This window comes from Bufo gargarizans, chromosome 5, assembly GCF_014858855.1.
Source record: "Bufo gargarizans isolate SCDJY-AF-19 chromosome 5, ASM1485885v1, whole genome shotgun sequence".
In the NCBI taxonomy this organism is placed as follows: domain Eukaryota; kingdom Metazoa; phylum Chordata; class Amphibia; order Anura; family Bufonidae; genus Bufo; species Bufo gargarizans.
The window spans coordinates 201,145,631-202,299,063 of NC_058084.1; the positions used below are offsets into that span (position 1 = coordinate 201,145,631).

General features: G+C 43.9%; 3 protein-coding genes across 3 annotated transcripts in view; 2 read left to right on the forward strand and 1 right to left on the reverse strand.

Annotated features, from left to right (window-relative positions):
- Nucleotides 1–172,962: 172,962 nt before the first annotated feature.
- On the reverse strand, nucleotides 172,963–175,842 carry LOC122939597 (lamina-associated polypeptide 2, isoforms alpha/zeta-like). Its single transcript, XM_044295704.1, has 2 exons — nucleotides 175,754–175,842; nucleotides 172,963–175,682 (listed from the first exon to the last, which is right to left on the reverse strand). Exon 2 carries the CDS (start codon nucleotides 175,677–175,679, stop codon nucleotides 174,441–174,443), a length of 1,239 nt encoding a protein of 412 aa, XP_044151639.1. The 5' UTR covers nucleotides 175,680–175,682; nucleotides 175,754–175,842; the 3' UTR covers nucleotides 172,963–174,440.
- Nucleotides 175,843–468,847: 293,005 nt separating this feature from the next.
- On the forward strand, nucleotides 468,848–947,920 carry CPNE4 (copine 4). The gene is made up of 18 exons (XM_044295448.1): nucleotides 468,848–468,992; nucleotides 469,626–469,796; nucleotides 476,359–476,458; nucleotides 478,070–478,256; nucleotides 723,100–723,279; nucleotides 729,294–729,365; nucleotides 759,950–760,024; nucleotides 772,390–772,473; nucleotides 777,484–777,573; nucleotides 834,914–835,012; nucleotides 847,084–847,170; nucleotides 853,102–853,161; nucleotides 892,851–892,984; nucleotides 908,403–908,457; nucleotides 912,295–912,346; nucleotides 919,356–919,489; nucleotides 923,328–923,564; nucleotides 947,789–947,920. Exons 1-18 carry the CDS (start codon nucleotides 468,848–468,850, stop codon nucleotides 947,918–947,920), a joined length of 2,094 nt encoding a protein of 697 aa, XP_044151383.1.
- Nucleotides 947,921–1,089,586: 141,666 nt separating this feature from the next.
- Nucleotides 1,089,587–1,153,433, forward strand: part of MRPL3 (mitochondrial ribosomal protein L3) — a 135,137-nt gene continuing 71,290 nt past the window's right edge. The window contains exons 1-6 of the mRNA XM_044293454.1: nucleotides 1,089,587–1,089,781; nucleotides 1,091,528–1,091,709; nucleotides 1,112,929–1,113,020; nucleotides 1,137,298–1,137,396; nucleotides 1,141,298–1,141,397; nucleotides 1,144,504–1,144,564. Of these exons, the coding sequence (XP_044149389.1) occupies nucleotides 1,089,705–1,089,781; nucleotides 1,091,528–1,091,709; nucleotides 1,112,929–1,113,020; nucleotides 1,137,298–1,137,396; nucleotides 1,141,298–1,141,397; nucleotides 1,144,504–1,144,564 (611 nt within the window). The 5' untranslated portion in view covers nucleotides 1,089,587–1,089,704. The remainder of the gene's footprint in view (nucleotides 1,089,782–1,091,527; nucleotides 1,091,710–1,112,928; nucleotides 1,113,021–1,137,297; nucleotides 1,137,397–1,141,297; nucleotides 1,141,398–1,144,503; nucleotides 1,144,565–1,153,433) is intronic.

Genomic DNA, 1,153,433 nt, shown 5'->3' on the forward strand with positions numbered 1-1,153,433 from the left:
ACTTTTTTATTTAATTTAAACCTCAGAGACTCTTAATTTGCCAACCAGTGCTGTATAAATAACCAAACTAGGCCTTAAATGCACATGGTACTCCTTATCTTCTGAACTCAGCAGTGTGCCCAAACAGCAGTTTAAGATACTCAAGAAAAACTTATACTTTATGAAAATGAAAAATCTGGGGCTAAAGCAACATTTTATTGGAAAAAATGTTTTTGTTTTTTTTTTTCATTTTCAGAGCCAAGAAACTCATGTGAGGCTAATGAAATCACTACAACCCTTAATAAAATCCTAGAAGGTTTAGCTTCCAAACACTAACCCTGGGTTCACACCTGAGCGTTCCTCAAACGCGCGTTTTACGCGCGTTTTTGTCGCGCGTTTTTATGCGCGTTTTTTGTAATAGTAAACGCGCGTTTGACGCGCGTTTGTGTCATTGACTGCAGTGTCCTATGGCCACAAACGCGCGTCAAAACGCCCCAAAGAAGCTCAAGTACTTGTTTGAGCGTCGGGCGTTTTACAGCGCGTTCGTACGCGCTGTAAAACGCCCAGGTGTGAACCCTTCCCATAGGGAAGCATTGGTTTTCATGTCTTAAGCGTTTTACAGCGCGTTTGAACGCGCTGTAAAACGCTCAGGTGTGAACCCAGGGTAAAGTGGAGTCACTTTTTGGGGATTTCCACTGTAGGGATACCTCTCTCTTCAAATTCTACATGGTGATCAAAAACCATTTCAGCAAACTCTGTCCTCCAAATGCCCATATGGCACTCCTTCCCTTCTGAACCCCGCAGTGTGTTTATAAAGCAGTTTATGACCACATATGGGATATTGTTATATTCATGGGAAAAAAAAGGGTAACAAGTTATATGGAGCTTTTTCTCCCATTACCCCCTGTGAAAATGAAAAAATTGGGGCTAAGTCAACATTTTATTAGAAAAAAAAAAGACACTTTTCATGTTCACATTTTCATTCTATAAATATTTGTGGAATCAAAGTGCTCACTATACCCCTTGATAAATCCTGTGATAGGCATCATTTGCAAAATGGGGTAACTTTTTGGAGGTTTTCACTGTAGAGATACCTCAAGGTCTCTTGAAATGCAGCAGGACTTTTTTTTCCGTCCTGCATAACAGAAACCAGACGGATACATTATGCTTGCCCATAGACTTCTATTAGGACGGAGCAAAACGGAATGCCTCTTAAAGGCTTCTGTTATACATTCCGTCTGACCATTCCGTTATAAATGGAACCTATAACAGAATGGCATAACACTAGTGCGAACCCATTGTAAGCAGTTCTATTAAGGCCTCTTTCACACGGCCGTTTTTTTATTCCATTTACTGGCCGTTTTTTGCGTTCCATACACTGTCCGTATATGGAACCATTAATTTCAATGGTTCCGCAAAAAAAAAACGGAATGTACTTTGTATGCATTCCGTTTCCGTATTTCCGTTTTTCTGTTCCGTTGAAAGATAGAACATGTCCTATCATTGCCCGCAAATCATGTTCCGTGGCTCCATTCAAGTAAAAGGAACACATACGGAAATGCATGTTCCGTTTTTTGTGGAACCATCTATTGAAAATGTTATGCCCAGCCCAATTTTTTCTATGTAATTACTGTATATGCCATACGGAAAAATGGAACCGAGAAACGGAACCGAAACAAAAAAACGGAAAAACTGATACGGAAAAAAACGGCCCGAAAAACACTGAAAAAGCCATACAGTCGTGTGAAAGAGTCCTTAGGCTAATTTTCCATACAGGCAGTTAGGATAAAAAATAAGGAATGCAAAGTGATATAACATGATTCTTTTTCAGTTATAATGGTTCATTAATGTATCATTAGAATATCATTCATTATATGTATACACATTGGGCATTTTTTTTTTATAACACATTATATTGTGAAGTGAGAACATTTAATGTGTTGTAAGTGTCAATTATTCACTTCTTCATCTAAATAACTTATTAAAAGGGGTTTTCAGGGCTACAGATATTGACAACCTATCATCAGATGTAAGGATTCCAAATATTAAGGTACACTTTGTAGCCCCCCACTTAAAACACTTAAATTGGTAGGAATAGATGGCCAAAAATAAGATGATATATTTCACAAACAGTGAGCTTCAATGTTACACAGTGGAGCAGATATATTAAGATAGGCCTATTTTGCTTCAGAATATTATCCTTGCCACTGCGCTATTTCAACTGGCACCACATTTATGATTTGGATTGATATCCGTGATGTTGTGTTAGAAAGTGGCAAAGGGAAGATGTCACACAATACACCACGGGGCTTTATACTATCAGAATGTTACATCACTTTTTATACCACCTTGGAGCTGGTATAGTTTACCGTACATCCAAAACAAAAGCCAACCAACAAAGTGTCTAAGAATACAACAAACGCCTCAAAGTAGGCCTAGACAAAAAGTTTGCGCAAAATGTCGAAAATCAAACAAAATTGTGGCACAATCAGTTCATATATTGTATTTCGGGCAGCAAACATGTATTGCTCATTCTGGCACAAACCAACACTCTTTCCAGTGCAGTGACATTGATAGATCTGGCCTAGTGGATCAGATTTTAATGAATTGCCTTTTATCCAGGTTGGTAAATAGGCTACAGGCTTTCTTTTGAGGAGAAAAGCAGGTGTTAGTGGATCTTTATCTTTCTCAACTCTGGAATCATTTTCAAGTATTAGTCTCATAAAAAAACAAAAAACTATCTCACCTGTTCAAAGAATGCATTTTTATTTCTTTTGCAGATTTTATATCTTGTTTTGCTTTCACTTATACTTTTTAACATTCAATTACACCATGCCTACATTAGTGCTAAGGATAAACATAAGGTCCATATACGTACAATTTAAACCTGCCTTGGAATTTTTGACTAACGTATCTATTCATAAGGGTTTTATTTCTTACTAGACATTAAGCCAGTCACAATAACGGGCACTAGAACAGTAGTGCACAAAAATGGAACAGTCTATATTAAATGGCAAGGGAACTTGACCACACTGACTGGTGGCTGTGGCTGGTGGCCGAGACTGGAGACTGCTGGCACTGACTGGGGGCTGTGGCTGAGATTGCTGGCTGTGGCTGAGATTGCTGGCTGTGGCTTGTGGCCGAGACTGCTGGCACCGAGTGCTGGCTCTGGCTGAGACTGCTGACTGCGGCTGGTGGCTGAGACTGCTGGCACCGACTGGTGGCTGCGGCTGAGATTGCTGGCCTTGATCGCTTGGTATTACACTTTTTGTGATGCAAGGTGATTAAAAAAAATGGCTTTTTTTGGCACATTTTTCATTTTATTGTTTTACAGCATTCACCAGATGGGTTTGAGTCACATACTATTTTTATAGAGCAGGTTGTTACGGACAAAGTGATGCCTAATATGTGCATTTTTAAAAATTTTAGTTTATACAATAAAAGCATTTTTTGAAAAAAATCTTGTTTTTGTGTTTCTATTTTCTGAAAGCCATATTTTTTTTATTTTTTGGGGCGATTGTTTTAGATATGGTCTCATTTTTTGCGGGATTAGATGACAGTTTGATTGGTACCATTATGGAGCACATATGACTTTTTGATTGCTTGGTATTACACTTTTTGTGATGTAAGGTGATTAAAAAAAATATGTGCCCAAAAAGATTTTTTTTTGTGCTCACTAGATGGGTTGGATCACATGCTATTTTTTTAGAGCAGGTCGTTACGGACATGACAATACCTAATATGTGCATTTATTTCCTTTTGTTTATTCAATAAAAGCATGTTTGAAAAAAAAATCTTTTTGTGTCTCCATTTTCTGAAAGCCATATTTTTTTTATTTTTTGGAAGATTGGCTCATTTTTTGTGGGTGAGGTCACGGTTTAAATTGTGCTAATTTTGGATACATATGACTGCTGTGCACTCTGCATCTCCTGAGCTGAAAGAGGAGCGGACAGTGGCAGGGGAACTGTGGCCTCAGAGGTATCTATGGGCAGTCAGGCAGCCGGGAAACTTGTGTGTAGCGCTGTGTCTTGATTGGACGCCACACATGCACAGTACAGTACAACTGGTGACACACACAGAAACAGCGCACTCACACAGGATTTTTATTATTATAGATGTTTAATCAGCATTCTTGTGAAGATGGGTACCTCTGTTAGGGGAACCATATCACAGGACCCATATCACAAACTGGTCAAGGGATACTTGGAGATGAATGTAATTTATTTTTCCATATCCCTACAGGTACCTGCCTAATAACTATCATAGACTGACTCAGTTTAATATCATGCATATAATTTACAACTTAGCTAAATTTCTTCATTCTGTTAAGTTGAGGGATTCTGATCAATGCCCAAGACCGAATCCATCTAACTGGGAAAAGTGCCTGAAGCATCCATAGGTTGCCAGCCATCGGCTGGTGAAAATTGGGACATGCCCATGCTGGCCCTTTAAAAGCCAGAGGTAGCGCACATGAGCCCTATGGGCAGGATGAATGGGCAAGTTGTGGCCTGCTGGGGAAGACAGCAGTTATGTACCACAAAGGAAGCTGCAGGAGGTCCTTGGCTGTGAGCGGTCCAATGGCAGCGGAGAGCATCACAGCCAGGGAGACAAAAAAGCTAACCCATTGAGAAACAGGGCCGTCTCCTCCTCCCTGTACCGATGGAATAAACTTACATACAAGGCTGCAAAAGAGGGCATAGCGGGCGAATGGAGCAGCACATACAGACAATAGTAAGCGCTGTAATATGTCAAAGTATGCCCCACAGAATCCACTAGTTATATTATAATGTCCGGACCCGTGAAAGGTCCTCTTTAAGAACCTGGCAAGCAGCCACAGGTGCCTTTGTGAGTTCTTAGAATAGTATTATTATTACCTTTAATAATCATTAGTTTAATGTGAGATAAATTAGTTGGCACATACAAAGCCTTATTATTATGTGTCATATAGCCACCAGGCCACATTCCAGAGTACTTAAAGTATAACTAATTTTTTTTATTTTATTTTTGAGTATTGGATTGTGGTGATTAATATCTCCTTGGTGGCCCTATTTCAACTTTTCACTGTGTATTCAATTACCCCTTAATTCCACAGTTTTGTTCCCTGTACTGCCTACTTTTACCTGTGCTTAAAATAGGGTTGCTAGGCAGGTCCGTCTATCTGTTGAAGGACGGAGGACGCAGAAGCACGCAGCATGCAAGGTCAGAGGACTGTAAGTAAATGATTAAAGCCAGGTCCTCCCCAGTAGCTGATAACAGTGCCTGGACTGTGGGCACTTCTTCCTGTCCCTGCGCTTGGCAGACGCTCCCTCACTCAGCAGAGCAGGAGAATGCAGAGTGGAAGCAGCGCAGAGCAGGGAAGGAAGATCTTCACACCATCTGCTCAGTGTATAAATGAAAGAAACATGTGGTAAGAGGACCCCTTTGTGCTGCAGGAGATTAAACCTTTAGGGGGAGGGCTGTGGTTACTGACATTTTTGGGGGGCTATTGTTACTGGCTAGTGAGGACAGGCGGGATTAGCCTCAGTGGGAGGGCAGTGGCGGCCATCTTAACTGAATAGTGAAATTGCAGTTTTATGCAGACTGGTTGCTAAGGGCTGAATCTTATTAAATATGGGATAAGTCAGTCTAATAGTAACTGATTCTGGAATATCATGTTATTAGTAACTACATATATGAAAATTGAAATTAGGGTCTAAGTGTGACAGTTATCCTTTAACTCACAGGACATGCACACTGCAAACTGGGAAGCATCTCAGGGAGGCCAGAAGGTATACATTTTAGTGAATTTAACAAAAAGCTGGAAGCTGCAATGGAGCATCCGTAAGGAAGGATGTCTGTTACTTCACCTCTCATATCACCTCAGGTGTGGTCATATGCCATGTTGGTAGCATGGCCGATTGAAGATTGCTCGTTGGTTTGTTACAATGTCAGAGTGATTGTCTTTATTATGTATATGATTTGGCCATCTGTATATGTCTTTATCATTGTTAGTAAACATATTCACTTCGACTGTATTAAGCTTACCTTATTCCTGGATCCCAGAATTTTAGGTTAAACTATATCACCGTAAAATCCTGTGACAAGGGAAGCAGCATTTTCTGTAATTTCCTAGTCCACCCCTGTACTTGATCCTGCTCCTTGATTGTGAAGTGCTCTCTGCTCTGAGTGACAGCTGTTGTGGTCTCCTGGTTGGTTGTCAAATCGAACCCGAAATAAAACTTCATAATCACACTAAGGCCTCATGCACACGACAGTATTTTTTCATGGTCCGCAAAAACGGGGTCCGTGATCCGTGACCATTTTTTCGTCCGTGGGTCTTCCTTGATTTTTGGAGGATCCACAGACATGAAAAAAAAAAGTAGTTTTGGTGTCCGCCTGGCCGTGCGGAGCCAAACGGATCCGTCCTGAATTACAATGCAAGTCAATGGGGATGGATCCGTTTGACGTTGACACAATATGGTGCCATTTCAAACGGATCCGTCCCCATTGACTTTCAATGTAAAGTCTGGAGTCTCTTTTATACCATCGGATCGGAGTTTTCTCCAATCCGATGGTATATTTTAACTTGAAGCGTCCCCATCACCATGGGAACGCCCCAATTTTAGAATATACTGTCGGATATGAGTTAGATCGTGAATACTCATTTCCGACAGTATATTCTAACACAGAGGCGTTCCCATGGTGATGGGGAAGCTTCTAGTTAGAATATACTACAAACTGTGTACATGACTGCCCCCTGCTGCCTGGCAGCACCCGATCTCTTACAGGGGGCCGTGATTAGCACAATTAACCCCTCAGGTGCCGCACCTAAAGGGGTTAATTGTGCGTATCATATCCCCCTGTAAGAGATCAGGGGCTGCCAGGCAGCAGGGGGCAGACCCCCCTCCCTCCCTTGTAATAATATGTTTGTGGCACAGTGTGCGGCCCCCCGCCCCCCCTTCCTCCCTCTATTGTAATAATTTGTTGGGGGCACAGTGTGCGCCCCCCCATCTTCCCTCTATTGTAATAATTCGTTGGTGGCACAGTGTGCGCCCCCCCGGCCCCCCCCTTCCTCCCTCTATTGTAATAATTTGTTGGTGGCACAGTGTGCGCCTCTCCCACCCCCCCTCCCTCCCTCTATTGTAATAATTTGCTGGTGGCACGGTGTGCGCCCATCGCCCCCCTCCCTCTATAGCATTAACAACATTGGTGGCCAGTGTGCGGCCTCCCATCCCCCCCCCCCGATCATTGGTGGCAGCGGAGTTCTGATCGGAGTCCCAGTTCACTCGCTGGGGCTCCGATCGGTAACCATGGCAACCAGGAAGCTACTGCTGCCCTGGTTGCCATGGTTACTTAGCAATAGTACAATAGTAGAAGATTCATACTTACCTGCGAGCTACGATGTCTGTGTCCGGCCGGGAGCTCCTCCTACTGGTAAGTGACAGTTCATTTAGCAATGCGCCGCACAGACCTGTCACTTACCAGTAGGTGGAGCTCCCGACCGGACACAGACATCGCAGCAGCCAGCAGGTAAGTATGAATCTTCTACTATTGTACTATTGCTAAGTAGCCATGGCAACCAGGACTGCAATAGCGTCCTCATTGCCATGGTTACCGATCGGAGCCCCAGCGATTAAATTGGGACTCCGATCGGAACTGCACTGCCACCAATGATCGGGGGAGGGGGGGGGAGGCCGCACACTGGCCACCAATGTTTTTAATGCTAAAGAGGGAGGGGGGCCGATAGGGGGCGCACACTGTGCCACCAACGAATTATTACAATAGAGGGAGGGGGGGCGCACTGGCCACCAATGATATTCAAACTGGGGAGGGGGGGGTCTGCCCCCTGCTGCCTGGCAGCCCTGATCTCTTACAGGGTGATATGATAGTACAATTAACCCCTTCAGGTGCCGCACCTGAAGGGGTTAATTGTGCTGATCACGGCCCCCTGTAAGAGATCGGGTGCTGCCAGGCAGCAGGGGGCAGTCTTGTACACAGTTTGTAGTGTATTCTAACTAGAAGCATCCCCATCACCATGGGAATGCCTCTGTGTTAGAATATACTGTCGGATATGAGTTTTCACAAAGTGAAAACTTAGATCTGAAAAAGCTTTTATGCAGACGGATCTTTGGATCCGTCTGTATGAAAGTAACCTACGGACACGGATCACGGACACGGATGCCAATCTTGTGTGCATCCGTGTTCTTTCACGGACCCATTGACTTGAATGGGCCCGTGAACCGTTGTCCGTCCAAAAAATAGGACGGACAGGATACACGGATCACGGTCTCGGCTGCAAAACGGTGCATTTTCCGATTTTTCCACGGACCCATTGAAAGTCAATGGGTCCGCGAAAAAAAAACGGAAAACGGCACAACGGCCACGGATGCACACAACGGTCGTGTGCATAAGGCCTAATCCTGATGATAAAAGCTGCTCATAATGTATAATTGTACTGCTCTTTTCAGCTTCTATCTTCCGCTGGCACCAGTTTAGTATGATCACAAATGCTGACAGATTCCCCTTAACCCTACATACAGGTACTGTAGACCACAATAAGCATAAAAAATGAAAAGCACTTCAAACATATGTGGACTTTAATAGCTTTTTTTGTATGCCAGTATAAGGTTCTCCTATGCTTAAGGCCTTCTGCACAGAAGCATTTTTTTTTTTCAATTTACGGGCCGTTTTTTGTGTTCTGTATATGGTCTGTATACAGAACCATTCATTTAAAAAAATTCAGAAGGTACTCCGTATGCATTCCGTTTCCGTGTTTCCGTTTTTCCGTTAAAAGATAGAACATGTCGCAAATCACGTTCTGTGGCTCCATTCAAGTCAATGGGTCAGCAAAAAAAAATGGAACACCTACAGAATGTACTCCTTATGTCTTGTGTATCCGTTCCGTTTTTGCAGAATCATCTATTGAAAATGTTATGCCATTGGGAGCCCAATTTGGGCTATGCGTGGGATAGCCCAATTTTTTCGATGTAATTACTGTATACTGTATATGCCATATGGAAAAATGGAACGGAAACACAACACAAACAAAGAACAGAACAACGGATCTGTGAAAAACGGGCCGCAAAACACTGAAAAAGCCATACGGTAACAATGTTTTTATATGTGGTTTTTGAGGAAACCCTCCTTAGAGTACCTAAGTCAGCAAAGCACAATATACTATAATACAAGCTATACAAGAGTTCTAATACAGTAAGTCATCAATATGTTAAAGAATGAAGTATAGTATGAAATGCCTATGTATACAGTATACATTATAAATACAAAAAGCATACATCATATGGTACTGTGGAATAAATATGGGTTTATAAGAAAACCAGTCAAACAGTCGTAGAGCTACAGCCTTTCACCAAGCCCTTAGACCACAGGCTTAGGTTCCTTTTCCGTCTTAATCTAGTCCACTTTCACCCAGGTCTGTTAGTTATTCAGAAATGAAACATGTGATAGTTTAAATTTATATCTAACAGCAATGAGAATGAATCAGAAGAAAATGCCCTCTGAATTGAATTATGCAAACCCCCTCTTGGCAAGGGCAGCACATGCAATAGACACTTTCTGATGCTCAGGAGAATATGTGCTTTGGCCTTTTGTGGATACTGCTGGAATAATTTTGGTTCATATGGAGGTTGTTCACATAATGAGACAGTAGATATTAGAATCCAAGGGCATTTCATTTTTCAAAACAGGCAGTAAAGTGTAGACATCTTCTGATGCAATGACATACAAGCTCAGAGAAGTTACATATTCTTGAAAGCTATAATGTAACTAAGCACCAACATCATAATTCATTTAAAAAAAAAATTTTTTTAAGAGGGCATTATATATTTTTTTTTCACAACACTCTTTCTGCCCTGGGAAACTGCACTTGTCATTGCTAATTTGTGACCTCTCCTACCATCTAATGCAGTTGTATCTCCTAATATGCAATGTTTTCAAATCCGATGCCCATGACATAAAACAATATTATTCTTAGTTACAATTATAACTGTTCAATAGTGTTGAGCGAACCCGAGCTGTAAAGTTCAGGTCTGTACCGAACTTTACGATTTTTGGTACCCGGAGCCGAACTTTGTCTGAAAAGTTTGGGTTCAAGTTCGGTGTTGGGGCATTTAATAAAGCTTGTTGAAAGGCTGCAAGGCAGCCAATCAGCACGTTTTTAAGCTGTGTGCCCTTAGAAGCCATCACAGCCATGCCTACTAAGAGCATGGCTGTGATTGGCTGGTGCATCATGTGACCCAGCCTCTATATAAGCCGGATTACGTGTAGCACCGCCCATCAGCGCTCAGTAGTGAAGGGACAGAAAGCAGGTAGCTGAAATGAGGGAGAGTGTTAGTGCGATTTTTTGTGGGCGCAACATCTTTGCACCCCTGACACAGAAAGCTAATCATAAATCTGGCTGTTAATTCTGTGGGTGACCCACAACGATTTTTATTGTGGGTGCAATGCAACATTGTACTTTGTACCCCTGACACACAAATATAATAGTTAATCCGTCTGTTAGTTAGGTGCACGTCATATACCTATTTATTACGTGAATTACACCTGCGCTGCATACGTGACAGGGAAATTTATATAGTTAATCCATCTGTTAGGTGCACGTCATATACCCATTTATTGCATGAAGTGCACCTGTACTGCATATGTGACAGGGAAATTGATAAAATGTATCTGTCTGTTAGTTAGGTGCACATCATATACCAATTTATTGCATGAAGTACACCTGCATAGGTGACAGGGACAGTGATATAGTTAATCCATCTGTTAGTTAGGTGCGCATCATATACAGATTTATTGAGTGAAGTGCACCTGCACTGCATACATGACAGGGAAATTGATATAGTTAATCCGTTTGCTAGTTAGGTGCACGTCATATAACCATTTATTGCGTGAAGTACACCTGCACTGCATATGTGACATGTAAAATAATATAGTTAATATGTCTGTTAGTTAGGTGCACGTCATATACCCATTTATTGCGGGAAATAGACCTGCACTGCATACATGACAGGGAAATTGATATAGTTAATCTATCTGTTAGTTAGGTGCACGTCATATACTTATTAATTATGTGAAGTACACCTGCACTGCATATGTGACAGGGAAATTGATGTAGTTAATCCGTTTGTTATTTAGGTGCATGTCATATACCCATTTATTGCGTGAAGTACACCCCCACTGCATTCATGACGGGGAAATTGATATAGTTAATCTGTCTGTTAGTTAGGTGCACGTCATATAACCATTTAATGCGTGAAGTAAACCTGCACTGCATACGCGACAGGGACAGTGCTATAGTTAATCAATCGGTTAGTTAGGTGCGCATCATATACCGATGTATTGAGTGAAGTACACCTGAGTGAAGTACACCTGCACTGGATACGTAACAGGGAAATTGATATAGTTAATCCATCTGTTAGTTAGGTGCACGTCATATACCCATTTATTGCATGAAGAACACCTGGACTGCATGGGTGACAGGGAAATTGATATATATTTAATCCGTCTGTTAGTTAGGTGCACGTCATATACCAATTTATTGCGTGAAGTAGACCTGCACTGCATACATGACAGGGAAATTAATATAGCTAATCCGTCTGTTAGTTAGGTGCACGTCATATACCCATTTATTGCGTGAAGTACACCTGCACTGCATACGTGACAGGGAAATTGATAAAAATTAATCCGTCTGTTAGTTAGATGCACGTCATATACTCATTTATTGCGTGAAGTACACCTGCACTGCATACGTGACAGGGAAAGTGATATAGTTAATCCGTCTGTTAGTTAAGTGCACGACATATACCAATTTATTGCGTGAAGTACACCTGCACTGCATACGTGACAAGGAAATGTATATAGTTAATCCGTCTGTTAGCTAGGTGCACGTCATATACCCATTTTTTGCGTGAAGTTCACCTGCACTGCATACGTGACAGGGAAATTGAAGTTCAGTCAAACCCGGCGAACCAGAAGTTCCAGGTATTCGATCAACACTACTGTTCAATATTTATAATGTTTGGGATTACCATAAAATATGGCCAGATTCACAGGAGCATAGACAAGATGTATTATCCACCCATATAACTCGTGTGACTTGGCCCCAATTCTGAGAAGCACATGGACACAGCTGTCATCTACACATAATATCATGCTTCACAGAGACCGAAGTTTACATAGAGCTGAGTTCTCTGTATTCTCACACAGGCCCTCCTGCAGCATCATTAGAAGAACGAATTCCATTTCCAGGAATCTGACAGCAGCCATTTGAACTCCTCTATTGATTGTTCCCTAGACAAAATGAGCCATTATAAATAATTATAAGTTTATTTATAATAACATATTTTTTCAGTATTTTCATTTTTATATTTCTTGGAGAAGGCTGTAAGGCTACAGAGTTCCCTTATGAGGAAAGTACTAAACTACCTGATCTGCCTCTCCCTGTAACAGCACCAGGGGCCATTCTTCCCCCATTATAATTTCTATGTGAGATGAGAGGCCATACTAAGGGAATCCTCCGTGCAACAGCCAGCAAGCTATATAGCAAACACAGTAAAGGCACTATAAAAAAAAGAGGGAGTTAACATGACATAACATTACAAAACTTATGGCCCAGGGGAGGAAGAAGTTCCACCATCTTACAACTGCACCTTGAAAAATGATGGTTTCAAATTCTGCTACTACCACTGCTCTGGGATCTCAAGGTCATCGGTGTGCCATAAACTAAAGTCTGAAGTGATGAAAGACATTTATTCACAGTATACAATAGCAAGTGGTCTAGTAGCTCAAGGCTGACATGTCAGCATGCATTTGTGGGAGGGGCGTAGGCGCGCTTAAAAGGTGGCAAGTTGCGTGCGTTTTTCGGTGCCTTTCCCGCCCTGAAGCGTCACGCCCCCTGCTGCCGCGCTGCTCGTTAGGTAAGTGTCTCCCCCGATGCTCGCCTGCCCATCCGGCTGTTAGGGTAAGTAATCTCCGATTCATTATAGCACTGCTTATCACGACCACCCCCATACCCCGGCTTACCCTCCCGCCCGCCGCTCCATCACCGCCGCCATCACCGCCGCCATTCTTCCTCACCTCCGCTTCGGCCCCCGGCCAGGCGGCCAGCGCTGTCTCCGCTTCCGGCGCCGGCTGAGAGGGTCACGTGGGACGCCATGCATGTTCGCAGCTCAGCGTCCCTGTTGCCACGCAACAAGTCAGCGTCACTGTCAGCTCCCCCTAGCGTCTCCGGAGAGCCATCGCAGCTCCACCTCGCCCGGTCTCTTCACTCCTCCCACTTGAAGGGAGGGGGTCCGTCAAGAGCCAATGTCAGGGGGGGGGGGGGGCGGGGGAGCCATACTCTCTGCAGCAGCAGGTTGGCAGGCGGCTGGCTGCACCAGCAAATCAATTCAATTCATTAATAAGTCAGCGGTGTCCTGGGGTGCATGGCCACCCCACCTCACGTCCACCAGTGTTCCCATAACCCACAAATTCAAGTTACCACCCCCATCAGGGATCCTGGCATCCTCAAAGAGATCGTGCAATTCCCCTCTCATGGTCAGCAGACAGGTGCCAACTTCCATTTCTTCTCACTGCAGCCAAGCTCAAAATAGAAAAAAAAAAAAAAAAAGGGCGCGTGCGGGTCCGCAGATTCTCCCCCTCACTTTAACAAATTCTTTTCAGACCCCGGGTGCTGCGCCACTCTCGCGGTGCTCATCAGCCAGGTTGCTCTCACTCGCTCCAGTCTGAGCCGACCGTCGCTCTGCCACTTCACCATCCACGGACATTTCCGGTAACTGCTTCTGTTCCTACCACATATTCACCGTCTCAGTACACGCGGCAATGCAACTTCCATTGTTCTTGTCACCCGCGTCAGGGTCACTTCAGTCACCGGTTTGTCTCAAATCACGTACCAAGTCACGTTCATCACCATGCTGGCTTCACTGTCATGTCAGTTTTGGCTGTCACGGGACAGGCCTATGTATCGATGGACAGCACGGTCAGGCTTCGCCTCTTGCCTTCCCACGGCCCGCTCCCGGCCAAGCATCCGCTCCTCCTTCCATCATGGGCCTGTCACTTTCAGACTCACGTATTGTTGCCATTTGCAGCCTGCGGCGTTCCAGGCTCACGTTCACGTCTTACCATGTCGGGTGCCTGCCACGGTTCAGGCTCACGCTGTGCAAATGTTTCATCCGTTGTCTGTCACGTTCAAGCTCACGTCAATTTCTCTCCTGTTGTCACATTTTGCAATGCATCATCTGTTACCTGTTTACGCCTCAGGCTTACGTGTTTTTTATTTTTAACATTTGTCGCCTGTTATGTTTCAGGCTTACGTTTTAATGTATCATCTGTTACCTGTTACGATTCAGGCTTACGTTTTCATTTTCCTAATCTGTTGCCTGTTACGTTTCAGGCTTACGTTTTAATTCATTGTCTGTTGCCTGTTACGCTTCAGGCTTACGTATCTACGCATATTCTCAGTCGCCAGTCCTGTCCAGGCTCACGTGTTCAAGGTCTCACGTTGTGTTATTTGGTTTTGTTGCTTGTCTCATGGCCTAGGCTCACGGTTTAATTATTGCTTCTGTCACCTGTCACTTTCAGACTCGATTTCAGTATTCCCTACTTCGGTATGAGTTCAGGTTTGATGTTTGCTTTGTTTGTTCTTTTCCCTGTCCGGGGCCGGGCTCTTCTAGCCTTCTTACATCACTTCACGCTTTGTCCATGGTCCCGCCGTTCAGAGCACTAGACACTCGCTTCCGCTAGTCCTCCCTTAATCACCATTCACGTCTCGGGTGTCACTCACTAATACGAGGCTTCCTGATCAAATGTTATTTTCTATTTGTCACTTCACAGCTGCAGTATGTCGCACGTGTCAAACATCAAGGAGGCCCTGTCGGTACCAGAAACCCCCGCATCCGAGCGGCCCAGCTCCTCATCTTTAAGGAATTGGACAATTCCGAAGTTCATTGCGGAGCTCAATCGGAGAGAGGGATCCAATACCCTGCCTCCGCCCGTAAAGCTGAGCTTTACAGACTCCTAATGGCTGAACCAGCAGCCCCGGACTTGGAGCAAGTCTCCATGTCCACCCTTCAGGTGTCCTTTACGCAGTAACATGCCATGATGAACTCCATCGCCTCCTCGGTTTCGGACGTCCAGTCCAGACTCTTGGCCGTCGAGTCCCACCAGGGGCTGCCACCTGACCGGTCCGCTCTAGCCTTGCCTACAACCTCCACCCCAGGGCCCGTTCCCCCAGGTAGGGTTCCGCATACTCCCGAGATTGCGCCCTCGCATTTCATTCCCTGCCACATCAAAAAAGACATCTTAGAAGGGAAGGATGTTAATTTAGCATCCATTTTAATAGCCACCCACGACACGGTGGACAGCAAAACAATTGCTTGCGGCGAGGTATCAATTGTCCTCAAGGCCAGGGATCCCCACCTCAACAAAAAGCTCTCAATAACGGAATTTGTCCTGGCTTTCAGCCTTTTCAGGGACGTCATCTGCTTGGTTCATCCTGAGAGGCGGGAGGAGTTGGACACTTACCTGTATAGGGTCACGGACTTCGGCCACAAGTACGGCGGGCAGGCATTCTACGACTACCATCGCTCCTTCTCAGCCAAAGCCGCCGCCGCACGGGTCCAATTCCAGCACATCACTAACTGGGCGGTTATGGACATGGAGCTTTTCTGCCGGCATTTCGCGGGGCTTCGGGCGCCGGCGTGTGCGTCATGCCAGTCCATTGCCCACTCCGCTGATGGTGCCCCAATGCAGGTCCCTCCACCTCCCATGGTAGATCCCTTCCCAGTAGCTCCGGGTCCCTACAACGGTCTGGCTCAGCCACGGACAAATTAGGTCGGGCAATAGTTTTCCTGGGTAACAGTCAGGTGTGTAATAATTTCAATCAGAATGCTTGTTACTACAACAAATGCAGGGCCCTCCATGTGTGCGCAGGCTGTTTCAGGGCTCATCCACAGATAGCGTGTCCGCAAAGGTCAAGACCATCCTGACTAGTCGGGGTCAACGTGGTTCTGCTAGAATTCCTCTTGCGCAATCATCACAACCCTCAGTTTGTCCAGTTCCTGGTCTCCGGGTTCACCACCGGGTTCCACACGGGTCTGGTAGCTCTCCCACAAACCTCTTGGGAAGGGCCCAATCTGCTGTCGGCAACCAGCGATCCCGAGCCAGTGGGGACTCTGATCAAGTCAGAAGTAGAGAAGGGGTTCCTCATCGGCCCCTTTCCCTTCATACCGTTTGACCTTTGGAGGATAAACCCTATTGGTATTGTGTCCAAGCAGTTCACAAATAAAAAAATGTCTCATCTATGACTTGTCCGCTCCTCATGGCTCCAGAACTCCCAGTCTAAACTCCTTAGTGCCTTCCGAGGAGTTTTCCATGAGTTATGCCACCATAGATGAGGCCATCCAACTGATTCTCCAAGTGGGTCGGGGGGCATGGTTGGCCAAGGCAGACATCGCCGATGCCTTTAAATTGCTGCCCATTCATCCACAGCTTTGGAGGTTCTATGGCATCAAGTGGCAAGACCAGTATTTCTTTGCCAATCGCCTGACATTCGGGTCCAAGAGCAGCCCCTGGCTGTTCGACCAGTTCGCTCAGGCGTTGCATTGGATCCTGGTCAACCACTGCGATTGCCCTCTGGTCATCCATTACTTGGATGACTTTCTTCTAATCGAAAGCCCAGACCACCAGCCGAGCAAGCTCCAGGCTCTGCTTCAGCTGTTTGCCCAACTAAATGTTCCGGTGGCGCCCTCAAAAACAGAAGGCCCCGCGACGATAATTACTTTCCTGGGCATAATCCTGGACACGGGGAAGATGGAGGCCAGGTTGCCAGCTGAGAAGTTGGCAAAAATCAAGGAGGCCATCTCAAAGGCAGCAGGCAGCAGGACGTGCGCCAAGGTCGAGTTGCAGTCCCTACTTGGCATGCTCAATTTTGCCACCAGAGTCATGCCCCAGGGCAGGGCTTTCATGTCCAGGCTCCTTCAGTTACTCCCGTCAGCCCCCGAGCAAGACAGCCTCATCACCCTGGACGCCCAAGCTATGGCCGATCTGGCCATGTGGAAGGACGTCATGGCGTCTTGGAACGGAGTCTCTTTATTCGTACCTCAGCTGGGACCAGCATCCACCTTGGTTTTTTCGGACGCCGCCGCCTCCGGAGGTTTCACGGCGATCTGTGGAAACCAATGGTTTGCGGGCCCCTGGCCACCAGAGGTTTCATCAGCCAGTACCGCTTTAAAATCATCCCCTTTGTTGGAATTCTATCCAATCATAGCGGCGGCCCAGGTTTGGGGCAGCCAGTGGGCCAACTCTTCCGTGGCGTTCGTCACTGACAACCAGACAGTGGTGGACATCATCACCAAGGGTAGATCACAGTCTCCTCAGATCATGTCTTTTGTCCGCAGGCTGGTCTGGCTCTCGCTGGAATACAACTTCCATGTGGCGTGTAGGCACATTCAGAGTATTCATAATGTGGCCTCAGACGCCTTGTCCCGCTTTAATTTCAAAACTTTCTTTCAGGTCATGCCAGAGGCAGACCGAGTGGGGTTACCTCCTCCGTTGTATCAGAGTCTGGTGTTGGATTAAACCATTTCATTGCTTCAGCAAAGTCTTTGATGCAGAAGTCTTTATCTTGTAATACGGCGAGAAACTACAGGACCGCTTGGAACACCTTCAACAGGTTCATGGTCCTACATCCGAGACAAGACGCTGACAAGACCACTTACATTACAGCGTTCATAGCCTACTGTCACACGGATCTAAAACTATAATTCAATACCATCAGATTGTATTTGGCCGGTGTCCAACATTTCCACATGTTGGAGGACCCCGAAAGTAGGTCGGTTTTTCTGTCCCAAGCAGTCAGAGCAACACTCAGGGGTTTACAGAAAAGTGGTCACGCAGCCATCCAGGGCAGGCAGCCCGTATCAGGGGAATTATTTAAGAAGCTTTCAACCTCACTAGTTGGTCTTCCTTTTGGGCTCCTCACTAGCATGGTCATCAAGGCCACAGTGTACCTTAGTTTCTATGGGTTCTTAAGACCCAGCGAATTCACCCGCATTCATCCAGGTCCAAGGGGCTAATCAGGGGTCAGCTAGTATGGCGCAACGACCATTTTTCCTTACACCTCTTAACTTCCAAAACCTCGCAGGTGGGACCACCAGTGGAGGTATAGTTCTTCCCATCCACCAACGCGTGGTGCCCGATCCAGGTACTCAGGAATTTGCTGGCAGCTCTGGGGGACTCTGCCCCGGATAGCCCGTTGCTCCCGTTCCAGTCCTCAGCCCTCACGGCCTCGCAGTTTATCTTGCACGTTCGCACCCTGGCGTCGGGTTTGGGTTTCGACCCCAAGGCCATTTCAGGGCACTCCTTCCGCATTGGAGCTGCATCTGCGGCTTCAAAGCACAACGTCCCCGGCCATGTCATCCGCAAGATGGGTCGCTGGCGCTCCTCTTGCTTCGCACGCTACATACCTAACCCTCAGGCCGAGATATCCCAGGCATTCCACAGTTTGGTATTGTAACTTGGTCCGCTGCAATAAAGAATTTTCTCTCCCTACTCAGGTGTGTTTTTGCCCCCTTTTAGGCTTACCCGCGGCATGGCTAAGGGCACCCCTCCAGCCATTTTAGTTAGGCAGGTAGGTAGAGTTGAGCGGACACCTGGATGTTCGGGTTCGAGAAGTTCGGCCGAACTTCCCGGAAATGTTCGGGTTCGGGATCCGAACCCGATCCGAACTTCATCCCGAACCGCATTGAAGTCAATGGGGACCCGAACTTTTCGGCACTAAAAAGGCTGTAAAACAGCCCAGGAAAGGGCTAGAGGGCTGCAAAAGGCAGCAACATGTAGGTAAATCCCCTGCAAACAAATGTGGATAGGGAAATGAATAAAAATAAAAATAAAATAAATAAAAATTAACCAATATCAATTGGAGAGAGGTCCCATAGCAGAGAATCTGGCTTCACGTCACCCACCACTGGAACAGTCCATTCTCAGATATTTAGGCCCCAGCACCCAGGCAGAGGAGAGAGGTCCCGTAACAGAGAATCAGGCTTCATGTCAGCAGAGAATCAGTCTTCATATCATAGCAGAGAATCAGGCTTCACGTCACCCACCACTGTAACAGTCCATTGTCATTAATTTAGGCCCCGGCACCCAGGCAGAGGAGAGAGGTCCCATAAAACAGAATCTGGCTTCATGTCACCAGAGAATCAGTCTTCATGTCATAGCATAGAATCAGGCTTCACGTCACCCACCACTGTAACAGTCCATTGTCATGAATTTAGGCCCCGGCACCCAGGCAGAGGAGAGATTTCCCGTAACAGAGAATCTGGCTTCATGTCAGCAGAGAATCAGTCTTCATGTCATAGCAGAGAATCAGGCTTCACGTCACCCACCACTGTAACAGTCCATTGTCATAAATTTAGGCCCTGGCACCCAGTCAGAGGAGAGAGGTCCCATAACACAGAATCTGGCTTCATGTCAGCAGAGAATCAGTCTTCATATCATAGCAGAGAATCAGGCTTCACGTCACCCACCACTGTAACAGTCCATTGTCATAAATTTAGGCCCCGGCACCCAGGCAGAGGAGAGAGGTCCCATAACACAGAATCTGGCTTCATGTCACCAGAGAATCAGTCTTCATGTCATAGCAGAGAATCAGGCTTCACGTCAGCCACCACTGCAACAGTCCATTGGCATATATTTAGGCCCAGCACCCAGGCAGAGGAGAGAGGTCCCGTAACAGAGAATCTGTCTTCATGTCAGCAGAGAATTAGTCTGCATGTCATAGCAGAGAATCAGGCTTCACGTCAGCCACCACTGCAACAGTCCATTGTCATATATTTAGGCCCAGCACCCAGGCAGAGGAGAGAGGTCCCGTAACAGAGGATCTGGCTTCATGTCAGCAGAGAATCAGTCTGCATGTCATAGCAGAGAATCAGGCTTCACGTCAGCCACCACTGCAACAGTCCATTGTTATATATTTAGGCCCAGCACTCAGTCAGAGGAGAGAGGTCCCATAACAGAGAATCTGGCTTCATGTCAGCAGAGAATCAGTCTGCATGTCATAGCAGAGTATCAGGCTTCACGTCAGCCACCACTGCAACAATCCATTGTCATTTATTTAGGCCCAGCACCCAGGCAGAGGAGAGAGGTTCCGTAACAGAGAATCTGGCTTCATGTCAGCAGAGAATCAGTCTACATGTCATAGCAGAGAATCAGGCTTCACGTCAGCCACCACTGCAACAGTCCATTGTCATATATTTAGGCCCAGCACCCAGGCAGAGGAGAGAGGTCCCGTAACAGAGGATCTGAATCAGTCTGCATGTCATAGCAGAGAATCAGGCTTCACGTCAGCCACCACTGCAACAGTCCATTGTCATATATTTAGGCCCAGCACACAGGCAGAGGAGAGAGGTCCCGTAACAGAGAATCTGTCTTCATGTCAGCAGAAAATCATGCCTGGTTCATTTTTATGAACGTCAGCTTGTCCACATTGGCTGCAGACAGGCGGCTGCGTTTGTCTGTAATGACGCCCCCTGCCGTGCTGAATACACGTTCAGACAAAACGCTGGCCGCCGGGCAGGCCAGCACCTCCAAGGCATAAAAGGCTAGCTCTGGCCACGTGGACAATTTAGAGACCCAGAAGTTGAATGGGGCCGAACCATCAGTCAGTACGTGGAGGGGTGTGCACAAGTACTGTTCCACCATGTTAGTGAAATGTTGCCTCCTGCTAACACGTTGCGTATCAGGTGGTGGTGTAGTTAGCTGTGGCGTGTTGACAAAAGTTTTCCACATCTCTGCCATGCTAACCCTGCCCTCAGAGGAGCTGGCCGTGACACAGCTGCCTTGGCGACCTCTTGCTCCTCCTCTGCCTTGGCCTTGGGCTTCCACTTGTTCCCCTGTGACATTTGGGAATGCTCTCAGTAGCGCGTCTACCAACGTGCGCTTGTACTCGCGCATCTTCCTATCACGCTCCAGTGCAGGAAGTAAGGTGGGCACATTGTCTTTGTACCGTGGATCCAGCAGGGTGGCAACCCAGTAGTCCGCACACGTTAAAATGTGGGCAACTCTGCTGTCGTTGCGCAGGCACTGCAGCATGTAGTCGCTCATGTGTGCCAGGCTGCCCAGGGGTAAGGACAAGCTGTCCTCTGTGGGAGGCGTATCGTCATCGTCCTGCCTTTCCCCCCAGCCACGCACTAGTGATGGGCCCGAGCTGCGTTGGGCGCCACCCCGCTGTGACCATGCTTCATCCTCATCCTCCTCCACCTCCTCCTTATCCTCGTCCTCCTCGTCCTCCAGTAGTGGGCCCTGGCTGGCCACATTTGTACCTGGCCTCTGCTGTTGCAAAAAACCTCCCTCTGAGTCACTTCGAAGAGACTGGCCTGAAAGTGCTAAAAATGACCCCTCTTCCTCCTCCTCCTCCTCCTCCTGGGCCACCTCCTCTTCCATCATCACCCCAAGTGTTTTCTCAAGTAGACATAGAAGTGGTATTGTAACGCTGATAACGGCGTAATCGCCACTGGCCATGTTGGTGGAGTACAAGAAACAGCGCAACAGGGCACACAGGTCTCGCATGGAGGCCCAGTCATTGGTGGTAATGTGGTGCTGTTCCATAGTGCGACTGACCCGTGCGTGCTGCAGCTGAAACTCTACTATGGCCTGCTGCTGCTCGCACAGTCTGTCCAGCATGTGCAAGGTGGAGTTCCACCTGGTGGGCACGTCGCATATGAGGCGGTGAGCGGGAAGGCCGAAGTTACGCTGTAGCGCAGACAGGCGAGCAGCAGCAGGATGTGAACGCCTGAAGCGCGAACAGACGGCCCGCACTTTATGCAGCAGCTCTGACATGTCGGGGTAGTTGTGAATGAACTACTGCACCACCAAATTCAGCACATGCGCCAAGCAAGGGATGTGCGTCAAACCGGCTAGTCCCAGAGATGCAACGAGATTTCGCCCATTATCGCACACCACCAGGCCGGGCTTGAGGCTCACCGGCAGCAACCACTCGTCGGTCTGTTGTTCTATACCCCGCCACAACTCCCCGGGCTGTGCTGAAGTTGGTGGTGAAGGTGTGTGGCTGACTGGATGAGCAGGTGGAAGAAGAGGAGGAGGAAGCCGAGTAGGAGGAGGTGGCAACAGGAGGCAAAGAATGTTGCCCTGCGATCCTTGGCGGCGGAAGGACGTGCGCCAAACAGCTCTCCGCCTGGGGCCCAGCTGCCACTACATTTACCCAGTGTGCAGTTAGGGAGATATAGCGTCCCTGGCCGTGCTTACTGGTCCACGTGTCTGTGGTTAGGTGGACCTTGCCACAGATGGCGTTGCGCAGTGCACACTTGATTTTATCGGATACTTGGTTGTGCAGGGAAGGCACGGCTCTCTTGGAGAAGTAGTGCCGGCTGGGAACAACATACTGTGGGACAGCAAGCGACATGAGCTGTTTGAAGCTGTCTGTATCCACCAGCCTAAATAACAGCATTTCATAGGCCAGTAGTTTAGAAATGCTGGCATTCAGGGCCAGGGATCGAGGGTGGCTAGGTGGGAATTTACGCTTTCTCTCAAATGTTTGTGAGATGGAGAGCTGAACGCTGCCGTGTGACATGGTTGAGATGCTTGGTGACGGAGGTGGTGGTGGTGTTGGTGGTACATCCCCTGTTTGCTGGGCGGCAGGTGCCAACGTTCCTCCAGAGGCGGAGGAAGAGGCCGAGGCGGCAGCAGCAGAAGAGGCCGAGGCGGCAGCAGCAGAAGAGGTAGCAGGGGGAGCCTGAGTGACTTCCTTGGTTTTAAGGTGTTTACTCCACTGCAGTTCATGCTTTGCATGCAGGTGCCTGGTCATGCAGGTTGTGCTCAGGTTCAGAACGTTAATGCCTCGCTTCAGGCTCTGATGGCACAGCGTGAAAACCACTTGTCGTCAGCACATTGTTTGAAGAAGTGCCATGCCAGGGAACTCCTTGAAGCTGCCTTTGGGGTGCTCGGTCCCAGATGGCGGCGGTCAGTAGCAGGCGGAGTCTCTTGGCGGCGGGTGTTCTGCTTTTGCCCACTGCTCCCTCTTTTGCTACGCTGTTGGCTCGGTCTCACCACTGCCTCTTCCTCCGAACCGTGAAAGTCAGTGGCACGAACTTCATTCCATGTGGGGTCTAGAACCTCATCGTCCCCTGCATCGTCTTCCACCCAGTCTTGATCCCTGACCTCCTGTTCAGTCTGCACACTGCAGAAAGACGCAGCAGTTGGCACCTGTGTTTCGTCATCATCAGAGACATGCTGAGGTGGTATTCCCATGTCCTCATCTTCAGGAAACATAAGTGGTTGTGCGTCAGTGCATTCTATGTCTTCCACCGCTGGGGAAGGGCTGGGTGGATGCCCGTGGGAAACCCTGCCAGCGGAGTCTTCAAACAGCATAAGAGACTGCTGCATAACTTGCGGCTCAGACAGTTTCCCTGGTATGCATGGGGGTGTTGTGACAGACTGATGGGCTTGGTTTTCAGGCGCCATCTGTGCGCTTTCTGCAGAAGACTGGGTGGGAGATAATGTGAACGTGCTGGATCCACTGTCGGCCACCCAATTGACTAATGCCTGTACCTGCTCAGGCCTTACCATCCTTAGAACGGCATTGGGCCCCACCAAATATCGCTGTAAATTCTGGCGGCTACTGGGACCTGAGGTAGTTGGTACACTAGGACGTGTGGCTGTGGCAGAATGGCCACGTCCTCTCCCAGCACCAGAGGGTCCACTAACACCACCACGACCACGTCCGCGTCCGCGTCCTTTACTAGATGTTTTCCTCATTGTTATCATTCACCACAACAACAAAAATATTATTTGACCCAATGTATTGAATTCAAATTCAGACCTTTTTTTTAAAGAAAACTAACACTATCTGGCTATCTATTTAGGTACCTTATTACACTAATACAGGCACAGCAGTAACCACAGATTTAGCTGACTATAAATTTGAGGCCTATTATTTAGGCGCTGGTTGACAGGTATAGGTTTAATGACAGAATTAGACTTGGAAATGCACAGTAGCGTGTGTGTGAAGTTATTCAGAATGACCCTATGTGCACCTTGAATCTGATATACCCTTTTAGGGATAAATTTAAAGTAGGCCTGATACAGCAGAAACCACTAAATTAGGAAATTGCTAAATTGGGAATTGTATTTCAACCCAGAACAAAAATTGTGCTTTGACGGACACTAAATAACTTGACCAGCCACACCAGTAACTACAGATTTAGCTGACTATAAATTTGAGGCCTATTCTTTAGGCGCTGGGTGACAGGTATAGGTTTACTGACAGAATTAGACTTGGAAATGCACAGTAGCGTGTGTGTGAAGTTATTCAGAATGACCCTATGTGCACCTTGAATCTGATATACCCTTTTAGGGATAAATTTAAAGTAGGCCTGATACAGCAGAAACCACTAAATTAGGAAATTGCTAAATTGGGAATTGTATTTCAACCCAGAACAAAAACTGTGCTTTGACGGACACTAAATAACTTGCCCAGCCACAGCAATAACCACAGATTTAGATGGATGTAAATTTGAGGCCTAGTATTTAGGCGCTGGGTGACAGGTATACAATTACTGACAGAATTAGACTTGGAAATGCACAGTAGAGTGTGTGTGAAGTTATTCAGAATGACCCTATGTGCACCTTGAATCTGATATACCCTTTTAGGGATAAATTTAAAGTAGGCCTGATACAGCAGAAACCACTAAATTAGGAAATTGCTAAATTGGGAATTGTATTTCAACCCAGAACAAAAACTGTGCTTTGACGGACACTAAATAACTTGACCAGCCACACCAGTAACGACAGATGTAGCTGACTATAAATTTGAGGCCTATTCTTTAGGTGCTGGGTGACAGGTATAGGTTTACTGACAGAATTTGACTTGGAAATGCACAGTAGCGTGTGTGTGAAGTTATTCAGAATGACCCTATGTGCACCATGAATCTGATATACCCTTTTAGGGATAAATTTAAAGTAGGCCTGATACAGCAGAAACCACTAAATTAGGAAATTGCTAAATTGGGAATTGTATTTCAACCCAGAACAAAAACTGTGCTTTGACGGACACTAAATAACTTGACCAGCCACACCAGTAACGACAGATTTAGCTGGATATAAACTTGAGGCCTAGTATTTAGGCGCTGGGTGACAGGTATACGTTTACTGACAGAATTAGACTGGGATATGGCCAAAAAATAACCACACTATTGATGGTTAAATGCACTTGGTGTGACAGCTTGACCAACAACACTACTGAGGGTTAAATGCACTTGGTGACAGGCGCAGCTTGCCCCTGATGTAGTATATGGCCAAAAAATAAACAGACTATTGCTGGTTAAATGCACTTGGTGTGGCAGCTTCACCCTGATGTAGGATTTAGCCAAAAAAACAACCACACCATTGAGGGTTAAATGCACTTGGTGACAGCTTGCCCCTGATGTAGTATATGGCCAAAAAATAAACAGACTATTGCTGGTTAAATGCACTTGGTGTGACAGCTTCACCCTGATGTAGGATTTAGCCAAAAAACAACCACACCATTGAGGGTTAAATGCACTTGGTGACAGCTTGCCCCTGATGTAGTATATGGCCAAAAAATAACCAGACTATTGCTGGTTAAATGCACTTGGTGTGACAGCTTCACCCTGATGTAGGATTTAGCCAAAAAACAACCACACCATTGAGGGTTAAATGCACTTGGTGGCAGCTTGTGCTGGCGCACCACAAGACACAAAATGGCCGCCGATCACCCCAGAAAAAAGTGACTGAAAAACGCTCTGGGCAGCCTAAAAACAGTGAGCAATTCAATAGCAGCAGTTCAATCACCCACAGCTGCAGATCGATCTCTGAATGAAGTCTTTTGGAGGAGTTAATCACTGCCTAATCTCGCCCTACTGTCGCAGCTGCAACCTCTCCCTACTCTAATCAGAGCAGAATGACGGGCGGCGCTATGTGACTCCAGCTTACATAGAGGCTGGGTCACATGCTGCACTGGCCAATCACAGCCATGCAAATAGTAGGCATGGCTGTGACGGCCTCTTGGGGCAAGTAGTATGACGCTTGTTGATTGGCTGCTTTGCAGCCTTTCAAAAAGCGCCAAGAAAGCGACGAACACCGAACCCGGACTTTTACGAAAAAGTCTGGGTTCGGGTCCGTGTCACGGACACCCCAAAATTCGGTATGAACCCGAACTATACAGTTCGGGTTCGCTCATCCCTATAGGTAGGTTCTCTCTCTCAGGCCTCGGCGCGTTCATGGCGCTAGCTTTCAGCCGTAGCCATGACCACAAGTAGCTCAAGGCTGACATGTCAGCCTGCATTTGTGGGAGGGGCGTAGGCGCGCTTAAAAGGTGGCACGCCCTCTCCTCAAGTTGCGTGCGTTTTTCGGTGCCCCACCCTCCCTCCCCTTTCCTTTCCATACTCCTCAGGGTATGCCCCCTTTTAGGCTTACCCGCGGCATGGCTAAGGGCACCCCTCCAGCCATTTTAGTTAGGCAGGTAGGTTCTCTCTCTCAGGTCTCGGAGCGTTCGTGGCGCTAGCTCTCGGCCGTAGCCATGACCACAAATATAGTCTATAATAACATTTGTAGAGTTATTCCATAAGAATAAACTTCTTATTCTACTCAGTCTTATGCCTGTAGTAATATATGCGTTAAATAGCAGTATAGAAGCACACTATATGACAATTACGTCATAATGAGAATTAACACCACTTTTTGCTGTAAATTTTGCTTTCTGAAGATTGTCACTTAGGTGTCTAATTAGCATAGGCCCAAATGTGATAATAGACGCATAGACACCAGAAACCATTAAAGCATAAAAATTGCCTTTGCCATTAATCACTGACAACATTGGCATCTCACCGAGAAATCTCAGTAGCACATGTAACACTGCTTGTCTCTTTATCCTATCTGCTTCCATCATACTGATCATGATGAATAAAAATAGAAAGATGTCAGATGTATGGGGAAATAAATCGACATTTTCAGGACCACTGGGACTAGAGGACTATTTCAGCACTATAGCCCTGTAAATTGTACTTGTAGGGGGAGGAAAATAATAAATAAAAAATATTTTGAACCAAATGGTGTACTTTTGAACTAATGGTGGTCTGTGGATGACACTATTATAGGGGATCTGTGGATGACGCGCTGTTATGGGGATCTTTGGGTGGCACTGTTATGGGGGATCTGTGGCTGACACTGTTATGGGGGCATCTGTGGATGGCACTGTTATGGGGGCATCTGTGGATGGCACTGTTTTGGGGGCATCTGGGGATGGTACTGTTATGGGGGCATCTGGGGATGGTACTGTTATGGGGGCATCTGTGGGTGGTACTGTTATGGGGGCATCTGTGGGTGGCACTGTTATGGGGGCATCTGGGGGTGGCACTGTTATGGGTGCATCTGGGGATGGCACTGTTATGGGGGCATCTTGGGATGGCATTACATTGCTATGGGGGATCTGTGGATGACACAGTCTGTGGGGCAGCCACACCGGATTGCGGAGCCAGTCACTTGAATGAGTCCGCGATCCGGCCGTTCCGCAAAAAGATAGGACATGTTCTATCTCTTTGCGGAACAGAAGTACAGGACGAAACCCCACGGAAGCACTCAGTAGTGCTTCCAGAGGGTTCCGTTCCATGGTTCCGTTCCGCACCATTCCGCATCTCCGGATTTGTGGACCCTTTCAAGTTAATGGGTCTGCATCCATGATGCGGAATACCAATGGAACGGCACCCGTGTATTGCGGATCCGCAAATGCGGTCCAACGGGCCACACATGCCAGTGTGAAAGAGTCCTTAAAGTGTAGAATTCCTCTCCAATCCAGGCTGCAGTACTTACTACTAACTTCCATAGCAGGCAGGAGGCCAGGCGGCAGCAGCAAAACTCACTACGTCACGGGCCTGCGCTGCCTGCTTCATTCATAAAGTGGGAAGAGTAGGCGCGTGATATACTGAGTTGCCCTGCCGCCTCCCACCTGCTACGGAAGATTTTAGTAAGTACTATAGGCTGGATTGGAGAGTAATTCTACAGTTTAACATTGCCTATATGATTACTACAGTGACTGCACCAGGCCCCACTGCCATTACAAAACAAGATGCCAGACCCCAGCCCCTCCTCCCTCCCCACTGATACACACGCTGGCTGCACTCTGCAGCAGCATGGTGGCGATGTATCACTGTAAATTGCAGGATTCGCCTCATAAGACGCAGTGCTATTTTTCACCCACTTTTGAAGGGGGGGGGGGAGTGCGTTTTATAGGGCGAAAAATATATTATCTATTATCTATCAATAATTTGTCTAACCCTAGATTGATGTACACCCAGTAGCGTTAAGCAAGCATGCACAGTCTAACACCAGTTCAGCTCGAGCATCGCGGAGTTTGGCCGAACACCACATGTGCTCGAGTCAGTGTATTTAAATCTAATTTAGCCTCTATTTCTATGCAGAAGATCGCTGTACAGTGAGGGAATCCCTTAGTGTGAGTCAGCGGCTTAGGAGTCCCTGCTCTGACTCCATATATAGCTATGTCCATATATGAAGTCAGTGGTTGGGGACACCCCAGTATATTTAAATCTAATTTAGCCTGTATTTCAGAAAAGTTTCTGCCGGGATTCAAACTCAAAACCTTTTGCATTAGAGGCAAGGCACTTAACCACTTAGCTATAATAGCTGCATAGCCAGTTACTTAAAAATAAAAATAAAATTTACTGTACTTTGGTGCTCACTCAACACTAACACCCAGTTCTTTAGCAATTCATTTGTAGCCTTTCCTAGCTTGTAGCCTTTTCTATGCACCTCTATAACACACCTTCACCTTCATGATGTTTGCATCAAGGTATAGTTCAAATTAACTAAACATTATTGAGCATTTGTCAGTAACCAGGCATTGTCTGTCTTTACTAGAGTTGAGAGGACACCTGTATGTTCAGGTTCGATGGGTTCGGCCGAACTTTGGAAAATGGGGACCCGAACTTTTGAGCACTAAAATTGCTGCAAAAATGTCATGGAAAGGGCTAGAGGGCTGCAAATGGCATCAAAATGTGGTTAAGAGCATGGCAAGTGCTCTGCAAACAAATGTGGATAGATAAATGACTTAAAATAACATAAAATACGTAAAAAAAAAAAAAAATCTTGATCTAGGAGGACGAGGTCAATATGGAGTAGGAGGTTGAGGAGGCGGTGGATGTGGCGGTGTAAGTGGAAGTGGCGGTGGAGGAGGAGGTAGCCTACATTGGTTTTTGGTTTTAAATTTTATTTTTGAAACTAGGGTACACCCTTAAAACATTGGGAAATATAACCTGTGATAAACCCCTGCAGTCATGCTAAACACATGTTCAGACAATACACTGGCTGCAGGGCAGGCCAGCACCTCCAAGGGGTAAAGGGCAAGCTCAGGCCATATGCCCAATTTGGAGACCCAGAAGTTGCAGGGGCTGACCCATGTGAGTCAGTTCGTGTAGGCGTGTGCAAACTTACTGCCCCACCATGTCGCATGTCCCCGTGATGTTCACAATCCAATTTGATATCTGCTCTATCAACTTTCGATGTTCTTTTCTGCGCCTACCTTGGTGATCACGGGTGGCGGGGAATCAGGGTTCCACGCCGGAGAGGGAGCGTGAGAAAGAAAGACCATATCCAAGGGAGGATTAATTTTTTCAAATTTAAAATTATACAGTTGAATTATGATAGAAATGATTAAAGCATAAAAGTGTAACAACTTTTAAAAGTTTAAGCATTGAATGAAAGGATCACATTAATTACTGAAGAATTTATTAAATTTTATTCCCTGTCACCTATGCAGAGCAGGGGTTTATTCACGTCTAACATTGTATAATGTCAACCCAAGAATAAAATAAAAAAATGTGTGAAATTTATTAACCTGTCAACTAGGTATATTACACCCCAAAATTGGTGAATTTCACCTGAAAATGTAAATGACAAAGTAGTGAAATGACATAAAATAAAACGCGTACAAATTAATATTTTTTTTTATTTATGAGGTGGAGTTCCATATGGAGTAGGAGTTTGAGGAGGCGGTGGACGTAGCGGTGTAGGAGGAAGCGGCGGTGGAGGAGAATGAGGTATCCAACACAGGTTTTTGGTTTTAATCATATTTTTTAAAATTAGGGTACACTCCAAAAGAGTGTGAAATATCCAAAATACAAGAATGAGCAATTACGCTGCAGTATAACAATGGCTGGTTAGTGCAGGTATACATGTTTATTCTGCACAAGGTACGGATAAGTCCTGTGGGATCCATGCCTGGTTAATTTTAATGAACGTGAGCTTGTCCACATTGGCTGTGGACAGGCGGCTGCGCTTGTCTGTGATGACACGTTCAGATAATACACTGGCTGCAGGGCAGGCCAGCACCTCCAAGGCATAAAGGGCAAGCTCTGGCCATGTGCCCAATTTGGAGACCCAGAAGTTGAAAGGGGCAGACCTATCATTCAGTACCTGTAGGCATGTGCACACATACTGCTCCACCATGTTGGTGAAATGCTGCCTCCTGCTAAGACGTTCCATATCAGCTGGTGATGCTAGATGTGGCGTGCTGACAAAGCTTTTCCACATTTCCGCCATGCTAACCCTGCCTTCTGAGGTGCTGGCGGTGCCCCAGCTGCATTGGCGACCTCTTTCTCTGCCTTTGCCTTGTGCTTCCACTGTGCCCCCATTGTCAGGTGGGAATGCCACCAGCCACGCGTCTACCCTCGTGCGCTTGTACTCACGCATCTTACGATCACGCTCCAGTGAGGGAATTAAGGACGGTACATTGTCCTTGTAACGGGGATCCAGCAGCGTGGCCACCCAGTAATCAGCACAAGTTAGAATGTGGGCAACTCGGCGGTCGTTGCGGAGACACTGCAGCATGTAATCGCTCATGTGTGCCAGGCTGTCCATAGGCAATGAAAAGCTGTCCTCTGTGTGAGGTGTATCGTCTGTGTCCTCTGTATCACCCCAGCCACACACCAGTGATTGCCATGAGCTGGTCTGGGTGCCACCCTGCTGTGAACATGGTTCCTCCTCCTCCATCTCCTCCTCCACCTCGTCATCCTCCAGAACTGTGCCCTAGCTGGACAATTGCGTACCTGGCATCTGTGGGTGCAGGAACCCACCCTCGAAGACACTTGGGAATGACTGGCCGGAAACCCTACGAAATGATCCCTCTTACTCCTCCTCCTCCTGTGCCACATCCTCTTCCATCATCGCCAGGAGCGTTTTTTTTTTAAGGAGGCATAGAAGTGGTATAGTTAAGCTGAGAACTGCGTTATCGGCAGTGCAACAAGGAACACAGGTCTCGCATGGAGGCCCAGTCAATGGTGGTGAAGTGGTGCTGTTCCGCCGAGCGACTCACCCGTTCCTGCTGCAGCTGAAACTCCACTATCGCCTGCTGCTGCTCGCACAGTCTGTCCAGCATGTGCAAGGTGGAGTTTCACCTTGTGGGCACGTCGAAGTCTGAAGTTACGATGCAGTGCTGACAGGCGAGCAGCAGCAGGGTGAGAATGCCAAAAGTGCACACTTTATGCAGCAGCTCTGACATATTGGGGTAATTTTTAAGGAATCTCTGCACCACCAAATTTAGCACATGCGCCAGGCAAGGGATGTGCGTCAAAACGGCTAGTCCCAGAGCTGCTATGAGATTTCACCCATTATCTCACACCACCAGGCCGGGTTTGAGGCTCAGTGGCACAAACCAGTCATCGGTCTGTTGTTTAAGGCCCATCCACAGCTCCTGCGCGGTGTGGGGTTTGTCCCCCAAACAGATAAGTTTTAAAACAGCCTGCTGTCGTTTATCCCTGGCTGTGCCGAAGTTGGTTTTGAAGGTGTTAGGCTGACCGGATGAGGAGCTGGTAGAGGAGGAGAAATCAAAAGGAGGCAAACTGAAGTGCCCTGCAATCCTCGGTGGTGGAAGGACATGAGCCAAACTGCTATCTGTCTCAGGCCCAGCCGCCACTGCATTTACCCAGTATGCTGTTATAGAGATATAACGGTCCTGACCGTGCTTACTGATCCACGTATCCGTAGTGATGTTCACCTTGCTACAGATGGCGTTGGGCAATGCACACCTGATTTTGTCCCCTACTTGGTTGTGCAGGGATGGCTCGCCTGGAAAAGTAGTGGTGGCTGGGCAAGATGTACTATGGGATTCCGTGGGACATTGTGGAGATGCTTGGTGACCCAGGTGTTGGTATTGCTGGCAGATCCAGTGTTTGCGGGGTGACAGGTGGCACTATAACTCGAGAGGTGGATGAAGAGACCAAGACTGCAGCAGAAGAGGAAGCAGGAGGAGCCAGAGACCTTTCTTGGTTTTTGAGGTGTCTACTCCACTGCAGCTCGTGCTTTGCACTTAAATGCCAGGTCATGCAGGTTGTGCTCAGGTTGAGAACGTTTATGCAAACCACTGGTGTCTTGTCGTCAGCACATTGTCTGAAGAACCGCCACGCCAGGAAACTCTTTGGAGCTGGCTTTGGTGTGCTCGGTCCCTTGCTGTGGTGGGCAGTAGCTCTGTGCGACCACCGCCTCTTCCTCCGAACTACATAGGTCACTCGCATGACCTTGATTCCATGTGGGGTCGAGAACCTCCTCATCCTCCACATCATCTTCCACCCTTCTTCACCCCTGCCTTCCTTGTCGGTCTGCACATTTTCAAAAGCCCCAGCAGTTGGCACCTGTGTTTCGTCATCATCCGAGACCTGCTGCGATGGTCCTCCCATGTACTCATCTTGAAAGATAAGTGGTTGGGAATCGGTGCACTCAATCTCTTCCACTTCTGGGGCAGCGCTAACAGAGTCATCAAAAAGCAGAAGACACTGCTGCATGACTTGGGGCTCAGACTGCTTGGCTGATTTGCAAGGGGGTGAGGGGAAAGACTGATGGACATCGGCTGCAGGTGCCAACTGTGGTCTTTTAGCAGGAAACTGGGTGGGAGACAATGTGAAGCAACTGGATCCACTGTCAGCAACCCAATCTACTATTGCCTGTACTTGTTCAGGCCTCACCATTCGTAGAGCCGCATTAGGCCGACCAAATACAGCTGCAGGTTCTGTTGCCTACTCGCACCTGAGAAAGGTGTTTCACTTGTGAGTGTAGCTGGCACAGATCAACCACGTCCTCTCCCTACAACAGGAGCTCCACCAGCACCACCTCGACCTATAGTGGAAAAGAACGACAGTATGTACAGGGTGTTTCTCACACGCCCTGAACCAGACTAGGCCTCAATTAAATTTATTTGTCCAAAATGGCTGTATTTCAAATACCTGAATCAAATCCCTGTATTTAAAGGGTGTATCTCACACAGCCTGAACCAGACTAGGCATCAATTAAAGATTTGTGCATTAAATGGCGGTATTTCAAATACCTGAATATAACCCAAATATATAAAGGGTGTATCTCACAATGATATATGCAGCAAAGGCTGCCAAATAAACTTTTTTTTGCCCAAATGGGTGTTTGTTTGATAACTGAATATATGACAGCAGTATATAACCCTGGAAGTTCAAATGTGCTGATGCTGCAAGGCCTTAAAAATGGTGTATTTTGCCTCAAAAAGGATGTTTTATTAATAGAAGAATATAAGCCCTCTATATACAGGGTTTATCTCACACGGCCTGACCCACACTAGGCCTCAATTAAATTTGTTTGCCAAAAATGGCTGTATTTCAAATACCTGAATCAAAGCCCTGTATTTAAAGGGTGTATCTCACACACCCTGAACCAGACTAGGCCTCAATTAAAGATTTGTGACCTTTACCTCGCCCTATTTAGTCTGACTTTTCCCAATACTCCTTGCTTGGGACAGCTTCATTTGATCTTGGGAGAGCTGGAGTGTGGTTCGTGTTAAAGTCCTGTTCATACTTCATCCTCCTGAAGTTAAGTGTTCCGCTTGTCATGTTTTTTATCCCCCCCCCCCCCGGTTGTTTACTAGGCCTCAGTGAGACGCTAGTTCCTTCACCAGGGAAGGAACGGGTGGTCTCTGACCTGTCTTTATCTTTAGGGCATCTGACGGTCACTAGGGTTTTCTAGGTTCCTGTGTATGGGCATCCCTACCATCGAGAGGTGTCCATACGGATAGGAGTTAGGGCCAGGAGCAGGGTTTTATAGGCGGTACCCTTTTCCTTCCCTAGCGGTGAGGCCTAGTGTCTTTCCCCTTCCTTTTTGATTGTCTTTTGGTGTTCTCCCCTACTAAATCTGTTACACATATGCAGCAAATGCTTCCTAAATAAACTTTTTTTGACCAAACGGGTGATTGTTTGAATTTCAAACGTCAAGATGCTGCAAGGCTTGAAAAATTGTGTATTTTTCCCCAAAAAGGGTGTTTTATTAATAGAAGAATATAAGCCCTATATATACAGGGTGTATCTCACACAGCCTGACCCACACTAGGCCTCAATTAAATTTGTTTGCCCAAAATGGCTGTATTTCAAATACCTGAATCAAAGCCCTGTATTTAAAGGGTGTATCTCACACACCCTGAACCAGACTAGGCCTCAATTAAAGATTTGTGTACCAAATGGCGGTATTTAAAATATCTGAATATAACCCAAATATATAAAGGGTATATCTCACAATGACATATGCAGCAAAGGATGCCAATTTTTTTTTTTGGGACCAAACGGGTGTTTGTTTATTAACTGAATATGGCAGCAGTAAATAACCCTGGAATTTCAAACGTCAAGATCATGCAAGACCTGAAAAATTTTGTATTTTGCACAAAGAAAGGTGTTTTATTAATAAAATAATCAAACCCCTGTATTTAAAGGGTGTATCTCACACGCCCTGAACCAGACTAGGCCTTCATTAAATTTTCTTTGCTAATATTGAGCGCGAATATTCAAATATCAATTTTTTTTAGCAAATATTGTCACTTCGCTAATTCGCGAACATTTTGAATATAGTGCTATAAATTCGATATTTCGAATATTCTTTTATTTTATTTTATTGTTATATTTTTTTCTTTCCCACTTCCCTAAAGTAGTTCTTATCTGTCCTTAGGATTCCTGACTATCTGGCTGCTCCAGTCAGTGCCCGTTGCCGCTTCTGCCGACTTCCGTGCTCATGGAGCGTCCCCATCACCATGGGAACGTCTCCATACTAGAATGTACTGTCAGATTTGAGAATTATGTTGAAATCGCAATTCGATTAATTCAAGTTATAATAATCGAATAGCGATTTCAACTTGGACCTTGTTTACTATGGTTGGCTTGGTAGAATTAGCGAATATGGCGAATGTATTCGTCATATTCCTCAAAACGAAGATAACGAAGTATTCTCCATCTTCTCTTTAGCTACCTATTCGTGAACTTCGCTAATTCTAGCAATCAAATAGGAAAGTTGACTATAGAGACAGCTAAGTAAAGAGACAGCCGTTTTTAATTCGATATGCGATTATAATATAATATTTTGTTTTTTTATAAATAGAATAATTATAATGATTATCAAGTATTAAAATTATTCTATTTATAAAAAAAAGCTAAGTAATATAATCGCATATCGAACTTAGCTGTCTCTATAGTCAACTTTCCTATTTGATTGCTAGAATTAGCGAAGTTATCGAATAGGTAGCTAAAACGAAGATGGAGAATACTTTGTTATCTCCGTTTTAAGGAATATGATGAATACATTCGCCATATTCGCTAATTCTACCAAGCCAACCATAGTAAACAAGGTCCAAGTTGAAATCGCAATTCGATTATTATAACTTGAATTGATCAAATTGCGATTTAAACTTAGGACTGCTATATTCCATATTAGGCTAGAATTAACAAATATGGAATATAGCAGTACTAAGTTGAAATCGCCATTTGATTACTTCGAGTTATATTAATCGCATTGCGATTTCAACTTGAGGCTGCTGCTGGGTCTCTAATGGAATGGGTCTAGAATTAACGAACTTAACTGATATTGAATCTAGCAGTGCTAATTTTTAATCACAATGTGATAATATTTGCTATTATTATTAACCACATTGCGAATCCAACTTTTATAATGCACTATTCTGACATACAGTACTATATTTGTTTTATTAGTTCTACCAATACCACCTGTAGCAAAATCTCCTAAGCTGGAATTGCAATGCAATAAAAATGTGCTGCATTTCAAATTCAACACTATTGCTATTGCTAAAATATTTGTATTGCTTGTATTGTTATAGTTAACAAGTGACCACATCTTATGGGTTAAATGTCCACCATCGGTATTACTGATAGTCATGGACATTAGCCGTGGGTTTATGCAGCCACACAAAGCAGGTGGCCACGGCGCCCGCATAAGGATTGATCTATGTTTAATTATTCTGCTGGATGAAGTATAGCTACGTCATTGGTTGTGAAGCGGTAAATGATTGTGGCACAAATTAAAGTGGTTACATCACACTGCAATGTCTGTAACATGTATGTATGGATAGCAGACAAATATCTCTCATATGTACATAGCACCTCTATTTACGTGCTACACACTGTATATCCCACGCTATAAAACCCACACCAACCTCCCCTCCCCCCTTAAACCCTCCACCACCTTAAACCCCCCTCCATCACGTCCCCCCCCACCTCCTCACGTACACACAGTTTATGAGAAGTAATGATTGACCTCCAGAATTTCAGTATTCGCTGTTTCTTTTACCATAACCTAGGGTGCACCACATAGAGGCTAACCAGCTGTACACCCCATACCATACCATCACCTCACTACACAGGTACACCTCTCCTTAGATGACCATTGGCCAATACCCCACACACATGCAATTTAAATACAATGTAATGTTATAACGGTAACCTAAAATCAATTTTTTTCCATTTATAGCCATAATTATTTTTACATTTTGATGACATGATCACATTAAGTACTAATACTTGTATTTTCAAAGTTTTTGATTACATGTATACATGTTGTACAAGGTCTATGATTGGACCTGGTCCCGTCACGCATCCTGCTAAGAGCGCCACAGTCCGCAGTATTCGGTTTGAATTGTGGCACACACATGACAACCGGCACAAGAAAATAGTCATAGTGAATAAGTGGTGCGACCATAAGCAGCACTATGTCTATTACCCCGTTTCCATGTAACGGCGGCTGCTGTATGTAATGATAATGAATTATTACTTTGGCCCAGACTAAATTGTCCGTACTGTAACCCCATTGGTTACAATAAAACAAAACACAACAAATTTTATAGAACAATAAAGTTTTATAAAACAATCTTTAAATAATTAAAAATATTAAGAACATAAATAACCGAAGCCCCCAAAAAATAAATAAAAAATAAATAAAATTAAAGGTAATTTTTTGATTTTTTTGAGCTTTTGGAGCAGTACATCCATGGCCATTTAGTTGGTCTCCTCTGCTAGGGTCAGCTCATGGGAGAATTGGAGCTTCTGCTCCATTATCTTTCTCATGTGCAGCGCGCTCAACTTTTTGATCCTTTCACACTGCTCCCGCTGCCCTTTTTGCATGTCTTTAATCAAGTTGTTGATCGCTGTAAAAGTAAAAGTAAAGAAAATAAAAATTTAAAATGTACTTTAAAAGACAATCATTGTTTGGTGTATAAAGCAGATGAAGTCCTGTCTGACCCAGGAAGAAGTGCCTCAGCAACTTAATAAGATTAAAATAGACAAATCGCCTGGACCGGAAGGCATACATCCCCGTATCCGAAGGGAATTAAGTAATGTCATAGCCAGACCCTTATTTCTGATATTTGCGGACTCTATACTCACAGGGAATGTCCCACAGGATTGGCGCATAGCAAATGTGGTGCCAATATTCAAAAAGGGTCCAAAAACAGAGCCTGGAAACTATAGGCCGGTTAGTTTAACATCTCTTGTGGGTAAACTGTTTGAAGGTTTTCTGAGAGATGCTATGTTAGAGCATCTCAACGGAAATAAGCAAATAACGCCATATCAGCATGGCTTCATGAGGGATTGGTCATGCCAAACTAATTTAATCAGTTTCTATGAGGAGGTAAGTTCTAGACTTGACAGCGCTGAATCAATGGGTGTCGTATATCTGGACTTATGTCATATATCGTACCACATAAAAGGTTAGTATATAAAATGAGAATGCTCAGACTGGGAGAAAACGTCTGTATGTGGGTAAGTAACTGTCTCAATGATAGTAAACAGAGGGTGGTTATTAACGGTACACACTTAGATTGGGTCACTGTCACTAGTGGGGTACCTCAGGGGTCAATATTGGGCCCTATTCTCTTCAATAAATTTATTAATGATCTTGTAGAAGGCTTGCATAGTAAAGTATCAATTTTCGCAGATGAAAATAAACTGTGTAAAGTAATTAACAATGAAGAGGACAGTATACTCACTATATATACACACACTACAGAGGATAATATACTGCTACAGAGGGATCTGGATAGATTCAAGGCTTGGGCAGATAAATAGCAGATGAGGTTTAATACTCACAAATGTAAAGTTATGCACATGGGAAGGAATAATGCAAGTCACCCGTACATACTGAATGGTAAAACACGCAAAAACCAGTGTCAGGCAGCTGCTGCCAAGGCCAATAAGATAATGGATTGCATCAAAAGGGGCATAGATGCCCGTGATAAGAACATAGTCCTACCAATTTACAAATCGCTAGTCAGACCACACATGGAGTACTGTGTACAGTTCTGGGCTCCTGTGAACAAGTCAGACATAGCAGAGCTGGAGAGGGTCCAGAGGAGGGCAACTAAAGTAATAACTGGAATGGGGCAACTACAGTACCCTGAAAGATTATCAACATTAGGGTTATTTACTTCAGAAAAAAGACGACTGAGGGGAGATCTAATTACTATGTATAAATATATCAGGGGTCAGTACAGAGATCTATCCCGTCATCTATTTATCCCCAGGACTGTGACTGTGACAAGGGGACATCCTCTGCGTCTGGAGGAAAGAAGGTTTGTACACAAACATAGAAGAGGATTCTTTACGGTAAGAGCAGTGAGACTATGGAATTCGCTGCCTGAGGAGGTGGTGATGGTGAGTTTATTAACTACTTCAACCCCGCTAGCTCAAACCCCCTTAATGACCAGGCCCCTTTTTACACTTCTGCACTTCACTACTTTCACCGTTTATTGCTCGGTCATGCAACTTACCACCCAAATGAATTTTACCTCCTTTTCTTCTCACTAATAGAGCTTTCATTTGTTGGTATTTCATTGCTGCTGACATTTTTACTTTTTTTGTTATTACTCTAAATTAAAAAAAATATATTTTAAAAATGACATTTTTCACTTTCAGCTGTAAAATTTTGCAAAAAAAACGACATCCATATATACAAATGTTTCGCTAAATTTATTGTTCTACATGTCTTTGATTTAAAAAAAAATGTTTGGGCAAAAAAAAATGGTTTGGGTAAAAGTTATAGCTTTTTTTTTTTTTTTTTCTTACAAAGTCTCATATTCCACTAACTTGTGACAAAAAATAAAAACTTCCATGAACTCACTATGCCCATCACAAAATACCTTGGCGTGTCTTCTTTCCAAAATGGGGTCACTTGTGGCGTAGTTATACTGCCCTGGCAATTTAGGGGCCCATATGTGTGAGAAGTAGTTTGCACTCAAAATCTGTAAAAAATGGCCGGTAAAATCCGAAAGGTGCACTTTGGAATGTGGGTCAGGAAAAGTTGGGGAATGTGTTTTGGGGTGTCATTTTACATATACCCATGCTGGGTGAGAGAAATATCCTGGCAAAAGACAACTTTTCCCATTTTTTTATACAAAGTTGGCATTTGACCAAGATATTTGTCTCACCCAGCATGGGTATATGTAAAATGACACCCAAAAACACATTCCACAACTTCTCCTGAGTACGGCGATACCACATGTGTGACACTTTTTTGCAGCCAAGGTGGGCAAAGGGGCACATATTCCAAAGTGCACCTTTTGGATTTCGCAGGCCATTTTTTACACATTTTGATTGCAAAGTACTTCTCACACATTTGGGCCCCTAAATTGCCAGGGCAGTATAACTACGCCACAAGTGACCCCATTTTGGAAAGAAGACACCCCAAGGTATTCCGTGAGGGGCATGGCGAGTTCCTAGAATTTTTTATTTTTTGTCACAAGTTAGCGGAAATTGATGATTTTTATTTTTTTTTCCTTTTTCCTTACAAAGTCTCATATTCCACTAACTTGCGACAAAAAATAAAAAATTCTAGGAACTCGCCATGCCCCTCAAGGAATACCTTGGGGTGTCTTATTTCCAAAATGGGGTCACTTGTGGCGTAGTTATACTGCCCTGGCAATTTAGGGGCCCATATGTGTGAGAAGTAGTTTGCAATCAAAATGTGTAAAAAATGGCCTGCGAAATCCGAAAGGTGCTCTTTGGAATGTGTGCCCCTTTGCCCACCTAGGCTGCAATAAAGTGTCACACATCTGGTGAGTCTGCGCAGTGCTGCCGCCTCCGGACCGCAGATCTGCGTTAGGCGGTCCGGAGGCGATTAAAAGAGTTCAAGAGGGGCTTGGATGTATTTTTGGAGCGTAATAATATCACAGGCTATAGCTACTAGAGAGGGGTCGTTGATCCAGGGAGTTATTCTGATTGCCTGATTGGAGTCGGGAATTAATTTTTAATTCCCCTAAAGTGGTGAAAATTGGCTTCTACCTCACAGTTTTTATTTTTTTGTCTTCCTCTGGATCAACTTGCAGGATAACAGGCCGAACTGGATGGACAGATGTCTTTTTTCGGCCTTATGTACTATGTTACTATGTTAATCCATTATATATTGGTTTAGTTAGGATTAATAATAGTTCTTTAGACTTTAGAGTTATGGACTTAGTAGTTAAGTTAATGCTTTTTATGTAGATTAATTACTTTATAGTGTTCCTGTTTTATATTACTGTTGTGTGTTGTACGTTCTTTGTTGACAGTTTCATAGTTTTTACACCATTTTTTAGATAAATATTAATATAGTTTTGTGCACTTTATTTTTTAGTCTAAGAAAATTTTTATATTTTGGATGCTCGTTACATCTTAATTAAATTGTATGCCTTGTTGAGATACTTTATGGAAATCAGTACACCAGTACCATCAGCTAGCTGTTAAAAAAAACTTTTTATGTGGAATTAATTAGGGTCCGTGTTTTTGGACAGAGTGCCCAGACAGATATAGTATCGGAAAACAGGTGTCGTTCCACTAGAGAACAAAAAAGAATGGCGCACCATAGGGTAATAAAGTTAGGAAATATATAAAATAGGTATCTCCACTGGGGAGGCTCACCTGATGGAGTTGTGCTGATTTAGGCACAACTCTAATGAGGACATAAAACGAATTCCCATAAACTCCTTGCAACGGATGATGTGCAGTCCGGGATGGATGCTCCTGTTCAGGGATGCCTGGAATCCCGCAGAAGGCCAGTGATTCAAATGAAAGAGATAAAAGAATCCCACGGCGCAAAATCACCCAAAGGTTGGAGTAATATCGATGCTCGTTTATTCAGGCAAAGTAGTACAACGCGTTTCGGGGTTTAACCCCTTCCTCAGGTACAGAATGTCTTGCAAGACATTCTGTACCTGAGGAAGGGGTTAAACCCCAAAACGCGTTGTACTACTTTGCCTGAATAAACGAGCATCGATATTACTCCAACCTTTGGGTGATTTTGAGCCGTGGGATTCTTTTATCTCTTTCATTTGAATCAGACAGATATAGTGGCACAGGTCACTCCTGTACTCCATCAACCCTTTTTAATAAAGTTTGGATTAAAAATGCTGTTCTTTTCAAGTGTGGACAGGAGATGTGAAAACTGAACCTGCAGAGAAATGAGCATGGTCTTTGACAGACCCTAAAGAGTGGTGATATGATAATATTTTTGTTACACTGCTTGGAGTGAACGCAAAGTGTGGGACTTTAGGTTATATAATATTTGAAGTCTGAACAACAATTAGAGTTTGAACTTGTTTATAATTGTTTTCTTGAATAAAATCTGCCTGTGGTAAAGACTAAACTGACACCTGTATGTGTGTGGGGACATTTTTTTAATTAAAACATCAACAGAATATATTTACCCTCCTGGCGGGGGGTGGACACCACCTCGTCTTCTTCCTCCTCCTCATCCTCCTGGACATCATCTGCCTCAGGTGGGCTATGGGCTTGATGCCCTGATGGCTTTGCCTGCTCCTCATCCTCCTCATCCTCCTCATCCTCCGTCATCTCCTCTTCCACCACCACCTTCTTATTAGAGTGCTTTGCTCTTACTTTAGGAAGAGTAGCCCCTGTAATTACCAAATTTTCCCAAAATACCAAGATAAACAAGCAAAGCAAAAAAAAAAAAAAAAAAAGGCAATGGTACACAAATTAATCTATGGTGGGATCTGGGTGGGATGATAATTACCCCTATGTTTCATTTATGTCTTTCAGATGGTTTACAGATGAGTATGTTAATAGGTAGGATGAGGTAGCGGGGGGTATTGGTTCGGAAGGTACTGTTGCAGGGTTATTGAAATGAGGTGGACCAAGTCAACTGTTTTGACATTGGATAAGGTTTTACATTATATATCTGTATCTCGCTGTGAGTGTATGTATATATTGTAAAGGGATAATCAGCTACGTTTCCCAACATTTACTAAATTCGTGCTGGAGAACTTTTAGGCAGAAGAGAAACCCAACTAAATTATTTATTGCAAATTTCCAACGTTACCATTGTTCCTGAATACCAGTATAGTCTGTCTTCCACACAATTATCATTTTGCTGTAACAGCCTGCCTACATTCAATATGCTGACTGTGCTGTTAATAGTGTGCCTGCAAAGCTGTATGGTAGGAAATGTCTAGAGCCGATTAGTATGCCTTAGACCTTTTCAAGGGTATGCGGCCCACAGAGAGAGCTCTGAGTGCCGCCTCTAGCACCCGTCCCATCGGTTCGACACCTGAACTAAGTTATCAGTTGTAAAGGGATATAAATACTTATTTGCATAACTGAACACATAAATAACAATAGTTGGGTGATAGAAAATTAATGTAATCATCGTACCTGGACAATATTTGTCTCTGACCTCTTTTACGAGATTCATCTTGTGCCGTTTGAGGTCAGACCATTTTTTGAGATATGCATCCTAGGAATGCCTCTTTCCATTTTTCTGCCATAGAGTGCAGGCTATTCTCCGTACTATTTGCTGTTTCTCTGCGCGAGAACCCAGCTCGTCATATCCCTTTTCCAACATTGTCAGCAAGATAACAATTAAAGGCTGTAATCCCAAAGTTGTAAAATACAATTATTAGTAATTATAGTCATCTCAACCATAAAAAAATTAAATTTAATATGAAAATGGTAAAAGAGTAGATATTTATATAGTTCCCTATGGAACTATATGAAAGTAAAGTAAAAATAAAAACATTTTTATTCAAAGCAAATATAAGAATTAAACTCACAGTGGATGCCACTTTAACAGTGACTTTCAACAATGGCCTCCCATTTAACAGTGACCTTGACAGAGTCCGCCCTTTTAATATTGACTTTGACAAAGACCTCCCCTTTAACAGTGACTAGAACAGTGGCAGCCCCTTTAAGAGTGACTTGAACAGTGCCCTCCCCTTTAACAGTGACTTTGACAACGGCCTCCCCTTTAACAATGACTAGAACAGTGGCCGCCCCTTTAAGAGTGACTTGAACAGTGGCCTCCCCTTTAACAGTGACTTTGACAACAGTGCCCTCCCCTTTAACAGTGACTTTGAAAACGGCCGCCCCTTTAAGAGTGACTTGAACAGTGCCCTTCCCTTTAACAGTGACTTTGGCAACGGCCGCCCCTTTAAGAGTGACTTGAACAGTGGCCTCCCCTTTAACAGTGACTTGAACAGTGCCCTTCCCTTTAACAGTGACTTTGGCAACGGCCGCCCCTTTAAGAGTGACTTGAACAGTGGCCTCCCCTTTAACAGTGACTTGAACAGTGCCCTTCCCTTTAACAGTGACTTTGACAACGGCCGCCCCATTAAGAGTGACTTGAACAGTGCATTCCCCTTTAACAGTGGCTTTGACAACGGCCGCCCTTTTAAGAGTGACTTGAACAGTGCCCTTCCCTTTAACAGTGACTTGAACAGTGCCCTCCCCTTTAAGAGTGACTTGAACAGTGCCCTTCCCTTTAACAGTGACTTTGACAACGGCCGCCCCTTTAAGAGTGACTTGAACAGTACCCTTCCCTTTAACAGTGACTAGAAAAGTGGCCGTCCCTTTAAGAGTGACTTGGAACAGTGGCCCCACCTTTAACAGTGACTTGAACAACAGCTTTAACAGTGACATACTTTTTCCGGTACAATTACTTACAGTGATCAAATATTCCAGCTCTTCTTGATCGAAATTGCTTTTTGCCATTTTCTTCTTCTGAATACGTTTCTTTCCACTCTCCTTGCGATCCCAGGCACGCACGTACAGACGCACGCTCACGATTATTTAAATTACGTATTATCGAGATAACAAACCAAACATAGTAGACTGTATAGGCAGGCAAATTTCATATTGGTACCTTGCTCTAAGTTGTATTCGCGTACGAATGAAAATTAAAGTTGTATTTGTGTACGAATGAAACTTAATTCTATTGAGCCAACCAATAGTAAATCAGAGTAATAGCTGTAATGTTCCATTCGAATACGATTACAACTTATAGTGGGGGACTAATTGGAAAGTTGACTAATGTGAACAATTGACTATTAGAAGTTTTAATCGCAATGCGATAATACTTACTAGCATTATTCGCATTGCTAATCCAACTGCTATAATGCACTATTCATACATATAGTCATATAACCGTTAGATTTGTTAACCCCTTACGGACCGGGCTGATTTTCACAGTAAGGACCAGGCCATTTTTGGCAAATCTGACCAGTGTCAATTTAAGTGGAGATATCTTTAAAACGCTTCGATTTATCCAGGCCATTCTGAGATTGTTTTTTTCGTCACATATTGTACTTCATTACACTGTTAAAATGAAGTATAAATAATTTATTTTTATTTATAAAATAATACCAAATATAAAAACATTTTTAAATTTTACAAAGTGTCAATTTCTCTACTTCTATAATACATATTAATGACTCAATAAAATAGTTATTACTTTACATACCCAATATGTCTACTTCAATTTTGGATTATTTTGGGAATGAAATATAATTTATTAGCGATGTTACAAGGCTTAGAAGTTTAGAAGCAAATCTTGAAATTTTTCATAAATTTTCACAAAACAAATTTTTAGGTACCAATTCAGTTCTGAAATCACTTTGTGAGGCTTACATAATAGAAACCATGCAAAAATGAGCCCATTTTAGAAACTAAACCCCTCAAGGTATTCGAAACTGATTTTAAAAATATTGTTAAACCTTTCGATGTTACACAAGAATTAATAGAAAATAGAGATACAATATTTAAATTTCACTTTTTTGGCAGATTTACCATTTTATTAATTTATTTCCAGTTACAAAGCAATGGTTAACAGTCAAACCAAACTCGATATTTATGGCCCAAATTCTGTAGTTTACAGAAACACTCCATATGTGTTTGTAAACTGCTGTATGTGCACAACGCAGGGCGCAGAAGGAAAGGAATGCCATACGGTTTTTGGAAGACACATTTTGCTGGACTGTTTTGTTTTTTTACACCATGTCCCATTTGAAGCCCCCCTGATGCACCCCTAGAGTAGAAACTGCAAAAAATGGCCCCATTTTACAAACTAAGTGATAGGGTGGCATTATTGTTGGCAATAGTTTAGGGTAAATATGATTTTTGTTGCTGGGGTAGATGAGGGGGAGGGTGACACAGAGGAGGCTGAGGAAAGTGAGGTAGCTAGCTGGGTAACAGTTAGAAGACGGGGTAGAGGGAAGAGTGCCGGGGAGGCTAGCCCTGATCTGACACACCCCAACAAGTTTGCACGGTGGCAGATGAGGGGGATGTCAGTCCAGGGATGGCACTGCCACAGCCAGACACTTCCTCTGCCAGTCAGGGGAATGTCAGCTCCAGTAAGCAGGTGACCAGGAGAGCAGGGCAGGCCAGACAGGTGCTGGTAGTGGGAGACTCAATTATTAGGGGAACAGATAGGGAAATCTGTCACAAAGACAGTGATCGCCGAACAGTGTGCTGTCTTCCTGGCGCTAGAGTTCGACACATCGCGGACCGGGTTGACAGATTACTGGGAGGGGCTGGAGAAGATCCAGCGGTCATGGTCCATATCGGAACCAATGACAAAGTTAGGGGTAGGTGGAGAGTCCTTAAAAATGATTTCAGGGATTTAGGTCAAAAGCTTAGGGCAAGGACCTCAAAGGTAGTATTTTCCGAAATGCTACCTGTACCACGGGCCACACAAGAAAGGCAGCAGGAGATTAGGGAGATTAACAAGTGGCTCAAGAACTGGTGTAGGAAGGAGGGGTTTGGGTTCCTGGAGAACTGGACCGACTTCTCTATCGGCTACAGGCTCTATCGTAGGGACGGGCTGCACCTCAATGGGGAAGGGACAGCTGTGTTGGGGAAAAAGATGGCTAAACTGTTTGAAGGTTTTCTGAGAGATGCTATGTTAGAGCATCTTAACGGAAATAAGCAAATAACGCCATATCAACATGGCTTTGTGAGGGATCGGTCATGTCAAACTAATTTAATCAGTTTCTATGAGGAGGTAAGTTCTAGACTTGACAGTGGCGAATCAATGGATGTTGTGTATCTGGACTTCTCCAAAGCATTTGACACTGTACCACATAAAAGGTTAGTATATAAAAAGAGAATGCTCCGACTGGGAGAAAACATCTGTAAGTGGGTAAGTAACTGGCTCAATGATAGAAAACAAAGGGTGGTTATTAATGGTACATACTCAGATTGGGTCACTGTCACTAGTGGAGTACCTCAGGGGTCAGTATTGGGCCCTATTCTCTTCAATATATTTATTAATGATCTTGTAGAAGGCTTGCATAGTAAAATATCAATTTTCGCAGATGACACTAAACTGTGTAAAGTAATTAACACTGAAGAGGACAGTATACTACTACAGAGCGATCTGGATAGATTGGAGGCTTGGGCAGATAAGTGGCAGATGAGGTTTAACACTGACAAATGTAAAGTTATGCACATGGGAAGGAATAATGCAAGTCACCCGTACTTATTAAATGGTAAAGGACTTGGTAACAGAGCAGTGAGACTATAGAGCTCTCTGCCTGAGGAGGTGGTGATGGTGAGTACAATAAAGGAATTCAAGAGGGGCCTGGATGTATTTCTGGAGTGTAATAATATTACAGGATATAGCTACTAGAGAGAGATTGTTGATCCAGGGAGTTATTCTGATTGCCTGATTGGAGTCGGGAAGGAATTTTTTATTCCCCTAAAGTGAGGAAAATTAGCTTCTACCTCACATGTTTTTTTTTGCCTTCCTCTGGATCAACTTGCAGGATAACAGGCCGAACTGGATGGACAAATGTCTTTTTTCGGCCTTATGTACTATGTTACTATGTATATTACACTTTTTGTGAGGCAAGTTAACAAAAAAATAGCTGTTTTGGCACAGTTTATATTTTTTGCTATTTACAACATTCATCTGACTGATTAGATCATGTGATATTTTTATAGACTAGGTTGTCACGGATACGGCGATACCTAATATGTATACTTTTTAATTTATGTAAGTTTCACACAATGATTTATTTTTAGAAACAAAAAAAAATCATGTTTTAGTGTTTACATAGTCTGAGAGCCATAATTTGTTAATTTTTTGGGCGATTACCTTGGGTAGGGTATGATCTTTGCGGGATGAGATGACGGTTATATTGGCACTTGAATTTGCTCTATACCTAATATGTATACTTTTTTTCCCAGTATTTTTTAGCTTTTAAAAAAAAAATTGGGGGAAAAATACTTGATTTTTACATGAAACTTTTATATTTTGTGGGGAAAACTATAGTTTTTCAACTTTATTTATAACTTTATTTTTTTTTACTACTTTGGAACTTCAACTTTTGGGGGTCTAATCCCCTTTACGATGCATTCCAATACTTCTGTATTGGAATGCATTGGCTGTATGAGTAATACTGTGTGTATTACTCATACAGCTCCCGGGGCCTGTGAGATCCAGGGGGCTGGATCTCACAGGCTCGTCACCGGAAGGTAGTGCAATGCCTTCCTTAGATATCGTTCTGCTTCCATGCCATGTGGTCCCCCCCACAGCCGCATGGGGACCCGATGGAACCGCCGATTGCCGCCGCAAACCGCAGGTAAAGCCGTAAACTTAAGTAACAGGACAACATGCCGTACCGGTACCTCATGTGTCCTGAAGAGGTTAAGTCTACCAATACTTACTATACCAAATTTGCCAAAGCTGGAATGGCAATGATAGAATTTTGGTTGCATTGTGAATCCACCAGTATTGCTTAAAGTTCCCTATTGCTTGTATTGTTACAGTTAACAAGTTACCACTGCATCTTATGGGTAAAATGTCCTCCATCAGTATTACTGACGGTCACAGACATCAGACGCAGAAGTATAGCTATGTCTTTGGGTGTGAAGCTGTTTGATTATGGCACAAATTAAAGAGGTTACATCACACTACAATGTCTGTAACATGTATGTATGGAAAGCAGACAAATATCTCTCATATGCACATAGCACCTCTATTTACGTGCTACACACTGTATATCCCACGCTATAAAACCCACACCAACCCCACTTCCCCCTTAAACCCTTCACCACCTTAAACCCCCCTCCTTCAACTCACCCCCCCCCACCTCCTCACTCACACACACACACACAGTTTAGGAGAAGTAATGATCGACCTCCAGTATTTCAGTATTTGCTGGTTCATTTAGCGTTACCCAGGGTGCACCACGTGGAGAAGAACCAGCTGTACACCCCATACCGTACCGTCAATTCACTAGACAGGTACACCTCTCCTCAGATGGCCAATACACCTGTCACGGCCTATGGTATGTTGTGTGACACTTTCCTTCACTTGGTTGTCCGTGGCAACATGTGGTGTTGAGTGCGTGTGGTGGCAGTGTCCCAGCCCTATGGCTGATCTCCAGGACATGATTGCCACATATACCGTTGCCCGCGGCAACAGGTGAAGTGTGTTTGTTTATGTGTGTATTCCCCTTTAAGTTGCTGTCTTCCCTTGCCTTGTGTTTTAAGGGTTAATTCCCTTCTGTGTGTGTGAATACTGGGTGTGTCTGTGTGGGTGTGACTACTTGGGCCTATAAAGCCTCAGTGAATAGCACTTGTCTGAGGGGTACTTCAGCCATGGTTAGCTGGAGCATCCTCCTGTGTATTTCATCTGCCAGTGGGGGCCACCCTTGTGGTCATAGGTTTATGTGTGATGTTTACTTGATGTTTTCCTTTGTTATTCGGTGCAGCTATGGATCTGGGTTCCTGTGTGTGGATGTGTGTGTGCTGAGTTCATTTTGTGTTGTGTGGACTTCAGCTTGCCAGCACAGGGATCCAGTCAGCGAGGCTGTGGCAGGTGGCAGGTGGCTGGAACTAGTGGAGTTCACCTGCCATATCCATAGGACTGTTTGTGTTCCCCTTTTCCCTGCAGCTTGGCCAGTGAGACCCCTGTTCCTCCGTGTCCAGAAGGAACAGGTCGTCTTACCCTACTCCTAGTTCAGGGACCGGCGGAGGGTGAGTAGGGATCCGAGGTTCCTGAGCATGGGCCCTCCTACCTTCAAGGTCGGCTCATGCAGCTAGGAGTTAGGGTCGGATTAGGGATGCGTTAGGAGGTGACCTGCTCCCTAATTCTCTCGTCCTGGCCGAGCAGCCGTTAACATCTTCTGGCATCGCACGGCTGAGGGTTTTCCCCATCCTCAGCCGTGACAACACCATTCCTCATACACCATACACATAGAATATTTCATTGAATTTAAATTGTAACGGTAACCTAAAATCATACATTTTACATGAATAGAACTAATTTTTGGCTTATTTTGGTGACATGATCACATTAACTACTAATACTTGTATTTCAAATTTTTAGCATTACATGTATACATGTTGTGCAATGTCTATGATTGGACCTGGTCCTGTCACGTGTGCTGCTATGAGCGCCACAGTCCGAAGTATTTGGTTTGAATTGTGGCACACACATGACCACCGGCACAAGAAAATAGTCATAGTGAAGAATTGGTCCAACCATATGCTGGACCATGTCAATGGATCACGTAGATCCGAGACAAAAAAATGTCCCGGTACAATGCTGACGTAACATCGCCAACACTCACTAAATGTACATGTTCTCTTATGAAAGTCATTATTTATATTTGTCTCGAAATGTTTACTTTGTACATGGTTAGAAACGTAGCAAATCATTCCTTTTACATATATATATATATATATATACAGTACAGACACACCATCTCATTCAAAGAGTTTTCTTTATTTTCATGACTATGAAAATTGTAGATTCACACTGAAGGCATCAAAACTATGAATTAACACATGTGGAATTATATACATAAAAAAGTAAGAAACAACTGAAAATATATCATATTCTAAGTTCTTCAAAGTAGCCAACTTTTTCTTTGATTACTGCTTTGCACACTCTTGGCATTCTCTTGTTGAGCTTCAAGAGGTAGTCACCTGAAATGTTTTTCACTTCACAGGTGTGCCCTGTCAAGTGGGATTTCTTGCCTTATAAATGGGGTTAGGACCATCAGTTGCGTTGTGGAGAAGTCAGGTGGATACACAGCTGATAGTCCTACTGAAAAGACTGTTAGAATTTGTATTATGGCAAGAAAAAAAGCAGCTAAGTAAAGAAAAATGAGTAGCCATCATTACTTTAAGAAATGAAGTTCAGTCAGTCCGAAAAATTGGGAAAACTTTGAAAGTGTCCCCAAATGCAGTCACAAAAACCATCAAGCGCTACAAAGAAACTGTCTCACATGCGGACCGCCCCAGGAACGGAAGACCAAGAGTCACCTCTGCTGTGGAGGATAAGTTCATCCGAGTCACCAGCCTCAGAAATCGCAGGTTAACAGCAGCTCAGATTAGAGACCAAGTCAATGCCACACAGAGTTCTAGCAGCAGACACATCTCTAGAACAACTGTTAAGAGGAGACTGTGTGAATCAGGCCTTCATGGTAGAATATCTGTTAGGAAACCACTGCTAAGGACAGGCAACAAGCAGAAGAGACTTGTTTGTGCTAAAGAACACAAGGAATGGACATTAGACCAGTGGAAATCTGTGCTTTGGTCTGATGAGTCCAAATTTGAGATCTTTGGTTCCAACCACCGTGTCTTTGTGCGACTCAGAGAAGGTGAACGGATGGACTCTACATGCCTGGTTCCCACCGTGAAGCTTGGAGGAGGAGGTGTGATGGTGTGAGGGTGCTTTGCTGGTGACACTGTTGGGGATTTATTCAAAATTGAAGGCATACTGAACCAGCATGGCTACCACAGCATCTTGCAGCGGCATGCTATTTCATCCGGTTTGCGTTTAGTTGGACCATCATTTATTTTTCAACAGGACAATGACCCCAAACACACCTCCAGGCTGTGTAAGGGCTATTTGACCATGAAGGAGAGTGATGGGGTGCTGCGCCAGATGACCTGGCCTCCGGTCACCGGACCTGAACCCAATCGAGATGGTTTGGGGTGAGCTGGACTGCAGAGTGAAGGCAAAAGGGCCAACAAGTGCTAAGCATTTCTGGAAACTCCTTCAAGACTGTTGGAAGACCATTTCAGGTGACTACCTCTTGAAGCTCATCAATGCCAAGAGTGTACAAAGCAGTAATCAAAGCAAAAGGTGGCTACTTTGAAGACCCTAGAATATGACATATTTTCAGTTGTTTCACACTTGTTTGTTATGTATATAATTCCACATGTGTTAATTTATAGTTTTGATGCCTTCAGTGTGAATCTACAATCTATAAAAATAAAGAAAACTCTTTGAATGAGAAGGTATGTCCAAACTTTTGGTCTGTACTGTGTATATAGATATAAATATATCTATATAGTGAAAATTTATTACCTGGAATTTTGCTTTCCATGAGTCCGAAGGCAGCACATGAAGGGTTAACGGAGTCCTATTCTCGCCCCAGGACCGCCCACCTAGATAACAAACAAGATAATTGATTAATTAGTGACCCTGTAGGTTCCTATATAACACCCCCTCTGACAGACCTCAAATGTGTATAAAAAAAAATAGTTTCAGGCAAAATGCGAAACAAAAGGATTTATTAGGGAGGGTATGTATGTGCTGCCTTCGGACTCATGGAAAGCAAAATTCCAGGAAATACATTTTCACTTTGCCCTGACGTCCTCGGCAGCACATGAAGGGATATGCATAGATACTGAAGGGAGAGAATTACTAAACGGCTGCACTCAACACCGCGGTGCCAAAGGCTGAGCTCTTATTATCTATGTCCAGCCGGTAGTGCTTTATGAAGGTAGATGGCGTAGACCATGATGCAGCTCTACAGATCTCTTCTAGGGAGACATGCGCTTGTTCAGCCCAAGATGTTGCTGTGGCTTAGTTGAGTGGGCTCTAATCGGAGAAGGAGGAGAAATGCCCTCTATGGTGTACGCCTCCAAAATGATAGACTTGATCCATCTTGCCAGGGAAGCCTTAGATGCCTTGTGACCTTTATTAGGACCGGAGTATAGTAAAAACAGATTTTCATCTAGTCTAAAATTCTCTGTTTTCTGAAGGTAGATCTCTACTGCTCTTTTGATATCTAAGGTGTGCCAGCGGGCTTGTTCTTCATCAGAGGAGTCTGGGAAAAAAACTGGTAGAAACGCTTCTCGGTTGACGTTAGCAGAAGAAGGAACCTTAGGCATAAAGGAAGGTAGAGTACGTAGCAAAACTCCATCCGGCAGGATTCTTAAATACGGTGTCTTGACCGAAAGTGCTTGTAATTCTCTGAGTCTCTTAGCTGAAGTGATGGCAATAAGAAAGAGAACTTTGCAGGAAAGCCATTTAAGATCTGCGTCTACCAAGGGCTCGAAGGGGGGTTCAGTCAACCTTCTGAGGACCAATGACAGATCCCAAATAGGCATAGGGTGTCTCAGGACCGGCCTAAGTTTTTTAATGGCTTTGATGAAGCGATTAACTAAGAGCTGATGTCCGAACTTGCCCTCTGTCATCGCATTAATGGCTGTCATGTGTACTTTCAAGGTGTTTGGGGTAAGACCTTTCTGTTACCAATCTTGCAAGAACTGGAGGATAACAGGGACTGTAATATCTGAACACGCGTTCTCTGACATCCAGGATGAAAATTTTCTCCATATCTTTTCATACTTGGTATTTTTAGAAGCTTTCCAGGAGGAGAGTAGGGTATTGATGACAGGGACGGACAGACCTTTTCCTTCTAGTCTGGACCACTCAGTCTCCAAGCTGTGAGATGAAGTTTGCTCAGATGCTGATGAAAGAGGCCGTTCTGAACTAGTAAGTCGGGATGAGATGGAAGCTTCCAGTAGACTCCCTTGGATAACTGGAGTAGAAGTGGGAACCATGGCCTGCGCGGCCAAAAAGGAGTAATCAATATCGCTTGAGGTTTCTCTAGTAGAATCTTCTGCAGGACTCTTAAGATGAGAGGCACCGGAGGGAAGATATAAACATATTGGTCTTTCCAAGTTATAGAAAAAGCATCCACCGCTGCCGGATTCTGGAATCTGTTCAGAGAACAGAACTTGGGAAGTTTGCTGTTTTCCTCGGAGGCCATCAGATCTATAGACGGAGTACCCCATCTGGCTGTAATCTGCAGGGAGTATTTCTGGTTCAGCTCCCACTCGGTTTGTCTGATCTTCCTCCGACTCAGAAGATCCGCCTGAGTATTCAACGAGCCTTTGATGTATACCGCCCTTAGACTTTGTACGTGTCTCTCTGCCCATGCAAAGATCTTCATGCATAACGCAATGAGTAAACGGCTCCGGGTGCCCCCCTGTTTGTTTATGTAAAAAACTGCAGGGAGATTGTCCGTCTGAATTAGAACTGACTGGTCTTCCAAATCTGTCCGAAAGTGTTCTAACGCCAGCTTGATGGCCTTCAACTCCCTGAAGTTCGAGGACAGCTGTTGTTCTGTGCAGGACGAAGAACCTTGAACCCAACTGCTTCCAAGATGGGCTCCCCAGCCCCGGGAGGAAGCGTCCGTTGTAACAGTCACTGTAGGTGCTAACTGGAAGGGTCTGCCCCTGGATAAATTCCTTCCTCTTAACCACCATTTCAGCTCCGCGATTGTAGAAGGTCTCAACCTGACACGGGCTGAAAGATTGTGGTTGTGCTTCCAAACCTGAAGCAAGTCCTGTTGTAATTCTCTTATGTGGGCCTGAGCCCATGGAACTGCATCTATCACTGATGTCATATGACCCAGGGTCTTCATCACCTTGTGGACTCTAGGTCTTCGGCCCGTAATTAAGGCCCTTATTGATGATGTGACAGATTTCATCCTGGAGGCTGGGAGATACAGGGTCATGGTGCAAGTGTCTATCCTGAAGCCTAGAAACGTTTTGGATGTTGCTGGCTGGATGTCGGATTTGTCCCAATTGATCAAAAAAACCAGAGACTGAAGCAGCTTGATGACTTTCAGGAGATGAGAATTCAGCGAGTCCCTGGTGGGTGCCACTACAAGCCAGTCGTCCAGGTACGGAAACACCAGCAAGGCCTGTAGGCGCAAACTTGCAACGGCGATCACGGCCAACTTCGTGAAGATTCTGGGTGCTGATGAGAGACCGAAGGGCAGGGCTTTGAATTGAAGATGTTTTATCTTTCCTCCCATGACAATTGCAATCCTCAGAAAGCGTCTGGACGAGTTCTTTATTGGGACATGGAGATAAGCATCTCTCAGGTCGATGGAAGCCAAGAAGTGACCTTCCTGAAGCAAAGACGTGATCGACCTTATGTTTTCCATCTTGAAATGAATTTTTTTGATAAATTGGTTCACGTAGCGGAGGTCTATAACTAGACGCCACTTTCCCTCTGGCTTGGGGACTGGAAACACTCTGGAATACACTCCTGTTCCTTCTTGCTGTCTTGGAACAGGTTCCAGAGCACCCTTTAGAATGAATTCTTTCACGAGGTTTATGACCCGAAGGTCTTCTCTTTGATTCAAGAGAAAACAGTCTCTTGGACGTCGGATAAACTCCAGAGAGTAGCCTTCTTTTACGATCCTCAAGGCCCAACTGTCTGAGGAAATTTCTTGCCATGCTGCATAAAATTGAGTAAGCCGTCCTCCTACCCTCTGGCTTCTGGCGTCAGAAACCCTCTTTGGAAGGTTTATCTTCTGGTCTCTTCCTACTCTTATCCGATGTCCTGGCAAAAAATCTTCGGTCAGATCCTTTCCTGTCCGAACGCCCGCGAAAATCAGATCTCTGAAAGCGTTGTCTTCGAAAGGGACGAAAACTTCTGGATTGAAATCTGTGCCTAGAAGGAGGAAATTCCAGAGCTTTATCCTCTTTACTAGTTTCCAAAAGAGTGTCTAACTGCGAGTCGAACAGACGCCCAGGATCAAACGGAAGAGAACAAAGGTTGTTCTTGAAGGGGACGTCACCCGACCACAACTTCAACCAGATTGCCCTCCTGATAGAGTTGGAGAGGGCCATATTTTTGGCCAGGCCTTTCAGGGTATCTACTGGAAAGTCACACAGGAACTCTGCCGCGATCTTCAAGGAAGGGAGCTGTTGAAGTAGATCCTCTCTAGCAACACCATCTTCAATATCCCTTCCCAGTTGACTCAACCATACTCTCAGGGCACGGGCTACAGGCACTGCCGCCATAGACACCTTCTTCAGGGAGGCTATATAAGCATGAAGCCGCTTCAGGAGATTATCTGCCTTCTTATCCATAGGATCTTTCAACAATGTGGAGTCATCAGATGGAAAGAAGGACCTCTTCGCTAGTCTGGCCACTGCAGGATCGACCTTGGAAGGAGCCCCCCACTTTTCACATTCAGCAGGGTCTATTCTATACATAGCCTTGGCTCTTCTTCCTGAATCCATTTTCCTTAAAGGATATTTCCATTCCTTCTGGATGATGGATTCAAGCACCGGATGACTGAGAAAGACCTGTGCTTTCTTCTTTGGAAAGTAAAACAGGCTTCCCTCATCTTGGTCGGTGCGCGTCTCTGTCTTGGATTCAATTATATGTTTGACATCCTTGATGAGACGGTTAATATCTTCTTTCCTAAACAGAAAATTCTCCTCTGTGGCCGGTTCTGGATCTGAGCTAGAGCCAGAAGACACCTCCCCTTCCGAGTGAGAAGACCTCTCGGCAGACGTAGAAGGGCTAGGGTCAACCCGCTTCCTCTTATGCGTCTTCTGTCTCTTCGATTGAGACAGAAAAGATTCAAGTAGAGAAATCAATTTTCTCGTATTGTCTTCAGAGATGACCTCCGGCTGGGTACAGGCTGTGCAAATGCTAGATGTGTAACCCTCAGGAAGAGGTTTAATACAAGTGATACATAAGGGCTGCTTTTTCTTTTGTCTCTTCACACGCCTGGGTGAGGATTCCGGGGAATGGGAAAAAGCCTCCAGTCTGCAGCTTCCACAATAATCATCCTGGTGGTCATCAGGGAGAGGCTGGTCGCAGGATTGGCACAGCCTGTGCCTGTGCTTCCTGGATCTCTTTCCTCCTAGGCTGGACATCTAAAGAAAAAATAGGTTTATTTAAAATGACATATAATTATATAAAGCCATAATAATTGGCTGTGACCAGATAAGAGGGAGCCAGGACCAGGGGTACCTCAAAGATAAAAGAGCTCGGCTGCCAAAGTACCAGGGCAGCAAGAGCCAGGAAAATACCACCTTAAATAAAGGAAAACATTTGAATTTGCCGCCAGAAACTCTTGGGGGCAGCACCCACTGATGACGTCAGACGTCGCCGAACGCTGTGTTCCACCGTGCGTTCCACAAGCGCCGCCATTGCCGCCCAGAGAAGAAACAGCGCTGGAGCGACATGCGAGTACCGGCGAACCTCCAAGCAGAGCGGCCATCCAGGTAGAAGGGAGGGATTATACAGAGCAGCGCCAAGGCACCCCCATGGCTAGCTGGACTCTGAGCCAAGAACCTGGGACACCCTACAGGCATGAGGGCTTACAGGAGAGGTGGGCAAAGGACCTGTCCAGAATGAGGACATAAAAAAAACACATTTGAGGTCTGTCAGAGGGGGTGTTATATAGGAACCTACAGGGTCACTAATTAATCAATTATCTTGTTATCTAGGTGGGCGGTCCTGGGGCGAGAATAGGACTCCGTTAACCCTTCATGTGCTGCCGAGGACGTCAGGGGAAATATATGTATATATACACACACATATATATCAAATGTACCATATGTACAGTCATGTGAAAAAATTAGGACACCCTTTGAAAGCATGTGGTTTTTTGTAACATTTTTAATAAAAGGTTATTTCATCTCCGTTTCAACAATACAGAGAGATTAAAGTAATCCGACTAAACAAAGAAAACTGAAGAAAAGTCTTTTCAAGATCTTCTGTAAATGTCATTCTACAAAAATGCCTATTCTAACTGAGGAAAAAGATAGGACACCCTTGCCCCTAATAGCGAGTGTTACCTCCTTTGGCTGAAATAACTGCAGTGAGACGGTTCTTGTAGCCATCTACCAGTCTTCGACATCGGTCTGAGGAAATTTTACCCCACTCCTCAATGCAGAACTTTTTCAGCTGTGAGATGTTTAAGGGGTTTCTTGCACGTACAGCCCTTTTCAAGTCACCCCACAGCATCTCAATGGGATTCAAATCTGGACTTTGACTTGGCCATTCCAGGACTCTCCATTTCTTCTTTTTCAGCCAATCTTTGGTTGATTTACTAGTATGTTTTGGGTCATTGTCATGTTGCGTGGTCCAGTTCCGCTTCAGCTTTAATTTTCTAACTGATGGTCTCACATGTTCTTCAAGCACCTTCTGATACACAGTAGAATTCATCGTGGATTCTATGATGGTGAGCTGACCAGGTCCTGCTGCAGCAAAGCAGCCCCAAACCATGACACTTCCACCTCCATGCTTCACAGTTGGTATGAGGTTCTTTTCTTGGAATGCTGTGTTTGGTTTACGCCAAACATGTCCTCTGCTGTTGTGTCCAAATAATTCAATTTTGGACTCATCTGTCCAAAGAACATTATTCCAGAAGTCCTGGTCTTTGTCAACTTTATCTGTTTATCTAAATGTCAGTCTGGCCTCGATGTTTCTCTTGGAAAGCAAAGGTTTCCTCCTTGCACACCTCCCATGCAAGTTAAACTTGTACAGTCTCTTTCTGATTGTAGAGGCATGTACTTCTACATCAACAGTAGCCAGAGCCTGCTGTAGTTCTCGAGATGACACTTTAGGGTTTTTGGAGACCTCTTTTAGCATCTTGCGGTCTGCTCTTGGGGTGAACTTGCTGGGGCGACCAGTCCTGGGCATGTTGGCAGTTGTTTTGAAAGCCCTCCACTTGTAGACTATCTTCCGGACAGTGGAATGGCTGATTTCAAAATCTTTTGAGATCTTTTTAAATCCCTTCCCAGACTCATAGGCTGCTACAATCTTTTTTCTGAAGTCCTCTGACAGCTCTTTTGCTCTCACCATGGTGCTCACTCTCACTTCAACAGTCAGGAGCACACCAAACTAAATGTCTGAGGTTTAAATAGGGCAAGCCTCATTCAACATGCAGAGTAACGATCTACTAATTATGTGCACCTGGTGTGATATACCTGTGTGAGATCTGAGCCAATTTAAGAGGGAATACATGTGAGGGTGTCCTATCTTTTTCCTCAGTTAGAATAGGCATTTTTGTAGAATGACATTTACAGAAGATCTTGAAAAGACTTTTCTTCAGTTTTCTTTGTTTAGTTGGATTACTTTAATCTCTCTGTATTGTTGAAACGGAGATGAAATAACCTTTTATTAAAAATGTTACAAAAAACCACATGCTTTCAAAGGGTGTCCTAATTTTTTCACATGACTGTATGTATGTCCCTCAAAAACTCCAGAAAGCAACTATTGATTTCAATGAAACTTTCAACACAGATCCATTGCTAACAGGAAAGAAATGTTACGGTGTTCTATGCTCTCTTGGATGTACTATCCCGATACATACCCAAATAAATAACAGTATGATAGCCAATTCAAGCCTAACAGCCATACACATGTTGTCTTATCAGTTAATACAAACTCGCTGGTCCTATCCCCGGTTGCAAGAAGCACTGATCACAAGTTTGGACCACTTTTCAGCTCCTGAAATATTCAGTCATATGAAGGATGATGGCACAACCACACAGCGATATGCTATGAGTTAGGTCTTACGCAATGTCATGTCCCTATCCATATCTTATTCATAAAAATTTTGAGGCGTATAATCAGGCTAACTGTTAATGTAAAATAAGAATATTAAGAATATTAAGGCAGGAAGCAGGACGCCTCTGAAGACAACAGACCCTAATAACCATCTGCTGAGATAACCTCACACCTTATGCAGCTTCATAAGGAAACCTCAGACTGTAGGTCTCCTGGTGCTATTGTTAGGCACCCAAGCTAAACACATGCTAATTGCCCCTACCTTTATGCCAGGTTAATTTACAACTCAGACATGCAGAGAGCTGGTAGGGAGGATTAGCATAATGAGACATGTAAGGCCAGTCTCTTAGCCACCCAGGAAAATATATTTTTCAAGAACTCAGGCCGGAATTATGGTAACGGTATGAGAGCCACCCCAAAATGAAGCCTGTATCGAGGGTAGAAGATAGAACCCAGACATTAAAAAGCTGGGGCCTCACTCGCACAAGAAATGGGGTGACGGTCTCCTGTAAGGCAGAGGGGTGGCGTGTAATTGTTCATAAATTCATGGGGGACCCAGCACAAGCGCAGGATTTTCCATAACTATTGCACAGTCAAAGATATGGCCCATCTTTGTCAAATTATAGAAAATGAGCCTGTTCGCCAGTCACTATTATTAGGATACTGTTAATTTCATTTCATGACCCATTGAAACATGAAAAATAAAAAGACATGAAATATACCCGCGTGAATCATGTTCCTTCTTCCGGAGTAAATATATATAAATATATCTATATCTATATACTAAACTTATCAAATGTTATTTTTATTTTTAAATTTCAATCATCCAGTACCAGCAATAGTACCTTCAAAAAAAAATATAAAAATATTACCTTACTTGAGATATTAAGTTAGTCAATTTTAAACCATCTTTAACCCTTGTTTTGTAATTTGTATTTAATCCTAAACAAGCACAATAAAACATTGATATAATGATATAATGATAATTTCTCTGTGCAGCCAACGTTGTTTTAAAAGTCATAAAGACAAGTCAACGTGAGGTTGATGACAAAGAGCAGCAGCAGCATCAGCTGGTAGAAGTTACATTGGAGTATGAGGCCTATAAATATCTCAGCCTAACTCCACAGGACAGGCAGCAGCAGCCAACGTTGTTTTAAAAGTCATAGAGACAAGTCAAAGTGATGTTGATGACAAACAGCAGCAGTAGCAGCATCAGCTGGTAGAAGTTACATTGCAGTATATGGCCTATAAATATCTCGGCCTAACTCCGCAGGACAGGCATCAGCAGCCAAGGTTGTTTTAAAAGTCATAGAGTCAAGTCAACGTGATGTCGATGACAAACAGCAGCAGTAGCAGCATCAGCTGGTAGAAGTTACATTGCAGTATAAGGCCTATAAATATCTCGGCCTAACTCTTCAGGACAGGCAGCAGCAACCAACGTTGTTTTAAAAGTCATACAGAAAAGTCAACGTGAGGTCGATGACAAACAGCAGCAGCAGCAGCATCAGCTGGTAGAAGTTACATTGGAGTATAAGGCCTATAAATATCTCGGCCTAACTCCGCAGGACAGACAGCAGCAGCTAACGTTGCTTTAAAAGTCATAAAGACAAGTCAACGTGAGGTCGATGACAAACAGCAGCAGCATCAGCTGGTAGAAGTTACATTGGAGTATAAGGCCTATAAATATCTAGGCCTAACTCCACAGGACAGGCCGCAGCAGCCAACTTGTGGGCAGCAGCAGTGTGTTCCCGGGAATGGGCCCCCACCAGACCCGGGCAACACGATACATCAATTGAGACATCTCCGACAGCAGCAACAGCAGGTGAAATGTGGGCAGCAGCAGTGTGTTCCCGGGAATGGGCCCCCACCAGACCCTGGTAACACCATACATCAATTGAGACATCTCCGACAGCAGCAGCAGCAGGAGGTGACATGTGGGCAGCAGCAGTGTGTTCCCGGGAATGAGCCCCCACCAGACCCGGGCAACACCATACATCAACTGAGACATATTGAGATTAATTATATACATTATATATATCTATAAAATTTATGTAAATATACAGGTCCTTCTAAAAAAATTAGCATATTGTGATAAAGTTCATTATTTTCTGTAATGTACTGATAAACATTAGACTTTCATATATTTTAGATTCATTACACACAACTGAAGTAGTTCAAGCCTTTTATTGTTTTAATATTGATGATTTTGGCATACAGCTCATGAAAACCCAAAATTCCTATCTAAAAAAATTAGCATATCATGAAAAGGTTCTCTGAACAAGCTATTAACCTAATCATCTAAATCAACTAATTAACTCTAAACACCTGCAAAAGATTCCTGAGGCTTTTAAAAACTCCCAGCCTGATTCATTACTCAAAACCGCAATCATGGGTAAGACTGCCGACCTGACTGCTGTCCAGAAGGCCATCATTGACACCCTCAAGTAAGACACAGAAATTAATTTCTGAATGAATAGGCTGTTCCCAGAGTGCTGTATCAAGGCACCTCAGTGGGAAGGAAAAAGTGTGGCAGAAAGCGCTGCACAACGAGAAGAGGTGACCGGACCCTGAGGAAGATTGTGGAGGAGGACCGATTCCAGACCTTGGGGGACCTGCGGAAGCAGTGGACTGAGTCTGGAGTAGAAACATCCAGAGCCACCGTGTACAGGCGTGTGCAGGAAATGGGCTACAGGTGCCGCATTCCCCAGGTCAAGCCATTTTTGAACCAGAAACAGCGGCAGAAGCGCCTGACCTGGGCTACAGAGAAGCAGCACTGGACTGTTGCTCAGTGGTCCAAAGTACTTTTTTCGGATGAAAGCAAATTTTGCATGTCATTCGGAAATCAAGGTGCCAGAGTCTGGAGTAAGACTGGGGAGAGGGAAATGCCAAAATGCCTGAAGTCCAATGTCAAGTATCCACAGTCAGTGTTGGTCTGGGGTGCCATGTCAGCTGCTGGTGTTGGTCCACTGTGTTTTATCAAGGGCAGGGTCAATGCAGCTAGCTATCAGGAGATTTTGGAGCACTTCATGCTTCCATCTGCTGAAAAGCTTTATGGAGATGAAGATTTCATTTTTCAGCACGACCTGGCACCTGCTCACAGTGCCAAAACCACTGGTAAATGGTTTACTGACCATGGTATTACTGTGCTCAATTGGCCTGCCAACTCTCCTGACCTAAACCTCATAGAGAATCTGTGGGATATTGGGAAGAGAAAGTTGAGAGACGCAAGACCCAACACTCTGGATGAGCTTAAGGCCGCTATCGAAGCATCCTGGGCCTCCATAACACCTCAGCAGTGCCACAGGCTGATTGTCTCCATGCCACGCCGCATTGAAGCAGTCATTTCTGCAAAAGGATTCTCGACCGAGTATTGAGTGCATAACTATACATAATTATTTGAAGGTTGACTTTTTTTGTATTAAAAACATTTTTTTTTTTATTGGTCGGATGAAATATGCTAATTTTTTTAGATAGGAATTTTGGGTTTTCATGAGCTATATGCCCAAATCATCAATATTAAAACAATAACAGGCTTGAACTACTTCAGTTGTGTGTAGTGAATCTAAAATATATGAAAGTCTAATGTTTATCAGTACATTACAGAAAATAATGAACTTTATCACAATATGCAATTTTTTTTAGAAGGACCTGTATAAAGGAATTAACATGTACTTATAGAACAAGATCTCTCATTTTACATATCACGCACATTGAAAGTGCAGCGAAACAATTTTTTATCCCTTACAACAACATCATGTGTTTTTTCTCGAAGCTAGAGGGCTGTGGAAGTGTCGGTGTTTAGCAGCAGCTCTTTCGTTCCTCCTCATGTCTGTGAGGAGGAATGTGTCCCGACGCTCCACCCACCCATACTCAATCAGTATCACACACACGCTAGTCTACATCCAACTGGTACACCCATGGGGAGGCAGCCCCCTGAAGCCCCGTCCTTACCCTTACCCGTCTGCGCAGTTCTGACCATAACTGAGCAGACGGGGAGGTTCCCATGGCAACAGGATGCCTTCTCAGGCGTCCTGCTGTCCATGGTGCTGAACAGATCTATGCTAAAAGCATAGATCTGTTCAGGGTAAGTAAAATATAGTACAGTGCAATATATATTGTACTGTACTGTATTATACAGACATCAGACCCACTGGATCTTCAAGAACCAAGTGGGTCTGGGTCACAAAAAAAGGAAAAAATGTGAAAAAAAGTAAAAATCAAAAAACACATTTATCACTGATTAAACATGAGAAAAATAAAATCCCCTACACATGTTTGGTATCGCTGCATCCTTAACAACCTGATCTATAAAACGGTCATGTTACTTTTCCCGAAAGGTGAACGTCATAAAAATAAAAAATAAAAAACTATGATGAAATTGAAATTTTGCCCACCTTACGTCCAAAAAAAGGTAATAAAAGTGATAAAAAAAGTTGCATGTACGCCAAATTTGTAACAATCAAACCGTCATCTCATCCCGCAAAAAAATTGGATTTCTGAAAAATTTCAAGATTTGCTTCTAAACTTCTAAGCCTTGTAACATCCCCAAAAAATAAATTATGATTCCCAAAATAATTCAAACATGAAGTACACATATGGGGGATGTAAAGTCATCACAATTTTTGGGGTTATTACTATGTATTACAGAAGTAGAGAAACTGAAACTTTGAAATTTGCAATTTTTCTAAATTTTTGGTAAATTACGTATTTTTTTATGCAAAAAAAAAAAAATGGGGGACTTAATTTTTCCAGTGTCATGAAGTACAATATGTGACGAAAAAACAATCTCAGAACAGCCTGGATAAGCGTTTTAAAGTTATCAGCACTTAAAGTGACACTGGTCAGATTTGCAAAAAATGACCTGGTCCTTAAGGTGAAATAAGGCTGTGTCTTGAAGGGGTTAATCAATATATAAATATAATTAAAAACCAACTGTACATTTCATAATTTGAATAATCTACATATTATAAATTACATACATTTAGAAATACAATATATGTAAATATAACTATAAATATATTAAAAATTATCACAATCAATACTAATATTTATTAAAACATGATCAATACATTACAAGAAATAAAATTGTTAATCAATATATAAATAATAAAAATAATAATTCATAAACACTATTACTGAATTAAAACATACATGATTATAAGTCCGCTCAGACAGTACGCTGGAGGGGGGGCAAGACAGTAGCTCCAGTGCATACTGAGCGAGCTCACGGCAGGTATCCAGCCTGGCGACCCAGTCGGTGCTCATGCTGTCGGAAGCACCGACTGACCCCATGTAGTCAGCCACCATGCGGGCCAGCCGCTGGTGGTGACTGCTGCTGCTGCTGGGTCAAGCAGACTGGTAGAACTGCCTCATCTCCCCCATAAGGTCACCAACTCGGCTGGTGCTCGGTTGTTGGCTGGGTGAGATGGGCGGGAAGAACTGGAGCCTGGTTCTCAAGCTGCTGTTCATGATGGTCCCTGTTGCTGCTGCCCCCAGCACCGTCTCTCCCTCCTGACCAGGCGCAGACTCCTGGACGTCGTGAATGTCTTCCTCCTCCACGTCAACCTGGGCCTGGTCCTGGTGGAGCAAGGCCGCCTCATCTTGCTCCACCAAGGCACTCTGCCCAGCCTCGAGCAGGCGTTCTAGTGTCCTGTCCAGCAGGAACACTAAGGGGAGCACGTCATTGAGGCCGACATGCTCCCCGCTGACCATCTTGGTTGCCTGCTCAAATGGGGCCAACACGTGGCAGTAATGCTGTATCTGCCCCCACTCCGCATTAGTGATGTATGGGAGTGGGTTGGTTGGCCCTGGAGTGCCTACGTCAAGCAGGTATTCCCTCACTTGCCTTCTCTGCTCCCACAACCTCTCCAGCATGTGGAGGGTGGAGTTCCACCGCGTCACGCTGTTGACAAGCAGCCTGTGAGGAGGCAGGCTGTTGTCCTGCTGCAGTCTGTACAGGGATGTGGAGGCGGTTGGGGAGCGTCGGAAGTGGCTGGCAATCCGACGGACACGTTGCACAATGTCACTCAACCCTGGAAATGTGCGTAGGTATTTCTGTACAACCAGGTTGAGGACATGTGCCATGCAGGGGACGTGTGTCAGACTGCCAGCATGGAGGGCGGCGAGGAGGTTGCTGCCAATGTCACATACAACCATACCTGCTTGGAGCCTTTGGGGTGTTAGCCACTTCTGGACCTGATCCTGTAGTGCTGATAGAACATCAGGTCCAGTGTGTCTCCGTTCCCCTAAGCTAACAAGCTGGAGCACGGCCTGGCAGCGGACATGCCCCACACTTGCGTAGCTACGGGACGCTTGCTGGGGGGCTCAGCAGCTGTGGAGACAGTGGCTTGAGGGAGGCTAGTGTTTCCACCCTGGACACCCCGTGGCGGCACCACAAAGTCTGATGCCGCTGTTCCCTCCCCGGCGCCTCGGAGGGACACCCAATGGGCGGTAAAACTAATGTAGCACCCCTGCCCATGCCTGCTGGTCCAGGCATCCATGGTCAGATGCACCCTGTTGCTGACAGCGTGATCTAGCGACAGGGATAAATTCTGCACCACATGCTGGTGGAGGGCAGGGACGCCGGTCCTGGCAAAGAAATGGCGGCTGGGGACACGCCATCTAGGTTGGGCCTGTTCCAATAACCCTTGCCAGGAGCCCATTGAGAGAACGCACGGATCTGTTCCCGGGGGTGTAGGGCGCGGTGCGTTCAAAAGCCTCAGCAATTGAGGGCTGGCGCCGGACAGCAGAGGAGGAGGGTGCAGTGGAGGCAGAAGTATGGCTGCTGGTACCAATACCTCTAGGAGAGGGAGCGGTGGAGTGGGACTGAATTTGGGTCTGCTGTTGCTGCTGATGCTGAACAGTGGCAGGAGGCGCTGTCCCCTGCACACTGGTGGTGGCGCTGATGCTACGACCACCACGCATCTCTTCCCACTCCCGCCAGTGATTGACTCTAAGGTGCTGGGTCAGGGCAATGGTATCCAGCCGAGCCAAACACCTCCCTCTCCTCACCCTGGCATGGCATAGCTGACAATCATCTGCTGCCAGGGTGAAATAGGCCCAAACAGGCGACTTCCGCCCAAACCTCTGGTCAGATGGGGCGGAGGATAGGAGCGCACAGTAGGAGCTGGCTGCTGCTGCCTGCCGCTCTTACCAGTGGAGCCCCTGACACTGGTATCCTTGGTGACCTGGTGCACCATTTGCCTCACCTGCCTACCTTCATCAGTGCTGCTATCAGGTGATGAAGGAGGTGGCACACACTCTGCGTCACCCTCCTCCTCAGACTCAAGGGCCCCATGTGATGGACTGAGAGGACCAGCTAACGTGGAGCCCCTGCAATGGCTCTGCTGTCCCCTCACTGACACCTGAGTCTGACTAGGTGCGGGAGTAGTGTGGCTGCCCCCACCCGCACCCATTGTAAGGGATGTCACTGGGGTACTCACAGGAGGTACCCCCTCCTCCTCCTCCATCCCTTCCATAAGTTCCTGATGATCGGGTGGACTAAATTCAAGATCACCCTCCTGCATTAACTCCCCCAAGATGTCCCTCTCACTGTCGCTAAACAGGAGCAGGGTGGTATCTTGGGGACTGGAGGGTGGTGAAGCAGGAGGAGGAGTTGCCCCACCGCTGCTGATGCTGCTGCTCTTGCTGTGAGCCTGGGCGGATGAATCAGTGGCACTAGATTGTGCCACATAAGCCACAATTGCATCCGCCTCGTCAGAACCGATTGGGCGGCTGCCACGCCCATAAAAATCTGGGATCAGGTGTGCTCCACTACTGACTGCACCTGCCTGTCCATGACTGGCGGAGCGTCCACGTGCTGGCTGCTGTCCAGCTGTGTTCCTTCTCCTGCTCCTACTGCTCTGGCTGCATGCCTCGCCTTTGTTGCTCATTTTTGGAAGAACCATCAAAAAAGAAAATATATATAAATATATGGAATGAACTTTATTGGGGCTGTGACAAAAAAAAAAAAAGTGATATTAAATAACAAAAATAATAAAATAAAAGTTATAGAAACCCAAAAGAAATTAAAGACAGAAGACAAATTAATTATTAATATATGTTTTTTTTTTAGTTTTTATTATTTTGCACTACTATGGTTTTTAAACCTACCTACACAACACAGACAAAGACTAAGACAAAACGAAAACTAAAACTTTTTTTTTCCTCCTACCTAAAAAGACACGGACTAAGACAAAACAAACACAAGTAACAGTAAAACTTTTTTTTTTCTCCTAACTACCTACAACGACACAAAGACAAAACGAACACAAGTAACACTAAAACTTTTTTTTTTCTCCTACCTACCTACCGACAAAGATAGACTGACTAGGACAAAATGAACAACCTCGGAACAGACAATGAAAGACTACAAATTTACACAGAAGGACACTAAACTAAGACCCTACACTAAGCTAATATATCCAAAGTTAACCTAAACCCTAACTATAAATGTAAATAATAAAGTTGGTCCTACACTAAACCCTAAAAACTAAGCTAATTGATCCTGAAAGTACCATCTAATTCCCTATCTGTATTTAATCAATTCAAATTAACTAGCCCCTACTCTACACTGAACTTTATATAATAAACTGAGCCCTAACACTGCCTAAACTAACTTTCTAACCTACCCTGCACCCTGCAAACTATCTAATTATTCACTTCCCTAATCCCTATCTATTAAACTGTAATTTCGATTAATGCAACAATTTAATTCACAAACTGACAAACGCTCTTGCTCCTCTCACTCCAACAACTAAACCCACAAAATGGCAACTGGGTGGTGTCTTTATTTATATAGTGAAGGGGCAGGCTACTAACCGATTGGTTGCTATGGATGTTGCTAAGGTGTGACAGGCCATTCCTACTGGCTATTCAAGCTAGGAGAAGGGAAGTTTCACGATTCTCCTCTGTCAGTTAGTAAAAAAAATAAAAAAATTACGATTTTATCGCATTTATTTAAAATGCGTTTCTTTTTTAATGGCCACTGCTGTAGTAAATGTCCCGCCATTTATTTTTCTATAGACATTTTCGCTTATTTTAATGGATGTCTAGTAGAGTTGAGCGAACACCTGGATGTTCGGGTTCGAGAAGTTCGGCCGAACTTCCCGGAAATGTTCGGGTTCGGGATCCGAACCCGATCCGAACTTCGTCACGAACCCCATTGAAGTCAATGGGGACCCGAACTTTTCGGCACTAAAACGGCTGTAAAACAGCCCAGGAAAGGGCTAGAGGGCTGCAAAAGGCAGCAACATGTAGGTAAATCCCCTGCAAACAAATGTGAATAGGGAAATGAATAAAAATAAAAATTAAATAAATAAAAATTAACCAAAATCAATTGGAGAGAGGTCCCATAGCAGAGAATCTGGCTTCACGTCACCCACCACTGGAACAGTCCATTCTCAGATATTTAGGCCCTGGCACCCAGGCAGAGGAGAGAGGTCCCGTAACAGAGAATCTGGCTTCATGTCAGCAGAGAATCAGTCTGCATGTCATAGCAGAGAATCAGGCTTCACGTCAGACACCACCACCACTGCAACAGTCCATTGGCATATATTTAGGCCCAGCACCCAGGCAGAGGAGAGAGGTCCCGTAACAGACAATCTGGCTTCATGTCAGCAGAGAATCAGTCTTCATATCATAGCAGAGAATGAGGCTTCACGTCAGCCACCACTGCAACAGTCCATTGGCATATATTTAGGCCCAGCACCCAGGCAGAGGAGAGAGGTCCCGTAACAGACAATCTGGCTTCATGTCAGCAGAGAATTAGTCTGCATGTCATAGCAGAGAATGAGGCTTCACGTCAGCCACCACTGCAACAGTCCATTGGCATATATTTAGGCCCAGCACCCAGGCAGAGGAGAGAGGTCCCGTAACAGAGAATCTGGCTTCATGTCAGCAGAGAATCAGTCTGCATGTCATAGCAGAGAATCAGGCTTCACGTCACCCAACATTGGAACAGTCCATTGGCATATATTTAGGCCCCGGCACCCAGACAGAGGAGAGGTTCATTCAACTTTGGGTAGCTTCGCAATATAATGGTAACATGAAAATGAAAATAGGATTGAATGAGGAAGTGAACCAAAACTAACAAGTGGAGAATGGTATAAAAGATATAAATTTATTGATAAAATGCAAAAGATGGAGCTACTACAGAATTACAAGAATACGGAGAAGCACAGGGTCACAGACGCCACAGTTCACCTAAGTGTCTATAAATGATGACACATTAACAGGTACCAAAATAAAGTACTAGTATGCGTTTAAAGATGACCAAATTGGCCCAATATGAAAGTTCTATACAGTATCTACAAACACGTGATGCAATTAACCCTGTTGATGGCAGGGGAAAGACATAGCGAATCCGCACATGGCATAAAGACCATGAAACAGCAGACCATGGGAGTGAAATACTCTGATGGAGATCACAATATAAACAATAATTACCATGGATGCATGGAGAGACTCACTATGGATACGTGCAAGGGTCCCCAGCAGAAGTTAGGACAGGGAGATGTCAGTGTAGAACGTACCTGAAGACATAGTAATGAATGGGCGTAAGGACCCTGAGCGCACAATCTCGACGCGCGTTTCGCCCTACGGCTTCGTCAGGAGGTATGGAATGATATGTAGACAGGGTATATTGAATGAGGAAGTGCCCTGGAGTCCAATAATATATGGTTAAGGGGAGATAGTTAATGTCTAATCTGGACAAGGGACGGACAGATCCTGTTGGATCCATGCCTGGTTCATTTTTATGAACGTCAGCTTGTCCACATTGGCTGTAGACAGGCGGCTGCGTTTGTCTGTAATGATGCCCCCTGCCGTGCTGAATACACGTTCAGACAAAACGCTGGCCGCCGGGCAGACAATTTAGAGAGCCAGAAGTTGAATGGGGACGAACCATCAGTCAGTACGTGGAGTGGTGTGCACATGTACTGTTCCACCATGTTAGTGAAATGTTGCCTCCTGCTAACACGTTGCGTATCAGGTGGTGGTGCAGTTAGCTGTGGCGTGTTGACAAAAGTTTTCCACATGTCTGCCATGCTAACCCTGCCCTCAGAGGAGCTGGTCGTGACACAGCTGCCTTGGCGACCTCTTGCTCCTCCTCTGCCTTGGCCTTGGGCTTCCACTTGTTCCCCTGTGACATTTGGGAATGCTCTCAGTAGCGCGTCTACCAACGTGCGCTTGTACTCGCGCATCTTCCTATCACGCTCCAGTGCAGGAAGTAAGGTGGGCACATTGTCTTTGTAGCGTGGATCCAGCAGGGTGGCAACCCAGTAGTCCGCACAGGTTAAAATGTGGGCAACTCTGCTGTCGTTGCGCAGGCACTGCAGCATGTAGTCGCTCATGTGTGCCAGGCTGCCCAGGGGTAAGGACAAGCTGTCCTCTGTGGGAGGCGTATCGTCATCGTCCTGCCTTTCCCCCCAGCCACGCACCAGTGATGGACCCGAGCTGCGTTGGATGCCACCCCGCTGTGACCATGCTTCATCCTCATCCTCCTCCACCTCCTCCTCATCCTCGTCCTCCTCGTCCTCCAGTAGTGGGCCCTGGCTGGCCACATTTGTACCTGGCCTCTGCTGTTGCCAAAAACCTCCCTCTGAGTCACTTCGAAGAGACTGGCCTGAAAGTGCTAAAAATGACCCCTCTTCCTCCTCCTCCTCCTCCTCCTCCTGGGCCACCTCCTCTTCCATCATCGCCCTAAGTGTTTTCTCAAGGAGACATAGAAGTGGTATTGTAAAGCTGATAACGGCGTCATCGCCACTGGCCATGTTGGTGGAGTACTCGAAACAGCGCAACAGGGCACACAGGTCTCGCATGGAGGCCCAGTCATTGGTGGTGAAGTGGTGCTGTTATGTAGTGCGACTGACCCGTGCGTGCTGCAGCTGAAACTCCACTATGGCCTGCTGCTGCTCGCACAGTCTGTCCAGCATGTGCAAGGTGGAGTTCCACCTGGTGGGCACGTCGCATATGAGGCGGTGAGCGGGAAGGCCGAAGTTACGCTGTAGCGCAGACAGGCGAGCAGCAGCACTATGTGAACGCCGGAAGCGCGAACAGACGGCCCGCACTTTATGCAGCAGCTCTGACATGTCGGGGTAGTTGTGTATGAACTTCTGCACCACCAAATTCAGCACAAGCGACAAGCAAGGGATGTGCGTCAAATTGGCTAGTCCCAGAGCTGCAACGAGATTTCGCCCATTATCACACACCACCAGGCCGGGCTTGAGGCTCACCGGCAGCAACCACTCGTCGGTCTGTTGTTCTATACCCCGCCACAACTCCTGTGCGGTGTGGGGCCTGTCCCCCAAACATATGAGTTTCAGAATGGCCTGCTGACGTTTACCCCGGGCTGTGCTGAAGTTGGTGGTGAAGGTGTGTGGCTGACTGGATGAGCAGGTGGAAGAAGAGGAGGAGGAAGCCAAGAAGGAGGAGGTGGCAACAGGAGGCAAAGAATGTTGCCCTGCGATCCTTGGCGGCGGAAGGACGTGCACCAAACAGCTCTCCGCCTGGGGCCCAGCTGCCACTACATTTACCCAGTGTGCAGTTAGGGAGATATAGCGTCCCTGGCCGTGCTTACTGGTCCACGTATCTGTGGTTAGGTGGACCTTGCTACAGATGGCGTTGCGCAGTGCACACTTGATTTTATCGGATACTTGGTTGTGCAGGGAAGGCACGGCTCTCTTGGAGAAGTAGTGCCGGCTGGGAACAACATACTGTGGGACAGCAAGCGACATGAGCTGTTTGAAGCTGTCTGTGTCCACCAGCCTAAATGACAGCATTTCATAGGCCAGTAGTTTAGAAATGCTGGCATTCAGGGCCAGGGATCGAGGGTGGCTAGGTGGGAATTTACGCTTTCTCTCAAATGTTTGTGAGATGGAGAGCTGAATGCTGGCGTGTGACATGGTTGAGACGCTTGGTGACGGAGGTGGTGGTGGTGGTGTTGGTGGTACATCCCCTGTTTGCTGGGCGGCAGGTGCCAACGTTCCTCCAGAGGCGGAGGAAGAGGCCGAGGCGGCAGCAGCAGAAGAGGCCGAGGCGGCAGCAGCAGAAGAGGTAGCAGGGGGAGCCTGAGTGACTTCCTTGGTTTTAAGGTGTTTACTCCACTGCAGTTCATGCTTTGCATGCAGGTGCCTGGTCATGCAGGTTGTGCTCAGGTTCAGAACGTTAATGCCTCGCTTCAGGCTCTGATGGCACAGCGTGCAAACCACTCGGGTCTTGTCGTCAGCACATTGTTTGAAGAAGTGCCATGCCAGGGAACTCCTTGAAGCTGCCTTTGGGGTGCTCGGTCCCAGATGGCGGCGGTCAGTAGCAGGCGGAGTCTCTTGGCGGCGGGTGTTCTGCTTTTGCCCACTGCTCCCTCTTTTGCTACGCTGTTGGCTCGGTCTCACCACTGCCTCTTCCTCCGAACTGTGAAAGTCAGTGGCACGACCTTCATTCCATGTGGGGTCTAGGACCTCATCGTCCCCTGCATCGTCTTCCACCCAGTCTTGATCCCTGACCTCCTGTTCAGTCTGCACACTGCAGAAAGACGCAGCAGTTGGCACCTGTGTTTCGTCATCATCAGAGACATGCTGAGGTGGTATTCCCATGTCCTCATCATCAGGAAACATAAGTGGTTGTGCGTCAGTGCATTCTATGTCTTTCACCGCTGGGGAAGGGCTAGGTGGATGCCCTTGGGAAACCCTGCCAGCGGAGTCTTCAAACAGCATAAGAGACTGCTGCATAACTTGAGGCTGAGACAGTTTCCCTGGTATGCATGGGGGCGATGTGAAAGACTGATGGGGTTTGTTTTCAGGCGCCATCTGAGCGCTTTCTGCAGAAGACTGGGTGGGAGATAATGTGAACGTGCTGGATCCACTGTCGGCCACCCAATTGACTAATGCCTGTACCTGCTCAGGCCTTACCATCCTTAGAACGGCATTGGGCCCCACCATATATCGCTGTAAATTCTGGCGGCTACTGGGACCTGAGGTAGTTGGTACACTAGGACGTGTGGATGTGGCAGAACGGCCACGTCCTCTCCCAGCACCAGAGGGTCCACTAACACCACCACGACCATGTCCACGTCCGCGTCCCTTACTAGATGTTTTCCTCATTGTTATGGTTCACTACAACAACAAAAATATTATTTGGCCCAATGTATTGTATTCAAATTCAGCGGGATATAAATTTGAGGCCTAGTATTTAGGCGCTGGGTGACCGGTATGGATTTACTAACAGAATTGGACTTGGAAATGCACAGTAGCATGTGTGTGAAGTTATTCTGAATGACCCTATGTGCACCTTGAATATTATATACCCTTTTAGGGATAGATTTCAAATAGCTCTGATATAGCAGAAACCACTAAATTATGAAATTGCTAAATTGGGAATTGTATTTCAACCCAGAACAAAAAATCTGCTTTGACGGACACTAAATAACTTTCCCATCCACAACAGGACAGCGGTAACGACAGATTTAGCGGGATATAAATTTGAGGCCTAGTATTTAGGCGCTGGGTGACCGGTATGGATTTACTAACAGAATTAGACTTGGAAATGCACAGTAGCGTGTGTGTGAAGTTATTCTGAATGACCCTATGTGCACCTTGAATATTATATACCCTTTTAGGGATAGATTTCAAATAGCTCTGATATAGCAGAACCCACTAAATTATGAAATTGCTAAATTGGGAATTGTATTTCAACCCAGAACAAAAAATGTGCTTTGACGGACACTAAATAACTTTCCCAGCCACAACAGTACAGCGGTAACGAGAGATTTAGCTGGATATAAATTTGAGGCCGAGTATTTAGGCGCTGGGTGACCGGTATGGATTTACTAACAGAATTAGACTTGGAAATGCACAGTAGCGTGTGTGTGAAGTTATTCTGAATGACCCTATGTGCACCTTCAATATTATATACCCTTTTAGGGATAGATTTCAAATAGCTCTGATATAGCAGAAACCACTAAATTATGAAATTGCTAAATTGGGAATTGTATTTCAACCCAGAACAAAAAATGTGCTTTGACGGACACTAAATAACTTTCCCATCCACAACAGGACAGCGGTAACGACAGATTTAGCGGGATATAAATTTGAGGCCTAGTATTTAGGCGCTGGGTGACCGGTATGGATTTAGTGACAGAATTAGACTGGGATATGGCCAAAAAATAACCACACTATTGCTGGTTAAATGCACTTGGTGTGACAGCTTGACCAACCACACTACTGAGGGTTAAATGCACTTGGTGACGGGCGCAGCTTGCCCCTGATGTAGTATATATATGGCCAAAAAATGAACAGACAATTGCTGGTTAAATGCACTTGGTGTGACAGCTTCACCCTGATGTAGGCTTTAGCCAAAAAACAACCACACCATTGAGGGTTAAATGCACTTGGTGACAGGCGCAGCTTGCCCCTGATGTAGTATATGGCCAAAAAATGAACAGACTATTGCTGGTTAAATGCACTTGGTGACGGGCGCAGCTTGCCCCTGATTTAGTATATGGCCAAAAAATGAACAGACTATTGCTGGTTAAATGCACTTGGTGTCACAGCTTGACCAACCACACTACTGAGGGTTAAATGCACTTGGTGACGGGCGCAGCTTGCCCCTGATGTAATATATGGCCAAAAAATGAACAGACTATTGCTGGTTAAATGCACTTGGTGACGGGCACAGCTTGCCCCTGATTTAGTATATGGCTTAAAAATGAACAGACTATTGCTGGTTAAATGCACTTGGTGTGATAGCTTGACTAACCACACTACTGAGGGTTAAATGCACTTGGTGACGGGCGCAGCTTGCCCCTGATGTAGTATATGGCCAAAAAATTAACAGACTATTGCTGGTTAAATGCACTTGGTGTGACAGCTTCACCCTGATGTAGGCTTTAGCCAAAAAACAACCACACCATTGAGGGTTAAATGCACTTGGTGACAGGCGCAGCTTGCCCCTGCTGTAGTATATGGCCAAAAAATGAACAGACTATTGCTGGTTAAATGCACTTGGTGTGACAGCTTCACCCTGATGTAGGCTTTAGCCAAAAAACAACCACACCATTGAGGGTTAAATGCACTTGGTCGCAGCTTGGATGCACTTGGTCGCAGCACCGCACAAGACACAAAATGGCCGCCGATCACCCCAGAAAAAAGTGACTGACAAACGGTCTGGGCAGCCTAAAAACAGTGAGCAATTGAGTATCAGCAGCTCAATGATCCACAGCTGCAGATCGATCAATTAATCAAGTGCTTTGGAGGAGTTAATCAGCCTAATCTCGCCCTACTGTCGCAGCCGCAACCTCTCCCTACGCTAATCAGAGCAGAGTGACGGGCGGCGCTATGTGACTCCAGCTTAAATAGAGGCTGGGTCACATGGTGCTCTGGCCAATCACAGCCATGCCAATAGTAGGCATGGCTGTGACGGCCTCTTGGGGCAAGTAGTATGACGCTTGTTGATTGGCTGCTTTGCAGCCTTTCAAAAAGCGCCAAGAAAGCGTCACAAAAGCGCCAAAAAGCGACGAACACCGAACCCGAACCCGGACTTTTACGAAAATGTCCGGGTTCGGGTCCGTGTCATGGACACCCCAAAATTCGGTACGAACCCGAACTATACAGTTCGAGTTCGCTCATCTCTAATGTCTAGTATACCAACTATCCAACACTGTTTGATAAATTTTATGTGAAGCGATTTTTAGGATTCAACACGCTATACTAGATATGGGACTACAAAATCGTCTTACTCAATAATTACGTAGTCATTATCGCGTAATAAGATTGAAACTGTAATATGGTGTTAAGCTAACTTTTATGGAGCATTAAACATAGAAAGATAAATCGCCTTACTCGATAATAACGTAGTTGTCATTATCGCGTAATGCGATTGTAACTTATATTGAGGAAGATGTAGACTATTTCGCCATCTTCTAAGTTGAAATCGCAATGCGATTAATATAACTTAAAGTAATCGCATTGTAATTTCAACTTGGATTTCAGCTGGGTTTCTAATGGGTCAGCTTGCTAGAATTAACTAAGTTAACGAATATGGAATATAAAGTCTGTGCTGCTGAAATCGCAATTTGATGACTTCAAGTTATATTAATCGAATAGCGATTTAAACTTGGTTTACTATGGTGGCTTGTTAAAATTAGCAAAGATGACGAATATGAAGAATGTATTCGTCATATTCCTCAAAACGAAGATAGCGAAGTATTCTCCATCTTCGTTTTAGCTCCATATTCGTCAACTTCGCTAATTCTAGCAATCAAATAGGAAAGTTGACTATAGAGACAGCTAAGTTTAGTTCACTATGCGATTATATTACTTTGCTTTTTTTTCTATAAATAGAATAATTATAATACTTGATAATTATTATAGTAATTCTATTTATAAAAAAATAAAAATAAAATCGCATAGTGAATTAAACTTAGCTGTCTCTATAGTCAACTTTCCTATTTGATTGCTAGAATAAGCGAAGTTGACGAATATGGAGCTAAAAGGAAGATGGAGAATACTTTGTTATCTTCGTTTTGAGGAATATGATGAAATCATTTGTCATATTCGTCATTTTCACTAATTCTAGATATCAAACCAATAGGAAAGTAGCCTTAAGTTATAATCGCAATACGCGATTATTTAAATCGCATTTTAATCACGATAACTAGAGTAATGACGAATATTCAATTTAGACAAATATTCTAGCGAATATTCACAAATTTCGTCGAAATCGAATAGGGAACCTCCCGCTCAACACTATTCTTTGCCCAAAATGGCTGTATTTTGAATACCTGAATAGAACCCCTGTATATACAGGGTGTATCTCACGCGCCCTGATCCACACTAGGCCACAATTAATTTGTTTGCCCAAAATGGCTGTATTTCAAATGCCTGATTAGAAGCCCTGTATTTAAAGGGTGTATTTTACACGCCCTGATCCACACTAGGACGCTATCAAAGAATTGTGCCCAAAATGGCTTCATTTCAAATAACTGAATAGAAAGACAGTATGTAAAGGCGGTATCTCACAATGATATATGCAGCAAAGGCTGCCAACTAAATTGTTTTTGCCCAAACAAGTGTTTGTTTAACCCCTTAAGGACACAGCCTTATTACACCTTAGGACCAGGCCATTTTTTGCAAATCTGACCAGTGTCACTTTAAGTGCTGATAACTTTAAAACGCTTTGACTTATCCAGGCCGTTTTGACATTGTTTTTTCGTCACATATTGTCCTTCATGACACTGGTAAAATTTAGTCAAAAAAATTATTTTTTTTGCACCAAAAAATACCTAATTTAACAAAAATTTTTAAAAATTAGCAAATTTCAAAGTTTCAGTTTCTCTACTTCTGTAATACATAGTAATACCCCCAAAAATTGTGATGACTTTACATTCCCCATATGTCTACTTCATGTTTGTAGCATTTTGGGAATGATATTTTATTTTTTGGGGATGTTATAAGGCTTAGAAGTTTAGAAGCAAATCTTGAAATTTTTTCAGAAATTCACAAAAACTCAATATTTAGGGACCAGTTCAGGTCTGAAGTCACTTTGCGAGGCTTACATAATAGAAACCACCCAAAAATGACCCCATCTAAGAAACTACACCCCTCAAGGTGTTCAAAACTGATTTTACATACGTTGTTAACCCTTTAGGTGTTGCACAAGAGTTATTGGCAAATGGGGATGAAATTTGAGAATTTCATTTTTTTGTCTAATATTTCATTTTTACCCATTTTTTCCACTAACAAAGCAAGGGTTAACAGCCAAACAAGACTGTATCTTTATTGCCCTGACTCTGCCGTTTACAGAAACACCCAATATGTGGCCGTAAACTACTGTACGGCCACACAGCGGGGCGTAGAGTGAAAGGTGCGCCGTATGGTTTTTGGAAGGCTGATTTTTATGGACTGGTTTATTTACACCATGTCCCATTTGAAGCCTCCTGATGCACCCCTGGAGTAGAATCTCCCTAAAAGTGACCCCATCTAAGAAACTACACCCCTCAAGGTATTCAAAACTGATTTTACATACGTCGTTAACCCTTTAGGTGTTGCACAAGAGTTATTGGCAAATGGGGATGAAATTTGAAAATTTTATTTTTTTGCCTTATTTTCCAGTTTAACCCATGTTTTCCACTAATAAATCAAGGGTTAACAGCCAAACAAGACTGTATCTTTATTGCCCTGACTCTGCTGTTTACAGAAACACCCAATATGTGGCCGTAAACTACTGTACGGCCACACAGCAGGGCGTAGAGTGAAAGGTGCGCCGTTTGGTTTTTGGAGGGCTGATTTTTATGGACCGGTTTATTTACACCGTGTCCTGTTTCAACCCCCCTGATGCACCCCTGGAGTCGAAACTCCCTAAAAGTGACCCCATTTTTGGAAACTATGGGATAAGGTGGCATTTTTTTGGGGAGTATTTTTAGGGTAAATATGATTTTTGGTTGCTCTATATTACATTTTTGTGAGGCAAGGTTACCAAAAATTGAAATTCTGAAATTTCATCTCCATTTGCCATTAACTGTTGAGGAACACCTAAAGGGTTAATAAAGTTTGTATAATCAGTTTTGAATACCTTGAGGGGTGTAGTTTCTTAGATGGAGTCACTTTTAGGGAGTTTTTACTCTAGGGGGGCATCAGGGGGGCTTCAAAAGGGGCATGGTGTCAATAAAAAAGGCCATCAAAATCGGCCTTCCAGAAACCATGTCGGTCCTTTCCTTTTGCGGCCTTCCTTTTACTGATACAGCAGTTTATGACCACAAATGTGGCATTTCTGTAAACTGCAGTATCAGGGTAATAAATATTAACTTTTGTTTGGTTGTTAACCCTTGTTTTGTTACCGGAAAAAACGGACTGAAATGGAAAAGTGCCCAAAATAGCGGTTTTGGCACAGTTTTTTTTTTTTTTTTTAACCGTGTTAATCTGGGTAGTTAGGTTATGGGATATTGTTATAGAGGAGATTCTTACGGACGCGGCAATATCTAATAAGTCTACTTTTTTTATAATTATTTAGGTTTTTGACTATATTATCTTTTTTGATACAATTTTTTTTGGGGTATCTCTAAAGTCTAAGTGTCATTTTTTTATTTTCTTTTATCCAATTATCTTATATGGGGGCTCATTTTTTGCGGGATGAGCGGACGGTTTTATTGGCTCTATTTTGGGGGCTATATGACTTTGTTATCGCTTGCTATAAAACTTTTTGTTATGTAAGGTGACCAAAAAATTATTTTTTTGCACCTTTTTTTTTTTGACTGTGTTAATCTGGGGGGTTGGGTCATGGGGTATTTTTATAGAGGAGATTCTTACGGACGCGGCGATACCTAATAAGTCTACTTTTTTACAATTATTTAGGTTTTAGACTATATTATCCTTTTTGATACCCTAAAAAAAAATGTGTATCTCTAAAGTCTAAGAGTCATTTTCTATTTTTTTATTTTATCCGATTATCTTATGTGGGGGCTCATTTTTTGCGGGATGAGACGACGGTTTTATTGGCACTATTTTGGGGGCTATATGACTTTTGGGTCGCTTGCTATTAAACTTTTTATTATGTAAGGTGACAAAAAAAACACTTTTTTTGCACCTTTTTTTTTTTTTCTGGACCGTGTTAATCTGGGGGTTTAGGTCATGGGGAATTTTTATAGAGGAGATTATTACCGACGCGGCAATACCTAATATTTCTACTTTTAATAAATTATTTTAGTTTTTTTGGGTGTCTCAAGTCTGAGAACCAGTTTTTTTTAAATCCGATGTCAATGCTAAATTGGGATATAAATTTAGTACTCCATGGAAGTGTGATACTCCCTGAAGCAACCGTCAATGCAGAGGCCCGGATGGTTGGGGCATGTGTCGCACTGAGTAGTGGTGTCCTTCCGTATCCCCCTCCTGCGACACACTCTGCACTTTTTTTGGGTTCGTCCCTTCTTTCCAGTATGGGGGACCACACCTGGAAAGTGTTGGCCAGGGACGATCCGGGCGCCTACAGTTCCCGAGGTACTCCGGCCTGCTCTTTCCCGGTCCGAAAAGATCAGGGCCTTGAGGACTGCCTCATAGAACTGGAGGAAGGTCCCTGTGCTGCCAGCGCTTCGGGATAGTACAAAAGAGTTGTACATGGCAACCTGCACCAAGTAGACCGCAACTTTTTTGTACCATGCCCGGGTTTTGCGCATGGCGTTATATGGCTTGAGGACTTGATCCGAGAGATCAACTCCTCCCATATACCGATTGTAGGCGACGATACAATCGGGCTTGAGGACCGTTGCCGCAGTACCTCGCACAGGGACAGGGGTGATGCCGTTACCATGAATTGTGGACAGCATAAGGACATCCCTCTTGTCCTTATACCTGACCAGCAACAGGTTTCCAGTGGTAAGGGCATGGGTCTCACCCCTGGGGATAGGTACCTGGAGGGGGTGGGCAGGGAGGCCTCGTTGATTTTTCCGCACGGTCCCACAAGCGGACGTGGATTTGGCGTCAAGGGACTGGAACAAGGGGATACTGGTATAAAAGTTATCCACGTACAGGTGGTAACCCTTATCCAGCAGTGGGTACATAAGGTCCCACACAAGTTTCCCGGTAACACCCAGAGTGGGGGGACATTCTGGGGGTTGAATCTGGGAATTTCGCCCCTCGTACACACAAAATTTGTAAGTGTACCCTGAGGTACTCTCACAAATTTTGTATAGCTTCACGCCATACCTCGCCCGCTTGGAAGGCACATACTGGCGGAAAATGAGTCTCCCCTTGAACGCAATGAGAGACTCATCAACCACGACCTCCCTTCCAGGTACATAGGCCTCCATGAATTTGGCCCCAAAGTGATCAATGTCCGGCCGTATCTTATACAGACGGTCATGGGCAGGATCACCTCGGGGGGGACATGCTGCATTATCGGAATAATGCAGACATTTCCGGATGGCCTCAAACCGGGAGCGTGTCATGGCTGTACTGTAAAGTGGGGTCTGGTATAGGACGTCCCCACTCCAGTACAGCCTGGCACTGGGTTTCTTGACCAGGCCCATATGCAGCACGAGGCCCCAAAATGTCCTCATTTCAGCTGCACTGACCGGCGTCCAGCCACCGGGCCTGGCCAAAAAGGAACCCGGGTGTTGAGCGACGAACTGTTGGGCGTACAGATTCGTCTGCTCCACCATCAGATTTACCAGTGGGTCACTGAAAAAATGACAAAAAAAGTCATATTCAGTGTAGCCCAATGTGGAAATCTGGATTCCTGATTGGCCTACAAAATCAGGAATTACGGGCTCGTATCGCTCTGGGCTACATCAGACTAGTTCACCGGCAGGGTGCTCCGGTGGATTTAACTGGTGGGCCGGGAAACCAGTACGAGCCCCAGAGCTGCTCTTACTAGTGTGGGCCACAGGGTCCCTAACATGGCGGTCCCCTTGCTCCGCCTGGCGGCGTCTCCGCCGCCTTGGGGGCTCATCAACATCGCTAGATGATGAGGAGGATGCGGATGACAACAGGAATGTGGGGTCATCCTCATCCTCACTGGGACTCTCGGAGTCGGAGGCAAGCTGGGCGTATGCCTCCTCGGCCGAGAACGTCCGGCGGGCCATAGGGGAGTGTGTGTCTGCGTGTGTATGTGCGTGTGTGTAAATCTTTATTTGGTGTGCGTGTGTGGGGGGGCACGGGTGTTCACGAACTCACCCTAAAACTAACAGAAAAAAAAAACAACTAAAAAAAAGGGAAAAAAATGTGGGGAAAAAATTTCTAAACCGCTGATCAACCGTCCGAAGTTGATCAGCGGTGGGGTGTGCGATGCGCTAACAGTGGCCGGAAGCTAAGTGCCGGCCACAGTCAGCGTACACCCTAGCGTAACTGGGGTGATGCAATAAAAGTTCAAAAAACTACCTTTCCCTTTTTTTCCCTGCCTAACCCAAACTTTCCCTAGCTGTCCCTATGTACCTGATGGGGGGGGTGCTGGTGGCAGTGATCGGGCCCTGGGGGCACAGATCGGGTGCAGGCAGCGGTGCAGCGGTGGCAGCAGACACGTGCAGGCAGCTCCTCTCTCCTCCGGCTCCGGAACACAAAATGAGGAGGAGAGGAGCGCCTGCCTCTTTTGAATCTGCCGCCGGACCGCCCACAGACCAATCAGAAAGCGATCCTGAGTAGTGATGTCACCATCACCACTCAGGATCGCTGGATGGTGATTGGTGGAGTGAAATCACACCACCATCACCATCCTGTTCCGGGTTATCGGGTCTTCAGAGACCCGAATAACCCGGAAACGCAGAAAACCGCAGGTCTGAATTGACCTGCGGTTTTCTGCGATCGCATACATGGGGGGGGGTCACCGGACCCCCCGACGCATTTGCCCCAAGTGCCTGCTCAATGATTTGAGCAGGCACGGGGCTCCAATAGCCGCCGGCCGCGCGGCGGTGATTGAAAATACACAGGGCGTACATGTACGCCCTGTGTCCTTAAGTACCAGGGCACAAGGGCGTACCTGTATGCCCTGTGTCCTTAAGGGGTTAATAACTGAATTTGACAGCAGCATATAACCCTGGAATTTCACATGTGCTGATGCTGCAAGGCCAGAAAAATAGTGGAATCTGGCAAAAAAGTGTGTTTTTAAAAACCCAGGAAATTATGGCTGTATTTCTAGCTTAAATTGCACACTGACTAAGCCTGCAAATGCACCAGATTTAGTAAATAGCCCAAAAAAACTGATTTGTGCTGTTTTTAAAGCTTGGATTTCAATATCCCAAAAGCTCAGATGCAGTGCGGGTGCACTGAGCTTGCATAAAATGGCCGCCGCCCACCTAACTGACTTATAAAAGTTTTTTTTTTTTCCGTCACTGGGTTCAGGGCAGGATAAAAAAATTGTGCCCTGCACCCACACAACACAATGTATGTAGATCACTGAGTTCGATTCACGTTTTGAGCAACGATTCTCTCCTATTCTCTCCCTGAAATCACCAGCAGCATCCTCTCCCTACACTAAGCACAGCAGAGTGACGTGCAACGCTACGTGACTCCAGCTTATATAGAGGCTGGGTCACATGCTACACTGGCCAATCACAGCCATGCCATTAGTAGGCATTGCTGTGATGGCTTCTAAGGGCACAGAGTTAAACGCTTGTTGATTGGCTGCTCTGCAGCCTTTCAAAAAGCGCAGAGAAATCACCGAACACTGAACACAAACTTTTACTGAAATGAAGACACAATGCAAATTCTCACTCATGGACATGAAGACGTCATCACTAGAGCATTTCTTTGTAAGTAGAGGGTGCAATGATGAGGAATACCGATTGCACCACCCCCTATAATTGAATCCCTCAGGTGACAAATTCATCACTGATCTGATATGAAAAATTCGAGCTTTTAGGAGTTAATCAGTAAAAAAAAATAATAATATGAAAAATACTCATTCTTATACTCATACTTATTCTTTTGAGCGAGAAGAGATGAAATCTTGCGTAGTGTGTTATGATGTAACCACATTGGACAGTGTGGTGATTTCATAAGTAGAGATGTCGCGAACATAAAATTCTCCAATCGCGAACGGCAAATGCGAACGGGCGAACCGCCATAGACTTCAATAGGCAGGCGAATTTTAAAATCCACAGGGACTCTTTCTGGCCACAATAGTGATGGAAAAGTTGTTTCAAGGGGACTAACACCTGGACTGTGGCATGCCGGAGGGGGATCCATGGCAAAACTCCCATGGAAAATTACGTAGTTGACGAAGAGTCGGATTTTAATCTGTAAAGGGCATACATCCCCTAACATTCCTAAATTGTTTGGAATAACATGCTTTAAAACATCCAGTGTGTGTATACGATCAGGTATGATGTATCGATCAGGTAGTGTAAGGGTTACGCCCACTTCACAGTGATAGACCAAACTCTGACAGACCAAACTCCCCGTTTAACGCACCGCAAACAACCGCAAAGAGTTGTCGTCAATAGTTGACACACTCATGACATAAATTTTATTCCTCTATGCGTCAATCTTGGTGTAGTGATGACTGTGCTCATGTTCGGGAGATTGCAGGCGATGGTGGTTTTTCAAAGCCTATGGTCATGCTGAGGTAGTTCAGTGACAGTTAAGTGACCCAAAAAATAATGATTCTGCAGGTTATTATAGCAAAATGATAAAGTAAATAGAAGATGTACTATATTGTACTGTAGTATTCAGGGTAAATTGCCGTGTTGGCACTTTGCGATAAATAATTGGGTTTTTGGTTGAAGTTTGGCACTCGGTCTCTAAAAGGTTCACAATCACTGACTTAGATGATCACAAAGAAAATTTATATTTTTTCTATGAAAAATTCTCCAGCTGATCGCTTTTGGCCTGTTCACAATGAAGCAACGACCTTATCATCTGGGGTGTGCCATCATACTCAGAGGTGATCGCTTCATTGTGATACGCAAGCCCCTTCACCACAACAAGGTAACGATCACAAAGGGTAATTGACACATGTAGCAGCGGCTGGAAAAAAATTATGTTTTCCAGGCAGAAAGTGCACTAAAACATTGCAGCTTGAACCCTAGTTGGTGGCGGAGAAGTCACGCAAATCATCCGGAATGCAGAGATTAAATACAGCAGCTTGTGGACCATTTTTAGCCCAAGGTATCTCATCAGGCCTTTTTTAGTCAAAGGCATCCCCCACTGTCAGTCCCTTCGGGATCCATGCCTCATTCATCTTAATAAAGGTGAGTTAATCTAGACAATACCTCCTGCTGCGCTGAAGGTCCTTTCTGACTGGACACTTGAAGCGGGGCAGGCCAGAAGTTCTATTGCAAATTGGGATAGCTCAGGCCACAAGTAGAGCCTGCACACCCAGTAGTCAAGGGGTTCATCGCTCCTCAGAGTGTCGATATTTGCAGTTAAGGTGAGGTAGTCTGCTACATGTCGGTCGAGTCGTTCTCTGAGGGTGGCCCCCGAAGGGCTGTGGCGATGCGTAGGACTTAAAAAGCTCTGCATGTCCTCCATCAACAACACGTCTGTAAAGTGTCCTGTCCTTGCCGGCATGGTCGTGGGAGGAGGAGGATTACTTTCACCTCTTCCCCTGTTAAATTCCCGTTGTGCTGTGACATCACCCTTATACGGTGTGTAAAGCATACTTTTTAACTTGTTTTGGAACTGCTGCATCCTTTCCGACTTCCGGTAATTTGGTAACATTTCGGCCACTTTCTAATTATACCGGGGGCCTAGTAGCGTGGCCACCCAGTACAGGTCGTTCTCCTTCGGCCTTTTTATACAAGGGTCCCTCAACAGGCATGACAGCATGAAAGACCCCATTTGCACAAGGTTGGATGCCGAGCTACTCATGTCCCGTTCTCGTCCTCACTGATCTCATTGAAGGTCTGTTCTTCCCCCCAGCCATGTACAACACCACGGGTCCCAGATAGGTGACAACAAGCACCCTGGGATGCCTGCTGTGGTTGGTCTTCCTCCTCCTCAAAGCCACATTCCTCCTCTGACTCCTCTTCCTCAGACTCCTCTTCCAGCGTTGCCGCAGGTCCAGCAAGCGATGATAAGGCTGTTTCTGGTTGTGACCACAACTCTTCCTCTTTACGCTCATCTATGGCCTGATCAGCTCTCTTCGCAGGGCACCCTCCAGGAAGAAAACAAATGGGATGAGGTCACTGATGGTGCTTCGATGCGACTGACTAGGTTTGTCACCTCCTCAAAAGGACGCATGAGCCTACAGGCATTGCGCATGAGCCTACAGGCATTGCGCATGAGCGTCCAGTAACATGGCAAAAAAATACCCAGCTCCGCAGAGGCTGTCCTAGCACCCCGGTCATACAAATACTCGTTGACGGCTTTTTATTGTTGGAGCAGGCGGTCGAAATTAGGAGTGTGGAATTCCAACGTGTCGGGCTGTCGCAAATCCAGCGCCTCACTGTCATGCTGTTTCGCCGCTGAATATCGGAAAAGTGCGCAATGGCCGTGTAGGAACGCCTGAAATGGCCACACACCTTCCTGGCCTGCTTGAGGACGTCCTGTAAGCCTGGGTACTTATACACAAATCGTTGTACGATCAGATTCAACACATGTGCCATGCACGGCACATGTGTCAACTTGCCCAAATTCAATGCTGCCAACAAATTGCTTCCGTTGTCACACACCACGTTGCCGATCTCCAGTTGGTGCAGGGTCAGCTACTGATCCACCTGTGCGTTCAGCGCGGACAGGAGTGCTGGTCTGGTGTGACTTTCTGCTTTCAGGCAAGTCAACCCCAAGACGGTGTGACACTGTCGTATCCGGGATGTGAATAGCCCCTGGGGAGCTGGGGGGTGCAGTTGATGTGGAGCAAGACGCAGCAGCAGAAGAGTACTCAGCCGAGGAGGTTAGCAAAGAGGATGGAGTAGGAGGAGTAGAGGAGGTGGCAGCATTCTATGCTTGGCCGCCGTCAGCAGGTTTACCCAATGCGCAGTGTACATGATATACCTGCCCTGACCGTGCTTTGCAGACCAGGTGTCAGTGGTCAGATGCACCCTTGCCCCAACACTGTGTGCCAGACATGCCATGACTTCCTTTTCCACAATAGAGTACAGGTTGGGGATTGCCTTTTGTGAAAAAAATAAATTGGGCAGGGGTACCTTCCACTGAGATGTCCAAATAGCTACAAATTTTTTGAAGGCCTCAGATTCCACCAGCTTGTATGGTAAAAGCTGGCGGCCTAAGAGTTCTGACAAGCCAACTGTCAGACGCCGGGCAAGGGGGTGACTCTGTGACATTGGCTTCTTACGCTCAAACATTTCCTTGACAGACACCTGACTGTGGGCAGATGAGCAGGAACTGCTGAAGGTGAGAGGTGGATGGGTGGTTGAGAGGGGGCAAGGAGGACAGCAGTGGTTGATGTGGCTGAAGATGCTGGACCAGGAGGAGAATGGTGGCTTTGAGTTTGTGTGCTGCTTGTACTCATCATGTGTTGATCCCATAGGCGTTTGTACTGTGAGATCATGTGCCTTCGCAAAGCAGTTGTACCTAGGTGGGTGTTGGGCTTCTCACAATTCAGTTTCTTTTGGCACAAGTTTCAAAAGGCATCGCTGTTATCAGAGGCAGACACACACAAAAAAATGCCACACTGCTGAGCTTTGCAATGACGGCATTCTGGTGGTGGCAACAGCATGCGTTGATTGGCGTGCTGTCTGGCTGACCCCGGGTGCCGATACATGCTGTCTGACTGTGCCACTAGCTCCTTGCGATGACCTCCCCCTGCTTCCAACTCGTCTCCTCCTCCTCTCTGTCTCCCCATCTGAACTTTCCCCTGTTCTTCTTCTCTTCGAGCAGGCACCCACGTGACATCCACGGACACATCGTCATCATCAACCGCTTCACTTGTATCTGACACCTCAGCAAAGGAAGCAGCAGCGGGTACAACATCAACATCATCAGTACGTCCATGTGTGTAATGCTGCCTGACTGAGACATATCCCTGTTATCTACATCCTCTGGCAATAATGGTTGCGCATCACTCATTTCTTTCAACTGATGTGTAAATAACTCCTCTGACAGATCAGGTGAAGTGGCTGTGGTGCTAGTGTTGGTGGTGGCAGCGGGCGGGCAAGTGGTAACTTGAGAGGTGCCCAAAGCTGAGCTGGGGGAGGATGGTTCGTCAAGATTCCTAGCGGAAGCTGTAGAAGCTGTGTCCTGTGTTAACTATGTCCTCCGAATTTTTCGAGTTCAGGGTACATGGCCTCTGAACACTGGGCATTATTCTAGGGCCAAAGGAAATCACAGCAGCACGACCACGATGGCCCCTGCTGGGTGGCCTGCCTCTGCCTGTCATTTTTTTTTAGATTAGTGGTACTATGCCTGCAAGGTACTGTGCCACCCTATATGAGTGGTGGGCAGTGGGCCTGACACTCACTGGCAGGCAACTGCAATTATATTACAGAGGAAAAATGTAATGACTTTTTTTTTAACAGCAAGGTGCTGTGCCACCCTATATGAGTGGTGATCAGTGATCACAGTACAGTCTGTGGGCTTGACACTCACTGGCAGCCAACTGCAATTATATTACAGAGGAAAAATTTAATGAATTTTTTAACAGCAAGGTGCTGTGCCACCCTATATGAGTGGTGTGCACACAGTACAGTCTGTGGGCCTGTGGCCTCTCACACACGGGCAGGCAACTGCAATTTACACTCACCTAAAGAATTATTAGGAACACCTGTTCTATTTCTCATTAATGCGATTATCTAGTCAACCAATCACATGGCAGTTGCTTCAATGTATGTATGGTTGTAGTCCTGGTCAAGACAATCTCCTGAACGCCAAACTGAATGTCAGAATGGGAAAGAAAGGTGATTTAAGCAATTTTGAGTGTGGCATGATTGTTGGTGCCAGACGGGCCGGTCTGAGTATTTCACAATCTGCTCAGTTACTGGGATTTTCACACACAACCATTTCTAGGGTTTACAAAGAATGGTGCGAAAAGGGAAAAACATCCAGTATGCAGCAGTCCTGTGGGCGAAAATGCCTTGTTGATGCTAGGGGTCAGAGGAGAATGGGACGACTGATTCAAGCTGATAGAAGAGCAACGTTGACTGAAATAACCACTCGTTGCAACTGAGGTATGCAGCAAAGCATTTGTGAAGCCACAACACGCACAACCTTGAGGCAAATGGGCTACAACAGCAGAAGACCCCACCGGGTACCACTCATCTCCACTACAAATAGGAAAAAGAGGCTACAATTTGCACAAGCTCACCAAAATTGGACTGTTGAAAACTGGAAAAATGTTGCCTGGTCTGATGAGTCTCGATTTCTGTTGAGACACTCAAATGGTAGAGTCCGAATTTGGCTTAAACAGAATGAGAACATGTATCCATCATGCCTTGTTACCACTGTGCAGGCTGGTGGTGGTTGTGTAATGGTGTGGGGGATGTTTTCTGGGCACACTTTAGGCCCCTTAGTGCCAATTGGCCATTGTTTAAATGCCACGGGCTACCTGAGCATAGTTTCTGACCATGTCCATCCCTTCATGACCACCATGTACCCATATTCCGATGGCTACTTCCAGCAGGATAATGCACCATGTCACAAAGCTCGAATCATTTCAAATTGGTTTCTTGAACATGACAATGAGTTCACTGTACTAAAATGGCCCCCACAGTCACCAGATCTCAACCCAATAGAGCATCTTTGGGATATGGTGGAACAGGAGCTTCGTGCCCTGGATGTGCATCCCTCAAATCTCCATCAACTGTAAGATGCTATCCTATCAATATGGGCCAACATTTCTAAAGAATGCTATCAGCACCTTGTTGAATCAATGCCACATAGAATTAATGCAGTTCTGAAGGTAAAGGGGGTCCAACACCGTATTAGTTTGGTGTTCCTAATAATTCTTTAGGTGAGTATATATATAAAAAATATAAAAGCAGACTGATGTACCAGCCCTAAAAAAGGCTTTTTGGGGTGCTGTCAGGACGCTGTCCTTACAGCAGATGAGTCTTTGAGGACTGGAGTGGACACAGAACACTGGCCTAGCTAACGATTTCCCTATTAATTCAGCAGCAGCAGCACTCTCCCTGCTCTCACTAACACTGCAGCTTCAGAATGAATCTAAGAGGGCTGCCGTCCTTGCTTTTTTAGAGGAGGTGGGAGGGAGGGTATGCTGATTGGCTTGAATGTGTCTGCTGACTGAGGTACAGTGTCAAAGTTTGCTCAATGATGACGTATAGGGGGCGGACCGAACAGCGCATATGTTCGCCTGCCACGGCGAACAAGGGATGTTTGCCGGGAACTGTTCGCTGGCGAATAGTTCGGGACATCTCTAGTCATAAGTCCCCACGCACAAGATTTTGCATGAGATCTTCAATCAAGATGGCTGCGACAGCCTCTTCGCGCTCAATTAGATGAGGAGAGTATGATTTTTTTTTTTCTTACCGCCATTTCAGGGAAAATTGATTTGTTACCACGAAGTACCTGAAATTTAGATTGAAGTCCACTTCGGATACTTTGATCGCTCAACACCAGTCATCATGCCAACCTGGCGTGGTGATGTCATGAGTGATGATTTCACTGCACCTGGCTAACGCACTGGCGTGTTGACATCATACGTCACCCTGCACAAGATTTTGTGTGGTTTCTACAATCCATATGGCCATGATAGTGATGAGCGGCATAGGCAATATTCGAATTTGCGATATTTTGCAATTTTAACCAAATATTCTCCATAAATTAGCAAATTTGAGAATTCGTTATCTCCAGTCATTGTTTACTTGATTGCGAAGAATCGGCAATGTAATATATTCGCGATAAATTCATGTATCTATAGCACTATATTCTAAATATTCACGAATTCTCGAAGTGGCAAGATTCGCAATTAAAATTCGCAATTCGAATATTCGCGATCAACACTAGCCATGAAGGCCTCTTTGCACGCAAATGGGTTAGGCATGCATTATTTTTTTTTACCTCCATATTCGTTGAAGTGTGAGGAAATTCGGCTTCGCAGCGAATCAAATTTTTTGTGGAATTCGTATTGAAGTCAATTCGCTTGGCTTCTATTCGCTCAACACTAGCTGAAGGCATCTTTGTTGGTCTCATGTTCATATGTGCATGCATTGCAGAGAAAAATAAAAATAAATTATATATGCAAATGAGCCTCTAAGGGCATGCACATGGCCGTTGCCCGGCCGTGGCCGTATCGCATACGGACCTACTCCTAGAGGATCTGCCCTCTCTGCAACTGGGGCACCCTCTCTGCTTTGATTGATAGGAGAATTCAGGGCTAGGTGTGATGATGGTTTCACTGCCTGCCACTATCAAAGTGCAGAGGACTCAGCAATTGCAGAAAGAGCTGAGCTTCTAAGGCTACTTTCACACTTGTGCTTGATCGGATCCGTTCTGAACGGATCCGATCATATTAATGCAGACGGAGGCTCCGTTCAGTACGGATCCGTCTGCATTAATAACTTAGAAAAATTTCTAAGTGCGCAAGATGCCTGAGCGGATCCGTTCAGACTTTCAATGTAAAGTCAATGGGGGACGGATCCGCTTGAAGATTGAGCCATATGGTGTCATCTTCAAGCGGATCCGTTCCCATTGACTTACATTGTAAGTCTGAACGGATCCGCTCGCCTCCGCACGGCCAGGCGGACAGCTGAACGCTGCAAGCAGCGTTCAGCTGTCCGCCTGGCCGTGCGGAGGCGAGCGGAGGCTGAACGCCGCCAGACTGATGCAGTCTGAGCGGATCCGCTCCATTCAGACTGCATCAGGGCTGGACGGAGGCGTTCGGGTCCGCTCGTGAGCTCCTTCAAACGGAGCTCACGAGCGGACCGACGAACGCTAGTGTGAAAGTAGCCTAAGTGGAACAGCAACACCCCTGTTTCTCCTAGGGGCTCATTTCCATATATTAAAACTTTATTTTTCTCAGCAATGTGGGAACATATGAACATGGGAATAAGGCAGATGCCAGTTTCATAGTTAGAAATCTGCTGACGGATGCCCTTTAATGTAAAACTGTGAGAATCAGACATCATATAGTACATAGTTCTAATTGCTTTGCTGGAGTTGTTTCAAGCTGACAGCTCAAGGGGTGTGCCCTTTCTGGGGGGGGGGGGGGGGATGTCCGTTCTATAACAACTCTCTCCTTGTAAGTGCTCATTAAGACGGCCGTATGCTGTCCGCAAAAATGCAGATTTTTTTTTTTTGCGGAAAGTTCAGCATGTCCGCAAAAAAAACTGATAGAATTCCATCTTTTTGCTGATGCATAGATTTCAATAGGGCCCTGTCCTGATTTTCACTGACAAGTATAGGACATGTTTCATTTTTTTGAGAGCTGTGCAATGGAAGAAAAGGCCCCCATAGAAATGAATGGGGCAGCATCTAATCTGCAAAAACAGTAGATGCAGTAGGTTGCAGTTGAAGGATGTAACTAAGATTGTTTGTCCACCCCAGCAACATTACTAAGATGGCAAGTGGCGCCATACAGATAAATTTTTTGCAGTTACAAAAGTATTCAGCTGCTGGACTGGTTTGAAAATGTAGTATATGTTTGGTGGGACAACCTCATTGAGTGGTATCTGGCATGAGGTGGTGGAGGGGGAGCTGCAGTTTACAAGAGCTTACAAGTCTGTAGTAGAGAGGAGTAAAGGCAGAGCAGCAGCACAGAGAATAGACCGTCAGAGAGTAACACTGGTTCTTGCCTAAAGGAGGCCATCTTGACATGATGCTCTGCAGCTTGCTGTCAGCAGCTCTTCTTTCAGTGGGTGAATTAAATTGCACAAGGCCAACACCGTAATGGCTGTCCTCCTGATAAAGACAAAGGTATTCTTTCACAAGATACATTATACTTGCATACACTAATACATTTAAACAACAGACCTGCCCATGGGTTAAGGTAGGTATCTGTCAGGGAACAGAGAGGAAGGAAAGAGGGTGCACTCTGACTCCACCCACCCCTGTCCCTTCCTACTTACACTACCCGCCCTAGGCGACAGGGCGTAACTGGGCGACAATCCCTTACTTACATAAGTGCACAGAGGAAAGATACGGAAGGTCAACAAGCCAAGGGTCAGAACCAGGAGAAGTGGGAGTACAAATGGAGCGGGCAAATATAAAGTCAACAGTCAGAGCCGAGGTCAATCCAGGAGAGCAAATACGTACAAAGGATGAGACGAAGTCGAGGTCAAAGAATGAGCCAAGGTCACAAGGTCAGGAGGTCAATCAGAACAAGCAGCCGCAGTCAAGGAACAAGGAAGCACCAATGGACCAGTATCACAGGCAACCTGTAGCCAGCAAGTTGCCTGTATTTATAGTGGGGAGTGAGGGTCATGTGACATGGCCAGCGTCACATGACCCACAGACAGACAAGTTTAGCACCAAGTGATCCGCTTGGTGCTCAAGGCAGACCTAGGAGCAGGGAGCCTCCCAGCTAGCAAAGCCGCCCTGGGAACGAGGCCGAACACAGATCCTCGCTCCCGAAGCTAAGCAGCAGGTCTGCGGCTTATGGGAGACCAAGTGCGCCTTTGGCGCCCCGTTACAGTATCATAGCTCAACTCTATTTTCTTCATATATCTGAGCTGCAAAACTAGACACAATATGTGGACAGAAGTGACACTGCTGTTGAGAGAAAAATGCCATGATTTCCAATCGTGGACAGCCCGTTTAAAGCATAACAAATTTACTGGTTATATAATTATGTAGCCTGCAGTTTTACTTTAATTGTCCCACAAAATGCCAGTGAAATTGTACAGAATTCTGTCCTCCAACACTTGACACATTAAGTGAAAACAACGTGTACTGTATATCACGTCCCTTGAGAAATTGCAATTTTTTTCTGAAGTAGAAGTCTTTAGGGAGAGATAAAAGCAATGATTTGTTCTTACAACCTGTAATAACAGCTTGTTTTCTTTATGATGGCTTAACCACTTGCTACCTCGGTGACTGCTCGAGATGAGAAATGCAAAGCTGAACACTAGTGATGTAATGTTTATGAGCTCAATCTTAGGGTAAAGTGGGTCACTCAACTGGCATAAGTCAAACCAAATCAGTCCTTCTCTTGTCATTAATATTTTAGGTTTAGCTGAATTTTATGTTTTTGTTTTTCTAAGGTTGGTGAAGTCATAAACTCTAGTAAACTTCAAAAGATTATCTATACTTGACAGCAGCTTACCGTAACTCACTAAACAGAAAGCCTATGAGAAAAATAGTAGCTGCCAAAAGCTATAGAAAAAGTGATCTCACAGGAGCATACAAGTCTACAAGACCAAATACATAAGCACAATAACTTTGTTTTAGTAATGTAATAAAAAGCATTTAATAAGTAAATAAATCATATGTCAACATCCTTTTACAATCATTGTCTGAAACCTACAGTAGCAGGCGCATATACTCATGTTGACTCTTACCTTTGAAGAAAGTCAGATCTGAGTATCAGGGTGTGTTCACATAGATTTTTTTGCACATGCCTAACATTAACTGATCATTGATTAAAATGAGAAAATGTGCTGTTTAGGGTCCATTCACAAGTCTGTAGTGTATTGCGGATCCGCAATACACCCGGCTGGCACCCCCATAGAACTGCCTATTCTTGTCCGCAATTGCGGACAAGAATAGAACATGTTCTTTTTTTTGTGAGCCGTGGACCGGAAGATTGGGGCCGCGCTCCGGAAATGCGGATGCAGACAGTACACTGTGTGCTCTCCACATCTCTTCCGACCCCATAGAGAATAAATGGGTCCGGATTCATTCCACAACGTTGCGGAACGGATCCAAACCCATTCTACGGACCTTGTGAATGGACTCTTGGGCCTCTTGCACACGACCATATGGCTTTTTCAGTATTTTGCGGTCTGAAAAAAAACAGATCCGCAAAAAATACGGATGCTGTCCGTGTGCATTCAGTTTTTTGCGGAACGGAAAAGCTGGCCCTGATAGAACAGTACTATCCTTATCTTTTATGCGGACAATAATAGGACATGTTCTAACTACGGAAATGGAAGGCATACCAAGTACCTTCCTTTTTTGGGCAGATCTATTGAATTATTTTGTATATGGTCCGTTTAAGGAACACAAAAAATGGAACGGAAAAAAAAATGTTTGTGCGCAAGAGCCATGTTCATTCTTGCTGTAGTTTCTACAAGTGAATCTTCTGCATGTAAACTTAAAATCCATGGCATAAACTTGACAGTCAGTGGTGTCAAATTTATCCAATGTTTATTTTCGGCAGTTTGTAATCAGAAACTTAGCTATCAAGCACATGCAGCATATTTGATATTCATGCTATTGAAAACTTACACAAAGTAGCCCAGATTTATGATTGTGTCTGTGCCTAGAACCTATGGCACAAATTGGCACAACTAGGGTTTGTACACATTTTTTCTGACTTATTTATAAAGGGGATGTGGCTTAGCTAGAGGGGCATAGCTTCAAAAGGGACAGATCCTAAGTTGCTATGACCAATATTCTACTGTAAAATTCTGTCTCAAAGTAAGCCAACCAATAATAGGCATAGAGCTAGACAAAAGTGTCTATACCTGCACCACATTTATCATCCAGCCTGAACTACTACTGTATGATAAATATGTGATAGGTCTAGACAGCCTGTCTAAGCTTATACCACCTATAGGATTAGTGAATCTGGGCCAGTAAGTCTAATATATTCTTGCTGGCTCCAAGCAGCAAAGAAAGTTATTGGTGAGAATTAGACATCATTTGACTATGTAATCTAGCTAGCTAGAAAGCACATAAAGTGGAGCAGGTTTACTGATCCTGTCTAAAATATAGAAAACATAAGGCAGTCCCATAATCCTTTCCCGTGAAGCTATGCCCGTTAAGTCCTGGGCCACATTGTGACTTATTGTAGTGTGCGTGATTTATTGAAACCATTGAATGACAGCTGCAGTCCACAAAATTGCATTCAACTGCCTAACTGCATTCATTTGCACTGCATCTGTAGTTCAAATTAGTAGCATTACAAACAGTCACAGTATAGTCCTACTCTTAAAGTTAAGTCATGCCCCATTGATGAGCGAAGTGCTGTCAGCACCAAACCGCAAGAATTTGGGCCAAGGTTTGATGTATTTTGTGACAAGGTTTGTAATTTTTTTAATTTTAATTTTAAATCTAACTTGCCAATTGTATCCCCGGCTAATTGACTCCCCCCAGCGACTGAGCGGGCAGTGGATCCCAGATCTGCTTGCACCTTGCACCAACTGAGAAGCACGAGGACTTTATCCAGATTGAACTTCCAGCACCTACCTCAAATGCAAGAGACTTCCTCCTGCCAGAGCTTATCTCCCAGGAATCCCAAGAACACCACTCTGGGTGGAGCCCTGACAGAGACACTGTGGGTGTGGCCTAATTAGGTACCCTTATTAACCCGACCCCACTGCGCCAGCGCAGCAGATAATTGACACTCCCCCGCGCGTGAGCGGGCAGTGGATCCCAGATCTGTTTGCACCTTACACCTTGCACCTTGCACCAACTGAGAAGCACGAGCACTTTATCCAGATTGAACTTCCAGCACCTACCTCAAATACAAGAGACTTCCTCCTGCCAGAGCCTATCTCCCAGGAATCCCAAGAACACCACTCTGGGCCAAGCCCCGACAGAGACACTGGCCTAATTAGGTACCCTTATTAACCCGGCCCCACTGCGCCAGCACCAACGGCGCGCCAAAGGCAAGCCCATCTGTGCCCGTCCGGGCGCGGATGGGCACAGACAGATTATTAGACTAACCGACATTGCCGGTTCGCCCTTGGCTGTCACCAAGATTCCTCCACTATCAGGAAACGCTCGCCTGGTCTGATTGGAGAACTTGGGCAACACAATTGACATTTTAATGTCTTTGTCTGTTATAATGTACTAATTATTTTTGTAACTATTTTTGTAGTTTTAATTTTTATTATGACTTTTACAGTAATTTTATTCCAATAACTGATTTTTTTAGGATGGTTATCGATATGATGATGTACACACGTAATGAGCTAATTGCTCTGTATGGGGCTACATTGTCACTATTGTCCGCACAAACAACAAGGAAATTGACCACACATCATTTGTGGAAATCCACCATCTTGCAAAAAACCCATAGGCATTTAAGAAGAGGGAAAAGCTTCCCGAAAAAGATTACACCTTCGGGGCCGATTCCAACTCAGAACCAGCATATGCTGAAAGGGGCACTTCTAAACTGCCGTTCTGTTGTTAAGAATGCAGCCAACATTTATGATTTGATTTTATCTAATAATCTAGACTATTTGTGCCTAACCGAAACGTGGTTTACGGAGGGGGTGGATCTTATGTTGGATGAATTGTTCCCCCCTTGTACAAAATGATTCACATAGACAGGGCCACTAGAGGTGCAGGTGTTGCAATGGTCTTTCGTGAGCATCTAATGATGACAGTCCTTAAGAATGGCCCAATTTTCTAAACTTTCAAACACCTAGCTATTAAATGCCAGAAGAGTCCAGAAGAGGCCTTTTCAATCTAAATTGTCTACCATCCCCCAGATTAAAAAACAGGATTTGATGATGAACTGCTTGAATTGGCCACATCGGCCTTCCTACATAGTCAGAAGAACATCATTGTGGGCGACATAAATTGCTGGGCCGATGATGTGTCCAACATCCAAACCTAGTAATTATTAACATCCATTGAGACCATTGGCTTCATGCAGGAGGTGACCTCCCCGACTCACAGGGGCGGCCACATCCTGGACTGGATTTTCACAGCCGGGGTGGAGATACAGGTCCAATCCATACATGATCTGTTGTGGACTGATCACAAAAATATACTTTTTACTCAAACTATTCCCCCTTTAAAAAAAGCTCCCCATTTTCCAGTGAGAGATAAGACTCTCACCCAACAAATAAACTTGAAAATTCTTAATTTGGAGGAATTTGGCAACAGCTTTAAGGACAATCTGAATATAGATTTATTCCGCGCCATAGAATCCATGGAAGCAAAGCTAACAGCTTTTAATGATTGTATAGAGGCTACACTAAACACCTTAGCACCTATGAAACATAAACAGCAACCTTGTCCCCCTAATAAAAACCCGCCTTGGTTCACTGCTGAATTAAGAGAGAGGATAAAGAGACTACCAGAGCCCTTGAAAAGGCCTGGAGAAAAAAATCCCATAGAAGACACCAAAATTAAATACAAAATAAGTATGAGAAAGTACAGAGATAATATAAAAAATACCAAAAGAACATACTGCTTAAATAAAATAGGCAATGCGGCTAACAACTCTAGAGAACTTTTCAAAGTGGCTAAAGAACTAGCCAATCCTAGATGTAAGATTGCAACGACAGAGCACTCTTAAACACTGTGCCAGCAAATGGCCGACTACTTTGCTAAAAAATCCAGAAACTTAGGGACACTATCCCAACGGTTCATAGGACAGATGAGACACTTTCTTCTTCACTCTCAACATAGCCTTTTCCCTCACAGAATTTCAGCCCATCTCTGAGGAGAGAACGATTGAAATCATTGGAGCTCTTAGATCCTCCTCCTCGCCTCTAGACCCATGCCCGGCGGCCGTGGTAAAGTCCGCCGCAGTTGCAATGGCACCATACATTCGAGACATTATAAATAGCTCCTTTTCCCCAGCGGTCAGGTGCCGGCTATTCGAAGCAGGCAGTGGTAACACCCCTGCCTAAGAAACCGGCGATCTAAGTACCTTAGACTGATTTCGGGACTGCGGTTCGCTGCAAAGATAGGCGAGAGGGAGGTTGTTGCACAACTACAGGGATATCTGGAGGCCAATCACATTCTTGACAACTTCCAGTCGTGATTACGACCCGGAAGGGGTACTGAGACCGCTCTGGTCAATGTTCAGGACGATCTACTGATGGCACTAGACCAGAACGACTCTATGGTCCTAGTCCTTCTGAACCTATCATCCGCTTTTGACACTATTGACCATCAAGTGTTACTGAACCAGTTGAAAGTGGTAGCCAGACTAGATGGAAAGACCTTGGCATGGATGGTCTCATTTCTGCAGGACATGGTACAACGAGTGAAGCTGGGGGTATTTCACTCAGCCGATCTCCCACTGTCCTGTGGAGTACCACAAGGCTCGGCACTATCTCCAGTCTTGTTCAACATCTATCTGAGACCATTGGCCGACATCATCAGGAGCTACAATCTTCAGTTTCATGTTTATGCGGATGATACACAACTGTACTTTAGGCTTGCCAAAGGTACAGTTGATCAAGTCGATCTGGGCGGATGTCTCTTGGAGATCAATCACTGGATGAGTGCCAATCATCCAAAGCTTAATGGCACCAAAACTGAATGTATTTCATTCAGTGACCAGAAAATTACACCCTCAGTTCCCCAATGGCCATTGTCCTTTGGACCTGTCCCTGAGACAGCCATCCAGCTCAGGGACTTGGGAGTGGTCTTGGACTCCAGATTAACCCTGGCTTATTAGATAAATCAGGTGGTTAGTACCTGCCACTACCAGCTGAAACTTCTGAAGAGGATCTTAAAATACATCGAATCCCCTCAGGAAAGCCTTGGTCGGAGCAGCAATCAGCAGTCGGTTGGACTATTGTAATGCCTTGTACATGGGACTTCCTAAGAAGAACTTACATAGACTTCAACTTGTGCAGAATTCCGCAGCAAGGCTACTAACGAGTGTTGCCCGCCGAGAGCATATCACTCCCTCTCTTAATGCCTTGCACTGGCTCCCCATCCAACAACGGGTGATGTTCAAGATTGGATGCTTCATGCATAGGGTATTCCATTGTGTGGGGCCCTTGTACCTGTGATGTAAATTCACCAGGTACACCCCGTTGAGGACATTGAGGTCTAGTAACTCTGCTAATTTTAACATCCCGCAAGTTAATAAGATCAGACATGGAGGTAGATCCTTTTTTCGGCTCAAGGGGCCAGATTTTGGAACCACCTACCTCTGGCCCTGAAAATGATTCCCAGTCTTCTCTCATTCAGACAAGCACTGAAAACCTTACTTTTCAAACAGGCGTTTGATCTTCCTATATAACACTTATTTTTGGTTCATATAATTTTGGGGGTTTTCCTAAATCTTAGTCTACAAATTCACAGTTGGTAATGTCCCTTCTATTTTAAAGATACCTTTTACTCATGTTTATTAATTTTGTTCTCTTCACATTCTCTATATCTCATCCGAACCCTTTGAACCTTGAGATCCCTCTACCTTTCCTTCCTTTTTCTTGATTCTCCATTTGATAAGTGCTAGGAAATTGGTCTCTGGAATAGGTGCCTTATCCTCTAGGCCTTTGCGGCCCATGGTAAAGTGTCATGTCTTCTTCTCAGCCAGCTAAGCGCATCGAGGCCCTAAGGGTAAGACTGCGTGTACACAAGACTATACATCATCATCATCAACTAGGGCTTTTTTATCAGCCATATCATGCTTGGTAGCTGACAGTTCTCAATTTTTCTTCCTCAGATGGTCCCGACATCAGTCCCTGGCGAGAGAGCTAAAGTACATGGCCATCAAGATTATCAACAAAAAAGGGGCAATACAGACACCATCAGAAGAGTGGTGAATACTCCACTCTTTTTGGTCAGCAACTAATCATGGAGTGTCTGTCTGGTGGCAGCCTGAAACTTTGATCAGGATGTTTATTAATACAGTAGTCTGGGATTTCCTTATACTGAATAATAAAAAAAAACGTAACTTTTAGTTGATTATTAATACTGAATAATAAAAAAAACTTAACTTTTAGTTGATTATTTAAAATGTCTAACATTGATACAAAAAGTGCTCAAAATATTCAGTAGTCCAGGTACAGTAAAGGTTCAGATAGCTCTGGCTGGAAATAGCTAATTGTATCTCAAATACAGAGGTGGTTTTTAAGTGGTAGGACAGCTTAAATAAAAGTACTCTGACCCTATAGATACTAGTCTTATCAGCAGGGAGCACCTCAAGTGGCTGTCGTCGGACCACCTGCCCTGAAAAGAGTGACCCCCAGCCTGTTGGAACCTTGACCTGTGCTAGATTACCATGTTGCTTACTAGACCCTCATAGCTCCAACGCACTTAGCTCCCATCATCATAGCATCATTAGGGAGTGCCACGGGTAGTTGCAGTACAGAATGGCAGTTGCAAGTGAACTCTGCAAACCATTTCCTTTTAAGCACCAAGTCCCGCACATAATGAGGGCTCGTCAACGCAGGCGTCCAATCTGGGGTGGAGGGCTACAGCTGGCAAATTTGAACAAACTCCCTCCCACCTCACTCACTGAGCAGCAGCACCGGCTTTACGAGGGGTGGAAAAGTTGCTATGAGGATGACTGACTCTTCCCCAGCAGGTTTGTTTATGTCGTGCCTAACTAAAACCACACATGAGGCATCTCTTAGTTCAAGATAAAAATACTTATTAGTCTGCATTGCTTATAATATACAGACAAACAATTACTGTTTATACAAGGGGAGGCTGTTAGCCACCGAACTACATAGGCAAATACATGAAGAAGAAATACATATATATGGGTAAAACACTAGGGATCATGGAAGAGCGACATAGAAATGCCGCCAGCAGATCCCTCAAGGACTGTCACCCATATATAATCAGTAGAGAGACTATCATATAGGATCCATCTGAAATCACACAACACCAGACTCGCGGTATGATTATTGCTTAAAAGAGAAATATTAAGACATCTCATATTGTCTGATTACAAGAAAGGCTTAAATGAAAGCACTTCATTCAGACCATCAGGGGTAACACTCTTTATTTTAAATATCCATTTAAATTCTGCTCTGAGGATAGCACCATTTCAGTCACCCCCATTGGGGTTCTGGGTATATGCTGAATAAATCAAATGTTGGATGTGTTTGCATTATGTACCTCATTTATATGTCGAGCTACACTTGTGTCCTTATTGTTCAGAATGTCATTGAAATGCTCCCTGATTTTGCATCTAAGCTCTCTTTTAGTTTTGCCTATGTAATCCAGTGGGCACATGCATTTAGCAAGATAGATCACACCGCTTGTCTGGCAGTTGATAAAGTCTCTGATGTAATATTCATGACCTGAACCATGGCGATCTAAATATTTTCATGATCAAAACTTCATCACAGGCAACACATCTGCTGCATCTGAACATCCCCCTTGGTCTCCCTGATAACCATGTGTCAGATTGTAGTCAGGATTGTCAGTGGCTATTGACCAACCTATCCCTCACCTTTGGGTGAGTGACATATTTCTATGTTTCAGAAAATGGTGTCAAGCGATCGTGAGGGCCTAACCCCTACTCTCAGGGGTTTGACAACCTCAGTATTGAAGAACATGTCTCTGTGAGGAAACTGGAGCAGAATAGAAGTCTAGTTATCAAGCCCTCTGACAAGGGTGGTAATGTTGTGGTTTTAGACAGTATCACATATGAAAAGATGTGTCTGGCTATACTTAGTGATACTAACTTCTATTGCAAAATAGAGAAGAATCCAGATCCTATCTTTCCAACTAAATTAGGGGAACTTGTCACTAATGGCCTCAGACAAAAAAAAATTCAGTCAACTTGAGGCAGATTTTTTCATACCTAACCACCTGATGACGGCGACTTTATATTCATTACCTAAAATACATAAGGGTGTATCACCTCTCAAGGGACACCCTATAGTCTTAGGGGTAGGAAGTCTAGGACAAAATGTGGGAATCTATATAGATAGGATTATCAGACCTTTCCTTGAAACATTGCTATTCTATATCAGAGACACATCAGAACTACTCCTTAGGCCCCTTTCACACGGGCGAGTTTTCCAAGTGGGTGCAATGCGTGAGGTGAACGCATTGCACCCGCACTGAATCCGGACCTATTCATTTCTATGGGGCTGTGCACATGAGCTGTGATTTTCAATCATCACTTGTGCGTTGCGTGAAAATCGCAGCATGCTCTATATTCTGCGTTTTTCACGCAACGCAGGCACCATAGAAGTGAATGGGGCCCCATGAAAATCGCAAGCAAGTGCGGATGCAGTACGATTTTCACGCATGGTTGCTAGGTGACGATCGGGCTTTGGACCCGATTTCTATTATTTTCCCTTAAAACATGGTTATAAGGGAAAAGAATAGTCTTCTGAATACAGAATGCAAAGTAAAATAGTGATGGAGGGGTTAAAAAAAAAAAAAAAACTTATCGAGTCCACTTGATCGCGTAGTTGCGGATCTCTGTCTTCTTCTGTAATGTTGAGCTGCCGGCTAAGGACCTGTGGTGATGTCACATCACATGGTCCAATCACATGGTCCTTCACAATGGTGATGAATCATGTGATTAGACCATGTGATGAGCACAGTGACGTCACCACAGGTCTTTTGCCAGGTCCTGAAGATAGAACAGAGACCGGCAGCTATGGAGCAGGTAAGTTAACTTTTTATTTATTTATTTAACCCCTCCATCCCTAATTTACTTTGCATTCTGTATTAAGAATGACATTATTTTCCCTTATAACCATGTTATAAGGGAAAATAATAAAATCTACACTACACCTAACCCAAATCTGAACTTCAGTGATGAAGTCTGGGTTTGGCTGTGGGTACCAAACATGGCGATTTTTCTCACTTGCGTGCAAAACACATTAAAACGCTTTGCACTCGCGCAGAAAAATTTTGCATTTTACCGCAACGCACCCGCATCTTATCGGGCCCTCACACGCCACCCTCATGTGAAAGAGGCCTTAGACTTGAGGAGATCTCACTAGATGATGAAATGCTTATTTTGTCAATTGACGTAGAAGCATTAAATAGTTCAATTCATCATCATCTGGGTCTTAAGGCAGAAGCAAGCTTCCTTGCCACTAGAAATACTGCTCTGGTAACACATAATAGATTTGTTCTTAACCTTTTGGAATTCAACCTTACTAGGAATTATTTTATGTATAATGGCCGTTATTACCTCCAGCTCAGGGGCACCGCAATGGGAAGCCCCTATGCGTCGTCTTATGCAAACTTGCTCCTGGGCTGGTGGGAGGCCAATGTCATCTGGTTGGATGATCTTAGCCACTTGCATCATCATATCTGCCTGTGGCTGAGATTCATCAATATTTATTCTTTGGAAGGGGACTAAGGAATCCTTCAGTAATTTTGTGGGGGTCATTAACAGAAATGATCTTGGATTGAACTTTACTTCAATCTGTGACCCCCATCATATGCTATTTCTTAATGTCCTGTTTCAAAGGGGCCCAAACAACATGATTACAACAAAGGCATTTAGAAAAGCTACCGCCTCAAGCAGTCTACTCAAATGGGAAAGTGCCCACCCATACCCTTTGAGGAAAGGGATCTCAGAGGGCCAATATCTCAGGCTAAGGAGGAATTGCTCAAACATGCAGGCCATTAAACATCAGGCCAATGAGCTGCGCCATAGGTTCTGGGAGTTTATCCAGATAACCTTCTGAGGACATCATTTGCATATGCTTGTAACTCAAAAAGGGAAGAACTGTTAACGCCTAAGAAAAAGGATACCCATCAAAAGCAAACAATTCGGATTATTGGTCTCTTTGATAGTGCACATATTGAGGTGAGACAAATCATTAGAAAATGTTGGGGTATATTATGTGATTACCCAGATCTGAAGAAAGTCATCAGTCCTTACCCCAAGATTACATACAAGAAGGGGCGGAGCCTGAGGGATAGTTTGGTCAATAGCCATTACCAATCCCCACTACAATCTGACACATGGATATCACGGAGACCAAAGGGGATGTTCAGACATGTGCCCACTGGATTACACAGGCAAAACTAAAAGAGAGCTTAGACGCAAAATTAGGGAACATTTCAATGACATTCTGAACACAGGACACAGGTGTAGCTCAACATATAAATGAGGTACATAATGGGAACACATACTCCATTTGCTTTATGGGGATTCAGCATATACCCCAGAACCCCCGTGGGGGTGACTGGGATGGTGCCATCCTCAGAGCAGAATGGAAATGGATATTTAAAATGAAGAGTGTTACCCCTGATGGTCTGAATGAAGTGCTTTCATTAAGCCTTTCTTAAATTCAGACAATATGAGATGTCTTAAAATAGCTCTTTTAAGCAATAATCATACCACAAGTCTGGTGTTGTGTGATTTCAGATGGATCCTATATGATAGTGTCTCTCTTTATTATATGTGGGTGATAGTCATTGAGAGGATCTGCTGGCGGCATTTCTATGTCGCTCTTCCATGAACCCTAGCGTTTCACCCATATATAAGTATGTATTTCTTCTTCAAGTATTTGGCTATGTAGTTTGGTGGCTAACAGTCTCCCCTTTTTTGTCTGTATATTATAAGCCTCCCCTTGTATATACAGTAATTGTTTGTCTGTATATTATAAGCAATGCAGACTAATAAGTATTTTTACCTTGAACTAAAAGATGCCTCATGAGTGGCTTTAGTTAGGTACAACATAAACAAACCTGCCGAACCTTGTGATGCCGGTGTTGCTACTCAGTGAGTAAGGTAGGAGGGAGTTTGTGCAAATTAGCTAGCTCCAGCCCTCCACCTTAGATTGGAAGCCTGCGTTGACGAGCCCTCATTATGGGCGTGACTTGGTTCTTAAAAGGAAATGGTTTGCGCAGCTGACTTGCCACTGCCATTCTGTACTGCAACTAACTGTGACAGTGCTCCCTGATAAGCCAGAGGACCCGGCAAAGCGCGTTGGGGCTATGAGGGTCTAGAAAGCAAGAGGGTAACCTAGCACAGGTCCAAGGTTCCTGGTTTTAATATTATTCAGTATAAGGAGATCCCAGACTACCGTATTACTTTTCTACCACTCCCTGGGTCAAACTGACAATAATTTATATCATTAGTCAGACGTGTATACTTTAATCAGGAAGTGCGGCTACCTGAACATCAGAAATGCAATGTGATTTTTTTGCAAACTTTTGCTTTGTATCTGCAAATTTTCCAATAAATTATAATAAATAAATAAGTGTAAATTGAGAAAAGGGGAATATGTCGAAAAGAGGATAGGTGGGAGTGGAAAATAAAAGTTAAGGTCAAGGACAATGGTGAAACTATAGGAGCAACAGTGGCAAACCCTCTCAGCAGGCTGAGGCTTATTGTACTTATTTGATCTAATTTCTGATCTCCTTTGATATCCAGCAGCCTGTGTATTGTAGATCTTTCTCCTCTGTTCTGTGGTGTGTTGAATTGATGGAGTAGACAAGGAAAGAAGATTTATATTGAACAAGGTTCTGGGAATCCCACACTATCAGGAAGGAGATTAGTAACCTTTTAACAGCAAAAATAGCAATAGTTCGGTATATAGTTGATGAAGGGAGGCTCTATAGAAAATATCCACTCAGGCGGCCAATAGGGGTATATCATGATTTTTTCATTTATATAGTGTGGGGATTTGCTCTGGTAGTTGGGATAAGTGGGTGCAGTACAGAGGCAAAGTACAAGTTCGTAATTCAAATGTCCGTGCTTATTCACACATAAGGTCAAACAAAAAACACTCTTTGCAGGGTTGGTGTTTGTTCACACCGAGTAGAAAGTTTGATCATAACAAAAAATGTCACCTTGTCGGCGGTTCTGCCTCCAGCAGTCAAAATGCAGGCTTTAGGTGGCCTGCTCTCCCAACACACAGGTCTCATATTTTCAGCCCAGCACAGGGCTCAGTTCCCACACTAGCGATTGCCAGAGCTCCTCTGTCAGAGAGAGGTAATCATTCCCAGCTGATACTGCCGGCTGTTTTTTTTTATAGGCCAGTCAAGACCCGGCCTGGAACGTGGGGAGTAGTCACCCACCCAGCACTTGACTACTCCCCGTAAGAGCCGTCCCGGATCAGCTATACAGCCATACAAAAATAGCAAAGTGTCAATCAGCATTAGCTGCCACTGACACCTGAAAATACCGGCTCTTACTTCACCGAGGCCAGGAACCTTGGTGACAAATACCTTCCATCAACAACAGACCCTTGCGGGAACAATGGGCATGGGTCGTCGCTCCGTTCCTGGCGTCTGGACCCAGCAGGTGTATTTCGACTTACCGGATGATCAAGCGGCTGATTACCCGACAGTAAAGGGTGAGATCCTGGCGAGACTAGGGGTGAATGTATTAGTCCGGGCCCAGCGGGTGCATCAGTGGGAGTTTAACACTTGCGCTTTTCTACATACCTCCCCCTTTGATACCTCCCCACTGATAACTTTAAGTTCTGTAATGACAAGAACCATCTGGTGACCTGAGCATTCCTCTCTTTGGTCTGGCTCATCCACTTGAGAGGGGAGTGATCGGTCACCAGATTGAACTTTCTCCCCAACAGATGATAGTGGACTCGACACTCGAGTGCCCATTTGATGGACAGGCACTCTCTTCACTATACTGTACCTAGTCTCGGCTGGAGTGAGTTTGCGGCTCAGGAAAAAAATGGGATGTTTCTCCCCACATGACAGCATGAAAGACCCCATTTGCACAAAGTTGGATGCCGAGCTACTCATTTCCCGTTCCTCCTCCTCACTGATGTCATTGACGGCCTGTTCTGCCCCCCAGCCACGTACAAGACCACGGGTCCCAGATAGGTGACAACAATGAGCACCCTGGGATGCCTGCTGTGGTTGGTCTTCCTCCTCCTCAAAGCCACATTCCTCCTCTGACTCCTCTTCCTCATACTCCTCTTGCAGCGTTGCCGCAGGTCCGGCAAGCGATGATGACAAGGCTGTTTCTGGTGGTGATGGTGACCACAATTCTTCCTCTTCACGTTCATCTACAGCCTGATCCAGCACTCTTCACAGGGCACGCTCCAGGAAGAAAACAAATGGGATGAGGTCGCTGATGGTGCCTTCGGTGCGACTGACTAGGATGCATGAGCCTACAGGCATTGCGCATGAGCGTCCAGTAACGTGGCAAAAAAATTCCCAGCTCCGCAGAGGCTGTCCTAGCACCCCGGTCATACAAATACTCGTTGACGGCTTTTTATTGTTGGAGCAGGCGGTCGAACATTAGGAGTGTTGAATTCCAACGTGTTGGGCTGTCACAAATCAAGCGCCTCACTGGCATGTTGTTTCGGCGCTCAATGTCTGAAAAGTGCGCCATGGCCGTGTAGGAACGCCTGAAATGGCCACACACCTTCCTGGCCTGCTTGAGGATGTCCTGTAAGCCTGGGTACTTAGACACAAAGCGTTGTACGATGAGATTCAACACATGTGCCATGCACGGCACATGTGACAACTTGCCCAAATTCAATGCCGCCAACAAATTGCTTCTATTGTCACACACCACTTTGCCGGTCCCAGTTGGTGCGGGGTCAGCCACCTGTGCGTTCAGGGCGGACAGGAGTGCTGTTCCAGTGTGGCTCTCTGCTTTCAGGCAAGACAACCCCAAGACAGCGTGACACTGTCGTATCCGGGATGTGGAATAGCCCCTGTGGAGCTGGGGGAATTCAGTAGATGTGCAGCCAGACGCCGCAGCAGAAGAGGACTCAGCCGAGGAGGTTATGGAAGAGGATGGAGTAGGAGGAGTAGAGGAGGTGGCAGCAGGCCTGCCTGCAAGTCGTGGCGGTGTCACCAACTCCTCTGCAGAGCCACGCATTCCATGCTTGGCAGCTGTCAGCAGGTTGACCCAATGCGCAGTGTAGGTGATATACTTGCCCTGACTGTGCTTTGCAGACCAGGTATCAGTGGTCAGATGGACCCTTGCCCCAACACTGTATGCCAGAGATGCCATGACTTCCTTTTCAATCAATGAGTAGAGGTTTGGGATTGCCTTATTAGAAATAAAATTTGTCTGGGTACCTTTCACTGTGGTGTCCCAATAGCGACAAATTTTTTGAAGGCCTTAGACTCCACCAGCTGGTATGGTAAAAGCTGGCGGGCTAAGAGTTCCGTCAAGCCAGCTGTCAGACGCCGGGCAAGGGGGTGACTCTGTGACATTGGCTTCTTACGCTCAAACATTTCCTTTACAGACACCTGACTGTGGGCAGATGAGATGGAACTGCTCAAGGTGAGAGGCGGAGTGGCGGGTGGTTGAGAGGGGGCAAGGAGGACAGCAGTGGTTGACGTGGCTGAAGATGCTGGACCAGGAGGAGGATGGTGGCTTTGAGCGTGTGTGCTGCTTCTACTCGTCATCATGTGTTGATCCCATAGGCGTTTGTGATGTGTGATTATGTGCCTTTGCAAAGCAATTGTACCTAGGTGGGTGTTGGATTTCCCACGACTCAGTTTCTTTTGGCACAGGTTGCAAATGTCATTGCTGTTGTCAGAGGCAGACACACAAAAAAATGCCACACTGCTGAGCTTTGCAATGATGGCATTCTGGTGGTGGCAACAGCATGCGTTGATTGGCGTGCTGTCTGGATGACACCGGGTGCCGATACATGCTGTCTGACTGTGCCACTAGCGCCTTGCGATGACCTCCCCCTGCTTCCAACTCGTCTCCTCCTCCTCTCTGTCTCCCCATCTGAACTTTCCCCCTGTTCTTCTTCTCTTCGAGCAGGCACCCACGTGGCATCCACGGACACCTCATCATCATCAACCACTTCACTTGTATCTGACACCTCAGCAAAGGAAGCAGCAGCGGGTACAACATCATCATCATCATCACACTGTACGTCCATGTGTATAATGCTGCCTGACTGAGACATATCCCTGTTATCTACATCCCCTGGCAATAATGGTTGCGCATCAATAATTTCATCCAACTGATGTGTAAATAACTCCTCTGAGGGATCAAGTGAAGCGGCTGTGGTGGCTGTGGTGGTAGTCTGGTGGTGGCGGCGGGCGGGAGAGTGATAACTTGAGAGCAGGTGACCAAAGCTGAGCTGGAGGAGGATGGTGCGTCAAGGTTCCTAGCGGAAGCTGTTGAAGATTGGGTGTCCTGTGTAAGCCAGTCAACTATTTTCTCCGAATTTTTTGGGTTCAGGGTACGTGGCCTCTGAACACTGGGCATTATTCCAGGGCCAGTGGAAATCACAGCACCACGAACATGACGGCCCCTGCGGCGTGGCCTGCCTCTGCCTGTCATTCTTTATTAGATAAGTTTTACTATGCATGCAAGGTACTGTGCCACCCTATATAAGTGGTGGCAGTGGGCACAGTAAAGTCTGTATGGGCCCGACACACACGGGCTTGCAAATGTGATTAGATCACAGTAAAATTTTAAATAGATTTTTTTTTTCTGCAAGGTATTTGAGTGAATGACACCCTGTAATGGTATGAGTGCATGCCAAGCCAGCCAGTGGCCACAATACAGTATGTGTGGGCGCCTGACACACACAGGCTTGCAAATGTGATTAGATCCCCCAAAAAATGTAAATAGATTTTTTTTTCTGCAAGGTATTTGAGTGAATGACACTCTGTAACGGTATGAGTGCAGGCCTAGCCAGCCACTAGCCAGTGGCCACAATACAGTATGTGTGGGGGCCTGACACACGGGCTTGCAAATGTGATTAGATCCCAAATAAAATTTAAATGGAATTCTTTTTTTCTGCAAGGTATTTGAATGAATGACACCCTGTAACGGTATGAGTGCAGGCCTAGCCAGCCACTAGCCAGTGGCCACAATACAGTATGTGTGGGCGCCTGACACATACGGGCTTGCAAATGTGATTAGATCACAGTTACATTTTAAATCAATTTTTTTTTTCTGCAAGGTATTTGAGTGAATGACACCCTGTAACGGTATGAGTGCAGGCCTAGCCAGCCACTAGCCAGTGGCCACAATACAGTATATGTGGGCGCCTGACACACACAGGCTTGCAAATGTGATTAGATCCCCCAAAACATTTTAATGAATTTTTTTTCTGCAAGGTATTTGAGTGAATGACACCCTGTAACGGTATAAGTGAAGGCCAAGCCAGCCAGTGGCCACAATACAGTATGTGTGGGCGCCTGACACACACAGGCTTGCAAATGTGATTAGATCCCCCAAAACATTTTAATTAAATTTTTTTTCTGCAAGGTATTTGAGTGAATGACACCCTGTAACGGTATAAGTGAAGGCCAAGCCAGCCAGTGGCCACAATACAGTATGTGTGGGGGCCTGACACACACGGGCTTGCAAATGTGATTAGATCCCAAATAAAATTTAAATGGAATTCTTTTTTTCTGCAAGGTATTTGAGTGAATGACACCCTGTAACGGTATGAGTGCAGGCCTAGCCAGCAACTAGCCAGTGGCCACAATACAGTATGTGCGGGGGCCTGACACACACGGCTTGCAAATGTGATTAGATCCCAAATAAAATTTAAATGGAATTCTTTTTTTCTGCAAGGTATTTGAGTGAATGACACCCTGTAACGGTATGAGTGAAGGCCAAGCCAGCCAGTGGCCACAATACAGTATGTGTGGGGGCCTGACACACACGGGCTTGCAAATGTGATTAGATCCCAAATAAAATTTAAATGGAATTCTTTTTTTCTGCAAGGTATTTGAGTGAATGACACCCTGTAACGGTATGAGTGCAGGCCTAGCCAGCCACTAGCCAGTGGCCACAATACAGTATGTGTGGGCGCCTGACACACATTGGCTTGCAAATGTGATTAGATCACAGTTAAATTTTAAATATATTTATTTTTTTGCAAGGTATTTGAGTGAATGACACCCTGTAACGGTATGAGTGCAGGCCTAGCCAGCCACTAGCCAGTGGCCACAATACAGTATGTGTGGGGGCCTGACACACACAGGATTGCAAATGTGATTAGATCCCAAATAAAATTTAAATGGAATTCTTTTTTCTGCAAGGTATTTGAGTGAATGACACCCTGTAACAGTATGAGTGCAGGCCTAGCCAGCCACTAGCCAGTGGCCACAATACAGTATGCGTGGGCGCCTGACACACATGGGCTTGCAAATGTGATTAGATCACAGTTAAATTTAAAATCGTTTTTTTTTTCTGCAAGGTATTTGAGTGAATGACACCCTGTAACGGTATGAGTGCAGGCCTAGCCAGCCACTAGCCAGTGGCCACAATACAGTATGTGTGGGCGCCTGACACACACGGGCTTGCAAATGTGATTAGATCACAAATAGATTATTTTTTTCTGCAAGGTATTTTCTGTCACACCCTGTATGAATGGTGTGCACTGTGCACACAGTGCTGTCTATGACTGAGCCTGCAGCCTCTTACACACGGGCAGCCAGGCAACTGCAATATATATATGTCGCGAACATAAAATTTTCCGTTCGCAAATGGCGAACGCGAATTTCCGCAAATGTTCGCGAACGTGCGAACCGCAATAGACTTCAATAGGAAGGCGAATTTGAAAACCCACAGGGACTCTTTGTGGCCACAATAGTGATGGAAAAGTTGTTTTAAGGGGAATAACACCTGGACTGTGGCATGCTGGAGGGGGACCCATGGCAAAACTCCCATGGAAAATTACGTAGTTGACCCAGAGTGTGGTAAGTTGAAATCGCAATGCGATTTATGGAACTTAAATTGATCGCATTGCGATTTAAACTTTCTCAAATCTGACAGTACATTCTAGCATGGAGTCGTTCCCATGGTGATGGGGACGCTCCATGAGCACGGAAGTCGGCAGAAGTTCTAAGTTGAAATCGCGATGCGATTTATAGAACTTGAATTAATCGCATTGCGATTTCAACTTAGAGCTTCTGTGACTTCTGTGCTCATGGAGCGTCCCCATCACCATAGGAAAAACTCCATGCTAGAATGTACTGTCGGATTTGAGAAAGTTGTAATCGCAATGCGATTAATGCAGGTTATTTTAATCGCATTGCGAATTCAACTTAGAGCTGGATTCCTAATGGTTATATTGCTAGAATAAAACAAAGATTGAGAATATAGTGCTATATTCGTTATATTCGTCAATTCTAGCAATACAACCATTAGGTGCTTAGCTCTAAGTTGAATTCGCAATGCGATTAATATAACCTGCATTATTCGCATTTAGATTACAACTTAGATCTGAGTTCCTAATGGTTGCATTGCTAGAATTGACAACGAATATAGCACTATATTCTCAATCTTCGTTATATTCTAGCAATATAACCATTAGGAACCCAGCTCTAAGTTGTAATCGCAATGCGATTAATATAACCTGTATTAATCGCATTGCGATTACAACTTTGTGACACTGCAGCTTCAGAATTAATCTAAGATGGATGCTGTCCTTGCTTTTTGATAGGCGGTGGGAGGGTCTGGGAGGGAGGGTATGCTGATTGGCTGGAATGTGTCTGCTGACTGTGAGGTACAGGGTCAAAGTTTGCTCAATGATGACGTATAGGAGGCGGACCGAACATCGCATATGTTCACCCACAGCGGCGAACGCGAACAAGCTATGTTTGCCGGGAACTATTCGCCGGCGAATAGTTCGGGACATCTCTAATGTTGAATTGTCTTAGACCTAATGGTGTTAATATTGACTATAATCCTGGGATGTATACATAGAGGAAAGGCTTGCCCCATGATGACAATGTGTATATGTCCTTTTCTACATCCTGAGTGGGTTTTTTTTTTGGTTTTTTTTTTGTTTTTTTTTTTTAACACAAGTAAGCCATATTAACATATATTTATGGTCTTTTTTTCGTTTTTACAGAATTTTGGATGAATGAGGTGGAACCATATGGAGAAGGAACATGCATGCCCTTCGGAATAATATTGTGTTCCCATGCTATCGTGAATTGATTGTTTTACTTTTATTTTTGCCATTTTCCAGGTTGTGTCATTGCGCATCTATTATAATGTCCCAGAGTTTTCAGGAGACCCCTGTTTCTTGCTGCGTTAGGACATTCTTATGGGGCAGTCTTGTATTGCGTGATTTGCATGGCTGTGCGGATTGTGCGTACATTGTATGCCCATTGATAAGGAGGGTGTACCCCCCTGACAAGGAGTATCCCCTCCCTACTATTGTCCTCCTGCATGCCGTTATCATAATGTAAAATAACTCTGGGCAATCTTGCCAATATCCAATATGGCGCTGCCCGTTATGACATCACATAGGCATGCGCTCTGGGATTTAGTTCTTGTGACATGCTGTGCTGTGGCCAGAGAAAGAAGAGGCAGGCGATATGCATGCTCCACTGAAGGCATCGAGTCACATACTCCTGACGCAACCTGGCGTCTGCTCATTGTAAGTTATCACATGCCGATCGCATGTGGATTCACAGTATATCTGATGGGTATGTTTATGTTTTATTCCTATGTCCCACCCCCTGACATCTTATCATCATTATTATGATACACAGCACTTGTGTCTAATTGGTCTCATTTATCGATTATATATTGTTTTTGTAGGTATATTCACTGTTAATTCATTTTATATGCATTGCGTATCAATGGATGTTGTATATCTGGACTTCTCCAAAGCATTTGACACTGTACCACAGAAAAGGTTAGTATATAAAATGAGAATGCTCGGACTGGGAGAAAAAGTCTGTATGTGGGTAAGTAACTGGCTCAATGATAGAAAACAGAGGGTGGTTATTAATGGTACATACTCAGATTGGGTCACTGTCACTAGTGGATTACCTCAGGGGTCAGTATTGGGCCCTATTCTCTTCCAATATATTTATTAATTAATCTTGTAGAAGGCTTGCATGGTAAAATATAAATTTTCGCAGATGACACTAAACTGTGTAAAGTAATTAACACTGAAGAGGACAGTATACTACTACAGAGGGATCTGGATAGATTACAGGCTTGGGCAGAGAAGTGGCAGATGAGGTTTAACAGTGACAAATGTAAAGTTATGCACATGGGAAGGAATAATGCAAGTCATCCGTACATACTAAATGATAAAACACTCGGTAACACTGACATGGAAAAGGATCTAGGAATTTTAATAAACAGCAAACTAAGCTGCAAAAAACAGTGTCAGGCAGCTGCTGCCAAGACCAATAAGATAATGGGTTGCATCAAAAGGGGCATAGATGGAGTACTTTTTACAGTTCTGGGCTCCTGTGAACAAGGCAGACATAGTAGAGGGTCCAGAGAAGGGCAACTAAAGTAATATCTGGAATGGGGCAACTACAGTACCCTGAAAGATTATAAAAATTAGGGTTATTCACTTTAGAAAAAAAGACGACTGAGGAGGGATTTAATTGCTATGTATAAATATATCAGGGGTCAGTTCAGAGAGCTATCCCATCATCTATTTATTCCCAGGACTGTGATTGTGACGAGGGGACACCCTCTGCGTCTGGAGGAAAGAAGGTTTGTACACAAACATAGAAGATTCTTTACGGTAAGAGTGTTGAGACTATGGAACTCTCTGCCTGAGGAGGTGGTGATGGTAAGTACAATAAAGGAATTCAAGAGGGGCCTGGATGTATTTCTGGAGTGTAATATTACAGGCTATAGCTTCTAGAGAGGGGTCGTTGATCCTGGGAGTTATGCTGACTGCCTGATTGGAGCTGGGAAGGAATTTTTTATTCCCCTAAAGTGGGAAAATTGGCTTCTACCTCACATTTTTTTTTGTTTTGTTTTTACCTTCCTCTGGATCAACTTGCAGGATGACAGGCCGAACTGGATGGACAAATGTCTTTTTTCGGCCTTATGTACTATGTTACTAGTACTACTATGTTACTATGTCTTTGTTACTATAATCATGTATCACATTATGTTGTTTCTCACTTGTATTTATTATGTATTATGGTCCTTTTTGAATATTATCATGTATATTGATTGCTCCACCTTTTAATCATGTAATTATCCTTTTTATGAATTTTTTGTGCTATTTATACCTTGCACTTCACTTATGTTTTATGCTTGAGAAAGGCTCTGTGTTTGAGCAGAAACGTTGCCTCACTGTACCACATGGGTGAATAAACCATTGTTTTTTCTGCTGGATGTGCTGTCTGTTTTTTGGGAAAAAAAAATAAAAAAATAAAAAAAAATATATATATATATATATATATATATATATATATATATATATATAAGCTTTTCTTTAAGGAATAGTCTTGTCATGATGTTTTCTCTACAGGTTGTTGCTTAGCAATCAAGGCTGACCCATGCAGATGACACATCTGAGGAAGGTTAATCAGTGACACAGAAAAAAGATGTCCAAGATCTAACTAATTGCCTTGCAGATAGCTCCTGGAATGTTTACCCATGTTAATCTCCTGGCATGGATGGATAACTTGTTCAAATGAATGACTTGATTAGTTTGAATCGATTCGCTCATCCCTACTTCACTCAAGCTGTTGAATTGAAATGAATGAATGACCAGGTAATTCTTGTTTGAGTCCTCCAGAGTGGACAAGAAGTAGGTTCTAATAGCTTTGCTGTGACCATGGTGTTACAGTAAAAAACAATGGACTCATACAATGACACCACTGTAATGTTTGCAGATATATTTTTTTAACAAATGAACAAAAGAAGCTGAGTTCCATAATATCATGCTTTTCAAAAGTGGATATTTTGTCCATAAGTGTCCATTACAAAATCTATAATTTATTTCATTATACTGCACCTTACATTTGCTTAAAAGGAACTTTTCACTAAAAATTAAGAAGTAAGTTATAAGACACAAACAAGAATGGAAGTTTGATGCATTTACCAACTGAAGGTTAGATAGCCTTTTACATCATAAGCAATACATGAACAATAATTATGCAAAAAAAAAAAAAGAAAATGAATCAAGTCCCTGGCTAATTTTTTGAATCAGAGGTCAAAGACATCTTGATTAGAGTTGAGCGGACACCTGGATGTTCGGGTTCGAGAAGTTCGGCCGAACTTCCCGAAAATGTTCGGGTTCGGGATCCGAACCCGATCCGAACTTCGTCCCGAACCCGAACCCCATTGAAGTCAATGGGGACCCAAACTTTTCGGCACTAAAAAGGCTGTAAAACAGCCCAGGAAAGGGCTAGAGGGCTGCAAAAGGCAGCAACATGTAGGTAAATCCCCTGCAAACAAATTTGGATAGGGAAATGAATTAAAATAAAAATTAAATATATAAAAATTAACCAAAATCAATTGGACAGAGGTCCCATAGCAGAGAATCTGGCTTCACGTCACCCACCACTGGAACAGTCCATTCTCAGATATTTAGGCCCCGGCACCCAGGCAGAGGAGAGAGGTCCCGTAACAGAGAATCTGTCTTCATGTCAGCAGAGAATCAGTCTGCATGTCATAGCAGAGAATCAGGCTTCACGTCAGCCACCACTGCAACAGTCCATTGTCATAAATTTAGGCCCAGCACCCAGGCAGAGGAGAGAGGTCCCGTAACAGACAATCTGGCTTCATGTCAGCAGAGAATTAGTCTGCATGTCATAGCAGAGAATCAGGCTTCACGTCAGCCACCACTGCAACAGTCCATTGTCATAAATTTAGGCCCAGCACCCAGGCAGAGGAGAGAGGTCCCGTAACAGACAATCTGGCTTCATGTCAGCAGAGAATCAGTCTGCATGTCATAGCAGAAAATCAGGCTTCACGTCAGCCACCACTGCAACAGTCCATTGTCAGATATTTAGGCCCAGCACCCAGGCAGAGGAGAGAGGTCCCGTAACAGAGAATCTGGCTTCATGTCAGCAGAGAATTAGTCTGCACGTCATAGCAGAGAATCAGGCTTCACGTCAGCCACCAATGCAACAGTCCATTGTCAGGGGCCACATATCTGCTAGTTAAAACCTAAAACTGCCCCCCGACATGTTTCGCCAGTCTCGCTGGCTTCCTCAGGGGTAACGGGCAGCAAGGTTGCCCGTTACCCCTGAGGAAGCCAGCGAGACTGGCGAAACATGTCGGGGGGCAGTTTTAGGTTTTAACTAGCAGATATGTGGCCCCTATTTGGTAATCATCATTAGTGACCCGTCTCACATCTATGACTGGTCACACTTGCAGGAGGACAGCAGTCCTGCCAGCCCTGTGTACACCATCTGATCTGTTTAACAGCAGCAACAGGCGGTGGTTCTAGTTAAATACAGAACACATCAGTCTGACTGCACTGACATCATCTGGTCAAGCTAATGTCAACACCTTTAGGTTATATTAGCACAGCGATGGCCTCTGGATAGTGTTAAACTGCACCATGATAACGTCCTGTGTTTATTGAGGGTGGATGCAACAAATCCTCCTTAATAAAGGGCAGCATTTGTTATATGCTGCCTTATGTGCTGTTAACCAGAATCGCTGGTAGCAGCATCCTGGGACATGGGAATACACCCAGCCAACAATAAGCAGTGGCTGGGCTTGTTCAGAGCATGCCTAGTTGTATAGTGGGTGGATGCCAAAAATCCCCCGATACATCTAATGTGCCACGAATTGTGCGATTTGTTGCCCATGGGTGTTAAACAATTGGTGTTGTCATTAACACGCCGACACGCGGTCACACACTCCGCTAACAAATAATAGTGGTTGTGTTTGGTTCACAGGAATTTCCTTGGCACCATTAGGTCCATTCACCTTTTAGTCCAGGGCGTATATGTTAAGAGCCCTGCATGCTGGCAAATAGGGGATTGGTAAACAATCTATCAGCACTCAAGTGGCATGATGACATTAGTCTCTCACTATTGACTTTTGCCAACATCAAATCAGCCTTGCCGGCAAAAACCAATATGTGGGTATATAGAATTGATCCTGCTGTTCTCATTATTTTTAGAGTGAGCGATCCAGTATATCGCCTCTATGTGATGACATACAGTATTTTTTGTGGTGGGCCACAACTGTGTTTTTAACACCCCAGTAGTTATTTTGTGTTTTTGTCTGTGTCTTTTTCAAATGTGACTCACAACGAACAGTGACACTTTTTAACAATGTGTTCAATAAAAGTGAAGTATTAAATTGACCCGGGCCAAGATAGGTTTTCATTGCCTGCATAGGCTTTTGTAAATACGTGTAACAGAGGATCTGGCTTCATGTCAGCAGAGAATCAGTCTGCATGTCATAGCAGAAAATCAGGCTTCACGTCAGCCACCACTGCAACAGTCCATTGTCATAAATTTAGGCCCAGCACCCAGGCAGAGGAGAGAGGTCCCGTAACAGAGAATCTGGCTTCATGTCAGCAGAGAATTAGTCTGCATGTCATAGCAGAGAATCAGGCTTCATGTCATAGCAGAGAATCAGGCTTCACGTCACCCACCAATGTAAGAGTCCATTTTCATAAATTTAGGCCCAGCACCCAGGAAGAGGAGAGAGGTCCCGTAACAGACAATCTGGCTTCATGTCAGCAGAGAATCAGTCTTCATATCATAGCAGAGAATCAGGTTTCACGTCAGCCACCAATGCAACAGTCCATTGTCAGATATTTAGGCCCAGCACCCAGGCAGAGGAGAGAGGTCCCGTAACAAAGAATCTGGCTTCATGTCAGCAGAGAATCAGTCTGCATGTCATAGCAGAGAATCAGGCTTCACGTCAGCCACCACTGCAACAGTCCATTGTCAGATATTTAGGCCCAGCACCCAGGCAGAGGAGAGAGGTCCCGTAACAGAGAATCTGTCTTCATGTCAGCAGAGAATCAGTCTGCATATCATAGCAGAGAATCAGGCTTCACGTCAGCCACCACTGCAACAGTCCATTGGCATATATTTAGGCCCCGGCACCCAGGCAGGAAAGAGAGGTCCCATAACAGAGAATCTGGCTTCATGTCAGCAGAGAATCAGTCTGCATGTCATAGCAGAGTATCAGACTTCATGTCAGCCACCACTGCAACAGTCCATTGGCATATATTTAGGCCCCGGCACCCAGGCGGGAAAGAGAGGTCACATAACAGAGAATCTGGCTTCATGTCAGCAGAGAATCAGTCTGCATGTCATAGCAGAGAATCAGGCTTCACGTCAGCCACCACTGCAACAGTCCATTGTCAGATATTTAGGCCCAGCACCCAGGCAAAGGAGAGAGGTCCCGTAACAGAGGATCTGGCTTCATGTCAGCAGAGAATCAGTCTGCATGTCATAGCAGAAAATCAGGCTTCACGTCAGCCACCACTGCAACAGTCCATTGTCATAAATTTAGGCCCAGCACCCAGGCAGAGGAGAGAGGTCCCGTAACAGACAATCTGGCTTCATGTCAGCAGAGAATCAGTCTTCATGTCATAGCAGAGAATCAGTCTTCATGTCATAGCAGAGAATCAGGCTTCACGTCACCCACCACTGTAAGAGTCCATTTTCATAAATTTAGGCCCAGCACCCAGGCAGAGGAGAGAGGTCCCGTAACAGACAATCTGGCTTCATGTCAGCAGAGAATCAGTCTTCATATCATAGCAGAGAATCAGGCTTCACGTCACCCACCACTGTAAGAGTCCATTTTCATAAATTTAGGCCCAGCACCCAGGCAGAGGAGAGAGGTCCCGTAACAGACAATCTGGCTTCATGTCAGCAGAGAATCAGTCTTCATATCATAGCAGAGAATCAGGCTTCACGTCACCCACCACTGCAACAGTCCATTTTCATAAATTTAGGCCCAGCACCCAGGCAGAGGAGAGAGGTCCCGTAACAGACAATCTGGCTTCATGTCAGCAGAGAATCAGTCTTCATGTCATAGCAGAGAATCAGTCTTCATGTAATAGCAGAAAATCAGGCTTCACGTCAGCCATGTCAAGGAACCATGAACCAGACGTACAACAAGAGATAAGTGGAAAATAAGAAGGCTTTATTGAAAATCAAGCCGTAAGCAAAAGTCCAAACGGATGGCTAAACCGAAGCAGGGTCTTGCGTAGACAGAGGTCAGGAACCAGAAGGGTAGTCAGACGAAGCCTGGATCAGAAACCAGCAGGGTAGTCAGACGAAGCCAGGATCAGGAACCAACGGGGAAGTCAGACGAAGCCAGGATCAGGAACCAACGGGGTAGTCAGACGAGGCCAGGATCAGGAACCAGAAGCAGCAGCAGTCTTAGAAGCATGTGAACACAGGAGGACCAAGCAAGGAACTAAAGCCACAGACCTCCTATATATATGAGCTAGGCATCCAGCTCCTCCCAGTGGGAAGGAGAAGCCGCAGGGTGGGAGGCTACAAGAAACCCAGAAACCAAGATGGCCGCCAGCACATGTCAAACGAAGGAGAACAGTGAGAAGGTAAGACCATGACAAGCCACCACTGCAACAGTCCATTGTCAGATATTTAGGCCCAGCACCCAGGCAGAGGAGAGAGGTCCCGTAACAGAGGATCTGGCTTCATGTCAGCAGAGAATCAGTCTGCATGTCATAGCAGAAAATCAGGCTTCACGTCAGCCACCACTGCAACAGTCCATTGTCAGATATTTAGGCCCAGCACCCAGGCAGAGGAGAGAGGTCCCGTAACAGAGGATCTGGCTTCATGTCAGCAGAGAATCAGTCTTCAAATCATAGCAGAGAATCAGGCTTCACGTCACCCACCACTGTAAGAGTCCATTTTCATAAATTTAGGCCCAGCACCCAGGCAGAGGAGAGAGGTCCCGTAACAGACAATCTGGCATCATGTCAGCAGAGAATCAGTCTTCATATCATAGCAGAGAATCAGGCTTCACGTCATCCACCACTGCAACAGTCCATTTTCATAAATTTAGGCCCAGCACCCAGGCAGAGGAGAGAGGTCCCGTAACAGACAATCTGGCTTCATGTCAGCAGAGAATCAATCTTCATGTCATAGCAGAGAATCAGTCTTCATGTCATAGCAGAGAATCAGGCTTCACGTCACCCACCACTGTAAGAGTCCATTTTCATAAATTTAGGCCCAGCACCCAGGCAGAGGAGAGAGGTCCCGTAACAGACAATCTGGCTTCATGTCAGCAGAGAATCAGTCTTCATATCATAGCAGAGAATCAGGCTTCACGTCACCCACCACTGCAACAGTCCATTTTCATAAATTTAGGCCCAGCACCCAGGCAGAGGAGAGAGGTCCCGTAACAGACAATCTGGCTTCATGTCAGCAGAGAATCAGTCTTCATGTCATAGCAGAGAATCAGTCTTCATGTAATAGCAGAAAATCAGGCTTCACGTCAGCCACCACTGCAACAGTCCATTGTCAGATATTTAGGCCCAGCACCCAGGCAGAGGAGAGAGGTCCCGTAACAGAGGATCTGGCTTCATGTCAGCAGAGAATCAGTCTGCATGTCATAGCAGAAAATCAGGCTTCACGTCAGCCACCACTGCAACAGTCCATTGTCAGATATTTAGGCCCAGCACCCAGGCAGAGGAGAGAGGTCCCGTAACAGACAATCTGGCTTCATGTCAGCAGAGAATCAGTCTTCATATCATAGCAGAGAATCAGGCTTCACGTCACCCACCACTGTAAGAGTCCATTTTCATAAATTTAGGCCCAGCACCCAGGCAGAGGAGAGAGGTCCCGTAACAGACAATCTGGCTTCATGTCAGCAGAGAATCAGTCTTCATATCATAGCAGAGAATCAGGCTTCACGTCATCCACCACTGCAACAGTCCATTTTCATAAATTTAGGCCCAGCACCCAGGCAGAGGAGAGAGGTCCCGTAACAGACAATCTGGCTTCATGTCAGCAGAGAATCAGTCTTCATGTCATAGCAGAGAATCAGTCTTCATGTCATAGCAGAGAATCAGGCTTCACGTCACCCACCACTGTAAGAGTCCATTTTCATAAATTTAGGCCCAGCACCCAGGCAGAGGAGAGAGGTCCCGTAACAGACAATCTGGCTTCATGTCAGCAGAGAATCAGTCTTCATATCATAGCAGAGAATCAGGCTTCACGTCACCCACCACTGCAACAGTCCATTGTCAGATATTTAGGCCCAGCACCCAGGCAGAGGAGAGAGGTCCCGTAACAGAGGATCTGGCTTCATGTCAGCAGAGAATCAGTCTGCGTGTCATAGCAGAAAATCAGGCTTCACGTCAGCCACCACTGCAACAGTCCATTGTCAGATATTTAGGCCCAGCACCCAGGCAGAGGAGAGAGGTCCAGTAACAGACAATCTGGCTTCATGTCAGCAGAGAATCAGTCTTCATGTCATAGCAGAGAATCAGTCTTCATATCATAGCAGAGAATCAGGCTTCACGTCATCCACCACTGCAACAGTCCATTTTCATAAATTTAGGCCAAGCACCCAGGCAGAGGAGAGAGGTCCCGTAACAGACAATCTGGCTTCATGTCAGCAGAGAATCAGTCTTCATGTCATAGCAGAGAATCAGTCTTCATGTCATAGCAGAGAATCAGGCTTCACGTCACCCACCACTGTAAGAGTCCATTTTCATAAATTTAGGCCCAGCACCCAGGCAGAGGAGAGAGGTCCCGTAACAGACAATCTGGCTTCATGTCAGCAGAGAATCAGTCTTCATATCATAGCAGAGAATCAGGCTTCACGTCAGCCACCACTGCAACAGTCCATTGTCAGATATTTAGGCCCAGCACCCAGGCAGAGGAGAGAGGTCCCGTAACAGAGGATCTGGCTTCATGTCAGCAGAGAATCAGTCTGCATGTCATAGCAGAAAATCAGGCTTCACGTCAGCCACCACTGCAACAGTCCATTGTCAGATATTTAGGCCCAGCACCCAGGCAGAGGAGAGAGGTCCCGTAACAGACGATCTGGCTTCATGTCAGCAGAGAATCAGTCTGCATGTCATAGCAGAAAATCAGGCTTCACGTCAGCCACCACTGCAACAGTCCATTGTCAGATATTTAGGCCCAGCACCCAGGCAGAGGAGAGAGGTCCCGTAACAGAAAATCTGGCTTCATGTCAGCAGAGAATCAGTCTTCATGTCATAGCAGAGAATCAGTCTTCATGTCATAGCAGAGAATCAGGCTTCACGTCACCCACCACTGTAAGAGTCCATTTTCATAAATTTAGGCCCAGCACCCAGGCAGAGGAGAGAGGTCCCTTAACAGAGGATCTGGCTTCATGTCAGCAGAGAATCAGTCTGCATGTCATAGCAGAAAATCAGGCTTCACGTCAGCCACCACTGCAACAGTCCATTGTCAGATATTTAGGCCCAGCACCCAGGCAGAGGAGAGAGGTCCCGTAACAGAGGATCTGGCTTCATGTCAGCAGAGAATCAGTCTGCATGTCATAGCAGAAAATCAGGCTTCACGTCAGCCACCACTGCAACAGTCCATTGTCAGATATTTAGGCCCAGCACCCAGGCAGAGGAGAGAGGTCCCGTAACAGACGATCTGGCTTCATGTCAGCAGAGAATCAGTCTGCATGTCATAGCAGAAAATCAGGCTTCACGTCAGCCACCACTGCAACAGTCCATTTTCATAAATTTAGGCCCAGCACCCAGGCAGAGGAGAGAGGTCCCGTAACAGACAATCTGGCTTAATGTCAGCAGAGAATCAGTCTTCATATCATAGCAGAGAATCAGGCTTCACGTCACCCACCACTGCAACAGTCCATTTTCATAAATTTAGGCCCAGCACCCAGGCAGAGGAGAGAGGTCCCGTAACAGACAATCTGGCTTCATGTCAGCAGAGAATCAGTCTTCATGTCATAGCAGAGAATCAGTCTTCATGTCATAGCAGAGAATCAGGCTTCACGTCACCCACCATTGTAAGAGTCCATTTTCATAAATTTAGGCCCAGCACCCAGGCAGAGGAGAGAGGTCCCGTAACAGAGGATCTGGCTTCATGTCAGCAGAGAATCAGTCTGCATGTCATAGCAGAAAATCAGGCTTCACGTCAGCCACCACTGCAACAGTCCATTGTCAGATATTTAGGCCCAGCACCCAGGCAGAGGAGAGAGGTCCCGTAACAGAGGATCTGGCTTCATGTCAGCAGAGAATCAGTCTTCAAATCATAGCAGAGAATCAGGCTTCACGTCACCCACCACTGTAAGAGTCCATTTTCATAAATTTAGGCCCAGCACCCAGGCAGAGGAGAGAGGTCCCGTAACAGACAATCTGGCATCATGTCAGCAGAGAATCAGTCTTCATATCATAGCAGAGAATCAGGCTTCACGTCATCCACCACTGCAACAGTCCATTTTCATAAATTTAGGCCCAGCACCCAGGCAGAGGAGAGAGGTCCCGTAACAGACAATCTGGCTTCATGTCAGCAGAGAATCAATCTTCATGTCATAGCAGAGAATCAGTCTTCATGTCATAGCAGAGAATCAGGCTTCACGTCACCCACCACTGTAAGAGTCCATTTTCATAAATTTAGGCCCAGCACCCAGGCAGAGGAGAGAGGTCCCGTAACAGACAATCTGGCTTCATGTCAGCAGAGAATCAGTCTTCATATCATAGCAGAGAATCAGGCTTCACGTCACCCACCACTGCAACAGTCCATTTTCATAAATTTAGGCCCAGCACCCAGGCAGAGGAGAGAGGTCCCGTAACAGACAATCTGGCTTCATGTCAGCAGAGAATCAGTCTTCATGTCATAGCAGAGAATCAGTCTTCATGTAATAGCAGAAAATCAGGCTTCACGTCAGCCACCACTGCAACAGTCCATTGTCAGATATTTAGGCCCAGCACCCAGGCAGAGGAGAGAGGTCCCGTAACAGAGGATCTGGCTTCATGTCAGCAGAGAATCAGTCTGCATGTCATAGCAGAAAATCAGGCTTCACGTCAGCCACCACTGCAACAGTCCATTGTCAGATATTTAGGCCCAGCACCCAGGCAGAGGAGAGAGGTCCCGTAACAGACAATCTGGCTTCATGTCAGCAGAGAATCAGTCTTCATATCATAGCAGAGAATCAGGCTTCACGTCACCCACCACTGTAAGAGTCCATTTTCATAAATTTAGGCCCAGCACCCAGGCAGAGGAGAGAGGTCCCGTAACAGACAATCTGGCTTCATGTCAGCAGAGAATCAGTCTTCATATCATAGCAGAGAATCAGGCTTCACGTCATCCACCACTGCAACAGTCCATTTTCATAAATTTAGGCCCAGCACCCAGGCAGAGGAGAGAGGTCCCGTAACAGACAATCTGGCTTCATGTCAGCAGAGAATCAGTCTTCATGTCATAGCAGAGAATCAGTCTTCATGTCATAGCAGAGAATCAGGCTTCACGTCACCCACCACTGTAAGAGTCCATTTTCATAAATTTAGGCCCAGCACCCAGGCAGAGGAGAGAGGTCCCGTAACAGACAATCTGGCTTCATGTCAGCAGAGAATCAGTCTTCATATCATAGCAGAGAATCAGGCTTCACGTCACCCACCACTGCAACAGTCCATTGTCAGATATTTAGGCCCAGCACCCAGGCAGAGGAGAGAGGTCCCGTAACAGAGGATCTGGCTTCATGTCAGCAGAGAATCAGTCTGCGTGTCATAGCAGAAAATCAGGCTTCACGTCAGCCACCACTGCAACAGTCCATTGTCAGATATTTAGGCCCAGCACCCAGGCAGAGGAGAGAGGTCCAGTAACAGACAATCTGGCTTCATGTCAGCAGAGAATCAGTCTTCATGTCATAGCAGAGAATCAGTCTTCATATCATAGCAGAGAATCAGGCTTCACGTCATCCACCACTGCTAACAGTCCATTTTCATAAATTTAGGCCAAGCACCCATGCAGAGGAGAGAGGTCCCGTAACAGACAATCTGGCTTCATGTCAGCAGAGAATCAGTCTTCATGTCATAGCAGAGAATCAGTCTTCATGTCATAGCAGAGAATCAGGCTTCACGTCACCCACCACTGTAAGAGTCCATTTTCATAAATTTAGGCCCAGCACCCAGGCAGAGGAGAGAGGTCCCGTAACAGACAATCTGGCTTCATGTCAGCAGAGAATCAGTCTTCATATCATAGCAGAGAATCAGGCTTCACGTCACCCACCACTGCAACAGTCCATTGTCAGATATTTAGGCCCAGCACCCAGGCAGAGGAGAGAGGTCCCGTAACAGAGGATCTGGCTTCATGTCAGCAGAGAATCAGTCTGCGTGTCATAGCAGAAAATCAGGCTTCACGTCAGCCACCACTGCAACAGTCCATTGTCAGATATTTAGGCCCAGCACCCAGGCAGAGGAGAGAGGTCCAGTAACAGACAATCTGGCTTCATGTCAGCAGAGAATCAGTCTTCATGTCATAGCAGAGAATCAGTCTTCATATCATAGCAGAGAATCAGGCTTCACGTCATCCACCACTGCAACAGTCCATTTTCATAAATTTAGGCCAAGCACCCAGGCAGAGGAGAGAGGTCCCGTAACAGACAATCTGGCTTCATGTCAGCAGAGAATCAGTCTTCATGTCATAGCAGAGAATCAGTCTTCATGTCATAGCAGAGAATCAGGCTTCACGTCACCCACCACTGTAAGAGTCCATTTTCATAAATTTAGGCCCAGCACCCAGGCAGAGGAGAGAGGTCCCGTAACAGACAATCTGGCTTCATGTCAGCAGAGAATCAGTCTTCATATCATAGCAGAGAATCAGGCTTCACGTCAGCCACCACTGCAACAGTCCATTGTCAGATATTTAGGCCCAGCACCCAGGCAGAGGAGAGAGGTCCCGTAACAGAGGATCTGGCTTCATGTCAGCAGAGAATCAGTCTGCATGTCATAGCAGAAAATCAGGCTTCACGTCAGCCACCACTGCAACAGTCCATTGTCAGATATTTAGGCCCAGCACCCAGGCAGAGGAGAGAGGTCCCGTAACAGACGATCTGGCTTCATGTCAGCAGAGAATCAGTCTGCATGTCATAGCAGAAAATCAGGCTTCACGTCAGCCACCACTGCAACAGTCCATTGTCAGATATTTAGGCCCAGCACCCAGGCAGAGGAGAGAGGTCCCGTAACAGAAAATCTGGCTTCATGTCAGCAGAGAATCAGTCTTCATGTCATAGCAGAGAATCAGTCTTCATGTCATAGCAGAGAATCAGGCTTCACGTCACCCACCACTGTAAGAGTCCATTTTCATAAATTTAGGCCCAGCACCCAGGCAGAGGAGAGAGGTCCCTTAACAGAGGATCTGGCTTCATGTCAGCAGAGAATCAGTCTGCATGTCATAGCAGAAAATCAGGCTTCACGTCAGCCACCACTGCAACAGTCCATTGTCAGATATTTAGGCCCAGCACCCAGGCAGAGGAGAGAGGTCCCGTAACAGAGGATCTGGCTTCATGTCAGCAGAGAATCAGTCTGCATGTCATAGCAGAAAATCAGGCTTCACGTCAGCCACCACTGCAACAGTCCATTGTCAGATATTTAGGCCCAGCACCCAGGCAGAGGAGAGAGGTCCCGTAACAGACGATCTGGCTTCATGTCAGCAGAGAATCAGTCTGCATGTCATAGCAGAAAATCAGGCTTCACGTCAGCCACCACTGCAACAGTCCATTTTCATAAATTTAGGCCCAGCACCCAGGCAGAGGAGAGAGGTCCCGTAACAGACAATCTGGCTTAATGTCAGCAGAGAATCAGTCTTCATATCATAGCAGAGAATCAGGCTTCACGTCACCCACCACTGCAACAGTCCATTTTCATAAATTTAGGCCCAGCACCCAGGCAGAGGAGAGAGGTCCCGTAACAGACAATCTGGCTTCATGTCAGCAGAGAATCAGTCTTCATGTCATAGCAGAGAATCAGTCTTCATGTCATAGCAGAGAATCAGGCTTCACGTCACCCACCATTGTAAGAGTCCATTTTCATAAATTTAGGCCCAGCACCCAGGCAGAGGAGAGAGGTCCCGTAACAGAGGATCTGGCTTCATGTCAGCAGAGAATCAGTCTGCATGTCATAGCAGAAAATCAGGCTTCACGTCAGCCACCACTGCAACAGTCCATTGTCAGATATTTAGGCCCAGCACCCAGGCAGAGGAGAGAGGTCCCGTAACAGAGGATCTGGCTTCATGTCAGCAGAGAATCAGTCTTCAAATCATAGCAGAGAATCAGGCTTCACGTCACCCACCACTGTAAGAGTCCATTTTCATAAATTTAGGCCCAGCACCCAGGCAGAGGAGAGAGGTCCCGTAACAGACAATCTGGCATCATGTCAGCAGAGAATCAGTCTTCATATCATAGCAGAGAATCAGGCTTCACGTCATCCACCACTGCAACAGTCCATTTTCATAAATTTAGGCCCAGCACCCAGGCAGAGGAGAGAGGTCCCGTAACAGACAATCTGGCTTCATGTCAGCAGAGAATCAATCTTCATGTCATAGCAGAGAATCAGTCTTCATGTCATAGCAGAGAATCAGGCTTCACGTCACCCACCACTGTAAGAGTCCATTTTCATAAATTTAGGCCCAGCACCCAGGCAGAGGAGAGAGGTCCCGTAACAGACAATCTGGCTTCATGTCAGCAGAGAATCAGTCTTCATATCATAGCAGAGAATCAGGCTTCACGTCACCCACCACTGTAAGAGTCCATTTTCATAAATTTAGGCCCAGCACCCAGGCAGAGGAGAGAGGTCCCGTAACAGACAATCTGGCTTCATGTCAGCAGAGAATCAGTCTTCATGTCATAGCAGAGAATCAGTCTTCATGTAATAGCAGAAAATCAGGCTTCACGTCAGCCACCACTGCAACAGTCCATTGTCAGATATTTAGGCCCAGCACCCAGGCAGAGGAGAGAGGTCCCGTAACAGAGGATCTGGCTTCATGTCAGCAGAGAATCAGTCTGCATGTCATAGCAGAAAATCAGGCTTCACGTCAGCCACCACTGCAACAGTCCATTGTCAGATATTTAGGCCCAGCACCCAGGCAGAGGAGAGAGGTCCCGTAACAGACAATCTGGCTTCATGTCAGCAGAGAATCAGTCTTCATATCATAGCAGAGAATCAGGCTTCACGTCACCCACCACTGTAAGAGTCCATTTTCATAAATTTAGGCCCAGCACCCAGGCAGAGGAGAGAGGTCCCGTAACAGACAATCTGGCTTCATGTCAGCAGAGAATCAGTCTTCATATCATAGCAGAGAATCAGGCTTCACGTCATCCACCACTGCAACAGTCCATTTTCATAAATTTAGGCCCAGCACCCAGGCAGAGGAGAGAGGTCCCGTAACAGACAATCTGGCTTCATGTCAGCAGAGAATCAGTCTTCATGTCATAGCAGAGAATCAGTCTTCATGTCATAGCAGAGAATCAGGCTTCACGTCACCCACCACTGTAAGAGTCCATTTTCATAAATTTAGGCCCAGCACCCAGGCAGAGGAGAGAGGTCCCGTAACAGACAATCTGGCTTCATGTCAGCAGAGAATCAGTCTTCATATCATAGCAGAGAATCAGGCTTCACGTCACCCACCACTGCAACAGTCCATTGTCAGATATTTAGGCCCAGCACCCAGGCAGAGGAGAGAGGTCCCGTAACAGAGGATCTGGCTTCATGTCAGCAGAGAATCAGTCTGCGTGTCATAGCAGAAAATCAGGCTTCACGTCAGCCACCACTGCAACAGTCCATTGTCAGATATTTAGGCCCAGCACCCAGGCAGAGGAGAGAGGTCCAGTAACAGACAATCTGGCTTCATGTCAGCAGAGAATCAGTCTTCATGTCATAGCAGAGAATCAGTCTTCATATCATAGCAGAGAATCAGGCTTCACGTCATCCACCACTGCAACAGTCCATTTTCATAAATTTAGGCCAAGCACCCATGCAGAGGAGAGAGGTCCCGTAACAGACAATCTGGCTTCATGTCAGCAGAGAATCAGTCTTCATGTCATAGCAGAGAATCAGTCTTCATGTCATAGCAGAGAATCAGGCTTCACGTCACCCACCACTGTAAGAGTCCATTTTCATAAATTTAGGCCCAGCACCCAGGCAGAGGAGAGAGGTCCCGTAACAGACAATCTGGCTTCATGTCAGCAGAGAATCAGTCTTCATATCATAGCAGAGAATCAGGCTTCACGTCAGCCACCACTGCAACAGTCCATTGTCAGATATTTAGGCCCAGCACCCAGGCAGAGGAGAGAGGTCCCGTAACAGAGGATCTGGCTTCATGTCAGCAGAGAATCAGTCTGCATGTCATAGCAGAAAATCAGGCTTCACGTCAGCCACCACTGCAACAGTCCATTGTCAGATATTTAGGCCCAGCACCCAGGCAGAGGAGAGAGGTCCCGTAACAGACGATCTGGCTTCATGTCAGCAGAGAATCAGTCTGCATGTCATAGCAGAAAATCAGGCTTCACGTCAGCCACCACTGCAACAGTCCATTGTCAGATATTTAGGCCCAGCACCCAGGCAGAGGAGAGAGGTCCCGTAACAGAAAATCTGGCTTCATGTCAGCAGAGAATCAGTCTTCATGTCATAGCAGAGAATCAGTAGCAGAGAATCAGGCTTCACGTCACCCACCACTGTAAGAGTCCATTGTCATAAATTTAGGCCCAGCACCCAGGCAGAGGAGAGAGGTCCCTTAACAGAGGATCTGGCTTCATGTCAGCAGAGAATCAGTCTGCATGTCATAGCAGAGAATCAGGCTTCACGTCAGCCACCACTGCAACAGTCCATTGTCAGATATTTAGGCCCAGCACCCAGGCAGAGGAGAGAGGTCCCGTAACAGAGGATCTGGCTTCATGTCAGCAGAGAATCAGTCTGCATGTCATAGCAGAAAATCAGGCTTCACGTCAGCCACCACTGCAACAGTCCATTGTCAGATATTTAGGCCCAGCACCCAGGCAGAGGAGAGAGGTCCCGTAACAGACGATCTGGCTTCATGTCAGCAGAGAATCAGTCTGCATGTCATAGCAGAAAATCAGGCTTCACGTCAGCCACCACTGCAACAGTCCATTTTCATAAATTTAGGCCCAGCACCCAGGCAGAGGAGAGAGGTCCCGTAACAGACAATCTGGCTTAATGTCAGCAGAGAATCAGTCTTCATATCATAGCAGAGAATCAGGCTTCACGTCACCCACCACTGCAACAGTCCATTTTCATAAATTTAGGCCCAGCACCCAGGCAGAGGAGAGAGGTCCCGTAACAGACAATCTGGCTTCATGTCAGCAGAGAATCAGTCTTCATGTCATAGCAGAGAATCAGTCTTCATGTCATAGCAGAGAATCAGGCTTCACGTCACCCACCATTGTAAGAGTCCATTTTCATAAATTTAGGCCCAGCACCCAGGCAGAGGAGAGAGGTCCCGTAACAGAGGATCTGGCTTCATGTCAGCAGAGAATCAGTCTGCATGTCATAGCAGAAAATCAGGCTTCACGTCAGCCACCACTGCAACAGTCCATTGTCAGATATTTAGGCCCAGCACCCAGGCAGAGGAGAGAGGTCCCGTAACAGAGGATCTGGCTTCATGTCAGCAGAGAATCAGTCTGCATGTCATAGCAGAAATCAGGCTTCACGTCAGCCACCAATGCAACAGTCCATTGTCAGATATTTAGGCCCAGCACCCAGGCAGAGGAGAGAGGTCCCGTAACAGAGGATCTGGCTTCATGTCAGCAGAGAATCAGTCTGCATGTCATAGCAGAGAAATCAGGCTTCACGTCAGCCACCACTGCAACAGTCCATTGTCAGATATTTAGGCCCAGCACCCAGGCAGAGGAGAGAGGTCCCGTAACAGACGATCTGGCTTCATGTCAGCAGAGAATCAGTCTGCATGTCATAGCAGAGAATCAGGCTTCACGTCAGCCACCACTGCAACAGTCCATTTTCATAAATTTAGGCCCAGCACCCAGGCAGAGGAGAGAGGTCCCGTAACAGACAATCTGGCTTCATGTCAGCAGAGAATCAGTCTTCATATCATAGCAGAGAATCAGGCTTCACGTCACCCACCACTGCAACAGTCCATTTTCATAAATTTAGGCCCAGCACCCAGGCAGAGGAGAGAGGTCCCGTAACAGACAATCTGGCTTCATGTCAGCAGAGAATCAGTCTTCATGTCATAGCAGAGAATCAGTCTTCATGTCATAGCAGAGAATCAGGCTTCACGTCACCCACCATTGTAAGAGTCCATTTTCATAAATTTAGGCCCAGCACCCAGGCAGAGGAGAGAGGTCCCGTAACAGAGGATCTGGCTTCATGTCAGCAGAGAATCAGTCTGCATGTCATAGCAGAAAATCAGGCTTCACGTCAGCCACCACTGCAACAGTCCATTGTCAGATATTTAGGCCCAGCACCCAGGCAGAGGAGAGAGGTCCCGTAACAGAGGATCTGGCTTCATGTCAGCAGAGAATCAGTCTGCATGTCATAGCAGAAAATCAGGCTTCACGTCAGCCACCACTGCAACAGTCCATTGTCAGATATTTAGGCCCAGCACCCAGGCAGAGGAGAGAGGTCCCGTAACAGAGGATCTGGCTTCATGTCAGCAGAGAATCAGTCTGCATGTCATAGCAGAAAATCAGGCTTCACGTCAGCCACCACTGCAACAGTCCATTGTCAGATATTTAGGCCAAGCACCCAGGCAGAGGAGAGAGGTCCCGTAACAGAGGATCTGGCTTCATGTCAGCAGAGAATTAGTCTGCATGTCATAGCAGAGAATCAGGCTTCACGTCACCCAACATTGGAACAGTCCATTGGCATATATTTAGGCCCCGGCACCCAGACAGAAGACTGGTTCATTCAACTTTGGATAGCCTCGCAATATAATGGTAAAATGAAAATAAAAATAGGATTGAATGAGGAAGCGCCCTGGAGTCCAATAATATATGGTTAAGGGGAGGTAGTTAATGTCTAATCTGGACAAGGGGCGGACAGGTCCTGTGGGATCCATGCCTGGTTCATTTTTATGAACGTCAGCTTGTCCACATTGGCTGTAGACAGGCGGCTGCGTTTGTGTGTAATGACGCCCCCTGCCGTGCTGAATACACGTTCAGACAAAACGCTGGCCGCCGGGCAGGCCAGCACCTCCAAGGCATAAAAGGCTAGCTCTGGCCACGTGGACAATTTAGAGACCCAGAAGTTGAATGGGGCCGTACCATCAGTCAGTACGTGGAGGGGTGTGCACACGTACTGTTCCACCATGTTAGTGAAATGTTGCCTCCTGCTAACACGTTGCGTATCAGGTGGTGGTGCAGTTAGCTGTGGCGTGTTAACAAAAGTTTTCCACATCTCTTGCCATGCTAACCCTGCCCTCAGAGGAGCTGGCCGTGACACAGCTGCCTTGGCGACCTCTTGCTCCTCCTCTGCCTTGGCCTTGGGCTTCCACTTGTTCCCCTGTGACATTTGGGAATGCTCTCAGTAGCGCGTCTACCAACGTGCGCTTGTACTCGCGCATCTTCCTATCACGCTCCAGTGCAGGAAGTAAGGTGGGCACATTGTCTTTGTAGCGTGGATCCAGCAGGGTGGCAACCCAGTAGTCCGCACAGGTTAAAATGTGGGCAACTCTGCTGTCGTTGCGCAGGCACTGCAGCATGTAGTCGCTCATGTGTGCCAGGCTGCCCAGGGGTAAGGACAAGCTGTCCTCTGTGGGAGGCGTATCGTCATCGTCCTGCCTTTCCCCCCAGCCACGCACCAGTGATGGACCCGAGCTGCGTTGGGTGCCACCCCGCTGTGACCATGCTTCATCCTCATCCTCCTCCACCTCCTCCTCATCCTCGTCCTCCTCGTCCTCCAGTAGTGGGCCCTGGCTGGCCACATTTGTACCTGGCCTCTGCTGTTGCCAAAAACCTCCCTCTGAGTCACTTCGAAGAGACTGGCCTGAAAGTGCTAAAAATGACCCCTCTTCCTCCTCCTCCTCCTCCTCCTGGGCCACCTCCTCTTCCATCATCGCCCTAAGTGTTTTCTCAAGGAGACATAGAAGTGGTATTGTAACGCTGATAACGGCGTCATCGCCACTGGCCATGTTGGTGGAGTACTCGAAACAGCGCAACAGGGCACACAGGTCTCGCATGGAGGCCCAGTCATTGGTGGTGAAGTGGTGCTGTTCTGTAGTGCGACTGACCCGTGCGTGCTGCAGCTGAAACTCCACTATGGCCTGCTGCTGCTCGCACAGTCTGTCCAGCATGTGCAAGGATGGAGTTCCACCTGGTGGGCACGTCGCATATGAGGCGGTGAGCGGGAAGGCCGAAGTTACGCTGTAGCGCAGACAGGCGAGCAGCAGCAGGATGTGAACGCCGGAAGCGCGAACAGACGGCCCGCACTTTATGCAGCAGCTCTGACATGTCGGGGTAGTTGTGAATGAACTTCTGCACCACCAAATTCAGCACATGCGCCAAGCAAGGGATGTGCGTCAAATTGGCTAGTCCCAGAGCTGCAACGAGATTTCGCCCATTATCACACACCACCAGGCCGGGCTTGAGGCTCACCGGCAGCAACCACTCGGCGGTCTGTTGTTCTATACCCCGCCACAACTCCTGTGCGGTGTGGGGCCTGTCCCCCAAACATATGAGTTTCAGAATGGCCTGCTGACGTTTACCCCGGGCTGTGCTGAAGTTGGTGGTGAAGGTGTGTGGCTGACTGGATGAGCAGGTGGAAGAAGAGGAGGAGGAAGCCGAGAAGGAGGAGGTGGCAACAGGAGGCAAAGAATGTTGCCCTGCGATCCTTGGCGGCGGAAGGACGTGCGCCAAACAGCTCTCCGCCTGGGGCCCAGCTGCCACTACATTTACCCAGTGTGCAGTTAGGGAGATATAGCGTCCCTGGCCGGGCTTACTGGTCCACGTATCTGTGGTTAGGTGGACCTTGCTACAGATGGCGTTGCGCAGTGCACACTTGATTTTATCGGATACTTGGTTGTGCAGGGAAGGCACGGCTCTCTTGGAGAAGTAGTGCCGGCTGGGAACAACATACTGTGGGACAGCAAGCGACATGAGCTGTTTGAAGCTGTCTGTGTCCACCAGCCAAAATTACAGCATTTCATAGGCCAGTAGTTTAGAAATGATGGCATTCAGGGCCAGGGATCGAGGGTGGCTAGGTGGGAATTTACGCTTTCTCTCAAATGTTTGTGAGATGGAGAGCTGAACGCTGCCGTGTGACATGGTTGAGACGCTTGGTGACGGAGGTGGTGGTGGTGTTGGTGGTACATCCCCTGTTTGCTGGGCGGCAGGTGCCAACGTTCCTCCAGAGGCGGAGGAAGAGGCCGAGGCGGCAGCAGCAGAAGAGGCCGAGGCGGCAGCAGCAGAAGAGGTAGCAGGGGGAGCCTGAGTGACTTCCTTGGTTTTAAGGTGTTTACTCCACTGCAGTTCATGCTTTGCATGCAGGTGCCTGGTCATGCAGGTTGTGCTCAGGTTCAGAACGTTAATGCCTCGCTTCAGGCTCTGATGGCACAGCGTGCAAACCACTCGGGTCTTGTCGTCAGCACATTGTTTGAAGAAGTGCCATGCCAGGGAACTCCTTGAAGCTGCCTTTGGGGTGCTCGGTCCCAGATGGCGGCGGTCAGTAGCAGGCAGGAGTCTCTTGGCGGCGGGTGTTCTGCTTTTGCCCACTGCTCCCTCTTTTGCTACGCTGTTGGCTCGGTCTCACCACTGCCTCTTCCTCCGAACTGTGAAAGTCAGTGGCACGACCTTCATTCCATGTGGGGTCTAGGACCTCATCGTCCCCTGCATCGTCTTCCACCCAGTCTTGATCCCTGACCTCCTGTTCAGTCTGCACACTGCAGAAAGACGCAGCAGTTGGCACCTGTGTTTTCGTCATCATCAGAGACATGCTGAGGTGGTATTCCCATGTCCTCATCATCAGGAAACATAAGTGGTTGTGCGTCAGTGCAGTCTATGTCTTCCACCGCTGGGGAAGGGCTAGGTGGATGCCCTTGGGAAACCCTGCCAGCAGAGTCTTCAAACAGCATAAGAGACTGCTGCATAACTTGAGGCTCAGACAGTTTCCCTGATATGCATGGGGGTGATGTGACAGAGTGATGGGGTTGGTTTTCAGGCGCCATCTGTGCGCTTTCTGCAGAAGACTGGGTGGGAGATAATGTGAACGTGCTGGATCCACTGTCGGCCACCCAATTGACTAATGCCTGTACCTGCTCAGGCCTTACCATCCTTAGAACGGCATTGGGCCCCACCATATATCGCTGTAAATTCTGGCGGCTACTGGGACCTGAGGTAGTTGGTACACTAGGACGTGTGGATGTGGCAGAACGGCCACGTCCTCTCCCAGCACCAGAGGGTCCACTAACACCACCACGACCATGTCCACGTCCGCGTCCCTTACTAGATGTTTTCCTCATTGTTATGGTTCACCACAACAACAAAAATATTATTTGGCCCAATGTATTGTATTCAAATTCAGCTGAATAGAAATTTGAGGCCTAGTATTTAGGCACTGGGTGACCGGTATGGATTTACTTACAGAATTAGACTTGGAAATGCACAGTAGCGTGTGTGTGAAGTTATTCTGAATGACCCTATGTGCACCTTGAATATTATATACCCTTTAGGGATAGATTTCAAATAGCTCTGATATAGCAGAAACCACTAAATTATGAAATTGCTAAATTTGGAATTGTATTTCAACCCAGAACAAAAAAATGTGCTTTGACGGACACTAAATAACTTGCCCAGCCACAACAGTACAGCGGTAACGACAGATTTAGCGGGATATAAATTTGAGGCCTAGTATTTAGGCGCTGGGTGACCGGTATGGATTTACTAACAGAATTAGACTTGGAAATGCACAGTAGGGTGTGTGTGAAGTTATTCTGAATGACCCTATGTGCACCTTGAATATTACATACCCTTTTAGGGATAGATTTCAAATAGCTCTGATATAGCAGAAACCACTAAAATATGAAATTGCTAAATTTGGAATTGTATATTAACCCAGAACAAAAAATGTGCTTTGACGGACACTAAATAACTTGCCCAGCCACAACAGTACAGCGGTAACGACAGATTTAGCGGGATATAAATTTGAGGCCTAGTATTTAGGAGCTGGGTGACCGGTATGGATTTACTAACAGAATTAGACTTGGAAATGCACAGTAGCGTGTGTGTGAAGTTATTCTGAATGACCCTATGTGCACCTTGAATATTATATACCCTTTTAGGGATAGATTTCAAATAGCTCTGATATAGCAGAAACCACTAAATTATGAAATTGCTAAATTTGGAATTGTATTTCAACCCAGAACAAAAAATGTGGTTTGACGGACACTAAATAACTTGCCCAGCCACAACAGTACAGCGGTAACGACAGATTTAGCGGGATATAAATTTGAGGCCTAGTATTTAGGAGCTGGGTGACCGGTATGGATTTACTAACAGAATTAGACTTGGAAATGCACAGTAGCGTGTGTGTGAAGTTATTCTGAATGACCCTATGTGCACCTTGAATATTATATACCCTTTTAGGGATATATTTCAAATAGCTCTGATATAGCAGAAACCACTAAATTATGAAATTGCTAAATTTGGAATTGTATTTCAACCCAGAACAAAAAATGTGCTTTGACGGACAATAAATAACTTGCCCAGCCACAACAGTACAGCGGTAACGACAGATTTAGCGGGATATAAATTTAAGGCCTAGTATTTAGGCGCTGGGTGACCGGTATGGATTTACTAACAGAATTAGACTTGGAAATGCACAGTAGCGTGTGTGTGAAGTTATTCTGAATGACCCTATGTGCACCTTGAATATTATATACCCTTTTAGGGATAGATTTCAAATAGCTCTGATATAGCAGAAACCACTAAATTATGAAATTGCTAAATTGGGAATTGTATTTCAACCCAGAACAAAAAATGTGCTTTGACGGACACTAAATAACTTGCCCAGCCACAACAGTACAGCGGTAACGACAGATTTAGCGGGATATAAATTTGAGGCCTAGTATTTAGGCACTGGGTGACCGGTATGGATTTAGTGACAGAATTAAACTTGGAAATGCACAGTAGCGTGTGTGTGAAGTTATTCTGAATGACCCTATGTGCGCCTTGAATATTATATACCCTTTTAGGGATAGATTTCAAATAGCTCTGATATAGCAGAAACCACTAAATTATGAAATTGCTAAATTGGGAATTGTATTTCAACCCAGAACAAAAAATGTGCTTTGACGGACACTAAATAACTTGCCCAGCCACAACAGTACAGCGGTAACGACAGATTTAGCGGGATATAAATTTGAGGCCTAGTATTTAGGCGCTGGGTGACCGGTATGGATTTAGTGACAGAATTAGACTTGGAAATGCACAGTAGCGTGTGTGTGAAGTTATTCTGAATGACCCTATTTGCACCTTGAATATTATATACCCTTTTAGGGATAGATTTCAAATAGCTCTGATATAGCAGAAACCACTAAATCATGAAATTGCTAAATTTGGAATTGTATATTAACCCAGAACAAAAAATGTGCTTTGACGGACACTAAATAACTTGCCCAGCCACAACAGTACAGCGGTAACGACAGATTTAGCGGGATATAAATTTGAGGCCTAGTATTTAGGCACTGGGTGACCGGTATGGATTTAGTGACAGAATTAGACTTGGAAATGCACAGTAGCGTGTGTGTGAAGTTATTCTGAATGACCCAATGTGCACCTTGAATATTATATACCCTTTTAGGGATAGATTTCAAATAGCTCTGATATAGCAGAAACCACTAAATTATGAAATTGCTAAATTTGGAATTGTATATTAACCCAGAACAAAAAATGTGCTTTGACGGACACTAAATAACTTGCCCAGCCACAACAGTACAGCGGTAACGACAGATTTAGCGGGATATAAATTTGAGGCCTAGTATTTAGGAGCTGGGTGACCGGTATGGATTTACTAACAGAATTAGACTTGGAAATGCACAGTAGCGTGTGTGTGAAGTTATTCTGAATGACCCTATGTGCACCTTGAATATTATATACCCTTTTAGGGATAGATTTCAAATAGCTCTGATATAGCAGAAACCACAAAATTATGAAATTGCTAAATTGGGAATTGTATTTCAACCCAGAACTAAAAATGTGCTTTGACGGACACTAAATAACTTGCCCAGCCACAACAGTACAGCGGTAACGACAGATTTAGCGGGATATAAATTTGAGGCCTAGTATTTAGGCGCTGGGTGACCGGTATGGATTTAGTTACAGAATTAGACTGGGATATGGCCAAAAAATAACCACACTATTGCTGGTTAAATGCACTTGGTGTGACAGCTTGACCAACCACACTACTGAGGGTTAAATGCACTTGGTGACGGACGCAGCTTGCCCCTGATAAATCTTGATGAGAGACTAGGAGACATTCTTGACTTATCTTGCCTACATATCACAAACATATGGGTACTGAACTCCAAGCTAAGCTAAATCTCACAAAACACCATCAGACTGTAGGAAATACGTTCTACATGATGCAAATAAATAAATAAAATAAATAATTCCAAATAGCAGTTGCAGTCTCTAGGGCCCACCAGTTAAGCACCATCCTCTTAGAAGTGAGGTGCAGTTATCCATGACTGCTGGTGCTGACCACAGGAAAGAGACTGAAAGGAACTATGTATAATTCATTAAAGGGTTTCTACCACATCGTTTTGACAAATTTAGCTGTCAGACACTAGCGATCCATCCGCTAGTGTCTGCTCTACCAAACAATGCTATTATAATAGCTTTTTGTGCAGCTGTTTCCATAAAAAAGGAACTTTTGTGGATATGATAATGAGCCTCTAGGTGCTATGGGGGTGTCTTTTCAGCACCTAGAGGCTCGGTCTACCTTCACAAAATGCCACCCAGTGCGTCCCTCCAGCCCGCCCATCTCCTCTGGAATTCGATCCTACCTCTGAGTCAGCGGACTAATTCTCGCGCCTGCGCCGCGCGCGTTTGTCTTCGGCGCAGTGAATGTCTGACCGCTGCCTGCACAGACATCTCGGTCATCGACGCAGGCGCAGTGAATGTCTGACCGCTCCCTGCACAGACATCTCTACTGTGCCTGCGCCGATGACCGAGATGTCTGTGCAGGCAGCGGTCAGACATTCACTGCGCCTGCGTCGAAGACAGACGCGCACGGCGCAGGTGCGAGAATTCGTCCGCTGACTCAGAGGTAGGATCACATTCCAGAGGAGATGGGCGGGCTGAAGGGACGCGCTGGGCGGCATTTTGTGAAGGTAGACCGAGCCTCTAGGTGCTGAAAAGATGCCCCCATAGCACCTAGAGGCTCATTAGCATATCAATAAAAGTTTGTTTTTTATGGAAACGGCTGCACAAAAAGCTATCATAATAGCATTGTTTGCGGATCGCTAGTGTCTGACAGCTAAATTTGTCAAAACGATGTGGTAGAAACCCTTTAAGTGTAGCTCATCTTGTGGGTATCTTATGGCAAGTTTACTTGGGCACTATATGATCCATCATTTTGTCTATTTGGCACACCATAACATAGGATGTAAAGAAAAAGTACACGGCACGGTTACTAATCTAAGGCTAGACCTGGCATCACCACTTTTCCAGTACTCACTGTTGTACATACAGTCTTAACAACTTTTCTAGTGATAAATTGTGGCAAGCTTTATTTTAATCCATCTAAAACTTGACAAGGAGAAAAATGCCTTATGAATCTGTAGCTTCAAACATCCAGCTAAGGTGTTACTTTAATTTGGTTTGGTGTAGACATGGCTTCGACAAATTTATGGGGTCATTTATCAAACTGGTGTAAAGTAGAACTAGTTTAGTTGCCCCCAGCAACCAATCAGATTCCACCTTTTATTTTCCAAAGGAGCTGTCAAACATGAAAGATGGAATCTGATTGCTTGCTATGGGCAACTAAGCCAGTCCTACTTTACACTAGTTTGATAAATTACCCCATTAGTTTTTTCACGTAAGTCAAATCCATACATATTGTTCACCTCTTAACTTTTAGATATTTTAGGGGCAAAGAAAAACATGTTTAATTTATATTTGAAAAAAAAATCCATAGTACTAAGGCCTTTGACAGTGTGGCTCTTTTTCTGGGCTGTTTTGGAAAAATACAATTTTGGCCCTAGTTTCTTGTGTTGGCTTAGACTTTTTTTTACAGGTGAACCACCACCAGACTGATTATTAATGGAGAATTGACAAAGGAGCATGCAGGGGCATGCGGCAGAGCTGCTCTCTGTATCCTCTGTTGTTTGTGGTCGTGAATGAACCACTGGCTACAGTGATTAAAAAGGCTTGGGTCCAAGGAAAGCTTGTGTCCAAGTTTGTTCAAGAAGGAAGAGAAGACAGAATTTCCTTCTATGCAGAGAATATTTTTATTTACTTATCCAATATAGTGGAAGATCTACCTTATGTTTTGGGGGTTGTTGATAGATTCAGTCGGTACTTTGTTCTTTCAAATAATAACGTTAATAACTCTGTAGGTTCACATTCATTAAGCCCAGATTTGTTTGGAACAAGGGTCAGAATTGGAAATATTAATGTTTCTGCTTCTGTGCATAACTTATTTAAAAATCAAGGACAGTCAACATTTTTAGCAGACAAATTTGAAAATCACACTGAATGATAAAGATTATAAGTAATAAATGTCTATGGCTCAGTATACTGATATGAATGGATTACCATTCTTTAATGCAAGCCAGAAAATGATAATATATACAATTACAATAATCTGCTCAGGTACCGCCAGCCTTAAAAAATTACAGATATATCCAGGCGCTGAAGAAAAGTCCCTTATTTTTACGTACTGTCCAAGAATTTCTGTATGGCCAACAACCCTGACCAGGGTGGAAGTTACTCGAACCCGGCTCTCACTTTAAGATTATTATGTTTCCACAAATTATTTTATTGTTTACTAATTCCCAGGTTTGGCTTGATGATCTGATCTTTAGATCTTTCAAACCTTTATTGGGTTGCAATAACCCAGAGCAGGGTTTACTTGCAAATAGTTTGCTGTTTAATGTGTGTCATGTTATTTAATGTCATTTTATGCTTTGTATCCCCAGTATGGTAATGTCTGTACGTAACCGAGTTGATCAATTCTGGGACTGCCCTTACAGGAAGCCTGAGTGTGGATTCCAGATCTGCCCATAGCAGAGTTGTCAGTCAGCAAAAGTGTGAGGAGGCAGCTCCATATGCTCTATTCCTCCTAAGACTGGACTAAAGCTACAGACACTTACTAATCTCTGGATGATCTACAGATGGAAGAAAGAGAGAAAGAGACAAGAGGGTTTAGAAATCTGCATGGCTCAACATTGGAGTCAGTAAATTGCTACTACAGCCATTAAGACATTACTGCTGTGGGTGAATATTGTTAAGACACCCTTCCTACTTGGACATGACTTGACCTGTCATGTCTTTAAAATCTGTAAGCCTCAGTTGTGAATTACAGGCACAATACCAAAAGTAAGATTGCCAGCCATAGATTCTGCTGGAAAAGACTTGAGACTTAAGGTTACTGACTTCTGTACCATATGCCATAAGCCATTTCATTCTATGCACCCTGCCTTGCACTCATACAAACTATTAACATCACATGCACCCCAACTACAATCAAACAAGAGCCCCAAAACCAGCGTGTGCGCCAAGGAAAGAAAGGGTACATCCCCCTTTCACTACATGGCACTAAAGTGCAATGATGTGAGGAAAGCCAGTGCAATTGACTGCAAAAACCAGAGCCACTATCACTCCCATCATCTGTTCTGGCTCATCCTGTGCCACAGCAGAGTGATTTAATTTAGAGAGGGAAAAAGTCATGCATGAGATTAATCTTTTAGCCCCTTGTTATAAAGGAAGGTTCATCGTTCCAAATTTATTTATGTGCTGTTTAGTTTCCCATCGTCATCATTTCATGAACTGCGATTTTTCTTATCATTTGTTGTGTATTGAAGTTTTTATAATTTGAATATATCTGGCAAGTTTTCAGGTCAGTTAAAATGGGGAGAGTATAGGAAAAATAAATTATTGAAAACGTTTGCCAAAGTGTGCATAAAGTAATTTTTTTTTTCTTTCTGTTTCCTCCCTATGGAATAGTTGGGATAAAAATCCCTTTATAATTCTTCAGTTGGGATATAAATCTCTTTCTGGATTCTGGAGCTCTAAAGGTTCAACTTTGGTGTCATTATTATTGTTTAGCAAAATATTTTTTTTTTAAGTTTTAAACCACTAGCTGTATTTTTTATTAACTGAAAGATTTTTTTTAGAAACTTCAAATCCTCTATGCAGTCTCTTCTTTGACCTATATAGACTTCACTATTTGCAATGCACCTATCATTGATTATTTTTTTGTCTACTGAAGCACATAAAGGGAGGGTTCAATCATTATATCAGTATACTAGCAGAAGGACCCTGTGACAAATACCACACCTTGTGCCTGCTTGACATCGCCTACATCGAGCTCAAGAGACATGGTATGGTCACGGGTTATCACAAACGTGACGTTACGCCCTCCAGAGGAGCAGGTAAGGTCAGCTTGGCACAGTTTACACATACACCTCCTGTCTACGCGGGTACAGAGAGGCAATAAGCTGAGAGAGCCTTTTCACTGCCGCAGTGAAAACAGCCCTGCCACCAGCTCTCATTTGATATAAGCCCGGTCCGCTAACGGGATTATATAGTAGCTTATAACTAGGCCAAAACACGGACGTGGGGATTCGTGATCGAGATACAAGACAGCACAAGATTAAATTATATATTTAATTGCCGTAAGGGCATACTAGATATAACACAATATACACAGAGAATATATACAGTGGTCTGAGGTTCAGAAAATACACTGTCCTCTTGCTTGTATGGGCTTATGACCTGTAGCCGTCCGCTCCCCTCCCCACATATGGGTGGGGTCCACACCTCCTTCTCTGGTGCTGGGAGCAAATGACCCATAAAACACCTTAGGGCTCATATCCCCAGACCAGAATGTCACAGGAAGATCATTCTGGGCCCAATTGATCCGCCTGGGTCCAGCTACAACTAGAGTCCAAACATATTAGCGTTTTTTTCTGTTTCTGTGTATATGTATATCTCCTTTCCTTGGAATACCCCCATCAAACAAAGACCATGGGCACCTACATCGTGGCCACCTGGACACAAATATGTATCTGGTTTGTGCCTGCGATGGCCGGGCAATTCATAATTCCTTATGAAATGTAGGTGCCAACATGTCTGGAAGGTATCCTTGATCCTGGCAAGGGCTGATACCTCCTGCTGGGGGCTTTTCCTGCAGGATTTAGCTTGCCTCCAAACTGGCTGATTGAGGTGTGACATTCTCCACCTGGAGCCTCCTTGAAGCCTGGACCCCTGGGGCTTTCTGATGACAATCAGATGGCTGGGGGGTGGGAACTTATTTTGCATGTACCCTGATGTACATGCCAAAAGGTGAATCAACTGACAATCAGGGCTGCAAGTAAATAATAATCCATTTTCCTCACAAACCCGTCTTTGCACGGGTATATTTCATCTATTTTATATAATGTTTGTGTGTGTCATTAAAATATATTGACAGTATTCACTATAACAGTGACATCTACAGTACCCCACCCCTTTAATAGTGACTTCCACAGCAGCCTGCCCCCTTAACAGTAACATCCACACCGCCCTCCCTTTTAACAGTGACCTCCACAGCGGCCGCCCCTTTAACAGTGAGCACCACAGCATCCCGTCCCCTTAACAGTGACCTCCGCAGCAGCCCGTCCCCTTAACAGTGACCTCCACAGCAGCCCTCCCCTTTAACAGTGACCTCCACAGCAGCCGCCCCTATATTAGTGACCTCCACAGCAGCCTGCCCCTAGTTTGACCAGAGGTCTGGTTTTAGGCCAAGCAGTCCGGCTTTCAGGCTCCCTGTCCCTGTCACAGGGATGTCCTTTTGAACAGCTCACTCTCAGACAGCAGCACTGTCTGAGAGTGTGGGAGGGGGGCGTGGCTTGCAAAATCAGTCAAGAAGATAAAATAAATGCCTAAGATAGTTAAAAATCTCAGACAAGCACTGTAATAGGCTAAAATAAAAACTAATATATTGCTATTTTTTTTGTCCAGCGCCATTCTGAGGGGCGCTGGTCTAGTCCTCCTGTATGTACAATATTTTAGAAACATTTCTGGGAAAGAAAACACCTGTTTACAGCAATTTCTTGTTTATTCACTGGACTTTTTGTGAAAAGGTACACTTGTTTGTACTGAATGCTTGGGTTGAATTGCAAATTGCTGATCCTTTTTGACTGGTCAGCTTCACACCTTAGTGGCCTTAATGACCATGCAATTTTTTTATTTATTTTTTTATCATCATATTGCAACAGCTATAATTTCTGTGTAGGTCTATGAGGGTTTATTTTTCGTGTGACAAGTTTTACTTTCTAATGGCACCATTTTGGCATACACATAACTCATTGATTCATTTTTGTTAACTCTTTCTGAAGGGGAATGGAAAAAAACAGTACCCCTGCCATAGTCTTTTTACATATTAATGTTTGCGACAACCACTTTGTGGCATAAATAACATGATAACTTTATTCTCTGGGTCAGTACAATTAGATAGACAGCAAAAATATATACCTTATTTTTCAGACTATAAGACATACTTTCCCCCAATAAATGGGGGGAAAGTGGCAACATGTCTTATAGCCCAAACACTAATGATTGCTTCCATTATGTAAGCGTCCATTAGCATGCAGGAGGAACAGGGAGTTGAGGGCAGAGCTGTGCTGGCTGTATTCACCTTCCCTGGTCTTCTTCTGGGTCCTGCTGTGCTGTTTGTCCTGACCATGCACAGTGTCAGGTCACACTACACAGCGGGACCCAGGGAGATCTGATCTGAGGCTGATAAGGCCTGATTGGGGGGGTCTAATCTGAGTTTGGGGCTTGGGGGGGCTGATCTGAGGCTGATTGGGGCTGGGGAGGTCTGATCTGAGGCTGATAAGGTCTGATTGGGGGTCTGATCTGAGTCTTATAGGGGCTGGGGGGCTGATTGGGAGCTAATCTAAGGCTAATGGGGGCTGGGGGTCCAATTTGAGACTAATTAGGTTTTATCTGATGCTGATATTGGCTGATCTGAGGCTAATGGAGGCTGGGGGTCTTATCTGAGGCTGATGGAGGCTGGGAGGTCTAATGGGAGGCTGATCTAAGGATGATAGATATTGGGGTGTGATTTTCGGGTCTAATCTGAGATATGATGAAGAATGGGGGTCTAATTTGGGGGTATGATAAAGGTCTGATCTGAGATCTGATTTGGGGATCTACTCTGAGGTCTGATGATATATATGTATATATATTTTTTCCTCCTCCAAATCCTAGGTCCGTCTTATAGTCTAAAAAATACAGTTTTTTTAAGGTACACTACTTTTGCACAATAAAGACTCGCCACATTCCAACGCTCATAACGATATATTTTTTACAGAGCCGTTTGAAGGCTAGATTTTTGTGGAAAGACTTGTAGTTTTCATTGGTACCAATTTGGGTTACATAAGGCATTGCACTGCTAATAACAGAAAAAAAAAATCTGTTCTAACATGGCAGTTTAAGGTTTTTTTTTTGGGTGTTCATTGTTTAGCATAAATAACATGATCATTTTTTTCCCATTTAACAGCTTTTCCCATCTAAAAAGGTAGATTTTTATTTTACGTAATTTTATTTAGAGATTTTGTTTATTGATAAAGGTGTCTTTAATTCTAAAATCACTTACAGCCAGGATTGGAGGTTTTTCAGTAGACAGCCGTGCACCTGCTCCACAGGATATCTGTACTGGACTAAACCTGCAGTGGCATAAAAAGGTCTATGTGCAGGTTTATAGCTCATTAGTGGCTGTCATAAAAAACATGTATGGGTTTTAATTAAAGGGTTAAATTCACATTGATGTCTGTGGTGATGCCTGCGTGTATAGGAAAAAACAGCTGAGGCCAGTGGTTGGCTGCAGCAGTCACATGGAGATGTATGGCTTCATTATTGGAGCAGAGTAAACCAAGATTTGAAGATACCACCAGAAAAGCAGCACAGAGGTAGAAGAATAATGGTTATATTTTTTATCATACTGTCTGTCTTTAGTCGACACACTGGGACAACTGGAACAACACACAGTATAAGCACCAGTTCACTGCTGAAGAGGCATGTAGATGATGCCAAAGGTGTCATCTACGTCAATTGAACAGTGCTGATTCTTGGTAAGTGAAGCCCTAGCTACTATATGGTACAAGATAAATGAATAAACTGGATGGGGGGCACTATATATTTGGCGACGTGTAGGGTATTTTTAAAAGATAGTTTATTTGATTATCACACAACTATAAAAAATTTAAAAGCTCTAAAACAATTTAACAAAACAACATAAAAGCAGCAAAATATCAGTATTTCATTGGTTGGATGTCATATCATCAAATATCAAATATCATTGGCATAAATCTTCCACATTTAAATAGCCAGTCTGTGGATGTCATACGATATCAAGTCTGAAAATTGCCTTGAGATATATTGGTACAGCTGTTGTATAAGGTTAGAGGATTGTCATATTCCGATTGGCATATAAATTGCGGTGGATATCATTGTATATGGTAATGAAAGATTTCTCTTACCCCTCCAGGTTTCGTGATATGTTGTAAGTTACTCACAGTAGGTGGATGGATGTTCTATGGTCGGCTTGTTAAATCGTCCTGTAACAATGTTTAGGCAGCGATGTTTGAGCCACCTAGGATAATTCTTCTGTTTCTTGTTGCAGGACAAGTGGCGTCCCACGCGGTCCGTAATATTCCTGGTGACGTGTCACCTGACTGTCAAGTGACTCCGGAGGGGGGCATGCCCTTGGTGCCGTGTACAGCAGCAGGTAATTCAGCTAAAAAAATGTCTTGCGCTCTTTTATTGCAGATTATCTCGGATTGTCCTTGTAGCCGCTTGTTCTTTAGACCCTCACTGTTCAATGCCAGACGCATTTTGGGGTTAAAGGTGCCCCTTCCTCAGTGGCTGAACAGTGAGTGTGAGCAGTTGCCTTTTATAGGGCAACTATCAATCGAGCCTTGCATTCTGTGCCAGTGAGGGTTTATGTGAAAAAGTGGATACTGATTCTCAATCTTGTAAGTATCCGGGATTTTCCTTGTGGGAGTTGTAATATTGACATCTTTGGGTGAATTATATCATATATATGTTCGCAAGACAAGCGTTTAACTGTGTGACCTTAGAAGCCATCACAGCCATGCCCACTAATGGCATGGCTGTGAAAGGCCGGTGCAGTATGTGACTCAGCCTCTATAGGGAGAGGATGCAGCTGCTGTGAGGGAGAGAATAGGACAGAATCTTTAACCTCCTCTGGACCGCCTAACGCACGGATGCGTCCTGGAGGCGGTCGATTCATTCCCCCCTGGACGCATCCGTGCGTCATCTCGCGAGACGCGAGATTTCGGTCTGAGCCGGCCCGCGCATGTGCATTGCGGGCCGGCAAAAGTTCAAGAACAATTTCGTCACCAGGCTGGCGATTTTTAAAATCTCTAATCAGAAGCCATCTAACACCTAATATTTGTAAATATAAGGTGTTAAATGGCTTCCCTGCTCCTCTGCTGGTCCTTTTCGTCGGTTGGTCTCAGCAGAGGAGCAGGCATCACAGTGAGTAACACCAAACACTACAGCTTAGCCCCAGATCACCCCCCAGCACCCCAATTAACCCCTTGATCACCCCTTCTTGCCCCTGTCAATCACCTAGTGAAAGGGAAAAAAGTGATCATTTTTCCACTGGTATTGACTGTTAGGTTTTAGGATAGTTTAGGCCTCTTGGTTAGGTAGTTTAGCGATCAATTAGCGCCGCAGTCACCTATTTGCTGATTAGCGTATTACTAATCAGCTTTTGTACTTTTATAGTATCTGTAAGTGATCAAAACTGATCACAGTCAGATCTATAATAGTATTAGTGTCACCTTAGCTCGCCCTCCACCCAAAACGCTGTGTTTGCTTGATCAGGCCTGATCGGTCGCCCACACGTGCGTTCACCCACGCCCGTCCCGCCGCAGTGACAACATTTTTTAATTTTTTATTACTGCACAATCACTTTACAAGTGCTGCGGTGATAAAAAAATCAGTTTTGATATTTTTTTTTATCAATCACAGCGGCCTCCGGTACTTCGCTAGCCTCCCATTTGTAAGAAAGGCTTGCTTTTTTGTTGGGTAGTCTCAGGGAATACCCCTAAATTTAGTAGTCCAAATGTCAAACAGGGGGTATTCTTCTAAAGAGGCCTACAGGCTTCTGACCTGTCGGATGGGGAATAGGAACCCTCATCTGATGAATCTAGTGGGTCAGAATATGAACCTGTAGAAAGCAGTGGCAGTCTGACCCAAAGTTTGGATGAGGAGGTTGAGGTCCCTGATAGCATCAGGCGTACTCAGCCCGTGTCGCTAGACCACAGGTTGCGCAGGATCCGCTTCAAGGGCAGCAGAGTGGGGCTGGCACTGTCGGATTACGTGGTGAGGGATACACCAGCAGTGCAGCCCATCCTGGACCTAGTACCAGCACTGCCGAACAAGATGGTGAAGTGGCGAGCACCAGAAGGGCAGTTGAAGCTGGTACGGTGGCACATGCAGTAGTTACCCCGTCGCAGCCACTGCACAGACAGGCCCGTAGAGCCCCTAGAATCCCTGAGGTGCTGGCAAACCCTGATTGGCATTCCCCAACTTCAGCGGCACCTGTAGTTCCCCCTTTCACCGCCCAGTCTGGAGTTCGGGTTGAGACAGCTCAGATCGGTTCGGCCCTGGGATTTTTGAGCTGTTCTTGACTGCGGAGCTCTTGGACTTAGTTGTGGCAGAAACAAATCGGTATGCCACTCAATTTATATCCGCCAACCCGGGAAGCTTTTATGCCCAAAATTCAGCCCCTCATAGACCACTTCAACCAGAAATTTGCAGATTTGTATACCCCTGAGCAAAACATCTGCGTAGATGAGTCCCTAATACATTTTACCGGGCATTTACCGGGCTCACCCCCTCACACGCACGGAAAGGTGCTCTAGTCTAATATGATTCAAAAAGTAATATGTGGTATTGGAAGACTGGCACACTCAACACATGGGACCATATGGATTAGCAGAAATCACAAAATGTATTGTACATACATAAAAGTGTAAAAGTGTAAAAATTTGATAAGTAATATCACTTGATTGCTGTCTTACAAGATAAAATTTCACACAGTGTGATAATTATTAAGGCATACTGTCATAGGGCATATATTTCAACATTCTATGTCATCGCGTTTGGTTTCGAGAGATCTAACACAAGATCGCAATATGACCCTTCCATAAAAGAAGCATTTCTATTATGTGAAATAACAGTGCGCTGTAAAGACTGATACAGGATTCCTTCCTTCTCGAAAAATATTGGCAATCGAAACGAATTTTCGAGGCCAAAAAAATCGACAACTCTAGGAGGTTCCATGGCCCCATCCACCAGTTTAGTGAGCCGTCTACACGAGCAACATTTCCCCAATGTCGTTGCTGGTACCTCAACCCAACCGTCACCCCGAAAAAGATGTCGTGTCTGTAGCAGGAGTGGAATAAGGCGTGACACACGCTATTTCTGTCCTGACTGCCCTGACCACCCTGCCCTATGCTTAGGGGAGTGTTTCCGGAAGTACCACACACAGGTACACTTAGCATAGGGATCACATCTCACAGGACAGGTACACAGGGCTATTAGGGCCCATTCACACACAGCTGCTGCAAACCTCTCCTTTCACATGGGACAAAGTGCATAATGCACTTCGCCACATCTTTGGGCGATTTGCGCTTTGCACATTGTCCCATGGGGAAGGAGAGGTTTGTCCTATAAAGGTAAAAAACAAAACAAAAAAAAAAACAGTAAGCAAAAAAGTTAGCGTTCAGTTCAAAAAGTTAAATAAAGTTTATATGTTCTGTTTAAATGTTATTATAAAGTAAATAAAATGTATTGCGTTGCGGCCTGGTTTTTTCTTTTTTGTTTTGTTTTTTTTACCTTCCAGGTGGACCAACCGATCGACTAGCTGCATTCTGACAGAAGCATTGCGCTGCTGTCAGATTACACAAAAGTCGGTGTATGCGGCGCTGCAAGACGAGATTTCTCCTCTGCAGTAAAAGATACGTTTGCCGAGGCATATGAGCTGAGGAGGCGGCAGTGTTCATATGCTTTGGCAAACACTTTGTATATAAAAAATAAAAATAAAAAATCCTGGCAATGATTTATTCATCCACAACGATTGATGTAATTGGAGAAATCGGGTTTGCCAGGGCATACGAGCTAAGTGGGTATGCTTGTTGGGCGGAGCTCCTATGTCTGGCAGACGCCTTTCCCCTCCTTTTTTTTTTGGGCAGATTTTTTCATCCACATTGATCGATGTGAATGAAGAAATCTGTGTCGTTCATTTTTTTTCTTTCAGCCCAGAGGCTGAACGGAAAAAAAAAATCTCATTACCTGTATGCTCAATATAAGGAGAATAGTAGAAACTCCTAATTCTGTCCATACATGTAATGATTGCGGAGACCCTCAAATGCTAGGGCAGTACAAACACCCCACAAATGACCCTATTTTGGAAAGAAGACACCCCAAGGTATTCCCTGAGGGGCATATTGAGTCCATGAAAGATTGAAATTTTTGTCCCAAGTTAGTGGAAAGTGAGAATTTGTGAGAAAAAATAAATAAATAAAAATTTCCGCTAAATTGTGCCAAAAAAAATTCTATGAACTTGCCATACCCCTCATTAAATACCTTAGGGTGTCTTCTTTTCAAATGGGGGTCACATGTGGGGTATTTATACTGCCCTGGCTTTTTAGGGGCCCTAAAGCATGAGATGAAGTCTAGGATCCAAATGTCTAAAAATGCCCTCCTAAAAGGAATTTGGGCACCTTTGCGCATCTAGGCTGCAAAAAAGTGTCACACATGTGGTATCACCGTACTCAGGAGAAGTTGGGGAATGTGTTTTGGGGTGTCATTTTACATATACCCATGCTGGGTGAGAGAATTATCTTGGTCAAGCGCCAACTTTGTATAAAAAAATGGGAAAAGTTGTCTTTTGCCGAGATATTTCTCTCACCCAGCATGGGTATATGTAAAATGACACCCCAAAACACATTCCCCAACTTCTCCTGAGTACGGCAATACCACATGTGTGACACTTTTTTGCAGCCTAGGTGGGCAAATGGGCCCACATTCCAAAGAGCACCTTTCGGATTTCACAGGGCATTCTTTACAGATTTTGATTTCAAACTACTTCTCACGCATCTGGGCCCCTAAAATGCCAGGGCAGTATAACTATCCCACAAGTGACCCCACTTTGGAAAGAAGACACCCCAAGGTATTCCGTGAGGGGCATGGCGAGTTCCTAGAATTTTTTTTTTTTTGTCACAAGTTAGCGGAAATTTATGATTTTTTTTTCTTACAAAGTCTCATATTCCACTAACTTGTGACAAAAAATTAAAACTTCTATGAACTCACTATGCCCATCATGAAATACCTTGGGGTGTCTTATTTCCAAAATGGGATCACTTGTGGGGTAGTTATACTGCCCTGGCATTTTAGGGGACCAAATGCGTGCAAAGTAGTTTGAAATAAAAATCTGTAAAAAATGGCCTGTGAAATCCGTAAGGTGCTCTTTGGAATGTGGGCCCATTTGCCCACCTAGGCTGCAAAAAAGTGTCACACATGTGGTATCGCCGTACTCAGGAGAAGTTGGGGAATGTGTTTTGTGGTGTCATTTTACATATACCCATACTGGGTGAGATAAATATCTTGGTCAAATGCCAACTTTGTATAAGAAAATTGGAAAAGTTGTCTTTTGCCGAGATATTTCTCTCGCCCAGCATGGGTATATGTAAAAAGACACCCCAAAACACATTGCCCTACTTCTTCTGAGTACGGCGATACCAGATGTGTGACACTTTTTTGCCGCCTAGGTGGGCAAAGGGGCACACATTCCAAAGAGCACCTTTTGGATTTCACAGACCATTTTTTATACATTTCGATTGCAAACTACTTTGCACGCATTTGGGCCCCTAAAATGCCAGGGCAGTATAACTACCCCACAAGTGACCCCATTTTGGAAAGACGACACCCCAAGGTATTTCATGATGGGCATAGTGAGTTAATGGAAGTTTTCATTTTTTGTCACAAGTTAGTGGAATATGAGACTTTGTAAGGAAAAAAAATAAATAAATAAAATCATCATTTTCCGCTAACTTGTGACAAAAAATAAAAAGTTCAATGAATTCACTATGCCCATCAGCGAATACCTTAGGGTGTCTACTTTCCTAAATGGGGTCATTTGTGGGGTTTTTCTACTGTCTGGGCATTGTAGAACCTCAGGAAACATGACAGGTGCTCAGAAATTTAGAGCTGCTTCAAAAAGCGAAAATTCACATTTTTGTACCATAGTTTGTAAATGCTATAACTTTTACCCAAACCATTTTTTTTTACCCAAACATTTTTTTTAATCAAAGACGAAAAAAGTTAAAATGTCAGCAGCAATGAAATACCACCAAATGAAAGCTCTATTAGTGAGAAGAAAAGGGGGTAAAATTAATTTGGGTGGTAAGTTGCATGACCGAGCAATAAACTGTGAAAGTAGTGTAGTGCAGAAGTGTAAAAAGTGGCCTGGTCATTAAGGGTGTTTATGCTAGGGGGGCTGAAGTGGTTAATCAAAACTCCAATTGAACTCAGCGATCTACAAAAATTTAGTTGTGTGGGTGCAGTGCACATTCTTTTTACCCTGCCCTGAGCCCAGTGACAGAGAGAAATAACTTTTATTTGTCTGTTAGATAGGTGGGCGGTGGCGGACATTTTATGCAAGCTCAGTGCACCAGCACTGCATCTGTGCTTTTGTGACATTCAAATCCAAGCTTGAAATACTGTAATAATAATCTGGTTTAAAAAAAACACCCATTTTTGGCGATATACTACATCTGGTGCCTTTGCAGCATTAGTCAGTGTGCAATTTAAGCTAGAAATACAGCTATAATTTCCAGGGTTTTAAAAAACACCCTTTTTGGACAAAATACACAATTTTACAGCCCTTGCTGCATCTGCACATGTAAATTCAAGCATTATATACAGCTGTCATATTCTAAAAAAACACCCTTTTTGGGCAAACAAAATAATTTTGCAGCCCTTGCTGCATCTGTTATTGGCAATAACCTTCATTTTGGGCCTCTGCCGCATTAGTCAGTGTGCAATTTAAGCTAGAAATACAGCTATAATTTTTTGGGCAAAATACACAATTTAACAGCCCTTACTGCATTTGCACGTGTGAAATTCAAGCGTTATATACTGCTGTCATATTATGTTATTAAAATACACCAATTCTGGGCAAAAAACTTAATTTTGCAGCCTTTGCTGCATATGCCATTGTGAGATACACCATTTAGATACTGTGGTTCTATTCTGCTATTAGAAAAACACCCATTTTGGGCAAAAATCTTTAATTGCGGCCTAGTCTGCATCTGTACGTGTGAGATACACACTATGTATACTAAACACCCATTTAGGGCAAGATCCTAAATTTGAGAAATATGAGGAGAGCGTCAAATAAGGGACGTGGTCCAGGTCGTGGTGCTGCTGGTGGAACTCCTGTTGCAGGGAGAGGACGTGGTCGACCTGTGCCATCTACGCGCATAAGTGAAACCCCTTCCTCAGGTGCAAGTAGGCGACAGAACCTGCAGGGGTATTTGGTTGGGCCTAATGCGAATCTATGAATGCTGAGGCCAGAACAAGTACAGGCGATAGTAGATTGGGTTGCTGACAGTGCCTCTAGTTCCTTCACATTGTCTCCCACCCAGTCTCCTGCTGAAAGATCAGAGTTGGCATCTGCAGCCGATGTCCATCAGTCTTTCACCTGACCAGCTCATAGCCATCACTGGTGCGTGGCTGGGGGGATACAGAGGACACAGAACACAGCTTTTCGTTGCCTCTGGGCAGCCTGGCGCACATGAGCGATTACATGCTGCAGTGTCTGCGCAATGACCGCCAAGTTGCCCACATTCTAACTTGTGCTGATTACTCGGTTGCCACGCTGCTGGATCCCCATTACAAGGAAAACTTACCGTTCTAAATTCCCTCACTCGAGTACAAGCGCACGCTGGTAGATGCGCTGCTGGTGGCATTCCCACCTGACAGCGGGGGCACAGTGGAAGCACAAGGAAAAGGCAGAGGAGGAGAAAGAGGTCGCCAATGCAGCTGGGGCACCGCAAGCACCTCAGAAGGCAGGGTTTGCATTGGCGAAATGTGGAAAGGCTTTGTCAGCACGCCATAACAACCGTTCAACTGATATCGAACGTCTTAGCAGGAGGCAGCATTTCAGCAACATGGTGGAGCAGTATGTGTGCACACACCTACACGTACTGAATGACAGGTCTGCCCCCTTCAACTTCTGGGTCTCCAAATTGAGCACATGGCCTGAGCTTGCCCTTTACGCCTTGGAGGTGCTGATTTGCCCTGCAGCCAGTGTATTATCTGAACGTGTGTTTAGCACGGCAGTGGGCGTTATCACAGACAAGCGCAGCTGCCTGTCCACAGCCAATGTGGACAAGCTCATGTTCATTAAAATGAACCAGGCATGGATACCACAGGACTTGTCCAATCCTTGTGCAGAATAGACATGTATACCGGCCTTACCCAGCCATTGTTATACTACAGCGCAATTGCTCATTGTTGTATTTTTGATATTTCCGACTCATTTGGGGTGTACCCTAATAAAAAAAAAAATATTAAAACCAAAAAACTGTTTTGGCTACCTCATCCTCCTCTACTGCTGCTTCCACCTACACCACTATGTCCACCGCCTCCTCAAAATCCTACTCCATATGGACCTCCACCTCATAAATCATTTCTTTTTTTTTTTTTATGTAATTTCACAAACTTGTCTATTACATTTTTGGGTGAAATTCACAAATTTTTGGGTGTGATATACCACTGCTATACCTAGTAGACAGGTACAAAAAAAATCACTAATTTGTCTGTTATATTTTTGGGTGAAATTAACCAATTTTTGGCTGTGATATACCCCTACTCTACCTAGTAGACAGGTTAATAAAATTTTTGTTACATTCTTGGGTTGTCATTTTACTATTTTTGACGTGAATAAACCCATGCTCTGCATAGGTGACATGGACCGAAATTTAAAAAAATAATCTGTTCCATTAGTGGGTGACATTAACCCATTTCTGGCAATGAAAAACCCCTACTTCTGCATAGGTGACAGGGACTTAAATTTCTAAAATTCGTCTTTAATTGGCCCTTTCCTTTGATCCTTCTGCTTTAATAACTTTTCCCCTATTTCCACTTGATCAAAATTAAATTTCATCCATTGATCTCCCTTGGATGTGATCTCTCTTTCTCACTCTCCCACTCCGGCGTGGAACCCTGATTCGCCGATAACCGTGATCAACATGGTAGGCTCAGAAAAGAACATCGAAAGTTGATAAAGAAGATATCCAAATAGATGGTGAACGTCACTGGGACGTGCGATCAGGCAGAAGTTATCTAGATTTAACAAAGAGGCAGCAGGGCCTCTCCTGTCTAACGTTTCCTAATCCAAAATACCGCAGTCACGTTCCCTGTAATTTTTAATTGATCATTCCAATAACACGGCATCTTAAGATTCCTGTATTGTTATTTATCGTCACTACCTCCACGAGTCGGGAGTGGGTAATTGCCGCGCGCCCCCTTCTTAACTTGGAAGGTTATGCTTCAATACTTTGTCCAATATTTCTGCTCGATTACATTTAATTTCATCCATCAACCTCTCTTGGATGTGGTATCCCTTTCTCAGGCTTCCTCTCCGGCCTGGAACTCTGATTCCCCGCCACCCATGATCACCATTGTAGGCGCATAAAATAATATCGAAAGTTGATAGAGAGGATATCCAATTGGATCGTGGCAGCACCGAGACGTGTGACATGGTGGAGCAGTATAAGTACACACGTTTACACGTACTGAATGATGGGTCTGCCCCCTTCAACTTTTGGTTCTCCAAATTGGGCACATGGCCTGAGCTTGCCCTTTATGCCTTGGAGGTGCTGGCCTGCCCTGCAGCCAGTGTATTGTCTGAATGTGTGTTTAGCACGGCTGGAGTGGGTTATCACAGGTTATATTTCCCAATGTTTTGGAGTGTACCCTAATTTAAGAAAATAAAAATACATTTTAAACCAAAAAGCAATGTAGTCTTCCTCCTCCTCCTCCACCGTCGCTTCCATCTACACCGCCACATCCGTCGCCTCAACCTCCTACTCCATATGGACCTCGTCACTTGCCATGCTCTTAACCACATTTTGATGCCATTTGCAGCCCTCTAGCGCTTTCCATTACATTTTTACAGCCATTTTTGTGCTTGAAAGTTTGGGTACCCATTGACTTTAATCGGGTTCTGGGTCAAGTTCAGGTCCCGAACTCGAACTTTTTTGTGAAGTTCGGCCAACCCGAACATCCAGGTGTCCGCTCAACTCTACTAATGAACACTAATAGCTAAATCTTTAGAAAGGTCTTTTTAGTCATAAATTTATCAGGGTAAAACCTAGTGATAACTTTCTTTTCGGTGAGCTTTTATCATATGGTCCACAATACGTGATTATGATGCTAATAACATATATTATTAATGTCCCCAAAGGGGTTCAAATTGCTTTGAAAACAGCATCAAGATTTTAGCTGTGAACTGATTTACAAGAATTCCTCTGAACTCTGTCCATTTAGTATTTTAATAAGGCTAAAGGAAGATAATTGTACTTTTTGATCTACAGTTAACCATGTTCTCATTAAAGATCGAGAAAACACTTTTTGCCCTTGTAATTCTTTTTACATTAGCTTGATAATGAAAATGACTCACTTTTTATCTAAAACATCAGTCAAACAGTACAAGGGGCACTTGGGTGATGATCTGGCTTCATGGAACTTGTCTTTCAGAATCTTTAAGCCTACAAAAAGTCTACTATACTGCTGAAAACAATCAATTGCTGAATTCTAATTTACTTTATTAAATATTTCACATAACAAAGTAGGTCTTAAAAGAAAGGCACATGAGGCAGGGCCGTCTTTAACGTGGGGCAAAAGGGGCAGCTTCCCCGGGCCCAGTTGCTCCTGGGGGGCCCAAGGCAGCTGCCTCTTGAGCCCCGCTGGCCGCTGCCCACAAATTCAATGATGACATTGTTGTAAATTATTACGGTAGGACCAGGAAGCGGTGAAGGCTTTGTACTCACCGCTTCCTGGTCCTCGGCTGCAGGGCTGCGCACAGCATAAGGCACTCTGCGACATCACGCTGTGCGCGGCCTTCACAGCACAGCCGACATTAGGAGGATTCAGATCGCGCTGTAGGAGAGGAGCGGCGGTGTCCAGGAGCAGGAGAGGTAAGTGTTTTATTTTATATTTATAAGGCTGATAGACACTACTGGGGGCTGATGAGAAGCTGCAGGGGGCTGATGAGAGGCTATTGGGGGCTGCTATAAGGCTACTGGGGGCTGCTATACGGCTACTGGGGCTGCTGTAAGGCTATTGGGGGCTGCTATACGGCTACTTGGGACTGCTATGAGACTACTGGGGCTGCTATGAGGCTAATGGGGCGGCTCTTATCGGAGGTCTGATTAGGAGTCATTCATATTGGGGGTCTGAGCTGAGGTCTTATTGGGGTCTTATTGACATTGGGGATCTTATTGGGCCTGTTAGCTGAGGTCTAATTAACATTGGGGGTCTGATTGGTGGTCTGACCTGAGGTATAATGAAAAATATTTTTTTCTTATTGTCCCCCTCTAAAACCTAGGTGCGTCTTATGGGCCAGTGCGTCTTATAGGGCAAAAAATACAGTTCTTGCTTGCTCCTCTTCCCGACCTACCCTGCCCTTTGCGCATGCCGTGCACCATGACATCAATGCTAGAGTGAGCCGAGCCCAGGTATCCTTCCTGAACTGCAGAGCGGTGCCCACTTCCAGCCCTGAGCCCAGCTGCCCAGAGCACTAATCCTGAGCCTGCTGGAGTCTTCAGAACTGTAAGTATTTACAGTAATTCACTGTAAGCTATAATATATATATATATATATATATATATACACATACTGTATATTGCTTGTTTTATGTGAGTAAGGGTGCTGGGTGGTTGGAGAAGGGAGAGATAGAGAAGGGGAGGGAGAGGTGGATGGAGGGGTTAGTAATACTGTACTATCTGCACATTGTAAAAAAAAAAAAGTTGTCTGCAAAATACTACGTATTTGTGTCAGAAGTTGTGCTTTTTTAATTTTTAGAATAATGATACAGCCATTTTATTTGATAGTTTTGTGCTGATCCTTTTTTTTTCTGTACTGTTTTAAGGGACACTCTAGTCACCAGAACCACAACAGCTAAACGTAGTAGTGCTGGTCTCTATAGCATGTCTCTGCAAGCTTTTTAATGTAAACACTGCCATTTCAGAAAAAAGGCAGTATTTATATTGCTGTCAAGGAACACTTCTAGTGGCCACTCATTAGACGGCCCGTAGAGGTGCTTCCAGTGTTACACAACGTGCAATACTGGCATTTACCTTAAACACTCAATAGAAATGCATTGATTAAAAGCATCTCTATGAAGTCACGAAAGCAGTAGGTTGGCTATGATATACTCACACACTGCACATTCCTATGACTTATATTGCTGTAGAGCTTGCGATACTCACATACTGCACTTTTCTATGCATTTTATTGCGGAGCTGATCTGTGATGTACTTGCACCTCGCACATTCGCACTGATATGCTTCACGTTACTGTGAGTTGTATTGCTGTGGAGCAGTGTGATACACTGATATGCTTCACGTTACTGTGAGTTGTATTGCTGTGGAGCAGTGTGATACACTGATACGCATCACGTTACTGTGAGTTGTATTGCTGTGGAACAGTGTGATACACTGATACGCTTCACGTTACTGTGAGTTGTATTGCTGTGGAGCAGTGTGATACACTGATACGCTTCACGTTACTGTGAGTTGTATTGCTGTGGAGCAGTGTGATAAACTGATACGCTTCACGTTACTGTGAGTTGTATTGCTGTGGAGCAGTGTGATACACTGATATGCTTCACGTTACTGTGAGTTGTATTGCTGTGGAGCAGTGTGATACACTGATATGCTTCACGTTGCTGTGAGTTGTATTGCTGTGGAGCAGTGTAATACACTGATATGCTTCACGATACTGTGAGTTGTATTGCTGTGGAGCAGTGTGATACACTGATACGCTTCACGTTACTGTGAGTTGTATTGCTGTGGAGCAGTGTGATACACTGATACGCTTCACGTTACTGTGAGTTGTATTGCTGTGGAGCAGTGTGATACACTGATATGCTTCACGTTGCTGTGAGTTGTATTGCTGTGGAGCAGTGTAATACACTGATATGCTTCACGATACTGTGAGTTGTATTGCTGTGGAGCAGTGTGATACACTGATATGCTTCACGTTACTGTGAGTTGTATTGCTGTGGAGCAGTCTGATACACTGATACGCTTTACGTTACTGTGAGTTGTATTGCTGTGGAGCAGTGTGATACACTGATACGCTTCACGTTACTGTGAGTTGTATTGCTGTGGAGCAGTGTGATACACTGATACGCTTCACGTTGCTGTGAGTTGTATTGCTGTGGAGCAGTGTGATACACTGATATGCTTCACGTTGCTGTGAGTTGTATTGCTGTGGAGCAGTGTGATACACTGATACGCTTCACGTTGCTGTGAGTTGTATTGCTGTGGAGCAGTGTGATACACTGATATGCTTTACGTTGCTGTGAGTTGTATTGCTGTGGAGCAGTGTGATACACTGATAAGCTTCACGTTACTGTGAGTTGTATTGCTGTGGAGCAGTGTCATACACTGATATGCTTCACGTTACTGTGAGTTGTATTGCTGTGGAGCAGTGTGATACACTGATATGCTTCACGTTACTGTGAGTTGTATTGCTGTGGAGCAGTGTGATACACTGATACGCTTCACGTTACTGTGAGTTGTATTGCTGTGGAGCAGTGTGATACACTGATATGCTTCACGTTGCTGTGAGTTGTATTGCTGTGGAGCAGTGTGATACACTGATACGCTTCACATTACTGTGAGTTGTATTGCTGTGGAGCAGTGTGATACACTGATACGCTTCACGTTACTGTGAGTTGTATTGCTGTGGAGCAGTGTGATAAACTGATACGCTTCACGTTGCTGTGAGTTGTATTGCTGTGGAGCAGTGTGATACACTGTTACGCTTCACGTTACTGTGAGTTGTATTGCTGTGGAGCAGTGTGATACACTGATATGCTTCACGTTACTGTGAGTTGTATTGCTGTGGAGCAGTGTGATACACTGATATGCTTCACGTTACTGTGAGTTGTATTGCTGTGGAGCAGTGCGATACACTGATATGCTTCACGTTACTGTGAGTTGTATTGCTGTGGAGCAGTGTGATACACTGATACGCTTCACGTTACTGTGAGTTGTATTGCTGTGGAGCAGTGTGATACACTGATACGCTTCACGTTACTGTGAGTTGTATTGCTGTGGAGCAGTGTGATACACTGATACGCTTCACATTGCTGTGAGTTGTATTGCTGTGGAGCAGTGTGATACACTGATATGCCTCACGTTGCTGTGAGTTGTATTGCTGTGGAGCAGTGTGATACACTGATACGCTTCACGTTGCTGTGAGTTGTATTGCTGTGGAGCAGTGTGATACACTGATAAGCTTCACGTTACTGTGAGTTGTATTGCTGTGGAGCCGTGTGATACACTGATAAGCTTCACGTTACTGTGAGTTGTATTGCTGTGGAGCAGTGTGATACACTGATATGCTTCACGTTACTGTGAGTTGTATTGCTGTGGAGCAGTGTGATACACTGATACGCTTCACGTTACTGTGAGTTGTATTGCTGTGGAGCAGTGTGATACACTGATATGCTTCACGTTACTGTGAGTTGTATTGCTGTGGAGCAGTGTGATACACTGATACGCTTCACGTTGCTGTGAGTTGTATTGCTGTGGAGCAGTGTGATACACTGATATGCTTCACGTTACTGTGAGTTGTATTGCTGTGGAGCAGTGTGATACACTGTTACGCTTCACGTTACTGTGAGTTGTATTGCTGTGGAGCAGTGTGATACACTGATACGCTTCACGTTACTGTGAGTTGTATTGCTGTGGAGCAGTGTGATACACTGATACGCTTCACGTTACTGTGAGTTGTATTGCTGTGGAGCAGTGTGATACACTGATATGCTTCACGTTGCTGTGATTTGTATTGCTGTGGAGCAGTCTGATATACTGATACGCTTTACGTTACTGTGAGTTGTATTGCTGTGGAGCAGTGTGATACACTGATACGCTTCACATTACTGTGAGTTGTATTGCTGTGGAGCAGTGTGATACACTGATACGCTTCACGTTACTGTGAGTTGTATTGCTGTGGAGCAGTGTGATACACTGATATGCTTTACGTTGCTGTGAGTTGTATTGCTGTGGAGCAGTGTGATACACTGATACGCTTCACGTTACTGTGAGTTGTTTTGCTGTGGAGCAGTGTGATACACTGATATGCTTCACGTTACTGTGAGTTGTATTGCTGTGGAGCCGTGTGATACACTGATATGCTTCACGTTACTGTGAGTTGTATTGCTGTGGAGCAGTGTGATACACTGATACGCTTCATGTTACTGTGAGTTGTATTGCTGTGGAGCAGTGTGATACACTGATATGCTTCACGTTACTGTGAGTTGTATTGCTGTGGAGCAGTGTGATACACTGATACGCTTCACTTTACTGTGAGTTGTATTGCTGTGGAGCAGTGTGATACACTGATACGCTTCACGTTGCTGTGAGTTGTATTGCTGTGGAGCAGTGTGATACACTGATATGCTTCACGTTACTGTGAGTTGTATTGCTGTGGAGCAGTGTGATACACTGACACGCTTCACATTACTGTGAGTTGTATTGCTGTAGAGCAGTGTGATACACTGATATGCTTCACGTTACTGTGAGTTGTATTGCTGTGGAGCAGTGTGATACACTGATACGCTTCACGTTGCTGTGAGTTGTATTGCTGTGGAGCAGTGTGATACACTGATACGCTTCACGTTGCTGTGAGTTGTATTGCTGTGGAGCAGTGTTATACACTGATATGCTTCACGTTGCTGTGAGTTGTATTGCAGTGGAGCAGTGTGATAAACTGATATGCTTCACGTTAGGCCCCATGCACACGGCCATGTTTCACAGCCGTGTGCGGGCCGTGGAACCGCGGCCTGGATCCCTCCTGAGAGCAGGAGCGCACGGCGTCACTGGTTGCTATGACGCCGTGCGCTCCCTGCTGCCGGCACAGTACAGTAATACACTGGTATAGATCACACCAGTGTATTACTGTACTGTGCCAGCAGCAGGGAGCGCACGGCGTCATAGCAACCAGTGACGCCGTGCGCTCCTGCTCTCAGGAGGGATCCAGGCCGCGGTTCCACGGCCCGCACACGGCTGTGAAACACGGCCGTGTGCATGGGGCCTTACTGTGAGTTGTATTGCTGTGGAGCAGTGTGATACACTGATATGCTTCCCGTTACTGTGAGTTGTATTGCTGTGGAGCAGTGTGATACACTGATATGCTTCACGTTACTGTGAGTTGTATTGCTGTGGAGCAGTGTGATACACTGATACGCTTCACGTTACTGTGAGTTGTATTGCTGTGGAGCAGTGTGATACACTGATATGCTTCACGTTACTGTGAGTTGTATTGCAGTGGAGCAGTGTGATACACTGATATGCTTCACGTTACTGTGAGTTGTATTGCTGTGGAGCAGTGCGATACACTGATATGCTTCACATTACTGTGAGTTGTATTGCTGTGGAGCAGTGTGATACACTGATATGCTTCAAGTTACTGTGAGTTATATTGCTGTGGAGCAGTGTGATACACTGATACGCTTCACGTTACTGTGAGTTGTATTGCTGTGGAGCAGTGTGATACACTGATACGCTTCACGTTACTGTGAGTTGTATTGCTGTGGAGCAGTGTGATACACTGATATGCTTCACGTTACTGTGAGTTGTATTGCTGTGGAGCAGTGTGATACACTGATACGCTTCACATTACTGTGAGTTGTATTGCTGTGGAGCAGTGTGATACACTGATACGCTTCACGTTGCTGTGAGTTGTATTGCTGTGGAGCAGTGTGATACACTGATACGCTTCACGTTGCTGTGAGTTGTATTGCTGTGGAGCAGTGTGATACACTGATATGCTTCACGTTGCTGTGAGTTGTATTGCTGTGGAGCAGTGTGATACACTGATAAGCTTCACATTACAGTGAGTTGTATTGCTGTGGAGCAGTGTGATACACTGATATGCTTCACGTTACTGTGAGTTGTATTGCTGTGGAGCAGTGTGATACACTGATATGCTTCACGTTACTGTGAGTTGTATTGCTGTGGAGCAGTGCGATACACTGATATGCTTCACGTTACTGTGAGTTGTATTGCTGTGGAGCAGTGTGATACACTGATATGCTTCACGTTACTGTGAGTTGTATTGCTGTGGAGCAGTGTGATACACTGATATGCTTCACGTTACTGTGAGTTGTATTGCTGTGGAGCAGTGTGATACACTGATACGCTTCACGTTACTGTGAGTTGTATTGCTGTGGAGCAGTGTGATACACTGATATGCTTCACGTTGCTGTGAGTTGTATTGCTGTGGAGCAGTGTGATACACTGATACGCTTCACATTACTGTGAGTTGTATTGCTGTGGGCAGTGTGATACACTGATACGCTTCACGTTGCTGTGAGTTGTTTTGCTGTGGAGCAGTGTGATACACTGATACGCTTCACGTTGCTGTGAGTTGTATTGCTGTGGAGCAGTGTGATACACTGATAAGCTTCATGTTACTGTGAGTTGTATTGCTGTGGAGCAGTGTGATACACTGATATGCTTCACATTACTGTGAGTTGTATTGCTGTGGAGCAGTGTGATACACTGATACGCTTCACCTTACTGTGAGTTGTATTGCTGTGGAGCAGTGTGATACACGGATACGCTTCACATTACTGTGAGTTGTATTGCTGTAGAGCAGTGTGATACACTGATACGCTTCACGTTGCTGTGAGTTGTATTGCTGTGGAGCAGTGTGATAGACTGATATGCTTCACGTTGCTGTGAGTTGTATTGCAGTGGAGCAGTGTGATAAACTGATATGCTTCGCGTTAGGCCCCATGCACACGGCCGTGTTTCACAGCCGTGTGCGGGCCGTGGAACCGCGGCCTGGATCCCTCCTGAGAGCAGGAGCGCACGGCGACACTGGTTGCTATGACGCCGTGCGCTCCCTGCTGCCGGCACAGTACAGTAATACACTGGTATAGATCACACCAGTGTATTACTGTACTGTGCCGGCAGCAGGGAGCGCACGGCGTCATAGCAACCAGTGACGCCGTGCGCTCCTGCTCTCAGGAGGGATCCAGGCCGCGGTTCCACGGCCCGCACACGGCTGTGAAACACGGCCGTGTGCATGGGGCCTTACTGTGAGTTGTATTGCTGTGGAGCAGTGTGATACACTGATACGCTTCACGTTACTGTGAGTTGTTTTGCTGTGGAGCAGTGTGATACACTGATATGCTTCACGTTACTGTGAGTTGTATTGCTGTGGAGCCGTGTGATACACTGATATGCTTCACGTTACTGTGAGTTGTATTGCTGTGGAGCAGTGTGATACACTGATACGCTTCACGTTGCTGTGAGTTGTATTGCTGTGGAGCAGTGTGATACACTGATATGCTTCACATTACTGTGAGTTGTATTGCTGTGGAGCAGTGTGATACACTGTTACGCTTCACGTTACTGTGAGTTGTATTGCTGTGGAGCAGTGTGATACACTGATACGCTTCACGTTACTGTGAGTTGTATTGCTGTGGAGCAGTGTGATACACTGATACGCTTCACGTTACTGTGAGTTGTATTGCTGTGGAGCAGTGTGATACACTGATATGCTTCACGTTGCTGTGATTTGTATTGCTGTGGAGCAGTCTGATATACTGATACGCTTTACGTTACTGTGAGTTGTATTGCTGTGGAGCAGTGTGATACACTGATACGCTTCACGTTACTGTGAGTTGTATTGCTGTGGAGCAGTGTGATACACTGAGACGCTTCACGTTACTGTGAGTTGTATTGCTGTGGAGCAGTGTGATACACTGATATGCTTTACGTTGCTGTGAGTTGTATTGCTGTGGAGCAGTGTGATACACTGATACGCTTCACGTTACTGTGAGTTGTTTTGCTGTGGAGCAGTGTGATACACTAATATGCTTCACGTTACTGTGAGTTGTATTGCTGTGGAGCAGTGTGATACACTGATACGCTTCACGTTGCTGTGAGTTGTATTGCTGTGGAGCAGTGTTATACTCTGATATGCTTCACGTTGCTGTGAGTTGTATTGCAGTGGAGCAGTGTGATAAACTGATATGCTTCACGTTAGGCCCCATGCACACGGCCATGTTTCACAGCCGTGTGCGGGCCGTGGAACCGCGGCCTGGATCCCTCCTGAGAGCAGGAGCGCACGGCGTCACTGGTTGCTATGACGCCGTGCGCTCCCTGCTGCCGGCACAGTACAGTAATACACTGGTATAGATCACACCAGTGTATTACTGTACTGTGCCAGCAGCAGGGAGCGCACGGCGTCATAGCAACCAGTGACGCCGTGCGCTCCTGCTCTCAGGAGGGATCCAGGCCGCGGTTCCACGGCCCGCACACGGCTGTGAAACACGGCCGTGTGCATGGGGCCTTACTGTGAGTTGTATTGCTGTGGAGCAGTGTGATACACTGATATGCTTCACGTTACTGTGAGTTGTATTGCTGTGGAGCAGTGTGATACACTGATATGCTTCACGTTACTGTGAGTTGTATTGCTGTGGAGCAGTGTGATACACTGATACGCTTCACGTTACTGTGAGTTGTTTTGCTGTGGAGCAGTGTGATACACTGATATGCTTCACGTTACTGTGAGTTGTATTGCTGTGGAGCAGTGTGATACACTGATACGCTTCACATTACTGTGAGTTGTATTGCTGTGGAGCAGTGTGATACACTGATATGCTTCACGTTACTGTGAGTTGTGTTGCTGTGGAGCAGTGTCATACACTGATATGCTTCACGTTACTGTGAGTTGTATTGCTGTGGAGCAGTGCGATACACTGATATGCTTCACGTTACTGTGAGTTGTATTGCTGTGGAGCAGTGTGATACACTGATATGCTTCAAGTTACTGTGAGTTGTATTGCTGTGGAGCAGTGTGATACACTGATACGCTCCACGTTAATGTGAGTTGTATTGCTGTGGAGCAGTGTGATACACTGATACGCTTCACGTTACTGTGAGTTGTATTGCTGTGGAGCAGTGTGATACACTGATATGCTTCACGTTACTGTGAGTTGTATTGCTGTGGAGCAGTGTGATACACTGATACGCTTCACATTACTGTGAGTTGTATTGCTGTGGAGCAGTGTGATACACTGATACGCTTCACGTTGCTGTGAGTTGTATTGCTGTGGAGCAGTGTGATACACTGATACGCTTCACGTTGCTGTGAGTTGTATTGCTGTGGAGCAGTGTGATACACTGATATGCTTTACGTTGCTGTGAGTTGTATTGCTGTGGAGCAGTGTGATACACTGATAAGCTTCACATTACTGTGAGTTGTATTGCTGTGGAGCAGTGTGATACACTGATATGCTTCACGTTACTGTGAGTTGTATTGCTGTGGAGCAGTGTGATACACTGATATGCTTCACGTTACTGTGAGTTGTATTGCTGTGGAGCAGTGTGATACACTGATACGCTTCACGTTACTGTGAGTTGTATTGCTGTGGAGCAGTGTGATACACTGATATGCTTTACGTTGCTGTGAGTTGTATTGCTGTGGAGCAGTGTGATACACTGATATGCTTCACGTTACTGTGAGTTGTATTGCTGTGGAGCAGTGTGATACACTGGTATGCTTCACGTTACTGTGAGTTGTATTGCTGTGGAGCAGTGTGATACACTGATATGCTTCACGTTACTGTGAGTTGTATTGCTGTGGAGCAGTGTGATACACATATACGCTTCACGTTACTGTGAGTTGTATTGCTGTGGAGCAGTGTGATACACTGATATGCTTCACGTTGCTGTGAGTTGTATTGCTGTGGAGCAGTGTGATACACTGATACGCTTCACATTACTGTGAGTTGTATTGCTGTGGGCAGTGTGATACACTGATACGCTTCACGTTGCTGTGAGTTGTTTTGCTGTGGAGCAGTGTGATACACTGATACGCTTCACGTTGCTGTGAGTTGTATTGCTGTGGAGCAGTGTGATACACTGATAAGCTTCATGTTACTGTGAGTTGTATTGCTGTGGAGCAGTGTGATACACTGATATGCTTCACGTTACTGTGAGTTGTATTGCTGTGGAGCAGTGTGATACACTGATACGCTTCACCTTACTGTGAGTTGTATTGCTGTGGAGCAGTGTGATACACTGATATGCTTCACGTTGCTGTGAGTTGTATTGCAGTGGAGCAGTGTGATAAACTGATATGCTTCGCGTTAGGCCCCATGCACACGGCCGTGTTTCACAGCCGTGTGCGGGCCGTGGAACCGCGGCCTGGATCCCTCCTGAGAGCAGGAGCGCACGGCGACACTGGTTGCTATGACGCCGTGCGCTCCCTGCTGCCGGCACAGTACAGTAATACACTGGTATAGATCACACCAGTGTATTACTGTACTGTGCCGGCAGCAGGGAGCGCACGGCGTCATAGCAACCAGTGACGCCGTGCGCTCCTGCTCTCAGGAGGGATCCAGGCCGCGGTTCCACGGCCCGCACACGGCTGTGAAACACGGCCGTGTGCATGGGGCCTTACTGTGAGTTGTATTGCTGTGGAGCAGTGTGATACACTGATATGCTTTACGTTGCTGTGAGTTGTATTGCTGTGGAGCAGTGTGATACACTGATACGCTTCACGTTACTGTGAGTTGTATTGCTGTGGAGCCGTGTGATACACTGATATGCTTCACGTTACTGTGAGTTGTATTGCTGTGGAGCAGTGTGATACACTGATATGCTTCACGTTACTGTGAGTTGTATTGCTGTGGAGCCGTGTGATACACTGATATGCTTCACGTTACTGTGAGTTGTATTGCTGTGGAGCAGTGTGATACACTGATACGCTTCATGTTACTGTGAGTTGTATTGCTGTGGAGCAGTGTGATACACTGATACGCTTCACGTTACTGTGAGTTGTATTGCTGTGGAGCAGTGTGATACACTGATACGCTTCACGTTACTGTGAGTTGTATTGCTGTGCAGCAGTGTGATACACTGATATGCTTTACGTTGCTCTGAGTTGTATTGCTGTGGAGCAGTGTGATACACTGATATGCTTCACGTTACTTTGAGTTGTATTGCTGTGGAGCAGTGCAATACACTGATATGCTTCACGTTACTGTGAGTTGTATTGCTGTGGAGCAGTGTGATACACTGATACGCTTCACGTTGCTGTGAGTTGTATTGCTGTGGAGCAGTGTTATACACTGATATGCTTCACGTTGCTGTGAGTTGTATTGCAGTGGAGCAGTGTGATACACTGATACGCTTCACGTTGCTGTGAGTTGTATTGCTGTGGAGCAGTGTTATACACTGATATGCTTCACGTTGCTGTGAGTTGTATTGCAGTGGAGCAGTGTGATAAACTGATATGCTTCACGTTAGGCCCCATGCACACGGCCGTGTTTCACAGCCGTGTGCGGGCCGTGGAACCGCGGAGTGGATCCCTCCTGAGAGCAGAAGCGCACGGCGTCACTGGTTGCTATGACGCCGTGCGCTCCCTGCTGCCGGCACAGTACAGTAATACACCGGTATAGATCGTACCAGTGTATTACTGTACTGTGCCGGCAGCAGGGAGCGCACGGCGTCATAGCAACCAGTGACGCAGTGCACTCCTGCTCTCAAGAGGGATCCAGGCCGCGGTTCCACGGCCCGCACACGGCTGTGAAACACGGCCGTGTGCATGGGGCCTTACTGTGAGTTGTATTGCTGTGGAGCAGTGTGACACACTGATATGCTTCACGTTACTGTGAGTTGTATTGCTGTGGAGCAGTGTGATACACTGATACGCTTCACATTACTGTGAGTTGTATTGCTGTGGAGCAGTGTGATACACTGATATGCTTCACGTTACTGTGAGTTGTATTGCTGTGGAGCAGTGTGATACACTGATATGCATCACATTACTGTGAGTTGTATTGCTGTGGAGCAGTGTGATACACTGATACGCTTCACGTTACTGTGAGTTGTATTGCTGTGGAGCAGTGTGATACACTGATATGCTTCATGTTACTGTGAGTTGTATTGCTGTGGAGCAGTGTGATACACTGATATGCTTCATGTTACTGTGAGTTGTATTGCTGTGGAGCAGTGTGATACACTGATACGCTTCACGTTACTGTGAGTTGTATTGCTGTGGAGCAGTGTGATACACTGATACGCTTCACGTTACTGTGAGTTGTATTGCTGTGGAGCAGTGTGATGCACTGATATGCTTCACGTTGCTGTGAGTTGTATTGCTGTGGAGCAGTGTGATACACTGATGCGCTTCACGTTACTGTGAGTTGTATTGCTGTGGAGCAGTGTGATACACTGATATGCTTCACGTTACTGTGAGTTGTATTGCTGTGGAACAGTGTGATACACTGATACGCTTCACATTACTGTGAGTTGTATTGCTGTGGAGCAGTGTGATACACTGATACGCTTCACGTTGCTGTGTGTTGTATTGCTGTGGAGCAGTGTGATGCACTGATATGCTTCACGTTGCTGTGAGTTGTATTGCTGTGGAGCAGTGTGATACACTGATATGCTTCACGTTACTGTGAGTTGTATTGCTGTGGAACAGTGTGATACACTGATATGCTTCACGTTACTGTGAGTTGTATTGCTGTGGAACAGTGTGATACACTGATACGCTTCACATTACTGTGAGTTGTATTGCTGTGGAGCAGTGTGATACACTGATATGCTTCACGTTGCTGTGAGTTGTATTGCTGTGGAGCAGTGTGATGCACTGATATGCTTCACGTTGCTGTGAGTTGTATTGCTGTGGAGCAGTGTGATAAACTGATATGCTTCACGTTACTGTGAGTTGTATTGCTGTGGAACAGTGTGATACACTGATACGCTTCACATTACTGTGAGTTGTATTGCTGTGGAGCAGTGTGATGCGTTAATTTCTTAACGTTAATTTGTTTTCCCTTAGTCCTAACAGCAGCACATGTGGGGTTTATCCGCCCCAGTGAAACTGGTAGGACAGACGGAATGTTTAATGAAGTAAAGTAATCAAATAAATCCACGCCCCCATTACCTCACTATAAGAGGCCAAACCCCCCATACATCAGTGTGTCATAACAAGAAACTCTCAAAAAACAAAGGGAGGGATATTTGTGTGCTGCTGTTAGGACTAAGGGAAAACAAATTAACGTTAAGAAATTAACGCTTCCCTTACGTCCTAACCAGCAGCACATGTGGGGACTTAGCAAGAAGTTAGCCTAAAGGGTAGGGACTTCAATGCTGAATGGAATTCAAAACAGACCGCCCAAAGGCAGTGTCTTCTGATCCCCTGAGGTTGAGTCTATAATGGCTCACAAAGGTAGAATGTGAGCTCCAGGAGGCCGCGGAACAGATCTGTTCCAGAGGAATAAGAGACCTTTCGGCCCAACTAGTAGAGACTGCTCGGGTGGAGTGAGCAGTGACAAAGGCAGGAGGAGGTCTATTCTGGGAAGCGAAAGATTCTCTGATGGCCTCTCTGATCCATCTACTTAGAGTAGGCTTAGAGGCCTTCTTCCCTTTATTCCTGCCAAAGAACAGGATAAGAAGATTCTCTGACCTTCTGAACTCCCGGGATCTCTCAATGTAGATTCTCAAACATCTGGCCACATCCAGAGTATGGAGGGAAGTTTCTTCTGCAGAGGAAGAAGAGGAACATAACACAGGCAAAGACACAACTTGATTAATGTTGTGCACAGAGGGCACCTTAGGCAAAAAGGTGGGTAAAAAACGTAAAAGGACTCTGTCCGGTAAAAATAAAGTGTATGGCTCATATGCCGAAAAAGCCTGAAGCTCTGAAATGCGTTTGGCCGAAGTTACGGCCAACAAAAAGGTTACCTTCCAGGATAAAAACTTAAAGTCCACTTCTTCCAAGGGTTCAAAGGGAGGACCACTCAACCCTTTAAGCACCACTGAGAGATCCCACTGCGGTATAGGTCTTGAAATGCTAGGCTTAAGACGTACGGCTCCTTTAAGGAACCTCTTAATCAGAGGGTCTTGATGTAAAGATCTGCCAAAGGCGGCTGACAGAGCAGAGATCTGTACCTTGAGTGTAGAAGGGCTGAGGCCCTTATCTAGTCCATCCTGCATGAACTGAAGAATAGTTGATACTGGAGGATCCTGAGATGGTACTTGATGAGATGCACACCATAGAAGAAAAATGCGCTTTACCCTGGCGTAGGCCTTGACAGTCGCAGGAGCTCTGGAATGAGACATCGTTCTTAAGACCGCTGCTGATAGCCCTTCAGGCTCTAGAAGGGACTCATCAATCTCCAGGCTGTCAGATTGAGTCTGGATGGATCCAGGCAGAGCTGAGTGCCCCGGGACACCAGGTTCTGCATTGGGGGAAGCTTCCAATATTGCCCTCGGCTCATCTGCATGAGCAGGGTAAACCAAGACCTCCTGGGCCAGAATGGAATCACGGCTATTACTGAGGCTTGGTCCTGCCGAATCTTCATCAATACCCTGGGTATCATGGCGATGGGAGGAAAGATGTAGGCCAGCCTGAACTCCCATGGAATTGACAGAGCATCTACTGCCAAGGGATTGTCCTCCCGATACAGGGAACAGAACGTTTCCACTTTGGCATTGAATCTTGTCGCCATGAGATCTATGTCCGGGCGACCCCACCGGAGAGTGATCTGATGAAAGATCTCCTGATTCAGAGACATTTCTCCCAGAGCTGGGACTCCTCTGCTGAGCTGGTCCGCAACCACATTCAGGGACCCCCGAATGTGGACTGCTGAAAGGTGGGAAAGATTCTGCTCTGCCCAAGACAGAATTAGACCTACTTCTGAGAGTAGACTCTGAGACCTGGTGCCTCCCTGTTTGTTGATGTAAGATACCGCAGTAGAATTGTCTGAGCGAACCCTTACAGCCTTGTTTCTGATAAGGGGGAAAAAATGAAAGAGAGCCATCCGGATTGCTCTGAGTTCTCTCAGATTGGATGACATCAAACGCTCTTGAGGGCTCCAGGATCCTTGAACTTGAAGTTCCTCTAGATGGGCACCCCAGCCTAGAAGGGATGCATCTGTCGTCAACAGGATCCAACAAGGTTGGATCAAGGACCTCCCATCTTTGACCTGTTTCCACCACTTCAGTGAGCGGCGAGCTTGAGATGACAGGGAGCACTTTGTCTCTAGCCCTCTGGGAGTTCGATCCCATAGACTCAGAACTTCCGCTTGAAGAGGGCGAATATGCCACAAGGCCCAAGGAACCGCATCCACGGCTGCTGACATTAGGCCTAACATCCTCATCAATACTCTGATAGTTACCCGGCGGGGAACCATGAGTTGATCTGCAGTCTTGGAAATGCGTAACTTCCTTTCCGGAGAAAGGTAGAGCGTCATGTTGGCAGAATCTATTATGAACCCCAGAAACCTCCTGGTAGTGGAGGGAGAAATCTCTGACTTCTGCCAATTGATAATCCAGCCCAAGCGCTGGAGGAAGGACTGAGCCTGCAGAAGATGAAGATGAAGCGTCTCTACCGAGTGGGCTTTTAGAAGCCAATCGTCCAGATATGGAATGATCTCCAGGCCTCTCAATCTGAGGGGAGCTACTACAGCTATCACCACTTTGGTGAAGATGTAGGGCGCGGTTGTGATGCCGAAGGGAAGTGCGGCAAACTGAAAATGTTTCACCGTCCCTCTGAGACTTACTGCCACTCGTAGATACTTCCTGTGGGCCTGGCACACAGGGATGTGGAGATAGGCATCCCTTAGATCCAGTGTGACCATCAGGTCCCCTGGGCTCAGGATGCTGATTACCGATTTGATGGTTTCCATCCGGAACCGCCTTTTCTTTATGAATCGGTTGAGGTAGCGGAGATCTATGATCATGCGCCAACCTCCTGTGGCTTTGGGAACAAGGAAAACTGGCGAATAGACGCCGGATCCAATCTCTTCTGGAGGAACCTCCTCCAAGGCCCCTTTCCGCCTGTATTCCAGTATAGACTCCTCCAACACCGTTTGCTTCGCGCGTGGAAGTAATCTTGTCAAAACAAATTTTTCTGGGGGAACAGATAAAAATTCTATCCTGTACCCTGTCCTTATTATATTCAGGACCCAGGGATCTGGAACAAACTCTGTCCAGGTATTTAGAAAAAGAGTTAAACGGCCTCCGACTGGGAGGTCTGAAAGAATAGGAGTCAAATTTATGACTGGATCTGACGGAAGGGGAGGGCCGTCACTGGTCGGCTTTATTGTTTTTGTTCCCACCGGAACGATATGATCCTCCCCTCCTGGACCCACGGCCTCGCTGAGGCCTGGATTGGCCCTGAAAGGATCTGGACCCTCTACCCTGCCTACCCCTACCCTTAGGGGTTTGAGGAAGGCATTTGCCCTTTTTATCGGCAAGACCCTCCATAATGCGGTCCAGTTCAGTCCCAAAAAGCCTTCCTGGCTCGTAAGGGAGGCTGCATAAATTATACTTGGAGGCATTATCTGCCACCCAAGGTTTTAGCCATAGTGGCCTCCTACCCGCTGCAGAGAGGGCCATAGCTTTAGAGGCTAATTTTAACTGTTGTGGGCCAGAGTCACACAGAAATTCCACGGCACGTAGAATGGACTTAAACTGCGCCAGGATGTCATCACGGGATATGCCAGAGTCGATATCCGACTGCACCTGTCGGAGGCGTCTTTGGAGGAAGACGGCTACCTCCGTAGAGGATATGGCCACAGATGCAGCAGCAGCAGCAGTGGAGTAAGACCTTCTCAAGGTGCATTCTACCCGCCTGTCCATCGGGTCCTGTAAGTTGGAGCCGTCATCAGCCGGGACAAGAGTCCTCTTAGACAATTTTGCAATTGCCAAATCAACTTTGGGCACAGTGCCCCACTGGTCAAATTGGGAAGTCACAATCGGGAACATGGACTTGAAGCGCTTTGAGATGACCGGTGCCTTCTCAGGATGTTTCCATTCTAGCTTCATTAATCGAGACAGAGTCTCGTCCACTTTGAAGGCCCTTGGCCCCCTAGAGGTGGACTCTGAAGCTTCCCCGGGATCAACATCCTGGTCCCCCGACCGGATGGATCTAAGTAACCTCTGGGTCTTCTCTACAGGAAAGGCGTACCTTCCAGCCTCTTCTTCCTCCCCGCTAGACTCAGAGGAATGGACTTCGTCCACGGTATGGTAGACTTCCTCCTGCATAGGAGTGGGTCTCAGAGGAGATCGGACACTGGGTCTTCTGGATGACACGGAATCCCTTAGGGTGTTCATTGAGGACTCCACAAAGTCCTTTACCCAGACTACTACGTCCCGTATGGTAGGCTCCGTATCAGGAGGCAGAGGAGGAGGAGGACGGCAAGAGGGACACCTATTAAATTCATAGGAGTCCGCTAGAGGGGTGTCACAATCCCTACACGCCAAATGCTTGCGCTTGGATGACGTCTTGCGCCCAGTCCGATCCCCATCACCGGCAGAGGACATTATCTGCAGAGAAAGAGTTAAAAATGAATGAACAATGTCTATTCATTAGCTAACCAAGGAAGCAGCAAACCTACCAGACACAGGAAAGCTGGTGACTAAAGTAGTCTGCCTCAGTAACCAACCCAAGGCTGCAACAGCACAGCCTGGAAGGACTGGAGGCTTTATATATTCAAATTTGGCGCCCAAAATGACGTCAGACGCCAGGTTTGAACAAACTTTAATCATTGTTGTTCAGCAACAAACCACCAGAGGGCGCTGGAACACAATGTGTGTAAGCCAAACAGGAAGCTGAATGCAGGAGCTCCGAGCCTCCAAACTGCCGGCAGCACCAGCTTCATCAGATAAGCTGCAACCCTGAAAGAGAAACACAAGGTTAGCATGAAATCTAAGAGCATGGCAGCCAAATGGCTGCCCCGTCTGTCCTGCAGTCCCAAGGACAGAAAAAAACACACTGATGTATGGGGGGTTTGGCCTCTTATAGTGAGGTAATGGGGGCATGGATTTATTTGATTACTTTACTTCATTAAACATTCCGTCTGTCCTACCAGTTTCACTGGGGCGGATAAACCCCACATGTGCTGCTGGTTAGGACGTAAGGGAAACACTGATATGCTTCACGTTGCTGTGAGTTGTATTGCTGTGGAGCAGTGTGATACACTGATATGCTTCACGTTACTGTGAGTTGTATTGCTGTGGAGCAGTGTGATACACTGATATGCTTCACGTTACTGTGAGTTGTATTGCTGTGGAACAGTGTGATACACTGATATGCTTCACGTTACTGTGAGTTGTATTGCTGTGGAGCAGTGTGATACACTGATACGCTTCACGTTGCTGTGAGTTGTATTGCTGTGGAGCAGTGTGATACACTGATATGCTTCACCTTGCTGTGAGTTGTTTTGCTGTGGAGCCGTGTGATACACTGATATGCTTCACGTTGCTTTGAGTTGTATTGCTGTGGAGCAGTGTGATACACTGATATGCTTCACGTTACTTTGAGTTGTATTGCTGTGGAGCAGTGTGATACACTGATACGCTTCACGTTGCTGTGCGTTCTTCCAACAACATATAACTGTTAATAAAAATATACTATAAGACCGAGGTTAAAAGAAGCTACAGGTGGTAAATAGGTCAAGCTAAGGACTTACTTATGAACCAGTTCTTTATATTTACATTATTAAAGTTTACTACTCTACCAGGTGTGTGGATTTTTTGTGTGTGTGTGTTGTGGTGGAGGGCGTGATTGCATGCTAGGGTGTGGGAAGGCGGGATCCAGGGGACCCAAGTAAATTCTTGCTCAGGGTCCAATCAATATTAAAGACGGCCCTGAAATGAGGTAAGCAACGACATGAGTGACTCTGTTAAAAACAATGAGAACCCTCTAGTACAGATATAGATACAGATATAGATAATGCGTAGCTTGCTTCTTCAGAGGACATAATCGTAACAGTCTATAGAAAGTGTGCTGCAGTTGTTAAAGAGTATTACAGTCAATGATTTGCTAAAACTTTTTAAAACTCATTAACCATGGCGTTGATCGAACTAAATGAAAGCACCACACCTGTCTGTAGGTTGTCTCCAGCATTGCAGCTCCGCTCTATTGAAGCAACTCACCAAAAAGATTAAGATACTCCTGGGGTGTTTTTTATTCTACAAGTAGATGTAGACAAGAGACTATTAGGCCTCATGCACACGACCGTTGTGTGCACCCGTGGCCGTTGTGCCGTTTTCCGTTTTTTTCTGCGGCTCCATTGACTTTCAATGGGGCCGTAGAAAACTCGGCTTGTGCACCGTTTTTACACCGTGCCCGTGACCCGTGTTTCGAGGCCGTGAAAAAAATATAACCTGTCCTATTTTTTTCACGGCCAACGGTTCACGGGCCCATTCAAGTCAATGGGTCCGTGAAAATCACGGATGCACACAAGATTGTCATCCGTGTCCGTGATCCGTGTCCGTGATCCGTGTCCGTTTTTTCCTATCATTTCAATGGCAAACTTGACTTAGATTTTATTTTCATTTTTCATGTCCGTGGATCCTCCAAAAAACAAGGAAGACCCACGGACGAAAAAACGGTCACGGATCACGGACCTACGGACCCCGTTTTTGCGGACCGTGAAAAAATACTGTCGTGTGCATGAGGCCTTAGGCCTCCTGCACACGAACGTTTTTTTACACGGTCCGCAAAAACGGGGTCCGTAGGTCCGTGATCCGTGCCCGTTTTTTCTTCCGTGGGTCTTCCGTGATTTTTGGAGGATCCACGGACATGAAAAATGAAAAAAAAATCTAAGTCAAGTTTGCCATTGAAATGATAGGAAAAAACGGACACGGATCACGGACACGGATGACAATCTTGTGTGCATCCGTGATTTTCACGGACCCATTGACTTGAATGGGCCCGTGAACCGTTGGCCGTGAAAAAAATAGGACAGGTCATATTTTTTTCACGGCCAGGAAACACGGCTCACGGATGCGGCTGCCAAACGGTGCAGTTTCTGATTTTTCCACGGACCCATTGAAAGTCAATGGGTCCGCAAAAAGACGGAAAACGGCACAACGGCCACGGGTGCACACAACGGTCGTGTGCAGGAGGCCTTAGTCAGCTGTCCGATTAAAAACCTGTATAAGGCCTCCTGCACACGACAGTATTTTTTAACGTCCCGCAAAACGTGGTTCCGTTGTACCGTGATCCGTGCCCGTTTTTTCTTCTGTGGGTCTTCCGTGATTTTTGGAGGATCCACGGACATGAAAAATGAAAAAAAAATCTAAGTCAAGTTTGCCATTGAAATGATAGGAAAAAACGGACACGGATCACGGACACGGATCACGGACACGGATGCCAATCTTGTGTGCATCCGTGATTTTCACGGACCCATTGACTTGAATGGGTCCGTGAACCGTTGGCCGTGAAAAAAATAGGACAGGTCATATTTTTTTCACGGCCAGGAAACACGGATCACGGACGCGGCTGCCAAACGGTGCAGTTTCCGATTTTTCCACGGACCCATTGAAAGTCAATGGGACCGCAGAAAAACACTTTAAACGGGACAACGGCCACGGGTGCACACAACGGTCGTGTGCAGGAGGCCTTAGGCTACTTTCACACTGGAGTTTCTGGGTCCGCTTGTGAGATCCATTTCAGGTCTCTCACAAGCGGCCCAAAACGGATCAGTTCAGCCCCAACGTTAAGAATGCATAAGTTTGGCTCCATTGCGCCTGTATTCTGCTCTGGAGGCGGAAACCAAAACGCTGCTTGCACCGTTTTGATGTCCGCCTGACGATTCGGAGCCAAATGGATCCGTCCTGACACACAATGTAAGTCAATGGGGGCAGATCCGTTTTCACTGACACAATATGGTGCAATTGAAAACGGATCCGTCCCCCATTGACTTTCAATGTAAGTCAGGACGGATCTGTTTTGACTTAGACTTTTTTTAAAAAGAATAATACAAACGAATCCGTTCTGAACTGATACAAGCGTTTGCATTAACAGTGCAGATCCGTCTGTGCAGATACAATACGGATTCGCACACAGGTGTGAAAGTAGTCTTAGTTACAAGCAACACATTTCAGTATCAGACTGATGCACTCATCAGGCTATATACAACGTAAATCAGTTTAAAATATTTTATTACAGGAAGCACAAAAATGCATCACAATGACGCAATTTTAAAAATAATATAACCAGTAATTATCTATAAAATCAATGGGTGGAATTTATCATTCCCCTATAGGCAGTTTTCTGTCATAAAAGAATCACAAACCTCACATCTGTGATTTTTTTAATTACCACAGTAAACAAAATATAATCGAAAGTGGCATTTCTATGCTGCCCCCACCACTTTCTAAAAAGGTAAGTCCTCTGGCATTAATGACGACCGCCACTGTTGCTGTGTATTTCTGTCAGGGCACTCAGAATGCTCCTAATTAGGGCTCATGTACACAAACAAATTTTCTTTGACTGTTCCATTTTTTTTTTGCGGACCATATGCAGAACCATTAATTTCAATGGGTCCACAAAATAAACGGGAGTTACTCCCTGTGCATTCCGTTTCTGTATGTCCGTATTTTCGTTCCTCAAAAGAATAGAACATTTCCTATTATTGTCCGCATTACGGACAAGGATAGTACAATTCTGTTAGGGGCCAGCTGTTCCATTCCGCAAAGTACGGAATGCACATAGATGTCATCCGTATTTTTTGCGCAAAACACATACGTGTTCATGAGCCCTAATGGACATCACCGTGGCTCAGCAGTTAGTACTGGTGCATTGCTGTGCGGGGGTCCTAGGATGGAGTCCATGGAGTTTGTATGTTCTCCCCGTATTTAGATAGGTCTCCTCCGGGTACTCTGGTTTCCTCCCACACTCCAAAGGGCAGCTTGATGCTAATGTCTGTAAAGCGGAATATAGCAGTGCTTTATAAGTGAATAAAATAAATTAATTAATAATCTATGACGAGGACCTCAGATCAGGTGATATCAAATATTGGAGTCTATGATAAATTATCCCTAATGTCATATTTTTATGCAGGATCAAATTGACAGCACAATAATTCCCATACTGTATGTGACACACTAGAAAAGATGAAGCCATGTGATTATCATATAATATCTACTAGTTATTGAGAGATATGTCAATCTATTATCTCTGGATTTTTTTAATACTAGAAAAAAAAAAGAATAAACATAGGGTGCAAATATTTTTTGTGTTCTGACTTAGAGGCCAATTATTTTATTGTTTTAAAAATGTCACTTTTGAAATGTGAGCCATGTGTACAAGAAATGAAATTTCCACATTAACCAGAACAATATTTTTCCTTTCATTAGTATTATTGGTGAATCATATACAGCCAGGTCCATAAATATTGGGACATCAACACAATTCTAACATTTTTGGCTCTGTACACCACCACAATGGATTTGAAATGAAACGAACAAAATGTGCTTTAACTGCAGACTAGAGTTGAGCGAACACCTGGATGTTCGGGTTCGAGAAGTTCGGCCGAACTTCCCGGAAATGTTCGGGTTTGGGAGCCGAACCTGACCCAAACTTCGTCCCGAACCCGAACCCCATTGAAGTCAATGGGGACCTGAACTTTTCGGCACTAAAAAGGCTGTAAAACAGCCCAGAAAAGGGCTAGAGGGCTGCAAAAGGCAGCAACATGTAGGTAAATCCCCTGCAAACAAATGTGGATAGGGAAATGAATAAAAATAAAATAAATAAAAATTAACCAATATCAATTGGAGAGAGGTCCCATAGCAGAGAATCTGGCTTCATGTCACCCACCACTGTAACAGTCCATTGTCATATATTTAGGCCCCGGCACCCAGGCAGAGGAGAGAGGTCCCGTAACAGAGAATCAGTCTTCATGTCAGCAGAGAATCAGTCTTCATGTCATAGCAGAGAATCATGCTTCACGTCACCCAACATTGGAACAGTCCATTGTCATATATTTAGGCCCCGGCACCCAGACAGAGGAGAGGTTCATTCAACTTTGGGTTGCCCCGCAATATAATGGTAAAATGAAAATAAAAATCGGATTGAATGAGGAAGTGCCCTGGAGTACAATAATATATGGTTAAAGGGAGGTAGTTAATGTCTAATCTGCACAAGGGATGGACAGGTCCTGTGGGATCCATGACTGGTTCATTTTTATGAACGTCAGCTTGTCCACATTAGCTGTAGACAGGCGGCTGCGTTTGTCTGTAATGACGCCCCCTGCCGTGCTGAATACACGTTCAGACAAAACGCTGGCCGCCGGGCAGGCCAGCACCTCCAAGGCATAAAAGGCTAGCTCTGGCCACATGGACAATTTAGAGACCCAGAAGTTGAATGGGGCCGAACCATCAGTCAGTACGTGGAGGGGTGTGCACACGTACTGTTCCACCATGTTAGTGAAATGTTGCCTCCTGCTAACACGTTGCATATCAGGTGGTGGTGCAGTTAGCTGTGGCGTGTTGACAAAACTTTTCCACATCTCTGCCATACTAACCCTGCCCTCAGAGGAGCTGGCCGTGACACAGCTGCCTTGGCGACCTCTTGCTCCTCCTCTGCCTTGGCCTTGGGCTTCCACTTGTTCCCCTGTGACATTTGGGAATGCGCTCAGTAGCGCGTCTACCGACGTGCGCTTGTACTCGCGCATCTTCCTATCACGCTCTAGTGCAGGAAGTAAGGTGTCTTTGTACCGTGGATCCAGCAGGGTGGCAACCCAATAGTCCGCACACGTTAAAATGTGGGCAACTCTGCTGTCATGGCACAGGCACTGCAGCATGTAGTCACTCATGTGTGCCAGGCTGCCCAGAGGTAAGGACAAGCTGTCTTCTGTGGGAGGCGTATCGTCATCATCCTGCGTTTCTCCCCAGCCACGCACCAGTGATGGGCCCGAGCTGCATTGGGTGCCACCCCGCTGTGACCATGCTTCATCCTCATCCTCCTACACCTCCTCCTCATCCTTGTCCTCCTCGTCCTCCAGTAGTGGGCCCTGGCTGGCCACATTTGTACCTGGCCTCTGCTGTTGCAAAAAACCTCCCTCTGAGTCACTTCGAAGAGACTGGCCTGAAAGTGCTAAAAATGACCCCTCTTCCTCCTCCTCCTGGGCCACCTCCTCTTCCATCATCACCCTAAGTGTTTTCTCAAGGAGACATAGAAGTGGTATTGTAACGCTGATAACGGCGTCATCGCCACTGGCCATGTTGGTGGAGTACTCGAAACAGCGCAACAGAGCACACAGGTCTCGCATGGAGGTCCAGTCATTGGTGGTGAAGTGGTGCTGTTCCGCAGTGCGACTGACCCGTGCGTGCTGCAGCTGAAACTCCACTATGACCTGCTGCTGATCGCACAGTCTGTCCAGCATGTGCAAGGTGGAGTTCCACCTGGTGGGCACGTCGCATATGAGGCGGTGAGCGTGAAGGGCCGAAGTTATGCTGTAGCGCAGACAGGCGAGCAACGGCTCTCTTGGAGAAGTAGTGCCGGCTGGGAACAACATACTGTGGGACAGCAAGCGACATGAGCTGTTTGAAGCTGTCTGTGTCCACCAGCCTAAATGACAGCATTTCATAGGCCAGTAGTTTAGAAATGCTGGCATTCAGGGCCAGGGATCAAGGGTGGCTAGGTGGGAATTTACGCTTTCTCTCAAATGTTTGTGAGATGGAGAGCTGAACGCTGGCGTGTGACATGGTTGAGATGCTTGGTGACAGAGGTGGTGATGGTGTTGGTGGTACATCCTCTGTTTGCTGGGTGGCAGGTGCCAACGTTCCTCCAGAGGCGGAGGAAGAGGAGGAGGCGGCAGCAGCAGAAGAGGCCGAGGTGGCAGCAGCAGAAGAGGTAGCAGGGGGCGCCTGAGTGACTTCCTTGTTTTTAAGGTGTTTTCTCCACTGCAGTTCATGCTTTGCATGCAGGTGCCTGGTCATGCAGGTTGTGCTAAGGTTCAGAACGTTAATGCCTCGCTTCAGGCTCTGATGGCACAGCGTGCAAACCACTTGAGTCTTGTCGTCAGCACATTGTTTGAAGAAGTGCCATGCCAGGGAACTCCTTGAAGCTGCCTTTGGGGTGCTCGGTCCCAGATGGCGGCGGTCAGTGGCAGGCGGAGTCTCTTGGCGGCGGGTGTTCTGCTTTTGCCCACTGCTCCCTCTTTTGCTACGCTGTTGGCTCGGTCTCACCGCTGCCTCTTCCTCCAAACTGTGAAAGTCAGTGGCACGACCTTCATTCCATGTGGGGTCTAGGACCTCATCGTCCCCTGCATCGTCTTCCACCCAGTCTTGATCCCTGACCTCCTGTTCAGTCTGCACACTGCAGAAAGACGCAGCAGTTGGCACCTGTGTTTCGTCATCATCAGAGATGTGCTGAGGTGGTATTCCCATGTCCTCATCATCAGGAAACATAAGTGGTTGTGCGTCAGTGCATTCTATGTCTTCCACCGCTGGGGAAGGGCTAGGTGAATGCCCTTGGGAAACCCTGCCAGCGGAGTCTTCAAATAGCATAAGAGACTGCTGCATAACTTGAGGCTCAGACAGTTTCCCTGGTGTGCATGGGGGTGATGTGCCAGACTGATGGGCTTGGTTTTCAGGCGCCATCTGTGCGCTTTCTGCAGAAGACTGGGTGGGAGATAATGTGAACGTGCTGGATCCACTGTCGGCCACCCAATTGACTAATGCCTGTACCTGCTCAGGCCTTACCATCCTTAGAACGGCATTGGGCCCCACCAAATATCGCTGTAAATTATGGCGGCTACTGGGACCTGAGGTAGTTGGTACACTAGGACGTGTGGCTGTGGCAGAACGGCCACGTCCTCTCCCAGCACCAGAGGGTCCACTAACACCACCACGACCATGTCCGCGTCCCTTACTAGATGTTTTCCTCATTGTTACCGTTCACCACAATAAGAAAAATATTATTTGGCCCAATGTATTGAATTCAAATTCAGGCCTTTTTTTTACAAACACCTAACACTATCTGGCTATCTATTTAGGTACCGTATTACACTAATAAAGCCACAGCAGTAATGACAGATTTAGCCGAATATAAATTTGAGGCCTAGTATTTAGGAGCTGGATGACAGGTATACGTTTATGGACAGAATTAGACTTGGAAATGCACGGTAGTGTGTGAAGTTATTGTGGATGACCCTATCAGCACCTTGAATCTAATATACCCTTTTAGGGATAGATTTAAAGTAGGTCTGATAGAGCAGAAACCACTAATTGAGAGAATTGCTAAGTTGGGAATTGTATTTCAACCCAGAATAAAAACTGTGCTTTGACGGACCCAAAATAATTTGACCAGCTACAGCAATAACCACAGATTTAGCTGAATATAAATTTGAGGCCTATTATTTAGGCGCTGGGTGACAGGTATACGTTTGCAGACAGAATTAGACTTGGAATTGCACAGTAGCGTGTGTGTGAAGTTATTGAGAATGACCCTATCTAATATACCCTTTTAATGAATAGATTTAAAGCGGCCCTGATACAGCAGAAACCACTAATTTAGGAAATTGCGAAGTTGGGAATTGTATTTCAAATTTAGGTTACTGCTATTTTGGCAATTGTATTTCATCCCTCAATAAAATAGCAAGCACAGCCAAGCCCCTGATGTAGGATATAGCCAAAAAATAACCACACTATTGATGGTTAAATGCACTTGGTGACAGCTTGACCCTGATGTAGGAAATAGCCAAAAAATAACCACACTATTGATGGTTAAATGCACTTGGTGACAGCTTGCCCCATATGCAGGATTTAGCCAAAAAATAACCACACTATTGATGGTTAAATGCACTTGGTGACAGCTTGACCCTGATGTAGGATATAGCCAAAAAATAACCACACTATTGATGGTTAAATGCACTTGGTGACAGCTTGACCCTGATGTAGGATATAGCCAAAAATAACCACACTATTGATGGTTAAATGCACTTGGTCACAGCTTGCCCCATATGTAGGATATAGCCCAAAAAAAAACACACTATTGATGGTTAAATGTACTTGGTGACAGCTTGACCCTGATGTAGGATATAGCCAAAAAATAACCACACTATTGATGGTTAAATGCACTTGGTGACAGCTTGCCCCATATGTAGGATATAGCCAAAAAATAACCACACTATTGATGGTTAAATGCACTTGGTGACAGCTTGACCCTGATGTGGGATATAGCCCAAAAAAATAACCACACTATTGATGGTTAAATGCACTTGGTGACAGCTTGACCCTGATGTAGGATATAGCCAAAAAATAACCACACTATTGATGGTTAAATGCACTTGGTGACAGCTTGACCCTGATGTAGGATATAGCTAAAAAAACACACTATTGATGGTTAAATGCACTTGGTGACAGCTTGCCCCATATGTAGGATATAGCCAAAAAATAACCACACTATTGATGGTTAAATGCACTTGGTGACAGCTTGCCCCATATGTAGGCTTATAGCCAAAAAATAACCACACTATTGATGGTTAAATGCACTTGGTGACAGCTTGCCCCTGATGTAGGATATAGCCAAAAAATAACCACACTATTGATGGTTAAATGTACTTGGTGGCAGCTTGTGCTGGCGCACCACAAGACACAAAATGGCCGCCGATCACCCGAGAAAAAAGTGAATGAAAAACACTCTGGGCAGCCTAAAAACAGTGAGCAATTGAATAGCAGCAGTTCAATGATCCACAGCTGTAGATCGATCACTGACTTAAGTATTTTGGAGTAGTTAATCACTGCCTAATCTCGCCCTAACAGTCGCAGCTGCAACCTCTCCATACACTGATCAGAGCAGAGTGACGTGCGGCGCTACGTGACTCCAGCTTAAATAAAGGCTGGGTCACATGCTGGACTGGCCAATCACAGCCATGCCAATAGTAGGCATGGCTGTGACGGCCTCTTGGGGCAAGTAGTATGATGCTTGTTGATTGGCTGCTTTGCAGCCTTTCAAAAAGCGCCAAGAAAACGACGAACACCGAACCCGAACCCGGACTTTTACTAAAATGTTCGGGTCCGTGTCACGGACACCCCAAAATTCAGTACGAACCCGAACTGAACCCGAACTATACAGTTCGGGTTCGCTCATCCCTACTGCAGACTGTCAGCTTTAATTTGAGGGTATTTACATCCAAATCAGGTGAACGGTATAGGAATTACAACAGTTTGCATATGTGCCTCCTCTTGTAAGGAACCAAAAGTAATGGGACAAATGGCTTATCAGCTGTTCCATGGCCAGGTGTGTGTTATTCCCTCATTATCCCAATTACAATGAGCAGATAAAAGGTCCAGAGTTAATTTCAAGATTTTATTTGCATTTGGAATCTGTTGCTGTTAACTCTCAAGATGAATTCCAAAGATCACCATGCTGATTGCACATCCTTTCTAATGTGCTCCTCTCTCACACAAGATCACCTTCACTTCGGTCTTCGCCGGAATTTATATCGTTTCTCCTCTCTCCCTAACTGGAACAGTCTAGTATGAAGTATAAAGAATTCTCTGGATCGCCGCCCGATGTCTCTCCACATGCTTTCCAAAATTCTTTTCATTGTTGATGGATTACATGTATCTTTAGCTGTCGCTTATTTGCATATGTGGGGTATTGCTCATGTTTCTGTGGTGAGTCAGGGGGACATGTGTCTATATTCAGCACACATGACCCAGATTCATTGTATACAATGTTTTTAATTCATTCTTTGTTGTGTCTGTTGCTTTAAATAAATTTGGTATTTTTATAGATGTGCGGCTATTATCTCGGTATTCTTTTCTTTTTTGTCTATCATATTGTATATCCATACCGTGTGCCGGCACTCTTATTCTAATTCTGATGTGCCCCCGCTCTCCGTAATACAGAATTCCAAAGAGCTATCACTATCAGTGAAGCAAGCCATCATTAGGCTGAAAAAAAAAAAAAAACATTGGTGAGATAGCAAAAACATTAGGCGTGGCCAAAACAACTGTTTGGAACATTCTTAAAAAGAAGGAAGACCTTTAAGCTACTCCACACTTCAATGGTGACCCTAAGCTGTATCGAGGGTTCATAAATCAATGCAACCTTCATTTTGAACTCTTGCCTCACCAATTTGCCTTGGACAAAGCCAAAGTGGCTTTTCTTATGTCACACCTTACTGGAGAGGCACTGGCCTGGATCAACCCTCTCTGGGAAAGGAATGACCCAGTCTTAATGGATCTACAGGCCTTCCTAGAAGCCTTCCGCAGGGTGTTCGACGAGCCAGAACGCACCACCTCAGCCACATCCTCTATACTGCGGTTGCATCAAGGGAGCCAATTCGTGCCTGGAATAATGAGGCACTCGTGGATACTTTTTGGGAAGGTCTCTGTGGGAAAATTAAGAACAAGCTGCCCAGATGGGATGTTCCTTCTACCTTGGATGACCTCATCTCCCTGGCTACTTGAATTTATTTACGGTTCCAGGAACCTGCCAGAGAGGTGGCATGTGAGAGGAGACCTTTTCGCCTGGCGTCTTCCCTTCAGCGAGCTCCTACCCCTCAACCTTTCATGTTGTCTGCAGCTCCAGAGCCTATGCAAGTCGACCAAGTCAGGCTGACTGAACAGGAAAGTGATCACCGCCGTGCTAAAGAACTTTGTTTCTATTGCTTGTTCCCTGATGCCAGGAAACTCCCGAGCCTTGGGTCTGTTAAAGAGGCGACCCTAGGTTAAGATAATTCCTCTTCCATCTTGGACTCCCAGGTCGCTGGGAACCATGTAATGGGAACCATGTTGTCCGAGTAGTACGCCACTTTTAAAGACTGACAATAATACGCACAAAACCCCCCCAAAAAAAGTTAACAAACATTCTTTCCTGTATATTTACTAGAGGTGGGACGACGAATACGTCAAATACACAAATCCCTCGAATCTTGCTGGATTTGTGGGATTCGTGGACTCAAATCCTGATGTTCCATAATGGGATTTGTTGTCGACGAATCCCGTTATCGACAAATCGGCTGATTTGTTGCTATGCAGGCGGGAGCGGGCGGTTTACTTTAACCAGAGCGGGCGGCGGCATAACGTCACTAACTCATGTGACGCGCCTGCTCCGCCTGCTTAATTCACGAAGCGGGTGGAGCAAGCGTGTTACGTGGGTGAGTGACGTTACGGCGCCGCCTGCTCTGCCTGTTACTGGAGCTTCATTGTAAGGTAATAAAGATGCGCTGAACCTGATTTATAGTTAAAGTAAAAGTTTCTTCCAGGCCGGGGCTGTTATGGGGAGGGGGGTCTGTGGATGGAGCTGTTATGCGGGGATCTGTGGATGGCGCTGTTATGGGGAGGGGGATCTGTGAATGGCACTGTTATGGTGGATCTGTCAATGGCGCTGTTATGGGGGGAATCTGTGGATGTCACATATAGCATAAGATGCTATATAGTGTCATCCACAGATTCCCTCTATAACAGTGTAAAGAAAAAGGGGGTCAGTCAGCACATCCCAATGCGCAGGGGCACGTTCATAGGGCTGAAAACACTGTAAAACGAAACATGCAAATGCAACAGCTCTCTGCAAACCAAATAAAGTACAAGAATGCATAATAATTGCTAATGCTATACTAATAAATTAGAGATGCTTGGCAAATAATTTTGTACAAAATTATTTGAGGCCAATCTGCCGCACGTCACGGCGATCTCTGTAAGACGAGTTCCTAACACTAAATTCTACCTGATCTGCAGTAAGGACAGCGTCCTGACAGCACCCCAAAAAGCCCTTTTTAGGGCTAGTACATCAGTCTGCTTTAGTTTTTTTTCTCTGTAATCTAATTGCAGTTGCCTGCCAGTGTGTGTGTCCGGCACACAGCGTGTACTGTGCCCACTACTGCCAGTGCCCAGTTGCACCACTCACAGGGCCGGCTCCAGGATCATGTGGGCCCTTGGGCGATAAAGTCTCAGTGGGCCCCCTTACACAGTGGTAACTCTTTGAATACAGATAATACAGTAGATATCACCTGCAGTCCTATGTAACAGCATAGATAACACAGTCATGGCTGAGTACAGAAAATGTAGTAGTGTTACCTGCAGTCCTATGTAAAACCACAGATAACACTAGTGCTGATAATGTGATAGTGTTACCTGCAGTCCTATGTAAAACCACAGATAACACTAGTGCTGATAATGTGATAGTGTTACCTGCAGTCCTATGTAAAACCACAGATAACACTAGTGCAGATAATGTGATAGTGTTACCTGTAGTCCTATGTAAACCACAGATAACACTAGTTTAGATCATGTAGTAGTGTTACCTGCATCCTTGGTGTGCCTCCCAGTGCCTCTACCACGGACTCCATGCTGGCGGTGCCCTCCTCTTCCTTCTTCATCTTGCCCTGCACAGAATGTCCTGATGCCGCTGTGTCAAGACAAAGGGAACACTGTGGGCATGGTGATGGTGACACACGGGGACAGACACTCACACACACACGGGGACAGGCACACACACGGGGACAGACACAGACACACACACACGGGGACAGACACACACACACGGGGACAGAAACACACACACGGAGACAGACACACACACACGGGGACAGACACACACACACGGAGACAGACACACACAGGAGGACAGACACACACACGAGGACAGACACACACACGGAGACAGACACACACACACGGGGACAGACACACACACGGGGACAGACTAACACACACACACGGAGACAGACACACACACGGGGACAGACACACACACGGGGACAGACACACACACACACACGGGGACAGACACACACACGGGGGCAGACACACACGGGGACAGACACACACACACTCACGGGGACAGACACACACACACACGAGGAAAGACACACACACAAACGGGGACAGACACACACGGGGACAGACACACACACGGGGACAGACACACACACACGCTGGGACAGACAGACACACACACGTGGACAGACACACACACACACGGGGACAGACACACACACGGGGACAGAGACCTGTGCGATCATCAATCAACTTCTATCTAATGTGTGGCCACCTTAAGGAAGCATTAAAAGGGAATTCCACTTTTAGTTATGCACCAACCTTTTGTTACCTTTATAATATGACTCCCACTGATTCCCAGTACTGAGGGGACATGGACTGGGGTTTAAAAGGGAATTATCAACATGTACAAAAAGGTGGTCTAAACCGTAACCCATTAGGCACTGGCTAGACTGTGGGATGGAGTCTAAGCAATGCCTCGGGCATCATGCACACTGCCATTATGCGTCTGCATTGGGGACCACAATTTGTGGTCCCCAATGCACTGGCAACGTCCGTGCGGTGGCCGGGACAAATTGAGACCCATTCAACCTGAATAAGTGTATGATCCGTCCGCACCGCACAATAAATAGAACATGTTCAATTATTTTGCAGTGCAGAGGCATGGACGGAAACACCATGGAAGCACTACGGAGTGCTTCCCATTGAGCGATTGAGGACCCATTCAAGTGAATAGGTCCGCATCCATGATGCACACGGCCGGTGTGCATGAAGCCATAGACACAGAAAGGGGCTCTCACACAGGGACAGACAGACTGACTGACACACACACACACACACACACACACAGGGACAGACAGACTGACACACACAGGGACAGACAGACTGACACATCATGGACCTCAGAATACACCCGAATCTGTATGATAAACCCCCTTAATTGCACCAGATTCCATTCCACTTGAACCCTACTGCCCCCTCATATTTGTGCTCCACCTGCCCACTCATATATGAGCTCCATATGCTGCCCCTTATAAAGTTCTGGTTCTCCAGCAGCACATCCTACCTCACTCTGCATCTTGCAGGCACACACAGCCCCTCCTCCTTCAACAAGCTGCTGCTGCCGAGGGTTTGTCATGTGATCATGAAGGAGCATGTGACCAGTGATGTCACATACCTCCTTCTAACAACTACATTCTAGCATAGGATCGCTCTACTGAAACTCCATCTACCTTGTTCTGAGTTCTGGGGCCGCTTACCCCAGCAGTGCACATGGCGAAAATTGTCTGCATTGCTGGGGTAAGCTGCCCTAGAATTCAGAACAGGCAGAACACAGCTGCAGGAGTGAGCGGGCACAGTGGGCCCCACAGGAGCAGGGGGCCCCGGCACTTGCCCGGGTTTGCCGGGTGGTGGCGCCGGCCCTGTCCAATCATATCTGGTGTCACAGTAGCTTGCATTTTAAAAAAAACAACAATTTTTTCACTGTAATATAATTGCAGTTGCCTGCAAGCGTGTGTGTCAGGCCTACAGCGTGTACTGTGCCCACTACTGCCAGTGCCCAGTGCCACCACTCATATCTGGTCTCACAGTAGCTTGCATTTAAAAAAAAATCCCATTTTGTTTTCTTTCTGGAGCGTGCCCTGCGAAGAGTGCTGGATCAGGCCGTAGATGAGCGTGAAGAGGAAGAGTTGTGGTCACCATCACCACCAGATACAGCCTTATCAGCATCGCTTGCTAGACCTGCGGCAATGCTGGAAGAGGAGTCTGAGGAAGAGGAATCAGAGGAGGAATGTGGCTTTGAGGAGGAGGAAGTCCAACCACATCAGGCATCCCAGGGTGCTCATTGTCACCTATCTGGTATCCGTGGTGTTGTACGTGGCTGGGTGGAAGAACAGACCTTCAGTGAGATCAGTGAGGACGAAGAACGGGACATGAGTAGCTTGGCCTCCAACCTTGTGCAAATGGGGTCTTTCATGCTGTTGTGCCTGTTGAGGGACTCTCGTATGAAAAGGCTCAAGGAGAACGACCTGTACTGGGTGGCCACGCTACTAGACCCCCGGTATAAGCAGAAAGTGCCTGAAATGTTACCGAATTACCGGAAGTCGGAAAGGATGCAGCAGTTCCAAAACAAGTTAAAAAGTATGCTTTACACAGCATATAAGGGTGATGTCACAGCACAACAGGAATCTAACAGGGGAAGAAGGTGAAAGTAATCCTCCTCCTACCACGACCACACCGGCAAGGACAGGACGCTTTACAGACGTGTTGTTGATGGAGGACATGCAGAGCTTTTTAAGTCCTACGCATCTTCGGGGTCCACCCTCAGAGAATTACTCGACCGGCAGGTAGCAGACTACATTGCCTTAACTGCAGATATAGACACTCTGAGGAGCAATGAACCCCTTGACTACTGGGTGTGCAGGCTTCACCTGTGGCCTGAGCTATCCCAATTAGCGATAGAACTTCTGGCCTGTTCCTCTTCAAGTGTCCTGTCAGAAAGGACCTTCAGTGCAGCAGGAGGTATTGTCACTGAGAAGAGAAGTCACCTAGGTCAAAAAAGTCTAGATTACCTCACCTTTATTAAGATGAATGAGGAAAGGATCCCGAAGGGACTGACAGTGGGCGATACATTCGACTAAAAAAAGGACTGATGACTGAGATGAGCTGCCTTGGGCTAAAAATGGTCCACACGCTGCTGTATTTTATCTCTGCATGCCGGATGACTTGCGTGACTTATCCGCCACCAACTAGGGTTCAAGCCGCAATGTTTTAGGGCACTTTCTGCCTGGAAAACATCAATTTTTATGGCCGCTGCTAGAGCAGCAACAATGCCTCTGGTGCTGAACTGTGGCTGCAAAAACAAACCCAAAATAAGGCACGTACATGTGTCAATTCCCCTTCGTGATCGTTACCTTGTTGTGGTGAAGGGGCTTGCGTATCACAATGAAGTGACTACCTCTATGAGTGTGTTGGCAATGGCAATGTTGGCACCCCCCAGATGATAAGGTCATTGCTTCATTGTGAACAGACCAACAGCGATCCGCTGGATAATTTTGCATAGAAAAAACATTAATTTTCTTTGTGATCATCTAAGGTGATCATTAAAGCCTACTGATAGGGGACGTAACAGGGATTAAACTGATAGGAATAGTACTACTTAACATACCACTCATATTGGGATTGCATAGTACATTGCATGACACACGCGCAGTGCCCCAAATTGGAAGTAAGAGGACCGACCAAGCATCTTTTTCCATCTCCTGGTTCCTAAAATCTATTCCATACACCGGCCCCTGATAGGGGACAAAACAGTGATTAAACTGTTAAGGACAGCCTCTGCGGAGCTGGGTATTTTTGGGCCGCGTTACTGACGCTCATGCACAATGGCTGTGGGCTCATGCGTACTTTTGCGGAGGTGACAAACCTGGTCAGTCAAACCCAAGGCAACATCATCGACCTCATCCCATATGCATTCTTTCTGGAGTGTGCCCTGCGAAGAGTGCTGGATCAGGCCGTAGACGATCATGAAGAGGAAGAGTTGTGGTCACCATCACCACCAGAAGCAGCCTTGTCATCGTCGATTGCTGGAGCTGCGGCAACGCAGAGAAAGAAGTCTGAAGAAGAGGAGTCAGAGGAGGAAGGTGGCTTTGAGGAGGTGGAAGACCAACCACAGCAGGCGTCCCGGGGGGCTTGTTGTCACCTTTCGGGGACCCTTGGTGTTGTACGTGGATGGGTGGAGGAAGAGACCTTCAATGACGTCAGTGAGGACAAGGAACGGGATATGGCTAGCTTGGTATCCAACCTTGTGCAAATGGGGAGTTTGCGGTTGTGCAAATGGACTGTTTGTGGTTGTTTGCGGTGCATTAAAGTTTTGGTCTGTCACTGTTGGATTAAAACCCAACTCTGCGTCAACTACATCATTTTCCATGGGAGTTTTGCCATGGACCCCCCTCCGGCATGCTACAGTCCAGGTGTTAGTCCCCTTGAAACAACTTTTCCATCACTATTGTGGCCAGAAAGAGTCCCTGTGGGTTTTAAAATTCGCCTGCCTATTGAAGTCAATGGCGGTTCGCCCGATTCACCCGTTCGCGAACATAGTAACATAGTACATAAGGCCGAAAGCAGACATTTGTCCATCCAGTTCGGCCTGTTATCCTGCAAGTTGATCCAGAGGAAGGCAAAAAATAAAACCCTGTGAGGTAGAAGCCAATTTTCCCCACTTTAGGGGAATAAAAAATTCCTTCCCGACTCCAATCAGGCAATCAGAATAACTCACCGGATCAATGACCCCTCTCTAGTAGCTATAGCCTGTAATATTATTATGCTCCAGAAATACATCCAGGCCCCTCTTGACTTCCTTTATTGTACTCACCATCACCACCTCCTCAGGCAGAGAGTTCCATAGTTTCACTGCTCTTACCGTAAAGAATCCTTTTTTATGTTTGTGTATAAACCTTCTTTCCACCAGACGCAGAGGATGTCCCCTCATCACAGTCCTGGGGATAAATAGATAATGGGATAGATCTCTGTACTGACCCCTGATATATTTATACATATTAATTAGGTCTCCCCTCAGTTGTCTTTTTTCTAAAGTGAATAACCCAAATTTTGATAGTCTTTCAGGGTACTGTAGTTGCCCCATTCCAGCTATTACTTTAGTTGCCCTCCTCTGGACCTTCTCCAGCTCTGCTATGTCTTCCTTGTTTACAGGAGCCAAGAACTGTACACAGTACTCCATGTGTGGTCTGACTAGCGATTTGTAAAGTGGTAGGACTATGTTCTTATCACAGGCATCTATGCTCCTTCTGATGCAACCCATTATCATATTGGCCTTGGCAGCAGCTGCCTGACACAGTTTTTTGCAGCTTAGTTTGCTGTTTATTAAAATTCCTAGATCCTTTTCCATGTCAGTGTTACCGAGTGTTTTATCATTTAGTATGTACGGGTGACTTGCATTATTCTTTCCCATGTGCATAACTTTACATTTGTCAGTGTTAAACCTCATCTGCCACTTATCTGCTCAAGCCTCAAATCTATCCAGATCTCTCTGATGAAGTATACTGTCCTCTTCAGTGTAAATTACTATACACAGTTTAGTGTCATCTGCGAAAATTGATACTTTACTATGCAAGCCTTCTGCAAGATCATTAATAAATATATTGAAGAGAATAGGGCTAAATACTGACCCCTGAGGTACCCCACTAGTGACAGTGAGCCAATCTGAGTGTGTACCGTTTATAACCACCCTCTGTTTTCTATCATTGAGCCAGTTACCTACCCGCATACAGACGTTTTCTCCCAGTCCGAGCATTCTCATTTTATATACTAACCTTTTATGTGGTACAGTGTCAAATGCTTTGGAGAAGTCCAGATATACGACATCCATTGATTCGCCGCTGTCAAGTCTAGAACTTACCTCCTCATAGAAACTGATTAAATTAGTTTGGCATGACCGATCCCTCACGAAGCCATGCTGATATGGTGTTATTTGCTTATTTCCGTTGAGATGCTCTAAAATAGCATCTCTCAGAAAACCTTCAAACAGTTTGCCCACAACAGATGTTAAAATTACCGGCCTATAGTTTCCAGGCTCTGTTTTTGGACCCTTTTTGAATATTGGCACCACATTTGCCATGTGCCAATCCTGTGGGACATTCCCTGTCAGTATAGAGTCTGCAAATATCAGAAATAAGGGTCTGGCTATGACATTACTTAATTCCCTTAGGATACGGGGGTGTATTTTAATCTTTTTAAGTCACTGATGTACTTCTTCCTGGGTCAGGCAGGACACTTTTAATGGGGAATTTTTTTTTACATTCTGCATGTCATCTGACAGTTTATTTTCCTCAGTGAATACATTGGAGAGAAAAAATATTTAACAGCTTTGTTTTCTCCTCGTCAGTCTCTGCGACTCCCCCCTCAATACTCTTTAAAGGGCCGACACCTTCAGATTTATACTTTTTAACATTTATATAATTGAAGAACATTTTAGGGTTAGTTTTACTCTCTTTGGCAATTAATCTCTCGGTCTCTAGTTTGGCTGCTTTTATTAGTTTTTTACATGTTCTATTTTTTTCCTTAGTTTTTCCATAGTTTTTCAGTGCTTCCGTGCTGCCCTCCTATTTTAGTGATTTATATGCTTTATTTTTGTCATTTATTGCTTTCTTTACAATTCTATTTATCCACATTGGTTTATTTTTGTTCCTTAACCTTTTATTCCCATATGGTATGTACCTCTCACAATGAGATTTTAGGATGTTTTTAAAGATATCCCATTTTGTGGCTGTATTTTTATTTTTGAGGACTTTGTCCCAGTTAGTTAGGCCTATGGCCTCTCTTAGTTGGCAAAATTTTTTTTTTTGAAGTTTGGTATTTTTGTTCCTCCCTGTAAAAACGCTCTTTTGAATGATAATTTGAAGGTTATTACTTTATGGTCACTATTTCCCAGGTGTCCACCAACCTGCACTTCTGTTGTTCTGTCAGGCCTATTGGTTAATACTAAGTCCAGTATGGCCTTCCCTCTAATCGGGTCCTGAACCAGTTGGGAGAGGTAATTGTCTTTGGTTACTGCCAAGAACCTGTTTCCCTGAGATATACAGGTTTCAGTTTCCCAGTCTATATCTGGGTAGTTGAAGTCCCCCATAATAACCACCTCATTATGATTTGACGCCTCGTCTATCTCATTTAGTAGTAGATTTTCTGTGGACTCTGGTATATTAGGTGGTTTATAGTAAACTTCTATTAGTAATTTATTGTTGTTTTTAGCTCCATGTATCTCTACCCACAGTGACTCCACATGTTCATGTCCCTCACTTATATCTTCACGGAGTGTGGGCTTTAGACAAGACTTTACATAAAGGCAAACCCCTCCCCCTCTCCGGTTTTGACGATCCTTTCTAAACAGACTGTAACCTTGTACATTAACTGCCCAGTCATAGCTATCATCCAGCCATGTCTCAGTTATTCCCACTGTGTTATAGTTCTCCTCACACATCACTAATTCCAGCTCCCCAGTTTTATTAGTCAGGCTTCTGGCATTAGTATACATACATTTGAGAGGTTTATGTATATTTTTTACCCTACACCTTTCCTTCTGAACTGTTCTAGTCCCTCCTTCCATTTCTCCCCCAGTCCCACTACCTTGCCTCCAGTCTCTATCTGCACTATCTTCCCCTCCTATAGTGTAATTTCCCCCCCCCCAGTGCCCACTCCTCCAACCTTCTTAGCCATCTTTTTCCCCCATTTGCGAACGGAAAATTTTATGTTCGCGACATCTCTAGTGAAGACCAGGTAGTTGCTTTGTTAGAGTATAGTAGAGTATAGCCAGTCAGTGGCGCAGTGGGTCCACACCTGCTTGTATAACATCGGGACAGCGTATAGATATGCATGTGAAGCAACTCTTGTCCCGGACACCTCATATCTCGGCTGCAGCAGTGACCGTAACCTTTGGAAATGATCAGTGTATAATGCAATGGAAAAATGAATTAAGCCAGCAAAGGATTCAATATGGACAATCACAATACATTAGTAAGTGCCTTGTATTAACTTTGTCTACATGATATATGCCATTTGCTAAAGTGAGACAACCACATTTAATTTACCATTATGTAACAATGAAAATAAATAGAATATGCATAACTATTTTTTATTTAATGTATTCTTTTTTCAAGTATTATATACATAATACATCATGCTATTCTGTGCAGCTGATGAATTTAGATTTTATTTTGACAGATTAATGACATCTAGTTGAAAAGTAATCAGTAAATATAGTGTTGTTAAAACATTTCCATGTGTCAGAAAGCTGCCAAAAACATTTACCAAAAATGTATTCATTTTCTTTTAATTTAAATATCTCAACCAGTTTAGTCCTCCACTTCATTTATTACAAAACTTATATCCTATTGATCACTTCTATAGTATGTACCTATTTTTGTATTGTTATACAGTGGCATACAAAAGTTTAGGCAAAAGTATTTTTATTGTAAACAGTTAAGCAGGTTGAAGTTGAAATCTCCGAAAGGCATAAAGTTAAAGATTAAACATTCCTTTTGTATTTTAAGTAAAAATTATTTTTTATTTTCATTTTTTACATATTCAGTATAACTAAAAAGGAAAAGAGCCTCAAGCAAAACTTTGGGAATCCTTCATGTACTACTACCTAGTAGTAGTGTTGGGTGAGCATTTTTGGCCAAACACCTTTTTAACTTTGTTTGGCCGAACACCGCGTGTGCTCGAGGTGCGATGGTCGAGTCTCCTCCCTGCAGTTTTGTTGGCTGCTATGCAGCCAATAAACATGCGGGAGAGTACTGGCACTCACTGTAATGCCGTAGCAATGTTGGTTTCTGGCATTATAGTGATTGGCTGGCCGGAACACATCATCGGCTGCTATATAGCACCCGATGACACGTGGTTCGGCTCAGTCTTCCCCCGGTGGGCCCCTGAGCAAGGTGGGCCCCTAGTCTCTCACCCCCTGCACAAGTGGCACATAACACAGTAGACTTACTGCACTACATACATATATTCAATGTACAGCACCTCAACCAGCCTATGTTCATGTAAAAAACTTGTTAGATTATTTATTATATTTGAATGTATTTGCACGGTGGGCCCCCAAAATATAAATTTTACTGGTGGGCCCTAGGCATCCCAGTCCGACACTGTTTGCGCATCATAAATATCTGTGACATTCAGTGCAATTGTTTGGCCGCTGCTGACAGCGACATTACCTGCGCTACATCTCCTGTATAACGTTTGTGCATCCTAAATATCTGTGACATTTAGTTAAATTTTTTTGCCACTGTTAACAGCGACATTACCTGTGCTACATCTTCTGTATAACGTTTGCACATCCTAAATACCTGTGACATTCAGTCAAAAAATTTTGCCGCTGGTGACAGCTACATTTCCTGCGCTACATCTCCTGTATAATGTTTGTGCATCCTAAATATCTCTGACATTCAGTGTAATTTTTTCGCTGATGGTGACAGCAACATTTCCTGCACTACATCTCCTATATATTATTTGCGCATCCTAAATATCTCTGACATTCAATGTAATTTTTTCTTAGCTGCTGGTGACAACGACAGTACCTGCGCTACATCACCTGTATAACATTTGTGCACCCTAAATATCTGTGACATTTAGTGTAATTTTTTGGCCGCTGCTGATAGCGACATTACCTGCGCTACATCTCCTGTATAACGTTTGCGCATTCTAAATATCTGTGACATTCAGTGTAATGTTTTCTTAGTCGCTGGTGAAAGCAGCAATACCTGCGCTACATCTCCTGTATAACGTTTGCGCATCCTAAATATCTGTGACATTCAGTGTAATTTTTTCTTAGCCGCTGGTCACGGCGACAGTACCAGCGCTACATCTCCTGTATAATGTTTGCACATCCTAAATATCTGTGACATTCAGTGTAATTTTTTCTTAGTTGCTGGTGAAAGCAGCAATACATGCGCTACATCTCCTGTATAACATTTGCGCATCCCAAATATCTGACATTCAGTGTAATTTTTCCTTAGCCACTGGTGACAGCGACAGTACCTGCGCTACATCTCCTGTATAACGTTTGCGCATCCTAAATATCTATGACAATCAGTGTATTTTTTTCTTAGTCGGTGAAAGCAACAGTACCTGTGCTACATCTCGTGTATAACGTTTGTGCATCCTAAATATCTGTGACATTCAGTGTAATTTTCTTAGCCGTTGGTGACAGCGACATTACCTGCACCACATCTACTGTATAACGTTTGCGCATGCTTAGCATCTGTGACATTCAGTATAATTTTATTTACGCATACACTTACAAAACCGGTGCTACTGTACATGTGACATACTTGCAAGCATATATACTATTTAATATGCTCAAGGCGAGCAGTAAGGTATGGGGAAGTGGGCGTGCTGCTGATGGTGCACACAGAGGCCGTGGCCCTGGGTGTGGTGAAACTGTGCCTGCTGCCAAAGCACAAGAATCACACTCATCCACAATACCTAGCGTTATGTTCTACTTTGCAGGGCGGCGCAGGACATCACTCTCAAAGTCGCACCAGTGCGACCAGGTGGTCGGTTGAATTGCAGAAGATAATGCTTCTAGTTAGTTAAGCACCACCCTGTCTTCCACAAAGACAGGTCAACAGAATCCTCACCCTGATGCTCCTTCCTCCCATCATGGAGAGTCTTGGCAAACAAGTGATCCCAAACTCGGATATTCCGAGGAGCCCTTTTCAGAGCCATTCCTTGATTTGGGACTCTTGCCAAGCCCGCTTGAAGAGGGACATGAGGAGATCTTGTGCACTGATTCCCAAACTCTTGAGCATTCACAGTCAGAAGAAGCTGACGGTCAGGAATGGCAATTAGTGTTTCACAAGGTGGATGAGGATGATGATGAGACACAGTTGCCAATAAGTCAACAGCAATTAGTGTCTCAAGAGGTTGATAATGAGCATGAGACACAGTTGTAAATAGGTGAGGTTCTTGTTAGGTCAACAAGTCAGGATGAAGACGAGAGTGAGGAAGTAGTAGAGGAGAAGAGGAGGTGGTGGACGATTAAATCACTGACCCAACCTGGGAAGGTGGCAAGCCGAGCAAGGACAACAGTACAGAGGGGGAGGGATCCGCAGCTCCGCAGCAGGCTGGAAGAGGCAGTGGGGTGGCAAAAGGGAGAAGACGGGCCACACCAAACAAGCCTGCAACTGTTCCCTGGAGCACCCCCTTGCAGCAATATCCCTTGCCAAGAGGTAGGTGTTTAGCAGTCTGGCACGTTTTTGAGGAAAGTGCGGACGATAAAAGAATTGTCATTTGCAACCTGTGCCGTACCAAAATAAGCAGGGGTGTGCACACTAGCAACCTCACCACCACCAGCATGATCTGCCACATGGCATCAAAGCACCCTAATAGGTAGGCTGAACTTCTGGGTCGACAATCAGTGTCTGTGGGTCACACCACTCCCTCCTCTTCCCCTGTATTACTTGCTGACCAATCTCCTGTCCAAGATGCAGGCCCGGATGCCTCTTGTCCTGCACCTGGAACTTTGCAAGCAGCATCAGCTAGCACATCCACTTTTGTGTCCCAGCGTACAGATGTCCATACCCCAGACCTTTGAACAAAAGCGCAAATACCCAGCCACCCACCCAGAGGCCATAGCACTAAATGCGCACCTTTCCAAAATGCTGGCCCTGGAAATGTTGCCATTTAGGCTTGTGGACACTGAGGCTTTCTGCAGCCTGATGGCGGCGGCTGTCCCTCATTACTCAGTCCCCAGCCTCCACTATTTTTCCCGATGTGCCGTCCCCGCCTTACACCAGCGTGTTTCCCATAACATCACATGTGCCCTGACCAATGCAGTTATTGGGAAGATCCACTTAACAACTGACACATGGACAAGTGCTTTTGGCCAGGGATGCTACTTTTCCCTGATGGCCCACTTGGTGAACGTTGTGGAGACCAGGAGCGAGTCGTACCCTGGGAAGGCACAGTTGCTACCGACGCCAAGGATTGCAGGCCCTACATCGATCAGGGTTTCCGCCAGCACCTACGTTAGTGGCTCCAACTCCCACTTCTCCTCCTCCACCTGCTCCTACACTTTCACATCCGAATTATCCGCGTGCAGCACCAGTCAGCCATCAGCCGGTAGCTGTAAGCAGTGTAGCACTGCAGTGGGGAAGTGTCAACAGGCCGTGCTGAAGCTGAAATGCTTAGGGGACAAGCTTACACACTTCCCATGACTAGTCTGACAGCAGAGCTTGCAATTCCCAGCTCACCGACTGTTGTGCGACGTGAGCACGTGCTGGAACTCCACGTTCTACATGTTGGCCACGCTTTCTGAGGGCAGTAGTGGAATACCAGCTGCAACATGGTCGTCGCCTTTCTAGTCAGCATCCGCTCTTCACAAGCTACTAGTGGGCATGGATGTCTGACCTCTGTGAGGTTTTACGCAACTTTGAGGAATCAACACAGATGGTGAGCGGTGATGCCGTTATTATCACTGTAACCATCCCACTTCTGTGTCTACTGAAACACTCGCTGCTCACAACGAAGGCGGACACTTTGCATGTGGACGAGGTGAAAATGTACACAGGGTGATAGCCAGACCACCCTTAGTTTGTTTTCTCAGCGCGAATTGGATGATGATGATGAGGAGGAGGAGTAGGAGACTGTTGCCTCTGCTACAGAGAGTAGTACCCATAGCAGGATTATTCCATCTGTTCAGAATGGATGGGCCGAAGAGGAGGAAGAGGATGAGAAGATTGAGAGTCATCTTCATGATGAGGACTGCAAAGTCTTGTCTGTTGGGACTCTGGCACACATGGTTGACTTTATGTTATGCTGCTTTTCCCGTGACCCTCGCGTTATACGCATTTTGGCCAACACTGATTACTGGTTGTTCACCCTTCTCGACCCCTGCTATAAAGAGAACTTCTCATCTCTTATCCCTGTGGTGGAGAGGACTAGCAAAATGGTACAATACCAGAATGTCCTTGTGGAAAAATTGCTCCAAAAATTTCCAGCTGACTACGCTGCCGGCAAAATACGTAGTTTCTTGCGCAACCAAGAAGGGGAGACAAGGGGAACACACAGCAGTTCCAACAGAGGCAGGGCCACACTCTCCAAGGCCTGGGACAGTTTCATGACACCCCACCAGCACCCTCACCCTGATGCACTTCCTAGTGCAACAAGGAGGGAAAACTGTTGGAAGATGGTGAAGGAGAACCTAGCAGACCATGTCAACATCCTCAGTGATCCCTCTGTGCCTTACAACTATTGGGTGTCCAAGCTAGACACGTGGCACGAACTTGCACTCTACGCCTTGAATGTGTTGGCCTGCCCTGCCACCAGTGTTTTGGCAGAGCAGGTATTTAGTGCTGCTGGGGGCATAATAATTGATAAGCGCATCCAGCTGTCAACTGAAAATGCTGACAGATTGACTCTAATCAAAATGAACAAGACCTGGATTGCTCCTGACATCTCTACTCCACCAGAGGAAAGCGGCTGAACATATAGGCACTTTATATTTTGCTTTTATGGTGTATTGAATACACAGTATTCCCATGCACCCCTTCCACACAAAAAAGGGTATATGGTTCAATCTTCCTTTTCTTGTTGTTCTCTCTCTCCTAATGTTTTAGAGGGTCAGCTCAGCAGCAGACCCTCACCCCTAATGTTTTAAAGGGTCACCAGCAGGCCCTCGCCCATAATGTTTTAGATGGTCAGATCATCAGCAGGCACTCGCTCCTAATGTTTTAGATGTCAGATCATCAGCAGGCCCTCACCCCTAATGTTTTAGAGGGTCAGCTCAACAACATACCGTCACCCCTAATGTTTTAGATCATCAGATCAGCAGCAGGCCCTCCCCCTTAAAGTTTTAGGGGGTCAGCTCAGCAGCAGACCCTCACCCCTAATGTTTTAGATGGTCAGATCAGCAGCAGGCCCTCATTCCTAATGTTTTTGAGTGTCACCAGCAAGCCATCAATCATAATTTTTCAAGGGTGTGAATGATGCCCTCCTTTATGTGTAATAAAGGGTGTATTGGAGTGCCGATTCCTTGTAATTTTTTGCAGCCCTTTCACTTAGTGCATAAGCTTTATGAGTGTAGGAGTCCCACTACCTGAAAAATTGTACCACAATGTGAATGAGGCCCTCCTTTATGTGATATACAGGTTGTATCAGAGTGCCTCTTGCTTGTAATTTTTGGCAGCACTTGAACTTTATATACAAGTAAATATACAGGAAAGAATGTTTCCTAATAATTTTTCCTCTAAAATCTGTAGACCACCTAACGATCCCGAAGTGTTCTATTCGAGCAATTTGGTGCTGGATCAACACTACCTAGTAGTAGAGATGGCCTTGTGGTTTACTAGGAGGTAGTTTCGCGGCAAACATTGCATGTTCGCTATTCGCCGAACATATGGAGATATTTGCACCCGCCATATTCTTTAACTTTTACCCATGACACATTTATCAGGTGGTACAGGACAGCCAATTGAGACGTTTCAGCACATGGACATACCCCCTACCTTATAAATAAACCTGATCTGGCCGCCATTTTACATTCAGTGTTTTGCCAGTGTAGGGAGAGGTTGCTGTGTGGAGCAGGGACAGGCTGTTAGGGACACCAAACGCTAGCTAATAGGGCCAAAAAAGTCCTTTTAAGGACTGGTATAGGTATGCTATCAAAAGGTGTGATACACAAAGGGGTGCAATATACTTATAATATACTTTTATAATGAGTCAAAAACACATAGATCTCTATAGTGATCACCTGGAAGTCAGGGGCCTAGGGGCTAGGGGCTTACTAGGGCCATTTTTATATAGGGAAAGGTTCCGGACGGGGTCGCTCTTATTAGTGCGGGTGGTCTGTGGTTGGGCTATTAGGACCAAAATAGCACCCCCTGCAGGGCAATATCAGGGACAGTTCTTTGCCCACCCTGTCCTTCAATACCACATCATCTAGCCCAGGGACAGATGTTTTTTGCTTTCCCTCCATGGATTCATGGATGTGCACTGGAACCCCCCGGAGGGTGGTAGGAGCACCTGATTTAGTGCTGACGAGCACTTGTTATTGCCTACCACATCTATGCTTTTTGCTTAACCACCTCCCGTCCGCTAATAGACTATAAACGTCCGGGAGGTGGTTCTCTATTTCTGAATGGACGTTCCAGAACGTCCATTCAGAAACTGCAGCTTCACGCTAATCGTGCAGCTGCTGATCGGGTTGCCCACTGTGACAGCAGGGCAACCCAGAGATAAGGCAGGTACAGTGCCCAGGTGCCCCTGCCTTCTGGATCGCTGCATACACAGCACTCGCCGAGTGCTGTGTATGCAGAGCAGGAAGCGCTACGCTCTTCCTGTTCCGGCCTGGCAGTCATGTGATCGTCGGGACCGGAGAGGGCAGGAGCTGTGTGAGGTCTTTCAGAGACCTCGATCAGCCCTGCACTGAGGCTGTACAGCACTGTATTGCGCTGTACAGCCTCTCGGGGGGGTGTATTTCTCCTGTAACTGGGGCTACTATGTCAGCCCCAGTTACAGGAGAAATCAACAGTGAAAAAAAATAAGTAAAGTAAATGTCCCCCAGAGGTCTTGTATGACCTTATGGGGGACGAAAAATGTAAAAGAAAAAAAGAAAGTGTTAAAAAAAAAAAAAAAAAAAAGTTTCACATGTAAAAAAAAATCCCCAAGTAATGCATAAAAAAAATGTTAAAAATTGAAAAATTGAAATAAAATAGACATATTTGGTATTGCCGCTTCCGTGACGGTCCGCTCTATAAATATATCACATGATCGACCCAGTCCGATAAACACCATAAAAAATTACAATAAATGACTGTCAAAAAAAGCCATTTTTGTCACCTTACATCACAAAAAGTGCAACACCAAGTGATCAAAAAGGCGTATGTCCCACAAAATGGTACCAAAATAACATCACCTTATCCCGCAAAAAATGAGCCCCTACATAAGAAAATCTCTCAAAAAAACTATAACTCTCAGAACATGAACACATTAAAAAACATTTTGTATGGTTTCAAAAATGCTATTATTGTGTTAAAGTGAAATAAATTTAAAAAAGTATGCATATAAGGCATTGCTGCATCCGTAACAACCAGTTCGATAAAAATATCACATAACCTAACCGCTCGGATGAACACCGTAAAAAAATAAAAGATAAAGGAGCCAAAACAAGCAATTTTTGTCACCTTACATCACAAAAAGTGCAACACCAAGTGATTCATAAGGCGTATGTCCCACAAAATGGTACCAAAATAACATCACCTCATCCTGCAAAAAATGAGCCCCTACATACGAAAATCTCTCAAAAAATGAAAAAACTCTAGCTCTCAGAAACATGGACACATTATAACATAATTTTTTTGTTTAAAAAATGCTATTATTGTGTAAAACTTAAATAAATAAGAAAAAGCATTATATTAGGTATCACCACATCCGTAATGATCTGCAATATAAAAATGTCACTTAACCGGACCAGTCAGGTGAACGCTGTAAAAAAAATACATAAAAACTTTTTTGGTCCCCTTGCCCCATAAAGTTTTATAATGAATGATCAAAAGTCATATGTACCCAAAAATAGTACCAATAAAACTGGCACCTTATCCCCTAGTTTCCAAAATGAGGTCACTTTTTGGGAGTTTCTACTGTAAGGGTGCTTCAGGGGGGGGCTTCAAATGGGACATGGCATCTTAAAACCATGTGGAGTTCCTTTTCTTCTGCGCCTTGCCGTGTGCCCATACAGCAGTTTATGACCACATGCGGGGTGTTTCTGTAAACCGCTGAATCTGGGTAATAAATATTGAGTTTTGTTTGGCTGTTAACCATTGATGTTTTTTTCAAGAAAAAATTGGATAAAAATGGAAAATCTGCCCAAAAAGTAAAATTGAAAAATGTGATCTCCATTTTCCTTTAATTCTTGTGGAACGCCTAAAGGGTTACCAAAGTTTGTAAAATCGGTTTTAAGTAACTTGAGGGGTGTAATTTCTACAATGAGGTCATTTATGGGGGGTTTCCACTATGTAGGCCCCACAAAGGGACTTCAGACCTGAACTGGTCCTTAAAAAGTGGATTTTGGCAATTTTCTTAAAAATTTTAGGAAACGTCCTAAAAAAATAAAATGACATCATGAAGTCCAATGTGTCACGAGAAAACAATCTCTGAATAACTTGGATAAGTAAAGGCGTTCCAAAGTTATTACCACATAAAGTGAGATATGTCAGATTTGCAAAATTAGGCCTGGTCAGAAAGGGGGCAAATGGCCCAGATGGGAAGTGGTTAACTTTAATAATTTTATTTATTTTCATTTCAATTCACACGTCCACAAAATGGATATCTTTTCCATTCACACGTCCACAAAAAGGGTCCGCATCTTTTCCGCAATTTTGCGGAACGGGTGCAGACCCATTCATTTTCAATGGGGCCGGAATGTGCTGTCTGCATTCCCATTTGCGGATCCACACTTCCGCATCCGTGCTTCCGTTTCCGCAAAAAAATAGAACATGTCCTATTCTTGTCCGCAATTGCAGACAAGATTAGGCATTTTCTATTATAGTGCCGGTGATGTGCGGTCCGCAAATTGTAGAATGCACATTGCCGGTGTACGTGTTTTGCGGATCCACAAAACACCTACAGACGTGTGAATGGACCCTCATAGTAACATTATTAAAGGTTACGTATTATTACGAGGGACAAGCGTTATTGGAACAAATAATTTCTACTGGTGTAATATACATGTATATCGTGCCTTAAAAAAACTGATTGAAGCGGGATGTTATATACCAATATACTTTCTTTATAGTACATTTGGGTACTGTATAGTGCATTTGCGCAGCGCGTACGCGAGAATTATATTGCCTATATTTTGCATTGAAAAAAATTATGAATGGAGATCGCAAATTTGAATAATACATCTGGTATGTCACTGTCCATGTTGTGGGACTACTTGTGCACTTCTAGTAATTATTTCCTGGCTGCAAATGTGAGCTGAAGGTTTTTCAGGTTCGCCTGACATTAAAATGAATGGAACCCACCGTGAACTTGCGGTTCGCGAACATTTGATCGCATTAGCGTGATCGCATTTGCGAACCGTCCCGGCAGATGTTCGTCCATCACTACCTAGAAGCATCTCCTTTCAAGTCTTCTTTGAGGGATTTTCATTCATTCTTCTTTGCAAAAGTCTTCCAGTTCTGTGAGATTTGTAGGCCATTTTGCATGCACTGCTCTTTTGAGGCATATAGATTTTGAGGTGTGTTTTGAATCATTATCCATTAGTAGAAGACATCCTTTTTTCAACTTCTGTGGGGGTTTTTTACTGTTGATTTGTAAATAAAATGTATGTTTGTTTCCAGAATTTGCTGGAATTACATTGAATCCATTCTTCCCTCTACCTGTGAAATGTTTCCTGTGCCTTTGGCTGCAACGAGCATGATTGATTCAGATCCATGCTTAATGGTTGGAAAGGTATTCTTTTCATGAAATGTCGTGCTCTTTTTTTCTCCAAATATACCTTTCTTCATTATGTCCAAAGAGTTCTATATTAACCCCATCAGTCCACAAGACTTTTTTTTTCCAAAATGCAGCAGGCTTCATTAGATGTTCTTTTGCAACCATCTGATGCTGAATTTTGTAGTGAGGATGCAGGAGAAGTTTCCTTCTGATGACTCTTCCATGAAGGCCATATTTCTGCAGGTGTTGTTGAACATTAGAACAATGTGCCACAACTCCAGAGTCTATTAAATCTTCCTGAAGGTCTTTTGTAGCTGGGGTTATAATTTTTCTTTCTAGCAACCCTACAAGCAGCTGTCTCTGAAAATTTTCTTGGTCTTCCAGACCTTCTCTTGACCTCCATTGTTCCTGTTAACTGTTGTTTCTTAAAGGGAATGTGTCATCAGAAAATTACCTATTGTATAAATCACATTTTTATGTTTAACATGTTTTTAAAAAAATTCTAATTATGTTATCTTTAATTCTCCATGTCATTAACTATATTTAAACAAAAACATTAAATTCCTGCATATTTTGCACTGGCCACTAAGCCTAATAATAGGGGTAACTTCTTGGTCTGTACAGATCACTTTACTGTAGTTATATATTAATCTAAACCTGCCTGTAATGATAAGGAGCTATCACCTTTTTATATAGATAAGACAGGATCCACCATTCACAATAGGTGATTGTCAAAGCTTACAGTATCTATTCCATCCTTGTACAATGACCTCTGTACAGGTCACAAAACTTGTCTAGAAAACTCTCCCATGGATTTCAAAGAGGTCTCTTCCTTACCATTGTGTCTATAGTCCATGGGGATGCCATAAAGCTATATTTTAATGTAAATTAAAAATAATAACAGATTACATTAAAAGGAAATGTGTTACTATCTGTTTTTACTGGCAGATAACATTTTGGTGACACATTTCTTTTAACTACGTTTCAAACTAAGGAAATGGCAACCTGAAAAAGCTTTACTATCCTCATATAGTCTTCTCCTGCTTTGTGTGCCTCAACCCTTTTCAGAGTTTTAGGCAGCTGCTTAGAAGAATCCATGGCTGTTGATTTTTGGGACAAGGTTATAGGAGTATTTATAAAAATTTGCATCACCTGGACTTTCCTAACGATGGTTGGGAACAAGCCTTAACCTTGACAACCTATTTATGGTCTGAGACCTTTGTCGTCAAAGTTATATGAGCGATCAAAACTCCTTGAGTTCCCATACTTTTACAAGGGACTTCTTTTCTTTTTTTCAACTTAAGTGTGTACAAAAACAAAAATTGCTTATGATGTTGAAAAGTGTGTTTCATCTTTAACTTTGTGCCTTAAAGAGATAATTTCACCTTCAATTTGCTTAATAACTGTTAACAGGGGTGCGATATATCTGCTTCCCAAAAATATTGATTAAGGGGTTCTATATACCTGCTTCCACAAAATACTGATTGAGGGAATTGATAAACCTGCTTCCACAAAATAATGATTAATGGGATTGATATACCTACTTCCACCAAATATTGAATGAGGCATGTGATACACCTGCTTCCACAAAATGCTGATTAAGGGGTTTGATATACCTGCTTCCACCAAATATTGATTGAGGGGTGCGATATTCCTGCTTCCACAAAATACTGATTAAGTGGTTTTTATATACAGTACAGACCAAAAGTTTGGACACACCTTCTCATTCAAAGAGTTTTCTTTATTTTCATGACTATGAAAATTGTAGATTCACACTGAAGGCATCAAAACTATGAATTAACACATGTGGAATTATATACATAACAAAAAAGTGTGAAACAACTGAAAATATGTCATATTCTAGGTTCTTCAAAGTAGCCACCTTTTGCTTTGATTACTGCTTTGCACACTCTTGGCATTCTCTTGATGAGCTTCAAGAGGTAGTCACCTGAAATGGTCTTCCAACAGTCTTGAAGGAGTTCCCAGAGATGCTTAGCACTTGTTGACCATTTTGCCTTCACTCTGCAGTCCAGCTCACCCCAAACCATCTCGATTGGGTTCAGGTCCGATGACTGTGGAGGCCAGGTCATCTGGCGAAGCACCCATCACTCTCCTTCATGGTCAAATAGCCCTTACACAGCCTGAAGGTATGTTTGGGGTCCTTCTCCTGTTGAAAAATAAATGATGGTCCAACTAAACGCAAACCAGATGGAATAGCATGCCGCTGCTAGATGCTGTGGTAGCCATGCTGGTTCAGTATGCCTTCAATTTTGAATAAATCCCCAACAGTGTCACCAGCAAAGCACCCCCACACCATCACACCTCTTCCTCCATGCTTCACTGTGGGAACCAGGCATGTAGAGTCCATCCGTTCACCTTTTCTGCGTCACACAAATATATGGTGGTTGGAACCAAAGATCTCAAATTTGGACTCATCAGACCAAAGCACAGATTTCCACTGGTCTAATGTCTATTCCTTGTGTTCTTTAGCCCAAACAAGTCTCTTCTGCTTGTTGCCTGTCCTTAGCAGTGGTTTCCTAGCAGATATTCTACCATGAAGGCCTGATTCACACAGTATCCTCTTAACAGTTGTTCTAGAGATGTGTCTGCTGCTAGAACTCTGTGTGGCATTGACCTGGTCTCTAATCTGAGCTGCTGTTAACCTGCGATTTCTGAGGCTGGTGACTCGGATGAACTTATCCTCCGCAGCAGAGGTGACTCTTGGTCTTCCTTTCCTCGGGTGGTACGCATGTAAGCCAGTTTCTTTGTAGCGCTTGATGGTTTTTGTGACTGCATTTGGGGACACTCAAAGTTTTCCCAATTTTTCGGACTGACTGACCTTCATTTCTTAAAGTAATGATGGCCACTCGTTTTTCTTTACTTAGCTGCTTTTTTCTTGCAATAATACAAATTCTAACAGTCTATTCAGTAGGACTATCAGCTGTGTATCCACCTGACTTCTCCACAACGCAACTGATGGTCCCAACCCCATTTATAAGGCAAGAAATCCCACTTATTAAACCTGACAGGGCACACCTGTGAAGTGAAAACCATTTCAGGTGACTACCTCTTGAAGCTCATCAAGAGAATGCCAAGAGTGTGCAAAGCAGTAATCAAAGCAAAAGGTGGCTACTTTGAAGAACCTAGAATATGACATATTTTCAGTTGTTTCACACTTTTTTGTTATGTATATAATTCCACATGTGTTAATTCATAGTTTTGATGCCTTCTGTCATGGTCTTACCTCCTTGCTGTTCTCCTTCGTTTGACATGTGCTGGCGGCCATCTTGGTTTCTGGGTTTCTTGTAGCCTCCCACCCTGTGGCTCCTCCTTCCCACTGGGAGGAGCTGGATGCCTAGCTCATATATATAGGAGGTCTGTGGCTTCAGTTCCCTGCTTGGTCCTCCTGTGCTCACATGCTTCTAAGACTGCTGCTGCTTCTGGTTCCTGATCCTGGCTTCGTCTGACTACCCTGCTGATTCCTGATCCTGGCTTCGTCTGACTACCCTGTTGGTTCCTGATCCTGGCTTCATCTGACTACCCTTCTGGTTCCTGATCTCTGGTTTCGCAAGACCCTGCTTCGGTTTAGCCATCCGTTTGGACTTTTGCCTTACAGCTTTATTTTCAATAAAGCCTTCTTATTTCCACTCATCTCTTGTTGTACGTCTGGTTCATGGTTCCTATGACACCTTCAGTGTGAATCTACAATTTTTATAGTCATGAAAATAAAGAAAACTCTTTGAATGAGAAGGTGTGTCCAAACTTTTGGTCTGTACTGTATGTGCAGCCACTAAATACTTAGTAGAAGTGCACAAATAGTCTCAAAACATTGACAGTGACATACCAGAGGGGGGATCAATGACAAAAATTCAAACAAAAAATATGGACTTCAGGCCCTAACAATTATGCATTAAGTCTACAGAAAAGAACAAGTAAGTATGTGGCTGGAGGCAGATTACACAGTCATTGGATATCAATTATACAGCAGGCCAGTGGACTACAGGTCCCCAAAATTATGCATTCAGCGTACAGAAAAGAACACGCAAGTATGTGGCTGGAGGTAGATTACACGATCATTGGATATCAATTTTGCAGCAGGCCAGTGGACTACAGGCTCCAAAAATTATGCATTAGCATACAGAAACGAGCAAGTAAGTATGTGGCTGGAGGTACAGATGTAGCAGGGTTAGCGCTCTTAACTCAAATTTCTTAACTCATTGCGTTATCTTGAGACAAAAGACATTGAAAAGCAATTGAAGGTGTTTGCTTAACGCATGTAGTTTAGATAACACGTCTCATAAATCATGAGTAGAGTTGAACGAACACCTAGATGTTCGGGTTCGGGGAGTTCGGCTAAACTTTAAATAAAGATTGGGTTCGGGACCCGAACTTGATCCGAACTTGGACCCGAACCCGAACCCCATTGACGTCAATGGCGACCCGAACTTCACTTTATTATTTTCGTTATAACATGGTTATAATGGAAAATAATAGTATTCGTTTTTTCAGATCTGAGTTTTCACGATCGTGAAAACTCAGATCCGACAGTATATTCTAACACAGAGGCATTCCCATGGTGATGGGGACGCTTCAAGATAGAATATACTAAGAACTGTGTACATAACTGCCCCCTGCTGCCTGGCAGCACCCGATCTCTTACAGGGGGCTGAGATCTGCACAATTAACCCCTCAGGTGCCGCACTTGAGGGGTTAATTGTGCGGATCACAGCCCCCTGTAAGAGATCGGATGCTGCCAGGCAGCAGGGACCAGACCCCCCTCCCTCCCCAGTATTAAAATCATTGGTGGCCAGTGCGGCCCCCCCATCCTAACCCACCCCTATTAAAATCATTGGTGGTTAGTGCGTCCCACCCCCATATTAAAATAATTGGTGTCCAGTGCGGCCTCCCCTCCCCCCCAATCAAAATCATTGGTGGCAGTGGCCACAGGTTAACAACCCCCCTCCCCCCATCATTGGTGGCAGCGGAGCGGCAGTTCTGATCGGAGTCCCAGTTTAATCGCTGGGGCTCCGATCGGTTACCATGGCAGCCAGGACGCTACTGCAGTCTTGGCTGCCATGGTTACTTAGCACTTTTAGCAGCATTATACTTACATGCGCTGTCTGTGGCCGGCGCTCCTCCTACTGGTAAGTGAAAGGTCTGTGCGGCGCATTGCTTATAGCACAGACCTGTCACTTACCAGTAGGAGGAACGCCGGGCCGGCCACAGACAGCACACGTAAATATAATGCTGCTAAAAGTGCTAAGTAACCATGGCAGCCAGGACTGCAGTAGCGTCCTGGCTGCCATGGAAACCGATCAGAGCCCCAGCGATTAAACTGCGACTCCGGTCGGAACTGCAGCTCCGCTGCCACCAATAATGGGGAGGGGGGGTTGTTAACCAATGACTTTAATTAGGGGTGGCGAGAGGGGAGGCTGCACTGGACACCAATTATTTTACTAGGGGGTGGGGGGTTGCACTAGCCACCAATGATTTTAATAGGGAGGGGGGGCCGCACTGGCCATCAGTGATTATAATACTGAGGAGGGAGGGGGGGGTCTGGGCCCCTGCTGCCTGGCAGAAACTGATCTGTTACAGGGGGCTGTGATCCGCCCAATTAACCCCCAGGTAAATCGGAGACAGCAGAAGTCGCCCAGCGAAGTGAATATTGATGAGCTGGGCGGCGCTTGAAAATGGCGGTTGAGGACACGTGTGTGCGCCCATGTGAAGCTGAAACACGGCCCCTTGGGCAGAAAGAGGAGCGATTACATCAGGTTATCAAACATGATTTTGCTGTATTTATAAGGTGGACAGGGGTTATACGTATATGTTTTTAATACACATTAGAAGACCTATGCATTCATATATGCACTAACCTAAAGAATTCTTAGGAACACCTGTTCTATTTCTCATTAATGCGATTATCTAGTCAACCAATCACATGGCAGTTGCTTCAATGCATGTAGGGTTGTGGTCCTGGTCAAGACAATCTCCTGAACTCCAAACTGAATGTCAGAATGGGAAAGAAAGGTGATTTAAGCAATTTTGAGCGTGGCATGGTTGTTGGTGCCAGACGGGCCGGTCTGAGTATTTCACAATCTGCTCAGTTACTGGGATTTTCACGCACAACCATTTCTAGGGTTTACAAAGAATGGTGTGAAAAGGGAAAAACATCCAGTATGCAGCAGTCCTGTGGGCGAAAATGCCTTGTTGATGCTAGAGGTCAGAGGAGAATGGGCCGACTGATTCAAGCTGATAGAAGAGAAAATGTTGACTGAAATAACCACTCGTTACAACCGAGGTATGCAGCAAAGCATTTGTGAAGCAACAACACGCACAACCTTGAGGCGGATGGGCTACAATAGCAGAAGACCCCACCGGGTACCACTCATCTCCACTACAAATAGGAAAAAGAGGCTATAATTTGCACAAGCTCACCAAAATTGGACTGTTGAAGACTGGAAAAATGTTGCCTGGTCTGATGAGTCTCGATTTCTGTTGAGACATTCAAATGGTAGAGTCCGAATTTGGTGTAAACAGAATGAGAACATGTATCCATCATGCCTTGTTACCACTGTGCAGGCTGGTGGTGGTGGTGTAATGGTGTGGGGGATGTCTTCTGGGCACACTTTAGGCCCCTTAGTGCCAATTAGCCATTGTTTAAATGCCACGGGCTACCTGAGCATTGTTTCTGACCATGTCCATCACTTCATGACCACCATGTACCCATCCTCTGATGGCTACTTCCAGCAGGATAATGCACCATGTCACAAAGCTCGAATCATTTCAAATTGGTTGCGGGAGGTGGGTGGTGCGGCAGGCGGGATCGCGTTCCACCGCCCGCCTCCCCTTGAAAATTCGTTGGTGTACAGTGATATACCAGAGTGTCAGCACATTGCTGACACTCTGGTGTAAATGGCTGACATCTGTGCAGATGTCAGCCCTTTAACCCTTTCCATACCGCGGTCCGTATGGACCGCGGTATGGAAAAGGTTAACTGTCAGGGTCAAGGGGCTCCCTCCCTCTCCCATCGGGGGGCTGCTGTGCCTTTGCAGCCCCCCTGATGGAGAGGTAGAGAGCCCCCCGACAGGCCCCCGCAGCCCCGTGCTCACCCTTCCCCGTCTGCGAAGTTGTGGCAGACGGGGAAGGTTCCCATGGCAACAGGACGCCTTCTCAGGCATCCTGCTGTCCATGGTGCTGAACAGATCTATGCTAAAGGCATAGATCTGTTCAGACAAAGTGTAAGTAAAATACAGTACAGTACAATATATATTGTACTGTACTGTATTATACAGACATCAGACGCACTGGATCTTCAAGAACCAAGTGGGTCTGGGTCCAATTTTTTTTTAAAAAGTGAAAAAAGTTAAGATAAAAAACATAACAGTTATCACTGAATAAAAAATAAAAATAAAAAATACACTACATATATTAGGTATCGCAGCGTCCGTAACGACCTGATCTATAAAACGGTCATGTCACTTTCCCCGCACGGTGAACGCCATAAAAAAAAAAAAAAATATGAGAAAATTGAAATTTTGCCCACCTTACTTCCCAAAAAAGGTAATAAAAGTGATAAAAAAAGTCGGATGTACCCCAAAATAGTACCAATCAAACCATCATCTCATCCCGCAAAAAATGAGACCCTACTCAAGATAATCGCCTAAAAACTGAAAAAACTATGGCTCTTAGACTATGGAAACACTAAAACATGATTTTTTTTGGTTTCAAAAATGAAATCATTGTGTAAAACTTACATAAATAAATATAAAGTATACATATTAGTTATTGCCACGTCCGTATCGACTGGCTCTATAAAAATATCACATGACCTAAGCCCTCAGGTGACCACCGTAAAAAAATAAAAATAAAAACAGTGTAAAAAAAGCAATATTTTGTCATCTTACGTCACAAAAAGTGTAATAGCAAGCTATCAAAAAGTCATATGCACCCCAACATAGTGCCAATCAAACTGTCATCTCATCCCGCAAAAAATTAGACCCTACTCAAGATAATCGCTCAAAAACTGAAAAAAACTATGGCTCTTATACTATGGAGACACTAAAACATTTTTGGGGTTTGAAAAATGAAGTTATTGTATAAAACGTACATAAATAAATAAAAATTGTATACATATTAGGTATCACCGCGTCCGTGACAACCTGCTCTATAAAATTACCACATGATCTAACCTGTCAGATGAATGTTGTAAATAACCAAAAAAAAGTGCCAAAAAAGCTATTTCTTGTTACCTTGCCGCACAAAAAGTGTAATATAGAGCAACCAAAAATCATATGTATCCTAAACTAGTACCAACAATACTGCCACCCTATTCCGTACTTTCTAAAAAGGGAACATTTTTTTGGAGTTTCTACTCTAGGGGTGCAACAGGGGGGCTTCAAATGGGACATGGTGTCAAAAAAAACAGTCCAGCAAAATCTGCCTTCCAAAAACCGTATGGCATTCCTTTCCTTCTGTGCCCTGCCGTGTGCCCGTGCAGCAGTTTACGACCACATAATGGGTGTTTCTGTAAACTACAGAATCAGGGCCATAAATAATGAGTTTTGTTTGGCTGTTAACCCTTGCTTTGTAACTGGAAAAAAAATATTAAAATGGAAAATCTGCCAAAAAAGTGAAATTTTGAAATTGTATCTCTATTTTCCATTAAATCTTGTGCAACACCTAAACAGGTTAACAAAGTTTGTAAAATCAGTTTTGAATACCTTGAGGGGTGTAGTTTCTTAGATGGGGTCACTTTTATGGAGTTTCTACTCTAGGGGTGCATCAGGGGGCTTCAAATGGGACATGGTGTCAAAAAAACAGTCCAGCAAAATCTGGCTTGCAAAAACCATACGGCGCACCTTTCACTCTATGCCCCGCTGTGTGGCCGTACAATAGTTTATGGCCACATATGGGGTGTTTCTGTAAACGGCAGAGTCAGGGCAATAAAGATGCAGTCTTGTTTGGCTGTTAACCCTTGCTTTGTTAGTGGAAAAAATGGGTTAAAATGGAAAATTAGGCAAAAAAATGAAATTCTCAAATTTCATCCCCATTTGCCAATAACTCTTGTGCAACATCTAAAGGGTTAACGAAGTTTGTAAAATTAGTTTTGAATACCTTGAGGGGTGTAGTTTATAGAATGGGGTCATTTTTGGGCGGTTTCTATTATGTAAGCCTCGCAAAGTGACTTCAGACCTGTAGTGGTCCCTAAAAATTGGGTTTTTGTAAATTTCTTAAAAATTTCAAGATTTGCTTCTAAACTTCTAAGCCTTGTAACATCCCCCAAAAATAAAATATAATTCCCAAAATAATTCAAACATGTAGTAGACATATGGGGAATGTTAAGTCATCACAATTTGGGGGGGGTATTACTATGTATTACAGAAGTAGAGAAACGGAAACTTTGAAATTATTTTTTTTTACTTCATTTTACCAGTGTCATGAAGTACAATATGTGACGAAAACAATCTCAGAATGGCCTGGATAAGTCAAAGTGTTTTAAAGTTATCAGCACTTAAAGTGACACTGTTCAGATTTGCAAAAAAATGGCCAAGTCCTTAAGGTGAAATAGGGCTGAGTCTTTAAGGGGTTAATATTACCCGAACACCGAACCCAAACCCGAACTTTTACTGAAATGTTCGGGTTCGGGTGCCGAACACCGTAAAGTTTGCTCAACCCTAATCATGAGTGTTAACTCTACTACATCCGTAGATTACATGGTCATTGGATATCAATCTAGCAGCAGGCCAGTGGACTACAGGCCCCAAAAATTATACATTCAGAGTACAGAAAAAAACAAGTAAGTACAGTTGCAAGAAAAAGTATGTGAACCCTTTGGAATGATAAGGATTTCTGCACAAATTGGTCATAAAATGTGATCTGATCTTCATATAAGTCACAAAAATAGACAATCACAGTCTGCTTAAAACTAATACACAAATATTTAAATGTTACCATTAGAGTTCAGCGGACACCTGGATGTTCGGGTTCGACTGGTTCAGCCGAACTTCACAAAAAAGTTTGAGTTCGGGACCCAAATTTGACCCGAACTTGACCCAGAACCCGAACCCCTTTGAAGTCAATGGGGACCCAAACTTTTGAGCACTAAAATGGCTGTAAAAATGTAATGGAAAGGGCTAGAGGGCTGCAAATGGCATCAAAATGTGGCTAAATTTAAATAACATACAGTCATGCTAAACACACGTTCAGACAATACACTGACTGCAGGGCAGACCAGCACCTTCAAGGGATAATGGGCAAGCTCAGGTCATGTGCCCAATTTAAAGACCCAGAAATTGCAGGTGCTGACTGACCCCTGTCAGTCAGTTCGTGTAGGAATGTGCGTACCTACTGCCCCACCATGTCGCATGTCCCCGTGATGTTCACGATCCAATTTGATATCTTTCGATGTTCTTTTATGTGCCTACCATGGTGATCACGGGTGGCGGAGAATCAGGGTTCCAGGCCGGAGAGGGAGCGTGAGAAAAAGAGACTACATCCAAGTGAGGATTCATTTTTTCAAAATTAAAATTATAGAGCGGAAATATGGCACAAAGTATTAAAGCGTAAAAGTAGGACAACTTTTTAAAGTTTAAGCATTGAATAAAAGAATGTGTCGCGCATCAATTAATGAAGAATTTCTTACATTTTATTCCCTGTCAACTATGCAGAGCAGGGGTTTCTAGCTAGCAAAATTTGAAAAATGTGACCTTACAATGTAATTGACGATTTTGAAATGATTAAAAAGGAAATGTGGGACACAATATTGAAGCACAAATGTGGGCCAAATGAGTAAAGCGGAAATGTGGGACAAATTATTGAAGCGCAAATGTAGTACAACTTGTATTGCATTAAATGAAAGGAGGTGGCGCGCATCAAATAAAGAAGAATTTCAGAAATTTTATTCCCTGTCACCTATGCTGAGCAGGGGTTTATTCATGTCTAAAACTGTATAATGTCAACCCAAGAATGTAACAGAAAAATTACAGAAATGTATTAACCTGTCTACTTGGTAGAGCAGGGGTCTATGACAGAAAAAATGTTTATTGTCACCCGAAAATGTAAAAGAAAAATTATTGAAATTTATTAAGCTATCAACTAGGTAGAGGAAGGGTATATTACACCCCAAAATTTGTAAATTTCACCCGAAAATGTAACAGACAATTTATTTTTATTTTTTTAACCTGTCTACTCGGTATAGCAGTGGTACATCACACCCAAAATTGGTGAATTTCACCAGAAATTGTAACTGACAATTATAATTTTTTACCTGTCTACTAGGTGTAGCAGTGGTACTTCACACCGAAAAATTTGTGAATTTCACCCGAAAATGTAACTGACAAAGTTACAAGTACAAATAAAAAAAAATTTATTTGATTTATGAGGTGGAGTTCCATATGGAGTAGGAGTTTGAGGAGGCGGTGGACTTAGTTGTGTAGGTGGACAAGGAAGCCAACAATGGTTTTTGGTTTCATTTCATTTAATTTTTTTATTAGGGTACACTCTAAAAGAGTGTGAAATATCCAAAATACAAGAATGAGCAATTGCGCTGCAGTATAACAATGACTGGTTAAGGCCGGTATACATGTCTATTCTGCACAAGGTACGGACAAGTCCTGTGGGATCCATGCCTAGTTCATTTCAATGAACGTGAGCTCGTCCACATTGGCTATAGACAGGCGGCTGCGCTTGTCTGTGATGACACCCCCTGCTGTGCTAAACACACATTCAGATAATACACTGGCTGCAGGGCAGGCCAGCACCTCCAAGGCGTAAAGGGCAAGCTCAGGCCATGTGCCCAATTTGGAGACCCAGAAGTTGAAGGGGGCAGACCCGTCATTCAGTACATATAGGCGTTCAGTAAGGGAATTAAGGATGGTACATTGTCCTTGTAATGGAGATCCAGCAGCGTGGCCACCCAGTAATCAGCACAAGTTAGAATGTGGGCAACTCGGCGGTTGCTGCGGAGAGACTGCAGCATGTAATCGCTCATGTGTGCCAGGCTGCCCAGAGGCAACTAAAAGCTGTCCTCTGTGGGATGGTGTATCGTCTGTGTCCTGTGTATCCCCACAGCCACGCACCAGTGATGGCCATGAGCTGGTCTGGGTGCCACCCTGCTATGAACATGGTTCCTACTCCTCCATCTCTTCATCCTCCACCTCGTCATCCTCCAGAACTGTGCCCTGGCTTAACAATTGTGTACCTTGGGTTTGTGGGTGCAGGAACCCACCCTCGGAGCCACTTGGTAATGACTGGCCGGAAACCCTACAAAATGGTCCCTCTTCCTCCTCCTGTGCCACATCCTCTTCTACCATCGCCTGGAGCGTTTTTTCAAGGGGGGATAGAGGTGGGATGGTTACGCTGAGAACGGCGTTATCGGCACTGGCCATGTTGGTGGAGTACTCGAAAACAGCGCAACAAGGAACACAGGTCTCGCATTGAGGCACAGTCATTTGTGGTGAAGTGGTGCTGTTCCGCAGAGCGACTCACCAGTGCGTGCTGCAAGGTGAAACGCCACTATCGCCTGCTGCTGCTCGCACAGTCTGGGCAGCATATGCAAGGTGGAGTTCCACCTTGTGGGCACATCGCATATGAGGCGGTGAGCGGGAAGGCCGAAGTTACACTGCAGTGCTGACAGGTGAGCAGCAGCAGGGTGAGAACGCCAATAGCGCGCTCAGACGGCCCGCACTTTATGCAGCAGCTCTGACATATTGGGGTAATTTTTGGGGAATCTCTGCACCACCAAATTCAGCAAATGTGCCAGGCAAGGGATGTGCATCAAACCGGCTAGGCCCAGAGCTGCTACGAGATTTCGCCCATTATCGCACACCTCCAAGCCAGGCTTGAGGCTCACTGGCAAAAACCACTCTTCGGTCTTTTGTTCAAGGTCTGTCCACAGCTCCTGTGTGGTGTGGGGTTTGTTCCCCAAACAGATAAGTTTTAAAACTGCCTGCTGTTGTTTACCCCTGGCTGTGCTGAAGTTGGTGTTAAAGGTGTTATGGATGAAGAAGCGGTAGAGGATGAGGAAGCGGTAGAGGATGAGGAAGCAGAGTAAGAGGATGAAGCAACAGGAGGACAAACTGAAGCGCCCTGCAATCCTCGGTGGTGGAAGGACATGCGTCAAACTGCTATATGCCTTAGGCTTAGCCGCCATTGCATTTACCCAGTGTGCTGTTATGGAGATATAACGTCCCTGACTGTGCTTACTGGTCCACATATCCGTAGTCAGGTGCACCTTGCCACAGATGGCGTTGCATAGTGCACACCTGATTTTGTCCCCGTACTTGGTTGTGCAGGGAAAGAATGGCTCGCCTGGAAAAGTAGTGGCAGCTGGGCACGACGTACTGTGTGACAGCCAACGCCTTAAGGCCTTTAAAACTATCCGTCTCCACCAGACGGAATGACAGCATTTCAAAGGCCAGTAATTTAGAAATGCTGGCATTCAGGGCTAGGGATCGCGGGTGGCTAGGGGGGTACTTCCTCTTCCTCTCTAATGTTTAGGAGATGGAGAGCTGAACGCTTCCGTGGGACATTGTGGAGATGCTTGGTGACCCAGGTGGTGGTGTTGCTGGAAGATCCTCTGTTTGCGGGGTGGCAGGTGGCACTGTCACTCCAGAGGTGGATGAAGAGTCCGAGACTGCAGCAGAAGAGGAAGCAGGCAGAGCCAGAGACCTTTCTTGGTTTTTGAGGTATCTACTCCACTGCAGCTTATGCTTAGCATTTAAATGCCTGGTCATGCAGGTTGTTCTCAGGTTGAGAACGTTTATGCCTCACTTCAGGCTCTGATTGCACAGCGTGCAAACCACTTGCGTTTTGTAGTCAGCACATTGTCTGAAGAACTGCCACGCTAGGGAACTCCTTGGAGCTGGCTTTGGTGTGATCGGTTCCTTGCTGCGGTGGGCAGTGGCAGGCATACTGACTAGAGGATGGCCTCTCCGCTTTTGCACCCTGCTCTCTCTTCTTCTGTGCTGGTGGCTCTGTGCGACCACCGTCTCTTCCTCCGAACTGCATAGGTCACTTGCATGACCTTGATTACATGTGGGGTCGAGGACCTCATTGTCCTCCACATCATCTTCCACCCAGTCTTCACCCCTGCCTACCTTGTCGGTCTGCACACTTTCGAAAGCCCCAGCAGTTGGCACCTGTGTTTCGTCATCATCCGAGACATGCTGCGATGGTCCTCCCATGTACTTATCTTAAAACATAAGTGATTGGGCATCGGTGCACTCAATCTCTTCCACTTCTGGGGCAGGGATAGGTGGATGGCCCTGGGAAACCCTGCTAACAGTCACCAATAAGCAGAAGAGACTGCTGCATAACTTGGGGCCCAGACTACTTGGCTGATTTGCAAGGGGGTGAGGTGAAAGACAGATGGACATCGGCTGCAGGTGCCAACTCTGATCTTTCATCAGGAGACAATGTGAAGGAACTGGAGCCACTGTCAGCAACCCAATCTACTATCGCCTGTACTTGTTCAGGCCTCACCATTCATAGAGCAGCATTAGGCCCGACCAAATACCGCTGCAGGTTCTGTCGCCTACTCGCACCTAAGGAAGGGGTTTCACTTGTGCGTGTAGTTGGCACAGATCTACCACGTCCTCTCCCTGCAACAGGAGCTCCACCAGCAGCACCACGACCTGGGCCCATCCCTTATTTGACGCTCCCCTCATATTTCTCTAATTTAGGATCTTGCCCTATATGGGTGTTTAATAGTAGAATAGAACAACAGTATGTACAGGGTGTATCTCACACGCCCTGAACCAAACTAGGCCTCAATTAAATGTGTTTGCCCAAAATGGCTGTATTTCAAATAACTGAATATAACCCCTGTATTTAAACGGTGTATCTCACATGCCCTGACCCACACTAGGCCGAAATTAAAGATTTGTGCCCAAAATGGCTGTATTTCAAATAACTGTATATAATCCCTGTATTTAAAGAGTGTATCTCACATGCTCTGACCCACACTATGCCACAATTAAAGATTTGTGCCAAAAATGGCTGTATTTCAATTAACTGAATATAACCCCTGTATATAAAGGGTGTATCTCACAATGATATCTGCAGCAAAGGCTGCCAATTATTATTTTTTTGCATAAATATATATTTTTTTTTAATAACTGAATATGACAGCAGTATATAACCCTGGACTTTCAAACGTCTTGATACTGAAAGGGGTCAACAATTGTGTATGTTGCCCAAAATGGCTGTATTTCAAGTATTAATTCAAACTGAATATAACCCCTGTATATAAAGGGTGTATCTCACAATGACATCTGCAGCAAAGGCTGTCAAAAATTATTTTTTTGCCCAAACGGGTGTTTGTTTAATAACTAATTATGACAGCAGTATATAACCCTGGAATTTTAAAAGTCTTTGATACTGCAAGGGTGCAACAATTGTGTATTTTGCCCCAAAAAGGGTGTTTTATTAATAGAAGAATATAACCCCTGTATAAAAAGGGTGCATCTCACACGCCCTGACCCACACTAGGCCGCAATTAAAGATTTGTGCACAAAATGCCTGTATTTCAAATAACTGAATATAACCCCTGTATTTAAAGGGAGTATCTCACATGCCCTGACCCAGACTAGGCCGCAATTAAAGATTTGTGCCCAAAATGCCTGTATTTCAATTAACTGAATATAATCCCTGTATATAAATGGTGTATCTCACAATGACATCTGCAGCAAAGGCTGCCAATTTTTTTTTTTTGCCAAAACATTATTTTTTTTTTAAACCTGAATATGACAGCAGTATATAACTCTGGAATTTCAAACGTCTTGATACTACAAGGGTGCAACAATTGTGTATTTTGCCCCAAAAAGAGTGTTTTATTAATAGAAGAATATAAACCATGTATATAAAGGGTGTATCTCACACGCCCTGACCCACTTTAGGCCGCAATTAAAGATTTGTGCACAAAATGCCTGTATTTCAATTTACTGAATATAACCCTGGTATATGAAGGGTGTATTTTTTACAATGACTTCTGCAGCAAAGGCTGCCAAATATTTTCTTTGTTTAATAACTGAATATGACAGCAGTAAATAACCATGGAATTTCAAACGTCTTGATGCTGCAAGGGCAGAAAATTTGTGTATTTTGTTTTTAAAAACCCAGAAAATTATGGCTGTATTTCTAGCTTGAGTTGCACACTGACTAATCCAGATGTTGTATATTGCCAAAAAAGTGTTTTTTTACTAACAAAATATGAAAGCTGTATATATTGAACTTGAATTTCACACTTGCAGATCTATAAAATAGTGGATTGTCATGGGGTAGTGTCATGGGTATAAAGATAGAGCGGAGGTGCATCCCCCTGAGCTGCCACCCGGTCCCCTGTCCCTGCCTACTTGCAGCACCCGCCCTAAGTGACAGGGCACAACTGGGCGACAGTCCCTGACCTGAGTAAGTGCAAGCAGAGAGATATAGACAGCAGGGAAGCGGACAGCCAATGAGAGGTAGCACTAGAGCAGACAGAGAGGTGGAACGAGCAAGGTACCACCAAAAACAGAAGGGTGAGGTGGGTCAACTAGCCGGGGTCAGTCCAGGAGGTCACGTCAGTACGATGGAGGAGACAGAGACAGATCCGAGAGTGGACCGAGGTCAAAATCCGGGAAGTCACGTCAGTACAAGAGAAGAGGCAAAGACAAAATCCAAAAGCAAGCCGAGGTCAAAATCCGAGAGGTAGTGTCAAGGTTTCGGGAGTAGGCAGAAGAGGTGTCAGGAAGCAGATCAAGGGTCAAATCCAAAGGTAAGCTAAATAACAATAGTACACAGCCTAAGGGAACAATATCACAGGCAACCTTGTATTTATAGTGGGGAGTGAGGGTCATGTGACAGGGCCAGCGTCAAATGACAGGCAAGTCGAGCACCGAGTGATCAGCTCGGCGCTCAAGGCAGACCTAGAATCCGGGAGCCTCCCAGCTAGCAAAGCCGCCCTGGATACGAGGCCGAACACAGATCATCCCTCCCAAAGCTAAGCAGCAGGTCTGCGGCTGATGGGAGACCGAGTGCACTTTCAGCGCCCTGGCGCCCGTTACATGGATTTTGGCAAAAAAAAAAGTGTGTTTGTAAAAACCCAGAAAATTATGGCTGTATTTCTAGCTTGAATTGCACACAGACTAATCCAGATGTTGTATATTGCCAAAAAATGATGTTTTTTTTACTAACAGAATGTGAAAGCTGTATATATTAAACTTGAATTTTACACTTGCTGTAAAATAGTGGATTTTGGCCCAAAAAATTTGTGTTTTGAAAAACCCAGCACATTATGGCTGTATTTCTGTATTCCGTGTTCTGACTAATCCAGATGTTGTATATTGCCCAAAAAGTTTTTTATTTTTTACTAACAGAATATGAAAGCTGTATATAACGTTTGAATTTCACACGTCCAGATGCAGCTAGGGATGTAAAATAGTGTATTTTGCACAAAAAGGGTGTTTAAAAAAAAAATTAAAATTATGGCTGTATTTCTAGCTTAAATTGCACACTGACTAATCATGCAAATGCACCAGATGTTGTATATTGCCAAAAAAGAGTGATTTTTTACAACCGGATTATTAGTGCAGTTTTTCAAGATTGGATTTTAATGTCACAAAAGCTCATAAAATGGCTGCAGTCGCCTCTCACCTAACTAACAGATGTTTAAAAGTTTTTTTTTTTTGTCACTGGGCTCAGGGCAGGGCAAAAAGATTGTGCCCTGCACCCACACAACAAAGTGTATGTCGATCGCTGAGTTGGATTCACGTTCTGAACCAAAGATTCTCTCCCTGAAATCACCAGCCGCATCCTCTCCCTACACTAGTAACAGCAGAGTGATATACAGCGCTACGTGACTCAAGTTTATATAGAGCCTGGGTCACATGCTGCACTGGCCAATCACAGCCATGCCATTAGTAGGCATGGCTATAATGGCTTCTAAGGTCAGACAGTTAAAGAAAGAAAGTAAATTGGTATATAACACTTGCAGTATCGCAGCAGAACCGCACACAACTGCCGCACAATACAAATGCACTATAATATACTTTATAACATAGAAAGTATATTATAACATTGTACAAGGAAGGCAATCCATTAGACTATACATAAAGATAAAACGTAACCTTTAATAATGTTACTATGAGGGTTCATTCATTCTAGCTTGTATGTCACACTAACAAATGCAACATAGGCTGCAAAATTAAGTATTTTGGCCAAAATGGGTGTTTTTTAATAACAGAAAAATTCACCAGTATCTAACGCGTGTATCTCACACTGACTAATGGATCTAACGCTGCACATTTAGTTTTTTGTCCAAAATTTGTGTTTTTTTAACCCAAAAATTATTTAAGTATTTTAAGCTTGTCTTTCACACTGACAAATGCTGCAAAGGCACCAGATGTAGGGTATTGCCAAAAATGGGTGTTTTTTTAAACCCAGAATATTATTGAAGTATTTCAAGCTTGTATCTCACACTGACAGATGCAGCATAGGTTGCAGAATTAGGTATTTTGCCCAAAATGGGTGTTTTTTTTAATAACAGAATAGAACACCAGTATCTAACGCATGTATCTCGCATTGACTGATGCAGCAAAAGCTGCAAATTCTGTTTTTTGTCCAAATTTATTTTTAATTTTTTTAATCAAATCTTTATTTATTAAGATTCCTTCTTATGACAAGTACAAATGAAAACAATCAAGAACAATAACTGCTCCATAATGAACATATCTGGTTACATATATAATATGCAGAGGTACATGCAAGGATTTGATTGTCACATCAAGACAAAGAAGCGAAAAATTAGCACATATGAAGAAGGCACAGAAAAGTCACCTGAAAACCAAAGTACAATGCATACCATGATACAGCCCTTGTAAATCGTATTAACAACCCGTTACCGTGTAGCTTTCCCCTCCAACTCCTCTGGGCTAGCCCATCCCAAACAATCAGCAATCCCACTCATCCCCTTATATGACTCAAAGTACGGGTATGGGATTACCTCTACTCAGTATCTGAGACAAAAGTGTACCATTCTTTTCATTTACCCCAAGACATTAGGAACTTGTCATGAGATAAGGATTCCCAGCTGGTCAGTTCCTCTAGCTGGCATATCTCCTGGACCTTGCACATCCATTCCTGCAAACTCGGTACTTCCCTAGACAGCCAATATTTTGGTATCAGCAGCTTAGCGGCTGCTATTAGTTGTGCTACCAAAGAGTGTGCTGCTAATCTATAATTGCAATCCGGCAGATTGAGGATAGCTACCGAGGGGGTTATAGGGGATCTGATCTTGCATATATTTTGCACCTTCTCCGACACCTTGTCCCAGAACCTCTTAATTGATGGGCAGGCCCACCAGATGTGGAACATGGTCCCTCTGGCTTCCCCACATCTCCAACAATCAGCAGAATTGGTAGGTGAAATGGTATGTAATTTATCGGGGGTCTTATACCATCTTGTGATTATTTTAAAAGCATTCTCTTGTATTTTTATACAGCGTGAGTAACCGTGCGAGTGAGTAAGTATTCTCTCTGAGGTGTCATCGCCAATTGTGAGATCCATTTCAGAAGCCCATTGGTCAATGAACTTTGGTCTAGCATCTGAGCCTATCTCTAGGACTTTATTATAAATTCGGGAAATTGCTCCTTTCCTGCTGATTGTCTGATTCCATATCCCATCATACCAAGTAGGGGCGTAATTGCTGGGGGTAGTGTTCAAATATTGCTGGCAAATTTTGCTGAATTGCGAGTGTTGTGTCAAGGTCCAGGGTACCCGCCGGAAGATGTCCCTCAAAGATGACAAATCTGGGATCCGACGATTTACCAACAAATCGCCTATTGCCACGTCCCCCAAAGCAGCCCATATTCCCATATCGTCTCTAAAATCCGCTTTAAGCAAGTAGGGTAGAAATCTGATGGGTGTTAAGGGGGAAATGCAACGAGTGGGGTGCAGAAATTTGGATAGTTTGTGCCAAGAATCAACTACACCCTTAAGCGTATTAGGTATACTGTTCCCACTAGGAGGTTTATGACTAACGTCCCATAATAAAGATAGCCCTCTGGGCCCTAATAGCTTCCTTGCTATCTGACAACCCAGTTTATCAACCCTGAGATTCATTATCTCAGAGTGCAGCCTCATTTAAATTGCTCTATAATAACCATTCCCATTCGGCAGTCCAAAACCGCCCTTATGTTTGGGTAGTATTAACCTCCTGTATGCAATCCTGGGTTTGGCCTGATTCCACACAAACGAGGAAATTTTTTTCCTTATCTGTCCCAAGAACTGACGGGGCAATGCTACTGGTAAAGGCTGCATCAAATACAGTAGTTTTGGCAAGACATTTAGTTTTTAGACACAAGAGTGCATTTGGGTACTGTATATTTTTAGGTTTTAGACACAAGTTTTAATAACATTTTTTCTCCCTAAACATGTCAAAAATGGTATTTTAAGATCTTTTAGTTGTAGTTTAATACTCTCTAATAGTTTTGGGTAGTTTTGGGAGAAGAGTTGATCAGGATGTTTCGTTATTTGTACTCCAAGGTAGTCAATACTATCCGTTTTCCATTGGAAGGGGTAATGTGCTTTAAGATGAGCCATGGTCGACTGTGGGGTGTTGACACCTAAAGCTACGCATTTGGCTAAGTTTATTTTAAAATTAGACATAGACCCGAAATTTTCTAGTTGTCCTAGTAGCGTGGGGAATGCTGCTCTAGGATTTGACAGCAACAGGAGCATGTCATCGGCAAACGCCCCAACAGTATGCGTTTGGGGGCCAATCTTAAGTCCTTGTATTTCACTGTCCTGTCTAATTGCTTGGAGAAAGGTTTCCAAACAGGATGAACAGAGTTGGTGATAATTGGCAGCCCTGCCGTGTCCCATTCCTGATATCAAAATGGGCGGAGAGATTGCCGTTTATGCAGATTTTTGCCGTGGGGGAGGAGTACAGGGACAGCACCGGGGTCACAAATTGGGGAGGAAAACCGAACTTGTAAAGAGTGGCTGCCATGAACTGCCAGTCCACTCTATCAAACGCTTTCTCAGCATCAGTACTTAGCAAAGTAATACTATGTCCCCGTGACAAAGCGTATTGTTGCGCCATTATAACCCGGAAGGTGCTATCCCTGCACTCTCTACCACCCACAAAGCCTGACTGCTCAGGGGAGATCAGACCTTTGAGTAGGGGAGAAACTCTGTAGGCCAAAACCTTCGCCCATAACTTAACATCGGCGTTAAGCAGTGAGATTGGTCTATAGCTAGATGGTAGGTTCGGGTCTTTCCCAGGTTTCGGCAGTACTGTTATATGGGTTTCCAATGACTGCTTGGGTAATGGGGTTCCATTCAATAGTGAATTAAAGAGAGAGACAATATGAGGGCCTAGTACTGGAAATAAAAAATTTATAGTAAGCTACCGTCAGCCCGTCAGGACCTGGACTTTTCCCCTTAGGTGTTGATTTTAGGGCTTTCTCAACCTCCTTAAAGGGAACCTGTCACCGGGATTTTGTGTATAGAGCTGAGGACATGGGTTGCTAGATGGCCGCTAGCACATCCGCAATACCCAGTCCCCATAGCTCTGTGTGCTTTTATTGTCTAAAAACATAGATTTTATACATATGCAAATTAACCTGAGATGAGTCCTGTCCCTGACTCATCTCATGTACAGGACTCATCTCAGGTAATTTGCATATGTATCAAATCGGTTTTATTACACAATAAAAGGCACACAGCGCTATGGGGACTGGATATAGCGGATGTGCTAGTGGCCATCTAGCAACCCATGTCCTCAGCTCTGTACATAAAATCCTGGTGACAGGTTCCCTTTAAGCGTTATTGGGGCAATTAAAGTCTCTCTTTCCTCTACCGACAACGATGGTAACCCCAGTTCCTGTAAAAAGGATGCTGTATTTTCCTGTCTAATTAGCAGCTCCTCACTAGCCTCACCTTTCCGCAAATTATATAAGTCCTGATAGTATTTAGTGAATATATTAGAAATCTCCATGGGATCTACTGTAATCTTCCCCTCCTAAGTCGCCATTTGCTTAATGAAAGTCTGCTCTGTTTGTTTTTTGATCATGGCGGACAAGACCTTGCTGCCTCTGTTCCCATGAATGTAGTGCTTGTGCTTTATCCTTAAATAAGCTTTAGCAGCTTTAACATTAAGCAATGACTTTGACAATTCCTGTCTAAGGTGTGCACCTAAAGCTATAAATTCCCCCCGTATAACCGCGTTATGAGCTTCCCACGTAATAGCGGATGTGGTGGCGGTGTTCACATTGAGATCAAAGTACTCCTGCAATTTCCTAATTATAGCATCTACCTCAGATTGGGTGTCCAGTAACGTATGATTTAATCTCCATGACCACTCTTTCCCTCTCACGTTAGGGACCTGCAAGGCACAGTGTACCATAGCGTGGTCAGAAATCGTTATGCAATCTATAGTAGCTGATTGAACTAAGGTCAGGCTGTTTTCCTGGGTCATGATATAGTCCAGTCTCTGGTACGATTTATGAGGGTTCGAATAGAAAGTATAATCTCTTCTATCCCCATGGATCGACCGTCACACATCTACTACATGAATGTTCCACAGGCGAGTCTGCAGGGACTTCAGTGCCCTGAAGTATATAGCCGATTTCTTGGACGAAGAGTCCAGTAGCGGATTTAGAGTCAGATTAAAATCTCCTCCAATAATCAGCCAACCAGAGGCAAACACGGCTATCTTGTCCAAGGTTTCTATAAGCCAGTGAACTGTTTTTATATTTGGTGCATATAGGTTGCATATCGTATATTTGGTGTGTCCTATCTCGCAGTTCAGTAGGAGATATCTGCCTCCCGGGTCCGCCAATTGTGAATGGAGGGTGAGTGGAACATTCTTTTTAAACCCTATACTTACTCCCCTGGAAGTGGCATTATCGGAGCATGAATGGTACCAATAGTGAAAAGCAGAGTTACCCAGGTTGGGAATATGATGGGTTGTGAAATGCGTTTCCTGCAGCATAATAATATCTATCGCTGCCTTTTTAATATTCCGGAAAACATGGCTCCTCTTTACCGGACTGTTGCAGCCATGTATATTGTAAGTGGCAATATTAAGAACTAACGGTGCCATTCATGTGCCAACAATATGAAATAGAATCCCTTGCAAGCATAAGAACAACCAGAAGGTGGAGCACAAAACATTAGTTGAGAATAACAACCAACTGAATATGAAACCAGCATATATGAAACATAGCAAGAAACCCTTAGGGAATTCCTGTTAAAAGAAGGGGGTAGGGAACTAAATGACATCAGTATTCCCTGATCGGCCTAAATTCCCCTTACAGCCTATTGTGCAGATAATAAAGGTTGAATAACTACCCAATCATAATAATGCCATGAGATCAACGTATCTAACCAGTAAGAAATAGCATTAGAGAAATAAATGAACAGTAAATTCGTAACCATATGCGCAACTAGTGATATATGGAGAGCATAATGGGGAGGGGGGGAGGTAAATTGCATTAGTAAAAATACCCTAATAAGCAATGTCCCCTTACTGGATCGTAAGCATCCGCGCAACGGCTCCAGCTTCAGGTGTCCATATCTCTGTTTGCTGTCTTCCTACTGCGACCGATTCTCTGTTGCTTCGGCTTCTGCCAAGGTGAGGCTTGAGGCAATGGTGGGAGCCAGGAAGGGACATCCACAGACGCCAGGTCTAGCATTTCCCAGACTGGTGTTAAGTCCGCAGGCGTTCTGACCGTGAACCGACGATTCCCCGCTGTAATCAAAATGCCAAATGGGAACAGCCACCTATAAGGCAACTTAGAGGACCGGAGAAGGTCAGTTAGCGGTTTAAGCATTCTTCTTTTCTGAAGCGTGGAAGCCGCCAGGTCTTGATAAATTTGAATGCTTCTCCCCTGTAGGTGTATTTCTCCTTTAGCCCTTGCTTTTTGTAGAATGTCCTCCGTGTCCCTGTAGCTCAGTAAGCCACAGATAATGTCTCTAGGATTTTCCGAGGATCCAGGTTTTGGTCTCAATGCTCTGTGTACTCATTCCACTATAACACCTTTGGCCCGGTCCGGCCCCAGCAGAGAAGTGAAAAGCAGGCCCATAGAGCTCATCAAATCCTCCTTCTCCTCTGCCTCTGGCAATCCTCTAATTCTAATATTGCACCGTCTACTCCTGTTCTCTTGATCCTCCATCTGGAGGAGTAAGCTGTTCATGGCTCTAGTATGTGCCCCCAGCGTGTCTTTAACCGCCGTATTGAAAGACAGCATGGCATCTTGCACCTGCTCCAGGGATTCAACTCTGTTCCCAATATGGCGTACATCCTCCTTGATAGTAGCGAGGTCTGCTGTGATCGGGGCCAGTGCTTTGTGGAGTGCTTCCTCTAGAAAGTTTCGGGTGAGTATTGCTGAATCGTCCTTAGAACGTGACCCACATACCTCTCCCATTTCTGTGTGCTGAGTGTCATGACTCGTATCACTAGAGGCACCGTCTTCCCCATGCCGCTTCTGCGCCATCTTGCCTGAGCATGCTGGTGTCTGGGGAGTCAATTTTTGGAAGTATTTTTCCATGTCAGGGTGCTGAGGAGGGTCCCGTTTCTGGTCGGCAGAGACTCTAGCAGGATCTTTAGGTTGGATCTTCATCCCTGCTCACGGGTAGTGCTGATAAATAGGCTGGAGTGAAATCTAGTGGCGGGAGCTCCGCTCTCAAGCAGCCGCCATCAAGCTCGGTCAGGCCGCTCCCCCAAAATTTGTGTTTTTTTAACCCAGAAAACTATTGAAGTATTTTAAACTTGTCTTTCACACTGACAAATGCTGCAAATGCACCAGATGTAGGGTATTGCCAAAAATGGGTGTTTTTTTAAAACCAGAAAACTAATAAAGTATTTCAAGCTTGTCTTACACACTGAGAAGCTGCAAAGGGTCCAGATGTAGGATATTGCCCAAAAATTTAGTTTTTTTAACCCAGATTATTATTGCAGTATTTCTAGCTTGTATGTCACACTAACAAATGCAGCATAGGCTGAGCAAAATTAAGTATTTTGCCCAAAATGGGTGTTTTTTAATAACAGAATAGAACACCAGTATCTAATGCTTTTATATCACACAATTGTTTTTACCGAAAATGGGTGTTTTTTTAAACCCAGAAAATTATTGAAGAATTTCAAGCTTGTCTTTCACACTGACAAATGCTGCAAAGGCACCAGATGTAGGATATTGGCAAAAATTTGTGTTTTTTTTAAACCCAGATTATTATTGCAGTATTTCAAGTTTGTATTTCCCACAACAAAAATGCAGCATAGGCCCCAGATGTGGAGTATTGCCAAAAATGGGTGTTTTTAAACTCAGAAAATTATTGCAGTATTTCAATCTTGTATTTCACACTGACAAATGCTGCAAAGGCCCCAGATGTAGGGTCTTGCAAAATATGGGTGATTTTTTTTTAAACCCAGAAAATTATTGAAGTATTGCAAGCTTCTATTTTACATTGACAAATGCTGCGAAGGCACCAGATGTAGAATATTGCCAAGAATGGGTGTTTTTTTAAACCCAGATTATTATTGCAGTATTTCAGGCTTGGATTTGAATGTCACAAAAGCACATATGCTGTGCTGGTGCACTGAGCTTGCATAAAATAGCCGCCGCCACCCACCTAACTAACAGATGGATAAAAGTTATTTTTCTGTGTCACTGGGCCCAGGGCAAGGTAAAAAGATTGTGCACTGCACCCGCAAAACTAAATCTAGGTAGATAGCTGAGTTAACAAGCACTTCTGATTAAACATTCTTTCCTATACTCTCCCTCACAGCAGCAGCATCCTCTCCCTACACTAGTAACAGCAGAGTGACATGCAGCTCTACGTGACTCTAGCTTATATAGAGGCTGCGTCACATGCTGCACTGGCCAATCACAGCTATGCCATTAGTAGGCATGGCTGTGATGGCTTCTAAGGGCACAGAGTTAAATGCTTGTTGATTGGCTGCTCTGCGGCCTTTCAGAAAGCACCATAAAATAGCCGAACACTGAACCTGAACCCGAACTTCTAGTGAAAAGTTTCGGGTTCGGTTCCGGGGTCCAAAAATCCTAAAGTTCGGTACGAACCCGAACTTTACAGTTCGGGTTCGCTCAACCCTAGTCTAGACCAATCACAGCCAGCCTCACACACAGCAGGTGTCTTGGCCAATCACAGCCAGTCTCACACACAGCCTGTGTGGGAAATTCCCTAGCAGTAGCTGCTAGAAATTAATATTCACCAGAGAGAGAATCTGAACAGTCATTCACTCCACTAAGAGCTGTGATTTAGGGAGGCCAAAATAGGTATTTAAACAGTTATATAATGTTCCTACTGTTAATATAGTGATTAGAAGTGTATACTAATCCAAATTCAAATTCCATATTGCAATCCAAATTGCATACAACCATACCAAATCATGCTCAACCAATCTGCAAACTGCATATTGCTAATTGTGACCAAATTCAACTATTAGTTAGACCTCAGATATACCTCTAAGAGAGATCATAAAATGCAGATACTCGGGGGGAAATATATCCACCATTTTACTTTGAATGACCAGATTGAACAGTTTAACCACCATCCTATGCATACTTCCATTTTGTGATACTTTATTAAACAAGCTTTTTGTATATGGACTATCTGCTGCGGAGGCGGCAGTGTTATATGAAGAAAATTTGTAGTTAATAGAGAAGTTATTTCAAGCATTTGGTGTGTTATTTAAACCTATTGTTTCCATAGAACAGTGATAGAAGAATTACAGAGTAACAGACAGTCTGGTTAGACTAAAAGTCAGAGATATCAAAATTCTTCTAATGCCACAGTGCAAAACTCACTTGAATAGTGCTGCGTCTGCCACAGTGGAACTATTTCCCTCAAAGGGCGAAGTTATAGCCCTCCTCAACATGCACAGTAAAGAGTGCATCCTTAAAGAAGGACATGCAGAGAAAGTTAATAATCAGCCTAAAGAAGGAGAAGTGTGGTACATCCCACATAAAAGGTATCTACCACTCAAAGAAACCAGATAAGATTAGAGTGGTATTTGATTGCTCAGCAAAGTACGGTGGTGTTAGATTGAATAATCATCTACTTAAAGAACCAGCTGTAGTTTTAGCATCAGTAAGCAAGTTTCTGAGAGAAGAATTGGAATTGAAAATAGATGAAGAATATTTTTGGACCAACTCACAAGTTGTCCTAGGATACATAAACAAGGAAGCTCGAAGATTCCATATCTTTGTCACCAACAGAGTTGAGAAAATTTGGGAAATAACGAATCCAGAACATTGGCATCATATTGACACAAAGTATAACCCAGCAGATCATGCTTCAAGAGGCATGAATGTAACAGAATTGAAAAATTCTAATTAGTTCGCAGGCCCAGAGTTCCTTTGAGAAAAGGAAATCACCCCCAGTAAAGGTTACACAGAATTGTCTATGTGTGATCCAGAAGTAAAAGTTGTACAAACATTGAGCACTGCTGCCAAGTGTCAAGATGACATACATGGAAGATTAACCAGATGTTCAAAATGGAATGCAATCATAAACGTAGTAGCTCAAATTCAATGTTTGGCAAAGGGAGTCATAAAGAAGGCATTGTTGAATGTGCAAGAAACTTAGTCAAGAACCTAAAAGGCTTCCAAACAACCACCCATTGTACAAGCTTAATCTTGTTCTGCAGAATGGTATACTGAAAGTGGGAGGGAGACTGGAAACTGCATCGTTACGTAACAGAGTGAAGCATCCAGCAATTCTACCCCAAAACTCTACCTTCACAAGATTGATTATTGATCACTACCACAACAAATGCTTGCATCAAGGAAGAAGCTTTACCCAAAGCTGTTTGAAAAAAGGTGGTTACTGGATAGTGAAAGGAAGCAAAGTTATAGCAAAGTATATAAGTAAATCTGTAGTCTGCAGAAAGGCACATAGACGTACCGAAGAACAAAGAATGTCAGATTTACTGGCAGATTGTGTAAACCGATCCCCACCGTTTCTTTATAGCGGAATAGATTGTTTTGGCCCATTCATCACCAAACAGAACCTCAAGGAGTATAAGAGATATGGACTAATATTTACATGTCTGAGCTTCAGAGAAATTCACCTGGAAATGTTAGAAGATATATCAACTGACACATTTATCAATGCCTTTAAGTGTTTCATAGCCATTAGAGGTACTGTAAGAGAGTATTTGTTAGAGAAACAGTGTGATTTTCACATGAATGCTCCACATGCAAGCCATACAGGAGGAGTTTGGGAAAGACATATCAGAACTGTAAGAAATGTGTTAAGTGTTGAAAAAGAACGCCAGAAGAATGGATGATGCTTTACTTAGGACCCTGTTCTATGAAGTAATGTCTATTGTTAAGTCGTCCACTTACAGTTGATAACATCAACGGTCCAACAAGTTTAGACCCTTTAACTCCCAACCATCTACTTCACCTTAAGTCTGATTACATACAGCCACCACCTAACAAGTTCACCAAAGAGGATTTTATGCTAAAGGAAAATGGCGAAGAGTTCAATATCTATCAGAACAGTTTTGGAAAAGATGGAGAAGAGAGTACATAGCCAATCTTATGCTAAGAAGTAAATGGCAAACACCCAGAAGAAATGTCCAAGTTGGTGACATAGTGTTAGTGAAAGAATAAGATATACATAGAAGTGAATAGAAATTGTCCAGAGTTCTAGAAGCTCAAAAGGATGAAGACAAACTACTAAGAAAAGAGTTGTTACAACTAGGAGACTCAAAACTTGACAAAAAAGGAAAACGTCTCACTACTAGGGATGAGCGAACTCGAACTGTATAGTTCGGGTTCGTACCGAATTTTGGGGTGTCCGTGACACGGACCCGAACCCGGACATTTTCGTAAAAGTCCGGGTTCGGGTTCGGTGTTCGTCGCTTTCTTGGCGCTTTTGTGACGCTTTCTTGGCGCTTTTTGAAAGGCTGCAAAGCAGCCAATCAACAAGCGTCATACTACTTGCCCCAAGAGGCCGTCACAGCCATGCCTACTATTGGCATGGCTGTGATTGGCCAGAGCACCATGTGACCCAGCCTCTATTTAAGCTGGAGTCACATAGCGCCGCCCGTCACTCTGCTCTGATTAGCGTAGGGAGAGGTTGCGGATGCGACAGTAGGGCGAGATTAGGCAGATTAACTCCTCCAAAGGACTTCACTTGATTAATCGATCGATCTGCAGCTGTGCATCATTGAGCTGCTGAAATTCAAATGCTCACTCACTGTTTTTAGGCTGCCCAGACCGTTTGTCAGTCACTTTTTTCTGGGGTGATCGGCGGCCATTTTGTGTCTTGTGCGGTGCTGCGACCAAGTGCATCCAAGCTGCGACCAAGTGCATTTAACCCTCAATGGTGTGGTTGTTTTTTGGCTAAAGCCTACATCAGGGTGAAGCTGTCACACCAAGTGCATTTAACCAGCAATAGTCTGTTCATTTTTTTGGCCATATACTAAATCAGGGGCAAGCTGCGCCTGTCACCAAGTGCATTTAACCCTCAATGGTGTGGTTGTTTTTTGGCTAAAGCCTACATCAGGGTGAAGCTGTCACACCAAGTGCATTTAACCAGCAATAGTCTGTTCATTTTTTGGCCATATACTACATCAGGGGCAAGCTGCGCCCGTCACCAAGTGCATTTAACCCTCAGTAGTGTGGTGCGTCAAGCTGTGACACCAAGTGCATTTAACCAGCAATAGTCTGTTCATTTTTTGGCCATATACTAAATCAGGGGCAAGCTGCGCCCGTCACCAAGTGCATTTAACCAGCAATAGTGTGGTTATTTTTTGGCCATATCCCAGTCTAATTCTGTCACTAAATCCATACCGGTCACCCAGCGCCTAAATACTAGGCCTCAAATTTATATCCCGCTAAATCTCTCGTTACCGCTGTCCTGTTGTGGCTGGGAAAGTTATTTAGTGTCCGTCAAAGCACATTTTTTGTTCTGGGTTGAAGTACAATTCCCAATTTAGCAATTTCATAATTTAGTGGTTCCTGCTATATCAGAGCTATTTGAAATCTATCCCTAAAAGGGTATATAATATTCAAGGTGCACATTGGGTCATTCAGAATAACTTCACACACACCCGCTACTGTGTATTTCCAAGTCTAATTCTGTCACTAAACCCATACCTGTCACCCAGCGCCTAAATACTAGGCCTCAAATTTATATCCTGCTAAATCTCTCGTTACCGCTGTCCTGTTGTGGCTGGGAAAGTTATTTAGTGTCCGTCAAAGCACATTTTTTGTTCTGGGTTGAAATACAATTCCCAATTTAGCAATTTCATAATTTAGTGGTTCCTGCTATATCAGAGCTATTTGAAATCTATCCCTAAAAGGGTATATAATATTCAAGGTGCACATTGGGTCATTCAGAATAACTTCACACACACCCGCTACTGTGTATTTCCAAGTCTAATTCTGTCACTAAACCCATACCTGTCACCCAGCGCCTAAATACTAGGCCTCAAATTTATATCCTGCTAAATCTCTCGTTACCGCTGTCCTGTTGTGGCTGGGAAAGTTATTTAGTGTCCGTCAAAGCACATTTTTTGTTCTGGGTTGAAATACAATTCCCAATTTAGCAATTTCATAATTTAGTGGTTTCTGCTATATCAGAGCTATTTGAAATCTATCCCTAAAAGGGTATATAATATTCAAGGTGCACATTGGGTCATTCAGAATAACTTCACACACACCCGCTACTGTGTATTTCTAAGTCTAATTCTGTCACTAAACCCATACCTGTCACCCAGCGCCTAAATACTAGGCCTCAAATTTATATCCTGCTAAATCTCTCGTTAACGCTGTCCTGTTGTGGCTGGGAAAGTTATTTAGTGTCCGTCAAAGCACATTTTTTGTTCTGGGTTTAAATACAATTCCCAATTTAACAATTTCATAATTTAGTGGTTTCTGCTATATCAGAGCTATTTGAAATCTATCCCTAAAAGGGTATATAATATTCAAGGTGCACATTGGGTCATTCAGAATAACTTCACACACACCCGCTACTGTGTATTTCCAAGTCTAATTCTGTCACTAAACCCATACCTGTCACCCAGCGCCTAAATACTAGGCCTCAAATTTATATCCTGCTAAATCTCTCGTTAACGCTGTCCTGTTGTGGCTGGGAAAGTTATTTAGTGTCCGTCAAAGCACATTTTTTGTTCTGGGTTGAAATACAATTCCCAATTTAGCAATTTCATAATTTAGTGGTTTCTGCTATATCAGAGCTATTTGAAATCTATCCCTAAAAGGGTATATAATATTCAAGGTGCACATTGGGTCATTCAGAATAACTTCACACACACCCGCTACTGTGTATTTCCAAGTCTAATTCTGTCACTAAACCCATACCTGTCACCCAGCGCCTAAATACTAGGCCTCAAATTTATATCCTGCTAAATCTCTCGTTAACGCTGTCCTGTTGTGGCTGGGAAAGTTATTTAGTGTCCGTCAAAGCACATTTTTTGTTCTGGGTTGAAATACAATTCCCAATTTAGCAATTTCATAATTTAGTGGTTTCTGCTATATCAGAGCTATTTGAAATCTATCCCTAAAAGGGTATATAATATTCAAGGTGCACATTGGGTCATTCAGAATAACTTCACACACACCCGCTACTGTGTATTTCCAAGTCTAATTCTGTCACTAAACCCATACCTGTCACCCAGCGCCTAAATACTAGGCCTCAAATTTATATCCTGCTAAATCTCTCGTTAACGCTGTCCTGTTGTGGCTGGGAAAGTTATTTAGTGTCCGTCAAAGCACATTTTTTGTTCTGGGTTTAAATACAATTCCCAATTTAGCAATTTCATAATTTAGTGGTTTCTGCTATATCAGAGCTATTTGAAATCTATCCCTAAAAGGGTATATAATATTCAAGGTGCACATTGGGTCATTCAGAATAACTTCACACACACCCGCTACTGTGTATTTCCAAGTCTAATTCTGTCACTAAACCCATACCTGTCACCCAGCGCCTAAATACTAGGCCTCAAATTTATATCCTGCTAAATCTCTCGTTAACGCTGTCCTGTTGTGGCTGGGAAAGTTATTTAGTGTCCGTCAAAGCACATTTTTTGTTCTGGGTTGAAATACAATTCCCAATTTAGCAATTTCATAATTTAGTGGTTTCTGCTATATCAGAGCTATTTGAAATCTATCCCTAAAAGGGTATATAATATTCAAGGTGCACATTGGGTCATTCAGAATAACTTCACACACACCCGCTACTGTGTATTTCTAAGTCTAATTCTGTCACTAAACCCATACCTGTCACACAGCGCCTAAATACTAGGCCTCAAATTTATATCCTGCTAAATCTCTCGTTAACGCTGTCCTGTTGTGGCTGGGAAAGTTATTTAGTGTCCGTCAAAGCACATTTTTTGTTCTGGGTTTAAATACAATTCCCAATTTAACAATTTCATAATTTAGTGGTTTCTGCTATATCAGAGCTATTTGAAATCTATCCCTAAAAGGGTATATAATATTCAAGGTGCACATTGGGTCATTCAGAATAACTTCACACACACACGCTTCTGTGCATTTCCAAGTCTAATTCTGTCACTAAATCCATACCGGTCACCCAGCGCCTAAATACTAGGCCTCAAATTTATATCCCGCTGAATTTGAATACAATACATTGGGCCAAATAATATATTTGTTGTTGTGGTGAACCATAACAATGAGAAAAACATCTAGTAAGGGACGCGGACGTGAACATGGTCGTGGTGGTGTTAGTGGACCCTCTGGTGCTGGGAGAGGACGTGGCCGTTCTGCCACATCCACACGTCCTAGTGTACCAACTACCTCAGGTCCCAGTAGCCGCCAGAATTTACAGCGATATATGGTGGGGCCCAATGCCGTTCTAAGGATGGTAAGGCCTGAGCAGGTACAGGCATTAGTCAATTGGGTGGCCGACAGTGGATCCAGCACGTTCACATTATCTCCCACCCAGTCTTCTGCAGAAAGCGCACAGATGGCGCCTGAAAACCAACCCCATCAGTCTGTCACATCACCCCCATGCATACCAGGGAAACTGTCTCAGCCTCAAGTTATGCAGCAGTCTCTTATGCTGTTTGAAGACTCCGCTGGCAGGGTTTCCCAAGGGCATCCACCTAGCCCTTCCCCAGCGGTGAAAGACATAGAATGCACTGACGCACAACCACTTATGTTTCCTGATGATGAGGACATGGGAATACCACCTCAGCATGTCTCTGATGATGACGAAACACAGGTGCCAACTGCTGCGTCTTTCTGCAGTGTGCAGACTGAACAGGAGGTCAGGGATCAAGACTGGGTGGAAGACGATGCAGGGGACGATGAGGTCCTAGACCCCACATGGAATGAAGGTCGTGCCACTGACTTTCACAGTTCGGAGGAAGAGGCAGTGGTGAGACCGAGCCAACAGCGTAGCAAAAGAGGGAGCAGTGGGCAAAAGCAGAACACCCGCCGCCAAGAGACTCCGCCTGCTACTGACCGCCGCCATCTGGGACCGAGCACCCCAAAGGCAGCTTCAAGGAGTTCCCTGGCATGGCACTTCTTCAAACAATGTGCTGACGACAAGACCCGAGTGGTTTGCACGCTGTGCCATCAGAGCCTGAAGCGAGGCATTAACGTTCTGAACCTGAGCACAACCTGCATGACCAGGCACCTGCATGCAAAGCATGAACTGCAGTGGAGTAAACACCTTAAAACCAAGGAAGTCACTCAGGCTCCCCCTGCTACCTCTTCTGCTGCTGCCGCCTCGGCCTATTCTGCTGCTGCCGCCTCGGCCTCTTCCTCCGCCTCTGGAGGAACGTTGGCACCTGCCGCCCAGCAAACAGGGGATGTACCACCAACACCACCACCACCACCTCCGTCACCAAGCGTCTCAACCATGTCACACGCCAGCGTTCAGCTCTCCATCTCACAAACATTTGATAGAAAGCGTAAATTCCCACCTAGCCACCCTCGATCCCTGGCCCTGAATGCCAGCATTTCTAAACTACTGGCCTATGAAATGCTGTCATTTAGGCTGGTGGACACAGACAGCTTCAAACAGCTCATGTCGCTTGCTGTCCCACAGTATGTTGTTCCCAGCCGCCACTACTTCTCCAAGAGAGCCGTGCCTTCCCTGCACAACCAAGTATCCGATAAAATCAAGTGTGCACTGCGCAACGCCATCTGTGGCAAGGTCCACCTAACCACAGATACGTGGACCAGTAAGCACGGCCAGGGACGCTATATCTCCCTAACTGCACACTGGGTAAATGTAGTGGCAGCTGGGCCCCAGGCGGAGAGCTGTTTGGCGCACGTCCTTCCGCCGCCAAGGATCGCAGGGCAACATTCTTTGCCTCCTGTTGCCACCTCCTCCTTCTCGGCTTCCTCCTCCTCTTCTTCCACCTGCTCATCCAGTCAGCCACACACCTTCACCACCAACTTCAGCACAGCCCGGGGTAAACGTCAGCAGGCCATTCTGAAACTCATATGTTTGGGGGACAGGCCCCACACCGCACAGGAGTTGTGGCGGGGTATTGAACAACAGACCGACGAGTGGTTGCTGCCGGTGAGCCTCAAGCCCGGCCTGGTGGTGTGTGATAATGGGCGAAATCTCGTTGCAGCTCTGGGACTAGCCAATTTGACGCACATCCCTTGCTTGGCGCATGTGCTGAATTTGGTGGTGCAGAAGTTCATTCACAACTACCCCGACATGTCAGAGCTGCTGCATAAAGTGCGGGCCGTCTGTTCGCGCTTCCGGCGTTCACATCCTGCTGCTGCTCGCCTGTCTGCGCTACAGCGTAACTTCGGCCTTCCCGCTCACCGCCTCATATGCGACGTGCCCACCAGGTGGAACTCCACCTTGCACATGCTGGACAGACTGTGCGAGCAGCAGCAGGCCATAGTGGAGTTTCAGCTGCAGCACGCACGGGTCAGTCGCACTACAGAACAGCACCACTTCACCACCAATGACTGGGCCTCCATGCGAGACCTGTGTGCCCTGTTGCGCTGTTTCGAGTACTCCACCAACATGGCCAGTGGCGATGACACCGTTATCAGCGTTACAATACCACTTCTATGTCTCCTTGAGAAAACACTTAGGGCGATGATGGAAGAGGAGGTGGCCCAGGAGGAGGAGGAGGAGGAAGAGGGGTCATTTTTAGCACTTTCAGGCCAGTCTCTTCGAAGTGACTCAGAGGGAGGTTTTTGGCAACAGCAGAGGCCAGGTACAAATGTGGCCAGCCAGGGCCCACTACTGGAGGACGAGGAGGACGAGGATGAGGAGGAGGTGGAGGAGGATGAGGATGAAGCATGGTCACAGCGGGGTGGCACCCAACGCAGCTCGGGTCCATCACTGGTGCGTGGCTGGGGGGAAAGGCAGGACGATGACGATACGCCTCCCACAGAGGACAGCTTGTCCTTACCCCTGGGCAGCCTGGCACACATGAGCGACTACATGCTGCAGTGCCTGCGCAACGACAGCAGAGTTGCCCACATTTTAACCTGTGCGGACTACTGGGTTGCCACCCTGCTGGATCCACGCTACAAAGACAATGTGCCCACCTTACTTCCTGCACTGGAGCGTGATAGGAAGATGCGCGAGTACAAGCGCACGTTGGTAGACGCGCTACTGAGAGCATTCCCAAATGTCACAGGGGAACAAGTGGAAGCCCAAGGCCAAGGCAGAGGAGGAGCAAGAGGTCGCCAAGGCAGCTGTGTCACGGCCAGCTCCTCTGAGGGCAGGGTTAGCATGGCAGAGATGTGGAAAACTTTTGTCAACACGCCACAGCTAACTGCACCACCACCTGATACGCAACGTGTTAGCAGGAGGCAACATTTCACTAACATGGTGGAACAGTACGTGTGCACACCCCTCCACGTACTGACTGATGGTTCGGCCCCATTCAACTTCTGGGTCTCTAAATTGTCCACGTGGCCAGAGCTAGCCTTTTATGCCTTGGAGGTGCTGGCCTGCCCGGCAGCCAGCGTTTTGTCTGAACGTGTATTCAGCACGGCAGGGGGCGTCATTACAGACAAACGCAGCCGCCTGTCTACAGCCAATGTGGACAAGCTGACGTTCATAAAAATGAACCAGGCATGGATCCCACAGGACCTGTCCGTCCCTTGTCCAGATTAGACATTAACTACCTCCCCATAACCATATATTATTGGACTCCAGGGCACTTCCTCATTCAATCCTATTTTTATTTTCATTTTACCATTATATTGCGAGGCTACCCAAAGTTGAATGAACCTCTCCTCTGCCTGTGTGCTAGGCCTAAATATATGCCAATGGACTGTTGCAGTGGTGGCTGACATGAAGCCTGATTCTCTGCTATGACATGCAGACTAATTCTCTGCTGACATGAAGCCAGATTGTCTGTTACGGGACCTCTCTGCTCTGCCTGTGTGCTAGGCCTAAATATATGCCAATGGACTGTTGCAGTGGTGGGTGACGTGAAGCCTCATTCTCTGCTATGACATGCAGACTGATTCTCTGCTGACATGAAGCCAGATCGTCTGTTACGGGACCTCTCTGCTCTGCCTGTGTGCTAGGCCTAAATATATGCCAATGGACTGTTGCAGTGGTGGGTGACGTGAAGCCTCATTCTCTGCTATGACATGCAGACTGATTCTCTGCTGACATGAAGCCAGATTGTCTGTTACGGGACCTCTCTGCTCTGCCTGTGTGCTAGGCCTAAATATATGCCAATGGACTGTTGCAGTGGTGGGTGACGTGAAGCCTCATTCTCTGCTATGACATGCAGACTGATTCTCTGCTGTCATGAAGCCAGATTGTCTGTTACGGGACCTCTCTGCTCTGCCTGTGTGCTAGGCCTAAATATATGCCAATGGACTGTTGCAGTGGTGGGTGACGTGAAGCCTCATTCTCTGCTATGACATGCAGACTGATTCTCTGCTGACATGAAGCCAGATTGTCTGTTACGGGACCTCTCTGCTCTGCCTGTGTGCTAGGCCTAAATATATGCCAATGGACTGTTGCAGTGGTGGGTGACGTGAAGCCTCATTCTCTGCTATGACATGCAGACTGATTCTCTGCTGTCATGAAGCCAGATTGTCTGTTACGGGACCTCTCTGCTCTGCCTGTGTGCTAGGCCTAAATATATGCCAATGGACTGTTGCAGTGGTGGGTGACGTGAAGCCTCATTCTCTGCTATGACATGCAGACTGATTCTCTGCTGACATGAAGCCAGATTGTCTGTTACGGGACCTCTCTGCTCTGCCTGTGTGCTAGGCCTAAATATATGCCAATGGACTGTTGCAGTGGTGGGTGACGTGAAGCCTCATTCTCTGCTATGACATGCAGACTGATTCTCTGCTGTCATGAAGCCAGATTGTCTGTTACGGGACCTCTCTGCTCTGCCTGTGTGCTAGGCCTAAATATATGCCAATGGACTGTTGCAGTGGTGGGTGACGTGAAGCCTCATTCTCTGCTATGACATGCAGACTGATTCTCTGCTGACATGAAGCCAGATTGTCTGTTACGGGACCTCTCTGCTCTGCCTGTGTGCTAGGCCTAAATATATGCCAATGGACTGTTGCAGTGGTGGGTGACGTGAAGCCTCATTCTCTGCTATGACATGCAGACTGATTCTCTGCTGTCATGAAGCCAGATTGTCTGTTACGGGACCTCTCTGCTCTGCCTGTGTGCTAGGCCTAAATATATGCCAATGGACTGTTGCAGTGGTTGGTGACGTGAAGCCTCATTCTCTGCTATGACATGCAGACTGATTCTCTGCTGTCATGAAGCCAGATTGTCTGTTACGGGACCTCTCTGCTCTGCCTGTGTGCTAGGCCTAAATATATGCCAATGGACTGTTGCAGTGGTGGGTGACGTGAAGCCTCATTCTCTGCTATGACATGCAGACTGATTCTCTGCTGACATGAAGCCAGATCGTCTGTTACGGGACCTCTCTCCTCTGCCTGGGTGCTGGGCCTAAATTTATGACAATGGACTGTTGCAGTGGTGGCTGACGTGAAGCCTGATTCTCTGCTATGACATGCAGACTGATTCTCTGCTGACATGAAGCCAGATCCTCTGTTACGGGACCTCTCTCCTCTGCCTGGGTGCTGGGCCTAAATTTATGAAAATGGACTCTTACAGTGGTGGGTGACGTGAAGCCTGATTCTCTGCTATGACATGAAGACTGATTCTCTGCTGACATGAAGCCAGATTGTCTGTTACGGGACCTCTCTCCTCTGCCTGGGTGCCGGGGCCTAAATATCTGAGAATGGACTGTTCCAGTGGTGGGTGACGGGAAGCCAGATTCTCTGCTATGGAACCTCTCTCCAATTGATTTTGGTTAATTTTTATTTATTTAATTTTTATTTTAATTAATTTCCCTATCCACATTTGTTTGCAGGGGATTTACCTACATGTTGCTGCCTTTTGCAGCCCTCTAGCCCTTTCCTGGGCTGTTTTACAGCCGTTTTAGTGCCGAAAAGTTCGGGTCTCCATTGACTTCAATGGGGTTCGGGTTCGGGACGAAGTTCGGATCGGGTTCGGATCCCGAACCCGAACATTTCCGGGATGTTCGGCCGAACTTCTCGAACCCGAACATCCAGGTGTTCGCTCAACTCTACTCACTACTCCACTCAAGTTGGAAAGTCCTATACAAAAGTTAGTTGTTTTACTTGAGAGTTAAAAAAGACACTTGGAGGTTGAGAACTTGATGGAAAATTCTTTAAATTCATGTTCAACTTCTACCACTATGAACATAGATTATAGTTAATTTTGGTGGGATTGTAGCTGGCCAGCTAAGATCTGTCCTAGGTTGCTAATATAGCTTATATGTTTATACAGCTAAGCCTGACAATAACCTTAATGCAGTTAATATGTTTGTGTGTTAAAGACAAAAGCAGAGTTATTTACAGTGACTTCATGTTTGGATGTCATATAACTGTTATATACACACCTAAAGAATTATTAGGAACACCTGTTCTATTTCTCATTAATGTGATTATCTAGTCAACCAATCACATGGCAGGTGCTTCAATACATGTAGGGTTGTGTTCCTGGTCAAGACAATCTCCTGAACTCCAAACTGAATGTCAGAATGGGAAAGAAACATGATTTAAGCAATTTTGAGCGTGGCATGGTTGTTGGTGCCAGGCGGGCAGGTCTCAGTATTTCACATTCTGCTCAGTTACTGGGATTTTCACGCACAACCATTTCTAGGGTTTAGAAAGAATGGTGTGAAAAGGGAAAAACATCCAGTGTGCGGCAGTCCTGTGGGCGAAAATGCCTTGTTGATGCTAGATAATGGGCCGACTGATTTAAGCTGATAGAAGAGCAACGTTGACTGAAATAACCACTCGTTACAACCGAGGTATGCAGCAAAGCATTTGTGAAGCCACAACACGCACAACCTTGAGGCGGATGGGCTACAACAGCAGAAGACCCAACTGGGTACTACTCAGCTCCACTACAAATAGGAAAAAGAGGCTACAATTTGCATAAGCTCACCAAAATTGGACTGTTGAAGACTGGAAAAATGTTGCCTGGTCTGATAAGTCTCGATTTCTGTTGAGACAATCAAACGGTAGAGTCCGAATTTGGCGTAAACAGAATGAGAATATGTATCCATCATGGCTTGTTACCACTGTGCAGGCTGGTGGTGGTGGTGTAATGGTGTGGGGGATGTCTTCTGGGCACACTTTAGGCCCCTTAGTGCCAATTGGCCATCGTTTAAATGCCACGGGCTACCTAAGCATTGTTTCTGACCATGTCCATCCCTTCATGACCACCATGTACCCATCCTCTGATGGCTACTTCCAGCAGAATAATGCACCATGTCACAAAGCTCGAATCATTTCAAATTGGTTTCTTGAACATGACAATGAGTTCACTGTATTAAAATGGCCCCCACAGTCACCAAATCTCAACCCAATAGAGCATCTTTGGGATTTGGTGGAACGGGAGCTTTGTGCCCTGGATATGCATCCCTCAAATCTCCATCAACTGCAAGAAGCTATCCTATCAATATGGGCCAACATTTCTAAAGAATGCTATCAGCACCTTGTTGAATCAATGCCACGTAGAATAAAGGCAGTTCTGAAGGCAAAAGGGGGTCCAACACCGTATTAGTATGGTGTTCCTAATAACTCTTTAGGTGAGTGTATATTGTGCCACTTAGTTATCACTTTTGCCTTATGGCACGGTGCTCCATCGTACTAGAATATGCATTGTTCTTCATCAAACTGTTGTTGGATTGTTGGAAGAAGTTGCTGTTGGAGGGTGTTTTGGTACAATTCTTTATTCTTGGCTGTGTTTTTGGTCAAAATTGTGAGTGAGCCCACTCTCTTGGATGAGAAGCAACCCCACACATGAATGGTCTCAGGATGCTTTACTGTTGGCATGACACAGGACTGATGGTAGCGCTCACCTTTTCTTCTCCGGACAAGCCTTTTTCCTGATGCCCCAAACAATCGTAAAGAGGCTTCATCAGAGAATATGACTTCGCCCCAGTCCTCAGCAGTCCATTCACCATATTTTCTGCAGAAGATCAATCTGTCCCTTTTTTTTTTTTTGGAGAGAAGTGGCTTATTTGCTGCCCTTCTTGACACCAGGCCATTTTCCAAAAGTCTTTGCCTCACTGTGCGTGCAGATGAGCTCACACCTGCCTGCTGCCATTCCTGAGCAATCTCTGCACTGGTGGCACTCCGATCCCGCAGCTGAATCCTCTTTAGGAGACAATCCTGGCGCTTGCTGGACTTTCTTGGACGCCCTGAAGCCTTCTTAACAAGAATTGAACCTCTTTCCTTGAAGTTCTTGATGATCCTATAAATTGTTGATTGAGGTACAATCTTAGTAGCCACAATATCCTTGCCTGTGAAGCCATTTTTATGCAACGCAATGATGGCTACACACGTTTCTTTGCAGGTCACCATGGTTAACAATGGAAGAACAATGATTTCAAGTAGGGATGAGCGAACTCGAACTGTATAGTTCGGGTTCGTACCAAATTTTGGGGTGTCCGTGACACGGACCCGAACCCGGACATTTTCGTAAAAGTCCGGGTTCGGGTTCGGTGTTCGTCGCTTTCTTGGCGCTTTTGTGACGCTTTCTTGGCGCTTTTTGAAAGGCTGCAAAGCGGCCAATCAACAAGCGTCATACTACTTGCCCCAAGAGGCCATCACAGCCATGCCTACTATTGGCATGGCTGTGATTGGCCAGAGCACCATGTGACCCAGCCTCTATTTAAGCTGGAGTCACATAGCGCCGCCCGTCACTCTGCTCTGATTAGCGTAGGGAGAGGTTGCGGCTGCGACAGTAGGGCGAGATTAGGCAGATTAACTCCTCCAAAGGACTTGATTATTGATCGATCTGCAGCTGTGGGTCATTGAGCTGCTGATACTCAATTGCTCACTGTTTTTAGGCTGCCCAGACCGTTTGTCAGTCACATTTTTCTGGGGTGATCGGCGGCCATTTTGTGTCTTGTGGTGCGCCAGCACAAGCTGCGACCAAGTGCATTTAACCCTCAATGGTGTGGTTGTTTTTTGGCTAAAGCCTACATCAGGGTGAAGCTGTCACACCAAGTGCATTTAACCAGCAATAGTCTGTTTATTTTTTGGCCATATACTACATCAGGGGCAAGCTGCGCCTGTCACCAAGTGCATTTAACCCTCAATGGTGTGGTTGTTTTTTGGCTAAAGCCTACATCAGGGTGAAGCTGTCACACCAAGTGCATTTAACCAGCAATAGTCTGTTTATTTTTTGGCCATATACTACATCAGGGGCAAGCTGCGCCCGTCACCAAGTGCATTTAACCCTCAGTAGTGTGGTTGGTCAAGCTATCACACCAAGTGCATTTAACCAGCAATAGTCTGTTCATTTTTTGGCCATATACTAAATCAGGGGCAAGCTGCGCCCGTCACCAAGTGCATTTAACCAGCAATAGTCTGTTCATTTTTTGGCCATATACTACATCAGGGGCAAGCTGCGCCCGTCACCAAGTGCATTTAACCCTCAGTAGTGTGGTTGGTCAAGCTGTGACACCAAGTGCATTTAACCAGCAATAGTCTGTTCATTTTTTGGCCATATACTACATCAGGGGCAAGCTGCGCCCGTCACCAAGTGCATTTAACCCTCAGTAGTGTGGTTGGTCAAGCTATCACACCAAGTGCATTTAACCAGCAATAGTCTGTTCATTTTTTGGCCATATACTAAATCAGGGGCAAGCTGCGCCTGTCACCAAGTGCATTTAACCAGCAATAGTCTGTTCATTTTTTGGCCATATACTACATCAGGGGCAAGCTGCGCCCGTCACCAAGTGCATTTAACCCTCAGTAGTGTGGTTCGTCAAGCTGTGACACCAAGTGCATTTAACCAGCAATAGTATGTTCATTTTTTGGCCATATACTACATCAGGGGCAAGCTGCGCCCGTCACCAAGTGCATTTAACCAGCAATAGTGTGGTTATTTTTTGGCCATATCCCAGTCTAATTCTGTCACTAAATCCATACCGGTCACCCAGCGCCTAAATACTAGGCCTCAAATTTATATCCCGCTAAATCTGTCGTTACCGCTGTACTGTTTTGACTGGGCAAGTTATTTAGTGTCCGTCAAAGCACATTTTTTGTTCTGGGGTGAAATACAATTCCCAATTTAGCAATTTCATAATTTAGTGGTTCCTGCTATATCAGAGCTATTTGAAATCTATCCCTAAAAGGGTATATAATATTCAAGGTGCACATAGGGTCATTCAGAATAACTTCACACACACGCTACTGTGCATTTCCAAGTCCAATTCTGTTAGTAAATCCATACCGGTCACCCAGCGCCTAAATACTAGGCCTCAAATTTATATCCCGCTAAATCTCTCGTTACCGCTGTCCTGTTGTGGCTGGGAAAGTTATTTAGTGTCCGTCAAAGCACATTTTTTGTTCTGGGTTGAAATACAATTCCCAATTTAGCAATTTCATAATTTAGTGGTTCCTGCTATATCAGAGCTATTTGAAATCTATCCCTAAAAGGGTATATAATATTCAAGGTGCACATAGGGTCATTCAGAATAACTTCACACACACGCTACTGTGCATTTCCAAGTCCAATTCTGTTAGTAAATCCATACCGGTCACCCAGCGCCTAAATACTAGGCCTCAAATTTATATCCCGCTAAATCTCTCGTTACCACTGTCCTGTTGTGGCTGGGAAAGTTATTTAGTGTCCGTCAAAGCAAATTTTTTGTTCTGGGTTGAAATACAATTCCCAATTTAGCAATTTCATAATTTAGTGGTTTCTGCTATATCAGAGCTATTTGAAATCTATCCCTAAAAGGGTATATAATATTCAAGGTGCACATAGGGTCATTCAGAATAACTTCACACACACGCTACTGTGCATTTCCAAGTCTAATTCTGTTAGTAAATCCATACCGGTCACCCAGCGCCTAAATACTAGGCCTCAAATTTATATCCCGCTAAATCTCTCGTTACCGCTGTCCTGTTGTGGCTGGGAAAGTTATTTAGTGTCCGTCAAAGCACATTTTTTGTTCTGGGTTGAAATACAATTCCCAATTTAGCAATTTCATAATTTAGTGGTTTCTGCTATATCAGAGCTATTTGAAATCTATCCCTAAAAGGGTATATAATATTGAAGGTGCACATAGGGTCATTCAGAATAACTTCACACACACGCTACTGTGCATTTCCAAGTCCAATTCTGTTAGTAAATCCATACCGGTCACCCAGCGCCTAAATACTAGGCCTCAAATTTATATCCCGCTGAATTTGAATACAATACATTGGGCCAAATAATATTTTTGTTGTTGTGGTGAACCATAACAATGAGGATAACATCTAGTAAGGGACGCGGACGTGGACATGGTCGTGGTGGTGTTAGTGGACCCTCTGGTGCTGGGAGAGGACGTGGCCGTTCTGCCAAATCCACACGTCCTAGTGTACCAACTACCTCAGGTCCCAGTAGACGCCAGAATTTACAGCGATATATGGTGGGGCCCAATGCCGTTCTAAGGATGGTAAGGCCTGAGCAGGTACAGGCATTAGTCAATTGGGTGGCCGACAGTGGATCCAGCACGTTCACATTATCTCCCACCCAGTCTTCTGCAGAAAGCGCACAGATGGCGCCTGAAAACCAACCCCATCAGTCTGTCATATCACCCCCATGCATACCAGGGAAACTGTCTCAGCCTCAAGTTATGCAGCAGTCTCTTATGCTGTTTGAAGACTCCGCTGGCAGGGTTTCCCAAGGGCATCCACCTAGCCCTTCCCCAGCGGTGAAAGACATAGAATGCACTGACGCACAACCACTTATGTTTCCTGATGATGAGGACATGGGAATACCACCTCAGCATGTCTCTGATGATGACGAAACACAGGTGCCAACTGCTGCGTCTTTCTGCAGTGTGCAGACTGAACAGGAGGTCAGGGATCAAGACTGGGTGGAAGACGATGCAGGGGACGATGAGGTCCTAGACCCCACATGGAATGAAGGTCGTGCCACTGACTTTCACAGTTCGGAGGAAGAGGCAGTGGTGAGACTGAGCCAACAGCGTAGCAAAAGAGTGAGCAGTGGGCAAAAGCAGAACACCCGCCGCCAAGAGACTCCGCCTGCTACTGACCGCCGCCATCTGGGACCGAGCACCCCAAAGGCAGTTTCAAGGAGTTCCCTGGCATGGCACTTCTTCAAACAATGTGCTGACGACAAGACCCGAGTGGTTTGCACGCTGTGCCATCAGAGCCTGAAGCGAGGCATTAACGTTCTGAACCTGAGCACAACCTGCATGACCAGGCACCTGCATGCAAAGCATGAACTGCAGTGGAGTAAACACCTTAAAACCAAGGAAGTCACTCAGGCTCCCCCTGCTACCTCTTCTGCTGCTGCCGCCTCGGCCTCTTCTGCTGCTGCCGCCTCGGCCTCTTCCTCCGCCTCTGGAGGAACGTTGGCACCTGCCGCCCAAAAAACAGGGGATGTACCACCAACACCACCACCACCACCTCCGTCACCAAGCGTCTCAACCATGTCACACGGCAGCGTTCAGCTCTCCATCTCACAAACATTTGAGAGAAAGCGTAAATTCCCACCTAGCCACCCTCGATCCCTGGCCCTGAATGCCAGCATTTCTAAACTACTGGCCTATGAAATGCTGTCATTTAGGTTGGTGGACACAGACAGCTTCAAACAGCTCATGTCGCTTACTGTCCCACAGTATGTTGTTCCCAGCCGCCACTACTTCTCCAAGAGAGCCGTGCCTTCCCTGCACAACCAAGTATCCGATAAAATCAAGTGTGCACTGCGCAACGCCATCTGTAGCAAGGTCCACCTAACCACAGATACGTGGACCAGTAAGCACGGCCAGGGACGCTATATCTCCCTAACTGCACACTGGGTAAATGTAGTGGCAGCTGGGCCCCAGGCGGAGAGCTGTTTGGCGCACGTCCTTCCGCCGCCAAGGATCGCAGGGCAACATTCTTTGCCTCCTGTTGCCACCTCCTCCTTCTCGGCTTCCTCCTCCTCTTCTTCCACCTGCTCATCCAGTCAGGCACACACCTTCACCACCAACTTCAGCACAGCCCGGGGTAAACGTCAGCAGGCCATTCTGAAACGCATATGTTTGGGGGACAGGCCCCACACCGCACAGGAGTTGTGGCGGGGTATAGAACAACAGACCGACGAGCCTCAAGCCCGGCCTGGTGGTGTGTGATAATGGGCGAAATCTCGTTGCAGCTCTGGGACTAGCCAATTTGACGCACATCCCTTGCTTGGCGCATGTGCTGAATTTGGTGGTGCAGAAGTTCATTCACAACTACCCCGACATGTCAGAGCTGCTGCATAAAGTGCGGGCCGTCTGTTCGCGCTTCCGGCGTTCACATCCTGCTGCTGCTCGCCTGTCTGCGCTACAGCGTAACTTCGGCCTTCCCGCTCACCGCCTCATATGCGACGTGCCCACCAGGTGGAACTCCACCTTGCACATGTTGGACAGACTGTGCGAGCAGCAGCAGGCCATAGTGGAGTTTCAGCTGCAGCACGCACGGGTCAGTCGCACTACAGAACAGCACCACTTCACCACCAATGACTGGGCCTCCATGCGAGACCTGTGTGCCCTGTTGCGCTGTTTCGAGTACTCCACTAACATGGCCAGTGGCGATGACGCCGTTATCAGCGTTACAATACCACTTCTATGTCTCCTTGAGAAAACACTTGGGGCGATGATGGAAGAGGAGGTGGCCCAGGAGGAGGAGGAAGAGGGGTCATTTTTAGTACTTTCAGGCCAGTCTCTTAGAAGTGACTCAGAGGGAGGTTTTTTGCAACAGCAGAGGCCAGGTACAAATGTGGCCAGCCAGGGCCCACTACTGGAGGACGAGGATGAGGTGGAGGAGGATGAGGATGAAGCATGGTCACAGCAGAGTGGCACCCAACACTGGTGCTGGCTGGGGGGAAACGCAGGACGATGACGATATGCCTCCCACAGAGGACAGCTTGTCCTTACCTCTGGGCAGCCTGGCACACATGAGCGACTACATGCTGCAGTGCCTGCGCAACGACAGTAGAGTTGCCCACATTTTAACGTGTGCGGACTACTGGGTTGCCACCCTGCTGGATCCACGGTACAAAGACAATGTGCCCACCTTACTTCCTGCACTGGAGCGTGATAGGAAGATGCGCGAGTACAAGCGCACGTTGGTAGACGCGCTACTGAGAGCATTCCCAAATGTCACAGGGGAACAAGTGGAAGCCCAAGGCCAAGGCAGAGGAGGAGCAAGAGGTCGCCAAGGCAGCTGTGTCAATGCCAGCTCCTCTGAGGGCAGGGTTAGCATGGCAGAGATGTGGAAAACTTTTGTCAACACGCCACAGCTAACTGCACCACCACCTGATACGCAACGTGTTAGCAGGAGGCAACATTTCACTAACATGGTGGAACAGTACATGTGCACACCCCTCCACGTACTGACTGATGGTTCGGCCCCATTCAACTTCTGGGTCTCTAAATTGTCCACGTGGCCAGAGCTAGCCTTTTATGCCTTGGAGGTGCTGGCCGGCCCGGCGGCCAGCGTTTTGTCTGAACGTGTATTCAGCACGGCAGGGGGCGTCATTACAGACAAACGCAGCCGCCTGTCTACAGCCAATGTGGACAAGCTGACGTTCATAAAAATGAACCAGGCATGGATCCCACAGGATCTGTCCGTCCCTTGTCCAGATTAGACATTAACTACCTCCCCATAACCATATATTATTGGACTCCAGGGCACTTCCTCATTCAATCCTATTTTTATTTTCATTTTACCATTATATTGCGAGGCTACCCAAAGTTGAATGAACCTCTCCTCTGTCTGGGTGCCGGGGCCTAAATATATGCCAATGGACTGTTCCAATGTTGGGTGACGTGAAGCCTGATTCTCTGCTATGACATGCAGACTGATTCTCTGCTGACATGAAGCCAGATCCTCTGTTACGGGACCTCTCTCCTCTGCCTGGGTGCTGGGCCTAAATTTATGAAAATGTACTCTTACAGTGGTGGGTGACGTGAAGCCTGATTCTCTGCTGACATGAAGCCAAATTGTCTGTTATGGGACCTCTCTCCTCTGCCTGGGTGCTGGGCCTAAATATATGCCAATGGACTGTTGCAGTGGTGGCTGACGTGAAGCCTCATTCTCTGCTATGACATGCAGACTAATTCTCTGCTGACATGAAGCCAGATCCTCTGTTACGGGACCTCTCTCCTCTGCCTGGGTGCTGGGCCTAAATTTATGAAAATGGACTCTTACAGTGGTGGGTGACGTGAAGCCTGATTCTCTGCTATGACATGAAGACTGATTCTCTGCTGACATGAAGCCAGATTGTCTGTTACGGGACCTCTCTCCTCTGCCTGGGTGCTGGGCCTAAATATATGCCAATGGACTGTTGCAGTGGTGGCTGACGTGAAGCCTCATTCTCTGCTATGACATTTAGACTAATTCTCTGCTGACATGAAGCCAGATTCTCTGTTACGGGACCTCTCTCCTCTGCCTGGGTTCCGGGGCCTAAATATCTGAGAATGGACTGTTCCAGTGGTGGGTGACGGGAAGCCAGATTCTCTGCTATGGGACCTCTCTCCAATTGATTTTGGTTAATTTTTATTTATTTAATTTTTATTTTAATTCATTTCCCTATCCACATTTGTTTGCAGGGGATTTACCTACATGTTGCTGCCTTTTGCAGCCCTCTAGCCCTTTCCTGGGCTGTTTTACAGCCTTTTTAGTGCCGAAAAGTTCGGGTCCCCATTGACTTCAATGGGGTTCGGGTTCGGGACGAAGTTCGGATCGGGTTTGGATCCCGAACCCGAACATTTTCGGGAAGTTCGGCCGAACTTCTCGAACCCGAACATCCAGGTGTTCGCTCAACTCTAATTTCAAGCATCACCCTCCTTTTAACAGGTCAAGTCTGCCATTTTAACCCAATCAGCCTGACATAAGGATCTCCAGCCTTGTGCTCGTCAACATTTTCACCTGAGGTAACAAGACGATTAATGAAATGATCTCAGCAGGTCCATTAACAACAGCAATGAAATGCAGTGGAAAGTTTTTTTGGGGATTAAGTTAATTTTCATGGCAAAGAAGCACTATGCAATTCATCTGATAACTCTTCATAACATTCTGGAGTATATGCAAATTGCTATTATAAAAACTTAAGCAGAAACTTTTCCAATTTCCAATATTTACCGTATGTAATTCTCAAAACTTTTGGCCATGACTGTAGACCAATCACAGCCACCATCACACACAGCAGGAGTCTTGCATACAACCATACCAGATCATACTCAACCAATCTGCAAACTGCATATTGCAAATTGTGACCAAATTCAGCAAGTGAACTATTAGTTACACCTGAGATATACTTCTCAGAGAGATCATAAAGTGCTTAAATAACATAATGTGAGAGTACAGATACTTGGGGGAAATATATCCACCATTTCATGTTGAATGACAAGATTGAACAGTTTAACCACCATCCCATGCATACCTCCAATTTGTGATACTTTATTAAACAAGTTATTTGTACATGGACTATCTGCAACGGAGGCGGCAGTGTTATATAAAGAAAAGATGAAGTTAATAAACAAGTTATTTCAAGCATTTGGTGTGATCTTTAAACCTACTGTTTCCATAGAACGGCGCTAGAGAAATTACAAAGTAACAGACAGTCTGGTTAGACTGTCTGGTTATCCAGCCCCACACACATCCTGCATGGGAAATTCCCTAGCAGTAGCTGCTAGAAATTATTATTCACCAGAGAGAGAAGCTGAACAGAGGCCAAAATTGGTATTTTAAACAGTTGTATAGTGTTCCTACTTTTAATATAGTGATTAGAACTATATACTGAACCAGTTATATCTGTGTTTACTTACAGTTCCACCAATTGCAAACTATAAAGTTCACAATCCAAATTCAATGTCATGGATGGTGTTACAGAAAACTAGAAGACACAAATGAAGATCCGACTGACTTGTTCCAAAACTAAGGAACAAAAGGGTAAGCCCTGTAACAGCCCTAGCTCTCTCCCTTACTGCTCAGCCTATGCAAAAATATCAATGGTAGAAAATTGCATACCCTCGTTCCTCGATTGTATGACACCTGAACACCCTATAATAGTGAGGGGACACGACCACCGGCTCCCTACACTTAATACGGAGGGAGTCAGGGTCACCTAGGATCAAGCCCACAGGAAAACAGAAATAAAGAAACAGACTTATCTTGTGGATGCAGCAGTAACAGCTTCTATCATTAGCACACTCCAGGAAGTTGTATAAACCGCAAGGTGAGGCAGTATGGGGAGGAGATATATAGGGAGGCAATCACTGCTAATAGATGACAGCTGGGAGAGGGAGGAGAGATGTCAAAACGAAAGCAGAACAAAAGAAGATCATGCAGGAGGTACTGAAGAGCGTCTATCAGAACTTCTCAAAGATCTGGTGGTGACAGTACCCATCCCTCTACGAGTGGACTCCGGACACTCAGAGCCCACCTTCTCAGGATGGGACCTAAGGAATGCCCTGAGAAGGCGAGTGGCCTTAATGTCCGCCACTGGAACCCACATCCTCTCATCACCATAACCCTCCCAATGAACGAGGTACTGAAGAGAACCGCGGACAATACGAGAGTCCACAATCGTAGAGACCTGAAATTCAAGATTACCATCAACCACAATCAGAGGAGGAGGCAAAGAGGAGGGTACAGTGGGTTGGACATAAGGTTTTAATAAGGACTTGTGAAAAACATTATGGATCTTCCAAGTCTAAGGAAGATCAAGACGGTAGGCAACGGGATTGATGACGGTCAAGATTTTGTAAGGCCCAATAAACCTAGGACCCAACTTCCAGGAGGGAACCTTCAATTTGATATTCTTGGTAGACAACCATACCAGATCACCAACATTCAGGTCCGGACCAAGCACATGTCTCTTATCCGCCACACGCTTATATCTCTCACTCATGCTCTTTAGATTATCCTGAATCTTTTGCCAAATAGATGACAAAGACAAGGGGTATCTCTCCTCATCAGGTAAACCAGAAGCCCCCTCTCCAGAGAATGTCCCAAACTGCGGATGAAACCCATATGCACCAAAAAATGGTGACTTATCAGAGGACTCCTCCGGTTATTTAAAGCAAACTCAGCAAGGGAGAGAAAAGAACACCAATCCTCCTGATTCTCCTCCACAAAACAACGCAGATATGTCTCCAGATTCTGATTGACGCGCTCTGTCTGGCCATTTAACTGCGGGTGGAAAGCAGAAGAGAATGACAAACAAACCCCCAAGCGAGAACAGAAGGCCTTCCAGACTCTGGAAACAAACTGTGTGCCCCTATCAGAGACTATGTCTGAAGGGATACCATGCAGTTTGACAATGTGATCAATAAATGCCTGCGCCAGCGTTTTAGCATTGGGCAAGCCAGGAAAAGGAACAAAATGTGCCATTTTGCTAAAACGGTCCACCACCACCAGAATCACAGTCTTCCCCGAAAAATGAGGCAGGTCCGTAATGAAATCCATGGACAGATGTGTCCAAGGACGGGAAGGAATGGGTAACGGAAGGAGAGGACCCGATGGCCATGAATGAGGGACTTTGGCACGAGCGCAGGTCTCGCAGGCTGCCACAAAACCCTCAACCGACTTACGAAGAGCCAGCCACCAGAATCTCCGAGCAATGAGATCCACTGTGGCTCTACCCCCCAAGTGCCCAGCAAGGACAGTATCGTGGTGCTCCTTAAAAACCTTGTGTCCTAAAGCAAGAGGCACAAACAACCTCCCAGGAGGACAAAGATCAGGAGCCTCTGCTTAGGCTGCCTGAACCTCTGCCTCCAATTCAGGATAAAGAGCCGACACAACCACCCTTTCAGCCAAAATGGGACCCGGATCTTCAAAGTTCCCCACTCCCGGAAAACAACATGACAGGGCATCCGCCTTCACATTCTTAACCCCAGGGTGGAACGTGACAACAAATTAAACCTTGAAAAGAAAACTAGAAGACACAAGTGAAGATCCGACTGACTTGATCCAAAACTAAGGAACAAAAGGGTAAGCCCTGTAACAGCCCTAGCTCTCTCCCTTATTGCTCAGCCTATGCAAAAATCTCAATGGTAGAAAATTGCATACCCTCGTTCCTCGACTGTATGACACCTGAACACCCTATAATAGTGAGGGGACACGACCACCGGCTCCCTACACTTAATACGGAGGGAGTCAGGGTCACCTAGGATCAAGCCCACAGGAAAACAGAAATAAAGAAACAGACTTATCTTGTGGATGCAGCAGTAACAGCTTCTAGCATCAGCACACTCCAGGAAGTTGTATAAACCGCAAGGTGAGGCAGTATGGGGAGGAGATATATAGGAAGGCAATCACTGCTAATAGATGACAGCTGGGAGAGGGAGGAGAGATGTCAAAATGAAAGCAAAACAAAAGAAGATCATGCAGGAGGTACTGAAGAGCGTCTATCAGAACTTCTCAAAGATCTGGTGGTGACATTCAATTTCCACATTGCAATCCAAATTACATACAACCATACCAGATCATAATCAACCAATCTGCAAATAGTTACTGCTAACTGCATACTGCAAATTGCGACCAAATTCAGCAAGTGAACTATTAGTTAGACCTCAGATATACCGCTCAGAGAGATCATAAAGTGCTTAAATAACTTAAAGTGAGAGTACAGATACTCAAGAGAGAAATATATCCACCATTTTATGTTGAATTAGAAAAGCTACAATTTCTGGAGAAATTGTGTGAAGTGTTCTTGGCTCCACCAGTAGTCTACAACTGGAGTGGGCAGAGTAACTGGGTGGAGTGGCTTGAGTAACTGTTGTGTGGTTGGAGTAACTGTGGAAAGGTTGGACTGGGCAGAGTAACTTTATGGAGAGGGCAGAGTAACTGTGTGTAGTGTTTGGAGTGAGTAAAGATAGTAAACATTACACTAATTGATTGATCAAATTTAAAAAGTGCACATGGCAAGCTTGATAGAGTGAGAAATGCATTTCAACTTTTATTTATTTATACAGTATATCACATTTAATTGCAATGTAGTTGCCTAAAGTGCTTCACAGTTACATTAAAACATTCATTTATAAAAACATTAGCAGCCGATTTGTGTAGGTGGGCTCGAAAATGAGGGAGTGGTGACAGTTTAGAAATCATGTCCTGATTTTTCAGCTCACACTCTAGCTTTTGTCACTCTGCTGACTGCTCACACACCTGGGTTCCTATGGCAACTCACTCTACAGCAAGGGCAGAGAAGAGTGGTTAAAAACAAACTTCTCCCCCTTGCTCACTTCATTGGCGGTTGCCATCTTCAAGCGGTTGTAGTTTAAAAATGATAAATCCTACAGTGAAGAGCTTTATATTGTGAGAATCATAAGACACAGTCCTACATTTTTATGCCTAGTATGTCTCAGAAAGATTAAAAATGAAGGCAAAATTGCAGTTTAGAAATTGTTCTTCAAATTTGTGGTGGCTAGACTGGAGTTTCAATGAATGTCAATGGGCGCTGTGAGTTGCAAACAAATGGTCATATTGTAAAAACTATCATTTTTAATGGCAGCAAGGATAGCTGAACGTTTTGATATAAGATTTGTGTAGGTGGGTTTCAAAATGAGGGAGTGGTGGCAGTCTAGAAATCATGTCCTGATTTTTCAGCTCACACTCTAGCTTTTGTCAGCTTCCACTCTAGTTTTGAACATTCCACCATTCATTCCTATGGGACCAATTTTGCCACAAAAACACTAATATTTTGTGAACCATTTGGCGAAATGTTCCACAATGTAATAGCACACCAATCGGGAACAATCCGCACGGTATATTTCGGTATATTACGGTCTATGTAGTGTAAAAAACTGTGGGAGAAGTTAGGGTGGTAAATTTGTCTATAATAATAAGAATATATATGTGAGATAACAGTAAGTGGTCTTGCCATGCAAGAACACTTAATGACAAGATTGAACAGTTGAACCACCATCTTATGCATACCGACATTTTGTGACACTTTATTTAACATGTGTTTTGTACATGGACTATCTGCTGCTAAGGTGGCAGTGTTATATGAAGAAAAGTTGAAGTTAATAAAGAAGTTGTTTCAAGCATTTGGTGTGGTCTTTAAACCTACTGTTTCCATAGAACGGCGCTAGAGGAATTACAGAGTAATGGACAGTCTGGTTAGACTAAAATCTCAAAATTCTTCTAATGCCACAGCGCAAAAGGCATAGTGCTGCACCTGCCACATGCACTACCCAAATGCACTATATAGAAAGTATATTATTGATATATAGCACCCCTGCCTCAATCACTTTTTTTGAGGGGCAACGGGTATATCACACCAAGAGCGTTTGCCCCTCTGTATAGCTGCAGTATCGCTGGGTGAACCGCAAGGCCATCTCTATTTACTAATTCAGTGACTTCTGAAGGCAAGTGGTCACACTGGATTTTATTTAGGCGCATAAGAGTACAGGGGGCTGAATTCAAATGCATGTCGTTCTTTTCAAATAAAAAAATAAAAATAAAATTTTGAAAACCATGTATCATTTTCTTTTTATTCCACACATTCTTGCTACTTTGTGTTGAACTATCACATAAAATCCCAATAAAATACATTTACGTTTGTGGGTGTAAGGTGAAAAAATGTGGAAAAGTTCAAGAGGTGTGAATACTTTTTCAAGGCACTGTAATTCATCTGTTAAAACAAAGGAGAATGTAAGTGACATGACACATGAGGAATATTTACTCATGTGTCTGTCTAGTAATAACATAGGATAAACTTTAGGGGTAATATATCAAGATATGAGTTTTTGACCACATTTTTCTAGAGTGTCTTGTTTAATTAAAAATGTTGCATTTATCTATATACATAAAGAAGGACATATATATGTATCTATGTATGTATGTATGTATGTGTGTATGTATGTGTGTATGTTCCGCGATCACTCAAAAACGCAACCATCTATTTCAATGAAAATTGGTATACACATCCCTTGCTACCTGAAAATAAATTTTGTGTAAGTCTCAGCTCTTTAGGACATACCGTTCCCAAGATATTTCCCCAAAATTACCTGCATTAGCCAATACAAGCCTGCAAGACTTTCACTCGTATCCCAACTGCCATACACACGGTCACATGTCCCTTATCAGCCAATAGAAGATCTCAGACCCTTAGTCTCCACATACACGCAGCTTTACTCCAGGTTTCCATAACAACCCACCCATTTTTCTTCACTGCTGTAGGTCAGCTTTAGGCTAGGGCTACAGGACGACAATAAGTTGCACAACACATAGGGCACAACTACGTTGCTATCTGCATCAATCTTGGATGGATTTTTTGTGACTGTCGTGTCGCAATCGCAGCATGTCGCATGACGCAGTGTGACACCATAGCCTATCATTGCAAAAAAATTTGCGTGGCACATGTCGTCCTGTAGCCCTAGCATTAAAGGGGCAGGGTGCTGTGGATGTTACTGTTAAATGGGCGGGCACTGTGGAGGTCACTGTCATTAGTGCGGGCACTGTGGAGGTCACTGTTAAAAGGGAAAGCACTGTGGAGGTCACTGTTAAAGTGGCAGGCACTGTTGAGGTCACTGTTAAAGGGGGCGGGCACTGTGGAGGTCACTGTTAAGAGGGAGGGCATTTTTAAAGTGGCAGGCACTGTGGAACGTCACTGTTAAGGGGCAGGCACTGTGGAAGTCACTGTTAAGGAGGCGGGCACTGTGGAGGTCACTGTTAAAGGGGCGTTCACTGTGGAGGTCACTGTTAAAGGGGCGGGGTGCTGTAGAGGTCACTGTTATGGGGGATACTGTCAATATCTTTTAACAACACACAAACATTAAGTGAAATAGATGAAATATACCCGCGCGCAGCCGGGTCCTTCTGCTACTTTATTATAAAGGTGTTATAATTATCTACTTCCCCAGGAGACTGAAATACACTTTTTTTGCAACTTCTTAAAATGGCAATGATGTTGCTCTAGCTACATAACATCTCTCTGCCTCTTACTAAATACCAACTATTTGCCTACAAACTAAATAAAATGTGACAAATGCTTTATAAATATGTCATAAAAGCTACTCCACTAACAAAATAAAAAAATAAAAAAAGCATTCCACTTTACTGGTGCAATGGCTTTCATACATTGCCTCCTTAGACTAGCAACCTGAAGGTACACCACAGACAGTGGTTCACACTGGAGGATAAATCTGGTTCCGCTTTAAAACTTTTATCTAGCTACATCAAATATTGGTTGGTAAACTTAGCGACAAAAGTTCAGCACAATTTTAGTGCTCATTGAATACACCAACTTTCCCACTTCTCTTTCTCACTAAGGCACTCCACCTTGTCTAAAAATGAACAAAAGGTATCTGTAACACTTAAAGGGAACCTGTCACCTGGATTTTGGGTATAGAGCTGAGGACATGGGCTGCTATATGGCCGCTAGCACATCCGCAATATCCAGTGCCCATAGCTCTCTGTGCTTTTATTGTGTAAAAAAAACGATTTGATACATATGCAAATTAACCTGAGATGAGTCCTGTCCCTGACTCATCTCACATACAGGACTCATCTCAGGTCAATTTGCATATGTATCAAATATTTTTTTTTTACACAATAAAAGCACACAGAGCTATGGGGACTGGATATTGCGGATGTGCTAGCGACCATCTAGCAACCCATGTCATCAGCTCTATACACAAAATCCCGGTAACAGGTTCCCTTTAATATTTGTGTCACACAACATGTGCACCGAATGCTGGTTGAGACTGAGACACTATTCTTGTGCATTTGAACAGTAAATCTATTCCATAGATTAATGGCATGTTTGAGACTCCCTGGTATCACTAAAAAGTCCAAAATTATCAAAATGAGCCACATTGATTATATATAGTGTTTCCGAAACTTTTTGCATGTCTCTCGGAAGGGTACATATGATATAATACACAAAAAAGATCATACAGCATTAACCATTGTGATCAATGTTATGCATCTCTTGTCCAGATTTTTACTGTCTTAACATTAATAAACACCTTGGTTAAAGTGGTTTAATCTAACACTGTAAAATAATAAAATGCTAGAAGCCACCAGCTCACTGCATATGAAGTTTAATGTATAATTCTATATGCAGGGGCTCCTAGTAGCAGCTTCAGGTAAATAGATTATTTTTTATTTTGCTCAATGATGGCGTGGCGGGAAGCAACAAAAAAAGTTATCAAACTAAGTGATGACCACCATCGATCTGCTGGCAAGGGAACCAACAATACAGATTGTGTTGTCTTAACCAAACAACGCCCTTTGTGTATAAAAGTTCAGTTGTGAGTTCATATTATGGTGACGACTTTTACCATTTTCATTTGTAACATAATAAATGAGACGATAATTATTCTTACAGCAGTGGGTGTGGAACCACTGAGTCAACCAACAGATATGACTTAGGGCTAAACCTAACCTGCAAATCCAGGCTGCCCCCTGTTTTTCACTCTTTAACCCTTATACAGGATTCTGGACTATGCTGGACTATGCTGCACGGGACATCTATCGTAGTCTCTGTGTGGATGATAGCTGACCCATGGAGGTCAGAGACACCAGTGTGCAACACTGAGGGATTAAAATTGTAGTAAGGGACAACCCAACGTCAGGGCAAGCAGAGTATGAGCAATCCTATAAACAGTCTGAAGTCAGGGCAGTCAGCAAATGGTCAATACAAAGTTAAGGCACAGGTCAGGTAGCAGAGGGTCAACATCCAGTTAATGGGCAGAAGTTGGTACATGGGCAAACAACAGGTTGCAATTCACCTTTTCACGTGACCAGCCATTGGGTGGTGTTAATTAGGGTGCAAGTACTGACCCTTTAAGAGCCTGAGGGGAACAAGCATGTGTTCCCTACAAGCACAGGGGATAGGTCTGATTGCAGGAAGCAGGCTGCAGCCTGCAAAAGAGAGGGACGGTGGAGATTCTGGTTGCCAGGCCCACAGCAAGGCAACAGGGGAAGAGCGGCAGAATCAGGCACCGGAAAAACAGGAAAGAGATGAATGAATTAAGTGGCACCTCTACCTGCTCAGGAGAGTGGGACAGAAATGGGCACGGACCCCTGATTTAACAGTTATATTCATATTAAATGATCTGATAAACTGTCAATTACGTGCATTACGTGGACTTTGATATTTGTGCACGATCTTTGCTTGATCAAGCTTTAAATCACCTATTGCGTTGCAGACAGTATTTAGACGGGCAATTTCATATATATATATATTTTCCATTGCGCTTGGCAAGTGATCCTTTTGGGGGGGTTTGAACCAGACGCCTTTCGGGGTATTGGATAGCAGCATTCATAGGTTAAGTGTTCGATCCGAACTAAGTGTAGGAAGACAAAAGTCTCAGTCCCATATGGATAACTTCGAATAAACATCCAATCTAAATACTGTCTGCTACGCAATAGGTGATTTAAAGCTTGATCAAGCAAAGATCGTGCACAAATATCGAAGACCACGTGCAAACAAACCCCGGCGTGGGGAATTCAGACAGAAGAAATTTGCATAACTCGCAAGACTACGGTCGATTACATTGAAAGAACAACGTCCAGAGCATTGCAAGGGCATTTGTTGCATCGAATGGTAAGACTGTTCGAATTTTTATATCATCTTATGTCTGTTGGAGATACACATCAAAGCATTCCAGCAGGATGCCGCTGAGATCCCAATTATAGTGGGACGCCGATTGGACAAACTTTGGGCGAACAATCCACCACAAGTTATATTCAATTTTAAGAAATTACTTTTGTTTATTCAAAGTTATCCATATGGGACTGAGACTTTTGTCTTCCTACACTTAGTTCAGATCAAACATTTAGATTTGAATGTCATATACTTTTACACCTATTAATGCTGCTATTGAATGCGAATATTTACATAAGCATTACAATTAGCGATTTTATTTAACGATTTTTTATCGAATATTTATTGATTTTATTGTTATGATTGTGTATTTTTTCGATTCTTCTTTCAAGTTCCAAAGGTATTCAAGCTGTCCTGCAGGCTCAGGGAGCATCAGTGTCAGCGCAAACTATCCGTCGACATTTAAATTAAATGAAACGCTATGGCAGGAGATCCAGGAGGACCCCACTGCTGACACAGAGACATAAAAAAGCAAGATTACATTTTGCAAAAATTAACTTGAGTAAGCCAAAATCCTTCTGTGAAAATGTCTTGTGGACAGATGAGACCAAGATAGAGCTTTTTGGTAAAGCACATCATTCTACTTTTTACCGAAAACGGAATGAGGCCTAAAAAGTAAAGAACACAGTACCTACAGTGAAATATGGTGGAGGTTCATTGATGTTTTGGGGTTGTTTTGCTGCCTCTGGAACTGGGTGCAAGGCATCATGAAATCTGAGGATTACCAACAGATTTTTGGTCGCACTGTAGAGCCCAGTGTCAGAAAGCTGGGTTTGCATCCGAGATCTTCGGTCTTCCAGCAGGACAATGAACCCAAATATACGTAAAAAATCACCCAGAAATGGAAGGCAACAAGGCGCTGGAGAGTTCTGAAGTGGCCAGCAATGAGTCCAGATCTAAATCCCATTGTGTATTGTGTGGAGAGATCTTAAAATTTCTGTTGGGAAAAGGCGCCCTTCCAATAAGAGAGACCTGGAGCAGTTTTCTAAGGAAGAGTGGTCCAAAATTCCAGGTGAGAGGTGTCAGAAGCTTAATGATGATTATAGGAAGCGACTGATTTCAGTAATTTTTTTCCAAAGGGTGTGCGACCAAATATTAATGTTACGCTGAGCTCTCCGGGTCCCCTGCTGGCCTCGGAGCGCTCACAGCGTATGCCCCCAGGCAGCACTCCAGTGTCTCGGCGTGTGCGTCCTCGCTCTCTAGGGCGCGCGCGCCCTGGGACTCTTAGATTCAAAGGGCCAGTGCACCAGTGATCGGTGCCTGGTCCAAAGGGGTTATTAAGGGTTAAGGTTTGTGAGAGGCAGTGCTGACCTAATTAGGCTGCACCTGTGCACTGCCCATTTATACCTTCTCCTCCCACAGCTTCCTGCCGGATCTTTGTGCCTTGTGCCTCAGAGAAAGCGTTCCACTGTGTTAGTTTGCCTTGCCTGTTGCCGAACCCGTTGCTACCGTCTACTCGCCTTAGAACCTTGCCGCCTGCCCTGACCTCTGCTACGTCCGACTACGCTCTTGCCTTCTCCCTGTGTACCACGCCTTATCAGCTGCCAGAGAGGTCGAGTTGTTACTAGGGGACACGACCTGGTAGTTACCGCCGCAGCAAATCCATCCCGCCTTGCGGCGGGCTCTGGTGAAGACCAGTAACTGCTTAGAACCGGTCCTTTAGTACAACCCGCGCCATCGCCTCTCTGGTCCAGAGGATCCACTACCTGTCCTGCCGGTACGCGACAATTAAGTTAAGGGTGCCAATACTTTTGTCCAGTTTGGTGTGACATTATGTCCAATTAGCTTTTTTTCCTCCCGTTTTGTGCCAATACACACAAAGGGAATAAACATGTGTATAGCAAAACATGTTACTGCAATACTTTTCTGTGAGAAATACTTCATTTTCTTGAAAAATTTCAGGGGTGCCAACATTTACGGCCATGACTGTATATCATATTTACCAAGCATTCCTATGAAGTTATCGTTACAATAGCCAAACTCCTATGAACAAACCCTGATGAGTCATAAGGTTTCTTCTTGATGGATATTTTCTAAAGGACACGTCATTCTTTTAGCAAGCATGCAGATTTACATGACATTCCCTAGATCTTGATAGAGTACGCAGTAAATACAGCAAGCCCTGGGGATTTCAGATTTCCTTGCAATAAACTGGGTACATTTTAGCAATTTCTAGAGGCTTTAAATATTAAATGACTATTGAAATCCCTTAGAAGTCGTCACTCATCTGCATGGATTAAATATTCACATCTGGTCACGCTGTTATTTCCTTCATAAACATTTGATTGCAGATGATGTACACATCACCAGATTCTAGAGAAATAAATCTGTTGTTGCTGGTTTTATTCCCCTGAAATCCTATTAGTATATGTTTTACTAAGGCTCGTGGATCATGGAGCTCATCTACAATATTCAGCCTTAGGAAAGAAGATTATTTCATATGACAACATAATGATGATAACTTATGCATTAAAAGTGCAGTCTCGACTGACAAATTCTTAAGTGCCATATATAATTCATTTATTTTAATGAGTAAGCAAGCAAACTAATATTTTAATAAAAATTGAGAAGGTCTACGTTTATTGTAGATCATTTTATAGCTTTAACGCTGAAATAGGATTTGTTGAACTTATACTGAGCAATAATGATTAAAATATTTTAATTATATTAATTAGACTATTCAAATTGAGTCCTCTGCAAAATTATACTTTTCCTTTATTTCTATTTTACTATTATTTCACCATTTTACAGCAACCTAATGAATAGATCTCTGTCCAGACCCTAAATGAAACAGCTCACTATGCCTCCCCCCCCCCCCCCCAGAAGATATATCACAAAAATCTCTTCTTAAGGGGTTACAGAGTTTTCAGCAAAATTTTGTTGTCATAGAGATATGTCAACAATTTTGATCAGTGAGGGTCTGAGTGCTGAGACCACCAATGATGGCTAAAACTTAAGGATTAGATAGAAGCAGTCGCACATTGCAGTCACTCTTCACTACAGATGATGGAATTGAGACGGGACCATAGACTTCTATTGAACCCATTTTCTGCAGTGAGGATAGACAGTGCGATATGCAAGCACTTCTCTGTCCTCATTCTAGAAATCGGTGATGGTTGCAGTGATCAGACCCCCACAGATCAAAACTTTTTTTATATGTCTCTAGGACATATCAAAAGGATTTTGAAAACTCAGTGACCCTTTAATAAAATAGCCCTAGTTCATTTTATCAAACACACAATTATTGTAACAGGGAGCCGGTGACGCGCTTCCCCTTCGCAGCGCCGCTGCATGTAGTGGAGCCGGCGTCCTCGTTTCCACAGTAACCAGGGGGCGAGGAGGACCCGGCCACGCATGTCTCCTCAACGCAGCCGGTGTCCTTCATCCCCTAGACAACGAGCTGCAGGGGAGCTGAGCACCGATAATGGTGAGTCGGCACTCAGCTGTATTGAATTGAATTTTAACTGGCAGCCTGCTGGCCACAGGTTGCATGTGATTGGTCTTGTTACGCTCACCAGCATTTTTGTATTGTGCCTTCTGTGTGTGTTTTGGACCTAGGCTCTGTCTTTTACCTTGACCTTGTGACCTCCCTGGAATTGACGTGACCTCTTGGCGTCTGACTCTGCATTGTGCTTTGACTTCGCTATTGTATTGCTCCCTGTGTACCTGCATGACCTCCTGGCTTTGACTTTGGCTTGCCTGTCTCTGTTAGGGTACTTCTCTATCATTTTAGGCCCCTGCATGTATAACTAAGCAAGGGACTGCCGCCAAGTTGTATGCCATCAGTTAGGACGGGCCATGCAAATATGCAGGGACAGAGGTGGGGTGGAGTTTAGGGCTGCGCTTATCCCTACCCTCTGTTGTGACAATTATTCTAAGCACACAACTAAACTGATTAGAATTACAGAAGATTCTTGTATAGCCATTATTAAAAAACAAAACTGCAGAACATTTGGTTCTAAAATCCATTCTAAGTGTATCTGCTATTACATACGCACATGCTAGAGCAAGAGCAATCAAGCAAGCTGTTATGGCAGAGGAACAGCATGCAGGAGTTCTCTGGATCTGGTCTAGCTGGGTAGTACCGTTGAGAAGAGGTGGCATCATCATCAGGGGGTGATGGTGGCAGCATGCTTGTGAGCCAGCAGGATAGAAGCAGTGGGAGATCTGTAGCCAAACACGGGAGGGATACACCGTCTGCTAATCAGGAGTCTACCTGTGAGGGACACTCTAGCACAGTGCATGGGTTCAGAAAAGCAGTAGCAGGCAGGCATCACGCACTGGTGGAGGGAAAACTTGCCAGTGTGGGAATTTTTCACAAAGTCACTGTAGAATGTTAGTGTGGCGTTATGCCAGATGTATGTAATATACTAACATAGAAAGTATATTATAGTGCATTTGTATTGTGCAGCAGTTCTGTGCGGTTCTGCTGCTATACTGCAGCTATACAGAGGGACAAACGCTATTTGAATAACTAATTGCAACTGGTGTGATATACCAGTTGCCCCCAAATCATTTTTTTGAAGCATGGGTGTGATATATATATATAATATACTTTATATATAGTGCATTTGTATTGTGTAGCAGGTGTGTGTGGTTCTCCTGCGATACCGCAGCTATACAGAGGGACAAACACTATTGGAACAACTAATTGCAACTGGTGCGATATACCTGTTGCCCCCCAAAAAAACTTATTGAGGCAGGGGTGTGATATATCTATAATATACTTTCTATATAGTGCATTTGTATTGTGCATCAGTTGTGTGCAATTTTGCTGAGATACCGCAGGTATACAGAGGGACAAACGCTATTGGAATAACTAATTGCAACTGGTGTGCAATAACGGTTGCCCCCCCAAAAATTGTTTGAGGCAGGGGTGTGATATACCTATAATATTCTTTCTATATAGTGCATTTGTATTGTGCAGCAGTTGTGTGCGGTTCTGCTGAGATACCGCAGCTATACAGAGGGACAAACGCTATTGGGAAAACTAATTGCAACTGATGTGATTTAACAGTTGCTCCCAAAAAAAAACTGATTGAGGCAATGGTGTGATATACCTATAATATAATTTCTATATAGTGCATTTTTATTGTATAGAGGTTATGTGTGGTTCTGCTGCGATACCGCAGCTATGCAGAGGAACAAACGCTATTGGAACAACTAATTGCAGCTGGTGTAATATACCTGTTGCCCCAAAACAAACTGATTAACCTGCCTAGCGGTATCCCCGAGCGTGACTCGGGGTTAATTTTCGCTGCCAGAAGCGGTAACCCCGAGTCACGCTTGGGGTACATTGCAGAGGGAGCAGCGGGTGTCCTTACCTAATCCCGGCGATCCAGCGATGTTCCCCGCTGTGATCGCCGGTGAGAGCCCCGGCGGATGTCTCATCTCTCTTCCTGGTTCCGTCTCTGTGAGCCGCAGCACCTCACAGAGGCGGAACTGGGCGGGAGATTCAAAAAAGATACATTGTATAAAGTCAAACACACACATAAAGTTAGGTGATACAGTGGAATCCTGTCAGATTACACTGTATCACCTCAGATTTGACAGATTTGACATCTGATCATTCTACACTGCCCTGGCTGCCCTTTTAGCTGTTTTTTCTAAGCAAAAAAAAAATATAAAAAAAAAATCTATTTTTTACCATGGCACCAAAGCGTCACTTTAGCATCACCAAAGCGGGTTTGGATCAGATAAGTGACAGCGACAGCGACACAGAGCCCCTTGCAGAATTGAGCGACAGCGATAGCGATTCGTGGAAAGATTCGTTATCCGACTCTGACACTGACCAGAGAAGTGGCGACAGCGACGAATCTGCACTTGAGCTCAGTGAGGTGCGCACTTGGTGCCCTATTGATTGCGGTATGGATGCAGTACCACCGCCAAGATTCCCGTTTACAGGATCGCCTGGGATGAAGGTAGACGTTGATCACAATGATCCTTTGGCGTACCTAAAATTATTTCTGACGGATGACGTCATTGAAAAGATTGTCACGGAGACAAACCGCTACAAAGAGCAGCAATCCACTACTCTGCACAGCAAGTTTTCCAGAACCAGAAAATGGGAACCGGTGAGTAAGGAGGACATATGGAAAAAAAATCCGAAAGGAAACCAGGTTCCATTGCCCTGATTGTGACGTTGGTCTATGTGCAGTCCCATGTTTCAAAATTTACCACACCCAGGATGTTTACTGAATTTTCTTTTGTTTGACAAATTTCATTATTTATTACATTACTGAATAAAATTATATTATTTATTAGATTATAACTCATGATTTTATTTTTTCAAACTTTATCACATCTGAGAGGTCTACTAGAGTCTTCTTTGGTCAGGTTTAAGTAAGTAATTACTAAGAATTGCAGGCCTACAATACATAACACCAAATTTCCATGCAAAAAAATGGTACCACTTTTGGAACAAAATTCCTGACATAATCATACCGCCAGGGAGGTTAAGGAGTTTCATACACCTGCTTCCACAAATCCTGCTCTTCTATAGAGACTTTGTCACAGTTTCATTTTGAAAATGACAGGCATAGGAAGAGGCAGGCCATTCCGCAGGGGTGGTAGGGTTTGGGCAGCTGCAGCAGGCCGGAGCCTAAGTGGGAAGTTGGAGAAGTTGTGTGCAATTATGTCAAAGGACGCACCAGAGTTGGTTGAGTAGCTCACTCAGCCTTCCACTTCTGAACCCTCCTCATCCTCTGTATCTGCACCCTCTTCACTCTGTACTATGTGCACCCCCAAAGACACCACCACCACCATAGCCCCTCTACTTGAGTCAGAGGAATTATTTTCCCTTCCACTCCCAGACCTTACCGATGCGCAGCCATTCTTGGCATCTGATGAGGAAGAGGAGGTAGCAACGGCCGCCACCCAGCAGTCTGACGACAGTACCCAGATCAGCCCGAGGAGGGTGGTCCCCACTGTTGCTCTATACTCCGTGATCACTAATGTCAGTGGTGGTGAAGGTGAAAATGATGACATGTTGATGCACGTCATGTGAGTGCCCACAAGAGAGGAAGAGGAAGGGAGTTCAGAGGGAAAGACGGAGCAGCAGATAGGGAGGAGAAGGAGGAGAAGCAGGCAGTACTCGCAGTGCACAGGAGGCAAAAAAGCAGACTGCAAATGTATCTGGAGCGAGCCATCCAGCACGCACGGTCCCATCTGGCACTCCCAGGACGCCGGCACATGGCTCCGCACTGTGGGCTTTTTTTTACTTGTCAGCTGCTGACAATAATGTTGCCATTTACAGTCTGTGCTGTCTTTGCGGTAAGCACAACACTCACCTAGGGACGACTGCCTTGAGAAGGCCCCTGGCCTCCCATCACCAAGCCCAGTGGGAGCAACACCGTCAGAACCCACAAAGCCTCACTCCCTGCACTCCACGTCCTGCCTCTTCTCCTCTCTCCTCCCATTTGTCCTCCACTCCACCTTCCACTGTGCCGTAGTTGATGACGCCGTATAACCCACTTGCCCAATGGCTGACCATCAGGCTACATTGCCTAATGACTACCTGTATGAACTCTGCGGCAGGACAGTTTCTGGGAAGCTTGTTTTTTTTTCACCACGCCAGTGGCTGCTCATGCGCGATGCAGGCAGACTTCTGCAGCCATTTGATGAGATCACCACACTGGTCAGTCGCAGCCAGGGCGCCAATGCATTGTGTTGTGTCATTGATCAAACCGTCGAGGAGCAGGAAGATGAGGAAGTTGCAATGCTAAATGAATTACCGGGGGGGGGGCTACTCCATCTGAGACAAGTCAGCAGGAGTCTGAAGATGAGTCAGAGGAGGATGGTGCCTGGGGGGAGGAGGAGGAGGAGAAGGACCAAGAAGAGCAGGCGTTAAACTTTTCTGGGATCCCTGGTGTTGTCCATGGATAGGGGGAGGAGACTGAGGATGACATTTTCCTGGGCAATAAGCAGGAGCCAGGGTGCTCCAATGCTTCCAATTTAGTGTAAATGGGGGCCTTCTCTGCTGTTGCGGGCGCTGGCAGAGGAATTTCCACTCACAGAGAAACAGTTGCGAGTACCAATCCTACAGTGCATGTAAGAAGAGGGCAGTTTAAAGATGTGTTGGTCACTTCAGGTATGAGATCAATCTTGCACCCAACCGATCGACAGCCGCCCTCCAGATCCAGCCTCAGTGAACGCCTAGACCGACAGGTGTCCAACTACATCGGGTTAATGGCCGATGTGGACGCTCTGAGAAGCTAGGAACCCCTTGACTACTAGGAATGCAGACTTGACCTGTGGCCAGAGCTGGCACAATTTGCCATGGAACTCTTGGCTCGTCGAGTGTTCTGTCCAAAAGTACGTTCAGAGCAGAAGGGAGGATCGTGACAGATACGCACACTCGCCAAGCTCACGATAGTGTGGACAACCTCAGATTTCTAAAAATAAATGAGGCATGGATCTCGGAGGAATTCAACACCTGTGACGACCACGTTTAATTGAATTTCCTCATGCCAGCCCACACATATCCGCCACCACTTAGAACAAATAATGGTCCCTGACTTATGTAAATACAGTGACATAAAAGGCCTTTTCTGTGAATGCCTAATGATTGGGACCTCGGAGGAATTCAACACCTATGACAACCATGTGTTATTGAATTTAAACTATTATCATTTGTTTGTTTTTTTCAAGAGGGGGGATTTCATTAGCCATGTTTTTAATCAAATTTTAAATTTTTTGTACATACAAACATATGTATTTGACATGTATTTGTACTGGCCTGCAGTAAAATTGATATCCATTGACCGTCTAATATACCTCCAGCCACATAATCACTTGATCTTTTATGTACGGTGAATGCATAATTTTTGGGGCCTTTAATCTAACTGGCCAACTGTAAAATTGTTATCCAATGACCGTCTAATATACCGCCAGCCACAAAATCACTTGATGTTTTCTGTACGGTGAATGCCTAATGTTTGGGGCCTGTACTCCAATGGCCTGCATTTAAATTTATATCCAATGACCGTCTAATATATCTCCAACCACATAATCACTTGATCTTTTATGTACAGTGAATGCATAATCTTTGGACCTGTAATTAGAGTTGAGCAGACACCTGGATGTTCGGGTTCGCCGGTGTAACGGATCTCCTGGCACCCCGACTGGGTACCTCTATTGATGAATGCTCCTAGTGCTTCCTGAGGGCTCCAAGCACTACGCTCGACACCGTAACCACCATAGGAACAAGGAACAGGAACAGCTCTTACAAGATCTAGGGGTTATAGCCAGGGAAATATACAGCTTATAGTAATCCCCACACACATGAGACGAGGCTCTATGTTGAAGGCCAAAACAGGGACTCTCTTTATTGAAGATCAACTCAGTATATATACAGTTCAAGAAGTTCAACATAAATCAACCATGAACAACATGCAAACTAACATCTTCCCCCAGCCCTCCATAATGAATGATAAGGGAGAGAGGAGACACATGTGATGGGATTATCTCCTGAGTGTATCATAGAGTGATCTACTCATCTAGGAGTCGGCTGCTCCTAGGGTCAGCTATCTTAATCCCATCACTAACACAATCAGTGGGAGTCTCAGTGCAGAGGTAACCCCAAAAGGTCTGAGGGGGTCTCCATAGTTCTGGGTCCATAGTCGGTAGGAAGGAGACTGGCTCTCAGGCTTCTCCAGCAGCCCCAGTGACGGTTCAGTCCGTCACAGCCGGGTTCGGACGAACTTCAGGTCAAAGTTTGGTTTCATTACCCGAACTTGACCTGAACTTGACCCAGAACCTGGACCCCATTAAAGTCAATGGGGACCCGAACTTTACTTTATTATTTTCCGTTATAACGGAAAATAATACTATTAGCTTTTTCAGATCTGAGTTTTCACGATCGTAAAAACTCAGATTCAATGGTATATTCTAAAACAGAGGCGTTCCCATGGTGATGGGTACGCACCTCTGACAGGGCGCTGCCATCCACAGCACCTGAGCGGTTAATTGCACGGGCATCAGCTCCCTGTCAGAGGTCGGGTGCCGGGAATGTTTCTACAATGTTTGCATTGGTGGGCAGTGCGCCCTCCCCCCCCTCCCCGGTATTAAAATAATTGGTGGGCAGTGCGCCCTCCACCCCCTCCCCAGTATTAAAATCATTAGTGGGCAGTGTGCCCCCCCCCCGGTATTAAAATCATTGGTGGGCAGTGCACCCTCCCCCCCTCCCTGGTATTAAAATCATTGGTGGGCAGTGTGCTGCGCCATCCCCCTCCATCATTGGTGGCAGCGGCAGTTCCGATCGGAGTCCCAGCAGTGTAATGCTGGGGCTCTGATCGGTTACCATGGCAGCCAGGACGCTGCTGAAGTCCTCTCTGTAATGGTCAGTTATTCAGCAGCATTATGCTTACATGCGCTGTGGCCGCCCGGCGCTCCTTCTTCTTGTAACTCACATGTCACATAAGTAATGCGCCGCACAGACCTGTGAGTTACAAGAAGATGTAAGTATAATGCTGCTGAATAACTGAACATGGCAGACAGGACTTCAGTAGCGTCCTGGCTGCCATGGTAACCTATCGGATCCCCAGCATTACACTGCCTGGGACTCTGATCGGAACTGATGCTGCCACCAATGATGGGGGTGGGAGGGGGGGCTCACTGCCCACCAATGATTTTAATACCGGGTAGGAGGGCATACTGCCCAGCAATGATTTTAATACCAGGGAGGGCGCACTGCCCACCAATGATTTTAATACCGGGGAGGGGGAGTAGGGCGCACTACCCACCAATGATTTTAATACTGGGGAGGGGGCGCACTGCCCACTATTGCAAACATTGTAGAAACATTCCCGGCACCCAACCTCTGACAGGGAGCTGCCGTCAGCACAATTAACCCCTCAGGTGCCACAGATGGCAGCGTCCTGTCAGAGGTGCATCCCCATCACAATGGAAATGCCTCGGGTTTAGAATATACCATCGGATCGAAGTTTTCTCCAATCCAATGGTATATTTTAACTTCAAGCGTCCCCGTCACCATGGGAACGCCTATGTATTAGAATAAAATAATCCGAACCCCGAACCCGGACTTCAGTGAAAAAGTCCGGGTTTGGGTCCGTGTACCAAAAAACAGAAAGTTTGGTCAACTCTACCTGTAATCTAACTGGCCAACAGTACAATTGTAATACGGTGAACGCCCAATGTACCTCCAGCCATATTATCAATTGTCCTTGTCTGTACGGTGAATGAATAATTTTTGGAGCCTGTAGTCCACTGGCCTGCAGTAAATTTGATATCCATTGACCGTCTAATATACCTCCAGCCACATAATCGCTTGATCTTTTCTGTACGGTGTATGCCTAATTGTTGGGGCCTTGGAGGAATTCAACACCTATGACGACCACGTGTTATTGAATTTCACCTATTATCATTTGGGGTTTATTCAAGAGGGCGGATTTCGTCAGCCCTGTTTTTAATCCAATTTTATATTTTTTGTTCTTTTAAACATATGTATTTGACATGTATTTGTACTGGCCTGCAGTAAAATTGATATCCAATAATATACCTCCAGCCACATAATTACTTGATGTTTTCTGTACGGTGAATTCCTAATGTTTGGGGCCTGTACTCCCGTGGCATAAAATAACATTTTTCTCGGCTCCAGCAGGCCACATTTTTGACAGTTTCCCTTTAAGATACATAAAAATGGCCCCTGATTAAAATACATATTTTTGGTGAGAATTTTAGCCATTGATTCCTCTCTGGTATTTCACTTTCCATGATGTGGGACAATTTGTGCACTTCTAGTAAGTATTTGGTGGCTGCAAATATAACCTGAAGGTTTTTCGGGTTCGCCTGCCATTAAAGTCAATAGGGCCCGCCGCAAACTTGCGGTTTGTGAACATTTGAATCGTCCCGGCCGATGTTCGTCCATCACTAGTCAGCAGATCGACTTCAATGTCGTCTGTTGCTCCTGATGCTCCTCCTACTCCTTGTCACTTTTTTTAACAGCATTTGATCACCAAGGCAATTGCAAAATGACAACAGTATGCCTGCACTCATCCAGGGGCAGATTGGCCATAGATTCTATGGGGAAATATTCCGGTGGGCCGATACATAATGAGCTCTCAACCGTAATTATTGCTGTGAGATTCAGGTACTCATGTACCCAGCCAGCGACTACACATGCCCTCCTGAATTCAACTGCTGTGACCCACACTTCACCTCCTAAGCCCCCTGCTGCATTGACAACTAGTATATAGAAAAACTCCAGAAATATCAAGATTTAATAAAAAGTAACACAATTTCATATGGAAGTTGCTCAAAATCCTAGTTGTTCAGCTGTTGTTCCATTCCGGTTTATGATCCACCTGAAATGGTTTTCACTACACAGGTATGCCCTGTCAGGTTTAATAAGTGGGATTTCTTGCCTTATAAATGGAGTTGGGACCATCAGTTGCGTTGTGGAGAAGTCAGGTGGATACACAGCTGATAGTCCTACTGAATAGACTGTTAGAATTTGTATTATGGCAAGAAAAAAGCAGCTAAGTAAAGAAAAACAAGTGGCCATCATTACTTTAAGAAATGAAGGTCAGTCAGTCTGAAAAATTGGGAAAACTTTGAAAGTGTCCCCAAGTGCCGTTACAAAAACCATCAAGCGCTACAAATGAACTGGCTCACATGCGGACCGCCCCAGGAAAGGAAGACCAAGAGTCACCTCTGCTGCGGATTATAAGTTCATCCGAGTCACCAGCCTCAGAAATCGCAGGTTAACAGCAGCTCAGATTAGAGACCAGGTCAATGCCACACAGAGTTGTAGCAGCAGACACATCTCTAGAACAACTGTTAACAGGAGACTGTGTGAATCAGGCCTTCATGGTAGAATATCTGCTAGGAAACCACTGCTAAGGACAGGCAACAAGCAGAAGCGACTTGTTTGGGCTAAAGAACACAAGGAATGGACATTAGACCAGTGGAAATCTGTGCTTTGGTCTGATGAGTCCAAATTTGAGATCTTTGGTTCCAACCACTGTGTCTTTGTGCGACGCAGAAAAGGTGAACGGATGGACTCTACATGCGTGGTTCCCACAGTGAAGCATGGAGGAGGAGGTGTGATGGACTGGGGGTGCTTTGCTGGTGACACTGTTGGGGATTTATTCAAAATTGAAGGCATACTGTCACGAGGGTGTCAAGAGCCACGTCTGACTCAGGAAGTCGCAGCGGGTGGCTGCACACTCTATGTCTAAAGATCACGCTGTTTCTTAATGATAGTTTTCTGTGTTTGCCTTACTATCCTTTTTGTCTCACTAAGGGATCCGTAGCTTCTCCTCCTCAGCTGTTTCTCAGTCTGTCACTCCCAATCTCCTTATATTCTCCTCTCCCATTTCTCTGGTTGCCAGATATAGAGCTTCCTGCCCGGACTTCTATACTGACCCACTGGAGCTGTGAATCCTGGTTGTTGTTTCCAAAGTGTTACCCTCCGGATCCCTGTTGGGCTTTTTGTTGTCTTCTGTTGTCGCCCACCTGGGATTATATGTTTAGTCTGTATTGTCTGTCCTCCCCTTGGTGTTTTCCTTTAGAGTTAGTGGTGCGGACTAGTGTTCCCACCGCCCTATTCACTATCTAGGGCTCATCTTAGGGAAAGCCAGGGTTTTAGGCACGCAATCGGCGTACGGGTGAGGAACCCGTCTAGGGACGTCAGGGCAGTCAGGTGCCAGCCTCAAGGTGAGATAGGGGTCACCACCTTTCCCTCTCCCTTGGACAGGGCCTTCCCTTTTCCCTCCCTTTGTGTCACGTATGTGATAGGCACGCCGGTCGTGATACATACTGAACCAGCATGGCTACCACAGCATCTTGCAGCGGCATGCTATTCCATCCGGTTTGCGTTTAGTTGGACCATCATTTATTTTTCAACAGGACAATGACCCCAAACACACCTTCAGGCTGTATAAGGGCTATTTGACCATGAAGGAGAGTGATGGGGTGCTGCGCAGATGACCTGGCCTCCACAGTCACAGGACCTGAATCCAATCGAGATGGTTTGGGGTGAGCTGGACCGCAGAGTGAAGGCAAACGGGCCAACAAGTGCTAAGCATCTCTGGGAACTCCTTCAAGACTGTTGGAAGACCATTTCAGGTGACTACCTCTTGAAGCTCATCAAGAGAATGCTGAGAGTGTGCAATGGAGTAATCAAAGCAAAAGGTGGCTACTTTGAAGAACCTAGAATGTGACATATTTTCGGTTGTTTCACACTTTTTTGTTATGTATATAATTCCACATGTGTTAATTCATAGTTTTGATGCCTTCAGTGTGAATCTACAATTTTCATAGTCATGAAAATAAAGAAAACTCTTTGAATGAGAAAGTGTGTCCAAACTTTTGGTCTGTACTGTACATCAATAAGATCCTTAACAATTGGCATATAGAGTTACCACCACTGCTACTAATAGCTACTATGGATTCTAGTGGATCATAAACCAGAATGGAACAACTGTTCTAGGATTTTGAGCAACTTCCGTATGAAATTGTGTTACTTTTTATGTTGAAACCACATATTCCTTTTCTTTGATGTATTACTGATGTATCATGAGATCTGGAGCAATTACAATTAATTATGTGATTATATGATATCATGTTATTGTGTATATTGTACCACTGCCATTGTATATCAAAATTAATAATGTTATTTATGTTACTCTTTTTTGTTCTGTCATATTTTGAAAATGGCCAAAATAGTCCGAAGCGTTACTAAACAGTTGACGATTTAATAAAGCAACTTATATTGAATAAGAACCAACGAATCTTGATATTTCTGGAGTTTTTCTATATACTATTTGATGGGATGGGAACCCGACTCCTAGAAATCTGCACCCATAGAAAGCAGTGCGTGACTAAGCAACTCCTCCACCACAGAGGGACACCTTTAGGGCTAGTATATTGTGCTACACTGTGTTATTTGGTTCTGCTGGGATGGCATTTTGCACTATGGTATTGTTCACCCCGCCTACTTATGCTGCACCACCTTGTGTTCATTTGGACTTACCTACAAAATAGGGCCACTTTTAGTTTCTTTCCCCAGGGCGACTTTAAGTTCCCACACTGCCCCTGTACTCATCAAATGCGCATCTGGCCAAGTTGCTGGTTCTACAGTCCCTCCCTTTTTATGCAGTTGACTCTGCACACTTCAGAGAACTGATGGCTTGTGCCCTTCCAAGGTGGAGAGTTCTAAGCCGACATTACCTTTCCAAAAAGCCTGTATCAGCTCTGCAGACGTACGTTGAGCAGGAGGTGGACCAGTCCTTGGGACGCTTAGTGTCTGGTAGAGTTCACGCCAGCACTTCTGTACGGAATTATAACTATGGTCATGGACAATATATGTAGTTCACAGCCCACTGGGTAAATGTTATTCCGGGTCCGGAGGAAGAGAAGGATGAGGATCAGGAAGAGGACATAAACGCCCAGGAATTTTATAGAAAACTAGGAGGTTTATCTGCCCAAGTGACAGGAGAGGAGCAGGAGCAGAAGACTGGGGGACCCTCTGTGCTTATGTTCCACTGACATGACTAGGGGGGATTTGGAACAGCACCAGCTCCATAAGCAGCAACTTAAGTCTGTAGTCTCTGATGAGCAGTTTTCTTCAGCTGCCTTCTAAAGAAACCACCCAGCAGCAGCAGCGGGACATGCAGCACAACCTCAACCAGCAAGTTGTTGCATACTTGGACTGCACCCTGTCACCCATGATCCAAAATTCCCTGGACTACTGGGGACGCAAACTTGTAGTGTGGTCGCAACTCATTGAGTTTGTCGTGGGCATGCTTTTTTGCCCAGCTAGTGCGTGGCATCAGAGCAGGTGTTCATTGGGGTGGGGGGCATAGTTACTCCTAAGAGAACTCACCTTTTCTCCCAAAATGTTGAGAGAATAACCTTCATAAAAATATATCAGGTGTGGATCAACCATGATTTTCAGACACTGATGCCTGATGCAACAGAATAGGTCATTCTGCCACTAATGATAATACTGTAGTGTGCTGCCACACCAGAATTTTCAGCAAAATGAGCCGTTACTTCTGGCCATATGCTGCTGCTGCTGCCACCATTCTGATGCTGCCACCTGCCTGCTGCTTCTACTGCCATACCGACAATAGGGCCTCTTGGCCTACTGCTACGCGTATGTACATGTTCAATTCTTACAAGGATATGCATACCACTAACCCTTGCTATCACACTGCTGTTGTTGTGTTCTTCTACTGTGATCTGCAACCATCTTGTGCTGTATGCCACTGCTGCTGCCCCCCCTCCCCTCCTCACTCTGTTTTGGGGCCACTATTCTCACTGTTACTGCCACTGCCACTGATCCCCTTCCCCAATCTGTTATGGGGCCACTATTGTCCATGTTTGGCCATGTTGATATCACCATTCATTTTTCCATTCTTCCAATCCGTCAGAAGAACAGAAAGAAAAAGGATCTTATATTTTGAGCGTCTGTAAGGCCTCTTTCACACTGTCAGTATTTGGTCAATATTTGATTTATATTTGTAAGCCAAGAGCAGGAGTTTACATTTATCTCTGTTTTGGATCAACTCCTGTTTTTGGCTTACAAATACTGATCAAATAATACTGATTGTGTGATAGAGGCCATTAAAGTCCTGCATGCAGGACTGTTTCCAGTGTTAAAAAAACAGATTTCAGACATAAATGGCCAAAACGGATGCAAATTGAGCATAAGGCCTTTTTTCCACAGTAAGTATTTGGTCAGTGTGACGAACTGTGACCGCCACGGCCACAATACGTCACAAAACCGTCACAGCGCCCCTAATGGTCAATCCGCAAACAGGCCTCCCGGCCACTTTCAGCACACCGACAGTCTAACTTGAGTCCGTACAGTCAATAGGCTGAAAGCACGGGGATTGGACCGCAGGTTGACCACAAGTAAGCGTGTGAGCGACCGGACCGGAACCACACACTGGGTGGTTTAACTGCCACCACCTTGCAATTTATGGGAGCAAGGAGCCCACTATCTGGATAACAGAACCGAGTAGCTTTCTCTTCGGAGAGGCTAGGGTAAGTTTTTGCAGTGTTTGAAAACAGGCATATGGCTAGAGAAATAACTTGGAGGTCATTTATTATTTATATATATATATATATATATATATATATACAGGTCCTTCTCAAAAAATAAGCATATTGTGATAAAGTTCATTATTTTCTGTAATGTACTGATAAACATTAGACTTTCATATATTTTAGATTCATTACACACCAACTGAAGTAGTTCAAGCCTTTTATTGTTTTAATATTGATGATTTTGGCATACAGCTCATGAAAACCCAAAATTCCTATCTAAAAAAATTAGCATATTTCATCCGACCAATAAAAGAAAAGTATTTTTAATACAAAAAAAGTCAACCTTCAAATAATTATGTTCAGTTATGCACTCAATACTTGGTCGGGAATCCTTTTGCAGAAATGACTGCTTCAATGCGGCGTGGCATGGCGGCGTGGCATGGAGGCAATCAGCCTGTGGCACTGCTGAGGTGTTATGGAGGCCCAGGATGCTTCGATAGCGGCCTTAAGCTCATCCAGAGTGTTGGGTCTTGCGTCTCTCAACTTTCTCTTCCCAATATCCCACAGATTCTCTATGGGGTTCAGGTCAGGAGAGTTGGCAGGCCAATTGAGCACAGTAATACCATGGTCAGTAAACCATTTACCAGTGGTTTTGGCACTGTGAGCAGATGCCAGGTCGTGCTGAAAAATGAAATCTTCATCTCCATAAAGCTTTTCAGAAGATGGAAGCATGAAGTGCTCCAAAATCTCCTGATAGCTAGCTGCATTGACCCTGCCCTTGATAAAACACAGTGGACCAACACCAGCAGCTGACATGGCACCCCAGACCATCACTGACTGTGGGTACTTGACACTGGACTTCAGGCATTTTGGCATTTCCCTCTCCCCAGTCTTCCTCCAGACTCTTGCACCTTGATTTCCGAATGACATGCAACAGTCCAGTGCTGCTTCTCTGTAGCCCAGGTCAGGCGCTTCTGCCTCTGTTTCTGGTTCAAAAGTGGCTTGACCTGGGGAATGCGGCACCTGTAGCCCATTTCCTGCACACGCCTGTACACGGTGGCTCTGGATGTTTCTACTCCAGACTCAGTCCACTGCTTCCGCAGGTCCCCCAAGGTCTGGAATCGGTCCTTCTCCACAATCTTCCTCAGGGTCCGGTCACCTCTTCTCGTTGTGCAGCGTTTTCTGCCACACTTTTTCCTTCCCACAGACTTCCCACTGAGGTGCCTTGATACAGCACTCTGGGAACAGCCTATTCCTTCAGAAATTTCTTTCTGTGTCTTACCCTCTTGCTTGAGGGTGTCAATGATGGCCTTCTGGACAGCAGTCAGGTCGGCAGTCTTACCCATGATTGCGGTTTTGAGTAATGAACCAGGCTGGGAATTTTTAAAAGCCTCAGGAATCTTTTGCAGGTGTTTAGAGTTAATTAGTTGATTCAGATGATTAGGTCAATAGCTCGTTTAGAGAACCTTTTCATGATATGCTAATTTTTTGAGATAGGAATTTTGGGTTTTCATGAGCTGTATGCCAAAATCATCAATATTAAAACAATAAAAGGCTTGAACTACTTCAGTTGGTGTGTAATGAATCTAAAATATATGAAAGTCTAATGTTTATCAGTACATTACAGAAAATAATGAACTTTATCACAATATGCTAATTTTTTTAGAAGGACCTGTATATACAATACCAATAATCAAGATAAGTACAGGGAGTGCAGAATTATTAGGCAAGTTGTATTTTTGAGGATTAATTTTATTATTAAACAACAACCATGTTCTCAATGAACCCAAAAAACTTTGTTCAAGCAGTGGTGTTGGTTCCTGTGCTGTGCTGTGTTCCCAGTGGTGTTGGGTTCATTGAGAACATGGTTGTTGTTTAATAATAAAATTAATCCTCAAAAATACAACTTGCCTAATAATTCTGCCCCCATTAATATCAAAGCTGAATATTTTTGGAAGTAGTTTTTAGTTTGTTTTTAGTTTTAGCTATTTTAGGGGGATAGCTGTGTGCAGGTGACTATTACTGTGCATAATTTTTAGGCAACTTAACAAAAAACAAATATATACCCATTTCAATTATTTATTTTTACCAGTGAAACCAATATAACATCTCAACATTCACAAATATACATTTCTGACATTCAAAAACAAAACAAAAACAAATCAGTGACCAATATAGCCACCTTTTTTTGCAAGGACACTCAAAAGCCTGCCATCCATGGATTCTGTCAGTGTTTTGATCTGTTCACCATCAACATTGCGTGCAGCAGCAACCACAGCCTCCCAGACACTGTTCAGAGAGGTGTACTGTTTTCCCTCCTTGTAAATCTCACATTTGATGATGGACCACAGGTTCTCAATGGGGTTCAGATCAGGTGAACAAGGAGGCCATGTCATTAGATTTTCTTCTTTTATACCCTTTCTTGCCAGCCACGCTGTGGAGTACTTGGACGCGTGTGATGGAGCATTGTCCTGCATGAAAATCATGTTTTTCTTGAAGGATGCAGACTTCTTCCTGTACCACTGCTTGAAGAAGGTGTCTTCCAGAAACTGGCAGTAGGACTGGGAGTTGAGCTTGACTCCATCCTCAACCCGAAAAGGCCCCACAAGCTCATCTTTGATGATACCAGCCCAAACCAGTACTCCACCTCCACCTTGCTGGCGTCTGAGTCGGACTGGAGCTCTCTGCCCTTTACCAATCCAGCCACGGGCCCATCCATCTGGCCCATCAAGACTCACTCTCATTTCATCAGTCCATAAAACCTTTGAAAAATCAGTCTTGAGATATTTCTTGGCCCAGTCTTGACGTTTCAGCTTGTGTGTCTTGTTCAGTGGTGGTCGTCTTTCAGCCTTTCTTAACTTGGCCATGTCTCTGAGTATTGCACACCTTGTGCTTTTGGGCACTCCAGTGATGTTGCAGCTCTGAAATATGGCCAAACTGGTGGCAAGTGGCATCTTGGCAGCTGCACGCTTGACTTTTCTCAGTTCATGGGCAGTTATTTTGCGCCTTAGTTTTTCCACACGCTTCTTGCAACCCTGTTGACTATTTTGAATGAAACGCTTGATTGTTCGATGATCACGCTTCAGAAGCTTTGCAATTTTAAGAGTGCTGCATCCCTCTGCAAGATATCTCACTATTTTTGCCTTTTCTGAGCCTGTCAAGTCCTCCTTTTGACCCATTTTGCCAAAGGAAAGGAAGTTGACTAATAATTATGCACACCTGATATAGGGTGTTGATGTCATTAGACCACACCCCTTCTCATTACAGAGATGCACATCACCTAATATGCTTAATTGGTAGTAGGCTTTCGAGCCTATACAGCTTGGAGTAAGACAACATGCATAAAGAGGATGATGTGGTCAAAATACTAATTTGCCTAATAATTCTGCACTCCATGTCTGTTGGTGAAATAGTCCGTTGCAGGTATAAAGTCCAAGAAACCTTTAGCAGATTCTAGATCTTTGTTATAAAGGGCCCAGAATCAAGACGGGGAATTGAGAGTCCGCCTGCTGGGGCCAGCTGTATTTCTGAGATGAATGCCAGTTCTGAAATATGGTATGTGCCATATCTCGGGATGTCTCCGCTGTGCATAAGTAACAAGCACAGATTCACATTCCTTACAAAATATGGAGTCCAGGGATACCAAATATGACTATTATAACTGGTTCTATGATGGGGTAACACCATAACTTTACCTGGGCACCTCCTAGAGTTATGTTTGTCATATGTAAATGTCCAGTGAATTCTGAGTGACACTATGATGTAATTTTTATGTCCGTAAGATGCCTGGTCTCTCTTAAAAAGGTAAAAATCATATCTCAGATTCATGTTTCAATCTGGGAACCTTGGTGCCGGCCTGTCTGAATCAAGCTAGCTTACAAACCCCTTATGGCAGCGACACCAAATGGCTCCCCCCAGGTGTAGTCTTCACACCTAGCTGTGATATCTCTGCAGAAAGGGAAGTTCTTTTGTCAACCTAAGAAAACCAGCTATAATTGCGTTATCTGCTGGGCATCTATTGACTGACTTAAACAAAAGGGCCATTTTGTTCTCTGGGTACACAGAAGGAGATGCTCTGAGTAATCAGATGGTAGGTTCTGGGGCCTAGGGAAATAAATACTGTTTAATAGACCTACTGATCAATAAGGGAGAGTAATATTTATAATATTGGGAGTACGGTTCAATATTCTCGCGGATCATCCGTGACAGTCAGTATTTGATCAGTATTTGTAAGCCAAAACACAGAAGATATGCAAATATTTCTATAACATTTCATCTCTGTTTTGGACTGACCAGTACTGATGTGAACACAGGCCTACTGCCACTACTGCTGCTGTCCCCTGTCCCCACTCTGTCATGAGGCCACTACTGTCACTTCTACTGCCACTGCTGCTGCTACCCTCTCCATTCCATCATGGGGACACTACTGTCACTGCCACTTGCCACTGCTGTTTATGCCACCCTCCCAACTCTGTCATGGAGCCACTACTGTCACTGCTACTGCCACTGCTGCAACCATCCCCACTCTGTCATGAGACCACTACTGTCACTACTACTGCCACTGCTACTGCTACCCTCCCCATTCTGTCATTTGGGCCACTACTGTCACTGCTACTGCCACTGCAACTGCTGCTGCCACCCTCTCCACTCTATCATGGGGCCACTACTTTCACTGCTACTGTAAACTGCTGCCAACCTCCCCACTCTGTCATGGAGCCACTACTGTCACTGCTACTGCCACTGCTGCAACCATCCACACTCTGTCATGAGACCACTACTGTCACTACTACTGCCACTGCTACCCTCCCCATTCTGTGATTTGGGCCACTACTGTCACTGCTACTGCCACTGCAACTGCTGCTGCCTCCCTCTACACTCTATCATGGGGCCACTGCTTTCACTGCTACTGTAAACTGCTGCCAACCTCCCCACTCTGTCATGGGGCCAATACTATCACTGCTACTGCCACTGCTGCAACCATCCCCTCTCTGTCATGGGGCTACTACTGTCACTGCGACTGCCACTGCAACTGCTGCTGCCACCCTCGCCATTCTGTCATGAGACCACTACTTTCACTGCTACTGCCACTGCTGCAACCATCCCCTCTCTATCATGGGGCTACTACTGTCACTGCGACTGCCACTGCAACTGCCACCCTCTCCACTCTGTCATGGAGCCTCTACTTGCACTGCTACTGCCAGTGCTGCCACCCTCTCCACTCTATCATGGGGCTACTACTGTCACTGCGACTGCCACTGCTGCTTCCACCCTCCACACTCTTTCATGAAACCACTACTGTCACTGCTACAATCATTCCCTCTCTGTCATGGGGCTACTACTGCCACTGCAACTGCCACCCTCTCCACTCTGTCATGGGGCCACTACTTTCAATGCTACTGCCACTGCTGCCACCCTCTCCACTCTATCATGGGGCTACTTATGTCACTGCTGCTTCCACCCTCCACACTCTGTCATGAAGCCACTACTGTCACTGTTACTTTCACTGCTGCAACCATCCCCACTCTGTTATGGGGCTACTTCTGTCACTAGTGGGGTAGTGACAATCTACAATTTTTAGACAGGTTGCAGTATAGGGCAAGATCCACAACCAGTAGGATCGTAATCATTGTCCAGCTCAATACATATTGTGTAAATGTTCGGAGGTAGACTGCCTGATCTCCCAGCATGTGAAATGTGTGAAAGAATGATGGACGTCTGTCGCATAGGGATAGAGGAATACATCTCATCTATTTACTATAGAAACTCCTATACTTAGGACCTACTGTAAAGGGACACCAAATAATTCACCATTGGAAACACACCTGTTAACCTGCGGTGATACATAGCCACAGAGTTTCCATGAGGTTAACCACCTCTTAAATAGAATGTAGAGCGAGCGACAGCGGCCCAAAAAAGGCATAAACTAACTGACTTAGCCCAAAACTGCAACCTGATATTTTTTAATTACCTTATTTTTCTTTTAAAAGTAAATAATAAAGGTTAAAGTATTAACATATAGATAGGACGCCTAAAAGGAGTTTTTTGGTCAGGTGACCGTGGTTGGATTTTTGTTACTTCTGTCACTGCTACTGCCACTGCTGTTGCTGCCACCCTCCCCACTCTGTCATGGGACCACTACTGTCACTGCTACTGCCACTGCAATTGCTGCTGCCACCCTCCCCACTCTGTCATGGGGTCACTACTGTCACTGTTACTGCCACTGCAATTGCTGCTGCCACCCTCTCCACTCTGTCATGGGGCCACTACTGTCACTGCTACTGCCACTGCAATTGCTGCTGCCACCCTCTCCACTCTGTCATGGGGCCACTACTGTCATTGCTACTGCCACTGCAATTGCTGCTGCCACCCTCTCCACTCTGTCATGGGGTCACTACTGTCACTGCTACTGCCATTGCAATTGCTGCTGCCACCCTCTCCACTCTGTCATGGGACCACTACTGTCACTGCTACTACCGCTGCAATTGCTGCTGCCACCCTCTCAACTCTGTCATGGGGCCACTACTGCTACTGCCACTGCAACTGTTATGAATCTTGGTGCACCGCACAGTTAAGTCCATGATGATTAATTAGACCTGACAGTAACATTGACCAGTAACACTGACACACAGTAAAAATACAGCTAACAGAATGGATTAGCTATGGATTTTGGTTCACTACACACTGATGTACATGGTGATACACTCTCCCTGCAGTCTCCTGCACTCTCCCTGCATTTTACTTTCTAAGCCTTTATGGCCGATGCACACGAACGTATATTATTTCCGAACCATATGCGGAACCATTCATTTCAATGGGTCCACAAAATTAAACAGAAGGTACTCCGTGTGCATTCCGTTTCCTTATGTCCGTATGATTAGGCAAATTGAGCTGGGTATACTCGATTTATAGCAATTTGTGATGAATTAATTTGGATCAATCAAATTAAATTTCTTGGCAAATTTCTTGGCGAATTGAATTTTTTAAAACTTAATCTCTACGCAAAATGGATAAAATCGTGTATAGCCTTTAAGGTTGATGGCCCCGATTACAATTAATCCTTGCAATTTTAACTTTATATGTAGTATATCCAGGGCAATATGAAAGTGCTCACCTTGGACAAGCAAATATCATATATAATGTAGAATGGTTCACAGCACTTCAGGTATCGTAGATTTATTCCTCTGAAATAAATATTTTTAATACTAATACTGAGATTAACAGATTTTATTATGTATTTCACAATTGAAAAGAACTGGTTTAAAAAAAAAAATTATGTATCCAGAATGTTTTTTTTTTTTCCTGCTCAGTTTCTTTAAAGCTTTAGGAAAGTCTGGTTAAACTGTGTATACAGCAAATGTTCAAGATGCACCCATGGGAATTTATCTGCACAACCTAGTTGTGATAATTGGAAGTTAACCACTAGAGGGCGCCTGGGCTCAGTGTTCTGGGGAGCAGCTGGATCTAGCATGAGATTGTGATGAGCCAGTGAAGGTGGATTGTTCTCATTGTGTGTGCTGTCTTCTCACCAACAGACCTCTCACTCCTTCTATCCCACTTTCTCCACTCCACATCTCCTTCTCCCTCCTGAGTGGCTCTAGTACTCCTATCAGCTCTGAGAAGATCTTGGAACAGCTGCATTGCCCCAGGCAACCCTCACCTTCCTCAGGCTTTGAGAATGGAGATAGGATTTCCAGAGGTATCTTCAAACTCCTCTGCTTATAAGATCCTCTTCCTTATGTAACTGCAGGGATTGGAAGAAAGCTACAAGCAAGGAACTTTGTAAAGCATACCAGGACTAGCTGCATCTTCACTTTATTGCCACATACAGGTAAATTATGCAGATAATCTGTCTTTCCTTATTCCATTGTAATTGTTTCCAGTTATGAAGAACTTTCAGAAATGTCTTATCACTTTATCCTCTCCCCATGCAATGCATACACTGTCCATAAGCTTTAAGGACATAGAAGGCTCCTGCTTGAATCCAAGCTAAGGTTATGTAATGTGATCCTTAATGTAACCTTTCTATCATCAGTTTGATAACTGTAGCCTATATTTAGAATGGCACAAGCATGCTGTAAAATGACATTATGGTATAGTAGATCATATACAATAATACATAAAGTATTGAAGTCAATTCTGTGCAAACAGTGCTTGTGGTCATTGTATTACACTTTTACTGCATGTACTGTAGCCAGGCTGGGGATTCCTTTAAATTATTAAATCCCCTTTTCATTGCTGGTGTTAGGGGGAATGTGGAGTGACAGATACAGCCTATCCTGTCCATTTATCATTCTACATTGCATGCAATTTGATTATATTCTTCAAAGCTGAGCAGAGTACTACATACACTATGGACTTACCTGTGCCACTTTATTAAATAAAGGGCAACCTAATCTAGAGAAGGAATTCCAACTTGGCTAATGTGTTTAATATATATATATATATATATATATATATATATATATACTGAGTTTGCCACCAATGTAGCAGCGATAAGTTTGTCATCTTGCGTAAAACATCCACAATGTGCTCGCCATCTGTGATTTTCAATACGATTGCAGGTGTATCTGCTGCATGTCCCTAGTATATTGAATCAATATAATGGATTATAATGACTCAATCTTCAATAAACAGAACAGTTATATGATAAACTCAGCTCTGCTATAGGGCACACGACCGTATGTATTTTGCGGTCCGCAAAACACAGATCCACAAAAAATACAGATGAAATCCGTGTACGTTCCGTATTTTGTGGAACGGAACAGCTGCCCTACTAATGGAATAGTCCTATCCCTATCCGAATTGCGGACAGTAATAGCACATGATAAATGTTTTAGCTGAACTGACATATGGAAACGGAAAATTCTTTTTTTTTTTTTTTTTTTTTTGCGGACCCATTGAAATGATATTGAGAATATACAATGATGTACAGTAGGAGAAAAAATAACTGCAAAGTGTCCTCCCGTTTCTCCAGGTCCGTAGAATACAGTTCACCAATTAGGTGTAACCGGAAGCGAATGACAAAACTTCAAATTCTAATACATTTTACCCCATATGAAGCATGCAGATCTAGTTGACGAAAACATTAGTGGGTTAACATGATAAAAGTAGCAATAATTACAACAATTTACAATGGAAAATGATATTCACAGATAATAGTAGTAGTAATAATTCTACATAAACTACATACACTAGCCATGTGTTTGTGTGTATATAGCTGTAACAGTGTGTGTGTGTTTTGTAATCGGCACTTAAAGCATCATAAAATAGTGTCATACCCAACGCCTTACATCACCCTCAGAACAAAGTGTAGTGTGATCAGACACTAGAAATAGAAAATCTTCATGTCTGGAGTGAATCACACTTTGGGATGTGTGAGAGAGGGTGAAACAGGTGAATCAGAGATTGCTGCTTGCCTCGGTAGCATCACCCACACTTCTTACCCAGCAAAGCCTTCTCTGCTGTCTGCAAGGTGCATTTGTCACCAGCAATTAGTGCTCCGTGACATGATATATGCAGTAGATTGCTTTCTTTGCTGATTCACAGATTTTTCAATGTTACACTCACCTAACATTAAGGGGTTGTCTCACTTCAGCAAATAGCAGGAATTATGTAGAGGAAGTTAATACAAGCCTTCCTAATGTATTGTGATTGTCCATATTGCTTCCTTTGCTGGCTGCATTCATTTTTCCATCATATTATGCACTGCTCATTTCCATGGTTACGACTAGTGTTGGTCCAGCACCAAAGTGCTCGTGTGCTCGAATAGAACACTTCCCGATGCTAGGGTGCTCTACTAAAAGTCAATGGGAGAACCCGAGCATTAAACCAGGCTCCCTCTGCTCTGAAGAAGGGAGGTTGTCGGGACTCTAGTTCGGCTTAGGAGTCCCTGTTCCGACTACATATATAGCTATGTCCAGTGTATTTAAATCAAATTTAGCCTCTATTTCTGAAAAGCTTCTGGTGGGATTCAAACTCACAACCTTCTACATTATAACCAATAATATTAACTACTACACTATAGAGCTGTATGGCCAGTTACTTAAAAAAAAATAATACAGTATGAGATTCTGCTGTATAGGAATACTTACTAGTAGTAAGTATTCCTAAACAGTAGAAGTCTCATATTATTATTATTATTTATTTTTTTTTTTGTAACTGGCCATGCAGCTCTATAATGTAGTGGACAAGATTCTTGGCTGTAATGCAGAAGGTTGTGTGTTTGAATCCCACCAGAAACTTAAATTTAATTTAAACATATATATATATATATATATATATATATATATATATATTTCTTTAGCCATAATATATTTACATATATTATTAAATATTTAGAATATATAATATATTATGGCTAAAACATCAGTAGTAGTTCCCCACATATTATGCATTCATATATATCAGAAGTATGATTTCATATATATATATATATATATATATATATATATACATTTATTTATTTATTTTAAAGTAATTACACATATTTTACAATTAAAAAAAATATATATATATATTTAATTAGCCTCTATTTCTAAAATGTTTCTGGTGGGATTTGAACTCACAACCTTCTACATTACAGCCAAGAACCTTGACCACTACACTATAGAACTGCATGGCTAGTTACTTAAAAAAAATGATAATATGAGACTTCTGTTGTATAGTAATACCTACTACTAGTGTAGTGGTTAACATTTTTGGCTGTGAGTTCGAATCTGGCCAGAAACTTTTCAGAAATAGAGGCTAAATTAGGTTTGAATACACTGACTTGAGCATCGCGCTTGAGCACACGCAATATTCGGCCGTACACCACGAGCATAGCGATGCTCAAGCCGAACTGGTGTTCGGCTGAGCATACTCGCCCAACACTAGTTACGACCACTGTGCAATCCATCAGTGGTGGTCGTACTTGCACACTATAAGAAAAGGTGCCAGCTTCTCTGGCGGCCTGGACCGAGGGACTGCACATAGGGTGGTGCTTTTTCCTATAGTGTGCAAACATGACCACTGCTGCTGGATTGCAGTGTGGTCGTAGCCATGGAAATGAGAAGTGCATGTGATGGAAAAATGATTCCAGCCAGCAAAGGAGGCAATATGGAAATCACAATACATTAGGTAGTGCCTTGTAATAACTTTCTCTACATCACAAATGCTATTTGCTGAAGCGACACAACCCCTTTAAGTCTAGGCATTTTTTACATTTAAAGGGCATCAGTAGGGTTTAAATCACATAATATTCCAGTATGGAGGAGGACTGAAGTGGAAGGGGTATACCTTAAGATATTACATCCATACAGAGCAGTAGAAAACTCCTGGGTATCCCCATAGTTCTGTCTGTACAGATAAGTAGAAATCCCTTTATACTCCCTGCCTGGAAAACAGTGGCCACAAAGACATGAATTTGTCATTTGGCACTGTTCATTATGATCCTGCAATGTGTTATCAATTGTTTTCCATATATGACAATGGATAAAAGCACAGTTAACTCTAAGTAAGTTGCCAGGGTCGGACTGGCCCACCAGAAAACCAGAGCATCCTCTGGTGGGCTCATGTTCTGACCATAATGGACCCCTAGTAAAACAGGGCTCTTAAGATCCTCTATACACTGAGGTTGGGCTATCAGAATCATTTCTTTTGGTGGGCCCACGGGACTTCAGCCTCTACAGAGATCAGGTATAATGCAAAGATCTGCACCTGTATCCTGTTTTTGATCCACTCCTAATTTTGGTTCACAATAACTGATGGAAATAACTGAACAAATAACTGAAGTGTGAACGCAGCCTAAAATTTGCCACAAATGACAAGGTTGCACATTCAGCTCATTCGGTATCTGGTTTATATTGGAATTCATGTCCTTGGAATGCTTTCTATGTCACTATAGTGAGAGTCATACTATTACATAAATTGTATGAAAGATTCATTTGCTCATGTTTTTTTCATTATTGAACATTTCCTCAGCATTTCCTCAGCTGGGGAGCATGTTCCCTGGCCTGGCAATTATAAGCTTGTTCTCCTTCATTAAAGTGTATTTACAGAGCTTAGCACTGGAAAGAACACTTTATCCATTAAGTATACTTGAGAGAAAACTATAACTTCTCATTTACTCTCTGTGGCTGTTTAGATAGAATTTACTTAAATTAAAGTTTTCATATTGAATCTAATATCAAGTAGTTTATAAAGGAGGTGATAATTCATACCTTCATATGGCTAAACCTTCACCTGAGTGGATAAATGTGCTAAATGTCAGATCATTCAGAGCTTTGTGGGAGAGTATTAGTGATGAGCGGGAGGTGCCATATTCGATTTCAAGATATTTTGTGAATATTCGATTGAATATTCGTCTTATATTCGTCGAAATCGAATATTCGTTATTTTTCTATTTATCGGGAATAATATACGATTTAATTATTCGCGTATTGCGATTTTTCTTTTGACAGTATAAGGCAAAGTTCCTATGACTATGGCTAGGCTAATATGTGTATTTTACGAATATTCATAATATTGCGCTAACTTCGTCTTTTAGAATATTACAAATATTCTAAAAGACGAAGTTAGAGCAATATTACGAATATTCGTAAAATACACATATAGATTGTAATTTAGCTAATATAGTGCTATAATCTTTTATTTTTTTGTCTAATTTTGTTTTCCTCTTCTGAACTTCAGTTTTGGAAAATATGTACACTATTAAAAAAAATTACTATAGCACTATATTAGCTAAATTGCAGTCTATATGTGTATTTTACGAATTTTCGTAATATTGCTCTAACTTCGTCTTTTAGAATATTACGAATATTCTAAAAGACGAAGTTAGAGCAATATTACGAATAAATTTGTTATCTAGAATATTTTTTGTTTTAATGTGTTCTGTTATTCCACTTTGGCATACTGCTCCCCGACAAGCGTCCCCGCAACCATGGGAACGCCTGTGCGTTAGAATATACCATCGGATCTGAGTTTTAACAATCTCAGGGAAAACTCAGATCCGATTATATTTTCTAACCCACAGGCGTTCCCATGGTGACGGGACGCTTGTCGGGGAGGAGTATGCGGACAACTGTACAGATAGGAAAAAAATAATGCCAAAATTCTAAATAACGAATAAATTCACTATATTGCTATGTATTTGTTTTTTAGAATATTGGTCATTTTATTTTCCATATGAAAACATAATTCCCCCCTGCTTAAGTTGCTTGTAGGCCAATGGCTTATTGATCCACAAGCAAGAAGCAGGGAGAAATCATATTTTCAGATGAAAAAAAAAATACAAATATTCGATTTCATATGGTCCAAAATATAGTACTTGCTGAGTTGAAGCCCTATTACTTTATTATCATCACTCTAAACTAGGGATACTCAACCTGTGGCCCTCCAGCTGTTGCAAAACCACAACTCCCAGCATGCCCTAATAGCTGTAGACTGTCCAGGCATGCTGGGAGTTGTAGCTTTACAACATCTGGAGGGCGGCAGGTTGGGCATCACAGCTCTAAACGTAGAGGCTCATTATTAGGCTATAGGCAATGTGCAAAATCTGAATGGATCAGATTTTTTATGTGATAAGTTTCCAGCTTTACAAATAGACTGCCATTGAGATCTATTCATCTGTTACTATATCTGTCTCTCAGTGACCAAACTCATATGCCCAAAGTTAAGAGATTTTCTTTACAGCCAAGAATGGGTTTTCTGACTCCTTGGAAGAAAAAATAATAGTAGCAAATGCTGTAAAATAAGCAAAAAAACCAAAACAAAATTAATCACTTTAATCCCCCACCAATCCAGCGCAGATGCTTTGGTGATTCCTACTAGCTTTTGCCAACCCGACAACATGTGACTATGGCAACCAATCAGTGGCCACTGCAGTCATATGCCATACTGGTGACCATATGTTTAAATGCCATATATCATCTTTTGCCCCTCTTCTTTTTTAATAGCCTAATTCTCTGTAATTAGCCATATATTTTAATAGGACAACCTATTAACCTGACACCCAGGACCCCGCAGATCAGCTGTTAGAAGAGGTTGGGTGTTCTATGAGTACTGTGGCCTCTTCCTAGGCCATGTGACGTCACTGTACAACAGTCACATGGTATAGTTGCACCTCAGCCAAGTCTTAGGCAGGTGATCTGCAATACTAAGCACAGCCAAAATTAATGCATGATGCTGTTTTTGGAAAGCTGCCGGGAGTCGGCTGTGCTCACCAGACTCCTCCATGAAATAGCCGATCGGCATGAGTGCTGGGATTTTTCTAGTAGCACTGTAATTAATGTTGAGCAGACCAAAGCATTTGAAGCGGAATTCGGTCTGAAGTTTAGGAAAACGTAATTTTGCAATTAATCCAAATGTCCTCGAACTTCATGGTAACGAATCAGGTTTTTCTAAAATGCTGGCAAAACTAAGTGTAGAGAAGACAAGCCTCTTCAAGATCACCCATAATTCTGTGCAGCCATCCAATCCACAGATAGCCATCCTCTGTGATGTCCCAGCCCTATAAAACCCAATACCAATAAAATGGAAGCCTGCATTATTCTGATGGCAGTGTGCCAACCAATATCATGCAGTCTGCAACCCTTAGGGGGGCCAGGTCTTCATGATGACATTCCTCATCTTTTGCTGGCTTTACTTCTTCCAAATCATCCTTCAAAGTCTCCATGTCCTAGAAAAGTCAGCAAGGTGCAGAGAGAGGAGGAGCTGGATGTTCCTGATGACATATTCCCATCAATATTAGATGATTTGGAATAGGAGGAAAAGCAGATGGCAGAAGAAGGGCTCCCACCTGTAGGGCAGGAGAGCTCTGGGCATGAAGAAGTGAGTATACCAGAGCTGATCAATATTGTGTGTTTACTAGTGTAGAGCTTCAGGGGCAATATTCGAATTTGCGATATTTCGTGAATATTTTGTAGAATATTCGTCATATATTCTTGAATCCGATAATTAGAGATTATATTCTTGATTGCGAAAATCGGCAATCTATTATTTGCATAATATGCGCGAAATATCGGCGTGGGTCAGTTATGCTATATTTTTTAAGCTGGTACAAGTTTCTTGAGACTGGAGAAAATGGGTGACACGGCAGAACATTAGAATAGCTTAATATGCAGATAGAGTGCTCCAATATATTTGCGCTTGTGAATTTTCAGCAATTAATGATGTGTATATTTTTTCACAATACGTGCAACTTGTATAGTAAGGGGCAGGCAACTTTTCTATTGGTTGCTAGAGATGTTGCTAAGCTGTGACAAAGCCTTCTCATTGGCCCACAAGCTAGAACAAGGAAGGGATGACTACCTGATGCATACTGTGTTTAAAAAAACCCAAAAAAAAACGAATATTCGTCGTTACGAAAATATAGCACTATATTCTAAATATTCGTGAACTTTTGAAGTGCCGATGTTCGCAATAAAAATTAGCTTTTCGAATATTCGTGCTCAAAACTCGTGTTTACTGTCAATTAACCTGCAGGAAATTTCAGACTAGAACAGCAATAATTTGCATATTGCGCCCCCACCTAACTAGCCAAACCACATACTAGCATCAGCCCCTGTTTAAAGATGCCTTAAAGGTGCCTCACAGCGATTAACAATGGAGAAGGACTATACAGTCAGCTCTTCATTATTAAATGAAAGACAGCTACGGGCTAATTGTTTGTGCAATGGCCGCTGTGTGAGGGCTCGTTCTCACAACCGTTGGTGTCCCGTTTCTGTATTGCGGATCCGTTGTCATTCCGCATCACGGGTGCGGACACATTCATTTCAATGGGTCCGCAAATCTGGAGATGCGGAATGGTGCGGAACGGAAGCACAGAACGGAACACTATGGAAGAACTACGGAGTGCTTTCTGGGGTTCCGTTCTGTGCCTCTGCACCGCAAAAAGATAGAACATACTATATCTTTTGCGGAACAGAGGGATCGCGGACCCATTCAAGCGAATGGGTCTGCGATCCCAATGCACCTGCCCCACGGAAGGTGCCACGCACTGCGGACCGCAATTTGCAGTCCACAGCATGAGCACGGGCTTCACACGTTCGTGTGAACGAACCCTAAGGCCGAGTGGCCTGGATATACTTGATTTATAGCGATGTATTACTAATTAAATTGTAAGGAATCAAATTTCCTGTGGAACTTCAGCAAAGCTGCTAAATAGAATCTTTCAAAACTTTGCTCATTCTAACTGTAATATCAGTATAAATCTTTTGTAAGGTTTTAAATATAGTAAGACTGCATATTATAAGATCTTATTTACAGATATAGTGAAACTTAACACAAAAGATTACCTTGTGAGAAATTTTCATTTCCCTAACATTTTATGTACGTGTATTGTCCCTCTATCTATCTATCTATCTATCTATCTATCTAGAAACTTTTAAATACATAAAGGTAATCAACAAGGTAAAAGAGGAGAGAATATTTAAAAGAGGAAAAACTACTATAAGAGGACATAGTTTTAAATTAGAGGGGCAAAGATTTAAAAGTAATATCAGGAAGTATTACTTTACTGAGAGAGTAGTGGATGCATGGAATAGCCTTCCTGCAGAAGTGGTAGCTGCACAGTGGAGGAGTTTAGGCATGCATGGGATAGGAATAAGGCCATCCTTCATATAAGATAGGGCCAAGGGCTATTCATATCATATTCATTCAGTATATTGGGCAGACTAGATGGGCCAAATGGTTCTTATCTGCCGATACATTATATGTTTCTATGTTTCTATCGTATACAGTATCTCATAGGAGGATTCATATATTATATATAGCATAAAGCATGAGGGAATGAGTGTTGTATGTCTAAAATATGTGTAGAAGAAACTAGTTGTAAAACACTTGTTCTTGCCTTCTTTACCATGCTAATTGGCCTTGGGGAATTGTAATTCCTTCTTTCATTCTACACAGTTTACTAGAGTATATGTTACACCATATGTAATACACTCTATAAACCTCGCATTATAGACTACAATTATCTGCCCCCCCCCCCCCCCCTTCCCACCACCACTGTCCCCCATTTCCTATTAATAAAGCCTGGTCATCGGACCCATGACTCTGTAACACTGAATGTTGCATTATTAATATTCTGCACCCTATGCAGCTCAGTGACTACTATACCTTTTGGCTGATGACAGAATAAAGGGAAATTATCTTGTCATAGCCAATAATGCAGTTTATTGGTAGAGCGAAAAAAAATAAAAAAATAAAAAAAAAACTGCTGTTAATACAATAAAAGGTATTTCTGCTTCCGAAGACAATGAAAAATCCATTTTAACTACTTTCTTTGAATGCAGTAGCCATGGAAATGTCAGTTTGCTGGTGATGAACAGGCTAGACTCCATAGAAATGGGATTCATTTGCAGTGTATACTGTATATTGTTACACAATAGATGCACTCGGAACTTGGATCTTCCCAAGGGAATCCCTTGGGATTGCAAGCTTTTTTCCAGGTCAAATGTAAATGAAGACTGATGCAGTATGCAGGAAAAGTGATGTATCCCATTATATGCGGAGGGGAAGAGGATTGTTGAATAACATATACATTTTAGTCATGCTTTTGTAGGAAGAAATATATTGCGAAGGACATGTAATACATTTACATGAACCATATATGACCTAATTTTTTATTTCTTGTATTCTTCCTATCTTAATATTTATTTTATTTGGTATATTATGTTACAAATAGTAATCAAAATTGCATGTTTATTTAATTAATATTTAGAGCGTATCTCGTTTAGAAAAGCCATTATCCAATAGCTAATAGAGGGGTGTTTCTCCTTCATGACCCTCATTTATTAGCAGAGCAAAAGAGCACAAAGTGTCTGGATGACTCAGTATAGCCATGCATTACATGGAAAGCCCACTGATTTCAATGAGAATAGTGTAATGCTTTATTTCCCCTGTGACAACATTGGTAATTGAACATTTGCTACCGGATTCCCTCATACATTACAGGTGGGCACTGGGGGTCCAAGTATTATCACTTCTAACAGATTGGGATTGTCCAGAAAAGACAGCTAATTTTTAATAGTTACATAGGGTGAATCAAAATCCCAGGAACAAACTAAGATTGATCTACAGTAGTTGAACAATTAAGACCATGCATGAGATACACTTCATACCGCTCCCCACAGTGCAAACTGTCATCTTGAATATAACTTTTGAAAGGGGTTCATGTTTGTGACATTTGACCCAACATACAGTGGGATGCGAAAGTTTGGGCAACCTTGTTAATCGTCATGATTTTCCTGTATAAATCGTAATTACGATAAAAAAATGTCAGTTAAATATATCATATAGGAGACACACACAGTGATATTTGAGAAGTGAAATGGAGTTTATTGGATTTACAGAAAGTGTGCTATAATTGTTTAAACAAAATTAGGCAGGTGCATATATTTGGGCACCACAAAAAAGAAATTAAATCAATATTTAGTAGATCCTTCTTTTGCAGAAATTACAGCCTCTAAACGCTTTCTGTAGGTTCCAATGAGAGTCTGGATTCTGGTTGAAGGTATTTTGGACCATTCCTCTTTACAAAACATCTTTAGTTCATTCAGGTTTGATGGCTTCCAAGCATGGACAGCTATCTTTAAGTCACACCACAGATTTTCAATTATATTCAGGTCTGGGGACTAGTGTTTTGCGGGAGGTGCCATATTCGATTTTAACGAAATTCGCGAATATTCACTAGAATATTAGTTGAAATCGAATATTCGTCATTATTCTAGTTATCGCGATTAAAATGCGATTTAAATAATCGCGTACTTGCGATTTTAACTTAAGGCTACTTTCCTATTGGTTTGATATCTAGAATTAGCGAAGATGACGAATATGACGAATGTATTCGTCATATTCCTCAAAACGAAGATAAAGAAATATTCTCCATCTTCGTTTTAGCTACCTATTCGTCAACTTCGGTAATTCTAGCAATCAAATAGGAAAGTTGACTATAGAGACAGGTAAGTTTAATTCGATATGCGATTATATTACTTTTCTTTTTCTTTTTTATAAATAGAATAATTATAATACTTGATAATTATTATAATTATTCTATTTATAAAAAAAACTAAATATAATATAATCGCATAGCGAATTAAAAACAGCTGTCTCTATACTTAGCTGTCTCTATAGTCAACTTTCCTATTTGATTGCTAGAATTAGCGAAGTTGACGAATAGGTAGCTAAAACGAAGATGGAGAATACTTCGCTATCTTCGTTTTGAGGAATATGACGAATACATTCGCCAGATACGCTAATTCTACCAAGCCAACCATAGTAAACAAGGTCCAAGTTGAAATTGCAATTCGATTATTATAACTTGAATTAATCGAATTGCGATTTCAACTGTAATTCTCAAATCCGACAGTACATTCTAGTATGGAGACGTTCCTATGGTGATGGGGACGCTCCATGAGCATGGAAGTCGGCAGAAGAGGCAACGGGGACTGGGGACTATGATAGCCATTCCAGAACGTTGTACTTGTTCCTCTGCATAAATGCCTTACTGGATTTTGTGCAGTGTTTAGGGTCGTTGTCTTGTTGAAAGATCCACCCCCGGCGCAGCTTCAGCTTTGTCACTGATTCCTGGACATTGGTCTCAAGAATTTGCTGATACTGAGTGGAATCCATGCGTCCCTCAACTTTGACAAGATTCCCGAGTCCCTGCACTGGCCACACAGCCCCACAGCATGATAAAACCCCCACCATATTTTACTGTAGGTAGCAGGTGTTTTGCTTGGAATGCTGTGTTCTTTTTCCTCCATGCATAACGCCCCTTGTTATGGCCAAATAACTCAATTTTCGTTTCACCAGTCCACAGCACCTTATTCCAAAATCAAGTTGGCTTGTCCAAATGTGCTTTAGCCCACCTCAAGCGGCACTTTTTGTGCTGTGGGCGGAGAAAAGGCTTCCTCTGCATCACTCTCGCATACAGCATCTCCTTGTGTAAAGTGCACCGAATGGTTAAACGATGCACAGTGACTCCATCTGCAGCAGGATGATGTTGTAGGTCTTTGGTGCTGGTCTATGGGTTGACTCTGACTGTTCTCACCATTCGTCGCTTCTGTCTATCCGAGATTTTTCTTGGTCTGCCACTTCGAGCCTTAACTTGAACTGAGCCTGTGGTCTTCCATTTCCTCAATATGTTCCTAACTGTGGAAACAGACAGCTGAAATCTCTGAGACAGCTTTCTGTATCCTTCCCCTAAACAATATTTGTCTTCAGGTCATTTGAGAGTTGTTTTGAGACCCCCATGTTGCTACTCTTCAGAGAAAAGTAAAAGAGGAGGGAAACTTACAATTGACCCCCTTAAATACTCTTTCTCATAATTGGATGCACCTGTGTATGTAGGTCAGGGATCACTGAGCTTACCAAGCCAATTTGAGTTCCAATAATTAGTTCTAAAGGTTTTGGAATCAATAAAATGACAACAGTGCCCACATTTATGCACCTGCCTAATTTTGTTTAAACAATTATAGCACACTTTCTGTAAATCCAATAAACTTCATTTCACTTCTCAAATATCACTGTGTGTGTCTTCTATATGATATATTTAACTGACATTTTTTATCGTAACAACCAACGATTTATACAGGAAAATCATGACGATTAACAAGGTTGCCCAAACTTTTGCATCCCACTGTATATATATATATATATATATATATATATATGTATACTGTATTGTTTCTGTCCATAGCATAGGCTCTCAGATCTTACTCATTTGTGGCTGAGATTGTAAAGCTTGCTCTCTGCAGAGGCCAGAGGTAGCTGGGATTATCGAGACAGCCAAGCGGGTTGTGCTATGCTGTTTCTAAAACTCTCATTGCAGTGAATGGAAGCCACATAAACAACATAGCACAGGGAGCTATATTGTTACGTAGATGCCAAGTTTTGGGGACAGCGTAGCTTGCAATGATATGCTGTTTACTTAAAGTAATTTTAAGAGACAAATACTGTAGACCTATACTCTAGGCAGGTCATCAGTATCTGATCAGTGGGGGTCCAACATCCAGGACCCCTGTTGATCAGCTGTTTGAGTAGGCACCAGTGATCCTGTGAGCATCATGGCCTTATCACAGCTTTCCCTAGGCCATTGACAACACGTTCATCGGTCATGTGGCCTAGGAGCAAATCAGCTCTATAGAAGTGAATGGGGCTGAGCATGATACAAATCACAGGTACTTGGTACTTGGTGAGCCTGAAGACGGCCACGGCAATCATGAAGCGCCGGTGCCTTTTCAAACAGCTGATCTGCGGGGGTCCCAGGTGTCAGACCCCCACCGGTCAGATACTAATGACCTGTGAAGAGGATAGGTCATCAGCATTTAAGTCTCAGAAAACCCTTTTAACGCCCATTCACTTCTGTGGAAGCTATGGAAAGACCATGGCACATCCTGCACAACCTTGACACATCTTGGCAACCTCTGGCTGCTGCATAGGATGGAAATTTTGATCTCATTCATGAACTGAGATGAGTATACCCTTTTAAAGCAATGGGACTCACCGCACTAATGAAACAGTAAAATTGATTTGAATTGTATTGCAATAAAGATATTATGTTTTTGCACAATTAGGTCTTTGCTCAATATCAAAATATTCACACAATGCAAATGCACTGAGGAGCTTCATTCTGCCAGCTTACTTTTGCATGTTGATAGCCGGAATAGTGTAGTTTTCTGCCCCATTCTTTCCTATAAATACAATGGAAACCTACACATTAGAAGTCAGTGGGATCCATCAACATCTGTTATACAGTGGATCCATCATAACTTGCCTCCAGTAATATCAGAAGTCTTGACCCCAGTATGGACAGAGATAGAAACATCACATACTCATGTACAGACATGTCACATACTTGTATATAGTGCTTGTAACTGTAAGTTGTTAAATGGAGCTGCTAATCTCATGGGATGTTGTCTTTGCTTACAATATTGGCTGGATAGTTGCTTCCAGACCAGTTATTATTAACATTGACCCCAAAATAAACAAGTTCGGCACACAAGAAATGTGAAATTCGTTTAGACCTGTCATTCTTCTTTCTCTCATCATATAAAATGTGTAAAGTATTGGACTATGCAATGGCACTACTTGTCCCAAAAATATTATTTCAAACAAAGTAGCTAAAAAATAAATACATAAATATACTAAGTGTTTAGTAGCCGGTTTATACATAATAAAGTATCATATAATTTTGTGCCTTATTCACAATCTGAATTATATCATGTAATGGATAGTCTAAAAAAAACACGTAAATACTTTCCACGCCAGCTGTTTGTTCAGATGGACTGCTGTCCATAAGCTCAATTCCACCCTAAGAGCACTAGGTAGACAAAGCATTGATTACTGATTTTACCTACCATATATCAAGATTCCTGTTTTTATGAAAACTACAAGAAACCAAACCACTTGTAACATGTTAAATATTACCATATTGTAATAATGCTGCATGTGTACTAAGACAAATGAGCCTGGACTACTTCATAAATACATTTTTCCCACTGTAGATCGGTGAGGGCTTGGATTGCTGAGACAGAGCCATATCTCATATACTGTATTGAGTTCATACAAGTGGCAATGACAAAGCAAAATGGATAATGAACACATAAATAATAGTAAAAATATAATAGTAAAAGCATTTAACTAATGTTTAATTGCAGGTCTTTTTTGAGGGGGAGGGATGTGTATTGTCTTCAGTGATATTGAGTCTTTTATACTGAAGATAGTTGCAGACTCATTTTTACGTAACAGACTTAGCGTATTTAATGGCAAACTCTTCTCTCCTTAGATGTGATAAATTCACTAAGAACCACAGATGGAAAAAAAAAAAACTTGCATCTTCTATATTGACAAACCCAGCTGTACTACACCTATACTTGCTGTAAGCGTTTCATGTTCAAAGTATTTTTTATTAAAAAGAGGTACTTTGTATATGATGTGCATCAACTATGTACAGGAGACACGAGTGTCAGCAACTTTGAGCCTTTACTACTACTACATGTGAAGCTTACCACTAGAGGGAACTGCTCCACCACCCTATACGATAGAAATGTGCTATTCATCACTTAGCTTTTCTTAATCTCTTCCTTCAGTCCATCATATGCAGTATTTAGACAAGACAATATTGCGTATGTGATTTTCAGCTTAATCTTAAATGACAGTTTACATTGCGGATTGACTATTCTTGCATCTTACGGTTCTTCTAAGGGGCAATTTGCTGTAAATAATTTTACATTTATATAGTTTGCATATACCTTATCATGTCTGCTTCAAAATCATTAATATAACATTTTGTGCTTGAATGGCATTTCCCTAAAATATTTGAATTAATAAAATTGCGGGCAGGGCATTAAATGAAATTGAAATTCGTGGGGTGGGGGGGATTTCAGCAATAGGTTCCTACTTCTATCAGAATAAACAGTGTCATGGACGTACAGTACATGGAAGTACCTGCAGAGAACTTACATTACCTGAACTGTTCTGTTCTGGTTTCTTATCTCTCATTGTACATTCTGTTACGAAGTGAAAATTCACTGTTAAGCCATGGACAAAATCTTGTAGGACTAGCTCAGCAGAATGTAAAGATACCTTTTACTTAGCAATCCATTGCATTATTCTGGAGAATCCATATGCAAATGAACAAGGATGGGCCCAAGATTCTCTGTGCACCCTTGCTCCTCCTAATTCCTCTACCGGCCCTCCCTCTCCTTCATGAGACCTAAACACAACGGAGGCCCCAAGTACAGACCCGATTGATGGCATCTTGGAGTTTGTAGAGGTGCCATCAATCGGGTCTGTACTTCATATTCATGTGACTTTGATAGTTTCTTTTTGTTAGGAAGGTTAACCACATGGTGATTATTTTTATCCTCCTATATGCACTTTTTACTTTATCTTGGACTAGCAGCGACCCCCCCCCCCCCCCCCCCCCTTTCTTGCTGGCATACTCCTTATGTGGATATGTGGATATTTGTCTTTGCCAATCTATGTATGTATTTTGTATTTCGGTATTAATATTTGAATAAAGATATATTTTGATATACCTTGGTGGTTATTTTCATATGCGGGTGTTGGGGTGTTCCCTCGTAGAAGTTTCATGATTGACAGGGTAGAGTTCCTCCACAGCAATCTCATCTGGCCCTGTAATAATATGTATATTAGTGGAGTGCAACCTAAGGATACTTTCACACTACCGTTGCCGGAACTGCCTGCCGAATCCGGAAATCTGTGTACAAACGGATAGCATTTGTTTCCAGATCCGGATCCGTCTGCCAAATGCTGGATCTCTCTGGTGTCATCTGGAAAAAATGGATCAGGTATTTATTTTTTTCACATTTATAAAGGTCTGTGCATGCACAGACCGGAAAGCCGGATCCGTTTTTCCAGAACACTTGGTACTTGATCTGGCATTAATATATTTCAATGGAAAATAATGCCTCATCCGGCATTCTGGCAAGTGTTTTGGAATTTTGGCCGGAGAAAATACAGCAGCATGCTGCAGTATTTTCTCCGGCCAAATACCGTCAGATTGACTGAACTGAAGACATCCTGATTAGAGTTGAGCGAACACCTGGATGTTCGGGTTCGAGAAGTTCGGCCGAACATCCCGGAAATGTTCGGGTTCGGGATCCGAACCCGATCCGAACTTCGTCCCGAACCCGAACCCCATTGAAGTCAATGGGGACCCGAACTTTTCGGCACTAAAAAGGCTGTAAAACAGCCCAGGAAAGAGCTAGAGGGCTGCAAAAGGCAGCAACATGTAGGTAAATCCCCTGCAAACAAATGTGGATAGGGAAATGAATTAAAATAAAAATTAAATAAATAAAAATTAACCAAAATCAATTGGAGAGAGGTTCCATAGCAGAGAATCTGGCTTCCCGTCACCCACCACTGGAACAGTCCATTCTCAGATATTTAGGCCCCGGCACCCAGGCAGAGGAGAGAGGTCCCGTAACAGAGAATCTGTCTTCATGTCAGCAGAGAATTAGTCTGCATGTCATAGCAGAGAATGAGGCTTAACGTCAGCCACCACTGCAACAGTCCATTGGCATATATTTAGGCCCAGCACACACACAGGCAGAGGAGAGAGGTCCCGTAACAGACAATCTGGCTTCATGTCAGCAGAGAATCAGTCTGCATGTCATAGCAGAGAATCAGGCTTCACGTCAGCCACCACTGCAACAGTCCATTGGCATATATTTAGGCCCAGCACACACACAGGCAGAGGAGAGAGGTCCCGTAACAGAGAATCTGGCTTCATGTCAGCAGAGAATCAGTCTGCATGTCATAGCAGAGAATGAGGCTTCACGTCACCCACCACTGCAACAGTCCATTGGCATATATTTAGGCCTAGCACACAGGCAGAGCAGAGAGGTCCCGTAACAGACAATCTGGCTTCATGTCAGCAGAGAATCAGTCTGCATGTCATAGCAGAGAATGAGGCTTCACGTCAGCCACCACTGCAACAGTCCATTGGCATATATTTAGGCCTAGCACACAGGCAGAGCAGAGAGGTCCCGTAACAGACAATCTGGCTTCATGTCAGCAGAGAATCAGTCTGCATGTCATAGCAGAGAATCAGGCTTCACGTCAGCCACCACTGCAACAGTCCATTGTCATAAATTTAGGCCCAGCACCCAGGCAGAGGAGAGAGGTCCCGTAACAGACAATCTGGCTTCATGTCAGCAGAGAATTAGTCTGCATGTCATAGCAGAGAATCAGGCTTCATGTCAGCCACCACTGCAACAGTCCATTGGCATATATTTAGGCCCAGCACCCAGGCAGAGGAGGGAGGTCCCGTAACAGAGAATCTGTCTTCATGTCAGCAGAGAATTAGTCTGCATGTCATAGCAGAGAATGAGGCTTCACGTCAGCCACCACTGCAACAGTCCATTGGCATATATTTAGGCCCAGCACACACACAGGCAGAGGAGAGAGGTCCCGTAACAGACAATCTGGCTTCATGTCAGCAGAGAATCAGTCTGCATGTCATAGCAGAGAATCAGGCTTCACGTCAGCCACCACTGCAACAGTCCACTGGCATATATTTAGGCCCAGCACACACACAGGCAGAGGAGAGAGGTCCCGTAACAGAGAATCTGGCTTCATGTCAGCAGAGAATCAGTCTGCATGTCATAGCAGAGAATGAGGCTTCACGTCACCCACCACTGCAACAGTCCATTGGCATATATTTAGGCCTAGCACACAGGCAGAGCAGAGAGGTCCCGTAACAGACAATCTGGCTTCATGTCAGCAGAGAATCAGTCTGCATGTCATAGCAGAGAATGAGGCTTCACGTCAGCCACCACTGCAACAGTCCATTGGCATATATTTAGGCCTAGCACACAGGCAGAGCAGAGAGGTCCCGTAACAGACAATCTGGCTTCATGTCAGCAGAGAATCAGTCTGCATGTCATAGCAGAGAATCAGGCTTCACGTCAGCCACCACTGCAACAGTCCATTGTCATAAATTTAGGCCCAGCACCCAGGCAGAGGAGAGAGGTCCCGTAACAGACAATCTGGCTTCATGTCAGCAGAGAATTAGTCTGCATGTCATAGCAGAGAATCAGGCTTCATGTCAGCCACCACTGCAACAGTCCATTGGCATATATTTAGGCCCAGCACCCAGGCAGAGGAGGGAGGTCCCGTAACAGAGAATCTGTCTTCATGTCAGCAGAGAATCAGTCTGCATGTCATAGCAGAGAATGAGGCTTCACGTCAGCCACCACTGCAACAGTCCATTGGCATATATTTAGGCCTAGCACACAGGCAGAGCAGAGAGGTCCCGTAACAGACAATCTGGCTTCATGTCAGCAGAGAATCAGTCTGCATGTCATAGCAGAGAATCAGGCTTCACGTCAGCCACCACTGCAACAGTCCATTGGCATATATTTAGGCCTAGCACACAGGCAGAGCAGAGAGGTCCCGTAACAGACAATCTGGCTTCATGTCAGCAGAGAATCAGTCTGCATGTCATAGCAGAGAATGAGGCTTCACGTCAGCCACCACTGCAACAGTCCATTGGCATATATTTAGGCCTAGCACACAGGCAGAGCAGAGAGGTCCCGTAACAGACAATCTGGCTTCATGTCAGCAGAGAATCAGTCTGCATGTCATAGCAGAGAATCAGGCTTCACGTCAGCCACCACTGCAACAGTCCATTGTCATAAATTTAGGCCCAGCACCCAGGCAGAGGAGAGAGGTCCCGTAACAGACAATCTGGCTTCATGTCAGCAGAGAATTAGTCTGCATGTCATAGCAGAGAATCAGGCTTCATGTCAGCCACCACTGCAACAGTCCATTGGCATATATTTAGGCCCAGCACCCAGGCAGAGGAGGGAGGTCCCGTAACAGAGAATCTGTCTTCATGTCAGCAGAGAATCAGTCTGCATGTCATAGCAGAGAATGAGGCTTCACGTCAGCCACCACTGCAACAGTCCATTGGCATATATTTAGGCCTAGCACACAGGCAGAGGAGAGGTTCATTCAACTTTGGGTAGCCTCGCAATATAATGGTAAAATGAAAATAAAAATAGGATTGAATGAGGAAGTGCCCTGGAGTCCAATAATATATGGTTATGGGGAGATAGTTAATGTCTAATCTGGACAAGGGACGGACAGGTCCTGTGGGATCCATGCCTGGTTCATTTTTTATGAACGTCAGCTTGTCCACATTGGCTGTAGACAGGCGGCTGCGTTTGTCTGTAATGACGCCCCCTGCCGTGCTGAATACACGTTCAGACAAAACGCTGGCTGCCGGGCAGGCCAGCACCTCCAAGGCATAAAAGGCTAGCTCTGGCCACGTGGACAATTTAGAGACCCAGAAGTTGAATGGGGCCGAACCATCAGTCAGTACGTGGAGGGGTGTGCACACGTACTGTTCCACCATGTTAGTGAAATGTTGCCTCCTGCTAACACGTTGCGTATCAGGTGGTGGTGCAGTTAGCTGTGGCGTGTTGACAAAAGTTTTCCACATCTCTGCCATGCTAACCCTGCCCTCAGAGGAGCTGGCCGTGACACAGCTGCCTTGGCGACCTCTTGCTCCTCCTCTGCCTTGGCCTTGGGCTTCCACTTGTTCCCCTGTGAGATTTGGGAATGCTCTCAGTAGCGCGTCTACCAACGTGCGCTTGTACTCGCGCATCTTCCTATTACGCTCCAGTGCAGGAAGTAAGGTGGGCACATTGTCTTTGTAGCGTGGATCCAGCAGGGTGGCAACCCAGTAGTCCGCACAGGTTAAAATGTGGGCAACTCTGCTGTCGTTGCGCAGGCACTGCAGCATGTAGTCGCTCATGTGTGCCAGGCTGCCCAGGGGTAAGGACAAGCTGTCCTCTGTGGGAGGCGTATCGTCATCGTCCTGCCTTTCCCCCCAGCCACGCACCAGTGATGGACCCGAGCTGCGTTGGGTGCCACCCCGCTGTGACCATGCTTCATCCTCATCCTCCTCCACCTCCTCCTCATCCTCGTCCTCCTCGTCCTCCAGTAGTGGGCCCTGGCTGGCCACATTTGTACCTGGCCTCTGCTGTTGCCAAAAACCTCCCTCTGAGTCACTTCGAAGAGACTGGCCTGAAAGTGCTAAAAATGACCCCTCTTCCTCCTCCTCCTCCTCCTCCTCCTGGGCCACCTCCTCTTCCATCATCGCCCTAAGTGTTTTCTCAAGGAGACATAGAAGTGGTATTGTAACGCTGATAACGGTGTCATCGCCACTGGCCATGTTGGTGGAGTACTCGAAACAGCGCAACAGGGCACACAGGTCTCGCATGGAGGCCCAGTCATTGGTGGTGAAGTGGTGCTGTTCTGTAGTGCGACTGACCCGTGCGTGCTGCAGCTGAAACTCCACTATGGCCTGCTGCTGCTCGCACAGTCTGTCCAGCATGTGCAAGGTGGAGTTCCACCTGGTGGGCACGTCGCATATGAGGCGGTGAGCGGGAAGGCCGAAGTTACGCTGTAGCGCAGACAGGCGAGCAGCAGCAGGATGTGAACGCCGGAAGCGCGAACAGACGGCCCGCACTTTATGCAGCAGCTCTGACATGTCGGGGTAGTTGTGAATGAACTTCTGCACCACCAAATTCAGCACATGCGCCAAGCAAGGGATGTGCGTCAAATTGGCTAGTCCCAGAGCTGCAACGAGATTTCGCCCATTATCACACACCACCAGGCCGGGCTTGAGGCTCACCGGCAGCAACCACTCGTCGGTCTGTTGTTCTATACCCCGCCACAACTCCTGTGCGGTGTGGGGCCTGTCCCCCAAACATATGAGTTTCAGAATGGCCTGCTGACGTTTACCCCGGGCTGTGCTGAAGTTGGTGGTGAAGGTGTGTGGCTGACTGGATGAGCAGGTGGAAGAAGAGGAGGAGGAAGCCGAGAAGGAGGAGGTGGCAACAGGAGGCAAAGAATGTTGCCCTGCGATCCTTGGCGGCGGAAGGACGTGCGCCAAACAGCTCTCCGCCTGGGGCCCAGCTGCCACTACATTTACCCAGTGTGCAGTTAGGGAGATATAGCGTCCCTGGCCGTGCTTACTGGTCCACGTATCTGTGGTTAGGTGGACCTTGCCACAGATGGCGTTGCGCAGTGCACACTTGATTTTATCGGATACTTGGTTGTGCAGGGAAGGCACGGCTCTCTTGGAGAAGTAGTGCCGGCTGGGAACAACATACTGTGGGACAGCAAGCGACATGAGCTGTTTGAAGCTGTCTGTGTCCACCAGCCTAAATGACAGCATTTCATAGGCCAGTAGTTTAGAAATGCTGGCATTCAGGGCCAGGGATCGAGGGTGGCTAGGTGGGAATTTACGCTTTCTATCAAATGTTTGTGAGATGGAGAGCTGAACGCTGGCGTGTGACATGGTTGAGACGCTTGGTGACGGAGGTGGTGGTGGTGGTGTTGGTGGTACATCCCCTGTTTGCTGGGCGGCAGGTGCCAACGTTCCTCCAGAGGCGGAGGAAGAGGCCGAGGCGGCAGCAGCAGAATAGGCCGAGGCGGCAGCAGCAGAAGAGGTAGCAGGGGGAGCCTGAGTGACTTCCTTGGTTTTAAGGTGTTTACTCCACTGCAGTTCATGCTTTGCATGCAGGTGCCTGGTCATGCAGGTTGTGCTCAGGTTCAGAACGTTAATGCCTCGCTTCAGGCTCTGATGGCACAGCGTGCAAACCACTCGGGTCTTGTCGTCAGCACATTGTTTGAAGAAGTGCCATGCCAGGGAACTCCTTGAAGCTGCCTTTGGGGTGCTCGGTCCCAGATGGCGGCGGTCAGTAGCAGGCGGAGTCTCTTGGCGGCGGGTGTTCTGCTTTTGCCCACTGCTCCCTCTTTTGCTACGCTGTTGGCTCGGTCTCACCACTGCCTCTTCCTCCGAACTGTGAAAGTCAGTGGCACGACCTTCATTCCATGTGGGGTCTAGGACCTCATCGTCCCCTGCATCGTCTTCCACCCAGTCTTGATCCCTGACCTCCTGTTCAGTCTGCACACTGCAGAAAGACGCAGCAGTTGGCACCTGTGTTTCGTCATCATCAGAGACATGCTGAGGTGGTATTCCCATGTCCTCATCATCAGGAAACATAAGTGGTTGTGCGTCAGTGCATTCTATGTCTTTCACCGCTGGGGAAGGGCTAGGTGGATGCCCTTGGGAAACCCTGCCAGCGGAGTCTTCAAACAGCATAAGAGACTGCTGCATAACTTGAGGCTGAGACAGTTTCCCTGGTATGCATGGGGGTGATGTGACAGACTGATGGGGTTGGTTTTCAGGCGCCATCTGTGCGCTTTCTGCAGAAGACTGGGTGGGAGATAATGTGAACGTGCTGGATCCACTGTCGGCCACCCAATTGACTAATGCCTGTACCTGCTCAGGCCTTACCATCCTTAGAACGGCATTGGGCCCCACCATATATCGCTGTAAATTCTGGCGGCTACTGGGACCTGAGGTAGTTGGTACACTAGGACGTGTGGATGTGGCAGAACGGCCACGTCCTCTCCCAGCACCAGAGGGTCCACTAACACCACCACGACCATGTCCACGTCCGCGTCCCTTACTAGATGTTTTTCTCATTGTTATGGTTCACCACAACAACAAATATATTATTTGGCCCAATGTATTGTATTCAAATTCAGCGGGATATAAATTTGAGGCCTAGTATTTAGGCGCTGGGTGACCGGTATGGATTTAGTGACAGAATTAGACTTGGAAATGCACAGAAGCGTGTGTGTGAAGTTATTCTGAATGACCCTATGTGCACCTTCAATATGATCTACCCTTTTAGGGATAGATTTCAAATAGCTCTGATATAGCAGAAACGACTAAATTATGAAATTGCTAAATTGGGAATTGTATTTCAACCCAGAACAAAAAATGTGCTTTGACGGACACTAAATAACTTTCCCAGCCACAACAGGACAGCGGTAACGAGAGATTTAGCGGGATATAAATTTGAGGCCTAGTATTTAGGCGCTGGGTGACAGGTATGGGTTTAGTGACAGAATTAGATTTGGAAATGCACAGTAGCGGGTGTGTGAAGTTATTCTGAATGACCCTATGTGCACCTTGAATATTATATACCCTTTTAGGGATAGATTTCAAATAGCTCTGATATAGCAGAAACCACTAAATTATGAAATTGCTAAATTGGGAATTGTATTTCAACCCAGAACAAGAAATGTGCTTGAACGGACACTAAATAACTCGCCCAGCTACAGCACTAAGGACAGATTTAGCGGGATATAAATTTGAGGCCTAGTATTTAGGCGCTGGGTGACAGGTATGGGTTTAGTGCCAGAATTAGACTTGGAAATACACAGTAGCGGGTGTGTGTGAAGTTATTCTGAATGACCCAATGTGCACCTTGAATATTATATACCCTTTTAGGGATAGATTTCAAATAGCTCTGATATAGCAGAAACCACTAAGTTATGAAATTGCTAAATTGGGAATTGTATTTCAACCCAGAACAAGAAATGTGCTTGAACGGACACTAAATAACTCGCCCAGCTACAGCACTAAGGACAGATTTAGCGGGATATAAATTTGAGGCCTAGTATTTAGGCGCTGGGTGACAGGTATGGGTTTAGTGCCAGAATTAGACTTGGAAATACACAGTAGCGGGTGTGTGTGAAGTTATTCTGAATGACCCAATGTGCACCTTGAATATTATATACCCTTTTAGGGATAGATTTCAAATAGCTCTGATATAGCAGAAACCACTAAATTATGAAATTGCTAAATTGGGAATTGTATTTCAACCCAGAACAAGAAATGTGCTTGAACGGACACTAAATAACTCGCCCAGCTACAGCACTAGGGACAGATTTAGCGGGATATAAATTTGAGGCCTAGTATTTAGGCGCTGGGTGACAGGTATGGGTTTAGTGCCAGAATTAGACTTGGAAATACACAGTAGCGGGTGTGTGTGAAGTTATTCTGAATGACCCAATGTGCACCTTGAATATTATATACCCTTTTAGGGATAGATTTCAAATAGCTCTGATATAGCAGAAACCACTAAATTATGAAATTGCTAAATTGGGAATTGTATTTCAACCCAGAACAAGAAATGTGCTTGAACGGACACTAAATAACTCGCCCAGCTACAGCACTAAGGACAGATTTAGCGGGATATAAATTTGAGGCCTAGTATTTAGGCGCTGGGTGACAGGTATGGGTTTAGTGCCAGAATTAGACTTGGAAATACACAGTAGCGGGTGTGTGTGAAGTTATTCTGAATGACCCAATGTGCACCTTGAATATTATATACCCTTTTAGGGATAGATTTCAAATAGCTCTGATATAGCAGAAACCACTAAATTATGAAATTGCTAAATTGGGAATTGTATTTCAACCCAGAACAAGAAATGTGCTTGAACGGACACTAAATAACTCGCCCAGCTACAGCACTAAGGACAGATTTAGCGGGATATAAATTTGAGGCCTAGTATTTAGGCGCTGGGTGACAGGTATGGGTTTAGTGCCAGAATTAGACTTGGAAATACACAGTAGCGGGTGTGTGTGAAGTTATTCTGAATGACCCAATGTGCACCTTGAATATTATATACCCTTTTAGGGATAGATTTCAAATAGCTCTGATATAGCAGAAACCACTAAATTATGAAATTGCTAAATTGGGAATTGTATTTCAACCCAGAACAAGAAATGTGCTTGAACAGACACTAAATAACTCGCCCAGCTACAGCACTAAGGACAGATTTAGCGGGATATAAATTTGAGGCCTAGTATTTAGGCGCTGGGTGACAGGTATGGGTTTAGTGCCAGAATTAGACTTGGAAATACACAGTAGCGGGTGTGTGTGAAGTTATTCTGAATGACCCAATGTGCACCTTGAATATTATATACCCTTTTAGGGATAGATTTCAAATAGCTCTGATATAGCAGAAACCACTAAATTATGAAATTGCTAAATTGGGAATTGTATTTCAACCCAGAACAAGAAATGTGCTTGAACGGACACTAAATAACTCGCCCAGCTACAGCACTAAGGACAGATTTAGCGGGATATAAATTTGAGGCCTAGTATTTAGGCGCTGGGTGACAGGTATGGGTTTAGTGCCAGAATTAGACTTGGAAATACACAGTAGCGGGTGTGTGTGAAGTTATTCTGAATGACCCAATGTGCACCTTGAATATTATATACCCTTTTAGGGATAGATTTCAAATAGCTCTGATATAGCAGAAACCACTAAATTATGAAATTGCTAAATTGGGAATTGTATTTCAACCCAGAACAAGAAATGTGCTTGAACGGACACTAAATAACTCGCCCAGCTACAGCACTAAGGACAGATTTAGCGGGATATAAATTTGAGGCCTAGTATTTAGGCGCTGGGTGACAGGTATGGGTTTAGTGCCAGAATTAGACTTGGAAATACACAGTAGCGGGTGTGTGTGAAGTTATTCTGAATGACCCAATGTGCACCTTGAATATTATATACCCTTTTAGGGATAGATTTCAAATAGCTCTGATATAGCAGAAACCACTAAATTATGAAATTGCTAAATTGGGAATTGTATTTCAACCCAGAACAAGAAATGTGCTTGAACGGACACTAAATAACTCGCCCAGCTACAGCACTAAGGACAGATTTAGCGGGATATAAATTTGAGGCCTAGTATTTAGGCGCTGGGTGACCGGTATGGATTTAGTGACAGAATTAGACTGGGATATGGCCAAAAAATAAACAGACTATTGCTGGTTAAATGCACTTGGTGTGACAGCTTCACCCTGATGTAGGCTTTAGCCAAAAAACAACCACACCATTGAGGGTTAAATGCACTTGGTGACAGGCGCAGCTTGCCCCTGATTTAGTATATGGCCAAAAAATGAACAGACTATTGCTGGTTAAATGCACTTGGTGTGACAGCTTCACCCTGATGTAGGCTTTAGCCAAAAAACAACCACACCATTGAGGGTTAAATGCACTTGGTGACAGGCGCAGCTTGCCCCTGATTTTGTATATGGCCAAAAAATGAACAGACTATTGCTGGTTAAATGCACTTGGTGTGACAGCTTCACCCTGATGTAGGCTTTAGCCAAAAAACAACCACACCATTGAGGGTTAAATGCACTTGGTCGCAGCTTGTGCTGGCGCACCACAAGACACAAAATGGCCGCCGATCACCCCAGAAAAATGTGACTGACAAACGGTCTGGGCAGCCTAAAAACAGTGAGCAATTGAGGATCAGCAGCTCAATGATCCACAGCTGCAGATCGATCAGTTAATCAAGTCCTTTGGAGGAGTTAATCTGCCTAATCTCGCCCTACTGTCGCAGCCGCAACCTCTCCCTACGCTAATCAGAGCAGAGTGACGGGCGGCGCTATGTGACTCCAGCTTAAATAGAGGCTGGGTCACATGGTGCTCTGGCCAATCACAGCCATGCCAATAGTAGGCATGGCTGTGATGGCCTCTTGGGGCAAGTAGTATGACGCTTGTTGATTGGCTGCTTTGCAGCCTTTCAAAAAGCGCCAAGAAAGCGTCACAAAAGCGCGAAGAAAGCGACGAACACCGAACCCGAACCCGGACTTTTACGAAAATGTCCGGGTTCGGGTCCGTGTCACGGACACCCCAAAATTCGGTACGAACCCGAACTATACAGTTCGAGTTCGCTCATCCCTAATCCTGATGCATACTGAACGGAATGCTTTCCATTCAGAATGCATTAGGACAAAACGGAAGCATTTTTTTCTGGTATTGAGCCCCTAGGACGGAACTCAATACCGGAAAACTTTGACGCTAGTGTGAAAGTAGCCTAAAGACTATTATTTCCTCTAATTTTGTAGGTTCCTCAATTAATTGGAGTGACTTTGCTACCCTTTTCTACACACAGTATTACTAAGTTAATTTTCCTCTCCACATGAGCTTCTATTCATGCCACCTAGTTCCTGTATATCAAGGAGGTTTATCAGAACTAGAAGAAAATAAATTACAAAATCAACAAGTTACTAATGTATCATCTATGGCAGATGGCATCTTTACAAATTTAATAAAGCAGCTGACCATTAGACATACTATGCTTATGTCTAATGGTCACATCATCCACTCATCCTCTGTACAGGTTACTTAGAACCACATGAGTTAATATGATAGGATGAACTATACAAATCAGAGGGAATGCACCAGATACAATATTTTAGTATAATATGTCTGTTCCTATCCAATAATTTATATTTGATGTAGCTGTTATATTGCTACTAATCATTGACCTTATGGTTTAGTATGGTGTACTGATAGCAGATCTTAACTTTAAATTGCAGCTCCTGCTGGGAGGTACTTTTAAGACTGCGAATGAGTTAAAGCATATCTATTGTTTAACAGAATCACAGACTTACTATATAGTTACAGATGTGTATTAGGAGTGCAAAAAATGTGTGCCTGACCTGCACAGTTTGGGTCTTTTTGCCTAACTGGGGTAAGGTATTACATCCATGTGCTGTCCTTTTTATGAGGACCCATAGAAATGAATAGGTCCCTGTGCAACCCGCAAAAAATTCAAATCATGTGCATGAGGCCAGGGGCATAGCGAAAGGCTCATGGGCCCTGGTGCAAGAGTTCAGCTTGGGCCCCCCTTCCCTCAAACCTTCGTTCTGCATGAGGCAAAAATTGAAACTGCACCCACCCTCCTCCATACCAGATTCTTAACCTAACCCCTCCTGTCCAGCCAGAGGTGTAACTTGCATACACTTTCTATAGTACCAGTGTCTTCTTATGTGGCACAAGGGTCTTTGGGCCCCTAGGGCTCCTGGGCCCGGTAGAGACTGCTACCTCTGCACCCCCTATAGCTATGCCCCTGCATGAGGCCTTAAAACTGAAGGAACACTGAAGAGAGAAAAATGCAGCAGCACCCCTCCTCACTGTTTCTATTGACTATAAATATTACTGCAGGTGGATTTTTAGAGAATTGAGAAGGTTATTGAATATTAAAGGAGTTGTTAGGATGGTCATTTTTTTTTTAATTAAAAAAAGGGTCACTGATACCCCACTGCTTCCTAAATCCCTACAGGTCTCTTCTTTTTGGTCTGCATCAACAGACAATTATTAGCTGTGTAGTTATTTCCTATGTGTCAGGAGGGACCAGGATATACAAACCAACGGGGACCTGGAAAGCCTCAGGATGAGAATGACGCTGGACTGGTGAATCACTTTGTTTTCATGCCATTCTGACCCTTTGCGAAAAAAAAAAAAGATTAGTCAGACAACCCCTTTGATAAGGAAGGAAAAACTGTAGGCTTCCAGAAGTTGAGGATGATGTAGCTTTTTCCTGATTGCTAAGTTTTATATATTCTACTGAAAGGTTATTGTTGGAATCACTTCAATACACCTACAGCCATTGAGGCAGATATAAGTCAGCTTTACTATCCAATCGATGCAGACATATGACTTCTATGTACAGTATAATACTTTTGATAAAGCAGTTGTTTCCAGCACATCATTGCAAGGTTGTCTGGAATATCACATAACCAACTGCCAGAGACCGAACAGTTATTCTCTTATTAAAAAAAATAAATCAAACTTAAAATTTGGAAGGCAATTCAATGATGTGGGCATTTCAAATATAAACCACCAATGGTATGTTTATAAGGAAATGCCTTAAATCAAAATAGATATTATAAATAAATAATATAAATAATGTACCGTATTTTTTGCCCTATAGGATGCACTGGCCTATAAGACGCACTTACATTTTAGAGGGAAAAAATATATATATTTTTTTCATTTGACCTAAGGTCAAACCAGCAATCAGACCCCAATAAAACATCAGATCAGACCCTCAATCGGATCTCAGCTCAGACCCCAAGGTGTACGACCCCCAATTAGACCTCAGATAAGAGTCCCAATATAAATGAGACCCCCATTCAGACCTCAGATCAGCCCCCAGCCTCCCATCAGCCCCTAGCCTCTCATCAGCCCCCTAGCTTCTCATCATCCCCAAGCCTCTCATCAGTCCCCTAGCCTTTCATCAGCCCCCCAGCCTCTTATCATCCCTCCAGCCGCTTATCATCCCCAGCCTCTCATCAGCCCACCAGTCTCTCATCAGCCCCTTAGCCTTTCTTCATACCTCCCAGCCTTTTATCATCCCCTTCAGCCTTTCATCATCCCCCAGCCTCTCATTAACCCCCCAGCCTTTGATCAGCTCCCCAGCCTCTTATCAGCCCCCCAGCCTCTCATCATCCCTCATAATTTGTACACGGGATCAGACAGATGCAAAGCAGGCATGTGTGGCAGGAAAGCCTGCTCTGCCCCTCATCGGCCTCTCCCGCTCTCCCGCCAACATTATCACTTAAATCTGCTGGCCGATGCCTGTCAACCAGCCCGATACAGGGCCGGTCTCTACCAGCGTACTCCAGCTTCCCTACACCCTGCACTCCGCAGCTGGTCCCCATCAGCAAGCCCGTGCTGTGGGCGCTGGGCTCTCTTTCTTCAGGTAACTGTTGGGTACATTGCAGGCTGCTGTTCCTATGCAGAGCAGGCTGCGATGTACCACACATAATCAACGCAGCGCACATTTGCTATTTGTTTGCCCTGTATTCACACCATAAGATGCACTAACGTTTTTCCCCCATTTTAGGAGGGGACAGTGCGTTTTATGGGGCAGAAAATACAGTAAATAATTATAAATAAATATTATAAATAAATTTTAAAAAATTGAAAAAAAATATTCTGTGAAACTTTTATATTTGGGCTCATACACGCAAACACATACATATATTTCTTCAGTGTGCTATCTATTTTGCCTGGCATTTGTTTAACTTTGCAGGTGTTATTTATTTGAAGAGATTATCTAGTCCTAGGGGCATTTTTTACTAGCCCCAGGAGTGTGTTGTACCTAAAAATCATTATCTACCTTCTCCCCAACGTGGTTTCAGTACCCTGACTCTACTCCTCAATCTTCTGGACACATGTTACAGTAGTGGTATGCCAATTGTGGACATATCACCATTGAGGACATTTATTGGATGCCATGGTGCACGTGTCCTCCATCAAGAAGTTTACAGGCTGGGGAGAACAGAGGAGAACAGAGCCAAGGTGCCTATAAGGAGCATCAGGGAGCAGCTGAGTATGAAGTTTTTCATTAGGTTCCACATGCTTTTACGACTAAGTAATAATGTCCATATGGCTAAACAACCAACAAGCCTGGATTTCTTGTAACTGCCACAGCGATACCATTCATTTCCATGGGATCACCGCTGCTCAGCAATCCTGGCCGTGACAGGTGTCTCAAGACCAGTGTCATCGTCTAGCCCTTTCCTAATGGAGCTTAGCTTCAAAACCACACCCAATACATGGACAGGTGGCGGGCTGTTTTTGGAATAAAGCAACCATGTTTTTCTAATCTTAGAAATCCTCCTTAAAGAAGTTGTTCATCTTCTGGGGTTCTTTCAGCTAAATCCCTCTTTGTAGCTGGACTTGTGGAAGTAAACATACTTGCATACCTGCTCCCCATAATTCCTAGCTTCTTCATTCCCTTGCCACCGCTGCAACCATCTGGTCCAACGCTGTAAACATGCCGACCCTAACCATAGAGGTGACTTACCCTCCTTCCAAAACATGACCAATTAATGTGACCCCTCCAGAAGAACAACTCCTTTAAGGTACCAGGATCTTGGTGTGACTATTGTTTCTGCATCCCCTAAAGCTAGACAGATCAGACAAATTTTTACAAGAAAGTTTCTTTAGCTCCAGACAGTCATGCTGCATTAAACGAATAATCACACGTTACGTCAGCTAAATAAAGCAGCGCGGTTTTCCTGCTGATAAACAATTTGTTTCTGTCCAAACATTTTCCAGTGATTGAGGGAATTTGGTTTTAAAGAAAAGTAACAGACACGTCCTACATTAACTTGATGTAAACAAAGCCGATGCCAGCGCATTATGCGCGCACAGAAATCTTGGCATATTTGACACAATTCACAATTACCGTTTGATTGCACAAAAACTCTGAAGTGATTTTTACGAGCTTGTTACATTGCAGGCAGCTGGGTCTAGCATGGGCTCTCAGGCCATGTAATACGTGCTCACACCAGCCGCTGGCTTCTAGTGCACATCTTGCTTGAATGCACCCTCTTCTACAACAATTACCCAGCAGATGCTTTGATGTGACTAGTGAGCTGCTAAACAAGGGTAATAGTATTACAGCAAGTTAAAGAAGCAACTGTGTGACCGCTGACACATTTTTTCATTCTGGCTGCTAGACTTTTTTTTCATTAAATTTTTATTATGATGTCAGTAGGAAGAAAACACGTAATAAAGGATTTGCTTATTACATTGTATTAGTCGTGGGGCCATTAGAAATCACATTAGGGCTATGAGCAACGAACAGATGGTTTCACTAAATATGTGTTAGGAATATTTTCTATATTGGGCACTTTTATTGTTTGTCTTCTAAGCTTTTTCTTCAAGGGTTTAGTGTAGAATGGACCACCCCAATACCCCATCACTCTGGGCGGGAATTGTATCTATCATGTTTACCCAGGTATATATCAATATTTTTGAACACCTAGGCTTTTAATTAATTTGCATAGTCAATATCTTAGAAAGTATTCAGAAGTAAGTGTACATATTAACAAGCCTACAGTATGTTGCATATTGCCTTTTTACAGTGAATACTACAAGTCTTTATTAATTACTTTGGCCTGAAATATGAAATGCAACTTGGAGTCTTAATTATGTTAGCTAAAATATTGCATCCGGCACTTCATTTCTTCTTCTCCATCCTGAATTATAATGCAATTAACACCTTGGGTCAGAAGACGTGGAAAGAGGGATGCAGGCATACAATTTTGAAATGTTAATGCTTTTAATAATTCATGCTGCTACCTCCGGGTTTATTCATTACATTTATGCTTTCATTTATGTAAGCACTGTGGGCATATGCCACGGCTGCTGAGGGAGTAAGCCAGCCTTTCAGCTTTCAAAGCAGCTAAACTGTTGAGCAAAGAGTTTGAAGCAATGCAAGGAGCTGAGATTATTAACATTATATATTGACACCCAGCAAAAAGTGAGATGTATGTTTTAGTCTAACCCAGTATACATGTATATTGGGAAGTATGGAAGCCATAGAAGAGTGTCAGCTGCTTGGGATCCCCCTCTGTGTATCAGAATGGACAGCCCTTCTGAAAATGGGGCTCCGCTTTGTTGGGTATATCCATGTATTTCATGGAATGTCACTGGAAAAGTTGTCTTGCAAATGCTACTTAACATATGCCTAGATAAGGCTTCCTCTGTTGAAAACAGCTGATCAGTGTGGGTGAGCAAAGCTGGAGTTGTCTTCATTTTAAATGGGGGTTGTTTTCCATTTAATCTGAAATAAACTTATAAGAACTATAAAATAATTGAATGGAGAATACCATTCTACCAATGCTTCACTTTCAGATTAAGATGGTTATCAACCTGCAAAGCAACAGTGCCCTTCTTCTACAGGGCCTCACCCAGACATGCTGTTTTACCTAATTCTGTCCCTGCTTCTGTCCCTTTTTTTGTAATATTGTAGTCATACATGTAATAAGTGTCAAAAACACATATTATTTGTTGGTGAAAATTGCAATCAAATTAGAGTTCATTTTGCTTAGTAAATTTTCCCAACTATATATTTAGGATTGTATGTTAATCTACTATACAGAGATGAGATTATTTCTTGAAATTGGCTTGAAGTCAAAACTGTCCAAAGATTCAATTTGGGTATGAATATATCATACCCAAATCAAAAGTGTTCCAGTTTGCCTAAAAATTTGTGAATGACACTTAGAAGTCTCCTAGGATTTTTTCCCTCTTGTCTTTCTCTTTCTTTTTTTTTTTTTATAAAGTTATCTTTCTCTGTCTCTCCTCTCTCAAGCTCTGTAATACAAAGACAGCAATAGTAAATAATTTCAGAGTGACTCTGACAAATAGCTATGGGTAAATGCAGAGTTGCCGGTTTTAACAAACAGCCTGTTTAACCCCTTAAGGACCCTGCAATTTTTCACCTTAAGGGCAAGACCAATTTGATCAAATCTGACATGTGTCACTTTATGTGGTGATAACTTTAAAACGCTTTTAATTATCCAGGCCATTCTGAGATGGTTTTCTTGTACTTTATGATAGTCATAAATTTGAGTCAATATATTTCACCTTTATTTTGAAAAAATCCCAAATTTACAGAAAATTTTGAAAAATTAGCAAATTTAAATTTCTCTACTCTTATAATAGATAGTAATACCTTCAAAAATAGTTATTACTTTACATTCCTCATATGTCTACTTCATGTTTGGATCATTTTGAAAATTACATTTTATTTTTTGGGGACGTTAGGAGGTTTAAAAGTTTAGAAGCGAATCTTAACATTTTTAAGAACATTTCCAAAACGGAATTTTAACCAGTTCAGTTATGAAGTCACTCTCTGGGGCTTACATATTAGAAACCACCCATAAATCACCCCATTTTAGAAACTACACCCCTCATGCTATTCAAACTTATTTTACAAACTTTGTTAACCCTTTAGGTGCTCCGTAAGAATTTAAGGAAAATGGGAATGACATTTCAAAATTAAACTTTTTTTTGCTGATTTTAAATTTGAATCTATTTTTTCTGCAACACATCAAGGGTTAACAGTCAAACAAAACGCAATATTTATTGCCCTGATTCTGTAGTTTACAGAAACACCCCATATGTGGTAGTAAACTGCTGTATGGGCACACGGCAGGACGCAGAATGAAAGGAACGCCATATGGTTTTTGGAAGGCAGATTTCACTGGGATAATTTTAAGTTGCCATGTCACATTTGAAGACCCCCTGATGCACCCCTAGAGTAGAAACTCTAAAAAAGTGATCCTGTTTTGGAAAATACACCCCTCAAGGTATTCAAAACTGATTTTACAAACTTTGGTAACCCTTTAGGTGTTCCACAAAAATGAAAGCAAAATGTAGATAAAATTTCAGAATTTCATTTTTGGGCCTAATTTCCATTTTAATTCATTTTTTCCCGCAAACAAAGCAAGGGTTAACAGCCAAACAAAACTCAATATTTATTACCCTGATTCTGTAGTTTTCATAAACACCACATATGTGGTCATAAACTGCTGTACGGGCACACAGCATATGCCTTTTGGATCCCTTTTTATTTACTTTATTTTGGGAAAGGACGCTATATTTTTTTTTCTTGAAACTTAAAAAAAAAAATTAAAACTTTTTTTCACTTAATTTTTTTCCCACTCTGGGACTTCAACTTTATAATGCATCACAATACTTCCGTATTGTAATGCATTAGATGTAATTGTATTACCCAATGTAATACACTTACAGCTTCCTGCCTGTGAGATCCAGGGGGTTGGATCTCACAGGCAGGGGAAGACATACCGCCTGTTCAGCCGGTTCAGCTGCACAGGGGCCCAGCGTGGGAGGGGGCCCTCTAATTAAGCTGTCTATACATCTACAGGACGCACAGATAGCTGATTGTAATGGTGAAGCAGAGAGCTGCACGCTTCACCATTCATCATCACACCATCCCGCATGTAGAAGGGGCCCACCTCACTATCTGACTTCAGTCTCAGGACATACTCTGAGGAGCAGGGCCAGGGCAGCACATCCTGAGCTGCATCTGCGATCCCCCCCCATCCTCCATATAGCTCAGTCCTGCTATGTAGTGGGCAGCGTCAGCCAGGTCTGTGCTGAGCCACTTCACTGTGTCGTAGCTCCGCCTCCCGTCTGGTAATGTCAGTAGCTCCACCCCCTGGTGGTAGCTCCACCCCTGGTGGTAGCCCTGCCCACATGCGGTCCTCTCCTAGCGCTTGTGGTGCTTAAAGGGTTTCGTTACTGCAACCTTTGATCCCCAACATTCCTGGTTTTTTAAGGGATACCAAATCAGTTCTACAAGCAATACAGGAGCTTGAATGGTCCCAGAAATATTCTTGGGTCACTGCGGATGTAATTGCACTTTACCCTAGCATCCCTCATAATATGGTCCATACCTCCCTGGTTTGGTTTTTGGAAAACTTTGGAAATTTCTCTGTGGTGCTATCAGAGTATGTGGTGGCTGTGGTGGACTTCCTACTGAGACGAAACTATTTCATGTTTGATGGACAGTTCTTCCTGCAGACATCAGGGGTGTCGATGGGGGCCAAGTTCTCTCCCTCCATCGCTAATATTTTCATGGCATGGTGGGAGAAGAACTTTCTCCTCATCGACACCAACCCCTTTTCGGATCACGTGAGGTGGTATGGCCGTTACATCGACGACCTGATTTTTATCTGGTCGGGCGATGTGGCGTCCGTACCGCTGTTCACGGATTATCTGAATTCCTGTGTAAATGGTATCCAATTTACCGTTCAACACAGTACAAATAACATCGAATTTTTAGATCTCAGACTCAGGGGGGACTCCGCCACAGCCTCCATATACACCAGCACACACAGAAAGCAAACAGCTGGTAATACACTACTGCATGCACAATCATGCCATCCCACACATACCATCAGGAATATACCGAAGGGGGAATTAATCAGAGCCAGAAGGAATTGCAGTGACGAGTCAACCTACAAAACAGAGGCAGAAAACATTACTAAAAGATTGACATATAGGGCTTATTCACAAAAAATGTTGGACAAATGCAATAGAGAGGTATCAAACATTGACAGAAATTCATTATTAACTACTAATGTGAAAAAACACAGTCACAATATCAGAGAGACATTGAACCATGAAAGAAAAAATATCTTTGTAACACAATATAGCAAAGAATACACCCAAATTTGTAATATTGTAAAAAAACACTTTCCGGTTCTGGCCTGCGACAAGGCATGGGCAGCAATGGCACAAAAAGGCGTAAAATGTGCAGCTAAAAAAGCACCTACCATAGCTAGCTCAGTAAGTCCCTCCCTTTTTAGAAATGACAAATCTTGCTCTACTCAGAGCACTTGGTTATCCACAAAGGGGAATTACAAATGTGGTCATTCCATTTGTATTTGTTGCAAATACATGAAAATCAGCCAGAATTTTGAATCTACTGTTAATGGCCAGATTTTTAAGATTCACTCCTTTCTCAATTGTAACACCACCTTTGCCATTTACTGCATAACATGCACCAAATGATTACCTCAGGGGAGAAAGTCAGTCCCTCCCTCCTCTCTATAAAAACTTTCTGCAGTGTACTGGAAAATGTCATGAATAAGGGCTAGGATTTTATTGTGCCTGAAACATGTAGACCTGCATTCCTGTACCTGGATTTTACTGAATATTGAATAAAGCTTTGGATTACCACGAATACAAGCTGGACCAACCAATCCTTTTTTTTTTTTTTCTTAAAGGGTTTCTACCACCAGAAATACGGTTATGTAGCTGACTGACATTAGCGATGCGCTAATGTCAGCACCACATAACAGTGTGTTTTTTACCTTTTCTCCCTGCAGCCGTTTTGGTAAATAAAGCACATTTATAATATGCTAATGAGCCTCTAGGTGCTATGTGGGCGTAAAATCAGCACCTAGAGGCTCTGTCCACTCACCCTTTATCCCGCCCTGGTCCTCTGTTCTGCCCGCCCCACTGCTCTTGATTGATGGCACGGTCCGCCGCATCGCTGCCAAAATCCCGTGCCGAATACAGAAGTGAACGGCGCAGGCACGGGATGTCGGCAGTGATGCGGCGGACCGTGCCATCAATCAAGAGGAGCGGGGCGGGCACAACAGAGGACCAGGGCGGGATAAAGGGTTAGTGGACAGAGCCTCTAGGTGCTGATTTTACGCCCACATAGCATCTAGAGGCTCATTAGCATATTATAAAAGTGCTTTTTTTTTTACCAAAACGGCTGCAGGGAGAAACGTAAAAAAACATACTGTTATGTAGTGCTGACATTAGCGCATCGCTAATGTCAGTCAGCTACATAACCGTATTTCTGGTGGTAGAAACCCTTTAATGTGTGAGGCCTGCAGCAACTTAGGAGGAAGTGAGTAAGGACCGGAGGCTGCCCCAGTGACCACTGTCTCTGCCAGACACTGAACTTGGCATGGTATGTTGGTGTTTTTCACCCCACCTGTCCCCCTGTGGGCCTCCTGTGACTGTCCCTTACCCACATACTGTGAGGCTACATTAACAATGTATTTTGCAGTCCACGGATCTGCAAGATATGTATGCCGTCCATATGCGATCTGTATATTTTTGCAAACCCATTAACTTAAATGGGTCTGCAGTCCGCATTTTGTAGAAAAATATAGGACATGTCACATTTTCCATCTTGTGCAGAACGGACATACAGATGCAGAAAGCATATGGAAGTCATTTGCTTTCCGCATCCGTATGTCTGTTCCGCAAAGGATAGAAAATGTGACATGTCCTATACTGGTCTGCAACATGCAGGCTAGTTAATAGGTCTGCAAAAAAATGCAGATGGCACATGGGTGTCATACGCAATTTGCAGATCATAAAATACATATGGTCTGTGTCGTGTAAATGGGTTAAAAGTGTTGCCCAGACATGCAGGGGGTCATTTGTTAAGACCGGCGTTTTAGACACCAGTCTTAATAACCCCTAAACTGGAAGTGGTTCTGCTGATGTTATGAAGAGGCGCAAGCCTCTCCATAACTTCAGGGCATCCAGCGCCAGTGTAAATGCATATCATCCAGACTGAATCCTGACCCGTTCATTTCAATCGGTCTGTGTGAGGAGGCATATGTCTGACAATAACTACTGTGAGGGGCACATATCTGGCCATAGCTACTGTGAGGGGGCAGATATCTGGCCATAACTGCTGTGAGGGGGCATATATCTGGCCATAACTACTGTGAGGGGCACATATCTGTCCATAACTACTGTTAGGGGGGCACATAATCTGTCATAACTACTGTGAGGGGGCACATATCTGGCATAACCACTGTGAAGTTGGCACATATCTGGGCATAAATACTGTGAGGGGGGACATAATCTGTCACAATTACTTTGAGGGGGCACATAATCTGGCATAACTACTGTGAGGGGGCACTTATCTGGCATAACTACCGTGAAGGACACATAATCTAGCATAACTACTGTGATGGGCAAATAATCTGGCATAACTACTGCAGTGGGCACATATCTGGGCATAACTACTGTGAGGGGCACATATCTGGGCATAATTACTGTGAGGGGCAGATATATGGCATAACTACTGTGAAGGGGTACATATCTGTCCATAGCTACTGTGGAGGGGGCACAATGTGGATATTACTACTGTGTGCTGGCACAGAGGGGCAAAAATTACTATATAGGAGAATTAAGAGGACATTAATACGCACCACAGTATCTGAAGGGTTTCCCCTATCTTTGATGCGACTGATCACCCCCTCCTCTCCCTGTACGATTAAAGGAAGATCACAAATTGGTGTCCCTTCTGCTGCCACACCTCATTGTATTAATCTTTACCTATGGCCTATGTTTATTTCTATATGTGTGGTTGGGGGGCCCAGGCACATTCTTTGCACAGGGGCTCTCTGCTGCCAGTGTCCGCCCCTGCTCACAGGCTGTAATGGAAGGCATCCATGATGCCTAAGAAAGGCATCGGTCTGCCTTCCCTGCCATCGGGTCCCTGTCATAGCAGCGTGGGGACCTAATGGCCACCTCGCACCCGGCAGGATCCCGCATGTGCCGCGGTCAGAGCTGACCTTAGCAGCGCGAGGGTTATTGCGCCGCTGATCGGACGGACGCAGCTTCTGCATTTGCCCGATCAGCCTGCCGTATATGTACGGCGCTGGTCCTTATTTATGTCCACCAGCTCTGTACATGTAAAACGCGGGTCCGTAAGGGGTTACTAGCACACTGCACTGTTGGATTTGTTATGCTTGCTTAAATATAAAAGCTGTTTCTAAAATTGTCTCTTATTGGGGCAGTTGCCTGCTGGTGCTTATACACACAGTAGCATCAGAAAAATCTGTGGATTATTCTGAACAAGCAGTCCAAAAATGAACCCTTAATAGGTGGTGGATGCCTGCCTGTCTTTATACACTCACAGTTGTACTGGAAAAAGCAGTGGATGTAGCAACAATATACACTGACAATGAACCTACAAAATATTATCATTATATACTTATTAATGATTTTTAGTTGAAGAAACTTTGTAACAAGTTTTTGGAAAAAGGCATAATTGCACGTCTGTAACCAAAATATATGCTGCTGGTGATGCTGGAAAATCCATTTATTTTACAGGTATTAACTCTAGAAAAACACCACAACAAACTAACTGACCCAATCTTGTTCCTATGGCTAAACTTTTTTTTCTATCAAGTAATTCAAGTAAATCTATGTAAATATCTCTTCCCAGTCCATAACAATGTCCTGTAAGAACCAAAACTGTGTTTAATTGCTGTGACACTGTTACACAATGCTTAAAAGTCAATATAATCCCTCCTGAATGGTTGTGAGGCTTACTGCAAGGTGTTATATGTAAGTCTGCCAGCCAGGAACCCACCCAGAATCATGTGATCCTGTCTTCATCTTCCTTGCCCTGTGTACTTCATTAGTGCACTGAATTTGATATGTAAAAAGGCGGGAGCCGTTTTGCCTATTCATCCAAATCAAATTGGCAAAACTTCAGTTTTGTTTGGAAGTAAAATTTCATAACAAATTTGGTTCACTTAGAATATATTTGCTCATCTCTATTAACCTACTAAGTTACAGTATATTAACTAAATGATCTGTCATAATGCACAAAATAAATACATTACAATTACAAATGTTCAGTTCACAATTTGTGGTATGGTTGCTTTTCTTTGAAGGGCTAAAACATGCATTCAATTTTCGTAGGATCAATATTTATCACCTATACACAGGAGAAGAGTTAATTGTCTGATTGCCGGGGGTGTGATCAATAAAACCACCACAGATCACGAGAATAGGCATCCTGTGTTGAATATAGTGGTGGTTGAATATGCACACTGCTGCACCATTTAAAGCCTATGGGACTGAAAGATTAAGCCGAGTCAGCTGTCTTCGCCAGTCCCATAGACTTATTCATACTTATTCTTCTTGAGTTGAGTAATTTCTATACTGTATGCCATGTTGTTTGTGCTAATGTTTCCTTTTTATTAGCTTATACAATGTAAGTTGATTTAAAAAAATGGTAGTTTATTAAAGATATGTGTTTGGATAAAAATATATGTTTAGTCTACGATATATAAAGCCTAGCCAAATAGCTGTTAAGGTATTCTTGAATTCTTTTGAATTGGATCAATGTGAATCCTGGGTCTGAAACAAGATATTAAAAAACCAAACCATCAGAGAAATAGATTTTGAAAAGACTTCTTTATCTTTGACTTGTGCTTTCATTTTGGCGTAGATGCTCCATATGCTTCCTTGTCTTGCATAGGGATCTTGTGATGCTGGCAATTACAGACAGTTTCCAGCATTGCAGGATCTCAATGTGATGCAAGGGATCTCAACTTCAGTCGTGGAGTAGATTACCAGTCTACAGAGGAGATATAACAACAACAACAATTTTCACCACTACGCCACCTTAAGGCAGATTTATTAATGCTGTTGCTGCAGGTTAGTTTAGGGCTATGTAAAAAGTATATTTGAGCTTATACTTTAAAATATCATAAGGCTCATGATTACAATGGTTTTAGTTATTATAAAAATAAAGTTTAATCACAGTATAATGGAAAGTGCAAACCTCTCACCATTCTTAAGATCTCTGTTAACTGTCAGTGAATGGATTCATACATTGTTTACATACAGTAGCTTGTCGTGTCTAGCTGTCACAGGTGCATGAATCCTTACTCTGCAGTCTCTGGATGTAAAGATTTCATTATATAGTAATTAAACATATTTATGCTGTAAATTCTTAAGAAAAGCTCTACAGCCCTTTACTTCCTCCCTGCTGATGTTGGCTCTAGGAGTAGATAGATAGATCTAAAATATGTTGAATTTTTGCTGGTGGTATACTTTAAAAGGGTTGTCTCACTTCAGGAAATAGCATTATAATGTAGACAAAGTAAACACAAGCTACTTACTAATGTATTGTGAATGTCCGTATTGCCTCTTCTGCTGGCTAGATTAATTTTTCAAGTATACAATGCTAGTTTCCATAGTTACAACCACCGAGCAATCCAGCAGCGGTGACCGTGCTTACACAATATAGAAAAAGCGCTGGCTTCTCTGGCGGCTAGGACTACGAGAGTGCACACAGTCCTGCACGTTTTCCAGTAGTGTGCAAGCACGGCCACTGCTGCTGGATTGCAGGGTGATCATAACCATGGAAACTAACAGTGTATAATGTGATGGAAAAATGTATGTGTCAAGCAAAGGAGGCAATATGGACAATCACAATACATTAGTAAGTGCCTTGTATTATCTTTGTCTACATGATAAATGACATTTTCTGAAATGAGACAACCCCTTTAAGCTTTATTTTCAACTGGATCAAACCATGCCCTATTTCATGCCCTACCACACTTAAGTAAAATCCATTTCAAAAGTGCCTTCAATATCAATAGTTTTCCCCAAAAACTACAGCTACAGCTTTTTTTGTTACTTCACCTGTGAAAAAGTTCATGATCCTCTTAATAGGGTATCCCCATCTTGTCAAGTGAAGGTACATCGGTAAATTATGCCACCACTTTATGATCATGAGAGTCCAACCTCTGGGATCTTCAAAATGAAAGGGCTACAGCAGCTACCAGCTATTTAGTTTTACACTGTATGTCCCCTCCACTGTCTTTACCTGGCTCTTTCATCCTCAGGATTAGGGAGCATTCACACGAACGTGTTTTTCTTCTGTGTCCGTTCCGCGTCCGTTCCGCAATTTTGACGGACAATGCACGGACCCATTCATTTCAATGGGTCCGTGAAAATTGTGGTATGCCTTTTATTCTCATCCGTGTGCTGTCCGTTCCGTGTGTCCGTTCCGTGTGTTTTAGAACATGTCCTATACTTGGCCGCAAATCGCGGTCCGTGGCCCCATAGAAAGTCATTGGGTCCGTGAAAAACGGATAGCACACGGAAATGCATCCGTGTGTCATCCGTTTTTAACGGACCCTTGGACTGAAAACATTCTAGGAAACCCCATTTCATTACCCATCCGTTTTTTTTGCGGACCGTGAATAACGGATGACACACGGAAGCACCACGTCCGTATTATACGGACTTGCGGAACGGAAAAGGAAAGATAACTGAAGACATACGGAACACACGGATCCGTGATTTACGGACCGCAAAACCAACACGGTCGTGTGAATGCTCCCTTAAAACGAGTCCCAGAAGTTGAACCCCACTGATGATTTATCAAGATTAGAATAACCTTTTAACCATTTTTAATTTACAAATAACCAAAAATATGACATTTGTGCTCCAGTGAAAAAGCATGGAACTGTATTATGAGCATAGTGTCCATTGGGTGTTGGCAATAGAATAAATCGGAACAAGTTATGATGTTCTTTGTGCCTCATTTGTATTATTAAGTGGTCATCTGTTCAAAAGGGTCAAAGTCTGTGATACAAGTCATTTGTTATTATAAATTAGAAGTGATAATGAGACGTATAAAGAAGTAATTGTGCACCATACTGACCTTCTGCCCTGAGAGTCATGCCCGGCATAGTGTTTGAAGAAATATTACATGACATTGTAAAGATGTGTTCTATGTTGTTAACCTGATATACATACTGTGCTTAGCTTAGATTTCACAAATGAAAAAAGATGAATCTTCTTCCCCCAAATTACTAGATTTACAGCAACTATCTATTTGTATGACACTCAACAGTCTAACAAAACTTGACTGCCTGGTGCCTATGGAAAAAGTCTCAAAGGAATTTTGAAGGGCTTTTAGATATGTGGTTGGCATGGAGCCTAAAGCTAAATGACCCAAAGAACTGAACCATATAAAGCAAGTACTACGTTTTTTATTTGGGTTTTAATTGGCCAGTGGTTTTATTTAAAAAAAATCCACAATCTCACGAGAAGTCAAGTAAAATGTCTGGCAATTGTCCATTAGCTTATTATTTTTTAAATGTCTGCAAGGAGTGCCTGACCAAAAGTAAAGATGAGTGGCAGGGGCAATATTTGAATTAGTGATATTTTGCAAATATTTGGGTGAATCTTTGTCATATATTCGCGAATTCGAGAATTCGTGAGCTCGAGTCATTATTTTTTTGATTTGCGAAAATCGGCAATCGGAAAATTTGCGATCAACACTACTCCTAAAGTCAAAGATATTGCAGCCTTCTCATTAGCTCACAAGCAAGAAGCAGTGAGGGATCATGGGTACTGTTGAAAAAAATCTACAATATTCACGATTACAAAGATATAGCACTATATTTTAAATATTCCCAAATTCTCGAAGTGCCAATATTCGTGACAAAAATTTGCACTACGAATATTCGCGCTCAACACTAACCAAAAGCAAATATTATTATACAATTATTACAGCTAGTTTGCTTGGTGCTATTCCAGCAGCCAGTTTTCCTTTATGAGACCAGTAACTCTGGAGAAGTTCCATTTCACATCCATGGCAATCCTCACTTTGAACATACGGGTGCTTACTGCATCCTGTAACCAGTGCTCATCTGAGGTCATGTAACTAGTTCAAACTCCTGAGTAGTTATCCTTTGGCACTCAAGGAAATATAACCATCCTGTCCTAAGTTAAGAACTAGTCTGTTCAAATCCTGTAGAGTAACACAGTCAATATCTATGGTATAGTGGGAATTCTAGTAATCCTCTGCAAGAAAATGTCACGTTCTCCATGTTTGCTAAACAGACACGGGCTGTTTTGTAATTCCATATTTTCTTTATTAAAATAAAAAATATGGTGCTATGTGTTAAATGATATATTCTGTGGCTCATAGGGAGGGACCCCTAGAGGGGGAAAACCTTTGATGGTGTCCACATGCCATTATGGGGACATGGACAAGCAGTTTCTTTATCAGACTCCCCTTTAATGCTGTTTTAGTATTGAAGTTATTATATCTGCATGCAATTACCTGAAATTTATTGTGGATTGCTTGATTTTAACGGATAAATAGATCACATAACGTCTGCTGTTATCCTTTTCCAAGTGAGCTGCTACAAGTACAACTCCTGACCCTCAAACTCCCACAAATGGAATAGCACATTTCCAATTAAAGTAACTGACCTCCGGTCTTACAAAACCAATATATTCTTTACTCAAGCTTCCTCTGCTGATATCAAGTTCACTTCCATGTATTTTTCTTTTTTATCAAATAGAACTATCTCTATATAATTTCTCATTGGATTAAAAAAATGAAAACTATTTCATGAAAATCTACATTATTACAAAATATTTTTGAATATACTAGTCACTAAATTGATGTTGGTATTCAGAGTCATGTTTTTTAAAGAAAATACCTGGTGATTAAAAATGAATGGTGTAAAGTAAACTAATTTTACTAAAACTGTATTACACTGCCCAATGTGGCGGACAACTGTTGGGAGGAAACTGTTCCCTCCCGGAAATCGTCTGCTCGCTAGCGGAGGATACGGCTGATATTACATGTAGTGATCTCCTCCACAGTATGGGGAGGAGCTATTGTTATACCATCACTCGCCCCAATGCTGCATAGTGGTTTGCCGGCGGCAGATCACGATTAGACACCATGATCTGCTGCCTGCAAAGGATTCTTTTTTAACAGATTTGCTCGTTCATCGGTCAGTTTGTGGCAGTATTACACTGCAAGATGATCGCTAATGAACATTCATACAGACACTCGTTAGTGATCATCTGCAAAAAAAAACGACAGGTGTAATACAAGCTTTATACCTGTACACAAAGGGCTAGATTTAAGATGGTGATATCACTGTAAGAAAAGCTTTTTTGTTCGAATTTGCAAGAAGAGGTAAATTTAGTACATGTGCTTCCCATTACAACTGCATTTGTGTAGGGTGAAGCAATTTGAATCCACTGGCTTTTTATGCCCAGGCTGCTCAAAGACTTCTGAAGAGACAGTGAACTGGTTTCAAGCTGTGTACCAGCATAAGCCTAGAAAGCCAGACCCACCTAGTATGGAGCTACAGTATAGCGTATCTTACAAAAATGTTTGCGTAGTAAGCCATACTGGTTACTTATTGTTCAGAAGTAGGGATGAGCGAACTCGAACTGTATAGTTCGGGTTCGTACCGAATTTTGGGGTGTCCGTGACACGGACCCGAACCCGGACATTTTCGTAAAAGTCCGGGTTCGGGTTCGGTGTTCGTCGCTTTCTTGGCGCTTTTGTGACGCTTTCTTGGCGCTTTTTGAAAGGCTGCAAAGCAGCCAATCAACAAGCGTCATACTACTTGCCCCAAGAGGCCATCACAGCCATGCCTACTATTGGCATGGCTGTGATTGGCCAGAGCACCATGTGACCCAGCCTCTATTTAAGCTGGAGTCACATAGCGCCGCCCGTCACTCTGCTCTGATTAGCGTAGGGAGAGGTTGCGGCTGCGACAGTAGGGCGAGATTAGGCAGATTAACTCCTCCAAAGGACTTGATTAACTGATCGATCTGCAGCTGTGGATCATTGAGCTGCTGATCCTCAATTGCTCACTGTTTTTAGGCTGCACAGACCGTTTGTCAGTCTCATTTTTCTGGGGTGATCGGCGGCCATTTTGTGTCTTGTGGTGCGCCAGCACAAGCTGCGACCAAGTGCATTTAACCCTCAATGGTGTGGTTGTTTTTTGGCTAAAGCCTACATCAGGGTGAAGCTGTCACACCAAGTGCATTTAACCAGCAATAGTCTGTTCATTTTTTGGCCATATACAAAATCAGGGGCAAGCTGCGCCTGTCACCAAGTGCATTTAACCCTCAATGGTGTGGTTGTTTTTTGGCTAAAGCCTACATCAGGGTGAAGCTGTGACACCAAGTGCATTTAACCAGCAATAGTCTGTTCATTTTTTGGCCATATACAAAATCAGGGGCAAGCTGCGCCTGTCACCAAGTGCATTTAACCCTCAATGGTGTGGTTGTTTTTTGGCTAAAGCCTACATCAGGGTGAAGCTGTCACACCAAGTGCATTTAACCAGCAATAATCTGTTCATTTTTTGGCCATATACAAAATCAGGGGCAAGCTGCGCCTGTCACCAAGTGCATTTAACCCTCAATGGTGTGGTTGTTTTTTGGCTAAAGCCTACATCAGGGTGAAGCTGTCACACCAAGTGCATTTAACCAGCAATAGTCTGTTTATTTTTTGGCCATATCCCAGTCTAATTCTGTCACTAAATCCATACCGGTCACCCAGCGCCTAAATACTAGGCCTCAAATTTATATCCAGCTAAATCTGTCCCTAGTGCTGTAGCTGGGCGAGTTATTTAGTGTCCGTTCAAGCACATTTCTTGTTCTGGGTTGAAATACAATTCCCAATTTAGCAATTTCATAATTTAGTGGTTCCTGCTATATCAGAGCTATTTGAAATCTATCCCAAAAAGGGTATATAATATTGAAGGTGCACATTGGGTCATTCAGAATAACTTCACACACACCCGCTACTGTGTATTTCCAAGTCTAATTCTGTCACTAAACCCATACCTGTCACCCAGCGCCTAAATACTAGGCCTCAAATTTAAATCCCTCTAAATCTCTCGTTACCGCTGTACTGTTGTTGCTGGGCAAGATATTTAGTGTCCGTCAAAGCACATTTTTTGTTCTGGGTTGAAGTACAATTCCCAATTTAGCAATTTCATAATTTAGTGGTTCCTGCTATATCAGAGCTATTTGGAATCTATCCCTAAAAGGGTATATAATATTGAAGGTGCACATTGGGTCATTCAGAATAACTTCACACACACCCGCTACTGTGTATTTCCAAGTCTAATTCTGTCACTAAACCCATACCTGTCACCCAGCGCCTAAATACTAGGCCTCAAATTTAAATCCCTCTAAATCTCTCGTTACCGCTGTACTGTTGTTGCTGGGCAAGATATTTAGTGTCCGTCAAAGCACATTTTTTGTTCTGGGTTGAAGTACAATTCCCAATTTAGCAATTTCATAATTTAGTGGTTCCTGCTATATCAGAGCTATTTGGAATCTATCCCTAAAAGGGTATATAATATTGAAGGTGCACATTGGGTCATTCAGAATAACTTCACACACACCCGCTACTGTGTATTTCCAAGTCTAATTCTGTCACTAAACCCATACCTGTCACCCAGCGCCTAAATACTAGGCCTCAAATTTAAATCCCTCTAAATCTCTCGTTACCGCTGTACTGTTGTTGCTGGGCAAGATATTTAGTGTCCGTCAAAGCACATTTTTTGTTCTGGGTTGAAGTACAATTCCCAATTTAGCAATTTCATAATTTAGTGGTTTCTGCTATATCAGAGCTATTTGAAATCTATCCCTAAAAGGGTATATAATATTGAAGGTGCACATAGGGTCATTCAGAATAACTTCACACACACCCGCTACTGTGTATTTCCAAGTCTAATTCTGTCACTAAACCCATACCTGTCACCCAGCGCCTAAATACTAGGCCTCAAATTTAAATCCCTCTAAATCTCTCGTTACCGCTGTACTGTTGTTGCTGGGCAAGATATTTAGTGTCCGTCAAAGCACATTTTTTGTTCTGGGTTGAAGTACAATTCCCAATTTAGCAATTTCATAATTTAGTGGTTTCTGCTATATCAGAGCTATTTGAAATCTATCCCTAAAAGGGTATATAATATTGAAGGTGCACATTGGGTCATTCAGAATAACTTCACACACACGCTTCTGTGCATTTCCAAGTCTAATTCTGTCACTAAATCCATACCGGTGACCCAGCGCCTAAATACTAGGCCTCAAATTTAAATCCCTCTAAATCTCTCGTTACCCACCGCTGTACTGTTGTTGCTGGGCAAGATATTTAGTGTCCGTCAAAGCACATTTTTTGTTCTGGGTTGAAGTACAATTCCCAATTTAGCAATTTCATAATTTAGTGGTTTCTGCTATATCAGAGCTATTTGAAATCTATCCCTAAAAGGGTATATAATATTGAAGGTGCACATAGGGTCATTCAGAATAACTTCACACACACGCTTCTGTGCATTTCCAAGTCTAATTCTGTCACTAAATCCATACCGGTGACCCAGCGCCTAAATACTAGGCCTCAAATTTAAATCCCTCTAAATCTCTCGTTACCCACCGCTGTACTGTTGTTGCTGGGCAAGATATTTAGTGTCCGTCAAAGCACATTTTTTGTTCTGGGTTGAAGTACAATTCCCAATTTAGCAATTTCATAATTTAGTGGTTTCTGCTATATCAGAGCTATTTGAAATCTATCCCTAAAAGGGTATATAATATTGAAGGTGCACATAGGGTCATTCAGAATAACTTCACACACACGCTTCTGTGCATTTCCAAGTCTAATTCTGTCACTAAATCCATACCGGTGACCCAGCGCCTAAATACTAGGCCTCAAATTTAAATCCCTCTAAATCTCTCGTTACCCACCGCTGTACTGTTGTTGCTGGGCAAGATATTTAGTGTCCGTCAAAGCACATTTTTTGTTCTGGGTTGAAGTACAATTCCCAATTTAGCAATTTCATAATTTAGTGGTTTCTGCTATATCAGAGCTATTTGAAATCTATCCCTAAAAGGGTATATAATATTGAAGGTGCACATAGGGTCATTCAGAATAACTTCACACACACGCTTCTGTGCATTTCCAAGTCTAATTCTGTCACTAAATCCATACCGGTGACCCAGCGCCTAAATACTAGGCCTCAAATTTATATCCCGCTAAATCTCTCGTTACCGCTGTACTGTTGTTGCTGGGCAAGATATTTAGTGTCCGTCAAAGCACATTTTTTGTTCTGGGTTGAAGTACAATTCCCAATTTAGCAATTTCATAATTTAGTGGTTCCTGCTATATCAGAGCTATTTGAAATCTATCCCAAAAAGGGTATATAATATTGAAGGTGCACATTGGGTCATTCAGAATAACTTCACACACACCCGCTACTGTGTATTTCCAAGTCTAATTCTGTCACTAAACCCATACCTGTCACCCAGCGCCTAAATACTAGGCCTCAAATTTAAATCCCTCTAAATCTCTCGTTACCGCTGTACTGTTGTTGCTGGGCAAGATATTTAGTGTCCGTCAAAGCACATTTTTTGTTCTGGGTTGAAGTACAATTCCCAATTTAGCAATTTCATAATTTAGTGGTTTCTGCTATATCAGAGCTATTTGAAATCTATCCCTAAAAGGGTATATAATATTGAAGGTGCACATTGGGTCATTCAGAATAACTTCACACCCACGCTTCTGTGCATTTCCAAGTCTAATTCTGTCACTAAATCCATACCGGTGACCCAGCGCCTAAATACTAGGCCTCAAATTTAAATCCCTCTAAATCTCTCGTTACCCACCGCTGTACTGTTGTTGCTGGGCAAGATATTTAGTGTCCGTCAAAGCACATTTTTTGTTCTGGGTTGAAGTACAATTCCCAATTTAGCAATTTCATAATTTAGTGGTTTCTGCTATATCAGAGCTATTTGAAATCTATCCCTAAAAGGGTATATAATATTGAAGGTGCACATAGGGTCATTCAGAATAACTTCACACACACCCGCTACTGTGTATTTCCAAGTCTAATTCTGTCACTAAACCCATACCTGTCACCCAGCGCCTAAATACTAGGCCTCAAATTTAAATCCCTCTAAATCTCTCGTTACCGCTGTACTGTTGTTGCTGGGCAAGATATTTAGTGTCCGTCAAAGCACATTTTTTGTTCTGGGTTGAAGTACAATTCCCAATTTAGCAATTTCATAATTTAGTGGTTTCTGCTATATCAGAGCTATTTGAAATCTATCCCTAAAAGGGTATATAATATTGAAGGTGCACATTGGGTCATTCAGAATAACTTCACACACACGCTTCTGTGCATTTCCAAGTCTAATTCTGTCACTAAATCCATACCGGTGACCCAGCGCCTAAATACTAGGCCTCAAATTTAAATCCCTCTAAATCTCTCGTTACCGCTGTCCTGTTGTAGCTGGGAAAGTTATTTAGTGCCCGTCAAAGCACATTTTTTGTTCTGGGTTGAAGTACAATTCCCAATTTAGCAATTTCATAATTTAGTGGTTCCTGCTATATCAGAGCTATTTGAAATCTATCCCAAAAAGGGTATATAATATTCAAGGTGCACATTGGGTCATTCAGAATAACTTCACACACACGCTTCTGTGCATTTCCAAGTCTAATTCTGTCACTAAATCCATACCGGTCACCCAGCGCCTAAATACTAGGCCTCAAATTTATATCCCGCTGAATTTGAATACAATACATTGGGCCAAATAATATATTTGTTGTTGTGGTGAACCATAACAATGAGAAAAACATCTAGTAAGGGACGCGGACGTGGACATGGTCGTGGTGGTGTTAGTGGACCCTCTGGTGCTGGGAGAGGACGTGGCCGTTCTGCCACATCCACACGTCCTAGTGTACCAACTACCTCAGGTCCCAGTAGCCGCCAGAATTTACAGCGATATATGGTGGGGCCCAATGCCGTTCTAAGGATGGTAAGGCCTGAGCAGGTACAGGCATTAGTCAATTGGGTGGCCGACAGTGGATCCAGCACGTTCACATTATCTCCCACCCAGTCTTCTGCAGAAAGCGCACAGATGGCGCCTGAAAACCAACCCCATCAGTCTGTCACATCACCCCCATGCATACCAGGGAAACTGTCTCAGCCTCAAGTTATGCAGCAGTCTCTTATGCTGTTTGAAGACTCCGCTGGCAGGGTTTCCCAAGGGCATCCACCTAGCCCTTCCCCAGAGGTGAAAGACATAGAATGCACTGACGCACAACCACTTATGTTTCCTGATGATGAGGACATGGGAATACCACCTCAGCATGTCTCTGATGATGACGAAACACAGGTGCCAACTGCTGCGTCTTTCTGCAGTGTGCAGACTGAACAGGAGGTCAGGGATCAAGACTGGGTGGAAGACGATGCAGGGGACGATGAGGTCCTAGACCCCACATGGAATGAAGGTCGTGCCACTGACTTTCACAGTTCGGAGGAAGAGGCAGTGGTGAGACCGAGCCAACAGCGTAGCAAAAGAGGGAGCAGTGGGCAAAAGCAGAACACCCGCCGCCAAGAGACTCCGCCTGCTACTGACCGCCGCCATCTGGGACCGAGCACCCCAAAGGCAGCTTCAAGGAGTTCCCTGGCATGGCACTTCTTCAAACAATGTGCTGACGACAAGACCCGAGTGGTTTGCACGCTGTGCCATCAGAGCCTGAAGCGAGGCATTAACGTTCTGAACCTGAGCACAACCTGCATGACCAGGCACCTGCATGCAAAGCATGAACTGCAGTGGAGTAAACACCTTAAAACCAAGGAAGTCACTCAGGCTCCCCCTGCTACCTCTTCTGCTGCTGCCGCCTCGGCCTATTCTGCTGCTGCCGCCTCGGCCTCTTCCTCCGCCTCTGGAGGAACGTTGGCACCTGCCGCCCAGCAAACAGGGGATGTACCACCAACACCACCACCACCACCTCCGTCACCAAGCGTCTCAACCATGTCACACGCCAGCGTTCAGCTCTCCATCTCACAAACATTTGATAGAAAGCGTAAATTCCCACCTAGCCACCCTCGATCCCTGGCCCTGAATGCCAGCATTTCTAAACTACTGGCCTATGAAATGCTGTCATTTAGGCTGGTGGACACAGACAGCTTCAAACAGCTCATGTCGCTTGCTGTCCCACAGTATGTTGTTCCCAGCCGGCACTACTTCTCCAAGAGAGCCGTGCCTTCCCTGCACAACCAAGTATCCGATAAAATCAAGTGTGCACTGCGCAACGCCATCTGTAGCAAGGTCCACCTAACCACAGATACGTGGACCAGTAAGCACGGCCAGGGACGCTATATCTCCCTAACTGCACACTGGGTAAATGTAGTGGCAGCTGGGCCCCAGGCGGAGAGCTGTTTGGCGCACGTCCTGCCGCCGCCAAGGATCGCAGGGCAACATTCTTTGCCTCCTGTTGCCACCTCCTCCTTCTCGGCTTCCTCCTCCTCTTCTTCCACCTGCTCATCCAGTCAGCCACACACCTTCACCACCAACTTCAGCACAGCCCGGGGTAAACGTCAGCAGGCCATTCTGAAACTCATATGTTTGGGGGACAGGCCCCACACCGCACAGGAGTTGTGGCGGGGTATTGAACAACAGACCGACGAGTGGTTGCTGCCGGTGAGCCTCAAGCCCGGCCTGGTGGTGTGTGATAATGGGCGAAATCTCGTTGCAGCTCTGGGACTAGCCAATTTGACGCACATCCCTTGCTTGGCGCATGTGCTGAATTTGGTGGTGCAGAAGTTCATTCACAACTACCCCGACATGTCAGAGCTGCTGCATAAAGTGCGGGCCGTCTGTTCGCGCTTCCGGCGTTCACATCCTGCCGCTGCTCGCCTGTCTGCGCTACAGCGTAACTTCGGCCTTCCCGCTCACCGCCTCATATGCGACGTGCCCACCAGGTGGAACTCCACCTTGCACATGCTGGACAGACTGTGCGAGCAGCAGCAGGCCATAGTGGAGTTTCAGCTGCAGCACGCACGGGTCAGTCGCACTACAGAACAGCACCACTTCACCACCAATGACTGGGCCTCCATGCGAGACCTGTGTGCCCTGTTGCGCTGTTTCGAGTACTCCACCAACATGGCCAGTGGCGATGACACCGTTATCAGCGTTACAATACCACTTCTATGTCTCCTTGAGAAAACACTTAGGGCGATGATGGAACAGGAGGTGGCCCAGGAGGAGGAGGAGGAGGATGAGGAAGAGGGGTCATTTTTAGCACTTTCAGGCCAGTCTCTTCGAAGTGACTCAGAGGGAGGTTTTTTGCAACAGCAGAGGCCAGGTACAAATGTGGCCAGCCAGGGCCCACTACTGGAGGACGAGGAGGACGAGGATGAGGAGGAGGTGGAGGAGGATGAGGATGAAGCATGGTCACAGCGGGGTGGCACCCAACGCAGCTCGGGTCCATCACTGGTGCGTGGCTGGGGGGAAAGGCAGGACGATGACGATACGCCTCCCACAGAGGACAGCTTGTCCTTACCCCTGGGCAGCCTGGCACACATGAGCGACTACATGCTGCAGTGCCTGCGCAACGACAGCAGAGTTGCCCACATTTTAACCTGTGCGGACTACTGGGTTGCCACCCTGCTGGATCCACGCTACAAAGACAATGTGCCCACCTTACTTCCTGCACTGGAGCGTGATAGGAAGATGCGCGAGTACAAGCGCACGTTGGTAGACGCGCTACTGAGAGCATTCCCAAATGTCACAGGGGAACAAGTGGAAGCCCAAGGCCAAGGCAGAGGAGGAGCAAGAGGTCGCCAAGGCAGCTGTGTCACGGCCAGCTCCTCTGAGGGCAGGGTTAGCATGGCAGAGATGTGGAAAACTTTTGTCAACACGCCACAGCTAACTGCACCACCACCTGATACGCAACGTGTTAGCAGGAGGCAACATTTCACTAACATGGTGGAACAGTACGTGTGCACACCCCTCCACGTACTGACTGATGGTTCGGCCCCATTCAACTTCTGGGTCTCTAAATTGTCCACGTGGCCAGAGCTAGCCTTTTATGCCTTGGAGGTGCTGGCCTGCCCGGCAGCCAGCGTTTTGTCTGAACGTGTATTCAGCACGGCAGGGGGCGTCATTACAGACAAACGCAGCCGCCTGTCTACAGCCAATGTGGACAAGCTGACGTTCATAAAAATGAACCAGGCATGGATCCCACAGGACCTGTCCGTCCCTTGTCCAGATTAGACATTAACTACCTCCCCATAACCATATATTATTGGACTCCAGGGCACTTCCTCATTCAATCCTATTTTTATTTTCATTTTACCATTATATTGCGATGCTACCCAAAGTTGAATGAACCTCTCCTCTGCCTGTGTGCTAGGCCTAAATATATGCCAATGGACTGTTGCAGTGGTGGCTGACATGAAGCCTGATTCTCTGCTATGACATGCAGACTAATTCTCTGCTGACATGAAGCCAGATTGTCTGTTACGGGACCTCTCTCCTCTGCCTGGGTGCTGGGCCTAAATTTATGACAATGGACTGTTGCAGTGGTGGCTGACGTGAAGCCTGATTCTCTGCTATGACATGCAGACTGATTCTCTGCTGACATGAAGCCAGATCCTCTGTTACGGGACCTCTCTCCTCTGCCTGGGTGCTGGGCCTAAATTTATGACAATGGACTGTTGCAGTGGTGGCTGACGTGAAGCCTGATTCTCTGCTATGACATGCAGACTGATTCTCTGCTGACATGAAGCCAGATCCTCTTTTACGGGACCTCTCTCCTCTGCCTGGGTGCTGGGCCTAAATTTATGACAATGGACTGTTGCAGTGGTGGCTGACGTGAAGCCTGATTCTCTGCTATGACATGCAGACTGATTCTCTGCTGACATGAAGCCAGATCCTCTTTTACGGGACCTCTCTCCTCTGCCTGGGTGCTGGGCCTAAATTTATGACAATGGACTGTTGCAGTGGTGGCTGACGTGAAGCCTCATTCTCTGCTATGACATGCAGACTGATTCTCTGCTGACATGAAGCCAGATCCTCTGTTACGGGACCTCTCTCCTCTGCCTGGGTGCTGGGCCTGAATATATGCCAATGGACTGTTGCAGTGGTGGGTGACGTGAAGCCTCATTCTCTGCTATGACATGCAGACTAATTCTCTGCTGACATGAAGCCAGATTGTCTGTTACGGGACCTCTCTCCTCTGCCTGTGTGTGTGCTGGGCCTAAATATATGCCAATGGACTGTTGCAGTGGTGGCTGACGTGAAGCCTCATTCTCTGCTATGACATGCAGACTGATTCTCTGCTGACATGAAGCCAGATCCTCTGTTACGGGACCTCTCTCCTCTGCCTGGGTGCTGGGCCTAAATTTATGACAATGGACTGTTGCAGTGGTGGCTGACGTGAAGCCCGATTCTCTGCTATGACATGCAGACTGATTCTCTGCTGTCATGAAGCCAGATTGTCTGTTACGGGACCTTTCTCCTCTACCTGGGTTCTGGGCCTAAATTTATGAAAATTGACTCTTACAGTGGTGGGTGACGTGAAGCCTGATTCTCTGCTATGATATGAAGACTGATTCTCTGCTGACATGAAGCCAGATTGTCTGTTACGGGACCTTTCTCCTCTGCCTGGGTTCTGGGCCTAAATTTATGAAAATTGACTCTTACAGTGGTGGGTGACGTGAAGCCTGATTCTCTGCTATGATATGAAGACTGATTCTCTGCTGACATGAAGCCAGATTGTCTGTTACGGGACCTTTCTCCTCTGCCTGGGTTCTGGGCCTAAATTTATGAAAATTGACTCTTACAGTGGTGGGTGACGTGAAGCCTGATTCTCTGCTATGATATGAAGACTGATTCTCTGCTGACATGAAGCCAGATTGTCTGTTACGGGACCTTTCTCCTCTGCCTGGGTTCTGGGCCTAAATTTATGAAAATTGACTCTTACAGTGGTGGGTGACGTGAAGCCTGATTCTCTGCTATGATATGAAGACTGATTCTCTGCTGACATGAAGCCAGATTCTCTGTTACGGGACCTCTCTCCTCTGCCTGGGTGCTGGGCCTAAATTTATGACAATGGACTGTTGCAGTGGTGGCTGACGTGAAGCCTGATTCTCTGCTATGACATGCAGACTGATTCTCTGCTGACATGAAGCCAGATTCTCTGTTACGGGACCTCTCTCCTCTGCCTGTGTGTGTGCTGGGCCTAAATATATGCCAATGGACTGTTGCAGTGGTGGCTGACGTGAAGCCTCATTCTCTGCTATGACATGCAGACTAATTCTCTGCTGACATGAAGACAGATTCTCTGTTACGGGACCTCTCTCCTCTGCCTGGGTGCCGGGGCCTAAATATCTGAGAATGGACTGTTCCAGTGGTGGGTGACGGGAAGCCAGATTCTCTGCTATGGAACCTCTCTCCAATTGATTTTGGTTAATTTTTATTTATTTAATTTTTATTTTAATTCATTTCCCTATCCACATTTGTTTGCAGGGGATTTACCTACATGTTGCTGCCTTTTGCAGCCCTCTAGCTCTTTCCTGGGCTGTTTTACAGCCTTTTTAGTGCCGAAAAGTTCGGGTCCCCATTGACTTCAATGGGGTTCGGGTTCGGGACGAAGTTCGGATCGGGTTCGGATCCCGAACCCGAACATTTCCGGGATGTTCGGCCGAACTTCTCGAACCCGAACATCCAGGTGTTCGCTCAACTCTATTCAGAAGCTCAAACTGCACAACAAAACAAAAAGCTGTGACCTTTGCATTGACTTGCAAGTCTGATTGGAAGAGGAAAAATTTACAGACAGGCTGACGTTCAGCAATAAGGCTACCTTTCCAGAGGATACTGCCACTGGCCACTCCTACCTGGGAATGGCATATGCCACAGATGCAGAAATATTTGCCAAAAGTAGTTTATCAGCAGGATGGTGCTCCTCCTCATTTCCAGTTGGATGTTTGCTGATACTTGAATGAAACTCTACAAAAAGGTTGTGCAAAGAAAGTGATATAGAAGGTTGTATCTGCAGCACCTGAATAAACAATTCACCATTGGCCTCCACAATCACCAGATCTTAAACCCTGCAACTTATTTCTGTGGGGCTACATCCGTGTTTTGACATAAAAAAAAAGTCCTTATTCCTTTGGTCAAATCTCAGTTCCTTCAAGTCCCATTAAATCTGAAAAAGGTATATGCTATGCTCTTTGGATCCAGGTTGGGTTGAAAATTTGGTTATCTTAGTATATGTCTGAAGGACAAGTGTGAACAATTTAGTCTTGATAGGCTAATCTGCTCTTCCAAACAATTGCTAATTAAAGATCCACAGCAAATTTTACCTACAAAGCCCTGGACTTTGGCAGAACATTGATGGTTTGTTGTGACCTTGGTGCCTGTCAGTGAAAAGGGTTTGTGATTAACGACTGCACTCCCAGCTGTAGCAGCTTCAGCCAAGACCAATACTGAAACAAGATAATAAAAAGTCATGCCATCCACCTTATTGCCATACCACTCTTTTTATAAATAGTCAGTCCTTGGGTTCTTAAAAGGACTCTGGTGTTGTCTTACTGCCCTTAAAGGGGGGTTCTGTTTTCTATATATTCATGACCTGTCTTCAAAATAGGTCATCAATATCATATCTATGAGGGTCTGGCACCCAGCACTGCACTGATCAGCTGTAAGTGGCAGCCGCCGGCACGGTAAAAAAACACAGTGAGAGCTGAGCTCCATTAAGTTGGCACTGTCACTAAACAATGGACAAAGCTTTCTGTTTCTGGCTCCATCCACTGTGTTGGCTCTGGTGGTGGTGGCTACTGCAAACAGCTCATCAGTAGGGGTGCTGGGCTAATATATATATATATATATATATATTGTACTTTAATGCCTTGATATCCTACGGAAGGGGCCATAGCCAATGGATTTCTGCTGTTTCAAACATTAGAGGCCCGGGGCTAATGTCTGATCGCAGACATTTAACTCCTTAGATGACATGGTGAAATGTGACTACGGCATCTGAGCAGTGAAAATACGGGAGCCGCTTGCTCCCATGCCTGCCCTGGCTGAGATAGAGGAAGCTTTTATATTCCAGTGATAGACCAGAGCCTACTTGGGGCTCTGATGCCTATCACTAGTATATTCCAATACAGGCCTACAGGTGGGAGCACTGCAGTGGTATATAGTGAATGCTGTATAAATATCCATCACAGAATACAATTGGGAATCTAATGATTGCTTGTTATAATCACCTAGGATGACTGAAAAAATGAAACAAAATTTAAAAAGTATATAAAAGCACAAATCCACCCCTTTCTCCAGTATTAAAATAAAAATAAACAATAAAAAAATATAATAATAGGCATCACCTCATCTGAAAATGCCCGTACTAATAAAATATAAAAAATATTTATCCCATATGACAAACAGCGTAATGGAAAAAAAGGCCAATTCCCCATTTTTAATCACTTCACCCAAAAAATTGAATAAAAGTGAACAAAAAGTCTTACACAATTGGATTTTTTTCAATGCAATGCAATATTAAATGGTGGCATTAGAAAGTACAACTTGTCCCACAAGATAAGCCCTCATCTGGCTATGTGGACAGAAAAATAAAAAAAGTTAAGGCCGTGGGAAGGCAAGGAGAAAAAAATATGCAAAAACGGAAAATCACGCGGTCCTCTAAGGGTTAATCTCTGCTCATTCTTAACAGTCACATAGGTCATCCAAACCAGTCGTTGGCAGCGATTTCTCTATGCAGAGTCTTGCAGAGTTATCTGTCAATCACTGCTATGACCACCCACATGACTCTTAAGCTCAGAAAGAGCAGAAATGTAAAGGAATAAAAAGCAAGTTATACTGAATCTTTATCTATAAAACTATATATCAATGTACTCAGCTACTCCATGCTGTCTGCAGATTGCATTGCATTTCATGGTGACAAGTTCCCTTTAAGAGGTTAAGGTTTGATAATACTAATGTAGTGGACAGAATTCGACTGTTCTCTTTAACCAATCTTTTCTTCCTCCATATTGTAATGTTCCCTGGATTTTCTAATTCAGTACGCATTTTTCAAAACCTTTGGGAAATATTTTATTGCTATTATTATTAACATTGGAACCATATAATGAAGATTATTGATTTCCTTCAAACAAAAAGTAGAAATTGAGAAATCTGAGCACTTCTCTGCAGTTACTTATGTGGCTGAACAACAAACACTAGGTTATTAACGACTCACTATTACTTTACTCTGCTCAAGGCAATGGAAAGCTTTTTAAGCATTGTGCTCCATATCTAGTCTAGATTCAGTTCTAATCTAGCTGTAGTTAGAAAGGGTAGGATATTTTTATTTTTTTATTTTGCTATGAACAAGAGGAGATGTTCTACAGTGTTAAATACCCATCATTTTAAATTTGCATGTGTCCAAAATTACTGTCCCGTCTTATAGACAAATGTTCTTTAGAATTTCATTTTTGCTTGTCTGGTCTGTTTATAAAAAATATGGTTGTCCATGATTTTTAGCTAAGCTGAGGTTGTTACATCATATATGATTATTACATGAAATAGTTCTATTATGATTGTCATCATTCTGGAGGACGTAATGAGTCCAAGCATTACTTAGAGAGCCCATTTATTTGAATGTTCATATAATCAAATGTCTGTTTGAATCAATGGTTGTCTGTATAATGCAGGACATGAAAGTTCCTCAAGAGCGAAATTTGCTCTCTGGAGCAACATTCCTCTCCAGCTGAGAGAGCAGTTTCATGAACAGAGGACCTCTTCTCTGTTAAGTCAAAGTTCTTGAAAAGGGTATATGAAAAAAGGTTTTCCTAGCTGGAAAACTTATTTTATTTCTCTTGTGGTGCATTTATCATCTGGTGTCCACTCTTTTAAAGGTCCTTTTACATGGGTTTACACAGCAGGCTATAATCGGGAACGAACCTGCCTGCTCATCAGAGGAGGTTAGAGCTTCATTTACCTGCAGCTATCACCTCTGCAGTAAGGGGACCAGCAATCGCTCCTGTGATCACTTATCCCCATAGAGAATCATTGCTGTTTACACAGCATGATCTGCCGCCCAGATGCAATGATTTAAGCGACTACATCAACGGTGCTTTCACCCGATTATCAGAGGCACCTTTTCACAGGGCAATTATAGGTACGGCTAGTTTAACACCATTAAAACTATCTGGCAGGTTGTTCCGGCAGAGGCAAGCCAGATAGGGCCAGAGGACAGCTAGACCACATTGACTGTAATGGTACCTGTTGAGGATCTGTGAGGAGCTTGTTTCCAGCATTAGTGCCAGAATTTGTCTAGATGAAAACTGGTGCTTGCACCATTTTTTGTCCATCTGAATCCACACGCTTATGCCAGAAACTGGCCAGATCCTCGCCAAGTCCCATTACAGTCAATGGGGACCAGCGGGTAAAGGCATTATGTATCTATGCCTAATCAAATGAACTCCAGCAGGCTGTTACTCTCCCAGAATAACCAGCCGGATAGTTTTAATGCTAGTTTGAAACTATCTTTACCAGTATTCCTATAAACTGTCCTTTCCGATTATTTCTCCAAATCCCCTGATCATTGGCCTGTTAAGAATTTTTTTTGAATAGGCAATATTTCCTCAATTTGTGTAATATCTAATCTATCAATTCACAAAATCAGATTCCCAGCAAATAAGAGTGATTTATATTGCAGAGAATGTATTTTTATAGGTTCACTTATCTAGCAGTGTATATGTATTATCTAACACAACATGTAACATTTTTATGTATTTTTATTAATTGAGGTCTTCCATAGTACTGAAAATAAACCAACACAATATACAGTGTACAACTGTACAAAAATCTACTGACTAATACTTCTTTGTGTGGATATAATTATTCTTGTCAATATTACAAACAATGAATATAGGAAAGTGCTTTGAAGCACCTAACAGGAACCTCCTGCTTACTAAGCAGCTTGGGTGCACCCCATGTGGCTATCCCATCCTCTGTTACTTCAAGCAGAGTGATTAATTATACTGTGCTTTCTAATTAGTTCAAATCCTGGGAATTCCTCAGCCAGAATTCAAATAGCATGTCTGCATTATAAATGCCTAACCTCGTTAGTATGAAGCAAGGATCATTCGGTGGACTACAGGCCCCAAAAATTATTCATTCACCATACAGAAAAGAACAATTGATAATGTGGCTGGAGGTACCTTAGGCAGTCACCGTATAACAATTTTACTGTTGGACAGTTACATTACAGGTCCCAAAAATTATGCCTTCAACGTACAGAAAAGATCAAGTCATTATGTGGTTGGAGGTACATTAGGCGGTCACTGTATAACAATTTTACTGTTGGCCAGTTAGATTACAGGCCACAAAAATTATGCATTCACCGTACATAAAAGATCAAGTGATTAGGTAGTTGGAGGTATATTAGACGGTCAATAGATATCAATTTTACTGAAGACCAATGGACTATAGGCACCAAAAATGATTCATTCACCGTACAGAAAAGAACAATTGATAATGTGGCTGTAGGTACATTAGGTGGTCCACGTATAACAATTTTACTGTTGGCCAGTTACATTAAAGGCCCCAAAAATTATGCATTGACCGTACAGAAAGAATCAAGTCATTATGTGGCTGGAGGTACATTAGGTGGTATCTATAAAGAATAAATCAAGGCAACTGGACGTACTGTAGATTTCTTGAAAACGTAAATTAGGTAAATTAGAAGGTCAATGGATATCAATTTTACTGCAGGCCAGTGGACTACAGGGCCCAAAAATTATTCATTCGCGGAGCAAAAAAGTCAAGTGATTATGTGGCTGGAGGTATATTAGACGGTCATTGGATATCAATTTTACTGCCGGTCAGTACAAATAAATGTCAAATACATATGTTTAAAAGTACTAAAAATATAAAATTAAAAACATTGCTAACGAAATCCCCCCTCTTGAAAAAAAAAACAATGGTAATAGGTGAAATTCAATTAAAAGTGGTCATCACAGGTGTTGAATTCCACCGAGATCCATGCCTTATCCATTTTTAGAAATGTGAGGTAGTCCACACTGTCGTATGCTAGGCGAGTGCGCTTATTGGTTACGATCCCCCTGCTGCGCTTAACGTCCTTTCGGACAGGACACTCGATGAGGGGCAAGCCAAGAGTTCCATGGAAAATTGTGCCATCTCTGGCCACAGGTCAAGCCTGCACAACCAGTTGTCAAGGGGTTCCTCGCTTTTCAGAGCGTCCACATCGGCCGTTAACCCGATGAAGTCGAACACCTGTCGGTCTAGGCGTTCCCTGAGGCTGGATACAGAGGGTGGCGGTTGATGGGCTGGTTGCGAGAATGATCTCATATTCTAAGTGACCAACACATCTTCAAACCGCCCTCCTTCTTATTCATGCGTGGTAGGTTTGGTACTGACAGCATTCTGACCTCCCTCTGAGATGCTGGTAACATGTCCGCCATTTTGTGTTTGTAACGGGGGTCTAAATACGTTGCCACCCAGTACTGGTCCTTGCCCTTTATGCTTTTTATACGGGGGTCCCTCTTCAAACAATGGAGCATGAAGGCCCCCCATTTGCACTAAATTGGAAGCGATGGAGTGGCCTGGCTCCTGCTCATCGCCCAGGAAAATGTTGTCCTCGGTCTCCTCCCCCCATCCACGGACAACACCAGGGATCCCAGAAAAGTTTAAAGCCTGCTCCTTCCCCCAGGCAGCATCCTCCTCTGACTCTGCATGCATCGCGCATGAGCAACAACTGCTGCGGTGAAAAAATAATACAAGCTCCCCAGAACCTGTCCTTCTGCAGAGTTCGTACAGGTAGTCGTTAACCGCACGTTTCTGCTGGAGCGGCCTATCAAGCATATACAAGGTGGAGTTCCAGCACGTCGGGCAGTCACAAATCAGAAGCCTGACGGGCAAGTGGTGTTGCCGCTGAACATCAGCAAGGCGAGCCAATGCTGTGTAAGATCTTCCAAAATGGCCTGTTTTGCCCTGTTTCAGTGCGCTCAGCAGATTGGCACCATTGTCGCAGACCACTTTACCAACTGTCAAATTGAGTGAGGCCACTGATCGGCCTCTGGCCGCAGAGCTGAAAAGAGTGAAGGATCGGTGTGGTTCTTGGCTTCCAGTCACAACAGCCGCAGCAAAGTATGGCAGCATTTCACCAGGGATGTCAAATAGGTTCTGGGGAGCTGGGGGGTGCAGTGGAAGAAGCGGTGGCAGTGGAAGAGGAGAAGTCAGCGAGGAGAAGACGGAGGATGGAGTAGGAGGAGGAGAAGAGGCAGGCCTGCATGCAATCCATGGCGGTAACACCAAATCCACATGGGTGCCACTGGTTGCATGCTTGACAGCCTTCAGAAGGTTCATCCAGTGGGCAGTAAAAGTTATGTACCTTCCCTGCCCGTGTTTGCTAGACCACATGTCTGTGGTCATATGTATCTTGGCACCGACACTGTGTGTGAGAGATAACTTCACTTGCCGCTGAATGTGGCCATATATCTCAGGGATGCCCTTCTGGGAGAAATATTTCCTTCCGGGGACCTTCTATTGCGGTATGCCAATGGCCATTGCCAATGGCCAATTTTCTAAATGCCTCCAAATCCACGGGTTTATATGGAAGTAGTTGGCAGGCTAGCAGTTCCGACAAGCTGGTGGTCAGCCTTTGGGCAAGAGAATTATCCAGAGTCATCTACTTTTTACTTTCGAACATTTGGTCCACGGAAGCTTGCCTTTTGCCAGATGAACGCAATGACAGCGCTGTGGAAGGTGGAGGGGAGGACAAATGGGAGGAGAGAGGAGAAGGAGAAGAGGCAGAAAGTGGAGCGCCAGGAGTGTGGCTTTGTGGATTCTGATGGTGTTGCTCCTATTGGCCTTGGTGATGGGAGGCCAGGTGCCTTCTTAAGGCGGTCGTCCCTAGGTGAGTGTTGGGCTACAAGCTGGAGATGGCAACACTATTGTCAGCTGACACGTTCAAAAAAGCCCACACTGCGGAGCTATGTATTGGCGTCCTGGAAGCGCCAGATGTGACTGTGCTTGGTGGATGGCTCACTCGAGATACTTTTGCAGTCTGCTTTTTGCCTCCTGTGCACTGCGAATTTTGCCTACTTCTCCTTCTACCCCCTATCTGCTGCTCTGTCTCTCCCTCTGAACTCTCCTCCTTTTCCTCTCTTGTGGGCACCCACGTGACCTCCATCAACACATCATCATCTTCACCTTCAGTGCCACTGACATTAGAGATCTCGGAGTAGGCAGAAACAGCAGGGACCTTTGTCCTTGGGCTGACCTGGGTACTGTCGTCAGACCGCTGGGTGGTGGCCGTTGTTACCTCCTCTTCCTGATCTGATGCCAAGAATGGCTGTGCATCGGTAAGGTCTGTGAATGGATGGGAATTTAATTCCTCTGACTCGAGTGGAGGGGCTATGGTGGTGGTGGTGGTTTCTTTGGGGGTGCACACAGCAGAGAGTGAGTAGGGTGCAGATACAGAGAATGAGGAGGGTGCAGAAGCAGAAAGCTGAGTGAGCCACTCAACCAACTCTGGTGCGTCCTTTGACGTAATTGCACGCACCTTCTCCAACTTTCCACTTAAGCTCCGGCCTGGTGCACCTGCCTGACCCCTACCACCCCTGCGGAATGGCCTGCCTCTTCCTCTGCCTGTCATTTTCAAAATGACCCCATGAGAAAGTCCCTATAGCAGAGCAGTATTTGTGGAAGCAGTTCTATAGAACCCTTTAATGATTATTTGCTGGAAGCAAGTTGCAATTAGTTGTTCCAATAGCGTTTGTCCCTCTGTATAGCTGCGGTATCTCATCAGAACCGCACACAAATGCTGCACAATACAAATGCACTATATAGAAAGTATATTATAGGCATATCATACCCCTGCTTTAATCTGTTTTTTTTGGGGGGGCAACTGTCAAATCACACCAGTTGCAATAAGTTTTTCCAATAGCGTTTGTCCCTCTGTATGGCTGCAGTATCTCAGCAGAACTGCACATAACTGCTGCACAATACAAATACACTATATAGAGAGTATATTATAGGTATATCACAACCCTGCCTCAATCTGTTTTTTTAGAGGGCAACTGGTATATCACACCAGTTGCAATTAGTTGTTCCAATAGCGTTTGTCCCTCTGTATAGCTGCAGTATCTCAGCAGAACCACACACAACTGCTGCACAATACAAATGCACTATAATATACTTTCTATGTTAGAAAGTATATTATAAGTATATCACACCCCTCAGTATGTCACACCTATACCAGTCCTTAAAAGGACTTTTGTGTCCCTAACAGTCTGTTCCTGCTTCACACAGCAACCTCTCCATGCACTGGCAAAAGAATGAATGTAAAATGGCGGCCAGATCGGGTTTATTTATAGGGTAGGGTGTGTGTCTATGTGCTGAAACGTCTAAATTGGCTGTCCTGTCCCACGTGATGGATGTGTCATTGGTCAAAGTTATGGACAAGTTCTCTAGTCCTGACCTGTATGTTCCCTTTGTTTCTGTTAATTAGTTAACCTTTCATGTATAATTCCCTGTACTATTAATAAGTCCCCTTTTAAAGATCCAGTAGCTATTCTTTTAATTTATTATTAACTGGCACCCCAAAGCTCAGTGGATTCTACACAGACCAGATACTTATCCAAAGGATATTTCATCAGTATAAAACTCCTTTAGTATACACATTAGTCCTATTGCTCTCATGTATGCCGATTTTGCTGTCCTTCCATGTGCAAATCATATTTTAAGTTATTTTTTAAACTTCTTTTTTATTCAACAAACTATACTATTTTTATGGTTTTATAGACTCATTATGTAACTGCTTGAACATAACCAAAAAGAAAATGGTGTTATGGTCCATTGCTTTCTATATGTAAGCATTACTTCTTGCTGAAAGTGCCACAGAGCCTATATGGCACTATGTGGATGTTGTGAAACTAACGCATTTAGACCAATACTCAGACAAAGAGCCTGTATGGTGCAGCGAGCCCACATAGGAGGTGGAGAAAATGGGAGTGGTAGTTGTGGCACTGATAGGAGTGGTAGTGGTTCACAGTGGCTGTCCTCTCTCCAAAGGTCCCTGGGTCTGTGCAGAGAGTGGGGGGCACACCATTTCTTCCCTTGGAGTGTACCCTGAGGCACCTGTTTGGTTGTAGGTGGGGTGTCCTTGATGTTGTGAGGGCTAGCCTCGTGATGCAAGTTGTGCAGTGAAGGTGATGAGTTCAAGCCAATAATGACACCCCTTTTGTTAAACAGCAAACACTCCCTTCACTAAGGTAGTTTAGGCAGTTCAAAGTATTAGTTAATAGTATTCAGTTGTCTGAGGTGAAATACCACACAAAGCTGAAAATGGGATGACCGGTACTTAGATAGAGTCAGCTATCTGATCCACACTACTTTCCAAATTGACCAGAAGGGTGCACAATGTGTCACGAGTTGGAGGTCCCAGGAGAGACCTCCACGTCGTCAAGCAATAAACAAACAGCAATACGGTACAGACACACAAGAGTTTATTGTACAAACAGAATCTAAGGAGGGAAACACAGGGACATAGAGAGCTCTATGTACCGTCTGAATAGTGGGAGGAAAACCCCACTGCGCCACTGTCTAGTAATACTCCAGAGGGGCGTGACTAAGCAATTCCTGGTATTCACTAGGGCCCCAGATGGTAGGGTTAGGCTTTGCCACAGGGAGTTGCCAGGGTCCACTCTGGAGCGTGAACTAGACAGTGACAACAGGAGCAAACGGACAACAGGTACCGACGATACATAGGCAAACATAACAAACAGGCAAATACAAGCAGGCAACTAAAAGCACAAGCAGGAGTTCATAGCAAGGAAACAGGAGTGACAATGAGCAGAGAAGGACTTGCTCCACCAGTAGTAAACTGCATGGCCTTGTCCATGGCACTCTGCTGCAAAGAAAGGTGCAGCAAGGACTTGCTGAACAGAGACATATGAATACAAACTAGGTGACTAAAACATAACTGGCAGAACAGATAACAAAACACAGGAAAGAGGATGGGAAACCCACAGAGCACAGACAGACAGACAGGGATCCCACGGGTCAGTAGCATGGGAGAGTGAGTACAAACAAGTAGCAGGACAAGACAACACACACCAGGAGAGCTGACACAGAACCGAGGAAACCTCAGCCTTATATACAGATTCTATGGGTGCAGCAGAGAGGCCACACCCATGGAGCAGACAGAGGATTAACTCCTAATAGGCACACAGGGGAGTTAACCCATAAAGAACCACAAACAACACACAGGAACGGAGCTGCAGCGAGAGCATAGACAGAAGGTCACAGCCAGAGGTAATGACTGTGACACAATTTCTCAATATGTGCTACAAATTCCACAGCGGGGTGCATATCTACTAATGGGTAACTAATCTGTAGTTAAAGCATGGTGTACACCTGAAGCAAAGTACCCTTTTCACTAGCAGCAAGGCCTGATGCTGTAGAAGAGCAATTGCACTTACTGTCTATTCTTTGCACTAATCATTTAATTTGGTCCCACGCTGTCTACTCTGTACTTCTTTCTCTCTCAGAGGATGGTTTTAGTTGGTTGGCATACGAGGATGAAGGTTCCTTGCAGCAGGCCTCACTTTTTAATAGGTACATGCAGATGTTTCCTCTCACTAAAGGTGGATTTAGACAGGACTATTCTGCAGCCAATATAGTCGGCAGCTCGGTCAGTGAAGGAGACCGCTGCATTTACATGCAACGATCTCCTTCACTGTATGAGGTCGAGGAATTGTTATTGTGATCCCTCATCTGCATACAGATTCATGGTTTCTGAGTAGCAGATTGCAGTTTAGACCAAACAATCTTCTGCCCAGAAACTATGATCGGTGGTGCCTGCATGAACAACATTTCACTCATTCATTGGGTGATTGGTGGCACATTTACATAGGCAGATTGTTGGGAACAGTTGTTCCCAATAATCTGCCTGATTCTCAGGCCGTCAAAATGCACCTTTAGCCCTTCTAGTCCTGACTCACTTGGTCCTAACTCATAGGGGAGGTCCAGTTTCTTTCTGCTGAGTAGGGCACAAAAATTAAAAGTGCATTAACATTAACAATAGACATTAACCCATTAGTAGCAAATTAAGCCATTTGCAGTAGCCCACTTGGCTACTGCACTTGGAGCTGTGGGTGCTGTGTATAGTGTCTTATGTTCCTCCATATTGTGCCACTACTACTAGTGAGCATGCAGACTTTTTCTTTAATTCGTGTCTCCTTATGAAGTCAGAAGAAACAAGGGTGTACAGACAGGTCCATAGACTACTTTAGCAGACATATTATGGCTATAGACATGTTGGAGGTTGTACAGAGTCGTAATACCCTCATGTGCATGAACCCTTATTGTGAGCTATCATTTGTGTTAAAAAAATATTCAGTATTGCGTCAATGTAAGCAGTGATAATATACACAAAATACTTGCAATTCCTAATACTGAGCTCTGTTTAAATCCTCAAAGCCTGATGTGTTACATTTTTAAATTATAGGCCTTTTGTGATGAAGACCCCACCCCATTCATCCTCTGTAATGTATGACATGTATGCTTTTCCTGTAACACAGTACATTTCATTTGCATTCTACCATAAGCTATGATTTTTCCTTCTAAGGACTATAATAATCTAGTCCATTCAGGAAAATAATACTGTTTCATTGTGATTATAATAACCAGGCACTAAGATCTGACAAGTACACTTTCAAAATTCAGATTTTTATTTTCTTCCTGTAATTTTAAACTCTAATTATTTTTATTTGTGTTTTTCTATTTCTGTGAAAAAAGTGGAAGGTTAGATGATTTCTGCAGGTGCACAAAGATACTGACAGATAACTTATGCTAATTAAAAGGATGGCTCACATTACAGCTACTTTTTTGAAAAAATAGCTATGAGTTTTTTAAATAAGCCTTGTGATAGCTGAAGTGTATTCTACTAATCCCAGAAAAGATCAAAGTGGAATTGCCAGACGTGTCAGCCTCAAAATCTCATTAGATACTTGTACCATCTGCCGATATGTGTGGATGGACCTCCTATTTATCCATTTCCGGTGCATGACCCCCAGCCATCTCAAACAGGTGCATAGAATCAACCACACCACAGCCATGCAATCTCCATAGACAAACAGTGGTATTATGGGTCATACTGAATACCTTAATACCACGTGTTTTAGTTCTTAGTGACCAATACTGTACATTTTTTTAAATACTTCTATTGTTGAATTTTATAATGTTTTGCATTCATGTTTTGTATTAATTCCATTAATATAGCTTTTCAGGGTGAGTTGTATTTTTTATTGGTACCATTTTGGAATACATATGATTTATTGATTAGCTTTAAAGGGGTATTCTGATTTGATGAAGTTATCCCCTTAGGGGAAAGCTATCAGATTTGTGGTGACCCACTGATCAAAAGAACAGGGATCCTGTACCCTGTGGGCTCCTTGTAATGAATGAAGTGGCTGGTTGAGCATGTGCACTGCCATTCCATTCACCTATATGGGACCACCAGGAATAGTAGAGTGCTTGTCTCATAGAGAGGAATGGGGTTGTGGCTATTGTGATGGCACCAAATATGTTTTTGTTTGCAACTATTGTAAAAAAAAATTACATAATGAAAAATGTTTTAGAATTATTATAACATTTTTTTGTTGGGCAGGCCTATCCTCAGTATACAGGATATCAGCACTCCACTGAGCACTGTGGCCCTATGACAACATGCCAAGCACAGTGCTGTTCATTGTATAGCAGCTGTGCTTGGTATTGCAGCTCAGAACCAGTCACTTGAATGGGACCGAACTGTTCCCATGTAACCGATGAACGTGATGCCACTGGCCAAGGGAGAGACCACAATGCACACCAGAGCTCCACCGCCTATTTAGACAGTTGATTGGTAGTTCTGTTGGGAGTCAAACCCCCACCATGCAGAATTGATTAACTATCCTCAGGATAGGACATCAATATTGTAGTTCTAAAAATATACTTTAAACTTAAAGGGTGGTCTCATCATGGACAATGGGGGCATATCGCTAGGATATGCCCCCATTGTCTTATAGGTGTGGGTCCATCACTGGGACCCGCACCTATATCGAGAACAGGGACCCGCAAGTGAAGGAGGTCGCACTGCGCATGTGCAGCCTCCCTCCATTCATTTTCTATGGGTCCAGCGAAAATGGCCAAGCGCTGGCTTGGCTATTTCCATCGGGCCCATAGAAATGAATAGGAGTGAGGGAAGCACATGCATGGTACACTACCATTCACTTCTATGGGGAGCCGGCTTGGTGGTGGCCAGATCGGAGTCCTCCAGCCACCACCTTGCGGGGCTCCGTTCTCGATATAGGTGCGATATCCTAGCGATATGCCCACATTGTCCATGATGAGACAACCCCTTTAAAGCAGTGATTTTGATTACTTCTTTAATGCTTTGAAAATGCATTTGGTAATATTGTTGCCTGTACTGATGGGCAGCCTTTTGGGCTATGCCTCTAACTTGGCCTAATAGGTAAATACTTATGACAGGCTTGAGGGTCTATTTTAGGCCCCCTAGCTGCCATAGAAATGCATTGTTCCCGCGCAATCACATTGCATCAAACACCTTAGATGCTATGCTCGCATTTCACAGCAGCATCTAAGGGGTTAAAATAATGCCCGAGGCTGTTAGTAACAGCCTTGGTGTTGGGATTGTGGCGCACATATTGAGATAATCTTGTTCTGAGTGCTATTGTAAAAGGAAGGCATTTTAGAATAAGCCCTGTCAACTGCACTGTAAAAACACAATATGGTAGTCATCAAAGGGTTGAACATGGCACCATCTGAGGATGCCACCTAGGCCACAAGTCAGACTGTCAAATTTCTATTCTGCTAGATCTGCTTCAGTCAACTGTATTTCTAACAACAACAGCTCAGCCCCAAATTTGTAGCCCATAAAAACTCATAGAGTAGGCCCCACAAAGGGACTTCAGACCTGAACTGGTCCTTAAAAAGTGGGTTTTGGAAATTTTCTTAAAAATTGTAAGAATTGCTTCTAAACTTCTAAGCCTTCTAACGTCCTAAAAAAACAAAATGACATTTCCAAAATGATGCCAACATAAAGTAGACATATGGGGAATGTTAAGTAATAAATATTTTATTAGGTATCACTTTCTGTTTTAGACGCAGAGAAATGGAAATTTGGAAAATTGTGAATTTTTCCAAATTTTTGGTAAATTTGGGATTTTTTCATAAATAAAGGTGAAATATATTGACTCAAATATATGACTATCATGAAGTACAATGTGTCACGAGAAAACAATCTCAGAATGGCGTGGATAAGTAAAAGTGTTCCAAAGCTATTACCACATAAAGTGACGCATGTCAGATTTGTAAATTTTGACCTGGACACTGGGGCATCAATGACCCTTGGTCATGAAAGGGTTAACTTCAAAGCCCAGAATGAGCAGGAATTTAAATAAATAAAATACAAGTTATGCTGAATAATTTCCCACAAAACCGTTCATCAATCTCCTCAACTACTTTGGTTCTATAACATGCTGCTGGCAGATTACAAGGTGACAGGTTCCCTTTAATACAGTACCTTTCTGCACTTGCACATTTTATAAATGTGGAATTCTAAGTGAGTTGTATATGGTATAAGGTTTAGATTGTAAATAAGTTATAGAATGGGAGCTCCTGACATGACAGCAGTATTGTACTATGAATTTCCTTCTATAGTGGCCTCCAAATACTTCAGCAAGAAAACATACATTAGAGCAAGAATCTGCTAGCATCTAGTAGCACTGTAAGCTAAAACTAGCCTTTGAAACTATAAACCTATTTTACAGGCTAATCTTTCCATTGATTCTACCCCCTGCTATTCTAACTAATGATTTCTAAGAGGAGGATAGTTGGCTAATTAATTTATAGCGCTTGAAATCAAGATAAGCAAAGCAGCTCATGAGAAAAACCTAAACACATTTATAGTGCACAAAAATTATTTCAATCTATTAAGCTTAATAATATTGCTTAATTAATAATGCAATAATATAAGGTTTCTTTAACCCCTTCCCAACATTTGATGTCGATTTACATCATAATGGAAAAAGCTGAGTATGGAAGTTGAGTATGCAGCAGCTGAGCCCACGGTTCCAGCTCTCTTTTACAGCTAATGCTGCCCACAGTGCCCAGGATTGGGGATATCTCCGATCCTGGTCATTTAACCCCTCAGATGCCATAGTAAATAGTTACCGTGGCATCTGATCATTAAGTCAAGGGATTAGCAGACCCGTGGATGTTTCGGGACCTGAACTTGACCCGAACCAAAACCCCATTGAAGTAAATGGGGACCCGAACTTTGGTGTACTAAAATGTCTGTAAAATAGTCATAGCAAAGTCTAGATGGCTGAAAAAGGAAGCTAAATGGGGGTAAGAACAGGACAATTGACCTGCAAACAAATGTGGATAGGGAAATAACTTAAAATAACAGAATAAAAAAATTATAATAATCTTGAACTAGGAGGCGGAGGTCAAAGTGGAGTAGGAGATTGAGGAGGCGGTGGATGTGGGGCTGTAGGATTAAGTGGCGGTGAAGGAGGTAGCCAAAACTTTTTTTCCCCTTTATTTATTTATTTTTAAATTGAGGAAGCCTCAAAACATTGGGAAATGGGAAAGAGAACGCAAAGAGAAAATGCGCTCAAGTATAACAATGGCTAGTATACTTGTCTACTCAGCACAAGGTACAGATAAGTCCTGTAGGATTGATGCCTGGTTCATTTTAATGAACGTGTGCTTGTCCACATTGGCTGTAGAAAGGCGACTGCGATTGTCTGTGATCACCACCCCCCTGCAGTGCTAAACACATATTTGAAAAATATACTGGACGCAGGGCAGGCCAGCACCTCCAAGGCATAAAGGGCAAGCTCAGGCCATGTGCCCAATTTGGAGACCCAGAAGTTAAATGGGACCGACCCATCAGTCAGTACATATAGGTGTGTGCACACATACTGCTCCACCATGTGCTGAAATGCTTCCTCCTGCTAAGACGTTCTGTATCAGCTGGTGGTGCAGGTTATTGCGGCGTGGTGACAAAGCTTTTCAACATTTTGGCCATGTTAACCCTCCCTTTTGAAGTGCTGGTGGTGCCCCAGCTGCGTTGGTGACTTCTTTCTCCTCCTCTTCTGCCTTCGCCTTGTGCTTCCACTGAGCCCCCGCTGTCAGGTGGGAATGCCATTAGCAGCACATCAACCAGCATGCTCTTGTACTCGTGCATCTTCCTATCACACTCCAATAATGGAATTAGGGATGGCACGTTGTCCTTGTAGCGGGGATCCAGCAGGGTGGCTACCCAGTAATCAGCCCTGGTTAAACTTGCCAAGTGCATAACTTTACATTTGTAAGTGTTAAACCTCATCTGCCACTTCTCTGCCCAAGCCTCCAATCTATCCAGATCCATCTGTAGCAGTATACTGTCCTCTTCTGTGTTAATTGCTTTACACAGTTTAGTGTCATCTGCAAAAAATTATATTTTACTGTTCAAGCCTTCTACAAGATCATTAATAAATATATTAAAGAGAATAGAGATTCACAGGGTACTTCACTAGTGTCAGTGACCCAATCTGATTGTGTAACATTAATAACCACCCTCTGTTTTCTATCACTGAGCCAGTTACTTATCCACATACAGACATTTTCTCCCAGTCCAAGCATTCTTATTTTATATACTAACATTTTATGCGGTACAGTGTCAAATGCTTTGGAGAAGTCCAGATATATACAACATCCATTGATTTGCCGCAGTCAAGTCTAGAACTTACCTCCTCATAGAAACTGATTAAATTAGTTTGACATGACCGATCCCTCATGAAGCCATGCTGATATGGCGTTATTTGCTTATTTTAATTAAGGTACTCCAAGATAGCATCTCTTAGAAAACCTTTAAACAGTTTACCCACAACAGATGTTAAACTTACCGGCTTATAGTTTCCGTGCTCTGTTTTTGGACCCTTTTTGAATATTGGCACCACATTTGCTATGCGCCAATCCTGTGGAACACTCCCTGACAGTATAGAGTCCTCAAATATAAAAATAAGAGTCTGGCTATGACATACTTAAAGGGAATCTGTCACCTGGTTTGAGCATATTAAGGTGTTACTACTGCCATGTACAATAAAATACTTAAGTAAATAAGCCACAGCACTCTTTTCAATAAAAGGCAAGGGTGGGTGCACATTCGGGTTGTGTTCTGTAGCTCCACCTCAAGAACTGTAGGTATCACACAAATATTTAGACAGCACTCCTTAAGTGTTGCAACGTTTCGGGCTAACAATCGCCCTTCATCAGGCACTCTGAAGAACACAGTGTGCTTACAGCCGGCTGTAAGCACACTGTGGTCTTCAGAGTGCCTGATGAAGGGTGATTGTTAACCCGAAACGTTGCAACTGATATACTACTTATTCCGGCTGAAATAATATGAAGTGAAATAAAAAACATTAATTATCATCACTTAAGGAGTGCTGTCTAAATATTTGTGTGATATGTACAATAAAATACCTTATTTTTTGCTGTAGTCTTCATTTTTTGTTTCATGGTTTCATTAGCAAAAAAATCCACTTTTTATGTTATGTAAATGAGTGTCCAAGGTGCCCAGAGGGGCGTTATCATCCTAATCTGGAGCCCAGGAACTCCCCCGTACAGTGCCCAGCCTGCCTTCCTTTAGAGCCCAAGCATGCCTCTTCCAACATAAGTAACTGCCCACACCCAAACTCTTTGCCGCCTCCCCCCTCCTCTATGTGAAATGTCATGCAGGCGCAGGACCGTGGACTGCCTGCACGATGTAGAAGCTTCTGAGGGCAACATCTTCAAATGTGTTATTGGGCATGCGCCGAGCCCAGTGACAAATTTAAAGCTATTGCCCTCAGGAGCTTCTACATCACGCAAGCAGTCCGCGGTACTGCGGTACTGCGCCTGCGTGAGATTTCACATAGCGGAGGGGGGCGGCAGCAAAGAGTTTGGGTGTGGGCAGTTACTTGCTCTAAAGGAAGGCGGGCTGGTCACTGTATGGGGGAGGTACTGAGCTACAGATTAGGATAATAACCCCCCCCCCCCCCCCCCTGGGCACCTTGGACAATCATTTGCATAACATAAAAAGTGGATTTTATCACTAATGAAACCATGAAATAAAAAATTACTATAGCAAGAAATAAGGTATTTTATTGTACATGGCAGTAGTCACACCTTAATATGCTCAAACCAGGTGACAGATTCCCTTTAATTCTCTTAGGATACGAGGGTGTAAGCCATCTGGTCCTGGCGATTTGTCTATTTTAATATTTTTAGGACACAGCTGTACATTCTGCATTTCATTTCATATATTTTCCTCAGTGAATACATTGGAGAAAAAATATTTAATAGCTTTGCTTTCTCCTCATCGCTCCCTGCAACTCCCCCTCATTGCTGTCACGGCTGAGGATAGGGAAAACCCTCAGCCGTGCGATGCCGGAAGATGGTCGCTGCTCGACCAGGACAACAGCATTAGGGAGCAGGTCACCTCCTATCGCGTCCCTAACCTGACCCTAACTCCTAGCTGCATGGGCCGACCTTTAAGGTAGGAGGACCCATGCTCAGGAACCTTGGATCCCTAACTCACCCTCCGACCGGTCCCTGGACTAGGAGTCAGGGTAAGACGGCCTGTTCCTTCTGGACACGGAGGAACAGGGGTCTCACTGGCCAAGCTGCAGGAAAAAGGGGAAACACAAACAGTCTTACGGATATGGCAGGTGAACCGAACAAGTTCCACCTACCTGCCACAGCCTTGCTGACTGGATCCCTGTGCTGGAAAGCTGATGTCCACACAACCAGCAACAGCAACCACACATCCACGCACAGGAACCCAGATCCATAAGCTGCAATAAAGAAGCATAAAAGACAAACACATCTTCTAAACACCAAACAACATTATTTTTATGACCAGAAGGGAGGCCCCTACTGGCAGTTGGTAAATAACCAGGAGGATGTCTCCAGCTAGCATGGCTGAGGCACCCTCTCTGACTACTGCCTACAACTGAGGCTTTATAGGGCCAAGAAGACACACCCAACAGTCAGACACACCCCGTGACTCACACAGAAAGGGAGTTAACCCTTTCGATACCAAAGAAGGGAAAACACAACTTAAAGGGGAAGTGTCCAAGTGCCGCAGGCAACGACATGGGTGGCAACCATGTCCTGGGAGTCAGCCCGAAGGCCGGGACACTGCCACCACATGTACACATACAACCAAACGTTGCCACAGGCAACCACAGTGAAGGAAAGATGTCAGTGCACACCAAACATAAAACAGAGTGCACACAGACATACAAAAGTGCATACATACACGCACACAACTCCAAGGAAACCGCACACAACTGTTGTCCGCGGCAACCGCACCTGAGGCAAACAGCAAAATGCCTCCAGCTGCGGTTGACACAACAACCCCAAACCGCGGGCAACTGTATGCGGCTCCCAAGGAGTCACGGCCATAAACATGGTCGTGACAATTGCTCTGTAAAGGGCTGATACCTTCAGACTTATACTTTTTACCATTTATATAATTGAAGAACATTTTAGGGTTAGTTTTTCTCTTTTTGGCAATTGATCTTTAGGTCTCTAGTTTGGCTGCTTTTATTAGTTTTTTACATATTCAATTTTTTTTCCTTATAGCTTTTCAGTGCTTTCTCGCTACCCTCTTGTTTTAGTAATTTAAATGCTTTCTTTTTGTCATTTATTGCTTTCTTTACAGTTCTATTTATCCACAGTTTTTTTCTTGTTCCTTAACCCTTTATTCCTATAAGGTATGTACCTCTCACAACTAGATTTTAGGATGCTTTTAAGAATAGCCATTTTGTGGCTGTATTTTTATTTTTGTGGACTTTGTCCCAGTTAGTTAGGCCTATGGCCTCTCTTACTTAGCAAAATTTGGCTGTTTTGACGTTTGGTATTTTTGTTCCTCTCTGAAGAAACACTCTTTGGAATGACAATTGGACGGTTATTACTTTATGTTCACTATTTCCCAGGTGTCCCCTAACCTGCACATCTGTTGTTCTGTCAGGTCTATTGGTTATTACTAAGTCCAGTATCAATTTGGTAGTAAATGCTTATTCCACAGATATTTTGCTCCACATTCTGATCTAGTAGGTAGGTCTTGTGAGGCTATGCTGAATTTGCAGTGAATGATGGATCTACTAGAAATTTTCAATCCACAACAAATTAGTCTCCGTGGCATCTAATGCAAAGGGAAAAATTCACATGAAACTCACAGCAAAATCCACTTTGTAAAATGTGTGCTGTCTGAATTAATTTGATTGAACCTAAGTTTGCTGAACATGACGTTATCTGATCACTGTAGATTATCAGCATGTTACATACCGGTAAATCAAAGAGTGAAAAAGAATAAATGTTGAGCTCTAGTTTGCAGACTTTTCTTAGCAAGAAACTCCCCTCAAGGCTTAAGATATGATAGAACAAATTAAAATATATCTGTCACTGAGATTTTAGGATTCTGCTTTCTCTTTATCATTTACAAACACATATATGCTTTTTTTTTTTCTTTTTTTTTGCGTTCCCTTTCCTATTCACCACATGAAATGTCAAAATCTTGAAGCGAAATGTAATTCATATTGTTTTCATGTACAAATCTTAAGGTAAAGACTTTCTATATCTAGTAATAAAGGTGTAGATCAGAAGTTCAGGAAAAATATACTTAACACGACTTAGGTGCATAAAGAGTTTACTAAAATATGATAAAATATATATACTGTATACACAGAGATTTACAAAGATAAAGTGAAGTAACAGTCACTGAGAGTTGGGCAGACAAATGAGCAGGTTCCCTTGACCATTGCCCAACATGACACTTGGCTGACACCCAGGGCCGGCCTTTGGGGTGTGCGGGCTGTGCGGCCGCACAGGGCGCCATAGCAACAGGGGCGCCGGGCGGCCGACAGCCCGCAATGTAATATGGGCAGGCGAGGCGGCACTTATGTTTTCCCACGGGGCGGGCGGGCCCCCGCCCCCTCCATCTCCTCCTCCCCTGTATTCAGCAGGGGGCGCACGTTGCGGTTTAAAAAAAAAAAACTTCGGGCGGCTGGCGGCGCCCCTCATTCTGCGCCGCCTGAGTGGCTGAGCCTGCCTGCGCCTGCTGTGTGCTGTTAGTGTAGCGTGGCCGAGCTCTGTTCGATCCGCGGTACAGGAGCTTTTGTTTCCTGTACCCGGCCGGACTGACAGGAAGTGCTCACTTAGTGTGCACTTCCTGTCAGTCCGGCCGGGTACAGGAAACAAATGCTCCTGTACCGCGGATCGAACAGAGCTCGGCCACGCTACACTAGAGGTGGAAATGAGAGTGATGGGGGGGGGGGGGGAGAAATAATGAGAGTGATGGGGGGGGGGGGAGAAATAATGAGAGTGATGGGGGGGGGGGAGAAATAATGAGAGTGATGGGGGGGGGGAGAAATAATGAGAGTGATGGGGGGGGGGGGAGAAATAATGAGAGTGATGGGGGGGGGGGGGAGAAATAATGAGAGTGATGGGGGGGAGAAATAATGAGAGTGATGGGGGGGGGGAGAAATAATGATGGGGGGGGGGGAGAAATAATGAGAGTGATGGGGGGGGGGAGAAATAATGAGAGTGATGGGGGAGAGAAATAATGAGAGTGATTGGGGGGGGAGAAATAATGAGAGTGATGGGGGGGGGGAGAAATAATGAGAGTGATGGGGGGGGGAGAAATAATGAGAGTGATGGGGGGGGAGAAATAATGAGAGTGATGGGGGGGAGAAATAATGAGAGTGATGGGGGGGGGGAGAAATAATGAGAGTGATGGGGGGGGGGAGAAATAATGAGAGTGATGGGGGGGGAGAAATAATGAGAGTGATGGGGGGGAGAAATAATGAGAGTGATGGGGGGGAGAAATAATGAGAGTGATGGGGGGGGGGAATAATGAGAGTGAGGGGGGGGAGAATAATGAGAGTGAGGGGGGGGAGAATAATGAGAGTGATGGGGGGGAGAATAATGAGAGTGATGGGGGGGAGAATAATGAGAGTGATGGGGGGAGAATAATGAGAGTAATGGGGGGGGGGGAATAATGAGAGTGACAATGGAGTCCCCAGAGCCAGACTGCAGCCAGAGTCCAGATCATCTTATTGTCCTGGTGGTAAGTAGACAATGCAATATGTTTATTATTTAATTGTTTAGTTATTAATACTACATTGGAAACTAATTTTCTCAGCTGGACACCGGCCGACACTGCGCATGCGCTGGGAGCCTCACCAGCGGTTAGGGTAGGGAAAAAGCACTGGCCCGTACGTAAATTTTTCCCTTCCCTAACCGCTGGTGAGGCTCCCGGTGCATGCGCAGTGTCGGCCGGTGTTCAGCTGAAAACATCCATCCGATCACTGCCATTGGCCCATAGTTTTTCCCTACCCTAACCGCCGGCGAGGCTCCTGGCGCATGCGCTGCTGTGAAATTTCCCTAACCTGTCGTTGTGCGCCTGCGCGAAGCTGCACACCTCCTCACGTCATGTCCGGTGCGACCGGAAGTGACGAGGGTAGGGAAATCTCACGAACTAGGGAAGTATAACATTACACCGGCCTTTGGGGTGTGAGGGCTGGTAACTACTTGGTTGGATAGTCAGCCAGCCTATGCCATGATGCCAGCAACAAGCATTTTTTTTTTTTTTTTTTGGGGGGGGGGGGGGGGGCGCCACAAGGTTAGCTCGCACAGGGCGCCTGAACACCTAAGGCCGGCCCTGCTGACACCCATATGATACAAAGAGAGGTGATGGTAGCAAGCATCTTACCCTAATGATATCTTCAATGGAGCTGAGCTCTCTGTTCCAAAATTAAGGTGCACATTTATTAAGACTGGCGTTTTAGACTGTATGGTGTTTTGTACCAGATATAGATGTGAACTTTCCTGATTTTCAGCTTCTCTTACTAAAAGTCCATTCTTTACCACTTTGTCTAGCACAGACTCTTACTCCCTCCTTCCTCCGTGTTGATTGTGGATTGAAGATTTAATTACAACCATAAATGCAAATTTCAGAGCCTCTTTTCAGTGATTGTAGGACAGTCCATACCCTTGTCTGTGGGAGGAGCTGTGACAAGAGGTCCCTTGTTGGTTAGTTTGTGTACTGCAGGATGTCTGACGAATACCTTTGCAGTCCACCCCCAGACATCAGAAGCGCAAGCAGCAAGGCCTTCTTCAGCATGGCAGACCGATGGTTGAAGTCTTTTCTTGTTGATTGGCAAGCAGGCCACCAAGAGCTGTGTTTTACCACACCTGGTGTTAACTTAGGCAGCACCTGGGCACTGCTGAGGTTGTCAGTCAGTTCCTAGGCACTGCTGAGGTTCCTGGCTTTGCTTAACAGCTGATATAGCTGGCACTTAGGGAAGAATTGAAGACAAACTTGAACAGTTGCTCATATTCTAGCAGGAATAAATCCATTTCAAAATAAATTTATTTCAGGTTTGACTCAGTCTATGGGTGCTGCTTTTAAATAATATTTCTCAAGGGGACCCCTGCCAAAGCAAAAACTTTGCTAAACCCTGTATCTGACTGTTATTGTACACTTACATACAGCCAGGTCCATAAATATTGGGACATTGACACAATTCTAAAATTTTTTGGATGTATACACCACCTCTGTGACGGTAACGTACACTACACACGGTGACCACTGCGCTCCACCCTCACCACTGGCCCTGCCTACTTGACTCGCAAGTCCTAATGACAGGGGAAAACTGTACAGCAGTCCCTAACTTAGGATACGTGCTGGGAAGACAGACAAGACAAATAACGGAACGTGAATGGACCGGGTCAATACCTAGACAGCTACGCAATACTAAGGAATGAGCAGAGAATAGTCAGGAAAAGCAGAGGTCAAATACCAGAAAAGAAACAAAGTACAACAGGAGTCCACAAAGAATAAATCAGGTGGAAGTCGGGGTCAGGATACCAGGAGAGACACGCAGTACAGGAGGAGCAGGCAGAGAATCGTCAGGGAACACAGGATCAGGTAAGTATGCAGGAACAAAAGAATCACCAGGTACCTAAAATTAACAGGCAACCTGTGGCCAGCAGGCTGCCTGTATTTATAGTGGGGAGTAAGGGTCATGTGACGTGGCCAGGGTCACATGACCGACAGACAGACAAATCGAGCACCGAGTGATCAGCTCGGCGTTCAAGGCAGACCTAGGAGCAGGGAGCCTCCCAGCTAGCAAAGCTGCCCTGGGAACGAGGCCAAACACAGATCCTTGCTCCCGAAGCTAAGCAGCAGGTCTGTGGCTGATGGGAGACCGAGTGCACCTTTGGCGCCCCTTGACAACCTCAATGGATTTGAAATGAAACGAACAAGATGTGCTTTAACTGCAGACTGTCAGCTTTAATTTGAGGGCATTTACATCCAAATCAGGTGATGTGTAGGAATTACAACAGTTTGCATATGTGCCTCCCATTTGCTAAAGGACCAAAAGTAATGGGACAATTGGCTTCTCAGCTGTTCCATGGCCAGGTGTGTGTTATTATCCCAATTACTATGAGCAGATAAAAGGTCCAGAGTAAATTTCAAGTGTCAACTCTCAAGATGAGATCCAAAGAGCTGTCACCATCATTAGGCTGAAAAAAAAAAAAAAACAAGCCCATCAGAGCGATAGCAAAAACATTAGGCATGGCCAAAACAACAGTTTTTGGAACATTCTTAAAAAGAAGGAATGCACCGGTGAGCTCAGCAATACCAAAAGACCCGGAAGACCTCGGAAAATAACTGTGGTCGATGACCAAAGAATTCTTTCCTTGGTGAAGAAAACACCCTTCACATCAGTTGGCCAGATCAAGAACACTCGCCAGAAGGTCGGTGAACAACATCTTATGGACAGATGAGACCAAGATCAACTTGTACCAGAGTAATGGGAAGAGAAGAGTATGGAGAAGGAAAGGAACTGCTCATGATCCTAAGCATACCACCTCATCAGTGAAGCATGGTGGTAGTGTCATGGTGTGGGCATGTATGGCTGCCAATGGAACTGGTTCTCTTGTATTTATTGATGATGTGACTCCTGACAAAAGCAGCAGGATGAATTCTGAAGTATTTTGGGCAATATTATCTGCTCATATTCAGCCAAATGTTTCAGAACTCATTGGACGGCGCTTCACAGTGCAGATGGACAATGACCCAAAGCATACTGCAAAAGCAACCAAAGAGTTTTTTAAGGGAAAGAAGTGGAATGTTATGCAATGACCAAGTCAATCACATGACCTGAATCCAATTGAGCATGCATTTCACTTGCTGAAGAAAAAACTGAAGGGAAAATGCCCCAAGAACAAGCAGGAATTGAAGACAGTTGCAGTAGAGGCCTGGAAGAGCATCACCAGGGATGAAACCCAGTGTCTGGTGATGTCTATGCGCTCCAGGCTTCAGGCTTTAATTGACTGCAAAGGATTTGCAACCAAGTATTAAAAAGTGAAAGTTTGATTTATGATTAACCAGCTCAGGATCGCCGCACGCAGGATTGCGTCTTTGCGGCGGCCCTGTTATTCCTCCTGGAGGCGCTGGGGCATCATCTCGCGAGATTTCCTGTGAACGCGCACACACAGGCGCGCGCGTTCACAGGAAGTGCAGGTAAACTAGCTGATCTACAGCCTGCCAGCGCCGATCTTTCGCTGGCAGGCTGTAGAAGCGATTTTTTTCACCCCTAAAAAAGGTATATTAGACGCTGTTTTGATAACAGCGTCTAATATACCTGCTACCTGGTCCTCTGGTGGTCCCTTTTGCTTGGATCGACCTCCAGAGGACACAGGCAGCTCTGTAAAGTAGCACCAAACACCACTACACTACACCCCCCCTGTCACTTATTAACCCCTTATTAACCCCCTGATCACCCCATATAGACTCCCTGATCACCCCCCTGTTATTGCTGTTATTGATCACCCCCCTGTAAGGCTCCATTCAAAGGTCTGTGTTTTGCGGATCCACGGATCGGATCTGCAAAACACATACGGACGTCTGAATGGAGCCTTACAGGGGGGTGATCAATGACAAGGGGCTAATCAATGACAGGGGGGTGATCACCCCATATAGACTCCCTGATCACCCCCTGTCATTGATCACCCCCCTGTAAGGCTCCATTCAGACGTCCGTATGTGTTTTACGGATCCACGGATCCATGGATTGGATCCGCAAAGCACATACGGACGTCTGAAAGGAGCCTTACAGGGGGTTGATCAATGGCAGGGGGGTGATCAGCGAGTCCATATGGGGTGATCACTCCCCTGTAAGGCTCCATTCAGACGTCCGTTTGTGTTTTGCGGATCCGTGGATCCGCAAAACACGGACACCGAGGATCCACAAAACACATACGGACGTCTGAATGGAGCCTTACAGGGGGGTGATCAATGACAGGGTGGTGATCACCCCATATAGACTCCCTGATCACCCCACTGTCATTGATCACCCCCCTGTAAGGCTCCATTCAGACATTTTTTTGGCACAAGTTAGTGGAAAGTGATTTTTTTTTTGTTTTTCTTACAAAGTCTCATATTCCACTAACTTATGATAAAAAATAAAATCTCACATGAACGCACCATACCCCTCACGAAATCCAAATGCGTAAAATTTTTTAGACATTTATATTCCAGACTTCTTCTCACGCTTTAGGGCCCCTAAAATGCCAGGGCAGTATAAATACACCACATGTGACCCCATTTCGGAAAGAAGACACCCCAAGGTATTGGCTGAGGGGCATATTGAGTCCATGAAAGATTGAACTTTTTGTCCCAAGTTAGCGGAAAGGGAGATTTTGTGAGAAAAAAAAATTAAAATCAATTTTCACTAACTTGTGCAAAAAATTAATAAAAATCTTCTATGAACTTGCCATGCCCCTCATTGAATACCTTGGGGTGTCTTCTTTCCAAAATGGGGTCACATGTGGGGTATTTTTACTGCCCTGGCATTTTAGGGGCCCTAAAGCGTGAGAAAAAGTCTGGGATCCAACGGTCTAAAAATGCCCTCCTAAAAGGAATTTGGGCCCCTTTGCACATCTAGGCTGCAAAAAAGTGTCACACATGTGGTATCGCCGAACTCAGGAGAAGTTGGGCAATGTGTTTTGGGGTGTCTTTTTACATATACCCATGCTGGGTGAGAGAAATATGTCTCTATAATGACAACTTTGTATAAAAAAATGGGAAAAGTTGACTTTTAGAGAGATATTTCTCTCACCCAGCATGGGTATATGTAAAAATACACCCCAAAACACATTGCCCTACTTCTTCTGAGTACAGCGATACTACATGTGTGACACTTTTTTGCAGCCTAGGTGGGCAAAGGGGCCCACATTCTAAAGAGCACCTTTAGGATTTCACAGGGCATTTTTAACACATTTGGATTTCAAACTACTTCTCACGCATTAGGGCCCCTAAAATGCCAGGGCAGTATAACTACCCCACAAGTGACCCCATCTTGGAAAGAAGATACCCCAAGGTATTCCGTGAGTGGCATGGTGAGTTCCTAGAATTTTTTATTTTTTGTCACAAGTTAGCGGAATATGAGACTTTGTAAGGAAAAAAATTAAAATAAAAAAATCATCATTTTCTGCTAACTTGTGACAAAAAATAAAAAGTTCTATGAACTCACTATGCCCATCAGCGAATACCTTAGGGTGTCTACTTTCCGAAATGGGGTAATTTGTGGGGGTTTTCTACTGTCTGGGCATTGTAGAACCTCAGGAAACATGACAGGTGCTCAGAAAGTCAGAGCTGCTTCAAAAAGTGGAAATTCACATTTTTGTACCATAGTTTGTAAACGCTATAACTCTTACCCAAACATTTTTTGTTTTTATCAAAGACATGTAGAACAATAAATTTAGAGAAAATTTTATATAGAAATTTAGTTTTTAAAAAAAAATTACAACTGAAAGTGAAAAATGTCATTTTTTTGCATAAATTTCGGTAAATTTCGATTAATAACAAAAAAAGCTAAAATGTTAGCAGCAATGAAATACCACCAAATGAAAGCTCTATTAGTGAGAAGAAAAGGGGGTAAAATTAATTTGGGTGGTAAGTTGCATGACCGAGCAATAAACCGTGAAAGTAGTGTAAGTGCAGAATTGTAAAAAGTGGTCTGGTCATTAAGGGGGTTTAAGCTAGGGGAGCGGAGGTGGTTATTATTCTGTCCCATTACTTTTGGTCCCTCAACAAGTGGGAGGCACATATGCAAACTGTTGTAATTGCTACATCGTTGACCTGATTTGGATGTAAATAACCTCAAATTAAAGCTGACAGTCTGCAGTTAAAGCACATCTTGTTAGTTTCATTTCAAATCCATTATGGTGGTGTATAGAGCCAAAAATGTTAGAATTGTGTCAATGTCCCAATATTTATGGACCTGACTGTATACATATACTATTCTCAATTATTGGTATTGACCCAATATGTGATAGCATTTCCAAAATAAAAACTTATAAAGTAGGTTGCTCTTCATGGCGGGCCTAATCATTATTCTTAACAAATTAAACAATGGCAATCAGTATGGTCAGGGATCTTGAATGGTCTTTGTAATGTGATAACCCGGTAATAATAATATTGCCACTTCCTTTAGTTATTTATAACACAATGTGGTAAAAGAAAAAACACATTTGTTTTAATGTATTTTCATTTGTAGATATCTTCTTTAACATAAACCTTTTGATATCTACAGTGTGAACCTTTTGAGCAGCAATATCAGTTTAATTATATATCCTTGATTATTGATAACAGCAATTAACACCATTATTATTACACATTTTTTCAGGAATCATCTAGTACCCAATGTTGTATATTAGTTCATATGTTATTATGGTATTTTGTTTGCAGCTGTACCCAGTTTCCTTATGTTATATTATTAGTTAAAAGCTTTGTCTTTTTGCATAACAACACATATAATAATACTGTATATTCACAGTATACCTGACACACATATACAGAGTGTATATGTCATATCAAGTGTATACTCAATGAGCACACATCCTAAAAGAAAAATTCTGGGGGTGGCTTGTGGTTAAGAGAGAAGCAAAAGGGGTTGTCTTTGGGTCCTGTGTTTTTTACCTTTTCTCCTCCCTCCCCTCTATGTCATCTAAGTCTGCCCATCCTGGTTGGGCTGTGTGATCCTCTTTCCACCAGTCATTGTCTCCTTAGCATTGTATGAGGGCAGATCACTGGGCCACATATATTGAGTAACAAACATAATATTTAACATATATTGAACAGACATAGAAACAAACATAAGGGCCCATGTCACACACACACACAAACACAGTAGCTCAATTTATGCATTCACTTTTTCCTTGCTGTTAATATGCCTTATTGTTAGTATGCACACACTTTACTTTCCTTGATACAAGTACCCAGCTTTCCTGCAATTCAACAACGCATTCCAGAAATGAACTAGGAGAGCGAGAAAAATCTTATAAAGTCAATTTCTGGCCAATAAGGTGCATTCTTCTCTCCTACAAACAGAAAGTTATACAAACAGATGCTAATCCAATTATTCAAGACAAAAACACAAAAAATTGCACATAACAGAATAACAAATTCAATACAACACGGCGTGAACTTAATCATTATATAGCGGTTATCCCATATTATATGCAAGCAATCATCATTAAAATAACATTATTTAAGCACACATAAGACAGTTTTTTCTTTTTTTTCCTCTACACATGCTGCACATGGTCCCTAAGAGATAAGAACTAAATAATTACTCTTAACTCTGTTTCTTGTTGTGTATAATCTATACTAAACCAAGGAAAAGCAATTAACACTGCAACATTTCAAAGATCACTTATTTAACCCATCACTACATTTTCTCTTATATCAGCATACTTTTAGTTAGTCCCTGCTCCCCAACTCTTTTTTTTGGAACTGCGCAGACTCAAAACCAAAATATATGTTTACCCATACAAACTCCTATCAAGCACAAAATCTGGGAGAGGCTGGCAGCTTTCCTTTATAAACAGTCAAAGACCCGGTTAAAGGGACCCACAGTTTAAGGAATACACTTTTCCCTTAAACCTTATTTTTCCTAACTCTTTAACTCCATGAATATTTTCTTTTTTTTTTTGCAGTCATGGATCTACTGCACTAGGGCAATAAAGCTTAAAAATACACAGATGTGTTTTCATGATTTTTCCTAAACATCTGGGCACTCATCCTTTTTAACTATTGGATGAACTCCAATATCTATAAAGGGCAGAATTTCAATTACCCAAGTTCCAGCAGGCTATCAGACTGTGTACAAGATCTCTACGTTTATACATTTAGCCACTTGTAGAGATCCTATATGGCAGCTAAAACTCATCCCTTATCTAATAGATGCCCGGGATCCCATTCGTAGACACCAGACCATTCCAACTCTTTGTATCAGTTCATAGACAATAAGCCTATTTTTTTTTTTGCCCAAATTCCTACTTTTGACACCAAATGTATTTATCGTGAGATCGCAAGTTCAGGAAAAAATAGACTTAACACGAATTAGGGTGGGTTCACATATGCATTATATACTCCAAAATGGCATGCCACCTATAGGATACAAAGAGAGGTGATAGCAATGCATCTTACCCTGAAGATGTCTTTAATGGAACTGAGCTCTTTGTTCCAAAACTAAGTGTTTTCTACTCTTCTGGCTCCTCCTAGCCCCAACTAAAAGTTAGTACACATGTATAGTTACCTGATACTGCAGAAATGTGGCTAGGTATAAACATCACTAAATAACTTCATAAAGTTAAAGGGGAGGAACCAAGTAAAAAAACATTGCCTTACTAAAGGAAAGGAATATAAACTGTAGTTAGATAGATCTAGATACTATCTCTCTCTATATATTTTTTTCTTCTTCAAACAATAGATTTCTTTTATTATTTGCAATCGTTTTCATGTCACTTAAGTCTGGTTTGCATTGTGTGAAATTTATAAAATGGTACAAAGGTTATATATATTTGATGCAACTGCATTGTGTTGTATGAAAAATACACCAGGGTATCCCTGGAGTAGGATACAACTTTTCTGAGACATTTCAAGTGTTGCAGATAGTAAATGTGCCATAATCCAGGTCTAATCTCACTTTTCTGGCTTAAACATAGACCGCTGTGAAAGGTGGTGTGTCTCCTAAATGTTTCATTGGCATGTTGTGAGATATTTATGCACAAAAATCTTTGTTACATTTTCCCCATAATTTTTAAATGTGTGTGTGTATATATATATCTATATATATATATAAATATATATATATAAAATATTTTTTTATTACATGCCTCATTTTGGTCTTATTAAATTTTTATATTTTTTTAAGTGAAATTTCAAACCCTCATATCTTGTCTGCCAAGTGCTGGCGGTAACTTGGAATTGAAGGCCCACAAGAGATAAGTGAAGACCAGGAGATATGTCATTGCCACAAGTGATTGACCTGAGGCTTGTCTGCATCTCTCTAGAAGAACATGCATGCTCGGGCAATCTGACTGCATATGTCTATGGGGAAGTCATTAGAGATTTGTGTATGGTGAGCTGAAGTCTTTCCAGACTGTACTACATAGTTTTATGTAGTACAGGCTGGTTAAAACAGAAAACAAACTTGACAATGACGTTAATAATCACTTTATATTTTTTATTTTTTAAAATGCTATTTATATTTTGATAAGTAAAATAAATAAAAAGTATATACTAAACTTACATCATAATAAATATATTACATATATTAAAAATCTAAATGAAATATTAAAAATAATACATTAAATAATAATAATAATAATAATTAAATCTGATGATATTCAAATTGTCTCCAGAAATTTAGGTGCTAAAAATAAAAATATAAATATAGTGAAAAGATAATTATTTATGAGAATAGCAATCAGTAAAATGTCTGCTATTTTTAATGTTTCAAGAGATTTGATATTTCTATAGCCTAAAATTAACAGGGGCATATTAGCCAGCTACAAAAGCTTCATATCTCCCTCTGTTAAAGCAAAAGTCACTAATTCTCTACCATTAACTTTCTGATTAAACTCTCAGTATAATTATTTTCTGACCTCATACTGCACCTTTTCCTGTAAGTTAATTTTAGAAAGCTTAGAAAGTTGATCTTCCATGCCCTGCGTTAACTATCTTCCTTAAATTGCCCAAACTCATTAAAGAGCTGTACCTATTTTTAATTATCAATTTAAATATCAATTACTGATGCGCTAATTTGTAGGCAATTATTTTACGCACATTACTCACTGACAAAACGTCATCGAGCTTATAAACAAATATTATTTCCTGTTATAACATATTATTAACCATTTAGAGTAAAGTATTTTTTTATTCACTCATTGAGTTGCTTTAATACACTTTTACAGTACAATTGGTGCAGCTCTTTTTTCTTTTCTAATTAAGTAAAATATGTTCAGAAAATTTTACTGCTCTGGAGTCAACTGCTAGTAAAAAGATGTAATTAAATATGGCTTCTTAAACAGTAATCAAAGAAAAGTGTAAGATCAGTTTTAGAAGCTCAGATTGTGGGGGCATTTTAGCGTTTATATAACAGTAGCAATGTCCAAACCTCTGAGCTGAAGGTGCTTCTACTGTACCAACCTTAAATCACCATAGGACCTGTAAATCAGCATAGCAGAGAAGTTCTGGGTACTGTGGGGGTCATTTACTATGCTGAAATACGCCTATATTAAGTGCATTTCAGGCGCAGATAGCGGCGCAATGGTTAGTTGTGCCGCTATCTGCGACTTCACCTCGCTCACGTCAGGTCTAAAATTGAAGGGGTGGTGTGTGCAGGGAAGGGGACAGGCCGACAGGCCGTCTCATTCACCATTTTCTACGCCTGTTTTAGGCTTAGAAAAAGGTCTAAATGTAAGATTGCTCAGAAGTTGTTTTATATTTAGAATTGGCGCAGGATATGCCAAAGCCATGGGGAGGTCTGCACCTCTTCATAACTTTGGCAGATCCACCGCCAGTTTAGGGCTTTATTAAGACCGACATCTAAAATGCCGATCTTAATAAATGTGCCCCTGTGTCTCTAATTTGTTTCTACTGGTGCAGGACAGACACTCAAACTAAGACCTAAAATTAAAGTTGTTTGAAACCAGACTTAGGGTCCATTCACACGTCCTGTTTTTTTTCATCCTGAAAAACGGTCCGTTTTTTGCGGATCCGTTGTTCCTGAAAATGTTTCCGTATGTCATCCGTTTTTTGCGGATCCGCAAAAAACGGAAACATGTATACATTTCAATAATCAAATAAAGTTGTTTGGATTTCTTTGAAAAAAAATTCAAAAAAAAAAAAAAAAAAAAATTTGTTATGTGTTTCCAGGAACGGAATCCGCAAAAAATGGATGACATACGGAATGACATCCGAATGTCATCCGTTTTTTGCGGATCCATTGACTTTGTATTGTACCAGGATCCGATTTTTCAGGACAAGAATAGGACATGTTTTATATTTAAACGGACATGCGGAACGGAACAACGGAAACGGACAGCACACATTGTGCTGTCCGATTTTTTCCAGGACCCATTGAAAATGAATGGGTCCAGATCTGGTCCTGATCTGTTCCTGAAAAAACGGAACAGATCAGGAAAGAAAAAACGGACGTGTGAATGGACCCTTATATGGATACATTTGAACATACAGTACCAGTCAAAAGTTTGTACACACCTTTTCATTTTATGTTTTTTTTTTCTTTCTTGTTTTATCTAAATCGTACATTTATATTAAAGACAAGAAAATGATGAAGTAACACATATGAGTTAGTAAACTGAACAGTGTTAAACCAGAATATGTTTTTTTTGTTTTAGACCCTTCAAAGTAGCTCCCTTTTGCCTTGATGCCAACTTTGCACATTCTTGGCTTTCTCTCAGTAAGCCTCATGTGGTAGTCACCTGGAAGGGTTTCCATCATAACTTTTAAGACATGAAGGTCAGTCAATTAGGAAAGTTTCCAGAACAAAAAAAGTATGCTAAAGGAAAGCCATGAAAACCATCACACACTTTGAAGAAATTAACTCTCATGAAGCCTGCCCCACGAAAGGAAGACCAAGAGTTACAACTGACTCTTTCAATGTATTTCTATGGCTTTTGTCACAAGATGGCACAAGATAAATAACACTGTGACGTGTTATCAGAATTATGAGAGTGAATTTTAGCTCGGCTACATCTGTACCTTTGCTACAGAAGATAAGTTCATTAGAGTTACCAGCCTCAGAAACCGCAAATTAACAACACCTCCAATTAGAGCCTACTTAAATGCTTTACGGAGATCAAATTCCAGACACTTCTCTCCATCAACTGTTCAAGGGAGACTGCGAGAATCAGCCATGTAAGGTCATATTGCTGCAAAGAATCTACTACTGATTAACAACAACACTAGGAATAGACATTAGACCAGTGGAAATCTGTATGTTGGTCTGACGAGTCAAAATTTGGAAACAGAAATTTCTTTGAGATGCAGGAAAAGTGAGCAGATGGCTTCTACATGTGTGGTTCCCACTGTAAAGCATGGGGATGATGAGGATATGTAATAATGGCTACAATAACATTCTGCAGCTTTATGCCATCTCACCTGGTTTGTGCTTAGTGGGACCATAATTTGTTTTTCAGCATGGCTAATATCTACAGAATTATCACAGAATTTGGTAAGGTGAAAACCGTAATAAACAAAGGGTTCCAGAATTGCTGGTGTTATGTACCACAAAATGATAACTGCATGACTGTACATAGCTATACATAAAAACAATACAACTGTAAAACATGACAAATCGGCCCGCAAAGACGACAAGCCCCCACACCGCTCCATACAAAGAAAAATAAAAAAAGTTATGGGTCTTGTAATGAATTGATGCTAAAACATTTTCTCTTTTTTTTTTGTGTGTGCAAAAGTAGTAAAACATAAAAAACAATATACATCATCTATCATCACTAATCGTACTGACCCAGAAAAAAAGTTAATGTTATTTTCACAGTAAATGAACACTGCAAAATTTATAACATAAAAACTCAGTGGCAGTTTTGCAGTTTTTTCCCGTTCTCCCCCATAAAGAGTTAATAAAAGTGAATCAGTAAGTTAGGTTTACCCTAAAATGATGGGGTTAAAAACTACAACTTTTATAAAACAAAAATGGTGCTCAAGGCCTGCATGTATTCATTTTAAAGTGTATTAAAGGTCACCACAGACACAAGATAAACCAAATAATTCATATACACAAAAAATATTGAAGTAATTCATAATACATGACAAATAAGAGCTTTTAAAAATAATGAATCAGAGCACTAGGTGTGAACTAGGGTCCAAGGGGTATTTAAAGTGCTTGTGCAAGGCCCATGCATCAACACTACTAAAAAATTAACAATATGTCCATTGAGTGCACCTGGAAGCAGCTATAAGCATAGCAAGATTAATAGTGTTAACATTGCTGGCAAATCTACTGATGATGTTCTTCAGATACAAATTATACAACTAGTACAATGTTTCTCCAGGTTTTTTTTTTTTCCCGTATAATGAGCAGTCACGAATAGGTCATATTTGCCAATGATGTTCTGTGCTGCTAAACAATCAAATATATAGAGATAACATATATATTATATTAGTTGATTGCTGTATACTGTGGTAATGAGAGAGCTACAAATTGTCGAGCTCTGTATTAGTATATCCACTGTCAATGTAGTATACAACAATGTCTCTCCTTGGATATAAAGCAGGGGTGCACAACCCCCGGCCCATGGTCCACATGTGGCCAGCACAACCAGGAAAGATTAAAGGACCTTAACATGTATAGCTTGGAAGAAAGGCGAGACAGAGGTGATAGAAACTTTTAAATACTAAAAGGTAATCAGCCCAGGAGGCGAGCAAACAGTCCCCTCCAAAACACAGTGGTAAAATGGCTTTCGCCACAGTATATAAATATTAATCTGTTATATAAAAGGAATTGCTGGGTCTAATGTTCGGGGGCTTTTTGGCTCCCTTAGGCTTCACTTACCTGAATCTCACCCTGTCCAGAAAGCTTTCAGTCGGTCACTTGGTGGTACCAAAATAGTGATAACAGTTGTACACCAACAACCAGAACACATTGCACATATTTCATATAATGTTGGAACAGTGGCTAAAAACATAAAAAATAAAATAAAAAAGTTTTTTTTTGTTTTTGTACATAGCTATAGATGATTTTGGAGAATTTTCAGAGAGGCAGTGAATTTTTTATCGATTTTATAAATACCCCCTGTGCATTAGTCTACTGGTTATGCAATAGTTTCATCTCTAATCAAAATAAGTTACCCATGGACGCAAATGATATGAAAAAAAAATATAAGTACTTAACTCACCGATCTCCCAGTGCTTCTGACATTGCCACGGTCCCCGCTATGGTCTACTATTTGACTTTATGAATGCTGCTCAGTCAATCACTGGCTGCAGTGATGACCCACCTCATGCTGTGATTGGTTGAGTGGCAATCCCAGTCATTTCCTGATGTGTCAAGAGAGGGGCAGGAAGTTGAGCACAGTGAAGACCCCAGGACTAATGGAATGGCAGCAGCCGGGGATTGGTAAAGTGTGTATACCCAATTTTTTTTTTATGCCATTTGCTGCCCAGAGGAACCCTTTATGATTAACCTGGAATAGCACTTTAATTTCTTAGTTGTAAAATTAAGGCTGTCCTAGATATGTCACCAGTCTTACCAGATACCTGAAACTTTTTGAGTGAACCTCCTCAACAAAGCATTACATACAAATTCTGGTATACTGTTGTAAATACATGGATTAGCAGTTCAGTGGCCCTACACATTTAGTAGCCCTGCCCCATTATTACTGTTGCTGTGTGGCTTGTTCTATTCTACTACGTAATTTGATAATACCCTTTGAATAGTACAGTAATGTATCCACAATAACTAATTTCTGGGTGTCAAGTGGCCCACCTTCTCACAACTATAATAGCTCCTGAGACAACCGGCCCATTAACCCTCCCTAAGGACAAATGCAAACGCATGTGGCTCCACCCCACTCTTAAATGACTACAACCTGCCTACTAGAATAAGATATAACTACGAATACTTTATGACTATGAATGTATTTTAACTTAGGTAAGTTCACTTTTTGAAAAAAAATATACATCATTCTTTACCTGTTTGGCTTAATGTTGTACCTATTTGATTGTGGCTTTGAGGCTGTTCGCGGGTACACCACTGGCTATGGTAGTGAATAGAGATGAGCGAATTTTAAAAAAATGCAAAATTCACTGGTTCGCCGAATTTTTGGGAAAAAAAATGGTTAGTTCCGAATTTATTTGCGGTGAATCGCATTAAAAATGGCTATTTCCTGGCTTCAGAGAGCCTTTATAGTGGTGTAGAACACTGTGCCTTGCAGTAACACGCATAGGGAGTCTGCTTTGGTAGTGAATTAATACTATAAGTCCGTATGACATGCAGATGACAGGCATCGCTCTTAGAATCATTGCACACTTCCCTTATTAGAGCAGTCCCGGGGCCAAAACTGACCAAATAACTCAAGTATGAACTCAGCCTTACAGGTTGATGCTAGTCCCAAGAAACGCAGTCCTTTTACACCGTCACCAGCTGATTCCACATAGATGTCTACAGAACCTGTTCAATTAAACGCTTATACAAGTAGAGGCCCCCCGACAGAGTGGAGAGGGTGTCAGCAGCCAGTTTGTGTTGACATCACTGAATATTTTACCCATTCCTCTTATCCGTCAGAACAATAACCCACAAAAACGGATTCTGTCTGTGGAGCATCCGCCTTTACTCAGTCAGCTTTTGGTCAGTAATCCATCAGTATTGCTAATGCCAAAAATAACCAGTGAAGTCAACACAGATGTCCGAGTCAACCATTCAAGAACTGCTGGGTTGCTGGTCAAGACCGCTAGATGACACCAGGAGCTCAGGCCTCTCGCTGTGACTTAAATGGCAAAATCTAAGATGACTGACGCTATTTATAGGGCTGTGACATCACAGGGCTGGCAGTCTGCTGATTGGCTGCATGCATGGCATTATGGGTGATCGCGCCTTCCCAGAGTTCCTTTCTCCATGTCCTCACACGTACAACAGCCATTTTAGGAAAAATTGCGATTTGTTACCACGAATCGTGAGGAAATTTGGCTTTTGTGCGAATCAAATTTTTCCTGAAATTCAGATCGAATTCCACTTTGTCAGCTTCGATTCACTCATCTCTAGTAGTGGACAATGCCTTGAAAGTTCTCAGTTGGACACTCGGTTTTCCCTCATGGCACATTTGCACAATGTGGAACAAGGAATATAGTTATACAACCTCCATGGCTCTGAAAGCTTGAGAACAATAAGAAAAAATAATTTTACCCTGTCAAGGAAGGGAGAAGGAGCTGAAAAGCTTAACTGTACAGCTCACTTATTAAAGGTTCCACATGAACATAATTATTATCTGTTCCTACTTTAGTTACCTTCTTCTGTTCTATTTAGAACACTTTCTGTTTGCATTTTATTCTGTTCAACATTTTTGCTTATACTGAAGCTCAACTAAAAGGTGTTGATTAATCTGCCAGACTTCATTAAAACAGAATGCTGTTGTATACTCGTAGCTTTAGGAGCTCTAACTAATGTCATGAAGTTTCGCAATTACTGTTGTCACTTTTTCTTTTTTCCAGCTTTCACACACATTTTCCACTAGAAAAAAAAGTGGGGAAAAAAAAGTCTTCAACATCACATTACTATGCAATTATCTAAAAATACTTTGGGTCTGGCAGATGTAAGCTAAAAATCAGTATTAGATACAGTAAAAATAGAAACTTGAATGAAAATAAGTGAACAATATGCAAATATGTATTTTTTCTTCTGTGCAAATTGATATGTTACAGAAAATTACCCTGAACAAGAATAAGCTTAGACCTTGCCTTCAAGGACTTGTACAAAATTGATTTCATAACAATATATATGAACTAAAATGTCTGCGTATGATTGTTTGGTAAATAGACTTCTCAAATAGAGATGGCCTTGCGGTTCACCCGGCGGTCGTTTCGCGGCGAATTTTGAGTGTTCGCGATTCGCCAAACATGTGAACATATGGAGATATTCGCGCCCGCCATGTTCTTTTACATTGTGAAGAACTTTGACCCATGACACATCCATCAGGTGGTACAGGACAGCCAATTGAGATGTTTCAGCACATGGACATACCCCCTACCTTATAAATAAACCTGATCTGGCCGCCATTTTACATTCAGTCTTTTGTCAGTGTAGGGAGAGGTTGCTGTGTGGAGCAGGGACAGGCTGTTAGGGACACCAAACGCTATCTAATAGGGCCACAAAAGTCCTTTTAAGGACTGGTATAGGTGTGCTATCGATAGTTGTGATACACAAAGGGGTGCGATATACTTATAATATACTTTTATAATGAGTCAAAAACACATAGATCTATATAGTGATTACCTGGAAGTCAGGGGCCTAGGGGCTTAATAGGGCCATTTTTATATAGGGTAAGGTTCCGGACGGGGTCGCTCTTATCAGGGCGGGTGGTCTGTGGTTAGGCTATCAGGGCCAGAATAGCACCCCCCTGTAGGGCAATATCAGGGACAGTTCTTTGCCCACCCTCTACTTCAATACCACATCATCATCTAGCCCAGGGATAGATGTTTTTTGCTTTCCCTCCGGGATTCATGGCTGTGCACTGGAACCCCCCGGATTGTGATAGGACATATGGTTTCTGATTTGGTGCCGCCGAGCACTTGTTATTGCCTACCACATCTATGCTTTTTGCTTAACTTTAATAATTAAATTTATTTTCATTTTGAGGGATATCTTTTCCATTCACACGTCCGCAAAATTGGTCCACATCCATTCCGCAATTTTGCAGAACGGTTCCAGACCCATTCATTTCCAATGGGGCCAGAATGTGCTTTCCGCATCCGTATTTGCGGATCCATATCTGCGGATCCGCACTTCAGCATCCGTGCTTCCGTTTCCGCAAAAAAATAGAACATGTCCTATTTTTGTCCACAATTTCAGACAAGATTAGGCATTTTCTATTATAGTGCTGGCGATGTGCGGTCCACAAACTGCGGAATGCACATTTCCGGTGTCCGTGTTTTGCGGATCCACAAAACACTTATGGACGTGTGAATGGACCCTCATAGTAACATTATTAAAGGTTACGTTTTATCTTTATGTATATTCTAATAGATTGCCTTCCTTGTACAATGTTATAATATACTTTCTATGTTAGAAAGTATATTATATTTGTATTGTGCGGCAGTTGTGTGCGGTTCTGCAGGTATATAGAGGGACAAGCATTTTTGGAACAAATAATTTCTACTGGTGTGATATACCAGTCGCCCCCCAAAAAAACTGATTGACGCAGGGTGTTATATACCAATATGCTTTCTTTATAGTGCATTTGGGTACTGTATAATGCATTTGCGCATGCAGAAATTATATTGCTGATATTTCACATTGAAAAAAAAAAATGAATGGAGATCGCAAATTCGAATAATACATTTGGTATCACTGTCCATGTTGTGGGACTATTTGTGCACTTCTAGTAATTATTTCTTGGCTGCAAATATGAGCTGAAGGTTTTACAGGTTCGCTTGCCATTAAAATTAATGGGACCCCCGGCAAACTTGCGGTTCGCGAACATTTGATCGTGTTCGCGAAATCACATTTGCGAACCGTCCCAGCAGATGTTCCTCCATCACTGTTGCCAAATATTCTAATATTCCTACAATAGAGCACAGCCTAGGAATACATGGAAACAATGCAAATCGAAGTTGACAAAGTGGAATTTGATCTGAATTTCAGGAAAAATTTAATTCGCACCGAATCTGAATCTCCTCACGCTTCGTGGTAACGATTCGCATTTTTTCCAAAAATGGCTCCTGCACGTGTGAGGACATAGAGCAAGGAACTCTGGGAAGGCGGGGGATCACCCATAATGCCATGCATGCAGCCAATCAGCAGCCAGCCAGCCCTGTGATGTCACAGCCCTATAAATAGCCTCAGCCATCTTGGATTCTGCCATTTTAAATTTTTGCAGCCTGGGTAATAGGACCAATTCTATTACACCTTGCTGCACTGACTGGGGACCCAAATTGCCATTATACAGCTCTGTAATTCCAGCAAACCTTTCTTGTTATTGGGGTGGTACAGCCAGACACGGACTAATGCGGTAAGGTCCAAGATGAAGGTTATTTCCAAAAATTTGTGTTTTTTCAAAGCCAGAAAATTATTGACGTATTTCAAGCTTGTTTTTAACAATCACAGATGCAGCAAAGGCTGCAAGTATTTTGCCCAAAAAGGGTGTTTTTTTTACTTACAGAATATGACAGCTGTATATAACGCTTGAATTTCACATGTGCAGATGCATCAAGGGCTGTAAAATTGTGTATTTTCCCCAAAAAAGGGTGTTTTTTAAAACCTAGACAATTATAGCTGTATTTCTAGCTTAAATTGCACACTGACTAATGCTGCAAAGGCACCAGATGGAGGGTATTGCCAAAAATGGGTGTTTTTTCAAAGCCAGAAAATTATTGAAGTATTTCAAGCTTGGATTTGAATGTCACAATAGCACATATGAAGTGCTGGTGCGCTGAGCTTGCATAAAATGGCTGCCGCCGCCGCCCACCTAACTAACAGACGGATAAAAGTTATTTTTCTCTGTCACTGAGCTCAGGGGAGGGTAAAAAGATTGTGCACTGCACCCACACAACAAAATCTATGCAGATCGCTGAGTTCAATTGGAGTTTTGATTAAAGATTCTGTCCTATTCTCTCCCTCACAGCAGCAGCGACCTATCCGTATACACTAAGCACAGAAGAGTGATATACAGCGCTACGTGGCTCCAGCTTATATAGAGGCTGGGTCACATGCTGCACTGTCCAATCACAGCCATGCCATTAGTAGGCATGGCTGTGATGGCTGTGAAGGACACACAGTTAAACACTTGTTGATTGGCTGCTCTGCTTGGGCGTATAAATTGGTTTGGGCCAACATTAAATTTACAAAATCTTCAGAGAAGAATATTTTGAAAAAAAAATCTAGTTCAGTGAAGCCCGCACAGTCTATCTGTATTCCAGAGCAGCCCTCAAAATCCGGAATTTGGGACCGATAATCGTCAGGGGGTGGGGTTCACATGGGCTCACTCTGGGGGGGAGGTGTCTCAGCTGTTGTTCTGGGGCGCCTTCTAGAGGGTCCCTCATCAGCGGATGATGATGATGATGAAGAATAGGTAGAGGAGTAGAGGAAAGTGGCATCCTCTTCTCCCTCACTGGCAGACTCAGTATTGGAGGCAAGTATGGCGTATGCCTCTTCAGGACAGATGGGCCAGTTTTATTTTATTGGAGTGTGACGTGTGAAATGTGTAAACCTTCATTTAGTGTGAGGGGTGTGTATGTTGGGTTTTCACACGTGAAGGGGCGTGTAATAAATTTGAAATATAGAGAAAAGCAGTAGAGAAAAAAGTTTAAAAAAAATTATAGGATGCATGCATGCAAAAATCTCCACTAACACTACCAAACTAAAATTGAATTATATTATATATATATATACAGTACAGACCAAAAGTTTGGACACAATTTCTCATTCAAAGAGTTTTCTTTATTTTCATGACTATGAAAATTGTACATTCACACTGAAGGCATCAAAACTATGAATTAACACATGTGGAATTATATACATAACAAAAAAGTCTGAAACAACTGAAAATATGTCATATTATAGGTTCTTCAAAGTAACCACCTTTTGCTTTGATTACTGCTTTGCACACTCTTGGCATTCTCTTGATGAGCTTCAAGAGGTAGTCACCTGAAATGGTTTTCACTTCACAGGTGTGCCCTGTCAGGTTTAATAAGTGGGATTTCTTGCCTTAGAAATGGGGTTGGGACCATCAGTTGCGTTGTGGAGAAGTCGGGTGGATACACAGCTGATAGTCCTACTGAATAGACTGTTAGGATTTTGTATTATGGCAAGAAAAAAAGCAGCAAAGTAAAGAAAAACGAGTGGCCATCATTACTTTAAGAAATGAAGGTCAGTCAGTCCCAAAAATTGGGAAATCTTTGAAAGTGTCCCCAAGTGCAGTCACAAAAACCATCAAGCGCTACAAAGAAACTGGCTCACATGCGGACCGCCCCAGGAAAGGAAGACCAAGAGTCACCTCTGCTGCAGAGGATAAATTCATCCAAGTCACCAGCCTCAGAAATTGCAGGTTAACAGCAGCTCAGATTAGAGACCAGGTCAATGCCACACAGAGTTCTAGCAGCAGACACATCTCTAGTACAACTGTTAAGAGGAGACTGTGTGAATCAGGCCTTCATGGTAGAATATCTGCTAGGAAACCACTGCTAAGGATAGGCAACAAGCAGAAGAGACTTTTTTGGACTAAAGAACACAAGGAATAGACATTAGACCAGTGGAAATCTGTGCTTTGGTCTGATGAGTCCAAATTTGAGATCTTTGGTTCCAACCACCGGGTCTTTGTGCGACGCAGAAAAGGTGAACGGATGGACTCTACATGCCTGGTTCCCACCGTGAAGCATGGAGGAGGAGGTGTGATGGTGCTTTGCTGGTGACACTGTTGGGGATTTATTCAAAATTGAAAGCATACTGAACCAGCATGGCTACCACAGCATCTTGCAGCGGCATGCTATTCAATCCGGTTTGCGTTTAGTTAGACCATCATTTATTTTTCAACAGGACAATGACCCCAAACACACCTCCAGGCTGTGTAAGGGCTATTTTACCATGAAGGAGAGTGATAGAGTGCTGCGCCAGATGACCTGGCCTCCACAGTCACAGGACCTGAACCCAATCGAGATGGTTTGGGGTGAGCTGGACCGCAGAATGAAGGCAAACGGGCCAACAAGTGCTAAGCATCTCTGGGAACTCCTTCAAGACTGTTGGAAGACCATTTCAGGTGACTACCTCTTAAAGCTCATCAAGAGAATGCCAAGAGTGTGCAAAGCAGCAATCAAAGGAAAGGTGGCTACTTTGAAGAACCTAGAATATGACATATTTTCAGTTGTTTCACACTTTTTTGTTATGTATATAATTCCACATGTGTTAATTCATAGTTTTGATGCCTTCAGTGTGAATCTACAATTTTCATAGTCATGAAAACAAAGAAAACTCTTTGAATGAGAAATTGTGTCCAAACTTTTGGTCTGCACTAATTATATATAATATACAAAAAAAAATCTGCACAGTAAACTGAGCAGACTGATCAGATAAATGGATGTTTCTGATCAGCTCTCAGCAGGTGCAGGACACAAGCACACACATAATATATGCGTGCAAAAATGTACACTAACACTACCTAAAATTGATTTCTATTTAACACTAAATGTATTTTTTACACCAAAGAAAAAAAAGCGACCAGTAAAAAAATAAATAAAATTTTACTTATTGGTGCTCAGAGCTGCAGAACGCACACAAGCTGAGGTTTGGTGCGTCCGTGCAGACAATGCAGTATAAAAATTTACTGCAGATTAGTGATGGAAGAACATCAGCTGGGACGATTCGATTCGATTTAATGGCAAGCGAACCTGAAAAACCTTCAGGTCATATTTACAGCCAGCAAACACTTACTAGAAGTACACAAATAGTCCCACAACATGAATAGTTATATACCAGAGGGGATTATTGGCAAAAATTATGTTTTTTAACCATGGGCCATTTGTATGCATCTTAAAGGGAAACTCTCAAAAATGTGCCCTGCTGGAGCCTAGAAAAATGTTTTAGAACACGGGAGTACAGGCCTCAAACATTAGGCATTCACCGGAAAACATCAAATGATTATGTGGCTGGAGGTATATTAGGCGGTCACCGTATAACAATTTTACTGTTGGCCAGTTAGACTACAGGCCCCAAAAATTATGCATTCACTGTACATAAAAGATCAAGTGATTATGTGGCTGGAGGTATATTAGACGGTCGATGGATATCAATTTCACTGCAGGCCAGTGGAGTACAGGCCCCAAAAATTATTCATTCAACATACAGAAAATAACAAATGATTATGTGGCTAGAGGTATATTAGATGGTCATTGGATATCAATTTTACGGCAGGCCAGTACAAATACATATGTTTAAAAAAACTAAAAATATAAAATTGGATTAAAAACATGGCTAATGAAATACCCCCTCTGGAAAAACAAACAAACAATAATAGTTGAAATTCGATAACACGTGGTCATCACAGGTGTTGAATTCCTCTGTGGCCCCAAACCTTAGGCTTTCACCGGACAGAAAAGGCCTTTGTACATAAGACCGGGACCATTATTTGTTCTGGGTGTTGGCGGAAATGTGTGGACTGGCATAAGGAAATTCGTGGTCGTCACAGGTGTTGAATTCCTCCGCTATCCATGCCTCATTTATTTTTAGAAATGTGAGGTAGTCCACACTGTCGTGAGCTAGGCGAGTGCGCTTATCGGTCACGATCCCCCCTGCTGAGCTGAACGTCCTTTCAGACAGAACACTTGACGAGGGGCAAGCCAAGAGTTCCATGGCAAATTGTGCCAGCTCTGGCCACAGGTCACGCCTGCACACCGAGTAGTCAAAGGCCTCTTTCACACGGGCGTCATATTTTTGGCCCGGATAAGAGGCGGGTGCGTTGCGGGAAAATGCACGATTTTTCTGCGCGAGTGCAAAACATTGTAATGCATTTTGCACTCACGTGAGAAAAATCGCGCATTTTTGGTACCCAAACACAAACTTCTTCACAGAAGTTTGGGCTTGGGATTGATGTTCTGAAGATTGTATTATTTTCCCTTATAACATGGTTATAAGGGAAAATAATAGCATTCTGAATACAGAATGCTTAGTATAATAGTGCTGGAAGGGTTAAAAAAAATAAAAAAGTTAACTCACCTTATCCTCTTGATTGCGTAGTTCCCGGTCGGTCTCTTCTTTAGCTGTGGGCTAAATGACCTGTGGTGATGTCAGATCACATGCTCCAATCACGTGGTCCATCACCATGGTGATGGAGCATGTGATCTGACATCACCACAGGTCCTTTGGCTCACAGCTAGAGAAGAGACCGACCGGGAACTACGCAATAAAGAGGATAAGGTGAGTTAACTTTTTTATTTTTTTTAACCCTTCCAGCACTATTATACTAAGCATTCTGTATTCAGAATGCTATTATTTTCCCTTATAACCATGTTATAAGGGAAAATAATACAGTGAATAGACTGTCACCTAGAACCCATACGTGAAAATCACACCGCATCCGCACTTGCTTGCGGATGCTTGCGATTTTCACGCAACTCCATTCATTTCTATGGGGCCTGCGTTACGTGAAAAACGCAGAATATAGAGCATGCTGCGATTTTCACGCAACGCATAAGTGCTGCGTGAAAATCACCGTTCATGTGAACAGCCCCATAGAAATGAATGGGTCAAAATTCAGTGCGGGTGCAATGCGTTCAACTCACGCATCGCACCCGCGCGGAATACTCGCCCGTGTGAAAGGGGCCAAAGAGTTCCTTGCTTCTCAGAGCGTCCACATCGGCTGTTAACCCGATGTAGTCGGACACCCGTCGGTCTAGGCATTCCCTGAGGCTGGATCTGGAGGGCAGCTGTCGATGGGTTGGCTGCAAGAATGATCTCATATCCAAAGCAACCAACACATCTTCAAACCACCCTTTTCTTGCATGCGCTGTAGGATTGGTACCCGCAACTGTTTCTCTGTGAGTGGAAATTCCTCTGCCAGCACCCGCAACAGCAGAATGCAGCATCTCTCAAAGCAATGCCTGGAAATGCTGCATTCTGACAGCCCTCTGTGATGCTGGTAACATGTCCACCATTTTGTGTTTGTGCCGTGGGTCTAAGTATGTTGCCATCCAGTACTGGTTCTTGCCCTTTAGGCAATTCCAGATGTTCTTAGTTTCTTCTTTCTTCTTTCAGCAGGAAAAGCTCAAATTGCAGTGGTGGTGCTCCACAAGTCCCAGCAAGCCAGAAAGAAGCACAGAACATCTCTGCATGCAGTCACCAGCTAGAAAGGCTGCATGCAGAGAGGTTCTGCCCTTTCCTGTACTGCTATAGCGCTGGCATTGGCTGGAGCATTCATTTCTCATTAGGATAAAACACAACATCAGCTCCGCCGAGCTGGGGGGCTCGGCGGAGCTGATGTTGTGTTTTATCCTAATGAGAAAGATTTCATAATAAGGATTTGGAGAAGGGTCAGTGGGGTCGCAGAGCAGGGAGAGGCTGGTGCTGCTACTAGGGGGCTCATACCATGGGGGAGTAATAAAGTCCAACATAATGCCCCCCCCCCAGTAGAAATAATTATCCTTATACTGTGACAGTGCAAAAAAATACCCCTTGTAATGCCCCCAGTTGAGCAGCTAGTGTCCCCATAATGTGCCAGTATAAAATATCCCCATAGTGCTCCTCTCACCCCTTCCTTTTAGTGCCCCCATAATGCACCAGTATAAAATGCCCCTTATGTAGTGCCCCGGTAGATGCCCTCAGTGTCCCCCATAATTTGCAAGTATAAAATACCCCTTCTTAGTGCCACCCGTAGATGACCCCATAGTACTCCTCTCCCCCTTCCCCATAGTGCCAACCATAATGTGTCCCAGTATAAAATGCTACTGTACAGAGCCCCCAATATAAAATACCCTTTCTTTGTGGCCTCAGTAGATGCCCCTATAGTGCCCCCATCATGTGCCAGTAATAACAGCCCCCCATCATGTGCCAGTAATAACAGCCCCCCCATCATGTGCCAGTAAAAGTATTGTACATATAATTTTTTTATTTTTTTTTAAAAAGACTTATACTTACCTCCATGTCAGCGATGCGATGCAGGCCTCTTACAGCCTATCAGAGGAAAGGGTAGGAACACACCTCTCCCTCCCCTGCCGCAGCACAGCCATCTGTATCATTGTCCTGAGGACGAAGATACAGATGACTATGGAGATGAGCGCTTCCACAATGGAAGCACTCATCTCTCTGTGCCCTGCCGCCGCCCCCAACATCTGAGCAGGGCCGCGCCGCCAGCTCGGGGTGGGGGCAATTGCCCCGTTGCCCCCCCCCCCTCAGATCCGCCAGAGGGGAAATAGCAGGCATCTCGGGAGGCGCAGGGACGTGAAAAATTCCAGCAAAATTCGAGGGATTCGTGGATTCGACGGATTCGTTGTCCTACCTCTAATACAAATGGATCCGTACTGAACGGATACAGACAGTTGTATTATCTGAATGGATCCAGACGGTTGTATTATTTGAACAGATCCGTCTGTGCAGATCCATGACGGATACGCACCAAACGCGAGTGTGAAAGTAGCCTAAGTCGACTGACCCTCAAATACCCATCCCTGAAAATTGGTAATTTTTAAAACACAGCTTTTATTAATACTGTATACACATGAGACAGATAAAAATAAAGTATCTGAAAGAATATGCCAGTGAGAGTGTCATGCTCTAGTGTGGGAGGGAAACCCTACACCGAACATAGAATGGAAAGGAGATAAGGCCTGAAAACTAGGGAAGGAAGATGAACACCTCCTAGTGAAAACCCTAATCAGTGAAAACTACCAGTATGAACAGACCCTAGAGGTAGGAGAGTACATGCACAGGAATACCTAAAGTCCTTTCTAACCCTAAAGGACCCTGGTACTAATGACAGGATTGAGACATCCTGTTCCCCCTAAAGGAAGGATAAATAGGAGTCTCTCTAAGGCCTAATAGAAAACAACAAGGAAATGCAACACACAGAAAAGCCAAAATACAAAGGGAAAGGTAACACTTAACTTCCAAGAAGCTATGGCAGCAGCAGGAACTCAGCCGAGATCCAAACACCAGCTATCCACAGGTCCAACTGAAGCTATAAACTGCACAGCATTGTGGGAGAAACAACTATAAATAGGGAAAGTTATATGACCACAATAGCAGCACCTGGAGGTTAAGCCCTTCCACTTTTCACCTTAAATCCCAGGCCAATTTTTGCAAATCTGACATGTGTCAATTTATGTGGTAATAACTTTAAAACACTTTTACTTATCCAGGCCATTCTGAGAATGTTTTCTCGTCACATAATCTACTATATGACAGTGGTATAATGGAGTCCAAAAATGTCATTATTATTTATAAAAAAATACAAAATGTACCAAAAATTTTGAACAAAAATTAGCAAATTTTAAAATGTCAATTTCTCTACTTTTATAATAGATAATAATAACTCCAAATATAGTTATTACTTTACATTCCCCATATGTCTACTTCATGTTTGGATCATTTTGAAAATAACTTATTTTTTTGGGACGTTAGAAGGCTTAGAAATTTAGAAGCAAATCTTAAGTTTGTTAAGAAGATTTCCAAATCAAATTTTTTTCAGGACCAGTAGAGTTATGAAGTCACTTTCTGTGGCTTACATATTAGAAACTACCCATAAATCACCCCATTTTTATAAACTACACCCCTCAAGCTATTCAAAACACTGATTTTACACATTTTGTTAACCCTTTAGGTGCCCCGCGAGAATTAAATGAAAACGGGAATGACATTTTTAAATTTCATTTTTTTTTAGCAGATTAAAATTTTTTATCAATTTTTTCTGCAACACATCAAGAGTTAACAGCCAAACAAAACCCCAAATCTATTACCCTGAATCTGGAGTTTACAGAAACACCCCATGTGTGCTCAAAAACTGATGTATGGGTGCACAGCTTGCTTCAGAGTGGAAGGAGCACAATATGGCTTTTGGAGAGCGGATTTAGCTGGAATGGTAATTGGGAGCTATGTCGCATATGAAGACACCCTGAGGTGCCCCTACAGTGGAAACTGACAAAAAGTGAGCCCATTCTGGATACTTCACCCCTTAAGGAATATTTCAAGGTGTGTACTGAGCACTTTGACCCATCAAGCGTTTCACAGAATTCGGAAACGCTTGGTTGTGAAAATTAAAAATTTAAATTTTTTCCTGAAAAAATTGCTTTACAACCACATTTTTCACTTTCACAAGGGGTAACAGGACAAAATGCACCCTACATTTTGTTCCCTATTCCCCCTCAAATATGCCAACCCCCATATGTGCTCAAAAAATTATGTATGGGCGCACAGCAGGGCTCTAGAGTCAAAGAGCTAAATATGGATTTTGCTGACGTGAATTGGCAGACATTTATGTGCCATGTCGCATTCAATAATTTTCTGAGGTTCCCAGAAATAAAAAACCCCAACAAGTGACCCTATTTCGGAAAGAGCTCCCCCATACGAACATTTTAAGTGGTAGAAAGGGTACTTTTAAGCAAACAGGTGATTCACAGAAGGCAGAAATACTAAAGAAAGCATTTCAAAGCACACATTTGTAACAATGATAAATTACAAGCAGACCCTTAAGGGGTAAAAGGAAAAAATGCACCCAAGTATATGTTCCCCATTTTCTCCTCTTTTTGCAAACACCCCATATGTGCTTGTAGCCTGTTGTATAGGCGCACAGCAGGCAAACCGCAAAATATGAATTTTGCTGACAGGTGTAACGGTCGCGTACACACACACACAGGGGGGAGGGAAGTGACCACTGCGCTCCACCCTTACCCCTGCCTACTTGCCCTTGCCTCCTAATTACAGGGTACGAGTCCTAATTACAGGGTACAACTGGACGGCAATCCCTAGCTTGAACTAAGTGCAGGGATGACAGACAGACCAACAACAGAACGTGAACGGACCGAGTCAATACCAGGAGAGCTACAAAGTACAAATGGAGCAAGCATAGAATAGTCAGGAGAAGCCGGGGTCATAAATACCAGGAGAGTCGTGAAGTACCAAAGGAGTAAGCAGAGGATCGTCAGGAGGAGGCCAGGGTCAGAATACCAGGAGAGCAGCAAAGTACACAAGGAGTAGGCAGAGGATCGTCAGGAAACAGCAGGAGGTATGTACGCCAGGAAATACAACATCACAGGTGAAACCTAAATTAACAGGCAACCTGTGGCCAGCAGGCTGCCTGTATTTATAGTGGGGAGTGAGGGTCATGTGACGTGGCCAGCGTCACATGACCGACAGACCAACCAGTCGAGCACCAAGTGATCAGTTCGGCGCTCAAGGCAGACTTAGGAACAGGGAACCTCCCAGCTAGCAAAGCTGCCCTGGGAACGAGGTCAAGCACAGATCCTCGCTCGCGAAGCTAAGCAGCAGATCTGCGGCTAATGGGAGATCGAGTTACAACAGGCCTGAATTGGCAGACATGTATTTTATTTAGGTGCCATGTTGCATTAAATATATTTCCTGAGGTCCCCAGAAATGAAAAACCCCAAGAAGTGACCCCATTTCAGAAAGAGCACCCCCGTATCAACATTTTAAGTGGTGGAAAGGGTACTTTTGAGCAGACAGGTGTCTCACAGAAGGAAGAAATACTAGAGAAAGCATTTCAAAGCACACATTTGTAAAAATGAAAAAACACTAGCAGACCTCTTGTCCTTGTACTTAACCACCAACATGTTCTCATTGAGGAGAGCACAGCTTTCTCCTTTTCTTAGTGGTTGCCCTTCCAGGGATCTAGGGAGGCCTCTCTGATTTTTGCGTACTGTGCCACACGCCACAGTACCTCTGGAAGCTAGAGACTGGAGCAGTAGTAGACTTGTGTAGTAATTATCCACATAGAGATGGTAACCCTTATCCAGCAGTGAGTGCAGTAAGTCCCACACTATCTTCCCACTAACTCCTAGGATGGGGGTGCATTCTGGGGGTTCAGTCCGGTGTCCCTCCCTTCGTAAACCCGGAACTTGTGAGTGTAGCCAGAGCTACTCTCACAGATTTTATAAATTTGTAAGCCATACCTTGACCGCTTGCTGGGCAGGTATTGGCGGAATCTTATCCTCCCTTTGAAAAGTAATAGATAGCGTTGAGCAGACACCTGGATGTTCAGGTTCGACAGGTTCGGCCGAACTTCACAAAAAAGTTTGAGTTCGGGACCCGAACCCGAACCCCATTGAAGTCAATGGGGACCCGAACCTTTGAGCACTAAAATGGATCTAAAAAAGTCATGGAAAGGGCTAGAGGGTTGCAAATGGTAGCAAAATGTGGTTAAGAGCATTGCAAGAGCTCTGCAAACAAATGTGGATAGGCAAATTACTTCAAATAACATAAAATACGTACAAATTTAAAATTATAATCTTGATATAGGAGGACAAGGTCCATATGGAGTAGGAGGTTGAGGAGGCGGTGGATATGGCAGTGTAGGTGGAAGCGGCGGTGGAGGATGAGGAGGTAGCCTACACTGCTTTTTGGTTTTATTTTTTCTATTTTTTTTGTTTAAATAAGGGTACACCCCAAAACATTGGGAAATATAACCTGTTATAACCCCCTCTAGCCGTGCTAAACAAACGAACGTTCAGACAATACACTGGCTGCAGGGCAGGCCAGCACCTCCAAGGCATAAAGGGCAAGCTCAAGCCATGTGGACAATTTGGAGACCCAGAAGTTGAATGGGGCAGAACCATCAGTCAGAACGTGTAGGCGTGTTCACAGGCACTGTTCCACTATGTTGTTCAAATGCTGTTTCCTGCTAAGACGTTCCATATCAGCTGGTGGTGCCGGTTGTTGTGGCGAGGTTTTCCCACATGTCGGCCATGCTAACCCTGCCTTCTGAGGTGCTGGCGGTGACCCAGCTGCGTTGGCGACCTCTTCGTCCTCCTCCTCTGCCTTCGCCTTGTGCTTCAACCTGTCCCCCAGTGTCAGTTGGGAATGCTCTTAGAAGCGCATCTACCAGCGTGCGCCTGTAGTCGCGCATCTTCCTATCACGCACCAGTTAGGGAATTAAGGATGGCACATTGTCTTTGTAACGGGGATCCAGCAGGGTGGCCACCCAGTAGTCTGCACACGTTAAAATCTGGGCAGCTCTGCGGTCGTTGCACAGGCACTGCAGCATGTAGTCGCTCATATGTGCCAGGCTACCTAGAGATAAGGACAAGCTGTCCTCTGTTGGAGGTGTATCGTCTGTGTCCTCCGTATTCCCCCAGCCACGCTCCAGTGATGGTCCCGAGCTGTGTTGGGTGCCCCCCTGCTGTGAACATGGTTCCTCCTCCTCTTCATCCTCCTCCTCCTCGTCCTCCAAAACTGTGCCCTGGCTGGCCAAATGTGCAGGAACCCACTCTCTGACCCACATCTAAATGACTGGCATGAAACCCTTTGAAATGACCCCTTTTCCTCCTCCTCCTCCTCCTGTGCCACATCCTCTTGCATCATCGCCCGAAGTGTTTTCTCAAGGAGACATAGAAGTGGTATTGTAATGCTGATAACGACGTCATCGCCATTGGCCATGTTGGTGGAGTGCTCGAAACAGTGCAACATGGCACACAGGTCTCGCATGGAGGCCCACTAATTCCGCAGAGCGACTCTTATGCTTGCTGCAGCTGAAACGCCACTATCGCCTGATGCTGCTCACACAGTCTCTCTAGCATATGCAAGGTGGAGTCCCAACTGGTGGGCACGTCGCATATGAGGCGGTGAGCGGGAAGGCCGAAGTTACGCTGCGAGCAGCAGCAGGATGAGAACGCTGAAAGCGCACACAGACGGCCCGTTCTTTATGCAGCAGCTCTGACATGTCGGGGTAGTTGTTAATGAATTTCTGCACCACCAAATTCAGCACATGCGCCAGGCAAGGCCTGTGTGTCAAACCGGCTAGTCTCAGAGCTGCAACGAGATTTCGCCCATTATCGCACACCACCAGGCCGGGCTTGAGGCTCACTGGCAGAGACCACTCATCAGTTTGTTCTTCTATACCCCTCCACAGCTCCTGCGCTGTGTGGGGTTTGTCCCCCAAACACATCAGTTTTAGAACCGTCTGCTGACGTTTAGCCCTGGCTGTGCTGAAGTTGGTGGTGAAGGTCTTTCACTGACCGGATGAGGAGGTGGTAGAAGAGGAGGAGGAATCCGAATAGGAGGAGGAGGCAACAGGAGGCAAATAATAATGCCCTGCGATCCTTGGTGGTGGAAGGACATGCGCCAAACCGCTATCCACCTGGGGCCCAGCCGCCACTACATTTACCTAGTGTGCAGTTAGGGAGATATAGCGTCCCTGCCCGTGCTTACTGTCCACGTATCTGTGGCTAGGTGGACCTTGCCACAGATGGCATTGCGCAGTGCACACTTGATTTTATCCGCCACTTGGTTGTGCAGGGAAGGGACAGCTCGCCTGGAGAAGTAGTGGCGGCTGGGAACGACGTACTGTGGGACAGAAACCGCCATCAGCTGTCTGAAACAGTCCGTCTCCACCAGACGGAATGACAGCATTTCAATGGCCAGTAGTTTAGAAATGCTGCCATTCAGGGCCAGGGATCGAGGGTGGGTAGGTGGGTACTTCCGCTTCCTCTCCAGTGTATGGGATATGGAGAGCTGAACTCTTCTGTGTGAAATGGTGGAGATGCTTGGTGACGGAGGTGGTGGTGACAGCAGCAGAAGAGGGAGCAGGAGGGGCCTGAGCCCTTTCTTGGTTTTTAAGGTGCTTACTCCACTGCAGCTTGTGTTTCACATATAGATGCCTGGTCATGCAGGTGGTGCTCAGGTTCAGAATGTTAATGCCTCGCTTCAGGCTCTGATGGCACAGCGTGCAAACCACTCGGGTCGTCAGCACATTGTGTGAAGAACTGACATGCCAGGGAACTCCTTGGAGCTGGCTTTGGTGTACTTTGTCCCTGGGTGCGGTGGGCAGTAGCAGGCGTACTGTTTTCGAGACAGACGCTCTGCTTTTGCACCCTGCTCCATCTTTTGCTGTGCTGTTGGCTTGGTGTGACCACTTCCTCTTCCTCCGAACTATGAAAGTCACTGGCATGACCTTTATTCCATGTGAGGTCTAGGACCTCATCGTCCTCCACATCATCTTCTACCCAGTCTTCCCCCCTGCCCTCCTTGTCGGTCTGCACACTGCAGAAAGCCGCAGCTGTTGGCACCTGTGTTTCGTCCTCATCAGAGACGTGCTGCAGTGATATTCCCATGTCCTCATCCTGAAACATAAGTGGTTGGGCATCAGTGCATTCAATGTCTTCCACTTCTAGGACAGGGCTATGTGGATGGCCCTGGGAAACCCTACCAGCAGAGTCATCAAAAAGCATAAGAGACTGCTGCATGACTTGGGGCTCAGACTGCTTGGCTGATTTGCAAGGGGGTGAGGTGAAAGACTGATGGGCATGGTCTGCAGGTGCCAACCCTGAGCTTTCTGCAGAGGACTGGGTGGGAGATAACGTGAAGGAACTTGATCCACTGTCAGCCACCCAATCTATTAGCGCCTGTACTTGTTCTGGCCTCACCATCCGTAGAGCGGCATTGTGGCCTACCAAATAATGCTGCAGGTTCTGGCACCTACTCGCACCTGAGGAAGGTGTTTCACTAGGACGTGTAGCTGGCGCAGAACGGCCACGTCCTCTCCCTGCAACCGGAGCTCCACCAACACCACCACGACCATGTTTATGTCCCTTATTTGATGTTCTCCTCATTATTTGTGTTCCCCCCCCAGGTGTCAATTAAACTGCCAATAGTCAACAATTAATTTCCTTAACAGTAAGGAAGTGCCCTTATCATAAACAGAATACATTTCTTTAGGTCACACAACAGTGTAACAGAGCAATTGAATACAATTACTTCACTATCACCAAAAGTTTGAATTTTCAAACCAACAATTTAACTGCGGTTTAATTTGACTGTCAGAAACGCAGCGTACACCAAAAATGTGCAATCTAACACGAAACCAGTGTTTATTGCAAACAACTGTAGAAATGCAGCATTTCACAGGTAAATTCTAAAATAGCTAATGTGCTCTGGGGCAATAGTACAGTGTTTTTTGGCAACCAACTGTGTAAATGCAGAGTTCCACTGGTTACGTCACATGAAATAAATACAGGGTAGGCCTCAGATCTGCTATGTAGGTCGAAACCAGTGTTTATTGCAAACAACTGTAGAAATTCAGTTTTTTACTGCTTAATTATCAAATAGGTAATACTGCGCTGTACACAAATGTGCACTGTGGCACTAGAACACTTTTATTGGCAACCAACTATGGAAATGCAGTATTTCACTGCTTAATTATATAATAGGTATTGATACTGAGGTGTACGCAAAAGTGCACTCTGGCTCTAAAACACTTTTTTTGGCAACCAACTATAGAAATGCAGTATTTCACTGCTTAATTAAAAAAATAGGTAATACTGCGTTGTACGCAAAAGTGCTCTGGGGCAATAGTACAGTGTTTTTTGGCAACCAACTGTGTGAATGCAGCGTTCCACTGGTTACTTCACATGAAAGAAATACAGGTTAGGCCTCAGATCTGCTATGTAGGCCGAAACCAGTGTTTATTGCAAACAACTGTAGAAAAACTGTTTTTCACTGCTTAATTATCAAATAGGTAATACTGTGTTGTACGCAAAGGTGCTCTGGGGCTCTAAAACACTTTTTTTGGCAACCAACTATAGAAATGCAGTATTTTACTGCTTAATTATGAAATAGGTAATACCGCACTGTATGCAAATGCGCACTGTGGCACTAGAACTGTTTTTTGGGCAAACAACTCTAGAAATGCCGTATTTCACTGCTTAATTCTAAAATAGGTAATACTGCGCTGTACTCAAAAGTGCTATCTAGCACAAAAATTTTGCTTTTTTACAGCAGCAAGGTAACGGCACTATTTAACGGTTTTATTGGACTGTCAGATATGCAGTGCCTGTGGCAGACAGATAAAAAAAACTCGCTTTAGGTCACAAAAATGTGTGACAGTCTGACTAATGTAATTTAATAATTTTCAATGCCAGGTATGCACTGCCGGCTGTAGGGGTACTTGACCTGCTAAAAAAGGGAATTTCACTTCCACTGAGCTACCAAAACAGAAGTAGACTAAACACGAGCAGTTAACATGTAGTTTCAAGGTGACTGCATTTAACAAAATGGCTGCTGACGCCGACCTCACTAACAGATGGATTAAAAATTATTTTGGAGTATCACTAGGTTCAGGGCTGGGTACAATATTGTAGCATAGCACCCTCAATTATCGCTGTAGTTTGCAGATTGTACAAAACCTGAATTCTGCCCTAATCTGTCCCTCACAGCAGCAGCAGCTTTCCCTACACTGACAAGAGCAGAGTGACGTGCTGTGCTATGTGACTCCAGCTTATATAGAGGCTGGCTCACATGCTGCACTTGGCCATTAGTAGGCATGGGTGTGATGGCCTCTTAAGGCAAAGTAGTTAAACGCTCGTTGATTGGCTGCCCTGCAGCCTTTCAAAAAGCGCCAAGAGATCGCCGAACCCCGAACCCGAACTTTTACAGAAATGTTCGGGCTCGGGTCCGGGTGCCAAAAATCGTAAAGTTCGGTACGAACCCAAACTTTGCTCAACTCTAGTAATAGGGATTCGTCTACGCAGACATTTTTTTCTGGGGTGTACACTTCTGAAAACATTGCGTTGAAGTGCTCAAGGACGGGCCTAATTTTGTACAGACGGTCAAATGCAGGGTCATTCCCGGCTGGGCACTGTGCATTATCGTTATAATGCAAAAATTTCAGGATTGCTTGGAATCAATTACGGACCATGGCACTACTGTAAATTGGAGTGTGGTACAGACATCCACATTCCAATACTGAGTAGTCTTTGGTTTTTTAACAACGCCCATATGCAGCAAGAGCCAGCCCCCAAAAGGTCATCTCTGCTGCATTTTACTGGGGTTCAACCTAGGGGTTTAGCATAGGACGATGTGGGGTTCTGGGAAATAAATTACTGGGCGTATAAATTTGTTTGGGTTACCATCAAATTTATTAAATCTTCAGAAAAAGAGAAAAAGATTTTAAAAAAATCTATTTCAGTGAAGCCCGTACAATCTATCTGAATTCCTACGCTGCCCACAAACTCAGCAATTTGGGGCTGATAATCATCAGGGGGTGAGGTCTATATGGAGTCACTCTGGCAGGCTGTCTCCACTGCTACCCTGGGACGCCTTCTAGAGGGTCCCTCATCACTGGATGATGATGAGAGGGTAGAGGAGTAGAGAAAAGTGGCATCTTCTTCTCCCTCACTGGCCGAGCATGGCATATATGACTCTTCAGCTGAGTAAACTCATTGGGACGGGCGGGCCATTTTTATTTTATTGGGGTGTAATGTGTGAAATGTGTAAAACTTTATTTAGTGTAGGGTGTGTATGAGGTGCTTTCACATCTGAAGGGGCTTGTAATAAATTGGAAAATAAATTTAGGAGAGAAAAAAAGGAGAACAAAAATTCACAAAAAAAAACGTATCTGCACAAAATAAGTCTCTTCTGCGCAAAAAAAGTATCTTCATCACAAAAATAAAAGCGGTGAAAACTGAGCAGACACGATCAGTAATGGACACTACTAATCGATGCTCAGTGGTTCCAAAATGCATGCACGCAGATGGTGCATTCATGCAAAATCCTAAACTGACACTAACTGAAATTTATTTATATATACAGGTGAAACTCCAAAAATTTGAATATCGTGCAAAAGTCCATTTATTTCAGTAATGCAAATTAAAAGGAATTGCATTAATGCAGCTCAAAATTTGAATTTTATGACAAGGTTCAATATTCTAGGCTCAAAGTGTCACACTGTAGTCAGCTAATTAATCCATACCCCCTGAGCAAACGGGACCTCAAAATTGTGACTTTGGGGTTTCATAAGCTGTAAGCCATAATCATCCAAATTATAACAAATAAAAGCTTGAAATATCTCGCTTTGCATGTAATGAGTCTATCTCGTATATTAGTTTCACCTTTTAAGTTGCATTACAGAAATAAATGAACTTTGCACGATATTCAAATTTTTTGAGTTTCACCTGTATATATAAAACTAACTGCCTAACTGCAACTCTTTTTTTCCCACCAAAAAATGTAAAAAATAAAAAATGAGTAGTATAAAATTCACTACAGTGCTTGGTGGTTTTGAAATGCACGGACACAGATGGTGCATTCGTGCTAAATCCTAAACTGACACTAACTGAAATTGATGCACTGAACAGCACTTGGCAGTCACTGCTCGCACGCAGAAAAATTTGCGCAGAGCTGGAAAATTATTAAAAAAATAAAGAAAACAAAACAAAGAAAACTAAAAAAAACGCATGGACCAAATGGCGTCCATAAAAAGAGGACGGGTGGGGGGGTGGAATGGGGACGGGAAGGGACAGGGACGAAGGGTGGTTTAGTGATCTAGAACTGCTGCAAATGGGAAAAAAATCAGCAGCAGTTCCAGATGTTGTTTCACCACAAAACCCAGCAAGCCAACTAGCAGCACAGAGGGGCACAGAACCTCTCTGCATGCAGTCACCAGCTAGAATGGCTGCATGCAGGGAAGTTCAGCCCTTTCCTGTGCAGCTGTAGCGCTGCCATTGGATGGAGCTTTGTTCCAGCCAATAGCAGCGCTGGCAGGGGACGCCAAACACTAGTGACCCCTGCCTGACCCAGGGGGGACAGAAGCTGACAAGTTCAGCATCAGTCACCCCGTACATAGAAACATAGAATGTGTCAGCAGATAAGAACCATTTGGCCCATCTAGTCTGCCCAATATACTGAATACTATGAATAGCCCCTGGCTCTATCTTATATGAAGAGTGGCCTTATGCCTATCCCATGCTTAAACTCCTTCACTGTATTTGCAGCTACCACTTCTGCAGGAAGGCTATTCCATGCATCCACTACTCTCTCAGTAAAGTAATACTTCCTGATATTACTTTTAAACCTTTGCCCCTCTAATTTAAATGTCCTCTTGTAGCAGTTTTTCTTCTTTTAAATATTCTCTCCTCTTTTACCGAGTTGATTCCCTCTATGTATTTAAAAGTTTCTATCATATCCCCTCTGTCTCGTCTTTCTTCCAAGCTATACATGTTAAGGTCCTTTAATCTTTCCTGGTAAGTTTTATCCTGCAATTTATGTACTAGTTTAGTAGCTCTTCTCTGTACTCTCTCCAAAGTATCAATATCCTTCTGGAGATATGGTCTCCAGTACTGCTCACAATACTCCAAATGAGGTCTCACTAGTGCTCTGTAGAGCGGCATGAGCACCTCCCTCTTTCTACTGGTAATTCTTCTAGTTTTCCTAAATCCTTTTCCATTTGGAGTATTCCTCCAGGAACATCAACCCTATTACAAATCTTTGTGTCATCAGCAAAAAGACACACCTTACCATCGAGGCCTTCTGCAATTTTGCTGATAAAGATATTAAACAATATGGGTCCCAGAACAGATCCCTGAGGTACCCCACTGATAACAAGACCATGGTCTGAATATACTCCATTGACTACAATCCTCTGTTGTCTGTCCCTCAGTCACTGCCTAATCCATTCATCAATATGGGTGTTTAAGCACAAAGACTGCAATTTATTGATAAGCCTTCTATGTGGGACAGTATCAAAAACCTTACTAAAGTCTACATAAGCGATGTCTACTGCACCTCCGCCATCTATTATTTTAGTCACCCAATCAAAAAAATCGAAAGGTTAGTTTGACATGCTCTCCCTGAAGTAAACCCATGCTTTTTTTCATCTTTCAATCCATGGGATTTTAGATGTTCCACAATCCTCTCCTTAAGTATGGTTTCCATTAATTTCCCCACTATTGATGTCAGGCTTACTGGCCTACAGTTGCCCGATTCCTCCCTACTACCTTTCTTGTGAATGGGCACATTTGCTAATTTCCAATCTTCTGGGATGACACCAGTGATTGGTTAAATAAATCTGTTAATGGTTTTGCTAGTACACCGCTAATCTCTTTTAATAGCTTTGGGTGTATCCCATCAGGCCCCTGTGACTTATTTGTATTAATTTTAGACAGCTGACTTAGAACCTCTTCCTCTGTAAAGACACATGCATCAAAAGATTCATTAGTTTTCCTTCCTAACGGAGGTCCTTTTCCTTCCTTTTTCTTTTGTAAAAACTTAACAGAAGTATTTAATGAGGAGGCAGTCAGCTAGTTCTTTATCTTCTTCCATATGCAAACCCTGTAAAAATCATCCGGAGCTGCGATTGGTCAGTCTGCAGAAATCGGCCAATCGCAGCGATCTATGTTGCGGGAGGGGGGGGGGGCGGAAAAACTTCCCTGCAACTCTAGGGAATATGGCTGCCTGCCGTCCTGAGCAGCCATCCTCACCCGGTCACCAAGCGATTTTGCTCAGGTTTGCACGTGTTGCCAGTCTCAAAGATTTCCTGCCAGTCACTGTTGCAGGGACGTCCATATGCCTTGGTATGTCCGTGACAGAGAGACTATCAACACAGTAAAGACTCATGTAATCTGTCATGATGGTGAGCTGGAGGGGATGTGTACTGGGTGTTGGGTGTCAGAGAGGGCAACTTTGGATTTGGAAAGGGCATTTAGATACAGGGCAGAATGTGATAGTCAAAGCAACTGCCATTGCTAGTATATTAAACAATTAATATGATGTAGGAGGTCTTCTCTCAAATAGAGATGAGGGAATTTCCCAAAATTCTTTTTGGCTCTGATTTGGTCATACTGGCCATTATATTTGATCTGGTCCAAATAAATTTGACCCAAATTGAAAATACCCCATTCGTGTATGACACTTTGAGGTCTCTTAGGACTGTGTTCAACCCCTTTGAAGCCCCAGCGATAGTAATGTCAAAATAACAGCAACATGTACAGGTAAAACTCAAAAAATTTGAATATTGTGCAAAAGTCCATTTAGTTCAGTAATGCAAATTAAAAGGAATTGCATTAATGCAGCTTAAAATTAGAATTTTGTGAAAAAGTTCAGTATTCTAGGCTCAAAGTGTCACACTCTAGTCAGCTAATTAATCCATATCTCCTGAGCAAAGGGGACCTCAAAATTGTGACTTTGGAGTTTCATAAGCTATAAGCCATAATCATCCAAATTATAACAAATAAAGGCTTGAAATATCTCACTTTGCATGCAATCTCATATGTAAGTTTCACCATTTAAGTTGCATTACTGAAATAAATGAACTTTGCATGATATTCTAATTTTTTGAGTTTCACCTGCATATGTAAATCCAAAAATTATCCTTTTTTGTTTGCCTTCTTCTCTGTCTTCTGAACTTCTATTTAGTACAAGCCCCCCCACCCCAAAAAAAATTGTTGGAAACCAAATTTTTTGTTAAATTCATAACAAATTTAATTAAGCTAGAATTAGTTTGCCCATCTCTGTTATGGCATTGGCTGTGGAACCACTGTGTCAACCAACCGGTTAGACTTTGAGAGGAACCTAAAGGTGTTATTCTAGCAGTAACCTCTATACAGAGAGCTGGACTTCACTGCAGGGGTGCCACCAGGCTGCTACCTCTTGGAGTAGTCCCGGTGTGATAACTGACCCACAAGGGTAAGAAACACCAGTGCAAGGAACCTAAGAATAAGGCAAACTCATAGTCAGTACCCGGCAAAGGTCAGGGCTGTTACAGTACATGCAAATCTGTGAAACAGGTCCAAGGTCAAGACAGACAGCAAAGCGTCAGTACAGTAATCAGCTGGAATTGTGGAATGGAATTGCGGATGTGTGAATGAAGCCTTATAGTTGCATTACAAAGAGTCAATATGGGTAAATGGGCAGATTTCAGTACATGGGCAGACAACATGACAGCACACCTTTGCAGGGAAGCTAAAAAACCTAATTGCTTATGCACTCTACCACTGGGTCAGATGCCTGAAGTGTTACCTCAGTGTTGCCAGCCACTGGCTGGATAAGATTGGGAGACATGTGCTGACCCTTGAGGAGGCTGAGGGACCATGTGTATGTGTGCCTTACTGGTACAGGGAAGCGAGGCAAGCTGATGTGCAGGCCGCAGTCTGGATGAGGAAGCAGAGCAGGCCCAGCCAGGGGAGGGGAGCAGCAGAATCCACCCAATAAGTTTACTAGGACAGCAGTGGCTCACAGTTGCCGTTGCTGTAACAATCTCTACTCACAAACTAATTATCCATGAATAGGTCTAGGCTTCTCCGTTTGGTTTTGGAGAGAGAGGATCGTCTATAGTTTTTAATTAAATCTACAAACCAAAACATATTCTTTTCTTTTCAATTGTTGGTTCACTTAACGGTAGCTTTCACAATGAACAGTGCAATCTGCAATCAGCATGTTATAGAGCAGGATGAGTGAGCAGATCCATAGTTTTGTGTGAAAAGATTCAGCAAATCGTGTCACCTTTTTCATTTAAATCTCTTCTCCTTCTGTGCTCAGTAGCCAAGTAAATCGTTTTATCACTGACTGACAGCTATATGTGTATACAAATTTATACAGGGAAGGCTGTCTATGAGTAATAGGACTGCCCACTTGGTCTCCAAGCTCAAAAAGAGCAGAGATTTAAAAAATAAATTATAAGATAAACTGAATCATGTCCCATAAAATGTTATATCAATCTGCTCTGTCCCTACTGCTTAAAAAAAATCTGCCTGCCGATTGCACTGCAGTTTCATGTTGACAGGTTCCCTTTAACAATAAAGGTATACATTACACCATTAAGAATGGTGATACAAAGTTACTGTAGCTACTGGCAATAGATTTACAACAAATCGCTGATATTGTATGAGAAGTAAATAATGTAACCCAGGGGTCACCAAGGCAGAGGGTCCAGTAACAAATCGCTGACATTGCGCTTAGAATGTGCAAGTAGTAAAGCAATCAAAAGAGAACCTAAAGTTTTGTACCATTAAAAGGACTGGTGGGGTTGAGATTCCAATCTGTGATGGGCTCTTCAGGGATTAAGAGAGTTCCCTTTAAGGTCCATTCACACATCCGCGTGTGTTTTGCAGATCCACGGATCTGCGGATCCGCAAAACACGGACAGCGGCAATGTGCGTTCCACATTTTTGCGGGCCGCACATTGCCGGCACTAAGAGAATATGCCTATTCTTGTCCGCTATTGCAGACAAGAATAAGACGTTCTATTTTTTTCAGGATCGGAATTGAGGACCCAGGTCCACAATTCCGGATTGGGGCCGCACATTGTAAATGGGGTTGGGACCATCAGTTGCGTTGTGGAGAATTCAGGTGGATACACAGCTGATAGTCCTACTGAATAGACTGTAGAATTTGTATTATGGCAAGAAAAAAGCAGCTAAGTAAAGAAAAACTAGTGGCCATCATTACTTTAAGAAATGAAGGTCAGTCAGTCCGAAAAATTGGGAAAACTTTGAAAGTGTCCCCAAGTGCAGTCACAAAAACCAACAAGCGCTACAAAGAAACTGTCTCACATCCGGACTGCCCCAGGAAAGGAAGACCAAGAGTCACCTCTGCTGTGGAGGATAAGTTCATCCGAGTCACCAGCCTCAGAAATCGCAGGTTAACAGCAGCTCAGATTAGAGACCAGGTCAATGCCACACAGAGTTCTAGCAGCAGACACATCTCTAGAAAAACTGTTAAGAGGAGACTATGTGAATCAGGCCTTCATGGTAGAATATCTGCTAAGAAACCACTGCTAAGGACAGGCAACAAGCAGAAGAGACTTGTTTAGGCTAAAGAACACAAGGAATGGACATTAGACCAGTGGAAATCTGTACTTTGCTCTGATGAGTCAAAATTTGAGATCTTTGGTTCCAACCACCATGTCTTTGTGCGACGCAGAAAAGGTGAACGGATGGACTCTACATGCCTGGTTCCCACCGTGAAGCATGGAGGAAGAGGTGTGATGGTGTGGGGGTGCTTTGCTGGTGACACTGTTGGGGATTTATTCAAAATTGAAGGCATACTGAACCAGCATGGCTACCATAGCATCTTGCAGCGGCATGCTATTCCATCCGGTTTGCATTTAGTTGGACCATCATTTATTTTTCAACAGGGCAATGACCCCAAACACACCTCCAGGCTGTGTAAGGGCTATTTGACCATGAAGGAGAGTGATGGGGTGCTGCGCCATATGACCTGGCCTCCACAGTCACCGGACCTGAACCCAATCGAGATGGTTTGGGGTGAGCTGGACCGCAGAGTGAAGGCAAAAGGGCCACCAAGTGCTAAGCATCTCTGGGAACTCCTTCAAGACTGTTGGAAGACCATTTTAGGTGACTACCTCTTGAAGCTCATCAAGAGAATGCCAAGAGTGTGCAAAGCAGTAATCAAAGCAAAAGGTGGCTACTTTGAAGAACCTAGAATATGACATATTTTCAGTTGTTTCCCACTTTTTTGTTATGTATATAATTCCACATGTGTTAATTCATAGTTTTGATGCCTTCAGTGTGAATCTACAGTTTTCATAGTCATGAAAATAAAGAAAACTCTTTGAATGAGAAGATGTGTCCAAAATTTTGGTCTGTACTGTACACTGTGATCATCAACTATTTTTAGTGGTCAATTCTATGCTATTTGCCTCGTGATATAAAATGGAGGTGTTACCTTTCATTGTAGTCGTGACAATAATGAAATGACGGCTGAGAAGCAATTGTTGCAGAACAAAAAGTGTTGTTTTATTGGGTAGTGTGAAAACTACAAGATCTCAGCATTTGACAATAAACTCCTGAGGATTAGCAGTTACTTGGTATTTACAGGGTATATTAATTATTAAAGCTTATAATAGTTCCCATCTGAATGTTAATTACACAGCAGATTTTTTTATTTTTAGTATTGAGTAATGGAGAAACAGAGAAAATTGGTAATTCCATGTTTAAAGAGAACCTGTTGCACGGCATTCCATGAAACATGTTCTTTTTAGGGAACCATTCACACTGTGGATTTTGCCTCTGCAAAATCTGCTGCATTTTCCATTGGCAGAAATCACATCCGTTTCTGATTATACTTTTCACTGTGAATGTCGCAGACTTGCTCATGGTGTTGCCCCATTGAACAGAGCTAAACCATGAGCAGGCATCTGCTGCAGCTTCCAGTGGCTTCTATCTAGACACATCAAGAAGGGACATGGCCTCTCTTGGCGGGGTCACAGCTATAAACCACTGGGCGTGCAAATGACAGTACAGTCTCCCATTGACTACAATAGAAGGAAGAAACTACACATCCACCTCCAGTATTTTAGGAAGCAAAAGACACCATATGAATAGACTCTAATAGGTGCAGAAATTGTTCAGTCATGAAATAAAAAAATGAAAAGTCAAATTGCCCATTTTCGATTTCCAGCTACAAGTATGTATTTCTACTGAAATCTCCTTTTTTTTTTACTTAAATTTAAAACATTTGTAAATTTTTTCTTTTGTATTATGAAACATAGAAACATAGAATGTGTCGGCAGATAAGAACCATTTGGCCCATCTAGTCTGCCCAATATATCTGAATCCTATGAATAGTCCCTGGCCCTATCTTATATGAAGGATAGCCTTATGCCTATCCCATGCATGCTTAAACTCCTTCACTGTATTTGCAGCTACCACTTCTGCAGGAAGGCTATTCCATGCATCCACTACTCTCTCAGTAAAGTAATACTTCCTTATATTACTTTTAAACCTTTGCCCCTCTAATTTAAAACTGTGTCCTCTTGTGGTAGTTTTTCTTCTTTTAAATATGCTCTCCTCCTTTACCGAGTTGATTCCCTTTATGTATTTAAAAGTTTCTATCATATCCCCTCTGTCTCGCCTTTCTTCCAAGCTATACATATTAAGGTCCTTTAACCTTTCCTGGTAAGTTTTATCCTGCAATCCATGTACTAGTTTAGTAGCTCTTCTCTGAACTCTCTCTAGAGTATCTATATCCTTCTGGAGATATGGCCTCCAGTACTGCGCACAATACTCCAAGTGAGGTCTCACCAGTGTTCTGTACAGCGGCATTACACTTCACTCTTTCTACTGCTTATACCTCTCCCTATACATCCAAGCATTCTGCTGGCATTTCGTGCTGCTCTATTACATTGTCTTCCCACCTTTAAGTCTTCTGAAATAATTACTCCTAAATCCCTTTCCTCAGATACTGAGGTCAGGACTGTGTCAAATATTCTATATTCTGCCCTTGGGTTTTTACGCCCAGGTGCATTATCTTGCACTTATCCACATTAAATTTTAGTTGCCAGAGTTCTGACCATTCTTCTAGTTTTCCTAAATCCTTTTCCATTTGGCGTTTCCCTCCAGGAACATCAACCCTGTTACATATCATTGTGTCATCAGCAAAAAGACAAACCTTACCATCGAGGCCTTTTGCAATATCACTTATGAAGATATTAAACAAAATTGGTCCCAGTACAGATCCCTGTGGAACCCCACTGGTAACATGACCTTGTTTTGAATGATCTCCATTGACTACAACCCTCTGTTGTCTGTCACTCAGCCACTGCCTAATCCACTCAACAATATGGGAGTCCATGCTCAATGACTGCAGTTTATTGATAAGTCTTCTGTGTGGGACAGTGTCAAAAGCCTTACTAAAATCTAGATATGCGATGTCTACTGCACCTCCACCGTCTATTATTTTAGTCACCCAGTTAAAAAAATCTATAAGTTAGCTTTAATCATTGCACCACTCTGCCGAGGGCGTGGTTTGCTGGCTGAGTAAGATGGCTGCGTGAGGTGAGAGCTCCGGCGTGCTCCTGCTCAGCTACCCAGCGACAGCGGTATAACTACCCAGCGGTATAACGGACTTTATATTCCGCGACTAAGTCTATGCTACGCTACGGCTGAAAGTGAAAAGCGGAAATGACCAGGGGCATGAGGTCAGCGAAGAAACAGGGGAAGCTGGACGCCTTCATGGAAAAGGGAACCCCACCTGGAGATATTCCCTCATCTCCACCGCTGCCTTTATCACCCCAAGATCGCAATCCGGAAGAGGTAGAGGCCCGGAATATGACCAGACGTGAGTCGGTGGTAAACTCACTATCGGGGTTACATCCATCTGGAGCGGCACATCCATCTGAAGCGGCACATCCATCTGGAGCGGCACGCTCTCAAACCAGGTGTGAAAGGTCAGGAGAACCTCGTGGTCTGCAGATGGAGACGGAGAGCTCCCAGAGGTATGTCAGCTGTCTGACTTTACCGTCAGAGCCGCTTGGAGCGGGACGGATACAAGCAAGAGTACAGCTTGAAGGGGAAACTCTAACCCCAATGCATGAGGTGAGCGAGGTGATTGATTCTACTACCCCAACAATCCAGGCGATCCCTACTGATGATAAACCTGCATCGGGTAACCTTCCAAAAGACATGCTGGTCCTCTTTAGCAACTCTATGCATAAAGATTTAAGTTCCCTGGTTCGCCCGTTGCAGATGGCGGTGGTAGAGGTGGGGAGCAGGGTGGATTCTATCGAATTGAGGATGGAGGATTACGCTGTATCTTATAACCAACTTAAAGAGGCTCACAGCGATATGAAGGGGGAAATAGCGTGGCTTAAGGCTAAGGTAGTTGATCTAGAAGATAGATCATGCCGTAATAACCTCAAATTCCGAGGGATCCCTGAAGAAATCGCATTAAAAGATCTGACTCCCTACCTACAAAACATAATGAAAATCCTGACTCCTGACCTCACCCCACAGGACTTGACCCTAGATAGAGCACATAGGGTGATGAGACCTAAGTATCTCCCTAGCTCATTACCGAGGGATACTGTGGTACGGATTCACTTTTTTCATGTTAAAGAAGTGCTATTAGCAGCATCCAGAAAATTAGGTACTTTGCCTTCCCCGTACCATCAGATTAAGATTTTTGCAGATGTATCTGCTACCACCCTGCAACAGCGTCGTCAGCTGGGTGCGTTCACCGCTGCGTTGCGACGGAATAATATTCCTTATAGATGGGGATTTCCGACCAGAGTCCTGATCCATCACCAGGGAACTGTACATGTTGTAATTTCCATGAAGTCCGGGAAGCAATTGTTAGACTCTTGGAATATCAAGATGGAAATCCCGGATAAAAGCCCACCTACTCCCCTGGACTCTGAATGGCATTTAGTGACCCAGGAGAAAAGGTCCCATAGTTGAGGGGAATTTAGCAGGGTAGAGGGTGTGGGGGCAACGCCGAGCAGCCTCTTCCGGCCATGAGCCGAAATATATGTCCCTTCAAAGGATTAACGGCATTATATGCCGGGTTTTTGTTTGTCTTAAAATAATTGTGTTTTATGTTGCTGTTCTTTTTTTTTTTTCTTTTTTATGTAGAATTGTCTGTGATTTATGTATTGTTTCGCAGTGCAAAGATGAGATACATTGTTTACAGGCTTTAATATGGTGGAGACCGGATTCGGTGGGGGTTCAATCCCTCCACAGCATGGACCCATGGACAGATGGTTTATAAAATCGTTGCAATAAATGTGAAAGGTTTAAATAGCCCGTTCAAGAGGTCCATGCTGTGGAGGGATGTAGAGACCATGAAAGGGGACATAGTCTGCGCAACCGAGACACATCTCCTGAAGGAGGATGCATTTAGACTTAAAAGTGCTCACTTTCCACATGTTTTCCATTCTCATTATACAAAAAAACAGAGAGGTGTGATGGTAGCAATTAGGGATTCGGTTGTATTCCAACTGCTTGAATCCATGGTTGACCAAAATGGGCGATACATTATCATGGTGGCATCCGTAAATAGCGTGATTTTCACCATGGTATTCGTATACGCTCCGAATAGACACCAGCTGCGCTTCTTACGTAATTTAGTGACTAAGGTAAATATGATTAGGAGGGGTTTGATCCTCTGGGGTGGAGACTTTAACTCTATATTGGATCCAGCCATGGATTCGTCAACAGGGTTTGGTGGGTCCATTCGGGGTCTCAACTCCCTCTTATTGAGAGAGGATCTTTATGATGTCTGGAGGTTTCATCATGAGGGAGAAAAGGATTTTTCTTTTTTTTCAAATGTCCATCAAACATATTCTAGGATTGACTTCTTCCTGGTAGATCGCCACTTGTTAAACATAGCAGTAGGTTCATCCATAGGGATGATTACATGGTCTGACCATGCGCCTGTTACTTTAACAATTGGCGAGGACTCTAATAGACCCCCAGTCTTTCTTTGGCGTGATAATATCCACTTATTGGAGCACCCTAAACATAGATTAACATTGCAGGAGGGTTTAAAGGAATTTTTTCGCACTAATGAGGGATCAGTGTCTAATCCTTTCTCTCTCTGGAATGCCCACAAGGCCTATATGAGAGGTCTGCATATAAAAATTGGATGTATAGCAAAGAAGGAGAGAGAGGAACGGACAACCACCTTGACCCTGCAGATTAGGTCCCTGGAGTCTAGTAACAAAAGCAATCCCACCGCCATTATAGGAACTAGGTTGCAGAATCTACGTCTCCAATTGAAGGAGCATTTACTTTATAGATATGAGAACGATCTAAAAAAGACCCGTGCACTATATTATGCACAGGATAATAAATCAGGGAAATTATTAGCACATAGATTGAAGGAGAGAACTACTAAAAACAAGATCCCATATATAACATCAAAAATTACGAATAAAAAGATCATTGATCCACAGGGAATAGCGAATTCCTTTCGGAGTTTCTATAAAACCCTCTATAATTTAGAATCCCTTCCGGATATGTCTTCTGTAAACTCGGTGGCCATAGATCAGTTTCTAGATTCCATTGACCTTCCGAATCTTACTGAGGCCCAGTTAGGGAAATTAAACTCCCCAATGACAGAGCAGGAAATCCTAGACATTATTACAACATTACCGAATAATAAAGCACCAGGGCCAGACGGCTTTTCAAACACATATTATAAGTTATTCCAAAAAGAACTTTCCCCTTATCTATGTCAGATTTTTGGGGAAATGGTGAGTACCGGTCGTCCTCCAAAAGAGATGCTGGAGGCGAGGATAGTCACCATTCCAAAAACTGACCTTCTTTCGGATGACGTAAGGGATTATCGTCCGATATCACTGTTAAATACAGATGTAAAAATCTATGCAAAAGTGTTGGCAAGTCGTCTGGCTCCCTGTATTACTACTCTTGTTCATACGGACCAGGTTGGATTCGTAAGGGGTAGGCAGCTGCAGGATAATACTAGGCGGACATTAAATATTATGGACTATGTCCAGAGAGGAAAAATTCCAACGCTTTTGGTTACCCTAGACGCCGAGAAGGCGTTTGACCGCATTAATTGGCGGTTCGCCTTCTCGGTGCTGGGGAAGATGGGATTTACGGGGGCAATCCTGGCGGCTATCAGGGCACTTTATATTCAACCAAGTGCCAGAGTGTGGGTCAATGGGGCACTCTCCGACCCCTTTAATATTAGTAATGGTACCCGCCAGGGCTGCCCCCTGTCTCCCCTGATATTTGTTCTGACTATAGAACCTCTGGCTCAGGCCCTTCGTCAATGTCCTGATGTGAAGGGAGTTGATATAGGGAGTACGGAACATAAAATCAGTTTATATGCAGACGACATCATTCTGACGTTGTCAAATCCTCAAATCTCTTTAAAAACTGCCATTGATGTCATAACCCGATTCGGAGATGTCTCGTCCTATAAATTGAACTCTCTTAAATCTCAGGCTCTCCCAATAAATATCCCTTCTGTACAGATAAAGAAGTTGAAGGATACCTTTGATTTAGATTGGCAAAACAACCAAATTGATTATCTGGGGATAAAGCTTACAGCATCATTCAAGAAGTTATTTGTAGTAAATTACGTCCCATTGTTGAAGCTTTTGGAGAAGGAGCTCGATAATCTGACTAAATATGAGGTGTCTTGGGTAGGTCGTATTGCATCATTTCAGATGTTTATCCTCCCAAAACTCCTGTATATATTTAAGACATTACCTATTATCCCCCAAAGCAGTTTTTTTCAGAAGTGCTCCAAACTGATTAATGCTTTAATCTGGAAACGACATAAACCGAGAATAGCAACCTCAATAATGCAGAGACCTAAACTTCGGGGGGGATTGGGTCTTCCGAATATTCATGAGTATTTTTTGGCCTCACAGGTATCACAGTTAAGGGAATGGTGGGTAGGTAATTATGCGAAACAGTGGGTACATATAGAAACAATATTATCACCTGGTAATAACTTAAAAACTCTTTTGCTCGCAGCTCTTCACCCGGCATTTAATTGGCCACCTCTTCCGACGTTAGTACACATGGCTTTGAAAAGTTGGGTCCGATTCCATGGATTGTGTACTTTGGAGTCTGGATCCTTTCCGCCCAGCGCCCCAGTAACTATTCTTAATTTTCTTATCCCGAATATTTCAGTGTTGTCCTGGGCGCGGGGCGGATTGGACCTTCTCTCCAAATTATTTATTTCGGACACCCTCCGCCCCTTTGAACATCTTCATGAACAGTTCCTGATTCCACACACAGATTTTTATAAATATTTGTGTATTAGACATTTTTTTTACAGCTAATCGTCCGTTTAATCTGGTGTGCAATCGGGAGGTGTTTAGTCTGTGGTTATTGGCTCCGCCACAGTGCACACGACTGCGGCCTTTGTATATGATGATGGGGGATAAGGGATTATTTGTTAAAACGACTCCGCTGCTTACATGGGAAAGGGATTTGGGGTTGGTGTTCACGGATGAACAGTGGTCGGCAGCCTTTTCTAGCATAAAAAAAAATATTAGATGTGCTTCGCACTATGAGTCCTTGATGAAGACCATACTAAGGTGGTACTATACACCAGATCGCCTGAGTCATATATTTCCGGACCTTTCGTGTTTATGTTGGCGGGGATGTGGCAATAGAGGCACATTGTATCACATTTTATGGTCTTGTCCGAGGCTGCAAGATATTTGGAGGGCTACATTCTCTCTTGCCTCGGATTTACTGGGTTCCCAGCTTCCGCCATCCCCCTCACTGGCCCTTCTATGGATTGACCTGGCTGGGATACCATGCGAGAGGAGGGTGGTACTGGGACACCTTTTTCTTTCAACCAAATTGGCCATAGTCAAAAATTGGAAATCACAGTATGTTCCTTGCCTAACGGAGGTTATCCGAAGGCTAAACTCTACTTATATATATGAGCGTGTGTTGGCGGGAGCTGACGACGCGGCCGCGAGATTCGAGAGGGAATGGAGCATATGGAGAGCTTCACCGCTCGCTGCACCATCCCCTGTTTGATATACTTAAGTATAATTGATCTGTATAGTTAAGGTTCTGTATACGAGTCTATATTTGATAAAACTATGCCTGCACAAGTACCCCAACGACTGCACTGTATGTTTGTCTATTTTTTCTTCTTTTTTTTTTTTTTTTCTTTTTTATGTCTTATGTTCGCTTTATGATGTACTGTTACTCATTTCTGTTGTTTTTGTACCTTAATGTGGTATGTATATTGGCTACCAGTGTTGCTAATGTGATTATGTATGGTGCTAACTATGTAGCCATCTGTGTGTTTTTTGTTTTCTTTTCAAGAACAACAATGTATGTCCTTTCTTAAATTTAATAAAAATAAAAATAAAAATTAAAAAAAATCTATAAGATTTGTTTGTCATGATCTCCCTGAAGTAAACCCATGTTGTTTTTCATCTTGCAATCCATGGGATTTTAGATGTTCCACAATCCTATCCTTTAATAGGGTTTCCATTAATTTGCCTACTATTGATGTCAGACTCACTGGTCTATGGTTGCTCGATTCCTCCCTACTACCTTTCTTGTGAATGGGCACGACATTTGCCAATTTCCAATCTTCCGGGACGACTCCTGTTACTAATGATTGGTTAAATAAATCTGTTAACGGTTTTGCCAGCTCACCACTAAGCTCTTTTAATAATTTTGGGTGTATCTCATCAGGCCCCTGTGACTTATTTGTCTTCACTTTAGACAGCAAACTTAGAACATCTTCCTCTGTAAAGACACATGCATCAAACGATTTATTAGTCATCCTTTCTAGTGGAGGTCCTTCTCCTTCTTTTTCTTTTGTAAAAACTGAACAGAAGTATTCATTAAGGCAGTCGGCTAGCCCTTTATTCTCTTCTACATACCTCCCGTCCTTTGTTTTTAATTTAGTTATTCCTTGTTTTAATTTCCTTTTTTCATTTATATATCTGAAGAATGTCTTATCCCCTTTTTTCATAGACTGAGCTAGTTTTTCTTCTGAAAAATTATATTAACAGTAATGGGTAGCTTATTTAAGTTAAAACTTAACGTTTAATAAAGTATTTGAGATAAAATTATAGGCCCTTTAATATCAAACACAAGGTTTTTGTAGCCACTGGTCACACTATTCTCCTAATAGATGGCGGAGGTGGGAGAGGACCGTATATAGGGACAGTAAAAAAGGGTTTTTGACAGGCAGGATGAAGGGTACGTGAGTACTTAGATGGAAAGATACAGTGCTGGGACGAAGCCCTACACAACCCTGTCAGTATTTCTTGATCACCCTAGCTGATACTGACCCTATTGTCACCCTCCCTAAATGTGGACTGCCCAGCTTTGCCCTAAAGACAGAAAACGGTCCTATTGGTGAAGGGCCTAATGGGTTGCAAAGAGGACATATGGACTGGTTTAATATGTGTAATGAGTGGGGTCCGATATAGATGTCCTATAAATATAGGGCACCCATGACACCACACTCGGTTTTACTCGCACACATATCCATCCATGTAAGTATATATGTTAGTCTGTGTATATATACGTTTTCATGTATCAACAGTTGCGTGTTCTAGACAACATAAACATACACATATATACACTAACAAAAAATCACAGTGTCCCGACGCGTTTCCTCAGTGATATCAGATTCATCAGGGGACAAAAAAAAGACAAAGACACAGAATTGCAGGAGTTCCCTTTTGTTAAAGGTACATATCTCCAGTCACAAAGGTGGAGTAACAAGGCATATATTATTGTATGTAAAGACAGGTCAGAAAGAGCATGATGTTGGCTCAAAGGACCCTAAATCATACAACCAGTGGGTGGTAATGAAGGGTGAAATAAGGAAAACCTTTCAGAGACCAAAATGTATGGTTTGGTTAACCTCTTAGTCACATAGCATGGGGTGATGTCTAGTTAGACAAACACTCAAATGTGCATGGCTAGATTAAATCAGAGTTATTGTCCGTGTACAAAAATCTCACAGCCCGGACCCAGGACAGGAAATACCCAGGAAAGATCCCATGCATTTAATGCCCTAGTGAAGCTCCAGTCCAAAAGCAATAGTGTTTCAACCAAAGGTCAGGTCACAAAACAAATCACATTGATTCGTAAGTGTCTACTTGTTGTACATTGTAGCAGACCTCCCAATGATAATAGTAACACCGGAGATAGACGAGGTCTCTGCAATGTCTTATACTCAATGATGCTGGATCCCTTTAATGTGCAGGTATCTCAGCACTGTCAACTTATCTGTCCAGTCCTAGATGCCGACTGTTTCCAGACAACGATGGGCGGAGAGTGCTCCCCGGCGTCCCGCGTGTAGCAGTGGCAATAGCGCAATATTCGCGGGTCATTTAAATAGCCGTATGGTGCCGCCCCCATCGCACACCCTTTCACCGTCACGCAGCGTCATCACCGCGTCATGTGTCAGCTGTCTAAATTCTCGTCACATGACCGATCTTCTTCCTGAGACGCATAATGTAGAGGCTTGTTTACCGTTGCCAGGAGACCCTCGGAATATTCGGTCCTCACAGAAGAGCCGTAATCCGATAGATTCAGTTCACCCAGCAGAGAGCCGTGTCCACCTGGTATGTGTCAAACGGCGAAGCATTCTCTATTGCGCGTATATGAAGCGGATGACTAGTGGTGCAAGGTAGAGTCAATGGGCAAGTTTGCTCATCCCCTGCTAGCACTAGGGTTCGAATAATAATCCAGTGGCCTGCCTGGTCCTGCAGTTATCCCAGTGGAAAATTGGAGTTTATAAGATGATTCCTAAAAATAACTGGCTTTGATATACATATGCTCAGATGCACCTTTAAATTCATGCTCCTTCTCTAATGACATCTTGCAAAGGTTAAATGTGGGGCAATAAAGTGTCTTGCTCCATAACTCTATAGATGCCGTCTGGGGTGGTGACTAGGATCGGTCCCCGATTATAGGGGCTCAGGAGACACATTAGGACTCTATGTAGCAGCTAAATGACAGCTGCTCATTGAGACCCAAAGGGGTCACAGTTTGGAGATGGAAGATCCACCATGTCTCTCTTTGCAAAATTCTCCGATCCCAGTCACCTCCCCTTTTTGGCCTTGCAACGGCCTCAATTCCCATAAACCTCAAATCCGACGCATCTCCACCATGCACCGAGTTAACATGTTTTGCCAGGGGCGTGTCTCTGTCATTCCTAACGTCACCCAGGTGCTCACCCAACCGTCGTCGTAGTTCACGGGTAGTTTTCCCTATATATTCAAGACCGCATATACAGTTGGCCCTGTATATAACTCCCTTTGTGCGGCAATTGATGAATTGTCTAATTTGATAGGTTTTGCCCGTGACGTTGGCACAGAAAGACCGTCCCTGTGTAATGTGTCGACATGCCACACAGCCACTACATCGATAACACCCGATCGGGCGTTGGAGCCATGTCCCTTTTTGATCCTGTGTCTCGCTGTAGTGGCTGTGCACTAGGCGGTCCCTTAGGCTCAGACCTCTTCGGTGCGTGACCTTTACTGTTTCGGACACCGCCTCCTTGATGTCTGGATCAATGAGAAGAACATCCCAATGTTTTCTTAGGATCCGTTTGACTTCTTCCGAGGCATCATCAAATGTGCCTATGAGGCGTATCTGACCACTCTCAGTTTTTTTAGGTTTAGGATAGAGTAGGTCATCCCTCTTGCTTTCACATGCCCTCCTGAAAGCCAACCTCAGGACTGTATCAGGATAGCCCCTTTCCCGAAAGCGACTTCTCAAGTCGTCCGCCTGTTGTTTAAAGGCCTCCCAAGTGGAGCAGTTCCTCCTGATGCGCAGGTACTGCCCCACTGGGATTCCCCTTTTTAGGGGGAGGGGGTGGTGGCTCGTCCAGTGTAGAAGTGCATTCGTGGAAGTGGGCTTCCTGAAAATATCAGTTTGTATTGCATCGTCCTTGCCCCTTGAGATTAAAATGTCAAGGAAAGGCAGATTATTCTTTTCAAAGACTGAGGTGAATTTCATATTGATACCGTTGATATTCAATTCCTTAACGAAGTCATAGAAATCCTTTTCTCCCCCTTTCCAGACAACAAACACATCGTCGATAAATCTAGCCCATGTAACAATACATGGGACATGTCTACTGGGTACATCGCTAAAGACCAATGTCCTCTCCCACCAGCCCAGGAACAAGTTGGCATACGACGGGGCACAAGAGCTCCCCATCGCGGTGCCCCTGAGCTGGTGGTAGAGGACCCCGTCAAACAAGAAGTAATTTCTTGTGAGGACAAAGTTAAGTAGTTGCAAGGCAAAAGCATTGTGGGGGTAGAACTGTTGTCCTCTAGTCGAGAGGAACGATTCCACTGCCCTCATATCCAAGTCATGGGGTATGGAGGAGTAGAGAGCCTCCACATCAATTGATGCCAAGGAGGTTCCCTCCTCCAACGTTATCCCCTCTAGACGACCAAGAAGGTCGCTAGTATCCCTCAGGTATGAGGGCAGTGTCTTAACAAAGGGCGCTAGAACTTGGTCCAGGTAAATCCCCAGGTTTTGGGTCAAGCTATTAATGCCCGAAACAATCGGGCGTCCTTTTACGGGGGAACCACCCTTATGAACTTTCGGTAAGCTACAGAAGGTAGCTATAGTAGGGTGCTTTTTGTATAGGTAGTCAAATTCCTCCCCTGAAATAAGATTTTTAGTTTTAGCTTGTCACAATATTTCAATAAGATCCCTTTGATATTTAGCTGTGGGGTCACCACCCAATCTCTCATAGGTGTCCTTATCATTTAGTAAGGTCTGGCACATGTTTTTGTAGTCAGTAGTTTCCATCAGAACAATATTCCTCCCTTTGTCCGAGGGTTTAATTGTTAGATTATGCTTTTTCTCTAATTCCAACAATGCTTTATATTCGTTTTTACTACAATTGAAGCCACCATGATGAGAGGTGAGACTGGATAGATCCCGACAGACCTGATTGACAAAAACATCAATGCAAGTGGGGTCCCCCATAGGAGGCATTTTGACGCTCTTGTTTTTGAGTGATGTAAAGGGGCCCCTTCCTTCTTGTGGGATGCTGTCACTCAGGCTATACAATAGACGGACATCTTGGAGGATATCTAATGGGACACCCAACTCCTTGCTTTCTCGCTTCGCGACTAGCGCAAAGTGTTTCCTCCACCTAAGTTTCCTAGCAAAGAGGTGGATGTCCCGAATCCAATTGAAGAGGCTAAAACTGGAGGTAGGGACAAATGAAAGGCCTTTACTTAGCAGGCACATTTCAGTGTCTTGAAGTTGTTGGGTCGAGAGGTTAATTATTTGGTTGCATTGCCCGCCGGTCTGCTGGTCTGGGGTGGTGATTTTTGGAACTGATTGCGTAGGGGGTATGGTAGGTCTAAAAAATCTGACCCACCTCTCTCCTGTCTACCTCTTTGATTATTTCTCTCTCCCTTGCCTCTAGAGTTTTGTGATCTCCTTTGACCCCTACCCCTTCCTCTAAAGGTCTGACCCGCTTCTCTTTCGTTATCTGAAGCCTCAGTGTCACTGGATGAGATGTCCGTTTCAGGGCGTTTTATCTGTGGTTTATTGCGATCCAATGTAGAATATACACGGTTATCCCTAAAATCCTGCAGGTCTCTATTAAACTGGCGATGTTTTCGCTCTTTGAGGTGAAACTGGAATTTGTCAATAGTATTTTTAAGTTGAAGCTCTTTATTGGCAAATTCAGTTTCTCCCCCAAACTTTTGTGTTAGTTCAATCTGCTCTTTTAGATTACTTTCTAGTTTCACCAGATTAGCTTTTTCTTCTTCCAGTAGCAGCTGCATGAATCTTAGAGAGCTTTTGGTTGCCTCATCCTCCCACTTACTAGTTAAAGAGGCAGACCTGCAACTAGCTGCTGGGGTTAAGGTAATTCTTAAGCCTCTAGGCACGATTTTATTTTTTAGATAGTTCTCTATGGATTGAATCTCCCACCATGAGGATATTTGTTCCTTATATATCTTAGTAAGGTCCTTGAAGGCAGCTTTGAATGATGGTGCGTATTTGCTTTGTATCAAAGTCTTCTCTGAGAAGACCTCGCTAGCTTCAGAGAGCAGTTGTGATTTATCAACGCCAGTAGTGAGGAATCCAGCCATACTCCAAATAACAATGACCAATAATAACACAACCGATTATAGTTGGTCAAACTATGGTAATATCTGATATGCTAGACCCTATGGATCCAAAAAATTATATTAACAGTAATGGGTAGCTTATTTAACCACTTCAACCCCGCTAGCTGAAACCCCCTTCATGACCAGAGAACTTTTTACACTTCGGCACTACACTACTTTCACCGTTTATCGCTCGGTCATGCAACTTACCACCCAAATGAATTTTACCTCCTTTTCTTCTCACTAAGGGAGCTTTCATTTGGTGGTATTTTATTGCTGCTGACATTTTTACTTTTTTTGTTATTAATCGAAATGTAACGATTTTTTTGCAAAAAAATGACATTTTTCACTTTCAGCTGTAAAATTTTGCAAAACAAACGACATCCATATATAAATTTTTCGATAAATTTATAGTTCTACATGTCTTTGATAAAAAAAAAATGTTTGGGCAAAAAAAAAAAAATGGTTTGGGTAAAAGTTATAGCGTTTACAAACTATGGTACAAAAATGTGAATTTCCGCTTTTTGAAGCAGCTCTGACTTTCTGAGCACCTGTCATGATTCCTGAGGTTCTACAATGCCCAAACAGTAGAAAAACCCCACAAATGACCCCATTTCGGAAAGTAGACACCCTAAGGTATTCGTTAATGGGCATAGTGAGTTCATAGAACTTTTTATTTTTTGTCACAAGTTAGCGGAAAATGATGATGATTTTTTATTTTTATTTTTTTCTTACAAAGTCTCATATTCCACTAACTTGCGAAAAAAAATAAAAAATTCTAGGAACTCGCCATGCCCCTCACGGAGTACCTTGGGGTGTCTTCTTTCCAAAATGGGGTCACTTGTGGGGTAGTTATACTGCCCTGGCAATTTAGGGGCCCAAATGTGTGAGAAGAACTTTGCAATCGAAATGTGTAAAAAATGACCGGTGAAATCCGAAAGGTGCACTTTGGAATATGTGCCCCTTTGCCCACCTTGGCTGCAAAAAAGTGTCACACATCTGGTATCGCCATACTCAGGAGAAGTTGGGGAATGTATTTTGGCGTGCCATTTTACATATAACCATGCTGGGTGAGAGAAATATCTTGGCAAAAGACAACTTTTCCTATTTTTTTTATACAAAGTTGGCATTTGACCAAGATATTTTTCTCACCCAGCATGGGTATATGTAAAATGACACCCCAAAACACATTCCCCAACTTCTCCTGAGTACGGCGATACCAGATGTGTGACACTTTTTTGCAGCCAAGGTGGGCAAAGGGGCACACATTCCAAAGAGCACCTTTCGGATTTCGCAGGCCATTTTTTACACATTTTGATTGCAAGGTACTTCTTACACATTTGGGCCCCTAAATTGCCAGGGCAGTATAACTACGCCACATGTGACCCCATTTTGGAAAGAAGACACCCCAAGGTATTCCGTGAGGGACACGGCGAGTTCCTAGAATTTTTTATTTTTTGTCGCAAGTTAGTGGAATATGAGACTTTGTAAGGAAAAAAGAAAAAAAAAGAAAAATCATCATTTTCCGCTAACTTGTGACAAAAAATAAAAAATTCTAGGAACTCGCCGTGCCCCTCACGGAATACCTTGGGGTGTCTTCTTTCCAAAATGGGGTCACTTGTGGCGTAGTTATACTGCCCTGGCAATTTAGGGGCCCAAATGTGTAAGAAGTACCTTGCAATCAAAATCTGTAAAAAATGGCCTGTGAAATCCGAAAGGTGCACTTTGGAATATGTGCCCCTTTGCCCACCTTGGCTGCAAAAAAGTGTCACACATCTGGTATCGCCGTACTCAGGAGAAGTTGGGGAATGTGTTTTGGCGTGCCATTTTACATATAACCATGCTGGGTGAGAGAAATATCTTGGCAAAAGATAACTTTTCCCATTTTTTTATACAAAGTTGGCATTTGACCAAGATATTTTTCTCACCCAGCATGGGTATATGTAAAATGACACCCCAAAACACATTGCCCAACTTCTCCTGAGTACGGCGATACCAGATGTGTGACACTTTTTTGCAGCCTAGATGCGCAAAGGGGCCCAAATTCCTTTTAGGAGGGCATTTTTAGACATTTGGATCCCAGACTTCTTCTCACACTTTCGGGCCCCTAAAAAGCCAGGGCAGTATAAATACCCCACATGTGACCCCACTTTGGAAAGAAGAAACCCCAAGGTATTCAATGAGGGGCCTGGCGAGTTCCTAGAAATTTTTATTTTTTTTGCATAAGTTAGCGGAAATTGATATTTTTTTTTTTTTCTCACAAAGTCTCACTTTCCGCTAACTTAGGACAAAAATGTCAATCTTTCATGGACTCAATATGCCCCTCAGCGAATACCTTGGGGTGTCTTCTTTCCGAAATGGGGTCACATGTGGGGTATTTATACTGCCCTGGCTTTTTAGGGGCCCTAAAGCGTGAGAAGAAGTCTGGAATATAAATGTCTAAAAATGTTACGCATTTGGATTCCGTGAGGGGTATGGCGAGTTCATGTGAGATTTTATTTTTTGACACAAGTTAGTGGAATATGAGACTTTGTAAGAAAAAACAAAAACAAACAAAAAAATTCGGCTAACTTGTGCCAAAAAAAAATGTCTGAATGGAACCTTACCAGGGGGGTGATCAATGACAGGGGGGTGATCATCCATATAGACTCCCTGATCACCCCCCTGTCATTGATCACCCCCCTGGTAAGGCTCCATTCAGACGTCCGTATAATTTTTACGGATCCATGGATCGGATCCGCAAAACACATGCGGACGTCTGAATGGAGCCTTACAGGGGGGTTATCAATGACAGGGGGTGATCAGGGTGATTACCCCCCTGTCACTGATCACCCCCCCTGTAAGGCTCCATTCAGACATCCGCATGATTTTTACGGATCCATGGATACATGGATCGGATCCACAAAACACATGCGGACGTCTGAATGGAGCCTTACAGGGGGGTGATCAATGACAGGGGGTGATCAGGGTGATCACCCCCCTGTCACTGATCACCCCCCCTGTAAGGCTCCATTCAGACATCCGCATGATTTTTACGGATCCATGGATCCATGGATCGGATCCACAAAACACATGCGGACGTCTGAATGGAGCCTTACAGGGGGGTTATCAATGACAGGGGGTGATCAGGGTGATCACCCCCCTGTCACTGATCACCCCCCCTGTAAGGCTCCATTCAGACATCCGCATGATTTTTACGGATACATGGATACATGGATCGGATCCACAAAACACATGCGGACGTCTGAATGGAGCCTTACAGGGGGGTGATCATTGACAGGGGGGTGATCAGGGAGTGTATATGGGTGATCACCCGCCTGTCATTGATCACTTCCTGTAAGGCTCCATTCAGACGTCCGCATGTGTTTTGCGGATCCGATCCATGGATCTGTAAAAATCATGCGGACGTCTGAATGGAGCCTTACAGGGGGGTGATCAATGACAGGGGGGTGATCAATGACAGGGGGTGATCAGGGAGTGTATATGGGTGATCACCCGCCTGTCATTGATCACCCCCTGTAAGGCTCCATTCAGACGTCCGCATGTGTTTTGCGGATCCGATCCATGTATCCATGGATCCGTAAAAATCATGCGGACGTCTGAATGGAGCCTTACAGGGGGGTGATCAATGACAGGGGGGTGATCAATGACAGGGGGTGATCAGGGAGTGTATATGGGTGATCACCCGCCTGTCATTGATCACCCCCCTGTAAGGCTCCATTCAGACGTCCGTATGCGTTTTGCGGATCCGATCCATGTATCCGTGGATCCGTAAAAATCATACGGACGTCTGAACGGAACCTGACAGGGGGGTGATCAATGACAGGGCGGTGATCAATGACAGGGGGGTGATCAGGGAGTTTATATGGGGTGATCATGGGTGATCAGGGGTTTATAAGGGGTTAATAAGTGACGGGGGGGGTGTAGTGTAGTGTGGTGTTTGGTGCGACTGTACTGAGCTACCTGAGTCCTCTGGTGGTCGATCCTAACAAAAGGGACCACCAGAGGACCAGGTAGGAGGTATATTAGACGCTGTTATGAAAACAGCGTCTAATATACCTGTTAGGGATTAAAAAATTTGGATCTCCAGCCTGCCAGCGAGCGATCGCCGCTGGCAGGCTGGAGATCCACTCGCTTACCTTCCGTTCCTGTGAGCGCGCGCGCCTGTGTGCGCGCGTTCACAGGAAATCCCGGCCCTCGCGAGATGACGCATATATGCGTGACTCTGCGCAGGGCCGCCACCTCCGGACCGCACATCTGCGTTAGGCGGTCCGGAGGTGGTTAAGTTAAAACTTAACGTTTAATAAAGTATTTGAGATAAAATTATAGGCCCTTTAATATCAAACACAAGGTTTTTGTAGCCACTGGTCACACTATTCTCCTAATAGATGGCGGAGGTGGGAGAGGACCGTATATAGGGACAGTAAAAAAGGGTTTTTGACAGGCAGGATGAAGGGTACGTGAGTACTTAGATGGAAAGATACAGTGCTGGAACGAAGCCCTACACAACCCTGTCAGTCTTTCTTGATCACCCTAGCTGATACTGACCCTATTGTCACCCTCCCTAAATGTGGACTGCCCAGCTTTGCCCTAAAGACAGAAAACGGTCCTATTGGTGAAGGGCCTAATGGGTTGCAAAGAGGACATATGGACTGGTTTAATATGTGTAATGAGTGGGATCCGATATAGATGTCCTATAAATATAGGGCACCCATGACACCACACTCGGTTTTACTCGCACACATATCCATCCATGTAAGTATATATGTTAGTCTGTGTATATATATGTTTTCATGTATCAACAGTTGCGTGTTCTAGACAACATAAACATACACATATATACACTAACAAAAAATCACAGTGTCCCGACGCGTTTCCTCAGTGATATCAGATTCATCAAGGGACAAAAAAAAGACAAAGACACAGAATTGCAGGAGTTCCCTTTTGTTAAAGGTACATATCTCCAGTCACAAAGGTGGAGTCACAAGGCATATATTATTGTATGTAAAGACAGGTCAGAAAGAGCATGATGTTTGCTCAAAGGACCCTAAAGCATACAACCAGTGGGTGGTAATGAAGGGTGAAATAAGGAAAACCTTTCAGAGACCAAAATGTATGGTTTGGTTAACCTCTTAGTCACATAGCATGGGGTGATGTCTAGTTAGACAAACACTCAAATGTGCATGGCTAGATTAAATCAGAGTTATTGTCCGTGTACAAAAATCTCACAGCCCGGACCCAGGACAGGAAATACCCAGGAAAGATCCCATGCATTTAATGCCCTAGTGAAGCTCCAGTCCAAAAGCAATAGTGTTTCAACCAAAGGTCAGGTCACAAAACAAATCACATTGATTCACAAGTGTCTACTTGTTGTACATTGTAGCAGACCTCCCAATGATAATAGTAACACCGGAGATAGACGAGGTCTCTGCAATGTCTTATACTCAATGATGCTGGATCCCTTTAATGTGCAGGTATCTCAGCACTGTCAACTTATCTGTCCAGTCCTAGATGCCGACTGTTTCCAGACAACGATGGGCGGAGAGTGCTCCCCGGCGTCCCGCGTGTAGCAGTGGCAATAGCGCAATATTCGCGGGTCATTTAAATAGCCGTATGGTGCCGCCCCCATCTCACACCCTTTCACCGTCACGCAGCGTCATCACCGGGTCATCACTGCGTCATGTGTCAGCTGTCTAAATTCTCGTCACATGACCGATCTTCTTCCTGAGACGCATAATGTAGAGGCTTGTTTACCGTTGCCAGGAGACCCTCAAAATATTCGGTCCTCACAGAAGAGCCGTAATCCAATAGATTCAGTTCACCCAGCAGAGAGCCGTGTCCACCTGGTATGTGTCAAACGGCGAAGCATTCTCTATTGCGCGTATATGAAGCGGATGACTAGTGGTGCAAGGTAGAGTCAATGGGCAAGTTTGCTCATTCCCTGCTAGCACTAGGGTTCGAATAATAATCCAGTGGCCTGCCTGGTCCTGCAGTTATCCCAGTGGAAAATTGGAGTTTATAAGATGATTCCTAAAAATAACTGGCTTTGATATACATATGCTCAGATGCACCTTTAAATTCATGCTCCTTCTCTAATGACATCTTGCAAAGGTTAAATGTGGGGCAATAAAGTGTCTTGCTCCATAACTCTATAGATGCCGTCTGGGGTGGTGACTGGGATCGGTCCCCAATTATAGGGGCTCAGGAGACACATTAGGACTCTATGTAGCAGCTAAATGACAGCTGCTCATTGAGACCCAAAGGGGTCACAGTTTGGAGATGGAAGATCCACCATGTCTCTCTTTGCAAAATTCTCCGATCCCAGTCACCTCCCCTTTTTGGCCTTGCAACGGCCTCAATTCCCATAAACCTCAAATCCGACGCATCTCCACCATGCAGGTTGTTAACATGTTTTGCCAGGGGCGTGTCTCTGTCATTCCTAACGTCACCCAGGTGCTCACCCAACCGTCGTCGTAGTTCCGGGGTAGTTTTCCCTATATATTCAAGACCGCATATACAGTTGGCCCTGTATATAACTCCCTTCGTGCGGCAATTGATGAATTGTCTAATTTGATAGGTTTTGCCCGTGACGTTGGCACAGAGGTCTGAGCCTAAGGGACCGCCTAGTGCACAGCCACTACAGCGAGACACGGGATCAAAAAGGGACATGGCTCCAACGCCCGATCGGGTGTTATCGATGTAGTGGCTGTGTGGCATGTCGACACATTACACAGGGACGGTCTTTCTGTGCCAACGTCACAGGCAAAACCTATCAAATTAGACAATTCATCAATTGCCGCACAAAGGGAGTTATATACAGGGCCAACTGTATATGCGGTCTTGAATATATAGGGAAAACTACCCGTGAACTACGACGACGGTTGGGTGAGCACCTGGGTGACGTTAGGAATGACAGAGAAACGCCCCTGGCAAAACATGTTAACTCGGTGCATGGTGGAGATGCGTCGGATTTGAGGTTTATGGGAATTGAGGCCGTTGCAAGGCCAAAAAGGGGAGGTGACTGGGATCGGAGAATTTTGCAAAGAGAGACATGGTGGATCTTCCATCTCCAAACTGTGACCCCTTTGGGTCTCAATGAGCAGCTGTCATTTAGCTGCTACATAGAGTCCTAATGTGTCTCCTGAGCCCCTATAATCGGGGACCGATCCCAGTCACCACCCCAGACGGCATCTATAGAGTTATGGAGCAAGACACTTTATTGCCCCACATTTAACCTTTGCAAGATGTCATTAGAGAAGGAGCATGAATTTAAAGGTGCATCTGAGCATATGTATATCAAAGCCAGTTATTTTTAGGAATCATCTTATAAACTCCAATTTTCCACTGGGATAACTGCAGGACCAGGCAGGCCACTGGATTATTATTCGAACCCTAGTGCTAGCAGGGGATGAGCAAACTTGCCCATTGACTCTACCTTGCACCACTAGTCATCCGCTTCATATACGCGCAATAGAGAATGCTTCGCCGTTTGACACATACCAGGTGGACACGGCTCTCTGCTGGGTGAACTGAATCTATCGGATTACGGCTCTTCTGTGAGGACCGAATATTCCGAGGGTCTCCTGGCAACGGTAAACAAGCCTCTACATTATGCGTCTCAGGAAGAAGATCGGTCATGTGACGAGAATTTAGACAGCTGACACATGACGCGGTGATGACGCTGCGTGACGGTGAAAGGGTGTGCGATGGGGCGGCACCATACGGCTATTTAAATGACCCGCGAATATTGCGCTATTGCCACTGCTACACGCGGGACGCCGGGGAGCACTCTCCGCCCATCGTTGTCTGGAAACAGTCGGCATCTAGGACTGGACAGATAAGTTGACAGTGCTGAGATACCTGCACATTAAAGGGATCCAGCATCATTGAGTATAAGACATTGCAGAGACCTCGTCTATCTCCGGTGTTACTATTATCATTGGGAGGTCTGCTACAATGTACAACAAGTAGACACTTGTGAATCAATGTGATTTGTTTTGTGACCTGACCTTTGGTTGAAACACTATTGCTTTTGGACTGGAGCTTCACTAGGGCATTAAATGCATGGGATCTTTCCTGGGTATTGGTCCGGGCTGTGAGATTTTTGTACACGGACAATAACTCTGATTTAATCTAGCCATGCACATTCGAGTGTTTGTCTAACTAGACATCACCCCATGCTATGTGACTAAGAGGTTAACCAAACCATACATTTTGGTCTCTGAAAGGTTTTCCTTATTTCACCCTTCATTACCACCCACTGGTTGTATGCTTTAGGGTCCTTTGAGCAAACATCATGCTCTTTCTGACCTGTCTTTACATACAATAATATATGCCTTGTGACTCCACCTTTGTGACTGGAGATATGTACCTTTAACAAAAGGGAACTCCTGCAATTCTGTGTCTTTGTCTTTTTTTTGTCCCCTGATGAATCTGATATCACTGAGGAAACGCGTCGGGACACTGTGATTTTTTGTTAGTGTATATATGTGTATGTTTATGTTGTCTAGAACACGCAACTGTTGATACATGAAAACGTATATATACACAGACTAACATATATACTTACATGGATGGATATGTGTGCGAGTAAAACCGAGTGTGGTGTCATGGGTGCCCTATATTTATAGGACATCTATATCGGACCCCACTCATTACACATATTAAACCAGTCCATATGTCCTCTTTGCAACCCATTAGGCCCTTCACCAATAGGACCGTTTTCTGTCTTTAGGGCAAAGCTGGGCAGTCCACATTTAGGGAGGGTGACAATAGGGTCAGTATCAGCTAGGGTGATCAAGAAATACTGACAGGGTTGTGTAGGGCTTTGTCCCAGCACTGTATCTTTCCATCTAAGTACTCACGTACCCTTCATCCTGCCTGTCAAAAACCCTTTTTTACTGTCCCTATATACGGTCCTCTCCCACCTCCGCCATCTATTAGGAGAATAGTGTGACCAGTGGCTACAAAAACCTTGTGTTTGATATTAAAGGGCTTATAATTTTATCTCAAATACTTTATTAAACGTTAAGTTTTAACTTAAATAAGCTACCCATTACTGTTAATATAATTTTTTGGATCCATAGGGTCTAGCATATCAGATATTACCATAGTTTGACCAACTATAATCGGTTGTGTTATTACTAGTTTTTCTTCTGCCTGCGCTTTAGAAGTTCTTATAACTTGCTTGGCCTCTTTCTGCCTAATCTTGTAGATTTCCTTATCTTTATTGCTCTGTTTTTTTTTTTATCATTACAAAATGCTAGCTTTTTATTTTTAATGATTTGGGCCACTTCTGCTGAGTACCACAGTGGTCTCTTCCTTTTTTTGCTTTTACTGACAAGTCTAATGCAATTTTCTGTTGCCTTCAATAATGCACCTTTTAAGTAGTCCCATTTCTCCTGGACTCCATGTAATCCGTTCCAGTCTGATAAGGACTCATTTATGACTAATTTCATTTTTGAAAAGTCTGTTTTTCTAAAATCTAAAACTTTTGTTTTTGTGTGGTGGGACTCTTTCACAGTTCTTATATTAAACCACACTGACTGGTGATCACTAGATCCCAAGGTTTCGCCTACAATGACATCATATACCGAATCCCCATTTGTGAATATCAAATCCAAAATGGCCTCCCTCCGGGTTGGCTCCTCAACCATTTGTTGTAGGGATAACCCCAGTAGGGAATTTAGAATATCTGTACTCCTGGTAGAACTTGCTATTTTGGTTTTCCAGTTTATATCTGGAAGATTGAAATCTCCCATGATGATAACTTCTCCTTTCATTGTCATTTTAGCTATTTCTTCAACTAGTAGATCATCTAGTTCTTTAACTTGACCAGGTGGTCTATATATCACACCTACACGAGTTACTGCATGATTAGCAAACTGCAACGTAACCCAAACTGACTCTATGTTGGCCTCACCAACTTGTATTAGGTTAGATTTAATGCTATCTTTCACATACAGGGCCACTCCTCCTCCTTTCTTGCCTTCTCTGTCTCTTCTGTATAAAGAGTACCCTGGTATGGTTATGTCCCAGTCATTTTTTTCATTAAACCATGTCTCCGTAACAGCCACTAAATCTACATTCTCAGATGCCATTATTGACACAAGTTCATTGATTTTTTTACCTAAACTGCGAGCATTTGTAGACAGGACTCTGAGCTCATCATTTCTTAACCTCTGTGCTTCTGACCTGTTCTGGCATTGTTTCGGGGGGCAATTGGACTCTTTTATTTTCACTCTTTTGGCCCCCCTTCCTAGTTTAAATACTCTTTCGCAAATTCTTGGAGTTGTTCACTAAGTACATTTGTTCCTTTGAGAGAAAGATGCAAACCATCTTTTTTGTACAGTTCCTTTCTATTCCAAGTAGAGCTATCATGAGAAACAAAGCCAAATCCTTGCTCTTGACACCATTTACCAAGCCATATGTTGAACTCCTTTATGCGCCTCTGCCTATCATTCTGAACATTATGCACAGGCAGAACTTCAGAAAATGAAATGGTGGATGCAAAATCCTGTACATCATTACCAAGTGTGATAAAAGATTTTGTGATGACTGCCAATCTAGTCCTGAGTATGGGCCTTATGACCTGAACTAACAGCATACATAGATTCCTTTATTGTGCAATCAAGTAGCTAAAGGGATTGTAAAGTGCAAAGATATTGATGACCTGTCCTCAGGAAAGATCATCAATATCAGATTGGTGGGGGTCTGAGTCCCGATCAGCTAATTACAGTGCCCCGCATCTACAAATGAGATGACACTAGGGTGGCCAGACGTCGGGTTTTAGGCCTGGCAGTCCGGTTTTCAGGCTCCCTATCGTTCGTCCGGCGCAGGGCTGTCCACCTTTTCAGTTGCTCACACTCAGACAGCAGCATTGTGCTGTCTAAGTGTGAGCTGCAGCAACTGACTTCTCTCCGCCCCAGTCAGTCACTAGAGCCTGCAGACATGGCTCCCTGTGGCTCACCTTCCCCTCAGAAAGTTCTTCCCTCTCCTCCCCCCGTTTTTTTTTCCTGACATGGTATATCTGTTTGGGGGAGTGGCCGGTGAGGTTCGGCTTTCTATGGTGAAGCCATTGCCTACCCTAGATGACACAGGTAATTTTGAAGTGCAAGTAGCTCTCCACAAGTGCTGCTGCCCCTTCAAACAGCTGATTGCAAGTCGGACCCTCACATATCTGATATTGATTACCTATTCTGAGGTTACGTTATCAATATATTTGAACTGCACAACCCCTTTAATATGTTATTATATTTTAATCCCTAATCAGGGGGCTTAGCTATAGGGGGTGCAGAGGTAGCAATCGCTACCGGGCCCAGGTGCCTGGGTGGTCCAAAGACCCTTGTGCCACATAAGAAGACACCGGTATTATAGAAAGTGTATGGAGATCAAGTTACACCTCTGGCAGGGAGGAAGGGAGTTAGGTCAAGAATTTGGATGCTGTTTAAATTTTTGCCTCAGACAGCATGAAGGCTATGTTCTCCCCTGCTCCTGACCACAAAGCACAGAGGGCAGGGGGGCCCACGCTAAACACGCATTTAGCTACGCCCCAGTCCCTAATGTTACAGAATATAAGATTGTATGAATAAATAAATGATTACATCCACATCTCTTTTATTCACAATCATATGAGCCATAAGCAATGCACTCTGAGGACTCAGTTGATATAATATGACATCATGGTGGCCTTGTCAAGAGCTGGAGAACATTCTTTGTATCCATAGTTAATGCCTTTTAGACTTGAATTGCATTGATTCATATATATCCTTAGGCTTCATTCTGTCTTGTCAGATCTCTTAATTTCACCAGAGTAAGGTTCTTCCTCGTACCCATGTAATTGAACCAGCTGGTGGTATGGTAATGAGGCCTTTCGGGTTGTCAGCATCTGTATATTTCCAATTACACCCTTGCCACTTTCTTCTGTGACCTTCTGGCCTTCTGTCTAAATGCATTGACTGCTCTGTGATATCTCAGATTATTTTTTTGTTTTCGGCACAATCAAGAATCACACTGTGCAATTTTTCTTCTGTGCTTTATTGCTCAATTGCTAAGCGGCTTCTTCAATATTTCTCCACAGCTGTCATTTTTAATATTGCCTCCCAGCGTTTATTAGTGTCTGTAGACTTAGGAAAGATATTTTATATACTAGATGCCCTGAATCTTACCATCAGCTTTAGGCCAAAATGCGTGCCGCAATGCACGAGCACAGTCCGTGGGGCAGCTGCAGCGGATCTCGGACCCATTCACTTGAATGGGTCCGCGATCCGGCCGTTGTGCAAAAAATGGGACATGTTCTATCTTTTTGCTGAACGGAAGTACCGAACTAAACCCAACGGAAGCACTCCGTAGTGCTTCCGTAGAGTTCCGTTCCATGGTTCCGTTCCACACCATTCCGCATCTCCGGATTTGCGGACCCATTCAAGTGAATGGGTCCGCATCCGTATTGCGGAATGCCCACGGAGCGGCACCCGTGTATTGCGGCCGCACTTTGCAATACGGCAACGGGCCGCACACGCCAGTGTGAAAGAGGCCTTAAGAGTTATTTTTCTAATTTAATTACCCTCAATGTATGAACTTGTCCAGGGCCGGTCTCTAAGTGTGGCCCTGGGCAAAATTAAAAGTGAGGCCCCAAATCCTGAAATATTGGACCAGCAGTCTGACAGAACTTTGTTGGCGCGGACAGCGGTTGCAATCACAGCAGCTGATTGTAGAATGCCACATTATCTCTTTTTAGGCTTTCCACTGTAAGTTTTCTTTAAGCACAGAAAATAGTCTGTGTGAACATGCCCAAAGAGGCTGCAGAATGGTAAAGAGACACTGGGGAGCATGTGAAGGAAGAAAATAAAGGAATTGAATGCAAAAAACAAATGACTCTCACACTCTGCCCACTTAAGTATCTAACAGCAGGGGGCCCTGGGCAATTGCCCTGTTTGGGTCCCCCCCCAACACCGGTCCTGACCTTGTCAACCCAAGCATGTACTGTAAAGATTATACTGATATATCTTATTTTGAATATGCAGATTTCTATGGAAATTGTTTAAAGGGGTTATGCCATGATTGATGTAAAAAATGAAAATCAGACATTATGTAGGACAGGACAATATCTTCCCAACAAAGCTAGAACCAGCCCTGTACCTCACATGGGTCCAGAGATCTCCACATTCACTGCTCCAAATGCTCTATTAACTTCAGCCTGGCATGTAAGGGGCATCTCCTTTCTGCTGCAGGTCTTTCCCTGTAACTTCTAGCAGAACATATGGCTGGTGGCAGTTTTAGGGTCCATTCAGACGTCCGTTGAAAGGGACCGGATCCGTTTCGCAATTATGCGGAACGGGTGCCGACTCATTCATTTTCAATGGAGCCGGAAAAGATGCGGACAGCACACAGTGTTGCCCCGAACTTCTGGTCCGCGGCTCTGTAAAAAAATAGTGCATGTCCTATTCTTGTCCACAGCTCCAGGCAAGAATAGGAATGATCTATTAAGTTCCGGCGATGTGCGGCGTCAGTGTTTTGCGGGACGCAATTTGCGGACCACAAAACACTACGGACGTCTGAATGGACCCTTAACCTGAGCGCGTTCGACCAGCTCAGTGAGATGGACAAAAAATAAGGAAAAGGACAAACAGCAGGTGGCGCTATACAGATACATTTTATTGAATAGTTCACTGGCTATACTCAATGTGTAATATGCAATTACTAAAGTATTCAGATCCAGGTGCTGGTTTGAAAAATGTAGAAAATGTTTTGGACAGGACATGAAAAATGACCATGGATCAACGTTTTCTTAACGACCGTGAGGTGCCCATATTCAGAACTGTTGCAGTTTATGAGTCTATTCACACTGGCCTTTTTTTTAACGGCCCATGAATAATGGCCATCAAAAAATAGGATTTGTCAAATTTTGTCAATTTCTTTACTAATTGACAGCCCCCATATAATGCAAAGGGGCAGTTTAATGTCTGTTTTGTAGAAAGGCATCTATGAAAAAACGACCATTAAATATTTAGGCTATGTCTTAAATTTAAGGAGGACCCGTCAGCTGTCTTGAACTGTCTGTTTTAGTAAATTTCCTCTAAAATAACAATTCTAGGGCATCTTTTCTTATAACTATGCATTGTGCCATTCCTCTGATATTGCTCCTGGAAATGTATTAATAAACTAGACGCTACGATTGTGTTTGTCAATAGGATGTGTTGCGCCCAATTCTGACATTGTCATCACTAGTTAGACACATCTACAATATGTTTGGACAGGCCAAATTTACTAAGGGACCCAGTTGTCTATTTACTTGTGATGAAATGTTCATAATACAGACATGTCAGACATGTGACGTCCAGTCCAGAAGTCAAATTTTTTGGTGCACTTAAAAAAAAAATAGTCATGGCCTTATTTAAAAGTGACCCAAATCGTCAAATAGACAGTGTCATTTTTTGTTATAATTGATTTTGATGGTGGAAAAAGGTCTTCAAACCCCAGAGCATCGTGCATTTCAGTAAAAGGTTCAAAACACCACATAGGCGATGCATTGGTATTGCAGTCTAGCTCCATTTACAATACTAGACATAGCTCATGGACCCATGTGACATAGTTTCTGGTAAAACAGCAGTCCTTGTATTCTAGTACTGGAAAAACCTTCAATTGTAACCACATTAGATAATAGAATATTTAGACTAGCATTTAGAAAGCCCCTCGTGCAACTCATTAGCAAGTTGCTGGAAAAAGTGCTAGACTGGACCTGGCACTGTTATTTTTCCAAATTTCACTTTGAAAGCAGAAGTTGGTGCATGAAGGACAGATACTGGAGCACTCTGTATGATGTTAACCCCTTTCTGCCTACGCCATGCATAATTAAGAAGTCCATTAATTTATGCACTGTTTGACACTGCAAGTTGCTATGAAAGGGGTTGTCCAAGATTCTGACACTGAAGATCAATACTCAAGATCCGTCATCAAAATCAAATCGCTAGGGGTCTGATTCCTGGTACCCCTGTATGAAGAGACCTGCAACGTTATGTGCATCAGTCCCATTCAAGTAAATGGGGCTGAGCTGCAATACCAAGCACAGCTGCCATCCAATGGACAAGTAAGTTATAAGGAGGCAGTGGCAGGTCTCCATACAGCATTAATATGAAGTGTTAGAACGAATCAACTTCGAATCTATGATATGAAGCTCGATTTGCTCAACACTAATCATCAGCTAAGATAAATATCAGGGAGATAACATAGTTGATGCCACAGTTGTCCCTACTAACATATCTGGTGGTCTCTTCAAAGGCCCTGAGTATGCCTCTGAGCTGCCATTGTCTGACCTCAAAACGACACATGCTCACTGCTGATTTGGTCTGGAGCATGACAAAATCATTCACCACTTCACGCTGTTCATACACATGTTGCACTATATTCAAAGTGGAATTCAAACTAGTTGGAAATTGCAGATCAAGTGGTACAATGGCAGACCATTCGGTCACTGCATGTTAATGAGGTAGTTCCTTGACACATAAGAATGTCTAAAATGTTTGGAACAGTCTCATGGACATGGCCAGTGCTGTACGCAGCCCTGCAGGGTGAGCGAATGTGAGATCACAGGGGTAGTTACTAAACCAAGGGTGTTCTTGGTACTCACAGTTTTTATATACCTTGGGCAGGCGTACAGCAGTGATGGAGAGGCTGGCACATGGATCCTCTGGGGCACTCTCTATGTATAGGGACCAGGCCGGGTGGTAGGTGAGGTTCCCCTGGGTGTTGCAGGGTTAATGTGCCGGGGCAAGATCCTTTAAAGTTTGTGACGCCAGTGCCGGTAACGGTGGCACACCGATTTGTTGTAGGTATAATTGACGAACACAAGTTCCAGTGAACCAGAACTTCTTTTTACTGAACAGTTCAACTATATACAGTCTTTAGTTAGTTCCACATGTAAAAGGTTGATAACAGGCAGGCTTCATATAAATGGCAGGCAAAGTCCTTGCAAGATACTCAGAGGGAATAACACTTACAGATCAGGCTGCATTTTCCTTAGGTTCTGTCTGGCTTTCTCCAAGGCCCGTATGCCCTATTGCTGACTTTCTCCTTGGGTATGAAAACCTTCATTTGGTATATACCCTCTTGCTGTAATTGTAAAATATCCTCGGCGCAACACAGGGGGCCCGCCCAGCTGGAGACTGTAACCTGAAAGACAAAAATGCAAAGCAGGCATATATAACAACCACTACATTTGCAATAAAATATCAGGCAGCTCCGCTGACAAAGGAACAAGTGCGGTGAAAAGGGGCGTCGTTCTCTTCACAGGATAGAACAGGGAACAGGGGCACTGACCTGGTACAGCGTATCAGGAGTAACCAGGATAGTCCATAATAATAAAATACAGTAGTCCCATAAAACAGCATCTCAGAGGCCCACATGTGTTGGAGTCATCTCTGGGCACAGTCCTTAAATTAGTATGGCATATAAAAGTCACAGCACAAAACTCCACATCTCAGGGATATTTTCCCCTGGCAAGTCCTGGTAGACAAAAGAAGTGCTGTAATATCCCCTACTCAACCTGAAAAGTGGGTTAAAAGGGTAAAGGTGCAAAAACAGCAGACACAACTTGGATTAGCACTTAAAGCAGGCAGGATGTCCTGGTAAACAGTATGGCAGCAGAGCAATTGGTATTCTCAGTGGCCTTACAACCACCACTGGGCCATGGGAAACTGACAGCAGCTCATTGTGCCAAAACATCGGACTCCTGTCCTGAAACAGTTAAATTACTGTAAGGGTCCCTCAGCAATTATGGCCTAACAGGCCTACTCACAGGTATGTGTCCAGTTCGTCTCGATCATCAGACGTGTTGCAACTTGGTTCCGCTCTGAGTCTTGGCCTGGAACGTGGATTCACACTTGGCTGGGCCCACAAAATAGTATTAACAGGCAAATGAAGAACAAATGGGCCTGTCAATGGTATAGGCTCCGCAAGCCTAGGGGTAAATGATGCAGGAGGCTCCATAGGTCTGGGTGTCGCTGGCTTTATACGACAAACTCGACTCCTGGTGTAGCAAAGTTTCTCTGCTGGAGCAGTCATGGTGGTCGCCGAACTGGTGGCGACGGGATCTTTCACTGCAGGCCCGGGGACATCAGAGTTCTTGGATGAATCGCTACTGTCAGGTGGTATCGGTGCCACTCTGGACGCATCAATTTGACGCAGGCCATCGAGATGGACTTCTAGCCTGGCAATCTGTTCCTCCAGAGTCTCATGTGATGCTCCGCTGCAGGGATCCGGTGCTGTCACAGCAGGTTCAGGTACAGAGTCAAAACTCTTTCCTCGCCGCAGGACATCAAGGGTCTCATGGAATTTATGCATGTTTTCTATCTCCACTTGTGTCTTCTCCCTGCGGGGTAATTCAGGTGAAGGATATGGACTCACCCGTTTCTCTAACACCGTAGGCTGCCAGAAGATGTTGGGGCCTATAAACGAACCCCTCTCCTGGTAAGCATTGCGAGCAGGCTTCGCCGGATTCTCTGGCTCGCATTCTGGACTGGGGCTCCTCAGGCTCTTCTCAATCCTCCGGTTCCGACTTGGGACGGGTTACTGCCGTTGCATAAGGACCCCCCAGGCCCTCGGCGGGGGTAAATTCCACTTCTTCCCCTTCTCGGAGGTTATGCAAATGTTCGGGTACTTTATCGAACGTTACAACTACTCCCATCCTTCTCTCCAGACGAGGCTGAGTATTCGCATGGTGCTCGTATACCGTCTTCGCGAGCTCCTCGAAGTATAAATCTTTTTGGCAGTAGTCTTTCGTATTGCCGCTGCGCGTATCTCGGCCATAAGCAAGGGCCATTGCGCAGAGGGCTTGACAAATCCAGCACGCGAGCCAAGGCATGGCTCGGGTTGCAACCGCGATGGGAAACAAGGTGGCCTCTCCTGTCCCAGAGTATAGGCGGGTGGTGCTTTTCCCTCTCCGATCATTTCAGGCTCTGTGGTCTTGTTCGCAGGTGATGCCATTCCATCAGGAGGATCTCTACTCTGCGACATGCCCGACCCCTCTACTGCACATAACAGGGCGGCACTCAGTACTTCACACAAGACCTCCCACTGCTCCGGGAGGCCGCCCCCTAGGGCGAGACGGAGTCCATCTTGGCATAATATGCAAATTAAAGGCGGTGGCGCGAAAATATAGTCCTTCTCGCTCTCTCAGCAGAAGGCGCCAAATTCTTCCCGCCTATTCAAGACAGCGATGGCGCAGCAAAAATTCCAGTCAGCTAAGGCTACTTTCACACTAGCGTTCGATCGGATCCGTTCTGAACGGATCCGCTCATATTAATGCAGACGGTGGCTCCGTTCAGAATGGATCCGTCTGCATTATAACTTAGAAAAATTTTCTAAGTGTGAAAGTAGCCTGAGCGGATCCATTCAGACTTTACATTGAAAGTCAATGGGGGACGGATCCGCTTGAAGATTGAGCCATATGGTGTCATCTTCAAGCGGATCCGTCCCCATTGACTTCCATTATAAGTCGGAACGGATCCGCTCGCCTCCGCACGGCCAGGCGGACACCCGAACGCTGCTTGCAGCGGAGGCTGAGCGCTGGCAGGCGGATGCATTCTCAGTGGATCCGCCTCCACTGAGAATGCATTAGGGCAAGACGGCTGCGTTCAGGGCCGCTTGTGAGCCCCTTCAAACGGAGCTCACGAGCGGACACCTGAACGCAGGTGTGAAAGGAGCCTTAGGCGGCCATCTTACAGCAAAACGCTGTCAATTCACTGACAGCAAGCGGTGGCTCGGAAAACAGTCCACAATATACAGTTTCACACCGCGATTTTTCCAGTTTTTTGGCCCCAAATTTTCAAATAAACGGATAGGGCAATTTATCACTTAGTAGGCAATTATGGCACACAGTTCAGATTCCACTATGGTGTAGAAATATTCGTATTCTGTTCGTGACGCCAAAATAAGCAGTACGCACGCCTGAAGGGTGAGCGAATGTGAGGTCACAGGGGTAGTTACTAAACCGAGGGTGTTCTTGGTACTCACAGTTTGTATATACCCTGGGCAGGCGTACAGCAGTGATGGAGAGGCTGGCACATGGATCCTCTGAGGCACTCTCTATGTATAGGGACCAGACCGGGTGGTAGGTGAGGTGCCCTGGGTGTTGCAGGGTTAATGTGCCGGTGGCAAGATCCCTTAAAGTTCGTGACGCCAGTGCTGGTAATGGTGGCACACCGATTTGTTGTAGGAATAATTGAGGAACACAAGTTGCAGTGAACCAGAATTTTTTACTGAACAGTTCAACTATATACAGTCTTTAGTTAGTTCCACATGTAAAACGTTGGTAACAGGCAGGCTTCATATAAATGGCAGGTAAAGTCCTTGCAAGATACTCAGAGGGAATAACACTTACAGATCAGGCTGCATTTTCCTTAGGTCCTGTCTGGCTTTCTCCAAGGCCCGTATGCCCTATTGCTGGCTTTATCCTTGGGTATGGAAACCTTCCTTTGGTATATATCCTCTTGCTGTAAAATATCCTTCTGCCCTTCAGCTCTCTACTTGGCTGGATAAAAATGGCTCTGCTCTGTACTTGGCAAGATACAGGGAACTTCAGGAGGAAACTTCTTCTCCTGGGTGCAAGCTAGGAACCTGGGCTGCATGTTAGAAGCTGATCTTCAGCTACTCTCTAGCTAAAGTGCACACTGGCTTCTAACTACACACTGCCTCTCCCTGGACTGGACCTGTCTATATATACTAGGGGGTTCCCTAGCTCCCTCTTTGATTTTCCAGACCTGTTGTTATCAGGTATAAACATAAAAAGTCATGTGTCTCCAATAAATGAAAAATCATTGGTTTGGTAAATGGATTATTAAATGTTACTAGCAAATTTGTTTTTTTTCCCTGTAATTTAAGGACACAGGTGCAATTTAATGTCCCTCTCCTTCTACAAACAAACTGCACACTGGTATTGACAATTTACTTTGGCAATAATGTAGTTTTTGTAAAATATATTTGTACTACATGGTATGATGCAGTAATGCGTTCTCTAAGACTACTTACACACCTATTTTTGGTGCAGATCCGTAATGGATCTGCACAAACGCATCCGTTTAGATAATACAACCATCTGCATCCGTTCAGAACGGATACGTTTGTATTATCAGTAACATTGCCAAAACGGATCCGTCTTGAACACCATTGAAAGTCAATGGGGGACAGATCCGTTTTCTATTGTGCCATACTGTGTCAGTGAAAACGGATCCGTCTCCATTGACTTACATTGTGTGCCAGGACAGATCAGTTTGACTCAGTTTCATCAGACGGACAAGAAAACGCTGCAAGCAGCGTTTTGGTGTCCGCCTCCAAAGTGGAATGGAGACCGAACAGAGGCAAACTGATGCATTCTGAACGGATCCTTATCCATTCAGAATGCATTAGGGCAAAAACTGATAAGTTTTGGACTGCTTGTGAGAGCCCTGAACAGATCTCACAAACGGAAACCAAAATGCCAGTGTGAAAGTAGCTTAACACAGGCATAAGAATGACATTTTTGCAGTAAAATATCATTGAACTACACAGTATCTAGCAATAATGTAACAGATTTTTTCAGCAAAAATAAAATGTGCTCAATAACAGATATCAAAAAGTTTTAATTGCAGTATAGCTTTTGCTATAACTACACTTATCTTGCAGTAATATGCAACACATTCAGTAACCCAAGTAGAATGCAGTGATATGCCCAATTACTATCGATAAATCTAAACTGGTTTTCACACACCTCTGGCTAATGCCAATTAATATATTTGCACTTGGTGATGGTGCCCCATCATGGCACTGAGGCTGCCATCCTGCCCACCATCATGTTCTGTACCATATGGGTGCTGCCACCATCGTGCCACTTCTACTGTAGAGTTGAGCGAACACCTGGATGTTCGGGTTCGAGAAGTTCGGCCGAACATCCCGGAAATGTTCGGGTTCGGGATCCGAACCCGATCCGAACTTCGTCCCGAACCCGAACCCCATTGAAGTCAATGGGGACCCGAACTTTTCGGCACTAAAAAGGCTGTAAAACAGCCCAGGAAAGAGCTAGAGGGCTGCAAAAGGCAGCAACATGTAGGTAAATCCCCTGCAAACAAATGTGGATAGGGAAATGAATTAAAATAAAAATTAAATAAATAAAAATTAACCAAAATCAATTGGAGAGAGGTTCCATAGCAGAGAATCTGGCTTCCCGTCACCCACCACTGGAACAGTCCATTCTCAGATATTTAGGCCCCGGCACCCAGGCAGAGGAGAGAGGTCCCGTAACAGAGAATCTGTCTTCATGTCAGCAGAGAATTAGTCTGCATGTCATAGCAGAGAATGAGGCTTCACGTCAGCCACCACTGCAACAGTCCATTGGCATATATTTAGGCCTAGCACACAGGCAGAGCAGAGAGGTCCCGTAACAGACAATCTGGCTTCATGTCAGCAGAGAATCAGTCTGCATGTCATAGCAGAGAATGAGGCTTCACGTCACCCACCACTGCAACAGTCCATTGGCATATATTTAGGCCTAGCACACAGGCAGAGCAGAGAGGTCCCGTAACAGACAATCTGGCTTCATGTCAGCAGAGAATCAGTCTGCATGTCATAGCAGAGAATGAGGCTTCACGTCACCCACCACTGCAACAGTCCATTGGCATATATTTAGGCCTAGCACACAGGCAGAGCAGAGAGGTCCCGTAACAGACAATCTGGCTTCATGACAGCAGAGAATTAGTCTGCATGTCATAGCAGAGAATGAGGCTTCACGTCAGCCACCACTGCAACAGTCCATTGGCATATATTTAGGCCCAGCACCCAGGCAGAGGAGAGAGGTCCCGTAACAGACAATCTGGCTTCATGTCAGCAGAGAATTAGTCTGCATGTCATAGCAGAGAATCAGGCTTCACGTCAGCCACCACTGCAACAGTCCATTGTCATAAATTTAGGCCCAGCACCCAGGCAGAGGAGAGAGGTCCCGTAACAGACAATCTGGCTTCATGTCAGCAGAGAATTAGTCTGCATGTCATAGCAGAGAATGAGGCTTCACGTCAGCCACCACTGCAACAGTCCATTGGCATATATTTAGGCCTAGCACACAGGCAGAGCAGAGAGGTCCCGTAACAGACAATCTGGCTTCATGACAGCAGAGAATCAGTCTGCATGTCATAGCAGAGAATCAGGCTTCACGTCAGCCACCACTGCAACAGTCCATTGTCATAAATTTAGGCCCAGAACCCAGGCAGAGGAGAAAGGTCCCGTAACAGACAATCTGGCTTCATGTCAGCAGAGAATCAGTCTTCATATCATAGCAGAGAATCAGGCTTCACGTCACCCACCACTGCAACAGTCAATTTTCATAAATTTAGGCCCAGAACCCAGGCAGAGGAGAAAGGTCCCGTAACAGACAATCTGGCTTCATGTCAGCAGAGAATCAGTCTTCATATCATAGCAGAGAATCAGGCTTCACGTCACCCACCACTGCAACAGTCAATTGTCATAAATTTAGGCCCAGCACCCAGGCAGAGGAGAGAGCTCCCGTAACAGAGGATCTGGCTTCATGTCAGCAGAGAATCAGTCTGCATGTCATAGCAGAGAATGAGGCTTCACGTCACCCACCACTGCAACAGTCCATTGGCATATATTTAGGCCTAGCACACAGGCAGAGGAGAGGTTCATTCAACTTTGGGTAGCCTCGCAATATAATGGTAAAATGAAAATAAAAATAGGATTGAATGAGGAAGTGCCCTGGAGTCCAATAATATATGGTTATGGGGAGGTAGTTAATGTCTAATCTGGACAAGGGACGGACAGGTCCTGTGGGATCCATGCCTGGTTCATTTTTATGAACGTCAGCTTGTCCACATTGGCTGTAGACAGGCGGCTGCGTTTGTCTGTAATGACGCCCCCTGCCGTGCTGAATACACGTTCAGACAAAACGCTGGCTGCCGGGCAGGCCAGCACCTCCAAGGCATAAAAGGCTAGCTCTGGCCACGTGGACAATTTAGAGACCCAGAAGTTGAATGGGGCCGAACCATCAGTCAGTACGTGGAGGGGTGTGCACACGTACTGTTCCACCATGTTAGTGAAATGTTGCCTCCTGCTAACACGTTGCGTATCAGGTGGTGGTGCAGTTAGCTGTGGCGTGTTGACAAAAGTTTTCCACATCTCTGCCATGCTAACCCTGCCCTCAGAGGAGCTGGCCGTGACACAGCTGCCTTGGCGAACTCTTGCTCCTCCTCTGCCTTGGCCTTGGGCTTCCACTTGTTCCCCTGTGACATTTGGGAATGCTCTCAGTAGCGTGTCTACCAACGTGCGCTTGTACTCGCGCATCTTCCTATCACGCTCCAGTGCAGGAAGTAAGGTGGGCACATTGTCTTTGTAGCGTGGATCCAGCAGGGTGGCAACCCAGTAGTCCGCACAGGTTAAAATGTGGGCAACTCTGCTGTCGTTGCGCAGGCACTGCAGCATGTAGTCGCTCATGTGTGCCAGGCTGCCCAGGGATAAGGACAAGCTGTCCTCTGTGGGAGGCGTATCGTCATCGTCCTGCCTTTCCCCCCAGCCACGCACCAGTGATGGACCCGAGCTGCGTTGGGTGCCACCCCGCTGTGACCATGCTTCATCCTCATCCTCCTCCACCTCCTCCTCATCCTCGTCCTCCTCGTCCTCCAGTAGTGGGCCCTGGCTGGCCACATTTGTACCTGGCCTCTGCTGTTGCCAAAAACCTCCCTCTGAGTCACTTCGAAGAGACTGGCCTGAAAGTGCTAAAAATGACCCCTCTTCCTCCTCCTCCTCCTCCTCCTCCTGGGCCACCTCCTCTTCCATCATCGCCCTAAGTGTTTTCTCAAGGAGACATAGAAGTGGTATTGTAACGCTGATAACGGTGTCATCGCCACTGGCCATGTTGGTGGAGTACTCGAAACAGCGCAACAGGGCACACAGGTCTCGCATGGAGGCCCAGTCATTGGTGGTGAAGTGGTGCTGTTCTGTAGTGCGACTGACCCGTGCGTGCTGCAGCTGAAACTCCACTATGGCCTGCTGCTGCTCGCACAGTCTGTCCAGCATGTGCAAGGTGGAGTTCCACCTGGTGGGCACGTCGCATATGAGGCGGTGAGCGGGAAGGCCGAAGTTACGCTGTAGCGCAGACAGGCGAGCAGCAGCAGGATGTGAACGCCGGAAGCGCGAACAGACGGCCCGCACTTTATGCAGCAGCTCTGACATGTCGGGGTAGTTGTGAATGAACTTCTGCACCACCAAATTCAGCACATGCGCCAAGCAAGGGATGTGCGTCAAATTGGCTAGTCCCAGAGCTGCAACGAGATTTCGCCCATTATCACACACCACCAGGCCGGGCTTGAGGCTCACCGGCAGCAACCACTCGTCGGTCTGTTGTTCTATACCCCGCCACAACTCCTGTGCGGTGTGGGGCCTGTCCCCCAAACATATGAGTTTCAGAATGGCCTGCTGACGTTTACCCCGGGCTGTGCTGAAGTTGGTGGTGAAGGTGTGTGGCTGACTGGATGAGCAGGTGGAAGAAGAGGAGGAGGAAGCCGAGAAGGAGGAGGTGGCAACAGGAGGCAAAGAATGTTGCCCTGCGATCCTTGGCGGCGGAAGGACGTGCGCCAAACAGCTCTCCGCCTGGGGCCCAGCTGCCACTACATTTACCCAGTGTGCAGTTAGGGAGATATAGCGTCCCTGGCCGTGCTTACTGGTCCACGTATCTGTGGTTAGGTGGACCTTGCTACAGATGGCGTTGCGCAGTGCACACTTGATTTTATGGGATACTTGGTTGTGCAGGGAAGGCACGGCTCTCTTGGAGAAGTAGTGCCGGCTGGGAACAACATACTGTGGGACAGCAAGCGACATGAGCTGTTTGAAGCTGTCTGTGTCCACCAGCCTAAATGACAGCATTTCATAGGCCAGTAGTTTAGAAATGCTGGCATTCAGGGCCAGGGATCGAGGGTGGCTAGGTGGGAATTTACGCTTTCTATCAAATGTTTGTGAGATGGAGAGCTGAACGCTGGCGTGTGACATGGTTGAGACGCTTGGTGACGGAGGTGGTGGTGGTGGTGGTGTTGGTGGTACATCCCCTGTTTGCTGGGCGGCAGGTGCCAACGTTCCTCCAGAGGCGGAGGAAGAGGCCGAGGCGGCAGCAGCAGAATAGGCCGAGGCGGCAGCAGCAGAAGAGGTAGCAGGGGGAGCCTGAGTGACTTCCTTGGTTTTAAGGTGTTTACTCCACTGCAGTTCATGCTTTGCATGCAGGTGCCTGGTCATGCAGGTTGTGCTCAGGTTCAGAACGTTAATGCCTCGCTTCAGGCTCTGATGGCACAGCGTGCAAACCACTCGGGTCTTGTCGTCAGCACATTGTTTGAAGAAGTGCCATGCCAGGGAACTCCTTGAAGCTGCCTTTGGGGTGCTCGGTCCCAGATGGCGGCGGTCAGTAGCAGGCGGAGTCTCTTGGCGGCGGGTGTTCTGCTTTTGCCCACTGCTCCCTCTTTTGCTACGCTGTTGGCTCGGTCTCACCACTGCCTCTTCCTCCGAACTGTGAAAGTCAGTGGCACGACCTTCATTCCATGTGGGGTCTAGGACCTCATCGTCCCCTGCATCGTCTTCCACCCAGTCTTGATCCCTGACCTCCTGTTCAGTCTGCACACTGCAGAAAGACGCAGCAGTTGGCACCTGTGTTTCGTCATCATCAGAGACATGCTGAGGTGGTATTCCCATGTCCTCATCATCAGGAAACATAAGTGGTTGTGCGTCAGTGCATTCTATGTCTTTCACCGCTGGGGAAGGGCTAGGTGGATGCCCTTGGGAAACCCTGCCAGCGGAGTCTTCAAACAGCATAAGAGACTGCTGCATAACTTGAGGCTGAGACAGTTTCCCTGGTATGCATGGGGGTGATGTGACAGACTGATGGGGTTGGTTTTCAGGCGCCATCTGTGCGCTTTCTGCAGAAGACTGGGTGGGAGATAATGTGAACGTGCTGGATCCACTGTCGGCCACCCAATTGACTAATGCCTGTACCTGCTCAGGCCTTACCATCCTTAGAACGGCATTGGGCCCCACCATATATCGCTGTAAATTCTGGCGGCTACTGGGACCTGAGGTAGTTGGTACACTAGGACGTGTGGATGTGGCAGAACGGCCACGTCCTCTCCCAGCACCAGAGGGTCCACTAACACCACCACGACCATGTCCACGTCCGCGTCCCTTACTAGATGTTTTTCTCATTGTTATGGTTCACCACAACAACAAATATATTATTTGGCCCAATGTATTGTATTCAAATTCAGCGGGATATAAATTTGAGGCCTAGTATTTAGGCGCTGGGTGACCGGTATGGATTTAGTGACAGAATTAGACTTGGAAATGCACAGAAGCGTGTGTGTGTGAAGTTATTCTGAATGACCCAATGTGCACCTTGAATATTATATACCCTTTTAGGGATAGATTTCAAATAGCTCTGATATAGCAGAAACCACTAAATTATGAAATTGCTAAATTGGGAATTGTACTTCAACCCAGAACAAAAAATGTGCTTTGACGGACACTAAATATCTTGCCCAGCAACAACAGTACAACGGTGGGTAACGAGAGATTTAGAGGGAATTAAATTTGAGGCCTAGTATTTAGGCGCTGGGTCACCGGTATGGATTTAGTGACAGAATTAGACTTGGAAATACACAGTAGCGGGTGTGTGTGAAGTTATTCTGAATGACCCTATGTGCACCTTCAATATTATATACCCTTTTAGGGATAGATTTCAAATAGCTCTGATATAGCAGAAACCACTAAATTATGAAATTGCTAAATTGGGAATTGTACTTCAACCCAGAACAAAAAATGTGCTTTGACGGACACTAAATATCTTGCCCAGCAACAACAGTACAGCGGTGGGTAACGAGAGATTTAGAGGGAATTAAATTTGAGGCCTAGTATTTAGGCGCTGGGTCACCGGTATGGATTTAGTGACAGAATTAGACTTGGAAATGCACAGAAGCGTGTGTGTGAAGTTATTCTGAATGACCCAATGTGCACCTTCAATATTATATACCCTTTTTGGGATAGATTTCAAATAGCTCTGATATAGCAGGAACCACTAAATTATGAAATTGCTAAATTGGGAATTGTACTTCAACCCAGAACAAAAAATGTGCTTTGACGGGCACTAAATAACTTTCCCAGCTACAACAGGACAACGGTAACGAGAGATTTAGAGGGATTTAAATTTGAGGCCTAGTATTTAGGCGCTGGGTGACAGGTATGGGTTTAGTGACAGAATTAGACTTGGAAATACACAGTAGCGGGTGTGTGTGAAGTTATTCTGAATGACCCTATGTGCACCTTCAATATTATATACCCTTTTAGGGATAGATTTCAAATAGCTCTGATATAGCAGAAACCACTAAATTATGAAATTGCTAAATTGGGAATTGTACTTCAACCCAGAACAAAAAATGTGCTTTGACGGACACTAAATATCTTGCCCAGCAACAACAGTACACCGGTGGGTAACGAGAGATTTAGAGGGAATTAAATTTGAGGCCTAGTATTTAGGCGCTGGGTCACCGGTATGGATTTAGTGACAGAATTAGACTTGGAAATACACAGTAGCGGGTGTGTGTGAAGTTATTCTGAATGACCCTATGTGCACCTTCAATATTATATACCCTTTTTGGGATAGATTTCAAATAGCTCTGATATAGCAGGAACCACTAAATTATGAAATTGCTAAATTGGGAATTGTACTTCAACCCAGAACAAAAAATGTGCTTTGACGGGCACTAAATAACTTTCCCAGCTACAACAGGACAACGGTAACGAGAGATTTAGAGGGATTTAAATTTGAGGCCTAGTATTTAGGCGCTGGGTGACAGGTATGGGTTTAGTGACAGAATTAGACTTGGAAATACACAGTAGCGGGTGTGTGTGAAGTTATTCTGAATGACCCTATGTGCACCTTCAATATTATATACCCTTTTAGGGATAGATTTCAAATAGCTCTGATATAGCAGAAACCACTAAATTATGAAATTGCTAAATTGGGAATTGTACTTCAACCCAGAACAAAAAATGTGCTTTGACGGACACTAAATATCTTGCCCAGCAACAACAGTACACCGGTGGGTAACGAGAGATTTAGAGGGAATTAAATTTGAGGCCTAGTATTTAGGCGCTGGGTCACCGGTATGGATTTAGTGACAGAATTAGACTTGGAAATACACAGTAGCGGGTGTGTGTGAAGTTATTCTGAATGACCCTATGTGCACCTTCAATATTATATACCCTTTTTGGGATAGATTTCAAATAGCTCTGATATAGCAGGAACCACTAAATTATGAAATTGCTAAATTGGGAATTGTACTTCAACCCAGAACAAAAAATGTGCTTTGACGGGCACTAAATAACTTTCCCAGCTACAACAGGACAACGGTAACGAGAGATTTAGAGGGATTTAAATTTGAGGCCTAGTATTTAGGCGCTGGGTGACAGGTATGGGTTTAGTGACAGAATTAGACTTGGAAATACACAGTAGCGGGTGTGTGTGAAGTTATTCTGAATGACCCTATGTGCACCTTCAATATTATATACCCTTTTTGGGATAGATTTCAAATAGCTCTGATATAGCAGAAACCACTAAATTATGAAATTGCTAAATTGGGAATTGTACTTCAACCCAGAACAAAAAATGTGCTTTGACGGACACTAAATATCTTGCCCAGCAACAACAGTACAGCGGTGGGTAACGAGAGATTTAGAGGGAATTAAATTTGAGGCCTAGTATTTAGGCGCTGGGTCACCGGTATGGATTTAGTGACAGAATTAGACTTGGAAATACACAGTAGCGGGTGTGTGTGAAGTTACTCTGAATGACCCTATGTGCACCTTCAATATTATATACCCTTTTTGGGATAGATTTCAAAGAGCTCTGATATAGCAGGAACCACTAAATTATGAAATTGCTAAATTGGGAATTGTATTTCAACCCAGAACAAGAAATGTGCTTGAACGGACACTAAATAACTCGCCCAGCTACAGCACTAGGGACAGATTTAGCTGGATATAAATTTGAGGCCTAGTATTTAGGCGCTGGGTGACAGGTATGGGTTTAGTGACAGAATTAGACTTGGAAATACACAGTAGCGGGTGTGTGTGAAGTTATTCTGAATGACCCTATGTGCACCTTCAATATTATATACCCTTTTAGGGATAGATTTCAAATAGCTCTGATATAGCAGAAACCACTAAATTATGAAATTGCTAAATTGGGAATTGTACTTCAACCCAGAACAAAAAATGTGCTTTGACGGACACTAAATATCTTGCCCAGCAACAACAGTACAGCGGTGGGTAACGAGAGATTTAGAGGGAATTAAATTTGAGGCCTAGTATTTAGGCGCTGGGTCACCGGTATGGATTTAGTGACAGAATTAGACTTGGAAATACACAGTAGCGGGTGTGTGTGAAGTTATTCTGAATGACCCTATGTGCACCTTCAATATTATATACCCTTTTTGGGATAGATTTCAAATAGCTCTGATATAGCAGGAACCACTAAATTATGAAATTGCTAAATTGGGAATTGTACTTCAACCCAGAACAAAAAATGTGCTTTGACGGGCACTAAATAACTTTCCCAGCTACAACAGGACAACGGTAACGAGAGATTTAGAGGGATTTAAATTTGAGGCCTAGTATTTAGGCGCTGGGTGACAGGTATGGGTTTAGTGACAGAATTAGACTTGGAAATACACAGTAGCGGGTGTGTGTGAAGTTATTCTGAATGACCCTATGTGCACCTTCAATATTATATACCCTTTTTGGGATAGATTTCAAATAGCTCTGATATAGCAGAAACCACTAAATTATGAAATTGCTAAATTGGGAATTGTACTTCAACCCAGAACAAAAAATGTGCTTTGACGGACACTAAATATCTTGCCCAGCAACAACAGTACAGCGGTGGGTAACGAGAGATTTAGAGGGAATTAAATTTGAGGCCTAGTATTTAGGCGCTGGGTCACCGGTATGGATTTAGTGACAGAATTAGACTTGGAAATACACAGTAGCGGGTGTGTGTGAAGTTACTCTGAATGACCCTATGTGCACCTTCAATATTATATACCCTTTTTGGGATAGATTTCAAAGAGCTCTGATATAGCAGGAACCACTAAATTATGAAATTGCTAAATTGGGAATTGTATTTCAACCCAGAACAAGAAATGTGCTTGAACGGACACTAAATAACTCGCCCAGCTACAGCACTAGGGACAGATTTAGCTGGATATAAATTTGAGGCCTAGTATTTAGGCGCTGGGTGACCGGTATGGATTTAGTGACAGAATTAGACTGGGATATGGCCAAAAAATGAACAGACTATTGCTGGTTAAATGCACTTGGTGTGACAGCTTCACCCTGATGTAGGCTTTAGCCAAAAAACAACCACACCATTGAGGGTTAAATGCACTTGGTGACAGGCGCAGCTTGCCCCTGATTTTGTATATGGCCAAAAAATGAACAGACTATTGCTGGTTAAATGCACTTGGTGTGACAGCTTCACCCTGATGTAGGCTTTAGCCAAAAAACAACCACACCATTGAGGGTTAAATGCACTTGGTGACAGGCGCAGCTTGCCCCTGATTTTGTATATGGCCAAAAAATGAACAGACTATTGCTGGTTAAATGCACTTGGTGTGACAGCTTCACCCTGATGTAGGCTTTAGCCAAAAAACAACCACACCATTGAGGGTTAAATGCACTTGGTGACAGGCGCAGCTTGCCCCTGATTTTGTATATGGCCAAAAAATGAACAGACTATTGCTGGTTAAATGCACTTGGTGTCACAGCTTCACCCTGATGTAGGCTTTAGCCAAAAAACAACCACACCATTGAGGGTTAAATGCACTTGGTCGCAGCTTGTGCTGGCGCACCACAAGACACAAAATGGCCGCCGATCACCCCAGAAAAATGAGACTGACAAACGGTCTGTGCAGCCTAAAAACAGTGAGCAATTGAGGATCAGCAGCTCAATGATCCACAGCTGCAGATCGATCAGTTAATCAAGTCCTTTGGAGGAGTTAATCTGCCTAATCTCGCCCTACTGTCGCAGCCGCAACCTCTCCCTACGCTAATCAGAGCAGAGTGACGGGCGGCGCTATGTGACTCCAGCTTAAATAGAGGCTGGGTCACATGGTGCTCTGGCCAATCACAGCCATGCCAATAGTAGGCATGGCTGTGATGGCCTCTTGGGGCAAGTAGTATGACGCTTGTTGATTGGCTGCTTTGCAGCCTTTCAAAAAGCGCCAAGAAAGCGTCACAAAAGCGCGAAGAAAGCGACGAACACCGAACCCGAACCCGGACTTTTACGAAAATGTCCGGGTTCGGGTCCGTGTCACGGACACCCCAAAATTCGGTACGAACCCGAACTATACAGTTCGGGTTCGCTCATCCCTATTCTACTGTCTGCATGCCTACCTTCCTCTTCCCTATCACATGGCTGTTGCTGCAGCCATCATGCCATTGCTGCTGTCTGCCTGTCTATTATCATGTTCCATACCATATGGCTGCTATTACCACTATCATGCCACTGCCGATGTCTACCCTACCTTCATGTTCCATAGTGTATGGTGGCTGCTGCTGCCACTGCTGCCACAGCTGCTACTCCCTGCTGCTAATTCCTCTGCTACTGTTTCTTTTAACAATTTAATAACTTGTGTGTATAAATATAGGCAGGGATTCTGCCTTTGTTAATGCAATATGCAATATTTGGAATTAATTTGGACAATCAACATTTTTTTCAATTCGTTGATTCTGCGATCTCTAATATATTTTACGCAAATGAATGTATTGCAAACTCAGATTTGCCAACCACCAAAGTACCTACTGTTCCTCTCTATTGCTCCGGTTCCAATAACGTTTCTGTGAAAAAATGTATGCCATCCTTAATAGGATGTAATATTAGAGCTATGATTTCCTAAAATGATTGGTTTATAGTTGCAGTTTCTTTAGCTTTAGGGCTCATTCAGGTGGCCACATGAATGAGTCCACATCCGTTCCGCAATTTTTATGGGGCAGCAAAATATGCAGACAATACACCATGTGCTGTCCGCATCTGTGGTTCCGTTCCGTGGCTCAGTAGAAAAGATAGAGCATGTACTATTCTTGTCCACAAGAATAGGCATTTTCTATTATGGTTGTGGCTATATGTGGTCCGCAAATTGAGAAAAGTGCACGTCTGGTATCCGTGTTTTGTGGATCCACAAAACACTAAGGTCAGCTGAATGCGCCCTTAGAGTTTTAAATAGAAAATGAGTTTGCAGACTACATAGCCAGGTTGATGATATGCAGGTTGCTTCCATCAGCCACCTTAGTGGAGTGGATCTATACTGCACAGACAGACAGCTACAGTTTTTATTGGAAAAAATAATATACATCCAGGCAGCTATTATAGGAGGAAGTCTAGACTCAACAGCCAGACTTCTAGTAAAGGGGCAGCTCCAGGTTACACAGACTGCTATTTTAGGGGGAATTCCAGATTCCACAGCCAAAATTCTGTTAGGTTGCAGCCATACAGTCAAATTTCTTGATGCAGTTTTAGAAGACAAAAACAGGAGTGGATCATAAAAGGAGACAAAATATAAAGGATATATACTATTTCTCTGCTCTTTTATCATTTATTCCTAACTTTGGCTTCCAAAACTAAATCAGGAAACCTGATCATGTGGCCGTACCCTCATAGATGGAAATATGAACTACTCATCAATACTGCTGTTATAAGGAGTGTATGACTGCAAATGGGGAAAATGTTCTTCTAAAACTTAAATTTTACTTGTTATTAGATAAAAAATGATATCGTCGTTTGCTCCTTTGTCTCGTTCTCACAACCGAAAACGACCACCAGAAGTACAATCGGGAAATCCTTGGTGTAGTGTGCGTCAATGTGTGTGCAGTTCCTCCAAAAAAACGTCACAGAGGCGTTCTCAAGTGGGATCCAATAATATGCCTCTTTCTAACAGCTAGGCGTGGTTTATTTATACCAGAGGATGGGAGGCGGTCTTACTATCATGACCAATAGGGAGACAGGTTATGGTATGAAGTGATTGGCTGGAAGGCGGTCTTGCAATCATGACCAATGGGGAGACAGGTTATGGTATGAAGTGATTGGCTGGCAAAGATGTGAATGATCTCACAAACTTATGTTTGCACACTTATTTGCGCCCTTTCCGTTGCCACGCTTATCCTCGTGGATGAAGAAACCTTTGTTTGTTGGTCCCCATCCCTCCTGCCTCAGCCGGCGCCATGACACTGGTATTCTGCAGTAATACCAGGCCGGGCACAAATCAGCTATAGGTTGGGACGACCAGACCATCGTGCGAAAGTTTCTGCGCAGATGCGAACGAGAACGAAACTGCACATCTCCATAGGATAGATGGCGACCATACGGCGAACAATAATTTTTCCACAACAAAAAGTAATTTCATCCCAAATGTAGACAAAACAAGACACATTATACAAATATAAAAATTAAACAAATGTTACTTCTCACAAAGTCAGGAGCCTTAATAACAACTATACAAGTATCTTACTGTTATTCAGTGCATATCCAATAATAGGATAGTCCAAGATAAAAATGCAATTTGTTAACTTACAGTTTGATGACTTCTGATAAGGGATGAAGATTAGCACAAGTGAAGCCAGGACTGGGAGGAGATGTATCCCTAATTTGTCCCTAGAGGCTACCCCTGCCTAATCGGTGTCCAAACCTTCACCTGTCACCTATAAAGCCCTGAAGATGAGGCAATTTCTCTCTTCATATGAAAACTATCCTGATGCGTTTACCCAATATTCAATAAATCTTGGTTAAACAGGGGTCCATCGTGCGATAAATGTGGAAGGAGATGGTGGCATCCTGATAGTTTAAGGCGCACTAAGGTTGCTGAAAGCGCCACTATAAATACCTGCCCTTCTGCTGGAGTGCTTGGGGTGAGGTTGGTGCCATCTGTAATGCCAGCACATGCACATATGCATACGGCATCACTTCCAGTCTTTGGAACGCATAGCCAAACCATTGTTACAGTGGAGATGAAGACTTCACAGCTGTTATAGAGAGAAGTCTAGATTACACAAATAAGTTGCTGTTATAAGTAGTCGACCAGACTGCACAGCCAGACTATTGTCATATTGTGAGGTCCAGACTGCACACTGCCATTTTGAGGGGAATTTTTAGACCACCCAACTAAACTGCTTTTATAAGTGGTCTAGACTAAATAGGAAGACTGTTATAGGGAAGAGGGTCTAGGCTACAAAGCCAGAATGATGTAATATAAAGAGATTACAGACCTATAATTTAGAACTACACTTCTGTTAGAAGAAGTAATGCAGACTACACACAGCCAAACTGTTGTCCAAGCGGGAGGTTCAGACTATACAACACCAGATTGTTGTAGGAGGAGGTCTATGTTCCCCAACCAAACTCCTGTTATTTGTAGTGTTCCAGACAACACAGCCACAGCTGTTATATAGGGAGGTTCAGACTACACATCCAGGCTTCTGTTATAAAGGCAGTCCTATACAGCTAAACTGTCATTATATAAGGGTTGCCCGTACTATACAACCAAATTATTGTTATAAAAAGAGGTCTATTTTCTTGTCATATAATTTGAATTCTGCATTTTTAGTAGGTTCTCCTCCCAACACTCATCTTCCTGAGTTATTGGGTGGAGATTAGTTGTTACCATTTCTCCCATAGAGTGCTCAGGGAGAAAACAGGAGATTCATAACAAACTCAGACACATAATATAGAATATTATTGAAAAATACTGATGAGTTTTGTGAAAAGTTATTGACCATTTAATTATTGCAACATATCAAATATATGGTCTCCCTGGTTTATATGATTAGCCACATGGCTGCATTTTTAACCAGGGTATCATGGAAATCATTTGTACTCCATGGGCCAGATTTATCATTAGCTCAAGTCAGAATAATGGAGTGAAAAAGTCACAAAAATTAGCGACTTTTATTGGCTCTGAAACTGGGCGTGTTTTCTTCTGTAAATTAATCTCTAGACAGATTTACTATTGTGACCATTTAAAAAGTCGCAAAAAAGTCGCAAAAAAAATGAGCAATTTCACTCCAGTGAGCACCATGCTTATCTTATGCGACTTTTTAATAGAACATGTGACTTTTTCTTAAAGACGTGCTTACAATTTGAGTCCTTCTAAGCCAATGCAATATTTTTCAATAACAGGTTATAAAAATAAAATCAAGATCCACTGAACCGTAAACCATTAAACCTTACAGACTTTTTTCTTTTGAAAATTCACCCGTAGAGTCCCAAGCTTTTACTTATCCAAGCAAAGCTATCAATTACAGTGCACATGATATTTCAGTGACAGCTTGTATGATAAAAACTGATAGATGTTTCAATTTCTTGATGCTAGTCTGTGATATATGTCCACATATTTTCCCATATTCCAGTTAAACAAAAAAAAATTTTCAGGTTAGAAGTATAACATAGAGTTACAGTATAATAACATGCCATGAAGATATAAATCGGAACACAACTTTGAGAAGAAAACTAGGAGGGAAAAGGAACATTAGCCAAGTGAAAATACACAGCTATCAAGATTTAATATGAATCCTGCTCTGTAACTGAGTGTGAAATTACTTGTTTACATCTGTTATCTGGGAGCTAGCTGGATATGGGCAAGGCACAGAAATGCTGAAATATAAACCAGACAAATATAACACAGTCCTCAAATTCCTGGGAAATGCTTGTATACCCTGCTAGCAACAAGGAGATTAAAATTCTGAAATCACTGTGATATTTCATATTTGTTTTCCAAGATTTCTCCTAAGGTAAAAACTTAAAGAAATTATTTCATTTTATTTATCGTCAAACTACTACTGTAGGGGTCATGTCATATTATACAGCCAGAATGCTGCTTTAAATGGGTTTTCTGAGATTACTATGGCTTTAGCAGATATGCTCATGGTAGTTGGACCCATTTTCACCATGTAAACACATCACTCTGGTTTTACAGTATGTAGCAGTCTATGTTGCTGTTTCCCATCAAACCCAAGATGCACTTCTCCTTTCTTAGCCACAGCTCTGGCACCGCCCCTAAGAACATCCAGCTAGTTTATAGCTCCTCCCACCCAGCTAATTAGATAGACACTACACTATCACTGCTCCTGTTTCATACACCCATGGACATAACATCACAGGAAATAAGAAAGAGCTATGGACACAGCCAAGAACAGAAGATAAATGTAAAGGAAATATGTTACAGAATGGCAGCATTTTTATGCAGTGGTCCAGAATACACAGAAAAACAGTGTTACAGTTAGAGACAACCATTAATATAGTTAATTTAGGTATACAGAAAACAAACTGGGTGTGCTGTCCCAGCATTTATTTCTTCCATTTAGATAATGGTTGTATTTGTGTTATTATATCATTACCATGTAATGTAGTGCTGCCACCCTGTGGTCATTCTTGTTATAGGTTTCCTAATGCATTATGTAAATTCCATTGCCTTTGCTCTCTGTTCTACTCCTCCCTTTCTGTGACATCACTTCCTGTGCTCTATTCTTGTGTCTTCCTTTCCTGCTGCAGACTCAGAGCTGGTGAGAGCATTTCGTTTTGACCTCTAATGTCCTCTAGTATCCTCTAATTTCCTCTATGTGTTCTGCTCAAGATAAACTCAATAAATTAACAAAGCATCTCCATTGTATTCTCCTCACTGGATTTTCACATACAAATGGTACCACGACCTAGGGATATTAGTGAGTTCAGCTGTCTACCATTGCTTGTACAGAGATAACCAGTCAGAGACTTCTGTAATGTATATCTGTGGCAGAATAGTCAAAACTAAAGCTAAATCTACAGTCTTTGCATGTCCACACGCAGTCTGCAAGCAAGCTTAAAGCTGTCCGCCATCTTACATGCACATGGCTTCATAAGCACAGTGAGTAAGCCGAAATCCTTTCTTAAAAAGACAGTACCACTTAACCAGCTCAGCTCCCCTAGCTTAAACCCCCTTAATGACCAGACCACTTTTTACAATTCTGCACTACTCTACTTTCACGGTTTATTACTCGGTCATACAACTTACCACCCAAATGAATTTTACCTCTTTTCTTCTCACTAATAGAGCTTTCATTTGGTGGTATTTCATTGCTGCTGACATTTTAACTTTTTTTGATATTAATCGAAATTTACCAAATTGTATCTATATACATTTTTCTCAAAATGTATTGTTCTACATGTCTTTGATAAAAAAAAAATGCAATAAGTGTATATTTATTGGTTTGGGTAAAAGTTATAGCGTTTGCAAACTGGTACAAAAATGTGAATTTCTGCTTTTTGAAGCAGCTCTGACTTTCATAGCACCTGTCATGTTTCCTGAGGTTCTACAATGCCCAGACAGTAGAAACACCCCACAAATGACCCCATTTCGGAAAGTAGACACCCTAAGGTATTCGCTGATGGGCATAGTGAGTTCATAGAAGTTTTTATTTTTTGTCACAAGTTAGCGGAACATGAAGATTTTTATTTTATTAAATTTTTTTCTTACAAAGTCTCATATTCCACTAACTTGTGACAAAAAATAAAAACTTCCATGAACTCACTATGCCCATCACGAAATACCTTGGGGTGTCTTCTTTCCAAAAGGGGTCACATGTGGGGTATTTATACTGTCCTGGCATTTTAGGGGACCTAAAGCATGAGAAGTAGTTTGGAATCCAAATGCGTAAAAAATGCCCTGTGAAATCCTAAAGGTGCTCTTTAGAATTTGGGCCCCTTTGGGCACCTAGGCTGCAAAAAAGTGTCGCACATGTGGTATCGCTGTACTCAGAAGAAGTAGGGCAATGTGTTTTGGGGTGTATTTTTACATATACCCATGCTGGGTGAGAGAAATATATCTCTAAAAGTCAACTTTTCCCCTTTTTTTTATACAAAGTTGTCATTATAGAGAGATATTTCTCTCACCCAGCATGGTTATATGTAAAAAGACACCTAAAAACACATTGCCCTACTTCTTCTGAGTACGGCGATACCACAGTTCATAGAATTTTTTTTTTTTGGCACAAGTTAGCGGAAATTGATATTTTTTTGTTTTTTCTCACAAAGTCTCCTTTTCCGCTAACTTGTGACAAAAAACTCAATCTTTCATGGACTCACTATGCCCCTCAGCGAATACCTTGGGGTGTCTTCTTTCTGAAATGGGGATCATTTGTCGGGTATTTATACTGCCCTGGCATTTTAGGAGCCCTAAAGCATGAGGAGCCCTAAAGCATGGAATATAAATGTCTAAAAATGTTTACGCATTTTGATTCAGTGAGGGGTATGGTGAGTTCATGTGTCATTGATCACCCCCCCTGTAAGGCTCCATTCAGACGTCCATATGTGTTTTGCAGATCCGCGGATCCGCGGGGTGTGATCAGGGAGTCTATATGGGGTGATCAGGGGTTAATAGGGGTTAATAAGTGACGGGGGGGTGTAATTTAGTGGTGTTTGGTGTTACTTTACAGAGCTGCCTGTGTCCTCTGGTGGTCGATCCAAGCAAAAGGGACCACCAGAGGACCAGGTAGCAGGTATATTAGACGCTGTTATCAAAACAGCATCTAATATACCTTTTAGGGGTTAAAAAAATTGCATCTACAGCCTGCCAGTGAATGATCGCCGCAGGCAGGCTGTAGATCCACTCGTTTACCTTCCGATCCTGTGAACGCGCGCGTCTAGGAGGAATAACAGGGCCGCCGCCAGGATGCAATCCTGCGTGCGGCAGTCTTGTAGTGGTTAAACAGGAATAACATGTCCACAACAGGCTCCGTGGATTTCTCAGTCACTGAACATACAGAAACTCACCCTGCTCTCAAAAACTCAGATATTCAGGAAGCAGAGTCCATATTCACTGAAGAACAAACTGTACCATCTAAATCTGTAATCAAACCAACACAAAAGATTAGAAAGAACTTTGAGGCAACCAAAGAAGAGTTTAGTGACAATATAAATGATTTATGGCAAATAATTGAACACTTTATAGCAGCTCTTTCATGCTATAACAATGATGCACCAAAGTTAAACACAGCGTTTAATCGTTTAACTAACGCCTATGTTAGCTATAAGCAACTGTCTACAAAGTATATCACTTTCCTGAGCGACTCAGATTTTAATGATGCCTCAGAAGTGTTGAGAGAGAGAAAGAATCTCCTCCAAGAGAAGGATGCCTTAGTACAAGACACTAAGAGTAAGGCAGACCTCTGCATCGCACACTTGCAAGAAGTGAGATCCCATCGATCAACTTCAACCAAATATACACTTTCATCTTCCAAAACCTCTCATACCGGAAGGTCGGCGTTGCATGACAAGCTTATAGAGATCTGGGCAGGATCAGAGGAAGCTAGTGTAAGAAGTTCCATTTCTAAGAAGGAGGCTGAGATCACAAAGAAGATAGCAGAAATGGAGGCAGAAATGGCAAAGAAGAAGGCAAGGAAGAAAGCAGAAGCCCAACTAAAAATTCTCCAAACAGAGAACGATGGACAGTGTTGTTTACATGCTATACACATTGAAGTAATAGAATCCATGAATGCTTCTAGTTTTATCAATGCTTTTAGACGATTTCTCGCCATCAGAGGACCAGTAACGCAAAAGATATCTAGCTACAACAAATGTCTCCCCTTCCTGTATGAAAATATGTGGCAAAGAGACTGGTTCCAAGTGCTGTGATAAAGTGTGTTTGGTCAACGTCTACCCAGAAGGGCAATCTGAAAAGGCCACCAGAATGTACGCCATTATAGATGAACAAAGCAATAGGTCTCTGGTAAACCTAAATTCTTTGAGATCTATGGCATAACGGGAGAAGCAAAACCATACACCCTAAACACTTGTTTTGGTCGTGTAGAGACTTATGGCAGAAGAGCCACTGGATACCTTATCTCCTCCAATAAAGGGAACGTTCATATACCCTTGCCAACGTTAATTGAATGTGACCAGATACCTGATGACAGAGATGAAATTTCTACTCCAGAAGCTGCATACCATCATTCCCACTTGAAACATCTAGCTAGTGAGATTCCTCCTAAGGACATGAATGCTGACGTCCTACTCTTGCTTTGTAGAGACATTCTGAGAATCCACAAGGTGTGACAACAATGCAAAGGTCCTAACAATGCCCCATATGCACAGAGACTCGACTGAGGCTGGGTGATTGTGGGAATGTATGTATAAATAAGAGCCACAAACCATCTCAAATGAACTCCTTCAAAACTTTTGTGCTCAAAAATTGGCGCACAACTCACTTTAAGCCATGTGTTCATGATTATGATGTAAAGGAAAAGCTTTCTAACCTCCTTAAGGCACCAGACATCATTCCTTTATGACAACTTAGGAGGATAAGTGTTTTTTTTACAACACCAGAGGATAACAGATTAGCTTTATCCATAGATGAGTTTATTAAAATAATGGACAATGGATTCTTCAAAGATGCATCTAACCACTTAGTTGCACCTTTAGCTTTCCGTGCTGTAATAGCCAGGCTTCCTGACAACCAGGAACAGGCACTATCGAGATTCATCTCTTTACAACGTACATTAAAAAACAAACCCAAAAAGAAAAATCATGTTTTGGCCTTCATGGAAAAGATACTGCATTTTACAATGACTATGCAGAGCCAGCTCCACCTTTGCAAGAGCATGAAGAATGCTGGTACCTTCCCTCATTTGGAGTATATCACCCACGGAAACCAAACCATATAAGAGTGGTATTCGACATAATGGCGTATCTCTGAACGACGTCCATCTTACCTTAATAATCTGGTAGGAGTACTTATGAGATTCAGAAAGGAGCCAGTTTCTATTACTGCAGACATTGAACAAATGTTCTACTGCTTTATCATACTGCAAGACCACAGAAATTATCTCAGGTTTCTTGGCACAGAGACAATGACACCAGCAAGGAAATGGTTGAATACTTTATGAAGGTGCACGTGTTCGGTAACAGTCCTTCACCTGCTGTTGCTACATATGGCCTACGTAGGGCTGCCTCTGATGGTGAGTCAGAGTTTGGAAAAGATGCCCAAAACTTAGTTGAAAGAGACTACTACGTGGACGACGCACTGAAATCCTTGCCCACAGTGGAGGAAGCCATAGATCTGCTTAAAATGACACACGTTATGCTTTCAAAATCTTGTCTGAGGTTACAAAAAATCGCCTCTAACTGCTGCTATAATGAAAGCCTTCTAGCCCAGTGATCATGCCACAGAATTCAGAGACTTGAATCTAGGGATAGACAATCCACCAGTACAGAGAAGTCTGGGTTTGAGGTGGGACTTATCAAATGACTCCTGTGGGTTTCAAGTTAGATGTGCAGATAAATCATTTACTAAACAGGAAGTTCTCTCAGTGGTGAAAAGCCTATATGATCCCCTGGGATTTGTAGCACCTTTGACTGTATAGGCAAATTCCTGTTAAGACAGTGTTCAGTCTATTTCGGACTGGGGTTCTCCACTGCTCTCTGACAAATAGCAAAAGTGGGAGCTTTGGAAGGAATGCCTGCATGCATTAGACAGGATTCACATACGTACCACGATGCTACACTCCAACATCCCTTACAACAACTCAGAGGAAAGAAATCTACATCTTCTCAGCTACGTCTACTGAAGCCATCGCAGCTGTTGCTTATTTAAAGGTAATAGTCCATTGCAATGAAGCTGTTTGGAAAGGTTAGATTAGCTCCGAAGCCCGAACACACTATTCCTAGGCTCAAACTTTGTGGAACTGTACTAGCTGTGGATGACATTCAATTTTACACAGACAATAACATTGTTCTGGGTTATATATACAACCAGTTGAAATGCTTCTACGTCTATGTCAGTAACCCCATTGAAAGGATTAGAAGGTCCTCTAAACCTGAACAGTGGCACTATGTTCCATCTCATCTCAATACCGCAGATTGCACCACCAGACCAGCATCTGGTAGAGTCTCTGCAAATTCGTTTTGATTAACAGGACCAGAGTTTTTGCTGAACCAGAATAAAGAAACTCCTACTCAAGATGTCTTCAGTCTCCCTCATGAAGATTCAAAGATTTGCCCTGAAGTTAGTACCCTTGTCACCAAGTCTGAAAAGAAGGCTGGCTAGGGCTGTCACCACTTTGAACGCTTCTCCAGATGGTCAAGGCTCGTTCACACCATTGCAAGGTTAGTCAACATTATACATTGCTTTCGCACTGACAAACACAGCACGGAATGTTACAGTTGGCACGTGTGCCATAAACCTATCACTGCTGAAGATATTGCCCTAAGTTAGTTGCGTGTGATATGTAACATACAGCCGAGTGCCTTTTACATGGAACTGAAATGTATACATGCCAAACAAGATATTCCAAAAAGCAGCCCCACTGACAACTTGAAACCAGTAATTGACAATCATGGCATGCTGAGGGTTGGTGGTCGCCTAAACAAGGCTAAGTTAGAGATTTCAGAAAGGAATCCCCTCATTATTCCTGCCAATCACCATGTTACTACACTGCTGATACTACATTATCATGAAAGAATCAAACACCAAGGCAGACATTTCAATGAGGGTGTTTTAAGAGCTGTAGGTTTTTGGATAGTGGGAGCAAAAAGACAGGTTGCTCATATAATTCACCATTGCATTAAATGTCACAAGGCAAGGGGAAAACTGCAACATTAACAAATTTACTTATGTTGGTCTGGATGTCTTCGGGCCATGGGCAGTTACTGCACGTAGGACCAGAGGTGGTCATGCAGACAGAAAACGATGGGCAGTGTTGTTTATATGCTTAAGTGTACATGCTATACACATTGAAGTAATAGAATCCAAGAACGCTTCTAGTTTCATCAATGCTTTAAGACGATTTCTCGCCATCAGAGGACCAGTAAAGCAAATGAGATCTGACAGTGGAACCAACTTCATAGGCGCCTGCCGAGAATTGCAAATCAACTCTAAGCCAGTTCAAGACTACTTGGCCAACAATGGTTGTACATGGATCTTTAACCGGGAAGTGTACTGTCCCAGCATTTATTTCTTCCATTTAGATAATGGCTGTATTTGTGTTATAATATCATTACCATGTTATGTAATGCTGCCACCCTGTGGTCATTCTTATAGGTTTATAGTTTTCCTAATAGGTTTCCTAATGTATTATATAAATGTTATTGCCTTTGCTCTCTGTTCTACTCCTCCCTTTCTGTGACATCACATCCTGTGCTCTGTTCCTGTGTCTTCCTTTCCTGCTGCAGACTCAGAGCTGGTGAGAGCATTTTAGTTTTGACCTCTAATGTCCTCTAATTTCCTCTATGTGTTTTGCTCAAGGTAAACTTAATAAATTAACAAAGCATCTCCATTGTATTCTTCTCAATGGATTTTCACATACAAATGGTACCATGACCTAGGAATATTAGTGAGTTGAGCTAATCTAGAGTGCTCTGTTGCTAAGGGCATCCCCAGCAAAAATGCATACAATTAGGATACCGGAGTTCCGTGAAATTTCCCTACCTGTGACATTTTCCTACCCTCGTCACTTCCTGTTGTGACATGGCCGCAATGGACATGATGTTCCCAGCTTTGGAAGGAGGTGTGCCGTGCAGGAACACTACAACGGGGTGGGGAAATTTCACACCAGAGTTGGGGAGAAGGGGCCACCTAATGAGCTTGCGCCTTACCTCTCAGCTGGACACCGGCCGACACTGCGCCTCAGCAGCGGTTAAAGGGTAGAGAAAAATTACGGGACAGTGCGCAAGCGCAGCTAACTACTCCCGTCAGGATACACCGCGCATGCGCACCGACGGACAGCGAGATCCTTATACCGAACATCCATCCGATCACCGTGCCCACGCAGTGTGGAGGTAGGGAGATCTGATGGCCATTTGTTCTGTTAAATCTCCCTACCATTCACCTGCGCACACGCGGTGTCTGATCATCTGGAGCCAGCTGAGAGGTAAGGCGCAAGCGCCCAACTCTGGTGTAATATTTCCCTACCCCGTCGTTGTGCACCTGCGCGGCGTGGCACACATCCTTCCAAAGCTGGGAACGTCATGTCCAGTGTGGCCGCATCACAACAGGAAGTGACGAGGGTAGTGAAATTTCACGGGTAGGGGAAATATCACAGAACACCGGAAGTGGACCACATGTGCCACAAAATGTGTGGTTAAAAATATAAGATCACTGCAAATGGTGTACCACAATAGTATGCAACTGACAATACAAGGCTAAACCCTCACACCGATGTTAAAAAATTTGATTTTAGCCAATATATTCCTGTCAGGAACATATCAGATCCCGTGCACCCTGCCAAGGAATCTCAGTGTAGCACAGAACCTACCGCTAACCTACCTATAGTGTGTGAATACTGTCCGATAGGTGCCAAGGGCCGACTCACAGCCAAACTCCCACATACCTCCAAAGTAAGATCACTAATACAATGGGAGGAGGGAGGAGGCTGCGAACCCCACCTATAGCAGGCCATGTGATACAGGCTACCAGGTGTTCACACACTATAGGTAGGTTAGCGGTAGGTCTTGTGCTACACTGATATACCTTGGAGGTGTGCGCGGGCTCCGATATGTTCCTGACAGGAATATATTGGCTAAAATCTAATTTTTCAACAGCAGTGTGAGGGCTTAGCCTTGTATTGTCAGTTGCATACTATTGTGGTGCACCATTTGCAGTGATCTAGTTCAGATATCTACCATTGCTTGTACAGAGATTACCACTCACAACCAGTCAGAGACTTCTCTAACGTACATCTGTGGCACAATACTGAGTGAATGGAGCCCAGTGATGGAAAGTCCATACATGGTATGGCACATCACCAAAGCAGCCATATAAACAAAGTTACAGTCAGCAGGACCGGGGCAACTTTGGAGTGATGGTGCTTGGGCAGAGAGACATTCAGCTAGTGAGAAAAGGATATTTTGCTGTTTAACACATTCACTGCCGTTGGCCGTTTTATTATCTTGGACAACCACTTTAAAGAGTATTACTTATATTTCCTGACATTTCTGCATTAGTATTTCTCATGAAATAATTCTGTAGCTTTTATTTAGAACTCTGTGTTGTAGTGACTTTAATATTCTCTGTGGAAATATATGAAGAAACTGTCCCCTGAGCATTATTATTCCCCTTGTCTATAGAGTGTGTCCATATGAATTCTGACACTGACAACACTGATAGGTCTGTGTCAGAGTAAGTAAGTAGATGCATACCCTATAGACAAAAAGAATGGTAACGCCCAGTTGTCAAATTATTCACTATTCAAGAAAAGATGTGAATAAAGCAGATACATTTTGTACAAAGTAACAAATACACAAACATCCTTTAATTTTTTTGTTGGTTCAGTAAGTACAGTTCTGTTGTTCCTCACTGGTCTGTTAACATTGCTTACTGTATGTGAAATTGTGCTGTGCAGAGATGATTGCTGACCTCTGTCACCAGACAAACTTTTAATGTACTGCACAGACATCCCCTGTTAACGCCCCTCATCTAGACAGAGTAGAAATATGCCTGGAAGGAACACTATGAGGTACTATGAGACTGGCTTGTTGGAACCAAGCCTCCCAAAAAATTATACCTTACTGTGGGACTAATGCAAGCACAAGTGTTAATTATAATAAGAAATACGTGACCATACAAGGCAGTTGATCGGCTGTTTATTGCTAATAGCAGTAGCAGTAGTAGTGGCGGATATGTAGCATTGATAGTGGTGGCAGTAGGGGATTAAAAGCAAGGAGTAGCAACCCCGGTGGTGGCGGCAGCAGCAGCCGCCATATGGTACATGTTGGGAGGCAGACAGTGACTGTGGCCTGATGGTGACAGTGGCATGATGGCAGCAGCAGCACCATAGGGAACATGATGGTCGGCAAGCAGTGGCGTACATAGAGAAGTAAGGGCCCCATAGCAAGGATCAAACCAGGCCCCCCACACTGGCCAGAAGTGTTTCTGCCTAAGGGCAAGTAACATGATGGAAGGCAGACAGACAACAACAGTGGCAATTCATTGTCCTCAGCTAGAAAAGTATGAAAATCCTCCCGGACCCAAGCTTTGTTCATTTTGACAAAAGTGATGTTTTCGACACTAGCAGAGGAAAACTTGGTCTGTTTGTGTGTCACCATGCCCCCTGAGGTGTTGAAAACAACCTCCGATATAGCATTGGAAGCTCGGCAAGAAAGAAGACAAAGAGCATACTGGGCCAGTTTGGGCCACTGTTCTAGTCTGTCTCTCCAGAAGTCCATGGGGTCAAAGAACAGGGTATGCGCTGGAGACAGGCCAGAGTCCAGGTAGAACCTTGACACTGAGATAGTAGATCTCCGTTTGCTGATTTGCCTTAGCCTGGCACAGTATGTAAAAAAAACTGCTGTATCATGTTAAGGAGACTGAACTGTCTGCTGCTGCTGTGGCTTCTGCTGCTTGTAGCAGTAGAGAGGGCGGCTGGAGGTGAGTGACTCTGCGGGGGGTGGAGAGAGGCCTCACTTTCAGACACGCTGGCAGCGGGCGTTTTTTCTCCAAAAGTTGCGGCAAGCTGAGTACACAGGCTTTGCTGGCAATAATGTAATTTGTTATGAAAACATACCCCCATTTTACTTTGATAGGAGAGGTTCTAAAAGCATGACTATCCAGTAATCATCAGACTGCTTCAATGTGTAAGAAAGTATACAGCTCATCATTCTGGTCAGCTTATCCAAGGATCACCACTATTAAAAGGTTCATGAGTAATTTATTAATACTGAGAGCATCAGATCAATATGTACCAGGTCGGTGGCTTAAGGAGGACTCGGACGGCCCCATGGGCATCAGCCTACTGGAAAATTTCCCTGTAGGGTCTATGGCTAGTCCACCCCTGCACACAGTTGTAGCTTTGTGTGCCGACCTTGTGGAGCAAAACCTGCATATAAGAGTTGCTCACACAGTGGCAGAAGAGCTTGGTGTAGGTCTGGCACATTTTGAGCCCGTGCCCACAGGATTATTAGCATCACCAGTTCCCAAGCTGACCACAATATTAGCAGTTCTGGCCCTGAAAGTTCTTTTGGAAGTTTTGGACGTACATTTCCTCAACTCTGTATTACCACTGAAGCCACCACCCTTCTCAGATGTTTTCTCCTCCACATCGGCACCTTGATCTGGCTACCAAGTCCTGTTCAACACACAATCATTATCATAGTCCTCACCTTCCCTGCCAGCAGACTTTGATATGTCACGGTGGGCACCTTCGCCCCCCACCTCCTGATTCACTGTTCTGTAATTTCCCTGACTGCCACTGTCACTACCACTGCTCACTCTCTCCCTCCCCACACCAAAAATATAACTAGGGAAGGTGGTTTGATTTCTGTGTATAGCGTAATTTGTGTTTAATTTCATTGAGAGAAAAATGGCATTATTGATTTTGGTACAACGCAATGCATTTAATTTCAACGCAGATATGATGCACTGAAAAAAAAATTGCTCAGCAGCAGATGGTGTTATTGCTGGAAAATGCTTTTGCTACAATGAAACGCATTTAACACAGATACATATGATGCATTAAAAACAAAATGTACAATTATTTTTCTGCAACAGAATGCTATTGGGAGCATGTTGTACTGGCAATAAGCTGTTAATACGCCGATGTAGAAATTCCAGGTTTCAACAGCCTCAACTCCTCCCTGAAAGCTTTCCCTGCTCAAATTTCCTATTCTAAATATATAGTATATATATATATATATATATATATATATATATACAGACAAAAAGTTGGGATACACCTTCTCATTGAAAGAGTTTTCTTTATTTTCATGACTATGAAAATTGTAGATTCACACTGAAGGCATCAAAACTATGAATTAACACGTGGAATTATATACATAAAAAAAAAGTGTGAAACAATTGAAAATATGTCATATCCTAGGTTCTTCAAAGTAGGCACCTTTTGGTTTTCACTTCACAGGTGTGCCCTGTCATGTTTAATAAGTGGGATTTCTTGCCTTATAAATGGGGTTGGGACCATCAGTTGCGTTGTGGAGAAGTCAGGTGGATACACAGCTGATAGTACTACTGAATAGACTGTTAGAATTTGTATTATGGCAAGAAAAAGCAGCTAAGTAAAGAAAAACTAGTGGCCATCATTACTTTAAGAAATGAAGGTCAGTCAGTCCGAAAAATTGGACTAGAGGAGACCTTGTGAATCAGGCCTTCATGGTAGAATATCTGCTAGGAAACCACTGCTAAGGACAGGCAACAAGCAGAAGAGACTTGTTTGGGCTAAATAACACAAGGAATGGACATTAGACCAGTAGAAATCTGTGCTTTGGTCTGATGAGTCCAAATTTGAGATCTTTGATTCCAACCATCGTGTCTTTGTGCGACGCAGAAAAGGTGAACGGATGGACTCTACATGCCTAGTTTCCACCGTGAAGCATGAAGGAGGAGGTGTGATGGTGTGGGGGTGCTTTGCTGGTGACACTGTTGGGGATTTATTCAAAATTGAAGGCATACTGAACCAGCATGGCTACCACAGCATCTTGCAGCGGCATGCTATTCCATCCGGTTTGCGTTTAGTTGGACCATCATTTATTTTTCAACAGGACAATGACCCCAAACACACCTCCAGGCTGTGTAAGGGCTATTTGACCATGAAGGAGAGTGATGGGGTGCTGCGCCAGATTACCTGGCCTCCACAGTCACCAGAACTTAACCCAATCGAGATGGTTTGGGGTGAGCTGGACCGCAGAGTGAAGGCAAAAGGGCCAACAAGTGCTAAGCATCTCTGGGAACTCCTTCAAGACTGTTGGAAGACCATTTCAGATGACTACCTCTTAAAGCTCATCAAGAGAATGCCAAGAGTGTGCAAAGCAGTAATCAAAGCAAAGGGTGGCTACTTTGAAGAACCTAGAATATGACATATTTTCAGTTGTTTCACAGTTTTTTGTTATGTATATAATTCCACATGTGTTAATTCATAGTTTTGATGAATCTAGTTTTGATGAATCTACAATTTTCATAGTCATAAAAATAAAGAAAACTCTTTGAATGAGAAGGTGTGTCCAAACTTTTGGTCTGTACTGTATATATATATATATATATATATATATTTTTTTTTTTTATCATTCTTCTTTCTAGTCTTTCCCTTCACTGTCCCTGACATTAGAATAAAACATTGACTGTGACTGTACAGTGTCCCTAAGATAATTTTTTGCCAGAGACTGCTACACCCATCCAACATAGAATGATGTTCTGCTCGGGCACCTCTCTGATTGCTGCCCCACTAAATGGCTCATCCAGGCTGTCAGTCAGCCCGTGAGCCAATCAAGACAAGCCCTCTTCCCTACTTCTCCTCAGGGTCATGTGAGCATTCTTCTTATTCCCTCAGGCTTTTTCCAGCCCAACATGTGCAGTGAAATAGATATGAGTGCTGTTTTACTGGATTTTTTTTTAAGCAAACCTGAAAAGCTTCAAGTTAACTTTGCAGATGAGTTTTTGTGAAATTTGGAACAGAACCAATCAGTTACGATCTGGTTTCTTCATCATTACTATGTATGTTAACCATAAGAATGAATTCAATTGCTAAAGGTTATATTAAGACCTGTACTCTGATAAGAACAGCAATGGCCAGGAAGACAACCAGCAATAATGCCAACTGGTCATTAAAGTCTTTTGATGCCATGATCAAGTGAGATCACGGCATCTAAAGGGTGAAAAACCCAGAAGTCTCAAGGTATTGAAGCTGCAATTCTTATTTCAATCCTTATGTTATCAGGCAATCCTTATGTTATCAGGCCAACATAAGAAATGAGCAAAGACGCATGATTGTTCTGAATGTTATTTAAAAAATATATATTTTGTATGGTCATATACGATCTTCAAAAAAAAAAAAAAATACATAAATAAAAAAATATAAACATCATGGCCCTCACCACATCCAAAAACGCCCGTATTATTAAAATATAAATAATATTTTTCAATATGGCGAATGGCGGAAAAAAAAAGGTCAAAATAGCAAATTTGCTATATTTTCATTGCTTCTCTTACCCAAAAAATGTAATAAGATGTGATCAAAAAGTCACACACACTCTAAGATGATATTAATAAAATCTAAGGATTGTCCCACAAAAATTAGACCCCACACAGCTCAGTAGGTATCACTATTACAAAGTAACAGGGGTCAGAATATGGCAATGTAAAGAAAAATAATTAATTTTTCAAAGTTTTAATTTATTTTTACACTATTTAGACATGAAAAAAAACTATACATATGTGGTATAATTGTAATCATACTGACTCAGAGAATGAAGAGCACAGGTCAGTTTTGATACAAAGGAAACTCCTTGGGAACAAAACCCATAAAAGTGTTTTGTTTTTTTCCCCCACTTCCCATTACATTGTATGCTATATTAAATGGTGACATAAGAAAGTACAACTTGTCCCACAAAAAAATACAGCTATGTGAACAAAAGTTATGGCTCAAGGAAGATAGGGTAGAAAAATGAAAACGAAAAAACGAAAAAAAAAAAAAATATATATATATATATAAATATCTCTTTCATGCTTGCCTTAATCTAGTTCTTGCATTCCCTTAACCCTTTAACAGTTTTCCCCAAGCTCTGCTCAGGTTTTAAGAACAGGCACTAACAGATCACAACCAAGCAAAGCTGAGCAGGGGGAGCGGGAGGCCGTCTTTATCCCCTTGGGGCTTGATAACAGCCAGGGATATAAGACTTTTCTGACAGCTGACAGCCTAGGCTTTAAAATAAGACCAGAATCATAGCATAGCATGATCACAGCTCCAATGCACTTGTGCCCCCAGAATTATGTGCCAGCTATACAGGCATAAAGTCAAAATTTACAATATAAAGGTGACATTTTCAGAAGGGTTTTTCCAATTTTTATGTGACTGTTGAGGGGTTAAACTGTAAATATTTTCAGTGTCTCCTTTATCCAGTTGCAATGCCACTCTGCAATTTTTGTAAATTTTATCTAATTCCTATACAAGGATGATTGCTTCTTGATTAATAACTCATTCAGATCTTGTTTTCTTTGCTGTTGTCCACCAATTCTCAAGGGTAAATAGTCATTCTCATGTAAATACATACATTTTTGAGAAAACGTCTGTAGACTTGACTGATTTAAAGCATTCAGTCTTTTTAATTCAATGCTGCTATATTAAGTTAGAGGTGTAAACACGGATGACAGGGTCAGGCAATTTCTCTTTGCATCTGTAAAATTCATGCAGAAGTACAAGGAAGTGGTTATTCTGAAAATAACATACATTTTCTTTATTTAGGTATACAATTAAAAAGATGAGCAACATATATGAATCAGCAGCCAACACCCTTGGGATCTTCAACAGTCCGTGTCTCACTAAAGTGGAATTGAGAGTTTCTTGTAAGGGGATATTGGACAGAGATGCGCTCTCCAAACCAGATCCCTGTGTAATCCTGAAAATGCAGTCGCACGGGCAGTGGTTTGAGGTAAGAGTACAGAACGCATTCTCATTTGCTTTCCATTTGAAGCCAGGAAAAATGACAGTATGTACGGTAACAGTGAAATACACAACCCTTTATCTATAACATTGTAATACATTAAATACTGATACAAGGTTATTATTACAGATGAGAATACATTTTTACTGGTTTGACATTTATATAAAAATGAGGCAGGTCATGATGTTTAGTGTAAGTAATAAAAAAAATACAAACACAGCTAGACTGGAAAGAGCTGTGCTTTCTGCTACATTTCAAGTGCTAGTTCCTGCACTAGAGGCTGAAGGAAACAGCTAATCGGTGGAGGTTGGGGCCCCAAAAGATCAGATATTGATGATCTATCCTGAGCACCGGGAAAACCCATTTAGCTGTATGACTATGTAGGTTACTTTTGAACCTAGGTATGGAAAAAAAATTGTGCTCAAGGGGTAGCATTCACTTTAAGACCTCTTGAATAATAGAGCTCATAAACTGGACAACTAATGCAACAAAAACATTTTCATTGATTAATAGTTCCTTCTCGAAAACAAAGGTTAAAGGGGTTATCCAAGACTAAACTTTTTTAACAGAGGTCTGTCCCTGTGGTGGGGTTCATACTTACCTGCTCCCCACTGCTGGGTTCCAGATGCATCGCTAGATGGCTGCCTCCGCAAGTCCTGGGTCTCTGGGAATCAACATCCTGTTGAAGAGCGTCTCTTGACCTCTGTAGCCAGTCACTGGCCACATGTCACCGCCAGTTCTGTGAGAAGGTCTGTTAGACATTCTTCTCTACCTCTTGCATGACGTTCTTTGTTTTGGTTTCACTTTATCATCTCCTTTCCTTCTCCCAGCTGTCACCTATTTACACTAATTGTCTCCCTTTATATTCCCTCCCATACTGCCTCACTTTGTGGTTTATACGTCTTCCTGAATGAGTTGTTCACTGCTGGATGCTGCTTCTGCTGATTCCTCAGATAGTCTGTTTTCTTTATTTGTGTTTCCTTGCTGGCTTGATTCTAGGTGACCCTGACTCCGTCCGTATTAAGTGCAGGGAGCCGGTGGTCGTGTCCCCTCACTATTATAGTGTTTTCAGGTGTCACATAGTATTAGGTACGTGGGCATGCAATTGTCTACCATAAAAACCTTTGCATGGGCATAGCAGTCAGGGAGAGCTCTAGGGGTTTTATAGGGCTCACCCATATGCTCCTTAGTTTGGGATCAAGCCAGTCAGATGTTTATTTATAAGTTCCAGCTTTCTGCAACACTATCCGTGAGACCACAGTAGTGATCTGTCACTCATGGTTCACCTGATGACCGTCAACAGGATGTTGATTCCCAGAGACCCGGCGGCCGTGAAGTTATAAAGCCAGAATCCAGTAGCAGGGACTAGTAAGTATTAACCCCACCAAGAATCCATCCACTCTGAAGAGATCTGTTAGAAAAGTCCTATACTGTTCATACATGTTGTAAATTATTCAAATAATACACTGGGCAAACCAATACATTATAAAATAGCTAATCTGTATCTAAGCAATGAAAGAAGCTTCCCTCTGAATCACGTTAGAAATGATTTCCTTTTCTTGCTGTTGAAATTATTTGTGTCTTCCCCCATGTGATGCTATTATCATTCATTTTTGGTAAAGATACTTGTCACATTTAATCAGCCTCCTTACCGGAAAAATATTCATGTTCCTTGTCTTGTGCTGTATATTTCTCATTCTTCGAAAAAAAAAATGGAACGCACTGGAAATAGAGATTGTACATCATTTTGAGTGTCACCAGGAGCATTCACAATCTGTTTAATTGAAGGAATATCATTAAAATACACGTTTCCCCCATCTTGAAGCATTATTGTAACTTGTTAGAATTTATTGAGAGTTCACAGCACTTGCTTCTCATCCCTGTCTTTTGTCAAGGATGAAAACCCCAGCTTTACAGGAGTGATGGGGTCTTTGAGGAAGCGTTCTCTTATCTGCCTTGGTTTCTGCATACTCTGCAGGAATGAAAGAGAGCCTTATTATTGCGTGGAAAAAGTGGGATTCCTGGTACCTTGTAGTAGATTTCATCCAAAATGAAAAGCCAACACAGCTGGGAATCCTGAGTAAAAATGTTCTATGCGTGTTGGCTTCAATAGAATGGTAGCAGCCCTGTGAAATGTAAGAATGTGCCTTTATTAAATAAAATTACCTATACCATATAGAACTCGGCAAAGGAGATTGGATAGAAATGAGGCAATTTTTTCAAGACTAGAGTGAGAACAGTACAGTCTGTAAAGGGGTTATCTTACCTTTCAAGCTGTTTTTAGCATCAATTACTGCAGTTAATTATGGTATATACATCATTCAATACCCACTATCTTTCAGTCATCATTCAGTCTTAAAAGATAGAAGTGTCATATTGAAGAGATTGGAAGAAATTAGCCAATGTAGATTCTAACTGATTGATGTTGCTGTCAATTCTGGGAAATGTATAATACGCATTGAATATGTTTAACTGATAATGTCTCCTTTATACCCTATTCCCATACTCGGAAGCAATTCCACTTTTAAATAAACATATCAGTTGAGTTGTAATATTCATGAAATAGTCAATCTGATAATCAGAATGATAACTGCTATGTTGACATTTGAGGCGTTGGCCTTTTCATTGAGCATTGTCCTAGTTTTAGGAGAACATTCCGTGGAACAAGAGGTTATCCCAAAACATAGTGGAGAAAAAATATATGAAAATATATTAAATATATTGAAGGGGGATTTTATTTTTAAGGGGAATCTGTTGATTGAAAAATTCACTGTTAACCCAGAGAACGTGTATTGTAGGGCTAGCTCCGCTGAATGTAATGCTATATTTCACTTGGCAATCTGTTGCTTCATTATGGAGAAAAAGTACTTTGTAAATGAACAGTTAAAGGGAATCTGTTATCAACTTTATGCTGACCTCACTGAGGACAGCATCAAATAGTGACAGAAATGCTGATTTCAGCGGTGTGTCACTCATGAGCTAATAGTAAGTGGCTTCCGAGAACCAGCATCATAATCATTGCAGCATGGGCCTTGAAAAGAGTCAAATCTACTTGAGAAGAGTCATGGTTATTCATAATCTCCTGCTCTCCCCGCCCATCTGCTGATGATTGGCAGTTCTCTCCTAGATAGAAAGAGAGAAATCTAGGTAGAAGACTGTCAATCATCAGCAAGTGGGCAGGAATAGCAGGAAGTCATGAGTAACCATGACTCTTCTCAGGTGGCCGTGACTCTTTTCAAGGCCCAATCTGCAATGATTGTGATGTTGGTTCTCGGCAACCACTTACTTTTAACTTTTAAATGACAGAACACTGAAAAAACTTACCTGTCTCTACTTTATACTGCCGTTAGTATAGGCAGCATAAAGTTGATGACAGGTTCCCTTTAAGTGCCCCAAGGGTGGCCCAAGTCATGGACACCCTTGCTCCTCCTGCTTCCTGCCACTCCCTCTCCTTCTTGATTGACAGGGCCAGGTCCCTGCATAGTCCTCTCAGCTGGTTTAACAGAGAATTTCCAGATGACAGACTCTCTTTACCCATTTTACTGGCATCTCATGTACGGTATGAAAAGAGAAAAGATTAGTGGAATTGGCGCTGTCTGAAACTCTGGTACTCTACACCTTCCAGAATGAAGAAGCTGCATTTCTTGGTAATCTTCAGAGCAGCACATCTTTTAAAATAAATAATTTTTATGTTTATAATTTTTTTATGCACTTGACATAAAACGTCCAGAACTAACAGCGACATTACCTGCGCTACATCTCCTGTGTAAAGTTTGCACATCCTAAATATCAGTAACATTCAGTTTAATTTATTTGCGCATACACTTACAAAACATGCGCTACTGTACTTGTGACATAATGGCAAGCATATATACCATTTAATATGCTCAAGGCAAGCAGTAAGGGACGGGGAAGTGGCAGTGCTGCTGATGGTGCACGAATAGGCCGTGGCCTTGGGTGCGGTGAAATTGTGCCTGCTGCCAGACCACAAAAAATACACTAATCCACAATACCGAGTTTCATGTCCCAGTTTGCAGGGCGGCACAGGACACCACTCTTGAAGTCACACGAGTGCGACCAGGTGGTCGTTTGGATTGCAGCAGATACTGCTTCCAGTCGGTTAAGCACCACCCTGTCTTCCACAAAGTACAGTCTCAGTATCCAAGAGTCTGGTCAACAGAATCCCCACCCTGATCCTCCTTCCTCCCACCATGGAGAGTCTTGGCAAACAAGTGATCCCACACTCAGATATTCCGAGGAGCTCTTTTCATCGCCATTCCTTGATTTGGCCCTCTCACAAAGCCTGCTTGAAGAGGGACATGAGGAGATCTTGTGCACTCTTGAGCATCCGCAGTCAGAAAAAGATGACGGTGGGGAATGGCAATTAGTGTTTCACGGTGGATGATGAGGATGAGACACAGTTGTCAATAAGTGAGGTTCTTGTTAGTTCAACAAGTCAGGAGGATGACCAGAGTGAGAAAGAGGAGGTGGTGGATGATGAAATCACTGACCCAACCTGGGAAGGTGGCAAGCCGAGAGAGGACAGCAGAACAGAGGGGGAGGAATCTGCAGCACCGCAACAAGCTGGAAGAGGCAGTGGGGTGGCAAAAGGAAGAAGGCAGGCCACACCAAAGAGGCCCACAACTGTTCCCCGGAGCACCCCCTTGCGGCAATCTACCTTGCCAAGGAGCAGTCTGGCACTTTTTTAAAGAAAGTGCGGACGATAAAAGAATTGTCATTTGCAACCTGTGCCGTACCAAAGTTAGCAATTGCGTGAACATGAGCAACCTCACCACCCCCAGCATGATCTGCCACATGGCATCAAAGCACCCTAATAGGTGGGCCGAACGCCTGGGTCCACAATCAGTGTCTGCGGGTCACACCACTGCCTCCTCTTCCCCTTTGTTACATGCTGGACAATCCCCTGTCCAAGACGCAGGCCCGGATGCCTCCCGCCCTGCACCTGGACTTTCGCAAGCACAATCATCTAGCACATCCACTTCTGTGTCCCAGCGCAGCGTACAGATGTCCATACCCCAGGCCTTTGAACGAAAGCGCAAATACCCAGCCATGCACCCATAGCACTAAATGCTGACCTTACCAAATTACTAGCCCTGGAAATGTTGCCATTTAGGCTTGTGGACACGGAGGCTTTCCGCAGCCTGATGGCGGTCGCCGTCCCTTCTTACTCAGTTCCCAGCTGCCACTATTTTTCCCGGTATGCCGTCCCCGCCTTACACCAGCATGTGTCCCGTAACATCACCCATGCCCTGACCAACACAGTTACTGGGAAGGTCCTCTTAACGACTGACACATGGACAAGCGCTTTTGGACAGGGACGCTACATTCCCTGACGGCACACTGGGTGAACGTTGTGGGGGCCGGGAGCAAGTCGTACCCTGGGATGGTGCAGGCGCTACCGATGCCAAAGATTGCGGGCCCTACTTTTATCAGGATTTCCGCCACCACCTACATTAGTGGCTGCAACCCTCTCCACCTCCTTCTCCACTTCCACCTCTGAATTCTCATCTTGCAGCACCAGTCAGCCATCAGTCATTAGCTGGAAGCAGTGTAGCAATTCAGTGGGGAAGCGGCAACAGGTCGTGCTGAAACTAATTTGCTTAGGTGACAAACAGCACACCGCCGCAGAGCTGTGGCAGGGTATAAGGAACCAGACTGAGCTGTGGCTCTCGCCACTAAACCTACAACCAGGCATTGTTGTGTCTGATAATGGCCGTAACTTGGTGGCGTCTTTGAACCTCGGCAAGCTCACACACATACCATGCCTAACTAACGTGTTCAACTTAGTGGTTCAGCGGTTTATCAAAACCTAACCCAATTTGCCTGAGATACTGGTGAAAGTGGCCATTTCCGAAAGTCATTTACAGCTGCTGCTGGTCTGGCAATGCTGCAGCAGCACTTGCAATTGCCAGCTCACCAACTGTTGTGCGACGTGAGCACGTGCTGGGACTCCATGTTCCACATGTTGGCCTGGCTTTGTGAGCAGCAGAGGGCAGTAGTGGAATACCAGCTGCAACATGGACGTCACCTTTCCAGTCAGCTTCCGCTCTTCAAAAGCTACAAGTGGGCATGGATGTCTGACCTCTGTGAGGTTTTACACAATTTTGAGGAATCAACACAGATGGTGAGCAGCAATGCTGCTATTATCAGCGTAACCATCCCACTTCTGTGTCTCGACACCCTAATGTTTTAGAGGGTCAGCAGCAGACCCTCACCCCTAATGTTTTAAAGGGTCGCCAGCAGGCCCTCCCCCATAATGTTTTAAATGGTTAGATCAGCAGCAGGCCCTCGTCCTAATGTTTTAGATGGTCAGATCAGCAGCAGGCCCTCACCCATAATGTTTTAGAGGGTCAGCTCAGCAGCAGACCCTCACCCCTAATGTTTTAGATGGTCAGATCAGCAGCAGGCCCTCACCCATAATGTTTTAGAGGGTCACCAGCAGGCCCTCGTCCATAATGTTTTAGAGGGTCAGATCAGCAGCAGGCCCTCGCCCCTAATGTTTTAGATAGTCAGAACAGCAGCAGGCCCTCACCCCTATAAAGGACAGATAAGGCTTCTCTTTTACTCCTGATTTTGGCTTAAAAAACTGCCTAAAAATCCCACAGGTTTTGCCGTACCCTTACACTGTAAACTTTAATGAAGAATTTCTCACCTTGTTCTGTTCTATTTACTGTGTTGTCATATTTTATGTAGATGTGCATTAGACGCATCTTTGCTCAGTCTGCAGCTTAACCGTTGAGCACGTCCTAGAGCAACCAGACCTCAATTTAAAGATCTGCTCCCTCGTGTCTTTGTAGATGTGTGAATTTGAGGACAAGTCGCTGTAAGCTGCCACAGACTTGTAAATTCACACCTTTCACATTTTTGCAAATTCCTTAGCTTTATATTTAGATGAAGACATTTTAAGATCAAGTAATATACAGTATAAGACATCTTAAATTAACAATTGCTGCACTTGATTCAAATAAGGGAATAGAATATAATTTGCGTAACACTTTTCATGATTTAACATTTAAGTCTCACATTGACCACCTTCAAAGTTACATAAAGTCCCCTTCTCTCTGTTAGAGCGCATTCACATGAAAGTGGTTTGGTTCCGCATCCGAGCTGCATTTTTTGCGGCTGGGATGCGGACCCATTCACTTCAATGGGGGGGGGGGGGGGGCGCAAGAGATGCAGACTCTGTGTGCGGCCCACATACGTTGCTCCATTCCGTGGTCCTGCAAAAATTATAGATCATTTCCTATTCCTGTCCATTTTGTGGACAAGAATAGGCATTTCTATAATCGGCTGCCCATTCCGTTCTGCAAATTGAAGAACGCACACGGGTAAAATCCATGTTTTGCAGATTTGCTAATTTGCGGACTGCAAAACATGGCACCTTTGTGTGCATGTCTCCTTACTGGGATCCATCTACCCTTTAAAAATGGGATGCTGGTGGGATGTCACCAATACATGGCACCAGTGCATAGCTAGAGGGGTCTAAGTAATTGCAATGTCGCAATTGCGACTGGGTGCCTGTGCCTGAGAACGCAAAGTCCCTTCTCACCACATTAAGGGCCCATTCACAGGGCCGTAGTGTATTGCGGATCCGCAATACACCCTGCCGGCACCCCCATAAAAATGCTTATTTTTGTGCACAATTGAGGACAAGAAATAGGACATGTTCTATTTTTTTCCGGAGCCGCGGACTGGAAGATTGGGGGCGCTGTCCGGAAATGCGGATGCAGAGGGCACATAGTGTGCTCTCAGAATCCATTCTGTCTTCATAGAGAATGAATGGTTCTGCACCCGTTTCGCAAAATTGCAGAACGGATGCAGACCCATTTGCGGACGTGTGAATGGAACCTAATACTGATTAGGCAGAGTATTCCCAAAGCAGCTCTGCCTGATCATAAAGAGATGCTGCAGTCTTACAGTTACAGCTGCTCCATCTTCTCTATCCCCTCTCTCATCTATGTGATTAGTGCAAGGAATAAACAGCAAGGTACACATCCAAGACAATATTGGAGAGGGGAATAACAACTGGGCCCTAGGTACGCAGCATTAGCCTATCCTCTGCTCTCCAAGGAATCCTCATTTCAACCCCTTCAATAATCTAGACCACCAGAGATACTGGAATCAAACCTGCTGACCAGGGAATCCCACAGAATGAATACTTGTGAAGTCCCAATGCATTGACAATAACGATATCACCTGCTTTATGCTATGGAAATCCTGAAAACATGACATGCTGTTGGGTCATGAGAACTTGAGTTGAGAAACACTGTCCTAGACCACCAGTTATACTGACATCAACCCTTTCACTGCCCTAGACCCCTAGGTTCAGTTCTGTTTTTCCTTGCCTTGTTCATAGCTTGTGATTTTCTTAGATGAATGACCCAAAATGACCATCTTTTTCAACTCATTTCAGCATATATCAAGAAAAGTGGGAGGGTAAGGAAGGACATATCTGTAATGTTGGCTCCTTCACGAGTTATTGCCAGCCAAGCAGATAATTTCTGGAGCAACATGAACAACTAGAATTTGATTTGAAGCCTCAATTTAAAAAAAACTGTTAATTAAAGAAATGGTTAATTATTGCTCCCTTATTTACTGTCCTAGCTATGTTGCTCACTGGGCCGTACAGTAATGTGAAGGGCACACCTTTTCATCCCTGACTCTCTGACTTTGGGGCTCCTGCCTGGTGTTAGCTGGGGTACCCTTGGTGCAAATGAGTTTTGAGGTGCAAAGACACCTGTAAGCATCCAATATCTAACCCTAAGGTTACTATGTGTAGTTGACAGGCCAAATGTCACTCTCTGAATAAAAGGTTCTTTCTTCCAAGTTCATCCACAGGGTGGCTCTCCACATATAACAGGCTGTGTTGTGTTCCTTGAACAGACTGTATTACCATGAGAATAAATCATCGTTAGCTCCCTCAGAGACGGGTGGTATTCAGTCACCGTCGCCTCCTGTACCCTGCATATACAGAATAGTATAATGATATGTGCCATTTAAGTGGGGGGTTGAAATATAGACATAGATTCCTATTTAGAAGCATAAAATAAGATATGGAAAACACTGCATATGCAGCAATCCCCCGAGGAGCTGGAGGGGGGTGGGAGTGGTAGTGACTCTGGCTACAGAAAGTCTATCACAGTGGCTTTCCTCACACTGTTGCTCCCTAGGGCAGTGCAGTGAAAGGACGGCACTCTCTTTTTTCCCCTCAGGGAACTCCTCAGTATTGATGGTAGTTTGGGGTGCTCTTGATGTTGACATTTGTATGGGTGCACGGCAGGATGTGTAGGGTGTGTGATGACCAGTGTATGGCGTAGGATACAGTAACCAGTACAGATTTAACTGAATGAACTGTAGTGCAAATTGAGTGTGGTGCTTACAATCTTAGAACACGGTTCCAATAATGTACAGTGCAAATCATCTCCCAGATGGCTTTTTATAGGTACATATATATGGGTACAGTAATATGCTACTGCGGTGTGCAGATTTAGGGAACTGGCCAACCAGATTGTATCTAAGTGTGGATGGTGTATTTGCAGTATTCCACTCGGTTATCTTGGCTGTTACAGATTCTGGAAGTTCTTTTCACTTTCTCTCCAGGAGTATTTCAGTGTAGCAGTAGCATAACTAGAACTGACTGGGTCCCACAGCAAATTTTTGAATGGGCCACTCCCCTCAGTCCCCTTGATTCAGACCTGAGACTGGACCAAAAAATGAAATACTCATCTATCTTCTCCTCTTGCCGGTGCCTCTGCTTCTTGTGCAACACTGCATTCAGGCACTCACTACACTGTGATCTGATATTGCACAGCATCAGGTCATAGCGCACTCCTACACACACTACGTCCTTCCCTGAAGATGTGCACTGTCAGGACTTAGTGCAGTGCAGGCACACAGAGAAGAATAGGAAACGGTGAGTAATACCATTGCTAGGACTAGGAGAACTATACTCACCGCTCCCTGGGTCCTAAAAATAAATCCATTTATTTTTCTCCAGGGCCCTATCCTGAGTTCGAAACCCATAACAGCTTCTTCCCCTGCTTCCATGGTAGCTACATTCCTGAATGTAGAGATGGTTCTCTCTTGGTAGATCATGCAGAGAGCGTTAGCCTCTGTAGTTGGAGGCCTAGAACAGAAGAGTGACACAAATTAACTTTGCCTCCTCTCTCTTTCCCTGCTAAGACTAGACTATCTTAGATTAGACTGAGCTAGGGGTGCAGCTAACAGTCCACACCTCAGCTTCCCTAGGAGTCATGGCACAGTTGGTTAAGTCCTTCAGACCCATACATTACCATACGGGAGATATAAAGCATAAAATGACATAACATACATTAAGAAAACAATTTGCAAGAACTGTACCTCCTGCTCGGGGTACTGCACATACATACAAGTGAAACTTGAAAAATTAGAATATCGTGCAAAGTTCATTTATTTCAGTAATGCAACTTAAAAGGTGAAACTAATATATGAGATAGACTCATTACATGCAAAGCGAGATATTTCAAGACTTTATTTGTTATAATTTGGATGATTATGGCTTACAGCCTATGAAACCCCAAAGTCTCAATTTTGAGGTCCTCTTTGCTCAGGTGTTATGGATTAATTAGCTGACTAGAGTGTGACACTTTGAGCCTAGAATATTGAACCTTTTCACAAAATTCCTTTTAATTTGCATTACTGAACTAAATGGATTTTTGCACGATATTCAAATTTTTCGAGTTTCAACTGTATACCTAAAACTTTACAGGGGGTCTTGTCTTGTTCTCTCTCTCTCTCCCTCTATGTATCTTTCTCATATTATACCAAATATAATGCAAGCTATGTGAGATGCTGCAGTCTTTGTGTATAGATACTGTACTCAACAGAAACTGCAAGAAATAACTCATACACTTAAAATATTTGATAAGTATTGGTAAAATGGCCCCACAACCTGCAAGCAGGCACCTATAAGCAGGGTTGTAACATATTCATGAATTTTCAGACTTGAAGTTGCTTCTATTTCAGGAACATCCATTGTTGTAAGCTCCAGGTGAGGAATGACCTTCAGCTGACGTTCCCTTCTGACTTATGCTATATGATTATATATATTGCAATAGAAATCATTCTGCTGTATGAACTGAGCAGATTCAGCTACTTGGGAAACATCACTCAATAAAACAATTCTGTCCTTTGACTGAAGAAATAACACATACAGTATGTGTAAGAATAAATCCCAAAAATGGCTAACTCCACGACATCTTACAAAACAACAAAAAAAGTTTGTCTTATTTTTTTGTCTCTGACTTGTACGTATAAAGTGGTACTTGGAATTTGCTGCTTTTAGTACCCCTATCCCTCTTTTCATTTAATCTCCAAAGTTATGGACAAAATAGGACAGATTTGTTAAAGAAGCACTCTATTTTTTTTTACACATATTTGGGGTTGAGCGAACCCGAACTACAAAGTTCGTTTACCTGGACCCAAACCTGGACTTTATCACTGAAGTTCGGTTTGGGTTCTGTGTTCGGGTGATTTTATTATTTTCCATTATAACATGATTCTTAAGACAGAATGCTAAATAAAATGGCCATTGAGGGATTAAAAATAATTTAAAAAAAACTGACCTCATCCATTTGATTGCACAGCCGGTATCTTCTTCTTTCTACAGGACCTGCAAAAGGACCTGCGATGACATCACCGCTCTCACCACATGGTGAGCATGGTAATGTCATCGCAGGTCCTGCTGAATGAAGATAGAAGGACCTGCGGTGACGTCACTGCACTCACCACATGGTGAGTGCAGTGACATAATCACAGGTCCTTTTGCGGGTCCTGCAGAAAGAAGAAAGAGGAGGATACCGGCCGCTCGATCAAGTGGATAAGGTGAGTTTTATTTTATTACTTTTTAACCCCTCAGTAGCCATTTTATTTAGCATTCTGTCTTAAGAATGCTATTATTTTCAGTTATAACCATGTTATAATGGAAAATAATAAAATCCCTCGAACACCAAATCCGAACCTGAACTTCAGTGAAAAAGTCTGGGTTCGGGTTCGCTGAACTGTACTCAATGGCCATTTTACTTAGCATTCTGTCTTAAGAATGCTATTATTTTCTGTTATAACCATATTGAAATGAAAATAATAAACTGAAGTTTGTTTGAACCCGTGAACCCGAACTTCCACGGGTTCGCTCATCCCTACACATATTGCTAACTCACCACCAATATTCTAGCAGTGTCATTTGTTACGTTTTCTTTTATATATAAACATTAATTTGGAAAACCTTACCTTAGGGAAAAAGGAATCAAGATGGCAGACAACCCACAATTTGCACATCTAATAAAACAGCTATACCAGGAGGTAAATCAGCCTTCCCCCTGATTTTCATTGACAAGCAGCCAGCACGTGCATGATGTAGCTAGCAAGTGACCTCAGTGGTCATATGCCCTACTATTGTATCATGTTTCATCACTCAGTGGTTATGCCAGAAATATGACATGTGACTGCTAAGGGCACTCATCAACTGCAGTTATCACATCCTGGCTGATCAGGAAAAACATAATAAGGAGAACTGCTGGACCTTCTGTGCTGGAAAGGAGGGGGGTTGGAGAGATAAGTGTTGTTGTTTTTTTTGTTAGTATATTAAATTTTCTGCCTTTTTTTTATAATTTACGATAACTATCATTATAGAAACACATCACAAAGAAAGTGAATCAAATTACAATAGTGTTATAGAAAACCATAAAAAATATAGTAAACCAGAAGACATTAGTGTTATAGAGACATCATAAGGACAGCAGATTGGAAAAGTTACAATATAGAGAGACTTTTCAAAGAAAGTGAATCAAGATACACTGGTGTTATAGAGAACCATCGCAAAGACAGCAAACAAGAAAACAGCAGCGTTATAGGAACATATAACTAACAGAATGAACCAGGACACTAGAGGTATTGAGACACATCACAAAGTGAATCAAAATACACTAGTGTTACTGGTAGTGCTGTGACCACTTGATGAGATAGTGTAGAGGAATGGATTGGTAGTGGCCCTGATGAAATGTGTGACGGTATACCTTAGGCCATTGTTCCCTGAGGATCTGTGCAGTGAAAGCAAGTTACTGAAGAAGGAGGCCAGAGTTAAAGGGATTATCCAATAGTAGAAATACCCCCACAATGCTCGGGCCCCTCCTATAGACAATACTTACCCGGTCTCTGGCAACCTTGTCCCTTCGGATCCCTGCACAGCCACCGCTGCATCTCCCATTGCACGGTCACCCGCCTCCCTAGCCTCACCCAAGGAGATGCAGCGGCGACCGTGCAGGGATCCGGAGGAACGCAGGTGACCAGGTAGTAAAGGAGTGGCCCGGTTATTTTGGGGGGTATTTCTACTATTGGATAACCCCTTCAAATGTAACAATAATATTTTTTAATGCAAATGCAATGTAGAACTTCAAATGCACTCAGTAGCAGCAGTTTCCAAGTGCAATTCTTTCTGGCACCAGCAAGGAATCAGGAGGCAGTTTGGATGGCTGCAGTTAAGCACTGAGGTTGTTCTGGCCTAGTAAGGTTCTGGGTGATAGGTGTCTTAGCCATAGTCCCCTACCTTACAGCAATGTCTGTAGATGCTGGTTAGAGCTGTTCACTCTGCTGTCAAGCTTTAGGCTTTATAACTTAGATCCCTCTGGAGATTAAGTAACAGGAGCAAGATCTTTGCAGGTTGCTTACTCTCTTCTCTGTACCTACACATGAACTACCCTTCTTGGCAGGGAGCAGGTCCAGCCCAGTTAACCCCGTTACTTGACAACTTTTACCATCCATTCTGTGCTTGTAGCTATGGTCAGAAGTAAAACAATAAAATAAATTATACATAACAATATACAATTTACAGTACCCCAGGTCTGGACTACTACAGTAGTAACCAAATAGTAGACCTATTGCAGATTGTTGGCAATTCATTTATAAACTGCTCATAGGAATAACAGACAAATAGAACAACATAAAAAACTTATTGAATCTACTATGAAGATAAGTTAATAACTTAATTGCTCAGAATGATGGATCCACGAGTCATGATATATGGATCCATAAACATTGTATTGTCATTGGATTTTTCATTAGTGTTTTATAGATAGTTGCCAGGACATTTGACCAAAAGACTATTTTTACATATGTGTAAGCCGTATAACTCTTATTTAAATTATATAACAAAATGGTACTTCTTTGGCATAGAAAATGTTATGAAAACAGACGCATTCTCTCCCTGAATACCTAGCTTGTTTGCCGTCTCTATTTCTGAACATGGATAAAAAGTGTTATACATTCTTGGATAACATTTTTTGCTGTTCTGTCTAACATTTTAATTACATGAGCAGAGACTCAAAGACAGGAATATCTCTTGTTGATATTTGTCTATGCATATATTACCATATTAAATTAAATAGCCAATCACTTTTAGACTGAATACACATTTTCATGCAAATGCACAAAATAAGCAAAACATTACTTACTTCAATTTCATAGAATAAAGCCAAAATGTGATACAGAATGTTTTCTTTTAGTTAAACTTAAACTTAAATATTCCCAAACATTCCCTTAATCCTCCATACAGTAGGAAAACTAGTCTACATTTTTCAAACCAGCAACTGTACATGCATAGTTACATAGTTAATATGGTTGAAAAAAGTCAAATGTCCATCAAGTTCAACCAATTGATAGGTGGGGACGCAAATCCCAGAAGGAAGTGAGACTCAGATTTCTACACGTTTTTATAAGCATTTATGTTTTTTACTTTTAAGAATTCGTCTAAACCCTTTTTGAAACTGTCCACTGTTCCTGCTCTGACCACGTCCTGAGGAAGTCTATTCCACAGATTCACAGTTCTTACGGTAAAGAAGCTTTGACGCAGTGCCCCCTTGTCTTTTGAGCACATTTTTCATGGAACAGCTTTTCGCCATATTTTTTATATGGCCCATTTATATACTTGTACAGGTTAATCATGTCCCCCCTTAGATGTTTCTTCTCAAGCCTAAATAAATTCAATTCTTTTAATCTTTCTTCATAACTAAGACCCTCCATGCCCCTTATCATTTTAGTCACTCTCCTCTGTACTTTTTCCAGCTGCATTGCATCCTTTCTATGTACTGGTGCCCAGAACTGGACTGCGTATTCCAGATGAGGCCGCACTAGCACTTTGTAATGTGGTAGTATTACATCCCTGCCCTGCGAGTCCATGCCTCGTTTAATGCATGACAATATCCTTGTGGCCTTATAAGCAGCGGATTGACATTGTATATTATAATTTAATCTACCATTCACAAGGACACCCAAATCCTTCTCTATAAGTGACTCTCCCAGTGCTACATCACCTAGGACATATGAAGCAGATTATTACTACCAATATGCATAACTTTACATTTGTTCACATTGAACCTCATTTGCCAAGTTGATGCCCAATCAATCTTCCATAGACCGTACAGTTCTACACAGTTTAGTGTCACCTGCAAAAATATATATGGTGCTATTATTCCCGTTCTCAATATCATTAATAAATCAATTAAATAATAAAGGGCCCAGCACTGAACCTTGGGGTACACCACTTATAACCTGAGACCATTCTGAATAGGAATCATTGAACACAACTCTCTGGACACTGTCCTTCAGCCAGTTTTCAATCCAATTACAAACTATACTTTCCAAGCCAATAGACCTTACTTTACTTATTAAGCATCTATGAGGGATAGTATAAAAGCCTTTGCAAAATCCAGAAACACTACATCCACAGCCGACCCTCTGTCCAGGCTACTCCTCACCTCCTCATAAAAACAAATTGGGTTAGTCTGACAACTTCTGTCCTTGGTAAACCCATGCTGGTTATCATTTATAATATTATTTATAGTCACATACTCCTGTATATAGTCCCTTAAGATTCCTTCAAACATTTCCCACGACAGAAGTTAAACTAACTGGTCTATAATCACCTGTGGAGGACCTTGATCCTTTTTTTGAATATGGGCACCACATTTTTTTATTTTTTTTTTATATTATACTTTTTTTTATTTGTGATACAAAAAATAAATATCCATATAACCTTAGTAGTATTATAAATCCTAAAGTCCGTAAATTTCTGATTTATAAGCATAATTAGTACCAATTACATACAAATAACCATACTTATGGAGATAAAACAAATCAAATGGAGATCTCGCTTGCTAAGAGGGGAGCGGGACTCGCAGCCACACAAAGCATCTAACTTAACATGTCAATATCCAAAAAAGGGCAGAGGTCGGGGACCCACGGTCCGGGCGGCCATCGGGGAGCGAGCACGCGCTCCACGCGTCCTTTCCCGAATATGGGTACAGAAAACGGCAGGATTAACAATCTTAGATCCATTCACCTGGTGCTCACATTAACCATACATAGCGGGCTTATAGCGATCTTTAATCGCAGACATTTCTTAGAGCAACCTGGGGGGGTCCAGCAGTCTTCTATCACATGGAGAGAAAAAAAAAGGTGTCCCTAATTCCTTCTGGGTCCGTTATAATTTCCACCGCTATGTTGCGAATAGAGATAATAGATTGATTTTTCTTGTCTTGTTGTGTGATTATCCTAGCTAGCAGCCTACCAGGACGTCCAGACTCCGAGAAATATTTTAAGCCCTTAAAAAATACTCTATGATTTGCTTTCTCTATTATATATTTTTCCAAGGAGCAGCTGGCCTTCTGCATCTCTTCCCTGTTATACTCAGTAGGTTGACTGGTAAATCGCTCAGTTGTATCTGCAGCAGCCTTGGCCAGTTCCTCCTCTTTTTTTTTTAATGTTCTCTTTGCTGCAGCAATCTCGCTTATAAAGACCCCCCTCAGATATGCTTTCAGGGCATCCCATACTACATTGATGTTCGCAGAGGGAAGGTTAACCTCCCAAAAGGAGGACATCAGAGATTTAATGGACTGAAGATTATCCATAATAGTAAGCCAGTATGGATTCAGCCTAAATCCTAACCCCCGGTTATCCTTATTCCTCCCCGTGCAGACCTCAACCAGTACGGGTGAGTGGTCCGAAACTGTTCTTACCCCATATCGTATCTTCCGGATATTACTCAGATTGCTCTCATTAGTAAATGCTAAGTCGATCCTGGACATTGCTCTACCACCCCTGCTAACACAAGAGTATACTCTCTTTCCCCCACCAAGATGTTCCCATATATCCACCAGTCCCACCTCCGAGCAGAACTGTGGCAGTGGTGAATTACATGCATTCCTCACCCGTTCTGCATCTAGTGTGAATCTATCTTTATTGGGGTCCATGACCGCATTAGTCCCCCATCAGAACTAGCCGGCATTCTGATCTCCCTTCAGAGAAACGTGTTAGCTGGATCAGTGGGTACATTGAGAAGGGCGGGGGTATATAAAAAAAAAAGAAAGAATATAGCTACAACCATACAGCTTACCATACAGAAAGATAAACCTGCCTTGGTCATCTATATAAGATTCTATAAGGGTGAAATCCACAGAGCTATGAATCAGAACTGAGACTCCCCTAGAGGAACTACTAAAAGTGGAGTGATAGGATTGAGAATACCATCCCGTTGTCAAGCGGAACATGGTTTCTTTAGTAAGATGAGTTTCTACCATGCAAATAATTGCTGGAAGGTATCGCTTTAATGCATCCATAATAGCTTGTCTTTTAACCCTTTCCCCAAGCCCTCTAATATTCCAAGTTACAATTCTAGTAGACATCCTTCACTACAGCAGAGAAAAAGAAAAAAAAAAAACGAAAAAAAAACAAAACCCCATACCTGCAAGGTGGGTTGCCCCCTCCCCCCCCTCTCCCCTCTCCCCTCTCCATTGGTCCGCCCGATCTAATCAGCAAACCTCTAACCTCCGGCCGTTCTCCCTTGCCCTAACCCCACCTCCCCTCCATGATAATATTACACAATTTCATATGCCCATTTGCTCCATCCAGTCTAGCGCTTGTTGTGGTTTTTCAAAAAATTGGGAAGTCCCGTTGTAAATCACTCTTAATTTTGCTGGATATTGTAAAGAATATTTAATGTCTTTAGACGCCAAGCGTTTCTTTATCTCTATAAAGTTTCTTCTTTTTTCCTGAGTCTGCCGAGCAAAGTCTGGGAAAAAAAGCAGTTTGGTGCCCTGATATTCAATAGGTGTACATTCTCTTACTCTTCTCAATATCATGTCTCTATCGGCAGATAATAATAATTTCATTAAGATTGCTCGCGGCGACCTCCCTGGGATAGGTTTCCCTCCTGGTATTCGGTGGGCTCTTTCTATTTGAAACGTAGAGGAAAAACAGTCACTACCAAGATTGTTCAAAACTACGTCTTTAAGTTGTTCCTCTAGCTGTCGGCCTTCAGCTCCTTCTGGAAAACCAATTATACGAACATTATTTCGCCTTGCCCTATTTTCTAGATCCTCCAGCTTATTTTGTAGTGATTGATTTTCTGAAGCTAACAGGGCGGATTTTAAAATATCTATGTCAGTTTGCAAAGAGTCCGCTATTTTTTCCACATTCTGGACTCGGTCCCGGATATTTACTAGATCTTCTCTTATTAAGGAAATATCGTTCTGCACCGAACCCAGCTGAATAGACATCCCTTGCACTAATGTGCCGTTATTTTCCACGGCACCCAAGATTTTATTCAAAACTAAAGGGTCATATCCAGTTCGCATTTGTGCAGCTTGCGTTTGTGCAGAGAGACTTTCCTCGTCTAGCACCTGACCTGCCTCCGCTGATTCATCATCAGAAGATTCATCAGTTTGGGGGATTTTCACGGGTTTCTTCAAATTAGCAGACAATTTTGTCTTAGCTATATTCTTTTCATTTGGGAAGGGTGATTTCAAAAATTTATCGATTTTATTCTCGGGAGTCTTAGACGCCATCTTCGCTACAGAGGAATCCACCGACCGTCGTTTTGGGGGCATTTTTCTTCCCTTTTTTTTTTCCCCCCTTCCCCTTCTTTTTTTTTTTTTTTTTCCTCTTTTCCTTACTTCTTTCTTTCTTCCTCTTGTTCTCTTTCCTCCCCTTTTCCTCCCTTCCCTCTCCCTATCAACCCTCTATCCCCTCCTCTCCAAACTACACAAGAGGAAAGGGACAAGACCAGAAAAATTCTGCGCCCGTTTAGCAGGGGGCTTAACAAAGCAAGAAAAATAAAATAAAAAATAAAGTCACAAATGGCGGATAACAATATTCTCACGTGTCCAATACGCTCAAAATCCCAGTGTACGCCACAGATCAAGCAGGAAGTCCAGGGCCGGCCAGAAGAGAGGAAGCGAGGAGTCTTTACAGGTCTCCGGGTAGTAGATTGCTGGTCGCCCGGATAATAGATGGACCAGAAAATCCGCGAATCCAAGTACTTGGCTCCAGCAGCAGGGCAGAGACCCGGACCAGCAGAGAGAAAGCAGCAGGGAGGAACAAGGATGAAGTTCCAGGAACCACCAGCAGAGGGCAGGCAACGAACTTGCAAAAAAAAACAGCCGACTCGGGCAAGCGCCGGCAGCCACCGCACACCAGGGCAGAGGACCAGAAACCGCCGGAGGAGAAGACCAGGGGACCCCCAGGACCAGCCGGAACCACAGACCGGGAGAACACACCTCCAGCCAGCAGCAGACGGAGCGGCCGACAGACAAGCCAACGGAGCAGGAGAAGAAGGTAAGCCGCCCCAGGACTCAGCGTCAGGGCATCAGCTGTTTCGGCACAGGAACAGGGAAGGAGGAGGCTAGCGCAGAGGGAGAGCGAGACGCGTCCCTCACGTCATCACGCCGTCACCTCCCTTCTCTATAAGTGACTCTCCCAGTGCTACATCACCTAGGACATATGAAGCAGATTATTACTACCAATATGCATAACTTTACATTTGTCCACATTGAACCTCATTTGCCAAGTTGATGCCCAATCAATCTTCCATAGACCGTACAGTTCTACACAGTTTAGTGTCACCTGCAAAAATATATATGGTGCTATTATTCCCGTTCTCAATATCATTAATAAATCAATTAAATAATAAAGAGCCCAGCACTGAACCTTGGGGTACACCACTTATAACCTGGGACCATTCTGAATAGGAATCATTGAACACAACTCTCTGGACACGGTCCTTCAGCCAGTTTTCAATCCAATTACAAACTATACTTTCCAAGCCAATAGACCTTACTTTACTTATTAAGCATCTATGAGGGATAGTATCAAAAGCCTTTGCAAAATCCAGAAACACTACATCCACAGCCGCCCCTCTGTCCAGGCTACTCCTCACCTCCTCATAAAAACAAATTGGGTTAGTCTGACAACTTCTGTCCTTGGTAAACCCATGCTGGTTATCATTTATAATATTATTTATAGTCACATACTCCTGTATATAGTCCCTTAAGATTCCTTCAAACATTTCCCACGACAGAAGTTAAACTAACTGGTCTATAATCACCTGTGGAGGACCTTGATCCTTTTTTTGAATATGGGCACCACATTTGCCTTGCGCCAATCACTTGGCACTGTACCAGTCCCTAGAGAATCCTTAAAAATTATAAACAGGGGCATAGCAATGACTGAACAGAGCTCTTTAAGCACTCTTGCGTGTAATCCATCTGGACCCATAGTTTTGTTCACATTTACCCTATTTAACTTCTCTTGGACCATATCTACAGTTAGCCAATTGAGTATATGACTGGTTGTACTGACAACTCCGGGGCCAAAGATTGCAGCTCATTTCTCTTTTGTATATACAGAGCTAAAAAAAACTATTTAGGAGCTCTGCCTTTTCCTTATCTTCAGTGAGTACCCCCCCTTTACCATTATTTAGGGGACCTACCTGCTCAGACCTAGGTTTTTTAGCATTTACATATTTAAAAAACTTTTGGGGATCTGTTTTGCTTTCTTTTGCTATTTGCTGTTCGTTTTGTATCTTTGCTAATTTCTTCTGCCTTTTGCAGATTTTATTAAGCCCTTTGTAATCTTCAAACGCTACAGCTGACCCTTCAGATTTGTATTTTTAAAATGCCCTCTTTTTGTCTTTTATTGCTCTTTTTACAGTAGCTGTAAGCCATGGGGGGTTTAATTATAGCCGTTTATACTTGTTACCTAAAAGAATAAAAAAAATTGTGCAATTACTTAATGTGAATTTGAAGCTCTCCCATTTATCCTCTGTATTATTATGTGACAGTAGCTGCTCCCGGTCTATGCCCTGAAATTCTGCCCTCAGCCCAGGGAAATTAGCCGTTTTGAAATTCAGTGTCTTCGCTCTGCCTGACAGAGTTTGCTTCTTATAGTTTAGGGGGAATATAAATATATTGTGGTCACTATTACCTAGTGTATCTCGAGCAGTAACATTACCAACAAGCTGTGCATCATTAGAAATTACCAGATCCAACAGAGCATCGCCCCTAGTGGGAGCTTCTACAAACTGGTCCATAAAGTGGTCCTGCAGCAAGTTGAGGAATTTTCTCCCCTTTGCAGTTGAGGTAGAACCATGACCCCAGTCAATGTCTGGGAAGTTAAAATCTCCCATGACTACTGTACAAGCCTCACATACAGGCACACGCCACCACCTTTTCTATTGACTTTTATAATACATATAATTAAAAATTGAGTATAACCACTGAGTTTTTAAATAAAATTAAAAATGTAAATGTGCCACCTGCTGTTTGTTATTCGCTTATTTATGTTATTACCTGTTGCTGAAGTGGACGCACATGTAGAGTGCCATCCTTTAACTGCCACCAGCCGCATCTGTCCGAAGCTGTGACAATTACTGGGAGACAGCTGCGGCAGAAAGGACACAACCACTCAGAAAGGGCATGCCTCCTGAGAAAAGATATGCCATCTGAGCAACGAGTTTGAAATAAATCAGAAAAATTGGAGAAAAAAATGAGAGCTCTGGATCCACGTGAGGTACAGGGCAGGTTTTAGCTTTGGTATAAAAAGATGTTCATGTACTTTTTGATGTCTTATTTTCATTTTTTTCATGAATCATTGGAAAATCCCTTTAAGTAAAGCAACAAAAACGTATGAGGAATAACAAATATTAGTCTCACCCCCTATCCCCATGCTTTCTGAGATATTTTCACTCGCCTAGTTATACACTACTGTGTTTGTACTTGGAAAGGCACAGCTGGAAAGATTTACTAATTTTGTCTAATATTTAAACAGTTTAAAAATGTGCCAAATTTATCATAGTGGCTCAGGCAGGATGATAGATAAATGTGGTGCATCTTTGAACACCTTTACCTACTTTACATGATGCAGGACCAGGTATTATGTGTATAACCTGGTACTAGAGGTTTATATGACAATGTGAATTCTTAGTGATCAGTCTGTAGAGTGGTGGGCAGCTAGAGGCTCTCCAGGTAAAGTAACACTACAACTTCCAGCATGCCTGGACAACTCTCAGCTTGATGACCATATACTGGGTAGAAGACTGCCACTAGCCACTATGCTAAAGACATTTTGACATAGCACTCTAATTTACTTTTTCATGTCATCACCTTGATTTATTAAATATGAGAAACAGAAATGACCTTAAAATAGGAAAAGGTAATATATTCACTGTAGATTACAGACTCCTGAAAACTTCAGCATTATAAATTTGTAAAGGTTATAGGGATCTCTGGAGGTTTAGGAACACTAATCCTTTTAAAATTACTTTAAAATCATCTCATTACATGATGTTTCAAAAACTTTAATGCATCGAAACTGACATAAAGAAAATATCATATAAATGTGCTTAAGTCTAAGGTGACACAAGGTTATCTGTACTTTCCTACTATTCAGTAACATATTTTAGACCCCAAGGTCATCCAAAGTCTATCATGATCTAACCGTAAATTGCAGGTAGGAGCTAAGTAGATAGCAGTCTTTATTTCAGCACTGTGGACAGTTCAGTCTATAGTGTTGAACTACTGTACTATGAATATGCCTCAGAGACCAAACAACTAAAGACCTCCATCTCCCCCAATGTTACTGCTACTAGTCTACTGTTTAGCAAGGGAAAGGAGACATCACCCACTTGCAGGACCTTTCACTTGAGCATCATGTCCAAGAGATATAAGCTTCCATTGGGGAATGAGCACTATGGCGTCATTGGGAATGGGGATACTTTGATCACTCCTTAATGGGGTTTCCAACTAGTGTTGATTGCCAATATTCTAATCGTAATTTTTTATCGCGAATATTGGCACTTCAAGAATTCGGGAAAATCTAGAATATAGTGCTATATCTTTCTAATTGCGAATATTCTAGATTTGTTTTCATCAGTACCCATGATCCCTCACTGCTTCTTGCTTGTGGGCCAATGAGAAGGCTGCAATAGTAGTGCTGATCTCGAATTTTCTTATCGCAAATGTTACAATTGCCGATTTTCACATCAAGAAAATAATGACGAGATCACGAATTCTCGAATTTGCGAATATATGATGAATATCCGCCCAAATATTCGCAACATTTTCAAATATTGCCCCTGCCGCTCATCACTGTTTCCAACCTCCCAAAAAATGTATAAGTGCTGGGAAACTGTTATAAAAAAAAAACTATTTCAGCATCATGTCGCACCATTTCAGCACAGAGGCTCCCATCTCAGATGCTTACAATCCCCAACAACTTAGTGGTAAAGCAGTCACGTGTCACGTGGAGTGAATGGCTGCAGGGGTCCATGTAACCACAGATTGGACACATCATCATTTCCAATCTGTGGGGGACTGGAAGCCGCAGGAACAGATGCTTTGGCACTGGAACAGAGCAGGTTTGTAAAGGTGAATGGATTTCCTATTCTTCCCACAGTTTCCTGGCACTAACTCATTTTTTGGAGGGTCTTACAACACATTTAATAGGGACATATCGGGATTAGTAAATAGGGGTCCAACTCTGATAGCACTATAATGAGGCACTCTGGTGACATGGTAAATAGGGGAACTAATGTAGCATCGTTATTGAGAGCAGTCTGATGGCACAGTTTAAAAGATTTTCCAAGGACCAAAAATAAAAATGAATAAACCAAGAGGCTTTTAAAACCATCCTTTCATGCTTAGATGTAATCTTAATAGAAAAAAAAATCCAGGGCTTCAGATAGTGAAGTGCAAACTTTATTTTATTTGTCCATCAACATGGCAGGTACACACTAATGTTGGTCGAGCACCAAAGTGCTCATGTGCTCGAGTAGAACACTTCCCGATGCTCGGGTGCTCTACAGAGCAACCGAGCACAATGGAAGTCAATGGGAGAACCCGAGCAATAAAGTCAATGGGAGAACCCGAGCATTAAACCAGGCACCCCCTGCTCTGAAGAGGGGAGGGTGTCGGGACTCTAGTTTCGCTTAGAAGTCCCTGCTCTGACTATAAAGCTATGTCCATATATGGAGTCAGTGCTTGGGGACACCCAGGGTATTTCAATCTAATTTAACCATTATTTCTGAATAGTTTCTGGCGGGATTCAAACTTACAACCTTCTACATTACAGCCAAGAATCTAAACCACTACACTATTAAGCTGCATGGCCAATTACTTTAAATAAATAAATAAATAAATATGAGACTTTTACTGTATAGGGATATTTACTAGTATTACGTATTCCTATACAGCAGAAGTCTCATTTCTTTATATTTTTTTAAGGAACTTGCCATTGACCTTTTATAGTGTAGTGGTTAACATTCTGGGCTGTAATGTAGAAGGTTGTGAGTTTGAATCCTGTCAGAAATAGAGGCTGAATTTAATTTAAACATATATATATATATATATATATATATATATATATATATGTTTTTAGCCATAATATATTTACATATATTATTATATATTTAGAATATATAATATAAGTATATTATGGCTAAAATATTAGTAGTAGTTTCCCACATATTATGCATTCATATACAGTACAGACCAAAAGTTTGGACACACCTTCTCATTCAAAGAGTTTTCTTTATTTTCATGACTATAAAAAAATTGTAGATTCACACTGAAGGCATCAAAACTATGAATTAACACATGTGGAATTATATATATAACAAAAAAGTGTGAAACAACTGAAAATATGTCATATTCTAGGTTCTTCAAAGTAGCCACCTTTTGCTTTGATTACTGCTTTGCACACTCTTGGCATTCTTTTGATGAGCTTCAAGAGGTAGTCACCTGAAATGGTCTTCCAACAGTCTTGAAGGAGTTCCCAGAGATGCTTAGCACTTGTTGGCCCTTTTGCCTTCACTCTGCGGTCCAGCTCACCCCAAACCATCTCGATTGGGTTCAGGTCCGGTGACTGTGGAGGCCAGGTCATCTGGCGCAGCACCCCATCACTCTCCTTCATGGTCAAATAGCCCTTACACAGCCTGGAGGTGTGTTTGGGGTCATTGTCCTGTTGAAAAATAAATGATGGTCCAACTAAACGCAAACTGGATGGAATAGCATGCCGCTGCAAGATGCTGTGGTATCCATGCTGGTTCAGTATGCCTTCAATTTTTGAATAAATCCCCAACAGGGTCACCAGCAAAGCACCCCCACACCATCACACCTCCTCCTCCATGCTTCACGGTGGGAACCAGGCATGTAGAGTCCATCCGTTCACCTTTTCTGCGTCGCACAAAGACACGGTGGTTGGAACCAAAGATCTCAAATTTGGACTCATCAGACCAAAGCATAGATTTCCACTGGTCTAATGTCCATTCCTTGTGTTCTTTAGCCCAAACAAGTCTCTTCTGCTTGTTGCCTGTCCTTAGCAGTGGTTTTCTAGCAGATATTCTACCATGAAGGCCTGATTCACACAGTCTCCTCTTAACAGTTGTTCTAGAGATGTGTCTGCTGCTAGAACTCTGTGTGGCATTGACCTGGTCTCTAATCTGAGCTGCTGTTAACCTGCGATTTCTGAGGCTGGTGACTCGGATGAACTTATCCTACGCAGCAGCGGTGACTCTTGGTCTTCCTTTCCTGGGGCGGTCCGCATGTGAGCCAGTTTCTTTGTAGCGCTTGATGGTTTTTGTGACTGCACTTGGGGACACTTTCAAAGTTTTCCTAATTTTTCAGACTGACTGACCTTCATTTCTTGAAGTAATAATGGCCACTCGTTTTTCTTTACTTAGCTGCTTTTTTCTTGCCATAATACAAATTCTAACAGTCTATTCAGTAGGACTATCAGCTGTGTATCCATCTGACTTCTCCACAATGCAACTGATGGTCCCAACCCCATTTATAAGGCAAGAAATCCCACTTATTAAACTTGACAGGGCACACCTGTGAAGTGAAAACCATTTCAGGTGACTACCTCTTGAAGCTCATCAAGAGAATGCAAAGAGTGTGCAAAGCAGTAATCAAAGCAAAAGGTGGCTACTTTGAAGAACCTATAATATGACATATTTTCAGTTGTTTCACACTTTTTTGTTATGTATATAATTCCACATGTGTTAATTCATAGTTTTGATGCCTTCAGTGTGAATCTACAATTTTCATAGTCATGAAAATAAAGAATTGTATAATGAAGATATGGCACTCAATATCTGGAGGGCTGCTCAAAACAAATTACTTTATTGATGCAATTATCATAAAAAAATTAAATGTCATACATATTACATAAATTGTACAGAAATTAAATAACAAAGAATAAAACGTCACAAATGACGATAAGATAAAAATCACTCGAGGTATATGGTTAATCAAAATTACAGCACCTCTATCTCTGCTATAGATGTATTACATTGAAATCTTACTATTTTTGAAAAGAACGCATATGCGGTAATGATGCGGTTTTCATGCGATTTTTATTTGCAGATGCGTTTTTTTCAGAAAAGCTGCTGAAACTTCACCCTTAATCTGTTGGATAAAGGGTTTGGTGTTATTTACTTTCTTTATTTCGTTATTCACAATACCATAAAATTGTCAAATTCACATATGTCAGACAGCATATCGGTGCATTCTAAATTGTCGATTGGTACACCACAGAAAGATAAATTGTCGATAGTTTAGCACTACGTATGCAGTTTTATCGATAATTTTCTGAGAATTTGTTCGATAGTCACCAATTCTTCGATAAATACAATCGTCAATTCTTATTGCTATAACACAATTGTAGACTCTTCGATTTAATTATGGACTCTTTTTTTTTCGAATCTTTGGGAGAGTCACAGTAATTATTATATCACAGTTCTTTGAAATAATCGAATTGCAAAATTCGGGAGTTGTTAGCTCTAGGTGGAGTCCCACCTATTTTCGAGCTGTCTTATTCCCTTACCTCCGACCTCTGAATGCGGCTTGTTTAATCGCCGTTTTCTCAACGTCCCACGTGCTCGACTTCTCCTTAGTTTCGATTTAAGTTGGAGGTGGAGCTGTATCACTCCAGGAAGTCTTCGAGCATAAGTTCTTTGTACAGGACGATTCGATCACTTGAGAGGTTGTTTAAGGAGGTACAAATTGCAAATGTACTTGTGTACACCAAAATGGTGGTAATGTGGGGTCCAGATTCCTCCCAGACGCGTTTCGAAGTCCCAAAGGGTACTGACTTCTTCCTCAGTGGTAACTTGGCTTCCCCTAAACCACCTTTTATATCCCCTTTCTTAATTGGTTCCAGATATCCCAAAAACCAGTCCTGGACCAAAATCCCTCTCACAATATCAAAGATCTGACCTGGATTATACCAATGTGGTGTAATTGATAATAGCATAAAGTTAATCAAAATTGCAGCACCTCTATATCTTCTATAGATGTATTACATCGAAATCTTACTATTTTTTTAAAAGAACCGCATATGCGGTAATGATGCGGTTTTCATGCGATTTTTATTTGCAGATGTGTTTTTTTCAGAAAAGCTACTGAGGCTTCACCCTTAATATTTTGGATAAAGGGTTTGGTGTTATTTACTTTCTTTATGTCGTTATTCACAATACCATAAAATTGTCAAATTCACATAGGTTAAGATATATAAATGATTATAAAAGTTAATATTTAAAAGGTAAAAATCACTCCAATTTCACATATTCATGCACATAAGTCGAAGTAGATAAATCAAAAAGGAGGAGCTTTTGTCAGAATAGATGGATACGAGATTGTGGTTAAATAAGAGTGGGTGCCTCCCACCAAGGCACGGTCGGACGTACGTAGATAATATACCATCCGACCATGTATCAGTGGGAGGCAGCCACCCCAGAGCATTCATATTCTATAAAAAGCCGAAAATTTCTAATTCGGCGTTCAAGCCGTGTGGTATAAGGTTGTCCAGTTCAAAGATCCATCTCGATTCTATTCTGGACATTCTTTCCACATGGTTCCCTCCTCTCCAATCCATTTCGACCTTTTCTATTGCTGCAAAACTTAAATTTGTTTGTTGGTCATGGTATTCCTTGAAATGTTTTGAGAGTGGGTGATCCATGCGGCCTTTTCTAATATTATTAAGATGTTCTGAGATCCTTTTCTTTAATGTTCGTTTTGTCCTTCCCACATACATTTTATTACATGGGCAACTTATTGTGTAGATAACATTCGTAGTACTACAGGTGAGATATTCTTTTATTTTATGGTTGGTTCACAAATGATGGGTCGCACTACTGTATGGGGAAACCCGGATGGGTGCTCACAGCCCGCAGATTCACCCAATCTAACAAGCAAAAAATTATACAAAAGAAAGGGCTGGGCACTCACTATATCTAGTAGCCGTGGTACTTTATTGAATAAAATAAATTGTTATATTATTAAAAACACATATTATAACACACATTCATACACATCAATAACAATAATATCTAAAATATATATAATCACTGTAACACAATGGTAAAAGGACCTATTTGGTATATGTAAAAGACCGGATGTGGCCAGTAATTCGCATATATGGAGGATAGGAACAATCCAAAACTATCCGAATGTTCAGTCCAATATCAGAAATGTGCCATATACAAAAAGGATGAATAAATTAGTCGATCCGATATCCTAGGATCTATTGCAGAGACTATTAATCCTGAATTCAAATATATTCGCTCAGTTCAAGGTAACAGCATTAATTTCCAAATGGATTATTTGTCGGTTGTATTATAGTTCAGTCTACTCACATAACGTCCCGCGTAATTGTCAGGATATGATCTCCGCTTGTACGTGTGAGCCTCGACTTCACAGTGGAATAGTCTATGATAACTCCTAGTGGATTTCGCAAAGAGTTTTCAACAAGCTGTTTTTCAATTGAACAATCAAAGTTCCTCACTTACTGGCGCCAGTAGTATCTTTATAGCCCACAGCTCTGCAGGTATGCGATCAACCTTCAGTGTTTTTTCTCCAAGAAGGGTCGAAGCTGCAAGGGTTAGTGGTCCTTAAGTCCAATCGGGGGGTCCAGTACCAGACGCGTTTCGGGGCTCTTAGTGGACTCTTCCTCAGTGGTTGACCTCCCCTCCCTAATGTCTCTCCTTTTATAGAGGACTTCAGTAATCAGACCAACTTGGAAGTGAACCAAGTATTCCTCAAATTCTGAAATGGATCAGGTTCTCCTCAAAATCTGTAGTGGATCTCAATATTGGGATCTCTTCAAATAAATCAATATTATAATTTCCAATACAACAGAATATCCTCCATAATCCTTTCCATAATTTTCATTAGATATGCATAAATCTGGATTGTATATATCAAAGATGCACCAAATATAAAGAAACCGCATATGCGGTATTGATGCATCTTTGTTGCGTTTTTATTACGTTTATATTCAAAACAATCCAGGTTTCATAACTATATAGATCCCTCATATGCATATCTACAAAAATATATATAAATATCAAATAATAGGTCACCATCGTGTCGGGCTATGTTATATAGCCTTGTTACAGTGTACAGAAGATTTTGCAATAAAAAACGCATGGTCTCCAAAAAAATGCATATGCGGTTTTGATGCGTTTTCATTGCGTTTTTTCTGAAAAACGATAAAACATGCTATATAATACATAAATAACATAAAATTCCCAAAGATACATGCAAGCATACCATAAAAACGTATAAAATGTATAATAATAAATGTACGAAGATTGGTATTTCCTTACTCATGTCTGAGGAAAAAACTGGTTACTTAAAACCATTTAATATATAAAAGTTGTAATAAAAACATAAAATCTCCATATCAGGTTCCTAAAAAATAATCCTAAGTTACATTTCATACTTATATATAAAACCTCTTGTAATGACTATCTATTTCGAATTCAGATCTGAATTCGAAATAGATAGTCATTACAAGAGGTTTTATATATAAGTATGAAATGTAACTTAGGATTATTTTTTAGGAACCCGATATGGAGATTTTATGTTTTTATTACAACTTTTATATATTAAATGGTTTTAACTAACCAGTTTTTTCCTCAGACATGAGTAAGGAAATACCATACTTCGTACATTTATTATTATACATTTTATACGTTTTTATGGTATGCTTGCATGTATCTTTGGGAATTTTATGTTATTTATGTATTATATAGCATGTTTTATTGTTTTTCAGAAAAAACGCAATGAAAACGCATCAAAACCGCATATGCGTTTTTTTGGAGACCATGCGTTTTTTATTGCAAAATCTTCTGTACACTGTAACAAGGCTATATAACATAGCCCGACACGATGGTGACCTATTATTTGATATTTATATATATTTTTGTAGATATGCATATGAGGGATCTATATAGTTATGAAACCTGGATTGTTTTGAATATAAACGCAATAAAAACGCAACAAAGACGCATCAATACCGCATATGCGGTTTCTTTATATTTGGTGCATCTTTGATATATACAATCCAGATTTATGCATATCTAATGAAAATTATGGAAAGGATTATGGAGGATATTCTGTTGTATTGGAAATTATAATATTGATTTATTTGAAGAGATCCCAATATTGAGATCCACTACAAATTTTGAGGAGAACCTGATCCATTTCAGAATTTGAGGAATACTTGGTTCACTTCCAAGTTGGTCTGATTACTGAAGTCCTCTAAAAAAGGAGAGACATTAGGGAGGGGAGGTCAACCACTGAGGAAGGGGCCACTAAGAGCCCCGAAACGCGTCTGGTACTGGACCCCCCGATTGGACTTAAGGACCACTAACCCTTGCAGCTTCGACCCTTCTTGGAGAAAAAACACTGAAGGTTGATCGCATACCTGCAGAGCTGTGGGCTATAAAGATACTACTGGCACCAGTAAGTGAGGAATTTTGATTGTTCAATTGAAAAACAGCTTGTTGAAAACTCTTTGCGAAATCCACTAGGAGTTATCATAGACTATTCCACTGTGAAGTCGAGGCTCACACGTACAAGCGGAGATCATATCCTGACAATTACGCGGGACGCCGCGGACTGCTGATCTGAGCCGCCTAAGTACATTCATTATGTGAGTAGACTGAACTATAATACAACCGACAAATAATCCATTTGGAAATTAATGCTGTTACCTTGAACTGAGCGAATATATTTGAATTCAGGATTATTAGTCTCTGCAATAGATCCTAGGATATCTGATCGACTAATTTATTCAGTCCTTTTTGTATATGGCACATTTCTGATATTGGACTGAACATTCGGATAGTTTTGGATTGTTCCTATCCTCCATATATGCGAATTATTGGCCACATCCGGTCTTTTACATATACCAAATAGGTCCTTTTACCATTGTGTTACAGTGATTATATATATTTTAGATATTATTATTATTGATGTGTATGAATGTGTGTTAGAATATGTGTTTTTAATAATATAACAATTTATTTTATTCAATAAAGTACCACGGCTACTAGATATAGTGAGTGCCCAGCCCTTTCTTTTGTATTCTTTTATTTTATGTCTAAGTTGATTAGTCGGGGATATTTCTTAGATTTCTTTTTTAGATCCGTGTGCGTATATTCTTGTGTCACTACCATAGGTCTCTACGCACACGGATCTAAAAAAGAAATCTAAGAAATATCCCATACAGGAATTAAGTCAGGAAATTATTGCTTTCCGTCAATCGGTTGAGTACGATCTAAGAAAGATTAAAAACAACAGGGGATGTAATATTACAAACCAGGAGATAAAAGCCATAAAGGAACTACAAATGAAACAGAAAATAGTGATTAGACCAGCTGATAAAGGAGGGGCCATTGTTATTTGGGGTGAGGAAGATTACAATATGGAATGTCTAAAACAATTGGAGGATGAGACCACATATATGAAAGTAAAAATAGATCCAACTAAAGTCTATCAAGAGGAGTTGAAACAATTATGTGAAAGAGGAATCTCCCAAAATATAATAAACAGTCAGGAATGTGAATTTATATGTGACACAGAGGCAAGAATGCCAGTATTTTACTGTCTGCCGAAATTACATAAGAACGCCACACAACCACCTGGTCGACCTATAGTATCTGGGATAGGTTGGATTACAAGTAATTTGTCAAAATATATTGACACTCATCTTCAGCCAACAGTGAAAAATATGAAAACCTACATCCGAGATACGACACAGGTTATTGATATTCTAGAAAAATTAAAATTCAACCCCGAATGGACAATGTGTACACTGGATGTACGGTCATTATATACAATCATTGACCATCAACAAGGGACAACAGCTATGAGGGATCAACTAATAATGGAAGGTAGACTCAAAAGAGAACAGATAAGCTTCCTAGAAGAAAGTGTCAACTTCATTTTGTCTCATAACTATTTTTGCTTTGGTTCAAATTTCTTTGTACAAAAATGCGGTACTGCCATGGGCACCAGGTTTGCCCCCAGCTATGCGAACCTCTTTATGGCTGACTGGGAGCAGAGGTCCGTTTTGCTACGGCTGGGGACAGACCTGGTGCTATGGTATAGATATATCGACGACATTATTTTAGTATGGAACGGGGACATAAGCTCACTAACCTCCTTCATAGACGTATTGAATAGTAATGATAGAAACATACACCTCTCATCTAAGATATATGATGGAAACATCGATTTTCTGGATTTAAATATCCAAATTGAGGGTGAAAAAGTAATCTGCAATACCTTTTTGAAGGATGTAGCTAAAAACAGTATGATCCCCTATTCCAGCGGACACCTACCTAGGTGGCTGCTAAATATACCGTATGGACAGTTCCGACGTATAAAACGAAATTGTACTAAAGACGAACAATTTGAAGAGGAAGCGTGTAAAATAAAGGGACAATTTGTAACTAGAGAATGCCCTGAAACCCTAGTAGACTCATCTTTAAACCAAGTAGAGAACTGGATAGAAAATCTTTTTTTAATCCAACTCATGTGAGGAAGAAAAACAAAGATGAGGGAATTATAAGAATGGTCTTACCCTTCAATGCTCAGTACTGTAAAGTTCAACAGTAATTAAAAAGCACTGGCATTTTTTGAAGGAAGATAGACTGATAGGCTCACTGATCCCGATTACACCACACATTGTATACAACAAGGCCCCCAATTTAGGCTTAAACGTAGCTCCGACAATAAAAAGGAAGAAAACCAACAGACCCACGATACAGACAATGTTGGATATAAAAGGCTTTTACAGATGCGGCACTTGTATCAATTGTCGATCGACAAATTTCCCTCGGAAGACACAAGAAATAATATCCCCGACTAATCAACTTAGACATAAAATAAAAGAATATCTCACCTGTAGTACTACGAATGTTATCTACACAATAAGTTGCCCATGTAATAAAATGTATGTTGGAAGGACAAAATGAACATTAAAGAAAAGGATCTCAGAACATCTTAATAATATTAGAAAAGGCCGCATGGATCACCCACTCTCAAAACATTTCAAGGAATACCATGACCAACAAACAAATTTAAGTTTTGGAGCAATAGAAAAGGTCGAAATGGATTGGAGAGGAGGGAACCATGTGGAAAAAATGTCCAGAATAGAATCGAGATGGATCTTTGAACTGGACACCCTTATACCACACGGCTTGAACGCTGAATTAGAAATTTTTGGCTTTTTATAAAATATGAATGCTCTGGGGTGGCTGCCTCCCACCGATACATGGTCGGATGGTATATTATCTACGTACGTCCGACCGTGCCTTGGTGGGAGGCACCCACTCTTATTTAACCACAATCTCGTATACATCCATTCTGACAAAAGCTCCTCCTTTTTGATTTATCTACTTCGACTTATGTGCATGAATATGTGAAATTGGAGTGATTTTTACCTTTTAAATATTAACTTTTATACTCATTTATATATCTTAACCTATGTGAATTTGACAATTTTATGGTATTGTGAATAACGACATAAAGAAAGTAAATAACACCAAACCCTTCATCCAAAATATTAAGGGTGAAGCCTCAGCAGCTTTTCTGAAAATAACGCATCTGCAAATAAAAATCGCATGAAAACCGCATCATTACCGCATATGCGTTTTTTTTTTTTAAATAGTAAGATTTCGATGTAATACAGCTATAGAAGATATAGAGGTGCTGCAATTTTGATTAACTTTATGCTATTATCAATTACACCACATTGGTATAATCCAGGTCAGATCTTTGATATTGTGAGACCGGGATTTTGGTCCAGGACTGTTTTTAGGATATCTGGAACCAATTAAGAAAAGGGATATAAAAAGGTGGTTTAGAGAAAGCCAGGTTACCACTGAGGAAGAAGTCAGTACCCTTTGTGACTTCGAAATGCATCTGGGAGGAATCTGGACCCCACATTACCACCATTCTAGCGTACGCAAAGACATTTGCAATTTTTACCTCCTTAAACAACCTCTCAAGTGATCGAATTGTCCTGTACAAAAAACTTATGCTCGAAGACTTCCTGGAGTGATACAGCTCCACCTCCAACTTAAATCGAAACTAAGGAGAAGTCGAGCACGTGGGACGTTGAGAAAACGGCGATTAAACAAGCCGCATTCAGAGGTCGGAGGTAAGGGAATAAGACAGCTTGAAAATAGGTGGGACGCCACCTAGAGCTAACAACTCCCGAATTTTGCAATTCGATTAGTTCAAAGAACTGTGATATAATAATTACTGTGACTCTCCCAAAGATTCGAAAAAAAAGAGTCTATAATCAAATCGAAGAGTCTACAATTGTGTTATAGCAATAAGAATTGACGATTGTATTTATCGAAGAATTGGTGACTATCGAACAAATTCTCCGAAAATTATTGATAAAACTGCATACGTAGTGCTAAACTATAGACAATTTATCTTTCTGTGGTGTACTAATCGACAATTTAGAATGCACCTATATGCTGTCTGACATATGTGAATTTGACAATTTTATGGTATTGTGAATAATGACATAAAGAAAGTAAATAACACCAAACCCTTCATCCAACAGATTAAGGGTGAAGTTTCAGCAGCTTTTCTGAAAAAAAACGCATCTGCAAAAAAAAAATCGCGTGAAAACCGCATCATTACCGCATATGCGTTCTTTTCAAAAATAGTAAGATTTCGATGTAATACATCTATAGCAGAGATAGAGGTGCTGTAATTTTGATTAACCATATACCTCGAGTGATTTTTATCTTATCGTCATTTGTGATGTTTTATTCTTTGTTATTTAATTTCTGTACAATTTGCGTAATTTGCATGACATTTTAACTTTTTTTATGATAATTGCATCAATAAAGTAATTTGTTTTGAGCAGCCCTCCAGATATTGAGTGCCATATCTTCATTATACAATTTTTAACCCTCTGGTGTTTTGGAGTTAACACTCAGATATTGAGCATCTTTCCTTCCTACAGATTGGTAGAGCCACCCCATTCTGCGAATTATGAAAATAAAGAAAACTCTTTGAATGAGAAGGTGTGTCCAAACTTTTGGTCTGTACTGTATGTACAGTGACCGGATAACACTGCCATACCGTGACCGGATAAAAGGGTACAGTACAGGGAATGACTAGGGGCACTGCACAGGATGTGGTAAGAGGGTACAATGCACAGTCTGGGGTGAAGGGCACAGTACGGGGTGGGGGGCACAGTCTCATGACCCTGTGAAATTAGAAGGTGAATGCGGTATATACGCCACCATAATGAGAGGCAGAAGAGTGAGACAAGGGTGTGATTATGTGGCTAGAAATAAAAAATGTAAGTGTCGGACAGTACAGGCCCCAAAAATTAGGCAATAGGCATTCACCTGACAGCAAAGAAAACTTTGGATTCTGTGGCTGGAGTTACATTAGGCGTTCACAGGATAAATATGTAACTGTCGGCCAGTATAGGCCCCAAAAATTAGGTAATAGGCATTCACCTGACAGCAAAGAACTTTGGATTCTGTGGCTGAGGTACATTAGGCGGTCACAGGATAAAAATGTAACTGTCGGCCAGTACAGGCCCCAAAAATTAGCCAAAAGGCATTCACCTGACAGCAAAGAACTTTGGATTCTGTGGCTGGAGGTACATTAGGCGGTCACAGGATAAAAATGTAACTGTCGGCCAGTACAGGCCCCAAAAATTAGCCAAAAGGCATTCACCTGACAGCAAAGAACTTTGGATTCTGTGGCTGGAGGTACATTAGGCGGTCACAGGATAAATATGTAACTGTCGGCCTGTATAGGCCCCAAAAAGTACGCATTCACCTGACATAAAAGGCCTTTTATACCACTGTATATACATAAGGCAAGGACCATTCTGTGTGATGGTGGATATGTGTGGGCTGGCATGAGGAAATTCAATCACACTTGGTCATCACAGGTGACAGGAGATCCATGCCTCATTCATTTTAAAAAATGTGAGGTAGTCCACACTGTCGGTGTGCTTATCAGTCATAATCCCCCCTGCTGCGCTGAACGTCCTTTTGGACAGAACACTTGATTAGGGGCAAGCCAAGAGTTCCATGGCAAATTGTGCCAGCTCTGGCCACACGTCAAGCCTGCACACCCAGTAGTTAAAGGGTTCCTTGCTTCTCAGAGCAGCCGCATCGGCCGTTAACCCAATGTATTCAGACACCTGTCAGTCAAGGTGTTCCCTGAGGCTGGATCTGGAGGGCTGCTGTCGATGGGTTGGCTGCAAGAATGATCTCAAACCACCCTCTTTTTGCAGGCATGGTAGGCTTGGTACCCGCACCTGTTTTGCTGTGGGTTTAAATGCCTCTGCCAGTGCCCGCAACAGCAGAATGCAGCATCTTTCGCAGCAATGCCTGGAAATGCTGCATTCTGACAGCCCTCTGTGATGCTGGTAACATGTCCACCATTTTGTGTCTGTACCGGGGGTCTAAGTACGTTGCCACCCATTTCAGGTCCTTGACCTTTATGCTTTTTATACAGGGGTCCCTTTTAAAACACTGGAGCATGAAGGCTCCCATTTGCACTAAATTGCACTAAATTGGAACTGGTGGAGTGCCCTGGCTCCTACTGATCACCCAGAAGAATGTCGTCCTCGGTCTCCTCCCCCAGCCACGGACAACACCAGGGATCCCCAAAAAGTTTAAAGCCTGCTCTTCTTGCTCCTCCTCCTCCTTTCCCCTGCCACCATCATCTTTTGACTCCTCTTAAGACTCCTGCTGACTTGTCTCAGATGGAGTAGCCCCCCTGGAAATTAATTTAGCATTGCAACTTCCTCATCTTCCAGCTCCTGCTCCTCGATGGCTTGATCAATGACACGACGCAATGCACGCTCCAGAAAGAAGGCATAAGGTACAATGTCACTGATGGCGCCCTGGCTGCGACTGACCAGTTTGGTGATCTCATCAAATGGCCGAAGAAGTCTGCATGCATCACGCATGAGCAGCCACTGGCACAGTGAAAAGAAACAAAGCTCCCCAGAACCTGTCCTGCCGCAGAGTTCGTACAGTTAGTTGTTGAACGTCAGCAAGGCGTGCCATGGCCGTGTAAGGCCTTCTAAAATGGCCAGAGATTTTCCTGGCATGCCACAAGACGTTCTGGACTCTGGGGTATTTAACAACAAATCGCTGCATGACTAAGTTCAGGACTACGTGTGCCATGCACGGCATGTGTGTCATTTTGCCCTGTTTCAGCATGCTCAGCAGATTGGCACCATTGTTGCACACCACTTTGCCAATTGTCAAATTGAGCACGGTTAGCCACTGATCGGCCTGTGACCGCAGATTAAGACAAAGCAGTGCAGGACCGGTGTCGCTCTTGGCTTCCAGGCACAACAGCCGCAGCACAGCATGGCAAAGTCTGACCTGGCACGTCGAATAGTTTCTGGCGAGCTTGGGAGTGCAGCAGAAGAGGCAGTAGCAGTGGAAAAGGAGGAGTCAGCCCCAGAGGAGACAGAGGATTGAGTAGGAGGAGGAGAAGAAGAGGCATCCTGCATGCAATACATGGCTGTAACACCAAATCCACATGGGTGCCACAGGGTACATGCTTGATGGCCATCAGAAGATTCAACCAGTTGGCAGTAAAAGTTATGTACCTTGCCTGCCCATGTTTGCTAGACCACGTGTCTGTGGTCAGATGTATTTTGGTACCGACACTGTGTGCCAGAGATATATTAACTTGCCGCTGAACTTGGCCATATAGTTCAGGGATGCCCTTCTGGGAGAAATATTTCCTTCTGGGGACCTTTTGCGGTGTGCCAATGACCACAAATTGTCTAAAGGCCTCCAAGTCCACCAATTTATATGGTAGTAGTTGGTGGGCTAGCAGTTCTAACAAGCCAATGGTCAGTTGTTGGGCAAGAGGATTATCCGGCATCATCATTTTTTTACGCTTGAATATTTGGGCCACGGAAGCCTACCTTGTGCCAGATGAACGCGATGACACACGGTGGAAGGTGGAGGACAAATGGGAAGAGAAGAGGCATGATGTGGAGCCCCGGGAGTGTGGCTTTGTGAGTCCTAACGGCATTGCTCCCACTGGGCTCGGTGATGGTGTTCTGGTTCTGGTCAAACTGCCAGTTCGGTTGATGTACTGCTCCAAATTTGATTAATGTATGTGCACGGAGAGATCAAACTGAGTCAACACACAGCTAGGGGTTATAACAGGATCTCTGGTTTATTTGCGGAACAGCAGACAGTACATAGGTTTAGGACAGGAAAGAGTGCGGGGTGTAAGGTGGCGTATATCTTTTCTATTGGCTATAAACTCTATATTTTCTGTAACATTGATGACAAGAGGAAGTTCCCCCCTTGCTGGTGGGTGAAGCCGTTTCTTCTTTTTTCCTTGTGACTGCTTGCGTGGGCTGAACGGAAACCACAAAGACACACATGATAAACCACAAAGCAAGATTCTAATTTATAGACGTTGGCTGAATGCATGGCCGCCATCTTAGCTAAACATAGTCCTCAACAAGCAAGTATCCATTTTGTCTTAATGATCCATAACAATGGGAAGCCAGGTGCTTTCTTAAGGCGGTCATCCCTAGTTGAGTGTTGGGCTTACCGCTACTTTTACGTTAACAGCACAGGTTGCAGATGGCAACACTATTGTCAGCAGCTGACACGTTAAAAAAAGCTCACACTGAGGAGCCATGTGTCGTCTTCCTGGGAGCGCAAGATGTGACCGTGCATGGTAGATGGCTTGCTCCAGATACATTTGCAGTCTGCTTTTTGCCTCCTGTGCACTGCGAGTTCTACTGCTCCTCCTCCTTCTCCTCCCTATCTGCTGCTCCGTATCTCCCTCTAAACTCCCCTCTTCTTCTCTTGTGGGCACCCACGTGAAGCCCTCCTTGGGCTGATCTGGGCACTGTCGTCAGACTACTGGGCGGCGGCCGTTGCTAACTTCTCAACCTGATCCGATGCCAAGAATGGCTGCGCAACTGTAAGGTCTGGGAATGGATAGGAAAATAATTCCTCTGACTTAAGTGGAGGGGCTATGGTGGTGGTGGTGGTGATGGTGTATTTTGGGTGCACACAGCAGAGAGTGAGGAGGGTGCAGATACAGAGGATGAGGAGGGTGCAGAGGCGGAAGGCTGAGTGAGCCACTCAACCAACTCTGGTGCATCCTTTGACATAATCGCAAACACCTTCCCACTTAGGCTCCGGCCTGGTGCACCTGTCCGACCCCTACCACCCCTGAGGAACGGCCTGCCCCTGTGCCAAAGTCCCTAGAGAAGAGCAGTATTTGTGGAAGCTTATATATCGCAGGCCTTAATCAGTTGTTAGTTGAAGCTGGTATATCACCCTCAAGCAGTAATTTTGTGGATGCAGGTATATTGAAAACCTCTATCACTATTTTGTGGAAGATGATATATGGCAGGCCTCAATAAGTTGTTAGTTGAAGCTGGTATATCACCCTCAAGCAGTAATTTTGTAGATGCAGGTATATTACAGCCCTTTTTGGCGTGTATTAGTGGCAAAAAAAAATATATTTGCCGTTCAGCGTTGCAGTTATATGTTCTAAAGCCCTTTTTGGTGTGTATTAGTGGAAAGAAATATATATTTGCCGTTCAGCGGTGCAGTTATATGTTCTGAAGCCTTTTGTGGTGTGTGTGTAAGTGGAAACAAATAAGGGCGTATATGCTGTTCAGCAGTGCAGTTCTATGTTCTAAAGCCCTTTTTAGCATGTATTAGTGGAAAAAATATATATATTTGCCGTTCAGCGGTGCAGTTATATGTTTTAAAGCCCTCTTTGCCGTGTATTAGTGGCAAAAAAATATATATTATATGCCGTTCAGCAGTGCAGTTATATGTTCTAAAGCCTTTTTTGGTGTGTATTAAAATATAATTGCTGTTGTGTGGTGAAGTGAGAAAATTGCAGGCATTTTTGGCAAGTATTAGTGGCAAATAAATATATATATTTGCTGTTCAGCGGTGCAGTTATATGTTCTAAAGCCCCTTTTTAATGTACTAGTGGCACAAAAAAAAGTATTTGCCATTGTGTGGTGAAGTGAGAAAAGTACAGCCCTTTTTGGCTTGTATTAGTGGCAAAAAAATATATATTTGCCGTTCAGTTATATGTTCTAAAGCCTTTTGTGGAGTGTATAAGTGGAAAAAAGTAAGGGCCTATTTACCGTTTAGCGGTGCAGTTATATGTTCTAAAGCCCTTTTTGGCATGTATTAGTGGCAATAAAAATATATTTGCCATTCAGTGGTGCAGTTATATGTTCTAAAACCCTTTTTGGCGTGTATTAGTGACACAAAAAAAAGTGCCTATTTGCCATTCAGGGGTGCAGTTATATGTTATGAAGTCCTTTTTGGCGTGTATTAGTGGGAAAAAAGGGCTTATTAGCCGTTGTGTGGTGAAGTGACAAAACTACAGACAGCAGCTACTGGCCAGCCAAGATGTGGAGGAGACATCCGCCACTTCCTCCGGTAGACTGGCATGTAGTGATTAGGAGAGTTGCGTGAGAGCTGGTGTTGCGAGCGGTCAGGCACCTGACCCAGAGACCGTTGAGGAGGACATCAGTGAAGTGTAGACAGTACTCGATGATGATGATGTAGCTGATCGCACTTGGGATCTGGGTGAACTAGAGGCTTTATTATCATTGAGAGAAGAGGGTGGCAGCTTGCCCGTGAGGCAGCAGTGGAGCCAGCAAGTTGCTAGCATGGCCGGGAGTCAGCAGGGTGGCAACAGTGGGAGGTCGGGAGCCAAACATGCCCGGGGTAGACCACCGGCTTCGCAGAAGCCTACCTGCCTGGAAAGTAGTGTTGCAGGGGTTCACGGAGGCAGTGGTGGTAGCATTCAGTCAGCGCGTAATGTTGGGGGTGAAATCACCTACTCGGCGGTGTGGCACTTTTTTGTTAAGCCACCAGAAGAGGTGACCATGGCCATTTGTAGAATCTGTGGGCAGAGGGTGAAGCGTGGCCAGGGTGCAAATATTGGCACCATAGCCATAAAGTGGCCTGGGATAACCATGGCTCCGATGTGGTGGTCCAGCCTGCCGCACCAATCGCTACATCACCCAGTGGCACGCACCCGATTTTAGGCAGTCAAGGCTCACCACCCCAGCCGAAAGAGCTGTCTGTCCTTCTCATCATCTGGTGGCCCTGATGCTCCTGCTCCTCCTCCTCCTTATCAGTCATTCCGTCAGCAATCGATCACCAAAGCTATGGCTAAGAGACAACAGTATGCGTGCACTCATCCAGCGGCACAGAAGCTGAATGTGCTCCTGGCCAAGTTGCTGGTGCTGCAGTCCCTCCCTTTCCAAGTGGTAAACTCTGCACCTTTCAGAGAAATGGCTTGTGTCGAGTCGAGGTGGAGACTCCTAAGACATCTTTTTTTTGCCAAAAAGTCAGTACCAGCCCTACACACGTATGTAGAACAGAAGGTGGGCCAGTCCTTGAGCCTGTCGGTGTCTGCCAAAGTGCAAGTCAATGCCAACGTGTGGAGCTGTAACTACGTTCAGGGACAATACATGTGCTTTATGGCTCACTGGGTGAATGTGGTTCCTGCACAGCCATACCAGCAACTTGGCCAGGTAATGCCACTTCCGCCTCCACGTTTTCATGCCATTGGTCCTGCGACAATGTCCGCCTCTGCCTCCTCATCCTCCACCGTGTCCTCAGCCTCCACTGCAGTGACAATTCACAGTGCCCCTCCAGCATACTACATGTGCAGCGCACGGTGGTGTCATGCTGCTCTGTACCTCGTTTGCCTGTGCGAACTGAGTCACACAGGGGAGGAACTGCTCTGTGTCCTTCATCAAAGAATTTAACCCTGGCTTTCTCCGTGTCAAGACAAAATCAGAACCATGGTGACCGACAGCGGGAAGAACATGGTGTTGGCACTGCGTCAAGGAGGGCTGAGCCATGCGCCCTGCACTGCACACGTGTTCAATCTGGTTGTCAAGCCAGGAAACTTTGCATGCACTTCAGCCACTCGTACACTGCAAAGCACACCCTCCTTGAGCTGTAGCGGCAGAACGGCATCCCCCAACATAAGCTGATATGAAACGTCTCCACCCGTTGGAATTCCAACCTCCATATGTTGGACCGACTATATACAAACAGAGAAAGGCCAAAAACGATTTCTTGATGATGTGGACAGGAATACTCCCCTCTGTAACTTCGATGTCAGCCAGTGGAAGCTCATGCGTGACACCTGCCGTTTGCTCAGACCATTTGAGGACGCCACGTTATTTGTCAGTCGCTAGGACTACGGGATGAACAACCTCATTCCACTGCTTCATGTCCTGGAACAGATGCTGGTAAATCTGGCTGGTCAGGGGACTGGAGACGTGGCGCTTAGATCTCACGACCACATAAGCCCTGTGGGTGCTGAACTGGAGGAGGACATTGCACAAGCAATGTGTAGTGAAATGGGTGGTTTTTCTACACAGGTGACCGGAGAGGAGGAGCAGAAGCAGCCAGAGGAGCTACAGGGTGATGAGGAAGATGGGGCAGAGGACACAGACACACCATGGCAGTATGTAGTGGAGATGGAGGCAGCGAGTCCCTCCGAGTCACTTGCAGAAAAGGCCCGATGCATGCTCACTTTCTTGCGTAGTGACAGACAATTTTCAGCATTCGGCAGAGGGTTGACTTGTGGTTCTACACCTTGTTGGACCCTCGCTACCGGTCCAAAATAGGAGCCTTATTTACACCCGCTGAGAGGGAGGACAAACTGAACTACTATAGAGACATCCTATGTAGTCAGTTTGCCGCTGCCTATCTGCTCCTTTATCCATCCTTTCGCAGGTATGACCAGGGGGCACTCTGTGCTCACGTTCCTCTGCCATGGCTGCTGTGGCAGGGTGGGGGGTAGTAGCAGTTCCAGCTCCATCAGCAGCAACTTGAGTCTAGAGTCGCTGATGAGCAGCTTTCTTCACCTGCCTAGTGAAGAAATTACTCACCAGCAGCAGCTAGACCTGGAGCAGGCCTTGAACTAGTAGGTGGTGGCATACTTAGACAGCACCCTGCCACCCCACATGAAGAGCTGCTGGACTACAGGGCAGCCAAACTGAATTTGTGGCCGCAACTGGCATAGTTTGCCCTGGAAAAGCTGTCCTGCCTGGCCAGTAGTGTCCTATTAGAGCGGGTGTTTAGTGCGGCGGGGGCTATAGTTACCCCAAGAAGAATTTGCCTGTCCACCCAAAATGTAGAGAGACTGACCTTCGTCAAGATGAATCAGATGTGGATCAGTCAGGATTTCCAGCCACTAATGCCTGATGCATCAGACTAGATCCTCCATGGTGCCACACCAACACTTTGACAAAAGAGACAGGTTTTCTTTTGGCTACTTGCCTCAGCAACTATTTTGATGATGCCACCCACCTGATGCCACACATCTGATGCCAAGTGCTTCTTCTTTCACCCACCATCTTCAGCTGGTACTAGTATTGCCACACACCTCCGCACTCTGTCACCAGGTCATTCTGTGGTCTCCTGATGCTGCTGCCATCTCCACGCTATGTCACCTTGCCACTCTGTGGTCTCCTGATGCTGCTGTCACCTCCACACTATGTCACCTTGCCACTCTGTGGTCTCCTGATGCTGCTGCCACCACCACACTATGTCACCTTGCCACTCTGTGGTCTCCTGATGCTGCTGCCACCACCACACTATGTCACCTTGCCATTCTGTGGTTTCCTGATGCTGCTTCCACCTCTACACTATGTCACCTTGCCACTTTGTTGTGTCCTGATGCTGCTGCTACTTCAAAACTATTTCATCTTGCCACTCTGTTTCCTCCTGATGCTGCTGCCACCTCTACACTGTCATTTTGCCACCCTGTGGCCTCCTCCTAATGCTGCTGCCACCACCTCCACACTCTGTCATTGTGCCACACTGTCGCCTCCGCCTGATGCTGCCACCTCCACACTCTGTCATTGTGCCACTTTGGGGCCTTCTCCTAATGCTGCTGCTGCCGCCACCCTCATACTCTGTCATTGTGCCACTCTGTGGCCTCCTGATGCTGCTTCCACCTCCACACTGTCATTGTGCCACTCTGTGGCCTCCTCCTGATGCAGCTGCCATCTCCAGAATCTGTCATTAAGCCATTCTGTGGTCTCCTCATGCTACCTCCACTTCATCACTATGTCATAGGGCCACTCTGTGGACTTCTCATCCTGTTCCCACCCTCCCCACTTCATGACTGGGCCACTATTTTGCCTTTAGGCCTGGCTGACATCACTTATTTGACCCTTCTTCTGAACTGTCAGAAGGAAGAAAAAATGAGACGCACAATGGATCCTGTCTATGTAACAGCTGTAAGGCCTGCATGATATGGTCCCTATTTTGCATCAGAATTGGCTTATGATTTGTTAGCCAAAAGCCGGAGTGGGTACAAAACACAGAAGACATGCAAATATTCCATTCACATGTCATCTCTGTTTTGGATCCACTTCAGATTTTTTGGGCTTCATCAATAGTGATGGATTTCTGACCAAATGCTGACCGAGTGAAGGCGGATGCTCCACAGACAGGATCCGTTTTTGGGGGTAATTTTTCTGACGGATCAGAAATAATCAGTGACGTCAACACAAACTTACTGCTGACACTCTCTCCACTCTGTCGGGGGGGGGGGGGGGCTCTACTTGTATAAGCGTTTAATAGAACAGGTTCTGTAGACATATATGCGGAATCAGCTGCTGACAGTGTAAAAGGAGTGAGCTTCTTCTTGACGCTAACATTGAGCTGTAAGGCTGAGCTCACACTTGAGTTATTTGGTAACTGCACAAATAAGAGAAGTGTGCAGTGATTCTAAGAGCGATGCCTGTCATCTGCATGTCATACTGACTCATTGTATTGTTTCACTACCACAGCAGACTCCATATGTGTGTAACTGCAAGGCACAGTGTTCTACACCCCTATAAAGGCTCTCTGCAGCCAGGAAATAGCCGTTTGTTAACTTGATTCGCCACAAATACATTTGTATTGAACCAAATTTTCTTTAAAAAAATCTGCAAACCTGCCGAATCAAATTTTTGAGAAATTTGCTCATCTCTAGTAATAAAAGTCTCTAATTTTTAAAATTGATGCTCCAGAAGTTATAGTATGTAAATGTTGTTTTTATTTACTGTGTGGTTGTCAATTTACACATAAAATGCCACACTATTATGTAGTGCTTGTCCACCAGCTATCCTAAAACGGAAGTCAGTTAACACACAGTGTTTCTGTACCTCATGCCACTGTCCAACAGTTATCCTACAGAAACTGAATGCCACAGTTGGTTGCATAGTCTATACAAGTAGTTAGCACTTTTCACCCATTCTCTGGAATTGCTTGTGGCTGGCTGGTGACAGCTCCTGCCTCTACCTCCGGCAGAGCTTAACAGGCAGTTTGGTATTGCAGGCCTGGGAGCCTTTGCAAGATCTTAGCGTGATATGTCAGAACTCCATGCTTTCAGCATGGGAGCCCCTCCCTTTGACTTACCTCTCAGATGCCACCATTGCTATTGCACATGCCATCTGATAGGCTAATTGAACAGGATCAGAGCTACCACGATCTCTGAACCTGGTTAGCACCCGCAGTGTATGGAATGGGCTCAGCTATTGAGCTGGTTCCTTGCACCTCGGATGTACTGTTTTTCTGAGGGCATGTAGAGGTTAAGGCGATTGAGCTAAATTCTATATATATATCTCCTATCCACCAGATATGATTGAGGGTTTGACTGCTGGGACACCCCCCAATCACAAGGGGGTCCCATTCCCCCAAATGATCTGGTACCGCACCACTCATTTCTATGGTAGTGCCAGAGATAGCCAATGCGCTGTACACAATTTGCAGGACTCCCATGCAGATAAATGTAGCAGCAGCAGTAATGTTTTAACTGCCACTTCATTCACGTGGTGGAACAGGAACCACATTCTCTTTATTGGTGCGGTTGGATCTACATGGTTGAAATGGCTATGCCCTATCTTCTGGATAGGGGATACATAAGAAATTGACGCAACACCTTTACATAAGTGCATTAAAGAAACGCTCTGAAGAAAAAAAAATCACATTAACTGGGGAATAAACAGAACACTTACATGATGTTCTCCTTTTCATGTTTATAGCTGCATATCTGTAAATTCCCAGGATGCTCTTTTGCCATCCAAAATGGTCACAACGCTTCTTAGATTGTTGGATGCACACTGTGCATTTGGTAGCCCAAGACATTTTCTGTTGCCCTTGGATTGGCCAGCACTGCTCAAATAAGCTACCCAATCCAAGAGTAGAGCTGGACAAGTAGGAAGTGTTTCTGGCTACCAATGTGCAGTGTGCCTTAGATTGTCTGAAAAGTGGTGCAGTCATCTTGCATGGTAGAAAAGAAGCCTGAGATTTAGCAAATCTACAACTAAAAAGATGAAAAAGTGGCACCATATAAGTGTCCTGTTCGTTCCCCAGTTAATATGATTTTTTTCTTGAACTGGAGGGTTGCTTTAATATTTTAAAAACTGTATTTTGTATGAATCAAAATGATCTGAAAAATAGAACATACTATATATGGAAGATGTTAAAATGTTTGCACTATAGGATGGCCCAGTGACCAAGCCATAATGGAATCATAACATATTCTCAGCATTATGTAATATTTTATAGAATTCTTACTTGACAATCTCGATGTTGCCGAGACAATCTTGAAACCAGCCCATAAAAGGGGAAGTGATTGCACAAGCCCGCCCCAAGTGGTAATTTGTTTAAGTAATTCAATTCAAAAAGCAAAACTCATGTATAATATAGATTCATTACACACAGAGTGATCTATTTTAAGCATTTATTTATTTTAATGTTTATGATCATGGCTTACAGCTAATGAAAACCCAAAAGTCTTTATCTCAGAAAATTAGAATATTATATAAGACCAATCACAATTATTTTTTTTTATATAGAAATGTTGGCCTACTGAAAAGTACAGTGCCTTGGAAAAGTATATATACCCCTTGTACATTTCCACATTTTTTCATGTTACATCCACAACCTATATTGTATTTTATTGTGATTTTATGTGATAGACCAACACAATATAGCAAGTATGTGTGAAGTGATAAGAAAAGGCTACATGGTTTTGAACATTTTTTATAAATAAAAATTTGGAAAGTGGTGTGCATTTGCATTCAGCCCCCATGATTCAATAGGTAGGCTCACCTTTTGCTGCAATTAAAGCTGAAAGACTTTTGGGGTATGTCCCTACCAGCTTTGCACATCTAAAGGGGGACATTTCTGCCAATTTTTCACAAATTAGCTCATGCTCAGTCAGATTGGATGGAGTCTTGCTATTTTCAGGTCTTGCCACAGATTCTCAATAGGATTTAGGTCTGGACTTTGACTGGGTATTTAGAACACATGAATATGCTTTCATCCAAACCATTCCATTTGTAGCTCTGGCTGCATGTTTAGGGTCATTGTCCTGCTGGAAGGTGAACATCCACCTCATTCTCAAATCTTTTGCAGCCTTTCAAAGGTTTTCCACCAGGATTGCCTTGTATTTAGCTTCCCTGTTCCTGCTGAAGATAACCATCCCCACAGCATGATGCTGCCACCACTATGTTTCATGGTGGGGATAGTGTGTTCAGGGTGATGTGCAGTGTTAGTTTTCTGCCACTCAAAGCATCTTGCGTTTAGGCCAAAAAGTTTGGTCTCATCTGGCTGGAGCACTTTATTTCACATGTTTGCTGTGTCCCCTACATGGTTTGTGGCAAACTGTAAATGGGACTCCTTAGCTTGCTGTCAAAAATTCCACACTCTTCCATAAAGGCCAGATTTGTGGAGTACATGACTAATAGTTGTCCTGTGGACTTGAGCTGTGGATCTTTGCAGCTCCTCCAGTGTGATCAAAGGCCTCTTGGCTGCTTCTCCAATTACTGCTCTCCTTGCCTAGGCTGTCAGTTTAGGTGGAAAGCTATGTCTTAGAAGGTTTGCAGTTGTGACATACTCCTTCCATTTTTGGATGATGGATTGGACAGTGCTCCATGATATGTTCAGATCTTGGGATTTTTATAACCAAACTCTGCTTTACATTTCTCCACAACTTTATCCCTGACCTGTCTGGTGTGTTCTTTGGTTTTCGTGATGCTGTTTAATCACTAATGTTTTCTAACAAACCTCTGAGGGTTTCACAGAACAGTTGCAGTTATTTTGAGAATAATTTACACACAGGTGGACTTGATATTTACACACAGGTGGACTTGACATTAAAAGAAATAAATGCTTGAAATTGATCACCCTGTGTTTAATTAATCTATGTAATCTATGTATTTCACTTTTTGATTTGAATTACTGAAATAAACAAACTCTTTGATGATATTGTACTTTATTGAGATGCACCTAGACTTTAGCTTTATATCTATGACTGTGGACCCTTCCTTCAGCGAACATTCATATAACACCTTAATACTGTATACCGTATGGAAACTTTCCTGGAAAATTATTTCCTGAAGGTTTAAACACCCAGTTTTATAACTACAGTCTACAGCATTTACAGAGTGAGTCAATGATTCCCTTAAAATATAGATATCCTTATATTGGTAGATTAAATACTTTCTAAGCAGGAAATAAAAATCTCACTTTGACCTATTGTTTGCGGCTTTTTTTAATGTGTTATTCCCGTCCCATTAAATACATTAATCCCTCTGGTGATTAACAAGAAAGAGTAAAGCTTAATCTCGCTTTTTTTCCATCTATCCCTTAAGGATTTCTCATGAGATAGCTGAAATAATTTATTTTTGCTGACTGCAAACGTAACATATTGCAAAGAGTACTTTTGCCAAATTGTAAAAAGCTCCGCTGGCAACCATGGGATTTTACAATATTAAATAATAATTAACAAACGTAAAGCCTTGTGGCTGACTTTGAAAGCCTGATGTACCCAGTGGAGACCAATCATTTACATAAGAGACAGAGATCTAAATTTGGAAACATAGTATGTAGTATTCTTCTAGTACAAATATGTGCATTTAATTCATTAGTCAATGGCTAGTGCATAGTCTGTGTACAATGCTAAACATAATATACTAACATGACCAGTTATCTTTAAGGGTTGTCAGGCTTAAAAAAATATATTTTCAATTATCCTGTTAGGAAATCCTTCTCTATTAGCCAAATCAGAGCTGAGCTGTAAGAAGTATTTCCATCATTCTGGAATCTAAGCTAACCAATTTATATTAATTGGTACTGTGTAATACCTAATTTCGACTGCTGTGATGCTGCAGGGCAATTAAACACTTACTGCCAGGCTCCTGCACAAGATACAGCTAATTGTACTTTATGATCAACTTATTGCTAGAGAACAAGAAGAGACACTCCAAAGCGGACACCTGTAAAATAATGTGGTTTCTATTATTATAGTGTAATCTGTTTTCTGCCATTATGCATGTAATGTTTTTAAAACTGCCCATAACTATTCAAGATGAAAAGAAACTTAATAAATAAAATGTCCCTGGGTGTAAAATTCAAAGGCTATGTACATGTCACGCTTCGGTGTGGGAGGGAAACACCACACCAAGCATAGGAGGGAAGGGGGAAACAGGGAATCAGGCCTGAGAACTAGGGAAGGAAGATGGACACCTCCTAGTGAAAACCCTAACCAAAATCCTGACTGACAACCAGTATGAACAGACCCAAAGGTAGGTAAGTTCATACGCAGGAATACTTTGAGTCCTATCTAGCCCTACAGGAACCTGGTACTAATGGCAGGGACGATACTACCTGTTCCTCCAAAAGGAAGGACAAACAGGAGTCTACTTGCAAACAATAGGGAAATGAAACACAAACCAACCCAAACAAAATACAAAAGGGAAAGGAAAGACTTAACTTCAAAGAGGCTATGGAAGCACCAGGAACTCAGCCGAGATCCAACCACAAACAATCCACAGGCACAGAAGCTATAAACCGCACAGCATAGTGGGAGAAGCAACTATAAATAAGGAAGGTTAAATGACCACATAAGCAATACCTGGCGGCAAGGGGTGTGGCCATTACCAGAAACAACTCAGACACCTATTGATCCAAAAGGTAAATCTGTCAGATCAAACCACGTGTAGCCAGTCTCACAGATCTCCTACCACTCACTGTTGCCAGGACATCCGTATGTCTCGGTAGTTCCGTGACAGTACACTTTAGTATTTTCAGTTTCTTCCCCCAGACTAGGAGCAGACGGACTCCTTATCTCTGCTCTCTGACCTCCTAAGCACTCATTATAGCTCAGTTCTTATCGTACTGATAAGAATGTGGCTTAAATAAGTATTTATGACCTCTTAGTAGTTTAGAGATAAGGTTGATTAGATGATCGGCACAAAGTAAAAGTGAAAGTACCATTCACATAGCTAGAAAAACAGTTAACACTTTGTGACAGAACAGCTCAATATTTTTGATAAAGGTCAATTTAAAAAATGATTTTTAGACAAAAAGAGTAACATGCACTCATTAAAAAAAATTGTTTCCAAGGGTGTACATAGCTCTTAAAAGTTGCAGAATCCATTGCCTCTCAGGCAGTACCTGTGTAGTGCCTATGACCAGATACACCACCAAATAGTCTACTAAGCAGTTTGTTTGCACTTGTGCAGGTTTATTTCTACTGTTTCAAGAAATGCAGATTGATGACTGAATTGATGACTGAAGTTGACTGAATGGTAGCGCCTACTGGAGACTTTTTGTGGTGAACATGTTGGCGTGGATTAACTTGTGCATTTAGGTGTTATGTCAAAAGAATAAAACAAAAGACCACATGAAGTCAATGTTTCTTTATAGTAAAATAGGAAGACCAAGAGTTTGGATTTGGATTGATTTGTCTTATTTCATTTGACTCCTCTGCCTAATTTTTGACCTGGACTATTGTGCTTACTGCTGTCTGTCCTTATTCTTGCTAACATTTCAACCCATTAGTCTGACCAGTGATCCTCCTCTTTGTACAAAGTTCTAGTGCCTACTTATTCTTTCCAATGCTAAACTGGCTTTTCAAAAAACCACCAGCTCCCAGTATTCTTGTTCTAGCTATTGTTTTGGTACATTGAGTACCTGAAAAGATACGACATTAAGTTCTGAGGCAATGAGATTACAGTAGATGAAACACAATTTATTGGGGATTTTTCATTGCTAGTACTACAGAAAGACATAATAATGTTAAAGGGTATTCCCATCTCAAGAGTGGTGGCATATTGCTATCTTATGATTGTTTGGTGTCCAACCTCTGGCACTCCTCAACCCTGAAAATAAAATGCCCATTTACTAAGTTTTTCATGTCAATAATCTGGAATTTTCAGGATCATCCTTAATTTTCGGAAACAATCCATGCAAGTTAGTAGAATTTGTAGCATAGGCGTGCGCACACCGTAATCAAGCCCCTAAATTAAGGGTTTTGTCACCTCCATCAGCTGCCTCTTGAGCCCCGCTGGACGGCTGTTGGCTGTGCCGGGCTGTGCACAGCGTGAGGCGCTTTGTGACGTGCGAGCCAGTTCAAAGCGCACAGCCGAGAGCTGACATCAGGAGGAAGAAAATCATGGGAGGCAAGGGGCGGCGGCGTCCAGGAGCAGAGAGGTAAGTGTTTTTTTATTTTATAAAAAATGAGGCTTCTGGGGACATAATGGGCACTAATGAGGCATAAGGGCTGATAATGGGGGCTAATGAGGAATAAAGGCTGATGATGGGGACTAATGAGGCATAAGCACTGATGATGGGGGCTAATGAGGCATAATTGGGGCTAATGAGGTATAATGGGGGCTAATGACAGGCATAATCAGGGTTAATGAGGCATATGGGGGCTAATAAGAAGCATAATGGGGGCTAATGAGAGGCATAGTGGGGGCTAATGAGAGGCATAATGGGGACTAATGAGAGGCATAATGGGGACTAATGAGACATAAGGCCTGATAATGGGGCTAATGAGGCATAAGGGCTGATAATGGGGGCTAATGAGACATAAGGGCTGATAATTAATGGGGGCTAATGAGGAATAAAGGCTGATGATGGGGGCTAATGAGGCATAAGCACTGATGATGGGGCTAATGAGGCATAATTGGAGCTAATGAGGCATAATGGGGGCTAATAAGGCATAATGGGGGCTAATGACAGGCATAATCGGGGTTAATGAGGCATAAGGGCTGATAATGGGGGCTAATGGCATAAAGGCTATATATATATATATATATATATATATATATATATACACACATACTCACGCGGTGCACACCCTAATGCAATAGGCTGCGCATGCCTATGATTTGTAGTAGGTATTCCTGGTCAGGTTGGACGCTCTTGGAATAGTACTTAAATGTTCCATATTTACCAACAAAATGTTTAATAAGTATGGAACTTCAGCTAGGCCAATTCACTTGAATGAAGCTCTGTTCCAGTTCCAATGCATAACAGGATTCGCATCCCCACCTATCCCTTGGTTGAACTTGATGGACTCATGTCTTTTTTTCGAACCGTATTAACTATGTGACTATGTACCCAATGGACAGGCAAAGACTGTAAAGAGAGTCTGTGCTTCAGACACTTGATTCTCAGGATTAGTAGGGTCAGACCCCTAGTGATCAGGAAGTAATATCATATTCTAGATGGTAATACCACTGTAATATACAGTCCATTTGCATAAAAAGGGGAAACCTAGTTCCAGATCTCCTTAGAGCATTTGTTAGATTTGTACTATTTTGCCAAATGCTATATTCCAACCGCCTGTTGTGACACTTCAGATTTCTAGGGCCTTGGCAGTTATGAGTCACCGTTTGCAGATTACGGTATATGCATTTCCCTAGCAACACAATGATCTGAGAAGAAAATATGAGGGAAATAATAGCATCCTCTCTTGTGCACACTTCACTGGAATTTTAGATTAAAATACAGTATATTTTCTGAGGTATAAGGTGTAGACTGTAGATGATTACTACATACTGTGGATTCCATTCTAATATCAAGCTTTCTTTACATTCTTATTTAGTTTGTTCTCATTTCAGTTGGAAAATAGAAGAGAAAAAAGAGCTGTTGCTTGCCTGTAAAAATAAGTACGATGCGCCCACACCTTCAGCATTAGATGAGGATTCCGGTGGACATTACACACCGAAATATCAAATCATATCAAACCTACTAAGATTCTGCATCTCCTGTAACGAGTACTTCATACCCCATTCACATGCAGTAGAAAGAAATGTGCATGAAATATGCTGCATGCTCTATATTCCACATGGAAAAGCTCTAAATTAGTCCCATTCAGTGACAATGGTGCTAATCCTTGTATGGATCTGCTGGCACAGGCATGGTACAAACTTTAGGATCAGCCTCAAAAATATTCCACAACAATTTTTCAAGAGCCCACTGGTAAATCTACAGTGGCAAATCTGCATCAAGTCATACAGATTTTGATGTAGATTTGCTTGCAGATTTCAAATGAAGTCTTTGATGCAGTCTGTGTACAACCTTTAAAGGGAACCTGTCACTGGGATTTTGGGTATAGAGCTGAGGACATGGGTTGCTAGATGGCCGCTAGCACATCCGCAATACCCAGTCCCCATAGCTCTGTGTGCTTTTATTGTGTAAAAAAAACGATTTGATAGATATGCAAATTAACCTGAGATGAGTCCTGTACGTAACTCATCTCAGGGACAGGACGCATCTCAGGGTAATTTGCGTATGTATCAAATGTTTTTTTTACACAATAAAAGCACACAAAGCTATGGGGACTGGAGATTGTGTATGTGCTAGCGGCCATCTAGCAACCCATGTCCTCAGCTTTATACACAAAATCCAGGTGACAGGTTCCCTTTAAAGACATCTTGTCCCACCACTGTGGACTGTGATTAGGTACAGCGGTCAAATGGGATGAAATGTCATTGCAGGAGGTCAGGTTCTACTGAGACAGATATAGGAATAGATAAGGTAGTTGGGAAAGTGCCCCACACTGTGGTGTGGTGTTATTTTTTCATGGAATCTGTCTCAAGCGACTCCCGTATCAAACTGTTTGCATAGACACATAGCTGTAGTTCACCTAATTAAAACACTGTTTTTCTTTGGTTGATCGGACCAAGATCATTGCTCTTGTTGCTCTAGAGTTTCCCTCATTGCTGTGGCCCAGAATTCACTGTTAAGCCAGGTACAAAGCTTTGCAAGACTAGCTCAGTTGAATATAAAGATAACTTTTACTTTCATTCTGGAGAAAAAGTGCTTTTAATTAAAATGCAGATGAGTAGTTAAGTGCACTAAAGGCCCAAGCTACTCTGTGCACCCTTGGTATTCCTGCTTCCTCTACTACCTCCTGCCATTGCTTCTTCATTGACAGGGTCATGTAAGAGGACTGTGCAGAAACCCATACCTGAGAGGGTGAGGGGAGAGCAAAGTAAGTAGGATGAGCATGGGTGGACAGAGTAGCTTAGGCCTGCCCTCAGTGCACTTACCTGGTCAATTGCACATGGATTCAAAATAATATTTGTTAAAGAGGACCTTTCATCGGTCCAAACATTGTGAACTAAGTATCATGACATATACAGCGGCGCCCAGGGATCTCACTGCACTTACTATTATCCCTGGGCGCCGCTCCGTTCTCTCGTTATGTCCTCCGAACATACCGGAGGACATAACGGGAGAACGGAGCGGCACCCAGGGATAATAGTAAGTGCAGTGAAATCCCTGGGCGCCGCTGTATATGTCATGATACTTATTTCACAATGTTTGGACCGATGAAAGGTCCTCTTTAAGAACAAAGCAATGGATCACTAATTGAAAGGTTGCATTACATTTGGCTAAGGCCTCTTTCACACTTGCGTTCTCCGGATCCGGCGTGTACTCCACTTGCCGGAATTACACGCTGGATCCAGAAAAACGCAAGTGTACTGAAAGCATTTGAAGACGGATCCGTCTTCAAAATGCTTTCAGTGTTACTATGGCACCCAGGACGCTATTAAAGTCCTGGTTGCCATAGTAGGAGCGGGGAGCGGGGGAGCGGCATACTTACAGTCCGCGCGGCTCCCGGGGCGCTCCAGAGTGACGTCAGAGCGCCCCATGCGCATGGATGACGTGCCATGCGATCACGTCATTCATGCGCCTGGGGCGTCCTGACATCACTCTGGAGCGCCCCGGGAGCCGCACGGACGGTAAGTATACTGCTCCCCCACTCCCCGCTACACTTTACCATGGCTGCCAGGACTTTAGCGTCCCGGCAGCCATGGTAACCACTCTAAAAAAGCTAAACGTCGGATGTGCCGAAACGATGTTTAGCTTAAGGCCGGATCCGGGTCAATGCCTTTCAATGGGCATTCATTCCGGATCCGGCCTTGCGGCAAGTCTTCAGTTTTTTTGGCCGGAGCAAAAAGCGCAGCATGCTGCGGTATTTTCTCCGGCCAAAAAATGTTCCGTTCCGGAACTGAAGACATCCTGATGCATCCTGAACGGATTTCACTCCATTCAGAATGCATTAGGATAATCCTGATCAGGATTCTTCCGGCATAGAGCCCCGATGACGGAACTCTATGCCGGAAGACAATAACGCAGGTGTGAAAGAGCCCTAAGGCAGGGATGGGCAATCTGAGGCTCTCCAGCTGTTGCAAAACTACAACTCCCATCATGCCCGGACAGTCTACAGCTATCAGCCTACAGCAGGGCATGGTGGGAGTTGTAGTTTTACATCAGCTGGAGAGCCACAGGTTGGCCATGCCTGGGCTAAGACATTGTACCTTGTTTAGCAATGAATTCCCCAGTGACACACTCCCTTTAATGATAGGCCCAAACAGTTTGAAAACATAGAGTCAAATCATATTTAGATTGAAGAATCTGATCTACAACTTTTCCGGAAATAATTGTAAACCTTTATGCAACAACCCAGAGGGGAGCATGAGGGGAAGATAAGAGTTGTAGTGATGGCAGTCATTGACCTCATGGTGGCTTGTTCCATCTCCCTCACTCCCAGGACTTTTAGAGAAAAGATGGGGTGCTCCTGGCTGTTGTCTTTCCCTGGTGAACACCCTGGTTGGAATCTCCTGTCTGATTGAAGGTAGGTGCCCTTGGTGTTGCAATAGTGTGAGGAAATAACAGGAGACAGGCTGAAAGTTACAGTTGCATCATAAATAGAAAGGCCCTCTTTTAACATACCGTACCGTTACTCCGGAATTCTGGCTTAAAAAAGTAATGAAATGGAGCTTTTGCAACTTTTTGGCCTTACGCAAACTTGTCGTGACTATTTGCATTTTTATACCACTTACTCCAGTTTTGAAATACGGGTGGCCATGTTCAGAAGAAGATGTATAACAAATTATGAAGTGCTTTTTCACCTGTTACCGCTTGTGAAAATGAAAAATCTGGGGCTAAAGCAACATTTTATTGGGGGGAAAACTATGAAATGCCTTTTTGCAAGGTATAGAGGTCATTGCAGTGGCGAGATAGAAGTACTTTGTGCTCCGCGGGTGCGCACTTAGGGGTGTAGAGATTTTGCAGCGCACAATGTTGCATCAGATCTCCCTACCCCTGAGTGCTCACGCGCGCACAAATCATCAGTTGCAGTTCATCCGCACTCAGGGATAGGGAGATCTGATGCAACATTTTGCGCTGCAAAATCTCTATACTCCTAAGTGTGCACGTGCGGTGCATGAAGTACTTCTATCGCGGCGCTGCAATGATTCTTTCCTAAGCCAGTGGATGTGGCCTTGCGCAGTGCCGCGCACACCCTCCTCCAGCTGATTCCTGTGCGGCCGCGTCACTTCCGGTATAGACTTTTTGCAAGGTATAGAGTTCTGGCAGAACACCGGCCGGCATTTGACTTCCTGGTTCCGTTCCCTGCAAGCAGCAGCTGCGCATGGGAGCTGAACTGGGCGGGAAATTCAAATAAATATAAACATAAAAAGTGACAAACACACATAAAAGAAGTTATACATTGTAATCTGAGAGGATTACACTGTATAACCTCAGATCTGACATTTGATGACTGTACAGGGCCCCTTGCCTGCCATTTTACTGTCATTTGTGCCCATAAAATATTATGCAAATTTTTTTACCACTTTTGGTACAAAATTCCTGACATAATCATACCGCCAGGGAGGTTAAGGGGATTGATATACCTGCTTCCACAAAATACTGATTGAGGGTTGTGATACACTAGCTTGCACGAAATATTATTTGAGGGGTGTGATATACCAGCTTCCACAAAATATTGATTGAGGGGTGTGATACACCTGTTTCCACAAAATACTGATAGAGGGGATAGATATACCGGCTTCCACCAAATATTGATTGAGGCCTGCGATACACCAGCTTCCACCAAATATTGATTAAGGAATTTGATATACCAGCTTCCAGCAAATACTCATTAAGGGGTTCCATATACCTGTTTCCACAAAATACTGATATAGGGGATTGATATAGTGGCTTCCACCAAATATTGATTGAGGCCTGCGATACACCAACTTCCACCAAATATTGATTAAGGGGTTTGATTTACCGGCTTCCAGCAAATACTCATTAAGGGGTTCTATATACCTGTTTTCACAAATTACTATTAAAGGGGATTGATATACTGGCTGCCACCAAATATTGATTGAGGCCTGCGATACACTGGCTTCCACCAAATATTGATTGAGGCCTGCAATATACCTGCTTCCACAAATACAGCTCTTCTATAGGGACTTTGTCACAGGGTCATTTTGAAAATGACAGGCAGAGGAAGAGGCAGGGCCTTCCGCTGGGGTGGTTGGGGTCAGGCAGGTGCACCAGGCCGGAGCTTAAGTGGGAAGTTGGAGAAGGTGAGTGTGATGAACCAGAGTTGGTTGAGTGGCTCACTCAGCCTTCTGCTTTTGCACCCTCCTCATCCTCTGTAAATGCACCTTCCTTACTCTCTGCTGTGTGCACCCCCAAAGATACCACCACCACCATGGCCCCTCCACTCGAGTCATCAGATTTTTTTTTCCATCCATGCTGAGACCTTACTGATGTACAGCCATTTTTTACATCAGATCAGGAAGAGGTAATAGCAACGGCCGCCACCCAGCGGTCTGACTACAGTACCCAGATCAGCCCACGGATGGAGGCCCCCGCTGTTGCTGCCTACTCCGAGATCTCTAATGTCAGTAGTAGTGAAGGTGACGATGATGACATGTCAATGGATGTCACATGGGTGCCCACAAGAGAGGAAGAGAAGGGGAGTTCAGAGGGAGAGACCGTGCAGCAGATAGGGGATAGAAGCAGGAGAAGCAGGCAGAACTTGCAGAGCACAGGAGGCAAAAAGCAGACTGCAAATGTATCTGGAGCGAGCCATCCACCATGCACGATCACAACTGGCGCTACCAGGACGCCGACACATGGTTCCGCAGTGTGGGCTTTTTTTAACGTGTCAGCTGCTGACAATAGTGTGGCCAACTGCAGCCTGTGCGGTCAACGCATAAGTCGTGGAAAGCCCAACACTCACATAGGAACGACCGCCTTAAGAAGGAACCTGGCCTCCCATCACCGAGCCCAGTGGGTGCAACACCATCAGAACCCACAAAACCACACTCCCAGCGCTCCACGTCCTGCCTCTTCTCCTTCTCCTCTCTCGTCCCATTTGTCCTACACTCCACCTTCCACCATGCCGTCATCGCATTTATCTGGCAAAAGGCAGGCTTCCATGACCCAAATGTTCGAACGTAAAAAGTTGATGACTCAGATAACCCTATTGCCCAACAGCTGACCACTGGCCTGTCGGAACTGCTGGCCCGCCAACTACTGCCATATAAACTGGTGGACTCGGAGGCCTTTAGAAAATATGTGGCCATTGGCAAATCACAATGGAAGGTCCCCGGAAGGAAATATTCAGAAGGGCATTCCAGAGCTATATGGCCACATTCAGTGGCAAGTGAATGTATCTCTGGCACACAGTGTCGGTGCCAAGATACATCTGACCACAGACACGTGGTCTTGCAAACACGGGCAGGAAAGGTACATAACTTTTACTGCCCACTGGGTGAACCTTATGGCTGTCAAGCATGCATCGAGTGGCACCCATGTAGATTTGGTGTTACCGACAAAGATTGCATGCAGGCCTGCATCTTCTTCTCCTCCTCCTATTCCATCCTTGGTATCCTTCTCGGCTGACTCCTCCTTTTCCACTACTACTGCCTCATCCGCTGCACCCCCCAAGCTCCCCAGAGACATTGCCATGCTGTGCTGCGGCTGTTGTGCCTGGAAGCCAAGAGCTACACCTGTCCTGCACTGCTTTCAGCTCTGCGGTCACAGACCGATCAGTGGCTAACCCCGCTAAATTTGACAGTTGGTAAAGTGGTGTGTGACAACAGTGCCAATCTGCTGAGCGCACTGAAACAGGGCAAAATGACACACGTGCCATACATGGCACACTTCCTGAAGTTCATATATTCATTGCCAAATACCCCAGGGTCCAGGACATCTTGCAGCAGGCCAGGAAAATCTCTGGCCATTTTAGAAGATCTTACATGGCCATGGCTCGCCTTGCTGAAGTTCAGCAGCGACACCACCTGCCCATCAGACGTCTTTTGCAACAGCCCCACGTGCTCCACCTTGTACAGTGGATATAAAAAGTCTACACACCCCTGTTAAAATGTCAGGTTTCTGTGATATAAAAAAAATGAGACAAAGATAAATCATTTCAGAACTTTTTGCACGTTTAATGTGACCTATATACTGTACAACTCAATTGAAAAACAAACTGAAATCTTTTAGGTAGAGGGAAGGACAAATATAATAATAAAATAATATGGTTGTATAAGTGTGCCATACAGTTAAACTAATACATTGTTGAAATACCTTTTGATTTTATTATAGCACTCAATCTTTTGGGGTAGGAGTCTATCAGCATGGCACATTTTGACTTGGCAAGATTTGCCCACTCCTTGCAAAAATACTCCAAATCTGTCAGATTGCGAGGGCATCTCCTGTGCATAGCCCTCTTCAGATCACCCCACAGATTTTCAGTCGGATTCAGGTTTGGGCTCTGGCTGGGCCATTCCAAAACTTTAATCTTCTTCTGGTCAAGCCATTACTTTGTTGATTTGGATGTATGCCTTGGGTCGTTGTCATGCTGAAAGATGAAGTTCCTCTTCATGTTCAAATTTCTAGCAGAAGCCTGAAGGTTTTTTGTCAATATTGACTGGTATTTGAAACTGTTTATAATTCCCTCTAGCTTAATAAGGCCCCAGTTCCAGCTGAAGAAAAACAGCCCCAAAGCATGATGCTGCCACCACCATACTTCACTGTGGGTATAATGATCTTTTGGTGATGTGCAGTGTTGTTTTTGGGCCAAAACATATCTTTTGGAATTATGGCCAAAAAGTTCAACCTTGGTTTCATCAGACCATAACACCTTTTCCCACATGCTTTTGGGAGACTTCAGATGTGTTTTTGCTAAATGTAGCCTAGCTTGGATGTTTTTATTCGTAATAAAAGGCTTTCGTCTTGCCACTGCATGCGATTGTCAGCGGTTTGGTTTTGTTGTCAATCACAGATGAGGGCAGTGGTATTTGCCTCACCTGTGGTTGCCGCTGACAACGCTATGTATGTGGCAGCTTCCCTGCTGTGCATGCGGTTGCACCTAGCAACCTCTATGTTAGGTGTGTTTATTGTGTTCACTGTGTTGTATGTCTGTTTGCACTCTGTGTAGTATGTGTGGTGTGCACTGACACTCTTTCTGCACTGTGGTTGCCCGTGGCAACGGTTGGCTGTCTGTACATGTGGTGGCAGTGTCCCGGCCTCCGGGCTATTTCCCAGGACACAGTTGCCACCCATGTCGTTGCCAGCGGCAACAACCACAGTGTGTGGCTACTGTTGGACACTTTTCCTTTAATGTGTGTTTCCCTTCTGTGGTGCTGGAAGGGTTAACTCCCTTCCCAGTGTGTGTGTGTCACTGGGTGTGTCCGACTGTGGGGTGTGGCTTCTTGGCCTATAAAGCCTCACTGTTAGTTCAGGTCTGTGGGTTGCTTCAGTCATGCTTGGCTGGAGCAGCCTCCTTTCTATACTACCTGCCAGTGAGAGCCACCCCTGTGGTCATAAAGATATTGTCGTTATGTTTATGTGAATATGCACAAAGAAAAGTCCAGCTCACCCAATTATTCCACCACCTGCGTGCACGGAAAAGGCCGGCAAGCCCATATATCCTTGATATGAAAGCACAATGAAATTCCAGCACTCACGATTTTGGTAGCTAAAATCTTCGTCTTTTATTCAGGCAGTAAACATATAAACAGGACATCCACCCACAAGTGCAGCAACCTTGACGCGTTTCGAACAGTAGTTCTTAGTCGTAATAATGAGCAGTGTCTCCTCTGGCACCTTTATACCAGTCTGTACTAAAATGTAATTGCTTTTCCCCTCCACCTGAGGGGTGGGGGAGTGTAGGAGGCAGGGAACACTTTAACCTCTTGTTTTCCAGGTGAGGCACTGCTCATATGTTTCACAATAGAAAATTCATGCATCTATACAAAGTCACTGATTATTACAAAAATTTGTGTTGAAAAATAACCATTGAATAAAAACAGTGAACATATTAAAATTGTCAAAGAATGTCAATTGTCAGGATAGCATCAGAACACCATATTGGTTATATATAGCCAACTTATTTGTATGGATCCACATATATTAGTGCTGTGTTGCTAATTCTGGCATGGATCCCTTTTCTCTATTACTGCTCTTGATTGAATTGAAAAAATGCATGCATACATAGCTATGATGAAAGAAAATGTGAAAAAACAGGAAAGTCATGAGTTAGTAGAAATACATAAGTTCATTTTTCTTATTGAGGCCATTTGGATGTCTGGTATTCAACTTAAAAATCCAAAAAGCCTCTCTGAGTCTCACTAAACGTTTAAAATCTCCTCCTCTGTTAGGTAATTTCACCTGTTCAATTGCAAAGGCTTTGAAATTGCGCACCTGGCTTTCGTGTTTACTAATAAAATGTTTAGCCGCATTGGATGTGTTCACACTATGCGGATTTTTTATGTAGTTGAGGTGCTCCAGAATTCGGACCTTAAATTTTCTAGTGGTACATCCCACATATAACATGTCACAGGCTATACATTTTATGATATATACCACCCCCATAGAATTACAATTAATATAAGATTTGATTGGATATATGTGTGAATTATTCGCATCGTGAAAAGTTTTGGTATTTACTGCGTATGTACAAGTGCGGCAGCGCAAACTTCCGCATTTAGTGAAGCCCTTGTATATAAGCCAGGGATCCCGTTTATATTTGTTTCGATGTATATACATGGAGGGTGATAAATCATTCCCTATAGTTCTTGGTCGTCTTGACACAATTCTACAACCTTGTTTTAGCGCACAGTGCAATATTTCGTCATCATGAAGAATAGGTAAATATTTTTTAATAATTTGTTGAATTTTTTCAAATTGTTTACTGTACGTCAAAACAAGTGTAGGTAAATGATCTTTTTCGTTTTTATTTACATTTATATTTGAACTCTCACTTTTTGATATCTGTTTAGAGATATTTTTATTTTTAGGAGTTGAAAAGAGTAAAGCTTCTCTATTTTTCTTTTTAGTTATAGCCAGGCCTCTGGATATCATCCAGTTTGGATATGCTCTTTGTTTTAATCTATTTATAATAGTTTGAGCCTCTATTTCAAAAGCCGCTGCGGTACTGCAGTTTCTGTAGGCACGTGTGAATTCTCCCACAGGAATTGATTTTATTGTGTGTAGGGGGTGATGGCTATTTGCCCGTAGTAATGTATTTCCTGTTATTTCCTTGCGGTAGGTTTTAGTTTGTATAATCTGGTTCAGTTTTCCTGTAAGTGTTAAATCAAGAAAATTGATACTTTGCGGATGTTCCGTATATGTAAATTTTAAATTATATGTGTTATTTTCCAGATATTGCATGAAGTGTTGTATGGCAGGTACATCACCACTCCAGATAAGGAGCATATCATCGATGTACCTGCCATACCACACCACATGGTCCGCAAATGGATTTTTAATATTATATACATATGCCTCCTCCCAATAGGACATTGTTAGATTGGCCAGGGAGGGTGAGTACTTCGCACCCATTGATACACCAGATATCTGTACATAGTATATAGAGTTGAATGAAAAATAATTGTGAGACATCAGAAATTGAGTAACCTCCAGAGTATAATCTATAAAATCCTCAGAAAAATTGCTGTATTTGTGCAAATGGAATTCAAGTGCTAGCATCGCCACATGATGTGGTATTGATGGATAAAGCGATACCACATCAATGGACAGCCATCTGTAGTTCTCAGCCCAGGTCATGTCATAAAAAGATTGCAGAATTGATGTGGTATCTTTAATATACCCTGGGATTCTTTTGACAAGGGGCTGTAAACTACAGTCTAGCCATTCACCCAGCCTCTCTGTTAGGGATCCAATCCCGCTGACTATGGGGCGTAGAGGGGGAGGAAATTGGCCCTTGTGGACTTTAGGGAGGGCATGCATTATAGGTGTAACTGTAAATTCTACATTTAAATAATTAAATTGTTTTTGGTTAATGTGATTATATTCCAAACCTTTTCGCAAAATCTCAAAAATTCCCCTTTATATTTGGGTAAAGGGTCAATATCTAACCTTTGATATACTGAGAGATCAGAGAGCAATTTATTCATTTGTTCACAGTACATGTCACAATCCAGGACGACGACGGAGCCTCCCTTATCGGCCATTTTTATAACAATACGTTCATTATCGGCTAGTTCCTTGATTGCTTTTTTATATTTCATAGGCAGGTTGGTATATCCCCCCTCGTCCTGGATGTGACTATGTATTTCTTTTAGCTCCCTCTCTATGATATCTTGAAAGGTGTCCATATTGGTAGTTCTGGACATGATAGGATAGAAATCCGGATTAGTGATTTTAAATTTCTGAGCATCAACACATCTATCATATTCCAGTGATTCCCCTTGAAGATCGGTGAGACATGTTAGGGCCAATTGTTCTTGGAACGATAAATGAATATTCATTTTCAATTCTACTTTCCGAACATGTCTGATCGATATTTCGTATGGGCTCATTCATATCCACATCACTGAAATGTCTGGTCACTGTCAGTTGTCTTATAAATCTATTTATATCTAATAAAGTAGAAAATAAATCAAAATTGACAGAAGGTACAAAATTTAAACCTAGTTTGAGAACTTCAATTTGTTCAGTTGAGAGGATTGTGGCAGACAAATTTATAACATCTAATTGTGCACAGTCAGCTATCTTTGTTGGTAGCGTGTTGACCTGGTTTGGGGCGTTTTTGTGTTTACGTCCCGCCCGGCGCACTCGTTTTTTGACGATTTTGTTGCAGTATCCTCCTTTTTATTTTTATTGTTCTCCAGGTTAATATTTTTAGATTTTCTATAGTATGACAGTTTGGGTTTCGCTCCATATTCCATGATTTGTTGAGGGCTTTGTGGTAAGTCCTGTGAGCCATCAGAGGTGTCAGCGGTATCCAGTTCAGAGGAAAAGCTCACTCTTGGTGATTTATTTTGGGACTTTGATTTATAGTTGCGGTTATCTTGCTTTGATTTATTTTTGTTTTTATTTTTCAAAATGGATCTGGGGGTCGAGTAAAGGTTTTCCCTTCTACCCCATTCATATACTTGATCCTGTTTGTAATCATATAGATCTCTCTGGAATTTTTTGTGTTTAATATCCGTGATATATTCTTCCATATGATGTATATTATTCAGCATTTCTGTTTGCAAACTTTCAAAATCTGCCCCAGATTCAAGAGGTTTTAAAGATAATTTACAAAGTTCAATTTCATCTTGTAGTTGTAGCAGCTTTTCACTTTCACACTTTACAATGAGTGACATGAGTTGTAATGAACAATTTGAGAGTAATTGATTCCATTGGGATATAAAATCAGCAGAATAAATCGTTGTAGGTATTTTTTTGATCCTGAGGCCTCTAGGAATCATAGATTTTTGTAGATATTTGACCAGGGTGGTATGATCCCACCATACTCTTGTTTCCTGTAGTAATAACTTTTCCAACTCGCACATCCTGTTTTTCACATCATAGACATCTTGCATCTTTTTATCACTTTCAGAAAATACCAAATCAGCTTTGGACATGCGGTCCGGTAATAGAGAAAAGGCCATTGTGAAACAAGTTGCATAACACTTTGCGTGGGTTTAAATCCTCACAGCTATCATGCTGTGTTGCCTGATACGAAGTAGCTTTTCAACCATCAGGTGTATGGGTGAGTCACGGGTTACACCAGCGGTGTGAATATGCACAAAGAAAAGTCCAGCTCACCCAATTATTCCACCACCTGCGTGCACGGAAAAGGCCGGCAAGCCCATATATCCTTGATATGAAAGCACAATGAAATTCCAGCACTCACGATTTTGGTAGCTAAAATCTTCGTCTTTTATTCAGGCAGTAAACATATAAACAGGACATCCACCCACAAGTGCAGCAACCTTGACGCGTTTCGAACAGTAGTTCTTAGTCGTAATAATGAGCAGTGTCTCCTCTGGCACCTTTATACCAGTCTGTACTAAAATGTAATTGCTTTTCCCCTCCACCTGAGGGGTGGGGGAGTGTAGGAGGCAGGGAACACTTTAACCTCTTGTTTTCCAGGTGAGGCACTGCTCATATGTTTCACAATAGAAAATTCATGCATCTATACAAAGTCACTGATTATTACAAAAATTTGTGTTGAAAAATAACCATTGAATAAAAACAGTGAACATATTAAAATTGTCAAAGAATGTCAATTGTCAGGATAGCATCAGAACACCATATTGGTTATATATAGCCAACTTATTTGTATGGATCCACATATATTAGTGCTGTGTTGCTAATTCTGGCATGGATCCCTTTTCTCTATTACTGCTCTTGATTGAATTGAAAAAATGCATGCATACATAGCTATGATGAAAGAAAATGTGAAAAAACAGGAAAGTCATGAGTTAGTAGAAATACATAAGTTCATTTTTCTTATTGAGGCCATTTGGATGTCTGGTATTCAACTTAAAAATCCAAAAAGCCTCTCTGAGTCTCACTAAACGTTTAAAATCTCCTCCTCTGTTAGGTAATTTCACCTGTTCAATTGCAAAGGCTTTGAAATTGCGCACCTGGCTTTCGTGTTTACTAATAAAATGTTTAGCCGCATTGGATGTGTTCACACTATGCGGATTTTTTATGTAGTTGAGGTGCTCCAGAATTCGGACCTTAAATTTTCTAGTGGTACATCCCACATATAACATGTCACAGGCTATACATTTTATGATATATACCACCCCCATAGAATTACAATTAATATAAGATTTGATTGGATATATGTGTGAATTATTCGCATCGTGAAAAGTTTTGGTATTTACTGCGTATGTACAAGTGCGGCAGCGCAAACTTCCGCATTTAGTGAAGCCCTTGTATATAAGCCAGGGATCCCGTTTATATTTGTTTCGATGTATATACATGGAGGGTGATAAATCATTCCCTATAGTTCTTGGTCGTCTTGACACAATTCTACAACCTTGTTTTAGCGCACAGTGCAATATTTCGTCATCATGAAGAATAGGTAAATATTTTTTAATAATTTGTTGAATTTTTTCAAATTGTTTACTGTACGTCAAAACAAGTGTAGGTAAATGATCTTTTTCGTTTTTATTTACATTTATATTTGAACTCTCACTTTTTGATATCTGTTTAGAGATATTTTTATTTTTAGGAGTTGAAAAGAGTAAAGCTTCTCTATTTTTCTTTTTAGTTATAGCCAGGCCTCTGGATATCATCCAGTTTGGATATGCTCTTTGTTTTAATCTATTTATAATAGTTTGAGCCTCTATTTCAAAAGCCGCTGCGGTACTGCAGTTTCTGTAGGCACGTGTGAATTCTCCCACAGGAATTGATTTTATTGTGTGTAGGGGGTGATGGCTATTTGCCCGTAGTAATGTATTTCCTGTTATTTCCTTGCGGTAGGTTTTAGTTTGTATAATCTGGTTCAGTTTTCCTGTAAGTGTTAAATCAAGAAAATTGATACTTTGCGGATGTTCCGTATATGTAAATTTTAAATTATATGTGTTATTTTCCAGATATTGCATGAAGTGTTGTATGGCAGGTACATCACCACTCCAGATAAGGAGCATATCATCGATGTACCTGCCATACCACACCACATGGTCCGCAAATGGATTTTTAATATTATATACATATGCCTCCTCCCAATAGGACATTGTTAGATTGGCCAGGGAGGGTGAGTACTTCGCACCCATTGATACACCAGATATCTGTACATAGTATATAGAGTTGAATGAAAAATAATTGTGAGACATCAGAAATTGAGTAACCTCCAGAGTATAATCTATAAAATCCTCAGAAAAATTGCTGTATTTGTGCAAATGGAATTCAAGTGCTAGCATCGCCACATGATGTGGTATTGATGGATAAAGCGATACCACATCAATGGACAGCCATCTGTAGTTCTCAGCCCAGGTCATGTCATAAAAAGATTGCAGAATTGATGTGGTATCTTTAATATACCCTGGGATTCTTTTGACAAGGGGCTGTAAACTACAGTCTAGCCATTCACCCAGCCTCTCTGTTAGGGATCCAATCCCGCTGACTATGGGGCGTAGAGGGGGAGGAAATTGGCCCTTGTGGACTTTAGGGAGGGCATGCATTATAGGTGTAACTGTAAATTCTACATTTAAATAATTAAATTGTTTTTGGTTAATGTGATTATATTCCAAACCTTTTCGCAAAATCTCAAAAAATTCCCCTTTATATTTGGGTAAAGGGTCAATATCTAACCTTTGATATACTGAGAGATCAGAGAGCAATTTATTCATTTGTTCACAGTACATGTCACAATCCAGGACGACGACGGAGCCTCCCTTATCGGCCATTTTTATAACAATACGTTCATTGTCGGCTAGTTCCTTGATTGCTTTTTTATATTTCATAGGCAGGTTGGTATATCCCCCCTCGTCCTGGATGTGACTATGTATTTCTTTTAGCTCCCTCTCTATGATATCTTGAAAGGTGTCCATATTGGTAGTTCTGGACATGATAGGATAGAAATCCGGATTAGTGATTTTAAATTTCTGAGCATCAACACATCTATCATATTCCAGTGATTCACATTTTCTTTCATCATAGCTATGTATGCATGCATTTTTTCAATTCAATCAAGAGCAGTAATAGAGAAAAGGGATCCATGCCAGAATTAGCAACACAGCACTAATATATGTGGATCCATACAAATAAGTTGGCTATATATAACCAATATGGTGTTCTGATGCTATCCTGACAATTGACATTCTTTGACAATTTTAATATGTTCACTGCTTTTATTCAATGGTTATTTTTCAACACAAATTTTTGTAATAATCAGTGACTTTGTATAGATGCATGAATTTTCTATTGTGAAACATATGAGCAGTGCCTCACCTGGAAAACAAGAGGTTAAAGTGTTCCCTGCCTCCTACACTCCCCCACCCCTCAGGTGGAGGGGAAAAGCAATTACATTTTAGTACAGACTGGTATAAAGGTGCCAGAGGAGACACTGCTCATTATTACGACTAAGAACTACTGTTCGAAACGCGTCAAGGTTGCTGCACTTATGGGTGGATGTCCTGTTTATATGTTTACTGCCTGAATAAAAGACGAAGATTTTAGCTACCAAAATCGTGAGTGCTGGAATTTCATTGTGCTTTCATATCATCGTTATGTTTATGTCTTTATGTGTGTGATGTTGTATGTTATGTTCTGTTGGGACCTTTCTATGTGTTTTAGTGCAGCTTACGGTTCTGGATTCCTGTTTGCACAGGGATCCAGTCAGCAAGGCTGTGGCAAGTTGGTGGAACTTCTTGTTCGCCTGCCATACCCATAAAGCTGTTTGTGTTCCCCTTTTCCCAACAGCTTGGCCATTGAGACTCCCGCTCCTCCGTACCTTGGAGGAGTAGGTCGTCTTACCCAGCTCCTAGCTCAGGGATCTGCGGAGGGTAAGTCAGGGCTCCGAGGTTCCTGCGCATGGGTCCTCCTACCTTAAAGGTAGGCCCATGCAGGTAGGAGTTAGGGTCAGGTTAGGGATGCTTGAGGAGGTGACCTGCTCCCTATCCTGTTCTCATGGCCGAGTAGCCAAAACATCACCGGGCATCGCACGGCTGAGGGTTTTCCCCATCCTCAGCCGTGACAGCCACTCTACCCCATAGTCCAGACATATGAAGAATATGGGATATTGTTGTCACATGTACCACACAGCCAGTACTTTCTAGATATTTCTGCAGCTCCTTTAATGGTGCTGTAGGCCTCTTGGTAGCCTCCCAGACCAGTTTTCTTCTCATCTTTTCATAAATGTACAGCTTTTTTAATAAATAGAATAATTATAATAATTATCAGGTATTATAATTATTCTATTTATAAAAAAAAAATGAAAAGTAATATAATCGCATAGCGAATTAAACTTAGCTGTCTCTATAGTAAACTTTCCTATATGATTGCTAGAATTAGCGAAGTTGATGAATAGGTAGCTAAAACGAAGATGGAGAATACTTAGTTCTCTTCGTTTTGTGGAATATGACGAATACATTCGTTATCTTCGTTTTGTGGAATATGACGAATACATTTGTCATATTTGCTAATTCTACCAAGCCAACCATAGTAAACCAGGTCCAAGTTGAAATCGCAATTCGATTATTATAACTTGAATTAATCGAATTTCGATTTCAGCTTAGCACTGCTATATTCCATATTAGGCTAGAATTAACAAATATGGAATATAGCAATGCTAAGTTGAAATTGAAATTTGATTATTATAACTTGAATTAATCGCATTGCTATTTCAATAGGAGAGTAGCCTTTAAGTTAAAATCGCAATACGCGATTATTTAAATCGCATATTAATCGCGATAACTAGAATAATGACGAATATTCGATTTCGACGAATATAAAACAAATATTCTATTGAATATTCGCAAATTTCGTCGAAATTGAATATGGCACCTGCCGCTCATCACTAAACCACATTATTTAAGTTTTTGGGGGTTTCTTCCCTCCACCTAAAATATTTCAGTTTGTTTTTCAATTGAGTGGTAGAGTTTATAGGTCACATTAAAGGTGGAAAAAGTTCTGAAATTATTTATTTTTGTAAAAAAAAATTGCAGTACAGAAACCTGACATTTTAACACAAAAACCTGACATTTTAACAGGGGTTTGACGACTTTTTATATCCATTGTATATGCTTGATAGGCTGCTCCAGCAGCCGGTAATGACTACCCGTACGAACTCTGCAGCATGACAGGTTCTGGGGAGCTTGGTTTCTTTTCACCGCGCCAGACTTCTGCGGCCATTTTATGAGATCACCAAACTATTCAGTCGCAGCCAGGGCGCCATCAGTGACATTGTGACTTATGCCTTCTTTCTGGAGTGTGCATTGCGTCGTGTCATTGATCAAGCCATCGAGGAGCATAAGCTGGAAGATGAGGAAGTCTCAATGCTAAATGAATTCCCAGGGGGACTACTCCATCTGAGACAAGTCAGCAGGAGTCTGAAGAGGAGTCAGAGGAGGATAGTGGCTGGGAAGAGGAGGAGCAAGAAGAGCAGGCTTTAAGCTTTTCTGGGATCCCTGGTGTTGTCTGTGCATGGGTGGGAGGAGACCGAGGAAGACATTCTTCTGGGCGATGAGCAGGAGTCGGCGCTTCACCGCTTCCAATTTAGTGCAAATGGGGGCCTTCATGCTCCAGTGTTTGAAGAGGGACCACTGTATAAAAAGCATAAAGGGCAAGGACCAGTACTGGGTGGCAACATACTTAGACCCTCGGTACAAACGCAAAATGGCGGACATGTTACCAGCATCACAGAGGGCTGCCAGAATGCAGCATTTCCAGGCATTGCTGCGAGAGATGCTACATTTTTCTGTTGCGTGCGCTGGCAGAGGAATTTCCCCCCACAGAGAAACAGTTGTGGGTACCACACACATGCAAGAAGAGGGTGGTTTGAAAATGTGTTGGTCACTTCAGATATGAGATCATTCTTGCAGCCAACCCACTGATAGCCGCCCTCCGGATTTAGCCTCAGGGAACGCCTAGACCGACAGGTGTCTGACTACATTGGGTTAACGGCCGATGTGGACGCTCTGAAAAGCGAGGAACCCCTGGACTACTGGGTGTGCAGGCTTGACCTGTGGCCAGAGCTGGAACAATTTTCCACTAAACTCTTAGCTTGCCCCTCATCGAGTGTCCTGTCGAAAAGGACGTTCAGCGCAGCAGGTTGAATCGTGCACACTTGCCTAGCTCATGACAGTGTGGACTACCTCACATTTCAAAAAATAAATGAGGCATGGATCTCAGAAGAATTCAACACCTGTGATAACCACGTTTAATTAAATTTCCTCATGCCAGCCCACTCATCTCCGCCACCACCCAGACCAAAGTATGGTCCCTGGCTTATGTACTGTATATACAGCAGCATAAAAGGCCTTTTCTGTCCGGTGAATGCCTAATGTTTGGGGTCTGTACTCCACTGGTCTGCAGTAAAATTGGTATCCAATGACCATCTAATATACCTCCACCCACAAATTCACTTGATCTTTTCTGGTTGGAGGAATTCAACACCTATGATGACCACGTGTTATTGAATTTCACCTATTATCATTTGGGGTTTATTCAAGAGGGGGGATTTCGTTAGCCATGTTTTTAATCCAATTTTATATTTTTAGTTCTTTTAAACATATGTATTTGACATGTATTTGTACTGGCCTGCAGTAAAATTGTTATCCAATGACCACCTAATATACCTTCAGCCACATAAACACTTGATCTTTTCTGTCCGGATGAATGCCTTATGTTTGGGGCCTGTACTCCACTGGCCTGCAGTAAAATTGATATCCAATGACCATCTAATATACTTCCAGCCACATAATCACTTGATCTTTTCTTTTCGATAATTGCAAAATTTTTGGAGCATATAATCAAAGTGATCAACAGTAAGATTGTTATTCAGTGACCGCCTAATATACCTCCAGCCACATAATCACTTTTTATTTTCTGTACGGTGAATGCCTAATGTTTGGGCCCTGTACTCCATTGACCAGTAGTAAAATTGATATCCAATGGCCATCTAATATACCTCCAGCTACATAATCTCTTGATATTTTCTGTACGGTGAATGCCTAATGTTTAGGGCCTGTACTCCAGTGGGCTACAGTAAAATTGTTATTCAGTGACCACATAATGTACCTCGAGCCACATAATCACTTTTCTGTCCGGTCACAATTTCTTTTGTCAGGTGAATGCCAAATTTTTAGGGCCCGTACTCCCGTGGTGTAAAATAACATTTTTCTAGGCTCCAGCAGGTCACATTTTTGAGAACTTCCCTTTAAAACGCATAAAAATGGCCCATGATTAAAATGCATATTTTTTTAGGGAATTTTTGTTATTGATCCCCCTTTAGTATGTCACTGTCCATGTTGTGGGACTATTTGTGCACTAGGAAGTATTTGGTGGCTGCAAATACGACCTGAAGGTTTTTTAGGTTCGTCTGCCATTAAAGTGAATGGGGCCCACCGCGAACTTATGGTTTGCGAACATTTGATCGCGTTCGCGAATCATTCCGGCCGATGTTCGTCTATCACTAGTTATTACCACATAAAATGGCACATGTCAAATTTACTAAATTAGCCAGGATAAGTAAGGTGGAAAATGGCTGGCTCTTGAAGAGATTAAGATATAATTGGTGAATAACTGGTCCAGAATCACTCTGGTTTGCATGTTAGAGTACTGGAAATGTTGGTCTAACGTTTAAGGGTATCAGTTCATCTACTCTACCTGCTACAACAGAAGAAGTGTTGCAGATTCCCTTTGTTGCTGCTTTTTTGGACAACTTAGACTAATAGACTAAACTATAGATTAAACTATACTTTTACAAAATTTTGCAGAAATCAATAGTACAGGAGAATATAATAAACTTTGATATATATTTTATTAGAGAAAAATGCCTTGTTCTAGAATTATTAGCTGCCCCCTCTTCTAAATTATTTTTCACGGGGATACAGGACTTTTGAACGGTATACTTCCCAGCAATTAGACACCTATCCCTCATCTTGTGGACAGAAGATAAGTTAAAATTTTGAGCACACCCCTTAAAGTCCTCTGTCTCACATACGTTCTCACATTTTTGTTTCCATCTTAAAATGTACTTTAAAAACACCACGTGTTTTAAAAAGAACCTATAACTTTATGCTGCCCTCACTGAGGACAACACCAAGTAGTGACATTTATGCTGATTTCAGTGGCACTTCACTCATAAGTTAAATGTACTGTAAGTGGTTAGCAAAAACCAGCATTATAATCATCGCAGCACTGGCCTGGAAAAGAGTTATGGATGTCTAAGAAGAGATACAGTTTTAATGAACTCCTGCTGTCTGTGTCCACCTATTGGCGATTGTCAGCTCTGTCTTAGCGAGAAAACTTAAGTGAAAACTGCCAATCATCAGCAGGTTGGCGGGGCAGAGCAGGAGCTTATAAATAACCATGACTCTTCTCAAGCAGCTTGACTCTTTTCCAGGCACGGACTGAGATGATTTTGAATGGTTCTTGACAACCATTACCTATACTGTAGCTCGTAATGAAAGTGACTGCTGCATTCATGAACCCATGATGACCTCTTGTCTGCAGTGGTGTCTGAATCAGTGTGTATATATACTCATAAGCACTTCCTACTTTGCTCTTGCTATATACAGTACAGACCAAAAGTTTGGACACACCTTCTCATTCAAAGAGTTTTCTTTATTTTCCTGACTATGAAAATTGTAGATTCACACTGAAGGCATCAAAACTATGAATTAACACATCTGGAATTATATACATAACAAAAAAGTGTGAAACAACAGAAAATATGTCATATTCTAGGTTCTTCAAAGTAGCCACATTTTGCTTTGATTACTGCTTTGCACACTCTTGGCATTTCTAGTGTAATGCTTTAGTCTAAATGTCAGTTCTTGTTCCCCTGTCCATGGCATCTAGGATTGCTCCAAACAACATTTCATTGTATTGTACATTGTATTACATTGTATTGTACAGTGACAATAAAGGCATCTTATCTTATCTTATGAGCGCATATCATAAAATTGATGATAGGTTTCCTTTAAGCCTTTTTAATGGCATTCGTGCATACTTTGGGGTGACTTTTTCATTTTGTGAAAGCTTGTACACACAATATTTCAGATGTTTTTGATATGTCCTTGTGGATGGTAGATTAAATTATAGTATACAATGTCAATCAGCTGCTTATAAGGCCACAAGGATATTGTTATGCATTAAACAAGGCATGGACTCGCGGGGCATGGACGTAATACTACCACTTTACAAAGCATTGGTGCGGCCTCATCTGGAATACGCAGTCCAGTTCTGGGCACAGTACATAGAAAGGATGCACTGCAGCTGGAAAAGTACAGAGGAGAGCCACTAAAATTATAAGGGGCATGGAGGGTTTTAGTTATGAAGAAAGATTAAAGAAATTGAATTTATTTAGTGTTGAGAAGAGACGTCTAGGGGGGGACATGATTAACCTGTACAAATATATAAATGGACCATACAAAAAATACAGCGAAAAGCTGTTCCATGTAAAATGCGCTCAAAAAAAAAGGGGGCACTGCCTCCGACTGAAGAAGAAAAACTTCAGTCTCCAGAAGCGTCAAAGCTTCTTTACTGTAAGAACTGTGAATCTGTGGAATATACTTCCTCAGGACGTGGTCACAGCAGGAACAGTGGACAGTTTTAAAAAGGGTTTAGACAAATTCTTCAAAGTAAAAAACATAAATGCTTATGAAAATGTATAGAAATGTGAGTCTCACTTCCTTCTGAGATTTATGTCCCCACCTATCCCTTGGTTGAACTTGATGGACGTTTGTCTTTTTTCAACTGTATTACCAAATGTAACTATATGATATTTTATAGAGAGTCCTATGGAGAAAAAAAGCTGAAAAGATCCTAAAGGATGCTATATTTTGAAATAAATTCCACTGACCTTAAAAACATTACACAAATCAAAATTACTCGTATGTAGAATTTTCTGTCTTTTTTTAGTAAATAAACAAGTAAAAAGTTTACTGAAAATTGTGTAAAACCAATCACAATCCTGCATAATGACCTCAGATTCAAAATTAATCATGGACACATCTACTTTTATTATGGCTACTGAATAAAAGACTCCAGTTTTTACAGTCTGTTTCGAGTTTTATGGAAGTTTGGCAACCCAAAGTGAAAGACTTTTATCAAACCACAGCTTCATAGGAGAGACAGATCTAGCAGGCATTAAAGTAAATCCTGGCACTTTAACACATAAGCTTATGCTGGCTTAGTTTAACAATGTGCATAGCTTCTAAAGCTTAAAGGGGTTGTCTCATCATGGACGATGGAGGCATATCACTAGGATACGCCCCCATTGTCTTATAGGTGCGGGTCCCACCGCTGAGACCCGCACCTATATCGAGTATGGAGCCCCACAAGTGAAGGTGGGTGCACTGCGCATGCTCAGCCTCCCTCCATTTATTTTCTATGGGGCGGTCGAAAATAGCCGAGAACTGGTTCAGCTATTTCCGTCGGTCCCAATGAATGGGAGCGGAGGCTGCGCATGTGCAGTATGCTCCCATTCACTTCTAATGGGGAACCAGATTGGTGGTGGCCAGACTGGAGTCCTCCATCCACCACCTTGTGGGGCTCCGTTTTCTGTATAGGTGCAGGCCCCAGCGGTGGGACCGGCACCTATAAGATAATGAGGGCATATCCTGGCAATATGTCCCCATTGTCTATGATGAGACAACCCCTTTAAAGTTGGTGTTGAGTTACACTGTCAGAAAATGTGTTAACCCATTGATGTTGGCGCTTGCCACATTATATTTATCATTATATTATTTGCCATTATACTACAGTAAAACTACCCAACGGAAGCAATCAAAAATGCTCGTATCCAATTGCTGTTAAGATCAATTTCTTAAAACATTGCATTTCACCCTGTTCTGAAATAACTTATGGAAATTGTGTTTTATCATCATTTCCCTAAGGGTTCCTATGAACCTATTTAAATATAGACTGGAAAGTCCATGAATCTATTTGTGCATTTGGTTTCCATGGTGATAAACTAATACATTGAAATATCCAACACTGCATAAATTACTACTTCTCACTTACACTGAACATTTAATTATGCATATTCATGAAGAATTGTGTTTGACTCAAAAATATTGTATACAATTTCTTGAAAGCTGCTTTTTTACAAACCTACTTCCTCTGAGTATTAAGTTGTTCTTGGCACTGAGAAGATGCATCAACTGTAATTTGGTTAGAAAAAAAAAAGGATAAATAATTGCACAGTAGGGCATTTGAGGGACGTTTTCCTTTCACTGCCAAGTCAGTTAACTTATTTTTATTAACCAATTAGACACTATTCATAGCAATATTCATAGCATCAGGAAGATGTGTGTTTTGGCATACATTGCGACACTGGTCAGTGTCAGGAATCTCAGCAAGATGGTGACAAGGAAATGAAGAGGATCCAGGAGTGGTAAGCATATTGGGGTCTGGTCTGTTGTCTGATTTTTTTTTTGTCTGGTCTGGGGTCAGATAATTATTACTATTATTGTTTTTCTTTAAAAAAAAAAAGCAGCCGCAAGTTTAGTGAATTAAATAGGTTGCCCCCTTCATATTCAATGTTAACCAAAGTATGTTTAAGATGAATATAAGTGCACCATTTTCTGTCCTGTGGCACTATGCGTCATTCCCCAATCCAAACATAAATCACCTTTAAAAATTAAGAAAACAGCTCATAAAATGAATAATTTAGTAAGGAGGGTATGTTCATCTTAAATTTACTTTGGCTAACATTGCACATAAAGTTGATAACCCCTTTAACAGGTCTGGTGTCTGATATAGTAAGGGATCTGGAGTCTGGCTAATTAATCGATTATTATTTTTTATTTTTTTTTATCTGGTATGGGGTCTGAATGAAGTTAGAAGTAAAACACACATCTTTAAAAGTATTGGTAGTAAATAAACTCCCATTATAGTTTCTATTAGGCAATGACCATTGCATTACTATTCATAACTATCTTTAATGTTGTTGGAATCATTAGTGGATCCTTGTAAATGGAATTTCACCCTTTGTGTTTCCTACTAGCCTTTGTGTTCATTTGTATGACTCATCTCTGCAAAATAAAACATCCAGTTACTTTCTTTGTAATAAAGATAAATATGATATAGTGGTTTCATGTTTAGGGGGAGTCTGTCACTAGGAAATTCACATGTTAAACCAGGCACAATGCCTTGCAGAACTTCTACATTTGTGTAAATCCTTATGTATGTAAGGTACATGATGTTTCATGAGTAATGCTCCACTGCTGTATACCTTTTACCCTTCTCATATCCCTCCCTCTCCCTTCCTTGTAATCCTGTTTCCTACACCTAAAGCGCATTGACTCATTATTCTTCTTCTTTATTTTGTAATGTGTTGAATATAAACCTGTCAATAAAAAGATATTTGACAAAAAAGCAATGCCTTCTAGGACTAGCGCAGCAGAACATAATAATATTTTTACTTAGAAATCCATAACTTTTTTTTTCTGGAAATAAAGTATTTTTAATTCATATGGAAATGATCAGTTGCAGTGCACTGTGGATGGGCCCAAACCATTTTGTGTACTCTTACTCCTCCTGCTTCCTTAGCCATCCCCTTTCCTCCTTAATTGACAGGGTCAGGTTTTTACATACTCACCTTGACTGGTTCTGTCAATCAAGAAGGGGAGGGAGGTGCTAATAGAAGAAGTAGGAGTAGCAATGGTGAGCAGAGGGACTTGGGCCTGCTCTCAGTGCACTTAACTGTCCATTTATATATGGATTAAAAGTACTTTATCTCCTGAGTGAACAAATAGATTCCTAAGTGAATGGTATCATTACATTCAGCAGAGCTAGGCATTGTGCCTCAATTAACAATGAATATACTGGTCATAAACTCCCTTTAAACATCATACCACTAGATCAAATGGTTTGCAATATCTCCAGTGCCAGAAGTTGGCATAAGAACTACATGCAGTAGCTCCATTCTTTGCGTTTCGCTGCAGCACTGCTTCCCTGCATTTCAGTGGGAGCAGTGCTGTGGTAACCAGCTGTTGTCATGGTCACTTCCAGGCTAGGTGTTAGAAGGTCGGAGAGGCTGTCTGCATGTGATCTCATCTGACAGCCTCTTTTAATTTCACTTTGTTATTGATAGTAATGACCACACCTCTAGTCAGGTGCAGCATAGTGGTCATTACTATTTAAGTCTGGCTACTCCCTTCACTCCTTGCGGTGTATAGCTTCGTTTGCAAGTGGAAGAGCTGGTGTGTGTTGTCTCCTCTGGTGTTCCTGCTCTTTCTTCCACTTCAGGAGTTAAGTGTCTCATTCTTTGTATTTTTTTTTTGTGTTGTTTCCCCTGCCATCTGGTATCTGTTCTGAGTCAAGACCCCTGTTCCTTCTGCTTAAGGAACGGGTCGTCTTTGGGCCCTATCACTACCTTAGGGCATTACAGGGTAAGTCAGGCTTTAGGTTCCAGTGAATGAACGCTCCTACCACTGAAGTCTGTTCTTCCGGTTAGCAGTCTCAGGGCTAGGGTTAGGATTCATTAGGTGGTGACCTTTTCCTCTAGGCCAGATACCTTCCCCCCCTTTTGTGTTTGGTGTGGTGTTCCCTCCCACACCCCGTTGTGACAGCTGTATCCACTACAAAGTCAACCCAGCTGTGTAGTCCTGGTGCCAACTTCATACAGCAGGTTTGGTGGCCTGAGGATAGGCCATCATTTGTAAAAATCCTGGACAAACCTTTTAACACCCCTGGACCCATAGAGGTAAGCATACTTATTTGATCCCTGCCATTCCGTTCTGGCTTCTTCTGTCCAACTCTGCATTTGCTGTGCTCTGGTCCCCACTTATAAACTTATAGAATGGGGGGTCAAGTGTATCGCTGCAGAAAATGACTGGCAGCAGCGGTGACGTGTCCCATGGAGAAACACCTCAATACTGTGGCTAGTCACTGGTTGCAGCACCACATGTGTCCCCTTCCATTAAGAAAGTTTACAAGTGAATACTGGAGCGTACCGAACGCAGTAGTGGACCAAAGAAGCCAGAAGCTAGCATCGGAGTGGGTAAGTGTGGTTTCCTCCACAGGAACAGAGATATGAACAAAAAGTGTAAAAGGCTCAACAACCTCTTTAAGCTATAATACTACATTGCCAAAAGTATTAGGATACCACTCTTAATCAATGAGTTTGGGTATTTAATTCCCCATTACCACACCACAGATATATCAAATGTTATGCAGTCTGCTTTAACAAACATTTGTGAAAGAATGGGTCATTCTAAAAAGTTCAGTAAATTCCAGAGGTGTACTATAATAGGATGACACTGTCGCAATAAGTCAGTTCATGAAGTTTCTTGAAAACTAGGTATTCCACCATCAACTGTGAGTGTTATTATTGCAAATTGGAAACTTTTAGGAACCACAGAAACTCAGCCACAATTGGAAGATCATGTTAGATTACAGAATGGGGTAGCTAAGTGCTGAGGCGCATAATGCAAAAAGTCACCATTGCTCTACTGACTCAATAACTGCAGAGTTCCAAACTTCTTCTGCTATTAATGTCAACACAGCATCTGTGGATTGGGGACTTTATGGCTTTGAATTCAATTGCCAAGCAGCTGGATGCAAGTCTAACTTCACCAAGCACAATGCCAAGCATTGGATAGAGTGGTGTAAAGCACACCTCTACTGGACTGTGGAGCACTGGAAACTTCTTCTGTGGAGTTACAAAATATGCATCTCTATTTGGCAGTCTGATGGCAGGTCTCAGTGACCAAGCACATTGACTGTAGCACAGGAGTAAATGGAAAGTGACATAAGCCACTCAGATGTTACTTTGTAAATGAAGGCATTATATCATGTATTCAAAAAGAGTGGAACCCCAAAGAAATATTCATAAACAGCTATTTAGCTTATGTGAGGTTGAGGAGGATCACACTGTTAGCTTTATGAAGACAATAACTTTATGCTGTGTAGGTGTCACGGCAGGCGTGCACTCAAACTCACAGATAACCCACCAACCAGGCTCTGGGCGAGAGACAGGGGAAGGGTCACCTCCTAGCTAATCCCTGACCTCTTTCCATGCACTGCTCAGCCCACATGCAGACCTTAAAGGTAGGTCTGATATGTCCCCGTGCCTGGGCTGTAAAAAAACTAAATTCCCTGAGATGGTGAAGAGGGGAAATAGAAGCAGCCTGCTCGCACAGAACCTGGATGGGAGAGATGACACAAAACAACCAAACTTGAAATCACACTTATCTTTCTGAGCTGGAACAGACAACCTTCCTTCCTAGCTTCCAAGACCACAATGATTCTTATAATCCGCTCAGAGCACTGGGCTGGTGTGCTATTTAAACTAATGACCCCACCCAGTGTACCTGATAAGAGGTGCATCCAGCATGGCTCCAAAACAAACACTAAACTCGTGCTGCTATCCTGGCCGACCTCCGCACATCGTCAGAGTGGGGCATGACAGTAGGATATAGTATTATATCATTTCAACATGAATGGTACAGCAACACAGAAAGAAAGGGCCACAGGGATGTAAAAAAAAATAATATGTTTTTCTTCATTTCTGTACTTACCTACAGTATACGTACCCTTTGCGTATCCCAGGACAAAAAGATTTTCTTCTTTTACCTCTAATCTAACATCTACCTTCTCCTCTTTTCACCCTTTTCTACTTCACTTATCCTATTCTCAATTTTTGTGTTTTTAGTCTTTTTTTTTATTTGGTAGACTGGGATATTTCGTTGCCCTTCCTTCTCTTCTCTGTTTTCCTCCACAGTACTGCACATGGCTTGTATTCTTTGTGTGATCTGTTTTAACCAAGTTTAGAGAAGTGCTTTATAATTGCCTTGTATTTTGTATTTTTGACTGTGCTCTGGTCCTTACTGCTGCTCTATGTTTTTCTGGCGGTGACGTTATATGTATTCAGATCACCACTGCAGCCAATCACTGGCCTCCACAAAGACATGATGGAGTAGCATCACCACTGCAGCCAAGAAGATGATGTCAGCAGCAGGAGGACCAGAGCACAGATGTGGAAGAAACAGCGGAGACAATGAATCCATTCACTGCTCTAAAGGCTTTTTCCCCCATTTCCCATATGAAAAGCAGTGATCAAACATTCAAATGGGAGGAGGGGGATCACCCTGCTTTCCTCTCTGTGTCGATGAAGGTACCAGTGGTCGGACCCCCACGAAGAAGACTTATCTTCTATTCTGTGGCTAGGAAATAGGAACAACCCCTTGATGAAATGTTACACAATTTCCCAATATCTGTAATTGCTGTCATTCAATAAAAATCTTAATAGCCTTTATTAATAGGCTAGTAATAGTACACTTTTCATAATTTCATTTTCAGAGTACGCATCTTAGAACAATCAGAGGCTGTGCCTGCAAAAAAAGATCTTATTATATATTGATGTATTGAAATAGTAGTTTACTGTACTTTTTCCAGCCAAGTTTTCTAAATTAGTTTATTAGTTTACAAAGGAAACATGAAACTTCAGAATAGATTTCAGAATTGAATACACGATAATGTTGTAACGTATCAAATAGTTTCGCTTGAAATATTAACTCTGTACTTTGTTTTTATACATTATTAACTTAGGATGTTTAAAGGAACATGCCGAGACCCATCACTGTAACTTAAAGAAATTGTCTAATTTCAGCAAATAGCATTTATCATGTAGCCAAAGTAAATACAAAGCATTTACTAATGTATTGTGATTGTCCATATTGCCTTCTTTGCTGGCTTGATTCATTTTTTCAATCACATTATACGGAGTGTAATGGCCACTGCTGCAATCTAGCAGTGATGTCCATGGTTGCATACTATAAGAAAAAGCTCCGGCCTCTCTGGTGACCAGTACCGTTGGGTCACGCATATGCATGCATGAACAGCATCTCCCATCAAAACTTTTTGATATGCTGCTAAGACATATCAAAGGTTTAAGTTTTCCAAGGGTACTAGGACACGTTGAAAACTGTGAGGCTTTTTTTCTATTTTGGGCTCCCTGCATCCCTTTTATTAGAACTGTAGCAGCCACTTAGCACTAGTTATCATGGTTATCAAAGCCCTAACCAGGCATATCGACTTGCAAATTGGGCAATTTCCAAGACTGCTATTAGAATTGGAAATTCAACTCTTTTTGGAATTTGGCATAGTCTGGGAAGATAGGAATATCCAGTGATAAGAAGTAGTTAATGTTTTTCATCAATGGTCAGGAATGGTAGATTGATCACTTTGATGTGCCAACCAACCAACCAAAATCACAGAATAATGCATTCATTTCTGCTTTAGCTGATATTTTTTTTTACATTGTGGTAGCAGATAAAGATCAACTGAACCATTTAATGACAGAAAGCATTCTCTCTGCATTCTCTAAAGTTTGTTTTCTGGGTATATTTCCTAATCGCGCAATTTCATGGTGTAGTTTTATGACAATGTAAATCAGAGATAATAAAGAAATTACAAGTCATAAAACATTTATTTGTTATTGCAAAACTGTAAAATCAGAGGCATTTTTATAACCCCTAAATCTATAAGCTAGCTCAAAACCATTAGCAGGGTAGTCCCATGATGAAATATTAATGTACTATTTCAGATGAAACAAAATATAGCAATTTTTTGAGAGATTAGATAATTGATTTCTATAGATTCAGAATTTGTTTTACGAATTTCGTGTGATTCATTTCAGGTGTATCAGAGACAAAGTGAGAGTCTACTATACTATGCTGGGTTTCTGGGCAATATACCGTATATGTGTTGTCTGTTGGGGGGTACTCTTTTTTCATTTTGGAGAGCGCCTAGTATGCATAGTATGTGAGCGGAGTATTGCAGACCAGACAATGATCCACTGGGTTTCTGGGAAATATATAAATACATGAAAATTAGCCCATCTTATATCTGCTGGCATCAAATAGGCTTACCTAACTTGAACATTTTCCCAGAAACCCAGAGGAGCATTGCCTGGCCTACAATATTCAGCTCACATATAATGCATTCTAGGAGCTCTCCATAATAAGAGTATCGCCAGACAATGCTTATATATTGCCCAGAAGCCCAGCATAGCATACTATTCTGTCCCGAAAAAAATAAAATAGAATCAGAAATACCCATTTTCTGGAAAATTGGACACTATTCGGTTTAGCTAGAATTTTTTTTATTTTTTAAGTCCCAAATTGGAAACTTAGTAAGGGCCCCTACCAGGGGCGTAGCTATAGAGGGTGCAGAGGTAGCAGTCGCAACTGGGCCCAGGAGCCTGAGGGGCCCCAAAGACCCTTGTACTACATGAGAAGACACCTGTTTTATAGAAGGTGCATGCTGGTCAAGATACACCTCTGGCTGGAGGGAAGGTGTTAGGTCAAGAATTTGGCATGGGGGGGTGCAGTTTCAATTTTTGCCTCAGCCTTCCTGCTGCCTATGTGCTTCCCTGCCCTCTGGCCACAAAGCACTGAGGGAAGGGGGGCCCATGAACCTGAACTCTTGCACCAGGGCCCATGAACCTTTAGCTATGCCCCTGGCCCCTACATCTAGTTATTGCTAAAACATACCTGTAATGACACCCCATGGTGTTCCCTTAATTGCTTCTCTGAATGAGCAGCTAATGTGTTCAATGCTGGTGAGAAGACAATTCTAGTGCAATTATTTTTATTACCTGGCCTCATGGCCTGCTATATCAGCGATCACTCTACTGCCCAGGGTCAAGAGGATCTAGGTGATGTGGCTGAGTGGCTGAGCATGTGTGACTGCCAGTAAGTGCTTTGAGGAAACAACACCGGGGGCACACATAGTATGTAACAGCAATACCTATGCACAGAAACTATTTTTTAAATGATTCCAAGAGGAAAATTGCTACGTTTTGTTGTGATCTAACAGAGGAATTTAAAGAATACCTTAAGGAAAACCCCTTTAGAATGGTAAAATTAATTCTCAGAGGCTTTGTTCAATAGCTTTTATACGAAAAATATATGTTGGATGGAATTAACCAGAGTTTTCTGATTTGGAAAACCTAAAATAAAGCCATATGGAAGTAATTATGAAACCTGAGATATACAGATATTATTTGAAAATTTATAGAATAAGCTTAATCTTTAAAGTGGTTCTGTGGGAATTAAGAGAATGAAAATATTTAAATATTACTTTGTTATAAATATATTTCCAAATCCCTATCATTAGTTATAATGGCTTGTTTTGCCTGGGGAGAAAAAATCAGGGGACATAAAATAAGGTAGCCATTTAGCTTAGTATTGTGAAGTAACTAGTGTTGATCGAGCACCAAAGTGCTAGTGTGCTTGAGTAGAACACTTTGCGATGCTCGGGTGTTCTACCGAGCACAATGGGAGAACCCCAGGCACCCCCTGCTCTGAAGAGGGGAGGGTCTCAGGACTTTAGTTAGGACTCCCTGCTCTGACTCTATATATAGCTATGTCCATATATGGAGTCAGTGCTTGGGGACACCCCAGTGTATTTAAATCTAATTTAGCCTATATTTCAGAAAAGTTACTGACAGGATCTGAACTCACAATTCTGTATTAGAGGCAAGGAACTTAACCACTCAGCTATAATAGCTGTATAGCCCATCACAGTAATCATTTTTTTAATTATATCTTTTTCCCTTTAATTATCTTTATTAATATATCAAAACAGATTACACAAAAAAAAGAATTTTGGGTAAACAGTCAGCATAGTTAATAACTTTTTTCCCTTATCCCTATTCCCCCCCTGCCCCAACCCTGTGATGTGTTCATCCTCCCCTCCCCCCTGACCCCCCCCCCCCCCCTCAAAGAAGAAAGGGACAAGAGACAGGGGGAGAGGGGGAAAAAAATTATAAAATATTACAATCAATCAGATCTTCCAACCGTCCTATATCTTAAACCACTTCTCATCCACATCTCTCTGCCTATACAGAATCTGTTCATAATTTTTTACCTTATTAACTAAGTTTATCCAGGTGTTTAATTCTGGGATATGCTGACCAAACCAGCAATATCCTTCCTAGAAGAATCTTTTGATATGTGTGACTACTTATTGTGGAGAAATCATTCAGCAAGAACACTTGTGGCTCAAAGGGGATTCGTATTTTAAGTTTGTTTATAAGAAAGTTGTTGATGCTATTCCAGTATTTTCTAAGTTCTGAACAGGTCCAGATCATATGGAAGTAATCCGCCCCTAAGAGTAGGGGTAACATATAGTCTATGACAGATACTAAACTGTACTAGAACATGGTTGAAGTTATGGGATAGTGAGCCTAAATTGGCAAAGATATTCCCTCACCCTTCTAATTGTATATTTGAACAATCCAACTCCCAGGCTCTTTGTCCTGGTGACTGTGTATCACAAAACCATGCCTTAAGTAATAGTTTATATATATTTGAAATCTTAATTCTTACAGGTGTCATCCCAATCCAGTCATTTAAAAAAACATGAACTATCTATATCCAACATTGATTTATCATCCAAACTAAATAATGCTGAACGCAACTGAAAATACCTAAACCATGAGAGGTTTTCTACATTATGTGATAACTCCTTGAACGACTTAATCTCTCTATCCTTAACTACTTGTGAAATGTAAAAAATCCTATTCTTTTGCCAAAATGTATCCACTGCTATACCATCTAACATCTGTAGATGAACATTATGCCAAAGAGGCGTGAATGTAAGTGACCCCTTTACCCTCAACCATGTTCTAGTAGTAGCCCACATTTTAGATAGTAATTTTATAATCTCTTTATAACCCCACTCTTGACTGCTCAATAGTCCAGATTCCAAAAGAGTAAATATATTATTATATGAGTAACTCCCTACTAAACTCCCTAAAAGTGGACTATTTTTCCATTCATAACACATCCATAACTGGGCAGCAATAAAATACCCTTTGAAATAGGGGAGATTTAAACCCCCATATTCCAATGGTTTGTATAGATGTTCCCATTTTAACCTGACTCGTTTTCTTCCCCACACTAGATCATTAATTATTCTTTCCATAGGTTTAAAATATTTCTCTTCCATCCAGGTAGGTGTATTCCTGAGCACATACAGAAATTGTGGTAGTATCACCATTTTAACCAGTAAAATTCAATCAGCTCTAGATAAAGGGAGTTATAGCCAGATCCCTATTTTTCTGGTTTTCGTTAATAATGGGATCAAATTAAGTTGGACAAAGTTTACAACCCTGGACGATATCATCAAGCCCAAGTATTGAAAGTTATCAACAACGTCCAACTGAGTTATAAGATCCTCCTTCTGGGATAACGGATCTATTGGCATCAAACTGGTCTTAGACCAATTTATATGAAAACCAGATACCTCACCAAATAGATTAACCATTTGAATGATTCTTGGGGGTATTATTTCGGTGTGCTCTATAAGAAAAAGAACATCATCCGCATATAAGGAGATACGGTCTTGCACTCCTAATGTTCCAAATCCTTTAACTTGATCATCCTGCCTAATGGCCAACGCTAGGGGCTCGATGTAGATATCGAATGACAATGGGGATAGTGGGCAGCCCTGGAGAGTACCTCTATTTAGATCAAAACTAGTAGTCAAGATCCCATTAAGACTCAGTTTTGCCATAGGGGATCTATACAATAATTTAAGGATATTTATAAATCTTTCCCCAAAACCCATCCTTGTCAGAACCCTCCAGAGGAAGCACCACTCCACCCTGTCAAAGGCTTTAGAGGCATCCAATGACAGGATGGAGCGGGCGGTCCCCCCAGGGTACTGTATATTGGCAAAGAGCCGATGGAGATTGTGATGCGCGCCCTTGTTTTGAATAAAGCCATTCTGATCCGGATGGACAATGGAGGAAATAACCCTGGAGAGCCTTGTGGCCATTACAGTAATCTTGATATAGGAGGATAAGGTCCATATGGAGTAGGAGGTTGAGGAGGCGGTGGATCTGGCGGTGTAGGTGGAAGCGGCGGTGGAGGAGGAGGAGGTAGCCAACACTAGTGTTTTGTTTTTTATTTTATTCTATATTTTTTTTTTATTGTTCAAATTTGGGTAGACCCCAAAACATTGGGAAATATCAAAAATAAAACTAAGAGAAAGTGCCCTGGAGTACAACAATGGCTGGGTGAGGCCGGTATACATGTCTACTCTTCACAAGGTATGGACAAGTCCTGTGGGATCTCTGCCTGGTTCATTTTAATGAACGTGAGCTTGTCCACATTGGCTGTGATATCCCCCTCCTGCCATGCTAAACAAATGTTCAGACAATACACTGGCTGCAGGGCAGTCTAGCACCTCCAAGGCGTAAAGGGCAAGCTCAGGCCATGTGCCCAATTTAGAGACCCAGAAGTTGAAGGGGGAAGACCCATCAGTCAGTACGTGTAGGTGTGTGCACACATACTGTTCCACCATGTTGCACGTCCCCGTGATGTCCACGATTCAATTGGATATCTTCCCTATCAACTTTTTGATGTTCTTTTATGCGCCTACCATGGTGATCATGGGTAACGGGGAATCAGGGTTCCATGCCGGAGAGGGAACATGAGAAAGGGATACCACATCCAAGGGAGGTCAATGGCTTATGACTCCCTGCTCTCACTCCATATATAGCTATGTCCATATATGGAGTCAGTGCTTCGGGACACCCTAGTGTATTTCAATCTAATTTAGCCTATATTTCAGAAAAGTTTCTGCCGGGATGTGGCGGTGTAGGTGAATCCGTGATGTTCACGATCCAATTGGAAATCTTCACTATCAACTTTCGATGTTCTTTTCTGCGCCTACTATGGTGATCACGGATAATGGGGAACCAGGGTTCAATGCCGGAGAGGGAGCCTGAGAAAGAGATACCACATCCAAGGGAGGTTAATGGAGGAAATGTGATCGAGCGGAAATGTGGGACAAGTTGTTAAAGTGGCAGCATCCAAGTAAAGGAAGGGGCTCGCTGCAATTATCCAACCCCCATCTCAGGGAGATAGTGACGATAAATAACAATACAGGACTCTTAAGACGCCCTGTTATTGGAATGATTAATAAAAAAATTACAGTGAATGTCACTACAGTGTTTTGGATTGCAATGGCTGAAATGTGATCGAAATGTTGGACAAGTTGTTAAAGCGGAAGGATCGAATTAAAAAGGGGGCGCGCGTCATTTAAAGACAAATTTTAGAAATTTAAGTCACTGTCACCTATGCAGACCAGGGTTTTTTCATCAGCAAAAGTGTCATCCAAGAATGTAACAGACACTTTTGCACCCTGCTCCCTCTTTTGCTGTACTAGTGGCTCTGTGCGACCACCGCCTCTTCTTCCGAACTAGACAGGTCACTTGCATAACCTTAATTCCATGTGGGGTCGAGGACCTGATCGTCCTCCACATCATCTTCCACCCAATCTTCACTCCTGCCCTCCTTGTCGGTCTGCACACTGCAGAAAGCCATGGCACTTGGCACCTGTGTTTTGTCATTATCCGAGACGTGCTGCGGGAGTCCTCCCATGTGCTCATCCTGAAACATAAGTGGTTGGGCATCGGTGCACTCAATCTCTTCCACTTCTGGGGCAGGGCTATGTGAATGGCCCTGGGAAACCTTGCTAGCAGAGTCATCAAAAAGCAGAAGAGACTGCTGCATGACTTGGGGCTCAGACTGCTTGGCTGATTTGCAAGGGGGTGAGGTGAAAGACTGATGGCCATGGGCTGCAGGTGCCAACTCTGATCTTTCAGCAGGAGACTGGGTGGGAGACAATATGAAGGTACTGGAGGCACTGTCAGCCACCCAATCTACTATTGCCAGTACTTGTTCTGGCCTCACCATTCATAGAGCCGTATTCGGCCGTAATAAATAACGCTAGAGGTTCTGTCGCCTACTCGCACCTGATGAAGGTGTTTCACTTGTGCGTGTAGCTGGCACAGAGTGACCACGTCCTCTGCCTGCAACAGGAGCTCCACCAACACCAGCAGCACCACGATCAGGGTTATGTCCCTTATTTGATGCTCTCCTCATTCTTTGCGTTCACCCACCAAACTAACAGATGGTTTATGTCAGGCAACAATGTAACCGCCAATAGTCAACAATTAAGTTCACTGACAATAAGGCAGTGCCGAAAAATGGATTGAGGTCACACAACAGTGTGACAGGCTAATTTTATACAATTACTTCACGGTCACAAAAAATCTGAATTTGTAAACCAACAATGTAATAGTGATGAGCAGCAGAGGTCATATTCGAATTTGCAATATTTTGCGAATATTTAGTAGAATATTCGTTGAATATTTGAATATTTGAATATTTGTTATATTCTGCAATTTTTGACTTGAAAAATCGGCAAGGTAATGATCGCATAAAATGCAAAAATGCTAATTTTCGTTATCCGAATTTTCATAATGGGAATTTTCGTAATGCGAATTTTTATCGCAAATTTTTCAATTGCCAAGTAAAAACGATTCCACCCTGCTTCTTGCTTGTGGGCCAATGAGTCATTGGCCCACAAGCAACTTAAGCAGGGAGGAATCATGACTTTAGATGGAAAAAATTACGAATATTCTAAAAAACAAATATATAGCACTATATCGAATATATTTGTTTTTTCGAATATTCGTAATATTCTAAAACAAGAATATATAGCAATATAGTGAATATTCGAAAAAAACGAATGTAGAGCAATTTAGCTCTATTGAAAAATATTGCTATATATTCTTGTTTTAGAATATTACGAATATTCGAAAAACGAATATATTCGATATAGTGCTATATACTCTTTTTTTTTTTTGAATATTCGTCATTTTTCCCATCTAAAGTCATGTTTCCTCCCTGCTTAAGTTGCTTGTGGGCCAAAGACTCATTGGCCCACAAGCAAGAAGCAGGGAGGATGCAAGTTTTTAATCGGCAATTGAAAATTTGCATCACAAAAATTTGCAATCAACACTACTTCTAAAGTCAAAGATACTGCATGCAGCCTTCTCATTGGCACACAAGATAGAAGCAGGGAAGGGTCATATGTACTGATTAAAATAAATCTTGAATATTCAAAATTACGAATATATATCACTATATTCTAAATATATGCGCGAATTCTCGAAGTGCCTATATTTGCGATACAAATTTGCAATTTGAATATTTGTGATCAACACTACAATGTAACAGTGGTATTGACCTGTTGTATTGGACTGTCAGAAATGCAGCAAAGACCGCAAATGTAGTATCTTGCAAAAAAAATTGTGTTTTTTTAAAACCAGAATATAACAGCAGTATTTAATGCTTGTATTGGACTCTCAGAAATGCAGCAAAGGCCGCAAATGCATTATCTTGCATAAAATAGGTGTTTTTTAAAACCAGAATATAACAGCAGTATTTAATGCTTGTATTGGACTCTCAGAAATGCAGCAAAGGCTGCAAATGCATTATCTTGCATAAAATAGGTGTTTTTTAAAACCAGAATATAACTGCAGTATTTAACGCTTGTATTGGACTCTCAAAAATGCAGCAAAGGCCGCAAATGCAGTATCTTGCACAAAATGGGTGGTTTTTTTAAAACACAATATAACAGCAGTATTTAACGCTTTTATTGGACTGGCAGAAATGCAGCATTGGCCGCAAAGGTACTTTATGGAAAAAAATATATTATTTTTTCACCCACAGTTAAACAGATGGATTTACAGATTTTATTTCACTATCAGATTTGCAGTGCAGGCCGCAAAGGTACTTTATGGGGAAAAAAATATGATTTTTTCGTCCACAATTAAACAGATGGATGTAACAGATTTTCTTTCACTATCACAAATGCAGTGCAGGGCGCAAATGTACTTTTTAGCAAAATAAATAAATAATTTGTCCCCACAGAATCTAACAGATGGATTTACTTGGATTGTACTTTCCTGAAAAAAATGTGAATATGTCACCTCCCTGGATCCCTGAACTCACAGACAGATTACCTATATTATTTTCCCTTCCCCTGGCACATATGCAGGGCAGGTGCACATAAAAAATGGGTATATGTTGCCCACTGAACTAAAAGAACAGGATTAAATTATTGTCCCTGGCACATATGCAGTGCTGGTCCACTGAACTTGCACAAAATGGCCGCCGATGCCCACTAACTAATAGACGGATAAAACTTATTTTTCTGTATTACTGGGCTCAGGGCAGGGTAAAAAAAAATGTTGCTCTGCACCCACAAAATTGCTGTAGATTATAGAGTTAACAACAAGTTGTGATGTGATATCAGATAGATTTTTTCCTATTCTCTCCCTCAAAGCAGCAGCATCCTATCCCTACACTAGTAAGAGCAGAGTGATGTGCGGCGGTACGTGGCTCCAGCTTATATAGAGGCCGGGTTACATGCTGCACTGGCCAATCACAGCCATGCCATTAGTAGGCATTGCTGTGATGGCTTCTAAGGGCACATAAGTTAAGCGCTTGTTGATTGGCCGCCTTGCATCCTTTCAAAAAGCGCCATTAAATCGCCGAATAAAGAACTCAAACCCAAACTTTTACTGAAATGTTCGGGTCCGGGATCAAAGAATCCTAAAGTTCGATACGAACCCGAACTTTACAGTTCGGGTTCACTCAAACCTGTATGTAATGCAACAGCTAACAGAATGCATTCGCTATGCTAAACCTGGCTCCACTGCACTGTTGAACAGGGCAAAATATTACACTATCCTGGAATACGGACGCAACATATCTGTTTCCCCAACATATCATATTAACACTGAATATGGGTGAAGTAGAACGTGCTGAACACGGCGATATAACTGGTGTAAATAAAAACTTGCTTAGTTGCCATAGCAACCAGTCAGATTTTACCTTTCTTTTCCAAAGGAACTCTGCAAAATGAAAATTGGAATATAATTGTTTGCTATGGGCAACTAAACAGTTTTTTCCTTTACACCAGTTTAGATAAATCTCCCCCACTAACTGTATAAGTAAAATAATAGATCAACTTTTAATGTGGGTGCAGTAGACGGTCATGCACACGGCGATACACTCCACCTGCAGTATCCCTACTGTCTCGCTACAGTCTCAAAACAGTCTCCCTGACCTATCCCTGCACTCGTCCTCTCCAAAATCCTTTTTTAAACCAGTTTTAAGCAACACTGTGCCACATCTCTCGCTATGCTTAGCTAACCATGAAATGGCAGAGACCGCGTGGGATGAGGCTTTTATAGGGCTGTGACATCACAGGGAGGTGGCTAACAGCGGGTTGGCTTGCTACACAGTGTTATGGGTCATATTGCATTCCCGAGCTTCTTATTTTCACTTTGTGACCCATAAAGTCGCCATTTTAAGAAAAACAGATTTGTTACCCTGAAGCGCGAGGGAATTTGGATTCATGGCAAATCAAATTTTTCCAACACTTCGGATCAAATTCCACTTTGGATGCTTCAATTCGCTCAACACTACTTAACACCAATAACTAAAATCATTCAGAGTACAGGATAAGGTTGCATCCCCTGTCTACAGATCAAACAGCATATTTTCTGGCAGTCTTGAAATAATGTAAGGTATTTTAAAATATATACATATATATATATATATATATATATATATATATATAGTAAACATGCAGATTTTTGTACTATTGCAATGTTTCATTTTAAGACCTAAGACTTAATAAATATCCTGTGCCTAATTTAACTATAACCAATGAATAATAAACCATGCAGATTTTTGGCTCCGTGGATGTTAAGACTGCTAAGATATCTGCAGAAATACAGTACAGACCAAAAGTTTGGACACACCTTCTCATTCAAAGAGTTTTCTTTATTTTCATGACTATGAAAATTATAGATTCACACTGAAGGCATCAAAACTATGAATTAACACATGTGGAATTATATACATAACAAAAAAGTGTGAAACAACTGAAAATATGTCATATTCTAGGTTCTTCAAAGTAGCCACCTTTTGCTTTGATTACTGCTTTGCACACTCTTGGCATTCTCTTTATGAGCTTCAAGAGGTAGTCACCTGAAATGGTCTTCCAACAGTCTTGAAGGAGTTCTCAGAGATGCTTTCACTTGTTGGCCCTTTTGCCTTCACTCTGCGGTCCAGCTCACCCCAAACCATCTCGATTGGGTTCAGGTCCGGTGACTGTGGAGGCCAGGTCATTTGGCGCAGCACCCCATCACTCTCCTTCATGGTCAAATTGCCCTTACACAGCCTGGAGGTTTGTTTGGGGTCATTGTCCTGTTGAAAAATAAATGATGGTCCAATTAAACGCAAACCGGATGGAATAGCATGCCGCTGCAAAATGCTGTGGTAGCCATGCTGGTTCAGTATGCCTTCAATTTTGAATAAATCCCCAACAGTGTCACCCGCAAAGCACCCCCACACCATCACACCTCCTCCTCCATGCTTCACGGTGGGAACCAGGCATGTAGAGTCCATCCGTTCACCTTTTCTGCATTGCACAAAGACACGGTGGTTGGAACCAAAGATCTCAAATTTGGACTCATCAGACCAAAGCACAGATTTCCACTGGTCTAATGTCCATTCCTTGTGTTCTTTAGCCCAAACAAGTCTCTTCTGCTTGTTGCCTGTCCTTAGCAGTGGTTTCCTAGCAGATATTCTACCATGAAGTCCTGATTCACACAGTCTCCTCTTAACAGTTGTTCTAGAGATGTGTCTGCTGCTAGAACTCTGTGTGGCATTGACCTGGTCTCTAATCTGAGCTACTGTTAACCTGCGATTTCTGAGGCTGGTGACTCGGATGAACTTATCCTCCGCAGCAGAGGTGACTCTTGGTCTTCCTTTCCTGGGGCGGTCCGCATGTGAGCCAGTTTCTTTGTAGCGCTTGATGGTTTTTGTGACTGCACTTGGGGACACTTTCAAAGTTTTCCCAATTTTTCAGACTGACCTTCATTTCTTAAAGTAATGATGGCCACTCGTTTTTCTTTACTTAGCTGCTTTTTTCTTGCCATAATACAAATTCTAACAGTCTATTCAGTAGGACTATCAGCTGTGTATCCATCTGACTTCTCCACAACGCAACTGATGGTCCCAACCCCATTTATAAGGCAAGAAATCCCACTTATTAAACTTGACAGGGCACACCTGTGAAGTGAAAACCATTTCAGGTGACTACCTCTTGAAGCTCATCAAGAGAATGCCAAGAGTGTGCAAAGCAGTAATCAAAGCAAAAAGTGGCTACTTTGAAGAACCTAGAATATGACATATTTTCAGTTGTTTCACACTTTTTTGTTATGTATATAATTCCACATGTATTAATTCATAGTTTTGATGCCTTCAGTGTGAATCTACAATTTTCATAGTCATGAAAATAAAGAAAACTCTTTAAATGAGAATGTGTGTCCAAACATTTGGTCTGTACTGTACATCTCCATTAAAAAAGAAAGATGAGATGGCTACTGATGGAGGGTCATGGTGCAGTGTGTTAGAATGGAGAAGAATGAGTGAAGTGTCTGGTCACATGACCCTCCATCAGTGGCCATCTTATGGACAGGATCTCTATGTGGACAGAACATTTGCCAAAAAAAGGGGACATAGCTTGTGAAATATAGCACAATGCACAGAATATCAACAATGGCTATATTAGTAAGCACCATATGGTCATCTTACATTCACATTGGTCAAAGAGCCATGTGCACAGAGCCTAGCAATACATGGAGACTAGTTTACAAGAGCATATTATGAAGGTATTCTTCCCTAGAAAATATGCTCCTAGGAAAAAATATCTCTGCAATATGGCGTCTGATTCACGATGACATGATTTTTCTAAAAAGTCCGTAGACATCTGTATTGAATTTTAGGTAAATGCACATACACTAACCCTCATGTAGACTTTGGTGGCTTGTACAGAACTGTAATTTGGTCATAGGCAGGAATTACTTCATGAATTGTAAAAATACTAAATAATATAAGCTACTTTGGTGGGATGATGAGATAGGGGTGATGATTCCTTCAGGAACATACTTTCCAGCTTTTCTGACCAAAAATTAACTTCCTGTATCCATCATAACCAGGGGTGGTATTAAAATTTTTAACAACAGGTTCCCTACTCAACGGCGGACATGCAGCGGCATGACACATGTTTACATATACATACTCCACATATATGCAACACACATAAATACACCATATGCATGGCACACATGCATAAATACACTATATGCATGGCACACATGCATAAATACACCATATATACACTACACACACATAGCACAAACATTTTTAAAAAGCCTAAGGAGCTAAACTATGGAATGGAAGTACTCATCTCCAGCTGCTGCTGTAATTTTAACAACCGGATCTTGAGAACCTGAGGAAACTGGCTGAATCCCATGCCTGATCATAATGTTTCCAACCTGCCAATTTTATTGCTAGATACATTTAAAATGTTTGATGAGAACTTTCCTCCTAAATAATATAAAAAGGAAAATCCCAATTTAGGCTGTTTTCCCCTCAGCACTATTATTACCATTATAGGAGCATAAGAACGAAAATGACGTTGGCAAATAACTGACAGGAACGCCGCCTAACGGATCCCATTGACTATAATGGGATCTCTTAGGTTTCCTTTCAGAATAATGTTTTTTACCGGAGAAAAAATGCATGCAGGACTTTTCTCTAAGCTATTTTGACAAATTCTGTGATGAAAGCCCCGAACACAGCTTCCGATGCGGATGTGAAAGCAGTCTCAGAGCTAATTTTTTTTCTTGAGCTTTTAAAACTGTATTATTCACAAGTATAATTCATCAAAATTTGACTGCAATTGGGTAGGGTTTATTTTTGTCTGCCAAAGCTTAGATCATAAGATTCCATTCACAAATGAATCAATTAATTGCAACTTTTCAGGCTTAGGAGAACATGCTGCCATTAAGCGCTGACTAGCACCTACATATGCTTGAAAAGCGGTGTTCTCATAAACCGGAAATGTTGCAATTAACTGATTCATTTGTGAATGGAATCTTATGATCTAAGGTTTGGCAGACAAAAATAAACCCTACCCAATTGCAGTCAAATTTAGAGTGCTGTCCTGATATATTGAATTACGGTTGTCTAAAGGCCATGCGGCAGAAGAATCTTCTACTAGACGGGAACCAAAGCTATTGTTACTTGGAGACGGATAGTGCTATTGCCCCCCACTAAGAAGAATTCTCGCGCCTTATTCATAATTCCCATTCCTTTGTGTGTTTTTGCCACAATTTATGCTTGGTTCTACTATAGTAGTGCATAGACAGGAAAACTAAGAATATAAAAACACCCAAAGCTCAGTTTAAATAAAAGGACTCTTATTTCAGTATTTTACTGCCTGACTTCTGCCCCTGAGCCATTATTTGAATAGCACACTATGTGTACATTATTGATTTTAATGGAACATCAAAAGTCCTAAATAGCACATCAGAAATAATAGAAGATATGATTGTGATGTCTTGTCTAAGAAGATATATCCAAGAAAGCACTGAGCTGCATTATATTGATGGGGGGTGAAGAAAGATGTCAACTAGATAAGGATAGAAACATTAAAAACCTGAGATGTGTTGCACAAATCTGACACAAGGAAAAGCTTAATGAACTTTCTAGAATTTACACAATGTAATTTACAATGTAATCCCTTAAAGGAATCCATTTTAGGGGCTGACTTTATGATTGTTACATGCTTAATGTTTGAAGCTAAGTGATCTCATAGGCCTATATTTTAATATGTGGAAAACCCATGTAGTCAAAGACTAAGCATTTGAGCTTTGTAATGACTGCCAGACTCAATTCAAGTGCACTGAGGAAACAAGCAATACCAATCTAGAAGGGATTTTGTTTTTTGGAATCATCATGTATTAGCTCTAGAAAAAGGTAAGAGTTTTTTGGAAGCAAAGAATGCAAACCATAAGAAAAAAAGAGTACACTATAGATACAGTAGGGGTACAGTTTTACTTACATTTCTGAGAATAAGCGTTGGCCACTTTTCTGCGCTAAGGAAAACTGGCTTAGTTGCTGATAGCAACCAATCAGATTCCATGTTTCATTTTTGAAAGTTGTCTTGAAAAATAAAAAGATAAATCTGACTATGAGTTCATATAACTAAGCCAGTTTTCCTTAGCACCAGTTTTGACAGAACAGCTGCAATTGTTCCTCCTCAATACACTTTGCTCCAGCCTATAATAGGCCAGCGATCAATCATTGATCGACACTTGTGCTGTCTGAACCTCTACACATTCCTATTTTATACACCTTGCTTAAAACTTACCTCCAAATTCACAAGTGATTATAGTACTGGACTTGGCCAATGTCTTTGCTACGGGCTGTACTTAACTATCCGGCTCTGGGTCCCATCTTTGGTGAGGGTGCCGTAGCCGGTAGGGTCCTATTGCACAGGTTCCAACTAGAAAATTATACTTTCTAGTTAAGGGTAACCTCAGCACAGGCCCTGGCTTGTCTGTACTACAGTTTAGCAGCAACATTTGTTAATCAACTAATTCAGAAAATTTATGTTGGACATTTCTACACTATAATCATGTTACTTGTGAAACTAGAGGTATGCTTTAAATGCATGACATATGCTAAAAGGCAATAACACCATGTTAAGAAAAAAAATACTAAATATATTTAAAAAAGGAGAAAGCTCCTTGCCTATGTAAGAATTCCCCTCATGCATGCAGTATATTGGTTGAAGTGATGGATGTTTAGTCTTTTAGCTTTATAAAATATAAAAAGTCTCTAAAATTCTACCAAATAATAGAGATTTGCACATCTTACAGTAAATCCTCCGTAGTATGATTCATATGTAATTGAATTATTTACTCTCACTGGAGACCAAACATAGTTGCAAAGACTCTAAATGAAACATTCAGCAAACCATTTGAAAGTCATAGCACTCTAGATATACAAAATACATGTGATGTTCACCGGCTAGCAGGGAGAATTGCGGGGATGGAGAGAGTGGAGTGTAGAGGAGAGGAATTGTGGCCAAGATAATGAGATTAGTCCTCACAGTGGATAACCCTAGTTCTAGGGCTCTCCTGGACCATGCAGGCAGTGAATGGAAGGACGCACCCTTTGTTTCCTTGGATCTCCTGTCTGGTGGCTCCTAAAGTGCCATTAATGGTGGATGATTGGCAGGGTGTGAGGCAGAATGGCAGGGGAGGGCTCATGCAATCTTCCCAAATGACCAAAGGCATGCAAGTCCCAGTGTGGCTGGCGCCTGAAGCAGTTTACATTAACCACATACAGTAAATTCCAGTTTATCTTCACTGCCCTGCCAGCATTCTAATCCGGTCCTCAACCTTCTGTAATTGTTTCTGTGCTTCCCCCCTCAGAGTTTCTCTTTGTACATTTATTTTATCTGGTAGCTATATACAATTCACAGGCTTCATCCACACTAAAAGGCTTCTCTTAGAATTGCAGGCTTTTTTTATTTTTTATGGTATAAGACCTATCTCGAGTTTGTGACAAAGACTACACTGGCCACTAGGTATACAACATCATTTACCAGAATTTGACAATGATCTCTGTCCCTGTAATGTCTGCAATGTCCTGCTGCATTATACTTTTAAACTGCCATCTTGTCCCTTTAATAATAGTGTGTGAATGTGTTGACATTCAGCTGCGATCGTCTCATAGAGGGGGCAGGTAAGTGGGGCGGGTAGTTTGCTGCGGTGGCGCCGCGCCTCCTTCCTCCTTATTGGCCGCTCCAGGGGCTTGATCCGGAATGAGGGGAGGAGTCACCTCCTTATATAGCGCGTGTCCTTGCGGCCGCGTACGGCCACTCAGTGCTGATAGCTGCAGCCTCTGTCACAGAGGCTAGTAGCAGCTGATCTGTTTGTTTGTCTCCTTACCCACAACTTGTGCTCTTGACGAGCCAGAGTATGGCGAAACGCGTCGAGCAATTACCGTAGTGGGGGCAGACATATATGTTTTGATGGTTGCTTGAATGGCGTTTAGATGGCAGTAGTGGTCTGCGGTTTCTCAGTCCTCTGCCATATGTGAACAGATGCACTCAAGCTTCCTCTTGCTCACACCCAGGTAGCTAGTGTCCCTTGATTCGTGCTCTAGGGGCTGACAATCCGACATCTGGTTCATATCCATGACAGGTGGTTCTTGATTCATGTCGGATCCTAAGGGTAGATGTTTATCAATGGATTAGTCAAATATTAAATCTAGTCCAGGGCCATCTATACTGGGTGAGTGAGCTGAGCACCTTGTCCGTGCCACGGTGCACAATTTGGGTGGTGCATAGATTACCATAGCCGAGGCATGGTTATATAATCAACCATAGTGCACCTGAAGTGGATCTCTTAGTGACCGTCTCTGGGAACACAGATCGTGGTCCTTCTTGTGTCACCTCGGTCCGCCACTGGAATTGCGGATACACTCTGGTCACTTAGATTTTTTATATAGTTAGTAGGTTTCCTTTCCTCTATAATTTTTGTATATTTAATAAAGTACCGTATTCGTTTTATCTAATCCTCATAACGTTCCTAACTACAGTGATATTATTTATTGATGGTGGAACGTCTACCTATATTAGCTTGCCAGTGGTTTTCTGTGCTTCCCCCCTAAGAGTTTCTCTTGGTACATTTATTTTATCTGGTAGCTTCATACAATTCACAGGCTTCATCCACTCTAAAAGGCTTCTCTTAGAATTACAGGCTGGCTAAGATTGGTCTGAAAATCAGCCACAAAACACCAGAGTGGGTGGGCAGGGACAGCTTCTCTCCCTGAAACTGCCTTAAGAACTGACAGTTTAACTATTTACTACCCATATGTAACCTTATTGGATTACACAGGGCATAGATACATTGAAGTACTGTTAACCCTTTAGCAGTGAACCAGTACGTTACTGCACATTATGTCATCTCTGTAAAGCAATGTTCCTGGATTTCACCCATGAATGGTTTAGAAATGTCAGAACACACACTTGAACTGCTCTAGCCAGCACTTCATGTGGTTGAGCTCTGCCTCATGCTGCTAATACTGAAGGTATGTATTGAAATTGATCCCGGCAGCCACCTACAGCCAAAACTATTCAAGATACAGGGGGGCCAAAGTAATTAAAAATAGCACAAAGTAAATGCAAGGTCTTGTTACTAATTTTGTATTGGGCACAGGAGCTTCACACAGGGTTAATTCTAAGCATTCCTGTGTGCTAAATAGCAGTTTCTGTCTTAATCCTCTTTTGATTACATGAATATTCTTAGAAGTTCTTACCTAATATTTGTCTATATATGTTAATTACATCAGCAGCTGCAGAAAATTCTTAGCCATTTTGCTACAAGATTGTACGTTTTTTGAAAAGATGAGGGTGTACCATATGTACTCAATGTCTGTTGTCCCATTTGCTAGGAGGGTTACTTGCAATATAGGGATATTTAGGTGTGCGGTAGTATTGACTACCATTTTGCTACAATTAACCTTTTTGCCTAGTCTAGTAGGAAATTTGCATCCACTTATCAGATGATATGAGGGTATTCTGGTTATAAGCAATCTGATAACTGCAATATATTTGGTGGTTTGACCACTGAGAACCCAACTGATTGAGTGAGTGTTGGTCTCCATTTAAAGTCTACAGCACTAATAAAGATTGTTGAGCATGGTACTTGGCAATTAGTGGAGTTCCCATCAGTCAAACCCTTACTGACCAGAATATCCATTTAAGCTTTATTTATAAATCTGGGAAGACCCTTTTAAGAACATGCAATGCAACTATTTCTAAATTTCCCTTACAGCATGTGATTCCATGCACACTGCCATTTTTTATTTTATGCACTTATATAGCGCTACTATATTCTGCAGTGCTTTACAGACGTTAGTTCCAACTGTCCCCATTGGAGCTCACAATCTAAGTTCCCTATTGATTTCAATAGTTTATTGCTTAGAATGCTGTGGTAGATGTTCATCAGCAGAAATCTCTGAGTAGCACTAAATGAATTTGAGCATTGGAAACGGAATACCCCAGAACGGGGTACTTGCAAACTTTTTCTTGTTGTATAATGTTATCAGATGTATTGTACCCATATAGCTCTGCCTGGATCAGTCAGGGTTAATAATCCTGACTCTGCTCTCATAGGAGCCTAGAAGATGGACTTAGGTTTTCCCCTAGTATAGTGTGAGTCTAATGTTAGCTGAATAAGAGAGAGGAGCTACATGTGCTCCCCTTTTGGAGAAAACTAAGCCTGTGTCCCAAAATATCACTATCTCTGAGAATATTTGCATCAAGAAAGTAGTTTACATTAGATAACAACCAGAATCCAGCACTGCTATCTCTGATAAAAACGTATACTTTATTTAGAAGAATACATGCAGGAACAAGCTTGATGCATTTTGGGCTACTCAGGCTTTTTTGACAAAGGGCACGTATAACCCGAAACGCATCAAGTTTTGCACCCTTTCACATTTTTACATGGTCTTAGTCGGACATATCTTAATCCTGTAGCCCCCATCTGGGAATTACAGACAAGTTTGCAAGAACCTTATTACCAGCCTTAAATTCTGCAGATAGAGGAGTACTTTAATCCCGATCATTGCTTATATCCATACATTGCTATCAGGGAAGATTTGCATTGTGAATTGTTTGGAACTATGTTTCATACCATTGGATGTACTGCAACTTCCATTCTGCACTTTAGTAAAGAGCCACTTGTTTATTTTCTATAACTGGTCTGGTTACTGACTCTAGCACCATTTGCCAGACACAGCACCTACATCTCCTGGCTTGCACCCATACAAAACCCAAAACATCAGGTTGACCCAACTACCATCAGACAGAAGCCCCTACATTAGGGTGTTCCCCATGAGAGAAAAGGGTGTGCCCTCCTGTCACTGCCTCTGCCCTAAGTAGCATCAGAGTTCAGACTGCCACTGTGATTTCTTTGAACAGAGCCACCACCACTCCCATCTTCTGCTCTGCTCTTTCCGATCCTGCATCATAAAGCCCTTTCAGTTTGGAAATCAGTGGCCTTCCAGGTCAGACTTTACTAATATATAATACTGTAATTTCCTGTTTTATTGGAAAACTAATATTATAGAGAAATCTTTGACATTAAGCTATTAAACATAATTTTGAAAATCAATATAAAAGTCAAATGGTTGTAAGCCCTTTTATAGCATTACCACATACTTAACTCAAGGAATTCTTTTATACTTGCTAAATACTTGCAGTGAAGCTTGAATTATTTCATAATAAAAAAAGGATTTTTTTTTATTTTCTTTAAAATCAGTTTGACGGAAAATGATTTAAATATAAATGAAGAACAAAGTAAATCATATCAGCTATAGCAGATGGTACCTCAAATTTCTTCACGATCACACCAAAATAGGTTTTAATAATATTTTCAAATCACATCAGTCATTTCAGTAAACATTTAAGCTTGCTGAGTTACTCAGATCACAAGGAGAAATCCTTAAGGCCCATCAAATGTTTACATATTCACTAAAACTTACTTAAAGGAGCAGTTCCACTTCAAAAGATAAAAGATATCAATTCATCACACAACATGATCTGTGCAGATTGATCTAAAGAGGAAAATACTTCCAAAAAGAAACTGAACTGGTGAATAAATTAGGTGTTATTATCCAATTCAGCGTTCATCTATTCTTTTTTTTTTTTTTTTCAGCAGCAAAATCAATCGAAAATCACATTAAATGGGCAAATCATTTTGCGTAAAATTCCAGGAGCTCTTCCTTTTTTTTTTTTTAGGTTCATTTGCCCTGATTTAATCAAAGTTAAATCTACTCATCAATCCCTCACTCATAATTTTTTACATTTTTGGGATATATTGGGTTAGGCTGCTTTCGCACAGTCAGTGTTTGGTTAGTGTTTGGTCAGTGATTTCCAACAGTGATTGCGAGCCAAAACCAGTAGTGGAGGGTACACAGAGTTATGAGGTATAGTGGAAAGATCTGCACTTGTTCTGTGTTTTGGACCTGCACCTGGTTTTGGTTCACAATAACTGATGTAAATCCCCGATCAAACACTGACTATGTGAAAGTGGTCTTATTCAACCCTCTTTTCATTCTATAATTGTCTAAATCTCAACTTAAAGGCCAAATATGATTTACCAGCACTATAATTTTATGTTGGAATCTATGAACTCAGACTTGAGCTTGGACCTTTGCCACAGCTTGGATCTGTGTGTTACTCTTACATTATTGCTATTGCAGTATAAATGTGGCTGTTACTGTTATGAGGAAACTGATATGATGGGTTCTACTGTAGACAACATGCTTGGTCCTACTGTGTAGGTGTTATTTGATGACTATTTTGTTGATAATATTAGGTCTGTACAGCACCATTAAGTAAGCACACAAAAATGCTAGTTTTTATAGGTGAATGGGAAGCCATTTGGTGTTCCAATTCCAATTTCTTGTTCATGAAGTCTGCCTTGATGGCTACATTACCTAAACTATTCTGCACTGTAATCCTGACAATGGTAGGACTGATTGGATAGGGCCAGACTGTTCATGGACTCATTTCCAACTTGTAACACCCGGATGGAACTTTATTGCAGACTGCGGACAATTAATTTATAAACTTCTCATAGGAATAATGGAAGAATGGCACAACACAAAGTTATAAGAATAGATGTTTCAGAATTGTTAATACAAGTACAGTAGTTACTTAAACAGACATTCAGGAGACATGACAGGTCCTCTTTAAAACATATGTACAGTAAATATGTAAAATCCTGGTTTACCACACCTCCTCATCTCCCCCCCGTACCATCATTGAACTTGAACATATGTCTTTTTTCAGCCTTAATATGTAATTTTGTTCCCTAATTAATACATCTGTCTTCACCACATTGTGTTTCTTCTTCCGTATAGAAAGTTTTCAAAACCTATGTATACTTGTCACTGGCTCCTCAGAGGTTTGGTGCACATGGCTAGATAGAAACCAAAGGACATACAGGTGTACAATATTATTATTTTAGGGGCAAAGCTTAAAGGGAATTTCCAGCAAATAGATATTGATGACCTATGCTCAGGATAGGTCATCAATATCAGATAGAGGGAGTCCGACCACCAGCACCCCCATATGTCAACAGTTTCAGGCAGCCATAGGATCTGGGAAGTATTTGCTTGAAGCAGACAACTCTGTACACTGTGTAGAGACAATTCTGGGGTAATTAATGGAAGCTGAGCTGCAGTACGCCAGCAACAAAAACCACACAGGGTATAAAGACTCCAGAATAGCGGGGACAGAGGTGTCTGATATTGATTAACTCTCCAGAGATGAAATCATCAGCATCTGTACCCCCGGTAAACCCCTTTAACACTTTCAGGCCCAGAGGTTTGCTTTTTTTTGCTTTTTCGTTTTGCGCTCCCTGCCTTCCCAGAGCCATAACTTTTTTATTTGTTTGTTCACATAGCCGTATGAGGGCTTGTTTTTTTGCGGGACAAGTTGTAGTTTCCAACACCACCATTTAATGTTGCATATGATGTAGTGGGAAGCAGGAAAGAGAATCCAAATGGGATGGAATTGCAAAAAAAAGCAATTCCATCACAGTTTTACGGGTGTTTTATTTACAAAGTTCAATGTACGATAAAGCTGACTGGTTAATTTAATTCTGCAGGTCAGTATGAATCCGGCGATACCTTATATGCATAGTTTGCTTGCGTTTTGATAGTGATAAAAAAATTAAAAGTGGGGGGAAAAAATCATTTTTTTTTACCCCTATAACTTTTTTGTAATTATGTGTACGAAGCTGTATGGGACGATCTAAACTGTTCATTGATACCATTCTGGGGTGTGTATGATTTCTTAAAACACTTTTTATTTAAAAAAAATTGTAGAAAATGAAAAAACAAAAAAGGCTAATCGGCCATTTAGACGCTTTTTTCCATTTTGCTGTTTGCAGTATGGGGAATATATTTTTTATATTTTTATACTATGGGCGTTTTTGCACATCATGACACCCATGATGCCATGATGTGTATTTTTAAAAACTTTTTTTTATATATACTTTTTTTATACAGTCCTGATCAAAAGTTTAAGACCACTTGAAAAATGGCAAAACATCATATTTAGCATGGCTGGATCTTAACAAGGTTCCAAGTAGAGCTTCAACATGCAACAAGAAGAAATGAGAGTGAGACAAAACATTTTTTGAGCATTCAATTAATTGAAAATAACGATTAAACTGAAACAGGCTGTTTTTCAGCTGATCAAAAGTTTAGGAGGACCACATGCCTTTAAAAGGCCAAATCTGTGCAAAGATGTGGATTCATTGTCATTTTCTGTCAGGTAGTCACACGTTGTGATGGCAAAGGCAAAAAAACTCTCCCTTTTTAAACATGGTCGGGTTGTTGAACGGCATAAGCAGGGTCTCTCACAGGGCGCCATTGCTGCTGAGGTGGGATGCAGTAAGACAGTAATTTGGAATTTCTTAAATTCTTAAATGATCCTGAGGGTTATGGAACAAAAAAGTCAAGTGGAAGACCCAAAAAAATTTCATCAGCACTGAGCCGGAGAATCCAATTGGCTGTCCGTCAAGACACTGGATGATCCTCGACCAAAATTAAGGCCCTTACTGGTGCTGACTGCAGCCCCATAACCATCAGACAGCATCTGAGACTGAAGGACTTCAAAAGCAAAAAAACGTCTTCAAAGACCTCGTCTTCTTGAACGCCACAGAACTGCTCATTTGGACTTTGCAAGAGAGCACCAAAGATGGGACATTCAAAGGTGGAAGAAAGTTTTATTCTCTGATGAGAAAAAAATTAACCTTGATTGTCCTGATGGTTTCTAACGTTACTGGTATGACTAGCAGATCCCACCTGAGATGTTTTCTACGCGCCACAGTGAATGGGGTGCCATAATGGTCTGAGGTGCTTTTTCCTTCAGTGGAACAATGGAGCTTCAGGAAGTGCAGGGGGGTCAAACGGCCGCTGGCTATGTCCAGATGTTGCAGAATGCATTTTTCATGACTGAGGGCCCTCGTCTGTGTGGTAACGATTGAGTTTTTCAACAGGACAAAGCTACAGTACACAATGCCCGCAGGACAAGGGGCTTCTTCCAGGAGAATACCATCACTCTTTTGGCCCATCCTGCGTGTTCCCCTGATCTAAATCCAATTGAGAACCTTTGGGGATGGATGGCAAGGGAAGTTTACAAAAATGGACAACAGTTCCAGACAGTAGATGGCCTTCGTTTGGTCGTCTTCACCACTTGGAGAAATGTTCCCACTACATGTACGGCGCTGGGCGTTAAAGGGTTAATACATAATGTGCAATTGAAACACACTATTTCATCTTATAAATGCAGGAAATATGTTGACATATGGGGCAATACATTCTCTCCTAAAGCAATGTGAAAATCCTCATGCAGAGAGTAGTGGACTGAACTAGTGTCTAACTGTCCATATTTTGGACATAAAACATGATCTCCCCACCGACCCAGTTTTGTATGTCATTGTAGCTGTTAAGCACAAACAGGCATGTGAATAAGACCTAATGCAGCTAATTAGGTTGAGAGATTCAAAAAGGGTGACTTAAGGACAAAACACTGTTCAGTGTTTTGGGCCAAAATTATTATAGCCACAGAGGAACAAAAAAGTTTAAATGCAATATTTTCTTAATTTCTTATTACTTTTTATTGCTTAGAAAATGTAATGGCAGCAAAATGTGTGTATAAAAATTTAATAATTGTTTTAATTATTCAGCTAGTATGGAAGTGGAAATTCTCCTACTTTTAATAATTTCATCAAATATTTTCTGGCAAACAAAAGAAAGAAGCATATGTTGATGCGGGTAAAAATGAAGATGTGAATAAGGAACAAGCAAATCGTTAAATGAACTCTGTGCCAGGTTTTAAAGAAAGTGATTTTAATTAACGCCATTTTAAATGAGACTGGCTCTCATCTGTGTTCAAAGCAGTCGGACAATAAACTGAAATATGATAAAGTTTTAATGCTTTGCAATAAAATCCAAAAGGAGCTAAACCAAATTGCTGCACAACTAACCAATAAATTCATGAACAAGTAACTCAATAATAACGCAATAACGCCGATTTTTTATGCACAGTCTTCAGTATGTGTATATCATCTAATGATCTTTGTAATACACATGGGACTCGTAGGCTGTGATTTGCGTTGTTACAAGATCTACAGGTTACTGGCATCAGATCAAATTCTTCCTAAGGAAAACCCCTATTTGTTAGTTAGCCATAGATATTTCCCCATATGGCTATAATGACATTGGTGGGGGGTTGTGACCTCCAGATATAGATAGATGTGCTGAATTTGTCAGGAGTTGTGTTGAAGTAGTGGAACTGTCAAGGCAAGTTTTGCTTGTGAGAAGACCTGAGGAAAGACAGTGAGGGACACACCAGGGAGAAGCGAGGCCAAGTATTAGGGCTCATGCACACTACAGTGCCATTTTTTGCGGTCCGAAAAAGACGGATGCCGCCCCTGTGCCTTCCGCAATTTACAGAACGGAACAGGAGGTCCATTATAGAGATGGCTATTCTAGTCCGCAAAACGTCAAGAATAGGACATGTATCATAATTTTTGAGGGGTCACGGAACAGAGCAACGGATGCGGACAGCACAGAGAGTGCAGTCCGCATCTTTTGCAGACCCATTGAAATAAATGGTTCTGTATACGGACCATATACGGAATCAAACTACGGTCCATATACGGAACGCAAAATACTGTTGTGTGCATAAGCCCTTAGTCCTAGGTGAAGTTGTCAGAGCTTTGGTAAAGTGAGGTCCAATTGACCCTGCTTGAGAGAAGATGGGTCCCCAGTGGCTATCATGCTAGAGTCAGGGATGGAGCTTGAGCTAGGAGGTCAGAAGAAAGGTTTTAAGGACAAAAAAGGGAGCTTTAACTAACTGATTGGCCAAGCACCTCTACTGTGTGGACAGCCAGCAGTCGTTTGTTATAATTGAAGATGCAGGAGCACAGAGTCGCATGTGCTGTCGCAAAGCTAGGGTCCTACAAATCCTTAAATGCCCTATATGATTGCTATGCTATATGTTTGCAAGGACTGTTGCTGTATTGTGTAACCCTTATGATTGTAGATCTCCTTCTCAGGAAGAACATAACTTCCCTTTCTGTCATATTCACACAAGATGTGTAAGCCAACATTGCCTACCACACTGGCCCATTACAAACTTACAATTAGAGATGGAGTCTGCAAAGGCGTAAAACTAGTGAAAGTACATCACTAGGAATATACTAACGTATACACAAAATGGCTTATTCTGAAAATAGATAAGTGCTCTTTAACCGCCTGTAGCCATAACTTATGCATTATGTCATGTAGCATGAAGGAATATGATATTATGTGATGTTGTTATCTGTGATGATCTATGTGTGTCACGAGGGTGTCAAGAGCCACGCCTGACTCCGTTGTACCTGGGGTCAGGAGGTCGCAGCGGTTGGCTGCACGCTCTATGTAAGATAGGGATGTTTCCTTATTGTAGCTTTCTGGGTTTGCTTTGCAAACCCTTTTGGCTCACTCAGGGATCCGTAGCTCCTTCTCTCAGCTGTTCCTTGTCCAGCACTCCCAATCCTCCTTATATTCCCCTCTCACACTTCTCTGGTTGCCAGATATAGAGCTTCCTGCCTGGACATCTATTCTGACCCACTGGAGCTGTGTTGCTGCGTTCTCTGATTGTTGCTTTAGAACGCTACCCTCCGGATCCCTGTTGGACCTTTGTGGACAGTTGTTGTCGTCCACCTGGGTGTTTGTGTTTGTCTGTGTTTGTCTGTCCTCTCCCTGGTGTTTCCCTCTTAGTGCAGTGGTGAGGACTAGCGATCCCACCGGCCCGTTCATTATCTAGGGTTCATTTCAGGGAAAGGAAGGGTTTAGGCACGTGATCGCCGCACGGGTGAGGAACCTGTCTAGGGACGTCAGGGCAGTCAGGTGCCAGCCGCAAGGAGAGTTAGGGGTCACCACCTTTCCCTCTCCCTTGGGCAGGACTTTCCCTTTTTCCTCCCTGTGCGTGTTGCCGGTCATTACATTATATCTGGCCCTTATTTTTTGTGTAGGTAAAAAAAAAATATATATTTTTTTTTACATACTTAGAATCCAGTATGGATCCAATTGCTGCTATGTCCGAACAATTTCATGGGCTGTCTTTGGAGGTGGCAGGATTGAAGGTGTCGGTCCTCCAGCAACAGCAGCAATTACAACAGACCGCAAGCCCAGCGGTTGCTACTGGTAACCAGGTTGTTGCGGAACCCAAGGTTCCTCTCCCTGACAGATTTTCTGGGGGAAGGGACAAGTTTTTGACTTTCGGTGAGGCCTGTAAATTATACTTTAAACTGCGTCCTTATTCCTCTGGTAATGAAGAACGGTGGGTGGGTGTTGTTATTTCCCTGCTGCAGGGGGACCCGCAGTCCTGGGCGTTCTCTTTACCTACTGATTCTCAGGCGCTTCGGTCAGTGGATGAGTTTTTCGGGGCCTTGGGTCTCATATATGACGACCCTGACCGAGTCGCACTGGCTGAATCAAAATTACGGAGACTCCTACAAGGAGAGCGGCCGGTAGAGGAGTATTGCTCTGACTTCCGTAGGTGGGCTACGGATACCCAATGGAACGACCCGGCTCTCAGGAGTCAGTTCTGCTCTGGGTTATCCGAAAGGGTTAAGGATGCGCTTGCATTATATGAGACCCCCTTTTCCCTTGATGCAGTTATGTCCCTTTCTATCCGTATAGATAGATGTCTTAGGGACAGGTTGAAAAAACCGGAGCCATTGGTAACCCCTCCCAAGCAGCAGTTAGTCTGTACGGACTTAGACGAGTCTATGCAGCTAGGAGGAACTACTCGTTAGGTCCGTCCTCCTGAGGTTCGCCGTAGGCGTGGGTTTTTTTTTTTTTGTGGGGAGAGGGGTCATTTCATTAATGTCTGTCCTTATTTCCTCAGAAACAAAAAAACGTCGGAAAACTACTAACCCCAGGCTGTGTGGAGGATGTCAGCCGGGGGTATACGTTTCCTCCATACGTACATCGCAATTTGTGTTGCCAGCGGTTATTGTTTTTGGTGATAAGACAGAGACTATTTCTTTCTTTCTAGACAGTGGAGCAGGGGTAAATTTGATAGATGCCCATTTTGCCCGCACTATGGGTTTGTCTCTCTGTACACTACAGAGACCTATTCCCATATTTGCTATTGATTCTGCTCCTCTATCTCAGAGAAATCTCACCCACATTGTTCATAATTTACACCTTCGGGTAGGGAATCACCATAACGAGATGCTCTCATGTTTTGTTCTGGAGGGGCTTCCCGCTCCGGTAGTGCTGGGTCTTCCCTGGTTGGTAGCGTACAATCCAGTGGTGGATTGGCAGGCCAAGGAGATATTGGAGTGGAGTGAGCCATGCAGAGAAAATTGCTTAAATAGCAATTGCTAAGTCGCCTCCATAGCTACCCTACCTACATTTGTTTCGGACTTTGAGGACGTTTTTTCTGAAAAGGGTTGTCAGAAGTTACCACCTCATCGTCCTTATGATTGCCCGGTTAACCTTATTCCCGGCGCAAAATTACCCAAGACCAGGTTATATAATCTTTCAGGTCCAGAGAGACAAGCCATGAAGGATTATATCTCTGAGAGTTTGGCTAAGGGACACATCAGACCCTCTTCTTCACCCGTGGCTGCAGGGTTTTTCTTCGTTAAAAAGAAAGATGGGGGGCCTGCGTCCTTGCCTAGATTTTCGTGAATTAAATCGGATAACCATCCGAGACCCATACCCTCTTCCTCTCATTCCAGACCTGTTTAACCAGATTGCGGGTGCTAGGTGGTTCTCCAAACTCGATCTTAGGGGGACCTACAATCTGATTCGTATTAAAAAGGGGGATGAGTGGAAAACAGCTTTTAACACCCCTGAGGGGCATTATGAAAATCTAGTTATGCCTTTCGGCCTGACCAATGCTCCTGCCGTCTTTCAACATTTCGTTAATGACATTTTTAGTCATCTAATCGGCAGGTTTGTGGTAATATACCTAGATGATATCTTAATTTATTCGTCTGATCTGAGAACACATGAGGAGCATGTCAGACAAGTACTACAGGTCCTACGGACGAATGAATTATATGCAAAAATTGAAAAATGTGTTTTTGCCGTTCAGGAGATACAATTCCTAGGTTATTATTTATCTGCGTCAGGTTTCCGTATGGATCCTAGGAAGGTCCAGGCAATTTTGGATTGGCATCTTCCTGAGAACCTCAAAGCACTACAACGGTTCTTGGGCTTCGCGAATTTCTATAGGAAATTCATTAAAAATTATTCGGTGATCGTAAAACCCCTTACTGACATGACTAGGAAGGGGATTGATTTTTCTAAATGGTCTGACGCCGCTAAAGTTGCTTTTTCCTCTCTAAAAGAGAGGTTTACCTCAGCACCTGTACTAGTCCAACCTGATGTCTCTCAGCCTTTTATTGTTGAAGTCAATGCATCAGAGGTGGGAGTAGGGGCTGTACTGTCTCAGGGTCCGTCTCCTGGCAAATGGCGTCCTTGTGCTTTCTTTTCTAAAAAACTATCTGCAGCAGAACAGAACTACGATATTGGCAATAGGGAACTGTTAGCTATTAAACTTGCGTTTGAGGAGTGGCGTCACTTTTTAGAGGGGGCAGTCCACCCCGTCACTGTGTTTACGGACCACAAAAATCTGCTGTACCTCGAATCAGCTAAGCGTCTCACCCCTAGACAGGCTAGGTGGTCGCTATTTTTTACCAGGTTTAACTTTGTGATTACCTATCGTCCTGGGGTAAAGAATACCAAGGCTGATGCACTATCTCGTTGTTTCCCTGGAGGGGGTAATGTGAGTGATCCAGTACCCATTCTACAAAGAGGAGTGGTTGTCTCTGCGGTACACTCTGCTTTGGAGGGGAAGGTGTTAGAGGCCCAGGGGGACGCCCCGGTCTCTTGCCCCTCAGAGAAATTGCTTGTACCGTTGAACCTACGTCTCGAATTATTAAAGGAACATCATAATTCGGCACTTGCTGGGCACCCGGGTAGTAAAGCAACCTTAGAGCTATTGTCTCGTCGTTTTTGGTGGCCAAGGTTGCGTCAGGATGTATTGGATTTTGTGTCTTCTTGTTCTACCTGTGCGCGCGCAAAAGTTTCACATACACGTCCTGCAGGGTCTCTATTACCACTCGTCATTCCCAATAGACCATGGACACATCTGTCTATGGATTTTATCACTGACTTACCTTTGTCTGCGGGTAAAACTGTTATTTTGGTAGTAGTGGACAGGTTTAGCAAAATGGCACACTTCATTGTGTTACCCGCATTACCTAATGCTAAAACTCTTGCTCAGGTATTCGTCAGTGAGATCGTGAAGCTTCACGGGGTCCCCTCCGATGTTGTTTCGGATCGGGGAACCCAGTTTATTTCTAAATTTTGGAAAGCTTTTTGTTCCCGTTTGGGGGTTCACTTGTCCTTTTCCTCAGCTTTCCATCCTCAGTCGAATGGACAGACTGAGCGTACCAACCAAAACGTGGAGACATATCTAAGATGTTTTGTGTCAAGAGTTGTGGTCGTCATATTTACCGTTAGCTGAGTTTGCCATAAATAATCGCCGTCAGTAATCCACTGGCAAGTCACCATTTCTTTTCTATTCTGACCCACTGGAGCTGTGTTGCTGCGTTCTCTGATTGTTGCTTTAGAACGCTACCCTCCGGATCCCTGTTGGACCTTTGTGGACAGTTGTTGTCGTCCACCTGGGTGTTTGTGTTTGTCTGTGTTTGTCTGTCCTCTCCCTGGTGTTTCCCTCTTAGTGCGGTGGTGAGGACTAGCGATCCCACCGGCCTGTTCATTATCTAGGGTTCATTTCAGGGAAAGCCAGGGTTTAGGCACGTGATCGCCGCACTGGTGAGGAACCCGTCTAGGGACGTCAGGGCAGTCAGGTGCCAGCCGCAAGGAGAGTTAGGGGTCACCACCTTTCCCTCTCCCTTGGGCAGGACTTTCCCTTTTTCCTCCCTGTGCGTGTTGCTGGTCATTACAATGTGTCTCCAAATAACTTTCTGGGCTAGTCTAGCTTGTAAAATAATCATGGTGCACAAAAGAAACAGCTGAATGACAAATTCATCCCTGGTGCCTCTATTTTTAATGGGGTTGTTAAAAGTTATCCCCTCCTACAGGAAAGGAGATAACTATTAGATTGGTAGAGAACCTACCGCTTGTTCCCCGGGAGTTCTGGAGCTTCATAGAGACGAATAGAATGGCAGTTCATGTGCTGTATTCAATCGGGGGGCCTCTGAAGGGTATGGGGTACCCATTAACGTGACCAGTGGTAGGAATCCAACCGATTGAATAGTCCGCTATCCACAGGGGATAACTTTTAACAACTGGAATACCAGTTTAACTTTCACTGAGGCTTCAGGGACAGCCAGCATTGTGGTTCCCCTACTGGTAAAAGTTGACCGCTGGGCTCCTAGAATTAGCGTATCTCAGGGGTTTGAGTTGCAATTTGCTAATTATATAGTATGGTACTGACAATATTGTCTTTCCTGAGTAAAATTGAGCCAGGCTGGAAGTAGTAAAAGGGGCATAGTGTTCTGAGGACTACAATAGCTATCTGTTATGGCGAGGGGTGGGAGTCCCATCATCTGAACATCATCTTTCAATAAGATAGAGATGTGTGCACATTTATTTTAGGGCTCATGCACACAGTTATCTCAATGTTTTTAGGGAGATTCCCCTGTACATACCAAGTACTATAGAGTCGCATGGTATCAGACAGGAAGAAGTCTTCTATGCCTTTGCCTAAAACTGGGGACATTCGAAGTTAAAGTGTAGACATGATAGATGTCTATGGCATCAAATCCATCTCAGTACAAAACATGACCATAACGCAGTCATGTGCATGAGCCCACCATCAGAGAAGAGGTGCCGTTAAGAAACCAGCACTTCTTGCAGGAAAATCTCTCAATGTGTCTGAATGATGCAGTACAGGAGCTGTATACTAAATACTGCCACATGTCAGTAGTCCAGGAGCAAGTGACCGCTATTATGATGACTGCTCCTGCTCTTAAATGAACAATTTCTATAAACAGATCATATTAGGGATTCACTGACAATAATGTAAATCCATACTTGTACATTATACTCTAGATCCCCAGCTTCTAGCACATTCAGGCCAAACTCCATCATCAAATGTCAAGTGAAGACGAGAAGACAGTTCTTCTAGTCAATGTACTTCATTTTCTGCTCATTTCTCCAGTGATCACTTGTAATAAAAGTCTTATAAGGTTTTCTTTGAAATAACATAGGCATGTCACTAAAGCGCTTCTATGTGTTCTTCTGGAGAGACAGCCAGACAGGCTTCCTCTCACAGCTGTCACTTCTCCTGATCTGTGCCCTCGTCCATCTCTTCTTTACATGGCTGTCTGACTTGCAGATGATCAGCTATGAATGACAGGTTCAGTTGGAGGGTTTAAAATGTTCATTTTTGAGAGCTAAAAATCTGAATTTAGAAAAGTGTCCTGTCAAGAGAGCATTTTTGATGTAAAGTCATTTGGGTTAGGATCTAACTTGGGCTTTGCTCTCTGTCTGGCTCATGAATCATGCTGATGGGATTTGATAATTAGAGTTAATACAAAGTTGTAAAAATGTCACAAATTCATGTCTTGTTAATAACATTCAAGACTTATTCTGTTTGATCTTTGGATTATCATTAATTTAAGGCAATTTTAGCACGAATTTATGCTGAAACGCCTTCATTTTATTATGTTCCTTAGCTGTAGAAAGTTATTACAGCTCCAGTATAGATGGTGATTTTTATCATCGGACAAAGAGTGGCACCATAAACTGGCAGGTTACATAAGGGCACAAATAAAGGGAATAAGTCTGAATATCAAGCTTTTTACTTTAGAAAGTGTACTCATTTTATAGGAAATCAATAGCTGTGTTGGTTCATAGTTGGAAGCTTATGAACTAGAAACTACACTGTAGCCAGGGCCGATTCTAGCTTTTCTTCTGCCTGAGGCGAAAAATGAATTGGTTCCCCCTTTCTCCTCCTTCAGTGCTTTGTGGCCAGGGGCAGGGGAGCACCTAGCCTTTCTGCTGCCTGAGGTAAAAATTGAAACATCACCCACATGCCTAATTCTTACACCCGAAACATCCCCCACACCCTCGGATGAGCTGTTTGAAGAGATGGCAGCACTATGAGAGCTGTTTTCTCTGCTCTGTTCACCTGCTCACCGCAGCAATTGCAATTGAGAGCATGTAAACAGAGAAGGCAGCGCTCGCACAAAATTTAGAAAAAGCAGACAACTAGGCATGAGCGAACCCGAACTGTATAGTTCGGGTTCGTACCGAATTTTGGGGTGTCCGTGACACGGACCCGAACCCGGACATTTTCGTAAAAGTCCGGGTTCGGTGTTCGCCGCTTTCTTGGCGCTTTTTGAAAGGCTGCAAAGCAGCCAATCAACAAGCGTCATACTACTTGCCCCAAGAGGCCATCACAGCCATGCCTACTATTGGCATGGCTGTGATTGGCCAGAGCACCATGTGACCCAGCCTCTATTTAAGCTGGAGTCACATAGCGCCGCCCGTCACTCTGCTCTGATTAGCGTAGGGAGAGGTTGCGGCTGCAACAGTAGGGCGAGATTAGGCAGATTCACTCCTCCAAAGGACTAGAGTAATTGATCGATCTGCAGCTGTGGATCATTGAGCTGCTGATACTCAATTGCTCACTGTTTTTAGGCTGCCCAGACCGTTTGTTAGTCACTTTTTTCTGGGGTGATCGGCGGCCATTTTGTGTCTTGTGGTGCACCAGCACAAGCTGCGACCAAGTGCATTTAACCCTTAATGGTGTGGTTGTTTTTTGGCTAATTCCTACATCAGTGTGAAGCTGTCACACCAAGTGCATTTAACCAACAATAGTCTGGTTATTTTTTGGCCATATACTACATCAGGGGCAAGCTGCGCCTGTCACCAAGTGCATTTAACCCTCAATGGTGTGGTTGTTTTTTGGCTAAATCCTACATCAGGGTGAAGCTGTCACACCAAGTGCATTTAACCAGCAATAGTCTGTTTATTTTTTGGCCATATACTACATCAGGGGCAAGCTGCGCCTGTCACCAAGTGCATTTAACCCTCAATGGTGTGGTTGTTTTTTGGCTAAATCCTACATCAGGGTGAAGCTGTCACACCAAGTGCATTTAACCAGCAATAGTCTGTTTATTTTTTGGCCATATACTACATCAGGGGCAAGCTGTCACCAAGTGCATTTAACCCTCAATGGTGTGGTTGTTTTTTTGGCTAAATCCTACATCAGGGTGAAGCTGTCACACCAAGTGCATTTAACCAGCAATAGTCTGTTTATTTTTTGGCCATATACTACATCAGGGGCAAGCTGCGCCTGTCACCAAGTGCATTTAACCCTCAGTAGTGTGGTTGGTCAAGCTGTCACACCAAGTGCATTTAACCAGCAATAGTGTGGTTATTTTTTGGCCATATCCCAGTCTAATTCTGTCAGTAAACCTATACCTGTCACCCAGCGCCTAAATACTAGGCCTCAAATTTATATCCAGCTAAATCTGTCGTTACTGCTGTACTGTTGTGGCTGGTCAAGTTATTTAGTGTCCGTCAAAGCACATTTTTTGTTCTGGGTTGATATACAATTCCCAATTTAGCAATTTCATAATTTTGTGGTTTCTGCTGTATCAGAGCTATTTGAAATCTATCCATAAAAGGGTATATCATATTCAAAGTGCACATAGGGTCATTCTGAATAACTTCACACACCCGCTACTGTGCATTTCCAAGTCTAATTCTGTCAGTAAACCTATACCTGTCACAAAGCGCCTAAATACTAGGCCTCAAATTTATATCCAGCTAAATCTGTCGTTACTGCTGTAGCTGATCAAGTTATTTAGTGTCCGTCAAAGCACATTTTTTGTTCTGGGTTGAAATACAATTCCCAATTTAGCAATTTCCTAATTTTGTGGTTTCTGCTGTATCAGAGCTATTTTAAATCTATCCCTAAAAGGGTATATCAGATTCAAGGTGCACATAGGGTCATTCTGAATAACTTCACACACACGCTACTGTGCATTTCCAAGTCTAATTCTGTCCGTAAAACGTATACCTGTCACCCAGCGCCTAAATACTAGGCCTCAAATTTATATCCTGCTAAATCTGTCGTTACTGCTGTACTGTTGTGGCTGGGCAAGTTATTTAGTGTCCATCAAAGCACATTTTTTGTTCTGGGTTGAAATACAATTCCCAATTTAGCAATTTCCTAATTTATTGGTTTCTGCTGTATCAGAGCTATTTGAAATCTATCCCTAAAAGGGTATATCAGATTCAAGGTGCACATAGGGTCATTCTGAATAACTTCACACACACGCTACTGTGCATTTCCAAGTCTAATTCTGTCAGTAAACCTATACCTGTCACCCAGCGCCTAAATACTAGGCCTCAAATTTATATCCAGCTAAATCTGTCGTTACTGCTGTACTGCTGTGGCTGGGCAAGTTATTTAGTGTCCGTCAAAGCACATTTTTTGTTCTGGGTTGAAATACAATTCCCAATTTAGCAATTTCCTAATTTAGTGGTTTCTGCTGTATCAGAGCTACTTTAAATCTATCCCTAAAAGGGTATATCAGATTCAAGGTGCACATAGGGTCATTCTGAATAACTTCACACACACGCTACTGTGCATATCCCAGTCTAATTCTGTCCGTAAAACGTATACCTGTCACCCAGCGCCTAAATACTAGGCCTCAAATTTATATCCTGCTAAATCTGTCGTTACTGCTGTACTGTTGTGGCTGGGCAAGTTATTTAGTGTCCGTCAAAGCACATTTTTTGTTCTGGGTTGAAATACAATTCCCAATTTAGCAATTTCCTAATTTTTTGGTTTCTGCTGTATCAGAGCTATTTTAAATCTATCCCTAAAAGGGTATATCAGATTCAAGGTGCACATAGGGTCATTCTGAATAACTTCACACACACGCTACTGTGCATATCCCAGTCTAATTCTGTCCCTAAAACGTATACCTGTCACCCAGCGCCTAAATACTAGGCCTTAAATTTATATCCTGCTAAATCTGTCGTTACTGCTGTACTGTTGTGGCTGGGCAAGTTATTTAGTGTCCGTCAAAACACATTTTTTGTTCTGGGTTGAAATACAATTCCTAATTTAGTGGTTTCTGCTGTATCAGGCCTACTTTAAATTAATCCCTAAAAGGGTATATCAGAATCAAGGTGCTGATAGGGTCATTCTCAATAACTTCACACACACGCTACTGTGCATATCCCAGTCTAATTCTGTCCATAAAACGTATACCTGTCACCCAGCGCCTAAATACTAGGCCTCAAATTCATAGTCAGCTAAATCGGTGGTTACTGCTGTGCCTGTATTAGTGTAATACGGTACCTAAATAGATAGCCAGATAGTGTTAGGTGTCTGTAAAAAAAGGCCTGAATTTGAATTCAATACATTGGGCCAAATAATATTTTTGTTGTTGTTGTGAACGATAACAATGAGGAAAACATCTAGTAAGGGACGCGGACGTGGACATGGTCGTGGTGGTGTTAGTGGACCCTCTGGTGCTGGGAGAGGACGTAGCCGTTCTGCCACATCCACACGTCCTAGTGTACCAACTACCTCAGGTCCCAGTAGCCGCCAGAATTTACAGCGATATATGGTGGGGCCCAATGCCGTTCTAAGGATGGTAAGGCCTGAGCAGGTACAGGCATTAGTCAATTGGGTGGCCGACAGTGGATCCAGCACGTTCACATTATCTCCCACCCAGTCTTCTGCAGAAAGCGCACAGATGGCGCCTGAAAACCAACCCCATCAGTCTGTCACATCACCCCCATGCATATCAGGGAAACTGTCTGAGCCTCAAGTTATGCAGCAGTCTCTTATGCTGTTTGAAGACTCTGCTGGCAGGGTTTCCCAAGGGCATCCACCTAGCCCTTCCCCAGCGGTGGAAGACATAGAATGCACTGACGCACAACCACTTATGTTTCCTGATGATGAGGACATGGGAATACCACCTCAGCAAGTCTCTGATGATGACGAAACACAGGTGCCAACTGCTGCGTCTTTCTGCAGTGTGCAGACTGAACAGGAGGTCAGGGATAAAGACTGGGTGGAAGACGATGCAGGGGACGATAAGGTCCTAGACCCCACATGGAATGAAGGTCGTGCCACTGACTTTCACAGTTCGGAGGAAGAGGCAGTGGTGAGACCGAGCCAACAGCGTAGCAAAAGAGGAAGCAGTGGGCAAAAGCAGAACACCCGCCGCCAAGAGACTCCGCCTGCTACTGACCGCCGCCATCTGGGACCGAGCACCCCAAAGGCAGCTTCAAGGAGTTCCCTGGCATGGCACTTCTTCAAACAATGTGCTGACGACAAGACCCGAGTGGTTTGCACGATGTGCCATCAGAGCCTGAAGCGAGGCATTAACGTTCTGAACCTTAGCACAACCTGCATGACCAGGCACCTGCATGCAAAGCATGAACTGCAGTAGAGTAAACACCTTAAAAACAAGGAAGTCACTCAGGCTCCCCCTGCTACCTCTTCTGCTGCTGCCGCCTCGGCCTCTTCTGCTGCTGCCGCCTCGGCCTCTTCTGCTGCTGCCGCCTCGGCCTCTTCTGCTGCTGCCGCCTCGGCCTCTTCCTCCGCCTCTGGAGGAACGTTGGCACCTGCCGCCCAGCAAACAGGGGATGTACCGCCAACACCACCACCACCTCCGTCACCAAGCATCTCAACCATGTCACACGGCAGCGTTCAGCTCTCCATCTCACAAACATTTGAGAGAAAGCGTAAATTCCCACCTAGCCACCCTCGATCCCTGGCCCTGAATACCAGCATTTCTAAACTACTGGCCTATGAAATGCTGTCATTTAGGCTGGTGGACACAGACAGCTTCAAACAGCTCATGTCGCTTGCTGTCCCACAGTATGTTGTTCCCAGCCGCCACTACTTCTCCAAGAGAGCCGTGCCTTCCCTGCACAACCAAGTATCCGATAAAATCAAGTGTGCACTGCGCAACGCCATCTGTAGCAAGGTCCACCTAACCACAGATACGTGGACCAGTAAGCACGGCCAGGGACGCTATATCTCCCTAACTGCACACTGGGTAAATGTAGTGGCAGCTGGGCCCCAGGCGGAGAGCTGTTTGGCACACGTCCTTCCGCCGCCAAGGATCGCAGGGCAACATTCTTTGCCTCCTGTTGCCACCTCCTCCTTCTCGGCTTCCTCCTCCTCTTCTTCCACCTGCTCATCCAGTCAGCCACACACCTTCACCACCAACTTCAGCACAGCCCGGGGTAAACGTCAGCAGGCCATTCTGAAACTCATATGTTTGGGGGACAGGCCCCACACCGCACAGGAGTTGTGGCGTGGTATAGAACAACAGACCGACGAGTGGTTGCTGCCGGTGAGCCTCAAGCCCGGCCTGGTGGTGTGCGATAATTGGCGAAATCTCGTTGCAGCTCTGGGACTAGCCGGTTTGACGCACATCCCTTGCCTGGCGCATGTGCTGAATTTGGTGGTGCAGAAGTTCATTCACAACTACCCCGACATGTCAGAGCTGCTGCATAAAGTGCGGGCCGTCTGTTCGCGCTTCCGGCGTTCACATCCTGCCGCTGCTACAGCGTAACTTCGGCCTTCCCGCTCACCGCCTCATATGCGACGTGCCCACCAGGTGGAACTCCACCTTGCACATGCTGGACAGACTGTGCGAGCAGCAGCAGGCCATAGTGGAGTTTCAGCTGCAGCACGCACGGGTCAGCCGCACTACAGAACAGCACCACTTCACCACCAATGACTGGGCCTCCATGCGAGACCTGTGTGCCCTGTTGCACTGTTTCGAGTACTCCACCAACATGGCCAGTGGCGATGACGCCGTTATCAGCGTTACAATACCACTTCTATGTCTCCTTGAGAAAACACTTAGGGCGATGATGGAAGAGGAGGTGGCCCAGGAGGAGGAGGAGGAGGAGGAAGAGGGGTCATTTTTAGCACTTTAGGCCAGTCTCTTCGAAGTGACTCAGAGGGAGGTTTTTTGCAACAGCAGAGGCCAGGTACAAGTGTGGCCAGCCAGGGCCCACTACTGAGGAGGAGGACGAGGATGAGGAGGTGGAGGATGAGGATGAAGCATGGTCACAGTGGGGTGGCACCCAACGCAGCTCGGGCCCATCACTGGTGCGTGGCTGGGGGGAAAGGCAGGACGATGACGATACGCCTCCCACAGAGGACAGCTTGTCCTTACCCCTGGGCAGCCTGGCACACATGAGCGACTACATGCTGCAGTGCCTGCGCAACGACAGCAGAGTTGCCCACATTTTAACGTGTGCGGACTACTGGGTTGCCACCCTGCTGGATCCACGGTACAAAGACAATGTGCCCACCTTACTTCCTGCACTGGAGCGTGATAGGAAGATGCGCGAGTACAAGCGCACGTTGGTAGACGCGCTACTGAGAGCATTCCCAAATGTCACAGGGGAACAAGTGGAAGCCCAAGGCCAAGGCAGAGGAGGAGCAAGAGGTCGCCAAGGCAGCTGTGTCACGGCCATCTCCTCTGAGGGCAGGGTTAGCATGGCAGAGATGTGGAAAAGTTTTGTCAACACGCCACAGCTAACTGCACCACCACCTGATACGCAACGTGTTAGCAGGAGGCAACATTTCACTAACATGGTGGAACAGTACGTGTGCACACCCCTCCACGTACTGACTGATGGTTCGGCCCCATTCAACTTCTGGGTCTCTAAATTGTCCACGTGGCCCGAGCTAGCCTTTTATGCCTTGGAGGTGCTGGCCTGCCCGGCAGCCAGCGTTTTGTCTGAACGTGTATTCAGCACGGCAGGGGGCGTCATTACAGACAAACGCAGCCGCCTGTCTACAGCCAATGTGGACAAGCTGACGTTCATAAAAATGAACCAGGCATGGATCCCACAGGACCTGTCCGTCCCTTGTCCAGATTAGACATTAACTACCTCCCCATAACCATATATTATTGGACTCCAGGGCACTTCCTCATTCAATCCTATTTTTATTTTCATTTTACCATTATATTGCGAGGCTACCCAAAGTTGAATGAACCTCTCCTCTGTCTGGGTGTCGGGGCCTAAATATATGCCAATGGACTGTTCCAATGTTGGGTGACGTGAAGCCTGATTCTCTGCTATGACATGCAGACTGATTCTCTGCTGACATGAAGACAGATTCTCTGTTACGGGACCTCTCTCCTCTGCCTGGGTGATGGGCCTAAATATATGCCAATGGACTGTTGAGTGGTGGCTGACGTGAAGCCTGATTCTCTGCTATGACATGCAGACTGATTCTCTGCTGACATGAAGACTGATTCTGTGTTATGGGACCTCTCTCCTCTGCCTGGGTGCTGGGCCTAAATTATGATAATCGACTGTTACTGTGGTGGGTGACGTGAAGCCTGATTCTCTGCTATGACATGCAGACTGATTCTCTGCTGACATGAAGCCAGATCCTCTCTTACGGGACCTCTCTCCTCTGCCTGGGTGCTGGGCCTAAATATATGACAATGGACTGTTGCAGTGGTGGCTAACGTGAAGCCTGATTCTCTGCTATGACATGCAGACTGATTCTCTGCTGACATGAAGCCAGATCCTCTCTTACGGGACCTCTCTCCTCTGCCTGGGTGCCGGGGCCTAAATTTATGACAATGGACTGTTACAGTGGTGGCTGACGTGAAGCCTGATTCTCTGCTATGACATGCAGACTGATTCTCTGCTGACATGAAGACAGATTCTGTGTTATGGGACCTCTCTCCTCTGCCTGGGTGCTAGGCCTAAATATATGACAATGGACTGTTGCAGTGGTGGCTGACGTGAAGCCTGATTCTCTGCTATGATATGAAGACTGATTCTCTGCTGACATGAAGCCAGATTCTGTGTTATGGGACCTCTCTCCTCTGACTGGGTGCCGGGGCCTAAATTTATGATAATGGACTGTTACAGTGGTGGCTGACGTGAAGCCTGATTCTCTGCTATGACATGCAGACTGATTCTCTGCTGACATGAAGACAGATTCTGTGTTATGGGACCTCTCTCCTCTGCCTGGGTGCTGGGCCTAAATATATGCCAATGGACTGTTGCAGTGGTGGCTGACGTGAAGCCTGATTCTCTGCTATGACATGCAGACTGATTCTCTGCTGACATGAAGACAGATTCTCTGTTACGGGACCTCTCTCCTCTGCCTGGGTGCTGGGCCTAAATATATGCCAATGGACTGTTGCAGTGGTGGCTGACGTGAAGCCTGATTCTCTGCTATGACATGAAGACTGATTCTCTGCTGACATGAAGACAGATTCTGTGTTATGGGACCTCTCTCCTCTGCCTGGGTGCTGGGCCTAAATATTGACAATGGACTGTTGCAGTGGTGGCTGACGTGAAGCCTGATTCTCTGCTATGACATGCAGACTGATTCTCTGCTGACATGAAGACAGATTCTCTGTTACGGGACCTCTCTCCTCTGCCTGGGTGCTGGGCCTAAATATATGCCAATGGACTGTTGCAGTGGTGGCTGACGTGAAGCCTGATTCTCTGCTATGACATGAAGACTGATTCTCTGCTGACATGAAAACAGATTCTGTGTTATGGGACCTCTCTCCTCTGCCTGGGTGCCGGGGCCTAAATTTATGATAATGGACTGTTACTGTGGTGGGTGACGTGAAGCCTGATTCTCTGCTATGATATGAAGACTGATTATCTGCTGACATGAAGCCAGATTCTGTGTTATGGGACCTCTCTCCGCTGACTGGGTGCCAGGGCCTAAATTTATGACAATGGACTGTTGCAGTGGTGGGTGACGTGAAGCCTGATTCTCTGCTATGACATGCAGACTAATTCTCTGCTGACATGAAGCCAGATCCTCTGTTACGGGACCTCTCTCCTCTGCCTGTGTGCTGGGCCTAAATATATGACAATGGACTGTTGCAGTGGTGGCTGACGTGAAGCCTGATTCTCTGCTATGACATGCAGACTGATTCTCTGCTGACATGAAGCCAGATCCTCTGTTACGGGACCTCTCTCCTCTACCTGGGTGCTGGGCCTAAATATATGACAATGGACTGTTACAGTGGTGGGTGACGTGAAGCCTGATTCTCTGCTATGATATGAAGACTGATTATCTGCTGACATGAAGCCAGATTCTGTGTTATGGGACCTCTCTCCTCTGCCTGGGTGCCTGGGCCTAAATTTATGATAATGGACTGTTACAGTGGTGGGTGACGTGAAGCCTGATTCTATGCTATGACATGAAGACTGATTCTCTGGTGACATGAAGCCATATTCTGTGTTATGGGACCTCTCTCCTCTGCCTGGGTGCTGGGCCTAAATATCTGACAATGGACTGTTGCAGTGGTGGCTGACGTGAAGCCTGATTCTCTGCTATGACATGCAGACTGATTCTCTGCTGACATGAAGCCAGATTCTTTGTTATGGGACCTCTCTCCTCTGCCTGGGTGCCGGGGCCTAAATTTATGATAATGGACTGTTACAGTGGTGGGTGACGTGAAGCCTGATTCTATGCTATGACATGAAGACTGATTCTCTGGTGACATGAAGCCATATTCTGTGTTATGGGACCTCTCTCCTCTGCCTAGGTGCTGGGCCTAAATATCTGACAATGGACTGTTGCAGTGGTGGCTGACGTGAAGCCTGATTCTCTGCTATGACATGCAGACTGATTCTCTGCTGACATGAAGCCAGATTCTTTGTTATGGGACCTCTCTCCTCTGCCTGGGTGCTGGGCCTAAATATATGACAATAGACTGTTGCAGTGGTGGCTGACGTGAAGCCTGATTCTCTGCTATGATATGAAGACTGATTCTCTGCTGACATGAAGCCAGATTCTGTGTTTTGGGACCTCTCTCCTCTGACTGGGTGCCGGGGCCTAAATTTATGATAATGGACTGTTACAGTGGTGGCTGACGTGAAGCCTGATTCTCTGCTATGACATGCAGACTGATTCTCTGCTGACATGAAGACAGATTCTGTGTTATGGGACCTCTCTCCTCTGCCTGGGTGCTGGGCCTAAATATATGCCAATGGACTGTTGCAGTGGTGGCTGACATGAAGCCTGATTCTCTGCTATGACATGCAGACTGATTCTCTGCTGACATGAAGACAGATCCTCTCTTACGGGACCTCTCTCCTCTGCCTGGGTGCTGGGCCTAAATATATGACAATGGACTGTTGCAGTGGTGGCTGACGTGAAGCCTGATTCTCTGCTATGACATGAAGACTTATTCTCTGGTGACATGAAGCCAGATTCTGTGTTATGGGACCTCTCTCCTCTGCCTGGGTGCCGGGGCCTAAATTTATGACAATGGACTGTTACAGTGGTGGCTGACGTGAAGACTGATTCTCTGCTGACATGAAGACAGATTCTGTGTTATGGGACCTCTCTCCTCTGCCTGGGTGCTGGGCCTAAATTTATGATAATCGACTGTTACTGTGGTGGGTGACGTGAAGCCTGATTCTCTGCTATGACATGCAGACTGATTCTCTGCTGACATGAAGCCAGATCCTCTGTTACGGGACCTCTCTCCTCTGCCTGGGTGCTGGGCCTAAATATATGACAATGGACTGTTGCAGTGGTGGCTGACGTGAAGCCTGATTCTCTGCTATGATATGAAGACTGATTCTCTGCTGACATGAAGCCAGATTCTGTGTTTTGGGACCTTTCTCCTCTGACTGGGTGCCGGGGCCTAAATTTATGATAATGGACTGTTACAGTGGTGGCTGACGTGAAGCCTGATTCTCTGCTATGACATGCAGACTGATTCTCTGCTGACATGAAGACAGATTCTGTGTTATGGGACCTCTCTCCTCTGCCTGGGTGCTGGGCCTAAATATATGCCAATGGACTGTTGCAGTGGTGGCTGACGTGAAGCCTGATTCTCTGCTATGACATGAAGACTGATTCTCTGCTGACATGAAAACAGATTCTGTGTTATGGGACCTCTCTCCTCTGCCTGGGTGCTGGGCCTAAATATTTGACAATGGACTGTTGCAGTGGTGGCTGACGTGAAGCCCGATTCTCTGCTATGACATGCAGACTGATTCTCTGGTGACATGAAGCCAGATTCTGTGTTATGGGACCTCTCTCCTCTGCCTGGGTGCCGGGGCCTAAATTTATGATAATGGACTGTTACTGTGGTAGGTGACGTGAAGCCTGATTCTCTGCTATGATATGAAGACTGATTATCTGCTGACATGAAGCCAGATTCTGTGTTATGGGACCTCTCTCCGCTGACTGGGTGCCAAGGCCTAAATTTATGACAATGGACTGTTACAGTGGTGGGTGACGTGAAGCCTGATTCTCTGCTATGACATGCAGACTAATTCTCTGCTGACATGAAGCCAGATCCTCTGTTACGGGACCTCTCTCCTCTGCCTGTGTGCTGGGCCTAAATATATGACAATGGACTGTTGCAGTGGTGGCTGACGTGAAGCCTGATTCTCTGCTATGACATGCAGACTGATTCTCTGCTGACATGAAGCCAGATTCTTTGTTATGGGACCTCTCTCCTCTGCCTGGGTGCTGGGCCTAAATATCTGACAATGGACTGTTGCAGTGGTGGCTGACGTGAAGCCTGATTCTCTGCTATGACATGCAGACTGATTCTCTGCTGACATGAAGACAGATCCTCTGTTACGGGACCTCTCTCCTCTGCCTGTGTGCTGGGCCTAAATATATGACAATGGACTGTTGCAGTGGTGGCTGACGTGAAGCCTGATTCTCTGCTATGATATGAAGACTGATTATCTGCTGACATAAAGCCAGATTCTGTGTTATGGGACCTCTCTCCTCTGCCTGGGTGCCGGGGCCTAAATTCATGATAATGGACTGTTACAGTGGTGGGTGACGTGAAGCCTGATTCTCTGCTATGATATGAAGACTGATTATCTGCTGACATGAAGCCAGATTCTGTGTTATGGGACCTCTCTCCTCTGCCTGGGTGCCTGGGCCTAAATTTATGATAATGGACTGTTACAGTGGTGGGTGACGTGAAGCCTGATTCTATGCTATGACATGAAGACTGATTCTCTGGTGACATGAAGCCATATTCTGTGTTATGGGACCTCTCTCCTCTGCCTGGGTGCTGGGCCTAAATATCTGACAATGGACTGTTGCAGTGGTGGCTGACGTGAAGCCTGATTCTCTGCTATGACATGCAGACTGATTCTCTGCTGACATGAAGCCAGATTCTTTGTTATGGGACCTCTCTCCTCTGCCTGGGTGCCGGGGCCTAAATTTATTATAATGGACTGTTACAGTGGTGGGTGACGTGAAGCCTGATTCTATGCTATGACATGAAGACTGATTCTCTGGTGACATGAAGCCATATTCTGTGTTATGGGACCTCTCTCCTCTGCCTAGGTGCTGGGCCTAAATATCTGACAATGGACTGTTGCAGTGGTGGCTGACGTGAAGCCTGATTCTCTGCTATGACATGCAGACTGATTCTCTGCTGACATGAAGCCAGATCCTCTGTTACGGGACCTCTCTCCTCTGCCTGGGTGCTGGGCCTAAATATATGACAATGGACTGTTGCAGTGGTGGCTGACGTGAAGCCTGATTCTCTGCTATGATATGAAGACTGATTATCTGCTGACATGAAGCCAGATTCTGTGTTATGGGACCTCTCTCCTCTGCCTGGGTGCCGGGGCCTAAATTCATGATAATGGACTGTTACAGTGGTGGGTGACGTGAAGCCTGATTCTCTGCTATGATATGAAGACTGATTATCTGCTGACATGAAGCCAGATTCTGTGTTATGGGACCTCTCTCCTCTGCCTGGGTGCCTGGGCCTAAATTTATGATAATGGACTGTTACAGTGGTGGGTGACGTGAAGCCTGATTCTATGCTATGACATGAAGACTGATTCTCTGGTGACATGAAGCCATATTCTGTGTTATGGGACCTCTCTCCTCTGCCTGGGTGCTGGGCCTAAATATCTGACAATGGACTGTTGCAGTGGTGGCTGACGTGAAGCCTGATTCTCTGCTATGACATGAAGACTGATTCTCTGCTGACATGAAGCCAGATTCTTTGTTATGGGACCTCTCTCCTCTGCCTGGGTGCCGGTGCCTAAATTTATGATAATGGACTGTTACAGTGGTGGGTGACGTGAAGCCTGATTCTATGCTATGACATGAAGACTGATTCTCTGGTGACATGAAGCCATATTCTGTGCTATGGGACCTCTCTCCTCTGCCTAGGTGCTGGGCCTAAATATCTGACAATGGACTGTTGCAGTGGTGGCTGACGTGAAGCCTGATTCTCTGCTATGACATGCAGACTGATTCTCTGCTGACATGAAGCCAGATTCTTTGTTATGGAACCTCTCTCCTCTGCCTGGGTGCTGGGCCTAAATATCTGACAATGGACTGTTGCAGTGGTGGCTGACGTGAAGCCTGATTCTCTGCTATGACATGCAGACTGATTCTCTGCTGACATGAAGACAGATTCTCTGTTACGGGACCTCTCTCCTCTGCCTGGGTGCTGGGCCTAAATATATGCCAATGGACTGTTGCAGTGGTGGCTGACGTGAAGCCTGATTCTCTGCTATGACATGAAGACTGATTCTCTGCTGACATGAAAACAGATTCTGTGTTATGGGACCTCTCTCCTCTGCCTGGGTGCTGGGCCTAAATATTTGACAATGGACTGTTGCAGTGGTGGCTGACGTGAAGCCTGATTCTCTGCTATGACATGCAGACTGATTCTCTGGTGACATGAAGCCAGATTCTGTGTTATGGGACCTCTCTCCTCTGCCTGGGTGCCGGGGCCTAAATTTATGATAATGGACTGTTACTGTGGTGGGTGACGTGAAGCCTGATTCTCTGCTATGATATGAAGACTGATTATCTGCTGACATGAAGCCAGATTCTGTGTTATGGGACCTCTCTCCGCTGACTGGGTGCCAGGGCCTAAATTTATGACAATGGACTGTTGCAGTGGTGGGTGACGTGAAGCCTGATTCTCTGCTATGACATGCAGACTAATTCTCTGCTGACATGAAGCCAGATCCTCTGTTACGGGACCTCTCTCCTCTGCCTGTGTGCTGGGCCTAAATATATGACAATGGACTGTTGCAGTGGTGGCTGACGTGAAGCCTGGTTCTCTGCTATGACATGCAGACTGATTCTCTGCTGACATGAAGCCAGATCCTCTGTTACGGGACCTCTCTCCTCTGCCTGGGTGCTGGGCCTAAATATATGACAATGGACTGTTGCAGTGGTGGCTGACGTGAAGCCTGATTCTCTGCTATGATATGAAGACTGATTATCTGCTGACATGAAGCCAGATTCTGTGTTATGGGACCTCTCTCCTCTGCCTGGGTGCCGGGGCCTAAATTCATGATAATGGACTGTTACAGTGGTGGGTGACGTGAAGCCTGATTCTCTGCTATGATATGAAGACTGATTATCTGCTGACATGAAGCCAGATTCTGTGTTATGGGACCTCTCTCCTCTGCCTGGGTGCCTGGGCCTAAATTTATGATAATGGACTGTTACAGTGGTGGGTGACGTGAAGCCTGATTCTATGCTATGACATGAAGACTGATTCTCTGGTGACATGAAGCCATATTCTGTGTTATGGGACCTCTCTCCTCTGCCTGGGTGCTGGGCCTAAATATCTGACAATGGACTGTTGCAGTGGTGGCTGACGTGAAGCCTGATTCTCTGCTATGACATGCAGACTGATTCTCTGCTGACATGAAGCCAGATTCTTTGTTATGGGACCTCTCTCCTCTGCCTGGGTGCCGGGGCCTAAATTTATGATAATGGACTGTTACAGTGGTGGGTGACGTGAAGCCTGATTCTATGCTATGACATGAAGACTGATTCTCTGGTGACATGAAGCCATATTCTGTGTTATGGGACCTCTCTCCTCTGCCTAGGTGCTGGGCCTAAATATCTGACAATGGACTGTTGCAGTGGTGGCTGACATGAAGCCTGATTCTCTGCTATGACATGCAGACTGATTCTCTGCTGACATGAAGCCAGATTCTTTGTTATGGGACCTCTCTCCTCTGCCTGGGTGCTGGGCCTAAATATATGACAATGGACTGTTGCAGTGGTGGCTGACGTGAAGCCTGATTCTCTGCTATGACATGAAGACTTATTCTCTGGTGACATGAAGCCAGATTCTGTGTTATGGGACCTCTCTCCTCTGCCTGGGTGCCGGGGCCTAAATTTATGACAATGGACTGTTACAGTGGTGGCTGACGTGAAGCCTGATTCTCTGCTATGACATGCAGACTGATTCTCTGGTGACATGAAGACAGATTCTGTGTTATGGGACCTCTCTCCTCTGCCTGGGTGCTGGGCCTAAATTTATGATAATGGACTGTTACAGTGGTGGGTGACGTGAAGCCTGATTCTCTGCTATGACATGCAGACTGATTCTCTGCTGACATGAAGCCAGATCCTCTGTTACGGGACCTCTCTCCTCTGCCTGGGTGCTGGGCCTAAATATATGACAATGGACTGTTGCAGTGGTGGCTGACGTGAAGCCTGATTCTCTGCTATGACATGAAGACTGATTCTCTGCTGACATGAAGCCAGATTCTGTGTTATGGGACCTCTCTCCTCTGCCTGGGTGCCGGGGCCTAAATTTATGACTAATGGACAGTTACAGTGGTGGCTGACGTGAAGCCTGATTCTCTGCTATGACATGCAGACTGATTCTCTGCTGACATGAAGACAGATTCTGTGTTATGGGACCTCTCTCCTCTGCCTGGGTGCTGGGCCTAAATATATGACAATGGACTGTTGCAGTGGTGGCTGACGTGAAGCCTGATTCTCTGCTATGACATGCAGACTGATTCTCTGCTGACATGAAGACAGATTCTCTGTTACGGGACCTCTCTCCTCTGCCTGGGTGCTGGGCCTAAATATATGACAATGGACTGTTGCAGTGGTGGCTGACGTGAAGCCTGATTCTCTGCTATGACATGAAGACTGATTCTCTGGTGACATGAAGCCAGATTCTGTGTTATGGGACCTCTCTCCTCTGCCTGGGTGCCGGGGCCTAAATTTATGACAATGGACTGTTACAGTGGTGGTGACGTGAAGCCTGATTCTCTGCTATGATATGAGACTGATTCTCTGCTGACATGAAGACAGATTCTGTGTTATGGGACCTCTCTCCTCTGCCTGGGTGCTGGGCCTAAATTTATGATCAATGGACTGTTACAGTGGTGGGTGACGTGAAGCCTGATTCTCTGCTATGACATGCAGACTGATTCTCTGCTGACATGAAGCCAGATTGTCTGTTACGGGACCTTTCTCCTCTGCCTGGGTGCTGGGCCTAAATATATGACAATGGACTGTTGCAGTGGTGGCTGACGTGAAGCCTGATTCTCTGCTATGACATGAAGACTGATTCTCTGCTGACATGAAGCCAGATTCTGTGTTATGGGACCTCTCTCCTCTGCCTGGGTGCCGGGGCCTAAATTTATGATAATGGACTGTTACAGTGGTGGCTGACGTGAAGCCTGATTCTCTGCTATGACATGCAGACTGATTCTCTGCTGACATGAAGACAGATTCTGTGTTATGGGACCTCTCTCCTCTGCCTGGGTGCTGGGCCTAAATATATGCCAATGGACTGTTGCAGTGGTGGCTGACGTGAAGCCTGATTCTCTGCTATGACATGAAGACTGATTCTCTGCTGACATGAAGACAGATTCTGTGTTATGGGACCTCTCTCCTCTGCCTGGGTGCTGGGCCTAAATATATGACAATGGACTGTTGCAGTGGTGGCTGACGTGAAGCCTGATTCTCTGCTATGACATGCAGACTGATTCTCTGCTGACATGAAGCCAGATTCTGTGTTATGGGACCTCTCTCCTCTGCCTGGGTGCCGGGGCCTAAATTTATGATAATGGACTGTTACAGTGGTGGGTGACGTGAAGCCTGATTCTCTGCTATGATATGAAGACTGATTATCTGCTGACATGAAGCCAGATTCTGTGTTATGGGACCTCTCTCCTCTGCCTGGGTGCCAGGGCCTAAATTTATGACAATGGACTGTTACAGTGGTGGGTGACGTGAAGCCTGATTCTCTGCTATGACATGCAGACTAATTCTCTGCTGACATGAAGCCAGATCCTCTGTTACGGGACCTCTCTCCTCTGCCTGTGTGCTGGGCCTAAATATATGACAATGGACTGTTGCAGTGGTGGCTGACGTGAAGCCTGATTCTCTGCTATGACATGCAGACTGATTCTCTGCTGACATGAAGCCAGATTCTTGTTATGGGACCTCTCTCCTCTGCCTGGGTGCTGGGCCTAAATATCTGACAATGGACTGTTGCAGTGGTGGCTGACGTGAAGCCTGATTCTCTGCTATGACATGCAGACTGATTCTCTGCTGACATGAAGACAGATTCCTCTGTTACGGGACCTCTCTCCTCTGCCTGTGTGCTGGGCCTAAATATATGACAATGGACTGTTGCAGTGGTGGCTGACGTGAAGCCTGATTCTCTGCTATGATATGAAGACTGATTATCTGCTGACATGAAGCCAGATTCTGTGTTATGGGACCTCTCTCCTCTGCCTGGGTGCCGGGGCCTAAATTATGATAATGGACTGTTACAGTGGTGGGTGACGTGAAGCCTGATTCTCTGCTATGATATGAAGACTGATTATCTGCTGACATGAAGCCAGATTCTGTGTTATGGGACCTCTCTCCTCTGCCTGGGTGCCTGGGCCTAAATTTATGATAATGGACTGTTACAGTGGTGGGTGACGTGAAGCCTGATTCTATGCTATGACATGAAGACTGATTCTCTGGTGACATGAAGCCATATTCTGTGTTATGGGACCTCTCTCCTCTGCCTGGGTGCTGGGCCTAAATATCTGACAATGGACTGTTGCAGTGGTGGCTGACGTGAAGCCTGATTCTCTGCTATGACATGCAGACTGATTCTCTGCTGACATGAAGCCAGATTCTTTGTTATGGGACCTCTCTCCTCTGCCTGGGTGCCGGGGCCTAAATTTATGATAATGGACTGTTACAGTGGTGGGTGACGTGAAGCCTGATTCTCTGCTATGACATGAAGACTGATTCTCTGCTGACATGAAGCCAGATTCTGTGTTATGGGACCTCTCTCCTCTGCCTGGGTGCTGGGCCTAAATATCTGACAATGGACTGTTGCAGTGGTGGCTGACGTGAAGCCTGATTCTCTGCTATGACATGCAGACTGATTCTCTGCTGACATGAAGACAGATCCTCTGTTACGGGACCTCTCTCCTCTGCCTGGGTGCTGGGCCTAAATATATGACAATGGACTGTTGCAGTGGTGGCTGACGTGAAGCCTGATTCTCTGCTATGACATGAAGACTGATTCTCTGCTGACATGAAGCCAGATTCTGTGTTATGGGACCTCTCTCCTCTGCCTGGGTGCCGGGGCCTAAATATATGACAATGGACTGTTACAGTGGTGGGCTGACGTGAAGCCTGATTCTCTGCTATGATATGAAGACTGATTCTCTGCTGACATGAAGCCAGATTCTGTGTTATGGGACCTCTCTCCTCTGCCTGGGTGCCTGGGCCTAAATTTATGATAATGGACTGTTACAGTGGTGGGTGACGTGAAGCCTGATTCTCTGCTATGACATGAAGACTGATTCTCTGCTGACATGAAGCCAGATTCTGTGTTATGGGACCTCTCTCCTCTGCCTGGGTGCTGGGCCTAAATATATGACAATGGACTGTTGCAGTGGTGGCTGACGTGAAGCCTGATTCTCTGCTATGACATGAAGACTGATTCTCTGCTGACATGAAGCCAGATTCTTGTTATGGGACCTCTCTCCTCTGCCTGGGTGCCGGGGCCTAAATTTATGATAATGGACTGTTACAGTGGTGGGTGACGTGAAGCCTGATTCTCTGCTATGACATGAAGACTGATTCTCTGCTGACATGAAGCCAGATTCTGTGTTATGGGACCTCTCTCCTCTGCCTGGTGCTGGGCCTAAATATATGACAATGGACTGTTACAGTGGTGGCTGACGTGAAGCCTGATTCTCTGCTATGACATGAAGACTGATTCTCTGGTGACATGAAGCCAGATTCTTTGTTATGGGACCTCTCTCCTCTGCCTGGGTGCTGGGCCTAAATATATGACAATGGACTGTTGCAGTGGTGGCTGACGTGAAGCCTGATTCTCTGCTATGACATGAAGACTGATTCTCTGCTGACATGAAGCCAGATTCTGTGTTATGGGACCTCTCTCCTCTGCCTGGGTGCCTGGGCCTAAATATATGACAATGGACTGTTACAGTGGTGGCTGACGTGAAGCCTGATTCTCTGCTATGACATGAAGACTGATTCTCTGCTGACATGAAGACAGATTCTGTGTTATGGGACCTCTCTCCTCTGCCTGGGTGCTGGGCCTAAATATATGACAATGGACTGTTGCAGTGGTGGCTGACGTGAAGCCTGATTCTCTGCTATGACATGCAGACTGATTCTCTGCTGACATGAAGCCAGATTCTGTGTTATGGGACCTCTCTCCTCTGCCTGGGTGCCGGGGCCTAAATTTATGATAATGGACTGTTACAGTGGTGGGTGACGTGAAGCCTGATTCTCTGCTATGATATGAAGACTGATTCTCTGCTGACATGAAGCCAGATTCTGTGTTATGGGACCTCTCTCCTCTGCCTGGGTGCCGGGCCTAAATTTATGACAATGGACTGTTGCAGTGGTGGGCTGACGTGAAGCCTGATTCTCTGCTATGACATGCAGACTGAATTCTCTGCTGACATGAAGCCAGATCTCTGTTATGGGACCTCTCTCCTCTGCCTGTGTGCTGGGCCTAAATATATGACAATGGACTGTTGCAGTGGTGGCTGACGTGAAGCCTGATTCTCTGCTATGACATGCAGACTGATTCTCTGCTGACATGAAGCCAGATCTCTGTTACGGGACCTCTCTCCTCTGCCTGGGTGCTGGGCCTAAATATATGACAATGGACTGTTACAGTGGTGGCTGACGTGAAGCCTGATTCTCTGCTATGATATGAAGACTGATTCTCTGCTGACATGAAGCCAGATTCTGTGTTATGGGACCTCTCTCCTCTGCCTGGGTGCCGGGGCCTAAATTATGACAATGGACTGTTACAGTGGTGGGTGACGTGAAGCCTGATTCTCTGCTATGACATGAAGACTGATTCTCTGCTGACATGAAGCCAGATTCTGTGTTATGGGACCTCTCTCCTCTGCCTGGGTGCTGGGCCTAAATTATATGACAATGGACTGTTGCAGTGGTGGGTGACGTGAAGCCTGATTCTCTGCTATGACATGAAGACTGATTCTCTGCTGACATGAAGCCAGATTCTGTGTTATGGGACCTCTCTCCTCTGCCTGGGTGCTGGGCCTAAATATCTGACAATGGACTGTTGCAGTGGTGGCTGACGTGAAGCCTGATTCTCTGCTATGACATGCAGACTGATTCTCTGCTGACATGAAGCCAGATTCTGTGTTATGGGACCTCTCTCCTCTGCCTGGGTGCCGGGGCCTAAATTTATGATAATGGACTGTTACAGTGGTGGGTGACGTGAAGCCTGATTCTCTGCTATGACATGAAGACTGATTCTCTGCTGACATGAAGCCAGATTCTGTGTTATGGGACCTCTCTCCTCTGCCTGGGTGCTGGGCCTAAATATATGACAATGGACTGTTGCAGTGGTGGCTGACGTGAAGCCTGATTCTCTGCTATGACATGCAGACTGATTCTCTGCTGACATGAAGCCAGATCTCTTGTTATGGGACCTCTCTCCTCTGCCTGGGTGCTGGGCCTAAATATATGACAATGGACTGTTGCAGTGGTGGCTGACGTGAAGCCTGATTCTCTGCTATGACATGAAGACTTATTCTCTGGTGACATGAAGCCAGATTCTGTGTTATGGGACCTCTCTCCTCTGCCTGGGTGCCGGGGCCTAAATTTATGACAATGGACTGTTACAGTGGTGGCTGACGTGAAGCCTGATTCTCTGCTATGACATGCAGACTGATTCTCTGCTGACATGAAGACAGATTCTGTGTTATGGGACCTCTCTCCTCTGCCTGGGTGCTGGGCCTAAATTTATGACTAATGGACTGTTACAGTGGTGGGTGACGTGAAGCCTGATTCTCTGCTATGACATGCAGACTGATTCTCTGCTGACATGAAGCCAGATCCTCTGTTACGGGACCTCTCTCCTCTGCCTGGGTGCTGGGCCTAAATATATGACAATAGGACTGTTGCAGTGGTGGCTGACGTGAAGCCTGATTCTCTGCTATGATATGAAGACTGATTCTCTGCTGACATGAAGCCAGATTCTGTGTTATGGGACCTCTCTCCTCTGCCTGGGTGCCGGGGCCTAAATTTATGATAATGGACTGTTACAGTGGTGGCTGACGTGAAGCCTGATTCTCTGCTATGACATGCAGACTGATTCTCTGCTGACATGAAGACAGATTCTGTGTTATGGGACCTCTCTCCTCTGCCTGGGTGCTGGGCCTAAATATATGCCAATGGACTGTTGCAGTGGTGGCTGACGTGAAGCCTGATTCTCTGCTATGACATGCAGACTGATTCTCTGCTGACATGAAGCCATATCCTCTGTTACGGGACCTCTCTCCTCTGCCTGGGTGCTGGGCCTAAATATATGACAATGGACTGTTGCAGTGGTGGCTGACGTGAAGCCTGATTCTCTGCTATGACATGAAGACTGATTCTCTGCTGACATGAAGCCAGATTCTGTGTTATGGGACCTCTCTCCTCTGCCTGGGTGCTGGGCCTAAATTATGACAATGGACTGTTACAGTGGTGGCTGACGTGAAGCCTGATTCTCTGCTATGACATGAAGACTGATTCTCTGCTGACATGAAGCCAGATTCTGTGTTATGGGACCTCTCTCCTCTGCCTGGGTGCCTGGGCCTAAATTTATGACAATGGACTGTTACAGTGGTGGGTGACGTGAAGCCTGATTCTCTGCTATGACATGCAGACTGATTCTCTGCTGACATGAAGCCAGATTCTCTGTTACGGGACCTCTCTCCTCTGCCTGGGTGCTGGGCCTAAATATATGACAATGGACTGTTGCAGTGGTGGCTGACGTGAAGCCTGATTCTCTGCTATGACATGCAGACTGATTCTCTGCTGACATGAAGCCAGATTCTGTGTTATGGGACCTCTCTCCTCTGCCTGGGTGCCGGGCCTAAATATATGACAATGGACAGTTACAGTGGTGGCTGACGTGAAGCCTGATTCTCTGCTATGACATGCAGACTGATTCTCTGCTGACATGAAGACAGATTCTGTGTTATGGGACCTCTCTCCTCTGCCTGGGTGCTGGGCCTAAATATATGCCAATGGACTGTTGCAGTGGTGGCTGACGTGAAGCCTGATTCTCTGCTATGACATGCAGACTGATTCTCTGCTGACATGAAGCCAGATCTCTGTTACGGGACCTCTCTCCTCTGCCTGGGTGCTGGGCCTAAATATTGACAATGGACTGTTGCAGTGGTGGCTGACGTGAAGCCTGATTCTCTGCTATGACATGCAGACTGATTCTCTGGTGACATGAAGCCAGATTCTGTGTTATGGGACCTCTCTCCTCTGCCTGGGTGCCGGGGCCTAAATTTATGATAATGGACTGTTACAGTGGTGGGTGACGTGAAGCCTGATTCTCTGCTATGATATGAAGACTGATTCTCTGCTGACATGAAGCCAGATTCTGTGTTATGGGACCTCTCTCCTCTGCCTGGGTGCCAGGGCCTAAATTTATGAAAATGGACTGTTACAGTGGTGGGTGACGTGAAGCCTGATTCTCTGCTATGACATGCAGACTGATTCTCTGCTGACATGAAGCCAGATTCTGTGTTACGGGACCTCTCTCCTCTGCCTGGGTGCTGGGCCTAAATATATGACAATGGACTGTTGCAGTGGTGGCTGACGTGAAGCCTGATTCTCTGCTATGACATGCAGACTGATTCTCTGCTGACATGAAGCCAGATCCTCTGTTACTGGGACCTCTCTCCTCTGCCTGGGTGCTGGGCCTAAATATATGACAATGGACTGTTGCAGTGGTGGCTGACGTGAAGCCTGATTCTCTGCTATGATATGAAGACTGATTATCTGCTGACATGAAGCCAGATTCTGTGTTATGGGACCTCTCTCCTCTGCCTGGGTGCCGGGGCCTAAATTTATGATAATGGACTGTTACAGTGGTGGGTGACGTGAAGCCTGATTCTCTGCTATGATATGAAGACTGATTCTCTGCTGACATGAAGCCAGATTCTGTGTTATGGGACCTCTCTCCTCTGCCTGGGTGCCTGGGCCTAAATTTATGACAATGGACTGTTACAGTGGTGGGTGACGTGAAGCCTGATTCTCTGCTATGACATGCAGACTGATTCTCTGCTGACATGAAGCCAGATTCTGTGTTATGGGACCTCTCTCCTCTGCCTGGGTGCTGGGCCTAAATATCTGACAATGGACTGTTGCAGTGGTGGCTGACGTGAAGCCTGATTCTCTGCTATGACATGCAGACTGATTCTCTGCTGACATGAAGCCAGATTCTGTGTTATGGGACCTCTCTCCTCTGCCTGGGTGCCGGGGCCTAAATTTATGACAATGGACTGTTACAGTGGTGGCTGACGTGAAGCCTGATTCTCTGCTATGATATGAAGACTGATTCTCTGCTGACATGAAGCCAGATTCTGTGTTATGGGACCTCTCTCCTCTGCCTGGGTGCCAGGGCCTAAATTTATGACAATGGACTGTTACAGTGGTGGCTGACGTGAAGCCTGATTCTCTGCTATGACATGCAGACTGATTCTCTGCTGACATGAAGACAGATTCTCTGTTACGGGACCTCTCTCCTCTGCCTGGGTGCCGGGGCCTAAATATCTGAGAATGGACTGTTCCAGTGGTGGGTGACGTGAAGCCAGATTCTCTGCTATGGGACCTCTCTTTAATTGATATTGGTTAATTTTTATTTATTTTATTTTTATTTTAATTCATTTCCCTATCCACATTTGTTTGCAGGGGATTTACCTACATGTTGCTGCCTTTTGCAGCCCTCTAGCCCTTTCCTGGGCTGTTTTACAGCCTTTTTAGTGCCAAAAAGTTCGGGTCCCCATTGACTTCAATGGGGTTCGGGTTCGGGACGAAGTTCGGATCGGGTTCGGATCCCGAACCCGAACATTTCCGGGAAGTTCGGCCGAACTTCTCGAACTTGAACATCCAGGTGTCCGCTCAACTCTACAGACAACCCCTTTAAAGACATAGTTAGGAAACATTACATACAGCGTTACGGAACATACAGTGTCTCATACAGTGCCACACATGTATCTCTTACATCCAGTGATATTTCCTCTGATGTAGATATTCTCTTTCCTCATCTTCTCCATTCAGACCAGACCACCATGATGATTTATTTCAGCCATCTCTTCTCTCTGCACAGTTTGACAAACAGACATTTTAGTTTTTTTTACTTTTCCATCATCCCCTGACCTTCTGAACACCACATCCTGCCACCCCTAATACTGTGCCCGCTGTGCTCCCTAATATTATACTGCAGAAACAGTTCCCCTTAAAATACTGGTACTACACAGATGTGCGCCAGTGTAAAAAATACCCACTTATCTTTCAGATCATACTGCCATATTAAACCTCTGAGGAGACCCCCCCATCTCAGACCAGACCTTCTTCAGACCTCTATATAAGACCCCATATCAGACCTCAGATCAGACCCCCATTAGACCCCCAGACCTTCTTGTCAGAAACCCCCATGTATGAGACCTCAGACCAGAACCCCATCAAACCTCAGACCCCCATTAGACCTCCATAGCCCCATATCAGACCCCATTAGACTTTCAGACCCCCATATCAGACCTCAGACCAGACCTTCATACCCCATACCCCTATATAAGACCCCCATTAGACTTCCAGACCCCCATATCAAACCTCATACCAGACCTCCAGAACCTCATTAGACCTCTAGAGCCCCATATCAGACCCCCATTAGATCTCCAGGCCCCCATTAGACCTCCAGACCCCCATATCAGACCTCAAATCAGACCTCCGGACCCCTATATAAGACCCCCATTAGACCTACAGACCTCTATATCAGACCCCCATTAGACCTCCAGACCCCCATATCAGACCTCAGACCAGACCTCCAGAGCCCCATATCAGACCCTCATTAGATCTACAGACCCCTAATCATACCGCCAATTCAGACCTCAGATCCCCCCCCATTGGACCTTGGATCCCCCATATCAGACCTCCAGACCCCCCATATCAGACCTCCAGACCCCCCACATCAGGCCTGCAGACCCCCAATCAGGCCTGCAGACCCCCAATCAGACCTGCAGACCCCCAATCAGACCTGCAGACCCCCAATCAGACCTGCAGACCCCCAATCAGACCTGCAGACCCCCAATCAGACCTGCAGACCCCCAATCAGACCTCCAAATTCCCCATATCAGACTTCAGATCAGACTTAAAAATAAATTAATTAACTTACCTCTCCTGCTTCACCGCCACTCTCCAGGTCCGGCGGTGTCCCATATTCTCTTCTCTTTTCAAGGCCTGCGCTACAGTCACTTGACTTCCTGTAGCGTTAAGTTGAGTGCGCTCTTTACATCCTGACGCTGCAGGCCGCCAGGACACATCGCTCACTAGTATTCCCTTTATAAATATACAGCACCACTGGCAAGGGGGGCATCAGACACAGGCCTTGCCGGTGCCGCCCCTTCAAAGCAGCTCAAGATGTCGCCTGAGGCGAGATTCTCATTTCGCCTCATGGAAAATGTGGGCCTGACTGTAGTAACCAGTACCAATCAACTTCTGCCAAGGCAAAAATAAATAAAAATTATGGACTACATGAAAAGGAGCATAGATGCACATGATAAAAATATTGTGGCCCTGATATTTCAACAAGGAATTTGAAGCGTGTCTTCACATTTGCCTATTTGTGTAATGGTAGTGGTCTGTGCACCTAATTTATGAAGGTAGCGCACAGCTCATGTTAAATTTGGCAAGGCAAATAATCGCATTCTGATTTTTGGGGGATTTTTTCTACTATAAATAAGGCCAAAGACCAACATACTTCAAGAAATTTATTGCTTACTTGCCTGTCTTTGAAACCGTTCAAGCTCTGCTATTTCTTTCTTGTGGACAGGTGTTCAAAATAGTATACACTCTATGGGGGAGATTTCTCAAAATCAGCTGTGATCTATGAGGGAGTCTGAAAGTAAGTCTTGAATTCCACTGCAGCACCACCACAGGAGAAATGAAGCATTGCACAGTGCCCATTGGAATCAATGCATATAACGAGAACATGGTTCTACCACTTATCAAATCACTAGTCGGAGACCAGACATAGTGGGAGAGTTCTCAAAATTGGTGTAAAGGAAAACTGGCTTACTTGCCCATAGCAACCAATCGAATTCCACCTTCCATTTTTCAGACCTCCTTTGCAAAATGAAAGGTACAATCTAATTGGTTGATATGAGCAACTAAGACAGTTTTCCTTTACACCAATTTTGATAACTCTCCCACTATGTCTGGTCTCCGACTAGTGATTTGATAAGTGGTAGAACTATGTTCTCGTTATATGCATTGATTCCAATGGGCACTGTGCAATGCTTCATTTCTCCTGTGGTGGTGCTGCAGTGGAATTTAAGACTTACTTTCAGACTCCCTCATAGATCACAGCTGATCGATGGGGGTCCAAGCTGAGATCAGCTTGTTTTTGAGGAGTACATCTAACAAAGTATAAGAAATGAACAACCCCCTGAAGCTACGGTAAAGCATATTTTAATCTGTATGTTTAAGCTAAGCTGATCTTTTAAGTTTCTTGATTGCACTACTACGGTACCTCCAGAACAGTGGCTCCACTCATATCTGTATCATACGCTACCATCATAATCGCTGTGCACATGCCATACTGTAATGGTCTTTGCAAGGAAAATTAATATTGTTTTAATGCCACCGAAGCCTCAGAGCATTAATTCACTGCTGCAGTCGATAACCCCTGATGTATTGTCCCATTTTTCCTGTTCTGATATCTTTCTCTTCCCACAAAACCGCACAAGCTTCTTCTAGTCTCTGAACTATATTTAGTGAGTGTAGATTTCCAGATTCCCTGCCAAGCAGGTATTCAAAGAGGACCAAGTCTATTTTTATTCATTATAATTGATTTGTTCTTTTGCTGAGGATGTTTGCTTGTTCGTAGCAATCTGTGCTCTAAAAACCTTTGTTTTATTCATTGCTTAAAGCCGAGGTCTGCCAATGTACTGTTACCAGCTGACTGGACCAGGCAGAATACCAGCACTGACATACAGTCAGCAAGACGTTGTGGTCTGCATTGGCAAAATTCTCTGGAACCCTGAGATATGCAGATCATTATTACAATCATATCACAAGCTATTGCCCACAGAACTAGATGGGTTGGCATGACACTTCTGACATGTCTGCTTTAGTAACTACTTGCATTCCCCCATTAAATACATATTCTGGTGCATCATTTCTTCTATCTCTATGCTGCGCCATTCCTGCTAGAATTTTATGCATGCATGTTGAAAAGTCTGCAAAAGGTCCAACTGGGTGTTACCAGTTGGGGGGGGGGGTTGTTCCCGCACATTTTGACATGATCCAATCAGTGCTGCCAGTGTCAGACTCTACAGTGACTAGTGATGAGCGGCAGGGGCAATATGATATTTTGCAAATATTTTGTAGAATATTCGTCATATATTCGTGAATTCGAGAATTCACAGTTTTTTTCTTGATTTTGAAAATCGGCAATGTAATATTTGCGTAAAGCGCGAGCAATACAGGCGTGGGTTATTTTGCTACATTTTCCAAGCTACTAGAAGTTTCCTAAGAGAAAATGGTTGGCATGGCAGAACATTACAATAGCTTTATATGCAGATAGAGTGCTCCAATATATTCACGATTGCGCTAATCAGCAATTAATGATGCGCATATTTTGGCGCAATACCTGAAACTTCACATTTTAGGAAGTCTGACTACATATTACTGATTGGTGCTCTATGTATTGTTGTGACATCACAGCACTGTCGGTAGCATGTACTGTATGTATGAACAGCAGAACCTATCACACTACCTAACACCCTGCACTGCAACAGCTACACTATATCAAAATATAACCTACACTGACTGATCCCCCACTAACTATCTGTATTATATATATATATATATATAGTGTAGGTATTTGCATACATAATTAACAATATTAACATCCGATAAGAAAAGGCCCTACATATGTTATTGATAGCAGAAGGGCAAATCTGTGAAACAGCTCAATTAAGAGAGCACTTCAAAGTGAACCTCCAGTACACTTGGAGGAGCATAGCCTAGCAGAAAAAAGTTCATATTCACATTACGCCTAATAACAAAAAGCTCTCCCCAGCTCATACTTAGTGATGTCAGCAGTTTAACTGCTGACAGACTCCCTTTTAATTAGTTGAGAAAAACTATAATAAATATACTATATATGTTCATCTACTTCATGGGTATAAGAGTACTGTAGAGTTTTTTTTATTTATTCGTGACCTACTAGTAGCTAGTTTTATTTGCGAATATTCTAATCGCAAATTTTTATCGCAAATATTGGTACTTCGAGAATTCGCGAATATCTAGAATATAGAATCTTTGTAATCGCGGATATTTAAAAAAAAAATTGTCAGTACCCATGATCTCTCACTGCTTCTTGCTTGTGGGCCAATGAGTAGGCTGCAATATCTTTGATTTTAGGAGTAGTGTTAATCGCAAATTTTCCAATTGCCGATTTTCGCAATCAAGAAAATAATGACTGGAGATCATGAATTCTCAAATTTGCGAATATATGACAAATATTCGCAAAATATTGCAAATTCGAATGTTGTCCCTGCCGCTCATCACTGCTAGTAGCTCCTTGGACAGCTTGGATGAAGCCATTTGTGAATCTCTCTATATAGTATGTTATTTTCATTTTCTCTCTAAAATCAAATATTGTTTCCATGAAAGGACATAGCTATTAGTGATGAGCGGCAGGGGCAGTATTCAAATTTGTGATATTTCACGAATATTTGGGCAAATATTCACCACATAGTCGCGAATTCGCAAATTTTTGTATCTCCAGTCATTATTTTCTTGATTGCGGAAATCGGCAATTGTAAAATTTGCAATAAAAATTTGCAATCAACACTACTTCTAAAGTCAAAGATAGTGCAGCCTTCTCATTGGCCCACAAGCTAGAAGCAGGGAGGGATCATGTGTACTAATTAAAAAAAAATCTCTAATATTCGAAATTACGAATATATATCACAATATTCTAAATATTCGCGAATCCTCGAAGTGCCGATATTCACGATAAAAATTCTCAATTTGAATATTTGTGATTAACACTAATAGCTAGAGGGGGTGTAGAGGAAGAAGTTGCACACAGACCACAGTGCCTGGGTAGGGCCCACATGCCCCATACTGTAGATAAACACCACTATTATAAATTGCACATGGTAAGTGGAAGATACCCTGGAGCTTCAAGTTACCGCTCTGTTTCCAGACTCAGTATTATAAGTCTCATTAGCATCCAAGAACCTTACATTTAAAAGGGTTGCCCTTAAGTTTTCAAGAACTTCAGGGACAGAATGGCTTATAGAAACAAAGAATAAAGTTTTACTAATCTGCTAGAGGCCCCTCCGTTACAGCAATGAGGTTCCAGTCCCTGGGGCTTCTGGCCCTTTGTCAGACCGAAAGTGACAGTTGCTTACATGAACGCTGGACATGACATCATCACTTCTGGTCTGAAAAGAGCAAGAAGCCCTGGGAAGAAGACATGCAGCACTGGAATAGATGAACCTGTACCCGGGAGGGCAAATCTATAGCCTTTGTTTTATAAGCTCCTCTGCTCCCCTAAAGGATTTGAAAACTCACGGACAACCCATTTAAATATCTTTCTACATATAAAGTTTAAACCCATATGGTAGTAATGGATCTGAGTAAGTCAGCATTATAGATTAATTCTATTCTTCTCTTTCATATGAAAAGTAAATTGTGCTTGTAATTATCTCCAGGGACTGGTCATTTGTCTAGATAGAATTGAATATCTTTCTTGTCCATTTTTTTAGACCTGTGAGTTATTATTCAAGTCTCGTGATTAGGTAAAAGGAATCTACTGAAATTCCTGGTGGTATTTAATAATATTTCAGCAGATTATGGAGCAATACATCTGTGTAACTCAGGTATGCATTTTTAAGATTGTAAAGCTATATTCCAGGTAAATCTAAGATATTGAATTTGTATTAAATGGTTACAGTAGTTGTGGGGTAGTTTAATATATCTACAGATATAGCAAATGTTAATTTGGAGCTTAATGTGTTAAATTAACGACTACAGCAATAATTAACTTAACTTTTCAATGGCTTTTGCTGTGGTATGTGTAAATTAAAAAAATGCTACAACAATGTATTTAATACAGGCAACTTTCACACTAGAGTTTTGGCTTTCCGTTTGTGAGATCCGTCATGGGCTCTCACAAGCGGTCCAGAACGGTCCAGTTTTTCTCTAATGTATTCTGAATGGAAAAGGATCCGCTCAGAATGCATCAGTTTGCCTCGGTTCAGTCACTATTCCGCTCTGGAGGCGGACACAAAAATTCTGCCTGATGAAGCAGAGCCAAATGGATCCGTCTTGGCACACGATGTAAGTCAATGGGGATGGATCCGTTTTCTCTGACACAATAGAAAACTGATCCGTCCCCCATTGACTTTCAGTGGTGTTGAAGACAGATCCGTCATGGCTAGAGAAGACTATACAATCTATCTATCTATCTATCTCATATCTGTCTATCCATCTCCTATCTATCTATCTATCTTTCTCATATCTGTCTATCCATCTCCTATAGCTATCTATCTCATATCTATCTATCTATCTATCTATCTCTCATATCTGTCTATCCATATCCTATCTTATATCTGTCTATCCATATCCTATCTATCTATCTATCTATTTATCTATCTTCTATCTTATATATGTCTATCTATCTATCTCATATCTGTCTATCCATCTCCTATCTATCTATCTATCTTATATTGTATATATGTCTATCCATCTCCTATCTATCTATCTCATATCTGTCTATCCATCTCCTATCTATCTATCTATCCATCTATCTATCTTATATCGGATATCTGTCTATCCATCTCCTATCTATCTATCTCATATCTGTCTATCCATCTCCTATCTATCTATCTCTCATATCTGTCTATTCATCTTCTATCTATCTATCTTCTATCTGTCTATCCATCTCCTATCTATCTATCTAACTATCTAACTATCTATCTTATATCTATCTATCTAGCCATCCATCTATCTCATTATGTGTACAGAATAACCTGATAGACCTTACCATTGTAATTCCCTGGTGAGCCATAGATACAAAATAACTATTCGGCGACAAGGGTGTTATAAAAGCAGCTACAATCTGTTTTAGCCTCCAAATGTGTCATTGTTAATGGTGCTTAGATTTCCTTGCTATGAGCACCTGAATTAGCGATTTTATGCTGCTTTCTATCTTTCTTTGCAAAATTGCTTTCTTTCCTGGTCCACTGCTCGGCTAAAGATTGTAAAACCCTGAGGTGTACATTTATCTCAACAGTGAAAAGCCTAGTCACCACAAAAGGCTGCTTTCAACAGGCTTCCAACCTTGTACTGCTGCCAAAGAGAGAGAGCTACTTAAGAATTAAATATATGTGCAGTAGATTTTAGCTGTCATGTTCTAGTTTCTCCCACTGTTTGCTAATGTGCTCTGAAATATTAATTGGAGAAAACATTTTTTTTTCTTGTTACAGATTACATAGCATGTGTCTATCACTGTAATTCCAACTCTAAGGAAAATTAAGGAAATAATAATGAATATACACCCCGCAGGCAATGACCATTAACCTTTCTGTAATATACTGTAGTAATGGATGGGAATTCCCTCCACTGTGTAAATCATTTTTGCTAAATTGTAGCTTTTTTGTTTTAGGGTAAAAATGCAATATGTACTGTCTCTCAACTGGCTTTATTGGGCTCCATTGCTTACCCCTATAGGAGATAATGCTAATGCATTGAGGTCTATGAGAGAAGCAATCCAATGATTGCTTGTTCAAGTTCTCTAAGAGAACTATTAGAAACATAAAGAAATAAAAACAATTAAAATCACCCCCTTTCCCCCATATTAAAATAAAAATGCATAATTAAAAAATAAACATCATAGGCATCCCCGCCTGCAAAAATACCCATACTATTAAAATATAAAAATATTTATTCCATACAGCGTACTTACTATTACTAATTTGCAATTTTTGTCACTTCATCTCCCCTCAAAAATTGAATAAAATTGGATCAAAAAGTCGTACACACTCAAAATGGTATCAATAAAAACTACAGATTGTCCTGCAAAAAAATGTCCCTTATACAGCTCTGTAACATAAAAATGAAAAGTTATGGGCTCTTAATATGGTGACACAAAGAAACAATATAAATATTAGTTTTCAGTAATCAAATGTAAGAAAAACTATGCAAATGTGATACTGCTGTAATCGCACTGACAAAGAATGAAAGTAACAGGTCAGTTTTACTGGATTGGAAACTCTGTAAAAACAAAACCATTAAAACTGGAAAAATGACTTCCGGTTCCGGCACCAGCATGAGCTGCCACGCTTACTAGAGCTAACTAGTAGCTCAGCTCTACTCATCAATTGCTCCTCACCACACCAGGCTTGTTATCGAACAGGTCCTGGGCTAATCAACAAAATACCTTGGTCCCGAGTCATATGGACCGGTTTATTGTCACCATGGGAAGAAAAACACATAAAAAATGACAGCAAAAGGTAGTGCAAGCAGCCCCTTCAGCAAACAACGTGGTGGATCATGGGCCACTACCAGCTCCTGAAGACGCCCCACTACTACCACCTGAGGAAGATTCCTTAGATGGAGATGGCCAAAATGAAGATTTAAAAGTAAACTACAAAAGTTTGGCACTTGAAGTAGCAGCCAGAATACTCCCTGACTTGCAAGAGTCACTCTCAACGACAGTCCCGGCATCATTGGCACACTTACATCAAGAAATATCAGAACACGCCAGGTGCCTTGAAGCTGTAGAAGGAAGGACAAGTACCCTGGAAGATGAATATACATGCTTAAAAACAGATTACTCAAAACTACTCCAGGATCAAAAACAGATGGGATAAAATAGACGACCTGGAAAACCGCTCCTCGCGGAATAACCTGTGGTTAGTTGAAGTGCCTGAGTCCGTACCTGTACAAGAACTTTTAAATATATGCGAGCAAGAATTGCCCAGAGCACTCGGATTACCCGCCATCTGCAAGGTTGAGGGAGCACAAAGGGCTGGTCCACTTTCAACAGCATTCCGCTGTAACCAAACAGACCCGCCATTACTTCCAGCACTTGTACAAAGGCCCAAACAGGTCATAGTGCGCTATTTAGACTTTTTAGACAAGTCCTCCATAATCCGGGCCTACAAAAAGTGCAACAAACCTCTTGAGCTGCGAGACATCCGGATACTACTTTTTGAAGATTTCATCGCAGAAGTCATCTGACGAAGGCGGGAATTCTCAACCATCTGTTCCGAACGTTACCGTGCGCAGATCAAGTTCTCACTAATGTACCCAGTAATACTGCAGAACTACTACTCCGATGGCTCTGAAGATACCTATCACAATCCACAAGATGCGAAAGCTGACTTGCAGATGATCCTCTCCAGACGATCAGGCCTGCTGAGGGCACAGACATTCTAAATCAATTGATTTGGTGATCGACCCGCCAGAAACCAGATTGACCCAGGACCCTAAAGAGCAGAGAAAGAGATCCTGAGCACAGCCGAGCTAAGGACGATAAAGTTGGCATTACCGGTGGAGTATACAGGGACTCGGGAGTATTTGGGAATGTCAGTCAACATATTATATCTGCAATAGTTAGGTATCTCTATCTGATGGTATAAACCTGAGGGGGAGACAGGGTTGATCTATGGGTGGTTATTATCAAACACTAATAAAACATCACATCCTTGTTGCCTAGCTCCTTGCCAGCATCATTTTAAAAAGAGCACTGAAAGCGGTGAGCTCCATGTTTTGTTAAGTGTGCCCCAAAGGATGATCTGAGATCATGCTGGGATGAAGCGAAGTCAAAAACAATTGTCACTTAAGTGGATTTATGATGTTATCCGCTTTCTGTTATGTTTTATGGTTTAGTTTGGATGGATATGAAAGTTACTTCTTTATTAGTGATGAGCGGCATGGGCAATATTCAAATTTGCGATATTTTGCAAATATTTTGTTGAATTTTCATCATGTATTAGTGAATTTGAGATTATATTCTTGATTGCCAAAATCGGCAATGTATTATTCGCGCAATGCGCGCGAAATATCGGCGTGGGGTAGGCAACTTTTCTATTGATTGCAAGGGATGTTGTTAATCTGTGACAAAGCCTTCCCATTGGCACACAAGCTAGAAGAAGGGAGGGATGATCACCTGAAATGTACTGTGTTAAAAAAATGAACATTTGTCATATATAGCACTAGATTCTAAATATTCGCAAACTCTCAAAGTGCCGATATTCATGAAAAAAATTAGCTTTTTGAATATTCACGCTCAACACTTTTCTTTATATCTCAGAGGCATTAAAATTCAAAACAGTTTTACGAGCTTGTGAAGGGTCTGCGGTCCCCCCACAAACGCATAATGGTACTAAAACTCCTTAAATGATTAAAGGTAGATATAGCGCTACTTCAGAAGATGCACTTGACCAGGTCAGACTTTATCCGTATGCAGCGACTATGGGTTGGTCGTGTGCTGGGATCGCTCTCTAGGGGCTCTAAAGGGGGAGTTATACTACTTCTTCATAGAAATCTAGTCTACAAGGTGACATCTTCTTCGGAGTGAAGATTATTACATTGAGTATCTATAATACATACGGCCCAAATGACACCAATTCAGAGCTTTTTGAGGATTTGAGAAACAGGTTACTTAAGGACCCCATACCTTTCCAAATACTTGCAGGTTATAGTCCATGAGGAGGATCGCCGTAGTACCCTAGGTCGCCAGATAATTCCCAGACATAGAAATAGAGCTCTGATAAAACTGACCTCTGAAACAGGTCTACGGGATGCTCTGCGACAATTTCACCCAGAAGGGAGATAATTCACTCATTTCTCATCAGCACATGACTCTTGGTCACGTATAAACTACTTCTTAGTGACAGAAAACATTATCCCAAAAATACTCGCTAACAACATAGGAGAGCTAGTTTAGAGCTAGTCTAAAGCTAGATCTCTGTTTACTCTCCAGTAACTAAGGAAATTACAGATAGTATCCCAAGAGGGACAGACTTAATTTGGAAATTCCTATCATATTTTGCTTCAAATGAGAATTTTTCAGAAATGCTGAACCATTGGTGGGGGAATACTGGGATACCAATGCAATCTCCTGTGAGCCACAACTGGCCTGGAGAGCGGGCAAAGCAGTGTTACAGGGGAAAATATTGGCCTACAAAAGGGGGTTAAAGAAATCAACACTTCAAAAACTAAAATATTTAACCAACACTCTGATAGATTCCTATACAGACTTTGAACTGCGCCCATCTGCTCAGTCAAAAAAATGGAGCAAGACCAAGGGGGAATATGACAGGTGGCACTCATTAAAAAACTCACATGGCATACTCTGCCACCAGCCAAAAGAAATACTTGAAATACTAAGGGATTATTACAAGGGCCTCTATGCAACACCGAGATAGTGGTTTGAATCGGGGAAATCTTGGCTACAAAGTCTCTCACTGCCCCAAGTTACACTTGCATATCTGACATTCCTGAACCAACCTATCACAGAGGAAGAAGTGCATAGGGTAATTCGCCAATCGAGAAATGGGAAGGCCCCAGGACCAAACGGCTATGCAAATGAGTTCTACAAAATATTAGCCCCAACAGTCTCTCCAATCCTTAAATCTCTATACTCCCAAAATCAGGTATAGACAGCACGTTAGCATCATCTTATTGCCCAATCTCCCTCATTTACAATGACCTCAAATACCTCTCAAAGATACTAGCAGACAGATTATCAACTTTCCTACCTAAACTCAGCCATCCCCAGCTCAAACTATCAAACACTTTTTCTGCATCTATGGCAAGAAGAGCTGGGGATGAGTGAAGGTGGGGGCATAGCTTGATCTCATCCAATACTGCCAAAACCATGCGTATGTTATAAACCATTTCACTACCTTGTATAAAGCCAACCTGATGAGATGTGATAAGTTTAGGTAGGAAAGTCGATAATCTGTCCGCTAGAATAACATGTAAAAAGTTATGGCTCTTGGAAGGTTTAAAAAAGAAAAGAAAATGGTCCATTCCTGAATTGTGTTGGGTGCGAATATTCAAATCGCGAATTTTGATAGCAAAGATTTAGAATATAGTACTATATATTCGTATTCGCAAATATTCTAGATTTTTTTTATTATCATATCAATTCTATAATAATGGTTAACATATAGTGAAAATATCCAATTAGAAGCGCCACCTAACCTGAATTAGTGCACATAATAGTAATGGGTGAATGGAAAAGTACTGGGTAGGGGGTGAGATATAGTAAGCATACAATGCACTGAATGGAGTATATCAGGGAAATCCACCCTCTGAAACTATATCAGTGAGCTTTAAACAAAAAAAAAAAAAACACTCTAATACCATATACCAAGACCATGTAATAATAAGATGACTGGAATGACTACTTTAGTGAAAGGAAATAATCGTACCAGATAGTGACAGGAGATGTGGACGCTGCCTCCTCGACGTATGTTTCGCCGTTCTGCTTCCTCAGGAGGAGTGGCTAAAATGTGAAGTTGCACGCATTGCGCAAAAATATGCGCATCATTATTTGCCGATTTTTGCAATCACAAATATATTGGTGCACTCTATCTGCATATAAATGTAATGTTCTGCCATGCCAACCATTTTCTCCAGTCTCAGGAAACTTCTAGCAGCTTGAAAAATGTAGCAAAAGTGACCCACGTCTGTATTGTGCACGCAATACGCGCATATTACATTGGCGATTTTTGCAATCAAGAAAAAAATGGCGAATTTGCAAATTTATGGCGAATATTTGCCCAAATATTCACGAAATATCGCAAATTTGGATATTGCCAATGCCGCTCATCACTAATCCTGAAGGGGTTAAAGGTTAGCACTGGGAGCCTATTCAAGACACTGAGGTATATACATCCCCACCCCCTTTTTGTTGTCTTAGAAAGTACTTATTGGTTCCTCCGAAAACATGCATATTGACCATATCTACTTGTATAACTAAATGAACAGTTTTCATATCATCTGATCATTCTCTCTATAATGAAAATCGTAAGTACAGATGTAGCAATTCTGAACCTGGATGTGATATTGCATCTCACTGCGACGTCACGTCACAAAAGCCATTGAAATCTATTGCAAAAGTCAACTAACCCCTTGCTGCAAATGGACGTAGCTGTACGTTCAGATTACATGTAACTTGCTGCAATCAGACATACAGCTACGTCCGAACTGTTAACCTAGGCTATTACATTATAAAGTGTCCCAGCTCAGTAGTCTCCACTCTCACTGTGTGCAGCACCACTCTGGAGATCAGAGCCTGAAATCAGGCATGGTACCCTATGTGCCCCCGATGCCTCCTGTGCCCCTGATGCCCCGTGTCCCAGATGCCCCCTGCTGACCTCCGCATGGTCCACCCCCTGTGCGGCTGTGATGCTATTGGCTCATGAACTGAGCCTCCGCCATGAGCAGCATACAGCTGACACTCTACTGCAATGACCGAGATCGGTGCTGCCACTGATCCTGGGCGTATAACCCCTACTGACTGTGGCATTCTTGGGGTTAACAGAGGGAGGGAGCTCCCTCTTTCCCCCATTTAGCCACAGCACTGCGATGGCAGCGGCACAATGGTTGCCTCGGAAACTGGATGCTTTAAGCCTGACAGACCCTCAGGGTCTAATCAGGCTTAGTGTCAGTGTAATAATATTACAGGCTATAGCTTCTAGAGAGGGAACGTTGATCCAGGGAGTTATTCTGATTGCCTGATTAGAGTCGGAAAGGAATTTTTTATTCCCCTAAAGTGGGGAAAATTTGCTTCTACCTCAGGGTTTTTTTTTTTGCCTTCCTCTGGATCAACTTGCAGGATAACAGGCCGAACTGGATGGACAAATGTCTTTTTTCGGCCTTATGTACTATGTTACTATGTTACTATACTCTGCCATAGAAGAGTATTGCAAAGTATTATACAGCCATCAGCCCCACTAGATTTTGAAGATCCACATGGGACTTGATTTAAAAAAAAGGGTTAAAAAAAAGTTCAAAAGAAGACTGTAAAAAATGTTCAAAAAAATTGCCTTTTCCCATATCTGCTCATTTATAATTAATTATAAAATGAAAAAATGCAATAATCTACACATAATTATCACCGCATCTCTACAGGGAGTGCAGAATTATTAGGCAAGTTGTATTTTTGAGGATTAATTTTATTATTGAACAACAACCATGTTCTCAATGAACCCAAAAAACTCATTAATATCAAAAGCTGAATATTTTTGGAAGTAGTTTTTAGTTTGTTTTTAGTTTTAGCTATTTTAGGGGGATATCTGTGTGTGCAGGTGACTATTACTGTGCATAATTATTAGGCAACTTAACAAAAAACAAATATATACCCATTTCAATTATTTATTTTTACCAGTGAAACCAATATAACATCTCAACATTCACAAATATACATTTCTGACATTCAAAAACAAAACAAAAACAAATCAGTGACCAATATAGCCACCTTTCTTTGCAAGGACACTCAAAAGCCTGCCATCCATGGATTCTGTCAGTGTTTTGATCTGTTCACCATCAACATTGCGTGCAGCAGCAACCACAGCCTCCCAGACACTGTTCAGAGAGGTGTACTGTTTTCCCTCCTTGTAAATCTCACATTTGATGATGGACCACAGGTTCTCAATGGGGTTCAGATCAGGTGAACAAGGAGGCCATGTCATTAGATTTCCTTCTTTTATACCCTTTCTTGCCAGCCACGCTGTGGAGTACTTAGACGCGTGTGATGGAGCATTGTCCTGCATGAAAATCATGTTTTTCTTGAAGGATGCAGACTTCTTCCTGTACCACTGCTTGAAGAAGGTGTCTTCCAGAAACTGGCAGTAGGACTGGGAGTTGAGCTTGACTCCATCCTCAACCCGAAAAGGCCCCACAAGCTCATCTTTGATGATACCAGCCCAAACCAGTACTCCACCTCCACCTTGCTGGCGTCTGAGTCGGACTGGAGCTCTCTGCCCTTTACCAATCCAGCCACGGGCCCATCCATCTGGCCCATCAAGACTCACTCTCATTTCATCAGTCCATAAAACCTTAGAAAAATCAGTCTTGAGATATTTCTTGGCCCAGTCTTGACGTTTCAGCTTGTGTGTCTTGTTCAGTGGTGGTCGTCTTTCAGCCTTTCTTACCTTGGCCATGTCTCTGAGTATTGCACACCTTGTGCTTTTGGGCACTCCAGTGATGTTGCAGCTCTGAAATATGGCCAAACTGGTGGCAAGTGGCATCTTGGCAGCTGCACGCTTGACTTTTCTCAGTTCATGGGCAGTTATTTTGCGCCTTGGTTTTTCCACACGCTTCTTGCGACCCTGTTGACTATTTTGAATGAAACGCTTGATTGTTCGATGATCACGCTTCAGAAGCTTTGCAATTTTAAGAGTGCTGCATCCCTCTGCAAGATATCTCACTATTTTTTACTTTTCTGAGCCTGTCAAGTCCTTCTTTTGACCCATTTTGCCAAAGGAAAGGAGGTTGCCTAATAATTATGCACACCTGATATAGGGTGTTGATGTCATTAGACCACACCCCTTCTCATTACAGAGATGCACATCACTTAATATGCTTAATTGGTAGTAGGCTTTCGAGCCTATACAGCTTGGAGTAAGACAACATGCATAAAGAGGATGATGTGGTCAAAATACTCATTTGCCTAATAATTCTGCACTCCCTGTAATGACCTAATCTAAAAAAGGATCATGTTACTTATCCCATGTGGTGAATGCCGTAAAAAAAAAAATCAAAAACAATTATGGGATTGCTTTTTTTGTCACCTCATCTCCCTTATTTTTCATAAAAAAACTGATTTTATACTGTAAAAGTAGTAAGACATTAAAAAAAACTATATACATTTGGTATCGCCATAACCGAAAGAACCCACAGAACAAAGGTATCATATCATATATACCGCATGTAGAACCCCATAAAAATAAGAAAAAATTATAGAATTGTAATTTTTGCACAACTTACTTCCCAAAAAGTGGTCTAAAAAGCGATCAAAAAGTCATATGTACCCCAAAATTGTAGCAATAAAAACTAATTCTTATCCAGCAAAAAAACAAGCCCTCACGAAGCTCAGTCCAAAAAAAATAAAAAAAGTTAAAAAGTAATGGCCCTTAAAAAGATCACAGAAAATCCAGGTATACCTCCGTCCCTCCTGAATGCTGACCCCAAACAGCAGTTTATGACCACATATGGGGTGTTGTCGTATTCAGGAACAAAATTCATAACAAATTGTAGGGTGTATTTTCTTCTGTTACCCCTTGTGAAAATGAAATTTGGTGCTAAAGCAACATGTTATTGTAAAAAATTTAATTTTTCATTTACACATTTTCATTTTCTGAATTCTTTCAAACGCTTGCTGAGTCACATCACTCACTGGACCCCTCAATATATTCTTTGAGGGGTGTAGTTTCCAAAATGGGGTCACTTTTTGGGAATCTCTGCTTTTGGGGGATCTCACAATGCAGTATGGTGCTCGAAAACCATTCCAGCAAAACCTTCCTACCAAAAATATTGTGCGCCTTCCTTTCTGCTCCCTGCCGTGTGCCTATGCAGCCGTTTACGACCACAAAGGGTGTTTATGTAAACTGCAGAATCAAGGTAATTAATGTTGGTTTGTTTTGCTGTTAACCATTGCTGTGCTACAGGAAAAAATGGATTATAACGGAAAATCTGCAAACAATTTCACCTACATATTCCTTTAATTCCTGTGGAACATCTAAAGGATTAACTAGGTTTAAAAATCAGTTTTGTATAATTTTAGAGGTGCAGTTTCTAGTAACATAGTAACATAGTTCATAACCCGAAAAAAGACATTTGTCTATCCAGATCGGCCTGTCATCCTGCAAATTGATACAGAGGAAGGGGGGAAAAAAACGGTACGATAGAAGCCAATTTTCCCCACATTAGGGGAATAAAAAATTCCTTCCCGACTCCAATCAGGCAATCAGAATAACTCCCTGGATCAACGACCCCTCTCTAGTAGCTATAGCCTGGAATATTATTACACTCCAGAAATACATCCAGGCCCCTCTTGAATTCCTTTATTGTAATTACCATCACCAACTCCTCAGGCAGAGAGTTCCACAGTCTCACTGCTCTTACCGTAAAGAATCCTCTTCTATGTTTGTGTACAAACCTTCTTTCATCCAGATGCAGAGGATGTCCCCTCGTCACAGTCACAGTCCTGGGGATAAATAGATGATGGGATAGATCTCTGTACTGACCCCTGATATATCTATACATAGTAATTAGATCTCCCCTCAGTCGTCTTTTTTCTAAAGTGAATAACTTGATAATCTTTCAGGGTACTGTAGTACCCCCCATTCCAGTTATTACTTTAGTTGCCCTCCTCTGGACCCTCTCCAGCTCTGCTATGTCTTCCTTGTTTACAGGAGCCCAGAACTGTACATAGTACTCTATATGTGGTCTGACTAGCGATTTGTAAAGTGGTAGGATTATGTTCTTATCATCTATGCCCCTTTTGATGCAACCCATTATCTTATCGGCCTTGGCAGAAGCTGCCTGAAACAGTTTTTTGCAGCTTAGTTTGCTGTTTATTTAACCTCCTAGATCCTTTTCCATGTCAGTGCTACCGAGTGTTTTACCGCTTAGTAAGTACGGGTGACTTGCATTATTCCTTCCCATGTGCATAACTTTACATTTGTCAGTGTTAAACCTCATCTGCAACTTATCTGCCCAATCCTCCAATCTATCCAGATCCCTCTGTAGTAGTATACTGTCCTCTTCAGTGTTCAGTGTCATCTGCAAAAGTTGATATTTTACTGTGCAAGCCTTCTACAAGATCATTAGTAAATATATTAAAGATAATAGGCCCAATACTGACCCCTGAGGTACCCCACTAGTGAAAGTGACCCAATCTGAGTGTGTACCACTAATAACCACCCTCTGTTTTCTATCACTGAGCCAGTTACTTACCCACATACAGACGTTTTCTCCCAGTCCAAGCATTCTCATTTTATATACTAACCTTTTATGTGGTACAGTGTCAAATGCTTTGGAGAAGTCCAGATATACGACATCCATTGATATGCCGCTGTCAAGTCTAGAACTTACCTCCTCATAGAAACTGATTAAATTAGTTTGACCGATCCCTCATGAAGCCACGCTGATATGGCGTTATTTGCTTATTTCCATTGAGGTACTCCAAGATAGCATCTCTTAGAAAACCTTCAAACAGTTTACACAGAACAGATGTTAAACTTATCGGCCTATAGTTTCCAGGCTCTGTTTTTGGACCCTTTTTGAATATTGGCACCACATTTGCTATGTGCCAATCCTGTGGAACATTCCCTGTCAATATAGAGTCCGCAAATATCAGAAATAAGGGTCTGGCTATGGCATTACTTAATTCCCTTAGGATACGGGGGTGTATGCCATCCGGTCTTGGCAATTTGTCTATTTTAATCTTTTTAAGTCGCTGTTGTACTTCTTCCTGGGTCAGACAGGGCACTTTTAATGGGGAATTTATTTTTAAATTCAGCATTTCATCTGACAGTTTATTTTCCTCAGTGAATACATTGGAGAAAAAAATATTTTATAGCTTTGCTTTCTCCTCATCGCTCTCTGCGACTCCCCCCTCATTACTTCTTAAAGGGCCGACAATTTCAGATTTATACTTTTTAACATTTATATAATTGAAGAACATTATAGGGTTAGTTTTACTCTTTGGCCATTAATCTCTCGGTCTCTAGTTTGGCCGCTTTTATTAGTTTTTTACATGTTTTATTTTTTTCCTTATAGTTTTTCAGTGCTTCCTCGCTACCCTCCTGTTTTAGTGATTTATATGCTTTCTTTTTGTCATTTATTGCTTTCTTTACAGTTCTATTTATCCACATTGGTTTCTTTTTGTTCCTTAACCTTTTATTTCCATATGATATGTACCTCTCACATTGAGATTTTAGGTTGCTTTTAAAGATATCCCATTTTGTGGCTGTATTTTTATTTTTGAGGACTTTGTCCCAGTTAGTTAGGCCTATGGCCTCTCTTAGTTGGCTAAATTTAGCTTTTTTAAAGTTTGGTATTTTTGTTCCTCCCTGTAGAAACGCTGTTTTGAATGATAAATGGAAGGTTATTACTTTATGGTCACTATTTCCCTAGGTGTCCCCCAACCTGCATGTCTGTTGGTTATTGCCAAGAACCTGTCTCCTTTATGGGATGTACAGCTTTCAGTTTCCCAGTCTACAGGTCCTTCTAAAAAAATTAGCATATTGTGATAAAGTTCATTATTTTCTGTAATGTACTGATAAACATTAGACTTTCATATATTTTAGATTCATTACACACCAACTGAAGCAGTTCAAGCCTTTTATTGTTTTAATATTGATGATTTTGGCATACAGCTCATGAAAACCCAAAATTCCTATCTCAAAAAATTAGCATATCATGAAAAGGTTCTCTAAACAAGCTATTAACCTAATCATCTGAACCAACTAATTAACTCTAAACACCTGCAAAAGATTCCTGAGGCTTTTAAAAACTCCCAGCCTGGTTCATTACTCAAAACCGCAATCATGGGTAAGACTGCCGACCTGACTGCTGTCCAGAAGGCCATCATTGACACCCTCAAGCAAGAGGGTAAGACACAGAAAGAAATTTCTGAACGAATAGGCTGTTCCCAGAGTGCTGTATCAAGGCACCTCAGTGGGAAGTCTGTGGGAAGGAAAAAGTGTGGCAGAAAACGCTGCACAACGAGAAGAGGTGACCGGACCCTGAGGAAGATTGTGGAGAAGGACCGATTCCAGACCTTGGGGGACCTGCGGAAGCAGTGGACTGAGTCTGGAGTAGAAACATCCAGAGCCACCGTGTACATGCGTGTGCAGGAAATGGGCTACAGGTGCCGCATTCCCCAGGTCAAGCCATTTTTGAACCAGAAACAGCGGCAGAAGCGCCTGACCTGGTCTACAGAGAAGCAGCACTGGACTGTTGCATGTCATTCGGAAATCAAGGTGCCAGAGTCTGGAGGAAGACTGGGGAGAGGGAAATGCCAAAATACCTGAAGTCCAGTGTCAAGTACCCACTGTCAGTGATGGTCTGGGGTGCCATGTCAGCTGCTGGTGTTGGTCCACTGTGTTTTATCAAGGGCAGGGTCAATGTAGCTAGCTATCAGGAGATTTTGGAGCACTTCATGCTTCCATCTGCTGAAAAGCTTTATGGAGATGAAGATTTCATTTTTCAGCACGACCTGGCACCTGCTCACAGTGCCAAAACCACTGGTAAATGGTTTACTGACCATGGTATTACTGTGCTCAATTGGCCTGCCAACTCTCCTGACCTGAACCCCATAGAGAATCTGTGGGATATTGGGAAGAGAAAGTTGAGAGACGCAAGACCCAACACTCTGGATGAGCTTAAGGCCGCTATCGAAGCATCCTGGGCCTCCATAACACCTCAGCAGTGCCACAGGCTGATTGCCTCCATGCCACGCCGCATTGAAGCAGTCATTTCTGCAAAAGGATTCCCGACCAAGTATTGAGTGCATAACTGAACATAATTATTTGAAGGTTGACTTTTTTTGTATTAAAAACACTTTTCTTTTATTGGTCGGATGAAATATGCTAATTTTTTTAGATAGGAAATTTGGGTTTTCATGAGCTGTATGCCAAAATCATCAATATTAAAACAATAAAAGGCTTGAACTGCTTCAGTTGGTGTGTAATGAATCTAAAATATATGAAAGTCTAATGTTTATCAGTACATTACAGAAAATAATGAACTTTATCACAATATGCTAATTTTTTGAGAAGGACCTGTATATCTGGGTAGTTGAAGTCCCCCATAATAACCACCTCATTATGATTTGCTGCCTTGTCTATCTCGTTTAGTAGTAGATTTTCTGTCGACTCTGGTATATTAGGTGGTTTATAGTAAACTCCTATTAGTAATTTATTATTATTTTTGGCTCCATGTATTTCTACCCACAGTGACTCCACGTGTTCAAGTCCTTCACTTATATCTTCCCAGAGTGTGGGCTTTAGACAGGACTTTACATAAAGGCAGACCTCTCCCCCTCTCCGGTTTTGATGATCCTTTCTAAACAGACTGTAACCTTGCACATTAACTGCCCAGTCATAGCTATCATACAGCCATGTTTCCATTATTCCCACTATGTCATAGTCCTCCTCAAACATTACTAATTCCAGTTCCCCAGTTTTATTAGTCAGGCTTCTGGCATTAGTATACATACATTTGAGAGGTTATGTATATTTTTTTACCCTATACCTTGCTATCTGAACTGTTCTAGTCCCTCCTTCCATTCCTCCCCCAGTCCCACTACCTTGCCCCTAGTCTCTATCTGCACTATCTTCCCCTCCTATAATGCAATTTCCCTCCCCCAGTCCCTAGTTCATACACTCCTCCAACCATCTAGCCATCTTTCTCCCCAGCACAGCTGCCTCTTCCCCATTGAGGTGCAGCCCGTCCCTACAATAGAGCCTGTAGCCGAGAGAGAAGTCGGACCAGTTCTCCAGGAACCCAAACCCCTCCTTCCTACACCAGTTCTTGAGCCACTTGTTAATCTCCCGTTGCCTTTCTTGCGTGGCCTGTGGTACAGGCAGTATTTAAAAAAAACTACCTTTGAGGTCCTTGCCCTAAGCTTTTGACCTAAGTCCCTGAAATTATTTTTAAGGACTTTCCACATACCTCTAACTTTTTCATTGGTTCCAATATTGACCATGACTGCTGGATCTTCTCCAGCCCCTCCCAGTAATCTGTCAACCGGATCCGCAATTTGTTGACCAGGAAGACAGCACACTGTTCGGCGATTACGGTCTTTGTGACAGATGGTGCTTAAAAAAGTAGTTTTTGTAACTGTTCTTCAAAAATTAAAAAATTGCTTCAAAAATTCTAAGCCTTTTAACATCCTAAAAAATAAAATGACATTTACAAAAAGATGCCAACATAAAGTAGACATATGGTGGTGTCATGGTCTTACCTTCTTGCTGTCCTCCTTCGTTTGACATGTGCTGGCGGCCATCTTGGTTTCTGGGTTTCTTGTAGCCTCCCACCCTGCGGCTTCTCCTTCCCACTGGGAGGAGCTGGATGCCCAGCTCATATATATAGGAGGTCTGTGGCTTCAGTTTCCTGCTTGGTCCTCCTGTGTTCACATGCTTCTAAGACTGCTGCTGCTTCTGGTTCCTGATCCTGGCTTCGTCTGACTACCCTTCTGGTTCCTGATCCTGGCTTTGTCTGACTACCCTTCTGGTTCCTGATCCTGGCTTCGTCTGACTACCCTGCTGGTTCCTGATCCAGGCTTCGTCTGACTACCCTTCTGGTTCCCGACTTCTGGCTTCGCAAGACCCTGCTTCGGTTTAGCCATCCGCTTGGACTTTTGCCTTACGGCTTGACTTTCAATAAAGCCTTCTTATTGTCACTATCTCTTGTTGTACGTCTGGTTCATGGTTCCTTGACATTAGGACCAAGCCATGAATTCTGACGGTACAGGGCCATCCTCGCTACCTACGCTGGTTGCCAGACTTGATCAGCAGGATCACCTGTTGGGTCGGTTCGCTGTGGCGTTGCAAACCCTGCTTGAACGCACGGCTCATTTAGCTTCCGTTGCCGATGGGTCGGTTGTCGCTCCTGGGCCCGCTCCTACTGCCGCTCCGGTTGTTGCGCCAGAGTCTACCCCGACACCTGTTGCTGCGCCTGCGGTGTTTCGGGGTATGACCGGTTCTGCCCCCCTTCCACAGCGCTTTGGGGGAGAGCCAACTCAGTGCCGAGGTTTCCTTAACCAGGTGGGCATTTATTTCGAGTTGCTGCCACATGCCTTTCCTACTGAGAGATCAAAGGTGGGCTTCTTGATCTCGCTGCTCTCGGACAAGGCCTTGGCCTGGGCCAGTCCTTTATGGGAGAACAACAATCCGGTGGTTGCCGAGTTTTCCGGTTTTGTTGCTTCTCTTCGGAAGGTATTCGATGTGCCGGCTCGTGCTGCCTCTGCTGCGAAGCTCCTTATGTCCATCAGACAGGGTTCACGATCCGTAGCTGAATACGCCATTGAGTTTCGTACCCTGGCAGCAGAGGTGGGCTGGAATAATGAGGCTCTGGTCGCTGCTTTCTCTCATGGTCTCTCGGATGCCTTGAAGGATGAGGTTGCAGCTAAGGACCTACCAGTGGAGCTCGAGTCCCTTATTTCTTTCCTGATTTTGATTGACACCAGACTCAGGGAGAGACCTTCCTTTAAGGAGAGCCTGCGGAGGTCTTCTAACAGATTGGCGCCTACGTTTGCTGTCCCACCCGTGCCTCCCTCTCCTCCCACGCCTCCTGGGGATGACTTGTCTGGGGGTGAACCCATGCAGCTGGGGTTTGCTCGCCTGTCCGAGGGGGAGAGGGTACTCCGGAGACGCGAGGGCCGATGCATGTACTGTGGTCTCGGTGGGCATTTTCGGTTGGCATGCCCGAACCGTCCGGGAAACGCTCGCACCTGAGATCCTGTCGGGGGCAGATCTTGGGTGGAGTCTCCTCGTCCCCGGTTTCCCGTGTTGACAAACCACTGATTACTGTTGTCCTCTCCTGGGTCGGGGGCTCGGTGACGACCCAGGCGTTGGTGGACTCTGGTGCTGGTGGTTTGTTCATTGATAGTGTGTTCGCTGCCGCCAATTCCATTCCTCTGCAGCCTCGAGGTTCCCCACTGGCTCTTGAGGCGATAGACGGCAGACCCCTTCTGCCGCCACACGTGACTCAGGAGACCCCCTCCTGTCTCAGCGTAGAACACCAGAGGGTCCTCTGCTTCCTTGTGGGTTTTACTCCCGGAAACTGTCTTCCGCGGAGTGCAACTATCAGATTGGTGACAGGGAGTTATTGGCCATCGTGCAGGCCCTTAAAGAATGGAGGCACTTGCTCGAGGGCTCGGTGGTTCCGGTTCTCATCCTGACGGACCACAAGAATCTGACCTACCTCTCTGAGGCCAAGAGATTGACACCACGTCAGGCCAGATGGGCTCTGTTCTTGTCACGTTTTAATTACGTGGTCTCCTACCTACCCGGTTCCAAGAACATCAGAGCGGATGCCTTATCACGGCAGTACTCCGAGCTGTCCGGGGAGGAGTCGATTCCGACTTCGGTCATACCTCCGAATCAGATCCTGGCCGCTATTCGCACCAGCCTGACCTCTCCCCTGGGTGAGCAGATTTTGGCGGCTCAATCTGGTGCTCCCTCTGGGAGACCCAACGGCAGATGTTTTGTGCATGAGGAGTTGCGCACTCGGTTGTTGCGAACCTACCATAACTCCAAGGCCGCGGGGCATCCTGGAAAGAATCAGCTGTCCTGGGCTGTTTCACGTCTGTTCTGGTGGCCTTCTCTACGTTCCGACATCGCCGCATATGTAGCGGCATGCTCCGTTTGTGCCCAGAGTAAGTCCCCTCGGCACCTTCCGTTGGGCCTTTTGCAACCCATAGCCACCGGGGAGCGTCCATGGTCACACCTGGGGATGGATTTCATTGTGGACCTCCCTGCATCCCGAGGCCATACGGTCATTCTCATGATTGTGGATCGGTTTTCCAAAATGTGCCACTGTGTTCCTCTCAAGAAGTTACCCTCTGCACAAGAGTTGGCCTCGATTTTTGCCAGGGAGGTCTTCCGGTTGCACGGTTTGCCCAAGGAGATTGTGTCGGATCGGGGGAGTCAGTTTGTGTCCAGGTTCTGGCGCGCCTTTTGCTCCCAGTTGGGGATTCATCTCTCTTTCTCCTCGGCCTACCACCCTCAGTCCAATGGGGCCGCAGAACGATCCAATCAGGCCTTGGAGCAATTCCTTCGTTGCTATGTCTCCGATCACCAAGACAATTGGGTTGACCTCCTGCCTTGGGCTGAGTTTGCCAGGAACACGGCGGTGAACTCTTCCTCTGGGACGTCTCCCTTCATGGCCAATTATGGGTTCCAACCTGCCGTGTTACCGGAGGTATTCTCTCCCCAGGATATTCCGGCTGTGGAGGATCACCTTTCCGTCCTACGTGCTTCTTGGGTACAGATCCAGAGGTCCCTTGAGGTCTCTGCGCAGCGCCAGAGACTCCAGGCTGATCGCAGACGAGCGCCCGCTCCTTCCTACCAGGTCGGAGACCGCGTATGGTTGTCCACCCGCAACCTCAACCTTCGAGTGCCCACTCCCAAGCTGGCGCCTCGCTTTGTTGGTCCCTTCCGAGTGCTTCGCAGGGTAAACCCGGTGGCCTATGCCCTCGCGCTTCCTCCTGGCATGCGGATCTCCAACGTGTTTCATGTCTCCCTGTTGAAGCCACTGGTGTGTAATCGTTTCACTTCCTCGGTTCCTCGGCCTCGTCCGGTCCAAGTGGGCAATCGTGAGGAGTATGAGGTGAGCAATATCCTGGACTCACGCCTGGTCCGCGGTCGGGTGCAGTTTTTGGTCCATTGGCGTGGTTATGGTCCAGAGGAGCGTTCCTGGGTTCCCTCCACAGATGTCCATGCTCCTGCCTTGCTCCGAGCCTTCCACGCACGCTTCCCTCAGAAACCGTTCTTTACTCCGCGGAGGAGGGGCCCTTGAGGGGGAGGTACTGTCATGGTCTTACCTTCTTGCTGTCCTCCTTCGTTTGACATGTGCTGGCGGCCATCTTGGTTTCTGGGTTTCTTGTAGCCTCCCACCCTGCGGCTTCTCCTTCCCACTGGGAGGAGCTGGATGCCCAGCTCATATATATAGGAGGTCTGTGGCTTCAGTTTCCTGCTTGGTCCTCCTGTGTTCACATGCTTCTAAGACTGCTGCTGCTTCTGGTTCCTGATCCTGGCTTCGTCTGACTACCCTTCTGGTTCCTGATCCTGGCTTTGTCTGACTACCCTTCTGGTTCCTGATCCTGGCTTCCTCTGACTACCCTGCTGGTTCCTGATCCAGGCTTCGTCTGACTACCCTTCTGGTTCCCGACTTCTGGCTTCGCAAGACCCTGCTTCGGTTTAGCCATCCGCTTGGACTTTTGCCTTACGGCTTGACTTTCAATAAAGCCTTCTTATTTTCACTATCTCTTGTTGTACGTCTGGTTCATGGATCCTTGACAGGTGGCTGTAAAGTAATAACTATTGTATGAGGTATCACTCTCCGTCTTTTTATCAAATTTTCATCTATACGAGTTCCAAGAGATCAGCCATAGGGATGAGCGAACTCGAACTGTATAGTTCGGGTTCGTACCGAATTTTGGGGTGTCCGTGACACGGACCCGAACCCGGACATTTTCGTAAAAGTCCGGGTTCGGGTTCGGTGTTCGTCGCTTTCTTCGCGCTTTTGTGACGCTTTCTTGGCGCTTTTTGAAAGGCTGCTAAGCAGCCAATCAACAAGCGTCATACTACTTGCCCCAAGAGGCCATCACAGCCATGCCTACTATTGGCATGGCTGTGATTGGCCAGAGCACCATGTGACCCAGCCTCTATTTAAGCTGGAGTCACATAGCGCCGCCCGTCACTCTGCTCTGATTAGCGTAGGGAGAGGTTGCGGCTGCGACAGTAGGGCGAGATTAGGCAGATTAACTCCTCCAAAGGACTTGATTAACTGATCGATCTGCAGCTGTGGATCATTGAGCTGCTGATCCTCAATTGCTCACTGTTTTTAGGCTGCCCAGACCGTTTGTCAGTCACATTTTTCTGGGGTGATCGGCGGCCATTTTGTGTCTTGTGGTGCGCCAGCACAAGCTGCGACCAAGTGCATTTAACCCTCAATGGTGTGGTTGTTTTTTGGCTAAAGCCTACATCAGGGTGAAGCTGTCACACCAAGTGCATTTAACCCTCAGTAGTGTGGTTGGTCAAGCTATCACACCAAGTGCATTTAACCAGCAATAGTCTGTTCATTTTTTGGCCATATACTAAATCAGGGGCAAGCTGCGCCCGTCACCAAGTGCATTTAACCCTCAGTAGTGTGGTTGGTCAAGCTGTGACACCAAGTGCATTTAACCAGCAATAGTCTGTTCATTTTTTGGCCATATACTACATCAGGGGCAAGCTGCGCCCATCACCAAGTGCATTTAACCAGCAATAGTGTGGTTATTTTTTGGCCATATCCCAGTCTAATTCTGTCACTAAATCCATACCGGTCACCCAGCGCCTAAATACTAGGCCTCAAATTTATATCCCGCTAAATCTCTCGTTACCGCTGTCCTGTTGTGGCTGGGAAAGTTATTTAGTGTCCGTCAAAGCACATTTTTTGTTCTGGGTTGAAATACAATTCCCAATTTAGCAATTTAAAAATTTAGTGGTTTCTGCTATATCAGAGCTATTTGAAATCTATCCCTAAAAGGGTAGATCATATTGAAGGTGCACATAGGGACATTCAGAATAACTTCACACACCCGCTACTGTGCATTTCCAAGTCTAATTCTGTCACTAAACCCATACCTGTCACCCAGCGCCTAAATACTAGGCCTCAAATTTATATCCTGCTAAATCTCTCGTTAGTGCTGTAGCTGGGCGAGTTATTTAGTGTCCGTTCAAGCACATTTCTTGTTCTGGGTTGAAATACAATTCCCAATTTAGCAATTTCATAATTTAGTGGTTTCTGCTATATCAGAGCTATTTGAAATCTATCCCTAAAAGGGTATATAATATTCAAGGTGCACATTGGGTCATTCAGAATAACTTCACACACACACGCTTCTGTGCATTTCCAAGTCTAATTCTGTCACTAAATCCATACCGGTCACCCAGCGCCTAAATACTAGGCCTCAAATTTATATCCCGCTGAATTTGAATACAATACATTGGGCCAAATAATATATTTGTTGTTGTGGTGAACCATAACAATGAGAAAAACATCTAGTAAGGGACGCGGACGTGGACATGGTCGTGGTGGTGTTAGTGGACCCTCTGGTGCTGGGAGAGGACGTGGCCGTTCTGCCACATCCACACGTCCTAGTGTACCAACTACCTCAGGTCCCAGTAGCCGCCAGAATTTACAGCGATATATGGTGGGGCCCAATGCCGTTCTAAGGATGGTAAGGCCTGAGCAGGTACAGGCATTAGTCAATTGGGTGGCCGACAGTGGATCCAGCACGTTCACATTATCTCCCACCCAGTCTTCTGCAGAAAGCGCACAGATGGCGCCTGAAAACCAACCCCATCAGTCTGTCACATCACCCCCATGCATACCAGGGAAACTGTCTCAGCCTCAAGTTATGCAGCAGTCTCTTATGCTGTTTGAAGACTCCGCTGGCAGGGTTTCCCAAGGGCATCCACCTAGCCCTTCCCCAGCGGTGAAAGACATAGAATGCACTGACGCACAACCACTTATGTTTCCTGATGATGAGGACATGGGAATACCACCTCAGCATGTCTCTGATGATGACGAAACACAGGTGCCAACTGCTGCGTCTTTCTGCAGTGTGCAGACTGAACAGGAGGTCAGGGATCAAGACTGGGTGGAAGACGATGCAGGGGACGATGAGGTCCTAGACCCCACATGGAATGAAGGTCGTGCCACTGACTTTCACAGTTCGGAGGAAGAGGCAGTGGTGAGACCGAGCCAACAGCGTAGCAAAAGAGGGAGCAGTGGGCAAAAGCAGAACACCCGCCGCCAAGAGACTCCGCCTGCTACTGACCGCCGCCATCTGGGACCGAGCACCCCAAAGGCAGCTTCAAGGAGTTCCCTGGCATGGCACTTCTTCAAACAATGTGCTGACGACAAGACCCGAGTGGTTTGCACGCTGTGCCATCAGAGCCTGAAGCGAGGCATTAACGTTCTGAACCTGAGCACAACCTGCATGACCAGGCACCTGCATGCAAAGCATGAACTGCAGTGGAGTAAACACCTTAAAACCAAGGAAGTCACTCAGGCTCCCCCTGCTACCTCTTCTGCTGCTGCCGCCTCGGCCTATTCTGCTGCTGCCGCCTCGGCCTCTTCCTCTGCCTCTGGAGGAACGTTGGCACCTGCCGCCCAGCAAACAGGGGATGTACCACCAACACCACCACCACCACCTCCGTCACCAAGCGTCTCAACCATGTCACACGCCAGCGTTCAGCTCTCCATCTCACAAACATTTGATAGAAAGCGTAAATTCCCACCTAGCCACCCTCGATCCCTGGCCCTGAATGCCAGCATTTCTAAACTACTGGCCTATGAAATGCTGTCATTTAGGCTGGTGGACACAGACAGCTTCAAACAGCTCATGTCGCTTGCTGTCCCACAGTATGTTGTTCCCAGCCGGCACTACTTCTCCAAGAGAGCCGTGCCTTCCCTGCACAACCAAGTATCCCATAAAATCAAGTGTGCACTGCGCAACGCCATCTGTAGCAAGGTCCACCTAACCACAGATACGTGGACCAGTAAGCACGGCCAGGGACGCTATATCTCCCTAACTGCACACTGGGTAAATGTAGTGGCAGCTGGGCCCCAGGCGGAGAGCTGTTTGGCGCACGTCCTTCCGCCGCCAAGGATCGCAGGGCAACATTCTTTGCCTCCTGTTGCCACCTCCTCCTTCTCGGCTTCCTCCTCCTCTTCTTCCACCTGCTCATCCAGTCAGCCACACACCTTCACCACCAACTTCAGCACAGCCCGGGGTAAACGTCAGCAGGCCATTCTGAAACTCATATGTTTGGGGGACAGGCCCCACACCGCACAGGAGTTGTGGCGGGGTATTGAACAACAGACCGACGAGTGGTTGCTGCCGGTGAGCCTCAAGCCCGGCCTGGTGGTGTGTGATAATGGGCGAAATCTCGTTGCAGCTCTGGGACTAGCCAATTTGACGCACATCCCTTGCTTGGCGCATGTGCTGAATTTGGTGGTGCAGAAGTTCATTCACAACTACCCCGACATGTCAGAGCTGCTGCATAAAGTGCGGGCCGTCTGTTCGCGCTTCCGGCGTTCACATCCTGCTGCTGCTCGCCTGTCTGCGCTACAGCGTAACTTCGGCCTTCCCGCTCACCGCCTCATATGCGACGTGCCCACCAGGTGGAACTCCACCTTGCACATGCTGGACAGACTGTGCGAGCAGCAGCAGGCCATAGTGGAGTTTCAGCTGCAGCACGCACGGGTCAGTCGCACTACAGAACAGCACCACTTCACCACCAATGACTGGGCCTCCATGCGAGACCTGTGTGCCCTGTTGCGCTGTTTCGAGTACTCCACCAACATGGCCAGTGGCGATGACACCGTTATCAGCGTTACAATACCACTTCTATGTCTCCTTGAGAAAACACTTAGGGCGATGATGGAAGAGGAGGTGGCCCAGGAGGAGGAGGAGGAGGAGGAGGAAGAGGGGTCATTTTTAGCACTTTCAGGCCAGTCTCTTCGAAGTGACTCAGAGGGAGGTTTTTGGCAACAGCAGAGGCCAGGTACAAATGTGGCCAGCCAGGGCCCACTACTGGAGGACGAGGAGGACGAGGATGAGGAGGAGGTGGAGGAGGATGAGGATGAAGCATGGTCACAGCGGGGTGGCACCCAACGCAGCTCGGGTCCATCACTGGTGCGTGGCTGGGGGGAAAGGCAGGACGATGACGATACGCCTCCCACAGAGGACAGCTTGTCCTTACCCCTGGGCAGCCTGGCACACATGAGCGACTACATGCTGCAGTGCCTGCGCAACGACAGCAGAGTTGCCCACATTTTAACCTGTGCGGACTACTGGGTTGCCACCCTGCTGGATCCACGCTACAAAGACAATGTGCCCACCTTACTTCCTGCACTGGAGCGTGATAGGAAGATGCGCGAGTACAAGCGCACGTTGGTAGACGCGCTACTGAGAGCATTCCCAAATGTCACAGGGGAACAAGTGGAAGCCCAAGGCCAAGGCAGAGGAGGAGCAAGAGGTCGCCAAGGCAGCTGTGTCACGGCCAGCTCCTCTGAGGGCAGGGTTAGCATGGCAGAGATGTGGAAAACTTTTGTCAACACGCCACAGCTAACTGCACCACCACCTGATACGCAACGTGTTAGCAGGAGGCAACATTTCACTAACATGGTGGAACAGTACGTGTGCACACCCCTCCACGTACTGACTGATGGTTCGGCCCCATTCAACTTCTGGGTCTCTAAATTGTCCACGTGGCCAGAGCTAGCCTTTTATGCCTTGGAGGTGCTGGCCTGCCCGGCAGCCAGCGTTTTGTCTGAACGTGTATTCAGCACGGCAGGGGGCGTCATTACAGACAAACGCAGCCGCCTGTCTACAGCCAATGTGGACAAGCTGACGTTCATAAAAATGAACCAGGCATGGATCCCACAGGACCTGTCCGTCCCTTGTCCAGATTAGACATTAACTACCTCCCCATAACCATATATTATTGGACTCCAGGGCACTTCCTCATTCAATCCTATTTTTATTTTCATTTTACCATTATATTGCGAGGCTACCCAAAGTTGAATGAACCTCTCCTCTGCCTGTGTGCTAGGCCTAAATATATGCCAATGGACTGTTGCAGTGGTGGCTGACATGAAGCCTGATTCTCTGCTATGACATGCAGACTAATTCTCTGCTGACATGAAGCCAGATTGTCTGTTACGGGACCTCTCTCCTCTGCCTGGGTGCTGGGCCTAAATTTATGACAATGGACTGTTGCAGTGGTGGCTGACGTGAAGCCTGATTCTCTGCTATGACATGCAGACTGATTCTCTGCTGACATGAAGCCAGATTGTCTGTTACGGGACCTCTCTCTCTGCCTGTGTGCTAGGCCTAAATATATGCCAATGGACTGTTGCAGTGGTGGCTGACGTGAAGCCTCATTCTCTGCTATGACATGCAGACTGATTCTCTGCTGACATGAAGCCAGATTCTGTTACGGGACCTCTCTCCTCTGCCTGTGTGTGTGCTGGGCCTAAATATATGCCAATGGACTGTTGCAGTGGTGGCTGACGTGAAGCCTCATTCTCTGCTATGACATGCAGACTGATTCTCTGCTGACATGAAGCCAGATTCTCTGTTACGGGACCTCTCTCCTCTGCCTGTGTGTGTGCTGGGCCTAAATATATGCCAATGGACTGTTGCAGTGGTGGCTGACGTGAAGCCTCATTCTCTGCTATGACATGCAGACTAATTCTCTGCTGACATGAAGACAGATTCTCTGTTACGGGACCTCCCTCCTCTGCCTGGGTGCTGGGCCTAAATATATGCCAATGGACTGTTGCAGTGGTGGCTGACGTGAAGCCTCATTCTCTGCTATGACATGCAGACTAATTCTCTGCTGACATGAAGACAGATTCTCTGTTACGGGACCTCTCTCCTCTGCCTGGGTGCCGGGGCCTAAATATCTGAGAATGGACTGTTCCAGTGGTGGTTTCAAAGGAAAGGACCGGCACTTCGCTGATGTAGATCACAATGTAGATTTATTCAGTCACATATTCAAAATGGCATAGTGACAGCGTTTCAGCACAGATGTGCTTTCATCAGACTGCATAAAACATCTTACACTCCAGCTATTTATACATAAATGAAACACAAAGGAACTGACATCATCAAAGAAGCTCCGCCTCCCTCATTAAATAAAATTCGCATATCAAATAATCGCAATGAAAATTCGCATTGAAAAATTCGCAATTGAAAATTCGCAACTGAAAATTCGCAACTGAAAATTGAAAATTCGCAATTGAAAATTCGCAACTGAAAATTCGCAACTGAAAATTCGCAACTGAAAATTCGCAAAAAACATATCCACTCTATACTGGCGAAGATTTTCAGTCACATAGTCCATTCTTGCAGTGATTAATCACGCTGAAGAAAAAAAGAAATATATTTATCAGATTGCATAAGGCCGAATGCCTTATAGGAAGCAGGACACATTGTACTCACGATTGAGGCCCCTGGGCTCCATTGTCTGAAGACGATGGATCCAGTAAGCCTCCCTTTTCAATAACAATTTATTTCTGTCACCCCCTCGACGGGGTAATGATACACCTTCAATAATCTGATACCTCAACTGCGAGATGTTGTGTTTTTTATCATAAAAATGAAGGGGTATTGGGAGTAATAAATTCTGTTTACGGATAGTAGATTTGTGTTTACTTAGTCTGTCCTTCATTCTCATTGAGGTTTCCCCCACATATAGTAATCCACATGGACATTTAAGAATGTAAACCACAAATCTACTATCACAAGTGAACGTGCCCCTTATTGGAATATTTTCACCTGAGTGAGGGTGGGAGAAACATGAACCCTTTATAACGCTGGAACAATTGACACAGTTTAAACAAGGAAAAGTGCCCCGTCTAGGTGTAGATAAAGTACTCTGTCCTCTTTCTATTTTATTACTTCCCACATCCGCCCGGACTATTTTATCCCTAATATTTTCTGCCCGTTTATAGCATATCATGGGTGGCCTCTGGAACTCTCCTATCCGTGGATAGGACTTAGATAATATGTGCCAATGTTGATTAACAATAGTCCTAAGGCGCTGGGACCAGGGATGGTATTTAATCACTAAGGGGATCCTTGTTTCTTTCTTAGTTCTATCTGGTGGTGTAATCTCAGCTTTATTACGCTGTATTTTCAATAGATCAGGGGGGTAGCCTCGCTCTCTAAATTTATTGGTCATATCGTCTAATCTTGTTTGACACATATCCCTATCACTAACGATCCGTCTAACCCTCTGGTATTGCCGCCCTGCTTCTTACTAGAATTGTTCCAGTGGTGGGTGACGGGAAGCCAGATTCTCTGCTATGGAACCTCTCTCCAATTGATTTTGGTTAATTTTTATTTATTTAATTTTTATTTTAATTCATTTCCCTATCCACATTTGTTTGCAGGGGATTTACCTACATGTTGCTGCCTTTTGCAGCCCTCTAGCTCTTTCCTGGGCTGTTTTACAGCCTTTTTAGTGCCGAAAAGTTCGGGTCCCCATTGACTTCAATGGGGTTCGGGTTCGGGACGAAGTTCGGATCGGGTTCGGATCCCGAACCCGAACATTTCCGGGATGTTCGGCCGAACTTCTCGAACCCGAACATCCAGGTGTTCGCTCAACTCTAATCAGCCATTCCCCATCCTCCTCGATAAACTGTGCCTGTTTGCAGCAGGAGCCTTCCCCCTCTCTGCTGTCTGCAGTAGAACAAAATGATGGTTAAAGGTATTTTCCTGTATTTTAGTTCTTACTGTATAGGTGACAGTGTCAAAACATTTACAAAATTCTAGCACCACAGCTCCCAGTGGTCTCACATGGACTGAAAGTGACAGGAGACCATTTTTAGTCACAAAGCCACTGCAGACAATCAGTCACAGCACTGTTGTGCCTGAATCCAGATTGTTCAATCACAGGGTAATTGGATGCACAACAAGCCAAGTAAAATGTTGCCTCTTAGGGCTGTATTACACCTCCACATGAGCATTACGATTGTCGGGAAAGAAGCGTTACTTCCAACACTCGCCTGCTAGTCAGTGAAGTAGACATGCAGCAATCTTCTCCACAGCTAATGCTGTGTTATATTTGTCGAAATCGAATATTCGTAATTATTCCAATTATCTCGAATAATATGCGATTTAATTAATCGCGTATTGCGATTTTTCTTTTGATAGTATAAGACAACGTTCCTATGACTAATTGGCTATGGCTAGGCTAATATGTGTATTTTACGAAATTTCGTAATATTGCTCTAACTTCGTCTTTTAGAATATTATGCATATTCTAAAAGACGAAGTTAGAGCAATATTATGAAATTTCGTAAAATACACATATAGAATGTAATTTAGCTAATATAGTGCTATAATCCATTTTTTTTTCTCTAATTTTTTTTGCCTCTTCTGAACTTAAGTTTTGTTAAATATGTACACTGTTAAAAAATATTACTATAGCACTATATTAGCTAAATTACAATCTATGTGTATTTTACGAAATTTCGTAATATTGCTCTAACTTCGTCTTTTAGAATATGCGTAATATTCTAAAAGACGAAGTTAGAGCAATATTACGAAATTTCGTAAAATACACATATAGATTGTAATTTAGCTAATATAGTTCTTCTGAACTTAAGTTTTATAAAATATGTACACTATTAAAAAAATTACTATAGCAGTATATTAGCTAAATTACAATCTATGTTCAATAAGTTTTTTTATTGTCAGAATAAAAGTGACATTTGCACTAGATACAGAATGCAAATTGCATGCGATTCACAAATATATGCACATAATATTCCGAATTTTCTGTTTTACAGAATAGTACAGAAAAAATGCAAGAATACCTGAGTATCAGATGTTCGATATGGACAGTAAATATGAGCATAGGTACCAAAGCATAACAAATAAACAAATGAAAAGTTAACAACATTCCGAGCTGTGACATTAATATAGTATCAGCAAGTGTGCCAATTTTAGTAGAGACTAACACTACTGCATAATAGCTTGGGATAACTATCTTATGACTGTACACTACACCTTAACTTCTGTTTCCTCAACCCCAATGGCCCTCTATTGACTTCCTCCATTTAGATTGGTTGTCGAGCTCACCCGTTTCCAAGCATCCCAATTTAACAAGTGTTGGGCCACCCGGAAAGATTGGTGTGCGATAATGTATTCATACGAAATTGTAGTGGTGACTGCGTTAATAATCTCCTGTAGCTCAGGGGTTTTTGCGCTTTTCCAGTTTCTCGCGATTGCCAGTCTTGTAGAAACTAACATGTGTAAAACACTGGTCCTAACTTTGGCTGGCAACTTGTCTAAACCTATGAACAATAACGCCAGGGCTGGATTAAGAGGGACCGTATAACCGGCCACCCTCGATATATTGTTAAATACTTGGGACCATAGAGAAGAAATTTTCAGGCAGGCCCAGAATATATGTAGCATCGATCCCCTGTGTCCGCATTCTCTCCAGCAATCTGATTTAGAGTTTGGGTAAATAGCATGTAACCTAACTGGAGTATAGTACCACCTTAGAGTCATTTTCAGATGCGACTCTAGGTGAGAGACACATTTTAAGGTGGAAACAGCTAATTTATTTGCGGTATCCCATTGGGACAGGGTGAAGGATTGTCCGAGCTCAGCTTCCCACGCCAACAGAGGTGCAGTTTTGGAAAAACTGTCTTTTGCCCTTAGGAACATATATACTGGCCTGAGCCCCTTCGAGACTAAACCCATATTCGACCAGTGTGATAGCAATTGGAGGTTACCACTAACTTTGAAGGAGGGATTATTAGATAGTGCATGTCTTATTTTTAGGTAAGAAAAAGCCTCTTGTTGAGGGATATTACTGACATGTTTAACCTCTTCAAAGGACTTTAGGTCCGAGTCTATTAAAAGGTCTGCCAGGGTATTAATGCCGCAGTCTTTCCAAACATTAATGTTCAAATCTGGAACCAAATGTTGGAGAGAATCTAGTGGGGTAAGATGGGCCACCGAGGTAGGAACCGTCCCTCCACTCGCATGGTATGTTTTCCATTGAGCTACCCATGTGGAGACACAGAATGCAGGTTGGAGGCTAGAATAGGAGTCGTGTAGAGCTGCCATAAGAAGGGCACGTAAATTACGTCCAGAGACCTGTGATTGCTCAATGTGGACCCAATGTTTTTCAACATCTCCCCTCCACCACTCTTTGAGTTGATTAACTCTGGAAGCTAGATAGTAGTCATACAAATTCGGTAAGCCTAAACCCCCATGCCTCCTGTGTCTACACATAATACTTCTGGCAATTCTTGGTCTAGTTTTATTCCAAGTCAATGCATTTAGCATTCGGTTTGCTAGATTAAAAAATGAATTCGGGACTGGAATGGGTATGGTGCGGAACAGATACAGGAATTTTGGAAGTATGTGTTGTTGAAAAGCTGCAATACGTCCTATCCAAGATAATTCAGTTTTAGCTATGCCAGTAAGCTCTAGATGGATTGCGCGTAAAAAGGGGGGAAAGTTGTTTGCATAGAGTTCCTGTGGAGTGGATGTTACTTTAAAACCCAGATATTGGATTGAGGAGTCTTGCCAATCTAATGGAAATTCCTTTCTCAAATGGGTAACAGCTAAATCTGAGATTCCCAAAGGAAGAGCTTGTGATTTATTTTCATTCACTTTATAGTAAAAGAGGGCCCCATAAGTCCGGAAAATGTCCATTACCTCTTTTAAAGATCTTTGGGGGTCAGTCAGGGACAGGATAATGTCGTCTGCATATAGAGATATGCAGTGACTTCTATTTCCGATCTGTACTCCAGATACCGATGGTGACTGACGAATTGCCTGCGCCAGTGGTTCTAACGATAAAATAAATATTAAAGGTGATAGGGGGCATCCCTGTCTAGTGCCATTTGACAGAGCGAACGAGTCAGACAGTACGCCATTCGCTAGCACTCTAGCTGAGGGTTCTGAGTAGAGGAGCCGAATTGCATTGATCATGAAGTCAGGGATACCGAGCTTATGGAGCACTGAGAAGACAGACAAACGACCAATTAACTCTGTCGAAAGCCTTCTCAGCGTCCAGGGTAACCAGCACAGTCGGTAACCTGTGCCTATTGACGAAATCGAATCAAATTTACTATCCTTCTGGAGTTATCTGTGATCTGACGTCCCTTTACAAAACCCACTTGATCTGATGCCACAAGGATAGGAATGATGTCAGCTAGGCAGGAGGCCAGTATTTTTGCATAAATTTTGAGATCAGTGTTAAGCAAGGATATGGGACGGAAATTTTGCGGGACAGAGGGATCCTTCCCTGCCTTAGGTAAAGTCACTATAACTGCTTCTAACATTTCTTTGGGAAGTCCCGTCGTCATAGCACTAGACAGGGATGCATGAAGGTGTGGGACTAGATAGTCGGAAAAAGTTTTGTAATAGGCGTTTGGGAGTCCGTCTGGGCCCGGGCTTTTGTGATGTGGTAAGTTGCGAATTATTTTTGAGATTTCAGCATGAGATTTTGGGGCACAAAGGGCGTCGCTTTGATGACCATCCAAAGAAGGGAGGTGAACAGAGTTTAGAAATTCATTTATTTTCTCAGGGGGGGGCATGGGTAAAGCCAGATTCGTCTTTTAGGTTATACAGTTGGGAGTAGTAAGACATAAATCTGTTAGCTATAGCTTTTGGATCGTATAGTTTATAAGTCTTAGAGGGATCCCACAGAAATGCTATTCTAGATTTTATGGCTCTCGCTTTTATTCTACTGGCTAATAACTTCCCCGCCTTATTGGCCTGTGAATAATACTTCGCCTTAGTCTTTTTAAGTGAGAGTTCATATGTATGTAAAAAACTTTCTTTTAGTTGTGCTCTGAGAGCTCTCAGCCAATTCTGGGGAGGGGGTAGATTTATTTATCAATTCTGTGTCATGTATTTGTTTTATGATGTCATCTTGCGTTTTTTCCCCTTAACTTTTTGTGTCTAAAGCTTAATTTCATTAAAATGCCCCTGATAAATGCCTTGTGGGCCGACCACACAATAGAGGGGTCTGACACAGAGGCAGTATTAAATTTAAAGTACTCCTGTAATGCCCTAGACACTTCTTCTTGGTATTTCGTATTAGCTAGGATAAATTCATTGGCCCTCCACAAAGGATTAGGGGGGGTAGAGAACTCCTCCGACACCTCCAGAGTCACCGGTGCATGATCCGACCAAGTGATTGTTCCTATAGAAGATTTCACCGAGGCGCTCAAAGAGATTCTGTCAACCAAAAATAAATCAATCCGTGAATACGTTTGATGCGCAGGGGAATAATATGAAAAATCCCTTTCTGAAGCATGATGAATACGCCAAACGTCAAACAGGGAATTGGCAAGTAACACGGGTGTTAACGGAGGGGCACGGGATCTGGAGGTGCCGGAAGAATCCTGAGATGGATCAGGGGTCATATTAAAATCACCGCAAATGATAACTCTGCCTTCCCTCAAGTTCTGTACTTTCTTGAGTAATTTGTTTAAAAAGTGTATAGGCCGAGTGTTAGGGGCATACAATCCCACTAGGGTATAAACAACGTTATTGATAGAGCACACATGAATTATATATCTCCCCCCTGGATCAATCACCGTATGTTTACCCTGATGCACCACTGAATTACGTATGGCGAACAGTACTCCCCGTTTCTTACTCCTACCATGGGAGTGAATCAGGGTCGGGAATAAAGGGTGTTTTAATCTCCCTCTATCAGCTTCCAGTAAGTGTGTCTCCTGTGCGCAAAATACATCACATTTAATCGAGAGTGCCTCCTTCCACATCATCCGTCTCTTGAAAGGGCTGTTCAAACCTCTTACGTTCAGGGATCCAACCGTTAATACCATTGTGACAGTCTAAAAGCTACGACAATGACCCCTCGGATTTTGCGGAAGGAGGCACTCCCAGCACACTGCAATGAAATCAAATGAGAAGTATGTTTAAGATACAGCTGCGGAAAAGAACAAAAGCAAAAAAATAAAAGAGCAAACATAATAAACCAGAACTGACCGCCCGGCGAAAGGGGCAGTGAAAAGGAAATACAAGGGTCAAATTCCGTATACCCTTGCGCATTATATTGGGGGAAAACAGTCATGCCAACCACCGAGAAGGAACAAAAAATAAAACACGTTCCTGCTCCAAAATGATGTAGCACATTTAATCGAACCTCTAGCGATGTTTCTTCTGCCGGCGTCTCTCTACCCGCTGCCAATCTTCTTCAGCAGCGTGGCGTTGGTGTTGCTTCTCTGCAGGTACTTCTTCAACCGGAATACCCCAGGCTGCCAGCACCGATTTCCCCTCCTCCACCGTGCGGATTACAGTCATAGCGCCATTCTTATGCACTAGCAGTTTTATAGGATATCCCCATCTGTACGGAACAGAGTGGGAACGCAAAGCAAGAGTAATCGGAGCTAGTGTGCGCCGAAGTTGCAGGGTGGCTACGGAGAGGTCAGCAAAAAGTTTTACCGATTGATAGGGATCCGGCAACGTGCCCATTTTTCTTGCCGCTGCTAGAGTGTCCTCCTTAGCTTGGAAAAAATGCAAGCGGGCGAGAACATCACGTGGTGTGTCATCCGGGAGATGTTTTGGCTTAGCAATCCTGTGCGCTCGGTCAATTATAAGGTCCTGCTCAGTACAATCGGGCAATAAGATTTTCATCAAGGACTTAATATATGTTTGGAGGTCCTCAGCTAGCACCGACTCTGGCACTCCACGCAATTTTAAGTTATTTCTGCGAGAGCGGTCTTCAAGATCCGCTACTTTCGCACGGAGGTATGCAATTTCTTCTGCTTGTGTATCATGGGCATCAATTAAATTGTTATGAGAGTCTGCAAACTAGCCCATTTTCTGTTCAACATGCTGGACTCGGTTGTCCAAGTGGGTCACAGAGGACTGAATCGGTGTGAGCAGATGTGACAGATGGCTAGTAACCGAATGATTAAACGCAAGCAGCATTTCTTTTAACAACATACTGGATGCTGGCTTATCGTCTGTGGGAAATTTGTGGAGCACTTCTGGCACAGGGTCTTTAATTGGCCCATCCGTGGGGTATTGTGACTCACCACCAGCCGCCTCTGGAGCTTGTAGCCTAGGCCTCTGCTTAGCTGGGCTGGCATAGGGAGACCGCTGTGTTGCCTGTTTGTTCGGCGATGATGTGCTGTTCCCCTTTATGGCCTCCTCTGCGTGATCTGCGCTCGGATGTTTTTTATGTGGAGACCCCCTGGGGCTTTGTTGTACCGACCTGCTGCCGTCTGAGCTGCTGGGTGAGCCTCCGGTCAATGAAGATCGCGGGCTGGAGCTGTGTTCAGCATGCTCAGTTCGCGCTCCGGCGCCATCTTTGTCCTGCTCCTGACCGAAGAAGAACTCCAGCTTCCCCTGGTTCTTCATGCTCTGAGATTATGCGGCCATCTTCCTCAGCGTTGCGGCCACGCCCCCTCAGCTAAATTACAATCTATATGTTTATTTTACGAATATTCTTAATATTGCTCTAACTTCGTCTTTTAGAATATTCGTAATATTGCTCAAACTTCGTCTTTTAGAATATTGCGAATATTCTAAAAGACGAAGTTAGAGCAATATTAAGAATATACGTAAAAAGTTGAAATCGCAATTCGATTATTATAACTTGAATTAATCGAATTGCGATTCCAACTTAACACTGCTATATTCCATATTCATTAATTCTAGCCTAATATGGAATATAGCAGTGCTAAGTTGAAATCGCAATTCGATTATTATAACTTGAATTAATTGAATTGCGATTTCAACGTAGTTCTCAAATCCGACAGTACATTCTAGTATATGGAGCACAGAAGTCGGCAGAAGCGGCAACGGGCACTGACTGGAGCAGCCAGGAAGCCAGGAATCCAAAGGATAGGTAAGAACAACTTTAGGGAAGTGGGAAAGAAAAAAATATATAAAAAAAAAATGAATATTCGATTTCGCGAATATATAGAACTGTATTCTAAATATTTGCTAAATCTCGAAGTTGCGATATTCGAGAAAAAAATTCGCAATTCGAATATTCGCGCTCAACACTATTGCTCATCCCCATACAAAATCTTTATTTGCCGCAGTAGAGCATGATTAGACAGCACAGTCTGCCACCCGAAAGCAATGATTTTTTAGCCTGCATAAAGAATGCAATTGCACTGCGAACGATTGTTAGCGATGATCTGGCCAACCCTCTGCAGGTCTAACAGAGTCCTTAAAGCGGCAGTGCTACTGTCACTTTTTGAGAGACTCTATACCTACACTCACCTAAAGAATTATTAGGAACACCTGTTCTATTTCTCATTAATGCGATTATCTAGTCAACCAATCACATGGCAGTTGCTTCAATGCATGTAGGGTTGTGGTCCTTGTCAAGACAATCTCCTGAACTCCAAACTGAATGTGAGAATGGGAAAGAAAGGTGATTTAAGCAATTTTGAGCGTGGCATGGTTGTTGGTGCCAGACGGGCCGGTCTGAGTATTGCACAATCTGCTCAGTTACTGGGATTTTCACGCACAACCATTTCTAGGGTTTACAAAGAATGGTGTGAAAAGGGAAAAACATCCAGTATGCGGCAGTCCTGTGGGCGAAAATGCCTTGTTGATGCTAGAGGTCAGAGGAGAATGGGTCGACGGATTCAAGCTGATAGAAGAGCAACGTTGCGGATGGGATACAACAGCAGAAGACCCCACTGGGTACCACTCATCTCCACTACAAATAGGAAAAAGAGGCTGCAATTTGCGCAAGCTCACCAAAATTGGACTGTTGAAGACTGGAAAAATGTTGCCTGGTCTGATGAGTCTCGATTTCTGTTGAGACATTCAAATGGTAGAGTCTGAATTTGGCGTAAACCGAATGAGAACATGTACCCATTCTCTGATGGCTACTTCCAGCAGATAATGCACCATGTCACAAAGCTCAAATCATTTCAAATTGGTTTCTTGAACATGACAATGAGTTCACTGTACTAAAATGGCCCCCACAGTCACCAGATCTCAACCCAATAGAGCATCTTTGGGATGTGGTGGAACGGGAGCTTTGTGCCCTGGATGTGCATCCCTCAAATCTCCATCAACTGCAAGATGCTATCCTATCAATATGGGTCAACATTTCTAAAGAATGCTATCAGCACCTTGTTGAATCAGTGCCACATAGAATTAAGGCAGTTCTGAAGGCAAAAGGGGGTCCAACACCGTATTAGTATGGTGTTCCTAATAATTCTTTAGGTGAGTGTATATGTGTATTTCCCCATGTGAGACTGTCGGACTATTGTAACCATCAAGTTTTTTGCCCATATGTGGCCAGAAAATATGGTTGTCTTGTGCAATTTTTTACCTGTGTCTGATGGAATTCTTTCTGTCCTAGAGTAGGAAGCCATGCTTACCATTCTTAGGCCAAAAAAATATATTTTGAAAGTTTTGATCCACTTATATGCAGAGCTTATTCCACCCAAGAATGTTCAGGTTTTCAGGGTTTAAATGGGTTCTTCGAGACTATAATATTATTGTCTTAGGGTAGACCATCAATGTTTGATCTGTGGATTTCCAGCATCTAGGACCCACACCGATATGCATAATTAAATAGAATGCAGTGGGGCTGATCTGCAGTACAAGACACAGGTCTTTAAATGAACAAGTCATTGTTCCTACATAAACAATGATGGGAATCTGGAGATCCCATTAACATTCATAAATGTGCTGATTAGAAGGGTGAATGTAGGTCTATAGGTCAAGCATTGATGGTCTGTACTAGAGATGAGCGAATCAAAGTTGACAAAGTGGAGTTCGATCTGCATTTCAGGAAAAATTTGATTTGCGCCGAATCCAAATTTCCTCACGCTTCATGGTAATGAATCACATTTTTTTCCCAAATGGCTGCTGCACATGTTAAGACATGGAGCAAGGAACTCTCGGAACGAGGTATCACCCACAATGCCATGCATGCAGCCAATCAACAGCCAACCAGCCCCTGTGATGTTACAGCCCTATAAATAGCCTTAGCCATCTTGGATTCCACCACTTCATGACTGGGCCACTATTTTGCCATTTTGGCTTGGCTGACATCATCATTTATTTGACCCTTCTAATCTGTCAGAAGGAAGGAAAAATGAGACGCACAACGGATCCTCTCGGTGTAGCAGCTGTAAGGCCTGTATGGTCCCATCAGAATTGGCATATGATTTGGTAGCCAAAAGCAGGAGTGGGTACAAAACACAAAAGACTTGCAAATATTCAGTTCATGTGTCATCTCTGTTTTGGATCCACTCCTGTTTTTTTGGGCTTTAACAATACTAATGGATTACTGACAAAATGCTGACTGAGTGAAGGCGGATGCGCCACAGACAGGATCTGTTTTTGGGGGTTATTATTCTGACGGATCAGATCATGGGCAAAATAATCAGCGACGTCAACACAAACTTACTGCTGACAACCTTTCCACTCTGTTGGGGGGCTCTACTTGTATCAGCGTTTAAGAACAGAACAGGTTCTGTAGACATCTCTGTGGAATCAGCTGATGAAGGTGTAAAAGTGCGGTTCTTCGTTACGCTAACATCGACCTGAGTACACTTGAGTTAGTTGGTCAGTTTTGGCACCATAAATGCCTAAATAAGTGAAGTGTGCAGTGATTCTAAGAGCGAAACCTGTCATGTGCGTGTCATACTGACTCACAGTATTGTTTCACTACCACAGCAGACTCCCTATGCGTGTTACTGCAAGGCACTGTTACAATCCTACAGGCTCACCTGAGTCAGAGGACAGCTGGCTGGAGGTGGGAGCCCAGTGGCAAGGACCGCAGGCAGGTTGTAGTTGCAGGAAGTCAGGCAGAGGCGTAACCGGTTGGCAGGCGGTGGGTCAGGGCAGGCGGCAGTGAGCGTGGTCAGACAATCCGGATCGGGTACGGTGGTAGCAGTTCAGTTGGTAGGGACAAGCAGAAGAGTAGTCGGGGACAATTCCGAGGTCGGCAGCAGTCGAGTTGGTAGCAGAAGCAACAGAGGAACAGCAGTAGATGCAGCAGGATCAAGTCCAGAAGAACAATAACCAGCAGGGATCTGGTGCAAGAGGCTGGGCTTATAAAGAGGAAGTAGCAGGTGCAAGGAATCACAGAGATTAACAAGGCAAGGCTGGAACAAGGTAGATCAAAGAGTTCAGTAGAAGGAAAAGTCCAGAAGGGTTGGTAGTCTAGTGGCTAGAGTTACCGCCTGGGACATGGCCGGTCATGGGTTCGAATCCTGACAGGCACAGTGTTCTACACCACTATACAGGCTCTCTGCAACCAGGAAATAGCTGTTTTTAACACGATTTGCCACAAATAAATTCTGATCTAATCGAATCTTTTCAGAAAATTCGGTGAACCGACCGATTCGAATTGTTGAGAAATTCGCTCATCTCTAGTTTGTACTAAGGATGAAATAAAATATATCTTCTGTTTTGTAATCAGTCCTGGTTTCTGGTATAAAAAAATGTATACAATTGTTTTAATTGCACTGTGTGGACAGGACCTCAATGTTATTTTCCTGTAAAGCATGAAAAGTAAAAGAAACCACAGGACAATCTAGACATTGATGTGAAGTTCATACTCAATCTCTAAATGGAGCACATCGAGGTATCTACAATGGTCTTGTGTAAATGATTGAGTTCCTCATAGTTCTTGAAGCCTCATTAGTGTTTAATTAGCCCACCAGGCATTGTGACTGGCGTTTGTCCAGGGCTATTGTCAGATGCGAAGCATATTAAAATAAACTAGCTAGTGAACTTTTAGCCGTCATAGAGAGACTGTTTAGTGGGTCATTAAATTGTCTATTTCCCATTGGTGGGGAAGGTAACCTATTGCTCTTATTTTGACATCTTCCCAAAACAGAGTAAAAACATTAGCGGGATTTATCTGGGCTCTCATTAGAAGAGTAGTGAGCACTCCCATTATCTTTTAAAATGCTTATTAGAGCTCTTTTGTGTAAGTCCTGAAGCATAAACAATTAGGCAATCACTACAATGGTAAATACATTCATGAATCATTTTATAGCAAGCAAGAAGCACAAAAAGTTAGTAGCAGTTTTTAATTTTATAAAGGACATAGCAAAATGCATTTGTTTTCAAAGTGGATTTATAATCCCAGTGCTTTTCAGCATAATGCATTTATTGTCTGCCATTCAATACATTTGCCTGCACAGAAGGAGCAGGGCCAGATTTGCAATTGAACTGTTCTGCTTCAAAGCTATTTTCAGCAGTGGTATACAATACTTCCTATAGAAAAATACTTGTCCAACGTCAAAAACACATCATATGAATAAAGTTCACTGTGGATTTAAACTCCATGGACTAGCATCTGATCATTTCTGCTTGACATAACACTATTCCCTGAAATAAGTATTCTGAGAAGCCTTCTTACTACTCTACCTACCTACTGCAAAAGCTGACCACCTCATAAAGTAAGAAGGGGTCCACCATTCTTCCACTGCATGATCAAATTCTGTTGATCTGCAGCCACCACTAGGGGTAGCTTACTGGTTATATAAATCCATATGCAATGCGTTCAGTCCCACCTAATGATAGCTGCAGGCAGTCAGAATTTTATAATTTAAAGAGGTCCTGTGACCTCTGGTGACAAGTTGGTCTTAGTAATTACCTGCATTCCCCATGCAATAACAAGTCAACTATTCTTATACACAAACTCTATTTAGTGCCAACCCTCCATTATTCTTAGTTGAAGATTATGAATGAATTGCCAGCAGTTTGCAATAAAGGTCCATCTGGATGTTATCAGTTTGGGGTTGTCCCTTCAAAGTCTGCACTGTCAGCGCTAATTGGATAGTATTGAGCTTTGCAGGGACACGCTCCCAACTAGTAGCACACAGATCTGCCTTTGAAGCAGACTACTGTCAACTCATTCATAACCTTCAAGTAGGAATAATAGAAATTGGCACAAATTCATAATAATAAACGCTGCAAAATTGTTTTTGCATTGGTGAATGCAAGTAGTTCCCAAAGCAGACATATCAGGAGTGGTGACATTGACATTGTACCATCTGCTAAACCATTAAATCTAGTTTGTGTCGCCACCAAAGATTGGTTCTTTGCACTGTGGGAGTCTCTTCTTTCTTTTAGGAGTGGTAACATGTCACCTTTGAGGGGTCTTTCACACCTGCGTTCTTTTCTTCCGGCATAGAGTTCCATCGTCGGGGCTCTATGCCGGAAGAATCCTGATCAGTTTTATCCTAATGCATTCTGAATGGAGAGAAATCCATCAGGATGCCTTCAGTTCCGGACCGGAACGTTTTTTGGCCGGAGAAAATACCGCAGCATGCTGCGCTTTTTGCTCCGGCCAAAAATCCTGAAGACTTGCCGCAAGGCCGGATCCGGAATTAATGCCCATTGAAAGGCATTGATCCGGATCCGGCCTTAAGCTAAACGTCGTTTTGGCGCATTGCCGGATCCGACGTTTAGCTTTTTCTGAATGGTTACCATGGCTGCTGGGACGCTAAAGTCCTGGCAGCCATGGTAAAGTGTAGTGGGAGCGGGGGAGCAGTATATTTACCGTCCGTGCGGCTCCCGGGGCACTCCAGAGTGACGTCAGGGCGCCCCAGGCGCATGGATGACGTGATCGCCTGGCACATCATCCATGCGCATGGGGCGCTCTGACGTCATTCTGGAGCGCCCCGGGAGCCGCACGGACTGTAAGTATACCGCTCCGCCGCTCCCCGCTCTTACTATGGCAACCAGGACTTTAATAGCGTCCTGGCTGCCATAGTAACACTGAAAGCATTTTGAAGACGGATCCGTCTTCAAATGCTTTCAGTACACTTGCGTTTTTCCAGATCCGACGTGTAATTCCGGCAAGTGGAGTACACGCCGGATCCGGACAACGCAAGTGTAAAAGAGGCCTAACTCTAGAACTGTACAGTATAAAGGGAAGACAAGCATTTATAGCTCTGAGACAAAACCAAGGGACCCTTGTTCTTATGAAGATTGAAGATGTAGTAGAACATTAAGGACCTCAGAATGTCATATAAAAAGCAAATATGTAACAGTATGTAAAAAATAATAGCATTTCAAGGGCATTTATTCTTCAACATAAGGCAACATGACCTCTTCCAGTATTTTGATATATTCAAAGTGGTCCATGGTGCCTGGTATGCAATAAATGGGCATGACTCCAGAGAATGGGAAAAATCCCCAGACCATTGTGCTAACACCTCCATGTTTTACAGTCTCACAGTGTACTGTGGCTTGAATTCAGTGTTCATGGGTTGTCTAACAAACTGTCTGTGGCCTTTAGACCCAATAAGGAGAATATTGCTCTCATCTGTCCCTAGAATGTTGCGCCACTTCTCTTTAGGCCAGTCAATGTGTTCTTTGGCAAACTGTAACCTTTGCAACACATCTTTTTCTCAGGAATGGTACTTTAAGAGGGTTTCTTGCAAATAGTTTGGCTTCATGTAGGAGTCTTCTGATTGCTGCAATACCCACAGGTAGCTGAAGATCTCCTTTAAATTACCTGGAGCTGATCATTGGATGCTTCTTTGCCACTCTTGTTATTCTGTAATCTACACGGATGGTAGTATTTCTTTTCCTACCACGTGTTTTGGGTTTGGTTTTCCATTGAAGCATTGGGGATCAGTTTAGCTGACGTTTTTTTCCTTCTCCAATCAACTTCTTCATCAAATTACTTTCTTCTTCGGTACAATGTCTGGAACAACCCATTTTACTCACTGAGCAAGGGCTAAAACTAGCCAGTACAATTGCTGCCCTCCTTCTTTAAATAAGGGCCATCATTTGCACCTGTTTATTCACAGAATGAATTACCTCACTAATTGAACTCCACATTGCTATTAATTTGAAATGAGTCAATTACACCCAATTAGCAGCGTGCATGTCATGACTGTTGATTCTGTTGGTTGCCTATTACATCATCATGAATTTTCCTCATGTATTATCTTTTCTGCCAAAAACAGTAATTAAACACATTAGTGATGTTAGACTGCTAATATTTTGCACTGTATATAGCAGTTTTGTCTCAGGCAGATATGTAAATAATTACAGGTGTGGTCTGATTAGACACTGGGTCTTGCCACAAGAGGGAGTTAAAGGGCGTCCCCAGCTGCCCTATAAAATAGCTCTCAGAGGCTACTTTTGGGTAGTTGATCTTATGGTGAGAGATTACTGACTGCGAGACATGCCTCTACAATGCACTGGAAGACCTTTTTCCCAGTTGACAGTCTTTGAAAGGGAGCGCATAATTGGACTCAGAGAAGCAGGATGGTTGGTTCTATGAATTGCCTGCCATCAAGTCTGTTCTGGCTAGCAGTTAGGAGCTGCTGGAAACAGTGGTTACATGAGGACACACACAGCAAACAGTCTCTTGATGGCCCAGACAGACCACCAGTTGAAAGGACCATTTGATCCACAGACAAGAACGAACAGCTTCCACAGTTACTTTATCCACTTTCCAGACACAGGTGGCACCTTAATCACACAGTCTAGTCTCTGCCGGCACCATTTTCATGTGCCTAGCAGAAGGAAATGTGGTGTCAGGGTGCCCATTATGTGTCTTGCCATTGACAGCTAGACACCGTCACCTTCGTTCTCAGTGGTGTTGTGAACGAGAAACCTGTACTGCTACAGACTGGAACAGTGTTGTCTTTAGTGATGAATCAGGTTCTGTGTGGAATGTCACAACAGTCGGGTTCAAGTATGGAGTCCTCATGGTGAGCACTTCAGTCCTGCCTTCACTGTCGAGCCCTGTCCCAACTGCTGCTTGTTGATCTGGGGAGCCATTGCATACTACAGTCAGTCACCCCTTGTAGATGTGCAGGAGATCCTGTGGCCATATGTGTTGCCTCTCATGGCAGGGCTTCCAACTGGCATTGGAAACCCTGCCTCTACCAGAAAATGAAAGTGCTTTAAATGCCAGAAAAATATCTCTCCCTCTCACTCTCTTGTTTTCTCTCTCTCTCCCTCTCTCTCTCTCTCTCTCTCTCTCTCTCTCTCCCTTGCTCTTTCCCTCTCCCTTTTAAAACAAATGTGCCAAAATTAATCTGAAGAAATTCTGACTCTACCCAAATGAGAATGTTTTCAAATTCTGATTATGACGAATCGAAACATCTCTCACTCTCTTGCTCTCTCTCTCTCTCTCTGTCTCTCCCTTCCTCTTTCTCCCCTCCCTATTTACCTAAATGAATCTGAAGAAATTCTACCCAAGTTAGAATTTTTTCAAAAACTTAGGTCAAATTCTGATTCTGACAAATCAAAATATCTCTCACTCTCTTTCTCTCTCTCTCTCTCTCTCTCTCTCTCTCTCTCCCTTCCCCTTTCCCCCCTCCCTATTGAAAATTTTTGCCTAAATAAATCTGAAGAAATTCTGAATCTACCCAAGTGAGAATTTTTTTCAAAAACTCTGACGAATCAGTTCATTCATTTGTAATATACAGTACATACATATACAGTATATAGACAATCTCTAAATTGTGAAAAGGGAACATGACCCCTTGTTTACCAGATTGACAGGTAGCCGCCAGTTGACAGTCATCAGCTGCTCATCATCTAGACATGTTTGAATGACGTGTCATATAAGCATTTCAATGTACACCCCTTTAAAATTATTAAGTAATTTCACCAGAAGTTTCTTTACATATACGATTTATTGATCATTACTAGAGTTGAGCGAACACCTGGATGTTCGGGTTCGAGAAGTTCGGCCGAACATCCCGGAAATGTTCGGGTTCGGGATCCGAACCCGATCCGAACTTCGTCCCGAACCCGAACCCCATTGAAGTCAATGGGGACCCGAACTGTTCGGCACTAAAAAGGCTGTAAAACAGCCCAGGAAAGAGCTAGAGGGCTGCAAAAGGCAGCAACATGTAGGTAAATCCCCTGCAAACAAATGTGGATAGGGAAATGAATTAAAATAAAAATTAAATAAATAAAAATTAACCAAAATCAATTGGAGAGAGGTTCCATAGCAGAGAATCTGGCTTCCCGTCACCCACCACTGGAACAGTCCATTCTCAGATATTTAGGCCCCGGCACCCAGGCAGAGGAGAGAGGTCCCGTAACAGAGAATCTGTCTTCATGTCAGCAGAGAATTAGTCTGCATGTCATAGCAGAGAATGAGGCTTCACGTCAGCCACCACTGCAACAGTCCATTGGCATATATTTAGGCCCAGCACACACACAGGCAGAGGAGAGAGGTCCCGTAACAGACAATCTGGCTTCATGTCAGCAGAGAATCAGTCTGCATGTCATAGCAGAGAATGAGGCTTCACGTCAGCCACCACTGCAACAGTCCATTGGCATATATTTAGGCCTAGCACACAGGCAGAGCAGAGAGGTCCCGTAACAGACAATCTGGCTTCATGTCAGCAGAGAATCAGTCTGCATGTCATAGCAGAGAATCAGGCTTCACGTCAGCCACCACTGCAACAGTCCATTGTCATAAATTTAGGCCCAGCACCCAGGCAGAGGAGAGAGGTCCCGTAACAGACAATCTGGCTTCATGTCAGCAGAGAATTAGTCTGCATGTCATAGCAGAGAATCAGGCTTCATGTCAGCCACCACTGCAACAGTCCATTGGCATATATTTAGGCCCAGCACCCAGGCAGAGGAGGGAGGTCCCGTAACAGAGAATCTGTCTTCATGTCAGCAGAGAATCAGTCTGCATGTCATAGCAGAGAATGAGGCTTCACGTCAGCCACCACTGCAACAGTCCATTGGCATATATTTAGGCCTAGCACACAGGCAGAGGAGAGGTTCATTCAACTTTGGGTAGCCTCGCAATATAATGGTAAAATGAAAATAAAAATAGGATTGAATGAGGAAGTGCCCTGGAGTCCAATAATATATGGTTATGGGGAGGTAGTTAATGTCTAATCTGGACAAGGGACGGACAGGTCCTGTGGGATCCATGCCTGGTTCATTTTTATGAACGTCAGCTTGTCCACATTGGCTGTAGACAGGCGGCTGCATTTGTCTGTAATGACGCCCCCTGCCGTGCTGAATACACGTTCAGACAAAACGCTGGCTGCCGGGCAGGCCAGCACCTCCAAGGCATAAAAGGCTAGCTCTGGCCACGTGGACAATTTAGAGACCCAGAAGTTGAATGGGGCCGAACCATCAGTCAGTACGTGGAGGGGTGTGCACACGTACTGTTCCACCATGTTAGTGAAATGTTGCCTCCTGCTAACACGTTGCGTATCAGGTGGTGGTGCAGTTAGCTGTGGCGTGTTGACAAAAGTTTTCCACATCTCTGCCATGCTAACCCTGCCCTCAGAGGAGCTGGCCGTGACACAGCTGCCTTGGCGACCTCTTGCTCCTCCTCTGCCTTGGCCTTGGGCTTCCACTTGTTCCCCTGTGACATTTGGGAATGCTCTCAGTAGCGCGTCTACCAACGTGCGCTTGTACTCGCGCATCTTCCTATCACGCTCCAGTGCAGGAAGTAAGGTGGGCACATTGTCTTTGTAGCGTGGATCCAGCAGGGTGGCAACCCAGTAGTCCGCACAGGTTAAAATGTGGGCAACTCTGCTGTCGTTGCGCAGGCACTGCAGCATGTAGTCGCTCATGTGTGCCAGGCTGCCCAGGGGTAAGGACAAGCTGTCCTCTGTGGGAGGCGTATCGTCATCGTCCTGCCTTTCCCCCCAGCCACGCACCAGTGATGGACCCGAGCTGCGTTGGGTGCCACCCCGCTGTGACCATGCTTCATCCTCATCCTCCTCCACCTCCTCCTCATCCTCGTCCTCCTCGTCCTCCAGTAGTGGGCCCTGGCTGGCCACATTTGTACCTGGCCTCTGCTGTTGCCAAAAACCTCCCTCTGAGTCACTTCGAAGAGACTGGCCTGAAAGTGCTAAAAATGACCCCTCTTCCTCCTCCTCCTCCTCCTCCTCCTGGGCCACCTCCTCTTCCATCATCGCCCTAAGTGTTTTCTCAAGGAGACATAGAAGTGGTATTGTAACGCTGATAACGGTGTCATCGCCACTGGCCATGTTGGTGGAGTACTCGAAACAGCGCAACAGGGCACACAGGTCTCGCATGGAGGCCCAGTCATTGGTGGTGAAGTGGTGCTGTTCTGTAGTGCGACTGACCCGTGCGTGCTGCAGCTGAAACTCCACTATGGCCTGCTGCTGCTCGCACAGTCTGTCCAGCATGTGCAAGGTGGAGTTCCACCTGGTGGGCACGTCGCATATGAGGCGGTGAGCGGGAAGGCCGAAGTTACGCTGTAGCGCAGACAGGCGAGCAGCAGCAGGATGTGAACGCCGGAAGCGCGAACAGACGGCCCGCACTTTATGCAGCAGCTCTGACATGTCGGGGTAGTTGTGAATGAACTTCTGCACCACCAAATTCAGCACATGCGCCAAGCAAGGGATGTGCGTCAAATTGGCTAGTCCCAGAGCTGCAACGAGATTTCGCCCATTATCACACACCACCAGGCCGGGCTTGAGGCTCACCGGCAGCAACCACTCGTCGGTCTGTTGTTCTATACCCCGCCACAACTCCTGTGCGGTGTGGGGCCTGTCCCCCAAACATATGAGTTTCAGAATGGCCTGCTGACGTTTACCCCGGGCTGTGCTGAAGTTGGTGGTGAAGGTGTGTGGCTGACTGGATGAGCAGGTGGAAGAAGAGGAGGAGGAAGCCGAGAAGGAGGAGGTGGCAACAGGAGGCAAAGAATGTTGCCCTGCGATCCTTGGCGGCGGAAGGACGTGCGCCAAACAGCTCTCCGCCTGGGGCCCAGCTGCCACTACATTTACCCAGTGTGCAGTTAGGGAGATATAGCGTCCCTGGCCGTGCTTACTGGTCCACGTATCTGTGGTTAGGTGGACCTTGCCACAGATGGCGTTGCGCAGTGCACACTTGATTTTATCGGATACTTGGTTGTGCAGGGAAGGCACGGCTCTCTTGGAGAAGTAGTGCCGGCTGGGAACAACATACTGTGGGACAGCAAGCGACATGAGCTGTTTGAAGCTGTCTGTGTCCACCAGCCTAAATGACAGCATTTCATAGGCCAGTAGTTTAGAAATGCTGGCATTCAGGGCCAGGGATCGAGGGTGGCTAGGTGGGAATTTACGCTTTCTATCAAATGTTTGTGAGATGGAGAGCTGAACGCTGGCGTGTGACATGGTTGAGACGCTTGGTGACGGAGGTGGTGGTGGTGGTGTTGGTGGTACATCCCCTGTTTGCTGGGCGGCAGGTGCCAACGTTCCTCCAGAGGCGGAGGAAGAGGCCGAGGCGGCAGCAGCAGAATAGGCCGAGGCGGCAGCAGCAGAAGAGGTAGCAGGGGGAGCCTGAGTGACTTCCTTGGTTTTAAGGTGTTTACTCCACTGCAGTTCATGCTTTGCATGCAGGTGCCTGGTCATGCAGGTTGTGCTCAGGTTCAGAACGTTAATGCCTCGCTTCAGGCTCTGATGGCACAGCGTGCAAACCACTCGGGTCTTGTCGTCAGCACATTGTTTGAAGAAGTGCCATGCCAGGGAACTCCTTGAAGCTGCCTTTGGGGTGCTCGGTCCCAGATGGCGGCGGTCAGTAGCAGGCGGAGTCTCTTGGCGGCGGGTGTTCTGCTTTTGCCCACTGCTCCCTCTTTTGCTACGCTGTTGGCTCGGTCTCACCACTGCCTCTTCCTCCGAACTGTGAAAGTCAGTGGCACGACCTTCATTCCATGTGGGGTCTAGGACCTCATCGTCCCCTGCATCGTCTTCCACCCAGTCTTGATCCCTGACCTCCTGTTCAGTCTGCACACTGCAGAAAGACGCAGCAGTTGGCACCTGTGTTTCGTCATCATCAGAGACATGCTGAGGTGGTATTCCCATGTCCTCATCATCAGGAAACATAAGTGGTTGTGCGTCAGTGCATTCTATGTCTTTCACCGCTGGGGAAGGGCTAGGTGGATGCCCTTGGGAAACCCTGCCAGCGGAGTCTTCAAACAGCATAAGAGACTGCTGCATAACTTGAGGCTGAGACAGTTTCCCTGGTATGCATGGGGGTGATGTGACAGACTGATGGGGTTGGTTTTCAGGCGCCATCTGTGCGCTTTCTGCAGAAGACTGGGTGGGAGATAATGTGAACGTGCTGGATCCACTGTCGGCCACCCAATTGACTAATGCCTGTACCTGCTCAGGCCTTACCATCCTTAGAACGGCATTGGGCCCCACCATATATCGCTGTAAATTCTGGCGGCTACTGGGACCTGAGGTAGTTGGTACACTAGGACGTGTGGATGTGGCAGAACGGCCACGTCCTCTCCCAGCACCAGAGGGTCCACTAACACCACCACGACCATGTCCACGTCCGCGTCCCTTACTAGATGTTTTTCTCATTGTTATGGTTCACCACAACAACAAATATATTATTTGGCCCAATGTATTGTATTCAAATTCAGCGGGATATAAATTTGAGGCCTAGTATTTAGGCGCTGGGTGACCGGTATGGATTTAGTGACAGAATTAGACTTGGAAATGCACAGAAGCGTGTGTGTGAAGTTATTCTGAATGACCCTATGTGCACCTTCAATATGATCTACCCTTTTAGGGATAGATTTCAAATAGCTCTGATATAGCAGAAACGACTAAATTATGAAATTGCTAAATTGGGAATTGTATTTCAACCCAGAACAAAAAATGTGCTTTGACGGACACTAAATAACTTTCCCAGCCACAACAGGACAGCGGTAACGAGAGATTTAGCGGGATATAAATTTGAGGCCTAGTATTTAGGCGCTGGGTGACAGGTATGGGTTTAGTGACAGAATTAGATTTGGAAATGCACAGTAGCGGGTGTGTGAAGTTATTCTGAATGACCCTATGTGCACCTTGAATATTATATACCCTTTTAGGGATAGATTTCAAATAGCTCTGATATAGCAGAAACCACTAAATTATGAAATTGCTAAATTGGGAATTGTATTTCAACCCAGAACAAGAAATGTGCTTGAACGGACACTAAATAACTCGCCCAGCTACAGCACTAGGGACAGATTTAGCGGGATATAAATTTGAGGCCTAGTATTTAGGCGCTGGGTGACAGGTATGGGTTTAGTGCCAGAATTAGACTTGGAAATACACAGTAGCGGGTGTGTGTGAAGTTATTCTGAATGACCCAATGTGCACCTTGAATATTATATACCCTTTTAGGGATAGATTTCAAATAGCTCTGATATAGCAGAAACCACTAAATTATGAAATTGCTAAATTGGGAATTGTATTTCAACCCAGAACAAGAAATGTGCTTGAACGGACACTAAATAACTCGCCCAGCTACAGCACTAAGGACAGATTTAGCGGGATATAAATTTGAGGCCTAGTATTTAGGCGCTGGGTGACAGGTATGGGTTTAGTGCCAGAATTAGACTTGGAAATACACAGTAGCGGGTGTGTGTGAAGTTATTCTGAATGACCCAATGTGCACCTTGAATATTATATACCCTTTTAGGGATAGATTTCAAATAGCTCTGATATAGCAGAAACCACTAAATTATGAAATTGCTAAATTGGGAATTGTATTTCAACCCAGAACAAGAAATGTGCTTGAACGGACACTAAATAACTCGCCCAGCTACAGCACTAAGGACAGATTTAGCGGGATATAAATTTGAGGCCTAGTATTTAGGCGCTGGGTGACAGGTATGGGTTTAGTGCCAGAATTAGACTTGGAAATACACAGTAGCGGGTGTGTGTGAAGTTATTCTGAATGACCCAATGTGCACCTTGAATATTATATACCCTTTTAGGGATAGATTTCAAATAGCTCTGATATAGCAGAAACCACTAAATTATGAAATTGCTAAATTGGGAATTGTATTTCAACCCAGAACAAGAAATGTGCTTGAACGGACACTAAATAACTCGCCCAGCTACAGCACTAGGGACAGATTTAGCTGGATATAAATTTGAGGCCTAGTATTTAGGCGCTGGGTGACAGGTATGGGTTTAGTGCCAGAATTAGACTTGGAAATACACAGTAGCGGGTGTGTGTGAAGTTATTCTGAATGACCCAATGTGCACCTTGAATATTATATACCCTTTTAGGGATAGATTTCAAATAGCTCTGATATAGCAGAAACCACTAAATTATGAAATTGCTAAATTGGGAATTGTATTTCAACCCAGAACAAGAAATGTGCTTGAACGGACACTAAATAACTCGCCCAGCTACAGCACTAAGGACAGATTTAGCGGGATATAAATTTGAGGCCTAGTATTTAGGCGCTGGGTGACAGGTATGGGTTTAGTGCCAGAATTAGACTTGGAAATACACAGTAGCGGGTGTGTGTGAAGTTATTCTGAATGACCCAATGTGCACCTTGAATATTATATACCCTTTTAGGGATAGATTTCAAATAGCTCTGATATAGCAGAAACCACTAAATTATGAAATTGCTAAATTGGGAATTGTATTTCAACCCAGAACAAGAAATGTGCTTGAACGGACACTAAATAACTCGCCCAGCTACAGCACTAAGGACAGATTTAGCGGGATATAAATTTGAGGCCTAGTATTTAGGCGCTGGGTGACAGGTATGGGTTTAGTGCCAGAATTAGACTTGGAAATACACAGTAGCGGGTGTGTGTGAAGTTATTCTGAATGACCCAATGTGCACCTTGAATATTATATACCCTTTTAGGGATAGATTTCAAATAGCTCTGATATAGCAGAAACCACTAAATTATGAAATTGCTAAATTGGGAATTGTATTTCAACCCAGAACAAGAAATGTGCTTGAACGGACACTAAATAACTCGCCCAGCTACAGCACTAAGGACAGATTTAGCGGGATATAAATTTGAGGCCTAGTATTTAGGCGCTGGGTGACAGGTATGGGTTTAGTGCCAGAATTAGACTTGGAAATACACAGTAGCGGGTGTGTGTGAAGTTATTCTGAATGACCCAATGTGCACCTTGAATATTATATACCCTTTTAGGGATAGATTTCAAATAGCTCTGATATAGCAGAAACCACTAAATTATGAAATTGCTAAATTGGGAATTGTATTTCAACCCAGAACAAGAAATGTGCTTGAACGGACACTAAATAACTCGCCCAGCTACAGCACTAAGGACAGATTTAGCGGGATATAAATTTGAGGCCTAGTATTTAGGCGCTGGGTGACAGGTATGGGTTTAGTGCCAGAATTAGACTTGGAAATACACAGTAGCGGGTGTGTGTGAAGTTATTCTGAATGACCCAATGTGCACCTTGAATATTATATACCCTTTTAGGGATAGATTTCAAATAGCTCTGATATAGCAGAAACCACTAAATTATGAAATTGCTAAATTGGGAATTGTATTTCAACCCAGAACAAGAAATGTGCTTGAACGGACACTAAATAACTCGCCCAGCTACAGCACTAAGGACAGATTTAGCGGGATATAAATTTGAGGCCTAGTATTTAGGCGCTGGGTGACCGGTATGGATTTAGTGACAGAATTAGACTGGGATATGGCCAAAAAATAAACAGACTATTGCTGGTTAAATGCACTTGGTGTGACAGCTTCACCCTGATGTAGGCTTTAGCCAAAAAACAACCACACCATTGAGGGTTAAATGCACTTGGTGACAGGCGCAGCTTGCCCCTGATTTAGTATATGGCCAAAAAATGAACAGACTATTGCTGGTTAAATGCACTTGGTGTGACAGCTTCACCCTGATGTAGGCTTTAGCCAAAAAACAACCACACCATTGAGGGTTAAATGCACTTGGTGACAGGCGCAGCTTGCCCCTGATTTTGTATATGGCCAAAAAATGAACAGACTATTGCTGGTTAAATGCACTTGGTGTGACAGCTTCACCCTGATGTAGGCTTTAGCCAAAAAACAACCACACCATTGAGGGTTAAATGCACTTGGTCGCAGCTTGTGCTGGCGCACCACAAGACACAAAATGGCCGCCGATCACCCCAGAAAAATGTGACTGACAAACGGTCTGGGCAGCCTAAAAACAGTGAGCAATTGAGGATCAGCAGCTCAATGATCCACAGCTGCAGATCGATCAGTTAATCAAGTCCTTTGGAGGAGTTAATCTGCCTAATCTCGCCCTACTGTCGCAGCCGCAACCTCTCCCTACGCTAATCAGAGCAGAGTGACGGGCGGCGCTATGTGACTCCAGCTTAAATAGAGGCTGGGTCACATGGTGCTCTGGCCAATCACAGCCATGCCAATAGTAGGCATGGCTGTGATGGCCTCTTGGGGCAAGTAGTATGACGCTTGTTGATTGGCTGCTTTGCAGCCTTTCAAAAAGCGCCAAGAAAGCGTCACAAAAGCGCGAAGAAAGCGACGAACACCGAACCCGAACCCGAACCCGGACTTTTACGAAAATGTCCGGGTTCGGGTCCGTGTCACGGACACCCCAAAATTCGGTACGAACCCGAACTATACAGTTCGAGTTCGCTCATCCCTAATCATTACTATTAAGTGCATTTCATAACACTGGTGCAGATGTCAAGCAATATGTGTATACATTACTTTTTATCCAGATTGCTTGACATTGCTATAATGTTCACCATGTGTAACTGGAGGAAAAAGTAAGAGAATACGGTAATGCACTTTATGGTACTGTGTTAGATCACATAATATATTGTCCTTCATTGTAGAGTCTATGTCTAATCATGGGAAGAAATGTACTCCCTGGGGTTGTAACTCTGCTGTACATGTGCAGATGGGTGCTACAAATAACATCACTCGGAATTACTGTGCTTGTATATAACACCATCTTAGAAATCAAAAGGACTTACATAAAAGGTTTTTCTTTGCTGCTCCTTCATTTATACTGTAATTATGCAAAAATATGTCACGTTACTTAATGACAGGATCATTATGTACTATTGGTATAATTGTATTTACTGTCTCCTTTATTTTTAGTAGACATATGTAAAAAGCATCTGCACTAATAACCCATGGAAATAGCAGTAGACCGATTGCTCCTTATTTAGTAAAGTAATATCTATATTTTTGTAAGAGTGGATTAAAGGTGGTAAATTTTAAAGGTTACGTACACATATGGAGGCTATGTTTTTATGATTGCATGCTACTTATTTTTGGCTAAAAATATTTTTTTCAGGGGGCCTTTATTAAAAATATACTATATACTGAGAGGTCATAAACACTTATTTAAGTCACATCAGTAAGATAAGAACTTATCTATAGTGAGTGTTTATAAGGACAGAAAGCAGACATATGGAGTCCGTCTGCTCCTGGTCTGACAGAAAAGAGAGAAAATCCAAAGGGTGCTACTAAAGCATGTCAGCTCTGTACAGAAAAAAGGACACCATATATTTTTTTTTTATAGACCAATTAAAATTATTGTTATAACAATGCAATAATAATAAAAATTGTCCCCAATTTTAAGTATGTATTTTTTTCTTTCAGTTTTAATTTTTTTAAAGACTAGGCCACTTTTAGAGGGCTCTAACATGTGTACATTTTAAGATTATGGTCATGCTGCCTGGCCTTCCTATGGTTCTACTGAATTGGAGTTAATAGAACTGCGCAAGGTCTACATATTACAACCATAATATCCTGTACATCCTAGCTGTCTAAAAACAGAAAAAGCAAAAAACACGAGAGATTGTATTACTGTAGCTTACTGGATATGGGAATAAATATGCTCAAATAGAGTCAAATTCATCTTATTTACTGAATAGTAGCAGCAATAAAAGACACACACATACAGATGCAGTTATACCATATAAAGTAAAAAAAAAAAAAAGAATAAACATAAACCTTTTGTTTGATTGTGTTATTGTGGATTATGAGATATGGGAAAAATAGGCTCAAACAATGGCAAAAGTGAATGTTATTTACTAAATAATAGAAGTGATAAAAGACACACACAAATACAGCAGCATTTATATCATATGAAATAAAAAAAAGCACCTAGCCAGGGTCAGATCTTGGTAAACTCTCATTTCATGCCAATGCTCAAAATGGTGAATAACAGCTTCCCCTCTGTGACATGCCGGGATTATTGATGCCCATATTGCCCACACTTTGGAGGGCTGATTTTTATGGACCGGTTTATTTACACCGTGTCCTGTTTCAATCCCCCTGATGCACCCCTGGAGTAGAAACTCCCTTAAAGTGACCCCATTTTGGAAACGACGGGATAAGGTGGTATTTTTTTGGGGACTATTTTTAGGGTACAAATGATTTTTGGTTGCTCTATATTACATTTTTGTGAGACAAGGTTAGCAAAAATTGAAATTCTGAAATTTCATCTCCATTTGCCATTAACTGTTGAGGAACACCTAAAGGGTTGATAAAGTTTGTATAATCAGTTTTGAATACCTTGAGTGGTGTAGTTTCTTAGATTGGGTCCCTTTTAGGGAGTTTTTACTCTAGGGGGGCATCAGGGGGGCTTCAAAAGGGACATGGTATCAATAAAAAAGGCCATCAAAATCGGCTTCCAGAAACCATGTCGGTCCTTTCTTTTGTGACCTCCCTTTTACTGATACAGCAGTTTACGACCACAAATGTGGCATTTCTGTAAACTGCAGTATCAGGATAATAAATATTAACTTTTGTTTGGTTTGTAACCCTTGTTTTGTTACCGTAAAAAAACCGGATTGAAATGGAAAAGTGTCAAAAATAGCGGTTTTGGCACCGTTTCTTTTTTTTTTTGAACCGTGTTAATCTGGGGGGTTAGGTCATGGGATATAGTTATAGAGGAGATTCTTACGGACATGGCGATATCTAATAGTCTTTTTTTACAATTATTTAGGTTTTTGACTATATTATCCTTTTTGAATTATTTTTTTTTTGTATCTCTAAAGTCTGTGTGATTTTTTTTTTTTATCCGATTATCTTATGTGGGGGCTCATTTTTTGCGGGATGAGCAGACGGTTTTATTGGCACTATTTTAGGAGCTATATGACTTTTTGATCGCTATTAAACATTTTGTTATGTAAGGTGACAAAAAAATATTTTTTTTGTACCTTTTTTGGGGGGGACCGTGTTAATCTGGGGGGTTGGGTCATGGGGTATTTTTATAGAGGAGATTCTTACGGATGCGGCGATACCTAATAAGTCAACTTTTTTTACATTTATTTAGGTTTCAGACTATATTATCCTTTTTGATACAAATATTTTTGGGGGGTATCTCGAAAGTCTAAGAGTCATTTTTTTAAATCCGATTATCTTATGTTGGGGCTCATTTTTTGCGGGATGAGAGGACGGTTTTATTGGCACTATTTTGGGGGCTAAATGACTTTTTGATCGCTTGCTATTAAACTTTTTATTATGTAAGGTGACAAAAAATACTTTTTTTTGCACCATTTTTTTTTTTTTTTCCTGGACCGTGTTAATCTGTGGGGTTAGGTCATGGGGTATTTTTTATAGAGGAGATTATTACCGACAAGGCGATACCTAATATGTAGAGTTGAGCGAACACCTGGATGTTCGGGTTCGAGAAGTTCGGCCGAACATCCCGGAAATGTTCGGGTTCGGGATCCGAACCCGATCCGAACTTCGTCCCGAACCCGAACCCCATTGAAGTCAATGGGGACCCGAACTTTTCGGCACTAAAAGGCTGTAAAACAGCCCAGGAAAGAGCTAGAGGGCTGCAAAAGGCAGCAACATGTAGGTAAATCCCCTGCAAACAAATGTGGATAGGGAAATGAATTAAAATAAAAATTAAATAAATAAAAATTAACCAAAATCAATTGGAGAGAGGTTCCATAGCAGAGAATCTGGCTTCCCGTCACCCACCACTGGAACAGTCCATTCTCAGATATTTAGGCCCCGGCACCCAGGCAGAGGAGAGAGGTCCCGTAACAGAGAATCTGTCTTCATGTCAGCAGAGAATTAGTCTGCATGTCATAGCAGAGAATGAGGCTTCACGTCAGCCACCACTGCAACAGTCCATTGGCATATATTTAGGCCCAGCACCCAGGCAGAGGAGGGAGGTCCCGTAACAGAGAATCTGTCTTCATGTCAGCAGAGAATTAGTCTGCATGTCATAGCAGAGAATGAGGCTTCACGTCAGCCACCACTGCAACAGTCCATTGGCATATATTTAGGCCCAGCACACACACAGGCAGAGGAGAGAGGTCCCGTAACAGAGAATCTGGCTTCATGTCAGCAGAGAATCAGTCTGCATGTCATAGCAGAGAATGAGGCTTCACGTCAGCCACCACTGCAACAGTCCATTGGCATATATTTAGGCCCAGCACACACACAGGCAGAGGAGAGAGGTCCCGTAACAGAGAATCTGGCTTCATGTCAGCAGAGAATCAGTCTGCATGTCATAGCAGAGAATGAGGCTTCACGTCAGCCACCACTGCAACAGTCCATTGGCATATATTTAGGCCCAGCACCCAGGCAGAGGAGGGAGGTCCCGTAACAGAGAATCTGTCTTCATGTCAGCAGAGAATTAGTCTGCATGTCATAGCAGAGAATGAGGCTTCACGTCAGCCACCACTGCAACAGTCCATTGGCATATATTTAGGCCCAGCACACACACAGGCAGAGGAGAGAGGTCCCGTAACAGAGAATCTGGCTTCATGTCAGCAGAGAATCAGTCTGCATGTCATAGCAGAGAATGAGGCTTCACGTCACCCACCACTGCAACAGTCCATTGGCATATATTTAGGCCTAGCACACAGGCAGAGCAGAGAGGTCCCGTAACAGACAATCTGGCTTCATGTCAGCAGAGAATCAGTCTGCATGTCATAGCAGAGAATCAGGCTTCACGTCACCCACCACTGCAACAGTCCATTGGCATATATTTAGGCCTAGCACACAGGCAGAGCAGAGAGGTCCCGTAACAGACAATCTGGCTTCATGACAGCAGAGAATTAGTCTGCATGTCATAGCAGAGAATGAGGCTTCACGTCAGCCACCACTGCAACAGTCCATTGGCATATATTTAGGCCCAGCACCCAGGCAGAGGAGAGAGGTCCCGTAACAGACAATCTGGCTTCATGTCAGCAGAGAATTAGTCTGCATGTCATAGCAGAGAATCAGGCTTCACGTCAGCCACCACTGCAACAGTCCATTGTCATAAATTTAGGCCCAGCACCCAGGCAGAGGAGAGAGGTCCCGTAACAGACAATCTGGCTTCATGTCAGCAGAGAATTAGTCTGCATGTCATAGCAGAGAATGAGGCTTCACGTCAGCCACCACTGCAACAGTCCATTGGCATATATTTAGGCCTAGCACACAGGCAGAGCAGAGAGGTCCCGTAACAGACAATCTGGCTTCATGACAGCAGAGAATCAGTCTGCATGTCATAGCAGAGAATCAGGCTTCACGTCAGCCACCACTGCAACAGTCCATTGTCATAAATTTAGGCCCAGCACCCAGGCAGAGGAGAGAGGTCCCGTAACAGAGAATCTGGCTTCATGTCAGCAGAGAATCAGTCTTCATATCATAGCAGAGAATCAGGCTTCACGTCACCCACCACTGTAAGAGTCAATTTTCATAAATTTAGGCCCAGAACCCAGGCAGAGGAGAAAGGTCCCGTAACAGACAATCTGGCTTCATGTCAGCAGAGAATCAGTCTTCATATCATAGCCTAGAATCAGGCTTCACGTCACCCACCACTGTAAGAGTCAATTTTCATAAATTTAGGCCCAGAACCCAGGCAGAGGAGAAAGGTCCCGTAACAGACAATCTGGCTTCATGTCAGCAGAGAATCAGTCTTCATATCATAGCAGAGAATCAGGCTTCACGTCACCCACCACTGCAACAGTCAATTGTCATAAATTTAGGCCCAGCACCCAGGCAGAGGAGAGAGCTCCCGTAACAGAGGATCTGGCTTCATGTCAGCAGAGAATCAGTCTGCATGTCATAGCAGAGAATGAGGCTTCACGTCACCCACCACTGCAACAGTCCATTGGCATATATTTAGGCCTAGCACACAGGCAGAGCAGAGAGGTCCCGTAACAGACGATCTGGCTTCATGTCAGCAGAGAATCAGTCTGCATGTCATAGCAGAGAATCAGGCTTCACGTCAGCCACCACTGCAACAGTCCATGGTCATAAATTTAGGCCCAGCACCCAGGCAGAGGAGAGAGGTCCCGTAACAGACAATCTGGCTTCATGTCAGCAGAGAATTAGTCTGCATGTCATAGCAGAGAATCAGGCTTCATGTCAGCCACCACTGCAACAGTCCATTGGCATATATTTAGGCCTAGCACACAGGCAGAGGAGAGGTTCATTCAACTTTGGGTAGCATCGCAATATAATGGTAAAATGAAAATAAAAATAGGATTGAATGAGGAAGTGCCCTGGAGTCCAATAATATATGGTTATGGGGAGGTAGTTAATGTCTAATCTGGACAAGGGACGGACAGGTCCTGTGGGATCCATGCCTGGTTCATTTTTATGAACGTCAGCTTGTCCACATTGGCTGTAGACAGGCGGCTGCGTTTGTCTGTAATGACGCCCCCTGCCGTGCTGAATACACGTTCAGACAAAACGCTGGCTGCCGGGCAGGCCAGCACCTCCAAGGCATAAAAGGCTAGCTCTGGCCACGTGGACAATTTAGAGACCCAGAAGTTGAATGGGGCCGAACCATCAGTCAGTACGTGGAGGGGTGTGCACACGTACTGTTCCACCATGTTAGTGAAATGTTGCCTCCTGCTAACACGTTGCGTATCAGGTGGTGGTGCAGTTAGCTGTGGCGTGTTGACAAAAGTTTTCCACATCTCTGCCATGCTAACCCTGCCCTCAGAGGAGCTGGCCGTGACACAGCTGCCTTGGCGACCTCTTGCTCCTCCTCTGCCTTGGCCTTGGGCTTCCACTTGTTCCCCTGTGACATTTGGGAATGCTCTCAGTAGCGCGTCTACCAACGTGCGCTTGTACTCGCGCATCTTCCTATCACGCTCCAGTGCAGGAAGTAAGGTGGGCACATTGTCTTTGTAGCGTGGATCCAGCAGGGTGGCAACCCAGTAGTCCGCACAGGTTAAAATGTGGGCAACTCTGCTGTCGTTGCGCAGGCACTGCAGCATGTAGTCGCTCATGTGTGCCAGGCTGCCCAGGGGTAAGGACAAGCTGTCCTCTGTGGGAGGCGTATCGTCATCGTCCTGCCTTTCCCCCCAGCCACGCACCAGTGATGGACCCGAGCTGCGTTGGGTGCCACCCCGCTGTGACCATGCTTCATCCTCATCCTCCTCCACCTCCTCCTCATCCTCGTCCTCCTCGTCCTCCAGTAGTGGGCCCTGGCTGGCCACATTTGTACCTGGCCTCTGCTGTTGCAAAAAACCTCCCTCTGAGTCACTTCGAAGAGACTGGCCTGAAAGTGCTAAAAATGACCCCTCTTCCTCATCCTCCTCCTCCTCCTCCTGGGCCACCTCCTGTTCCATCATCGCCCTAAGTGTTTTCTCAAGGAGACATAGAAGTGGTATTGTAACGCTGATAACGGTGTCATCGCCACTGGCCATGTTGGTGGAGTACTCGAAACAGCGCAACAGGGCACACAGGTCTCGCATGGAGGCCCAGTCATTGGTGGTGAAGTGGTGCTGTTCTGTAGTGCGACTGACCCGTGCGTGCTGCAGCTGAAACTCCACTATGGCCTGCTGCTGCTCGCACAGTCTGTCCAGCATGTGCAAGGTGGAGTTCCACCTGGTGGGCACGTCGCATATGAGGCGGTGAGCGGGAAGGCCGAAGTTACGCTGTAGCGCAGACAGGCGAGCAGCGGCAGGATGTGAACGCCGGAAGCGCGAACAGACGGCCCGCACTTTATGCAGCAGCTCTGACATGTCGGGGTAGTTGTGAATGAACTTCTGCACCACCAAATTCAGCACATGCGCCAAGCAAGGGATGTGCGTCAAATTGGCTAGTCCCAGAGCTGCAACGAGATTTCGCCCATTATCACACACCACCAGGCCGGGCTTGAGGCTCACCGGCAGCAACCACTCGTCGGTCTGTTGTTCAATACCCCGCCACAACTCCTGTGCGGTGTGGGGCCTGTCCCCCAAACATATGAGTTTCAGAATGGCCTGCTGACGTTTACCCCGGGCTGTGCTGAAGTTGGTGGTGAAGGTGTGTGGCTGACTGGATGAGCAGGTGGAAGAAGAGGAGGAGGAAGCCGAGAAGGAGGAGGTGGCAACAGGAGGCAAAGAATGTTGCCCTGCGATCCTTGGCGGCGGCAGGACGTGCGCCAAACAGCTCTCCGCCTGGGGCCCAGCTGCCACTACATTTACCCAGTGTGCAGTTAGGGAGATATAGCGTCCCTGGCCGTGCTTACTGGTCCACGTATCTGTGGTTAGGTGGACCTTGCTACAGATGGCGTTGCGCAGTGCACACTTGATTTTATCGGATACTTGGTTGTGCAGGGAAGGCACGGCTCTCTTGGAGAAGTAGTGCCGGCTGGGAACAACATACTGTGGGACAGCAAGCGACATGAGCTGTTTGAAGCTGTCTGTGTCCACCAGCCTAAATGACAGCATTTCATAGGCCAGTAGTTTAGAAATGCTGGCATTCAGGGCCAGGGATCGAGGGTGGCTAGGTGGGAATTTACGCTTTCTATCAAATGTTTGTGAGATGGAGAGCTGAACGCTGGCGTGTGACATGGTTGAGACGCTTGGTGACGGAGGTGGTGGTGGTGGTGTTGGTGGTACATCCCCTGTTTGCTGGGCGGCAGGTGCCAACGTTCCTCCAGAGGCGGAGGAAGAGGCCGAGGCGGCAGCAGCAGAATAGGCCGAGGCGGCAGCAGCAGAAGAGGTAGCAGGGGGAGCCTGAGTGACTTCCTTGGTTTTAAGGTGTTTACTCCACTGCAGTTCATGCTTTGCATGCAGGTGCCTGGTCATGCAGGTTGTGCTCAGGTTCAGAACGTTAATGCCTCGCTTCAGGCTCTGATGGCACAGCGTGCAAACCACTCGGGTCTTGTCGTCAGCACATTGTTTGAAGAAGTGCCATGCCAGGGAACTCCTTGAAGCTGCCTTTGGGGTGCTCGGTCCCAGATGGCGGCGGTCAGTAGCAGGCGGAGTCTCTTGGCGGCGGGTGTTCTGCTTTTGCCCACTGCTCCCTCTTTTGCTACGCTGTTGGCTCGGTCTCACCACTGCCTCTTCCTCCGAACTGTGAAAGTCAGTGGCACGACCTTCATTCCATGTGGGGTCTAGGACCTCATCGTCCCCTGCATCGTCTTCCACCCAGTCTTGATCCCTGACCTCCTGTTCAGTCTGCACACTGCAGAAAGACGCAGCAGTTGGCACCTGTGTTTCGTCATCATCAGAGACATGCTGAGGTGGTATTCCCATGTCCTCATCATCAGGAAACATAAGTGGTTGTGCGTCAGTGCATTCTATGTCTTTCACCGCTGGGGAAGGGCTAGGTGGATGCCCTTGGGAAACCCTGCCAGCGGAGTCTTCAAACAGCATAAGAGACTGCTGCATAACTTGAGGCTGAGACAGTTTCCCTGGTATGCATGGGGGTGATGTGACAGACTGATGGGGTTGGTTTTCAGGCGCCATCTGTGCGCTTTCTGCAGAAGACTGGGTGGGAGATAATGTGAACGTGCTGGATCCACTGTCGGCCACCCAATTGACTAATGCCTGTACCTGCTCAGGCCTTACCATCCTTAGAACGGCATTGGGCCCCACCATATATCGCTGTAAATTCTGGCGGCTACTGGGACCTGAGGTAGTTGGTACACTAGGACGTGTGGATGTGGCAGAACGGCCACGTCCTCTCCCAGCACCAGAGGGTCCACTAACACCACCACGACCATGTCCACGTCCGCGTCCCTTACTAGATGTTTTTCTCATTGTTATGGTTCACCACAACAACAAATATATTATTTGGCCCAATGTATTGTATTCAAATTCAGCGGGATATAAATTTGAGGCCTAGTATTTAGGCGCTGGGTGACCGGTATGGATTTAGTGACAGAATTAGACTTGGAAATGCACAGAAGCGTGTGTGTGAAGTTATTCTGAATGACCCTATGTGCACCTTCAATATTATATACCCTTTTAGGGATAGATTTCAAATAGCTCTGATATAGCAGAAACCACTAAATTATGAAATTGCTAAATTGGGAATTGTACTTCAACCCAGAACAAAAAATGTGCTTTGACGGACACTAAATATCTTGCCCAGCAACAACAGTACACCGGTGGGTAACGAGAGATTTAGAGGGAATTAAATTTGAGGCCTAGTATTTAGGCGCTGGGTCACCGGTATGGATTTAGTGACAGAATTAGACTTGGAAATACACAGTAGCGGGTGTGTGTGAAGTTATTCTGAATGACCCTATGTGCACCTTCAATATTATATACCCTTTTAGGGATAGATTTCAAATAGCTCTGATATAGCAGAAACCACTAAATTATGAAATTGCTAAATTGGGAATTGTACTTCAACCCAGAACAAAAAATGTGCTTTGACGGACACTAAATATCTTGCCCAGCAACAACAGTACAGCGGTGGGTAACGAGAGATTTAGAGGGATTTAAATTTGAGGCCTAGTATTTAGGCGCTGGGTCACCGGTATGGATTTAGTGACAGAATTAGACTTGGAAATGCACAGAAGCGTGTGTGTGAAGTTATTCTGAATGACCCTATGTGCACCTTCAATATTATATACCCTTTTAGGGATAGATTTCAAATAGCTCTGATATAGCAGAAACCACTAAATTATGAAATTGCTAAATTGGGAATTGTACTTCAACCCAGAACAAAAAATGTGCTTTGACGGACACTAAATATCTTGCCCAGCAACAACAGTACAGTGGTGGGTAACGAGAGATTTAGAGGGATTTAAATTTGAGGCCTAGTATTTAGGCGCTGGGTCACCGGTATGGATTTAGTGACAGAATTAGACTTGGAAATGCACAGAAGCGTGTGTGTGAAGTTATTCTGAATGACCCTATGTGCACCTTCAATATTATATACCCTTTTAGGGATAGATTTCAAATAGCTCTGATATAGCAGAAACCACTAAATTATGAAATTGCTAAATTGGGAATTGTACTTCAACCCAGAACAAAAAATGTGCTTTGACGGACACTAAATATCTTGCCCAGCAACAACAGTACACCGGTGGGTAACGAGAGATTTAGAGGGAATTAAATTTGAGGCCTAGTATTTAGGCGCTGGGTCACCGGTATGGATTTAGTGACAGAATTAGACTTGGAAATACACAGTAGCGGGTGTGTGTGAAGTTATTCTGAATGACCCTATGTGCACCTTCAATATTATATACCCTTTTAGGGATAGATTTCAAATAGCTCTGATATAGCAGAAACCACTAAATTATGAAATTGCTAAATTGGGAATTGTACTTCAACCCAGAACAAAAAATGTGCTTTGACGGACACTAAATATCTTGCCCAGCAACAACAGTACAGCGGTGGGTAACGAGAGATTTAGAGGGAATTAAATTTGAGGCCTAGTATTTAGGCGCTGGGTCACCGGTATGGATTTAGTGACAGAATTAGACTTGGAAATACACAGTAGCGGGTGTGTGTGAAGTTATTCTGAATGACCCTATGTGCACCTTCAATATTATATACCCTTTTTGGGATAGATTTCAAATAGCTCTGATATAGCAGGAACCACTAAATTATGAAATTGCTAAATTGGGAATTGTACTTCAACCCAGAACAAAAAATGTGCTTTGACGGGCACTAAATAACTTTCCCAGCTACAACAGGACAACGGTAACGAGAGATTTAGAGGGATTTAAATTTGAGGCCTAGTATTTAGGCGCTGGGTGACAGGTATGGGTTTAGTGACAGAATTAGACTTGGAAATACACAGTAGCGGGTGTGTGTGAAGTTATTCTGAATGACCCTATGTGCACCTTCAATATTATATACCCTTTTTGGGATAGATTTCAAATAGCTCTGATATAGCAGAAACCACTAAATTATGAAATTGCTAAATTGGGAATTGTACTTCAACCCAGAACAAAAAATGTGCTTTGACGGACACTAAATATCTTGCCCAGCAACAACAGTACAGCGGTGGGTAACGAGAGATTTAGAGGGAATTAAATTTGAGGCCTAGTATTTAGGCGCTGGGTCACCGGTATGGATTTAGTGACAGAATTAGACTTGGAAATACACAGTAGCGGGTGTGTGTGAAGTTACTCTGAATGACCCTATGTGCACCTTCAATATTATATACCCTTTTTGGGATAGATTTCAAAGAGCTCTGATATAGCAGGAACCACTAAATTATGAAATTGCTAAATTGAGAATTGTATTTCAACCCAGAACAAGAAATGTGCTTGAACGGACACTAAATAACTCGCCCAGCTACAGCACTAGGGACAGATTTAGCTGGATATAAATTTGAGGCCTAGTATTTAGGCGCTGGGTGACCGGTATGGATTTAGTGACAGAATTAGACTGGGATATGGCCAAAAAATGAACAGACTATTGCTGGTTAAATGCACTTGGTGTGACAGCTTCACCCTGATGTAGGCTTTAGCCAAAAAACAACCACACCATTGAGGGTTAAATGCACTTGGTGACAGGCGCAGCTTGCCCCTGATTTTGTATATGGCCAAAAAATGAACAGACTATTGCTGGTTAAATGCACTTGGTGTGACAGCTTCACCCTGATGTAGGCTTTAGCCAAAAAACAACCACACCATTGAGGGTTAAATGCACTTGGTGACAGGCGCAGCTTGCCCCTGATTTTGTATATGGCCAAAAAATGAACAGACTATTGCTGGTTAAATGCACTTGGTGTGACAGCTTCACCCTGATGTAGGCTTTAGCCAAAAAACAACCACACCATTGAGGGTTAAATGCACTTGGTGACAGGCGCAGCTTGCCCCTGATTTTGTATATGGCCAAAAAATGAACAGACTATTGCTGGTTAAATGCACTTGGTGTGACAGCTTCACCCTGATGTAGGCTTTAGCCAAAAAACAACCACACCATTGAGGGTTAAATGCACTTGGTCGCAGCTTGTGCTGGCGCACCACAAGACACAAAATGGCCGCCGATCACCCCAGAAAAATGAGACTGACAAACGGTCTGTGCAGCCTAAAAACAGTGAGCAATTGAGGATCAGCAGCTCAATGATCCACAGCTGCAGATCGATCAGTTAATCAAGTCCTTTGGAGGAGTTAATCTGCCTAATCTCGCCCTACTGTCGCAGCCGCAACCTCTCCCTACGCTAATCAGAGCAGAGTGACGGGCGGCGCTATGTGACTCCAGCTTAAATAGAGGCTGGGTCACATGGTGCTCTGGCCAATCACAGCCATGCCAATAGTAGGCATGGCTGTGATGGCCTCTTGGGGCAAGTAGTATGACGCTTGTTGATTGGCTGCTTTGCAGCCTTTCAAAAAGCGCCAAGAAAGCGTCACAAAAGCGCCAAGAAAGCGACGAACACCGAACCCGAACCCGGACTTTTACGAAAATGTCCGGGTTCGGGTCCGTGTCACGGACACCCCAAAATTCGGTACGAACCCGAACTATACAGTTCGAGTTCGCTCATCCCTACTAATATGTCTACTTTTAATAAAGCATTTTAGTTTTTTTGGGTGTCTCAAGTCTGAGAACCAGTTTTTTTATCCGATGTCAGTGCTAAATTGGGATATAAATTTAGTACTCCATGGAAGTGTGATACTCCTTGAAGCAATCGTCAATGCAGAGGCCCGGATGATCGGGGCACGTGTCGCACTGAGTAGTGGTGTCCTTCCGTATCCCCCTCCTGCGACACACTCTGCACTTTTTTTGGGTTCGTCCCTTCTTTCCAGTATGGGGGACCACACCTGGAAAGTGTTGGCCAGGGACGATCCGGGCGCCTACAGTTCCCGAGGTACTCCGGCCTGCTCTTTCCCGGTCTGAAAAGATCAGGGCCTTGAGGACTGCCTCATAGAACTGGAGGAATGTCCCTGTGTTGCCAGCGCTCCGGGACAGCACAAAAGAGTTGTACATGGCAACCTGCACCAAGTAGACCGCAACTTTTTTGTACCATGCCCGGGTTTTGCGCATGGCGTTATATGGCTTGAGGACTTGATCAGAGAGATCAACTGCTCCCATATACCGATTGTAGTCGACGATACAATGGGCTTGAGGACCGTTGCCCGCGGTACCTCGCACAGGGACAGGGGTGATGCCATTACCATAAATTGTGGACAGCATAAGGACATCCCTCTTGTCTTTATACCTGACCAGCAACAGGTTTACAGTGGTAAGGGCACGGGTCTCACCCCTGGGAATAGGTACCTGGAGGGGGTGGGCAGGGAGGCTGCATTGATTTTTCCGCACGGTCCCACAAGCGGACGTGGATCTGGCGGCAAGGGACTGTAACAAGGGGATACTGGTATAAAAGTTATCCACGTACAGGTGGTAACCCTTATCCAGCAGTGAGTACATAAGGTCCCACACAAGTTTCCCGGTAATACCCAGAGTGGGGGGACATTCTGGGGGTTGAATCCAGGAATCTCGCCCCTCGTATACACGAAATTTATAAGTGTACACTGAGGTACTCTCACAAATTTTGTATAGCTTCACGCCATACCTCGCCCGCTTAGAGGGCACATACTGGCGGAAAATGAGTCTCCCCTTGAACGCAATGAGAGACTCATCAACCGCGACCTCCCTTCCAGGTACATAGGCTTCCATGAATTTGGCCCTAAAGTGATCGATGACCGGCCGTATCTTATACAGACGGTCATGGGCAGGATCACCTCGGGGGGGACATGCTGCATTATCTGAATAATGCAGACATTTCCGGATGGCCTCAAACCGGGAGCGTGTCATGGCCGTACTGTAAAGTGGGGTCTGGTATAGGACGTCCCCACTCCAGTACAGCCTGACACTGGGTTTCTTGACCAGGCCCATATGCAGCACGAGGCCCCAAAATGTCCTCATTTCGGCTGCACTGACCGGCTTCCAGCCACCGGGCCTGGCCAAAAAGGAGCCCGGGTGTTGAGCAACGAACTGTTGGGCGTACAGGTTCGTCTGCTCCACCATCAGATTTACCAGTGGGTCACTGAAAAAATGACAAAAAAAGTCATATTCAGTGTAGCCCACTGTGGAAATCTGGATTCCTGATTGGCCTACAAAATCAGGAATCACAGGCTCGTATCGCTCTGGGCTACACCAGACTAGTTCACCAGCAGGGCGCTCCGGTGGATTTAACTGGTGGGCCGGGAAACCAGTACGAGCCCCAGAGCTGCTCGTACTAGGCTGGGCCACAGGGTCCCTAACATGGCGGTCCCCATGCTCCGCCTGGCGGCGTCTCCGCCGCCTTGGGGGCTCATCATCATCGCTAGATGATGAGGAGGACGCGGATGACAACAAGAATGTGGGGTCATCCTCGTCCTCACTGGGACTCTCGAAGTCGGAGGCAAGCTGGGCGTATGCCTCCTCGGCCGAGAACGTCTGGCGGGCCATAGGGGAGTGTGCGTCTGCGTGTGTATGTGCGTGTGTGTAAATCTTTATTTGGTGTGTGTGTGTGTGTGTGTGTGTGTGGGCATGGGTGTTCACTAACTCACCCTAAAACTAACAGAAAAAAACAAAAAAAGGGCAAAAAATGTGCAAAAAAAAAATTTGAGGTTGATCAGCGGTGGGGTTCCGATCGCCGCCCGCCGATCGCCAGGTACGCCCTGTGTCCTTAAGTACCAAGACATAAGGGCGTACCTGTACGCCCTATGTCCAGAAGAGGTTAAGTTAAAATAGGAGTCAAACTGACAGCCTCAAATATAGAGATATACAGTCTCAAATGAGTAAAATTACTCATTACAATTACTATCTGCTTTAGGCTGGATTTTTTTTTTAACATAACAACAACTATATATCCATTATTATATGCCATACACAAAATATGATGGAAAACATAATATATGCTATGTATGGAGGGATATTTAGAACAAACACCTATCTATCCAAGTGTGTTATAGCATAAACTATATAAGCTGGGGAAGATGGAGGCATGGACCATAACTACTTATCAGCGATTTTTACTCAGAATACCCTTGTCATTTTCTCAGATACAGCAGGTATTTAACTTAGAGCGCGCCCCTTTTTATTATTATTTGCAATTATATCTTAGAATACTTCTGATCCAATAATGCATGAGAGTCATCATTCATTCATTTATAGATCTGGTAATAGGCAGTACTAAAGGAGTAATTTCCTTTCACGATATGTGTTTATTAGGGGCTAATTCAAAGCAACATCCTATGATCATTAACCCCTTAAGCCACCATGACGTACCTGTACGTCAGGGACTGCACTGCCTTAAGCCACCATGACGAACAGGTTTGTCATGGCAGCAAGTTGTCACCCTGTCTGCGGACATGGTGACAGCACTGAGATCACGGCTGTTAGGCTGGGTTCACACCTGAGCGTTTTACAGCGCGTTCCTACGCACTGTAAAACGCTCAACAGGCAAGAACCAATGATTCCCTATCGGCATGGTTCTCACCTGAGCGTTTTACAGCGCGTACGAACGCGCTGTAAAACGCCTTACGCCCCAAGAAGTACAGGAGTTTTTTTGGGGCGTATTGTCGCGCGTTCCCGCCCATAGACTTCCGGGAACACGCGACATTGGGCGTTTGCTTGTCTCCAGAGCCGGGTATGTAAACGCCCAATAAAATCGCGCATACAGAGCGCATACAGAGTACGCTCAGGTTTGAGCCCAGCGTTACACACAGCCAGGGATCTCAGCTAACTGGCGATGGACCAATGAGGGCACAGACTAGCCAATCAGAGGATCGAATAGCAACAAAGGGTTCTGATCCCCACAATTTGTGACAGTGGGGATCAGAACCATGTACAATGTATAAAAAATAGTCCGTCACCTCACCTATTCTTCTTTGCAAAATAGCTCAAGCTCAGTCAGATTGAATGGAGAGTGTCTGTGCACAGCAATATTAAAGTCTTACCACAGATTCTCATTCAGCTTCAGTGCAAATCGAATTTTCCCTGAAATTTGGATCCAAGTCCACTTCAAAGATTTTGATTCACTCGAGACTATTTATCACCATCCTCAGGACAGTGATACAGCTTAATACTGCAATGCAGGTGCCAGTATTTTATGCAGGGCCGGTGCAAGGATTTTTTCCGCCCTGGGCAAGATCAAAATTGCCCCCCCCTTATCAGATGATCTACCCATATCATGTTCCACCCCTTTCTCAGCATTTAAATGAAAAAAACTGCTATGTTTCCCTTAGGGTTAATTAAGCTTTTTGTAACTGTCTCCCTGACAGCCGCTAGAGGTGCTTCTGCGATTCTCACTGTAAAAATTACAGTGGGAAGACGCGGAACATAGTTTTGAATGCGTGCGCATGCGCATTCGCAGCTGAGAGGAAATCGGGGAGAAGAGTTCCCAGTGCCAGCGCTGGAGAAAGGTAAGTGGCTGAAGGGGGTTTCACCCCTTTAGCCCAGTGGGAGGGGGACACGAGGGTGCCCCACTCCTAACAACTATCTAGTACCAGGAAAATGAGTTTGTTTTCCTGGCACTATAGTGCTCCTTTACCACCAGTACTGCACAGTGTCTATTCTCTGCAGGAACAGGCAATAGACACCAGTACCACTACATTAAACTGTACTGGTTCTGGGACGATAGTGTCCTTTTAGGCTCCATTCACACGTCCGCAATTTCGTTCTGCATTTTGCGGAACGGAATTGTGAATCCATTCATTCCTATGGGGCAGCAACACAGAATTGCAGATCCGCACTTCCGGGTCCGCACTTCCGTTCCGCAATAAAGTAGAACATGTAGTATTCTTGTCCGCAATTGCAATTGCGGACAAGAACAGGCATAATCTATTAGTGCCTGCAATGTGCGGTCCGCAAAATGCGGAACGCACATTGCCGCTTTCTGTGTTTTGCAGTTCCGTGGCTCCGTGTATCCGCAAAACACGTTGCGGTCGTGTGAATGGAGCCTTAATGTGAGGTAAATTAGTTTCCAATGTAGTATTAATAACTAAACAATTACATAATAAACATTGCATTGTCTACTTACTACCAGGACAATAAGATGATCTGGTCTCTGGCTGCAGTCTGGTTCTTGGTCTGGCTCTGGGGACTCCCTTAGTCACTCTCTTCTCCCCCCTCCCTCCTTTGTCACTCTCTTCTCCCCCGTCCCTCCCTTGTCACTCTCTTCTTCACCCCCCTGTCACTCTCTTCTCCCCCCTCCCTCCCTTGTCACTCTCTTCTCCACCCCCCGTCACTCTCTTCTCCCCCCTCCCTCCCTTGTCACTCTCTTCTGACCCCCTCCCTTGTCACTCTCTTCTCCCCCCCCCTTCCTTGTCACTCTCTTCTCCCCCCTCGCTTGTCACTCTCTTCTCCCCCCTCCTTTGTCACTCTCTTTGTGACAAATCCAGCCACATTGAGAACTGTTGGACTGTATCCGTGACAATCCCTGTGACTATGGGCCCTGGGCGATTTGGCCCTTTAAATACAGAACTTGGGCATATTGCATGTTATTTCCCTGTTTCTGGGCTTAATGGATTCATTTGTACCATGCTGGGTGTGTTTCTATTGTCCCATTGTGTAGTAACTTTTCAGTTTAGGAGATAATGGGGGAGATACAGTGATTGATTCAATTATCTCCTAGACAGAGGGGAGGAATATGTGTGGGTTGTAACTACAATGTTATCGGGTAATGTATGATAATGTGTGTGTCCCTCTCCTTCAGGGGAGCATGTAATAAAAAGGGCTGCAAGCTAGCAGCCAAGTAGTTCACCTCCAAGCTATGTGTCGTCTAGTTCTTGGAGGGATGGGATTTATACACGCTACCTGCATTTCATTCTGATGGTTCCTGTCTACCAGCGGAGATACTGCACTTCACCCTGCCTCTCCGCTACAATTGGTGGCAAGCGACGGGATTCGAATCTCACAGCAGAAGACCGTTCAGCTGTTTTATTTAATACGAACGGAAAGGAACCTCATCTGTACAAAGTCATCGTTCGTGAGTATGCGGATTTTATGCGAACAGATGACGAATGGGGACGGATTATACCAGGCTGAAAAGAGAAACGCTAAAGGCATTACTGGAAGCCAGAGGAATTATTGCCAGTAACAAAGCGAAAAGAGTCATTATTGCGGAACTCATGAAGGGCGATCAAGCAGCAGTTACACCAGCAGCCACGGAAACATATAGCTCAGCATGGGCCAACGAAATGAGGATAAGGCTGGCATTTTTTCCGTTGCCACATTCCCAGGAATTTCTGGAAAGGACATCAGCTGATATTAATGAATATCTAGCGGCCACCCGACCAAACCTCACTTCACCTGGGGGAGCAAACCCTCCTGCATATCCGGTAATATCAGAAAAACTGAAATTACCGCACCATGCATTTAAAACCTATGTGGAAACCGAGGACATTGATGGGTACCTGCAGGACTTCGAAAGATTATGCCAGCTGCATAAAATCGATCCTGCGGATAAGGTACCCCTATTGGCCGGCAAATTGTCGGGTAGGGCAGCGGAAGCATACCGGACTATGCCAGATGAGGACAGCACAGATTATCAAAAGGTAAAACAAGCCATATTGACCCGGTATGCCATTACCCCTGAGGCATACCGCCAGCACTTTCGGGAGCTAAAGAAAGCCGAGAGAGATACCCACACGGAATGGGCACATAGATTGACCCGTGCTGCTAAAGGATGGGTACAAGCAGCACAGGTAACCCAGCTGGAAGAGCTGTTACAATTGTTATTACTGGAGCAATTTTTTCAAGGACTGTCTGACGAATTACAAAACTGGTTACGGGATCGCAAACCCAATACCGTACATGTGGCAGCTACTATGGCAGACGAGTACCAAGATGCCCGGCGGGCACAGAAGGTTGCACAACGACCCCTTTCCGGGGCCCCTACAACTAACCCCGTTCCAGCACCCGTTCCAGCATCCAGTCCAGCACCCTACAGATCAAGTGGGGGCAACTACCAACAAGCACCCAGATACCAGTCTCGCCCGCAGGTCAGATGCCATATTTGCAAGCAGCAGGGGCACATCCAGAAAGATTGTCCCAGGAACCGAAACCGTTCCAACTGGGGAAACCCTAGCCAGCAGATTCATCGCCCAGCGGCAGTACACTGCTTCCAAAATGAGTTTTCCCAGCAGCAATTGGTGCCAATGCCTCCAGGGGAACCCTTGGGCATTCTACACGAGGCCAACCCGATACAGGCAGCCTCTGACAACAGACAAGGCCATTGCCAGGCCGTCCACCTAGATGGCAGGAGCCGCCAGGGATTACGAGATTCGGGCGCCACCATCACCTTGGTTCGGAATCACTTGATCCCTGCTCACCAGCTCACCGGTGAATGTGTAGCTGTTCGAGTAGCCGGGGGTAATATCTACAAGATTCCTACTGTCCGGGTACATTTGAATTGGGGAGCGGGGTCTGGAAATGTGGAAGTGGGGCTCATGCAAGATTTGCCAGCGGATATTATTTTGGGCAACGATTTGGGGGAGCTGACTTCGGCGTTTGTGCCACAACGGAACCTCCAGGAAGCTTTACCTGTTGTTACCAGGCAGCAGGCCCACACCAACCCACCGGCAAATCACGCTGAGGCTCAGGTAAAGAACAATACCCCTGTTATCCCTTGGGCCCCCCCATTAGAGTTTGGTAGTGAGGTAGCTAATGACCCTTCCTTGCAAGTATATAAAGATAAAGTAGCAGGAAGCCAAACTGGGTTAGAGGGGGAGAGATATGGGTGGGGAAAAGGGGTTGCTGTATGGATATGCAGATAAGACAGTAGCCGGTACAGTTCCCGTATCTATGCGACAGTTAGTAGTACCTAAGAGATACCGACGTGAGTTACTACGCATTGCTAATGACATCCCCCTGTCAAGACACTTAGGGATTAGTCGGACTAAACACCGGTTAACGCAGAACTTCTTTTGGCCCGGTATCTCCAAAGACATTCGGCAGTATTGCCAAATGTGTGACACTTGCCAACGAGTAGGGAAGCGAGGAGATAAATATAAGGCTAAGTTACACTCCCTCCCTATAATTGAAGAACCCTTCAGTAGGGTAGCTGTTGACATTATTGGACCCCTAGCTAAACCCGGCCCCTCGGGGAAGCGGTTTATCCTGACGGTAGTAGATTACGCCACCCGTTACCCTGAGGCAGTGGCATTGACTAATATTCATGCCGAGACCGTAGCCGAGGCCCTTATTAAAATATTCTCTCGCATGGGTTTCCCCCGAGAGATTATTTCTGATAGGGGCACCCAGTTCACCGCTGAGGTCACCCGCCAGTTGTGGAAAACATGTGGGGTAAAGCCGATTATAAACTCGGCCTACCACCCCCAGTCTAATGGCCTCTGTGAACGGTTTAACGGAACATTGAAACAAATGCTCTGTACGTTCATGGAGACCCAGAAGAACTGGGAGCGGTTTTTGCCCCACCTCTTGTTCGCATACAGGGAGGTGCCTCAAGAGTCCACTGGGTTCTCACCTTTCGAGTTATTGTTCGGACGGAGGGTAAGGGGCCCCTTAGATTTAATCCGGGAACATTGGGAGGGGGAAGTCACGATAGAGGGTACCCCTGTTGTACCATATGTGCTGGAGTTTCGGGACCGCTTGGAGGAGCTAACCGAGACCGTACGCTCTAACCTCCAGGCAGCCCAGAGCCGGCAGCGCCGATGGTATGATAGAGGTGCCAGGGACCGCAGTTTTCAAGTGGGGGAAAAGGTGTTGATCCTTAAACCTGTTAAGAATGATAAACTGCAGGCTTCCTGGCAGGGCCCATACAAGGTGGTGGAACAAGTCTGCGACACCACCTATGTGATCGGTCCATGTACTGGAGCAGGAGTTAGGCGGATGCTCCATGTTAACATGTTAAAACCATATCATGAACGCCCAGAGGAGGTAAATGCTATTTGCGCCTCTGCTGCAGAAGATATGGACAATTTACCTCTCCCTGATCTCCTGGGAATGGAGAACCGGAACGAAGACCTGGGAGAGGTACAATTGGGGGAAAGATTAAACCCGCAGGAAAGGGACCAGATTGTAGATCTCTTACGAGAGAAAAGCGAAACCTTCTCTAATGTACCAGGGTATACCCCCCTAGCCACTCACCGAGTGGAGACCCCTGGTCAGCTGCCCATGCGTCAACCCCCTTACCGCATCCCTGAATCTGTCAAGGAACACATGCGTAAGGAGATTGACGAAATGTTAGAGCTTGGGGTGACAGAACACTCCGACAGCCCCTGGGCTTCCCCGGTAGTTCTAGTGCCGAAACGGGACGGCATGACCCGTTTCTGCGTAGACTACCGGAAGTTGAATGACAAGACGGTATCAGATGCCTATCCTATGCCCAGGATAGACGAACTCTTAGATAAGATGGCCCGTGGTCAGTACCTCACGATGATAGATTTGTGTAAGGGGTACTGGCAGATTCCCCTATCCGAGGATGCCATCCCCAAGTCGGCGTTCGTCACCCCATTTGGCCTGTACCAGTTTAAGGTCATGCCATTTGGGATGAAGAACGCCCCGGCTACCTTTCAGAGGATGGTAGATCGGCTATTGGAAGGATCCCAGGAGTTTGCGTGCGCATATTTAGACGATATCGCCATATTCAGCAGCTCCTGGGAAGAACATTTAACCCATATCGGGTTTATCCTAGATAGGATCCGGGAAGCCAACCTGACCCTAAAACCCAGCAAGTGCCATATAGGGATGGCAGAAGTTCAGTATCTGGGACACAGGGTGGGTAGTGGGAAACAGAAGCCAGAACCCGCTAAAATTGAGGCTGTCGCCAAATGGCCAACCCCCCGCACCAAGACCCAGGTATTAGCTTTCTTAGGTACCGCTGGGTATTACCGGAAATTTGTACCCAATTATAGCGCCGTAGCAAAACCCCTCACTGACCTTACCCGTAAAAATCTCCCTAAGATTGTCACCTGGAGCCCAGAGTGTGAACAGGCATTCCAAAAACTGAAAGACTCTTTGATAAATGCTCCTGTCTTGGCCGCTCCTGATCCAACTAAACGTTTTCTTGTCCACACAGACGCTTCAATGTTTGGATTGGGAGCAGTACTGAGCCAAGTCGGAGCTGATGGCGGCGAGCATCCTGTAGCTTACTTAAGCAGGAAATTGTTACCCCGAGAGGTAAGCTACGCCGCCATCGAAAAGGAGTGCCTTTGGCCGTGGTGTGGGCCTTAAAGAAATTACAGCCGTACATTTATGGACAACAGTTCTCGCTACTCACCGATCACAACCCTTTGGTATGGCCAAACAGGGTGTCTGGAGACAATGTCCGACTGTTGCGCTGGAGTTTAGCGCTGCAGCCGTTTGACTTGACAATTCACTACCGCCCTGGGAAGCAGAATGGTAATGCCGACGGGTTGTCCAGACAAACTGACCTTGAACAATGATCGTTGGGTACTCTTCCGGACCTCCCCAAGCCGATCCGTTTGGATCAGACTGTGTATGCCGGCTTGGTTCTGGGGGAGCATTGTGGCAAATCCAGCCACATTGAGAACTGTTGGACTGTATCCGTGACAATCCCTGTGACTATGGGCCCTGGGCGATTTGGCACTTTAAATACAGAACTTGGGCATATTGCATGTTATTTCCCTGTTTCTGGGCTTAATGGATTCATTTGTACCATGCTGGGTGTGTTTCTATTGTCCCATTGTGTAGTAACTTTTCAGTTTAGGAGATAATGGGGGAGATACAGTGATTGATTCAATTATCTCCTAGACAGAGGGGAGGAATATGTGTGGGTTGTAACTACAATGTTATCGGGTAATGTATGATAATGTCCCTCTCCTTTAGGGGAGCATGTAATAAAAAGGGCTGCAAGCTAGCAGCCAAGTAGTTCACCTCCAAGCTATGTGTCGTCTAGTTCTTGGAGGGATGGGATTTATACACGCTACCTGCATTTCATTCTGATGGTTCCTGTCTACCAGCGGAGATACTGCACTTCACCCTGCCTCTCCGCTATACTCTTCTCCCCCCTCCTTTGTCAATCTCTTCTCCCCCCCTCCCTTGTCACTCTCTTCTCCCCCTCCCTTGTCACTCTCTTCTCCCCCCTCTCTTGTCACTCTGATTTACTCCCCCCCTTGTCACTCTCATTTACTCCCCCCCTTGTCACTCTCATTTACTCCCCCCTCCCTTGTCACTCTCATCTCCCCCCCCTTGTCACTCTCATCCCCCCCCCCCCCCCGCCTCTAATGTAGCGTGGTCGAGCTCTGTTCGGTCCGTGGTACAGGAGCAATTGTTTCCTGTACCTGGCAGGACTGAAAGGAAGTGCACACTAAGTGAGCAGTTCCTGTCAGTCCGGCCGGGTACAGGAAACAAAAGCTCCTGTACCGCGGACCGAACAGAGCTCGGCAATGCTACATTAGAGGCGCTTCCCTCCTGTCAATCCCTCTCTTCAGGCAGGCACAATTATAGACGCACCAGCCCGGGCAGTGCGGCAGCCGCCCGGTGCGGGTAAGGGGCCCGCCGCCGTACTTAAAAAAAAAAAACTTGCGGCAACGCTTTTTTTTTTTAAACCGCACAGGGCCGGCACCCCCTGCTAAATTGGCTGCCTAGGTCACCTTACAGGTGGCGCCGGCCCTGATTTTATGCTTCACTGTGGTATTTGGTTCTGCTGGGGCAGTATTTTGTGTAGCACTAAGGTACTGCTGGCCCCCACCTACTTCTGTTGTCCCTGCCTACTTCTTTTGGTCCTGCCTACTTGTGTTGCCCCTCCTTCTGTCAAACTGTATCGCCTACAACATGGGGTTACTTGTAGGGTTCGCAGTCCACTCCTGCATTCAAAGATCTCCCCATTCATTGCTCTGCTAGATTTATACAAAGCTGACAGCTCAAGGGGAGTCTCTTTTCTGCTACAGCTAAGGGGGTCTCAGCTCTCCTGCTGGTAGTTTTTTCCCCCAACCATAGGGGACCCGCAACATAGGATTATCATATCACCCTGACCTACTAGCGTAGGATTATCAGCTCCTCCACATGTGTGCACCCTCTTACCTGTGGGGCATCTATGAGTATATGTATATTTGACCGAGGTGCAGCTGCAGGCTGTACACCTGCAGCATTTTCATTTTGTATGAATTCCCCTGAAGAGTCGACACGGACAGAAACGTGCCACGTCGGGATATCATCAAGAGTTAGGGATCAGGCCCGGAGTAGGGACAGGTATCCGGAAGGGGTCACCCCTATCGGGGGGGGGGGGATAGGGTATAATAGGGAACAGAGCTCCTCTATCTGTACAGACCCTGTCGATTACTGTGGCTTTTCATTGGACTTACATCTGTTGTCCTCCGGATCTGCCTCCCTGGAAATCTCTCCTCGTCCCATCACACATATTGGTCTGGTAAGAGTGCTCACATCTTTCACTAGGTGGAGCAGGATCATTCTTTATCTACCAGTGTTGGGGTTGGGGTACCAGGCTTGGACCCCCCATATTTTTATAATTTTGCATCACAATGGTGTGTTTTATCTTTATATCTAATTAAAAGTTATGTTTTAGACATTGACACTCTCCCCTAGGGGGTTTACCTTTTGGTCTCAGCTCTCCCTATCACAACTGAGAAGACAGTTGAAGAATGATACTGAGCATGTGTGACCATCAAAGTGAGCCAAAGAAAAAAAATAAACAGCGTGTGGTGCTATACAGATACATTTTATTGAAAACCTCAGTGGCTATGTTATAGTTTTAATTACATTACATAACAAAAGTATTCAGATCCAGGTCCTGGTTTGAAAACTGTAGAACATAAAGGGACAACCCCTTTAATTTGGGACAAGTGGAAACCCATCACTACTACCTAGATCTGTTACATGCTACATACATAGTAATACTGTTGTTAGGCCTTAGGCACACATGCCAGGCTATAGAGGTATTCTCCCCTCCTGGAATTATACCTTACAGAGGAGAATAGAGTGACTTATGATGGCACTATATAATGGTACATACAGTACCTAACTCAGAGTCACTGTATGTTCCACTTACCAGATCTGAACACATGGAACTGCCATATGCAGGAGTCTTTAGTCAGTTCCATCTAACTATAAAAAACTAAAATACCATATTTTTTGCCCCATAAAACGCACTGCGTCTTTTGGGGTGAATACTAATCAGTGCTTCCATTTTCGGAAGCACTGATTAGTACCGGAGGACCGGGAAGCAGTAAAGGCTTTGTACTCACTGCTTCCTGGTCCTCCACTGTCGACTGTGCAGGCTGTGCACAGCGTGAGTGCACTCTGTGATCTCACGCTGTGTGCAGCCTTCACAGCACACCCGAAAGCAGGAGGAAGAAGATTGCGGGCGGTGAGAAGCGGCAGGGTCCAGGAGCAGGAGAGGTAAGTGTTTTTTTTATTTTATAAAACATGAAGCTGATGGGAGCTGAGAGGCATAACCAAGGCTAATAAAAGGCATAATGGGGGCTAATGAGAGGCATAGTGGGGGCTAATGAGAGGCATAATGGGGGTTACTGAGAGGCATAATGGGGCTAATGAGGCATAAGGGCTGATATGGGGCTAATGAGGCATAAGGGCTGATATGGGGCTAATGAGGCATAAGGGCTGATATTGGGGCTAATGAGGCATAAGGGCTGATATTGGGGCTAATAAGACATAAGGGCTGATAATGGGGGCTAATGAGGCATAAGGGTTGATATGAGGGCTAATGAGGCATAAGGGCTGATATGGGGGCTAATAAGAGGCATGGGGGCTGATATGAAGCAATGGGGGCTGATATGACACTGCTGGAGACTTCTGGGAGGCATGGGGTTCTTATCTGAGGTCTGATTGAGGGTCATTTACATTGAGGTCTGAGATGAGGTCTTATTGGGGTCTTATTAACATTTGGGGTCTGATTGGGGCTGTCAGCTGAGGTCTGAATAACATTGGGGGTCTGATTGGTGGGCTGATCTAAGATCTAATGAAAACTATTTTTTTCTTATTGTCCTCCACTAAAACCTAGGTGTGTCTTATGGGTCGGTGTGTCTTATAGGGTGAAAAATACGGTATAACATTTTTCTACTGCTTATGTTGGCTCCTATAAAGCTTGACTCCATCAGCTGTACTGTCATCAAGAGTAGTGAGCACAAATCTACGCCTCTGCTTTGTATTTATATCCTCTCGGAAACAGATAGAACGCAGACATCCTACTGTAAATTTCCAATATAAATGTTAAGTAAAAATCAAAGAGCACAAAAACATCCTCTTATTTTTCGTCATACAAGCTTTGCCATTCATGTGACGTTAATATTATTCACACTGTGCAGAGTGCTATTTCTCACATTATTAATAAACCGTTTGTATCTCTATGGGAAAGAAAAGCTTTGTTCTATTTTAGTCAGCCATCTGTGTAAGGTGTCTGGTGACTCATCCATAGAAACATTTTTGGTAGTTTTACAATCATTTTAACAGTTTTTTTTTTCAAAGGTTCTTTCTGAGTATGCAATTTTTATTAGTGTAGATTAGAACAGACTTTAGGAACAGCAAAGACTAAAGTAAGGTAACCTTATTTTATTTCAAGGGGTGTCTTGTTCTGAAAGCCCATTTTAAATACTATTTTTTTTAGGGAATTCCGAGTTAGCAGATGGGTTACAACTTTTTTCCTGTTCTTGACTTTCCTTCACTGGCCAGAATGGAGAGCAGCTCCAAAAAGCAGTGTCACTTTGGAGGACTCAGCATGTCCGTACATTTCACAGACAGCCCATTGATTTCTATGGCGTATGTGCAGTGCTTCATCTTCCCTGTGGTGATGCTACAGGAAAATTTCCTAACAAGTTGATAGATCATAGTTGATCTCTGGTGATCCCAGCAGCAGAACAATCAAGAGACAACTGTTTTTAAAGCAAAGTCCTTTTTTTAAAGCATCAAATTCTAATGAATTAAATGATCTATTTGAACAGGCAAAACATGGTGATTTGTACAGAATTGGGATGTGTTGAAGGGATTTTACAGTACAGTACTGATGACCTACAGTATGCTCAGGATAGGTCATCAGTATCTAATCTATGGGGGTTTGAATCCTGGCACCTCCACTGGTCAGCTATTGAAAGAGGCCTTGGGGCTTTGGTACGCACTGCCGCCTCCTTACAGTATTCTAAGCACAGTGCAATACATTGTATAGTGGCTGTGCTTTTGCACTGCAGCCATGGCTCATCCCCTTCAGTAGGACAAAACAAAAACACTATCTAGGAAGTGTTTAGTAGATCAAAAATCCTCACATTCCTAGTGGTACTGTCTTTGGCTTTATACATATGAGAAGACAGTATGGCCCATTCAGGTATTTTTTAACCCATTTTTGTTTTGTAACTTTTTGTCCTTTTTTAAAGTGCAATCTTCACTTTTATTGCCCCTGAAGAGTCCCCCTGAGGGACGAAACATGACATGTCAGGACATAAGTGAGGAACAGATTGAGGTTTAGGTCCCATATAGGGACAGGTTCCTGACGGGGTCACCCCTATCGGTATGCTCTGTATTTTGTTAGGCAGGGACCCCCAGCCCCCTACCCACTAATCAGGTAGGGACTTTAGTTTAGGGCCTTATAGGTCTTATAGTAACCCAGACAAAAGCACCCGCTTCTCCATTACTAATAAAGGACAGCACCTGGCAAAGCCCTATAAGACATCTTGTTAATCCGGGTTGGGTAAGACCTTTCCATTTACCATTCTGGAATTACTGGTTTGCAGGTGCATTTCGTTATGTCGTATTATTTGTTTTGGTATATCTCACCACGTTGTTAACATTAATGTGTACCCTTATTTTAATTATATTCAATAAAATGTATGTTTTAGAACAATAGCCCAGGTCTTTTTGGGAGAATTTGATGATATTTGGAAAGAGACCATACACTTGTATTTTGCATTTCAAGCAGAGGTTTCAGTATTTGTTATCCTGGTATATGCCATAAAAAAACACAAAAAACACTTTATGGTAAATGTTGGATAAAGGTTAAGGAAATACAAATGTAACAAACATAACATGACACTGACTTAATACATTGAATACACTGGTTGCATCAAACTTTACACTGAAAGTTAAATCGATGGGATGGGACACGGATGGTAAACTTTTTTAAAATATTTTTTATTAGGGAAATATGTTTCTTTGTACTAGAAAATGGGTTCTAAACAGTCTTTTAGGAAAGCTTTAACTCAGCTATGCTAAGGAGAACCTATCAGTCTTCAGGTCTACTGAGCACATGTGCTGTATTAAAGGCCGTCACCCTCCCTATCTGACTTGATACACATAGACGTCTTCAGTGCTCAGTAGAGTACTGAAGACAGATTCTTCTTAGTATCACTCAGTTAGAAGGCCCCTACACCCTGTTTCCTAGTGAATGGAGCGAGTACTAGTATTTACACTGCACTTCTGAGATGATGGCAGTGTAATGAAGAGGAAGTTTCCTCTTTCCTCCTCCTCTTCAAACAGCTGATCAGAGGGGGTGCTGGTGTTGGACCCCTGCCGATCAGATATTGATGACCTGTCCTTAGGATAGGTAATCAAGATAAACAGGCTGCACAACCCCTTTAATGCAACAAAAGCCATTAAAACGGAGGTTAAGGTTTGCTAGAACAGTGTATTTAACAAATTAATTGCTAAGTTAATATTTGCTACACCTGTCTGCAATGTATTATACTAAGCAATTCGAAATTAGAAACTGTTTGAGTAAATGCCTGTGTGACTTTGGACAAGCTTCTGCCTACAAATTTCCCTACCCTTTAATTTTATATGTACCAAAAGACAATTGTTTAGAAGCTTAAAAAATATAACTCTTCTGAAACAAAAACAAACCTAATTCTTGTCAAGAAGACATTTTAAAAAGAACATCTGACAGGCATTGTAATTATATTACTAATAGTATTTCCAGTTCTAAGAACTAACAGTACAATACAAAATGATCCTTTCACATTAATTTCCCTTTGTAGTTAGCAATGTACTTTTAGATGCTCCAGTCAATTGGAGTGCAGTATAATAACTTATATTACCTTTCTTTAGTGCTGTAATTAGTTGCAAATGTATTAATGCATGCTAGGCAACAATACTATTAAATCCTACGTACTAGGGATGGTTAGAAATTATTCTTCTGGAAATAAAATGTCAGTGCTTTCTATAATGCCTTGAATGTTTAAAAAGGTCATATCATTTATTGTTTTATAATAGATGAACAAAAATATTTGGAGGTGCATTTAAAGGGAACTTAAAGCTAAATGACCTTCTGGTTAGTGATGTCCCGAACTATTCGCCGGCTTGTTCACGTTCGGCGCTACGGGCGAACATATGCAATGTTCGGTCCGCCCACTATACATCATCATTGAGTAAACTTTGACCCTGTACCTCACAGTCAGCAGACACATTCCAGCCAATCAGCAGCAGACCCTCCCTCCCAGACCCTCCCACCTCCAGGACAGCATCCATTTTAGATTCATTCGGAAGCTGCATTCACAGAGAGAGGAGGGAGAGTGCTGCTGCTGCTGATTCAATAGGGAAACCGTTAGCTAGGGCATTGTTCTGTGTCCACAGACTCATCTGCTGTAAGGACAGCGTCCAGACAGCACCCCAAAAAGCCCTTTTCAGGGCTGGTACATCAGTCTGCTTTTTTTTTTTTTTTCATATATATACAGTGGGATGCAAAAGTTTGGGCAACCTTGTTAATCATCATGATTTTCCTGTATAAATCGTTGGTTGTTACGATAAAAAATGTCAGTTAAATATATCATATAGGAGACACACACAGTGATATTTGAGAAGTGAAATGAAGTTTATTGGATTTACAGAAAGTGTGCTATAATTGTTTAAACAAAATTAGGCAGGTGCATAAATTTGGGCACTGTTGTCATTTTATTGATTGCAAAACCTTTAGAACTAATTATTGGAACTCTAATTGGCTTGGTTAGCTCAGTGACCCCTGACCTACATACACAGGTGAATCCAATTATGAGAAAGAGTATTTAAGGGGGTCAATTGTAAGTTTCCTTCCTCTTTGAATTTTCTCTGAAGAGTAGCAACATGGGGGTCTCAAAACAACTCAAATGACCTGAAGACAAAGATTGTTCACCATCATGGTTTAGGGGAAGGATACAGAAAGCTGTCTCAGAGATCTCAGCAGTCTGTTTCCACAGTTAGGAACATATTGAGGAAATGGAAGACCACAGGCTCAGTTCAAGTTAAGGCTCGAAGTGGCAGACCAAGAAAAATCTCGGATAGTCAGAAGCGATGAATGGTGAGAACAGTCAGAGTCAACCCACAGACCAGCACCAAAGACATACAACATCATCTTGCTGCAGATGCAGTCACTGTGCATCGTTCAACCATTCGGCGCACTTTACACAAGAAGATGCTGTATGTGAGAGTGATGCAGAGGAAGCCTTTTCTGCGCCCACAGCACAAAAAGTGCCGCTTGAGGTGGGCTAAACACATTTGGACAAGCCAGCTTCATTTTGGAATAAGGTGCTGTGGACTGATGAAACTAAAATTTAGTTATTTGGCCATAACAAGGGGCGTTATGCATGGAGGAAAAAGAACACAGCATTCCAAGAAAAACACTTGCTACCTACAGTAAAATATGGTGGTGGTTCAATCATGCTGTAGGGCTGTGTGGCCAGTGCAGGGACTGGGAATCTTGTCAAAGTTGAGGGATGCATGGATTCCACTCAGTATCAGCAGATTCTGGAGACCAATGTCCAGGAATCAGTGACAGCTGAAGCTGCGTTGGGGCTGGATCTTTCAACAAGACAACGACCCTAAACACTGCTCAAAATCCACTAAGGCTTTTTTGCAGAGGAACAAGTACAACGTTCTGGAATGGCCATCTCAGTCTCCAGACCTGAATATAATTTAAAATCTGTGGTGTGACTTAAAGAGAGCTGTCCATGCTCGGAAGCCATCAAACCTGAATGAACTAAAGATGTTTTGTAAAGAGAGGAATGATCCAAAATACCTTCAACCAGAATCCAGACTCTCATTGGAACCTACAGGAAGCGTTTAGAGGCTGTAATTTCTGCAAAAGGAGGATCTACTAAATATTGATTTCATTTCTTTTTTGTGGTGCCCAAATTTATGCACCTGCCTAATTTTGTTTAAACAATTATAGCACAATTTCTGTAAATCCAATAAACTTGATTTCACTTCTCAAATATCACTGTGTGTGTCTCCTATATGATATATTTAACTGACATTTTTTTATCGTAACAACCAACGATTTATACAGGAAAATCATGACGATTAACAAGGTTGCCCAAACCTTCACATCCCACTGTATATATTGCAGTTGCCTGGCTGCCCATGTGTGAGAGGCTGCAGGCTCAGTCATAGACAGCACTGTGTGCACAGTGCACACCATTCATACAGGGTGTGACAGAAAATACCTTGCAGATAAAAAAATATTCTATTTAATATTTTTCTGTGATCTAATCAAATTTGCAAGCCCCTGTGTGTCAGGTCCCCACACATACTGTATTGTGGCCACTGGCTAGTGGCTGGCTAGGCCTGCACTCATACCGTTACAGGGTGTCATTCGCCCAAATACCTTTCAGAATAAAAAATTATATTTAAAATTTAACTGTGATCTAATCACATTAGCAAGCCCGTGTGTGTCAGGCGCCCACACATACTCTATTGTGTCCACTGGCTAGTGGCTGGTTAGGCCTGCACTCATACCGTTACAGGGTGTCATTCACCCAAATACCTTTCAGGAAAAAAAAATAAAATTCAAATTTAACTGTGATCTTATCACATTAGCAAGCCCGTGTGTGTCAGGCCCCCACACATACTCTATTGTGTCCACTGGCTAGTGGTTGGTTAGGCCTGCACTCATACCGTTACAGGGTGTCATTCGCCCAAATACCTTTCAGAAAACAAAATTCTATTTGAAATTTAACTGTGATCTAATCACATTTGCAAGCCCGTGTGTGTTAGGCCCCCACACATACTGTATTGTGTCCACTGGCTAGTGACTGGCTAGGCCTGCACTCATACCGTTACAGGGTGTCATTCACCCAAATACCTTTCAGAAAAAAAAATTATATTTAAAATTTAACTGTGATCTAATCACATTTGCAAGCCCATGTGTGTCAGGTGCCCACACATACTCTATTGTGTCCACTGGCTAGTGGCTGGTTCGGCCTGCACTCATACCGTTACATGGTGTCATTTGCCCAAATACCTTTCAGAAAAAAAAATCTATTTAAAATGTAACTGTGATCTAATCACATTAGCAAGCCCGTGTGTGTCAGGCGCCCACACATACTCTATTGTGTCCACTGGCTAGTGGCCGGTTCAGCCTGCACTCATACCGTTACAGGGTGTCATTCGCCCAAATACCTTTCAGAAAAAAAAATTATATTTAAAATTTAACTGTGATCTAATCACATTTGCAAGCCCGTGTGTGTCAGGCCCCCACACATACTGTATTGTGTCCACTGGCTAGTGGCTGGCTAGGCCTGCACTCATACCATTACACGAGTAGGAAGCAGGGGGAGGTCGTTGCAAGGAGCTAGTGGCACAGTCAGACAGCATGTATCGGCACCCGGGGTCAGCCAAACAGCACGCCAATCAACGCATGCTGTTGCCACCACCAGAATGCCGTCATTGCAAAGCTCAGCAGTGTGGCATTTTTTTTGTGTGTCTGCCTCTGACAACAGCGATGCCATTTGCAACCTGTGCCAAAAGAAACTGAGTCGTGGGAAATCCAACACCCACCTAGGTACAACTGCTTTGCGAAGGCACATGATCGCACATCACAAACGCCTATGGGATCAACACACAATGACGAATAGAAGCAGCACACAAGCTCAAAGCCACCATCCTCCTCCTGGTCCAGCATCTTCAGCCACGTCAACCACTGCTGTCCTCCTTGCCCCCTCTCAACCACCCGCCACTCCGCCTCTCACCTTCAGCAGTTCCATCTCATCTGCCCACAGTCAGGTGTCTGTCAAGGAAATGTTTGCGCGTAAGATGCCAATGTCACAGAGTCACCCCCTTGCCCGGCGTCTGACAGCTGGCTTGACGGAACTCTTAGCCCGCCAGCTTTTACCATACCAGCTGGTGGAGTCTGAGGCCTTCAAAAAATTTGTCGCTATTAGGACACCACAGTGGAAGGTACCCGGACAAATATTTTTTCTAATAAGGCAATCCCAAACCTCTACTCAGTGATTGAAAAGGAAGTCATGGCATCTCTGGCATACAGTGTTGGGGCAAGGGTCCATCTGACCACTGATACCTGGTCTGCAAAGCACGGTCAGGGCAGGTATATCACCTACACTGCGCATTGGGTCAACCTGCTGATGGCTGCCAAGCATGGAATGCATGGCTCTGCAGCGGAGTTGGTGACACCGCCACGACTTGCAGGCAGGCCTACTGCCACCTCCTCTACTCCTACTCCATCCTCTTCCATAACCTCCTCGGCTGAGTCCTTTTCTGCTGCGGCGTCTGGCTGCACATCAACTGAACCCCCTCAGCTCCCCAGGGGCTATTCCACATCCCGGATACGACAGTGTCACGCTGTCTTGGGGTTGACGTGCCTGAAAGCAGAGACCAGCACTCCTGTCTGCCCTGAACGCACAGGTGGATCAGTGGCTGACCCCGCACCAACTGGAGATTGGCAAAGTGGTGTGTGACAATGGAAGCAATTTGTTGGCGGCATTGAATTTGGGCAAGTTGTCACATGTGCCGTGCATGGCACATGTGTTGAATCTCATCGTACAACGCTTTGTGTCTAAGTACCCAGGCTTACAGGACGTCCTCAAGCAGGCCAGGAAGGTGTGTGGCCATTTCAGGCGTTCCTACACGGCCATGGCGCACTTTGCAGACATTCAGCGCCGAAACAACATGCCAGTGAGGCGCTTGATTTGCGACAGCCCGACACGTTGGAATTCAACACTCCTGATGTTCGACCGCCTGCTCCAACAAGAAAAAGCCATCAACGAGTATTTTTATGACGGGGTTCTAGGACAGCCTCTGCGGAGCTGTTTTTTTTTTTGCCACGTTACTGGACGCTCATGTGCAATGCCTGTAGGCTCATGCGTCCTTTTGAGGAGGTGACAAACCTAGTCAGTAGCACCGAAGGCACCATCAGCGACCTCATCCCATTTGCCCTGCGAAGAGTGCTGGATCAGGCTGTAGATGAGCGTGAAGAGGAAGAGGAAAAGTTGTGGTCACCATCAACACCAGAAACAGCCTTGTCATCATCACTTGCCGGACCTGCGGCAACGCTGCAAGAGGAGTATGAGGAAGAGGAGTCAGAGGAGGAATGTGGCTTTGAGGCGGAGGAAGACCCACCACAGCAGGCATCCCAGGGTGCTCATTGTTGTCACCTATCTGGGACCCGTGGTCTTGTACGTGGCTGGGGGGAAGAACAGACCGTCAATGACATCAGTGAGGAGGAAGAACAGGAAATGAATAGCTCGGCATCCAACCTTGTGCAAATGGGGTCTTTCATGCTGTCATGTCTGTTGAGGGACCCTCGTATAAAAAGGATGAAGGAGAACGACCTGTACTGGGTGGCCATGCTACTAGACCCCCGGTATAAGCAGAAAGTGGTGGAAATGTTACCAAATTACCGGAAGTCAGAAAGGATGCAGCAGTTCAAAACCAAACTAAAAATATGCTTTACACAGCTTGTAAGGGGGATGTCACAGCACAATGGGAATCTAACTGGGGAAGAGGTCAAAGTAATCCTCCTCCTACCACGACCACGGCGGCAAGGACAGGACGCTTTACAGATGTGTTGTTGATGGAGGACATGGAGAGCTTTTTCAGTCCTACACATCGCCACAGCCCTTCAGGATCCAGCCTTAGAGAATGACTCGACCAACAGGTGGCAGACTACCTCGCCTTAACTGCAGATATCGACACTCTGAGGAGCGATGAACCCCTTGACTACTGGGTGTGCAGGCTTGACCTGTGGCCTGAGCTATCCCAGTTTGCAATAGAACTTCTGGCCTGCCCCGCTTCAAGTGTCCTGTCAGAAAGTACCGTCAGTGCAGCAGGAGGCATTGTCACTGACAAAAGAAGTCGCCTCGGTCAAAAAAAGTGTTGATTACCTCACCTTCATTAAGATGAAAGAGGCATTGATCCCGAAGGGACTGACAGTAGGGGATACGTTTAACTAACAAAAGGCCTGATGACATGCCTTGGCCTCAAAATGGTCCCCACGCTGCTGTATTTAATGTCTGCATACCGGATGACTTTCGTGAATTCTCCGCCACCAACTAGGGTTCAAGCCGCAATGTTTTAGTCACCTTTCTGCCTTGAAAACATAAATTTTTCCGGCCGCTGCTACAACAGCGGCTGCAACAATAACATTGTTTTTCAGGCATGTGTACATGCCTAATTTTTCTGGCCTCTGGTGCTGCACTGTGGCTGCAAAAACAAAACAAAAAAAAGGCACATACAAGTGTCAATTCCCCTTTTGTGATCGTTACCTTGTTGTGGTGAAGGGGCTTGCGTATCACAATGAAGCGATCATCACCTCTATGAGTGTGTTGGCAATGTTGCCACACCCCAGATGATAAGGCCGTTGCTTCATTATGATCAGACCAAAAGCGATCGGGACGGCTGGATGTTTTTTCATAGAAAAAACTTAAATTTTTTTATTTCCTTTTTTTAAGTTGTATGGGTGGGTTTTTAATGCATAAAAAAAAAAAAATCAAGAATAAAGTCTCTTAATAGTTTATTAGAAATAATGCAGACAATTTAAAAAATCCCCAACAATTCCAATACAAATCAAGTACAAAGCTCAGAACTAAATTATTCCAGGATGTCGTAATGGTTCGTTAATTCGACAATGGTTAATCAATTCGACACACGTCCCCGGATAGGGGACGTAACAGGGCACAGGGATTAAACTGATAGGAATAGGACTAGTTAAGACACCACTCATATAGGGTGTCACAGCACATTGCTCCGTGCACACGCAGTGCCCCAACTTGGGAGTCCGACCAAGAGGACCGACCAAGCTGCTTTTTCCATCTCCCGGTTCCTAAAATTAATTCAGTTTGGTGTATCAGAGTTTTGTCTGTCACTGTGAAGGCAGTCGAAGATACCCGGCCTAAATTTTTTTTCACAAAAGGCAATCCCACCCTGATATGGGACGTAACAGGGATTAAACTGATGGGAATAGTACTACAGAAAATAGCACTCATATCGGGTGTGACAGTAAATTGCACGGCGCAGACGCAGTGACCGTGGCGTGGATTCAAATAAAGGGGAGGGAGCCAGCAATTTTTTAACCATCAACCCGTTCAAAAAATCTATTTAATAAATGGACCCAGATTGGGGACATAACAGGGATTAAACTGATGAGAAGAGAGAACTACAGGAAATGCCACTCATATCGGGTGGGACAGTAAATTGCACGCGCAGACGCAGTGACCGTGGCGTGATTTCAAACAAAGGGGAGGGAGCCAGCAATTTTTTAACCATCTCCCCGTTCGAAAAATCTATTTAATAAATGAACCCCAGATTGGGGACGTAACAGGGATTAAACTGAAGAGAAGAGAGAACTATAGAAAATAGCACTCATATCGGGTGGGACAGTAAATTGCACGGCACAGACGCAGTGACCGTGGATTCAAACAAAGGGAAAGGAGCCAGCATTTTTTTAACCATCTCCCCATTCGAAAAATCTATTCAATTCACCTTTCCGGGACCCTTGGTGTTGTACGTGGCTGGGTGGAGGAAGAAACCTTCAATGACATCAACGGGGCATGGCTAGCTTGGTATCCAACCTTGTGCAAATGGGAAGTTTGCGGTTGGGCTAATGGACTGTTTGCGGTGGTCTTCTTGGTTATGATGCCGGATTTTCTGCCGTTCTTCTCTACAGATCCTCTCAAGTTCTGTCAGGTTGGATGGGGACAGTCAGTGGACAGCCATTTTCAGGTATTTCCAGAGATGCTAGATTGCCTTGGCTGTGTGCTTACGACCATTGTCTTATTGGAAGTTAAACGTTTGGCCCAGTCTGTGGTCCAGAGCACTGGATCAGGTTTTTATTAAAAATATCTTTGCACTTTTCTCCATTCAGCTTTCCCCAACCCTGACCAGTTCCCCTGTCCCAGCCTCTGAAAAACACTACCACAGTATGATGTTGCCACCACCATGCTTCACTGTAGGAATGATAGTGGGCAGTGCAGTTCAATCTTTCAAATGAGAAACTTGTTACTCACAGTCTGAGAGGAAACTTGATTTATTTATATTTTAGTCCACAGCCACAAAATAACAAAATGTGATAAAAGTTAAACTAAAGACTTTCCAAGTGTATTGTAATATTTTTACAGTCTCTAGTAATTACAATTTGCGCAGAAATTCTTTTTGCTGTTGGGCATGGTTGAGAAGAGGGCATGACCTACCTGACCTAACAAATTTATAATTATTTACTCCACAAAGTTGGTGGAAATTACACCTGAAAAATGTGCACATTACATGATAATGTACTATAAATACAACACAGATATCCGCAAATACAGTCCTAATCAAAAGTTTAGGACCACTTGAAAACTGGCAAAAAATCATATTTTACATTGTTGGATCTTAACAAGGTTCCAGGTAGAGCTTCAACATGCAACAAGAAGAAATGAGAGTAAGACAAAACATTTTTTGAGCATTCAATTAATTGAAAATAACGATTAAACTGAAGCAAGCTGTTTTTCAGCTGATCCAAATTTTAGGACCCCATGCCTTTAAAAGGCCAAATCTGTGCTAAGATGTGGCTTCATTGTCATTTTCTGTCAGGTAGTCACACATTGTGATGGCAAAGGCAAAAAAACTCTCCCTTTTTGAACGTGGTCGGGTTGTTGAACAGCGCGCCATCGCTGCTGAGGTGGGACGCAGTAATTTGGACAGTAATTTGGAATTTCTTAAATGATCCTGAGGGTTATGGAGCATAAAAGTCAAGTGGAAGACCCAAAAAAATGTCACCAGCACTGAGCCGGAGGATCCAATTGGATCCAATTGGCTGTCCGTCAAGACACTAGACGATCCTCGACCCAAATTAAGGCCCTTACTGGTGCTGACTGCAGCCCCATAACCATCAGACGGCATCTGAGACTGAAGGGCTTCAAAAACAAAAAACGTCTTCAAAGACCTCGTATCCTTGAATGCCAAAGAACTGCTGGTTTGGACTTTGCAAGAGAGCACAAAACATGGGACATTCAAAGGTGGAAGAAAGTTTTATTCTCTGATGAGAATTTTTTTTACCTTGATGGTCCTGATGGTTTCCAATGTTACTGGCATGACAAGCAGATCCCACCTGAGATGTTTTCTACGCGCCACAGTGGAGGGGGCGCCATAATGGTCTGGGGTGCTTTTTCCTTCAGTGGAACAATGGAGCTTACAGAAAGTACAGGGGCGTCAAACGGCTGCAGGCTATGTCAGGATGTTACAGAGAGCATTCCTCATGACTGAGGGCCCTCGTCTGTGTGGTAACGACTGGGTTTTTCAACAGGACAAAGCTACAGTACACAATGCCCGCAGGACAAGGGACTTCTTCCAGGAGAATAACATCACTCTTTTGGCCCATCCTGCGTGTTCTAAATCCAATTGAGAACCTTTGGGGATGGATGGCAAGGCAAGTTTACAAAAATGGACAACAGTTCCAGACAGTAGATGGCCTTCGTGAAGCCGTCTTCACCACTTGGAGAAATGTTCCCACTCACCTCATGGAAACGCTTGCATCAAGCATGCCGAAACAAATTTTTGAAGTTATAAACAATAACGGCGGAGCTACTCATTACTGAGTTCATGTTTGGAAGTTGGATTTCTGTTTTGAGGGGGTTTAGTTTTTTTGGGGCGGTGTCGTCCTAAACTTTTGATCAGCTGAAAAACAGCCTGTTTCAGTTTATTCGTTGTTTTCATTAAATTGAATGCTCAAAAAATCTTTTGTCTCACTCCCATTTCTTCTTGTTGCATGTTGAAGCTCTACTTGGAACCTTGTTAAGATCCAGCCATGCTAAATATGATTTTTTTGCAATTTTTTTAAGTGGTCTTAAACTTTTGATCAGGACTGTATCACCAAATTATTAATCCCTTAATGACCTAGTCAGAAAAGGTATTACCTGAATTATCCAGGATTGTAATATTGTTGGTCTGTCCAGACGCCTGCTGATGAGATGCTTAGTTGTAGCACCACCTATTGAAGTGAACGGGAGCAGCACTGCAGTTCTACTGCACAATGGATGGAGCTATATAGCTCCAATACTGGAGCTACAATTTCTGTGCATGTAGTGGTTTAACGGCTCTAACATTTTTATTTATTAAGTTGTATATTAATGTTTTTTAGAGAATGTTTTGTCTATTTTAGCTTTATTTAGGGAATCTATAGAAAAATATAAAGGGATTGTACACCTTTGAATGGGGGGCGGGGTGGCCCTCTTGGCCAGACCTGTGAACGGAAGCATACTTACCTCGTTCCCTGCGCTGGCTTCTTTCTATTTTGGTCCACAGCCTTGATGGTTTTGCTGTGCTGTAAACTTCCTGATGCAAATCACTGGATGCAGCAGTGACCTGCTCCCCTTCTGTACTGTGATCATTTATCATGACACAAGGACAGCAGGTCAGTGCTTTGGCCAGCTTCCTAGCTGACAAAAAAATGCACTAACAAAATAGATGCAAGCATTTTATATGGACTAAGCCCTTACTCTGATGTAATAAAATCTGAGACTTTTAGCCAATATATTTTGTGATCAAAACACATCTGTGCCCACCTACACCCGCCAAGGTGGGCTCAGGTCAGGCAGGTCCTACGCTAAACCTACCTATGCCATTGGGCATCTATGTTGAGGAGCGCAGACTCTGCACATATAGTGTGCTGCTCTTTTTTTCTGTGATTTTTTTTCATAAATGTAGCCAGGGACATCCGCATATTAATTAATCATATTGTGCAGGATGTTTTTATCTTTTTTTTTTAATCTTTTCTGTGATTTTTGCAGCTTCCTAGCTGGCTTACATTTAGACAATTTTCTACACCTAAAACAGCCATAGGAAATGGGAAATGAGACAGGCCAGCCAGCCCTTCCCCTTCCCCACCCATGCCATATCCATTTTTTTAGACCTGGCATGAGCAGGGGAAATTTTCAGATTGTGCCGCAACTAACCGTTGCACTACAATCTGCACCTGACATATGCTTAATATAGGCATATTTAAGGGTATTAAATGACCTACTTAGTCTGCACGTTAGTAAAGACATTTATTAATGCGAACTGACCTGATTTCTGACTCCATACACTGGCAGATTCTCCTGCTTTGCACTTGCCCAACACCTTACATCAAGGGCACCGAACTTAACATCAGGCAGGACCCCCAACTCTAGAGAGTACTCTGAGAGAAGAAAGCATATGCTCTCTGTTCACTGCATGGCCCTGGGAGAACCAACGTGAGTATTACCACTGTGACCTATGTGTACTACACCCACCATTACAGCCACAACCAACACTCTCATACTTCTCGTTTCTCCTCCGGGTCACTGAAGGAGCATTAGAGGACATTAATTTTAATTTAAAAAGTAGATTTGGCAGTGCTGTCAATGGAGAATGAGGCACAGTCTGAAATTCGCCATGGAGACCTCTCATTTCTCTACACACCCTAGGGAAAGCACATGAAAATAATATAATTACCGGACATCTGCATATTTCCATAATGCTGCTATTTTTGCATCATATTTGTTCCCATTTAAGCCACCAAAGTTTTGTCACAGTCCATCTAAGAGGCTTCTTCAGGAAACATTTTAGTATCTCAATCTATTATCTCTTGTATCAGTTATTTCCTTACTTCCCTTTGATTGTTAGGCTTTTAGCTCTGTTATTGATTGAGGTCAGTATCTATTCTGCAACAGGCTGGGAACAAAGTCAGTTTTGTGTCAGAAAAGACAGATCAGTTGACCACACTGGCTGTCTTTTCAATCTGGAATGTAAGTAAAAAAGAATTATTGCCATCCTCGCGTATGTAACTTCATTTTAGATTTTACCATTGATAAGAAGTGATGAATCATTGTGTCTTTTAATCTGTGTTATACATGCTTTGCAGTTTTCTGAATCAGTACTTCAGAAAACAGGGACAAGGAAAGCTCATTCACTTCAGTGAGAATTCTGCAATGCTTAATTACACCTGTGGTGGCACTGCAGGGAAATTGAGCACTTGCTGTCTTGCCTAGCAGATTAACGCTGATTACTGGTAGTTCCAGCAGCGGGATATCCTGTGATCAGATTATCGTCAGGGGAGCTTTTAAAAACAAGCAACCTCAGTGTATACTATACAAAGATATCTTAGCCCTATTATTGAAATGTTTTAGTGATAACCCTGACCCTGAGATCAGTGGTAAAGATGAGAAAGGCAGATGTGCTTAAAAGTCGCAATCAGTTGCTGACAAAGTTAATGCTAAATAACAATTCTTTACTGGAAATGAGGCTGCTAGTTAGTAATTATGGTGACAGGAGGGAAAACACATCGACCTTCTGAGAGGAAGAGAGACACAGTTCACTTCAAACAGGTTGCAATGATTAAATATCGATGAGGCAGTTCTCTCAGCTTTTCTCTCCTCTGTACTCCCAGTCCTATGAACAGAAGAAGTGGCAGTACACTCTTGATATCTCTGGTTATGGCAGTGGCTCCCTAGCATTTGCTCAATGTCTCCACAGGGGCAGTCTTCTCCATTTGACCTTACTCACTTCTCATGCAACCAAACCAAGTGCCCCCAGGCTACAGCTAGCTCCTGAGACCCAACTTTGACACATGCTTGCACCTGTACCAAGCCTAAGTAGCACTAGGCTGCACCCAGATGGGAAACCCATCAGTGGCGTACATAAAGAAGTAAGGGCCCCATAGTAAGGATCAAACCAGACCCCCCATGCAGGACAGAAGGGTTTCTGCCTAAACCGTTTTCAGTGACCCTTGAGCCATTTTTGCACTGCGGCATTTGCTGAAAGTTGTTCCTTTAGAGGGTAGAGTCCTGACCAAGTTTTTGCCTCCAGTAGAAGAGGAAATAATCCCACGTAAAACTGGGCCCCCTCTAGCCCTGGGCCCCATAGCAGTCGCATGGTCTGTTGCTATGGTAGTTATGCCCCTGGAACCCACCATCTTACACCCATTCATTCCCATCCGAGTATGGACCAATCATGCATTCCCTCCCAAACATGATACCCAGGGACAGACCTCTCCAGATGGCACAGTTGAAGAAACTGTCACTACCTCAAAAAACATAAAAACACATTTACAGTCACAAATACAAATATACTTTTCAATCACACAAATATCTGCACAGCCAGAGGCACCCATTGCAGCCACTCAGACTCTGGGAGGGTTGGAGAGAGAAGTTACCTCCAGCAACTTACAGTATAATGGTGCAGTGAGATCACAGGGAAATTGTTGTTAGGAGGATGGGAGTGGTAGTGGATATGCTAGTGATAGTTGCACTCACACTTCATTGCTCTCCTTTGGTCCATGCAAGTAAATGGAGAACACACCCTTTCTTCCCTTGGGGCACTCTCTAGAGTTGGGGCTTCTACCTTGTGTTAGGTGAGGTGCCCTTGAGGTTATGTGTTTGTCTGAGTGCAAGGCAGGAGTACAGGTGAAGTACATGGCTGATGTTGGAGTCAATAACCAGGCGGTTGATTGTAACAGATATAGTTTACTGAGTTAAGGGTGGTAGTAGTAGTAGTAGTAGTAGTAGTAGTAGTATTAGTAGTATATAGCAGCAAAAGGCACAGTTCCAAAGTATATGAAAGTGCAATCTTCTCTGAATAGCAGTGTAGAGGCAACAACAATGATGGCAGTTGTAGTGCTCCCTGAGTCTGATTCCAAAGATAACCACAGGCATGCTATACTGTCCTTATTAACTCCTTCTGCAGTTCCAGGGCTGAAGGGTGCAGAACTTTATATATGGATGGCCAGTCCATCTAAAAGTATGGTAGGTTCCAGAGGCAATAATTTTTTCCACAGCAGCAAAACCTTTCTGCCATAAATTAGCGAATACCTTGCTGTTTGAAGCTGTCTGGATGGTTCTGGACCTCCTACGATGTCTGGTTTCTTTCTTCAAGGGGCCCTCTTGTAATAGAACAACTTCTTTGCAGCTATAGTCTCGGAGAAAGATATTCTCAAGAGCTTGCCCCATCTAGGTCTTCTCCCTTGCTCTGCTAGACTCACACTCAACAACCAGGGAGTGGACCAAGTCCATCACTTGGTAACCTAAGCATTCTACCTTTAACCATAATCCAGAACATTCAACTCAGAAAGCATTGAGTTACAGCATTTTGCAGTGCCCCACAGGGTACTGCAAAGGGGTCTATTAATGTGCTTTAACAAGAAGTAAATCTATATTTTCACTAACCTATATTGTACATATCTGTAAGGGTCTATCAAAAGGGGGTACCCAGGAGCTTGAATTTATGCCCTCTGACAACAAAACCATTGCGTTGGTAGAGCATGTAACTAACGGACATCTCAAATATTTTTTATTTTATGATATTACATTTGTTTCAAGCTTCATGTGAGCTCAACACTACTTTAGAATTAAAATTCGGGTCTAACAGGATGTTCCTTTTGCTGTGGACTGGGCCAGAAGTTTTCCTCTCCCTAATGCATGAGCAATTAGATGGATTCAGGAGCTTGCACAAGTGACAGTGAGATGAACAAAGGATGTCACACACATTGACAAAACTTAGATGTCATGGTATTGACTGCAGCATCAAAGCGGTTAAATGACCAGGATCTGATTTATTTATGATTCTGGTCATTGTAGCAGGGTGTCATCTGTATTTTATGGCCGACACCCACTGACAGGTTGCCCAAACTGCCCACATACAACACTACACATGTATGGCACAGTGCGTGAAGGGGTTAATATTAGTAAGTTTCTTCTACACGGCTCTCATAATAAAAGTTACAATAGTGTATTGAAAAGTTGACAAGCAAAATTATTTTCAAAAACAGTTTTTGCTAGCATGACCATTTTTATGTAGAAATCCAGATGAAAATGCAAATTCTAATAATGCAGTTAAAATACATGTATATATCTCAATATAAATCTATTAAACTGGCAGCAGATGCGGCCCTGCACCAGTTATACATCACCAGTGGCTTGTGACTGTTCAAGTACCCTTCACTTGTAGAGTTGTCCTCTTCAGATTAGCATGCAGAGTACTTGCACAAACCTGGTTTTGGAAATGGACTTTTTAATGACTATCTCCACAATTCAGTTGTAAATCATAATCATTATATGGTTTATGCGCAATTTATTATTGGTTTTCTAATGGTGTTGCTGTAGTTACGGTATTCTCAGGGCATAAACATGCCTTTTGATATGAAAAAAGAGTCTTCTCATGAATATAAATTAAATGGCTACATTCCATGCTTCAGAGACTCAACCAAAACACAAGGGGCAACAACTTTATTTGCTATGGTCTCAAAAATTGCATATTACTTGTTAATAACTCTATATATTCCAAATAGGTTTACAATAGATAGATAGGAGACAGATAAGCAATAGTTTTGGGCACGAATATTCGAATAGCAAATATTAATCACGAATATTAGCACTTGAAGAATTCTCAAATATTTAGAATATAGTGCTATATATTCGTAATTTCCAATATTCTATTTTTTTCCCCATTAGTAACCTCCCTTCTTGCTTGTGGGCCAATGAGAAGGCTGCAATGTCTTTGTCTGAGCTTAGCAACATCCCTAGCAACCAATAGGAAAGTTGCCTACCCCTTACTATATAAGAACCTCCCCAGCAGCCATTTTCTGCAGTTTTTATGAAGTTCTGAGAGATACAACAGTGTCATTGCTGTGTTAGTTAGTTAGTTTATATATATAATAGTTAGTGGGAGATAGTTAGTGTAGGTTAGATAGTGATATAGTGTAGCTGTGTAGCTAGTATAGTGTAGGTTCTGATTTCCATAGGTACATGCTACAGACATAGTGCTATGATGTCACAACAATACTTAGTGCACCAATCAGTAATATGTAGTCAGACCTGCTAAAATGTGAAGTTTCACATATTGCGGCAAAATATGCACATCATGAATTGCAGATTAGCGCAATCGCGAATATAAAAGCCATTTTTAATGTTTGCCGTGCCAACCATTTTCTGCAGTCTCAGGAAACTTTTAGCAGCTTGGAAAATGTAGCAAAAGTGACCCACGCCTGTATTGCGCGCTCTTTACGCGAATATTACATTGCCGAGTTTCGCAATCAGGAAAATAATAGCAAAATTCTTGAATTTGCGAATATATGATGAATATTCTACAAAATATTCGTGAAATATCACAAATTTGAGTATTGCCCCTGCTGCTCATCACTAATAAGCAATAGATAGATTCAAACATTGAGACAGGTAGATAGATAGATAGATAGATAGATAGATAGATAGATAGATAGATAGATATGATACAAAAAATGGCAGCACCAGAGAAAAATATATGAAATGAGAAACCGAGGTGTAAGCACAATGAAGCTAGATCAATGTCCAAAATATAAAATAATTAAATAGGCAGCAGATTCCAAAATGAATAAAAACAAGTGAAAAATTTATTCACCCATGTGGATGCAACGTTTCGGCTCCAACACTAGACCCTTTCTCATGCTCAAGAAAGGCTCTAGTGATGGAGCCGAAACTTTGCGTCCACATAGGTGAATAGATTTTTCACTTGTTTTTACTCATTTTGCAGTGTGCTGCCTATTTACTTTTTTATTTTTTCATTTTTAGATAGATAATGCAATATACAGATATTTAGTTAAAATGTACAATTCTTTATTCCGCATTACAGAACCTAGAAGAGTGAAAGAAAATGTTCTTCTTCTTGCAGGTGGACAGAACAGAAGTTATCAGAACATGCATCAACCCTATTTTCTCTAAAATTTTCACGGTTGACTTTTATTTTGAGGAAGTTCAGCGTCTTCGTTTTGAAGTTCACGACATCAGCAGCAATCACAACGGCTTGAAAGATGCAGATTTCCTTGGAGGAATGGAGTGCACTTTGGGACAAGTAAGTGCCAAATAAACGAGACTGAACCATTATCTTGGAGCCGTTGTAAACCCGGCCAATTATAGGAAATCCTCTCAAATCTTGGGGTTTGAGAAGGGCTCCTCCATCACCTGTTGAGAAATGTTATATTTCTAAACAGATTAGAAACTTACAATACAATGCTACCTAAGGCCTCATGTACATTACCATATTCATTTTGCGTCCACAAAACACAGATGACTTCCATGTAGAGTCCGTGCTGCGTCCGTTTCTTTGATGACACATTGACTTCAATGGGTCTGTGGTCCGCATTTTGCGGTCAAGAATAAGACATCATTTATACTTTTGCGGAACAGACACGCAGACAGTGTACAGATGACATCCGTCTGTAGTCCGTATTCTTTTTTGTGGTCTGTGTACAATCCACAAAAAATGCAGATTGGATACAAAATACAGTAGTGTGCCTGAGGCCTAAAAAGTATGAATTCATTTAGTTAAATTGGACATTAAATTTTGTTCTGTACCGAGTTTAACATGTATTTCAAAGGATAAAAAAAGCAGTCATGGTTCCCCATACCTAAAGTAGGGCTTTAGAAATGTATCATACTGATCATAAGAAATCTGTTTACCTTGTAGAGCTGTGCAGTGTCAGACACAATAGTTTTAGAAAGATCAATAGTTGCTCCCCCTTCTACCTCCCAGCGTGAAGTCATCGCCGCACGATTGCACACTTCCAAACAATGATAATGTAAGGTAATCTTTTTTTTTTTGTACTGTACAAGGCAAAGAAATACGTTGTGGCCTTGGACTGGTGCCTTCATCAGGCTGATTCAATGATCTTGATTGAAATGTGAATAATGGATTGCTGCGATAATTGGTATGCAGATTGTAGATAATGAAATGTTCAGAACCTTCATTACTGACCTGTTTCAATAATGAATGCTTCAGATTCAGTGATCATTATCAGTTTGATTGTTGAAAAGAAACTGAGATTGGCAGAATGCATTTTGGGGAACATTTCAGTAATATTCCTTTGCTATAATATTTTTTGAACGAATGTTTGATCCAGGGCTCAGATTTATGTCCCAGTGATATTTGGCTGATGTGGGATTGACTTGGACTATTTTTTTTAAATGCAAAATCTGTGCCAAACTATCATGGGCCATTTATAACACCAGTCTTTTTTGTGTGTGTTAGAGATGATCAGGCACAAGGGCCCAGGTTTGGCTGCTACTTCTGTACCATGTACACTGTAGCTACACCAATAGGAAATTTCCATGATCACTGTACTGCATGCTTAAGACATAGAGGGGCAGATACTGTATATCAATGTCAGGAGATTTATCAAGACTGGCGTTCCCATACACCAATCTTGATCCCATGTAGGCTGGATTAAGATGTGCTCAATTTATTAAGAGGCAGGTGCCACTGGCCCTCTATGAGCCAGAAACTCAAATCTACACCAGCTAGGGGCTGGCGTAGACCTGAACTATAACTTACGCCATTTTTGGGCATACGTTTTAGTAAATACGGGGGCCAACCCCATCTTCTTATGCTAAGCCACGCCCTTTTTCTGCCACTTTAGAAAAGTGTTGAGAAACTCAGAAAGTTGCAAATTGTGGTGCAAATATGCCATGCACCAGTATTTACTTCTTTAAGCCACAGTAGATTTCACTTGGAAAGTGCATTTATGTTCACCAGAATGTTTGGCGCACACTTTCTGTGCCAAATATAATAAGTGTATGCTTCACAATTTTGTTTCATTTACAACATGCTAGACACATGGGCATCATTTATTATTGTAAGTGTATTTGCGGCTAGTTTTTAGATTGGGGTTGCAATGGGCACCTGTTTCAAATTTATGAAAATGGTGTATAGTACTAATCAATTTGGCTTAAAGGGGTTGTACAGTTTGTTTTAACTGATCATCTATCCTTTGGAAAGATCATCAGCATCTGACCGGCGGGGGTCCAACACCCGTGACCCGTCAGCTGTTTGAGAAGGCAGCGGCGCTGCGCTGCTGGCTGCTGGCGCTGCGCTGCTGGCGCTGCGGCCTTCTCATTGTTTACTGATGGCCCAGTGACGTCACGACTAGTATCAACTGGCCTGGGTGGGGCTAAGCTCCATTCAAGTGAACAGAGTTTAGCCACGCCCAGGCCAGTTGATACAAGTCGTGACATCACTGGGCCTGCGGTAAACAGTGAGAAGGCCTTGGCACTGCTGGAGCACCGCTGCCTTCTCAAACAGCTGATAGGCGGGGGTCCAGGGTGTCGGACCCCCGCCGATCAGATGCTGATGATCTATCCTGAGGATAGATCATCAGTTAAAACAAACTGTAGAACCGCTTTAAGTGCAATATGGTTGCACCTATTTCAGTAAAAGTACCGAAGATGCTACTTTTTTGTGACTTTTTAAAAATGTTACCTTTTTGTAAATGTGTCACAAAAGTGAATTACTCTGTAATTCTGACCAAATTGTCACTCCAAATCTTTAGGTGGCGCCGGAAGGCTCTGTGCTCACACAGAATCTAAATTTTTACGCAAGTGACCTAAAAAAGTTGCAACCTACCTGCTTGTCACCTTTAGAAACCAGAGGTGGCATAAAAAGTGATGTAATATTCTGATAGTATAAAGCCATGGTGCATTGTTGCTCAGATAGGGATTTTTGTGAGGCATTGTGTTGCAACTCCCCTTTCCCATTTCCTTAAACAATATTACAGATTTGGACACATTTAACAATCCAAGTCATTGGAGTAACTAAAAATGGCGCAGACACAATATTCTGGTGAAAAATAAATCTTAATATGTTAAAACCTAAATAAATCTTAATATATGTGCTTCAGAGTGTTATACTTTTCTGACCATTTTATATTCTATGTGTGATGGAGTTACACTCAACATTTTAACATATTATCAGACATAATAAGGCATCTGTCAGCTCACTGATTCAGGGAGGTTTCTTTTATTTAGACATGCTCATTACTTTCTTCATTTTAGTAGAAAGGGGAATGTCAGCTCTGCAATGGTTTGTATTTTGCTCTGTAAAAATGGTAGTAAGTACAGAGAGCATTTATACAGAACCAAAAGCCATTATACAGGTGCAGGGAGAATCCATACCTAGACAATGCTCTCAAGACTGTTAGAGGAACAACAGCTGAGGTGCCATAGGTTGTGAACCACTGATCCAAAGAAATGAGACAGAGCTGCATCAACAATGGTGGAGACCCATTGGCCAAACTTTTAGTGGATGTGCAACAAGCCGGCCTGCAGGGAAGGCATGAGGAGATGGAGAGGATAGAAGGTGGCTGCTGCAATGAGGGTGGTTGTAGTCCTCACAGTGACTATTCCCTGCTCCAGAACTCCCCCAGGCCATGCATGCAGTGAGTAGAAAGTCACAACCCCTCTTCCCCTTGGGGAGCACCCTGGATTTTGGGGTCTTCTGTCTGATTGTGGCTGAGGTGCCCTTCGTGTTGGGTGAGCAGTGGGATGCAGAATAGGGATCGGTCAGTCAGCTATGGAGACAAATTCCCAGGCTGGATTAGTACACTCTTACTGAGTAGATAATGGGTGTCATAGTGCAAATAAAGATAGTACGTGCAGTTGTCAGATATCTCACAGGCAGGCTTTTCCCAAAGGCTGTGTATTGGGGATGGCTACTATGATGGTCCTCCCTGAGTCTCTCTCTTTAGCAATTTTCTCAAATTCCCAAAGGCATGAACTTTATTTTAATATATCTCTGCATAGCCCAGCTGCGGGATACAGTACTAGAACAGGTGGCCAGTCCTTCTCTGTAGTGTGGCGGGAGCCAGAAGCAATATAATCCAAACCACATGCAGTAAAGCCTAAAGCTGTATGTGTGTGTGTTACTTTTACTGTCTTTCTAGTTCAAACTCTGTCCCTTTTCATCGGTCCTCAACCTCCAAATATTTTGTTTTGTTGTCCCTTGGAGGTTAGTTCTTAGCATACTTGCTTTTCTGGCAGTTTGAAATCACACAGGGAGGTGTTTCTCTAAACAAATTCTGCTTCACCTACACACAGGTTTCTGCCCTGGGTTAGGCTACTTTCACATTAGCGTTTTTTTGCGTCCGTCATGTATATGAAAAAATTCTTCCGTTTCTATAATACAACCACATGCATACGTCATAAACGGATCCGGTTGTATTATATCTTCTATAGCCATGATGGAAAGTCAATGGGGGACGGATCCGTTTTCTATTGTGTCAAAGAAAACAGTCCGTCCCCATTGATTTCCATTGTGTGCCAGAATGGATCCGTCTTGCTCCGCACCACATCGCAGACAGAAAAACGCTGCTTGCAGCGTTATTCTGTCCGCGATGGGAGAGCAACCAAAAGGAACAAAATGCGTTGGTGAATGAATGGGGACAAAACTGAAGCGTTTTCTTCCGCTATTGAGATTCTATGATGGATCTCAGTAGTGAAATTGAAAACGCTAATGTGAAAGTAGCCTTACTCGTTAGCAGCACACACTAAACAGGTCCTCTCTCTTGGTCTGTTTACAAGGAACTCTCCAACACGTCTTTCCTCTTCACCTTCTTGCCAAACACTATCCAACATTTCTTTGCTCTTGATCTTCTTGCCAAAAACTCACTAACCAGGGAAAAGTGTGACCAGCCCAACCACTTGGAAACTATCACTAAGGATGGCCGGTTAAATATTTCCTTCCCATATACAGCTTTTTGAGATACATATTGCATAGATAAGCCACTTTAACCATTTGTATCAAAGAAAGTGCTTAGCTATCATCACGATAACACACAGCTTCAGTAATGAACAATTTAATAACTTTAGCAGTAAACCATATTGCATTCTAGCTTTAACCTTTAAGCAGTCACCCACCAGGTCACTGCAAATGTCCTCTCCTGCTTTAGTTGGGGGTGTCTACTAGAGATGAGTGAATTTATGAAAAGTTTGATTTGGCTAACTTCGTCACAAAGCGCATTTTTTTGTAAGTAGCAGGTGCAATGACAGGGAGCAGCGATAGTGCCGCCCCCCCCCCCCCCCCTCCCCTCTATTGTATCCCTCAGATGCCGTGTTCATGCATGATAAACAGTATGGCAGGGCAGACTTATTGAATGTGAGGTGCTGTGCTATACTATAATTTATTTCTTTATTGTTTCTGCTTCTGGCTCAATCATGGAAACGTGGAAAAAAGTGTTGACTTCATGTTTTTAAATGTAATCAGAACCCCTCAAGCAGCTCAATGCCATGGTCTGGTCTATAAGGGCTCATGCACACAAACGTATTTTCTTTGCAGACCGTATGCGGAGCCATTCACTTCAAGGGGTGTGCAAAAAAAAATGGAAGTTACTCCATGTGCATTCTGTTTCCGTATGTCCGTATTTCCGTTCCGCAAAAAAATAGAACATGTCCTATCATTGTCCGCATTACGGACAAGGATAGTACTGTTCTATGAAGGGCCAGCTGTTCCGTTCCACAAAATATGGAATGCACACGGATGTTATCCATATTTTTTGCGGATCTGTTTTTTGCGGACCGCAAAATACATAGGTTCATGTGCAGGAGCCCTAACACAAAGGATTTCTTTACCCAGCAGATAGCATTATTATGGAATGTACCACTGTATGTAAAAACTGGAGGGGTTCCTACTATTTTCTCATTTGGATCTGTTATTGGGTGCAAGTTAAGGGAAATACAATAAACAGACAAATAAAGTATATTCTAAAAAATATAAATGCTTTTACCCAATGTGATGTAAACAGTGAATTGTCATTCGTGTACTCTCTCATTTTACCTACCTTAATAATCTTAACAACCTTAAGAAATTGGAAAACACTCAATTTCTAAATTTATTCCCAAAAAGTGAGCCTCTGTATGAAAATATTGCATGTCCTCCTTCATGCACATTTTTGATAATATTCATAGCAGATAATAGGTTGAATTTAAGAAAAAAGTTATTTTTCCGTTGCCACAAGCTTGTTGAAGAGCTATTAAGATGAGTAGTTATATCTATTTTACATGAGTAATATATTCTTCTTTTCTTCTTTCACTCTGCAGATTGTGTCACAAAGGAAACTGTCAAAATCATTGCTGAAGCATGGAAACACAGCAGGGAAATCGTCTATAACGGTACGACTGCTACAGAAATTGACATCCTCCCAGAAATAGTGATAATAGAGATGTATAATTAATATTTCACTGTTCCCTCCATTAGAATCCAAATATGGTAGAAAGACACAAGTTTGGGCAAGTTTACTGATTGACTTTGCTGCTATGTAAAAAATAATTGATAAAGTGCTACAAATACAGATGTAGCAATAAAGCCAACATTATAGGTGTATTCTATTAAGTGAAATTTCTCTAGAATTAGTAATTATAAATGGTGTAGTTGCCGAAGATTATGACAATAATTCGTGATGAGCAAAGTATTAAAAAATTCGATTTGGCTGCCAAATTTTACAAAATTTTTTGCTTTGTGACGAATTATTTCATCACAAAGCACATTTCTTTGTAAGTATTGGGTGCAATTACAGGGAGCGGCGATTGCACTGCCCCCGTCATTGTAACCCTCAGATGCTGCAGTCATAGCTTGTTGAGGTATCTGACATCAATATTACAGTATAAAAATAAATAAATAAATAAATAAATTAAAGCTCTCCACATAACGAAAGAGTACTAGACAAAATCTGGAGATTAGTATTGCTGTATTTACTTACTATAGAAGCCGTGCACCTGGACCAGGCATCGGTGCACTAATTAGAGGGTGTTGTTTTTAGCACACAGTATAGTAGCAATAATGATCAAGTAACTGATATTTGCCCTTACTTTATGCAGATAATACCCTAATGAAAGGTCTATGTGTGGAAGTACGTTTAGCTGGCAGGGCTATCACAATAGGAAACATGGAGGGAGATTTATTAAACTGGTGTAAAGTAGAACTGGCTTAGCTGCCCATAGCAACCAATCAGATTGCACCTTTTATTTTGCACAACTCCATTGGAAAATGAAAGATGGAATCTGATTGGTTGCTATGAGCAACTAAGCCAGTTCTACTTTACACCAGTTTGATAAATCTCCCCCATTGTCTCTGCCAGTTTATTTTCAGGTTAAAATTAGTTGCAACATAACAGCTTTTTCAACCGCTTCATAACTGGGCAATCTCCTGTTTGTTGCGCTTTCGTTTTTCACTCCCTGCCTTCCCAGAGCCATAAGTTTTATTTTTCCATTCAGACAGCCATATTAGGGATTGTTTTTTGAAAGATAAGTTTGTACTTTCTAATGGCACCATTTATTATTGCATACAATGTAGTGGGAAGCTGGAAAAATATTCCAAATGGAACGAAATTGGAAAAAAATGCAATTCCACCATAGTTTTATGGGGTTTGTTTTTACGGTGTTCACTATGCAGTAAAACTGACCTGTTACCCTCTGTACAATTACAATGATACTACATTTACAGTACAGACCAAAAGTTTGGACACACCTTCTCATTCAAAGAGTTTTCTTTATTTTCATGACTATGAAAATTGTAGAATGACACTGAAGGCATAACAACTATGAATTAAAACATGTGAAATTATATACATAACAAAAAAGTGTGAAACAACTGAAAATATGTAATATTCTAGGTTCTTCAAAGTAGCCACCTTTTGCTTTGATTACTGCTTTGCACACTCTTGGCATTCTCTTGATGAGCTTCAAGAGGTAGTCACCTGAAATGGTTTTCCAACAGTCTTGAAGGAGTTCCCAGAGATGCTTAGCACTTGTTGGCTTTTTTGCCTTCACTCTGTGGTCCAGCTCACCCCAAACCATCTCAATTGGGTTCAGGTCCGGTGACTGTGGAGGCCAGGTCATCTGGCGCAGCACCCCATCACTCTCCTTCATGGTCAAATAGCCCTTACACAGCCTGGAGGTGTGTTTGGGGTCATTGTCTTGTTGAAAAATAAATGATGGTCCAACTAAGCGCAAACCGGATGGAATAGCATGCCACTGCAAGATGCTGTGGTAGCCATGCTGGTTCAGTATGCCTTCAATTTTGAATAAATCCCCAACAGTGTCACCAGCAAAGCACCCCCACACCATCACATCTCCTCCTCCATGCTTCACGGTGGGTACCAGGCATGTAGAGTCCATCCATTCACCTTTTCTGCATCGCACAAAGACACGGTGGTTGGAACCAAAGATCTCAAATTTGGACTCATCAGACCAAAGCACAGATTTCCACTGGTCTAATGTCCATTCCTTGTGTTCTTTAGCCCAAACAAGTCTCTTCTGCTTGTTGCCTGTCCTTAGCAGTGGTTTCCTAGAAGATATTCTACAATGAAGGCCACACAGTCTCCTCTTAACAGTTGTTTTAGAGATGTGTCTGCTGCTAGAACTCTGTGTGGCATTGACCTGGTCTCTAATCTGAGCTGCTGTTAACCTGCGATTTCTGAGGCTGGTGACTCGGATGAACTTATCCTCTGCAGCAGAGGTGTCTCTTGGTTTTCCTTTCCTGGGGCGGTCCGCATGTGAGCCAGTTTCTTTGCAGCGCTTGATGGTTTTTGTGACTGCACTTGGGGACACTTTCCAAGTTTTTCGGACTGACTGACCTTAATTTAATGATGGCCACTCGTTTTTCTTTACTTAGCTGCTTTTTTCTTGCCATAATTCACATTTTTAAAAAACAGTCTATTCAGTAGGACTATCAGCTGTGTATCCACCTGACTTCTCCACAACGCAACTGATGGTCCCAACCCCATTTATAAGACAAGAAATCCCACTTATTAAACCTGACAGGGCACACCTATGAAGTGAAAACCATTTCAGGTGACTACCTCTTGAAGCTCATCAAGAGAATGCCAAGAGTGTGCAAATCAGTAATCAAAGCAAAAGGTGGTTACTTTGAAGAACCTAAAATATGACATATTTTCAGTTGTTTCACACTTTTTGGTTATGTATATAATTCCACATGTGTTAATTCATAGTTTTGATGCCTTCAGTGTGAATCTACAATTTTCATAGTCATGAAAATAAAGAAAACTCTTTGAATGAAAAGGTGTGTCCAAACTTTTGGTCTGTACTGTATATACTTTTGCTTGTGTTTTAATATTGAAAAAAATATATACTTTGGAAACAATTATATTTTCTTTTGCCATATTCTGGCCCCTATTACTTAACACCTTAAGGACCCTGCCATTTTTCACCTCAAGGACCAGGCCGTTTTTTTGAAACTTGACATGTGTCACTTTGGCCTCAAGCACACGACCGTTGTGTGTTTTGCGGTCCGCAAAGCGCGGATAAGAATAGGACAGGTTATATTTTTTTTGCGGGGCCACGGAACGGAGCAACGGATGCGGACAGCAAATTTACAGAAATTTTTGAAAAATTAGCAATTTTCGAAATTTGAATTTCTCTGCTTTTAAGGCAGATAGTGATACATATCATATATGTCCACTTTCATGTTTGCATCATTTTATAAATGTACTTTAATTTTTTAGGATCTTAAGGCTTAGAACATTTCCAAAACCCACTTTTTTAAGGACGACTTCAATTCTAAAGTCGCTTTGTGGGGCTTACATAGTGGAAAACACCCATAAATGACCCCATTGTATAAACAACACCCCTCAAGTTATTCAAAACTGATTTAACAAACCTTTTTAACCCTTTAGGTGTTCCACAAGAATTCAAGAAAAAAGAGATGGCATTTTTAAATTTAACTTTTTTGGCAGATTATCCATTTAAAATCATTTTTTTCTGTAACACATCAAGTGTTAACAGCCAAATAAAACTCAATATTTATTACCCTGATTCTGCAGTTTACATAAACACACCATATGTGGTTGAAAAACTGCTGTACGGAAAAACTGCTGTACGGGAACACGAGAGCACAATTTTTAAAAGAAAAACAATCATGTTTTTATGTCTCCATTTTCAGAAAGCAAAATCTTTTTATTTTTTGGGCGTTTGTCTTAGTTAGGATCTCATTTTTTACGGGATGAGATGTCGGTTTGATTGGTTCTATTTTGGGGTACATACTACTTTTTGATCATTTGGTTTTATACTTTTTGTGATGTATGGTGACTAGGGATGAGCGAACTCGAACTGTATAGTTCGGGTTCGTACCGAATTTTGGGGTGTCCGTGACACGGACCCGAACCCGGACATTTTCGTAAAAGTCCGGGTTCGGGTTCGGTGTTCGTCGCTTTCTTCGCGCTTTTGTGACGCTTTCTTGGCGCTTTTTGAAAGGCTGCAAAGCAGCCAATCAACAAGCGTCATACTACTTGCCCCAAGAGGCCATCACAGCCATGCCTACTATTGGCATGGCTGTGATTGGCCAGAGCACCATGTGACCCAGCCTCTATTTAAGCTGGAGTCACATAGCGCCGCCCGTCACTCTGCTCTGATTAGCGTAGGGAGAGGTTGCGGCTGCGACAGTAGGGCGAGATTAGGCAGATTAACTCCTCCAAAGGACTTGATTAACTGATCGATCTGCAGCTGTGGATCATTGAGCTGCTGATCCTCAATTGCTCACTGTTTTTAGGCTGCACAGACCGTTTGTCAGTCTCATTTTTCTGGGGTGATCGGCGGCCATTTTGTGTCTTGTGGTGCGCCAGCACAAGCTGCGACCAAGTGCATTTAACCCTCAATGGTGTGGTTGTTTTTTGGCTAAAGCCTACATCAGGGTGAAGCTGTCACACCAAGTGCATTTAACCAGCAATAGTCTGTTCATTTTTTGGCCATATACAAAATCAGGGGCAAGCTGCGCCTGTCACCAAGTGCATTTAACCCTCAATGGTGTGGTTGTTTTTTGGCTAAAGCCTACATCAGGGTGAAGCTGTCACACCAAGTGCATTTAACCAGCAATAGTCTGTTCATTTTTTGGCCATATACAAAATCAGGGGCAAGCTGCGCCTGTCACCAAGTGCATTTAACCCTCAATGGTGTGGTTGTTTTTTGGCTAAAGCCTACATCAGGGTGAAGCTGTCACACCAAGTGCATTTAACCAGCAATAGTCTGTTCATTTTTTGGCCATATACAAAATCAGGGGCAAGCTGCGCCTGTCACCAAGTGCATTTAACCCTCAATGGTGTGGTTGTTTTTTGGCTAAAGCCTACATCAGGGTGAAGCTGTCACACCAAGTGCATTTAACCAGCAATAGTCTGTTCATTTTTTGGCCATATCCCAGTCTAATTCTGTCACTAAATCCATACCGGTCACCCAGCGCCTAAATACTAGGCCTCAAATTTATATCCAGCTAAATCTGTCCCTAGTGCTGTAGCTGGGCGAGTTATTTAGTGTCCGTTCAAGCACATTTCTTGTTCTGGGTTGAAATACAATTCCCAATTTAGCAATTTCATAATTTAGTGGTTCCTGCTATATCAGAGCTATTTGAAATCTATCCCAAAAAGGGTATATAATATTGAAGGTGCACATTGGGTCATTCAGAATAACTTCACACACACCCGCTACTGTGTATTTCCAAGTCTAATTCTGTCACTAAACCCATACCTGTCACCCAGCGCCTAAATACTAGGCCTCAAATTAAAATCCCTCTAAATCTCTCGTTACCCACCGCTGTACTGTTGTTGCTGGGCAAGATATTTAGTGTCCGTCAAAGCACATTTTTTGTTCTGGGTTGAAGTACAATTCCCAATTTAGCAATTTCATAATTTAGTGGTTTCTGCTATATCAGAGCTATTTGAAATCTATCCCTAAAAGGGTATATAATATTGAAGGTGCACATAGGGTCATTCAGAATAACTTCACACACACGCTTCTGTGCATTTCCAAGTCTAATTCTGTCACTAAATCCATACCGGTGACCCAGCGCCTAAATACTAGGCCTCAAATTTAAATCCCTCTAAATCTCTCGTTACCCACCGCTGTACTGTTGTTGCTGGGCAAGATATTTAGTGTCCGTCAAAGCACATTTTTTGTTCTGGGTTGAAGTACAATTCCCAATTTAGCAATTTCATAATTTAGTGGTTTCTGCTATATCAGAGCTATTTGAAATCTATCCCTAAAAGGGTATATAATATTGAAGGTGCACATAGGGTCATTCAGAATAACTTCACACACACGCTTCTGTGCATTTCCAAGTCTAATTCTGTCACTAAATCCATACCGGTGACCCAGCGCCTAAATACTAGGCCTCAAATTTAAATCCCTCTAAATCTCTCGTTACCCACCGCTGTACTGTTGTTGCTGGGCAAGATATTTAGTGTCCGTCAAAGCACATTTTTTGTTCTGGGTTGAAGTACAATTCCCAATTTAGCAATTTCATAATTTAGTGGTTCCTGCTATATCAGAGCTATTTGAAATCTATCCCAAAAAGGGTATATAATATTGAAGGTGCACATTGGGTCATTCAGAATAACTTCACACACACCCGCTACTGTGTATTTCCAAGTCTAATTCTGTCACTAAACCCATACCTGTCACCCAGCGCCTAAATACTAGGCCTCAAATTTAAATCCCTCTAAATCTCTCGTTACCCACCGCTGTACTGTTGTTGCTGGGCAAGATATTTAGTGTCCGTCAAAGCACATTTTTTGTTCTGGGTTGAAGTACAATTCCCAATTTAGCAATTTCATAATTTAGTGGTTTCTGCTATATCAGAGCTATTTGAAATCTATCCCTAAAAGGGTATATAATATTGAAGGTGCACATAGGGTCATTCAGAATAACTTCACACACACGCTTCTGTGCATTTCCAAGTCTAATTCTGTCACTAAATCCATACCGGTGACCCAGCGCCTAAATACTAGGCCTCAAATTTAAATCCCTCTAAATCTCTCGTTACCCACCGCTGTACTGTTGTTGCTGGGCAAGATATTTAGTGTCCGTCAAAGCACATTTTTTGTTCTGGGTTGAAGTACAATTCCCAATTTAGCAATTTCATAATTTAGTGGTTTCTGCTATATCAGAGCTATTTGAAATCTATCCCTAAAAGGGTATATAATATTGAAGGTGCACATAGGGTCATTCAGAATAACTTCACACACACCCGCTACTGTGTATTTCCAAGTCTAATTCTGTCACTAAACCCATACCTGTCACCCAGCGCCTAAATACTAGGCCTCAAATTTAAATCCCTCTAAATCTCTCGTTACCCACCGCTGTACTGTTGTTGCTGGGCAAGATATTTAGTGTCCGTCAAAGCACATTTTTTGTTCTGGGTTGAAGTACAATTCCCAATTTAGCAATTTCATAATTTAGTGGTTTCTGCTATATCAGAGCTATTTGAAATCTATCCCTAAAAGGGTATATAATATTGAAGGTGCACATAGGGTCATTCAGAATAACTTCACACACACGCTTCTGTGCATTTCCAAGTCTAATTCTGTCACTAAATCCATACCGGTGACCCAGCGCCTAAATACTAGGCCTCAAATTTAAATCCCTCTAAATCTCTCGTTACCCACCGCTGTACTGTTGTTGCTGGGCAAGATATTTAGTGTCCGTCAAAGCACATTTTTTGTTCTGGGTTGAAGTACAATTCCCAATTTAGCAATTTCATAATTTAGTGGTTTCTGCTATATCAGAGCTATTTGAAATCTATCCCTAAAAGGGTATATAATATTGAAGGTGCACATAGGGTCATTCAGAATAACTTCACACACACGCTTCTGTGCATTTCCAAGTCTAATTCTGTCACTAAATCCATACCGGTGACCCAGCGCCTAAATACTAGGCCTCAAATTTAAATCCCTCTAAATCTCTCGTTACCCACCGCTGTACTGTTGTTGCTGGGCAAGATATTTAGTGTCCGTCAAAGCACATTTTTTGTTCTGGGTTGAAGTACAATTCCCAATTTAGCAATTTCATAATTTAGTGGTTCCTGCTATATCAGAGCTATTTGAAATCTATCCCAAAAAGGGTATATAATATTGAAGGTGCACATTGGGTCATTCAGAATAACTTCACACACACCGCTACTGTGTATTTCCAAGTCTAATTCTGTCACTAAACCCATACCTGTCACCCAGCGCCTAAATACTAGGCCTCAAATTTAAATCCCTCTAAATCTCTCGTTACCGCTGTACTGTTGTAGCTGGGAAAGTTATTTAGTGTCCGTCAAAGCACATTTTTTGTTCTGGGTTGAAGTACAATTCCCAATTTAGCAATTTCATAATTTAGTGGTTCCTGCTATATCAGAGCTATTTGAAATCTATCCCAAAAAGGGTATATAATATTCAAGGTGCACATTGGGTCATTCAGAATAACTTCACACACACCCGCTACTGTGTATTTCCAAGTCTAATTCTGTCACTAAACCCATACCTGTCACCCAGCGCCTAAATACTAGGCCTCAAATTTAAATCCCTCTAAATCTCTCGTTACCGCTGTACTGTTGTAGCTGGGAAAGTTATTTAGTGCCCGTCAAAGCACATTTTTTGTTCTGGGTTGAAGTACAATTCCCAATTTAGCAATTTCATAATTTAGTGGTTTCTGCTATATCAGAGCTATTTGAAATCTATCCCAAAAAGGGTATATAATATTCAAGGTGCACATTGGGTCATTCAGAATAACTTCACACACACGCTTCTGTGCATTTCCAAGTCTAATTCTGTCACTAAATCCATACCGGTCACCCAGCGCCTAAATACTAGGCCTCAAATTTATATCCCGCTGAATTTGAATACAATACATTGGGCCAAATAATATATTTGTTGTTGTGGTGAACCATAACAATGAGAAAAACATCTAGTAAGGGACGCGGACGTGGACATGGTCGTGGTGGTGTTAGTGGACCCTCTGGTGCTGGGAGAGGACGTGGCCGTTCTGCCACATCCACACGTCCTAGTGTACCAACTACCTCAGGTCCCAGTAGCCGCCAGAATTTACAGCGATATATGGTGGGGCCCAATGCCGTTCTAAGGATGGTAAGGCCTGAGCAGGTACAGGCATTAGTCAATTGGGTGGCCGACAGTGGATCCAGCACGTTCACATTATCTCCCACCCAGTCTTCTGCAGAAAGCGCACAGATGGCGCCTGAAAACCAACCCCATCAGTCTGTCACATCACCCCCATGCATACCAGGGAAACTGTCTCAGCCTCAAGTTATGCAGCAGTCTCTTATGCTGTTTGAAGACTCCGCTGGCAGGGTTTCCCAAGGGCATCCACCTAGCCCTTCCCCAGCGGTGAAAGACATAGAATGCACTGACGCACAACCACTTATGTTTCCTGATGATGAGGACATGGGAATACCACCTCAGCATGTCTCTGATGATGACGAAACACAGGTGCCAACTGCTGCGTCTTTCTGCAGTGTGCAGACTGAACAGGAGGTCAGGGATCAAGACTGGGTGGAAGACGATGCAGGGGACGATGAGGTCCTAGACCCCACATGGAATGAAGGTCGTGCCACTGACTTTCACAGTTCGGAGGAAGAGGCAGTGGTGAGACCGAGCCAACAGCGTAGCAAAAGAGGGAGCAGTGGGCAAAAGCAGAACACCCGCCGCCAAGAGACTCCGCCTGCTACTGACCGCCGCCATCTGGGACCGAGCACCCCAAAGGCAGCTTCAAGGAGTTCCCTGGCATGGCACTTCTTCAAACAATGTGCTGACGACAAGACCCGAGTGGTTTGCACGCTGTGCCATCAGAGCCTGAAGCGAGGCATTAACGTTCTGAACCTGAGCACAACCTGCATGACCAGGCACCTGCATGCAAAGCATGAACTGCAGTGGAGTAAACACCTTAAAACCAAGGAAGTCACTCAGGCTCCCCCTGCTACCTCTTCTGCTGCTGCCGCCTCGGCCTATTCTGCTGCTGCCGCCTCGGCCTCTTCCTCCGCCTCTGGAGGAACGTTGGCACCTGCCGCCCAGCAAACAGGGGATGTACCACCAACACCACCACCACCACCTCCGTCACCAAGCGTCTCAACCATGTCACACGCCAGCGTTCAGCTCTCCATCTCACAAACATTTGATAGAAAGCGTAAATTCCCACCTAGCCACCCTCGATCCCTGGCCCTGAATGCCAGCATTTCTAAACTACTGGCCTATGAAATGCTGTCATTTAGGCTGGTGGACACAGACAGCTTCAAACAGCTCATGTCGCTTGCTGTCCCACAGTATGTTGTTCCCAGCCGGCACTACTTCTCCAAGAGAGCCGTGCCTTCCCTGCACAACCAAGTATCCGATAAAATCAAGTGTGCACTGCGCAACGCCATCTGTAGCAAGGTCCACCTAACCACAGATACGTGGACCAGTAAGCACGGCCAGGGACGCTATATCTCCCTAACTGCACACTGGGTAAATGTAGTGGCAGCTGGGCCCCAGGCGGAGAGCTGTTTGGCGCACGTCCTGCCGCCGCCAAGGATCGCAGGGCAACATTCTTTGCCTCCTGTTGCCACCTCCTCCTTCTCGGCTTCCTCCTCCTCTTCTTCCACCTGCTCATCCAGTCAGCCACACACCTTCACCACCAACTTCAGCACAGCCCGGGGTAAACGTCAGCAGGCCATTCTGAAACTCATATGTTTGGGGGACAGGCCCCACACCGCACAGGAGTTGTGGCGGGGTATTGAACAACAGACCGACGAGTGGTTGCTGCCGGTGAGCCTCAAGCCCGGCCTGGTGGTGTGTGATAATGGGCGAAATCTCGTTGCAGCTCTGGGACTAGCCAATTTGACGCACATCCCTTGCTTGGCGCATGTGCTGAATTTGGTGGTGCAGAAGTTCATTCACAACTACCCCGACATGTCAGAGCTGCTGCATAAAGTGCGGGCCGTCTGTTCGCGCTTCCGGCGTTCACATCCTGCCGCTGCTCGCCTGTCTGCGCTACAGCGTAACTTCGGCCTTCCCGCTCACCGCCTCATATGCGACGTGCCCACCAGGTGGAACTCCACCTTGCACATGCTGGACAGACTGTGCGAGCAGCAGCAGGCCATAGTGGAGTTTCAGCTGCAGCACGCACGGGTCAGTCGCACTACAGAACAGCACCACTTCACCACCAATGACTGGGCCTCCATGCGAGACCTGTGTGCCCTGTTGCGCTGTTTCGAGTACTCCACCAACATGGCCAGTGGCGATGACACCGTTATCAGCGTTACAATACCACTTCTATGTCTCCTTGAGAAAACACTTAGGGCGATGATGGAACAGGAGGTGGCCCAGGAGGAGGAGGAGGAGGATGAGGAAGAGGGGTCATTTTTAGCACTTTCAGGCCAGTCTCTTCGAAGTGACTCAGAGGGAGGTTTTTTGCAACAGCAGAGGCCAGGTACAAATGTGGCCAGCCAGGGCCCACTACTGGAGGACGAGGAGGACGAGGATGAGGAGGAGGTGGAGGAGGATGAGGATGAAGCATGGTCACAGCGGGGTGGCACCCAACGCAGCTCGGGTCCATCACTGGTGCGTGGCTGGGGGGAAAGGCAGGACGATGACGATACGCCTCCCACAGAGGACAGCTTGTCCTTACCCCTGGGCAGCCTGGCACACATGAGCGACTACATGCTGCAGTGCCTGCGCAACGACAGCAGAGTTGCCCACATTTTAACCTGTGCGGACTACTGGGTTGCCACCCTGCTGGATCCACGCTACAAAGACAATGTGCCCACCTTACTTCCTGCACTGGAGCGTGATAGGAAGATGCGCGAGTACAAGCGCACGTTGGTAGACGCGCTACTGAGAGCATTCCCAAATGTCACAGGGGAACAAGTGGAAGCCCAAGGCCAAGGCAGAGGAGGAGCAAGAGGTCGCCAAGGCAGCTGTGTCACGGCCAGCTCCTCTGAGGGCAGGGTTAGCATGGCAGAGATGTGGAAAACTTTTGTCAACACGCCACAGCTAACTGCACCACCACCTGATACGCAACGTGTTAGCAGGAGGCAACATTTCACTAACATGGTGGAACAGTACGTGTGCACACCCCTCCACGTACTGACTGATGGTTCGGCCCCATTCAACTTCTGGGTCTCTAAATTGTCCACGTGGCCAGAGCTAGCCTTTTATGCCTTGGAGGTGCTGGCCTGCCCGGCAGCCAGCGTTTTGTCTGAACGTGTATTCAGCACGGCAGGGGGCGTCATTACAGACAAACGCAGCCGCCTGTCTACAGCCAATGTGGACAAGCTGACGTTCATAAAAATGAACCAGGCATGGATCCCACAGGACCTGTCCGTCCCTTGTCCAGATTAGACATTAACTACCTCCCCATAACCATATATTATTGGACTCCAGGGCACTTCCTCATTCAATCCTATTTTTATTTTCATTTTACCATTATATTGCGATGCTACCCAAAGTTGAATGAACCTCTCCTCTGCCTGTGTGCTAGGCCTAAATATATGCCAATGGACTGTTGCAGTGGTGGCTGACATGAAGCCTGATTCTCTGCTATGACATGCAGACTAATTCTCTGCTGACATGAAGCCAGATTGTCTGTTACGGGACCTCTCTCCTCTGCCTGGGTGCTGGGCCTAAATTTATGACAATGGACTGTTGCAGTGGTGGCTGACGTGAAGCCTGATTCTCTGCTATGACATGCAGACTGATTCTCTGCTGACATGAAGCCAGATCGTCTGTTACGGGACCTCTCTGCTCTGCCTGTGTGCTAGGCCTAAATATATGCCAATGGACTGTTGCAGTGGTGGGTGACGTGAAGCCTCATTCTCTGCTATGACATGCAGACTGATTCTCTGCTGACATGAAGCCAGATTGTCTGTTACGGGACCTCTCTGCTCTGCCTGTGTGCTAGGCCTAAATATATGCCAATGGACTGTTGCAGTGGTGGGTGACGTGAAGCCTCATTCTCTGCTATGACATGCAGACTGATTCTCTGCTGTCATGAAGCCAGATTGTCTGTTACGGGACCTCTCTGCTCTGCCTGTGTGCTAGGCCTAAATATATGCCAATGGACTGTTGCAGTGGTGGGTGACGTGAAGCCTCATTCTCTGCTATGACATGCAGACTGATTCTCTGCTGACATGAAGCCAGATTGTCTGTTACGGGACCTCTCTGCTCTGCCTGTGTGCTAGGCCTAAATATATGCCAATGGACTGTTGCAGTGGTGGGTGACGTGAAGCCTCATTCTCTGCTATGACATGCAGACTGATTCTCTGCTGTCATGAAGCCAGATTGTCTGTTACGGGACCTCTCTGCTCTGCCTGTGTGCTAGGCCTAAATATATGCCAATGGACTGTTGCAGTGGTGGGTGACGTGAAGCCTCATTCTCTGCTATGACATGCAGACTGATTCTCTGCTGACATGAAGCCAGATTCTCTGTTACGGGACCTCTCTCCTCTGCCTGTGTGTGTGCTGGGCCTAAATATATGCCAATGGACTGTTGCAGTGGTGGCTGACGTGAAGCCTCATTCTCTGCTATGACATGCAGACTGATTCTCTGCTGACATGAAGCCAGATTCTCTGTTACGGGACCTCTCTCCTCTGCCTGTGTGTGTGCTGGGCCTAAATATATGCCAATGGACTGTTGCAGTGGTGGCTGACGTGAAGCCTCATTCTCTGCTATGACATGCAGACTGATTCTCTGCTGACATGAAGCCAGATTCTCTGTTACGGGACCTCTCTCCTCTGCCTGTGTGTGTGCTGGGCCTAAATATATGCCAATGGACTGTTGCAGTGGTGGCTGACGTGAAGCCTCATTCTCTGCTATGACATGCAGACTGATTCTCTGCTGACATGAAGCCAGATTCTCTGTTACGGGACCTCTCTCCTCTGCCTGTGTGTGTGCTGGGCCTAAATATATGCCAATGGACTGTTGCAGTGGTGGCTGACGTGAAGCCTCATTCTCTGCTATGACATGCAGACTAATTCTCTGCTGACATGAAGACAGATTCTCTGTTACGGGACCTCTCTCCTCTGCCTGGGTGCCGGGGCCTAAATATCTGAGAATGGACTGTTCCAGTGGTGGGTGACGGGAAGCCAGATTCTCTGCTATGGAACCTCTCTCCAATTGATTTTGGTTAATTTTTATTTATTTAATTTTTATTTTAATTAATTTCCCTATCCACATTTGTTTGCAGGGGATTTACCTACATGTTGCTGCCTTTTGCAGCCCTCTAGCCCTTTCCTGGGCTGTTTTACAGCCGTTTTAGTGCCGAAAAGTTCGGGTCCCCATTGACTTCAATGGGGTTCGGGTTCGGGACGAAGTTCGGATCGGGTTCGGATCCCGAACCCGAACATTTCCGGGATGTTCGGCCGAACTTCTCGAACCCGAACATCCAGGTGTTCGCTCAACTCTAATGGTGACAAATTTTTTTTTTTTTTTACGGTGTTCACCAGACGGGTGAGCTCATGTGATATTTTTATAGAGCAGGTTGTTATGGATGCAGAGATATGTTTTTATATATATATATATATATATATATATATATTTTGGTTTTAAAACAATAAAAGCATTTTTGAAACAAAAAATTATGTTTTTATGTCTCCATTTTCTGAAAGCCATATCTTTTTAATTTTTTGGCTGATTGTCTTATTTAGGGTCAAATTTTTTGCGGGATTAAATGATGGCTTGATTTGTACATACAGCTTTTTTGATCGCTTGGTATTACACTTTTTGATATGTAAGGTGATAAAAAATAGCTTTTTGGCACAGTTTTTATATTTTTTATTTTTTTACGGTGTTCACCAGACAGGTTACCTCATGTAATGTTTTTATAGAACCGGATGTTACAGATGCGGCCATACCTAATATGTCTGTTTTTTTAATATATTTTGGTATTAAACAATAAAAGCATTTTTAAATTAGAAACAAAAAAACTGATGTTTTTATGTCTCCATTTTCTGAAAGCCATATCATTTTTATTTTTGGCTGATTGTCTTATGTTGGGACTCATTTTTTGCGGGATGAGACAACAGTTTGATTGGTATTATTTTTGGGTACCTATGACTTTTTGATCACTTGGTATTATACATTTTGTGATAAAAGGTGACAAACAATTGCATTTTTTTAGCACAGTTTTTATTTTTTATTTTTACAGTGTTGACTGGACAGGGTGGATCATGGGATATTTTTATATAGCAGGTTGTTGCGGACGTGGTGATACCTAATATGTGTGTTTTTTTATTTATTTTTCCTATTTTTTACAATTTTATATCTTTCTTTTTATGGGGAAGGGGCTTTCTTTTTATTCAAACTAATTTTCAATATTTATGTAATGCACAGTTTAGGATATACAGCCGCAGTTTCTAGCAGGCATGGATTTCAGTGTTCTTTTACCCCAGAAAACTGGAGTAAAAGATGATAAATGTTGCAGGTCTGCTGGAACCTCTCCACTTGCACCATGCCCCTGTTTCATGAAAGTGGTGAAGATGGCGAGGAAACACCAATTGCACAAAAGGTTTTGTTGTGGTGTTAAAAAAACTTTCAAACGTGTAGTTTACAACACCAGAAAAACTGGCATATCATTATGAGAAATCTGCCCCAGTATGTTTAAAATTTTAGTGATGGTAATCTTCTTACCGGTGACTGTATTTGCGAATTATCTGCTTCATTCTGGTCCTCAACAGTGTCATGTGACCAACACTCTACAGCTGACACTGGGTCTTATGTATAAGGGTCAGTTGGAGAGAGTGTTGGTCACAGGCACTGGTAAAAAGATTACTTTCAGTCTATTTTAGATCATGTACCTTTCTAACAGGCCAGAGAACAAAAACATTTTACTGGAATGCTTCATTAAGCAGTAAAATCCACATGTTACATGTAGATTTAGCAGCAGTTTATGCTGTAGATTTACTGCCTATTTTTCCCAATAGTATAAAAAAGGTTAATCCACAGGGCAAAAATAAAGCAATTCTGCCACATGTGAATATGGCCGGAAGGTATGGTTATGCTGTGGTCGGGATGCAGCCATCTTGCAGTTGAGTACCTTGCGGCAGTACGAGCCACACTTTCATGATATTGATTATTTTTGAACACAGTGTTTGTTTGCTTTTCATTGCTAATAGCAACATGGTGTCACAGGTTAAGGGGAAGGGAAAACACCAAATACACACCGCAACGAATAGACAACAATCTAGGCCTCAAAAGCTAAGGAAGAGGGATGGTGACCTCCTAGTAATCCTCAGGCCTTTCCCTAACTCCTGTCAGTATGAGCAGATCCTGATGGTGGAAATACTCATACACCGGTTACCTAAAGCCCTGCTAAAACTGACGAGCCCTAGGATAGGTAGCAGGGGATGAGACAGCTGGTTACTTCCAGAATGAAGGAACCTGCGTCTCCCTGAGGCCTAGAAACAACAGATAATAAGAAACAGCAAAGGCAACAAGTACTTGGCTTAGAGATGTATGGAGAAGCAGGAGATCCAAGACAAACCAGCACTAGCAAGTCCAAGCAGAAACTATCCACCACATGGTCAGCAGTGTGAGGCGGATTTAAATAGAGCGTCATCACTGATAACGAGCAGAACCTGAGGAGAGGTAAGATCAAACAAAAACATACATAGAGGAAAACAGAGAGACCTGTCAGATCTTCTCACCTCTCTCACAGGAGGGACCGTGACACATGGTAACCCACAAAATTGCACGCTCATTAAAAATGAATACTGAATAAATGTGATTCCAATTAGTTAATATGATTATAATGATAATATGATAATAGCGTGCAGCGCCGCTCATATTCACTTCAATTGGTGCAGCTTTGGAGTAACCAGTTCTGTCCACTACACAAGGGTTTCTGGAATTACTCTGAAACATCTAATCGACAGGGTTTCAAGGTGTTAGACGCCTGGTAAGGCCATTAATGTAAAAGAACCCCTTTATGTTTTGAGCAAACTATCTTTCACTCCATAAAACTTATAAATTGGGTTCAACAACACATCAACAACACAAAAAAAAAACCTGTGAGGTAGAAGCCAATTTTCCCCACTTTAGGGGAATTTTTTATTCCCCTAAAGTGGGGAAAATTGGCTTCTACCTCACAGGGTTTTTTTTGCCTTCCTCTGGATCAACTTGCAGGATAACAGGCTGAACTGGATAGACAAATGTCTTTTTTCGGCCTTATGTACTATGTTACTATGTTACATTGTTTAACCCCTTAAGGACACGGCCATATTTCACCTTAAGGACCAGGCCATTTTTTGCAAATCTGACCAGTGTCACTTTATGTGGTGATAACTTTAAAACACTTTGCGTTATCCAGGCCATTCTGAGAATGTTTTTTCGTCACATATTGTACTTCATGACACTTGTAAAATGGAGTAAAAAAAATCTTTTTTATTTATAAAAATTAGCAAGTTTCAAGTTTCAATTTCTCTACTTTTATAATATATAGTAATACCTACAAAAATAGTTATTAGTTATTGTCTACTTCATGTTTGGATCATTTTGGGAACAACATTTTATTTTTTGGGGATGTTACAAGGCTTAGGCTACTTTCACATTAGCGTTCGGGGCTCCTCTTGTGACTTCCGTTTGAAGGCTCTCACAAGCGGCCCCGAACGCATCCGTACTGCCCTAATGCATTCTGAGTGGATGCGGATCCGCTCAGAATGCATCAGTCTGGCAGCGTTTGGCCTCCGCTCAGCAGGTGGACACCTGAACGCTGCTTGCAGCGTTCGGGTGTCCACCTGGCCGTGCGGAGGCAAACGGATCTGTCCAGACTTACAATGTAAGTCAATGGGGACGGATCCATTTGAAGTTGACACAATATGGCTCAATTTTCAAACGGATCACCCCCCATTGACTTTCAATGTAAAGTCTGGATGGATCCGTCTGATCTACTTTCACACTTAGAATTTTTTCTAAAATATAATGCAACGGATCCTTTCTGAATGGATCCCATCATCTGCATTATATGAACAGATCCATCTGTGCAGACCCCAGACGGATCGGCTCTGAATGCAAGTGTGAAAGTAGCCTTAGAAGTTTAGAAGCAAATCTTGAAATTTTTCAGAAACTTTCAAAACCCCACTTTTTAAGGACAAGTTCAGGTCTGAAGTCACTTTGCAAGGCTTTCATATTAGAAACCACCCAAAAATGACCCTATTCTAGAAACTACACCCCTCAAGGTGTTTTACAAGAGTTAATGGCAAATGGAGATACAATTTCAGAATTTAGATTTTTTGGCAAATTTTCCATTTTAATCAATTTTTTCCAGTTACAAAGCAAGGGTTAACAGCCAAACAAAACACTATATTTATTGCCCTGATTCTGTAGTTTGCAGAAACACCCCATATGTGGCCGTAAACTACTGTACTGGCACATGGTAGGGCATAGAGGCCAAGGTGCGCCGTTTGGTTTTTGGAAGGCAGATTTTGCTGGACTGGTTTATTTACACCATGTCCAATTTAAAGCCCCCTCCCCCCCGATGCACCCCTAGAGTAGAAACTCCATAAAAGTGACCCAATTTTGGAAACTACGGGATAAGGAGGCAGTTTTGTTGGGACTATTTTTAGGGTACATATGATTTTTGGTTGCTCTATATTACATTATTGTGAGGCAAGGTTACCAAAAATAGAAATTCTGAAATTTCATCTCCATTTGCCATAAACTGTTGAGGAACAGCTAAAGGGTTAATAAAGTTTGTAAAATCAGTTTTGAATACCTTGAGGGGTGTAGTTTCTTAGATGGGGTAGCCTTTACGGAGTTTCTACTCTAGGGGTGCATCTTCAAATGGGACATGGTGCCCAAAAAAAATCTGCCTTCCAGAAACCATACAGCGTTTCTTTCCTTCTGTGCCCTGCCGTTTGGTCATACAGCAGTTTACGACCACATATGGGGTGTTTATGTAAACTGCAGAATCAGGCTAATAAATATTACGTTTTGTTTGGCTGTTAACCCTTGCTTTGTTACTGGAAAAAAACGGATTAAAATGTAAGATAAAATATCTGTTTTGGCATGGTTTTTATTTTATTGTTTTGCCTGTGTTCATCTGAGTGGTTAGATCATGGGGTATTTTTATAGAGCAGATTCTTACAGACGCGACAATACCTAATATGTCTATTGTTTTTATATATGTCTGTTTTTTACACTGTATTATCTTTTTATAAACAAAAAAAAACTTTTTAGTATCCCCATAGTCTAAAAGTCATTATTTATTAATTTTTTTAGCCGATTATCTTAGGTAGGGGCTCATTTTTTTTGCAGGATGAGAGGACGGTTTTATTGGCACTATTTTGGGGGGCATATGACTTTTTGATCGCTTGCTATTACAATTTTTGTGATGTAAGTTGACAAAAAATACCTTTTTTGCATTGTTTTTATTTAATTTTTTGGACCGTGTTGATCTGAGGGGTTAGGTCATGGGGTATTTTTATAGAGCAGATTTTTGCGGACGTTGAAATGCCTAATATGTCTATAATACCTAATAACATTTTTAGTTTTCTAGTCTCAAGTCTGAGAACAATAGTTTTCCGATTGTCAGTGGCTAAATGGAATTAAAATTGGGGAAGGGGATTATAAATTCGGAGCAAGTGTTACACTGAGTGGTGTCCTTCCGTATCCCCCTTCTGTGACACACTCTGCACTTTTTGGGGGTCCGTCCCTTCTTTCCAGTATGGGGGACCACACCTGGAAAGTGTTGGCCAGGGACGATCCGGGCGCCTCCAGTTCCCGAGAGACTCCGGCCTGCTCTTTCCCGGTCAGAAAAGATCAGGGCCTTGAGGACTGCCTCATAGAACTGAAGGAATTTCCATGTATTGCCAGCGCTCTGGGACAGCACATAAGAGTTGTACAAGGCAACTGTTACGCTGAGCGCTCTGGGTCCCCTGCTGGCCGCGGAGCGCTCACAGCGTATGCCCCCAGGCAGCACTCCAGTGTCTCGGCGTGTGCGTCCTCGCTCTCTAGGGCGCGCGTGCGCCGGGACTCTTAGATTCAAAGGACCAGTGCACCAGTGATTGGTGCCTGGTCCAAAAGGGATATTAAGGGTTAAGGTTTGTGAGAGGCAGTGCTGACTTAATTAGGCTGCACCTGTGCACTGCCCATTTATACCTTCTCCTCCCACAGCTTCCTGCCGGATCTTTGTGCCTTGTGCCTCAGAGAAAGCGTTCCACAGTGTTTGTTTGCCTTGCCTGTTGCCGAACCCGTTGCTACCGTCTACTCGCCTTAGAACCTTTGCCGCCTGCCCTGACCTCTGCTACATCCGACTACGCTCTTGCCTTCTCCCTGTGTACCACGCCTTATCAGCTGCCAGAGAGGTCGAGTTGTTACTAGGGGACACGACCTGGTAGTTACTGCCGCAGCAAATCCATCCCGCCTTGCGGCGGGCTCTGGTGAAGACCAGTAACTGCTTAGAACCGGTCCTTTAGTACAACCCGCGCCATCGCCTCTCTGGTCCAGAGGATCCACTACCTGTCCTGCCGGTACGTGACAGTAAGATCCGGCCATGGATCCCGCTGATGTTCCCCTGCCAAGCCTAGCGGACCTCACCACTATTGTGGCCCAGCAGGGTCAACAGCTGGCCCAGCTGACCGCCATGTTGCAGCAGCTCCTGCCTTCTCAGCAACAGCCTGCTCCTCCGTCTGCTCCTGCTGCGTCACCTCCGCCTGCAGTTGCCACCGGTTCCAGAATCCGTTTGTCCCTACCATACAAATATGACGGAGATCCTAAGCAGTGCCGTGGGTTCTTGTCGTAGTGCTCTCTCCACCTCGAGCTTCTGTCTGACCAGTTTCCTTCTGAGCGAGCCAAGGTAGCCTTTATTCTCAGTTTGCTGTCCGGGAAGGCCCTGGCCTGGGCTACACCACTATGGGACCGCGCAGATCCTGCCACCGCTTCCGTCCAGAGCTTCTGCCTAGAGTTCCGGAATGTTTTTGAGGAGCCTGCCCGGGTTACCTCCGCAGAGACTGCCTTACTAAATTTGACCCAAGGAGGTTCTTCCGTGGGTGACTATGCCATTCAGTTCCGCACCCTGGCCTCTGAGCTGAACTGGAACAATGAAGCCCTTTGCGCCACCTTCAAGAAGGGACTTAATAGTGAAGTAAAGGACGTTCTGGCTGCACGTGAGCTTCCTTCCACTCTTAGTGACCTCATCTTGCTGGCCACTAGGATAGACAAACGTTTCGCCGAAAGACAAGAGGAACTCCTCCTTGAAAAGGAAAAAGCTCGTCCTAGACGCTTTCCTCGTCTGGCTCCCGTTTTTCTGCGTCCACCTCAACCCGCTACTGGGCTTTCCGCCGTGGAAGCCATGCAGGTGGATCGGTCACGCCTGACTCTGCAAGAACGAAGCCGCCGCAGAAACGAGAACCTGTGTCTGTACTGTGCCAGTACCGAGCACTTCCTTAGAGATTGTCCTCTCCGTCCACCGCGTTCGGGAAACGCTCGCACCTAGTAAACGTGGGAGAGGCGTTGCTAGGTGTGGATTCTTCCTCTCCACGTCTCATCATACCCGTGCAGTTGATCATCTCTTCCAAGTCCTCTTTCTCCGCAGCCGCCTTCTTGGATTCCGGTTCAGCTGGCAACTTCATTCACGCCTCCTTGGTTGATAAGTACCGTATTCCAGTAATCCGTCTACCCAAGCCGTTTTTCATCTCTACTGTTAACAGTGAGAGACTCTCTGCCACCGTACAGTTCCGTACCCAGCCTCTGCAAATGGACATCGGAATATTTCATACCGAGACTATAGAGTTCTTTGTTCTTCCCTTCTGTTCCTCCGAACTCCTCCTGGGTCTGCCGTGGCTTCAACGTCATAGTCCTGTCCTGAATTGGTCCACCGGTGAGATCCTGCGTTGGGGTTCCTCCTGTTCGGACCGCTGTCTCAAGCCTGCTCTGGTCAAACAGAACCCGCAAGTTTCTCCGCCTTCTGGGCTGCCCAAGCCATACCATTCCTTCGCGGATGTCTTCTGCAAGAAACAAGCTGAGGTCCTTCCTCCTCACCGATCCTATGATTGCCCGATCGACCTGATACCCGGTTCTACTCCACCTCGGGGCAGAATTTATCCTCTCTCACCTCCTGAGACTCTTGCCATGTCCGACTATATACGTGAGAACCTACAGAGAGGATTCATAAGAAAATCTTCTTCTCCTGCTGGGGCCGGTTTTTTCTTCGTGACAAAAAAAGACGGCTCCCTCCGCCCCTGCATTGACTACAGAGGTCTTAATAAAATTACTATCAAGAACCGTTACCCTCTGCCTCTAATCTCTGAGCTATTTGATCGTCTCCGAGGGGCTAAGATCTTCACAAAATTGGACCTTCGAGGGGCCTATAATCTGATCCGTATCCGGGAAGGAGACGAATGGAAGACAGCCTTTAACACAAGGGATGGCCATTTTGAGTATTTGGTGATGCCCTTCGGCCTCTGCAACGCACCTGCTGTCTTCCAGGAATTCGTCAATGATATTTTCAGGGACTTACTTTACACCTGCGTGGTCGTATACCTGGATGATATCCTGATCTTTTCCTCCAATTTGGATCAACACAGGGTCCATGTGCAACAAGTTCTTACTCGTCTTAGGAGAAATCGCCTGTACGCTAAACTTGAAAAATGTCTTTTTGAACGGACCTCCCTGCCTTTCCTGGGATACATTATCTCAGCCCAAGGACTTCAAATGGACCCAGCCAAGCTCTCGGCGGTTCTGGATTGGCCACGCCCCTCTGGTCTCCGAGCCATACAAAGATTTCTGGGCTTTGCGAATTACTACAGGCAATTCATCCCTCACTATTCCACTCTGGTAGCTCCTATCGTGGCCCTCACAAGAAAAGGAGCTAACCCCAAATCCTGGCCTTCCCAAGCCGAGGAAGCCTTCCAGTCCCTGAAATGCGCCTTTGCCTCTGCACCCGTTCTCTCTAGACCAGATTCCACCAAGCCTTTCTCTCTTGAAGTGGATGCCTCCTCGGTGGGAGCCGGAGCTGTCCTCACCCAGAAGTCTTCCCGGGGCAAGACTTCTACTTGTGGCTTCTTTTCTAAAACATTCTCTTCCGCAGAGAGAAACTACTCCATTGGGGACAGGGAACTGCTGGCTATTAAATTGGCACTGGAGGAATGGAGACATTTACTCGAGGGCGCCACACATCCTGTGTACATCTTCACGGACCACAAGAACCTGGCTTATCTCCAGTCTGCTCAGAGATTAAATCCCCGTCAGGCTCGTTGGTCTCTGTTCTTCGCCCGCTTTCATTTTGAGATCCATTTCCGTCCAGCTTGTAAGAACATTAGGGCAGATGCTCTGTCTCGCTCCTCTGATGTGGTGGGCGACGAGTTAACACCTCGATATATTATCCCTCCAGAACGCCTTATAACAGTCGCTCCCGTGGACCTGCGCCTTCTTCCTCCTGGCAAATCCTACGTACCCCCACGTCAGCGGCTGCGAATTCTCAAGTGGGGCCACGCCTCCCCTTTTGCCGGTCATCCAGGGGTGCAAAAGTCTCTCCAACTAATCTCCCAAAGGTACTGGTGGTCTTCTCTAGAGAAAGATGTCTCGGACTTCGTCCAGGCCTGTATGATTTGCGCCCGGGATAAATCGCCTCGCCAGAAACCAGCGGGTCTCCTCTTGCCTCTACCCATTCCTGAAGTTCCCTGGTCTCACATCGCCATGGACTTTATTACAGATCTTCCCTCCTCCCATGGCAAGTCCGTTATTTGGGTCGTGGTGGATCGCTTTTCCAAGATGGCTCACTTTGTACCCCTGCCCGGTCTACCCTCTGCACCCATGTTGGCCAAACAATTTTTCCAACACATCTTCCGTCTCCATGGCCTTCCCAAACATATTGTCTCGGATCGTGGGGTACAATTCGTCTCCAAATTCTGGAGGGCTCTATGTGCTCAGCTCGGGATCAAATTGGACTTTTCTTCTTCGTACCATCCTCAGTCTAACGGCCAAGTAGAACGGGTGAACCAAATTTTGGGTGACTATCTGCGTCACTTTGTATCCTCACGCCATGACGACTGGGCTGATCTACTTCCCTGGGCGGAGTTCTCCTACAACTACAAACAATCCTCTGCCTCTAACAAGTCTCCTTTCTTTGTCGTTTTTGGCCGTCATCCTCTTCCACCTCTGCCGCAGTCTCCCACTCCTTCTTCTGTACCTGCCGTGGACAGTCTTGTACAGGATTTTTCCTCCATCTGGCGAGAAACCCACGCTGCGCTCCTCAAGGCTTCCGCCCGTATGAAGGTTCAAGCTGACAAGAGACGCAGATCTCCTCCGGAATTTCGCCCGGGTGACAAGGTGTGGCTCTCCTCTAGGTACATCCGATTTAGGGTCCCAAGTTACAAGTTGGGCCCTCGTTTCTTGGGACCCTATAAAATCAAGAGTCGTATCAATCAAGTTTCTTATCAGCTCCATCTTCCTCCCTCCCTCCGAATCCATAACTCCTTCCATGTCTCCCTTCTTAAACCTGCTGTCTTTAACCGTTTTTCTCCCAAGCTTGTTTCTCCCACCCCTGTCGCCGGTACCTCCGATATATTCTCTGTCAAGGAGATCTTGGCGACCAAGATCTCCCGGGGAAAAATATTTTTTTTGGTCGACTGGGAGGGCTGCGGTCCTGAGGAGAGGTCATGGGAGCCGGAGGAGAACATCCTGGACCGCAGTCTCATCCGCAAGTTCTTCGGTACCAAAAAGAGAGGGAGACCAAAGGGGGGGGGTACTGTTACGCTGAGCGCTCTGGGTCCCCTGCTGGCCGCGGAGCGCTCACAGCGTATGCCCCCAGGCAGCACTCCAGTGTCTCGGCGTGTGCGTCCTCGCTCTCTAGGGCGCGCGTGCGCCGGGACTCTTAGATTCAAAGGACAAGTGCACCAGTGATTGGTGCCTGGTCCAAAAGGGATATTAAGGGTTAAGGTTTGTGAGAGGCAGTGCTGACTTAATTAGGCTGCACCTGTGCACTGCCCATTTATACCTTCTCCTCCCACAGCTTCCTGCCGGATCTTTGTGCCTTGTGCCTCAGAGAAAGCGTTCCACAGTGTTTGTTTGCCTTGCCTGTTGCCGAACCCGTTGCTACCGTCTACTCGCCTTAGAACCTTTGCCGCCTGCCCTGACCTCTGCTACGTCCGACTACGCTCTTGCCTTCTCCCTGTGTACCACGCCTTATCAGCTGCCAGAGAGGTCGAGTTGTTACTAGGGGACACGACCTGGTAGTTACTGCCGCAGCAAATCCATCCCGCCTTGCGGCGGGCTCTGGTGAAGACCAATAACTGCTTAGAACCGGTCCTTTAGTACAACCCGCGCCATCGCCTCTCTGGTCCAGAGGATCCACTACCTGTCCTGCCGGTACGTGACAGCAACCTGTACCAAGTAGACCGCAACATTTTTGTACCATGCCCAGGTTTTGCGCATGGCATGATATGGCTTGAGGACTTGATCAGAGAGATCAACTCCTCCCATATACCGATTGTAGTCAACGATATAATTGGGCTTGAGGGCCCTTGCAGCGGTATCTCGCACACGGACACGGATGATGCCGTTACCGTAAATTGTGGACAGTACAAGGACATCCCTCTTGTCCTTATATCTGACCAGCAACAGGTTTCCACTGGTAAGGGCACGGGTCGCACACCTGGGGATAGGTACCTGGAGGGGGTGGGTAGGGAGGCCACATTGATTTTTCCACACGGTCCCACAAGCCTACGTGGATCTGGCGGCGAGGGACTGGAACAAGGGGATACTAGTATAAAAGTTATCCACGTACAGGTTTTTTGACTAGGCCCATGTGCAGCACGAGGCCCCAAAACGTCCTCATCTCGACTGCACTGACCGGAGTCCAGCCACCAGCTCTAGCCAAAAAGGAGCCCGGGTGTTGAACAATGAACTGTTGGGCAAACAGGTTCGTTTGCTCCACCATCAGATTTACAAAGTGGTCACTGAAAAAAAACTAAAATAGTCATATTCAGTGAAGCCCACTGTGGGAATCTGGATTCCTGCTTGGCCAGGAAAATCAGGAATCGTAGGCTCAAAATGCTCTGGGGTACACCATGCAAGTTCACCAGTAGGGGGCTCCGGTGGACTTAACTGGTGGGCTGGAAAGCTAGTACGAGCACCAAAGCTTCTCATACTAGTGTGCATGGCAGTCCCCTTGCTCCGCCTGGTGGCGTCTCCACCGCCTTGGGGGCTCATCATCATCGCTAGATGAGGAGGACGCGGATGGCAAAAGGAAAGTGGGGTCATCCTCATCCTCACTGGGGCTCTCGGACTTGGAGGCAAGCTGGGCGTATGCCTCCTCGGCCGAGAACATCTGGCGGGCCATAGGGGAGTGTGTGTGTGTGTGCGTAAATCTTCATTTAGTGTGCGTGGGGGCACGGGTGTGCACGTACTTGAGTTAAACAGAAAATAAAATAAAAAAAGGGCAAATTTTTATTTACTAAATGAAAACTCGCTGATCAGCCGTCCGAAGCTAAGAGTGCCGGCCACAGTCAGCGTACGCAGAAAAACAAAATGCTTGCGCCCCCAAAAAAGTTGTGGGGGGGCAAGCTGCAGTACCCCTGGGGGGGTCTAGGGTCACACAGCTGCGCTGTGGACCCTAGACACCCGATTTAGAGTGATGCAACAAAAAACTTTTTTTTCCCCACTAAACATACCCTGAATATCCCTGCCTAACCTAACCAGTCCCTAACCTAAATACCTTTCAGTGCCAGGTGGCACTGTGGAGGGTCAGAAGGGGGTGCTGGGACAGGAGATCGATGCAGCGCTCCTCTCTGCTCAGCTCCCGGACACAGAAAGGAGGAGGAGAGGAGCCCCTGCAGCCAATCAGAGCCGATCCTGAGAGGTGATGTCACCATCACCTCTCAGGATCGCAGGATGGTGATTGGTGATGTATTCTCACAACACCGATCACCATCCTGTTCCGGGTTATCGGGTGCCCAGAGACCCGAATAACCCAGAAACGCAGCAAACCGCAGGCCTTAATTGACCTGCGGTTTGTTGCAATCGCCGACACGAAGGGGTCACAGGACCCCCCCACGCATTGTCCCAATAATTTAAGCAGGCACCCAGTTCCGATCAATACCGGCGGCGGTGATCGGAAATACACAGGACGTACAGGTATGCCCTGTGTCCTTCAGTACCAGGACATCAGGGCGTACCTGTATGCCCTGTGTCCTAAAGAGGTTTAAAAAAAAAAGAACTCAGGAAAAAACTTTTGAAGGGGAAGATTGACCCTTATTATCGTCCGTTGGGAAGCTATGTAACACCTCTTGTAGAGTGTCTGCTGCGTGCCGACCATGACTGTCACCCGCTACAGTTTCCCCTGGTGCCGGGTCTTGAAGTCTGGGCCTTTGCTTCGCGGGACTTGTGGACGGGGATCTCAGTGCTGCGTAGCCAGCGGAGGTCGCTTTGTCTTGCTTCGACCTCTCCCCCCTGTCGCTGTACTCACTCGCTTCGGAGTTATGCGGTGACCCCCGAGGGCTTTGGTGTTGTGAGCTTCCATCGTCTGATGCTCGAGGGGATCCAGCGCTGGCCATAGATGGCGGACAGGGGGAGGACTCGTGCAGGACGCGCGCGCCGGCGCCATCTTTGTCCCGATCCTGACCGAAGAAAAACTCCAGTTTCCTCTGGTCATCATCAGGGATGATTCCGGTACCAGATGGCACCAAGAGGTACACTTTAGAGCCCAATGTGAGGAGTCTGCTTGTCTGAGACGCTATGCTGGAGCAGGAGCTCTGGGATCAAGCGGCCATACTCCTCGGCTTCACGGCCACGCCCCCGATTGACCCTTATTAGAAAAATTTAATTTACATGATAAGGCCCAGGCACAATCTGCATGTGGATTATAGGCTGCTTGCACCGATACTTGGCATTTGAAATAGTGGGAAGCATAGATGCAGCCTGGCAATTAGCAGTAATATACATGCTGAGCCCACAGCGGGCCTGCACCCTGTATAGGCATCCTCACATCCAAAAGCAATTAGGATTTGAAATTAAGGGTTTATTCACAAATTACAGTAATATCGCATTTGGTATGGGGCTACTTTCACATCTGCGTTCCTGCTGTCCGGATTTGATATCCGGCATGGGATCTCAAAACCAAAGCAAAAATGCTTCCGCTACCGTTCAGAACCATTGTAAGTCAATAGGCGCTGGATGCGTTTTTTCCGTGTCCGAAAAAAAACTGATACTGATCCAGCACCATTGACTTACATGGTTTTTGGTACCAGTTCAGTTTCCCATGCCACAAACAAAAACAATGCTTGCAGCTGTTTTGTGTCTGGCAGGGGAACGCAACAAACCGGAATGCATTGCATTCTGGTGCACTCCGTTCCAGTTTGTTCAGTTTTGAGATCCTCTGTCGGATGGCAAAACTGGAAAGGAAAACTCAGATGTGAAAGTAACCTAAGATATACACATTTGATGCACAAAAGCAATTTGGCAGCAACATGTAATAGACCCTAATAAACTTTTAGAATTTTTTTTTTAAAAACATGTCAGAGAGAAAAAGTGGTGAGACCTTGAACTTAATAACCTGTAGATCCCCCTTCAACAACAGTCACCTCCACCAAACAAATATGATTTGCGGAACTTTGTGAGAGAATTGTGGACCATTCTTCCATGCCAAGGTCAGCAGCCTGGTCATTCCAAAAGACATAACTGCTCTTTAGTTTATTTACATTTGTGCTATGGGTCATTGTCTTGGTGCTTCACTCAACATCTCACCAGATTTAAAGGCTATGTACACCTCTGGGGGCAATTTTTTTCATGATTACATTTTACTCATTTTGGGCTAAAAATCTTTTTTTTCAATTGGTCTTTATTGAAAATATTAAGCCCTTTTGTCACAAAGGGTTAACTGTCTAGCTGCGTGAATCCTACTTTTTACTTTCATTTTGTTGGGAGAGAAGCGTCCTTCCTGACAATCGCCTGCTCGCTAGCAGAGGAGACCACTGCTATCACATGCTGCAATATCCTGCACAGTATGGAGAGGAGTGATCGTTATGCCATCGCTCGTCCCCATACTGACTACTTGTTTGCTGGCAACAGATTGTGATTACACAGCATGATCTGCCTCCAGAAAATTATGATTTTTATCTTGCTTAAAAATCTGGATTGCCTGACAAATGAGAACTTGCTCGCTCATCGGGTAATCTGTGGCAGTATTACACTGCCGGTGTAATACAGTCCTGAGCTGTGTTCCTATCAGTAAGTAAGATAAGAATTGAGCTATAGTGAGTGTTTATAATGCCAGAGATCAGAGTTAAGGAGTCGTCAGCTGAGCTGGAACAGAATGGAAATTCTGATCCTGCTACTAGAGAAACACAAAGCTGTTTAGGAAAAAGGGCTAAATATTCTAAATACAATTTAAAAAAAAGAATTTTAACTCAAATTGAGTGCAATGCAATAATAAAAATAAATTGCCCCCAAAGGTGTACATAGCCTTTAAGTTCTGGACTCCTGCCATACATTCTCCTGTAAAATATTTTAATTACGTTAGAATTCATTGTTCCGTCAGTGATTGAAAGCCATCCAGGCCTGATACAGCAAAGCAATCAAAAGCCATAATGCTTCCTTCAATATGTTTTACTGTTGGGATGAGGGCTTGGTATTGGTGTGTAGCGTTCTTTTCCTTCCAAACATTGTGCATTTCTACTAGAAATCTTGTATTTGTATATTTACAAAAAAAAAACCTTTGTCTCATCTGTCCATGAACCATTTTTCTGAAGCATAAAAGAACCTCTAGCTGGGCTTGGACCATAATGTTTTTTAGAACAGCAGTGGCTTCCTTTGTGGTGGCTTTCTATGAGCAACATACTTGTTCAGTATTTTTCTACTAGTCGACACATGAACAGATGTTTATGCAGTTTGTACAGTCTTCTGTAGATCTTTTGCTGTTACCCTTGGGTTCTTTCTCACCTCTTTCATGGATACCTTTTGTGCTGCTGAAGTGATCCTTACAGGATCACCACTCTTAGGGTCCATTCACACGTCCGTAGATTTTCAATGGGGCCGGAAGAGATGCGGACAGCACACAGTGTGATGTCCGCATCCACATTTCCAGTGCGCGGCCCCGATCTTCTAGTCCACGGCTCCTAAAAAAAAAAGAACATGTCCTATTCTTGTCCGCAATAGTGGACAAGAATAGGCATTTCTATAGGGGTGCCGGCTTTGGTTAGTCTTTTCCAGCTTCATGCATCTCTATATTTTATCTTATGAAGTCGACTGAAAGTTGTTTGGATCAAGGCATGGCTCACTCTATTCAGTCTTTCTTGCAAAGAACAGATTTGTCAGTAACCAGGCTATTTGTACCTTTATTAACAAGGTTATTCCAGTTTATAACATTGATGTTCTATGTTTAGGATAGCTCATCATTATCAGATCGGGGGAGGCTCAAAGTCTGTAATTACCCTGCACCACCGCTACTATGTAGATAGTGTGCAGCTAAACATTGTAGAGGCTGCAGAACTCACACAAGTGCCTTGGCCCTTTCAAACAGCTAATCGGTGGACCTCCCAAGAGTCGAACTCCCATTGAACTGATATTGATGGCCTATTCTGAGTATGGATCATCAGTAGAGTGACATTAGAATATCCCATTTAATGGACAAATCATCTGTGAAACTCACACTTCCTACCTAATCTTAATTAAAACAGATTTTCCCAATTAGCTCTTGGAGAAATAAGTAACACAGAGAAGTATTTAACTTTACTTTTTCCCCTACACTGTGGATACTTACTCAGTGCCCTCAATAAAATACTTGGATAGTATTATGGAGTTAGTTAATTTATTGTGTTTCTAAAATTGTAACTTTTATAAAAATTAGGCAACAATTTATTAGTAATTAATATGGAAATACAGATACTGTAATGCAAATGTTTCACGTACTTTTCTTGCAACTGAACTTTAGCGATCGTTATATACAAAACATCATTTTACATAGAAACTGAACATCGAATTAGCTCTTACTATTGTTTTTTTGTTTTTAGGTGATTGCAGAGGAATTATCTGGAAATGATGACTATGTTGAACTCTCTTTCAGTGCCCGGAAATTAGATGACAAGGTAAAATGTTAATTTCTAATCTTTATTGCAATATCCAATAACTGTAGATAATTACATAATGCATCTTTTTCTCAACAAGAAACATCACTCAGAGTACGTTTTTACAACCCTTTAGGCATTAGGGAATATGTAGGAAAAAGATCTCAAAGAACTTTTATTTATTTATTTTTAAAGCAAAAATGGTTAAAACAAACAATATGCAATACACAGCTAAATTAAATCAGACTCCAGACATAAGACAATTCAGGTGTCAGACCCTAGAATGAATTCAGACCCTAGATGTCAGAACCCACATGTCCCCGAGATCTCACATTAGATTCCTAAATTAAGTCTATACCCCTAAATTAAACATATCCAAGATCCCCACAATTAATCAGACTTCAGACCTGACCCCTAAATGAATCAGACTTTAGAGCAGATTGTTAAAGGGAACCTGTCACCCAAAAATCGCCTATTAAGCTGTTTACAGTACCTTATAGTGCTGTATACTCGTTTCTTGATGCACTTTTTGTTCGTTTTCCCGCATGTCTGCTCATTCAGAAATCGATGTTATATTCAGCTGCTGCCCCGTGCTTCAAGTCAGGCTTGAAGTCACGGGGGCAGCGGCCTCGGCGTCTTACATGGCCCTCTCCCCGCCCCCTGCCTCTGTTACTGACAGCCGAACTCCGAATCCGGGACCGCGCTCAACGGCCGCATGCGCAGTAAAGGGCGGCAGGAGCGCGGTCCCGGCTGCCGCGCGTACTACGCGCCGTCTTACTTTCGCCGCACTGCGCATGCGCCCGACATCCTGTATCAAACGCGCCCGCGCCCAGATGCCGGGCGCGGGCGCGTTTGATACAGGATGTCGGGCGCATGCGCAGTGCGGCGAAAGTAAGACGGCGCATAGTACGCGCGGCAGCCGGGACCGCGCTCCTGCCGCCCTTTACTGCGCATGCGGCCGTTGAGCGCGGTCCCGGATTCGGAGTTCGGCTGTCAGTAACAGAGGCAGGGGGCGGGGAGAGGGCCATGTAAGACGCCGAGGCCGCTGCCCCCGTGACTTCAAGCCTGACTTGAAGCACGGGGCAGCAGCTGAATATAACATCGATTTCTGAATGAGCAGACATGCGGGAAAACGAACAAAAAGTGCATCAAGAAACGAGTATACAGCACTATAAGGTACTGTAAACAGCTTAATAGGCGATTTTTGGGTGACAGGTTCCCTTTAAATCTGATCCAAGACCAGACCCTAGATTTAAAAAATAATCAGAGATAAAACTCCTTAATTAAAGGGATTGACCATATATTAACAATTTTTCTTAAATGCTCTCTAAATAATCTGATAAGAGCAACTGTATAGGCATTTCTCTAAGGTCATCTCTGGTTAAAAGGCACCTGCTGCTCAAGGCCCATATAAGCAGGGCAGATCCACTGCTTCCCCATTCATGTAAAGCAAGATGGTGGAAGTCATCTGAGTTACTTAAATGACTACTTTCCTAGTTGTCCAAGGCTACATACTCTTCTGCAGTGGATAGCAGCTGAACCATAGAAACATAGACTGTGTCGGCAGATAAGAACCATTTGGCCCATCTTGTCTGCCCAATATACTGAATACTATGAATAGTCCCTGGCCCTATGTTATATGAAGGATGGCCTTATGCCTATCCCATGCATGCTTAAACTCCTTCACTGTATTTGCAGCTACCACTTCTGCAGGAAGGCTATTCCATGCATCCACTACTCTCTCAGTAAAGTAATACTTTCTGATATTACTTTTAAACCTTTGCCCCTCTAATTTAAAACTATGTCCTCTTGTAGCAGTTTTTCTTCTTTTAAATATTCTCTCCTCTTTTACCTTGTTGATTCCCTTTATGTATTTAAAAGTTTCTATCATATCTCCTCTGTCTCGTCTTTCTTCCAAGCTATACATGTTAAGGTCCTTTCCTGGTAAGTTTTATCCTGCAATCCATGTACTAGTTTAGTAGCTCTTCTCTGAACTCTCTCCAAAGAACTTTCTCCATTATATCACTTGTGCAGAAGAGGATGCTGCCTGGGACAATCAGAGAAGCGGTCACATGAGTAAATCACATAACCACCTGCATCATGGCTGCCACAGACAGGGCAGTAGCAACTGTGGGCTGCTTACAGCCACTGTTAAAAGTTTTGAGACTAACACAATTTTTTTTTTTTTTTAGAACTTAGTTTTTTCAATGTTTTTCCTAGACGCTTCTATGTTATACTGAAGTACAATTATAAGCATTTAATATTTTTTTTACTTTTATTGACAAATACATTTGTTTATGCAAAGACTCCATATTTACATTGTTAACCCTTCTTTTTGAAGATTTTTGCAATTCACCCTGGCATGTTTCATATCAGCTTCTGGGCCAAACCCTGAGTGAAGGCAACCCATTCTTGCCTAATCGATGATTGAAGTTTATAAAAATGTCAGTGATTTTATTTGTCTACCCACTTTTTGAGGATTGACCACAGGTTCTTAATGGGATTAAGGTCTGGCCATAGACTCAAAAGTTCAAAGTTTTGTTTACTGAGCCATGCAGTTATCACTTTTGCATTGTGTCATGGTGCTCCATCATGGTGGATTGTTGGGAGAAGTTGCTCTTGGTAAATGTTGTGATACTATTTTTTATTCATGGCAATGTTCTAAAATAAAATTGTTAGTGAGCCCATTCTTGCATGAGAAGCAACCCCATACATGAATGATCTTAGGATTCATTACTGTTAGCATGACACAGGATTCGTCATAGTGCTCACCATTTTCTTCTCTGAAAATGTTTTCCAGATGTCCCTAACAGTCTGACGGGTGCTTTATCAGAGAAAATAACTTTAACCCAGTAGTGTGCAGTCCAATCCCTGTACATCCTGCAGAATGTTAAGCCTATATTACACACGCCGATTGAGCAAGCGCTTGTCGGGAGGTAAGTGCTTCTTCCCGACAATCACCTGCTATCTAGTGGAGAAGACTGCTGCTACTATATGCAGCGATCTCCTCTGCAACATGGGGAGGAGCAGTCACTATGCCAGTGCTCGTCCCCATGCTATTTAGTGGTTTGCAGGCAGCAGATCATAATTAGCATGATCTGCCACATGCAAAGGATGATTTTTAAGTATGCTTAAAAATCACAATCGCCTGGTGAACAAACCCTCATTAGCGATCATCTGCCAAAAATATGCAGGTGTAATACAGCTTTTAGTCTGTCTTTGATGTTTTTCTTCAAGAGAAGTGACTTATTTACTGTAACAACCAGTCTGCTCTTCTAATTCAATCAACAGGCATATCAGCTGCTTTATCCTAATAAACACTTACTGCTGAGCTAACAAGAAGATCACTGAAATGATGTTAGTATGTAATTTTGTGGCAGGGCTGAATGATAGTGGAAATTGTGTTTTTGTGATGAAGGTAATTTTCATGGAAAAAAATTATTCAATTCATGTGGTAACTCTTCATAACAATCTAAAGTTAATGCAAATTGCCACCATAATAACTGGTGCAGAAAACTTTGTGAAAACCAAAATTTGTGTCAGTCTCAAAACTTTACAACTGTACATGGACCATGGATACGTACCCTGGGCCTTCTAACCATCAATCAGATGAGAGTAATACCTCTTCATAGTTGCTTGTGTCACATTAGAAATGTTCCCACTTTCTCTGGATCACCATTCATCACCTTAGGATAATAAACCTGATGGACCTCATATTCAAACTTGACATTCTGTATAGGCTCTATGCTAAGACTCTCACTGCACTGATCTCTCTCTCTCTAACATGATGGCTTTGTCTTCTGCACCCTTCTCCTAAGCCACATGTCTCCTGGCTCCTTGACTTTGCCTCTCACTCCTGAAACTGCTTTTCTCTTGTAGGGTGTGACGCAACCCTCCATGTGGGGCACATATCAGCCTAGCATCTACATATGTAATCTGCGACCATCAGTTTTAGTGAGAAAACAACCCCATTTAACAGTTACTCACAACACAGCTCCACCTTCCAATAGTGTCAAAACCTTATATTCTAGCCCCCCTTCCCTTGGGCCACTGACTACACATGCACCATGTGAAAAAACGTTCTTGATGGGTCCTGTGTTGCCGGAGCTAGCATCTCATTTATGTTAAGGCACAGACCTTGTCATAGATTAAAAGGTTCCTCCAGCAATCCATGCACCAGAATGAAATCGACTTCAACTCGTACCTGACATAAATTTCAGTCATCATTTATGCCAGTTTCTGATGGCCCTACCCACACCCAGAACTCCCCATGCCTCCTTTTCAGAAACTGACAGGGCAGCATAAAAATGCCAACTGCAATTAAATCTTCGCAATGGCATTTAAAAAGTTACAAAATATATGAGAATAAAGGGGTTAGGAATAGAAAAAAAACAATATGGATAAAACTTTTTTTAAAGGAGTAATAAATAACAAACAGAAAGCATTTACATTCCTAAAGCAGTAAGGTAGTGAAGAAGCACTAAAAAGTATATTAATATAAATAGAATATGTAGAAACATACAAAGGCAGTCAAGCTGGAGACAGAGATAGTCATTGCCAAAGAGAGTAAAAATAACTCTAAAATGTTCTTCAATAATACACTACTGGAAAATGAAAAAAGAACACCTGGAAAACATAATTGTTAATGCTTTGAGACTGACCGAGTATGAACTGCTAGTGGTGCTTGCACAATGATCATACAACCAAGGTAGAGCACCCTTTATTTTGGGTCCTGCAGCCAGGGTCACATTAATACTGGGTGGCATCTTCCCTTGATGCGATACAGGCTGCCTCTCTAACTTGGTAACAGTCATATATATGCTGTATATCCTCTGTGGTATGCGATTCCAAGCTCTTTCAACTTGGATCCATAGTTCAGCCAAGGTGTTGGCAGCTGTGAATGGGACGTCCTCATCCAGTCCTAGACATTCTCGATGGAGGAGAGATCTAATGATCTGGCCCAGTGGCGTTGCTAGGGCTGGTGTCACCTGGTGCGGTAGAAAATGGTGTCACCCCCCCTGGGTGACACCTGACAGTGTAGGCTATATGTATATAACAAACATATTTCATATGAAAACTTACAGTTACTTGGCTTGGCCCTTGGGGATCTCGGACGCCACTTCCACACTTGGCCGGGGGCTCGGCGGAGCTGATGATATGTTTTATCCTAATGAGAAAGGGGCAGAGGGATAGCAGAGCAGGGAGAGGCTGGTGCTGCTACTAGGGGGTCATACCATGGGGAGTAATAACGCCCACCATAATGCCCCCCCCCCAGTAGAAATAATTCTCCTTATAATGTGTCAGTGCAAAAAATACCCCCCTGTAATGTCCCCAGTTGAGCTAATGTCCCCATAGTGCCTCCATAATGTGCCAGTATAAAATACCCCTATATAGTGACCCCAGTAAATGCCCCCATAGTGCTCCTCTCCCCCCTAGTGCCCCCATAATGTACCAGTATAAAATGCCCGATATATAGTGCGCCAGTAGATGCCCTCAGTGTCCCCCATAATTTGTAAGCATAAAATACCCCTTCTCAGTGCCCCGTAGTAGTCCTCTCCCCCCTTCCCCATAGTACCCAACACAATGTGTCCCAGTATAAAATGCCCCTATACAGAGCCCCCATATAAAATAACCGTTCTTTGTGGCCTCAGTAGATGCCCCTATAGTGCCACCAATAATGTGCCAGTAAGAAGTGCCCCCATAGATGTCCCCCAATAATGTGGCAGTGAAATGTGCCGTCATAGATGCCCCTTAATCATGTGCCAGTAGCCTAAGCCCCCCCATCAACATGTGCCAGTAGCCATAGGCGCCCCCCCTATCATGTGCCAGTAGCCATAGGCGCCCCCCCTATCATGTGCCAGTAGCCATAGGGCCCCCTATCATGTGCCAGTAGCCATAGGGCCCCCCTATCATGTGCCAGTAGCCATAGGGCCCCTCTATCATGTGCCAGTAGCCATAGGGCCCCTCTATCATGTGCCAGTAGCCATAGGGCCCCCCTATCATGTGCTAGTAGCCATAGGCCCACCTATCATGTGCCAGTAGCCATAGGCGGCCCCCCCTATCATGTGCCACTAGCCATAGGGCCTCTCCTATCATGTGCCACTAGCCATCAGTATTGTACAGAAAAAAAAAAAAAAAAGGAAAAAAACACTTACCTCTTTGGCAGCGATGCGATGCAGGCCTCTTCTGGCCTGTGTCCCGCGCTGTGTACGGCTCAGGGCTTAGGCGGCGCGATGACGTCATCGTGCCGCCTGCGCCGGCCTCTGATAGCAGGGCTCCAGACTATAAAAAATACCTAGTAGCCATTGGCTCCTGAACTGAAAAATTTAGGAGCCAAATTACATTTTTAGTTGCCAAATCAAAACCGAATGAAAATTTTGGTATCGTGACAACGCTACGCCGATCAGATCGGCGTAGGGTTGTTTCAATACCAAAATTTTGATTCGCTTTCATCACCATAAAAAAGTATTGCGATGCTCGAGCAAAAAAGGCACGTGCATTTCGCATTTTATGAAACGTTCGGCCCGTAATAGAACAGTCCTATCCTATTTTTTGGGGTGACAAGGTGACTAAAAAATGGCAAATGCTCACCGCATAGGAGATATTTTTTAATAATTTAATAGTTTGGACTTTTCGGACGCAGCGCTATGTAATATGTTTATTGTATATATTTTTTATATGTAAAATTGGGAAAGGGGGGATTTAAACTTAATATTTTAGAGTACTTTCACACTAGCGGTTTTCTTTTTCGGCATAGAGTTCCGTCCTAGGGGCTCTACACCGGGAAAGAACTGATCAGTTTTATCCCCATGCATTCTGAATGGAGAGTAATCCGTCCAGGATGCATCAGGATGTCTTCAGTTCAGTCATTTTGACTGATCAGGCAAAAGATAAAACCGCAGCATGCTACGGTTTTAGCTCCGGCGAAAAAAACTGAAGATTTGCCTGAATGCCGGATCTGGCATTTTTTCCCATAGGAACGTATTAGTGCCAGATCCGGCATTCAAAATACCGGAATGCAGGATCCGTCCTTCCGGTCTGCGCATGCCGGTAAAAATGTGTAAAAAGATACAAGACGGATCCGTCTGTCCGCATGACAAGCGGAGACATGGATTCATTCTTGCAATGCATTTGTGAGATGGATCAAGATCGGCGGAACTGCTTGCCGCATCACACTACCGCAAGTGTGAAAGTAGCCTTAGTGTTTGTGTTTTATTTTTACTTACTATTAGCCCCCTTAGGGGCTGGAACCCTTGTCCTATTCACCCTTAGGCCCCTTTCACATGGGTGAGATTTCTGCACGGGTGCAATGCGTGAGGTGAACGCATTGCACCCGCACTGAATCCGGGCCCATTCACTCCTATGGGGCTGTGCAGATGAGCGGTGATTTTCACGCATCACTTGTGCGCTGCATGAATATCGCAACATGCTTTATGTTGTGCGTTTTCATGCAACGCAGACCCCATAGAAGTTAATGGGGCTGCGTGAAAATCGCATTGTATCCGCAAGCAAGTGTGGATGCGGTGCGATTTTCACGCATGGTTGCTAAGATGACAGTCTATTCACTGTATTATTTTCCCTTATAACATGGTTATAAGGGAAAATAATAGCATTCTTTAATACAGAATGCTTAGTAGAAGGTCAATATAATAAACATTATATACACCCCAGTATAATAAACATTGAGTGCGCCCCCCCAGTATAATAAACATTGAGTGCGCCCCCCCAGTATAATAAACATTGAGTGCGCCCCCCCCAGTATAATAAACATTGAGAGCGCCCCCCCAGTATAATAAACATTGAGTGCGCCCCCCCCAGTATAATAAACATTGAGAGCGCCCCCCCAGTATAATAAACATTGAGTGCGCCCCCCCCAGTATAATAAACATTGAGAGCGCCCCCCCAGTATAATAAACATTGAGAGCGCCCCCCCCAGTATAATATACATTGAGAGCGCCCCCCCCAGTATAATAAACATTGAGAGCGCCCCCCCCAGTATAATATACATTGAGAGCGCCCCCCCCAGTATATCAAACATTGAGAGCGCCCCCCCAGTATAATATACATTGAGAGCGCCCCCCCCCCCCCAGTATATCAAACATTGAGAGCGCCCCCCCAGTATAATATACATGGAGTGCGGCCACCCCCCCCCACCAGTATAATATACATTGAGAGCGCCACCCCCCCCAGTATAATAAACATTGAGAGCGCCACCCCCCCAGTATAATAAACATTGAGTGCGGCCACCCCCCCCAGTATAATAAACATTGAGTGCGGCCACCCCCCCCCAGTATAATAAACATTGAGTGCGGCCACCCCCCCCAGTATAATATACACTGAGAGCGCCGCCCCCCCCAGTATAATAAACATTGAGTGCGGCCACCCCCCCAGTATAATAAACATTGAGTGCGGCCACCCCCCCAGTATAATATACATTGAGAGCGCCACCCCCCCCAGTATAATAAACATTGAGAGCGCCACCCCCCCAGTATAATAAACATTGAGTGCGGCCACCCCCCCCAGTATAATAAACATTGAGAGCGCCACCCCCCCAGTATAATAAACATTGAGTGCGGCCACCCCCCCCAGTATAATATACACTGAGAGCGCCACCCCCCCCAGTATAATATACATTGAGAGCGCCACCCCCCCAGTATAATAAACATTGAGTGCGGCCACCCCCCCCCCCCCAGTATAATATACATTGAGTGCGGCCACCCCCCCCCACCAGTATAATATACATTGAGAGCGCCACCCCCCCCCAGTATAATAAACATTGAGAGCGCCACCCCCCAGTATAATAAACATTGAGTGCGGCCACCCCCCCCAGTATAATAAACATTGAGTGCGGCCACCCCCCCCCCCAGTATAATAAACATTGAGTGCGGCCACCCCCCCCCCCAGTATAATATACACTGAGAGCGCCACCCCCCCCAGTATAATATACATTGAGATAATAAACATTGAGTGCGGCCAACCCCCCCCCCCCAGTATAATATACATTGAGTGCGGCCACCCCCCCCCCCACCAGTATAATATACATTGAGTGCGGCCACCACCCCCCCCCCCCCCCCCCCAGTATAATAAACATTGGTGGTGCAGTGGGAAGTGCCAATGAGGGTTAAAAAAATAAATAAAAATTAACTCACCTCCTACAATTGATAGCAGCTGCCGGTCTCCTGTTCTATCTTCAGGACCTGTGAAAGGACCTGTGGTGACATCACTGTGGTCATCACATGGTACATCATATGATCCATCACCATGGTAATGGACCATGTGATTAGCTCAGTGATGTCACCACAGGTCCTGAAGATAGAACAGGAGACCGGCAGCTACGGGATCAATTGGAGGAGGTGAGTTCATTTTTTATTTATTTTTTTAACCCTCATTGGCACTTCCCACTGCGCCACCAATGTTTATTATACTGGGGGGGGGGGGGTGGGGGGTTAGGTGCACAAAATGTTAATTATACTGAGAGGGGGGGGGGGCGCACTCAATGTTAATACAAATACAGGAGGCGGGTGCCGGAATGAAATAGCCGGCACCCGACCTCTATGATAGGGGGCTGCGATCAGTGGCAGTTAACCCCTCAGGTGCCGCTCACTGTCATAGAGGTCGGGTGCCGGCTATTTGATTCCGGCACCCGCCTCCTGTATTTGTATTACAGGTCAGTTTTCTTCATTGGTGGCGCAGTGGCCACAGCCCCTCCCCTCCTCCTCCCATCCCTCTTCTCACTGGCGGAGGCAGCGGCAGCAAGAGCAGCACAGGGGGAGGGAGAGAGCCCCCCCCCCTGCCTCTATGGAAGTTAGTTAGGAGAACTCCGGCGGCCAGCGGGTGACACCCCATCAGACTGGTGTCACCCGGTGCGGCCCGCACCCCCCGCACCCCCCTCGCAACGCCACTGATCTGGCCAGGGATGCTGCTGGATACCCTGACGTGAAGTATAATGCAGGCAGTGTGTGATTGGGCTATATCCTGTTGGAATTCCACATCTTCTGAGTCAAAAAAGGCAATAAGATTGTTTCCGTGATGTCCAGGACATACCGAAGCCTGATCAATGTTCACTCCATGAATACCAGATTGGAATGGCCATGGTAGCTCATGGCACCCCACACCATTATGCCTGGGTTGGTTCTATTTGTCTCCACACTCTGCATGATGGCAGTAGGCACTTTCCAGCCTTCTTCTCACCGGGATGTGCCATTATTAATATCACTGCAGAACTTGCTTTCATCACTAAACATTGCCCTTGATGGCCGCTTCAGAAAACAGGCTCTGCTATTCTCACCATTCACTGTGGATGTTTACTCAATGACCGAAAAAAGACATGAGCAGTACAACCATTTTCACAATATTACTTTCAATAAATTGTCTTTGTCAGTCCACATTTTATGAGTTACTACTGATGTACAAATTTCTTGAAATTAGTTTTGGGTCTGACTTGCACAAATCAGTTGTCAGATTTCATTTAAGACTGAATAAATTTAACTCAAATTGAAAGTCCCTGGATTGCCCTGAAAAGTTTTGTATGACATTCTGGGATCTCCTACAACTGTATCCAGCCCCTTTAAAGTTATTTAATGACAAGACAGCAATAGTAATGTCATCATGACAGCAACATACATGCCCATGGTTAATCCGCTGTTAGCTGGTGGTAACAAACAGCCTGCTTAACCTCTTCTTAAACGTGAAGTTTTTCATTTTTGCTTAACTTTTTTACTTTTCGGTTCACATAGGGTTTGTTTTTGCAGGAAAAGTTGAACTTTCTAATGGCACCATTTAGTATTACATGTGATGTACTGAGAAGCTGGGAAAAAATCCAAATGAGGTAGAATTGGAAAAAAAAACATAATTCTGCCACAGTTTTATAGGTTTTGTTTTTACAGTATGGAGTATAACTGGAGGAAAGACTCTCAAACACTGTGGTCACAATTTACCACAGCGTCTGAGGAGTTGAATGTCTATAATCATTGTTATCGCCAACCACAGACATTATTTCTGGGTGTCTGCTGTGTAAACAGTAGACATCTGGTGGCTATGGTGCCCACCTCCGGAGTTGGGGCACTCTTTAAGGAACCAACATGTGCCCTACATATGTGGGATAGGGTTAAAAACACACTGAATTGTCAGATTTGTTATGCTTTTTAAAATTAAAAAATGGTGTAGATTATCTATTTTTGGAGAGCAGCAATAGGTTTGGCTTTATGGTAAAGAAAATATATTCTTCACCAATACACAGTAAACAGTGACACAGAAAAATGTGTCAGGTGCATTGGTCTGTGAGCAACTGAGGTTTTTATAGAAAATGTGCAATATTTTTTTTTTTAAATGGTCACGTACAGACTACATTACTGTATATGGCAACTTTTTCTTGCAGTGATAGATAAACGGATGGACAGACAGACAGATCAATAGACAGATGATAGATAGATAGACTACACTATAGATATATAGATAGATATGAGGTAGATAGATAGATAGATAGATAGATAGATAGATAGATAGATATGAGGTAGATAGATATGAGGTAGATAGATAGATAAATAGATAGATAGATACGATATAGATGCATAGATGATAGATAGATAGATAGCTAGATAGACAATAGATAGATACAATATAGATACATAGATGATAGATAGATAGATAGATAGATGATAGATAGATACATACATACATACATACATAGATGATAGATAGATAGATAGATAGATAGATAGATAGATAGATATGATATAGATACATAGATGATAGATAGATATGATATAGATACATAGATGATAGATAGATAGATGATAGATAGATAGATAGATAGATAGATAGATAGATAGACAATAGATAGATACAATATAGATACATAGATGATAGATAGATAGATAGATAGATAGATAGATAGATAGATAGATATGATATAGATACATAGATGATAGATAGATAGATAGATAGATAGATATGATATAGATACATAGATGATAGATAGATAGATAGATGATAGATAGATAGATAGATAGATAGATAGATAGATACAATATAGATACATAGATGATAGATACATAGATGATAGATAGATAGATAGATAGATAGATAGATAGATAGATACAATATAGATACATAGATGATAGATACATAGATGATAGATAGATAGATAGATAGATAGATAGATAGATAGATAGATAGAGAGATAGACAATAGATAGATACGATATAGATACATAGATAGATACCTAGATAGACACATTGTGCATAGACAGCTATTGTAAGATCAGACTGGCAGTGTAACAAATCTTACAATTATCCAATCTCCCGTTTCAATCATCTGTGACAGGAGAGATGTAAACAGACAGAATAGATCTGCCAATCCATTTAATTGAATCCTTTCCATTTTAGGATTTTTTCAGCAAGTCAGATCCGTTCTTGGAAACGTTCCGAATGAATGATGATGGCACTCAGCAGCTGGTTCACAGGACTGAGGTAAGAGGATATATACCATACGTATCTCCATACACACAGCGAATTGTAAAACGGAAACATAACAATATGGTTAGTCAGGCTGGTCTGTTGTAGATGCTTGTAATGGGCAATCTAGGTGTTGTCAGAAACATATGGTATGTTCAAATTAATCTTGTGTTCTTTTATTAAAAACATCCGAATTACACAGCATCTGTTTGTATCTTGTCAAGTGTGGGATGTTTTATGCCCAAATCAAGCTTTCTCAACAGCATGATGCATTGTATTTCTATATTCCCGCATGATAGTCTCGTTTTATCTAATTACAGCGCACACTTATGTAAAGCTCTGCTGACATACATTATATTCACATTAGAAATGGGCTTTTAATATTTATGACGTGAATCAGTCAGCCAGTCTATCCTAACTAGTAAGCTCGGCATTTTCACATGGACACTATAGAGAATATATCCTTTTCTAGTGCAGAAATAATTGCGGGAACTTTGCTTCAGGATTAGGGACATTTAAAAAGAATGGGGGGAGATTTATCAAACTGGTGTAAAGTAGAACTGGCTTAGTTGCCCATAGCAACCAATCAGATTCCTCATTTCATTTTTCACAGCTCCTTTGGAAAATGAAAGGTGGCATCTGATTGGTTGCTATGGGCAACTAAGGCAGTTCTACTGTACACCAGTTTGATAAATCTCCCCCCAGTGTGTCATGTTTAAAATGCAGTGCAATCTACAGGAAACATGTTATAGATGAGCTGAACCGATTGATCTTTAATTTTGCAGAAAACATTCAGTATAAACTGTATTTAATCTGTTTAACCCCTTCTACCCCGTGCCAGTTTTCACCTTCCTGTCCAGGCTATTTTTTGCAAATCTGACATGTGTCACTTTATGTGGCAATAACTTTGGAGCACTTTTACTTATCCAAGTCATTCTTAGACCATTTTCTTATGACAGATTGTACTTTATGACAGTGGAAAATTTGAGTCAATAAATTTCACCTTTATTTATTTAAAAACAACTAATTTATCAGAAATTTGGAAAAATTCAATTTTCCTGCTTTTAAGGCCCTGATTTTATTAGTGAAGTACAATAGCCCTGCGGACAGCACGGCGCGCACAGCATCATTGTAATCTATGACGCTGTGTGCTCCCGTGCGCACAATCAACACCGCTCCGGGACATATGGCCCGCTCACAGACCGTATGTCACGGAGGGCATGGGGTCGTGTGCAAGAGGCCTAAGACAGATAGTGAGTGATACATCATAAAATAGTTATTACTTTACATTTCCCATATGTCCTCTTTATGTTGGCATCATTTTGTAAATGGCATTGAATTTTTTGGGATGGTAGATGGGGTACAATTTTAGATGCAATTTTTAAAATTTGCAAGAAAATTTCCAAAACCTACTTTTAAAGGACCAATTCAGATATAAAGTCACTTTGTGGGGCTTACACAATAGAATCCACCCATAAATGACCCCATTTTGCAAGCTGCACACCTCAAGTTATTTAAATATGATTTTACAAACTTTGTTAACCCTTTGGGTGTTTCACAAGATTTAAGGGAAAATAGAGGATAAATTTCAAAATTTCACTTGTTTTTGCAGATTTTCAATTTTAAGCCATTTTTTTTCCTGTAAGGCAGCGAGGGTTAACAGGAAAAAAAAAATCAATGTTTCTCTGATTCGGCAGTTTGCAGAAACACCCCATATGTGGTTATAAACTGCTCTATGGGCACACGGCAGGGCGCAGAAGGAAAAGAGCAGCATATGAATTTTGAAGGGCAGATTTTACTGGGATAATTTTAAGTTGGCATGTTGCATTTGAAGACCCTCTGATGCACCCCTACAGTAGAAACTCCCAAAAAGTGACCCATTTTAAAAACTATGGTACTGTGCCAGTTTTATTGCTACTATTTTGGGGTGCATATGATTTTTGATTGTGCTTTTGTGAGGCAAGGTAACTGAAAAAAATGGCTGTTCTGGCACAGTTTTTATTCTTTTTTTTATGCCGTTCACCTAACAGGATAGATCATGTATTATTTTTAAAGAGCAGGTCGTTATGGATGTGACTATACAAAATATGTCTATCTTTATTTTTTGTTTTTAAAAAAAATCATGTTTTTGTGCCTCCATTGTGCCTGAAAGCCATATTTTTTAAATTCTTCTGCTGATTGTCTTGCATAGGGGCCCATTTTTCACAGGAAGAGTTGATGTTTTTATTGGTACCATTTTTGATTACATATGTTTTTTTTATTGTTCAATATTACACGTTTTTGGGGCAAGGTAACCAAAAAATGGCACAGTTTTTATTAATATTTTTTATGGCATTCTCAAGAAGGGGTGGAGCATGTGATATTTTTATAGAGCTGGTTTTTACGGATGCAGCGATATCTAATATGTCTATTTTTATAAATTTTCTTTAATTAAAAATCACTTCATGAAGGGAAAGGGGCACTTTTTATTTTTTGTCCCAGTACAGGGACATTTCAACGTTTCAGGGTCTGATCCCTGTTTCAATGTAGCACATTGTATTGCACTACAGTGAAACTACAGTGAAACTGTCAGTTTCACACTAACAGTGTGCCTGTGAGACCCAGCCTGGGGTCTGCTTTTCACACGCTTCCATACATGGCAGACCCCGAGGCCTTAGCCAGGACTGGGATTGCCATGGCAGCAATCGGTCCCCTGTCACCGCAGCGAGAGGGGGCTGATGGAGAGGTAGACAGAGTTCCCTCCCTCTTCAATCCTCTATTACACTGCAGTTAATAGAGGATGGCCCCTGCATTGATCGAGAACAAACAGCTCCTGTGCCCGCCTGATCATCGTGACATACTAGTACATCAATTTGCAGAAGCCACTTCCGGCTGTGACGTACTAGTGCATCATATGTCGGGAAGGGGTTGAATCCCTGCTCTTTCAATGTTTAGGAGTCCAGTGGGTGGTCCTACTTAGTGATTAGTAATCATATTTGTATGCATGCTCATACAGGAAAAGCTATAAACTACAGATACAAAATACGGCTGAAAAGTCAATTCATCTTGCTGTGGATCTGCCGCAAAAACATATGTTACATGAATTTTTTCCTGTGGAAATGCCTGTGGATTTCACCCCCTCCGCTGCAACTGTGATATCCAGAGTGGAGATCTGCAGCATATATTGAAATGCTGCAGATTTTAAAAATCCGCACCTCACGTAAATTTTATGTGGCAGATTTTTATGCAGTGTGGAGGAGATTACTTAAAGTGCCATCCACTTTGCTGGTACCGTAAAACACTGCGGATTTGCTGTACAAAAATCTGCAACAGAAAATCTGCAGCATATTTAGCACGAGTGAACATATGCTTACACTGACCGAATCAAACTACATTTTGATGAACAAGATCATACAGTCCCCATGCATTTTGCATATTGTCAGCAGCACATGCCCTGTGATCAGATGTGATCAGCCGATAAATGAGCATTTGCCATGTTTGCATGGGCCAATAATTGGAAATGAGAGTTCTTATGAACGCATTTTCAGAGGATTATCTTTAAAATTAGTAAAAATAAAATGGAATCTGCTCTCCAGAGTATGGAGATGCCAATCCAGTTTAAATTATAATTGATGAAGGCAGTCAGCAAAATACCTACAGTATGAGCATAATATCAGCACAACCAGTGGCTAACAGTGTATGGATTAAGGGATTCTTATTCATAGCCACTAATCGCTTCTTAAAAAAATAGGGATCCTCCAAATGGCTGCCATTTAAAGAATGCTAAACTCCTTGAGATGAATCAATTGAAGCTACAACATTATTAATCCTGCGGGAATGAGGAGAGAAAGGTGGCAACGCCCCCCCCCCCCCCAACTTGGCCAGACAGAAGACTACTTACCTACTTCCCGCTCCCTACTCCTTCTTCTCCCAGCCTCTGATGCTCCACTGGGCTTCCTTGCTGAAAACATCCGGTTTGAGGCCGTATGCAGCCAATCACTGGCCGAGATGGTGACCGGATCTGCTTGTGCCATGTGAACAGATCAGTTTTTATGATATTTTTTTTTTTACAGTTTTTATGATTTTATTTCAATCTCACCACTTTTAAAAAAAAGTGCCAGACGAGCCAGAGGAGTAGGTATGCGCTGAATCTATCAAATGCATGCAAACTGGATTAAAATCTCTAAACAAAAGTATTAATTTTAAAGATTGCCAAATTTATCAATGAAGCGTTACTGACTTACCGACTGATGATAATTCTCTCCCATTTCTTACACTGGTGGGAAACAAGAAGGAAGGTGTTATTCAATGGCACAGAGCATTAGTGGGCTCACAGCCCACCACCTAAAAACTGCAACCCATGTGTATTAGGGGCTCTGAGCTTTATTTTGTTTTTGTTTTTTTTGTGGTCTTATTTCCTCCACCTAAATGCTACAATTCTAGCTGGCTGCAGACACCTCTAGGGCAGCTCTCTGCATATTAGATACAACTGAGGGCTCACAGCCCAGCACCAAGCTTTTTTTTTTTAGTTTTTTTCTTTCAGTTGTGTGCCCCCTATAAAGATATATAGTGCAGTTTCTTGGACCACAATTTTCACATATTAGAAAGAAATGGCATTCCACAGCACTCACTGGAGCAGTGTGCCCTCTTCAAATAGCTGAAGGGCAGAGGGTGCTGTAGGTTGTTCCCCACAATGACTCCTTGATTAATTATCCTGTGGGTCATCAATATAGGGTCCTGGAAAATCTCTTTAAATATGCTGCAAAATTCACACCAAAAACTACGCTATGTGACTCTGTCCTAGCAGAAGTTTCACCTAGAAAGCCTTCTTCCTAGAGAGACAACAAAAGGACCCAGAGCACCTTGTAGCTCTTGGTAGGCACCCTTTGACCAACAAAAACAATCTTCTTCTTGTATTATATATTACTACAGTATGATTTGCACCAAACTCTGTTTGCACGGTGAGGTAATGGATTGAGAATCATTAATTGCAATTAAATTCATCAAGTGACAAGCTTTCTTCATCTTATTCTGATTTCAATATAGGTTGTCATGAACAATTTGAATCCGGCCTGGAAAACATTTAAGGTCTCTGTGAACTCGCTTTGCAGCGGTGATCATGAACGCAAGCTAAAGGTACAGCTATAATGTATTCTTTTGTACTTATTTGGGTGTCAAATGTGACCTTCATCCCATGATTTAATTGATCCAAACAATAATTTAGCATAACTCCCAACTATCCCGTCCTAGCTCCCATAGGCTAGTAGTAGTATAAAATGCCACCGCCACTTGTCACCATATGAATTAAAGACTTTGCGTTTTAGACCTTCTTTCTTAAGGTCCCTGTATACATTAGTGTACAGTCTAATGTGTATGGGGAGCTCCCGTCTGTCGCCCAGCAGATGGTGACAGGGGAGAGAAGGATCAGGCAAAGTGAATATTTTTACCCATTCCTTTTGTTCGCCATGGAGATAAGTTGCGACCAGAAGTGTCTGGCAGCGGTTTTCTCCCCTCTACAAATTAAAAACACAAACACGTTCAGCTGAGCCAAATGTGTATGTGTATTAAGGAGTTGGGAGACATAGTTCGGCCAACAGCTTTTGAAATGTATATCCACCTTCATACACATTTTCTGCTCTTTAAATGCGTACATAAAACACCACAACATTTAAGTGTTTTTATTTGGTTTTAACAACCATTTTGGTGTTTTTTTAATTTTAATTGCATGTTTACATTTTTCATGGTATTTTGAAAGTCCTAAAGAGAAGCTTATGGAAAAGAAATGGCAGGAAACAAAATTCTATATATGAGGCACAATTATTATTTTTTTTTTATCAAAACGTGCCACTGGCCAAAAAAAAATGAAATAAGCAAAATGTAGATGTTAAAATATTTTGCTATATACTTAAAAGCAAATTTGTATATAGTATTTTTTGGGAATAAAAAAGAGCAAATGATGCTGAAAGAAATAAAATTGCTACCAAAGACATGGGTAAATTCAATGTACAGTATGTGAAACTTGCCTTAGGGTGTTGTCACACATAGCATTTTTAGAAAAAGCTTTAGGTACAGAGATTTTTGCAGGCATTTCCCCATAGACTTCTCTACAGAAAAAACAAAACAAACGTCAATTATTTGTGATCAAATAAATAGCACCAAAAAGTTTGTAAAAAAGGATAAAGCAAGCCAAAGCATGAAGGAAGCCTTAGGGCTGTTTTTCATGCATATTTGTTGCCCAACAAATATCCTATCTTGGTGTGGTTTCCAAGTGGAAAATTCAGGGCGAATCCAGGGCATCCAAAGTGAATTATTGCACCATAAATGTGAGGGAAAATCTGCAATGTGAACATTAGAGATCTAAAGGCTATCACTCCGTAAACAAAAGTGCTCCTGTGCCAGCTTACTAAACAAATGCATTTAAAGGGAACATGCTACCATGAAAATGTTAATTAATCTGCAGGCAGCATATCATAGAGCAGGAGGAGCTGAGCAGATTGGTATATAGTGTTATGGAAAAGTTTCATTATAACTTGTATTTCATTCATTTAAATTCTTATTCTGAGCTTTGAAGTCAAGGGGCTGTCCTATTAGTTATTAGTGTAGTACCCCAGAGGGCTACTGCAAAATCGTTAATTTCACTTTAGGTTCAGAGACTGGCAGAATTGTGCCTAATTTATAATGAAGCATTCTGGAGTTTATGGAGTCTATTGAAAAGGAATTATCTGAAGGGATATATATACCGTATATATATATATATAGAGAGAGAGAGAGAGAGATACATATATGTATCTATATATATATATATATATATATATAGATAGATAGATAGATAGATATATACATACAATACAGACCAAAAGTTTGGGCACACCTTCTCATTCAAAGAGTTTTCTTTATTTTCATGACTATGAAAATTGTAGATTCACACTGAAGGCATCAAAACTATGAATTAACACATGTGGAATTATATACATAACAAAAAAGTGTGAAACAACTTCAAAGTACCCACCTTTTGCTTTGATTACTGCTTTGCACACTCTTGGCATTCTCTTGATGAGGTTCAAGAGGTAGTCACCTGAAATGGTCTTCCAACAGTCTTGAAGGAGTTCCCAGAGATGCTTAGCACTTGTTGGCCCTTTTGCCTTCACTCTGCGGTCCAGCTCACCCCAAACCATCTCAATTGGGTTCAGGTCCGGTGACTGTGGAGGCCAGGTCATCTGGCGCAGCACCCCATCACTCTCCTTCATGGAGGTGTGTTTGGGGTCATTGTCTTGTTGAAAAATAAATGATGGTCCAACTAAACGCAAACCGGATGGAATAGCATGCCGCTGCAAGATGCTGTGGTAGCCATGCTGGTTCAGTATGCCTTCAATTTTTAATAAATTCCCAACAGTGTCACCAGTAAAGCACCCCCACACCATCACACCTCCTCCTCCATGCTTCACGGTGGGAACCAGGCATGTAGAGTCCATCCGTTCACCTTTTCTGCATCGCACAAAGACACGGTTGGAACCAAAGATCTCAAATTTGGACTCATCAGACCAAAGCACAGATTTCCACTGGTCTAATGTCCATTCCTTGTGTTCTTTAGCCCAAACAAGTCTCTTCTGCTTGTTGCCTGTCCTTAGCAGTGGTTTCCTAGAATATATTCTACCATGAAGGCCTGATTCACACAGTCTCCTCTTAACAGTTGTTCTAGAAATGTGTCTGCTGCTAGAACTCTGTGTGGCATTGACCTGGTCTCTAATCTGAGCTGCTGTTAACCTGCGATTTCTGAGGCTGGTGACTCAGATGAACGTATCCTCCGCAGCAGAGGTGACTCTTGGTCTTCCTTTCCTGGGGCGGTCCGCATGTGAGCCAGTTTCTTTGTAGCGCTTGATGGTTTTTGCGACTGCACTTGGGGACACTTTAAAAGTTTTCCCAATTTTTCGGACTGACCTTCATTTCTTAAAGTAATGATGGCCACTCGTTTTTCTTTACTTAACTGCTTTTTTATTGCCATAATACAAATTCTAACAGTCTATTCAGTAGGACTATCAGCTGTGTATCCACCTGACTTCTCCACAACGCAACTGATGGTCCCAAGAAATCCCACTTATTAAACCTGACAGGGCACACCTGTGAAGTGAAAACCATTTCAGATGACTACCTCTTGAAGCTCATCAAGAGAATGCCAAGAGTGTGCAAAGCAGTAATCAAAGCAAAAGGTGGCTACTTTGAAGAACCTAGAATATGACATATTTTCAGTTGTTTCACACTTTTTTTGTTATGTATATAATTCCACATGTGTTAATTTATAGTTTTGATATCTTCAGTGTGAATCTACAATTTTCAAAGTCATGAAAATAAAGATAACTCTTTGAATGAGAAGGTGTGTCCAAACTTTTGGTCTGTACTGTATATATACACACTAAACAAAAATATAAACGCAACACTTTCGGTTTTGCTCTGATTTTGCATGAGCTGAACTCAAATATCTGAAACATTTTCTACATACCCAAAAGACCCATTACTCTCAAATACTGTTCACAAATCTGTCTAAATTTATGTTAGTGAGCACTTCTCCTTTGCCGAGATAATCCATCCAACCTCACAGGTGATTAGACAGCATGAATACTGCACAGGTGTGCCTTAGACTGCCCACAATAAAAGGACACTCTGAAATGTGCCGTTTGATCACACAGCACAATGCCACAGATGTCACAGCGCTTGAGGGAGCGTGCAATTGGCATGTTGACTGCAGGAATGTCTACCAGAGCTGTTGCCCTTGCAATGAATGTTCATTTTTCTACCATAAGCCGTCTCCAAAGGCATTTCAGAGAATTTGGCAGTACATCCAACCGGCCTCACAACTGCAGACCATGTGTAACCACACCAGCCAAAGACCTCCACATCCAGCATATTCACCTCCATGATAGTCTGAGACCAGCCACCCGGACAGCTGCATAACCAAAGAATTTCTGCACAAACTGTCAGAAACCGTCTCAGGGAAGCTCATCTGCATGTTTGTCATTCTCATCTGGGTCTGGACCTGACTGCAGTTTGTCGTCGTTTAGTGGGAAAATGCTCACATTCAATGGCGTCTGGCACATTGGAGAGACATTCTGTTCACGGATGAGTCCCGGTTTTCACTGTTTAGGGCAGATGGCAGACAGAGTGTGTGGCGTCTTGAGGGTGAGCAATTTCTGACATCAACATTGTGGATCGAGTGGCCCATAGTGGCGGTGAAGTTTTGGTATGGGTAAGCGTATGTTATGGACAACGAACACAGGTGCATTTTATTGATGGCATTTTGAATGCACAGAGATACCGTGACGAGATCCTGAGGCCCATTGTTGTGCCATTCATCCATGACCATCACCTCATGTAGCAGCATGATAATGCACAGCCCCATATTGAAAGGATCTGTACACAAGTCCTGGAAGCTGAAAACAGTTCTTGCATGGCCAGCATACTCACTGGACATGTCACCCATTGAGCATGTTTGGGATGCTCTGGATCGGCGTATACGACAGTGCGTTCCAGTTCATGCCAATATTCAGCAACTTTGCACAGCTATTAAAGAGGAGAGGACCAACATTCCACAGCCCCCCTTCCAATAAGGCTAAACTGTGAACATTTCAGAGTGGACTTTTATTGTGGGCAGTCTAAGGCACACCTCTGCAATATTCATGCTGTCTAATCAGCACCTTGATATGCCACACCTGTGAGGTGGGATGGATTATCTCAGCAAAGGAGAAGTGCTCACTAACACAGATTTGGACAGATTTGTGAACAATATTTGAGAGAAATGGGTCTTTTGTGTATGTAGAAAATGTTTCAGATCTTAGCTTCCATTTCCGCTTTCTTCTGTGCAGCCTCAGCTTCCATTTCCGCTTTCTTCTGTGCAGCCTCAGCTTCCGTTTCCGCTTTCTTCTGTGCAGCCTCAGCTTCCATTTCCGCTTCCCTCTGTGCAGCCTCAGCTTTTATTTCTGCTTTCTTCTGGGTGAAAACTGCCTGGATTTTAGAAGCTTCTGCATCAGCGCAGGCTTTGATGAGTCGTTGGCTTTGATGAGTCGCAGGCTTTGATGAGTTGAGAGTAGATGTTGATCTTAAGGATTTGGAAGTTCGTGTGGAGCGCTTAGAAGTTGTGGAGAGATGGGATCTAGATTCATGGATTTTACATCCGTTTTTGTCCTTGTTTGTATTACTAGATCGTCTCTTTCAAGATTGAGCTCAATCAACTCCTGCAATTATTTTAAGGATTTTTTTGTGTTGTACCGCTTTAAGAGATCAGCATATTTAGCAGACAGTCTTTGGTAGTTCTCATAGGCAGCATTCAACTGCTTAACAGCGCCCTCTAGGTGCAATACCTTATGAGTTGGTTGAGACAGAGCTGACATGCATTCAATAGTTTTAGACCATGAGTGGCTGATGTTCTGCAACAGTTCTTCTTTGTCAGCCTCATAGTTCTCTTGGACTTTCCAGGTTGGCTTCACTAAACGTTTTTGTTTTATGTGGCCTTGAGGATCTGACTCCTGATCTGTTGGAAGTTCAGGTTCTTTCTGTGTATTAGGTTCCTCAGATTGTACATTGCCTTGCTGGTGCATTGTGATGGCAAGCAGAGGGTTAAATCACAAGGTATGTGTTTGCATAGAAATGTATCAATCTTCTGGCTCTGGGAGAGGGCTTCCTAGGCAACCAGTGGGAGGGGGAGTCAGAGAGAAGTTTAGCAATGGCTGCTGCACAGTTTAGTTTTGATTGCATACAGAGCTTAGGATGACTTGCAGGCAGAATGCATGTGACAATACAGTCTAGGAGCTGATTATATAACAGTTCCATGAACAGTTTCTTCAATAATCTGTGCAGAAAACTGATTAATCTTATGTTGAGATTTACTTTCTAGCTGGAGTATACCGGCTTATACATATATTCTGCTATATTCCAGTGTCCATATACATCTCACTATACATGCATAGCTAGCAGGATCCCTTGAAAGATATTTTGCAGATCTTGTAAGATCCCTTCTCAGATTTTTTGACTGTTCTGCCTCTCCAGTCTAAGCATTACAATGTGATCTCTGAACTTACAGTTCTGCTGAGATGGTGATAACCATAATCTTAGGTGAATGGGCGGACAGTGACTCGATCCAAATGACACCTTGTAGATCGTGAAGACGTTTATTCCAAACTGTGCAGATCATACACCGATGAACAGATGGATAGGTCAAAAAATCATGCTGTGAGCAGCTAACAGAGCAAGTAGCTGAGATAAGGGGTGAAGCCAGAATGAAGAAGAGGGGAGGAGACAAGAGAGAGAGCAGAAGCTAGTGGAAGAGAGAAGGGACACACATGAAGAAAAGGCAAATCATGCATGTGTAACATGATACATAATGTTCAACTACAGTTGCAAGAAAAAGTATGTGAACTCTTTGGAATGATATGGATTTCTGCACAAATTGGTCATAAAATGTGATCTGATCTTCATCTAAGTCACAACAATAGACAATCACAGTCTGCTTCAACTAATAGCACACAAATAATTAAATGTTACCATGTTTTTATTGAACACACCATGTAAACATTCACAGTGTAGGTGGAAAAAGTATGTGAATCCTTGGACTTAATAACTGGTTGAACCTCCTTTGGCAGCAATAACTTCAACCAAACGTTTCCTGTAGTTGCAGATCAGACGTGCACAACGGTCAGGAGTAATCCTTGACCATTCCTCTTTACAGAGCTGTTTCAGTTCAGCAGTATTCTTGGGATGTCTGGTGTGAATCGCTTTCTTGAGGTCATGCCACAGCATCTCAATCGGGCCTGGGCCACTCCAGAAGGTGTATTTTCTTCTGTTTAAGCCATTCTGTTGTTGATTTACTTCTATGCTTTGGGTCATTGTCCTGTTGCAACACCCATCTTCTGTTGAGCTTCAGCTGGTGGACAGATGGCCTTAAGTTCTCCTGCAAAATGTCTTGATAAACTTGGGAATTAATTTTTCCTTAGATGATAGCAATCCGTGCAGGCCCTGATGCAAAGCAGCCCCAAACCATGATGCCCCCACCACCATACTTCACAGTTGGGATGAGGTTTTGATGTTGGTGTGTTGTGCCTCTTTTTCTCCACACATAGTGTTGTGTGTTTCTTCCAAACAACTCAAGTTTGGTTTTATCTGTCCACAGAATATTTTGCCAGTACTGCTGTGGAACATCCAGGTGCTCTTGTGCAAACTAAACGTGCAGCAGTGGTTTTTTTTTTTTGGACAGCAGTGGCTTCCTCTGTGGTATCCTACCATGAAATCCATTCTTGTTCAGTGTTTTACGTATCGTAGATTCGCTAACAGGGATGTTAGCATATGCCAGAGACTTTTGTAAGTCTTTAACTGACACTCTAAGATTCTTCTTCACCTCATTGAGCAGTCTGCGCTGTGCTCTTGCAGTCATCTTTACAGGATGGCTACTCCTAGGGAGAGTAGCAGCAATGCTGAAATTTCTCCATTTATAGACAATTTGTCTTACCGTGGACTGATGAACAGCAAGGCTTTTGGAGATACTTTTATAACCCTTTCCAGCTTTATGCAAGTCAACAATTCTTAATCTTAGGTCTTCTGAGAGCTCTTTTGTACAAGGCATCATTCACATCAGGCAATGCTTCTTGTGAAAAGCAAACCCAGAACTGGTGTGTGTTTTTTATAGGGCAGCGGTAACCAACACCTCCAATCTCATCTCATTGATTGGACTCCAGTTGGCTGACACCTCACTCCAATTAGCTCTTGGAGATGTCATTAGTCTAGGGGTTCACATACTTTTTCCATCTGCACTGTGAATATTTACATGGGGTGTTCAATAAAAACATGGTAACATTTATTTATTTGTGTGTTATTAGTTTAAGCAGACTGTGATTGTCTATTGTTGTGACTTAGATGAAGATCAGATCACATATTATGACCAATTTGTGCAGAAATCCATATAATTACAAAGGGTTCACAAACTTTTTCTTGCAACTGTATATTTGTATATTATAAAATTGCATATTTTAGGTTTATATTAATTTACTTCTTAATATGAAATATATGACTCATCTCTCTTTTGAATGAGAGTAATCCCATAATAAAGCAAGGAATCAAAATGCTCATGGCTTTCGTGCAGCCTATAATCCGACACTGGCAATTCAGTATTTTTGCCATGGACAGAATTATTGCTGGGCTCAGAAAAATATTTTTGCTGGGCGGCTTTCCTTCAAATTCTTCCTGTCCAGCTATGCTTTATACAAATATAAATGGAAATAGGGAGGGAGCAGTCAACCAAGTTTAGCTGGGTCGATGCTGGAGGGGAGCCGCCCTCGGTGCCTGTAGCTATGGGTGGCAGCAATCAGCCATTATCATCAGGGGTCATTGTGATAAGGGAACCCATATCTATGGCATCCATAATAGGTCATAATGGACACCATGGATTTGAACTCCCTCAGACACAGCCTGAAGAAAGGCACCAAAATTGGGCCTGAAACATTGCAATAAATGTTAGAAATGTACCACTGGTGTTGAAATTTGAATGAATAAAAACTGAACTTTTGAATATCACTCCTTTGGCGTGCTATCTCAAACTCAATAGGAACGATCCTAATGGACACATAACCTGGCGTCAAAGCATCAGAAGGCCACATTGTAATTGATGCCATCCATGAAGAATTTTCTGTAAAATTACATAAATTATGGTCTGTTTTATATTCAGATACTGCCTTATGTAAATAGCATCACAGCTCATATCATAATTTTCTGCAAATATTTAATTCAGTTTTATATTGGCCAAGCCAGACATATTCAATGTGGAATTTCCTATTTAGGGCTACTTTTACACTAGCAAAAATGCTTCCATTATTGTTATACAACCATCTGCATCCGTTATGAACGGATCCGGTTGTATTATACGGGTATATAACATAGCCAAGATGTATCCTTCATGAACTCTATTGAAAGTCAATGGGGACCGGATTTGTTTGCTGTTGTGTCGGATTGTGTCAAAGAAAATTGATCCGTCCCCATTGACTTGCATTGCTGCGGTTTGCTCTCTGGTACGAGGATGGAACGGAATGCATTTTGGAGCATTCCGGTTTGTTTAGTTACATTTTGTCCCTATTGACAATGAATAGGGACAAAACAGAATAGTTTTTTTCCGGTATTGCGAACCTATGACGGATCTCAATACCGGAAAATATTAACGCTAGTGTGAAAGTAGCCTTATCCTGGAAGTTATAATTATCTCTTCTCCAAGAAAAGTGTCCTTAATGATCAATGATATGTGGGTCAGAAGCAATCCATTCTATAAACTATCTGTTCTGTGTGTAAAGTAAAGTTTGCTTACTAGGGAAGACAAGTCATGATATCTTACTCATGAAACAATGGGACCAGTAAGCAAAAATAAACAAGGGAGCACCATAGACATATTTTCCTATTTAATTTTAAGTTCTGTCTACACTGGGACTTTTTGTAGTACTATTGATTAGTAACTAGAGTTGAGCGGACACCTGGATGTTCGGGTTCGAGAAGTTCGGCCGAACTTCCCGAAAATGTTCGGGTTCGGGATCCGAACCCGATCCGAACTTCGTCCCGAACCCGAACCCCATTTAAGTCAATGGGGACCCGAACTTTTCGGCACTAAAAAGGCTGTAAAACAGCCCAGGAAAGGGCTAGAGGGCTGCAAAAGGCAGCAACATGTAGGTAAATCCCGTGCAAACAAATGTGGATAGGGAAATGAATTAAAATAAAAATTAAATAAATAAAAATTAACCAAAATCAATTGGAGAGAGGTCCCATAGCAGAGAATCTGGCTTCACGTCACCCACCACTGGAACAGTCCATTCTCAGATATTTAGGCCCCGGCACCCAGGCAGAGGAGAGAGGTCCCGTAACAGAGAATCTGGCTTCATGTCAGCAGAGAATCAGTCTTCATGTCATAGCAGAGAATCAGGCTTCACGTCAGCCACCAATGCAACAGTCCATTGTCAGATATTTAGGCCCAGCACCCAGGCAGAGGAGAGAGGTCCCGTAACAGACAATCTGGCTTCATGTCAGCAGAGAATCAGTCTTCATATCATAGCAGAGAATCAGGCTTCACGTCACCCACCAATGCAACAGTCCATTTTCATAAATTTAAGCCCAGCACCCAGGCAGAGGAGAGAGGTCCCGTAACAGACAATCTGGCTTCATGTCAGCAGAGAATCAGTCTTCATGTCATAGCAGAGAATCAGGCTTCACGTCACCCACCACTGCAACAGTCCATTTTCATAAATTTAGGCCCAGCACCCAGGCAGAGGAGAGAGGTCCCGTAACAGACAATCTGGCTTCATGTCAGCAGAGAATCAGTCTTCATATCATAGCAGAGAATCAGGCTTCACGTCAGCCACCAATGCAACAGTCCATTGTCAGATATTTAGGCCCAGCACCCAGGCAGAGGAGAGAGGTCCCGTAACAGACAATCTGGCTTCATGTCGGCAGAGAATCAGTCTTCATATCATAGCAGAGAATCAGGCTTCACGTCACCCACCAATGCAACAGTCCATTTTCATAAATTTTGACCCAGCACCCAGGCAGAGGAGATAGGTCCCGTAACAGACAATCAGGCTTCATGTCAGCAGAGAATCAGTCTTCATGTCATAGCAGAGAATCAGGCTTCACGTCACCCACAACTGTAACAGTCAATTTTCATAAATTTAGGCCCAGCACCCAGAGGAGAGAGGTCCCGTAACAGACAATCTGGCTTCATGTCAGCAGAGAATCAGGCTTCATGTCAGCCACCAATGCAACAGTCCATTTTCATAAATTTAGGCCCAGCACCCAGGCAGAGGAGAGAGGTCCCGTAACAGACAATCTGGCTTCATGTCAGCAGAGAATCAGTCTTCATGTCATAGCAGAGAATCAGGCTTCACGTCACCCACCACTGCAACAGTCCATTTTCATAAATTTAGGCCCAGCACCCAGGCAGAGGAGAGAGGTCCCGTAACAGACAATCTGGCTTCATGTCAGCAGAGAATCAGTCTTCATGTCATAGCAGAGAATCAGGCTTCACGTCACCCACCACTGCAACAGTCCATTTTCATAAATTTAGGCCCAGCACCCAGGCAGAGGAGAGAGGTCCCGTAACAGACAATCTGGCTTCATGTCAGCAGAGAATCAGTCTTCATATCATAGCAGAGTATCAGGCTTCACGTCAGCCACCAATGCAACAGTCCATTGTCAGATATTTAGGCCCAGCACCCAGGCAGAGGAGAGAGGTCCCGTAACAGACAATCTGGCTTCATGTCAGCAGAGAATCAGTCTTCATATCATAGCAGAGAATCAGGCTTCACGTCACCCACCAATGCAACAGTCCATTTTCATAAATTTAAGCCCAGCACCCAGGCAGAGGAGAGAGGTCCCGTAACAGACAATCTGGCTTCATGTCAGCAGAGAATCAGTCTTCATGTCATAGCAGAGAATCAGGCTTCACGTCACCCACCACTGCAACAGTCCATTTTCATAAATTTAGGCCCAGCACCCAGGCAGAGGAGAGAGGTCCCATAACAGACAATCTGGCTTCATGTCAGCAGAGAATCAGTCTTCATATCATAGCAGAGAATCAGGCTTCACGTCAGCCACCAATGCAACAGTCCATTGTCAGATATTTAGGCCCAGCACCCAGGCAGAGGAGAGAGGTCCCGTAACAGACAATCTGGCTTCATGTCGGCAGAGAATCAGTCTTCATATCATAGCAGAGAATCAGGCTTCACGTCACCCACCAATGCAACAGTCCATTTTCATAAATTTTGACCCAGCACCCAGGCAGAGGAGATAGGTCCCGTAACAGACAATCTGGCTTCATGTCAGCAGAGAATCAGTCTTCATGTCATAGCAGAGAATCAGGCTTCACGTCACCCACAACTGTAACAGTCAATTTTCATAAATTTAGGCCCAGCACCCAGAGGAGAGAGGTCCCGTAACAGACAATCTGGCTTCATGTCAGCAGAGAATCAGGCTTCATGTCAGCCACCAATGCAACAGTCAATTTTCATAAATTTAGGCCCAGCACCCAGGCAGAGGAGAGAGGTCCCGTAACAGACAATCTGGCTTCATGTCAGCAGAGAATCAGTCTTCATGTCATAGCAGAGAATCAGGCTTTACGTCACCCACCACTGTAACAGTCCATTTTCATAAATTTAGGCCCAGCACCCAGGCAGAGGAGAGAGGTCCCGTAACAGACAATCTGGCTTCATGTCAGCAGAGAATCAGTCTTCATGTCATAGCAGAGAATCAGGCTTCACGTCACCCACCACTGCAACAGTCCATTTTCATAAATTTAGGCCCAGCACCCAGGCAGAGGAGAGAGGTCCCGTAACAGACAATCTGGCTTCATGTCAGCAGAGAATCAGTCTTCATGTCATAGCAGAGAATCAGGCTTCACGTCACCCACCACTGCAACAGTCCATTTTCATAAATTTAGGCCCAGCACCCAGGCAGAGGAGAGAGGTCCCGTAACAGACAATCTGGCTTCATGTCAGCAGAGAATCAGTCTTCATATCATAGCAGAGTATCAGGCTTCACATCAGCCACCAATGCAACAGTCCATTGTCAGATATTTAGGCCCAGCACCCAGGCAGAGGAGAGAGGTCCCGTAACAGACAATCTGGCTTCATGTCAGCAGAGAATCAGTCTTCATATCATAGCAGAGAATCAGGCTTCACATCACCCACCAATGCAACAGTCCATTTTCATAAATTTAGGCCCAGCACCCAGGCAGAGGAGAGAGGTCCCGTAACAGACAATCTGGCTTCATGTCAGCAGAGAATCAGTCTTCATGTCATAGCAGAGAATCAGGCTTCACATCACCCACCAATGCAACAGTCCATTTTCATAAATGTAGGCCCAGCACTCAGGCAGAGGAGAGAGGTCCCGTAACAGACAATCTGGCTTCATGTCAGCAGAGAATCAGGCTTCACGTCAGCCACCAATGCAACAGTCCATTTTCATAAATTTAGGCCCAGCACCCAGGCAGAGGAGAGAGGTCCCGTAACAGACAATCTGGCTTCACGTCAGCAGAGAATCAGTCTTCATGTCATAGCAGAAAATCAGGCTTCACGTCACCCACCACTGTAACAGTCCATTTTCATAAATTTAGGCCCAGCACCCAGGCAGAGGAGAGAGGTCCCGTAACAGACAATCTGGCTTCATGTCAGCAGAGAATCAGTCTTTATGTCATAGCAGAGAATCAGGCTTCACGTCACCCACCACTGTAACAGTCCATTTTCATAAATTTAGGCCCAGCACCCAGGCAGAGGAGAGAGGTCCCGTAACAGACAATCTGGCTTCATGTCAGCAGAGAATCAGTCTTCATGTCATAGCAGAGAATCAGGCTTCACGTCAGCCACCAATGCAACATTCCATTGTCAGATATTTAGGCCCAGCACCCAGGCAGAGGAGAGAGGTCCCGTAACAGACAATCTGGCTTCATGTCAGCAGAGAATCAGTCTTCATGTCATAGCAGAGAATCAGGCTTCACGTCACCCACAACTGTAACAGTCCATTTTCATAAATTTAGGCCCAGCACCCAGAGGAGAGAGGTCCCGTAACAGACAATCTGGCTTCATGTCAGCAGAGAATCAGGCTTCATGTCAGCCACCAATGCAACAGTCCATTTTCATAAATTTAGGCCCAGCACCCAGGCAGAGGAGAGAGGTCCCGTAACAGACAATCTGGCTTCATGTCAGCAGAGAATCAGTCTTCATGTCATAGCAGAGAATCAGGCTTTACGTCACCCACCACTGTAACAGTCCATTTTCATAAATTTAGGCCCAGCACCCAGGCAGAGGAGAGAGGTCCTGTAACAGACAATCTGGCTTCATGTCAGCAGAGAATCAGTCTTCATGTCATAGCAGAGAATCAGGCTTCACGTCACCCACCACTGCAACAGTCCATTTTCATAAATTTAGGCCCAGCACCCAGGGAGAGGAGAGAGGTCCCGTAACAGACAATCTGGCTTCATGTCAGCAGAGAATCAGTCTTCATATCATAGCAAAGTATCAGGCTTCACATCAGCCACCAATGCAACAGTCCATTGTCAGATATTTAGGCCCAGCACCCAGGCAGAGGAGAGAGGTCCCGTAAAAGATAATCTGGCTTCATGTCAGCAGAGAATCAGGCTTCACGTCACCCACCACTGTAACAGTCCATTTTCATAAATTTAGGCCAAGCACTCAGGCAGAGGTGAGAGGTCCCGTAACAGACAATCTGGCTTCATGTCAGCAGAGAATCAGGCTTCACGTCAGCCACCAATGCAACAGTCCATTTTCATAAATTTAGCCCCAGCACCCAGGCAGAGGAGAGAGGTCCCGTAACAGACAATCTGGCTTCATGTCAGCAGAGAATCAGTCTTCATGTCATAGCAGAAAATCAGGCTTTACGTCACCCACCACTGTAACAGTCCATTTTCATAAATTTAGGCCCAGCACCCAGGAAGAGGAGAGAGGTCCCGTAACAGACAATCTGGCTTCATGTCAGCAGAGAATCAGTCTTCATGTCATAGCAGAGAATCAGGCTTCACGTCACCCACCACTGTAACAGTCCATTTTCATAAATTTAGGCCCAGCACCCAGGCAGAGGAGAGAGGTCCCGTAACAGACAATCTGGCTTCATGTCAGCAGAGAATCAGTCTTCATGTCATAGCAGAGAATCAGGCTTCACGTCACCCACCACTGTAACAGTCCATTTTCATAAATTTAGGCCCAGCACCCAGAGGAGAGAGGTCCTGTAACAGACAATCTGGCTTCATGTCAGCAGAGAATCAGGCTTCATATCAGCCACCAATGCAACAGTCCATTTTCATAAATTTAGGCCCAGCACCCAGGCAGAGGAGAGAGGTCCCGTAACAGTCAATCTGGCTTCATGTCAGCAGAGAATCAGTCTACATGTCATAGCAGAGAATCAGGCTTCACGTCACCCACCACTGTAACAGTCCATTTTCATAAATTTAGGCCCAGCACCCAGGCACAGGAGAGAGGTCCCGTAACAGACAATCTGACTTCATGTCAGCAGAGAATCAGTCTTCATGTCATAGCAGAGAATCAGGCTTCACGTCACCCACCACTGCAACAGTCAAATTTAATAAATTTAGGCCCAGCACTCAGGCAGAGGAGAGAGGTCCCGTAACAGACAATCTGGCTTCATGTCAGCAGAGAATCAGTCTTCATGTCATAGCAGAGAATCAGGCTTCACGTCACCCACCACTGTAACAGTCCATTTTCATAAATTTAGGCCCAGCACCCAGGCAGAGGAAAGAGGTCCCGTAACAGACAATCTGGCTTCATGTCAGCAGAGAATCAGTCTTCATGTCATAGCAGAGAATCAGGCTTTACGTCACCCACCACTGTAACACTCCATTTTCATAAATTTAGGCCCAGCACCCAGGCAGAGGAGAGAGGTCCCGTAACAGACAATCTGGCTTCATGTCAGCAGAGAATCAGTCTTCATGTCATAGCAGAGAATCAGGCTTCACGTCACCCACCACTGCAACAGTCCATTTTCATAAATTTAGGCCCAGCACCCAGGCAGAGGAGAGAGGTCCCGTAACAGACAATCTGGCTTCATGTCAGCAGAGAATCAGTCTTCATATCATAGCAGAGTATCAGGCTTCACATCAGCCACCAATGCAACAGTCCATTGTCAGATATTTAGGCCCAGCACCCAGGCAGCGGAGAGAGGTCCCGTAACAGACAATCTGGCTTCATGTCAGCAGAGAATCAGTCTTCATATCATAGCAGAGAATCAGGCTTCACATCACCCACCAATGCAACAGTCCATTTTCATAAATTTAGGCCCAGCACCCAGGCAGAGGAGAGAGGTCCCGTAACAGACAATCTGGCTTCATGTCAGCAGAGAATCAGTCTTCATGTCATAGCAGAGAATCAGGCTTCACGTCACCCACCACTGTAACAGTCCATTTTCATAAATGTAGGCCCAGCACTCAGGCAGAGGAGAGAGGTCCCGTAACAGACAATCTGGCTTCATGTCAGCAGAGAATCAGGCTTCACGTCACCCACCAATGCAACAGTCCATTTTCATAAATTTAGGCCCAGCACCCAGGCAGAGGAGAGAGGTCCCGTAACAGACAATCTGGCTTCACGTCAGCAGAGAATCAGTCTTCATGTCATAGCAGAAAATCAGGCTTCACGTCACCCACCACTGTAACAGTCCATTTTCATAAATTTAGGCCCAGCACCCAGGCAGAGGAGAGAGGTCCCGTAACAGACAATCTGGCTTCATGTCAGCAGAGAATCAGTCTTTATGTCATAGCAGAGAATCAGGCTTCACGTCACCCACCACTGTAACAGTCCATTTTCATAAATTTAGGCCCAGCACCCAGGCAGAGGAGAGAGGTCCCGTAACAGACAATCTGGCTTCATGTCAGCAGAGAATCAGTCTTCATGTCATAGCAGAGAATCAGGCTTCACGTCAGCCACCAATGCAACAGTCCATTGTCAGATATTTAGGCCCAGCACCCAGGCAGAGGAGAGAGGTCCCATAACAGACAATCTGGCTTCATGTCAGCAGAGAATCAGTCTTCATATCATAGCAGAGAATCAGGCTTCACGTCAGCCACCAATGCAACAGTCCATTGTCAGATATTTAGGCCCAGCACCCAGGCAGAGGAGAGAGATCCCGTAACAGACAATCTGGCTTCATGTCAGCAGAGAATCAGTCTTCATGTCATAGCAGAGAACCAGGCTTCAAGTCACCCACCACTGCAACAGTCCATTTTCATAAATTTAGGCCCAGCACCCAGGCAGAGGAGAGAGGTCCCGTAACAGACAATCTGGCTTCATGTCAGCAGAGAATTAGTCTGCATGTCATAGCAGAGAATCAGGCTTCACGTCACCCACCACTGTAACAGTCCATTTTCATAAATTTAGGCCCAGCACTCAGGCAGAGGAGAGAGGTCCCGTAACAGACAATCTGGCTTCATGTCAGCAGAGAATCAGGCTTCACGTCAGCCACCAATGCAACAGTCCATTTTCATAAATTTAGGCCCAGCACCCAGGCAGAGGAGAGAGGTCCCGTAACAGACAATCTGGCTTCATGTCAGCAGAGAATCAGTCTTCATGTCATAGCAGAAAATCAGGCTTCACGTCACCCACCTCTGTAACAGTCCATTTTCATAAATTTAGGCCCAGCACCCAGGCAGAGGAGAGAGGTCCCGTAACAGACAATCTGGCTTCATGTCAGCAGAGAATCAGTCTTCATGTCATAGCAGAGAATCAGGCTTCACGTCACCCACCACTGTAACAGTCCATTTTCATAAATTTAGGCCCAGCACCCAGGCAGAGGAGAGAGGTCCCGTAACAGACAATCTGGCTTCATGTCAGCAGAGAATCAGTCTTCATGTCATAGCAGAGAATCAGGCTTCATGTCAGCCACCAATGCAACAGTCCATTGTCAGATATTTAGGCCCAGCACCCAGGCAGAGGAGAGAGGTCCCGTAACAGACAATCTGGCTTCATGTCAGCAGAGAATCAGTCTTCATATCATAGCAGAGAATCAGGCTTCACGTCAGCCACCAATGCAACAGTCCATTGTCAGATATTTAGGCCCAGCACCCAGGCAGAGGAGAGAGGTCCCGTAACAGACAATCTGGCTTCATGTCAGCAGAGAATCAGTCTTCATGTCATAGCAGAGAATCAGGCTTCACGTCACCCACCACTGCAACAGTCCATTTTCATAAATTTAGGCCCAGCACCCAGGCAGAGGAGAGAGGTCCCGTAACAGACAATCTGGCTTCATGTCAGCAGAGAATCAGTCTTCATGTCATAGCAGAGAATCAGGCTTCACGTCACCCACCACTGTAACAGTCCTTTTTCATAAATTTAGGCCCAGCACCCAGGCAGAGGAGAGAATTCCCGTAACAGACAATCTGGCTTCATGTCAGCAGAGAATCAGTCTTCATGTCATAGCAGAGAATCAGGCTTCACGTCAGCCACCAATGCAACAGTCCATTGTCAGATATTTAGGCCCAGCACCCAGGCAGAGGAGAGAGGTCCCGTAACAGACAATCTGGCTTCATGTCAGCAGAGAATCAGTCTTCATATCATAGCAGAGAATCAGGCTTCACGTCAGCCACCAATGCAACAGTCCATTGTCAGATATTTAGGCCCAGCACCCAGGCAGAGGAGAGAGGTCCCGTAACAGACAATCTGGCTTCATGTCAGCAGAGAATCAGTCTTCATGTCATAGCAGAGAATCAGGCTTCACGTCACCCACCACTGCAACAGTCCATTTTCATAAATTTAGGCCCAGCACCCAGGCAGAGGAGAGAGGTCCCGTAACAGACAATCTGGCTTCATGTCAGCAGAGAATTAGTCTGCATGTCATAGCAGAGAATCAGGCTTCACGTCACCCAACATTGGAACAGTCCATTGGCATATATTTAGGCCCCGGCACCCAGACAGAGGAGAGGTTCATTCAACTTTGGGTAGCCTCGCAATATAATGGTAAAATGAAAATAAAAATAGGATTGAATGAGGAAGTTCCCTGGAGTACAATAATATATGGTTAAGGGGAGGTAGTTAATGTCTAATCTGGACAAGGGATGGACAGGTCCTGTGGGATCCATGCCTGGTTCATTTTTATGAACGTCAGCTTGTACACATTGGCTGTAGACAGGCGGCTGCGTTTGTCTGTAATGACGCCCCCTGCCGTGCTGAATACACGTTCAGACAAAACGCTGGCCGCCGGGCAGGCCAGCACCTCCAAGGCATAAAAGGCTAGCTCTGGCCACGTGGACAATTTAGAGACCCAGAAGTTGAATGGGGCCGAACCATCAGTCAGTACGTGGAGGGGTGTGCACACGTACTGTTCCACCATGTTAGTGAAATGTTGCCTCCTGCTAACACGTTGCGTATCAGGTGGTGGTGCAGTTAGCTGTGGCGTGTTGACAAAACTTTTCCACATCTCTGCCATGCTAACCCTGCCCTCAGAGGAGCTGGCCGTGACACAGCTGCCTTGGCGACCTCTTGCTCCTCCTCTGCCTTGGCCTTCCACTTGTTCCCCTGTGACATTTGGGAATGCTCTAAGTAGCGCGTCTACCAACGTGCGCTTGTACTCGCGCATCTTCCTATCACGCTCCAGTGCAGGAAGTAAGGTGGGCACATTGTCTTTGTAGCGTGGATCCAGCAGGGTGGCAACCCAGTAGTCCGCACACGTTAAAATGTGGGCAACTCTGCTGTCGTTGCGCAGGCACTGCAGCATGTAGTCGCTCATGTGTGCCAGGCTGCCCAGGGGTAAGGACAAGCTGTCCTCTGTGGGAGGCGTATTGTCATCTTCCTGCCTTTCCCCCCAGCCACGCACCAGTGATGGGCCCGAGCTGCGTTGGGTGCCACCCCGCTGTGACCATGCTTCATCCTCATCCTCCTCCACCTCATCCTCGTCCTCCTCGTCCTCCAGTAGTAGGCCCTGGATGGCCACATTTGTACCTGGCCTCTGCTGTTGCCATAAACCTCCCTCTGAGTCACTTCGAAGAGACTGGCCTGAAAGTGCTAAAAATGACCCCTCTTCCTCCTCCTCCTCCTCCTCCTGGGCCACCTCCTCTTCCATCATTGCCCTAAGTGTATTCTCAAGGAGACATAGAAGTGGTATTGTAACGCTGATAACGGCGTCATCGCCACTGGCCATGTTGGTGGAGTACTCGAAACAGCGCAACAGGGCACACAGGTCTCGCATGGAGGCCCAGTCATTGGTGGTGAAGTGGTGCTGTTCTGTAGTGCGACTGACCCGTGCGTGCTGCAGCTGAAACTCCACTATGGCCTGCTGCTGCTCGCACAGTCTGTCCAGCATGTGCAAGGTGGAGTTCCACCTGGTGGGCACGTCGCATATGAGGCGGTGAGCGGGAAGGCCAAAGTTACGCTGTAGCACAGACAGGCGAGCAGCAGCAGGATGTGAACGCCGGAAGCGCGAATAGACGGCCCGCACTTTATGCAGCAGCTCTGACATGTCGGGGTAGTTGTGAATGAACTTCTGCACCACCAAATTCAGCACATGCGCCAAGCAAGGGATGTGCGTCAAACTGGCTAGTCCCAGAGCTGCAACGAGATTTCGCCCATTATCACTAGTGATGAGCGGGAGGTGCCATATTCGATTTCGCGATATTTCGCGAATATTCGAATGAATATTCGTGTTATATTCGTCGAAATCGAATATTCGTAATTATTCCAATTATCGCGAATAATATACGATTTTTTTTTTTTTTTTTTGCGTATTGCGATTATTTATCTTGATAGTATAAGGCAACGTTCCTATGCTAATTGACTATGGCTAGGCTAATATGTGTATTTTACGAAATTTCGTGATTTGCTCTAACTTCGTCTCTTAGAATATTACGAATATTCTAAAAGACGAAGTTAGAGCAATATTACGAAATTTCGTAAAATACACATATAGATTGTAATTTAGCTAATATACTGTTATAATCCCTTTTTTTGCCTCAAATTTCTTTTTTGCCTCTTCTGAACTTAAGTTTTGTAAAATATGTACACTATTAAAAAATATTACTATAGCAGTATATTAGCTTAAATACAATCTATGTGTATTTTACGAAATTTCGTAATATTGCTCTAACTTCGTCTTTTAGAATATTCGTGATATTCTAAAAGACGAAGTTAGAGCAATATTAAGAACATTTGCAAAAGCCGAAATTGCGATGCGAGTAATATAACACGAAATAATCGCATGAAGATTTCAACTTAGCATTGCTATATTCCATATTCTAGCCTAATATGGAATATAGCTGTGCTAAGTTAGCACTGCTATATTCCATACTAGGCTAGAATATGGAATATAGCAGTGCTAAGTTGAAATCTTCATGCGATTATTTCGTATTATATTACTCGCATCGCAATTTCGGCTTTTGCAAATGTTCTTAATATTGCTCTAACTTCGTCTTTTAGAATATTACGAATATTCTAAAAGACGAAGTTAGAGCAATATTACGAAATTTCTAAAAGACGAAGTTAGAGCAATATTACGAAATTTCGTAAAATACACATAGATTGTATTTAAGCTAATATACTGCTATAGTAATATTTTTTAACAGTGTACATATTTTACAAAACTTAAGTTCAGAAGAGGCAAAAAAAATTAGAGGAAAAAAAAAGGGATTATAGCACTATATAAGCTAAATTACAATCTATATGTGTATTTTACGAAATTTCGTAATATTGCTCTAACTTCGTCTTTTAGAATATTCGTAATATTCTAAAAGACGAAGTTAGAGCAATATTAAGAACATTTGCAAAAGCCGAAATTGCGATGCGAGTAATATAACACGAAATAATCGCATGAAGATTTCAACTTAGCACTGCTATATTCCATATTCTAGCCTAGTATGGAATACAGCAGTGCTAACTTAGCACAGCTATATTCCATATTAGGCTAGAATATGGAATATAGCAGTGCTAAATTGAAATCTTCATGCGATTATTTCGTGTTATATTACTCGCATCGCAACTTGCGAAATTTCGTAAAATACACATATAGATTAGATTGTAATTTAGCTAATATGGAATATAGCAGTAAGTTGAAAACACCACTGACTGGAGCAGCCAGGAAGCCAGGAATCCAAAGGACAGGTAAGAACAACTTTAGAGAAGTGGGAAAGAAAAAAAATATTATAATAAAAAAAAAAATACGAATATTCGAATTCGCGAATATATAGAACGATATTCTAAATATTCGCGAAATCTCGAAATTGCAATATTCGAGAAAAAAATTCGTAATTCGAATATTCGCGCTCAACACTAATTATCACACACCACCAGGCCGGGCTTGAGGCTCACCGGCAGCAACCACTCGTCGGTCTGTTGTTCTATACCCTGCCAAAACTCCTGTGCGGTGTGGGGCCTGTCCCCCAAACATATGAGTTTCAGAATGGCCTGCTGACGTTTACCCCGGGCTGTGCTGAAGTTGGTGGTGAAGGTATGTGGCTGACTAGATGAGCAGGTGGAAGAAGAGGAGGAGGAAGTCGAGGAGGAGGAGGTGGCAACAGGAGGCAAAGAATGTTGCCCTGCGATCCTTGGCGGCGGAAGGACGTGCGCCAAACAGCTCTCCGCCTGGGGCCCAGCTGCCACTACATTTACCCAGTGTGCAGTTAGGGAGATATAGCGTCCCTGGCCGTGCTTACTGGTCCACGTATCTGTGGTTAGGTGGACCTTGCCACAGATGGCGTTGGCAATGCACACTTGATTTTATCGGATACTTGGTTGTGCAGGGAAGGCACGGCTCTCTTGGAGAAGTAGTGGCGGCTGGGAACAACATACTGTGGGACAGCAAGCGACATGAGCTGTTTGAAGCTGTCTGTGTCCACCAGCCTAAATGACAGCATTTCATAGGCCAGTAGTTTAGAAATGCTGGCATTCAGGGCCAGGGATCGAGGGTGGCTAGGTGGGAATTTACGCTTTCTCTCAAATGTTTGTGAGATGGAGAGCTGAACGCTGCCGTGTGACATGGTTGAGATGCTTGGTGACGGAGGTGGTGGTGGTGTTGGTGGTACATCCCCTGTTTGCTGGGCGGCAGATGCCAACGTTCCTCCAGAGGCGGAGGAAGAGGCCGAGGCGGCAGCAGCAGAAGAGGCCGAGGCGGCAGCAGCAGAAGAGGTAGCAGGGGGAGCCTGAGTGACTTCCTTGGTTTTAAGGTGTTTACTCCACTGCAGTTCATGCTTTGCATGCAGGTGCCTGGTCATGCAGGTTGTGCTCAGGTTCAGAACATTAATGCCTCGCTTCAGGCTCTGATGGCACAGCGTGCAAACCACTCGGGTCTTGTCGTCAGCACATTGTTTGAAGAAGTGCCATGCCAGGGAACTCCTTGAAGCTGACTTTGGGGTGCTCGGTCCCAGATGGCGGCGGTCAGTAGCAGGCGGAGTCTCTTGGCGGCGGGTGTTCTGCTTTTGCCCACTGCTCCCTCTTTTGCTACGCTGTTGGCTCGGTCTCACCACTGCCTCTTCCTCCAAACTGTGAAAGTCAGTGGCACGACCTTCATTCCATGTGGGGTCTAGGACATCATCGTCCCCTGCATCGTCTTCCACCCAGTCTTGATCCCTGACCTCCTGTTCAGTCTGCACACTGCAGAAAGACGCAGCAGTTGGCACCTGTGTTTCGTCATCATCAGAGACATGCTGAGGTGGTATTCCCATGTCCTCATCATCAGGAAACATAAGTGGTTGTGCGTCAGTGCATTCTATGTTTTTCACCGCTGGAGAAGGGCTAGGTGGATGCCCTTGGGAAACCCTGCCAGCGGAGTCTTCAAACAGCATAAGAGACTGCTGCATAACTTGAGGCTCAGACAGTTTCCCTGATATGCATGGGGGTGATGTGACAGACTGATGGGGTTGGTTTTCAGGCGCCATCTGTGCGCTTTCTGCAGAAGACTGGGTGGGAGATAATGTGAACGTGCTGGATCCACTGTCGGCCACCCAATTGACTAATGCCTGTACCTGCTCAGGCCTTACCATCCTTAGAACGGCATTGGGCCCCACCATATATCGCTGTAAATTCTGGCGGCTACTGGGACCTGAGGTAGTTGGTACACTAGGACGTGTGGATGTGGCAGAACGGCCACGTCCTCTCCCAGCACCAGAGGGTCCACTAACACCACCACGACCATGTCCACGTCCGCGTCCCTTACTAGATGTTTTCCTCATTGTTATCGTTCACCACAACAACAAAAATATTATTTGGCCCAATGTATTGTATTCAAATTCAGCTGAATATAAATTTGAGGCCTAGTATTTAGGCCCTGGGTGACCGGTATAGATTTACTGACAGAATTAGACTTGGAAATGCACAGTAGCGTGTGTGTGAAGTTATTCTGAATGACCCTATGTGCACCTTGAATATTATATACCCTTTTAGGGATAGATTTCAAATAGCTCTGATACAGCAGAAACCACTAAATTAGGAAATTGCTAAATTGCGAATTGTATTTCAACCCAGAACAAAAAACGTGCTTTGACGGACACTAAATAACTTGCCCAGCCAGAACAGTACAGTGGTAACGGCAGATTTAGCGGGATATAAATTTGAGGCTTAGTATTTAGGCGCTGGGTGACCGGTATGGATTTACTGACAGAATTAGCCTGGGATATGGCCAAAAAATAACCACACTATTGCTGGTTAAATGCACTTGGTGTGACAGCTTGACCAACCACACTACTGAGGGTTAAATGCACTTGGTGACGGGCGCAGCTTGCCCCTGATGTAGTATATGGCCAAAAAATGAACAGACTATTGCTGGTTAAATGCACTTGGTGTGACTGCTTGACCAACCACACTACTGAGGGTTAAATGCACTTGGTGACGGGCGCAGCTTGCCCCTGATGTAGTATATGGCCAAAAAATAAACAGACTATTGCTGGTTAAATGCACTTGGTGTGACAGCTTCACCCTGATGTAGGCTTTAGCCAAAAAACAACCACACCATTGAGGGTTAAATGCACTTGGTGAAAGGCGCAGCTTGCCCCTGATGTAGTATATGGTCAAAAAATAAACAGACTATTGCTGGTTAAATGCACTTGGTGTGACAGCTTCACCCTGATGTAGGCTTTAGCCAAAAAACAACCACACCATTGAGGGTTAAATGCACTTGGTCGCAGCTTGTGCTGGCGCACCACAAGACACAAAATGGCCGCCGATCACCCCAGAAAAAAGTGACTGACAAACGGTCTGGGCAGCCTAAAAACAGTGAGCAATTGAGTATCAGCAGCTCAATGACCCACAGCTGCAGATCGATCAATTAATCAAGTCCTTTGGAGGGGTTAATCTGCCTAATCTCGCCCTACTGTCGCAGCCGCAACCTCTCCCTATGCTGATCAGAGCAGAGTGACGGGCGGCGCTATGTGACTCCAGCTTAAATAGTGCTGGGTCACATGGTGCTCTGGCCAATCACAGCCATGCCAATAGTAGGCATGGCTGTGACGGCCTCTTGGGGCAAGTAGTATGACGCTTGTTGATTGGCTGCTTTGCAGCCTTTCAAAAAGCGCCAAGAAAGCGTCAAAAAGCGCCAAGAAAGCGACGAACACCGAACCCGAACCCGGACTTTTACGAAAATGTCCGGGTTCGGGTCCGTGTCACGGACACCCCAAAATTCGGTACGAACCCGAACTATACAGTTCGAGTTCGCTCATCCCTATTAGCAAGCTCTTTTGCATAATATTCTATGGATGGATAAATGATGAAGGAAACTCTTTGGGCAGCACAAGTTCTATTATATTTGGTATACTCTATATAAAAACATTAGAGAGGTTTACGATCCTCAGGATGGGTCGTCAATTTCAGACTGATAGGGGTGTGTGTATATATATATATACATATATATATATATATATATATATATATTTATATACCATATTCTTCGCCCCATAAGTGGGGGGAAAATTTTGCTGTGTCTTATGGGGTTAATTGTAATGAGTGCTTCCATTATGGAAGTGCTCATTAGTTCCAGAGTACCAGGAAGCAGTGAATGCAGCACTCCCTGGCTCTGTACTCACCACTTCCTGGTCCTCTGTATTCAGCTGTGCTGTGGCTGCGCACAGCATGAAGGCGCTCTGTGATCTCACTCTGTACGTGCTGGGTCACAGCATAGCCGATGGCAGGAAGAAGAAGAGAGAGTGCTGTAGGTGAGGAGCAGTGGCATTTGGAGCAAAAGAGGTAAGTGGATTTTATATGTATTTTATGATCTGAGGCTGGGGGATGCTGAAATAAAGCTGGGGGCTGATATATGGCTAGGGGTTGATTTGCAACTGGGAGGCTGATTTGGGGCTGCGGGCTGATATGAGGTATGGGGTTCTCATCTGAGGTCTGAATGGGGGGTCCTGTTTATATTGGGCTCTTATCTGAGGTCTGAGGGGGGGTCATTCACATTGGGGTCTGAGCTGAGGTCTGATTGTGGGTCTGATTTGAGGTCTTATTGGGGTCTTCTTAACAATGGGGGTCTGATTGGGGCTGTTAGCTGTGATCTGATTAACATTGGGGTCTGATTGGGGCTCTGATCTGAGGTCTTATAGAAAATATTTTGATCTTTTTGTCCTCCTCTAAAAAAGGTGCATCTTATAGGGTGAAAAATATGGTGTTTGTGCTTTTAAACTTTGCTGGCAGAGATGTCTTGTGTTCCTCTTGAGCAAGACAGAAACATGAACTGACTTCTTCTACTTAACTGACCATGAAAATGGCTGATTCACTCGTAAACAACCAGTTCATGCATTATAAATGGATCTCTTTAATTCAGGCCATAAATAATAATAAACTCCAGTTATGATGTAGTTACGGAAAAAACAAAGCTCAGAATCACTGAACTGATTTGTTGGAAGAGACGTCTGTTTGCTGTAGATAATTTTGAACTCGTCCATAATTTTCCATTGCCAACATTTACCTTTCAGTGTTTGAAAATTCATCTTTTTCTAATCAAATAGTGGTAAATAACATCTGTATGATTATTCCTGCACCGCTCAGAAGGATCTGGAAAGAGTTCTGTTTATGTGTGTTTTCTAGTAGTCTTAACCAGAAGAAAAATACCATATGGTACATTTCTTCTCCCATAATGAATACAGTTATCTCTTCGTAGAACTTATTTATAAAAATATGAATAGATAATATACTGAATGTTTCAGAAGAAAAAATGATGTATAGTTTAAATCTAATTTATGTTAAACACATTTTTTAGAATTTTTGTAGATTTTCTTTACCTTTTCATGTCATTATCTATATTTTTAAAAATCACTAATGTTATGCAGTTTTCGGACTGACCACTAGGAACTAGTAACCAGTTCATTATCACCAGGCAGAGTTATGGCCCCCTTAGGCCTCTTTCACATGGGCTCCTGATACATTGTGTGTGCATTGCAGGAAACCTGTGCGAGTAGGCATGCAATTGCAGTCAGTTTTGACTGCGATTGTGTTCCAATATTCAGTTTTTTCCACGCGAGTGCAATGCGTTTTGCAAACCCGTGATAAAAAACTGAATGTGGTACCCAGACCCGACCCGGACTTCTTCACTGAAGTTCAGGTTTGGGTTAGGTGTTCTGTACATTTAATTATTTTCCCTTATAACATGGTTATAAAGGAAAATAATAGCATTCGTAATACAGAATACTTAGTAAAATGTGGCTTAAAGGGTTAAAAAAAATAATAATTTTAACTCACTTTCGAGCAGCCGGCATCCTCTTCTTTCTTCTTCTTTCAGGACCTGCAAAAGGACCTTTGATGACGTAAGATCCTTCTATCTTCATTCAGCAGGACCTGCGCTGATGTCAGTACGCTCACCACGTGGTGAGAGCGATTACATAATCAAAGGTCCTTTTGCAGGTCCTGAAAGAAGAAGAAAGAAGACAATGCTGGCTGCCCGAACAAGATAATGAGGTTTGTTAACTTGTTTTTATTTTTTAACCCCTCAAGCAACATTTTAGTAAGCATTCTGTATTAAGAATGCCATTATTTTCTTTTATAACCATGTTATAACGGAAAATAATACAGTAAATTGACTTTTATCAATTTACTAACATCATCCCCTAGCGACCATGCTTGAAAATCGCATTACATCCGCACTTGAATATTATACATATTTCTTGCACGAGGAATGCTTTCTATTTTTTATGAGAAATCTTCAGTCTCATAGTGTCATACTTTTGGGTGAAAACTTAGAGATGATTTGGGGACTGATTGATAGTAGAGATGACAAATAACTAAAATCCTCCTTTTCTGCTGATCCCATGAATAGGCAGTGCATATCCATATTGTACTGAGTAGAGACAAAGTCAATTGCTATGTATGATGTGGCATTTCATAGGTATATTTTATTGGTTCAGTATTGATAAGGTCTTAATACAGAGGTACTGGTAGGCAGCATTTAGATTTTCATGCCAGTTGACTCTGTTGTGAAGTCAATACTGGTTTACTTGTCACATACATTTCAGTGGTTTGTTTGTCAATGAATGAAATTTAAAGGGATTTTCTGGTTTTCATCATATTTTAGCAGCAGGGGCAGTGATAGAGGAGTGTCTATGTAACTAGCTGGTTGGGAGGAGCTATAAACTAGCTGGGTGCTGTTAGGGGCAGTGATAGGGGAGTGTCTATGTAACTAGATGGGTGGGAGGAGCTATAAACTAGCTGGGTATTGTTAGGGGCAGTGATAGGGGAGTGTCTATGTAACTAGCTGGGTGGGAGGAGCTATAAACTAGCTGTGGTACTGAAGCAGTGGCACAGAAAGGAAAAATGCTTCATGGGTTTGGTTGGATCCGGCAACAGGAATTATTTTCTTGTGATTTTGTATGATAGACACAAAGTAGCATATATGTATCTGTGAAGTGAAGAGAAAATGTTTTTTTCAAAATTCTTAATAATAAAAATTTGGTCAGTGTGGCATGCATTTGTATTTTGGAAAGCCTTTTGCTGCAATTACAGCTGCACTTCTTTTGGGGTATGTCTCTACCAGGTTTGCACATCTACAGGCTGAAATTTTTTGCCCATTCTTATTTTCAAAATAGCTCAAGTTCAGTCAGATTAGATGGAGAGCGTCTGTGAACAGTAATTTTCAAGTCTTGCCACAGATTCTCAATGGCATTTAGGTCTGGATTTTGACTAGGCTATTCTAACACATGAATATTCTTTGATCTAAACCATTCCATTGTAGCTGTGGCTGTATATTTCGGGTCGTTGTCCTTTTGCAAGGTGAACCTCCACCCCAGTCTCAAGTCGTTTGCAGCATCTAACAGGTTTCCTCCAGAATTGTCCTGTATTTAGCTCCATCCATCTTCCCATAAATCCTGACCAGCTTCCCTGTCCCTGCTGAAGAAAAACATTCCCACAGCATGATGCTGCCATCGCGATGTTTCACGGTGGTGATGATGTGTTCAGGGTGATGTGCAGTGTTAGTTTTCAACCACACATAGCGTTTTGCATTTAGGACAAAAAGTTAAACTTTGGTCTCATCTGACCAGATCACCTTCTTCCAAAAGTTTGCTGTGTCCCCTACATGGCTTGTAGCAAATTGCAAATGGGACTTTTTATGGCTTGCTTTCAAAAATGTCTTTCTTCTTGTCACTGTTCCATAAAGGCAAGATTTGTGGAGTACACAACTAATAGTTGTCCTGTGGACAGATTATCCCACCTGAGCAGTGGATCTCTGCAGCTCCTCCAGAGTGTCAATGGGCCTCTTGGATGCTTGTCTAATTAGTGCTCTCCTTGCTTGGGTTGTCAGTTTAGGTGGACAGCCATGGATTGGTATATTTGCAATTGTGCCATACTCCTTTCGTTTCTGGATGATGGATTGAACAGTGCTCCATGAGATGTTCAGAGCTTGGGATATTTTTTTATAACCTAAGTGCTTTATATTTCTCCACAACTTTATTCCTGGCCTTTCTGGTGTGTTCCTTGGTTTTCATAATGTTGTTTGATCACTAATGTTCAACATCTGAGGCCTTCACAGAACATCTGTAGTTATACTGAGACTACATTAGACAGAGGTGGACTCTATTTACTAATTAGGTGACTTCTAAAGGCAATTGGTCACACTGTATTTTATTTAGGGGTATCAGAGTACAGGGGGCTAAATACAAATGCATGCCACAATTTTCAGATTTGTATTTATAACAAATTTGGATAACCATATATCATTTTCTTTTCACTTTATACATACTTGTTGGTCAATCGCATAAAATCCCAATAAAATACATTTCAGTTTGTGGGAGTAACATGAAAAATGTGGAAATGTTCAAGGGGTATGAATACATTTTTAAGGCACTGTAGATATATATATATTGAAGTATTTCAGTAATCCAACCCAAATGAGACCTGATACAGATACTCAGTATTATTGGATGATTATAGATTTAAAAAAATAGATAACATATATATTGCAGTCATCTCTTACAAGAACTTGTGACTTCTCTACTAAACCTCAAAATTATCTACATTCCATGACATACAATGTGATGCATTTTGCCACCAATATATTCATATTTGATTAAGTAGCACATCTTTCTACCCAGCACTGTATATTATAGTGTAACTTTCACAAACTGCCTAATTCATGGAAACTACTTCTTCATAATTACATGTAATATGGCATGCTGTCTAAGGTCAAAGTAATTAATCCCATTTAGAAAAAAGGAATGTAGATGAGCTAGTGTTTAAAGGGCTCATTACAATTCCTAAAATGTACAAGGCTGAGCTAGAAGAGGAAAGCAGAGTGAAGCTGCGAGACACTGATTCATTGACCACACATTGAGAAGTAATAGATAAAGTTCTTCACCTTTTGTGTAAATAACGAACCCCATCATTTATCTAGTTATTTAGTAATTGCAATTTGCAAGGGCCAGGTGCATGGATAATGAGGCGTACCATAGAATGTAATGATGTAACAATCAGCGGGCAGATCTTGAAAACTGCCAAAACACAGTAGCGCTAATAAATGCTTTCTGCTTAGAATTGTAATGTGTGGTAGAGCATAATACTTATGTGTGATGCTTAGGAATTCAGAACACAAAGGTTTCTTTAGACATAGCGTTCCATAAATCCTGTGAATTGTTAGAAGTTGTAATAGGGCACTCATTGACGTTTATGGGGATTTTTTTTTATCCCCACATTTTATATTGAGAAACACATTTATATCTGTTGGATTCCATAAAACATTGTGGTATATGAGAGATTATTTCCATAAGAAAGTGCTGCACTGCGAGAGCACAGCATGTGCCACCATAAAGGCCCTTGCAGTAGATACAGTGTTAACAAGTCTTCAAATTACACCCCATATATACAACATTTTTTTTAGAAAACAGAGAGAATCTGGTCTTTCTACAGATCCCATAGATTTTTTTCATGATTCTAATGAATGGGATTAGCAGTTACAACAGATTTCATTTCATTTATTAATACTGGAGCATCAAGTGGTGAACCAGTCTTTACCCCAGTACAGAGTACATTAGCTAAAAAACAATGCCAGCTCAGACCAACTGTATGCATGTATGGATATACAGTTGTAGCAAATGTAAAATTGATACTTAATATGTTAAATAGACAGCAGAAACAAACTTGAAATTGAAACTTAGCACTATAAAAGACATTGAAAATGACAACTTAAAGTTTGTTTGCTGTGTATTTAACACTAAGTCAAGTGAACATCTCTTACGTCTGCGTGTCTGGGTGTGTGTATGTATATATATATATATATATATATATATATATATATCTACAGGTGCATCTCAATAAATTAGAATTACATCAAAAAGTTAATTTATTTCAGTAATTCAAAAAGTTAAAATCATATATTATGTATATTCATTACACACAGAGTGATCTATTTCAAGTGTTTATTTCTTTCAGTGTTCATGATTAAGGCTTACAGTTAATGAAAACCTAAAAGTCAGTATCTCAGAAAGTTAGAGTATTGTGAAAAGGTTCAATATTATAGACTCATTGTGTCACACTCAAATCAGTTAAAACACCTGTAAATGTTTCCTAAGACTTTAAATCGTCCCTCTGGTTCAGTAGGCTACACAATCATGAGGAAGACTACTGACTCGACAGTTGTTCAGAAGACAGTCATTGAAAAAGGTCATTGCTAAAGAGTGCTGTATCCAAGCATATTAATGGAGAATTGAGTGGAAGGAAAAAGTGTGTTAGAAAAAGGCACACAAGCAACAGGGATAACCACAGACTTGAAAGGATTGTTAGGAAAAGGCCATTCAATAAATTGGGGGAGATTCACAAGGAATGGACTGTAGCTAAGGTCAGTGCTTCAACAGCTATTACACACAGATCTATCCAGGACATGGGTTACAATTGTTGCATTCCTTGTTAGGATTGAGCGAACTTTAGGGTTTTTGGACCCCGGACCCGACCATGTCCGTAAAAGTTCGGGTTCGGTGTTCGGCGCTTTCTTGGCGCTTTTTGAAAGGCTGCCAATCAACAAGCAGAATACTACTTGCCCCAAGAGGCCATCACAGCCATGCCTACTAATGGCATGGCTGTGATTGGCTAGAGCAGCATGTGACCCAGCCTCTATCTAAGCTTGAAGCACGTAGCGCTGCACGTCACTCTGCTGTTACAAGTGTAGGGAGAGGATGCTGCTGGACTTGTGATTTCAGGGAGAGAATAGGAGAGAATCTAACTCAGCGATCTACCTAGAAATAGTTGTGTGGGTGCAGGGCACTATCGTTTTACCCTGCCCTGAGGCCATTGACCAAATAAAATATAACTTTTATAATTCTATTAGTTAGGTGGGTGGTAGCGGCGGCGGCAGCCATTTTATGCATGCTCAGTGCACCAGCACTGCATCTGAGCTTTTGGGACATTGCAAATCACCATTTGTTTGCGGCAAACTACAACATCTGGATTAGTCAGTGTGCAATTTAAGGTAGAAATACACCCATCATTTTCTGGGGTTTGAAAAACACACTTTTTTCTCTCCAAAAAACAGTATTTTCCAGATCTGCAAGTGTTAAATTCAAGTTTAATATATACAGCTTTCATATTCTGTTATAAAAAAATAAAATAAAAATTGGCAATCTACAACATCTGGATTAGTCAGTGTGCAATTTAAGCTAGAAATACACCTATCATTTTCTGTGGTTTGAAAAACACACTTAAAAAACAACAACAGTATTTTGCATATCTGCAAGTGTTAAATTCAAGTTTAATATATACAGCTTTCATATTATGTTACCAAAAAAAGACTTTTTTGCAATCTACAACATCTGTATTAGTCAGTGTGCAATTTAAGGTAGAAATACACCTATCATTTTCTGGGGTTTTAAAAACACACTATTTTTTTCAAAAAATTGTATTTTCCAGATATGCAAGTGTTAAATTCAAGTTTAATATATACAGCTTTCATATTCTGTTACCAAAAAAATACTTTTTCGGCAATCTACAACATCTGTATTAGTCAGTGTGCAATTTAAGCTAGAAATACACCCATCATTTTCTGTGGTTTGAAAAACACACATTTTTCCCCCAAAAAATGCATTTTCCAGATCTGCAAGTGTTAAATTCTAGTTTAATATATACATCTTTCATATTTCTGTTACAAAACCCCCCACAATTTTGGCACTCTACAACATCTTGATTAGTCAGTGTGCGATTTAATACACCCATAATTTTTGGGGGTTTGAAAAACTTTTTTGACAAAAAGCACTATTTTCAGGCCTTGCAGCATCAGCACGTGTGAAATTACAGGCTTATATACTGCTGTCAAATTCAGTTCTAAACAAACACTCGTTTGGGCACAAAAACTTTAGTTGGCAGCCTTTGATGCAGATGTCATTGTGAGATACATCCTTAATACATTTGGCTTCCATTCAGAGATTTTAAATACCGCCATTTGGTGCACCAATATTGAATTCAGGCCTACACTGGTTCAGGCCCTGTGAGATACACCCTCTACATGCAGGGGTTTGAATCAGGGATTTGAAATACAGCCATTTGAAATAAAGCCATTTAGGGCAAATATATATTGAATTCAGGCCTACACTGGTTCAGACCGTGTGAGATACTCCCTCTACATACAGGGTTTTGATTCAGGGACTTGAAATACAGCCATTTGAAATACAGCCATTTTGGGCAAAGAAATATTTACTTCAGGCATACACTGGTTCAGGCCCTGTGAGATATTCCCTCTACATACAGGGGTTTTAATCAGGGATTTGAAATACAGCCATTTTGTGCAAAGATATATTTACTTCAGGCCTACGCTGGTTCAGACCGTGTGCGATACCCCCCTACATACAGGGGTTTGAATCAGGCATTAGAAATACAGCAATTTGAAATACAGCCATTTTGTGAAAAAGATATATTTACTTCAGGCCTACACTGGTTCAGACCGTGTGAGATACCCCCCTACATACAGGGGTTTGAATCAGGCATTAGAAATACAGCCATTTGAAATACAGCCATTTTGTGCAAATAAACATTTACTTCAGGCCTACACTGGTTCAGGCCGTGTGAGATACTCCCTCTACATACAGGGGTTTGATTTCGGGATTTGAAATACAGCCATTTGAAATACAACCATTTTGGGCAAATACATATTTAATTTAGGCCTACACTGGTTCAGACCGTGTGAGATACACCCTTTACATACTGTCGTTCTATTCTACTATTAATTTAACACCCATTTAGGGCAAGATCCTAAATTTGAAAAATATGAGGAGAGCGTCAAATAAGGGACGGCTGGTGGAGCTCCTGTTGCAGGGAGAGGATGTGGTCGATCTGTGCCAGCTACACACACAAGTAAAACCCCTTCCTCAGGTGCGAGTAGGCAACAAAACCTGCAGTGGTATTTGGTCGGGCCTAATGCTGCTCTACGAATGGTGAGGCCTGAACAAGTACAGGCGACAGTAGATTGGGTTGCTGACAGTGGATCCAGTTCCTTCACATTGTCTCCCACCCAGTCTCCTGCTGAAAGACCACAGTTGGCACCTGCAGCCGATGTCCATCAGTCTTTCACCTCACCCCCTTGCAAATCAGCCAAGCAGTCTGAGCCCCAAGTCATGCAGCAGTCTCTTCTGCTTTTTGATGACTCTGTTAGCAGGGTTTCCCAGGGCCATCCACCTACCCCTGCCCCAGAAGTGGGAGAGATTGAGTGCACCGAAGCCCAACCACTTATTTTTCAAAATGAGTACATGGGAGGACCATCGCAGCACGTCTCAGATGATGACAAAACACAGGTGCCAACTGCTGAGGCTTTCGAAAGTGTGCAGACCAAAAAGGAAGTCAGGAGTGAAGACTGGGTGGAAGATGATGTGGAGGAAGATGAGGTCCTCAACCCCACATGGAATCAAGGTAATGCAAGTGACCTATGTAGTTCGGAGGAAGAGGCGGTGTTCGCACAGAGCCACCAGCACAGCAGAAGAGGGAGCAGGGTGCAAAAGCGAGCGTCCGTCCTCTAGACAGTACGCCTCCTACTGCCCACCTCAGCAAGGGACCGAGCACACCAAATCCAGCTCCAAGGAGTTCCCTGGCGTGGCAGTTCTTCAGACAATGTGCTGACGACAAGACACAAGTGGTTTGCATGCTGTGCAATCAGAGCCTGAAGCAAGGCATAAACGTTCTCAACCTGAGCACAACCTGCATGACCAGGCATTTAAGTGCAAAGCACGAGCTGCAGTGGAGTAGACACCTCAAAAACCAAGAACGGTCTCTGGCTCCTCCTGCTTCCTTTTCTGCTGCAGTCGCGGCCTCTTCATCCACCTCTGGAGTGACAGTGCCACCTGGCACCCCACAAACAGAGGATCTGCCAGCAACACCAACACCTGGGTCACCAAGCATCTCCACAATGTCCCACGGAAGCGTTCAGCTCTCCATATCCCAAACTGGAGAGGAAGAGGAAGTACCCCACTACCCACCCGCAATCTCTAGCCCTGAATGCCAGCATTTCTAAATAACTTGCCTTTGAAATGCTGTCATTCCATCTGGGGGAGACGGATAGTTTTAAAGGCCTTATGGTGGTGGCTGTCCCACAGTACGTCGTGCCCAGCCGCCACTACTTTTCAAGGCGAGGGGACAAAATCAGGTGTGCACTGCGCAACGCCATCTGTGGCAAGGTGCACCTGACTAAGGATACATGGACCAGTAAGCACCGTCAGGGCCGTTATATCTCCATAACAGCACACTTGGTAAACGCAGTGGCGGCCGTTGTCACATCGCATGTCCTTCCGCCAACGAGGATTGCAGTGCACTTCAGTTTGCCTCCTGTTGCTTCCTCCTCCTACTCTGCTTCCTCATCCTCTACCAGCTCCTCATCCGGTCAGCGTAACACTTCACCCCTGGCTGTGCTGAAGTCAGTGGTGAAACGACAGCAGGCAGTTTTAAAACTTATCTGTTTGGGGGACAAACCCCACACCGCGCAGGAGCTGTGGATGGGCCTTGATCAACAGGCCGATGACATGGTCCGTCTGTGCGTGCTTTTGGCGTTCTCACCCTGCTGCTGCTCGCCTGTCAGTGCTGCAGCGTAACTTCGGCCTTCCCGCTCACCGCCTCATATGCGACGTGCCCACAAGGTGGAACTCCACCTTGCACATCTTGCACATGCTGGCCAGACTGTACGAGCAGCAGCAGGCAATAGTGGAGTTTCAGCTGCAGCACACACGGTGAGTCGCTGGGCAGAACAGCACCACTTCACCACCAATGGCTGGGACTCCATGCGAGACCTGTGTTCCTTGTTGCGCTGTTTCAAGTACGCCACTAACATGGCCAGTGCCGATAACACCGTTCTCAGCGTTACTATCCCACTTCTTTGCCTCCTTGAAAAAAACACTCCTGGCGATGATGGAAGAGGATGTGGCACAAGAGGAGGAGGAGAAAGAGGGATCATTTTGTAGGGTTTCTGGCGAGTCATTCCCAAGTAGGTGGAGCATGAGGAGGAGAAGATGGAGGAGGAGGAACCATGTTCACAGCAGGGTGGCACCCAGACCAGCTCATGGCCATCACTGGTGTGTGAATGGAGGGATACAGAGGACACAACGACCGCCGAGTTGCCCAGATTCTAACTTGTGCTGATTACTGGATGGCAACACTGCTGGATCCCCATTACAAGGACAATGTACTGTCCTTAATTCCGTCACTGGAGCGTGATCGTAAGATGCGCGAGTACAAGTGCACGCTGGTAGACGCACTGCTGGTGGCATTCCCACCTGACAGCGGGCGTACAGTGGAAGCACAAGGCGAAGGCAGAGGAAGAGGTCGCCAATGCAGCTGGGGCACCGCCAGCACCTCAGAAGGCAGGGTTAGCATGGCCGAAATGTGGAAAAGCTTTGTCAGCACGCCACAACAACCAGCACCACCAGCTGATATGAAACGTCTTAGCAGGAGGCAGCATTTCACCAATATGGTGGAGCAGTATGTGTGCACACGCCTACACGTACTGAATGACGGGTCTGCCCCCTTCAACTTCTGGGTCTCCAAATTGGGCACATGGCCTGAGCTTGCCCTTTATGCCTTGGAGGTGCTGGTCTGCCCTGCAGCCAGTGTATTATCTGAACGTGTGTTTAGCATGGCACCTGTCCACAGCCAATGTGGACAAGCTCACGTTCATTAAAATGAACCAGGCATGGATCCCTTGTCCGTACCTTGTTCAGAATAGACATGTATAGCGGCACTAAGGGCTGTTTCACACGAGCGGATGCCGTGTGTGACATCCTCTCCGTGAATGACAGCCAAGACCCGATGTGGACTGCAGAAGCTTGGAGCATTAACATGATTGATAATGCTCCGTGCCTCTCTGTGACCTCTTTACTACGAAATCACAGCGAGATAAAGTTGTCACTGTGATTTCGTAGTAAAGAGGTCACAGAGAGGCACGGAGCATTATCAATCATGTTAATGCTCCGTGCTTCTGCTGTCCGCATCGGGTCTTGGCTGTCATTCACGGAGCGGATGTCACGCACGGCATCCGCTCGTGTGAAACAGCCCTAAGTAGCCATTGTTGTACTGGTAAAAAAAATTATAATTGTCAGTTATATTTTATGGTGAAATTAACAAATTTTGGGGTGTATAGTACCACTGCATTACCTAGTAAACAGGTTAAACAAAATAAAAAAAATTGTCATTTACTTTTTCAGATTAAATTAACCAATTTTTGGGCGTATAGTACCACTGCTATACCTAGTAGACCTGTAAAAAAAATTAAAAAAATTGTCAGTTACATTTTATGGTGAAATTAACAAATTTTTGGGTGTAATATATCCCTCCTCTACCTAGTTGACAGCTTAATAAATTTCAATTATTTTTCTGTTACATTTTTGGGTTGACATTATACAATTCTAGCCGTGAATAAACACCTGCTATGCATAGGTGACAGGGAATAAAAATGTTATACATTTTTCAGTAATTAATGCGCACCACATCCTTACATTCAATGCTTAAACTTTGAAAAGTTGTCACACTTTTATGCTTTAATAATTTCTCCCATATTTCAACTCTAATTTTAAGTTTGAAAAAATGAATCCTACCTTGGATGTGGTCACTCTTTCTCACGCTCACCCTCTGGCCTGGAACCCTGATTCCCCGCCACCCGTGATCACCATGGTAGGCACATAAAAGAACATCTAAAGTTGATAGAGCAGATATCAAATTGGATCGTGAACATCATGGGGACGTGCGACATGTTGGGGCAGTAAGTGTGCACATGCCTACACTAACTGACTGACAGGGGTCAGCCCCTGCAACTTCTTGGTCTCCAAATTAGGCACATGGCCTGAGCTTGCCCTTTACCCCTTGGAGGTGCTGGCCTGCCCTGCAGCCATTGTATTGTCTGAACGTGTGTTTTGCATGACTGGAGGGGTTTGTCACAGGTTATATTTCCCAATGTTTTGGGGTGTACCCTAATTTTAAAAATAAAATTTAAAACAAAAAAACTGTGTGTAATGCAAGGCACCAACAAACAGACCAGTGATGAAAGCAAAAAGGTGTTTATTCACCAGAAACATAAACGTCCAGGATACTTGCTGGTAACAAGGAATAATAACAAAAAACCAGGCAAGGAGATTCCAGGAATAGTCCCAACCACTGCTGAATGATGCTGTGCACTTGGCAGTCGAGTCACTCCAGATCTTGGGTCCGCTGTAAGGACAAAGTTCCTGGCAGTCTTCAGTCACTAGGAGTTGTGACCTATACCTGGTTGAGGGAAAATAACAGTGGGCACTGATCACCCTGAGAGACCTCCTTTTAAATGCCTGCTGACCAATCCCAGGGTGCCAAGTGTCCACTACCATAGGTGAACAAATTGCCCTGCACCTGAGTACAAGGCCTAAGGCAATCACAAGTTGATTAACCCATGGCTGGCTCCCTAATCCACTTTGCTCTTGTGAGTCAGTATAATATGCGCCACTGGTCGACGAAGTGCATAAGAAGCGCGTACTCGCGACCGTGTATCCCTTTGCGAACCTGCCCTCGTGCGTACGCGCGGACGCATGATTGACTCAGCGCGAGTATGCGAGCGCGTGGACCCAGATGCGGAAACGGAAGTCGCAGGAGACACCGGAGACAACCCTGGCCGCGGCGTCTTGTCACTCGCCTGGCCACTCTGTCCCCGGGACTCCGACGGTCCTCCCCTCCGATGTCCATGCGAACGCATCTCCGCACTGGCTCGCAAAGGGGTCAGTGCTGGTGCATCAGAGACACGCATAACCTGTCCCGCAACTCCACGAGGACCCCTCTTGGTTCCCCTGGAGTGCAAAGCAGGTGAGGATCTTACACAGTGTAGGCTACCTCCTCCTCCACCGCCGCTTCCACCTACACCGCCACATCCACCGCCTCCTCAACCTCCTACTCCATATGGACCTGGTCCTCCTAGATCAAGATTATTATTTTTTATTTTTACATATTTTATGATATTTAAAGTCATTTTCCTATCTACATTTGTATGCAGAGTAATTGCCATGCTCTTAACCACATTTTGACACAATTTTGCAGCCCTCTAGCCCTTTCCATGACATTTATACAGCCATTTTAGTGCTCAAAAGTTTGGGTCCCCATTGACTTCAATGGGGTTCGGGGTCAAGTTCGGGTCCCGAACTCAAACTTTTTTCCAAAGTTTGGCCGAACCCGTCGAACCCGAACATCCAGGTGTCCACTCAACTCTATTCCTTGTGTCAAACCACTCATGACCCAGAGACAACTTCAGAAGCGTCTTACCTGGACAAAGGAGAAAACGGACTGGACTATTGCTCAGTGGTCCAAAGTCCTGTTTTCAGATTAAAGAAAATTTTGCATTTCATTTGAAAATCAAGGACCCAGAACCTGGAGGAAGAGTTGAGAGGCACACAATCCAAGTTGCTTGCAATCTAGTGGGAAGTTTCCACAGTCACTGGTGGTTTGGGGAACCATGTCAGCTGTTGGTGTTGGTCTACTGTGTTATTTCAAACCCAAAGTCTGCACAGCCGTCTAGCAGGAAATTTTAGAGCACTTTATCCTTCTCTCCATAGACATAAACATCAACATTAAAATAAATAATCGCTGTGTAATAATAAATGTGATATATGAGAATAACTTTTTGAATTGAATTACTGAAATAAATTACATTTTTGATTATATTCTTATTTATTGAGATTGAGCACCTGTATATCGGGCTGCCATAGGTATGGCAGGGTGCATAAATAACTGCCTTCTAACTCAAACTCTGTGTCACTGGCATCACACAGAAAAGGAGGAATTAAGGACTCTTGTTCTAGAGTTTAGTGGAAGTCCCAGTGGTGAGGCCCACAGCAATCAGACATGTGTCATCTATCCCATGGATAAATGTCTAGTTTTGGACAACCAATTTATATCTCTTTAGACAAGACAAAAAACAAAAACATTTAATGCATATTCAAATTCATAATAACATTTAAGAACCCCCATATGTGGAGAAATAATCCATAGCAATATATAGAAGAAACAATTATTACATTCTATGTAATTCATTATATACCAAAAACTATGTCAACCCAACCCAATAAACAACTTCATTATAAAAAATAAAAAAATACCTTTAGGAATCTATTGGTAGCTAAGTGCAAGCACAGTTTTACAAATGGTTGAGAAAGTATATCTATATTCTTAGGCCCCTTTCACATGGGCGAGTTTTCTATGCGGGTGCAATGCGTGAGGTGAACGCATTGCACCCGCACTGAATCCGGACCCATTCATTTCTATGGGGCTGTCCATGAGCGGTGATTTTCACGCATCACTTGTGCGTTGTGTGAAAATCGCAGCAAGCTCTATATTGTGCGTTTTTCACGCAACACAGGCCACATAGAAGTGAATAGGGGTGCATGAAAATCGCAAGCATCAGCAAGCAAGTGCGGATGCGGTGCGATTTTCACGCATGGTTGCTAGGATGAAAGTCTATTCACTGTATTATTTTCCCTTATAACATGGTTATAAGGAAAATAATAGCATTGTTTAATACAGAATGCTTAGTAGAAGGTCAATTGAGGGTTAAAAAATAAATAAAAGTTAACTCACCTCCTCCAATTGATTGCGTAGCTGCCGGTCTCCTGTTCTTTCTTCAGGACCTGTCAAAGGACCTGTGGTGACATCACTGTGCTTATCACATGATACATCACATGATCCATCACTATGGTGATGGACCATGTGATGAGCACAGTGACGTCACCACAGGTCCTTTGGCAGGTCCTGAAGAAAGAACAGGAGACCGGCAGCTACGCGATCAATTGGAGGTGAGTTAATTTTGTTTTATTTTTTAACCCTCAATTGACCTTTCACTAAGCATTCTGTATTAAAGAATGCTATTATTTCCCCTTATAACCATGTTATAAGGGAAAATAATAAAATTTACAGAATACTGAACCCAAACCCGAACTTCTGTGAAGAAGTCCGGGTTCGGGTTTGGGTACCAAACATGCCGATTTTTCTCACGCGCACGCAAAACGTATGAAAATGCTTTGCACTCGCGGTGAAAAATAGTGCATGTTCCCGCAACTTTTCCTGCAATGCACCCGCAACGCCATGTGAAAGAGGCCTTATTGTGCCAGAATAATTCTAGCTCTCGTAGTATTAGCTTTTCAGTAACTAATTGTTATTTAATTAACTACAAGAAGCTATAAATTCAAATATTTTTGCAACTGTTGATGGTAGAATGTCCAACAAATATTGTAAAATAGATATAGTGTCAAATATAAATGCATCTACAGGAAACATGGCTTGGTAAAAGAAAAAGCCAGTACATCATTTACATGACATGCACAGAGTGGCCCTCTCTTTTGTTCGGCTCATTAGAATTAATACGACTTTGATCAATTGCAATTTAAATTCTGCCCTTAGCTCAGTAGTCTCAGTTCTGTTTAGAATTTTAATTCAAAGTAATTAGTGAGAGAAATTGTTAATCTCAGCTCTTATGTGTCCTCTAGTATATTCTCTGAGGGTTATCAGATCTATTGATTCCTGGTTGAAGTGCCTTAAGATTGGCACATTTAACTTTTATAGGTGTTTTTGTCTGAAGTTTAAACATATAATAGGGTTTGAACTTAAAGGGGTTGCCTGGGTTCATAGCTGAACCCGGACATATCCCCTTCTTCCCTCACTTAGCCCCTCTGACATGAGCATCGGAACATTTCATGCTCTGATGCACTCCCTTGCTCTATGCTGTATCGCGCCGGACATGGGCTGTTGGTTTATATTTTTTTTACTGCTAGGCAGAGGCTTCCACCCAGCAGTGACGTCACCGGCACTGATGGGCGGACTTTAGCGCTGCCCTAGTTGTTTTACAGACTATGGCATCGCTAAAGCCCGCCCATTAGTGCTTTTACGTCACCGGGCTCACTGCTAGGCGGAAGCCTCTGCCTAGCGTACCCATGGAGAGCCTGATACGTCACCGGATCTCCAGAAAAAGCCCTTGCCCTGTACGATTAAGCACACGGCAAGGTAGAGCATCGGAGCATGAAGTGCTCTGATGCTCATGTCAGAGGGGTTAAATGGGGTAGAAGGGGATATATCCGGTTCAGCTCTTAACCTGGACAACCCCTTTAAGCTAGTTTAACACCAGGGCTAAAATCATCTGACAGGATGTTGCAGCAGTGGAACAGCCTGGCAGAGTTCATTGTATCTGGCAAAATGGATACTACTTTTCCCCCCTGGAGCCCATTGACTATAATCCGACCTGTTTCTGGTATTAGTGTTGGGATTTGGTCAGACAAAAACACTGCTTGCAGTGGTATTTGTCCATCCAATTATCTGCACTAATACCAGAAACAGGCCAGATCCCTGCCAGGTCCTATTATAGTCAATGGGACCTTGATGTGCTCTGGCAGTTTCTGGTTATACCAAATGCGAGGAACTCCAGCAGACTATTACTCTGCTGGAACAGCCTTCTGGAAGTTTTTAACGTTAGTGTGAACCTAGCCTTAGACAATATTGTTTTAATGGAAACTGTCAGCATGATCTTGAATAGGGTTAAGTGAATTGAACTCCATACACCCAGAAGGCGGACTCCTGGCGGGCATCGTCCTAAAATTTGATTTGCTGCTGTCATGGTCTTACCTTCTTACTGTTCTCCTTCGTTTGACATGTGCTGGCGGCCATCTTGGTTTCTGGGTTTCTTGTAGCCTCCCACCCTGCGGCTTCTCCTTCCCACTGGGAGGAGCTGGATGCCTAGCTCATATATATAGGAGGTCTGTGGCTTCAGTTCCTTGCTTGGTCCTCCTGTGTTCACATGCCTCTAAGACTGCTGCTGCTTCTGGTTCCTGATCCTGGCCTCGTCTGACTACCCCGTTGGTTCCTGATCCTGGCTTCGTCTGACTACCCTGCTGGTTCCTGATCCAGGCTTCGTCTGACTACCCTTCTGGTTCCTGACCTCTGTCTACGCAAGACCCTGCTTCGGTTTAGCCATCCGTTTGGACTTTTGCTTACAGCTTGATTTTCAATAAAGCCTTCTTATTTCCACTTATCTCTTGTTGTACGTCTGGTTCATGGTTCCATGACATTAGGACCAAGCCATGAATTTTGACGGTACAGGGCCATCCTCGCTACCTACGCTGGTTGCCAGACTTGATCAGCAGGATCACCTGTTGGGTCGGTTCGCTGTGGCGTCGCAAACCCTGCTTGAACGCACGGCTCATTTCGCTTCCGTTGCCGATGGGTCGGTTGTCGCTCCTGGGCCCGCTCCTACTGCCGCTCCGGTTGTTGCGCCAGAGTCTACCCCGACACCTGTTGCTGCGCCTGCGGTGTCTCGGGGTATGACCGGTTCTGCCCCCCTTCCACAGCGCTTTGGGGGAGAGCCAACTCAGTGCCGAGGTTTCCTTAACCAGGTGGGCATTTATTTCGAGTTGCTGCCACATGCCTTTCCTACTGAGAGATCAAAGGTGGGCTTCTTGATCTTGCTGCTCTCGGACAAGGCCTTGGCCTGGGCCAGCCCTTTATGGGAGAACAACAATCCGGTGGTTGCCGAGTTTTCCGGTTTTGTTGCTTCTCTTCGGAAGGTATTCGATGTGCCACTGTGTTCCTCTCAAGAAGTTACCCTCTGCACAAGAGTTGGCCACGATTTTCGCCAGGGAGGTCTTCCGGTTGCACGGTTTGCCCAAGGAGATTGTGTCGGATCGGGGGAGTCAGTTTGTGTCCAGGTTCTGGCGCGCCTTTTGCTCCCAGTTGGGGATTCATCTCTCTTTCTCCTCGGCCTACCACCCTCAGTCCAATGGGGCCGCAGAACGATCCAATCAGGCCTTGGAGCAATTCCTTTGTTGCTATGTCTCCGATCACCAAGACAATTGGGGTGACCTCCTGCCTTGGGCTGAGTTTGCCAGGAACACGGCGGTGAACTCTTCCTCTGGGACGTCTCCCTTCATGGCCAATTATGGGTTCCAACCTGCTGTGTTACCGGAAGTATTCTCTCCCCAGGATATTCCGGCTGTGGAGGATCACCTTTCCGTCCTACGTGCTTCTTGAGTACAGATCCAGAGGTCCCTTGAGGTCTCTGCGCAGCGCCAGAGACTCCAGGCTGATCGCAGACGAGCGCCCGCTCCTTCCTACCAGGTCGGAGACCGTGTATGGTTGTCCACCCGCAACCTCAACCTTCGAGTGCCCACTCCCAAGCTGGCGCCTCGCTTTGTTGGTCCCTTCCGAGTGCTTCGCAGGGTAAACCCGGTAGCCTATGCCCTTGCGCTTCCTCCTGGCATGCGGATCTCCAACGTGTTTCATGTCTCCCTGTTGAAGCCATTGGTGTGTAATCGTTTCACTTCCTCGGTTCCTCGGCCCCGTCCGGTCCAAGTGGGCAATCGTGAGGAATATGAGGTGAGCAATATCCTGGACTCACGCCTGGTCCGCGGTCGGGTGCAGTTTTTGGTCCATTGGCGTGGTTATGGTCCAGAGGAGCGTTCCTGGGTTCCCTCCGCAGATGTCCATGCTCCTGCTTTGCTCCGAGCTTTCCACGCACGCTTCCCTCAGAAACCGTTCCTTACTCCGCGGAGGAGGGGCCCTTGAGGGGGAGGTACTGTCATGGTCTTACCTTCTTACTGTTCTCCTTCGTTTGACATGTGCTGGCGGCCATCTTGGTTTCTGGGTTTCTTGTAGCCTCCCACCCTGCGGCTTCTCCTTCCCACTGGGAGGAGCTGGATGCCTAGCTCATATATATAGGAGGTCTGTGGCTTCAGTTCCTTGCTTGGTCCTCCTGTGTTCACATGCCTCTAAGACTGCTGCTGCTTCTGGTTCCTGATCCTGGCCTCGTCTGACTACCCCGTTGGTTCCTGATCCTGGCTTCGTCTGACTACCCTGCTGGTTCCTGATCCAGGCTTCGTCTGACTACCCTTCTGGTTCCTGACCTCTGTCTACACAAGACCCTGCTTCGGTTTAGCCATCCGTTTGGACTTTTGCTTACAGCTTGATTTTCAATAAAGCCTTCTTATTTCCACTTATCTCTTGTTGTACGTCTGGTTCATGGTTCCATGACAGCTGCTAAGCAAAATTTCCTTGTGCTTCGTGGTTGCGAATTGATTTTACTTGAATGGCAGTAAAATTAAAAATCATACTTACCTCATCCTTTTTTAAGTGCAAAGAGCTGACCACCTCTATTTTGATTGAAGATCTTGCACGCATTGTGTGCGTCGAGACGTATGCAGATAAAGAGTCCGGATCTCTATTTTTTATTTTCCTATTGCCTCCCTCTCCATTCCGCCGCTGTCAGTGCTCAAAGCTGTGCTGAAATACAGAGCGAGGACTACTGTGCTGTGCTTAACAGAATGGCGAGGACTCCTGTGTACAGTGTATTTCAGTGCAGCTTTAAATGCTGACAGCGGGGAACGGAGGGTAATAGGAAAATAATAAATAGAGATCTGCACTTATTGGCTGCAGTATTGTTCATGTATTACTGCAGATAATAGTCTAAGATCATAGTGACAGGTTCCTTGCAAACTTTAAAAGGTTGTGATAGACCCTATAAAACCTTGTATCTGATGTATATCCTCCACTGAACATATTTAGGCAGTTATTTTGAAAAATATCACAATTTTACTTAGTTTCAGTTTTTCTAAGTTTAAGTGCTTATTTTAGATGTTTTTGCTTTTGGCCACTAGACCTTCAAGCTCTAGTAGATACAACAGCAAAATCACTTACATTTTTAGACATGTTTTAGAGACTATGGAAAAAAAACAATTATTCTTGACAGGATATAGTACAGCACATTGATATAGGAGACCATTAAAATGTTCAAATAATACTTACTTTCTAAAAACCGAATATTTGGAGAATAATTAAAATGAAGTTGGAAAGACTCAAGAGAGTACAAATAATTCAGAATACTAAGAAAACAACACATTACTACTAAATCTTCATCTAGGAAAAAAATCACAAAGCAATGAAGGTATATTCTGCATATAAATCTCAGCAAAGCTAATGAGCAAGCTTAGAGGGGCTGGCCACCTTCTGGTTATTGTTGACTAAGTATATTGCACCACTGGTGCTACTGCTCCCTAATAAAATGCCTCAGTACCGCACAACCTGCTGCCAAACAACTGTACAGCAAAAACCACTTAATATAAGGTACCGCGCACTACCTTCTCCCCTACTTATCCTGCTCACCCGCCAGAGATGTACCACCAACACGTATCAATATTGTGATCAAGATTACCTTATTATTGAATCCTCCTCTGTGGTACTTTCAACTCCTATCGTGGGCTTGCAGGCAGGTTTTTTAGTGGATCGGGTAATTCTTATTCATAGGAGTGGTCACCGGCAAGTGGCGTAACTCCATATCAGTTTGAATGCTCGCGCTCACATAGAGCACCTAGTGACATCACTAATCGAGCTCTGGATTGCTGTAAGTGCCAAAAACCAAAGCGTTTCGGACAATGCGTTGTCCTTCATCAGGGAATCACTTGGCAATTCCCGATACCCTCCTTTTATACCTCCCTCAATCCCTTTTACAGTCAGGTTCATAAATATTGGGACTTTGACACAATTCTAATATTTTTGGCTCTATACACCACCACAATGGATTTGAAAGGAAACAAACAAGATGTGCTTTAACTGCAGACTGTCAGCTTTAATTTGAGGGTATTTTGATCCAAATCAGGTGAACGGTGTATGAATTACAAATTTCCATATGTGCCTCCCACTTGTTAAGGGACCAAAAGGAATGGGACAGAATAATAATCATAAATCAAACTTACTTTCACTTTTTAATACTTGGTTGCAAATCTTTTGCAGTCAATTACAGCCTGAAGTCTAGAATGCATAGACATCACCAGACACTGGGTTTCATCCCTGGTGATGCTCTTTCAGGTCTCTACCGCAACTGTCTTCAGTTCCTGCTTGTTCTTGGGGCATTTTCCCTTCAGTTTTGTCTTTAGCAAGTGAAATGCATGCTCAATCGGATTCAGGTCAGGTGATTGACTTAAACAACTCTTTGGTTGCTTTTGCAGTATGCTTTGGGTAATTGTCCATCTGCACTGTGAAGCACCGTACAATGAGTTCTGAAGCATTTGGCTGAATGTGAGCAGATAGTATTGCCCGAAACACTTCAGAATTCATCCTGCTGCTTTTTTCAGCAGCCACATCATCAATAAATACAAGAGAACTAGTTCCATTGACAGCAATACATGCCCACACCATGACACTACCACCACCATGCTTCACTGATGAGGTAGTATGCTTAAGATCATGAGCAGTTCCTTTCCTTCCCCATACTCTTCTATTCCCATCACTCTGGTACAAGTTGATCTTGGTCTCATCTGTCCATAGGAAGTTTTTCCAGAACTGTGAAGGCTTTTTTAGATGTTGTTTGGCAAACTCTAATCTGGCCTTCCTGTTTTTGAGGCTCACCAATGGTTTACATCTTGTGGTGAACCCTCTGTATTCACTCTGGTGAAGTCTTCTCTTGATTGTTGACTTTGACACACATACACCTACCTCCTGGAGAGTGTTCTTGATCTGGCCTACTGTTGCGAAGGGTGTTTTCTTCACCAGGGAAAGAATTCTTTGGTCATCCACCACAGTTGTTTTCCGTATTCTTCCGGGTCTTTTGGTGTTGCTGAGCTCACCGGTGCGTTTCTTTTTTTTAAGAATGTTCCAAAAAGTAGTTTTGGCCACGCCTAATGTTTTTGCTATCTCTCTGATGGGTTTGTTTTGTTTTTTTCAGCCTAATGATGGCTTGCTTCACTGATAGTGACAGCTCTTTGGATCTCATCTTGAGAGTTGACAGCAACAGATTCCAAATCCAAATAGCACACTTGAAATGAACTCTGGACCTTTTATCTGCTCATTGTAATTGTGATAATGAGGGAATAAACACACACCTGGCTATGGAACAGCTGAGAAGCCAATTGTCCCATTAGTTTTGGTCCCTTAACAAGTGGGAGGCACATATGCAAACTGTTGTAATTCCTACACCGTTCACCTGATTTGGATGTACATACCCTCAAATTAAAACTGACAGTTTCATTTCAAATCCATTGTGGAGGTGTATAGAGCCAAATTTTTTATAATTGTTTTGATGTCCCAATATTTATGGACCTGACTGTATTAACTCTTCATGTACCACATTTAACTTTTACCATCCTATTCTTTATTACATTACTCAAAAGCAAATAGCTCTGTTTCCCTATTCAAACCTTTCGGTACCAAAGTGTCCATATTAAAAATCTATTTGTTTCTGCTCATGACACACTCTAAATAAAACTCATTTTTATTAATAAATTTTAAAAAATCCAGAAGCCCATCTCCCCCCCCCCCTTCCCATATAAAGAGCACATCATCTATGAAATGCCTCCTTAGGACGATGCCCGCCAGGAGTCCGCCTTCTGGGTCTATGGCTAGCTGTTCCCACCACCCCACATACAGATTAGCGAACCCCGCTGTGAACCCCATTCATAGATGATGTGCTCTTTATATTGGAAGGGGGGAAGATGGGCTTCTGGAATTTTTATTTTTTTTTATAAAAAAAAGATTTTTATTTAGAGTTTACACCAAGTTATAGTAAAAAGAGATAAATGTTTTCGATCTGACCATTTATATTGAAAAAGGTAAAATCTGCACAGAAACATTAAATAAACCCGTTGATGCCAATAGCTTTGTGTCTAGAGAAAGCTGCCACTTACCCCAGTAGTTGGATAATATACCTAGGAGACAGTTTTTGTGTATAAAAAGGCACTGCATAGAAATCGAGGTATATAAAAAAGAAGCGGAAGATATGCAAAAAATATTTGAAACTAAAGGATATAATAAGGAAATATTAATATAACAAAAAAAAGAAATAGAGCAATTACATAGACAAACTATTTTGGAAGATTCAGGAAATAAGGAGGTGAAAAAAGCGCAGATAAAGAATGAGGAAGAAATTCCACCAATTATTATACTGTATTACAGCCAGACAAAACATATTCTTATTATTCATGTACCTGTTATGATGTAGTCTCTTATTGATTGTCGGGTTGTAATAATTCAATTAAGAATTATTAATTATGGTCATAAAAATTATTAATCATAAAAAAATTAATTTATAAAATTTTCATAAATTCTTAAAATTATGACCTGGTGAATTGTAGACAACCTAATTGATACAATTCACATCTGAGTCCGACTATTTCCTCAGATAAATAAGTTCTTTTTGACGTGAGATGACGTTAATGATAAAACATGTAGTTCTGCATTATACAATAATACACAGGTTTATAAAAATATGCAGATTTATTGGTTACAAGATTATAAACATATATAAGTAAATAAACACAATGATACATGCAAATGAATATATATAGCGTTAATATAAAGCATTACAAGCTTAACAATACATGTGAGTGGAAATAACTTGTCACATTATAACCAAGCTATTATTAGGTTAGGATATCAAAGTAGGAACATGAGTTATATATATATATATATTACCTCTGTTCAGAGAAAACCTCATGATATCAGGACAGGCATGTCTAATCCTAGACATTAATATGGAATGCTAAATACATTCCACCCCCCTCTAACCAACTACACATCACATGACTTCAGGCATGGGCAAATCCAATCAAGGATATAACTTAGAAGAGATAACTGTATCCTTCCGCCCCATCCTGGACTACTTTCACACATATGACTTTGGTAAGACTATTAAGACAAATGACAGGGATATAGGATCTTTGCTAGACCATATCTTAAATGGAAAGGACTCGAAATAAGTCTTTCCTGTGGGAAACCATCACTTAGCTTGGCGAAGAATGTTCTATCAATATATATATATATCTAAGCAATTATTTACTGCTTTGCTAGATTATGAGTCTTGATTCTTCTGCAGGTAGAATGAAGCCTCACAATATCCTAAAACTACATCTCAATATGGAGATGATCAATTAATTTAATTATGTATTTATTCGCCAATCTAGATGGTATAATTTCACCCACACTATCAAATTAGTCTTAATAAAATGAAATATCATTTTCTGTATCTCTTACCAAGTCCTAGTAGAAATCTCACTTCTGCTCCTAGGAAAGCTGGGTGGTCCACCATAGCACATCTCACCATGGCTTCCATCTTGATAGACCCCTCTAGACAGCTTTACTTCTCTTTCCTCTCTTTCTTGTGTGTTTTCTCTCTCTCCTGTGTATGGTTTATGAACACAAACTTATCAGTTAGTCACACCTTCCTAATTTGGAGGTTTCCAATCATAGTCGGATGGGCGTGACTATTGATAAGAAATGACATCATAACCTTACCCAGAATGCACTTTTGCTACTGTTGTAATGTCACCTACTCATACCTAGGTGGCACTGCTGTGTAAGCTATTTGCATCCTAGTATAAAGGGTTAACTTCTGTAAGTCTGAATAAAGGTATAATATACGTTTTGACCTTAAAAGCTTTAATTCAAGGCTATAGGGATTAGATTTGACACTTGTAGCAATTAGAGACAGACCTCTAGGCGTCTCTCTGGATTTTTCTCTCACTGTTTATTTGTGGATCGTAAATAACTTGACTCTCCTTGTTTTCTCACAGAGATAACAGTATCTCCTGTTACACCAAAGAGGTGAATAATTGTTACAAAACACACATCTTCACAGACACTCTTTTAGAGACAAAAATTCTCCTAATGAGAAATATATATAATATACTGGATACATGTTGTCTTCATAACATATAACAGTATAATATATATTATATGTCCTACTGATTGTCTTATGCTAAGGACTAAGGCTCATTAAATGAATACATGAATATTATACATTTGCTTCATTGATAAATGCCTAATTGTATAGGTAATTATCACCAGCTGCATAGAGCTTATCTTTACCTCCCTGTCATAAATTTTAAAGTAGATAAAAAGGCCTCTTCTCAGACTGGTACATTCATGAGAAGAATAACACTAAAAAGTAGAAACCTTCGTGTGACCTTACTTTGGCCTTCTCAAGACATACAAAATTGTAACCATAGTCGAGCATGGTTATTAAAGGTAATGAACATCCATCTTGACTAAAAATGAATTGGATATCAATGTATTTACCTATGAAAAGGCACGACATGATACAATAATATGTGTCTTAAGAAATGCAATTACCACCAACTTTAGATGATTCACAACTGCCTTAATTTTCCTTGTTACAAATTTGTTCTTGTGACTGTTACTCATTCAGTATGTAACCTATTTCCATGAAAATGACAATAAAAATTATTGTTAAAGAAAAAAAATAATTTTTTAAATAGTGAATAAATATTGGGGTATTTTAAAAGAGGCTAAAATTATTGGAGACTGTATCCCAGATGTCCCTAGGTTTGTTTATAAAAAGGCAAAAATGTAGGGAATATGGTGGCTTCCACAAGAGGATGCACAACAGTATCTAAATAAAGCATGAGAAATAAAAAAATGTCCATGCAAAAAATGCATAGGGTGTAAAAAATCCTTAAATAATAAAAAACAACTCCAGATACAAAATAAGGATGGGTCATATATTTACGATATTAGAGAACATATTACATGCAACAGTCTGGGGGTAATATATGCTATCATATGCCCCTGCAAAAAGACTTATGGAATATTGGACGAACAAAGAGACAATTAAAGAAAAGACTGGGAGAACATGTATACAACATTCAAAGAAAATTTGAGGGGCACCCATTGTCAAGGCATTATATGGACAAACATGGAGGGGAGTTTGAAGGGTCGATATTTTGTGGGGTATAAATAATAAAGGTAGATGAGATGTAATAAAGAATAGGAAGGTAAAAGTTAAATGTGGTACATAAGGAGTTAATATAAGGGATTGAGAGAGGTATAAAAGGATGGTATCGGGAAGTGCCAAGTGATTCCCTGCCGAAGGACAACGCATTGTCCGAAACGCGGTTGATTTTTGCAGTTACAACAATCCGTAGCTCGATTAGTGAGGTCACTAGGTGCTTTACGTGAGCGCGAGCTTTCAAACTGATACAGAGTTACGCCACCGGCCAGGGCGCACTCCAATGAATACGAATTACCCAATCCACCAAAAAAACTGCCTACAATCCAACGAGAGGAGTTGAAAATACCACAGAGGAGGATTCAATAACAAGGTAATCTTGATCGCGATATTGATACGTGCTGGTGGTACATCTCTGGCGGGTAAGCAGGATAAGTAGTGGAGAAGGTAGTGCACGGCACCTTATATTAAGTGGTTAATGTTGACAAACGTGTTTGTGACAAGATTATAATACACTCACTAATATCACCTTTGTTGAAATTCTGTGGCATTTTCTTTATTTCAAGGTATGCCCCCTTGTTCACAAAATATTTTGTGCTGTCCTCAAAGAGGTCCTGTCCATAAAAAGGCTGCTGATAGAGGGTTACGTGGTCAGGCAAATCAATTCATGTGAGTTAGGGTCCATTCACACATCTGCAAAGTCGATACGCATCTGTTCCGGACCAATTCATTTTCAATGGGGCCGGAATGTGCTATCCGCATTTGCAGATCCGCACTTCCGTTCCACAAAAAAAATAGAACATGTCCTATTCTTGTCCGCAATTGCGGACAAGAAAAGGCATTTTCTAAGAGAGTGCCGGCGATGTGCGGTCCGCAAAATGCGGAACACACATTGCTGGTGTCCGTGTTTTGCGGATCCGCAATCTGCAGATCCGCAAAACACATACGGACGTGTGAATGGACCCTTATATGGTGGTCAGTTTAGATTTTCACATAAACTAACAGTGCTGGGAAAATAAGAAGCAGGATTAAATGAAGGTAAATACTTGAAGAATGGGGCAAAGCTAATAATATTTTATTGATAAAAAGACACTATGAATATTATACTGCTTTTAATGATTGCCAAAAAAGAAAGAGTGGGAGCAATAAATAATAATACATGGATATAGACCATAAACTAGCTCTATTAGCCTTCACCAGCACAGACTGGTCCTGCTGTCACAGCATTATGTTCATATAATTAGACATATACACAGACGTAGCAGAGACTGAACACTCATTTAACTGTATAAAGTTACTGCAACCCCAAGTAACACAAAAAGTTGTGCATATTAATGTCCCAATGATTCAGGCTGCATCTGTTACTGTAAATTACTGTAAATATCCTCTGTGTATTTTTTCCTTAGTTTGTATGGTGACACATCTAGTGGATATGAATCCATACTATGGATCTGTAAGTACTCCATGTATCAAAATGTAGTACTTCCTGTTACTTCCTGCTACTATCCCGCTCTCCCAGGTGGGCACAGGCACTGCCTTAGGCCTCATGCACATGACAGTACTTTTTTGCGTCCGCAAATTGTGCGTCCGCTAAAAAAAACTGATGCAGCATCCTTTTTTTGGGAGGATCCATTTTTTTCACAGATCCCTTGTAATAAATTCCTATCCTTTTCCGCAAATGTGAAAAAAGTAGGACATGCACTATTGTTTTTGCTGAAGGGAAACACGGACAACGGATGCGAAACACAAACGGATGAACTATCAGCATTTTTTGGCTGACCCATTGAAATGAATGGGTCCCCATCCTATCCACAAAAAAAGGGAACGGAGGCCGAGAAAAAACAACAGTCGTGTGCATGAGGCCTTACTCACCATCTCCCTCCTCTTCTTCACTCTCAGTGGGCCCAGCCACTGCTCTTCCCAGTTCAGCCAGTTCTCCCCGTCCATGGGGTTTCCTGGCTCTTAACCCTTTCAGTCCTGGATTTTTATTTATTTTTTTCATTTTTGCTTTTCAATCCCTGCCTTTTCGGGGCCATAACTTTTTTATTTTTCTGTTCACATAGCCATATAAGGGCTTGTTTTTTTGCCGAAAAAGTGTCACTTTCTAATGCCACCATTTAATAATGCATATGATGTAGTGGGAAGCTGGAAAAAATTTCAAATGGGGTGAAATTGAAATAATAACACAATTACACAACAGGTTTATGAATTTTGCTTTTACGAAGTTCCCTATGCAGTTTCAGTACGATTACGGCGACACCTCATTTGTATAACTTTTTCTTGCGTTTTAATACTGAACAAAAAAATGCAAACCTTGAAAAAAAATTGTAGGGGGTGATTTGAATTTTTTAAAAAAAAATTCTATTTTTATAAACATTTTTAAACATCTTTTATAGTTCCCATAGGGATCTATAACAAGAAATCATCAGATTGCTTCTCTAATGCATTGGAGTCTATGAGGAATGCATTATGTGCCTATGAAGCTCTTGCAGGAGATCAATAGGAACTTATATGCGGCAGCCTCAGATCATTCAGGAGCACCAAGGTTGCTACACTCAACATCCGGCTCCCATGATCTTGGACAACCCCTTTAAAGATAGAAGGACTATAGCGGGTAAAAATGTTCAGAAAAGTACAAAGTTTGACGTTTTTGGATTTCTTCAGGCAGTTTCTGTCCTCACAGTGACCAGCCCTGATGATGTAGCCACTCTCATAAAACAGCAGCTTGGTGGCTTGTGGGCATTACACATGATGAGTTGTCCCTTAATACAGCTGTTCCCTGTTGTTTTAAGAAAAATAAAAGTGTCAAGGTGATTGAGTCTATATGAATGGCATTGAATAAAAATTGCCCATTTCACATGCTCAAAGAATTAATTAACCAAAAATGAGTGATACGTCTATCCAATGAGAGAACGCTGATAATAGCGATATTACTATTCCCTTAACATTTCCAGTTCATCTGACGTTAATTTGATAAGAAATGTAGCACAGAAAGAGTAAAAAAATGCCCTTCAGACAGGCATAATGTATAAAAGAATAGTTAACCAGGACAGCTTTGTGGAAAAAATCCATTCTCATGACTATTGTAGTGGTGACAGAGGTTTTCATTGGTTTTCATCCTGCCACACTCGAGAGATGTCTGCTTGAAGTTGATGGATTCTTGTTCGACATGAGAATGACTGTTGCTGTTCCTCATGCACTCTCATTGCATATAAATGATATGCCTCCATTTATCCTGCCGCTGTGTCAATGATAAAATGCATAGCTGTCTTACAAGAATTACAAGAATATAAAGCCTTGCATTAAAATATTATTTTTTACGCTTTGTTGTCATCACTAATGGGACACTGATTGTGTTTGTGATTTATTTTCTCCACTAAAAAGCGCAAAAGATATATAAATCTTGGTGATGAGTGAACAGCAGCATAACTAATGATTTATTGTAATAAAATAGTTCATAGAGTTAAAAGTGACTTGGTATTTGAAGATCACTTATTGTACAAGTATTTGGGTAAAATAAAAATCTTCTTTCAGGTTTATATGCAAATGTTGCCTTCATAAGTAAGCTAGTAAAGTTTTCTGAACTTTACATTATACATAATGTATGACAGATGTTTTTTAGTCAAGGATAACAGAGAGGCTCTTAGGTGGTAGAAGCTATGCTCTCTCGTCTCCACCACGAAACCCTGTAGAACAGGGTTACTTAAGTACTTTTTGTAAAGGTCCACATACTTGGGCCTCGAATCTGGTGAAGGTCTGAATGGAACAAAATGTAAGGAGGGACAACACCAGTGACGTATAGCGCACTGTAAAAAAAGCCATGTCTCTAATCCCACCAATCCCCTGTGAGTCCCCCAAGACAGTATTGGCGCCTCCTCATACAGTAAGGATGCTCCCATAGGTGTCCCAACAGAATTAGAATGTTTACTTAGTGCCACCTCACAATAGTCATGGCCCTTAGTGTCATTCAGACAGTAATGATGTCCCCATAGTGTCCCCTTATATTATGATGCCCTTTAGTGCATCCCTACACAATAGGATCCATTTTACTGCCACCCCACATGGCAGGATGCCCCTAAGTGACCTCCACAGAAGGATGCCCCCTAAGTGCCCTCCACAGTACTATGTCTCCTAAGTACCTCCTTTCAGCATGATGATATGTTAGTACCATCCACACAGTATTATACCCCCTTCAGTGCCCCCACACAGAAAGAGACCCCTTTAAGAGCATACAGAGTGATTCCCTTTAAATGCCCCCACACAGTAAGATGCCCCCTTTAATTGGCCAAACACAATGATACCCCCTTAAATGCACAAGACACAGAATGAGGCCCCTTTAAATGCCCCTGTGCACAGTGATGCCACAGAAAGTTTATATCAGGGCATGCAGGCGTCCGGGCAGTTAGCACTTTTAGTCTGCCAGTTGAATACCCCTGCTGTAGAATATATTACAAAGTATCTTATATCCACCTGTACTATTGATTTATTCAAAGTATGTCTGAAAGTACAGTGATCTTCCCATGATTAATGTAAAAAATGAAAATCAGACATCATATAGTACATGACAACATCATTCTAACAAAGCAAGAACCGGCCCTGTACCTCCCATGGATCCAGAGATCTCCCCATTCACTGCTCCAATTAGAAAAACAGGCAAACAGCAGGTGGTGTTATTCAGATAGATTTCATTGAGTAACTCTGTAATACATGTTTAATTACATGCAATTACAAAAGTCTTCAGATCCAGGTGCTGGTTTGAAAACTGTAAAATATTAAACACAGAACACTTCATAGACTTCTTTCATGTTTTTGTTTTGTCCAAAAACTCGTTGGCCAGATATTGCACGAGTCTCTGGTGCAATAGAAAATGCACTACAAACTGTGGGGGAAATGTATAAAACTATGTGAAAGAAAAAAACAGTCTTTTTTGCCCATAGCAACCAATCATAGTGGAGCTTTCATTTTCGATACTGCTATTGAAAAATTTAAGCTGCGCTGTGATTCGTTGCTACAGTATGGACAACAAAATCAGTTTTACTTTCAGACAGTTTCCATAAATCTGCCACAATGCGTTTTACTTCTTTGGGTCGGCATTTTAATTTAAATGCAGTTTGCTTTTGGTACTTTCTGTCTTGTGTTTTTCTCCTAGACTTCTCTACAGAAACACTGGCAAATAAAAACAGCAGCAAATAAAAAGTTACAAGTTGTAAAATAAAATCCTAAAAAAACACAATGAAAACGTTAGGGTATCCTTTCTGCGTGTACAGGGAAAGTGTGTCTCTGTGAGATAAAATGCTATTTGTATGGTCATTTTTATATTATGGAAGTGTAAAGTGAATAATCAATGGTTTTCTTTTTTCAGTGTATAGTCTGGGACTGGGACTCTAATGGGAAACATGATTTCATTGGAGAGTTCAGCTCAACGTTCAAAGAAATGAGAGGAGCGATGGAAGGAAGACAGGTATAAGTAATGTCTTACATAAGAAAGTCATATGTCAAACATAAAAGTGGCCTATTTCGAAAAAATTGTTAACAAATGATAGAAAAGAGTAACTATGAACTGTTTACATGATCTAAATGGTTAACATCAACACTAATGTGAAAGGATAGAATTTATTAAAGAGACCCTCTGGTTCAAGAATAAAATTCACACGAATTGGAGAAAACACTTACCTGGTGCCCTCCATTTCAACTTTTTTGTTGTAGATCTGCAGATTCCTAGACCTCACTGCCGTCATCCATGATTACCTCAATGCTTCTTGGACTACCTGATACACACTGTGCATTTGGTAGTCCAAGACATTTCCTGCTGCCCTGAGATTGGTCAGCATCCTGAGAAATGGTCCAGCCATCTTGGATGGCAGTAGAGTAGCCTGTGAATTGGTGGATCTGCAGCTGAAATGATGAAAATGAGGGAACCAAGTGTGTCTTCTGTTTATTCCCCAGTTAGACCTCATGCACACAACCCTTTTTTTTCTTTTGCGGTCCGCAAAAACTGGGTCCGTAGTTCCGTGATCCGTGTCCGTTTTTTCTTCCGTGGGTCTTCCTTGATTTTTGGAGGATCCACGGACATGAAGAAAAAATCGTTTTGGTGTCCGCCTGGCCGTGCGGACCCAAATGGATCCGTCCTGACTTAAAATGCAAGTCAATGGGGACGGATCCGTTTGACGTTGACACAATATGGTGCAATTGCAAACGGATCCGTCCCCCATTGACTTTCAGTGTAAAGTCAGGAGTCCCTATTATACTCAGATCCGACAGTATATTCTAACACAGAGGCCGCACTGGCCACCAATTAAATTAAAACTGGGGAGGGAGGGGGGTCTGCCCCCTGCTGCCTGGCAGCCCCTGATCTCTTACAGGGGGATATGATACGCACAATTAACCCCTTTAGGTGCGGCACCTGAGGGGTTAATTGTGCGGATCACAGCCCCTGTAAGACATCGGGTGCTGCTAGGCAGCAGGGGGCAGTCATGTACACAGTTCGTAGTATATTCTAACTAGAAGCGTCCCCATCACTATGGGAACGCCTCTGTGTTAGAATATACTGTCGGATCTGAGTTTTCACGAACTCAGCTCTGAAAAAGCTTTTATGCAGACGGATCTTCGGATCCGTCTGTATGAAAGTAACCTACGGCCACGCATCACGGACGCGGATACCAATCTTGTGTGCATCCGTGTTCTTTCACAGACCCATTGACTTGAATGGGTCCGTGAACCGTTGTCCGTCAAAAAAATAGGACAGGTCATATTTTTTTGACGGACAGGATACACGGATCACGGAGGCGGATGACAAACGGTGCATTTTCCGAGTTTTCAACGGACCCATTGAAAGTCAATGGGTCCGCAGAAAATCACGGAAAACGGAACAACGGCCACGGATGCACCGAGGCCTTAATGTGACATTTTTTCTTTAATCAGAAGATTGCTTTAAAGAGGTTGAGAGTTGAACCCGAATATATCCCTGTTTCAACTCAGTCAGTCCCTCCAACATGAGCATCGGAGCATTTCCTGCTCTTCTTTGCCCTGCGTAATTCAGCACATGTTTTTTTTTGGGAGATCCAGTGCTGTACCGGGCTCTCGATGGGTAAAACTAAACGGAGGCTTCTGCCTAGCAGTGAGCCAGGTGAGGTCACCGGCACTAATGGGTAGGCTTTAGACCGCCCATCAGTGCTGGTGACGTCACCATCAACATTGCTCAGTGGAAGCCTCCACCTGGCAGTGTTAAAAATATAAACAAACAAAATACCGTAATCCGATGCTCCTGTCAGAGGCGATGCCTGGGTGAAAATGGGGATATGTCTGGGTTCAGCTCTGAATACGGACAACCCCTTGAAGTTTTGATCTAGTCAGTCCATCTAGTAGGATCAGGACAGAAATTTTTCCCTCATTTTTAGGGCAGATTGGCTTATGCATTATGGGAGCATTTTTTGCCGTCCTTTGATCCACATTAGGATCTGTTATACACTAAAATGTGCGGTGAATCAGTAATCTGATATTTTTAATTCTTCTGCCTTTCCGCAAATCCAAATAATGCTTAAAAGCCAGAAGAACATTGCATATATGATACATTGCAGCATTACATTCATACCCAGAAACAGAAATGCAGTAATACAGTGTAGTGACTTGTGCCAATTCCGTCTCAATATTCACATGGCATTCTGAAGGTAGAGGGATTCTCTCCAGAGGCCGGAGCAACAGCTGCTAGAGATTTTCCCAGATACATGTTAGTCGTGTCTGTCTGCTACCTCAGTCAGAAAATCCATTACACAAGACCGATAATTGAGCTTTGGGGCAAAAGGGGAAATCAGCAGATGTGGTTTGTGAGGAAATAATGTAGGACAAAATGTCCTTTTTCAAAACTAATTGCCTTTCAGCATGCCAGGTGTAGCAGGCGAATCCTTGAATGTAGCACATGCCAGATCCCTATTATAAATCAAGTAAAGTCAAGCCTAAAACACTGTATAGTGGACGTCACTGGGAAATTCTGGCTCTAAAGATTAAAGGAGTTATATCACTTCAGAAAATAGCATTTATCATGTAGAGAAAGTTAATATAAGTCACTTACTATTCTATTGTGATTGTCCATATTGCTTCCTTTGCTGGCTGGATTCATGTTTCCATCACATTATACACTGCTAGTTTCCATGGTTATGACCACCCTGCACCACCCTCTATCAGTGGTGGTCGTGCTTGCACACTATAGAAAAAGGCACTAGCCTCTATGAGCTCCCACGTCCTGGCAATTACCAAGGCCGGTACTTTTTTTTATAGTGTGCAAGCACAGCCACTGCTGATGGATTGTGGGGTGGTCCTAACTAAAGATGAGTGAATTGAAGCTGACGAAGTGGAATTCAATCCGAATTTCAGAAAAACTTTGATTCCCAACAAATGTGAATTTCCTTGCGCTTCGCGGTAACGAATCGCAATTTTCCTAAAATGGTAGCTACACGTGTGAGGACTGAGGACATGGGGCAAGGAACTCTGGGAAGGCGGGATCACCCAGATTGACATGCCTGCATGCAACCAATCGGCAGCCAGCCAGCCCTGTGATGTCACAGCCCTATAAATACGGCAGCCATTTTCCAGCGTTCAGAGTGCAGGGACAGATGTGTGAAGGCGCTAGGGACAACTATTGTAAAAACCTCTATGTTTAAAAAAGACTGAAAAAAGGATTTATAAGTGCAGGGAAAGGATAGGGAGGAATCATTTAAAAGCATCTTAGTGCAGAGAGAGACATCAGAAGGCGCTAGGGACATTGATAGGAAAGTGATTTACAAGTGCAGGGAACGATTATTTGGGGATCCAAATAGTCATTAGACAGCTCTGTCATTCCAGCTTTTTGTTATTGGGCTGAAAGTGTTAAGTTGGAAAGCCTTTACTGGCTTATATCTTAGTATCTTATTCAGTACATCAAGAAAAATATATACGCATTTCACTTCTGCAGTTATTTCTGTTGAAAGCGTATAAGGATGTATTACAGTAAAAAAATGAAAAAATCTATGCGCACTGCACTGTTGCAGTTATTTCTGGTGAAAGTATATAGGGGCGTATTTCAGTAAAATAGGAAAAAATATTTACGCACTGCACTATTTAATTGTTTTCTGGTTAAAGCGTATAGTAACATAGTACATAAGGACGAAAAAAGACATTTGTCCATCCAGTTCGGCTTGGTATCCTGCAAGTTGATCCAGAGGAAGGCAAAAAAAACCTTGTGAGGTAGAAGCCAATTTTCCCCACTTTTGGGGGGAAAAAAAATCCTTCCCGACTCCAATCAGGCAATCAGACTAACTCCCTGGATCAACAACCCCTCACTAGTAGCTATAGCCTGTAATATTATTACGCTCCAGAAATACATCCAGACCCCTCTTGAATTCCTTTATTGTACTCACCATCACCACCTCCTCAGGCATAGAGTTCCATAGTCAAAAGTATAGTGGCATATTTCATTCCAAATAGTCAATAGTCAGCTCTGTCATTCCAGCTTTTTGTTATTGGGCTGCAAGTGTTATGTTGGAAAGCCTTTAGTGGCTTATATCTTAGTGTCTTATTCAGTACAACAAGAAATATATATTCTCAGGTCACTTCTGCAGTTATTTCTGGTGAAAGCATATAGGGGCTTATTTCATTAAAAAAAGATAAATATATACGCACTGCACTGTTGCAGTTATTTCTGGTAAAAGTGTATAGGGGCATATTTCAGTCAAATAAGAAAAATATATATTAAGTACTGAACTATTTAATTGTTTTCTGGTGAAAGCGTATAGTGGTCTATTTGATTCCAACAAGAAAAATATATTCCCAGGTCACTTCTGCAGTTATTTCTGGTGAAAGCATATAGGGGCTTATGTAATTAAAAAAATAAATATATATATATATATATATATATATATATATACGCACAGCACTGTTGCAGTTATTTCTGTTAAAAGTGTATAGGGGCATATTACAGTAAAAAATAGAAAAAAAAGATATGCACTGCACTGTTGCAGTTATTTCTGTTGAAAGCGTATAGGGGCGTATTTTACAAAAAAAAAAACAAATATATACGCACTGCACTGTTGCAGTTATTTCTGGTAAAAAACATATAAGGGCGTATTTCACTAAAATAAGAAAAATATATACACACTGCACTATTTAATTATTTTCTGGTTAAAGCGTATAGTGGCCTATTTCATTCCAACAAGAAATATATATTCTCAGGTCACTTCTGCAGTTATTTCTGGTGAAAACGTATAGGGGCGTATTTTATTAAAAAAAGAAAAATATATACACACTGCACTGTTGCAGTTATTTCTGCTAAAAGCATATAGGGGCATATTTCAGTACAAAAAGACAAATATATACGCACTGCACTGTTGCAGTTATTTCTGGTGAAAGTGTAGAGGGGCATATTTCAGTAAAATAAAAATAAATATGCACTGCACTGTTGCAGTTATTTCTGTTGAAAGCGTATAGGGGGCGTATTTTACAAAAAAAGAGAAATATATACGCACTGCACTGTTGCAGTTATTTCTGGTGAAAGCCTATAGGGGCGTATTACAGTAAAAAAAGAAAAAATATATTCTCAGTGCATTTCTGCAGTTAATTCTGGTGAAAGCATATAGGGGCATATTTCTGTAAAATAAGAAAAATATATATGCACTGCACTATTTAATTGTTTTCTGGTTAAAGAGTATAGTGGCCTATTTCATTCCAACAAGAAATATATATTCTCAGGTCACTTTTGCAGTTATTTCTGGTGAAAGCGTATAGGGGCATATTTCATAAAAAAAAAAATCTAAATATATACGCACTGCACTGTTGTAGTTATTTCTGGTGAAAGTGTATAAGGGCCTATTTCAGTAAAATAAGACAAATATATATGTACTGCACTGTTGCATCTATTTCTGGTGAAAGCGTATAGTGGCGTATTTCAGTAAAATAAGAAAAATATATACGCACTGCACTGTTGCAGTTATTTCTGTTGAAAGCATATAGGGGTGTATTTCAGTAAAAAAAGACAAATATATATGCACTGCACTGTTGCAGTTATTTCTGGTGAAAGCATATAGGGGCATATTTCCATAAAATAAGAAAAATATATACGCACTGCACTATTTAATTGTTTTCTGGCTAAAACGTATTGTGGCCTATTTCATTCCAACAATAAATATATATTCTCAGTTCACATCTGCAGTTATTTCTGGTGAAAGCGTGTAGTGGCATATTTCATTAAAAAAAGAAAAATATATACACTGTTGCAGTTATTTCTGTTAAAAGCATATAGGGGCGTAATTCAGTAAAAAAAGGACAGATATATACACACTGCACTGTTGCAGTTATTTCTGGTGAAAGTGTATAGGGGCATAGTACAGAAGAAAAATGGCGTATAGTGGCCTATTTCATTCTAACAAGAAATATATATTCTCAGGTCACATCTGCAGTTATTTCTGGTGAAAGCGTATAGAGGCGTATTTTAGTAAAAAAAAGACAAATATATACGCACCTCAATGTTGCAGTTAGTTCTGGTGAAAGCATATAGGGGTGTATAAGTGCACATTTCACTGGTACACTTATTTGTGGCAAAAGGGTTCAATGGCCTATTTCAGTACAAAAAGAAAAATAGATTCTCGGTTCACGTCGGCGGTTAGATGTGATGAAAGCGTTTAGTGGCCTATTTCAGTACAAACAGAAAAATGCATTCTCGGTTCAAGTTGGCAGCGGTAAGATCTTTTTTGAATTAGACAAAAAATACATTCTCAGTTCATGTCGGCAGTGGTTAGATGTGTTGAAAGCGTTTGGTGGCCTATTTCAGTAAAAGCAGAAAAATACATTCTCAGTTCACGTTGGCGGTTATATGTGTTGAAAGCATGGCTGGGATTCAGTAGGATGGCGGCAATGGGATTTCGGGAGCCAAACATGCCTTGGGTAGAGCACCTGATTCTCAGCGGCCTACCTACCCAGGCAGAGGTTCATGGAAGTAGCGGCGGTAGCAGTTCATGGAAGTAGCGGCAGTTATATGTGGTAAAATCTTTATTGAAGTATTTTGGTCGGAAAAAAAAATGTATTCAGTGGTCAGCGCTGCAGTTATATGCGGTTGAATCTCCATGTTGTCTCCATGATAAATGTGCAGCATGGGGGCCCCGTGTGGTTTCTACACACTTTCAAAATAATCCTTTAGCGGAGCTAATAGATGCTGGATGACTGGGACGCTCCATGACCTTCCCAGGAGCTGCTGTCGGGAGCAGCGGGTCATTTCTGAGATGTCCGTATAGTGCGGGGGGAATCCGAAGACCCTTTCCATCTCCGTGCTTCTTTGTATGTAGTAAAATCTTTATTGAAGTATTTTTGTGGAAATAGAAATTTTATTCAGCGTTCAGTGCTGCACTTATATGCATTAAGATCTTTTCTGACTTATTTCGGTGGAAAAAAAAATGTATTCAGCGTTTCAGTGCTGCAGTTATTTGTGGTGAAATCTTTTGTGAGTAATTTCGGTGGGAAAAAAAATTTGAATTCAACGTTCAGCGCTGCAGTTATATGTGTTAAAATCCCTATGATGTCTCTATGATAAATCTGTAGCATGGGGGCCCCTGTGTGGCTTCTACACACTTTCAATATAATCCTTTAGCTGAGCGAATAGATGCCAGATGACCTGGATGCTCCATTACCTTCCAAGGAGCTTGTATTCAGCGATGCTGTTATATGCGGTAAAGTCTTGTGTAATTTATTTTGGTGGAAAAAAAATTGTATTCAGCGTTAAGCGCTGCAGTTATAGGCGGTAAAATCTTTTTTAAATTATTTTGGTGGGAAAAAAATCTTGTATTCAGCATTAAGCACTGCACTTATGGGCGGTAAGTCTTTTTTAAATTATTTAGGTGGACAAAAAATCTTGTATTCAGCATTAAGCGCTGTACTTATATGTGGTGTAAAAAGGTACAAGGAATCATCGTGGATGATAGGTACATGTCACCGAGGATCCTGGCCTCAGTGGAGTAAGAGACAGCTTTTATTTGTCAGCAGCAGTTGCTGTTTGACACCTTGATACTTAGTATGGCTGTAATAGCTGATCCGGGATGGCTCTTACTGAGAGTAGTCAAAGTGCTGGGTGGGTGACTACTCCCCATGTTCCGGGCCGGGTTTTGCCAGGCATAAAAACCAGCCAGCACTGTCAGGTGAGGAGAATTACCTCCGTCTGACAGTGGAGCTCAGGAGGTCTGTGTGCTGTGATCTGAGGGCTGTGTTGGCATCCACAGCTTGAGCTGTGCTGGAGGGCTCAGACCCCTGTGAGGGTGAACAGGCCGTCTAACGCTTGCCTGTGGACTTGACAAAGCAGAACTTCCAACAGAGTGTGAAGTAACACCCAGGAGAAAAGGTGACTATTTTGTATATGAACTTTTCATGTGTGTGAACGATCACTAAGCAACTTGCGTTTTTGTTTTGCTTTAACGTGTGAATAAACACTGATGTTTGTAGTGAACTTTTACTTTGCCTCTGTGCTGCACCTGCTAATCCTAACTACCAGAGCGAGTCCCCACAGCGGTAAGATCTTTTTTGAATTAGACAAAATTCAGTGGACAAAAAATCTTGCATTCAGCATTAAGCGCTGCACTTATATGCTATAAAAATTTTCACCTCCTCCATTAACTTCCTCATCTCTTCATTAGCATCGGACACACTAACTTTACACCCCCCAGCTATATATATAGGGGCGAATAAAGATAAATGACACTGCCAGCCTGTTAAAGGAAATTACAGCATGATACCACAATACATTTGATATGACATTTAGCAAGAGTTTAAACTGCCCACATATAGCACATAGTGGGACACTGCATCAAAATGAATCAGGCATTGATCAGCCAGGATTTCAGCGGGTACTGGTACTGCCACCCACCACCACAGTATGTCACCTTGCCACTCTGTGGCCTCCTGATGCTGCCTCCACCCCTCCAGACTTTGTCATTGTTCCACTCTGTGGCCTACTTATGCTGCTTCCACCTCCAGACTCTGTCATTGTTCCGCTCTATGGCCTCCTCCTGATGCTGCTGCTGCCGCCACCTCAAGACTCTGTCATTGTGCCGCTCTGTGGTCTCCTCATGATGCTGCCACCTCCAGACCCTGTCATTGGGCCACTATGTGGTCTCCTCATGCTGCTTTCACCTTACCACTATGTCACAGGTCCACTCTGTGGACTTCTCATGCTGTTACCACCCTCTCCACTTCATGGCTGGTCCGCTATTTTGGCTTTCAGCTTGGCTGACATCATTATTTATTTGACACGTCTTCTGATCTGTTAGAAGGAAGGAAAAATGAGACGCACAACGGATCCTGTCTGTGTAGCAGCTTTAAGGCCTGTATGGTCCCATCATAATTGGCTTATGATTTGGTAGCCAAAAGCAGGAGTGGGTAGAAAACACAGGAGACATGCAAATTTTCCATTCATGTGTCATCTCTGTTTTAGATCCACTCCTGTTTTTTTTTCCACCATTAGCAAAACTGATGGATTACTGAGCAAATGCTGACCGAGTGAAGGCATATGCTCCACCACAGACAGGATCCGTTTTTTCTGAGTAATTGTTCTGACGGATCAGAGAATGGGGGAAATTAATCACTGACGTCATCACAAACTTACTGCTGACACCCTCTTCACTCTGTCGGGGGCTCTACTTTAATAAGCGTTTAATAGAACAGGTTCTGTAGAGATCTATGTGGAATCAGCTGACAAGGGTGTAAAAGGAGTGTGCTTATTCTTGACGCTAACATCGACCTGTAAGGCTGAGTTCACACTTGAGTTATTTGGTCAGTTTTGGCCCCTTGACTTCCCAAATAAGTGAAGTGTGCTGTGATTCTAAGAGTGACGCCTGTCATCTGCATGTCATACTGATTCACTGTATTATTTCACTACCAAAGCAGACTCCCTATGCGTATTACTACAAGGCACAGTGTTCTACACCACTATGAAGGCTATCAGCAGCCAGGAAATAGCAGTTTTTGAACGTAATTCGCCGCAAATGTATTCGGATCAAATCAAATTTTTCCCCAAAAATTCGGCAAAACGGCTAATAACGTTTTTGAAAAATGTGCTCATCTCTAGTCATAACCATGGAAATAAGCAGTGTATAATGTGATGGAAAAATGAATCAAGCCAGCAAAGGAAGCAATATGGACAATCATAATACATTAGTAAGTGGCTTGAATTAACTTTCCCAACATGATAAATGACACTTACTGAAGTGATAAAACCCTTTTAATCAAACTTAAAAGGGTTGTCCAAGTTTAGGGGAAAAAAGGCTAATCTTTTTCCAGAAATGGCACCACTCTTGTCAAAGGCCGATATGTGCTATTTCAGCTCAGTCTCATTCAAGTGATCGGGCCGGAGATGCAGTACCTGACACAGCCCATGGAAAGGAGTGGCTCTGTTTCTGGAAGAAGAGTTGATCCTAGTCTCTAATCATGGACTACTCTTTTAATTCATTACTTAGACCATTTTATATGTGTATCAGTGAACTTTATATTGTACTCTAATATCTATATCTGTACTCAATTATCTTTCTTTTTTTTGGTCTGTAAAGTAGTTTAGACATCATTGTTGCATTTCCTTGACATTGCCCCTGTAGTCTGATGCACAATATGTTGCTGTTTATGCTTCTGGTGCAATTATTGTTCCTCTTCTGTATAATGGCAAACTCGGCTTGACTCTGCAGAATGCCACCATTTCTATTGACTGATGTGATTATTGACTCACTCTCAGAATGCTGACTTTATACCGCCATGTGTCACTGCTGTTACAAAGGCCATGCAATTGATGCAATTGTTAAAGGAACAAATTTTCTTAAAGTGCAAAACAGTAGGGCCGAGTCAATAAGTAATTTTCCTAAAAGTTCTTCAGTTGACAATGGACAAAACTAAACTAACATGTAATGCTCCGACTTTGCAATATAGGCTTTTACAATCTAAGGGCTTTTCTCCATTTAGTAAATGATAGGATTTTGTTAAGATCTGACTGCCAGGAACCCAACTGATGAGCAGAATGAAGGAGCTACAGCAATATTTTACTGATGTGGCTCCCAGCCACCTGCTGTGCAAGGTACTGCAGCATGGCCTTATTCATTTAAATGGTGCTGTTACAGTTGCTTAAAGGGGTTCTCTAGGAAAGAAAAAAAAAGGAAAATACTTAAAAACATATTATTATAACTAAACTCTTAAATGCATTTACTTATATATAATGACTTTTTTGTCTAGGAAACAATCAGTGAAGGAGTTAAAATGGCTGCTGTCAGATTTATGAGCATTAAATCCGTCCTCCTGACAGTGCAGGACTGCCTGTGTGAGATTACAGAGCACACAGCCCTATTTAAATTCTGGTCTCTGTGAAGCATGCTATTATGTGCAGATGGCCACTGAGATAACTTCTCAGCTGTGTCCCTGTGCTTCGGAATGGAGCTCACCTCACCTTGAGTTCAACGCACCTCAAGCACAAAAGCTGAAGTGTTTTCTAATGACACTCCTAACCCACAGCAGCGTCTGTCTGTTCCTCATCCCTACACTTCAGCTTGTGAGTACGAGGTGAGGTGAGCTCCAGAGCACACGGACAAAGCTGAGCACTCAGCTGTCGTCTGCACATCATATCATGCTTCACAGTGCTGGTGCAGGCAGAGACCAGAGTTTACATAGGGCTGAGTTCTCTGTATTCTCACACAGGCCATCAGCAGCATCATTAGAAAGACGGATTCTATGTCCAGGAATCTGACAGCAGCCATTTTAACTCCTTTACTGATTGTCCCCTAGACAAATAATTAAAGGCATTTAAAAGTTCATTTATCATTTTTTTTCTTTCCTGGAGAACCCCTTTAAGACCCCTTTACACTGCCTGATGTTCAGTCACATTATTGATAACAGGTGTTCATAGGGACGCTGGTAAGAGATAATTTGCCAGTGTAAAAGTGGTGCTGATTTCCCTATGAACAAGTGAAACACTCATACATCAGGTTATAGGATTGTTCGTGAGGAGACATAAAACGTTTGCCGACAGCAGATCGCTCCTTTTAAAAATCTCTCTGCTGCCGGCAAACAATGATTCTGTGGGGACGAGCAATGGAATTAGTTATTACTTCTCCCCATACCGTGGAGGAAATTGCTGCATGTAAATGCACCATTCTCCTCCACTGAAAAGCAGGCAATTGTCAGGAAGAAAAGCTTCCTTTCTGACAATTGGCTACTCCATTGGGCCATGTAAAGGGGCCTTTACACAGTGGATGTCCAGGAATGCTGTAATGCAGGATTGGTGGTGTCTCAGAAGTCAGCTCAAATCTCCACCAATCTTAATGATATGGCATATGTTAGCAGCATGATAGAAATAACCCTTTCTTGGGAACCACAGTTTTTTTTTAAATCTCATCCATTGGTATATAATCATAGGATTAATGTTTTAGGCATCTCCAAAAATTGTGTAGAGACAACCACAGTAACTTGTCATACCAAGGTTGTCCTCAGTGGTCACGGGCCACTTTGACAGTTTGTGCTAATGACTTGTCCATGTCCTTACTATAGGTGCAGTGGGAATGCATAAATCCAAAATACAAAATGAAAAAGAAAAACTACAAAAATTCCGGTATCGTAATTCTCAACCTGTGTAAGGTAAGATGCAAAGAATTTCGCACACCCACATCTATAGAAGGTCAATATCGGTCCATGCACTGTACTGCTATACCAGCCATTATAAAAGTATTTTTTTTTTCAGTTCTGCGAAAAAACTTGGATCACATATATTCTAAAGCCAAATCATATTTTTTTTTGTAAAATACCATTTCTTAGTGACTTGACAGCAGTAGATTTATGGTCCAGATTTATACTCTCATTAATCTTTCACATTATCTTTAAATAGGTATGTAACCCCATACTGACCTGACCTAGAAAACACTCACTATAATTCCCAGCATGACTGTAATGTGGTAGGATTTGCAGGCCAGGTCTCTCAGGGCATACATGTTATCAGTTCATTGCAGCCATTCTTGTAAATCTATTGACACAGATGTTGTTTAGTTCCCTTTAAAGGGACACTACACATAAAGTATAAGGTATGCACATATAACGCTAGGGTAAGGTTGGGGTTCCTTTATTGGGTTGTAAACTGGAGGTCCAGAAAAATGGCTTTCTGTATGAACGTTACATTATATTACATACTCTCCAGGGGGCAAAACATACAAAAATATTTAAGGGGTTTTCCCACTAGTATTTATCACCTTTCAGCAGGATAGGTGATAAATGTATGACTGCTGGGGTATCGACTGCTGCGGGATCGACTGCTGTATCCTCAGCATGCACAAGAACAAGGGTGTCTGCATGGGAAACTCATGATTTCTAGGGGTCCCAGTGGTTGGACCCCCAGCAGTCATACATTTATCACCTGTTCTGTGGATAGGTGCTAAATGTTGTAAATGGTTAAACTCTACTGATTCCCTCAAAGAGGCAAGCGCATCATCAAAATCCCAAGGTATCTGCATGCTATAATGAGAAGCTAAGTACAGTATTTTGACAATGTGATCTTTAGTGGAAACCATAGATGTTCTACTCTTTGATTTAGTCATTTGTTATATTATTTTGTTATATTATATTTGTTTAAATTATCATATTATTGAACTTATTGAACTTGATGAAGTTTGAATGTCTTTTTTTTTTATGTATTAATGATTATGTTTGAAATGGTCCAGAGCCGGGGTCTCAGTAACAGTATGTACTGCTATGTGGCTAAGTGGATATTTGTGCTTTGCTGTGATTAGTTTCTAATTGGAAAACTCCTTTAACATTTTAATGCCACAATCATTTCCATACCGCATACCTTAATTCTCATACTTTTCTTTATACCTAAATGCCAGAGATATTTGTTGCTGCCTTTTTGAGCAAGGGAATAACAAGTTACAATGAAGGCCAGTAGCAAACTTGGAATTTGGTCCCACTCTAAGGGTACTTTCACACTAGCGTTTTTCTTTTCCGGCGCTGAGTTTCGTCAAAAGGGCTCAATGCCGGAAAATAACTAATCAGTTATATCCCCATGCATTCTGAATGGAGAGTAATCCGTTCAGGATGTCTTCAGTTCAGTCTTTTTGGCTGATCAGGCAAAAGATAAAACCACAGCATGCTACCGTTTAATCTCGGGCCCAAAAAACTGAAGACTTGCCTGAATGCCGGATCCAGCATTTTTTTCCATAGCAATGTAGTCGCCAGATCCAGCATGCGCTGACCGAATAAAAAGTGAAAAAGATAAATGCCGGATACGTTTTGCCGGATGACGCCGGAAAGACGGATCCGGCATCTCAATGCATTTTTCTGACTGATTAGGAATTTTTAAGACTGCAGTAAAAAAGAGAAAGCTTGATCCAGTACTTGTGGGATAGTTGCTCCAATTTTTCAGAAATTTTCCAAATCCCACTTTCTATTGGCCAGTTCAGGTCTGAAGTCACTTTTTTTAGGCTTATGTAATAGAAACCACCCAAAAATGACCCCATTTTAGAAACTACACCCCTCTAGGAATTCAAAACTGATTTTACAAATTTTGTTAACCCTTTAGGTCTTCCACAAGACTTCATGGCAAATGGACAAAAAATTTAAGAATTATACATTATTAACAATATAATCCATTTTTTCCAGGAACAAAGCAAAGGTTAACTGCCAAACAAAACTCAATATGGGTTGCCCTGATTCTGTAGTTTGCAGAAACACCCCATATGTGGTCGTAAACTACTGTTTGGCCAAACGGGAGGACATAGAAGGAGGGGAACGCCATATGGGTTTTGGCAGGCAGATTTTGCAGGACTGGTTTTATTTATACCATGTCCCATTTCAAGCCCCCCGTTGCACCCCTAAAATAGAAATTCCAAAAAAGTGACTCCATCTAAGAAAGTACACCCCTCAACGTATTCAAAACTGGGTTTACAAACTTTGTTAACCCTTTAGGTGTTCCACAAGAGTTAATGGCAGATGGAGAAACAATTTTCGAATTAAAATTTTTTGGAAAATTTTCCATTTTAACCCTTACTTTATTACTGGAAAAAATTAGTTAACAGCCAAACCAAACTCAATATGGGTTGCCCTGATTCTGTAGTTTGCAGAAACACCCCATATGTGGTCGTAAACTACTATTTGGCTAAACGGCAGGACATAGAAGAAGGGGAACGCCATATGGGTTTTTGGAAGGCAGATTTTGCTGGACTGGTTTATTTACACCATGTACCCTTTCAAGCCCCCTGATGCACCCCTAGAGTAGAAACTCCATAAAAGTGACCCCATATAGGAAACTACGGGATAAGGTGGTTGATGTTTTGGGACTATTTTAGGGTAAATATGATTTTTGGTTGCTCTATATTACACTTTTTTGAGGCAAGGTAACAAAAAATGTAAATTCTAACATTTTAAAGTAACTTTTGAATACCTTGAGGGGTGTAGTTTCTTAGATGGGGTCCCTTTTTTGGAGTTTCTAGTCTAGGCTACACCGGGGGGGCTTCTAATGGGACATGGTGTAAATAAACCAGTCCATCAAAATCTGCCTTCCAGAAACCATATGGCGTTCCCTTGGTTCTATGCCCTGCCATGTGGCTATATAGCCATTTACGACTACATATGGGGTGTTTCTGCAAACTACAGAATCAGGGCAATAAATATTTAGTTTTGTTTGTCTGTTAACCCTTGCTTTATTACCGGAAAAAAAGGATAAAAAAATTGGTGTTTTGGTACCGTTTTTATTTTATATTTTTAACGCTGTTCATCCGAGGGGTTTGGTCAAATGTTATTTTTATAGAGCAAATTCTTATGGATGCGGCGATACCTAATATGTCTACATTTTAAAATGTATTTTGATTTTACACTATATTATCATTTTAGGAACCCCCAAAAAGTATTTTAGTATCTCCATAGCCTGGGAGCTACAGTTTTTTTTTTTTTGTTGGGCGACGATCTAATGTAGGGGCTCATTTTTTGCGTGATGAGATGATGGTTTTATTGGCACTAATTGGGGGTGCATATGATATTTTGATCGCTCGCTATTACACTTTTTGTGATGTTAGGTGACAAAAAATGGCATTTTTTTTACACTTTTTTTTAGCGCTGTTCATCCGGGGGGTTAAATTTTATTTTTATAGAGAAGATTTTTACAGACGCGGCGATGCCCAATATGTATGGTTCTCAGACTTTGGAGACACTAAGCAGGCATCCTCAAACTAAGGCCCTCCAGATGTTGTAAAACTACAATTCCCACCATGCCCTGCTGATAGCTGTAGGTTGTCTGGGCATGCTGGGAGTTATAGTTTTACAACATCTGGAGGGCCGCAGTTTGAGGATGCCTGCACTAAAACTAATATTTTTTAGAGCCATAGTTTTTTATGTTTTCTAGGGGACTGTTGGAGATTATAAAAATGTAATACTCCATGGAAGTGTGATACTCCCTGAAGCAATCGATAACGCAGAGGCCCGGATGATCGGGGCAAGTGTCAGGGGGGAGTCTAGCGTCTAAAAGCTAGAAAACAATAAATTCAGATAAAGTTTTTTTTTTTTTCTAACTAACTTTTCCCTTCTATCCCTGCCTAACGGTGCTTCTCCCTCACTGACCCTAACCAACATGGAGGGTGATGGGTGCAGGAGGGTGATGGGTGCCGATGGGGGGATCGCAGGAGCCTGGTGAGGACGGTGCTGCACGGTGCAGGTGCTGAACAGGAAGAGGAGGGGAGAGAGGAGTGCTGGAAGTTTGAATCTCGCGCCTCTCTCCCTGCACCAATCAGCACCCTAGACAGCGGCATTCAGCACCACGGCCAGATGTTCGTACTGTGATTGGTGGTGTGTAATCACACCACCGATCACAGTCTTTTTCCGGTTCATTGGGTCACCGGAGACCCGAATGGACCGGAAATGCAGCAAACCGCAGGTCTGAATTGATCGCAGGTCTGCGATCGCCAATACAGGGGGGTTACATGACTACGTTGTGACAGGATGCCCGCTGAATGATTTCAGCTGACATCCTGTTGCGATTAACTTCCACCATGCTGCAATCGTGATTTAAAGTTAGGACGTACCGGTACGTTCTGAGTCCTTAAGGACTCAGGAAATAGGGCGTACCGGTACATCCTAAGTCCTTAAGGGGTTAATCATAATATGATCAAGACCAAGAAGTGGGTGAAACATGTTAAATACAGCAATGCAAGTGCTGGATCAAGCTTTCTCTTTTTTACTGCTAACACAAGACCTACCTGGTTGGATCCGTGCACTGGGAATGCGACATACAGAGTGAGATGGATTTGTTGTTTGCATTTTTGCATTTTTAAGACTGATCAGGACGGAACTGCTTGCCGGATCACTCTGCCGCAAGTGTGAAAGTACCCTAACATGCCCATTTTCAGCAGAGGGCTCAGTTAAGCTTATGATTATTTTGGACTCCCAAATGCATAGAGATAATGCACAAAGTAGTGTCACAGTGCAGAAATAATGCACAAGGTTGTGTTACAATTCAGGAAGAATGCTAACTGAGGTTTCGCTACATGGATAAATGAATAGAAGCAATAATGGTGGGATAATGCAGACAGTGATGTCACAGTACAGGAATAATGCAGATAGTGATGTTACAGTACAGTAATAATAATGCACATAGCGATGTTACAATACAGTGAAAATGCACACAGTGCTGTCACAGTAGATAAATAAGGTAAAATGTTATCACAATATAGGAATAGGGCACATTGTGACGTAACAGTACATGGATATTGATGTGATATAATAATAGTGGGGTAATGTGATATTACAGTACAAGAATGATGCACACTGTAATATCCTAATGCAAAAAGAAAACACACATAAGGCCATCATGTAGCTGTGATGCCATATCACCTTAAAATATGATGTCACAGTATGGGAAAATTGTAGTGATGCCATGGCACAATATTAATGAAAATATTAATGAGGTCCATGGGGCCACATTCAGCTTTCCACATCACCTTACATGTATTTGATCAATGTCTGCACCTTATCGCTAAGTGACAAAGACCACACTTAGTTGTTAGGCCCCAAAGTAGGGGCTGCTTATGCCTTCTACTTGTGCTTTTGTTCTTCTTTAGGAATCAAAAACTAGATGATGGTCATTTGTTATCAGTCCAAAACTTCTCCATGCAGTTTGTGTCTCATCCACCTAATGTTGTAGTTGATTTTAACTGCTAAAGCTTTTTCCCGACGCACAAGGGCTTTTCGTACTATTTATATTTTTGTGTTTTCCGCCAGTCTTGCCATCTTTTTAAGTGAGCAGAACTTAGCCGAAGAGCGCAGAGGCACATCGACGTAACACAGATGCTAGCTGATGTAGACTTCACTTTCTGGTGCACGGGCAGCAGAAGAGCAAGATATTTATTAAGAGGCATTTACATCTCTAAATTAATTGGTTGGATGATGGATCTTCATCTACCGAGTTTTCTACTAGGACTGGCGTGTGAAACGCCAGTCTTTAGTATATGACCCACAATGCTTTGTGTTACTAATGTTTAAAACTGATAATACAACAGTTTTTGATACAACACAATCTTTTTTGTCTTCCAGATCCATAAAATGCATTCATTCTTAGACTATATCATGGGTGGATGTCAAATACAGTTTACAGTAAGTAATGTTTTTGGCAACATTTATTTTTGAAATGGTATATCTTGTGGATGAATATTCAACTATTCCTGGCATAACCACTAAACTAGATGCCTGTAACATTTTATAAATTACTAGTTTGCTTACAATTCATAGTTTAAAAAGGACCTTTCACCACTCCTGACATGCGTGTTTTAATAGCTTTATGCATTCCCCATGTAATAACAATTCTGGAACATCTATTCCTATGTCTGTATGTTGTGCCATTCCTTTACTATTTCTACTAGAAGTTATGAATGAATTGCTAGCAGTCTGCAAGGGTACATAGGGGTGGTAACTAGAGCTGACCGAATCAAAGCTGCTGAAGTGGAATTCTTTCCGAATTTCAGGAAAAATTTGATTCGCACCAAATGCGAATTTCCTCGTGCTTCATGGTAACGAATTACATTTTTTCCTAAAATGGCGGCATGGAGAGGACATGGAGAAAGAAACTCTGGGAAGGCAGGATCACCCATACTGACATGCATGCAGCCAATCAGCAGCCAGCCAGCCCTGCGATATCACAGCCCTATAAATACAGCATCCATCTTAGATTCTGCCATTTACCAGTGTATTTAGTGCAGGGAGAGACGTGTCTGCAGTCGCTAGGGACAGTGATAGAAAAAAGTCATTGTGCTAAAAAAAAAACAACGATTTACAAGTGCAGGGAAAGATTATTCAAGATGTAGGGAAAGGATAAGGAGCAATAATTCTTTCTGTTGAACAGGGTTCAGTCGAGGAGGTGACAGCCTGGGTAATAGTAACAATCCTATTACACCTTGCTGCACTAACTGGGGATCCAAATTGCAATATATAAAGACTCCTGTACTCCACTTGAGTTTCAGTGCAAAGCTTTTATTTAGTGCGGTTCCAGTCAAGAACGTTTTCGGCTGTGAGGCCTTCTTCAGTGTAACTGGAGAAGCATACAAAGTGTCACAAATAAATATACAATACTCACAATAGGTATAGGATCAATAGTATAGTACATATAATAGGTATAGGGATCCAAATTGCCATTATACAGCTATGTAATCCCAGCAAACCGTTCTTATACGGATGGAAGTGCTGTTTGATACAGGCATTACCGGGTTATTACTAGTGTTGATCGAGCACCAAAGTTTGTGGGTGCTCGAGTAGAACACTTTGGGATGCTCGGATGCTCTACAGAGCACCCGAGCACAATGGAAGTCATAAGGAGAACCCGAGCATTAAACCAGGCACGCCCCGCTCTGAAGAGGGGAGCGTGTCTGGTTCACAGGAAAAGGTTTAAAAAATTTGATGGAAACACCACCGAAATGGTTCGGGAACAGTATGGGGAGGATGTCTGGATGCATCTTAGACTCCCAGGTCGCTGCTGGGAACGGTGTTGTCCAAGTAGTATGCCAATTTTACAGACTGACAATAATACGCACAAAATCGAAGATAAAAATGATTTTAGAGGAAAAATTGTTAGGAAACATTCTTTCCTGTATATTTACTTATTATATAAAGTGCAAGTGCTGCCAAAATTACAAGGAAGAGGCACTCCGATACAACCTGTATATCACATAAAGGAGGGCCTCATTCACATTGTGGTACAATTGTTCAGGTAGTGAAAGGGCTGCAAAAAATTACAAGGAACCAGTACTCCAATACACCCTTTATTACACATAAAGGAGGGCATCATACACACCCTTGAAAAATTATGATTGATGGCCTGCTGGTGACCCTCACAAATATTAGGGGTGAGGGCCTACTGCAGATCTGACTATCTAAAACATTAGGGGCGAGGGTCTGCTGCTGAGCTGACCATCTAAAACCTTAGGGGTGAGGGTCTGCTGCTGAGCTGACCCTCTAAAACATTAGGGGTGAGTGTCTGCTGCTGAGCTGACCATCTAAAACATTAGTGGCAAGGGCCTGCTGCTAATCTGACAATCTAAAACATTAGGGGTGAGGGTCTGCTGCTGAGCTGACCCTCTAAAACATTAGGAGAAAGGGAAGCCTAATAAGCATGTGGATATGATGGAGGAGGACGAGAAAAGGAAGATTGAACCATATACCCTTTTTTTGTGGTGGAAGAGGTGCATGGGAATACAGTGCATTCAATACACCATAAAAGCCACATTTAAAGTGCCTTTATGTTCAGCTGCTTTCATCTGGTGGAGTAGAGAAGTCAGGGGCAATCCAGGCCTTGTTCATTTTGATAAGAGTCAACCTGTCAGCATTTTCAGTTGACAGGCAGATGCGCTGAACAGTTATTATGCCCCCAGAAGCACTAAATACTCGCTCTGACAAAACGCTGGCGGCAGGGTAAGCAAGCACCTCCAAGGCATAGAGCGCTAGTTCGTGCCACTTGACCAGCTTGGACACCCAATAGTTGTAGGGCACAGAGGGATCACTGAGGACGCTGACACGGTCCTTTATCAGCTTCCAAAACATTTCCCTCCTTGTGACACTAGGCTGCACATCAGGATAAGGGTGCTGGCGGGGTGTCATGAAACTGTCCCAGGCCTTGGAGATTGTTGCCCTGCCTCTGTTGGAACTGCTGTGTGTTCCCCTCATCTCCCCTTCTCGGTTGCCCAAGGAGCTGCATACTCTGCCGCCAGCGTTGTCAGCTGGGAATTTTTGGAGCAATTTTTACACAAGGACCTTCTGGTATTGCACCATTTTACTAGTCCTCTACACCACAGGAATGAGAGATGAGAAGTTCTCTTTGTAGCGGGGGTCGAGAAGGGTGAACAAACAGTAATTGGTGTTGCGTATAACACGAGGCTCATGGGAAAGGCAGCATAACATAAAGTCAGCCATATGTGCAAGAGTCCCAACATACAAGACCGCTGTTCTCATCAGGAAGATGACTCTCAATCTCCTCTTCCTCCTCTTCGGGCCATCTACGCTGAACAGATGGCATAAACCTGCTATGGGGTACTACCGTCTGTCTTGTTGGCAACCATCTCCTGCTCCTCATCATCATCATCCAATTTGCGCTGAGAAGACGAACGGAGGGTGGTCTGGTTATCACCCTGTGTACTGTCTTCCACCATTTCCACCTCTTCCACATGCAAAGCGTCCGCCTTCATTGTGAGCAGCGAGCATTTTAGTAGACACAGAAGTGGGATGGTTATGCTGATAATAGCGGCATCGCCTCTCACCATCTGTGTTGATTCCTCAAAGTTGCGTAAAACCTCACAGAGGTCAGACATCCATGCCCGCTCGTCACTTGTGAAGAGCGGAAGCTGACTGGAAAGGCAATGACCATGTTGCAGCTGGTATTCCACTACTGCCTTCTGCTGCTCACAAAGCCTGGCGAACATGTGGAACGTTGAATTCCAGCACGTGCACACGTTGCACAAAGCGTTGCTGCAACATTGCCAGACTAGCGTCAGCTGTAGATGACTTTTGGAAATGGGCACACATGCAGCACACCTTCACCAATAGCTCAGGCAAATTGGGGTAGGTTTTGAGAACAGCTGAACCACTAAGTTGAACATGTGGGCTAGGCATGGATTGTGTGTGAGCTTGCCGAGCTTCAAAGCCGCCAACCAATTTACGACCATTATCAGACACAACCATGCCTGGTTGCAGGTTCAGTAGCGAGAGCCACAACTTAATCTGGTCCCTTATACCCTGCCACAGCTCTGCGACAGTGTGCTTTTTTTCACCTAAGCAAATTAGTTTCAGCACAGCCTGTTGCCACTTCTCCACTGCAGTGCTATACTGCTTCTGGCTACTGACTGATGGTTGACTGGTGCTGCAAGATGAGAATTCAGAGGTGGAAGTGGAGGAGGAGGTGGAGAAGGAGAAGGGGGGGTTGCAGCCACTAATGTAGGTGCTGGCGAAAATCCTGATGGAAGTAGGGCCCGCAATACTTGGCATCGGTAGCACCTGTGCCATCCCAGGGTACGACTAGCTCCCGGCCTCCACAACATTCACCCAGTGTGCCATCAGGGAAATGTAGCATCCCTGGTCAAAAGTACTTGTCCATGTGTCAGTCGTTAAGTGGACCTTCCCAATAACTGCGTTGGTCAGGGCACGGGTGATGTTACTGGACACATGCAGGGACGGCACACCGGGAAAAATAGTGGCGGCTGGGAACTGAGTAACGAGGGATGGCCACTGCCATCAGGCTGCGGAAAGCCTCAGTGTCCACAAGCCTAAATGGCAACATTTCCAGGGCTAGCAATTTGGAAAGGTGCACATATATTGCTATGGCCTGTGGGTGGGTGGCTGGGTATTTGTGCTTTCATTCAAAGGCCTGGGGTATGGACATCTGTACGCTGCACTGGCACACAGAAGTAGATGTGTTAGCTAATGGTGCTTATGAAGGTCCAGGTGCAGGGAGGGAGGTATCAGGGCCTGTGTCTTGGACAGGGGATTGGCCAGCACCTAACACATGGGAAGAGGAGGCAGTGGTGTGACCCGCAAACACTGATTGTGGACCCAGGCGTTTGGCCCACCTATTAGCATGCTTTGATGCCATGTGGCAGAGCATGCTGGTGGTGGTGAGGTTCCTAGTGTTCATGCCCCTGCTCATTTTAGTACGGCACAGGTTACAAATGACAATTTTCTAATCGTCCGCAGACTGCAGAACACCTACCCCTTGGCAATAGAGATTGCCGCAAGGGGGTGCTTCGGGGAAAAGTTGCGGGTCTGTTTAGTGTGGTCCGCATTCTCCCTTTTGCCACCCTACTGCCTCTTCCAGCCTGTTGCGTCGCTGCGGATCCCTCCCCCTGTGTACTGCTGTCCTCGCTCGGCTTGCCAGGTTGGGTCAGTGATTTCAGCGTCCACCACCTCCTCTTCCACTTCCTCCCTCTGGTCATCCTCCTGACTTGTTGATCTAACAAGAACCTCACTTATTGACAACTGTGTCTCATCCTCATTATACACCTTGTGAGACACTAATTGCCATTCCCCACCATCATCTTCTTCTGACTTTGGATGCTCAAGAGTTTGGGAATCAGTGTACAAGATCTCCTCATGTCCCTCTTCAAGCGGGCTTGGCAAGAGGCCCAAATCAAGGAATGGCGCTGAAAAGAGCCCCTTGGAATATCCAAGTGTGGGATAACTTGTTTGCCAAGACTCTCCATGGTGGGAGGAAGGAGGATCAGGGTAAGGATTCTGTTGACCAGACTCTTGGCTACTAAGACTGGATTTTGTGAAAGACAGCGTGATGCTTAACCGACTAGAAGCATTATCTGCTGCAGTCCAACCAACCACCCGGTCGCACTGGTGTGACTTCGAGAGTGGTGTCCTGCGTCGCCCTGCAAACTGGGACATGAAGCTAGGTATCGTGGATGAGTGTGTTTCTTGTGCTCTGGCAGCAGGCACAGTTTCACCGTGCCCAGGGCCACGGCTTCTGCGTGCACCATCAGCAGCACAGCCACTTCCCCGTCCCTTACTGCTTGCCTTGAGCATATTAAATGGTATACATGCTTGCAAGTATGTCACATGTACAGTAGCACAGGTTTTGTAAGTGTATGCGCAAATAAATTAGACTGAATGTCACAGATAATTAGGATGCTCAAACGTTATACTTGAGATGTAGTGCAAGTAATGTCGCTGTCACCAGCGGCGAAAAAATTACACTGAATGTCACAGATATTTAATGTGCGCAAATGTTATACAGGAGATGTAGCGCAGGTAATGTCGCCGTCACCAGCAGCGAAACAATTGTGCTGAATGTCACAGATATTTAGAATGCACAAACGTTATACAGGAGATGTAGCACAGGTAATTTCGCTGTCAACAGCGGCAAAACAATTGTGCTGAATGTCACAGATATTTAGGATGCGCTAATGTAACACAACTGATGCAACAAATTTGTGTCACTGTCAGCAGCGACCAAACAATTGAACGAAATTTAGTGTAGGTTGTGCTAATAATATATATTGCAGCCAGATAAAACAATAGTCCTTAAACACCTATCAACACTAAACAATTCCTGTCCCTACACTATCTATCCTTTCTGCTGTAGCTCTCCCTGACTAAGACTGAGCCGAACCACGTGTCATCGGGTACTATATAGCACCCGATGACACGTTTCGGCCAGCCAATCACTGTAATGCCAGTAACGTACATGGCTACGGCATTACAGTGCGTAGCAGCCAACAAATGTGTGGGGAGGAGACTCGAGCATCGCTCTCAAGCACACACTGTGCTCGCCCAACACTAGTTATTACAAGGAAATATTTATTTGCCCTTGTGCTGTGCACTTATCTGTAGCAAAGGCTTTTGTGGGGTGTTTTAGCGGAAAAAGAAAAAACATATTTGCCGCTCTGCGGTACAGTAATCTGTAGTAAAGGCTTTTGTGGGGTGTTTTAGCAGAAAAATTAAAATATATATTTGCCACTCTGCAGTGCAGTTATTTTTTGTAAAGCCTTTTGTGACGTGTATTTGCGCAGAAAGAAAACATATATTTGCTGCTCTGCAGTGCAGTAATCTGTAGTAAAGGTTTTTGTGGGGTGTTTTGGCAGAAAAATAAAAAATATATTTGCCGCTCTGTGGTGCATTCATTTTTTATAAAGCTTTTTGTGACGTGTGTTAGTGTAAAAAGAAAATATATATTTGCTGCTCAGTGGTGCATTTATCTCTTGTAAAGGCTTTTGTGGGGGGTTTTAGCGGAAAAGGAAAAAAAAATTTGCCACTCTGCGGTGCCGATATTTCTTGTTAAGCCTTTTGCGACTTCTATTAGCACAAAAAGAAGAAATACATTTGCCGCTCTGCGGTGTAGAAATCTATAGTAAGGGCTTTTGTGGAATGTTTTAGTGGAAAAAGAAAAAATATATTTGCCGCTCAGCGGTGCAGTTATCTCTAGTAGAGGCATTTGTGAGGTGTTTTATCAGAAAAAAAACATTTGCCGCTCAGCGGTGCAGTTATTTCTTTTGCAGCCTTTTGTGATGTGTTTTAGCTGAAATAGAAAAAATACATTTTCCGCTCTGTGGTGCAGTTATTTCTTGTACAGCCTTTTGTGACATATTTTAGCTTAAAAAGAAAAAATACATTTGCCGCTCTGCGGTGCAGTAATCAGTAGTAAAGGCTTTTGTGGGGTGTTTTAGCGGAAAAATAAAAAATATATTTGCCACTCTGCGGTGGTTATTTCTTTTAAAGCTTTTTGTGACGTGTATTAGCACAAAAAGAAAAAATATATTTGCCGCTCGGCGGTGCAGTTATCTCTAGTAAAGGCTTTTGTGGCGTGTTTTAGCACAAAAAGAAAAAATACATTTGCCGCTCAGTGGTGCATTTATTTCTTGTTAACCCTTTTGTGACCTGTATTAGCGCAAAAAGAAAAAATACATTTGCCGCTCAGCTGTGCACTTATTTCTTGTTAAGCCTTTAGTGACGTGTTTTAGCTGAAAAAGAAAAAATACATTTGCCGCTCTGTGGTGCAGTTATTTCTTGTTAAGCCTTTTGTAATGTGTATTAGCACAAAAAGAAAAAAATTCATTTATAAAGTACAGACCAAAAGATTGGACACACCTTCTTATTCAAAGAGTTTTCTTTATTTTCATGACTATGAAAATTGTAGATTCACACTGAAGGCATCAAAACTATGAATTAACACATGTGGAATTATATACATAACAAAAAAGTGTGAAACAACTGAAAATATGTCATATTCTAGGTTCTTCACTTTTTGCTTTGATTACTGCTTTGCACACTCTTGGCATTCTCTTGATGAGCTTCAAGAGGTAGTCACCTGAAATGGTTTTCACTTCACAGGTGTTCTCTGTCAGGTTTAATAAGTGGGATTTCTTGCCTTATAAATGGGGTTGGGACCATCAGTTGCGTTGTGGAGAAGTCAGGTGGATACACAGCTGATAGTCCTACTGAATAGACTGTTAGAATTTGTATTATGACAAGAAAAAGGCAGCTAAGTAAAGAAAACGAGTGGCCATCATTACTTTAAGAAATGAAGGTCAGTCAGTCCGAAAAATTGGGAAAACTTTGAAAGTGTCCCCAAGTGTAGTCACAAAAACCATCAAGCGCTACAAAGAAACTGGCTCACATGCGGACCGCCCCAGGAACGAAAGACCAAGAGTCACCTCTGCTGCGGAGGATAAGTTCATCCGAGTCACCAGCCTCAGAAATCGCAGGTTAACAGCAGCTCAGATTAGAGACCAGGTCAATGCCACACAGAGTTCTAGCAGCAGACACATCTCGAGAACAACTGTTAAAGGGGTTGTCCGGGATCAAATTTTTTTATTTTTTTTTATGTACTGCCTATTAACAGCTGAATCAAGGTCCCCCCATATGTTTTTAAGTATTTTCACCATTTCTATATGGCTCATACGGTCCCCCCACGCTTTGTTTACACCTATGTTTATTTTTTCCTACCTTCCTGCCGCACTGCACTGTGGTTCCCAGCACAGCGCGGCAGCATGGTTTCATCTCCGCCGTGACTCCGCCCCCTAATTAATATTCAGTGCTCTGCCTCTTTCATTCATAATAAAGCGCCCTGCCCGGTGACGTCACCGGACCGGATGGGCGTGGCTCAGCGCGGTTGGTTGCCGCCTTGTTACCGCCCATCCAGGCACTTTGAATAATTCATGTGGCTGAGGGTAACGTCACCGGGCTCCCTGGGAAGCGGAAGAAGAGGCTTCACTTGGCAGAAAGGGACCCGGTACGTCACCGAGTCTTGGAAACACAGCGCTTCCGGCTGAGAGTTGGAGACTTGAAAACTGGGCATTAGAAATGTCGGGTAAAGGTAGGACAGGCACGATTGTAACATTTAGGGCATTGTTGTACACATACTCCAATCTTCCCAATCCTGGACAACCCCTTTAAGAGGAGACTGTGTGAATCAGGCCTTCATGGTAGAATATCTGATAGGAAACCACTGCTAAGGACAGGCAACAAGCAGAAGAGACTTGTTTGGGCTAAAGAACACAAGGAATGGACATTAGACCAGTGGAAATCTGTGCTTTGGTCTGATGAGTCCAAATTTGAGATCTTTGGTTCCAACCACCGTGTCTTTGTGCAACCCAGAAAAGGTGAATGGATGGACTCTACATGCCTGGTTCCCACCGTGAAGCATGGAGGAGGAGGTGTGATGGTATGGGGGTGCTTTGCTGGTGACACTGTTGGGGATTTATAAAAAATTTAAGGCATACTGAACCAGCATGGCTACCACAGCATCTTGCAGCGGCATGCTATTCCATCCGGTTTGCGTTTAGTTGGACCATCATTTATTTTTCAACAGGACAATGACCCCAAACACACCTCCAGACTGTGTAAGGGCTATTTGACCATGAAGGAGAGCGATTTGGTGCTGCGCCAGATGACCTGGCCTCCACAGTCACCGGACCTGAACCCAATCGAGATGGTTTGGGGTGAGCTGGACCGCAGAGTGAAGGCAAAAGGGCCAACAAGTGCTAAGCATCTCTGGGAACTCCTTCAAGACTGTTGGAAGACCATTTCAGGTGACTACCTCTTGAAGCTCATCAAGAGAATGCCAAGAGTGTGCAAAGCAGTAATCAAAGCAAAAGGTGGCTACTTTGAAGAACCTAGAATATGACATATTTTCAGTTGTTTCACACTTTTTTGTTATGTATATAATTCCACATGTGTTCATTCATAGTTTTGATGCCTTCAGTGTGAATCTACAATTTTCATAGTCATGAAAATAAAGAAAACTCTTCGAATGAGAAGGTGTGTCCAAACTTTTGGTCTGTACTGTATTTGCCGCCCAGCGGTGCAGTTATTTGTAGTAAAGGCTTTTGTGGGGTGTTTAAATTTCTTTTTTATTTATTTCATTCAACACTATGTCAGGCAGAGAAGTGCCAGGCCCTGCACAGGGGAGTGTAAGAGGCCTAAATGTTTCTGGCGCAGGCAGAAGTCGCAGCAGAGTAAGGGGCCGTGGCAGCAGGGGTCACTTCGAGAGGCCTGAGCTACCAGTCTCAGCTAGTGGTCGAGCCGTGACCAGCAACCCAGCTGTTCTTGAGTGGTTGCCTCGATCTTCGACTTTGCCGCAAGTGACATCAGACGCCCCCAGCGAAGAGTCAGTGGGTTCGTCAGACATAACCCTTAGATGGCATGGCCCGGGAGCAGGCCCAGTGCCCTCACCTGTCTTCAACCTGCCTCTGTTCTTTTCTGTTCCCATTGCCACAGAAGTATTGTATGCTGTGGGCTCAGCTCCACTATACAGCGAGAACGAGTCAGCAGCTACTGCCCAGACAAGATCTGGAGGAGACATCCGCTGCTTCCTCCGCTAGGCTGGCAAGTAGTGATGAGGAGAGTGGCGTGGGAGCTGGTGTAGCGAACGGTTAGACTCCTGACCTAGAGACGGTTAAGGAGGACATCAGTGACTTGCAGACAGTACTCGATGATGATGATGTAGCTGATCGCACTTGGGTGCAGGGTGACAAAGGGGCTTCATTATCATCGGGAGAAGAGGGTGGCAGATTGCACTTGAGCCAGCGGTGGAGCTAGCAAGTCGTTAGTGTAGCCAGGAGTCAGCAGGGTGACAGCAGTGGGAGGTCGGGAGCCAAACGTGCCCGGGGTAGATCACCGGCTTTGTGGGAGCCTACCTGCCCGGGAAGTAGCAGTGCAGGGGTTCACGGAGGCAGCGGGGTTAGTATTCAGTCAGTGCGTAGTGTTGGTGGTAAAATCACCTACTTAGCGGTGTGGCAGTTTTTTTTAAAGCCGCTGGAGGAGGTGAATGTGGCCATATGTAGAATCTGTAGGCAGAAGGTGAAGCTTGGGCAGGGAGCTAATATTGGCACTACGCCCCTGTGCCAACATATACAGTGTCACCATAAAGTGGCCAGGGAGAACCGTGGCTCCGATGTGGTGGTCCAGCCTGCCACAGCAACCGCTGTATCACCCACTGGCACAAACCCGGTTTCAGGCAGTCAAGGCTCCACTATCTCAGCCGAAGGGAGCTGTCTGTCCTTCCCATCATCTGCTGGTCCTGATGCTCCTGTTCCTCCTCATCAGTCATTCCGTCAGCAATCGATCACCGAAGCGATTGCCAAGACAAAACAGTATACATGCATTCATCCAACGGCGCAGAAGTTGAACATGCTCCTGGCCAAGTTGCTGGTGCTTCAGTCCCTCCCTTTCAAAGTTGTGGACTCTGCACCTTTCAGAGAACTGATGGTTTGTGCCGAGTCGAAGTGGAGAGTCCCAAGCCATCATTTCTTTGCCAAAAAGGCAGTACCAGCCCTGCACACATATGTAGAACAGAAGGTGGGCCAGTCCTTGAGCCTGTCGGTGTTTGCCAAAGTGCATGGCAGTGTCGACGTGTGTCCTTTACGGCCCACTGGATACATTTGGTTCCTGCCCAGCCACACCAGCAACTTGGCCAGGTGACGCCGCTTCCGCCTCCACGTTCTCACACCGTCGGTCCTGCGACAATGTCCACCGTGATTTAAGCCTCCACTGCAGGGACAATTCACAGTGCCCATGTGGCTTTCTTCTTGAAAACTCAAAATCGGAACCATGGTGACTGACAGCGGGAAGGACATGGTGTTGCCATTGCGTCAAGGAGACCTGAGCCATGCGCCCTGCATGGCGCACGTGTTCAATCTGGTTGTAAAGCGGTTCCTTAAGTCCTCACCCCATCTGCAAGACATGCAGAAAATGGCCAGGAAACTTTGCATGCACTTCAGCCACTCGTACACCGCAAAGCACACAATCCTTGAGCTGCGGCAGCAGAACGGCATCCTCCAACATAGGCTCATATGCAACGTTTCCACCCGTTGGAATTCCACCCTCCATATGTTGGACCGACTGTACGAACAGAGAAAGATCATAAACGATTTCCTGATGACCCAAGCGGACATTAGTACTCCCATGTTTAACTTCGATGTCAGCCAGTGGCAGCTCATGCGTGACACCTGCCGTTTGCTCAGGCAGTTTGAGGATGTCATGTTATTTGTCAGTCGCCAGGACTACGGTATGAACAACGTCATTCCACTGCTTCATGTCCTGGAACAGATACTGGAGACGTGGCGCCTAGTTCTCACGGCCACATGAGCCCTGTGAGGGTTGAACTGGAGGAGGACTTTGGAGCACAAGCAATGTGTAGCGAAATGGGTGTTTTTTTTTATACACAGGTGACAGGAGAGGAGAAGCTGGAGCAGCCGGAGGAGCAAGAGGGAGATGAGGAAGACGAGGCAGATGACCCAGGCACACTGTGGCAGTATACAGTGGAGACGGAGGCACGGAGTCACTCCGAGTTACTTGCGCAAATGGCCTGCTGCATGCTCACTTGCTTGGGTAATGACAGCCGAATTGCCACCATTCGGCAGAGGGATGACTTCTGGCTCTCCACCTTGTTGGATCCTCTGGTCCAAAATGGGTGCCTTTTTTACACATGCTGAGAGGAAGGACAAACTACTATAGAGTCATCCTATGTAGTCAGTTGGCCGCTGCCTATCTGCGCCATCGTCCATCCTCTCGCAGGTCTGACCAGGGGGCCCCCCGGCACTCATGTTCCACTGCCATGGCTGCTGGGGAGGGGTGGGATGTTAGGAGCAGTACCAGCTCCATCATCAGCAGCCTGAGTTTAGAGTCGCTGATGAGCAGCTTTCTTCACCCGCATAGTGAAGAAACTATTCACCAGCAGCTAGACATAGAGCAAAACCTGAACCAGCAGGTGGTGGCATACATGGACAGCACCCGGCCGAGTTTGCCCTGGAAAAGCTGTCCTGCCCGGCCAGTTCTGTGGCATCAGAGCGGGTGTTTAGTGCGGCGGGGGCCATAGTGACCCCAAGAAGAACTCACCTGTCCACCCAAAATGTGGAGAGACTGACCTTTGTCAAGATGAATACGGCGTGGATCACCCAGGATTTCCCACACCAATTCCTGATGCATAAGACTAGATGATCCATGGTGCCACACCAACACACTGACAAAAAAGACTGTTTCTTTCTGGCTACCTGCCTTAGCTACTATTCAGATTATGCCACCCGCCTGATGCCACACATCTGATGCCAAGTGCTCCTTCTTTCACCCACCATCTTCAGCGGGTACTGGTATTGCCACCCACCTCCACACTATGTCACCTTGGCACTCTGTGGCCTCCTGATACTGCCGCCACCTCCAGTCTCTGTCATTGGGCCATCTGTGGTCTCCTCATGCTGCCGCCACCTCCACACTCTATGACTGGGCCACTATTTAGCCTTTTTGACTTGGCTGACATCATCATTTATTTAACCCTTCTTTCTGATCTGTCAGAAGGAAGGAGAAATTAGACGCACAATGGATCCTGTCTGTGTAGCAGCTGTAAAGCCTGTATGGTCCTATCAGAATTGGCTTGTGATTTCGTAACCGAAAGCAGGAGTGGGTACAAAACACAGAAGACATGCAAATATTCTATTCATGTGTCATCTCTGTTTTAGTTCCACTTCAGTAGTTTTTTTTTGCATTAGCAATACTGACGGATTACTGACCAAATGCTGACCGAGTGAAGGCGGATGCTGAACAGACAGGATCCTTTTTTTTGTGGGTTATTGTTCTGACGGATCAGAGGAAGGGTAAATTAATCAGTGACGTCAACACAAACTTACTGCTGACACCCTCTCCACTCTGTCAGGGAGCTCTACTTGTATGTTTAATAGAACAGGTTCTGTAGACATCTATGTGGAATCAGCTGATGACGGTGTAAAAGGAGTGTGCTTCTTCTTGGCGCTAACATTTACCTGTAAGGCTTCATACGTGAGTTATTTGGTCAGTTTTGGCCCCATGACTGCCTAAGTAAGTGAAGTGTGCCGTGATTCTGAGAGTGACGCCTGTCATCTGCATGTCATACAGACTTACAGTATTATTTTACTAGCAACGCAGACTCTCTATGCGTGTAAACTGCAGGGCACAGTGTTCTACACCATTACAAAGGCTCTCTGCAGCCAGCAAATAGACTTTTTTTTTAACGTAATTCTCCTCGAATTTATTCGGATCAAACCAAATGTTTCTAAAAGAATTTGGCAAAGCTCATTTCTATTAGTAACCAGTTGGGGTGCGTACTTGCATAGTCTGAATATGGTAGCACTGATTGGATAGAGTGAGCCTGTGCAGGGACACCCCCAAACTGGTTACCACTAGAGTTGAGCGAACACCTGGATGTTCGGGTTCGAGAAGTTCGGCCGAACATCCCGGAAATGTTCGGGTTCGGGATCCGAACCCGATCCGAACTTCGTCCCGAACCCGAACCCCATTGAAGTCAATGGGGACCCGAACTTTTCGGCACTAAAAAGGCTGTAAAACAGCCCAGGAAAGAGCTAGAGGGCTGCAAAAGGCAGCAACATGTAGGTAAATCCCCTGCAAACAAATGTGGATAGGGAAATGAATTAAAATAAAAATTAAATAAATAAAAATTAACCAAAATCAATTGGAGAGAGGTTCCATAGCAGAGAATCTGGCTTCCCGTCACCCACCACTGGAACAGTCCATTCTCAGATATTTAGGCCCCGGCACCCAGGCAGAGGAGAGAGGTCCCGTAACAGAGAATCTGTCTTCATGTCAGCAGAGAATTAGTCTGCATGTCATAGCAGAGAATGAGGCTTCACGTCAGCCACCACTGCAACAGTCCATTGGCATATATTTAGGCCCAGCACCCAGGCAGAGGAGGGAGGTCCCGTAACAGAGAATCTGTCTTCATGACAGCAGAGAATCAGTCTGCATGTCATAGCAGAGAATGAGGCTTCACGTCACCCACCACTGCAACAGTCCATTGGCATATATTTAGGCCTAGCACACAGGCAGAGCAGAGAGGTCCCGTAACAGACGATCTGGCTTCATGTCAGCAGAGAATCAGTCTGCATGTCATAGCAGAGAATGAGGCTTCACGTCAGCCACCACTGCAACAGTCCATTGGCATATATTTAGGAGCAGCACCCAGGCAGAGGAGGGAGGTCCCGTAACAGAGAATCTGTCTTCATGTCAGCAGAGAATTAGTCTGCATGTCATAGCAGAGAATGAGGCTTCACGTCAGCCACCACTGCAACAGTCCATTGGCATATATTTAGGCCAGCACACACACAGGCAGAGGAGAGAGGTCCCGTAACAGACAATCTGGCTTCATGTCAGCAGAGAATTAGTCTGCATGTCATAGCAGAGAATGAGGCTTCACGTCAGCCACCACTGCAACAGTCCATTGGCATATATTTAGGCCCAGCACACACACAGGCAGAGGAGAGAGGTCCCGTAACAGACAATCTGGCTTCATGTCAGCAGAGAATTAGTCTGCATGTCATAGCAGAGAATGAGGCTTCACGTCAGCCACCACTGCAACAGTCCATTGGCATATATTTAGGCCCAGCACCCAGGCAGAGGAGGGAGGTCCCGTAACAGAGAATCTGTCTTCATGTCAGCAGAGAATTAGTCTGCATGTCATAGCAGAGAATCAGGCTTCACGTCACCCACCACTGCAACAGTCCATTGGCATATATTCAGGCCCAGCACCCAGGCAGAGGAGGGAGGTCCCGTAACAGAGAATCTGTCTTCATGTCAGCAGAGAATTAGTCTGCATGTCATAGCAGAGAATGAGGCTTCACGTCAGCCACCACTGCAACAGTCCATTGGCATATATTTAGGCCCAGCACACACACAGGCAGAGGAGAGAGGTCCCGTAACAGAGAATCTGGCTTCATGTCAGCAGAGAATCAGTCTGCATGTCATAGCAGAGAATGAGGCTTCACGTCACCCACCACTGCAACAGTCCATTGGCATATATTTAGGCCTAGCACACAGGCAGAGCAGAGAGGTCCCGTAACAGACTATCTGGCTTCATGTCAGCAGAGAATCAGTCTGCATGTCATAGCAGAGAATGAGGCTTCACGTCAGCCACCACTGCAACAGTCCATTGGCATATATTTAGGCCCAGCACCCAGGCAGAGGAGGGAGGTCCCGTAACAGAGAATCTGTCTTCATGTCAGCAGAGAATTAGTCTGCATGTCATAGCAGAGAATCAGGCTTCACGTCACCCACCACTGCAACAGTCCATTGGCATATATTTAGGCCCAGCACCCAGGCAGAGGAGGGAGGTCCCGTAACAGAGAATCTGTCTTCATGTCAGCAGAGAATTAGTCTGCATGTCATAGCAGAGAATGAGGCTTCACGTCAGCCACCACTGCAACAGTCCATTGGCATATATTTAGGCCCAGCACACACACAGGCAGAGGAGAGAGGTCCCGTAACAGAGAATCTGTCTTCATGTCAGCAGAGAATTAGTCTGCATGTCATAGCAGAGAATGAGGCTTCACGTCAGCCACCACTGCAACAGTCCATTGGCATATATTTAGGCCCAGCACACACACAGGCAGAGGAGAGAGGTCCCGTAACAGAGAATCTGTCTTCATGTCAGCAGAGAATTAGTCTGCATGTCATAGCAGAGAATCAGGCTTCACGTCAGCCACCACTGCAACAGTCCATTGGCATAAATTTAGGCCCAGCACCCAGGCAGAGGAGAGAGGTCCCGTAACAGACAATCTGGCTTCATGTCAGCAGAGAATTAGTCTGCATGTCATAGCAGAGAATCAGGCTTCATGTCAGCCACCACTGCAACAGTCCATTGGCATATATTTAGGCCTAGCACACAGGCAGAGGAGAGGTTCATTCAACTTTGGGTAGCATCGCAATATAATGGTAAAATGAAAATAAAAATAGGATTGAATGAGGAAGTGCCCTGGAGTCCAATAATATATGGTTATGGGGAGGTAGTTAATGTCTAATCTGGACAAGGGACGGACAGGTCCTGTGGGATCCATGCCTGGTTCATTTTTATGAACGTCAGCTTGTCCACATTGGCTGTAGACAGGCGGCTGCGTTTGTCTGTAATGACGCCCCCTGCCGTGCTGAATACACGTTCAGACAAAACGCTGGCTGCCGGGCAGGCCAGCACCTCCAAGGCATAAAAGGCTAGCTCTGGCCACGTGGACAATTTAGAGACCCAGAAGTTGAATGGGGCCGAACCATCAGTCAGTACGTGGAGGGGTGTGCACACGTACTGTTCCACCATGTTAGTGAAATGTTGCCTCCTGCTAACACGTTGCGTATCAGGTGGTGGTGCAGTTAGCTGTGGCGTGTTGACAAAAGTTTTCCACATCTCTGCCATGCTAACCCTGCCCTCAGAGGAGCTGGCCGTGACACAGCTGCCTTGGCGACCTCTTGCTCCTCCTCTGCCTTGGCCTTGGGCTTCCACTTGTTCCCCTGTGACATTTGGGAATGCTCTCAGTAGCGCGTCTACCAACGTGCGCTTGTACTCGCGCATCTTCCTATCACGCTCCAGTGCAGGAAGTAAGGTGGGCACATTGTCTTTGTAGCGTGGATCCAGCAGGGTGGCAACCCAGTAGTCCGCACAGGTTAAAATGTGGGCAACTCTGCTGTCGTTGCGCAGGCACTGCAGCATGTAGTCGCTCATGTGTGCCAGGCTGCCCAGGGGTAAGGACAAGCTGTCCTCTGTGGGAGGCGTATCGTCATCGTCCTGCCTTTCCCCCCAGCCACGCACCAGTGATGGACCCGAGCTGCGTTGGGTGCCACCCCGCTGTGACCATGCTTCATCCTCATCCTCCTCCACCTCCTCCTCATCCTCGTCCTCCTCGTCCTCCAGTAGTGGGCCCTGGCTGGCCACATTTGTACCTGGCCTCTGCTGTTGCCAAAAACCTCCCTCTGAGTCACTTCGAAGAGACTGGCCTGAAAGTGCTAAAAATGACCCCTCTTCCTCCTCCTCCTCCTCCTCCTCCTGGGCCACCTCCTCTTCCATCATCGCCCTAAGTGTTTTCTCAAGGAGACATAGAAGTGGTATTGTAACGCTGATAACGGTGTCATCGCCACTGGCCATGTTGGTGGAGTACTCGAAACAGCGCAACAGGGCACACAGGTCTCGCATGGAGGCCCAGTCATTGGTGGTGAAGTGGTGCTGTTCTGTAGTGCGACTGACCCGTGCGTGCTGCAGCTGAAACTCCACTATGGCCTGCTGCTGCTCGCACAGTCTGTCCAGCATGTGCAAGGTGGAGTTCCACCTGGTGGGCACGTCGCATATGAGGCGGTGAGCGGGAAGGCCGAAGTTACGCTGTAGCGCAGACAGGCGAGCAGCAGCAGGATGTGAACGCCGGAAGCGCGAACAGACGGCCCGCACTTTATGCAGCAGCTCTGACATGTCGGGGTAGTTGTGAATGAACTTCTGCACCACCAAATTCAGCACATGCGCCAAGCAAGGGATGTGCGTCAAATTGGCTAGTCCCAGAGCTGCAACGAGATTTCGCCCATTATCACACACCACCAGGCCGGGCTTGAGGCTCACCGGCAGCAACCACTCGTCGGTCTGTTGTTCTATACCCCGCCACAACTCCTGTGCGGTGTGGGGCCTGTCCCCCAAACATATGAGTTTCAGAATGGCCTGCTGACGTTTACCCCGGGCTGTGCTGAAGTTGGTGGTGAAGGTGTGTGGCTGACTGGATGAGCAGGTGGAAGAAGAGGAGGAGGAAGCCGAGAAGGAGGAGGTGGCAACAGGAGGCAAAGAATGTTGCCCTGCGATCCTTGGCGGCGGAAGGACGTGCGCCAAACAGCTCTCCGCCTGGGGCCCAGCTGCCACTACATTTACCCAGTGTGCAGTTAGGGAGATATAGCGTCCCTGGCCGTGCTTACTGGTCCACGTATCTGTGGTTAGGTGGACCTTGCTACAGATGGCGTTGCGCAGTGCACACTTGATTTTATCGGATACTTGGTTGTGCAGGGAAGGCACGGCTCTCTTGGAGAAGTAGTGCCGGCTGGGAACAACATACTGTGGGACAGCAAGCGACATGAGCTGTTTGAAGCTGTCTGTGTCCACCAGCCTAAATGACAGCATTTCATAGGCCAGTAGTTTAGAAATGCTGGCATTCAGGGCCAGGGATCGAGGGTGGCTAGGTGGGAATTTACGCTTTCTATCAAATGTTTGTGAGATGGAGAGCTGAACGCTGGCGTGTGACATGGTTGAGACGCTTGGTGACGGAGGTGGTGGTGGTGGTGGTGGTGGTACATCCCCTGTTTGCTGGGCGGCAGGTGCCAACGTTCCTCCAGAGGCGGAGGAAGAGGCTGAGGCGGCAGCAGCAGAATAGGCCGAGGCGGCAGCAGCAGAAGAGGTAGCAGGGGGAGCCTGAGTGACTTCCTTGGTTTTAAGGTGTTTACTCCACTGCAGTTCATGCTTTGCATGCAGGTGCCTGGTCATGCAGGTTGTGCTCAGGTTCAGAACGTTAATGCCTCGCTTCAGGCTCTGATGGCACAGCGTGCAAACCACTCGGGTCTTGTCGTCAGCACATTGTTTGAAGAAGTGCCATGCCAGGGAACTCCTTGAAGCTGCCTTTGGGGTGCTCGGTCCCAGATGGCGGCAGTCAGTAGCAGGCGGAGTCTCTTGGCGGCGGGTGTTCTGCTTTTGCCCACTGCTCCCTCTTTTGCTACGCTGTTGGCTCGGTCTCACCACTGCCTCTTCCTCCGAACTGTGAAAGTCAGTGGCACGACCTTCATTCCATGTGGGGTCTAGGACCTCATCGTCCCCTGCATCGTCTTCCACCCAGTCTTGATCCCTGACCTCCTGTTCAGTCTGCACACTGCAGAAAGACGCAGCAGTTGGCACCTGTGTTTCGTCATCATCAGAGACATGCTGAGGTGGTATTCCCATGTCCTCATCATCAGGAAACATAAGTGGTTGTGCGTCAGTGCATTCTATGTCTTTCACCGCTGGGGAAGGGCTAGGTGGATGCCCTTGGGAAACCCTGCCAGCGGAGTCTTCAAACAGCATAAGAGACTGCTGCATAACTTGAGGCTGAGACAGTTTCCCTGGTATGCATGGGGGTGATGTGACAGACTGATGGGGTTGGTTTTTAGGCGCCATCTGTGCGCTTTCTGCAGAAGACTGGGTGGGAGATAATGTGAACGTGCTGGATCCACTGTCGGCCACCCAATTGACTAATGCCTGTACCTGCTCAGGCCTTACCATCCTTAGAACGGCATTGGGCCCCACCATATATCGCTGTAAATTCTGGCGGCTACTGGGACCTGAGGTAGTTGGTACACTAGGACGTGTGGATGTGGCAGAACGGCCACGTCCTCTCCCAGCACCAGAGGGTCCACTAACACCACCACGACCATGTCCACGTCCGCGTCCCTTACTAGATGTTTTTCTCATTGTTATGGTTCACCACAACAACAAATATATTATTTGGCCCAATGTATTGTATTCAAATTCAGCGGGATATAAATTTGAGGCCTAGTATTTAGGCGCTGGGTGACCGGTATGGATTTAGTGACAGAATTAGACTTGGAAATGCACAGAAGCGTGTGTGTGAAGTTATTCTGAATGACCCTATGTGCACCTTGAATATTATATACCCTTTTTGGGATAGATTTCAAATAGCTCTGATATAGCAGGAACCACTAAATTATGAAATTGCTAAATTGGGAATTGTACTTCAACCCAGAACAAAAAAGGTGCTTTGACGGACACTAAATAACTTTCCCAGCTACAACAGGACAGCGGTAACGAGAGATTTAGCGGGATATAAATTTGAGGCCTAGTATTTAGGCGCTGGGTGACAGGTATGAGTTTAGTGACAGAATTAGACTTGGAAATACACAGTAGCGGGTGTGTGTGAAGTTATTCTGAATGTCCCTATGTGCACCTTCAATATGATCTACCCTTTTAGGGATAGATTTCAAATAGCTCTGATATAGCAGAAACCACTAAATTATGAAATTGCTAAATTGGGAATTGTATTTCAACCCAGAACAAAAAATGTGCTTTGACGGACACTAAATATCTTGCCCAGCAACAACAGTACAGCGGTAACGAGAGATTTAGCGGGATATAAATTTGAGGCCTAGTATTTAGGCGCTGGGTGACAGGTATGGGTTTAGTGACAGAATTAGACTTGGAAATACACAGTAGCGGGTGTGTGTGAAGTTATTCTGAATGACCCAATGTGCACCTTGAATATTATATACCCTTTTAGGGATAGATTTCAAATAGCTCTGATATAGCAGAAACCACTAAATTATGAAATTGCTAAATTGGGAATTGTACTTCAACCCAGAACAAAAAATGTGCTTTGACGGACACTAAATAACTTTCCCAGCTACAACAGGACAGCGGTAACGAGAGATTTAGCGGGATATAAATTTGAGGCCTAGTATTTAGGCGCTGGGTGACAGGTATGGGTTTAGTGACAGAATTAGACTTGGAAATACACAGTAGCGGGTGTGTGTGAAGTTATTCTGAATGACCCAATGTGCACCTTGAATATTATATACCCTTTTAGGGATAGATTTCAAATAGCTCTGATATAGCAGAAACCACTAAATTATGAAATTGCTAAATTGGGAATTGTACTTCAACCCAGAACAAAAAATGTGCTTTGACGGACACTAAATAACTTTCCCAGCTACAACAGGACAGCGGTAACGAGAGATTTAGCGGGATATAAATTTGAGGCCTAGTATTTAGGCGCTGGGTGACCGGTATGGATTTAGTGACAGAATTAGACTTGGAAATGCACAGAAGCGTGTGTGTGAAGTTATTCTGAATGACCCTATGTGCACCTTGAATATTATATACCCTTTTTGGGATAGATTTCAAATAGCTCTGATATAGCAGGAACCACTAAATTATGAAATTGCTAAATTGGGAATTGTACTTCAACCCAGAACAAAAAATGTGCTTTGACGGACACTAAATAACTTTCCCAGCTACAACAGGACAGCGGTAACGAGAGATTTAGCAGGATATAAATTTGAGGCCTAGTATTTAGGCGCTGGGTGACAGGTATGGGTTTAGTGACAGAATTAGACTTGGAAATACACAGTAGCGGGTGTGTGTGAAGTTATTCTGAATGACCCTATGTGCACCTTGAATATTATATACCCTTTTAGGGATAGATTTCAAATAGCTCTGATATAGCAGAAACCACTAAATTATGAAATTGCTAAATTGGGAATTGTACTTCAACCCAGAACAAAAAATGTGCTTTGACGGACACTAAATAACTTTCCCAGCTACAACAGGACAGCGGTAACGAGAGATTTAGCGGGATATAAATTTGAGGCCTAGTATTTAGGCGCTGGGTGACCGGTATGGATTTAGTGACAGAATTAGACTTGGAAATGCACAGAAGCGTGTGTGTGAAGTTATTCTGAATGACCCTATGTGCACCTTGAATATTATATACCCTTTTAGGGATAGATTTCAAATAGCTCTGATATAGCAGAAACCACTAAATTATGAAATTGCTAAATTGGGAATTGTATTTCAACCCAGAACAAGAAATGTGCTTTGACGGACACTAAATAACTTTCCCAGCCACAACAGGACAGCGGTAACGAGAGATTTAGCGGGATATAAATTTGAGGCCTAGTATTTAGGCGCTGGGTGACAGGTATGGGTTTAGTGCCAGAATTAGACTTGGAAATACACAGTAGCGGGTGTGTGTGAAGTTATTCTGAATGACCCAATGTGCACCTTGAATATTATATACCCTTTTAGGGATAGATTTCAAATAGCTCTGATATAGCAGAAACCACTAAATTATGAAATTGCTAAATTGGGAATTGTATTTCAACCCAGAACAAGAAATGTGCTTGAACGGACACTAAATAACTCGCCCAGCTACAGCACTAAGGACAGATTTAGCGGGATATAAATTTGAGGCCTAGTATTTAGGCGCTGGGTGACAGGTATGGGTTTAGTGCCAGAATTAGACTTGGAAATACACAGTAGCGGGTGTGTGTGAAGTTATTCTGAATGACCCAATGTGCACCTTGAATATTATATACCCTTTTAGGGATAGATTTCAAATAGCTCTGATATAGCAGAAACCACTAAATTATGAAATTGCTAAATTGGGAATTGTATTTCAACCCAGAACAAGAAATGTGCTTGAACGGACACTAAATAACTCGCCCAGCTACAGCACTAGGGACAGATTTAGCTGGATATAAATTTGAGGCCTAGTATTTAGGCGCTGGGTGACAGGTATGGGTTTAGTGCCAGAATTAGACTTGGAAATACACAGTAGCGGGTGTGTGTGAAGTTATTCTGAATGACCCAATGTGCACCTTGAATATTATATACCCTTTTAGGGATAGATTTCAAATAGCTCTGATATAGCAGAAACCACTAAATTATGAAATTGCTAAATTGGGAATTGTATTTCAACCCAGAACAAGAAATGTGCTTGAACGGACACTAAATAACTCGCCCAGCTACAGCACTAGGGACAGATTTAGCTGGATATAAATTTGAGGCCTAGTATTTAGGCGCTGGGTGACCGGTATGGATTTAGTGACAGAATTAGACTGGGATATGGCCAAAAAATAAACAGACTATTGCTGGTTAAATGCACTTGGTGTGACAGCTTCACCCTGATGTAGGCTTTAGCCAAAAAACAACCACACCATTGAGGGTTAAATGCACTTGGTGACAGGCGCAGCTTGCCCCTGATTTAGTATATGGCCAAAAAATGAACAGACTATTGCTGGTTAAATGCACTTGGTGTGACAGCTTCACCCTGATGTAGGCTTTAGCCAAAAAACAACCACACCATTGAGGGTTAAATGCACTTGGTGACAGGCGCAGCTTGCCCCTGATTTAGTATATGGCCAAAAAATGAACAGACTATTGCTGGTTAAATGCACTTGGTGTGACAGCTTCACCCTGATGTAGGCTTTAGCCAAAAAACAACCACACCATTGAGGGTTAAATGCACTTGGTGACAGGCGCAGCTTGCCCCTGATTTAGTATATGGCCAAAAAATGAACAGACTATTGCTGGTTAAATGCACTTGGTGTGACAGCTTCACCCTGATGTAGGCTTTAGCCAAAAAACAACCACACCATTGAGGGTTAAATGCACTTGGTGACAGGCGCAGCTTGCCCCTGATTTTGTATATGGCCAAAAAATGAACAGACTATTGCTGGTTAAATGCACTTGGTGTGACAGCTTCACCCTGATGTAGGCTTTAGCCAAAAAACAACCACACCATTGAGGGTTAAATGCACTTGGTCGCAGCTTGTGCTGGCGCACCACAAGACACAAAATGGCCGCCGATCACCCCAGAAAAATGTGACTGACAAACGGTCTGTGCAGCCTAAAAACAGTGAGCAATTGAGGATCAGCAGCTCAATGATCCACAGCTGCAGATCGATCAGTTAATCAAGTCCTTTGGAGGAGTTAATCTGCCTAATCTCGCCCTACTGTCGCAGCCGCAACCTCTCCCTACGCTAATCAGAGCAGAGTGACGGGCGGCGCTATGTGACTCCAGCTTAAATAGAGGCTGGGTCACATGGTGCTCTGGCCAATCACAGCCATGCCAATAGTAGGCATGGCTGTGATGGCCTCTTGGGGCAAGTAGTATGACGCTTGTTGATTGGCTGCTTTGCAGCCTTTCAAAAAGCGCCAAGAAAGCGTCACAAAAGCGCGAAGAAAGCGACGAACACCGAACCCGAACCCGGACTTTTACGAAAATGTCCGGGTTCGGGTCCGTGTCACGGACACCCCAAAATTCGGTACGAACCCGAACTATACAGTTCGAGTTCGCTCATCCCTAGTTACCACCCCTTTGTAACCTTACTGCAGACTGCTAGCAGAGCTGCCAACAGAAATACTGCACCTTTCTCCTCTTCTTCCCTGCTTGGTTTTTAGGGGATTACACAGAGTAGATTCCACAACTTCCACCTTCACTACTCTGGATCTTACAATACCTATCTACAGAAAAATTAAAAAGAGACTATATTATCAGCTGCCAGAGGGGGAAAGAGACTCTGATCAGTGGATTTAACACCATTTCTGTACTTTTGCAATGAAAATGTTTTGTGGAATGACCCCTTTAATAATGACACTATATATACTGAATGTCCCCAGGGGAACAGATCATAGGCTGTTTACATCCCACAAATTCCTATACACTACGAAACAAGCACATACACATTTTGGTAGGTAAAATGCATCACAAAACAACGTTGAACAATAACATCTATATAATGACCGTAAATACTGTATATACTTATCCATACATATAGAAAATGGATGCATGGCAACTAGTGTTGATTGAGCACCAAAATGCTTGGGTGCTCTGATGCACGAGTAGAGCCCCCGAGGACAATGGAAGTCAATGGGAGAACCCAAGCATTAAACCAGGCACCCCCTGCTCTGAAGAGAGGAGGGTGCAGAAATAGCCTCTGATCGATCCTGGAGTCAAAATGGTGTTCGGCCGAGCATGCTCGATCAACACTAGTGGCTACATAAATAAGTTTTCTTGCACAACCCTTGGCATGTGCCATATTACATCATGCTTAGGTGAGTTCTTTTACCGCTCCATAGGGGATCTAACCTAAGCCAGATATGTTTGTCTGCTATCTTTGAAACATTAACGGGGTTGTCCAGCTTTATATAAGTTTTTAAATTCTGCTCCCTTCCTATGGAGTAAAGCAATTCTTACCTGCTCACCGCGGTTTGGTTCTGGTTCTTTTGGTAAACTGCGATCTTCACCACACTCTAGTCCCCCAAGCAGCATGTCACTGATCCCTGTCCATGTTGGAAATTTACATGTAGAGTCTGTCGGAGAGAGCAGTGGACTAAAGGAACCACAAGTGAGTGACAGGAGCAAGTAAATATGCTTGACTTCACAGGTCCAGTGCGGAGGGCGGAGAATAAAAAAAAAAAATTATAAAAAGCTGGACAATTCCTTTAAAGGTGTTTTACCACTACCACACTTATGACAATTCACTGGAGCTGAGCCCTATACTCAGCAATCATAAAAGTAAATAAAGTGGTTGTCACGCATACACCCTACTACTCCATTCTAAAAGGGACTCTAGGAACTCTATTTTTGTGATCACTGGGGGTCCCAGCTGATGGACCACCAGCAATCAGACCCTTAACCGGTATACTGTGAATAGGGCATACATGTGGTTAGTGTGAAAACTCTTTAGTTATCATGAACACTTTATGGTCTCCTACCATGGTTAACAGTAGTGTTGAGCGAATTGAACCTAACGAAGGCTGAATTTCCTTGTACTTCGTGGTAACAAATCAATTTTTCCTGAGCCGACCACTGCCATCTTGATTGAAGATCCTGCTCAAAATGCCATGGGCGTTGACGTATGACATTATCACACCTGCTGACGTGATGTCATCACTGGCCGCGCAATATTTTGCGCTGTATCTTCAATCAAGACGGCAGCGGCCGGCTCTTTGCGATCAAATGGATGAAGCTAAGTATGATTTTATTAATTTTGTTTTTAATTTTACACTGTAATATTGCTGTCAGATGCCACAATCAGCTTTGAACGCAACATCTCAGGAGGTACAATGATGCTTTTCCCTGTCATTGCACCCTCTACTTACAATTTTTTTTTTTATTCGGCGAAGTAGCTGAATAGAATTTTTCAATACTTCGCTCATCTCTAGTTAACAGCATGGACATAATTTTTCTTGTCAGGAAAGGAGCACGGCCTTCCAGTTATATAAAATGACATTCATCGCTAAACAAATAGTCATTCTCACTACACATAGGAATGTGCCCTCTTCTGACAAGCAAGCATGTAAACTCATTACACGCATAAATGCAATTACAGTGGATATAAAAAGTCTACACACCCTAAAACACTCCAAATCTGTCAGATTGCGAGGGCATCTCCTGTGCACAGCCCTCTTCAGATCAGCCCACAGATTTACAATCGGATTCAGGTCTGGGCTCTGGCATGTTGTCATGCTGAAAGATGAAGTTCCTCTTCATGTTCAGCTTTCTAACAGAAGCCTGAAGGTTTTGTGCCAATATTGACTGGTATTTGGAACTGTTCATAATTCCCTCTAGCTTAACTAAAGCCCGAGTTAAGGCTAAAGAAAAACAGCCCCAAAGCATGATGCTGCCGCCACCATGCTTCACTGTGGGTATTGGGTTCTTTTGGTGATGTGCAGTGTTTTTTTTTGCACCAAAAAGTTCAACCTTGGTTTCATCAGACCATAACACCTTTTCCCACATGCTTTTAGGAGACTTCAGATGTGTTTTTGCAAAATGTAGCCTGGCTTGGATGTTTTTCTTCGTAAGAAAAGGCTTTTGTCTTGCCACTCATAGCCCAGACATATGAAGAATACGGGAGATTGTTGTCACATGTACCACACAGCCAGTACTTGCCAGTTATTCCTGCAGCTCCTTTAATGTTGCTGTAGGCCTCTTGGAAGCTTCACAGACCAGTTTTCTTCTTGTCTTTTCAGCAATTTTGGAGGGACGTCCAGTTCTTGGTAATGTCACTCTTGTGCCATATTTTCTCCACTTGATGATGACTGTCTTCACTGTGTTTCATGGTATATCTAATGTCTTGGAAATTCTTTTGTACCCTTCTCCTGACTGGTACCTTTTAACAATGAGATCCCTCTGATGCTTTGGAAGCTCTCTGTGGACCATGACTTTTGCTGTGCGATGCGACTAAGAACATTTCAGGAAATACCAACTAGAGCAGCTGAACTTTATTTGGGGTTAATCAGAGGCACTTTAAATGATGGCAGGTGTATCCTGACTCCTATTTAACATGATTTTGAATGCGATTACTTATTTCTGAACACCGCTACATCCCCAGTTATAAGAGGGTGTGCACACTTATGCAACCACATTATTTTAGTTTTTTTTTTTGTTTGTTTTTCAATTGAGTGGTACGGTTTATAGGTCACATTAAAGGTGGGAAAAGTTCTGAAATGATTTATCTTTGTCTCGTTTTTTTACAGCACAGAAACCTGACATTTTAACAGGAGTGTGTAGACTTTTTATGTCCACTGTGCGTATCCTATACAGATCTGCACACACACATACACACTCACTAATAATATGCACATACTATACATACACTTACTATTTAGGCTACTTTCACACCAGCGTTTTTGCTGGATCCGCCATGGATCAGGAAAAACACTTCCATCATAATAATACAACCGTCTGCATCCGTTCTGAATGGATCTGGTTGTATTATCTCAATAGCCATGATGGATCTGTCTCTAAAACCATTGTAAGTCAATGGGGGACGGATCTGTTTTCTTTTGTGTCAGAGAAAACGGATCCGCCACCATTGACTTACATTGTGAGTCATGACGGTGCATTCCGTTTAGTTCAGTTCAGTTTTGTCCCCACAGACAATGAATGGGGGACAAAACGGAAGTGTTTTCCGCCGCTATTGAGATCCTATGATGGATCTCAATAGCGGAAAGGGAAAGCGCAGAAGTGAAAGTAGCCTTATAGGCATGCTCACATGCTGTACACGCTGGAACATGCAACAAGAATAAACATGCATTTGAACGCTCTATATATATATATATATATATATATATACACACACACAAATGTACAGTTACTACATAAAGGTATGCACTACATACATGAATCTATGCCTGCACATACAGGCATGTAGGATATGGGCAGATTGTTTCCTATACAGTCTCTATATATACTCATTTTGCTGCTGGGAGGATTTCATCGGGTAAGCCAAGGAATCAGGGATCAGGGGAAGGAGTTCATCAGGTTAGCATACAACAATGCTTCTTAAACAGCATCTTCCCCCTGCTTTGATATCCCCCCCATTACCTGCTTCTCTGATTCAAACTTAAAATTGCTCTGTGATCTTAATAAACCGCCCTGATTGGAAGCATCATTATATACCGCATACAGGTCCACTGCTCTGGTGGGCAAAATTCTAAAGAACTTCTATTATGTGCTCCCACTGGAGGATACTTCAGACAGTCAGCATGGTAGGATTTCTGTGACTGTGTGACAAGAAGTAGGAGATTTGGTGCTTTGTGTTAAAAAAAAAAACTCTGACCGACATAAAGATTAAATAAAATGAATCCTCAGAACTGTTGAGCCCAAAAACAAAATAATATTCATAGCTGGAGATGTACTCTAGAGAAAATGTTTCATTTGTAACTATAATTTGATATTTACGTGGCCACACACTCTTGTCCCGTTCATGTCAGGTGGGAAGATTGCAGACTTCTGCACGTGCTCATTAGTTTGACCCCAGAAGTCTTGGGATCATTGATCCGTGTTGTTTCTTCACTGTGTAAGCTTTTCTCTTGGGTTGGCCTCCACAAAATGCTTGACATGCATTTCAGATCAGATCTTATTTCTTTCAATTACTATACATGTTTTCAAACTAAAACACAGTTGTGCGGCGACTAGAGAAGCGGCAGCTGTGTAGAATAGGGCGTTTGATGGGAAGAATAGCTATGGTGATAAGCAAAGGTTTCAGAGGCGACTACAAAGACATACTTACTAATTGACAGCATTAATGAGAACTTCCTTGGCATCACGCTGTTCCTCTATTGTTCCTGTACAGTTGCTAGTCATAATAATAGACTCTTACACATGCTAGTAATGTATCTGTTTGGTTTCAAAAGTCTTCCCAAAGCTCTAATGTTAAAAGAATGAGATCAATATTAGTGGCTCAGTCCGCATTCCACATCCTAGCCTTTAATGGATGTTTTTTATCCAAGTGCAGGAGCTCAAGCTGTGTATAGTACTTTTTAATGGAAAAACATGATTTCCCCCCTTTTATTTGCAAAATTTGCTGATAGTTGTACATCCATATCCTCTGATTCTAATTGCTGCACAAACACATAGATGTAGAAATGATACAGTTCCCAAATAATAGTGCTATACAGTGTTCATAAACTCAACATCAGTAACCATATAATAGTGCCAAGCATCCAACAAGTCCACATACCATCTATTTTATATTACACATTGCTGCATTCATTAAAAAAATGCCCTAAATATTATTAAATAGGACCTGTTACATCCACCAATAGTCCTAGTTTTTTTTTATGTAGCCCCTGCACAGGAGCTATAAACTACGTAGCTGGGTGTTGTTAGGGCGGTGAAGTGGCAAGAAAAAGAGGTGGGGATTAGTGGAAGGGTGGGGTTTTGTGCTACCCACCAGACATACTATAACTTATGCCAGGAGCTGGCATAAGTTATAGCTAAAGTCTGCACCAGCCCCTTCAGTTTCTGGCTCATAGCAGGGCAGAGATGCACCTTATGTATTAAGAGGCATCAGCCTCTTAATAAATTAGACTCATCTCACACCAGAGCAGTGAGATCAAGACTGGCACATGGGTACGCCAGTCTTGATTAAATATAGTACCCAAGTAATGTCATGGATTACTGGGTTCCCTTGAGACTTACAGGCTCACAGCCATGGGGATCAATAGCAGCTTTTTTCAGAATGCTTTCAGAGCCTCAATCCCATCACAGAACATTGAAGGAGCTGAAAACTGTGGTGCTGGTGCTGTTAGTACATCCAGTAATGTACTCACTTGGCTAATTGCAGATATGGTTAAAGACAAGTTAAATAGGGTGAATGTGAACAAGGCTCCGAGTCCAGATGGATTACACCCAAGAGTGCTTAAAGAGCTCTGTTCAGTCATTGCTGTGCCCCTGTTTATAATTTTTAAAGCTTCTCTAGGTACTGGTACAGTGCCAAGTGAGTAGCACAAGGCAAACGTGGTGCCCATATTCAAAAAAGGATCAAGGTCCTTCACAAGTAATTATAGACCAGTTAGTTTAACTTCTGTTGTGGGGAAATGTTTGAACGACTCTTAACCCCTTAAGGACACAGCCTTTTTACACCTTAGGACCAGGCCATTTTTTGCAAATCTGACCAGTGTCACTTTAAGTGCTGATAACTTTAAAACGCTTTGACTTATCCAGGCCGTTCTGACATTGTTTTTTCGTCACATATTGTACTTCATGACACTAGTAAAATTAAGTCAAAAAAATATTTTTTTTGCACCAAAAAATACCAAATTTATCAAAAATTTTGAAAAATTAGCAAATTTCAAAGTTTCAGTTTCTCTACTTCTGTAATACATAGTAATACCCCCAAAAATTGTGATGACTTTACATTCCCCATATGTCTACTTCATGTGTGAATTATTTTGGGAATGATATTTTATTTTTTGGGGATGTTATAAGGCTTAGAAGTTTAGGAGCAAATCTTGAAATTTTTCTGAAATATACAAAAACTAAATTTTTAGGGACCATTTCAGGTCTGAAGTCGCTTTGCGAGGCTTACATAATAGAAACCACCCAAAAATGACCCCATCTAAGAAACTACACCCCTCAAGGTATTCAAAAGTGATTTTACATATGTTGTTAACCCTTTAGGTGTTGCACAAGAGTTATTGGCAAATGGGGATGAAATTTGAGAATTTCATTTTTCTGTCTAATATTTCATTTTTACCCATTTTTTCCACTAACAAAGCAAGGGTTAACAGCCAAACAAGACTGTATCTTTATTGCCCTGACTCTGCAGTTTACGGAAACACCCAATATGTGGCCGTAAACTACTGTACGGCCACACAGCGGGGCGTAGAGTGAAAGGTGCGCCGTATGGTTTTTGTAAGGTTGATTTTTATGGACTGGTTTATTTACACCATGTCCCATTTGAAGCCCCCTGATGCACCCCTAGAGTAGAAACTCCCTAAAAGTGACCCTATCTAAGAAACTACACCCCTCAAGGTATTCAAAACTGGTTTTACATACGTCGTTAACCCTTTAGGTGTTGCACAAGAGTTATTGGCAAATGGGGATGAAATTAGAAAATTTCTTTTTTTGCCTTATTTTCCATTTTAACCCATGTTTTCCACTAACAAATCAAGGGTTAACAGCCAAACAAGACTGTATCTTTATTGCCCTGACTCTGCCGTTTACAGAAACACCCAATATGTGGCCGCAAACTACTGTACGGCCACACAGCGGGGCGTAGAGTGAAAGGTGCGCCGTATGGTTTTTGGAGGGCTGATTTTTATGGACTGGTTTATTTACACCATGTCCCATTTGAAGCCCCCTGATGCACCCCTGGAGTAGAAACTCCCTAAAAGTGACCCCATCTAAGAAACTACACCCCTCAAGGTATTCAAAACTGGTTTTACATACGTCGTTAACCCTTTAGGTGTTGCACAAGAGTTATTGGCAAATGGGGATGAAATTTGAAAATTTCTTTTTTTGCCTTATTTTCCATTTTAACCCATGTTTTCCACTAACAAATCAAGGGTTAACAGCCAAACAAGACTGTATCTTTATTGCCCTGACTCTGCCGTTTACAGAAACACCCAATATGTGGCCGCAAACTACTGTACGGCCACACAGCGGGGCGTAGAGTGAAAGGTGCGCCGTGTGGTTTTTGGAGGGCTGATTTTTATGGACTGGTTTATTTACACCATGTCCCATTTGAAGCCCCCTGATGCACCCCTGGAGTAGAAACTCCCTAAAAGTGACCCCATCTAAGAAACTACACCCCTCAAGGTATTCAAAACTGGTTTTACATACGTCGTTAACCCTTTAGATGTTGCACAAGAGTTATTGGCAAATGGGGATGAAATTTGAAAATTCCATTTTTTTGCCTTATTTTCCATTTTAACCCATGTTTTCCACTAACAAAGCAAGGGTTAACAGCCAAACAAGACTGTATCTTTATTACCCTGACTCTGCCGTTTACAGAAACACCCAATATGTGGCCGTACACTACTGTACGGCCACACAGCGGGGCGTAGAGTGAAAGGTGCTCCGTTTGGTTTTTGGAGGGCTGATTTTTATGGACCGGTTTATTTACACCGTGTCCTGTTTCAACCCCCCTGATGCACCCCTGGAGTCGAAACTCCCTAAAAGTGACCCCATCTAAGAAACTACACCCCTCAAGGTATTCAAAACTGGTTTTACATACGTCGTTAACCCTTTAGGTGTTGCACAAGAGTTATTGGCAAATGGGGATGAAATTGGAAAATTTCATTTTTTTGCCTTATTTTCCATTTTAACCCATGTTTTCTACTAACAAAGCAAGGGTTAACAGCCAAACAAGACTGTATCTTTATTACCCTGACTCTGCCGTTTACAGAAACACCCAATATGTGGCCGTAGAGTGAAAGGTGCGCCGTTTGGTTTTTGGAGGGCTGATTTTTATGGACCGGTTTATTTACACCGTGTCCTGTTTCAAACCCCCTGATGCACCCCATGAGTCGAAACTCCCTAAAAGTGACCCCATTTTGGAAACTACGGGATAAGGTGGCATTTTTTGGGGGAGTATTTTTAGGGCAAATATAATTTTTGGTTGCTCTATATTACATTTTTGTGAGGCAAGGTTACCAAAAATAGAAATTCTGATATTTCATCTCCATTTGCCATTAACTGTTGAGGAACACCTAAAGGGTTAATAAAGTTTGTATAATCATTTTTGAATACCTTGAGGGGTGTAGTTTCTTAGATGGGGTCAATTTTAGGGAGTTTTTACTCTAGGGGGGCATCAGGGGGGCTTCAAAAGGGATATGGTGTCAATAAAAAAGGCCATCAAAATCGGCCTTCCAGAAACCATGTCGGTCCTTTCCTTTTGCGGCCTCCCTTTTACGGATACAGCAGTTTACGACCACAAATGTGGCGTTTCTGTAAACTGCAGTATCAGGGTAATAAATTTTAACTTTTGTTTGGTTGTTAACCCTTGTTTTGTTACCGGAAAAAACGGACTGAAATGGAAAAGTGCCAAAAATAGCGGTTTTGGCACCGTTTTTTTTTTTTTTTTTTAACCGTGTTAATCTGGGTAGTTAGGTCATGGGATATTGTTATAGAGGAGATTCTTACGGACGCGGCAATATCTAATAAGTCTACTTTTTTTTTACAATAATTTAGGTTTTTGACTATATTATCTTTTTTGATACAACATTTTTTTTTGGGTATCTCTAAAGTCTAAGTGTCATTTTTTTTATTTTCTTTTAGCCAATTATCTTATGTGGGGGCTCATTTTTTGCGGGATGAGCGGACGGTTTTATTGGCACTATTTTGGGGGCTATATGACTTTTTGATCGCTTTCTATTAAACTTTTTGTTATGTAAGGTGACAAAAAAAATATTTTTTTGCACCTATTTTTTTTTTTTTTTTTTTTACTGTGTTAATCTGGGGGGTTGGGTCATGGGGTATTTTTATAGAGGAGATTCTTACGGACGCGGCGATACCTAATAAGTCAACTTTTTTTACAATTATTTAGGTTTTAGACTATATTATCCTTTTTGATACCCTAAAAAAAATTTTGTATCTCTAAAGTCTAAGAGTCATTTTCTATTTTTTTTTTTATCTGATTATCTTATGTGGGGGCTCATTTTTTGCGGGATGAGATGACGGTTTTATTGGCACTAATTTGGGGGCTATATGACTTTTTGATCGCTTGCTATTAAACTTTTTATTATGTAAGGTGACAAAAAAAAACTTTTTTTGCACCTTTTTTTTTTTTTTCTGGACCGTGTTAATCTGGGGGGTTAGGTAATGGGGCATTTTTATAGAGGAGATTATTACCGACGCGGCAATACCTATGTCTACTTTTAATAAATTATTTTAGTTTTTTTGGGTGTCTCAAGTCTGAGAACCATTTTTTTTTATCCGATGTCAGTGCTAAATTGGGATATAAATTTAGTACTCCATGGAAGTGTGATACTCCCTGAAGCAACCGTCAATGCAGAGGCCCGGATGATCGGGGCAAGTGTCGCACTGAGTAGTCGTGTCCTTCCGTATCCCCCTCCTGCGACACACTCTGCACTTTTTTTGGGTTCGTCCCTTCTTTCCAGTATGGGGGACCACACCTGGAAAGTGTTGGCCAGGGACGATCCGGGCACCTACAGTTCCCGAGGTACTCCGGCCTGCTCTTTCCCGGTCCGAAAAGATCAGGGCCTTGAGGACTGCCTCATAGAACTGGAGGAATGTCCCTGTGCTGCCAGCGCTTCGGGATAGTACAAAAGAGTTGTACATGGCAACCTGCACCAAGTAGACCGCAACTTTTTTGTACCATGCCCGGGTTTTGCGCATGGCGTTATATGGCTTGAGGACTTGATCAGAGAGATCAACTCCTCCCATATACCGATTGTAAGCGACGATACAATCGGGCTTGAGGACCGTTGCCGCGGTACCTCGCACAGGGACAGGGGTGATGCCGTTACCATGAATTGTGGACAGCATAAGGACATCCCTCTTGTCCTTATACCTGACCAGCAACAGGTTTCCAGTGGTAAGGGCACGGGTCTCACCCCTGGGGATAGGTACCTGGAGGGGGTGGGCAGGGAGGCCGCGTTGATTTTTCCGCACGGTCCCACAAGCGGACGTGGATCTGGCGGCAAGGGACTGGAACAAGGGGATACTGGTATAAAAGTTATCCACGTAAAGGTGGTAACCCTTATCCAGCAGTGGGTACATAAGGTCCCACACAAGTTTCCCGGTAACACCCAGAGTGGGGGGACATTCTGGGGGTTGAATCCGGGAATCTCGCCCCTCGTATACACGAAATTTGTAAGTGTACCCTGAGGTACTCTCACAAATTTTGTATAGCTTCACGCCATACCTCGCCCGCTTGGAGGGCACAAACTGGCGGAAAATGAGTCTCCCCTTGAACGCAATGAGAGACTCATCAACCGCGACCTCTCTTCCAGGTACATAGGCCTCCATGAATTTGGCCCCAAAGTGATCGATGACCGGCCGTATCTTGTACAGACGGTCATGGGCAGGATCACCTCGGGGGGGACATGCTGCATTATCGGAATAATGCAGACATTTCCGGATGGCCTCAAACCGGGAGCGTGTCATGGCTGTACTGTAAAGTGGGGCCTGGTATAGGACGTCCCCACTCCAGTACAGCCTGACACTGGGTTTTTTGACCAGGCCCATATGCAGCACGAGGCCCCAAAATGTCCTCATTTCGGCTGCACTGACCGGCGTCCAGCCACCGGGCCTGGCCAAAAAGGAGCCCGGGTGTTGAGCGACGAACTGTTGGGCGTACAGATTCGTCTGCTCCACCATCAGATTTACCAGTGGGTCACTGAAAAAATGACAAAAAAAGTCATATTCAGTGTAGCCCACTGTGGAAATCTGGATTCCTGATTGGCCTACAAAATCAGGAATCACAGGCTCGTATCGCTCTGGGCTACACCAGACAAGTTCACCGGCAGGGGGCTCCGGTGGATTTAACTGGTGGGCCGGGAAACCAGTACGAGCCCCAGAGCTGCTCGTACTAGTGTGGGCCACAGGGTCCCTAACATGGCGGTCCCCTTGCTCCGCCTGGCGGCGTCTCCGCCGCCTTGGGGGCTCATCATCATCGCTAGATGATGAGGAGGATGCGGATGACAACAGGAATGTGGGGTCATCCTCATCCTCACTGGGACTCTCGGAGTCAGAGGCAATCTGGGCGTATGCCTCCTCGGCCGAGAACGTCCGGCGGGCCATAGGGGAGTGTGTGTCTGCGTGTATATGTGCGTGTGTGTAACTCTTTATTTTGTGTGCGTGTGTGTGGGGGCACGGGTGTTCACGAACTCACCCTAAAACTAACAGAAAAAAAATAAAATAAACTAACTAAAAAAAGGGCAAAAAATGTGGGGAAAAAAATTCAAAACCGCTGATCAACCGTCCGAAGTTGATCAGCGGTGGGGTGTGCGATGCGGACACTAAGTGCCGGCCACAGTCAGCGTACACGAAAAAAAAAAAAATGCACCCCAAAAAAGGTGGGGGGGGGGGGCAGGGGGTGGGGGGGCAAGTGGCAGCACCCCTGGGGGGTCTAGGGTCACACAGCTGTGCTGTGGACCCCAGACACCCTAACTAGGGTGATGCAATCAAAGTTCAAAAACTAACTTTCCCTTTTTTTTTCCCTGCCTAAACCAAACTTTCCCTAGCTGTCCCTATGTACCTGATGGGGTCCTGGGGGGCACAGATCGGGTCCTGGGGGGCACAGATCGGGTCCTGGGGGGCACAGATCGGGTGCAGCAGACACGTGCAGGCAGCTCCTCTCTCCTCCGGCTCCGGAACACAAAAGGAGGAGGAGAGGAGCGCCTGCCTCTTTTGAATCTGCCGCCGGACCGCCCACAGACCAATCAGAAAGCGATCCTGAGTGGTGATGTCACCATCACCACTCAGGATCGCTGGATGGTGATTGGTGGAGTGAAATCACACCACCATCACCATCCTGTTCCGGGTTATCGGGACTTCAGAGACCCGAATAACCCGGAAACGCAGAAAACCGCAGGTCTGAATTGACCTGCGGTTTTCTGCGATCGCATACATGGGGGGGTCACCGGACCCCCCGGCGCATTTGCTCCAAGTGCCTGCTCAATGATTTGAGCAGGCACGGGGTTCCGATCACCGCCCGCCGTGCGGCGGTGATCGAAAATGCACAGGGCGTACATGTACGCCCTGTGTCCTTAAGTACCAGGGCACAAGGGCGTACCTGTACGCCCTATGTCCTTAAGAGGTTAAGGGACTATATACAGGAGTATGTAACTGTAAATAATATTATAAGTGATAACCAACATGGGTTTGCCAAGGACAGAAGTTGTCAGACTAACCTGATTTGTTTTTATGAGGAGGTGAGTAGTAACCCGGACAGAGGGGCGGCTGTGGATGTAATGTTTCTGGATTTTGCAAAGGCTTTTGATACTGTCCCTCATAGACGTTTAATAGGTAAAGTAAGGTCTATAGCAGTGGTGGCAAACCTATGGCACTCAGAGCCCTCTCTGTTGGCACCCGCGGCCTGGAAAAAGTCTAGGGTGTACCAATATGCCATACACTTTTCCTGCCATTCAACAGCGCAGGGCGCACTATGAACGGCACAGGCAGTGCACTGAATGTAGGCAGGCTAATATAGCTAAATGGTAAAGTAAATGGAAGATATACTATATTGGTATTCAGGGTAAATTGTCGTGTTGGCACTTTGCGATAAATAAGTGGGTTGTAGGGTTGCAGTTTGGGTACTCACCATCACTGGTCTATAGGCTTGGAAAGTGCAGTCTGTAATTGGATTGAAAACTGGCTGAAGGACCGTGTCCAGAGAGTTGTGGTCAATGTCTTCTATTCAGAATGATCCCGGGTTATAAGTGGTGTACCCCAACGTTCAGTGCTGGGCCCTTTATTATTTAATTTATTTACTAATGATATCGAGGATGAGATTAATAGAACCATTTCTATTTTTGCAGATGATACTAAGCTATCTAGAACTGTACAGTCTATGGAAGATATTCATATACTACAAGCTGACTTGAACACTCTGAGTTATTGGGCATCAACTTGGCAAATGAGGTTCAATGTGGACAAATGTAAAGTTATGCATCTTGGTAGTAATAATCTCTGTGTTTCATATGTCCTAGGTGATGTAACACTGGGAGAGTCATTTATAGAGAAAGATTTGTGTGTCCTTGTGGATGGTAGATTAAATTACAGCATACAATGTGAATCAACTGCTTCTAAGGCCACCAGGATACTGTCATGTATTAAACGAGGCATGGACTTGCGGGGCAGGGATAGAATACTACAATTTACAAAGCGTTGGTGCAGCCTCATCTGCAATACGCAGTCCAGTTCTGGGCACCAGTCCATAGAAAGGACACACTGCAGCTGGAAAGAGTACATAGGAGAGCGACTAAAATGATAAGGGGCATGGACGGTCTAAGTTATGAAGAAAGATTAAAAGAATTGAATTTATTTAGTCTTGAGAAGAGATGTCTAAGGGGGGACATGATTAACCTATACAAATATATAAATGGGCCATAAAAAAAAATACGGTGAAAAACTGTTCCATGTAAAATACACTCAAAAGACAAGGGGCACTGCTTCCGATTGGAGGGGAAAAAGTTCAGTCTCCGGAAGCGTCAAAGCTTTTTTACTGTATGAATAGTGAATCTGTGGAATCGACTTCCTCAGGACGTGGTCACAGCAGGAACAGTGGACAGTTTTAAAAAGGGTTTAGATGAATTCTTAAAAGTAAACAGCATTAATGCTTATGAAAACGTGTAGAAATCTGAGTCTCAATTCCTTCTGGGATTCGCGTCCCAACCTATCCCTTGGTTGAACTTGATGGACTTAAGTCTTTTTTTCAACCGTATTAACTATGTAACCCGTAAAGTACAAAACTGGAGTGTGTGTAATGTGGCTGTAGCAAATAATTCCTATTATAAGAGCATATTGTGTACAATGAGACACTTTTACATTATGCTTAGGCTATTCAGAAGATTAAAGTCGAAATCAAAGAAAAAACTAATTGTGTATCCTACTTTGAGCGTTGCAGGTGAAGTGAGATCTATTCACACCAGGAACATTTCTGATAAATAAAATCAGGCTGCAATCAGTCGGAGCAAGCTATCCCAGGATAGATATCACATACAACTCTAGGTCTTCCTCACAGTGTAGTCAATCACTGCTACACACAAAGGCGTTTTTACCCAAGACTCTGTTCCTGCTTCCACTGTATTTTAAACAGAGATGGGGGGCAAAATTTGTGAATAAATAAATAAAAGGACAAACATATCAAAAAAGTTAAAATTGCTGGTCTCCTGTCATGCCCCCAACCCAAGTTGCTTCCTCGGGGGTGTGTCTCACACACGCAGGACAACATGCTGACAACATAGTGGCATAAAGCTATTCACAAATTCCCCTATCCAGTATGTTATCATAACTAACTGTAACTATGTAACATTGCTGCATATCATACATGAGGCATCATACCCCAAAAAATATAATTATAGAGATTGCAACAGGACACATCTGTTACCAGATCAGCCGCCTCAAATTCAGTAGTCATTATTGTCTACATTTTACATTATCAAAATTGACTCCTGTTTTTTAAATAATATTTTGATGGTATTATTATGACATACCATACAATACATGGTAAGTTTGTCCTTTTTTTGTAGATATTGTTTGACATCTTCCATTCACTTCCAGGTAGCAATTGATTTCACAGCATCAAACGGTGACCCACGGAACAGTTGCTCCCTGCACTATATCCATCCTTACCAGCCCAATGAGTATCTGAAAGCACTGGTTGCTGTTGGGGAAATTTGCCAAGACTATGACAGGTAACATATGATTTGTAGCGTTGGTCTTCTCAAGAGAACTTATTATGTGTCCCTTTGTAATTCTTTACCATGTCCAAATAACTGGCTTGTCTGTAGCATTATAATTATTGTTAACTCTTGATGCAAGAAGATGTTTATCCACGGTGGCCCATGTACAGGTATTCTCTAAAGTCTTGCTTCAGGTGCCATTTATAGTTGATAATAAGCATGCTCCAAAGCAAACTACAATATGTAACAGAGACAGAAGGTGACAGAATCCACTTTGTAGTACACTGCGCGCTTATTAGTTGTCCTTGGTACAATACAATTACAAGCAGGACATAAACATTTATATGATAAGGTTGTATATTTGCAGTTTTGCTGCACTCAATACTTTTGACCAGCAGTGTGGAGAGTGGCTTAGTAAAGGAAATATCTAAGTGTCTTAACGCTAGATGACAATACTAATATTTCAGAAAGAGGATCCTCTACTAATAACTATTGGTTTCTCATCACACTTTATGAGTTTAACTATTGATTGCTATGAAAATGTTCTGATATTCAGCTCAGAATAACATTCTCAAGTATTACTCGAAAATGTAACAACTCTCTAGGGGGCCCAATAAAAATAATATGAAATGGGTTGGCATTTCTTGATGGCCACCATCAGAAGTGTTTAAGAAATGGAAAGGGTACGATTGATCTCTCATTGCTTTGGATTTTATTAACTGCTGACTCTTATTCTTTTGCCCTGTAAGGCTCATTCTATTTTGGTGGTTGTCCCTATTTATGGTGGTCCCAATAATGGCTAATCTGTTAATTACAGCTCATTTTCCACTGCCTGGAACCAGCTTGACTCTACCCAACTTTACCCTGTTTTTCCATTTTATCACTACGCCAAACATGCAGCTAGTACCTGATATTTTTTTTTTTACCACATCTGAGGAGGTTCCAAGCAAGCCAAGCTAGTACCATGAAGGTCATGTGACCATACTGCTGATTAGTGATTGGTCTGAATAAATTATCACTACACTGCTACCAGCCACATTATGGGGTACCATACTCGCAGTGGAAAATAAACTACCTGATACCAGAATAGAATAGAGTAAAGCCATGTAAGGCAAAAGTGGCTATGCTTAGTACCCAAGGTCTAAATGCTTAAATAAAAGTTCCTTCCTAAAAAATGATCTCCTACTGACCCATACCTTTTGGGTCCTCCTAAATAGCAGAAATAAATCAATTTCAGTATAGTGTTAATACATATGCATTTGTAAAAAAAAATATTGTGACTATGCTGTTCGCCACAAAAACATGAAAATCCAATGTAGATAACTGCTAGCTGTGGTTCCTGTTGTCAGAGGCAGACTGCCTAAAAGAGGCCCCATGTTGTAGATAGCTCCAAATTGACAGAAGGCGGGAAACATAAGTAGGCAGGGACAGCAATACCGTAGTACAGCACAAAATACTGCCCCAGAAAAAACAAATATTACAGTGCAGCACAAAATACTGCTACCCTTGCTGCAGTATTCCAGGCTGTGAGAAGGTAATACAACGTGGGAGAAGGTAATGGGGCCACAGCGGGTGAACGGAGCGGCGCCCACTCTCTTGCTATATTCTCGGGGGAGGGGCAATTGACCTGTTGCCCCCCCTGGATCCGCCAGTGAGTTCAGGATGGCACTTGTGGCCGCGTGCCAGGTGCATAAGAACCTGAGGCACATAGCGATAATTAATGCCGAGAGCATCAGATCATTATGTATCCAGCCAGCAGTCATGAGGCGGGCTTGGTTGGCCCCTTGAGAAATTTCCCTGTAGGGTCTACGACCAGTCTATCCTTGCCTGCTGCTGCAAAAACAGTTAGTGATTAGAAAATGAGTAGAAAGACTAAAACAAGAGTAAAGGGCTTCCAATTAACTATAACAATTCTGGATTTTCATTTCTTGGCCAGAGAGAAGAGTGCTTACAAAGAGTGTTCTTTCATCTGGAGGACTTTACCTTTTTTGCATTAGACAGGCAACCCATTCATTTGAATGGGTACTGTGTAATGCCTAATTTCATCTGCAGTGGTGCTGCAGAGATATTGAACACTTACTACACTTCCCCACAGATTACAGCTCATCACAGTAGGATTGACTGAGATTAATAATTGCTTTACACTTTCACCCTGACAGTCATACAGACATATGGCAAAGGTAATGGCTCATTTGGGGCATTCAACGCCATTTTAAAGGCAATTATGAGGGTCATTTATGAATAGATATACGCCAATTTTCGGTGCATCTGTTGCAGAGTCAGTCGCAAAGGGTGTTTGCGACCAAATCTGCAACTTCTTCCCTATCCATGCCATGTACGCCAATTCCTAAAAAAGGGAGTGTGGCATGTTTTAGGCATAGACAATTATCTAAATCTACACCGACAAGGGAGTTGGTATAGATTTAGGCTGGTGGTGGAAGGTATGTAGAGGCCGGCGCCAGCGCAGGGTTATTAAGACCAGCATCTAAAACACGGGTCTTAATAAATGACCCCATATATAGCTATACAGTCATTTGAAAATTACCATGTTGAGCAATGCTTATACCAGTTTACAGTAGAAATCAATGATATCCAACAAAGATATGCAGTTGTAACATGAAATATTTTCATGGCATAGCAAAAACTACTGAGAAATAGCTTTCAAAATACATACATAGATACACTATAAATGTATTCATCAGAAATAATACAAGGTAGTAGTGTATCAACAGGCAAGACTCACACAGAGATACCACAAGCCTCCCAAGTAGGGTCAAGTACAAAGAGAAGAGTAACACAAAATCTGACTAAAACAAGGCAATGACAAGAAAGAGTCCCATCCCAATTATTCAGACCTGATCTAGTAAGCTTACTGACATGGCAGATTCTATAGTGGTCTATATTGGCGGAAGTGGACACTTCAAACGAATACATACCAGTGCTCAGAAGGGTAAAGCATATAGCAAACTGCAAAAAAATATATTCAAAGCATCCCAGCTTGTCAACAAAATCATGGCCCTCGGCTGGAGGAATGCTAAATGCAGAAAACCTCACCACCTGCTGTAGAGAACATTGCCTGCTACCACGTCTTCAAAAGTGCAGTGAAAATCTAAAATTCAACAGAAGTAGTTGTAGTGATGTTTCTTTTCCTATCTATTGAGACGCTCTTATCCTACCCTGGCAATCGACAGTGCCCCACCATGTGTGACAGGCAACGTGAGCAAAGGGAAGAGAAGTTTGATAGTAGTAAGCATTTTATATTTCTAGCCAGGTATATAGATTTGGTTGAGAAAGCTGTTGTCTTGAAATGTTTTATTCCATCGTGAATCTCATTACCCACGGTGGGAGGCCAACAAAACTGCTACTAGTTTGGAGACTCACAGCACAATATAAGGGGGCTTTACTACTGCAAAGGGCACAGAGCAGCTTGATTGTAGTTGGCATTGTATGTTATTGTCTCCTGCCAGGAGTTCCTTCTCCCTCAAAATGCAGTTCCTTCTCCCTCAAAATACATGCAGAGTTGTAGTCCCATAGAGACATGAATCAGAATTACAAGGAGAGTGATTAAAGGGGTTGTCCAGCTATGCGACCCCTGCAGCGTGTTGCTCCTGTTGTCACAGCCACACCATTCTGCCTCCCTGGCTCACTTTAGCAGTCTTCTGGTCTGTTTCTTCTAAACTTCTGAATGGATGGTCCCCAAGCGGCATGTAACTGTTGAATCACATGCTGCTTAGGAACACATCGCTACTGAGACCATTCATTGGCTACAGTGGGGTCCATGACCCCTTCCATCCGGAAGTTTAAAAGATGGAGACTGTAACATCGCTGAGTGGAACCAGGGAGCCACAACAGAGTGGGGTGAAGAAGGTGAGTATTAGTTTTTTTAACAGGTAAAACATGCTGCAGGAGTCTGTTGGTCCTCAGGATAGGGCATTAGTATCTGATCGGTGGAGTCCGACACTGTTTGAGAAGACACCAGCGCTCGCAGTAGCATTGCTGCCTTCTCTCAGCTTTTCCTAGGCTAGTGACGACACGTTCATTGGTCCCATGGTCTAGGAGCAGCTTAGCCCCATAGAAGTGGGACTGGGCATGAAACTATGCACAGTCACTATACAATGTATGGCGCGTGCTTGGTAAGCTGCGAAAATGGATCACCAGTGCCTTCTCAAACAGCTGATCGGCGGGGGGTGTCAGACCCCCCCACCTGATGATCTATCCTGCCAAGTACTGGACAACCCCTTTACTGACTTGTGCACACTGAGCAGTTTCTTTCTTAAAAAATGTCAGTGATGAAATTCTCAAGAGAAATCAGGTTTTCATTAGGAGCCGTGGCAGCAAATTTGTGCGGTGCTGACCCAATGTAGTTTCCGCATGTAAAGCACTTCAAGAAGTGATATGTTACTTCCTGATTTGGATTGAAATTCTGGGTGAAAAAAATTGCAGCCATAGGAATGGCAATCCAAATTCCCATTGCAAACAATGGAGTGTGGTTTGGAAGCAGATTTTACATGGATTTTGGTGTAGAATACATGACCCAAATTTCAAAGTACATGTCGAGATCTGTGTTAAAATGCAGCTGTTTTAACCTACCCTCTGATGGTCTTTTACCTTTTCAGTTTTTTGCTGAGCTTTTATGTTTTTTTCTAAAGAGCCCCTGTCAGCAGGATAAACCTGATTAAATCAGACATAATGCCTGCCAGGATTGATCCTGCTGATTGAAATTATGCCTATCTTGAGAAAATAGGTTGCATCGTACCCGGAAAACTAGGGCTTCGGTGTCCAGGAGGGCATGTCCAGTACTGGAAAGCTGAGTTGCTGAGGTGCATGAAGGGACTAGACCCACCCCTCAGGGTACTAAAACCTTCATTTGCTTAAGAAATAAAAATATTTTTTTTCCTCTGGAACACTGCAACCAATTTTCACAAGACAGGTATGATGTTAATCAACTCTAGAAGGAAGTATCGCTGGTTTAATATGGTTGATCCTACTGACAGGTACTTTTTAAGCTTGGGCTACATAGCAACGTTTGGACGGGCAGTTAATAATAATCTAGATTTATGTATAATAATCCAGCAGATTGGATTTATGATGACTTTTCAACTGTGGTTGTGGGACATTGCAGGTCACAACACAACATTTACTAATGTTAAGTGGGTTTTACCATAGCAGCCTACATGTTGTTGTGTAGCCATAGCTTAAGGCCACTTAGTCAAAACCAGAAGTAAAGCCTGCAGAGAAACATTAATAATGGAAAGATTTGTGTATCTTCTGCGTTTTGGACCCACACCTTTTTTCACTTACAGATACCAATGAAAAATTCCTGTGCTAGATGTTGAACCTGTGTTTCTCATACTATGGCCACTTTCACGTGGTCAGTATATGTTCAATATTTTTCATCAGTATTTGTGAGGCAAAACTTCTTTGTAGGTTCCACTCCTGTTTTTGACTTACAAGAACTGATGAAAAATGCTGACCAAATACTGACGATGTGAAAATGGCATTTGGAAGGGTTAGCTTGCTTGTCTGCTTCGAACACGCTGATTAGGGCTCATGCACACAACCTTGATCAGCCCAGGATACCCCAGGCCGACTGCAGGTCCCCTGAACTGTCTGTATCATAGTGTTTTATGATACAGTTAGTTCATATCTGATCATGGATCTCTTGTACTGAATTTGTTCAGTACCAGAGATCCCCGATCAGATATAAACTGAATACCATATTTTTCGCCCCATAAGATGCATTTTTTCCCCCCAAAGTGGCGGTAAAATGTCCAAGTGTCTTATGGGGCGAATACTAATGAACTCTTCCATTATGGAAGCCCTCATTAGTACCGGAGGACAGGCAAGCGGTGAAGGCTCTGTATTCACCTCTTCCTGGACCTTGGCTGTCTGCTGTGCTGTGGCTGCGCACAGAGTGAGGGCACTCTGGGACCTCACACTGTGTGCGTCGGGTAACAGCACAGCCAATGGCAGGAGGAAAAATATCACTGGAGGTGAGCTGCAGTGGTGTCCAGAGCAGTAGAGGTAAGTGTTTTTTTTAATTTTATGTGATATGAGGCATGGGGCTGAAAAAAGGCATATGGGAGCTAATGAGAGGCATATAGGGGCTGATGAGAGGCATATAGGGACTAATCTGAGGTCTGAAGGGGGGGTCTTATTTATTTATCTGAGGTCTGATTGGGGTCTAAGCTGAGGTCTGGTTGGGGTTTTGATCTGAGGTCTTATTGGGGCCTTATTAACATTGGGGGTCTGATTGGGGCTGTCAGCTGAGGTCTGATTAACATTGGGGGTCTGACTTCAGGTCTAATGAAAAATATTTTTTTTGTATTATCCTGCTCTAAAACTTAGGTGCGTCTTATGGGCCAGTGTGTCTTATATGGCGAAAAATACACTATATGATAAAACACTATGATACAGTTAGTTCAGAGATGCCACGTTCAGTCCTGGTAGATCAAGCAGAAACACCAACCTTGTTTCCTGGGCTGATCGCGATTGTGTGCATTAGCCCTTATGCTGGAGCCACGTCCATAAACCATAATAGGGGCTGTCATCATCACTATAAGAGGGAAAAATAAGGGAAAACAGTAAATATGTATTAACCCCTTAAGGACTCAGCCCTATTTCACCTTAAGGACTTGGCCACTTTTTGCAATACTGACCAGTGTCACTTTAAGTAGTGATAACTTTAAAACGCTTTGACTTATCCAGGCCATTCTGAGAATGTTTTTTCGTCACATATTGTACTTCATGACACTGGTAAAATGAAGTCAAAAAAATTATTTTTTTTGCATAAAAAAATACCTAATTTACCCAAAATTTTGAAAAATTTGCAAATTTCAAAGTTTCAGTTTCTCTACTTCTGTAATACATAGTAATACCCCCAAAAATTGTGATGACTTTACATTCCCCATATGTCTACTTCATGTTTGAATTATTTTGGGAATGATATTTTATTTTTTGGGGATGTTACAAGGTTTAGAACTTTAGAAGCAAATATTGAAATTTTTCAGAAATTTACAAAAACCCAATTTTTAGGGACCACTACAGCTCTGAAGTCACTTTGCAAGGCTTACATAATAGAAACCACCCAAAAATGACCCCATTCTATAAACTATACCCCTCAAGGTATTCAAAACTGATTTTACAAACTTTGTTAACCCTTTAGGTGTTGCACAAGAGTTATTGGCAAATGGGGATGAAATTTGAGAATTTAATTTATTTGCCTAATTTTCCATTTTAACCCATTTTTTCCACTAACAAAGCAAGGGTTAACAGCCAAACAAGACTGTATCTTTATTGCCCTGAGTCTGCCGTTTACAGAAACACCCCATATGTGGCCGTAAACTACTGTACGGCCACACAACGGGGCGTAGAGTGAAAGGTGCGCCATTTGGTTTTTGGAAGGCAGATTTTGCTGGACTGGTTTATTTACACCATGTCCCATTTGAAGCCCCCTGATGCACCCCTAGAGTAGAAACTCCCTAAAAGTGACCCCATATAAGAAACTACACCCCTCAAGGTATTCAAAACTGATTTTACAAACTTTGTTAACCCTTTAGGTGTTGCACAAGATTTAATGTTAAACCCTTTAGGTGTTGCACAAGATTTAATGGTAAATAGAGATACAATTCAAAATTTCACTTTTTTGGCAGATTTTCCATTTTAATATTTTTTTTCAAGTAACAAAGCAAGGGTTAACAGCCAAACAAAACTCAATATTTATGTTCCTGATGCTGTAGTTTACAGAAACACCCCATATGTGGTCGTAAACTGCTGTACGGGCACACAGCAGGGCGCAGAAGGAAAAGAATGCCATACGTTTTTTAGAAGGCAGATTTTGCTGGACTGGTTTTTTTGACACCATGTCCCATTTGAAGCCCCCCTGATGCCCCCCTAGAGTAGAAACTCCTAAAAAATGACCCCATTTCAAAAACTACGGGATAGGGTGGCAGTTTTGTTGGTACTAGTTTAGGGTACATATGTTTTTTGGTTGCTCTATATTACACTTTTTGTGCGGCAAGGTAACAAGAAATAGCTTTTTTGGCATCGTTTTTTTTTTGCTATTTACAACATTCATCTGAAAGGTTAGATCATGTGAAAAGAGCAGGTTGTCACGGATGCGGCGATACCTAATATGTATACAATTTTTTTTTAATGTAAGTTTTACACAAAGATTTCATTATTAAAACCAAAAAAGTTTTAGCGTCTCTATAGCCTAAGAGCCATAGTTTTTTTCAGTTTTTGGGCGATTATCTTAAGTATGGTCTCATTTTTTGCGGGATGAGATGGCTGTTTTATTGGCACTATTTTGGGGTGCATATAACTTTTTAATCGCTTGCTATTGTACTTTTTGTGACGTAAGATGACAAGAAATAGCTTTTTTTAAACCGTTTTTATTTTTTATTTTTTTTACGGTGGTCACCTGAGGGGTTACCTCATGTGATATTTTTATAGAGCCGGTCGATACGGACACGGCGATACCTAATATGTATACTTTTTTTTTATTTATGTAAGTTTTACACAATGATTTCATTTTTTAAACAAAAAAAATCATGTTTTAGTGTTTCCATAGTCTAAGAGCCATAGTTTTTTCCGTTTTTGGGTGATTATCTTGGGTAGGGTCTCATTTTTTGCGGGATGAGATGACGGTTTTATTGGCACTATTTTGGCATACATGCGACTTAGTTGATCACTTTTATTACCTTTTTTGGGAAGTAAGGTGGGCAAAATTTCAATTTTCTCATAGTTTTTTTATTTTTATTTTTATGGCATACACCGTGCGGGGAAAGTAACATGACCGTTTTATACATCAGGTCGTTACTGACGCGGCGATACCAAACATGTGTAGGGAATTATTTTTTTTTTCATTTTTAATCAGTGATAAATGTGTTTTTTGATTTTTAGTTTTTTTTTCACTTTTTGTTACTTTTTTTTTGCCCAGACCCACTTGGTTCTTGAAGATCCAGTGGGTCTAATGTCTGTATAATACAGTACAGTACAATATATATTGTACTGTACTGTATTTTACTTACACTTTGTCTGAACAGATCTATGCCTTTAGCACAGATCTGTTCAGCACCATGGACAGCAGGACGCCTGAGAAGGCGTCCTGTTGCCACGGGAACCTTCCCCGTCTGCGAAATTGTGGCCACAACTTTGCAGACGGGGAAGGGTAAGGACTGGGGCTCCCTCCCTCTGTCACCCCATCCTGTCGGGGGGCTGCAAAGGCACAGCAGCCCCCCGATGGGAGAGGGAGGGAGCCGCATCTTACTGTTAACTCTTTCCATACAGCGGTCCGTACGGCTGTCCATTCACAGATGTCAGCCGTTTATACCAGGGTGTCCGCAATGTGCTGACACCCTGGTATAGCCACTGTACACCAACGATTATTCGGCGGGAGGCGGGCGGGGGATTGCGATCCCGCCTGCCACACTGCCCGCCTCCCGCACCGCCCGCAACACCCCCCCTGCACCTCCCACCGGGCTAAAATCATTCAGTGGTGCAGGGGGGTGATAAATATATATTTTCACCACACTAAAGTTTCTGATCGCCGCGGTTAGGGACCGCGGCGATCAGAAACTGCAGAAATCGCAACAAACCGCAGGTCTGAATTGACCTGCGGTTTGCTGCGATCGCCGATGGGTACGTCATGGGTCCTTAAGGACTCGGGATCAATGCCGTACCGGTACGTCATGGGTCCCTAAGGGGTTAAAGATCTTACATGCTAACATAAAGAAATATTTATATGCATAAACAATTATCATACATACCTATTGAAGAAAAAATACTAATCATTTTGTGCGATATTGTCTATGTTTTATATTTATTTCTCTCATTTATATTACTTGTAGTATATGTAAGGGCATTCATTCAAATACAATTTTCTATTAACCCCACAACTGCCCAGCTGCATCAGTTCTTACAAACGGACAATATTCTCCCCTTATTTCTCTCATCGTCCTGTCATCTGTCATACTTTGGCCTTCTGCCATAGGATCATATTAACAGAGCAGTGCAGAAGGTATTGATTAAGCAGAATGACTTCCTCTAGCTGCAGGGTATATCAAGGTCAATGTATAAAATCCTCACTTTCAGTCATATTTGGTTCATATTCTGTGTCAATCTAACAAGATTGATCCCGAACTTCAAAGTTCTGCTATTGATTGGCTGGAAAGGACTTGACAAAAGCAAAATTATTCAATTTTCTGAAAATGTAATATTGGTTTCTATAACGTACTTACAAGACCTGGGCTGATTGACAGCTTTTGCACCGTAGAAAGCGGTGATTGTGATCTGCCTAGGTAGCAAACCACCCGCAGACATCACACCTGCTTAGCAGTACGCTGTGCTAAATCAGAGATGACATGTTGTAGTGAGCAGCACCGGCTGCCGGAGAATTTATAGAAGTAGAGACGTCAGTCAGAATGCTTTGTCAAGCTGTTATACGACAGTTCACATTTCTTTAGACAAATCTTATATATAACTCCTTCAGCTTAAAATAGAAAGGTAAGAATTTGCGCCATTATGTCTGTATTACAATATGGGACTCCAGAGGAGCTAAGGTAATGATTACCAAAGATGCAATAGAGCAGATCCATGCTGAAACAGAGAAATTCATGGAGAAGGTAACAATTCCCTGGGATGTAATTTAATCCTAAAATGGATCCCTATCTGCCCCAAAGAATCCAATTTATCTTCTCTGCATTGATCCCTGTGAAACACTAGGGCAGGTTATGGCAATTCTGTGTATCGGTCATCCTTTCTTTATGACAAACGCAAAAACGATGAAAACATTTATTTGCATATAATGGATATTATACAGTGGAACTGTATACGGTATATTTTATTACATAGACCTCCTCCTCTGTTCTCCTCTCATCTGTTCTTCACACAATTGACTACAAGATTTCTCAGTGGCCTCTCCCCTACTCTGGAACTCACTACCCCAACATCCAAACCTTCGAGAGTACCCTGAAAACCCACCTCTTCAGGAAATCCTACCACTTGAAATAGCATGCTGCCACCACAGAGCCACATGAGCAGTCTATACCCTCACCTACTGTGTTGTCCTCTTCCCTTATAGATTGTAAGCTCTCGCGGGCATGGTCCTCTAAGCCTCGGTACCAGTCTGTTAATACTTTATTGTTCAATGTATTTTTATAGTTGTTTAACCCCGCCTGGATGAACAGTGCCATGGAATTAATGGCACTTTCAAATAAAAAATAATACTATAAGGTATGGCCATGCTAAGGCTACATGCACCCGACAGTGAAAAACGGACATGCGATGTACATTTTTTTTAACGGCCATCACACATCCGTTTTAAGACCAATGGTAGTCTATGGGGTTATTCACATGGCATTTTTTTGGACTGCCAGTGAAAAACGGATGTAAAAAAATAGCATGCTCTATCTTGTCCGTTTTTCACTGACAGACTTCCCCCATACAATTGAATGGGTGGATTTTTAACGGCTGTTTCTCAAAAAGGCATCAGTGAAAAAAACGTTCGTTAAAAATGTCCGTTTTTAACAGACTTTTTTTTCACTGTGGTGTGCATGTAGCCTAAGTCTTCCCGGTTGGGAAAGGCTCTTTCTAGCAAACAACTTCTCCTTGGCTAAGAGAAGGGGGCACAGAGTTCCCCTTTTATGCTGACCAGTGCCTACATGAATGCTTATGGATAACGTTTTACCTCTTTAAGTGTTCACTCAAACCTTCACTAAAGACATACTCAACTTAAAAATATACTTACAAAAATATTTTAGCATTAAGCCATAGAAAAACATGGTTTAAAGGGGTTTGGGTGGGGGTGTTCTTTAGAACAGAAGAAGGATATGCAACCTCATCGATTCCCCCCCCCCCCCCCCCCCTGCCGCCAATCCTGTTCTGATTATCATCAATCTCTACTTCCTGGTACCGTATTGACGTGCAGGAAAGGACTGGAGGTACCTTAGGAGGCTGGTAGACGACTGCACAGTGCTAAATAGTAACACAGTGGTTGATTGACATCTCCATGGCTGTTTCTTAGCAACTGTCTACAGTGCTCAAGAATTGATAACTCCAATGTGGTCTCCATAAAGATGGTAATTTAAGAGTCAGCTACTTATTGTTGCAGCCATAGCTGTCTCTTACTCCACTCGGCGATCAGTTGTCTTGAAAGAGGAAAGTTTCTAATAACGTCATCCATTGAAGTACTGTTGACCTTCCAAGACCTGCTGATCCTGGAGCCATCCGAGGCCATAGAGTTGGTATTTATATTAACTGCTTTATTATACATGAATAGCCTAGCACATCCCTTTTTAATAAAAGTGAACTTCAGTTTGTGTAACCAATGTAAAGAAAAGCAAATAATACACTCTAGGTGCTAGCAGAAAAAGATAATTGCATTCAGTACATCTGAAGAAGCTTTCGTGCATTCTGTTAGACTCCTCGAAAATCACAAAGAAGGTTTGCAAATTCCTGCAGATCGCTATTCCATCCCAGTTCCCTTTTGATGATGGCATGGTTCTTACTAGGTTAGAAAGCTAATTGCATAAATGTAATATAGTCAGCATGTTTTTAATCCCCATGCGCTAGCTGGACAGCTTTTTAAACCACCAAATCAATGTCGAGATAAGCATTATGTTAAACGCTATATTTTTTTAACAATTTGCTTAAAATGTTCTTATGGATGTAACCACATACCGTAACCAGCTACAATAATTTAGCATTTTGCAGCTAGAAAACTTTTACAAGGAATTCATTTTTTTTTTAAGATTGCGCTTTACTCTGTTTTCTTTGAACCCCATCTTCTGACGGCTCATGTGTATCTCTTTTCTATGATGTCTGTGAAGGTTCTCATTTATCCAGGTCATGGTATATCTGTAAAGAATAAATCAAGGCAACTGGACGTACTGTAGATTTCTTGAAAACGTTTCACTCGTTCTTCCAACGAGCTTTCTCAATTCTGAGTGACTGTACAAAAATTCTGGGAATAAATATGTAACTGAATCAACATCTGGTAATTATACCCAGCATTGTAACCAATGCTGGGTAAGTCTTTATCACCTACTGTAACCAATGCTGGGAAGTCTTTATCACCTACTGACTCCAATTAGGATAATGGAATCAACACCTTTGACCCAATGCTGGGTATAATTACCAGATGTTGATTCAGTTACCTATTTATTCCCAGAATTTTTGTGCAGTCACTCAGAAATGAGAAAGCTGGAAGAACGAGTGAAACGTTTTCAAGAAATCTACAGTACGTCCAGTTGCCTTGATTTATTCTTTACAGTCTTATCTATGATCTTCTGGCCTCAAACACTTAAGTCATATTGTTATCAGTTTGATAAGAATTGAGCTATAATGAGTGTTTATGAGATCAGAGATAAGAGCTACACATGAGCCATCAGATGACAGGATTAAAAGAAAATAGACTGTGACAGCTGGAAAACAGAGTGATTTTGAACCGTTGTATCTCAGAAATGGATGAACTTTTTTAATAAAGGCCAATTGAAAAAAATAATTTTAGCCAAAAATGAGTGAAATTAAATCATAAAAAAAATGCCCTTCAAGGTGTCAATAGCCTTTAACCCTTACTTAAACCGGACTAATTTCACAGTCAATGTCCCAAACTGTCAGTTATATTGATCTATATTAAAACCTTTGGCAGGTAGACACTTAGAAAATCTAAATAAATCTGTCACCAGTGACCTCCCTTTCCAAATATTTGTATAGACAAATAGCTGTGGTTCTCCTGATTAAAACACAGTTTTCTTTTTGTTGATCCAAAGCTCTGTTCCCGAGTTATGAGCTTTTTCGTAATATGTAAATTAGTCCTTTGGTGCAATGAGGGCATCACCATCAGTGATGGCCAGTTCGCAGTGTTCGCCCGCGAACACATGCGAGCTGCCATCTTAAATCACAAGTCCGGCGAGGCACAGGTAAGTCCTTACCTTTGCCTGTTCGTCAGCCGGTCTGAAACAAATGCGGTCACCGGGAGCAGGCATTTCCGAGAACAGTCGCCGTGGGCCTTCATCGGGCTGTTCTCGGAACTGCCTGATCCCGGTGACCGCATTTGTTTCAGACCGGCCTGCTCACCGGACTTGTGATTTAAGATGGCAGCTCGCATGTGTTCGCGGACGAACGCGGCGAACTGGTCATCACTGATCACCATTGTTGTTGTTGCACCCAAGTTCCACTTATTTCCGTGTCCAGCCCCTCTCTGGCTGCTTTGTCTCTGCCTGGACCTGTCAATCAAGGCAGTGAGGGAGGGGCTGGTCACAGAAAGGAGCAGAGCTTGTGCCCAACAAGAGCAATGGTGATGCCCTCATTGCACCAAAGTCCAAATTTACATATTAGGAAAAAGTACTATAACTCAGGAGCAGAGCCTCGGAACAAAGAGAACCTGTCAGCAGCTATACTGTCTGGTAGGGTTGATCCTGCAGATTACACTGAGTGCTAAGTGCACTGAAACCCTCACTTGCATAAAGAATTAAAGTATTTTTTCTCAGGAACCTCACAACCGATTTTCATAGGACAGGTACCATTTTATTCAGCAGGATCAATCCTATCAAGCAGTATACCTGGTTTTATGGGGCTGATCCTGCTGACAAGTGTTCTTTAAGCCATGTCTGAGTGAAACCACCACTGAGCTACACTTCACAGCATCCCACCTTACAGATTGATAGGTTGCCAGGTCATGTTACACTCTGCACACATAGAGTTAATCAAGAATATGATGAAAAGAAGGGGAAAAGTTTGCTTTGCTGTGGCTGGCTCCCAAGGAGACTTGAGAGGAGGAGGAACTTCTGGTCTACTTGTGATAGAAAAATTAACATACAGTAGGATAAAAGGCAGAAAGCACTAGGTTACTGCATTATTAGTATTCAGGAATGAAGTCATGTTACACTGTGTTGCTGAGAATATACTTGAAATATAATGAGGCAGATTTATGTATCCTAAAGATGGTGTGAGCTTAGAAAAGCTGTCTAGACCTCCACCAGATTTATCGAAGGGGGCTCAGGCTGGATGATAAATGTGGTGCAGGTATAGACACTTTAGTCGAACTCTATGCCAACTATTGGTTGACTTACTTTGAGACATAATTTTACGCCAGAATTGTGACGAAACGTTGTCACAAAATGTTGCATCTTAGGCCATGCCTTTCCTGTGGAGCCCTGGCCCTTTTTGGACTAGGCACACAAACCTCCTCTAAACCTAGATACGGCGAATTGTGCCACTTTTTGGCACAATTAATACCAAAATCTAGGTGCACTCAAATTAGCAAATGTTGGCCTGTGTATTATATTGTTTTCTATTGTGAATCTTGTTCCTTTTTATGATTTTATTGCCAGATATTCATGTTGCAGTTTGGTAGCAGAGTGCCTTCTTAGGACTGAAATGCGCGTGTAAAACAATAATGTGACTGGCATGTATTTTTTTCCCATAGTGACAAAATGTTTCCTGCCTTTGGTTTTGGTGCCAGAATACCCCCAGAATTTAAGGTAATGTATTGAACTGTTCACAGAATACTTTGATCTGTACTCCTTTTATTTAGTTTTTTTTTATAAGTAGTACTGTATGTGAAAACCAAAGGATTGGGAATGCGTTCAAGCAGATTTGTCAGGTCTCATTTGCTGCCCCTACCCTCTGGAATTGTAGAGTTCTGACTTTCATGACCACCTCTGACATCTAGAATGAAGGGGCTGTAGTGCCGGGAGAAGACAAACTGTCTTCTCTGCTTTTTTCTCTTCTCCCTGTGGCACAGCCTGGTGCCAGTGGTTGGGGCAGCACACACATCAAACATTGATGAAATATCCAATCAATATTCCATCAAAATCTATGGTGGAAAAATCCCTGGTGTCAAAGAAATATTGACATCAAAGCACAAGATATATGGAGGCTGCCAAGCACTGTGTTCAGGGGAAAGCTCTATAGGTCATACTTGATGTTCACTGGCGGTGTCTATTCCTGGAGATAAACACTGCTAGATGTGCCAGCCTCTGACTTCAAAGTAATTAAAGGTTTTCCCAATGACTATATTTTATGATATATGAAGAATTAGAGTAAAATTGAAGCCAACAGTAGTCAATGTGAGAGTATTTTGATGGAAAGTGACAGACCCAGTGCCAGGGCTGACAACCAGAATTTTTCTTTTTTCTTGACAACTTATTCCAAATTCACAGACAGCCAACATTTTTTACAGACAAACTGGAAAACCATAATGAATGATAAAGATTATAACTAATACAGGTCTATAGCTCAACATACTGATAGGAGCTCATTACCAGCATTTACTGTGAGCTGTGAAATGGTGATAATTACCACCAAAATCTAGTCAAGTACCATCAGCCTCCCAAAAAATCACAGACATCTATTTTTATGGACTGTCCAGAAATTTCTGAACAGTTGCCAATACTGCCAAGTGTGTGTACGTGGGCTGCGTACCATGTAGCTAATAACTGTGGTTGGCAGCATCTTGTTTTGTTGGTGACTGGTAAATTTAGACAGCAGAGTCAATGCTCTCTAGGGCCAGAGCCCTCTATATTTTACAGCCTGACTGCTGTGCATCCCAGTGCAAGCTGTCAAAACAGACCAAAGAGCAAACTGAATGTAATGCTCTCCTCAGGGTGATTGTGATCACAGGGGAACCATGTGTTGTTCATGCACCGCACACAAAGCTTTATATAGTGCAAGAAAACAAACACATCAAAGAACACGATTACAACTGTATTTCTGCTCCATCTTTCTGCACCCAAGTGATCAACCACCAAACTATTCATTAAAGAGGCTGTCCCAAGATTTAAATGTATCCCCTACCCAAAGGATCAGTGGGAATCCGACCACTGGGACCCCCACCGAACATTACAGCGGGTGTCCTGTGTTTTCTTTGGGACTGACAGATATAGCCAAGTACAGCGTTCAGCTATCTCCAGCAGTCCATGGAGATGAATGGAGTGCAGTGCACATGCGTGACTGCCTCTCCATTCGTGATTAGTGGAAGTCCTGGCAGTTAGACCCAGTAATGGCTAGTTCGCAGTGTTCGCAAACGAACACATGCGGGCTGCCATCTTGACTCACAAGTCCGGCGATGCACAGGTAAGCCTTTACCTGTGCCGCGAGCCGGTCTGAAATCAAATGCGGTCACCGGGAGCAGGCAATTCCGAGAACAGCCGTCGGGGGCCTTCATCGGACTGTTCTCGGAACTGCCTGCTCCCGGTGACCGCATTTGTTTCAGACCAGCTCCCGGCACAGGCACAGGTAAGGGCTTACCTGTGCGTCTCCGGACTTGTGAGTCAAGATGGCAGCCCGCAGGTGTTCGCTGGCGAACATTGCGAACTGGCCATCACTGGTTAGACACTCACCAATCAGACTCTCATAAGTAAGATTAAATTATTAATCCTTTAAGACCTTCAGAACCCCACCATTTTATTTATTTTTTCATTTTTTTTTCATTCCGGTCTTCCAAGAGCCATAACTTTTTTTTATATTTCCGTTCATATAGTCATATGAGAGCTTGTTTTTTTGTTTTTTGTGGACAAGTTGTATCTTATCTAGTATCATTCAATTTACTTTTATTTATTCTTTTGGGGGGGACTTATGCTGGCTTCCCATTAAGCAGTTAATATGGCAGGCCTGTGAGCCTTACCAAGGCTTCAGGCTGTCATAGCAACCAATTGGCACCCCCTGATTTCACTGCAGGTTACCGATCAGAAGTCAGAGGGAGCCCCCTTCCTCTGACTATCGGAGTTATCTCCAATGCCAGTCATTACTAGCTGGTGTCAGATGTATTAGTCAGCTGAAACTTGCCGCATATGGAGCAGGCTCAGCTGGTAAGCCTGGTCTGCACTCCCCTTTCACCTGACTGACATATACTTACATGGAGTGGTCAGGACACAAACTCCAAACTGATCATGCACTAACTGATATGTTACATCATCACTTTTAATTTTATCTTCTATAAAGGAATTCTTTCCTGTTAAAATACAGTAGTCTATTAACCCCTTTAGTGACCACCCATACGTGTCTGCCAGACCCCACAGACTGTAATGTGAACTGTTGGGGATCCAGCTCCTCCCCGGCATAACTGCCAGGATTCAGCCGGTCAAGCATTGCTGCGCACAAGGGTTTTTGTCTGGTTGAATCCCAGCATTTATGCCAGAGAGCAGCTAGATCCCTGCCAGTTCTCATTATAGTCAATGGGGTCCAGCGGGTAAGCGTCACTATCTGGCTATGCCGGATCCAGAGAACTCTGCTAGGACAGCCTGATGAATAGCTGTACCCAGGGGCGTAACTACCATAGAGGCAGACCTTGCAACTACTATGGGGGCCACGGCAAGAGGGGGCCCAGTTGGTATCATCTACTCTTCTACTGGGGGTGAAAACCTGGTCAGGACTCTCTAAAGAAACAACTTTTAGCAAATGAGGCAGTGGAAAAAATGGGCCAAGCCAAGGGTCCTTGAAAGAGGTTTGATCCTTGCTAGTGGTTTGATCCTTGCTATGGGGCCCTTACCTCTCTATGTATGCCACTGGCTGTACCGCATGTATAAAAGTAGACTTGCTTATAATTTTCATCGACTATAGACATCCATTGTAAGTTGAATTCATTGAGGCCATACTTTTTGAAGCCCCCAAAATGTCAGCCCAAAATAAAACAAAACGTAGATTAAATAGAATATTATGGTTCCAGAGGATCAGCTCATCCTGGTACAAGTAAAGAGCAGTATAGGACACGTTGTACTGCCCTGTACTGTAGAAAGGAGGTATTAGACTGCTAATCAGTGCAGGCATTTCAGTAATACCCATGAAATGCCTCTGCTGATTGGTTGGATCCTCCAGCCAATCACACATGCCACAGATGCTGATGGTCTGTGACATTGTATGTTGAAAATACTTTCTTTATAATGGCCCAGGAAACACAATTATATGTTAAAATGTTGTAGCCTGAGGCCATTGTGCAACCACTGTATAGGACACTGGTTATGGTGGTTTTGTCCGATATACAGATGCAGCCGAGCTAAACTTGATGGTTAACACGTTAAGTGAAATATGGCACACAAAGGTTAACTCTTTCAATGTATTTCAATGGCTTTTGTCACAAGATGGCACGAGATAACATTGTGTTTGTGACGTGTGTTATCAGAGTTAACAGAGTCAATTTGAGCTTGGCTACATCTGTAACCGATGCATGTGCTTTTTATGACATTTTGAATTAGGCATTTTTTAGCTTTCAGATAAAGTGCAATCATAGATTTCCAGTCCTGTATGTGACTTTCAATACTGTATTGACCTATATAATTATCTGTAAAGGTTTATCTACTTGTTCTTTTTCTTTTGTTAAGGTTTCCCATGACTTTGCAATAAATTTTAATGAAGACAACCCAGAATGTGCAGGTAACATTACATTTCTGTGGTGAATGTTGGAATGGTTGTTTTATATTGTACACAGAGATAACACAGAGAAAATAGTAAAAGAAAGGTTACGTATATTAATTTAAGTTGCTCACACAGTACAGTTTTCTATGTGTCTTCATCAGCCCAAATCATTGATGGATCATAAACAAAGATCTGGGCTGGGCTGTGAAAATAATATCTATAATATATACATACTATGAAGCTATATAGGATTGGTTTAGTTGCCCATAACAATCAATCAGACTCCACCTTTCATTTTTCAGAGCTCATTTGGATCTGATTGGTTGCTATGGGCAACAAAGCCAGTTCTACTTTACACCAGTTTGATAAATCTCTCCCATAATCTTTAAATGAAAAAGAAAGAGTCATTTTATAGCAGAGGGAGAGCTCTGGATACCGTGAGTGGTTTTCTGCAATTGTCAAAAACTCCATCCATACTGATATGACCATTAATATCAATAATGTGTTTCACAGTCACATGTAGTTTATGGCTCATTTTTTGGATGCAGTGTGGTTGGTCAATTATAGGTAGTGGTTGGTGAAATAATTACCCAATAGTCATCATAAGTGCGAAGGGTTGTAGACATGTTACATATATTACTGATAGAGTATATATAATTGTTAGTAACATAGTAACATAGTTTATAGGGCTAAAAAAAATGACATTTGTCCATCCAATTCGGCCTGTTATCCTGCAAGTTGATCCAGAGGAAGGCAAAAAGAAACTTGTGAGGTAGAAGCCAATTTTCCTCACTTTAGGGGGAAAATTCCTTCCTGACTCCAATCAGAATAACTCCCTGGATCAACAACCCATCTCTATTAGCTATATCCTGTAATATTATTATGCTCCAGAAATACATCCAGGCCCCCCTTGAATTCCTTTATTGTACTCACCATCACCACCTCCTCAGGCAGAGAGTTCCATAGTCTCACTGCTGTTACCGTAAAGAATCCTCTTCTATGTTTGTGTACAAAACTTCTTTCCTCCAGACGCAGAGGATGTCCCCTCGTCACAGTCACAGTCCTGAGGATAAATAGATGATGGGATAGAGCTCTGTACTGACCCCTAATATATTTATACATAGTTATGAGATCTCCCCTCAGTCGTCTTTTTTCTAACGTGAATAACCCAAATGTTGATAATCTTTCAGGGTACGGTACCCATTCCAGTTATTACTTTAGTTGCCCTCATTTGAACCCTCTCGAGCTCTGCTATGTCTGCCTTGTTCACAGGAGCCCAAAACTGTACACAGTACTCCATGTGTGGTCTGACTAGTGATTTGTAAAATGGCAGGACTATGTTCTCATCACAGGCATCTATGCCCCTTTTGATGCAATCCATTATCTTATTGGCCTTGGCAGCAGCTGCCTGACACTGGTTTCTACAGCTTAGTTTGCGGTTCACTAAATTTCCTAGGTCCTTTTCAATGTCAGTGTTACCCAGTGTTTTACCATTTAGTATGTACTGTTGACTTGCATTATTCCTTCCCATGTGCATAACCATTTGTCAGTGTTAAACCTCATCTGCCACTTCTCTGCCCAAGCCTCTAATCTATCCAGATCCATCTGTAGCGGTATAGTGTCCTCTTTTGTGTAAATTACTTTACACAGTTTAGTGTCATCTGCAAAAATTTATATTTTACTGTGCAAGCCTTCTACAAGATCATTAATAAATATATTGAAGAGAATAGGGCCCAATACTGACCCCTGTGGTACCCCACTAGTGACAGTGACCCAATCTGAGTGTGTACCGTTAATAACCACCCTCTGTTTTCTATCACTGAGCCAGTTACTTACTCACATAAAAACCTTTTTCCCCAGTCCATGCATTCTCATTTTATATACTAACCTTTCATGTCGTACAGTGTCAAATGCTTTGGAGAAGTCCAGATATACAACATCCATTGGTTTGCCGCCGTCAAGTCTAGAACTTACCTCCTCATAGAAACTGATTAAATTAGTTTGACATGACCGATCCCTCATGAAGCCATGCTGATATGGCGTTATTTGCTTATTTTCATTGAGGTACTCCAAGATAGCATCTCTTAGAAAACCTTCAAACAGTTTACCCGCGACAGATGTTAAACTTACTGACCTATAACTTCCAGGCTCTGTTTTTGGACCCTTTTTGAATATTGGCACCACATTTGCTATGCACCAATCCTGTGGAACACTCCCTGTCAGAATAGAGTCCTTAAATATCAGAAATAAGGGTCTGGCTATGACATTACTTAATACTCTTAGGATATGGGGGTGTATGCCATCTGGTCCTGGCGATTTGTCTATTTTAATCTTTTTAAGACACCGCTGTACTTCTTCCTGGGTCAGACATAGCACTTTTAATGGGGAATTTACTTTTACTTTCTGCATTTCATCTGACAGTTTATTTTCTTCAGTGAATACAGTAGAGAAATAAATATTTAATAGCTTTGCTCTTTCCTCATCGCTCTCTGCAACTCCCCCCTCATTACTTTTTAAAGGGCCGACACCTTCAGATTTATACTTTTTACCATTTATATAATTGAAAAACATTTTAGGGTTAGTTTTGCTCTCTTTGGCAATTAATTTCTCGGTGTCTAGTTTGGCTGCTTTTATTTGTCATTTACATATTCAGTTTTTTTTCCTCACTACCCTCCTTTAGTAATTTAAATGCTTTCTTTTTGTCATTTATTGCTTTCTTTACAATTTACTATTTATCCACATTGGGTCACATCAGCACTTCTATTAAAAAGAGTCTGTTGTGGGACATATCTTAATATAGCAATGATAAAAATATTAAAGGGGTTTTGCACTAGTAAGACGTATACCCTATACAAGGGATAAAGGAAACAATGCTTGATAACTTGGGATTGAACACTGGAACCCCAAGTGATCAAGAGAATGTGGGTCCACAAGTGCTGCCAAACTGCCCCATGAGAATGAAGCAGCAGTGCACATACGTGTCCACATACATGTCCACTACCCTCTGAAAAGTGCACATATCTGGTGTAACCACTGTGAGGGGACACATATCTGGGCATAACTACTGTGAGGGGGCACAAATCTGGGCATAATTACTATGAGGGGGCACATATCTGGCCATAACTACTGTGTGGTGGCTCATAGCTGGCCATAGCTACTGTAAAGGGGGCAAATCTGGCCATAATTACTATGAAGGGGGACAATGTGGGCATAACTAGAGTCAGGGAGCATAGTGTGGACATTACTAAATTAAAGGGGGCACTGTGTGGGCATTACTAATGTGAAGGGGGCACAATGTGGGAATTACTACTGTGACGGGGGCACAGTGTGGGCATTACTATTGTGTGCTGGCACAAAGGGAGAATAATTACTATGTGGGGGCATTAAGGGGACTGAGTTTGCATAATGATGTTTTGGATGGAGTTAGATGGGTGGCCTAGTGTGAAAACATTGCCATGCTGTGCTACACAGGTCACAGATATTGTCCCTCTATGTGTTTTTTAAAAGTTGGGAGGTATGGATATCCTGATGATTTAGGCTGCTTTCACGCAGTCGGTGTTTGGTTAGTGATGGCCCCTTTTAGACGAGTGAGTTTCACACTCTGGACTTGCAGCATCAGTATGCATCAGCTCCCATCCTGACCGGGTCGCATAGAATTACAGTTCTGGAATTTATTGGATAACACTGACAGCAGTATGTCAGTGTTATCCAATACATTCCAGACCTCTAAGGATTTCATTGTATTACACATCAATATAATGCTATGAGACCCCATCAGTGCTGGGAGGTCAGGATGGGAGCTGTTGCATACTCAGGCTGCGATCCTTAGCGTGGAACTCGCTCCTCTGAAAGGGGCTTATCTCCCACCTAGAGATGAGTGAATCAATTCTAAACTAATCTGATTCTACTCAAATTTTCTATTTGATATGGGTGAATACTTTTTTGGGGAAAGAGAAAAATAATTAAAAAATAAATAAAAAAGTGAGAGATTACAGAGAAAAATATAAGTCCTAGAGTGTCATACCCTGAATCGAATTCTGAACGATTTGCTTATCTCTACTCCCAAGATATACCTCTAAAGCAATATGGCATCTTTAGTGACCTATTAACTGACTACACTCTCCCAAACATTGGAATCTGGAAATAGAACCTTATGGATGCATTTTGCATATTACAAAACTGAGGTGTGAACAAAGCCTTATATATGTTACATTGTATCATATCATCACATTTTGGTAAAAAAATAAAAAATAGCAAACCTTTCTGTAGGTACAATCAGCACCATCCCCTGTTCTTCTGTATCGAATGTAAAATAACATTCAAGATATTTGGATGGTATGTGCAGAGAAAAGATGCATGAGTTTATAATCTTTACCAACAGCAGCTGATGCAGCATTGCCGGGTCCCATCTGTTGCACAGCCGCAAGTAATTTTGTAAATAATGTGCCCTATAATATATACATACAAGACACTAGATGAATGCATTCTGAAGCCCATATTCCTGCTTACTTCCCTATGCAAGGTTATTCAATCTATTGTAAATTCCCCACAGCAACCTGATGCCATTATTAAGATACTGGAAAGACTTCCTTAGTTCTAATGAGCCTTTCATTACTAAATTGCACATTCTGTTCATATTGATGCACAATAGTGGATGCTCTGTATTCATCCATGTGCAGTTCCTTGCACTGTTGTGATATTTCAAAGTATTTGCTAACTGCTTGAGAGCTATAGCCCTGTTCATCCAAATCTTCCTGGTCCATGGATAGAATACACTAACTACAATAAAGATTGAGAGACAAAGCAGTGGGAGAGAGACTATAACGTATTTTTCACTTTATAAAACGCATCACATTATAAGACGCAACTATGTTTTAGAGGAGGAAAATCAGAAAAAATATATTTTACATCAGATACTCAACCTTTATCAGACCTCAACCCAGACCCCCATATCAGGCCTCAGATTAGACCCCAAGATCAAACCCCCATATAAGGCACAATATCAGAACCCCATTTCAAATGTCTGATCAGACCAAAAATAACTAAATTAACTCAACTCTAATGTTTTGGGGGGTGCCACCACTCTGCACATTCAGCCGCTCTTCCTGCACTCACCACCCCTGTTCTTCTCCGGGCCTGCCCTGTGACCTGACATTGCACACCATCAGGTCATAGTGCATGCACTATGTCCAGATATTATACACAGTCAGGACTGTGCAGTGCAGCCCCCGGAGGAAAACAGGGGGTGGTAAGTACAACCACCGTTACACTCACCTCTCCCCGCACCTCCTAGTATTCACTTTATAAGAAGCACTGACATTTTTGGGGAAAAACTTTTGGGTGAAAAAAATTGCATATTAAAACGTGAAAAATATGGCAAATTTGCATAACATTACAGGTTGCCATGCAAACGAAGACTTGTAGGAAGCTGCTGTATCATTGTGTTGGATGCCATTAATGATACCCATGCAAGACTGGGTTCACATAATCTTTTGATGGAATTTTTTCCAAATTTGCCTTATTTGACGCTTTTGAAAATGTCTGTTTATAAATGCTAACTCTAGAAGTTAGCAGAAAGTCTATGGGAATTTGCATTTTTTTTATTTATTTTTTGTGTCAACATAATTTTTTTTAAATGGTGCAGTAATGGTGTTTTTTTCCAGGAGTTTTTAAATACCCTTCTCTATAAGGAAAAAATGCTTGAAGCCAGCGCAGCACTCCCTCGCCGTCGGCAGTGCAGCAGTGAGCAGGTGTAACTGCAAGCCATCCCATAAATTTAATTGGACGGCTCATTCCAATACACGCGGCCTTCCCTTCAACCAGCTGGGGGTGCTGGGTGTTTACGGACTGGAGCAGGTCTTTGCACGAGAGGCTATATGGGTAGTGCTGGCTTGATTCCTGATTTACACAACCCCTTTAGGATACACCACACAACACGGTTGTGATCCAGTTGGATGTGGCCGCGCTGCGGTCAAGAACCACACGGGCAATTAGCCCACAGCTGGCTTTCATTTAAGACCACACTATATAGTCAATCTTCATTAGTTAATGGCTGTGCGGCAACTTCACTACCGTGCAGCCATTAACAATGAAGACCAACTAAGCAGTGCAGTCTTCACGAATAAAAAAGAAAAAGAGTTGAGGGCTAATTGCCAGTGTGGTTCTTGACCACAGCACGGTCGTAACCCGACCGGATCATGACTGTGCTCTTTGGCCGTACCCTTAGGCTACTTTCACATTAGTGTTCGGGGCTCCGCTTGTGAGTTCCGTTTAAAGGCTCTCACAAGCGGCCCCGAACGCATCCGTACTGCCCTAATGCATTCTGAGTGGATGCGGATCCGCTCAGAATGCATCAGTCTGGCACCGTTTGGCCTCCGCTCCGCTCAGCAGGCGGACACCTGAACGCTGCTTGCAGCGTTCGGGTGTCCGCCTGGCCGTGCGGGGCAAACGGATCCATCCAGACTTACAATGTAAGTCAATGGGGACAGATCAGTTTGAAGTTGACACAATATGGCTCAATTTTCAAACGGATCCGTCCCCCATTGACTTTCAATGTAAAGTCTGGACGGATCCGTCTGAGCTACTTTCACACTTAGAATTTTTTCGAAAATCTAATGCAGACGGATCCGTTCTGAACGGATCCCATCGTCTGCATTATATAAGCGGATCCATCTGTGCAGACCCCAGACGGATCCGCTCTGAACGCAAGTGTGAAAGTAGCCTTAAAGAGGTTTTCAGGGACCCAGCAGGACCCATTAACTCACCTTAATTAATCCTAAATTGCCTGCAGAAAATCAAAACGGATCTGTTTAATTAACAACTCTCAATACCAGCTCTCAATACCAGAATTAAAAACGCAAGGGTGAAATTAGACTAAGATTACCATATTATAAGTAACTGACTATTTCTGTAATGTGGTGTCACAATCTACTTTGCATTTTGCCAATTTACACATCCTCATGCAGGTGCTTGCCATATTGCTTCCTTTATAAATACCCATATTTGATATTGTATTTTTTCTTTGTAGGTATACAAGGAGTGGTAGAAGCCTATCAGAACTGCCTGCCTAAGTTACAGCTGTATGGGCCCACCAACATTGCTCCCATTATTCAAAAAGTGGCAAAGTCGGCTTCAGAGGAGACACACACTTTGGATTCCACGGTGAGGCACAGAAATATTAATACACAAAAGGAGAAACTGATAAAAACTAGATAGATAGATAGTTTTCTAGATTAGTGACTGTCCCAGAGGTTTGAATGCCATAAAAGCTTCTTCAGTATAATAGGAACATCAATTAAAACTGGCACAAAGGAAGAACATTTTTAGTTGCTGTAGCCAACCTGGTTTAACCCCAGAAATTTTTAAATAGGGTAGTGGGTGAATCAGAGATCTGCCTGCTGCTACCATGCTTCTCCAGCAGTCAGTAGATTCCCATTCTCATTCTGTCCAACTCAACACTGGTAGCCACGGTTTATGCTCATCTTATCTAATAGGATGTGGAGCCTGAGAAGGAGAGACACTCTTGTTAGGCTGTCTCTCTCTCTCTTTATGTACCACAGTCTGCACAGTCTGCACTGGCATTTTCCTCTCCTCCCCGGGTTCTGCCCTTCTGCTGTGATGTTCTGTTCCCAGTGGATAATTCAGGGATAAAACAAGCATGGTATTACACAGGATGCGGCAAAATAGGCACTAGGCACAAAATATTAGGCACAAAAATAAATGTGGTTTTCAGACCAACTAAAAACGACAAAACCGAAACAGGCCTCAATAAACAAAAAAATTGGATCAGGGCGTAAATACAATAACCATAATGTACCTGCTGCATACTATTGAGCGCATCCCCACCTGATGCGTGCCACGATCAAAACATACCCGTCAGACGGAGGTGTGGAACGCACGCCATGCGTTCCAGCCCGCCTCCCAAGGGGACGTAGCGGCGTCCCCACGTCACCCGGCACGAAGCGCACCACGGCGATGCGCTACAACAGCTGACAGGGTAACCAAGCAACCCTGTAAACTATACACAAGGCATCCATATCCAGAGCAAAGCAGTGATCAAAAAAGAGTATATGAGAAAAGAGAAAGAGGACTAAGAAGGGTCAGAACCACTAAATCAAAGTGGAATCTGATCTAATTCATGATATAAACAATTGAGCTATATCATAAACTAAAAACTAGACCTCAAAATTAATTCAGACTCAAGACCACACCCCAAAAATTATTCTGACTCAGACCAAACCAATAAACAAAGTCCTAAATAAATACAGACCCAAACTAGCTCTCCTAATTTACTACAGACCTAAGACCAGACACAAAAATGAATTCAAAATCCAGACCAGGCCCCAAATTTATTTCAGACTCTACACCAAATCTCAGAATTAATTTGGTCATCAGACCCCAAAAGTAATTCAGCAATTCAGAGCAGGTGTCCTATATAAATCCAGCCCCTAGACCAAACCCTTGTAAACAGTGTATACATATCCCTTACCATATCACCTAATTCAGTATTATTTAATTTTTTGCAACTGTGATATCAAAGTTGAGGACATGAAATGTCGTGTAACCCCACAGAAATAACTCTACACTCTATTGTCGTATATTGGCACGGTTCCTCAGCTCAGCCTAAATACTGTTACATTAACCTTAAACCTGAATTTTAAATGTACCTTGTAAGTTATTTCTGAAATCTTGCCATTTTGTATATTTGTCATAGAAATACCTCATAAGCCTTCATAGTGTGACTTTTAGAAATTGGATGCCAGTATTAACAATATTGCAAGTAACAGACGTTGCTCTTGTGACACTGTTGGAACTCATGGGATCATAACAAGCCGTCAAGCAGTCATCTCATCTGAAGCTAGTACTCTCTGGAACAGCAATCTGTCAGCCATGATGTGCTAATATAAAATGTCTGATATTTTTAACCCATAGCTATATAATAGCCTTTCTTACTTATTACCTTCAGAGAATCCATAGAACAGAGAGTTGTTCCTGTGGTTTACTGTACATATTTATTTTCTGATATCAGCCGCTGTGATTGAATCATATTTAAGTCTAGTACAATAAATTTAGTCTGTCTTTAAGGCATTGTCAGACTGAACCATTTCTAAGGACCATAACAAAATTTAAAGGGGTCTCCTTACCTAAGACATATTGAAAGTACGGTATATGCCATAAATGTCTGATATGCACAGGATTCCACTTCCAGAAGTCCCACCTATTACGTACTTGTCCCTGCTCCCACATTACACTTCACTTCTCCTCTTTCCGACATGGAAAATACACGTGAGCAGATATCAGACACAGACAAGCATGTCTATGACCAGATGGTTGGGGGTGCCCATAATGGCTGCTTCAAGGCGTGAGTGCTCCTAATGTTAAAATTTCAGGACAATGCTGTCAGGCGTGCCTGTGTCTCTCCATAATGCCCATTATGACATATCATTATTTTAGAATGAGGTCCTTTGTTCGTGACCCCCTCTATAAGCATGAGCAGACAACCTCTGAATAGAGTCACTCCCATTCTGAAGGAGTTAATGTGACCATGAACTCTCATGGTTCTCCATTCATTTAAATAACTACTTGAATGGCCACATGTGTAGTAACCCAGGCCTGGGGTACTACAAATTATTTATTGTTATGCATTGCATTTCGCTGTTTGTTTCCTGGGTATCACTACCAGCAAGGAAGATATGGCAAAGATTGGCAGGAACAGGGTTAAACACCCTGTTCCTCCCCTTTTGGTAGGAGTGGACTGGTCCTGCTTCCTGCTAGGAGGGAGAGTTCAGTAGAGAGGATGCAGACTGTAGTGCTCCTTCTCCTATAGAGAATTCTCCAGAGAGAACCATTACTTTGTTGCCTCAAGCAAAGCCTTAAGAAGATAAATACAGCAGAGTGAACTGCTAAATTCAGCTTCTACAGACACTGCTGTGAAGTGAGATAATACAACTAAGCCACCCTTTACCAAACAACCACTAGGCCAGCATCATCTAAGTGCTAAATTGCCACCAAGCAACCTGCTTCAATATCCTTGCTTCCTAGCCTGCTGCTACTGTATGTATTTCCGGTTCTACATTGCATTTAGTAAAAAGGACTCTGTTAGATTCACCACTGGCCTCAGGGAAGCTGATCCTAGGGAATTAAGTTGTAGGGTTACATAATCTGAACATAAGGCAATTTTTAGAATGTCTTCTAAGAACTAGTTGTCCAGATGATGCAACACCTCTTTGCTTAGTATGGAGCTATAAGCAATCCTAGATCTAAATGGCACAGTGAAAGTCAATATTATCACTCATGGTCATAGCCAAAGCACTGTGTCACTTATGTCTAACACTGTGGAAGCAATGTGGCTACAGAAGCTTGTTAATATAACCAATTAGACAGGAGACACACATGTACAAATATAACAAATTTTATTGGGTAATAAATATTGCAACAAACCATAGACAAATATAAAATGAGTAGCAGCAGTGCAGGCAAGCGCTGCGATAAGCAGCTCGTCCACCAGACCCAGGGTATAATAAATCCAAATAAGAGGGGAAATTCATATAATGGCATGTGCCGCTGATAGCAGACAATATTGAAAGTGCTCCCAATAAATGTAAAAACTCCCCCCCCCCAATAAAAACTAAACATCTAGTAACTGCACAATATTATGGGCCAACAAGAGGACTGAATATACAGAACCTCAAGAGAGCCCACAGACAATACCCAATAAAATGTGTTATATTTGTACATGTGTGTGTCCTGTCTAATTGGTTTTGTTATAATATTTTGGCACACATTAAGCTCGTCCTTTGGATGATTTAGTAGGTTGTAGAAGATTGTTAATATGTAGCTCTGCTTTGATGACCTATGGTGGCTTGGGTGGACAAGCTGAAGCAGCAGTCTTGTTAGTGGACCAGCATATCTAAAGGATACTTTTCTTGTTCTAGTATCATTTTCTTCTAATGTTACACAATATCTGCAATAATTAATATAATGTTGTATTTGTTTGCAGCAATACTTCATTCTACTCATCTTAACGGATGGGGTTATTACAGACATGGCTGACACCAGGGAAGCCATAGTTCACGCTTCTCATCTTCCTATGTCAGTCATCATCGTCGGTGTTGGAAATGCTGATTTTAGTGACATGCAGATGTTGGATGGAGATGATGGCATACTGAGGTCACCGAAGGGAGAGCCTGTACTGCGGGATATTGTTCAGTTTGTGCCATTCAGGAATTTCAAACACGTATGTATCCCTCCAAAGCCTGATCATCTGAGTGTGACAGACAGAGCATGACATTTATCATTGTTAGTTTCAAGAACAGACATGTATTATTTAATATATGATTGATGAGTTACATGTGAATGTGATATACTTTACCAATTAACAATCTAAAAGTTAACAAACTCATCCAGTTCATGGTTACAATTTCATCCCAAAATGTCAGTCAGCTATCCACTGGTGATTGACCATCATACAGATAAAGCATTCTGCCCTCTGTAGCTGTAAAGCTGGCAATACACATTTGATTAATGTTGGCCAAACCCGCTGAATTCGATGGTACAGGCCAACCAAATAATATGCATGGGGGCCTCCTGACTCTTCTCTGAAGATAGATCTGAGAGAAGAATAGGATCAGACAGTTGATCTTTTTGTTCTTGGGGAGATAAGCCTCTGCTGAAGGTGCCTGACAGTGGCTAGTTTCTCTCCAGCCACACCAAACGTGCATGTGTATGGGGAGGGACGTGAGAGATAGTTGGTTAAACCATCGTTAGATCATATTCACATTGTCATCTCTGCCCCCTACCTACATCAACCCTATGAACAGTTAATAACCTGAACATGATTAGCCAGTCATGTTCAGCTTCATGCCACAAACCGTAGGGACAACACTGGAGCCTGGAAGTGAGTATGACACTAGATACCGGGTATTAATTAACACCATAATTACATAAACCGCTTTCAATGCCCTAGACAAGCAGGGATGTAATATCCTTCCACTGTTCTAACCCCCAGCCATGTTGACATTCATATTTTACTAGGCTATACTTGTAGGTGTGCCAGCACTAAAGGTGGATTTAGATGGATTCAGTGAAGGACACATGTAGCAATCTCCTTCACTGTATGAGGACGGGGAATCACTTTAGCGATCCCATGTCCTCATACAGACTCATGGCTTCTGAGCAGCAGATCACTGTTTAGACCACACGATCTGCTGCTCAGAAGCCATGATCGGTGATGCCTGCATAAATGACAGTTTCGCTCTTTCATCAGGTGATCAGCGGCACATTTAGACGGCCAGATGATTGGGAATGACCGTTTGCAGGAATGGTCTTTCTCGATAATCTTAACGATTATTGGTGCGTCTAAATCCACCTTAAAAAGATTTTTCTACTAAACAACTAATAATATTTATTGTGCAAATATATGATTCCTGGAGGCCCCATCATTCACAAGAGTTCCAAGTACAGTAGACCACCACAGAGTTTATAATTAATTCCATCACTACCTCAGAACATCAGAGATGCCAATATTAACCGCTTCACTTCTACAAAACACCACAGTTTTACTACTTTTCATTCACAGCTAATCAGGGATAATATATTAATTCATAATTCATCCTAGACCACCATCAACGTTCAGCCACCCTCCGCTACCAAGAGACAAATGGTGGCGTGCTAATTCCATCCAAGTATAACAGTTTATTGGGTATGAACTAGCACATTCTAAAGAAACACTATAGTATGGCCCTACTTACCCCATTTGGGGTCTGAACTGCATCTTTTTGGGCTATTGATGGCTCAACTAAATGATCAATTTTATGGGATAGTCACTGATTTCCTTCTGCCTCTTTTCATTCTTCTATGCTGTTCCTTCTCTCTTCTACATTTCACTATTAAACCTCCTTTAACTACAACTTTTAGTTGTATCAGTGACATCCTGGTCCTTATCCTCCATAATTTAACATTTTAGGGGTTGCCCCTTACTCTCCAGGCATTTCTTTTTATTCCAGGTGTATTATTTTATGCTTTGGCAATCAATCTACTGCACTTGATATGCTTTTTCTTATGTGTGGGTGTTCTTGTTTCTACATGTAATATATATATATATATATATATATATATATTTATTTATTTATTTATTTTTTATTTTATTTTTAATTTAAAATCTCAATAAAATACCAATTAAAAAAAAAAAATCACTACATAAAAAAATCTGTCTTGAAATGAGTAACCACATATAATTACCACCTACGTACAACATATATCCAAATTCTTTAAGATACTGTGACTTGAGAAATAAACCCCTCATACTCCGCTTGGCAAGATACATCTTTCGCACCCCCCATGTGAACAGCTGTGTATACATGATTACATTTACATCCAGAAACAAACAGCTCTTTAAAGCCAGTTAGGTGGATCGAGCTTATGTCATATAGTATATTCCCAGATGACAGGGACTAGTAGCTGCATTGTAAATGTGTCAGAGGTTTTCACAAATTACATAAATTAACTGGTCTTTTTAATGAGTCCTGTAGACTTTCCCCTCGTAATATTTTATCTAAACATATTACATTGTGAAACCCTCTGAGTTTAAGAAACAAACAGTATAAAATTGATGTTGTATGTTATCCATATAATCGAACATCTGCCTGTTTGTATGCACAGTATATCTCCCTGAGGCATTTTCAGCCAGCATGATGATGGCCTTGCTTGTAGAAAATGGTTGTCATGCTGTAATCTTTTAGTACTGTAGGATATTTTTTATTTTTTTAAATATTCTTTATTTATCCATTTTCTTTGTATAATCACATAACAAAGAAGCATTAGGATGATACATAAATGAGAGCGAAAGGTAACAATACATGGAAATATCAGCATTCTAGTACAAATAGTGCTAGTCAACACTAAGTGAGTGCGAAATAGAGTTACCTCTAGCCTTCTCTAGACTGTCTTAAATGCTTTACTGTATCACTGTAATACTTAATAGAAGAAGAAAGAGAAAGAGAGGTAAGGGAAATAAATAAAAGAAGAAGATAGAAAAAAGAGAAAAGTAGAGGAGGGGGGGTAGAGGGGGAGGTGGGGTGTTACTAGGCAGCTACTTCATGAGTATAAGCGACATCGTCACTGTTCGGCTAGGATCCATCTATGTCAGATCTCTCCAAGGGCTCCAGACCTTAATGAATTGGTCATGCGTTCTGTCTATCCAACTGGTCATTTCTTCAAACCTGCAAATTTGAGTCATCTTTGCTTTCATCTCCTGTACAGTTGGGGGGTGGACATCTAGCCAATGCAGGGAGATTAATGCTTTGGCCGAAGCTATGATGTGCGAGATAAGATTCTTTTTTGAGGGTGAATACTGGGGTGTTGGCAGTGCCAGAACCACAGTTTCTAGAGTGAGCTTGAAGTTCGTAGTTGTTAGTTGTTGGATTAACGCTTCAATCTCCTTCCAGTAGGATTTGATCTTAGGGCAGTGCCACCAGATGTGTGATAAAGAACCCACATCCGTTCCGCATCTCCAGCATTCCCTTATGGGTGTCAGTCCTCTCTTGTAGAGGAAATCTGGAGTTTTGTACCACCTCGTCAGGAGCTTATAATGATTCTCCTGCAGACGAATGCAGCGAGAAAAACCATGAGAGCATCTCAATATTTGCCTCGATTCGGTGTCAGTTATAGTCCTATCTACTTCTTTCTCCCATTCTCTGATATAAATTGGCCTCCGAAGTTCACCCTCGCCTCCCATCACCTGGTAGAGTTTTGAGACTTTTCTAGTAGCGATAAGTGGTGATTGTATTAGTTTCTCAAAATCAGTCAAGGGCCTCTGGAGAGGGTACCGCTTCTTCATCTCCCCACACACAGCTCTAATATGTGGTTTTATAAGGAAGAACCCTGGTGTTTCCGTAATTGAGGATGAAAGTGCCTCTAAGATATAGGACTCTATATTAGGGGTGGTTTCCCCTAATTTTACATTGTTTAGAGAATTCCATATGTGTTGATTGGTACTAGTATCACAGTCTAGGAGATCAGGCAGTAGGCTAACCGGCATTAGGGGGGATGGATCAGGTGCTAATGTTTTCCTTGCTTCCCTCTATACCTCTCCTATACCGCGTGCCAGTGGGTCTATAGTTACTTCTTTCTGATTATGTCTGCCAGGTAGCCATAGGTGTTTCTGAAAGTGTGTTCCCAAGCTGTGGCGACAAATGGCCTGTACGTCCGGGCGCCTGATTGGGTTCACCATTTCCAACCACCTGTTAAGCTGGATTGCCTTATAGTATCGAGTTGCATCTGGTAAGCCTAAACCTCCCTTCTCTTTGTGTCTTATCAGGGTTTCATGGGATATCCTGGGTTTTCTGCCGTTCCATAAGTATTTAAAGAACATACTCTGCACACTCCTGAAAAATGATTTAGGGAGCCATATCGGGACTAGTTGCATCACATATAGAACTTTTGGCATCACATAGGCCTTCAAAATATTTTTACGTCCCATCCAAGACAAGTAGGGGAGATTGTAAGTTTGAAGTATGCGTTGTAATTCTCCCAAAAGGGGGGTGTAGTTATGTTGGTACAGATCATTGGTGTCGCTAGGAATCAATATTCCCAGATATTTAATGTGTCCTTTGGCCCAATTGAAAGGGAATCGTGCTTGCAAGGGGGCGATTTTGGGTTTTGGAATAGAGATGTTCAGTATCTCAGATTTGGTATGGTTGACTTTAAAGTCCGATAGAGAACTATAGCGGTCAATGCTTTTCACTAGTGGGTCTAGCCCTCTCTCCGGGTTAGCCACCAAAAATAGGTGCAAATGCAGTACACTTTAATTCCTTTCCTTCGTATTGAACTCCAGGTATATCAGGGGATTGCCTAACTAGCTGAAGTAGCATCTCTATCACTAAGATAATAAGTGAGGGGGACAAATGGCATCCCTGTCTGGTTCCGTTTGTAATAGCGAAGATTGTGACAGTGTACCGTTAATTTTTAATCTAGCATACGGATTCTGGTAAAGGGTAAATATCGCTTTTGTGAAAATGTCTGGGAAGGCAAAGCGTTGCAGAGTCAACTTCATGAATAACCAGTTGACTCTGTCAAACGCCTTTTCAGCGTCTATACTTAATAGAGCCAGGGGTATCTTTTTCCTGTGAGCTATGTTTATAGTGTGAAATATCCTGTGGGAATTGTCTTTTCCCTCTCGACCTTGGACAAATCCTGATTGTTCATGCCCTATCAAGCCTGGCAGGAGCTTGCCCAATCTGCATGCTAAAATTTTAGCCCACCATTTTAGGTCCAAGTTCAAGAGGGAAATCGGACGGTAGCTTCCACAGCTCAAGGGGTCCTTCCCTTCTTTAGGGATCAAGGTGACGTGGGATTCGAGAGTTTGTTTGGGCATAGAGCCTCCTTGCATAAGTGCGTTACAGACTTCTGTGAACCTGGGAACTAGAATGTCTTGCAGTTTTTTATAGTATAATAACGGCAAGCCATCGGGGCCTGGGCTTTTCCCAGGTGGGAATGTGTTGAGGATGTTAAGCGCTTCTTCAGGCGATATCGGCTTAATAAGGCTATTTGAGTTTTCTGGTGTCAGCTTTGGGAGATGCAGAGATTTCAAGAAGTCCCTAATATGGCTCTCCCTTTGAAGCTCTTTCTCTGGGGAACCTATCTGGCGCAAGTTATATAGTTCCGAGTAGAACTCTTTAAAGGCCCTAGCTATTTCTGGGGTGTCGCTGGTCACATTGCCATTTAGCTGTTTTATAGAGGAGATATGAGTAATGTTTTTAGTTTTCTTAAGCAAGGATGACATCAGTTTCCCCCCCTTATCTCCATGTGCATAGACCTTATGCTGAAAATTCATCAATTGCTTCGCTACTCTGTGGCTAAGTAGGTCCCGTAGTTTGAGTCTGAGCTCTGTCAATGCTATTTGATGCTCATTACGCTGTGTGGCCTTATGCTTTCTCTCAATTGTCGCTATGTCAGCTAACAGTGTATCCACTGCTCGTTGCTGTTCTCTTTTGACTCTGGTACCTAGGGAAATGAAGCAACCCCTAATAAAGGCCTTGTGGGCTTCCCAGACAATAGGTTGAGAGCTGTGTGTGGGTGAGTTAAGCGCGAAGTACTCCATCAACTGAGTCCTGACCTGATTCAGATGCAGCTGATTATTCAAGAGGGATTCATTTAGCTTCCAACTCCAGTTTCTTTTTGGTAGAGAGGCTAGGGTGAAAGTCGTCGAGCAAGGAGTGTGGTCAGATAAAGTAATGGTTCCTATCTCTGCTGACCTAAAAGAGGGAAGAAGAGATGCAGACATCAATATATGATCAAGTCGCTGATACGTTCCGTGCGGAACTGAATAGAAAGAGAAGTCCTTGGTCGTGGGGTGAAGGCTACGCCATACATCTACCAAATGTAATTCGTGCAGTTTCTTGTGTAGTTTGCTAAGAAGTTTTTGTGATACACGGGATTTGGCCGAAGATGAGTCGATGACAGGGTCCATTACCAAGTTCAAGTCGGCCCCTAAGATTATCTGCCCCTCAGCAAAGACTTTTAGTGTGTCTAAGGCTTTCAAAAGCCAGTGAGATTTATTCGGTACATATAGATTTGCTAAAGTGAATTTGTGGGTTGCTATTAAACCTTTGACTAGCAAGAGGCGACCCTCCGCATCTGAGTGTTGCTGCAGCAGAGTGAATGAAATGGATTGGTGAACTGCTATGGCTACTCCTTTGGAAGCTGATGCAGGTTGCACACTATGAAACCAGTGGGCAAATGGACGCTTCGGTAGCCTAGGCATTTTCCTCTGACGTAGATGGGTTTCCTGCAGGAACACTATCTGAGACCCCATTTTCCTAAGTGCCATCATAACTTGTCCTCGCTTCTGTGGTGTATTTAATCCCTTTACATTGAATGTCGAAACCTTCATATCAGCCATCTCAGCAACTGGGTAGTTTACCGCTCAGGTAGGACTAGGGCCTAGGTTCTCGACTGGTAAGGTTTCAACAAATCTAGGAGGGTTATCAGTAGGGCGGGGGAGAGAAGAAAAAAGGGGGGGAGAAGAGCACGAAAGAAAAGAGGAAGAGAAAAGAGAATAAAAGGAAAAAGTATGAGAAATAGAAAAAAAAAAAGGAAAAGTAAGAAAAACAACAGTCAGTGAATTAAACAGTTACTGAATTAAATCCAGTAAATGGGTTATCACAGTAAAAGTAACAGTTGTATATATGAACAGCAGGGGGTGGTAGAACACAAATATATTTCTAGCCTGGATGAGTTACCTAAACATCACAACCAGAGAAGATAACTCTACAATTGGTGACCTATAGCTTTTACCTAACTACTAGACCATGTAAGCAGAGTAATAGCGATGGGGGAGAAAGGGAGGGGAGAAGGGGGGGTTTCAAATCTTTCTATAGTCAGCCATAGATATGGACTACTGCCCAGAAGGTGAGTATATTCGCATATGCGGGCAATTAAACTGAGCAATGGCGTAAAGTGGAGGGGGGGGGGGGACTTGTTTCTAATCTGTGCAAGAGTGTTTAGCGCACTAAGTAGGGAGAGATCAAATTAAATAACAGTTAGTCGCATCAATAAAAGTTAATCGCATATTGAGTATCTTACATGCACGCTGCTATCCACAATTCTCTGGGCCTCTCAATAATCTCGTCGAAAAGGTACTAAATAGACGCTCACTACCAATGATCTAGGTCTTTTTCGCAAGTGAAGGTATAAGATTGGCATTAAGATCTATTAACGACCCATCTTGCACTTTATTTCCGTTATGCAGACCTCATGAATCAGGTGAGTATAGTGAAGTCTGTAATTACTATAAGTGAGTCGGAAACATGGAGCCCAGGCACGCTACGCAACCTGACCCAGTTCACCCGTGATCAGCAAAAGGGATTATTAATTCGCAAACGCGTCCTAGGCTACATACCTGCGACTTTTCAGGACAACACGTAATAAGGATAAAATAGATAGATATTCGCATCAAAACTTTAAACTGAAAGTTATAGTTAAACGAGGTACAAGGGTACCGAGACATTGAAATAAAATAATGATTATCATGAGCCCATGATAAGTGTTGCGACTAAATGTCCTAGCCTATTACTGTAGAGAAGAGGAATATTCCACTATACATATAATGCAGGCTATGGTAAGTGCGCATGAGAACATAACTGAACAAGCTCGGGATAATCAAGAATCATCTTGTGTCCCGAAAAAACATACTGGACCCGCGATCAGCATGGAAGTCCTCAAGTTGGGAGTTCAGCGGATCCCGACAGATGCTTGGCCAGTTTCCCAGGCTTGGGACGGTGGACTTTTCTCCAAGGCTCCAGTTGCGGCAGTTTCTGCAGCGACGTCGGATAGCTCACCGGCAGCCATGTTGGTATGTCCATGGGCTGTATTTCAATATGTTCCCATGCTTTATCCAAGTCTTCGGGTGTGTGGACTACGATGCGTTTTCCATTCTTGTTTATGCAAAGTCCAAAACAGGTACATCCAGCTATATGGGATCTTTTTCTTTCGGAGCGAATCAAGTAACGGTTTAAGTATGCGCCTTTTTGCAAGTGTCGAGGGCGCAATGTCTTGATATAGAGCGATGTCTGAGTCCCCATATGTGATCTGTCCTTTAGCGCGAGCTGCTTCCATGATGCGCGCCGTGTCCACAAAGGACAGCAGACCACAGACCACATCTCTTGGTCTTTCGTTGGGTCTCGACTGAGGTCTCAGCGCCCTGTGGATGCGCTCGTGTCACGGACGGTGTACAGGAAACAAGGCAAAGCAACATGCATAAATGACTTGCTGGATCAAAAAACTAAGGAACCAAGGGGAGACCCCTGCAGAAGACCTGGCACTTTCCCTGGCTGCTCAGCCTATGCAAAGATCCGAATGGTGGAGGTTTGCATATCCACGTACCTTGACTATATAACCCCTGAGCACCCTACAATAGTGAGGGGACACGACCACCGGCACCCTACACAAGATAAGGAGGGAGTCAGGGTCACCTGGGATCCAGCAAACAGAAAATAACAGATAAATGTTCAACACTTAGCTTTTGTAGCAGACAGGAGAACAAGACCAGCATGCACACACACTCCAGGAAGAAGTATAAGCCACCCAGAAAAGCATTCTGGGAAGGAATTTAAAGGGAAGCAATTAGTGCAACACATGACAGCTGAGAGAGGCTAACGAGATGAGAAACTGAATACCACAACAAAGAAAGTCAAGGAGGAGGTTCTGAAAGGCCTCTGTCAGAGCTTCTCAGCTGTCTGGTTGTGACAGTACCCCTCCCTCTACGAGTGGACTCCGGACACTCAGAAGCCACCTTCTCAGGATGGGACCTATGGAAAGCCCTGATGAGACGAGAGGCCTTAATGTCCGTCACTGGGACCCACATCCTCTCCTCAGGACCATACCCCTCCCAATGAACAAGGTACTGAAGAGAACCGCGGACAAGACGAGAATCCACAATCCTAGAGACCTGAAATTCAAGATTCCCATCAACCATAATCGGAGGAGGAGGCAAAGGCGAGGGTACAATGGGTTGAACATAAGTTTTCAATAAGGACTTATGAAAAACATTATGGATCTTCCAAGTCTGAGGAAGATCAAGACGGTATGCAACAGGATTGATGACAGACAGGATTTTGTAAGGCCCAATAAACCTAGGACCCAACTTCAGGAGGGAACCTTCAATTTGATATTCTTGGTAGACAACCACACCAGATCACCAACATTCAGGTCCGGACCAAGCACACGTCTCTTATCTGCCACACGCTTATATCTCTCACTCATGCTCTTTAGATTATCCTGAATCCTTTGCCAAATAGATGAGAAAGACGAGGAGAATCTGTCCTCATCAGGTAAACCAGAAGACCCCTCTTTCCCGAGAAAGTCCCAAACTGCGGATGAAACCCATATGCACCAAAAAATGGTGACTTATCAGAGGACTCCTGACGGTTATTTAAAGCAAACTCAGCAAGGGACAAAAAAGAACACCAATCCTCTTGATTCTCCGCCACAAAACAGCGCAGATATGTCTCCAGATTCTGATTGACGCGCTCTGTCTGGCCATTCGACTGCGGGTGGAAAGCAGAAGAGAATGACAACCGAACCCCCAAGCGAGAACAGAAAGCCTTCCAGAATCTGGAAACAAACTGTGTGCCCCTATCAGAGACTATGTCTGAAGGAATACCGTGCAATTTGACAATGTGATCAATAAATGCCTGCGCCAGCGTCTTAGCATTGGGCAAACCAGGAAAAGGGATGAAATGCACCATTTTGCTAAAACGGTCCACCACCACCAGAATCACAGTCTTCCCCGAGGAACGAGGCAGGTCCGTTATGAAGTCCATGGACAGATGTGTCCAAGGACGGGAAGGAATGGGTAAGGGAAGGAGAGGACCTGATGGCCGTGAATGAGGGACTTTGGCACGAGCGCAAGTCTCGCAGGCTGCCACAAAACCCTCAACCGTCTTACGAAGCGCAGGCCACCAGAATCTCCGAGCGATGAGATCCAGTGTGGCTCTTACCCCCGGGTGCCCAGCAAGGACTGTATCGTGGTGTTCTTTAAAAATCTTGTGTCTTAAAGCGAGAGGCACAAACAACCTCCCAGGAGGACAAAGATCAGGAGCCTCTGACTGGGCTGCCTGCACCTCTGCCTCCAATTCAGGAAAAAGAGCAGAGACCACCACACCTTCAGCCAAAATGGGACCCGGGTCTTCAAAATTCCCGCCTCCCGGAAAACAACGTGACAGGGCATCTGCCTTCACATTCTTAACTCCAGGGCGGAACGTGACAACAAAATTAAACCTAGAAAAGAACAAAGACCATCTGGCCTGTCTCGGGTTCAGACGCTTGGCTGACTCCAAGTAGGCCAGATTTTTATGGTCAGTAAATACGGTAATAGGGTGTCTTGCTCCCTCTAGCTAATGGTGCCATTCCTCAAAAGCCAACTTGATGGCCAACAATTCCCTATCTCCCACATCGTAATTTCTCTCTGCGGAGGAGAGTTTTCTTGAGAAAAAGGCACACGGTCGCCAATTGGCAGGAGAGGAACCCTGAGACAAGACCGCCCCCACGCCCACCTCAGAAGCATCAACCTCAACTATGAAGGGTAAAGAAACATCAGGTTGCACCAAGATGGGAGCGGAAGCAAAACTCTCCTTGATATCAGAAAAAGCCTTACGCGCCTCTACTGACCAAGAAGAAAAATCTACCCCCTTTCTGGTCATATCAGTGAGTGGTTTAACAATAGAAGAATAATTCAAAATGAACTTCCTGTAATAATTGGCCAAGCCCAAAAAACGCATCAGCGCCTTCTGATTCTCAGGAAGCTCCAACTCAAGCACAGCGCGGACCTTCTCGGGGTCCATGCGAAAACCAGAAGCGGAGAGAAGAAACCCCAGAAATTGAATTTCTGGAACCGCAAACACACATTTTTCCAGTTTCGCATATAATTTATTCTCCCGCAGGATGAGCAAGACCTGACGTAAATGTTCCTTATGAGTTTTGAAATCGGGAGAAAAAATCAAAATGTCACCCAAATACACCAATACAAATTTTCCCATCAAATGATAAAAAATGCTGTTCACAAAATGCTGAAAAACAGCTGGGGCATTCATCAAACCAAAAGGCATAACCAAATTTTCAAAATGGCCCTCAGGGGTATTGAAGGCCGTCTTCCATTCGTCCCCTTCTCTGACCCTGACCAGGTTGTATGCCCCTCTTAGATCTAATTTGGAAAAGACTTTAGCCCCAACAACCTGGTTAAACAGATCTGGGATCAGAGGAAGCGGATAAGGGTCACGAATTGTGATACTGTTCAGCTCCCTGAAATCCAGACAAGGTCTTAAAGAACCATCTTTTTTCTTAACAAAGAAAAAACCAGCGGCAACAGGTGACTTAGAGGGTCGTATGTGTCTTTTTCTCAGACTCTCAGAGATATAAGCACGCATAGCGATCCTCTCAGGTTGGGAAAGATTGTATAAACGAGATTTAGGCAGCTTGGCGTCTGGGATGAGATTAATAGGGCAATCGTACTCCCTGTGCGGGGGCAAATCCTGAACTCCACTCTCAGAGAAGACATCCGAAAATTCAGAGAGAAAAGATGGTACAGTCTTAGTAGCAACCTCAGAAACAGATGTCGTGAGGCAATTCTCTCTGCAAAAGTCACTCCAACCATTTATTTGCCTCGCTTGCCAATCAATGGTGGGGTTATGCTTAGTGAGCCAGGGCAGCCCCAACACCAGGCAAACCGCTAAGGACGAAACATGACACATCCTCAACATGAGCATCACTCACAATTAAACGGATATCGTGAACTATGCCCTTTAATGATTTCTGAGAAAGTGGAGCGGAATCGATAGCAAAAACAGGAATATCCTTTCCCAAAGTGCGCACCTGGAAACCATGAGTTATCGCAAATTGATTATCAATGAGATTGACCGCTGCTCCACTATCCACAAAAATCTCACAAAAAATGTTCTTGCTCTCTAGCGCCACCCAGGCAGGACAAAACGGGAACTACAAGCAAATGGAAAACCTTAAATTTCCGCCTCAACCCTGCCAATAGTAACAGACGGAACATTTTTAAAAGATTTTTTCCTGTTTGTTTCTTTATTACTCCCAGAAAACTGCCTGAATCTCCTAGAGGGACAAATATTTGCCAAATGATTTATACCTCCACAACAAAAACAAACTCTCCCATGCGAGCTGAATCTTCTATTGTCAGAAGCAATCAACCCCAGCTGCATGGGCTCCTGCTCAGAAGGGGCTGACGGCGACTGAGACCCCTGCGCACAGAATGGGACCGCTGCACTGTCCTGGGACTGCGTATGACAGGAAGGGGACATCTCTCCTCTCTCTCTAAGACGCCTGTCAATACGAACGGCCTGAGACATAGCAGAGTCCAAAGAAATAGGCCTCTCATGAAAGGCAAATGCATCTTTCAATCCCTCTGAAAGACCATGGCAAAATTGACTTCGGAGTGCAGCATCATTCCAACCAGTATCAACTGCCCATCTCCGAAATTCTGAGCAGTATATTTCTGCGGATTGTTTACCCTGGCATAATAGACGTAGTCTAGACTCAGCCAGAGCAATACGATCCGGATCATCATATATCTGACCCAGGGCTAAAAAGAATTCATCCACTGAACGGAGAGGCCGTGCCCCCTCCGGCAGCGAAAAGGCCCAGGACTGAGCGTTACCTCTGAGCAGCGATATAATGATCCCCACCCTCCGTTCCTCATCTCCAGAGGAAAGGGGAAGAAGGCGAAAATGGAGTTTGCAAGCCTCTCTAAAACGCACAAAATTCTCACTACCCCCGGAGAACGTATCCGGGAGCGAGATCTTAGGCTCAGAACAAGCTCCATGAACGCAAGCTGAACCGGTCACTTGAAGCTGAGAAAAAGTCTTACGGAGATCAGCTACCTCGAATGAAAGACCCTGGAAGCGTTCAGCCAAAAGTGAAACCGGATCCATGTTTGAGACGGTTTTGGCGGCTTATAATGTCACGGACGGTGTACAGGAAACAAGGCAAAGCAACATGCATAAATGACTTGCTGGATCCAAAAACTAAGGAACCAAGGGGAGACCCCTGCAGAAGACCTGGCACTTTCCCTGGCTGCTCAGCCTATGCAAAGATCCGAATGGTGGAGGTTTGTATATCCACGTACCTTGACTATATAACCCCTGAGCACCCTACAATAGTGAGGGGACACGACCACCGGCTCCCTACACAAGATACGGAGGGAGTCAGGGTCACCTGGGATCCAGCAAACAGAAAATAACAGATAAATGTTCAACACTTAGCTTTTGTAGCAGACAGGAGAACAAGACCAGCATGCACACACACTCCAGGAAGAAGTATAAGCCGCCCAGAAAAGCATTCTGGGAAGGAATTTAAAGGGAATCAATTAGTCCAACACATGACAGCTGAGAGAGGCTAACGAGATGAGAAACTGAATACCACAACAAAGAAAGTCAAGGAGGAGGTTCTGAAAGGCCTCTGTCAGAGCTTCTCAGCTGTCTGGTTGTGACAGCTCGATGACTATTGATGTAGCAGAGTCGGAGTCTAAGATGCTCGCGAATATCTCCATAGCCACCGTACGCAAAGATTCAGTCGCCCACGTTTCGGGAAGACCTTTTATGCAAATATTTCGCCGTCTGCTTCTGTTCTCTTGGTCTTCTAGCAGCAAGAAGGCTCTGTTGAGTTCCTCGGCATGACCATTAAGGCACTCTGTCACTCCGTTTGCGTGCGATCTGATCTCTTGTGTCGCTTGCTCTAGGGCCTCGACCCTGTATCCAACTTGGGAAATTTCGGTTTTAATATCGGCTGGTTCCGTTAGGACCGGTCTTAACGCTTTATCCAGCGCTTGGCTGAGCACTTTGGCGAGGCAGGATTTAGACACTGGTGTCGGATCTTGTTCCTCTGCTGTGCCGCCACGTTCACTCTCTTCTCCGGAGTCCTCTACTTCCGTCTCCTTCATGTGCGCCGACGCCATCTTGGCGCCAGGTCCCGGCGAGTGAGAACTTCTCTTTTTCAAGAATTTCTGCATGTCTTGCTGCCCTTTGTGGGATCGAGGTGTGTCTGGGGGTCTAGTCCCCTATCTCTGCCATATTTGACCATTTTTGGTCCGGTCACCACTACTTATTAAGCTGTAGATGTTAGGACGTGGAGGAGCAGTTCTCTCACACAGCCATCCACGCCAGCAGCCAGGCTCCGCCCCCGTACTGTAGGATATTTTTGTCAAGCTAATGAAGTTGAAATTGCTGACTTTTTCTCCCAGACTTTATATAAAATACTTATAGGTAGGTCTGTTTTTTGTGTAAACTAAATGGTATTATGGTGGTAAGAAGTTACTATACAGGATACAATATTTTCAACATACAGTACAATGGTCTTCTCTGGCCCAACATAAGTTGAAACCAGACTCAACATACAATGCCTCAGACTCAGATCCAACCACTCAAGGCCACTTCTCTGGTAAAATAGCTGTATTAGTTGCTAGTTAGCAGCTATTACTGGCTGTTATATGTAAGGACTTGTTTTATCTGTTTTAGTTATCTGCTTATTCTTCTTAAATCATAATTTTCTCTTATCTTGGATGACATTTTGGGGCTTTGGAAACGATTACTTAAGTTACAATGGTTTCAACATACAATGGTCGTCCTGGAACCAATTAATATTGTAACTTGAGGGACCACTGGGTATATGGCTAGTACAAGCCAAGGGCGTTACAAGTGGTATCCCCACTGATTGTTTGAATGTAGAAATCCTGGCACCATGTAGGTACTACAAAGCTGCTCCATTCACTTGCAGTTTTATGGACAGTTCTGCACATTCCGGTCCAACAAATAGTCTCTATTCTTATCCGGTCGAGCTACTACTAGTCAGCATGTGAAGTCAAGTAGTACAAATATGCCATTACCCTTTTAAACTGTGTTCACATTGTTTTGACACAATCAAGTGAATAGGGCTGAGTTTCAGTACTTGCATCCCCTTCATGACAGCAATTAAATTGAATGTGTCACCAGAAAATGAACTATTGTTTAAATTACATTCTTATGTTAAACTTTATTGTTTAATTTAAGTGATTTTTGCTTTAATTTTTCATGTCAATATCTATATTTAAACAAAAGCCAGAAACTCCTGCAGTTTTTGCACTGGCCTAATAGATGCTACTTCTTGGTCTGAAACACAAAGAAAAAAACACAATGCAACAGCACTCTACAAACCAAATAAAGCACAATAATGCCATAGTTATAGAAAACATTCTGGTGCTAATGTTACGCTTATTTTGTAAATGAGATTCTTGGCAAACACATTTTGTACAACATTATTTGCTACATTAAATGCTACCTGTTATGTGCTATAATGGCCACCTGACCAGCCTGTCTGCCCCATAGGCTGATTTTAATTAGTGCAAGTATAAAGCCGTAGCCTGTTCTCACTGCATTCATTGGAAGCCTTTTGGCACCAGGAGAGGTATAGAGTGGACTCCCATTGCATTCATTGGAATCCATCTGGCACCAGGAGAGGTATAGAGTGGGCTTAGCGTGCATGCTGGTACCTGCATTCCCTGGATGTAATGGAGGCCATTATGGCACCAACAATGGTACAAGGCAGAGTGGACCCAGCATGCATGCGGAACTTGCACTCCCTGAATTTTATGGTGGCCATTATGGCACATAACAGGTATTATTTAGTGTTAGGTTCCCGTCTTACAGAGATCGCCGATTTTTTATCTATATTTATAAGCCAAAAGCAGAAGTGGAACCTACAAAGAGTATAATGGAAAGATTTGAACCTCTTCTGTGTTTTAGAACCACAACTGGTTTGGGCTTATAAATACTGATACACAATACTGTCCAGCGGCTTTCCTTTCTGGAAAAAATAAAAGTTCCCAAACGTCCATATATTAATAACTATAATATTTCAGAAATAAATCACTAATATAACCCTCAGGTCATCAGTCATTCAGTATTGACATACAATAAGTGCCTGGTTCTACACTGATGTATGAGCATCATTCACAATGGGAAATACTGATGTTAGATAGCGGAGTTCGGTATTTTATTTGCATCACCGTTACAATTAACCCTCTAAGGTTATTTGCAGACTACATGCACGATAACATACAAGCCATATGACAAACTCTACTCATGAATAAAGTAAGCTGCTTCTAGAGATGAGCAAATTGCTGAAAATTCTATTTGGCCAAATCAGTCAACAGATTCCATTCAAGTCCAAAACGACTCTACCTGAATGAAATTTGGCTTGAAAATGTGTGTATGACATGGAGGTCTCTTTTTTTCTGGATTTCCCACCTTCATTCAGCTCAATCAAATCACCAAAAATTAAGATGCATCAGAATCTGATTAGTTTACAATTGATTCGCTGTAGCTGCCTCAGCCTGATTGTTCATCTTTAGTAACGTGCATCATTTAAAGAAGACCAAAGTTATAAAAAATTTGATTCTGCTGCTTTTCCGAATTTCACAAAGAAATTTGATTTGTTACGAATTACTTCATCAGGAATCCTATTCCATTGTATGTAGTGGGGGCAGTGATAGGGAACAGGGATTGTTCCCCTTCCTTCATTAAACCCCCCAGATGTCACGTTCAACGCTGATTGCAGCATCTGACAGTAATATTGAGGCCTTTCAGGGGTAATTCAGGGGTGAAAAAGAAAAAACATACTCCTCTTATACATTTTCTAGCGGAGAGGCCGTCACGGTCATCTTAATTGAAGAAACCGGGCAAATTCTTGTGTGCGCTGATGTGATGATGTCACCAGGTCATCCCACTGGCCGAGCCTGGTAATGTCATCACTGGTGACATCACCACGCCTGGCCAGCGTGCTGACTTGATGAAGTCACACGTCATTGCGTGCAAGATTTTGCACAGTTTCTGCAATCAAGATGGCCGCAATGGCCTCTCCGCTATTTCAGGAAAAATTCATTTGTTACCACACAGTACAAGGAAATTCAGCTTCGTGGCAAATCAAACTTTTCGGTCAACTTTACACATTACCTTTTTGTCACTAGGAGAATCAAATATGTACTCAGACAAGATCACTTTATGCGATGCCTGGGAGTACAATGATCTGATTATTTCTGCTAGAACATTTCATTATTTTTTATAATTTTTTTTATAAAAGTGGGTACAAAATGTGAAGCATGAAAGTCAAAATCACCTGAACTTGACCATGATAGATTTCAATCTTCTCATTGGAAAATTGCACCCAATTCCATTTTAAATGCCAGAGATGTCACAGTGTTCTTAGCTTGATTGAAATACTCAGACAATACTTTTCTTCCCATTGCAAGTTTTCATCCAAGGCCATAACATAATTAAATTGGTCATTCTTCAATAAAACAAAGCATATCGAATTTAATTAATCTTTTATTAATATCATGAAAATGCCACTGCTGTACCAGTCCCATTGACTATGTGACTGAATAAGGCCGCTTCATCCAGTTCTCCTTCAAGTACTTTAATTAAAAATGGTCTCCAGATCTTCAATTTAACTTTGTGTTTATCTTTCACATCCATGATGATTACTGTTTAGTCATGAAGAACCTCATTTTATTCACAAGCAAGATGTTTGCATTTAATATGCCATAAAATCAGCATTTGTACTTTATCTATCTAAAAGCCGTGTAGTTTAGATCGGTTAATGGAACGAAAATGTTTTTATTCAAATATCGGATATTATCCTTCACGCACGCAAATACAATTTACACAAAAGTATTCTCATACAATATAAACATTGACAGAAAGATGGGAATTATTTATTCCATCAGGTCTCGAGATACCAAGTTGCTTAATTCAATTGTACTTACAGTACTTTTATACAAAGCATATGAATACTGAGGCTCACCACCGAACAAGTCGAAGGTGGTTGAGGCCATTGCTGAAATATGTACTATCTCCACCTAGTTTGATAGTAGTCATTAGAGATGAGGAAAGTATTCAAAAATTCGATTTGGCTGCTTCACCAAATTTTACAAAAAAATTTGCTTTGTGACAAATTACTTTGTTACGAAGCGCATTTCATTGTAAGTAGTGGGTGCAATGACAGGGAGCGGAGATTGCGCCTCTCCTCGTCAATCTTCTCTTCAGATGCTGCGTTTATAGCTGATCGTGGCATCTGACAGTAATAACACAGTATAAAATAAAAAAATTACTTAACTTATCCATTTGTTACCGATGAGTCGGCCGCCACCTTGATTGAAGATCTAGTCCGAAATCTTGTGGGCCATGGGATTTTGTGTGAGATCTCCAATCAAGGTGGTGGTAGCCAGCTCATCGTGAGCAAATGGATGAAGTAAGTATGATTTATTTATTTTTTTACTGCCATTGAGGGAAAATCGATTCACTACCACAAAGCACAAGGAAATTTGGCTTTGCGGCGAACTGAATTTCCCTGAAATTTGGATCCAACTTCAATTCGCTCAACACTATTAGTCATTGTTACCAGTAGTGGCATCTAATTCTAGCAACTCATCCTTCAGTGCACATCTTGAATCAGTAGTGGCCTGTGGATGGGGGGGTTGCAGGGTGGTACCTGTACATGCTATTTCCCTTCTGGTAAGTTATATCTATTTTATTATTTGGTAGAGAGGCAGGATAGGTCACATAATGTGTTGTAAAGAGGGGCCATGTAGTCTATAATTTCAATGTAAACTGTGTAATATTAGGATATTCATGAGGTTACGAAGCAGGGAGAATACAGCTGAGGGATCTGGGGGATCACTGGGACACATCTTGCAAAAATTCAATTGTTCAAAATGGACAACCTCTTTATATTTCAATTTTGTTTGGGGTTATGTGTATATTAATATGATATTTCATTATTCCATGTTGTTCAGTTATATTTTTTGGTACCACTGCGCTCTAGTGTCCATATTTTATGGCTGTATAAAGGGGTTGTACATGCAGTGGAGGAGTGGGGTGGGGTGGGATAAAACATTTGAAAGAAGGGATTCTCACTTTCACCTATATCCTGACGTCCCCATTTCGTAGGTTATCGGCTCACTGATGGTCTCTGCTTACTGTTTCACTCTTGACACAAGGGATATGCTTGAAGATGCCAGATCAGCCAATCAGAGGCAGAGGCAGGTCACTGCTGTGCCCAATGATTGGCTGAGCACCAACAGTCATTTCCTCAGTGTCAAGAGAGGACCAGAAAGCAGAGTCCAGCAGGAAGCCATTAAGCATTACAATGGGAGCAGCAGGGATCAGTAAAGGTGATTTCATTTTAACCCCTTTTACTTTTTTTACCTCACTGTGACCAACATTATTTACTAACTGTAATTTCATGGTCGGGTGAGACAAAGGGGGGGGGGGGGGGGACAAAACCCCTGTGAAATCATTGACAATTAAAAATAGTAAAATGGGTTTTGTTTTCACAGCGTTCTCTAGTGGTAAAACTGACATTCTCCAGGTCAGTACGATTACAGCGATACCACATATGTATAATAATGAAAAAAAATAAAAAGTTGTAAAAAAAAAAAAAAGTTTTTATCCCCATATTCTGATAGACATATTTTTTTATAGTCACATCTACAGAGGATTGAGGTGACTCATTTTTGTGGGGAGATCTGTACTATTTAGTGACACTATTTTGGGGTGTGTATGACTTTTTGATCACTTTTTATAACATTTTTTGGAAGGTTTGAGGTGACTCATTTTTGTGGGGAGAGCTGTACTATTTAGTGACACTATTTTGGGGTGTGTATGACTTTTTGATCACTTCTTATAAAATTTTTGGGAAGATAAAACAATTTAAAAACAGTAACATAGTGACATAGTATATAAGGCCAAAAAAAGACATTTGTCCATCCTGTTCAGCCTGTTATCCTGCAGGTTGATCCAGAGGAAGGCAAAAAAAAAAAACAGTGAATCCGCAATTTAGATTTTTTTCTTTCTGCTACACCATTAACTGTATATTTTAATAGTACAAGCATTTTTGGATGGGGCTATGCCTATGATGTTTATTTTTTTAATTATATTTCTATATTAATTTTGGGTAAAGTGGGGTTATTTGAACTTTTATATTTATTTAATTTTTAAAAACTTTTTTACTTCTTTCCCCCCACTTTTTTAAGTCACCCTACGTGACTACAATATGTAATCATTGGATTTCAATTTGTATAAAGTAATGGAATTTTATATATTACAATATGGTATATTCCAGGGAATCTCAAGCTGCGGCCCTCCAGCTGTTGCAAAACTACAACTCCCAGCATGCCCTAATAGCTGTAGGTTGTCCAGGCATGCTAGGAGTTCCCTGGTATATTCCAATGTAGTGCTGCCACCTGCTGGTCTACTTTGAATATACCTGCAATTGGAGCCTCAGCAGGCCCTGGCCTTTCACAGGTAATGAGTGGCTCCCTCGATTGTCGCCAGGGGAGCATTTCCAGACCTAGCAGTGCATTATTTCCAGGTTTTGCTGGTCACAGACATTAGCTGTTTCACACAGCAAACACCCTGAGGCTATGGCACCCGCTCTGCTCCGGAGTGGGTGTCATCTTTAAAGATCTGACATGTGATGTACCATTACATCATGTCAGGATGGGTTAAAGAATTTTTGGTGATGTTATTTTTAATTTTCCATGTCAATATCTATATTTATAATGCCTATGTATGCTAATAATTTTCGCACTGGCCAGTAAGTCTAATAATAGTCGCCACTTCTTGGTTTGCACAGATAACTCCAGTAAAGTGACCTTCTTATCATTACAGGCAGAATTAGAATGGAAGATTATGTGTGTGTGTGTATATATATATATATATATATATATATATACACACATATTTATATACAGTACAGACCAAAAGTTTGGACACACCTTCAAAGAGTTTTCTTTATTTTCATGACTATGAAAATTGTAGATTCACACTGAAGGCATCAAAACTATGAATTAACACATGTGGAATTATATTGATAACAAAAAAGTGTGAAACAACTGAAAATATGTCATATTCTAGGTTCTTCAAAGTAGCCACCTTTTGCTTTGATTACTGCTTTGCACACTCTTGGCATTCTCTTGATGAGCTTCAAGAGGTAGTCACCTGAAATGGTTTTCACTTCACAGGTGTGCCCTGTCAGGTTTAATAAGTGGGATTTCTTGCCTTATAAATGGGGTTTGGACCATCAGTTGCGTTGTGGAGAAGTCAGGTGGATACACAGCTGATAGTCCTACTGAATAGATTGTTAGAATTTGTATTATGGCAAGAAAAAAGCAGCTAAGTAAAGAAAAATGAGTGGCCATCATTACTTTAACAAATGAAGGTCAGTCAGTCTGAAAAATTGGGAAAACTTTGAAAGTGTCCCCAAGTGCAGTCACAAAAACCATCAAGCGCTACAAAGAAACTGGCTCACATGCGGACTGCCCCAGGAAAGGAAGACCAAGAGTCACCTCTGCTGCAGAGGATAAGTTCATCTGAGTCACCAGCCTCAGAAATCACAGGTTAACAGCAGCTCAGATTAGAGACCAGGTCAATGCCACACAGAGTTCTAGCAGCAGACACATCTCGAGAACAACTGTTAAGAGGAGACTGTGTGAATCAGGCCTTCATGGTAGAATATCTGCTAGGAAGCCACTGCTATGGACAGGCAACAAGCAGAAGAAACTTGTTTGGGTTAAAGAACACAAGGAATGGACATTAGACCAGTGGAAATCTGTGCTTTGGTCTGATGAGTCCAATTTTGAGATCTTTGGTTCCAACCACCGTGTCTTTGTGCGACGCAGAAAAGGTGAACGAATGGACTCTACATGCCTGGTTCCCACGTGAAGCATGGAGAAGGAGGTATGATGGTGTGGGGGTGCTTTGCTGGTGACACTTGGGGATTTATTCAAAATTGAAGGCATACTGAACCAGCCTGGCTACCACAGCATCTTGCAGCGGCATGCTATTCCATCCGGTTTGCGTTTAGTTGGACCATCATTTATTTTTCAACAGGACAATGACCCCAAACACACCTCCAGGCTGTGTAAGGGCTATTTGACCATGAAGGAGAGTGATGGGGTGCTGCGCCAGATGACCTGGCCTCCACAGTCACTGGACCGGAACCCAATCAAGATGGTTTGGGGTGAGCTGGATCGCAGAGTGAAGGCAAAAGGGCCAACAAGTGCTAAGCATCTCTGGGAACTCCTTCAAGACTGTTGGAAGACCATTTCAGGTGACTACCTCTTGAAGCTCATCAAGAGAATGCCAAGAGTGTGCAAAGCAGTAATCAAAGCAAAAGGTGGCTACTTTGAAGAACCTAGAATATGACATATTTTCAGTTGTTTCACACTTTTTTGTTATGTATATAATTCCACATGTGTTAATTCATAGTGACGGCCCATGGTGACTGCTGTAAAGCCTGTCTCTAAATGCTGTTAAAGCGGTTGTGCAGGAATTTTATATGGATGACCTCTTCTCTGGATAGATCATCAAAATCTGATCGGCATGGGACACCCAGCACCACTGCCAATCAGCTGTTTGAAGAGGAGGCAGCACTTCTTGCGAGCGCTACTTGACCTTCATAATGCTGACTGTCATCTCGGGAAGCGAGTGTAATTACTAATACTCGCTCCACTCACTTGAAAGTGCTAAAGAGTGAGTACTTGTAATTATACTATGCAATCGCTCCACGGGAGACAATGCTTAGTGTAATGAAAAGGAAGCAGCACTCGCAACTTTCGCAAGGCATGCCGCCTCCGTAGCAAATAGCTGATAGGCTAGGGTGTCGTGTGTCAGATCCCCAGCGACCAGATATTGATGACCTATCCTAAGGATAGTCCAAACAAAATAAATAGATGGAGACAGCACGTCCCTTTGTGTTGATTTTCAATCCAGATGCAATGGTTAGAAAACCCCTCTAAGGCGGCAGATATTAGCTTTATTTGTATCCAATGCAGACAGAGCACTGCCAAAGGTTTCTGTTACAGCAAGATGCCTCCTGGCAAGAGTATAGCATAAAAAACTTTGCCCTTTTCCCACATATATGTGTATAAACAGTGCGCCACTGGGTAATATATAGAAATGAGAAAATTAAATGGGTTGTTTGGTTTGAGGGGAAAAAAAACAGACAATACAGAGGATCCTTCTGCCAAAAACAACTGAGCATTACTTACCTGACAGATCCCACAATGCTGCTCTGGTTCTCCTGGCCAGGATATATTTACCTGGCTGCAGTTGTGACATTTTGACAACAAGTGACTGCTGCAGCCAATCGCTGGCCTCTTTGGCACATTGCTGAAGCCAGTAATTGTCTGAAGCGGTTATGTGTTGTCAACGTGGCTGCAGCCAGTTAAACCAAGCCTAACACTGAGAATCGGAACAATGTTGCGGCATCTGTCAGGTAAGTAATGCTCCTTTTACGTATGCAGAAGGTGTGCTTTTTTTTCTTAAAACCAGACAACACCATCGAGACTGGTATAAATGTATCCAGTATTGTGTATATATAATTGCGGATTTCAGATTCAGCAAAGTGGAAGAGATTTTGAGAATTCTTATTAATATGGTGAACTGACCTGCAGTTGTGTGGCTGTACCCTACAGGGTTGGCATATCCTGTTACTGTCTGAACAGTGGGTGGAGGTCTAACTTTTGTGACCCCCTAAGATCTCTAGAACAAAGTGACAGTGATGCTAGGAAACCACCTTTCCACTTTCCATCCTCTTGGCTCTGCTTAATTCCAGATTGTTGGCGCATTATAGTCAGTGGTTTCATATGCTGCCTCCAGAAGTCTCTTACAGTTTGTTTGCGAGGATTCAAGGTGAATGTGAAGATCTCACAGATGTGCGACTTGATTGCGTCATCTATGTTCTACAATGAATCTATAAAATATATATTAGGGTAGGGTGTTATGTTTATGCTTTGGTTTCCTATGCCCCCCCCCCCTTCCCCCTTATTCAGTTTGAGTGGCTGGATGGGTAATACTATTAGAAAAAATTACAGACTAAATTATTTTCTCCTTTATTTTTTCCCTATAGGCTTCTCCAGCTGCCCTTGCGAAAAGTGTTTTGGCTGAAGTTCCAAACCAAGTTGTGGACTATTACAATGGCAAAGGGATCAAACCAAAATGTTCATCTGAATACGAGTCTTCCAGGACACTAGGACCTTGAACTTATACAGTGTCTCAAAATAATAATATTAATCCTCATAATAACAATATATAGCACGTTTTAGTGATTTTTAACTTACCAATCTATTTTTTTCTTGCATGTGTTGCTGGAGGCTTGGATCAGCATAGCAGCTGTATTGTTAAAGACTTTTTATGGAAACAAAAAATAATTACAGCATGTTGTCTCAAAAGATGGTAAATGTTTCTGTTTTTTTATACAGATTTGTTGGAATTTTGCTAAATTTCTTATCATATTTACACTTTAAAACCTTTTGAAATATATATTGAAAGCTCATAGACACTACACCATTTTATCTTCCGGACAAAGAACAACCTTTTTCTTCATTAGACTGTAAGTTCATGGTGTTGTGCATGTCAGAAATACAATTCTGGGCTTACAGATTCTAGTAAATTACCTCTTGATACAAGTGGCCTACTTTCAATTTTGTAGCCATTTTCAGAATACAGAAATTGCGGCATTTTGTAAAAGGAATGGACATTTATAACGGCAAGTCCAGACAGATTTTTAATATGCTAAACCCATTATTATTTCTATAGCTGTATGATCTAATGACTCATTGTGACACAGGCTAGCATATTTAGATAGTCACAATAATTGAAATATTTCAAGGTATACAGTAGCTCGGTTCTCAAGCAAATGCATTCTGACAGACCTTTGTGTACCAGCAGAAGAACTGAAAAATTATAATATCTACCAACGTCAGGGCTGGTAGACAGTGTAATGTCTCAGTGCTTTGTCTGATACATGTAGATTTTCATTTTATATTAAGTGTTTACCTAGGAAATACTCTAAAAGCACATTGTAGCATATAGACTATGTCAGCACAAAACAAAAAGCACAGAATGAAGGCATTAATATAGTGAAATTTCAGTTAACCCTAAAAGCAAGGAATTTATTGTACTATAATCCAAAATCAAGATATATGTCATTTTATCTGCATCATGTATTTTTATGCAGTACATTCTGATACTGTTTGCAATATACATAGCAGAAGTAATACATAAGACCAGGGTTCTGTAGATCATAGGGCTTTTCTAAACCTGATTGTGGCTTCCCTTAAACACAATAGCTTATTTATCTGAGATTCTACAAGTAATTAATCATAGGTGACATCATTTAGTACAGTTTATATTGGGATTTATCTATTTATTAATAACTGCTTAATTTAAAAAAATTTTGTCTAGTATAGCAGTCCTCAAACTGGACACCACTATTTAGGCAAACAGCTGTATTCATTGAGCAAGGATGCCCTTGACCAGTGGCCAAGCATAAGAAAGGGTAATTGACAACAAGGATTCTTAGACAGGTTTGTAATGGTCCCTCAGAAGAGGCTTTGTGGTTGGCATTTACTCCTAGGATCATCTGCAATTGGCAAGAGGTCCCAAAAGGAATGTTTGAGAACTCCTGTACCAGAATCGTACATAGTCCCCCCAAAAAATATATGAACCACCAACCAATAACCGCTGGTGTAATGGTGTGGGTCAAATACAAACAAATACACCAAACCAAGATACAAATCCCCTACAATAATATGTAAACAAATACTGAGTAACAATATCTTAATTTAATTATTTAATTTGACATCATGATAATTTAAAACCAGTCACAACAACGGCAAATATATATATATATATATATATATATATATATGGAGGTCACAATGATCAGGTAGTAAAAAAATATATAACATGTATAAAATTATATATATTATGCGTTATATATTTTTTACTACCTGATCATTGTGACCTCCTTACTTATATATATACATGCCATTGTGCACAGCCCCATAGAAATGAATGGGTCCGGATTCAGTGCGGGTGCAATGCATTCACCTCACGCATTGAATCCGTGCGGAAAACTCGCCCGTGTGTAAGAGGCCTTACCCTGCTTCATGCTCCCTTTCCCGCTCCTGGTCCCTGTACCGCCGCTACTGCTTCTTACTGTACATGGATGAAAACATCCGATGTCAGGGCAGGAGCAGCCAATGGCAGGCGAGGACGAGCCTCCCTAGCATCGCGGGTGACGCTAGGGAGGCTCGTCCCCGCCTGCCATTGGCTGCTCCCCCGACACCAAATGTTTTAACCCGTGTACAGTGAGAAGCGGCAGTGCGGGGGCCAGGAGCGACACGGGGAGTATATTCCCTCTGAGGGGCCCGGCACATGTGGGGGCTGTTGTAAGATATTGGATAACACACAAAAATAAATTACTTACAGCACCTTTATTGATGCAACATATTTCAATTTCTCATATTTTACCATTTAAGAAATGGTAATATCTGCAATTTATAGATGTATTAAATACGTTATATAGTTTTAACTGCTCCCCTTTCTTAAAACTGGTGTTGGATCTAGCCCAAATGAAATTTGACTGCACATTATTGCTCCACCACACAGGGTACCATATAGTTTACTTTAACTTGTGATTAACCTCCAGTATCTCTTTCATAATCAGGTTTGTAACATACCACTGTAAAGTGAATGCTTTTTGGTAGGGGGCATATCTAAATGCTTCCTACTATTATATTACATTACTATTACATTCATATCTGAAATATTGCATTGCATTTGTTCGAACAATTCTGGAAAGGAACTTGAGGAAGTTGGAAGGGAGCAAATTTGCTTTAGAATTTTCAGTACAAATGATAAGACCTTCTAAATAGATTGGTAATCCATTATCAGTTTACTGCTAGGTAAAGGTAATATCTGCAAGGTTAACCTCATGATAATAGTAGGTGTAGAAATGGGATAACATTATCAAAGCTCTGTTTTTTATTGATAGGCTTCGATAAAGATGCCCACAGAAGAGCACTGCATCAATTAGTGATTTGTGTGATGCTCTAATTGAGTCACTACAGAGGGGCTGTATCTGATCACAGTGATTGACTGAGAGAGTTGGGGCTCTTTCACACGAGCGGATACCGTGTGGATAATCCGCTGCGTGAAAGAGTGCCGATCCCCGCTCTGGACAGCAGAGACAGGGAGCATTAACATAATTGATAATGCTCCGTGCCTCTCTGTGACCTTTTTACTACAAAATCACTGAGAGATAAAGGGCTCAATACACACAAGAATCCACCAGATAATTGTTAACAAGCATTTATAGAAACACTTTTTAGCGATTATCTGTCGATGTAAGGGTGCTGCCTATTACCCAATGAACTAGCAAAATGCTCGTTCATCGGGTAATCGCATCATTCATGCGTTCACAAAAATCATCGTTTGCAGGCAGCAGATCGTGTTGAGTAAACAGAGTCTGTAAGGGGACGAGAAATGGAATTAGCCATTGCTCCTTCCCATACTATGGAAGAGATCGCTGCATATAAACACCTCCTTCCCAATTGCCTGCAAAATTGGCCCATGTAAAGGGGCCTTTAAGCAAAGCTGTTTGGTGTACTAAAAGACCAAAGAGAGAGGAAGTTACAGACCCAGGACTAGAAGAAGAATACATAGAGATACTACAAAAATTATATCAAGAAAACCATCCACCCGTTTTTTATTTAAAAAAATACAGAATATTCACAAATAGATTCTAAATATGTGCTAAAAAAAAAAGTTTGATGGAAGAGTCCCTTTAAAATTCTGTAGCTCACTAATATGTTCATTGAGGGCATAGCTTTAAGGTTTTATTTTCATAGCAGCTAGAACCACTGATCCTTTTCCACTTAGATTTTTGATACCTGCTGTAAAGCAATAGATAATTTTGTCCATTCTTCTTTTCAATCTGTCATTCAAAGGGTTCCCATCACCTCGTTTTGACATAATTAGCTATCAGACACTAGCGATCCGCTATTGTCTGCTCTACCAAACAATGCTATTATAATACCTTTGTGTGCAGCCGTTTGCCTAAAAAACTAACTTTTATTGATATGCTAATGAGCCTCTAGGTGCTATGGAGCCGTCTTTTCAGCAACCAGAGGCTCGGTCTACTCACACAAAATGCCGCCCAGCACGTCCCTCTGGAATGCGATCCTCCCTCTGAGCCAGAGGACGAATTCTCGTGCCTACGCCGTGCGCGTCTGAATTCGGCGCAGGTGCAGTGAATGTCTGACAGCTCCCTGCACAGACACAGACATCTCCACTGCGCCTGCACCGATTATGTCAGAGTGCTCCGAGGAACAGATGGCGCAGGCGCAGTGGAGATGCCGGCACAGGGAGCGTTCAGACAGTCACTGCGCCTGTGCCGAATGCAGACGCGCACGGCGCAGACGTGAGAATTCATCCGCTGGTTCAGAGGGAGGATCGCATTCCAGAGGAGATGGGTGGCTGGAGGGACGCGCTGGGTGGCATTTTGTGTGAGTAGACCGAGCCTCTAGGCTTCTTTTAGGCAAACGGCTGCACACAAAGGTATTATAATAGGATTGTTTGGTAGAGCAGACACTAGCGGATCGCTAGTGTGTGATAGCTAATAAGGTCAAAATGAGGTGATAGGAACCCTTTAATTTATTGTGCCCCAAAACAGATCTATTGTTCTAAAAAAAATTACTTTTCTTTCCAGTAGTAATAAAAATGACCTGTAATGTAAGGTGTATGGAGCTATGTGTATCTTGTATTTGCTGTGGTTTAGCATGCTGAATTTTTATGTATGATATTAATATTGCACTATTTTAGGCTCTTCTACCATGTTGCTCCAGATTTCTAAGCTATACGTAGTATTATTTGCTGTGGTGAACTATGCAGAGGGCAGCTGGTGACAATAATGGGTACGACTGTGTAAGCATCTAGAGACTGAAGTAGATCAAATGGATGGATTATCTTTTTGTTTAATGAAACCTTTTTAATATTATCATTTACTTTACTCACTTATATTTGTCTTTATAGAGACTATGTAGAAGTTTACAACTCCCGGACAATGTATTCTAGAAAATGAAATTCATTGCAATCTTAGATTCAGCTAAGCTAGTTATTTTCTCCAACTAAAATTTTTTATTTTTTTTAAACAAACATTAAAGTGTAAAACAACCTGAGACTACAACTCAGGATAGGTCATCAATAGTGTTGAGATAATTGAAACATCCAAAGCAGAATTCGCTGCGAAGTTCAGGAAAAGTTCAATTTGACACAAATTTGAATTTCCTTGCGCTTCTTGTTACGGATCCGTTTTTCCGAAAATGGCAGCTGCATGTGTTACAAAGTGAAAACCAGCCAATCCTCCAGTAGTCAATCGCTGTGATGTCACAGGCCTATAAAACCCTGATCCCGCATGGTCTCTGCCATTGCCCTGTGAGTTGAGCACAGGGAGAGACGTGGCAAGCGCTCATGCGTTAGGGACAGTGTTGCTACAATAATCCAGCAGCAGTGTTTGATCCACCATGTTGTGGATCCCTCAATTTTATTGATTTGAGGAAGGTTTTCCTGCCTCAGTGCTGTGTACTATTTCTGGTACTATCACACAGGAGGACAGGGGCTGCTGCATACATGCTCTGGCTCCCCCGATCTCTGCCGGGGAAGCTGGAGCAAACCCAGATGACCACTGCATCTGAAGGGTTTAAAGTCCGTGGCTGGCATTGCCACCAGTCACAGACATTAGTGCCAGGTGTCTGCTCTTTAAAAGCCATGGTGCCCACTGCATGCAACAGCGGGCGCCATTTTTAAGTGCTTGGCTGCCTACGTAAATTAGTAGTCGGGAAAGGGTTAACTTCCAAGCCTTCACACTGAGATTGGGCCACCAAGAATATGATTAAGCAGAGTGGCCTGGGTATGCCTGATTTATAGCAATTTGTAAGTAATTAATTCGTAACTAATCAAATTTCGTAGGGAACTTCGGCAAATTGGGCGAATCAAATATTTTAAAACTTCGCTCATCTCTAATCATCAAAATAAGATCGGTGGAGGTCTGACAGCTGATCGGTGGAGGTCTGGCAGCTGATTCACTTTTTGAAGAGAAAGCAGTTCTCTCTGCAATTGCTGTGGTGAGCAGTGTAATTACGACTATTGCATCCCCATTCACCTCTATGGAGCCATCCCATAGAAGTGAATGGGGACGCACTTGTACAAATGCTGCTTTCTCTTCAAACAGCTGATTGCTGGGGTGTGTGGGGTGCCGGTCCCTCGCAAATCTGATATTGATAACCTATCTTGAGGATAGGTCGATAGTAAACACACAATCACCTAACCAAACTTTTTCATAAAATCTTTAAATTTCCAAAATCATTCCAAAGGTGGTTTTACGAATTATAAGACATTTCTAACTCAAAGCTTATCTTAGCATTTTTGACAAACTGCAAATGATGTGGCTGCAAGTCACCATTAGGCCCAGACTGAACGTCTTTTTGCAGGCTGCTATCATGCCTTTATCAGCTTGTGTTCTACATCCGTAGTACATATATGTACATATGTTAAAGTCCAATACTTGTAAGGCCTTTTTTTGTCTTTTCATTCTAAAGAAATTATAATTATTGTTTTTTGGAGAAAATAATATTTTTATAAATTTTTTGTGGGTAATACCTTCAAGTTGTTTTAGAATGATTTATTGAAGAAAACAAGCAATAGTTTTTTGCGTTGTAAGTAATCAGTCTGCAGCATTAGGCTACGGTAGGTGTTTTGTCCCGTTAGTTTTTGATATTTCGATAATGGACTATACTTACTATCCATTAGATCAGGAGTCTCCTAATTTTTAACTTGAGTGCAGTAAAACATGACTGAGTGAGATGACAGCAAATGAAAAAAGTCTACCAAAAAGTGCAGCCAATGTAACTTTTTAGGGTACGGCCACATGGTCAGGTTTCCTGATGTCATATTAGAAGCCAAAATCAGGATTGGATTATAAAATGAGAGAAAATGTGAAGGACAGATACGACTTCTCGTTTTTTAATTCAGACTTCCAAAACCACATCAGAAAATCTGACCATGTGGCTTTACCCTTAAACATTACCTGTCGCTTACCCCGACATGTCTGTTTTAGTAGCTAATTGCATGCCCCATGTAATAACAATTCTGGAGCATCCTTTCCCGAGATTGTGCATTTTGCCAACGTACAAATATTCCATTTGAATATTTTTTCGTAAATTGACAATTGGGCATTGTCATTCCTCACAGATTCTGTCCCTAAAGAATCAGCAATGATTAGACAGTGTCACAGTTTGTAAGGACAGACCTCCAACTAGTAACATGTACTTGTTATTTTAGAAAAGATACTCCAGAATTTTTTATTCACGAAGAATACAAAATAGAGATGTCAAGGGAGCCAATAGGTCCTCTTTAAATACTCTCACAGTTCACCCTTAAAGGGGTTATCCAGGTAAATATGATGATGACCTATGATGAGCCGCCACACTAACCGGAGCTCTGGTGAGAGCGGCCTTCTCCCGGCAGCTTTCCAAGCACATTGTACAGCAGCTGTGTTTGGTATTGTGTCTCAGCACCATTCAGTTCAATGAGCTGAGCTGCAACTAGAGCATGTCATTGATGTATGTGACATCATATGGCCACCATGCTCGCGGAACGCTGGCCTTGTTGAACAGCTGATCGGTGGGGGTTCTGGGTGTCGAACCAGAGGATAGGTCATCAATATAAATTACCTGATAACCCCTTTAAGTACACAGTCATTTCACAGATCCGTGTTGCTCAGACCCATAATTCTGCACCCACTTGAGCTAATACTGTATGCTCCGATTTTATATGAAGACTCAATTTTTTTCTCATGGATTCATATAGAATCTGTGAAAAAAAAATTGTTGTGGCATTTTCCACGCTACTGTATATTCAAGAGGTACTCTCTCCCCTATCTGGGAAAGATAGTGTACCACAGCGTGCCTATGGCTCTTTACAGAAAGGACTCTAGGTGATGCTCTCCAGGCTTCGTGCATGCAGTATTTTTGTGTTCATGAAGTTTAAAACAGTACACTTTAGCCCGTAGCCATTTTTTGCAAACCCTTGTGCATACTAATAACTGCAGTTGTTGGCCGAGGGAAAAAAAATATATATATATGGTGCACAGCCTCAATAGTAAGCCCACCCTAACATGTTTTACTATGATAACAAGGTACATTTAAATGGGAAGTGGCACAACTCTGTAGACGTCATGTTCATCAAATAAGTTATACCATTAAAAGAGTGTGACTTTCTTTGTGGCTTGGCAATAAAATCAGAGAAGAACAGAAAGCAACCCAAAAAGTTAAGCGCAAAGAGCTAATTTCAAAGCACATCAACGACTTGCCTCCTTTAGTGTACCTACACAAGGACCTGTGGCACATCCACACCAAAATCCACATGTATTAGGCCTAGTTCACGCTTCAGTGTTTGCTCAGTGATTTCCATCAGCGATTGTGAGCCAAAACCAGGTGTGGGTCAAAAAGGACAGGAACAAAACACGTACAAACCTTTCCATTATAATTTATCTCTATGTAAAACCACTTCCAATTTTAGTTCAAAAGAACTGATGGAAATCACTGACCCAATTACTGTTAATTTACATGTGGGAAATATGCATAGGGGGAATTTATCATGAAGGTAATATTTTAATTTTGTTTTGCTGCCATCTACGTTGGCCTACTGTACGCCAAATGATGTACCAAATGAGTGCAGGATGTGATATATTCCCTCCAATATGTGTAGATGAGATATTTTTTTAATCTCATCTACTTTTCAGGTACTCTATTACACTGTAGAGTCTCCATAAGTAAAAGTGCACAGATAATTTTCACACAATACTAATATATGTATGCATCTGTAGATCGCATGCAAGGTAAATACTAAAAAAGGGCTCAACTTTGGGAAACATAGCCACCTTTCACTGAGCCTGATATTCATATTCATTCAGTTTCTTCAGAGTACTGCAGAGCAGAATAGCTTTTTCTAAACGTCTACTATAAGGTGACCAAGGATTTTTGGGATGTAATAGTAAGGATCGAGAGTAAGATTAAGGCAATATATATACTGTTCTAAATGTTTCAGTCAGTTCTAGTATATAGCTTTACCCATTGTCATTTTAAGTCTTACAGCTGTAAAACCACATAGAAAACCAGCGCAATCATATTAAAAAGCCCTGCATGCAAAAAAAATAAAAATGTATAATGGTTTAGCATGTTGGTTATTGCATAAATTAGTACTTTAGCCAAGTGCATTGGTTTGCCAAATGAGAGAAAGTTCTAAGACAAAGCAGCATAAATGTATAGCGTGACTTTTAAATTGCACCTTGATGATATTTTGGGCTAGAACTAGGGCCAGCAAGTTTACAATTTCTTCTGGATTTAAGTTGGTCCTTGTAGGTTCTTGACTCCTTTACTCCTATGTAGGAATCCTCTGAATGTACCGCAGTCTGTTGTCAAGTTCAGTGAACAACAAATTTGTATCCTCTTATTTTGTGGTTTTGATCCAGTTACATTTTGCATGAAATCATACCTTGATAAACTTTGGCATGGAATATTTTTGTGAGGTTATTGAACTGCCTATGCTTTTCTTGTAAATAAAACCAATAAAAAGAGAAGGGAGCATATGTATGAAATGAATATATTCTATTGTATTGTGTGCCGATGGCTTGAGTCCTTGTCTCAGGCTCAATCTTTTATTCTGTTTCTAGTTTTATTTTATTTAAAAAAAAAAAAAAAAAAGAAATAACTATGTAAGAAGTCTTCAGTTTTAATGGGATGGCTGTAAAAGCACATTTGAGGATAATGTACCATTTTGGGGGTGATATAATACTGTGATAAACAAAGATTTACAATAATTTTACATTGTTGGATTTTATGAATAAATTAAGCGCCTGTTAACCTGCTGGGGTTGTGTCTTTTATGCATTTCTGTTGTGAAAAAAACACCTACACCCATAGGTATCATTGATACATAGGACTATTACATGCGGTATCTGGAGTATGTGTTTTGACAGCCTATCAGCTCCTAGAGAGGAATATACTGAAGTATGATTGTCTAGTAGTGTTGAGCACAAATATTCGAATAGCAAATATTAATTTTTTGTTTTTTTACATCTGAAAACATGATTCCTTCTTGCTTCTTCTTGTGGGTCAATGAGTCATTGGCCCACAAGCAACTTAAGCAGGAAGGAATCGTTTATATGGAAAAAAAATATATAATATTCTAAAAAAAAGTAATATAAAGCAATATAGGGAATATATTCGTTATTTAGAATATTCGCATTTTTTTACAATCTGTACAGTTGTTCGTATACTCCTCCTGACAAGCGTTCCTGTCACCATGGGAATGCCTGTTGGTTAGAAAATACCATCGGATCTGAGATTTCCCTGAGATCGTGAAAACTCAGATCCTATGGTATATTCTAACCCACAGGCGTTCCCATGGTGACGGGGACGCTTGTCGGGGAGCAGTATGCCAAAGTGGAATAACAGTACACATTGAAAAAAAAAAGACGACTATTCTAAATAACGAATATATTGGCTATTTTGCTATAACTTTGTTTTTTAGAATATTCGTCACATTCTAAAAAACTAAGTTATAGCAATATAGCGAATGTTTGTAAATCACACATATAGACTGTAATTTTGCTAATATAGTCCTATAGTATTTTTTTTATAGTGTAAATTTTTTCCAAAACTAAAGTTCAGAAGAGACAAAAAAAATTGACTATAAAAATTATTATAGCACTATATTAGCTAAATTACAGTCTCTATGTGTATTTTACGAATATTCGCTATATTGCTATAACTTTGTTTTTTAGAATATTACGAATATTCTAAAAAACGAAGTTATAGCAATATAGCGAATATTCGAAAAATACACATATTAGCTATAGCCATAGCCAACAAATAGGAAAGTTGCCTTATACAGTTAAAATCGCAATACGCGAATAATTAAATCACATATTATTCGCGATAAATAAAATAATGACGAATATTCGATTTCTACGAATATAAGACGAATATTTAATAGAATATTGTAGTAATTGAAACATAACTTTTATTTGTTTTGCAGATAAAAGGTAGTAAACAAAAAGGTGATATTGCTTGCATATGTGGGGCGGGGGGGAATTATTCCTAGAGTAGCTGTAGTTGGAGCACTTACTCTGAAAAGAGCGACCCCCAGCCTCTGGAACCTCAGGCCTGAACTAGCTGATGCCTCTCTTTGGGTATCTATCCTAACTCTCCAAGGCATTTAGCCAAAAGCATGACTCTTCAGGGCCACTGCCAATATACTGAACTCGACCCATCACACTGTTCCCTGAAGAGGCATGCTTTTGGCGAAATGCATCAGAGGGTTACGGTTCCAGATGATTTGGAACGACTGTTCCTGCTAATGGTCGTTCCCAATCATCTGGCCATCTAAATGTGCCGATCACCCAATGAATGAGCTAAACGGTCATTCATCAGGTGATCCTGTCGGTTATGCAGGCACCACTGATCATGGCTTCAGGGCAGCAGATCGTGTGGTCTAAACAGCGATCTGCTACTCATAAGCCTTGATTCTGTATGAGAACGAGGGATCCCCCATCCTCATACAGTGAAGAAGAAGAAGGTCTCCATCACTGAACAAGCAGTTGGCTGTAGGGAAGGAATGCTTCCTTCCCTATAATCAGCCACTCAGTTGGCCCGTCTAAATCCACCGTAAATGTTGTGCAGCAGATAGTGTTTGTTTACGTCCTTGGTACATGTAGAAATTATAGTATACTCTGCTTGTGACCGACAGAACTTAGTAACCCTTTAATACCTAGGGTAGTCCTGTAACCCACTGAGATCATATGGTAACACAACGCAGGGAAGGAATGCTTCCTTCCCTATAATCAGCCACTCAGTTGGCCCGTCTAAATCCACCGTAAATGTTGTGCAGCAGATAGTGTTTGTTTACGTCTTTGGTACATGTAGAAATTACAGTATACTCTGCTTGTGACCGACAGAACTTAGTAACCCTTTAATACCTAGGGTAGTCCTGTAACCCACTGAGATCATATGGTAACACAATGCCAGGAACACACCTGACAACAAGCCTCAGTTTTACGTACTATTTTAGCACCTTTTGTTTACTACAATTTATCTGTAAAACAAATAAAAGTTACAGTATGTTTTAATTACTACAATATGAGGTCCTAGACAATCACACTTCAGTACATAGGACTATCTACCATGGTCTACTGCATTTATTAACATACAGATGTAGCGATCATTAACTTGACAACACGTTAAATACACTGTTGCAGTAAACTTTTAAATTGACAACATAACAAAAATCGTTGAAAAAGTCAATTTGCTGCAATTATATATTTAACAGGCTAAGTGTAACGTTTTTCTTTTCTACGTCTGTATGCTCCTTACAAGCTAATCAGTACAAGGGATCTTTATGAATAGTAAGTATATATAAAAGTCCAAACTTGACAGTGCTTCCCATAACAAGCATATAATAAACAGCCTGAGTGCACTTAATTGCCCCCATAACAGTTCCATCCATAATGGACCCCAAAGTTCAAGAAGAAAAAAGCATTTGGAGCTGTCTTTGGAGCCAATATCTTGCCACTAGCATCTATTTTTTTAATCGCTGCCCTGACTCAATACTGACTCAACATATGTATAAATAGTATTGTACTTTGAATACCCGCGCAGGTCAAGAGATTGATGAAGGACATGTCTAGAATACACTGGCTACATAGGCTACAGAGGTGAAAATTGTGTTATTATTAAAGCAATAATTCTACCTGCCCAGAAGATAGAGGATCAGCGGGATTGGCGGGATTGGTCTTCGGATCTTCTCTGCTGGGTTGGGGAAGTTTTTTCTGGAGCACTTCTGGCTCAACTTCCTATGCGTGCGCTGCTCCGGCCGGTAGCTGACGCGTGCATGAAGGAGCAGTCCTACAAATGTTTCCAAAGCGCAAAAATCCTCCAACGCATTTCAGAACCAACGGGTTCTGATCCCTGATGAAGGAACCCCCTGTTTCTGAAACGCGTTGGCTGACACTGACATATGTAGCTATGGGTAAACTCATAGTTGAGGGTGTTAATAAACAGCGTGTTTGAAAACACACTGCATCATTTGCTAAAGCTTTTTAATATTAGAAACATTCCAAAAATTGTCCCTTATCAGGGCAGATAGGGCTTAACCCCTTTTTTTTACCTTAACCCCTTCCTGCATTATCACATTGCATTATCACATACATGTAAGTTAGCGAATGTGGCTCCTTGTACATGCGGCAGTGAGCGCTGACCGCGGCACGTGCGGGGTATACAGAGGGAGGGGGCTCACTCTGACTCCGTCGCCTTGCCCCCAAGCTGCGCTGGCAGGGGGTTGATGGTTGCCATGGTCAGCCAACGGAAGCCCAGGAGATCCAGTATGAGCGCTGGGTCTCCTAGGCAACTGTCAGAGTCTCACTGTGTGAGACGCTGACAGTTCAATTTAGTACAATAAAGAATGTATTGTACTGAATTGAAACAGGGATCAAAAACTGAAAAGATGAAGTACCACAGTGGGACAATTATAAAAAGTAAAATGAAGTGAAAAAAGTGTTTTTTTTACAATAAAAAAAAATAAAAGGTTCAAGTAAAAAAGGCATCCTTTTTCAAAAATAAAGTAACATTTATTTATTTTTTTAAAATAGGGAAAAAAAGAAAATACATATTATGTATCGCCGCATCCGTATAGACCGGCTCTATAAAAATATCACATGACCTAATCGTTCAGGTGAACACTGTAAAAAAAGTAAAATAAAAACTGTGCTAAAAAAAACTTTTTTTTGTCACCTTACATCACTAAAATTGCAACACCAAGCGATCAAAAAGGCGTATGCCCCCCAAAATAGTACCAATCTAACCGTCACCTCATCCCGCAAAAATGAGCCCCTACCTAAGACAATCACCCAAAAAATATAAATAAATGGCTCTTAGACTATGGAGACACTAAAACATTTTTTATTTTTTTGTTTCAAAAATATTAGTGTATAAAACTTTAATAAATAAAAAAAGTTGACATATTAGGTATTTCCACGTCCGTAATGACCTGCTTTACAAAAATATTACATGATTTAACCCCTCAGATGAACACCGTAAAAAAAAGAAAAAAAGGTGTAAAAAAAAAACAATTTTTGTCATCTTACATCGCAAAAAGTGTAATACCAAGCGATCAAAAAGTCATATGCACCCCAAAATGATACCAATCTATCCGTCATTTCATCCCACAAAAAATTAGGACCGTACCTAAGACAATCGCCCAAAAAATAAAAAATAAATATGGCTCTCACATGATTTTCTTTGTTTCAAAAATGCTGGTATTGGGTAAAACTTTAATAAATAAAAAATATACATATTAGTATTGTCGCATCCGTAATCACCTGCTGTATAAAAAATATCACATGACCTAACCCCTCAGGTAAACACCGTAAAAAAAATAAGAAAGCCATTTTTTGTCACCTTACATCACAAAAAGTATAATACCAAGCGATCAAAAAGTCATACACACTCCAAAATTGTACCAATAAAATTTTCATCTCATCCCGGAAAAAAATGAGACCCTACATAAGACAGTCGTCCAAAAAAAAAACTATGGCTTTCAGAATACGGAGACACAAAAAAAATGTTTTTTTCAAAAATGCTTTATTATGTAAAACTGAAACAAACAACCCAAAAAAGTAGTCATATTTGGTATTGTCGTGTCCGTAACAACCTGCTCTATAAAAATACCACATGATATAACCTGTCAGATGAACATTGTAAATAACAAAAAATATAAATTGGGCCGAAACACAATTCTTGTGGAACACCTAAAGAGTTAACAAAGTTTGTAAAATCAGTTTTGAATACCTTGAGGGGTGTAGTCTCTAAAATGGGTTCATTTTGGGGTGGTTTCTAATATGTAAGCCTCACAAAGTGATTTCAGACCTGAACTGGTCCTTAAAAAGTGGGTTTCAGAAGTATTCTGAAAAATTTCAAGATTTGCTTCTAAACTTCTAAGCCTTCTAACATCCCCAAAAAATAAAATGGCATTCACTAAATGATCCAAACATGAAGTAGACATGGGGGATGTGAAGTAATAACAATTGTTGGAGTTATTACAGTCAATAAAAGTAGAGAAATAGAAATTTGCTAATCTGCACATTTTTCCAAATTTTTGTACATTTTGCATTTTTTTATAAATAAAAATGAAATTTCTTTACTCAATTTTACCACTCTCATGAAGTACATTATGTGACGAGAAAACAATCTCAGAATGGCATGGATAAGTAAAAGCGTTTTAAAGTTATTACCACATAAAGTGGCACATTTCAGATTTGCTAATAATGGCCTGGTCCTGAAGGTAAAAACTAACTTAGTCTTGAAGGGGTTAAGGACCAGGCCAAATTTTGGTCATTTTATGTGGTAATAACTTTGGAACACTTTTACTTCTCCAAGCCATTCTGAGATTGTTTTCCCGTGACACATTGTACTTCATGACAGTGGCAAATTTGAGTCAATATAAATTACCTTTATTTATAAAAATCTTAAATTTGCAGAAAATTTTGAAAAATCTGTAATTTAAAAAAATTGCATTTCTCTGCTTTTAAGGCAGATAGTGATACCTCACAAAATAGTTAATACTTTACATTTCCCATATGTCTTTATGTTGGCATCATTTTGTAGATGTAATTTTAGTTTTTAGGACGTTAGAAGGCTCAGAATTTTAGAAGCAATTCTTAAAATATTTAAGAAAATTTTCAAAACCATTTTTTTAAGGACCAGTTCCGTTCTGAAGCCCACTTTGTGGAAACCACCCATAAATGACCCCAATTTAGAAACTACACCCCTCTAGTTATTCAAAACTGATTTTACAAACTTTGTTAACCCTTTATGTGTTCCACAAGAATTAAAGAAAAATGGAGATGACATTTCTAAATTTCATTTTTTGGGCAGATTTTCCATCTTAATCCATATTTTTCCCGTAACACATCAAGGGTTAACAGTCAAACAAAACTCAAAATCTATTACCCTGATTTTGCAATTTACAGAAAGACCCCATATGTGGTCGTAAACTGCTGCAAGGGCACACAGCAGGGAGCAGAAAAAAAGGAGCGCCGTATGGTTTTTGGAGGGCAAATTTTGTTGGACTGATTTTTAGACACCATGTCCGATTTAAAGCCCCCCTGATGCACCCTACAGTAGAAACAACCAAAAAGTGACCCCATTTTGAAAACTACAGGTTAAGTTGACCGTTTTATTGATACTATTCTGGGTTATATATGATTTTTAATCGTTAATTAAGTTTTTGTTAGGCAAGGTTACCAAAAATGGCCGTTTTTGGTAATCTGACAGGTTAGAGCATGTGCTATTTTTATAGAGCAAGTTGTTACAGATGCGATGATATCAAATTTGTCTACTTTCTTTGTTGGTTTTACTTTTGAAGCATTTTTGAAAAAAAATCATGTTTTTGTGTCTCCATTTTCTGAAAGCCGTGTTTTTTTTATTCTTTGGGTGATTGACTTAGGTAGGGTGTTATTTTTTGTGGGATGAGGTGACGGTTTGATTAATACTATTTTTAATACTATTTTGGGGTACATATGACTTTTTGTTCACTTGGTATTACACTTTTTGCGATGTAAGGCACAGTTTTAATTTTATTTTTTATGGTGTTCATGTGAGGGATTAGGTCATGTGATATTTTTAAAGAGCTGGCTGTTAGGGACACGAAAATATCTAATATGTATACTTTTTTATTTATTTTTCACTTTAACACAATAAAAACATTTTAGAAAACAAAACATGTTTTTGTGTCTCCATTTTCTGAAAGCCATATTTTTTTATTTTATTTTTAGCAATTGTCTCATGTAGGGGTCATTTTTTGTGGGATGAGGTGACGGTTTGATTGGTACCATTTTGGGGGTACATACAATATTTTTGATCACTTTTAAAACTTTTTGGGGTAAGTAAGGTGTGCAAAATTTCAATACCATTATAGTTTTTCTTTTTTTCACCATGCGTTGAAAGAAATATGACGCTTTCATATTGAAAAAAAAAAGAAAAGGCTTGTGCAACAATTTACCTGTGAGTGACAATAAAAAAATTAAGCATCAATCATCAATTTTCATTTATTGTGTAATGTTATTTTTGGGGGCACTTTTGCATTTAATTAAGCAGCATATAGGTGATCAGTACATCAATACACAGGGTAGTGCAACAATTTACCTGTGATTGATAACATGAAATTAAGCATCAGGCCTCAATCATTTGTTTCCATTTATTCTATCGCCACACAGTTCCAAGTCAATTTTTTGGGGGGTTGTTCAACTGAATTAAACCAGCATATAGGTGATCACTACACCAATACTATTATAACCAAAATACTTTTCAATAGCAATGAGAAAATCATATGTGAGCACCAACTTAATAAATCCAATAAACAACAACACACATGTACGTAAATCACAAAATATTTTATTAATTCGTCACATAAAGGACAAAACCATAGACAATAATTAATATGATGAGTAGCAGCAGTAATGTGGCAGCACTGCGGATCAGCGCCCCACCAAGGTTACACAATGTGGATCTATCCCCTAAGCGCACATCACCTGCTAGTCTGAGTGAGCCTAATGGCTAAAGCGAGATGTATTATCTCATACACAGGCCAGATGGGAACGTGGGCTTTAAGTGATAATACACTTATTACCATGCTAGCTGTATTATAAGCGTGAATGGATGCAGTGTGTGGATAATTATCCCCAACAGCGACTTAATAACATGCAACATGCATCCAGCACGTAAAAAAATCACAAAAATCACAATACCCAAGATAGTGATAACGAATTTAGGCCTAGATCAGTTTCTCTTAATTTCTATTTTCTCATGGTGTAAATTTTTTGGGGGTTGTTAAATATATCCAAAACAGCATATACGTGATTACTACACCAATACAGAGGGTAGCGCACAAAATTATCTGTGAGTGATAACAAATTTGGGCCTAAATCCATTTATGTATCCATTTATCCAAAAATGTCAGGGCTACAGAAGGGTTCCAAACGAAAGACACAGAGCCAGAATGTGGGTAGTAGCTGCACCAATTATCCTATAAGAACTAATAGTAGTAGTAGTAATAGTAGGCTGCAGTTGCCCCTGCTGACTTTGGAAAGGCGCAACATAATTGAAATAGGATGAGATTGTGGATTGGTTGGCTCACTCCTTCTCTCAGTCGCAGCAGGATGATGTGGAGGTGATTTCGGAATCTGACAGTTTCGTAGAGCCAGGGGTCACAGCATTCTTCCTGCTCTTCCTCCTTCCAGTCCTAGAGAAGCCTTTCAGTGGAGACCTCTCAGTCGTGGTATTGGGGTTTGGGGCAGTGATAGTGGCAGTCAGGGGAAATGCAGAGCAAGGAAGGGGGGCAAAGAACTCTCAATGATATCCCACAGTCAGAAGTTGCAGGGGGGGGGGGGGGCAAAATAATATGTGCGCAGGGAAACACAAACATAGGCACCACAGCTCTATTGAACAACATGAAGCGGCATTACCCCATCCCTTGCACAAGAAAAGGTGGCAGCCAGCTACAGCAACAGGAGTTCCCTCCTTCTCCAGGCTGCATCCGTGTGCAGTACAGTATCTTTCACATCGTCATCCTCCCTTTCTGCTTCTCCCGCTCAGAACCTCCTCCGCTCCATCGTCAGTTATCGATTACAGAACCCATGGTCACAAAACAACTCTGCACACCCAGCAATTCGCACCTGGCCAATGCACGGGTGGTACAGTTGCTGCCATACTATTTATATGTATCTGCTGCCTTTAGGGAGCTAATGGTGTGCTCTTAGCCTCCTGGAAGATACCTAGCTGGCATTATTTCTCCAAAAAGCCATCCCTGCCTCATACTCACAAATGGCCAAAAACGTGGACCGTTGCCTTCGATTCTTGTTTTTTGAGCAAGGTTCACACCATGGTGGACACCTGGAGCAGCTCTTATGGGCAGGAACAGTACGTCTTTCACAGCCCACTGGATAAATATTTTTCCAGAAGCGGCGAGGCAGCACTCCGGCAGCAAGGCCAGGTCCTCCCTCCCCCCGCATGATTGTGTCAGCCTGACTCCCACACTAGGCACATATCCATCTCCTCCTCCATGGATGCTGGCCCGTCCCCAACATTAGCAGGGCACAGGGTCGCATGCACTACCCCTCCTTTAAATCATGTGTCAACGCTTTCGAAATAGGAGAATTTCAGCCATTCTTACGAGGTGAGGAATGTTCTCCTGGACTTGCGCCAACAGAATAGCCTGCTGCTATGCCGCTTAATCCGTGATGTGCCAACCTGCTAGAATTCAACATTGCACATGCTCGAGCATCTTTACCACACATGCTCAGCAGCAGGGAACATGTGTTGCTTCAAGGTCAGGCAGTGGCTGCTCATCCAAGACGCCTGTTGGATGCTGAAGCCCTTCAAAGAGGTTGCAAAGATTGCCAGCAGGGATAACTGCGGCATGAACAATGTCAACCCCCTCATATTTATCTTAGAATAGACGCTGACGCTCATGCAGCTGGGTACTACGGTTGAAGAACAGCTAATGCATCTTGCTGTCCACCCTATAGCTATTGGAGATGCACAAAAGAAATCTGCCATGGAGGAGAAGGATGAGGAGCTGCCTTGCAAGAGGAGGAGTTAGAAGTGGAGGAGCAAGATGATGATGATGCCACCAGCCAGGACACCCAATCGTCATATTGGGTGGTGGAGCTGTATGCTTGCTTGCTTACCCAGTGACAGTCATATCGTTGAAATCAGTCTGATGATTACTGGATAGCCACAGTTTTAGACCCTCGCTATCAAAGCAAAATGGGGGAATGTTTTCTCCTGCAAAAAGGGAGGACAAATTACGTTATTACCAGGAAACACTGTGTATGCAGCTTGCCACAGCTTACAGCGAGCAAATGCCTGCTGACAGCATGTCAGAAATAGAGACTCCTCTCCTCCCCGCAGTCACCCCCCTCCCGCCACCACAAGCAGCAGAAGCTCCTCAACATGATGGAGAAGTTTTTCCACGTGCCATGCCCGGCTGAGGAAAGTCAGCAAGCCGACAGCTCCTACCTCAATGCCCAGGTTCAGGTTTACCTAAACTTTGGCCAGTCTCTGGAGCTTACCATCTTCCCTTACCCCATGGATTTTTAGGCAGGCAGACTGGAGCAGTGCCCCGGACTGACACAGCATGCTCTCTTTCTTCTTTCTTGCCCAGCCTCAAGTATCATTTTGGAGAGGGTTTTCAGCACCACGGTGGAGAGTGGTGACACTCAAACGGACCAAGTTGTCCTCAGCCAATGTCCAAAACATCACTTTTGTCAATATGAACCAAGCCTAGATTAGTGAAGATTTCCACACTCCACCGGCTGAGGTTGATCAATAGATCTGGTCTTGCTGGCGGTGCCCCATCTTGCCACTGTTGCTGCCTGTCTTCATAATGCCACTGCCACCATCATGCCACTACTACTATTACTTCTACAATCTATAGACAGCCGACCTACTGCCTAGTTTTTCCATGCTATGCTACTTCTGCTGCTGCTACTAGTGAAGCCGCATGCCACTCTTTCCACATCCACACTGCACTGCTGCTGCTGCTGCCAATTAAAAGAAGATTTTTTTTAAGCTTGTTCACAACAAGCCACTGTTTCTTCTGACAAGCAACACTTGTGCCTGTCCTATGGCCAGGAAACATCATCTGACCCGGATAAAGGACAATTTTTGGAAGCATTGGAATATGAAAAGGCATAACACATTTGCCCGCGCAGTGTGTTTTTAAACATGCTGTATGTTAACACCGTCAAGCGTGTGTTTACCCATAGCTATGTATATCAGTGTCACTCAGACATCATTAACTAGTGCTATCATTGCGATCGAGAGTTTAGGGAGAGAAAAGAAAATTCATGGAAAATAAACAAAGAGACAAGTTTTCCTAAAAAGCTAAAAGAGGGTTATGTACCAATTTTCAGGGCAATTGTAGCAACTTCTTTCGGTCCGAATCGATTTTGGTTCAGACCGAACTTTTTAAAAAATTCTGCGAACCTGAACCGAACCTCGAGTGCTTCGCTTAACTCTAGTGTATGTGGCATCCTCTCATATCCCAATTTTTATGAAAATAAAAACTGATAAAATATCTAAAATATATATTGTCAGAATTTGAAATCTTATGTAATAAAGAGCAATAAGACTACCACTGCTGATCTAATGTCAAGCTCATTCTAGCATCCTATTGGTAATCTTGAAGTCTACATTAAGACTAGGGATGAGCGGACCAGTGGATGTTTGGGTTCGCCGGGTTCAGATGAACTTCAGGTCAAAGTTCGGGTTTGGGACCCGAACTTGAACCCAAACACCGTTGAAGTCAATGGGGACCTGAACTTTGGTGCACTAAAATGGCTGTAAAATAGTGGTAGTAAGGGCTAGAGGGCTGCAAAAGGAAGCAAAATGGGGTAAGAGCAGGACAATTGCCCTGCAGACAAATGTGGATAGGGAAATGGTGATGAATACCACACCTGGTGCCTGCTTTACGTCACCTACGTCGAGCTCACGAGATGCGGTATGGTCACAGGTTACCACGGCGTGACGTTATGCCCTCCAGAGGAGCAGGTAAGGTCAGCTTGGTACAGTTTACACAGACACCTCCTGTCCACGAGAGAGCCTTTTCCCTGCCGCAGTGAAAACAGTGCTGTCTCAGCCCGGGTATCTGCCACTAGCTTCTCGTTTGATATAAGCCCGGTCCGCTAACGAGATTATATAGGGTGAGAAACCAACCCGCGGTAGCTTATAACTAGGCCAAAACACGGACGTGGGGATTCGCGATCGAGATACAAGATAGCACAAGATTAAATTATATATTTAATCGCCGTAAGGGCACACTAGATATAACACAATATACACAGAGAACATATACAGTGGTCTGAGGTTACAGATACAGGTTATATGGGTACAACAGGGTTAAGCAGGGCAAAAGTCAGTTACCGGGTAAGATGAAAGTTCCTTTCGGTTGTGGTGTGTTCTTTGCTGTAGTCACATGGAGGGCAGTGATCTCAGCTAGTTCCTGGGTCCCCCTAAACACATTACATGATGTGACCCTTTTTCAGAGAAAGACGCCGCCCGCTGGCTTGCATGGGCTTATGATCTGTAGCTGACCGCTCCCCTCCCCGCCTATGGGTTGGATCCACCCCTCCTACTCTGGTGCTGGCAGCAAATGACCCATAAACCCCTTAGGGCTCATAGCCCCAGACCAGAATGTCGCAGGAAGATGGTTCCGGGCCCAATTGATCTGCCTGGGTTCCGGCTACAACTAGAGTCCCAACATGGTACCATTAGTTGGTTTATGTGGGGAGATATGTAAATCCTAGCCTAAAGCATAGACCATGGGCGTGTTCCTCGTGGCCACCAGGACACAAATATGTATCCGATTTGCGCCTGCAATGGCCGGGCGATTCATAATTCCTTATGAAATGTAGGTGCCAAGATGTCTGGCAGGTATCATTGATCCTGGACAAGAGCTGAGACTGCTGGGGGTTTTCCTGCAGATTTGGCTGCCTCCAAACTGGCTGGTTGAGGTGTGACATTATCCACCTGGGGCCTCCTTGAAGCCTGGACGCCTAGGGCTTTCTCCCTTGCTAGCTGACAATCAGATGGCTGGGGGGTTGGAACATATTTTGCATTATACTGTGGGCAACTCGGTGGTCATTGCGCAGGCACTCCAGCATGTAGTCGCTCATGTGTGCCAGGCTGCCCAGAGGCAATGACAAGCTGTCCTCTGTGGGAGGTGTATCGTCTATGTCTTCTGTATCCCCCCAGCCATGCTCCATAAGCTGCTTTGGGTGCCACCCTGCTGTGAACACGGTTCCTCCTCATCATCATCCTTCTCCTCATCCTGCAGAACTGTGCCCTAGCTGGACAGCTGTGTACTTGGCCTTTGTTGGTGCAGGAACCCACCCTCCAAGCCACTTGTGAATGACTGGCCTGATAACCGTGAAAATGATCCCTCTTCCTCCTCCTCTTCCTCCTGTGCCACTTCCTCTTCCATCATCGCCCAAAGTGTTTTTTCAAGGAGACATAGAAGCTGGATAGTAAAGCTGAGGACTGCGTCATTGGCACTAGCTATGTTGGTCAAGTACTCGAAACAGCGCAACACGGCACACACATCCAGCATGGAGGCCCACTCGTTGGTGGTAAAGTGGTGCTGTTCCACAGAGCGACTTACACGTGTGTGCTGCAGCTGAAACTCCACTCGCCTGCTGCTGCTCGCACAGTCTCTCCAGCATATGCAAGCTGGAGTTCCACCTTGTGGGTAGGTTGCATAGGCCGAAGTTACGCTGCAGCGCAGACAGGCGAGCAGCAGAGTGAGAACACCGTACACCCGCACTTTCTGCAGCACTTACATATCGGGGAAATTTTTCAGGAACCTCTGCACCACCAAATTCAGCATATGCGCCAGGCAATGTGCGTCAAACTGGCTAGCTCCAGAGCTGCTACAAGAGTTTGCCCGTTATCACACACCGCTAGATCAGGCTTAAGGCTCAGTGGAACTATCCATGAATCGGTCTGTTGCTCCATGCCCATCCACAGCTCCTGTGTGGTGTGGGTTTTTCCCCCAAACAGATGAGTTTCAAAACAGCCTGCTGTTGTTTCCCCCTGGCTGTACTGAAGTAGGTGGTGAAGATGTTACGCTGACCGAATGAGGAGATGGTAGAGGAGGAAGCGGAGTAGGAGGAGGAGGCAACGAGAAATGTCCTGCAATCCTCAGTGGTGGTAGGACATGCGCCAGACTGCTATCTGCCTCAGGCCCGGCCGCCACTGCATTTACCCAGTGTGAAGTTAGGGAGATATAACGTTCCTGTCTTTGCTTACTGGTCCACGTATTGGTAGTTATGTGGACCTTGCCACAGATAGCGTTACTCAGTGCACAACTGATTTTGTCCATCACTTGGTTGTGCAGGGCAGGGATAACTTGCCTGGAAAAGTAGTGGCGGCTGGAAACCACGTACTGTGGGACAGCCACCGCCATAATGTTTTTAAAAGTCTCTGTTTCCACCAGACGGAATTACAGCATTTCAAAGGCCAGGAATTTTGAAATGCTGGCATTCAGGGCCAGGGATTGCAAGTGGGTAGGGGGGTACTTTCTATTTTTCTCCAGTGTTTGGGGGATTGACAGCTGAACGCTTCCATGGGACAGTGTGGACATGCTGGGTGACAGTGGTGGAGGTGGTGGTGTTGCTGCCACATCCTCTGTTTGCGGGGTGGCAGGTGCCACTGTCACTCCAGAGGGGGAGGAAGAGGCCGAGACCTCAGCAGAAGAGGGAGGAAGAGGAGCCTGAGATCTTTTGTGGTTTTTCAGGTGTGTACTTCACTGCAGCTCGTGCTTTGCATTTAGATGCCTGGTCATGCAGGTGGTGCTCAGTCCCTGGGTGCGGTGGCCAGTAGCAGGTGTACCTGCTAGGGGACGGCCACTCTGCTTTTGCACTCTGCTCCCTCTTTTGCTGTGCGGCTGGCACTGTGTGACCACCACCTCTTCCTCCGAACTGCACACGTCAGTCGCATGACCTTGATTCCATGTGGGGTCTAGGACCTCATTATTCTCCACATCATCTTCCACTCACTCTTCACCCCTGCCCTCTTTGCCGGTCTACACACGGCAGAAAGCCGCAGCCGTTGGCACATGTGTTTCATCATCATCATCAGAGACATGCTGTGATGATCCTCCCATGTCCACATCTCTTCCACATCTGGGGCAGGGCTAGGTGGAAGGCCCACGGAAACCCCCTCCAGCAGAGTCATCAAAAACCATAAGAGACTGCTGCATGACTTGGGGCTCAGACTGCTTTGCTAATTTTCAAGGGGGTGAGGTGAAAGACAGATGCCCATGGGCTGCAGATGCCAAATCTGCACTTTCAGCAGGGGACCGTGTGGGAGACAATGTGAAGGAACTCGAGGCACTGTCAGCCATCCAATCTACTACTGCCTCTACTTGTTCTGTCCTCACCATTTGTACACCGGTATTCGGGCCTAAAAATGATGCTGAACATCCTAGGACACCAAACACTGAACTGGAACCCAAACTTTTCCAGCAAAGTTCTGGTTCGGGTCCAGGTATCTGAACTCGCAAAGTTCGGTACGGACCCAAACTTTACAGTTTGGGTTTGGTCAACACTAATTAAGACCATTAGGTTTTAATGGATTTAGGCGAAAGATCCAAAATAATTCACAATTTGTAAAAATTCTTAGTCGATTCCCACCTCTTTTTTTCGGTATTGGTATTGGTATCACAAGTTAAATCAAATCTCGTGGATGATGAGATGTTCAAAAAATTTACCCTTTCTCATCATCCTACAATTTACACAACCAATACATGGAAAACTACCCACTTGTTTGAGTTATCAATACGTTTGATTTTCTTTATCATGCCTATACACATCTGTTTTTACTCATCGATTTCTGAAATTAGCAGTCCTTCTGTATGACATCAAAGGTGATTGGTTATATTCTACAATCTGTGGGTAAGTGTTGCTAATATTCAAAATAACTAACAATAGAATAGAGGATGCTCACCAGTTGAACTGGAGCCCAGCCCACTGACCACCCCAAAGTGATATAAGTAAACACAAAAAATTCTGATCATATAATAATAATTTTAAGTCTTGTTAATCACTGACCAATGTTTGCACAAAATCTGTGTAACATTTGTAGTCAGGTCTCAATATGACTACAATATTAATAAACGTAATGCCTATTGGATCCTGAGCTATCAGCTACTATATGGGTGTCTGTAATAAAGTGGTCATACTGTGCACCTCATATCTATCTATCTATCTATCTATCTACAGTCCCACTAGTGTCTTCTTATAGAAGAGCATCTGTAAGCCATGTACCAGGGTGGGCTCCCCAGGATACAGCAAAGTTACGGACGAGGAAAGAAACTCCAACACCAACTTTTGCCAAAACAGTATTTTTCTTAAACTTGGGCAATGAGCACAACCACAAATGCTGGGAACACACAATAAATTTACATACACCCAGCCTGAAGGTTGAGACCCTTGTGCTGCAGAGCACAGCGCCCTTCGATGGATGCCGAAGGAATGTGCGGTAATTTACCTACTAGCGGGCACAATTAAACAGCCATGCCTTACCTATTATTACCCTAAAAGATCAAGAACAACTGTTTGGGTGTGTAGTACAGGCTAGCCTGTGGTGCAGCACAACAGCTTATAAACTTACAATGCTCTACAGTATTCCCCCTTCCATAACTGGTCTTGCAGTACTTGCCACAATATTCCTTCTGAACAAAACACCAGCCTGCCTTGAGTTTGTGGGGAAGTTTATCAGCTCTCTAGTGTGAATTGTCACTTTAAATTGTGGAGTCCTTGCAATGAACTCCCAGCAACATTTGTGGTCTGACACAAATACTATCTAACTAACTACAGGCCTGGTCTCAGTCTCTAGGATTCTAGGCGCCAACACTGTGATGAGGTGCGTGCACGATCAGTCTTACCGACCCAGTTCTGCTCTGCCTCTGCTGGCCGCTGTGAACCAAACAAAAGCTTCTCCAACATGGCCATGCACTCCTAGCTAACCTGTCTGTCCCATAGGCTGATTTTAATTGGGTCAAGTATAAAGCTGTAGCCTGCTCTCCATGCATTTATTGGAGGTCATTTGACACCAGGAGAGGTAAAATACAGAGTGGGCTTAGATTACATGTGGAACCTGCATTCCCTGAATTTAATAATTTAATGGGGGCCATTGTGGCACCAAAAGAGGTATAATATAGTGTGGGCTCAGTGTGCATGAGGAATCTGCATTCTCTGAACTTAATGCAGACCATTATGGCACCAGCGGAGGTAGTATTCAGTGTAGGTTCCTGTCCTAAAGAGATCGCCTTGCCAGTGGCAGACAGGCACAAATAATTTTGTACAAAGGATATTTGCCAAGAATCTCACATTTATAATGTAGCATTACCACTAGTACTTTTTCTCCTCTCCAATCACCAGGGTCTTCTCCCCCTCTGTACCAGTCTGTTAATTGTTTCTTGTTTATTGTATTTTTATATTCTGTATGTGTAACTCCCTCTTGATGTACAGCGCCATGGAATTAGTGGCACTTTTAAAATAAATAATAATAATAAAATAATAATACTATATGGGCGTGTTTAGGAAAACTACTATACAGAGCACCTCATGTGCTTATCTGTATAACTGTAATTTCAATGCATCCCCTGTTTACTAAACAATATCTATCTCATACTCTGATCAAATAATTATACCATAATGAACTGAAGCAAAAAAGCAATTCTGCAGCCCTTGCAGAACAAAATATCAGGTATTACTCATGAGAGACTCCACTTCCTCTGCCCCATCTTCCTGATAGCCAACAGGTGTAGGAGAAGTGGCAGATAGCATGAAGTAACAGATGACTGCTGAATCAGACTACACACGGGTTTATTTGTTGTCTGTTACCATGGAAACCCAGGACTGTAAAAATTCTGTACAGACACAATGGTAGAATTTTTTATTCCTTTTTTTATTTTACATGCATTATAGTTTTAGATACAAGGAAGTTTGTTGCCTCCTAAATCTGTTTCAAAGTAAGCATAGTGCCATAACCATACCTTTCCTGTAAAAATCCGACCCTCTCATCCTAAGGTGCCCCTTTTTATTTTTTATGCAAATAAGGTTTTCAGTTCACAATAGGCTGGGCTGAAAAGGTGGACCTGGCTTCCCCTGCATCAGCGCTACTGGTTCTGAAATCTCAGGGACTGTCACTCTGGAGGGAGGGAACTGGGTGGCATTACTGCTGGAGTAATGGTGCAGAAAATGTCCACGTCTTTGGAGCATTAAAATAAAAGGAACAATTCTCAGGATTAGAGAACTGGCTTTTCACATGAAAGGTATCATTATGTTTACGGTCCACTACCCTACATAGCTGTATGCTTACTTTGAACTCTAAATCCAGCAATTAAATATAGGTTTTTAATAATTGGGTCAATGAAGAAGTACAAAATCCAGCTACAGAGTCAACCCTTCAAGAGAACAATCGCTTCAGTTATTACATATTCTTTATTATCCCAACACATATCGAGTGTCCACGGTTGGTCCACCACCTATCCGACTAAATGGGTTTAGCTGTGGGCAAGGACGATGTCCCTATTATGGACCCTGTGCTAAACCCTTTGCCCAGGGACGGCCCCTGATGGTGGGGACTCCCTGTCCTCCAGCCTAAGGCTAACAGATCCTAGGTAGCCCTCACTGTTGAGATGAGCCTATTCTGTGGGGGACCTCTATGGACAGCAAGACAAAAACAAACATAAATTTAGTGCGCCATGTATACATCCCTAGTGATATGAAAATATCAAAAGGTACGCGGCGCACCGGACTTACTCATTAAAAGACACTCCGTTATAGGGGTGTAAGTGGTCACCCAGATATATGGACCGAATCAAAGCAATACACTAATACCCCAACGCGTTTCCCCCACGGTGTGGGATCATCAGGGGGTGAATGAATCTTTCCGTTAAATTAAATAATGAGGTGTAGGAAATGCTGCGTCAGGTCAGCAGCATATAGCCTAAATATCACACTGATAGGATAAAGGCCCAGATAATGGGACCACTCTATTGGTGAATCTCTCTCACCATCCCTAGTGTGATAATGTCTGTTACTGCACAAATGGCAGTTCGGACTGGACCTATTGGTTTCGCACGATATTATTAGTATTAAAGAGAATTTAAGGGAGCATCCGACATAATCAACCATCGATGCATGGCTATCAAGTACATAGATGCAGGACTTCAGAGTAGGATTCTGTGAAAGGAAACAGAACCAGGTGTTGAGGGAGTTCGTTGTGTCCCTCCCGGCATATACGAGGGACACAATGGACTTCCTCAATAAGATTGATGCCTTAAACCTTGATCCAGACTGTATTCTGGGAAGCATAGATGTAGAATCGCTATATAGCTCGATTCCCCACCAACATGGCCTTCTGGCCATAGGATACTTTCTCCGCACAAGAGGGATACAATATAACACACACAATGAGTTTATACTAAAGTTGTTGGAATTTACTCTGACGCATAACTACTTCTTGTACAACTCAAGATTCTACCACCAGCTCAGGGGGACGGCGATGGGCAGTCCTTGTGCCCCAACCTACGCGAACCTCTTCCTGGGCTGGTGGGAGGATACACATGTATTTCCGGATGTCGCTGTTTGGTGGTCCAGCAACATACAGTTCTGGACCCGATTTATTGACGACATATTTATTGTGTGGAAGGGTGAGCCAACAGATTTTAAAAGATTTATAGTGGATCTGAACAAAAACGAAATAGGCCTTCGCTTCACCTCTGAATATGACTCATCCACCATTACATTCTTGGATGTTAAAGTTAGCAAAGTGGGGGATAGATTATCAACCAATATATATAGAAAAACCACAGCGACCAACTCCCTATTACACTGGAGGAGCTATCATCCAACCCCCCTCAAACGAGGGATCCCTAGAGGACAATATCTTAGGGTAAGAAGAAACTGTTCAAATGATGAGGCGTTCTACAACGAGGCAAGAGCCTTACAATCTAGATTTAAAGATAGAGGGTATCCTCAAACAGTATTGAGAGACGCATTTCGACATGCGGCCACCAAAGACCGAAGTGATTTACTAGTCCCCAAAGTTAAAACAACTGACTCACAACCGTTGAGGATCATATCCAACTATGATGTAGCAAATGATGACGTAAAACAAATACTCAGAAAATATTGGCCGATCCTTAGAATGGATACTGATCTTTTGGAGATAACCACTGAACATCCCGCTGTCTCATATAGACGAGGCAGAAGTTTGAGAGACCGCCTGGTTACCAGTCACTTTGTACCTCCTACTAAAACCGGTACCTGGCTGGACAGAAAACCAGTGGGTATCTTCAAATGCGGGAGTTGCAAAGCTTGTGAGTTCCTATCCACGGCGAAAACAATTACCGGTTCAACGACAGGTCGTCTATTTCAAATTCGGGACTTTATTAACTGTAGATCAAAAGGTGTGGTCTATATATGTCAGTGTTCCTGCCCCATGGACTATGTGGGCAAGACAATCAGGGAACTGAGAAAAAGGATCCTGGAACACGTCAACGACATTAAAATAACGAGGCGACACCGGTCGCCACCCATGTAAACACCATACATGGGGGTGACTTGAGGTCTCTATGTTTTTTGGTACTTGAGGTGATCCCTCCACCTCCACGTGGGGGTGACTGGGACAGAATGATCCTGCAAAAGGAGAGTCAATGGATCCACAGATTCCGTTACCAGTCCCCACGTGGCCTTAATGAAAGGCTGACCTTTTCGTGTTTCCTTTGACCCTCAGTTTCTTGGTGCGTCAATAATGTATTGACAGGGGATGCTTGGATGTATATACCCCCATTAAAATGTCCATCTGAACCTTAATTACTGTCCGTTCCGCGTATTCCTGGGACATACCTTTCTGTGTTTTTTTTTTCCCCCCTCTTTTTCCCTTCCACTTTTCTCCCCCCCCCCCCCTTTCTGCCTTTTTCCTCTATGTGTGTGTGTGTATATCCCCTATAGCTATATAGGCTCTAGTGATCAGATGGTCCCTTAAACTGGACCAGGTGCACAAAGCGCCGAAATATGATTATTAAAAACACATGAATGACAATGGATTACCTTCATTGTGTGTTCATTGAATCTGCGAAAATGCTCGTACATGCCCTCATTATCTCCCGCCTAGACTACTGCAACATTCTCCTCTGTGGCCTTCCATCTAGCACCCTCGCACCCCTCCAATCTATCCTCAACTCCGCTGCCCGACTAATCCACCTCTCCCCTTATTACTCCTCTGCCTCTCCCCTCTGCCAATCCCTTCACTGGCTCCCCATTGCCCAACGAATCCACTTCAAAGTACTGACAAACACATACAAGGCCGTCCATAACCTGTCCCCTCCCTACATCTCTGAGCTACTTTCCCGATACATCCCCACACGCACTCTCCGATCCTCACAAGACCTCCTTCTCTCCTCTCCTCTCCTCTTATCGCCTCTTCCCACAATCGACTCCAAGATTTCTCCCGTACATCCCCCATACTCTGGAACTCGCTACCCCAACATATCAGACTCTCACCTACAGTGGAATCCTACAAAAGAAACCTGAAAACCCACCTCTTCAGACAAGCCTACAACCAATGACCCTGCTGCCTCTATACCGCCATGACCAACTCAACCCGCACCTACTGTGTCCTTCTCCCATACCATGTAGATTGTAAGCCCTCACGGGCAGGGCCCTCTCTCCTTCTGTACCAGTTTGTAACTCATCTTGTTTATGATTAGTACAATTGTCTGTTATGTATGTGCACCGCTTATCATATGTACAGCGCTATGGAATGAATGGCGCTTAAATAATAAATAATAATAATAATAATAATAATTGTGTACTCGATTTCCCCTGATGCACCTTTACGGGGAAAAATAGTTATAATGACATTATCTCACACATTAGTGCAAGTCCTAACCCCACCATATAGTCCCTCTGAAAAGACCGATGACCGTATGACCATGACCAATATATACACGTAACAAGTCACTGTATACATGACATAGAGGGCAGCAGGTGTTCTTAGATAATTATGTATATAGACACAAATAATAATAAACTGAGATCCACTCCATCTGTAATGTAAGGGCCGCTGTATCACTAATAAACTGACCCTGGTATATCAAACATCAATATTATTGAGAATACCTGTTCCCTTCACTATTTATATTTGAAGTGGGATAATGTGCACGATGCGGTTCAATTACCGGATGCACCGTGCGCTCCACAGGCAACAACAGTGACAAGAATCCGGAAATGGTCATGCGAATGGGCGGAAGTGCGCGTGCGTTCCACTGTGGAACGCACGCCCAGACTCGGCACTCCACCCACAATACGCTGGATATCGGAGGCTGCGGTGGCGGGGTGCATTCCACAGTGGAACGCACGCTCACACCACATGCCTGCAGCGTAGTTACACCTGTAGCCGACACATCTGAGTAATCAAGAGGGCTATAAAGTGGGCAGGGACAGTCAGACAATGGCTCTGGACCGCCATAGGGATTGCAAGGGAGGACTGGACCGCAGGACAACTTAAATGTGAGTAACCTCCTAAGACTGCTATAAATCGGCTCAAGATATATGGATACATCTTTTCTCATTATTTAATGTCTTGAATGCCCAGGCTCCATTCATCCACCTGATATATCTGTGGGGCCAGACTTGCGTGATCTAGGACTTATCCAAGGTAGCATCATTTATTAATATAAGAGTCATTTGGTGGTGGTTTCCTGGATTGACTGGAGACACAATAAGTATGTATATGTATATATTCCTCTCTTTTTCAGCCATATATCTATATCATATAGGGACGCTCGTCCTATAACATGACGACCTGTGCCCTGCTGGCATACTATACAAGGAGTGACATCAAAATACTTAGACAGAGTGAGTTACCCATTAACACTATGTGATTAGCATGGTGGTGGGCACACAATTACCAGGTGATGATTTAGTGCTGATGACGACCTGTAATTATACATATACGTCTCTTCTTCTTTTCTGTTTCCTTTCACAGAATCCTACTCTGAAGTCCTGCATCTATGTACTTGATAGCCATGCATCGATGGTTGATTATGTCGGATGCTCCCTTAAATTCTCTTTAATACTAATAATATCGTGCGAAACCAATAGGTCCAGTCCGAACTGCCATTTGTGCAGTAACAGACATTATCACACTAGGGATGGTGAGAGAGATTCACCAATAGAGTGGTCCCATTATCTGGGCCTTTATCCTATCAGTGTGATATTTAGGCTATATGCTGCTGACCTGACGCAGCATTTCCTACACCTCATTATTTAATTTAACGGAAAGATTCATTCACCCCCTGATGATCCCACACCGTGGGGGAAACGCGTTGGGGTATTAGTGTATTGCTTTGATTCGGTCCATATATCTGGGTGACCACTTACACCCCTATAACGGAGTGTCTTTTAATGAGTAAGTCCGGTGCGCCGCGTACCTTTTGATATTTTCATATCACTAGGGATGTATACATGGCGCACTAAATTTATGTTTGTTTTTGTCTTGCTGTCCATAGAGGTCCCCCACAGAATAGGCTCATCTCAACAGTGAGGGCTACCTAGGATCTGTTAGCCTTAGGCTGGAGGACAGGGAGTCCCCACCATCAGGGGCCGTCCCTGGGCAAAGGGTTTAGCACAGGGTCCATAATAGGGACATCGTCCTTGCCCACAGCTAAACCCATTTAGTCGGATAGGTGGTGGACCAACCGTGGACACTCGATATGTGTTGAGATAATAAAGAATATGTAATAACTGAAGCGATTGTTCTCTTGAAGGGTTGACTCTGTAGCTGGATTTTGTATGCTTACTTTGAAACTGATTTTGGAGGTAACTTCATTAAAAACGTTGCATAGGGTTCATTCACATCAATGCTTTGTAAATCTTTTAATATGTCCTGGCAGAGGCACAGACTACCAGAGTTACTGTATCCTAAATAGCAGGACACCACCAGGCACCATAACTCCAGTGGTCTGTTCCTCTGCCACAACATACTCCCTGATTTACAAACTGTAGTTATGAACCTAGCCTTACCCTTTAATTCTACAAAAGTAGAATTTGGAATAAATACTGTATATACATTTTGCTCTGCATACCTCACGGCTGCATACACAACACAAACACAATACAGCAAGTTAGACTCAAGGCGGTGGCTCACTCCAGGCAGAGTTCTGGAATAGGTGCTGCTAACCAAAAATAGAGGGACACCCACCCTCTAGTAGTAAATAGTAAATTTGTAACCAAGGTTAGGGCGAGCACACAACACTTGGACCACAATAATCAGATAAAATGAGTAAAATTTAATTAAATCACAATCAAGCTAAACACGTGTATAATATCAAATCCACAATAGGAAGTTCTCCATAAAATTCAAATAAAATCAATTGCAATGCTAAAAACCAAAATTTCACACAGATTAAGTTCATAGATGGAAGTAGTCCCTTATATTCACAACACGCTAGAGTATATAGATATATATCTGCACCGTAGTGATTTACTCTACAGTTGCTGGACTCCAATATCCAGTATGATGATGAGCACACACACAAGTTAATGATAAGACTCCAAACTCCTGCACAATATTCAAGTGCTATGTGGTCAGTGGATTCCAGTGTGGGCAATGTGAATACACCCAACTAAACTCCTGCTGTATGTGGTGTCTCACACCGCAGTGTCATTTAGCATAATCTCATATGTAATAGGGTAAATGTTTATACTGATTTTGGTCTCATGCCCATCACATATAGAGTTCCACAAGTTGAGTCTTCTTACCTTCCGGTTAGTTTATGTCTTGTGTGTGCGTCTTTATGGTCGTGGGAGATAGACGAGCGGCGTGGGACACTGCCGGCGTCTTGCTCCTCACTCCTGTAGTACGGTTACCCGAAATCTCGTGGGACTTGGAGCGTGATTTGCGTACAATCAGCGGAGAGCGGTGAACTTTCCCAGTTGTTTACTCTGAGTCCTGATTATCCGAATGTTCCTGTTACGACCAGAGGATGTGGATCCTCTGTGTCAGCTGATAGAGGACTGGAATTAGTCCAATATTGCTGACTGCTGACTCTCAGAGACAGGACCCTGGTGTCTACACCTGTTACCTTGAATGCAGCTACCTGCAGTAGTGTGAACAGAGTCCAACAAAGGCAGAATAAAGGAACAGATGGTCTTTACTGGCAGACAGTATTCAAAAGTCACTTGACAGGTACAGGCAACACAAAGTGCAGAGCAATATAGCATGCAGATATAAGCAGTCTCATAGGCAGTGCAGGGTCTGGATCAAGGCAGACTTACAGGAGGAGATGGACAGATGCGTAATCAGGCAGTGCAGATATAAGCGGTCTCGTTGTCAGGCAGTGCAGAGGTCTTTAATCCAGGTGGTCCAATAAACAGACAGCAGGCAGATGCGTAGTCAAATGAAGCGGAGGTCAGAATCCAAGAAATCCAATAAACGGGAGTCAAGAGGTACAACAACCACGCTTGGGCACTTCATGATGAGTGAAGCTGCCTTAAATACAAAATAGTCCCGCCTCCGGGTGGGGATGGTAATCAGGAACCAGCTGCCTACTCCTATAAGAAAGGGAGAGGTGCGCGTGTGCGTGCTATAGCTCATCAGATGACACCTGGCAAAGAGGACGGATGCGGCGGTATGCTGGCGGGCACCTGCGTCTCCTACAAGGTAAGCCAGTACTGGGACCCATAGTGCTGCAATGTGTAGACAGAGATCTGCCACCCTGCCGTGGAGATGCAGATCCCATACTGACAGTACCCCCCCTCTTACGCCCCCTCCTCCACACGGCTGACCTGGAGAGAAATTTCTTCAGCAACAGAGGGGCATGAATATTCTCTGCAGATTCCCATGACCTTTCTTCAGGCCCGTAGCCCTTCCAGTCCACCAAATAGAAGGTCTTACCTCTGATAATCCTCCTGTCTAGAATGTCCTTAACTTCAAACTCATCATCCATAGTGACAGGAGGAGGGTTCTGTGAAGTGCCTTTGCAAAACCTGTTAAAGACAGCTGGCTTAAGTAATGAAACATGAAATGAGTTGGGAATCCGCAAGGTAGCAGGTAGTTTGAGCTTGTAGGCAACAGGATTAATTTTCTTGATCACAGAAAAAGGTCCCAAGAATCGCGGAGCCAGTTTGTAAGAGGGAAGTCTGAGACGGATATTCTTAGAAGAAAGCCATACCTTTTCTCCAATGGCAAACTGAGGAGGAGGTCTGCGCCTCTTATCCGCAGACCTTTTCATCTGGTCTGCTGTTCTCCGAAGCGATACTTTAGTGTCAGACCAGACCCGAGACAGCTGCTCCACACAGGAATCTGCCGCAGGAACTCCAGAAGAAGGCCGCACGGGAAGAGGAACACTTGGATGTCGTCCATAGACCACAAAAAATGGAGATTTACCTGTGGCTTGGTTGACTCTATTGTTATGAGCAAATTCCGCCCAGGGAAGATGCTTCACCCAGTCATCCTGATGGGCATTGGTGAAATGTCGCAGGAAGCTGACCAATATTTGGTTCATGCGTTCCACCTGGCCATTAGACTGTGGATGATAGGCAGAAGAAAAGTCCAAAGAGACATTCAGAGACTTACATAAAGATCTCCAGAACCGGGAGGTGAATTGTACTCCTCTATCCAAGACGATATGGAGGGGAAATCCATGAAGGCGGAAGATATGTAAAATGAATAGCAAGACGAGGAGCAGATGGCAGACCTGGAAGCGGAATAAAGTGCGACATTTTAGAAAAACGGTCAACGACAACCCAAATGACTGTACAGCCCTCAGAGACAGGTAAATCGGTTATGAAGTCCATACCAATATGCTGCCAGGGGACCTCAGGCACCGGAAGAGGCAATAATAAACCTGCAGGTTTCAGTCTGGGAGACTTATTCTGGGCACACAAGGTACAGGAAGCCACAAAGTCTACAATATCCGCGGTTATGGATGGCCACCAGTAATGTCTGGAGATGAGATTCAAGGTCCCCCGTTGACCTGGATGGCCGGCAATCTTGGATGCATGCCCCCACCGTAAAACCTTCCTTCGTTTAGATTCCGGAACAAAGATCTTACCTGGGGGAACCTTGGACAGGTTAACTGGAGCCACTGGGACTACTTTAGTTGGTTCAATGATAAACTGGGGTTCGTCTTCTGAATATGTGGTTTCAAAGGACCTGGAGAGAGCGTCCGCTTTGATGTTTTTGTCAGTAGACCGAAAATGCAATTGAAAATTAAATCGGGCAAAGAAGAGAGACCAACGGGCCTGACGAGGATTAAGTCGTTGAGCTGTCTGCAAATAGGTGAGGTTCTTATGATCGGTGTAAATTATGACCGGTAGGCTAGGACCTTCCAGAAGATATCTCCATTCCTCTAGAGCCAACTTAATTGCTAGGAGTTCCCTGTCCCCAATAGAATAGTTTTTTTCAGCAGCGGAAAAAAAACACAAGGAGACATACGACCTGAGGCATTCTTCTGTGACAGGACGGCCCGACTCCCACGGAGGATGCGTCCACCTCCAAGAAGAACTGTTTGTTGGGTTCTGGGCGTCTAAGGACTGGAGCTGAAGAAAAGGCTTGCTTGAGGGAGGAAAATGCGGTCTCTGCTTCAGGGGACCATAGTTTGGGATTGGCACCCTTCTTGGTCAGGCCAGAAATAGGAGCTGTCAGGGTAGAAAAATTACGGATGAATTGACGATAATAATTGGCAAAACCTAGGAACCTTTGTATTGCCTTCAGGCCGGAGGGACGGGGCCAGTCGAGCACTGCTGCCACCTTTCCAGGATCCATTTTGAGACCTTGATCCGAGATGATGTACCCCAGGAAGGGCAGGGACGACTTTTCAAAGACACACTTTTCCAATTTAGCATACAGACGATTCTCTCGTAAGCGTTGTAAGACCATCTGCACATGCCTGCGATGAGTTCTGATGTCTCTGGAAAAAATAAGAATATCATCCAAATAGACAACAACACAAGAATAGAGCAGATCTCGAAAAATGTCATTGACAAACTCCTGGAAGACAGCAGGGGCATTACTGAGCCCGAAGGGCATCACAAGGTATTCATAGTGGCCATCCCTGGTATTAAAGGCTGTCTTCCATTCGTCACCCTCACGAATCCGTATTAAATTATATGCCCCCCGCAAGTCCAGCTTAGAGAAGATCCGAGCCCCACGGAGTCTATCAAATAATTCAGAAATTAACGGTAAAGGGTATTTATTCTTGATGGTGATCTTATTCAGACCACGGTAGTCTATACAGGGGCGAAGAGACCCATCTTTTTTTTTCACAAAAAAGAATCCTGCCCCTGCAGGTGAGGAAGACTTCCTGATGAAACCCCTCTCAAGGTTCTCCTTAATGTAATTTGCTGTTGCCTGCGATTCAGCAGGAGACAGAGGATAAACACGACCCCGAGGAGGAGAAGTCCCAGATAGTAAATCAATTGGGCAGTCATAGGGGCGATGGGGAGGTAGTGTCTCAGCCTCTTTTTTATCGAACACATCCGCAAAGGAATGATAGACCACCGGCAAGGCTTCCAGGTTTTTAGGGAGGGATATAGGGACCCTTCGTTGAATAGAACATAAGCACTTGCCTTGGCACAGCTGACCCCATTGAAGAACCTCTCCAGAGCTCCACTCGATTACTGGATTGTGCATCCTAAGCCAGGGCAACCCCAGCAAAAGGGAATGGGACAGTTCAGGGAGCACATATAGAGAAATCTTTTCAACATGTAACCACCCTACCTGCAGTTCCAACGGCTCAGTGATGAACCGGACTGGATCAGTCAGTACTTGTCCACTGACAGCAGTCACCAGCAGGGGATTTTTAAGCAGGCGTACAGGAATGTGGTATTGACTCACCATAGCTTGGTGTATGAAGTTCCCCGCAGACCTGGAATCCAAGGAAGCAGATATGGAGACCTTGATGCCCCCAAGAACCAGAGTCACAGGAATTTGGAGAGTGGAACAGTTTTCGCCTAGGGCCGCCTCTCCCAAAGACCCTAAGCATTGGAGTTTCCCGACTTCTGGGGACAGTTGCGGACACGGTGACCCGGACCACCACAGTAGAGGCAGAGTCCAGAAGACATGCGAAGACGACGTTCCTCATCCGAGAGCCGAGTGGAATTCACCTGCATGGGTTCAGGATCCGAAAAGGAGGTGCGTAATGGAGGTTGAGACATATTAGACTTAAACAGTTGTTGTGGAAGTCTTTTTTCTCGACGGGCCTCCCGAGCTCACTCCGAAAACCGTATGTCGATTTTAAAAGCCAGAGAGATTAGAGCCTCAAGGGAGGTAGGCACATCACGACCTGCAAGTTCATCCTTAATACGTCCCGACAAACCTTCCCAAAAGGCCGCCACCAAAGCCTCCTCATTCCACGAAACTTCAGACGCTAAGGTGCGGAACTGAATCGCATATTGGCCCACCGACCAGCTCCCTTGACGGACGTGCAGCAGAGAGGAGGCCACAGAAGAAGCTCGACCTGGCTCCTCAAACACCCTCTTAAAAGAGCCCATAAATAGTGCCACATTATTGGTGATAGGACCAGATCTCTCCCATATTGGATTCGCCCAGGCCAGAGCCTCACCCTCGAGATGAGAGATAATGAACGCCACTTTAGCGCGGTCTGATTGAAAGTGATGAGGAAGCAGTTCAAAGTGAATTGTACACTGGTTAAGAAATCCACGACAGGCTTTTGGGTTGCCGCTGTAACGGGGCAGAGCAGATAATCGTGGTCCGGAAACGCTTGGCAGTGCTGTAGCCGCAACAGGGACAGCAGGAGCAGTAGGAGCCTGTGCAGACTGTGCTGTAGCAAGGGAGTCCAGGCGAGCAGCTACATGCTGCAAGTAATTTATCACTTGTTTCTGGGTGGTACGCTGTTGTTCAAGTTCATGTAGTACTTCAGACATTCCTGGTTTAGAGCCAGCGGGATCCATGGCCCAAGCGTACAGTTACGACCAGAGGATGTGGATCCTCTGTGTCTGCTGATAGAGGACTGGAATTAGTCCAATATTGCTGACTGCTGACTCTCAGAGACAGGACCCTGGTGTCTACACCTGTTACCTTGAATGCAGCTACCTGCAGTAGTGTGAACAGAGTCCAACAAAGGCAGAATAAAGGAACAGATGGTCTTTACTGGCAGACAGTATTCAAAAGTCACTTGACAGGTACAGGCAACACAAAGTGCAGAGCAATATAGCATGCAGATATAAGCAGTCTCATAGGCAGCGCAGGGTCTGGATCCAGGCAGACTTACAGGAGGAGATGGACAGATGCGTAATCAGGCAGTGCAGATATAAGCGGTCTCGTTTTTCAGGCAGTGCAGAGGTCTTTAATCCAGGTGGTCCAATAAACAGACAGCAGGCAGATGCGTAGTCAAATGAAGCGGAGGTCAGAATCCAGGAAATCCAATAAACGGACACAGTGGAATGCTTCAGCGGGAGTCAAGAGGTACAACAACCACGCTTGGGCACTTCATGATGAGTGAAGCTGCCTTAAATACAAATTAGTCCCGCCTCCGGGTGGGGATGGTAATCAGGAACCAGCTGCCTACTCCTATAAGAAAGGGAGAGGTGCACGCGCACGTGCTATAGCTCATCAGATGACACCTGGCAAAGAGGACGGATGCGGCGGTATGCTGGCGGGCACCTGCGTCTCCTACAAGGTAAGCCAGTACTGGGACCCATAGTGCTGCAATGTGTAGACAGAGATCTGCCACCCTGCCGTGGAGATGCAGATCCCATACTGACAGTTCCTCTATTTCAGTATTTTTAGCATGGCCATGCATAAAGGTGCGGAGGTGCTTCTTTTACAGGTGTGCAGCCCAGACGCGTTTCGGGAACTCTCCTTCCCTTCATCAGTGGTACAGCATCACCTGTCTGCCTCCGCCTTTTATATCCTTGATAAGCATCAAATCCTGGATCACTGGATTCACTTCAAAGGAAAAGATTTGCATGTGTTTTTTCGCATGCGTTTTCCATGCTTTTTTTTTGTATATGTGCGTTTTTCAAGATATATGCTCCTTCTTACATTCTACACATCTTGTATGAACAGAATTGTTGTTACAGGTTGCATACATGAGTTATTCACATTTTAAATGCTAAATCTCCAACATGAAGTAAAGCGAAGTGGATTATAGTCCACCCTATCATGTGGATACATTAGTTAGACCTGGCTTTTGGTCATTTTAAGTCTCCATTGCAATATACATTATTAATAAATATTAATTATAAATATAATAATAAACAGTCGATAAAATATATAAAATATACAATATAAAATGTATTAAAAAGAGGATGAGAGAGAAAGTTAAGAATGCACAATCAGGTGTGATTTAGGATATACAACTTTTCTAGGGGTCCAAATTATGTTGGACTTGATCGTGGTATATAGGGCTGGGGGCCCACGACTCTGAGTATATTTTATATATTTTATTGACTGTTTATTATTATATTTATCATTAATATTTATTAATAATGTATATTGCAATGGAGACTTAAAATGACCAAAAGCCAGGTCTAACTAATGTATCCACATGATAGGGTGGATTATAATCCACTTCGCTTTACTTCATGTTGGAGATTTGGCATTTAAAATGTGAATAACTCATGTATGCAACCTGTAACAACAATTCTGTTCATACAAGATGTGTAGAATGTAAGAAGGAGCATATATCATGAAAAACACACATATACAAAAAAAAAAGTATGGAAAATGCATGCGAAAAAACACATGCAAATCTTTTCCTTTGAAGTGAATCCAGTGATCCAGGATTTGGTGCTAATCAAGGATATAAAAGGCGGAGGCAGACAGGTGATGCTGTACCACTGATGAAGGGAAGGAGAGTTCCCGAAACGCGTCTGGGCTGCACACCTGTAAAAGAAGCACCTCCGCACCTTTATGCATGGCCATGCTAAAAATACTGAAATAGAGGAACATTCGGATAATCAGGACTCAGAGTAAACAACTGGAAAAGTTCACCGCTCTCCGCAGATTGTACGCAAATCACATACCAAGTCCCGCGAGATTTCGGGTAAGCGAACTACAGGAGTAAGGAGCGAGACGCCGGCAGTGTCCCGCGCCGCTCGTCTATCTCCCACGACCATAAAGGCGCACACACAAGACATAAACTAACCGGAAGGTAAGAAGACTCAACTTGTGGAACTCTATATGTGATGGGCATGAGACCAAAATCAGTATAAACATTTACCCTACTACATATGAGATTATGCTAAATGACACTGCGGTGTGAGACACCACATACAGCAGGAGTTTAGTTGGGTGTATTCACATTGCCCACACTGGAATCCACTGACCACATAGCACTTGAATATTGTGCAGGAGTTTGGAGTCTTATCATTAACTTGTGTGTGTGCTCATCATCATACTGGATATTGGAGTCCAGCAACTGTAGAGTAAATCACTACGGTGCAGATATATATCTATATACTCTAGCGTGTTGTGAATATAAGGGACTACTTCCATCTATGAACTTAATCTGTGTGAAATTTTGGTTTTTAGCATTGCAATTGATTTTATTTGAATTTTATGGAGAACTTCCTATTGTGGATTTGATATTATACACGTGTTTAGCTTGATTGTGATTTAATTAAATTTTACTCATTTTATCTGATTATTGTGGTCCAAGTGTTGTGTGCTCGCCCTAACCTTGGTTACAAACAATATAGCAAGTAGCAAAAAATTTGAACTTGAAATGAATATTTTAATTCTTCAATTTCTTAGTTACAGGAAATCCCACCTCTGAAATGTGCAAATGCTCAAATGAATGGTAAAAATAAAATACATTCCTTCCCCTGACTTTCAGTGCATTGATTTCCTTAAGTGCAACCTCAAAGCATTAGACAGCAATTCACATCCGAATCCTGATATTTAACCTGCGTTTCAGCCGCCTCCTTACTTATGAGGGTGTCACTTTTATTTTCTGTATCTGTTCATTAAAGCTGACATGATTGGATTTTCAAAATAACATTTGCTAATGGAACAGTTTTATTGACAAACTATCGCCTCTCCATCAAAACCGAACAGACCCACGGTGACTTTTTCCTTGAGCAGTTTGACATTTGAATGACAAACCATGTCTCTTTTCGCGATGATCCCAGGCATGCTGCCGCAGCCGAGTTATTGTTATGAGTGTTCAGTACGTCAGTCTTTGTAAGCATTGACTGCCAAGGTTTCTTATTGCTGTATATTATACCTGGCATCCTTCTTCTATTTACTGCAACACTTGTGTGTCTATTACATGATCGACAGATAACATTTGCTTCAGCATTGATATTATCTCTAGCCGTCAAATGCATTGTGCATTATGATAATAATAATAATACAGTAGGAAATGGTTTATCTGATTTCCTATATAAACATATTGAGAATGAATATTGACCTTTACTAAAATGCAGCACCTCTGATTCCAGCGACTTTCCATTAGGGCTTACTTCCCTCAGTATATGGCCTCATGCACACGACCGCAAAAACGTATCCGCAAAAAATACGCATGACGTCCGTGTGCATGCCGTGTTTTGTGGAACGGAACAGCTGGCCCCTAATAGAACAGGCCTATCCTTGTCCGTAATGCAGACCATAAGACATGTTCTTTTTTTGCAGAACGGAAATACGGACATACGGAAACGGAATGCACACAGAGTACCTTCTGTTTTTTGGCAGACCCATTGAAATTAATGGTTTCGCATACAGTTCGCAAAAAAACGGAAAGGACACAAAAAGAAAATACGTTTGTGTGCATGAGCCCTTAGTATGACTGCTACCTAGTACTCAGCATTTTTCACTGGAAGTATAGCAGTATCATCATTCAGTTCTTTCAGAAACAGAAATCAGTTCTCCACCGACTGACCTCCTGAGGAGCCTTTCATGGACTTGTGTTATGCCCAGCACTCGATCTGAAGTTTGGAGGGGAGGGAGAGTGGCAGCCCAAATCACTAAACAGACTGAGGGTGTGTCTCAGACTACCTCAGACTTCCTGTACACACTGCAGCTAAACTGTAGTCACAGATCACAGCTCTGCCCTAATGAAGCTGGGCTAAAAGGAGCCATACAGCAAGCAATTAAAGGGGATGTCCCATTAAAACAACTTACCCCCTATCCTGAGTCTGATTGGGGTCTGATCAATCATTACAACATGGCCCGTGTTTCTCCATTTGAATGGAATAACAGATATGCAAGCACCCTGCTGCTTCATTCATTCTCAATGGGACTGCAAGAAATAGCCGAGCGCTTATACTCGGCTGTCTCCAGCAGTCCCATAGAGTTAAATGGAGCAGCAGCACACATACTTTTCCGCCGCTTCATTCAAATACGTGAACATGGGCCCCTGTTCTTGTGATCGTAGTGAGCCCCTGACACTTATTGCCTATCCTGTGTTGTAATGTGACAAACCCTTTAACTGTTTGCTGCCCCAGTGGTCGGTCCCATCGATCATTAGAATGGGGGTCTATGTTTTCCCGTTTGAATGGAGCATTGGACAGACATATGCTGCCAGTCCATGCAACTCTATGGGACAGCCAGAGATAGTCGAGTACAAATATTTCAGGCAATCCCACAGAGAACGAACGGAGCAGCAGGGTGCATGCATGTCCATTGCTTCATTTAATGGGGGGACATGGGCCCCTGTTCTGGTGATTGATCAGACCCCAATCAGGTACTTATCACCTATCCTGTAGATAGGTATAGGTTGTTGTAATTACTTAGAAGTCTTTTTGAAAAACCATATTATTGGGTTGGGGGGACACAATATTTGTGTACATTTTTTATACAATAAGTCCAAAAAACAAAGGGGTTGATTCCAGCTTTTGACATATAAAAGGTATTCTTTATTCGGCTTGTAGTATTAAGATCCAACAAATGTCACATGGAGAGACACAGATTGTGACGCGTTTCGGGCTATAGTATTGAGCCCTTCATCAAGACAATACAGAGTGTACTAAAAACAACAGCTTTATATACAACACAAATGGGTTCCTCCTCCTTCTCTAATTGGATGAAGGTTGTGTCCCAGACCCAGGTGTTCCCAGATTGGGAAAACCCTTCCAGGAACACGTGGGTGGGGACGCAGCAATTCAAAAAATTAAACATTCAGAAACATATACTGGTGCACTACATATACTGCAAGGTTAAATCATGCTTTCTGTTCAAACCCTTCGGTATACATGTATCCAAAATGAACATCCAATATGTTTCCCTACTTAGAAGCTTTTGTTTGCGATCACCTCCTCTGACAGGTGCGGAGACAACCTCCACCCCCTGTACAGAAAACGCAGAGGTATCGCCCTTGTGAACAGTGGCAAAATGCCTTGTTGCCGCTGAGACATTGCGAGACATATAATGAGGGACATCACTCAAATGCTTTCTTATGCGTACCTTTAAATCATTCGTGGTGCACCCCACATATTGTAGATTACATATACTGCATGTTATAACATATACTACATGATCTGTATTACAATTAATATATTGTTTTAGCATATATTTTTTATTATTAGCCATAGATGTAACCTCTTTTGAGATATGCATATGTTGACAGCAGATGCATTTTTTGCTGCCGCATTTATAATTCCCGTTGGTTCTGGGCCAGGTGCTTATTCTAGGAAAATTTTCCCTGAATAGGCTTGGGCTGATTTTTTGGCCTACTGTATGGGCTCTTTTTGCTACACACCTTATCCCTGTGGATGCTATATTTCTCCATTCCTCGTTGAAATTCAGAACATGGAGATGTTTGCGTATGATTTTGCAGATTTTGAAATAATCTCTACTGTAATTTGTGGTAAAAGTGATGGGTTCTTCCTTATTGGTGATGTTTTCTTTTTTATTCTTATTTTTATTTTTATATTTCGTTCCATTTTTTTCCCTCGTTCTCATTTTTGTCTTCTATGTCTTTGTTCTTATTTTTATTAGTATTTCTTTTAGGAAAGATAAGGGTTTCTCTATTTTTTGATCTAGCAAAATGAATGCCTCTGTTTATACTGGTTTGGGTGTAACCTCCCATTCTCAGTCTGGCTGCAATATTTTGAGCCTCTCTTTCAAAAAGTTCCTGGGTAGAGCAATTCCTTTTAGCCCTTATCTGCTGTCAACATATGCATATCTCAAAAGAGGTTACATCTATGGCTAATAATAAAAAATATATGCTAAAACAATATATTAATTGTAATACAGATCATGTAGTATATGTTATAACATGCAGTATATGTAATCTACAATATGTGGGGTGCACCACGAATGATTTAAAGGTACGCATAAGAAAGCATTTGAGTGATGTCCCTCATTATATGTCTCGCAATGTCTCAGCGGCAACAAGGCATTTTGCCACTGTTCACAAGGGCGATACCTCTGCGTTTTCTGTACAGGGGGTGGAGGTTGTCTCCGCACCTGTCAGAGGAGGTGATCCCAAACAAAAGCTTCTAAGTAGGGAAACATATTGGATGTTCATTTTGGATACATGTATACCGAAGGGTTTGAACAGAAAGCATGATTTAACCTTGCAGTATATGTAGTGCACCAGTATATGTTTCTGAATGTTTAATTTTTTGAATTGCTGCGTTCCCACCCACGTGTTCCTGGAAGGGTTTTCCCAATCTGGGAACACCTAGGTCTGGGACACAACCTTCATCCAATTAGAGAAGGAGGAGGAACCCATTTGTGTTGTATATAAAGCTGTTGTTTTTAGTACACTCTGTATTGTCTTGATGAAGGGCTCAATACTATAGCCCGAAACGCGTCACAATCTGTGTCTCTCCATGTGACATTTGTTGGATCTTAATACTACAAGCCGAATAAAGAATACCTTTTATACGTCAAAAGCTGGAATCAACCCCTTTGTTTTTTGGACTTATCAAGTGTGGCTAGGTTCAAGTCACTTTCCTTCCGTGCTTCACGCAGGTGGTTAGAGGTGAGAGCTGCTAAAATTTTCTCTTTTTGCACATTTTTTATACAATACATCCTTTATTAACATTTTCTCTTTCATTACTATAAAGAAAGTAGGTTACAAGAAGTCAAAGCCACATGCCATGTATTCACATATCCTGAAATTAATGTTTCATAGACTCTACCGAAATCAGTCACTTTATTCTAGGTTACAGGGTCACAGGGCATTGCTCGTATAAGAAGTCCTTCAGGGATACCATTATATGGGACATTCTGTTACCTACAAGCCACCATTACCCAGAATGCTCTGGGCAGCATATATGTTTTTCCTTTGGAACTGTTATATCACAAATCTATTGTATAAAATAGGCTGATATTTGTACAGTAACTTTTTGATAAAAAAAAATACACATATATGTCACAATGCTAAAATTACACATATAACTATTTTCCATTTGAAATTGTCATATAGAGTTTAAGACTTAGAGCCACCTGCATCACTTAAACATGGTTAAGAAACATACAGTACTTCACTCATTTTACCATTCTTGACTAAGTTAAAAACCTATTTACTACCTTATGAGAATACAATAATATTATAGTTAGCTATTCTATCCACAAAAAGAAAACATGTCCCCACCCAGACTAGAGGAGGAGTGTAATTTTAGAATAAAATATAACTTTTAATACAAACCGGATTCCAAAAAAGTTGGGACACTATACAAATCGTGACTAAAAACTGAATGCAATGATGTGGAGGTGCCAACTTCTAATATTTTATTCAGAATAGAACATAAATCACGGAACAAAAGTTTAAACTGAGAAAATGTAAAATTTTAAGGGGAAAATATGCTGAGTCAGAATTTCATGGTGTCAACAAATCCCCAAAAAGCTGGGACAAGGCCATTTTCACCACTGTGTGGCATCTCCCCTTCTTCTTACAACACTCAACAGACGTCTGGGGACCGAGGAGACCAGTTTCTCAAGTTTAGAAATAGGAATGCTCTCCCATTCTTGTCTAAGGCCTCCTGCACACGAACGTTTTTTTACACGGTCCGCAAAAACGGGGTCCGTAGGTCCGTGATCCGTGCCCGTTTTTTCTTCCATGGGTCTTCCGTGATTTTTGGAGGATCCACGGACATGAAAAATGAAAAAAAAATCTAAGTCAAGTTTGCCATTGAAATGATAGGAAAAAACGGACACGGATCACGGACACGGATCACGGACACGGATGACAATCTTGTGTGCATCCGTGATTTTCACGGACCCATTGACTTGAATGGGCCCGTGAACCGTTGGCCGTGAAAAAAATAGGACAGGTCATATTTTTTTCACGGCCAGGAAACACGGCTCACGGATGCGGCTGCCAAACGGTGCAGTTTCCGATTTTTCCACGGACCCATTGAAAGTCAATGGGTCCGCAAAAAAAACGGAAAACGGCACAACGGCCACGGGTGCACACAACGGTCGTGTGCAGGAGGCCTAATACAGGCCTCTAACTGTTCAATCGTCTTGGGCCTTCTTTGTTGCACCTTCCTCTTTATGATGCGCCAAATGTTCTCTATAGGTGAAAGATCTGGACTGCAGACTGGCCATTTCAGTACCCGGATCCTTCTCCTACGCAGCCATGATGTTGTGATTGATGCAGAATGGGGTCTGGCATTATCTTGTTGAAAAATGCAGGGTCTTCCCTGAAAGAGATGACGTTTGGATGGGAGCATATGTTGTTCTAGAACCTGAATATATTTTTCTGCATTGATGGTGCCTTTCCAGACGTGCAAGCTGCCCATGCCACACACACTCATGCAACCCCATACCATCAGAGATGCAGGCTTCTGAACTGAGCGTTGATAACAAATTGGGTTGTTCTTGTCCTCTTTGGTCCGGATGACATGGCGTCCCAGATTTCCAAAAAGAACTTTGAATTGTGACTCGTCTGACCACACTCCATTTTAAATGATCCCTGGCACAATGAAAACGCCTGAGCTTGTGGATCTTGCTTAGAAATGGCTTCTTCTTTGCACTGTAGAGTTTCAGCTGGCAACGGCGGATGGCACGGTGGATTGTGTTCACTGACAATGGTTTCTGGAAGTATTCCTGAGCCCATTCTGTGATTTCCTTTACAGTAGCATTCCTGTTTGTGGTGCAGTGTCGTTTAAGAGCCCGGAGATCACGGGCATCCAGTATGGTTTTACGGCCTTGACCCTTACGCACAGAGATTGTTCCAGATTCTCTGAATCTTCGGATGATGTTATGCACAGTTGATGATAGATGCAAAGTCTTTGCAATTTTTCGCTGGGTAACACCTTTCTGATATTACTCCACTATCTTTCTGCGCAACATTGTGGGAATTGGTGATCCTCTACGCATCTTGGCTTCTGAGAGACACTGCCACTCTGAGAAGCTCTTTTTATACCCAATCATGTTGCCAATTTACTTAATTAGTGTTAATTGGTCTTCCAGCTCTTCGTTATGCTCAAATTTACTTTTTCCAGCCTCTTATTGCTACTTGTCCCAACTTTTTTGGGATTTGTTGACTCCGTGAAAATTTGAATCAACTTATTTTCCTTTAACATGATACATTTACTCGGATTTAGGCTACTTTCACACTAGCGTTGTTTGAATCCGGCGTTCAATTCCGACACAGGAACTGCCCGCCGGATCCGGAAAAACGTGTGAAAACTGATTACATTTGAATCCTGATCAGGATTTTGATCACAATAAAAAAATGCATTGGCAAAAACGGATCCGCCATTTCTGGACTTTTTTCACATTTTTCGGGTTTAACATGCAAAAGCCGGATCCGGTTTGACTGAACACATGGCGCCGGCGTTAATGCAAGTCAATGGGGAAAAGGCCGGATCCGACGTTCAGTCAAAGTGTTCAGGATTTTTGGCCGGAGGTAAAAATACTGCATACTACGTTTTTCTGAAAAGCCTGATCAGTCAAAAAGACTGAATAGAAGACATCCTGATGCATTCTGAGGGACGGACTCTCCATTCAGAATGCATTAGGATAAAACTGATCAGTTCTTTTCCGGATTTGAGCCCCTAGGACGGAACTCAGCGCCGGAAAAGAAAAACGCTAGTGTGAAAGTACCCTAAGCGTTTGATCTGTCATCTACGTTCTATTACAAATAAAATATTGACATTTGCCATTTCCACATCATTGCATTCAGTTTTTATTCACAATTTGTTTAGTGTCCCAACTTTTTTGGAATCCGGTTTGTAGATATGCAGTAGAAAATTGTCCTAATGAACACCATTAGTGTAGTACAAAAATATCAATAAAACTAAAAGAGTCCTAATAGGTACCCCCGTACTGGTAGTGATAACAAAAAATATCCAAAGTAAATGACATATTGGAACAGTCTTACCAGATAAACTGTAGGTTTATCTAATCAGATCAGATTTCATGCAGGGGACCGGGTCCAATGAGGTTGTTTCAAATGTGATCTGGTTGAAGGTACCCTGGAGGACTTGAGGTCTGTGTAGTCACAGTCATGTACATAGGAGTGGGTGCTGATCCCTAGTTAACCCTAGAGAGAAGGGAGGGAACTGATGTGACCCTACCTATCTACAAAGAGCACCCGCCCCAAAAGGGGCGACCTCGTCCGGATACCCACCCCTATAATGGCCAATTCCCTAATCTAAGATCCCTAGTACCCACTCCCGACGTGGCAGGTTTCTGTCAAACACTCATCAGGGGAGAAAAAAAGGGGGGTATCAGAGATCAGATAATTAGTAATGGCTGCAGCAGTGGTTTGGTAAACTGCCTTAAGCCAATCTAATGCATGCAAGGGATAGTTACATAGTTATAAATGGAGTGGCATCCTAGATGATAATACCTTCCAGTGGCAAAAGGTGCCACCCAGGAAATGGATTTAGCCAATCAGTAAAAATAAGAAATGCCCCTATGGTTAGGAGGTGCGCCTACCAGCAGCCACATACTGCCACTAATGGTGTTTTTAAAGAGGCGGCTAGACGCTGATCAGGCGGCCTCCTCCGGTAGCGTCCTGTGCGCATGACATCATATGCACACGTCGCAGTCACGTGGGGAAAAGCCGGATGAAGAAGAAAGGGGAGGTAACACATCCAGCGTATCTAGGATACCGCCCGCATCTCGAAGGATGTAATGACACGACTGATAGTGCCCGTCCATAACAACAACCCCAGCAACAGGGGCCATACATAAAAAAGAGACATTATTTGACAAGCCTCCTCACCACTGGTCAAAGACTGAACGTACTCAGATTGGCCTAGTCAAGTACATACCCAGATTAGATACTTAATATATATTGCAATCTATAGCGCCCTCGTACTGTACAAGTGATGATATATACATACAAGTGATGAAATATGCATAAATGTGATGATATATACATAATTGGTAATAGCGCTATTGGTGCAAATTAACAAAATAATTGAATCAATAAAATAATGAAGTGTGAGCTCCTAGACAAACCGATTGAGGTGGGTGGAACGAAAAGTCCCCATCCCCACCATTCACCGGATAGGTCAAGGGAAGAAAGGTAGTCAGCGAGTTACAGTGGAATTACAAGGAGAGAACATAAGTATACGGCACCCCTATAGGGCGCTTTAAAGGGAACCTGTCACCGGGATTTTGTGTATAGAGCTAAGGCCATGGGTTGCTAGATGGCTGCTAGCACATCTGCAATACCCAGTCCCCATAGCTCTGTGTGCTTTTATTGTGTAAAAAAAAACTATTTGATACATATGCAAATTAACCTGAGATGAGTCCTGTACATGACTCATCTCACGTACAGGACTCATCTCAGTTTAATTTGCATATGTATCAAATCAGTTTTTTTACACAATAAAAGCACACAGAGCTATGGGGACTGGGTATTGTGGATGTGCTAGCGGCCATCTAGCAACCCATGTCCTCAGCTCTATACACAAAAGCACGGTGACAGGTGCACTTTAAGATCCAGTTGGTAAAAGGGGAATTGGTTCTACACAAAGCACCTGAAATTCAGCAGTTCATTTAAGCCAAAGGGGGCTAAAGTTCTAAAATAACAAATCCAACGGGTTTAACACTGGAGAAGTGCTCTGTCCCAGTCACCCACCTTTGATGGTGGCTTGACCAGATCAATTCTCATATACCGAATCTTGTAGGATTTGCTCCCCTGTGTATATATGATATATGTACACAACTGCATGTGGGTTTGAAACTTCCTGCTTGTTTAATACCACGCCATTCTTTTCAGTTTGTATATATATATATAGAGATGCCTGGAGGTGTATAAACTCTGATTTAAATGTTCCTGTTTTCCATCTACAGGCTACATTTAGGTGCACCTGTAAGGTCTGGGCCATATCAGCCAGTCTTGAGTGGGACTCGCAGACTCCTCCCTCCTCCCATTGCTAGCATGGTTACATGCTGGAGGTAACTGGTGAGTTGTTTGTGAGTCGTCCTCATGCTCCTGTAATTTGCCCACTGGCTCCTGGTATTGCCCACATGGCACAGGTAGGTGAGTGTTAGGTCCCGAGCTACTTGAGAAACCTTGACGCGGTGCTCGAGCTCAGACATGTCCTAGGACATGTTGGCTAATCTCTCAATTTTAAAATCAGTTTGAGGGTTTAGTAAGACCGCAGAGTGCACCTGTCTTTGCTATTATTTTGTTATATTGTCAGTGCCGTGCTGATGATAAAATTGAGAGATTAGCCAACATGTCCTACGGTGTAGGACATGTCTGAGCCCAAGCACCGCGCCAAGGTTTCTCAAGTAGCTCGGGACCTAACACTCGGTAATAAATGTGTATTCACTTTGGGAATATAATTTATTTTTTTGGCTGATTATTGTGGGTTAGAATTCTAACCTGAAATGTTCGGGTGATAAATTAAAAAGACAGGCAGTTTGTGATCAGGTTCAGAGACATCTTCCAGTGATTGTCAGCTTAGTGGAGACCCACTTTAATAAGAGGGAGATCTCTTGCCTCGGTGGGGGATGGGCCGTGCAGACCTATCATTCCACTTTTACTAGCTATTCCAGAAGAGTAACAGTATTAATTCAGTATTAATTTACAAAGGGATTGGTTTATCTGCCAGGCATCCTCCATCGATAAGCAGGGAAGATTTGTTTTTCTTTATGGAAACTTATTTCTGAAACTATGCATTTTGGCTTTTATTTATATCCCTCCCCCATTTTCTCTTTATGTAATTAAGGGCTCATGCACACGACTGTATGCCCTCCGAGACATACAGTCCATGAGCGGGCCAAATATCCTGAAGTGGCATACATCGTGCGCACGGGAGTGCGCAGCATCATAGGTTACTATGATGCGGTGTGCATTGGGCCGCCCGACGGACTATTGTCTTGCACTCATATGATATTGTGAGTGCAGGACAATAGCCCCGCGGGCGGCCCGATGCACACAGCATCATAGTAACCTATGATGCTGTGCGCAACCGTGCGCACAATGTATGCCGCTCCGGGACATATGGTCCGTTCATGGACTGTATGTCTCGGAGGGCAAAAGGTCGTGTGCATGAGCCCTAACTGTTTACTAACTTTTATGGATCAGTGATCCCTGAATGTCCTGCCATAGTGAATGGGGACTTTAATTGTGTTATTGATCCATAAAAGGATTGGGTTTCCATGGAGAGAGTTACATATATCCCATGCCAAGGGTCCCCCTTGTCCTGTTTTTGCCATAAGGCAAGTTTTGTGGCTATATGGGGATACTTAAAGAAGGGGAAACAAGCATATTCCTGTGTTAGTAAATCTGGGAAGTCAATGTCCGGGATAGATTTAGCCCTGATAAATAAAAACTATTTGGAATATATAAAAAATATGAAATATGAGGCTAAGTCTCTATCCGATCATCTACCTCTCTTCATTGAGTTATGTATGGTAGATGATAAATACAGTTTAGGCCCCCATTTAGATTACTAAATTTACATTTGACCCACTGGCACGTGTTGAGACTGCCAGATTAAACCCTTATTGGATCTCTATAATGGATGACCATGAATTGATTAAACAGGCAATAGAATTCTTTTTGGGATACTAATTATACCTTGCAAGGACCCATTTGGTATGGGATGCATTTAAGGCCTTTATGAGGGTTTTTTTATTAGTAATATTCCTAATTTAAGAAAAAGCTATGCTAAGAAAGAGAGAGACTTGCATGAGTGAGTTCTCCAGTAAAAACACAGACCAAGGCTTTTTTTAAGGGACAAAAATATTTTTCTGAATCAAGTCGCCCAGGGAAAATGCTGGCCAGGGTGATCTCTAATCAGGATTTAAAAAAAGATAGTTATGCCACTGTAATGCCGCATCTCAAAGGATGTAATGATGCCACCATAACAACAGCCCCAGCAAAAGGGGCAATACATAAAAAAGAGACATTTGGGAAGCCTCCTTACAACTGTGGGCGTGTGCTCTGTGTAGATAGGTAGGGTCACATCAGTTCCCTCTCTTCTCTCTAGGGTTAACTAGGGATCAGCACCCACTCCTATGTACATGACTGACTACACAGACCTCAAGTTCTCCAGGTTACCTTCAACCAGATCACATTTGAAACAAACGACCCGGTCCACTGCATGAAATCCGATCTGATTAGATAAACTTACAGTGGATCTGGTAAGACTGTTCCAATATACCATTTACTTCGGAATTTTTTTGTTATCACTACCAGTAAGAGGGTACCTATTATCAATGGGACCCTCTTAGTTTTAATTATATTTTTGTACTACACTAATGGTGTTCATTAGGACACTTTTTTACTGCATATCTATAAAAGTTATATTTTATTCTAAAATTACACTCCTCCTCTAGTCTGGGTGGGGACATGTTTTCTTTTTTATTTATTTTGGGAGTGTCTCGGGTGCTAATCACCAGTGTCTCCTGTTTGTTATTTTTCTATTATACCCACAGGATAATTTTTAGCTAAAAAAGAGTCCATAATAATGTTTATATTAAATTATGGACACAGATACAGTCAGACAGGTCAAGAAGCTCCTATACAACTTAAAAATTAGGTCAAGGAGCCTCTGAACAGTTATAGCAGCTTATTATACACCAAAACAGTGAAAACTTACATGGTAACTAGTCTGGCATTGACTAAAGTGAAGTGCAAAGGAAGCCTCCCGTCTTTCACCAGAGACCCTCACAAGAAGATTGGACTTAACCAGGTGGATTCCAAGGTAGAGGTCTTCAGAGTCGTCATTGATTGGAAGTGGGAAGCTGAAGCACTGATGGAACTGTATAGGGGTGAGAAAGAGGTGGGTTGGGTGTAAAGGAAAGGAGTCAGTAAACAAAAAACGTATGGCAGCCCACCATTACACATGCAAACAACAGAACTAGGAAATATGCATTATTCTGGATTAAAGTGGTACTACACCTACTATACATGAGAAATGGAAGCTCTTTGCTCGCATTTTTTATCAAACGTGTGAGTCGAGCCCATCTACCGGCATCAAGGTGCCTTCTGCAGATGGGTACCTAACACTAACGTAACTGCCTCTCCTGGGCCTAACCTAAGCCTAAAATGTTCATGGTGGTGTAGGAACCAGCTATATTTATACTCTGCTCAGAAGCCCTGGGCAGATGGGTGAGCAGTGCTCAATCCAAACATACTACAAGAAAATTTAGACTAGTGCATGAGAAGTTACGTTTTTGTTTGCTGTCTGCATGCTAGCTTTTTGGATGTGCACCAGTGTCTTCTGATGTGCTAGTCTAAATTTTCTTGTAGAACGAGTCAGTAGTCCAGGCCAGTTTACAAACTGGAAAGATGAAATTAACTGTGACAAATGTCAATTGAATCAATGCATATGAATCAATGCATTTTAGAGGCAGTAAATAACAGGAACAATTACTCCGATAAGAGATGGGTGCTGAAACCACCCTGCTTTGAGTGTTAAAACATGTCCCATCTATGATAGGGAAGAAAGGGATGCAAATGAGCTCTTAACAAGCTCTGCCTCTGATGCCACCAGATGTAAGGCAGCTATCCTATAAGTCAATGAGCGACCCTTTAAATAGGCCTTGGAAGCAGAGCTTGTTAAGAGCTCATTTGCACCCCTTTCTTTCCAGAATTCCAGAGGGCTCCTGGGTATACCATTGTCTGGGAGTATCCTAGTCTTTTACATAAAGAAGGAAAAAGGAAGAATAGCTCCCTATGAAAATAGGGTGCTATTAAATTGGAAATGTTACAAGTCCATTAAGTTCAACCAAGGAATAAAAATAGTGCAGCTACAATACATTACAAGATTGATAACCTATACAATCAAAATCCTTCCAAATTGCCATACAGTATAAAAGTAATGAAGTAACTTTGCAAAACAGTCTTCAACTCTTCACTATTTTTTCTTTTTTGTCTACCATTTTGTGTCTAGAGGATACAGCATATACCTATGTGTCTGTATAGTAGCAGACAAGACACAAGCTCCTGTGTAGGCTGATCTCAAAGTCACACTTCATGCTATCTATCCCCTACTTCTTTCTAATATACATTCGGTACAATAGATTAGTAAGGGGGATTAGCAAGTAGAGAACAGATGGAAGACAGTGTAACTAAAAGATCAGACTACAACAGGTTTGTTTGATGTCTGTTACCATGGAGATGCAAAAATCTGTATAGCAGCTATAGACTGAATTGCAGTGAGGGTGGACATAGCTTTTAAGATCAATGATAACAAAGCGAATAATTGATGCAGTTATGAAACTTGTTCTGTACAGCATTGCACATAGACACTGTTGTAGTTGTAATTGCTTGACAAAAGCAGAAAATGATCTACTGAAACATTTCCAAAGGATTTTCTATTTTCCTCCTAAAGGGCTGCTTGGCTGGTTAGAGACAAAATCTCCCAATCTCCAAACATTTTTTCCTTTTAATGGAGTAGAAAATGATAAATGAGGCGGTCATACCAGGTCCCCGCCCAGGCCACGTCCACGTTTTTAGACCTGGCGTGAGCAGGGAGAAGTCACACATAGCAGCTCAACTAACCGTTGTGCTGCCATCTATGTCTAAAATATGCCTAATTTAGGAATATTTCAGATTAGTAAATGACCCCCTTAATAAATAAATATATATATATACATATATATATATACATATATATATATATATATATATATATATATTTAAGATTTCATTTCTGGGAGATAAAAACAGGCAAATACTGTATCATAAGATCACAGCATTTGGTGGGGAAACACAAGTTCTACAGAAGGTGCTAGGTTAAAAAAAAAAACAGCCTATTGCAATGAATTTCGTGACAGATGAGCGGACTTGCAACAGGAGGTGAATGTTAAAACGACACAGAAATCTTATTTTTATCTGTACCAGCTAGTTTACATACTCTGCCTGCAGCTTGCCTATCAACCAGCACATATGCCTCATTGACCTACTTTGTAAAGAGATTATTGTCTTGGAAAAAAGTACAAATAACTCATATTTCAAGAATGTTTGATCCAAGTTATATAAATGCTGTTCTAAAAGAGGCCAAGCTGATCTTAGGCTAAACTCACACTATCGGGATCATTTATCAAGCTGGTGTAAAGGAGAACTGGCTTAGTTGCCCAAATCAGATTCCAACTTTTATTTTTGACAGCTCCATTGTGAAATGAAAGGTGGAATCTGATTGATTGCACCAGTTTGATAAATGACCCCCCATCTTTTTTCACCCTGTTGAAATGATAGTTGTCCAGTGTTTATGAAGGTAAAAATGATAAGCAGTAAAATTGTTTTGCCATAAGATTATTATTGAAGGCAATTGTCACTCAGGAGGAATAATCTTAAAACATAACATTTAATGTCTAAATTTCTAAAATCCTTGATACAATGTGCGAAAAAGAAAATTAAATATAGTGAGATGAACACGGTGAAGGGCCCTCAATGGCTATGGCCCATGGTCATCTCAGTATATTGATAAAATAAATTAAATTAAAGTGCACAGCGGCACTAAGAGGGTAACCAGTGTGTCCTACCGGTACCTAGGATAGGTTGTCAGTTGCTTCAACACACGATGATCCAGTAAACGTTCTTCCTGTATAGATGGTCGGATGAACCAATAGGGAGATAGCAACCGGCTGACAGTTTACCACATGTGTGTAGGGTCCCTAAGGAAATCCTATGGCTGTCTAGCCAATACCCTAGAAACTAGAAATGTGATAGCAACCTGACCACAGGGCACTCGTCCTTGAAAGGACGACCCTGTCCGGAACCTTTCCCTGATTCTATAAACTATATGTCCCTAATTTATGCATGAGCATAGTCCCTACACGCATGTTTCACTGCCAGGACATTAGGCAGTTCATCAGGAGAGATGATATAATAGTGAAACAGGTCAATCGCAGATAGAGTGGAAAAAACCTGGTGACCAGAGATGACACAGTCAGTCAAAGTGGTCAGTAGGTGCACGAGGATAATCGGCTCCTATGTGGGCTACCCCATAGATGGAGGGGTTTAGGAGTAATGCAGTAAACCGATGTGTGTAGCTGCATATGGGACGCCAACTAACCTGGCGTTCGTTCCTAGTTTAAATAGCCCAGTTCCCTCTGCTGATGACGTCAGTAAAACACGTCAGGTGGCGCAGCGCTCGCCTGCACGTAAGCGTCGCGCATGCGCACAACACAGAATTGAAACGAGGCTTGGTGCGCAGGACAAGTGCCTGATACGAAACGCACTTCTGCGCATGCGCGAACTCGCATCTGATGTCGCGAGATCGCGGAAGCTAATGCCAACAACAGGAGAAGTTGGAGGCGACTCAGGTGTTTGATGCTTCACAGTCTGCATATGGTGTACCTACAATCGGACAATTATAGGTACAGCTAGGCATATTAAGCCACAATCGGCTCTGATTTTTAGATATTTGGGGCTATTCTTCCCATATGGGGTCGGAACAGCTGACGGATAGTGAAAAAACACAGCGACAGATTAGAGAAGATGGTCGCAGGAGATAAGATATTATCTCATGTAGGCTCTTGGTCAATATAAGTAAATGACCTATAACCTGATGTTGCAACATTATGGTGCCATTAGTTATTATCAAATGGGTATTCAGACCACACATATGTGTTAGAAAGTATCTGTGTCAGGTGTTTTTAAGATAACGGTAAACGGCAGGAATATATGGGTAATCACTAATACATTAGGGCTATTGTCAAAGAAGCGGTGGTATCGGTGGTATAGATCCTCAAAAGCTGTCAGTCTACAAAAAACAGCTGTAATTCAACTGTTCATTGAGACCGTTAGGTGTGACAGTTTTTAAGAGAAATATCCACCTTGTCTCACGCTGTAGGAGGATCCTATCCCAATCGCCGCCTCTTTTGGGGGGGCTGACAGTCTCTATGCCCATAGCCTTAATGACCTTGGGATTGCCTTGGTGTAATTCACAGACGTGTCGTGCCACTGGGGTATCGCGACGCTTATCGATATCTAAGAGATGCTCACCAATGCGTCTACGCAACTCGCGCTTTGTTTTCCCAATATACTCCATGTGGCAAACACAAGTGATTTTATATATCACCCCAACAGTTCTGCATGAGATGAAATCTCTAATCTCAAAGTTACGTTTAAGGTTTGTACTATAAAAAGTTTTTCCCGGGCTTATGTTACTGCAGGCCACACACCCACTGCATCTAAAACATCCCACAGGCTGACGTCCAAGCCACATACTTGGCTTCACTGGTGGTGCAAGGTGGCTATGCACCAATAAATCTTTGAGACTTTGTCCCTTCCTGAAGGTCACCTGTGGGTGTTCATGCAGGACTTCCCGGACATCCGGGTCCATAAGTAAAATAGGCCAGTGTCGTTTTAGAATCTCTTTTGATTCCTTTGCGGAACCATCAAAAGTTGTGATAAACCTCACCTTCCTGTCACTTTCTTGTTTAGTTTTTGGGGTAAGTAGTGTCTCTCTTGGAGTATTCTTTGCCCTCTGAAAAGCTCCTCTTAAAACCTTATCAGGGTAACCCCTGGCCCTAAATCTTTGCCGGAGGTCTGCTGCCTGTCGTAGGAACTCTTGTTCCTCAGAACAGTTTCTGCACAAGCGCAGGTACTGTCCATAAGGTATTCCCCTCTTTAGTGGCAGAGGGTGGCTACTCTGCCAATGTAGGACAGAGTTTGTAGCAGTGGTCTTGCGAAAAACAGTTGTAGAGAGCTCACCACCAGGATTCTTGGAAATGCGGACATCAAGAAAAGGCAGTGAACTCTCGCCAATCTCGTAGGTAAAACGGAGACCAATACTGTTAACGTTAAGAGAGTCCACAAACCTTTTAAAATCCTGGGTGCCTGCATTCCAGACAATCAGGATGTCATCGATGTACCGGGCCCATAATGTGATGGGCCCGGTCATCGATTCACCTTCCCCAAAAACGACGGTCGCCTCCCACCAGCCCAGGAGCAGATTGGCATAAGACGGCACACAGGAGCAACCCATGGCCGTGCCCCTGAGCTGGTGGTAAATGCGACCGTCGAAGGTGAAGAAATTATGCGTCAACAGGAATTGAAGTAACCGCAAAACAAAAGCATTATGCGCCAAATATTGTTGTCCTCGCATACTGAGGTAGTAACTAACAGCCCTGAGGCCCGCCTCATGAGGTATGGAGGAATACAATGCCTCCACATCTATACTGATCAGCAAGGAATGGTCTTCAATATAGATCCCTTCCACCCGCTTCAGAAGATCCATCGTATCGCGGGTGTATGAGGGGAGTGCAGTCACAAAAGGCATAAGGATCTGGTCTACGTATATCCCTATGTTTTGGCAGATGCTCCCGATGCCGGCGACGATTGGTCTCCCCTTGAGTGGTCTAAGGCCTTTATGGACCTTGGGGAGACTGTAAAACGTGGCCGTAACGGGGTGCCTAGGATACATGAAGTCCAGCTCCTCTTGTGAGATAAGATTCTCCACTTTCCCGGCCAGGAGAATCTCCCGTAGTTCAACCACATATGATGCCGTAGGATTGGACGTCAATAACTGGTAACTATTGCTGTCTTTCAGGATATGCTCACACATAGATAGATAGTCTGGTCGATTCATAATAACCGTATTTCCACCCTTATCGGATGATTTGATGACTATATCCTTGTCCTCTTTCAAAGACTTAATAGCACGATGTTCTTCAGATGAACAATTATTGTATTGTGGAGGATACTCTTTGGACATCAAATCAGCACTGACAAGTTGTAGAAAGACGTCTACACATGAAACGTCACCAGTAGGCGGCATTTTATTGCTTTTGTTACGTAGAGGGGTGAATGGACCAACTCCCCGTGAAGTGTGGACCGTTTACCGTTATCTTAAAAACACCTGACACAGATACTTTCTAACACATATGTGTGGTCTGAATACCCATTTGATAATAACTAATGGCACCATAATGTTGCAACATCAGGTTATAGGTCATTTACTTATATTGACCAAGAGCCTACATGAGATAATATCTTATCTCCTGCGACCATCTTCTCTAATCTGTCGCTGTGTTTTTTCACTATCCGTCAGCTGTTCCGACCCCATATGGGAAGAATAGCCCCAAATATCTAAAAATCAGAGCCGATTGTGGCTTAATATGCCTAGCTGTACCTATAATTGTCCGATTGTAGGTACACCATATGCAGACTGTGAAGCATCAAACACCTGAGTCGCCTCCAACTTCTCCTGTTGTTGGCATTAGCTTCCGCGATCTCGCGACATCAGATGCGAGTTCGCGCATGCGCAGAAGTGCGTTTCGTATCAGGCACTTGTCCTGCGCACCAAGCCTCGTTTCAATTCTGTGTTGTGCGCATGCGCGACGCTTACGTGCGGGCGAGCGCTGCGCCACCTGACGTGTTTTACTGACGTCATCAGCAGCGGGAACTGGGCTATTTAAACTAGGAACGAACGCCAGGTTAGTTTGCGTCCCATATGCAGCTACACACATCGGTTTACTGCATTACTCCTAAACCCCTCCATCTATGGGGTAGCCCACATAGGAGCCGATTATCCTCGTGCACCTACTGACCACTTTGACTGACTGTGTCATCTCTGGTCACCAGGTTTTTTCCACTCTATCTGCGATTGACCTGTTTCACTATTATATCATCTCTCCTGATGAACTGCCTAATGTCCTGGCAGTGAAACATGCGTGTAGGGACTATGCTCATGCATAAATTAGGGACATATAGTTTATAGAATCAGGGAAAGGTTCCGGACAGGGTCGTCCTTTCAAGGACGAGTGCCCTGTGGTCAGGTTGCTATCACATTTCTAGTTTCTAGGGTATTGGCTAGACAGCCATAGGATTTCCTTAGGGACCCTACACACATGTGGTAAACTGTCAGCCGGTTGCTATCTCCCTATTGGTTCATCCGACCATCTATACAGGAAGAACGTTTACTGGATCATCGTGTGTTGAAGCAACTGACAACCTATCCTAGGTACCGGTAGGACACACTGGTTACCCTCTTAGTGCCGCTGTGCACTTTAATTTAATTTATTTTATCAATATACTGAGATGACCATGGGCCATAGCCATTGAGGGCCCTTCACTGTGTTCATCTCACTATATTTAATTTTCTTTTTCGCACATTGTATCAAGGATTTTAGAAATTTAGACATTAAATGTTATGTTTTAAGATTATTCCTCCTGAGTGACAATTGTATTCTGGATAATCAAGAAGGCAGATACAGCTTGATCTGACCTCCTCAAGTACTTATGAATTTTGACTATATTATTGAAGGCACAATAATAAGTAAATAATATCATCATACAGTAACTGAATAATACTCCCATACAACCACTAAATACTACAATACATGACTAAATATTACCACATTGACTAATTAGTAATACATTGACTGAATGACATAATAAAGTAACTCAATAACACCACTATGTTATACTTCAATAAAATATCTGTACAATCACAGAATCATACTGTTACAAATTTAAAAAAGAAAAAAAAAACTGTGTACCAAATTACCACACAGACTGACAAATATATACACCACTTATTTGGCATAGTAAAGGCACAGTAAACTACAATTAAAGTGGTTGCCCTGGCAATAAACATAATTTAGAAAAGCATCAGAATGGTGTAAAAAAGCTAAAATACTAACTGATCTCCCGCCATTCTCACTCTCATTTCCCAGTTTTCTCCTGATTTCTACTTCCTGGTGCTTCTTGACACACAGGAAATTACCACTCAGCTAGATACCCGCTGATGTGGGTAACAGTTATTGCCATTGCTTAGCAGAGTGGTCATTTCTTGTATGTGCAGAAAGTAGTAATGAACCACAGCACTCCCAGGTCTTCAAGCAATGTGTTGTTTATTCACGAAGATGTGCGACGTATTCAAACTCACATGGTCTTTCTCAAGCACTCCCAGGTCTTCAAGCAATGTGTTGTTTATTCACCAAGATGTGCGACGTTTCGATCTCACATGGTCTTTCTCAAGCATGCTTGAGAAAGACCATGTGAGGTCGAATACGTTGAACATCTTGGTGAATAAACAACACATTGCTTAAAGACCTGGGAGTGCTGCGGTTCATTACTACTTTCTGAATGACGGGGGAACCATGGACTGGTACCCATCACCGCTGGCACCACCACTTCACAGATTGAAGAACTTAACTTAAAATGACGGAAGTGCAGGTGCGGGAGCTGGTGTCATCACCAGCGAGGTTTGCCAAGTCTGGAGGTCTGTTTTGGTCTCGGATAACCCCTTTAAAGGCTATGGACACCTTTGGGGCACATTTTTTGTGACTGCTTTTTACGCATTTTGGGCTAAAATCATTTTTTTCAGTTAGTTTTTATTACAAATTGTCAGCCATTTTTGAGTTACAAAACCTGTCTACTGTCAGAGTATCACTTCTTGGCTCACATGAAGCCTTATATATGATCTCCTAACCACATAAACATTTATTTAAGCCTCATTTTATCAGTTTGATAAGAGTTTAGCTATAATGAGTTTAGTCAGGAGATCAAAGATAAGGCTTCACATGAGCCTGAGAAGTGATACTCTGCAGACTGATTTTTAACCCCTGTATCCTAAAAACTACTGAAGATTTTTAATGGAAAAATGATTTTTAACCCCAAATGAGTAAAATGCAATCATAAAAAATTGTCCCAAAGGTGTCCATAGCCAACTTTCATCTTCCCTGCCATAGGATGCTACCTTTGTTACAAGTCAGTCTGTGAAATTTTTGATCTGCTAGTCAACTGTAGTGCTGGTATTAAGAAGTGGAAGTGTCTAGGAGTGGCAATATCTCAGGCATGAAGCAGTAGAGCAGGCAAATTGACAGATGAAAGTCGCCAATTGCTAAAATAATGTACATGCTATATAGAAATCCTGTGTTGCATCACCAACTACAGAACAGAGGAAGAAGCTGGGTGAAACACATGTCCAGGTGCTGGTCATCTCCTGGGTTCTTTGGTCTGTATCCACTGCATCCATGCTGCAATAATTTTTGTCTTTTTATTTCTTTGCTCTTAGGTATATGTTTTCTTAGCAATACTTTATACAACTTTTGGATGGATATTTATTTTCTGTGGCTTTTTAACACACTTTTTACACTAGTCTGAACTAGCAGCCATATTCTGCTTTCTATTATATGTTTTTTAACAATCTGTCTTGCATCTGTTTCTGGCTAGGATCAACTGTGTTCACATAGTTGACAGTTACAACTGCTTTTGTGGGGTTATATTGAGCCTTCTTTGCAGGAGGTGTTTGTGGGTCTAAAACTGCTAATTTTGTATGTCATTTTATCTATGAATTTTTAATCATGATGAAATAAAAATGAATTTGTATTGTATTTGTGGTTTCATATTTTTGGTGTTCTGCAGTGCTAGGGTATTTTTGGGTATTTTTTATGCCTAATCAATTTTAGAGTTCCAGGCATTGCTAGGGTCTCCAAAGATCCCATGCCCAATCCCCAATTCATATGTGTCATATCCTCAATCCAACCCCTCCACCCCCAACCCAAGCCTTTGTGCAAGACATATTTACATAAACATTACAGGTGTATACAGCAGTGCATACAGTGATATATCCTCTGATTATTCATGCTCTTTCCTTATCCATTTGGCCCAGACTGCCATGAAGACTTCTTTCAGCCAAGTCTCATCTCTGCAGAGTTTGCCATACAGGTATCTTAGAGTCCATACTCTTCCATCATCCTTCATCTTCTGGTGCCACAACAGTGTTATCCTGCTGGTACCTCCAATACAATGTGTCGGCTGTGCTCCCTAATGCCCTCAAATACAATACTGCAGAAATAATAGTGCAATACAGATACCCCTTCTAATTAGTGCCCTCTACATTGCCCCTAGTAATGATAATTTCCCCTAAGAGTGCTCCCGTTAGTAGTAGTGCTCATCATGCCCAATAATAATAATGCCCCCAAAGTGCCCTAGGGATGAGCGAACTCGAACTGTATAGTTCGAGTTCGTACCGAATTTTGGGGTGTCCGTGACACGGACCCGAACCCGGACATTTTCGTAAAAGTTCGGGTTCGGTGTTCGTCGCATTCTTGGCGCTTTTGTGACGCTTTCTTGGCGCTTTTTGAAAGGCTGCAAAGCAGCCAATCAACAAGCGTCATACTACTTGCCCCAAGAGGCCGTCACAGCCATGTCTACTATTGGCATGGCTGTGATTGGCCAGAGCACCATGTGACCCAGCCTCTATTTAAGCTGGAGTCACATAGCGCCGCCCGTCACTCTGCTCTGATTAGCGTAGGGAGAGGTTGCGGCTGCGACAGTAGGGCGAGATTAGGCAGATTAACTCCTCCAAAGGACTTGATTAATCGATCGATCTGCAGCTGTGCATCATTGAGCTGCTGAAATTCAATTGCTCACTGTTTTTAGGCTGCCCAGACCGTTTGTCAGTCACTTTTTTCTGGGGTGATCGGCGGCCATTTTGTGTCTTGTGCGGTGCTGCGACCAAGTGCATTTAACCCTCAATGGTGTGGTTGTTTTTTGGCTAAAGCCTACATCAGGGTGAAGCTGTCACACCAAGTGCATTTAACCAGCAATAGTCTGTTTATTTTTTGGCCATATACTACATCAGGGGCAAGCTGCGCCTGTCACCAAGTGCATTTAACCCTCAATGGTGTGGTTGTTTTTTGGCTAAAGCCTACATCAGGGTGAAGCTGTCACACCAAGTGCATTTAACCAGCAATAGTCTGTTTATTTTTTGGCCATATACTACATCAGGGGCAAGCTGCGCCCGTCACCAAGTGCATTTAACCCTCAGTAGTGTGGTTGGTCAAGCTATCACACCAAGTGCATTTAACCAGCAATAGTCTGTTCATTTTTTGGCCATATACTAAATCAGGGGCAAGCTGCGCCCATCACCAAGTGCATTTAACCAGCAATAGTCTGTTCATTTTTTGGCCATATACTACATCAGGGGCAAGCTGCGCCCGTCACCAAGTGCATTTAACCCTCAGTAGTGTGGTTGGTCAAGCTGTGACACCAAGTGCATTTAACCAGCAATAGTCTGTTCATTTTTTGGCCATATACTACATCAGGGGCAAGCTGCGCCCGTCATCAAGTGCATTTAACCCTCAGTAGTGTGGTTGGTCAAGCTGTCACACCAAGTGCATTTAACCAGCAATAGTCTGTTCATTTTTTGGCCATATACTACATCAGGGGCAAGCTGCGCCTGTCACCAAGTGCATTTAACCCTCAATGGTGTGGTTGTTTTTTGGCTAAAGCCTACATCAGGGTGAAGCTGTCACACCAAGTGCATTTAACCAGCAAAAGTCTGTTCATTTTTTGGCCATATACTAAATCAGGGGCAAGCTGCGCCCGTCACCAAGTGCATTTAACCAGCAATAGTCTGTTCATTTTTTGGCCATATACTACATCAGGGGCAAGCTGCGCCTGTCACCAAGTGCATTTAACCCTCAATGGTGTGGTTGTTTTTTGGCTAAAGCCTACATCAGGGTGAAGCTGTCACACCAAGTGCATTTAACCAGCAATAGTCTGTTCATTTTTTGGCCATATATATACTATATCAGGGGCAAGCTGCGCCCGTCACCAAGTGCATTTAACCCTCAGTAGTGTGGTTGGTCAAGCTGTGACACCAAGTGCATTTAACCAGCAATAGTCTGTTCATTTTTTGGCCATATACTACATCAGGGGCAAGCTGCGCCCGTCATCAAGTGCATTTAACCCTCAGTAGTGTGGTTGGTCAAGCTGTCACACCAAGTGCATTTAACCAGCAATAGTCTGTTCATTTTTTGGCCATATACTACATCAGGGGCAAGCTGCGCCTGTCACCAAGTGCATTTAACCCTCAATGGTGTGGTTGTTTTTTGGCTAAAGCCTACATCAGGGTGAAGCTGTCACACCAAGTACATTTAACCAGCAAAAGTCTGTTCATTTTTTGGCCATATACTAAATCAGGGGCAAGCTGCGCCCGTCACCAAGTGCATTTAACCAGCAATAGTCTGTTCATTTTTTGGCCATATACTACATCAGGGGCAAGCTGCGCCTGTCACCAAGTGCATTTAACCCTCAATGGTGTGGTTGTTTTTTGGCTAAAGCCTACATCAGGGTGAAGCTGTCACACCAAGTGCATTTAACCAGCAATAGTCTGTTCATTTTTTGGCCATATATATACTACATCAGGGGCAAGCTGCGCCCGTCACCAAGTGCATTTAACCCTCAGTAGTGTGGTTGGTCAAGCTGTCACACCAAGTGCATTTAACCAGCAATAGTGTGGTTATTTTTTGGCCCAGTCTAATTCTGTCACTAAATCCATACCGGTCACCCAGCGCCTAAATACTAGGCCTCAAATTTATATCCCGCTAAATCTGTCGTTACCGCTGTACTGTTGTGGCTGGGCAAGTTATTTAGTGTCCGTCAAAGCACATTTTTTGTTCAGGGTTGAAATACAATTCCCAATTTAGCAATTTCATAATTTAGTGGTTTCTGCTATATCAGAGCTATTTGAAATCTATCCCTAAAAGGGTATATAATATTCAAGGTGCACATAGGGTCATTCAGAATAACTTCACACACACGCTACTGTGCATTTCCAAGTCTAATTCTGTCACTAAATCCATACCGGTCACCCAGCGCCTAAATAGTAGGCCTCAAATTTATATCCCGCTAAATCTGTCGTTACCGCTGTCCTGTTGTGGATGGGCAAGTTATTTAGTGTCCGTCAAAGCACATATTTTGTTCAGGGTTGAAATACAATTCCCAATTTAGCAATTTCATAATTTAGTGGTTTCTGCTATATCAGAGCTATTTGAAATCTATCCCTAAAAGGGTATATAATATTCAAGGTGCACATAGGGTCATTCAGAATAACTTCACACACACGCTACTGTGCATTTCCAAGTCTAATTCTGTCACTAAATCCATACCGGTCACCCAGCGCCTAAATACTAGGCCTCAAATTTATATCCCGCTAAATCTGTCGTTACCGCTGTCCTGTTGTGGATGGGCAAGTTATTTAGTGTCCGTCAAAGCACATTTTTTGTTCAGGGTTGAAATACAATTCCCAATTTAGCAATTTCATAATTTAGTGGTTTCTGCTATATCAGAGCTATTTGAAATCTATCTCTAAAAGGGTATATAATATTCAAGGTGCACATAGGGTCATTCAGAATAACTTCACACACACGCTACTGTGCATTTCCAAGTCTAATTCTGTCACTAAATCCATACCGGTCACCCAGCGCCTAAATACTAGGCCTCAAATTTATATCCCGCTAAATCTGTCGTTACCGCTGTCCTGTTGTGGATGGGCAAGTTATTTAGTGTCCGTCAAAGCACATTTTTTGTTCAGGGTTGAAATACAATTCCCAATTTAGCAATTTCATAATTTAGTGGTTTCTGCTATATCAGAGCTATTTGAAATCTATCCCTAAAAGGGTATATAATATTCAAGGTGCACATAGGGTCATTCAGAATAACTTCACACACACGCTACTGTGCATTTCCAAGTCTAATTCTGTCACTAAATCCATACCGGTCACCCAGCGCCTAAATAGTAGGCCTCAAATTTATATCCCGCTAAATCTGTCGTTACCGCTGTCCTGTTGTGGATAGGCAAGTTAATTAGTGTCCGCCAAAGCACATTTTTTGTTCTGGGTTGAAATACAATTCCCAATTTAGCAATTTCATAATTTAGTGGTTTTTGCTGTATCAGAGCTATTTGAAATCTATCCCTAAAAGGGTATATAATATTCAAGGTGCACATAGGGTCATTCAGAATAACTTCACACACACGCTACTGTGCATTTCCAAGTCTAATTCTGTTAGTAAATCCATACCGGTCACCCAGCGCCTAAATACTAGGCCTCAAATTTATATTCAGCTGAATGAATTTGAATACAATACATTGGGCCAAATAATATTTTTGTTGTTGTGGTGAACCATAACAAAGAGGAAAACATCTAGTAAGGGACGCGGACGTGGACATGGTCGTGGTGGTGTTAGTGGACCCTCTGGTGCTGGGAGAGGACGTGGCCGCTCTGCCACATCCACACGTCCTAGTGTACCAACTACCTCAGGTCCCAGTAGCCACCAGAATTTACAGTGATATATGGTGGGGCCCAATGCCGTTCTAAGGATGGTAAGGCCTGAGCAGGTACAGGCATTAGTCAATTGGGTGGCCGACAGTGGATCCAGCACGTTCACATTATCTCCCACCCAGTCTTCTGCAGAAAGCGCACAGATGGCGCCTGAAAACCAACCCCATCAGTCTGTCACATCACCCCCATGCATACCAGGGAAACTGTCTCAGTCTCAAGTTATGCAGCAGTCTCTTATGCTGTTTGAAGACTCCGCTGGCAGGGTTTCCCAAGGGCATCCACCTAGCCCTTCCCCAGCGGTGAAAGACATAGAATGCACTGACGCACAACCACTTATGTTTCCTGATGATGAGGACATGGGAATACCACCTCAGCATGTCTCTGATGATGACGAAACACAGGTGCCAACTGCTGCGTCTTTCTGCAGTGTGCAGACTGAACAGGAGGTCAGGGATCAAGACTGGGTGGAAGACGATGCAGGGGACGATGAGGTCCTAGACCCCACATGGAATGAAGGTCGTGCCACTGACTTTCACAGTTCGGAGGAAGAGGCAGTGGTGAGACCGAGCCAACAGCGTAGCAAAAGAGGGAGCAGTGGGCAAAAGCAGAACACCCGCCGCCAAGAGACTCCGCCTGCTACTGACCGCCGCCATCTGGGACCGAGCACCCCAAAGGCAGCTTCAAGGAGTTCCCTGGCATGGCACTTCTTCAAACAATGTGCTGACGACAAGACCCGAGTGGTTTGCACGCTGTGCCATCAGAGCCTGAAGCGAGGCATTAACGTTCTGAACCTGAGCACAACCTGCATGACCAGGCACCTGCATGCAAAGCATGAACTGCAGTGGAGTAAGCACCTTAAAACCAAGGAAGTCACTCAGGCTCCCCCTGCTACTTCTTCTGCTGCTGCCGCCTCGGCCTCTTCTGCTGCTGCCGCCTCGGCCTCTTCCTCCGCCTCTGGAGGAACGTTGGCACCTGCCGCCCAGCAAACAGGGGATGTACCACCAACACCACCACCACCACCTCCGTCACCAAGCGTCTCAACCATGTCACACGGCAGCGTTCAGCTCTCCATCTCACAAACATTTGAGAGAAAGCGTAAATTCCCACCTAGCCACCCTCGATCTCTGGCCCTGAATGCCAGCATTTCTAAACTACTGGCCTATGAAATGCTGTCATTTAGGCTGGTGGACACAGACAGCTTCAAACAGCTCATGTCGCTTGCTGTCCCACAGTGTGTTGTTCCCAGCCGCCACTACTTCTCCAAGAGAGCCGTGCCTTCCCTGCACAACCAAGTATCCGATAAAATCAAGTGTGCACTGCGCAACGCCATCTGTAGCAAGGTCCACCTAACCACAGATACGTGGACCAGTAAGCACGGCCAGGGACGCTATATCTCCCTAACTGCACACTGGGTAAATGTAGTGGCAGCTGGGCCCCAGGCGGAGAGCTGTTTGGCGCACGTCCTTCCGCCGCCAAGGATCGCAGGGCAACATTCTTTGCCTCCTGTTGCCACCTCCTCCTTCTCGGCTTCCTCCTCCTCTTCTTCCACCTGCTCATCCAGTCAGCCACACACCTTCACCACCAACTTCAGCACAGCCCGGGGTAAACGTCAGCAGGCCATTCTGAAACTCATATGTTTGGGGGACAGGCCCCACACCGCACAGGAGTTGTGGCGTGGTATAGAACAACAGACCGACGAGTGGTTTCTGCCGGTGAGCCTCAAGCCCGGCCTGGTGGTGTGTGATAATGGGCAAAATCTCGTTGCAGCTCTGGGACTAGCCAATTTGACGCACATCCCTTGCTTGGCGCATGTGCTGAATTTGGTGGTGCAGAAGTTCATTCACAACTACCCCGACATGTCAGAGCTGCTGCATAAAGTGCGGGCCGTCTGTTCGCGCTTCCGGCGTTCACATCCTGCTGCTGCTCGCCTGTCTGCGCTACAGCGTAACTTCGGCCTTCCCGCTCACCGCCTCATATGCGACGTGCCCACCAGGTGGAACTCCACCTTGCACATGCTGGACAGACTGTGCGAGCAGCAGCAGGCCATAGTGGAGTTTCAGCTGCAGCACGCACGGGTCAGTCGCACTACAGAACAGCACCACTTCACCACCAATGACTGGGCCTCCATGCGAGACCTGTGTGCCCTGTTGCGCTGTTTCGAGTACTCCACCAACATGGCCAGTGGCGATGACGCCGTTATCAGCGTTACAATACCACTTCTATCTCTCCTTGAGAAAACACTTAGGGCGATGATGGAAGAGGAGGTGGCCCAGGAGGAGGAGGAGGAGGAGGAGGAAGAGGGGTCATTTTTAGCACTTTCAGGCCAGTCTCTTCGAAGTGACTCAGAGGGAGGTTTTTGGCAACAGCAGAGGCCAGGTACAAATGTGGCCAGCCAGGGCCCACTACTGGAGGACGAGGAGGAGGAGGTGGAGGAGGATGAGGATGAAGCATGGTCACAGCGGGGTGGCACCCAACGCAGCTCGGGTCCATCACTGGTGCGTGGCTGGGGGGAAAGGCAGGACAATGACGATACGCCTCCCACAGAGGACAGCTTGTCCTTACCCCTGGGCAGCCTGGCACACATGAGCGACTACATGCTGCAGTGCCTGCGCAACGACAGCAGAGTTGCCCACATTTTAACCTGTGCGGACTACTGGGTTGCCACCCTGCTGGATCCACGCTACAAAGACAATGTGCCCACCTTACTTCCTGCACTGGAGCGTGATAGGAAGATGCGCGAGTACAAGCGCACGTTGGTAGACGCGCTACTGAGAGCATTCCCAAATGTCACAGGGGAACAAGTGGAAGCCCAAGGCCAAGGCAGAGGGGGAGCAAGAGGTCGCCAAGGCAGCTGTGTCACGGCCAGCTCCTCTGAGGGCAGGGTTAGCATGGCAGAGATGTGGAAAACTTTTGTCAACACGCCACAGCTAACTGCACCACCACCTGATACGCAACGTGTTAGCAGGAGGCAACATTTCACTAACATGGTGGAACAGTACGTGTGCACACCCCTCCACGTACTGACTGATGGTTCGGCCCCATTCAACTTCTGGGTCTCTAAATTGTCCACGTGGCCAGAGCTAGCCTTTTATGCCTTGGAGGTGCTGGCCTGCCCGGCGGCCAGCGTTTTGTCTGAACGTGTATTCAGCACGGCAGGGGGCGTCATTACAGACAAACGCAGCCGCCTGTCTACAGCCAATGTGGACAAGCTGACGTTCATAAAAATGAACCAGGCATGGATCCCACAGGATCTGTCCGTCCCTTGTCCAGATTAGACATTAACTACCTCCCTTTAACCATATATTATTGGACTCCAGGGCACTTCCTCATTCAATCCTATTTTTATTTTCATTTTACCATTATATTGCGAGGCTACCCAAAGTTGAATGAACCTCTCCTCTGTCTGGGTGCCGGGGCCTAAATATATGCCAATGGACTGTTCCAATGTTGGGTGACGTGAAGCCTGATTCTCTGCTATGACATGCAGACTAATTCTCTGCTGACATGAAGACAGATTCTCTGTTACGGGACCTCTCTCCTCTGCCTGGGTGCTGGGCCTAAATATCTGACAATGGACTGTTGCAGTGGTGGCTGACGTGAAGCCTCATTCTCTGCTATGACATGCAGACTAATTCTCTGCTGACATGAAGCCAGATTGTCTGTTACGGGACCTCTCTCCTCTGCCTGGGTGCTGGGCCTAAATTTATGACAATGGACTGTTGCAGTGGTGGGTGACGTGAAGCCTGATTCTCTGCTATGACATGCAGACTGATTCTCTGCTGACATGAAGCCAGATCCTCTGTTACGGGACCTCTCTCCTCTGCCTGGGTGCTGGGCCTAAATTTATGAAAATGGACTCTTACAGTGGTGGGTGACGTGAAGCCTGATTCTCTGCTATGACATGCAGACTGATTCTCTGCTGACATGAAGCCAGATCCTCTGTTACGGGACCTCTCTCCTCTGCCTGGGTGCTGGGCCTAAATTTATGAAAATGGACTCTTACAGTGGTGGGTGACGTGAAGCCTGATTCTCTGCTATGACATGCAGACTGATTCTCTGCTGACATGAAGCCAGATTGTCTGTTACGGGACCTCTCTCCTCTGCCTGGGTGCTGGGCCTAAATATATGCCAATGGACTGTTGCAGTGGTGGCTGACGTGAAGCCTCATTCTCTGCTATGACATGCAGACTAATTCTCTGCTGACATGAAGCCAGATTGTCTGTTACGGGACCTCTCTCCTCTGCCTGGGTGCTTTGCCTAAATTTATGACAATGGACTGTTGCAGTGGTGGGTGACGTGAAGCCTGATTCTCTGCTATAACATGCAGACTGATTGTCTGCTGACATGAAGCCAGATCCTCTGTTACGGGACCTCTCTCCTCTGCCTGGGTGCTGGGCCTAAATTTATGAAAATGGACTGTTGCAGTGGTGGGTGACGTGAAGCCTGATTCTCTGCTATGACATGAAGACTGATTCTCTGCTGACATGAAGCCAGATTGTCTGTTACGGGACTTCTCTCCTCTGCCTGGGTGCTGGGCCTAAATATATGCCAATGGACTGTTGCAGTGGTGGCTGACGTGAAGCCTCATTCTCTGCTATGACATGCAGACTAATTCTCTGCTGACATGAAGCCAGATTGTCTGTTACGGGACCTCTCTCCTCTGCCTGGGTGCTGGGCCTAAATTTATGACAATGGACTGTTGCAGTGGTGGGTGACGTGAAGCCTGATTCTCTGCTATGACATGCAGACTAATTCTCTGCTGACATGAAGCCAGATTGTCTGTTACGGGACCTCTCTCCTCTGCCTGGGTGCTGGGCCTAAATTTATGAAAATGGACTCTTACAGTGGTGGGTGACGTGAAGCCTGATTCTCTGCTATGACATGAAGACTGATTCTCTGCTGACATGAAGCCAGATTGTCTGTTACGGGACCTCTCTCCTCTGCCTGGGTGCTGGGCCTAAATATATGCCAATGGACTGTTGCAGTGGTGGCTGACGTGAAGCCTCATTCTCTGCTATGACATGCAGACTAATTCTCTGCTGACATGAAGCCAGATTGTCTGTTACGGGACCTCTCTCCTCTGCCTGGGTGCTGGGCCTAAATTTATGAAAATGGACTCTTACAGTGGTGGGTGACGTGAAGCCTGATTCTCTGCTATGACATGCAGACTGATTCTCTGCTGACATGAAGCCAGATTGTCTGTTACGGGACCTCTCTCCTCTGCCTGGGTGCTGGGCCTAAATATATGCCAATGGACTGTTGCAGTGGTGGCTGACGTGAAGCCTCATTCTCTGCTATGACATTCAGACTAATTCTCTGCTGACATGAAGCCAGATTGTCTGTTACGGGACCTCTCTCCTCTGCCTGGGTGCTGGGCCTAAATTTATGAAAATGGACTCTTACAGTGGTGGGTGACGTGAAGCCTGATTCTCTGCTATGACATGAAGACTGATTCTCTGCTGACATGAAGCCAGATTGTCTGTTACGGGAACTCTTTTTTATTAGAAAAATACAAAACTTAACAGACAAGAAAAAACAAGACAAAACAGAACAGCTTCTCAGCTGGCCCAGCCTCACTCATACTCACATTTATACCAACACCCTATAAAAACTATATACAAATGCTAAAAAAGAAATGAAACTTACTTAGCCGGTTCAGCTGTAAAACCCAAAAAAGAAAAACTTGACTATTCGTCAATAAAACAGAAACGCAAATAAGACAAATAAAACAATAATAACAATAATAATAGTACAAAACAAACCAATTTTTTTTTTTTCCATCACCAATTTATTTTTATTTATTTTTTTAAATATAACACATAAAACAAAACAAACCTCACCTCGCTAATCTAGCCCTAACCCCCACTACCTACTCCATCACCCTTCACCCAAGGCTGACCTCCGCCTCACGTCTCTCTCGTGTCCGCATAGTCCGAGGCCAGCCCTACCTCCACCACCCACATCTAGCCCCTCGCCCCATGTCCGTCCATGTCCGCATAGTCCAGGGCTAGATGCAGGCCTCCCACTTCAATACACACGTAAAACACTTAAAAGCACAAATAAAAGACCCCTTCCCTCACCCACCCAACCTAACTAGCCCCAACTCATTCTATCCTAATAAACAACATAAACAACATAACTATTTAACACACACTGCAAAATATTTTTATATACAGAACTACCCGAAGGCCCAAGCTCGGTCTCTGTAAGCCTTTCTTCAAAGCTCAACATCCCACAAAACAAAAATCTACGGTGAAAGCATCAGCCCACCACCAGGAAACGTATGACTAGGCTAGGGTACGCTAAAAGCAAAGCCTCTCCAGAGGAGAGAGGCCCTACTGGTACCCAGTCTCTCATACTCCAAAGAACGCACCTTCACCAGGTCACCCAGAATGTTCCTACATACCACGTCCACTGGGAGGACTTTCTGCTGCGTTGAAACTAAGCACCGTGCATTCCACGTGTAGAACCTAACCACTATACTGACTAAAAAACATGTGCACAGGTCTCTTCTACCAATGTCTCTGAGCACTCCATAAGCCCACTCCGCATAGGAGAGGCTGGCTAGCCTAGGCCAGCCAATGGAAGCTCCCACCCGTTGGTAAACCTCTGTATTAAAGGGACACTGAATCAGGAAGTGATCCATACTTTCCAGTATGGAGCCACACTCCTCCCGGGGACAACCCCTTTCATCAGAGTTCCTGTATTTCAAGTTGTCCCTCACATACAGCCTCCCGTGAAAGCAGCGCCAAGCCAAGTCCCAAAACTTCAAGGGGATCCTTGCAGAATTTAGCAACTGTAACCCCTTGTCTAGATCCCGGCTTGGGCAATCCCTGAGGGCCAGGGGCTTCTGGAAGTGGGACAACAAGACCCCCTCGTCAAGGGACCTCCTTGACAGAGTCCTGATCTCCCTCACCTCCAAACCCCACCGGCGGATCACCTTCAGAATCGGGGTGACGTAAGTCGGAAGATATCCGTGAGGCGTACGCAAGTCCTTCACTTGCCCTCCTGTCTCCCATTCCTGGAAGAAAGGCCGAAACCACCCCCGGCAGGAGACTACCCACGGAGAAGCCCTCTCCATCCAGAGGTTCGCCAGATTCGATTTAACAAAGGTGTTTACAAGAAACACCACGGGGTTGACCATAGATAACCCCCCTAGTCTCCTCGTGCGGTAAGTCACTTCTCTCTTGATCAGGTTCAGTCTATTCCCCCATAAGAGCTGGAAGAACAGACTATAAACCCGAGTCCAGAGAGGCTCTGGCAAGATACACACGCTACCCAAATAGATAAGCAAAGGGAGTAAGTAGGCCTTGATCAGGTTTACCCTTTCCCTGAGGGTCAAAGACCAACCCTTCCACTGGTCGACCTTCTGAGCGGCGATCCTAAGCCTGTCGTCCCAATTTTGAGTGGGATAGTCCCCATGGCCAAAATGGATGCCTAGGACTTTGGCTGACGACTTGGGCCCTGGGAGGTTGTCCGGGAGATCAAAAACTGGATCACCCCCTCCCAGCCAGAGAATCTCACACTTATCCCGATTGATCATGGACCCGGATGCCTCCGAGTAGCGATCCACTTCAGACATCACGTACTCCGCCTCCCCTCTCGAGGATACGAAAATGGTGACATCGTCAGCTTACGCTACTACCCTCAGAGTGGCTTCCGGCGCCGTCCGATCCATCCCGACTCCCGCCAACGGTCCACGATCGATCCGCTTAAGAAAGGGATCAATCGCGAACACGTATAAAAGCGGGCTCAAAAGGACAACCCTGGCGGACGCCAGACCCAACCTCAAAAGAGCAGCCAGACCAACCGTTCACAAGCGGGAAACTCTCTGCCCCTGCATACAAGATCTTTAACCAATCGACAAACCCCCCCGGCAGGCCATACTTCAGAAGGACCGACCAGAGGTACTCATGGTTCACCCGATCAAACGCCTTTGCTTGATCTAAGGACAGCATGTACCCCCTCCAGTAGCCTGCTCTACTCTGCTCCACTGCCTCTCGGACACCGAGTACAGCACTAAAAGTGCTGCGGCCTGGAACCGAGCAATGCTGGGCCACCGAAAGGAGTTGGGGTGCAAATTTTACCAGCCTATTAAAAAGTATCTTGGCCAGAATCTTTCTGTCCATATTAAGAAGTGCTATGGGACGCCAGTTCTCAATACGGCTCGGATCTTTACCCTTTGATAGAAGGATCAGAGCTGACCTCCTCATTGACCGAGGCAGAGTGCCCGAGGATAAACACTCATTGAATACCTCAGTCAAGAGGGGACATAAAGAGTCCTTAAATGTCTTATAAAACTCAGATGTAAAGCCATCCGGGCCTGGCGACTTCTTCAGAGCTAACCCTTCCACCGCCAGGATAACTTCCTCCTTCCTGATCTCTTCTACCAAACCGTCAAAAGAGAGGTGAGCTCCTGACTCAGGGGTGACCCCAGCCAGGAAAGCCGACATCTTGTCCCGATCCAGATCCCTCCTCCCCAAGAGGCACGAGTAAAAGGATCTAACGACTTCCAGGATCCCTGATCTGGACCTGCTCAGAGATCCCGTACTATCGACCAGTCCTGTTATTAACTTACTCTTCACTGACATCTTACAATTTCTGTAGGGGTCGGGCGAGCGGTACCTCCCAAAGTCCCTCTCAAAAACTAAAGATGTGTGCCTATCATACTGGCACCTCTTGAGCAAAGATTTCACCCTGGAGATATCCTCGCGGCTACCACCAGTCGAGACCAGATGCTCGAGTTTCCTCCTCAGACCCTGATACAGGCGGTACCTGTCCAGGGACCTGAGGCTCGAGAGCCGGCGGAAGAACCTTGCAGCCCGATCTTTGAATATCTCCCACCACTCTGACTTAGTATCACAGAGATCCAGTAAAGGTACCTGACTCTGAAGGAAGTCCTCAAAGGATTGTCTCACCTCCGCTTCCACCAAGACACCCGAATTCAGCTTCCAATAACCTCTTCCCATTTGGGGGGATTCTGAAATATTCAGAGAAAACATAATCAAACAGTGATCGGAGAATTCCACCTCCACAACCCTTAAGGGCGAAAAGGTAGCCTCCTCCTTCAAATAAAACCTATCTATTCTAGACCTTACCTGACTACCTCTATAGAAAGTGAAACCCCCGTGGCCTGGGGTATGCCTAATGTGGACATCCTCCAGACGAGCCTCACTAGCTACTCTATTCAGAAAAATACTATCATAAGTCAGCTGGTTTCTGGTGCCTCCCCTGTCTTGGGGCCTTGTGACAGTATTAAAGTCCCCACCAAAAACCACCTGCCGGCTTGTAAAAAGGAAAGGCTTAATCCTCATAAAGAGACATTTCCTGTCCCACCTGGACTGGGGCCCGTAGATATTAATCAGGCGCAGTTCCTGTCCCTTCATGAGGACATCCAAGATCAAACACCTCCCCATTTCTAATTCAATTACTCGTCGGCATTCTACCGGTGCGGTAAAAAGGACCGCCACTCCGCTATACGGCTCAGCCGCAAGAGACCAGTAGGAGGGCCCTGGTCTCCACTCCCTCTTGGCTTTATAAATCGCTGCCAAATCTGGCAGCCTGGTCTCTTGCAAAAACAAAATGTCAGCTTCAACACGGCTGAGAAAATCGAAGGCTGTGAAACGAGCCGCATCCGACTTAATGCTGGCAACATTAATGGTCGCCAGAGTCAGCAGAGCGGGTACCGCCATAAAGAGTAGTTAAATTAGACGGCCTTCTTCCCATCCTTCTCCCCCCTCCCGGGGCTGCCTTCTAGAGCAGCACGACCTCTCTTGAGGGAGATAGTGGTATCCATCTCTGCCACCACCACCTCCCTCTGCGCACCACTCCTGGCTTTCTCAGTCTCAGGGCCCGGTTTTGCCACCCCTCCTGAGGACCTTGCATCCCCACCAGAGGGGGTCGCGGGGCCCCCTGAAGGCCCTCCCTCCTTCGCCCCCGGCCCCTCACCTTCAACCCCCTCCTCAGCAGAGGAGGCAGAGGTCTCATCCAAGATGAGGTACCTGTTGGAGAGCTCCAGAGGGGAGCCGGTTACACCTTCCCTGGCAACTTTGGTCAGGCTAGATCTTCTTTTAGTACGCTGTTTCCGTCTACTTTGGGACTCTGCCCCACTACCCTCTGCAGAACTTTCGTAGTGCGAGGACAGAGTCTCTTCGGCCCGGTCCAGTCTCTCAATCTCCTCCTCCAGCTCGCTGCCCGCTAGGGTCTCGGATTCAGGAGGGGCAGTCGTTTGGGAAGGAGCGGGCATCACCCCAGGACGAGGTTCCTCCCCCTCCCTCTCCGCCTGACGCCTCTCTCTCCGCCTCTGCCGGGACGGGTTGTTCCGGTTCCTCACTGACCCCTTAACTCCACTGCCTTTGCCAGTACCCGCCTCAGCCGAATGGACCTCCCGGCCCGCTCCTGCATGAGCTCGGGCCGCATTGGCCTCAGAGAGAGGACAGCGACTGAAGGGGTGCCCGAGCTCCCCACACAGGTTGCATCTAATCTCCTCACAAGATGCAGCAAGATAACCAGTCCCCCCACACAACGTCCCCCCCCCCAGTACATAACTGTACTGCCCAGACGCCTAAGCTTGATATTAAACGTCCAGGCACCCGACCAAATGCCAAACTCGTCCAGGTTTTTAGCTGGTATTCCCTGGACCTCTCCGTACCTTCCCAGCCAGGTCATGATGTCAATACAAGAGAGCGACTCGTTACGGGTCAGAACGGTCACTCTCTTGACCTCACTCTGGCGGGTTATCGCTTTTGCAACGAAACCACGCCAGTCCGGCATGTTCTTCACCAGCTCATATCCGGACCAGAAGAGCTCAAGCCCCTCCGGCCGGACAAAGCTGATGTCAAACTCCTTGGAGCCAAAAGGATGGATCAAGGCAAAGATGTCAGTAGCCCTGAAACCCATCCCAAGCAGGCGCTCCACTACCCTCTTTCTAGTAGGGCAAGCTTCATCGCCACTCCACTTGAGACAGACCACATTCCGTCTGGCTCCAGGGCCGGTTGTGGGTGAAGACCAGGTGGTCTCGCCCCCGTTCTGTTCTCGGAAGGTCCGAACGCCATGTCTGTTGAACCAGAATGAACAATCCACCTTCTCTCCCTCTACGGAAAAGGAGCTCTCCCCCTTTTTGAGGGCCTCCAACAGTCGCCGCTGCAAGTCACCATTACCAGGCCCTGAGAGTGAGGAAGCCAAAGAGGCCAGCCCCTCCCCCCCTACGGCCGCAGCCACACTGGCATAACTTCTGCCAGGCGCCACGGACGCAGGAGGGGCAGCAGAACCGGCTCCCCCCCCCTCTACTTGCCTCAACTGTCGCACCGGATCCCTCTGAGGGGGCCACACGGGGGGACCCCGCCACTTTTCCAGCAGCAGGGCAACCCCCCGCATTCACCCCCCCATCGGGACCTGGAGCGACCCCTAAACTAACACCCCCTCCATGACCCTTTTGGGTGACCACTTTTTCAGTAGTCACCTTTACAGGGACTAGCTCAATCACATCGGACCCCATACACACTGCTGGGCCAGCTGACACTTTATTTACATAATTTACATTGCTTTTATTTATATCGTCACTTTTAACCTTTTTACCCCTCTTATCCTTCCCTCTGCTACCACATGCCCCACACAGAACCTGGGCACTGGTGGTCACTACCCCCACCTCCCCTGCGCTTGATTCAGCGCTGGGGGCAGAGGCAGAAGCGGAGGGAATGACACCAGTGGCCACATAGGCGGCCATGGAGGAGGGGGAGACACATCCCCTCCTCCTAACAGTTGTTCTTCTTGAAAAGCACCGTGCCGTGGCACCACTGTGCTCAGCAAGCCGATGCCCTTCACTCCTAAATTGTCCTTTAGGAGCGCTCTTAATCTCATCCAGGGACACACCGACAGACACGTCCCCCGGCCCGCCCACCACCCCCGCAGCACCGCTCTCCGCCACTAACACTGCGGCGCAGGAGGGCGGAGCAACGGGCACTACCGGAGCAGTGGGACCGGAGGAGAAAACAGGGAAACCTGGAGCCTTCTTTATGGGAGAGAGGGGAGGAGTGCCGGCCGCGGCAGTCGCCCCCACCACGTCACTCCGCCGCAGGTCCACCACACACCCATTCAGTGTGTTTAGGACCGCGGCGGGGACTGGCGGGGTCAGCCGCGTCATCGGAAAGCACCCCCCACCCTCCAAACTCGCCGCCCTCAATGCCTGCGTGTTGGACTTTTCAGTCCCTCCTTCTCTGGGGCCGCCCCCACTACTGCAAGTGAGGACGGCGTCCTCCGCCATCTTGGACACCTCGTGTTTTTTCTCCCCACTCCCGCCGCCCGGTCCCACAGCAGAGACCGGGGCTGGGAGGATGGTGGGGGTTGCAATCCAAGCAGCCTTTTCAGCCTGCCCGGATTGCTGGGGGTGAGAAACATACACATATCTCACCTCCACTCTGCTTTTCTCTTTCTTCTTTTTTCCCTTTCTCTCTGCCTTTTTCTCTGCCTCTGGTTCTTCCTCATCATCTGGGGGGTCAGCCATTTGCAGACTTTCCTGGGCCATGATGAAAAATCTTTCCTCATTTTTTAGTTCTTCTTGGAAGGGACCACTACTTTCCAGTATAATTGCCCTCCTTGCTTCCATTTCTTTTATCTTTTCTTTTAGGACCTTTATCCTTTCTGATATCTCAGGTCTTTTATTTTTTGAAGCCTTGTACGCCTTTACTCTTTCCAGCTTAATGTCGCTTCTGAGCTTTTTTAAGGCTTTGCCAGCGTCTTCATATTCCCTGAGGTAGGCCGCAATACGGGAGCTGTACATGGAGACCGATTCCTGGGGCCTTTTGATGCTCCAGTCAGTCTCCATCCTCCCTGGCCCACCCCAAGGAACACTCCGCTCACCTGCAGGGTTACCATCCACCCTCCCGGACTTGCTGGTGGTCTTCACAGCTCCGCTCCCAGGGGCTGCAGGGGACACCACAGCATGACCCCTGCTCGATCTTCTGACCGCTGAGACGGATGATGGTGCAGAGGCCGGTAACTCGCCTCCCCTACCTCCCGCCGGCCTACCCCGGGAAGCAGGATCCTGGGTCCCAACTGGAGACATAGCTCCAGGCCTCCACCAACTCCCTAAGGAGAGGCAGGGCCTGGGCTGGGGAGAGGTGCTGAAAACTCCCCGCAAGCCTGGAGCTCCTCCTGGGAAGCAGATGTTAGAAAACTCCCCAGAGAGGCCCACACTGGAAGTTCCAGGAGCTCAGTGGAAACACCTCCTCACTCTGTGGCTGCAGGAACCAGACACGCCCCAGTCTGATCCTCTGTTACGGGACCTCTCTCCTCTGCCTGGGTGCTGGGCCTAAATTTATGAAAATGGACTCTTACAGTGGTAGGTGACGTGAAGCCGGATTCTCTGCTATGACATGCAGACTGATTCTCTGCTGACATGAAGCCAGATCCTCTGTTACGGGACCTCTCTCCTCTGCCTGGGTGCTGGGCCTAAATTTATGAAAATGGACTCTTACAGTGGTGGGTGACGTGAAGCCTGATTCTCTGCTATGACATGCAGACTGATTCTCTGCTGACATGAAGCCAGATTGTCTGTTACGGGACCTCTCTCCTCTGCCTGGGTGCTGGGCCTAAATATATGCCAATGGACTGTTGCAGTGGTGGCTGACGTGAAGCCTCATTCTCTGCTATGACATGCAGACTAATTCTCTGCTGACATGAAGCCAGATTGTCTGTTACGGGACCTCTCTCCCCTGCCTGGGTGCTGGGCCTAAATTTATGACAATGGACTGTTGCAGTGGTGGGTGACGTGAAGCCTGATTCTCTGCTATGACATGCAGACTGATTCTCTGCTGACATGAAGCCAGATCCTCTGTTACGGGACCTCTCTCCTCTGCCTGGGTGCTGGGCCTAAATTTATGAAAATGGACTCTTACAGTGGTGGGTGACGTGAAGCCTGATTCTCTGCTATGACATGCAGACTGATTCTCTGCTGACATGAAGCCAGATTGTCTGTTACGGGACCTCTCTCCTCTGCCTGGATGCTGGGCCTAAATATATGCCAATGGACTGTTGCAGTGGTGGCTGACGTGAAGCCTCATTCTCTGCTTGACATGCAGACTAATTCTCTTCTGACATGAAGCCAGATTGTCTGTTACGGGACCTCTCTCCTCTGCCTGGGTGCTGGGCCTAAATTTATGACAATGGACTGTTGCAGTGGTGGCTGACGTGAAGCCTGATTCTCTGCTATGACATGCAGACTAATTCTCTGCTGACATGAAGCCAGATTGTCTGTTACGGGACCTCTCTCCTCTGCCTGGATGCTGGGCCTAAATTTATGAAAATGGACTCTTACAGTGGTGGGTGACGTGAAGCCTGATTCTCTGCTATGACATGAAGACTGATTCTCTGCTGACATGAAGCCAGATTGTCTGTTACGGGACCTCTCTCCTCTGCCTGGGTGCTGGGCCTAAATATATGCCAATGGACTGTTGCAGTGGTGGCTGACGTGAAGCCTCATTCTCTGCTATGACATGCAGACTAATTCTCTGCTGACATGAAGCCAGATTGTCTGTTACGGGACCTCTCTCCTCTGCCTGGGTGCTGGGCCTAAATTTATAAAAATGGACTCTTACAGTGGTGGGTGACGTGAAGCCTTACTCTCTGCTATGACATGCAGACTGATTCTCTGCTGACATGAAGCCAGATTGTCTGTTACGGGACCTCTCTCCTCTGCCTGGGTGCTGGGCCTAAATATATGCCAATGGACTGTTGCAGTGGTGGCTGACGTGAAGCCTCATTCTCTGCTATGACATGCAGACTAATTCTCTGCTGACATGAAGCCAGATTGTCTGTTACGGGACCTCTCTCCTCTGCCTGGGTGCTGGGCCTAAATTTATGACAATGGACTGTTGCAGTGGTGAGTGACGTGAAGCCTGATTCTCTGCTATGACATGAAGACTGATTCTCTGCTGACATGAAGCCAGATTGTCTGTTACGGGACCTCTCTCCTCTGCCTGGGTGCTGGGCCTAAATTTATGACAATGGACTGTTGCAGTGGTGGCTGACGTGAAGCCTGATTCTCTGCTATGACATGCAGACTGATTCTCTGCTGACATGAAGCCAGATCCTCTGTTACGGGACCTCTCTCCTCTCCCTGGGTGCTGGGCCTAAATTTATGAAAATGGACTGTTGCAGTGGTGGGTGACGTGAAGCCTGATTCTCTGCTATGATATGAAGACTGATTCTCTGCTGACATGAAGCCAGATTCTCTGTTACGGGACCTCTCTCCTCTGCCTGGGTGCCGGGGCCTAAATATCTGAGAATGGACTGTTCCAGTGGTGGGTGACGGGAAGCCAGATTCTCTGCTATGGGACCTCTCTCCAATTGATTTTGGTTAATTTTTATTTATTTAATTTTTATTTTAATTCATTTCCCTATCCACATTTGTTTGCAGGGGATTTACCTACATGTTGCTGCCTTTTGCAGCCCTCTAGCCCTTTCCTGGGCTGTTTTACAGCCGTTTTAGTGCCGAAAAGTTCGGGTCCCCATTGACTTCAATGGGGTTCGGGTTCGGGACGAAGTTCGGATTGGGTTCGGATCCCGAACCCGAACATTTCCGGGAAGTTCGGCCGAACTTCTCGAACCCGAACATCCAGGTGTTCGCTCAACTCTACCCTCTACTAATAGCCACAATTGCAGATTTTTTTTTTCCTATAGTTCTCCTAGTACTAATAATTCCCCCATAGTGCCCTAGTAGTAAGAAAGTACCTCATATTGTCCCCAGTATTAATAAAGCCTCTTATAGTTCCCAGGTAGAGAAAAGGCCCCATAGTGCCCCCAGTAGTAATAAAGCTTCCATAACTACGGTAATATGGCCTCTATATAAGGCCCCCAACAGAACGCCTAGTAGTATTACAGCCCCTCTATAGTGCTTTGCTTTCAGTAGTAATAAGATCCCTCTATAGTGGCCACAGTAGCAATAATGTCCATTATAGTGATCCAGTAGTAGTAATGCCCAGCTATATTGTCTCCAGTAGTTATGATGCTTCCTGAAGTGCCGTAAGTAGCTATAAGGCCCCTTGTAGTGCCTTTAGTAGTTGTAGTGCCCTTTCTAGCATCCCCCATAGTTATGATGCCCCCTATAGTGCCCCCAGTAGTTATATTTTATCCTTAAGTGCCCTTAGTAGCTATAATAGCATTTTTTCAGTGTTTGGGCTATCCATCTTATTTCCAGGATAATGTTAATGCTTACAGAATACCAAAATATTTTAGATAATATTATGTTTCCAAATTTGTGGCAGTAGTTTGGGGAAGCCCCTCAAATATGACATTGATCTTGTGCACAAATCGAGGCCCAAAAAGATATGGTTAGAACAGTTCTGCCACAAAATCACACAGACACACAACATACAACCTGACAGGCCACAAGGGGCTACTCTGGCACTCACTGCACCCATGACCTTAGATGTGACTGTAATGGGAAACTCTGCTTCTACACTCGCCTGCACACTAGGCTACCAAAGAGTTAAGCGGTCCCCAAAACACGTTGCACATCTACACACAAGGTTGCCACCATCCATCTGTTACGGCCAACAGAATGCACAGGTAGAAACGTACAACACTCACGGGACCACACTGCAATTTAGCATACGACTAGCAAACCTCTAGCACACTGGCCTTCAATGGTAACAAAGCAATAATGAGAGGGTGGGCATGGTTAGAGTAACAACTTATAAAACCTACTTATAAAATGACTTATAAAATTTTAAGATTTAAAGGGAGCTAGTCATGTTGAGCATAGTGACTGATCTGCATATTGTAGAGCAGGAAGAGGTGAGCAGATTGATATATGGTTTTATGGGAAAAGATTTAGTACAGCCTGTAATTTATTCATTTGAATTCCTGCTCATACCTGGCTGCTGTTAGTGCAGGAACCCACCCTCTGAGCTACCTGTGGACAACTGGCCTGATATGGGTGTTCTGCTGTCAAAAACACTGACTGTGTGTGGTTCTAAACGGACAGCTAAACACTTGTCCGATCTGAGACTCCAGTAAACAGAAGCCCACTGCTTGTGTTGTTTACCAAAGGAATCGAACTTAGTTTTTTTTGTGAAACTGAAATGCAATACAATAACAACATATCCGTATACATAAAATAAACTAGTATAGCATAAATAACAGATAACACCACAGAAAGGCACTTAACAGGTGATGATGTCTCAAGCCCTTGAGACTTTCTGCAGCAGCTCTGACATATCAGGGTAATTTTTCAGGAACCTCTGCACCGCCAAATTTAGCACATGCGCCAGGCAAGGGATGTGTGTCAAGCCGGCTATCCCCAGAGATGCTACAAGATTTTGCCCGCTACCTCACACCCCCAGGTTGGGCTTGAGGTTAAGCTGCACCAACCGCTCATTGTCCTGTTCTTCTATGCCCACACACAGCTCCAGCATGTTGTGGGTTTCCCCCCCCCCCCCCAAACATATGACTTTCAGAACAGCCTGTTGTCATTTCCCCCTGGCTGTGCTGAAGTTGGTGGTGCAGGTGTTGCGCTGAAGGCAGTAGAGGAGGAACCGGAGGAGGAAGTAGAGTAGGAGGAGGAAGCAACAGGAGGCACGGAGAAATGTCCAGCAATTCTCGGTGGTGGTAGGACATGCGCCTAACCACTGTCTGTCTCAGGCCCATTTACCCAGTGAACAGTTAGGGAGATTTAATGTCCCTGACCGTGCTTACTGGTCCACGTATTGGTGGTTATGTAGATCTTGTCACTGATTGCGTTGTGCAGCACACACCTGATTTTTTCAGCCACCTGTTTGTGCAGGGCCGGGACGGCCCGGCTGGAAAAGTAATAGCGTCTGGGAACCACGTACCGTAGGACAGCCGCTGTGATTAAGTTTCTAATACTGTCCATCTCTACCAGATGGAATTGCAGCATTTCAAAGGCCAGGAATTTGGAAATGCTGGCATTCAGGGCCAGGGCACACGGGTGGGTAGGAGGTTACTTCCTCTTTCTCTCCAGTGTCTGTGGGATAGAACGCTTCTATGGGAGAGTGTGGAGATGCTTTGTAACACTGGTGGTGGTGGTTTTGCTGTCATATCCTCACTTTAATGGTGCCAGGTGGCCCTGTAGCTCCAGAGGGGGAGGAAGAGGTTGAGACCACAGAAGAAAAGGGAGCGGGAGGAGGCGCAGGTTTTTTAGGTGTCTACGCCACTGCAGCTAGTGCTTTGTAGTTAGATGCCTGGTCATGCAGGTGGTGCTCTGGTTTAGAACATTTATGCCTCGCCTTAGGCTCTGACTGCACAGCATGCAAACCATATTTGTCTCGTCATCAGCACATTGCCTGGAGAACTACCACACCAGGGAACTCCTTTGAGCTGGCTTTTGCGTACTCTATCCCGGCGCGTAATAGGCAGTAACAGGCATACTGGTTGGAGGCCAGCCTCTCTGCTTTTGTACCCTGCTGCCTCTTTTGCTGTGCGGCTGGCGCTGAGTGACCCCCACCTCTTCCTCCAAACTGCACACCTCACTTGAATGACCTTGATGCCATTTGAGGTCTAGGACCTCATCATGTTCCACCGACCTCTCACCTCTGCCTTCCTGGCCGGTCTGCACACTGCAGCAGTTGACACCCGTGTTTCGTCATTGTCATCAGAGATGTGTTGCGGTCATTCTCCCACATCCTCAAACAGGGGCGTAACTACCATACAGGCAGACCATGCGACTTCTATAGGGCCCAGGGCAAGAGGGGGCCCAGTCTTAGTTGGGATTCTCTCCTCTTCTACTGGAGGTAAAAACTTGGTCAGGACTCTACCCTCTAAAGGAACAACTCTTAGCAAATGAAGCTCCGCCACTTCGCTCCACTAAGGGGACCCATTAGCTCCGGTGAATCATCCAATGGGGAAGAAACTGAACCCCAAAAAGCCCAGGAACACTCCGGTCACCGTTCCTGTGAGCAACACGTTGGACACATACCTTAATCGGGGCCCTTCTCCGCTGTCCTCTGTCTGCGGCCTACTTCCGCCCTCAGCCTCTGTATATTGCAGGGACGCCGTGGATCACACGCTCCCTCTGCCATGAGGTCCAGCGCATTGCGAATCTCAGGAGACCGCTCCCTCCCTCCTGTCACCGGCAGAAAGGGAATTTATTTCTAAGCCTCTCAGTCATGCCTCAGGAGACCCTGCAGAGGCATTGTTAGAGCCCCATAACCAGGCCTTCCTGACCCCTGCCATGCCTCCCAAACCAGCAGCTAAGCAGGCTAGACAAGCTGCAACACCATCTCAGCACCACCGTGACTGTTGGTGACCCCCCAGGTAACCCTATAGAACAAACACAGACCCTGGAGCAGAATAAGGGGGACATTGCTAACTGCGAGCAGCTCTCAGACTCAGTGGAGGATGGAGAGGAGGGTACTCTACCACCCTCACAGACTTCCATAATACTTCACCTGACCCTATAGCATTTGCCTACTAAAGAAGACTTCAAGGCTCTAATAGCAGAGGTGAGGAGCACATGTAAATCTGAAATATCCTCTCAAGATTTCAAACAGATGTCCGCTCGCATTGACTCTATAGAAACAGATCATGATGATACCCGTAGCTATATTGCTCACTTACAATCTATTGTTACCTGTCACACCCAGACTATCAGGGACAATACCCGTTGTCACGGATGAGCCGCGAGAATATTGAACTGTCCTCCCAATATTATCAATATTACTCTGCCTTATTAAACAGTAATTATTTCCCTAGGCCCCAGAACCTACAATTTGATTATTCAGAGCGTCTTCTTCTGTTGTACCCAGAGAACAACATAGTCCTTTTGTTCAAGTCAGTCAATAGATGCCTAGCAGATAACGCAATTACAGCTGGCTTCCTATGGTTGACAAAAGAACTTCTCTTCCTGAAGAGATATCACAGCTAGGTGTGAAGACGGCACCTGGGGGGAGCCGATTGGTGTCGCTGCTATCAGGGTCTGTAAGCTGGCTTGCTGCAGACAAGCCGGCACCAAGGTTTCCCAGACTGCAACATGAATCTGAGATATGATTTTTACCTTTTCAAGAGAGACCATGCATCTTACGGACGTAAAAATTACATCATCGTGTCACTCAGAATTCACTGGACGTTTACATAGGACAAACATAACTCTAAGACGTGCCCAGGTAAAGTTATGGTGTTACCCCATCATAGAACCAGTTATAATAGTAATATTTGGTATCCCTGAACTCCATATTTTGTAGGGAATGTGAATATGTGCTTGTTACTTGTGTACAGCGGAGACATCCCACGATATGGCACATGCCATATTTCAGAACTGACATTCACCTCAGGAATACAGCCGGCCCCAGCAGGCGGACTCTCAATTCCCCGCCTTGATTCTGAGACCCTTTATAACACATCTAGAATCTGCTAAAGGAGTTCTCCACTTTTAACAACACCTAAAGAGGGCCTCAGCCAGAGAACCTGTGGGCTGTAGGCATATTACACTGGACAAAGGCTTCTTGGACTTGACCCCTGCAACGGACTATTTCCCCAACGGACATCTTTTCTGCGGAAACTAAGTATTTTCTTTCTTTTCTCTCTTTTTGTTTATTGGACTATACTCTCCTTGATTATTGTGTTAATAATTACTGTGCATCGTGATAATTTGTATTGTATATAGATATATAATAAATGACCTCCAAGTCATTTCTCTAGCCATATGCCTGTTTTCAAACACTGCAAAAACTTACCCTAGCCTCTCCGAAGGGAAAGCTACTCGGTTGTGTTATCTAGATAGTGGGTTCCTTGCTCCCATAAATTGCAAGGTGGTGGCAGTTAAACTACCCTGTGTGTAGTTCCGGTCGCAGTTCGTCGCACGCTTACTTGCGGTCAATCGGAGGTCCACTCCCTGCGCTTTCAGCCTATCGACTGTACGGACTCAAGTTAGACTGTCGGTGTGCTGGAAGTGGCTGGGGTGGCCTGTTTGCGGATTGACCACTAGGGGCGCTGTGACGGTTTCGTGACGTATTGTGGCCGCGGCGGTCGCAGTTCGTCACATATTGGTAGGCAGCTACTGGGATTCCTTTTTGCATGTGTTTAGAACATCTGAACAGAGATTAACTAATTTACCTCTGTCAGAACCAAACCAAGTTGGTGGTGGTGTGGCTGAGTGCAATACATTTATCTGTGTGTACAGAGAGACGGTTTAGTCCAGTACCCTCCCCGAAATCTTGTTTTCTTTATCTATCTTTTATTTGGCGTGAAAATGTCCGGGGAATACAAGAAAATGGCTTTGGCAGATCTGGAAAATCTGTGCCAAGAACGGGGCATTGAAGTCGGTCGCAAGACGAAGACCGACCTGATAAAAGACTTGTTCCGATGGGATAACCAACAACTGCGGCTGTTGGATGTGTCTACTGCGGGAGACACCGGCCCATCTGACTCAAGTCCTGAGGAACCGGAGACTGAGAATCCTGACTACTCGGAGGGGGAACATCCTGCGGGCCCTGTTGGCCCCCCAGCGCAGTATTTCAGTACGGATCCTAATTTTTCTTTAAGTACTCGCCCGGAACCGGCCAGTACCAGACTATCTATTTGTACAGACCCTATGATGCAGCAGGCCCTCCAAAAACTAATGGACACTGACCCGGTAAAGTACCTGCAGTACATGGCGGAGCGCGAAGAACGCCGAGCTGAGAGGGAGGCCGCTGCTGCAGAAAGCCAACGTCGGCATGAACTGAGCATGGCCAGAATACATCAACCCAGCCGAAGCTCATCACCTAACTTTCCTGCAGAAGGAGCAGCATCACACGTGAGTGCAAAATTTAAATTTGCTCCCATTGAAAAGGACACTGACATAGACTTGTTTTTGCGATCCTTTGAGAAAGCCTGCCGTCAGTATCGTCTGCCCCAAGAGCAGTGGGCCAGACACCTGACACCCCTGTTGCGCTACAAAGCGCTGGACGCGTTTGCGGAGTTATCCATGGAGCAGGATGAAGATTATTCCGCCATAAAAGACGCTATCATTGCTAAATACCAGCTGACCCCTGAAGTCTATCGGAAAAGGTTTAGGTCCTTACAAAAGGATCGTACGGACTCTTATCCGGATGTGGTCAGCAGCTTACGCACTACATTCCGCCAGTGGACTTTAGGCCTAACAAAAGGGTCTTATGACATCCTAGAGGACTTGATGGTGCTAGACCAGCTTCTTTGTATTTGCCCTGCGGATGTGAGACAATTCGTGCTAGAACGGAAGCCTGCGTCAGCAACCGCTGCTGCAGACTTAGCTGAGACTTTTGTAACAACCAGAGTGCCCGAGCTGCGTAAATCTGCACCATCTCACTGGAGAGGAGGTCCGCCCAATGTCAGGGCAGACCCCCCTGCCTCTGTGGGCCGTCCACCACAGAGACCACCAAGTGCAGCTACTGCTTCCAGACCTGGGGCACCTAATGGAATCACCTGTCACTACTGCCGCAAGCCTGGACATATGAAATTCAACTGTCCTGAGCGGAGACAGCCACAGCCAGCATCTGAACCACCTGTACCTCGCCCACGACAGACACAGCCAGCCAGCGCACCCCAGCGTGAACCATCATCCTCAACTGTTTTGTTCGCCGGTGGGGAGGAGATTCACCCCATCACCAGCAATCACCAGCTTGTTACAGTGAATGACCAGCTAGTCACCGGTTTCCGGGACACGGGAGCCAATGTCACCCTGGTGCGTCCGCACCTTGTGCCCACAAAGGACATCATCCCAGACAAGTATCTCACCCTCACTGGGGTGGGGGGCACTCTTTCTCACATTCCCCAAGCCCGGGTTTCCATCGACTGGGGGGTGGGTGTTCAAGAAAAGGTAGTTGGTATCCTAGACCAGCTACCAGTTCCTGTTTTGTTGGGGTCCGATCTAGGCAAGCTGGTATCCTATTATGAACCCGCCACGAACCCCTCGGGATCCCAGGAAGGGGGTCCGCCCTCTGCCCCCACCCAGGTGCTTGGCACCCGGGGGCAAGAGTCTGTGGGAGGGGGGTTGAATGTATCCAATATTAATGTTGATGATATGCATGATGTACCTGCTAATGTGATTTCTACATGTGATATTGAAAATGCTAATCTGCCTTGCTCCGAAGTCATACCTGTCCTAGCTGTGACTCGGAGTCGGGCCACCCAAAACTTGAACTCAGAACAGGGGGAAGAGGCTCCGGTCTCCTCCCACTCCTCTGACCCCAGGGAGGGTGACTGTCAGCCACAGGCCTCGTACGCCACGGGCCAGCTGGCTGAAACGGATCAGGCGGCCTTCGAGCACGCACTTCAAACCGATCCTAGCCTCGAGGGTCTCAGAAGACAGGCTGCTGAGCCCCTCGCGGATGGGGCCGGGTTCAAAGTGTACTGGGAAGGTGGGAAGTTGTATAGTGAGGCGATACAACCCACCGAAGGCGAAATGACCGTGAGTACCAAGTCGCTTGTGGTACCTAGTGCCTTCCGGGGGCATGTGCTGAAATCCACCCATGACATCCCCTTGGCAGGGCACCTAGGAATTCGCAGGACACTTGACCGTATTCAGGGGCATTTCTACTGGCCTAGAATGAGGATAGATGTCATCAATTATTGTCGCTCCTGTACGGTTTGTCAGGAAGTTAAACGAGCTGGGAATCCGCGCAAGGCTCCCCTGTGTCCACTGCCAATCATAAGTGAGCCATTTCACCGAGTGGCAGTCGACATAATTGGACCTCTGCCCATTCCCAGCCACAGCGGCAAGAGGTACATCTTGACGCTGGTGGATTACGCGACTCGCTACCCAGATGCGGTCGCCCTCTCCTCCCTGAGGGCAGACAAGGTAGCAGACGCGCTAATTTCCATATTTTCCCGTGTAGGGTTCCCTGCGGAGATGCTCACAGATCAGGGACCCCAGTTTATGTCTGAACGGATGAACGCCCTGGCGGCAAAGATCCAGATGACGCACCTCGTCTCCAGTCCATACCACCCGCAAACCAACGGCCTCTGCGAGCGCTTTAACGCGTCATTAAAGCAGATGCTGGCCACATTCATTGAGTCGCAGGGTGGGGACTGGGAACGGTACCTGCCTCATCTGCTGTTTGCCTACAGGGAAGTACCGCAAGAGTCCACCGGGTTCTCCCCGTTTGAACTCCTGTATGGCAGGAACGTCCGAGGGCCACTACAGCTGATGCGAGAGACGTGGGAAGGCAAAGGTGATCCCACGGATGTCTCTGTAGTGGATTACGTCCTGAAGTTCAGAGACAAAATGGAGTCACTCTCTGCCATGGTAACAGAGAATCTGGCCCAGGCCCAGGCCAAACAGAAACTATGGTACGACCGCACCGCGGGAGACCGGGCATTTGAAACTGGAGACAAGGTCTATGCCCTTCTTCCCATACGGCACAATAAGTTACAGGCGGCATGGGAGGGGCCATACACCATAGAGAAGCGTTTAAACCCCCTGACATACTTGGTGAACATGGGGGGTAGAAAACAGAAGGCCTTTCACATTAACATGCTGAAGGCTCACCACGATAGAACCCAGTATGTACTCCCAGTGTGCAGCCGGTTAGAACAGGGAAAGACAGACCCTCTGGTAGATCTGCTGGCTGACACCCGGGAGACGGACGGGGACATAAATGTCAACCCGCAGCTCTCCCCGTCCCAGAGAGAGCAGTTACAGGAGGTGTTAGGTCGGTACCACCGGACCTTCTCAGGTATCCCGGGACGGACCAATCTGGTCGCTCACCGGTTAGATACCGGAGCACATCCCCCCATCAAGCAATCCGCCTATCGCGTCTCTCCGGAGGTGCAGGCGGACATGCAGCGTGAGGTGGGGGAGATGCTAGAACTGGGGGTCGTTCAGCGGTCCTGTAGTCCATGGGCGGCACCCGTCGTCTTGGTACCCAAGAAAGACAAGACAACGCGGTTCTGCGTGGACTACCGGAAGTTGAACGCTGTAACCACTACGGACGCCTACCCCATGCCTCGCATCGATGAGATGCTAGATAAGCTGGTGGCTGCCAGCTATCTATCAATCATGGATCTGAGCCGGGGGTACTGGCAGATCCCTCTTGCCCCGGACGCGCGGCAGAAGTCGGCCTTTATCACTCCCTTCGGGCTCTTCGAATTTACGACGATGCCCTTTGGAATGAAAAATGCGCCTGCCACGTTCCAGCGGGCTATGAACGACCTGCTGGAGGAAATGCAGCCGTTCGCTGCAGCATATTTGGACGATATTGCGGTGTTTAGCCCCACCTGGGAAGAACACCTCAAACATCTGTCCCAGGTACTGCAACGGCTGGCTGCAGCCAATTTGACAGTTAAGCCAAGTAAGTGTCAGATCGGCATGACGGAAGTCCAGTATTTAGGGCACCGAGTGGGAGGGAACACCCTGAAACCGGACACGGGAAAGGTTGACGCCATCTTAGCGTGGCCTCGGCCTATCACCAAGCGACAGGTTCAGGCATTCCTGGGGACCGCGGGCTACTATAGGAAGTTTGTACCGGCCTATAGTGCCATCGCGAAGCCCCTGACGGATGCCACTGGTAAGAAGCACCCGAAAGTGGTTACGTGGACCCCTGAGTGTGAGAACGCCTTCCGGGCCTTGAAGCAGGCGTTAGCTAGCGCCCCTGTGCTTCAAGCCCCAGATTTCAGCCGTCGGTTCGTAGTGCAAACCGACGCATCAGATTATGGTCTCGGCGCTGTCTTAAGCCAGGTGGATGGAAAAGGGGACGAGCATCCTCTTCTGTACCTGAGCCGGAAACTTCTTCCCCGAGAAGTCTCCTACTCAACTACAGAAAAGGAGTGTCTGGCGATTGTGTGGGCCCTGCAGAAGCTTCAATCCTATCTGTACGGCCGCTCCTTCACAATCATTACGGACCATAATCCTCTCAGTTGGCTGAACCGTACTGCGGGGTCCAACGGGAAACTCCTACGTTGGAGCTTGTCGCTGCAGCAGTACGATTTTACCATCCAGCACAGGGCAGGCAGCAGACATCAAAATGCGGATGGCTTATCCCGGTGCAACGGCGATCCAGACCGATCAGCGCAGGTTAGCGGCGACGCCACCCGTCTTGCGGACGGATGTCTAGCCACAGACGCGGGGGGGAGGTGTCACGGATGAGCCGCGAGAATATTGAACTGTCCTCCCAATATTATCAATATTACTCTGCCTTATTAAACAGTAATTATTTCCCTAGGCCCCAGAACCTACAATTTGATTATTCAGAGCGTCTTCTTCTGTTGTACCCAGAGAACAACATAGTCCTTTTGTTCAAGTCAGTCAATAGATGCCTAGCAGATAACGCAATTACAGCTGGCTTCCTATGGTTGACAAAAGAACTTCTCTTCCTGAAGAGATATCACAGCTAGGTGTGAAGACGGCACCTGGGGGGAGCCGATTGGTGTCGCTGCTATCAGGGTCTGTAAGCTGGCTTGCTGCAGACAAGCCGGCACCAAGGTTTCCCAGACTGCAACATGAATCTGAGATATGATTTTTACCTTTTCAAGAGAGACCATGCATCTTACGGACGTAAAAATTACATCATCGTGTCACTCAGAATTCACTGGACGTTTACATAGGACAAACATAACTCTAAGATGTGCCCAGGTAAAGTTATGGTGTTACCCCATCATAGAACCAGTTATAATAGTAATATTTGGTATCCCTGAACTCCATATTTTGTAGGGAATGTGAATATGTGCTTGTTACTTGTGTACAGCGGAGACATCCCACGATATGGCACATGCCATATTTCAGAACTGACATTCACCTCAGGAATACAGCCGGCCCCAGCAGGCGGACTCTCAATTCCCCGCCTTGATTCTGAGACCCTTTATAACACATCTAGAATCTGCTAAAGGAGTTCTCCACTTTTAACAACACCTAAAGAGGGCCTCAGCCAGAGAACCTGTGGGCTGTAGGCATATTACACTGGACAAAGGCTTCTTGGACTTGACCCCTGCAACGGACTATTTCCCCAACGGACATCTTTTCTGCGGAAACTAAGTATTTTCTTTCTTTTCTCTCTTTTTGTTTATTGGACTATACTCTCCTTGATTATTGTGTTAATAATTACTGTGCATCGTGATAATTTGTATTGTATATAGATATATAATAAATGACCTCCAAGTCATTTCTCTAGCCATATGCCTGTTTTCAAACACTGCAAAAACTTACCCTAGCCTCTCCGAAGGGAAAGCTACTCGGTTGTGTTATCTAGATAGTGGGTTCCTTGCTCCCATAAATTGCAAGGTGGTGGCAGTTAAACTACCCTGTGTGTAGTTCCGGTCGCAGTTCGTCGCACGCTTACTTGCGGTCAATCGGAGGTCCACTCCCTGCGCTTTCAGCCTATCGACTGTACGGACTCAAGTTAGACTGTCGGTGTGCTGGAAGTGGCTGGGGGGGCCTGTTTGCGGATTGACCACTAGGGGCGCTGTGACGGTTTCGTGACGTATTGTGGCCGCGGCGGTCGCAGTTCGTCACACCCGTCACCTGGAAGATTTAGATAACAGAGGGCGCAGAAATAATATTCGAGTCAGAGGCCTCCCTGAATCTGAGACAGATGAGAACTTACAGGACTTATTGGGAGACCTTTTTAATGCAGTACTGGGTGTTCAACCGCCTCAGGCTATTAAGCTGGACCAAGCTCATAGGACATTACGCCCCAAAAATTCTTACACACAACCTTGTGATGTGATCTGCTGCGTACATGATTTCCAGCTAAAAGAAACCGTCATGGCCAAAGCCTGATCTCTGCAATCTATTGATTTCCATGGTACTGCTGTACAACTTTATCAAGGTTTTTCCTGGCTGACACTCCAGAAAAGGAGATCAGTACAACCTCTACTGACCTGTCTACGGAACAAGAAAATACCATATCGCTGGGGATTCCCCTTTGCATTAATAGTTTCTAAAAATGGCAAGACATCTGTCCTATGAACACATGCGGACCTGCCAGCATTCTGTTCTGCCTTGGACATTTCTGCTCCTTCCGTTGAAGACTGGGAAGTTCCTGAGCCACCACCTGTTCCTGCTCCGATATGGTATACTGTCCAGCACCTCCATAATAAGTAAATTTGAGAACGCAGGTGCACGCTACCTTGACTGAAACACAATGGAATTAGTAGAACTACAAGTAACAGCACACTGCTAGTCAATTGCACAAAGTTATAAGCAAATACTGAATAAAAAATAGCCGCTTGGTGGCCATACTTAATGCAAGGGCAGTTAGAAGCTCTTTGCGCATATAATTGATCAAAAATATGTCGGGCCCATCTACCAGACGACAAGGTGGCTTCTAATCAGATGGGGCCTAGTCTAACATGCCTCTCCTGGGCTTACAGCCTACAATATGGGCAAGGTAGCACCCAGCTATATCCTACACATGCCTCTCCCAGGCTGTCAGCCTGCAATATGGGCAAAGTAAAATACAGCTGTACAATCTATCTAATTAAAAGCACATGGTAAATGGGCGGTGGTGCACGGTTCAAACTCACCACCGGGGGCGCCACCCCCCCTCAAGTGGCAGTGACAATAGGGAAGAAAAAAAAAAAAAACAGCACCTCCATAATAAGTAAATTTGAGAATGCAGGTGCACGCTACCTTGTCTGAAACACAATAGGATTAGTAGAACTACAAGTAACAGCCCACTGCTAGTCAATTGCACAAAGATATATGCAAATACTGAACAAAAAATAGCTGATTGGTGGCCACACTTACTGCAAGGGCAGTTAGAAGCTCTTTGCGCAAGTAACAGCACACTGCTAGTCAATTGCACAAAGATATAAACAAATTGCAGGCTGACAGCCTGGGAGAGGCATGTGTAGGATATAGCTGGGTGCTACTTTTCCCAGATTGTAGGCTGTAAGCCCAGGAGAGGCATGTTAGAGTAGGCCCCATCTGATTAGAAGCCACCTTGTCATCTGGTAGATGGGCCCAACATATTTTTGATCAATTATATGCGCAAAGAGCTTGTAACTGCCCTTGCAGTAAGTATGGCCACCAAGCAGCTATTTTTTATTCAGTATTTAGAAACATAGAATGTGTCGGCAGATAAGAACCATTTGGCCCATCTAGTCTGCCCAATATACTAAATACTATGGATAGCCCCTGGCCCTATCTTATATGAAGGATGGCCTTATGCCTATCCCATGCATGCTTAAACTCCTTCACTGTCTTTGCAGCTACCACTTCTGCAGGAAGGCTATTCCATGCATCCACTACTCTCTCAGTAAAGTAATACTTCCTGATATTACTTTTAAACCTTTGCCCCTCTAATTTAAAACTATGTCCTCTTGTAGCAGTTTTTCTTCTTTTAAATATTCTTTCCTCTTTTACCTTGTTGATTCCCTTTATGTATTTAAAAGTTTCTATCATATCCCCTCTGTCTCGTCTTTCTTCCAAGCTATACATGTTAAGGTCCTTTAATCTTTCCTGGTAAGTTTTATCCTGCAATCCATGTACCAGTTTAGTAGCTCTTCTCTGAACTCTCTCCAAAGTATCAATATCCTTCTGGAGATATGGTCTCCAGTACTGAGCACAATACTCCAAATGAGGTCTCACTAGTGCTCTGTAGAGCGGCATGAGCACCTCCCTCTTTCTACTGGTAATTCCTCTTGCTATACACCCAAGCATTCTGCTAGCATTTCCTGCTGCTCTGTGACATTGTCTGCCTACCTTTAAGTCTTCTGAAATAATGATCCCTAAATCCCTTTCCTCAGATACTGAGGTTAGGACTGTATCACTGATTTTATATTCTGCTCTTGGGTTTTTACATCCCAGGTGCATTATCTTGCACTTATCAACATTAAATTTTAGTTGCCAGATTTTTGACCATTCCTCTAGTTTTCCTAAGTCCTTTTCCATTTGGTGTATCCCTCCAGGAACATCAACCCTGTTACAAATCTTTGTATCATCAGCAAAAAGACACACCTTACCATTGAGGCCTTCTGCAATTTCGCTGATAAAGATATTAAACAATATGGGTCCCAGAACAGATCCCTGAGGTACCCCACTGGTAACAAGACCTTGGTCTGAAGATACTCCATTGACTACAACCCTCAGCCACTGCCTAATCCATTCAACAATATGGGAGTCCAAGCCCAATGACTGCACTTTATTGATAAGCCTTCTATGTGGGACAGTATCAAAAGCCTTACTAAAGTCTAGATAAGCGATGTCTACTGCACCTCCTCCATCTATTATTTTAGTCACCCAATCAAAAAAATCAATAAGATTAGTTTGACATGATCTCCCTGAAGTAAACCCATGCTATTTTTCATCTTTCAATCCATGGGATTTTAGATGGTCCACAATCCTCTCCTTAAAGGGAACCTGTCACCTGGATTTTGGGTATAGAGCTGAGGACATGGGTTGCTAGATCGCCGCTAGCACATCCGCAATACCCAGTCCCCATAGCTCTGTGTGCTTTTATTGTGTAAAAAAAACGATTTGATACATATGCAAATTAACCTGAGATGAGTCCTGTCCCTGACTCATCTCACATACAGGACTCATCTCAGGTTAATTTGCATATGTATCAAATCGTTTTTTTACACAATAAAAGCACACAGAGCTTTGGGGACTGGATATTGCGGATGTGCTAGCGGCCATCTAGCAACCCATGTCCTCAGCTCTATACCCAAAATCCAGGTGACAGGTTCCCTTTAAGTATGGTTTCCATTAATTTCCCCACTATTGATGTCAGGCTTACTGGCCTATAGTTGCCCGATTCCTCCTTACTACCTTTCTTGTGAATGGGCACAACATTTGCTAATTTCCAATCTTCTGGGACGACTCCTGTTGCCAGTGATTGGTTAAATAAATCTGTTAATGGTTTTGCTAGTTCACCGCTGAGCTCTTTTAATAGCTTTGGGTGTATCCCATCAGGCCCCTGTGACTTATTTGTATTAATTTTAGACAGTTGACTTAGAACCTCTTCCTCTGTAAAGACACATGCGTCAAAAGATTCATTAGTCTTCTTTCCTAACTGAGGTCCTTCTCCTTCATTTTCCTTTGTAAAAACTGAACAGAAGTATTCATTGAGGCAGTCAGCTAGTTCTTTATCTTCTTCCATATACCTTCCTTTAGTTTTTAATTTGGTAATTCCTTGTTTTAGTTTCCTTTTTTCATTTATGTATCTGAAGAATGCCTTATCGCCTTTTTTCCCTGACTGAGCTAATTTCTCTTCTGCCTGTGCTTTAGAAGCTCTTATAACTTGTTTGGCCTCTCTCTGCCTAATCTTATAAATTTGTCTGTCATCCTCATTTTGTTTTTTTTTATAATTCCTAAATGCTATCTTTTAGTTTTTAATAATTTTGGCCACTTCTGCTGAGTACCACAGTGGTCTCTTCCTTTTTTTTGCTTTTACTGACAAGCCTAATGCAATTTTCTGTTGCCTTCAATAGTGCCACTTTTAAGTAATCCCATTTCTCCTGGACTCCATTGAAACTGTTCCAATCTGATAGGGACTCGTGTACCACTAATCTAATTTGAGAAAAGTCTGTTTTTCTAAAATCTAAAACTTTTGTTTTTGTGTGGTGTGACTCAGTCACTGTACTTATAGTAAACCATACTGACTGGTGATCACTAGATCCCAAGCTTTCCCCTACAGTAATATCAGATACCAAATTCCCATTTGTGAATACTAAATCTAAAATGGCCTCCTTCCGGGTTGGCTCCTCCATTACTTGCTGTAGAGATAATCACAGTAGGGAATTTAGAATATCTGTACTCCTGGCAGAACTAGCTATTTTGGTTTTCCAGTTTACATATGGAAGATTGAAGTCTCCCATAATGATAACTTCCCCCTTCAATGTCATTTTAGCTATTTCCTCAACTAGTAGATCATCTAATTCTTTGACTTGGCTAGGTGGTCTATATATCACACCTACACGAGTTACCTTATGATTATCAAGCTGCAAGGTAACCCAAACTGACTCCAAATTGTTCTTGCTAACTTGTATCAAATTAGATTTTATGCTATCTTTCACATACAGGGCCACCCCTCCCCCTTCTTGCCTACTCTGTCTTTCCTGTATAGAGAGAACCCTGGTATTGATGTATCCCAGTCATTACTCCCCTTGAACCACGTCTCAGTAACAGCCACTACATCTATATTCTCAGATGCCATTATAGCCTCAAGTTCATTGATCTTATTCCCTAGACTGCGAGCATTTGTAGACAAGACTCTGAGCTTGTCATTTCTTAACCTTTGTGCTACTGGCCTCTTCTGGCATTGTCCCGGGGGGCAGTCAGACTGCTGGATTATCACTCGTTTGCCCCCCTTTCCTAGTTTAAATGCTTCTTAGCAAATACTTGGAACTGTTCACCGAGGACATTCGTTCCCTTGAGAGAAAGATGTAAACCATCTTTCTTGTACAGTTCTTTTCCATTCCAACAAGAGCTAACATGAGACACAAATCCAAACCCTTGGTTCAGACACCATTCACCAAGCCATACATTGAATTCCTTAATGCGCATCTTCCTGTCATACTGAAGGTTCTGCACAGGCAAAACTGCAGAGAATGAAACAGTTGATGCAACCTCCCGTATATCCTTTCCAAGTGTGTGAAAAGCTTCCTTCACCTTTGAAACCTCATTGCATGCCAGATCGTTTGTCCCAAGATGGAGAATAACATCCACTTCCCTTTCCTGCTTTGCTTGCCTAACAATATTTAGGATCCGTCGTCTATCCCTGCTAGCGGTAGCACCAGGGAGACATCTCACAACACCATTCTCCTCAAACTTCACACCTCTTATGATGGAATCGCCCACCAACAGCTGCTTACTATCAATCCTCACCTTCTCCTTTTTGTCTTTGGTTGCAGTCTTACATACTTTAGGCATGGGAGATGATTGTTTCTCACCCACTGTGCTTGAGCCATCCTCCATGTTGCTCTTGCACTCTGAAAGTGCTGCAAATGAATTATGGAGAGCCACAGACTGTGGGACATGCCTTCTATCCACGACTCTCAGTCTACCAGAACCTACAGTAACCCATCTTCCATTTCTAGGGGGCCTCTGTGGCAGTGGCATTGCAATGTTCTGAGCCTGAGTTTGTTTAGTGGTTAATTTAAAAATCTCATATTTCAAAAAGGTAATTTCCTGCTGCATTATGGAGAGCTGTCTACAGATCAGACAGTATCCAAACCTCTGAAGAGTGGAACCTGAAATAAAAGCATAACAATTCCTGCACAAAACCAGGTCTGCCATTGTAAAGAGGGGAAAGATTTTAAACAAACAAATCTTACTTTTTTAGATTGTATCCACCTCCAGATTACCTCCTGAGTATCTCCTGAATATCTCCAATGCACTTAGACAAGCAGCACTTGAATTAGCAGCAAGCTAATTCAAGCATTTGCTTATAACTTTGTGCAATTGACTAGCAGTGTGCTGTTACTTGTAGTTCTACTAATCCAATTGTGTTTCAGCCAAGGTAGCGTGCACCTGCGTTCTCAAATTTACTTATTATGGAGGTCCTGGTTCATTTGTTTTTCTTCTCTATTGTCACTGCCACTTGAGGGGGGGTGGCGCCCCCGGTGGTGAGTTTGAACCGTGCACCACCGCCCATTTACCATGTGCTTTTAATTAGATAGATTGTACAGCTGTATTCTACTTTGCCCATATTGAAGGCTGACAGCCTGGGAGAGGCATGTGTAGGATATAGATGGGTGCTACTTTGCCCATATTGTAGGCTGTAAGCCCAGGAGAGGCATGTTAGAGTAGGCCCCATCTGATTAGAAGCCACCTTGTCGTCTGGTAGTTGGGCCCGACATATTTTTGATCAATTATATGCGCAAAGAGCTTCTAACTGCCCTTGCAGTAAGTATGGCCACCAAGCGGCTATTTTATGTTCAGTATTTGCATATATCTTTGTGCAATTGACTAGCAGTGTGCTGTTACTTGTAGTTCTACTAATCCCATGGTGTACTGTCCGACAGAAGAGGCATTGTTCTCCTCAACAAGATGAACTGTCAAGACCTGAATCCCGAGATGTGCCTCCATGTAAATACTCAGCTGTGGGATGACCCTCTGACCTTCCCCTGTTCAGAGTTACACTACTGATTGGCGGCTCTAACGTCTGGAGAGACTGTCTCGTCCCTTTATCTGTTTGATATTTTTTCTTTTGATATTTTGTTTCTTTTTACCTAAGTGCTCCACCTCAGTCACACTCCTATAGATGGGGTTCTATTTTCTGTCCTTTCTCTTTCCCCTGTTTCCTTTGCAGATAGGGGAAAGATGCAGGGAGACTTTGGGTCCGCTTGGTGTACTCTATGGAACCCCACCTGGGCACTGTTGCCCAATGGTTGGAAAATGCTGTGGTTTTGTGTTATGTATCTGAAGTCTTGTGTATTCTCCCTTCTCCTTAAGTGTTCTCCCCCTACCTTTCTCATCTACAGGCATTTTGGATCTATCACGCTTTCACCGGAAATTTCTGGTTGGCGTTCTGGGTCTTGGCTCTTCTGGAGGGACACTCTGTGCACGTCTAACAGCAAGTATGGTACTTTTTATATACCTACAGGATGATTACCGTAAATGTATTTCATTGAACGTAAAGGGCCTCAACTCCAATGCTAAAAGAAGATTAGCCCTCAATAAATGCCACTCTCAAAAGGCTGATATAGTTTTCCTCCAGGAGACCCATTTTAATCAAAACGGTTCTTTTAAATTTATGGCTACTAGATCATTTCCGCAAGTATATTCTGCAATAGCAGGCAAGAAAACTGCAGGAGTAGCTATTCTTTTGCCTGTTAGTTGCCCATTACAAGTTAAATCTTCTGCTGCTTATGTAAATGGTAGATTTGTTATCCTCAAAACTACCCTCAATAGCAACCCGCTCATACTCTGTAACATTTATGCTCCAAACTCTGCCCAAATTCCCTTCTTGAACGAAATGCTCTTGAAACTCTCTCATTACCTCCCGGCAGCAGTGATTATAGGAGGTGATTTCAATTTCTCCTTCTCTGAACACTTGGATAGAATGTCTCCTACTGGAGTTACACCTTCACACTCCCAGCGCAGACTCTCACGTCTTTTTAGGCATCTAATCCAGAAGTTTGCACTATAAGGGGGGCGGAGCTTGGCAGCAGAGCGAGACACACATGTCGTTGTGAGCTCTGCTCTGGGTCCGGTGAAAACGAGGTTCTTTTGCACAGATCCAAGCCAGAAAATGGGCAAGACGCTTAGAGATAGGTCCAAGGACACACCAGGACCGAACAAATCCGGCTCTAGGCACGGAGAGATGGATAAATTTGTACGCAAGCAGAGCGTGGCGGGAGGCAAGCAGGCTTCCAAGATGGCGCCGAGAGCGGAAACTCCTGCAGCATCGGAGGCTTCGGCCGAATCTGATAGAGACAGCGATCATGAACAGGAGCGGGAAGGTGACAATCTGCCGCTATCTCGTAAATTTATGAAGGAACTCCTGGCTGACACTATTTCTCCTCTCCGAAAAGACCTACAGGACTTTAAGAAAGATCTAAGGCAAGTGAAGGAGACAGTGGAAGGGGTTGAGAGCCGACAAGAGGCGCATGTTCTGCACAGCGCGGCGGTGGCAACCTGTTTGGACAGAACACAGGCCCATATTAACCACCTGTATGAGATGGTGGAGGATCAGGATAACCGCGGCCGCCGCAATAATATCAGGCTGAAAGGCCTACCAGAAGAGATAGGGCCTGAAGCCTTGCGTGACGCGGTGACCGAGATGTTCACAGCTCTGGTGGGCCCCGATTCTGTGGGAGATCTCACTATGGATAGGATTCACAGGGCTTTGCGTCCCGTCCCCCCCCCCCGAAACAGGGGGAGCCCCCAAGAGATGTGATTTGCCGGCTGTCTAGCTTTTTGTCCAAAGACCAGATAATGAGAGCAGCCAGAGCTAAGAAATCGATTCCTTATGGGGATGTGGAGGTACAGATTTTCCAGGATTTGTCACCAATTACCCTACAAAAAAGAAGATTGCTGAAACCTCTCTTGGACATCTTGAGGAACAAGAGCATCACCTATCGCTGGCTTCACCCTTTCGGCCTGCTGATAAACGCACCCGGCAGAAAGTTAACAGTGCGATCACCTGCGGACATTCCTTTAGTCTGTGATGTTCTGGGAGTGGGCTCGGTTGAGGTCCCAAACTGGCATGCGGCCAGGGATTTGACCGATTTACCGGACTTACCAGGAGGAGAACCGTGGATCCAGGTGAGCCGCCCGAAGGAACGCCGCAGGGGTAGGAGGTCCGGAGACCCCTTGCTGGCTACTCCAGGAATGGACACTGAGTGAGAAGTCTCTTCTAAGTTATGCATCTGGTATGGGACTTTCTTAATGGGCCGATCTGGGCCGGTATTGTCGCCTGTGTTCCAGTGGGTTGACTGTTATATTGATCAATTAGGAGGTCAGTTACTCCTAAAGTTTAATCCTTCCCAGTTGGAAAGGAATTTGTAGCTATGGTGCGGCAGTGAGAGCACCGCCTTACATGCGCTCTCTTCCGGTCGGCTGCAGGGTGATTTCACTAAGGTGACTTCACTATGGTTTTTTTTTGATTTTATGACTATGTTTTACCATTTATGTCATGATACTCGTTATTCACACATAGGACCCGTTTCTTGGTCCTCTCTACCCCCTATAGATGCCCACAGTAGCGTTGCTTAGTTCCAAATGTACTGTTGGGAGCAGACAGTGGGTTTTTGAGGTTTTATCTCTGGAAATCTCAATGTGTTTTATATGTTTTGTATGTGATCCCCAGTTCTCTTTTTTCCTCCCTTTTCTTCCCCTCCCTCCTACGCCCCAGGCAATAACCAGTAGGTTTACCGGCTCGAGGTACTATGAACGAGAGAAGAATACCATGGGTAAACTATGGCTGAATTAAAAATATGTACCTATAATGTGAGAGGATTGAATGCACCACCCAAACGTACTCAAATTTGTCAGCTTCTTAACAGGAAAAAAGTGAGCATTGCTCTCTTGCAAGAAACCCATTTTAAGAGAGACCATGTTCCGCGCCTTTCTCATATGATATACAATCAATGGTTCCATGGTACATCTTCTTCTGGAGCCTCAAAAGGGGTTTCTATAGCGATTCACAAAAATGTGCCACTGGTGGTGCATTCAACCCTCCAAGATGAAGAAGAAGGTCGATATTTGTTTTTGAAAGGGTCATTAGGTAATCAGAAAATCACTATAGGCAATTTGTATGCCCCCAACGTAGCTCAGGCACTATGGATGGAAAAAACATTGACTAAACTGCAAGAATTCGCTGAAGGTACTGTAGTGGTAGGAGGCGATATTAATGTGGCTTTAAATCCCCAGCTAGACACATCAACAGGCTCCTCGGCAATGTCCCAGGTTACCATCAGGAGAATTAAGAAAAAGTTAGCTGACTTAGGTTTAGTGGATGTATGGAGGGCTATGAACCCTACTTCAAAGGATTATACCTACTATTCAGTAGCACATGTGTCCTACCAGAGGTTGGATTACATGTTTGTCACCCCAGGGTCTTTGGGTGATTGCTCTCAAACGTCAATAGGCAATATCCTGCTGTCGGATCATGCTCCGGTATATCTGACAATGAGGATTAAGTCCCTACCCAGAACGCAGTTCACTTGGAGATTGGATGAGACCTTGTTGAGCAAACAGGAATATATTAAAGGCATCAGTAGACATTTGGAAGAATACTTCAGTTTAAATGAGACGGAGGATATGTCGCCGGGTCTGGTCTGGGAGGCCCACAAGGCAGTTGTGAGAGGGCATTTCATTGCATTGAATGCACATATAAAAAAGAAGAGGGAAGCCTCTATTGTGTTGTTGCAGGACCAGATTCATAAACTGGAAGTATTGCACAAGAAACGGATGACGCCGGAAGTCCTAGATAGATTAAATAAATTGAGGGCAGAGCTTAAGAATGTGCTGAATAACCGGGTGGCCAAACTTTATTTGTCGGCGCAGTTCAAATACTACGCACATGGGGACAAGGCATCGAAGTTTATGATGTCAAGCCTGAAAAAACGTAGAGTCAAATCGTATATACACTCTATTAAGGATGCCTCAGCTAAAACTCTTATGTCTACTGATCTTATAGCAAAACAGTTTTGCAATTATTATAGCTCCCTATATAATCTTAGGAAGAATGATAGCGAAGCGGACATTGCTGGAAGAGCAGTAGACATTAAAAAGTGGCTATCAGAGTTACGCCTCCCGGTCATTTCCCATGTTCAAGCCCTGTCCCTGGCTCAACCATTCACGTTGCTGGAATTGAATAAGGCACTAAGTACGGTCCCTAGACATAAGTGTCCTGGGCCAGATGGATTAACTGCGGGTTACTATGCTACTTTCTCAACATTGTTGCTACCTAGGATGCTGGCTGTATACAATGAGGTGTACAAGGGTAATCCGCTACCATCACAAATGTTGTCGGCCCTTATAACTATCTTGCCAAAAGAGGGTAAGGATCCTTCCTCCTGCGCCAGCTACAGGCCTATCTCGCTTTTGAATGCAGACCTGAAGCTATGTGCCAAGATGCTAGCTCTTAGGTTGCAACCTTTCCTACCCAATTTAATTAATGCTGAACAGGTGGGTTTTGTGGCTGGCAGGGAAGGTAGGATGAACACTGTTAGGATTGTGAATGTTATACACCAAGCTAGGGAGAAATCCATTCCTTTGGTTCTCCTGGGGACAGACGCAGAAAAAGCTTTTGATCGTATTGATTGGCTTTTTATGCGACTGGCCTTGGCTAAGTTTGGGATTCCGCCCCAGTTCATTGCTGCCACAATGGCTATGTATGCTTCCCCCACGGCTAGAGTGATGGTTAACGGCACCCTATCTCCCAGCTTTACCATTGGCAACGGCACACGGCAAGGATGCCCCTTGTCTCCCCTGCTCTTTATCCTTGTGGTGGAATGCTTATTTCAGGCGATCCGTCAGGAGGATAGAATCCAGGGTATGAGGGTGGGAAATACCACTTACCAGTTGGCGGCTTTCGCCGATGACCTTTTGGCCATAATAACCAATCCTTTGGAGGCGTTTCCTGCAGTACAGGAGCTATTCCAGAGGTTTGGGAATTTGTCTAATTTCCTTATCAATCCCTCGAAATCCCAAGCTTTAAATGTTACAGCTGGTAGTGACTTACAGATGACACTGGAAAGGCAATATGCATATGGCTGGACAACACGTTCTATAAAATTTTTAGGAGTAAACTTGACCTCGGATCCTGAAGAACTATTTGAGGAGAATTTCAGTAATCTCCATAGATCAATATCAGCCACTATTGATGCGTGGTGTATTCCCTTCACCTCGTGGTTTGGAAGACGCACATTGATAAAATCGGTGTTAGTCCCCAAAATCCTGTATCACATGCTAGTACTCCCAATTCATTTGCCAAAATCCTTTTTTGTCCAGCTGAGACAATGTTTTTCCAGATTTCTTTGGAAAAAATCCAGACCTCGTATTCCACATGCGACGATGATTCAGCCTAATAAGATGGGGGGGATGGGGCTGCCGGATATGGCAGAATACTATAGGGCGATTCAAGGGATGAGATGCTTGGAATGGATTAGAGGCCCGGAAAATAGACTTGACATCCTAGCAGAAGCAGGTGATAGGAAACTCCCTCTGAGATCATTTCTTCTCTCTCCCCCTAGAGATATGCCTCAGCAGATTAGAACACTTAGCCTCACGACAAAGAACACTTTGAACCTGTGGCGCTCCGATTTGTCGGGAGTGCTACTTTCAAGCCACGAGGTGTCGCCGGTGCTTCAGATTAGAGACATCCTATGGAGCTCTGGAGATCTATTTGGCTCTACTTTGCCAGGTGATCTTACGGAGTTGTCATTTCAATTGGTTGACCTATTGGATCCGACAGGTCATTTAATAGAGGGTTGGGACAGCCATCCTAAATTACAAAAGTTATCATTTATTCACAAATTATACATTAAACAGTATTTGGGAAAAAAGAAAATTTCTGCGTCAGCCTCTACAACTCAATTTGAGCAAATGGTCCTCGCTAAGGTCCCTCCTTTGAAAAAAGTCTCGCGGCTATATGCTGTGTTGGTCTCCCAGATCAGACCTGACACATATGGTTTCATTAGCAAATGGGAGAAAGATCTAGATATACATTTCTCAGATAGGGAGGTGAGACAGATATGCTCAATCACTCCAAAGGTATCTAGATGTGTCAAATTGCAGGAGAACCTTTACAAGGTGATTACAAGATGGTACTTCACACCCCGTAGATTGCATCTTATATACCCAGAATGTGACTCCAGATGTTGGAGATGTCTGAACGCAGAAGGTTCGCTAGTGCATATATGGTGGACGTGTCCTGATATTGTCAAGTACTGGAAAAGGATATGTACTATATGTTCACAGATTAGTGGGATACAGTTTTTACCTTCAGCTAAAGGGTGTCTGTTGGGGTTGATGGGTGACTTTAAAGGGAATAGACATATCATCGCTTTGCTGGGTCAATTATTAGCCGCTGCTAGGGTTCTCATAGCCTTTAACTGGAAGAGTAGCAGAGCCCCTTCTATCTCCCAGTGGACTGCGAAATGTGATGCGCTCTACAGATTGGAGCAAATTGCTGGGTGGGAAACCAAGAGATCACATGTGTTTGAAGCCACATGGTCCCCATGGAAAAAATTTAGAGGCTTTTCGTCCTAATAGTGCTTAGGGCTATACAGTATTTATATACAGTATTTGTATCTGGATTGTAGGTTTTTCTTCCCCTCCCCTACCCCTTCCCACTACTTACCTTACCGTCTTACTTTTCTTTCCCTCCCCCCTTCCTCCCCCAATATTGATGGTACTTAACTGTGTTTTCATTTTTGGCTGTATGGCAAGTACCCCAGTGTGGGGTTTATGTGTCTTTTGTATTTTCTGCTCATGATTCAGAATAAAAATATTTTGAAACTCAAAAAAAAACAAAAAACTGAAGTTTGCACTATATGACCTGTGGAGGATAAACTACCCTACATCTAAGTGTTACACTTTTTATTCTCATCCACACCACACGCATACCCGCATCGACTATTTTTTGGGTAATATCCCTACCCTTCGAATGCTAAGTGAAACAGAGGTGGGAAATATCACAGGGTCGGACCATGCTCCGATTTCTATTTCCATTAAAATGTTTGGAAATCATACTAGTATGCCACTGCCGATTAAATGACACTTTCCTTGCCAGGCCACTACTTAGACAAGAACTCTATACCACTCTTTCTGAATATTTCTCTCTCAACTAGTCTTCTGTTTCCTCTATCTCTACATTGTGGGAGGCACATAAAGCAGTCTTTAGAGGCAACTGTATTGTTTTGGGTTCCAGATTGGGTTCCAGCATGCTGCCATCACTGCCCAGTTGAAGGATTTGGAGTCCCAGCTGGAGACGCCATTTATGCCATTTATTACGCCGTAAAGTAATTTTGCAAACTAGACGGCGAGAATTGGCTTTTGCAAAAACAGAAAAGCTATTGCTATATTCACAACAACGTTTTTATGCATGGGGCAACGTTTTGGGAACCTTAACAGTTTTGATGTGAGCTGATGGCAGTATGGTATATAACCCTAAAGCTATTTCAAACCTTTTTCAGGAGTTTTACACATCTCTTTATTCCCTCCCACAGCAAGTACCATCTGACCAGGCGGAATGTCAAAATATCTTTACCTCTTTTTTGACTCAATGCAACTTACCTAAGGTGTCGAGAGAGGCTTTATCCTCGCTCAATGCCCAAATTACGGCAGAAGAAATTCAAGAGGTGATAAATCAGCTGCCCAACAACAAATCGCCTGGGCCGGATGGATTGCCTTACCTCTACTATAAAACCTTTTCCTATATCCTTCTACCACATATGTTAACATTATTTAACTCCTTTTTACAGGGTTCTCTGATAACTACATAAATTATGCATTCATACATAACCCTTATCCCAAAACCCGGTAAAGTCCCACTGGAATGTTCAAATTACCGACCTATTGCCCTCCTCAATTCTGATCTAAAAATATTAACTAAAACCTTTGCTAATCGACTATCATACTGGCTCCCTCAATTAATACACAAGGACCAAGTGGGGTTTTGTTATGGGATGTCAGGGTGGAGACAATACGAGGAGAACCATAGATTGGTAGATGTTATTAACAAGTCTAACCACCAAGCTTTATTGTTAAGCCTTGATGCAGAAAAAGCATTTGATCGCTTGAGTTGGCCTTTTATGTTCTCCTACCTGCAAGCTTTTGGCATTACAGGTCCTTTCCTCACTGCACTCCGTACACTTTATACTCAGCCTACGGCCACCATTAAAATGCTTCACGCCCAATCTAGTACATTCCCTATCTGTAATGGTACTCATCAAGGATGTCCGCTCTCTCCTCTCCTTTTCGTGCTATGCATTGAACCCCTTGCTGCAGCTATTAGGTCTCATCCTGACATACATGGGGTTAAAGTCAATCAGGTAGAATTTAAAGTCTCTTTATTTGCAGATGACATTCTTTTCACTTTAACAGACCTACAGTACAGACCAAAAGTTTGGACACACCTTCTCATTCAAAGAGTTTTATTTATTTTCATGACTATGAAAATTGTATATTCACACTGAAGGCATCAAAACTATGAATTAACACATGTGGAATTATATACATAACAGAAAAGTGTGAAACAACTGAAAATATGTCATATTCTAGGTTCTTCAAAGTAGCCACCTTTTGCTTTGATTACTGCTTTGCACACTCTTGGCATTCTCTTGATGAGCTTCAAGAGGTAGTCACCTGAAATGGTTTTCACTTCACAGGTGTGCCCTGTCAGGTTTAATAAGAGTGATTTCTTGCCTTATAAATGGGGTTGGGACCATCAGTTGCGTTGTGGAGAAGTCAGGTGGATACACAGCTGATAGTCCTACTGAATAGACTGTTAAAATTATCACGGACTGAAAAAAGTAAAGAAAAACAAGTGGCCATAATTACTTTAAGAAATTAAGGTCAGTCAGTCCAAAAAATTGGGAAAACTTTGAAAGTGTCCCCAAGTGCAGTCACAAAAACCATCAAGCGCTACATAGAAACTGGCTCACATGCGGACCGCCCCAGGAAAGGAAGATCAAGAGTCACCTCTGCTGCCGAGTCACCAGCCTCAGAAATCGCAGGTTAACAGCAGCTCAGATTAGAGACCAGGTCAATGCCACACAGAGTTCTAGCAGCAGACACATCTCTAGAACAACTGTTAAGAGGAGACTGTGTGAATCAGGCCTTCATGGTAGAATATCTGCTAGGAACCCACTGCTAAGGACAGGCAACAAGCAGAAGAGACTTGTTTGGGCTAAAGAACACAAGGAATGGACATTAGACCAGTGGAAATCTGTGCTTTGGTCTGATGAGTCCAAATTTGAGATCTTTGGTTCCAACCACCGAGTCTTTGTGCGACGCAGAAAAGGTGAACTGATGGACTCTACATGCCTGGTTCCCACCATGAAGCATGGAGGAGCAGGTGTGATGGTGTGGGGGTGCTTTGCTGGTGACACTGTTGGGGATTTATTCAAAATTGAAGGCATACTGAACCAGCATGGCTACCACAGCATCTTGCAGTGGCATGCTATTCCATCCGGTTTGCGTTTAGTTGGACCATCATTTATTTTTCAACAGGACAATGACCCCAAACACACCTCCAGGCTGTGTAAGGGCTATTTGACCATGAAGGAGAGTGATGGGGTGCTGTGCCAGGTGACCTGGCCTCCACAGTCACTGGACCTGAACCCAATCGAGATGGTTTGGGGTGAGCTGGACCGCAGAGTGAAGGCAAAAGAGCCAACAAGTGCTAAGCATCTCTGGGAACTCCTTCAAGACTGTTGGAAGACCATTTCAGGTGACTACCTCTTGAAGCTCATCAAGAGAATGCCAAGAGTGTGCAAAGCAGTAATCAAAGCAAAAGGTGGCTACTTTGAAGAACCTAGAATATGACATATTTTCAGTTGTTTCACAATTTTGTTATGTATATAATTCCACATGTGTTAATTCATAGTTTTGATGCATTCAGTGTGAATCTACAATTTTCATAGTCATGAAAATAAAGAAAACTCTTTGAATGAGAAGGTGTGTCCAAACTTTTGGTCTGTACTGTACATGTTACTCTTCCAAATCTTTTTCGGTGACCCCCAGAGGAAGGCATTCGCCGAAACGCGCGTCGGGGTTACGTGGCTCATCTGAGGCGTATATCCCACATCTATGGGTATGTAGACATGCTATATTGTTGTGGACTTTGAGGGATCTGCTCAATGGCTCTAGGTGCACATCTATACCCACTTGGGTTATCCACAGGTGGATGCTCACTGTGCACCTGAGCCAGTTTTGCATGTATTTGGAGGTTTAAGCTGTCACCACAGCTGCAATTGTGGTATCTGACCATTTGATATGGTGACTTCTTATGCACTTGCACTTTAACTTTGTATGTATTTGGAGGTTTAAGTTGTCACCACAGCTACAATTGTGGTATTTGACCATTGATATAGTGACTTCTTATGCACTTGCACTTGAACCTTCTGTTGGCTGTTATTTGGTCCCACAACTTGGAACCATCAGACATCCATATGTCACGGTGTTATCTGCAACCACTTTTTTGATATGGTGTTTTGCCACTCAGTATTTGCGCTTTTGCATTTTTATATCTGTGGTTGCAGTTATACATACAGAAATCAGTGAGGTATTGTACTCCTTTTTTCTACCGCCTTTTGTACATTGCATACTCCAAAACCCCTCCCCCCATGTCTCATTTGTGTTAACATGCCTCCGCAGATGTAGCCATTTTTTATCTGTTGTCTCATGTCTCGTTTTTATGTGTCATTAATTCAATAAAGGATTTATTTTTGATGATATACCCGTTTAATCTCAATTTATTCTTGTTGGTTGGTGTATCAGCGTACAAAGTAAACAATTCAAAAACAGAGGCCCTACCACTTAACCTCTCCCCTGATAGATTAGCTATACTACAAACCAATTTTCACTGTCGATGAAGTGCGACTTTACGTTACTTAGGAGTACAATTAACCCCGACGTACTCTTCTTTGTATACCCAAAACTTTCCAACTCTCTTCCAAGATCTCAAAGGCCTTATGAATAAGTGGATGTCCTTACCTATATCCTTTTTTGGCCTGATAGCAACGGTTAAAATGTCTATTTTGCCTAAATTATTATGTGTTTGAAAACCTTCCGGTTCCAATACCTGGAAAGGACTTGCAAGCCCTCCAATCTTCTATATTACGATTTATATGGAATGGGAAACGACATAGAATAGCATGTAACACCCTCACAGCTCTTAAAACACAGGGGGATTGGCGGTCCCAGATGTTACCAGATATTACTGGTCTACACATCTTAGACGGCTAGCAACTTGGTCCACTCTTTATGCGTATTCTAGATGGATGGAAATATAAAAATTATGGATAGCACCTGTACACCCCAACTCTCTTCTGTGGTCTCCTATACCAACTACGCTGATAACAAAATTGTTGGGGCCAATTAGTGATGAGCGGCAGGGGCAATATTCGAATTCGCGATATTTCCTGAATATTTAGTAGAATATTCGTCATATATTCGCGAATTTGAGATTATATTCTTGATTGCGAAAATCGCCAATGTATTATTCGTGTAATGCACGCAAAATACCGGCCTGGGTCACTTATGCTACATTTTTAGAGCTGGTATAAGTTTCCTGAAACTGGAGAAAATGGTTGGCACGGCAGAACATTAGAATAGCTTTATATGCAGATAGAGTGCTCCAATATATTAGCATTTGTGAATTTTTGGCAATTAATGATGCACTAGAACCTATCAGCTACACTATAGATCAATCTAACCTACACTGACTATCTCCCCCTAACTATCTGAATTATATATATATATATATATATATATATTGTGGGGATGTGCTCGTGGTAGGGTACGGTAGCGGCGGCAGTATTGAGGCAATCACAGACAGTCTTTGTGATACACCGTGACTTTATTCACACCAAAGGCATAACAGGCAATGTGCAGACCACACAGGGGCATATTCACATAGTGCATAAAACAAAAGTCCTTCCATAGAAAATAAACAGCAGGTTTGAGTCACCTTGGTTTGGACAGACCACAGCAGTTCTGCAGGCTTGTAAGCTACCTGCCTTTGTCTCCCTCAGGCCAGAGCCCCTTCGGCTCGTAGCACCACAGGTCCCAGGCTATCCTTCAATGTGTGCTGCGCCCAGACTCTCCTTCACCAGCACTGACTCTCTCCGTGGAAATCTCCAGCACAGCAAGACACACCCCACCCCCATCATCAGCATGCTGGGTTCTTTAAAGGCCCAGCTCCACCAGAAACCTGGACTGGCCGTGGGGAACAGGCACCCCCCTACTCTTTACCTGTTCCCAGTAAGAACCGGCCCGGACACGCTGCGCCAGCAGCATTCGCCGCTGTAACCGCAATGATCCGGTTCTTACTCCACCGAGGCCAGGACCTCTGGTGGCACGTATCGTCCGTCCATTATTATTCCGGGGACTCTCCTACAATATATATATATAAGTTAACTGTCTAATGTAATACAACAAAGCACAGAGCACAGCAATGACGCTGCTGTCTCTTTCATAACTGCAATAAACTTTAGAAAATAGCTGCTGGGGAGGTTCTTATATAGTAAGGGGTTGGCAACTTTTCTATTGGTTGCTAGGGATGTTGCTAAGCTGTGACAAAGCCTTCTCATTGGCCCACAAGCTAGAAGAAGGGAGGGATGATCACCTGATGTGTACTGTGTTAAAAAACAAACAAACTAAATATTCGTCATTACAAATATATAGCGCTATATTCTAAATATTAGCAAATTCTTGAATTTCCGATATTCGTGATAAAAATTCGCTTTTCGAATATTTGCGCTCAACACTAGGACCAATGTCCTTCACATATAATATCTGGCGGAGATGTAGACAGCGATTCTCCTTAGCCTATGATAAGTCTTCTATGACTTCCTTTTTATTTAACCCACTGTTCCTGTTGGGTATGCTTCTTTTTTTAAGCCTTGCTTCTCTAATAAGATAGTTTGCTTTGCAGATATGGTAGATTATAGAACCCTGCGACTGTTGCAATTTGATACCCTTAAATCCTCATTCCAACTGCCAGAGTCTTCTAGATACCAATACCTGCAAATACAACACCTACTCACTAGTTTATTCACTTCTCCACCGGTATCTACTCCAACATCGTTTGAGAAATTGTGCAAGCTTTCGGATTCGAACCAAAGGACTTATCTCTGAGATTTATGTTATTCTCTCTTCCCTCTCCTCTTCCACATCTACTAGAAGCTCATACATGACTAAGTGGGTAATGCTTTTGAATCATACTATTTCTATCGAAGAGTGGAGGTTGATCTGGAGAAGAGATGCCTTGACTTCTACTTGCACTACTCAGAGAGAATTCTTATAAAATATTGATGTTCTGGTGTCATACAATTGTTGAAGCATCTTAACCCCAGTATTTCAGATAGGTGTTTGAGATGTGGAACAGGTGTGGGATCTCACATACACATTTTTTGGGAATGTCCTTTGATATGCCTATTCTGGTAATCAACATCCTCTTCCAGCTTCTGGGCGTTAGGTTCCCATTGAACCCGTTTGTCTACTTATTAAATATGCCCCCCCCCCCCCCCCATGCCTTTGAATTTTTTTTTCCTGCTATTAACCTTAAATATACTGACAGCAGCCAGGAACCTTGTCGCCAGTTTTTAAAAGAGGACAGATCCGCCCACCCAACTTGATCTTATAGCTAGTGTTATGGATATTAGAAGAATTGAGCATTTTACAGCCACCTTGGCCAATCGGATTGACCAGTTTCACTGAATTTGGCAAGCATGGGATGAGTTTTCGGATACACACATCTAGGGATTATATTGTCCCCCTCCCTGACCCTCTTTTCCTTCTGTGTCATGTCCTTTTTTGTTTCTCTTTTCTCTCTCTTCTTCTTTACTCTTTATATGTTTTATGATGCTTATGTATCAGTTATCAACCTATGGTATTTTGCTTCTACAAACTTAGTTGTTAATTAACCCTTTGAGGACCATAAGATTACCGTCATCAATATAAAAATAATTATATTTGGACTCAAACAAAAAAAATAGTATTTTAAGTTCTTAATCAGATGATACAGGCAATTAAAAAATGGGACAAATACGTCCCTTGGTCGGTCCTCAAAGGGTTAACCGTGGCTTTTATATAGACTATTGATCTATTACTATTATAATGGTAAAGAAATCTGATACCTCACTTTGCTGTTCCATATTTTTTTTACAGATTTCTGTACAATCTTACATGTTTGTTAGGCTGATACTATCACTTGTACTTACTTGCCTAATGTTCTTAACTAGAATAATATTATTATTTTTTGTTTTGCATGCACAAAATGACAATTCTATTGTATTGTGTTTCGCAAATAACACTTTACTAAAAAGACAATTAAACAAACAAAGAAAAGGGTTTAGGCAGAAACCTGTCACGGGGTAGCGTCACAGGTATAAAGATAGAGCGGAGGTGCACCCCCTGAGCTGCCACCCGGTCCCCTGTCCCTGCCTACTTGCACCACCCTACCTAGGTGACGGGGTGCAACTGGGCGACAGTCCCTGACCTGAGTAAGTGCAAGCAGAGAGATAGAGACAGCAGGGAAGCGGACAGCCAATGAGAGGTAGCACTCGAGTGGACAGAGAGGTGGAACAAGCAAGGTACCACCAAAAACGGAAGGGCAAGGCGGGTCAACTAGCCGGGGTCAGTCCAGGAGGTCACGTCAGTACCAGGGAGGAGACAGGGACAGATCAGAGAGCGGGCCGAGGCCAAAATCCGGGAGGTCACCTCAGTACAAGAGAAGAGGCAACGACAAAATCCAAAAGCAGGCCGAGGTCAAAATCTGAGAGGTAGCGTCAAGGTTCAGGGAGCAGGCACAAGAGGTGTCAGGAAGCAGATCAAGAGTCAAATCCAAAGGAAAGATTAATAGCAATAATAATACACAGCCTAAGGGACCAAAATCACAGGCAACCTGTAGCCAGCAGGTTGTCTGTATTTATAGAGGGGAGTGAGGGTCATGTGACGTGACCAGTGTCACATGACAGACAGACAAGTCGGGCACCGAGTGACCAGCTCGGTGCTCAAGGCAGATCTAGGAGCAGGGAGCCTCCCAGCTAGCAAAAGCCGCCCTGGGAACCAGGCCGAAAACAGATCCTCGCTCACGAAGCTAAGCAGCAGGTCTGCGGCTGATAGGAGACCGAGTGCGCCTTCGGCGCCCCCCTATACAGAAACCCTTCTGTCCTGTGTGGGGGGCCTGGTTTGATCCTTGCAATGGGGCCCTTACTTCTTTATGTATGCTACTGTGCTCAAACATAAGTGGTTGGGCATCAGTGCATTCAATCTCTTTAACTTCTTGGGCAGTGCTAGGTTGACGGCCCACGGAAACGCCGCCAGCAGAGTCATCAAAAAGTATAATTGACTGCTACATGACTTGAGGCTCAGACTGCTCGGCTGATGTGCAAGGGGTTGAGGTGGAAGACGGATGTCTGTGGGCCGCTGGTGCCAACTCTGCGCTTTCAGCAGGGGACCAGGTGTGAGACAATGTGAAGGAAATGGAGGCACAGTCAGCCATCCAATATACTACCGTGTCTACTTGTTCTGGCCTCACCATTCGTGGAGCGGTATTTTGGCCTAACAAAATGAGGCAGAACACCTGCGTGCATCAGAGGAAGTGTTTCATTTGGACACGTAGCTGGCACAAATCAACAACGTCCTCTCCTTATAGCAGGTGCTCCACCACAATCAACACCAACAGCACCATAACCACGGCAACATGCCCTATTTAATGTTCTCCTTACGGTCACCCACCAAACTGGCTGACAGACGAACAATTGTATTTCTGTGTCACGGTTGCAAATTAAGTGTTTTGCACCCCAAAAAATGGCTATAAGTCACCGACGGAAATAACAGTAAGATTAATTATTATATTTCTGTGTCATGGACGCAGATGATATGCATCTCCCTCCCAAAAAGGCGTTATATCACCGACACAGTTATATTATAACAGTAAGGCAGATGAAAATGCGGTGTTGTGAACCCCCAAAATTGCTTTATGTCACTGACACAATTAATATTATAACAGTAAGGCGTCTTTCACACGAGCTTGACGGATTGGCTCCGGATGCGTTCAGGGTGCGTTCAGTGAAACTGGCACCATTTTGCAAGCAAGTTCAGTCAGTTTTGTCTGCGATTGCGTTCAGTTGTTCAGTTTTTTCCGTGCGGATGCAATTTTTTTTGATGCGTTTGAATCACGTGATAAAAAACTGAAGGTTTACAAACAACATCTCCTAGCAACCATCAGTGAAAAACGCATTGCACCTGCACTTGCTTCCGGATGCAATGCGTTTTTCACTGAAGCCCTATTCACTTCAATAGGGCCAGGGATGCGTGAAAAACGCAGAATATAGAACATGCTGCGTTTTTTACGCAACGCAGAACTGATGTGTGAAAAAAAACGCTCATGTACACAGACCCAGTGAAATGAATGGGTCAGGATTCAGTGTGGGTGCTATGCGTTCACCTCACGCATTGCACCCGTGTGGAAAACTTGCTAGTGTGAAAGGGGCCTAAGACAGATGAAAATGCGGTGTTGTGAACTCTCAAAATGAATTTATGTCGCCGACACAATTAACAGACCTTAGTGACAACTAACACAAATGAACACGTTTTACGGGTGCCAAGTTGCTTTAAATTGTTAATTGTTTTTCTGGGTACTGAAATGCCATAAATGTGGACGTAAACTGCTGTTTAGATATGCTGCAGAGTTCAGGAAAGACCACTTTTGGCTTCTGCGGTGCAGATTTTGATGGATTGGTTTACGGGTGCCATGTTGCTTTTGTACAGCCTCTGGGGTACAAGTGCAGCCATTTTCTGGCAACCATATGTTTTTTATTTTTATTTTTATGGAGCTGTCTAATGGCTTATTTTTTTGCGGCATGTTATCTTTATTCTGCTGGTCAGTAAGATTACTACTTCCGTTCTACTTTTACATAAAGCATTTTTGGGGGGAAAAATCATGTTTTTGCGACGCCATTTTCTGAAAGCCATTTTTTTTCTGCTGATCGTTTTGTGTAAGGGCTATTTTTTTTGCAGGATGAGGTGATGTTTTCATTGGTATCATTTTTGGGTACATATGACTTTTTGACCACTTGATATTATGATTTTTGGGAGGTGATTAAAAAATGTCTGTTCTGGCATGGTGTTTACTACCTGACAAGGTAGATCATGTTTTTGTAGAGGAGGTCGTTACAGAGGCGGTAATACTAAATATATGTCTTATTTTTTATTTTCTAGTGATAGTCTTGAGTGGGAGCTCATTTTTTTTGTGGGTTGAGTTGATGTTTTCATTGGTAACATTTTGGGGTATATAGTAGTTTTTGAATGTTCGATATTATGCCTTTTCTGAGGTGAGGTGTCCTATAGCAGCACAGTCACAAATGGGTTAAAGCCTAGGTATGACTAGACAGAGACAGGTTAATAAGCAGTAATGACCACTCTATCAATCAATCACCACCTATAAAGCTGAGCAGCAGGAAGAAGCCAGTGTCTGTTGTACGTTTTCTGGCACACTATGGTTGCTGTTCTCTGGCAAATGCCTCTGTTCGGGACATGTTGTGGTCACCTCCAGAGTTCTCATACTAAGGCCTCATGCACACGACCGTTCCGTTTTTAGCGGTCCGCAAATTGCAGATCCGCAAAACACCGAAGCCGCCATTTGCGGAACAGAACAGGCAGCCCATTGTAGAAATGCCTATTCTTGTCCGCAAAACGGACAAGAATAGGACATGTTATAATTTACACGGAGTGCTGTCCACATCTTTTGCGGCCCCATTGAAGTGAATAGGTCCTCACCCGAGCCGCAAAAATTGTGCATGAGGCCTAAATCTAAGAAATCCAGACACTGCAGGGAATAGCATTGAGGGGAGCTGATGGTGTCAGAGAGGTAACTCCCGGGGACGGAGCCTGACCGCGCTAGATGGTGGCTGCTTGATGTAAGCTCTCCCGCCAGCAAACTCCCTAGAGCCCGTTTCTCAGCACTATCCTGACACTATGGTGAGGCCACAGGCAAGAGAGAAGGTAAAATAAACAGCAGGCACTCAAAAACCCACCAGGACAGAGCCTGATATGGAGAAATACCTCAGGAGACAAGCTGCACACACGCCAGTACGTCAGCCCAATATGGCGCCACCAAACCCGCGAACTGAGCAGCAAAGCGATGACTCTGAGGACAGTGCTACAGAGCAACAAGAGGTGAGCGACTCACAGACCCTCACCAAGTGCCGTTTGGAACGCACATTGCACAAGGCATTAGCTCTCTAGTGCAGATGTGTTAACTATAAAGGCAGACATACGCCATATTGGAGAGAGAGTGGAGGTGTTAGAAGGAGTACAACAGGATACACTTACATTTAACTCAGCAGTAAGAGACTCTATGAAAAGCTACAAGGCTGCCATCACAAACTCCTTGTTGTGTCTGGAAGACCAGGAAAACAGAAGCCATAGGCGAAACTTTAGGATCAGAGGCACACCGGAGGCAGCTGAACAAGAAGATCTCTTGTCGAATGGCATGAATAAGGGTTTCCAGGCAAAGGATGAAGAGGGTAGGCGATAAGGGGCAACCTTGCCTAGTTCCATTGCGTATATTAAAGCAAGTGGAGAGTGTCCCATTTATTTTAACTCTGGCATGTGGGGAAGAGTATAGTGAGAATATCGCAGCTATGAATTGGGTGGGAAATCCGAATTTGTGGAGCACCATTTCCATATAGTCCCAGTCGACTCTATCAAAAGCCTTCTCAGCATCGGTGCTGAGTAAGGCTAATTTAGACCTATGTTTTGTGGCGTACTCTGCTGCTTCAATAACTCTGAAGGTGCTATCTCTACACTCCCTTCCCCCGACAAAACCTGTCTGCTCTGGAGATATCAGGTTGCTTAGCAGTTGAGATATCCTGGCTGCTATTATTTTGGCCCATTATTTGGTATCTGAATTCAGTAATGAGATAGGTCTATAGCTAGGTGTAAGTTCTTAGTCCTTTCCCGGTTTGGGAAGAACTACTATGTGGGCTTCTAAGGCTTGCTTGGCCATTGGGTGGCCATTTAACAGGTGGTAAAGTATTGTACAAGTCTAGGTCCTAGTACTGGAAAAAAACTTTTATAATATGCTATAGGAAAGCCATCGGGTCCTGGACTTTTGCCTAGAGGGGTGCTCTTTAATGCTTGCTGCACTTCTTGTAAGGATATAGGAGCTATTAGTTGTGTCGTTTGCTCGGCAGACAGTGAAGGTAGATGTAAAGATGATAGAAATTGCTTAATCGTATGTTTTTTTCCCCTTCTAACTCTTTAGGGGAATCATGTGGGTGTAGGTTGTAAAGTCCCTGGTGGAAAGATGAAAAAGCTGTAGCTATATCTGGGGTGTTTTTCAGAAGTTTGCCCTCTGCTGACCTTATTTGTACGATATATTATTGTTTGTTGCATTTTTTCACCAATGTGGACATGATCTTAGTTATGGGGAAGCTGTTCACAATATCATTGGGGCCTGAACATGCAGGAGCAATGGTTATCGAATGCGTACACATGGAGTCCAAAACCACCTCCATCTGAAAACTCCAGGGATATTATCTGCGGCCTTCTGAGCTACAGGGACACAGAAGCAATCCTACAAAAGCCAAAGAAGCTAATGACAGTACTGGAGGGATCCAAGATACAGATATACCAGGACTTAGCTCCATCGACCCTGCAGAAAAGCAGAGCCTTGAAACCTTTAACAGATATGTTGAAAGCATCCAAGACCCCATATAAATGGCTATTTCCCTTCGGACTCCTTATCCCCTCAAGCAACAGGTGCTTAATCATACGCACCCCAGAGGATCTCCAGCAAGTATGGGACGCTTTGCAATTGTGTCCAGTGGAAATTCCCTCCTGGCTTCCTCTGCCAGATGACATGGAAAACTTACCATCTTTGCTGATCGCCTCGCCGTGGTCATCAACGAAGAAAAGTCCACAAGACCAAAGAAAAGCATCACCGCACTGTCTACCACTTGACTTTGGAGTAGATTTTATATTCTTTCATAACCTAGTGCCTTGGTCTATTGTCCATAGTCACAGATATTAAGGAACCTCATTACATTACAGAATGGTTCCCTCCTTCAAACCAGCTTGGTTTTATCTTGGGATACAGAGATAATTTACTTGCTTTGACTCTATATTATTCTAGTTATTATTACTACTGCAAGTTGTATTTCTAAGGCTTATAATAGAGGAGCTTGACCAATCACGTTACACACATTTAATGTGTTTACCACCCCCAACACCTGCTCCATATAGAGCTCACTGTCCTAGGACAGTTTGTTTCAGTCTGTTATTCCGGTTTTCCTGTTTTGTGTTTTAGGGGTCACAGATTGCACTGATAACCAGCATTCACGTGTCACATAGTAATTATGGCTGCATATCATCTTAAATTTGCCTCCTTCAATGTCAATGGCTGCAATTTGCCAGTGAAAAGAAGCCATGTCTTTCACATCTTGAGGAAGGCAAAAGTTGTGATCATTATGCTGCAAGAAACGCATTTTAAAAAAGGTAGAGAGCCAAACCTCTCTCATTCTTAATTCCAGCAGTGGTACCATTCGAGCTATGATAAGAAGGCCACCAGTGGAGTAAGCATAGGCATTCACCGAAATGTTCTGTTTAAAAAGACATCGGACCTTGTGGACCCAGAGGGAAGGTACTTGGTGCTGAGGGGTTTGGTAGGCAATGTAGAATTTACTATATGTACCGTATTTATCGGCGTATAACACGCACTTTTTCCCCCTGAAAATAGAGGGCAAATGATGTATGCGTGTTATACGCCGATATAATGTTAAGAAGCCATGTTTTTACATACCGGAGGTATAACATTAAGACGGCGCAGCGCCTGCCGCAGCTCCCTCCTCATGCACCGCCTGTCCCAGCTCCCTCTGTCATGCGGCGCCTGCCCCAGCTCACTCTGTCATGCGCCGCCTGCCTGTTCATTCATAAAGTGAGATAAGCAGGCAGGCGGCGCATGAGGAGGGAGCTGGGGCAGGCGTCGCATGAGGAGGGAGCTGAGACAGGCGGCGCATGAGGAGGGAGCTGAGACAGGCGGCGCATGAGGAGGGAGCTGAGACAGGCGGCGCATGAGGAGGGAGCTGAGACAGGCGGCGCATGACCGAGGGAGATGCCGGTCTGCGCCGTCTTAATGTTATACCTCCGGTACTACAGTAAGTACCGTACACTGTACAGCGCGTCTACAATTATAGAGATCAGATTGAATGTTTAACAGTTGCGGGGCCCGGTGTATTAGAGTAGAGTCACTGCACCGGGCCCCGCCATGAGTGTCCCCGCCTCCTCTCTCCACACTGATCCATCTGATGGGGGATCTGTAGATGACACTTATGGGGATCTGTGTCATCCACAGAGCCCTATAAGTGTCATCCTTTTACATTATTTACCTTTATAAGTGGTAATAATATTAATAAAAAAAAGTTCTGAGCTACCCTTATTATAGTTCTTTATTTGAAATTTAAATTTTTTTCCTGAAATTTCCCTCTTAAAATGAAGGTGCGTGTTATACGCCTGTGCGTGTTATACGCCGATAAATACGGTAATTTATATGCACCTAATAAGGGAACAGCAAAATGGCTGAAGAATGCTTTACAAACTATTTCAATATTTACTTCAGACATACTTATTATAGGGGGAGATCTTAACCTAACACTAAATCCCACACTTGATTCCTCTAAGCAGAAATCTGCAATCTCCAAAAGAGCATTGAGTGGCATGAAACATAAACGTCAGGACCTAGCTGTATGTGACATCTGGTGTGCAGACCGTAGAGACTATACTTTTTAATCAAATGCACATAGATCCTATCAGAGACTGGATTATTTCTTCATCAGCAGCAGGTGCCTCCCTACAGAAACTGATATACATTGTATAACCATGTCAGACCATGCATCCATTACTTGCACTGGCCCTCCATGAGTTACCAAAAAGGGACTGGTCATGGAGACTCAATGCTACTCTCTTAAATACTCCACGCACCATAAGTAAACTATCTAGCAAAATCGATAATTACTTCACAGTAAACATATCACCAGAAGTGTCTTAGGCCTCTGTCTGGGAAGCACATAAATCAGTACTAAGGGGAGAATTTATAGCCCTAGGTACATATCTGAAAAAATCTAGGATGCTTCAAATATCCTCATTATTGGCTCAGATAACTAAATTAGAAAACATACATCAGCAATCTTTAGCCACAAATCAACAGGAAACCATGTGCAAGCTTAGATCATCCCTTAAGGATCTCCTAGACATTAAAGCAGCATGTAACTGTCTCAGGGTCAAACACAAATATTACGCTCATGGAGAACGTGGCAATAAGATCATGTCCACATTGGTGAAAAACCACAACGAACAATAATATATCGTACAAATAAGGTCAGCAGAGGGCAAACTTCTGAAAAACACCCCAGATATAGCTACAGCTTTTTCATCTTTCTACCAGGGACTTTACAACCTACGCCCACATGATTCCCCTAAAGAGTTAGAAGAAAAAAAAACATAAGATTAAGCAATTTTTATCATCTTTACATCTACCTTCACTGTCTGCCGAGCAAACGACACAACTAATAGCTCCTATATCCTTACAAGAAGTGCAGCAAGCATTAAAGAGCACCCCTCTAGGCAAATACAAGAAGTGCAGCAAGCATTAAAGAGCACCCCTCTAGGCAAAAGTCCAGGACCCGATGGCTTTCCTTTAGCATATTATAAAAGTTTTTTTCCAGTACTAGGACCTAGACTTGTACAATACTTTAACCACCTGTTAAATGGCCACCCAATGGCCAATCAAGCCTTAGAAGCCCACATAGTAGTTCTTCCCAAACTAGGAAAAGACCAAGAACTTACACCTAGCTATAGACCCATCTTATTGCTGAATTCAGATACCAAATTATGGACCAAAATAATAGCAGCCAGGATATATACACTGCTAAGCAACCTGATATCTCCAGAGCAGACAGGTTTTGTCGGGGGAAGGGAGTGTAGAGATAGCACCTTCATAGTTATTGAAGCAGCAGAGTACACCACAAAACACGCTGAGAAGGCTTTTGATAGAGTCGACTGGGGCTATATGTAAATGGTGCTCCACAAATTTGGATTTCCCACCAAATTCATAGCTGCAATATTGTCACTATACTGTCCCCACATGCCAGAGTTAAAATAAATGAGACACTCTCCCCATGCTTTCATATACGCAATGAAATTAGGCAAGGTTGCCCCTTATCGCCTAACCTCTTCATCCTTTGCCTGGAAACCCTTATTCAGGCCAATCAACAAGACAACTCCATTCTGGGACTGATTGTCAACAAGGTCACGCATCACGTCGCGGCATTTGCGGACGATATGCAACTTTTTCTAACTGACCCTGGAAAAGCCTTTCCAGCATTGATCTCCTTGTTGGACACATATGTCTAATTTTAAAATGAACTTATCGAAATGTAAGTCACTTGGTATTAATATCCCCAAAGCAGAGATATCAGCTCTTGCACAACAATATCCCTTTAAATGGTAGTCGACCTCGATAAAATACGTAGGGGTACACATCCCTAAGAACTCCGATCTACTGTTCAAACTAAACTATCCACCTTTATTATCTGATATCAAATCCCAACTGACTAATTTGGACTTACCGTTTATGTCATGGATAGTTAGGAAGAACCTAATTAACACATAAATTGCTCCAAAGTTGCTATACACACTACAAACAGTACCTATATTTATACCAGACAATTTCCTACTAGTGTCACGGTCCCTCAGGTGACTGATGTCAGGAAATCAAGGAGATTGGCTGAGCGTGGAGGAATCTAACCTCCTTAATTTCTCTTGATTCAGTGTTGATAGGGTTAAGGACCACTTCCCTTTTCTCAGCTGTTGCTCAGTGGTCATCACTTCTACCCTTTATAGTCTCACCCCACCCTTCTGACTATGTGGTTGATAGATTCATTTGGGTTTGGCTGAGCTGGTGTGAGATCCTCTCTGGTGTTCCGTTCTTCCATCTCTACAGAAGTTAGGTGTCGCGTTTGTTTGTATTTGTTATATTCCCTGTTGTTGTATCTGGGCCTGAGACAGAGACTTCCATTCATCCATACTGGGAGGAATGGTTTGTCTCTGGCCCTATACTTATTCCAGGGCCTTACAGGGAAATCAGAGCCTAGGTATCCTGCTTATTAATATTCCTACCTTCAAGGTCTATTCATATTGATAGGTAGTCAGGGCCCGGATTAGGGTTGTCTAGGAGGTGACCTGTTTCTTCCCTAGTTTCCAGGCCCAGTTACTGTTCCCCTTCCCTCCTGTGTCCAGTGTGGAGTTTCCGCAGCACACTGATTGTGACAACTAGCTATGCGCAGACTACTTTCAACATTTTTATGGAAATATACCAAACCCAGAATTGCTTACACTACCTTGTGTCAGCCTAAAAGATCAGGAGCCTTCGGCCTTCTGTATATGAAGAGTTATTATAAAGAAATACAATTAAGACTCCATACAGAGCTATTATTTTCTTAAGACAAGAAATGTGGCTGCCACCTGGCCTCAGCCCTTATCTCTGCTTCTGATTATGCAAAACTGTGGCAAACACCTACTTCGCCGCACCTTCACTCTCCCCCAGCTCTCACATCCCAGAAAGGGTTGTTCCACAATTGGCAATTACTGAGCTCCACTATGGAACAGTGGCATAACCCCTCTTTATTCATGCCAACATCCCTTCTTCCGTATGTTGTAGACCCGAACTATGTAGATGACATGGGTATCTGGATGGGGTTAGGAGATGTAGCAGTGGGTGACCATTTGAGGGGGCGAAAGACTCCCACTCTTCCTGAATTGCATACAACACACCTGGCAGAGAATTGGACATCCCTACATTATTTACACTTTAGCAGGTTGTGTGGGCTTTTTCTGCAGAGAATACAGGGAGATCAAATTCCCACATTGTTTGAAACTTTAGCTATAGCTGATTTACCCCGCAAAGGTAAAATGGGGCTCATTTACAGAAAAATATTGGAAGCGAAAGCCCCATTGAAACCTATATATATTGTGAAATGGGAAAAAGACCTCCACGGGACCTTTTCAGAGGTTGAGGTTTCCCAAATGTTAACTCGCTCACATGGTCCTTCTAGATGTAGCAGTATACAGGAAAACTCCTACACGCTTATTACTAGATGGTAAGTTGCAACCCACTAGACCTGCGGAATGCTGGAGATGTCATACAGCACTAGGTTCTGCACTGCACATCTGGTGGCAATGTCCACTGATACTCCGTTACTGAGAAGAAATTAATGAAGCCATTAACCAGATTTGCAATACTGCCATCACCCTCAAACCAACACTGGTTCTTCTAAACCTCCTGGACAATTCCTGTCCTATTGCTAAACATGATCTACCTACACTTCTTATAATGGCTGCCAAACTACTTATATCTAGAGTTGAGCGAACACCTGGATGTTCGGGTTCGAGAAGTTCGGCCGAACATCCCGGAAATGTTCGGGTTCGGGATCCGAACCCGATCCGAACTTCGTCCCGAACCCGAACCCCATTGAAGTCAATGGGGACCCGAACTTTTCGGCACTAAAAAGGCTGTAAAACAGCCCAGGAAAGAGCTAGAGGGCTGCAAAAGGCAGCAACATGTAGGTAAATCCCCTGCAAACAAATGTGGATAGGGAAATGAATTAAAATAAAAATTAAATAAATAAAAATTAACCAAAATCAATTGGAGAGAGGTTCCATAGCAGAGAATCTGGCTTCCCGTCACCCACCACTGGAACAGTCCATTCTCAGATATTTAGGCCCCGGCACCCAGGCAGAGGAGAGAGGTCCCGTAACAGAGAATCTGTCTTCATGTCAGCAGAGAATTAGTCTGCATGTCATAGCAGAGAATGAGGCTTCACGTCAGCCACCACTGCAACAGTCCATTGGCATATATTTAGGCCCAGCACACACACAGGCAGAGGAGAGAGGTCCCGTAACAGAGAATCTGGCTTCATGTCAGCAGAGAATCAGTCTGCATGTCATAGCAGAGAATCAGGCTTCACGTCAGCCACCACTGCAACAGTCCATTGTCATAAATTTAGGCCCAGCACCCAGGCAGAGGAGAGAGGTCCCGTAACAGAGAATCTGGCTTCATGTCAGCAGAGAATCAGTCTTCATATCATAGCAGAGAATCAGGCTTCACGTCACCCACCACTGTAAGAGTCAATTTTCATAAATTTAGGCCCAGAACCCAGGCAGAGGAGAAAGGTCCCGTAACAGACAATCTGGCTTCATGTCAGCAGAGAATCAGTCTTCATATCATAGCAGAGAATCAGGCTTCACGTCACCCACCACTGTAAGAGTCAATTTTCATAAATTTAGGCCCAGAACCCAGGCAGAGGAGAAAGGTCCCGTAACAGACAATCTGGCTTCATGTCAGCAGAGAATCAGTCTTCATATCATAGCAGAGAATCAGGCTTCACGTCACCCACCACTGTAAGAGTCAATTTTCATAAATTTAGGCCCAGAACCCAGGCAGAGGAGAAAGGTCCCGTAACAGACAATCTGGCTTCATGTCAGCAGAGAATCAGTCTTCATATCATAGCAGAGAATCAGGCTTCACGTCACCCACCACTGTAAGAGTCAATTTTCATAAATTTAGGCCCAGAACCCAGGCAGAGGAGAAAGGTCCCGTAACAGACAATCTGGCTTCATGTCAGCAGAGAATCAGTCTTCATATCATAGCAGAGAATCAGGCTTCACGTCACCCACCACTGTAAGAGTCAATTTTCATAAATTTAGGCCCAGAACCCAGGCAGAGGAGAAAGGTCCCGTAACAGACAATCTGGCTTCATGTCAGCAGAGAATCAGTCTTCATATCATAGCAGAGAATCAGGCTTCACGTCACCCACCACTGTAAGAGTCAATTTTCATAAATTTAGGCCCAGAACCCAGGCAGAGGAGAAAGGTCCCGTAACAGACAATCTGGCTTCATGTCAGCAGAGAATCAGTCTTCATATCATAGCAGAGAATCAGGCTTCACGTCACCCACCACTGTAAGAGTCAATTTTCATAAATTTAGGCCCAGAACCCAGGTAGAGGAGAAAGGTCCCGTAACAGACAATCTGGCTTCATGACAGCAGAGAATCAGTCTGCATGTCATAGCAGAGAATCAGGCTTCACGTCAGCCACCACTGCAACAGTCCATTGTCATAAATTTAGGCCCAGCACCCAGGCAGAGGAGAGAGGTCCCGTAACAGACAATCTGGCTTCATGTCAGCAGAGAATTAGTCTGCATGTCATAGCAGAGAATCAGGCTTCATGTCAGCCACCACTGCAACAGTCCATTGGCATATATTTAGGCCTAGCACACAGGCAGAGGAGAGGTTCATTCAACTTTGGGTAGCATCGCAATATAATGGTAAAATGAAAATAAAAATAGGATTGAATGAGGAAGTGCCCTGGAGTCCAATAATATATGGTTATGGGGAGGTAGTTAATGTCTAATCTGGACAAGGGACGGACAGGTCCTGTGGGATCCATGCCTGGTTCATTTTTATGAACGTCAGCTTGTCCACATTGGCTGTAGACAGGCGGCTGCGTTTGTCTGTAATGACGCCCCCTGCCGTGCTGAATACACGTTCAGACAAAACGCTGGCTGCCGGGCAGGCCAGCACCTCCAAGGCATAAAAGGCTAGCTCTGGCCACGTGGACAATTTAGAGACCCAGAAGTTGAATGGGGCCGAACCATCAGTCAGTACGTGGAGGGGTGTGCACACGTACTGTTCCACCATGTTAGTGAAATGTTGCCTCCTGCTAACACGTTGCGTATCAGGTGGTGGTGCAGTTAGCTGTGGCGTGTTGACAAAAGTTTTCCACATCTCTGCCATGCTAACCCTGCCCTCAGAGGAGCTGGCCGTGACACAGCTGCCTTGGCGACCTCTTGCTCCTCCTCTGCCTTGGCCTTGGGCTTCCACTTGTTCCCCTGTGACATTTGGGAATGCTCTCAGTAGCGCGTCTACCAACGTGCGCTTGTACTCGCGCATCTTCCTATCACGCTCCAGTGCAGGAAGTAAGGTGGGCACATTGTCTTTGTAGCGTGGATCCAGCAGGGTGGCAACCCAGTAGTCCGCACAGGTTAAAATGTGGGCAACTCTGCTGTCGTTGCGCAGGCACTGCAGCATGTAGTCGCTCATGTGTGCCAGGCTGCCCAGGGGTAAGGACAAGCTGTCCTCTGTGGGAGGCGTATCGTCATCGTCCTGCCTTTCCCCCCAGCCACGCACCAGTGATGGACCCGAGCTGCGTTGGGTGCCACCCCGCTGTGACCATGCTTCATCCTCATCCTCCTCCACCTCCTCCTCATCCTCGTCCTCCTCGTCCTCCAGTAGTGGGCCCTGGCTGGCCACATTTGTACCTGGCCTCTGCTGTTGCAAAAAACCTCCCTCTGAGTCACTTCGAAGAGACTGGCCTGAAAGTGCTAAAAATGACCCCTCTTCCTCATCCTCCTCCTCCTCCTCCTGGGCCACCTCCTGTTCCATCATCGCCCTAAGTGTTTTCTCAAGGAGACATAGAAGTGGTATTGTAACGCTGATAACGGTGTCATCGCCACTGGCCATGTTGGTGGAGTACTCGAAACAGCGCAACAGGGCACACAGGTCTCGCATGGAGGCCCAGTCATTGGTGGTGAAGTGGTGCTGTTCTGTAGTGCGACTGACCCGTGCGTGCTGCAGCTGAAACTCCACTATGGCCTGCTGCTGCTCGCACAGTCTGTCCAGCATGTGCAAGGTGGAGTTCCACCTGGTGGGCACGTCGCATATGAGGCGGTGAGCGGGAAGGCCGAAGTTACGCTGTAGCGCAGACAGGCGAGCAGCGGCAGGATGTGAACGCCGGAAGCGCGAACAGACGGCCCGCACTTTATGCAGCAGCTCTGACATGTCGGGGTAGTTGTGAATGAACTTCTGCACCACCAAATTCAGCACATGCGCCAAGCAAGGGATGTGCGTCAAATTGGCTAGTCCCAGAGCTGCAACGAGATTTCGCCCATTATCACACACCACCAGGCCGGGCTTGAGGCTCACCGGCAGCAACCACTCGTCGGTCTGTTGTTCAATACCCCGCCACAACTCCTGTGCGGTGTGGGGCCTGTCCCCCAAACATATGAGTTTCAGAATGGCCTGCTGACGTTTACCCCGGGCTGTGCTGAAGTTGGTGGTGAAGGTGTGTGGCTGACTGGATGAGCAGGTGGAAGAAGAGGAGGAGGAAGCCGAGAAGGAGGAGGTGGCAACAGGAGGCAAAGAATGTTGCCCTGCGATCCTTGGCGGCGGCAGGACGTGCGCCAAACAGCTCTCCGCCTGGGGCCCAGCTGCCACTACATTTACCCAGTGTGCAGTTAGGGAGATATAGCGTCCCTGGCCGTGCTTACTGGTCCACGTATCTGTGGTTAGGTGGACCTTGCTACAGATGGCGTTGCGCAGTGCACACTTGATTTTATCGGATACTTGGTTGTGCAGGGAAGGCACGGCTCTCTTGGAGAAGTAGTGCCGGCTGGGAACAACATACTGTGGGACAGCAAGCGACATGAGCTGTTTGAAGCTGTCTGTGTCCACCAGCCTAAATGACAGCATTTCATAGGCCAGTAGTTTAGAAATGCTGGCATTCAGGGCCAGGGATCGAGGGTGGCTAGGTGGGAATTTACGCTTTCTATCAAATGTTTGTGAGATGGAGAGCTGAACGCTGGCGTGTGACATGGTTGAGACGCTTGGTGACGGAGGTGGTGGTGGTGGTGTTGGTGGTACATCCCCTGTTTGCTGGGCGGCAGGTGCCAACGTTCCTCCAGAGGCGGAGGAAGAGGCCGAGGCGGCAGCAGCAGAATAGGCCGAGGCGGCAGCAGCAGAAGAGGTAGCAGGGGGAGCCTGAGTGACTTCCTTGGTTTTAAGGTGTTTACTCCACTGCAGTTCATGCTTTGCATGCAGGTGCCTGGTCATGCAGGTTGTGCTCAGGTTCAGAACGTTAATGCCTCGCTTCAGGCTCTGATGGCACAGCGTGCAAACCACTCGGGTCTTGTCGTCAGCACATTGTTTGAAGAAGTGCCATGCCAGGGAACTCCTTGAAGCTGCCTTTGGGGTGCTCGGTCCCAGATGGCGGCGGTCAGTAGCAGGCGGAGTCTCTTGGCGGCGGGTGTTCTGCTTTTGCCCACTGCTCCCTCTTTTGCTACGCTGTTGGCTCGGTCTCACCACTGCCTCTTCCTCCGAACTGTGAAAGTCAGTGGCACGACCTTCATTCCATGTGGGGTCTAGGACCTCATCGTCCCCTGCATCGTCTTCCACCCAGTCTTGATCCCTGACCTCCTGTTCAGTCTGCACACTGCAGAAAGACGCAGCAGTTGGCACCTGTGTTTCGTCATCATCAGAGACATGCTGAGGTGGTATTCCCATGTCCTCATCATCAGGAAACATAAGTGGTTGTGCGTCAGTGCATTCTATGTCTTTCACCGCTGGGGAAGGGCTAGGTGGATGCCCTTGGGAAACCCTGCCAGCGGAGTCTTCAAACAGCATAAGAGACTGCTGCATAACTTGAGGCTGAGACAGTTTCCCTGGTATGCATGGGGGTGATGTGACAGACTGATGGGGTTGGTTTTCAGGCGCCATCTGTGCGCTTTCTGCAGAAGACTGGGTGGGAGATAATGTGAACGTGCTGGATCCACTGTCGGCCACCCAATTGACTAATGCCTGTACCTGCTCAGGCCTTACCATCCTTAGAACGGCATTGGGCCCCACCATATATCGCTGTAAATTCTGGCGGCTACTGGGACCTGAGGTAGTTGGTACACTAGGACGTGTGGATGTGGCAGAACGGCCACGTCCTCTCCCAGCACCAGAGGGTCCACTAACACCACCACGACCATGTCCACGTCCGCGTCCCTTACTAGATGTTTTTCTCATTGTTATGGTTCACCACAACAACAAATATATTATTTGGCCCAATGTATTGTATTCAAATTCAGCGGGATATAAATTTGAGGCCTAGTATTTAGGCGCTGGGTGACCGGTATGGATTTAGTGACAGAATTAGACTTGGAAATGCACAGAAGCGTGTGTGTGAAGTTATTCTGAATGACCCAATGTGCACCTTGAATATTATATACCCTTTTTGGGATAGATTTCAAATAGCTCTGATATAGCAGGAACCACTAAATTATGAAATTGCTAAATTGGGAATTGTACTTCAACCCAGAACAAAAAATGTGCTTTGACGGGCACTAAATAACTTTCCCAGCTACAACAGGACAGCGGTAACGAGAGATTTAGAGGGATTTAAATTTGAGGCCTAGTATTTAGGCGCTGGGTCACCGGTATGGATTTAGTGACAGAATTAGACTTGGAAATGCACAGAAGCGTGTGTGTGAAGTTATTCTGAATGACCCTATGTGCACCTTCAATATTATATACCCTTTTAGGGATAGATTTCAAATAGCTCTGATATAGCAGAAACCACTAAATTATGAAATTGCTAAATTGGGAATTGTACTTCAACCCAGAACAAAAAATGTGCTTTGACGGACACTAAATATCTTGCCCAGCAACAACAGTACAGCGGTGGGTAACGAGAGATTTAGAGGGATTTAAATTTGAGGCCTAGTATTTAGGCGCTGGGTCACCGGTATGGATTTAGTGACAGAATTAGACTTGGAAATGCACAGAAGCGTGTGTGTGAAGTTATTCTGAATGACCCTATGTGCACCTTCAATATTATATACCCTTTTAGGGATAGATTTCAAATAGCTCTGATATAGCAGAAACCACTAAATTATGAAATTGCTAAATTGGGAATTGTACTTCAACCCAGAACAAAAAATGTGCTTTGACGGACACTAAATATCTTGCCCAGCAACAACAGTACAGCGGTAACGAGAGATTTAGAGGGATTTAAATTTGAGGCCTAGTATTTAGGCGCTGGGTGACAGGTATGGGTTTAGTGACAGAATTAGACTTGGAAATACACAGTAGCGGGTGTGTGTGAAGTTATTCTGAATGACCCAATGTGCACCTTCAATATTATATACCCTTTTAGGGATAGATTCCAAATAGCTCTGATATAGCAGGAACCACTAAATTATGAAATTGCTAAATTGGGAATTGTACTTCAACCCAGAACAAAAAATGTGCTTTGACGGACACTAAATATCTTGCCCAGCAACAACAGTACAGCGGTAACGAGAGATTTAGAGGGATTTAAATTTGAGGCCTAGTATTTAGGCGCTGGGTGACAGGTATGGGTTTAGTGACAGAATTAGACTTGGAAATACACAGTAGCGGGTGTGTGTGAAGTTATTCTGAATGACCCAATGTGCACCTTCAATATTATATACCCTTTTTGGGATAGATTTCAAATAGCTCTGATATAGCAGGAACCACTAAATTATGAAATTGCTAAATTGGGAATTGTACTTCAACCCAGAACAAAAAATGTGCTTTGACGGACACTAAATATCTTGCCCAGCAACAACAGTACAGCGGTAACGAGAGATTTAGAGGGATTTAAATTTGAGGCCTAGTATTTAGGCGCTGGGTGACAGGTATGGGTTTAGTGACAGAATTAGACTTGGAAATACACAGTAGCGGGTGTGTGTGAAGTTATTCTGAATGACCCAATGTGCACCTTCAATATTATATACCCTTTTAGGGATAGATTCCAAATAGCTCTGATATAGCAGGAACCACTAAATTATGAAATTGCTAAATTGGGAATTGTACTTCAACCCAGAACAAAAAATGTGCTTTGACGGACACTAAATATCTTGCCCAGCAACAACAGTACAGCGGTAACGAGAGATTTAGAGGGATTTAAATTTGAGGCCTAGTATTTAGGCGCTGGGTGACAGGTATGGGTTTAGTGACAGAATTAGACTTGGAAATACACAGTAGCGGGTGTGTGTGAAGTTATTCTGAATGACCCAATGTGCACCTTCAATATTATATACCCTTTTTGGGATAGATTTCAAATAGCTCTGATATAGCAGGAACCACTAAATTATGAAATTGCTAAATTGGGAATTGTACTTCAACCCAGAACAAAAAATGTGCTTTGACGGACACTAAATATCTTGCCCAGCAACAACAGTACAGCGGTAACGAGAGATTTAGCGGGATATAAATTTGAGGCCTAGTATTTAGGCGCTGGGTCACCGGTATGGATTTAGTGACAGAATTAGACTTGGAAATGCACAGAAGCGTGTGTGTGAAGTTATTCTGAATGACCCTATGTGCACCTTCAATATTATATACCCTTTTAGGGATAGATTTCAAATAGCTCTGATATAGCAGAAACCACTAAATTATGAAATTGCTAAATTGGGAATTGTACTTCAACCCAGAACAAAAAATGTGCTTTGACGGACACTAAATATCTTGCCCAGCAACAACAGTACAGCGGTGGGTAACGAGAGATTTAGAGGGATTTAAATTTGAGGCCTAGTATTTAGGCGCTGGGTCACCGGTATGGATTTAGTGACAGAATTAGACTTGGAAATGCACAGAAGCGTGTGTGTGAAGTTATTCTGAATGACCCTATGTGCACCTTCAATATTATATACCCTTTTAGGGATAGATTTCAAATAGCTCTGATATAGCAGAAACCACTAAATTATGAAATTGCTAAATTGGGAATTGTACTTCAACCCAGAACAAAAAATGTGCTTTGACGGACACTAAATATCTTGCCCAGCAACAACAGTACAGCGGTGGGTAACGAGAGATTTAGAGGGATTTAAATTTGAGGCCTAGTATTTAGGCGCTGGGTCACCGGTATGGATTTAGTGACAGAATTAGACTTGGAAATGCACAGAAGCGTGTGTGTGAAGTTATTCTGAATGACCCAATGTGCACCTTCAATATTATATACCCTTTTTGGGATAGATTTCAAATAGCTCTGATATAGCAGGAACCACTAAATTATGAAATTGCTAAATTGGGAATTGTATTTCAACCCAGAACAAGAAATGTGCTTGAACGGACACTAAATAACTCGCCCAGCTACAGCACTAGGGACAGATTTAGCTGGATATAAATTTGAGGCCTAGTATTTAGGCGCTGGGTGACCGGTATGGATTTAGTGACAGAATTAGACTGGGATATGGCCAAAAAATAAACAGACTATTGCTGGTTAAATGCACTTGGTGTGACAGCTTCACCCTGATGTAGGCTTTAGCCAAAAAACAACCACACCATTGAGGGTTAAATGCACTTGGTCGCAGCTTGTGCTGGCGCACCACAAGACACAAAATGGCCGCCGATCACCCCAGAAAAATGAGACTGACAAACGGTCTGTGCAGCCTAAAAACAGTGAGCAATTGAGGATCAGCAGCTCAATGATCCACAGCTGCAGATCGATCAGTTAATCAAGTCCTTTGGAGGAGTTAATCTGCCTAATCTCGCCCTACTGTCGCAGCCGCAACCTCTCCCTACGCTAATCAGAGCAGAGTGACGGGCGGCGCTATGTGACTCCAGCTTAAATAGAGGCTGGGTCACATGGTGCTCTGGCCAATCACAGCCATGCCAATAGTAGGCATGGCTGTGATGGCCTCTTGGGGCAAGTAGTATGACGCTTGTTGATTGGCTGCTTTGCAGCCTTTCAAAAAGCGCCAAGAAAGCGTCACAAAAGCGCCAAGAAAGCGACGAACACCGAACCCGAACCCGGACTTTTACGAAAATGTCCGGGTTCGGGTCCGTGTCACGGACACCCCAAAATTCGGTACGAACCCGAACTATACAGTTCGAGTTCGCTCATCCCTACTTATATCACTAAACTGGTTAAGCGCCAACACCCCCTCTTTAGGAGAATGGATAAGGCTAGTTTCACACTAGCGTTCGGCTGTCCGCTCGTGAGCTCCGTTTGAAGGGGCTCACGAGCGGACCCGAACGCTTCCGTCCAGCCCTGATGCAGTCTGAATGGATGCGGATCCACTCAGACTGCATCAGTCTGGCGGCGTTCAGCCTCCGCTCCGCTCAGCAGGCGGACACCTGAACGCTGCTTGCAGCGTTCGGGTGTCCGCCTGGCCGTGCGGAGGCGTGCGGATCCGTCCAGACTTACAATGTAAGTCAATGGGGACGGATCCGTTTGAAGATGCCACAATATGGCTCAATCTTCAAGCGGATCCGTCCCCCATTGACTTTCAATGTAAAAGTCTGGACGGATCCACTCAGGCTAATTTCACACTTAGCTTTTTTTTGCAAATATAATGCAGACGGATCCGTTCTGAACGGAGCCTCCGTCTGCATTATTATGATCGGATCCGTTCAGAACGGATCCGATCGAACGCTAGTGTGAAAGTAGCCTTAGGAAAGTTCAGGAGATATAAAGGATGGAGGAACTCTCCAGTTGGGAATCGCATGTACTTGACAAATTTCACAAAATGTGGTCCCCCTGGACCATATGGTTAGAAAAAAGGAACAACCCATCAGATATGCTTCAGCCCGCTTGTTTAGCATAGCATTCCCACCCTCCATGCTCAGCAGCCAATTTCTGTCAAAAGGAAAAAGGACGACGACATACCAGTTCCTTTATATTGTCTATTTATATTCTCACCAGTCTATATCCATTTAGCAGTCCTTTGATAAATACGACAATCTGTACATCATTGACATGTGATTGTAAACTTGGTGCTTCTAAATGTCATATATTTGCAATTTATGCGTGTAAAACGTCTATAAGTATAATGTTAGTAAATGTGTGCAGTTTGGCACCAAATCTCTTGGGGCACGTTAGGAAGCAAGCTCTCTGAAATGGCTTTATTTCCCGACAACGAATATAGAAGGTAAAAGAGGTGACAGCAATGTCCGTTATCTAATATTTATTGGTCCAACATACTGGACAATGCAAGGTTTCTGCCCCCATGATGAAAGATTCAGCTACTACAAAGGGTCCAAACTTTTCATTTTGTTCACCTCTTTTAACGCCATTTTTGCGGTATTGCATAAATAATAAAGGGGGACATTTATCAAGACCAATAGGGATGAGCGAACCCGAACTGTATAGTTCGGGTTCGTACCGAATTTTGGGGTGTCCGTGACACGGACCCGAACCCGAACATTTTCGCAAAAGTCCGAACATTTTCGTAAAATTTGGTGGTGCAAGAGTTCATTCACAACTATCCCGACATGTCAGAGCTGCTGCATAAAGTGCGGGCCGTCTGTTCGCGCTTCCGGCGTTCACATCCTGCCGCTGCTCGCCTGTCAGCGCTACAGCGTAACTTCGGCCTTCCCGCTCACCGCCTCATATGCGACGTGCCCACCAGGTGGAACTCCACATTGCACATGCTGGACAGACTGTGCGAGCAGCAGCAGGCCATAGTGGAGTTTCAGCTGCAGCACGCACGGGTCAGTCGCACTGCGGAACAGCACCACTTCACCACCAATGACTGGGCCTCCATGCGAGACCTGTGTGCCCTGTTGCGCTGTTTCGAGTACTCCACCAACATGGCCAGTGGCGATGACGCCGTTATCAGCGTTACAATACCACTTCTATGTCTCCTTGAGAAAACACTTAGGGCGATGATGGAAGAGGAGGTGGCCCAGGAGGAGGAGGAGGAGGAGGAGGAAGAGGGGTCATTTTTAGCACTTTCAGGCCAGTCTCTTCGAAGTGACTCAGAGGACGGTTTTTTGCAACAGCAGAGGCCAGGTACAAATGTGGCCAGCCAGGGCCCACTACTGGAGGATGAGGATGAGGAGCAGGTGGAGGTGGAGGAGGATGAGGATGAAGCATGGTCACAGCTGGGTGGCACCCAACGCAGCTCGGCCCATCACTAGTGCGTGGCTGGGGGGAAACGCAGGACGATGACGATACGCCTCCCACAGAGGACAGCTTTTCCTTACCCCTGGGCAGCCTGGCACACATGAGCGACTACATGCTGCAGTGCAACGACAGCAGAGTTGCCCACATTTTAACATGTGCGGACTACTGGGTTGCCACCCTGCTGGATCCACGGTACAAAGACAATGTGCCCACCTTACTTCCTGCACTGGAGCGTGATAGGAAGATGCGCGAGTACAAGCGCACGTTGGTAGACGCGCTACTGAGAGCATTCCCAAATGTCACAGGGGAACAAGTGGAAGCCCAAGGCCAAGGCAGAGGAGGAGCAAGAGGTCGCCAAGGCAGCTGTGTCACGGCCAGCTCCTCTGAGGGCAGGGTTAGCATGGCAGAGATGTGGAAAAGTTTTGTCAACACGCCACAGCTAACTGCACCACCACCTGATACGCAACGTGTTAGCAGGAGGCAACATTTCACTAACATGGTGGAACAGTACGTGTGCACACCCCTCCACGTACTGACTGATGGTTCGGCCCCATTCAACTTCTGGGTCTCTAAATTGTCCACGTGGCCAGAGCTAGCCTTTTATGCCTTGGAGGTGCTGGCCTGCCCGGCGGCCAGCGTTTTGTCTGAACGTGTATTCAGCACGGCAGGGGGCGTCATTACAGACAAACGCAGCCGCCTGTCTACAGCCAATGTGGACAAGCTGACGTTCATAAAAATGAACCAGGCATGGATCCCACAGGACCTGTCCGTCCCTTGTGCAGATTAGACATTAACTACCTCCCCATAACCATATATTATTGTACTCCAGGGCACTTCCTCATTCAATCCTACTTTTATTTTCATTTTACCATTATATTGCGAGGCTACCCAAAGTTGAATGAACCTCTCCTCTGTCTGGGTGCCGGGGCCTAAATATATGCCAATGGACTGTTCCAATGTTGGGTGACGTGAAGCATGATTCTCTGCTATAACATGCAGACTGATTCTATGCTGACATGAAGCCAGATTCTCTGTTACGGGACCTCTCTCCTCTGCCTGGGTGCCTGGGCCTAAATATCTGACAATGGACTGTTGCAGTGGTGGCTGACGTGAAGCCTGATTCTCTGCCATGACATGCAGACTGATTCTCTGCTGACATGAAGCCAGATTCTCTGTTACGGGACCTCTCTCCTCTGCCTGGGTGCCTGGGCCTAAATATATGACAATGGACTGTTACAGTGGTGGGTGACGTGAAGCCAGATTCTCTGCTATGGGACCTCTCTCCAATTGATATTGGTTAATTTTTATTTTTATTCATTTCCCTATCCACATTTGTTTGCAGGGGATTTGCCTACATGTTGCTGCCTTTTGCAGCCCTCTAGCTCTTTCCTGGGCTGTTTTACAGCCTTTTTAGTGCTGAAAAGTTTGGGTCCCCATTGACTTCAATGGGGTTCGGGACGAAGTTCGGATCCCGAACCCGAACATTTCCGGGAAGTGCGGCCGAACTTCTCGAACCCAAACATCCAGGTGTTCGCTCAACTCTAAAGACCAATATTTTCTTCGCCAGTCTGCATTTTCCCTGTGCCGCTGGAAGATGCGGCAAATGAATGCCGACGCACCGGCATCGTCATAGATTTGGCGCAGACTGAAATCTACGGCGGCCTCCTAGCTGCCCTTCATTCACGCCCAAAAGTTGGTGTCTCTAAAAATAAAGGTATGGAGCCTGCTGGGCCACAATATCAGTAATGCCCCCAGCCCCTTCAGATGGGTTAGGTTAGGGGTACACCACATCATGTATCACACCTCACATGGGAAAGCTGGTCTGGGTGACAACTTTTATGGGAACGGTGGGTATATAGAAGGACAACTTATACAGTGTGGATCTTTTTCACTGTTTTATTAATAATATGAGCATTAATAAAGCATTATTCATTCTGGGATAACTCGGGAAGCCGGCAGCACAGGAACCCAATCGTGGCCGGAACGTTTCTTCCTGTGCTGCTTGTTTCCGGGCGGAGGAATTCAGGGAAGGGCAGAGTGTAGTGACATTCTCATGTCTCCGCAGAGGGCAAGTTTCCTGTGCCGCTAGAGCTCCGACCGGTGCCCGTCGTCCTCGTTTACCCTCCGGGAGCCATGGCTGCGGGGCTGGCCTGGAGGCTTTTCCCTGCCCGGTGCGGGTTGCTGGGCAGGAGCTGTGCTGTGAATGGCAGGTGAGTGACTGACAGCATGGCGCTCCCTGTGTGCGTGCTGCGTTAGTAACCGACAGGGCACGCTGATGCTATAGTGACCAGGCTCCTGCCTAGATATTACTGCCCTGCTATTTACACCCCAATTGTTATCTAGAGCAACCAATCACGGCGCAGCTTTCATGTGGTAGTCCTCTCTTCAGAAATGAAAGGTGTGCTGTGAGTGCTTGATACTTCTGCTGACAATCCATACGCTACTGGAAATGAGTAGCGTAATTGAGCTGAGATGGTGGTGCTTGGTCCATGACCACATAGCCAAGGTGGTGCACCCTTCATTTTGGATTCTGCAGCAGGGTCACATTAATACTGGAATATATATTTATAATTGTGCCTGCGCTGTCGCTATATGAGATTTTCTCTGTGTGCGCTGGGCAGACAGAGCCGCTGCTGTGTACCTGGTTGGATGACGGCTGCTCCGATCCAAGGTTGTGTAGACAGTAGAGGGAGTGAACAAACTAATGTTCGGTACCAGCGCTGGAGTGAAATTTTTTGGTAAGTAATTACCTTATGTCAGTGTTAGGTTATATTCAGATGGTTGACCGCTCACTCTCTGATGTTGCAGACAGGATGAGATGACTTGTGCGGCGCTTCTCTGAAAAGATTCTTCCTGCTCAACCTCTAAGTATGTGCGCCGCCCCGGCCGGTGGCTGGCGTGCACGCGAGGGAGCTGTGATGGTGCGGGGTTCCGGGACGTGCGGCGTGACGTCACGACTGTCCTACGGGGTAATCCAGAGACCAAAAAGATCCTACGCGTTTCGAAACCTACGGGTTTCTTCGTCAGGGATAGCACATTAATACTGGGTGGCATCTCCCTTTGCCGTGATACAGGATGCCATACCCTGAAGAGCAAGCGTTATCTTGTTGGAACACAGCTTCTCCTGAGTCAAAAAGGCAGTAGGGCTGGTTCCATGATGTCCTGGACATCCCAAATCCTGGTCAATGTTCTCTTCATGTCTACCAAAAGGGAACGGCGCTAATGGCCCCCTACACAATGACGCCTGGTGTGTCTCCGCATGATGGCAGTAGACGCTCTGACCCTCCTGTGATTGAACTGTGATGTGGCCACCAGTGATGAAAGCAGGTTCTGCCGTGGTGCTAATGTTGGCCACATCAGAGTGCCTACAGCCATCATGCATGGTGTGGAGACACGCTGGGCCCACACCAGGTGTCATGGTGTTGGCTGCCCCTAGTTACCATGGATGTTCCCCTCTGGTATTCATGCAGGGAACATTGACCAGCCTTCAGTAAGTCCAGGACATCTTGGAATCTGTCCTACTGCCTTTTTTGACTCGGGAGACGTGGTGTTCCAACAAGATAACGCCTGCCCACTCACTGCACACACTACACAATGTGCTCCTCAGGGTATCCAGCAGCTCCCCTGGACAGCTAAATCACTAAATCTGTACCCTGACTGGCCGGGGCGACAGATCTCCCAACCATCGCTGAACTATTATTCCACTGCAGTGCCTCTTGGCAGAGCTGGATCATTTTACTAAGGTCTTCCACCATGCTATAGATCTCCCTCAGATCTCTCTTTGTACTCGTACCTTCTTCTGGGTGCAAGATTTGGGTGATGATTCTGAAGTGCCTGTGACAATAACTTTGTGAACAGTGCCACTTCTGGTGGTCATGTGACTTGTGAACCAGTGACTCCAGTTTCTAGGTATATCTGGAATATGGTTGAACTGCTTCCTTCTTGCTTCCCCGCAGCTGTCCATCCAGAGTCCTGCTAGTCCGGTACGGCAGCACCAGTACCTGGTGGGATGAACATCTCTCTGAAGAAAGCAAGCAATACATGAAACAGCTGACTGCACAGGAATACAAGAGTATGACAGCAAGCAAGCTCTGTCCTCTGAAGGATGAGCCGTGGCCTATAAAGCCCTGGGAACCAGGTAGGTTCAGGGACTTGCCTGATATGTAGCGTTATCGTGTAGGCAAGGTTCACTTCTGTGGTGGAGGTTCTATTAGGAGAAAATTGTGTCAAAATACCGCTACATGCCAGAAACCTGATGGCTCCCATTACACCCACTGGGGTCCACCATGCACTGTTGACATCCGGAATATTCCGGATCAGGCACTCCCTTTTTATTTTATTTTTTTCATTTTTATGATCCTGTAATTTTATGATCCTGTAAACAGAAAGATGGAAAAAGTGGCATATATGTGAACCTAGCCTTAAGGCTTCATGCACACGACCGTATGTGTTTTGTGGTCCACAAAAAAAATGGATGACGTTCCGTATGGCATCCGTTTTTTTGTTTTTTTTTGCGGATCCATTGTAATAATGCCTATCCTTGTCCGCAAACTAGAAAAAAATAGGACATGCACAATTTTTTTGGCGGAGCAATGGAACTGACATACTGATGCGGACAGTCCGCGTTTTTTGCGGACCCATTGAAATGAATGGGTCCGCATCCTATCCGCCAAAAAAAAAAACGGAAAGTGTCTGATATTTGGCGGTTTGACCTCTGGGAACTAACACCTCCTGAATGGGGGCCACCTGTTTAAATGGAGCTGCGGTTGTGTGTCATGTCTACGATACTGCCGGAGATAGCCAAGGACTGTACTCTGTTATCTTCAGCTCTCTAAACTTTAAAGGGATTCTGTCGCCTGGATTTTAGTGACAGAGCTTTTAACATCATCACATCAGTCTGCTTGTTTTGTATTAAAATATGCTAGTATTACTACCCTAAGTGTTGTCCTTTGTCTAGAAAATCGCTTTTGTTAAAATGGTAATTACCTGAGTAAGGTGCCCAAGGGGCTGTCCCTCCGGCTGTTGGTGCCCAGCCGCGCCCCTTCTCCTGGAGCCCAGCACCGCCCCACTGCTAATTTATTTACTCCTCATTGCCGGCTGGCGCATGTGCAGTGCGTCCTATGAGGCCGATTCCAGGCGCTGACATGTGTATCCACGGAATGCGTTCACCGAGCCATAATCTCGCGCATGGGCCGTGGATACACATGTCAGCGCCTGGAATCGGCCTCACATGACGCACTGCACATGCGCCAGCCGGCAATGAGGAGTGAATACATTAGCAGTGGGGCGGTGCTGGGCTCCAGGAGAAGGGGCGCAGCTGGGCACCAACGGCCGGAGGGACAGCGCCGTGGGGACCTTACTCAGGTAATTACCATATTAATAAAAGCGATTTTATAGACAAAGGACAACACTTAGGGTAGTAAGACTTGCTTGAATGCCGGCATTTTTTTCCGTAGAAATGTATTAGTGCCGGATCTGGCATTCAAAATACCGGAAAAAAAGGTGAAAAAAATAAATGCTGGATCCGTTTTGCTGGATGACATCGGAAAGATGGATCCGGCATTTCAATGCATTTTTCTGACTGATCAGACATTTTTAAGACTGATCAGGATCCTGATCGGTCTTGCAAAGGCCATCAGTTGGCATACATTTTGCAGGATCCAGCAGCCAGTTCCGGGGACAGAACTGCTTGCCGGATCACTCTGCCGCAAGTGTGAAAGTAGCCTAACCTAAAAATTCTGCAATTGTGGCATTGTTTTTTTGGGTTCTTCTTTGCGGCATTCACCACATGGGATAATTGTATAGTGCAGGTCGTTACCGACTCTATTTTTGAAACTTTTTTTTCAAATAGAAAAAGGTGTATTTTTTTTTTTGTTAACAAAAATTTAGCACTTTTCTTTATACCATTTATTTGATCTCTTCTACAGTGCCTTGAAAAATATTCATACCCCTTGAACTTTATCAGTTTTTGTCACATCACACCAACATGCTTACATGTATTTTATTGGGATTTTATGTGATAGGCCAACACAAAGTAGACAGTATGTGTGAAGTGAAAAGAAAATGATCCATGGTGTTTAAATTATTATTATTTTTAAATATATATATATTTTTTTTTTTCAAATAAACGTAAGATACATTTAAGATAACCAATGAGTTACATGACAAATGTTTTGAATTGATACAACATTCCAGTTGCATACATCCTATAACCCCCAACCTTCAATCCCCCCCCCCCCTCCCCCAGATGCTGTAGCTGACATTGTCTTTAAACTGAGTTTCTGCCATTCACAAGGGGTATTTCTGTCACTAATTAAGAGATTGTTAGCTAATAATAGTTAGTCTATGATGCATATTATAATTTGCGGGTAATGATATGAACCAAACCGCCATTTTTTAATAAAAATCTGGAAAGTGTGGTGTGCATTTGTATTCAGCCCCCTGTACTCTGTAATGTGGGACCCAGACCCGGACCCGGACTTCTTCACTGAAGTTTGGGTTAGGTGTTCTATTCATTTTATTATTTTCCCTTATAACGTGGTTATAAAGGAAAATAATAGTATTCTTAATACATAATGCTTAGTAAAATGTGGATTGAGGGGTTAAAAAAATAAATAAATATTTACTCACCTCACCCGCTTGTTCGCGCAGCCGGCATCGTCGTCTTTTAGGACCTGCAAAAGGACCTTTGATGACTTAATCGCACTCATATATATATATATATATATATCCCTTCAATCCACATTTTAGTAAGCATTTTGTATTAAGAATGCTATTATTTACTCGATAGTGGTGATCCTAAAGCCCGACAAAAATCCAATGGAATGCGGATCATACCGTTCAATTTCTCTCTTGAATTTGGATTATAAAATACTCACTAGAACTCTGGCTACTCGACTGAACAAGGTGATTACTACAGTGGTCCACAAGAATCAATCGGGTTTCATACCGGGTAGATCAACTTCTGATAATATTAGGAGGGCACAGATAGGTGCGGCTGATGGTAAGCACTAGGCTATGGCCTCCCTGGACACTGCTAAGGCTTTTGACTCGATCGAGTGGCTGTTTCTGCTGACCGTGTTGAAGAGCTTTGGTCCAAAATTCATTAGGTGGATCGAGACACTATACAAACACCCAAAAGCCAATATATTGATAAATGGTCAACATTTTGACTCGTTCCTGCTGAGAAGGGGCACGAGGCAAGGATGCCCTTTATCGCCTCTGCTGTTTGTGGTGGCGGTAGAGCATCTGGCCCTTATAATCAGGCAGGGGCAGGATGAGATCTACACCGGTCTGTAGAGAGGATAAAATAGGGCTCTACACGGATGATCTAATCCTCTTTATGACCAATCCTGAGGTGGCGCTTCCCAGAGCGATTGAGATTATTGAGCAATTCGGGAAGTTTTCAGGGCTGCACATAAATCGGACTAAGTCCGTCATCATGCCCCTCTGGGCCCACACATGGCCATCGCACTATCACCTGTCTGTAGTTGACCGCTTCAAGTACTTGGGGGTAATAATCACAAGAGATGTACAAATGTCATATGCCCTGAATATAGAATCTCTGGAAACCCTTTTCGCTGATAAAATTAAAACTTGGAAGACTCTCCCTCTTTCCATTATGGGCAGGCTAAATTTAGTAAAAATTATCTTGCTCCCTAAGGGTTTGTATCTTCTGTCCCACGCCTGTACACCAATCTCTAGGGGGTTCTTTGACCGCGTTCATTCTATGATTGCATCCTTTGTATGGGGAAAGGCCAGAAGAAAACTCTCTTGCTGTGCTCCAGCGGCCCAAGCTGCAGGGAGGTGCTGCCCTTCCGGACTTTTTCCTGTACTTTCTAGCTAGTCAACTAAAATTCCTGAAGCCTTGGGTGGTGACTAATGAACTACCTAAAGCTGAGTATTACTTGCAAGAGTACTTGCAGTCAGGGTGGATTTGATTTAAATCAAACTGATTTAAATCACTAGTCGGTAAGGCTTGATTTTAAATCATAGTTTTCTACATAAAGACTAATTCTTGCTGGTATAACTCATAATATGCAAGTAGATGAAGATTTTTAGAATAACAACTTTTCATATTACCGTATTTTTCGCCCTATAAGACGCACCGGCCCATAAGACGCACCTAGGTTTTTGGGGAGGAAAATAAGAAAAAAATATTTTTAACCAAAAGGTGTGCTTTTGGTGGGTTTGGAACTAATGGTGGTCTGTGGGTGGCACTATTACTGGGGATCTGTGAAGGACACTGTTATGGGGGGGATCTGTGGATGACAGACACTGTTATGGGGGGGGATCTGTGGATGACAGACACTGTTATGGGGGGGGATCTGTGGATGACAGACACTGTTATGGGGGGGGATCTGTGGATGACAGACACTGTTATGGGGGGGGATCTGTGGATGACAGACACTGTTATGGGGGGGGATCTGTGGATGACAGACACTGTTATGGGGGGGGATCTGTGGATGACAGACACTGTTATGGGGGGGGATCTGTGGATGACAGACACTGTTATGGGGGGGGATCTGTGGATGACAGACACTGTTATGGGGGGGGATCTGTGGATGACAGACACTGTTATGGGGGGGGATCTGTGGATGACAGACACTATTATGGGGGGGGGATCTGTGGATGACGGACACTATTATGGGGGGGGGATCTGTGGATGACGGACACTATTATGGGGGGGGGATCTGTGGATGACGGACACTATTATGGGGGGGGGATCTGTGGATGACGGACACTGTTATGGGGGGGGGATCTGTGGATGACGGACACTGGAGTGCTGGTCGCCATCTGGAGTGCTGTGATATTGGGGGTGTTATTCCTTGGTGGAGCTGCACCAAAGCACGACTCGGAGAGCAATCAGATTAAGGTCCTCCTCAGTAGATCTCCAAAGTTTTCCCTCTTTTGATCTAATCTAGTCTAAGGTGCAAGATATGTGGATGGATTCGTAATAGAAGCTCCAGCCAGCAATACCTCCTGGGAACTTGGGGCTCATGCACACAAACGTATGTCCTTTCTGTGTCGTGTGCATGAGCCCTTAGGAAGGGAAAGTATTTTTTGATTAATACGTGCTCTTTTGGTATTCCAAAGATAAGTAGATGAGTCTCTGAAGTGAATTGAAGAATGAGCATAGGAGACACACACAGTGATATCTGAGAAGTGAAATGAAGTTTATTGGATTTACAGAAAGTGTGCTATAATTGTTTAAACAAAATTAGGCAGGTGCATAAATTTGGGCTCTGTTATCATTTTATTGATTCCAAAACCTTTAGAACGAATTATTGGAACTCAAATTGGCTTGGTAAGCTTAGTGACCCCTGACCTACATACACAGGTGAATCCAATTATGAGAGAGAGTATTTAAGGGGGTCAATTGTAAGTTTCCCTCCTCTTTTAATTTTCTCTGAACAGTAGCAACATGGGGGTCTCAAAACAACTCTCAAATGACCTGAAGACAAAGATTGTTCACCATCATGGTTTAGGGGAAGGATACAGAAAGCTGTCTCAGAGATTTCAGCTGTCTGTTTCCACAGTTAGGAACATATTGAGGAAATGGAAGACCACAGTCTCAGTTCAAGTTAAGGCTCGAAGTGGCAGACCAAGAAGAATCTCGAACAGAACTGCTTGCCGGATCACTCTGCCGCAAGTGTGAAAGTAGCCTAACCTAAAAATTCTGCAATTGTGGCATTGTTTTTTTGGGTTCTTCTTTGCGGCATTCACCACATGGGATAATTGTATAGTGCAGGTCGTTACCGACTCTATTTTTGAAACTTTTTTTTCAAATAGAAAAAGGTGTATTTTTTTTTTTGTTAACAAAAATTTAGCACTTTTCTTTATACCATTTATTTGATCTCTTCTACAGTGCCTTGAAAAATATTCATACCCCTTGAACTTTATCAGTTTTTGTCACATCACACCAACATGCTTACATGTATTTTATTGGGATTTTATGTGATAGGCCAACACAAAGTAGACAGTATGTGTGAAGTGAAAAGAAAATGATCCATGGTGTTTAAATTATTATTATTTTTAAATATATATATATTTTTTTTTTCAAATAAACGTAAGATACATTTAAGATAACCAATGAGTTACATGACAAATGTTTTGAATTGATACAACATTCCAGTTGCATACATCCTATAACCCCCAACCTTCAATCCCCCCCCCCCCCTCCCCCAGATGCTGTAGCTGACATTGTCTTTAAACTGAGTTTCTGCCATTCACAAGGGGTATTTCTGTCACTAATTAAGAGATTGTTAGCTAATAATAGTTAGTCTATGATGCATATTATAATTTGCGGGTAATGATATGAACCAAACCGCCATTTTTTAATAAAAATCTGGAAAGTGTGGTGTGCATTTGTATTCAGCCCCCTGTACTCTGTAATGTGGGACCCAGACCCGGACCCGGACTTCTTCACTGAAGTTTGGGTTAGGTGTTCTATTCATTTTATTATTTTCCCTTATAACGTGGTTATAAAGGAAAATAATAGTATTCTTAATACATAATGCTTAGTAAAATGTGGATTGAGGGGTTAAAAAAATAAATAAATATTTACTCACCTCACCCGCTTGTTCGCGCAGCCGGCATCGTCGTCTTTTAGGACCTGCAAAAGGACCTTTGATGACTTAATCGCACTCATATATATATATATATATATATATATCCCTTCAATCCACATTTTAGTAAGCATTTTGTATTAAGAATGCTATTATTTACTCGATAGTGGTGATCCTAAAGCCCGACAAAAATCCAATGGAATGCGGATCATACCGTTCAATTTCTCTCTTGAATTTGGATTATAAAATACTCACTAGAACTCTGGCTACTCGACTGAACAAGGTGATTACTACAGTGGTCCACAAGAATCAATCGGGTTTCATACCGGGTAGATCAACTTCTGATAATATTAGGAGGGCACAGATAGGGGCGGCTGATGGTAAGCACTAGGCTATGGCCTCCCTGGACACTGCTAAGGCTTTTGACTCGATCGAGTGGCTGTTTCTGCTGACCGTGTTGAAGAGCTTTGGTCCAAAATTCATTAGGTGGATCGAGACACTATACAAACACCCAAAAGCCAATATATTGATAAATGGTCAACATTTTGACTCGTTCCTGCTGAGAAGGGGCACGAGGCAAGGATGCCCTTTATCGCCTCTGCTGTTTGTGGTGGCGGTAGAGCATCTGGCCCTTATAATCAGGCAGGGGCAGGATGAGATCTACACCGGTCTGTAGAGAGGATAAAATAGGGCTCTACACGGATGATCTAATCCTCTTTATGACCAATCCTGAGGTGGCGCTTCCCAGAGCGATTGAGATTATTGAGCAATTCGGGAAGTTTTCAGGGCTGCACATAAATCGGACTAAGTCCGTCATCATGCCCCTCTGGGCCCACACATGGCCATCGCACTATCACCTGTCTGTAGTTGACCGCTTCAAGTACTTGGGGGTAATAATCACAAGAGATGTACAAATGTCATATGCCCTGAATATAGAATCTCTGGAAACCCTTTTCGCTGATAAAATTAAAACTTGGAAGACTCTCCCTCTTTCCATTATGGGCAGGCTAAATTTAGTAAAAATTATCTTGCTCCCTAAGGGTTTGTATCTTCTGTCCCACGCCTGTACACCAATCTCTAGGGGGTTCTTTGACCGCGTTCATTCTATGATTGCATCCTTTGTATGGGGAAAGGCCAGAAGAAAACTCTCTTGCTGTGCTCCAGCGGCCCAAGCTGCAGGGAGGTGCTGCCCTTCCGGACTTTTTCCTGTACTTTCTAGCTAGTCAACTAAAATTCCTGAAGCCTTGGGTGGTGACTAATGAACTACCTAAAGCTGAGTATTACTTGCAAGAGTACTTGCAGTCAGGGTGGATTTGATTTAAATCAAACTGATTTAAATCACTAGTCGGTAAGGCTTGATTTTAAATCATAGTTTTCTACATAAAGACTAATTCTTGCTGGTATAACTCATAATATGCAAGTAGATGAAGATTTTTAGAATAACAACTTTTCATATTACCGTATTTTTCGCCCTATAAGACGCACCGGCCCATAAGACGCACCTAGGTTTTTGGGGAGGAAAATAAGAAAAAAATTATTTTTAACCAAAAGGTGTGCTTTTGGTGGGTTTGGAACTAATGGTGGTCTGTGGGTGGCACTATTACTGGGGATCTGTGAAGGACACTGTTATGGGGGGGATCTGTGGATGACAGACACTGTTATGGGGGGGGATCTGTGGATGACAGACACTGTTATGGGGGGGGGGATCTGTGGATGACAGACACTGTTATGGGGGGGATCTGTGGATGACAGACACTGTTATGGGGGGGGATCTGTGGATGACAGACACTGTTATGGGGGGGGATCTGTGGATGACAGACACTGTTATGGGGGGGGATCTGTGGATGACAGACACTGTTATGGGGGGGGATCTGTGGATGACAGACACTGTTATGGGGGGGGATCTGTGGATGACAGACACTGTTATGGGGGGGGATCTGTGGATGACAGACACTGTTATGGGGGGGGATCTGTGGATGACAGACACTGTTATGGGGGGGGATCTGTGGATGACAGACACTGTTATGGGGGGGGATCTGTGGATGACAGACACTGTTATGGGGGGGGATCTGTGGATGACGGACACTGTTATGGGGGGGGATCTGTGGATGACAGACACTGTTATGGGGGGGGGATCTGTGGATGACGGACACTATTATGGGGGGGGGATCTGTGGATGACGGACACTGTTATGGGGGGGGATCTGTGGATGACAGACACTGTTATGGGGGGGGATCTGTGGATGACGGACACTATTATGGGGGGGGGATCTGTGGATGACGGACACTATTATGGGGGGGGATCTGTGGATGACGGACACTGTTATGGGGGGGGGGATCTGTGGATGACGGACACTGTTATGGGGGGGATCTGTGGATGACTGACACACTGTTACAGGGGGGGGATCTGTGGATGGCACTGTTATATATGTGCCATCCACAGCCCCCCAGCCCATAACAGTGGCATCCACAGACCCCCCCCCCCCCCCCCCCCCCCCCCTTAACTGTGCCATCCACGGATCAGCTCGCCCAAGCAACCGCCCCCACCCCGCCCCCACCTCTGCAGCCCCCAGTATACTAATATTAAATGTCTTATTCAATTAAAATGTATTAGATATGCCCCCCTCACTCCTAAATTGCTAATCGTACCTTACATCCTATTCCTAGCTTCTGTAATGCAGGCAGGGCGGCCGGCGCGTCACTCGCTGACGTCACTTGCCTGCGCCGCCTGCTTCATTCATAAAGTAGGCGGCGCAGGCACGTGACATCAAGGAGTTACGCTGCCGCCTGCCCGGCCTGCATTACAGAACCTAGGAATAGGATGTAAGGTACGATTAGCAATTTAGGAGTGAGGGGGCATATCTAATACATTTTAATTGAATAAGACATTTAATATTAGTATACCGGAGCGGCGGGGCTATAGTACATTGATTGCACCGCCCCGCCGCTATTCCCGGCCCCCAGCTCCTCCTCCCAGTCCCTCCCCCTCCCCCCGCTCACTCTACATCGCATCCAGCGATGTTAAATTGTCAGCATTCGCCCCATAAGACGCAGGGGCATTTCCCCCGATTTTTTTTGGGGGGGGAGGGGGCTTATGGGGCGAAAAATACGGTAGTTTGATTAGGTTGATTCTGTATTCATAGGTTTGTAGAAGTTTAGGATTAAGGTCTTTCTTTCAACTCTGTTCATGTTATAACATTTTTGCTGTGAAGAAGAGGCATGTGATCTCTACTGAGTCAAGTTCAGTTTTGAGAACTGCAAAAGTAAACCAAGCATCTGTAATAATATCTTGTAGGCAGAGAAACTGCCCAATAATCTTACAAAAACCTCTGGAAGAGCATGACATTGTGAATGGATTAATGGAATTTATTTACCCAAAAAATACACATATACAGCCTTATTCTACATAATTAAAATACACATTTTTATTTCATGATGGAATAACCTTTTGGATGGTAATATATTTTCCTCAAAAAGCATTTTATATAAAAACAATCAGATTTTTAAATAAAAAATAAAAAAGTTTGTATATTTTTTATTAAAATCATTGATTTGTATCCACCCTGCTTGCAGTTGAGCACTCTATGGCCTGTATTAGAACACTCCTACTCCGCTTGCTGCCGTCTCCTACTGCTCCACAAGTTGGCACACCAAGTGTGTAAGGCCTCCAAACTGCATATGTATAAGGAAGGATTTTTCTGACACTGTCCTGTGGAATAACCCCATGTTCACCCATTTAGTGTCGTTAGAGGGGTGCTGATGAATGGAGACACCACGGAGTGGTCTCTCTGGGAGATATATTTGAGGGTGGGCACTTGTGTTCCTTCTCGCAGATTCAGAAAAAGTTTGGAGTTCCCTGCAATATGTTTTATAGATGCCTACAACTGAGACATTCCATGCAAGCTCAGTTCAGGGGAGTGGAGAGAGGTATCTCGCAGTATCCTCTAATTGGTGTGTTGAAATCCCAGGGTCCGAAGGGGATTACTTCTGTGCTGTATACACATTTTATCAGCAATCGCATGACGATGAATCCCCTGGCCATTGAGGGCAAGTGGAAGATATCCATACCTACTCTGACTGATGACGATTGGAGCTAGGCTTTGTTGACTCCACCAGGGGTTTCGCCCTCCATTAATAATAGACTGGTTCAGCTGTTTATACTGCACAGAAGCTATCTCGCCCCAACCAGGTTACATAAAATGGGAAGAATATCTCACAGTAGATGTCCCAGATGCTCGGCAGACAATGCTGACTTCTGGCATATGATTTGGGACTGCAGTGCTTGAGGTCTTGTCAACCATGGTCCCAGCTACTGTACCTTTTGTGTCCCAAGATGTGTATACTAGGCATTTTAGATGAAGAGTCTTGGTCTCATAATATAATCTTTCTGGGGGAAACTCTATTCTTAGCTAGGAAAGCAATAGCACTGCGATGGATGGGAGATAGACCGCCTACATTAGGACAGTGGAGCTCCTTAGTAAACCACGCTGTGACTATGGAAAACATCTTCTACAAGCATAGGAAGTGCCCGCAAAAATTCCACAAGGTTTGGGGAGATTTGTGCTCTTCTTCGTTAACACTGCAAAATTCCTGTATGTACTCAGCGATTGATAGTCCGAGCCTGGTAGATATGTGATGGGCCACCTCTCACTCCCCTTTGGAAACTTTGCTGTGTTCACTTGCTGCTCTGTTTTGAATGACCAATTGTGTTGTACTCTGTATGCCCTGTACAGCCTGTATTTCTATGTAAAGATCATCCCCTGCATGGGAAACTCTACTGCCTTTATATGACTCGCACCTGTATTGTTACTCTTTAATAAAACAAGTAAAAAAAAAAAAATGAATTCTATTATTTTCCTTTATAACCATATTATAAGGGAAAATAATAAAATGAATAGAACCCCTAACCCAAACCCGAACTTCAGTGAAGAAGTCCGGGTACCACATTCAGTTTTTTCATGCGCGCGTGCAAAACGCATTGCACTTGCGTGGAAAAAACTGAACATCAGAACACAATCGCAGTCAAAACTGACTACAGTTGCATGCCTACTCGCATGGTTTTCCCGCAATGCACACACGACGCATCCGGAGCAAATCGGACCGCAAAATACATACGGTCGTGTGCCCTAAAGCACATGATTTAGATTTGGATGCTATGTTCTCCTCTCCAACCTTTTAGCCGCTAAGATGCGCTGGGGTACAACCCCTCTTACCCTCACATGGAGTAGAGCATCAAGCTAAAAGTGACACATTGTAACAAACCCACAGCTCTGTCACCAGGATGGGTTTTCAGCCTCTGTACATATGCGTTTATTCACTGTGTTACTAAATCACTATTTCAATCCATTACAATCTTATCAGTGTAGATAAAGCATGGCGTTTACCACTGGATTGCAGGTTTTGGATGTAAGCATAAGCGTCTGCATTCACCGACAGCAAGCAGACATCTTCAATTTGATGCATTGAGGGAAGAGGAGTTTAAAAGGGAGTTCCATTTTGAAGATAAAGCTTTGTCTGGGCTGGTCAGCGTTAATATACACCGTGTAGGCCACTACAAGCACGTCCCTTCACAAGAACATGTAACTTTATTTGTCACACAGCAAACACTCACCCAGCACATAACATGGCCAGTTCCCTTCTCGGGCTCTATGTGCACGCCAGCTGGGACAACACACAGGCGACGCTTGTTCCACCCACCACACTCACAAGCCAAGCAGCGAGCAAGAAAAAAAGGGGGAGACTCGCAACCGTCCAATAGAAACGAGCGTTGTTCATGCAGTAGCAAATACACGTGAAGGGGCGGTGACCGTGCGAGTGATGGCCGGGAAGCTAGAAATTGCTGGAACCCAAGACCCGCCCATTGTGAGGGTCGGGCGGATCTTCACCCAGCAGACACCTGCAGCGTGTGTCTGCTGGATGAAATTTCTTAGAGGCAGAGCAGCGAAGGGTCTAGTAGTTGCAAATGGCGACAAGACGCAATTATAAGTCGCGTTGGTGACCATTTTGGTCGCCATCTGGAGTGCTGTGATATTGGGGGTGTTATTCCTTGGTGGAGCTGCACCAAAGCACGACTCGGAGAGCAATCAGATTAAGGTCCTCCTCAGTAGATCTCCAAAGTTTTCCCTCTTTTGATCTAATCTAGTCTAAGGTGCAAGATATGTGGATGGATTCGTAATAGAAGCTCCAGCCAGCAATACCTCCTGGGAACTTGGGGCTCATGCACACAAACGTATGTCCTTTCTGTGTCGTGTGCATGAGCCCTTAGGAAGGGAAAGTATTTTTTGATTAATACGTGCTCTTTTGGTATTCCAAAGATAAGTAGATGAGTCTCTGAAGTGAATTGAAGAATGAGCATAGGAGACACACACAGTGATATCTGAGAAGTGAAATGAAGTTTATTGGATTTACAGAAAGTGTGCTATAATTGTTTAAACAAAATTAGGCAGGTGCATAAATTTGGGCTCTGTTATCATTTTATTGATTCCAAAACCTTTAGTACGAATTATTGGAACTCAAATTGGCTTGGTAAGCTTAGTGACCCCTGACCTACATACACAGGTGAATCCAATTATGAGAGAGAGTATTTAAGGGGGTCAATTGTAAGTTTCCCTCCTCTTTTAATTTTCTCTGAACAGTAGCAACATGGGGGTCTCAAAACAACTCTCAAATGACCTGAAGACAAAGATTGTTCACCATCATGGTTTAGGGGAAGGATACAGAAAGCTGTCTCAGAGATTTCAGCTGTCTGTTTCCACAGTTAGGAACATATTGAGGAAATGGAAGACCACAGTCTCAGTTCAAGTTAAGGCTCGAAGTGGCAGACCAAGAAGAATCTCGGACAGACAGAAGCGACGAATGGTGAGAACAGTCAGAGTCAACCCACAGACCAGCACCAAAGACCTACAACATCATCTTGCTGCAGATGGAGTCACTGTGCATCGTTCAACCATTCGGCACACTTTACACAAGGAGATGCTGTATGCGAGAGAGATGCAGAGGAAGCCTTTTCTCTGCCCACAGCACAAAAAGTGCCGCTTGAGGTGGGCTAAAGCACATTTGGACAAGCCAGCTTCATTTTGGAATAAGGTGCTGTGGACTGATGAAACTAAAATTGAGTTATTTGGCCATAACAACGGGCGTTATGCATGGAGGAAAAAGAACACAACAGTCCAAGAAAAACACCTGCTACCTACAGTAAAATATGGTGGTGGTTCAATCATGCTGTAGGGCTGTGTGGCCAGTGCAGGGACTGGGAATCTTGTCAAAGTTGAGGGATGCATGGATTCCACTCAGTATCAGCAGATTCTGGAGACCAATGTCCAGGAATCAGTGACAAAGCTGAAGCTGCGCCAGGGCTGGATCTTTCAACAAGACAACAACCCTAAACACTGCTCAAAATCCACTAAGGCAGAGGAACAAGTACAACGTTCTGGAATGGCCATCTCAGTCCCCAGACCTGAATATAACAGAAAATCTGTGGTGTGACTTAACCGCCTCCGGACCGCCTAACGCAGGATCGCGGTCCGGAGGCGGCAGCTCTGCGCAGAGTCATGCATATACGCGTCAGCCTTAGAGGGGGGGTCACGTCACCAGCCTGCCAGCCAATGATCGTGGCTGGCTGGCGATTTTTAAAATCACAAATCGGAAGCCATCTAACACATCATATTAGTAAATATGATGTGTTAAATGGCTTCCCTGCACCTCTGCTGGTCCTTTTCGTCGGTTGGTTTCAGCAGAGGAGCAGGCATCACAGTGAGTAGCACCAAACACCACACATAGCCCCAGATCACCCCCCTGCATCCCATTTAACCCCTTGATCACCCCTTCTTGCCCCTGTCAATCACTAGTTAAAGTGAAAAAAGTGATCAGTGTAGGTTTTAGGGATAGTTTAGGCCCCTTGGTTAGGTAGTTAGCGCCCAGCCCACCGCACCGCAGTCACTTATTCGCTGATTAGCGTATCGCTAATCAGCTTATGTACTTTTATAGTATCTGTAAGTGATCAAAACTGATCACAGTCAGATCTATAAGGCCTCGTTCACACGTCAGTGTTCGGTCAGTGATTTCCATCAGTGATTTGTGAGCCAAAACCAGGTGCAGCTCTAAACACAGAACAGGAGCAGATCTTTCCCTTCTACCTCATGTCTGTGGAGGCTCCACTTCTGGTTTTGGCTCACAAATCACTGATGGAAATCACTGACCAAACACTGAAGTGTGAACGAAGCCTAATAGTATTAGTGTCACCTTAGTTCGCCCTCCACCCAAAACAGTGTTTGCCCGATCAGGCCTGATCGGTCGCCCACACGTGCATTCACCCACGCGCTGCGGCGATAAAAAAAAAATCAGTTTTGATATTTTTTTTTTATCAACCGCAGCGGCCTCCGGTACTTCGCTAGCCTCCCATTTGTAAGACGGGCTTGCTTTTTTTTCTTGGGTAGTCTCAGGGAATACCCCTAAATTTAGTAGCCCAGATGTCAAACAGGGGGTATTCTTCTGAAGAGGCCTACAGGCTTCTGACCCAGTCGGATGAGGAATGGGAACCCTCATCTGATGAATCTAGCGGGTCAGAATATGAACCTGTAGAAAGCAGTGGCAGTCTGACACAAAGTTCGGACGAGGAGGTTGAAGTCCCTGATACCACCAGGCCTACCCGGCCCCGTGTCGCTAGACCACAGGTTGCGCAGGATCCGCTTCGAGGGCAGCAGAGTGGGGCTAGCGCTGTCGGATTACGTGGTGAGGCATACACCAGCAGCGCAGCCCTCCCTGGACCTAGTACCAGCACTGCCGTACAACATGGTGAAGTGGCGAGCACCAGTAGGGCAGTCCCCAACTTCAGCCGCACCATTAGTTCCCCCTTTCACCGCCCAGTCTAGAGTTCGTGTTGAGACAGCTCAGATCGGTTCGGCCCTGGGATTTTTTGAGCTGTTCTTGACTGCGGAGCTCTTGGACATAATTGTGGCAGAAACAAACCGGTATGCCACACAATTTATATCCGCCAACCTGGGAAGCTATTATGCCCAGCCTTTCCGGTGGAAACCAGTCCAAGTTTCCGAAATTAAAATTTTTCTGGGCCTTTTCCTCAACATGGGTCTAACGAAAAAGCATGAATTGCGGTCATATTGGTCCACGAACCCAATTCATCACATGCCCATGTTCTCTGCTGCCATGTCCAGGGCATGATTTGAGGCCATCCTGCGTTTCCTGCACTTAAGTGATAACACCACCTCCCGTCCCAGAGGCCACCCAGCTTTTAACCGGCTCCACAAAATTCGGCCCCTCATAGACCACTTCAACCAGAAATTTGCAGATTTGTATACCCCAGAGCAAAACATCTGCGTAGACGAGTCCCTAATACATTTTACCGGGCGCCGTGGCTTCAAACAATACATCCCAAGCATGGGGTAAAATTGTATAAGCTCTGTGAAAGGGCCACAGGCTATACCCACAAATTTCGGATCTATGAGGGAAAAGATCAGACCCTGGAGCCGGTCAGTTGCCCTGACTACCTGGGGAGCAGTGGGAAGACAGTCTGGGACTTGGTGTCACCCTTATTTGGCAAGGGGTACCATCTTTATGTGGACAATTTCTACACAAGTGTGGCCCTCTTCAGGCATTTGTTTCTAGAACAGATTGGCTGCTGTGGCACCGCGGGAACTAGTCGCTCGGGCTTCCCCCAACAGCTCGTTACCACCCGTCTTGCAAGGGGGGGAGAGGGCTGCCTTGTGTAACCAAGAACTGCTCGCGGTGAAATGGAGAGACAAGCGTGACGTTTACATGCTGTCCTCCATTCACGCAGACCAGACAATCCAAATTGAGCGAGCAACCCGTGTCATTGAAAAGCCCCTCTCAGTCCACGACTATAACCTTCACATGGGAGGGGTGGACTTCAATGACCAGATGTTGTCTCCGTATTTAGTTTCCCGACGCACCAGACGCTGGTATAAGAAGGTGTCTGTATATTTAATTCAATTGGCTCTGTATAATAGTTTTTTGTTCTCTACAGTAAGGCTGGGAGAACAGGATCCTTCCTCAAATTTCAGGAAGAGATCATCGAGAACCTCCTGTATCCAGGAGGTTCCGTGGCCCCATCCACCAGTGTAGTTAGCTGTCTACACGAGCGACATTTCCCCAGTGTCGTTCCTGGTACCTCAACCCAACCGTCACACTGAAAAAGATGTTGTGTCTGTAGCAGGAGTTTAATCAGGCTATTTCTGTCCTGACTGCCCTGACCACCCTGCCCTATGCTTAGGGGAGTATTTCTGGAAGTACCACACACAGGTACACTTAGCATATTGATCACATCTCACAGGACAGGTACACAGGGCTATTAGGGCCCATTCACACACAGCTGCTGCAAACCTCTTCTTTCACCTGGGACAAAGTGCATAATGCACTTCGCCACATCTTTGGGCGATTTGCGCTTTGCACATTGTCCCATGGGGAAGGAGAGGTTTGTCCTATAAAGGTAAAAAACAAAACAAAAAAAAAACACTAGTAAGCAAAAAAGTTAACGTTCAGTTCCAAAAGTTAAATAAAATGTATATGTTCTGTTTAAAGGTTATTATAAAGTTAATAAAATTATTGCGTTGCGGCCTGTTTTTTTTCTTTTTTTGTTTTGTTTTTTTTACCTTCCAGGTGGACCAACCGATCGACTCGCTGCAGCACTGATGTGCATTCTATTAAACCTACAAAAGAAAAACCTCTGTCTAGTCTAAACAGAACACATCACTTGATATCATCCAATCTATAAGCAAAAAAAAATTCAAGTGGAAGGGGTATATCAAAATATCACTTTATTCTCAATTAATAATTACGGGAAAAGACAGGATGGAAGACAGTATTCAGAGAGCCATGGGGGCATACACAAAAATGGAGTCATGTACAATCATGCGATTGAGCATAAATGATCCACAGGTGCAGATAGTGTTGGCACATGGATGATCGGAATCCCGTATACTAGTACATGGGAAGTGGAAACTGAGTAAGTAAGCAGCCCACCATGAGACTATATCCCAAATAACAAAGGGGACTACCGATCATACCTGAGCCTCACATCAGCAAGGAGAATATAATGCTATATACACTTGCAAGGGTACAGCATGGGTAATATAATGGATAGGATCACTAAATATCACTATAAAACCACCCTCAACAACTAGTATGATGGATCTAGTGTGGATGCCAGCTGAAACCAAACGTGAGTACGCCCAGTAAAATACTACTGAGCGAAAACTGTACCTGAGGACATGGTGACCATGATTGTGAGCCCCTAAAGCGCAGACCTCGACGCGCGTTTCGCCTGAGCGGCTTCGTCCTGACGAAGCCGCTCAGGCGAAACGCGCGTCGAGGTCTGCGCTTTAGGGGCTCACAATCATATATATAAAAAAGACACCCCAAAAATATGTAAAAGACACCCCAAAACACATTCCCCAAATTCTCCTGAGTACGGCGATACCAGATGTGTGACACTTTTTTGCAGTCTAGGTGGGCAAATGGGCTCACATTCCAAAGAGCACCTTTTGGATTTCACAGGCCATTTTTTACAGATTTTGATTTCAAACTGCTTCCCACACATTTGGGCCCCTAAAATGCCAGGGCAGTATAACTACCCCACAAAAAATCATCATTTTCCTCTAACTTGTGACAAAAAATAAAAAGTTCTATGAACTCACTATGCCCATCAGCGAATACCTTAGGGTGTCTACTTTCCGAAATGGGGGTCATTTGTGGGTTTTTTCTACTGTCTGGGCATTGTAGAACCTCAGGAAACATGACAGGTGCTCAGAAAGTCAGAGCTGCTTCAAAAAGCGGAAATTCAAATTTTTGTACCATAGTAAATGCTATTTAAATGCTTATTTACATTTAACTTTTACCCAAACCATTTTTTTTTTTTACCCAAACATTTTTTTTATTTTTATCAAAGACATGTAGAACAATAAATTTAGTGAAAAATTTATATATGGATGTTGTTTTCTTTTTTTTAAAAATGTTACAACTGAAAATGAAAAATGTCTTTTTTTTTTTTAAAAATGGCGTTAAATTTCGATTAATAACAAAAAAAGTAAAAATGTCAGCAGCAATGAAATACCACCAAATGAAAGCTCTATTAGTGAGAAGAAAAGGAGGTAAAATTCATTTGGATGGTAAGTTGCATGACCGAGCGATAAACGGTGAAAGTAGTGTAGTGCAGAAGTGTAAAAAGTGGCCTGGTCATTAAGGGTGTTTCAGCTAGGGGGGTTGAAATGGTTAAAGAGAGCTGTCCATGCTTAGAAGCCATCAAACCTTAATGAACTAAAGATGTTTTGTAAAGAGGAATGGTCCAAAATACCTTCAACCAGAATCCACACTCTCATTGGAACTTACAGGAAGCGTTTAGAGGCTGTAATTTCTGCAAAAGGAGGATCTACTAAATATTGATTTCATTTCTTTTTTTGTGGTGCCCAAATGTATGCACCTGCCTAATTTTGTTTAAACAATTATAGCACACTTTCTGTAAATCCAATAAACTTCATTTCACTTCTCAAATATCACTGTGTGTGTCTCCTATATGATATACTTAACTGACATTTTTTATCGTAACAACCAACTATTTATACAGGAAAATCATGACTATTAACAAGGTTGCCCAAACTTTCGCATCCCACTGTAGCTGTATGGCGGTCGTGAAAGGATTAATAAATCAGTTTCATCCTTGCCTGTCTGCACAAGAAAAATATGGTATAGATCTGCACTAAAATCTGTGCCATCGTTTGGCGTAAATTATAGAGACTGTCATAGGCTGCTCCTCTACTCTTAAACCACTCCCAGTTTTTGAAAAGTGAGTGTTATATTCTAGTGTTATATGCAGCTAGTTGCTATCCAACTCTTAGCAGCTAGTTGCTATCCAACTCTCTTAGCAGCTAGTCGCTATCCAACTCTCTCTTAGCAGCTAGTCGCTATCCAACTCTCTCTTAGCAGTAGTGGATCAATAGGCGTCTGTGTTGTTTGTGGTATTGGCTACACCTCTAACCTCCAGGTGTTGTTATAGTGGTTATTTAACTTTCCTAATTTATAGTTGCTTCTCCCACAATGCTGTGCGGTTTATAGCTTCAGTGGTATCTGTGGTCTGCTGGTGTTTGATTCTCAGCCGAGTTCCTGTTGCTGCCATAACTACTGGAAAGTTAAGTGTTTCCTTTCCCTTTAGAATTTTGTTTTGGATTAGCTGTGTGTTGTTTTTGCCCTGCCCTTTTGTTGTAGACCTAAAGGAGACTCCTGGTCATCCTTCCTTTCTGGAGGAACAGGTAGTCTCAGTCCTGTCGCTATCGCCAGGGTCTTATAGGGTGAGTTTGAACTCTAGGTACTCATGCGTATGAACTCGCTTACCTTTTGGGTCTGTTCAAACTGATAGCCAGTCAGTGTCACGATCAGTGTGGGGGGAAAAACGCCACACTAAACATAGGAGGGAAGGGGAGCAGTAACTGGGCCTGGAAACTAGAGAAGAAACAGGTCACCTCCTAAACAAGCCTAATCTGGGCCCTAACTACCAATCAATATAAATACACCTTGGAGGTAGGAAAATTCATATTCTGGATACCTAGGCCCTTATATCCCTAGCAGGCCCTGGAATGAGGTTAGGACCAGAGACAACCCATTCCTCCCCAAATGGACGAATGGAAGTCTCTGTCTCAGGCCCAGATACAAACAACAGGAAATATAACAAACCCAAGAACAGACATGACTTATCCGAAAGTAGAAAACGGGCAACTCCAGACGCACCACAGAGTACAACCGACCAGCTAATTAGAAAGCAATAAAATATATAAACCGCACCTCGAAGAGTGAGAAGCTGCTACTTATGGGAAAAGTGGTTTACCAACAAGCAACACCTGAAGCAAGGGGTGTGGCATTCACCAAAACTCTCTTAGCAGCTAGTCGCTATCCAACTCTCTCTTAGCAGCTAGTCGCTATCCAACTCTCTCTTAGCAGCTAGTCGCTATCCAACTCTCTCTTAGCAGCTAGTCGCTATCCAACTCTCTCTTAGCAGCTAGTCGCTATCCAACTCTCTCTTAGCAGCTAGTCGCTATCCAACTCTCTCTTAGCAGCTAGTCGCTATCCAACTCTCTCTTAGCAGCTAGTCGCTATCCAACTCTCTCTTAGCAGCTAGTCGCTATCCAACTCTCTCTTAGCAGCTAGTCGCTATCCAACTCTCTCTTAGCAGCTAGTCGCTATCCAACTCTCTCTTAGCAGCTAGTCGCTATCCAACTCTCTCTTAGCAGCTAGTCGCTATCCAACTCTCTCTTAGCAGCTAGTCGCTATCCAACTCTCTCTTAGCAGCTAGTCGCTATCCAACTCTCTCTTAGCAGCTAGTCGCTATCCAACTCTCTCTTAGCAGCTAGTCGCTATCCAACTCTCTCTTAGCAGCTAGTCGCTATCCAACTCTCTCTTAGCAGCTAGTCGCTATCCAACTCTCTCTTAGCAGCTAGTCGCTATCCAACTCTCTCTTAGCAGCTAGTCGCTATCCAACTCTCTCTTAGCAGCTAGTCGCTATCCAACTCTCTCTTAGCAGCTAGTCGCTATCCAACTCTCTCTTAGCAGCTAGTCGCTATCCAACTCTAATTTTTCACAGGCCTTTTAGAAATTGCATGCAGCAAACGCTCCACTAAAGCACAGTGCAGGACCTTCAAACTGGTGCATGACTACTCATGGGTGTATTTGTAATTTTTTGGGGGGCTAGAATTTTTATTAATAAATTTCTCACTTTGTCATTTGGTTTCTGATTCTCATCCTCTAATACAATTCAACCTTATATTACAGGCTCCAACAGGGTGGGTCTAATAGCAGTTAAACTAGGAATGATGCCAGTATGGACCAAATCTGGGGAAAGGCATGCAGTCACCATGTTGCAAGTAAGTTCATGTGAGGCTTTTCTCTGTACATTTGCTATTTTCGATGAAATTTGCAAGTCACTTTAGTGTGGTTGTCCAGGACTAGAAAAACATGGCGGCTCCAGAAACAGCCCCACACATGCTCCATTGACATGAATAGGGCTGAACTTCAACACCATCTCAATCTGTGGCGCTGTTTTTGGAGGAGAGCAGCTAGGTTTTTCTAGTGCTGTGCGTCTATTTATTGTGGGTTAAAAGGTATGTTATTTTTATGTTTCCTCCTCTTGTTGAAGAACCTGCAAATTCATAGAAAATCAACAACATTGACATTGCCTGCAAAATGATCTACAAACCGTTATATGGCACTCAATAGAATTGCAAAAATCTTATCCATCATAGTTTAGTTTTGGGTCATTACAAACATCGGGACGGTGCAGTTTTTCCCTGGTAAAAATAAGGCGTAAACACAACACTTGTATCTATTACGTAACTAGAACCAGCCCTGTACCTCACATGGATCCAGAGATCTCCCCATTCATTACTGCAATTGTTCTGCTAGATTTAGTTTAGGTCTTCACAGCAACACTGGTCACGGCCAGGATTGCTGAGTTGCGGTAATCCCGTAGAAATGAATGGGAGTCACAAGCAATGCAGCCGTGTTGGATTTCCTGCGACTGCTGCAGCTATCTTATTCATTTCTATGGGATCACCACAACTCGGCAATCTTGGCCGCAACAGTGTCACGAACGTACCGAGGCATACGGACAGAAGATCTATGAGACTGGCCACACGTGCTTTGATCTGACAGTTTTCCTTGTGGATCAATAGGCGTCTGTGTTGTTTGTGGTATTGGCTACACCTCTAACCTCCAGGTGTTGTTATAGTGGTTATTTAACTTTCCTAATTTATAGTTGCTTCTCCCACAATGCTGTGCGGTTTATAGCTTCAGTGGTATCTGTGGTCTGCTGGTGTTTGATTCTCAGCCGAGTTCCTGTTGCTGCCATAACTACTGGAAAGTTAAGTGTTTCCTTTCCCTTTAGAATTTTGTTTTGGATTAGCTGTGTGTTGTTTTTGCCCTGCCCTTTTGTTGTAGACCTAAAGGAGACTCCTGGTCATCCTTCCTTTCTGGAGGAACAGGTAGTCTCAGTCCTGTCGCTATCGCCAGGGTCTTATAGGGTGAGTTTGAACTCTAGGTACTCATGCGTATGAACTCGCTTACCTTTTGGGTCTGTTCAAACTGATAGCCAGTCAGTGTCACGATCAGTGTGGGGGGAAAAACGCCACACTAAACATAGGAGGGAAGGGGAGCAGTAACTGGGCCTGGAAACTAGAGAAGAAACAGGTCACCTCCTAAACAAGCCTAATCTGGGCCCTAACTACCAATCAATATAAATACACCTTGGAGGTAGGAAAATTCATATTCTGGATACCTAGGCCCTTATATCCCTAGCAGGCCCTGGAATGAGGTTAGGACCAGAGACAACCCATTCCTCCCCAAATGGACGAATGGAAGTCTCTGTCTCAGGCCCAGATACAAACAACAGGAAATATAACAAACCCAAGAACAGACATGACTTATCCGAAAGTAGAAAACGGGCAACTCCAGACGCACCACAGAGTACAACCGACCAGCTAATTAGAAAGCAATAAAATATATAAACCGCACCTCGAAGAGTGAGAAGCTGCTACTTATGGGAAAAGTGGTTTACCAACAAGCAACACCTGAAGCAAGGGGTGTGGCATTCACCAAAACACAGACACAATAAGATCCACAGTGAACTTGTCAATTTAACCCACGAGTTGCCAGTCTCTCCGATCTTCTGGTACCTGCCACGGGAACTTCCGAGACAGTCAGGACTGTGACTAGGGATTTAACTAGGAGGTGTCCTTCTTTCTTCCCTAGCTTTCAGATCTTATTCCCTTTCCTTCTTCGTCCGGTGTCGTGTCTCCCTCCCACACACGGGCGTGACAAACAGCTGTTGCTCGACCAGTAGCCCTAGCCTTATTTTTTTACTGACAGTTTAGGGGGCGTGTCCTTTCTGCAGCAGCTGATTGCCGTTGAAGGATGGATCTGAGCATGTGCTTCCGTCTCCAAGAGGTGGACAGAGAAAACAGCAAGTGGCGCTAGATTTTATTGAATACCTCAATAGCTATACAATTTTTTTTTATTACATGCAATTACAAAGGTCTTCAGATACAGGTGCTGGTTTGAAAACTTTAGAATATTTTTCATGGGACAACCGATTCAGGACCAGACACAAAGTAGATGTTTTTCCCATTACTTCAATGGCAATAACTACATTTATGCTTTTTTAGGCCTCATGCACACGACCGTTGTTTGAGTCCGCATCAGAGACGCTGTTTAGGTGGCTCGGATGCGGACCCATTCACTTCAATGAGGCTGTAGAAGATGCGGACAGCATTCCGTGTGCTGTCTGCATCCGTGGCTCCGTTCTGCGGCCCCGTTAAAATAAAATATAAGATGTCCTATTCTTGTCCGCGCTTTGCGGACAAGAATAGACATTTATATTGCCTGTGCCCGTTCCACAAATTGCGGAAGGCATCATGGGCGGCTTCCATTTTTTGCGGATCCGCGGTTTGCGGACCGCAAAAAAACGGCACGGCCTTGTGCATGAGGCCTTAGACTATCTATTTTTTTTGGGTGGGAAGGCACTTCAGCCATTGCTTTTTTTTTTTGCACTTTACATTTACGAACTTCACTGTGTGGCATTACTAATGGGTTACTTTTATTGTGTGGATCAGTACAAATATGGAAATGCCAAATATTTGTAGCACGTCCTGTTATGTATCTGCATTCTAAGAACCAGAACTAATTTTTGCACTGATGTAGCCATATGTGGTTTTGTTTTTTGCAGGGGGATGTAGTTTTCATTGGTACTATTTTTTAGGGTACATGGGACTTATTAACATTTATTTTTGGGGCTGAAGATTAATAGGAAATAAAACCTATTTGGTAATTTTTCCTTTTATTTTATTTTTTTACATCGTTCAAAATAACATCTTCTCTTTATTATAAAAGTTGCAGCAAACACTTTGTGATATCATCTGTGTGTTTTTACCACTTCTACAAAAGCAAACCACTTTTTATGGAAATTATATATATATATATATATATATATATATATATAATTTTTATTTTTATTTTTTTTAAATAAACGTTAACCTTTATTTTGTTTTTTATGCTCAATAGGGGCCATTGTTTTTTTTTTTTTTATTTATTTTTTATAATGCATTGGTATAACTTTTGTACCGATGCATTATAGCCTATCACTGTACCAATCGACATACAGCCAAGGCAGTCCTGGGGTCGTTAGTTAGGCCCCGTCTGCCATGGCCCATAGTGGCAGGCAGAGCCCTGTTCCTCTAACTGCCTGGATGCCGCGGTCGCTATTGACTGCAGCATCTAGGGAGTTAAGAAGCCTGTATCAGCGTTAAAGGGGTTTTCCCACTTTGCTAAATCAGCCTGAGCTGCAGTCACTCTGCTGGTAACTTCCTGCTTTTCTGCAGATAAGGCTGGGCGGGCTTAGGCAGCTAGAGTGAAGGCTGGCCACGCCTCCTTATGACCTCACACTGAGAGCTGAGTCCTGTGTGCTCGTTCATGTGAAGACTATGACTCATCAGGCTCACTGGCTCCCGGCAGTGTCTGTGAAGCTTATCTCTCCTGGTGTGGATTGCTATCACTCAGCAAGCAATGCTAAATGATCTTAGAGAGTTGCATTTTGATGTCCTGAATACTATCCACACATAAAACTTTCCAAATATATTCAACACTATATCTGTGCATCAAAAACTGTAATTTACTACAGCACAAATGCATGACACCTTGTATAAATAGGATTTTTGTTTTTTACTCCCCTAAAACAACCACTGAACAGCACAGATGTATTCTTACCATTATAGCTGTACTAAATTGAGTAATAACATTCATATCCAACTTTTCTATATATCAGTGTATTCCCCTTCCCCCATGTCATCTAGATTTCCACTTTTCTCTGTCATACCTTGCTAATCCACTCCCCTCGTATCCCTGTGGATGTTTGCAACACGATTAGCTCTGCTACATTTTATGGTTTTCCATACAATTCATAAACTTGCCCCCAGTTTCCATAAAATTCATATAGTTGCCCCCAGTGTCCATACATATAATATAGTTGCCCCCAGTGTCCATACATATAATATAGTTTCCCCCCAGTGTCCATACATATAATATAGTTTCCCCCCAGTGTCCATACATATAATATAGTTTCCCCCCAGTGTCCATACATATAATATAGTTGCCCCCCAGTGTCCATACATATAATATAGTTGCCCCCCAGTGTCCATACATATAATATAGTTGCCCCCCAGTGTCCATACATATAATATAGTTGCCCCCCAGTGTCCATACATATAATATAGTTGCCCCCCAGTGTCCATACATATAATATAGTTGCCCCCCAGTGTCCATACATATAATATAGTTGCCCCCAGTGTCCATACATATAATATAGTTGCCCCCAATGTCACAAAAATTTTTAAAGTTGCCCCCAGTGTCCATAAAAATGCCCCCTTTGAATTTAAATGAACCCCCTTTGTTGCCCAATACTCAATAATCAGTGGTGAGTGGGCCACTAGATCTTATACTTACCTTTTATGAAATATTATCCAGATCCTCCGACGTCCGTCCTCTCGCTCCGCAGACTCGCCCGAACTGTTCGGATGTTCGCGCATGCGCAGCGCTATCTCCGACACACAGGATAAACTGTGCATGCGCGAACGTGTGCGTACTCATAGGAATGGAGAGGCGGCCCGATAATTTGTAGAGCTGTTGTGCGCAGGCGCGGCACAGCGATGCGGCCGGACGAAAGAGGCCGTATCCATGGGATACAGAAATCAACAAAGGCATCGCATAACATGATTTTTGGAAAGAAAGGTAGCTTTTGGATTATTACATGGATAGGAAGATATGTTCTGTGGGGGTAAATAAATTAGATAAAACCTATTTAATGAAGTGGGACAACCCCTTTAACTCTGATGCTGGCTGGCTGCTACAGTGGGAACCTGGCTTCAGTCAGTACGTGGCTCCTGCGGTGAGCCGGAGCACAGCCTGTGAGGACTCTTCAGTCCCTGCTGCACTTTTGCACTCTAGCCCAAAGCAAGTCGTAACATTGCCTGACTCTCGTACAAACGTTATTGCGACCTCTAAATAGGTGTTTAGGATTTAGAGCAGGATTAGTAAAAATCGGCGTAAATCCTGACAGGACTCATAGAAGAGACCAGTGAGAGCCGCGGGTACTGACTGCTTTCTCTGTGTACATACTGATGTGTGTGTTTGGGGTAATCAGGACTCTCACTATCTCTCCTAGGAGTCCGGTCAGGATTTACTCATATCCTGCTGCACATAATAGAAACCAATATGCTACAGAGCTCAGCTTCTCTCTTTCTATCATATAATGCTCTCAGATAGGGAGCAGAAACAAAGTTCTAGCCTTATGCTAGTTGTGACAGTTGCTTGAAAGGGTTAAGAATATGTTCAATAAAAAAAATTAGATCTTTCTATCGTTATATCATCTGTGGTTAGTGTGAGTATTAGCAGTTGGTGTACAGTCATCAGAGGCTCAGTTGTCCTTTTATTTTTCACGCCCATGTTGACAGCGGTGTCTATTGCGGAAATGGCTGAAAAAAGCTCTGATTACATTGTTTATCACGACTTAAATTCGACAAACCTAAGTTTTCTCAAAGTCAGACACTTTTTTTTTTTTTATTTGTTTACTGCGAGATGAAAAAACTGCTTCCCATTCTGCTCCTGAGACCTCGCAGGCTGGAAATGATTGGCAGTCACATTTAGTCTGGCAAGTTCTCCGTGAATGCTGCTGCACACGGGTTCTGGGAAATGGAAGTGTGAAATCTTCTATTGTTACCCAGCTTCATATTTTATTCCTGTTTTTAATTCAAAGATACTGTATCGGTAATCGTGCTTTGTCACATTTGGTTAAATCCAAAACTAAATGATGTATGAGAATATTCTTTAAAGCAACAGTGCCACCTACTTGTATGATTGTCTTGGTATAAAATGCTCCTCTAATAATACAGGGTCTGCACAATATACATTTTTTTTTATTTTTTATTAGAGTTAATATTTTTTTTTGTAAATCTAGCTAGCAATATTGTACAAAAATTGTGCATACCCAAAATATCAAAAAAATATACATAATCTTTATTGAATCAAATATATAAAAGCAGGGCCCGGTTAGCAGATCCAGTTTTTGCAAACCACATTCGTTAGAAACTAAGAAATCAATTTTTTGCGTTTATTTCTTTTAATGTTGAGGATTATGGCTTATAACTAGCGAAGACCCAAAAGTTAGTATCTCAGAAAATTTGAATATTTTGAAAAGTTCAATATGTAGACTCATGGTGTCACTCAGTTAATCAACACAAAACACCTGCAAAGGTTTCCTAAGGGTACCGGTACTTTCACACTAGTGTTTTTTGATTCCGGCAGGCATTTCCAGCAACGGAACTGCCTGCCGGATCCAGCAAGCCGTGTACAAACGGAAAGCTTTTATTTCCTCATCTGGTATAGTCCGGAATAACAGATCCGGTATTTAAAGATCAAAAGCAAAAATAGCTCCTCCTATGTGCCGGCACATGCGCAGAACGGAAAACCTGATCTAGCGATGCAGCATTTTCCTGAACACTTTTTGCCGGATCAGACATTAATACATCTCTATTGCCGGATCCGACAAGTGCGGTATTGTTCCTGTATTTTGTCCGGTCACATACCGTACAAGGGACTGAATGTATTGCTTCAGAATGCATTAGGACAAAACGGATTTCAATACCGGAAAAGAATAACGCTAGTGTGAAAGTACCCTTAGCCTGAAAAATTCACACAATCATGGGAAATACTCTTGACTTGACAGTTGTCCAGAAGACAGTCATCGACACCCTCCACAAGGAGGGTAAGACACAAAGGTCATTGCTAAAGTAGCTGGCTGTTCAGAGTGCTGTATGCAAATAGATTAATGAAAGGTTGAGTGGAAAGGAAAATGTGGTAGAAAAAGGCACACAAACAGGGATAACCACAACCTTGAAAAGATTGTCAAGAAAAGACCATTCAAGAATTTGGGGGAAGATTCACAAGGAGTGGACTTCGGCTAGAGTCGGTGTTTCAAGAGCTACCACACACAGACGTATCCAGGACATGGGCTACAACTGTCACATTCCTTGTGTCAAGCCACTTATGACCCAGAGACCACGTTAGAAGCGTTTTACCTGGGCTAAGGAGAAAAAGGACTTGACTGTGCACAGTGGTTCAAAGTCCTGTCCTGTTCAGATGAAAGTAAAGTTTGCATTTCATTTGGAAATCAAGATCCCAGAGCCTGGAGAAAGAGTGGAGAGGCACACAATCCAAGCTGCTTGAGGTCCAGTCTGAAGTTTCCACAGTGAAAGATGGCTTGGGGAGCAGTGTCAGCTGCTGGTGTTGGTCGACTGTGTTGGATCAAGTCCAAAGTCAGAGCAGCCATCTACCAGGACATTTTAGAGCACTTCATGCTTCCCTCTGCTGAGATGTTTTATGGAGATGGCAATTTTATTTTCCAGCAGGAATTGGCATCTGCCCACACTGCCAAAAGTACCAATACCCGGTTTAATAACCACGGTATCACTGTGCTTGATTTTCCAGCAAACTCACCTGACCTAAACCCCATAGAGAATCTAAGAAGAGGAAGATGAGACACCAGACCCAACAATGCAGTAGGGTTGCACCAAGTACCAAACTATCGATACCTAATTTATACGTTTAGACCCGGATTGATTTGATACCGGGATTTGCTATTTTCTGATACTAGGCTGCGCTACCTGAGGGCTTAATTGACATGGATCGCGTGCCCTGTTATAGAGGCCGGTATGTCATACAGCCGCCACCCGCATCCTACATTTATATTTGCGGGTTAATTATATTCATCAGTGTCTTTGCCCGACCCCAGTTTTATAATCATTGGTGGCAGTGGCCTCCTCCTCATTGGTGGTGCAGTGGCAGCTTTCGATCGGAGCCCCAGCAGTGTAATTGCGGGGCTCTGATCGGTTACCATGGCAGCCAGGACACTACTGAAGCCTTCCATGGTAAGCTCCATGCTGCTGTGTGCACAAAGCACAGGGCAGCAGGGAGAGTGTGAAGTCCTATTCACCCTAATAGAGCTCTATAAGGGCGAATAGGACAAGGGTTCTAGCAAGGGGCAAATAGTTATTAAATAAAAATACATTTAAACTCCAAAATATTAAGTTTTAATCACCCCCTTTCCCACTTTTATATGTAAAATATATAAAAAATAAACACATTACATATCTCCACATCCGAAAAAGTCCAAACTATTAAAAATTATCTCCTATGCGCTGAACTCCGTAACCAGAAGAAGAAGAAAAATTGCGGGATTTGCCATTTTTAGTCACCTTGTCCCCCAAAAAATAGCATAGGCATAGGTCTGTTCCGTTATGAGCCGGACATTAAGGTGTTTTTATTTTTTTTGCGTGGTATCGAGTATCGCAATACCTTTTTATGATGTTGAAATCGAATCAAAATTTTGGCATAGTGACAACCCTACAATGCAGATGAACTGAAGGCAGTTATCAAAGCAACATGTGCTTCCAACATGCCTAAGCAGTGTCAGTCTGATCGCCTCCATGCAAAAGGAGCCCCAACCAAGTATTGCATGCATATCCTATATATACTGTACATACTTTTAAGTAGGCAAACATTTCTGTATAAAAAAAATCTTAATTGGTAACTGGCTTTTGGGTAAGAAATACTTTGAAATAAATCACTCTGTGTGTAATGAATGTATATAATGAGTTTCATGTTTTTGAATTGAATTAATGAAATATATTAACTTTTTCGATGATATTCTAATCTATTGAGGATCACCTGTACGTGAGCAATAAACAATCACATATGAGGCCTGTGTGCCCCAGTGTGCAGAAGCCCCAAGGTGCATGGCAGTGCATGCGCAGCAAAGGTTATTGAGCACAAGCGCTAAACCACACTGACAGTAGTGCTCATAACGCTTGCTCAATAGTCGCATGGACCACAATAGACAAATGGCACGCAATGTAGGGCACATGTTATTAACCAGGCCCTGTTTTTATATCTTTGATTCAATAAAGATTATGCCTATTTTAAGAGCAGAATTTTTGTAGTGTTGCCAACTAGGAACATTTCATTATTTATATATACACTTGTAGCATCCCGTATGCACTTTAGCGGAGCCCATCCCTATCTCTGTGTTATAAAATATAAGATTTACCAATAGTATTAGAGAATTGCATTTCCACCAGGTCCCGACAATGCAATGATTCAGGAAATAGATGCCTTTTTGGACTGAAATGATCCTGGTGATTGGGAAGGACAGTTGAAGACAGATCAGATTATTTGCGGATGCTCCCTTCGGAGCTGTTTAGCGCCACAATTTTGTGTGAGAGAAAACGGCTGGCGTAGAGTGTGATTACGGCCCTTACTGCAGCCCTTCTCTCCATGCATAGTATATAGGCTCCGCAAGCAAAGCCTGTATTCTGATGAGGAAATAACATGGTCACTGGTTATCCACAGGGTTACGGTGCATTCACACAACGTGGTTTGGTTCCGCATCCGAGCCGCATTTTTTGCAGATGAGGACCCATTCACTTCAATGGGGCTGCAAAAGATGCGCACAGCACTCCGTTCCGTGGCCCCGCAAAAATGATAGATCATGTATTGTTCTTGTCTGTTGTGCGGCCAAGAATAGGCATTTCTAGAATGAGCCTTCCGTTCCTCAAATTGTGGAAGGCATATGGGCGGCACACGGGCCCTTACACAGTTAAAACATAGAGCCACTGTGGGAAAATAAATATTCCACAGACCAACTTGGTTCTTGTATAGAGGCCGCGATTCCACAAGTCTCGCGCATGCGCATTGCGCCGCTGAAACCCGGCTAACAGCGGCAGCAGGGGATGGATAGCGCATTACTACAGAGCGCACCGCGCATGCGCGAGACTTGGGGAATCACGGCTGCACTGCAGGCTGTCACTCTCAGGCAAGAGGGGACGTTTAGGGGGCATGGTTACCTTGACTTGAAGCAAGGAGGACGCTGCCCCCTTGACTTCTCTGATGGAGAATAAAACCACGTTTTTTTTACTTGCGCAGCATCGGACAACAGGATGAAACATATGATTATTAACAGGTTGCGGGCTACTATGAGGTACTGCTGGCGCATGTAGATGCATTTTTGAGGTGACAGGTTCCCTTTAATAAGGTACTACATTTACATTGTGGCTACGGTGCAACTATGGCATACGATAGGCCTGTAGAAGTCTTTGGATATGACCACATGCACCACAAGCATGGTGTGAACAGTGTTACACTAACAACCAACATCAAACGTGGTTTTCCCTCCCTAGAAGCATTCTGTTTATCAACTACCTTTTAGATTTGAAGCTTTTAGAGGGACACTTCTGTCACAAAGAGGTATTTTTATTTATTTAGTATTAATAGAAAAAATATTTTAGCAATTTCAGCCGTACTATACCATTGAACATTAAATACTAAATATTGTCCTTTTGTAGGTTGTTAGTCAGCAGAGATAAAAATCCTATGTAGATAGGCAATCCATTGTCAGGCTCTGCTGTTGTGAGGAGAAGATGTCTGCAAGGTAATCTTCATGATAATAGTAGGTGTAGAATTGGGATAACAATATGACTGCTCTATAATTCTCCTGATAGGCCTAGATAAAGATGCCCACAGAAGAGCATTGCACTTATCAGTATAATGTGAGGCTTTATTTGAGTCTATCATTCCCCTTTCCTCTCTGGTGGCAAAGAGTGGTCTGATTGTACAAGTCAAGCCAGGACCGGAATACATGAAACTACATCCAGGCAACTATCCATTTTTGTAAAAATAAGGGTCCATTCACACATCCGTGTTTGTTTTACGGATCCGTGAATGTGCGTTCCGCATCTTACGGACTGCACATCGCCGGCACTAATAGAATAGGCCTATTCTTGTCCGCAATTGCTCATGCACATGAACGCGTTTTCTTTCCGTGTCAGTTCTATGGGTCCGCAATTCACTTCACTTCAATGGGTCCGCAAAAAAACAGAAGTTACTCATTGTGCATTGCGTTTCCATATATCCGTATTTCTGTTCCGCAAAAAAATAGAACATGTCCTATTATTGTCTGCATTACTGACAAGGATAGTACTGTTCTATTAGGGGCCAGCTGTTCTGTTCCGCAAAATACGAAATGCACACAATGTCAGCCGTATTTTTGTGGACCGCAAAATACTTACGGTCGTGTGCATGAGCCCTAAGGACATGGATTACTAGAACCATGTCCTGTGGTCTGATGAGACCAAGATAAACTTATTTGGTTCAGATGGTGTGTAGTGTGTGTGGCGGCAACCAGATGAGGAGTACAAAGACAAGCGAGTCTTGCCTACAGTCAAGCATGGTGGTGGGAGTGTCATGGTTTGGAACTGCATGAGTGCTGCCGGCTGTGGGGAGCTGCAGTTCATTGAGGGAACCATGAATGCCAACATGTACTGTGAGATACTAAAGCAAAGAATGATCCCCCTCTCTTAAGAAACTGAGCAGCAGGGCAGTATTCCAACATGATGATAACCCCAAACACACCTCCAAGACTAACACTGCCTTGCAAAGAAACTGAGGTTAAAGGTGCTGGACTGGCCAAGCATGTCTCCAAACCTAAACCCTATTGAGCATCTGTGGGGCATCCTCAAACGGAAGGTGGAGGAGCGCAAGGTCTCTCACATCCAGCGGCATCGCAGTGTCATCATGGAGGAGAGGAAGAGGATTCCAGTGGCAACCTGTGAAACTAGTGAACTCCATTCCCAAGAGTTAAAGGGAACCTGTCTCCTCTACTATGCTACCCTCACTGAGCATTTCTAAATGTTCATTGTGTTACCCTAAACATATCAATTATACTTTTAATTTCATTTGCAGACGAATTCAATAAAAATTATACATTTTTGTACTTCCCGCCTTTTATGCAAATTAACATTAAAGAGTCATATCTTACTCATGTGACCGGAGAAGAGTCATATTTTCCCTTTCGCCCATGACAGCACCCTTGAGAGACCGCCTCCATCCAGGACAGGAAACAGGAACTTTCGTGGAGAGCTCATAAGGAGGAGCATGGCCCCGAGACCACCAGTTCCTGTTTCCTGTCCTAGACAGAGGACGGTTCGTGGAGAGAGGAAAAGAAAAGCTAGGCTGCAGGGCCCCGGAGGAATTGTTCTAAAGTGGGGTTACCTGTTCCGGCATAAGTCTCCTCTAGGAGCCGCCGGCCGGAGTCTGGTGTCTGCTGCTGGGGTCTGGCTTACGCTGCGCTGGCGATACTCTGCAGTCCCGGGCTCACCGAGAGGTGCGTTCGGCACGCCGGTCCTGCCCGACAGTGCTCAGGCGGGCCGGGGCCTTCTTCTTTGCCGCGCGCAGGGGGAACTAAAATCTCGCGGTGCAGCGAGATCCGGGTCTCGGTAGAGACTTCCGGTTTTTGGAACGCACGCAGCGTGCGTTCCGGAAGTAGGAAGAGCCTTCTCCTACTTAGGCCGCAGAGGATTTCCAGCAGGACCCGACCGAGGAGATCGGACCCACAGGCGCACGGTCAGCAGCAGCCCAGCCAGCCAGCCAGCCTTACAGGAAGCCAGATTTCCTTTGGATCCGGGGAGTCACTCTCTATCCCACAGCAGTATGGAGGAGGAGAGTGCCCTACGCGCCGATCAACAGGAGGGTCATGAGATCAGACCGGTACTCCTGGTGGGGTAAGGGGGATCATTCCCCACCATTTATTTCATTTTTTAAGCTAAATCTCCTTTCCCTCTTGTTTCTTCCTGCATTTAGACTACAAAAGAGGGCCCTAGAAAGGCAATTTCAAAGACCAGAGGGAAGGAGTGTGCCGTCTGTAAAAAGAAACTGGCCCCCTCTTGGTTGAAAAAGCTATGCCAAAGTTGTATTGAGAAACTAGCGGAGGAGGAGTCCCCATCCCTTCTACAGAGTATTAGGGAGATGGTAAAGACGGAGGTCTCGGATTCCCTGAAAGATTTCAAAAAGAGCTTTCCCGCTGTAGCCTCTACCTCCCTGGGAACCAGATCAAGCACGGCTAATAGATCTGACTCGGATCCTTTAGAGGAAAGCGATACGGGAGAAATCCTAGATAGCCCAGACTCGTCCCAGGATGAAGAATCCACGGGCAGGCCACTTTTTTCCCCCGATGATACGGAAGCTTTACTAAAAGCAGTTCGTGCGACTATGAAAGTAGACGAACCCAAAGACCCAAGATCCGTTCAGGATATCATGTTTGGTGATCTCGGGCAGAAAAAATCTAGAGTATTTCCCGTTAACGAGAATATAAAGTTTTTAATACAGAGGGAATGGAAAAGACCCGATAAAAAGTTTTTTGTGCCAAAAAATGTAAAAAGGAAATATCCCTTTGACGAGGCAGACTCAGTAAACTGGGACAGACCCCCTAAATTGGATGCACCTGTTGCAAAAATTTCAAAAAAATCGGCCCTTCCGTTCGAGGACTTAGGTTCTCTTAAAGACCCTATGGATAAGCGAGCAGAGGTTTACTTGAAAAAAGTTTGGGAGACCTCAGCCCAAGCATTCAAACCAAATATTGCCGCCACATCCACTGCTAGGTCTCTGAAATTATGGCTAGAGGAGTTAGAATCTCACATTCAGAACAAGACCCCGAGAGATCAATTGTTAACCGTTTTCCCCACTCTACTTAAAGCAGTAGACTTTATTTCTGATGCATCAGCCGATGCTTTAAAATTAAATGCTAGGTCAGCTGCTCTTTCAAATTCAGCCAGACGAGCTATTTGGCTAAAAGGTTGGTCGGGAGACACGGGATCTAAAAATAAGCTTTGTGCAATTCCTTGTCAGGGCGATTATCTTTTTGGATCCGTCTTAGACGACCTTTTGGATAAAGCCTCGGACAATAAAAAAGGATTCCCTGTCTCCAGACCCCCGAAAAAACAACGTTTTTTTCGCAAAAACAAGAAAGATTTTTTTAGGGGGCAGAGGAAAGACTTCAGAGCTGACAACAAGAATAGGAAAAGCAAGGGGTTTCTCTTCAGTTCCCAATCCTCCTCAACCTCTAAACCATCACAGCAATGACGGTTTCTCTCCCGTGGGGGGCAGACTTTCTCTCTTCCTCTACGCCTGGGAGAAAATCTCCTCAAGTCCCTGGATTTTAGGCGTTATAAAGGAGGGGTTTGGTCTAGAGTTTGTCTCCCGCCCACCGGACAGATTCAAAATCACGAATTTTCTAGGAAACCCGGGGAAAAATCTAGCCTTACAACAAGAGATTGTATCCCTACTTCGGAAAAATGTTCTAATTCCGGTGCCGGAGGCAGAGAAGGGCGAGGGTTTTTACTCCTCCCTTTTTCTGGTCCCCAAACCGGATGGAACATTCAGAACTATTATAAATCTAAAGGATTTAAATCAATTCCTCTCTTACAAAAAATTCAGAATGGAGTCGATCCAATCAGTCATAAAACATCTATTCAGGGGCTGCTTCATGGCTACGATAGACGTAAGAGATGCGTACTACCACATTCCCATTCGGCTAGACTGTCAAAAATTCCTCAGAGTCGCGGTTTCTATAGGAGGTCACATCCAGCACTTACAATACACAGCCCTTCCCTTTGGGATTTCTCAAGCTCCCAGACTTTTCACGAAAGTCATGGCAGAAGTCATGGCTCATGTAAGGGAAAAAGACATTTTACTAATACCTTACTTAGACGATCTCCTGGTGGTAGCAGAGTCAAAATCCATTCTAGAAGCGCACCTCAAAAAAGTAGTGCAGATCCTAGAAGACCTCGGCTGGCAAATAAACGGAGAAAAATCCCATTTAATTCCTTCCCAAGTTTGCATCTTTTTAGGGATGATGCTGGACTCAAAGAAACTACTCTGTATTCTACCCCAGGACAAGATTCAGAGATTAATACAACAGGTTCAGTCCCTGATATCGGCAGAGAACCCTACTATCAGACAAGCAATGGCGGTCTTGGGCAGAATGACCTCAACCATACCAGCGGTCAGTTGGAGCCATCTTCACTCCAGACCCCTACAGTGGCAAATTCTGAAGGAGTGGCAGGGCTCCCTCCGCCCATTAGATACACCTTTCACACTCACCCCCCAAGTGATCCAGTCCCTTCACTGGTGGCTGAACCCCGTAAACCTGTCCCAGGGGCTCCCTTGGTTCCAACAAGACTTTGTTACCCTTACCACCGACGCAAGTCCTTCCGGGTGGGGGGCCTGTTGCCAAGGGTACTTAAGACAAGGTGTTTGGGAAAGAGAGCAGAGTCTAGACTCCCAAAACATGAGGGAACTGAGGGCGGTCTTTTTCGCCTTAAAAGAGTTTCTTCCTTTACTACAGGGAAAGTCTATAAAAGTTTTTTCAGACAACGCCACAGTGGTCTCCTATCTGAACAAACAAGGAGGAACCAGATCAGAAAATCTTATGCGGTTAACAACGGATATCTTTTCCCTTATAATTCCTTCTGTGCCGTCCCTTATGGCAATACATCTAAAAGGTTCAGAAAACAAAGTGGCAGATTTCTTAAGTCGAAATACACTAGACCAGGGGGAATGGTGTCTGAACCAAATGGTGTTCGATCAAATAATTCGACTTTGGGGTCGTCCTCATCTGGACTTGTTCGCCACCAGAGAAAACAGAAAGTGTCATCGTTTCTTTTCCCTCAGCACGAGAGATTCACCAACAGGGATAGATGCCTTCTCCCTTCCCTGGCCGAACCAGCTCCTCTACGCCTTTCCTCCATTAAGGCTTCTTCCAAGATTCTTACAGAAGCTGAGACAAGAAAGAACAACAGTGATCTTAATTGCTCCTTTCTGGCCCAGAAGAACCTGGTTCACCTGGTTGAGGAAGCTATCCTTGACGGACCCTTGGATTCTCCCGGAGTGGCAAGATCTTCTATCCCAAGGACCAGTCAATCATCCGAGTGTGAAGCAGCTACACCTAACAGCATGGCTCTTGAGGGGGAAATCCTAGAAAGTAGAGGACTCTCCAAGAGCGTAGTTTCCACTTTACTATCCTGCAGAAAGGATGTCACCTCCTCTATTTATCTCAGGATTTGGAACACCTTCCAGAAGTTTGCCAAGGATCCAGTGAATCCTTTAAATCCCCCACCTATGTGTAGGATTTTAGATTTTTTGCAAGCTGGACATGAAAAAAATTTGAGGCCAAGTACTCTTAGAGTACAGGTATCCGCTTTGAGTGCGTTCTTTGATTCTCCCATCGCTAGCCACCCGTGGGTCCGAAGATTCTTTAAAGCCATCAGCAGGCTTAGGCCTATACCTGGACCTTCAATTCCCCCCTGGGACCTCAACTTGGTCCTTACTAGCCTCACAGAACCTCCCTTTGAGCCACTTAAACAGTTACCTATAAAGATTTTGTCTTTCAAAACAGCGTTTCTTGTGGCAATTACCTCAGCAAGGAGGGTTGGTGAGATTTCAGCCTTCTCTACCTCGCCTCCGTACACTAACATCTTAGATGATAGGGTTCTCATTAAACCAGACCCTTCCTTCTTACCGAAAGTGGTTTCTATGTTTCATAGAACGCAGGACATTATCCTTCCTTCCCTGTGCCAAGATCCGAGAAATGAAAAAGAGGAAAAACTGCACTGTTTAGATGTAAAAAGATGCCTATCTCATTATCTGGAGGTTACTAGTCAGTGGAGGAAAACCTCAAAACTCTTCATTCAGTTTAGTGGGAAAAATAAGGGCCTCCCAGCCTCTTCTAAAACCCTTTCCAGATGGATCGTAAGAGCCATTAATTTGGCCTATTCTTCAGCTGGAAAGGCGCCCCCGGGGGGCTTTGGTGCTCATTCTACAAGATCAGTCTCCACCACTTGGGCAGAAAGGGCTGACGCTACCCTAGAACAAATTTGTAGAGCAGCCACATGGCAGTCGCCTAGCACCTTCTTCCGTCACTACAGATTGGACCTAGGCAATAGAGAACAGCTAGCCTTCGGTAGGAAAGTCCTCCAGGCGGTAGTCCCACCCTAAGAAATAAAGGGATTTCTATTCTAATCGTCTCTCAAGGGTGCTGTCATGGGCGAAAGGGAAATTTAAGATTACACTTACCGGTAATCACTTTTCCATAAGCCCATGACAGCACCCGGGTTTATTCCCACCCTGATATTCATATAAAAAAAAAAAAAAAAAAAGATATATAGGAAAAAAAAAAAAAATATAAATATATATATATATACAAAAAAAAAAAAAAAAAAAGAGAAGTGTGGTCTAGGACAAGTTCTTGCGATTAACTGGTGGTCTCGGGGCCATGCTCCTCCTTATGAGCTCTCCACGAAAGTTCCTGTTTCCTGTCCTGGATGGAGGCGGTCTCTCAAGGGTGCTGTCATGGGCTTATGGAAAAGTGATTACCGGTAAGTGTAATCTTAAATTTCCAGCTCTGACTCCTCTCAGGGTATTTTGCATATGTATCAAATCGTTTTTTTTTACACAATAAAAGCGCACAGAGCTATGGGGACTGGGTATTGCGAATGTGCTAGCGGCCATCTAGCAACCTATGTCCTCAGCTCTATACCCAAAATCCCGGTGACAGGTTCCCTTTAAGGCAGTGCTGGAAAATAATGGTGGCCACACAGAATATTCACTCTTTGGGCACAATTCGGCCATTTTTACTTGGCGGTGTACTCACTTTTTTGCCTGGGGTTTAGACATAAAAGGGGTTGTCTGGGTTCAGAGCTGAACCCGGACGTACCCTTATTTTCACCCAGGCAGCTCCCCTGAGGCTAGCATCTGAGCATCTCATGCTCAGATGCACTCCTATGCCCTGCGTGTTAGCGCAGGGCAAGGGCTCTTTTGTTTTCAATAATGCACTGCCGGGCGGAAACTTCCACCCGGCAGTGTGTTCGGCGACGTCACCAGCTCTGATGGGCGGGCTTTAGCGCTGCCCTAGCCGTTTTACTGGGCAGTGACGTCACCGGGGTTCCTGGCAGCCCCAGTACGTCACCGGAACTCCAAAAAATGCCTTTGCCCTCCGCGATTTAGTGCAGGGCAAAGGAGAGCATTGGAGCATGACCTGCTCCGATGCTCCTGTCAGGGGGGCTGCCTGGGGGAAAATGGAGGGATGTCCCGGTTCAGCTCGGAACCCGGACAACCCCTTTTTAAGGGCTGTGTGTTGAGTTATGTTGAGGGCACACCAGATTTACACTGTACAAGCTGTACACTGACTACTTTAAAAAGTGTCATATCGCCAGTGATGTCCCATGAAAGAATATAATAAAATATTAACAAAAATTTGAGTGTTTACTCAGTTTTGAGATACTGTATGTGAGTAAAAAAGAAAATGAGAAAAAGGATGCAAATTAAGTTTTAGAACATCATTTTTTTTTCATTAATTTAGTTACAATAGTAGAGTAAATTACTCCAGAATTAAATGTACCATAATTGTTTTATTTACAGGGAGTGCAGAATTATTAGGCAAATGAGTATTTTAACCAAATATTATGAAGATAGGCGCTAAAACAAAATAACAATCACTTTATTAAGTATTCTGTGTTAAAATAGAGGGTGTCCACCTATCAGTGCCACGGTCAGCACTGACTAATATTTAATAGTTGAGAACAACCTACATCTATATCCAGGACAACTACCCGGCAGGTGCGTAGGTCTCACAAACTAAACCCACCAACACATAAGGGGGCTCAATTCACCACAGGGTCCAATGCGAGCAACCCGGGTGAAAATACTATCTAGGAGGATACCTGGTGCTGTAAAAACCACCAAGTAACACTCCTAACAGCGAGTGTAGGCGCGCATACACTCACTGCACCAAGATAGTAACGGTGCAGGACTGTGGCAGCGCATTAACCATTACTCCAATAGTGGTATATGGAGCAAGGATTGCCCTGACACACTCCTTTCTGTTATCAGCTCAACGCGTTTCCATGCATAAATACTGCACTTCATCAGGAGCTGTATGCACCATACTTCGTCAAAGCCCACAGCCTCTGCAATGATGTGAGACAGAGGCGGTAGATAACATAGAACAGTAGAGTACCCTGCCTGACACCGAGTCCCTCTGGTGTGAGGTACGGTGTTTGCAATAACAGACCACTGTCCTGCCTAAAGCTACACACCTCTAGGTTGAGGCGTAGCATGCTAGTGTGCAATCACATCGGCGCTGTAATGGCCGCGAAGCGGCCCACAGAACGCCGAGATTTACAGGAGAAACCCCGCCCTGTTAGACACGCCCCCATCTCGCAGCCAATCCGGTTAGGGAGGCTCGCTCCATACCAACCAATCACTGAGCAGAGGAGGAACTACATGGGTCTCAGGGAAGGCGCAAAGCGCCGTATTAAATAAGGGAATTAAAAGGCGGCTTGACATAATGTCACCGCAGCATCACACCATATTTATCCATATACAGTGGGGAAAATTAACAATCCAGGTAAATATGAACGAACGATCACATAACCTCATGGGTATTAAGAATTGAACATGCAGCTCATATTAACTCTCTCATTGCTGGAAAAAATTAACAATAGAGGGATGTATAAATGAGCGATCGCATAACCTCATATGCATTGAGAATTGGCCATACAGCTCTCATATTCACCCTCTCATTGCCAAATTGTCAAGCATGGACATGGTGCGAAAAGCACCAAAAAATTATTATCCTATAAAGGGGACAAATGAGATCGCGTCATTGAGGCCTGCTGGTTTGATGGTATTTAATGAAAAAATCCATCTTGCCTCTTTTTGCAACAAAATGCGATCATAATCTCCACCCCTAGAAGATAATTTCACAGAGTCGATCACTTGAAATTTGACCGATGAAGTGTTCCCTCTGTGATGATCAAGCACATGACGTGCAATCGGGGTGTCTTTGAGATTTGAAATGTCCAAAACGTGTTCCCCAATCCGTCTTCTTAACTCTCTAATGGTTTTGCCTACATATTTGATGTTGCATACACATGTCATTAAGTAGAAAACACCCACGACTTGCAGTTGTAAAATGACCTAGTAAAAAGGTTTTGTCTGAGGTACTGTTGGCAAAACTCCTTGACTTGTTGATAAAGCCACAAAATTTACAAGATCCACAGGGAAATGTCCCTGTAAGTGGGTTCCGTAACCATGATTGTGATTGGGGACTGGCATATAGGCTATGTGTCAACATATCCCGTAAGTTGTTGCTGCGCCGATATGTGACTGAGGGTCTAGGTGGAATTATGTTGCCAATGTCGGGATCAGATTTAAGGATGTCCCAATGTTCAGCAAGAACCTGGCGTACTGTATCATGGGCACTGTCATACGTCCCAATGATCCTCACTATGTTGTCACTGGTGTCCCTCTTTTTTGACCACATCATCCTCTTTATGCATGTTGTCTTACTCCAAGCTGTATAGGCTCGAAAGCCTACTACCAATTAAGCATATTAGGTGATGTGCATCTCTGTAATGAGAAGGGGTGTGGTCTAATGACATCAACACCCTATATCAGGTGTGCATAATTATTAGGCAACCTCCTTTCCTTTGGCAAAATGGGTCAAAAGAAGGACTTGACAGGCTCAGAAAAGTCAAAAATAGTGAGATATCTTGCACAGGGATGCAGCACTCTTAAAATTGCAAAGCTTCTGAAGCGTGATCACCGAAAAATCAAGCGTTTCATTCAAAATAGTCAACAGGGTCGCAAGAAGCGTGTGGAAAAACCAAGGCGCAAAATAACTGCCCATGAACTGAGAAAAGTCAAGCGTGCAGCTGCCAAGATGCCACTTGCCACCAGTTTGGCCATATTTCAGAGCTGCAACATCACTGGAGTGCCCAAAAGCACAAGGTGTGCAATACTCAGAGACATGGCCAAGGTAAGAAAGGCTGAAAGACGACCACCACTGAACAAGACACACAAGCTGAAACGTCAAGACTGGGCCAAGAAATATCTCAAGACTGATTTTTCTAAGGTTTTATGGACTGATGAAATGAGAGTGAGTCTTGATGGGCCCGTGGCTGGATTGGTAAAGGGCAGAGAGCTCCAGTCCGACTCGGACACCAGCAAGGTGGAGGTGGAGTACTGGTTTGGGCTGGTATCATCAAAGATGAGCTTGTGAGGCCTTTTCGGGTTGAGGATGGAGTCAAGCTCAACTCCCAGTCCTACTGCCAGTTTCTGGAAGACACCTTCTTCAAGCAGTGGTACAGGAAGAAGTCTGCATCCTTCAAGAAAAACATGATTTTCATGCAGGACAATGCTCCATCACACGCGTCCAAGTACTCCACAGCGTGGCTGGCAAGAAAGGGTATAAAAGAAGAAAATCTAATGACATGGCCTCCTTGTTCACCTGATCTGAACCCCATTGAGAACCTGTGGTCCATCATCAAATGTGAGATTTACAAGGAGGGAAAACAGTACACCTCTCTGAACAGTGTCTGGGAGGCTGTGGTTGCTGCTGCACGCAATGTTGTTGGTGAACAGATCAAAACACTGACAGAATCCATGGATGGCAGGCTTTTGAGTGTCCTTGCAAAGAAAGGTGGCTATATTGGTCACTGATTTGTTTTTGAATGTCAGAAATGTATATTTGTGAACAGGGCCGGCGCTACCATAAGGCAGACCAAGCGGCCGCCTTAGGGCGCGCCCTGCGCAGGGCGGAAGAATGGATGAATCTTTTTTTTTTTTTTTTTTTTTTTTTTATATGACTGACTTGACTTACTTATTTGAACCTGCCGCGCCCGCCCCGCGCGGCGGCCGCGGCACTCGTCAAGTAGTCAGGGACTCTAGTCTCAGGGCAACATCAACCCCCCCCCCCAGCCTGTGTGCGACAGTGCGACAGTGCGAGTGCGGCTGTGTTGGGCCGCCCGGCCGGACCCGTAGTCAGGGCAAGTGCAACATAGCAGCAGCAGCAGCTAGGCAGGCACTCCAGGCAGAGCTAGACGATCACAGACAGTCACAGATGAATGATAGATAGTCATTCATCATTGGCTCAGCAGCGCGCCGCTCTGGCTGCCACTGGCATTGCCAGGCTGTGGCTGCTGCAGGCAGTGAGGAAGGAGCCGCCGAGCTAAGGCTCATGCATCGCAGGGCTCCGGGAATGCCCGATTTGCACTCAGGCGTGTGAAGCAGATGGAGGCACCAGGGTCGGCATGGGAGTGATGAGCTGCCCCTGGCTCAGCGCCCTGCTGTTGCCCCTTTTGCACCTGGCACTGGGTAAGTGGCCCCGCACAGGGCGCTATGTGCAGCCCGTACTTTAACTGTCCTGCCACTGCTGGAAATAGAGATAACTATCAGCCTCTTTATATGTCCTGCACCCCAAAGTGTGCGCACCCCTGGATCTCCCTGTGCCCATACCGAATACATGTCAGTAACCTGTGCCTGTGTGGGTGACCCCTACATGCCTGTACCCCTGTATACATCTGTGTGCACCCCTACATGCCTGTACCCCTGCATACGTCTGTGTGCACCCCTACATGCCTGTACCCCTGCATACGTCTGTGTGCACCCCTACATGCCTGTACCCCTGCATACGTCTGTGTGCACCCCTACATGCCTGTACGCCTGCATACGTCTGTGTGCACCCCTACATGCCTGTACCCCTGCATACGTCTGTGTGCACCCCTACATGCCTGTACCCCTGTATACGTCTGTGTGCACCCCTACATGCCTGTACGCCTGCATACGTCTGTGTGCACCCCTACATGCCTGTACGCCTGCATACGTCTGTGTGCACCCCTACATGCCTGTACGCCTGCATACGTCTGTGTGCACCCCTACATGCCTGTACGCCTGCATACGTCTGTGTGCACCCCTACATGCCTGTACGCCTGCATACGTCTGTGTGCACCCCTACATGCCTGTACGCCTGCATACGTCTGTGTGCACCCCTACATGCCTGTACGCCTGCATACGTCTGTGTGCACCCCTACATGCCTGTACGCCTGCATACGTCTGTGTGCACCCCTACATGCCTGTACGCCTGCATACGTCTGTGTGCACCCCTACATGCCTGTACGCCTGCATACGTCTGTGTGCACCCCTACATGCCTGTACGCCTGCATACGTCTGTGTGCACCCCTACATGCCTGTACCCCTGCATACGTCTGTGTGCACCCCTACATGCCTGTACGCCTGCATACGTCTGTGTGCACCCCTACATGCCTGTACGCCTGCATACGTCTGTGTGCACCCCTACATGCCTGTACGCCTGCATACGTCTGTGTGCACCCCTACATGCCTGTACGCCTGCATACGTCTGTGTGCACCCCTACATGCCTGTACGCCTGCATACGTCTGTGTGCACCCCTACATGCCTGTACGCCTGCATACGTCTGTGTGCACCCCTACATGCCTGTACGCCTGCATACGTCTGTGTGCACCCCTACATGCCTGTACGCCTGCATACGTCTGTGTGCACCCCTACATGCCTGTACCCCTGCATACGTCTGTGTGCACCCCTACATGCCTGTACGCCTGCATACGTCTGTGTGCACCCCTACATGCCTGTACCCCTGCATACGTCTGTGTGCACCCCTACATGCCTGTACGCCTGCATACGTCTGTGTGCACCCCTACATGCCTGTACGCCTGCATACGTCTGTGTGCACCCCTACATGCCTGTACGCCTGCATACGTCTGTGTGCACCCCTACATGCCTGTACGCCTGCATACGTCTGTGTGCACCCCTACATGCCTGACATGGGTCGCTGATGGCTGACATGGGTCGCTGATGGCTGACATGGGTCGCTGATGGCTGACATGGGTCGCTGATGGCTGACATGGGGGTCTGATCTGAGGTCTGATTAACATTGGGGGTCTGATTGCTGGTCTGACCTGAGGTGGGCGCCCCCCTTCGCAGGTGAGCTGCGAGGGGGGGGCGCCAAAATGTAGCTTCGCTTGTGTTGGCAAAAATCCTTGCACCGGCCCTGTTTGTGAATGTTGAGATGTTATATTGGTTTCACTGGTAAAAATAAATAATTGAAATGGGTATATATTTGTTTTTTGTTAAGTTGCCTAATAATTATGCACAGTAATAGTCACCAGCACACACAGATATCCCCCTAAAATAGCTAAAACTAAAAACAAACTAAAAACTACTTCCAAAAATATTCAGCTTTGATATTAATGGGTTTTTTGGGTTCATTGAGAACATGGTTATTGTTCAATAATAAAATTAATCCTCAAAAATACAACTTGCCTAATAATTCTGCACTCCCTGTAATGTGAGAACCCTTTCTTATTACAACTCTTTCTTGGATTTTCTTCTAGGTGCAGGACTGTCATGTGATTAAGTTTACATCAAAAGAGGATGCTGATGGAAAAAGTGCTACTCTCAGTGTAGGAGGAAAAAATGTATCTCCTTTCTATGTAAGTATTAGAATCCTTACTAATAAATAAAAATGGATGTCGACATTTTCTTGTAAATGACCCTTAGGTCAGCCTAATGGGGGGAGGGGCGGGGTTCCAGAAATATCCATTAATGGCCTCATCTAGGCTAGGCTTGTGGTGGCTAAACTCCGACACTCATGTACACATGCTTGGCTGTTCTCAGAACTGCATAGAAATGAATGGAGCATGCTGGGAGTCGTCGTTTCACGACAGCTGGAGTGCCGGAGGTTAGCCATCACTGGGCTAGGCCATCAATGTGATTCATACATGTCTAGCCAAATCAAGCCAATCAGCCGTGCAAAAGACAGCCACATGTACTGATGTGATGAGATGAAGGAGCCGCTGCACTCCAGAAGGCCCCTCAGCCTTGTTCTGCTGATTGATAGGGTTCTTGGTATGGGATTTCAACCAATCACACATTTATAATTTATCCTAAGGTTCGGTCATCATTCAATTGATTTTCAGAATGTAACCTTTAATACCAAAACATAATTTATTTTTCTTTTCTTTTTTTATTATTATTATTATTCTGATAGCTAGACCAATTAAAAAATAAAGCTCTGATTGCATGTACATTACATACGGTATATTCTATATTTATTAGTAAATTCCTTTAATCGGGCATCTTAATTCAGAGATTCTAATTTTATGCCGTTTGTCCCCTGCACAAAACTGCCAGATCACACTGACAGCATTATGTTATCCAATACATTCCTGACAAGCGGCCTTAAAGGGGTTGTCCGGGTTCAGAGCTGAACCCGGACATACCCTTATTTTCACCCAGGCAGCCCCCCTGAGCCTAGCATCGGAGCATCTCATGCTCCGATGCGCTCCCATGCCCTGCGCTAAACCGCACAGTGCACGGGCTCTTTTGTTTTCAATAACACACTGCCGGGCGGTAACTTCCGCCCGGCAGTGTGTTCGGTGACGTCACCGGCTCTGAGGGGCGGGCTTTAGCTCTGCCCTAGCCGTTTTACTGGCTAGGGCACAGCTAAATCCCGCCCATCAGTGCCGGTGATGTTACCGGGGTTCCTGTCAGCCCCATGGAGAGCCCCAGTACGTCACCGGAACTCCTAAAAATGCCTTTGCCCTGCGCAATTTAGCGCAGGGCAAAGGAGAGCATCGGAGCATGAACTGCTCCGATGCTCCTGTCAGGGGGGCTGCCAAGGTGAAAATGGAGGGATGTCCGGGTTCAGCTCTGAACCCGGACAACCCCTTTAAAGATGTTATCCCATGACTAGTGTAAAAAATGAAAACCAGACTTCATATTGTACATGACACCCTATTTCTAACAAAGCTACAGATACATTTTATTTCATAACTCAGTGGCTATGCAAAATTTTTATTTATATGGAATTACAAAAGTATTCAGATCCAGGTGCTGGTTTGAAAACTAGAATATTTTTGGTGAAACAACCCCTTTAACCTGTAGAAAGAAGAGAGTTCAGCAGTTTTCACCCTTCCGTTGCCCCACAAATTCTGCAACCTCGGCTCTGATCACGTGACCGTCTGACTAGCTGCAGGCTCTTTCGTTGAGTTCCTAATTGGATCAACAACAGACTTAAAGGGAACCTGTCACCGTGATTTTGTGTATAGAACTGAGGACATGGGTTGCTAGATGGCCGCTAGCACATCTGCAATACCCAGTCCCCATAGCTCTGTGTGCTTTTATTGTGTAAAAAAAACTATTTGATACATATGCAAATTACCTGAGATGCGTCCTGTCCCTGACTCATCTCAGGTTAATTTGCATATGTATCAAATCGTTTTGTTTTTTTACACAATAAAAGCACACAGAGCAATGGGGACTGGGTATTGCGGATGTGCTAGCGGTGATCTAGCAACCCATGTCCTCGGCTCTATACACAAAATCCAGGTGACATCCGGTAGGGACTTCAGCGGAAGAGCCTGCAGCGAGTCAGGTCGTCACAGTTGAGATTGTGGAACCATAACAGAATCACAAGTACTACCGAAACTCTTCCTTCCACAAGTTACCTGAAAGACAATTTAGGCAAAGCCCCGGAGAACCCCCTTTAAATTGGCTTGACCGGCTAACCATGCCCACTTTACCACCCGCTTTTCAACTCTGGAGTGGGTGGTTTAAAATATTAGGGGTATGTTAGCATCGGTGTCATGTCTGATCCAATGCAGCAAAGCGGCCCGGACGCCATCATAGTCGATGGGAATCTGGCATTGAACTGTAGAATCCTGCAAAGCCACATTCTGTAGGCCAAAAAGTTGCAACGTCATATAAGTCAGAATTTTGGAGTACAGAGTTTGATGCATTCTCTCCATTGTCTTCTTTCTACCTTTGCGTTGCATTGAGTAATTTGTGGCACTGTGGGAACATTGCCATGAAGTGACAGCTCCAGCGTTATTAGGCAATGATGGTATGATATGGGTTGTACGTTCTGCATGTGTATACCTTTATCTGTAAATAACTGCTAAATGTTCTGTTTTGTTCTGTCGACTACAGCACATTGTGTGTTACAATGGATAGAAGATTTTTTTTTTTTCATGTGACCTAATAAATGGGATTATCCAAGTGTGACACCACAGACAGCCCACTAAATTGCTTTCTTCAAGCTGAGGATTCTTCTCCCAATTCCAGTTGCATTAGTTCAGTATCCGGCTGAAGAACGTTAAACTGTAATTGGATCCCAGTTACATGAAGTGTTCTTGTGCAGGCACCCGAGAACATGGACAGCAGATAACACACATGCAGAGTTATTCCGTACGTCCACGGGGAGTGGAAATGCTGCAGATTTTGCATCTGCATTGGTGGGCGTAAAATACACTGTGTATTTCAGTAGCAGCAAAGTGGATGAGATTTGAACAAATGTTATCTACATTCTGTGGAAAAATATCTGCTGTACATTTTAAAGGGTCGCTACATTTCCACAAAACTTTTGATATGTCATAGAGACATATCACAAGTTTAGATTAGTGGGGGCCTTAGACCTGAGACCCCCACCGAACGAGGGGAAAGAAGCATGCGCATATTGCACACTCTCCTCACTGCCAAGGACGGAATTGAGACATGCCTGTAGACTTCTATGGAGCGTGCCACGTGCAGCGAGGAGAGAGAGCACGCTATGCCCGTGCTTCTCTCCCTTCATGCTAGGAATCTGTATGGGTCTAAACACTCGGACCCCCACTGATCTAAACTTGTGATATGCCTCTTATCACATATGAAAAGCTTGTTGAAAAATTAGTGACCCTTTAAATATGTGGCATGTGAATCTTTACAGCTGATTTCAGTGTTTGAAATGCATAGGGTTAAATCTTCAAAGAGAATCTATGATAAAATCTGCAATCTGTGATTTTTGCCACAGATTTGCAACTGTTTATTTTTTTTATTTTTTTCTGTGGATGCCCCCTAAAAGTTTCCATGCTCATGTGGACCACTGCTTGAGACCTTAACAAGTATTTCCAGCTTTTTGCACTTTTTCAAATTTCAAGCCATATTCACCGCTCTGTTCTAGCTCCCTGGTCCCTGGCTATCTTGTGTGGTCTTCTTGACCTGTCCCTTAAACTTCCAGACAGAGTCACATGCACTGCTGCAGCCAGTGACTGTCCCACGTCACTGGTCATATACCTCTTGGGGACACCTAACCGGGGCCAAAGAGCTCAAATGGAGTGACAGGTGAGTATGGGTTTTTTCAATAGGTACGCTGGCTGAACTTCACATTTTAAAAAAGCATAAAAAGCTAGAAAACTCTGTATCCGTTCTGATGGAATGGCCTGTATAAAGACTTCCATGGATCTGTAGAACAGTGGGGACCAGGTACATATAACTTGGGGGATGGTATAGGCATGTAACCTTTCATATTATGAGTGGAGTTTTTTAAAAAAAAATTTTTTATGTTCAACATCACAGAAACCAGAATCTGTACTGGAGTTTTACAAAGAAGCTGGAGTCCCACCTAAGCAGAAAGTTAGCAACTTCAAAGTGTCTGAGAATGCCATTCTCAAGCCAGGTGAGGTATTAACTGGTGAATTCTTTCTGGCAAATACTGTATGTAAAAAATATGTTGTTAAAGACATGGCAAAATATTAAAATACAGATATGCCTTTTACAGATATGTTTTAATAGTACAACTCCTGTAAAGGCTGTGTGCAACTTTTGCAGCTATTTTTATATTGTCCCAGTTCAAAAAACTCCTAAGCAGATTTATGATTTTTATTGGTAGCAAACTCTCTGTAGTCTAATCAAAAAGGGGGTACATAGGGAACGGAGCATGATTTAAGGGTTAGACTAAACACCGTTTTGTAGTATGCTTGAGACCTTAACAAGTATTTCCAGCTTTTTGCACTTTTTGAAATTTCAAGCCATACTCACCTGCTCCCCACCACTCTGTTCTAGCTCCCTGGTCCCTGGCCATCTTGTGTGGTCTTCTGGACCTGTCCTGTAAACCTCCAGACAGACAGGGTCATGTGCACTGCTGCAGCCAGTGACTGTCGCACGTCACTGGTCATATACCTCTTAGAAACGCTTTGGTTCAAGGGGCTGTTCATAGAATACCATAGGACATTTTTAATCCAGTGATTTGCTGTAGCGGTTTATGTAACCTCTTCGCTGCAGCCAGCAATATCTTACTGGGTGCAGCGCAGGGAAGATGACAGTGTGGCAACGCAGGAATGGAAGTTTTTTTTTTTTTTTTTTTTTTTTTTGTTATTTTACCAGTGCTCCTGGCACTTTAGTATAATAAAAAAATTAAAAAAGCAGCCAATTATGATGGAAAATTAAATAGCAAATTAAGCTTGAAAAGGAGGAGAAAACAGAAATGAGAGATGGGTAGGAAATAAAAAAGGAGGAAGAGGTTCCCGCCTCAAGACAAGAACCTTGCAGGTGGTGTACAACCATTAGCACTTATAACTTGTTTCTGCAGTCGAGCCCCCACTGAGCACAAGAATGAGGGCCCAGAGTCCCCCAAGTGAATGGAGCTGTGGTCACACATGCTTGCTTCTTCCCCAATCATCTCTATGGCACTGCCGGAAATAGACGGGCACTGTGCTCTGCTCTCCTCTGCAGTCCCATGGGGTTGAATGGAGCTGCCGGACGCAGAGAGCAGCTACATTCTCGCATGAGATTTGGCATGTTAATCTTTGATATGCTGATCAGGCATTCATTAACCATGCTGTTATGTATTCTTACATTTAAAGGCAGTATAAGTGAATTCTATGTATGTATGTATGTATTCACTTAAATACAATAGTTTAGATTCAGGAGGGTTAGGTGTTGGTAGTTTGTGAAGTAGTAATTTTGTCTTGATTCCATAGTGGTCACTTGCAGACAGTGAGATATGGTGTTCTCGTTTCATTATTTAAAAGTGACTAGTAGGGAATAGATTGAGCTTTTTATATAAGACAGAATCAACTCTGCACACTTTCCCCGGTCAACCAAGTCTGCTGCCTTGGAGTGACCTTGGACTCTGCCCTCCATCAGACCGCTCATCCAAGCCCTTTCCACCACCTGCCGCCTCCAACTCAAAAATATCTCCCACATCCGCGCATTTCTCAACCAGGAGTCTGTAAAAATGCTTGTACATGCTCTCCTCTCCCGCCTAGACTACTGCAACATCCTCCTCTGTGGCCTTCCATCTAGCACTCTTGCACCCCTCCAATCTATTCTCAACTCTGCTGCCAGACTAATCCACCTCTCCCTCCGTTACTCCTCTGCCTTTTCGCTCTGCCAATCCATTTACTGGCTCCCTATTTCCCAGCAAATTCAGTTAAAAATTTTAACAAATACATATAAAGCCGTCCACAGCCTGTCCCCTCCCTACATCTAACTTACATTCCAGATACATCCCCACACGCAATCTCCGATCCTCACAAGACCTCCTTCTCTCCTCTCCTCTTCCCACAACTGCCTCCAAGCTTTCTCCTGTGCATCCCCCCATACCCTGAAACATATCCGACTCTCACCTACAGTGGAATCCTTTAAAAGAAACCTGAAAACTCACCTCTTCGGCCAAGCCTACAACCAGTGACCCTGCTGCTGCTATACCGCCATGACCAACTTCACCCTCTCCTACTGTGTCCTTCCTCCATACCTTGTAGATTGTAAGCCCTCACGGGCAGGGCCCTCTCTCCTTCTGTACCAGTCTGTAGCTCGTCTTGTTCATGCTTAGTGCAATTGTCTGTATTAGGGATGTATACCCCATATGTACAGCGCTATGGAATGAATGGCATAATAATAATAATAATAACAACCCTGAGGTGGATTGAACACATTTATAATGGGGTCATAGGGTCTTGCTCCTAGTCACCCAAGCAAATGGCATGTTTTGCTGGTGGAAGCCACAGCCAGCCAGGCAATTCTCCTTGGGAAATATAGTATTACATGGCAGCCTTTCCCGTGAATGGCAGTCCTTATAGTAGAGGAATAGTTCCAATCCATCAGAAAAGGAGACTCATACAGAGGATTTCTGTTTGGCTTAGGCCTCATACACACGACCGTTGTTTCATTCCGTGTCCGTTGTTCAGTTTTTCGTGATTTTCTGCGGACCCATTGACTTTCAATGGGTCCGTTGAAAACTCTGCTAATGCACCGTTTGTCATCCGCGTCCGTGATCCGTGGTTTCAGTCCGTCAAAAATATAACCGGTCCTACTTTTTTCATGGAAAACGGTTCGCGGACCCATTCAAGTCAATGGGTCAGTGAAAAAAACAAAAACGGAACAACGGAACCCCATTTTGCGGAACGGAACACAACAATGGTCGTGTGCATAAGGCTTTACAGAGAGGAGTCCCAAGCTTTGGACCCCGCTGTATGATCTCCATATACCCTCAAAGGAAATATGGAAAATAAATATTGTGCTGTATACAGATGGCTGTCTCTGATCAGCTAATTTGCATACTTTTTTCCCCCATGGAGCATTGCCTGAAAAAAGTCACCATACACCACTGTGTCTCTTCAATGTGGAGGGAGGATTTTTTAAATGAGTTGTAATCTGATTGTATATATCTGTAGGCAACACTGCGCCTCTTTTTATAAGCCTTCCCCAGTTTTCTACTGGAATGTTTTAGTGATGCCTTAAATTTGTTTAGTATTTTCATCGGTTTTTGCCTCCTCATCTAGGTACTCCCCTTTATGCTGCACATTTCAGGCCTGGACAGTATGTAGATGTCACTGCCAAAACGTAAGTCTCTTGTTTTCTTTTAGCCTTTTATAAATCTTAAATTTAGCGTCCTTTGTCCTGGCAAAGTTCCTGTAACAATGAATTTACACTTTGTGCATTTTAAAACCTGCAGCATGTCAGTTCTGTCATGGATTTTGTTCCGTGGATTTCACTCTTTGTACGGAAAAGGGTCAAGTCCATTACAGCTCTGTAGCAAATTAAAAGCCAGAGTACACCAAACTGAGAAACCGTTCTAGTCCCTCTTGAAGTATATCACAGTTGCTCATACCAGCTGTATCTGTAGCAGTGTTTTAGCCCTTTTTATATCCTTAAGGATCTTATTTTCTATTATCTTGAAATTCCAGCAATTTGAATATAGTCAGTATAAGAAATCAATAATGTTGGGTAGCATGATAGAAATGTCCACCCTGCATCTTGAAGAGAAAGGTTGCATTGTTTTCTTCTATTTAAAATGTCACTGCCTGTTAAGCTTTGGTTTATATATCTATATCTTCCTGTCAAGCCTGAAATGTTGGTGATTGGCTAGTTTTAACATTGTGGTAATTGGTCAGTTTAACATTTCTTGAACATTCAATTGTCCTTTAGGAAGTGTGTTTGAGGGAACCGTACAATTAGATGAATATGAGCTGTTAAAAATCCAGAGTAGACACGATGACTTGCATATAAGAATATATTTATATTGTATTGCTGTGAATTCTGAGATCCAGGAATAAATAGGCTTAACACAGCTTGGGTGCATAAAACGTTTACTAAACTATGATAAAAAATATATACAAAAGATAACGTACAGAGTAAAGTAAGTAATTGTCACCAAAACTGTGAACAAATGTACAAGCTCCCCAACAAGGCACCTAGCTGACGCCCATATGGTACAAAGAGAGGTGGTAGTAGAAGGGCACATCTTACCCTGATGATGTATTCAATAGAGCAGCATTCAGCAACCTTCGGCACTCCCGCTGTTGTAAAACTACAATTCCCAGCATGCTCCATTCAGAGCAGAGCATTTATTCATGCTGGGAGTTGTAGTTTGACAACAGCTGGAGTGCTGGAGGTTGCCGACCCCTGCAATAGAGCTAACCTCTTTATTACATGCTAGATGTTTTCTAGCTCCCTGTCCTCTCGTAGCCCCTCCTAAGGTCTTCTGTGTGCAGAACCCATTTACAGACCTCAGGAAGGCTGGTATCGCTAACAAACTACATTACAAGGAATTAAATTGGAATGATGCACTAAAATACCTTGCTACACACTCCCATATCAGTGTTTTCTTTTTTAAAAAAAGGTCAGAATGCCCTGGAAAAGAATACAAAACAAAAAGCAATGCACCACTGCTCCTGTTCCGGCTCTTCCCATTCCCCCATTGGTTTCTACTTCATACTCCATCTTGATATTGAATTGCGACCACTCAATTACTGGCTGAGGACTGTCACTGCAGTGGCTAGTGACTGGCTGAGTGGTTACATTTCATGTGTTGAAAGGGGCCAGGATGCAAAGACCAATGGCAACCCTGGAAGCTTCCTAAAAGGAGTGGAGGGGTCTTGTCGAGATAGCATGCCATGCAAAGAACTGAAGCCTACTCCTGGACATCCTTATCGGCAGGAGTGTCTCTGTATAGGGAAAACCCAGAAGTGGATAGTGAAATCAGCACTGTGACCCCTTCAACCTCAGGATTCATGGCTGTCCCAGAGGTCAAAGCTCCAATGATCATAAGTAATAGCATAGCCTAGTGATCACTTATTAAGAAGGGAACAGCTCTACAGTTTATAAGTTCTGCTGTGCCGTAAATCTTTAGTCAGTCCAAGGTGTAACATACCTTTTCTTTCTGGGAACAGATTACCGATAGTCTGTCCTTATCAATATCTGATTGGTGGGGGTCCAACTCCCAGCTGCGATGCTTCGGTGACCCCTGCATCTTCTTCCTAGGCCAGAGATGTCATAGTCATTGGTCTGCAGCTCATTCTCATTCAAGTGAATGGGTCTGTGCTGCAATAGCAAGCATAGCTACTATATGATGCAAAGCGCTGTGCTTGATATGCTCTGTGGAGGCGGCAGAACTCATCGGAGTGCTATGGCCTGTTTACAAAGCGGATCGGCAGTCCCTTCCGGAGTCGGATTCCAATAAATGGATATTGATGACCTAACACGAGGATAGGTCATCAATACCCCACTCCCTGAATCCCCCTTTAAGCCGGTGATGACATTGTCATCTCTTTGAAAAATGGCACCTGGGGAACAGCGAGAGTCACGTTAATGCGTTTTATCTGTGATCAGACATTTAACCCCTCAGATGCCTTGGTCATCTGAAGCGGCACTGAGATCTGGGAAGCCATTCGTTGCTGGTGATAGGAGAGGTGGTAGTAGAAGGGCACATCTTACCCTGATGATGTATTCAATAGAGCAGCATTCAGCAACCTTCGGCACTCCCGCTGTTGTAAAACTACAATTCCCAGCACAGTGATTGCACATAAAAATTTAAATAAATAAAAAATGTATATAATAAAACTTTTTTTAATAACTTATGTGTGTACAGTATAGGGAGGTACACAAGTGGATAAATGAGTGATCGGTAATGGCAGCAGGCTGGTGTAAACTGGAAGATAAGCAAGGCCTAAGAGGGAATGTCCGCTCTATGCCAAATAGCTCATTATGACAGGGAGTATACAAGCTGTACTGACTACTACATTTACTAGTAACGAGCGCTGTACATTTTCCGTCTGTGTCTCCACTTAGCCTTCTGATATGCATATTTAATCTTTCTGTTTTCTTTTACCTTGCAGTTGTATTTCTAGTTGTGCGCAATCCTAAAAATGAATATTTACGGCCAACGAGCCGCCTTCATCTCAGTTGTGAACGTTTTATCAGCTTTTCTTGGAATATTCCTGGCTGCGTGCTGTTTCCTTGATTATTATCCCTGAACCATGCAGGACGCGAGCAGCAGTAAGCGGCTCCGGTGATTGATTGAGTCTGGCAGATCATTTCTATTTTATGAAGGTTTTCAGTCTAACAGAGTGAACACTGAAAAGTAGTTTTACCAGGCAGACAAATCATACTGTAAAGATGGTAGCGCACGCATAGGGCACAAAGGAATTCATACTGTATTGTACAGTGAGAAGCAAATATGTCAGGCTTCTCACACCATAGAAAGCGAGAAGGTGGGAACTGGAAAATAAAGACTATCTCTGGTATTCTGCATACAGCAATGACCAGTTCTTAAAGGGTGTTCTCTGGGAATGATTTAAAATGGCCACCAGCAACCTGTCCTAGAATGTGAGCAGGACTGGTTGTCTTCACTTGCAGAGCTTGGGGGGTGATGCACTTCTCTGCTCTACAATAGGTGGTAATGGTATGATCCTGCCTGTGATGTGCCATCATGGCTGAGCAGCCAAACTGGAAAGTTCACCAATACATAGTATAGTATAGATATGCAAGTGCCAGAGTGTAGTATATAGTTAGGGCCCGCACCCTCACCTCCCTAGACAGCTCTGCCAGTGTTGGTAACCAGTCCTGTTCACATTCTAGGACAGGTTGCTGGAGGCCATTTTACATTATTCCTAGAGAGCTCCTTTAAGTATTTTCTTCTGTAAATGCCATGGCGGAAAAGGGAGCTGTATAGAGTTCCTCTTATCCTTCCACATATTGGAAAGTACTAAATAAATTGTACACCCATAGAGGGCCAATGACAAAATGCAATGCAGTCTGCAGGGTAAGGTGCAAGTTGTTTCACCATAACGCATGGATATTCTTCTGAACTCTTCACTATGGGCACAGACTACTATTGCTGTATTTGTGTACTTAAAGGGTATTCCGGTCTAAAGCATTGTTCACCTATCCACAAATCCTACACTGGTATGGGTGCAACTCATGGTCCAGCACTGATCACTACAACAGGGAACCCCCAGTTTCCCCCAGGCCTCAGCGGTGATCCCCTGAATGATATAGAAGGGTATAAGAGGTTCTTTGGAGGAACTGTAAGGAATGGATTGAAGAATTGTATACATGGCATAAAACGCTATGTACTGTAGATTGTATTATACTGGAAATTCCAATCACAATCCATTCTCTAAGCCATTTACTATTAGACAGCAGTGCTTCAGATATGATCTAGGGTGGAGTGTGCACACCGAAATGTGTCACTAAAAATAGTATCTGCCAGTTAAAGCCAGATAGCAACACCTATCCTTTTTTCTATTCTGTTTTTTATTTTCTGATTCAATTTTTTATTTATTTTTTTATTTCAATTTCTGAACATGATTATGGGGGCGGCCATCTTGTCTGAGCTGTTCCTAACAGCATTTAGGAAGCATTAAGAAAATTGCTTTACGGCAGCCCCATCGGCCCTAGACACAATAGACAAGAGGGGGCCCTATTGAATTCTATGAGAGAGTCTTCTAAGCAGGCTCTGTGACCTGTGTAGAGGCCATTGTAGATAAGCTTTTACAATCACCTATTGTGAATTGAGAATCCTGTCTTATCTAAACACAGAGGTGATATCATTAAAATCAGGGGTAGAATGACAGATAATCTGGTACCTGCAGTAAAGTGATCTGTGCAGGCCAAAAAGTGGCATCTATTATAAGGCTTAGTGGCCAGTGTGAAAACTGCAGGATTTTATGTTTAATTATAGATATTAACATCATCAAAAAGTCTTCAAAAATGTTAAAAATAAAAACGTGATTTAAACAATAGGTCATTTTCTGATGACACATTAACAGGTCGTTAACATGAGTCCTTTCTGCTGCAATCGCAGTAATCTAAACAGGGATTTTTAGTCTCTAGGTTTTGCTAGAGCTATGTACGCTCTCCAGACCAAGCCATAATACGCTTTGTGGGTGCTGTTCTAGTGGGGGAGGGAGAAAAGTTTACTGGATTTGTTTTCTCCGCCACTTTGTTCTGAATTTATCCCCTTTGTTTTATCTGTAACGAGTTTATGACCATTTGTATTGTAAACCTGACCTAATAAAAAAAAAAAAAACGGTACTTTGTTTGGAGTAGGGCTGAAACGATTACTCGATTGAATCGAATAACTCGACACAAAAAAAATCCTCTGCAAATTTCTTGCATCAAGGATTTGCTTGTGTCATGTGACCACGGAGCGTGAGTGAAGCACTTGCTACTACACACTGCTCCGTGGTCACCCGTCGGCCCACACCGTGCTGCACAGGATCCTGACGCATCTTAAGTGTGATGTCAGGAAGACAGTGCAGCGAGTGGTGAAGAACATGGACAAGTGTGGAGTGGAAGTTTAAGAATTTTATTTCACTGGCGCTGGGGACATGGCTAGGAGGAGCCTGATGGCATGGGGGAAGCTGATGGCACGGGAGGGCTGAGAGTTTTTATAAAGAAAAACGTTCTTTTAATTAGTTTTTTGGTATTCGAATACTCGATTAATCGCTGGAATACTCTATTACAAAAATAGTCGATAGCTACAATTCTAGTTTGGAGTCACACATATATATATCTCTATCTATATCTATCTATCTATATATCTCATACTATTCTGGCACAACGCCTCTGGTTGTAGCAGCTCTTTATTTACAATGAAGCTATAAAATAGAAAGGTCATATCCCCATGGTGGTTCTGTCTTTCTGGGTGAAAATGATTGTGCCAGTGTCATGCCGTGCTTTGGAAACATTGTGCTAGCGCGAAGGTGACATTTATCCGGTAAGGTCTTTGATGTGCAGTAGCACAGAATATCACTATCCCAGCGCGCCTCTGCTGGAATTGTTTACTCGGATGAACCTTGTAAACAACTGAGCGAGTGGGTACAAGTATATAGAAAGTCTGAACAGTGAAGGAGTTTATAGAAATACTCCACCCTGTGAGAATTCTTACTTGTGTTCTGCATATATGCTCCTGATGTGAACTACTAAGGCTACTTTCACACTTGCGTTCGGGGTTCCGCTTGTGAGTTCCGTTTGAAGGCTCTCACAAGCGGCCCTGAACGGATCCGTACAGCCCCAATGCATTCTGAGTGGATGCGGATCCACTCAGAATGACTCAGTCTGGCTCAGTTTGGCCTCTGTTCCGCTCAGCAGGCGGACACCGGAACGCAGCTTGCAGCGTTTTCTTGTCCGCCTGGCCGTGCGGAGCCAAACGGATCCGTCCAGACTTACAATGCAAGTCAATGGGGACGGATCTGTTTGACGTTGACACAATATGGTGCAATTGCAAACGGATCCGTCCCCCATTGACTTTCAATGTAAAGTCAGGAGTCCCTACTAATATACCATCGGATCGGAGTTTTCTCCAATCCGATGGTATATTTTAACTTGAAGTGTCCCCATCACCATGGGAACAGCTATATGTTAGAATATACCATCGGATTTGAGTTAGATCGTGAAAACTCAGATCCGACAGTATATTCTAACACAGAGGCGTTCCCATAGTGATGGGGACGCTTCAAGTTAGAATATACTGAGAACTGTGTACATGACTGCCCCCTGCTGTCTGGCAGCACCCGATCTCTTACAGGGGGCTCAGACAGCAGCACTGTGCTGTCTGAGTGTAAGCTGCAGGGAGAAAGTCACCCTCCCTCCCACCCCTGCAGCTGACAGAAGTTGATTTTTACCTTCATTTTTTCAATCCCCGGCGGCTGCGGCGTGGGAGGGGGTATGGCTTAGGGGGACCTGGGGGCGGGGTTTTTACCTGCCCCCTTAACTGTGACCTGCACAGCACGCTGCCCCCTTAATTGTGACCTGCACAGTGCGCTGCCCATTTGAAGCTGACCTACAGCAGTGAAGAAAAATGGCTGGGTTCTTATGGAAACCTGGTGTAAAACGATGTGTATGTGGAGACTAAGGGCCTGTGAGCTTCTATTGGCTGATAAGGGTCATATTACCAGGCTTCTATTGGCTAATGCATTTTTGGGGAATATCTCAGGAACGGTACGTGCTATGTTACCTGTGTGTCAAATTTCATGATTGTAAATGTGACGGTGCAGATTCCTTTAACACACACACACACACACACACATGCATGCATGCATGCATACATACACACACATACACACACATGCATGCATACATACACACACATACACACATACACACACACACACACACATACACACACGGTGATTCAAAAGTTGCAGGATACCCTTTTATTTCAGAAAGGAACAGAAAATGACTGTAGGCAAGACACGCTTGACACCATCTGAACCAAATAAGTTTATCTTGGTCTCATGAGACCACAGGACATGGTTCCAGTAATCATTATTCTGCTTGTCTTCAGCAAACTGTTTGCGGGCTCTCTTGTGCATCATCTTTAGAAGAGGCTTACTTCTGGGATGACAGCCATGCAGACCAATTTGATGCAGCATGTGGTGTATTGTCTGAGCACTGACGGTCTGACCCCACCACCCTTTTAACCTCTGCAGCAATGCTGACAGCACTCGTATAACCTCTGGATAGGACACTGAGCACATGTACTCATAATCTTTGGTTGACCATGGCGAGGCCTGTTCTGAGTGGAACCTGTATTGTTAAACCGCTGTATGGTCTTGGCCACTGTGCTGCAGCTCAGTTTCAGGGTGCTAGCCACCTTTATGTAGATTAACAGAGTTGTTTGCCATGAGGTGCCATGTTGAACTGTGACCAGTATTGGTGTGAGAGCGATAACGCCAAATTTAACACACCTTCTCCCCATTCACACCTGAGACCTTGTAACACGAGTCACATGACACCCCTTTTCGTTTAGAAATTAATGGCTGTGTCTTATTTTGAGGGCACACCAAATTTGCACCGCTATACAAGCTGTACACTGACTACTGTATATTGTGCATTGTGTCATATGTCCAGTGCTGTCCCATGAAAAGGTATAATTATTTACACAAATGTGAGGGGTGTCCAATAATATGCAGTGTAACTGCCCTGAAACCCCATGTTACTCCCATATTCTAAGGGTATATAATAAAGAGTTTGGGGCAGTCTCAAGAGAGATCTCCACAGACACATCAAACCTGTTTGTCTCTGTGTGATGACTGATTGATTGATTGATTTAATTATTTAATATTGATTATCTGTACCTGAAAATTGAACTGCTGTCAATACTGTAGACAGATATTTAGAGAGTTCGGTATACAACTGTAGTGTAGACATGTTCACACAGACTTTTCTTGACAAGCTCTGTTCACTCAAGCCTACTCGGAGCACCAGACCCCCATTATTAATCAGACCCCCAGTCAAACCTTACATCAGATCTCCAATGTTAATTAAACCCTCAATCAAACCTCACCTCAGACCCCAAATGTGAATGACCCCCCCCCCCCCCCCCTTTCAATCAGACCTCCGATCAGAGCCCCACTTCTTCTGGAGTCCTCTCCATTATGTACTCATGCCCAGGAGCTTTCCATGGCTGGTTTGTGAGTGCACAGGGGGGAAATGGTGGTGCGTAACGTCCTACAAATCACTGCTCTGGAGTCGTGGTAGGTGTTCTATACATGTATTATTGTACTTATTAGGGCTTATGGGGGAGACAGATTCCATTTAAAGGAGTCCCGCCCCTCCCCTCATCGTGTATTCTCCTCCTTGACTTGTGGATGTCACCCTGCCGCAGTAGTAAAATCTTGCGCATGCACAAGATCATGTAATGTGAGCGCCCATGCGCTCTGAATTCTTGTGCCGGCATCAGCCTCAATAACAGAGCTGGTCATCCAGTCTACAGGATACCTACCTAGGCTTTAGATACTTGGCGGGTTCTCTTCAAAATATCAGGTTTGGTCAACAAGTCCATTTCCCCTTGAATTACCATTGGGTTTGTTTGGTTTTAGGGGAAAAGTACAGCAGAGTCTGCTCTAGTTCTATAATCTTTATATGGGATTAGTTCCATTGACCCTAATATAGAGAGGGATTTAGGTACGGAATAAGCTTCTAT

What these genes read in the sequence shown, in the direction of transcription:
- LOC122939597 (XM_044295704.1), bottom strand. Translation starts at nt 175,679, where the DNA reads ATGTCCTCTGCCGGTGATGGGGATCGGACTGGGCGCAAGACGTCATCC.
- CPNE4 (XM_044295448.1), top strand. Translation starts at nt 468,848, where the DNA reads ATGTCTTCAGTCTCCCTCATGAAGATTCAAAGATTTGCCCTGAAGTTA. An exon ending in GAGCGATGGAAGGAAGACAG is followed by an intron (nt 835,013 to 847,083) that starts GTATAAGTAATG and finishes TCCTTACTATAG; the next exon opens with GTGCAGTGGGAATGCATAAA. An exon ending in GATGTCAAATACAGTTTACA is followed by an intron (nt 853,162 to 892,850) that starts GTAAGTAATGTT and finishes ATTCACTTCCAG; the next exon opens with GTAGCAATTGATTTCACAGC.